The following is a 1033637-nucleotide window of genomic DNA, read 5'->3' as shown; positions in this document are numbered from 1 at the left end:
CACAGCATCATTTAGGCTGGAAAAGACCCTTAAGATCACCGAGTCCAACCGTCAACCTAACACTGCCAAGTCCACCGCTAACCCGTGTCCCTAAGCGCCACACCTACACGTCTTCTCGACACCTCCGGGGATGGCGACTCAACCGCTTCCCTGGGCAGCCCGTTCCAGTGCTTGACAAGCCTCGGCCCATCGATCCAGCCCGTCCAGATCCCTCTGGAGAGCCTTTCCAGCCTCCAACAGATCAACGCTCCCACCCGCCCCCTCCGAAGCTGCCCCACAGCCACTCGCGGTTTCCTACCCCACCACGGAAAGGCTCACGCTGACTCTGAAAGGCAGTTCCTTGCCACGGAAAAAGGCCGTTTCCGCCGCGACTCCCCAGCTTGCGGTCCCACCGCTAGAAAGTTCCGGGGGCGGCACATCGCCAAAGCGCTGAGGAGTCCTCAGGCCCTTGTTGGGCCACCTGAGACCTCAGGCCCTTGTTGGGCCACCTGCGACTTCGCGGCGCCGCCCTGAGGTGCCGTGCTGTGCCCCGGCCACCCACCGCCTCTGAGCGGATGGCACGTGCGAGCCCAGGCCAGGCTCCAAGGTCGCTCCCGTCCCCTGTGCCGGGGAGCCCGGCACCGGAGGCAGTACTTGCGACGCAGCCTTACCGGTGCGGCGCAGAGGGGAAGGATCGCCTTCCCCGACCTGCTGGCAGCGCTCCCCGTGCCGGGGGCAGGAGCGCAGAGTTCCCTCGGCCAGGGCTGGAGCCCTGCAGTCGCGCTGCCCCAACAGCACCTTTCGGCCAACAGCGTCCCCCTCGACGGCTGCCCCGGGGGACCCGGCATCGGACTCTGCCCTCGCCGCAGGAGCGGCCGCCCCGGTGACGCGGGTGCCGAGGGCTCGGGCCCCCGCCTCGGCACTTCGCAGCCACCCCTGCGAGGCGGTGGCCGCCTCAGAGCGGGCGGCAGGTGGCCGAGGGCGTCCCTGCCCGTAGTTGGGGCGCACGCAGGCCAGCGGTGCTGATGTCACAGTGGCCACTGTGACCCGCGGGGGCAAGCCCACAAGAAGGAACGCTGGGCACAGGCCGTCCGTCAGTGCGAGCCGGTGAGGTGAGGAGGGCAGGGGAGGGACGGGGCTTGTGCGGGGCTGCCGAGGGAGGAGGGGGGCCCCAGGCCTCGGGGCGCTGGGCCTGTGCCGCAAGCTCACCCGCCTCCGGCTTCTCCCTCAGAGTCGGCAGAGGAGCGTTTGGAGGAGACACCCGGCGCTGCTGGGACAGGGACTCTCCGAGCGCTCGCCGTTGACGTGCGCCATGTCCGCGAGGAAGCAGACGGCCCCCGACTCGATGGAGCAGGGTGAGAGCAAAGCAGCCCTCCCGCAGCGTAGCAGAGGGCTTGTCGGGGCGGTCAGCGTGGGGCCGAGAGCGGTGGCAGGGGGAGGCAGGAGCTCCCCGAGCACCCCGGGGCAGGGCCCCTCCTGTCCTCAGCCAGCGGGGCCCAGGCTGGGCGGTGGGCACCTGCTGGGACCCCCGTGCCTGCAATGCCCCCTTCCTCTCCCAGGCCTCCAGCCCTGCCCATCAGCCAGCTCGGCAGGGGCAGAGCAGGCCCTTGGGGGCAATCCCTCAGGGACGCTTCCCCCGGCCCCGCAGAGGTGCTCGTTCCCACCGGCGTTTGCTCTCTCCCCTCCAGCGTGCCTGCTGTGTCGCCGGGCAGAGGCTGACCCGGCTCTCTGCGGGGACAAACTGGAGAAGCGAGGGCTCTGTGCCCACGTCTTTTGCCTGGTGAGTTACGCCGGGGCTCCCTCCAGCTTGCTTTCCGACAGGCAGTCCCTGCCACGCTCTCCTCAGCAGCTCCTCTCTCTCCTCTACCGCAGCTTTTTGCCAACGAGCTTTTTCAGCGAGGGGACAGGGAAGCAGGACTCATGGGATTTCTCCCCGAGGATATTCGACGTACAATCGCGCGGCAGCGCAGAAGGTGAGCGCCTGACAAGACCGGGGAGATCTGTGCCGGGAGACGTTTGCGGGAGCCTAGCCCAGACCCGAGAAAGAAATCCCAGCCCTTCCAGCGGGCTCTGGGACAGGAGTCTCGCTCCCAGCAGCTCCGCAGAGGCTCCAGCACAGGAGCCTCGTCCGACAGGCGCATCTGCGGGGTGGGACCCAGCAGCGGCCACATCCTGCGCCCTGCCCGGAGGCGTGGGGCTGGCCGTGGCGGCCCTGAGGCTGCCGCTGATGGGGGCTGCTCTGCTCTTTCCAGCACTGCTTCGTCTGTGGCGAGAGCGGGGCCGCCATCTCCTGCTGGGAAATGGGCTGCGACCGCAGCTTCCATCTCCCCTGTGCCGTGGAGGGTGGATGCGTCACCCAGTTCGCTCTTCGGTACAGGTACCTCCTCTCCCCCTGCTGCCACCCGGGGAAGGAGCCAGCGCTTCTCCCCTCGCCCATCCCTTTCCTCTTGCCCCCAGGGCCTACTGCTGGCAGCACCGCCCAGAGCAGGCAGGGGAGGCGGCTCCGGAGGAGAACACCACCTGCCTCATCTGCCTGGACCTCGTGGAGGAGAGAAAGTCCTACGGCACCATGGTGTGCCCAGCGTGCAAACACGCCTGGTTCCACAGGGGCTGCATCCAGGTAGGAGCCGTTCCCTCGCCCCCGGGGCACGGCAGGCGCTCGGCAGCACCAGGGCCTCGCTCATGCTCCTTATGTTTCTCTCCTCCTGCAGGGACAGGCTCTGTGCGCCGGCATTTCTTGCTTCCAGTGCCCACTCTGTAGAGATAAGGAGCTCTTTCTCTCGGAAATGCTCACCATGGGCATCCGAATCCCCTTCGGTTGGTGTCCTTCGGGCCGGCTCCCAATACAGAGGCTGCAAGCGCTGTGCCGCGCCAGGGGCTCTGCCCCAGCAGTCCTTCCTGGCCCTCCGCTGTCCCGCGAGTCTGGGCTTCAGCTTCACGGAGGAGCTGGAAACAGGGCGGGGGGCGAGCAGGGACGCCCTGCATCTCCCTTATGCCGGGGCAGGGGCTCCTTCCTCCATTTTTCCTTCTCCATCAGACTGCCATCGTGGGAGAACAGCGTGCATACGCAGCACTAAGTGAGAGGCCACAGCCGCTGCGATGCCAGGGAGTGCCTTTGTCCAGAGGCAGGGAGCAGGCAGAGGAAGAGGGGTAAGTTGCCAAAGCTGCACCCCGGGGCTCTGTACGGGAACGCCGTCTCGCCAAGGGCTCGAAGCGCAAGCACTGAGACCGAGAGCTCGGCCGGACAATCCCGTGCTGCGGTCACTTTGTCCTCACACCGTGAACCCGTTTGCTTCCCCAGGCCCTGGCAACTGCTCCTGTGCTGCTCCTTCGCTGCCGAGGGCACCCACAGACGCTGCTTCCGACCTGAGGAGCAGCACGGCCAGCTGGGAGTGCGACGCGTGTGTGCTGGCCTGGGCACCGGTAAGAGGCAAAGCGCCCGGCTGCCCCTGGGCTGGGGCCAGGGGCCAGGCAAGGCCTGGCAGCGGGAGCCCAGGGTGGGCCTGGCAGAGCCTCTCTGCTCTAGGACGGCCGGGGGCACCGCTCTGGCCTATCCTGCCCCGGGCCTGGGGGCCGTGCCCTTGACCTTCCTGCTTCCCCTTACAGCCTCCAGTGCCAGCTCGGAGCTCGCCGGCCCCAGCGCTGCCGGCCAGGCAGGATCGGGCCTTCCCACGGCTCGCCGGCACCCGACACCAGCAGCCCCAGCACCGCCAGCCAGCTGCCAGCGGGGTCCTCCTGCGGCTCCCCAGCGCTGGAGACCACAGCCCCCCACTGGGAGCCAGGCGGAATTCGGGCCACCCACGGCTCCCTGGCACCGCAGACGCAGCCCCGGCAATGCAGCATCAGGGCCGTCCCAAGGCTCCCCAGTGCTTGAGGGCAGCAGCCGCTCCAGCCCCCCTGGGCCACCGCGTGCGAAACAGCTCCCGCTTCCAACGCCGGGCCCAACATCCCTACAGCCGGCCCGGAAGATGCCACGACAGGAGCCGTGCGCCAGCACCAAGTGCTGAGAGCAGCACCCCCAGCCAGGCGCGCTGGGGCCTTCCCACAGCTCCCCCACCCGAGACCAGCAGCCCCAGCACCGCCAGCCAGCTGCCAGTGGGGTCCTCCAGCGGCTCCCCACCAGACCAGCAGCCCCAGCACCGCCAGCCAGGCACATCGGGGTCCTCCTGCGGCTCCCCACCACTTCAGGGCAGCAGCTGCTCCAGCCCCCCTGGGCCCGTGCGGGTGCGAGACCGCTCCCGCTTCCAACGCCGGGCCCAACATCCCTACAGCCCGCCCGGAAGACGCCACGACAGGAGCCGTGCGCCAGCACCAAGTGCTGAGAGCAGCACCCCCAGCCAGGCGGCGCTGGGGCCGTCCCACAGCTCCCCGGCACCCGAGACCAGCAGCCCCAGCACCGCCAGCCAGGCAGCATCGGGGTCCTCCAGCGGCTCCCCAGCGCTCGAGAGCAGCAGAAGCTCCAGCCCCCCTGGGCCCGTGCGGGTGCGAGACCGCTCCCGCTTGCAACGCCGGGAGCAAAACCCCTACAACAGCCGGCCCGGACGCCGCCGCGGACCAGCCGTGCGCCATCCCCGAGCGCTGGTCCTGATCCCCCTCCACCCGTACAATAAAGTTGGCCGTTAATCTCTGCGCTGGGACATTCCACGCTCATTCGTCGGCTTCCTCCTCCTCCACCTCTCCCTTTCTTGGGGGGCAGCCTTAGGGGCTGGGCCCAGAGCGTTGTCTTCTCCCTGGCGGTTGGCAGCACCTTGCCCAGACCTCCCTCCTCGCGGGCTGGCCTTGGCCGGCTGCCCCGCGCCTTGGCCGTGGGCTTCGGGTCTCTGCCCCCGCCGCCGGGAGGGTGGCCCGGCACGGCCCACCGGCTCGCCCCCCAAAATCATGCGCCCCGGCCCCAGCGACTTTTGACACGCTTCAACTCTCTCTCCTTCTCGACAAGGCTATAACCCATTTCCCGCCCTCGTTGCCCAGGTGAGTGAGAATTGGGGCAAAGTGGCAAAGCTCCTTTTCTTGGAAAGTTGAGGTCGGTGTTGTGAGAGACTAAAAGAGTTAATGTCTCAAACATTGTGGTGGGGCAAGTTCTGCTTAAGACAAACCCTGCACAGCAAGGAACCAAGGTGAAAAGCCCATCAGCTCAGACATCAGCAACAGGAGGGGGAGGGCGTCCTGGAGGGTGCGCAGCTCCCTCTTCTGAGAAGCTCTTCTGATACAAAGATCAAACAATGGCCGTCTCTGCAGGGAAGGAGAAGTTACTCCACAAATGACCCCCAAGCCCAAAGGCTCACAGCCTGCTCATTAACCTGACGAGTTCGGGTGCCTGCCCAAAGGAGGGCAAGGATGAGAAAAGGACACAAACTGAAGCCCCGGGTGCGCAAGCCCACCGGGACTGGACCCCTCGGCTGACCGGACACCTCGGCTGACTGAACCAACGCTGGACGGACCCAGGACCGGGGAAATCTTTCTCTCTTCCTTTTCTCTCTCTGTCTTCTTCTCTCTTTCCTTTTCCTTTGCCACAATCCCTACACCTCATCCGTTTCAAGATAGCCTTTTTCTTGACTCCTAGCAAAAGCTCCCCGTCCAGCCAGGCCGGTCGTTTTCCTTCGCGGTTCGACTGGCGGCACATGGGAATGGCCTGGTCCCGAGCCGTTAAGATTTCCTTCTTAAAGAATGTCCATCCCTCCTGGACCCCTTTGCCCTTCAGGACCGTCTCCCAAGGGACTCTCTCAGCCAGTGTCCTGAAGAGGCCAAAGTTTGCCCTCCGGAAGTCCATAGTGGTGGTTTTGCTGACCACCTTCCTTGCCTCACCAAAACCTGAAAATTCTATCATTTCATGGTCGCTAAGCCCAAGACGGCCTCCGACCATCACACACCTCCCACCAGTCCTTCCTGGTGTCACAGGTGAACTAGTCAGAGAAGTCACCGTCGCCGTGGGCTTAACTCAGAGGGTTTTATTAACGATGAAGCCATGATCAAGTGGTAATCAATCGATGATCGAATGAAGATCACGTGGTCATCAAATGGCGATTAAGCGATAATTGAATGGTAATTAGAATCACAGCATCATTTAGGCTGGAAAAGACCCTTAAGATCACCGAGTCCAACCGTCAACCTAACACTGCCAAGTCCACCGCTAACCCGTGTCCCTAAGCGCCACACCTACACGTCTTCTCGACACCTCCGGGGATGGCGACTCAACCGCTTCCCTGGGCAGCCCGTTCCAGTGCTTGACAAGCCTCGGCCCATCGATCCAGCCCGTCCAGATCCCTCTGGAGAGCCTTTCCAGCCTCCAACAGATCAACGCTCCCACCCGCCCCCTCCGAAGCTGCCCCACAGCCACTCGCGGTTTCCTACCCCACCACGGAAAGGCTCACGCTGACTCTGAAAGGCAGTTCCTTGCCACGGAAAAAGGCCGTTTCTGCCGCGACTCCCCAGCTTGCGGTCCCACCGCTAGAAAGTTCCGGGGGCGGCACATCGCCAAAGCGCTGAGGAGTCCTCAGGCCCTTGTTGGGCCACCTGAGACCTCAGGCCCTTGTTGGGCCACCTGCGACTTCGCGGTGCCGCCCTGAGGTGCCGTGCTGTGCCCCGGCCACCCACCGCCTCTGAGCGGATGGCACGTGCGAGCCCAGGCCAGGCTCCAAGGTCGCTCCCGTCCCCTGTGCCGGGGAGCCCGGCACCGGAGGCAGTACTTGCGACGCAGCCTTACCGGTGCGGCGCAGAGGGGAAGGATCGCCTTCCCCGACCTGCTGGCAGCGCTCCCCGTGCCGGGGGCAGGAGCGCAGAGTTCCCCTCGGCCAGGGCTGGAGCCCTGGAGTCGCGCTGCCCCAACAGCACCTTTCGGCCAACAGCGTCCCCCTCGACGGCTGCCCCGGGGGACCCGGCATCGGACTCTGCCCTCGCCGCAGAGCGGCCGCCCCGGTGACGCGGTTGCCGAGGTGCTCGCCCCCCTCTCTCACTTCTCCAGCCACCCCTGCTAGGCTTTTCCGCCTCCTCTGCGTCTTCCTTTTCCTCGTCCCTGCCCTATTTTTTTGGGGCGCACGCAGCCCGCTTGTCCAGTCCATGGCCACCGTACCCCGCGGGGGCAAGCCCACAAGAAGGAACGCTGGGCACAGGCCGTCCGTCAGTGCGAGCCGGTGAGGTGAGGAGAGGGCAGGGGAGGGACGGGGCTTGTGCGGGGCTGCCGAGGGAGGAGGGGGGCCCCAGGCCTCGGGGCGCTGGGCCTGTGCCGCAAGCTCACCCGCCTCCGGCTTCTCCCTCAGAGTCGGCAGAGGAGCGTTTGGAGGAGACACCCGGCGCTGCTGGGACAGGGACTCTCCGAGCGCTCGCCGTTGACGTGCGCCATGTCCGCGAGGAAGCAGACGGCCCCCGACTCGATGGAGCAGGGTGAGAGCAAAGCAGCCCTCCCGCAGCGTAGCAGAGGGCTTGTCGGGGCGGTCAGCGTGGGGCCGAGAGCGGTGGCAGGGGGAGGCAGGAGCTCCCCGAGCACCCCGGGGCAGGGCCCCTCCTGTCCTCAGCCAGCGGGGCCCAGGCTGGGCGGTGGGCACCTGCTGGGACCCCCGTGCCTGCAATGCCCCCTTCCTCTCCCAGGCCTCCAGCCCTGCCCATCAGCCAGCTCGGCAGGGGCAGAGCAGGCCCTTGGGGGCAATCCCTCAGGGACGCTTCCCCCGGCCCCGCAGAGGTGCTCGTTCCCACCGGCGTTTGCTCTCTCCCCTCCAGCGTGCCTGCTGTGTCGCCGGGCAGAGGCTGACCCGGCTCTCTGCGGGGACAAACTGGAGAAGCGAGGGCTCTGTGCCCACGTCTTTTGCCTGGTGAGTTACGCCGGGGCTCCCTCCAGCTTGCTTTCCGACAGGCAGTCCCTGCCACGCTCTCCTCAGCAGCTCCTCCTCTCTCCTCTACCGCAGCTTTTTGCCAACGAGCTTTTTCAGCGAGGGGACAGGGAAGCAGGACTCATGGGATTTCTCCCCGAGGATATTCGACGTACAATCGCGCGGGCAGCGCAGAAGGTGAGCGCCTGACAAGACCGGGGAGATCTGTGCCGGGAGACGTTTGCGGGAGCCTAGCCCAGACCCGAGAAAGAAATCCCAGCCCTTCCAGCGGGCTCTGGGACAGGAGTCTCGCTCCCAGCAGCTCCGCAGAGGCTCCAGCACAGGAGCCTCGTCCGACAGGCGCATCTGCGGGGTGTGACCCAGCAGCGGCCACATCCTGCGCCCTGCCCGGAGGCGTGGGGCTGGCCGTGGCGGCCCTGAGGCTGCCGCTGATGGGGGCTGCTCTGCTCTTTCCAGCACTGCTTCGTCTGTGGCGAGAGCGGGGCCGCCATCTCCTGCTGGGAAATGGGCTGCGACCGCAGCTTCCATCTCCCCTGTGCCGTGGAGGGTGGATGCGTCACCCAGTTCGCTCTTCGGTACAGGTACCTCCTCTCCCCTCCTGGCTGCCACCCGGGGAAGGAGCCAGCGCTTCTCCCCTCGCCCATCCCTTTCCTCTTGCCCCCAGGGCCTACTGCTGGCAGCACCGCCCAGAGCAGGCAGGGGAGGCGGCTCCGGAGGAGAACACCACCTGCCTCATCTGCCTGGACCTCGTGGAGGAGAGAAAGTCCTACGGCACCATGGTGTGCCCAGCGTGCAAACACGCCTGGTTCCACAGGGGCTGCATCCAGGTAGGAGCCGTTCCCTCGCCCCCGGGGCACGGCAGGCGCTCGGCAGCACCAGGGCCTCGCTCATGCTCCTTATGTTTCTCCTCCTGCAGGGACAGGCTCTGTGCGCCGGCATTTCTTGCTTCCAGTGCCCACTCTGTAGAGATAAGGAGCTCTTTCTCTCGGAAATGCTCACCATGGGCATCCGAATCCCCTTCAGGTTGGTGTCCTTCGGGCCGGCTCCCAAGACAGGAGGCTGCAAGCGCTGTGCCGCGCCAGGGGCTGCCCCAGCAGTCCTTCCTGGCCCTCCGCTGTCCCGCGAGTCTGGGCTTCAGCTTCACGGAGGAGCTGGAAACAGGGCGGGGGGGGGCGAGCAGGGACGCCCTGCATCTCCCTTATGCCGGGGCAGCAGGGGCTCCTCCATTTTCCTTTCTCCATCAGACTGCCATCGTGGGAGAACAGGCGTGCATACGCAGCACTAAGTGAGAGGCACAGCCGCTGCGATGCCAGGGAGTGCCTTTGTCCAGGAGGCAGGGAGCAGGCAGAGGAAGAGGGGTAAGTTGCCAAAGCTGCACCCCGGGGCTCTGTACGGGAACGCCGTCTCGCCAAGGGCTCGAAGCGCAAGCACTGAGACCGAGAGCTCGGCCGGACAATCCCGTGCTGCGGTCACTTTGTCCTCACAGCCGTGAACCCGTTTGCTTCCCCAGGCCCTGGCAACTGCTCCTGTGCTGCTCCTGCGCTGCCGAGGGCACCCACAGACGCTGCTCCGACCTGAGGAGCAGCACGGCCAGCTGGGAGTGCGACGCGTGTGCTGGCCTGGGCACCGGTAAGAGGCAAAGCGCCCGGCTGCCCCTGGGCTGGGGCCAGGGGCCAGGCAAGGCCTGGCAGCGGGAGCCCAGGGTGGGCCTGGCAGAGCCTCTCTGCTCTAGGACGGCCGGGGGCACCGCTCTGGCCTATCCTGCCCCGGGCCTGGGGGCCGTGCCCTTGACCTTCCTGCTTCCCCTTACAGCCTCCAGTGCCAGCTCGGAGCTCGCCGGCCCCAGCGCTGCCGGCCAGGCAGGATCGGGGCCTTCCCACGGCTCGCCGGCACCCGACACCAGCAGCCCCAGCACCGCCAGCCAGCTGCCAGCGGGGTCCTCCTGCGGCTCCCCAGCGCTGGAGACCAGCAGCCCCAGCACTGGGAGCCAGGCGGAATTCGGGCCACCCCACGGCTCCCTGGCACCGCAGACCGGCAGCCCCGGCAATGCAGCATCAGGGCCGTCCCAAGGCTCCCCAGTGCTTGAGGGCAGCAGCCGCTCCAGCCCCCCTGGGCCCGACCGCGTGCGAAACAGCTCCCGCTTCCAACGCCGGGCCCAACATCCCTACAGCCGGCCCGGAAGATGCCACGACAGGAGCCGTGCGCCAGCACCAAGTGCTGAGAGCAGCACCCCCAGCCAGGCGGCGCTGGGGCCTTCCCACAGCTCCCCGGCACCCGAGACCAGCAGCCCCAGCACCGCCAGCCAGCTGCCAGTGGGGTCCTCCAGCGGCTCCCCACCGCCGGAGACCAGCAGCCCCAGCACCGCCAGCCAGGCAGCATCGGGGTCCTCCTGCGGCTCCCCACCACTTCAGGGCAGCAGCTGCTCCAGCCCCCCTGGGCCCGTGCGGGTGCGAGACCGCTCCCGCTTCCAACGCCGGGCCCAACATCCCTACAGCCCGCCCGGAAGACGCCACGACAGGAGCCGTGCGCCAGCACCAAGTGCTGAGAGCAGCACCCCCAGCCAGGCGGCGCTGGGGCCGTCCCACAGCTCCCCGGCACCCGAGACCAGCAGCCCCAGCACCGCCAGCCAGGCAGCATCGGGGTCCTCCAGCGGCTCCCCAGCGCTCGAGAGCAGCAGAAGCTCCAGCCCCCCTGGGCCCGTGCGGGTGCGAGACCGCTCCCGCTTGCAACGCCGGGAGCAAAACCCCTACAGCCGGCCCGGACGCCGCCGCGGGACCAGCCGTGCGCCATCCCCGAGCGCTGGTCCTGATCCCCCTCCACCCGTACAATAAAGTTGGCCGTTAATCTCTGCGCTGGGACATTCCACGCTCATTCGTCGGCTTCCTCCTCCTCCACCTCTCCCTTTCTTGGGGGGCAGCCTTAGGGGCTGGGCCCAGAGCGTTGTCTTCTCCCTGGCGGTTGGCAGCACCTTGCCCAGACCTCCCTCCTCGCGGGCTGGCCTTGGCCGGCTGCCCCGCGCCTTGGCCGTGGGCTTCGGGTCTCTGCCCCCGCCGCCGGGAGGGTGGCCCGGCACGGCCCACCGGCTCGCCCCCCAAAATCATGCGCCCCGGCCCCAGCGACTTTTGACACGCTTCAACTCTCTCTCCTTCTCGACAAGGCTATAACCCATTTCCCGCCCTCGTTGCCCAGGTGAGTGAGAATTGGGGCAAAGTGGCAAAGCTCCTTTTCTTGGAAAGTTGAGGTCGGTGTTGTGAGAGACTAAAAGAGTTAATGTCTCAAACATTGTGGTGGGGCAAGTTCTGCTTAAGACAAACCCTGCACAGCAAGGAACCAAGGTGAAAAGCCCATCAGCTCAGACATCAGCAACAGGAGGGGGAGGGCGTCCTGGAGGGTGCGCAGCTCCCTCTTCTGAGAAGCTCTTCTGATACAAAGATCAAACAATGGCCGTCTCTGCAGGGAAGGAGAAGTTACTCCACAAATGACCCCCAAGCCCAAAGGCTCACAGCCTGCTCATTAACCTGACGAGTTCGGGTGCCTGCCCAAAGGAGGGGCAAGGATGAGAAAAGGACACAAACTGAAGCCCCGGGTGCGCAAGCCCACCGGGACTGGACCCCTCGGCTGACCGGACACCTCGGCTGACTGAACCAACGCTGGACGGACCCAGGACCGGGGAAATCTTTCTCTCTTCCTTTTTCTCTCTCTGTCTTCTTCTCTCTTTCCTTTTCCTTTGCCACAATCCCTACACCTCATCCGTTTCAAGATAGCCTTTTTCTTGACTCCTAGCAAAAGCTCCCCGTCCAGCCAGGCCGGTCGTTTTCCTTCGCGGTTCGACTGGCGGCACATGGGAATGGCCTGGTCCCGAGCCGTTAAGATTTCCTTCTTAAAGAATGTCCATCCCTCCTGGACCCCTTTGCCCTTCAGGACCGTCTCCCAAGGGACTCTCTCAGCCAGTGTCCTGAAGAGGCCAAAGTTTGCCCTCCGGAAGTCCATAGTGGTGGTTTTGCTGACCACCTTCCTTGCCTCACCAAAACCTGAAAATTCTATCATTTCATGGTCGCTAAGCCCAAGACGGCCTCCGACCATCACACCTCCCACCAGTCCTTCCTGGTGTCACAGGTGAACTAGTCAGAGAAGTCACCGTCGCCGTGGGCTTAACTCAGAGGGTTTTATTAACGATGAAGCCATGATCAAGTGGTAATCAATCGATGATCGAATGAAGATCACGTGGTCATCAAATGGCGATTAAGCGATAACTGAATGGTAATTAGAATCACAGCATCATTTAGGCTGGAAAAGACCCTTAAGATCACCGAGTCCAACCGTCAACCTAACACTGCCAAGTCCACCGCTAACCCGTGTCCCTAAGCGCCACACCTACACGTCTTCTCGACACCTCCGGGGATGGCGACTCAACCGCTTCCCTGGGCAGCCCGTTCCAGTGCTTGACAAGCCTCGGCCCATCGATCCAGCCCGTCCAGATCCCTCTGGAGAGCCTTTTCCAGCCCTCCAACAGATCAACGCTCCCACCCGCCCCCTCCGAAGCTGCCCCACAGCCACTCGCGGTTTCCTACCCCACCACGGAAAGGCTCACGCTGACTCTGAAAGGCAGTTCCTTGCCACGGAAAAAAGGCCGTTTCCCGCCGCGACTCCCCAGCTTGCGGTCCCCACCCGCTAGAAAGTTCCGGGGGCGGCAACATCGCCAAAGCGCTGAGGAGTCCTCAGGCCCTTGTTGGGCCACCTGAGACCTCAGGCCCTTGTTGGGCACACCTGCGACTTCGCGGGTGCCGCCCTGAGGTGCCGTGCTGTGCCCCGGCCACCCACCGCCTCTGAGCGGATGGCACGTGCGAGCCAGGCCAGGCTCCAAGGTCGCTCCCGTCCCCTGTGCCGGGGAGCCCGCACCGGAGGCAGTACTTGCGACGCAGCCTTACCGTTGCGGCGGCAGAGGGGAAGGATCGCCTTCCCCGACCTGCTGGCAGCGCTCCCCCGTGCCGGGGGCAGGAGCGCAGAGTTCCCTCAGGCCAGGGCTGGAGCCCTGGAGTCCGCGCTGCCCCAACAGACCTTTCGGCCAAACAGCGTCCCCCTCGACGGCTTGCCCCGGGGGACCCGGCATCGGGACTCTGCCCTCGCCGCCAGGAGCGGCCGCCCCGGTGACGCGGTGCCGAGGGCTCGGGCCCCCGCCTCGGCACTTCGACGCAACCCCTGCGAGGCGGTGGCCGCCTCAGAGCGGGCGGCAGGTGGCAGAGGGCGTCCCTGCCCGTAGTTGGGGCGCACGCAGGCCGCGGTGCGTGAGTCACAGTGGCCACCGTGACCCGCGGGGGCAAGCCCACAAGAAGGAACGCTGGGCACAGGCCGTCCGTCAGTGCGAGCCGGTGAGGTGAGGAGAGGGCAGGGGAGGGACGGGGCTTGTGCGGGGCTGCCGAGGGAGGAGGGGGGCCCCAGGCCTCGGGGCGCTGGGCCTGTGCCGCAAGCTCACCCGCCTCCGGCTTCTCCCTCAGAGTCGGCAGAGGAGCGTTTGGAGGAGACACCCGGCGCTGCTGGGACAGGGACTCTCCGAGCGCTCGCCGTTGACGTGCGCCCTGTCCGCGAGGGAAGCAGACGGCCCCCCCGACTCGATGGAGCAGGGTGAGAGCAAAGCAGCCCTCCCGCAGCGTAGCAGAGGGCTTGTCGGGGCGGTCAGCGTGGGGCCGAGAGCGGTGGCAGGGGGAGGCAGGAGCTCCCGAGCACCCCCGGGGCAGGGCCCCTCCTGTCCTCAGCCAGCGGGGCCCAGGCTGGGCGGTGGGCACCTGCTGGGACCCCCGTGCCTTGCAATGCCCCCTTCCTCTCCCAGGCCTCCAGCCCTGCCCATCAGCCAGCTCGGCAGGGGCAGAGCAGGCCCTTGGGGGCAATCCCTCAGGGACGCTTCCCCCGGCCCCGCAGAGGTGCTCGTTCCCACCGGCGTTTGCTCCTCTCCCCCTCCAGCGTGCCTGCTGTGTCGCCGGGCAGAGGCTGACCCGGCTCTCTGCGGGGACAAACTGGAGAAGCGAGGGCTCTGTGCCCACGTCTTTTGCCTGGTGAGTTACGCCGGGGCTCCCTCCAGCTTGCTTTCCGACAGGCAGTCCCTGCCACGCTCTCCTCAGCAGCTCCTCCTCTCTCCTCTACCGCAGCTTTTTGCCAACGAGCTTTTTCAGCGAGGGGACAGGGAAGCAGGACTCATGGGATTTCTCCCCGAGGATATTCGACGTACAATCGCGCGGGCAGCGCAGAAGGTGAGCGCCTGACAAGACCGGGGAGATCTGTGCCGGGAGACGTTTGCGGGAGCCCTAGCCCAGACCCGAGAAAGAAATCCCAGCCCTTCCAGCGGGCTCTGGGACAGGAGTCTCGCTCCCAGCAGCTCCGCAGAGGCTCCAGCACAGGAGCCTCGTCCGACAGGCGCATCTGCGGGGTGTGACCCAGCAGCGGCCACATCCTGCGCCCTGCCCGGAGGCGTGGGGCTGGCCGTGGCGGCCCTGAGGCTGCCGCTGATGGGGGCTGCTCTGCTCTTTCCAGCACTGCTTCGTCTGTGGCGAGAGCGGGGCCGCCATCTCCTGCTGGGAAATGGGCTGCGACCGCAGCGTCCATCTCCCCTGTGTGCCGTGGAGGGTGGATGCGTCACCCAGTTCGCTCTTCGGTACAGGTACCATCCTCTCCCCTCCTGGCTGCCACCCGGGGAAGGAGCCAGCGCTTCTCCCCTCGCCCATCCCTTTCCTCTTGCCCCCAGGCCTACTGCTGGCAGCACCGCCCAGAGCAGGCAGGGGAGGCGGCTCCGGAGGAGAACACCACCTGCCTCATCTGCCTGACCTCGTGGAGGAGAGAAAGTCCTACGGCACCATGGTGTGCCCAGCGTGCAAACACGCCTGGTTCCACAGGGGGCTTGCATCCAGGTAGGAGCCGTTCCCTGCCCCGGGGCACGGCAGGGCTCGGCAGCACCCAGGGCCTCGCTCATGCTCCTTATGTTTCTCCTCCTGCAGGGACAGGCTCTGTGCGCCGGCATTTCTTGCTTTCCAGTGCCCACTCTGTAGAGATAAGGAGCTCTTTCTCTCGGAAATGCTCACCATGGGCATCCGAATCCCCTTCAGGTTGGTGTCCTTCGGGCCGGCTCCCAAGACAGGAGGCTGCAAGCGCTGTGCCGCGCCAGGGGCTGCCCCAGCAGTCCTTCCTGGCCCTCCGCTGTCCCGCGGGTCGGGGCTTCAGCTTCAGGGAGGAGCGGGAAACAGGGCAGGGGGGGGGGCGAGCAGGGACGCCCTGCATCTCCCTTATGCCGGGGCAGCAGGGGCTCCTCCATTTTCCTTTCTCCATCAGACTGCCATCGTGGGAGAACAGGCGTGCATACGCAGCACTAAGTGAGAGGCACAGCCGCTGCGATGCCAGGGAGTGCCTTTGTCCAGGAGGCAGGGAGCAGGCAGAGGAAGAGGGGTAAGTTGCCAAAGCTGCACCCCGGGGCTCTGTACTGGGAACGCCGTCTCGCCAAGGGCTCGAAGCGCAAGCACTGAGACCGAGAGCTCGGCCGGACAATCCCGTGCTGCGGTCACTTTGTCCTCACAGCCGTGAACCGTTTGCTTCCCAGGCCCTGGCAACTGCTCCTGTGCTGCTCCTGCGCTGCCGAGGGCACCCACAGACGCTGCTCCGACCTGAGGAGCAGCACGGCCAAGCTGGGAGTGCGACGCGTGTGCTGGCCTGGGCACCGGTAAGAGGCAAAGCGCCCGGCTGCCCCTGGCTGGGGCCAGGGGCCAGGCAAGGCCTGGCAGCGGGAGCCCAGGGTGGGCCTGGCAGAAGCCTCTCTGCTCTAGGACGGCTGGGGGCACCGCTCTGGCCTATCCTGCCCCGGGCCTGGGGGCCGTGCCCTTGACCTTCCTGCTTCCCCTTACAGCCTCCAGTGCCAGCTCGGAGCTCGCCGGCCCCAGCGCTGCCGGCCAGGCAGGATCGGGGCCTTCCCACGGCTCGCCGGCACCCGACACCAGCAGCCCCAGCACCGCCAGCCAGCTGCCAGCGGGGTCCTCCTGCGGCTCCCCAGCGCTGGAGACCAGCAGCCCCAGCACTGGGAGCCAGGCGGAATTCGGGCCACCCCACGGCTCCCTGGCACCGCAGACCGGCAGCCCCGGCAATGCAGCATCAGGGCCGTCCCAAGGCTCCCCAGTGCTTGAGGGCAGCAGCCGCTCCAGCCCCCCCTGGGCCCGACCGCGTGCGAAACAGCTCCCGCTTCCAACGCCGGGCCCAACATCCCTACAGCCGGCCCGGAAGATGCCACGACAGGAGCCGTGCGCCAGCACCAAGTGCTGAGAGCAGCACCCCCAGCCAGGCGGCGCTGGGGCCGTCCCACAGCTCCCCGGCACCCGAGACCAGCAGCCCCAGCACCGCCAGCCAGCTGCCAGTGGGGTCCTCCAGCGGCTCCCCACCGCCGGAGACCAGCAGCCCCAGCACCGCCAGCCAGCTGCCAGTGGGGTCCTCCAGCGGCTCCCCACCGCCGGAGACCAGCAGCCCCAGCACCGCCAGCCAGGCAGCATCGGGGTCCTCCTGCGGCTCCCCACCACTTCAGGGCAGCAGCTGCTCCAGCCCCCCTGGGCCCGTGCGGGTGCGAGACCGCTCCCGCTTCCAACGCCGGGCCCAACATCCCTACAGCCCGCCCGGAAGACGCCACGACAGGAGCCGTGCGCCAGCACCAAGTGCTGAGAGCAGCACCCCCAGCCAGGCGGCGCTGGGGCCGTCCCACAGCTCCCCGGCACCCGAGACCAGCAGCCCCAGCACCGCCAGCCAGGCAGCATCGGGGTCCTCCAGCGGCTCCCCAGCGCTCGAGAGCAGCAGAAGCTCCAGCCCCCCTGGGCCCGTGCGGGTGCGAGACTGCTCCCGCTTGCAACGCCGGGAGCAAAACCCCTACAGCCGGCCCGGACGCCGCCACGGGACCAGCCGTGCGCCATCCCCGAGCGCTGGTCCTGATCCCCCTCCACCCGTACAATAAAGTTGGCCGTTAATCTCTGCGCTGGGACATTCCACGCTCATTCGTCGGCTTCCTCCTCCTCCACCTCTCCCTTTCTTGGGGGGCAGCCTTAGGGGCTGGGCCCAGAGCGTTGTCTTCTCCCTGGCGGTTGGCAGCACCTTGCCCAGACCTCCCTCCTCGCGGGCTGGCCTTGGCCGGCTGCCCCGCGCCTTGGCCGTGGGCTTCGGGTCTCTGCCCCCGCCGCCGGGAGGGTGGCCCGGCACGGCCCACCGGCTCGCCCCCCCAAAATCATGCGCCCCGGCCCCAGCGACTTTTGACACGCTTCAACTCTCTCTCCTTCTCGACAAGGCTATAACCCATTTCCCGCCCTCGTTGCCCAGGTGAGTGAGAACTGGGGCAAAGCGGCAAAGCTCCTTTTCTTGGAAAGTTGAGGTCGGTGTCACGTCTGTCTTTGTGACATGAAGAATTCTGCAGCTTGTGTTTCTACCGTAGCCAAAGGCCATTCCCCGTTCCCCAGCTCCAGGTCCTGTTCTCCAACGTGATTGCTGCTGCACCAGCTGAAGGCTTCCTTCTTGCAGAACAAGCCAAGACATCCTTTTTAAGAGAGACTGCAAACACCTGGTCAGGAACGTACTCCTCAGAGTTGAGGAGAGCCAGAGCAGTACCTGTTACCGAGGGCTTGAGTCCCGTCATACGCCCTTTAGAGCAAAAAACCCACACGTGCTCTACGGCAAGGTAACAGGGGGCCTGGGAAATGTCAGTCATCCAGAAGGATCTCCCTCCCGTTGGAGACCAGCAAGTACCTTTCTAGTGCAGGAAGGAGAAGAGATTTGGTTGCAGAGTGACGGCTGCACAGCTCCGCGGAAGTTGGCACAGAGCTGGAAGGCTGAATCAAAGAATAACGGTGACCAAAGCGCAAAGAGAATCCCCTGGGCTGGCTGTACAGGTGTGAACAACCCTCTGCTCTTCAGGCAAACTACAGGTGGTCTTACGGTGTGTGCACTGAGCGCCTTCCTGACAGGCCTTGATGCAGCATGCGAGTTGATTCATTACAGCAGGGAGCAGCTGTCCTCTCTGAGGAAGGCAGGGGAACCTGGGAGACCCGATGGGCTTTCCTGCCAACAAAGAGGCAAGGAGGAAGGAAAGGAGGTACAGAGGGTCCACAGGAGAACTCGGTGGCAGCGCTTTGTCCTTCTGCTCTTGCCTGCTGTGACTGGGAAGACGCGAGGTCTAGACACGGCCGGAGCAGGCGGTGCTCTTCAGGGGGATCGCCACGTGAGCTCCGAGGCAGTCCCGAGCAACGGAGCTCAAAGGGAGCTGCCCCAAGAGCTGTGGTCGTGCACGGCCTCGCTCTGAACCGAGGTGCTTTTTCCCTGGCACCGCTCGCCTCTGTCGGCATCTAGCGAACGGAGCTCCGTAACGCCCTGGCGTCGGAAGGCCGAGCGAAATCTCAGAAAGCCTGCTGAGAAGGAAACCCTGAGCACCGGCCTTTGGCTCGGAAGGTGGCTGGTAGAAGATGGCTGAGGACACTCTAAAAGCAGCGGCTGAAGGAGGCAGCCTGGGAAGCGCCTAGTCCCTCTCAGCAGCGTCAGCCCGCTAGTATTGCAGAAGGGCTTCTGGGGGTTCCGGGTTTCTATCCTGGTCCCGGATTGCATTTTGGACCTGGGTTCTCCAGTCCCGGACTTGGCATTCCTTTTTGCCTGCTCTGGTGGGGCCTGAGACACCCTCTGGTTTTTGTCCTGGCAGGTTCGGTAGTGGACTCAGTGGTGCTTGGTGGGGAAATGTCCTGCTGCCTGGGCGCTCACCTGCCCAGGTGACTCCTCCTGCCTCTGGGTTGAAGCTCGTACTGCAGCACCGTTGCCAAAGACTCCCAGGGACTGATGAAACAGCTCCCTTGGCTGCCCTGTAGCTAGCCCAGGTACAGTAAGTTTCTGAGGGTAAATGGCCTCTGCTCTATACTTCCCTCGTGTTGCTTTTTTCTTCCTCCATGAAACATCCTCGTAGGCCTTCAAGAAAGCAGCTAGCAAGAGAAGGTTTCAGTCTTTCCTACCCTACCTACTCCTTCCTAGACTTTTGCCTAATCTTTCCCTCACAGAAGGATGGGAAGCTCAGGTGTGTTAGGAGATGACTGTGAGCACTGGTAGAGGTGAATGGTCAGCAGGGGGGAGGCTTGTGCAAGTCTCTTCCACTGAGAATCACTTGTTTATTTCAGGTAAACCAGCATTTCAATGGCAAGTCCAAGATTGGGGAAATACACCGTTGAGAGAAGAAAGCTGAATGTCTTGTCTTCAGAGGGACAAGTTAGAGGACAGAAGATCAAAATACAAATAGCCAAAGTGCTGAGTAGATGAAGAAGAAAAACTGTATTTTTTCTGGAGTTCTGTTCTTTTTGTTTTCTCCTCTATGCCTTCTGAAGTTTGTCTGAGTCATGTTTTCATTTTTTTTCCTGTCTTTAGAATGCATTGTGGAAGTCTGAAAACAGATATAAAAAAAATTATTTACTTACTTTAACATATTCTGTTGCAAACATGAAAAGGTAAGTTTATAGGTAACAGGCTTTGTCTTTGAAAGCCACGAGATCAGACTCCATTTTTAAATACCTTGGTGTGTCATGCTGCTTCGTGAGACCTTAAATTGAATGGGGTTTTGTGGCGCATGATCCTTTCTCTTTCTGATTTCTAGTTTTAATAAATGCCACATTTTGCAGTATACTGCCTTACTACTTCTGCACACTCTGATTTTCTCCTAAGAATTCCTGTAGCACTGATGTTCTAATGCACTGCTTTCCTGTGATCCAGAGCTTCACAACTCTTAACCGCTAGACACAGTGCATTGCAGAGAGATACACGAGACCTAATGACCTACTATTTACAGCAGTACAGAGTTTCAGTCGAGACTAATCTTTCCAGGCCACTTTGATGGGCGTTGAACTAGAAACAGGTACATCAAAGCCCCAGTAATTAGCAAAGGAATAAAAGTACTGGGCACCTGCTATCAGTGAGTTTGTACAGCTGCACGTTTCAGCCTGCATGGATTTTCATGTAGGGTAGCTGGAGGAGGTGAAGGAGCACTAAGCTGTTTACCACAAAAAGGAACATTTTTGTAGCAGTTTGCCAGGAGAGACTATATTACGCAGTAGCACATTAGTAGAAAATCCTCTTTCTAGTAAATGTGCACTTACACATGGATCAGCATTGATGCTTATACAAAATGGCTGATTTGTTTTGCTAACCATCAGTGCTCTCCTGGAATCTAATCACTCAGATTACTGAGGTCCTTGGAATATTTTAAGAATAAAGACTGCTGTATCAAATCTCTTTATTGAACTGATATGACTGGCCAAAGGAATACCTGACTGCCTTTTACAAGATTTTTACGTCTTTGCAAAATTATGACGGTGGCACGTTCTGACGTCTTAAAATTTAGTAGGTTTTTTTCATAATACTGTTTTGCCCGTCATATTTGAGGATGCTGCAAACAAGAAAGTTTAGTATCTTTGCTCAGTCTGCCCCTTCACCCCCTTTGCCTTTTGACATACCCTTTCTCCCCTTACAAGCCCACGGTTTCCCCCGCGGCGTTCCAAGTCAGACGTTGGGGCTATCACATCTAGCTGAGGTACCGAAAATACGAGAACGTTCCACTGGCAACACCAGGTCTGTCAGCGGCGGCGACACGCCGGCCGTGCCGGGCCGGGCCGTGCCAGACGAGGCTGGAAAGCCGGTCCCTCCGCCGGAGCTGTCACGGCTCTGCCTGAGGGTGGCACCCGCGCCACAGCCTCGGGGGGCCGCCGGCCGGAGCCCGCGGGCCGCTGCACGGTGCCGGGCAAGATGGCGCCCGGGAGAGGGGAAGGGAGCGCCGCCGCGGCGCTAGGCGCCGTGCCATTCGCTCTGTCGTTGGCGGGCGTTTTTCCTTCCCGGCGGGGCTGCCGCCGTCGATCTTTTCGCTTCTGCCGAGCTCGGCGTGGGCTTCTCCGAAGCAGGGAGTTCTCGTCCCCCGGCGGCTCTGCGGCAGGCATTTCGGGGTAGGCAGTTCTGCGGTGCTGCGGTCTGCTTACACCCTCGTGCAGGGGAAACAACGCGCCTGCCTTTCGGCAACCCGTGTAGTTAGCAGGCGGGCGTGCGCACAGGGTACTGGGGTAACTCGTTTAGATTGGCAGCGGTGGCTTTCTGAACCGGAGTTAGTAGGTATCAGCTGTCTGACCCTGAAGGCATCGGAGCCCGCCGTCCGCCCGCTCCCCTGACAGCCTGCGGTGCGTGCTTGGAGACCTTGCGCTGCACGGGGAGGGTGTGAGAGATGGTGGCAAAACGAGGAGGAAAAAGGAGAGACCAGTTGCTTCCAGAAGCAAAAACCAGCTCTCTGTGACGCAATAGCTGGCTGTTTTCTTCGCCTCCCGCACCTAATGCCGCTCTTCATGTGCGTGCTCTCTCCTTCTCTTCCCCAGGCAGCTTTATGCATGAAGCACCCTTGAAAAATGATTTGAGCGGCACAGCATTTTAGGAACAACTGTGGAAGCTGTTGCTGCAGGCAGGTGCTGGTTTAAATCAGCATTTCATTCCTCCAGGTATATTAACATGCATGTTGTATAATCCAAAAATAGCTTGTTCAGCTTGTGAGCGAGGACATTCTCCCTAAAGGTCCTAGGAGCCCGAGGCTACAGCTGCACTATGTTCAGAAGGCATATCACTAGTTAGCTTTAATCCCGCTGGACCGAGTACAACAGTACTCAAATAGTAACAGAGAGTTCAGCGTGGGCTAGCTAGCCTAACAAGTGTCCAGGCTTCCTAAGAGGCTTCTAAAACTTTAAGCAGTGAAAGCTGGCCCTAGCCTGGCCGCTACAGTCATTTTACTGCACCGTAGCATAGTAATATAACTTTTTGATGTGACTGATGAGTGAGAATACCATTCAAATCATTAGGACATAAATTCTCGAGGGCTCGGTCATGATACCGAGCTACTTAAATTTTTGGCTAGTCAGCACAGTACTGAATTAGTTACTGAATGAAACAGCATGTAGTTTTATTTCCTTAGAAGCAGAAAGGTAAAATGTATTAGCATAAGACCCCAGTGAAAACTTGTTTTTAGCCCGTGTTTGCTACTGACTAATGGCCTACTTGCTGTTGGTTAAGACAGAGCAGCTGTTATGTAGCTGTACCTTAATGGTGGTGATGTTGTCCTGTGTCCAAGCCCTAGGTATATACATTACCTTTGAAAAGACAAAAGTATTATTCAGCTGCTTCTGATGATGTTACTGTATTTAAAAGAACAGATGTTTGTCAGAAGAGATGGTAGTGAGCATGTGCATGTTGTTACCCTGTGTCCAATGCAAGATAACGTGGTAAATCTTAACCACAAAAGTGGCTTAAGGTAATTCATTTTACATTGCACCATCAGTTTCCAAGATTCAGCTGAGAAGTGGTAATTCTATATAACTTGCTAACTTGCTTTCACCCAAGGCAGGTGAAACACTTGAGCAGAGCAGTGCCTTAAAAAAAAAACAAACCACACACACGCTTCTTGTGACGGTGGTTAACAGTTTGCTCTCTGCAAAAACTGCCAGTGCCACAGATTGCACTAAAAAAGAAGACTGCAGTTGTCTTACAGGCATTACATTTTCATGTTTTACTTAAGATATTGCTGAGCGAAAATGAAGATTCATTCTTGTTTAATTTGCTTATGCATTAATATATTTAGATTTGATCCATTTGTCCTGGAGAATGGCAGTCTCAGATTCAGATGTAACACAGTCTGATACAAATTCCTAAAAATTACCGCCAGGAGACTGGGGCTTGATTTTACTAGCCATCAACTACTTTCTGAATGCAAATATGCCCCAAATCTCAGTGTAGGTAATTGCTATGTAGAAGGTCCTTGTTTTAAACATCTGATTGTGGAAATGGTATCCTCAGCTAGGCGATTACTATGGCAAGGTTAATATATTAAATCTGCATTTGCTCATTATATCCAGAAACTTTTGATGTGTTGGCTAATATGACCAACAGTATTGGGGGAGGGGGGGGGGTGTTTTGGTTTTTGTTTTGAGAAGTATGAAAGCATAAACTAACAACTCATATGGATGATAACCAGTAAGCATCTAACTGTAATTGTCAAACTAAGTACATTTGGTAGTGTGTTAGAAGTTTAGGGGAATTACGAAGCGAGAAAGAAGGGCAGCTGATCTGTGGCCCTGCGCGGCAGTTACACAAAGGGCAGGTATGGCCTAGGTCGGTTTTAAAATCTGCTTGCCAGCTAGAATTCAGGCAGAGAGATGAAGATCCGGTTCCCTTTTTTTTTATTTCATCCCCCCCCGACACTTTGCCTGTAGTAGCACCAAGGAACCAAACGGGCTCTGAGAGAACCGATGGTTTACAACTTCTCGGTGCCCCCCCACCCGCAAAAAAAAAAAAAAACAAAACCGACGTGCGACGGCGTGACCCGCTGGTTAGCGCTGGCGTTTGGCTTCCGCAATTCCCTTCCTCCTTGCCGGCCGGTTGTGCCGGTCCCTTCCTCCCCTTCCCCTCCGGGGAGCGGGGTCGAACCGCCGCGGGGCTGCGCCCGCTCCGCCGGCAGGTCGAGGGCAGCGCTACGCCGAGGTCGGGCAGGCCAGCACGACTTGCCGGTGGGTGCGTTGCGCCCCCGATCGATTTCCGAGCAAAGAAGCCGAAGGAGTAGTTTTTATTTGATTGTCATTTTTTCTGCCAGCCAACGATGCCTTCAAAGGAATCTCTGTTCTTTGGCATGGAAAGTTTTGTGACTTCCCAGCCATACTACGTGCCTTCTCCTCTTCCATATATTTGTGGTTTGCATTTTCTGTTAGCAGTTAGGATCCAGCGCATCTGGAGCGGCAGATAATAAACCTTTCATGCACAGCTTTCATCTCTGTAAAGGAATGAGTTGATGCTTTGAGAAGTTTCTCAATATTCGTCAGTATCTTTCCCATTAAAGTTTAATTTTCCCCATGTTTTTAGGAGCAGTATTTACAGTGTTTGAAACAGCTCTACTGGGAATTACAACTTTTTTCAACATCAGTTTTATTAGAATATGTGTGATTAGAGTATGTCTGCTTTTCAACTCAAGTCCTCATTTCAGATGCATGTATTTTGACGTACTTTGGTTTTGCAAAATGATACTCTAAGAAAACTTTGACACCACCCCGATCTTTATTTTTCTACCTCTAGAACATACTGTATTTAACTTTCAGAATATTGAAGACAGTGCAGTCTGACTTTTGTTCTCTATTTTCACTTTATGCCTTGCAATGTTAAATATAAGTGCCATATAGCTAACTGAATGATACAGCTGCTTTCCACAATGATGCCCTATAGTATTCATCTTCTATGGAAGATAATCTATTTCCTCATTTTATAAAACATCATGAAAATGAGAAGTCTTTAAAAGGAGAAAGTGGGGCCTGTTCCTTGTAAGTATTCTTGAGGAATATTGTCAGTTAAAAAAGCAAAGGCATTTTTTTGTGTCATTTTCCTTAAAGAGGGAAGAACAAAGATGTTACAGGCTTGAAAAGGTTCTTATGCCTTAAAAAAAGGGGGAATATGATGTTAAGACATGTGTGAATTGGTTGGTCTCCTTGTTAGAATATATGTCTAGAGCTTGGGTTTGATTAAATTTGGCTTTTTAACCCTGACAGTTATGCCATGTAGTTTAAAAAAAAAAAATCTAACAGTGTTTCTTATGCCTTATTTGTTTTAATTTCTGCTTATACATAAATTAAAATATTTTCCCCCTTAGAAGTACATTTTAGCTTCTTTGAGATGAAACTGGCATGTAAGATGCGGTAAGTAATTTGAATTAACTTAAAATCTGTGTATTTTCAAGGAGGATGTTATTGTGGGTTAGTAGGATACCGCTTTAAACCAAGGTACGTGATAGTTGATTAAGGCAGTTCAGAACACACTGAAGTAAGTCTTTCCTAAATTTAATGTTTAATTAGGTAGCCTATTTATTTTGTTTGCAGTTTGTACTAAGAAATTATAAACCAGTCTTTTCACAGTGTAAGCTTTAAGGAGTCACAGGCTAAAACAGGCTTTACATTAGAAAGCTCAAAATCGGCAATGAGGCAGAGACCTCAGCAAGCAGCTGAATCAAGATTGTTCTGCAAAAAGGAATTCTTATGAGGCTAAGAATTGTACTCACTGCCTAGACAGTATATAAAGGGGTGGACATACCTGTTGCTGAGACATACTCCTCTGGGTAAAAGTAGACAATAGGCCATAAATACTTTTTGGGAAGGAAGCAAGTTCCTGTTGAGTTAGAGATGACTTTCTTGTTTTTTAAAGGCAGTTGGGGATTAATTTTTATGTGTGAACTTAAGTTGGGCTCCCATTCCCTGGAGAAGATATCCGTTCCTACTTCCCCTCCACCCCTGTCGTGGTTTAACCCCAGCCAGCAGCTAAGCACCACGCAGCCGCTCAGTCACTTCCCCCCCACCCAGTGGGATGGGGGAGACACTCAGAAAAAAAAGGTGAAACTCGTGGGTTGAGATAAGAACAGTTTAATAAGACAGAAGGGAAGAAACTACTAATGGTAATAGTAACAATAATAAAATGACAATAATAATAAAAGGATTGGAATATACAAAACAAGTGATGCACAATGCAGTCGCTCACCTCTTGCCGACCGATGCCCAGTTAGTTCCCAAGCAGCAATCTCCACCCCCAGGCCAGCTCTCCCCAGTTTATATACTGGGCATGACGTCCCATGGTATGGAACACCCCTTTGGCCAGTTTGGGTCACTGCCCTGGCTGTGTCCCCTCCCAGGTTCTTGCACCCCTCCAGCCTTCTTGCTGGCTGGGCATGAGAAGCTGAAAAATCCTTGACTTGGTATAAACACTACTCAGCAACAACTGAAAACATCAGTGTGTTACCAACATTCTTCTCCTACTAAATCCCAAACACAGCACTATACCAGCTACTAGAAAGAAAATTAACTCTATCCCAGCTGAAAGCAGGACAACCCCCAACCACAGGGCTCTTAACCACAACTTAAATGAGAGGGGGTGACTGTACTGTTTAATTAAATGATAGTATTGACATGAAAGCAGTTGTGACTTCATTCATGGCAGTCCTTACAAGAGCAGCCACTGGGTGAAGATATTACAGCCCCTATTGCAAAGAAATCAAGGTAAAGTTACTTGTTCAAAAGAGTAGGAAAATAATTGTTCGTACACCTGTCAAAACCAATAACTTCTATATAAAATTCTCATAAAAAAAAAATCTGAAGAAATATTAATGTGTTTAAATGTAATATTAACAATGCCATCACCCGCAGCATTAAATTTTAGGCGGTGGACAAATTACTCTCTCTATTATTGTTGAAATAAGGTATCACCGGCCTCTGTTCTTCAGTTCCATGTTTATAACTGGATTCTGTCTTCAGAAGTGCCTGAATTTCTTAGGTCATAGGGGAGTTGCTGCAGTGGCCTGTCTGTGCAGCCATGGCCACCTGACTGCGCAGGGAAGCAGCTGAGGCATGTGCCAGCATTCCTTTCTCTGCCTGTCCTCTGGGTGCGGTAAGGAAGCAGAAGGGTTAGATGTAACTGCCTCACTGATTTGCTATTTGCGTATGTCACCACCTTCCCCCTTTTTTTTTTTTTTTTTTTTTTGCATTGGTGGAGTACAAACCATGCTTTATGTACAAACACAACTTCCAAGGAAATAAAATTCTGTTGAATATTTTGCATTAGGCAGAACTGCAGAATTCAGCTTACTGGTAACATGTTTGTACATGCAATTATTTATTTTATGGCTGTAACAGGTATGTTGCAAAACCCAGATGTGCATATCTTAGCGTTTCCATGTGTAACTGACTCTCGTGACCAAGGGCTCGTGACTTCTTAGCCAATTACTTTTTGTAATTGGAGAAGAATTTTCCCATTCACCACAAACAAATCAGGTTTTAGTGTTGGGAGATTTAAGTCCCACTTACTGCTGAAATTTGCATGCAAGGTCTTTCACATTAATGCTGTTTTTGAAGATGACACCTAAAGCTGTAACAATTGTACATACCACTGATGCACCTGAATTGATCAGACAACCTTATTAACTTATTCTTTTTAATTATACGTGGAGGATTTTCTCAGTAGTTTGGCCCGTTACTTGGGATCATTCACTTTAATATTACTTTTTTTATGATCAAAGTGTACTGCTGAATCCCATGGCCCGTGCAGGGCTTGCTCAAGCATATTAGTTCTCAGAACATTGTTGTTCGTTTTATTAAGTTTCTGGGTTTTGTTCCAAATTCAATATCGCTCTGTGTTATAATAGGAGCTGAAGAGGTAGTATGTTAGCATTTCCATTTCATATCTTAAGCAGCAGGTATTTTTGCATCACTTTTCCCTGGGCTAAGGCACACCCTTGATTTCCAATAAAAAGAGTTAATGCTGGGACAGGTGAGATTTTTAGACCCTCAGGTACAGTCTTGTCAGTGCTGATTTTAATACACAGGTCATACAAAAAGGGAAAACTGTTTTTTTAATTAAAAAAAAAAAACCCCAAACCTTTAAGGGTGTTTTTTAATTGTAAACCCATGGCTTGTTTTCTTTTAGGAGGGAGTTTAATTTACTTTCTGCTTTCAGCTTAGTACCTTTTGAAATTGCCTCACCTTGGTCCCTCTGCTTTCCTTCTTACAATGATCACGCAGTTTTAAAAGCTTTTTATCGGACAATACACCAGCAGGAATTTGAACCATGTTCTGTTGCTTTGGAAACGAGAACTACTATAACAGAAGTTTGCGTGGCTTCGCATGAACCATCTACAGGCTGAGGTTTTCTGCCCGTTTGCAGCTTAATTTCAGGGGAGTTGTACGTTCTCAGGCAAACTCATTACTTTTCCTCTTAGCCTGAGAGGGGACGGTCATTGGGAATTCTAATTCAGTGAAGCTTGCCATGCTGCTGTGGTAGTCTGTTGTAACAGGGAGCGGGGCTGGTGGTGTGTGGTAGGAGCAGGCAGAGTTTGTGTAGCAACAGCTCTCGCAGCCAATCCGCGGAGATGTTAGATACAGTGGAAGCATTTGTAGCACTTCCTCTGCTTTTATTTTTAATATGCTCTTTCCTCATCCCCCTCCTCCACTGCAGGCATTAAGGTGACGTCCTGAAGCTTTCGCTCCGGTTTGTGCAATAGAACTTGGTTAAACCAAGCATTTTTTGTTTAGTCGTTTAGTTGTGACCTATATCTGCCAGGAAAAGGCTCTGTATTTTGTTTTCCTCTGCCTTTCTGTAAACTATTCTGCAGTGCCAGCTGTACAGTGTAGCTAAGTAAAATGTCTGAATTTCTCTGTACAGAGTTTTAAAGAGGACTTAGGAGACCGTGAACAAATTTTATTAGCATTTACTGCAGTTTCTCAACATCCATTTTGATGCACAAGGCTACAGTAAAGGGAGTACTGGAAAGCTACTGCATACAGCACAGCGTAACTCATACCATATTGTGGACTGCTGAATCATAAGCGGTTAACGCTGGTATTACTGAGTTTCCTCTGCTGAGATGGAGGGGGTTGGACAGCTAATGCAGATGATGCTGGCAAGTAGCCTTGCACTGTAAGGAAAGGGGAGAGGTTAAGAATTAATGCAAGTTAGAAAAGCTGGTGCTGTGGAACTGAACTCTGGTCCCACCTTCCAGGTGTTTAAGACAGCTGGAGGCACTGAATAATAGAAATACGGAAGAAAGGGATCTCTGAATCTCCTGTCTACTACTTTGTGTTTTGGAACAGAGGAAAAGCAGTCTTTTACTTCAATTAAATTCTTATGTGCTAGGCAAATTGGTAATGGTTCACCCCTCCTTCCATCTCCAGCCCAATTATCAGATTGGTTTGACAGTGCGGTAGCAAGCAGTGTCTTTGCTTTGGTAACAAAGTCCAACCTACAATAACAGCAGTCGAGTTGCAGGGAAGATACACATGGTATCTCTTTAAAAGACAGGTTCTTAAACACAGAGGCCCTTTGTGCTGCTGAGTAACTTGACCTGCTGTTTCTGACAAGTTCCTGAATTTAGCTTTATGGTATTTCATACCCCGTAGTCTTGTTTGCATTTGTTTTTAAAATGCTGTCTTACCCAAAGACAAAAACCAGTACCCTGTCGCTCAGCTGTCAGGCTTGGAGGTAGTTGAGGTCACTGATCTGTGATCACACAACAGAACATGGTATGTTTGGAAATGAGCAGTCCCCTTTCCAAAGAATAAGCTCACTGAAAGATCATGTGTGGTGCCTCCAGCGCTTGTCTGAAGAAAGGTAGAGCCTTTACTTTCTGTTTGAATGCTCAGTATTACATCTGTCCATTGGTAACTCCTTTTTTTTGCTTAAGAATGTGGAATGTCATCAGTTAAGTTAGCCCTCTGCTCTTCTGATTTTGTAAAAACAAGCGTGCAAAAGTTCAACTTATGTTTCATTTTCATGAGTAGGATATTTGTGGGGTTTTTCACCTGAATGTCCATGCACGTTGCTTTTGTAAGGCTACAGTTTTATCTGTGGTGTGGCAGTTCTCATAAGGCAAGTTAGGAAATGGGCTATATGCTGAGCACTCAGGGAATGATGCTTGTAAAGAATGCTCTGCATTTTCCCCCTGTGGAAAGGCACAGTGTAGTCCATTTTAAAAGAAGTCATCAAGTAGGGAGGTGTAACCACATGTGATACGTGTATGCTGCGTAGGGTACAAGGCCACAGAACATGGCTAGAAAGGAAGCTGTTAGAGATGCAGGTGCTATAAACCAGTCAGCAGTCTATTAATTAAAAGTGACCTTGATATGAAATAGTTCCCACTTCTGGGTGCCACGTAATAACAACTGTACATAAGCGAGTTAGGCAAATTTGCTGTGGTACATTTTCAATAACATACAGTGAAACTAGCCTCTAAAACTAGCTTTTCAGCCTAGCATCAATACGGAATGCTGTAATATTTCACCAGCATTTAATTATAGATTTTCTTTTTGGTAGATGTAGTAGGTTCCTCGGTCTGCTCTTCTAACTGGTGTATATTTCATTGACTTCCACATGTATTACTGAGACATGTACACGATTGAAGATGAGACATTTTGCTTTTTAGGAAGTGCAGTTGGTAGCTGGATCTTCAGAAAAGATCATTGACCCATTAGTCATTCCTTCTATCTATTTGCTCTTGGAGAGATGAGAACTTCTGTCAAGAAACTCAGAACTTTAGTGTAATGGGGGGGAGAAATATGACATTGATTCTGTTGCTTTCATTATTGAAAGCAAATAACTGTTCTGCAAATCACCAAAACAAAATTCTGAAAAGGAACGCGTCGTTTTGTAGGTAAACCATAGTCCATGAGATGTGCGGAGTTAGTGCTCTCCCTGTCTAGTTTCTGCTTTCAACTCTTGTGAGGAGATACCAGACAACTCCACGGTGCCCCAGAGGGCAATGCTATAGAGTTTAGACCTGCTTGCTGTTTTGCCTATTCCTGTCCTTTGCTAATGATCTACCAAGCAAGTGGAGTAAGGCAGCTGAGGCCTAGACGGCCGCTGCAGAAGAAAGTAGCGCATGAACTGTGCTGATTCTTTCCAACAGAGAAGATCAGGAAGGTCAGGACATATTCCTTACATCCTGCTCTGGGCTGTCATATGAAGTCATTCTAGCCTGGTAACAACAGCGTCTCAGATGTGTTGGAAAACTGACATTGACGGAGGTAGTCTTACAGGCATCATGGGAATACAAATCGGTAATCCCTTAGTGGTCTAAGGCAATAGCGAAAGAGAGTGGAGACTGGTAAATTAAACCATTGTACAGCAGCTTTGATATAAGCTTTGGTAAATCAAGCTTTTAACCCATTTGTTCCTGTTAACCTCTTTCTTTCTCTTCCATACTTGATAGTTCAGCAGAATCTGTTTATTTTTTAATTCTTTAATTTCTGCCTCTAATCTGTATTTGAATCACTGTAATGAATTTTCACTGTTCAGTTGTTTACCTCAACTAAGGGATGTGAATTCTACTACTGCAGAGCCAGGATAAATTTTGACAAGCTGCAGCAATTGGGTAAGTGGAAGTTTGTTAGCCATCTAAAAATGTCTTGACTGTGTTTCAGTGTCAGCCTTAGATATGGTATGTGTTACTGCTGTATGCCATTTTGTTGTCAGGCAAAAATTAGGAGATCATATAACCTCACCTATCTTCTGTCAAAATTTTATGTCTTTGTATAGTTCTATAAGTGTGTCTTGTAGGAAGTTCGTTAAACCATATTTTAATTATGCTAATTAAGAATTATTTTGCCTTCCATGAAGATAACTTATCTTTCCCTTCAATACTGACAAACCTAAGCAGCAGGTAACTACTAATCAGACCTTAATGCAATGGGCTTGCAGACTTTTAAAGCTCAAATGAGATTTTCTGGCTTTTAGGTTTGGGTTGTTTGGGGATTTGGGTTTTTTTTTGAGGGGGGGTTGCAATTGAAAGATAGAGAATTTTAGTACGCTTACTTCAGCTGAAAGCTGGAGATTGCTCTGTAATCATGATTTCAAAACCTGGTTCTTTAGAGAGAATGCCACATCTTGAATCACCAATAACTTTTCTTATTCCAAATAAAATTAATTTTTCATTGTATTCAGTGACAAGACAGTTAATGTGGTCTAATAATATAAAGAATTTCCCTATACATCTTAACCCCCCCGCAAAACCAAACCCCCAAACCCTAAAAGGCCTAATTTTTATTTCTGAGTGTCCATCCATTGAGAACACTTACGCCCCACTGCAAAGTGCTGAACACTGAGTTCTTCAGCAAATCAGACCACATGTTCACATGCTTAGGTGTTCCGAAGTATATGCAAGTCTTTAAGCACTTGCTTTTGAGCACTTTAGCCTACCTGTTAAGAAAAGAAATAGAATATTGCTTAAAATAGTCTTTTCTTTATGATGCAAGCTCTGTGCATACACTTTCACATTTGTGGTTTCTGATTTCATGGTTGCAGAGATGGCTAACTAACAGTTAATCGGGTGTAGGGTGTCACTGCATTTTGCGTTCTTCTGGCAGCGCAGCTGAGACAGCTGCAGTGAAACAAATTCAGAATCAGGTTCTGTTCACCACTGAGCCCCTTCACGCTCACAATCACTAGCTTCTCAAAACATGTCAAAAGAGAGCTAAAGGAGTGCTGAGCTAATCAGTACCTAGCGGTAGCTAAAGATTTGGTTAATGAGCCTTTTTTTTTTTTTTACTATTCCAGAAACATAAGCAGACAAGACAAATGACTATACAGCTTTAGATGTTATCTGACTGTTAAAGCATTTTATTCAAGAAATAAAGTTATCTAGTTTAGGTAGCCATGTATCAGGAGCCAAATGATTCCTGTCCTTGGGTTTGTCACATAGAAGATTTTCTGTGTTTTATGTGGGGTTCCTCTTATGCTTGCTTGTGTGGGCTATTCCCTTGGTTCAGATGCCCACATACCGCACAGTACCTGACAACCTAATATAAGTTTCTGCAATCTTCTCCCTGCGGGATTCTCCCCTTGAAGGGATTTTTGCCACTCGTGATGCAGTACCTGTTTTACAGTGGTTTTCACAGATACGATCACTCATACTAGACATCCAGTATGCAAGATCTCATTTTAGTTCCCCTGCATGTAGTAGAGGGCTATTTATACTAGCTTGGTTTTGTATGTGACACTTAGAGTAATGGGATATAAAACATTACAGCCTTTGAAATTCCTTTTCTTAGGTTGACTCTCATCGGTGCCTTTAATACAAGTAACAAACTGCAGTCACGGTGGGGAGGAAGAGCATAGGTAGCAGAGAAGCCATTGATCTGAGTATCTTCCTCACAAGCTTCTCAGATGAAGTTATTTTCTCTATGAAATGCTAGTCAAAGATGTAGATGTGCAGACTTAGTGCTTTTCTAGCCCATCTTTAGAAAAAGCTTAAATTGGAAGAAAAAATAGCTACAGCCCTTCCAAGGAAGATCTTCTAAGCATAAGCGAAGCTGAATTTGACATGCTGTAGTTTCTTGAAGACAGCTGTGGGGTTTGATTTTTTGCTAGGTTAAAAGCATATGTTTTCTGTTTTAGATTCACATAGATTTTTATCTCCTAGATACCTTCTGCACACACTCCTCTCATCATGTGTATGATTTGTAATACTTACTTTGCATAAGCAAACTGACTGATAAATTATGATCCATTTCTGTCAATGCAGATAATTGTGGATGCTTGGATGCTGCCATATTCTACAGTTTAACTAGATTCTATGCATGATATGCGTTTTGTACTGTCTTTTGTACTGTCAAGAAGAGGAGGGATAGCAAAGCATAAGAAACAAGATGATGTGCAGTCACTGTTTTTAATTCTAAATGAACAAAAATTTGTGGGGTTGACTTGGCTATTAACATTGATTTTTTAGGTTTTTTTTTTGTTATCAGGTTACAGCTGTTGGAGGCAGTGGCAAAAATGTGTTGTCAAAAGGAATAGCCTCGTTTATCTTTGACAAAAGATAGTCCTGATACTGTGAAGGTAATGGTAGGTAGTGAAAACAGCTGAATTGTTAGGTTGCTCAACCTGTTGGTACCTACCAAATGTGTCAGTGTTTTACAAAAAAAAAAAAAAGCCCCTAGACAAAAGACTCCCTAGTTTCTGTAGGCTAACAAGTGTGTGTTTGTTTACATAACCTTATTTGAGCTCTGGGGGATAAAGTACTTTTTAAAAAAAAGTTTCTTCTATGTTGGAGTAGTGCTTTAAACTTAAATTTTAAGACAATAGTTTTTATATTGTAGAAGAAATGTAATAAAAATAACTTGTAATGAAACAATGTCTAAAGCTCCTAAATTAGTTAGAACTGTAATTTAGCAACAACAGCAACAAAACCTTATATATGATTATTTCCAACCTCCCAGACCACAGTCTGGAAAAGACGAACTGTATGACCCACTACGTACAGCACCAGCGGACAGCAGCTCACCTTCCTGACAGGGTGGCAGCCCCATTGCCACTTCTGTATTTGTGCTACTAGGCTGTCAGAAGGCGGGTGGGATTTTCTGTTTAAGTCCAGGCCCATATAGTAGGTAAAATGACTCATTCCTGAAAAGTCCAGTGTTGGTTTGGTAGGCTGTTTTAAAGGTCTACTTTATTTCTTGTTCTAGTAGATAATTAACTGAAACTGTTAACACAGTTTTTAAGGAGTTGGTTTCTTTATCCGATTCCTGAAATGATGATCACTGTATTTGCTCACGTCCTGCTAAACCTCTCAACTGTGGTGAATCTATTATAGGGACCTTTCAGGCATGCTGTTCTTGTTTGTAAACCTTTGTAACCTGGGAGAACAACTGAACTGCTGCTGTCAGGTAGCATTTTATGTATCTTGCAGTTGAATTGATGGATACTTTGGAAATTTTTTTATTTTAGATTTTGTAATTTTATTATTTTGGAGAATAATAACATTTTAATTTTATAGATACAAAAATAATTTTGTTGTGATAGAGTCACAATGCAAGACCTTTGTTCTTTGGTCTTGGGAGAGAAGCAAAGATAAAATGGCAAACTATACCATTTTTTAAAAAGTTTTCCTTTTTATTCTTGGAAAGCAATTTGACTTCTCCCCCCCATTTTCCTGCCCTTCATAAATAACCTTCCAACATATAATTAATAGTTACTGTCCCTCGTCATTTCAAAATCTCTCTGTATCTAACACAGGCATGAGTCTGGAATTCTTTTGTTCTGACCTAAGATAAAAGTCTTAGTGCATGACAGTGGGAAATAAATCAAACAGTTGTTAGAGGGCTATTTTTAGGTTCAATAACTGCACCAGGCACTGTTATTTTAAGCTTCTGATTTTTAACAAAACAACATTCAAGGGAAGAACTGTCAAATGTGGATGTTGGACACAAAGGTGTTTCAGGTGTGAGGGTGGTTAATGTCTGTCTCCTTTGAGCGCTTCAGCTGGTCATTCGAACGTGCTTTGTGTTTATTCAGAGTTAGTTGCCATTAGTGATTTTCTTCTCTTATTGAGGATTCAGGCATGGGAATGCCACTAATAAAGCAGTGCCTTTACCTAGCATGCCAGGTCTTGCAGTACTGCAGTTGTATTGGTCTCTGGCTTCTAGTGGCTGCAACCAGGGCAGATCAACACTGTAGCCTTGGCAGAGGAGTAATTTTTAAGGATGCAAATAAAAATGAGGCATCTATCTCCTGCAAGCCGTCAGTGGACTTTGGTGCTTAGCTGCCTTTCTTGGTTTCTCTTTCTTTTTCTTTCTTCTTCTTTTTTTTACTTGTTTCTAATCTCTGCTGTTAAGCAAAAAAAAACCAACACCAAAAACCTGTTTATATTAATAGCATTTCATATTGTTTAGGTCTAGAAAATAATTATTAGGATTATCTGATCCATCCTCTGTGATCTTAGGTCCCTGATTTCTAGCTTATTCTGCTGCTTTTTTTTTTTTAATTATCAGATCAGAAAGTGAAAATTTTCTTGCACAAGCAGAGAAGGCACCAGCCTTGGCCTCTGAAAAGATGGTGTGAAGCTTGCCATTTCATTCATTTATCACAGGTACTGTAACTATTTCATACCAGACCTCCCCTTGTTTAAGTTTGGTTTGATATGAGCTTATTATAAAGACAGGACCCTGATTCAATTTACTGATTGTCCTACCACCCTAGGTCGGGGTAACAAACTACTGATAATAGCCTCAGTGACTGACGACAAAACGAGCAAATACTGAAAATGAGCAGATATTTTTGTACGAGCAGGTTGTCGGCCTTCTTACTGAAGTAGCAATCTGAAAAAAGAAGGTTTATTCTAGCTGTTTGTTTCACAAATAAATGGACTAAATTTTGATCAGCTGAACCCAATGACTGCTGGCATTTAAGAGGCATTGACATTCAGAACTCATTGAAAATATTTAGAGAGGGTAATCCCTCCTACACCCGTAGATACAAATACTGTCATAGTACATTTCAGAGTCCAAGTTCTCTTCTGCAGTATGTGAAAGCTTTAAAGTGTCCTACAAAGCCTTCGGCTGAAATGTTCATTAGCCACTTATTCCAGATGGTTTCAAGGATTCTGTGGAATACCAGTTGTTCTAGAGCTGGCTCTCTGAACACAGCAAACAGCCATCATTCCCCTGAAATTGTATCTAAAGCCATATTTCAGATGGTAAAATACAGTACTTGTTGAAATGTTGACTTTTGTTCTGCTGATAAAAGGTAAGATACCCAAATTAAATATCTAACAGTTGCTAGTGATGTCTCGTTTCAGCTGAATTAGGTTATTGGGGAAATCTTCAGTCCTATCCTCTTCTGCACTGCACTTTCTTACTTGTTCTTCTACCTGCATATAAACAGTAGTAACGAACTAAGCTGAAGACTTGCCAATGCTAAAAGGAGTACGTGCTCCTTTCATGTTGCTTGTGCTAGGCCTAGTGCTCATCTGAGCACATGATCAGCAAGCCAGTCCCAATCTCCTCATCCAGCAGCAGATGTCTTTTTGGTTAATTCTTGTTCTGTGACAATTGATTTGGGTTGTGTTGTAGTCAGGTGCCACAGTCAACTCAAGAGATGGAGGAGGAGCGTGTGGCTGGGAGAGGGAGGGGATTAAGACAGAAGTGGGAGAGGAGAGAAAGAAGTTTGCCGTTTTAGCGCTTAACAGAAAGCTTCCAGATATTTGCAAGTGTTTCTTGCTTATATTTGTCGTACTATAAACCTGGAGTAGTATGTAAGTAGAAAGAGCTGTGCAAAATTATCAACGGTCCTCTTCCCTGCCTCCTGCCCTCCCTACCACTGTATGAGAGCAGATTTGCTTTGTGGTGTTCCCTGAAGGGCAGTAAGCTGACCCTGCATGCTTGTACTTACTCAGAAGCTGCACAGAGTGTTACTACCGAGAGAACTAGGGTTTTGACACAGAATGTCTTTAAAGACACATATCTGTGTACAGTGTGACTATGTTCTTCAGTGATATTCCAAGACTTTTCAATTCACTTTGTCACATCATCTTTGTGGTATGTCGTGTATTTTTCTTTCAAATATTTAGAAATCTACCTTAAGTCATTTGTATTAGGAAATTTACAGTTAAGAAACTGGTAGGTTAAGTGTTCCAAGGTGTGGTAGTGAGTTTGTTTTGATTACCTGCCTTCACCTAACTGTCCTAGCATGGATTCTGATCTTTGCAGTTTGCTTTGTTCTTGTCATTTATGTATCTTTGAATGTGCATTTTGGTAATACTTGGGTTGCCAGTAAGTTCTATGACATTGCAGTGTTTAAAAGTTAAATGTGTGTGTAAAATACTTTTTTTAACGGTGATTACTGAAGTATATGACAATAGAAGTTTGGTTTATATGTTAAGCTTGTAAGAGGAAACGCTTTTAGTTAACACATAGTTGGACAAAATAGAAACCAGCAAATTCTGTCCTTTAGCTGGAGAGAAAATGGCGAGAAACTACACACACGCGCACACATATGGAATTTAGGAACTACTCTGGTGTGCTAAATCAGTGTTCTTTATTCAGAAGAGTAACTTGGCTTACATAATTAGAAATTGATTGAAGTGCTGCATCTTGGAAACTTTACCTCTAATGTTACTAAATTCATGTTCTTGTTAGGAGAGAGTGTGGACTGGTTCACGATTCATATACAGTGAATTCACCACTGCCAGGGATATACGTGAGGCTGGAATTCTAGATTATGGAAGAATCCAGACAGTACACGTCCTGCGCGTTACAATCCATAGCAATGGGCCTAGCAGCCTCGCTGCGTTTGTGCTGGGTGGATTCCTCACTCCTGGCACGAGGAGCGCTGAGCAGCGCGCTGTGGGCACAGCCGGGTGGCTCCGTAAGGTCCACGTAAGGTCCACGTAAGGTCCACGTAAGGTCCACATCACGCACAGCACAACCAGCGCTGCCCTCAAGCTGCCTGCGCAAAGGCAGTTCGTTGCATCTGTAGTATGCTTCCAATTTTAAGCCGACAGCGAAGTAACACCTGAGTTGGCTTCTGCTGGGACCCCTCGGCTGTGTTACGCGGTGTTTGTGAGCACAGGTTAGCCACGGAAGCGATATTGCTGCGCGAGCTGCCTGTCTGCCGTCCTGCGTCCAAGCTGCCAAGGCGATCTCTCTGTGGCGTGGTTAACTCACAGCCTGGATTAGTTGTTGGTGAATAACCGTCATCTGGAATTTGAACCAGGTCTTGTAAATTATCTCGTTTATGTGGTGAAAGGGAAGGGGATCGCATGTCTTTGAACTGTATGGAGCGCATTCATTCCTGATGCATAATAATAAAAATGAACCTTGAAAAATGAGGCAGAATAGATGCTTGCAAACTTCATTGGTTTGGGGGGGCTTTTTTAGGCATTCATCATTACTTTTGCATTATTATTACTACTTTTAGTTAAAATTCAACGTTTTGTTTGAATGCAGAGGTATTTGAACAGCTTGGGTAGAATTCGCCTTCATTTCTTACCTGCAGAAATGGATAAATGTGTAGCCCCAAAATATCAACAGAAAAGCACAAAATCTAACACTTTAATCTACTATAGTTCTTTATTTCATTTATGGACTATCAGTTTTTTGAAACAGGCAGATTAATTACCTTTTGTAACAAGCTCAAATTAACATTTTATGCTTCTTTTTTAAATTAAATTAAACTTTATCCCTGAAAATTGGGATGATTGAGTCAGTGGTTGCTGCGGAAATTTTCATTTGATACATAAAGCTGTAATTGGATGTCTGTTTCCCCCTTGTAGCGTCTCCTAATCCTCTCACCCTTGGTAAGTGCTGCCTTTTGCAGCACTTACCATCCAGAAGGATGATGTGAGTGTCCTGTAACCTGCTTCAGGCAAAATGAGCTAGATAAGCTTAATAATTTAAATTGGTGATCTGAGCTAACTTGTCTGAATTTTTGCCTGAATGATAAGATAGTGCTTGCATGAAGTATTCTGCTGACTCTGTGGTGGAGGTGGTAGCACCCTGGCAGAGAGGCAGATGGCAAGCTCAGGTGGTTAATGTTGTCTTCTAGTTCAGCTTAACTTTGTGAAGATACACATCCACTTGCTTTAGTGTTTTTAGGACAAGGGCTGTTCTTACATCTCATTTTACAGAGATTTTATTACCAGGCTTTTATACCTAGCTAAAGCGTGTTTTATAGTAGTCTAACCCAGACTACATTCTTACCAATGTTTGTTTTAACCATAGATTAGCCTCTCTTCATTGGAGGTGAGGGGGTAGGACAGGACATATTTCAGGTTTTGTGAAGAACTGCACTTCTGGGAACATGTAGGTTTTCATTTTGACAATTGGGACAGTAGAAGGTACAATTCAGGAAGTTGATCTGTATCTGAATGTTTTATACTGACTTTAGCTCACCACAAATTGCTAGTTTCTTTCCTGGTCTTCATCAGATGAATGTTTTTTCTTTTTTCTTTTTTTTCCCTTTAAGGAAGGAGAACTGTACCTGAGTTGCAGTTTTCAGTTTGAGGTTTTACAGCACAATGGCAGATTCTTGCCTCTTCTGCCTCAGAAACGAATGAAGCAAATTCAGGTACTTACCTATTCACTGACTGCATGTCCAGTTCATATATTGGAAAGACACACAAGTTTCATAAAATAGAGATTATGTCTTTTTTAAAAAATCAGCTGATAAAATTAGAAAAACATACTAGTGTCTCCCCATCTCTAACGCCCTCAACCCTTCAAGTCTTAAATAAAAGCAGTGCACTTCAAAGTTAAATAAAAGTGGAGATTAAATCCATGTTGAGTTCAGAGTTTAATTAGGTGTATACCAGTCAGACCATCTCAGGAAGATGGATCAAGCTGGCAAAAAAGGCAGTAAGATGGCCAACTCTAAAGGTGGGCAGAGGAAAGCATAGCCTGTGGAATAAGGACAAGATGGTTTAGGGGGGAAAAAAAGTGCATCTTTTAATACAGCGTACAGGTATTTGCAAGAAGCCATCTACTTTAAAAGTTATAGCTGAGTTTGAGTTTTGTCATTCCTGCTGAAATGTGTTTGGAGGATTATGTGCTGATCTGGATGAAGGGGAGAGGTTCAAGAGGGTGTATGTTCTCAGAGAGAGGCCAAAGTTGGCTTGTAGCAGGGCGATAGGCCTGTTCTCTGCATTGTGTTTGAAAAAAAAAAAAAAATCAAACCCAACAGGCTTAAATCAAATATGCTGTATTCTAAACACATATATATGAGGAACTGGAAGAAGAACTGTGGTTGTAGAAGCTAACAGGTGTGAAAAAGAACTCTGCAAAGAAGTTCTTTTTGTGTCCTGAACACCAGGGATTAGATTAGGTTTGGGGGAAAGAAGTGTCTACACCTTGCTTTAGGAACCAAGCCTACATCTTTGTGGTGAAGACAGGACAAGGACATTCTGAACCACTTACTTTCACTGCAAGAGGAAGCTATCTGCTTGTAAGGAACCTGATCTTTATGGAAGGTTATCCTATCAAGATTTTCTCCTGCTTCATAATGGTTGAGATAAAAATTCAAAGCATTCCTTTTTGGTTGTGTGTATAATCTGCTGCATCAATACTTGGGGTGTAAGGTACGTTATTTATGTTGTGATGACTAATGTAAAATCCATGCCTAACCTACTGCAGAGTAGTTCTGATTGTACAATTCCAAATAAGCAGGAACGCCAAGTAATAGAATGCACTTCATTGCTGGACAATTAAACAGGAGTCTTGTATTAACTGGGATGTGTACTTCAGAAGGACCTTAGTATCACCTTTATCTTGTGAGGCTGTTCGGTTAATTGGCACAATTTTTTCTTAATTGCAGTCTTAACTGACACAGCTGGAAGCTTTTGCATTGAATAGAATTGATAATGTTGATAACGTCTAGAAAACCTAGAGCTAATCCATATTGAAATAATTTTACAGTCCCAGGGAATGAAAAGTCTAATTCTGTTTTGTAACATTAAATAATCCTGTTTATGTTCTTGAATAGTAATGTATGTCATGTAGCTTTGGAGGCTGGTAGTTATCAATTGTTATTACTTTTGAGTATTAAAATTGGAGCTCTAAGCCAGCACCTCATTAAAGTACTTCACCAGCTCTTCCAAAGCTGATGGCTTCCAACTGGAAACTTAAATAAGTCTGTGATAAGGGAGAGTCAATAAAGACATTATGAGCAGTGTGTACATGTGTCATAAGGTGTTTGTTTTAAAAGTACAGTAATCATAAGAACTGTCAAAATGCAATGGAGTTGTTAAACCCCTTGTTCTGCTTCGCCATAACAGCAATCTTTCTTGATATGAATATTTAGAATTATCAAATCCATGACATAACTGAATGACAGTTATTGACGAGGCATCCTGAGACACCCTGTGTAACTCAGGATGGAATTCAAACGAGCTACTAGTTGTCCACAAATTTTCGATTGTCATTCTATAAAAGCTAATTCTGTCTGTAGTTTGTATTTACCTGCTCACCTCTGTGTGTGTGTGTGTGTGTGTGTGTATATATAAATATACCTGTATTTACCTGTAGTAAAGTATTTAACTGCTGGCATATAATTCTGGCCTCGAAAGGCAAATTTTTCTGTCAATTACTAGGCATGAGCCAAACCAAACAAGGTTGTTGTGCACACATTGGAAAGTACGGAAACGGGTGACGTGGAGTTACTGAAGACGTTCATCTACATTGTTTATAATTGTTCAAAAAAAGGTGCAAGTCTGAAGCATGCGTTGAACCTAATGTATTACGTGGAGTGGGTGGTCTGGGGAGGAGTGCTGGGGATGATAAATGGTCTGTCAGCACAGAAGCTTGAAGAGTCAGTTAACTCTTCCTGGAAGTGTGCCATGTGGTCCGCTGTAGGGAGTCTGTCCTTTTGCAGAATGAAGTTCTTTTTCCTGCTGAGCGAAATCCATTTTTCTGTGGATCTCCTAAAAGTGGATTTGGCCAGACTTCATGAGACAAGGCTGACACAGACAGTGCTGCAGGCTCCTCTAAAGAGTGAGGTAAAGGAGTTACCTGTCTCTCCACTGGAATGGAAGCCATGAAGACAAGATACGTACGCTTATACCCAAGTACGTTTTTTGTCATTCCTAGTGTAAGTGCTGAATAATGCAGCAGGGCACTGAACTCTTTTTTTTTCCCTAAACCTTCAAAGACTTCAGTGGTACCATTCGGTCTAGTAAAGTTGTATTAAAGCTCCTTGTCATGTAGCTGCCCAAAGAGATACTGTTTTGTACTCACTGGTAATCTGATACCTTCTACCAGCTCTGAAAGATGGAAAAAAAGAATTGTGATATACTTTTGAAAATTATAAGGAACTACTTATACTGGGGGGAAAATAGATATCCGAGGAGCTTTGATATGCTTTTCTTTTAGAGAGCTCCAATATTTTCTGTGTGGGGTGGAGGTTATGGAGCTGTTTTTTTCCTAATGTTAACATATTAGGTTACAGGAATCTTTCCACTTAATTGAGCAAACACAGGAGAGTATTTATGTAGCTGAAGATCTGCAACTGCCAGTAGAATTAATTAGGAGAGGAATAATTAGGCAAATAGTAGCGTCCAAATGGTCCCGATAGAAAAACGTATTGCAATCCCAATAGAAATCTCATTAATGTTGTCATTGGTGATGAGCTGTACCTTTTGCAGTACCATAAAGGGAGGCAAATGTGGAAGGATCTCAGTGGGGTGTCAGCTTGGGTATGGAGCAGAAACAATATCAAGGTTTTAAGCTGTCTAGTCTCGTTATTGTCACTTAGCCATGGCTGCAGCTCCACTATCTGCTTAAAAGCCTTCCTTGATTGAATGAGCCACTTTATGGTGAAATAGGTACAAAAGAGAAAATTTCAGGTTAGTACTTGTTATGGAATTGTTGCTTCATGTATCAGAAACAGGTTGTCTCTCATGCTGAGCAGATAACTGAGTAAAAACTGAGACAAATTAAGCTTATTTCAAATACTTTTGCTCAAATTCGACAGCTTACTGGTTCAAAGAACGGAAAAGTTAATGAGCATATTATCTAGACTTCCCATTGGAATATTAGTCATACACTGGAATAAAAGAAAGGCTAATTAATGTGATGTCGTATTTATAGTGGCTGTTCTAGGAAGTAGTGTCTGTTTGGTTCCTGGTCTGTAGTAGCAAGGTCTGCCATGTGGTCAGTGAGGGTAAATATTGTAGCCATAATTCTCTGGGGGAAGCTGAGGGGGGTGCTGTAATAGAGAAATTGAATTTTCCCCATTTTCCCCTTGTTTTGTCATCTGATAATTTTTTTTAGCTGTGTTACAAATTACTGTATAGCATTTCTCTCTACAATACTGTACAATACAGAGTTCATTTTCCAAGCATTTTTTTCAGAGGTGCGTTGGAATAGTTTATATGACTAAAATTATTGTACTGTGAGAATATCTTTTATCAAAACCTATCAGTAAACCCAACTGCATTTCACAGATAGTCAGAGATTCCAGCTTGTGAAAGAGGTAAGCGTTACTTCCTCTGAAATAACCTCCTCCTTGCCTTCCATCTGAGGCTTGGAGAGGTTAAGGGAGCTGTTTAAGGGTCACAAATACCATCTGAAGCAATGCTAGTAATACAAATTGTCTCACACAACTCCAGTTTCTAACCAAATTGGAATAATGGCCTTCATTCCTCTACCAGTGAGCTACAGTGCTGTCCTGATTTGAACTATCAGGATTTTGTTTTGGTTTTTCATCAAAATGAGCTAACAACTGAGTAGTGCACGATGTAGTAAATTTGTTTTATTTTCAGTGCTGGGTAAATTAATCCACATCAAAATATTCTAGAGTGACAACTCTGGAAACCTTGTGCCTCTGTCATAGTGAAAGTTTACAATAACAGTTGTGTGCATTTTGTATTTAACTACTCCACTTCCCCTATTAGCTATAGTTGCTGATGTCTTTAACTTGGTTTCCTATTATGGTAGCAGCTGTGGATAAGTATCAGTTAAGCAGGCCTTTTATTTATGTGCTTTTTTTTTAAGTGTGACTATAAAATATTCACTAATTCTAGATTCCTGGGGCCATGTTCAGACAGATATCTCTCTTTCTCAGTGAAGAGAGACAGACATCCAAGTGAGATTTTTGTGGCTCTTACCATAGATAGTATGTATGAAAACAGGGTGCAGAGAAGAGATGGAAATAGTTGTCTTACTATGGGTCTTTGAACATGGTCTAGATGAGAGGCAATGCTCCGTACTTTACTATCCAGGCCAGAATATCTGAAGACATGGGATTCTGATTTCTTCTAATACACTGAATTTGATGCTGTTTATTAGCTAACCATTTGTAGTGTCCATGGCAAAATCTTTCTTTTGGCGCTTTCTAAACACAGCCCTTTTGTCCTCTTGCCCAGAATTTCTAGGAGGGCGTACAAAAGAGCTGTGCAATGAATGAGCCGCAAGACTGGTGTCTCTGAAAGGAGTTGGCTGCACTGTACATCCCAGAGCGGTCGTTTAACGCTTGCAACACGTGCGGCAGTTACATCCAATACGTCTGGGGAGCACTGGACACCTGCATTAGGGACACAGCAATGGTGACAGATGTGCAGCAACTCTGATGCATATAAAAAATACCAGTTGCTGTGCAGTTAAAGAAGGGTTGCTTCTCTCCGTGGTGTTCTTGAACAAAACATGTGAATGCGTTGTGCTGTGCAAGCATGACTAAGGCTAGTACTTTCAGAATTGACGAGATTTACTGGCATGAAAGATTTCTTCACAGCCAGCATATATTGAAGGTGGACTTTGCATCTCACTAGCACAGAAAGTGCAAGTGAGATAGAGCTGGACAGAGCTGTACTGCTGAACCCTTCAGGGCTACTGGAATCCTAGAAATCTGAGAAAAACACAAAATAAACCTTAAGCCCATCCAGAGAAGCGAACAGAAAACCTTTTTCTTTGTGTGCTTTTTTTCCTTGTCACCAGAAGGAAAACAATTCCTGAAGCATTCAAACATTCGCCCAACCTAAATTGTAATACTTTTTTTCTGGGGAATTTTTTTTCTGATATCCAGAAGTATTTTTTCAAAGTAGAATCCAGGCTAATGCAAGGACAGGAACCGTGGATTTTGAACAATGGGGAGATTGAAATAATCTAGGACGCAATGGGGGTCTGATTCAGAAATAAACAGGCAATAGAAAGCTAGTGCTGGAGAGCACTTCCCAATGCTTCAGGAAAGTTAAACAGCTGAGGTGAAGCATAGGTCTGAATAAGTATAACTCTTCTCTGTTGTGCCCCAGCTGATAAGCATCCTCCCTCTAGCCCTCCTGGGTCTGTGTCCTGCCTTGCTTTTTTCACCACTAAATCAGAGAAGAAAAATCAGGTCCAATTTGTTAAGCCATTTCTACTGTAAGCCTCTCATGCATTTGGCTATCATTTTCTCGTAAAATCACAGAAGAAAAAAAAAAGCAAAAGAAAAAAACAAAACAAAAACCTGAACCAACAACCCAGTGGAGAGGTTAATGGCTGAAAAAGCAAAAAGGGGAAAAGAAGTGAAGATGAGAAAGTGAAAAACATGCAGGTTACATCAGGAGGAGGCTGTGAAGGAAGGTGTTCAAAGGGCAACACTGGTCAGCAGTAGTAGGAGTGAGTTACAAAAACCCCCACCCTCCCAACCATTAACAAATCTAGTCATATTCATGTGAGGGCAGAGGCGGTGAGTCAGGAGGTTAACTGGTGTATATGACTTCGCTCTTCTTACATGTTGTATGTAAAACAGTGCACCTTGGCATGGTTCCCTCCTGTTAGGACTTTAATTCAAATGCAGCAGCGAGAGCAGCAGTTTCTAAACCCTGGTGCTGTTCTTCCCAGTTCCAAGGCGACTGAACTTCATCGGGCTCACGTCTCCAGTGGTTAAACGCTGAGGCCCTGCTTCTTGGGGAATTGTTGTACTGAAGGGACTCTTGGAAAAGTGTCATCTTTACGTATCTCACGAAACGAAAGCTTGGGAGCGTGGTTTTAGCAAGCTTAGGGCTGCTCTGCTGTACGCTGGCTCCCCCGTCCACATTTTACAGCCCAGACAATTCATTCACAATTTACACCAGTCAAATTAGTAATGAAAACCATAATGACTGAAAAATGTAACTCTGCCTGAGGTAGCTGGAGGACTGCTGGCTCACTGTGGCTCATTGTTTCCAGTCTGGACATAAAAAGAAAGGGGTCTGGCTGTGAAAGGAGAGGGGGTGCTGGGGGGCTGCTCGCAGGGGATCTCCAAGGCAGCCAGGCTGGGGAAGGAAGCTTACACTGTAGCTTCTATTAACTTCTAATTCAAAAGTCACTGAAAGCCAAACGTCCTCCTAGTTCTGATTAGAAGCTTGTTCCCCCCCCGCCATGGGAACTTAATTGTTTCTTGCTCGTGTTTAACTGACTGAAGTTGTACTTTAACAGAAGTTGAAGTACTGGTGATACTTCCCCCCCTCCCTTTTCCTTTTCCCCAGCAGTAAAGGCTTGAGGCTGTGGGTCAGCATCCTCTCTCAGGGGACAGAGTTGCAGCCCTCCTGGGGAAGCAAATAGCTCACCCTTTCTCCCCTCCACCTGCCTTAGCCATGCTGGGTCCTAGTAGCCTCCCTGCTGCCCCTGTTCTCTCATCTCAGTTTAGTGTCTCTTAAAACTCTTCAAAACAGGTTAGGAAACACCGGTCCAGTAAATAAAAAGCAGGTCACCTCTCAGAATCATGTGCAAATCCCATGCAAGCTGTTTTCTAAAATTAGAGGCTGTGTGAGTCTTTTATTTGCATTACAGAGGTGTTGTTGCCCTAAGTAAGAATCGATTCTAACCTGAAATTGAGTTATAATACATGCAGTCACCACTGTGACTAGGTAGGTATTTGCTCTGTGTGGCTGGTGTTTGCAGGTGAACAAAACCCGCACCTGGCAAATGTTGCCATCTGTGTCCTAAAACTTTACTTCTCTGCATTCAGCAATGGATATCATGCAGACCTAAAATTGGAGAAGTGCTTGTAACAGTTTTGTTCCACTCCCTCTTCTCCTTCCCCTTCCCAGATAAAGCAAACTGTTGTGCATTTAAGGTATATTTTGGAAAGCTTGTATCTTTAGCTTGTCTTGGGTTTGGCCACTTTATTTATGAAGGCAAAGCAGAGCAGTAGTTTAAAGATAAATAGGGTTAGAGATTAATTGTCTCTACTCCAAAAATTGATTTGCAGAGATCTCTGCTGTAATTCTAACTATTATTATTATGTACCAGATAGGCCATCACAAATGAATATGAATGCAAATTTGCTATTCTGACAGATTTTATTAGAAATTAAGAAACTGGTTTATGCAAGGATTTTGGTTTAAAGAAGTTTTTCAGAGGAGCATAGTGTTGGCTTAGCAGGTTTACTGAGCCACTGAAAGTAGTTAAATATAGATATCTCACTCTCCTTTCCTTTTCTGTTATACTACTTCACAATTAAGCTCTTTTGTCAGTTTTTATATTTCCTGAATATGGGAGCAAGGATATTATATAATGAAAAATATGTTGAAGTAGAAACTGAGGGGTTCGGAATGTAATGAAAGTATGGATTTATTTTTAAAAAGAGAAAAAAAAAAACAATTGGCAGAAGTTAGTTGTATATTCTTTGAAAAACTAGTACTCTGCACTCCTGTTTGTTTCCACAGCCTTCAAAAGCCAACAGGCTGTGATTGACAGACCCGATGTCACGGCAGACCAAGGCTGTGCAACGTCTCACCTAGTCAATCCGTGCTTCCTGATCCCCTTCAAAAACCCAGAGAATTTTGGAGGACTAAATGCAGAGGATGGAAAGCCGTAGGCGTACAGGGACAAACTCAGTCCTGACAAGTGTAGGCACAGCTCCTGCTGGCTTTGCTAGGAGCTGCGTTCAAGTCAAAGCTGAATTAGGTCCAAAGTGTTGGTGTAAGGCTGCGGTAGCACTAGTGTAGACCTGCCTTGCATGAGGTTAGGCTGCAAGTGCTAAAGCTTTGCTGTCCTAAATAACTGTGGGAATATGGGTAATAGTTAAGTGGCCTTAGAACAGCTCCATATTTTTGACAATTGTTAAATGTTTATCGTGCTTCCTGTATGAAATATCTGGTGTGCTAAATCCCGAAACAGTGGAACAACGAGGGGGCATAAATTTAAACGAGTTAAAAGAAAGTACTTTACACACAGACTCTATTCCTTGTCCCAGTAAGAGTGTGTAGGGGCAGATTGTATCAGTTGGTCTAATCAGGGATGAGACAAATTTGTGACGACAGATCCATAAACTAATGGGAACGGTGAGCACAACAATAGTAGATGTTGGGGGACTAAGAGGGGAACAAATAGCAGAAAGCAGGCAAAGGTGTGCTTTCCTCTGGAGGACAACTCCTATTGCTGCTCTTGGACATCAAATACTGAGCTGGATGGACCATTGGTCTCATGAATAATGTGTTCCTAGTGTTCTTAAACTTTGCTATCTTGTGATTTATTTTTTATAATTGAAAATGGCAAGTTCCTGTTACTGCTGAGGTCAGCAAGTTGATCATCCTATCCAAGCAATGTGAAAGTGAAGCAGTTTCTTGTTATGATGACCACCATCTCTTACAGTCCTGCTGAGACCAAGCTCTGGTGTGTAGAAACTGTAAGGAGAACAAAACAATGAAAGATGTGGAGGAAAGGGGAGAAACGGGGGATCTTTAGGAACAGAAGGGGAACGGGGGTAAAGGAGAAAGCTGGAGCAGGAGGATGCTAAAGCAAATGGACTAATATGAACACAAGGAATGAGTTCCAGAAAATCGAGCTACGAGGAATCCCTTCTGATCACTAGTGAGAAGGCTTGCTTCCACTGTTTAAGGCTGGGTTTGTATCCCCAAAATGCCACACGTTTAGAAGCCTGGCAGTTTTCCCTTGAAGGCTATAAACTCCTGAAGGGGCAGGGGGGGAGTTTCTCCTCCTAAGCATCCTCCTCAAATGAAACCCAAAATAATCAATGAATATAAAATCAGTACTAAAAGCAAATCTTACAATTTTGGGAGTGTCCAACTCAAGCTTGGGGTTTTGTTGGTTTTTTTTTTAAATAGAATTTTGTGTTGATATACTGGATACTAGCCTATAAAAGAATCAGCATACACACCGACACTTGCATTGTTTGACTGGAAAGGGTAGAGTAAATCTGTGGCCTTGCCTTTTCCTAGCCCTTTAGGAGCAACTTTCCTCATGAAAGTTTTAGCAAAGAAATAATCCGTGCATGCTTATTGCTTCTTTCAAGCTTGTATGCTTTTTAATGGCAATTAAACAGTACCTGTCTTAGATCCAAAGGCAAACCAGATTCTAATGTGCCTGACTCATTTTTCCTCTCTGAACAAAAAGGGGAAGCATCAAACCTATACGTGAGTCTGTCTGATGTTCTGGAAGGCTAATACCTTTACCACTGCACCTCTTATGTAGATATCCAATACTTTCCAATTTTTGCAGTAATTGGTTACAGGAGGGGAAAAAAATGCGTTCTCTTGTGCAGAGAGAATTTCTTGATGATCTGAAATGTGTAACAGGGCTTTTCTTATCTGTAAGACGGATTGAAGCAGGTCTTGAAACATGAGAAGATTTGCCTTTTCTTGTAACATGGGTTAGTTAAATAGGGATGCTGAAAAACTGAACTAAGGAGCAATCAGAATAAAAGGATGTCTTTTAATCCAGTAATTCCTTGGTATTTGTGAGACCTACTAAAATTTTTCTTGACTTGTGTGTGTGTGCACACATGTGCAGCTTCTCTGGTACTGAGTGCTGGTATAGATGGATCAGGACTAAACAACGATATACCAGGTAATAAACAGGTTAGCAGTTGCATAACTCACACTGATGCAACGTGTATATATATTATACTGAGAGGAAAGCGAGAAAGTTCCTACCTCTGAAACTTAGTAACTGGTAGCGGTCAATGTTGATGTCAATGGTTAAGAATAAACAGCCTGTTGGGATGTGTGCGTTTTGGGTCTTTTTCCCCTTTGGAAAACATTTGCGGGAGCAACATAAACTCAGGTAGGATCCCAAACTCAATGTTTATAATCACCACAGTGCTGTTTACAATCATCACAATAATCGTTGTCATGCTCTACGCAGTTGTATACATGATCAGATGGTAACATTTTCAGTTTAAATATTAAAGCTATTAAAATATGTTTTAATATTGGTCATAGATGCATACCACCCTACTTTTCTGAAGAGCGTGAATAAGCTAAATTCTTCCATAATCTATTTACAAAATAGCATGAATACTAACATTGTATTAACATACAGTTTTCAGTAAGGATAGCACCTTTTTGCGTGTGCTTGTAAAGCTTAACACTGGAAGTACTTTAATACAACCTACAGAATAATGACATTTGTTCAAGTGTTTTGAAATGTTATTATTTTTCTTTTCTTTTCTAGCTTTGTCTCTTAAGGATCATGTTGTTGCACGTGTCCTGTTATCTGTCCCTTATAATAATTTCTAGAGCCAAGAGGGATGTAGAGATCTCAAAGGTAGAACACACCAGTCATTTCTGTTCTGAAGAGGGGCAAAATACACAGACAGACTGATGCTGTATTAAAGCATGCAATATGAACTCAACCTGTGGATCAAAGAATCCACAAAAGAAAGCCCCAGATTTAGCTCTCAGTTAAAATTTCTCTTCTATGTCAGTTTTCAGACAGTCATCAGTAAGGGATGAACTCATGATGCAGAACTGTGATAAAAACGTTGAAAATAATTCAGTCGGCAACCAGGCATAAGCCTACTGGAAAACTGGCTTCAATAGTCTTGCTGTTTAAAATGATGAATTTTAGCTGGAACTATGATATGCACTGCATTTCTTCCAGAAGATGAGATTGTAGTGATATGACTGTAATACAATAGGAAAACATCACCGTCCCTCTTCCCCTCTCTCCCAGGCTTGTCAAATCATTATAAAACAGTTTTTTCTGTCTATACTGTATATTAATAAGGAGTACCAGAGAGTAGTTTTGATCTTATTTTTCTTTCTGCTTTTCTTCACATTTGGAAGCAAGTACTTTTTGTTTGTTTACAAATTGATGAATTTAGGTTTACATTGTTACATAAAAATTGGTAAATCTAACTTGACATCTACATTCAATTAACCACAAGAAGTTTTTCACCTGGCAAACTTTGCAAGATTTGAAATATTCCCTCCTTCCTGATACTGAAGCAAAATTTTCTCTGTGTAAAATTACATTCAGTTGCATTTTCTTTAGAGACATCTTGTTGGCAGCTGTTACAGTAAAAAGGGGAAACATTGAATTCATTGCAATTGATCTATGGTAAAATTAATTTACAAGCCAAATAACTTTTGGTTACAATGAGGTAATCTCAGTTATATAAGACAACCTTCTGGGTGCAAGTCATTTTCAAGGACAAGTCACCTGTAGTTTTACAAGACAAAATGCAAAGACTTACTTAAGTTTTTAGATAAGCAATTTTTAGACAGTATCAATGACTCATATAGACAAACTGATTAGAAGGTCTGCAAGAGGAGATGTAACCTTTGCAGTAATTTGCGGGTCACAGGGTTGATCAGTTTGAGAAACAGATGATTAGGCTAGAAGTCTTCGGTTCAGAAAAAAGACAACTTGGGATGTGACAGAGGTTGCAAAACCATTAGTGAGATTAGATAAAGACCAGCTGTTCAGCACCTCTTCTAATACAAGAACTTTGGAGACACCGCAGAAGCCTAACAGAATCAGGACATGTACTTGATTCAATACACGGCAGACTCGTGAAGCTTATTTCCAAAGGATATTAAAGGTCTACTTGTGTTGAGCAAGTGAAGTGGTGGTATATGGAATAGAAATATGCTGAGGACTGCTAAATGTAGGGAGCCACATCTGACTCGGAAGGTTCCCTGAGATGAAAATAGTCACAGTTTGGAATAGCATTTGGAGAAAGTGTTGTGTATTTGTAACTTGTGCCTTGCCCCTCCTCTTTCGTACAGTCTTATATGGCAATGTTGAAGACAGTATGCTAGTCCTGCTTTTGGTCTGATTTGATTGAACTGATCTCAATTTTTATGTCATGTCCTGATTTGGTAAATAAGAAAGGATGTGACCTTGAAGTAGATTTTGAATATGATTTTGTTGATCTTGCCATGCAGATAGACTGTTTGAACCGCAGTAAACACAGTAAGACTTAAAGTAGTTGTCACGTAGCTAGGTTGTAACCATCTTCTACCTACATCTAGGTTGTCTTCATGCTTCTACTGACAGATTCCACGATCAAGAATGTGGGCGCTGTGGATAGGCAGAGGATCGCTTCATTGTGCCTGACAGGTACACAGCAGAATCCTTCACTGATCTGGTAAAAGGACTTAAGTAATGGGCTTAAGTCACTTCTTTGTAGAAGTGGCCCTGCTCCATCCAAGTCTGTATTGAGAATCCTGTGGAAACAAATTGTATAAATGCAGGAGGCAAAGAATTTTCTCTCCACTGTCTCCCAAAATGGGAAGGGGGCATACTACTCTAGAAATGGCACAAGAGGTGTTCAGAAAGGGCATGGAAGCAGGTCTAGATTTGGAAGCAGCACAGCTTCGTCTGCATGGTTGCTGCTTGTTGGGCTAATTAGGGACAGGAAATGAATGACACACTTCATTTGTGGAGAGAAAAGGGGCTGAGCAAGATAATTAAGAAATGCTGGCCTGGGCAGGTCTCTGTGATAGTAAAAAAAGAGGAAAAACGCTACTTTGCCCTTAACTTGGCAGCAGATAGCACTGCTGCACTGACTTAGTTGTTACGGGTAGATGACTATTCATTTTTTTACCACTGACTTGACTCTTGCAAGATACCTTGAAATAGCAAAATTAGCATATTTCCATGATGTTTTGGGGCCTCCTACTCTTATTGAAGCAAAGATCATTGACTCAGTTTCCAGCTGGACTGGACTCTCAAGTGGAGTGCATAGGGATACTGGTAGGACAGTACTTCTGTAGTACTTTCCTGTTTGAAACTTCTTAACCTGACTGAAATGCTTGGGCATGCCAGGAGGAGGCTTTTTTTTTCTAGGCAGAAGTTGCTGGCTTATGTTTAAAAGAACTATTCTGGAGCTTGGAATTTTAATTATTTTGAATCAACTTTTGGTTAAATTGTTGCTATTAAATAAAGTATTCATCTTCTGGAAAAGACATTTAACTGGCTGAGCATAATCGTGCTAGACAGTGTATTTATTTCAGTTTAAATCTGTTGCTGCTAGGCTTTGGGCTTCTTTTCCTAAAGAAACACTAGGAGGAGGGGTACATAAATCAAAATTTTATTCTGAACTAATTGCCTTGTTCTGAATTGCATAAAACATTTGATCTTTTTCACTACAAAATTTCATGACAGAAGGATCAGTAATATTAAAGATAATATGAAGTGCAAAAGTATTTGTTGCACTTTAGATGGAAGCTTCTCTTTGCATGATGTTTTACTTTTCTTGTTTCACAGCTAAAACTAGCATGGTGTAGCTGGGTATGATGTAGCAGCAATATGGCCATAAGTGATGGTAAGCTGCACCCCAGTTTGACTGAAGAAATAGAGAATGAAAGTAGCTTCAATCCCACCATCTCAAATAAATGTTACTCATACCTGTTCTTTACTTTGAATTTCCACAGGCCTTTTCACTTCACCCAGCTCTGCTTCTCAGGATGGAAAGCCCGTATGCAGGCTTGGAAGGAACCGTCTGAATTAGGTGCAGTGCCTTGAAACCATAGGATCCTCTGTAGGAGAAACTGTCAAGGAGGATTCCCCAGGACTTGTACTTTGTATTTAATTCCCTGTAAGCCACAAAACTCTCCATTACCTTAAAACAATATATGACGGTTTGTACAAAAGAACTAAATTACCGAAGTCTGCAGTGTGTGACAGGAAGGGCACTGCCATGTCTCCACTTCCTTCAAGAGCCAGGAATGTGCTTGTGGTGCAATACATCATGATTTTTTTCACTAAAGAAGCACTACAGTTTACAGTTATTATTTCTAGGCCTACCCAGAATGTGAAGTAAGTGTAGTTCCCCAAATCCTCTTAGCATTTGTGTCTAGGTTCTGGACTTCTCTCCCTGTTTTTCTAAAAGTATATTTTCATGTCTTAAATCTGATGTTCTTAACTGAGTTGAGAACATTATTCAGTATAATCCTTTTGTTACGGTCTTTGAGGCACTAGGAAGATCTTCTGAAAGTGACTTTCTTTAGGGCTGGATGACTGGTGAGTCTAAGGTGTGATTTGCAGCTGGGATTCTTTTTTATTTTCCTTCTTGAGAATCTGCTTAGGCTTCTTATGCAAAAATTTTATATTTCACTTTTACTGTAGATATTGAGCCTGAGCAAGGAAAAATATTTTCAGAGGCTGTGTAGAAAGGTGGAATACAGTATAGTCATCTCGTGCACACTAACGTAACTAAATGCATGTGGAAAGTGATAGGTGAAGTACAAAGGGAAGGAGAAAGGAGCTGACTTGAAGGTAAAGATGGTCAGAATTGGTAAATCTGTCAAAGTAGCACTGTATAGGTAACCGTTTTGCTTGTAAATTAATGCTTTTCTAACTTATATTTATTTTGGTATGTGTGTGAAAACAACTCAAAGATCAGAAAGTCACAGAAGTAGCTCAATAAATGACGAAGATACTGTATCAGATATTGAAGGAAAATTGCCTCCTCTCCTTTTAAAATGTCACCTGTTGGATGATGTGAAAGTACTGCAGTCTTTACAAAACCGTATATGTGTTTTCAAGACAAGTTTGTGGGTGTTTTTTCTGCATGGTGAAAAAGGATCTCCTGATCCAGCAAAAATAAAATAGGCCGTCAGTTCTTGTCTTGAAAAGAATACAAGGGCTAAGAAAAATTAACCAGAGACATTTGAATGTCTTTGAAACATAAGACAGCAAAATGGTCACTCATATTACAGCAGATAGTTAATAAATTCCTTTTTATCACCCCATCTTTGAATTGAACATCCTCAGATCCATTACAAATGCATTGTTGGAAATGAGGGGCGACTGGGTGACAATTTTCTTCCAATCATGATTAATTTTTTCTAGTGAATGTGATTGAAAGCCTTCCATGTATTGTGCAGCATCACCTGTTCCTCAATAAAAAGTAGTGCTTCTGCCTTGCTGGAGATTTCAAACAATTATGCAGCCATACAAACTGCTTATCTACATGCTCAACAGAATGTGCTGAAATTTTAATAATGCATAATAAAAGGGAAATTATGCCTCCTCCATAACATTACCAAGCCCTTTTTCTCCAGGTAAGTTTACCAAATCCTAAGTCATCCTGTGCACAGACTGGCCATAAAAATAAATTACACAAGTTACAACAGAACCCCTTGTGTTGTGTCAGCGTAGCCTCTCTATAGCTTAGGCCTTAGTCTTTCCTCCCCTTTGCCTTGGACTTCCAAGTAGTTTGTACATATTTTATAAAAGACTTCCAACTATACTCCTAACAAAAAATCAGTGATTTAATGACTTGATATGTAAGGTTCTGTTAATAAAAATTGTTTAAGTTTGTAAAGCTCACCTGTATGAAAAGTGTGGCTCTAGAAGAAAAATCCTATTCTGGTGAAGCTATTTAAAAATGAAAATAAGGTGGAAATATTTCTAAAAATGTTGCTGTTTTTACAAGCATAATGTTTTATCATGTCCATACAACAGTTACGGTGTGACTCATAGCACAGGCATATGTTTCCTAACTGATAACACTTCTCATCTATCTCTCCTTCTACAAATGTTAGTGTTCAATGTGTCATCGTACTACCATCTGATAGATTACGATGACAATCAAACCAATTTATCAATTGCAAAATTTATCAAAGCAAAATGTAGGCTCTAAGGATTCAAAATATGAAATAGATTGGGTCCAAAGATATCCTTGATCAGCTTGAGAACTCTTCCTGTGGTTTTGTGATCTGCCTCACCACCTGTGTGTATGAATCAGATTTGAGACAGCGGCACAAGAAATACTTAGAAGCCGATGATGCACATATAAAACTTGCCATTGTCAAGTTGGAGAACATGAGCAAGTTTGTTGGCCAGTGGGTTGATCAGTGATCTTCTGAAGTAAGAGCTTTTTGTTTCTCTTCTCAGCTTTGATGTTGACTAACTTTGTTATGTTTTGAATTTCAGCTTTGTAAAGTGCTTTCACACTTAATAGTAAGGTGCTATTTGTGGTTGCATCCATTACGAGGCAGGTACTTTCCAAACACTTAAGAAATTCGTAATTCAAGTGATAAAGGAAGGAAAGAGAAAAAAATTTATGATTAAGCCAGATCTAAGTAATGGAAGGAAAACACCAAGAAAAGGTCTTTAAGAGAATTGGGGCTTGCTGATGAGACGAGGGTAGCTACGTAAGTGTGCAGTAAGAAAGTGAATATGAGGGCATGGAGATGAAGGGCAACACATGAGAGTTCCTCGCTGAAAGTGTTGGTATCAGCTTTGCTTGGTGCATGGACAAACACATCTACGTTTCGGCTCTGTACCGACTCAAAGGAGAAAGGGGGAATCCCATTTGTGTCATATTTCTTTCCCTCCTTCTTCCATGACTGATGAACAGACTCAAGTGGTGTCCGATGCTCCTGTCCAAGACAGGGCACTGCAGTCCAGATTGGTGGCCAGAGCTGCAAGAAGTCAATGGGGAAGGACACTCTGGGAGGAGGGGGAAGGCTCGGGGCCGTAACGTACATCTAGGGCTTCAAGGCGAACGGATCACTCATGGCAAATCACTCTGCCTAGAACTTGGGGCTCACTTTCCAAATGCAAGGTATCACTGTAATTCTGTCAGGCAGTATGTGACCTGTAATTATGTCCCTGTGCTCTTCTATTAATTTACACTCCTGCTTTGCTTTACTTGTGTTCAAGCAGATCCATATTATGATGCAAATTTACCAGCAGTACTACAGAGCGAAGGCCCAGTTCCAAGTAAGTGTTCATAAGTGAGTTTTTGTCATACCTGTTTGAATAGCAAGTCAGGGGAAAAAAAAAAGAAAATATGCATTCAAACCATTAATTTAACATGTTACTACAGATCTAGATTCATTCATAAAATACACGCTTGCTGAAAACCAAATCTTTGCAGTTTTTCTGGGTGCAAACTTAGGTTTCATTTACCTGTATGAGAGGTTTATCCCTGTACCTTTCTTCTAGAATGGCTTCCCACTGAGTGAAATTCCCGATATAGGCATGCTTCTAATACAAACCTGCTGCCGCCAGTAAGAGCTATGTTTTGCATCTAACAAATTGACGATACTGCCCAAAGTTTCCGTGTATAGACCATATGGCTATTTCCAAATAAAATAAACATGATGTTAGTCTTAATGTGTTCAGCAGCTTTGTTTCCTGGGAAAGGTGAAGAAAATGGTGTCTTTGGATATTGTATTTCATAGGATTGCAACTGAGCTACTAGAAATCTCAAATATTTTGCCTTAAAATATGGTTTCCTTTGTAAGGATAATGATTAACTCCTGTCTCTGTGTCTGTAATTGCAAGGGGCATTATCTGCAAATCAACCTCACACCTTACATTTATTCTTCTGACATATGAGTGCAGACGTACTCCGATTTCACAGGCGTGCACTAGAGGAGGGGCAGCAACTTTCCCAACTCTACAACCTTCCTACACCATGTCTTTACGGGGTGGAAAGCACAAGATGTGTGACAGTCCTCGGGAGCCACATTGAAAAACGATTCGAAGAGACGACTGTGCAGCTCCAGGGGTCCTATAGCTATGCTGTAATTGGGGTTCGGAGGGTAAGAAAGGCCGTAGGTGAGACCAGTGGCTCAGCCGGCCCTGCGTGCTGTCTCCAGCAGTGCTGGCAGGCACAGGCTGGGCTGTGTGGGGACAGCCAGCACCCCTGAGCACCCACTTCCACAGTCCCCTCTATATTGTTACTCCCCAGCACGGACTATTGGTGCTCTGTCTGCTTGTGGCCACGTCATCACTAATTTATCTAATCCTGTTTCAGACCAGTTGATACAATTTGCCCCTATCTTCTCCTGTGGCAACAAGTTCCAGGAACGCGTTACCTGTTGTGTAAAGTACTTTAACCGCATCAAGCCAATCATCTCCTGCTAAGCTTGAATTTATGCCTCCTAGTTCTACTCTTTAGGGATTTGGTGAGGTTTGTTTACCTTATCCGCTCCCTTCGTGGTAGGTGTAAAACAGAAAGCTTAAGCCCTATCATCTCCAGAGAGCTTGGTTCAGCTGGTAGGCATCTGCATTTTTCAGTGCGCAGAGGCCCTTTAAATCTCTTTCTAGACATTTCTCCCTCTCCTGTAGTTGGTAAAATAGGAATAAAACCCTGCTGTCATAAATATAAGGCAGCCATGAAAACGCTTCCATTACAGTAGGAAAACGGCACAGCGGTGCGCAATCAGCAGCTCATGCCCAAAGTGCCACTCGGCTCTGATTGCATTCCTTCGAAGGAGGGCAATGGTAAATAGCAGCAGAATCGATGCCTTCGTGTTTACCTTCACTGCTGTGCATGCACCCAGTGTCTCCCCTGCCCGGGGGGGCTGCAGGGAGCTGAGCCGTGCTGGTGGGGGGGGGGGGGGGGCAGACAGAGCTTTCCCACCACCCGGGCTCCTGGACCGCTTGGAGTTGTTTTCATGGTGCAGTTTCCCTCCTGCCTCCCCCCCCCCCCCCCCCGGAGCGTATAAAGGGCCATTTTCCCCCGCATTGGCTTTCCTCCTTGGCTGCCCTCCGCTTGCAGCCATCGTCAAACGACTTTTCCGTAGGAAACTAGAAACAGGGGCGAGAGCCAGGAACGCATGGAACTTTTCCGCGACGGTTTTGCACGTAAGAAGCTATCCCAGTCCTGTCTCTGCTCCCCCCCCCCCCCCCCCCCCAGTCACTCGCTGTCCCCTCCCTCCCAGTCTCACCAGCGCCCCCGGGGCGGGGGGAACACGGGACACAGCGGTTGCCCCGGCAGCCCCCCCCCCCCGCCGGCCCCTGCCCAACAAAGCGCGTTGCGTTCCGAGCTCGCCTTCAGAAAAGTTCGCTTTATTTCCAAGGGAGGTGTGGGGGGCTTCCCCCCGTTTACACACACACACACATTTATAAAATTAGCCAAGCCCCCCTGACAAAAACGCAAAGGGGTGGCTGAGAAATAAATAAACCTCTCCCACACCCCCCCGAGGCGGAAAGGCTTTGCGGCCAGCAGGCTTCTTCTCGGCCCCCCCCCCCCCAAAGCGGCCAGGGAAAGCCGGAGCAGCGCGTCCGTGCCAGCGCCCATCGGGGAGGAGGGGGGGGGTGCTCAGGCGATCCTGCTGCAGAACTCGTCGAAGTCCCTCTCCATGAAGAGCTCGCTCTCGATCACATCGTCCTCGGAGGGGAAGTACTGCTGGCTCTCCTCCTGCGGGGGCCCCGCGGCCGCATCGCCCCCGGCGCCGCGGGGGGCTGGCGGGGAGCGGGCGGCGGGTCCGGCTTCCCCGGCGCACTCCATCAGCGCCCCGCGGGCGTTCTCCAGCACCCCCAGGTAGGAGTCCATGTCCAGCGGGTCCATCTCGCAGTCCGACCCGCCGCTCTCGGTACCCACCGAGTCCGAGCGCAGGTGCATGAGCTGGTACTTCTCCCTCATCAGGAACTGGTTGGTGTTGCGGGGGGCCCGCATACCCGGCGCCCGCCGGCCCAGGACGTTGACGGGCCGCAGGGAGAGCAGCACCCGCGGCCGCGCCGGCCGGTGGCACCGGCGGAAAGCGCGGCAGCGCTGCTGCTGCTGCTGCTGGGAGTGCTGGTAATGGCTGTGCGTGCGGCTGCCCAGCAGCTTCCGCGACACGCCGGGGTGTCTCCCCCGCCGCCCGGGGGGCCAGCGCGACCGGCTGCCGCCCCGCCGGGGCTCGCCGCCCTTCAGCGGCGGCGGGAACGCGCCCCCCGGCACCCCTTCGCCGCGGGCGGGCTCCCAGCGGGGCCGCCGCGCTCCCCCGCCGCACGCCATCAGCTCGGCGCGTCGCAGCATCGCGGCCCCGGCGCTCTCACATGCTCCTCGCCGCCGGGACACCCCCGCCGAGCAAGTCCAGCGCCGCCGCCTCCCCCCGCTGCGCCTTCTCCCCCTCGTCCCCTGCGCCGAGCTGCCGGTTCCCAAAGAGCCCTGGCGGCGTCCCCGGGCGCCTCTACCTTTTCACGATCCGCTCTGTTTTTTTCTTGAGCGGAGCCCGTTTACAGCGCATAGCCTGGCTGAAGGGCTGCGGGCTGGGGGGCAGCTTGACCGGCTCCAAACCGCCGCCTCGGAGAGATGGTCTCGCCTGCTCCCCGGCCGGCCGCCTACCGGGCTGTCAGCGCTCCGCCAGAGGGACGGCAGCCCGGGGCGAGGCCCACGAGGCCGGGCGGGGAAGCGAGCGAGGGAAAGGCGCTGAGGCCGCAGGGACCGCACACCACCGGCACCGCCCGCCGCCCCGCGCCGACTGGCGGCGCGCACCCACACACCCCCTACTTATAGAGCCCGGCGCGGTCCAACTGCCGCCGCGCCGCGGGGGGGGGGCGGGGAGGACAGCCGCTCCCGAGAAAGCCTGTCCTCGCCAAACCTTCCCCTCCGTGACCGGCGAGCGCGGGCGCTCCGCGCCGGGACGAGCCCCGCCGGGCCGCGGGCTAGTGTCTCCCGGCTTAATCCCGGGATCTGTCCCCCCGTCCGGCGCGTTTTGGTTTGGCCCGACGCTGCGGGAGCGTTATTTTGTTCAGCCCCTATTCACGAACGCCGTTTGCGCCCGGTGCCCCGCGCAAGCGCGGCTGCCCCTCTCTCCGTTGCAGTGGCAGTACGTAAACTGCTTAAGGCGCCCGTGAGGCGCGGAGCGGCGCTGGAGTTGGGCGGGCGTAATGGCCGCGGGCAGCGCCGGTGCTCGGCGAGGGTGCCGGGGGGGGGAAAAGCAGCGCCCCGGGCCGTCGGCGCCGCTGGCAGCGGCCTGGGGCCCGTGACCAAGCGCTGGAAAGCCGCGGCGCTCCGTACCAGCGCCTGCTGTCCCCCTTCCCCCCTAACTCCCGACGGGGGCCGGCGGCCCCCCCGGGGGAAGGGCGATCTTCCCGCTCGTAGCCCACAAAATGGTGCCCGTGCCTGAGCGAGGGGTGACCGCGCCTTCCCCCCCCTCGACGCGCGGGGAGAGGAGGTTTCCCCGGCCGCGTCGGCGAGAACGGGCCCGGCGGGCCGCCTCACGCCTCGGGGGCGGGGAAGGCCACACGCTCCGGTGGGGTTTCTCTGCGGTCTGCCCCGCTCCGGGGGGGGGGGGGGGGGGGGCACCGCTTGACCGGCGGCCACAACCGGCACAACGCCAGCGGAGGGGCGGCCAGGCCCGCGGTGAGGCCTGGCCGAGGCCCAGGCACGGCCCGGGCCGGAGAGAGGAGCCGGGGCGTGAGGAGGTTTGAGCTGGCATTTAGCCGGAGGGGAGAAGGAGGGGAGTCTCCTCTTGAGGGTTTCTGGGGTTTTCTTTCTTCCCTTAACCTTTCCGGATGAATCGGTGCTTTTTAAATGGTGTTTTGTGAAAAATTAGAGCAGAGACGTTCATTCTGGTTCGGGGGCTGTCCCAGTTACTCGTGCTGGGCCTTGATCCCTCTGCTGCAGATTTCCCCTGGTTTTCAAATCCGTTTTGTTCTTTTTTGGCTACTGCACTACTAAATCTGGCAGTGACTTCCCTCTTCACCCCTTTTTCTGGTCATTTCGTTTATGAAAAACGAACTCAGTGTTGTGGCCCAAATGGTTTCAATTAAAGGCCGTCAATGTATAAGGACAGTAGACTTTAATGTAGATTACAGTTTATTATTACTTACTAGCGAAGGGCAAAGAAGTACAAAATATACAGGGGGGAACAAGGTGAAAATCTGGTTGTGTGGTAACTGCAGAGTCAACATTGTCAACAACAAATTCTCAACATTTGTCCGTATTTCATTGCTTAAGAGTACATATTTTTAAGCAGTGTGTTAAATTCCATTCAGAAATCACATGGTATCCCACTTTAAAGTGAACTGGCCTAATCACCTATATGTTTTACAAACTAAAGTCCAACATTGAAGGAGCTGGCACAAGTTATAGTTGTCTAAAAAAATGCAACCTCTGTAATCTGAAGGAATGTGAAAACACAGAGGCTGCAGTGCTTTCAGATTTGATAAAAGTGTATGTTTATAAAGAAAGAGCTCATGATGTGGTCTGAACCCGTTTGGGATCTTTTTCATGTAAGCTTACACTACGTGGGGGGAAAAAAGTTCAAACTAAATTAACAGAAGCCACTGTTAAATTAAATTCAAGGCTACCTGAAAGTAATACCCATCTGTCTGCATAGTGAAGAAAGCTTTGTGGGTATAGAAAATGTCCACAATCGTAAGATGAGTAAAATCTCTGAATTAGTTACTCTTTCCTGCGTTTTATTCCTCTCTTACCTACCTGTCTTCAATCACACTTACTAGATTTTCTTTTAAAAAACAGCAATGGAAACTCCAAAACATGACAAAATAAAATGCTCAGTTAAAATGCTGCATCAGGTGGTAGAATCCAAGTCCTCCTCCTTTCAGTTCCGAGTTATCACAGGCTTTGTCATAGCTTTTGGATGCATTAGAAAGCAATATGGGTGAAAGATTTCTGCCACTTCCAACTTCCCTCCTGGATACAGAACATCCCGGATCCACACAGGCAGGAATCTGCATCATGTTTATCCTGGAGACTCTCTTCTGGCAAGCACAGGCATCCAGTCTCTCCCTGTCCCGTTGGTCAGTCCTTCTTAGTCTGGCCTCAGTTCACATTTTCTGTGTTGTTTCTCTGAGTTGGACGCAGACTGAGTTCTCCTCTTAGCTATCCGAGAGTGACGTATGAAATTCTGTGTAGAGAATAGTCTTGTGCTGCTTTGTGCAGGTGAGAATTCCGTTTGATGTGACACACTTTGCATCTGGATGTGTCCCCATCCGCAGACTGAGACACTGCCCTGTACAGACCAGTGAGCTGATCTTGTATCTACTCCTGAAAATCAAAATCACAAGCTAGCTTGTGTTGATTACGTACCTTTCTATTAGTATACAAGTTTTAAAGAGTAATGGAAAATTGTTACATGGAGACAGCTGAGGCAGTTGAACTGGTCAGAGTGTTACTGATCTGAACTTCATCCCCCACAATCTGTTTTGGTTAAGGGTTCAGGTGTGCAGATGTGCAGCCCAGAAAAAGTGCCTGTCTCCCTTCATCACCTCCCTGGACTCTCTTACGTTTTTCACTGTCAAGAGCCTTTCCACAGCTGTTTTCAGTGCTTTCTATTGGTGGAAGGAAATGTTTTGTAATTTCACAGTGCTATGGTTGGCAGCCAGTAATAATACTTTTTCAAATTCCTGAGTTTCCTTTGACATATGGGGACCCATTTACAAGTTCATTTTTTTTCCTAGCTGGAGTGCAGCGGTGGAGGAGGGGACTTCTGTTGTATTTACAGCCTTAAGAATCGGTATCTCGACATATTTAAGAGTAATGGAGGTAAGGTCAAGCTTCCGAGATGTGTGTTTGGCGGAGTCTCTCGAGACGCGCTTGGTATCCAGGTATTTGAAGGAATCCCAGCAAAACTGCCTGGGGTTTCACTCTAAGCAGAGGCCTTGCGCCGGGGGCACGCTGCTGGAAGCCCCTCCTGAACTCCAAAGTTCAAGTTTATTTCACTTTTAGGATCTTGGAGGTTTTTCTTTTTTGCGTGGGTGAGGGGAAATCCTGCGGCCGAGGGAGAACGTTTTCACTTTCTGGGTCCCAAATCCAGAAATACCACAGCGGGTCATCGCCTGTGGGGCTCCAAACAGAGAGGTTCCTTCCCCTCAGCCGGCAGCCGCCTCACCCGACGGCCCTGCCCTCCCTCTGCGCAAACGCAGCGATGGCAGCCGCCGGACGTCCGAAAAAGCCATTTTCGTTTGTGAAAGAAACGTTTTGCTCCGAGAACCGGAGCAGTAGCGACCCTCCCCGCGTCCTCCCCGCCCCGCCGGGCGGGCAGCGGCCGCCGCCGCCTCAGGGCGGGGGAGCTCCTCCCCCTCCACCGCCCCTCCCGCGCGGAGGCCCCGCCCCCGCCCTGTCCTGCCCAATGAGCAGGCGCGGGGTGTGGAGGGCGGGAAGGGTTTCCCGGTCTGCCCCGCGCCGCCGTGACCTGGCGTTTCCAGGAGAGCGGCGTGCCCAATGGGAGGCCGCCTTATTGCACCCTGAGTGTGCCGCGCGCTGACTGGCCGCCGCCGCCGGGTGTGCCCGCCGGTGCTTCCTGTCATGCTTTCCCGGGCGCGGTTGCATCATTGCGGGACGGGCGGCGTTGAGGTGAGCGGCGGCGGCGGGACCCGGCCCGGCCCGGCCCAGCCCAGCCCTCGGGGCTGTTCTCCCGAGCCCCCCCCCGCCGGCCCAGGGGCAGTGCCAGCGAGGCGGGGGTCGCGCTCAGAGGCCTGAGGGAGGGCCGGCGCCGGGGCCCCGCGGCCGTTGCCGGGTTTTCGGGGACGCTTCGCGCGGGCGCCGGGGCCGGGCGGCGATTTTGTAGGGTGTCCCAGGAAACCGGCGGCTCGTCCCGGTGCCAGTGGCGGTGCCGCTGGCTGCCTGCCCCGCTCTCGCCCCGCGGCGGGTCGGCCGGCGCGGTTTGTGGCCCGGCTGGTGCCTCTCCGGTCACCGCCCGGAGCTCTGCGGCGCGTTAACGTCCGGCTCTGCGGGAGACCCGCCGGGCTGGCTGCTTCGCTGCTCCGTTTTGAGGTTATTGGCGCCTTCTCAGGCGTTGGGTCTAAGGTATTCCGTATCTACAACGTTATGTTTAAGATATTTTACTCTTGGGCTTCCCTGGGTGCTATACGCATTCTTTGCGTTTTCTGGAATTTAGTGACTTCTTAAAATAGGTACTTATGAAAGGCTAACCAGTCTTCTCGCAGAGTTCGATACCTATCAAGGCTTAATTTCACTAATTAGTTGAACGAAGAATCTAAGGTGCCTTGCAATGCGTAATATGTCTTAAGCATTCCACTTCAGCATCCTTTTAATAGAGGAGAAATTTTTGAGGAAGGCACGCTTTTGATTAGTGTAGCTGTGATGGTTTTGATATTTCTATGTTCAGCAAATGTTGGCTCCCTGCCGCGCCCCGGGAGCCTTCTGGAAACTGAAGAAAGCATATTTTTTCAGTTTGTTGGTGACGTGCTTAGGAAGTGACTGTCAGGTAATAGCAGATTTTAGTTGGCACGTAAAGCAGCGTCTGCTAATTCACCTGACAGTAGTTTCTGATTTTTTTGAAATACATAGTTCAAAGTTATTTCAAAATAACCTTTTTTTTTTTTTTTTTTTGGTACAATGACAAATTTTACGCTTATAATTAAGGTAGTGTGAAGACAACAGAAAAATTTGCTGAAGACATCATAAGATATAGGGTAACACTGAGTTCTTGTGTAGTATGAAATAAATTTGTGTCTAAACATAGTATTAATTTATCAGTCTGCTCACTGTTTTAGCGCTCTTTTTTTTAATTGGCTTTTCAGCACAAAAAGAGATACTCCTTGCTGGCGGACAGATGGGCTATAGTCCATTTTGGGTAGTGTTTCATCTTGAATGATATGTTGAGATGAACTAATTTTGATACACTTTCCCTAACCCTTCCTTAAGTATCAAGCTCAGCTTGAGTAGATTTCATTTACCTGTTTAGAAATTAGAAACTGTCACTTCCTAGTTTCCAAGTTTAGTTTTCTGATCTGCTTACTTTGGGGCATATTTTTCAGTAAGAAAAGTCAGTAACTCCTCAGTTTTGTGACCCATCAAATAGAACAGTGGAATAATCAGGCCATTATCAGTCTGCTGTGAATAAGGTGTAAATACAAATTTTCTATGCTAATACCACACCCAAAACTTTTGGGAAGAAAACCATGTTTTTAGTTCTTTCCTGAAGTAATTACACTTCCAAATTACAGTGTTAGGGAGACTGACCGTGAGGGTGGCAGCTTTATGTCCTTTTGGAGAAGAAAACTGATTGTTCAATTTTTAATTTTTTTTTCCCCTAAGTTTATTCTTGCATTTCCAACTATTTCGTGGTTTATATAAAGTGCTAGTTAGAGTAGGACGAGATTATTCAGTTTTAAATGAGGTTTTAAAGATAGGTGTGCATGGTTGGTTTGGTTTTTTTCTCACCCATTCTCAGGTCTTTGATTAGTGTTGCAGTTTTATTCCCTGTGTAAGGCATTAGCACAAGATTTTCAGAAGCAACGTTTGTTCTGTAGCTTAGTGTTCTGTTCCCATCCATCCTTCCTTTTATTTTAAACTTGGTTGTTTCCATCCGTTCTAGAAATGGATGTTTTTGATTATCAGATGAACAGTTTAGAATATTGTTAACCCAGAAATTGCCTTGCCTCAAAGCTCAGTACCTAAAAAGGCAGAAATGGGGAGCCTAGTTCTGTGTGTATGTAAAATAGCTCATTGTTTAACTTTGGGGAAGGCATCTGTAGATGGAGAAGGGAGGCTCCTCCTCATCTCTGGAGGGAAGTTTGTGCATAGGTCGGTCTCTGTATAGAATAGTTTGTGGGAAAAGGTGACTGGAACAAGGATAAGAGAGACTGATTATAAGCCCCTTGAAATTAGGAGAGTTTTTGTATACTTTTAGTTTGTGCTGGTTCTTTATCTTTATCTTTTCTTGGTTAACAAAATGAGTAATTGAAATCCACTTTCTTTTGATCATCTATCTGTATGTGATGTATGTTAAGTCCAATGAACTTCTAAAATATTGGTTCCTTTCATTTATAGTGGCATTTCTATTGAATTTTTGTTGAAAAATTAGGTACCGACTTTTAAAAAAAAAATCTTAATATTGAAAAAAGCACATTCTAACTTCCTTTTATGTTTTTAATGCTCATTTATTTTTTTTTCTTCTAGATAAGAAGCCCAGCATAAGTTTGAGACTGCTGTAGTACAATCTACAAACTTTGACACCTTTCCTATTGAATGTTATTATCTTTTAGAAAAAGTGAGTGTACTTAAAAAAAAAAAAAAGTTTTTCCCCAGTGGTGCATTGTCTTAAACTTTAACACTTTTTGTCAGCATAAAATGTATGGAGAAAAAAGAAAACAAAAATCCCTTCTGTTTACTAATCTGTATGTAAATTTGGAGCGTTGTCCAAAAGTGTTGTTTTGAGATGCATTTGTATAACAATTTCTGTAACATCATTTGTGTTGTTTTCACTCAGTCTGTGCTCAAAGTAATGAGTTGTCCTTGATTTTTTTCTGATTTAAAATACCTAGATTGCTTATAGTAATGAGCTTTTTTTGCTGTAGGTATATGGAATTATTCATATTTTTGTCTATAAACTGGTGATGCTTTTCCTGAACACAGAAGTCTTTGCTTTTTTGCTCAACTGAGGTTGAGCCATAGATAGATTTTAAATGTGGTTTGTCTTTTAAGTCAATCTGTTTAAAATTCTGTTTTGTAACTTGAAAAAACTGACCTGTAGTGACTGTTACATGTTAATTCTCATCAGTAATTTTTTTTCCTAATTCTGACATAATAAACTTCTCTTGTAATATTGATGAGAGTGTGTATGAATTTGTGCCCTGTGGTTACTGGACACTGGTTTGTGCATACAGTGCTTCAGTTGGTAGAAATGGGCCAAAAGTGATACTGTGATTTATGCATGGAGTCTGTGATATGTGAGCAGCTTCCATAGCCCGGTCACAGTTACAGACCAAACCTTGAACCTATATTTAATTTATTAGATTATAGGGACTTGACAGCTGGGCCAGTTGCCAAAACCTTTGTAGTTATGACTAAATTGAGAAGGCTGAGCTTAATCTAAGTAAAATGTGCAGATCCTTAGTCCTCAAGTCAACAGGCTTGTAGGAAATAAGCTTTAAGGCTGAATTCTTCTATCATCTCCATTGTCTCTGTGATCTTGGGGCTGTGATCAAATTACTGAGAAATGGCATGGCCTAATTAGTGCTTTGTTGAGTGCTTTGAGGTACGATGATGAAAACTCTTGTACAAGTTGTGTATACTGTAACTTACTGTGCGAAGTAAGACTGGTTATTACCTTTTTAAGAATATATCCAGGCCATGTCCACGTGTTCCTTGTCAGCTCATGATTTCCCCTCCAGCTGCTGTGTTGCCTGTGTACCATGTTGTGGGTTTCTCAATGAATTTCTTGTCTTATTTGATAATTTGGGTTTATTAGTGGGGAGAATGATTTGTCATTAATACAAAAAGTGTGAATGGTGGAATTTGTCAGTAGGTTTCATTTTGGGGCACATTTTTTCATATGGGTTCAAGCATTGAGCTAGCGATTTCTGTGGTGTTCTGGGTTTCATTTAAGTAACTATTTTGGAACTTCAGTGCTACCAAGCAGCATGTCAGCTGTAACTTGAAGTATTGTCTTCATGTGTTTGCATTGTTGCTGCTTATGGTTGCTATTTGACAAACCTGAGTGAATCAGAAGACTCAGTTCTTGTGCCATTGCTTGTAATTCCGTGATGCTAAGCAAAACTTAAGGCTATTGTAGTGTTCAGCTCATTCTGGTGTAAGTGCTAAGGAGCAGCAGCACTGAAGTTAGAGGTGGGAGAGCCTGTTTCTTCTCTGCATTCATCTATTGCAACCTTTGTAACCAGTTTTCTTCTGTTATGGACCTCCTGTCTTAAAAATCTTTATTCTGCAGAGCTTTTGCTTAGTGTGCTTGCTGTAGCATTTTCTAGAAATTTGATCCCTGTGATTCTTGTAGCAGGTCTGGAATACCAGGCAGCTCTGTTGGGTGTTTCTAATGATGTTGAGAATTCTCTTCCCTGGGTTGCCGGTACATAAGTTTGCTTGGAGCGATTTTCATTGACTTACCCAGAATTGAAGAATGGCTTTGGGCTCTTGTGGCCAAAACCCACCAAATAAAAAAAGACCTTCAGGAAATGGCCAGCAATAAGTAGTCCCTTGTGGCTTAGTTCTGACATACTTCTAAAACTGAAGAAGGAAAAAAAAAAAAAGGGACTAGAAAGAGACTAGTAGTTATGCCAGTACTCTGGAATTTAGAGGTTTTCAAGATTCACAGCTGAGGTCTTTGAGCTTTTTCCTTATCTGCTTGTTTGAATTCTTCCCACATGTTCATCTTTCATTGTAATGTGTTTCAACTATGCTATCTGAAGTCGAGCTGCTTTTAGGAGCATCTGAGAATGATGGCCTAGCTAGATGGAAAAATGCTGGTTTAAAACTTTAAATAGTAGGAGTAGATGTACAGTCAAGAGGAGTCTCTTCTTCACTAGTTTTAGTTCCTGCACTTCAAGTAAGTCTCACTAGTTCATAAACTGATGCTGAAAGGTCATTTTGAACTTGGAAACTTTTCCTAAAGAAACAAACCCAAACTTGTAACCAAAAAAATAATTTGCTGTTGGACTGTTTTCTATAGGAAACTAAAATGAAAGCATAATAAAAAAGAACCACCATAGCTGAATGAATGGGGAATCTTCTTCTTGTTACAAAACTTTGATTCTAGTCTGTCAAAATTGTTAGGGTTTTTTTAGAATATAGTGCTTGCTTTCATGTCTACACTGAATCAAGCTCTTTGAAAAACTGAGAGGTAGTTTGGTCATATGGATTTGTAAGACAATAAATTGTATTTGTGAAGTCATTTTTTTTCTCGCTTCTGTTCAATATGTGTTTTCTTTTCTCTGCTTGGTCATTGCTGGGAAAGAATGGTTCAACAAGTTCCAGAAAACATAACTTTTCCAAATGAGGAAGAGAAGATATTGCAGCTCTGGAAAAACCTTGATTGTTTCCGGGAATGCCTAAAGCAATCAAAGAATAGACCTAGGTAAGGATCTGCTAAAAGCTGTAGCAACTGTGTGTGACAGTGCAAGGTTGGCTTAGCTGTAATTACTTTTTTTTAACCTTGGTTCTGTTAACAACAGCTGCTCCCCTTGCAGATAGCAGTCTTGGCTAATGTTGCTGTCGTGTCAGTTACCGTTTATATTTCAATTTGTGAAGAATCAACAGTGTTCAAACAGTAGTAATAAACCTGTAATTTCCTGCTTGGTGGGTTTATAAAAGAAATCTGCAGGTAAGCAAGGACAACCCTTTCTTATGTCTGCCAGCTGTGGAGCAGCTTGCTGGTATTTTCACTAGTAATCTTGGTAGAACTGGCATTCAGTAGGAACTGAATGAGTTGAAATGTTCCAGTTGACAGTGGGACTAACATGATATCTGTGCTGACTGGTGATAGAAAAGGAAGAAATTGATGTTGTCCTAGTAAGACATAAGAAGCGTAAGTGTACAGGTATACTTATCCTGTTTGAAGATTTGATGCTCAGTTTTTGATTTAATTAAGAATATTGTCTTGTGTTGTAGGTTTAACTTCTATGATGGCCCTCCATTTGCTACTGGGCTTCCACACTATGGCCATATTCTTGCAGGAACTATTAAAGACATAGTAACCAGATTTGCTCATCAGAGTGGTTTTCATGTTGACAGAAGATTTGGCTGGGATTGCCATGGCTTACCTGTGGTACGTGTAATAAATCTGCCTACAGATACTTCTGTTGGTTCCTCTTTCCATGTTATTGCCTGCTTAGCAATCGCGTTTCTACTGCTTTTATGCCTGGATTTGTTGCTGAAAGAGAAATAGAGTTCTTTGTCCAGTGTGTTGCTCTGGCTTTTACATGTGTGGTGATTTCAGGTGCTTCCTACTGGTCACCTGCCCTTCTCCAGGCACTCTGTTCGTTACTAGAAAGATGTATTTATTTGGTATGTATCTCAGAAAATGTTTTTGTTTTTTCCTTTTTCTAAAGATTGTAAAGAAACAATCACACCAGGGTTATCCTTTGAAATATCTGCTTAGTTCAGGTGCAATACTCATGAAATGTCAAAAGGATAAAGGAGGCCCTTTAGCCTCATTAGAATGCATAGAACATAAATAAACTATCCAGAGAAATCCTAAAAGCTTTTGATGACAGCGTGGGTTTTTTGTCTGGTTGTTTTCAATGCTCTCAGGAATATGAGATTGACAAGACCTTAGGCATTAAAGGGCCAGAGGACGTGGCGAAGATGGGGATTGAAGAATACAACAACCAGTGCAGAGGAATTGTGATGAGATACTCGAAGGAATGGGAGGTAAGTAAAGACTCAGTATGTGTTCTGCTGTATGTTTCAAATTGTATGTGTAGAGAAGTTTTTCAGCTGGGATGAACTTCATCCTTCCATTTGACTACGTGCATAAATCTCCTGTCTTTAGCTACCGTGTTTCTCAGAGGTGATCCTGAAAGGGGAACAAAAAGAACACCATTGTGGCTCAGAACAGGGATACTGCTGTGATGTCAAGAGAAGGTTACTTTAAGGTAACCTGGAGCTCAAAGTGTCTAACTAGATATATTGAACAAATAATAGATACATTGAACATCTAATAGATATATTGAACAAGTTATCTCTTTCTTTGTGTCTTCTCTTGTATGGAAAAGTCAAAGTAAGATCTGACTTTGGTTTTCAAATGGAATCAATAAAGGAAATGCACATCAACTCCATGCTTTTTTGCTCCCTGCCCCCCCGCCCTTTTCAGTCTTTTCATTGCCAGAGTGTAGGACCATAGCTTGTATTTTTGGAACAGCAGGAGTTCCAGCATCTGATTTTGTGTCAGAATAGGTGTGGGTAAACCCTCAGTCTTCCAAGAGAATATTGGTCTAAACTTTGCATCCCGTAAATAAAGTGATAGAGAGAGCATTGGTCTGTGCAGACTCTTGAGGTTGGAGAGCTGTTCCAAGTAGATGGGTTAGGTGTTTTCTCAAGAGATGCACAGTTTTTCTTCTAGCTCTGAATAATATTCATCCTGTGCATAGCACCTGATGCTCCTTATTTTTGTCTTTAGCAGTGTGGCTGGAATAAAGTACATCTAGCCCATTATTTTATTTGGTGTCAGTCTGATATGTCTGTGAAGTGATGACTCTTTTCTGTGGCTTTCTGGAGCTAAGGAGTTGCCCAGGTGCTTTCCTAGTTGTGCCACTATATTACAGTGAGAGCATGCAATAGCAAGTGCCAAAGGAAGAATGGAAGAACAGCTCATATTTTTTCAGCTTTTGTGGCACAAAGCCTTCCTAGACCAAAGAGTTTTAAATTTTTTTCTCCCTAGTTTATAAACCCTAACGGATTTTTTCCCTCATGAATTTATCTAGCTACATTTTGAATCTAGATATACTGATGGCCTCTAAACAGTCTGTATCAAGGCATTCCTATATGCAGTCTGAAGAACCGTAGTTCTTCTATAATATGGTTTCCAGTAAATCTTGATCTTCACCATCATTTGTTTCTTTTTCTAGGCAGAATAGTCATAATTCTTTAGCTTTTCCTCATGCAGAAGCTGTTCTACCTCATCACAATCCTCTGTATGTTCTCTAGTCCTGCTATATTCCTTTTGATTGAAATAGCAATTTCTTATTTGAGTATCACTTGCCTCTTGCTCTTGGGAGTGCTTTGAAGTTATGGCCAGTATCTGAAGAAACTACAGCTGCCTTTGTTAGAATAGCTGTGGCCTAAATCTAAGCGAGTGGCTGGATGAAAAGCACAGAGTTTGTTTTTTCAAATACACAATCATTCATCAGTACTCTGAAATTTTGTATTTCAAAAACATCATCGATGATTCTTTGTTGCTTTTTAGAAATAAAAGTAAAAAGGTTTATTCTGGTTCATGTTTTGATTTCCATAGTTGTTCCTTTTAACTTGTTGCGTCTTCAGCAACTGGTATTTTTGCAGTGCCGATTAGTCCAAATACTTAGTCTCTTGGATGATAAATGGATTTTGTATTTTGTTTTGTGCGTAAACTTGTGCATGTACATGTGTGTATTTCCACACACAGACATATATTTTAGATTATTAAGAAAAACAATGAAATTTGTTTAAATATCTTGTTTGTGATTTGGCTGGTAATAAATTAAAATATTTTGGGATGGTGCTAGGAGAGGAATTCCAAACATTCCTATTGGAGATAGTGTTTATTTTCTGTCTGTAGTGGCTAGCAAATGTTTGAACCTTACGAAAAAATATAAAAGTTTCCTTGGATGTATAAGATCCTTCAGTGTTGAGACCAAACATAATACTCCAACTTCATGGATCCTTGTACTAATCAGTCCTAGGCTTTGGATCTTAATAGTGGAATGTCAGGGTGGCTTAAAGGTCAGAATCAAAACATATATTTCAGGAGCTCCAGTGTTATGTGAAAATATAGAGGTGAGAGAATTAATTTGCTTTGTTTTCACTTTACTAGTTTGATGTTCAGTATGGTCTGTGTCTAACAGTATCAGGACAGGTGTCTTGGGCTTGGTTATTTCCAGAGCTAGGGCTTCCGATAGCTGTGAAATTAGCAAGAGAGTACCACTTGTCCAAGTGAATCCCATAGCTAGCTTATTCCTCCTTAGTTTTCATATCCTGTGCCAATGGACGTGACCATAATCTGTCCTGAGACAGGGACTAACACCTGTCAGTCTTGTGGTCTTTGGCAGCCCTGTCATAGCTTTGGGAAGTCAAAGGTGGCAGTTGGCCTGAAATAGTTTTGATAACTTCTTGTGACATATCAATTTCTTTCAGCATTTCTTTGTCTTCGAATTACATCATGTTTTCATATAACTGAAAGCTGATAGACTATGTGTTCTGGATTTTGACTATCTCTGCAATGAGTAGTTTTAAAAATAGAAGCAAAAGACTGTAATCAAAAGCAATTTTCAGGCATTTGAACCTTGGCTGAACCTTGAATGATCCAGCACTTCTATTTGGTGAATGATCCAAGTGACCCACCATATCTGTTTAGTAGTGTTGAACACGTTTGCTTGTTGTGTGACCTTGGTTCTAAACAATTATGTTTATGATTTCATTTTTTGCCTATTTTTGCCTGTTTAAATACACTGTTTGGAACTCTTGTCAGGCGAAAATATTTCATAGATGTGTTTCATTGATATGGGACAAACACCACACTTAAAAATCAAGCTGTTTCACAGAATAAATACTGGAAATGTATCATGATCTTTAATGTTAAGACGCCTTTCAATCTGTGTGTTTCTTAACAGTTCAGTGTTACCAGATTAGGACGCTGGATTGATTTTGAAAATGACTATAAAACTCTTTATCCTGAGTTCATGGAGTCTGTGTGGTAAGTTAACTTATATACTTTGCATGTATGCTTTCTGAATTTGAAATGTTAAGAAGGCTTCAATTGTTGTAAACTTGTGTTGGTCCATATATCACTAGAATTGTTTTGAAACATGCCAAATTCAGATAAACAGCGGGCAAAGTAATTAAGGTGATGTGAAATCTCTTGATGTCGAAGTGAGGGAATTAATTGACCTACTTTTTTCTTCTTCAGGATAGTACGCTTTTCAAAATAAAATACAACAGTACTGCTTTTAGCGAGCCCTGAAATCTTACTGCTCCATGGCAACTTAAAAGCAATTCTGAAGATTTACTAGTATGTTCCTTGCTTGGTTTAGGAAATTGCATTATATCTCTACATTCTTGATGTTCTTCACACTGTCAGCTGCAAATGGGCAAACTAACCGAACTCAGTTTAGTTCTAAACCTCTTCTTCAAGCCTGAATTGAGAGGCTGGGAATCTGCTGCTATCTTTTTCTTGGCAGCATAGTTTGACAACTGTCTTGGACTCCTGGTGCAGAGCTAAGTAAAGTTTGGGTATTTTGGCAATGTATTCAGGGTGACTGTTGGAATTCCAAAAGACAAGATGACCTTATAGGTCAATCAAATTGACCTAACACAGTGAAGAAGTGGCAACATTGAGTCCTTCAGGTGATAGAATTACAAGGTGAATTGCAGGGAGAGGTTTAGCAGAGTATGTGCTGACAAAAAGCCATTGAAAAGCAAATGATATGCATACTAACATATTATTGATGTTCTTTAATATTAATTTTACTAGTAACCTTTAATTGTATAGTTAGTTACATATAGTTATGACAAAAGATTGACAGAATTTCTACATGTGTCTGAAGCTGTTTTATAGGGCTGAAGTGCCAGTGAGTTTTTGATGAGCATTGAAAAGATGGTGGGAAGGGAGCAGATGTTTAACTAACTTAGCTGAAGAAACCCTGCATGATAATAAAGCTAAGACTGACAAGAAACCTTCCTTTTATACATTATAAAAATACTTAGTGGCACCTTAAATTGTTTAACTAGCATCTTCCAAGGACCATTTAAAAAACAAACTTGACTTGAACTAGCTGCAGGGTCTCTCTCAACAGTCCAAGCCTTTTTTGGTGGGTTGTTTGTTGTTTTGGGGGGGGGGGGGTTGTCTCTTTTTGGTGGTGTTGGGTTTTTTTTGTTTGTTTGGTTTTGTGTTTTTTTCTGCCTTTGAAAGAAAATTTCTAGTCTTTCACCTGGTGTACAGAGGTTACTGTCTCTGATGCTTACTTTGGATACAGACTCTGAAATAGAAACTTGGGATCTGAAATCTTTGTGGTATGAGATTTCAGGAAGTATAAAGGCAGTCAACCCCTTAATTTTGTACTTTTTTGCTTCCTGGTGCTATCAACTTTCTGTGTAATCATGTAATGAAATACATTTTAAGAAGTCTGTTTTTAAAAACTGGGTTTTCTGAAGTCTTCTAAGTCTTGGAGGGGCATGTTGCAATGCCATTGCCAGCTTGCTCTCACAGTCGAACAGGAGGTGGAACCACCAGTGTTTGCATAGAGTGGATGGAGGAGGGGAATGGAAAAGGAATGCCTGTTTCAAGGCAAAGGGAGATAATTCTTAGAGAGCACTGTAACTGTAGTTACAGTAGTGCTTTTGACAGGATAATGTACAATTTTCTAAAAAAATCAGATGGTTACCTAGGCAATCATCAAACTGAAAATCTGTGTTACTGAAGTTATTTTATGTCCATTAGGAGTGTTTATTTGAACAGTAGATTCTAGGGTGGTTCTCTTCATATTGACTGGATTTTTTTTTTAATACGAGTTCCTCCTTAAATAAATAAAAAAAATAATTTAAAACTTTAGTGTCCAGCTAAGTACAAAAGAGAAACTGCAGATAAATTTCTGCATTGACTGTAACCTGGTGACAATATTGGCCTGTCCAGTGTTTTTATCTTTTTTTTTTTCTTGCCTGTGGGAGTAGAAAGCTGCTCTTAGGCCCAGAAAAAAACTTCGATAATAATAATGGTAGTGAGCATGGCAACCATGAATTTTGTTGTTAAAATACGGTAAGGACTTTGTCTCTAGTCTTCTAATCAGCTAAACCTGTCTGTTTAGGTGTGTTGTGTTGTGGTGTTTTTTTTTTTGTTTTTGTTTTTGGTTTTTTTTTTTATCTCTAGCTCTTACTAAGGCTTGCAGTTCTGGAGTGGTCTCAACTGGAATGTCTAGCTTTCTATGAAACACGATGTTTTCATCCATGATGTTTATGTTGAGTTCAGTGAGCTAATGTAATACTTGTGATAAATGTTGTTTCCAGTGGTGGCTGATTTTATCCAAATTATTTAGACTTGAAATAGTTTAGGACTCAGACACCAAATATATATTTTATTAATATCTTGTTTTGTAGAGATGCTGTAAAAGCTCAGGATGCTAGAGAGCTTTCTTTTTCGTATTTTGTAATGGGTTTGTTGGAAATGGCTGCTTTGTAAGCATTTTGGTGCTGTGCCATATGGTTGTCGATGGAGTAGAATGAATTTTCAGCTTGCTAAATTTTGACTTAAAACTTCATCCAATGATAAAATTGTGGCATTGTGGCAGAATTTTTCAGGGGAACATTGAATGTTGGTGCTGGTAAGAGGTGATACTGCAACAGTTTTTCAGGTCTGGAATAAGTTAAATAGAACTTCTAAGTTCTAATTCTGTAGAACTTGCATATCCATCTTGCAGCCAGCTTGAATCTCAATGAAAGCGTATCCTTCACCGAAAACAGTACAATGAGAATGATGTTCTTGAGCTGGTGTGGAACAAACACGCAATATATTCTTGCTTTTTCTTTTTTACAGCTCATGAGATGGATGCAGTGAAATTGAGAGCAGTTTGATGTGATCATAAACTTTTTACTGATTTACAGTTGGTCTGAAAGAAGTATATGAGCTTTGGAAAAAAAAACCCAACTAGTAAATTATTGTCTTCACTACTGGCCTATTACATAGTTCTCAGGCCAGCTGCGAGTTTGCACCTCAAGAACAGTTCTCGCTGGCCGCTGAGGAAAAAAAGCCTGTGAAGTGCTGAGGCATAGCTCTGCGGTCAGAGCTGTGGCATGCTGCTGGGTCTGATGACTGGGGATTTTCATTTCCTCCTTTGCGCAACGTTAGGGTTAGTTAAACAGACTTCCATCACCATCTAGTGGCTAAATCTAGCAATTGCAGTCTGAGCGTAATTCAATTTTCAAAACCGTTGAAAGCTTCGTGTATCTTTTGAAAGACTTGCTTGTATAGTGCGAAACCACAGCGTGCTTACGTAGTACTGGTAGCGGAAACACATCTTAGCTACTTCTGTACCCTAAGAAGATACTCTTGAGTCCTTTTGTGATAACACTAGTGAGGAGAGAAAGAAAAACATTCCTAGTTTTGGTAGCAAATTGGTACTTTGCATGTTTGAGATCATTGCTATATGCTGAAAACTGCTCTGTTTACTGTGGAAATGCAGTATGGAGCTCCCTTTGGTAATGGGGCTTTTTGTCCATTTCTGCCTTCCGTCTACCAGACCCATCTCAGTTGCTCCAGCTTCAGATTTCCTTTTAGGATTGTTATTGAGGGGGGATCTCTCTCTCCTTCCTTACCAGGTATGGCCTTGCAGCCCTGCCCTTTGATGTTCTGTAGAAGCATTAGGCTTGGGGTGCCATTGCACTACATCTATGCTGTAGCCGAAGAGGCTGTAGGTAGCTACTGGAACATTGGCCTTGAGTTGCCTGACTCCCTATATGTAGCTTTGCTTTCATTTTGGCATGATGTTTTTTTGTACTCTTTATTTTCAAGATGAACTCTGTCACCAAATGTCAGTGTACAGCTGCCTTAGCCCTTCTTAGTGAGAAGCTGAATGGGGACTCCCCATTGAAAGGAGGACTGGTTTGTTGTAAAGACCAAAGCAACTGGATTGTTATGTTATTTTTTTTCCTCTTCTGTGTAAGCAGTAGAAGTTGTTTTCTGACTTCATTTTTTTTTCCTGCATGTGGAGTTTATCGTTTATCCAGCATTAAACCAGAATGATTTCAGAACAACTGTTCCCTGGGTCCTAATAGGAATCACTACGCATTTTGTGTATTCCATGATTCTTTAATGATTTTCTAGAGAGGTACTGTTCATAAGAAATTTGTTTTGTCCATTTTTGTACTAGCTATCTGCATTTTTTCTAGTATTTTTATTTCTTTTGCGCATTTATTGTTCTATTCCCCTTGTTGTTCTCTTCTTACCAAGGACTGGAAAGTCCTTGTTACTTTATCTCCTTCCCTGTGTTTTGAAGGAGGAATATGCTTGGATGACCTTTGGGGTAAGTCTAGTATCAGTTTTAGATATTTGTATTTCTTGCTGTACAGGTATTTTGCACTTGTGGCTTGAGCCAGAATCATTTAACACACTGATCCAAAGATAACATCAGGAAATGCCCTCATTCTTGCTAGTTGAGCGCTTGGAGGGTAGACCTGGAGCAGAATGATCTCTATATGCTGGGATTTTAAAGCTTTCACTGGTAGTTGAGCATAAGACTTGACAACTTCTGTACTGATGATTCCTAGGCCCCAGAATAAATGTTTTTCCTTTCTTTAAGGTGTCTTTTAAACATGCTATTCTAAAGGCAGGCTGTCTGTGTTTGTTACTGGACTTAATGTTCCTCTTACGTTTATGCTTTTTTTTTTTTATTCATGTCCAGTGTTGAATACTTTTTTTCTAGTTTTTGTCCCCATGCATCTGTTTTTGATCGTTGCTTTCTTTTTGATTTCATTTTGTCTTTCAAGTGTTGCTCATGAGTCACGGGAGAACCTTTTCCTCAAATCCTTGCTGCTTATGGTGCTGTTTGGATGCAGTCTGCTTGCTGAACTGTGTAGGTGACAGGACTTTTCTTACATAGTGTGGTGTTTGTGTGTGGTTTTCTAGGTGGTGGGTTTTTTTGTTTGTTTGTTTGTTTTTTTAGTCTACAGAGGCTGGTAAATTGTCGTTTTATCTTGACATGAACCTATACTAGGGCATACAGCAATAATTTTGTTTATCTGTACTACCATGAATGTGTTGAAATCATACACTTCTAGATCCTGCAGTTGTAATATTTTGCCCAGCTTACTTTTAGCCTTTGTCAGTAACTGGGTTTACAATTCCTGTTTTTTTTTTTTCCTTTAAAAATAAAAAAAAAAGGGGGAAAAGCACTTTACATGAGCTGGAAAATAATTTCTCAGTATCAGTAATAAGTACTTTCATTTTTCTGGAAGGCTAGTTTTCAGACCTTTAGAAAAGCATTAGATACTGAGTTATTGTAAACAGAACCACCTGATCACTTGAAATCACTTGATACCCCAAAGAAATGGCACTAAGAACTTGAGAAGCTCTAAGGTCAAATTCTTTTCTTCAATATGAAGTGAATGTACGTGTTTGAAGAGGGCAACTTGATTTTGCATCTGCTAGAGGATACTGTGGGATATTGGATTTTGTGTGCGATGCCAAGGGTATTTTGAGTGTTGCATTGACTGATTCAGTATCTTTTGGAAGCAAAAACTCCCTTTGTCAGTGTGGTGTTTGCATGGTGTGTATGTGACTTGGATCAATGAATGTTGTAGCAAAGTTCTAATTTCTTGGAAGTTATGCCTATAAAAGTAACTCAGTCTTGGTTACTGACAGGGCTTGAACCAGTTGTATCATCCCTTCATGACACTTTAGGAACAACAAACGTGTGTTTTCAGTTTGTGTCGTGCTTTTTAGAAGTTAAAGCTACCTTGCATCTTTAGGGACAAGATTCTATGTTAAAAAGTAGCTGAAATATGCATCTTGAGTTCACATTTTCCCTAACCTCATTTTTCTTCAATAAAGGAGTATATAAGTGCTGCTGCCATAGCTGAGAGGATGCGACTAAGTTTATTTATATTTGAGGAGAAACATAGCAGAATTTAGGGTAACAGGGTTTAATTTCTAACTTCTGTGAATGAACTTTTTCTGATTATCAGTAGAAAGGAGCTCTGTGGTTTTGTTCGTGTATTTCTTTCAGAAAGTACTGCAGTTTCAATTTTGGCTGACAAACCCAGCGCCTCTTTCTTGCAAATTGTCAACATTGTGCAAACAAAAGAGTTAAAATACTGTTTGACATGTTATTGTCTAAAATATAATGTGTTGAATTTTTAAACAAAACATGATATCCTCCTCTAAGTGACACATACTGTTAGAGCTAGGTTCTTCTTTGGCAGTTGCTTTGTTTTAGGTGGGCAGTGCTGCTAGCAGGAGGCTCTTTGAGTCATCTCCTGTGCATTTCTGATGGTCACACAAGAACTGTTCTCAGAAGCTTTCTTGTTAAGGAAACCAATTAGGTGTTTTTCAGGATAACAGAACAGCCTTTTGTAGTGATAAGAGGGCTATTGCATCAAGCAGCAGTCTCGACTCAATCACAATTCTACTTATGTTGGAATGGTTGTCTGAGAGAAGTGGTTATGATAAACTACAAATGAGTGGTCGTTATGAACTGTTATGAGAGCTTTGAAGAATGATGTGGTTTGAAAGCCTGTCTTGTTCAGCAGTGAAACAGCACTTGGTTTGCAATAGGGTAGAATTACCACAAGAGGGAGATGCTGGCTTGGATTTTGAACTTGGCAGCTCCATCTAGTGTTCACCTTTCCTGAAGTTTACAGTTATATTTACAGCTGAATTAAATATTCAGTGTTTCTCTGAGTAGTTTTCTTCTATGCTGTTAGTAGGCAGTGTTCTTTAGAAAGTAGAGATGAAGTGGAGCTTTTTTCTATAGATATTTTAGTTAACTGTTTTTGAAAAGCAAGTAGAACACCTTCAGTATAAGTGCTGTCACTTGTCACAGTCTGCATTAATTATGCTCTGAGGTGGTAAGCATACATTTAAAATTTTTTTTTTAACTTGCACAAAAACTTCTGCAATTAGCCAGCTCAAATGTATATGCTGAAAGCTGATGAAGCTATGTTCACAAATCATTTTTATAAAATACTGATTTATATTTATATTTGTGCAAGTTTAAGTTGACACAGTCTCTGTTGTAAAACAGATGCACTCACTGCTATGTTTTGAATCTGGGTTAGGGGTCAGGCAGCCACAACTTGCCTGAATGTGGGTGACATTCATTACTTTTACTTTTGAGTTGTATGTGTAAGGTAAGGCACCTTTGGAGTGCATAGCTCTGAAAGACTTCTGGGTTTGGTTCCTCTGTGGCAGAACTTGATGCTGCTGGGGGTCTCTTAGCCTTTATCCATCTTGGAGTTCAGATTATTTAATTTTTCTCATGTTAATGACCACTCATAGGAAATTTTGGACTTGTGCTAGAGGCCCATGGATGAATCTGAGTGAACTGCATGTCTTCTCCATATGACAGTCTGTATTTTCTCCAACTGTCTAATCTGCAGGATAATAAGTATTCTGATTAAGATACTGTATGACTTTCATGACAAGCCAGTGCATATCTTTTGAAGTTCTTGTTTCAGGCTGCAGATAGAAATCAGTGTAGTAATCTAGTTGCGTTTTGTCTTGAAGGTTAGGATTTCAAACATAGAAGGCAAGACACTGGCTTAAATACAGGTCCAGATTCTCAAGCACAAAATGACAGCCTGCAGAAGAAAGTGCTGCTTGCCAGGATGGGGTTGGTTGCTTAGCAATGAGCTATTTATCTGGAAAGGGACCCAGAAAAGTGATCAGGATGGTTTGAAAGGTAGTTTGAGTAGAGGAGTTTTTAAAGTCAGCAGTGTTGAACAATTTTTATGTGGAATTTGAAATGACCAGACTCTGCAGAAACTCTGATTTTTCAGTTGAATTTGGCATGATTATTTAAGGCTTGCCCTCTCCTGCAGCAGCCAACCTGCAGACTATACCGCTAAGCGTGCAAGTCAGTGAGACCTGATAAGCTGATAAATGTTGATGATCCTTTAGCAAACCCTGCAGTTTTCAGATACAGAGAAACGAAGGCTTTTGTCCATCACATAGACACTTGATGAGTTGCTATGTGAAGTATATTTCTCTTCCAGCTTCCGTTCCTCTTGAGCTTTGACTCAGTTTGTCATATTGTAATATTATGTGCTGTCTTGATTATTTCAAGAAGATGTAAGAATCCAAATATGCTACAGGCTGTATTGAAGATTTTTTATAAGCAGAGTTAAAGCTTGATGTGAGACTGATCTTGGACAGGAGCTGAGTCCAGGGTGAGATGAGCTAATAAAAGAGAACATTAACGTAAATTGTGGGACCATAAAACTGAGTTCATTACTTTGCGTGGTTAGCTGTGCCCTCTTGTGGAAAATGCTCTTCAGATCGTCAGGATTTATTCAGGGTGGGTTGCAGGTATTTCTGACCTGTATCTGTCTTTCTTCTGTAGCACTGGTTGCTTAAGTAGGTGCTTAAGATCATGTGGTAAGTGAGCAGCCACGTCACTATACATCTTCTCTCTAAATTATGACTGACTCCAGCCTTGTTAATAGTTAAAATTTCAGGTGGTCTGTATTCAAGAAATTTGAGAGAGATTAAACAGCGGTATGGATTTGTTTCATTTAAATACTGTGTGCTGTGCAGTCAGTGCATGGAAAACCAAGCTGGTGGAATCGGCTAAAACTAAAAATCAGCCAGAAATACAGTTGCAATCAATTTATCACTTTTCTTTTGACTTGCAAATATTGTGTTTAGTTGATGATTGATTGTTTAAAAAAAAAGGTGTAATTCAGAACGGCACTCCAGCTAGAGCAGAACCCCATTTTGCAGTTGATTGACTAAATTTGAAATGTCAAGTGCTATTCCATATTCCTTGTTTACTTCCAGGTGGGTTTTCAAGCAGCTGTATGACAAAGGACTGGTGTATAGAGGTGTTAAGGTCATGCCTTTTTCAACTGCATGCAACACCCCACTGTCAAACTTTGAGTCCCACCAGAATTACAAGGTAAGTCAGTATATGTGTACATTATGTTGCAATCAGATTTCTCTATTGTCCTCAATTTGGATTTGGAAAGCTTTAGTATTTTTTGCTTGATGCTACATAAGCATATTATTACACTCCAAATTGATAGTAAAAATTTAGGTAAATGCGTTAATTTTTATTATCTTTTCCTGTATTTGTTTGGATCACTTGATCTTAGCCGCCTTCCCTCTTCTTAGTTACTGCTTACAGACACATAAAGTACATACTTTGTTTTAGTCTGGTAAATTACTTTCACCTTCTCTCTGGGGTCTCAAGATGAGTATTGCACTGTGTTGAGTTTTTGTGGTAAATACTTATCTAAGAGCTGCAACTGTCCCTGTCTGTGCAGATCTGAAAAGAGGAAGGTCCTTGGCAGAGTTGAAATCTTCTGTGAGGGGATTAATAAGAATTGTCGAAGACTGCATTTGGTTGTAGAGCAGTAGGATAATAGTTCTTCTAAGAATCATTAATTTAGATTGAGAAATTACAGGAGATGTTTTACCTAATATAATGCATGGTATACTATGTTTTATAAGATGTTCCTTTGAAAATGAATGATTAGATATAGTAGGTGCAGCTTCCCATTTGCAACAAACTCATGTTCACATATGTGAAGGCACAACTTGTGTCCCAGTTTTCCAAATTTCATGTTAGTTTGTGGACAGAGGTGTTGTATCCTTTCCAACCCCACCCAGGCTTCCATATTTTTATATCGTAAATCTTTCACTTACATTGTTACGGCAGAGAGCTGGCACAAATTGTACAGATGGTCTTTTTTACATTTTGCCTAAAAAAGGCCAATTTGCTGGCCAAAAATAGTGTTTTTAAAACAAATGTTTAAATATAGACTTGTAGTATAATGCAGTCCACAGATACTAGAGCTTTCAGTATTGTTGAGGGTTATTTAACCATACAGAAGAATAAAGGTTTTGTGACTTAAAGTGAGACCTGCAAAGTTATCTTGATGTTTGACTCTGTGACAACTGAAATAATTACTTTGCTTGTACTTATTAACTGACATTTCATATAGGCTCAGATTAATGAGCTTTCCTTAGAACAAAGACTATTCTGGTGGTTTTTTGTGTGTGTGCCCCTTTTCCATAGACCAAAGCTGTTTTCTCTTCTTGAGTCTTAGTGAAATATTTAGATGCTATTTCTTACTGTAGAACCAGTAGAGTGTGTCTGTAGGGTGTGCTGCTCTGCCACTTCATACAAAAATTATCTTTTTTGTCTGCTAGAGGTGGTATTTTGAAGACTGAAATGTTGAGGGTCCGTAAGCTGACATGATTTATTGTTGGCAAGACCAGTCATTTCTGGATGTAAGGCAGCTGTTATCTTTTTCACTGTGGAAAGCAGGCTTTGGCTTCTCTTTATTGATCCTGTGGGAATCAGGATACAAATCATGAGAAATAGGACATAAGAAGCATGTTCAGAAACTGAGTTAGATGTCTAATGTATACTTGAGTAAACTATGTCAACAGCTTGTGTTACATTTAACTGAAGAAGTGTTGTCTTCAGATGAAAGCAGGCATAATTTTGTGAACAGATAAAACATTACACAATGCCATTACTTGGCAGCCTGGATGTTATTTTTTTATGGCTTGCCAGTTGTTTTTATCTACTTGGTCAACTTTAGTGCTTCAGAAAATGAAGTGAATAGCCTACAGTGTTGTTTAACAATTGGTGGAGACAGAACTGTAGTGATAGCTCAATCTTTGCTTGGTATTGAGCGTGGTTCGAGAGTTATGTAATATTTATGTTTTACTGTTGACTGCACCAGATGTTCACAGAAAATTCCCTCTGGAGCAGCCCTTAGCTCATACATAAATAGCTGCCTGTCCCATGATGCCGTTAACTGTTCCATGATGCTGGACAGAAACCAGAGCGCCTTGCAGTAGTCATGATGAGGGGATAGAACTTATTCATGTGTTTAGGGTCTGTGTGCATAGCACCCATTTTTGTTTGGCATTTAAAATTAATAGTGATAATTTCACATTTGCAAGATGAGACTTGCTTTTTCGATCTGCTTTTTGTAATATGTGAAATGTGAAGTGACTGAATAGCATTGTACTTGTCTGAAAGAAAAACTTGTTTTCAGGGGATTCTTTTGACTCATTTGAAGGCAAAGTTTTATAGGGTAGCTGACAAAGGTCTCCTTTGCTGAGATCTTTTTACTCCTAAATATTGACATACTTCTATTTTTAAGTACCCCAAACTTTTTTTCCCCCTTGTTAACAACAGTTTCTTAATAAGAGATTTCATCTTCTTAAGTGATGGCTATTCTTCCTACTCCCTGACTCTAGAGGAAAAGGTGGGAAAAGGCTTTGTGTAGCAGTATCTGAGAAACTGCCGATTTTCTTGACAGTTGAGATTGATTATAAACTTTTAAAATGGGATTAAAAGAGGTACTTGAGGGAACTGGCACTCAGCTCTCTTTGGTGTTTTGGCAGCTAATTCCCTAAATCTCACCACTAATCTGAATTTTTAACCCTGTGGCCTTGTTGGACTGACAGTTTGCACTGGTGTAGTAGAGCAACATTGTGACTGGTGTTCTCTTCAAACTTTCTTATGCTACCACTTCCCCTTCTAACACTACAGAGATGAACTAGGCAAGTTGCAATATAGGTTTTGGTGGATGGCAGTAATAGTTACTACTTCTAAGATTTGTGTTTTCTCACTAATACATTCAGTAAACCTTTTTTCTCCCCCTCTCTTTTTCCCCCTTTGACTTTATCTTGTTTTTAAGGACGTTCAAGATCCTTCAGTGACTGTGAGCTTCCCACTGGATGAAGATGCAAGTGTTTCTCTTGTTGCTTGGACAACTACTCCTTGGACATTGCCTAGTAATTTGGCCCTTTGTGTTAATCCAGAGTTGCAATATGTAAAATTGAGAGGCAAGTGTTAATTGGAATTGACATATAATGAACACTTCTTTTTTCAGTGCCTGTGAATACGTACTTATATTTTGTATGATAGACTGTTTTATGCTACATTTATAGCACTTTGCTGGGTTGGATCAGTGTTATTTTGAAGGATGACATTTACTTCCTATGTGGCTGATGACTTCCGACTGCTGTGCTATTTTTATTTACATGCATTGTGAGGCCTGTTCCCTAAAAAATATTGATAGACGAAATAAAGAACAAGAGCAAATGTTTCATCTGTCTTCTTAAAGTCACGCTATATTTGAAAGACAGGGAAGTGTGACTGCGTGTCCCAGCTTTTTTGATTCCCTCCTCTTTTGGGGCTCAGACTCACGAATGAGTTACTGCTACATGACTGCTAAGTTGCAGTAACTGAACGTCTCTGTACTCTTAACCCATAGCAGATGCAAGGTGTCACATGCTAGTCTCAACCTGACTGAAGTGTGGTTTTTAGCACAAATGTAAGACAAGGTATGTACTGTGGTTTCCTATGTAAGAGTACATTTGACCAAGTGCTTTGGCTTGCTTACTCATGGACCAGTTGGCTGCGCCTGGCTAAACAAGTTGTGTGCTATAAGGTAATCTCTTTCATGAGAGCACCCAGCACTTCAGGAATTGTATGCAACAGACCATGTAGTGTGCTTAAATTAAACAATCTAGGCTGTTGCTTTTCTTGTTACTGGTTCAAGTAGTTTTCCAGGGTTTGCAGTTCTATTTTTTTCAGTTGGCAATGGAGTATGTTATGATGTGTCTTCCTTTTCACTTGAGCAAGGAATTTATTTTATCCTTGAAATGCAGTTGTCTTTATATCTTCATCTACAAAACCCTTTTTTAAAAAAATTTTAAATAAAATAGTAAGCAGGAATTTGGATGAAAGTACTTTTTGCATTGCTGTTTTCAGGTTCTCCCAAATTGCTTACCTTATCTGACTTATCAGTGTATGTTTAAACAAAGAAAAAAAGAGATAGTCAAGTTAATGGTGGCATTTAATATGGAGTAAAAATATGCCAAAGATATAATTTCCAGTTCCAACAACCACATGAATCTAATGTGTGCCTAAGGTGTTAAACATGAAAAGTTGCAGGGGCTTTTACAGCGAACTCCATGTGTTTGGGTTTTCTTTGTTTTAAGAGAGAACTAAGTATGTTTCAGTTTTCAAAGATTTTAACATAACTCTTTTTGAGATGACCAAATTTATTGAGTACTTTCAGAAATAACACCTACACCTGCCTGAGATGCTGAGTTATTGGGCTTGGATGTCTTTGGCCTACAGTCTATTGGTGCGATAGTGATGCTGACTAAGTTGGTAGGGTAGTAGTCTGAATAAAACTTGTAACTGAATTTAAGAGATGAAGGTTGTTTGGGGGGAGAAAATGGGTTTCCTTCATAATGTTTCACTTTGTATTTACTTACTTTAAAAAGAAATCCAAGCATAAAATTGATTGGAATAGTAAATCTCAGAAAGGCAGCAGTACTCAGCTGCAATCGTAACCCCTAATGTCAACTTAATAATATTGATTTTATGTAGTAATTGTCCATCTTCCAATTGTTTCCCTCTGTTTCATATACTGAAACTTTCAATTGCTTTTCTTTGCAACAATGATAATAGACAAGGTAGGGTATTTCTGCTGCTCGGGGGAAAAAAAAAAAAACAAAAACCCAAACCCAGACTGAAAATCAGTGGACTGGGTTTCGTGGTTTCTGTTTAAACTTAACTTTTGGAAAGTGTTCATTAAGTGGCTGTGTGGGGAAGAAGAACCATTAAGTGGCTAGTGGTTGATCAGCAGGATTATTCTGGGCAGTTTTATAGCTAATATGATACTATCTTGCATAAATTGAGAGGTTTCATGATGGTGCAAATAAGGGTATTAAATTGAGATTTATGTAACTTATTGTTTTATTTTTTATTCTAGATAATGCCACAGGAAAGATTTACATTTTGATGGAATCTAGGCTGATAGCACTGTACAAATCTGACAGTGAATATGAGATACTTGACAGGCAAGTACATAAATTATTACACACTTGTTAACTTCCAGTATTTTTATAGATCAGAAGTTAAATGTTTCAAGAAGTTGGATTTTGCAGTTACCTAAACATGGGTTTCCCTGCATGTGTGTGTATATCTTGCAAAAATCTATAAAAGAGATTGAAATTTACTAGAACAAATTGGTCTTGACGTGAAGTTACAAATAGAATAAAAGTTTCATTGGGTCATGGTATTGTGGTGGGGAAAGTTACTTAGTCCTTCCTTTTCCTGTGTGTTTTCTTAGAAAGACATTAATTTAAAAGTCTCAAAAAAACCCTGGAGATTGTCCAAATGCTGAACACATTCTAAACTTTATGTAACTATTTAAAGGGAAATGGGCAAAAGCAAAACCATTGTCTTTAGCAAGCAAATACTGCTTCCATAGGATGGTCTATGTAAGTTACGTAGTTAGTGGCAATTAATGCTTTCTGAAGACTGCTTATTCATCTTGGTTCTGTGGAAAAATACAAATTATTTAATAAATCAGACTGGATACGGGACATAGGTATTAAATTCTGTAGCTCTCTTAAGCAAAATATGTGGCTTGGCTTCTCTTAAATCTTTTATATAAAACATTAACCTGTTAAAGAGGTAAAATACAACAAATATTTATTTGCTTACTTTATTCAGTCTTGTGCAGTGGGTAAAAAAAGCAAACAAACCCTACACACAAACAAAAAAAACCCAGCAAAAACTCACACAATACAAAACCACAATAAAACAAAACAAAACAAAAAGACTAGAAATTTTTTTGAGAATAACAACCCTTCTTCACTGGCATCAGGTTTTTGTTTGTGGGGTTTTTTTTTTGTTGTGGTTTTTTTTTTTTTTTTTTTTTTTTTACCAAGCAGTTGAAAGCTTTACACATAAACATTTACAAAAAGGATACATCTTATTTCAGCTAAGCAGTTGCATGTAGTCATTGAATTAGGGGAATATAGAGCTGGAATGTTTGCTTAAGATGTTGTCTACCATGATGCCTCGTACTGTGACAACTGAGTAGTTCTTATTTTGTATTTGCATTGATTTCTGTCTGCCCCCCCCCCCCCAACTGAGTTCTCTTCGTCTATCATTTACTCTGTAGCAATTTAAGTCAGTACTCAATTTATAAAGATGATATTCAGTGGTCTACTCTTCAGGGTTGACAGAAGTTCTGATCTCCAGATTTTTTTCCTTCTTTCAGAGTCATCAGTAAAAACACTGAATAGTGTCAGCATTATGATAGTCTCTGCCAGGATACCACTGGAAATTTTCTTTCAGTCTAATACTGAATTAACAGTAACTTTTTTTTTCTCAAAGTGGTTGTGTGTCCATGTAAACATACAGTCACCCAGTTAAAATATTTGTGTGTGTCAGAATGGTATGTCAAAGTGTCAAAAGTCTTACTAACCTTAAGACTTAAATCTATCTGCTTGCTTGCTATCTAAGCTAGTTGGTCTGCCTAAAAAGAAGTAATTTGGCTTGGTGTGGCTTATTCTTGACAAATTCATATTGTATGTTTTTAGCACTTTGCTTTTTAAAAACTGTTCAATCACTTAAGTTGAATCAAGTTGTTATGCTAGTCTTGACTGGTTTTTAGGTCCATCAGTACTCCATTTCTCTCTTGAAGTGTAGGTACTGTGTTCCTTTCCAGTCTTTTGAAACCTCTTCAGTGTCTAAAAACTAAGCCTTCTACGAAAAGATCTCTATTTTCTTAAAAATTTCTGAATGCATTTCCTTTAGACTTTTAAAAAAAAAAAAAAAAGCAAGGTAGGTGTATTAAACTTATTATCTATTGTCTTTTGGTTCCAAATCCTTCTTTTAATGGAATACTACAAATTCTGTATCCAGGAATGCACTGAATGTTTCAGCCTTTTTTGGTGTGGTGTGTTGATCACAACTGTGAAGTACCTGTTCTTTAAGACAATCGTACACAGGTTTCAGTTGTCATTGCTTATGTCCCTGGCTAGTTGTATTTCTAATTTCCGCCCCCGATCTTTGATTTCCCCCCCCCCACCGCCCCATACCTTTGCATAAAGGTGCTAGCAATTTTTTTTCTCCTTGCAGAGCAGTGTATTTTTCTTCTTTCTGTATTAGTGCTACAGTTTTCTCAAGATGGGTTTTTTTTTTGGTCATGCTCCAATTTTCATGTTACGTAATAAATTAGTTCTCTCAAATGTGAGATGTGAGACAATGAAGAGGTAGCTGGTAGTTGAATGGATCTTTTAAAGATTTAGATCTATGTGTGTATAAGTTCATGGAAATGAACTTTCCCATTTCTACTCTTAACTTCTTTCTTTCTTCAGCTCACTTCTAAATTCTCAGGCAGTTAGGCCCTTGAGGGAGAAATTCATGACACTTGCTCTATACCAGGTGGCAGGCTGAGATCAAGGAATGATCTTACAGAAAATTTTCTGTATCTGAAGTCATCTGAACTTCCTGAGTAGTCTCAGCCTTCCCACCCTCCCTCAAACCTGACTTTTCTCTCCCTTTTCTTCCCAGATGCAGATGGTAGGTTTTTGTGTGAGAGCAAATGGGAATACTTGTTTCACTGATGAGATGGTTACCATCTTTATCGGAATACTTTCGGCTGCTTTGCACAAATGGATTGGTCTTGGTATATTACCCCACTTTTGGCCATTGAGTGGCTTGTTGTTTTATTCAGCAGTGGTAGATATGAAATGATTGATGAGCATTTTCCTTCCTTTGTGTTACATTTCAGTCTATTTGCATATTAAACACTTAATTTCTTTAAACTATTTTCCACTGTTGTCTCTAGATTCTAGAGAATCCAAAAAAGGATTTCTGATCTCTTGAGAGTGAAGGTTTACTACAGTGATTTTAAGTGAGTCTGTTATTACTATAACTTAGGTCACAAGAAGGCAGCACTGTATAAATTTTCAGCTTGAAGTTCAGGACTTTGATAAACAAAGTATTTCAGATTTCAAAAGAGAAAAATCAGGAATGTGATCCACAACCCTTGCCTTTCACTGACTTGCATTAAGTAAGAATTTAACTTTTTTTTTAAGGCTAGTTCTAGTGCTTCACATTCTGTGTCTGAGCATTCCCACATCTGTGTGGCTGAGCACTGGGATGTTTTTCTCTCATCTGATCCTGATTAAGCACCTCAAACATTCCTAAGGCTGTATGTAATATAAAATATATAAACTGTCCGTGAAGCTGTGGCTTAAAATAGAAATCTCCCCTTTTCCTAGTGGATATTATGTATGCTGAGCTGAGGAGTCATGCTCTTTAACTTAGCATTAAAAACTGCTTGAGTTCCTTTCTGTGCAATGAAACAGCTTTGAAGAGTTCCTCACTTTGAAGTAGTCAAGTGTTTTATGGTTTGACCATTGTTTTGGAAGATGTGGATCAAGGATAGTATAGACAAAGACCACAGCTGTGACACATTCAGAGAGCTATCCCATCTATTAGATGAAGTTGTGTTTTAACTAGACTTTTTCCTGAAATGGATGATTTAAGCACTTTCAGGAGAGTTCTGAGCAGTGAATCCCAACCCAATCACTGTCTTTTGTCAACTGTTGTCTGAAGAGAGCGAGATCTACAGGCTCTGTCTCGCATTTCTTGTCTGGCTCAGCTGGTTCCTCAGTCAGTCCTGTCTGGATCTTTCCCTGAGATACCCGTGGAGAGTTTGGATGCCTAGTTTTAGAATAAGGAATGAGCCATCCAAGCGTTAAGTCCTCCAATACCCTGTATCAAAATCTTCTGTGCATGTAACTTTTAGGTGTTTTGGATCAGTGCTTATTTAGTTCTGTTGAACATGCTGAGCTATAGGGCTATGTTGTTACGAATATTAAATTGAAATTGCATTTTATCCAGAAGCTCCTTGCCCAGCTTTACCAGACAGTGATTGTTATTAATGTTTAATTCCTACATTAATTTCCAATGATTGCTTGATTGAAAGACCATCAGGTACAAGTGTACCTGTTGACTGTAGCAGAGATGCATTAAGACATGTTACAGTTTTTGTCCAAGTCCAAATTGCCATAGAGTTGTAAAAATGAGAAGCAGGCTACTGAGGAAGTACTTTTTTCTTCACCTTATGAAGTCAAATTCTGTTAGAGATGGGGAAGAAGGAAATTGGAAAAAATAGCATTTCTACCAGCTGACTAAGCAATTTTCAAGTTGTTAATTTGTGTTCATGTAAATCCTTCTCCTCAGGTTTCCTGGCATTGCTCTTAAAGGCAAGAAATATAAACCACTCTTTGAATATTTTATCCAGGTAAGATGAACAAGTTTGGTGTTTGATACAGGATACAAAGACAAAAATAAAAACCATTCTCAGTATTCCTTGTTTATATTATAAAAATCTTGTGTTCTAGTAACAAACCCCAGGTTGTATTAAAGCAGTTCAAAATCCTAGTGAAAGGTTGAAAAACAGAAAGTTTACTTTTTTCTGTATTTTTTTCCCTTAAGTTTTAAATACACCCAGAGTAAGAATTCAGTGATAAATAGTAGTTCGATTTCAGATTGTGGAGAAACTTCCAATAAACATTAATAAATAGGCAGTATTCTCTCAACTTTTCATCTGGTGAGCTTCTGTTGCCTGCCTATTAAGTCCACAAATTTTGTATTCACAAGAGAATGACTTTGTGGATAACAGCTGCAGACATGTAGTGCTTTTCACTGAAGAGTTAAAAGCCTTTGATAAAATAACTACTGATATATCTGGTTTTTATGGATGTCCTTCTGTGCAGCATTTAAGCACTGCGTAAGTCTAGTGTAGTTAAGAGCATCACAGATGATAATAGAATATATAGCAATAAGAGAGGGGGTTACATTTTTTTTTCAAAAGAATTCTGATTAAAAAAGGATTAAATTTTTCAAAGAGTTTAAGTGGGTTACAGTACTGCTGGACAAGCAGCTGTTAACTCATATAAGGGATTTGGCCATTTGTGACTACCATCTGTTCTGAAGCATGTGCTGAAGTCAGCAAAGGTGAGAAAACCTCTGTAGGGAGCAGGACCTGTTATTTCTAGAGAAAGGTCAAACACCAAGCTGAATCTGAAAAATGGGACTGCAGGTGTAAAGGTTTGGAATGGATAAATTTTTTGAGTCCCTCTGTACTTTAAGGAGCAGATGGGCATCTGCTTTTTTTTTTTTTTTTTTTTGAATGGATGTCTTATCTCAAAATATCCCTCTTCAGAACAAGCCAAACCTAATACATTGTAACATATTTGGTTCAGCTGTGACTGCAGTGATTATTTTTTTTTAATACTTTTGTATTAAGGAATAGAAAATAGCTCTTTATTTTTCATTATCTACATACTGAACACACTGAAAATTGTCAGATCTTTTCTTGGCAATTTTTTCTTTTTTTTTTTACTTACTGCTTTCTCAGTCTCTGGCAGAAATAAAATATATGACTGTACAAGCAAACTTCTTTAAAATTAGAAGGCACAGTGGACACATAAAAATGCAAGGAGACTTCTGTATATAGAATCCCTGTAGCTTTCTTGTTTGTATCCTCACTTAGAGAAGTGTATTGTTTTGTAGTCTGTTAAGCACACAGCTGTGTGAAGATCTGTGGCTTGAAGAGTAATTGACTATGAGGCCTTCTGGAGAGGTCTTAGATTTAATCACATTTGACACTGTTTAAATGAAGTATACAGCCTGGGTGTCTTAGCTATGAGAAATGATTAAATAATGTTAGGAATGTCACATTTCACTGTGTCACTTATTTTTGATGCAGTTCTTTACTCTTGCAGGTGGCTAGTGGCTCTTCCATGTTCTTAAGAATTCTGCATTGCTATATATATATGTATACATATGTATTTTCTGTTACAGTGCAAAGATAAAGGTGCCTTTGCTGTGGTAGTAGACAGTTACGTGAAGGAGGAGGAAGGCACAGGTGTTGTACATCAGGCCCCCTATTTTGGTGCTGTGAGTATGAACCATGTATCTGTAATGTTAATTTTGTTCCAACACACATTGCTTGGCTTTCCAGCTACTGGGTGAATATGATATTAAACAGTGCTCCCATTTGCTACTTAAAAATGTACGAATGCAATGCTACATTGTATTCTAATGAGTTCGTGCACTCACTAGTGCTCTTTGTGTGCTAGACTGGAGATTTTAGGTGTCCCTTGATTTGATTATTGTTGTGGTATGTGAAGTGAACTCAGCACTGTATCTTCTGAGTGTCATTGATCTTAGCTTTTCTCAAAGTCTAAATTTACAGCTTTGAGAAGAAATGATCTGTTGCACTGATAGTCAAAACTGGCTTTGCTAAGTGGTAATTTTGGATGGTAACAGCAGTTCTGCTCAGCACAGTGCCCCTCTTCAGCGTTTCAATTTCATTACTCATTGGGCTTTTAGAGAATGAGAAAAATGCTTTGACTGCTTTTGTCTGAGACTTTATCCCTTGGTGTGAAAGGATTTTGTTGCACTCCATTCTTTTTTCTGTCTTTATTGTCCTTTCCCTCAGTCTATTCTTCTGAAGGTTAAGAGGGATAATTTTTCATGGATTTAATCATTTCAGTTTTTAGACGCATTAATTAAATGCACTAGTTTAGACTCATTGTCCTTTTTGTATAGTGTCCTGTCTTCAGCCATTATCCAAAGATGCCCTCAAAAAACTTGCAATAGAGCTGCCAATGCCTAGCAATTAGCAATCCCTGGACCACAAGCTCTATCATCATTTTCAGAAACTGTTGGCATTAGTAATAGGCCTCTTTGTATTCATGTGTCCCATCCTTTTCTGTATTTTTTTTTCTGCATTTTTCTGAAGGGTGCATCCATTGTGGTGGTGTTTCCCTCGTCAAGATGAACATTGACATGAAAAGTTGTCCTAGCTTAATGCAGCTGTGAATAAAGAAAATTAGACTGGGCTGTATGTTATTAGTTAATAAAGAAATTAATGGTGACTGGTAAAGGCGTCTTAAGGAGTCTAAAGCCTGTCACAGTACTTGCACCTCAGATACTCCCCTATAGCTAAATCTTGCAAGGACATGGCTCAGAGGTGAGGGAGCAGACTTGATTTTCATTGAGGAGCTTTTTCTGTAGGAGATGAAGTAAAGGAAGAGAATAGGCAGCTAATAGAGAAGGAGCTCTGGAAGAAACTTTCCCTTGGCTGCTCTATTGTTCTGTTGTGTATTTGCACAATACAGTTTAGTTGCTGGAAACAGCTTGTTAGAAAGCCTGACTGGCCAGTTAGAGCAAGGATTATCTGCCTTCTTTTATTTGATTTTGTTGTAAGCCCGCAGAGATTTGTATAAACACAGAAGAAAAAAAATCTTGTCTCTCTCTCCTGGAAAGTCAGCAATTATCTTTAAAACCATTATTTTTAAAAACATGAGAGTATCAGTTAAATGCATTGCAAAGCAAAAAATGCATAAAATGTTTGTGTGAGGAAGAAGTGTGCTAACATCACAAACAAAACTTTGCATTCGGTAACTAAGGAGCAGCTTGACTTTATAATGCGTCATGCATAGACCCGAGTCAACTGGCTGTGCTTCCTTTAGAAGGAAATTGCATAGCACGCTATGTTGCACTTAGTGCTGCTACCTTTTTCTTTTGGGATGCATGTTGTGCAGTTTTGATAGCCCACTGATTATTTTTGTTCAGAAAGGCTCACAAAGGGTTCTGGTTTAAGTTCAGGAATTTATCATTGTACAGTAGGCTCTGTATAGAATACTGAGTGTTACATGTGTTGGTGTGGCGGGTTGACCCTGGCTGGACACCAGGTGCCGCCCAAAGCTGTTCTATCACTCCCCCCCTCCTCAGCTGGACAGGGGAGAGAAAATATAGCAAAGGGCTTGTGGGTCGAGATAAGGACAGGAGAGATCACTCACCAATTACCATCATGGGCAAAACAGACTCAACTTGGGGAAAATTAACTCAATTTATTACCAATCAACCAGAGCAGCGTAATGAGAAATAAAACCAGATCTCAGAACACCTTCCTCCACCCCTCCCTTCTTCCCGGGTACAACTTCACTCCCAGATTCTCTACCTACCCCCCCAGCGGCGCAGAGGGATGGGGAATGGGGTTTATGGTCAGTTCATCACATGTTGTCTCTGCCGCTTCATCCTCCTCAGGGGCGGACTCCTCACACTCTTCCCCTGCTCCAGCGTGGGGTCCCTCACACGGGAGACAGTCCTCCACGAACTTCTCCAACGTGGGTCCTTCCCACGGGCTGCAGTTCTTCACGAACTTCTCCAGTGTGGGTCCCTTCCACAGCGTGCAGTCCTTTAGGCACAGACTGCTCCAGTGTGGGTCCCCTGTGGGGTCACAAGTCCTGCCAGAAAACCTGCTCCGTGGGCTCCTCTCTCCACAGATCCTCAGGTCCTGCCAGGAGCCTGCTCCAGCGTGGGGTTCCCACGGGGTCACAGCCTCCTTCGGGCATCCCCCTGCTCCGGCGTGGGGTCCTCCCCGGGCTGCAGGTGGAGATCTGCTCCACCGTGGACCTCCCTGGGCTGCAGGGGGACAGCCTGCCTCACCATGGTCTTCATCACCACGGGCTGCAGGGGAATCTCTGCTCCGGCGCCTGGAGCATCTCCTCCCCTCCTTCTGCACTGACCTGGGGCTCTGCAGGGTTGTTTCTCTTACATGTTCTCACTTCTCTCTCTAGCTGCAGTTTCTGTGTATCCCAGCAACTTTTTTTTCCTTCTTAAAAATGTTATCACAGCGGTGTTACCACTATCGCTGATGGGCTCGGTCTTGGCCAGCAGCGGGTCCGTCTTGGAGCCGGCTGGTATTGGCTCTGTTGGACACAGGGGAAGCTTGCAGCAGCTTCTCACAGAAGCCACCCCTGTAACTGCCCCCCTGCTATCAAAACCTTGCTGCACAAAGCCAGTACAGTTGGCATTAAATGTTTGCCTTTAGACAAGCTTAGATGAAAGGAGGGAGATAACTCATGATTGTAGGCGGGACTGTTTTCCTAATTAATTGCCTTCTCTGCAACTTCCTATACTGTTGTGTTGAAGGTGTATAGGAAAGGCGTAAGTGGAGCAGGAGGCAAGGGTCAGAGGAGAAGAAATAGAGCACAGTCCTTCACAGGAGGTGTTGTATCTTGTCTCTAACACTTCCCCTCAATATAAGTCCCTTTGATAAATAGGGTTAGAAAGTAAGGGGTTTTTTAATCCTACTTACTGTTACATATTCTGTATTGCTGATAGCTTAGAAATGTCTCCTTCTCCAACAAAATTTAAAGTAAAATTTCACCTTCATTTAGTTCTAGGATATGTAGTTTCATTGTCTTGTGTGATGCTTTTGCCAAATACAATCTGCCACACAATATCAGAGCACTCTATTTCAGTTCAAAAGACATCAAAATTAAAGCTCACAGAACAAGACGAACCTGTATTAAAAACTCTGTAAATGCATTGTACCTCCAGATTAACATGACACTAAAATTCAGCTGCTCAAGCATCTCATCATACATAGATGCATCTACAGTCAACTTAAAAAGCTTTAATAACATTTCAATTTGCCTACAAGCCCTATACTTCTAGTGCCTGCTCAGACTGAGTCACAGAAGTGTCACAGATAATTACTGTTACACTTTCTTTTCAGTAGATTGCAAAAGTATACTTGATTTTTGTTAAGAGGTGCTGAAGGTGAACCTTTTGACTTCATGTTTTTGTTGCTTTTGTTTATTAGTTGTTTTTTTTTTTAATTTCAGATAGAAAAGCTTTGAGTTCTGATCAATGAGCTGTTTAATAGCTTCTGCTTCATTCATTTTGTGTATTACAACTTTTATTTGTAATCTTTTGAGAGATTTAACTGTGGCAGGGGTACAAAAGTGAACACTATGACTTCTATCCTGGAAAGAATTGAAATTTGTCTTAGCTTTCCAGTGGAGCTTAGCATTTGTGGATTTCTGTATGTGGCCGAATATATTCTTGGATTGTGGTTACTGAAGCAAATCTTCATTAAATCAAATGGCAGGTCAGTCAGGAAAGCTTTTACATTCAAGTTTGAGTTCTTCAAAAGAAAGGAACTAACCGTAGAAAACCAAAATAGCAAAGCCCTTTATATATCATTGGCTGCATCAGCGATGCAAATCGAACTGAACCACCTCTTGACCTAGGTCCTGCGAAGTGGAAGGTTTGTTGTTATGTTTTAGCTAGGTTGTGAGCGTGCCAAGCTTTGTAGTCTTTGCTGGCTGCTTCTTCAAAGCCTTTTACAATTCACTGCCAAATCAGGGTTGACGTTAGTTATGTCATCTGGCCTACATTTCAAACACCGCAGTCTGCTTGCTATATCTTAGTAATAATAGCTGATGAAAGGTCAGCTGAGAATGGGCTTATCTCAATTAATCTATTGACTGAAGAAGCTGGTTGACCAAGAGGAGGTTGAATAATTGTGATGGCCGCCTGCAGCTGCTGGAGAGTGGAAAGAGACTATGGTCTGGAGTAAATGAGTGCTGTAGCTGAAGTGGTTTTTCGTTTGTACGTGTAATGCCTTGGTACATGAAGTAGCCAACTTCACTATTGCTATGGATTATTTTCATCATTGTAAAATATACCATCGATCAACAGGCAACATCTGCCAGATCTGGCTTGAGGGAGCTGGTAACTACAGGGACTAGGGGGTAGGCCTGGAGGTACAGGATGAGGACCACAAAGGATCTGGAAACCCTGCTCTGTCGCTCTACAAGTTGGCTCGCCTGTGTTGGTTATACCTAGGAAAGGAGAATTCAGCTAGCTGTGGAGCACTTGCTTATTTAACGTTTATTTATACGCTTGCTTCTGGTGTGGTCTCCTTGATCAAGGTGGACAAACTGCTGTAGAGTGCAACTCCTATGAAGTAGTTGCTGCATTTTACGAAAGGTAAATGAGCTCTAAGCATAGTGGAGGGTGACAGTTCAACGGCTGCCAGCTTTGGCAGGCAGGGTCATTGCAGGTTCTGTTTCACGCTACAGAAAACTTCAGTTTTTGTCCCTGAAGCCTGTGGTTTCCCCCATTTTGTCAGAGCAGCAATACAGAAACCTCTAAGTCTTAAAAAAGCAACCTGACTTGGTGCAGGCTTAGACAGGGCCTTTTTCTTTGAGGAAGAGGAAGCAATTCTGTGAATGTGCTGAGAGTGACTGATCTGCAGCTGTCCCCTTCTTCCTCTTCCCACCCCCAGTAGCCTTCAAGCAAGAAAGTGGGTAATCTGGAGTGATAATTGGTTAAGGTATGGATTTATTCCCCTAATAATTTTGTTTAAATCTTTCCTAAGATACCATTGTTGTTCAGTTATGTTCAGGAAAGCCTGAAGTGACCCTCTTTTTCTTAATTTTTTTTTTTTTTCTTTTCTTACTAGTACAGGAAATTAAAAATTTAAATGGAGGCTGGCCAGGCAAATAAACTGTGATGTTGTCCATGTGTGGTTCTTGGTCAGTTAGATTTGCCTACGGGCCAACAAAGATTGAGAAATACAGATTTAAAGGCTTTGGATCATTAAGACATTCAGAAAATGGGATTTCTTATGTGGAGTTCCAGAATTTGATTGATTAAAACAACCTCCCTTCTGAAAAATGCCATGCAGGCTTGTGTGCTAAACAGACACAAGTCTCTGGCGGGTACAAGAACATGGCACAGTGGTTGTCGGTTCCCTTGCCACGCAGTAATAGCCTGCAGGTGTTGACTACATGTATGTATGTGTGTATGCACACATATAAAATATGTGTGTGTATATATATGCACATATATCTATATGCACAGAAGCACATGCACATATCCTCTCTAGTAGCTGAGGGAAAACATATATTCTGAAGAAGTCATCATTTCTCTGATGAATAAAACTACAATGCTGTAAAATACATATTTTCTTATGCATATTTGGTATTAGTGAAGGCTGAGATTTTGCTATTCTTGTCTAGTCATCACATTTTCTATTTAATATTTAATTTCTTTTTCCGGGGATGGATATTTTAACCAGTATTTTGTTTTTCTATAACTTGACACGTGTCTCTCTTTGTAGGATGATTACAGAGTCTGCATGGATTTTAATATCATTCAGAAAGATTCTGTGCCCATTTGTCCCGTTGATGCATCAGGCTGCTTCACAGCAGAAGTGACTGACTTTGCTGGACAGTATGTGAAGGTTAGTGATCTTGGAGAAAGTAAGTTACTACTTTATTCAAGATAAACTTTATATATGATAGAAGTGTTCGTTTCTTTCCCTAAGTGGCTTTTTCTTCAATGTGTCTTTGGTATCTGGATAAATCAAAGTGTGTTTTAACATTTGCAACAATGTTGCAATTGTTTATAACAACATCTGAAGAATAAAGAATTTTGAAATGTAATACTGTATCTAGTACCAAAAGGGAAGAAGAGTATCCCCTGTTTGTATATACTGCAGAAAGAGTCTTACTTTTCCCTTGTTTCTTATGGAAATGTTACACATGCAGTTTCTAGGTGAGTGTGCAGAGGCCTCCCTTACCTCTGGACGACTTCTGAATTCACAGATATCATCAAGTTTATACCAGTCAGTGTAACACGACTTGTTAGAGGAGAGAAATCCAGTCGCTTTCCCCACTTGTGGGGCGTGTTGCAATGTGAATTTACTTGCCAATAGATGCAAGAGAATCCATGTAAAAGGAACCCACAGGAACTCCAGATTGCTACAGACACAAATCCATAGAAAGCAGTCCCTCTTTAATTCTATGTGCTAAGAAAACAAATTGTTTTTAGTCGGTTTCCTGCTGCTACAGTTTGATAGCAAAGCATGTTCCTGTAAGCGCCAGTTACTTGAAAAAGACTTAAACTTATATTGCATTTGAACTCAAACAGCTGTCATTGCTTCCTGCTATATATTAAGTCAAATAAGAGAACACTGGAGGCTACACGTTTAGCTTCTTGCTGGTAGGAATCTGAACTTAAAGCTCTTGGAAAATATTCTTATGATGCTGAATTATTATGCTTATGAATATTGCTGTATCATAAATCTTTGTATTTTTATTCCTTTCTTAATGTCATGTTGACACTTGATTGTTCAGTAGATTGTCTTTGATTATCAATATACAATTTTTACTTCCAGTTTAGAATGTAAATCCTGTTTAGTTAGTAAGGTATTACAAAAGATGCTTCAACTTCTGTAACTGTAGTCACATTAGAGGAATGTGTTGTAGTGAAGTCTAAGTATTAGGTAAGAAGCACTATGTGACTTCCTGCCACAAAATCAGGAGACTCAATAAAAGATTTGAGATATTAAATAATATGAGTTCTGGCTTGTATTAGGGCTGCAGAAAATCTGAATTTTGTACACAGTTGTGTGTGTGTGGAAACAGAGTTAAGGGCAAAAAAGGACTGATGCTGTATACCAGGATTTGTAGAGCAAGTAACTTTCCAAATGTAGTGATTTACAGTGCCTCTGCAGTAAACGCATAAATTGTATAGAAACTTTTTGGAATTTTTGTGTGTGTAAATGCTGGATTATTTGTAGGGATTTTCTTAATCTGGGTACTGGAGACAAATCCTGTAGTAGCTTATTGAAATAGTGAAATTTGTATTCCAAGGACAATTTTTTGTTCTGTCTTTTTAGGATGCAGATAAGAACATCATTAAAGTACTGAAAGAGAAAGGCAGACTGGTTCACAGCAGTAGTTTTAAGCACAGCTATCCTTTCTGCTGGAGGTAAGGAGAGAAGTGCACATGGCTTTAAGACTGAGGGTTATAACTGAGTAGTTCTTCAGGTTTGTCTCATTTTTCCCCTCCCTTGACCTACTTAATTTTTTTTTAAAAAAGACTAAAAGTAACAGGAATCAAGAATATTGAATTAGGAGAGCTCCAATTTTGGTTTAGTAATCAAGTAAATTAATTTTTTTTTGCCATAAATCTAATGAATTTAAGTGTAGTGCTGATTTTTTTTCTATTATGATTTTACAGGTGTGTTTTCGTAGTTTGAACTTCTCATTCTTCAGTGTTGCACATAGTACTGCTAATTACCCTTTGAAGATGGCTATAATAAGTCTTAAAAGCTTATTTTCTAAGCAGCTAAGTACTGAATGGTGGAAGAGGACACTTTTGTACCCTTTGAATTGTATCCAAATAAGTAGATCGCAGAATGTCTTCAAATGTTTGTGTTCAAACTTTCCATATTTCAGATAAAATGGCTATATTATAGCTGTTAACATAGTTAACTTCTTTTTAACCTTGTAAAATTACTTCTTTGGAGTCTGGTAGAGCCCAGTAGCTTATAATGTGGAAATGTCTGTATTGTTGATTAAAATCGAAGTTAGCATTTATCCACTGCAGTGGGTAGTAAGTGTAATACATAAATATGTTTTTCTGCTCAGTCATTCCTCAGTGGAGTTCACAAACAATGGTTATGTCTCTGATCAGAAATAGCAGTTGACATGTTTATAATGTCTGTGGGGACTTCTTAGAAATGTTTGGTTTTGTCAACTAGAAATTCAAGATTAGCTCTGGAATGTCACATAGGTGGTTCAGCACAGTGGCCTGTCACGAATCTTCCTTGTTAGACTGGGAATTCTGCAGAGGTTGAAGGAGGACTCCATGTGCAAGTCTCCATGGACCTTCAGTATAGTAAGCTAACATAAGCAGTTTTGGTTATGAGAAATACAGGCTAGACAAATTTAATCTAGAAGTGAAGCATGTTTTTATTTGTGTCCTGTCTGGTTTTAAACATATATGATTGCTATTGCAAAATTGAGAAAAACACTGAACAATGTCAAATTTAAAAAGAGAAACTTCAGTAAACTTTTAGTAGGAATATTGTATTAAATTGTTTTACTGCAAGTAAAGACACACTTCAAAAATACCTAATTTCATATCTGAAATGACTTGAACATTTTAAGTCAATCTGATGCATACAGCACCTGTGCTGAAATAACTGTGATAAAAGCTTTTCTCTCTGTCTAGCTTTAATGCTAGTAGATGAAGCGTTTTAGCAGTGTGCATTTATCTTTGATCTATAGCAAGAATAACCTTTACTTGCTCTTGAATAAAGTGATTGGTTTGTTTCTAACAGCTACCTAGAGGAGGAAGGGGAGTTACTCTGCAAGTGTTAATGTCCTTGATAATTTGGGACAGTTTTGGAAAAATGGCAGCCAAAAACCAAGCAATACTGCTGTTTTTCTTATGTAGCAATTCAAATGTACAGTCATGGCCTTCTGAGATGAACTAGTAATGTAGAAATGCTGATTCTGTAGAACATACTTAGTCCTGCCACTCTGTTGACATTTTTGTTGATTGATGATAAGTTGCAGGCAGCACCTAGCAGCAAATTATCTGGTGGGAAGAACAGAATAATGGATCCTACTTGAAAAGCTCATTTCACTGCCATCACAAATCAAACCATAATTAGAATATGCTAAAAGTAGAAGAGTAGTTCTTAACTTCAAACATAGTTGTAAGTTATTTTGATTAATGGACGAAAACTTTGAAATCAGTCTCTTCTACTTAATGTACTGTTGTTCATGGTTTTCCCTGAAACCAGGCAGTTGTTGAATCCTCAGTATGTTGAGATGTTTTCCCGCTTTTTACCTATCATCAAATTAGGGTCCTTCTCTACATTTTCTTGTTATTGTGATATGTAGTAATTTTCTGTCAACTAAACTTTAAAATCTGAGAGGAACAGTAACAACTTGGTAAGTACACAGCAGATAGTTTTCATTTCGAATTCCCCTTCATTGGAATTGCTGAAGATGGAGATCGTTGGTCTAAACTGCTTTATGTGCACATGAGATCTTGAGAGTCTATATGGTCTAGGTAGTAGTTTAACAACTGAAATAGCAAAGGTAACTAGTATGACAGCTGAAGTGTCCACCGCAGCTACTGCATGCCATTCTATTAGGAAGCAATATTGGGAAGCTCTATCATTGACAGATACAGATCTTTGTCTTTTTCAAGCCAGTGAAAGCAAAGCCAAGAAGCATCTTTCATAGCACGTGGTCAGTTATCTATCATTTGTTTTCTAAATTAAGAGAAAATGGAATGGGAATAAGATCACAATAACTTATTTTAAACAGCTGTGCAGTCCAAAACAGATATGAGAAAACTATTGGGAGTGTGTAGTGTCCACAGAGAATGATCTTGCTCTTTTCAAGTATAAAGATTGTGTTTCAGAGAATGCCAATTATTGTGGCACTGCTAGGGAACAGGCAATTTGCTCAGGTGCTTTGATTCCTCTGATGCAATTCTAAAGGATGTATTTATAAGGGGAACAAAACATCATTCAGTTAAGACAGAGAAATGTTTAGGCAGGAATTTTGCAAGCTTCAGTCTCTGATTTAAGGTCTGCCTGGGTGGTTTTTTCCCTTGTCTTCTGTTGATGGAAAACAACCCAGTAATGGGTATTTCTCATTTGATTCTACAGCAAAGAATTGAATCTGATTTCTTCAACCTTCTCACCACTCAGGAGGGGCAGAAATGTATAAGATGTCACTGGTTGGGCAGATTTTCAGTATATTGTTCTTTTTGTCTCCTGCTGAGGCACTGCTTGGCACTACAGCTAGAAGAAAGAAAATGGTCAGGGAAACTGTGCCATCTCCCCTTACTTACTACCTCAGTGTAGGTGGAAACAGTGCTCTGTGGGTGCTTTGGAATAGTTATCAAGTGTTATAAACTTACAGTGTTGGGTTGAAAGCCTGAGAAATGGTTAGGGCTTCATCTGCTTGTTTCTTTTTCATAGATACCTTCTGTCTGAAGCTACTTTTGCACTAAAGCTTGTCTTCAGTCAGCCCCACCTGTCAGCTGCTTACTCCTGATAGAGGTTGGGTACCAGTTTATTGTCCCAGCATTCTCTTTGCAATATGTTAAGACCATGTGAGAAACTGTTATTACCGGGTTTTATTCTTCTTGTTTCCAGTAACTCAGTATCTTGTATGCAATGGCAATTCATCGTTCTTCAGCACATGTGAAACAAGATGCTCAGTGAAACTTTTTTATGTGATCTTGCTGCTGTGTGAGGAGTTAACTGTTCCCTTTGTTTAGGTGTTAGGACTTAAATTTCAGAAGCAGAACATCCTAGCTTAGTATGTTTGCATTTAATAGATAGAAAACTACTACATTATTATTAATATTTTGAGCTCTTACCATTTCCTGTAAGGTTATAGATACTTTAACTCTTAAAAGATACAGATTGAAATGTATAGCTTATAGTTAAAAGGAAATATCTTTTGAAATACAGTATTAAGAGAAGCAATGAGTTTTTTATTATTGGGCTTTATGCAACGTGAGTGCAGTTTTTTTAAGGTTTGAGCAACCTTTGCTGTGTTTTTTGTTTGTTTTTTTTTTTTATTCTATTGGTTAGACAGGTGTACCTTTAGGAAGTGCTTCCACAGTAGCAATTTTAATTTACTTCATAATCTCCAATAGTTTGTGCACTTCAAATGAGTCCTTGCTATGGATATAAATAAAATGAATTAAACTTTTCAGATGGGTTGTTTACAGTAACAACTGCATGTAGGAGGTAACAGTAGTTTCTGAGGGTCTTTGCTTGCAAATTATTGTTGAGCAAGCGTATTTCCAAGTTCTGAGGCAAAGCAACTTAAACAAAAGGAATATTTTAAGAAACATTTTGTGGGGTGGATTGATACTAAGGGAGAATGAGCTTCTTGTCCCAGTGTTGTTGAAGCTGCTCTGTACCTGTAGACAGATTCCATCCCCTAGGGCTCAGTCTCCCTTTTAAAGTTGGAATAATAGGATGGATGTGAAGGATTAGAAATGTCTGAACTTTCCTATAATGACTTTTACACACTATTTCATCACTGGATCCTTTAGAAGGGTGTATGCTACATGAACAATCTATCAAGACCTTAAGCAGTATTATGGAACTGACAAATAAGAGATCAGGTTGAGTCACAATGCAGTCAGATGCTTGGAGGTACTAATATTACTAGGTAATTTAGGGAGTTTATCAGTCTGTACACTCTGCCCTATAGTGCTACCATTTCTAAGCAATCCCAAGTTCTGAAACTGCTCCCACCCCATATGGCTTTTGTTTCATTGAATGTTGAAGTAAGGAATATATTAAGAAGTCTTTATGACTTCTTACTTTTATATACTTACCTGGATCTCTTTCTTTCCTTCTTCTGGAATGGGACATTCTTATAGTTAACCCTGGGTACTATTACTTCATCTTTATGGTTTATTATTATTCTTTTAAATGCAAATAATAAAAACATAGCGTAATTTTTTCTAGTTTTTCAGGTTGATATACACATAAAAAAAGATACAGAATGAGCTCACATGGAAGACTTGAATATGACTCATTTTAATAGTTACTGAAGTTCATATTGTACTATGTAGGAACATAAATTCCAAATTCAAGTATCGTTTATATGTTCTCATGATTTCTCTTGCTATACAAACTCCTTAAATTGCTGGGTTTGAAGGCTTTCAAAAAAAATTTTTTTAGGATTTGACTTGAAAATAGTAGCTCACATAAGTGTAACAGTTTGTGTAATATAAAAAACAAAACAAACCCCAACCTTTGTAACTGTGATAATATTTCAGGAACAATGAATTCAATCTGTGGAAAGGGGACTGTCGTGTGCAAAAATACATTTTTAAAGAGTACTTTATAAATAATGTAGCACTGAAAATGTTTTTGTTTGTTTTGCTCCCTTCCCATCACCTTCCCTCTACAGGTCAGACACTCCGTTGATCTACAAAGCTGTGCCAAGCTGGTTTGTAAGAGTGGAGCACATGGTGGAGAAGCTACTGGAGAATAATGCACAATGCTACTGGTAATGTCTCCTACATTTTTTTTTTTTTTTTTCTTTGCCCAGGGTTGGGGGGGGGGGGGGGGGGCATGTGTGTGTGTGTATGCTGGAACTCCACAAAGCTCTATTTCACTGTTAGTATGCTCACTTAACTTCATGTTTTCATTCTGTCTTTCTGAGCCAATGTTACTGGAATGGGGCTAGTAACCAGTTTTAAGTAGTGTTTTATCCCAGGTTTCACAAATGTGCCTCAAACTGGTAGAGCAATGGGATAGTCTTCCTGGCATAAACAGATAAAACCTACTTAATTGCATATCAGCCTAGTGCTTGAACATGTTTGTGTACTATTCCTTTCTTGTGTTGAGAAGGCATTCTTTGCTTGTGTAAAATCCCAGAAATACATTTTTAGGGGGTGTAAGTAAGATTGAGTACATACTAATAATTTACAGTGAAAAACATTACTGGATCATTAAAAGTATTCTGAAATCGTGTTATACAATCTTAAGCAATTCAGCATGAGAGAAACCGCAAAGGAAAGTCAATCTGCGGAAGCATGGAAGTGCACAGTTAAGCCTCCCAAAAGGGTCCACTAGAGAGAAGAATTTAGGCAGCTAAACTATGGGTATATATTGTTCTAAATTAAACTAATTTTTAGATAAGGTTTTTTTTTTCCTTTTCATCTAGTTACTACAGATAAGGTTGATTACTTTGTCATAGGTTTATTTGAAGAAAAAAGCCAACACCCCCACCCTGACCCACCTTCCCCCCAAAACACCCACAAAACCCCCAGCCCAGCTGCCCAGCTTGTGTAATACTTGTAAGTAAACTCAGTTTCAGAGGTTGAAATAAAAATTCTCTACAAATGGCAAAAATTAAATCTTTAAATGTGTATAGGGAATGTGAAAAATATTTGTGTGAAATTTATGTAGAAAACAACAGATAAGTTTTAGATAATTTAAATGCACTATTAAATTAGCAGAAAGAGGTAACTGTTGGTGATGGTAGCCATTTTGAGAGTCAATTGTGGGTTTATGGTGTGTTAGTAACGAAAGGACCCTATCTTCTCCACCTCCATAACCTTTATTTTTGTTTCCTTTCCTCCCATAAAAAAACTTGTGACTGAGAAGTTGAGACCAGGTTGGGAAAATGTGGAGGTTACAGCCTCGTTCAGTTGTACTGTGTGCCGTTTCAGTTGTCATTCAGTCCTTCCGTACGAGGACTGTAGGAGAGTTGGGATTCTACCACTGTGCCTCTGCTCAGCAACTGAAATGATTTTAAAGAAGGTGACTCAGTTTTCAGTGAACAATTACAGCTTATGCTGTGTTTTTTCATGGACAGTAGTTAGCAATTAAATTCTCCATGAGCAGCTTTTGCATAACTGCTTACGTGGTACAAGCACTGTAAATATTGAAATATGTGGGAAAAGTTAGTGATCCATGATACAGACTGTCCAAAAATGCTGCAGCGTTGGCTTGCTAATCAGCACATGCCCAGTCTGGATATGTAAGAAGATTTTATAGATTAGTAAGTGTTGCTTTCTGTTTTCCATAACAGAACATACTGTGATCCTTCTTTTGGGGAAAATAAGCTGGAGAGGGGGTGAAAGTGTTTGTTCTTAGCTTTAATTAGCTTTCTCAAGATGCTTTTACTGTTTTGATGACTGACAGTAGACCTGCATACTTAATTTTCACACGAACGTAAGAAAAATGTAATGATCCTATTAAGGAAGTGTTTGAATGTTTGAGATAGTTTTGCTTTTCCAGAAGCAAAGCTTCAAGAAGAAACTAAGTGACCTCCACTCATCCAGGAGACATTAGTAAGAATGAATAAACAGTTTGAACCCTACCTCATCTACATATTTGTGTTTTAAGTGGTGCTTTTTCTAAGTGTTGAATAGTGGGGATACAAGTGGAACCAAATGTGAGAGCAAAGGTTGGGTGGAAAGACCAGGCGAATGTATGAATTGGCAATATTCAACATGCCTTGGTATTAAAGTAACCATTTGTCCTTTAGGTAATTCTTGAATCTCAGCAGAATTGCTCAGGATGTTTCTCAAAACAGTATGGTCTTAGAGATTTTAGGAATCTTTTTGTAGGGAATATGACTACAAGTAGAGATGTGTTATCACCAAATGATTAGTAAAATAATATTAATACATATTTCCAGTATGTGATTTCATAATTACTAGTTTGAATACTTCATGGCTTCTGTTACATAAAGATGGCTTTTAAAGTCTAGCTTTTTAAAAGAAAAAGGCATTGCTTTTAAGGTTTTCTTCCTATGTTCTCCACTGATGTCAGTTTTGTTTGGGGTGTAACTTCTTAAGCTGGCTTAGAGAATGCTAACCTTCTTCAGTATTCATTTATTTAAATTTTGGGAACTCCATCCTTCACAAAACCTACTTTTTTTGCTTTTGAAGAGACTTGGTCTCTGAAAGTGTCACAGGAATAATACCTAGCTTTTTAAAAATTTATTTTTGGACTCTCTGGGGCTTCAGCATGTCCTGAAAATGAGAAAATTTGGGATAAATGCTTTTCAGACTATATTAACCTTTGCAAAATGAGTTTGACTGCATTGCTTTTTTTATTCCTATAAATGACTGATAGGTATATTGTCCCTTAAGAATAGCTGCACTCTTTATAGATACCCTTTTTGATGAAATAGATTAAACATAGTTGGACAAACTTTGCAACCTGATTGCATTTCTAATTAGTTTTTTAATGAATTAGCCTACTGATAAAGCCATAGTTATTCAAAATTATTAAAGCCAGCAACTGTATCTTCATTTTTCAAAATGAACTTAACTATAGCTTTCAAGAATGATTACATGAGTAATGTCCAAGGATTTTTGTAAAATCAGAAACCAAAAAAAATGCTCTTCTTTCTCCCAGCCTTATTCTGATCAGAGTGGAAAGTAACTTGTGCTGGATGTTGCTGAAAATGACGAATTGGAACAGTATCCTTAAGAGGCTGTGTTTCAGTCTTTAATCCAAGATCCCTTACTGAATGTTAATGTACTCTACCACACTACTGGCAGAAGAGATTATTTAAAAAAAAAAAAAAAATTAAAAAAAAAAAGAGGGGGGGGGTTATCTTTTATTTTGTACTCAGACAACCTAATACTGTGGTACTTGAGATAAGAGGGGCAAATTCAGCTGTTGTACCATTCAGACCTTGGTTTCCTGTTATGTTGATGTGGGGAGTTAGATGCAGCACTGAAGCTGGGTCCCTGGTGTGAGTGGTCTGGATGTCAGTCTTAATTGTTGTAACTCTTGTCTTATAGAATGATTTGTTGAAAGAGCAATTCCTACATAACCACAGACAAGCAACTAAACCATGCCACCTTAGATTCCATTGTATAATATGGCACTAATTCCTATCATCACAGAGTTCAAAGTTGGTATAAATACTCCTTACAATAACTTATAAATTTGTAAAATTAGTGCAATTTATACTTATGTTTCTAAACTATTGTAGCTTACAGTTCTAGCCATGTATGTATTATTTTTATACTTGCAGGCTGATAGAAAAGGTTCTGTAGACCGTGTAGTTTGTATTTAAATACCAGCTTTGAACTCTTTATTTTTTTACTTTTATTTTTTAAAAACTTCCCTCGCTTAAAGTTCTCCTTCAGCAGCTCCTGAAAGATTTACCTCAAACTGTTGACAAGTTTCTAGTGTTAGAGACTATTGCACAGTTCTGACATTATTTACAGAAGATATACAGCACTTGGTATAGTGGAAAAATGAGCATCAGTGGAAGGAAAGCGGTGACGAAAGACAGTAAGGGACTTCAAAGAAGCCAAGTCTTTTGTTCTTGCATCTTCTTGGCATTGAAAAATGCAAGCATTGTAATAAAGAGCTTGATGTATAGGTCCATAGTTGAAGGTATCCTTTTTTTAACTCTCATCACTTAAACTGTTAGTTCTTACTTGAAAATACCACACAGAACACATCCAAGAGGCCTTTTTGCTAGAAGTGAATTTCCTGGTTTACAAGTGTGAATTTTGCACACATTTCCTGCTGTTCCTGTATGAGCACTCAGACCCAGTGTCTTCACATGCGTCAAACACGTTAATCTTTTGAGAAGCTTTTGATCTTGGTCTTTCTAATCTTCGACCAGCCGCCACCTTTGCTGAACAGCAAACTGTCTCCCACCTTTTGAAAGGTGTGATTTGTTCGCAGATGAAGCCTATCTTGGATTGTAAACCCTAAGGCTGCTAGGGTGTGCAGAAGATGGGCTGTAGAGCCCATCTGCAATGGACAGCTTAACGCTTGTTGTACTAAACTTGTCATTTTTGTGCAGATGAGAAATCCGAGTCTGTAGCAGGAGCAACAGAATTGTAAGTCGTAACAGAATTGTAGCATAATGGAGGAAAATCAGTTACTGAGTCCTTTGTTTTCCTCCTTTTACTTTTTTTTTTTAGAATGTCTCATAGGATATTTTCTTTCCTAGTTTGTTAGGATTAATAAATACATTTTATCTGAACAGTTTTAAATGCATCTTGTGTGTGTGTGGATTTCCACCCACCCCCACCTTTTTTTTTTTTTTCTTTACTATGACTATGCAATTGTAACTCTTCTTTTTGAATCATCGATCGCACTTTCCTTACCCGGGAAACGTGAATACAAATTAGGTCTTCTGTCTAGTAGCGATTGTGAAGTGTATAGCAACGGGCAGTCACTAGATGGCAACATTTCCCGAGGAAGAATTCGAACTAGTGTCATTGCCTACAGTAGGAGGTGAAAAAAAAAATTGCTGCAGGGTTAGCTTTGTGTTTGTCTAATTTAAAGCAGCGTAAGTCAGAAGATTTTATTACTGGCTCTTATCAGACATAGTTGAGGATTAGAAGTGAATTTTGAGGCTTGTTCCAGTTGATTTTGATGGCTTGTGTTCTGCTGTGTCCTAATTTTGCTGTTTCCTCTCAAAGCCTTTTGAGCAGAGATTGCCAGTTATGTCATGAATACAGCAGGTATCTTTTCAGTCCCAGTGAATGGTCATCAAAAGCTTGTTGTTTGGTTCAAGTAATACCTTACTAAATAAAGACTCCAAATGTCAGTTCACTAAGCAGTTATCGTACCATGTTCTTAGGCAGCTGGTAAATCTAGCTGCATGTGCAATATGTTGAATGCCTGCCACTGTTACTGGAATGCAGACATATTTATACATATAAATTGAAATGAATCCGAAGTGGTAATGCTGTATAAAAGTACTTTGTAACTATAAATGTTAGAATATTCTGAAGGAAACTATGCAGAAGGAAGAAAAGTGAAAGCTTCATTTCTCACTGGCTTCAGGACACAGGGATTTTTGCCATCATTGGTAAGACTAAGAATTTTAATAGCAATTAGCATAGTGTCTGGGTCATACAAATAAAATATATCAGGATTTTTTCAGTATGAGTGTAACAAAGAATTGGAGGTTACGGCTTCACTTAATCTTGACTTGTCAAGCAGCTGTGCACTGCTGACGGCAGGGTTATGATGCAGACTGCAGCAGCATTGCAGTCTCACGCTAAAGTGTTTGTTGCTATGGGAACCAGGATAAAAGAGTGAAGAAAAACATTGCTATATCAACATGATTGAAAGCACTATTCATTTAGCAAATGTAAGCTGCATATAAGCAGAAAATTCTCTTGCACTGGTGGAGGCAACCTGAACTTGTGTGGGGTACGTGGTTGTGCACCATTCTAATAAGGTTTCCTGAATTGAGGAGGAGAGAGTCTGCTGCAGTGGAAATTCTGCGTGCTTTGCAAACAGCTGACCTTTCCTCTCTCTTCCCCTTTTGTCCCTCCCGCCTTCCCTGATGTTTAATTAGGTCCATGATATAGATTGGCACTAATTAAAGTGTCAAAAGGGCATGAGTAGTTGCTTATTTTATCTCCTTGAATTAAAAACCATTAAAAATCAATTTGAGGGCATGTTGAAGGAGGTTGTTATTAGAGTAAATTAACATAATGGAATTTAAGACTTTGTCTTCTAAGGATTGGTTAATGTTTAAGAAGAAAAGCAAATTCTACACCTTAAACAAAAAAACCCAACTGTTATGCTATGAATTTAAATAAATCCCTACATATTTAGTTAAATTACATGGGATAACTACTTAATCAGCTTTGGTTTTGCTGTTATAACTCAGCTATCTTCTGGAAGAATGACTTCTTCCTTTCCAGGCAGATAAGTGATTCCTGCTTTCAGGTGTCACTTAAAAAGTTACCAGCTCGCTAAATGAAAGGATAGAACTGGGACTATCTTCTCAGAACCAAACATATCAGATGCTGTGTGCTAATCTAGTATTAGATTTCTCAATTCACACTATTTAAGCTACTGGTTTGTTTATCAACTTCATAGTCTAACTCTTATGGGACTGTTTTTCAAACAATTCATAAGCTAAATGCTTCCTTCAGTTAGTAATTATGAAGTAAATCTTACCCAATACATAAAGCCTCTGGTTTTTCAAAGAATGTAATGAATAAAATTAGCTGATGAGAAGAATGATGAAGAGTGAGAAAGGATTAGTATATCTTTATGTAATGTCTTAAACAGCTTTTAATGTTAAATTGATGATAAAACGTATGAGGCTTCTGCTGTGGCAGTTTTTGACAGCTGTTTATTTCAGCAGTGATGTTTGTGTTTACAGAAAAGAGGGACAGTACTGCTTTGAGACAGAATTCCTGTATCCTGTGACTAGGGCAAGGTGAGGCAACACACAGAGTCATGCAGAGCACATCTGAGCTTTGAAATGGAATAATAAGTTGAATTCAGTATTTGCAATTGTGTTATGATCACAAGAGAGATACTTCAAAATATATGTACAGAAAAGGAACAGATGTCTTAATCCTTTTAATAAGTTTCTTTCTGGATTATGTAATAACTTAATTTTTTTTTTTTCATCAGAAAGCAAATACACTGATTTTAATTGGTGCTGTTCCTTGGGTATTAATTAGTGCTGAGAAGTCACTAGCTCAGCAGATAACTTACTGTTACTGCGCCCATTCATGCTCTGTGATTGAAGATGGTCACTAATTTGCTATTTTCAAATCCATGCCCGCTTTGCCTGTGTGACTTGGATGCTGAGTGGTACATAGACTTTGAAGGCGAAGAAGACAGTTTCTGTTGTGATAAGCTAATAGATGTTGTTAAAGTACTGCATTTTGTTTTGTTCTTGATGGGGTTTTTTTGCTTCTCAAATGGAATTTTTATTTTAGATGCTAAGAAAATGAGTAGCTACTAAGAAAGGATGTGGGAGTTCACTGTGCACAGGACTTAGCAATGCATACATTTAGCAAAACCCCAAATCTGCATCAAAAAATAGGAATAAACAGTCAAAAATTGACATACAAATTTGGAGCGAATTAATAACTTTCATCATTTCTAACTTGTTATGATGGAGTTTTGATGTTGGGAGAATAAGATAGAAATTAGCATTCAAACAGGTTGAAACTGATGTACTTCCATTCAAAATCTTCCTAATTTATGATTTGACAAATCAATATTTATTCCTTTGTGTTGTGAAGTTCAGTTCCCTGAACTTTTCAACTGCTGAAATGTCTGCATCCTGAAGTTTATTTAGCACACTATCCTGGGTGCCAAGAAAGTAGAAATAGCTATTATCCCACACTATTCTACACACATGAATCAAGAGCTTCATAACCTGCTGAGACAGCAGTCTCCTTAACCTTGCTATATGTTTGAGAAAGAAGTATGATATCCTATCTGTGTCATTTTGCAGAGAAATTTGAAGGTCAAAACCAACACAAATTGTAGGCCAGTTGAGAAATAAAAAAACCTGTTCCTAACAGCCGAGTTTTAGGAGTAACAGCACAGTTTTAGGACCTGCAGCAGGATTGCATTAGGAGAGAAGTTGCTGCTTTGATTTCACTTGTAACCTTGTGGAACTATTTGATGCTGGAGCTTGACCTTTTCTGATCTGAATCCATTCAGTGCTATTAGCAGTGGGTTGCTCTAAATGGGCTGTAGCACTAGTCACCTTGCTTGTCACACCTAACTGCAAATTCAGTGGTCACCAGCATAAAACTGAAATTTGTGCTTTCAAGCTGAAGGGGCTTTGTGATAGAGACCTGATTAAACATGAAGAGCATGTGTGTTGGCATGTGGGAAAGGGCTTTTTTTCGTATATCTTTGTGTTGTAAAATAGGAATATTTATGTGGGTGGCCTTGCTTTTGTTTTTGTCTCTTTTATTCTTTTTAAAGCTTCTAAATATCCTTGCTGTGAGGACAGTTTTGATTCACAGAGGTCAGTGTTTGGCAAATTGTGCAGCCATTAACTTTCAGGGGACTGTCAGCTTTTGGGTTTAGGCAAGCAGTGTTTAACACAGCCCAAAATTTTCTGAAAGCTAAGGACCAGTGTCAATAGTGATTCATAGTTTTGTCACGGTCTTATCAAAGTCACAATTCTGTTTGCAATGTACTTGGGTATACAGATGGGAAAATTAACTGGGAATTATGAGGAAGACTGTGGGCTGATAGATTAAACACAGTATAGTGTAGTCTTAGGGTGAGGCCAAGTTTTTTCAGTTACTGCATGGGAGAAAAGGGAGCAGAATTCACCGGAGGGCAGCATTCCTCAGGCTGTCCTCACTCTCCTTAATTGCATAAACCAAACTATTTTTATGCAAATTTAAGAAATCATTGCTTTGTGTAGGTGGAAGAGTAAAAAATGCTTCCTTAACTAATAATATATACCTGGGGCAGGATGTTATCTTTATTGAAATTTAACCAGAGAAGTATACCAAGGAAGTATCTAAGAGAAGAGGATTAAAAAGAAATGGAAAAAAACCCTATAGAAACACTAACCTGGAGTTGGTGTAACATAATGATCAGGTGTTGGTAACAACGTTGTTGAGTATACTCTGTTCTGTCTTCCCAGCCTAGTGAAATATTTAAATAGAAGGTGCTTATAAGACACCTTTTTTTTTTCTTATGATACGTAGGTAAGTCAGAAGTGTCAGACTGAGATATCTGTAGCTAAATTAGTGAGACTAAATAAAAGAAACAGGCTCCAGCCTTGAACTGTGTGACTGGCAAGGCTGTTCTCTGCTGCAGATACCTCCTCTAGCTTGTTCCCAGTTGGAGGCTGTATCTGCTGTTTGGTGTCTGGGTAGCATTTATGGGCAGCATCTGTGTGGTGGTAAGAACCGATTGTTTTAAGTAACACTTTCTTTGAGTGATGGGCTCAAAATGTGTTTGAGATACAGGCTCTTTTTATTTTATTTGATGGCTGTGTCAGTGTTATTTCTGTATTGTACCTCTAAAGAGCCATAAATCATTGTTGCAGATGTGGTTCATAGTAGATGAAGTGGTTTGTGTTTTATGTTCCACTAAAAACTGACAGCAGGGTCAGACAATTTTACCGGAAGAGGTAAAGGATATGCTTTCGTAGTTCAGAGAGAGAGAGAGATCGCACCACATACATTTTTGTGGTTAATGTCCACGTTGGGGATAAAATTAATTTTTCATGCATGTTTTGAGGAGGCAGTCGAAACTCTTAGCATTTTAATGTCATTGGGGGATTGTTTCAGCCTCTAGCTATGTTAAATGGGACTAATAATTTCAGCTAATCAGTGTCTAACAACTTCTGAAAAATGGAAACTTGTTTAGGAGTGATGTAAAGAGAAGTTTTCCACATTAGTGGAATGTTAGGCAAATGCTAATGATCTTTGTACAGTTTCCACTTGTGTTTGGAGAGAGGGTCTCTTAAGGTCACCACAAAAAGTTAATAGTAATGAGTCCCACTCTAGAACAAATTGCAAAAGCCTGCATAAGGGATACAGAAGTCATGCGAAACGTTAGTCACTGAGTTTGTTTAAAGTATTTTTTTAATATTAAATTTTTGTTTAAGAAATGTTACAGAAGATAACTTTGCAGCTGAAAGTAAATCTGGAAATAACTAGTGAAGCTGTGAAACTTCGAGCTGTTATTTAGTGAGTCTTTTAATGGTAGTTTTTAGCCACCTGAGACATTGGCATCAAGAAGCCTTCAGATCTCCATGTGGTGTCATCATGGGTAAAACTTTTAAAAGACAGTAGCTTTCATTTTCATCAGTAGATTTTTGAGGGATGCTCACACTTACTTCATAAATCTCCCTCTGCAGGGCCAAGTCCTACCTTAGTCTGTCATGTGAATCGATTCCTTTAATTTTTGCTCTTAAGGATTCTTTTATCTTTGTTGCTCTTGGGGCTGATCTGTGATTAAAAATGGACCAAGAGCTTCAAAAAGAAAAGGTAGAAGAGACCATATGTCTTCTGTAGTTTGGCTGCTCCTCCTTTAGAAACTCTGGGTTTCTAAATCCAGCTCAAACTTTGGGAACGGCCCTTCTAGTTACACTGGAAAAACAAACCCAGAAAAACTTGCCGTGGTTTGCTCAATAAGTCAATTCTAGAGTAATTTGTATTATTGTTAGCTGTTCATTCACAGCTTCTGTGCATCTATGACACCGTCTTAAGGTTATTCTTCCTGTGAGTTTCATTTGAGGTTGGGCTTTTTTAATGCACATTTAGGCATAATGGGAGTCTACTGTTGACCTCAAAACCCATTGCTTTTCCTCACCTGCCATATAATCCTTGTATAAATAGTTAATTATTTTTTTATATCATAGGAGAAAACAATTGGTTCCTAATCAGCCATCAGGCCATTGAGCATATCCAGGAAACTTGCTAGGTATCAGATTCTGATGTTAGCCTTGCAGCTCTAAGACACTTTCATATGATGAAAATTTGTCTTTAACATCCCTCAGATCCCATTAGTGCTCAGAATGAGTTTTTAGCAAGCATTGATGTGGTTTCGTGTTTGGGGGTGTGTGTGTTTTGTTTTTTAATGGGAGAATTAAAAGTGGAGGTGATAAATAGTGTGAAAAGGCTTTTTCGTAGGAGGTATCAACCTCAGATTTCTTTATTCTGAAAGTCTAAAAGTAATGTGCAGATACCTGGATGCTCATGCATAATGCAAGGTGCCTTCTGATGCTATTACTGCAGGCTTTTGAAACTTTGTAATTTCATTCAGCACCCGAATCAGTAACTGGCATTTTTTTCTTTATGTAAAATAAAGCAGTAGTATTGTTATCCACCCTTAGCCATAATCCTACAGTGTTGGACTATCCTGAGGATTTTTGGCCATTGTTTCATCCTTAATGAATCTATTGTAAGTTGCACGTATTTTTACTGAGTTATTTTAGAGTAAAATAAACATAGTATTTTTCACTTCTGTAGCTTACCTGAAGATCAAAGAAAGGCAGAAGAAATGGTGTTATGTCTTTGGCAGCAAGTCTGTAGGCTTTGCAGTAGCCGGTGCTGAATGTGCTCCAATTCATGCAATATGCTGAAATCAACTTGTTTTGTGGATGAATTCAAATATAAGCGTTCTTACTAACTTTCCTGTAAGTGGAATGTAGTGATAAAAGAATGCTTTTTGTATTTTTGGAACAGGGTGCCAGATTTTGTGAGGGAGAAACGTTTTGGGAACTGGCTTAAAGATGCACGAGATTGGGCTATATCTAGAAACCGGTACTGGGGAACACCCATCCCTTTGTGGGTCAGTGACGATTTTGAAGAGGTGAGTAAGAAAACAAAAGTTTTCAGTTGACAGAAAAGCCTGTCTGTATATGTTGTTTGCTTATTTTGATAGACTGTTATATCTTTGGCTGCTGCAGTCTGAAGTTCTATTAATACGTCTTGACATTATATGTATATCTATAATAGGTTATAGATATATGCATATGTATGCATGCATTTGTGTGCCCATACATGCTTTCCTTGCTTTTGCTTGAAAACTGCAAGCAATTTTTCTTGTTTTTTATATTAGAATTAATCTTATCTTTCCTTGAAGAATTTGCAGTGATGGTAAATCTAATTGAAGTAGCAAATGGAGTGAGAAAATGGCAAGGAAGAGATTTTTTTACTCAGTCCTTTTTGTCTGCTTTTGAAATTCTGATGGTTGGTTACTTCAAGCCAAATGAATTGCTGAAGGTGTAAAAGCAAGCCCACCATAGTAGAACAGTGAAAATATATATTTGTAGTGCTACAAATGTGAATGTAACAGACTGTAAATATGTGAATCTAGTGGAATGATGAAAGTGTATAATAAGAATACTAGAAATGAGGTTTTTGAAGTTGCAAGGTACCCTGCAGTTGGTAGCATAAAGCTAACTGCACAAGTGAATACTTCACACAGTTTTGATGACTGCTGTTTTCTAAGTGTCAAACACCAAGTTTTAAAACTGTTTCTGAAGATAAAATTGGGGTTGTTTGGAGTTAGTTTTGGTTTGTTCTTTGTTTTTTTTTCCTGTGTGGGTTAGTTCCATTAGACTTGTATGATAAGTCTTCCTCATGCTGGAAATAGGAAATGGTAATCAATGGCAGGGTGTCCATGGAAGGTAAATGCTGATGGCAACACCCCAAGCCTTTATTTTTATCTCCCTTGATTTGAAAAAGTTTACTTTTCATTTTAGATGTGGAAGACCTCAACTAGGAGAAAACGTGTGCTAGAAAAGTATTTTATTGTCTTAAAATGCACTATTGCTTAGATGTGCACCATAAAGCATTTTTTATTTCCTCTTCATTGGAAATCTTGCTGATAGGCAGGGAGATATTGGGGGAGGGAGGGAGATACTCCTTGCAATTACGATTTAAGTATCTAAGAAAGCCTTGACATTTTAATTCTATGTATGCGATGAGCACGTTTGTAAATTACTGGCAAACCAACTGCTTCTGTCTCTCATAGAACAGTTAAAGTTTAGTTTAAAGACTGATAGTTTATACCTAAAAATTTTGAATGGATGTTAAAAATTAAGTCCCTTGTTTGGTATTTTAGATGGAGAAAAGGCTTTCAGTTTTGTGCTAAAGTATTTCAAGACTTCATTCTACAGCTGAAAAAGATTGTGTAAAGGTTACATTACTCCCACTCCTTGCCTCTAATAACATTTCATTTTCTGTTCAGTTTCCCCATGTCTGTATTCCTGGATGTACAGATTTTATTTTTTTTTTTAAGGTTTGATTTGTTTGTTTTTAATAACAATATGATGTCTAGCTTGGAAGATTGACCTTTCCTTTGAAATTAGCTGCAAATATTCCTCAGGGCTTGGTGTTCTGAATAATGATAGAAATACCAACAGATCTATTATTTTTATCAGTAGATGTTATACATTTCTGTTTACTCTAGAGCCTGAATGTCATGCTTCAATAGTTGAGTATGGCTTCTGGACCATGCTAAATTTCAGTTAGTTTTTTTTTTTTTTTAATATTCACTCTCTCTTTATGCACATGGGATATAGCTTGAAAATTAAATACCATTGGAACTGATGTGGAACTTAAGGCCCAAGTGACATCTGCTCTCATATAGAAATAATACTCAAAATTTCCTTCAGTTTTACTGCAGCCTAGTGCCATGTGAAATTGCAAAGCCTCCTCTTCATGTCTTGTTCTCAAAAGAACGCTTTGTCGCATGCAATTATGCTATGCATATTAAATCCTGGAGAAGTAATAACAGTTCCTTATTTAATACACAGTAAGGTGAATTAATTGGTATTAAAGTGAATTTTATTACAAATCAATATCTGGTTTCCCACAGTTTTATTTTAGCTTTTATTTTAGTTTTATTTTAGCATAATTATCAGGTAGAGACACATAATGGAAGTCAAATTTTGAAGCTTGTGTTTATTGCCATATTTTTGCAGACAGTTTATCATTTTAAGCTCTCAAATCTCAATGATTTCCTCAGTGGAAGAACACATCTCATTTGGATTAGATAATAACGTTTTTTAATAGAGCACCCAAGTTGATAAAGCAGACATAGGCTAATTTTACAGGACTTGCATACAGATTTATAGTAGTAAATATTCAGTGATGTTACAGAAATTCTCCGATTGTTTCATTGCTTGTCACTCACGTAAACTGTTAACCCTCTGCTTGTTTTGGTGCACTCGGTCTTGGATAACAGATTTGGAATAAGAGGACTCTGGCTGTGCTCTCCTGAAGGGTGAGGGCACTTCTCTAGGCCTGTGTCTGGTCTGCTTTAAGAATGCCACTTTTAGCTGGCCTTAGCAGTCATTTCTTTTACTAATTACTATTCAGAAGATGTTTTTTAAAGATCCCAGAATGTCGTGCTGATATATTGATACACTACATGGACTTCTTTCTTCCTGTGAACACTCCTTACTCTTTCGTTATAGATACTTAACAGAGCTGAAATGACAAACCAATATATGCAAACATTTTTATTTAATAGGGACTGCAGGACTATGTCACAGGAACATTGAGGTCCATGAATACTGCCGGACGGCTTTATTCTTCCTATTTACGTGGATAATCCCAGACATAATACTAATGTTCATTTTGTTAGAAGTATTTAACCTTGATCTATGATTTCACATTAGGTCTCAGTCATGCTGAAACAGGGTTGAACAGCCCCCAGTCCCAGCCTATTTATTTCAGTCTCTACTGTCTGCTACTAAATGTTGATATAGCTGGTTTTGTAGTTGATGTGGGTGAAAAAATAAAATGGAGGAGGAACAAGTGACTGGTAGAGAAAGGGGCCAGGCTACTAAAGTAGACACCGCTGTTGAAGAAATGTATCCAAAGCAATAGCTTTAATTTGAGAGCATACACCAGTTTGTTCCTTGCAGAAACGAGTGGGTGCAGCCTAATGAGGGATCAGATTTGATTAGCATCTACTTGCTGTATTGTTCTCTTGCCTTCAAGTATCTAATAAGCTACCCTTGGGACTGAGTAGCTCCATCCTTCTGACTTGGACAGAGGCAGTCTTATTCACTATGGTGATATCTGACATTCCTCTGCTGGTTGTTGGATTTTTCATGTGGACTTGGGGTTATTTCTTCTCGCTGCAGTGCTGCAGATGCATCCAGTACTTGGAATTTTACTTAAGTATTGAAATGCTTGGTTCAAAAAGCAACAACTAATGGGCAGCTTTTAACCCAGAGCATAGTGTGAAAGTGTGTTCAAATATTAAGGTTAGCGAAGATGAAGTAATCAGTGTATCCAAGGGTATTTTTTACCCATGCTGCTATTAAAACCTTTTCTTCTGCCAGCAGTGCTGAACGAAGCACCTGCTGCCTGCTCACTTGAGCTTGTACGATTGCATATGGGGCCACACGGTGAATGAAGAACAGATCTGGGTTAAAAATAGTTTGTTGATAAAGGCATTATTTTTAACTGGGATCAATCCCCCAGTGTGGTTTGCTATGTGAACTGCACGCTGTTGTACTTAACTATCACAGTCATTGTAATGCTTTACTTCCTATAGAAAAATAAGACAAATAGATAAGTAATGAAAAAATTACATTTCAAAAGTACTTTAACAATAAAAGATGGTGATTAGTAGTACAGATCAGCAGTTGAATAGGACTAGGAAAATCATGGCTTAAAAACCAAATCAGACTGCGTTTCTATCTTCTCTGTAATTCATGACAGTTTTTCAGAATTAGATACACCAAAACCTTTTTGTTAGTCACAATTTCTCTGTGTATGCATATGCATATATTTAAGACTAGCTATAGGAATTGAGCGGTACTCTGACTTTATTATATCCTAAGAGTAACTTAGAAAGTTATCTTATGTGAAAAATGTCTAGCCTACTTACAGCTTCTTTATGTTGGTACATTTAACTCCTTCCCTGTCAGATCTTGCAAAATGCAGTTTTTTCCATGGCAGTTCTAAATTGGACTGATAGCATGTGGGACTGGATCTCTAAAATCCAGACTTATACTGCAGCTCGTGGCTCCTGAATCCTCCCAGATGAGAGAGGGCCGTAGGGCTATGGGAGGGTTAAACTTGATTAAAATGTAAAGCAAAGAAAGCTTTGCTTTTCTCCTCTCCTACATACAGCTTTTCAGAATAATTTTTCATAAACATTTCATGATGTTGATGCAAGGCTGTTGCTGAAACTTTTTGCTTTTTTCTTAGCATGTGGATGCAATAAACCCAAGAAAAGTCTGTACCTTTCTTAACAACCTGCTGTTAGCTGTGACACCTTTTTTCACTTTAAATAAGATGCCATTAATATGAACAGTTTAGTGTACCTGGGATGGAACTCTTACACTCAATTATGAGCAATTTAGTTGCTTACCTTAGCTTCAGAAGAGGAACCTGGGATCTGAAACTCCTATCTGTGTGAAAGTCAGGATCATTGAATTTTCAGAGGTGATTGTGTTGTGGGTTGTTTGAAAAAAAACCCAAACAACAAAACCCCACCTTTTTTGATATCTGACAACATGCTTGGTCTTCAAAGTCTCCACTTATTCTGACGTGAATTGTATTAAATCAGGCCAGTGGTGTCTAACATAATTTGCTGCTTTGTTAGACTGAAGAAGGGAACCTTGTACAAAATTTTTGTTGGTTTTTCAGCTACTTTAGACGATACTGACTGACCTACAAATGTCCTGTCTAATGTTAAAAAAAATTGCTACTGTGTGCAAATAACTGACTAAATTTCTTGAGTGTCTCTTACAGGTAGTTTGTATTGGTTCAATGGCAGAATTGGAAGAACTGTCTGGAGTGAAAGTCACTGATCTCCATCGAGAAAGGTCAGTTACAGAGTCCGTTAACTAGTTATTAAAAATAGTTGAGCAGACATTAAAAATACTGGGCTTTGTTTTCCCAAACCTAGGGAAACAGATTTAGGGAATATAGAAAAGTAGTAAGAGGACTTGTGATTAACATGTGTAAATTTTCCTTTCTTCTGTCTTGGGTGCTGTTAATACAAATAAATCTCTAAAACAGCTTTAAGTGATAAAAATTGTCAAAGGAAGTGCTGGCCTTTTTTTAAGAATCATTAAAATTAAAACCAAAACTTCTGTCATAACTAATGCGCAAGCATAACGTTAACTTTTTGTGCAAATTCTTGTTGTTTAGAATTTGTCAATCTTTTTCTTTCCCATAGTATTGATCATCTAACTATCCCTTCACGTTGTGGCAAGGGCTTACTGCACCGGGTCCCTGAAGTTTTTGATTGCTGGTTTGAGAGCGGAAGCATGCCTTACGCACAAGTCCATTATCCATTTGAAAACAAAAAAGAACTTGAAGATGCTTTCCCTGCTGACTTCATTGCTGAAGGCATTGACCAAACCCGAGGATGGTAATTTTCTGCCACTTTATTATATGATATTACTGCCCTGCGTCTAACGCTATTATATCTGGATGATCCTTTAATGTTGTATAGATAAGCGTATGATATCTTTTTTTCAGTAAAATGCAAAGTATTCTAAAGCTTGGTGACAAAAATGTTGCAGAAAGACGACATGTTAGCAAGCAATCTTCCTGGCTCTTGTGGAAAACATCATTAGGTAATAGGGCAGATCTTTGGCCTGGTAAGGAAGAATCTCAGCAATTCAATCTCAGAATTCAGCAGCTGAATTATCATAGAACTTGAGTTCTCTACTAGAAAAAGAACAGCAATTGAGTCAGTTGAAATGGAAGTCAATTTTTTGAGGATTTCAAGCCAATGTATAAGCTAGTAATTTTTGCCCCCCTAGATTAAATTAGAATTTTGGGTTTATATGAGTGGGGAAAAAACAAATTAAGTCAAACCTTATATTGTTAAGATCTTATAGTTTACAAAAATTAAATTTTCTAACTGCAAACTTCATCTGCTTATTTGGTTCCTCTCTGGATAAATGCTTTTCAATCATTGATGAAAATTTTTCTCTAAGATTTTCTCTGGGTAATGTTCTCATACATACATGCATGCATACATACAGTTTTAATTTTGGCATTTTTAAGTGTTTATTCTATTTTTGAAGTTTGAGATTGGCTGTGAAAACTGACAGATTTTTAAGATTAATTTTTGTGTTTTCTAGATCAGTACATTTGACTGTGTACGAGTAGAACTCTTCCATCCAGTAACTTGAGTTATTAGAGTTAAATAAACTAAATTCCTCTGGAGCATAGTTGGCACCTCCCTTTGCCCACTCCTCTATTCCCCCAACGAAACAACCAACCAGCCCAAACAAAGCAGTAAGAGGTCAGCTTTTGCGTGTTTGTGAAGTTGAGATCAAGGTTTACACAGGCTCTCAAAACCAGGAGGCTTGAGCAAGGAAACATTTGAGGCATGATGCTAAATAAAAATAAGTTTCATGAATATAGCGAAAAGTGTCTTCACTTTGCAACCCCTTACTTGTGATGCAAAAAAATTATCTAGGTCCTCAAAACGGAAGTTATATTTGCAAGTTTGCCAGTTAGGGAGGGACCACTTAAGTCTCACTTAGTGTAACATGGACTCTTCATGGCATATGAAATAGTTTTCAGAATATACCTGCGCCTTACCTAGTTAGTGCTATGCATAATATTTGTAATGGGTCCTCAAAGCATAGGTCAGAATTAGGGCAACCTGATGAACTTGGTTAAAACTGACCTCTTTACATGTATAGTGATTTATTCCCCTCCCCCCCGCTGAAAGTAGTCTTTGTTTTGCCGTCTGTTTGTGTTGATCTTTAACTTGTGCTCTCCACAATTGTGTATTACAGCTTGTTAGTCATGGTGCTTTTCAGTGTTAGTATGCAGCTAAGTAGAGTAGCATGAAACCCAGCAGTAGAGGGGCATACTGATCTCATTTGCAGGTCACTATTTTGCTCTTGCTGCTCTTCAAGCAGGGTTGGATCCAGTATGTACAGTGAACCCTATGTTTCCTCATTTACTTTTTCTTTACTGTTGCATGTGGATACAGCACTGTTAATTTGACAAAAGCTAATTTAGGAAATATTAACTAAAAAATGGAATGTTATATACTATATTTAAATAATACCTGCTTCATCTTGAAGCAAGTGATACGTTTTGTTTATCTGGGGGAAAAACTGCTTACTCTGCCGCAGCTGTGCTTAGGGGACTGGGGGAGGCTAGTACTGTGTTAGAACAAAGAAGGAATGGAGAAAAATAGCTTGAAAAGTTGTAACACTAGTGATTCCATGTCTTAGTCTTTCTGCAACATTGTTCATTATGCTCACGAAAGGAGAATTAAAAACTTAGTTTTCCCTCTTTTTTTCTTTATTATTTCTTTCTATCTGAAAAAAATTGGAAAATTGTGCCTTTTTTTTTAAGAAAAGAGACAAATAAAAGAACACACGATAAAGACATATTAAATACATGCAAAAGGCATGGTCAGAAACTGATTTTCTCCCTGCTACATTTTATAAAGGTAAAAGGGCATTTATTGTAATTTAGATGCCAAAAAATGAAAACAAACTAAAAACATTGAACAACATGTAGTCATTCTTACACTGTGCAAGGGAGCTACTGAATTATAAAAGTTAAACAGAATTAAAAGTGGTTTTGGATTTTTATGTGGATACAAAATCTATTCCTGGTAGTTACAGTTCCCGTAAAAATGTAGGAGGAATGAATAATTTTAGGTTTCAGGGTTTAGCTATTTGAGATTGGGATGTCACAGTGGATTAGTATGTGTCACACACACTTACTGCAGTGTTTCTTTTAGTGCTATCCTTTGAAGCATGTGTGGGAGACATGACAGATGAAAAGATAAGTCTGATCTCATATGCATCCAGTGAAGCTCTCTAGTGGCATTAAAGAATGCATTTGTAATTTTTACACAAGTTGGCCTTTTTATAGTATGATATTAATCTAAACTTGAGTGCAGTGCAACATCCAGATCTGCTATCATGTTTCTGCTTTATAATGTTCTTTTCTTTTTTAAATAGTAAATGTAACCTCTGGATAAGCAGCTTCTTTCCCTTTCCTTAGTAGGCCGAACTGAATCATCTCACTAATTCAACTGAAGACTGGCTTTGGAAAAATAACAAGAGAAGTCCAAGCTGATGCTAATGCCAGCGGTGACTCTGTGGTTGTAGACATATACCCGCTGTGCTTCAGTCTGAGCCCACACACTTGCGTTGTGTACTGTAGGCAATGTGCAAATGGAGACTTTCACATTACAGTCTCGAGTAGATTGCTTTTTGTTTTTAACATCAGCATAAGAGTTACTGTAAGTCTTCGCCATACCCGAGTCAGTCTCATCTGTTTGTGGGTGGAATATCGAAACACTTGCCTCAATACATGATGCTTATACCTTTCCCATGGTGCTTATGCCTGTTAATGAGCTGGGGCTTTGATAACAGCTACTGTTCTGTGATTTGCAAAAGAGCACTTCTGTTTTGTGAAAGAAAAAAGGAATTAAGATGTGAGGTGGTAGGTTTTTTTGGTAAAAGGTAAAGCTATTTCAGGCTGTTCTTAAGAAGGGTTCTTATACTAAAACTGTTAGGCTTTTAGTTACCTTTCCCAAGTCTTGGAAAAAATGAGGATATTTTGAAAAGAAGACACATCTATCTTTCCACTAGTATGACAGCGCTATATCATGATAGGCCTAAGTGAACAACAAGCTGGTGACTGAGTTCTGAAGTGTTAAGAGCATAGTATGTGATTTTTATTTGAAGCATTCTGTATAGAGTGTTAAGATTCAGAATGGAGATAGGTCTTGTGTCAGGGTGAAGACTGCAGCTGACGTGAAGTGGGGACTGGTAGGTGGTGAAAGGCTCGGGGTGGAAATCTGGTGGATTCTGTTTGACTTAATAGAGAAGGGGAGAAAGTCAAGGGAGACAAGGGGAAAATTAATGTGACTAAGGTGATGAGCTAGGAGAGTGATCTTTTTCATGACTTTGTGTGGATATGAGAAAGAGCTGAATTATATTTGTTGAGGCTGGAAGGAAAAAATGTTACAATAGTTGGGTTGCAAGACTGGCAGTCCAGGCAGATTGGCAGGAAAGGCTCTATCTCTGATTGTATACAGGGAGATGCAAGAAGATTTATAGTCATGGTCAGAATGTGGTGGCCTACAGGGAATTCACAGCTGAAGGTTTTTGGCATGAACCACAGGGTTATGGATTTGCCCACAATTGTTCAAGAAGGGAGAAAACAGCTGAGGGAACGCTTTCTCCCTTTTAGGGGGAGTGGAAGAGGAGGGAAGAAGAGCAAAGAAGTGGACTTCTGTCTCTGTGGTGTTAGGGGTTTTTTTACTATTGTTTTGGCTGACAGCTATATATCTGCAAGGACATAACTAGAAGCAGACTTGAGATTTGGTGAATGGAAGATGAGGCAGCAGAGAAGTCGAAGTTGTCAAACAAATGTGTCTGTGGACAAGGTATTTCAAAAATAAGGTGCAGAGAGACACTCCTTTAAAATATTCAGAGTGAATGAGGTGAATTTTTTAAAAAGGATAATTTGAAAAAGAATGAGAAGAGTTGTCAGAATGGTGTATAAACCAGTGGATCACAGGATCTCAAAGACAGTCTTGTAACTGTCATCAACTAAGGTACCTCATTGCTGAGGCTCATCGGGTTTAACAATGCAAATAACTTAATTTGTGAAAAGGTCTTGGATGTATTTTTCCAGTGCCCATGGTCCATCTGTACAATTTTCCTAATACAAACAGTACTGAAATATCTTCTAGTTGGTTCTGCTTTGTTCTTTTTAATTGCAAATGCACCTGCTCTAATACGAGAATTTGCAACTAGTTTGCAGAAAGTGGTGGGAGTTTGTCAATGAGGTACCTTCATACGAAATACTAAAGAAGTAGTACTGCTGTGTTTGTATTGAACTGTCAGTGCTGTAGGCTTGAGGTGTCAATCATCTGAGTAAATGTTCAGATGTTTGTGTTTAGGGGTTTTCTTAAGAAGGTTAAAAACTAAGACGGGTATTTTGAGTGCATGTGTTTGTGTGCAGGTAGAGGAGTGTTGGTTAAAATTCATGAAACTACAATGCAATTTAATAAAGAGAATTTGTATCCTGTAGTGTGAATTGAGGTGATTTTGAGAGTTAAAAGCCTGTCTGAGAGATAAGCATCAGAGTTATCAGGTAAGCCACTTAATAAATGCGGTAATGCACCCAGCAACCTCTACAGAGCTTTGGACCCTCAAGCATCAGAATAATGCTTTCGCAATTACAGGCAGCTTTTTGATTAAAAACTACTTTGGAATATGCAGATGGACTTTTTTTTTTCCCCTACTAAAGTGTTTCTCCACTAAATCTTCATGCAATTGCATAGTTCTGAGGCATAACCTCCTGTGCCTTATTCTAAATCAATTAGCTTTTTAATAATCATCTGCTGTTTTAAGGTTGCTAAGCAATCGTCAGTGTGATACTAATTTTTAACCAGGAAAGCTGTGGCCCACCCTCCAGTTATTTTCTTAAAAGTGATTACCAGCAGTGCAGTTACAGAAGCTCATAGATATCTCCTTTGGTGAAGGTTCTGACTCCTGAGTATGAAATTATCACATTATCTTGCACTTCCACTTAATTTCTCAGATATAATCATATATCAACATATTGAACAATAGGTGCCTGTGCTTGCTCCAACACTGATTTCTTAAGTGTCCTAGATAGTTTATAGAGTTATTGTAAACACATCAAGTGTGTGTGTGGGGGGGAACCCTCTACTGCCCTTTGTTGTGGGGAATGCCTACATTCTCACATTTTCTAGTGATGGCTAATTGAACCAGTTAAGTTTATTTGATTGGAAGGAGGCCCTGCTCAGTTTTGCTAACTTGCTTTTGTGCTCCCAGCAGTAACGGTTCTGTTGTCTGCTAGGTCGAAGAATACGCACGTTGACATACGCACACGCACACCAAAAAAATGTGCCAGTCCTGTCTGCTGTGTTTGTTCCTGACTGATTCTGTGTTCAGAGGTTTACAGTGAGCAAATAGGGAGCTTGTTCAGGGACAGGGTTCTCTTTTCTGTATTGTAAAGAAGAAAATGCTACAATTTTCGTCTTCACAACTTTCCTAATGCTTACTATTACAATTTTTCAGCCTTCTTGGACTAGTAGATCACAGCTGAGCAAACAGCACAATACGCTACAAAGAGGAAAAAGGTCTGCTTACAATAAGCTCCTCTTCTGGGACTTTGCCACATAAACGTTCCACATACTTAAAATTTAACTTTGCTAGAGTAAAACACCATAATGAAAATTTTCTTTTGTAATGGAGGACATGCAGACTTTAGCTTGGCGTATTTAGAAAGTCATGTTTATGTTGTCTCTTGTTTCAGGTTCTACACTTTGCTGGTGCTGTCCACTGCTCTTTTTGGAAGGCCTCCTTTCAAGAATGTAATTGTGAATGGCCTCGTTCTTGCCAGGTTGGTATGTTAGTCAGTTCTCCCCTGAACAGATTTTTAGTCAAAGAATATTTCAGATAAGTCCCTGCAAATTGTAAATTAAATCTGAAATGGACTTTGGAGCCGTTAAGACTTGTCAGGGAGATATCGATGTTGCAGGAGGTAAGAGGCGCCTGAGAGTGTGAGGTTTATACATCCCAGCAATCTGTTGCACTAGATTCTTTCCAGCAGGATTAGTCCTTCCTAGAGAGAAAGAGAAAATGAGTAACAAGTCAGAATAGGAAAGAATAGAAAATAAATGATACTTGTTATGGAGAGTAAAAGGGATTATAAATGTAGCTCTAGATGTAATTTTAAATAAGTTAATTATATTTGTTTCCCTTTATTTTCTAATAAAGCTTTGCCAGTGGGCTGGATTCAAAACAAGTGCATCTCCCCTCAGCTTTAGTAGGAAAGACAGATTTCCTGCTTAGATTTGTAACTTGGGAGCCTCTTGGGTTGGGTTTTGGGTTTTGGTGGGTTTTGTTTGGTTGGTTGGTTTTTGGTTTTTTTGTTTAGTTGCTCTCATGGGTTCAACAGTCATACTGAAATGATGTGCTAATATATAATCATGTCTATGCTACTAAGAACATAACAGCACAGGAAAATTAAACTGAATTTGAAATGCCTTTTTTCTTTATCCATGTATTACAAGAATTTTGGGAATTTATGCTTACATTCTGATATTTTCTAGTGATGGCCAAAAAATGAGCAAAAGGAAGAAGAATTATCCTGATCCAATGAGTATTGTAAATAGTTATGGAGCTGATGCACTAAGGTAGGATTTCTTCAATTAATGTACAATCTGATATGTTAGCTTTCTGTTCATAGCAGACATATACCAGGAGGGCTGCTTACGGGTTTTTGACAATTAGCAGTAGGAAGAAAGTTAATTTTAGAAACTTCTAGACCGCTATGGCAGCCAAATAGCTGAAAGAGTGGATGACTCAAAAGAATTGGCAATAGTTACAGTGCCTGGCCTTTCTGTACCTTTGTCTTACCTCCCTCAAGGCTGGTACAACCAAAGCTGACATGCTGAATGCTTCCACTTGAACCAGCACTGTCTGCTCTTGCAGCTGATAGTCTGCGTTGACCCAGTGAAAATTTGAATAAAATCTTTGAGAGCCATACTATTAGTTTACTGTTAAATTGTTATTTTAGGGAAAGATTACTGTGTAATACACAGAAAATTTTGTTTGCTGCTTATACTCCACCTTTGCTAAAGAGAAAGCATAAGAATACAGTATGTACCTAATAGTAGTGAAACCAGAAAAGCAAAAGTGGAGCAGCCTAATGTGTATAGATAAATTGTCCTGGTCAGAGATTAAACACAGTTCAAGTGTTTCACTAAAATTATACTGATGTATAAACGTAATTATGCAGTTGCCTGGTACTTTGGCTAGATGCATTAACTACATGCATGAAGTGATACCTTGAGGTAAAGGTACAATAAAGACATTTTAATAACTGCGGGAGTACACTACTTACGCATTTCTCAAGAGCCCTGTAATTCTTGCTATATATAAGAAAACCTTAAACTATCACACACATTGAATTGTATGTTACAACTACACATGGTAATGATTGGGCTGAATGAAAGCTTAGTGTACTGTGGTTTTTTTGTTTATCTGAGAAAGACGGTTGTTGCTTGTTCTATATAATTTAAAAAAAAATAGATGTGAAGTTCCTTATTGTTTCAAGCTTTAGCATTTAAAAGACCTAGTAAATTATCTTCTCATATATGTTTACAATGGGCAGTTGGGTGGATTTCTTAAATTTAATCAAGATTGTTCTGTACAAATAATCAAGGTGTAATTAGCAGAATATCAGTGAATTGGTAGCTGGAACAATATAAGTGAAAAGGGTTGGAGTTACTCATATTGGAGATTTTTAAATTGCGGGTGATGTTGAAAAAAACCCCAAACATCTGCCTTCTTTATAAAACAAAGCAAAAAATCTAAACCACGAGAAGTTACATTTCAATTATTCAGCTTTTTTTTAATCTCTGAAAAGCTAATTCATTTTTCTGCCTGTGTACTCATTCTTTAATGTCACATTTATTTATACATACACCCACATAGAGAGTAAAAAGCATTGCAGACTAGGTTCGTTTATGGAAGGAGCTCTGCGATTCAGTTGTCTCTGCTTATTCACTGAAGCGCTTGATGTGTTCTGTTTATAGAAAAAGCTACAACTGAGTTTTTCTCCTTGGCACTGTTTCCCTGCAGAGTTACTTTAGCTTTTGCAGTATGTACATGTATATTTTTTTATTTTTTTAACTACACCTTTGAAGTATTCTCAGCAGTATCTTGATAAATAGATCAGTGAAAATATACATGTAAGTTGTTTAAATGAATATGGAATTGAATGGAAGGGGCAAACAGAAGAAATAACAGCACAGTAAACTTAACAATCCAACTTCAGACTTCCTGAAACTTGAATCCTGTGTGAAATCTGCAAGAATTGTCAAAAACATTTATATTTTAATATTCCTAAGACCTATGACTTGGGTTGGGGAGCTGTCAAAGTTGAAGTATGTCAGAAAGAGAATCTGCTGGTCATAGTATTTACAAGATGTTTGATTTCATGTATCCTGAGGTAAGTGTTGCTGTTAGAAGTGATGTGTTACATTCTCTTCTCAATTTGTTCTTAAAATGCAGAAGAAATAACATAATGCCACAGACTACTGTTTTAGAGAGATGAAAAGGAGGTTACTTTATTGTTTCTCATAGTGTTAGAAAACTTGATAATACTGTTTTGATTTGAGGAAGGTTTTATTTTCTGCCCAATGGGTAATATCACTAGGTGTAACTAAATTGATGGAACTATCCCTTTATCAGGTGCCTTATTTCTCTTTCCGTATGATAGATGCAAGATAGATTCCAATCTTTGCATTGGAATAATTTGGGAAATTACTATTCTTTTAACATTTACATATGGTAAGGCACTGTAGGGCTGCTATGTTAAAAAACAAAACAAAAAAATCCCAACCCCAGAACTGTAGCCTGAGAGCGCTACATTTGCTTCAATTTCTCATGCTAAGAGCTGTTTTAACAAGACTTCTTATGGATTCTGCAGCAAGTGCTGCTGAGGGGGGTGTGGAGGAGCAATTTAACGGATCCTTCATAGTTCTGATTAGCTTGCAGTGCTACCTCCTCAGGAGGAAAACAGTGGAGGCAATTTGAAGTGGTCATTATTCTAGGTAAGTCCGAAACTGGTGAGAGGTCTGGAGTATCCTGGTGTGCCCTAGGGCCAGACCAGCTCTCGTATTCAGAGCAAAGTTACGTTTGACTTCTGAAATAAATTACTGAGTAATAAGCACATAAATAATTGTGACAGAAGGTTTGGTTTAAATAAATACTTATAAATTCTAGTTTCATTTAAGGACTTACTAGTTCATTATAATGCTTAATTCTTCTGTACTTTTGTAAATTTATAATTTGAATTCAGATACCATGTTTAAAAATACTTTTTTTTTTTTCCTTCCCAATACAGTAGTGAAAATGCCCATTTCTGTGCTGCATTACTGTCTGTTTACTCTTGCAGCTCTATTTTTATGTATTCATCTTATGCAACAAGCCATCTCCTGAAGAATTTATGGGCTGGTATTCTTGAATGTGCTGTGTCAAACCCCATTAAGATTTTAAACCCTCCTAAAGGAAGTGCCTATAAAGATATATTAGTTTAGAATCATGACTTTAAAAGTTGATAAAATATGAGAAAATGAGTTGATAAATTCTGTTGAGAAATGCCACAATATTTAAAATAAATATTTGATTTGTTTTTCATGTTTGGAAAATTAAATTAAGTGTATCTAAATCAAGTTTGTATTCACTTTTTTTTTGATACCTGAGTAAGATCTGGTTTCTTTTTGAGTTAACTTGATAGATACCAGTTTGTCTCTGTAGACAGAGTATTTGTTTGGGGAAGAAGATGGGATAAAGTATAAAGATGATTTTTTGTGAACTTGCAGCCAGCAAGGAAGCTGGGGGACATGTCTTTCTGTCTGAAATGAGGAACCGTTAGCTTGAGAGAGACTGACCAGAGGAGGATCTCCCTAGACAGGGTGGATATTCACGTATAGATGAACCCTCTTGGCTGAGGTGGGCATGATTCTGTGAGGGGCTGCTTCTGATAGAAGTAGTCAGCGTCACCTGAATCCTCCCCTTTGCTCTTTCAGAGCTGTTTCTGGAGCTGAGGCACATTTGTATCGGTAGGAGGTACATAGGTACATCCTTTGTCCTGTTTTGGGGCTGTTTTTCTTGAAAATGTTAATTTCTGCTCTTTTACTTTGATTTGCCTGTTTTGCCTTGCTCTGTAGTCTTATGTTTGCAATGGGCCCAAAGGTTTTTATAATTGAGAAAATTAACTAGACTGAGTAGAAAGGTAATGTGTCATTGTTAAGGAATTCAAAATATTACCAAAACAATAGGTCCCATTCTGAAGATGAATACTAATTCCATGTATCCACTGCTTGTTTTATACTGTGATAGCATCTGAGCATGTGTAATCACTTCAGTTAACTATTAAAATTATTCTAGAGTAAAAAAAAAAATTGAATTCCAATTGCATATGCAGTATCATAAAAATAATCCTGTAGCACTAGGAAGTAAATTGTCATATGTTCAATATGTTACATGCTTACAATACTGTCTTCCTTAGAGTCCTTAGTGTGAAACGGCTCCCTTGGGTATCTTCTCTTGCTATGCAGCTCTCTAGGGTTTACTGTATGTTTAAGTGCATTTCTATCAGTGTATGCATTTTTAAGCTTTTAAGTATTGTGTTCTTATTTTGCAGGTTATACCTGATCAATTCTCCTGTGGTAAGAGCAGAAAACCTGAGATTTAAGGAGGAAGGAGTAAGGGATATACTGAAGGATGTCTTCCTGCCCTGGTACAATGCATATCGCTTTCTTGTTCAGAATGTTCAGATCCTGCAACATCAGGTACAGATCTCTCGAGTGTGGAAAAGCAAAGTGGAAGGGGCTTTGTGCTTTTTCCACTGTTAGAGTGAATTAGCATTGTAGAGAAATTTAGTTAGGAAGGGAGGTCTGGACCCTGGAGGTCATCTGATGCCTCCTTGTTCAAAGCAAGGCTGACTTCAAAGTTAGATCAGGTTGTATATACTTACTGTTAATTTCTGTGTTATTTGCTGTTTGTACCCTGTTTTATAAAGCTATAATCACCTGCCTCTTTCTCTTCTTGACCAAGCTTATTATTATATCGAAAGGAGGAGTGGAAGGTAGGGGACTGTCAAGACATAACAGCTATCATTTCTCAGGTTAGGGTGCTCTTGATTCCCTTTTATTTGAGATAAATGTGGTGCTATTGCATTCATACTCTTGAAATTAGAGAACAAGATAGGGACTTTGAGTTTGTGGGGTTAATACATACTAAGTGATTATCTGCTGCGAGTCACCTTGCTGGGAACACCAGTTAAAAGCCACGTACCATATGTGCTTGAGGGAATCAGTCTGAAATGTCCATACAAAGCCTTGTTGGTTTTCTAGTAATTGTCTTATCAGTGTTTGTGTAGTAGCTTCGAGGCAGTAGGTGTCACTAATACTGCCTTGAGTGCTGCTGCGGCTTTTTCTTTGCTGTTACCCTACGTCATGTAGTCAGGCATGGCTACATCGCAGGAAAGATGCCGTCGGAGGATGGCATCTGGACTGCAAATATCGCTGCACTGAGAACATTGCTTAATAGCATACAGATTTAACACAAATAGAACTGCAAATAAGTAATGAAGAGAAAGTTATTTTCAGTAGCAGCTGCTGTGACAATTTCTTGAGCTAACTCATTTACTGTAAGTTTAATTATGAATCTGCATAAAAATGTTTAACTTGGGAATACTCAATACTGAATACATTAGCCACAGCAAGAAAATTGCCTTCTGTAACATGAAAGTTAATTTTTTAAAAGTTAAATTTAGATACAACTTAGAAAGAAAATGAAGAAATGGAATGGAAAGAAAGGTAAACCATCATAAAAGCAATAATGCTTTAGACTTGTAGATTACATTTGAAGTTGACTAAAAAATGCTGGATAAGTGACATGAGTTTCTATACTTTCAGAATGAAAGCAAGATTAAAATTCCCTTCTTATAGTAATTTTTCATTTAAACTGAAGATTTTATGTGTATATTGTATAGTTTCTGTTGAAACCAATTTCAGTCTTTCAGCTGAGATTAATGATAGAAGGCTACCACTTGTTAGTGCAGACTTTTATGGGAGAGTGGGAACTAAGTGAAAAAGTTCAAACCTTGTACTACACATGGAATTACAGTAGCAGCCTAATCACTGTGGAGAGCTGCCATTTGAAGCAATAAAGGCAGCTGACTTCAATAAATAGTACAGTAAATAGCTGACTTAAATAAGTAGTTTTATCTTTTTAACAACCCCTTTTGGGAAGAAAGACTGGTAACTTCAGATCCTAATATTTAACAAATCTTTTTTTAGGATCCCTAGACACCATTCATCAGACAAACTTACGCATTGCCCCAAAAATATACCTCAATTTTTCCTGTTTGACCTTTGACTTATCTAAAGTGTGCTTTGCAGCTTTTTGCTGTGATCCCATTAAATCTTGCAAGATCAGCCGAATTGGGGATGGAAGACCCCAGTGGAAAATCCAGGTGCTTAGGCAGATAGTTTTGGTAATTCAGCAGATGTCATTTTTCTTTCTAAATAGATAGTGAAACCATTCCTATGCACCATATTAGGCAAAAGAATGTGCTATTGGAGGTGATAGTGCTTAAATTAGATTTCATGCACAGGCTTAAACAACTTTTTCATTGTATTCTGCCTCCTGCAAGAGAAAAACTATAATCCCAGTGTCCTGGATGAAGTCTAATAATAATTTTATGCTTACTGTAATTACCACAGTAACTGTAGTTGGTAAAATGATTGCTGACCTCACACTGGGACTGCTGCGCTTCTGCGTATGCAGATGCATTTCCTTCCTGAGTATCTTCTCCTTTATACTATGGAAGTGGATGCATAATTACGGGGTTGAATAATCCAAACAGATTTTTTTCATCTGGACTCTGAGGGAAGGGAAAGTCCAAAGACTCTTAAAACCAGATGTTAAATACTGTTTGTAAATCTGAAAAAAAAAATAAACAACGCCCCTGTTTTCAACCAGTTATAAGAACATTCACATGGTAAAGAGTCAGACTGTAGGCTCCGACAAGTGTGCTTATGTGGTGGGTTGACACCTGGCTGGATGCCAAGTGCCCCCCAAAGCTGCTCTATCACTCCCCTCCTCAGCTGGACAGGGGAGAGACATACAAGGAGAGGCTCGTGGGTTGAGATAAGGACAGGGGGAGATCACTTGCCAGTTACCATCATGGGCAAAACAGACTCAACTTGGGGAAAATTAATTTAATTTATTTCCAATCAAACCAGAGTAGGATAATGAGAAGTAAAAGCAAATCCTAAAACACCTTCCCCCCACCCCTCCCTCCTTCCCAGGCTCAACTCCACTCCCGGTTTTCTCTGCCTCCTCCCCACAGCGGCGCAGGGGGATGCAGGGGGATGGGGAATGGGGTTTACGGTCAGTTCATCACATGTTGTCTCTGCCGCTTCATCCTCCTCAGGGGAGGACTCCTCACACTCTTCCCTGCTCCAGCGTGGGGTCCCACCCACGGGAGACAGTCCTCCATGAACTTCTCCGATGTGGGTCCCTCCCACGGGCTGCAGTTCTTCACGAACTGCTCCAGTGTGGGTCCCTTCCACGGCGTGCAGTCCTTCAGGAGCACACTGCTCCAGCGTGGGTCCCCCACGGGGTCACAAGTCCTGCCAGAAAACCTGCTCCGTGGGCTCCTCTCTCCACAGATCCGCAGGTCCTGCCAGGAGCCTGCTCCAGCGTGGGGTTCCCACGGGGTCACAGCCTCCTTCGGGCATCCCCCTGCTCCGGTGTGGGGTCCTCCCCGGGCTGCAGGTGGAGATCTGCTCCCCCGTGGACCTCCATGGGCCGCAGGGGGACAGCCTGCCTCACCGTGGTCTTCATCACCACGGGCTGCAGGGGAATCTCTGCTCCGGCGCCTGGAGCATCTCCTCCTCCTTCTGCACTGACCTGGGGCTCTGCAGGGTTGTTTCTCTTACATGTTCTCACTTCTCTCTCTGGCTGCAGTTTCTGTGTGGCCCAGCAACTTTTTTTCCTTCTTAAATATGTTATCACAGAGGTACTACCACTATCACTGATCGGCTCGGTCTTGGCCAGCAGTGGGTCCATCTTGGAGCCGGCTGGCATTGGCTCTCTCGAACACAGGGGAAGCTTCCAGCAGCTTCTCACAGAAGCCACCCCTGTAGCCCCCGCCGCTACCAAAAAACCTTGCCACACAAACCCAATACAGCTTACTTGTGGTCTTGCTTGCAATGCTCTGCAGAATCAGCAAAGTGTTATGAAATGTCTCAGACGGGTGCAAACATCAGTATGCTGGAAGGCAGCAAAATCCACTATAGGCATGTTGGATGCCTAAAAATTCCACCTGTTTTTTCAGGTTGTTAGGTTCTTCTATGTTTTAATCTGTTGAAATTGTTACATGCTCTTAAAAAATAATTATATTGTTTATATACCCGTTCCCTGAATAGAATTCATCTTCATAGTACATTTCTTGTAAATGCTTCAGATCCTCCTAGGTGAAGGATTTATGTAAATTCAAGAGTCCTACCCTGTGTCTGGAAGCTTTGACTTAGACTGCAAACAGGGAAAGAATGACTGCATACCTTTGTGTGCTGTACTACTTTTTATCTGGTTTACCAGATCCAAATAACTGGCCTCCTTTGTAGTTGAAGGTGTGGTGAAATCAGCAGCAGTGGGAGTCAGGTTTTCCTTAGCTATTTCTCTTACATACTTGTTTGTGGAATTTAATGTTCTGTCTTAGGAAACCAGTGTAACACAGTGAAGGTGACAAAATGTTAGTGGCTGACAGGTGATTCGATATAGAGATTTGAATATATACTCTTATGACTTGAAAATGTGTTTTGTGTTTTTATGTTGATGATAGGATGAGGGAAGAGAATTCCTTTACAATGAGAACACAGTTAAGGAGAGCAATAACATCATGGATAAATGGATTCTTTCTTTCACCCAATCACTCATTCAGTTCTTCAAAGCTGAAATGGCAGGTATGCACATGTTTGGTTGGGTGTGTGTATGGGTGTTTAATTTTTGATTAGAGAACTAGCCATTTCATCCAGAGATTTCCAGATTCCACATGAGACTTACAGTTCAGATAAAAGGAAGGAAATCTTTAACCAGCTACCATAATACATGGAATGCTGCTTTCATGGGTGTTAATACAGATTTTGCTATGCTTGTTCAAGAGTTTTCAAAAAGTGATGAGGTTTTTTTTTGTCACGGCTAATCCTATGAGCTCAGTGGCGTAGCGTGTTGCTGTAACAACATCTGCAGTGCTTGGAGCAATTAATAATATTATAATAGTAACTGAAAGACAGCAGTGAAAAGGAAGCCAAATAGAATTTGGGGATGCTGTAAAAAAAGGATAAAATGGGCAGTGCTCAAGTCAGCTAAATAAAATAATTTTGAGACGTACATGAGCATGGGGAATAAATTTTCCCCTGCATAGTTCCATGGAGAGGGTTGCTTTGTAATCATATTGGGAGTGTGTGCAGCAGGATGGAATAGCATTAGGATATTGCATAGCTGTAAGAAGATACTCTCCTTGTTTTTCTTCCTACATGTTGTCTTTTTCATCATCCCATACCTCTCAATGCTCACACTATAGTAAGACAATATTAATCGCAAAGAGAAGGTGCTGCAAGAGCCCCCTGAAGTAACTGGTGCAATCCAGTAAGCTTACAAACTTACAGATAAAGTCACAATGGGATTTGGTGCCTTGAAGGGCACTAGAAACCTAGACATTGGAAAGAAGGTGGCTTTTGCTGTTGTAGTTCCTGTTTATGAATAAACTAACAACCTCTCCTATGTCCTCGGAAGAATTTTTAGAAGCTTTCCGCAGGTGTGCTTGAGCTAGGGGAAGGAAGGTATTAGTGGGATAATAGATAATGAGGAAACAGCCAAATGCCAGATATGAGTTTATGAGGACACAGGACAGTCCTCCTTTGCTTCAGTTATCTCTTGTATCTCAGTCTCCCTCTTAGACTGGCATGAAGTTCACTCTCACTAAGACCAGTAAGGTGAGTTTACCTTGCTACAGTAGATAAAGCAGGTCGTTTTGGTAATAACAAAATTCAGGTGAGGTCATCGAATAACATTTCATTAAAGGAAGAAAGAATCCTCAAACTACCAAAACCAAAAACATGATAAAAGATGGGTGTTGTTAATGAAAATGCGGCTTCTTCATAGGAGTTTTGTCCTTGAAATTTGATGGTGGTGTGTGAGTTTCACGTGTTGCCAAACAGAAATAGGCAGAGCCTATGCAAGTTTACACGCTGCATGTAAAAAGGAAAATACTTTGAGGGATAGTGGAAAATTCTTTTGTGAATGTGTACCTGGGATCTTGGATTAGTGCATGGTTTAAACAGAAATAGTATTTGTGGGAAGGTGAGTATGGGGGTAGAAACTTGAATTTGCTGCTCTGGATTTCTCAGAGGAAGATGAAGCTAATAAAAAGGCATGTGTCAGCTGACTTCTTTAAAAAGCAAGAAGATCCTTCCAAGCAGGAGAAGAAAATTCCTGTTGGAAAATGACAATGTAAACACTTTTAAGACTGTAGTGTTGGTATTAAATGCTATTGTCTTGTGTTAGATGAAGATAACATGGTGTGCTCGTCAAATGAGTGACACATCTCATTTGGAAGTGATTAATAAACATGATTTTTCAATTTATTTTTCTGCATAAACTCTGAATTCAGTCAGACATATTAATGAGATGCAGTAAATTTGTGTACTGTGACATGATAGTCTTGTGCTAATCTCTTAAACTAGTTTGGGATTTTTTTAAAAGATTTTCTACTTCATATGACTTGAAGTAGGAAAATTGTCAGGAAGAGGCAAGGGAAGATTATAATGGTGACTGATAACCTCAAATTCTAGGTAAAGGAGATAAATATACTACACAAGCTTCATTTTAGACCCCAAGATTTTGAAAATAATCATAACAATGAAAAAAATAATAAACAAATGCAGAAGCTGTTGTAGATGTGGCAAGATGTGAGCAAAAATAAAGGATTGTGTTTGCCAACTAATGCCATACAACTCTGTTACCTGCAAGATGTGTTTAAAAAAAAAAAAAAATAAAAAAAATTGTTGACTCTGCCATGTCTAAAGCATAGCTGAGGCAGTGGTGCTGATGTGATACTTGGGCACTATCTGTCCAAGAAACGGCACAGTCTGCACTGTGACGTGCTGTTCCTGCAGCTGTGTGTGACCCTGTGTAAGAACATACAGGCTTGAAACTCTAAATGGCAAGGAGACACCACTAACCAGAAAAATGTTGCAATTGAGTTTAGCTTCTTCCATTTAATCAAGTGTATTTTATAGCAGAGCTAAATTTTACACCGATTGCCTGCCTCTAGAAAAATGTTTCCATTAAGTAAAACTTATGTTAATTCTGCCCCAGTTTCTACTAGTAGCTTGAATAGCCAGCAGTATTTCAGCCTAAAGGGAGTCCCTGTCAGTTTAGTATTGACCTCACTTGACTAGACTGAGGGTGGGAAGGGGAACATACCTGTGCACACTCCAACTTTGGGATGCTTTAGGGAACCTAGGAAAACTTCAGAAAGGCATTAACAGCCCTCTGCTAATCCTGGCCTGGGGAGAGCTTTTGACTTCCTCGAACAGATGCGATTGGAGCAAAAGGAGACAACACGTATCAGAAAGCAGCATCGTTTCAATTATTCAAGGAAAATTGGCAATAGTTAAATGTGTTGAAACCATACACATGTCTGTTTGTAAGAGGGTTTTTGCTGTTGTGTGTTATCTCTGGTTTATTAGGTGCCCAAAACTGGAGCTGTAGACACAGTCTTCAGAAGTGCTGCAAGTTAGGTAGATGTGTGCAAATAACCTCTCCAGCAGCAGCTGGTACAGCTAACTTAGCTTCACTTTGATAATAACGCACTTATCCAAATGAATTATTAGCTACTGAATAGTAGTATAGTTTTGCCACTAAACCTCACCTTTTATGATGGAAACTTCTGGGGTTTGGACCCTTTGGTAAATAGGGCAAGTAGTAAGATATTGGGAAGATATTATGGAAAGTAATAGGGCAAACAATCCTTTGTGTGTAAGGGGGGGTTAGAATGCTGTATTTAAAAACAGTAAGCCTTATTACGCTTTTTTCTTACTTAAGTGCCCAATACAAGAAATTATTTTGCAAAACAACTTTTCTCCTGATGACTGAAATTGAAAGAAGAGTATGTGTGTCTCTGTGCACGTGTGTGGCCATGTATATGCATGCCTTTTTCTTGAGACATGAAAAAGTAAGATTTCATGATTCGGTTTATGAACTGGGATTACAGCATTGAAGGGAGAAATGCATGTTTCCAGGCTAACTTGAATCTCTTGTTAAAGATATACTAGGTGTGTTTTTTTAATTTGTTTTTAACCAGTCTCCTAACTAGATAGTGAATAGCTAGAAGAAAGCTGGGAATTTTTTAGGAATACAAATTCCCACAGAAATAATGTCTTCCCCATCATGGCATGAATCTTCTGAGCATTTGCTTTTTAGGTTTAAATACCAGTGTTCTGCCTTTAAAAACACTTCCGTTTTAGAAAATGTAATGAAAAGTGTGGTGGAGCTTTTAAACGAAAGATCTGTTTTATTAGATAGCTGCTTGATTAATGAAACTGATTCAGAATAGAGATCAAAAAGCTCTTTGCTTTTAGATAAGTTATATACAAGTTTTTCCTTAGAAAACTGAGTCCTATTTAAGGTCCATCCCCACGCCCCCAATTCTCTCGCGAACAACTGAAATTTGTTTTCCCAGTTGCATAGTGATGCTTGTGATGACCTTCTTTTTTCTGTTGGCAGTCCTCCATGCTTTTAAGTTACACAGAACTTGAAAATACAGCTATGTTTATCTTCTTACCTCGTCAGGCTTGCTGTTACTTTACATTCTTTTAGCCTTCTGTGGTACTTAGAAAAAAATAATAAAAAATTGCAATTAATTCAGGGAGAATTGATTGAAATAAGTGTCTCATTTTAAATCTGGCGAACAAAAAAGAAAATATGGGCCGTAATTAATAAAATTTTATTGTATGATTCTGCAGTAATTTCTGTTAAACTTCGAGTGACTTGGCTGTATTTACAGCATGTGCAAATCTAGGATTTGCCAAATCCTTTGCGATTAATAGTCTCTTATCCACTATCCTCTTTACGAGTCAGATAAAAGCATAAGGCTTCCATAATGCATGTTTGTGTAGGATTAGGGAAGCAATTTGGTGGTAGATGTGTTTGTCTTGAAGCATGAGAATTGATGACATGTGCAATTTCAAAATATGGTTTTAACATAATAGTATGTCTAGTCACCTTTTTGATCTTGCTAACACACGTGCTTCTGCTCCAGTTTTATGTTTAACACCAGAGCTACAAATGATAATGTATTTCTTTAAGCAAGGAGCTTGATGCAGAGGGTGAATGTTAACTACAGTAAACATTTTTCCTTCTAGCTTACAGGCTGTACACTGTAGTCCCTCGATTAGTGAAGTTTGTTGATATTCTGACCAACTGGTATGTTAGAATGAATCGCAGAAGACTAAAGGTAGGTATCTGCTTCTGCAATCTTGTACTGTAAACAAAATCCTAGTAGTCCATGTTAATTTAATGCATAGCAGCTTCATGGTGTTACACAAAATCTTTATGCTGCATTTTAAATTATATCACTTTGTACCTGATAGTGGGAATGAGAAGTTAACGTTTTTTTCCTCCTTTTTGCTTTATGAGGAAAAACAACCAAACAAAATGCCCAGTAATTCTGTTTCATTTGCTGGATGGGATTGAGCAAAATGAATACAGTTAGGAAAACCAGTTTATTGCATTAACATAGGAAATTTTCGAAGTTTATTGAAGTGCACTTACTGATCCTAGTATTGCAGTTGTTGGTTTTTTCTTGGTGATTTTTTCAAATAGGGTGAGAATGGAACTGAAGACTGCATTATGGCCTTGGAAACCTTGTTTAGTGTTTTGTTCTCCATGTGCAGACTTATGGTAAGGGAATTACAGCCCACTATAACTGTTTGACATTTTTAACATAGTTAATCTGAAAGCATGCATCTTTGTATCTCAGTTGACCGTAGAAACTAGGGATACACAGACTGAACACACGGGGAGAAGAAACATACTGCTACTGATTTGTGTAGCACAGTTCATTTTCCACTTCCCCCTTTAGTTGCTTATCTGCCCCATGGTACTATTAAGGTATCAAATACCACCTGTCTGATAAAGAGACATTATGATTTCTTATCTGATGCCTGAAAGTAACATGTAAATATCAGGAAGGGGGTGAATAAATAGTAGCAATTTAATAATTTAATTCAGTCTGCATTTTGAATAACATCCCAGTTCTGCATTGAAGACAATGTATAAGCATTGGTTTTGCTGAACTGTCCTTATGCAATTCATATGTATTACTGATTCATAATATACAAACAATAAAGAAAAGATGATGATTGAATGCAACATTACAGGCACCATATACTCCATTTATCACTGAGCTGATGTACCAGAATCTGAAGACACTTATTGATCCGGCCTCAGTTCAGGAAAAGAATACTGAAAGCATCCACTACCTCATGCTTCCCCAAGTGAGGTAAGAGACAGCTGTTATGTGGCAAAATGGGGTTTTGGTTTGGTTGGGTTTTGGTTGGTTGTTGTTGGTTTGGCTGGTTTTTTTTTCCTTTCACAGAACAGTGCTCCTTCACTTACTTGTGTTTTAAACTGTTTTGCATAACAAGAAAACAAGCTGCTTTAATAACGTGAATATTCCTTTGCCTCAGGGAGAATTTTAGTATGATAACTTATTCTTTTCTATAAGCAAAAAATGTTTAAGTTTTGATTAAGCTCTGATAAGGTTAGTCTCTTTGGTGTAGGAGAACATTTCACTAGCAGTATGCTTCACACCCCGCTCTCAATGTTAGCTGGGAATTTTCTTTTCCTTCCACATTTAGGCAGTAGACTTGTGCTAGGTTAAAGGATTGTAGATAGGAAGGAAAACAATTAGGGAGAATGCATGTTCCCAACTCATAATGTTTTTTTCTCATGGTCGGCAAGGAATATCCTTTTTACTCTTCAAAATGTGCACTGACTAGAAGCTATAATGCCTACCTATGAAGGGCCCAAAAGGATTATAAAACTTTCTTGTGGACCCTACATTTGCAAGAATGTGTGCATCCCCCCATCTCTAGGCCTTTCGTAGTGAATGCTGGTGCCAGACCCATGTGGTCTGAAATTATTGTTTTGTATGGATCACGTAAGGAGCCAGCAGAGGGAGTTCTTTTGGCTTCAGATCAAGAATTTAGACCATTGACGAGAGACTGCCACTTCCTTATAAGGGGGTACGTCGTATGAGAGAGAGTTTGCCAGACAGATAGTTTCTTTGGATGCTGATGGGTGAGGGTTTTTCTGTAAGTGCTAGTGTGTCTCAGAAAGGTTTGGGTCCATGATGGTTGGTTGTACTGGACATACACTCTGGGTTATCCATAATATCAAATCAACCGAGGTAGAACTTGACAACTGAAGTTGTTTTGTTTTGGGTTTTGTGTTGTTTGTGGGCTTTTTTGTTTGTTGTTTTTTTTGTTTGTTCCCCCCACCCCCCACCCCCAGCCCAGGGAGACACTAGTATTACAGTAGTCAGTTGCTCATTAGTGCCTTGGTGCTATGTTAGTGGATTAAGTATTAAGTTAGTACCTGCATTGCAGTCTGCTGTTAGTCACTGAATGTAAGAGAAGCAAACTTTCCTTTTGCATTGCAGCTCAATTTGAAAACCCTCAAGGACAAGGGAGCTTACCTTGATACTTTACGTGCCAGTTTAAAAATTTAAATCTTCTAGTAATGGTGTTTCTTTTATGAATACTATATCCTTTGAGGAAGGTGTGTGTTCTTTCTGATAGCTTTAATAGTGAGAGTTACTGCAACAAGGAGTTTGAGATTGACATAATGATGGTGCTGATTTTCTGTTCTCTGGGAAAGTGCTGTAAAGAATATGTAATCAAAGAATGCAAAACTCATCAGTGAGCTATCAGAAATGGTTCTGAGCTCCTGTAGAATGGAGTAATGGAAGGATAGTGAGCTATTTGCAGGAACTCAGTTCAGGCATGGACTTAGCATCAGCGTTTAATAGTGGCTTAGTCACTTTTTATTCCTGTTAGTGCTAACTGACTTGCTGCTGCATCATGCAAACATATATGATGTGTTTGAGTGGCTTGCTCGGCTTTCCTCTTTGTCTTGTACTTTGTTTGGATTTTTGTCTGCTACTAGTTTGTGTAATTTACTGGATCCCCTATGTATAAATTGTTCCCTTTGTCAGATAAAAAGACGTGTTTTCAGAACTAAATTATTGTTGAAGTTTTAGTTTTACCTTGAGTTGCTAAGCACAGCATTGCATTTTTCTTTGAATATTTTTCTGATGACTGCATAAGGACAATATTGTCAGTTAATAATAAGAGACATTTTTTTTTGATGCAGTTACAGAAAATACTACTTTAACAATATGATGGGTACGTACAGATAAAGCTAAGTGACTTGGCCGCTTTCACAGCTGAACTTGACTCAATACCTGCATTACAAGCCCCACTGAGGTGTTATTTGGTTGCTTAGTGTCTGAACAGATTGGTTGCATTAAAGTTTGTAGATGTGCATGCAGCCTATGAAGACTATTCTTATTTTGTGGCTCCACAATGTTGTTAAGTAATGGCAAGTAATATTGAAATACTGCCACATTATAATATGTGAACCTTTTGGGGAGAAAAATTTTCTATCTCACAATTTACGTGTTTCCAAGTTTTTGGAGGACCATCCTGGAGACTGGCTTTTGGAAGAACAAAAGCTTCAAGAAGGGTAGTAACATCTTAATCAAAGCCTTAGTGCAGAAGATGGGGATACTTCAGTTTTACATTTTTCTTTACCAGTTCTGTTTTTCTGGACAATCCTTATTGGATGCATGGTTTACACCCCAGTACTTTTGCCACTTACATTACAGCAGGCAACTTATTCACAACTGTCTTTTGGACCAGTACCTCTGCTCTTCATATGACACTTGGGCAGTTTTAAAGGAGCTGCTCAATTTATGCAGCTACTCAAGAAATCAAGAAAACCACATTTTCAGAACCGTTGGCTGCTAGTACATTTGCAACAATATGTGAAAGTCAGCTTGCTCAAAAAAAACCCCCAAACAACCCAACCCCCTCCCCAAAAAGGCCCCCCCCCCCCCCCCAACCCTGCCTTGCCTCAAAATGGAAGGGTGTTAAAATGATGAAGACAGGCAAAATGATGAAGCCAGGAAAGATGACAAGACTGTCTAAAACATCAAGCTAAAATATCTAGAATTCCTGGAAAAGATGATAAATTGAGATCCAGTGAGCTTGTTACATTATAGGCATTTCATTGTCATTTTAAGTATTCTGTTTGTAATATCTTTTTGCATCTTCTTATGATATTATTAATGTAAATCTTACTTTTTATTGAATATTAATCGAATAGGTAGTATGACTCAATCCATCATCTCCATCTTGTGAGAGGTGCTAACAAAAGATGATTTAAAAATAGCTCTGTTTTTTGTTTTCAGCAAGTTATTTCCTCATCATATTCTCCACAAAGAGAGAAAAAAAACCTCTTTGTTCATTTTTCCAATTGCCCCAAACAGGGCATAATTGGGTCTCTTGTAGGAAATTTCAGAGAAGGGGGTAAAATGTTTTCAATGTGCTCAGATACAGTGAAAATGAAGCAATGTAATGTTTCCTTTTTAATCTAGGGAGCATCTCATCGACAAAAAAATTGAAAGTGCCGTTTCTTGTTTGCAGTCTGTTATTGAGCTTGGACGAGTAATCAGAGACAGAAAAACCATTCCAGTAAAGGTTAGAACTCTATACATCTCTTATCAATACCTTGGGATGTGCAATAGCTTTGTAACTTTGGGATAAGCCTGGAGAAATTGAATAATGAGGTTTGGAATAGCAAAAGAGTTCAACAATAAAATACTTCAAATGATAAATAATAATTTCTGAAGTTCTTTATTTTCAGTTGGAAGGACAAAAGTTTCTGTTTTTTTTTTCTTCCTTCTCCCCAGTATCCTTTGAAAGAAGTAGTTGTTATCCATCAGGATCCAGAGGCTCTGGAAAACGTCAAATCTTTAGAGAAGTATGTACTTGAGGTAAGAACATCACGAACGTGATGCTTAACTGGATTGTGTATGTCAGTTACCTAAACAAACAAAACCCTAACCTTCCCTGTTGATGATATTAATAACTCACTAGGTAAAATTAATTTAAGAGAATTGCAATGAAAGGGGTTATCAATGGGTACTGTGTACAGAAATGAAGGTAAATAGGTGATGATCCTTAGTCAGTTGTAGTATTGAGAAATACTTAAATCACTCAAACTGACCACACAGGACTAAGAGGCTATTAGAAATGTTCTTTTTCTTGATCAGTGAAAGGAAAAAAACGTTTTCTGAATGAAAATAAAACAATAGTCAACTACACGTTGTCAAAGAGATGGATTGCAAAATTTGTGATCTCCTTCAGTTAAAGGGCATTAAAAACAGTTTGACAGTAAGTAGAAGTGTCGATGGAGAGAAGGAGTTCCATGTAAGGGAGAATAGGGGACCAGGCCAGATTTTTGCAAGACGTTGTTTAGGAAACAAAATGTCAAATAAATAAGATGTTAGTCTATACAATTTCTTACACTCATCTGCTCCTGTATGCCACTGCAGTACTCTTTTAATGTGTGTCCATTAGAGAAATGCAGCCTGCCCTACTTCTAAATCTTTGTTTGGATAAAAGCCCCATCATTCAAAAGAAAAGTAAGCCTTCTTCGTTTTTTGAGCTTAACTTTCTGAAATTTGCTGCACTTTCTGCTTTTAGTCAGTCATGTAAAAATCTATAGCATTTTAAGACGTGAAATGAAAAAGGAGTTTGTTAATAAATGAAGTTTATTTATATATATATTTATACTATAAATATATCTTTTAAACTTCAGTACTCCATTTCAGAAGTTGTAGTGCAGGCACAAAGCCTATTACTTTTCATTGCTTAAAAGACTGTAGAGTCCGCTTTTTTTAGTCTTTATGTTCAAGTAAATTTCATTACAAATAGACCATATGCATCTTCTTTCACATCTGTGATGTACAACTGAAATCAAACTGTAAGAGGCAATAGTGAGAAGGAAGAGTGTTTCAGCTACAGGGATGAATTTCGATGAGCCATGGTTTTTTTATTTAAAAGGAAAAGCTGGCGGGGGTGGGGGAAGGTACTATGCCAGTATGCTTTTGAACGTTTTTCTAGGTGTTGGGGCCTTCAAAACGTCTTGCAAACCAATGGTTCTTACTACTTAAACCTGCCATGATCATGCGTTTGGTATACAGGAGCTATGCTGTGCATAATTTCTCAGTGTTAGCAGCCTAGGGGCTTTATAATTGCCTAGGGGCTTTATAATTGCTTTGCTGAACAGGGAATTAGAGGTAATATCATCTCCATTGTAAGACTGGAGACCTTTCAGAACCACTCTGGAAGGCAACGAGAGAAGAAGGAAGACTGGTTAAGCAATGCTGTTCTTTCTGAGCAGTCTTAATTTCCTCTTGCTGCAGTTGTTTCTCCTTGGGATAGATGACTGCTTTTCACCCAGATGTTTCACTGTGTTCCTTGGGGAGATAAGCCAGACTTAATCTTTGTATGTGTTTTGGGGAGGAAAGAACTGCATTTCGAATAGTGGCTCTTTGCTAAGAAAGCAGAATTCTAAAGGAGCTGATTTGGTGTTGATGTTGGGCAGAATGCATGCATTAGACTTGAATATAAATTGGGGATTACTTCACGACAATAATTTCTGTGTATTAATCTGTCTGGATTTTCACTTGAATCCTTCCCTTATGCAATCTTGTTGTATTTGTGTGTAGCTCTTAATTCAACAAGGCAGAATACATGCCAGTTTTTCTCTCAGATGAGAACTGAACTTGCAAAACAAAAACACCTAGGTAGTTGTTCAGATGATCTTCCCCATTCACGACCACCTAATAAAAATGTTTCTGAGGAAGGGATACTAGCCTCAATGCAAGGTCCTTGTTAGAGAAGTTAAGTACAACGTAATACAAAAGATAACCGCCCCCCCCCACCCCCAAATATCAACTCCTTAACTGTTACAAGAGATTTCGTGTAGAAGTCTTAATACAGTTTCTGAATGCCTGTGAACTGCAAGCTTAGCCTTCTCATGTCTTGCCCTCTCAAATCTACTTGTTTGAAACAATCTCTGTTTAAATGAGCAGAAACTAGAAGGAAAAAAAAAATTTGAACAGCAATGTAGTTGTACATCTGAACAGTTTATGAAAGACTTCCTTCCCTTCCTTCCCCTGATAACTTCACATCTGGAAAGGTGAGCCATAGAGTGTACTTTTCATTATCCTCTGAAGTCTGCCCTCTTCCTGTATTTTAAGTGCCTGTAGCCTGTATACTAAAAAGAGATTACTGTTTTAACTTAATTCTTTGTCCTGTTTTACCTTCAGTGTACTTCTCAGCTACTGTCATATTAGTGTATGGATTCTAGGTGTCCAAGTAGAGTAATCAAGTGGGAAATGTAGGGATTCTCCACAGTTCAGAGTGGTTCCTTTCCTTCAGCTCCGTCCACAGCACTGAAGCTTTGAATCTGACACTGCAGAGGAACTTACTGTCTCATTTCTGTCTTCAGGAAATTCTTTCCTTGTATCACCTTAGGACCTCTATACTTCTTCAAGAGCTGATGTAATATAGGACTGGTGGGTTCAGCGATCTGTCTTTAGTTTGTGTGTCTGTTTAATGGTCTCTGGATTATTAAATAAAATTTATTTCTACTAATAATTGACCTTTGACCTTCCTATCATCTTTCATTTGTCACAATCTGTCACTTTTCAGATCATTTTATATACGTTCATGACAGTCAGTTCCAATGGCTGTACTAAGGCATGCTGGTAGTATGTGAAGCATAAGGTTATGATGCTTTCCATGTAATAGATTTTTTCTTTTTTTCTTCCGTAAGTGTTTGTAACATTTTGCATCGTCTAAAGTCAGTGAAACAGGTCTTCGAAGAGAAGTGAGGTGTAAGGTCTTTTTCTATTATAATAACCACTGGCAGTACAGTATCTAAGGATTTTTCCCCCTTGTCCAGAAATGGCATGGCCCTTGTCATGTGCCTCTCCTTGGTAGGTTAAGGATTCTTTCTTCCTTTCAATAAGGTCTCTTCAGAGGGTTCTGTAACAGAAGATCTAGTCACATGCTTCAAAATGTGTTGGAACTTTTTTAGTTCAAGTTGTCATTGTCAAGATCAGCTGCTTTGCCTTGACAAAGAGAACAAAAATCTGCATCTACCCAAGCAAGATCAACTCAACCTCGTTTGTCTTGGTGAGAGCAACCATGTTAGTCAAGGAATTCAAGAGATGACTGAAGCAGCTGTGTATTACTCCAGCAATACCGTCTTTCCCCAAGCCTAAACATACAACTAAGGAAGGCTGCTAAAAATTCTGCTGGGGGCAACTTAAGAGCACTGGCGAAGGCAGTCGTGGCTCAGTGTACAAGACTTCTAGAGCAGTGTTGTACGCTTCTTGCTTTTAGTTACTTGCTTTTAGTTTAGTTTTATGGGACCTAAATTCTTTAGAATTGTGCACTAAAGGAATTTTAATTAAAAAAATCATATTTCATTTGCAAGTGGGAACGTAAGGCTTTTCTGTCATGTTAACTTATTGATTATTTCTTAGACTTGGCAGTTACGATGCTTCACTTCAGAGTTGCTATTATTATTAATCATTTCAATACATGGATCTTTTCAATAGCAGAATTTTGTGAAATTTAGGTTAGTGTCTATCACGTTTGCTTGATCTGAAAACTGGATTTGTGGATTTTACATAATCCAATTTTAAGGGAGATGAGGTTTGCTTGCTCAAATTACTTCCAAAAAGATAGCCGACAAAATTTGCTGTCAACTTCTACAGCTAGTAAAAGGTAACAAAGGAACCTAACAATTTGATAAATTATTACATAATTGGATTGTACAAAAATATGTCTTTATGTTCATTTGCTACTGCAAACAAAGTTAAGGTATGTCTCATGGGTAGGTGAGTTGCAAGAAAGTCAAATACCTTTATGGAAGCACAAATACGAAATACTGTCTATTGTCCTATTTTTATTACGTATCTTAAAATTCAACAAGTTGATGCTGAAGCTTAGTATGTGTTTTATTGTATTGCATAGCAATCAATCTAGTTGTTTACTAGGATGGTTCAGAGCTAAAGAGGTCAATGAATATAGGCAGACTGGGTAGTATTACTTAGGCTGTATTTGCAGCTTTGTTCATCAACCTCCTACATATTCAGACCTTTAGAACCTTTAGTTATTGCCAGAAGTGTGTTTTTAGTAAATTTGCAGGTGCCAGAGGTAATCTGTAAGAAAAATTACACCGTTTAATTTCATGCTGTTGCTGACAAAAGAATTTGAAAAATACACTTGTCAATCCTTAGAAAACTTCATTCATTGCTTTTTCAGAAGTAGCTGTAGTCTTTGATCTGCAGCCTTACTCTCTCATCATCAGAACATAGCAAATCATTTAAACAAATGGATTTTAATATTGGAACTGTCCAGACTATAGAGTTGTCATGCAGAAATGGCCAAGCTCACAAAATGAAATAAATCCAGAAGGCTTTTAGCAACTGAACACAGTTGCATTTTATTCATTAGTATCTGAGGCCTTTTACAAGCCTAGTTCAGGACTTCTTTTCCTAACTGCTTCCAGGGAAAGGTTTTATCTGAGTAAATTTTACTCTATGCACAATCAGAATCTTGTTTGCATCTGACTTTTGTATACCCTTCAACCCCCACCCCTATGTATGGTTATGATAAAACAGAGAAAATTGACTTTTTCATCACATCCAAGGTCTACCAGTATTTCATAACGTTAATGGTGTTACAGTAATGTAGTAGACTGAGTCCGTTGTCCCGGTTTTGGCTGGGATACAGTTAATTTTCTTTCTAGTAGCTGGTATAGTGCCGTGTTTTGGGTTCAGTAGGAGAAGAATGTTGGTAACACACTGATGTTTTCAGTTGTTGCTGAGTAGTGTTTAGACTAAGTCAAGGATTTTTCAGCTTCTCATGCCCAGCCAGCAAGAAGGCTGTAGGGGTGCAAGAACCTGGGAGGGGACACAGCCAGGACAGCTGACCCAAACTGGCCAAAGGGGTGTTCCATACCATGGGACGTCATGCCCAGTATATAAACTGGGGAGAGCTGGCCTGGGGGTGGAGATTGCGGCTCGGGAGCTAACTGGGCATCGGTCAGCGAGTGGTGAGCGACTGCATTGTGCATCACTTGTTTTGTATATTCCAATTCTTTTTTAATTACTATTGTCATTTTATTATTGTTGTTATTATCATCATCGTTATTATTATTATTTTCTTCCTTTCTGTCCTATTAAACTGGTTTTGCCTCAACCCATGAGTTTTACTTTTTTTCCCCAATTCTCTCCCCCATCCCACTGAGGGGGGGAAGTGACTGAGCGGCTGCGTGGTGCTTAGTTGCTGGCTTGGGTTAAACCACGACATCCATGGATGGGCTGAATTAACTCATGCATGAACTGTGGTAGTTGTATGGTCCTTCAGTATTTTGTTTCTTACAGTATTACATAATCAATATTTGTTTTGTTTTTTAGGATGTTTGCTTAGAGAGCCTAGACCAGCTGAAGCACAGCACTGGCATTTCTCTTTCTCTGTTCTGAGAACTGGGTGTAGCTGGGCTGCTGGTTGATCTGATCATGGCTGGCACATGGCACCAACAAAAAGCCCTTGTACATAGGAATGCCTGAATCTACAGGTCTTCTAACTGGCAATGGGAAGGACTGGTTGCCTCAGTTTGTGTGTATGAGACTTGAAAGATGTGTTAAGGAGCTAATTTTGATTTATTGGGAAGATAAGAACTATTTTAAGTCAAAGCACTATATTGAGACAGATGTAAACAGACCTAAGATATGGGCTTACTTTTTTTTTGAAGAGTCAGTCTGTTTTTTTACTTGATAATGTATACAGAAGAACGTTTTCCTAATCTAATTAGCATAGAAAACTTGTCCTGATGGAGTTGGCTTGTATGCAATTTATCTAATCAGGCCTAAAGTCATCTTTCAGTTGGTGCTATTTTTTTGGTTATCTGTTTTTCCCCACGAAGTTGTCATTTACCACTTGTGGGCTCATTTCCAACAGCACCCCATTAAAGCTGAATTTCTGAAGTACATAATTTTCATTAGATTTCCTAAAAGATGTATTAAATAAAATTAGATTCAGTATTCTTGGCTCCTCATGTCAGTAGCACTTCCTAGGTAATTAAGCTGTAGCTCAGAGGTTGTATTTAAGCACTACTTCTCAGTCTAAATGTTTGGCTACTTGCTAGTCCTGTCATGCTGACGCTACCATTTACTTCTGCTTCCTAAATGACTTGGAGTAGCTTGCTTGCCAAATGCACTTGGTGATTCTGTATCATGTTGATGTGAACTCTAACAACCTTCTAGTGGAGATTTAAACACAAAATGCTTCAAGTATTGGGCAGCCTGACAGACAAAACCTGCTGAGTTATAGTGAAACGTGCTCCTGATATGTGCAGGTTTGTACCTGTAGTAGAGTTGCATGTCAGCAATTAAAACTTTCCAAGATCTGTCCCTGGTACGTTACACCAAGAATAGAGAGTGAGACTCTGAAACTGGGAATTTAGGTATCAGATCCTGCCTTGTGTGTGTTTCTTACTTGGCTTTACAAAGCAGGAAAAAAACAGGCTCTCTTGAAGACACAAAATAACACTGGGATACAGTGCTCTTATTTACAGGAGGTATACCAAGACATTATTTCTTGGTGTTATTAATAATGTGTGTAATGCATTTGTTCATTGGACAGAATTAAGTGTAGAGTGGAGAGGTTTGCTGTGTATTTTCAAATTTGGCATTGTATGATGGTCAGGGTGTGTAATAAGGTTTGTGGGTTTTTTTAATAGTGATTTTTAATGTCTTTATGTGATGAGGGAAATATTTGTACTTAAGAATGTAAGAAATTACTTAGTGGTTTAGACTCACGGCTCATCTTAGCACATCGTGCTTTCTCCTGCAATGGTAGAGTCCTTTTAGAGAAAGCACAAGCATCTGGCCACTTCTTGCAGTAGGCTGCTGTCGTGGTCACCATCTGCAGCTAGTGTATTAAAGATACTCAAGGGCACATGCCTGCCTGTTCCCTTTAACATCTTTTCACGTGCCTACTGTTATGAGCTTAATTCCTTTTGGAACTTGGTGGTACACTCCTGCTTACCTCCTCTTGTGGCATTAAGTTCCAAGTGTTAACTACTTGTATATCTCTTTTAAACCAATCTCCTACTATTTCCATTGCATGCTCCCTTACTTGAGGGGTGGTTTGGGTTTGGTGAATAACAGTTTTACATTCCTTACCCACCTTTTCCATCGTTTTTTAAACCTCAATCATATTCCCCTTCAGCTTTCTTCTTTCCAAAGAGTTCTAGCCTTGGTCTTACCTCATATGGTAGCAAAGATCTCTTCTTAATCAGTAGTTCTGTAAAACTTCCCACAGCACTACTATATTCCCCTTCAGATATGGGGACAAAAACTGCACGCATTACTTAGAAACTCGGGCGTGCCCACGTTTTATGTAGTGGCAAAATAACATCCTTGGTCTGGGGCCCCTCCTGAAGTTGATGCAAGTTTTATAAGCTTTTTTTTGTCTGCTCCAGCATGCTGATCTTGTGCTGCAGGGCATAGACGGAAGTTTTTGTGAGCAAGGTGGTTTTTTGAACAGTAAGGACCTAGAATAAACAGATAAGGAAAGAGACAAAATGAGGCAGTAGCATTTGTACAACCTAAAACATAAAATTGTCGGTTATAGTTTTCTGGCTAAATGCATACTGAAAGGACTATTTCAGCAAAATTGTTCTTCTTGATTTTTGCCAGGCCATTTTCTAATGCCATCGCACACAAAGGTAATACTTTTATCTCTTCAGGCAGCTGTTACGGTAAAATAAAAAAGGCTGTTGAATAGGGATCTGATTTGAGTTAAGAGCTGACTGGTGTCTATTAATAACACAGAAACGTCTACCTAAAGGCTGAAGTGGAGGATAGGATCTTCTGCTGAAGGGTAGTTTCAGTATTGGTTGGGTTTGTTTGCTCTTGCAGTATTGGCAAATGACTTAGTTCATAGTGACAGCCACATAAAAAATTTGCAGCTCGAGACTTACGACTTCCCTACTACTGTGGCCCTTGGTTTTGTACCCTTTCCACAGCTGTCAGAGATGGCTGTTCTTTATCTTCTTTTTTTTTTTTTCTCTTGGTGTATTTATATAGGAACTTAATGTACGTCAAGTGACACTATCTACTAATAAAGATAAATATGGAGTCCGGCTGAGAGCAGAACCGGATCACATGGTGCTCGGGAAGCGTTTGAAAGGTGCATTTAAGCTTGTCATGGCTGCAATCAAAGAGCTGAAAAGTGAGCAGCTGGAAGAATTCCAGGCGACAGGTATGTAGTGGTACAAACCACTAAACGATGGCAATGTTGACCAAAAAAAGATCCAAAATCCTTTGGCTCATCAGGAAAAAAATCAAGCAATTGCACTTGATTTGTGTGTATTAATTGAGCATTTGCAGGAACAGATGCAACAGTATCCTTCTGTGGGCTTAGGGAACTTAAGGCCTACTTCCCTGTTGTTATCCCTATTAAATTTTATGTTAATGAGAATAGGAGAAAAGTTGGTTTTGTTGTTTTGCTGACAGATTAGAAGTGGCTGTGTAGACTAATCTTACACTGTTCTCCTGTTTAATTGCTATGGTAAGGCCAAAATGAAGTAGAGACTAAGCTGTTCCATAAGACCGAATCAGATTTGAACGAGTATATGTGCAATAGTTTTTATTCTAAAAGCATTGCTTCAATTACAGATTTACAAGTGGGTGTGAATTTTCCAGCTATATCTGTTTAACTGCTGAAATGTGAATTTTGATTTAGTTGAATATACAGGTTATTTTTAAGTTTTATTCCATTTCATTCAAACAGTACACAAACAGTTGCAGAAGTGTCTGCATTTGAGTGAATTCTGCTGCTTGTAGAAGTGCTTGTGTGAAAAATCTGAATGTGGGATAGTTCAGTGTTTCTTACTAGTGCTTAACTACTGTTTAACTGTGTCACAAATATACTGCATTTCATCTATTTGCAGTCTGATACTTATTTAAAGCTGTTTTGGATTTAAAAGAATTTTTTTTTTTACTCTGATTGTAAGAGATGCTCTTCATCTGCCAATTCTGCAGGCACCATTGTTGTAGAAGGACATGAACTCCATGGGGAAGATCTTCGTCTCATGTACACCTTTGATCAGGTTGCGGGAGGATCTGCCCAGTTTGAGGCACATTCCGATGCTCAGGTACTTTGTTGGTTATTTCTTCTTTTTTTTGATTAAGGGAAGAGTTCCTCTAGAATTAATATGAAAATAGTGAGGTGAAAGCTGGGGTGGCTTTGTTTGTTCAGATAAGCTCCTGGAATTTGTTGAATTATCTTCTGAATTTTGGAGATACTAAAGTACTCTCTTCAACACGGTATTTTGTAAGTGAGGAGCTCTAAAAGTGTACCTGAGCTTCTGAGTGAGTTAATACTAGCTTGTTTCAAGTTTGTCACCTATTCAACTGTCTTCTGTGCATTACCTCAGGTTTTAGTTCTGCTAGATGTTACCCCAGACCAGTCCATGGTGGATGAAGGAGTTGCCCGGGAAGTAATTAATCGCATCCAGAAGCTTCGTAAAAAGGTTAGGAAACAATGGTTTGGAACAAGACATTTTAATTTACTTTTAAGCAATCTTTGGGCAATATGCAGCAGAAACTGACCTTTTTAATTAAACATGAAGCCCTGTATCATTTATTGCTCATATATAGCTTTCTGATTGGACATAAATGATTGCAAATCATTATTTTCATTTTGAATTCCCATGTTCCTAAGTAACTTGAGTTGAACAATGAGCTTGCTATACATCATCCATAGTGAATTAACTAATTTTTTTATTTTACTGAGGCCCTCTTGTTTTCTATCTTCAGCCACATAGCAGTGGTTCAGTCCCAGTTAAGCAGCTCTCAGGCCTGCCTGCCTCCTGCCAAGAATTACGTTCTGTTCCGTTCTGGTTCCGGTGTGTTACGTCAGCTGGGCTGGTGGGAGCCAAGACATCTGAGCCTAGGACTGCTAAAAGAAACAAACTCGTGTCTTAGCAAATTGCAGGAGGCATTTTGGGCACTGATTTGTGTACCTACATTAATGATTCCACTCTAAATTGTTCTCATCATACATACAAATGATGCTGTCTGACCTTGATGTTAAAGCACTTTGAACCAATGTAACTTCCTTCTCTCTACAATACTAATCCAGAAAGAGCTGCACTTGCTGTCTCCGTTTTGTGCCAAGGAAGCGTGGCCATTGTGGAGGTGATGACAAGTCTAAAAAGCCTTTCATCTGCAGAGGACATTAAGTAATATTGAACTTGGTACAAAGAATTCTAAAGGTTTCAGAACCCGCAAGTTTAAAAAAACCAGCACGCAAACCAAAACAATCCCCTGTCCCCTCACGCACAAACACATTGCAGACGTGGAACGTGTTGTTCCATGATATAGGTAGGGTTTTCCTACTTGACTAACTTGGTCACAATGTGCTGGAATTTGTGTCTTTTTCAGACTTATGCCTGAAGAAATCTTGCGAGAGCTCTAAATGATGTTTAGAGAAAATTTTCATGGGACGTGTTTTTGGGAAAAGATATCTGTACAGTTAAGACTGCATGAATCTTCAATATAAGACTGAAAAATGACAATTTTGTACCAAAATAGTTATGTGTATATATCTAATATATATTAAAACACCTATGTAGATTAATTTCTGTGTAAAATAAAACCAGAAAGGAATATAGCCATGAAAAGAAAACTCTCTCATAAGTTACTGGATGATTTAAATTTACTTTTGTAATGACATAAAGCCATAATTTATTCTCACTTAAATGAATATCAAAATACTTAATCTTGCCTAATAATTAACATGATGCTAATGTGCATTTATTCTGTCATTCTTTCATTCCCACTCCTGTTATAAAAGTGTACATGTAATAAAAATACAGATTCCGGATCCACAGTAACTATTACTGGCATTAGGGCAGTTCTTATTTTTCGCAGATTTTAGAAATAAAGTTTTCTTGGTGCTGCTGTTGTTTCCCTTGAAACCATTTTCTTACTGAAGCAGAATTTTGCTCTAATTCAACTTTAATAAGCCTACCATTCAAATTAATTGTTCTTTTCCTGAAGTGTATGTTAGTATGTGAGCTGTGACAGAACTAGCGTGAAAACTCAAAAGTCTGGTCACCACCTTCCAAAATAATACTAAAATGGCTTGGAGACTGTTGGATGTTAAGAAAATGTCACTGATTGAGCAACTGTTCAATAAAGAACCAAGGGCTTAATTTCAGGCTAACAGGATGTGTAACTGCTAGTGAAATTCTCGTGCATCAAGAAAAGCTTTTTAATAAATTTCGTAGGCTTTCAGCTCACTAAGGGGGTGAGCTGGTAAATGAATTTGGAAGTGAGACATTTTGAGTAAGGTACACTGTTTGGTCATTACCTTTTGAAGAAAAACTCACCATGTTTCAAGCCTCTTTCTTGCCCTTCTGACAAAAGAATTGTTTTATTCTAAATGTTTTGTGGAAACTTTTAACAAATGTCTGGTAAATATCTTTCTAAGATATTTTTTTCTTTAACTTAACAAATACTCTTCTTTTAGTTTGTATATGTGAAAGTCATTCTTGCTGTCACTAATAGTATATTTGGTGTATCCTACAGCGAAATCTGGTTCCTACAGATGAGATTACCGTTTACTACAGATCACATCCAGAAGGTGACTACCTGGATACTGTTATTAAGGAACATAAGGATTTCATTTTTGCAACTGTAAAGGCTGCCCTGAAGCCTTACCCGGTGCCTACCTCAAAAGAAGTTCTCATCCAGGAAACAACCCAGGTAAGAAGGAAAAAGCATTGGCTGCATAGTTCATTTTGTTATCTGCTTTTAACGGAACAAAGGGCTTCAATTACAGAAAAATTGTACGCCAATATTTATTTGTGGGATATAGTGGATATTGTTTCATATTTATAAATTTCCATATTAGTCTTTCTGGTTTAAAAAAGAAAATAGTTGGGTTCTGTATGTGTAGTATTTTTGAAAATGAAGCCGCTTGGGTACCAAAATAAATATCTTTAGTTGTTTGTGTAAGCTTAATACACACAGTTATTTGTACTTGGATTAGTGCATTGTTTAGACAGCAAAAATATTGTTGCTCTGATTTCTTTAAGTTAATAGGCTTTCATATTAGAACTGTTCTCCTTCGAGGCTAAATTTTGCCTTTTGGCTTAAGACCAACTTCAGTTATTAATGTTTAAGGACGCTTATTTTTTCTCCCCCGTGTTGCTAAAGTTCAGTCTTTTGTAACAACACAGTTTCGCAGATGGTTTATTCTTTCGGCTGCAGATTTGAACTATTTCCTTTGTTTTCTTTGATTGTTTCTTCTGACATGTTTTGAGAATATTTTTGCCATGGTTTTATTCAAACTTACTATATTCAAAAGGCATTCCTAGCAGCATTGTGGATGAAGTATTCTTCAATCTAAATGTCACACTAGACCAGAAAGACAAGAACTTAGGATATATCAAACTTAAATTTTGATTTACGGAATGGCTTGTGGGTCTGAGAATAGCAGAAAGGAAAGCGCATATTTTATCCATTGTAATAACAGTATGTGTAAAGGAAGTGTTTTATACTTAGTAATTACACTTCTAAAGTTGTACAGGTTTGAAACAAAGCTCTGTTTGGCCTTTTTCAAAACTATTAGTTTAATCTAGTGACAAACATAGGGAAAAACACTACATAAAAGTGGAAAATATTGTGGTTGAGAAATCGGTGAAAATATTTTGCTATTTCTTCTAAGTCCTTGTTTGATTGGGATGCTGCTGATGGACAGTTTGATGTTAAGTCAACATCAAATCTGAATTAGAATGTAAAAGCAGCTGGAAGAAAACATGTAGTGCTGGGAAACACTCGTCTGAACGCATGCCTCCGAAATTGCCTAGTACATGGGCTTTAATGTTGGTCACTGTGTCCTTCCATGAAAGCTTGCATGCCTGTGCAAGTATAGTCCGTCGTCCCGTCCCCCCGCTATTATTTTTCTGTTTTCTAAACCTTAATTTAGCAGATTCTAGTGAAGAAAAACATTGTGGAAAGATGAAAGATGAGTCTATTGGATTAGTTTTACATAATGCTGTCTACATAAAGATGAAATCTTGTCCTGACAGAAGGTGCTGGTTATTATGGATGTAATTGATAGCTGTTGTCTCAATGTCAGCAAAGACCAGACATGCGTTTGGTTTTGGAAATGATGAGCTAGTATGTAAACCAGAGACAGGAGGTTTGTGGATCAGGCTATGCATTTGCACAAATGTTACATATCAGACTGGGAAAACCTAAAAAATTTTAACTGGAATAACACTATACACAACAGACGGTTCTGCGTGACTATTGCAATTGATGACGAAGTTTATAGAAATGCAGTCATCTTGTAACAGTCATACAGCTGAGAGTGCCTACCTGTCAGCTTAAAATCTTGGGTGTGGAAGTTTTTTCAAACAAAACCGTTAGCAGGGAGTTATTGCAAGTTCTGTGTACTGAAGCTATATAGATTGTGTGGTAAATGGAGGTGAAGAAAAACTTTTTAAGTAAATGCAGAGTTGATTGTTATTATTTTACTTGAAGGAGCCTCAATCACTACAAAGTACCTCCCTATGGAGTCAATCTGTGGTCTTTGCCGCCTGGGTTGCCTTCTGCATATTTAGATGGTTACTGTGCTTACAGACTTGATGTGCCTCTGAATTGTTAGTCACATACTTAGACTTTGAAACAGGTTGCAGAGAGAAACAGATGACTGAGATTTTAGTACAACTGTAAAGTCTTCCTTGGAAGTCTCGCTTCCTGGGACTGCAGAGACGGATTGCTTAGGGCAGATGTTTGACTCTGTGTTCTGCTGCAACTAGCTTGTCACATTAAGAGCAGTGAATAAAAATACCTGAAATGAAAAAGCCCTTCTTCAGAAATCTTTTCAGCGTAGAAGTTTGGCCCTTTGCGGAGAGTGGAGGACAGCTGCAGCTGTGTGCAATGAATTTGTAGTTTGGTGCATCAGACATGGCTGTGGTTAGTAGTCTTTGTTGGTCATAACTGCATTGCATTTTGTACTAGCAGTGTCAGGCATAAAGACTATGAAGATGTGAATTCAGATTGAATTGTGCATCAACTGTCTTCTGTTGGTGGGGGCTGATAAGCAGCATTGACGTGGAAAATGCTTTAGTGACCATTACACACTTTCAGATGTAAAAGCAGATGCAAGTTAAAAGAACAAAGTGTGTAATTCCACACCTGAGTGTGTAAGTTGTCAACTGCGACAGGATCATTGCATCAAATTTCTGGAAGTTATTAAAAGGAGTAACGGAAGTCTGCGTGATGTTGGATATATGTGAAGACTGGGGCCAAAATGCAATGCAGTCTGTCTTTTCTACAAGTATTTTGATTATCTTTGGGATCATTATTTCTGTGAAATTATCCTGGACCAATTTTTGATACAAAGCCTTAACTATGAACTCCTCTCCCACAGACTTGCTCTGAGAGTCAACAAAAAAAATAAGCAGTTGCTCAGAAAATACTGGGATGGAAAAGCAGCTACTTGAAGAATGTATTTTTAATTGCTGGTAGAATGGATAAACACAAAATGAGATTAGCTGCTCCAGGTGTCTCTCCCTGCTTTGTAATAGGAGCTCAGTAAAGAGTGGCACTTCCAAGTTTGTCTGTTCACACTTTGGACTGTGACTCTTACCAAAGACTGTCTCTAAACGTACAAAAAAATTGGCTAAAATGGCCACATAGTCTCAGTTGTTCATATAAGTGATTTCTGGATGATGCTTGTTTAATCAAAAATTTTAATTAAGAGATCTTTTAAGGTGTGCTTCTCATGAAAATTGGTGTAGGTGCAGGAGTAATTCTAGCCTGTACTTAGCTCAGGAAAAGACCTGTGCTTAGAAAAACCTTAGTCTTAAAGCTGTGGTTTAAGGCCTCTACAAAATAAGTCTGTTTCTGTAGTATTGCTGCAGATTCTCAAGTCTCTTCATCCTGTGTCTCATCTGTGCATTAAGATACACGTTCCGTTTCTGGATGGAGTGTTTCAAGTTTTAATTGATTCACTAACAGGTAATGGGGTGATAGTCACAAAGGCTGACTTGATATCAAGGCAACTGCTACCCCTGGTTGTTCTCGGTAGCCGCTTGGAGACGGATGAAGGCTTCTCCAGACAGTGACTGAGAGCAGGGTCCTGCCTTCAGATACCCTGAATTACCTCTGGAAGAGTGTTCCTCTCAAGTATATTCACTTTCGGATTATATTTTGGGAGGCTGTCATCACTGCTTATCACTTGTGCAAATTAGGCTGTTTATTACACTCTGTTTTTCTTATGTGTTAAATACTGCTATATCTTTAACATATATTAAAGGCAAATTCATATTTGAAGCACTCTGAGGAAAGATGTCGCAAGAGTTGCTTTTTTAATTGTAAGTTATGTTTAAGATAAGACAAAATCTTAATGTTATTTATTGAAGGAAAATACTTTGTTGTGTTTCTTTAATAAAACCATATTCAAATAATCATCATAACCTTCTTTCTTCAGCTGAAGGGATCAGAGCTAGAAATTACACTCGTCCGAGGTGGTTTGTGTCAGTGCGTTGGTCCAGCCTGTGCCTATGTCAACCTCAAAGTTTGTGTTAATGGGACAGAGCAAGGTAGGAATGTACCGGGTTTGATTTGTCAGCGGTGGTGTTAAAAGATTGTTTGGAAAAGCGTGTGAGGAATGTTGGAGCCACAAATTTGTTGGAAAGATGGTGCGAACTCCCTGCCAATAGTAGCTTTAAATAATTCTTGAAAATAAGTTTATTAAGAGCAAAACCACATGTTGTCTGTGATGTCTTCTGATGTGGACCTGAAGTAAATACTCAGGGGTGCGTGTGAATTATTTATATTCTGCAGAAGGGTTTGCACGTGAACATCTATATGGAGGCATACGCACGCTATATTTGTGTGTGTACGTTCACCCATGCTCCAAGTGTGTACCTTGAGAGTTTTTAATTCTTGATGTAGTAAATCTGTACTGTACATGTACACCTACTGTACTGTACACCTATGTTGTAGTAAATCTGTACTGTACACCTACATTACACTACTGTAAATGTAGGTGATGCCTTTCTGTGGAGGAGATGCTCTTTTTGACAAACTTAGATATTAAGTATAGAGCTGAAAAGAATACTTAAAACCAGAGAATATAATGACTGTGTCTTGGATAATGAAAAGACGAGTGCAGTGATATTGTTAAAAGTATTACAAGGTTGAGTTATATATTAAAAGGAGAGAAAACCAAATGCACTCTCTGGAACTTTTTTTTCAACGCGTTTACAGTTTATGTGTCAAAGTAGGTGTGTGCCTTGTTTAACATGTTTACAAAGTTGCTTACTGAATAATAATGAATGTAACTATGTACGCTGGTGAACATCTCAAAGGGCACGCAGTCTGTCAGTTTTTAATCACTACAATACTGGATTATAATTCAGTGACATAAAAATTTGACTGCTTGGTTAATAAAAACAAATATAACTTCCATACTCTAAATCTGAAGTACATTTGAGTCCATTTCCCTGTTTTCTTTCTTCTTTCCCTTTCTTACTAAAAATTTCTAGAAGATGCAGTGTTCCCAGTTTTAAGTTAGCTTAGAAACTCACTGGAAGTAATTAGAAGACAACATTAGAAGATCATTGAAACTTGGATGTTGCTTCCAAACTACATTTTAATTTCTTAATTTCGGTTTTAGATGGTGTGTTGCTGCTGGAAAATCCGAAAGGAGATAATACCTTAAACTTCACTGGACTTGTAGATGCTGTGTCCTGCATTTTTGGTCTTAAAAATTCAAAACTGACAATTTTTAATGGCAAAACAGGTAAATGGAGTATGACAAGGAAAACTGAAACTCTTTCTAGCAGCAGCTAGGAGTTACTTACTGTATAATTATTAACTGTATAATTTTTCTATATATATACAAAATTGACAAGAAAATGCATAAGGAAATATTCTATTTTATAGTACTTAGGTTATGAGACTGTGTTTATAGTCATATCAAAATGTTTCCAAAAGCTGCTGCTAAATGATGCTCATCTCTTCTGTTATTTCCATTGCAGTTCTCATCAGGACAAAATCTGATTTATTTCAGAATGTGTTTCCATGGGGTCCAGGCTATGGTATATATTTGATGGCAAGCTGCCATCAGCTTCTGCATGCTTTTTTTCCCCTAATGCCTCAGTAGGCAGGGTGAGAACTTAAATGGAATGCAAACTGTTATTTGTAGAGGAAAAAAAATGTTGCTTTTTCACCCTAGAGAAACTTGAGAATCTCTGCATTTTTTTCTTTTTGGAAAAATCTATCGAGTATTTTTGCAGCTTGAACTTTGCCTCTGTTAAGGCATGAGAATGTAAAGTATCTTCTATAGATTATACAAAGACTTACAGGCTGTATCATAGTTTGGCTCATTACAAAGACAATATAGCTGAAACAGAAGAAAAATGTTATGAAAGATGTTGCGATTAGTGACTGTGAGACCGTACCAGCAAACTGGCATTCTCTCCCCTGAGATGAAGATGCTGTTTTATTATTACATTACGTATAATATTTTAATACATCAGAAAAAGTTACAACTTAAAAATCAGCACACTGAGAACAAGATTACACTAATAACCAAATGCTTTAGTGAAGAAATACAGAAAGTAGAGTACTTAACAGTGGCCATGCCGTGATACGACTTTAGAGATGTTTCAACAGTAATAGTAAACTCTTTGTGTGTTCTTGGTGTTATTTACAGGCACATCTTGAAGTTCAAAGTTTGTCTGTTTCCACACCATTCATATTAAGTCTAAAATGGGTGACAAAGTGTCATGGGGGGATTTAAAAATGAGAGGGGGGTTCGGATTGCTTAAAGAATCACCTCCAATTGTATTAGCAATAAGAAAATGATGTAATAGAAATTTGTATAAAAGTGCGACTTCACAGAATTCGATGGCAAGGTTCACTCTATTACTTAGTACACGGATGAAATGCACCCAGGAAAATTAAATCAGAATCAAACTAAACTTTTGTATATAGGGACTGAAAACGTAACAGGGTAAAAGGGAGTGTGGGAAAGGGTAAGGGAGACCCTCCTGTTGAGTCAGGAGGTTCAGAGAAGACCCCCTTGCTTTCTAAACTTCTTTCGGAGTCTAGGTGCAGCTGGATCGACTCCTAGTCCCAGACTTGGTCAATGGTTTATATCTAAAGGGGTTATGAGTATAATAGCAGCCTAAAATTCATTCACAGTTGAATAAAAAATCATGACAGTAATTTAAGTATAAATTTGAAAGTATTATATCTTATAATCTACTTGCTATAACTTACTTATGATACACTATTCAGGTTAGTACACATGCGTGCATAAAGATACTAAGAGAAATACATTTAAGAGATAGGAGAGAGAAAAAGAGGTGTATACCTGTTAGAAATACCCCTTGAGGTCAGTGAAAATATTCACGTTGAATGCTTCGGCATTTGTCTCCACGGGCGAAGGGTCGAGCCTCAAGGAGCGGAGAGACTCAGCGCAGGCCATGTCGGCTTTCGGCGACAAACCTCCAATTTTTGCAAATAGGAAAGTTTGCAAGCTCTGAGAGGCGTCCTGCTCGGAGGGAGATACTGGTCACAGCCCGTGGCGGTCCAGGAGAGCTCACAGGGCCTCCCTTAGCACCGCTGTTTGTAGGTTCGGGAGATGACTGACTTTTGTCATCAACGAATCGCTAGAATCCCAGCTGCGCTGGAAAATTCCGAGACTGTTTGAGAATAACTCAAAACACAGACACGGGATGCTCCAAGATTGTCAGGGGAGGACTGTAATGTCTCAAGGTTGTTATGAGAAAGAACTGGGTGCCAGTTGTTATGAGAACTGGCTATCTCTACTCCTGTCCCCCACCTTCACCGGGCAGCAGGAGTCCTTGAGAGCACAGCATATCTCCCTGTCTTAGTTAGCTGCGTAAGACTTACTGGCACAGTCAAGAGTCATTTAACTGCCTGACTCGTTACACTTATGCTCAGGCCTAGCGAGCCTTCCCAAGTTCGTAAATGAGCCTGGAGAGGGGGAAAGAAATGTACCACTACACAAAGAAATTATAAAATACTGCAAAAATGGTAATTGGACAGCTACAGAAACTTTTGCTAGTGTGTTTTGTAGAAATATTACTGAAGCAACATCTAAGGGGGAGATAGTTTAATTGGCTGTTGCGAAAGGCTGTTTTGGGGCGCCCGCAGGACTGCGAAGGATCACCGGTTTATGTCTACCTATGACATCAGTAGGGGAATAGTCTTACTTGTGTCTGTAATGTCACTGTTACCATCTCGGTCTTTAGTTTTCTTACTTGTCTTTTCCTGAAAGTATTTCTAGAAGAATGTTTTGGGGGTTTTCATATCTGATGTAATCCATTATGTCACTGTGGTGAAACCTCTTTCCAAGCTGTGTTCAGCTGAACTCAATAGTTCTATCATACAAGATGATTATTCTTTCCTTTCAGTTATAGGTGATTTATAGGAAATTTTGGATCTCTCAGTATCTTCCTCAAGTTTCAGTTATGTTTTAAAGGAGGAAATAGTTTTCCTTGAAATCCTTTTCCAAACAGTAGTGATATACTTTGTAGCAGTGAGGTATGTGCCTACAGAGGTGGGTATGTACTAGTACAGTTCATTACCATCACAGATATAAAGACATGACCCGCAAAAGGCCAGGAGGAGTTGGGAAACTCATCTCATTAAGATTATAAGCAGTCTGACTCCTTCTTTGGTTTGTTTTCTGCCACTAACAGGACAAAAGGATGCAGCATAAATCTATTAATGCTGAATTCCTAAAGGAAGAGGTAAAGAAAATCTAAACCTTGCCTCTTCCTCAAAGGTTCTTTTCTGCTGTAATAACAAAGACTTTATTTCTTTCCTTTCCATGTTGCTTTTGCTCTGTAGGTATCATTTTGGGCCTTCCCATCTTGGCGTGCTGATTTTAAACTTTCACTCTTTGTTAAGTGGTCTGGGCAGAGCAGGTTTTTTTCCTGCCCGCTTATTAACAACATGGAAATTCCCTTGGAAAGATTAGATTAACAAATGCACTTCTGTTACTGTTTGGCAGAGATCTCAAATAAGTATTGGTCAGCAGCAGATATGGCTCTCTGAGGAGTCGGGGTTGAAAGCATGTACAAAGAAAACAGCTCTTAAAGATGTTAGAGAATAGAACTGAAATTCTTGATGTTTGGTTTGGGTACAATTCCTTTGCTTTATCTGCCCAACCTTTGCATGGGTAATGTTAGGTGAGGCCGAATGGCGATTCCAGGGTTTCTTTAGGTAAGGGAAGGGATTGGTATCAGCCCCTCTGAGAGGAATTGCAAAGAAAGGTCGCGCACTCTGGACAAATTGTTGCTGAATTGTTCCCGTGGGTGTCAATAAAATTATGACCCAGTAAAACCATATTTCTGGCTCCTTATTTTCCTTCCTGTGGTTTATAGGGCTGTACCCTTTACTCGCAGTAATTTATTATCTTGCTTTCTAATTGTAATGAAGATGTACTTAGGGTTGCACAATGGCACAAAATCAGGCAGTACTTGTATTAAGGCAGGCTACAATATGTCATGTCCCTGTTTTTCAGTGCAACATTGAAATAATGGGATAAACATTTCCTCCCCAACGGTGTATCGAAGTATTTTGAGTAACTGCACAAACACTGAGCAAGGCTCTGGGATTTGTACTGACCTTCAGAAACTGAGAATAGAATTTGTCTCTTTTTACATTAAAAAAAACCAAATCATTTAAAGGAAAGAGGCTGGCCTCAAGTCAGATGGTAAAAACAGTTGTCTGTGAATTTTTTTGCTCTAGACTGCTGAAAAGCTGAAAACTTTCTGAATTTCTTACTAGGAATGTTTTCTGACTTGCACTCGGCTTTCATGGAAGCAGCCCATATTGAAAAAGACCTATTAAAAAAAAAATAAATTTGTTCATAGGAATAAATGAAGCTGTAAATCATGTAGGGATGTAGGGCTTAAAAAGTGGGGGGGTGGTAGCGGTGAGGCAAAAATCCTCCTACAAACTTCTTAGTCCATGTCTTATTTCATCTTTATGATTTTCAGACAGCTAATTTATTTTTTTAATTCTATTCGTAGCACTCTTTTCTGAACAAGAGTACAAAAAGATATTTTTTTTTTAATCTTTAATTTTTGAAAGGCCATGAGGCTGTAAGGCACCTTAGGAGAGCATTACCACTTCAATCTCAGCTGCAGGGAGAACTGACTTTAAAAGTGATTTTAATATTGATGAGCACTTGTAATATCTGCTTGTTTTCGAGTCTATTGTTATATATGAAAAAATGATCCACTTTTTCTTGCTCTTATTAGAGGGTTATATGAACTGACTCCATTGACAGCACTGTACATGAGCTCTTCCTTGTGAAAATGTCAGCGGTCCTGTAATGCAAAATGCTAGATTTGTTAAATACGCAAATCACCATTCCTGTAGCTCATGCTCTGTTGCCCTGCATAGATCTGCACAGATCCCAGCAACTGGGTAATGTCAAACTCGAAGTTACTTGAACCGTGTGTTTCTTGCTCTATAAAGCACCCTGCTCACTAGTGCTGTCTCCTACCCAGGAACTGGATGTAAATGGCAGGCAGTGCTGCTTTAAGGTTACGCGAGGAAAAACCTGCTGCTAGCTCCCTTTCCCTATGATGCAATCTTGTTAATTCCTCTCCACTTGTTAATTTAGTTATTTTCTTGCTTTCCTTGAAGTAAAACCAAACCAAAGACCCCTCTTGTGGTTGAGCATCATGTGCCTTGCACCTCAAACATACCAAAGAAGTGTTTGCGTAGGTAGCGGATGGCTGCCATCATCATAAAATCTTCATTCTTGATAACTGAATTTTATAAGCAGCAATGAAGTTTTGCCTTTTTCTTTAAAGATAGATACATAGATAGATAGCTAGAAATTTATTTCTTTTTTTTTTTTTTAAAGCACTTTAGAATCTTAGATGCACTCTGAGGTCTTCATCCTTCCTTAGGGCAGTCTCATAAGCCTTCCACAGTGCCTCGTGCTTTGATGTTCTGTGGCAGTTGGCAAAATTTTGAGACCTTCCAGTCTGTGATTACTTTTCACCTTTTGGAGGTTTGTTTTGGTTTTTTTTGGGGGGGGGGGGGGGGGGGGGGCGTTGGTGGTTTTTTTTTGTTTGTTAGTTGGTTTGGTTTGGAGGTTTTTTCATTTTTAAGTTGATGAACATCCCTGGAAAAAGGAGTGCCACTTCTGCTGCTTTTGAAATTCATTCAGATGAACTGATGGAAAATAAGCTTTATAAAGCTCAGGCTCCGTGACATGCGACTAGGGCTGATACGAAATGAAAACCTGTTGGAAAGAGATGACAGATGTGCCTGTTCCGTAGGCAACATACACTTCTTACAAGAAATTAAATGTCTTAATTCTTACTGGATTTGACCTTTGGAGTTCTTTTGTAGCTGCAAAAGCTTTGTAACAAAGTGATGTTATTTCTCTGTATCTTTAATGTCATGGCTATCAGCAGCTTTTTTTTTTAACCTCTGACAGACAGGCTCATGTAGGTAGTGCAGAATGCAGCCCTACGTATTTCATTTGTATTACAGAAACCTCATTAGCTTCTCATCTGAGTGCTTTCAGGGTGCTGATATTACTTCTGAACCCCTTTGAGACATGGGTCCTATTTTGGGTCTGATCGTCCACCATTTTCTCAATATGCATGGCTGGAGTCATCTGCTGAATCATCAGCTATTGTTGACATTAAACACAAATATTAATGCAGAGGGCATTATTCATGAGCTAACCAGCCACTGATTTTGCATTTATTGTCATCTGGAGTTGGATGAGGGAGATGTCCTGATGTTGCATACTGACACATATCCAGTGCCGTTTCAGCTAGGAAAGTCAGGGTATAGGCAAAGATCATAGGTCTTAATTTAATGAGATAGAAATGGTTGGCTTAAGTGAATAATTTCTTGCTTGTTTGAAGTTATTGAACTATTTTTATTGCATAAGTAATCATGTTGTATATTTATGTGCATAAGAAATGTTACATAGGAGCTAATTTCCACAGCAGATGAAGTATTCTGTGTTGTTAAGAAAACAAAATATTTCTGCACAAACTCCATGTTTCAAAATGGAGAAATGCTCTTTCTTGAGGAAGGATTGCAGAGAGGGAAACGCTTCCACAGTGGAATCAGTAGTTAGACTCATTGTCAGCTAAACGAGTGAGAACTGGACCTCAGCTTCTGTGTAATGGCCTGACTGGTCTCATTTTCTTTTTCAGAACTGATAAACAAAACTGACTTACTGAGTCTCAGTGGAAAGACTCTACATGTCACAACAGGGTCAGCACCTGCTCTGATCAACTCTCCTGATGCTCTGCTCTGCCAGTATATCAACTTGCAGTTAATGAATGCAAAACCACAAGGTATGTAGGATACTGATCTCTCCTCATTTACAGGCCAAGCTTTTTGAGATACAAGTTTTGGACACCGTTGCTTACTGATGAAGATAAATACGTATGTTTTCACTGGCAGATGGTGATTTTGTTTATTTTTTCCTAGTATTTGCTTTCTAATAAACACAATGTTTATATTTAGCTTTTCTCTCTTTTCATAAAAGAAAAAGAAGAGCCAGTTTGAGATAAGGGACAGCATTTAAATGGAGCCCTTCAGCATTGTTTTCCTATTTCTAACCATCAGCTCACCTGCACAGCTTATTTTAAAAGGCTGAGTCTAAAACTGACCAAAAAGGAAGAAGGGGCCAGCTCTTTACCAAGACATTGTAAACAGCCTGTGAAACATTTCTTAGAGCTATTTAGAAGCCACATGAATTGTATTATTAATCTGATCTGGAGTACAGATGTGTGTATGTAATTCTGTTTCACAGCTGCTAATCTTGTAATTTCTACTCTGAAACGTCACGTTGGAACAGCTATTAGTTGGAACAGTTATGTTACGTTGTTAGTAACTTGCTCTTAATCTCTGCCCTGGTATGAGTCCTTTCTGAACTGTCCATGTGGAATCTTATTGACACTACTGGGAACCTACTTGGACCAAAAATGTGTTTTTAACTGGGGATTTGATGAACAGAAGGTGCTTTGTGAGCTTCTGTAGTTCTTAGTGGTTTGTGTGTCCTGTTGAAATATTTCACGTTTCCCAGTCTCTAGGTTATCCTGCTGACCCATGTAAAGAATTCTGCAAAGTTTTCTTTTGTTTGTCAAGCTGTTAATAATCACTTATATTTCTGATTCTATAATTCATGAACTTATTTACTGAATATCTGTAAGTAGGTCAGTATTGGTAATTACTCAGCACTATGAAGAAATAGAGATGAAATGGAAGAAGAAATCCTAAATTTCAATTTACCAAGATAAATGAAATAATATCATTCCTCACCAATAGTGATTCAACTGTTTATCTTGTTCAGAATGTCAGAAAGGAACAGTGGGAACTCTTCTAATGGAAAACCCTGTTGGTCAGAATGGATTAACGTACCAAGGTCTTCTACATGAAACGGCAAAAGTTTTTGGGCTCAGAAGCCGGAGGCTAAAGTTGTTCCTGGATGAAGCGCAAACTCAGGGTAAGCACAAACTTTTGGTTTGCTTGTCCAAGGATACTTGGAAGTTTCTGTTGAGGAGCACCTAATGTGACCTGAGCTCTAGTTTAATTACTAAACACACACTATTTACACATTGTTTTCTAATTTTGCCCAGTAATTCAATATTTACTCAGTAAAATCCTTTAAGCACACATATACGTTTAGAAATTCAAAGCTCTAATGCATTCCTTTCATGAAATGGCCAAGACAAATTCTGTAAAAGTTTCTTCCTTTTGAATTAGAAAGGTCAGTCAGCAATGTAAATGGTAGTTACATATTGCTGTGACTAAGCAGAGTGAATCTCTTCCTTAGAAGTGAGTGAGTCTGAAGTGTGAGTATTTAAGAACCTGTTCAAATTGTTCCTGTAACATTCATATTGTTGCAGATATTATTTTTTTTTTCCTTCCTTCCTTTTGGAGAATGGGAGTGGGTGGAAAAGAGTATCGAATCTATTTTAGAGTTGTTTGAGTAGGTCAGACTTGGTAGGGTATGGCAGCTGCAATTCATTCAGAATACCTGGGAAGTAGGAAGCTTTATCACATAGTCACATATCTGAAATGTTAAAGAATCTTCCTAAACCACAGACAGATGGTGAGGCTTAGAAACAAAAATCTCTGATTCATGACAAAGATAAGACTAAAGACGTAGCCTCCTGTAGTGCTAAAAAGTCAGACCTGAGAAAGATTTGGGACTTCATTTGAGAGGAAGAATGGACTGGAAACTACATGGTAAAAAAACCAACAGGTATTTCTGTGTATTCAGGAAAATTCAGCTCTTCAAATGAAATGATACAAAGGACTCTCTCCCCAGTTTATCATAGTGACATGATTTACAAGCTCTTTGGAAGGGGTACATGATACTTTACCTTGACTTACCATATGTTAGGTTACCTGTCCAGAAGTTAGACATCTTGTTTAAACTAGTTATCTAATCCTAGGATGGGGTGAATTTCCTTAGGAGGTGCCTGTCAGCTGATGAGGGAAGGAAGAGTGTAGCTCTCTAGTGTAGCTGGCTAAAACTGGGGTCACTTAGCCGCCCCCCTGCGCTGAAGGGATTCAGGTAGGATAGATTAGAATCAGGGCAAGGAAGGTGTGGGGATTTTGTTGTGGATTTTTGGTTGTTTTTTTTATTTCATGTGACCTGAACTCTGTTCAAAAGTCATTTTTGTAAGTAAAATGGATCTCAAATGTTGATGAGACTTTCTAGTGATAGTTTGAGCTAATGCTAAAAATAATGTGCTGAATGGTGTTAACAAACAGAGAGAACCGGAGACTGTAGTGTTTAGAAACAGCACAAGGTGTAAGAACCAAGTATATCAGCCACACTTCATTTGCATAAACAAAAAATGTATTCATGTGCGAAACCTTGCTGACTAGGAATTTAGCCATTCTGGAGCAATTGATGTTATACATATTTCTTTTTTGGTTTCTATCATTCTTACAGGGCAAAAGGGGTTCACAGCAGCATATGGTTTAGTTAAGATACTAAAATAACTATTGTAGAAAACTTTTGAGCTTTGAAAGAGGGAAGTAGCTGACAAAACAGGAAAATATATAGCCTTTAAGTCTCAGTTTAAGTAAGGATTTTTATAATGCCTTTACCTATATGAAATCAGTTGAATTACTGTAACGTATTTGTGGTATGAATTCTCCAGAACTGTTTAAACTTCAAATTAAGTGTATAAAGTGACAAATCACAATGATGTGAAAGATAAGATTTGATAACTCTTCAAAGGTTAAAATAACTGATTTGGTCTTTCTTAGAGTCAGAATGTAGAGAACTTGGTCCTGGAGGCTTATTTGTGTAGCAAACACATGCTTATGCTGTATAGCTATGTGTCTGCTATCTCAGATTTAATTCTCACTATGCAGCTCTCTTTATAACATTTTTTTAATTGTACAAACACTTAAAAGGTTGTACTTTATCTTCAGATCTCTTTATGTGATAAATAAGTGCTGCATATAAAACAAATAGTTTGATGCCTGTGGAAAAATATTAGGTCAATTAATGTGTATTGTTGCAACTTTGTAATCCTCTATTCATCTTTTTATCTATAAATTTCAAGGTCCTACCTTCAAAACAAAAAAAGTTCAGTCTCTTCAGTAGCTTTTTCATAGTTTATTCTAAAAATAAAAAATTATTTGCTGTTAACCATTTGAACCATTTGATGAAAGTAACCCATGAATTGGAAGGTTGATGCCTGTTTTATAAAAAGAAAAAAAAATCACTTAGTGGGAAATGAGTTATCAGTTTTGCAAACATTGTTTTTATAAATGTTGTCAGGTACAGGCAGTCGGGCATCTGCTGTCTATTGCACAAAAGCTTGCCAACTTTTCATTAAAAAATGTGGTTTTCACCCCCCCTTTGTAGTACTGGAAAAACATTCTATAAATAGATGTCAAAGTGGTGAGCGTTGCTTATTCATGAGATTTAAACACGAGTTTCAGGTAGCCGATTCAAAGACACATTCGGGATGAAGGCAATACTTGTTAATGTGATAACTTCAAAGCCTTCCTTTGGAGGAACTGGCACAGAAAGGAGGATGTCCTTACATTTTGTTGATAAATCAAGTTTTCAATTTCTAAAAGTAATTATTGTGTTAAACACTGTTGAAAATAGTACCTTCGTGTAGTTCCTCATTTTTCAGGATTTAAAAAATAAATAATTTAAAAAAAGACTTTGAGACCAAGTTCGTAGTTTGTTTGGCTGCTTCTGCAGACCAAAATAACTTTTTTACATATTGATGTAACATTTTCATGGGGAGGGAAGGAAGGTTAATGAGGGAATAAAGCCCTAATTGCTGAATTGGATTATTCCTCCACACTTTTAGCTCTGTAGATGGGTATTCAGCTGCTTAAAGCAGAAGCACTACACTGGAAAAGAACTCCTTAAAAACAGTACCATCATGATCCATAAGGGCTTTTTAATTCTTTAATTAATAGATGGCTTTTAAACTTCAATGCAGACTATATCTGCTCAGTCTAAAAATGAAATATTTTTCAAAGAAAGATAGGGGCCTTAATGTTAGAAGGAGCATGCATACTGTTACATGGAAACAAAACTCCTTGCTGCCATTTCTAGAATCAGTTTTCACTTGGACATCATGTTACTGAAAACTAAGCGGCTTTTACATTATCTCCATGGATGCACTTCACAGACTTGCCTCCCCCCACCACACACACGCTGCCTTGGTCTCTCTCAGCTGGAGGTGAGCCCAAGTTAGAGCAGTGTGAATATCAGACGTCAGTTCTGTGATACACTGCAGTACACTACAAAATGGTTTCTACTGAAAAAAACACCCAGGCGTTCTAAATGTTATTAATCTGTCATTTGTGCTAACACTAGTGCCAAAATTTAAAATTATCTTTTATTTGCTTGGGTTGTGTATAGGGATTCTAGTGTGCAGAGTAAACACTGTAACCCCCAATATTCTTTTGCTTTGGTTTCGGTGGATGTATTTGTGGTTACCACTTTGAAGTTTCTTACCACTTTGAAGTTTCTTAGTAAAGAGACCTCTGGTATCTTTGTTATTCAGATTACTTTTGTTCCAAAGTTCTACCTCCCAGTATTCAAAACAATCTGCTCTGTTAATGGGGTAGTTTGCTACAGCTGACGGCTGCTGGGAAGCATTGAGCTAGGAAGCACGTAACTTCTTGGGAAAAATGCTCTGTAAAGTGGCAAGAATAGTGAAAGAGATTTCCAGTTCCTACCAACTTTGCAGCCACAAAGTACAATTATTCTGTGTTTGTGTTTCATAAATAATTATAAACCCTGAATCAGCCTGTTGGAAGTATGCTATATCCTTAGAAGACATTTCTGGGGAGACTTTATCCTATTACTGTTCCAAACAATGTGCGTATAGCTATGAAAAGACTTAAGGAATTGATCTGGTGTGGTATGAAATTCTTCATGCATACTTGACAAGATTGCAACATGAGTTTTTTCAGCAGATACTACTACAATCCTTGCTTTACATATAAAACTCAAGTTAATGTATGCATGTTCTTATTCTTGTACTCCTTCGCATGTACATTGTTTTATATTCTGTCAGAGATGGGATACTAGAGGAGATGGATCTCTGTATGGCCATTCTTACATAATGTTTATAAGGGATTCTGATTTTCAGTGCATTGTGGTGTATTGTTAATGTTAACTTCATATCATTGCGTTATGAAATAGTTTTCTGAACTAGAGATGATTCTGTGTGGATGTGAAGCTGGGAGCTGTGGGCTGACATAGGCTTTCAAAAAAATCTACTTTGTAGCCTAGAACAGTACCTTCAACTCTTGCAGTGGCAATCCTGACGAGTGGTGACCCTTCCTTTAATGCACCATGCTTTAACAGGAGGGAATTTTGAGCTGAGCAGTTTCTGTCCTAGTCCCATTTTTACTGAACCAGCAGAGCTGTCTGAATAAATGGAAAAAAAAAAAGTTCATAGTTTTACCTGTAAGCAAGAGCACTAACTGTGTTCTGTTTCTCTCTTGTTTTCTTGGTTCAGAGATCACAAAGGACATCTCCATGAAGAACTTGAACATGAAGACTCTGTATGTTTGTGTTATACCCACCACAGCTGAATGTTGAGAATTCCATTTTTATGAATAAAACCATGTAGACTTTTTTCCACAAAAAATGACGTCAAATTAAATTAGTATGCTTTTAGATTAACATCCAAGTTGTGTACGGTACTTTTAACATCTCAAATTGCACACAGGATGTTTTCTACCAGTGCATGTCTAATATGCTGCTCTTTGTTTTCGAATACAATGTATTTTCATTATGTTATCTTATGATACTGTAAAAGCTGTTCAGAAAAATTTCAGAACTCCTTAACCTTAGATATCTATGCAGTAATTTGCCTGAAAGAAATGGGACTAGTACCTCAGTGATGCTGTTCTCTGCCTGCCCTTTATGCAGAGGGCATCTTTGATTTTCTAAACCATGGGTTACCTACAAGGCTCTATGATATATATACCATGTTACAATAACTTTGAAACTTATTTAAGGATTACCTGGATTTGTTCATTCATACTAGCTGGATTTTCATGAAGTGTGTGGCTGTTGATTTAAAATACTCCCTAATTTCAACACTTGGAACAATAAATTTGCTTCATCTCCAAACTCTTGTTTCCCTGAGTTCAGAGTACTTTGCTTCCTTACATTTTCTAAAGAAGATAATGCTTAGCACACTGTATAGATCAGGAAAACCTACAGAAACTTAAAATCTGAAAACGTCCACACTGAATGCCAGTGACTGTTTGGATTGTGATACTGACAGGTTTTGGGGATTTTCTTTGGTTAGGGTTTTGGGGGAGGGTTGTTGGCTTTGATTTCAGATTTAAAAGCAGTTTTAGATTGAAATTAGTGTTGGGTTTTTAGTTTTCATAATAATCGATATAACTTGCCAAATGTTTTAATGGTAACTTTTGTGTCTGTAGGCAAGTGAAATAACAGGCAACCTTTTTTCAGTTTGAGGATGTTTTTTGACTAGTTATCTTAAACTAGAAACTTAAGCACACTTAAGTTTCACTGCATTTCAATAGTGTTGTTAATCAGTGTTGAAACTTGCTATTGTACAGTGTACTGAACTTCAGAAGGTATATGTGCATGCAGCTGCCTTCACTGCTGTGCCTTTATTATTATCTTCCTGAGAACAAGATTACATACACCGCGAACAGGAGTATTAACGGAGAGTAATATTTTGTAAGAATAACAAAGTCTTGCTTAGCATGTTTTTCCATTGCTCTGTTTTTCATCTTTACACTATGAATATAAACCAAAGCTTTTTTGTGATAACACCGTGTTAGTGGGAATAACTATAACTGTAACTGTGTTTCTGTGTAACTACTGTGCTCTAGTGGACCATACCAAAATTGTAAATACTTGTTTGAAGTAAATCAAGTCTCTGGCATTCAGCTTACATAAAATTATTTTTATCAGTATTAAAAATGTCAGTGTCTGAACCTACTGAAACACTGGCTTGTTCAGTTTAATGAATATTGGACATTACCCTCTACCATTCCCTGTAAGTCAGCTTGCTTATCTTTTTATTGACGTAGTGACATGGAAATCAAATTTGGGTTTTTTTTTTGTTGGTTTTTTTTTTGTCACATTAAAAATGTCCAGGTTATGTCTTCTGCAAAGGTAAGACTGCTATTCCTAAGCTGAATAACTTTGCTTTATTGTGGAGAATAAATGAAGATGGCAAATGATTGCAATCTAAACCTCATTCTTAATGAGACAATCTAAGGGGACAACATTACTTGCTTTTTTAAAGACTTACTTGGGATTTAGCATTTTGTGTATGTGTATTTTTTTTATTTCTAAGGATGTTGGCTGGCCAAGTTCTTCCATGTAAGGACTGGATTATATTATTTTTATATATATATTTTTATATATATATATATACACACACACAAACACACATGTTTTCCAGTGAATTAAAAGCTCAGCTAAGACTTATGAATTCACTCTGAGTTACAAACAGAAAAAGGTAATCTTCAACAGATTTTTTTTTTTCTTTCTCAAATATATTTATAGCTCCTTAATGTAAAAAATAATCTGCCCTTAAGAGAAGAAATACTTCTTGTGACCTTAGTCCAATAATCTCATACCTCACATGAGGTATAATTGAATTGGGTTTCCTGGATTTTCTTTAAGTAAATGACTGCTTTATACTGAGAATGAAAACTGGCCTTTCCCTTGACTTTATACATGAGCTTTCTCTGTGAAGATGTTCTGCAGAATAGCACTGCCTGTCACGCACTGTTAAAATAGATGCAGGCATGCTGATAAAACTTAGTCAGAGATAAAGGATTTAAATTACTCACAGGAAAGAGGTGAAGGAAAAATATTGCTAATAATTCTGTGTGTCCCTTAGTTCTTCAAGACCTATGCAAAGGCAATAGGCTTTAAGACAAAGTTAGCGAAGACAGTACTTTATTTTTGTAGACCTGAAATGAGTCTGGTTAGTTTGTGCATGAGGCTGCATGAAGGTTGCTGTATTAGCATAACTACCTATTACCTGCTTCTCAGAGAGTGTTTATGGAATAATAGAGTTTATACTGTACTCTGAAGAGCAACCTAAAAACCAAAGGGAGGCAAGCCATTATTTCAAGAAAAGGAGATGATGATAGACTACAAACTAGATGTGAAGCGCTTGTTTGTTTGTTTGTTTTTTAATCCTGTTTCACCACAACTTCATGTGCAAACAGGAGGCTGGAAGAATGCTTTCCTGTGGGTTTCTAGTCTTACCACAAAAAATGAGACTAAATATGGCCAAAAAGATAATGGAATGTTGAACTGCTTTTGCTGAGTCTCCACAGTGTAGGTACAGAGTGCACCTGTAATGTAACACTTGTATTCAGACACAGCCTTAATGGAGGGATGCTGCCTACCTGGCGCTTGATATTTGCATAGGTGTGGATGTCTCCTAGATTTGTCTCTAATGATAATTAGCTGCATTTCTTTCATTTGAGTAAAATACAGATATATATTCATATTGCTTGAGCTGGAAGTAAACGGTACCACGCTTGGAACAGCATGAGAAAGTACTTCCACTCGCTCTCAGTATGCGAACAGGGAATGCTGAAAGTCCCGTTCCGAGTGGCAGTGTAGCACAAAGGATTACCTTTCAAAGAAGGGAGTATGTTCAGCTAGTCCTAAATCTGTCTTTAGAGAAGTTGACCCAAGAAATCCTTCAGTAAGATCTGTTTTTCTTTTCCAAATGAGACTTGAGCTTAAAAATTAGAGGACGAGCTTTTCAAGTAGCTGTACTCTGTAGGGCATGCAGTGTAAACAATGGAGTTAAAGCTGTTTTCTCTTCATGTAGTTGATTGTGCTTTTCTTCTGAGGTACTGATTCTTCAAAGTGAAATGGGTGTTGTATGGGCACAAAGTTACACTACCTGTTTCTTTCCAGGGTTATGGACTTAATTTCCAGGGTCAGAAATTGTGTATGGTGCCCGTTGGTGCTTCCCTTGCTCTGCTTCACCTCGGTCTCCTTTCCTCACTGCACAGACTTTTAATTCTTCCTTTTTCCTTCTTCCTTTTCCTTTCTCTGTGGGTTTTTTGTTTTGTTTTGTTTTTGGTTGGTTGGTTCATTTGGGTTGGGGTTTTTTTACCTTGTTGCTTGTAGTTTCTCAGCTGTGGCTTTCTGTCCACATCCACATACTCCTCATGGGTTGTGATGACTGGAACAGAAATCAAAGTGTGCCCTTGCACTCTCCAGTCTGATCATATCACAAGGATGGAAATGCGCATAAATGCTATTTCTGTCTTTGGTAGGATCAGTAAAAGCTGGCAGAAGGGAAAATTCAATATGCTTAGAACAGGTAATGGAAGAATGAGACCAGAGTTATCAGAGGACGCTGCTGAAAATGCTGCTGGGTCAGTTAACTTTACATCAACGTTTTACATAAGGAGTATGTAATTAAAAAAATAAATTTGTTGCAGAATTATAGTTTAATTTTATTTTCAGCTGCCACTTTATTAGTTGGCTATGATCTCTTATCTCCAAAACATACTGACAGTGAATGTTAGGAACAAGTTGTGACCCATTTGGGTGAACTTGTGCTTTTTCTGCTTTCCTTCTCCACATCCATTTTTAGTGTTCTTGTTTCATTATTCTGGATAATATCTAATCATTGCTTGAGAGAATTTGTCTTATGGGATCTTCAAGTGGGGAATGTTTCCTACTAATTTTTTTATTGAGTTTTTTTAATGCACGTCTATAACCTCATCTAGGTTGGGGTAATAATAGTATCTTGGCTTGATGTGATACTCTTCAGGATTTATATACTTCAATTAGCTTCCCTCTTAAATAGCTTGTTACACAAATTAGGTCCCAGACCACTATTGCCTCTCTCTGCATAGAGAAAAACACTACCTAGGCACTCACAGAACTGTGTTCCACCATTTATTGTACTCTGTAGGAGTTCGTATCCTTGAATTCTGATGCAGTCTGCTGACCTTCTGCTGTTGCCTTTCACCTTGATAGCAGTACAGCACTCAAACTCATTGAAATGTGTGCAGCATCCAGTGATCTGCAAGAGCTGGACTCTGCTGAACCAGCTTTTTGCTGTTGGGGAGCTGTAGGCACTGGTACAAAATAGATCTGTTGTTAGAGCTGTATCCAGAAATCATGGTGCTGTGGCTTAAAAAAAGAAAAATGGAGACATCTCCCCCCCTCCCTGTCCTATTTCCCCTCCTTGTCTCAATCAACAGCCCCTTGAATCTATGGAGGCTGGTTTGGGCTCAAAGTGATTTGCTATCTGTCGCATTTCTACCAGAGAGGAATTCAGTAGCTGATCCGAATTGGCACCCTTGACAGCATATTTAGCAAAAGGGCCTGGCATTGACCAAGGCTGGTGACAGGATGACATCCTCGTCAGGATTAGCCAAGATACACCAGCAAAGCTGTGCGGACAGTACAGCAACTGGGCTGTTTGCTCCCTGTCAGTCCAGTTTCCATCTTTCCTCAGAATAAATCAATGTAATGGTGGATCAGGCTAGCTATATACCATAGGAATTGTATTTCCTTTTTCAGTTGAATGTACAACAGTCAAAAACTTGCATTTCTGTTTTGCTTTCATGCAGTAAAAAAGTAGTGACTGTTGGTATCCTTCTGCAAGTAACTTCCTTCCAGAGAGGTTTTAAGGAGAGAAAAATAAATCAGTTTCTTCTCATCCTGTTGTAAGTTGAATAGCAGTTGATCAGCTGTATGGCCCTCTTGCAACTCAGTCTCCATTTTTCTGTCAGCAAAGGTAGAGTCTAGGTATATTACTGGTTAAGCACAAAGCAATTACTCAGTATGTCAAGTCATTTTTTTCTCTTTATCTGATTTCTTCTGGGATAGACTCTTGACACTGATTAAACAGATTGAAAAAATAGTGTATGCAACTGCATAACAAAAGGTGAACTACAAAATAGTCTCAAATAGTTTCCTTTAACATTTTTCTTTCAAAGATGGAATGAAAGAGTGAGCAGCACAGTGTCATCCACGCACAGAAGCAGCTTTACAGTATGAACGCTACTTGCTGAGTTAATTTTACCCTTGCTGTGCTGTGAGTGGTGGTTAACTGGGGTTGGGGGGAGGCTGTGTCTTCAATTATCTAATATTTTCCCCAGTTAAAATGTTTATGTAACAAATATAATTATAGCTTTTATGTAATTGGGGGGGATCCTACTTCAGTATGTCTGGGTATCTCAATTAATTTCCAGTCATCTGTCTGTACAAAGTTCTAATTAGGGGTCACAAAGCTCCTCACAAGACTTCTAAAGTTCCTTGTAGATGAAATTAGAATAAAATTGCCCCTAAAGATATTTAAATTTTTTTAAGAGACTTTCTTGGGCCAGAGATAAGGGAGTTCTGTATACATTATCCTAATTTTGCAATTTGTTCCAGTTCTCTTTAGTGTTCAAAATAGTGCAGTTGAAATCTCCCAAATAAGCAAAATGCACCCTGGCACTTAATGTTTGCTGTATTTGATCAAGTATGACAGCTGGACAGCTGCACATAAGGTACTTCCATGGAATACCGTTTGTAGTATACCTGAAGGACAAATTTACTTTTCAAGTCAGCAATTTTGCAAAGGTGAAGACTATAAAAATTTAGAGATAGGGCATGTGTTCTGTGATTAATAGTGCTGGCAAACCCCAAAATCATGGAATCTTTGGGACTTAAGTTGCTGATGGATATCATAGGCCAGGCATTGCAAGAAGGAGGAGGGGAAGATAGAAGCAGCATGGCAAATTTAATTTAGGAGATCTTATACTGCAGATCTTACTTATGGACATTATATAATCTAAACAAGGATGAAGGATCCTGAATATTCCTGAAGATAAGTGAATGTTTGTAAGATGAAAAAGAAAAGTTACCTACTGGGTCAGCTGAACAAGCCAAAAAATAGGCTTATGCTCTTAGAAACCAAGAGCTTTCCAGTAGAGGGAGTTGCAATGGATTAGTAATTAAACAAGAACTAATAATTTCATACTCTTGCCAAACAACACAAATACCAAAAAAAGCAAGCACTGGGCTGTATAAACAAGTCTATTTGTAAGATGATGAAGTAATGTTTCCACTCAAGTACTGATAAGGCTCCTACTGCAGCACTGTGTCCAATTTCGGGAACCACGCTATGAGGAAGATGTTGACCATTTGGAGGGAAGCCAATGAAGAGAAGCAGGAATAAGATCTGGGAAACATGACCTGTGGGGAAAGACTGGAAGAACTGGCATGTTTAGTCTACAACAGAGAAGACTGAGGGTGAGATGTGATAAGTCTTCCAATAAATAAATAGTAATTGCAAAGAAAATAGTAATGAACTAGCTTTCAAGAGGCTTGCAGTTAAATTGGATTGAAATTTAGGCCACATATCAGGAAAAGCCACCTGATTATAAGAATAATCTGCCCCTAGAATGGGTGGCCTAGGAAGGTGACAGGATTTTCATCAAGGGTGGGTTTAAGAAGGTGTTATGACAGGGTCTCCAAGGAATAGCTTGGATACAGATTGCTCTTCCTGGAGCTGGGTGTAGGCTGGAAAACCTCTCAAAGCCTTTTGTGACCCACTTTTAAATTTATTTTCTCACCTAAGGAAAAGATGAGTTCTCAAAAATTTCTTGATAAATTTCAGCCTGTCATTTGCTAATCTATGAAAATTACTGTGGAAAGAAGAAAATAAACTGTTTATTAGTTCTAAGGTATGTTTTCTAGTCAGATGTCTATAATAATGTGTCCATCATTCTGATGTCTGAACACCTCAATGGCACCTTGAATGCTTTTACTGCACTCTATTTGATTTTATATTTAACTATATTCTAATGTCATCTGAAAGACACATGCCAGCACAAATGCTGCTTAGGTGGGTCAGACCTGCATTTGAATATACATAGTAGGTTATTCTGTATGTGGTTTATCAGCTATTGCATGTACAAGCCAGATGCACTAGCAGATTTTGCTGGCAGTATTCGGGTACCTTCAAGAATCTGTCATTCACCTGATGTTAAACAACTAGCATCTAACTCAAAAGATCAGCTCTGATGGAGGAATTACAGTGACTGTATTAAAGGCACAGAAAGGGGATTAAAAAAAACCAACACAGGTTATATTTATCTGTGTGTGTGATGGCTACTTGTCCCAAAGGGCAGTGGAGAGGACAAACTCAAACTGGAACATTTAGCTTATACCGCAGATAACTGGATGATACTATTAGTCTTGTGGACTTGGGAGGAGCTTACTCCTGATCTTAATTCTCCAAATGAATTAGCACAGAAAAGTGTCTTGAGTTCTTCTTTACCCCCTTTTTTTTTTTTAATGGTCTTTTTTTTTTTTTTTTTTATGTCTTTTTCAGCTGCTTTGCTCTTCTCTCAGTGGTGCAAACTTAGAGTTCAAAAGTAACAAAGCAGATTAACTGGTGAACAGCCACAGGAGTTTCTATTTTCCCCACCCTAAAATTAAATTAAGGAAAAATTGAGTATCTCTGAAGAAAAAAGTAAAAAAGCAGCCATGTAATGTCTCTTCCACAGTGATTATGTGAAGAGGTAATCACTGATGATGACATGTTATCAGAACATCTATATTTGTGATGTTTCAAGTGTATTGATGATCAACATCGCAGGATTAGTATTCTTTTCTAATCTATGTCCAGTGCTAGACTTTCTGCATTTTATAATACAGAGTTCTGAATCTCAGTTTTACAGAAGGCCTTCAATCTCTTCCACTCTGTAACTGAGTACAGCCACTGCCCCATGAACCTGTGCTTTCACTTTTATCGCTTCTGTACATTAGCCAAAAAACACTGGCTATTTCAGGCTATACATAATCCAAATAGATGTCTTCTTTCCCCTGAGGAAAATAGCAAAGAACCAGTAAGGTTCATCATTTAAAACATGGAAAAATCTACAAAAAAGTACTACAAATGTAGACTTAATGGTCTGTGTCCAAATGACATTTTTCTGATGGTATCATCAAATACAAAATGCAAACAAAAAAAAGCCTATCATGAAGAATGACAGCAATCTTATCAAAACTGAGTTTGACAAAATTGTCACATATTTAGCACTAAGGATCCCAAAGCATTGTTTCCCTTTTCCATATTTCTCTGTGATGGTACGTCGCACAGTGCAACACTGTTCTTTGACTGTGATCTTGTTTTGGCAACTGGCTGCCCAGTGGTTTTTCACTCCTGCCCTTCTAGTCTCTTATGTATGGACTCAAGGGATTATTGGACCCAAAGCTACGTTTCTTAAGCAGGATTTGTCTGTGCTGAACCTGAAAGGCACGAACATGGTGACTGCCACCAGGGGGTCCAGTCTTAACATCTTCCCCCCCCTCATCACTGACACACTTTGAATTTCTTAAGAATGGTAGTCATGTTACTTTGCTGTCTTCCAGAAAGGCATTTTGCAGCTGACAGTTCAATAATGTCTATTTATATTTTTAAACGTTAAGGGTCTCTTTGAAGACTTGGCTTTTGGTCTGTCCTGAGTTAATTCCTACTTTCAGATTTCTTCTGTGATGTACATGAGTTGCTAAATGAAACTGTGACTTTACTCGTTAATTACATCATGTATATATGACATGAACAGTGAAGTCACTGAGGGGAAAAAAAAAAACGAAACAAAACCACTATTTCTCTTAAGGCAAAGAAATATGCTGATTATTTTGTAGGTTTGCATTTTTAGAAGCTAATACATTAACTTGAAGCCTGTGAGTCTTGTCCTGCTTTCTACTTAGCTCAGTAGCAAAGTATCGGCTCTGTCTGCAATATTCCTCCCAAAGCTGCCATTCAGAGCGTGAATCCAAATTAATCTTTGTATATGATGTCAAAACAAAAATAGAGAAACTGACCCAGGAGTCACTAGCAGCACGTTAATTCTTAAATAGTTTCCATTATAATAGGAGGGGGGAAGAGAAAAGGAATGAAGTTGGAACAAAATGAAAGGTTTTCATGCAATTATATATAATGAAGAGAAAAAGAAGACAAGGGAACAGAAACACAGAGTATATGTAGTCTTTTTTGCAAGATTGTCTTCCTTAAGCAGATGGTTTTAAGGTGTTGAGTTGCAAGAGGCCAAAGTAATTTACATGGGGCAATAATATCAAACAGTTTTTATACACCTTTGTAATAATATGCCTAAAATATTTCCAGTTTAAAACTATTTTTTACATGGAATAAGAATCACTTTGAAAAAATATATCATTCCCTTCAAAACAGTTATTAAAATATTTTATAATTGTAGCTAGCAGTTTGTGTTACGGGTCTCAGCATTTTCCTGTATTACACTGGATATTATCAGTAGAATACAGTTACAGTAGAGCTTCTTTTTTGGGGGGTCATGGAGGTTGGTAATATGATAATCTTAATCTTATGGTCATCTTAACAAAAGAAAGCAAATTAATTCCATTTGGGGCTAGAAACAAAATGCAGGGCTGTAAGGTTAACAGAATTTTCTACCTGCTCACGTCTCTTATTACAATACTCCAGGACTGGTTCAGAAATTTTTCCAGCCTTGTTGAATATATCCCCTAACCTGGAAAGACTTTCTTAGAGCAGTACCTTATCTCTGTTCACATAAACATGTTAGTGTCACTTATGAAATGCACGTTTAGCACATATGTCAGCAATGAAAGGCTGTCTATGACACTGGTGGTTTCAGAAAGGAATTGCTCCCCAGTGCCAGAATTTAGAGTGCAATGAAATCACAGTGTGAAAATGGTGGTAGCAGTTAGTGTCAGTAATAGTTGTAGTAGTAATCTGAGCACAATTTTATTGCATTAAGTATAGTTGTTCTTATTTAATTTTGATTTCAGCATCATAAAACTTGCAACCAAGATTCAGACTTCCCCGCTGACCATTAAAGGTATGATCCGTAACGATGAAACTAGAGGGAGACTGAATGTAAGAGATCATTTCAAACTAGAACGCAACCATTTTCTGCTTCTAAAATAAAGATCCTAGCTCCCGTCTTTCAAAAATAAAGCTATACCAATGTTCTCTGAAGACCACCTTGTTTTAACAACCATTGCATTTAAGTCAAGGGATGTTACATAGAAGAGCTTCTTGCAGGATGCACTGTCTGAGCACTGGTGAGTGATCACAACACCTCAGTATCATGCTGAGGAAGACGAGGCAGTTTCTGAAGCAGACAAATCTTCATCTGTTAGTGGTTTTCCAAAGATTTAAAAGCGGCACTTTGGGTTTTTTTGAGCTTAGTAGAAAGCCCATGTACATCTGGCAGAACTGCTGTCTGCTTTCGGTAAGATGCTCCACTTAATCAGCAGACTGTTGAATTTTGCGTTAAATCCAGCTTTCAGATAGACTTAATGTCATGATTAAATGGCTAATACTAAAACCATAGAAAAGCTGCAATGTGTTATATTAATTCAGAGGTGGCAAAAATAGAGAACATGAAACAAAGGGATGTATTTGGGAGAATAAATTTTTATAGCTGTTGGTCAGACCTACATAACTTGACTAGGAGTTTGTACTTTGGAAATCAGGAGTTCCATAATAATGCAATATGGTGCAATAATGAGTACAAACAAAAAGGGTGTACAGGTGGAGATACAGATTTAATCAAGGAAAGTGAATATTTACACCAAAATAAAAATATTTTTGAGTTTAATTAGTGAAGCTCTTAGGGATTTAAGATCAATAGCAAGTTAGTAAGGATTTGAGATGAGATCTGTGGCTGTTGGTACGTGTGCACTTCTTCGAGTGTCATTTATGGTTTTCTGTTGGATAGTCTATTTTTCCTAATATAACAATGATATTAAAAATCACTTCCCACAGCTCATCTATATTTACAGTTTTGAGAAACAACAGTGTAATATCCTTTATCCTCCCATTCTTTGGATAAAGCTTGTTAGTGAAGAAAACCTAGACCTGTTATGCCTCTAACAGCTGAGGCTGAAACTTAGTTCAGGAGTTCTCAGCAGAGCAGAGTTGAATTAAAGAAGTAAGTTTTTATGTCCTGAGTACAATATATAAATTGCTGACCTTGAAACTTCTTAGAAATATCAAACTAAAGATGATTTTTTTCAATTCCTTAAACTATTGTCTCTATTTCACAAATGGATAAACAGAATCAACTCTTACCATTGTCGTCTTTGTAGGGATGGTGAATTGGTACAGTGTGGTACATAAGATCTTGAACTGCTATGTTCTCCGCTGCTACGCAAGAACAGGAAATAAAGCACAGAATAAAACATAATCTATTTTTGTGTTGCTTATGTATTGCTGGAAGTATGGGAATTTGTTCTACCCTTAGTATTTCTCTTCATTTTCATGTAATTTGCTTTCCCCTGTGGCTAATAAGAGGATCAAGGCCTAACATTAAAATGAGATGTAACAAATGGAAAAGCAAGAGTGAGCTGGAGGATGAAAGTGTCATCATGGGCTTATCTGGGGCTCTCAAGCTTGTATGCAAACCCTGAAACTGAAAGGGGTGGAAGGGCTGGGTTTTTCTTTCCCCTTCTTTACCTCTTTCTGTCTCCTCCCTCCCATTTGCTCAATGGTAAAATGCTGCAATGTTTCACAATCACTTTGACAAAAATTGCTACATGGAAACATTTGCGTAGTCTTTGTTCATTCCTATGCAAAACATGATTTATTGAAGGTTGTAGCTTGACGAGGTAGCATCTGAATATATGAGCACCACTTTTCCATAAGAAAGGAGGGTTTACTCGTCTTTACCCACTTAAAAGTTGAATCATTTCCTATAAATACACTGAACATAATGAGGATTTAGGCATGAAACAGTCTGTACTAGCATTTTAAGAACCAATTTTGTATTTTTTTTTTTGTACACTTGAAATACATGCCAGGCTAATCTTAGAATGCCTTTTAAAGCTTAGCAAGGTCAAATAAGTGCTTTGTGCAATCACACACGTAAGTTGTATTTAACTTTTCATTAACTTTTCAGTGTGCTAAAAAATATGCATAATTCATTTCCCTGCTGTTTTTATGTAACCATATGATAAATGAATAGGAGAGGGGGAAAAAAGATAAGATATTGGTGAAGCTTTGTCATGTATGCCTACCACTGAGAAACCACTACGACTGCCAACTCAAAGGGCGTGCCACTGTATAGCTTCATTTTTATTCATATCTCAGTAAGTTATATAATTAAAAGAATATTAAGCTGTACTAAGTATGTCTACTCGAACACCCCCTTATAATTGTAGAACTTTGCAATAATTACTGCTTTAGTATAGACTTTCTGATTAATATATGCCATCACAGTTCACTAAAAGTAAGAAATGTGTGTACATAGTCTGTGAGAAGTTTTAAGGAATGGACGAAGATTTGCTGATATCTTTTTCCTGTGCTATGAAAGACAGTTGCTTTTCCTTTATGGGTTTACTCTTGTATAATAAAACAATTTTTTTTTTTTTTTTTTTTTTCAAATATTGTATCTTCATACCTAGGTTTGCTCTCTTTGGTCTTACATAACTGAACATACACTTAAGACTGTCCTCTGTGCTTATATGCAGATTACAAGATGATCATAACATCTGGGCAGATACTACTTTGCACTGTATTCAGTGCCTCATCTAAACCTTTAACGTTTGCCTTAGTGCAGAAATTCCTGGATTTTCGTTACTGAAGCTCTCATAACGTTGAATCAAATGTGTATTTTCAATTTTGCCAACTGTTGTAGACTAAATGCAGAAACAGCTAATAATCATTTGTTTAACCAAGAAATAAACTAGAGACAGTAGAAAACTTAGAGGGAACAGTAATAACTTAATTTACAAGACCTAGCCCTGCCTGCCTCCTCCCACTGTTAACAGAACAGTCCATCTTTGGTACCTCCGTTCTGTGCAAATACCTTGTTCCTTTCTTCATCAGCAGAGAAAGTAAGGAAACAGTTTGGAGTAACCCGAGGTATTGGGGAGAAAGTCTTGATGGTCATCCCAACCTGTTTGTTCCTGAAGAAAACAAGTCATTGAATTGCAAACTGGAGCATTTCTGAAAGAGTCAGGGACTTTTTAGTCTTACTACTTTAGTCTTTAGACTTGCCAGTCATTCCAGAACTGTTTTAGCAAGCCATCATGGAAGGACTGGCAGACCATCACCCACAATCTTTTCCAATGTTATTCTAGCTTTTGTTTTCTAACATACCCCAGTTCATTCCTGCTGCCGAGGTCCATGCTTTCTAGGCATAATTAGGACAGCTAGCTGTGTGTAGTAACCTTTTTAGTTGCCATGCTCAGGAAATGTGGTACATTAGATTTTTTTCTTCTGCTATTCAGTCAGAAAATTGTTTATTTTGGTGAGATACATAAATTGTAATGTAATATATAAAAGTAATATTTGCCTCATTAGGTAGTGTTTGTAAATGAGGGTAGACTATGCATCAGCCCAGAAGCAATAGCAGACTAGTAGCAAAATAACATTTGCATAGGCATTGCAAAGAAACGTAAACCATGCAAATTCCATCTTAAGAGAATAATAATTCTCCCAATGACTTGTTTGTGTTAGGATACCACATACATATAAGAAAAAGTTTAAACCACCTCTAAGAGGTAATTAAATTTTAAAACTTCAGGGGGTGGGTGTCCGAGTGGGATGTTTTTGTGCAACATATCTGTATTCTGTGTTAAACGCTATCCCCAAAGTAGTTTTGATCCAATTATCACCAGAAAATGCTAGAGATAAGGTAGTATTTCCAGGATCAGTAAAACTGGAGGAACTCAGGTTGCTCCAGAAAAGCATTTTAAAATAAGATTCATCCCTATGTTGATCCATGATTAATTAAAAGTTGTGTAGAAAGTTAGATTGAGAGATACTGCGGTTTGGATGCTCTTTGTCAGTAAATTGTCATTGCTGATAAAGATCAGATTTAAAACTTTAAATGACAATTTTCATAGCGATAGGAATAAGAAAGAAGTTTCAACAAATCTGTTTGATGAGGATGGTGGAGGAGAGGCTAATTTCATTCATCTGTATGGGATATAGAGTAGTTGAGGCTGGAAGGCACTTCCAGCTTCCCTGCTCAAAGCATGTTCAACTACAGCAGGTTACCCAGGACTGTGTCCAGTTGGGTTTTGAGTGTCTCTGAGGATGGAGAGTCCACAACCTCTCTGGGCAATTTCTGTCACTGTTTGACCACTCTCACAGTAAAAAAAAAAGGTAGGGTTTTGGTTTGGGGTTTTTATTCCATTCAGATGGAATTTCCTGGGATTCAGTTTGTGCCCATTGCCTCTTGTCCTGTCACTGGGCACCACTGAGAAGACCCCGGCTCCATCGTCTGTATTCGCTGCCACTGGGAATTTAACCACATGAATAAAATCCCCCTGAGCCTTCTCTTTTCCAGGCTGAACAGTCCCAGCCCTCTCAGCATCTCCTCATATGACAGATGTTCCGGCCCCCTAAACCTCTCCCTGGCCCTTTACTGAACTCATTCCAGTAAGTCCATGCCTGGACTTAACAGTCCCTGTTCTGGGAGCCCACCAGCACTGGACCGTGCACTCTAGATGTGTCTCACCACTGGTGAGCGGGGGAGATGGACCACCCCCCTCGACCTGCTGGCAATGCTCTGCCTAATACAGCCCAGGAGGCTGTTTGTCTTTTTTGCCATTAATACAGAGCCTTTTTAGATTTTTTTTCCTCTCTTAACTGGGGCAATCAGTTGACACTATAAATTTATGCTGATGCAAATAAAATCAGAATTTATTGTCCAAGAAAAAAAACTACAAGTAATTTTAAACTGGGAGTAATTTTTTACCTAAAAGTTCCAGATCAATATAAATCAGTATGTTGCTGAAATGCTACAAGAAAACAAAAAGCTGAATGAAAAATAAGAAAAAAAGGCTTGTACTTTTTCCATCCATAATGTATTCCATGTCCACGTTTTTTCCTTCCTGCTTTTTACACTCATCACTAGAATACATGTCCAAGATCATTAGACAAATATATGGATTTAATTATAAAACAATGTAAGAGATTAATCCTATTGAAGAGCTTAATTTAGGTGCGTAGTCACCTTAAATTCCTCTCAAGATAATGGAAAGATGCAAATGGTGATACTGAAGAGGTCTTAGGAGACCTGGAATGCCATCTGGATGCAATTACTTCTCTTTTTGTTGTTTTATATATGTGTGTATACATCTATATGTATGTATGTGAGTACACACACACTGGAGTCTAAGAAGAATGCTCCAAACTTCAGCATTCTGGTTCAGTATATTGAATATAAGCCTGTGTAATCATGATGATATATTAAATGTACAGGTAAGAGCCTGGTAAGAACCCCCTCTTTTAAGAATTAAAGCCTGTAGGTGGGATCACACATGAATCTTAGGGCCATACATGCTAAGAATATCAACTGTCTCGCTGCTGCCATTTCCATATGCAGTTAACCACATAAACTACTGAGACAGCACATCGTATCAGGCATGCTGGTAATTGTGGGATTAATTTGCAAGTACTTTGCTTGGAGGTACCTGAGTCTATCCATGTCTGACAGGAATGCTTATGTTCATCTCACCTCAGAGCTCATTTGTAGTAATTGCTAAGAGATTCAAAGTGACTATTTATAGAGTGCATTGGAGAAATAAGTACTATATTCATTAGCAGAAGTTTTGGCCAGAAGCTGAAAAAGTGAAAAAGCAGACTTCAACGTTGATAAATTGCAGAGCGGTCTAACAGCATTGTTAACTTCCTTTTGCAGTGACAGGGGTCTCCTGAGTGGATCCAAGGGCTTCCTGATTGTTTTTCCTGGCATCTATGACTTAAAGCAATCACTTGCTTAAAATGCACATTGGCAGATTTACCTTGCCCTTGTGCTGTTTTTTATTAAGAGTTTAAGTATGAAAGGTAAGCGGGCTTCCCAACAAAATAGCATGAATGTAATTTACAACCTTCAATCCAAAGAAGATATTTTAAAATGTTGTTATTCTCAAAGCAAATGAATTATTCTTAGCCAAACAGCAGCAAACTAAATCTGGTATTTATAAGATGACCACTGGGACCATGTCTAGATTCTGTATGCCTTGCTAAATCGACTTTATTCACAACATGAATTTTGTGTTATTGATAAATATTTTCTTTTAGGAATTTCATGTAGTGTTTTTTCTAGCAATTTCTACTGAAACCATTGATGACAACTAGTATTTAAATCAATTATTCTGTTTCCCCTTGGGAAACTGCTGTAGAAAGCAAGGACTGACTTTTAAATTTATAGGAATGTCGAGAAAAGTTTGCCAATACTGAGCTTGTTTTCCAGTACTGACCTTTAGATGCTGCTTTGTTTTCACTGCTTTTTTGGATTTTACTCTTGCTTCTGAAATGACCCACATCCCATGTCCAAGGACTTAATTATCTTCCACATTTAAAATCTCTGTTACTAGCACTAAGGATGATGCAAACTGGTGCCTATTTCACTCTATCAGTATTTTTTCTCGGAAAACAAAGTCAGACAAGCAGTTGAAAAATGAGAAGAAAAGAACCATATTTGAGGAGATTATTTGTGATTATGAATGACTACTGTCCTCAAAATACAGCTAAAAGTTGTCTGTTTTTCTGAACTGTAAAATAACTGTGCTGTGATTTAACATTCAGTAGTTTACCGTCTTTTGTTCCTCACATCTACAGTGTTTTCAGGGTTTTCAATTCAGCACTGCATCCACTTGAGCATTTTCCTTTGTGTACTTTCCTGTGAATAAATAAATTCAACAAAATATGTAAGTGGTTCTTAAAGTGATGCCATTCTTACTAAAACTTTTAATTTTGCCAACTGAGTTCTCACAGTAATCTGTGGAATGGGTGTTATATAGGATTTTGGATTTTCTTTAAAGCAGACCTGCTGCATAATTTAAGAGGATTGTCTCAATGTGTTGCAAAAAGGTCTGAATATTGCAAAAAGCTCTTTCTCACAATTTACTCAATGCATATAAAGGAATTTTGTGACTGCTAATTAGTTCAGGGATAAAAAAAGTTATTCTGGCCCCACTTATATACATGTATTCAGTAGATTATGACAAAGCAAGTAAGATTATGCATCTGATAAGCTAACTTGTGGTCCTTTCAGAAAATGTACAATCATAATATTACGTTGGCTCCATTTGCCATATTCTTCTGATTCATTTCTGTTGTGGTGGGTTTTGTATCCTCGTTTTTGTAGGCTTCTTGTTGTTTGGTAGGTTTTTTGCTTGTTTTTTGAAATAAAGGTGTTATGGACACCTCCGTTGAAGTTCTAAATGATGCAGAAAATGGCTTTTTATGTTGTTTCTGACTAAGTGGTTTTGGGTGCAAGATCATCAACTTTATGCCAGGTTTAACAAATTACTTACAGTTTGAGAATTCTTTTTGCCAGGGAAGCACCAGATTTATTTTATACGGAAATCAATTAGTAACTTTTAGTAAATCTTATTTCTAGCCAGGGTCACTAGTGCCAACAGGGTCAGCATAAGAACTTTGTTCAGGCCCTGTGTCTGGCCTATACCATTGCTTCTAACATCAGATGGATGTTGAAGTCTGTCTACTTTTCGCACAGCTGAAGCTAGGCCCTATCAAGGTCATTTCACGTTAAGTGCAAATATAACGTGTGCTTTGCACTTGACTGTTTTTGCTTTGATACTGAATTAGAACTGTGAAATGATGGTTGCAGAATATCCCAATATATCTAATAATCCTCTGGTCAACTTTTTTTTTTTTTTTTAAAAAGAACAAAGCAGAGAGCAGATTTTTGTTATCTTCTCCTAGTCTTCTGTAGTGCATACGACGTTCAAACGTTAAATGCAAAAAGCACCTTCCTCGTGCTGACTGCTATAAAACTTCATGGCAATGTCACAGAATGTGTTACTGTCACAGCCTTTGTCTGTCATTACTTTTGCTTTTAAAAACAATAGAGATTTAGGACTGGTTGGCTTTTCACTGGGAGACTGTTATGTGAGGGTGTGAGATTACTGCAGGAGATCACACTGGCGATTCACAGGGATATGCTTTCTACTGTAATCAGATGCTGGACTTATGCCATAGTTTGGTGGCATATGATACCATGGGAGTTTTTTCTTAATAGCAACTAAGGCTAGGTCTGAACATTCTGGTAATTAAATGTCCAAATTCGTTATAAAAGAGTAGGACTTCATGGCTGTGAGTCAAATATGGGTACTCCAGATATCCTTCCTGGTCCTTATATTTCACAAAGCTCTGTACTGTTGTATAACAACTCTTCGTACAATGTTTCTGCCTGCTTCATAAAGAATGATGACAGGTTTTACAGTTGCACTTTGCTCTGTTAATCTACGTACTACTACATTTTTGGCAGATCCAGTATTCTTCACTTTCTTTTTTAGTGTTGCCATTTGGCACCAACAACACTTCAAAGGTAAACTCTGTAAGTGCATAAGGATTCCTTGGGATGGAAGAGGTTATGTATATATGATATGAAAACATTGTAGTTATATGCTTTAATACATACATCTTTTTTTAGAAGTTTCTTAAAGGATACTGAAATATGAACAGCTATTTCATTCTAACATAATACAGCCAAACTATAAGTTGTTGAACTGGCATCCATTATCACCTCCTTTTTGAAATTTCCTTGAAATTCCTCCTCCGTTTTGTTAGTGTGGAAATTAAGCTCTAGGTTGTGAAAATTACGTGAAGCTGAAACCTGAGAACAACTATCTGACAAGTATAATTCACTATTAGATTATTCAAACTTAAGGCAAGTATACTGCCAAAGTGTTTGGTGATTACATGATCTCTGCTCTTTCACATTCTTTTGACAAGTAGATTACCTGCACTATGCATATATTCCCCCATTAACCAGGAAAATGAGGAAGAATTTAAAGGAATATCTAAACCTCACCTTAGGTGAGAGAACGTGCAATGAGTTTAGGGAAAAACATAATGCAAATGGTCCTAATCTCCAAAACATATTGAGAAGTGTTAAAGTAGATTAATTGACGCTGTTACTGTTAATGTCACATTTTATCTTGTAGCATTATTAAAACCTGTACATAAAAGGTTGAGTTCCTGGAAATAATGTAGTAAAAGAAAGATCTCCAAAGGCAAAAAGAGATGCTGAGACCTCTGTCATATATGCCTTATAAAAATATGAGGCTAGCTTCTAAAGCTGACAGAAATTTAAGCAATTCTACATGACTGTTTGCATGGGAAAAGATTTTCATAGGCAGAAGATATTAAAATGAAGAAAGCTGCCCTGTCATTCATTGTTTATCACAATTGATGAATAGCCATGCACTTCTGCTATTTCACTGTGATTTAAAAAAATCAGTCATAGGGGCTAAATATCTTAAGATGGAGAGGAAGCAAGGACAGTAATAATTTGTTTGTACTGCTCTGGTGTTATCAGTCCCAGTTGCAGTAGCTGACCAGCTGTGGATGTTATGATGTGAGGAATCATATGCTTGGAACTGTCCTTCTGTGTAATATTTAAATCCTGAGCTCTGCTCTGTGATCTTCAGTGTTTAACAGGTGTGGTTGTGTGTGGAATTTAGTATTTTTGTGAAAACAGTCTGTAGGATGTAATGTTTTTATTCAGTGCAGAATTATCAGCCAAATGTATTTGCATGCAGCTAGTAAGAATGCACATCTAATGCTTTTCAAATGGTACTCCAATCATCTGCTTTAAATGATTAATAAGCACAAGCTGAAAATAGCACCACATTTACCTAATGTTTGCATGATTATTTTTGTAAACATTTCATTCGGGCTTTCTCTGCCGTCTTTCTAAGCATTGTCAAAACAGAAATGTTGCTATTCTTGATTAGTTTTTCTCAGTTTGTTTGATCTTCATCATGACCCAGAGAGACGTAGCAGGGGAAAGCACCAGAAATGTTGATTCTCAGTTGACAGTAAGCATGTGGTTTAAGATCAAATGAGAAAATGAATCTAGATATTTGCAGAATAGTTACAGGTTTCTAACTTTTTCCAGAGCTAGTAACTGAACTTGGTGAGAACTACAAGTCTGTATTTTGCTAACGAGCTTGTCTGGAAGCACTACAAAAATACGGTCACAGCCCCTCCTGGTTTCGAGTAAGTTAGAAATAGTTTTAAAAGATGTGGAGGGATTTTTACTTTTGTTATGTTGGCTGTCCTACTTTTTCGTTAAGTCCTTGCTGAGATAAGGTTAAGACTGGAATTTAAATGGTGTTAAGGAAGAAGCCAAGATAGTAATCAGAATAAAATTAACAGTGTATCATCTCTCAAACAAGAAGGGCTGGCCAGCGCTGCCCTTCACCAATAAAAAGTGGTGGAAGATTTCCAGTTTTCCAAGTAAAACGCTAGTGTTGTTCACTGTAGCACTCTACAGGTGTTGTGTGATGTGTACGAATCCTTTACACCAAACAAAAAACCATCCCATCTACCAAGTATTTTTTTCTGCTCTTCAAAATTCGCTCTATTTTAGTTCAGCTTTGGAGACATTCAGTAACTGGTTTTAACTGTCATGGTGAAAAGATTATATGGCACAGCAGAACTGCTATAAAATCTAATGTAAGCCCACGTATAAAACCAGGAAGACTTGGTTACCCAACATTAACTACTCCAGCAACGTTTCAAAGATGCCGTCCTCTTTTTGGCAATGTTGCAAGGAAAAGTAGTATCTTAAAAACTATGTTGTGGGGGGGGGGGGTTGGGGGGGGTGGTGTTGACTTAATTTTCTAATACTGGAGTGTTAGTTCCTCAGTCTATGTAATGTACATTATCTGTCCATCGTACTTCCTTCACGAAGTGAAAATATACATACATTTTTCCACAGGTCCTGTGTCCCAGGGCGGGACTCTCCATCTCTCAGAATCGGGGTCAGGCCTTCCCCTTGCGGTTTTTGGAGAATTCTGACTGAGAACTGTGAGTATTAAGGAAAAAAAAAAAAAAAAAAAAAAAAAAAAAAAGAAGAGGCGGCGGTGGTAAACCTTCGCTATTGACAGACGGCATTGAATCCCCTCTCGCTGAGGCGGGGTCAGAGCCGCCCTCACCTGCACGGCGTCTCCGCGCTGTTCCCGCCAGCGCCCCGACATCTTGCGAGCGCCAGAGGCAAATTTTAACGTCGTAACTCGAACAGAATCAAACCGGGGAGTGGGGGGGGGTCCCCACGCCGCCTCAGGACGCCCCTTCTCCGGCCCTCCAACCCCTGCCGCGGCCCGGCCCTCCTCCGCGGGGCCCTCGGCCCTGAGGGGTGCCCCGGGCGGGAAGCCGGTGCGGAGGGTCCGTCCCCCCCCCCCGCCCCGGCCTCCGCGCCGCTGCGCGCTCCCTGGAGCCCCGGCGGAGCTGGGCGCGGCGCCGGCCTCTCCCCGCTGAGGGGAGCCCCAGCCCTGCCGGGGGAGGCGAGGCGAGGCTCCGCTGGGGCCGGGACCTCGGGCGGGGAGGGGAGAGGCGCTGCCCGCCTTCACCCCCCCCCCCACAACCACCAGGGCTTCCCCGCTACGCCGCGGCCCCGCTAAGTCTGACGGAGCGCCGCCGCCGCCGCCCACCGCAGCGCAGCGGCCCGGCGCAGGAGGGAGGCGCCGTGCGCGGCCCGACTCCCCGGGCGCCGCCGCCGCTGAGGGGACAGCGGCCCGCCTCCGCGCTCCCGGCGGCTCGGCTCCGCTCCTCTCCTCTCGGCTCCGCACGCCGGCTCAGGTAGGAGCGGGAGCCCGGCGCGGCCCGGCTCCGCCGGCGCGGAGGGGGGAAGGAGCGGGGGGGGGGGTGCGTGGGGAGCGGCGACCCCCGGGGCTGCCCCGCGCTGAGGTGACCTTGAGGCGCGGGGGGCGGCAGGGGAGTGCCGCCCCTGGGGCGGCGGCGGGAGCCCGCCGGGGCCAAGCCCGCTCCGGAGGGGTGCCGGGGGCAGCGGGGATGCGGCCGAAGGATGTTTTCTGGGCGGTGGATGGAGACGGCTCCGCCGGAGAGGGCTCGCCCTGCGGGACGGGAGGGCTGCGGGGCAGCCGGTTGCGCTGCCGCGGGGGAAAACCGCCGCCCGGTCCGCGGCGGTTTCTTTAGTGACAGGAACAGGGGCGGGCGGAGGTGACCGCGCTCTCCCGTGCCCTGCTCGGGGAGCCCGAAGGCTGGGAGCTGGCTGGCGGCAGCGAAGCCCCGCGCTGGCCCGCCCGAGGCGCAGCGGGTCCCCGGGCGAGCGCCGCCGCGGCCGGCGGGAGCCTGAGCAACCCCGGGGACGGGCTCCGGGCGCCAAGTTTCAGAAGGGGACGCTCTTCTTAGAAATGTTTATTTGGGAGAGTTAGAAGGGGGTTTATGCCCCTCAGTCCTGCGCCCTCGGCCGGGTTGTGTGAGACGGTGAGCTGATGGAGGGAGAAGCCCCTCGGGAGCGCCGTCGCCGCCGTGGCCGCGGGCGGGGGAACTCGCCCAGCTCCTGCGCCTTCAACCGAGCTCTGGTACGGCGGGGCTGGGGCTTTTTTTTTTCTTTTTTTTTTCTTCTTCTTCTTCTTCTTTTTGTTTTTTTTTGGTTTTTTTTTTTTTTTACCCCCACCACTGGGGGATTTAAGTATCTTCTACAAGCTGTAGTTTTCAAAGCCTCTCAGTACTCCAGTGAAGTGCTAAGAGCACCTCAGAGCCCGAGAAAAACTGCGGCGGGAGATAACTTTCCCTAGGTCACCCAGTAAACCACCCGCCGACGTGCCCCTGGATGCCGGCTGAGGGGTCTGCTGGAGTCCTCGTCGCCGCCGCCTTTGCACGGATGTCGTCAAGATGTGCTTTCCTATCGTCACTGAACATAATGGATTCTTTTTCTAAAATTTTGACTTCGAGACTGTACTAGAAACGTGAAAGAAAGAACACTGTCTTCCGTTATGTATCTTTGAAAAGCCTGTTGTATTGTAGGTGGAGGAAACCTTTCTTACTTAATTAAACTGTCAAAAAGTTTACTTCTTTCTGTGTATCTCTTGCTGATCATTTTTGCTTGTATTTTTTTTGTTCTTATTGTTGTGCTGCTTTATCACATTGCACCAACACAACCTAGTCCTGTGCTAGTACTTTCTTTACTTTCTTTTTATTTAAAGTATACTTTGTAGTAAAGTGATATTTGAGAAGCATGGATTCCAAGATAAGGTCCTGGGAAGATAGGCAATCTGAAAGCAATGGTGTAGAGTAGGACTTCACTGCTGCTGAAATAAACTAAAATGTAAGTTTATAAACAGTGTGAAAGTTGACGCTGCTGTAACCCGACTCCCAAACAGTAAAAAGAAATCTTTTAAGGAATACTGATATATTGCTGGTAGGTACTGCAAGCCCTTAGTTACATAAGCGGTTCTTTGAAACTGAGTGGGACTGCATGCATATGGTCTTGTTTGCAAATAGCACTTCGTTTCTGCTCCTGTCCACTCACCTACACGTGACTAATTTTCACATGGTGACTCAAATAGAATTCAGCATTTTTATGACTTTTATGTGAAGAAGCAGTTGCTTGTCTGTGTCTGTGTATCTTGCTAATAAACTAGTTCAGTATTCTTTTTAATGACTTCATGATCTAATGTTGATCTCCATTTTCAAAGTGAGCATTGCTCTGAGTTCTTCCTAAAGCAAAAGAATATGTATTAAATGTTCAGTTTAGTGTCAATGTTAACATTTTCATTTTAACATTTAATGGAATGAATGCAGGGCATTATGTTAACCTTAATTTGTATTTGATATCATTACCAGTATTGTCCTTCGCTGACGTGCTATAAATCCAGGACCACAACCTCTTGATTATCTAGGCTATTGAATGTGATGCTAATCCAAATTTCTGGCACGTGTCTCTATCCAAATCATATCTTTTAACCATTCAATTGCCTATTTCCTGATTATGCTAAGTAAACTTCTACTTTTTTTAACGAGTTCCATGGGGAGATAATGGGTATACTTATATGGTTTCCTGTAATGCTGTCACTTCAATAGGATTAAATTTGGAGGAGTGCAAAGGGGAGAGCGAATGGACCATTATAATAGCCAGTGGATTTAGTTTGTTTTTCCTCAAATTGGCACTTGGTGTCATTTGAGATGTCTCAGGGTACCCCTCCTGGCCTTTCACACTGCTTCAGAGGGCTGTGAGTCTCCACTATGTCCCATGTCACGTATCAGACACAATAGGGCACCTCGGATAGCATTAGCTACCTCTTTGTAGATAGCTGAGTCAAACCTGGTGCATTTGTCTGGTTCCTTATCCTTTGTTAGCTAAGAATAAAGCGCTGCAGATCGCTTGCCACAGTAGCTTTAGTGATGTGACTAGAAAGTAGAACTAGTTGTCTGAATATACATATTCCTTCAGGTGTTAGTTTAGAGTTAATCTACATCAACAAAACCTGCATATTCTGGTTATTTGTCCAAAACTTGTAGTAGGCAGTTTAAAGTATAGCAAGTGAGGTAAAAAGAAAATTCTGATACTCAAAATACCCTAACATTTGCATTGTTACTTCAGAATAGGTGCAGGATGATGAATATGGCTGGGGAAAAATAATCTGTTTTGACCATGAGGAGAGAACAGAGTAATTATACAAGATTTAAGTGATTTACTGACAGTCTGATGGGAGATGATAGTGGAGGAGATAACTGGGAGCGGGATGAATGTTTACATTTAAACAACATTGTGTGGCTGCTGAAATCTTTTAAAATAAACATTTGAACAAAGTTCAAACTTCTGATGAAGCTTACCATTGGAATGCATGTGTCAGATGTACTTAAGAATTCTGTTTAAAAACAAAGCTTTACATGTAAAGTATACTGTGCAGTAAATGTTTGCAATTTGCAAAGTTCAAAGTAGAACTTAAGTTGTCCTTTGAAAGAAAAAGTATGTAAAAACTAAGTAAGTAAAGATGAGTATAAATGCAGACTATTTATGTTAAGAATAGAACTGGCAAATGCAGAAGGATAAAATATTTTTAATTATCTGAAAAGGAAAAAATCTAAAATCTTTAAGAAAGGAAAAGTGAGCGTGGACAAATAATATTTACATGTAATAGGATAATAGATGTAACAGTAATGCATATCATAGTGGCCGAGATACATGTTGGTCTCAGTATACTCATGCTACAAAATTACCAGTTAAATCAGAAAGGCTTTTTTTTTTTTGCCAAAGCCTAGTCTGAAAGAAGTTTCATCTTCCATAAATGGAGTTATTTAGTAGTGAAATATTTCAGACTTCCATTTTATAGGTGCGACCATCTCTTTCATTTATTTGATCTAATATAGCATATCCTAAGTGATGTGTTAACTGGCATTTTCCTGGGTGACCCCATACGCGTCAGCATTGGCTTGTATCTAAAGGTCATTATGTGAAAGGCCTTGTTTTCACGTATTCTGAACCTTACGTTCAGAATTCTTAAATATTTTGTAACATATAAATAAAATAGCTGGTGTGCTGCAGGGACTCCCTCCATACACTGGAATGTAAACCAAAAGGGCTTAAATGTTTCTTGGAGGCAGAAGTTGCTGCATATGTAACATGTACAATAGGAAGTGTATTTTGAAGGGTTCATTGCATACCTTTAAGTGTGTGGAAAAAGACATCATTTCTGAAGAGCCTGAGTTTCTTCAGTTTGAATGCTCAGGTCAATGACCTCATAGCCTCGATAGGAATTATCTTGTGGAAGCTTATTTAGCTGCTTTCAGCTGTTTCTCTCCTCTGATCTAAAGGCCTCACATTGCTGGCAGATTTTAGTCTTCCCATCACTCCTATTTCAAGGCCATACGTCCCAAGAACTGCTCAGCTTCCAGAAATTGCCACATTTGGAGTGCCAAATACTTGTGAAGGCAACATTGTGGTGCAATTTCTGAACATCTGTGAAAGAGCAGCAACGGTGATATTATGTACTAGGTAGTACAGTTGTCATATTACAAGAATCATTGTTGGCACAATGAATTTATTAATTGTGTAGTGGAACCCCTTTAAAAAGTAGTAGCACTGGGTTTTTCAGAACCAAAACTGCTTTCTTTCATTGGTGCTTCTTGTGAAGGAGGTACTTTGTCCTGCCTGCATGTAGCAGTCTGATTATGTATGCATTGTATGTATATGTGGAAACCATCACAAGGGTTTGCAAATTCATCAAGGAAGAATTGATTTTAATTGTTGAAGGGACAGGATTTGGAGCTGCAAGACTAAATCATGTTTCCCTCTCACACCTACCAAGCTTCACAGCCGTTTGACCTTGAATGTGCATTTCAAGTTTTGAAAAACTTTGTGCAGTATGAAGCCCAGAAGCTGTCTCTGTTCAGCATTTATATTTCTAAGATTAATAAGTCATTAATTCCATACTGTTTGGGGAATTATCTTTAGCCTAGTTTATTTATTAACATGCCTAAAATAACTTACATTGAACTTCATGAAAAGTACGTCTAATATAAAATCATCCAGCAGGGATGAAGATCGCTTAAAAATATTGCAGCAGCTCTTGTCCACTCCATATTACATGCATCTCTTTTTAAAATGCCTTAGGATTCAGCAGTTTTCTGATGAAGATCTTTTTCTTGGTGGTTAACAGTGAGGCTAACACCTAACGTATTCCTTTTGATATCTCATTATAAGCGGGAGATACTTTCCAAGCCTCTGGATAGCTTTACTGTGCAAAAGTCACAGTGTCACCTTGAATATATTTGGTGATCATATATATTCTATCCTGCTTATTGAATAGCGGTTCTTCATCAGTGGAAGTTATTCCCACTAATGGGAAATCTTCCATCATGGAAGGTGTGATTGCATTCAGCAGAACATACAAAATAGGCCCATTTATTAGACTATCTGGCATTTCAGTTTTTGTGATGCAAGTATTTTCTTGGTGTTTTAAACCTTTTTTGTAACATTGTTATTATTTAAACAGGCTAATAATGTTTAATAGGATTGAAATAATACGAATTTTTTTTCAGGGAATGTTAGCTGTAACCAAAACTGGAAACTCCCAATAGGTTGTTGGGTCCCTAGAAAGTATTCTAGCAGGTGTCTCGAAATGTTTTTAAGCAGCAGTATTAAATCAGGAGATTTTTGATAATCAAGAGCAGAAAAACATTCTTTGCTATCATCAGATTTCTTTGCAATTCTGTTGATAGCAATTGCTGAAGCTTAAGGTAAATTCAGTTTATTAAAAAAAAAATAAGATTTTGATTCTTTGTCACCTCAGGAGATTGATCTGTGCATTTCTAGGTGCTGGCCTACAATCACAGTAAAAGCAAAATTGTAGTTTTGAAAATAAACTTACATAAGAAAAACTAATTGGTGGCAATATTAGGTGCATATACAAATGCTTTGCTGCATTGAACTTTCAGTCTTAAGTTCAAGTGCAGTTTTAATGCATTGCTTCATTCTACAAAATCTACGTGTTCACCAGCATTTTTCTAATGTGTGAAGTATTTTACTAGCTTTAAATCAGTTTTTGTGGACTAAAAGTAGAAGACTGGCATAAGTTTTGGCCTATAAATAGTAGAAAGTAATTACACAAAGACAAAATGTCAAAACTTTATCTGGAAAAGATCTATTACATGTTATTGGGTTTTTCTTAATTACGGTAAGTACCAAGTGTCCAAAAGCCCTGACAAAAACTAGGCCCATTTTTGGTTAAACATGCAAATGACACAAGAATCGTTCTTGGAGAGGTAGAATGATTCTTCTTGAAAGGTTAAATACTCTGAAAAATTAATGTTATATACACTGTAGCCCTGCTGATTCTGTGTCAACTGCTAAAGAATTTGAGAGCAGTAGAAACAAGAAAATGCCATTATGGTCTGTGAGGGTTGGTGTTAATAGGTTTGTTTCCTCCAGAAGATACAGTATTATGTTGCTTTTTGTCTGACCCAACAGTGTTCCTGTCATTTTTTTTCTTGGCACTGCTAACATTTATTGCTCCCTAGCTAAATAAGATGACAAGACAGAGTTGCATTTACTGTGAATTTTCTTGTGATTTTTTTTTTTCCTTCCTTTTTTTGACTCAGGTTTTGCAAGTTTCTGGACAGCAGAGAAAAATGGAAAGGTTACTTTATGTGCAGCACTCCTGTTATACATCCTGGCAGGACGTATGCCTTTTTTAAAAATACCATTGTACTTTTTGTTACTTATAGTCTACAATGGCTTCCAGATCCCTTCCAGCAGAACTCAGCTTATCTCTATTTTGTATTTTTACTTGATTTCTAGATTTTCACTTGCTCTGCTTACAGTTTACTTTTCAACAAGTTCTTCAATATATCAAGTTTTATTTTGAATTTTGATCTTGTTGGCTTGTGGACTGAAAGTGATATGAACCCTACCTGCTTACTTCTCAAACATTTTTCTCTACTGAAATTGGTTAATGTATACAGTCAGCTGTGATGTATATTCTTGCAGTGTGCCACGTGAAATTGCATTCCATTGACAGCGAATTTTAGTAATCACTTTTAATTTGTGTGGCAGTTTGTTTTTTAAGAAACTGTGCACCCACTAAGCTGCAATTTCATATCAATCCCCTGCTAAGCTGTGATTTCATATCAGTCCTACTGTCCCATGAAAATATCATGTTGGACAGTTACTGAAAGCCTTACTGTAGCCAGTATAAATTCCCTATTACTGGGTTTTCCTTCTTTAGTAGGCCGGTTACCATATGAAAAAGGAAATCTCATTGGTTTGACGATTTGATTATTTTCAGGCACTTAATCTTGATGATTTAACCTGTTTCAGCATCTTCCTTGGTATAAAAGGGAAGTGGATTGGTTTGCAGTTTCTAGACTCTGACTTGCTTCTCCTTTTGAAGTTGCATACTATTTTTGCCTCTCCACAGTCCTTTGGGAACTTTACCCTTCCTTCGTGCATTATTGAATATAATAGCTAATGTTTGGGGATGGCTTTAGGTAATTCCTTAAGTACTCTGCAGTGAACTTCATCATTCTCTATCAAACTGAGTATGGGCTTCTTTTGATATTTTTTAGCCTATTCTTTTTTCTTCAGGCCTGTAGTCCTGTCTTCTTGGTAAAAATCACTTCAGAAATTTTTTTGCTTTTCATTATCCTTTTAGATGGAGACATTAAAAGAGTATGAAGAGGGTACTGAGTACTTCAGCTTTCTCTTAACCATATGTTATTTTCTGTCCTTTCCCATTAAATTCTAGAACCTCTGCTTATCTCTATCTCCCACTTTCTTCTGCTGTATTTGTAGATCGTTTTCCTATTGCCTTTTTATGTCCCTTATTAGTTGTTGATCCTTTTGTGTGTTGGCTCATCTGGATCATACCTGAGAGCCATTCTTTTCTACTTGTTCTTTGTTAAAAGCTCTTGTTTCACCTTTTGTACAATCTCTTCTGATAGTCAAAGCCTTTAAAGACTCTGGGTGTGACAGTAATAGTTTCTTACAATGCTTCCTACATTCCCTCTGCACTGAGATAATCTGTTGCACTATTTTATACAGGCTTTGTTGATAACTATCAGTTTTCCTGAACTCCTCGATCATCTCTTCAAGTGATGTTACAAACCATTTGGCTGAGTTTGCTGAAGTTGCTGCCCTGAATGCCACTTCTTTTTTTGTGCTGCTTTCACATCTTTCTTTCAATATGCTAGTGAATTCTCTTGACTTGTGATAATGCTTACTTGAAATGTATTGCTGCCCTTAAAATCTCAGCCAGTGCTTTCCTATTAAATCAGAATAAAACACAACTGCCGTGTTAGTAACCTCTTCCATGTTCATACCTTTATCTTGTTAGCACAGCTCCACCTTAATAATATACCATGTTTCCTCCTCAAGGGAGCAGCATGAAAAGATTAAAAAAATGCATGTATGTGATGGCTAGGGCATGGCATGGGGGAACTAAGACTCTGTGTGTTTTTACTTGCTTTGTTAGGGGACATTTTCTGCCTTCATGCAAGTTGCTTGCCTTTGCTGGGCTGTTGTTTCAGATTAATAATTAAACTGCTATGGTATGCACCTAACCTGCATGTTTCAAGGGTTAATTCATCACTACTTGTAAAGCTACTAAGAATTTTGGATAGAAAATGCTGTTGTAAGTGCAAAGCACTGTTTGTATCAGCAAGATATTTCTAAAGTTATTTGAAAAGAGTATTAAAGTCACTTGCTTAAAGAGAAGTGAAGTGTGGTAGGTTCTACATATACACAAACAACCAAGTCTCTTCTCTATGTGAAAACATCAGGTTTTTTGGTGTTCTTCTTGCAGGCACCATTCTGAGAACCAGTGCATTTCAAGTAGAAGAACCTGCCTAGAACAGAATACCCCTTCAGTTAAAATTTCATTCTGCGCTAGGGAGGGAATATCACATTTGTAAACTTGGCACTAAGTGTTGCGTTCTTGTCAAGAGACCACTTCCAAGTAACATTTATGGCCTGATTGTCAAATAAGTTATAGATAACGCAGTAGAAATATTTAATGTATTAAGGGCAGGATTTTTAAAAAGGCGAGGAATGGCAGCCAAATGGAATTTTAAGTCCTGTTGGCTTGTCAATGGGATTTGTGCATCTATAAGTTGGATGTTTTTGAAAATTGCACTCTAAATTGGTGACTAACAGAGATCTTCCCATCATAATGGCTTACCAGTTACAATTAATAATTCAACTGAAGATTATTGGAGTCTGATTCAGTACCTCCTGAAAATGATGAAAAGTTTCTCTCATTGATTTTAGTGGCTTTGGGTTACGTTGTTAGAGTGCTCTGATGAAATAATGTGCTTTTGAGGGATAATTTTCCCCCTTCCAATGCATCTAGGTAGCCACAGTTGAAAGTCATGAGTTACAGGAGAAATGGATGATGGATTCTTCTTTGATGCTGTTTATGTACAAGTATTTACAAGGATGTATAAGACCCCATTCCCCTGAGCGCAGGAAGAATCAGGCAAAGTGAGTTTCTCTTTGCCAGCTTTCCATAGCAAAAGCTCAGTGGTGGATTTCCTTGGAAGGGAAGTGGGAGGTGGGCTATGCAGTAGCTATTACTGCTGTGCAGCATGGGCTCTGCATCAAATGAAACAGCAGCAGTGCCCAGCCTTCCCTCCCAGCTTCCCTCCATCAGTGCACAGGGATGTCCGATGCCGCAGCCTTTGCTGTTACGCACCACTGAGGAGCTGGCTGTTTTCATCATTCCTTCTCTTTCTTTGTCTTTTACTGCCTGCCTCTCCTCTTTCATTTTAGCTCTCTCTTTCCATCCTCAAAAAATATCTAGATGAATCCTTTTCCCTTAAACCATTTGAATTCCTAAACAGTCTTATATTTGATATTGATTTGGATGGAAACATGCCTTTTACATCTGTTTGAACAGAGCGATGTCAATTAAACCTACCAGTTTTATCCAACCAGATTTTCAAGCATCCCAGAAGCACAGCACTGTCTTTGGATAATCTGTGTATAAATATAAAAAATAGAAGCCCCATGTATAAGTATGTGAGGGACATAAAATCTATAAAAGAACAGCAGTGCATCACTGGTATTGGTAATAAAACAGATACAATATTTAGAGATTTTTAGGGAGATGTGGAATTTTTGTTATCATATCAATATCTGTGAAAAGAGATTGGTTAATCGAAACAAAGATTTGTGAAAATATGTTTATTATCACTGAAAGATGAGCTGATAGGTCCAGATCCCTCTGCAATGGAGAGAGATATTTTTCTAAATGAAAATACAGAGGTACTGCTGTTGAACTGGGAGTCATTTGGAAGTATTTTTGTCTTCTCATGACACCATGCAGTCCTGTTAGCAGTCTGCCTCTCTGCAGCAGCAATGGGTGTACAGCACTGATGTCTTTTCAAGTTGAATAAAATTCTGCTTCAGATATGACCCTGCCTGAATTTCTTCATCTGTGGAACAGAGTATTGCATACTGAAGGACGCTTGCAGAAGTTGGAATGAACACTTAAGGGTGCATATGTTAGTGTTTAGTTCCTATGTGAATGCTTTTTTCAGTGCAGGGGGGGGAAAGGCTTTTTCAACCCATTATTATATATGACTTCTGGCTTCATAACTTTCCTATGATTCAGCCTAATTTTTTTTTTTTGCATATTTCTGTGTAAATATGGTGAAAGAAATATGAGATTGGAGGAGCTTATGATATCCATTCTGATTTTAAACCTATGACTTCTGGAAGAAAATTGTAGCCCTAAAAGCTTTGCTGTGTGAGGGGAAGGTATACAGAAGGAAAAGCCATAGGATGACTATAAGTGTTGAACAATAAAACCGGAACAAAAAGCTTTCTATAAATAGTAGCATGGTCCCAGTTCAGTGAAGTACTTAAGCATATGCCTAAATCCCTCCTTGTTCAACAAAGCACTTACATGTGCATTTGAATTCTGCTGAAATAAAGCATTAAACATCAGGCCTAAGTACTTTGTTGAATTAGGGGCTGTATCTACAGACAGACCTGGAGAGAGGGATAGTTTTCTTCACAGGAAAATGGTATGCTGTAAGCCTTTCTGGCATAATATTTTCAATAAAGTTTCTGACATTGTGCACTGACCAATTAACTTAGAGAACTATTGGACATTAAAGTATTAGAGAGTAATTGTGTTCTGATATTCCAAAAACTGTGTTCTTTTGGTGTTTGCAAATTGATCAGACTTAATGATAACTGCTGCCTTTGTAACAGTAGGACCTGCATTATCTACTAAAGTGAATTTCCAATTTCTCAGTAAAACTAATACAACGAGGATTTTCCTCATGACCTTAGTGAAGCAGTCTGTACTCAGGAATTCAAATCTGGGCTTCTCGATCCAGGTACCCCAGTTAGCACTCTGTCCAGTAGTTTTCAAATACATGTAAAGACCATTTTGGTTCTCAATTTTTGAGTTACCTACATAAGACCTCTTACAAAGGCTTATTTTCTCAGAAAATATTTAGAACTTGTTTTCTTAAAATGAAATCTAGTTAACCATTTCAATTTTTCAAAGCATTAGTCACTTTTGAAACTATTCTACAGGTATCCTATTTATTGACAGCTATTTTTAGTCATCTTGTCTCTGAAAAGGCTCCACATAATGTTACCAGTTGTTGTGACCACTGGCTGGATTGATCAGAAGGCGATACTTAAGTGTCTCTCGATCAGGCTAAAATAATGAAAATACAATGCATCCTGCTTTTTTATAACATGGACATATACAACTAACCAGACAGTTTTTTTCATTTGTAGGAGTGTGGAGGTTATAAAACTTACATTTCCATTGGGATGGAAACTTCAATGTGTCACTCCCTTGTCAGGGATTCTGAGGTACAGACTTGGCTTTTGAGAAACCTGCCCCAAGTTCCTGCTCTGATTGACAGCACAACTTTCACATCTCAGATCACTCAAAATTAATCAGACCCAGGATTCCCCAAATGCATTTCAGTATATTAGTTATGAGAGTCACCTTCACAGCTAGGATACTTTTTTTAATTTTTCTTTCCAATGGAAATCTGAGTGAAGTAGGTAGGTAAGTAGTGAGTAGTTGGACTTTTGATAAAGTGAAGTTTTGACCAAACAATGTTCTGATGTTTTAATGAAACAGAATTACCATTGTGATTTGGCGGACATATATATGTGGAAAGTGGATATATATGTGGCAAGTGAAAGACCACTTTCAAAAATAAGTCTTTGAAGTACTGGGACTCTTTAAAAAGAAGTCTGTACAGCCCAAGTCATACCTAGTGCTAATTGCCTATCAGTCACAGTGCTAGAACACACTGCCTTTCCTTTGTTTATTTCACTGTTTTTCTGTTGAGCAAATCTGTGTACCTATTTCGTGTGTGTGCATTATGTCCCTATCAGGAAAAGTACACTGTAAGAATGGTTAATTCAAGTGTTACACCTTTGAGCTGATTAAAGAAATTCTAATCTGGATCTTTACATAGGAAGTTATAAAGGAGTTTCATAATTTAAACCAGATCAAGTCTATAAAGTCATAATAAGCTCATGTAAATCTCCCCAGTGTAATAAAGTTGAAATATTTCAATTGTATAATTAAAAACACGCCTCTGTAAATATTTGAGTGAAAGTCCCTTGTTGCTTTACATTATATTTGATTAGAGCAGATATAGCTTTGAAGAAGTACCATTTTGATCTGATTCAAAGGCCAACTGTTACGAGTCATGGTTAATGTCATAATGTTCTCTTACTTCGTGTGCTGCATTTGGCACTTTAAGATATACAAAATGAGCTTTATCTTTTTGAACTTCATACTGTGTGGATGGCAGTTTCTGTAGCAAGGTTCAAAATATCTATTAGAACCAGGATCAAAATAGGAAAATCAGTCTATAGAATGACATAAAAATTCTGTTGAAATTAATGAAATTATACTATGTGATGTAATTAAGCAGGTTGGTAGATAAGAAACTAATGAGCTGGTCTTCGTCAAATATGCAGACTGAGTAACTTCCAATAGGATATTGCTGTGGAAATGACAGATTAAATTGGAAGTAAACTGATGAGGTGTTTGATGATCTAATGTTGAAATGTACAAGTAATGAAGCAAACCAATTTTGCAAAATATAAGTCTCAGTCAAGCTTCCTCTTCAAAACACTGAAAATAAGTTCAGTGTTTTGAATGAAATGTTCAAGAGCTGCTTTGTTAAGGTAGCGTGGCAAATAAATTCTTTAATTATTTAGTCCAGTGATGGTGCCAGAGGCATTTAAATCTTGCCTGCAGGAGAAGGAAAAATATTTTTTAAGCTATATATCAAGTACCACTACTAATTTTAATTACCAAAATGTTACAATTTTTGATTAAGAAAAAAAATCCAAGAAACTGAATCACATTCTATTCCTATTAGAAAAAAATAATTTTTTCTGAGAGAGGATTTTGGTATGCGTTAGACGATATTGTGAGTAAAGTTTAACAAAATGATAATGATTATTAAATATTTTTGTTAACTAAATAAAGGAAAATGTAGTGGGGAAACATGAACAGTCATTATTTCCTCTACAATCCCTTCTGCGCATTTCTCTGCAGAGAGCTTTCAACAGATTTTAACCTAAGCAGGGCTTCATCAGCTGGATACATTCTCCTCTCTCCCTTCCTCCACCTCCTTGGGAAATTGAAATCAAATTGCATTGTGCAGCAGATTAGTAGGGAGTTGAGTAATCAACTTGCAGAGGCAGTGATGACCTGGAAGCTTGGTTTTAAGTTCTCCCCGCCTCCAATCCAGTACTGTGGCTTTTTCCTAGATGCTTCCTTTCTGTTTGAGATAACTGACAAGTGAATATGGAAGCGTATGTAGAAGTGTATGCATAGGAATATGAGAGTAAGATTGATAAGGGAGGAAAAAATGTATCTGCCAACTCAGAGCAATTTATATTCTCATTTCAAATTCTTCCTGAAGGTGGAAGGCAGGTTTCCCTCAGCTACGTTCATGTATCAGCTACTGTGTGTCTACAACAGTCTCATGGGACTGATGGCATCTTTTCATATTCACTTTTCTCATTCTTACACAGCAGGATCGTAGAGGTTCAAAGGTATGGTAACAGTGGTCAAAATATCTTTGTTCTGAGAAATTCAGAATATTTTAAAGTTGTGGGGTTTTTTCCTCTTTTTTTTCAGTCTGTTATCCAAGATGCTTTTTAGCACCACGAGGGTTGGTAGGAATTGAAGTTCTTCGCAAATTAGTCCAGCTGTGGTAATCTTTGCTGTATTCATAGAAATAACAAAACATTATTTGTTGTTTATATGAATAGCTGTTTGAGATCATTATAAGGTAAAGGCTTATTTTTTAAATACAACATACATTAAAAATATACTTCAGAAGATACCTATTAATACACATAATATCTTAGCTTTCTGAAGGACAAATAACTTTTCACATATGTAGAACTAGGAATTACAAGGAACTTCTGTGAAGTGCTTCCTATCTATAAATATTTGTGAAACCCTGTCCAACTGTAAATAGTAAGGAAGGCTGCAGGCTGAAGATTTCATCTTAGAAGACACCAGTTTCATTGAGGATGGTGCTAGAACTCTGTAGCAAGTGGGGCACCAAAAGGGTATGCTTTTTACAGATGAGTACTTGGCTGTGATGATACAGACAGATTATTAAATCAATTAATTTAATCTTCTGTTTCTGGCACAAGTTTTTCTGTGCATCATCTCCATGATATTTGATCGTTTCCTTACAAGTTGTCGTTCCTGGAGTCAGATAATACTGCAAAATGAGCTTCTGTTTCATTTTTGGGTCTCCTTTTAAAAAAAGTAAAATCCTTCATAATTGTGTGGAAAAAAAAAAAAATACCCCAAATGTTACTTTAAAAAGAAACAAACCCTCAATTTTTCTTTTGCCTACTTCCTCATTTTTGGAAGGAGTAACCTGATTAGGATTTTTTCAGTTTCTTGATAATAATGTCTACAAGATAATTCTGGGGCTGCTTTGGAAGCCAGTTCTCTGCTAGAGTAGTCAGCATTAATACAGCTGCATGAAATTCCTAGTGAGTAATATTGCCCTTTTAATGTTCAATTGAGAGTGTAAAATAGCATTTAAACTCACTGGGGCAGGAAGTGCGTATAAAGTGAAGTATCCAGTTGCCAGCAAGTTTACAGACACAGAATCGTTTAATGAACTTGAGAAAAGTGGCTGAATATGAAGAAAGTACGTATTAAGTTTAAGCCTTGATATGCTCTGTGGTGCCATTTTACTAGAACAGATTACAGAAATCAAGTAGTAGTATTCAGCATTTTTCTGGTCTTTTGGTTGGGTTTTGGGGGGGTTTTGGGGGGGGGGTTTGGTTTGTTTGTTTTTTTTTTTTTTTTTGAAAGAGACCTTTCCTCTAGGAATTAAATCCACATTCTGTTAGATAAACTCAAACTTAATATCAAAACACCATGAATAAGGCATTCTTATCAGCTATGTTATACTGAATTCCAGTGCAGTTATGGTGAGTAGAAACTGGGGTTAGAATAAACCCTCCAAACAATAATTCTAATTGTAGACTTAAGAAGATTCACCTTTGCTGGTAGGCTAATTTTAAAAAATACTTGATGTACATGAAAGACTTTTTAAGGAACAGCAAGGTTATAAAATTAGCTAGTCCCAGATTAGGGTATTCTATAATCTATTCTCTGGGCAGTGAAGGGAATGCCGTCTGAACTAGTTATTTAGGACAATGTGGCTGACACTTGTGTAATGCTACAAATATGAGATGTATCTCTACAGACAGCAGAGTTCAGTGTATGGTATGTGTTTTCACTGTGAAAAGTTTCAGGTCTAATGACTGTGTGAAGTGGATGAAGGCATAGGAAATGAATTATATTCCCAAGGCTCTTTCAAAAGAGCATGCAGGGAAATCCTTGACAGATTATGAACTTGGATTCTCAAGTGCAAAAGAGTGTGTTTAGTGACTGCATTTCTCAGAATCCAGCTTTACTTCCCCTGTCTTGCAATATTGGAAACTGGAAGAAAATTAGCATTTAGAAAGTTAGGATTGAATAGACCACACGAGCTGACAGTATTGTTACCTAAGGCAACCGGGCCAGGGCAAGCAAAGGAAATGCCTTGACCAGGGGAAAGTTTGTGGTATGAGTGAAAAAGTTGGGTTTTTTAATCTCAACTTGGACAGAAGTTAGCCCAATTACTTCAAGTATTGGATAAAAAGAAAAATAAGGCCATGGGTGTTGAAAACTTCTGAAAATATTTGTATTGAATTGTTAATGTAAGTTCTGAGGAGAATAAGAGGAAGAGGCAGCTGATGAGGCAAAACCTTCACTGGCCATCATGCCTCAAACTCCACACACACCCCCCCAGAAGCAGAGGAGAGTGGTAGTGGTTTTTCTACAGGTTTTGTGTGTTGGTTTGTTCCGCTGTGGAACTCAAGGTGGGCATCTGCATAAGAGTCCTCTGTGGGGAAAATGGCAAACAGACCTGAAATCTGTGTATTGCACCCACTATCTTGTCTGCATGTCTAGACTTATTTCACGTATGGTTTTCCATTTCTGTAGTGTTCTGTAGACTGTAGGCAGAATGCAGATAAAGGCAAATTCATAACTGCATTTAAATCGAGTGGGCATGCTCACACTCGGAATGTTTCCTTACTGCTTATTGGCTTTTGCATTTCTGATAATTCAGTGGTTTATTTCAGTAGAAATGTTTTGCTAATCTGATAGTTTATGAACTTTCTCGCATAGCCATCAATGGACCATCAGAAGGTGAATATGCAGCATAAATTAAAAATCTACTGCCATGCTATTACATTAGAGTAATTAAAAGTAATATGAATAAATGTTATCTTCTACAGATAATTAGTGCATAAAATATACAATAGGCAAAATACTCACCTGAAAATAAGCACTGTTATCAAGGGCAGTAATACTGCTAAGCAGAGACATTAGTAGTGTGTGTCAAAACCACATTTTAATTTCAAATGTCCTTTAGGAAACATCAGTTTGTTATTCTTTTACCTTCCCTACTGATGATGTGACCTTTTGCAGTTCCTATATAGAAGCAGAAAATAAAACAGTTATTCAAGAATAGTAGGGTAGAAACACAGCAATTAAAGCTGAATATGTTTCTAAGCTATTGAATATAAAAACTAAAAATTGTCCATACATCTTCATTCTAATGGTAATCTAATCTCTAAGTCCATTCAGATGGACAGCCTGTTTCTCCTTCCTTAACAGCTCTTATAACAAATAAACAGTCCTTTCAATTTCTGCTTTTCAGTGTGCATTAAGTACCTTTAATTTTCAGTTAAATTCCTCTTTATTCAGCTGTTTTGAAAGATGAGCTATAAACATTTATAAAATGTAATTATAGAGACATTTCATTGCTGCATAAATAAATGCTTTTGAACATAGACACAAGAATTCTCCATGGAGTCACTTGGTTGTGCGTGTTAACTATAAAATGAATTTTCTGCTGAGTAAGTGTAACTGGCTCTGAAGTGCAACCAGTATAAACTTAGCATAGCTTTAGAGATTGTTACAAATCTGTGAATGACTTTTAGCAAAGATTGTAACCTTAGTTTTGTTTAGTACTGCTCTAGATACATTGTTAACCCCGTGTCTATGATTCAAAGTGTCATGGTAAAATTTAGAAATGTCAAGTTCTAAAATAAATGGTGTGAATGAGAAGAATAATTACTTGTATGAGCAGAGAAGATAAACCTTTATAAATGTATTCAAACAAGTCAAAAGCCTTATGAATTGCAGTTGCCAGGTCAGGGCTGTGCTTTTTGAAGAGTTACCATGTATTAATTACTACCATTTCATACATGAAAGATTTAGGAAAGCTTAAAACCTGATGCATTCTGTCTCTCTCTTAGCTGATTTTTCTGTACTGTTTGATCTGTTTTTCTGTGCTCTTTGATTTGGCAAAGATAAGTGTGTGTGCATACAAACACAACACCATTTAATTACAACTCAGAGTAAATGGTGAATGTGTGCATGTACATAAACACACACATGCTGTCCTCAGTATCATTTAATTACCACCCAGTGCAAACAATCTTTCTGTTTTCTGTATCCTGGGGCACAAAAGGAATGTTTTCTTCTTTCTGTTTGTTTTAGGGGCAGTAGACTAAGTATTTCTCTGAAAGATGTCATTTCATATCTGACTACTGAATAGAACACAGAAACAGTAGAAATTACTGTGAAAATTAGACATACATGACACTTTCTTGACATGTAAATGTTTTGTATTGTATGAGATTGGGTGTCTTTGCATCTTGCTAATATGCTTGACATTTACATATACAGCATGATAATTAAAAATTTGATCTGGCCTAGATGCTATAGAAATACAGTGCATATTTATTCTTTGTACATGGACACATACATTCATATATGTGTATGTAGATTTCTGTTTTTCTTATTTGTTTTGGCTTTTTGTATTTTACAAAGGTATTAACAGTAAGAATAAATATCATCTAGCTCTTATGAGTTGAAATTAGCAGAGTGCCTTGGCTGCATAAAATAATGTTTAAAGTTTTTGAAAACGTATTATTCCCTAATGGCTTTCTTTTGTTTTCGGTATGCTTATACTGACTGCCTTTAAGAATTAATATAAATTAAGATGGTATAAAGTGGTACAAAGACTGAATTTCACACTATTTCATAAAACAAGTTTATAGCAGGCCTGTTTCCCAATTCCTAAGGTGTTACTTTTATAAATGGTTTAAGTTATTTATCTCAATTAATACTTATCTTAAGCTTATTTGGACAATATATCTTTACAACTGGTTGTAGGAAATGAGGCTTGAATGTATTTGATAAAATATTCTATCAGAAAAGTTATAATTGACCTCAGAATTGAATATTTGTCTATCTTTGATATCATCTCCCCAGGAAGGAAAAAACCACAAGCTAACAGCTTACAAACAAGGCACCATTATTTTATTTGTATCTATCTGTTTATCAATTCACAATCAGGCTGCTGATTCAGCTTCAGCTGAATGTTGTTTGGACAATTCAAGTAGGTAAAGAGACTTTGGTCAGTTTACCAGTAAACAGATGTTTAAAGTTGAGAACTAAAAATAAGATTAGAAAGTGATCACTAATTGGCATCCTGTTGGTTTGCTCAGCAAGAGACTACTGAGACAGAAATAATATTTATGCAGTGCCTGGGTACCACTGTAATAAAAATGAATAATGACTGAGCTGCTTTCTCATCCTTGGAAGTGGTCCTTCCACTTCTGGATTGGAGGCATGTTTGTTTAACAACTGCCCTCTGGGGTATACCTCTTCTGTAAGTAAGTAATAGACTTCAAGCTGTATAACCTTTTATCCTTGCTAAAATATTAATTATTTTCAACATTCCAAACTATGCACAAAGGAATCAAAGTACAAATGCTAATTGTTGAGGAGGGGAGGAGACTGTAAGCGAAGACCTCAGAAGTCACTATACAAAGCAAACTTAATGCAATTTTGGTTATTTTTCTGTCTCTTTCTTAACTATTTCCTTGGCCCATGCTTTTCCTGTATGCCTAGGTAAGAGCTTAGAGGCAGTTTCCTGTTGATGGCATCAAAGACAGGGAATCAATTGCCCAGATTTTCCTAGAGGAAGCTGCGGAGTCTTACTCTTTGCCCTTTCAGTACTACCAGCATTTAGGAACAGCAGTACTTAAAAATGAAAGTCCTTTGCCTTATTTATCCCTGCTGAAGTTTTGTTTTCAGCTTGGAGAAGGTGAACACACCTGAGTCCTGAAAGATACCTCTTAGCCATGCCTGCCAGTGTAGGTACCAACTAATGGCGGTGTTACGTTAATCATATAAGCATCTATACTGTAAGAATCTTAACTGATGATTTTACCTGGCTATGAGGAGCACACTTGCATTCCACATTGGACTAAAATCATTGTGAATTATTGCTGAGGTAAAGTTGGTAAATTTTGTTTGCTTTCATATTCTCAGTGGCTGAACCAAATATTTTGCAAGAAACAAAACCAGAATTGAACTGAAGCAGCAATTACAGAATTGTTGGCAAAACAATCTATAAGGCTTTGCTTTTCAGCCTAAAATATTTGCTGGCTCAATTAAAACTAAATGTTTTCCAGATTTTCTTAAAATCAGGTGAATTCTGAAATGAAAAGGTAACGTTATAAAAGTATTTTAACATGAAACATTAAATTGTCCAGAAAGAAATCTTTCACTTTGATTTCAAAATGAGATGTTTTATATTCTGAAACTTCTGCTCTCACATTTTTCCCAGCTTAGCCTCTTGGTCAAATATAACTTCAAATAATAATTAGTTTTAGTTATGACCTCTTTCTCCTGCTCCTGCACTCCCCAGCTATCCCCAAGACACACTTAATTTTTCCTGCAGCTTGCTGGCTCTATTATTACTGATCCCATTGACTTCTGCAAAATGTTCCTCTGCTAACTGGATGTCTTTTGGAGGAATGACATGCTCTTTACTGAGGTTTTCATTTGACTGCAGTTTGACTGACTTCTTAAGAAAACGCAGTCCATTTACTTCAAAAATGACTGCATGATAAGTGATATGGACAACCCCTTCCGTAAGTACTGAAAGTAGAAAAATCTAAGATGTCTATATTTGTTTGTTCATATTCTAATTCTCAAAATGGATTAAAATCTAAACCATGTATTATTTTTAGGCTCATCAAGAAATGCACACATACATAATTCAGAATAGAGTAGAACCATGCTCTATGCCAGTGGCTTTCATCTAAAATAAATGCATCTATTTCTTCATCCAGGGCATTTCCCACCATCTGATTATTACAGTAGCTCTGTGTGCTATTATATGATGTGTGTAACAAAAGCAACATATATGCTTTTATCTGATAAGTACTCTAAAAGATTTTTTTGTTTGTTTTGCTATAGTTGTTAGAAATTCTGCCGTTGCAGACTTGGATTGAAATTGTTTAACTTTGGAAGAAATACTTAATGAAGAGTTGCTGAAATTAAATTTCAGGCAGGGAGATATCAGTGTAGAGGATGAGAAAAGGTGCAATATAAAGCTGTTAGTTATACCTCATGTACAGCATTGACTATGTTGCTCAGTGGCATTTCCTGTAATTTGCTCTGAAGACTTCTGTGTATCTGTTAATCATCATTCCTGGTTTTAAATACAAAGTCTCTCTGCTTTGATCTCCTAGCTCTCCCGCAGCCCTGCCTAATGTAGCTGTTAGGCAGGCTTTTCACAGGCCAAATATTATTTGTCAAAAAATCCAGAGAAAATGTCTGCCCACAAATTTCTTATTTGCATATTCATCTGGGCATATTCCTGGCTCAGACTTGGCTTTTCTTTCTTTTCCTTCCATTAAAATCTTCTGCTGAGCAATGAGCTCATCGCAGCACTTTTCCTCTCTCCATTTCTTCTGGAGAAGAATTGCCTGTGTAAATCACTGAAATGGCATCGCTGATTGCCACAGTCTTGTAATGTAGCTGAACTCTAGCAATGATTCATCTTTGGATCTGCTCAAGGTCTCCAAATATGAAAGCAAGGAGAAATAGTTTGAATTATACAGAGAAAGTTTTGCTGTGAGTTCTCAACACTACTTGACGGCCACTGACTAACTATTGTAGATGATCAATATTGTCTATCATGTTTTTTTTATCCAGCTATCCAATTAACTTTGTCTCCCAGTGATGCATGGGAAAAATAAGACCAGAGTTTTGCTGGTACATTCAGACCCCGCAGGTATGTTTTACCAATATCCAGAAGAAAAATGATTTTATTTTTTTTTTCCCAGATTTGAACTCTCACAAGAAGAACAGCAAGGGATGAATGACTTACCTAGAAAATCAAATTAGAATTTTCTCCAGTAAATGTTTCCCAAACACCTCTAAGCCTAACAGAGAGGAAGAATGAACACCATTTCTCTCCATCAGATAATCCACAAAATGTTATGGTAAAATGTCTGTATGATTACCTCTATGTTGGAAAGCAATAACAAACTAAGAGAATGGGGCAACAGCATTGCCACGAGGGCAGTGTAGCAAGAATTGTGTAATTTTCACAAACCTTATAGTGAAAACAGTAGCTGTCAGAAAAAGTTACTGACACAACTGTGTGGTGGGTAGTGTCTGTTCAAATGACAGTCGTCTTAGCTCTAGTAAATGCTTCTAGTTTTATACACTTCTAGATTTATAAGCATTTTAAATAACCCTCTAATGTGCCACATGTTTGGAAGTAAGTCATCTCCAAAACAGAACACCTACGAGACAGATTTAAAGACCTAAAATTCTCATAAGAGCTATAACCAACATCCTTTACTTATTCTCCAAAAGTTTTTAAAAAATGTAAATGTATTCCCCATATTCCTCTGCTTGCTAACTGAAAAGAATCCAAACTTCCACTGCCAATAAAGGAGGGGGGGGGAACTGGATCTGAGGCAAACAAAAATGTTTTGGTGAAATAGGATTAGTTCTTAAATCTCAAAAAAGCTTGTGGAGTCATGCAAAACAGAAAAGAGAGGTTTAGCCTGCATAGAAACAGAATCACATGAGTGCAATATCATTCAGACTTTCACTCATGTGACGTTTGGTTGTTGTTGGAGACAAATCTTTGAGAAAAGAAGTACAGTAGTTTTTATAGATAAGGAGCTCAGTTTCCTTAGCTTTTTGTGGTACATGAAATACAATTATTGCAAGGGGGATGAAGTGGGAATATGGCAAATACTCTTCTAATTTGGCTGCATGTGTGTGTTCTTTAAACAGTGAGTTGGTTTTTTTTATTTACGGTAATGTGTTTTGATTTGTGGGCTGTAACACCAGGTGCAGCATGTGTTGCTGCTAGAGTTTCACAAGTAGTTATAAGAGAATGACAAGACACGGGGAAAATTGTTAAGACCTGCCATAGTGAAGATGCAGTTAAAAAAGTCAGATCCTGGGGATAATGGCTAGAGAGAATGAGATTTGTTTGTTTGTATATAGGAACTGCACAGTCCCTTCCTTCATTTTCTTGCAGACCTCTTTGAATAATTGTGCACATCCACAGTGCGTGTTGAAGGTTAGAGTCTTCATGGCCATCAGCACCTGCAGAGTGCTTTGTGTTTATTATGGTCTGCACAAGAAGGCATGAAGGATATAGTATACTTCCTGGGGCTCAGTTCCTCTCAATTGCTTCGTTCTCTGAATGAGTGCTGTTTGCATTTGGACTGCAGGAATGTTTTGCGTTAGCAGGTTGCTTGTTAGTTTTCTTAGTGTTTTTAAAAACCTGGGCCTTGCCTGGAATAAAGTTCACTGCTTCAGTTCATTCAAAGGAGGCATAAAAAATTAACATTCTGTTTCCTGGGGTAATGCTGCATCTCCAGATTCCTCAACACAAGACAGAGATTGTCAGTTGTGTTGGAACTGGACTAGAAAATGCATTCAAAGTCTGAGGGAGTTCGAGTGGCAAATCCCCCACAAAAAGACTCCTTTAGAAAGAAAATTCTCCTGGTGCTGCCTACGCTGCCTCTTTGCTGAGGCTTGTGGCAGTTCTTGAAGGCACTGACATTATGTTACAGGGACAAAAATCAGATAAAATATGGGGTCAGTGTTACAGGTGTCACAACAAGCATTTCATTCCCTTAGCACTTCTTTGCGTTTGAACTTTTTCCAGCATAACCTGGCCATCTAGACTGCATGTGTAGGATTTGTGTGCTGTGACTCATTCACCTCTTCAGCACCATTCTGAAAAGATCCCTTTACATTAATTGATTGCAGTACTTGGAGATCTTTCAGATGTGGTAGTTCTAAGTATGTTCTGCAGTGCACACTCATCTCTTCTTCTGTCTCTTCTTTGGTCTCTTGTCTCTGTAATTTAGAGAGAGCTGAGATATGGCTGGTGTATTTTGCTCTTTTTATGATTCTAGGAGTGACTAAAGAGCATTCTGGTCAAAACATGTCTTGGATTGGGTTCATAAGACGCAGGAAAAATGTGGGACCTGGAAAAATGAAGTAAGGAGCATTTGAAACTCATTTTAAATTCCCACATCAGCATCACCATTGAGAAAAGGTTGTTTATAAGTTGCTGTGCGTGTTTTTTGTAATTAACATTTGGTTTCTTGGTATTAGTATATAGGAAAGCATCGTTTTTGGCAATGCTTCTTCAATCCAGGGAAAAAGTAAACCTCCCTAAATCACACTGTCCCATAAGCCAAATTATGTATTAACCCCGAGATGAAAAATGGTAATACTTACCAGCATCGAATGCTTCCTAGGTACTCTTCCATAAGAGTCTGTCATCCTTCTGGCAAGTGGGGAGGTGAGTCATAATGATTCTTTTCCTTTGCCTAATAGGTTGTACTTGGCTTTTCAGTCCACTTGCAATTTGACAAAAGTCCACATTACAAAACATACTCCCTGTGTACCTTCTCCTGCAACCAGATACAATTTTCACTTGCACTGCCAAGGATTCAACATGGATACTTTTTATCCACACTCATTAATGTGAAGGAAATAGTATTCTGATGGGAATGTGATTTATTTTTTTCCTAGTGCATTGTACTGTGTTCTCCTAAACTATGCAAAACTCCTACGCACAGCTTCTTGTAGTTTTCTAGTTATTCTTAATAATCTCTGTTGCCTTGCCTTTGTCTTTGATGCTAAGGTAACACCTGGCCCTTAGTGGATGGAACGTAATGTCTTCTGAAACATACTCTCAGCAGGTTTTCTACCAGAGGCAGTGAAAGTTAATGGTCTTCTCTTCTGAAACCCAAAGTAGCTTCTGGGTGATTTTGAATGCAGTCCAGGGAATGGACTTATCATTACCTGATAGCTTGTATTTCACTGATATAAATTTTGTCAAATCTACTTTTTAGGAGAGATATTTTTGTTTCTCTTTTTCAGTAGAAACAAAATCCAAATACAAAATAGATTGAATACAAAGTGGATTGAGGCAGTATGGTTGAAGAGGAAAAAAATGTTTCCTCTGGTTAATAATTCTTACAGAAAAGTAAGTCAGCTTAAAGGAAATCAGTGTTGCGTTGTTAAATGAATGTTTTATTTAAATGAAGTAATGCCACCAGCTATAAATCACTTGGTGACTCTGCCTTGAACATTTTTCTCTTTGGGTAGACATGACTGACTTCTGAAGGCAGGAAAGGTTTATTTGCATTGATCCCATAGTACTGACCTCAGGCTAAGTGCCATCAGCTTTGAGTTTAAAAACATTTATTTAGATGGATTTCACATGACTGATGTGAAACTTCTTTATACCTTACAAATATTGAAGCTTTTCCTACTCTTCCTAGAAAGAACAAATGGGACTGTAATCTTCTTTATAAGAGTGGCAGCCAGAAGTTCCAGTCAAAATGTCCTTTTTTTTTTTTTCTTCCTTTTTTTTTGTAGTGAAGAAATAGCCTCTTATTTCAAGCATGAGTTACCGAATCTTGCCAACTCTGGAGACCAGCTCTGTCTCAGACATCTTCCCTCCAACACAGCCTGTGGGGTGGTGTACAGGGCAGTGGTACCAGTATTTTCAGCTCCTCTTGGGCCATGCGCGTATGTTGAAGGAGAAGGCGCCCTAGGACACGTCTGTCCCTTTCCCTGGTCTTTTCCCTTCCCTCTCTGCCTCCCCTGCCTGCACCAGCAGCCGCAGGTGGATGCTGAACTTCACAGAGACACAGGTGGAGGTGTTTGGCTGTGCAACAGAGTTCAAGCCTGAACAGTCACTTCCTCACTGCTCTGGAGGGAGGGCATGAATCAAAATACATTTAATCTGGCTCTCAGATTGACAGCAGGACCATGCTGTGCACTCAACTGATGCTGTTATTTGAAAATGGAGAATGCTAAAAAAACCAAAAGGAACGGTAATTAAGACATTGTAAATTAACAGGTTTTCTACTCAGCAAATTAAAAATGAAGCATGGCGCGCAATATGAGCAGAGTGGAAGAAAGCTGCAGGCAGAGATGCAACAATGAAGTTGCATGTACATCTCTGAAATTGCTGCCATAGTGACCTGGAACAGGGGATGCTCTGTCGTACATCCTTTCAGAGAGGAAACAGGATATGGTTAGAGAGCAACAAACATTTTCAGCCCCACACAGATGTCAGCCAGGGCTCTGAGAGCCTGGAGGAGCCAGATGCTAAAGCAGAGAGTATCTGTACCTGTTGAAGATTTGCCTATAGTTCCCCAGAATAGTAGTTCTAGTCATTTTAGCCTAGTGAGGAGAAACTAACCTGGTGAGCTGTTGAGGCTTATCAGATGAATAATTGGTCAGAACACAGAAAAATAACTTTTTAAAAAACAGCACAAAAACATTGAGATAGCATTTGTCAGGACGTGTATTTAATGGCTAGAGCTCATTTCACTAATACAAGCTGTTGTTACTAGTTGTTTGTAGCTGGCTTCTGAGGCAAGGAAGTGTCATGAAAAATCAAAAGAGTCCAAAATGATTCAAATCAAAATGGTAAAAGAAGATTTTATTTCACTGAATGATCTAGACCAGGAAATGAGGCTTGTTGTTTTTTGCTCATTAGTGACTTAAATCAATAACAGCTGACTTGAATTGGGTCAGAATTTCACCCCACCCAGACTGCTTTTCCCTTTCCCATTTGTTCCCTTGTTTCTCCAGTTTCCAGTGGTTCGCAGCAAGTGCTGGCATTAAAAAGGTACTGACACCCAGCAAGGACATAACCCGATCTGTTGTAAACCCCGGTGTTGTGGCTGCAGGAGCCTGTGTGCTGAGCTTAGCAGAGTACCATTTCCCATGAAAAGAAACTAGAATTTGTAGGCAATAGTGGGCATTTTAAAAGAACTTGCAAAAGCCATTTGAATATTCTGATTCCAAGCTGTAAAGAGGATGAAGGAAGGATGTGCAGAAGGTGCCATCTTCTATTTCCCAAGGGAACGGGAATACCAACAGTGAGGCAGTAGGCTCAGTGGAAGTGTTACAAATCTTGAGACTTACCTTCTTTTGTTCTTGTTTTGGTCTAGTCTCTGCTGTTCATGTCTAGCTCTCCCCTCCTCTCTCTGCTTCCAGAATGTTTTATGGGACTTTCATTGTCTTTCTCTGGCAGTTTATGTTGTAATTTCAAACTGTTCACACAGTATATTCAATTTTTCCAGACAGTGGATTTCAGCTAAGGAGATTAGTTGCTCTTATAGAATGCTAGTGGACAACATTAATACTTGGGAATTATTGCGTAAAATAAGGTTTAGGGTCCTGGGGTCGAGGGTGGTAAGCTGTAAATTTTTTTTTTTTCTCAAGTGCTTAATTTTCTCTTTTGCCCCAGATTGATGATTTCAACTGATTTGAGGCAAAGGTATTTCTACTGGGCATACATAATGCAGAAGCTTCGGCTCGCTTTAAAAAAAAAAAAAAGAAGTAATTTTTTTTTATTTTGGGTGGTTATGGATTTCTCAAAAACCTTTAATCTAGGACCCTTGAAGGTATTCTCTGGCACTTTTATTTATGTAAAAATTATGATTTAAATGGATACTGTAGGTGACAGAAGTGACATGTTGTTATTTTACAGTGCCTTTCAGTGCATTGTTGTAAACCAGTTTAACCAAATATTTGCTTGAAAACTGTAAAAAACACATTATATTTTACTTTTGGTGTAAACAGGTATAATTTCATTCAAGTTAATAGCATGTCATTCATCCTAAAATTAGCCCACATTTCACAATGATAACTCAAAATTGCCTGTTGGTGTCATTTCTGGAAAGCAGGATTAATACTTCAGGACTCTTGCTCCTGCAGAAGCAAGAACATAGACAGAAATACAAATAAAAGCCTTTGTCTGCTCTCTCCTCCTTCCCCCTCCTCTTACATACTTTTTTTCCACTTATCTCACTGCAGCATGTAGGACATGGGATTTCAGCGTATGCTTGCACTGTGTGCAAGCTGCCTTACAGTCCTTTGAGAAAAGTTGATCTCACTGGGGGGGAATATTACTGTACTAGAAAAGGCTGGTTTTGAATTGCTTTTATACTGAAAAGTGATCTTAATGAATATATTATTTTAATGCCTCAGCTTACTGTGCAATACTCTTAAAAACTTTGTCAAAAGCACACTTAATTTTCTGACTGAACATCTGTGTGCTAGTTACAGCAGCCTTTTCTGGGACATACTGGTATTTCTAGCTGCAAAAGCTGATGGTTCTAGAATGTCTTAGCAAGTCTTGAAATCTATTTCATGGAACTGTGACTAGACACGTGCATGGGCAAAGCTTCCCTTTAGAGGGGTCACATCACCTCCTGCTTTTTTTTTGGCTGATTATATGCTTTAAATGAACTTTTCTATCCACGCTGGTGGACTTCAATGTGTGTGTGAAACCTGATAGTAATAGCTTTATGGTAACTGCAATGGCCGAAGGTTAAAGAAGCAAGATTTGTTGGGAGAGGGAATAAATTTTATCAAAGCAGTTGATATCACTGTAACTTGTAAATTTTAAAGTGTTGTGCGTGAGTGGGAAGGCAGAACTAAATAGAGCATACGGTTGGCCTTAAAAAAAAAAAAAAAAGGCAGAACGAAATTTAACTCTGAGAGGAGTGTAGTCTGTGAAACACTTCTTGCTTAGAATATTTTTTCGTATAGGAGTGGGATAGAGGAAGAAAGAAGATTCAAAACTCATTTGCGTAGCTTTGAAATCTCCTTCAGTACTTCTTGTTCTTTTTAACTTTTAGCTATAATCTATCTTTTTAAGTTTCTATTTTGGACAAAAAAATTCTAGTTATGTTGCGGTTCTGCTTGTCCTAGAATTCAAGACAAAAAAATTAGAAAGTGGCAGCTAAATGTTAAAGTGGCTGTTAAAAAGGATCAAAGTATCTTTTATATGAGCTTCCAGTCTTTTGCTACTAGACTTATACACATGACTAGTCAGATTTTTTGTTGACGTTTGTGAATTTTGCTGGCTAGTGATGAAGTACCAATTTTGCGGACTTAATATGTAATTAGAGACTTTTTTTCCCCGGTGTTCTTGCCAACATGGGAAATTCTAATGCTAATGCTGCTACGTATCAAGACACTGAATTTGCTAGTTTTTCAGTATATCTTTAGGGTGCTCATAGAAGGTACAGGGTGAGCAGGAGAGAGTGAACGAGTATGTTTATACATACACTAAGCACTTCCCAGGATATAAATGGTATTTAGCTCTTCCTGTGAATAGTTAATGTGCTATTATTGTTATATTTGCACACTAGTACTTTTGTCAACCATTGCTGCCTGTCTCTCGGTGGACATAAACCAAAATGTATCTGAAGAGCTAAAACATTGTCTTGACCTCTAACCCTTCAGCACCACTGATTGTTTATACAGTAACCAAACCAGCTGTAAATCGAGTTCATTGCCAATGTGGGATGTTGATTTCCATGCTGCTGTTAGTACAAAATACTCATTGGTGGTAGTTATGCCCAGAGAGTGAGATAACAGCAGAATAAGTTGATATTATGGCATATATCAAAGAAGTTTTTTATGCTCACATGCACAGAACTATGTCACCAAACTTGTTGATTGACACATACCCTGGACATTCATCTTCTAACTAGAGATGCTGTGTGTTCAGCTGTCACTCTTCCTCGTGTCTAGGGGTTGGCATTGTTGCTTGTAATGCTGCCGCTTGCTCTCTGGTGTGAGTACTGGGCTAACTCTGCTCTTTTGCTGTTAGCCTCTCCTGCCTGAGCTAGCACCCAAAAATATGTCGATGCATGTCTAGGCAGATGGAAGCTTATTCAGCTCGTGCTGAAGCAGGATGGAAAGCAGTGTGGCACCAAGAGTGAGATGAGATTATTAGATCTGTACTGAACTATGGAGCTGTGCAGGTTTAATTTATGTTGTAGCACAGGCAGTATAAACACTCATTCGATTATGAATTGTTATTTAGAGATGCTCAAAGTTGTTTGAAAAATTCCTTCTTTGCAGCAACAGCAAAAAAAAAAAACCCTAAGTGAGAGACTGGTGCCACCCAACCAAGTGCTTACATTGGCTCTGCCACTTAATAGCACCATGCTATCACACTCTTGACTATGTACGGTTGTTGAGTGTGTGCTTTTCATCCCTTTAACCTATGGATAGAAAATACGGGCTTCAGGTGCTTAACAGGTTTGTCCCTGCGCTTAGTAGCTAGATTTTCCTGAGTTGTTAAGCTCTTCTTTTCTTCAGCCAAGTATCCTCTTTTTATATATATGTATGTCTATGCGTGACTATATATATATGTATATATCTATATCTCACTCCCCCGTCTCCACTTAATGACATTTTTCTCAAGTGCATGCTATAGAAAGCCCTTAGGTTGTGATAGGGCACTCGTGAGGGGGGGCGAACACTTCCCTCATCCTTTGCCTTATCTTTAGTTCTGAATTATCTTCTATTGAAGACTGTATTCAAACTTCAAATATTGAGTTGACATCTAGTTAAGATAGAAAGAGTATGTTTTTTGAGCTATTATTGTTAAAAAGGGTTTTAAAGATCCAGGACAAAAGACTGGATGTTAAACCTCCCTCTCTGCAGAGAATTCATTCAGTAGCTGATAATGCGATCCGCTCAGGATAAATGAAGATAAGATGTCCAGGCTCTGTCAGCAGCCTCCGATACTGTTGACTGGGGAGGTTTTTTTTTTTTTTTTTTTTTTTTTTTAAATGCTGCCTGGGCTCGCAGCGCTTATCAGGTGCGGCTCCGCTCAGGTTTGCAGCAGAGGCAGCCTTACCGCTCACATCTGGGTGGCTGCGTTTGACTCGACAGCGTTCGATTTATTGAACGCGGACCAAACGCCCAGTGCTGTCGGTGCTGAAACGCGCTGGGTCTGGTGGAATCCGAGGGGGAAGGGGGGACCCGGGTGCGCTCAGCCCCAGCGGCTGGCCCGTTGGTTGCTGCTCGCGGTCAGACGGGAGAGCTCCAAATGGCGGCGGTCGGTCTCGGTGAGGGCATCTCCCCGTCGCCTCCCCTGGGCGCGCTAGGACCCCCACGCGGGTTCGCGGCCGGAGCCCTGACCCCCGCCCGAAGGCGGCGGGGCTGCTCCTCGTGGGTGCCGCGAGGCCGAGGCCGGGCACGACTCGCCTGCGGGATGCCGTCCGCCGCCTTTTCGGTGCCGCGCGGGCAGCGGGCCGGCCGGCCGCGGCGTCGCTACCGCAGCCCTCGCTGCTCCGGTAACGTTCGCGGGGCGCTCCCGGCGGGGGGGGGGCCGTCCGTGCGGGGGCGCCCGCCGGGGGCGGCGGCTGCCTCTCCCCGCCGCGGTCGCCTGGGGGCGCCTGAACGCCGTCGGCGGCGGCGGGGCAGGAGCGGCGGGCGGGCGGGGAGCGGAGGGGCAGCGCCCGCCGCCTCCGGCAGCCCGCCCTGGGCACCGCGGCGGGGCGGGCGCGTCTTCCCCCCCCGTCCCCGCGGTGTGGGGACATGGCAGAGCCACCGAAAGGATCAATAAACCCGCCAAGGCGGACCCGCGGCTTTAATGGCTTTAGTGTACGTACGTAGACGCGTAATATACAGGATGGGGGGTTTGGCCGCTGCAGCACGCCTGCGGGTGCTTTCGCGTACGACGGCTGCCCAGTGCTGAGTGTGACGGCTTTTGTTTAAGACCCTCTGCAGACCAGGGTGCCCTCCTCGACACCAGCGGAATCCTGAGCGAGGTGGCCGGGATGGGTTTGCTGCTGATCCAGCGGTGCTAGCACAGGTTCGGGTGGCTGGAGAAAGGAAAGCTTTCAAAGGAAGCAAGAATCGAAGTAGAAATTTCAAGGCCCCTCCTGCCCTGTTTATAAATCTCTTTGGCACCATCTTAATAGTGTTTTGTGTTGGTAATCTCCAAGTTCCCAGATACCCTGTTTTCACGGTGTGTAGTAAAGCACTTAGTGCTGAGCAAAGAGCTTATTCTTTTTTTAGAATGCAAAACCCAGAATGCTGTACCCATTTAAAAACAAAATTTGCACTGCTCCGTGTTGCCGTTTATTTAACACCCCATGGAAGGAAGAAACTTGACCTTTCTGATTGTTACGTGGTCTCCTTGAAGCGATTCAAGTAACTGAGTAAACACAAGGTTTCTTTTCTGTAATCTCTGTTTTCTAGCAGAAAACTGCAAGTGAAAGCAGCTGATTATATTAAATCCAATTACAACTTAATAGCTTTATGGAATCTTCTTTGCATTTCTTAAAATCTTACACATTCAGGACATGTACTGAGAGGAGATGATGGCAGTGTAACACCTGTACCCTTTGTGTTATTACTCCTGTCGTCAAACTTAAAGCCAGTATTTTAAACATATTTTTGTTTCTGCATGTTACTGATAAGAATACATCACTGTATTATTGATTCTTAACTAAAATCGGGGAAAAATAACCACAACTAATGTTTTAGTTTTTTAAATCTAAAATAACTATTATTCTTAAGAAGACTGTAGTGCTGAAACTAAACATCCTGCTGAGATGAAGTAGTGAAAGTTTCTTATGGGGAGGGAGATTAGAATATATTAACACTTAGCTTGGTCTGTTTCTGTAACCGCTGCTGCTGTACTGCCTAGAAACATCAGGCTCTCTGCTACACATAATTTTTGCCATCCACTGCTGGTGACCTGATTGTATATTGATGAGCATAAACATTTTTTTATAATCTAGGCATCTTCCTGTTATAGCCAGCATTGTAATTTCTGTAATGGGTTTACTCTGTGTAAACAAACAGGTGGGTGGCCAGAGAAAGGTGGAAATTTACAAAAAAAAAAAAAAAAATTTTTTTTTTTTAAAGTCGTAGACAGAGCTAAAGAAACAGCATTTAGCTTTTGGACAGATACTGCGGTCCAAAATTTGAAAAGTTCATCTGAGGTTTTTGTGAGCTCTGTTCAGAGCACTTTTTAGAGGAGGCTATTCAGAATCTCTCTGGCTCTGGGAAGCATCTAAAACTGGGCATCCAAAGCACACACACGTATCCTGGTGTGTTTCAGAATTAGAATATGACTGTTCTTTCCAGTTTAGCTGTGATACATCTGCTTGGCACACTTAAATTGCTCCCTCGCTCCCTCATTATGTGACAATAGTTTTGTTGATGTTTATATACATACGTTAATATTTTCCTCAATATTGTCAACCCCATATGCATATTGATGAAATGAAATTTCATACCATTTAGCATTTTTAATGTAGCATAAATATAGCTGTTTGTTTAAGTTTAGGCACGCTCTTCTTTCGCTTGCATCAGTACAGCTTCTGGTTTCACTGAAGGCTCTATCAGTAAAAATGAGATGGTAAGCTGCCCCCAAAAATGTGAGTTACATAACAGGTAGAAATCCTCTTTGGCTATAAAATATTTATTCAGTATTATGTAAGAGAATGGAAAAGCTTGGAGGTGGAGAAAGAAAAAGAAGAAAAAAAAATCTAATATAAGATTTGAGTGGGAAACTGAAGCAGATAAAATCTGAGAAAGTAAGTCTGGTGATGGTGGAAACAGTCTATTTAAGGTTTCCTTCATGACTTCATCATTAATTCCCAAAGTTTTCAGGCTGAGGAGAGAAAACAAGTGTACAGGTTCTGAGCTTTCCGATGCACGGCTCTCACATATTCTCAGACTTCAGGTACAGTAAGAAATGTCTTTTATTTCTACCATAAAGCTTTTGTCACATCATGTGAAGATCTAGTGACATTTTTTTCCAGGGAATCGTGACTGAAAGCTCCTTGCCCTCCGTGTCACCATCTACCTGCCTGGCCTTGAGACTGTCAGAGGCATGTAGTGATGTTTGAATACCTGAAGAAGAGTGCCTTCTCCCATGCCAATTAACACTTCCAAAAAAGCACGATGTGTGCTGTAAAGTAGGCACTTTTAATTTGGGGTTACAAAGTGAAAGTTTTTCAGCCTGTGACTGAAGTCACACTGCTGTCAGCTTTCTGTGACTGGGCCAAGGCTTTCCTGATGGATGTAATGTTTTCTGGATGTCTCAGAGGAGGAAGTAACTCTTAAGTTTGCTTTCTCTCAACATGGAAGACTTTGTACATAGGTCTCTCTCTCAGTGAATATATCTAATGTATCTAGGTTTCTCTGTGTTGTGTAAATAGGTGAAGAATATTGGCTTCAGTATTTGCAAAGCAGACGTTGCAAGTTTTGTGGGGTTTTTTTGTTGATGGTTTTGGTTTGTTTTTTTTTTAAATGAGAGATTCATGCTATTTTTCTCCAATTTTGAAGCTCTGATGGTTTTATGGACTCTTTAATTTAAATCTACAGCGTAGGGGGAGGAAAAGCCTGTAGTGGTTTTATTATTATTTTTCCTTAATAGTTGCATTCACTTCTGTGAGAATTACAGTGGAAAGCATGGGTAATATACGTACTACCTGTTAGCTTTGTAAGTGATTGCTCTCAAATATTTGGCCAGGAAGGTAGGGATGAACTCAACTGGATGGTATTCCTTTGTTTGAATTAATATATGAGCAAAGGATTCTCACCGGGGAAAAGCTATGATTCTCTTATCTTGCTGTCAAAGCACATGATGATGAAAATGAAATGAACTTGTTACAAGCGAAGTTTGGTGAGAACTCATCTGCGTGCAGAATAATTCCTGTAAGCGTGACATCTTCATTTAAAGATGTTTCTGACACGGCACAGAGAATTTGTCATGCAAATGAGATCCTCATTAGGAAGTAATATTTTTAGACTACTTTAAGCAAAAGGAAGCATGTTCTTCTAAAGCCTTTCTATACACATATAGAACAATTTTATAAAAAGGAAGATCAGGCTGGACATGGTTGTATTAATGCGAGACAAATGTTTTCCCAGATCACCTCATTAGGAAATCTAAATTTGGAGTTCCTACATGATCCACCTTTCAGAAAATGTTATTCTTTAAAGGCCTAGGTTTTAATGTCTAAAACTTAACCTACCTATGCAAGATAACAAGGGCCTGTTCCTTTGCTGCAGTGCACCACTGGATATCCTTCCTAATAATTTTGTCAAAGAAGAAATGTGGGTGTTTTACCTGCTTTTGAGTAGGGTGAAATACAGGAACTCAGTTACAGTATGACACTTATGTAGGTGGGACAACAGCAATATTTCTTGGAGGGAGAAGTGACAACACTGACACTGTGTAATATTTAAGCCTCTGGTCTTAAAAGCATGTGATGAAGTTATGCATCTGTGCAGCTGAAATGGGTATGTGTGTCTTGCTAGGTAAGACTGGGAATGTATGTTGCTGAAGAGGCCTGGGTGTCAAAAATGCCTGCTTCTGAGCAGTGGCGAATGAGGGCAGTTTTCCTCAGCGCTGATTTTGCAGTCTTGCAGTGCAATGTGACAGCTCTGTACAAGGCAACTCCAGCCTCCTACCCCTCTGCTGTATTCACATGGGAGGGTGTGGAGCTCCACACAGCCCAAACACCCTGTCTTGGTTCTCTGAAGAGGGGCTGTTGGGCTGGTGGGAATCTGCCACAGATTCTTAGCTGGGTTTATGCTTGCCTAAAAGGTTGGCTAGGTTGAAGGGGGCTTTGCATTCATCTTAATTGTTTCTGTTTGTCTTGTTTTGCAGGTACTTCTGTAGGTAATTTCTAGTCAATTCTGGAAGTTGAGGAAGTTTTCTATGTGTCAGCAGGAGAAGTTTTGACTTTGCTGATGACAGCAAATACACGCAGTCCCCTGTGGCATGAGAGGCAGAAGAGCAGGAGGTGTTAAGAGGTTGCTCAGTGAACTATCCTACTCTACTGCAAGAACTAGAGAAGTCCTTCGCTTTGTATACTGCTTGGGCAGTGCTAAGGACAGAAATGATCAAGGTAGATAGGAAAGGTGGTGACGGAAATTAGGAATTCAGGTCACTGGATAGTAGGAGTGACGAAGAGCGAATTGATTGGTACTCGCATTGCAACATTTGCTACTCTGCCTCCCTTGCCAATAAGACCAAATAGGTATTGTTGAGGAGAAGCAGTTTGTGTGAACTTCTAAAGCTGTGAAGAGGAGCAACTGATTAACATTAATGTTTAGGGTTGGTGTCAGTCTCCTGTGAAACCGATAGTTTCGGGAACTGAGATGATCTCCGGTATCTGTCAGCCTGCCTATTGAACCAACGAACTGTGTGAGCCCTTCTGCTCTGTGTGCTTAGAAAATGTATAGTTGATTAATGTGGATATTTCTCCTGAAGTGATCAGAACTTTTGTCACCTTAGGTGGGCTTAGGTTCTATTGTTCAGATACTCGCGGAGTTACCAGGAAGGCTTTTGAGGCAAAACTTGGAAAGTACTGTTCCTGGCCAGAATGCCAGGTGAACATGTATTGTACCAATTCCACTATTCATCCATAACCATGCTGAGATGCAGTAAATTTTTTTTCTTTTAATATAGATTCTGAAATTATTGAAGATTCACAAGTCCTTGGTTTTTATTGCAGTCATCTAAAAAAGCCAACTGTGAAACTTCTAGCTTAAATAATGTAATAGTTTCTTAATAAATCTATATTCAGTATTGTAAGGTTTTAGGTTTGCTATAATGTATATTAAAAAGATGAGGTTTGGTTTTGAGTGCGTGCTTTTACTAAGCAAAGCAATGCTTCTTACAGCTACTTAGATGGCAAGGAAACAAATGCAGTTACTGTTCAAGAGCGTGACATTTGCTTTGAAATATGCTGTGGAATCTGTGGTGCTTTTATAAATTGCACTCCTTCCATTCATCTCAGGAGGACTGCTAACGTTAAAGGCTGAATATTGCACTTTGGTGGACCTCTGCATGCAGGAAGAGAAACATCGAGTAGAATGGAGAATCTGGTGACCCAGAGAAACAGGCAATAGAAATGGGTGGAGAATGACATGAAATAGGCTTTGTGCTGTACGCAGAATAGTTTTCACCTGGTGTGTTTTTTGTTTTGTTCAGGGAAATGGAACTTACCTACATGCTTTAAGTAACCACATTTTTTCAAGGAAATACCAGATTCCATCATTAAATCCCTCCTTCAACTAAAAAAATACTCCAAACAAAACCCAACCAAATAAAACTAAAACAAAGCCAACCCTCCCCCAACCCCAAATACACCCCCCCACCCCCCAATAAAAAACCCAGTGCCACACCCCTGGATCTGGCTAACTCCAGACAAAGTGAAGTAATAGTGATTGTACTTGGCGGCAAATAGAAATTGAAATTTTGTCATCATGCTAACTCTTTTCCAGTGAAGGAAAATACTGGATAGCACTTCTTATAGGTCCAATTTATCATTGTTGAATTAAGTATACGTATAATGTATTTGAGAATCTACAGGTAAATACCATATACATGAACTGAGTAGCAATGTACATTCAGTCAAATGAAGGCATTAACACAAAGCTGTATTCCTGACGAAGGTAGGAAAATGGGAGGTGGGAACAGACATGGGATATAAAGGGTAGAGAGAAACCTTAGTAATGAAGGAAATAAGGAATGCAGGCAGGTATTTGTGTATGTCTATGAGAAAAAATACATCTCAGTGTGGTGCTATAAGACCATGTGCTACCTGAGTGCTGCTGTAGATTCTCATAATGGTTAATGAACGTATTTTACTAAAAAAGTTATTTCGCTGTGGCTAAGCTTGTGTCTTTGAGAATGTGATGGAAGAGATACAGAACAGTTGGGACCATTGGTGCTGCATTCCAGGCTACGTTCCAGCTGGCAGGCACCTGACACCAACATTTTACCTACCTGCAGTGTTGACAAAGATAATTGCAGTATTTCTGAAGAGAAAAAAACAGTCCTGTGGTAGTCAGCACAAAGGGGATTCCTTCCCGAGGCACCTCAGTGCCGGTGGGCACCTGTTCTGTGTGACAGGGAGCTTGTCTTGTATAGCTTGGTGCTGTCACCTAGGGTCTATTTAGTTCCTGCAGGGAGCAGCAAGAACGGAGTGGATTATTGAATATGCTGCAGAGAATATAACGATTCTGCTTTACAGAATTATATAGGTATCCTTATTCCTCTTGCTTGTGGTCTAGGACATGAGGACCTGCTAGAACATGTGCTGATGTTGCCACTGTTATTTTAAATTAATATCTTATGTTCAAGGCTGTGGTCACAGTCTGCCAGATTGTGCAAGGGTTAGCAGAAAGCTGCCTCCAGAAATGGTAAGTTTGTAGCTTGGATGCCTTGGAGAATATGCCACTATGTGGATTTACTGTTAAGATTCAGCTTCTGTGATTGATTTTCCTGAAAGGATAAAACCAAAAGCATACCTTTATCAAAGGAAAATTAAGAATGAAAATGATTCTTCAGTAAGGTGCTGTTTCTGTGAGGGTATTCAAATGTTCTGAGACATATATGACTCAAGTCTGGTAGTATTTCTGTGAAGATTGTCTGAAGTCACGAACTATGGCTGTCCGGATAGAAGTGTATTAATAACAAAGATCTTATCGTTCCAGTTATGATACCATAGGGGACCAAACTGCTTCACTTACACGAGTGTAGCAGCAGGGTGAATGACTGGGCATGGAAGAATACAAACTGATCTGAGACAGAATAATTTCTTCAAGGTCAATGACTGTCTTGAGGTTCAGGCTTAGTTCAACACTGCTTTGTTTGTGGTGATGTACTTTGTTGATGCAGTACTCAGAATAAACAGGTTTTTAAACTGTGAAGCAGAAGTGACAGAAGATGAATTTTGTTACGCAAGCACCTAACAGCAATAAGTACACAAGGCAGGCATCCTCTTGCCATCCTCTTGCCATCAGCATTTTTTTTAGGGATAAGAAGTGCTGCTGGATACAACCAATTCAATAGCATGTGCAGCAGACTTCTACATATAGGATATTTAATAAAAGGTTAGTGATTGCTTTTTATTAATCCATTTAGTAAGGTAATTTTATTGATTCCTCCCCCAATCTAATTATTCAAATAATATCTTAATCATGCCATAATTAACCATGATCACAAACTCTAGTCTGTAAACACTACAGATGCACGTACTCTTAGTAAACACTAAGTTACCACAAAAATTTGTCCTGGATACACTAGCATTTACAATTGCCTTTGTACTTGCTGCTTAATGAGTGGCAAAGTTTTGAACAAGGACACTCAGGTGTATTTGATGAGAATTTAAACTTTCCCATAGCTGTTTGTTCTTTGAATTCTGTTACCAAAACTAATCTGGGAAGCTGTATATTTTTATATATCAGGACAGATTTCCCATGACCCTGACTATAAATAAAACAAGATTATTATTTCTGCAGGCTGATTCTTTTAATACTCTGAGTAGTTTTCATGGATGCTTTCTTAAAATTAAAACAAACAAACAAAAAAGATTAATTCAGCCAGGTTTTTTTCTCTGTTTTCACCCATTCGTTGTCTTTCTGTTAAATAAATCTTAGACCTCCAACTGAGGTTGTGCTGACACAGCATAACATTTTGGTTTTGATTGTTTGCTCTTTGGAAAAATTGATGGTAAATAAGGGGAAGGTTAAGAACTTACAAAGTCATAAACGAAGATGTATGCAACTAATTTGCATTTTGCATTCAAAGTACAAGGTTGGATACATGCTATATGTAAGTTCTCAATTCCTATTTCTGAGAAAGAGGAAAAAGCTGAACTGTGGCCCATGTATTAATGGCTGGATGCTCTGCTAAGTTGGCCACAGTTAAATTTGGACAAGGTTAAATGCAGGTAAAATACAGTCTTGGGGAGATATGCTTTATATCATTTATCTTTGATGTATTTTCAGTGAAAACGTTAGATTCTTATTTCCAGCAGGATGCTGGAAAAAGAAAGAAGTTCCTGGACTTGCTCAGGAATGATTTGTATTTATGATCTGTTAGTCTGTAGATATAAACCTACAAGATAGACCTGTATGAGATGTCTCTGTCCCTGCAGGCCTTCGGGACAAGCAAAAAGATCTTGTGCTCTGAACGTACTGATTCCTTAACAGAAAAAGGTAACACAGTGTGATTAGAGATTGCGTAGACTCATAAGTAATACAAATTCTTTAAAGAAAAAGTAAAACCGGAGAATACTAACAGCAATATTATTTATGGATGCTGTGATCCCGTTGAGCAAAGGACTTGGCTGTATTTTTTTTCATCTTCAAAGGTAAATAAGGCAGCCAAGTGAGGGGATTTGATGACAATTTGCAAAATCTGGTGACCGTGCTTGAAAGCTTTGAGCTGAAGACATTAAAGGCAAAAGTTTTAGACCCTCTAAGTAAGATTCATTGTTATGGATCAAGATAGACAAGACCTGAAGCATGTTGGAAGAGAAAGTAAGTGGCATATGCATTTGGAAAAAGAGTTCCGAAACAGTACAGAATTATCTAAAGTAGTTTGAGAGTGGGGTTCATGCTGTCTAAACAGTTGTTATTTCTGTAAGCAAAGCAAAACATAGCTGTAACATGAGGTAAAGCCGAGACCTATGTGTTGGTGTGATTTGGGATGTGGGACTGGAAGAAATTACTTTTGCATGCAAGGCCAACCACTTTGGCTGCAGGTAACCGTATAACACTTTTCTGGCCATAGAAATGTTTACATAATGTCTGTTCCGTATCTTGTAGTGTACAAACATTTTTTGGCACCTGGTCTGAAACTTGAGATCTATAGCAGAAAACCAAACATCTATAGCTGCTGTGGTTCACTGGAAGAAAGGGGGAAGGACTGAAGGCTTTGTTCATGTCCTTGGTGCCTTCCAAGCTAGGATGTGTAATTACAATTCCAGTCCGTTAATGATGGAGATTATGCACGCTGCTATGGAATAGGGCAGATGAAATGACCACGTAGTCCTTGACCGTCTGCCCTGGTGTGACGGGTTGGCCCCAGCTAGGAGCAAAGCACTTGCATAGCTTCTCGCTCGGTCTTGCCCCACAGTGGGACGAGGCACAAAACGGGACAAACAGGAGTCAGAAATCTTGTGGATCAAAATAAAGACAGGGAGATCACTCATCAATTACTGTTGTGGGCAAAATGAACTGAACTCAGGGAATCTGTCTTAATTTTAAATGTTTGATTACTGATTGGGAAACACAGAAGACAAGCACTGAAACACTTAAAGAAAACCCCTTTCCTCCCCTTTGCCTGGCTCACCTTCACCACAGACGCCTCTCCCTTCCCGCGTTGTTGCTGCGGGTTACGCCTCCTCCCTTGGGCGAGGTGCGGGGTGGCACAAGGGGCTGGGGTCAGGGCGCGGCAGTTTCCTTCTCCGGCTCCTTGTCCCTCACTCGTCCGCTGCTCCTTCCTCCGTAACCATTTCCTCAGCTCCGGTGACCGTCCAGGCGTGTCACCAGCTCCTCCATGGCGGCGTCGTTCCTCTCGCTGGCATTTACCGCCTTTCAAGGGTGTTCTCCCAGGGGCGCCACGAGCTCCTCTGATTGGTTGAGGGGCACCACAGACTCCCCCTATTGGCTCAGCTTTGGCCGGGGGCGGGTCTGCTGTGGAACCTGCTGGAACCTGCTGTGACTGGCGCAGGGCAGCCCCAGCCCCCTCCCACAGAGGCCCCCTCGCAGTCCTCTTGCTACCAAAATGTGGGAGTTTACACCCAGTATACCTGGAAAAAGAAAACTTCCTGGCTGCAGGCTCGTTGCTGGGTTATCCCTGTGAGCAGGGCTGCTGAGCACGGATGACGTGCGAAGCCAGGGCACTCGCTTCTTGGGGCACTGCTAGGCTGTCCTTTGGCAAGTAAGCAAATGGCGTCTTGGATTGATTGCAGCTTCTGGTGATACCTTTTGTTCGGCACCAATGATATAATTCATTCGGTCTGAAGGCTAAGCGTATATTCTAGCAAGGTCAGTCAGTCATAGCTATGACTTGAGGAAGGCACCTTATTTGCGTTGTATTGCTCTGCTGGAGAAATTAATTTTGAAACTGCTGGCAGTTCCTGTTGCAAATACTTCTTTGCAGAGGTTGGGGTATGAAAGGAATAGAATTAATGTAACCAGGTCCTTGGTTCCTTCTTGGCAACATCTGCAACAAGATGCTGCAGGAGGATGAGGAAGCAAGTATATGGTTGGGATCTGCTTATTTACAGCAGTAAACCCTGGAGATGGGAAGCCAGCCAGCCTAGAGCAAACGAGAACAGTGCTGATGCTTGTTTAGCCTTTAGCAATTAACACAAGAACCAGGAAAGCAGCTTCCTTTCTCTCCTCCTTGCTATCATGTTGATGCCCAAGTAGCTGTGGAGGGGAAGAGCTAAAGGATTCCCTCCTCTCCTTCAGCTCCCTGCAGTGTGGCAAGTGGGATACAACCGGAGCAGCCAGAGCTGCTGTCTGTCTGTCTCTCTTGCAATGTGCTGAGGTGCCAGCAGGGCAAGGAGAGCTGCTGGAGACACTGTGGCTTACCTTAGCCTGTTCCTGGAGCTGCCAAAAGTACCACAAGTAGCTCTGAGGCAGGTGTTGCACAGCCTGTGGAACAATGTTCGCATTTCAAAATTTGGTAAGAAAAGTTTGGGTGTGAGAACCAGAAGTTTTCTATAGACCACAGTTTGGACATCCTCGTCATGCACTAATGAGCTCTTTGGGGGTTGTTACATTTGCTAGGAAAGCATTTTTCTTGTTGGTTTCCTAGTCTGTAATCTGCTTAGTTTGTGTTTGATTGCACTAATTGCATTCAACTTGCATAATGTGTCAGTCATTCTGTGGCAGGTGCATAGTCACTTAGATCTAGGAGGTAAGAACATGTGGGAAAGTGACACTCCTCTGTTTGGCTTTGCCATGTCTTTTTAGCTCTTCTTGTTAAAATTAGAGGGAGGAAATTATTTTGAAATGAGTTTCTCTTCATAGGTTTTGTGTTGCTAGGTCGTCGCCAGAAATATTTTCAACTCCACATTTGAAGGAATAATTGTAACTATTTGCTTTATTAAACTGATTTCTCCCAGTAATATTTCAAAGCCTTTATTTGCTACTTATTTAAGATACTATAAATATTCCTATGTTTTCCAGTTGCATTCTTGTGTTTGGACTTAAAGCTAGAACTGCTCTGCTAATGAAAACTGTGGGATAAATACCTCACTGTTTTGGACGCATTTGGTTATAAAGACCATGGCAGTTATACTTTATTTCCAGTGCCTTAATCCATAGAAAGTGCCGTTTCCTTTATGCCACTAAAATTCTGAGGCTTGGAGGGGAAGTCCAGTGTGAAGGGAGAGGTGTCAGTGGCACAAAGCCATTTTCTTCTCTTCTACTTTCCTGAGAACCTTGAAGCTCGTGTAGAAAGACCTTACCAGAGGGAAGGGATGTTCTTCATTGCCCCACAGATATTAAAAGAGATGGTTCTCCTCAGACCCAGTGGGTGTGTTAATGTGGTGAATCCAGCTTTGCACCTCTGCCTTGTATCGGAGATCTACCTACTGAGAACAGCAGATTCATTAGTGATGGCTGGTGGTGTTTTTGACACTGTGAATCCAAACACAATACTGCAGTAGGAATTGTAAGAGAGATTAAAGTTTTTCTCTTGTAAAAGAAAGTAAGGCCTATAAAAAGAGAAGCAGGGGGAAAAGAAAAGCAAACTTTGGAGTAGTCAGGGGATTTAAAACAGAGCAAAATGAAAAGTTTGATTTGTTACCTGGGAACAGAGACAGTATGATTACTCTATGTAGATAAAGCACAAAAGGAAAGAATTTGGAAAGTTCTATTTATTTACATTTCTATAGTTTGACTAGATATCTTACTCAAGTGGGTGCCAGAAGATTTTCTGTGTTTGAATGTAGATATTTGTATTTCAAGGTCAGAAAGTTTGAGGTGCTACAGCCTTATAGGTTCTAAAGAAAAATAACTTGCAGCAAAACTGTACATGACCTCAGATGTAAACACAAAATAAAATAATCCCCAGGATCATAGAATCATAGAATGGTTTGGGTTGAAAGGAACCTTCAAGATCATCTAATTCCAACCCCCTTGCATAGGCAGGGACACCTTCCACTAGGCCAGGCTGCTCAAAGCCCCATCCAACCTGGCCTTCAACACTTGCCGGGATTGGGCATCCACAGCCTCTCTGGGCAACCTGTTCCAGTGCCTCACCACCCTCACAGTGAAGAACTTCTTCCTTACAGCTAATCTAAATCCACTCTCTTTCAGTTTAAAGCCACTACCCTTTGTCCTATCACTACATGCCCTTGTAAAAAGTCCCTCTCCAGCTTTCCTGTAGGCCCCCTTTACATACTGGCAGGCTGCTATAAGGTCTCTCCTGAGCCTTCTCTTCTCCAGGCTGAACAACCCCAACTCCCTCAGCCTGTCTTCCTAGGAGAGGTGCTCCAACTGTCTGATCATCTTCATGGCCCTCCTCTGGGCTCACCCCAACAGGTCCATCTCATCCTTCTTATGTTGGGGGCCCCCAGAGCTGAATGCAGTACTCTGGGTGGGGTCTCACAAGAGCAGAGCAGAGGGGAGAATTGCCTCCCTCGACCTGCTGGTCATGCTTCTTTTGATGCAGTCCAGGGTATGGTTGGCTTTCTGGGCTGCAAGCACACATTGCTGGGTCATGTCAAGCTTCTTGTCAACCAGCACCCCCAAGTCCTTCCCCTCAGGGCTGCTCTTAATCCATTCTCCTCCCAGCCTGTACTTGTGCTTGGGATTGCCCTGACCAATGTGCAGGACCTTGCACTTGGCCTCATTGAACTTCACGAGGTTTGCACATGCCTACCTCTCAAGCCCGTCATCTGGATGGCATCCCTTCCCTCCAGCATGGCAGCCACACCACACAGCTTGGTGCCATTGGCAAACTTGCTGAGGTTGCACTCAATCCCACTGTCCGTGTTGCTGACAAAGAGGTTAAACAGTGCTGGTGCCAATACCGACCCCTGAGGAGCGCCACTCGTCACTGTTCTTCACTCGGACATTGAGCCATTGACCGCAACTCTTTGAGTGTGACCATCCAGCCAATTCCCTACCCAGCGAGTGCTCCATCTGTCAAATCCATGTATCTCCAATTTAGACACAAGGATGTCAGGTGGGACAGTGTCAAATGCTTTGCATAAGTCCAGGTAGATGATGTCAGTTGCTCTTCCCTTGTCCACCAACACTGTAACCCCATCGTAGAAGGCCACCAGGTTTGTTAGGCATTTGCCTAGATTTGCCTGTAGTGACGCCATGTTGGCTGTCACCAGTCACCTCCTTATTTTCCATGTGCTGTAGCATAGTTTCCAGGAGAATCTGCTCCATGATCTTGTTGGGCACAGCAGTGAGATTGACTGGCCTGTAGTTCCCTGGGTCTTCCTTTTTTCCCATTTTAAAAATGGGGGTTTTATGTTTCCCCTTTTCCAGTCAGTGAGAACTTCTCCGGACTGCCACGACTTCTCAGATATGATGGATAGTGGCTTAGCAACTTCATCCACCAGTTCACTTAGGACCTGCAGATGCAGGTCTAAATTAAGTCCATAGAATTAATGTAGAATGCATAAGATTTCCCAAGGAGTATTTTACTGTTTTGCTGAAATGATAGAGCATATTGTTTGTCTTTTAATTTTTAAGAGGATTTAGAGATTTATTTTTGTAACAATTATTCTGCTTTGTTATTCTAAGATTTTGTTGAGTTCCAGTTTTATGACTGTCAATATGTTTTTTAATTTGTTAAAGGGTCACAGGTACATGATGGACATCTCACTAGGTTTGTTTTTGATTCACCTGGTTATTTTAAAATAGTATTTTCTGTGATACTCATTTGCAACAAAGATAATAAGTAACTAGTTAATGGGAATAAAATGTTTTGTGTTTCAGTAATGTTACCTCTTTTCTATCATGTTGATGGCTTTGTTTTCTTCTTCTGTTCATTAAGTTAGCTTTTCTCCAAAAAAACCCAAAGTGTAATTATAAAACACATTTTTCTCATGAAAATACACAGCTTGTTAAATATTAGTATATAGGATCTTATGCAAACTCTGTAAGCAATGTTGTGTAGCACATTTTTTTTTCTTTTCCGAAGAGATTTTTCCATTAGTAAAAATTTGAAGTATTTTCTCACTTTATTTTTCTGCTTGCCATGTTCATTTTCATCTATTACAAATATGTTCATTTGGAAAAAATAGTAATTATTAAAACATTATAGCAGAAGCTGATTTTGGCAGTTAACTTGCTTTTTTTAGAGATCTGTTTTCTAATGTAGTTCGTTTTCCTTTGCCTTAGGCTAGAGAATTAATTTTGTCATGATGGGGTGAGGAGTCATTTGCTTAGGCTGTCGTTCTGTCGAAAGAGGTTATGAAGGAATGGAAGACAGTCAATTTAGAGCAAGAGGAAAATAAAAAATTGTGCTGTATCTCAGAGCTTCTTCCTTGTAAAGCTCTGTAATGTATGGTATCTATTACAGGGTATTAAAAACTGGGAGTTTGAGATGAGTCCCTGGCTTTAATGGAAGAACCACCATGCTTTGGTGAAGGGAGTGGAGGGACTCATGGTCTCTTGTCGTTATTCAATAAAGTTGACGCATGGCCACATGATCAGGGATAATAAAATGTCTTTCTCTGAAAGGCAGAGGTTTTTACAGGTAAAGTATGCAGTGACATGCGTGATGCTTTCTTCTTCATCTTATGTTTCTGTTCAAGTGCTTGTGTCTTAACATTGTGTTCTGCTTTGCACCATGAAGTCCTTTATTTCATTTTTAGTGCCGAGAGTGACTGATTAAAAAAAATTTCTTTCAATGAAGCCTGTCCTCATGGACAAATAGTACTTCTGATCTTCTGCAATAGGAACTAACACCAATACCCTGTGCATGCAATAGTACTTTTGCTACGTTATAGTAGACGTGATTTTTGGTTTTGTTGTTGTAAATCTGTATTTGTGACTTACAAAATCAGTTTGCAGTTCTTTTGTAATGCTCAGTTTTCATTGACGCTCTTGATTTTATCCACTATTTTCTGAATGAGCCTTTTTCCAAATAATTTCCTTATGCTTTTTTCTTCTTCCATTTAATCTCAGTGTTTAAAAATAGAGAATTTTCAGACATCATTAAAGCCTCTGTCTCCATGAAATTTTAACAGATGTGATACTTGAGAGTCTCTGTAGTGGGCAGTGATCATTTATCAGGCAATACTTTTTAAGACCTGCATTATTATTCAGTAATTAAAAATTCACAGGAGTGAAAAGATACCTTTGTAAATATTTTATTCTCTCTCTTGCTTTTTTTTTTTGGGGGGGGGGGAGTAGGGTGGGGGGTGGGGTGGGGTGGTGTTTGGTTTTTTTTTTTCCCCCCTACAAGAATTTTTAAGACAGTAATACCTTTTATGTAAGACTGCTAGCAACTATGGGATAGTTTTCTGTGGACAATACTTGTGGCAAGGTAGGCAGTTGGAGATGAGTATTTGAGGAAATGGCTTAGCATGCCATATTGTTTCACAGAGCACACATGGTCATTCTTTTGAGAATGAGGAAAGAAAGGAATACTTGTAGTAATGTGCATATTTTTCTCGTGGTATTTTGTTGAGATTCTGGGAAAGCTTTAGCATTGGGTGGAGTTAGGAACTGCTGGAAGAAAATGTATAACATTAACATAACATATAATTGATCAACATATTGCCAACTCTTTTTTGAGATGTAAATGGATGAAGTCCTGTGCATTGTTTGCCTAATTTCCACTTCTTAATTACTTTTATTTCTACCACAGAATATTGAATATTCCTGGGTTTTGGACATTTGAATAAAAATCTTCATCTTTTCCTTACGTTCCACTGCTAAGTTTTTCATATTTTGTGTGTATTATTAAAAAGCTATTTTAACATAGATTCTTTGGGGTATCTAAAGCTAGTGTATGTACTTTTGTGTTCAGTAAGTATTTAACCATAGTGTTGTCAATGGAAAGAAAATGCCAAAGTCAGCTGTGGTTTGAACACCTAGCATACCAAATCATAAGACAGTAAATTTCCAGCTGGTTTACACTTAGTGTGTTGTGTCACTGGAGAAGTTAGATCATCTTTCTTGTTTAGAGTTTTGCTAGTGCTAGCTTTTAGCATCATCATTGTGTTCCTTGTTCCTTCATTGATTCTGATAGTGGGTTAAGTCTGTTTAGGACAGTACGAAATTCTGAACTGAATTCTCCTCTACTTGTGCTTGTGAGATAAAAAAATTTTAAACAAGTATTATTTTTTAATATATATCACTGGGAAATACTACTAAATAAAAAACCTCTTAGCCATGCAACGGAATATAATACCATATGCAACTGAATGTAACACCATATGCAAATGTAAGACTTGCCCTATATGTATGTATCTATATTGAAATAAACTTGCTTTTAAATTGGCAGAGAACATCTATCTACAGAATTCCAAGTGATGTTTCCCCTTGCTTTGAAAAGATTATGTCAATTCTCTTGTTTCATCCATGAAAGTTGACTGTACCTTGATGACTAATTTCAGGGGAAGATTAAAGCTAGCTGGACCAAATATTGGGGGTCTGAAAAAAAGGTTTGTTTGGTTGTTTTTTTTCTCTTAGTTTGCGCTGTTTAATAAGCTTTTTCCTTCTGCTTACAGCCTTCTAGTTCAGTTTTGCCTTCTGCTGTTGTCTTTCTACTATTCAAGAGTCTTCAGATTTCTTCCCAGGTGATGATTTCTAAGTTACAGCTATGTTAGTTTTTGACTGACTCACAGTAATCACTCTTGTAGTACATAACTCTAAATTTTTTACTTTCTGACCTCATGTCTTAGATTTTGACAAAGTCGTCTGCTTTTACTATTTCATGTAGAAAAAAATTTTCTTCAAAATCTCCTGTAGAAAGCAACATGTGTATAGAAACTTCCTAAAAGTATACATGAAGTATAGCAAGTATGGCAAGACAATGACTTAAAAGCTTTCTTCATAAGGCTCATTTGTAAAAACACTGAGAATAGAAAAGACTTCTTATGAATGGAAAAGACTGAAGAGGAGTGGACGTTAATGTTATACCAATGGATACGCCATCTCATCCCTTCTGAAAATCTACTTATTCTTTTTATAAAGCATAGTATAGGTTAAAACATGAATGTGGGTGAATAATGCTCTATCAGATGTGAATAACAAATGGCATATTCAACAGTGTATTAGAGTCAGAAGTAGTAAGACAGGGCAGAGTTTATAGTAATGGAATTATATACAAAAATTCTAGTAAAATTTTAAGGATGATCTTCTAGGTTATTTCTCTCCTATTCCCCTAGAAAAAAATAATCTCTTGCAGCAGTGGAGCAGCATATGAAAGAATTGATTTGGTATCTTCTCAAAGAAGAGAACTTGTTGTATTGACAGTGTATATATTTAAGCTGAATGGTTTATTTAAGCCATTTTCTTCCTGGAAATGTCAAGTTTTAGTAGTAGTACATTTAAACTGAAACTTAAGGTAATTGTGCTATATGGATGCTTATTTCTCTGTTTCTAAATGTGCATGGATAGATACTTCAAGGAGACTTGGAGAAAGACATCTTTGAGTAATGCATGCTTTAGCTAGGACCCTGTGTTTTAGTGAATGTTGGGTTTCTAGTTATCTCTCTGGCCTGCGTGAACTGTGAAAATTGTAGATTAACCTGAGGAAAATTGTTACGTTAGGGATCCTGTTTTTATTTTGGAATGTAGCATTCTAGTTTGGAGAGCAGCTGTGAGAGAAGCACTGTAAATGACAGGTTAGTGAAACTTTGTCTTCCCTATGTTCCGCTTATGCTCTGGTTTCATTATTTCACCATATACTTAGTGGTTAAAGTGGCATGTACGTGTTAGCTGTCCATTTCTGAAAATGAATGTTAAAACAGTAAATGTTTTTTAAAATGTACTGGCTTTGTTTGGCTAAAGATTCCAGGTGGCAAGAGATTTTCTGAATCTCCTTCTTGATGTTCAAAGCAGCTTTACTTTTCCCCAGTGTTTGTTTTTCCCTTACAGTTTAGGTCTGTGGAGATTGGATCTTTGATACTGAATTTTCTCCTCAGATGGAATAGCAAGGCACTATTTCAAGGGTACTGAGGGGAATGTGTGATACTTATAGAGCTATTACTGAGTAAGGAGGAAAATTTATTTTAGAAAGCTGATGAGGCAAACTGGTAGAAGTTAAGTTAGCACACGCCATATAGAGAAGAGCTCATCAATTGAGAGAGAATAGCTGGTCAATCAAGAGAGAAAATTGAGAAAGTACCTTTAAAAAAATTAAGAAAATATATTTATTTGTTTAGATGTAATACCTGTGTTGTCAAATACTAAATGTTTTTTTCCAGGAGATCTTGCATCCTTGAGTAAACGAGTAGCAGAAGAATGCAAAATAAAATTGAAATGTTTATAATATTCTTGTGAATTTTGGCCTGGTATTTCTTTCCTTGTTAATCCCTGAAAGACTTCTAATAAAATAATTTAGTGGCACCAGTAGTGTATGGTTTTTAAATTGAGAGGATTCTTTTACTGCTTTTGTTGGATCTACCTCAGCCAGAACAGCTAATGCTAGCTGTTTTATGGGATTGTTCTTTGAAACTGTATATGCTGATAGTATAAATATTCAGGAGGCAATGTAATTTTATATATATAGGCAAAGTACTCGGATGTATGAACTTGAAGACTTTTTTTGAGTTGATTTCTTCTTGGTAAAATAATTCTGGTTACTGCTGTGGGATGTGGATATGCTCTATAGTAAGGACTTCCTATTAGACCTTTGCATTGGTGAATGTAGAAAGCACTGACAATGGATTTGTGTCTGTATGAAAGATGTACTGAATTGTCCTCATTGTGCTTCTGTTCCTCTGAACCTATTCATGTTTCAAATAATAAAAAAGGCATTGTGAGAGCCAAACACTTTCATGCCAACATAACAATATTTGAAGAAGATAATCAAAGCTGTTTGTTCTGCTTTACTGCTTTCACTTTGTCTGCAATTCAGGTCTTCATTATGAAGCAAGATGGTGTCTGAAACATTGTCTGCAATAGAGGTAAAAAAAAATATGCCAGAATAGATCTGGGACTAAAGCACCAACAGAATTGATTTTGACTAGCTGGAATATTCTTGGATGTGCAGTGTATTCTCTGTGTGTTCATGGACTGTTGCATGGCATTGCTAGTCTCCTACAGGCTGTGGCTGTCATCTTTAGAAAAGAAACATACTGAAACCTTGATGTGTGAATATGTCTTTGTATATATAAAAAAATATATATAAATTTTGTTTTACTTGGACTTACACTTCATAGAAAAACAGATTTTTCTTTCTTATTGTAGTACTTTCATGTAAAATAATGATACTTCTGCTTTGTCTGTAGACCCAGAATAGTTACTTAAACAGTACAATAATAATGATGGGGGAAACCTTCTGCAGAGCAGAACCAGAAAGATTGTTTATATGGCAAAAAGAGTAGAAGTGACAGTGAAGTATTAAGAGGCAGCCTTTGCTAACAATATAAATGTTTCTGGCATGTTCTTGGGGTTTGGGGTTTTTTTGTGGGTTTGGGTTTTTTGTTGTTGTTGGTTCTTCAGCCTTTTGTTTAGCCCTTAGAATAATGGGTCATATGATAATTAAATATATTAACAAAATATGACCAGAGCATTTGTATGAACAAGAAAGCAAATAAAGCATGCTTATAGGACACCCTTCTCTATTCTAATTTGAAATTTGTCTTTAATTCTGATGTGCTATGGAAAGATATATGTAGAGAGGTGGATTGTTTTGTTTTGGGGTCTTTTTGGCAGGCTTAAGATGCTAATTTTTCCATGAAATTTAATGCAGTATGAGAGCTTTCATAATAAGAAGTACTTGTAGCCACTGACACTTTGAATAAAATTGTATTGAAATTGTTTTGGCTTTTTACACTTGAGTTGAAAGAGGGCCTCTTGCTAGCTGTACATAAGTAGGGATTATTTTGTGGTGAGGAAAAAAAAAAATACAAACCAATAAAAAACCCCAGACCAAACAACCTAATACCCAACTGTAACCTGCCTTTGGAGCACATAGCTTTGCAATTCCTGAAGCTCTGTTTGGAAGGAATAATTATGATAATAATAGTATCAAATTACTGATTGATTTTTTTTTTTTAAGTCAACTGCTTAATTATTCTTGGAAATTAGAAATATTTTTTTTTAGTGCTGACTTTTTACGTGAGTGCCCTGCATGATTCAATGTGTTAACTATAGCCTGAAAAGCAGCTAAAGGCATGCTTAGCATTAGCTTGTCTCATATAATTAAATGCTTTGTTGGATTATAGCCAAACTGTTCACCATGGTGTAGAACTGACCTTTTGCATGGCACAAATATAGGAGTATTTTGTATATTTTTATGCTAACAGTCTTCTAATGCTCATGTCTTTTGGGGATTTTGTGGAAGATTATAGTACATCTCTGGAAAGCTAGACAAACAATTTATGATGTCTTAGTAAATGCCAGTTAATATTTGTGCTGTTAACACCTGTTACTTTCATTTTAATTTCTAATAGCCAACTGTCTTGGAAAGGAAAGGTATCAATAATTGTAGCTGAAATTTGGTTCTTAAATTTCACATTGGATGAGGTTGATGTTCACATGTAAATAAATGGCTAACGGCCATAAAATAGTCCGGCTTTATAGGCTAAGAGTATTGGACACTTACACAAGAAAAAAAACCTTAGTCTGTTGCAGGAACATTTTAAAACTTCTTATCATAATTACTTTGGTCCAAACTGTAATAGTGCTTTAGTGAAATAAAAGAGGAGACGAGGGATAAGGAGGGATTTCTTTATTTGCTGCAAATGCTCCCTAAAATAGTCAAAATTGTTGTAGTATCAAGGTGAGGCATTAGGCAGCGTAAAAGCATTGGAGATTCAAAGAGGGGTTTTGATGGTACTGGAGCATCTGCTGGACATTAATCAAAGGCCATATACAGTTATTCCCGAACGCAGTAACAAATTCTAATATAGTAGTTTCTTTTCAATATTTAACAATTAATTGTTTCAGATTTCACAAAACTAAATGGCAGTTTAAATATAATGTTTAAGGCATGCTACATAATGTCTATGGAAAAGCCTGAGCTGGCAGGTGAAAAAGGGAAAATAAATAAAAATTAAAGGGGGTGGTAATGATTTTGTTACTGTGAAAATGACTGTGCACTAATTTTCCTGAATTCAGCACTTAAGTTCTTTAAATACAGTATCAAATACTTCATTTTTTGTGTTTTCATTACAATCATAATGTATCAAAAAACTTTAGTTTGATGTAGAATTTTTACCTGGGGAGAGTTTCATATCAATTGTTTAGTGTCTTGAGAGAGTTTAGCTTTTTTATAGCATGTATATTAAAAACTTACTACAAAAAGCCAAAAGGGCATGCTGTGACGTGCCTGCAGCCCTCCACTTCTCCTGCTTGGGGGAGTGCTTGCCACAGCAACTGAACTCCAGCGGTTTTCGTGTCCTGTTGTGTTCTTGTTTTGTGTATGTGTGTGTGTATAGTTCCTGGGACATTATGATGAATATGGAGAAGTAGAATGGAGTCTAAAAACTGTAACTTGTAGTTAGTTGGCGTTTTAGTTCTTAGTGAATTCAGTAACTGGGATTTTAACACAGTTGTTTGAATGGAATATTTACTTAGTTTATTAGGAGATGAATGATTATTTGAATGACTTTATTTAGACTGCTTTCAGCTGGGAAGGTATAATGTTGCTCAATATGTAACTCGCAGTATATCCTTTTTTCAGATTTTAAGATTACAGTTAATACAGCTTCATTTTTATTCTGTGATCAGTATTTGATTAGTGTTCTTGAAATAACAGGTTTGCTAACAGGTAGATCAGTTGCAGTGATAGGCACTTGATAAGTCCTTTGGTTTTAGAGTGCAGATGTGTTGACCTTTGAGCCTTTTACAGTATGTAGCAGTGCAGATGCCTCGAGTGTTTAATTTGTATATGAGTCCAGCCAATTTTTTTAACCTTGACTCTGTGTGATATTGGAGCGCACTGCAGCTGTACCACGGCAGTTGTGTTGCAGGGGTGTAGATCATGCACTGAAGCCTGGATTGTGAGAGAACTATTTTTAGGAAAGGGAAGGAAGGACCAGAGATGTGAGATAAAACCATGTGTGTTTGTGTATCATGAGGATGAAGTGGGGAATAAAAATTGCATGCAATATTGCATACTGCTTGATTTAATCGTGCTGCAAACAGGAGGAACTATACGAGGATGGTTTGAAATTCCTTTCCAGAACTCATGCTTATTTGGGTCAGAAATAAATTTTCTCCCTAGCCCCAAATTAACCAATTTATTAGTGTCAAGATCTAGACTTAAAATTATATTTTACTTAGGATTTTTCCCCTATTCTAATTACTTCTAAAAAGAAAGAAAAAGTAGATGTAATTTGGAATTTAATTTGCTGAAACATTCACTGGAAGAACAGTAAGATTTGAACATGTAGTTATGATGTACTGCAAGAATAAATGTTAGACAAAACTTTGATTTTTAGCTGTGTGATGCTAAATTATTTATCCGCTACTGAAAGATATGAGAAACAATAGGTTTAATGAAATTATCAACTACATCTTAAGAAAATGAAGAAGTTTTCTCACATGCTTCTGAAATAAGGCTGAGAAACAAAATGTATAGTCCAAAAGTTTAGTATACAATAGGAGGTCAGAGAGGATAAGGTAAATTAAAAGGATTACTTTTGTATGTTTGGAATGAGCAATAATGTATTGCTGTTCACTTCTTTTCTGCTTGCTTTCTGTTTGTTTTCTTCCAGAATTTAACCTGTAATATGGATTAAAGAACACTCCCTCCCCCCATTATGTTTTCTTTCAAAATTTTTGTAGTTTCAGCCATTGCTGGTTCTCAAAATTGTGTAAACTGAGGACTTGACCTTTCCTAAGTAAACACTTGTTTACATCAGTTACATCATGTGTCTGTTTTCTTTTCCACATTAGTCTTTAACTCACCATGTTTCTGACAAACCAGTAGGACTAGATTTTTCTTAAGAGCTTTTTGTTGTGTGTGCTAATTCGAAATAATGAGTTTATCAACACCACATGATTGACAACGGTAATACAGATAATTTTTTGGTGATAGATGAAATGCTGTCACACTCTTGTCTTTCGCTGTACCCCCCCCCTTTTAAAGGAAAACTATGTGGTGATTTGGAAAAGAGATCAACACTGTTTAACTTCCTGTGAAAATCTAGGCTACTTGTATTGGTGTTTATTAAGCTAATTGCTACTCTGCTGGTTGGGTTCCAGGCCACTTGTATGGTGACTTTAATAAACTGAATTATGTCCTCCTCCAAGGAAGGAAGTCTCTAGTCTGCTAGAGAAACTGATTCCTTTCAAGGTGTTTTAATTTTTCTTAAAATGGTTTTGGGAAACCTGTGGGTTCCTGTGTGTTCTCAAAGGTTCTTAATTCACATGCTATTTTGAGCAATACCATGTGATTATTTTTTTTATACATTATTAGATAATACCTTCTTCTATCTTCTTCTCTTTCTGTCCCAGAATCAGAAGTGAAGTGTGAGTTTAGAGCATTTATAAATAGTCAGTGTTAGTTTGTTCCAGAAAATGTTATTAATTTCATGTGGAAACTATTTATTTGTAGAACTATTGAGAATTAGGTTTCTTAAATGACTACTCATAGAGGTGCTTGTATAGACTTTGGGGCTATAGAAGATGTGGAAAGGTTAGAGGTTTTTTTAATCACACTACTAGCTGTCTGCAGTAATGAATTAACTTACATCTACTGTACATTGAAAACGAGGTTTATGTTTCAAGAACTACTCAACTGTGGAGTAGATAATGAAGTGAGCAGTTGTAAAATAACTAACTACAAACCCCCCTTTCATTCTGATAAACCTGTAGTTCATGTGTTTTCAGGCCAATGATTATACACTTATTGTACACTATATAATATGTGAACAAAAAAAATGTCCTTGGTTTAAACACCTTCACTTGCCAGAAAGGAACAAGTAGTCCGTTTACTGCTTCTGGATGGATTCTGAGGTTTTGCTTATTGTAATAACAATAGGGGACCCTCCCCTCCCTGCCACCTTCATACTAGTTCATAAAAGAAAGAATATTATAATTGGCAACCTTACCAGCATTTCAAATACCTAGAGTTGAGTTAGTTTGAGCGGTAGGAGCTGATAAGCAGCTCTGGAGGTATGCCAGCAAAAGATCTTCCCCCCTCCCCTTCTCCCTTCTTTTTTTTTTTTTTCTCCTCCCCCTTCTGCTCCACAGTGCTATCTGTGCTAGATAAAGGCCTTCCCCCACAGATCAATTTTCTTCATCCCTGGAGAGAAGCAGCCAAATCCATTAATTATTCCCATTTCCTTTGCCAGGGAAGCAAGTGCAGTAGTCAGAAAAGCAATCTATTTTAAAATTTACTTTTAATAAATTCACCCATCATATTATTTTAAGAGGTTATTTACTTAACGTTCCATTTATTTCTGACTGACCTCTTAAATGTTAGCTTCTTTTAAAACATTCATCAAAATATACCTAGTGTTATTAAGTGGATTTCATTCTTTCCTTACCATGCACTTAGAACCGTTTTTGTGCTCATAGACCTGTGTTTGACATTACTGAACATTGGCATTAGTAGGTAAGTCTTTTTACAGGAAAGTCAGGCACTCTTTTTTTTTTTTTTTTTTTTTTTTTCCCTGAAACAGGAATTACTCATCAAGGTGAAGCATTACGTAGAGAGAAATGTGGTTGGTTGCTTTGTTTTAGTGTTTTAAATATGGCAAAAATAAAACTAAGACCCATTTTCTTTAAGGCTTTATAGACATCTTACAATATTTTCCTTAGAAAAACCTGTTCATTTACTACTACATTTTGGTATAGTCAGTTTTCCTGATGTGCCTTTGCACTTGGTGGTTGAAAATATAAAATGCACTACATTGTAACTTGCCATGGCTAAATGGCTGAAAGGTTCACCAGTGAAGCAAGGTTTATGTTTATTTCTGTCGAGAGGGGAAAAATGTGGCTAGAGTTGTTGTAATATGGTAATGTTGACCTTTTACTGACCGTTGTATCAAACTTCTTTTCATGATCAAAATCAAAGCAAGCTTTGCAGCAACAGAATCTGCTACTTATGCTGAGAACCTTTAGCCTGCTGCCAACACTGCAGTCTGGGTTGAGGAGGTTGCAGAGCTATGCAGTTTATATATCTATCCATCTATTTATAATGTATATTTATATACATGAGTGTCATTCTTTCAGTAGGAAAAAATAACTTTCTGATATAATTTTTTTCCTCTAACAGATATGTTTGACTTATTCTGTCCTAATTAAGCTTATCTTTTGGTGGACCATGTTAAGCCAAGATTGTGCTCTGAGACTTGACAGATGGCTGTGTGCAAAATGGCTGTATATTGTAATAAGAAAGTAGAGACAGAGGAATTAATCCCTTGTATTTCATTTTGGTTTACTTATTTAATTTAATAGTGCATTTAATATTTAGTTCTAAATAAGACTGAAACATAAAATCAGTTTGGGCAACAAAAATTGCCTAGTGAGATTCTCTGCTGCTTGTTAAATTTTAAGAGTTTGTCAGCTCATTCCCCTGAAACATAATGCATTTCGCCCCCTTCTACAAAAGATATTTTAGAGATCTCTGAGAGTAGCAGCTGGTCACCCTCCACAAAATACAGTGAAAGCTGAATGTTAAATCCAGAATGGCAGTATGGAGCGCCCAGAAACAAGGTTAGTGACTGGTAATAATGCTGCCACTTTCCATCTTATCTGTGAGGATGAGTGTTCTGACCCATCCCTAGAGCTTGGGACAAAGCTACCAAGAAGTTAGGGCTTGAGCAGAAGTAGATGTAGAACATTACCTTGGCTCTAGATGGTGTCCTGCAGCACTTTTGATTGACTTCTAATCATTGAGTTTTAGGGAGATGAAGGTGTTCCTAAAATACATGAGAAACTGGACTATGTCAACACTGGAACAGCTGCCAAGGTGTGGAAGTGTTTTTCTCCTAACTAGAGGTTGCATAGATTTTATAATTTGCATTAATTCTGCATCCTTCTTTTAGAAAGTTGCTGTTATATAGCAGTTTCCACGCTTTGCTGTGAAAACTACAGTCAGAAATTATTCAAGGCCATACTTATTCCTGTTGCAGAGAAAGCTCTACTGGAATTAAGATCTGTAACCTCACAATGTTCAAGTTTGCTGAGGTGTTATTATGTAGTATTATGGCTTCATACCATTCTGGTAAATTTTTGTGGAAGTAGATGCCAAGAGAGGCATCCATGTAATGTGTATGTTCTTTTTCTGATTCTTACTAAAGAGTGCTTTACAGTATCATATAGAGGTTATGTAGTCCAACTGAACTGAGCAGGAACTTGAACGTAGTGCTGTGTGGTATTCAGTGAGTATTTTCTGAAGGTTGACTACAACTAAAGATTGTTTTTCTTGCTACTGTCTTTCTTAAGGGAATATTTTGAACATGTTTCTGCTTCTTTTGTTTAAATGGATGGTACATACTGTACTGCCTTCTGTGTTCAGCAAAACAGGTGACAAGGAATGGCTCAGTTCATCCTGCCTACACAGCCACTCATTTTAATTAAAATTCAGCCGACACTCTCTGCTGTCTGTATGATTTGTATAAATGACTGACTTTAATTTGACCTCCTGGAGTGTGAAGGGATTTCAGACTTCAGTTAAATGTTGTAAGTTGCAGCCTTTCCTGGAGTGTATGGGGAGTGGGAACTGATGAACCATTTCTATTGGAGAAACACCTGTTTGAGCTCAAACATAGAGCTGGGTGTGACAGGTCTCAGCTTCTTCTCCGTTAAGTGTAAAATGAAAATAATGGTAGATTTATAATAGTTATAAGGAGCTTTCTGGCATGAAGACAGCCATTTATTATACCTATTATAATCATAAGCCTGAACTTTGATATAATTTTAGCTAAATAGTCTCCTACTTAGATCCTCTGGATGTGTTCTCTGGAGACTTGAAGCATGTAATTTCTTAACACTTTTTCAGCTACTGCTTCCAGTGTGCAGCCCTCACGAAGACGTTTTACTGACTGATCCCGTGTAGATTGTAGTGACCTTGGTGATAGGAGAAAAGGGCAGAAGTGCAATTCCAGCTCTGCAAAGGCCGAGGGAGGGACTTCAGTTTAACTGAGACATTGCAGAGACTGAGTGAGTGACAGGAGGGGAATGCCTTAAGCGATTGTCAAAGTTAGGATAAGTAGGATAACTTTGTTTATTAAGGACTTTACAGATGTAATTCAGTGAGCCAGGTCAGCTGAGCATTTTCAAGTGAAGGGGCAGAGGTCAGAAGGAGTTCTAGCTCCAGACTGTGAAGCCTATGACTTACAAATGACATGCTCGGGAAGACATGAAAGTGGAGAGAAGACTGTCGCTGATGGTTGTTGAAAGGAGAAGGACGCTAAGATAAAAACATTCCCTTCTGGTAAAATACTGAATAGCTCATAAAGCTCATAAAATGAGAGTTAAAGGATGCATCCCTATGCAAAAAGGCAGTGTCCCCTGTTTGTTAATGATTTCGTTTGCATGTTGAGACGGTCCTGCCTTTGTCAGAGGGAAGACTAAAATTACAAGCTGATTTCCATTTTAAAGGGAGAGATAGAGGGCATAGAAATGAAGTGAAACTCTTGGGAGCTTACTGAAGGCAAAGAATTGAAAAGTTGATTCCATAAAGTGTAAGAAGTTGTGACCTTAGTCACCTAGAAACCAACCTGGTAGAAAAATACCAAATCCGGAAGGAATTTTTTTACCAGAAGAGGTACTTTTAAAAAAACATAACAAATGCCCTTTGGTTTTTTACTAGCTATAAAAGGTGTAATTTTTAAAAAAAAAATTTACCTCTTTTTTTTGACTATATATTTCCTATCCAAGTTTGATGATGAGGGGAAAAAAGGGAGAAGTTTTCCAGGTGGCTGTCTTTAGAAATAAACAAGTAGACCTGACTGTCTCTAATCACAGAACAATAGGACCCATGGATTGCTGTCAACATGTAGCATGCATTATAATAAAGGTGAAAAGTACAGGAAAGAGGCATGTGCTGCAGTTCGATTACCTGTATAGAGTCAGCTTAGCAGAGTTAAATTCAGCAGTGAAACGTGCTGAAGTTTATCTAGGTGACGTTTTGAGAAATCTTTCTCGTACTGAAAGGAAACACATAAAATTGTTGGGTACCAATGTAAAGATGTGTGAATACCATAGAAACAAAGGAGTTCTAGGACACCACGTACATGTTTGGGCACTTCAATACTAAGAAAACCAATCTGTAGGAAAAGAACATAGGTCCAAATATGCCCAACTGTGTAATGTAACCATTCATAAATGCTTGATGTGGTCAGAGATGAAAGTCGGGTAGGCCTTGTTAAGATGACAGCAGTGAACCATAGACTAAATGGATGCAATGGCAGCTAAGAGAGAACACAGCATGTATGTTGCCTAAAGGAATGGTTATTTAGGCAGATGAGGTCTCCTAAATTAATTGGCAGATATATCCTTGAATTAGCTCTTTAAAATGAGAAAGATCGAAACGTACAAGATCTGAAAATTTTCTCCCCCCCCCCACCTTTTCTGGTACTTGCTTACAAGAAATTTGCTGTGAGACATGCTAAATCTGAGCCAATGCGAGAAAACGGATTATATAGGTAAAATGTGTGGTGCTAGAGAACAGAGAACTTCTGGGACTGCCTCAGCAAAATAATGAGCCGTGATTAGTGAAATTCATCAGATGACATCAGTCTTCTGCCACCTTTGAATTCTCTCTAACATTGTCAACAAATCCTGTAAACATATGTATGAGCATAAATTGTGAGAGTGACAAGGGTTTCCTTGAGATAGCTCTGTAACCTGTTGACCACAAGAAGTTAAGCTCACTGTGCTTGATCTGACTTCTAGTTCCTGATGGTCAGTGATGACATCGTATATCAGTTGCTTTGGAGAGAACTGCAGTTATGAAAGGAGGTTCCGGGTTTCTCAGTATGTGAAACAGTGGCTGCTTGTTATCATCAAGGAAACGGGAAAAGCTTTTGAGAGCAACTGGTTTAAACAGATTGCACTTGTTTGCCCATGTGTACTACTGCTATGTGCTGGAAAGAAGTTTAATTGTGTAGTAAACGCTGCTTTTCCAGTTAGATATGTTTGGTTTATACTTTTGTGTTCAAATAATTTACTTAAAGCTTATCAGACACTTAGAAAAACTGTTTGATAAATAGTTACTCTTACTGCTTTCTGGACTATACAGACAGGTATGGGAACATGTACCCCTGTTAAGCGTTAAATACAGCACCTGTGCCATCACTACTAATTTCTAAGTGGCCAAAAGACAGAGTATGTTGACAAACATGAAGTCACCTAAGGTTTTTAATTTGTTTAAATGTTACACAATGTTCTTACCTGACTTTCTATTAGACTGTGAATAACGATGAATTGAAAAGGAACCTGCGGCTGTTGTACAACAGTGCCTGTGGTACAGTTGGCAATATTTATTTTTAGTATTCACTGTGGTAGATTTACATGGAGACTATTTTGTTGAAATATTATAAGGAGGTATTTGGAATCTGAAAGCATTTTTTGAATATAGTTTGAGTCTTTAATTTCAAAGCAGTCAGAAATAGATGTAGCATATTTTTCTACATCCCTCTGATATTTATTCTTTGGTTTAATCAGGTAGAACTTTTCATATCCTAGGGATATCTAATGTGATGGATTGCTTTGTTTTGACTTTCTTAGCTGTAACTCCTCTCTGAGAGTGCTTCAGATTCAATGAGACGTAAATAATGTTTAGAACAGTATAGAGGAATGTCACTTTTGTGAACATTTTGTTTTTCCTCTGGGTTTGTCCTTTGCACCTGGAATCTGATTGACCACCTCCAGTCTGCAGAATTTGCCTTGTTGAGGGTTCTTCAGTTTATCTTCCTGGACTGCTTAAGACCTAATTGCATTAATAATTCTATATTAATTAAGAGTATCTAGAAGAAACAGCTGCAAAACACAGAGTCAGGTAAACTTATTTTCACCATTTTTTTTTTTTTTTAAGGATTGTAAAATAGTATTTTTTAAAATGATTTTTCTGTCTGTTTTTCTCCCACATTCTTACATAGCAAGAAATTTTAAAGACCTGGCAAATTTCCCCGATATTTTATTTAAAAATCAAGAAAAGAGGTTTAAATTCCTTTCTATAGAATGTTTAACTTCTGTGCTATAATTCAGATGGGTTTTCTTTGGATACGGAGAATGCTGAAACCTCCTATTCATCAATATGAAAGAAAGTTTTCCCCTTTTACAGATAAAAATGTATTTTGTGTACTGGCTTTACTTAGATATGAAGTGTCGATTGGAGGTTATAATTTGATGTATGTATCTATGATAGGCATTGAGATGCAGTGGTGATGAATGCTAAATAGTAAGCACACACATAGATGCTGATGTGAAGGGTTTCGACACTGTTCTGTTACATTTTCTTTCCATTGTTTTTTGAAATAATTTTTTTTCTGTAGAGCATCAGTGAAGGCTGACTTGCCATTACTGTGTATTAGTTGGAAAAAGTTAGGTGTTATTGGAATACTATGGGAAGTATTACCTGACATCTTGGATTTGACAGAATGAGCAATGACAGGGTTACAGATGTTGGTGGTGATTTTTCTTCTGTGAACAATACAGAATGATGCATCTGACTAGAGAGATGCTGACAAGCACATAATTTGTATATCTTTTTTTATATTTCCAGTTACACTGAAGAAAAAAAGTCTTTTCACCCGGAGTTAGCTGTGGGGATTAATTTGTTTGTGCTTAGTTCAGTAGTACTGAAAAACTCATCTTGTGTTGTGAAAGATTCCCACCATTTTAGTCCTCTAAATTGAGGTGGTGCTGAAAATAATACATATGGAATTCTTTTACTGCGGTTCATTAAAGTAACCTATTTTGGGAGGTTTTTCCCCTGGGTTTATGAAAAATCTTCTGTCATTTAACTAACTTCAATGCTTGGCACTGTATCTTGCTAAGATTTCTTTAGTACCGTCTTCTCTTTTTGTCCATTAACAAATTCTCTTAAAATGTGAGAAAAGTGCCTGTAACTTTCCTTATCCTTTCCAAATATATGTTCTAATACTTATAGCATTTGGGATTTTATAACTGAAGCTGAACCACTGGTGTCATCGTCAATGAATGTTACAGATGGTCTTACCCAAACAAACAAGAGATAATAGGAACTTTTGTGCTTTGAGATTCACTTGTTCAATATTTATTTTCAAGTAATGAATTCACGTAAAGTCACCATGTGCATCTTTGAGGAAGCAAATGCAAAATCCTTAATTTGGATAGGATTATCCAAAAACTGTCTACTGAAAAGATAACTAACTTGGAGGTTAATTACAATTATGACGCTCTTTTAAAAAATGAAATATATTTCAGCTGTCAAGCATTGTAATAAAACCATCACAGTAAGGATTATGGGTAACAGGTTCACTTAAATATGTGCTCTGTTGCTGTCTTGACCAGCTATAGTGATTTAATCTGTTGAGTTAAATCAGAAGCTGCCAGATGCAGTTACAGATTTACCAGCACTGGTGGAAAACTGGGTTAAAGTGCAATAATTTCTATAGGTTTGTCCAACAAGTTACATTTATGTGCATGATATCATGCCATGGGCCTATCTATACTTATAAACTTTTTTGTATATTTTTGTAAAGCATCAAGTTACCTGCAGATGCACAATAGAGGCATAGTTGCTATTAAGTTTAACAGACTGTGAGGGTTCCTACCCTCTCATGTATGGAGTGTCTATAAATTTATTTGTTTGTTTTACATGAGATTGTAAGCCTTTGTTATTTTAAGGCATCACTATCTCTGTCTACTCTGTTACACGCTTTGACAGTATTACTCTTCTCACTTTTATTCTAAGATCTTTTTCTTCCTGGACAAAGACTGTAGAGGCCAGCAAAAGATGCTCACCAGGAAGAAGCAGCTATAAGAATATTTTCATATGTGTGTTATTACTGCAGCTATTAAAAGTTTAATATCCAGAGCTAGCATAAAATTTAAGAAGTTATGATTAAATAAGCTACTATGCATTTTTTATCATCTCTTATTGCTTGGTATGGCTTCCACAAAGTTCATTCTGTATATTAACGCAGTCAGTCATTTGTATGACAAGTCTTATCAAAAAGCAGAAAGACTTGTCTAGATAGTCCTTTGACTCTCTTTTTGTTTTATAAAGCTGATAAATTATGCATTTAAAACTAGATTATTTTTGGAAGTTAGAACTTTGCTTGTCTTTCATATGTTTTAGGAAACCAGTGCTTGATCCCTAAACATTTTCCTACTTAAATTTCATAACAAGTTTTGTGTTTTTCTTTAACGTTACGTACTGATTTCCTAAGATGATTTAGACATTACTATAACTACTGTAGTTGATTAAGCTATTTGTCATCTCAAACTTACTTTTAAAAATACAGGGATTGTGTCTACCCTCCTGGATACCACAGCGCTTGAAAGAGATTGGTCCTTTTTGTGGTATGCACAAAGCATCACTCAGTCCTTCCCCAGTTGGAACCGATTTAGTTGTAGGCTTATCCCTTCACTGAGTCTAAACATTCTGGCTCCAAAACCTGAGTGAAGGAATGTGTTTGTATGCTTTTTTTCTTCTGGATGTAGAAAGGGGGGAAAACTTTCTTGTCTTTTCTTGATAACTGTCTTGTCAGATTCACCTTTCCCCTCTTGCTTTTACTGGAATCCATTTCCCTTCACCAGCTCAAGTCACATCTAGTGCATGCTGAGACATTCAGGTTGTGGTTTTTGATGAAAATTTTTGGAATTAGATGGTGTTTGAACTGAAATATTTCAGGGTGAAAGGCCAGCAATATTTTATCAGGAAAGTGATGAATGTAGAGGTTTTTTCCAGCCTTCTGACAAAGATTACAGATACAGGGTTTAAATTGTGACAACCTTTTTTTGCCTACATTAATTTTAATTGTACTTTTCCTTCCTTCATTATCAATGAAATTGAAGGGCTTTGCTGCATTTAGTTTAGATACTTATTTCTGTTTCACAGCTTGTAATTTCAAAGTGTCAAATATTTACTTCTGTCATGTTTGACTGTAGTGCCAGGCTTTGTGTGTAATTTGTATTTGTGTATAATTTACACCTGATTCTTTGATGCTGTCAGAATGTATGTAATCTGATCTGTTGCTTTCCCCTCACTCTTGCTTTACCCTTTAGACTGCAGATCATTTGCTGTCATTCACTTTGCTTCACTGGGATGTGAAGAAACGTGCGGAATTAATACTGAAGACTATGGGCTGTTTGTGCTCTATGTATGCAGTACCTTAAACAAGAAAATTGCAATGTAGCCTGAACTAGTCCAGTTCATGAGAAGAAAATGTTTACTTTGTAAGAAAAGAAGAATTTTTAGCTTTATAGTCATCAGGTTTTTAAGACTTTACCTGTTAACAATTGCCATTTTTTATCTCTGATTTTTGCAATGTTATAGTGAAGTGAGAGGTAGCCTGTGAAGCCAGTTTTCACCTTGCATTGACTACAGGAGTAAGTTTAAACATCTGAACTATTAATGCAACTTGGACTGCATAACTTGGTTTCTCCTAGACATCTGTCTGTATTTTTGGAGGCGGATTCGGGAAAGTTTCGAGTGCTTATATATGTCAAAATTAGGTTTTGAGCCTTCCATTTTTCTCCACCCTGTAGGTTCAAATCTCTCACTGACACTCAGCTTTCATTTACTTATTAAATGAGTAAAAGTGTAAATATTTGGATGCCTATCCTTGGGCATCAGATTGTGCAGGCACCAAAGGGGTGACCCATTTCTCTGAAGTTTTCTGCATCAGATTTGATCTGTTCATTTGGATATAATGGTGAGAATTGTAGCTTGCAATGACTGTGTATTCATAAGTATTTGAGCAATAATAAAATATAGCTGGAGGTTTTAAAGGAACTTATGACGAGTCCTAAAAAAACTTGATGATTCAGTATTCTGGTTTTCTTTGGAGACAGTTATATATCTGCAAGTTTCCTTTTGTTGTGAATTTTGAATGACTTCCAATCATCATCAGAAGTTTTATTAATGTTTTTTTGGGGGGTGGGGATGCCTTCTGTGCTTATTTCAATACAACTCCTCAATTTTGAAAGTGTTCTGAGTATGTTGGGATTATAATCAAGTTAATTTAAGCGTGCTAGAGTGTGTTTCCACATCCCGAGTCCACCTGACGTGGTTGTATGCGAACTGCTTATAGGGAACAGTCCAGGATCTCTCACTAGATCTCCACCCTCCTTGCTCCCCACCTCTCTCTTGTGTGTGACTTTTTTTTTTAATGTCCAGATTAGATTTGGTAACCATATAATTTATGGTTATGTATATGTATAAATATTTTCATGAATTAGGTACCAAGAACTCTTGATTTGCTCCATACCAGCTTCTTTACCAGTATGTGGCATTTTAAACTCCATATTCCAGAATATGAAGCTTAAGCAAACTGATTTTTCTCTGTAACAGACTCCTGCCAGGTGTTGGCTTAAAACCAGCTCCTGTATGCACCCAGAAGGAACCAGAAAAGGCATATCTTCCTAGAGATTTTTTCAGTAGCTGCCATGATGATATAGAACATGAATTAATCCACAGGTTTTTTAAAATACATATTCTAAAGAAATACTACATCTTTTTAAACCTTTTTACATCAGGAGGAATTTAGTTTAATTCTCATTATTTATATTATAAACTCATTATTGATAATAAATAACAACTTTCCTTCTCCATAGAAATCCAACTGCATAGACTGAAATGCTCTAACAGGTTCATAATGCTTTTGAGAAGAGATTTTCTTTTCTTACTAAACGCTGAATGATGCTTTGATTCCAAATTTGCAGTTGTCCTCTTCAAAAGTCTGAAGCTGGCCAACACTTTTTACTGTGCAAGGAATGCATTATTACTGCACAGAAGTTTGAATGCATTCCAGTAAATTCAACTTTTAAACAAAACACTAGCAAGGTATGATTTTTATTTATTTATTTTTAAATCGCACATTGTAAGAAGCTCTGCATTTGTGGTGATGTGTTATATTCACTGTATGTAAACTGAAAATAGTTAATGTGTAGCTGATTTTCATTCCTTATGAAAGAAACCAGCAAAAAATAGCTAGGTGGATATTCAAAACCTCTAAAGACAGTTAGGGTCCAAAACTTGACATAAATCATAAATACTATTTCTTTTAATACATTTTCAAAAATTGAGGGGACCCTGGTATTTTAACTGTCACACAGCATGAAAAATCCACTTACACACTGGAACTGTGTTCCAATCCTTTGGAACCAAATTAATGTCTAAGTAGAGATTGCTGTCTGAGATAGGTGGTGGTTTGTATGTAATTGCACCACAATTGATAGAAATGTTTGCCTTAAGATTAACTGGTAGTTTAAAAACAATGGTTTTAACTCTCTGTTTTTTTGTGAATACAGATGGAATTCCAGGTTCATTCATAGCAACAGTTATGCTGGTTGTGTTTATTCCTGAGAATGAGACTACAGTCTTTCTTACATTGGGGAGGATCTGAGAGAGTTAAGAACTCTATCGTAATTTAAAAATATTCCATAGTATGTAGTAAACGATTTGTAATGATGTACAAGTGATAGAGGGCTCTAGGCTGTAAATTCAGAAGTCAGATGCATGTGTGCAAAATGTGGGCAGGAAACAGATAGCTCTGATTTTTGTCTCTGATAAAAGATTGTTTGAAGTGCCAAACATTGCTTAAATAGCTATAGCTATATCCCATTGCTGGGAAAGTTTAGATGGTGTATCTATAGCATCTTGACAGATCCACTTATAGATGCTTTTATAAATTAATTAACTGTGTTGCAGTGGTGCTCTTTCCTGAAATTTCTGTCTATTGGGCAGTTTATCTGAGCAAAGAATAAGGTCTGTGGTGTTAAAAGGTCTGTAAATACCATCTGTGCTATTTTAAGTTTTGGGTTTTGTTTGGCTTTAATAGAGAATAGTGATATGAGCAGGTGAAGAGAGACTATGAATTGTTCTGACCCATCACTCTAAATAATTACCAACCTTCCTGAACTTTGACAGTACTAACTTTATTAATTCGAATACTTAGATCCTTGTATTTTCAGCTTGTATGTCAGGAAAAATCTCTGTTGCTGTTGGCCATTGATAGCTTGTGTTAATCATGAAATTTCTGTCTTGGTTTTATAAATTCAAGATACTTCTAGAAAAACCTAAGTAAATGTGTGTTTTTCACCTAGGTTGCTGGGGACCTTTTGCTGTAGAGCCTAATGGGGAATTACTGCAGGATAGTATCTTCAACAAAAGAAATTGTGTGTGTGTGTGTGCGCACGCTTGCCGAAAGAAGAAACTGAAATTTCATACAATCAATGTAATGTAAATAGCTGTAGACTTCTTAATGTTTGCCAAAAGGCAAAGCTAACATATTAGAGACACTTAACTGACAGTGTGTTGTTCTGAGTTAAATAGTGATTTGCTTCAAAATAAGGTTCAACAGTTTTGGTTCTCTACAAGCTGTTAATTGACTTCAGAAAACTTTTCTCCAGTTAAAATGGATGGAGATGGTAATTGGGACTTTTCTCCAAGACCACTGTCTGGTCAAACGAGAATGATTGCTATCTTTAGGCCTATAAAGAAGGAGGTGTCCCTTTCTCCTAGTGAGTGAGAGAAAAGAACAGATGATTTGGAGAAGGCTGTAGCATGTAATATCTTTTTTTTTTTTTTTTTCCTTAGCCTATCCGGAAGAGTTTATCTGTGATCAGATGCTTTATGTAATTTCAAAATAGTAGTGCATGCCTGAAGATGAGAACGTGCTAGAAAATATTTAGGTAATTTAGATGAATTCAGCTCAGGCTCAATGAAAATACTTTCTTTGCTATTTAAGGAATTCTTTGAAGTAATGTATGATTTACTGCCATTTGACATAGCAAATTTGTTAGAAGGAAAAATTCCCAGAGAATTGGATGATGTGTGTGGGTGGGAAGCAATATTGCTTTTCTTTGTAGGAGGGTAAAGAGTGCCTAACTGGATATTTGGAAAGATGTCAGAATGGATTTTTAAAAAATGAGCTTGACAGTACATAGAGGACAGATTTTGTTAAATAGTTGACAGGTTTTACTGAGAACCCACCTACTTTATGGCTTTGAAAGGCTAGCTGGAATACCAGAAGAGGGGAAACACGCAAATGTGGCTTCAGTAGGGTATTTGACATGGTCTAATATGACATTGTCATAAGAAAAATCTGATGTAGGTGAAATGACTGCAAAACAATTAAGCCTTTTCAGGGGAACAGCCAGTTTAGAAGACTCTTCAGAGTTATAATTTATTCACTATCTAATTGGAATGGATCACTCAAGAATATGTTCTGGGCCTGATTCTTCTGTGTATTTTTTTTATTAACAGGTTGATGTTAGAATAGAAAAACACATAAAACTTTTAGTGTTTCCAGGATAGATGGGGATGCAAGCATTTTGCAGGACAGTACCGCAATTACAATTGATGTTTACAAATAGGTGAAATTAATCAAAAACATTGAAGAACAAATCAAAAAGGGCAAGTATGCATTACTAATAAATATTAAAATCAAAAGTACAAACCTGAAATAAGAGATCATTTCATTAGTAGGCAGAGAGGGAATTAAGGTTAGGATAGGGTGTAGAATTATAGTGGACTACAAACATGAGAGCATGGTGTTCTATGAAGTTTTTAATCTGGGATGTTTGGAGTTGCCCTTTGTAATATGCACCAGCTCTGCGTTCACCCTCAGAGCTCATGAAGGCCCACTTAGCTAGCCTCTAATTTTTGGTACTGCCCTTTAAAAAAGTGGAAGGGAAAGCAAAGGACAAATTGTGGAGAGGACAGTGGATAAGGGAAGAATAAAATGTTTGTGGAAGGTGATCTGTGGGGGAAAAAAGCCCTGAAGGAATTGGAAGAGAAAACTATCAGCTGGCAACATGATTCTTTAAATACAATATTTCTGAAAAGAGGATGGTAATCAGTTTTTCTGTGTGATCCAAGAAGCATAGAACAAAAAGTCATCATCAGATAAGTTTGCGACAAAGATTTAAATGGGGTAGTGGTGGGGGGAGAGTTGAACTACACTTGAAGAGTTGAAGCACTGGAGTGGGCGGTCTGTGGAGGCTGTGTGAAGGATTGTAAATGGGACTGGAGGCACATCGTCAGGCACACTTTTTAGGTCTGCTATATTCTGCCCAAGCTGTGGGAAAGGACTCTGAAGTTCCTTCCAGCCTGTTGTCTTTTTCAGGTAAGCAAACCTCACTTCACACTTCCTGTGTGGCCCCTTTAGCTCACATGGTCTTAGTAGGGGGATTTAAGTGAAATGGAAGGTAATATTCCCTGATGAAGAGCATCCATCTGTTTCCCCTGTGTGAAAAGACTGGTCTCAACAAATATGGTCATCATGTTCCTTCTTGTAATGTCTTTGCATGGGCATAATAGGAAAATCTTAGGCATACTCTGAATTTTACCCATTGGTATCTAGAAAGTTCCTTGCAGCTTTGTGAAGTGCTATTGCATCCAATAATTACTTTCATTGTTTTATTTTCAAAACTCAAAATGAGCTAACATAATGAGACAGCATATGCACATGGAGTTTTTTTGAGTAAGTTCATAATGCTGAGTCTCTGCTGTTGTTGTCCCTTTGTTGTGTGCATTGAAAGGTCAGAAGATTGAGTGCTGATATAATCTTAGATTTAAATGGATTGTTTCCAGATATTAGAATGACCAAAGGTGGCTCTGCCACTTTCCTCAGATCTTCAGAGCTTGGGGTTTAAGCACTAAATAACACTCAGACCCCTTCTGTCATCTAAAAGCTTAACAACTTCACATAACTTTTAACCTATAAGCCTCAACTGCGTATTTTTGAAGTCTAATTGTTTGAAGCTGTCAAAAAATGAAGAATTTATGATATCTGTTGGAGGAAGTAGAAGAGTATAATTATGTACCACTTAGAATCAAGAAGCATTACACAGCATCAAAGCAAACTGCAATGCATTTTTGGTTATGAAAATTAGTCTAAGTAATAAAAAAGGTTATACTTTTTCAAAGAAAAGCAAGCTGTGGAATTATTTTTAATGTAAGCCTTTTAAAATGAGGTCCGTTAACAGCTTATAACAACTCCAAAATTTTTGTTGGACTCACCACATTTCCTCTGATGCTCTCCCTCACACAAACTAGCAAAGCAAGTTTTTTTTTCTGCTGCTTGTTTCAGAAAGCTGCACAGTTCTGCTTGTAATCTGAGCATTTTCTATTTAATATATTCAGGAATGTTTAATCTAAATAAATATGCCATTCTTTCCATTAGCCTATGCTCATGTATTTGTATGATCTGAGTTTAAGCAGCTGCTTAAATCACTGCTTGCTGCAATATACTAATAATGTCAAACAAAAATTGATTAGACAGCCTAACAACCCAAAGTAAACTATTTATTTCAAGTTACCCTTATGTTTACTATGTTCACATTTAAAATCTCTCACATGACTTTTACCTGGCCTTTTGCCTTTGCATGTTGTGCTTTAGGACAAAGTGAAAAATCTGTTTTCAGAGATCTTGTTAAATTAACCATAATTCTGCTTAGTCTAAAGCAAAGGAACTTATGAAGGAAAAATAGCAAAGGAAGAAAGAGGTAGCAAATGTGTCACCAATACTTTGAGTTATTCTTAAGGATTTTCGTTTGGAGTTGTTGACAAGAGCAATGATTGGTAAAATGTTAACAAATAGCAAATTCTTATTTTGTGCTCAGCAAATTGTATTAAAGACACATTTACAAATTTGAAGAAAATACAGTAACTCTTTGGAAATGTACCCTTAATGTTAACAGGATTGACAGGTATTTCGTCTGAGATTTATTATAATTCTATCAATATCTTTGCATTCCTCACAACTTCTAAGACATAGCAGCAATGTGAGAACAGCCTACTGGCCTTTTGCTTCTGATGCTTTTGTTATACCTGAAATAGTTCACAAAAGATTCTTATAACAAATCTTGGCAGACAATGATTTCTCAGGTTGTTTGCTTGACCTTAACCCATGAAGAAAATTCAAGAGTGAGAAGACAAATGCTTGAAACATGGAAGATTGAATTTCAGCTATATTTAAGTTTTTTAGATGATTCGATGCTAAGAGTTCAACCTACATAAATAAAATGTGCTACTTTTCCTTTTCAGTAATCAAAAATGTAAAAAAAAAAAAAAAAATTACATTTCTGTTTGTGGATTCCTCTTGTCCTTTGGAATTCTCTGAAGCAGCAATCCTGAAATACTTTATATTTATAGGTCTTTTTTTCTCTAATTGGAATTTCAGTGCTTTCCAAAGGAGGGAGCTAAGAGAGACCTTTGACATTTGTATAGGGTGGAAGGTAACAGTTTAAAAAAACCCCAATGAATGAAACAAAACCAACCAACCAAAAAACCAACACTGCCCCCCCCCCCCAAAAAAAAACCCCACAAACCCAACCAAAACCCCAAACCAACAAAACCAACCCAACCAAAACCCCAAACCAACAAAACCAACCCAACAAAAACCCCAAACCAAAGAAAGAAATCAGTGTTCTAGTTTTGCTCTGGACACAAATGGGAATTGCAGGCAGTCTCAGAGCTATTTTAAATGTATATAATGCCAACCTGTTTTGGATTCAGAACAGAAAAGAAACAGGCAAAGGCAGAAATTACTAACTCAGGAAGCAGAGTTGTAGAATGCAGCTGGGTGCTGTCTCCGTCTCTAGCCTCTCCTTTCTGGTAGACTTCTTCAGTGAGGCATATATTGCAGCTTCATGGGATTGTGCACTCAACAAAATACTATGAAGTGCTGTAAAATCATACGTACATCATTGCGTATTTTTAGTAGACTTTGTTTTGTATGTTTGGGTGCTTTTCTTCAGTCTTAGCAGTGGTAGCTTAAAATGTATTGCGAGTTCAAGGAATAAATACCTTCCATATATTTGATGTACATCACTCCTGTTAGGCAAAAGTATTTTCATGTGTCCATATAACTTTGGAGTCTGACAGAGTATATCTTCCTTAGTAATAATAAAGGTTGCATATGGGATCTTTCAGGCTATATTAGGTGTTGTGATACGTTCACCGTATAGGTTAACACCTGTTTCTGTTAGTGTCACATTCCTCCTAAAAAGATTGTCAGAAATAAATTGCCAAGAATCTTGAGGGAGGAGGGAAATAAAAAAAATTAATAAACAGTGCTAGGTCATGTATCTAGTAAGTGAATTTATAGCTGTTTTTAAGTTATTATCTATAATTATAATTTTATATAAATAAAAAAAAAGTGGTCTTTGTCATCTACATTCTTCTGAGGGAAGAAGGAAGCTTTTATAAGGTACTTTTGATACAAGTCAGACTTGGGCACTGTGTCTTTGCTTTACATAATCTTTCGTTCCTTTCTGTGAAAAAGATTAATATTCTGATGCTCAACTAAAGGGGGTTTGAATTTTATGGTTCCTTTGGTTTTCACCTCACTGGAATGTCACTTTAAGAATGGTAAAAATTATCTATTCTGTCAAAATCTTTCTCAAGTGTGTGTGGGTTGTATTTACTCCTGGTTAAAAATGTTACTATTTCTTAACTATAATATTAATTAGGAACAGTATGTATTGAAAAAAAATACATAGGGCTGGATGTCTATGGTCAGCATTATTCAACATTAATGTTCTGTAGTGTTCACTGTCCTGCAACATTTGCCATTTTAACTTGCCTAATTGGTCTACAAATCACATAATCTTAAAAACTCCCTGTTTCAATGAAAACAAATAGCAGAAACAGCTATTCTTGGTATTCCCCCTCAAAATTTTCTGATCTTTTTAGGAATAATGAAAAACTTTTGCTTTTCTCCCTAATAGTTATCTGAAAACAATTGCAGTTGTTATCTTAGTGCTGTATTGAGTTTTCTTTCATTCAGCAGAGGACTAGCTTACATGTGACTTCCCAGCTAGAATAGGAAGCTAAGAAAAGTTTTTTGGAAATGGTTTCATAAAATACACAGATGAATGGCTATTGGGGGTGGGGGCACCTTATATTTTGATTTATTTTTAAACTTGTCCTTTCTGAGAAGGTGCCAGTTTGTGTGCAAGAAATCTCTTTCCAAATTGGGAAAATGCAGAATATTTCCTTTGTTGTTAATTTCTGTTAGAAGGTTAAAGGAAGTCTGATTTGATTATTGAGGCTTTTGGTGCTAGGGAACTTTACAGTTGAGGAATGCCTTTGTGAACTTTTTCTTCAACAAGTGGGAGGCCATACCCAAATACAGTTCCCGTACTGAAAAGCCAATGATTTCTTCTTACTTGGACAGAAGAACACACTGTGTGCCAACATACCCAGTAGTCTTAGCCAGGGAGACTTTTGGATAGGCAATTCTGTCCAGTCTGGATATAGTTACTGGGAGGCGAATTTTCCAGTGAGAGAAAGATGCTGTCTTTTTTTAATGTGATGTTTCGTAAGTCTGTGGAGATGCAGGAGTGCAATGAAATGCTGAAGCTTTTACTTTCTTTTCTGAAGTTTTGGTTAGTGGTATATGTGTTTGTGAGTGCATGTGTATATATGGTCTAAACATTTTGTATGTGCACATGCACATGCACTTTTTTCTTTTACTTATAGTGAAATCTTTATGGCTGTTCTTAAACTCTCTTTATTTGGAGTGGCTCCTCTTTTCCACAGCACGATTCCTAAAATCACTTTTGCAAAGAAGCCAATATTGGCCTCAAAAAATTGCTCATACTTCCACTATTCAAGTGACTGAGACTAACAAATATTTTTTTGAACCAGAGACCAAAAAATGTTAAAATAAAGGTGGCTTCTTATCTGTGGATAAAATTTTACCTACAAATAAAATGAAGACTTGAAAGTAAATTTCCTAATAGGGCTATTCTAATTATTGGGGTTTTAGTGACTTTGCAATATATTTTTGTTATATTAAGTAAAAATTCATCTCAACTTTCAGGTTGTACACATTGTGTTTAAGAGAAAGTGTACCCCATGTTACATTCAAAATAAAGATTTTGCAGTTACCTGAATTTAAAAAAATAGCTTAGTCTGAAATATAGTTGATATTTCCTCAAGACTTACATAATTTTTTTTCATTGTTTCATTGTAATTTCCTACTTGGACATTTTTTGTTTTCCTTACTAGAACAGAAAAGACAAAAATCTAGTCATCTAATTTGTTGGATTATGGGTGTTTCTGTGAAAATGTTTTTTTCCTTTACAACTATGCTTTGACAAATCTGTTGGCTCACATCTAAAATTTTTAATTAGCATTACTGGTAGGAATGGGCCTGCTGATCACTTGCAGGTAACTAATGTGGGCTTGTGTCTCTTAGAGACAGTATTTGATTGTGGTGGTTTTCCATAAAGTGTACATTTTGAGAATAAGACTGAACACTGAACTCGCACAGTGTTCATTTAGAAGTTGGTGATAAGACATTGTTAATTTTCTTCTGTTTAAATTATTGTATGAGCAACAGATGAAGTAGAAAGCATGATTGTTGCTGCTGCATTATCTGTTTTCCCCACTCTCTTCTGGTATGTTTTGCATGTTAACACCGTTCCTCTTCTCAGTGCTTCAGGACTCAGTGTGGTTTGAACCAGGGTAGAGGGAGAGGTAATCATAGTCTGGCCCAACTAAAATAATTCTGTAACTCTACAGGGCATTTATATGAAGTAAGAAAAAACTGGTCTGACTGGAATTTTGAAGTACCCTATTCAGAAGTCATTACTGAAATATTTTCTCTTCTAGTGAATGTGTGAAAGAAAATGGGAGGGGGAAAGCATTTTTGGGGAGAGGGAAGGGTTTATGGATAAAATGTGAAATTGCATTGGCTTGCTTTGACAGGCTGAGAGATTGGGTCGAGTCTGGAAACTGGAATGTGCCCTTGTGCTTCTTTTTACTTTTTCTGGTCTCTAGACATTTTCCTGTGAGTTGAGGCAAAGGAAAAAAGAAAGCACACAGGTTGACCTAAAGGGATAGGCAAACATTTATGTTAACCTTGATATGACCAGCTATGATATGTAGTATTGTACCTATGTATGGGACATAGCAGAATTATTTTACTATTTGCGCTGAGTTTAAAACCGAAAGAAACACACTCTTCTAGCTTGGACGGTAGTAGGAAAGAAATTTCACATCTGCTGTATAGCATTAAATACTGTTCTTTGATATAGTACTAATAGTGATGTTTTTTTTTCTGAACATAGATTTACAGGTATAGCATAGAAGTATTGCATCATGAGGTGTTCTTTTCCTGTTTTAGCTGCTGCTCTGCAAGTAGGATGGGAAATGCTGAAGGACCTTCATTGCTGTATATGTTTTCATTGCTTACTACTTGCATGTTTTTATTCTCTTTAGAGCAGAAATATCTTCATTATAAGCAATGTTTTGAAGCACCAGTAAGGATTATGGTCTCATCTTCTCAAATGCTATTTTCATGCATGATGCCATTTAAGCATATTATGTTAAGTATTGCTTAAAATTATTCTTGATTAAATATACTTTCTATTCTGCATTTACTATAAAATTCCTCAAATCTAGCCAGCAGGACTTGACAATGTAAGGAAGAGTTCCTGCTACTTTTGATTTGTTGTCCGTCCCCCCCCCCCCCTTATTTTCTTGCAAAAACATGATTGCATAAAGATAATAAGGCTATTCATTCAGTGATGATGGTGGGAATATTAATCTGAAATGATTGCTTATGTTTTGAGTAATTCTTAAAGTCACTTTTGTTTTAAATTGATTTGTTACTCATCATTATGACTTTATTTTTTAGCCAAGTTCAACCCCCAGTGTCCATTGAAGAGGTTTTTTTTGGAGGAATTGTACTTAGTGCATTTAGTTCTGTCAGCATTTCCACTGGAGGGTAATGCTTGCTACGCTGACTTAGTGAGACAGTTGTAGCCATATTGAGAAACAGTAACTGAAGGGTTTCTAGAAGGTGAAACTTTTGCTTTATTTCATTAACACAGGGGATGTGTATATGAAATCACACATCGTTCAAAGAGGTAAGGATGTATAGAAGTCAAAGAGAGGAGGAATTAGTTTTCATTTTATTCTAGTAATAGCTAATGTTAATTAATGCAATTGGAATATTTTGCAGAGAGAATTCAAATTTCATATTTAAAAAAAGATGATTAACAACATCCTGGAAAAAAGAGTGTAGGGTGGAAAGGAGTAATTATGGAGAAAAGAACTTGGTGTCCTCGGAAGGAAGAAAATAAATATTAATAGTAAATTAGTAGTAAACTAATTATCTCTATTCTGTGATAGAATAGAGAACTTGTTATCCCAAATGAGAAGTAGAATTGCAGCAGAAATCATTCCCCACAGATAGGGTTTTTGTGTGTGTGCTTATGCTTTTTCTCAGCCATAGCTAAGATAACAGGCATATTTTCTCTGATAGTTACTGATTTTCAACATAGTGGGAAAGTTATGAGGAAGGGGGAGTGAGTAGAAAGTTTGCTTTCTTGTTTTTTGAGAATGTTGTTTCAAGACTTTCAATCACAAACAGATTCTTTCTCCATACGATACAACATTCCTCCGAAATTTTACAGAGAATATAGGTTAATTAGAGCAAGATAACTTAGTGAAGTGTGTGCCCTCAGGAAGAAGAGGGGAAGTGGTACTTGCATACGTTGTGAAAAACATATGCAACTAAATTTAGCTCATGCTAGCAGATTCTACTTATTTTGAAGATTGTTTGTGGGATACTTCCAACCTTGTATGAAAAAGGGCATGGGAAGATTTTTTTATTTCTATTTGGGCCCTCATATCTCCTTTCTCCTTTCTCCCTCCCCCAAGGAAAAAAGCCTCTGAACAGAAGACAAATTATTTCTCTGCCTACACTTGTATTTTAGTAGTCTGATTTTAGCACCATGTCGTCATGCTGCAAGATTAATTGGCACATGCTTGTTTTTGGTTTTAGCCTTCTCCAATTTTATACAGTAGCTAATGCTTCTCCCATAAATCTTAGATTTAACTGTGAAAGCTTAGCCTGTTATCCAAAACAATTTCTTTCCTGTTCTTTTGAAATGCAGCAACATTAGAAACTGCTGTTTATTGTCTGCAATATATATTTTGTGTATTTGATACTAATACTGCTGCATAAAAAAAAAAAAGGACTGGATGGCTTAATATTTATCTGCTAGCACTTTAGAGTCTTTCTTAACCCTTTTTAGTGGGTATGCTGAGCTGCAAGTGCTCTGATTGTAGTTCACAGAAACACAGTGTCAAATTGACCTCTTCAGCTATTATTTTCAGAAATAATTTCCGCCCCCCCCCATTACTGGGGAAGTTGAACACTAATGTAGGACGCATCGTAAACCTTGCTTTGATTTAGTTGGAAAAGTATTGATTGCTTTCCCTTTTGAGAAGAAAAACCCCACTGATATTATAATTACATGTCACATCTGTAGCTGAAAAGCAAAAATACTTGTACCCTAATGCTCTTCTAGATTTCAAAGTATATAATTTATTCTCATAAAAGATACTTTCTCTCCCTGCAGATTTTGCTGTGCATGTGCTGCCTTTCTATCTCGAGCTAAACAAATACTAGTTAGTTGAAATAGATTTTAAGGATTCTAATTGTTTATAATCTTCTTATGGAGTCAGTGACCATAATATATTCAAATTCAGGGATTGTACTTTGGATTTCCAAGCAGTAAAATAAGGTTGTTTACTCACTGTTTTGAAACTTTTCATGATACTCAGAGAATTACCTTTTAACACTGCACTTCATAAAGCTGTTGGTATTTCTTCCTTGACAGCATGTACCCTTAGGTGTTGAATGCAAAGATTTTTGGCACATAGATAGTAAAAGGATTTATAAAACACTTTTTTTAAGAAGGTCACTAATGAATGCTGAGTTGCCATTTTTAGAGGTGACTATCCCAGCTGCTTTTAAAGCTTGTCCTTTGTCTTTGGTGTACCTTATTTTACAACAGAACCACTGAAGGTTGAGTCAAGTTTGTTCAGAGCTGTATCCCCTGGAAACGTATTGGCAAGCATGATTCAGCGCTGCTTGTCTTAATCCTGTACATTCCTGACCATGGCAAGGCTACACATTCAGTAAGCTTTATTCCACGCTGTACTTTCAGCATTTAAAGTTTGTGAAGCCAAAGGCATTAAAAAGACAATATGAGAAATGAGCTTTTTTCTTTTTCTGTTTTGTAGATATAAACTTTAAAAGTCTCAAAAAGAGACTATTGCATAATATGAAACTATAGTTTCTGAAGTATATTAAGAATCAATCTGAAATGTGAAAAATATATGAAGTGACACAACTATTTTCAGCACCATTGGATTCTAGAAGTATTTGGGGCAGTTCATGCCAACAGCACACGTACATAAAATTGGTGTGCAGATAAGCTTGTTTTAACTTGTTCCAATGACTGCTTTATTTAGGCAAAGGACCTCTTTAAGATCAACCTTTCCTCGTCAGGGCAAGCTTCTAGGACAAATGAAAAAGCTTCCAAAATAATGGTAAGTTATTCAGTGGATCTGTAGAGATGAAGAGGACACGTACGTTTTAAAACCCATACAAAGAGTAATGGCTTCAGGCAGTCCTGCTGGTAGGAGGCACTCAAGTAATTATAATGACTGCTGTCAATGTAAAATGGGTAGAATATGTTTCATAAGGGTCTAATTATTGCTTTTAAAATGAGCAATGTGGTTGGACTCTGTCTTACTAGAAGACCTAGATTTCATTTAAGTTAGGCCTGTCTCACACGGGGACATGATTATGTCACCAGCTAAAACCTTGCTTTTTTCTTCAGGAAGGTGGACAATGTATTTCAGTAATTTAGATATAATTTCCTGCAGTAGAGCTCTGCAGAAAACTGAAACGAATTCCAACCCTTAGGGAATTCTCCAACACAGAGCTGGATGCTTTTGGGAGATACTTGAGTGTAAGTGAGTGTTATCACTTTGTTGTATTTTATGGTGCTTACACTAGTATTTATGATGGTACTACCATAATATTATGACATGTTGTCTTAATAGCTCTGAGAAGTAAGGGAATCGCTCCTGTCTACAAAGAGAAAATGAGTCATGCAATAACTTGAGAAATTGCTTGTGATCTATGGTAGATCTTGTGGAGCAGGATAGATAGTCATTACGTAGTGTCTGAGGGTTGTGGGCCAGGACTACCGCAGCACTGAGGATATATACAACAACATAAGCAACACTTTATATGACTATGAATGCAGCTGTCCTGTTTCTTATGTATCTTAACCCATAAGCTAGTTTTCTTTTCCATCAAATAAAAAATAATCAGTTTAAAATTCTGAGTTGGTGAAAGGAAATATCCTGAATAGTAGTCTTTTCCTGAGACAGAATCTGTGCTTTTACAATTGGGATGAAGTGAGCAGAGAAAGAATGTCTGTTCCTAACTCATCTAATAAGTTATTTAAGGTGGTTGGTTCTGCGTGGGGTTTTTTGTTGTTGGTTTGTGGGGTTTTTTTGTTTTTAAATTACCAAAGTTTTATTAAATGACTAAAGTAAAAATAGTTCTATTGTTACTCCTTTCATGGAAAAATATTCTAATTGTTTGAGTACCACCACCCTTCTTCATTTCTTCCTTATGGCAATACTGGGCACTGCTAGGCTTTGAGAAAGCAGGGCCAGGGAGGAAGAAAGCAGGGAGCCCAATTTTCTGGGGAATAAGCACTTACAATAGAATCTGTGTAAAAAGCCAGTTCATAACATTACTAAGTGTTCCCCCCTAGATCTTGCAGTCCGAAACGAAACCATCACATCTTCACTGTTTGCAGCTGTTGCTTGAATGCCAAAACATTCTCTAAAGGATGTTTTGTTGCAAGAAATACGGGTTTCTGCGCATGAACAATTGATTTCTCAGAGTTTCAGTAAGTATACGATTCCAAGAGAAATTTCCATTTTTATAACTGTTTTCCATGGTATTTCAGGCCACCTTAGTTTTGGAAGAAGGAAAAGTTGAGAGGTCTTTTAAGGATAGGAATCCCTTTGTTGCAAAATTGCTGTGATGGTGTATCAGGGAGGAGCTTCTGGTTTGTGAATAGAATCTAAAACAGGTTTTGCAGCAGGTTACTGAACTCCTTAGCACAATCCATTGACACTTACTATGGTCTTTAAGTCTTGGCCATTTCAAAAGAACTGCATTTCTATCAAAACGCACTTTGTTGTTTTAAGGGAGGAATCAAATACTATTTTCAGTATCCCTAGTCAGATTTGGAACCTAGAGGTTCTAGGCATTGCATTAATGCATTTCGGATTATTACTGTTAAATGTAAGTTTGTTCTCTATTGTTCCACCATCATAATTGTATGTAAATTAGAGGGAAATTAGGCTGAGTAACTGCAAATCTCTGTAAAATCCAGTTTTCTATATGGGAAGATTTTCCTGAAAGGAAGCATTACTAGAACTGTTAAATTAATGTAATACACTAACAAAGTACCTTATGGAATTTCAGGGATAGCATACATCAGTTTTCTTCTTTCTTAGCACAAATAACTGAATGCAATTATATTTCTGTTTTTTATTGTTGTCTTATTGGAATGTCAATATTATGTATAAGATGAAAGTATAGAGGCTAGTCTAACTCATGCTTTAATAAATTATATTTCCTTGAAGTGGGAGATCCATTTAATCTCTACAGATAGAGTAAGCATCTTTGTTTTTGAAATGCATTACAGTTTTGTGTATCAACATTAGCTTCCAGTTAAGGTTAGCAATTGCACTGATACTAGCTTCATGCTAGCCAGAATCAAGCCTAATCTTTCAAAATCCTTGTCACACCAAACTGTTATGTGTCACAATGGTTTGTATCCCACTTGACATTCCCTTGCTAATGGAAAAGCTGTTAGAAATTAAAGTAAATAGTTTGGGATAGGGTGGGTTATGTTTTTCTTCAAGTAATTATTCACTTTGTTTCCCTATGATCCTGGTTGGGTGATACATTAGAGGAGGCTGAGGAGGAGCAGTGAGAACACGTTTATTCTCTGTTTGGAAGTCATTCCATGAAGTGTGATTTATATAAAATGCACAATAAGGAAACACCCTGCTACCCTGATCTTAGAAAATAAACGGTCTTTGGAGAGTGAATCAGTAGCTGAGCTATTTCCATGGTTGCAAGTCTGTTAAGCGATTGGTCACCAGTGGCAGCTTGACAGCAATACCTGCATTGATTGCTCTTGCAAAAATGTTATCAATAATATTAATGAAGGTAATTATTTTGTTTCTGAAAGTACTTAATTACTTGCAGCAGCAAGGGATAATTATTGGAAGTAATTTCTTTGCAGTAACACTTTCTCCAGCAGGATCTGGGGTGGGGAAACCTGAGCTTCTAATTTTTGTTTTAGAAATAATGTATTTTGACATGGCTCTGTTCTGTGGGTGTTGTGCATCATCAAAGCAAGAGAATCAGTGCTTCTGTGCTGAGATGTCAGTAGGTCAGTGATAGTACATTTCTCTTAATCTTTCATCATGAGGTAGCTAAAAAAGAGAATCTGATGTTTTTATGACTCAGAATACTGAATAGTGTCACCTTGTCAAAAGCATTAACTTGCAATACTGTCAGTCCTTTTAAAAGTTTTTATGTATTAACATAACTTTTTCTGTTCCGGGCTCGAGCACCCATTAACTTGTTGTAGCTGTGAGGGTTCAGCATATCTGGCAGTTTCAGGTTGGATACAGAAAATGCACAGCACATGATCAGCAAGCATGGGTGAAAAATTTTCTTGGCTCTGGGTGATGTAAGAATTCTGCAATAGCTTCAGAGAAAGAATCCAGCTGGCCAGAATTGCGTAACAAATTCTTTCTTTTTATGGTTTTTAATTTGGTGGCAGGAACGGTGGAGACTTGTGACAAAACGATTTTTGGCTGAAAAATTTAAATTCATTGTAACCCAAAGTGTTTGTGTAAATGTATCCTTTTGAAATTCTAATGAAACAGACCATTGGAAACAGCTTGTTTCCTGCTAGCTCAGCTTTGGCTTGGCAGTTGTAGACAGAGCTTCTATGATGATTGCTGTGATCCACAGACCCAGGAGGCCTGTGGTCCTTCGTTTTCAGATTTTAGAACAGGGCCAGGGCTCCTTGTTTCACAATAGGACCTCACAAAGTCTGGGCTCTTGGCTTCTCTGGTTTTGCCCTGGCATGCTCAGTGCTTGCAGAAAGCCAGGTGTGTCCAGAAGCGCTGCAAACGACTGCTGACTCTTAGAAATCAAGCCTTGATTGTCCTATTTTTAATAAGTTATTTTGATTTCTTCTCCTGTGGGAAGTTTTACAGTATCTGTCTTCTGTTTTTCAGAATTTCTTGCTAAATAAAATTCTGTATTCCTAATTTTACAAATGCTGTCACAAATGAGGCAGGAAGCCCACAGGTGCTACACATCACTCTAGTTCTTGGAGCTGACTTAGCTGAGTTTTAAGTAGAGCAAAAAGTTGAAATAACATATTATTCACTCACATGCACGGATTTGTTTTGGGTGGAAGGATTGGTGGAGAAAGAGTAAGGCTACCTGAGCAGGCCACTCAGGTGAGTGACATGAAATGCACATGTGTTAAACAGGGCAGTGTCAGCAGGTGGGTGACGACTATGTTCTTGGCAGTCAATCACAATGACACTACCTTAATATTTGCAGATTGCACGACTTAAGTTTATCAAAGTAGCATTAATCCCAGTTATTCTAAATTAATTACTTTGCAAGTCATTTAACGTAATGAATAGGTTCTAAAGTCATAGTTTAGTATAATCTTATGGGCTAGAGTTATGTGACCAGCGAATGAGATTTTACCATATATAAATTTGGTTCAGAGAAAGGAAAACCATTAGTTTTTGTGAAAAGATACTCTTTTGACCTAGAGTGACAGGTTTCTGTAATTTTTTGTATGTATAAGCTGTCCAAACACTCACCTGCTTAGGACATCCAGCACCTTCTGCTATTTTAACTTTATTTTGCATCAGGCTCAATGTAGCAGAGTAAGCTTCGCTGCTCTGAATGTTTTATGTTGTCACTACAAAAGTCCCAGCTAGAAAGTGCTTATTTAATGGTTTTCATTTGGCCTATTTTAATAGAGGCAGACAAGGCTGAGAGTGACCTGCTTTGACTGAAGCAAGCAGCTGACAAAAATGATAGGTTTTATGAAAAGTTTTATGGTTATATAAACATTTTTAAGTTTCTAGATTTTCACTACTTTAGATATTAAGAGTTTTGGGGTTTTTTTTTAGCATGTGAAGTAATATTTTTACCTAGTGTGTAGCTTCATTTACATGAAAATATTGTATAGTCTTGTTTCATTCAGGTTTTTACACATGGAAACAGGCGTACAGGTGCACAAATGCAGAACAGCGCAGGAAGAAAATACATGCCTGACTGTAGAATTTGTAGAATTCAGGTAGTGAAACTTTATCTCAAGTGCAATTATTGTTGATTTGAGTAGAAACTTCAAAGCATCCCTAGATACGTAAAGAGAATTTAATAAAGGCTTTAATTGCTTTTTAAAATTATGTAGTGTTGTCAGTATGTTACTTTACTTCATTGTTACTTGTTCCAGAGGTTATAATTCTGTTTGTGACTGTGTTTTCTTTCAATGTTTTACTAGAATTTTTTTCTTTATTTTGGAAAATTAGAGTTTACCAGTTTCTCCAAAGTGATCATAGAAATGCTTGAATGTTAGACCTAGTTAAGCATTTTGAAAAAGAGCAAAGAGTCTGATGAAAGTAAAAACTAATGTGAGTGTCCTGAATGTACTTCACTGATGCTTAGTTTGGAAATACCTTTCCTGGTGAATGAGTCTTTTTGTTGCTTTTGTTTGGGTTGGGGGTTTTGTTGTTTAAAAGCCTTGCTGACTTCAGTTAAGTCAGTTTGAGAAGAGTTTTAAAAATTAATTGATCTATTTTGTAAAGAAAGGAATATGTTTTTTCTTTAAATGACTATGGATCTATTTTGTACATCTAGCAATTCCACATGAGTTTTCATTTCCACCTGTAAAACTGAAAGTGTTACACATCTGTACGACAGGTGTAACATAGAGGTTTTAACCCTGGAAAAAAAAATAGAATCTGAGATTAAAAATCCATGAAGAGCGGTCATAAAACAAGTAGTTTCTCTAGGAACTTTTGGTATATAGTCTCTCTTAGAACTGCTTTTATCTCTAGAGCATACAGTGTCTCTATACTTAGCAGGTAGGTCTGCAATTTCACAGATATGTGTAGCTTCCAAATGTTTTATAAGAAAAGCAATAATTATATAATAAGTGGAAACATTAAGGGCTTTTTCCACATCAGTGGAACAGTTATGCTTATTTAGAAAAATGGCTTTTTGTTGAGCTAGCTCTTTAGAGTTTAATAAGATTTCAAGGTATATCTGATCGCTAAAGTCAACCTCAACCCTTATGCCCTATTATTTTAAGTACAACTCAAGGAACCTTGAGATGAAGCAAAAGTCTTGAATGCTATTGGCTTTTTAAAAATAGTATAATAAAGCCTTCCCTTTTCTTTAGAACTGCTTAACTTTTCTGCTTTACTATTTGCATAGCATATTGACTTAAAATAACCCCAAAACCAACAAAGCAAACCCACTGCTTTTTATGGCAAAATAACCTTCAGCAGAAGTCCAAACAGGAATTTGTTATTATTGCTGAGGAGGGTGGGTGCAGCTCTGTTCTGAAGGAGGTTTCTGTCAGACCCTTAAGGATGAAAGCAAAAAAAATCAATTTTGTTTCCACAGTACTTTTGTACTGTCCTATACCACTTTTTCTGTGGCATTACTGAACATTTACAGCCATGGAATAGGAACAGACATCATAGTATTTCTGATATAGAAGCACAGAATCCTTTACCCTTTGACAGTTTCTGTGTCTAAAACACTGGGGATGTGTTTTTGTGGACACATGACATTTTTGTGTTTTCAGTCTCTGTATTTCTTTGCTTGTCAGTGGCTACAGACACTTCTTCATAACTCGGGCTTGAACTTCTTAACTCGGTCTGGTAATGTTTTAGATGTTTAATTTTTTGCAATAGTATTTATTACAAATACACACAGATTGCCAAAAGCATCAGAATCAGAAATTCTTTGAAGGATCTAGCAGTATTTTCCACTGTCATTTAATTGAAGGGGCGTACAGCCCTTGTAATTTTCTCCTTGTGAAGATGCCCCAGAAAAATACGTAATTTCCATTATGCAGGACCAAGGAATTTAAAATTGCACTGTAGATTTTTTTTTTAAAGGCAAAAATCTGTAGAGCTCACTACACAGATTGCACAGCTTGTTAATTATTGAAACCATTTATTTTTTTCTAAGTTAGTTTATTGAAAGGGGGTAACTTTTTCTTACTTACTGTCTTCCTCTGTTTTGCAGAAAGAAATCTGTTTCTATATATTAAAAGCTTAAAAAAAGATTATAGTGCTATTATACTGTTTGTGCAACAGACTATGGTTATATTTTACTTGGTGCTGGATTACCATGCAGTTATATTGCTACGATTACTGCACTCGGCCCGCTGTACTCGGCACTGGTGAGGCCGCACCTCGAGTCCTGTGTTCAGTTTTGGGCCCCTCACTACAGCAAAGACATGGAGTTGCTGGAGCGTGTCCAGAGAAGGGCAACCAAGTTGGTGAGGGGCCTGGAGCACAAGTCTTAGGAGGAGCGGCTGAGGGAGCTGGGGCTGTTTAGTCTGGAGAGAAGGAGGCTGAGGGGAGACCTTATCGCTCTCTACAACTACCTGAAGGGGGGTTGTAGTGAGGTGGGTGCTGGTCTCTTCTATCAAGTAACTTGTGATAGGACAAGAGGAAACGGCCTCAAGTTGCACCAGGGGAGGTTTAGACTGGGCATTAGGAAAAATTTCTTCACTGAGAGGGTTGCCAAAGCATTGGAACAGGCTGCCCAGGGAAGTGGTTGAATCACCATCTCTGAAGGTATTCAAAAGATGTGTAGTTGTGGTGCTTAGGGATACGGGTTAGCGGTGGACTTGGCAGTGTTAGGTTAACAGTTGGATTCAACGATCTTAAGGGTCTTTTCCAACCTAAACAATTCTATGATTCCGAGATTACCCTGGTTTTGTCTGATATTGCTTCCTTGTACGTATAAATGACACAAGCAAGTAAAGGAGAATTCAGTTATGCACAATGCTGAAGCTTTTACATGTTAATATTTTATATGGTTTGTAAGTAAAAGACCTTAATTTACATTTACTGCCTGTACAGTATAAGCTATATTAGGTATGTTGCTTTTTTGGGGGTGGGATCTTTTAAGTAAATTCGTCTTTCTATATAACAAGAATTCCTGGAATGTGAGGTCCTGTGCTTTGTCACAAAATTCCATAATTGTTTTTCTCCCTTTTCTATCCAATTTAGTATGGGGCAGGTTTCCATTAAAGAAGGCAGGTGTTCAGTTTGCATAGTCCACGTGACAGATATGTATTTTGTAATTTACTGCTGAAGTGTGAATTAGAACCAATCTGCAGGTTACTTTTCCCTGGGAACTGGGCTCAGACTGTTAAATTTGCATCATGTAATCTGTCAAATATCCTAGTGGGCAATCATATAATTTATTTAGCATGCATTTTAACTAGCTACCTAGATATGAAAAGCTTTATATGCCATCATCCTCTTGAGCCATGTGGCTCTTTTTGAAGGATTATCTTTAGTAAGCCTACCCAGATGAATTCTAGCCAGGTAAGTTGATATGTACTTCCCTTTTGGTGTCAGGTCAGTTCTATGCTAACAGCAAATGAAAGACTGATTTAAAAAAAAAAAATAACCGAGTTGTTATTTCAGCACTGCTAGAGGTTTGCTTGGCTTTCTGTGTGTTAGTGAAGTCAGCCTGTCTTCTCGCAGATAGGCATTAGAGCAGTTTTGGTTAGTGATGCCTCTGTGCTTTGGGGAGATACAGAAAATAGGTAATGGAAAAAGGTAAAAATAAAAATATTTTATTTTAGTGAGTCTGCACTACTACTATTAGAATAGAATGAAAGTAGTTTGAATGGAAATTGTTCCCTTACAAACTAGCTATCTGTCTCAGACTGGAATCTTACAGGAGGAAAGCCTAGCTGATCTGTAAGCAAATCTGAACCAAAGAGTGAAATCCACAAAAATGCTCTCCTCTGACAGTGTTTCTTCACTCCTGCTGTTATATCAATGCACTATTTCCTCAAAATACTTCAATTTTTATATAGCCTAGAACTAAGTTTAATATTTTCCCTCAAACAGTAGGGGTTAGTTGTTCTGTGCTAGTAATCCCCATAGCATTTCCATTTACTTTTCCTAGCAGTTGTGTAACATGGCAGCCAAGGTATCTTGTGACATTTATAATCAACAGGAATTCAGATATGCTTTAGGGCACTGAGTTTTCCCCCACCTCGAGTAAAGTGAGGTATTTTTTCTTCAGTACATTTTCCATGATTTTTGGAAGAGAAGAAACATCAGTGTTTCAGAAACAGCACTGTACTTGGTTTCTCAGTGGGAGGCACTGTTTGAAAAAAATGAAATAGGTTACAGCAATGACAGTTATCTTCTTATTCATGGATGAGAAGCCGTTCTTCCACTGATCACTCCTATCTATGTAGAAAATCATGTAAGGCCTTTGTAATGTTCAGCACAGCATATCTTCATCCAACAAGTGAGGTATTTTTTCCTGCTGTCAAATTATTTTGGCTTGAGCGTAGCTGATCAAACTTCACTGGGACTACAGCTGTGTGACAGTTGCTGTAGTTAGATGTATCTTGCTCACAGAAAGGAAGCTTCTGTAAAACTTGGAAAAGATTCTGGCAGTAATAGTACCATACAGTTCAGGAAGGATGGTGCTGGAGTAACAGAAAGGTAATTTTCAAAAATTTCATTTTGGCCTTTATCACCAGGAAGAGTGTGAAGGAAAAAAATTTCTTTCCACCCACCAAGTGTTGCATTATGTTAGCAAGGAGTTTGTCAGCACAGCAATAAAATATTCACGTAATCCTACTGGAACTATTGTTGTTGACATGTCAAGAAATACCAATAACATGACACTTGCCGCATAGCCTTATGAAGACATTACAGGATGGTAGTAATGAAGTCATCCAAAGGAGATGTTTCTGGTTTTTTTTCCCTGCATTTTTGTTTTAATTAACCTGTTCATTAAAGTTGGAGATAAATAATCGTAGTCATCCCATTGGTATTTTAAAAATAAACTTTTAAACTGGGGGGTTTTTTGGTGTTCCCATTATGATTTTTTATTGGCAGTATGGTGGATTATAGTATGAATTAATGTGTTCTAGAAGGCACAGTTTCTAATTAGAGTCACTAAAAGTTGTGGGGTTTTTTGTTTGTGGTTTTTTTTAAATTTGCTTTAGCTGATAGTAACTCTTTCAGGGCCATTAATGGGTTTAAGGCAAAAACCCAGATTATTTCCTCAACCATATATTTCATGAGATCAGTCATCATGTCTCTGTTCTCTCATCATAGATTTTGTTCTGCCCAGGTCTGGTTAAAGACTAGATAATACCAGTCATTGAATAATAAAGCTACTTCTACTGCCTTTAGCTAAATTCTCAACAGTATTGGTGTTTATGATTTGAATCTCCTATTTCTCCTCCTTTTGAGTGTGCAACTTCTCAATCCTTTCCTTTCCCCCTTCTGCCGCCCCCTTTCTTCTTTTCTCCTTTCTTCTTCTTAGTAGGATTTTGCCAGAGCGTTGTCAGAGCTCCAGAAGATTGAGCTTGCTGGGACTGAGGTTACAGGTCAAATGTATGAATCAGACACTTAAAAGCAGGCATGATATGCTCCAGGGTGATGCCTAGGCTATCCCAGGAAGGGGTGACAAGTCTGAGAGAGGTATTTTGCAAGTGGAAGATCATTAGTTGTTGTTCTCTAGCCATTGGACTGTTTTCTTGCTAGCTGTCGTCTACCCTGTAGTGCAGGTTTGTCTTTTTTTCTCACCAGGAACACCAGCGGGGATACGGTCTTATTTCAGGAAATTGTTTCAGACATCATTTCATCTAACCCCAACTTCCTCTCTGTGCCCCAAGATGGTGCTATGATGACTATTAACTGGAGGAAGGTGGAAAGGGGAAAAACTGTCCAGAACACACATCTTGCACAACTAGTGAGAAAAAGAATCTGATAGATGTGTTCTTAATTCCCAATGTTTCATATGCTTTATATTTGTTTCTTCCTTTGTATGCCTTTTAAAGAAGAAGAGAGCTAAGTTAGTGGTGGTTGCTAAAACTAGAGGAAAAACTAGCAGTAGCTTGATGAAAAACTCCCAAACCACAGTTAACTATTGATTATGACAGAAGCAGTTTAAGTGAAGATTTAATCTGTTGTTTGGAGTGAATACGTATTGTTGTCACCAACAAAGAACCCAAAAGAGTAAACAGCTAAAAAGAAGGAATGCAAACACTGAATATATTCCAATATTTTAAATCCACCTGTCTATAGCACAGCTATTCATGCAAGTATTGATCAATAATGTACAGATTTCAGCATGTTTTATCTCAGGTTTGATGCCAAACTAGCAAAGAACTATCTGGAAAAATGTTGTTCTTGCTCCTCTTCTCTTTTTTTCTCTTCTCACTTCATTGAAAATTTTGACCAAAATGAAGATGTTACTTACCCAACAGGCTGTACCTGCAGCATGTTGCTCTACAGCAACAACATGTCTCAGGTAGAAGGCTGGAAGCAGTTTTGGAAACAAATGACACTAATAACCTCCCCCCCCCCAAATTAATCCTACAGTGAAATAAACTAAACTTTGGTACTTCAACAATAATTCTAATGAAGTTAGAATTTTGGGTCATTTCCATAAGTTAAATATATTTAAAAGCATATATTTATTTAATTTGCATAATTAATACTTTTATGAAATTCTCCTTTTTTTGAGCTCAGGACTGTTGAATGTTAATGGAGTTGCATTTACAGTGTGCTAAGTGAGATTAGAACTGGGTCCTGCATGTTTGCTTTGGTATGTTGTGGAGCAAAATTCTCTAGCAAAAGTCTTTGACTTCCATGTGTGTTAGTGTTGCAACCTTGCAGTAGAAAAGCTCTTTTTGTATGCTAGCAAAAGGTTTATCTCTAGAGCTTGTACTTTTGGCATGTTTGTGAAGTCAGACAATAGGAGCTAGGCGCTACATATCACTAAGCATTCTGGAAGAAAGTTTAATTGATACTGTATTAAAATCTTAGCTGCTAAAACCCTTCAAGAAATGATGCTGGTCTAAAACATTTCCTGACTTATCTAAAGGCTTTGAGAAGTGCTTAAAGTTCCCTTGTCTATTGTAAGACCTAAGGTGGGAAACTGGCTGTTAGCTTTTCGTCATTGTATAGCATACTCCTAATGAGGCAGGGAACTGTTTTATATTTTTGTAAGATGATGTCTTGTGATTTAAAAAAAAAATATTTTTTTTTTAAATAGAAATATATTTTTTCTTCATTAGATGTCAAAAAGTGTCTCCCACCAAGGACATTTTTGGTATAATCTCTTAAGTAATTCATGTGTCCTTCTGCTAGTGCATTAAATAACACAGCCAACCAATTACAATGCCAGCAGAATTTTAAAATTATGTTAAACAGCTATCTTAGCATTAGACCAAAATGTTCACCCCTTTTTGCTCTGGAATATTTTATAAAATAAATAATAAACAATATAAGTACTAAATGTATGTCACTGGTGGGCAAAGCAGTAAGTTTTACTTTGCCTATAAAACATTGCTTCGTGATCTGCTAGTGTCCTTCAGTGATCTCTTTGGTAAAAAAGTTACTTAGTGAGACATGAAAGAGTGTAAAATGGATGAAACTAAAAGAAACAGTTATGCCTTCTATTTGTAAAATATAGGTACATTGGATATACCCTCCATCAGGTGGATGGCATGTAAACATCATTGCAACAGTTCTCTCCATTGCCTTTTTATTTATTAGCCTTGCTTCAATAAGAAGAATATAATTTATCTTCCAGAGTGGCACTATGCAAAGCTGTGGTGGCTATAATAGGAGGGCCCAAAGGCAATAATGATGCCTTGCTCCTTTTATATGGTAAATTAATCTCAGGAACATTCCCTCAGATGTGGGAGATTTTACAAATCCCTAGTAAAAAGAAGTACCTCCTAACAGGAAGGTCCTAAGATCTGAGAAGGAACTCCAGACACATGCTTGTGTGTTTTCTTGGTGGATCCTGTTTCTAGATGTATCCTGATTCATGCCAACAGGGAGTCTGTGTCCCTAAACCAGGACTGCCTGTTGCTCTGGGGGCCAGAGACCTATAAATGAAATAAGACATTGCTCAGGTTGTATGCTTAGCACAGGGGCTTTAGTTCCTTTTTGGATCCAGCCTCCAGCTCTTTCTTTCTACAGTTTTAGTGGCTTTCTCTTGGATGGATAAAGATGTTGAGGGTTAGAAGGAGAAGGGTTAACTTTCTGAGGAAGTATTACAGGCACATGCCCTAATTGTAGGTGCTATTATGAGAGTAAGGCTGAACTGTGATGAATTAGGTAATTCCCTCTCACACAAGAAGAGGAATGAATTCTTAATAGCTGAGAATTGGAAGGCAACCTTATTTAACAGGCAGAGGGAAAACGGTCTCCTGAGAAGGCCCTGTCATAGACCCCCCTGGCTTGTCAAACTGTGTTTTCTGGAGATGGGAAGCAGGTTTGAGTCTGATTAAGAAGCCTTTTACGAACTTAACCGTATCTGAGAAAGTGGAACCATGGCAGTTCATCTTACTTATGACTCTAGTTCTCTGACCTTTACTTACTTTTAAAGACAAATCATTATTGATCCATCAGAATGCTTCTTAGAAATTATTTTATGTGCTTCTAATAAGGAACTTCTCACAGGTAGATATTTTGCATTGATTTATAAACAGTTTTAGAGAACGTGAACCTGCACACATCTAACCTACTCAATTAGCAATGGAGAAGACTGAAGGTGTGCTTGCAGGTGCTGCAAGTAGGGAGAAATACTTACTGCTATGTTTCTCCTCAGGAAAGTGGTCTGCAAAGAAAAGTTACCACCTTTGTAAATGTTTTGATATATGTTAGTATTGGAACAGGCTATTGTCTTTGCCCTGGGAGGTAATACAGATGTGGTACAAAAGCTGAAGGGGGAAGGACAGAAAGAGCTTTTAAAAGCTGATTACGAGCCTTATTTTTGTATTATGGAGTGACAAGCAAGCCTTTTCTTTGTCATCATTTTTTAGGGAGAAATGAATCTAGGGAGAATGGCAAGTAAGGGTAAGAGTTGGGAAAAATCTTTTGCCTCTATGGGCTTTTGCAGTTCTCTTTTGCTTTACGGCACTCTGTCCTAGCCCTTCAAAAATTTGTGTTTATTTTTATCCCTATCTGGGACTCCCTATGCAAAGCTATGCAAAGTAAAGCTGGTGTCTTCTGCCTAATGGGGCCTTGCTCTTGTATTCCTTCTTTCGAAAACTCTATACGCTCTGTAGGAAATGCATCTTCTTTGTCTTGTGCATGGTTTGTACGTTTTTAGGTGCTGACACAGTATAATTAAAATTGAAGAAAGTAGGGAAGGCATTTAGAAACAGTAATTACTGGTATGTCAGTAACAAAATTAGTGGGAAGTGAGTATGAAAAGAGAAAATGTCCTTCTGTGAACAGCTTTAGTAGATCTGTCCCTGCCTATGGGCTTAAAATGTTATATTTGAGTTGCAGGACCACAGATGTACCTGTAGCTGCCACTAATGATAAAAATTCTTTTACTCTCAGTGAGGGAATTAGCTGTCCTTTCCTTTTGCATATTAAATACTTATTAATTAATTGATTACACATTGATGTGCTGGTGCTTATCGTACAAGTCCATAGTGTGGTGGTTGCATCGCAAGAGGCGCGGGCCATGAAAGCATCTGTGGAAGGTTTGCTTCTAGGCTACCAGAGAAATAGCCCTTTAGCTCTGGTGACTATCTATAAGCCTCACTTGCTTTTTAGTCTTAAGCCTGCAGGGCTGTTTGTTTGAACATTTTGGCAGAACTTGATTTTCCAGGATCAAAGAAATGTGAGCCAGAGTTTAGCTCTGCTCTAGATGCTGGTCCTGCAGGGTTGCAAAGGAAAACAAATAATACTCAGTTAGCTTTCAGGGTCTATAAACCTGTTTGTAGTAGACTAATTTCAAAACCAGTTTATAGTCAGGTAGTATAGGAGAAAAAGTGAAGGGAGGTGTGTTTTGGGGTATTTTTGTTGGTCTTTTTGTTTTGGTTTTGTGGTTTGTTTTGTTTGTTAATGGAAGATGTGTATTGTCTGCTTGGTTTTCTTTCTTATATTTTTTTTTTTTTTGTTTATATTGAGCTGGTTTGATCTCTGCCAAGTGTGTTAAGATAAGCATCTGAAGCTAGTTAGTGTGCTCAATAGTTTACCAAAGCTAGTGCATAATAAATACCTTGAAACAAGTATTTGCATTTAATAGAGATGAGTGTGAGTTGCAGAAGGATCTCATAATGCCAGCTGCATATGGAGCACATATTTTGGTTTGATCTAATGCAAAGACTAGAATCTGCTGTAAACTTTTTGGGTCCTGGTCCAGGCTTTGATGCCATTCTTCTAAGGTCAGGGTAATTTGCCTACTTTTTCCCTTGCCCCAGTCCTTGGCCCTGATCATTCAGTTCTTAATGGTATCCCTTTGGACAATCAAATCTTCATAACGTAAAAATTACTCTTCTGATTTCAAAAAAACTTTGAGACTACAGTCCTATCATTGAAGGTTGTTAGGAGCAGTCCCACACAAGTGCAGTTCAGACTTTTAAAGAGGTCTCACTCATTGAGTCATTCGCTGTGTCATGAAGACTTTACTTAAGATAGATACAGAATTGCTGCTTTATGAGCTCTCATCCCTGCCTGAGACTAGCTTCTTTTTTTCTATCATACCATAGAATAATGTAAGATTAATTTTGACCTACTGATTCAAATTTTGTCTTGCAGCTATTAACTTTCTTCCTTGTTATTTTACACATCTATTTATTTCTTAATAAGCTTTTGTCTAGGGATGTGCTTTTCATTTCAGTGTTTTGGTGTTTTTACTATTTTGAAGGCATGTAAATGTTGAAAATTGTTTCTTGTGACTATGGCAAACCTAAGTGGATAGTAGCAATGATCATATCCATAATCAGTGTTTTCTTTTCTGAGAAAAGTAATAAAAAATTGTTTTACTACTTTCACACTGAGCTTCTACCTCCGGTAGAAGGGATGATGATACTGGAGGCAGTCTGATGTGTGGGTTGTTTCTTTGATGCCAGTAGACTGGTGTGTTTTGAAGGAGCCCAGCTTTCCAACTAGCATTAGGGGCTAATGTTTAAATGTATGTTTAGGTTTGAAAAAGCTTTATAAAGACAGAAGATAAAATGTTCTACAAAAACTGTGTGCTTTGAGTTTTGAAGTCTACACAGGCCCTGGCTGCTACAAGTCTCACACTGCAGAGTGAGACAAAGGCGTGTATCTTGGGAGCAGCTCGCCAGATAGGTTAGCAGCACTCTGAAAAACAAGTGTCGCTATGTACAAATAAATTCCAATTCAAATTCTGAATGTGTGAAATTGATTTGAAGTGAACACTGAAAATGTTTCAAAACCTGAGAAATATCTGATTGGCGTAATAAAACCTTGGGAGCTGTAGTTCATCTTTCCTGTTTCTGCTGTTGGAACCTGAGTTGACATGAACTTTGTTTGCACTGAATGATCCAAAGGGAAATAACTGGGTTCTGACCCTGCAATGAGTTTTGCATGGGCTCATTACCATTTGGACAGGTGGGATATATTAGAGTTGCCATTTCTTGTTTCATTGTAGTAATAAATGGCAGCTTTTTTAATAGTTTATGTTCATGAAACACTATAATTTTTATTATGCTTCAGTGAGATTTGCAAGCTGCCATTGAAATGAACAAAACCACACAAATTATTGTAAAGCTGAAAGAAGATTTTAACAATATTCACTTTGGATTATATAAGGTAGTGTTCAATTTTGCTGTTTTCCTTTCAACTGTTCAGCTACTTTTCCCATAAGCTTCAACGGCTACTTTTTCTTCTTGGTGTGTGCAAACCACATAGGCTTTGCCTGTGTTTCTCTGTGTGTGAGGGCAGGGAGTACCTAAGCATTAGGGAAGTAATAAGGTGGTTTTGTTGGTTTTATTGCTGTTGCTTTGTTTTGCTTTTTTTAAAGGCTGGCTATCCAGTGATAAGTGTAAATGTTAGTATTCCATTAGGAATTCTACCCTCAGACATGGCTCTGAGATTTCCAGTGGTCTCTTCTTTCCTGAGCCTTCTCCTCCACTACCTAGTAAATTTCTCTTACTTGCATTTAGTGGCAAGATTGTAAATATGCTGATTATCTGGCAACTCCTGTTAATGGCAATGGGACCTGAAAATTTGATTGCTTCATTGTGGTGCTGGCTGAGCACTTCTGAGTATCTGGCTCACAGGGGTTGCAAGGCACCCAGGAGAACTTGCATCTGATCTGGACCTCCCCACTGGCACATCATCTCTTCTTTGTTCTGTGGTTTTGATTTAAACCTCTTTTCTGTGAAGTAAAGGTGTGGCAGGAACAATAACTTGAGTGAAACAATTCAGAAAGCTGAAGGGTATTGATCTGTGTCCTATAGAATAGTAAGTTACTGGCTTTGAGAACAGTTTGCTGCTCTGTGAATCACTTGCTCTGTCTTCACATACATTGTTAAAGTTTTGATGCCTTAACATGATAAATGCCGGTATTTCTGTTCGTTTCTTATCCCAAACCTATATGTCTAGGAAAGTCAGACTATTCATTTCTATACTCTCTGCTAGTGGAACAGTTCCTGTCATAAATTCCAGGTGTTGAGGAAAATGCTTCACACAGATGTGATGTACTGCTATTTGACTGAAAGACTTTCACATTCTGTTCACCTGTCATATCTCATATGTTAAGCTGGGGGTAGAAACCTGTTTTGTTTGGGTTTGCTATCTTATGTTTACATTGATGTAAAAATGCAACATATAGTAATGAAAGATAAAACGCACCTTCAGATACTACAGAAAAGCTCTCTGAGAAGGAAACCTTTATTATTAAATTGCACAAATTAGATACATGGAGCAGAATGGAGCAATTTTCATTACAAAAAAGGGAAGGAATCCTTTTTTTCACTTACAAGGGAAAATGTCTGTTTCATACAGAGTATTCCTTTGCAACAGGATCCTGATTATAGGATATTACAATAAAATATGTATTTTCCATTTGGCATTCATGGGTATGGGTCACTTTGAAAATCCCTGAAAGCTTTTTATTTTGTTAGTTTATGGGGAATAAAAGCAAGTAAATGAAAAGATGAAGACCAACGCTACTGTAAAGCTTGTTACTGAGTTGAGATGATCAGTCTGAGACAGTTGAAAATGGACTTAATTAAAAAAATAAAACAACCCCCTTCTCCCTTGCTTCTCCAAAAATTGGCCTTTTTGTGCTGACTGAAGTGGACAGCTGGAGTCTCAAGTAGTGAGAGTAGTAAGGGAGAGTAAAGAGTGTAATAAGAGAAAATGTCCAATATTTGGTTAAATATACAAGTACGTTAAATGGGAGTAGAGAAATTTTAAGTAAAATTAATGCATCCTTGCTTTGAAATGTGGAATATTTTGTTACATATGGCTCTGGTGGGAAATTTTGTATGCTCTCTTGCCCTGTGGAAATAAGACTCTTGAAAAAGTATGCCTTTTTATGTCAGAATACCTGGGTCCTTGTTAACCATTTGACTTCATAAACTCCTCTTGGAGATTTATCTCAATACGAAAGCCATCTGTCCTCAGTAGGAAACTAACCGAACTGTCTTAAATTAATGTTTTGAGTATGATGGTTGAATGGACCATGATTAGCTTGGTCCCCTATGGATGGAAAGTTTTATGGCTTTTTATATGCTGGAAATAAATCCAGCCTTTTTCATAAGTATATATTTAGTGTGGCACTGGTAGCACTATAAATGTATCAAATAGTAAATATAAGGTGCTATTCATAAGAGAAATATTCGGGGGACTGTATTTCTTTGAGTCTTTGGCACTTAACACAATATAGGGGGTACTGTTTGGAGGTAAGCTTTTACTGTTGAGAGATAATGTAATTATAAACGTCTGCTAAGATTGAAAATATTATAAATTTTGTTGCTTTTTGCTATGGCAATTTGTAGTTATGGCTTTCTTTTAAACAACTTGAGCAGTTTTTCGCTTTTCTGTTTTTGTTTGGGTTTTTTTGGTTTTGGTTTGGGTTTTTTTGTTGTTTTTTTAAAGTTATACCTCAAAACCAAACACAGTTAAGTCAAGCTGTTTAACTTATTCTTTCCTTTTTGTTTGAAAATGCTTTTTATTTTCTAAGGCAAGCTTTTGCCTAAGCCTAACTGTTGAAGTCAAAGTCTGTTCCATTCCTAAGAAGAGTGGACAGCAATGGGAGGGAAGTGGAAAAAATAGAAACCAGAACAGGCAAAAGCTTTTTCTGTGGTGCCTGCAGCTCAGCTGCTAAAGGGCAAAGCACATGGCACATGACCTAACTGCTGAGCCTTGATTTCTGCCCCCCCGACCCCCCTCTTTTGGCTGAGGACAAATCATGTTCTTGAATGTTGTCTTTGTCTGGCCAGTCTGTGCAAGCAAAATTCACCAGCAGCATGCTGCTCTTGGGCAGGTCTTATTCTGCGAAACTGGTCATAGCTAAGTGTCGTGAATAGAGATGTTTCCCAGTTACTAGACATAAATTATAATGGAGTTATAGAAAAGTAAGTGACTTTTGGTGGAAGTAAAGAAAGGCTTTGCATTGCTTTTCAGCTGTAGTTTTTAGTGGTGTTAGAGGTATTTGCTGCTTGAAAAAGCAGCTATTCAGGTTTCTCTCTCTCTCTCTTTTTTTTTTTTTGTAACCCTATTAGAAGCTGGAGAAATGGCTTTTGTGGTACTGTTGTAGATGTCTGAAGAGTCTTCTTCAGTTCAAGCAGTAAATAAAGCCAGATTGCAAAACAAAACATTGCTATGTTGCACATTGTATGTACTGGAAGTACCTGTGAGTAGAGATTTTTTCATGGCTCACTAAGTGAAGAAATGGTGACAGCAATAGGTAAAGGCTTTGAATTGTTATCTGGAGGGATCCATATCGGGAAACCTGGAATAATAATGATGCCAGTAGCTATAAGTAATAGGTAATACCTAGTAATACCAACATAAACAGTGTTTGTACGTGTTCTAGTCTGTTTTGTGCACAGCTATTGGTTACAGGGGTTTTTTTACTTGCTGAAAGCCCGATACGTTTCTACCTTTGCAAACAGTTACTGAAAAGTAGTGCTAGTGCTTTGCCAACTTTTATTTGTTGGCTCACTCTTCCTTGTTGAAAGGAAGGTAATCATGATTTATATTGCTTTCCAGCTTCATTAGTTTGGCATGTGGGTGCTCATTGTGTAAAGTTAAATATTTGGCATCAATTGGAATTTACATAATCTTGATGCATTTTCGTCATATAATCATCACTGATGTGGTAAGCATTTCTGAGCATTCTGTGCAAGACTTTGTAAGATTCTCATGCACTTGGCTTGGCCATATTGAAGCCACTGGGGATCTAGATGCTGATGATCTCCAATGAGGATCAAAAATCTCACAAAAATTTAATACATCACTTACAATTAATTACGTCACATCTCACACGATTTAATACATCTGCATTTGTTCTGTGAATGACACATTTTACAAAAGAGTTAATTAAGACCTCCAAAACACTTTAAGAATAGTATTTTTGCATGTATTTCCATTTAATACGTCTAATCTCTGGTACAACTGAAATCCTGTTACATTTCCTTTAGTTGATGGCTGTGCTTTTATTCCCTTGGATCCCCATTGCATTTTCTCTTGTCAAAAGGCACGCTTTATCAGAAAAGGAAGATAAATATAGTACAGTGTTATAACCTTTAAAACAGTCTTATTTTATGCCTGTATTTCCTCAAGTATTTGTTCACATGCTTAGAAATGATCTCGAATAATCAATTTATTCTAACTATGTACTCTAAACCAGTGTTGTTTCTCCTGTGCAGAAACACAGTCAGTAAAAACAAAAATGTCTAATCCATAATAAGGGATCTTTTTTTTAAACCTAGAAAATCTACAGAGGTTAGCAAAACCCCTCGTCACAGAAAATTTCGGCTGAAATGTATTCTAACAGTGGTGAAAATACTGGTGACTAATGGGTATCTTCAGGTAGGTAATTATCATGAAACTAAGCTAGCGTGATCATCCTTTATGCTACTACCCTAAGGAATAAACTTGATTTTGCCTCTGTTTGGCTGTCCTTTCGCAATATAGTAACTCCTATCAGGCTGCATTTTCTATTTGCACGTGCTCCTCGATCCTGCCCATAAAACTGGCTGCCGCTGAGGGGAAGCAGTACAGTTGGCCTAGTTTTGGCCTCTCAGAACATGTGGGGGACGCACCTCCTGAAACCAGGATGTGTTCTGAGGGCAGGGTAGACAGGAGATGGAACGGGAAACTTCATAAAAGGCACAGTAGCCTGCTCTGCTCCTGGATCCTATAGATAAGTGGGCTGGCAGCAACACCGTCGGTTGCAAAGTGCTTTCTGTGGCAGATGATGAGTCCCCAGAGGGAGATCCTGCCAGCGCCGTGTTGCTGTAGGAAGAGGTGCGACGTCACGTCGAGGCCTGGCCAGGAGAAGCCAGTTTATCAAGGCAGAATTTTTCTGGATCTGTGTGTGGGTGGCTTCCTGCTGGAGCCTGAAGAGCTGTCACCATTGCCTTTTTGTGACAATAGTGTGGGGGAAAGCTATGCAGGAGAAGTCTTGAAGAGCTGAGAAATGTTTTAAAATACTTACTACTTTTCCTTCATGCTTTGCTGAAAGACCAGTGTTTTGCCTTTAATAGAAGAGAGATTATAATCACTTGGTTTTTAAAAAGAGTATTCGGTGTTGTGCTCTAATGAATTCTTTTATGAAGAGCTTGCAGGGAATAGTCCTAGGCACATTAAAGTACTGGTAATGAAACAATATTCCTCCAGTGCAGGGAATAGTCCTAGGCACCTTAAAATACTGGTAGCAAAACAATATTCTTCCAAACAGCTCTTGTAAGCATTCTTTCAAAAGTCCAGCCACAGATGGTAAAAGGAATAGTTTAGGCATAGAGTTAACTGTCAATCACAAGAAAAATTTTCACTGGCATCTCATCGTTACCTTTTAATTGATAAAATGGCCTGTTGTCTGCTCTGTAATCAAAAGAATTCATCTTGAACCACTTCTATATGTGCCATGAAAATAATTTCTGTATTTTAGTTAATCAAAGAAAATTTAATTGATTGCTGCTTTTGAGTCATAGGCATTAATAAACAGGCAAAGCATAACACGTCTTGCATAAAAAGCCAACAGTTTAATTTACAGAGAAATCTGTGTCAGATGCTTCTTGCCATACGTAATGTGTTTAGTACAAGGACGTACAAAATTTTTGCAAATTGTTGTTACAGTCCCATCATTATTCATGGACTCTGAAACTACCTTGTTTATTATTGTGGCTGTAAAGAAACTATAGAAGTTGCAAGATCTGAGGAAGGATTCAGAAATATCTAATCTGCAAATTTTTGTATCTTTGTACAATAGCAGATACCACCTTATCAGGATTATAATCCTGTTCCTTGTAAGAATTGTTGCTTTAAATTAGACCAGAAATAATCAGAATAATTCTGCCTATTCTACTTTGGAACTTTATTAGGCAGTTTTCACTCTGCCTGCCCAAAATTTTTTGTTGGCGACATCAAGGCAGAAAAAAGAAAGGAAGGAAAGGAAAAAGAAAAGGAAAGACAATGACATATAAGCATTATACAAGACATGATTCATCAGGTTTATTTCCTTTTATCTGCACTGTTTTTCTGATCTGTATCAAGAATACTCTGGAACTCTTTCTTGAGAAATTGAGAAAACAACAAGACTAAACAACAAATGTTGAGGGAGGTGGTTAAATTCTAACAACTCCAGGAACTCTGATTGAGATTGTTGTTAAAGACAGTCAGTTACAGACAGCCTTTTTCAGGCTTTACCTGTAATATTTGTTTACTTTCCTGATAGTCTGCTTATAAGCAGATATATCTGCTTACAAACTGCATGCCAGACTTCTTGTTAATAATTGACTGAATGTGCTGCAGAAGCAATGCTTGTTCCCTTTGAAAAGGGGAAATTCTTTTTCCTCCTTGAACTAGAGGGGTAAAAATCAGGCAACACACAGTTGAAAGCTGTATTGGAGCTGCATTTGTGTATGACAGTTACTATACTTATAACATGGAATAGAACAGTAATACTCCTTTGGCCAGCAGAATACATTATCTACAGATCACTGTGATGAAATTGAGATATATCTGTGTGTTTCATTTCTCCATCCTTTCATTTCTGAAAGAGTTCTAATATATCAGCAATCTTTAATGTTCAGTGTTTCATGATGCCACCAGACAGCAATTTAGTTGGTGCAAATCCTCTGGTAGGCTATATTTCTTTTTACTTTTTTTTTTTTTTTTTTTAAACTTCTGTAAGAGTCGTGTGTGGTGTGGGACTACAGTGGCAAGATAGATACCTTGCAATAGTTCAAGTTGTAGCATGTGTAGTTAATTACAATTTGCAATGAATAATTATGTGTACGGTTACTATAGGTGATGGAAAAACCAGCTACAACAACTACGTTGAACTTAGTTTAAGAAAATGCTGGAAGGCATCTTTGCATAAATAATCTTGCTTGGAAATGTTGTCACCATACTTTTCTGGTGCTTTGGAAGACCTTAACAGAGAAAATAAATTAATTTGCAGGTAAAATTTTGTCAGAAAAGAAGAGTTCAACAGTTCTGTGAAAGGGAGGTGTAAATCCTTTCTCAAATCCAGAATGTTTGGATGCACCTTATGGATGCTCAGATTACTTTCTAGGAACTCTTTTAATCACTCCTTCAGTGATCCTAAACTTTTGGTCCAGGCATGCATCTTAATTTGATGAATTAACCTACTGTGAAAATCTCCCGTTACGTCTACAATGCAAGTGGGATGCTGAGGTAGCTGAGCTACCTCCAGAACCAGCAATAATACAGTTTTGTTACAGAGTATAAATTACTCTGAAACAGCACTATACAAGCATGTCTGTGCTTCTACTGGGACTCAAGCTCAGATCTCCCCATAGCGCTGCGCTGTGCCCAGCAGACTGGCACTTGCACCCTATCCCTCAATGTGTATGAATCAAATAAAAAGAAGGTGTGTTAAAGTGTTGTGTGAAATGGTGGGAGTGCTTCTAGTTTTCTAAATTCACAGTAAGATGCTTATGGTTAGGATCTGCCTGCCTGGCAAACTGCTGTAATTTCAGTGTTTTATAGCTCTTTCCTGTGAGAAGATCTTTAGCTAAGCTGCAGGTTATCCCTTGGCAAGCCTTGACTATGGATATGACCTTTATGCAGCAGGTTGCACACTCCACTAGCCAGCAAAACTGAATGAGAACACAATTATAGCCCTTTTTCTTTTGAGGGTTGACTTAAAGCGTATGCACAGTTTTCTCTAGTGGTTGAGAGAGATTCTCTCAAATGGAATGAAGTTATTTTCCCATGCACATCAGCTGAGAATCCTCCCAGTGATATTCAGGTAAAAAAGAAGCAGAAGGAAGCATAAAAAAGAAAATTCTTGTTATCCTTTAATATTTGAAAAAGTAGCAGTGGGATAAAAATTCACTAGCAGCATAACCCATCCTATGATGCAGTCAGAATCACAGATGTCCTTGCGAACATCTGATATAACAGCAAGCAGAGCAGTAGATTAAACCTATTTCCTTTGCATTACTAAAAAGGTTAACAGGCTTTCTAGACAGTTTGGTGGGTTTAATATTAAGGTTGATTCATCTTTCTTAAATGAAGGCTTGCAGTACTATGAGCTTTTGCGATACCTCCAAAATTAGCATTTAAGCATACACTGAACCACTGTGTTAAACTTACTGCAGTCCTTTATACTAAAAGCAGGTTGCAAAAATTAGTCCTTTCTGTATATGTGGAGCAGGCTGGCAGCATTCCTTTGTTGCAGAGTCATAAATGTATTTACAATAAATGCAGCTAGCTTAAATTCTAAATGCATATTTTTTTCCTTGGGAGGGGACAAGAGAGTGATGTATTGCTAAGCAAATCTTTGAAGCTCTTGAAGAAACGTGCTTTAATCAGCATCATTTGGGGAGGGTAGCTTCTTTCCCCCTTGTACGAATGAATTCTCTCTTAAATGTGGATTTTAATGAAAAACCTTGAAAAATGCCTTTGACTAGGTTATTATGAAAATACGTCATAATTCTCCCCCCCCTGCTTTGGTCAGTCATTTATATCCTGCACAGACTAGAATACCACTGTGGGGGGAGCACTTAAATAGGAAGAAGATATTTGTCATCTGTCATACTCTGAAATTAAACTTTTGATATTGGGTTATTGCCTTAGAAATAACTTCAAAAAAATTTACATGCAGAGAAAAGTACATGGTGGGGGAAGCTGTTGAACTAGTTATTACATAACTGTGTTAAATCCTCTGTCACTGAAGTCTTTAAAAATATTTCTTCATGAATAAATTAAAAACATACATCCATACAATAAAAATTTCATTGATTCCTTGACCACTTACATGGATTTTTTTTCTTTTAACACAATCACAGAGGGGATGCTGAGGTTCCCAGAGCTGCTGCAGAGATTTCTAATGAGAGACTGATACCCAGTTTTGTTAGATGCTTTGAAAATTCTTGTTGTACATTTACATATATTAATGAAATAGAAAGGAGAGAAAGGCGCCACGTCTAAGGAGAACTGTTTATTATACAGTTAGGGAAGTAAAGCTCAAAAGTACCAGGGGCAAGCTGTACAAAAAGGAAGTTGGGAGGAATATATACTATTTAATAATGGCTACAGCGGAAGGAGTATTTGGACTTTGGCACGATACTTCCGTTTTGTGGAAAGATGTTGAAAAATTATAAATGAGATGAAACGAAGGAGTGGCTTATCCCCAGGGCTGGGACAATAGAACCATTCCTGGCTGGTGAGTTTAAGACTACTGAGGGAGAATGATGGACTCCTCTTTCCCACAACCGGTTTTGTTTCAAAATGCTTGCTAAAAGAAAATATCTGTTTTGTGGCTGTGTTCATTAAACCTGTCATTTGTTGAGATAAGTGAGCAACTTGTATTTTTTTTTGCTAAATCAGGTTGCCTGCTTTGTGGTTTTGCTTATCCCCCACTGACAGCTTCTGCTGTCGTGCAGAAGGCTTGGAGGCATTGCTGTTACGTAACACAGTGCATAGCAAATGTATTTTCTTGTCCTCTGCGTGGATTTTTTTATTTTTTGTCTGCTGCAAGTACGTCTGTTTTATTTGTAGCCATTGTAGCCTATGGTCATATCATTTCTTCCCCCCAAATGTTTGCAGATTCTTTTTTTTTTTTTTTTTTTTTTTTTCTCCTTTTGGCTCATCGTCGATAGCAAGTTTGATTTGGCATAACGAGACATGTGGTGTGAATGCGTCCGTGCTGTCACAGCGTAAGGAGGCCTTGCAGCAGAGGTAGATGGCAGTAGCTAGCAACATGCGGCTCTTCCATCTGATTCCCTTTTTGCGTGCAGTTAGCCATGCGGGAGCTGGCTACTGTGCTGTTTGCTGGCTGAACGCCAGCTCGACACACGGGCAGCGCTGTAAGTAGCCAAGCAGCCTTACGTGCCGAAGAAATGTGTGATTTGTAGCTGGGAATGCCTGAAAAGCAGCGTTTTGTTAGTCCTCGGCTTGTGCTTTCAGAAATAAGAAAATATGGGGGTTTTTTTCCTAATAAAAAAAGCTATTTTACAAACACGAATTACATTTTTTGAGACTGTAGAAGAGGTGAATCTCATTCCTTTTTGAACTAGTTTTTATAGGGTGTTTATCATACAGCCTTAAACTGTCTAGAAATGTTACCGGGTCACTGAACAAATCTCTGAGAGAAAACAATCTAGTATCTATGTTGAATACAGCTGTAAAGCTCTATAATATCATATAGTTGCTATTATCCGTGGATTCTTCTAGCCCAGATAATCTTCTAGAATTAGAGCGACAAATTATTAAAGGAATTGGTAATAACTCCCATTTATGAAGTGCTGGTAAATACAAACAGTGAAAGTGTTTGCACGTAAGCTGGGTCATAGTTGTTTTATTTCCTTTGAAATCGTTCAAGTTCTGCTACAAATCCACACCCATTCGTTAGTAATAAAATGGAATATTTAGAAAATATGTATCATATGTCTGTGGTAAAGATGGTACTATGCCTTTTGAGCTACTAACTGTTCTTATAACCAAAACCATTTCAGAAGAACAAAAGTTCAACCTCTTGGCATATGAATAACGTTGAGGCAAATGAAGATTGGACATCACCTTGAGTCTTTTGAATACATGGCTTTGATTCCAGCACTTAAAATCTTGAATACCAGTTTTATTATTGTCGTGGTTTAACCCCAGCCAGCAGCTAAGCACCACACAGCCGCTCACTCACTCCCCCCCCACCCAGTGGGATGGGGGAGAAAATCGGGAAAAAGAAGCAAAACCCACGGGTTGAGATAAGAACAGTTTAATAGAACAGAAAAGAAGAAACGAATAATGATAATAATAACACTAATAAAATGACAACAGCAATAATGAAAGGATTGGAATGTACAAATGATGCGCAGTGCAATTGCTCACCACCCGCCGACCGGCACCCAGCTAGTCCCCCAGCGGCGATTCCCTGCCCCCCCTTCCCAGTTCCTATACTGGATGGGACGTCCCATGGTATGGAATACCCTGTTGGCCAGTTTGGGTCAGGTGCCCTGGCTGTGTCCTGTGCCAACTTCTTGTGCCCCTCCAGCTTTCTCGCTGGCTGGGCATGAGGAGCTGAAAAATCCTTGACATTAGTCTAAACACTACTAGCAGCAACTGAAAACATCGGTGTTATCAACATTCTTCTCATACTGAACTCAAAACATAGCACCCTACCAGCTACTAGGAAGACAGTTAACTCTATCCCAGCTGAAACTAGGACAATTATTTATTTTAAAACTGAATACTTCTGTGGTACAAAGAAGCATACCGCTTAAGACCCTTACAGGATTTTTTTTTTTTCCCCGTTTTAAATCTACAATAGATGGCCTTTGAATAAAATAGATAATACAGATTAATATCTTAAACCACTAACCATACCAAGTACAATATAGGTCAACAACTAAATGCACAACTGTACCTGATGAAACTTAAACATCAAATTCATCTGGATCCATTGTATTTCCCAGGTAAAGTTGTCCATTCATATTTATTGCCTTAAATTAACATATAGTCGTTGTATGAAATACTTGGTATATAAATATATTGTGGATTGAAGTCAGTATTTGTTTCTTAGGTGTTGAATGCCTTTTTTATTATCCTAACTCTGCATCTTTAAAATAAAGGCAAGGAAAAGAAATAAAGAAAAAAAGCCCAAAACCAAACCAAAACCACAACCCAACCCCAAGCCCTTTTTTCCCCTTTGCTCCACCAGAGTAACATTTCCATTGACAAAACATCCCCAGAGAAGTACTCAATATATCGTGAAGTCTCAACCAAGACTCTTTGGTGACACTGAGGCATAGTCGCTTCCAGAAGTGTTTTTGACATTGTACAGTAACACTTTTATATTCAGCTCTTCTGTCTTCTCATTCCTAACAGCTTAGGTCACTAATGAAATAAAGCATCTGTGAGGGCATCTGTGATCTCAGATCTTGAAGTAAAACAAATGGGATTATTTTAATTAAAGCATCTATAACTTTCATGACCAGGAAGAGAAGCAGCGTTGTCTGCTTGGTGCCTGCAACTCTTTTCCAGCTTCAAGAGCGACTCAAGGCACCTGGAATTTCACCTTCATTTTAATGTCAGTCATTTTGATAAAGGAAGCACCAGGTTTGCACATTTGAAAAGATATGACTGCTATGGGGCAATGTTCCCAGCTCACATTTCTAGCTAGGTCTTGTCTGAGAGACAGAAGAACCTCTCTAGAAGAACGCCCTTGACTCATATAATAGAACAAGGAAACCCGTCACTTGCTGCTTTTTCAGTTCGTCATTTGATGAGAGATGACAGTAGATGTACCACAGCCACTGAGAGGCTTTACTGCCTGTCTTTTTGACATATTGAGCTAACACATAGGCTGTCAGTTTTGTTTTGTAATGCTATAATTACTTATACTGATATCCTGGGGAATTATGAGAAGGATGAGATGCATTTCACATTGTAAGCTAAACTTGGAATAATACTACATTTATGGAAGGTGGAAGCAATTGAAGGTGCAGTGGAGGTCTCTAGCACTATTGCAGCGGGGTTGTGGTGGAAGACAAAGTGCCTCACAATAACCATTTAATAAAAAAATGAAGTAATTTCTGCTCTTTCCACGGGAATGTATTTTCCAAGTATCACTGTAGTTTGTCTTTCCCGTTGTCTTCCCTGACTTGCAAACATTGCGATTTCATTTCTTTACCAGCTTGAATTGCAGATGACCGGTTCATTATGGATTTTTTGCTAATGCTACAGCCCTTCTACTGTATATATTATATGCTAGAGTGTCCACTTTAGAAAAATGGCATGTTGCTTTACCTGGTCTAGAGTTGCATTCATGCATTGTTCAAACATTGGTAAACTTTGACCTGGGATGCAAGAGCCAAATGGAGTGGAGTTTTGAGGTCTCTTCCACTGCACAAGATGAAAACACTGGCCAGCAGGATGCCTTTCCTCCCAGAGGCAGTCCTAACAGAGCTGACTTTTATTTATCCCTCCTTCACCCAAAGCTGTGCCTTCTTTTATATTAACAAAAGCATTATGCTTGATTCAGAATCTACATCCATGATAACTTTAACATTCAATTTATTTTGTTTATCTTAAGAGATGTTACTGTATAGCAGCAGCATTCTAGGACATTTAGAGATAAAGTAGAAAGAAATTCAGTGATGCTGCAGTGAACATATCTGACTGGAATTTGTTGTAAATTGAAAAATACAAAGCCACTTCGATCTGTCTAAGCTACAGTATAAATTTTGGGTTTGTTCAGTATCATGCCAAATACCACTGTCATCTTTCTAATTTTGTTAAAGCTTCTGTCTTTACAAAGATCGTTCTCTATATTTATATACATATGTAATGATGGACAACATTTTTCTGCCTGATCTTCATGGATTTGTGCATCAAAATAAGAATCTCTCATTATATAGACTTTGCAAACTACATTTAAGCTATCTTTTGTGAACTATGTGTACATGCTTTGTCCATTGGCTGTAAAGGAGTAAATCAAATAAAGGAAATAATGGAAAATCTTAACTATCAGATGTCAAGGGTGCACATATTGAGTAGTGGAAAATACTGCAAATGGAAAAGCTCTTTTTGGGTGTTGGAATAATTGTATGTTGCTTGAAGCACACAACTAGAACAGTTTAAACAGTTATTAAAGAATGTTGCCAGATCTTATCACTGCAGTCACGCATATAGATCGGTGATCCTCGTGCAGCACTACAAAATGTGTGAATGAGGTACACTTGCTAAAAATAAACCTATTAAGTGCTATTCCTAAATTGCCATAGAATACTGGATAAATGATACAATTTTAGCACTGCAAAATCATCTCCAAGAATGTTAAAAAAATGTGTTTAACTGCAACATTACATGTGAGTTTAAGAGATGATAAAATAGTTGCAGGCCTTCTTTGTTTGCCTGAGCATTCATCAATGGTTAAAAAACAAAACCAACAAGACACAACCAAACAAAAAAAAACATATGAGCAGTATAGTAGGATGAAAATACTGCTTTGAGATGAGGTTAGGACTAGGTGTGGTACAGTGGATGAACAAGCATGCATAGCACATGTGCTGAGTCTTACAAGAAGGCACCATGCAATATTTTACAGGTTTCACTTGGCATCAGTGAGTCTGCAACCTATATATCTCTGCCTATCTACAACCAGTCTTTAATCATCCTCAGATTAGTTCATTGAACTTGGAGCCATTGTAGTTCTGCTCTTGCATCATTTGCAAGAAGTATTGATGCTTTCTGGTTGTGTGGAAACACCTGGTAGGGGTACAGTTCTTGGAGTAGGCTGGAGTAGATTGTAACTGCTATGATTTACATTGTAAAGCCACTTAAGCAGCCCAAAATATAGAGAGAAGTATTTGTGTGTTTTGGGTTTTTTTAAATAAAATATTAAAAAATTAGTTCTCAAGACATTTGGCAACAGATGAGCATCCCAGAGCTGATTGAATGAGGGACAAAAGAACCTTTTCTTTCCCTCCCCTCCCCTTTTAGAAGAATCCTTTAATACTTAATCAAATTTCTCTTGTGCCCTTGTTCCCCAAACAGAATCTATTTTCTTTCTCATAATAAACTGGTTTGTTGATGAAGAGTCTGCTGTTGCCACCTCTGTGACTCTTCCAAATTTTTAGGATATTGAATAAATGGGAACTCACATCAGTTTCTTTATAGTTCAATCTTCAGTTTGACTTGGGAAGATGAAACCTTTCCCTCATCAACAACAGTTTTAAAAATCAATAAACTACTTTTCTCTCTAGCAAATTTTTTGATTATCAATTTCTGTATGGTTATTCATATATTCAGCCAACTGTAACAAATGAATGATTGCAGGCATACTGAATTTCTGCTCCAGCAAGTGTTCAAACTATTTAGGGAAACAAATGAAGCACAAAGGTTTTTATTTAACAATAAATTTTGTGTGAATCTATTTTTTTTCATGAGTGACTGGCTTTCTCAGATCAAAGTCCTTTACAGGGAATTTTACAGCAACATACAGTACCTTTAACAACTGTAATTTTCTAAAACTCTGGGAATGCCAGGTGAAAGCATAAAGAAATATTGATCTGATGGAGCCTTAAGTAATCCCTGATCAAAGCAACAACGCACTTTAAAGCTAGCATTGATTACTCTGGGACTTACAGTTTTATAATCCTGGTCTATGGTTTTATCTTTCCCACTCTGAAAACGTTGAGTCTTTATACAGTCAGAGAAATAATATGGAGAACACTGATTAGATGTTTATTTGAATTTATCACCCTAGTATTTGAGCACTTTTATTATATCTTCTGAATTTATACTCAAAACCAGCCTCATGGAAGTAGTACTTTACTGATGAGGCAAATGGAGGCAGGAGGATTAATGACACACCTGTACTGTTAGGCAGAAAGACACTTTTTGCAACCTAAGCCTCAAATAGTGAGCATTGGGAACTGTGGCATAGACAAAACAGAGCTAAGTATTGCCATCACGATGACTCTACCTGTGCAGCTTTGAGTCCTGAGCTGGGAGTTCCCCTTCTTACTCATTTAATTTACTTTGCATCAGTATAATCTCTGCTGTTAAAGTTGTTTTGACTTGCTGTACTTTAAAGCTATTGCGTTCAGATATTTTCCCCTAATATGTCATCCTGTTTGCAGTTAGTTTGATTGTTGGAGTTACCTGCAAATTGCCTGGAATAGTATCTGATGCACAGGTTGCATTGCTAGTTTATGGAGAAGATGGACTGCTTTTGCTTAGGTCCAGTATTGTGCACGCAATTCACAATGATAGAGCTCTAGTTTTCAGCCATTTTCCTGTATTTCCATGATGGGAAATCTGCGGAATAAAAGTGGAAAATGGTGTTGGTAGCCTGGGTGGTGGAGCAAGGTGTTTGACTTGGAACTACTGCAAGTAATTCTGTTGGCACAGGATGAAAGAAAGATATCTTGATCACTTGTAGTAATTGGATCCCATGGCACTTCTGTCAAGTGGGTTAGCCTTTTTCTTGGCCAGATTTCAATTTCATTTATGATGTGTCACCTACCTAACTTAGCCTTGGCTCTGGAATAAGTTGTATCATCCTTTTAATTTCTGACCCGAACAGGTGTGCAGCGTTCACAGTGAAACTCATAGATTCAAAGAATTGCTTTTTGGCTGTTAATAGCATAACGTACATTCGGTTGGTGTGTCATATTATGTTCCAATAGTGCTTTGAAGAGTTGAAAGAGAAATTGATATGGAATGTATCTATTCTGAAACCCTTAGAAAGCTGTCATTGCTATGTAACTGTATAAATCTCACAGCTTAGTGCAACAATTATGTGACTAGTGGTAAGATGGTATGTTTAACAAGACTGTATGCTTATCAAGTTGTGTCTTGGCAAATACGATACACCATATTATGTCTCTGCTTACTTAAAATAATCTCCAGAAGGTTTTTAAATAGGTTCTTTGTTGAAAATTTAGTAATCCTCTAGTTAGATTTATGAACCAAAGAGATACCTAGATGTTTGTCTTGATGTAATTCTTGGAAGAGATGCTTGTTTTCATCTCCTCCAAAAGTAACTGAGTAAAACTTTCATATACCCTGATTCATGCTTATAATTATTTACTAGACCTTTTTCCCTTCAAAATATTTGATTCTAGGAAAAATTAAGGTTATCAGTTCTATTTAAGACTTACAGACCTCAGTGCTACTACAGAATAATTATAAATGGCAACAAGTGTGATAGCTTTTACATTTATTATTATTTTGATTTTTTTTTAAGTAGACGATTTTTAATGCTTCAGTTACATTGGAAGGTGTGTTAGGTATTTTTTGTAAAGACTCACTTTTAAGTTTGCAATTAGGGAGTAATACAGAAGAGATGAGGTTAATTTTATTAATTGTGCAGTAAAACCATTTGGAGCTAAATGAAACCAAATGCTTTTACATAGTTGGACTGCTTTTTGCTCTGATTTTACATTCATTATATCTAGTCACAATTTATATTCCCAAAGTTGAAACTATTTATTCTTTATTTTTATTAGGGCTTGCATGCTGTGGCACAAAGATTGCATCACGCTGTGTGCTATGTTCATGGTAAGCCCTATTTCATCTTGTTAAGTTATACACATTATCATTCTGGGGGATATTATGTTATTTTGTCAGTCTGTCGTTTGAATTGATCATAAACACACTGACATAACTTTAGTCTTTATCTTTTGTACTGAATTAGTGACAAATCTCCAGTTTTGTACAACTCCAGTGCAAAATTAGTTTTAAAAATCTGTGAAGAATCTGATAATGGCCTCAAAGTTTCAGTGGTTATGTTAGAAATTGTAGACAGTGCAGGACAGGGACATTTTTGTAGTTTAAGTAATGCAGTGGCATCCTAGTTCATGACTGGTCCCCAAATAACAAGAAGATGCAAACAGTAACACAAAAGGCCCAGCTTGGGGTCTAGTGAATCCCATTTTGTCCAGGCTCCATGTCTTCAGGCTCTTTATCTATGCTAAGTAATTCTCCATGGCTGCCAACTCTTTGGCACTTCTTAAAATAACTCAGTTAAAAATATTTCATAAACTCATTTTGTATAGGCAAAATAAGCCCCTGTGCTCCTCCAAAGCAGCACACATTTTTCTGTTCCCCTTCTCCTCCAAATATTAGCAAATTACCACTTTTATTATGGATATGACATGAAAATAAACCAGCTTTTGGAATTAAGCCTCAAATTTATCAAATGGTTTCCAACCATGTTCTGTTCTTTTTTGAGCTGTTAAGTAGAAAACACCTTCTGTATTTCTGGGTTTACTGATACATACTTTTAATTATTTTTCCTCTCGCTTTTTACTGGAGGTAGCTTGAATCCTCATATGGTTCCACCCCTCTTTTATTTTTTTTTATTGTTTTTTTTTTCTCCTACCTTGTAAGTTCTCCCTTACCTGCCAAAGGATGTCTGTGCTACTCATTGACCTCTGCCTCTGAGACCAGAAGTTAATAAACTGCTTTCCCTAGCTGATGGGATTAGAGATGTCAGAGGAGTGGCCAAGGCTTTAAGGGACACAGTCTTTTAATCTTCTTCCCTAGTTCACTTAAGTTCAGTCAGCCATTGAAAATCTGCCTTATTAAGCTGTCATGGTAATCAATAGACACGTTCAGTTAAGCTTCTTCTTAGTATTTCTGAGAGTCCAGTCACATTCATAAATGTACTGCTGCTTCCTGAATAAAAATGTTTAATCCTAGCATATTCAGCGGCTTCTTAATAAGCACACTTACCCATGGGAATAGTTTGGTTTGCAGGGTCTTAAACAGCCAACGGTAAAGGTTGATGTGCATCTTTGCAGATCGTGACCAAGGACAAGCCCTTGCTCAATTGCATATTACATTTAATTACTCATCACTCTGGACTAAGACTTAATGCAAGAACAAAAGCTTAACATCTGTCAGGTCTTTTAATGCCAGAGTGTCTATATTTCCAGTTTTTGTTTTGTTTTATACGCTTTTTCCTCATTCTAGCAACTTTTCCATGTAATGAATGAGTTTTTTCCATAGTCTCCTGTGCAACATAGTGATATTTGGAGCAGTTCTTCTATTTTGCTGGTGCTTGCTGGAGGTTTGGAAAGGCTGTGAGGATCTTAGCACTGACTCTGCCAATTTAATTAATCTGGAAGCCCCAGACAGTTAATGGCTCTATTAATAATTTCACTTTCTTATATTTTCAGTTTTAAAATATTGGACAAATATTTTGTGGTCTGAGGTATGATAAAAGTGTCTTTCATTTTAGAGTCCATCTAGTAGTAATGTACTGCAAGCTTTGTAGATGTTCTCTAAAGCAGGGGTTCGTAATTTTTTGTTACATAATTACTGCATAAGGCCCAGAGCTTGGCATTGCTTAGCAAAAATATATTTTACAACAAATACAAGAAACCATTATAATCTCAAGGGCTTCTAGTTAAATTTTACTAATGCAAATCATTTTTGAGTTAAGCAAGTCTGACAGTATTATTGTCAGTCTAATTTTTTTTTAACACATTTTATCAAGGCTAGCAGAAAACCCCAGATAAACTGAACTCTAACTTTTCTGATTTTGATGGAAAAATTTATTTTATGTTGTCCAATCTTTCTTTAATGGTTTTGAGAGGGAGAAAACGATGATTAAAACAGAGTATTGAAAATTCTGCACAGAAAATACTTTGTGAAAAGGACTTACAAGTCTAGTGTCAAAAAATCCGCATTGTCAGATAAAATTGTTCAGTGCTTCCTTTTGTTTCTAATTTATATTAATAAGAAAAAATTAGGATAAAATAGCAATCAGATCAATTAAAGCTATCAGCACAACTAGTTTTAAAAAAGAAAATCAGTTTACAGTTCATACTTTCAAAATTGCCACAGTGCAACTTTTATATTTGTACTATGTTTGCAAAGAATTTTGTCCTGTATGAAGAACTGGTTCAAATATAAACGGATTGCTTATCAGTTGTGAATCAAGGATGAGTCATACATCTAGACTTATAAATACACAGTTAATCTTTTATTATCTAAAATATGTCCACTATAGGTGATGCTGAACTTCTTTTTTTAATAGTTTTATCAGTTTATACGCTTCTAATGTGGTATAAAAATACTGCGCTTTCTCTGTAAAGTCCCCAGTTTATTTTCAGATCCCCATGGTACTCTAAATTGAACCTGGCATTATTATTCACCTTCTGATGTATGGCTTATCTGATTAATATGGTTTGGGGATTGCAATTACTTTGAATCATTTGTCATCTTTTGTCTGCTGTAATGTAATTTTTATTAGAATTCTCTTGAAGAATGCAGTCTATATTACTGAATAGAGTGGGAATGAAACATTGGAGAGTGCAGGTTCCTATATTTACTGAATATGACCCTTATTGTATGTCTGCCTTGTATCCCAGAAACGCTTCTTGTGGCAAGATGATATTTTTTAATTGACCTTTTAAAAATTGCTATGTAAAAATAAGAGTCGTATAGCTTCTGCAGAGATGGGGCTTTTGATTGCAGGTGCTCATAATTAGATTAATTTACAAAGTAGATCAAGCCAATGAAGGAGGCATGGCAAACTGACTGAGAGCTTATCAAATTAGCTAAGTAGAGCAATTAATCAGGCAGACCTTAACTGTTTGGTTTCTTTTTTAAATTATCATCTTGAACAGTGTGTGGTGTTTTTCAGCTTCCATTAAAGAAGGCATTTAATGCGAAGCTGCATTTGGTGAGACAGTTTCCTTGTTGTCTCCTTGTGACGTGTGTCTTGCAGAGTGTCAGCAATGGTAATGAGCAGTAGCACATTGTACTACTTTCAGAAATCCACTGACATCTCCAATGCACAGAGCAGTGTCCTGTAAATGAAAAAAAAAAAACCAACAACAAAACTGTATAGCATTGTCTTTGAAAATAGCTGGGATCTGCCCTAAATTTCTGTAGCCAGATAATGCAGTCCTGCCTAATGACATATTTGCTCACTTCTGTTAGCACCAGTGCAGTTACACCAGTAGTTCTAAATGGCATAAATTCTCATCAAAGATAGTACTATACACTCAGTAATATGTATAGTATTGGTATAAGCCAGAAAAAAAAGTAATTTTTGGTTTTCATTATTCAAAAGTTTTTCCACACTGAACTCTAACAATTGACTGATTTAACTCCCACATAATTTTTTAATTATTATTATGGACTGAGAATAGTATCTTTTCAGTGTACTATCCTCTCCAGTACAGATGTTGTACAGGGTGGACATGATATTTCATCTAAACAATAAGTTGTCAGTGAAAGTGTTCAATAGGCAGCTCTTCAGAAACTTCTGGTTGCAATGTGGTAACAATTAGCCATTCAGGTGTCCTTAAAATGATGCTTTTAACAAGTTCTTTTCATTTCTAAGTAAGTTCATTCAATTTTGGGAGTGTTACGCATATTGATACAAATTTCCTTCTTTCTTAATCCATTTGCAAATGATCTTGTATTTTTAGATGGGCTTTTTCTGCCTTTTGCTGCAGAAAAAAGGAAGGTTTCGTAAGATTGTACAAAGCATACTTCTTCCTTTTGTCATTTCACAATAAACCGCACTGGTAGTTGTCAGGTTTGGCCCTGACAAATTGGACCAAGGCCCTGTAACAGTGACATTGAATACAGAGAAGTCATCTCTCTCCAGACACAACCTTCACAGTTACCTTTTCCTTCTCTTCAAGAAGTCAAATAATCTCCTTTCCCACATTCACACTGAATCTTAAAGCATGTCAGAAAATGAGGAAGGATGGGAGTTAACACTTCTTACTCCAAAGCTGGGAAAAAGGATGACAGCCAAATTTGGCAATGCGTGTTTTCTACTTTCAAAATTTAAAGAAGTGCTATGATACATTGATCTTTAAAGTGAATTTCATTCTTCTTTTTCTACTATATAGCAGCTTTCTCCCCATGAGATAAAAGCTAATTACAAAGTTGGGGTTTTTTTAATATGAATCCCCTGCCCTTGTGTACTCACTCAGGTCCACTCCTTGAAGTACTCTAGTCTGCTTTGACTGCACCCTAGCACAATGCCAGAGGACTGTTAGTTGCACTAGGTAAAGTATTTTCTTGGCTGTTAATACCCAAAACACAGGGGTGAATAGGTTAATACAGAAGCACAGCTGACATTCAAATGTGAGAATTATGAATCCTTCCTTCAGCATCAGCACTGATGAGAATGAGACCTTCCTTAGGATACTTCTGAATACTAAACTGCCTCTTGTGTAGAGCTTAAATATAGATTTCATGTAAATTTTGAACTGATAATCATTCCTTGCGCCATCAGCTGAACTCTAATATTATAGTTAACTTGCACACTATGGGCCTTCCTTTAAAAAATACACAGTGAACACCCCGGAACATGAACCTGGGGCATTTATATTTGATAATTTTATCACAACTTAAAATAGTATCCTTCTCCCTGCTGTAAAACTGGTTTCTCCTCTTTATAAGTCCCCAGCCATTTTATTCTTAAATATCCAGAAATGAAAATCTTAACCAAGGTTATCAGCTTGGGTCAAGTTTTTGAAATCCCTCTTTAAAATTTGGAGTGATATTTTTGTGACATTAACACTGAGTACTTAAAAACCCAAAATGTCCTGTGTTTAAGAGTTCTTTTGAAAACTATAGAATCCTTGAACAGCTGAAGATAAAGAGGAGGTATTTACGTAATTATTTCAGGATTTTTGTAGATTGATCGTCATGTTTGCCTTCAGAAGATAAAGAATAGCTCTAAAAGATGATGCCTGAGACGTGTAAGCTGCATTTTCTTTTATATCTCTGGAAAGGTAGTCTCTCATTTATTTGATGAATTTCTGTCACTTGCCTTGATTTTCGAATCACTGAAAATAAGATACAACTTCAATTTCAACCGATATGGAAAACTGCTAAAATAAACCTGTAAATAGGAGTAATTAACACCACCACCCCCCCCAATGTTTCTTTTTTGTGCTTGTTTAAATACAGAATTCTTAGGTCTAAAAGCACTGTGAAAATATTTTAGACATGTATGTGCTTTCAGGCTGCTTGGATCTGATCAGTTATCCAAACGCTTCTTTTCCTTGGGAAGGCTGGAGGGCTGTACTAAACATGACCTAAATTACTTTGGTAGTAACATGAATCCTAGAACTTTTTCATGTTTTCATTTGGTCTCTCTGAACAAGTGTAAGATACCTGGATGTGACTGATAAATGAATCAGTACAGAGGAAGGAATGATGGATGACTTGTAAAGCTAAACATTGCCACTGAATAGCTTGTACCTGTACAAAACCCTGAAGTATAGATCTCGAGGAGGATATTTTGCTTTGTATAGGTTTGAATTAGTTGATTCTTTTACCACTCTGTCAAACATAAGCTGAATGTGTGTACTATATTTCACTGGTAAAATACGGTGTTTGTAGCAAAACGTGTATTTCTTGTGGTGTTGGTGTCAAGGTCTAAAACCACTGGCATGACATTATCTTAGTTCATAAACCGTAAGTATTACTGCTGAATAATTGGAAGTACTGGTTGCGGATTCACAGTCTTGGGGGTTTTCAGTTTATCGCACCGCTTTCTGAAAAATAAGTGGCATTTCTAAAGTATGATGATACAGCAGCTTCCACGTCTCTGTAAGTCTATACACACTGGGAATCCAGACAGCACAGTTGAAGTATGCGGTGAAAGATGTCACTGAAACTAAGATGTGAGAAATTAAGATGCAAGATCAAAAATATCTGTCTAATAATGTGTTCGTGATCATTTTACTACTGGTAATGTCAGTGTGTACTTAAAAGTAGTTCAAGGCAGTACCAAAACTCTGAGTTTTGCGGGACCAGGAGCAGATCAGAGTCAGAATTAGCTTCCAGCCAGCTTTTGGGAGGGGAGGTAAGAAGTGCCCTATGTTGGATGAAGCTGAGTTGTGTTGATGCGGGCTCAGCTGCACTGGCTGGTACAGCTTGCAGGTGGGAGCGTGGCTCTGTCAGCTCTTCTCTGTGTGAGTGCCTCAACTGTGACTTCTTCCCGCTTCTGTGCCTCCAGTGAAAATACCAATCTCATGCAGGTATCGTAGGCTGTCTCCTAGCTGTGAACTGACCTGTGTGCAGAAGACTTATTTGGAGAACAGGTACCGCTCTTCCACATGGTTAAGATTTCTCCAAGTCTTTCCCCATGGATGTCTACAGTAGCTCACTGACTGCTATTCCATAGGGCACTGTAGCTTTCTCTTTGATGCAGAATGAGCCTGGTCATGAATGTGAAACTACTTGCCTTCTAAATTTTTTTCCCAATGATGTAATAAAATGTTAAAAATATCACCTTGAAAAAAAGACTTGAGAGCCATAATGATCATATTTATGCCATTCTTTTCATTTCATTGACTCTCTGTCTATATTCCGCGGGTGGCAATGGTTTTCTACCATTATAAGTGGTAAAGCTGGAAAAGAGGTGATACATTAATGGCAGTCAGGAGTTATCCTTCTCAGTCTCATTTCTTACACGGCATGTACCATTATTTGCAATTTTGTTTAATACTTATAATATTAAGTTTGGGATAACTACTTATTATCCCGTGGTTGAGTATTCCTAAACTTGCTTTCACGATAGCTTATGTGTCACATAAAAGATGTATTTTGTCCAGGACCCTTAATCAAGGTCATTGTTATTCTTGGTTTAGTAGTTGGGGTTTTTTTCCTCCTCCATGATGTGTATTATTTTTCTTTGAGAACCTTTATGTCATGGATGAAAAGCTGTATTCAGTAAAAAGAAAGCAGAATAAAATACCTTTTTTAATGGTCTGAGGTTTATGGCATGAATACCTCTTCTTCTTCTTCTTTTTTTTTTTTTAAACTTACTGTTTTCTATCAAGTAAGAATATTTTTACATTTGCTTAAACACTGCATCAATATTTCCAGCAAAATACTTCTTTTCCTCAAATTTCCTTTTTAATAAAATACAGCCTCTTTGAACTCCACAGACCTCACCATCTGTTACTCAATTTTCACTCCATAAAATTTTGCTGACATCTGTTTAATCAAAAATATTTTTATAGTCATGGAGAAATTTAGTTCAAACTTGGTATTATACTGTTCCTATATGCCAAATAGAAAATAGGAAAATAATGAACAGGAACTTATGGGAGAGGAGAGGAAAACATTAAAATCAAGTCTGTTACCACTTAGGGCACTACTTGAATCTGGAAGCGCTAGTCCTGTCTTGCAGGCTGTGGAGCTCTATGTTTCCACAGCTTGCTGCTGTGCAGAGGCTTCCTGGGACAACTTTCCCCAACTTTGCCAGAGCTGGCTGTTCCCCCACGGCTGGAGTTCTGGAGCAGCTGCTAAGCTTGGGTTTGAAAAGCCAGAACCAACTTCATCAGTTTTTAAATCTTGTCTTCATTCGTTGCCCTGCTGTCGCCATCTTTGTACTTTCTTCCTTTATTCACTTTACCCGGGTGAGGTAACTCACCCCCGCAAGCTTATTTACGCTGTTGAAACTCTCCTCTCCAGCACAGTCAGGACACCTGTAAGACATTACTGAAATAATAAAGGTAGGGGAGATAGATGGGCTTATGTGATTCATCTCCCTTTGGTTTTCCCATGCCCTCTAGGGTGATACGCTCTCTGGTTTCATTGTTTTTCTGTCAAATGCACGTCATGTTGAAGTTTGTGGGTGCTATAATAGTCGCTATAATAGATGGAGTGATAATTATCAGTAAGACCTTATTTTTAGTCTGTTTTTTTAATAGGAAATGAGGCATATGCAATTTCTGTCTATCTGTCAATCTGTTTATTTGGTTATCTGTCAAGCTTGATTAGGAAATTTTCACCAGTATTGTGGTTTGACAGACCCTTCCCATCTCCCATATGGCATAAAAAATTTACATAATTTTTAAGCAACAATTTACAACATTTGATAACCAAATAACTATATTTTTTTTCATTGTGCCTCTTGGTTATCATAAACTTTTATCAGTTAAATTGGTCTGTGAAGGCATGATATTTTGTACCACATATTCTTGATTTTAGAGATGTATCAAAGTGTTGTGGCTTTTCTATTGTTTATTTTCTCTGTTGCTATTGGGGTTGGTGTATAGGCGAAATTTCTCTTCCAGAATGATTTAGCTGTTTACTGCAGATTTATATTGTTTTGCATGCAAACTGAATTGATATTTACAACTGAGTAATAAATTTAGAATATTGCTTTTTAATTCAATCTTCAGCAGAATATGCTGATTATCTTGAATTTAATGATGATGAGCAATGCTTTTTAAATTTTCATACAGATCCCATTATCTGCACATTTAGTATTTACGTATGTATTATTAAACTGAAATTGTTATATCATGCTTTAAAATAATATTTTGTTCCCTTTCCTGAAGAAGAAAGTCAAGCTTTTTTTTTTTTTTTTTTTAAATGATTGGGTAGACAAAATCAATTGAAATGAAACATGAGTATAATTTTGTAATGCTTAGAGCCCTTCCCTAGTTCTTCATCCTCAAAGACGCTATTTATCTACCTTTAAGTTTTCTTTATTCAGAGAGATTAACTAAGGTATGCTTGAAAGAAAAATATCTGGAAGCATTCTTTGGTTTGTTTAAAATATTTAGTTTATTTGGAAGGAATACTTTTCATCTGGTCTTTCAAAATCCTTGAAAGCAATGTAAAAGAAAAGCTGAAATGACTATGTTTATTTCTTTGGGGTTTTATAATGGTAGATTACAAGGGGGGAGTTTTGTTTTCTGGACGTGTTGCAGATTGTTTATGGTAATGATCATGCTGTATAAGTTTAAACTCAAATTATAACCAGAATAGTTTTGGCTAGATGTTGAAAACTGAATATGCTGTTTGTTTTGTGGCAGACAAAATGAGGTTGCCATCATATTTGTTTATAATGAGATCAGTAAACTAAAGAACAACAGCATGTCTTTTAGCATGAACAATGTGTACTGCTTCTTCAAAAAATATGAACTGAAAAAATTGCAATTGATTTCTTTTACTTGCATTGATGTGAAGGTTTGGTACAATTGAAAATGCTAACACTGCAGTGAAACAATGCTTTTTAACCTCTGTGTGTCAGAAGGAAAATCTGAGCATTATATCACCTGTCAGTCCCATCCAGGCAGGGCTATATGTCACAGAGAAAAATTCTTGTAATTTTTTCTTGCTTAACTCTATCTTTTGCTGACATTTAGAACAAAACAAATTAAACTGAAACATGACAGGAAAATCTACTGGGCATGAGGCATAAACTCAGTCTTCCATTTGCTGAAGAACCAAAAGAATAACATTTCACAATGTTTTACCCTTTTCCCAGCATAGGCAATAGGGAGGATCCTGAAACATTTCTCCAACGACAGCGTGGTTCAGTGCAGGAGTAAGTTTCCCAAGGTGTAGCTGATCACTGCTTGGCAGATTGCTGCTGCTGCCAGAATCCCAGAGGGAGAGCTAGGAGTGTGCTGCATTGCAGGTGGAGGTGCACTGATGAGGAATTCTGTTCTACTCCAATTCTGTTCTGTTCCAACTCCGATTTCACCTTAATTCTTCCCTTAATGTATTCTCCTCCAGTTCTTGTTCTACCCCAATTCTAGTTCTTGTTCTACCCTAATTCTAGTTCTTATTCTACCCTAATTCTAGTTCTTATTCTATTGTGTTTAGGATCACAAGAGATCTTGGAGATAGATGGCTAGTAACCTTACACCTGATGCAGTAGAAAATTGAATAAGAATCATAATGAAAAAGCAGCAGGTTTCTGTGGGGTTTTTTTGGTTGTAGGGTTTTTTTGTAGTTTTTTTTCTTTGTTTTTTTAGTTTGACAATAGAAGAAGCTGTCCTGTAGAAAGGCAGTCAAGTACTGCAGCAATCCATAGCTAGGAGAAGTCAAATAAGGACAATGAGCTCCTGTTAACTGTACCTTCTCTGTTTAGTGACATGCAGTGGAATGAGGAGTTTATTTAGTATTGTTCCATGTTGAAACTCTTAAAGACTGTTTTAGGACAAGGTTCCTGGTGTAGAGGATCTTTTGATGTGGCTTGAGATAGTAATTCATGGAACATTACCAACTCTTGCTGTAGGGATGAAACATTTCCAAAAATCAAGCCATTGCCAGCTGAAAAGAATAAGCAGATATGGACAAACCAGAATGATTCAATAATAAACACTTTGATTTATTTTAGAATAGTTTCAGGGAGATGGTAAACAAGCAGAAAGAACACCATAATCCAGTAATCTTGACTGTAAAAACTTTTAGTTTAGGAAGATAAAATCCTATTTCCTTAAGAATACAGGCCATCAGAATGAAAGGTTATGTTATATCATGAATTAAAACCTAATTAGAAATCAACTGGGGGGAACTAAATGGCCTATTATCAATGCTGCAAAAGTGCCTCTAAGATGCCCAGGGGATCAAGATTTCAATGATGCCTTGTTTGTGAATTGCTGAAGTTAAGAAAAAACTTTAAGTTTCATTGGGAGTATCTTCCTGGCACTACAGAATTTTCCTTGAAACAATACATTTTCAAGGTTTTAGTTTTCAGATATGCAAAACAGACACATTAATAATTGTTTTCCTAATTTAACTCATTATTCCTGCTTGTAATCTTGGCCAATTTTTAAATATCCCCTCTGCATTTTGTATTCATGTAACCCATTTGTTTATTAAAGTCTATTTTCCCCTACATTTTCTTAATTAACAGCCTGTTTTTAGACTTAGTGAGTTTTGGGTAAAACAACGTGTAATGGTCTGCTTCGCATGGTGATCCATTCAATGAAGGAATATATTCAGTGCCATACAGTGATGCAAAGAAGTAAATTGCTGTGAGAAAAGTAGTTTACTGTGTGCTACTGTATCACTACAGTATTTTTTTTTTATTATTATTACTTCTTTGCCATGGCATAAATTATCTCATTCTGGTCTTTGGTAGTAATTTGGTTTGAATTTCATTAGGTAGAGGTAAATGCTGTCTCACTGACAGATTCCACGTTGCTGAAATAGTGAAACTTTTGACTGCGTGCTGCACAGATCTTTCTTCCATACATCTATGCCCAAAGGCGGCCGTTTGTGGCCTTCTTCAGCAGGCTCTTTGAACTGGTTTCTTTGAAGAAACCAATGGTAATATGCCATCAAAATTGTTAACTAACAGAAATGTACTTTCTTCCCCCACCCAAAGTTTACAAAAAAAAAAGAGGCATCTCAGTTTCCACACTCCATGGCTTTGTCAAATCCTAGAAGTATCTTCAAATAGGAGAAGGAGCTGTGTGTATGGCTGTTTCCTGGTCTGTCTCCTGATTTCCAGATGGAGCTCCTTGATAGGAGCTTTCCAAAGTTTCCAAGCTTTTAGCCTGTAGCCGTATGTGACATTTTGTGCATTGGTTGTTTTTTAAGGCCATTTTTCTAATCAAACTCACTTTCACAGCCCAATTCTTTTTACTACAATTGTTTTCCTGATTTCCACCACTCCTCCAGGGCACTGCTATAGTCTCTCTTCGTAAGCAGGTGAGGGGGAAAAAAACCCAAACCCCACATTAAAACCGAAAGTAACCTCTTTACTCTTGTGACCACTCCTACACAGTTTAGCTGTGAACACTGGTGGTTGAGGGATTCACAGTTAAGTTTACACCCACCTGCAGTTGATGTTTCTGCATTGCGCTCCCCCCGCGCCGATTCTCTGTTTATTGTTAGACGTATGTGCTCAAGTGTTAGTGGGGTGAGCTACATAGGGTGGCTGAACCATATGTTAATGCAATCTCCTTGTGAAATAAATCAAGCATAACTCTCTCTTGTGATAGACTGTAACTTTTGAGTATTAAAGAATTTGGAGAATAAAATGTCTTATCTGCATGAAGAAAATGTCTTAGAAGTAGAATTTAGTAATGACTACTTTTCAGTTAGCAAATTTCACCTGAGAATGGCACACTGACTCTATATTGCATTTGCTTTGTTGGTCTGCTGGTATTTGAAGAACCACATGAGAAAGTAGGTAGTAAAAATGTGGAGAGAGGATAAGGAAGATAAATGAAGAGAAGAAATTAAGGAAATTACCTTTTTTGGCCTTATGTTGGTCTACTTATAAAATACAGATGTTTCCAGAGTGTTCTCCATTTTTTGTTTAGTTCTCCACTCCAACTTTGGCCACGTCTTTTTGTCAGATTTGACACAAATCAACGAATAGTTTTAAATGCAAAAATTATTTTCAGAGGAGTTAACTTTCATTGAAAAATATTTCCAATTTTTATGTTTCTTGGCTGATATTAAAACTTTGTTAAAATTGAAGTTTAAAATATATGCGAAAATATTAAGTGTCCTTTTTCTTTATAAAGTTAATAAAAGGTAAAATTAATGGAAGGTATTCACTTTACACTTAGGTTTGGAAGAGAATGGGAAGAGTTTTATTTTTTTCTATAAGTAGTAACTTCATGGGATTATAATGTCATATTTCTTGATAATACATAAGTGCTTTTACTCCTACATGTACCTTCACAAAATGTAAATTTAGTGAGTCACATTCAAAGTACAAAGGCACTGGGAGTTTGAAAGATTATTTTGCTTTATGCAGCAGAAACCATTATTTGGTATCAAGTCCCAAAACTTTTAAAACATCAAAGTTACAAAAGTATTGCAATAATTATAGTAAATACTGTGAATAAGCTACTCAGTTGCTATCTAAATTTAGTTTATGCAGAGAATTAATAGACACTTTTGTTTTACATTTGTAGAATAACTTTAATTAGAAGCAATTAAATAAAATTACATTACTCCAAAGTAAATTGCTGCTTTCCAAAATTTTTTTTAATCTACATATATTCCATTTGTATGTGAAAGCCTACTGTAATTAAAGTTTGACTTCTTTATATTCTATAGGAAGAGCTATAAATCAGTTCAAGGAACCCTTCCATGGAGATGGGTTTTACCAGACTGCAGATTTCTCAGACTTCTCTTACTTGCAGCATTTTTTCCCCAAAGCATTTGGTACTGCCACTGTTCAAGGCAGGATGCAGAACTAAATGGACCACTGCTTAAGCTCTGTTTCTAAATCTATAATAATGTGTATGCTGTTGGTATTGTCTTGATGTTTTATGTATCTAATATTTCAGTTCAAGGAAATATCTGGCCAGAAAATGCTCCTATAAATGTATGTACAGGAAAGGTTTCTGCTGAAATTTTTAAAGTATAGTTGTAACAGTGACTATGTTAATGTCCCACATTAAATTTCTTCCTTTTACACTAACATGACAGCACCATTGTTTTGGCATAAAATACTTGATGGAAAAGATGGTCTAAGGACAAAGTAGTCCTTCTAAAGCTTCTTTCTTTAAGTGCCTTATGACTTAGCCATAGATACTTCACAAAACCTCAGTATTTTGTTCTGGAACAACATCCATGCATATGAACAGTGAACATAAAATACAATGTGGGATACTTGGAATTCAGTTTTATGGTCTGAATGTTTTGAAAAAAATGAATTGGTTATCCAAAAGGCAGTGAATAGAAGGAGTTAGCTTTCTGCTGCCAGTAGTAATTATAGATAGAAAAGATCCTTGCCAGTCAAAAATGGAAGTAAGCTCGTCCAAGTGTATTGGCCACCACTCTTAGGAGTGTAAGAAAATGTTGTGTTTTGTCACTTCCATCTTGAATTGCATTTCCACCTCCCTGAATGGGGATTGACAAAGGAGCTTGTATATAACAGGCTTTGATATAAGCAACAGCATTTAATGGATGTTTCTGCTCTTTTTTTTTTTTTTTTTTAAGTATTTAAGTTATTTAAAGAGCAAGAATAGGTTTTCACATGAAGAAGTTTGGTTCTTCTAATGGAATTGTCACTGCTATCTCGTCTTCTCACTTCTTAGGCAACAGACAAAATCAAGTATATGTTCTTCTGAAAATACTCTATGCAGGTGCCTGCGTGTACCAGTAGTATTATTAAGGTCCAAGTGCTGGTGGCTCTAATATGGAAAATGCATATTGCAAGTGTAATTGCAAATATCATTAAACTGGCTATAAAATGATATTTTAAAAATAATGAGTATGATTTTCTTCTTTTTGTTTCATTTTTTCTTTTTTCTTTTCTTCTTTGTGATTCTTGAATATCCAAAGCCAAGAAAGAAAAGAAGAAAAAAAATTTGCAGCTTTTTTTATTCAGTAGAGTAAGGAACTTTTAATTTTCTTAAAATGAAGCTGAGAGTTTTTGTTTGTTCCCCTTTGCATTCTCACAGCAGGTTATTGTACCTTTGTCCTCTTGGATCCTATCCATATGATGTTTGTAAAATTAGGATCAGTAAATTCTCAACTGTCAAGTACTGTTTAGTTTATAACAGCTTTGAAAGTGTGGACCTGAGTCCACTTTATATTTAAGATAGGATAACCTGCTTCACCTAGAAGGAAAGTGTATATAATGATGGTAGATTAACGCATATCTGGGTCTTGACTCAAAGTTTTCTTGTCCTTGTATGCCTTCATGAATTTGCCTTAGCTACTTTATGCTGGATATAACACGTATATTTACACTCATCCCCACCTGCTTTGCAATGTAATTTACTATTAAGTACAAGATGACTTGAATTTAGAATATTTGAGTGGAAAAAAAATTGCATAAATGGTGCTTAGCAATGCTTTTACTAAATATTATGATTTCTGTGCCTCAAGTCTAATATGCTGATTTTGCATCTTTTATTAAATGCTGTGTGAGTTTTTGTGCTTTGACTAGACCATCACGAAAGTACAAATGCAAAATAGTGATGGAAGAAATGATGGTTTGGAATTAAATTTTTATTCACTGTACTTTATACTGTGTTACAGAATAGCTTTGATCATAAGAATATGTATCTGATAGAGCATGTAACATATGAACATAAATGTATAACATTCAGTGTAAGCACATTAGTCTAACAAGATATTGCTTAAGGTAAAACCTGCTCTCCATTTTAAATAAATCGTGACTACTTCTACTCAGGCTATCTAGACCCTGGAAATTATCTCCTTCATTTATGTGCTGCAACTGATCTAAAGGAATTTGGAATTGTGAAAGCTGCTGATGTCTTCTGGTATAATCATCATCTGGCTATAAATAAAGAAATTTACTGACTGGCTGAAAACGTGACATTTAATTAGTTAGTGTTATATTTAGGCTACGACAGGTTAAACAGCTATTGCATTATAGTTTGGTTTTGAAGTTGATAATTAAAATAAGTAAAATCTAGGTATGTTAGTTAGCCGTAAATCTATTAAAGTAACTTTAAGTCAGTGGACAGACATATATTGAAGTGCTATGAACAATGCAGATATTTATCCAAGGATGGCTAGGAATGGGCAAAAAATGGCTGTTTACATCATGTCCTAATTATCAACACTTTTTCCGTGACAAGCCATTACTCAAGAAGATACAAGCGTGGATGATATTGCTACAGAAATACCAGTGTGGAAGCTTGCTGTGATTTCTTTTTAGTATGTCATTGCCAGGTGAAATACTTATCCACCTTCCTGTCAGAAAAGCAAATTTCAAAGGCTAGGAAAAGCAGCCAAATCTGATGGATATTTTTATGGTTTGTACTATAATCTCCCTAACTGGACATAAAAGGTCAAGAATGGAAAGAGTGTTGTTACTATACTACAGTATTGATTATTCTCATTTATTTAAGAGAAAGAAAGTTGTTATGAATTTGTATCTGCCTCCTGCTCTGATGATGAAGGATCATTACATTAAAGATGAAAAAGCTTCTTAGAAGAACTATAAACATCGCTTCCTAATACCCTCTTTTACTCTATTTTTTTCACTCTTGGGAAGGGCTTGTGCCAAGCTGCATAAGAGAAAAGTAGTTCCATATATCTAACTTCTGTATAAAGTACATGAAAAGAAAATTTTATTACTGTGAATATAAATTGAAATGTCTTTCTAATGTGATTGTGGATGTCCTTTGTGTCATGTATTTCATGTACCTGAGTGCATTTTGATATTGTAGTGAAATTTACTATATTTCAGACTATTACAAAATTTAATGCTTATTTTAGTCACTTGACAGCAATATTTTTTCATCTACTAGTAGCTGAAAAGTCTATTGCACAGGATATTATTTATTTCCTTTTTTAAATTATTTTTCTGCTCTTTGTTAATAGAACATTTTCCATGGAAACTTAGACTTCCTTTCACATCTTCAAGGATTAGGACCAAAAAATACAATTCTAAATTGCTGACTGATTCTTCTTATTTTTATTCTTGTCAAATTAAATTTGTGTTATGTATGAAATATGAAGTAAAATTGAAAATTTCTAGATATGTTTTATTCCATATTACTTTCTGTTGCATTTGGTACATATTACATAATAGGAAATTAAGCAGACTTTCTGTGTTCACTTTCAAAGTGTAAAGATTAGCTGCTGAGAACATGATGGTTCAACATCTATGCAAATGAAAATTTCAGCAGCTTTTATGTACTGTAATTTAATGCCAACCTAATTACCTCTATTTTGATAACATTTAAAATAAGCACTGTAACATAGGGGATATTGGACTAGTTAATAAGAGTTGTTTTCCTTATTCAAATTTTCCTTTCATATTTTTTGATACAATTTTCTCAAGCTTTATGTGAAGTCATCTTATGTTGGTGTGTACTGTGCTGGTAACTCAGGTCAACTTTAACTTCCAACTCCCACCTTGAGTTCTTAATGGTATTTGGTTTTCATTTAATCATAAATGAAACAAAATCTGCATATCAAGCGTCCTTTTTGGATCAAATGAAAATACTTCAGGCTTTTCTCGTTTCTTGGTATGAAATAATTATGTAAACTTAATCATGTTGCTGCTAGAAGTTAATCATTGGTAGCTATCGCAGTACTGCAACCCAAACAGCTCAAAGTTATCATGAATTGAGGGCATTTTTGAAAGAGGAGAAATACGTACACATGACAATTCTTCTGTTTTAACAATTGAGCATGGAATACCTTCAGTTCTAGGACTTGTTTTTAATGGCCAACAATGAGCAAATCTACTTAAAAATTCCCTTTAAGTAAAAAGGGAAGTCATAAGTCTTTGCTGTGAAGTTGTTTAGCTTTTGTAGTGAAGGTCAGAAGTGTTTAGCCTTCCTCCCAACTGAACAGAGTGTAGAGTTTGACTGTGCTGTTACTGACACTTACCAGCCCCTGCCATCTTGCTGGACTGACCTGGGCACAGAAGGTTACAGAAACAGAGAGGTGAAACAGTTTTTGTGTTTGCAGAAGTTTCTCCTGATAATTCAGGTAAGGACTCCACCAGTTCTCCCCATTAATAATCTCTTTCGTAATCAGCTCATTGTGTGCCAAGTGAACTTGACTGTATTTGGAAACATTTGTGGGAAAACTCCAGCCACTCACAAAATCATTGTATTCAACTTGTGTGATAGTTGCAATTAGAAATCAGAGATTTTTGAAGGAATTGTAGGAAATCTGTGATGAGAGGACAGTCTTCACTTTGAGGAGTGCTCATTCTGAGTCTCATCTTTTATCATTTTGTTTAAGACCAGTCCAGAATTTTTTACTGTTTTCATCACTCTGCCACACGTAGCAGTTTCTGAATGATGATCCTCTGAACTAAAGGTTCCCTTAATCTTTTTCATAGTCAAGGTTACCCTTGGAAGTTCTCTTTGTATAACTTTCTTGTAGACTTCAGCCAGGAAATGAGCATTCAAGGAAAATTAATTTCAGAAGGATGGAGGACAAATCTCTAAATAACCACGTACTTTACACATCTAGGCATATATAGGGCTATTTAAAAAAAATTATGGATATTTAGAGATAAACTGGTTTATATTTTCTTTATGATGATACTGCAGATCAGTTCATAAGGACGGTACCAAATTTAACTCTCAACAAAATAGATGGTCACAAAACCACATTATAGACTAGTCTTTGCTTAATTTTATATCTGTAATTATTGGCAATTTAATCTGTTACACCGTTTGTAGATAAATGTATCTTCTTCATTTTTTCAGTCAGTGCTTGTCTCAGTTGATGGTCTAATGCAAATGGTGCTTGATGCCCATGTCAGAGGTCTCACTGTAGTGCAGTTTCTTTTATGTTCACATTACAGGGCAAAAAAGAAATCAAATATCCTCCTGTGATCACTTGACACTTCAGGAGGCAGCTCATCTTCTATTTTCCATATTTCATCCAGATCCATGTAGATTTCTCAAGTCTGTAGTGATTGAAGTTATCTTCCTGAAAGGAAGAAGCACTTAATTATTTGGCAATATTCTGACTTCTATAATATACAAACAATTATGGTGTACTTCTGGTTTTTGTTTTGTATAACTCTGGGTATATGTGAGTGTTGTATTTGTAGTCTATTTTTCTGTTGAGCACCTAGTATTTGTCCAGAAATAATATATAGAAACATTAATATTTTCATCAAACCTTTATCTTTGATTATTTCAGGTTTTTATATACACATGTGTGTATATATGTCCTGAGAATTCTTAGCCTAAAGAACTTGATTATCTTCACACTTCTGTTTAAGAATCAGTCTTTCAATTCTATGCTTACTCTGTGAAAGGCAAACCTCCTTAGAAATGTTCTCACCCTGATTCCCATGCTACCCACCCTGTTGATGATGACGACCTCTTTTCTTTTAGAGACAAGAGAAATGGAGGCTTTTTACTTGAAGCTATATGCATATTATTATTTTTAATCTCTGCATTTTCTCAGCTGGCACCTGAAATTTGAACTAAAGGGAAATAAATTATTCCATCCTGTTCCATCCCTTGCGATACAACTCCAATGTAATCTCTTTTGCACGAGTTAGAAGTGTGGATATCCCTAACGTTATCATCAGGTCTCAAGTATTATTAATGTTAGATTCTTGATGAAGAAGCAGAGTTTAATATTTATATTAAAAAATGCCTATGATATTTCTCTGTATTGCAATCTTTCCAGTCTGGTTGCAACTGGGAAGGTGATAACCACATGAAGAATCCAAGAATATGTATCTGTTAAGGCTAAGGACCACAAGGCATTTTTTTACTAAACAAACAAACAAAAGGTGAATTATTTCATTTGTAGATGCCACATATCTGCTATAGCATCAGTGGAACTGCTCAGTCTAGAGAATCTAAAAATCAGTATTGTGCAAATACCTTTACTTCTTCCCGAGGTGCTAATAGTTTGGGCAGGACTTGCAGTGTTAACCACTGTATGGACGTTAGCACTGAGGGAGCAAACCAGCCCATTCCTATTTACTTAATTTATTCAGTAAATCACTGACAGTAAAACCAAAGAATCACTCCCAAATTTCTTGGTTTCCATTTCAATCTGAATTTAAAGTTGGGTGTAGATAAAATGGTGTGAATGCTTTCAGTGTTTTAGTGACGGTATTTCCAAAATCTTTATACATTTATACATAACCACATAAAAAAAGGCCCACATGCATACACAAACACATGCAAATATAAATGTAGTGTGCTTTGGCATCTAGAAAATGACAACAAATGGTGCTAAAAAAAATTTTAGCATGTTGTCCTTTCTGGCACTAGGTAAACTTGTTGAATTTGTTCAGGTTTGGGTTTGTTTCTTTGTTTGTTCCCCCTCCACTTAATGCTTTTCAATAATAATGAAAAAATATACTTGATATTGCAAGTATCACAGTTTAAAGATGTTTAGTTCAACTTGGTTTGTTGGGGAGGGGCGGGGAGAGGTGGTGGTGTTGGTTTTTTATTGGTTTTAGTACCACTGCTGATAAATATTCTCATGTGCCAGTAGCACTCGAGGTTTGTTTTGTGGTAGAAAGAAAAAAAAAGTTACATGACTTAAGGCTAGTGATATTTTTACTGTATCATCACAACTTCAGGAAAACTATGGCTCTCAATGGCAAAATATAAACTGCTATCTGCATCAGAGAGCCTACTTTAGTATGCATCACAGGGCTACATTTGCTTTGCTGCTGCATAATTATATACTATTTTGCCATTGGTGCCTCTCTGAATTAGTGAAATCCTGACCACTTGGTGAAGAAACTAATCCAGATAGGAATTTAGGATTAAGGATTAGTCTAAATGTTTTGTGTCTTACAGAAGAAAAATATTTTTCAGTTTTTAGAGTACGAGGAAGCTTTTTGGATGATAGAACTCTTTATGTTAGACTTCTGAAGAACCTTATTTCTTACTACTACTTTTCTGTTAGAACTGTTAGGCAATTAGGAAAATGAGCAAGTAGAACCAAGTATAGCAGAAGAGCACAGGATAGGAGAGGCTGGTAGAGCTCAGCTCAGGCATTTAGAACATGGGCAGCACCAGGAAAAGTCTTTGATCCTTTGTCTTCAGCACTTCCCCCCCACTTTCTGAGGAGAAGGACAGTTGCTGATTCTTCTTTTTTTTTTTTTTTTAAAGAATCTCCTGCTGAGATTTTTTTTTTCCTCCCCTTGGTGCTAGGCATAAACTATCCTTCTTTCTATCTTCAGCTTCCCATCTGTTAGCAGAAAGTGATGAGTCTGAAAAAAACTGCTTTGAAAAGTAGGGTAGCTTCCCTCACGATGAGGTACTGTGAAGGCTTGACAAGTTCATTGTGACCATTTGCCTTCTTTGTCCTCATTGTTAATAATCAGAAAATGGCGTGTTTTTAACTTGTGCAAAATATTTTTCTAGCTAGAAAGAATAAATTATTTTAATTCCCTTTTCTGGGCTTACAATAAATTTAGTTTGTTGAGATTTCTGTTGCATATGCATGATTTCTTGCTGAGTTTCCAAAGAGAAAAGAATCTCATAAAGAGAAATGTTGAGAGGTGACTCATTCCCGAAACCTAGATTCCTTTCCCGACTTAGTCTGTGCTTATGAGTGGGGGTAGGAGAGGGGAAAATGCAAAGGGAGAAGATGAAATGATTGAGGAGGAGCTGCAAGGATTTGGCAGTTGTTACCCTCAGAAACAAATCAGATCAAATCTGTTGGTGTGTCTTTGCATTCATCCTCTCTTTCCCCACACTTCAATAATTCTTGAATCCTTGGGCCAGTTTTAGTCTATTTGGCAGGCAGGTAGAGACAGAAAGACATTGAGTTCCTGCCAGCAGTGAAAACAGATGACCGGGTTGAGGGAAAAAAAGCCCTAAGAAACAGGCTGATGATCCCTGTTGAATACCAAAAAGCTGCTTGGGAATAAGACCTTATGAAATGTCACTAATTTGTGAAGAAAGCTCCATTTTAATCTTGTGTATTATTAGACAGCAGAGAAGCAAGCAAGGCTTCATTAGCTCAGCTAGTCACAGAGGTTTTTTCTTGATTTCTTCTTGCTCTTAGTTGTAGAACCATTCTACCTTCATAATTTGTATTTTCTTAGGAATAGTTTCTTCTCAATTGCTTGTCATTACTGGCATTCTTCTCTGGCTGAACTATTACCTTATTTTTACTTAATTTATTTGAACTATTGTTGCTGTTGCAGTAGTATGGAGTACTTTGTATCCTAAGGAGCAAGAGCTGTGAAAGGTCTATAGCTTCCCTAACCATTATATGATAATCTTGACAATATTGGAAATCAGAATTGTACTTACTTTTGCACTGGAAATTTGGATCTTGTCTTGCAATCTCATATATCTTTTCTTATTCCAGATTTCCTGTTTTCTTGTACATGGTTTCTAGAGTACACACTGGCCTTTAATTGCAAAAGCCACAAATTTTGATTTCTTTAATAATCCTAGCATTACTTTTGTCTATCAGGGAGCAACATTTCCTACTTCCTGTAGTGTCCACTTAATGCTTTTCAATAATAATGAAAAAATGTGAAGCCTTGTTATTTTTCATTACTTTAAGACAGATATTTAATAATTCTCTTAACAAACCTGATTTGATTTCTTTGTGTAGTTAAAATTGTTTAACACCATTACATGGCTTAATGAAAAAAAGCTTAGGCTTTTATTTATGGATTAATTATTTTTTATTTACTTTAAGAAACAGAAAGCTATGTTTTTGTATTCATATTCCTGATACACTGGCAATAGCTTTGTATTGTCCATGGTTCAAATCATTCTTATATAGTTGGTGTGTGCTTTTCTTTGTCTTGGTTTACACCATTATTTTACTAGTGACAGAATGCTATTGCCTGCATTTCTCTTATATCCATTAAACAAACCCCCAATTTTCTACAGGTTGGTATCTTTTGACATCCCATACATTTTCCAAATTGCACGATGTAATGGATTTTGTAAGTTAGCTATTGTATTCAGATGTGTCATATGTCTATTGCTTGACAAGCTGATGTTTGTCTTTCATGTTGTTACGTCTTCACTTTCTTAAACTGTCCTGATACATTGTTTTCCCTATTCCAGTTTATTTTTTTTGTCATGGTGTTTCATTAAACACATAAAGGGTTGCCAAAAATATTTCTGAGTTTTTCTGTTCAGCCTTTTTAGTGAATATACTCCTTTTTAGAATCTGATCTTGCTTGAATTTTAATTCTATTTAGCAGTTCATTTATAACAACTGCTAAGGTATTGTGGTAATTTCAAAGAAGCTTTAGACAGTTTGTAAGTACCTCTCTTGATTAACTTCCATGTATGCTTAAGCATTTGTAAAATATATCAGGGTTTAGGGTTTTTGTGCAGTAGTGGAGACCCTGCAATGTGACAAGGAGAGTAATGTAGTTCAGCAGAGATGTTAAACCTCTTTGCTGATACCTGGTGGTTAGAATGAGAAATCCAGGAATTCTTTGAAATTGTAATCAGTGCTTATTTGGGCCTAGATACCTTCAGGTAGCCAGCAATTAGGTTCCTAAGTCCTACTGAAAGCCAGTGGTGTTTAAATTCCTAAGTGAAAAGGTGACTATGATTCACTTGACTGCATTTAAAAGTATGTCCTTAGCCTCTGATTCAATATCACCTCTACAGCAACCCTTTCCTTGTTATCTTTTTAGGTAATTTAAAACTCTGATGTACTTGGTCTTTCAGTTCTATGAACGTTGATACCACCATCAGTCTACTAACCAGAAGACCTTCTTAGCAGTACATCAGCCGTTTTGACAGGAGCTACTCAAGGCTTTACCCTTTCTTTAATGGATGTCCATGCCACTGTGTGTTTGGGTTACAGCAAGTAAGGTAAAAGGAGTGGGCCATTTCTGAGACCCCTGGCATCATTTAAATTCATGTCTTAAAATACAATCCCTGGGAAAATCATTGAGTCATGCTAAAATTGAATTGAGTACTCTGGAAATGCATACCTGTTTCTGATTGTCACCTAAGCCATGGGTTTCTTTGTAATTGCATATTGTTCGCACATTCCTTTCAGGTGATGACTCTATATACAAAACCTACTTTAGATCAATTCTGCACTTGTTTTACATTTTGTTACTTCGTGTTTTCTTTCTTATATTCAGCCCAGTGCAACAGACTACAAATTATTTGTTTTTAGCAGGCATCAGGACATAAGAAACAATCCAATTTCAAGTCTTTAAGATATATAGAATCATAGAATCGTTTAGGTTGGAAAAGACCTTCTAAGATCATCAAGTCCAACAGTCAAGTGTATTTTGATATACTGTTTAAAATAGTCCTCTTCTGAAAGTGATATATTCACCTAACATACAGGCTTAGGGTCATGTGAGGTTCTTATTGTCCTTTATTAGGTCTTTCATAATTCAGTTGCAACTTCATCACCAGTGTCCCAAAGCCAACTCACAGCAGCCCTGTGTTCCACTTACATAAATTTTATTTTTATATTTAATGAAACTAGACTTCCTGCCCAGAGATAAATCTTTGATGCACTCTGACCTGCCTGCATTTCTATTATCTGTGTCTGTATAATCATTGTCTAATAGTAGTAAATAAAAAAGAAAATCATTGTTGAGAATATCTGCTCAGTGAGCAGGGAAATCACTTTTGACAGCTAGAATATGCATTGAACCTTAAGGCAAACAAACAAAAAAAATTATGAATATATATAGAAGGGCTTTCCTTTCTTCCCAGTACTGTCAGGGAGGCTGATGGGGGAAAGTACAGATGAAGAATACAATTAGATGGCAAGACGCTTTATGTTGCCTAAAGCACACGTAAGATTTACTCATAAAAAAATAGGCAATTTAATTATGTTTATAGAAAGCCAGGCATGGGAGAGATAATTAATCCATACAGTGGCCAAAAGGAATTTCTATGAGTGGTAATTGTTTTCCTAAATGATCATAGGGAGCTACTATTTTATTTTGTAACTTTCTCTTACTTACAAGGTTCTGATTTAGGAGGCCTGCAGGCTAAAAATCCCATTTTCAGGGATTTTTTTTTCCCTTTGTTCCTTTCCTTTGTTCCTTTCCTTTTTCCTGCCCCCTTCTGCTTACCTAACTGCGGCTCCTGTCCTAGCCAGGTAGTCTGGCCAAAATAGCTCCTGCCATCTGGAACAGTCACTATGAACCTCTCGGTGACTTCCTCTCATTTGAAATGTCAGCTTGAATCTTTTCTCCTTTGCTTACTGCACCTTAATTTTCTTTTCATTTTGTTATTCATTATTCAACAAGGTGACTGTGGTGTTTGATTGTGCTGATGTACAGTGTGCATGAAAAATGCTATGCAGAAGAGAGCTCTATGTTCCTCCTCTGTCTTCCCCATTATCCTAATCCACATCAGGGTCTGGTTGCTACTGATATGTCGTCTCTCCTATGAGAATTATTTAGCATGATGTATTGCAATTATATTTAGATTCAGTGCGAGTGCAGAGCTGTCTAAATTTTCTTTTAAAAGATGGAAAGAAAATAAAATTTAGAGAAGTCATTATTTTTCAATTAAGATCAGTTTTTTCATATCATTCCCAACACATGTTTGCATTTTCAGATGTTTGATGAATTGCTGAATTTCCTGATAAGCAAACTAAATATTTCTTTTTTCCCATAAAGGTTATTACTGTCATTGTGCAGTTAGATGGGAATGTCAATTTTGTTCTGCTTTTAAATAAGCTACACTTGTATTTGTAGGGTTGTTTGAAATCATGCTCTAGGACGTTGATGATGAAAAATTAGGAGCATATTAAGAAATAATTCTTGTATTAAATTAGCTCAACAATGATTTTAAGACACTCTTCCGAATAGTAACATGAATGTTTTAAGATGTTACTCTAGTGAGTATTAGGGTTAGGACAGAAGCTGACTCATGGTTATATATGGTCAGAATTGACAATGCAAGGCTATTAGCAATGCATCTGGCTATGCAGAATACAAGCAGTGAAGTCTGTAAGCTTTTCCACACAGATCCGCCAACAAAACTTAGTCCTTGGTCGCTTGTGGACAGCAGTGACGTAGAGTACTGGAATGCTTAATTGCTTTAATTCACTGAAGAGCAAAGTGTTTTTACTAGACCTGTTTTCTTGAAGCATTTGTGTAATCTTTAAGTTAGAAATTAATAATACATAATATGTGCTTTAGAAATTCTAATTTTGTTGAAAACTGGGGAGGAGCATGTGATTGTCTAATCTTCCTTTTAGATATTTGTCCGATCTTTCTGAGTTACCTACACTTTGGTGGTGTTGATGCAATACATACAATGCCTTGAACTACAGGTATAGCTGTCTTATCATTTCCAAAGAAGGATTTTTAGAGTGTAATGCATATCTATCATTTACAAAGAGCTATTTCTATTGCTAGCTTCTGCTCTTACATGGAATCAATCTTTTCTGGGTCAGAACTCTGATACCAGTATGGAATTAGGGGCAATAAAAAATGATGGGGGGAGGTTGCTAGTGAACAGAAAATTTGTTTCCAGGGCTGCTTTTGGTGTTGAGATGTTCTTGCTCAGGAAGGGAGTTTCCCAGAGATGGCTTCATTTCAGTTTTGCCTGGTATCCAAATGCCTGCTTTGTGTCTGTGTGCCTTCACCAGAGAAGACTTTATTTGTGGCCTTCCTATATTTTCTTCCCAGGTATATATCTTTTCCAGGGAAATGTAGGTCTGACAACTCACAGTCAAAACTGACTCTGTAAAGAAATGGGGTTGCTTGAAGAATTAGGAGCGAGACCTTGAACTGATTTTGGAATTGCCTGCGAGAGACTTGGTATACACCTGCTGTGTCACAGCGATGTAAACCTTGAAGAAAGCAGGTAGTCACAGTTTGTACCATCTTGAGCCAGTGTATCATCTTCACCCTGTACTTCAGCTATACTGAAATGATAAACAAAGTAATCGCAGTGCCCAGAAAGCTGGCCGAGTAGCTGCAATTTCCCAGGAAGCTGGAAGTGAAAAGGGGAGGGGGAAATTGCAAACTGTTTGTGACTGGTGTCGCTGTAGCAAGTGGATGTTTCGTGTGCCAGCTGAAATAAACTTCATCTGATAGTTAGGTTTGGGTATCTTGCTGTCTACTCCCTGCAAATACAGATACTGGTGCGCACAGCGCTTGTCTGTGTCTTGTGTTAGGGAGCTGAGAAACCTCACATTGATGCTTTTACTGGCTTAGTGTGGGGGGCCAGTAGCTGGGTGGAGCTGGGTTGTGGGTTTCCAGGCTTTGTAAAGTGCTTGGCGACATCACAATCTTTCACACTATCGTTGCAAAAACAGTAAGGGCTGTGAGATATGCTTTGCCTAATTCTGCACTGAGTGGGTGCATTTGGGGTATCAGAGCTATGAGCCACAGTGGTCACCAAACAGAACTTTTTGTTTTATGGGCAGTGTTTGGATGTTTCTTTTTTTAATCTTTTCTTCCTGGAACAAGGTCAAGAGGGTTATTTTTTCATTTGCTGCAGTATTAGATTTCTTTGCCCCATTTACAGAAAACCCTTGAGGAGTTAAGCAGATAAGGAAATCCTTCAGGATATGGAAGCTGCTTTTTTAATTTTAGGTGCTAATTTTAAAGGAAGAGACATTTGGGCAAGTATTATTACTTGTATAGTGACTCTTTCCAGTACTAGAAATCTGGAACAGTCTTTGTGTTTCAGAGGCAAATAAAATTTGCCTTTTTTTCCTGTGAGCCAGGTTGAATTAATTGGAAAGAAATAAACCTGTTATTTCTGACTGATTCATTTTGGCTTAGGAAGGCTATTTTGAAGATTGATAATTCTGAGTGAGAAATAGGACGGCATTTTGCATGAAATATCTAAATTATTATTGGTGATTGCAATATCCAAGTCAAGGCGATGAACTTTGTGTAAGGCCATCATTTAGCAATCTGCAGCAGCTTACTGAGTAGTTTTAGTTTTATTGGTGTCTTTGGGTAGCAGTCTGAGGGAAAAAAAGATTGCAAAGTTGCCTCTTGCAGAGCAGATGGTAGTGGCTGTAAAGAAGCAGGAGACTAAGCAAGCTGTCTTGGTCAGAATGAACCTTTGCAGAGTACCTTTTAAAAAACTTATGTATCACATTTATTCACAGACTACTTCCTCTGTGGTGTCCAGAATGTGCCGCTTTAAATGTTCACGGTAACATAAAGTCTGTAGAAGGCACCGCAACTGTGATTACTCTATTGACTAACTTTGTGAGAATGAGTGAGTGGCTGACTTGGCTCTTTGGGAGCGTACTCCTCAGGGCTGCTGCAATGCTGTGAAAGTGCCATGGTTTTCCGGTGAAACAGTATCAAATGCTTCCTGCAATCCACAGAACAAATCAAGTCAAGGGGGACTCCCTCCTGCAAGTGTCCTTTTCAATTAACTTCACTGAAATTGGGGGAAGACTAGCAGTTTTGAACATGGTGCCTGTTCGTTCTTATACATATATATATATAGGGAGAGCATATCATCTTTCTTTGGCTGCTCTGGTGCTATCGGGGCGTAGATAAGAAGCAGAAACTGTTGCATTTGTTATTTTCAAATCAGAAAGCAAAGAGTGAACATTTAATGTTACAAATAAGTATGAATACTGAAAAGAATATTTTGGGGGTTTTCTTACTATTGTAGGACTGTGATTAGCAACACACCTTTACCTTGGAACACTGCGGTAGTGATGATGCTGCAGAAAAGTGCTGCCCCTCCCCAACATAGTGTTACATATTTTAATGGGTCGTGGTATTTTTTGAAATTATTATATATGTATAGCCTCAGACTAACTTGACCCATTTGTTTCCCAGTGTAACAAGCTGTTACATTAGTTTCAGATTTTTGCTTTTCACCTCTGAAAATAAGGAAAAATACTCTTGCAATCATATTTACCTGTGGTAGGAGACAGTGCTGAAAGTACTTGTCTTTCTTCTACCATGCAACACTTGCTGTGAGGGTTCATGCATCTGCTTTTCCTCCTCAAGTGTTTTCTCTCTCTCGCTTTTCTTTAAATATGCAGGATCCTTACTTGACAAAGAGTAGTGTCACTCTAACCTGAAGAGCGTAGGTGTGCCATTGTGCTTTCTCTGATTCCCAGCTGCAAGAACATACTTGAGCCATTGTCTTATTTTCCCACCTGCTCTTTCCTTGATTGCCATAAATTCCAGACTTACAATGGTACAAGGTAGGGTTAGCAACCCAGGGCAGGTCATTAAACAGCAGCATATGCATAGTTTCGATGTTTACCTGTCTATGCAAGGAAGTGCCTTTTAAGTCCTGTGGGCTTCTAAGATGTCTTCCCCCAAGTGACTACAGCTTTGAAGTGCCATACTCGGGGTAGCTGAGGATTCAGCAGTCATAAGCTGCTGCCACTCTCAGAGGCAACATATGCTGCCACTCTCAGAGGCAAGGTCTTGTATGGTATTCCTGATTTTGTTCCTCCATGGGAAGTAGCGCCCAGCTTTCACTAGATCAGGAGGTTAGAGACTTGTTACAGGCTTCTATTTGGCAATGAGAAGTGTGTTTTGATATCATTTCTCTCTCTATCTGTCCTTGGGGTGCAGTGCGTAATGTTAACCTCGCATAGTTTGGGTCATTTGTTTGTGTATGTATTTCCTATTAATGTTCTTGCACATAGAAACTCTGCAGTATTTATGGCATTATCACATATAGTTCCATCTCAGTCACACCAGCATGAAGGCTAATCCAGGTTCCAAAAGCAAGTAAATGCCAAGGAAAAAATTGCCATTTACAACAGAATTCTCTATTCAAAATGTTTATTTCATCCAAGCATGAAGTTAGATTAAAAATTGCTCACAAATACTGTTGCAGCTGGCTACTCAAGTAGTGCTTTGGTAATATTGACAGCAACATAGCTGATCAAACAATGCCTTTTGGACATGTGGATAGAGTCAATTTTCTTTCTAGTAGCTGGTATAGTGCTGTGTTTGGGATTTAGTAGGAGAAGAATGTTGGTAACACACTGATGTTTTCAGTTGTTGCTGAGTAGCGTTTAGACCAAGTCAAGGATTTTTCAGCTTCTCGTGCCCAGCCAGCGAGAAGGCTGGAGGGGTGCAAGAAGTTGGGAGGGGACACAGCCAGGACAGCTGACCCAAACTGGCCAAAGGGGTATTCCATACCATGTGATGTCATGCCCAGTATATAAACTGGAGGGAGTTGGCCTGGGGTGCGGATCGCTGCTCAGGAATTAACTGGGTATCGGTCAGCGAGTGGTGAGCAATTGCATTGTGCATCACTTGTTTTGTATATTCCAATTTTTAAATTATTATTATTGCCATTTTATTATTGTTAGTATTATTATTTTCTTCCTTTCTGTCCTATTAAACTGTTCTTATCTCAACCCATGAGTTTTTTTCCTGATTCTCTCCCCCATCCCATTGGGTGGGGGGGAAGTGAGCGAGTGGCTGCGTGGTGCTTAGCTGCTGGCTGGGGTTAAACCACGACAGGGGTGTAACTTATTTTACTGTCATAATGCAGATACTTCTGACAAGAAGGTACTGGCGAATAGCAATCCCACCCAGTGACCAATACTACTAAGTGATTAACAGGTTGTGCACCTGTAAACTGGTGAAGTTCTGATTCTCACCTCTAATAGCAGTTGGAATTTTTGGGGTGTGTGTTTTTGTTTATTTTTCTTTTTTTTAAATCCTGTGTTAAGTTTGTCATGCAAGTGCAGGTGGTTACATTTGTACATAACGGACTAGGAAAAAGGCCAAGGTACTCCCTTGTAAATGCATGTGATACATTAAGTGAAGGCCAACAAGTGACCCTTCTATTCAACACAGAAGATTTAGTAACCTTGTACAATGCAGCAAATTATGAATTTGTCTTATACATCTTTGTATGAGGTGGAGGCTGGATCCCAGTCTCCCTGCTCTTTCCTTGGGCTTTTGGCTTTGTTAGGAGCTCAGAAACAAGGCTTTGCTTTTTTTATCTTTACTTTTTTTTCCCTTAAATATATTAAGGGAGTTTTCCTCCAGGATTTTACCTCTGTTATTTCCATATATATTTGAATTTTGTTCCTTCCAGCTTAAATTTTTACAGTGCCTAAATCAAAATGGCCCCACTATAAACTTACAGTCAGTCTGGTAATATAACAACATAATAGTATTATATAAACATGTTTCTTGCAAGAAAATCCGTTTTGAGTGAAACTATATGCATATGTTAATGGGAAATACTTGCCACACTTCTGCTTTTCTGCCATTTTTTGTATTTGTATACTTATTAATAGCATCCTTCTGAAACCTCTCTGATGAGAGAATATACAGCAGATTTTTTTAATGCCATAACTGGAGTAAAATTTTAAATGTCTTGGATGTGATTCCAGAGCTGAGCAAGAGTGAAATAATATGTAGTCCCTGATTGAGTATATAGCTGTAATTACACTTAGGGACTTTGCTGATGTTATATAAACCACTAGAGCAAAACTCCATCAATAGATAAATTATCATTCTCTATTTCTATAAATCAATCCATAGGGACTCTTCCCTGTGGAGCTTCTTCTGAGGAACTTGATATATACCAATCTTTTTTTGAGTTCACATCTTGTTCATGGGAGAGGTTGCAATACTCATTTGGACTGCTTCCCACCTTTTTCCTACAGTAAAACAGTTGCATTAGAAGGGCAGTACTTTTGGGGGGGCTAAAATTGTGCATTCTGACAGGTTTGAAGTAATCTCCATGACCTTCCAGCATGACACTGCATTTTTTTTACCCTGTAAATCATCTCTCCGTAGCAGATCTGCTTGGTGACCAATGCTTGCCGGTGCTTGGTGTCTCACACTTCAATCTTCTCGGAAATTTAGTGTGGTTAATTGTTTAGGTGTCAGCATTGGCTGTCCACTTGATTTAAAAAATACTGCTTCACCATCAAGGGATTTCCATCCATTTAACAGGCAATGGTGATTGCTGTGTAAGGGTACACATATGAGTGTTTTCTGCTATGTGGTGTTGTGTCCTAAGGTTTTGCATGTGAAAATGTAAGGGATGTTGTCCCTGGTATGGTCAACTATCTACAGTCATCCCAAAACCTCGCTTCTGTATGGAAATTATTAGCTCAGAGATTATCCATTTGAGCAATAATGTTAGGATTGTTTTTCATCTGTGCATTGTGTCAGGGGTACCTGTGTGGAAATTCATCTGACACTTTAATGTCCAGTTATGCAGTCTTGAAAGGTCTTTTCACACTGCTTCATGGTTAGCCCTCATCATTTTAGCATGAATAACTTTGCATCTTGCTTTGGCTTTGCCATGTTGCTGCCCGCTCCCTTTTCTGGCTAATCTGCGAATACGCAGAGCCTCCAGGTCAGGGCACAGCTCCCTGAAGAGCTCTGCCGATGACCTGCTGTGGGTCGGAGAACTGAGCACTTACTCCTGCTCTGGTTCCCATCTTTTAACCAGATTTTTCCTAAAAGCAAAGGCCTTGTGTATTATCTTGTACTGGCTTAATTTTCATATAACTCTCTTCACGGAAGGTGTTTTCGAAAGCCTATGGATATCTATTGGATTTTAATACATCCAAATATATAGATCCAACTGATTTCCTCATGCACGTGCATGCAGCAGATTTGTGAAGTGTAACTTCCCTTTACAAAAAACCCAAAGACTGACTTTCCTCCTTAATAAAAGATGTTTATCTATGTGTTTATTTCTAGATTTAATAACTTCTTCTCATTTTCACGCTAAAGGTGTCAAGATTACTAGTCTGTATTACTCGGATATCCACTATAATCTTAAGAAAATGAAAATGAACCACACCACCACCACCCCCGCTCTGCTGCTCCAGTCTGTCTGCACTGGAAGAATCTTTCCTTTTGCCTATTAATTGGCAGTTGCTGCTTGTGTACAGCAGATTGTTTTAGACCAAGTTTGCTAGTTGCATGTTACACACAAATCTATTTTTATAAAATCATTACTGAAGCCCAACATGTGGCTGCAAGCTTTAAAATATCTTTAGTTTTGGTGGGTTTTAATCTTTTGGATTTTATGCTCTTGATACCTAACAGATTTCCACCCCACCCCCCCCCCCAATCTTCCTCCTCTATTTCTTTTTCATCCTGCTTTTACATGCAATACTCCTTTCTATTTTATTTTTTAACCAAGTTTCTGCCCAGATCGAGAGGTTTATATGTTCTTAACTGCCAGGTTTTATTGTAAAGGATTTTTAACAGCAAGGTCAGTCCATGGGAAGTTCTGTTATTTGTAATGAAGGATAGGTGGCACTCTTGTTATTTTTGTTTGGTTTCCTGAAATAAATCAGGTGTATGTACTCTCTCAGTAAGATTTCTTTTTATAGAGTAAGTGCTTTAGAGAGTGTTCTTGAACACTGAAGAGGATTTTAAGTTGTTTTTTTTTTTAATATGAACACATACTTAAATTGTCTGAGTCTGGGTCTGGTTCACAGTACTCTCTAGGAAGAGGAAATATGTTATTTTTATGAAGACCTCAAGAATAAGTGCTCAGCTATATGGCATTGGCTCATTTTACATATATAATTTTGGGGTTTATATATTTCTTACTATTTCATTAGGCAAAGAAGAAAGCCAACAAATCCTTTAATGTAATTTTAACTCCAGTTATTAATACCTTTATACTTAGTACTTTCTTGTTAGTTTTGTATTCAAAGTATAGATTTAGGTTGGCATGGTAATCATAGCACTGCTGAATGAAAGGAAATGGCATGTTAGCAAGTGCTAAACCGTCAACAGAGCCTTTATTTCTTAATCCGGGGTAGTAAATACTTGTTGCCCTAATTCTATAAATTGATTGCAGAATTGTATAGGGTTCTGTATAGGTTTTTGAGAGTTTTTAAAAATCCTGAAATACAGAAAAATCTATGCCGGTAGAGGCATGGCATGTTAGATGTTTTCTGTAACTTTAAAGGAAAACTCGTTTCAGCTCTACTGATTTTTTTTCCTTCTCTTACTCAGTGCACAGCTAGGACATGATTATGTGGAGGTATTTTAACCTTGATGCTTGATTACATCAAATGAAATAAATTTCCTTATTACTACTGGCTGACAGTTTCATACGGTTGAGGCAAAGTGATATGGTGACCTCAGTCCAATTTCTCTTGATCCATTTGTCAATCAATTGATTCTGTTATTGCTCTTCCCAGAAGAGTGCCCCATGGTTGCAAGGAAAGGGGGTAAGAAGAGTTGGAATGAGCAGAGATGAGAAAAGTTTCCATTCTGCCTCTGTCCAAGAGTATGAATCTCTTCCACACGAGTATCTAAATACCTCATTATTTTGTGACATATTCTTGCCATGTAAACCTCTCTGTGATGGGGTCATGGCTTGTCCAATGCTACAGACTCTTCAGGGAATTTCTCAGTTGAAACCTTCTAAGTAGAGCCTTTCCTAAGTACTGAATGTCCTGTAAGGCTACTTTTGTCATGCAGTTCAAATAAAAAATTAAATAGGTAATGTAGAAGGAAACGTGAATAATAAAGGAGAAGCTCATTATAGACAAAAAAATATATATTTGAGTGATTTTCATCAAACATCTAGTAATAGGTGTTACTACCTAATCATAGCATAATGTGCATTGTGGTTTTTTATATATTTCTTCAATGCTTTACTTTTAGTTAACCACAGTTTCAGACTATGCTTTGCTAGTATGGTATGAACTTAGTTGAAAGAAAATCCCTTCTTGAAAGACTTTCCAATCTAATTTAGATTTTAGATATCTTCACTTTAAAATATTTAGTTAGTATATATTCTCTGGGGAAAGAGTGCTTGATTTTAATTTTGATGGTGATTGAATTCTGGAATTAAAAATTGATTGAACAAGCTATTTTGTTTTAATGGGTGAAGAAACATTTTATAACTTGGCAGTTAATTTTACAGGTTATACTTTTGGTGCCTTTCCATGTAATACAGGCTCATGTATTACTCATCTCTCCCTTTTTCTCCTGCAAAGTGTTTGGGGTTTGGTTTTTATATATATATATATATATATATGTATATTTTGTTTGTTTGTTTCCAATACCCTGAAGTGTTTGAATTGAAGAGTCTTTAAAAATGTGTTTTGGGGCAGGAAGTTTTCTTGATGATTTGGATAATGTTCACCTTTACTTTCTAATGCCAAATCAGATTTCAAACTATTAGATGCCATTAAGGTAAAAAATTTTATGTGTTTTGTACAATACTACAAGTCCCAAATGGTGGTAGTTACTGAAGTTAACACTTTTTGCCCAACTGTGGGAGTACTAGCATGTTTGAGAGATTCCAATTTTGGTTCTTATTTATGCTTGACATTTAATGTGCTTGACATTCTGATTATTTTACACCTACCTAATTTCTTCTAGCTCAAGGGATAACGACAATATTTTAAACAGTTGTGAAGTGTAGCTGTATGTTATTAAGCAGGTGCCTTACTACAAATGGAAGGAAAAAGTCTCTAAACTATTTCTAGAATCATTGTTTTTGTGTTGCATATCTCAGGGTCAGCTAGAGCTGTTCATCAGCTTGTTAAGCTGTGCAACTTGGTTATCTGTTTCATTGCCAGGAAGATGAAGCCTTACTAATATTTTATGTGCTTTTATTTACCTATATATGTATCTCTGTGTATATAGATGTATATAAAATACATAATGCTGGACTGTGTGCTTACATTGTGTCTTTTGTGATCTAGAGGTGAGGTGTTATAGTGAGAGAATTCTGAGCAGTTACTGAGGGCTTACATTTTTCCTAAAGTTTGAATTAAAATGACACTGTAAAAGAACATATTCTATATAAAATTTAGTCCGTTAAACCGAGCTCATACGTCCATAGCACACATTTACTGCTGGTATGGTAGATCTTAGAAGCAGCTGTCCTGTGTCTTGCTTTATAGATAATTGGGGTATAACATGAAAAATTAAAATATATTGGAAAAAAATTACCTGATTGATTGTAAGTATACTTTGTTGAAAGTCTTTCCGGTCCCTTGGCAAAATAATTTTGTTAGCCACCTTTGTTTAGCTGTATTCCCATGTAAATATGTGGTTCCCTGCAGTCTTCCAAGCTTTTAGGCTCTTTCAAAAAGGGTAAAAAAGGTATCAGAGAAAGAGGAAGCAGAAGGAAAATGGTAGGAAGACCAAGGTGGTGGTCACAATTTCTGTTTGTTTCATCTACTAGAAATTTTGTGCTGCATTTAACTGTTGTAATTGTGTGTGAATTGACTACATGAAGAGTGATGAAGGAATGTTAAAATACTTTATTTCACAGACCCATGTGGTGACATTTTAAGTACTTACCCAAGTCCTCACAAAACAGTTGTCATGTCCCAGCAAGGGGTCCTTGAAACAGCACTGACTGAACGCGTTATAACAATGATTTTTTTTTTTTTTTCTAATATATATATTATCTATCTTTATTTTGCAATCTTGCCACCTGGTGGTATACTCTGGCAATAAAAGTTTGGTTAGAAACCTGTTCCAAGAGTCATATTTACTTTTGTAGGCAAGATCTTAAGAGCAGAATTTAAGACTGGATTATAAGTAGGTTCTTGGTTTTTAGTGTACAAGTTCAGCGTGTTATTCCTTTATTGTGTCAGTGTCCCATGTTAGGTGCAGTGTAAGGTTGTACGTGTCTTTGCATTAAATATATATGTTTTCCTCCCCTCTCCGATTTCTACAGACATGAGAGAAGAGAAAGTCTAGAAATATTGTGTGGTCCTGGAACACTGAGTAATGGCACATCAATCTTCAAAATAAATTTGAGATATAGTTTAAAAAGGAATGGTGTCCATGTCCTGAAATTCCCAGATAAAATTATGCAAACTGAATTTACCTAAATTATGGTAAGAACATTTAAGGGATGTTGATATCCATAAAACAAGTACTACAAATCCAAGCAATATGGAACTTAAATGTATTTGGATAGTTTAAATTTTCATTTGGGCATAAGGTGGAGACTGAATTCAATGACGTGCCAGACCTGGCATCTTTAAAATCCTAGTGGCCGGACCATCGGGGGAGCTCTCTCCTTTATGTTAATCGAAGATGAAGCAGATGTGGTCTTACTGGTGTCAGTGTGGGGAAACCCTCATTTATAATAAAAGATGTTTTCATATAGTGTTCAAAGGGCATTAAACAATCCTGTTTTTGCAAGCTGAATCCAAACCTGATTTACTGAGGGGTAGGATGAACTGATCATTAACTGGAACTTTTAAGTCAGAAGTGGATGTTTTCTCTACCAAGATCGCCTCCGGCTGTACCATATGCTGTTGTTTGACACAAGAGTAACTGAGTAAAATTCTGTGACTTAGGTCAAAAATGTCATCATACTGGAGCACAGTGGTTCCCTTTTAATATAAAAATGTAACATTTTATTTCTTTTTGTCTGTCTTTATGGTATAGTGTTGATGTGTTTGCACATGGAACACTTGCATCCAGCAGGACCTCTCTTGCTTACAAACTGCTGCCTGTTGTATCATTATGCCTTCTTGAGTATCTCTGACTTCTTTCATAATAGTCTCATTTATTCATGATGACATCATTATGTTGACCTTAAGACCTCTCAGTTATTCACTTGCAGGTTCTAATGTCACGCAAGGAAAACCAAGGGAATCTCTCTCCCCTCTGCCACCCTCCCTCTCTGTCTGTCTGTCTCTCTCACGCAGACACGCACAACCCCCCCACCAGCTGTACATTGCCCCCCCAGCTCTAGCAGCCTGCAGACAGCCTGTCATCCTCTGCAGTGGCTCTCCCGTACGATCCCATACAGCACAATCAAAACATTGTTCTGTGTTTTCTCTCCTCCTGCCCTCTCTGATAGGAGGCAGAGCAGCGGATACCAAAGCCAACACGATGAGCACTGTCCATTTTGTTTGCTGTCTGCCTTCTCGTTCTTATCCGTGTCTTGGCCTCAGCCTTCCCCTTCCCACTTTCAGCCCTTCGCCCTCCCCCTCCTGGTTAACATTCTGTATTTGTCCTGTTAGTACTGAATATTAATAATGTTGAGTAGCTGTTCTGGAGCAGCTTGAAGTGCTGAAGGTTTAGACTTACCTTCTTCAGGGTGCTAGCTATTTTTAAAGACGATGGGATTTGCAACCAGTTGAAAGTCTCCAAAGGACTGTGTGCATTAAAAATACCATTTATTTATATATATGAGAGGCCAGAGGGCTAAAGTGCTGATAAATGGACAAGCGCGAGAGATTGTTGAGACTGAGACTCATAATTCCGAGCTATTAATATAGATCTTTGGCCACAGAGTTAGAACTTTTAAATCACATTTTACTGCAAAATGCCTCTAACTGTTTATGACACTGGATGTTTGCTCTTGGATCTGTTTCTCCTGTGGGGTATCCTTTAGATCAATCCTTGTTTGTTCTATTAATTTGCTTAATTCTCTGGGGTTTGTCAAATCTAATTACCTCTTTTCTTTCTTCCAGTTTTGAAATCAAGATTGATTAACCAACACAAAAAGACCCAGCTGGTTATGTGACTTGGAACCCTGTTTATGAAGCACTCATTTGTTTTTACAAGACGACAGCACTGTATGTTGTTTTTTCTTTTTCTCCCCAAAAATAAAAATCAACTGTTGTAATTTAATAGAAATCCTAGAAAATATAAAATTCCTGAGGAATTCAACTCTTATTGATAAACAAGATCTTGATTTTTGGCTTAGTGACACCAGCCAAGGAAATAGAAGTGCTCTGTTCGCTTTAGCATACTACTAATCAGAGGTTTCTTCCACATAACAATGCTACTTGTGGTTTCACATCACTTAAGGAGAGCTTCCCTTAGTTTGAAAGATCAATCTACTTTCTCTTTACATTGTGTTGTATTAAGTGTGGGATTAGTGAGTGTGACAAATGTGTGTTTTAGACTGCATTGATAATGGATTATGTAAGGGCCAGTGCTGAAACCCAGGGCAGAGACTGTAAAGTAAAATGCAGGAGGAGATTGCAGTGCCACTTAATGATACCTATACAAACAGGTAGCTCTAGCAGAACTCTAGATTCTCTCCCACACCCCGGGACTGCAAGATTTTGGACTAAATAATGCTTCCTCTGTACTTGATTTAGACAGGATTTTTCCACAATTATACATTTTTTCTTTGTGAGATATACCCTCAATTTTAATTGCAAAATAAAATTGCACAGATAAAGTATCAGCCTTATAGTCTGTAACCCAAGTGTGGGAATGCATAAATGAAAGTTCCAACAGTAGCATTAAGTGGCTTAACTTTTTTTTTAATATCATACGCTATGTTGTATAAGCTAAAACCTAATAAAATTAAGGTATTAGAAACAGGTGAAGTGCTGATATGTACATCACCATGCTATATGTTGTATGAATCTTTTCCTTTTCCAGTTCTGTGAAAATGTTCTGCCTTAACAGTGATGAGACTTTTTCATTTCTGTAATTAGGTGGTGGGTTTTTTTCAATTGTTAAATATTGGAGGCAATAAATTTACATTATGTTCCACTTAGACTAGCAGGAATCCAAGCAACGCTATCAGGTACAGGGCAGCACCAGATTATTTCAAGCATTTCTTTAGTCATAACTGCACTAGAAGTCAGGCAGCTTGGATTGGCTGAACTTTGTAACCATGTTAAAATGAAGTTGCTCTACTTGCTCTGAATGTATGAAGATTCCGTTATTTTTTTAAGTGAAAGGAAAAAGCTGATATTTATTCTGGATTTTCTGTTGAAAAGTAAGTGGTTCTAGTGACTTGTAGGTGGTGATACAATAAATGTACAATCTGTATTTTCATATGTTACATCTCTTGTTACTGAAGGTTCATTAACCAAGAAGGCAAAATGAGGTATAATATTCAAACCGTTATAGAAAAAAGGGGAAATAGCACTCACTACCTACTAAATTAAGTGTTGGGCTTTCAAAGTAGTAGAACCAATAAAGAAAAATTAATAAGTATATACTCTTAAATAGAGTTTTGTACAGCGAAGTATAAGATTACTTTTGATTTTTATGATTACAAGAAGAAGTCTGAGCAAATTTGCTTTATGACAGCAATAAATATATTCCCAGTATGGTAATAAGATTTGTTAGCATGTTACTAGGAAAGAAAAAGGATCACACTTGCTCTTTTTTTAACAAGTAAACATAGGAAACAGAAACTTTTCAAGAGTACCCTATCATATTGGGTGTCTTTTTCTGTTCACTTCCTCTCCTATAACACGTGCAGAAGAAAGAAGACAAAACTTGATGTGAAAAACACAAAGAAATTAATAACTGCACAGATAAAACAGCTTTGCAAGTTTTCTATGAGTAATTAAGGAAGCTTTCCATAGCATATAGCTTTCAGTTCTGTATAGCTGCTGTGAAGAAGACTGTATGAACTTGTTTTAGATTATTCATTTGCTTTTATACTGTATGTTAAGAAGCTGAAAGTAACTGTTGTATTATGAAATTTATAAAAAGTATTATATTATACAAAATGGCACTTGCACAACTTTAATGTATTCAAAATATCATGTAATGTAATGTGGATAGAAATTATTCAAGGATTTGCTCTCTTTTGTCACTAATAATTTCCAGATGAATTTCCACTAGGGTGATAAGTGTGCCTATAGTTCTCACCTACATGTAAATGTTTGATAGGCTCTTTTAACTAAAACTAATCTAACTTATATTAAAATGTTCTACTTAGTGCCTATATTTTTTCAATATAGAGCAGAACGAAAACATGGCCATAATGACCATGTGGGCAACTGTAACATCAGGTTACTGCAGTGTGTTAAGCATTACTTCTTACTGACATCAGTTTTTGACTGCAGTAGTTTGGCACTGTTGCTTTAATGAAGGTTTTAATAGGTGCTATAAGCTGTGCAGACCAAATATTGCTCTTGTCTTTCAAAATACTAGAGATTCAAGCTTCATTTTTTTCAAAAACTCTTAAAACAAGTAGTCTATAATCTATTTGTCAGACATTGAAATGTCTGTAAGAGACTGAAAAGCTGACACTTACTAGAGAGGGAACTTTCTTAGTCATTCAGCTATTTAAAAAAAATTTAAAAAAGCCTCCCCAAGGTTTTTGTACTTCTTTTGCAAAGAAATATGAAGAGTTTTAAATACCATCATTTTCTCTATTTCTTAATATAATACACAATAATTTTAATTTCTGTTGTGGAAGGCAAGCTGCCAGGCACAATCACATAATTTAGTATGCTTGTAAAAATAAAAAAATGCAAAACCTCTAAACAAACCTTCCTAAGGAATGCTCTGCCTTTAGCCTCTCAAATACTGTTCTAGAAAGGTATAATGGACTGAGTCTAACTATAAGGTATATCTAACTATCCCTGGATTTCATTGTTGTTTAACTTGCCTTCGAACCAAAACTGAGATTGCATTTACATAAGATGTTGCTTGTTTCCACTGATGAACACAAGGCGTCTGTTCCGGTTAGGTCTTAACACAAGCTTTAGATAACTGTCGTGGTTTAACCCCAGCCTGCAACTAAGCACCACGCAGCCACTCACTCACTTTCGCTCCCCCATCCCACTGGGTGGGGGGATTGGGAAGAAAAAGTAAAACTTGTGGGTTGAGATAAGAACAGTTTAATAGGACAGAAAGGAAGAAAATAATAATTATTATAATAATAAAAATTGGAATATACAAAACAAGTGATGCACAATGCAATTGCTCACCATTCGCTGACCAATGCCCAGTTAATTCCCGAGCAGCAATCCGCACCCCCCAGGCCAACTCCCTCCTGTTTATATACTGGGCATGACATCACATGGTATGGAATACCCCGTTGGCCAGTTTGGGTCAGATGTCCTAGCTGTGTCCCCTCCCAACTTCTTGCACCCCTCCAGCCTTCTTGCTGTCTGGGCACGAGAAGCTGAAAAATCCTTGACTTGGTATAAACACTACTCAGCAACAACTGAAAACTTCAGTGTGTTACCAACATTCTTCTCCTACTAAATCCCAAACACAGCACTATACCAGCTACTAGAAAGAAAATTAACTCTATCCCAGCTGAAACCAGGTCAATACATTGAACAGGGGGTAACACTACTTTGACTGTGGGATTTTGTCTGGTGAGGCCAGGAGCACATAAGGATTATTTCTTCACAAAGGTAACTGCAACTATTGTCCTCTCATAAAGATATTCCCATATTAAATCCTTCAGAGTTTTGTTTTATCATTCTTGTGGTTTATCTAAGTTATTAAGGAAGATACTTTGGGCTGCTATATTATTTCTGTACTACTCACAAATTAAGTATCAGTTGTAACTGAGAATGAAGAAGCTGAAGAAATGGCTTCATCTTCAGCACCAGATGCAGCCACTGTCTTGCCTGTAAATGCAGGGCACTAGTGAAGCCACTGAAACTTCTGGCTTTTCAGATAGTTACGATGACCTTTGGCAAACTATGCTCTTGTAACTTCTTCCATCTACATTGGAGGAAAATAGCTGTAACAGCAAAGCATGGGATTACTAGTCTCACTTCATGACAACTCTCAGCACAGCTATGGTGCGCACTAATTATACATCAGCTCATCCCAAACGATTGCCTATATGTCAGCAAAATTTGGTTTATAGGTTTGATGTCAGAGACAGTCCCATCTATCTATTTCTGTGTTACTTTTCCTGGGTTTGTCCCCTATGTTTTGAAGGGGAAGAAGAGTAGGTTCCATTTTCTTTCACTTGTTAGATGTCAATATGTTATTCAGAAAAGTTGTGCAGAAGTAGAGTACGTCTGTATCTACAATTACCTGTACAGTAATCTTTTTTTGCACAACTAAATTAAAAATATAGGTATCTGTGAATATGTCTGAACTCTTTGAAAATCAAACTCCCTTTAATTAAATAATCTTTTTTACTATCTGATATTACTGACATTTTATAATCATACAATTGCTACTTAATTTCAATTTTATGTTATTTTAAGAGGTCAGTAATGGTAATATTACAACATAACTATATTCAGTGAGAGGGTAATGGTAGACAATAGCTAGCTCTTGCATAGGACTTCTCATCAGTAAACCTTGAAGTGCATTAGAAAAAGTATGCATTGTTATCTCTATTTGATAGGTGATGGAAACCATGGCCCTGAGAAGTTATCTAGCATGTCTGTGCAAACCTGTTTCCATGTATTCTGTTGACTAAACATCACAGTATAATGACTCTCCTGGGCAACATATTAAAATACAATATGGAAACAAATAAAGCCAAAAAAGTTTATGGTATTTTAATGGAAAAAAATTAAGGATTTTTTTTTTTAACAGAAAAAACTGAATGTATTCCTGCTGAATTCTGTGTGTTGTGTGTGCTGTCCAAGTCATTCATTAGATTCAAATGTATTTAACAGGAAGTTAATATATAAAGTCAGTTTATTTTTTTTTATTATTGACTGTTACCCTGTGGTTTAAATATTTCTCATCTGTCTTGGTGTGAACTAGCTGTTGAAAAATCACAAACCCCATCAGTTCAAGTAGCTGATTTTCCTTTCTATACAGTATGTATGCCATTTTTATCTTTTGATAAAGAGTACAGTGGGTGTTTGTGCTCCAGATGGTTTTAAGAAATGGAGTAAGGTTAGGAAGAGTGAATAATCAGGTGAGACTTCAGTAAATGCTCAAGTGACTGGAGAAAAGGGGACTAATTACTCAGTAGCTGTCATTACTGACTTTGAATATAAATGACAGCCTGGCCCTAATCTAATGATTTGACTTCTGTACGTCTGTGTGAGCTAGGCAGCATAGTTCCTGGCATGTCAGGGAAATTAAGTTTCCATGGAATTTTTTTATAGATTAGGACACAAATGAAAGATTTTAATTTTTTTTAAAATCATATTTTAATACTGTATTACTGATGTAATTATTTTTTTCTTCCTTATTACTTTTGTTATACCTTTCTGATTTAAAATTATTTTGGAAATGTTGAATATTATTAAAAAGGTAAAAACTGTATAGTAATAATTGATTTTTTTTAATATTTATTTTATAATTGTTTTGTAAATAATATATTTTAGTTTTACATGTTGGGGATAATTTTAATTTTGTCTTTCCTCTTTATATACTGGATTTGCTTCGCTATCACTAAAGTAGCTGCTTTGAGGTTTGGCATTTGACCAAAATTAAATGGTTAGTTGTATGTTCTGAGAGGCCTTTGTATAGTGCATTGCTCAGTAATGTCACTGAGAAAAAACATTTGTTCAGAAATTTGTTATTGGCTATCTCTATGGCATAACAGGAGCTTCTTACAGGTGCTGTTTAGCACATTTTCCTTCTCTGAGTAAAGATAACATGCTCCGGAGAGTAGCTGCAAATGACAAATTTCTGTTTGCTTTGAAACAATCCTTGATAATACCCAGAAATTGCTTGCAATCAATTAACAGATGCCCTCCATGAATGTGAAATTCATATCTGCTATTTGTTGCTTTAGGTTTTTTTCTTGGCAGGCTCTTTTATGGTACAGATTTTGTAGGTATGCTACTGGATTTTTACTGGCTTCTCTCTCTTCCTAGAGTTCTCAGAGCCCAGAGCCCAGATTAATGCTTTTCTGCTGGTTTCTCCTAATACAAAGCATACAAATGTGTATTTTCTTAATGTGACACCACAGAGTGCTGAGTACAATTCAAATGCTAATACGTAGAAACTAAATCTCACAAAGGAGATGTGTTAACATTTGTCTTTATTCACTGTATTTCAAAGGCTATGTGCCAAATCTTGCTTGACACTTATAGCATACTACATTATACAAATTTATCCCTTAAAGGGAAAGAGAAGCATTTCCTTTTTGCAAAGTTTAAGTCTTTTGATCCCGTGGAAAAGTGAAGGTTTCCTTTCATGACCCCACCTGAGCCTGCTTTGCTGATTCCTCCACTTTCTCCCCAATTCCTGTGTTAAATTTCCCCTTTTCATGGAGAAACTGTGAACTGAATATATCCAACAGAGCCTGGACTGGTTTTTTTTTCCCCAGCTGATTTTGTTTTATTGCTTTCCTGGGTGCTGGAAAATCTCCTCAGTTCCTTTGGTGCTCTTCTCCCCTCTTTTTCAATTTCCCCTGCAACTGTAGCTCCTTGCTGAGATCAGGCTTAGCTCTTTTTAGACAAAATACTAGTTCCCTTTTTTCCTTATTATTATGAGAATGTATATTTTGCTCGTGGACCTTGTTTAGCTGCTTTAAATTTTAAGTGTTTTGCCTGCTGTTACCCGTGGCTATTAGAGTTCGATTGACTTCACTGAATTGTGTACTCTTACATCAACAAAGTAGGTAAATTCTCTGTTTGCTTTCAGTTGATGATCCAATCATCTTCTATTGCAATCCTATCCATTTTTCCCCCGGAGAGTTCATCTAAGCCAGTAATATTAATGCCTTTCTTGAATGGGTATTTGGTACTTTCCAGCTTTTGCAGAGTTGTGTAATCTTCCTACATCTCTCCCCAAGCCGGAGAGTCTTTCAGAAAAGCAAATGAAACTGGAGAAGAGTTTGTGACTGATCCAAGATGAGACCTCTCTTGCTACTTTCCCCCAGTCATCTTGGCCACACTGTGCCTCGAGCTGGGCCCTGCCTTCAGGGTCCTCGCATCTTTGTTCCTTTCTTGTCTCTGTAGTATTCTGAGACACAGGTTTTGAATTTTTTGGATTCTCAATCATTGGCACTGTCTGTTTGGATGGACCGAGTGACTTATTCTTAGGGCTCGTTTCAGATTTCTCAGTAATCTCTCTCTGCAGATGTCGGTGCTTCAGCACTGAGTGAAGTGATGCTTTGTTTTTTATGTATGCAAGCAACACATGGTCTGCAGCCAGCTACTTAAACTCACAAAATATTTAAGAATGTGTTTAAATGCAAGGTCTTACAGAAAATGCAAATTTATTACTTACTACTTTTCATTTGATTCTCATGATAGATTTCTGGAGAGTGCTCTGAGGCTTTTTTTCTTTGGTGCTATCACTACTTTGCCTTCGTGCTTATGCTGATTTTCTTTCTTTGCCTGAGCCCCATAACACTTGTTATCAGTAGCTACAATTTCCTGCCACCTGTGGTGGAATATATTTCTTCATTATGAGCTTTTTGCTGCTTCCTCAAGTTTTGTTTTTGATTAGCTGCTATGGAATTTTTACTTATCATTTGCTTGTCCTGCAAAACTTAATCATCTGATAGATACAAAAATTGCTGCTTCTAGTTTATATTGGCCCAAATCACTTGGTGCCTCCTGGTACCAGTACTGAAGTGGTGCTAAATTTAGCACAAGGGAGTGTGGTGGAAGACTGGATTTTTTAGGGTTTGTTTTGTTTTGGGTTTGCGGTGATTTTTTTTTCCCCTTCCCTTCCCTGAAAGTGAAAGAGCACTGAAAATGCCAAGGGTCAGTTCAGAGTGACTTATTTGAATTGGGTTAGAATATAGAATAGATCACAAGTTTTTATTCTGAATCTGGTGAACATTTTCTTAATGTCATTTGCAGCAACTTTAAATCTCTATTTTAGAAGCTATTATATTTTTAAGGACCTCTTTAAAAATGAGAATGTAAGCAGAGGTTTACCGCTCCCTATTAAATCTTCATGGAAGTGATGTACTGTGAATCCTCCTGCTCAGATTAGAACAGAAGAGAACTATAAATTACACCAACTATTGCCTTTATAAATGCAAATATGTATCTTGCTGTTGTCCATTAAATGGACTTTTCCATACTCAATTTGAAAAAAACCCCAACTTTTAATCACAGGAACAGCTGTCCAACACCTCATCTGTAGTGGGTAGTTTCTTCTCTCCATCAACATCATCTGGAACAAGGATAAAAACCGTGGAAATGTTAGAGTCTGATAAAAAGAAGCATGCGTGTATATGAAAGCAAATGTAAATTGCACTGGATTTCCAGCATCAAAAAAGGGACTTGGCAACTGCAGATGTATAGCTTAAAAACTGTAGGAGGAAAGAGAAGAAATGGTTTTGTTTCTCTGTGCTGAATTCTGTTGGAGCAGCTGGTGTGAGCTATGTACCAGAGATGAAGTGGTATCGTAGGTAAAACTGCTGCTGTCTGGCACGCAGTAATTCATCTGATGTTTGCCAGTGAGGCTGCTGGAAAAAGGACTGCTGAGGAGTAATGCCTAATAAAAAAAAAGAGCAAAGAATAATTTTCTATATTCTTTATTGATACTTTTATCTTTACTCTTCCTAACCAAACCTAGCCCCTGGGATATAAATGACAATTTGAAGGGAGGTGCGTCCATATTAGTCTTTATAAACTGCTTGTATTAGGCAGCAGAAACCTATTTATGAAACAGTCCATGGCACTACTGGAAAAAGTTGTAAGGGTGACCTCGATGGGTCCTCCCTGCCCCCACTTCTCCCAGTTACTTTTGTTCTGAGATGCCGGCCCTACTCTCATGAGCTGGGGCTCATTTTCATTTTTTTGGTCGTTGGTTTGGGGTTTTTTTGGTGGTGTCCGCCCCCCCCCCCCCCCCCCCCCCGAGCTCACCACTGAGGAATTCTTCCTCTTTCCACCCTCCCACAGGTCCCCAGAGAAATGGCACACGGTCTTTCTGGAGTAGCATGATTCACCACTGTAAACGTCTCTGTCAGTCTTGCTTGAGAAACTTCACGGAAATGGAAATGAAATCTGTGCCCAATGGGCATAGACATAACTTACAACAACTAAACTCTTATTTTTCCTCCCTTTTCTTTCAAGAGTGCATGCGTTTCTACTTTCTCATTTATGGATGAGATGAAATGAAAATAAAGCATATACTTTGCAAGGTGGTGAGATTAAGGGTGGTGCTGAATCTTAGTTTTCTCATAAGCTTTTTTTTTTTTTCAAATCCCATGAAGTAGCTTTCCTGAAAATTAGGAAAGGCAAATGGTTATATATAGTTTCTGACAAGGGCTAGGAGCAGATCCTTTCTTTATGGAAAGAGTTTTAGCAAGAAGGTAACTTCTTGTTTCTGTAACCAGTTCATGAGAGAGTGAGTGAGTCCGAAGTCGCATCTGAACCAGAGTTTATAATGATCAGAAATGGATCATTTGTAGTCATCAGAGAACCACTGAATTTTGAAGAGAGATTTGATAGAGCTTGGTTGGTGGACTTTGCAGGTTAGTGGGATTGCCTTTTATGAAGAGATAAGACTAGCTCATGGTTGTTGAAAAATCTGGTAATCGGGCAGTCAAGGAGATCCCTGCAGAACAAAGGCATGTATAGCTCCAGATTAACAGCTCATGCAAGACTGTAACAGTCAGGGGTCCTTTGATGTGATTGTGAAAGAAAGAAAGGAAAATAAAAGAAGGAAAAAAATCCACCTGATGTAATCAAAGTAAAGAGCCAGCACAATTGTTTTAGCATTTTAGGACAGAATTAAAGGTTAGCAAATTGGCATTTGCAAAGGCTAAAATAGAGGAGATTGCGGTAGTTAAGACACAAGATTATTAAGGATCAGAGAATTTTCTATCTTGTCTTCATGGATTCTGAATTAATTTTGATACAATATGCACTGCTAAAAAGAAAAGAAAAAGAGAAGGGAGGAGAAAAGGACACCCTGCAAACCTGAAAAAATAATTTTATTGCAATCTGTATGTGAAAGAAAAATGGCAGAAACAGAAAATCCCCCCCCCCCAAATCATCATAAGGATTTTGAATATTAATGAACTTTAAAACACCGGGGTTTTTTTGCACATGCATGCATATAAATACACACGGGTGTTCGTGTGCCTGTTCACACATACACTATTACAGTTAATCGCCAGCTAAGGTATAGTAAGATTTAAAGCTTGGGAAAAGCTTCAGTTGTCTTCTATCTGGAGTCTCCTTTTAATCCTTTGATTTTGCTGTAGAAGTCTTGACCCTTGTGAACGTGTTTCATTTTTTTCATAAACTTTGTGTGTAACAAGGCTTTTGTTACTTCCGTAGTCAAATTTTAGTAAACCATAGATTATTTTCATACTATAAATTAAAAATGCGTAATTTAGATTTTTTTTCTTACCTTGCATTCCCACATTGCATTGTGCTTACAAAATGTTCTCTCTTATTGTAAGACATTCTCAAAGTTTTTGCAATGGTGGTTCATCCTTATCTGTTACAAGAATTTGGAAGCTGGTATGAATGATTCATTTTAAACAGCTATTTTGGTGGTGCACGCATCATCTTAGATACGACTTTACATAAAATGAATGGGGAAATGCTAGTTTATATACCTCCTCCACCTGCCTATTTAAATGAAAATCCATAAAACTTGAACAGGAGACTGTCATCTGGATTTATTTGGAAAGAACATACTTTAAAAATACAGTAGGAAAAAACAAGGAAGGAGCTCAGGAGTGGTGAATGGTGATCAGCTAACTGTGAAATGGAGGAAATTCTGTGGGCAGTATCAAAAGTCACCCTTGGCTTTAAGCCACAGATGTTTGCAGTGCCTGAAGATAAAATGATCCAAACCAGCTAAAATAAAATTAAAACTGCAGCAAGGCAAAAGATAAGATCTGCATATGTTCTCACACATTGAAGCAGAAGCAACTGCTCTCGAAAGTGGTTTGGGTTGTTGTTTGGTTTTTATTTTTGTTACTGGTTTGGAAGGATGAAGAAAGGGAGAGGACAGGTCTTTCATTAGTGTTCTTGGAGGAGGGCTGTATGGAGTGAGGTTTCTGGGAAAAAGATAATCAGAGAAGTTAACCTTCCAGTGAGAGAAGTTAGGCTTTTTATGAAATGTGATTTTTGAAAAAATGTAAATCTTTTGCATTGATTAACAGTGGTGTTATTTTTATTGCTGTGGGTACTGGCTTGAAGTTGCTGCTAGTCTGTTATGTGGTGTGTAAAATTCAACATTATGAGGAAGAGAAAATACTATGATAATAACATGACAGCTATTTTTAAAGTACAGACACAAAATCTTAAAACTACAATGCACTTTTCCTCATATATAATCAAAAAAAGTAGTATATTGAAAAAAGTTTACTACAGCTTTGAATGAACAGTGAATGAATTTAATGAAACTTCTGTTACACCGAATTTAGTTCCTCACTGATTACTGAGAAATAATTCAAATTTCTCAGTGCAGGAAGAAGTAATGTATAAAAATACAATTTTAATAATCAGTTTATCTTTTTCACTCAACTGTGAATAATATAGTTTTAAGGGTTTAGTTTAATCGCTCTACAGCCCTATTTTTCTTGTTTCTTTATAGGTGGCAGATATAACTCAATCCAGGCAAAAGTCCTGGTGAGGTAAATGAGATGGTACGCTTGCACAGTTTGACCAGTCAGTTATGAATATTCACTTTTTTTGTGAGCAGATGGTAGTTCCAAGTCTGTGCAGAAATATTGTCATAAGTATTTTCCTTTAGTACTTCTTATGTTCTGGTTCTTTTCACAGCTCTCCTTCCATTCGGGACATGTTTGTTGTAGGTAGTATGTGTCCTGACAAAATGCTTAAAGGTGAGCAAAGAGAAAGTGTGCTCAGAGAAAGGAATAACTTTGTCTTCTTCATACGAGGAAAATGACTGTGACACTTGGTGTGCTCCTGCTTTTTGAATGATGATATATACATGCAGCATAAGTGGATGAAAGAAAGTTTGGATTTAGAGAAAATAAGTTCCCATGTCTTTCCTGCACTTTTTCTTCTTACAATATTGGTATATTTGATTTCTTAGTTTAATGTACCACTTAAAAAAATGCCTGATCGATTATCTTAAAAAAATTAATTCCTCTGTTTACCAGTGGAGCAGTATGTAAAAGGAAACTACAAAGTCATCTTAACCCAATATGAAGTCATGTATCGTGACTTCTTATAGTGCAGGTAGAATTGGAGACGCTCTGATGAATGGTGAGAGAGAGTAGCCTGATTTGCAAAGGTTGGTCTTTCAGTCGGTCTTTAAAATTTAGAGTGGACAAGTATTCAGGTTTGCTGTATGGAAAGTAGGAACTGGTCTCCAGGAGGATCAATTTTGTCCTTATGCATTATAGCACAGCTGCAGTTTGTGGTTATCACCTGCAATAAAATGAGTTGCTCATATGTAAGTAATGTATTGCTGTAAGAGAGAGATTTTTCTTCTAATAATACTTTCACGAATTGAAGGAAATCTTACCAGTAAGTTTACAATGCCAGTCCCATGAAGTTCTAAGTCAATGTTGTAATTCACAGTATTTATAGAATTTCATTAAACACCACACCTGTTAATTCCCCATCAAACGGAGGATAGCTAACCAAAGCAACTTAGAATCATAGAATCATTTAGGTTGGAAAAGACCTTCAAGATCATTGAGTCCAACCATCAACCATGCCCACTAAACCATGTCCTGAAGTACCCTGTCCACTCGCTTTTTGAATACCTCCAGGGATGGTGACTCAACCGCTTCCCTGGGCAGCCCGTTCCAATGTTTGACAACCCTCTCAGTAAAGAAATGTTTCCTAATATCCAATCTAAACCTCCTCTGCCCCAACTTGAGGCCGTTTCCTCTCATCCTATCTCCAGCCACCTGACAGAAGAGGCCAGCACCCACAAACTTAATTTGAAGAAAAAGAACTCTGCCATGAGATCTCTATGATTCTTTCCATGTCTTAAGTATATTCACAGAGATTATTCTGCTATTTTTCTACCTCTAATTGTTTGTTAAATGAACTTATAAGGGTCTGTTGTAAATTAGACTGTAAATCATTTGGTGCAGGAGTTGTGTTGTGTAAATTTTGATAGATGAGACATTATTGACCACAATACCATTTGTAGATTTTGAGTAATTCTGCAATCCAGGATTTAATAGCTCTTTCTAATAGAGCTTTAAAATTTCATTTTTGTGTTTTTTATCTTTTTCTAAAGTAGTGCTTTAACTCTTATTCAGGAATAAAAGGAAATTATCCTGGAAGAAATTCTTAATGCTTTATGCGAACTCTCTTAACGGGGAGAACTCCTATTGCAGGATGACCTATGTCTTTACTGCAACTGATTTGAAAGAGCAAAAGGTCAAAAATCTCCTAATGTGTTTTTGACATCTGTGTGTCAGCACAGCGGATTTCAGAAGGGCTGTTGGGACTCTCTTGAAATTGCATTTCTCTTCTGATTTTAATTTTATACCTGGAAAGGATTAGGGGATATTCATTTCAGCTGATGGCTAAAGGGAAAAACAGAAAATATTTTTAGAATGGAACATGCATATCAGAAAAGATATGCGCTTAGAGGAATGTTATATGAGGAAGTGTTTATATAGTTTCATTATTTTATGTGAGTGATACAGAAAAAAATTTAGCAAATTTCTTTCTATCCACTATACTAAATTTCTGTGTTTTATTTGCTATTAGTTGGGTAGTGCAATATTATTCATGACCTTGTTCCCTACTGAAAAGATATCTTACATAGCAGAATATAATCTAAACAAAAATATAATCTCCTAGAAAGCAATATTTAGCTGTTGATTTATTTACTCATTCTGTTTTTCCATCACCTATTATTTTTCCAGAGCTGCTCTCTATCTCTGGTGTTGATAGTGACCTTGCAAGGTGATGGATTAATTTCGGTGTTTAGGAATTTGTACAGGCTGCTACTCAGTCTTGTATTTTACAATATCTGTATAAAATACATAGTATTCTTTAATTCAATTTAAAGCAGTTTAACTATGAACAACCCAAACTCAAATGCAGGAGAAGCTTTAAAAGCTCATCCATCTTTTTGCTGTTCTGTGCTTAGAGTGGCTCTTACGTTCCTCCTGTCATCAGAGAATACTTTGCCTCTAATCTTTTCAGTGGCAGGGCAAAGCAGAATTCACAGAAAGATTATGGTGCCTGGCTGCGAGATACACCCCAAATCTGTCAAAAATCTTAGTAGCCACAATGAGTGAGTCACAACACTAGACTACAATGTACAAATGTCAACTTCTTGCTTTAACCTGACAGGAGAACCTGCCCAGTCCAAAGACCCTCATGACAGGGCAGTGAAATTTGGCTCTGTGCAGGCACCTCTGTAACAGAGAGAGTCTGCTGCATAGAGTTAATTTAGCAGCTACTCTTAGAAAAGCAGCCACATCACCTCCAGTACTCCTGGCTTCTCCCAAAAATGTGTGTAATAGCTTAACTGCTTCTTAACTGTTTGGATTTTTAAACACCAGTGTGACATTTCTTTGGCTTTTGGGAAACTGTTTCGCTATCACTGATATTAGTGTAGCAATTTTAAAATAGGATTTAAAAAATAGGATTTAGGGAACCTTTTTAACAGTTTTGCAGCCCTGTTGAGAACTATTATAGATTTTGCAATTGACTTTTTTTTTTTTTTTTTTTTTACTGATCCAAGTGGTGCTTATAAATACATGGTATAAAAGGTGCTGAGAGGAACATATTAACGGCTGGGAGCACATAACTTCATTAACAGTTGAGACTAACCCAATATATTTTTTATTTGCTATTGTTGGAAAAATTAGTAAAAAGGTGTGACAGTTAATTAGAAAAAGAGGCTATAACTTCTGAGAGATATGGAAATTCACTTTTTGGCACCTGTGCAAACCATATAGTTTCCTGAGCAAAAGTGATTTATGTTTGATTTGCACAGCAAACATGCACTACATATAGATGTGCTCCACTGGGACATTACAACTGAGTTTAATAGCTTGAAATTGGAGAAACTCTGCGGTCAGTGAGGAATCATTATTGATGGAATAATTACTTTTTTGTGGAAGGTAATTATTTACCTTGAGCAATGTCATGTTTGTAAGGTCTGGTGGGGTTGACATGGGCTGCTGTTCCGTCACAGCTTCGGCTGATAAAAACCCCTGGATATTGGCCTTTCTGGTTTCAACTTCTCCTGCAGTCATGGTCCCAGTCCTGCCTTGCACTGGCTCTCGCACTCGCTCATCTTTGAGCTGATCTGAGTCCAACCTGGGCTGCAAGGAAGCCACAGCTCTAGGGTGGAAGAAGCCGATGAACCACATAAAGCTGATGCTAAGGTTGAAGGAGAAACACTTAGAGTAGTGGGAGTGCTTGAAGTTTCATTCCTCACTAGCTGCCTCTCTGAACTTTAAAAAACGGGATCAGTAGCTGATTTTGTTAAAAGAACCACTTATATAGTAGATGTGCCCCATTCTTTCCAGGGACAGCAAACATAGCATGTAATTTTAGCATGTGGTTTTAATACCCTATGAATGTTCTGTGGTTAATGCACTTTCAACTACATTTGCATGAAAAGGTGTGCTGGTTTTGACTGTCATAGAGGCGGGGAGTGAGCAAGTGGCAGTGTGGTACTCTGGTTGCTGGCTGGGGTTAAACCATGACAAAAGGAAAAGCTTCAGTTCTTCGTAATTCCCCTAACCTGTGGGGTTTTGTTTGTTTGTTTGTTTGTTTGTTTTAAGAGAAGTCATTATTGCAGAAAGCAAAATCAAAAGTTCTGTGTCTTTGTGATCTTAAATTTGCAAATCTGAGATTTGCATCAGTTAGCTTCCGTTCAAGATATTCTTATTTCCTGTAGCTGATTGGCTGTCAGCATGCTTTCAGTTGGGCAGTGGTAATGTCCTGTAGTTGAAATTAAGATCCATGAAGGAATATTTGTTGACAAAAGTAGAAAAAGAATCCCATTTCCTTCTCCCTGACAATCACTTCTTTCTTGCATTTAGTCCTGCAGTGAGCTGGCTACGGAAGGGAAAAAAGAGCAGAAGCTTTTTTTTTAAATGGAGCTTAGGGAAGACTGAAATAAATTTTCCATAGATAACTGCTTTCTGAAATGTCTCTTCCTGAGGTCAAAACAAGCTCCAGTGGTCACACATGGGCAGCAGGGGGAGCCTGCATCTGAGGAGGAGGATGTGGCACTGCTCTCTCTGGCAGTTGTTAGAACTGCTTGGGTGTGCTCCATTCTCTGGTACGTTTGCTGGCTAAAAGAGCTACTTAGCTTCAAAATTAAAATACTTGATGGTTTGCATTGTAAAACAGCATTGCAAGGAACCTGTAGAATCTGTATCCAAGCAGAAAAATTAAATGAAACAGATTGACACAGTTTCTCTGTCATGAGATTGTTCTTGGATAACGGAGCAGTGTGACTCTTACAAAGACATTAATGTGGATGATGAGGCTTATTTGTCACTTACGAATGAGGAATCTGAGTGTATAGAAACTTCACGAGCTTGAGCAAATATACAGCTCTACGTGCAATAGTTGTGCAGAGGTTAACTTTGTGATTCTTACCATGCCTCATCTAATATGATAATTACTTTTGGCACCTTTGTGTCTAGGCCTAATTCATCTTGCAAAGATAAGGTAATAATTTACCACTTAACCTCATTCTTCATGTGCCAAATAACACAATAGTGCAATAAAAACTTAGAGATGCAAGTTGGGAGTAAAGAATGGAGGCCAATATCTTGGGCAAAAGCAATATCTGAACAGTAAAATAGGAAGGATCAGAGGGAAATTCTGCCTCGAAACAAGTCGTGCTTTAGCAAAGAGTCTTGCATTAGTATTTTCACTTGGTTTTACTTGGAGATTTGCTGTGGTGAAACATGTACAATTCTCCAGCAAACATCTGTAGATTTCAAAAGAGGACATGGTTCAGGCGGTGTTGCTGTACCATTAGTGGCATTTTATGGTAGGCTGTACAAAGCTACATGTTCCTAGTTAATTTTTAGTTTTGTACTGTTGCTCAGGCACACTTTGTGCAAATATGCCTTGGTCCAGGCTAAAAAAAACCAAATCCAAAACCTGAGACAGTTTTTAGTGTATTGGAAATAGGAATGACACAAGTTAGTCCAAATAAAGAGGGGAATATTTAAGAATTCGCAAGGTGAAAGAGACTGTAATTGCTACTTGGCATCTGAAGAGCAGATCTAAAGTGTAGTCAATAGCTATAGCTGTGTTGATGCTTTCTCCAATAACTCGTATGTGTGTGAGTTATGTTTACAGTTCAATAATTGTTTATATGTAAATAAAGCTATTGCAGCTTTCTTTCCCTCTGTAAGGACAGTTTTAGCTTAATTATGTAGAAGAGAGACGTGTGGGGAGCAGGGGAATGTTCATCTTGTGATTAATTTTAAATTTGCTTCCTGTGTATTTGCTACTTGCCACACTTGAGGTTTTTTTCTTTCTGCACGGAAGAATGTGCGTTCTTCCTTTCTGTTTTTTTAATTTAATAGCTGACATTTTCAGTCTTTCTGGAGAATTGAAGAAAGGTGAACTGTACCTTCTCTTCTGGTCACCCAAGTGGGCTGATACACTACTGTCATTTCTCACTATGGATGTTTGAACAACTGTAGAATCAGTTTAGAGTTAATCATACTGTGGCTTTCTTATGGTGTGATAGAATAAAAATCATGAATTAGTCGCTTCAGTGGACCTCCGCTCCTCTTACAGCAAAGTTTCACTATACTGTAAATGCTTGGTATTATGTCAGTTCCCTAGAAGTAGTCATTATCACCTACACACTTGGTGTCAAGTGCTGCTTTCTAAAGAGATTAGTACCTTTTCCTCCTCCTCCTCCTCCTCCTCCCCCACACTTGCTCAGCTAAGTAGAAGAAAATCCAAATTACCAAATTACCAACCATACAGGATGGAAGACTGAAAATAATGCCCCTGATTTGGTTGCTGTTTCAAGGAGAGAAATGAGAGACAGGATTTTATTCCCCTTCACTAGCACTTTTATGCTGACCTAATTTCACCTGACGTCAGTAGGTTTAGCATGGTAGGTCAGAGCAGAACAGGGCCTTAAGTCTTTCAAACCCTCTCTGCACACTATGGAGTGGTTAATTAAGGAGACGGGCGTTGCAAGCTAGACACTGTGGAAGAAAACACAGGTATTTGCTTTCTCTGCAATAGGGAAGGGAAGCAAAACTGCAATCAAAGTAACAATAAAAGCAAATCCAAATCAAAGGGGATCTTGAACCAGAAAACAATTTTTTATTCTTCTTTCTTTGTTACTTCCATAATATAGCTATGCTTATGAGAAGATTTGGCTAATTGGACTCTTATCAGTTATATGCCAGTCACCTGGCAACAACTACTCATACCTCTTTTATAAGAGCATGAATTTGTTGTCTTACCAGGAAGGACTGACAAAAAAAAAAAAAAACCAGTGCAGAAATTAACTAGGAAAAAAAAAAAAAAGGAACAAAAATGCCATTTACTTTTTTCCACAGTTGATATCTCATTCACTTGGACACTACCTGTGCACCCAACAAAGAAACCCAGAACAAGAAAGAAGAGTGGTATCACAAAGGAAAAAGTTAATAAGAGCGTCCCAAGCAACACACACTTGTATCAGTAATGCCTGCTTTTGTAGAACAGAAAGAATAGCAGCATTCTTTGATTTAAATTCTGTTTACAAAGGTGAGAGAGAGACAGTAGAACAAGCTGTTAGGAAATAGGAAATGCTGCCACATTGGAAAGATGGGTGGGGGAGCAGTGTCTTCCCCATCTCTTAATTTTTTTTTTAATTTCCAGTCATGCTAGCAAAGCACTCGCTCTGGATGTTTCTGCTGAAATCTGCACTGAAACAATTCTAAAAGCTTTTAAATTTTGTTTTGCTTCCTGTTTAGCATTCCTTTGAAAAAAATGACTGAGATTAAAATTCCTTGCTTTTATGTTTTTCTGCCTTTAAGCAGACTTGTGCAGCCAGAAACGTAAGATTTTATGTTTTGATAGTATCTTAATAAGTAAAAGGCTATGTACCTTAGACTGCAAGATTTAAATTCTGTAGAGAAATACAATGACACCAGCAGTCTTGGCAATGGCGTTTCGGTGTCTTCTACGGAGTTTTCATTTCAGAATGTTTAATAGGTCTGTTCTGCTCATCTTTTCTGGAGGAGTTTTATGTTTTTGGAGCAGAGATTTCTAAGCTGTGGTACTAACGTCACTAGTGGTACACTTCAAAGTAGTGTGCAGAAATGGCAGCTCCCAATTCAGTCTGCACAAATTAAATGCCTTTATGCAGGCTGTTCCTCTGCTCAGTGGATTGGCCTGATTTGCTGCTGTTACATGGGAGCCGCTTTCTCTGCAACCTGATCACTGCGTTCCACGCTGTCATCCTGTGCAGGACCTTGTTGGTAAGAAGGCCAACAGTTGTTGGTCATGGGCAGCTCCTCCGTGCAGGCAAGCGAGCCCATGCAATAAGACAGTGGGTAGAGATGAGGGCATTGCACTGGGATTCGGGTTTTGCGGAGCAGGATTGGAAACGGTTCTGGTAGTGCAGCGAGTGAGGTCCTACTGCCAGTGTTTGTGCGTGAGTAAAGTAAGTTTGGAACTCCTTCCCTACAGAAAGCAGGGCTGTTAGTGTCACTGATGTTTTTCGTATTTAAATAGTGGGCATATAGATAAAACAAACTCTTCAGTTCAGTGCTTGTTATTAGGAGCTCATAGAAGACAGAAACAGAATTGTAAAAAGGTGTTTGTAGAAAAAAAGCCCCTAATACTGGAGGTTTTTTATGGTGTTCTGGAAGCACTGATCTTGAAGGTCTGTTCCACCCTAAATGATTCTACGATTCTATGTGTGGGGATCTGAGGAGATGCTCTAGGTGTTGCTCAATGCATACAGAAACTTTACATTCACTTAACACAAAAATTGTGTGTGTTCTGAAGAGTGTGGGGTTGGGTTTTTGTTTGGTTGGTTTTTTAAGAGACCCTAGTTGAAATCTAACTAAGCAGTTACAATTCAGTTTTATATCTGAAAAGATCTGGAAATGGAATTAAATTAATAGGGGTCATCTTGACACAAGGAGCCAAGAATATGGGATGTGGAAGGTAAGCAAGAAAAGTAGGAGTTGTTTCACGAGGTCGGACAGAAGAGCGAGGCTAGCTGGGGCTGGAGTTCCTTCAGACCTCAGTCGTGTATATACTTTCATGCTTGATAAGTCTATGTTCTGAAAATTGACCAGAATGTATGTAGGTTAAAAATGGGGATAAAGGCTCCTTGAACAGTTTTAATTTTTTTTCTCATCCATGAAAATAAGAGAAAGTGTTCGGTGTTTTTAAGAACTCACTGAAAAAAGTCTGTAGTCCTCCTCAGCTCTGTGTGGTTATGTTCAGTAAAGCATGGAAGATGAGTTTACACCTCTGAATTTTTGCTGCAATGCAACAGAGTGCAATAAAATTCCTCAGTGGTTTGGCTACTTAATATTTAATTTATATTTATGCAGTATGTTGTAACTGTCTACGAAAGACCTTCAATACTGAAAGATTATCTGAGTATTTAGCAGTCTTCCATTTGTCCTCACTGTACATTTGGAGATGATCTATCATGTATGTATATAGGAAATGGACACTGTGAAACTAAATCACTTGGTCAAGGGTACAGGGAGAATCTGTGATGGATGTTGAAATGAAATCTAGATCTTCTTTGCCCTGAGTTAATGCTGTTGCAGCATGGTCATCCTTCTATCTAGAAATCTCTTCTTTTGTCATAGGTTTGTTTATGGCTTAGGCTAAGTTTACTGCAGATACAAACTGTGATACCCAACTTGGGAAACTTTCACTGAAAAGCTATTAAATGTGCAGCCCCTCTCCCCCCACCCCAAACTATCAAGCAGTATGAACCCCTACTTCTTTAAGTGCTGTGAAGAATTGAGAGTTGTTATGCAAGTGTGAGTTCAGAGATCAAAATAGCCTCAACTAATGTTTTAGTTGGAATCAGAGGAAGCACTTTATTTGAGGTAGTATTTCGAAAAAGTATCTTGGAGGTAGTTTCAGTATGAGGAGTAGAACTGAGCTCAGAGTTGAAGGTGTTGTCCTGGCCATCGGCCTCGGTGGCAGGCAGTTGCTAATGAAGGCGCAAACAGAGTCATTGGACAGGTGAGGACATGCCGCCTGCATTGCTTTTGGGTAGAACTATCAAACCTAGTTTTAAGGATCTATCTGGCTTGAATACTGATAATATAATTGGGACAGCATGCAGTTCAGCACAAACTAATTGCTCCATTCTTCACTCAAGTATTTTTCAGGATGATATAACTGAACATAAGCTGTGCTAACTTTCATTCTTTTACAGCTAAATATACATCTCTGTAGTCTTGTTGAGCTTGAGCTGATTGTGTGGTGATGAGGAGAGGCAACATTTTATGTAAGGCATGTGTAGGAGATCTGAGAGAGATCTCCACAGGGATCATATTAGAGCTTATAAATGTGGAAACGGTTATTTACAGATGAAGTGCAGAGTGAGAGAGGAGGGGAGTAAAGGATCTGAATCTCACTGTTACGATATTCAGCACTTCTCTGGAGATAATATACTATTTGCTCAGTATAAACCGAAATTGATGCTTTATTTCATTAGGTGCCAAATTTATAAAAGATTGGCCATTGGTTTGAAAATCAAGACTTCTGACTACTCTCACTCATGATGCTTTATCTTCTTAACAACTTTAACATTAAAGTTGTCACTAAATCTTCATAGAACTGTATTACTTAAACTTGATGCTGGTTTTTGTATGTCCAGTGGCAAATTTTTTAGTTCCTCTTGCTGATGCTGAGTGGACAAGTACTGTGCAAGTCACCAGTTGTGTTTTAATATAATTACTTGGATTGGTTCTGTAAGGGACAGAAAAACTTAAGTGCAGGCCTCTCTTTCCTTGTACTAGTTACGCATTTCTTTCATTAAGATTGAAATCACTACCTTACTCTTCTCATGCTGATTCTGCAAACACACATAGCATATTTTACTGATGTAACTCCATTGCACTCACTTTCTCTATTCATATTGCCCAAATAAATCATGTGTTTAAGTTTTCTCATGAAACAGGAGAAAAGAAACCAGGTTTTCTTACAAATGAGGTAATTTTGCTCTTTACAGACTGTGATTTCAGGATGTCTGTCCTTCGTTTGTGGTGATTATTGTTTTTACCTTCAAGAAAACATAGGATCCAAAACTTGTATAAATTAAATATCCTGCTGTAGATTCTAACTTTATTGATGTTGTATCTCTGATTTGTATGATTCATGTTTTTTCACTAGATTCCTTAAATACCATATTGAAGGATTTCAGGTGGTTTCCAACACTGTCCTCCATAATCATGGTCATCCTTTTATGGCTCTTTTTCTGTAAGAGGTAGGTAGATACACAGCTTCAACTTGCAAACAGGCAGAGCAGAATCATCAGTACTTTCTGTGTAAACAGTAGAAAAAGGCAGTAACAGTTTTTGTGCCTTAGTATCTGGCTATTTGGAAATGAAAGATAAATTTTGATATTATTGATGGAATGGAGATGACTTCACAGTAGCACTGTGGGTTTGTATGTTTGGAGTGGGTTTTTTTGCCTTTTTTTTTTTTTTTTTAACACTGTAATTTATTTTAAACTGTTGGAATGTAGTGTTATAAAATTTGGAAAATTTCCTTATCCGCACAGTTTAAGTCTAGTCTCTAGTTCTATTACTCAGCTCTGTAACACTAACTAGAAATTATATTTGACAAAAGGATTCCACAAGTGTTAAACTTAAATGCAAGCAGGTACTCTTCCTTCCAATGCGTTGAGTTTCTTTCATCAGTTGGTTTACAAACACATCATTTCACACCCATTCAAATAATATACTGTAAAAGAAATTAACTTATTCTGATTCTTAATAATGTGATAGACTTAGTTTATTACTGTGTAATTATATTTAATTTATTTTTAGTTTAGACTGTGAGAAAGTAAATGTTGTAAAATGAAGTTCTGTTTTCAGAAGTGTCAGAATTTTTTTGTAATCTTGTAGGGAGGAAGAAGAGGCATCACAAAGACCCTTTCCCAACTGTTTTAGAGGGTAGACACAGGAACCAGTTCTTTTAAATTTCCTTAATAACAAATGATCACTCTTATATCTGTACATTTTCTCTGAAAACTATTCTGGATTACATGGAGTGTTTTGCTTTCTGCTAGCATCAGTGGCAAGACTTCAGATGACATTATTGAGAGTACAGCTACAAATCTGATGTGGGATGGGTGTTTCATCCTTTCGCATATGCACAGGACACTTATTTAGCTATAAAATGGTTTTTCTGACAACCAAGGGATACCATTGCCTCTTAGGACAAATTCCTTTGGCCAGGTACAGGATTCTGTACGTTTATTAGTTTAAATAATAGGTGGAACTCTGGTCTTGTACAGTATTGTGTAAAGTTGCTATGAATTTTTTTCCAGTTAAGCCTGTGAATGCACAGTCTGTTTTCTTCATAGCAAATTAAATTGCTTTTGGGAACTGAAGGTGTTGTTACTCGCTTTAGTGAGTACGCTGAATGGAAGACGGATCAGGTTGCTGGAGAGCGACCTCTTGGGCAGCTCTGAAACAATTTAGAGCTCTTGAAGGCAGGTTCAGTGGAGTCAGCTAAAACACGACAACCAAATACCTTAGCAAATGAATGCAAACACTTCAGGTGGCACCGTGGACTGCTGCCAGCATTGAGTAGATGAAGTGTCGTGTGTGATCATTAATTAAGGGGGACCCCAGGATTTTCATAAACCAGGAAAAATCAAAGGCTAACAGCTAGTGTAAAATGTGTCTTTGAGAAATCATTTCCTTTTTTTAAAGAATATTTCAGCTTAGCATTTAGGTGTTTCTTAAGAGAATTAATTATTTGAAAGTCAGTGTTAGTATATATCTCAGCGTTTTTGGGAAGCTTGTATTTGAGTCTTCTCTCCCCATTCACAGCAGTTGTATTTACAAAAATTCCATTATTTTAGAAGTAGAAAACATAGAATTCTGAATTATGTTTCATTATATATTTTATGATTTTATCTCTTACATATATTATGATCTTCTGTTGTTGTTCCTGAGTTAGAAATAATGAAATGGCAAGAGGAAAAAAAACCTCAGCGGGATTTAATTTTACAAATAATATGCTGAGGGTTCTCATCACTGCTTTATCTAAACATAATGCTGTAAGCATCTCTGTTGCTTGTGAATAAGATGATGTTTGGAAGCTACAGCAGCTCTCAGGAAACCTAATTTTCCTCTCCACAAATCAAAGTTAGGAGTATTAAATATAATTAATATGGGATATCTGTGTTTAACTGTTTTATGGTAGGTAAGCACAGAACATTTAGATGTCTTTAGTGAACTAAGTTGAGGACACAACGCAGGACTGCAAAATTTATTCTTGTCCTCAAGGTCAACTAACATCTTTGAAGACTGACATCAGTGTTCAAGAAATATATGTCTTAATCCTAACCTTGAATGTAATTGTGTAGTTTCACTGTATACAATTTTATATATATGAAAATATATTATTTACTTATTATCTTCTTTTCCTTGAGCTTTTGAAAATAACTCTATAAGCTGTATACTTTTAGAGACTGGAGTGTCTGACTTGGACAACAGAACAACGAGATGTATAACAAAGGTATGCAGTTTATCTTTGTAGGAAGATGTTGTGTAAAAAAAAAAAAAGACTATTTGTATATAGAAATTATTAAGGAATCCTTCCAAATATATGAATTTCTAAGAAGTAATGCTATTTCAAGTAGAATTTGAGTGGCAGCTGCTTATCTGATGGTGCTGGACTCTTTCAAAATTATTAAGCTGAAATGGCAGATAAATGCTTAATAGTCTTAAATTATCAGACCCTTAACAGCCCATGCATAAACCACCTTGTAACAGTTTAAAGAGGAGAGAGAAAAGAATGATGCTTTTCTGTCTTTGACTGGTTTACAAGTGCTTCAGATTTTTTTCCCCTCTAATTCCTCTTTTTGGAGTGATTGAAATAAACTTTGCCTATTACTATTAATTTACTTTTTAAAAAAAAAAAAAAAATTTGCCCATTCGTTATATGTTTATGGAGATTCGGATGTTAGCATCATCTTCACATATTCAGCAGGTAAGGGCATACGCCAGAGAACGAGTAGTATGGTAGTTTATGCCAGCCTCAGATAGGCAGAGGTGGTTGGGATTTTACCACTATGATCTGCAGTTCTATTACTGGACATTAAGCCATCCAACAGATTTATTTGGAGCAAAAACCATGCTAAGAGATCATGTCTATGAACCAGCCCTGGAAAAAGGTGATGGTGATGTTAGTTAGCCAGATGGACAAGTTCTAGATGAGGCCTTGAACTCTGGCCTCCCAAATTTGCCTGCTGGTCCTAGAACACTTTCTTGTGGTCTCTGTAGCCTTGTGAAGGGCAGTTTGCCTGTGTTTGTGATGTGAGCTTACAAGTGACCCACAGTGAAATATATCATTATAATTCTCCCCCACCCCCCGCAAAATAATGTGTCCTGTTCTTTGTGCTTAAAACTAGTTGTCACTTTCTTCCTCCATTGCAAACTTATTCCTAGTTTGTGAGCATTGTTAGGTCTTTTGAGTGAAGAGTGACAATTCTTCCTCTGAGAAAAGGTAGTTAAAAATCTAGTCAACAAATCATTCAAACTTCATAGCCTGTGCTCATTGGTAGGTTGATCCACCATGATTTACCATAAGTAATAAAAGTGCTTAGGGTTCTTTCTTAGTCTTTCAGTTCTTGTATTGCCTGGCTACTTTACAGCATCCTTGGGGGGCAGAGGAGATACTACCATGTGTTGTTTGCCCTTAAATCCTTTCTTGACCCATTTCTGACCAAACCCAAGGATAATTTTTTTTTTTAACTCTTTCTGATGGAATAGAACTTTCCTGTTAGTGAGGAATGTAGTTATTTGCAGCACGTGAATGTTTCGGGTGAAAGATTATTATAATAATGCATAGTTTGAAGGATTAGTTACCTTTGGGAAATACTAGAAAATATTTCCATTCACTTACATTGCTGGTTTGACAGACATTTAAATCCTCACTCAAGTCCCTATTCAGTTCTGCTTCCTGTTGCTACCTTGTCAATAACATCTTTCACAAAATGTTGAAGAAAACATTTATACAATGCAGTGTAGATATTTATCAGGTCAGCAAGATCAAAAAGCGATGTGTCTAGGGCTTGTTCATACATGCGTATATTCTGGTTAAATTAACGTGAGGATGTGTTTATTCTGGAATGTTCCATGTCTTTGAAAGTGAATTAAAGAAAAACAAGAAGAGGCACACACAAGAGTTGTGTTTGGATGTGGGGTTATTCTAGACTAGATATTGTGGGTTTTTCTTCTCCAATAACATTTTTGTTCACATGTAAAATTCTTCTGCACTAGACAGTCTCCTTTATTCTAGAATAACTTTTGTGTTTTGGCAAGCCCCTAAACTCAGTTGCTTAAAGTCCTGAAATTCTGGCAAAATTGTCACAATTATTTTTTCATAGTCTTTAATCTGGAATTAAGAAACAGCTAATGGATCTTCATGACATGGTTTAGTCCGGAAGCCAAGCCTGATGCCCAACTAATCTTCACTTGCAGTGTATTTTTATTTCATATACTGAGCACATTTTTTTACAATAAGATTTGGGTCTGATATTTAGTTTAATATTTAATAATGTGAAAAAATATTTTTGTATATATTAGATGTTATATTTGTAAGTAAATATTCATGATTACAGTATCTGTACTGATAATTCTTTAAGCTTTCATATTGTAAAGCGCAGAAAAGAAATCCCTCTGCTAAAGAATTTGAACATTTATTTCAAATCTACATATAATTGCGAATAGAAATTTTGAGTTCTCAGAGTAGTGTATTTATATATAAAAGCCACAAACAGCCGTCGAGATAATTTCAGATCAGGTTTGACTCTATAGTTTGAACTCCTGGAATGGCTTTTGTGAGAAGTATTCCCAGAAGTTCTAGTGGAACTGAAAGGACCGATCTGTTGAAGTTAACACCTTTTTGTTGTTGTTGTTGTTGTTTTGGCTGAAGTGCAGCCATTCTGTCAAATCCTGTCATGAAAGGGAAGGACAGGACCGGTATAAAACGTTTCGGAGCGTACCAACATGTTCCAGCCAATACCAGTGAAACCCTTCAAAGCGCCGGAGCCAGCCTGCGAGTTACCGCAGAAAGCGAGGGGGTGGCTGCCAGCCCCGGTCAGGGCTGCCCGTGCTGCTTGGGGAGCCCCGGTGATGTCAGCCGACCCAAACTGACCGCTTTTCCCAAGGTAGGAGGTTGTGGTACGGGGAAGGACATTGGAGGTTAATAGTGATTTATGTGACAGGCAGGCTCCAGTTTCTTCTTTCCACGCAGAGGAACATCAAGAGCTGCGTGTCTTTTGGCCGGGCGTTGCGGCCCTGCGGCAAGGAGAGACGGGTGGTGTTGGGGCATGGGGACAGTCGCCCGACGAGGCGAGCGGTGGCTGTGTGGTCCCCTGGGATGGGGCTCCCGGATGCCCTGGGGTCTGCCCAGGTGTGCACGTCACCGTGCAGGACGATTACTGCCACTCGCAGAACAGGTCGCAGATACCCGCGGCTTAACAAAGCTTAACAGGTCAGATTGCTTTGCCCAATAAGCTATACAGAGACTTTTATCTTATTATATTGGAAAAAAACCCTCGACACAACAGAAGTAATTCCCTCAAGGTGATTAATTTCTAGGAAATATGTATCCTAGTTGCATTATTTGCTGAGCTATCAAAAGTCCTTATTTAATAGTTTGTTAAAATTTTGTTATCCCTTTTAATTGTTGAGGGTGATTGAACCTTGTCCCACTGTTATTTCCCTTTATGTTAATCATTTTCTTTTACTAGAGTAATATACTAAATAATGCTGATACAGGCTTCAATTCTTAGCCGTTTGATATAGTCTTAAAAAAGACTACAATGGTAACTACTGTGTCAGTCTAATGAGATTTACAGTAAGGATATTGAGGTATGTATGAAAAATCCATATATTGAAGAACGAAAGCTTAAAGAATGTCTTAAAAGGAGGATGCATTTCCTTATTAATATTATTAACAGGCCATAGTTGTACTTTAATTCTCTGCTATTATTTATTACTTTCTAATCTGTCTGAAATATGACTGTAACAGTTGAGCAATTTAAATAGAATAATGCTGGATTTCTTTTTTCAGGTGCAATCCAAGGCCATAGCATGACCTAGCTATGTAAAGGTGGTACTTGAGATTCATATCCATATCATAGTCATATGCAGTTTCACAGTAAAGGATGCTCCTTCAAATGCATCCTGGCTTTGAATATACATTTCAAATTGAAGATAAGTGATTTCCTCTATGCAGCATTAGCCAGTAAGAAGGAAAAACAACCTCTGTAACACTGTGGCAGTATTTTGCATCAGTGATATCAGGAGAAGGTACCAAACTAAAATTCTTATTCTAAAATTCTCTGGTTTTTTCTGGGAGGATAGTTTTGGTGAGGTAGAGAGCTGGGTCCATGTAACCCATCTCTATATACAAAGTTTCAACCCTATTTCCAAACATCCCTGAAAGATTGTTTGAAATCTGTAGTCTGATGCAAACTAATGTGATCCTTTTTAATTGTAGAATCCTATAATTTGCATTTAAATGTCAGTAGCCTACCAGTGCCTCTAAGGGCCTATAATCTCCATTAGGACCAAAAAAGCAGGGATATGAGATGGAAGAGGAAGTCTAACAGTCCCTTCCAGAACACAGAGAAGGGAACTCCTATGGTGGAAAGCCACAAGTGACTTCTGACTCCCCTTACTAGTACTGATATATTCTGTTAAGTAAACAGATTAATGCTAGAAGACAAGTTGGCACAAGTCCTGTTTCAAAGACTGGCACATTTATGGGGTTTAAATGCGTACTAAATGAAAGAGTGATTCCTAAGCATATTGACTGTCTCATTCTTCAGTTCCTGAAAGTTGTGGCACCCTCAGAAGATTATTCTTTAAACCTCTTGTTAGGCCAGTTTATTGGTTAAGATTTGTTCTGAGTGTCAAAAAAATAATTTCTCTCATCTGTATGTGATATGGAAGATTCTGTCTTTAAACTTAAAAAGAAGGTGGAATGCTTGTATAATACTTTTTCATATTCTTAGGAACATCTTAGACTGTTGAATCATGAAGAAGCTGATTTCAGCTGTGGCTTTAGGTTTGGCTGTATCAGATGTTGCAGATGCTTACTCTGGCAAATACAGATCACTTTGGAGGAGACCGTGAAGATGCTTCTCTGTCATTGCTCTGGTTAGACAGTGGCAGTGAGGCAGGTTTACTTAAACTTTATTGGGAAGCTCAGGCTTATTAATGCTTCTTCCAGTCGGCTCTGCTTTTCTCAGGTTTTGTTCTTCTTGAAAGGGCCTAATGACCTGCTTGGGTGATCCTGAGAGTCTGGTTTTGTTTTCTGAACACTAATACTGTGGCAGGGAGGGGGACAGCAATGCCAGCCCAACCTTGTAGACATCTGCTCTTTTTGGGCATGGCTGTTAGGGAATGGAAGAAGAAAAATTATTGTATTCATCGATATCAGATGGTAGAGACTGAAGAATGGGAGGTAAGCGCAGTGTTGGCTGTCTGGCAGGTTTCCTTTCGGATACTGAGGAAGCAGGTGTTCTGATCTAGGAAGCGAGCTGATCAGGATTGTGATAATTTGTCAGTCAGAACAAGTAGTAATTTGTATGGTAAAATAAATGTGGTAGATATAATAGAACAGTTCAAGGCAACTATGAGCTTACGTGTTTTAAATGCATGCTTCTTCTCTCCTAACCTTCAGTACTTCACCAAGTAGACTCAGGTATGTCAAATACCCTTCCCTCAAAGGCAGGAAAGAGTTAACCAATCAAGCAACTTATAACCACTCTAATTTAAACCAGTGAATATACTTATTTTATAGTTAGGGAAATTGAAGCACAGTGGGATCAAGTGACCTACTAACATCTCATAGTCAAGAAACAGCAGGGCAAGTCCTTGAATTTGAGTGTTCTGAGGTCCCTCTCCTCTACTACTTTTATTAGGTCATGTTGCTTCCTAGGATAACAACATGTTTGCGCAGTTTGGAAATGCAAGCTGTTTCTTTGCAGAAATATTACAGCAGAATGTTACAAAACTGGAGAAACAGCAAGTCTGAAAACAGATTTAATTCTTGTTTTTAAAATGTAGCAAATGAGATTTAAAAATACGAAAGGCTGCCAGTCTGCTGTTCTAGTTTAACTATCTGGGTTGTGATTAGAAAAATATTAGAAATCTACTGCTGATTTCCAGTGCTATTCCTCTGATTGGACAGCCTCACTGAAAAGGAGGTCTTGGTCCCCAAGATCCTGAAAGAGGAATTAAAATTATGTTCCTGCGTTTCCTGTCATTAATTATCTTGTGAAGACCTTGAAATGTGCTTATGATGTCTATCACCAGCACACATGGAATTAAATTTTTCTCCGAAGAAATTAGGTAGACTCTTTCTTTTGCCTCTGAATATCTTCTGAATTGTCAGTTGAAGTTTTACCAGAGAAACAGTTTTTCAATTCATGTTTCAAGCTCAACAGCTAGTCTCATTCCTTTCACATCCCGTAAGCGTTGTTGTGTTTTTTAAACTTAGTTCCAAGAAGCATCTTTCTATTTTCCTTTCCATTTTTCTGCTCCTTTTCTGCTCCATTTCCATTCCTTGCCCCCAAGTTAAGGTGTTAAATTGTACTTCTGTCAGAGCTAAGTAATATGCCACTGGATGCTTTAATAGGCATGAAGATGCGCTGACAAATCTTCGTTTCAGGAGAGGCACTGTTCACACGTTACGTTGTTTTGCAATGCTTTGCTATTAAATTTTATGACGAAATATCTAGAAAAAGCACCAGCTAAGACTGTAGCCATTTTGAGTTGCACATGCTGAAAGCCAAATGAATTGGAAAATTTTACTTTTTTCACAGTTGTGTTTAAAAAAGTAAAAAAACCCCCTCCCTTAAACTCTGAGGTCAGAATATTACTGTTGGTACTGTTTACTAGATGGCCCACTTCTGGGGGTGGAATTGCTGCTTTTAGCTTTGGTTCTAAGATACCAGTGTATCTACCGGCTATGTGTAGTGGGTATTCCCTGCGTTAAGTGGTTTAGTGACTTTGAGGGTAGCGAGCACATCCTAAGCCCCGCAGCTGGAACCTCGTTCTTATTGCAGGAACCAGATGACTTCCTGGCATTGACTTGCAGCAGCACTTGTGTTTAGCAGTTGGAGAAAGGATTTGTAGCATTTCTGAAGAATTTGCACTTGGTAGCTTTAAGGAAGGACAAATATAATGTGACTCTTCATTCATAGCTTCTTGATTGAAAACCATGGCAAGCTCCAGCGGTGTGCATGGTGCCATGACATAGGAGTTCAATTCTTACTCCAGAAAGCCCATCTTCTGGGATTGAGCTCAGCACTAGTGGTTGGCCTCCTGTTGCCCACGTGGCAGCAGGATGACAGCATTGCGATGAAGGTAGCACCGACACTAGCAGTAAAATACACGCAGCACTGTGAACAGGCTCCAAACTGATGAGCCTAGCGAAAAGGTTAATAGCTTGTTCATCTTCTTTTGTGGTATGGTACTACAACAGCCCTACATTAAATGAGCACTGGGGATATTCATGTGAAAAGTTGTTCGGTTGGATTGGGTATATAAATATATGTTCAAACTAGGGGTTTTTTTTCTTTTGAACTTTTTTTTTTCATTATTTTCCTCCTCCTCTTAGTCCCTTGCCTATTCTGTTAATCTAAAATGAGAGTTAGAGTATTTCCTGATTAAGTATAATGTAGGCATTATGGGTCTCTACCTGAGCTGAAGTTTCTGTAGTACGACACACAATCTTTTGAGAACAGCAGTCCTCAAACTGGCAATAGCCAAACATATGGAACAAGTTTTCATACTGTGTTTAATTTCTTTAAACTATTCCTCTCTTCATCCAGAAAAGACAGTTTAAAGAAAATCTTCTTTAATGTATTTTGGTACTGTGTCAATCAACCTTTTGTTGCTTTTCAAATTATCTTTAAAATTTGTACCAGAAAAATGAATTTCAGTAGCCAAATAATTGCATAATATCTTAGCATCTTCCTGCTTTTCTGACAGAGCAGTAGAGGTCACCAACATTTATGGGTCTGGGACCTAAGCACAACACATCTTAAATATAACACTTTTTTGTTCTGTTACTGTTTCGTTCAATGCTTAGATTCAGTTTTGAGCCCGCACTCCATACTCCTTAAAGCTGCAGTTTGGACTAAAGACTTGCTAAGAAAACGAGGACATGTCTCTCTGCTTAATATAACACAAAGTCACTGCATAGAGTGTCCTGCCATGCATGCAATTGCCTGTAGCTTTCTAATGATAAAGACAGTTTCACATGAGAAAAATCTGCATTGATCCTAGTCCCGATTTCCATTTTACTTCATTAAAAAAAAAATTGATCAGCATAGATAAAACTCCTGATCAATGATCCTAGCCTTTTTTTTTTTTTTTTTTTTTTTTAAATAGCTTCCATTTTGGTGCAGTGCAGTACAGACTTTTGGTTTAACTGGCTGAATTGATATTCTGAGCAGCGAGTAAGGCAGGATGACAGAGCATCAGCACAGCTACTCCTATTAGTGCTCAGGGAGGTACGCTTACTTGCAATTGCCCACTGTCCAAGACAGAGTGAAGTCACGAACCACTGCTGTCCTAGGATACTACAGAAAAGATTCCAACTTTTATGTATGCTGTTTTATACATACTTCAAGAAAAACATGATATTTTTCTGTGTTTAGTCACTCTCGGGATTGAATGGTTTGAGGTACAGAATCGGAAGTTGCAGTTTGAACACGGTACATGTACTGATCGCAGTTCACCTTGGAAAAAATAAAGTATTACGCAGAAAATGTTATGCTTTTTAAAGGACCGATGTCTCCGTCTTATTTTTAGTACTTGGATTTTTTAAAAGAAATAACACAGAATAGATGGTAAGAAGCTCTAAGCAAAACGCACTGCTTCCTCTAAGTGTAAGGCTGTCGTTATCCTGAGGCAGAGTGCTTTATTTTATATGGTTCCAAAGAAAAGAAAAAGGGGCAGAAGGCTACACTGGCATGCATGTATGGTTTTACAGCGTACGCTAACGTGACCAGCTCAGATTAAAGAGGAGGCTATTTTGCGTGCTTCTCCTGGACGGGCTTTAGATTTTGGGAAGGCACGACAGAAACACAAACACAACAGAACCATCACGGCCCTGCAGTAATTGCGGGGTTTTTTTGATTTTCGTTATAATCAGCGCTGCTCTTACACAAACAGAAAGGGAGCGAGAGAGGGAAGCGAGCCGGAGCTCCGCAGAAGGGGGTCTGAAGCCAGCCGCGGGAGAGCCTTGCTTTGGCGTTTGCTGTCCAGCCTGCAATCAGCGGGCGCGGCCGGGGGACCCCGCCGCGGCAGCCCGGGCTGCAGGGGGGGTCTTGCTCCCCCCGGCCCCCCCCCCCCCCTTCGTGCTCCCCCCCGGCCCCCTGCCTTCTCAGATGACGGCGATGGGACTTGACAGTCCTCGTCCTTGAAGGTTTCTCCCGTTTCTGAGTAAGTGGCGTATTCCTGGTAGTTTGCCATCTTCCGTTTCTGTCGTTATCCCAAGGGAAGTATTAAAATCGCAAACAACAACACGGTGGTTCGGTCCATTTTTTTTTTTTTTTTTTTTCCTTTCGGAGGAACGTTTTCCCTCCGCAACGACGCCCGCCGTCGCCTTTCCCTCTTTAGCGATGCCACACGGCGGGCGGTAAAGGGCCTCTCGCCCTCCGCCAGCCAGATGCCGGGGCAGAGCCCCCGGCTGCCCCCCCCGGCCCCCCCCCGCCGCCGGCCGGGGTGGTACGCTCTGCAGAGGGGCTCCGCTCATGGAGCGCGGCTCAGCCAGCCCGCCCAGCTGCCGGCCGGGGATTACTGCGCTCCCTAATTGAAAGCGGTTCGGATTTGGGATGCTAGCGTAGCCAAGTAAGTAGCGACAGCCCCAGCGCGGGAATAAGCATAACGATAATAATAAAAAAAAAAAAAAAATAAAAAAAAAAAATCTTTCCCTTTTCCGCTCTGAGCTTGTTTATTGGGCGATTCGCTCCTCGCGAAGGCGCAAGCCGGGGGGGCCGGTGCGGAGACGGGCGCTGGGTGATGCCGGGGGTTCTGGTTCGTGCCCTGGGAAGCTCGGGAAAGGTAACGCTGCCGCTTCTGTAGCTTATTCTGTAAGGTCAACCAGCAACCGCATAGCTAAAAGGCACTCTCGCACCAGAAATCATTCACCGAGACTTTGTAGCTTGCAAATTCGGTGGGATCTGACTGCGTTTTAAACGTACGGGCTCGATTTTGATTAATTCTCTCATTTAGGGATGAGGAGAGCACGTGGATGAGATTTTGCTTTTATCATCGCCGATAAGTATCGGATGTGCCTTTTTTCTTTCAGAGGTGAAGTGCAGAAAAAACCCACTAAAATGTGAGCAGTACAGTTTGAGGTTTTTTTTTTTTCTAACTTGAACTAATGTCCTCTTATGATAGGAAAAGACATTTCTTGTTAGGAAAATATGTAATCCTCGACTGGGTTTATTTATAGAGCTGCTTACAGTTTTGCAGTGTGTATGTTTGAAAGTAAAGGGCACGCAGATTACAAAGCCCCAAAGGTTGCCTTTCCATTAAAATGGATGAGAAAATACTGTTAAAGAAACAGGGACTTTTATGTAATTTCTGGTAAGCGTGCATGAGGTTTCCTACGGTAAGGTGGGGAAAGGCTTTCTGTGGTGTATGGTATAATAACTAAAAATTCTGACAGATAGATTTTTTTAATTTTTTTTTTTTTTTTCCCTTTAAAAAAAGAAGAATCAGCTCCAAATCCCCGAATGCTGCATGGAAAAGCTTTTGGCTGTTCCTGAAACACACAACGCTTTAACAGAAACCATAAGATTACAGGAGTCATTTCCTATTATGTAAAGGGAGATTCTGTGCGTTTGATCCCTGCCTGCGGCGCTGGCAGCTCATCTGCCCAGTGGTCCCGGGCAGCAGACAGCTCTTCCCCAACCTCTGATTTACTGACTTTAACTTGTCCTACACAAGCTGGGGCAGTTGCTTGTGCACTGCACGTCGTTTCCGAGGACTAATGAGAGGATGGCTGTAGGCAGTCCTGGAGCACTTAAGCAGCCAGGAGCAGATGCTTAGCCCCGTACTTCCCCTACCTTCTGGAAGGTAAGTATTGAAGTTGCTCAAAGGGAATGTGCATTCTTTCATGGGAAAACTGTTCATTTTACCGTTCATATGCATCCGAAGAGCTACGTGCTTATAAGGACTTCTGGTCATTTGACCTCCTGAGTACATTCTGCTAGGGACTTTCTTAAAGGATTGCAGAGATATTACACAAGTTAGGATGCTTGAAAGAGAGCTGGCACGCTTAATATGGAAACATTGCGCTTTTGTTGCTGGGATTTGTGGTTAATATTAGATATATGCAGTATGAAATTGATAACGAGGGCTTTTTGTTAGTCTTTGCTTAGTAAAAGGAGATTACAGATCTACTTCGTAGTCCACGCTTTTTTTTGGTGTGTGTTGAGATGCATTCCTGATTAGCATTTAATTTGTGAGAGGTCATCCATATGCATGACTAGCTCTTGTACCTTGCTCTGAAATAACTGTTTGACTCAGGTATCCAGCAGGTCTTTGATCACATACAGCTTTTACTTTGTTTGTGTTCTTCTCATTTTAATCAAAATTGCTACCTGTGAAGAAGCATTTCATATTTTCCCTGTAGTGCTGGTAAAATGAGTGAGTTTGTGAATAAGGCAGTAAAATAAGGCTTGTAGATAAGTTGTGTATAGTAATGCAGCATGAATATTTTGTTCCTTTTTTTTTTTTTTTGTGTGTGCCCTCTTTTCATCCTTTTCGTATATCTTCATTTCTGTGGAGAATTGATTTTGGCCCACATCAGTGGTAAATACAGTTGCATTTTCACAAAAAAGGTCTGGTTTTTTTTCTTTTTTCCCTGTTGCAAATCAAAATTGAATGATATTTCTCATGCTTTTTGTGTATATAAAAAGGTTTCTTGCATGTATGTTGAAAGAGCTTGGAAGAGTTTCATGCTTCTCAGTAGGATTACAGGTTACAGAAGACATGGTAATGATGAGCTAGGTATCATACTGTTCTTTTAAGAGCGTCCATGAAGTGACTTTTGTGAGTGCTTTTTTCTTTTAAATTTCATATCATGCATCTAGGAAACAGTTTTGAAGGATTATTTTTTCCCCTTTCATCTTCCCCCAGCATTTAAAATATACAGCTTATCTTTTCCAGTACTGTTGAATTTGGGATGCAAACATTTTTTTAATCATACTAAAAAAAATAATATTCCTGTCTGAATACTGAAAATGTGAGCATACATTCTGCTAATATATAGGAATGTTACAAGTGTTTTCACTTTTTAAATTTTCATCCTGCAGTTCATATTGTCAAATGTCAGTCGTGTATGTAGTAATTCCTTGTTACATTTTGAAATAAATGTAGAAGTCGTGACCTTGTAACTATCTCTCACACTCACTGAAACCCCATTATACTGCAGTAGGGCTCCAGCAGCTGATAGTTCTGTAAATTGAACCCACCTCCTTTTAATAAATTAAATACTTTCACAGGTCAGACTTAAAAGAATGTTCTGAAGGGAAGAAAGCGGTTTATTTGATTCACCTGACGGTGGAACCTTATAGAGAATAAGCTTGCCTTTTGCCAGATTTTTCATTATGTTTTCAAGGAGAGACAAAGAAGGATATTACAGTTCACTGGAATTTAGCAAGTATTGCTATGCCTTTCTGGCTGACTAATTACGTTCAAATTATACACGATCTGATCAACTGAAAAAAAACGATTAAAATTACACATTTCTGAATAATACGTCAATTGAAAAAGGGGTTAGAAAAAGCTAAGGGCGATTATGATTAAATCATCTGCTCCTAGAGAGGTGGTTTTGTTTAGTTCATATATTAAAATGTGTTGCTAAAGCTTAAGACGGTCTCTCTCATGCTTTCATTAAGGTTCTTTTCTTGTTGAGCCAAGAAGGTAGCAATGAATCCACTCTGAATGGAGGCTCCCTGTCAGTATGGCTCAGTTGCAAATCGAGCAACAGAAATCTGTGTGACCGGGATAGGTTTGCTGCCTCTGCAGCACCTGCAGTCCAGGCGTTGTGCTTGCCATTAGGAAACCTCAGCTTGGATTCAACTTGCCAGGGCTTTATTAAGCACAGCAGGGATGCTCGACACTGTAAGACTGTATAGAATTTATCCTTGTATATCACCTATGCATACCTTGTGTTCAAAGATAATATATCCTTAGCGGAACGGTTGCATAATAGAACGTGTTTGGTACGCTAGATTTTTTTATATGCAAGTATATACAAATAAAGGATATCTAGGCTTACATAGCTTGTATAAATATATAGGCTTTAATTTCATACTTAAAGCAATGAAGATGATCAATAATGTTTTATTGTAATTTTTATTGTAAAGTTTGGTGCCCTTTTATACAAAGCATAAACATATGGTGCAATTTCAAGAGCTGTGGTTTTTTTGTTTGAAGTTTTACTGGTTTTACTCATGTCTAGGGGAAAATGCATGCTTTTAATGTTATTTTTCTTGATATATGAACTTGGTTTGTGTGTTAAAACGGGGGATTTGCAGTTGAAGAAAAAGAATCAATTTATCATAAAAGGGTTGGGAATGAAGCATATTTTAAAAAGCCCAATAATAGGAAAACAGTTTTAAGAGGCTGGCATCACTGTAAAATGCAGGACATGTTCCTTCATAACACTGCAGATCAGTGAATGATGAAGACTCAGAAGTGAGGTGGGATGCCTGCTTAAATATCAGACCTTGCGTAGTTCAGACACGGTAACCAAGTTACAAAATACTTCCCTTCTACCACATCGTATATGAACAAGTTCATCCTGCTGGCAAAGTGTTTTTCCTTGTTTTTAAAGTAGCCGTTGCACGCTTAGAGAGTATAAGGGTTGTGCACCAGGCTATCAGAGAAATCCTAGAAGCAGTTCATGTGAAAACCTAGAAGAGGACCGACAGTAATAATTGTGCTTTATTTGTAAGAGTTTGTGCATTTTTTTTACCTATTGTCTCCTTTCCACACATGGCGAAGGTGAAATGGGTGGAGAAGGTAGCTGATTTCAGAGTCACAGAATCACAGAGTAGTTGAGGTTGGGAGGCACCTCTGGACATCATCTAGTCCAAACCCTCCTGCCAAAAGTGAAGGCACCTATAGCAGGTTGCTCAGGGCTATGTCCAGTCAGGTTTTGAGGATTTCCAAGGATGGAGACTCCACAACATCTTGGGGTAACCTGTGCCAGCGTTTGACCACCCTTGCAGTTTTCTCATCTTGAAGCAGAATTTTCTATGTTTGTTTGCTCTTGTTGCCTTTTTGCCTTTCACTGGGCACCACTGAGAAGAGTCTGGCTCCATCTTCTTTACTCCCCCCCAGCAGGTATTTATACGCATTGATAAGGCCCCCCCTTAGCCTTCTCTTCTCCAGGCCAAACAGTCCCAATCTTCTCAACCTCCCACTTGCATGTCAGGTACTCCAGTCCTTTTATCATCTTTGCGTCCCTTCATTGGACTTGCTCCAGGAAGTCCCTGTCTCCCTTGTACTGGGAGCCCAGCACCGGCCACAGTACTCCAGATGTCTCACCAGTGCTGAGTGGAGGGGCAGGCTCACCTCCCTCGGCATGCTGGCAATCCTCGGTCTAATGCAGTCCACTTTGCCGCCTTTGCTGTAAGGGCACGTTGCTGGCTCACGGTCAACTTTGGGTCCACCAGGAACCTCAGGGCCTTTTCTGCAGAGCTGCTTTCCAGTCAGTTGGCCTCCAGCCTGTCCTGCCCTGGGTTATTCCTCCCCAGGGGCAGAAGTTTGCGCTTCCCTTTGCTGGACATCCTGAGGTTCCTGTTGGCCCATTGCTCCAGCCCACCGAGGTCCCTCTGAAAGGCAGCTCAACCATCTGGTGTCACCAACCCCACATCCGCATTTTGTATCATCTGTGCGCTTGCAGAGGGTGCGCTCCGTTGTATCATCCAGGTCATGAATAAAGATGCTTGGCTATTGCATTGCAAGAAGTCACTTGGAAGGAGAGGATGAGACCTAGAACTGCAGTTTCAAGATTCAGCCCAGAACTGAAGCACTGTGTTACTAAAGAATGCCAAAATGTGGTCAATATCCTGGTTAGGTTTACAATCAAGAGTGTGGAAGTTGCAATATTGAAGTAAAATACATTGCATCAGCATCCTAGATGCACTTGGGTATGTATATAAACTTTTTTGAGGACAAAAAAGGAAAATCAGTGATTTAGGTTTACTAAAAGCTTATTTTATATATTAAAGAATGAAGACTCACAGCTGATGAAGTAATTTCAATTGATAATTTCGTTCACTGCATTTCAATTAAAGTGAGTTAAAAATAAAACCGTATGAAATGAATTAAAAATAAAATGAGTTTTAGTCCCATATGATTCAAATCTTGCTGAAAAATCTATCACACAATATGAGGAAACAGGATAGGGAAGATGCTTATCTGTTAGATGTTGGGCAAAGAGATATTTCAGTACAGTCATCTCCTGCCCAGTTCACTGGCCTTCCTAGCTCCTGACCTCTGGAAATTAGTTAGGCATTTGAAGTAAATGACACTCCTCATATATGCACTTTATCTGAGAAGATTTTTACTTAGAAAAGAGCTGTCTTTCAGTATGATAATTTATCTTCCATGCTCTTACTTGAATTGTGCTCTGTAGGACAATTCAGTGCAAACTTTGTACCTCAGTTTAGGACGAGATGTAGCATTTTAATTGCCTTCAAGGATTGCTCCCTCTGTATATCCCAGCCACAGTCTGACAAGACAGTTCCCGCCTTGCTAGAGACAACAGTCAACTTACCACAATTTGAAAGCAGTGGTTAAACTGCCCATTGGGTTGGTTTAACAATTATTTTAGGTGAAAGCTAAGTCTCTCTGCATACTACCGTAGCACCATCACTTTACAGTAGAATGGGAATTTTATACTGGCCTTTAAACATAAGGTGAGATAGAGTCAGTCTTAAGCGTTCTTGGAAAAGCGAAAGTAGAAATACCTCAAACTTTTTCCATTAGCCAACAGGCTAATTGAAGCTGATCCAGCATATGAAGAACCACAAGCGTAGGCTCATGCTGACCGGGAGTAAGAGCTTGCTGTCAGGGTGAGCGTCCTCTCTCCAGGAGAGCTGAGTCAGGCAGCTGTCGCAGGTGAGGCAGGAAACGACAACCCCTACTGGGTTTGGATACCAGCGTTGATTCATTCACGATCCAGCAAGCTTAGAGCTTTTACCCTGCTTGATCTCACACACAGGCTGTCCTCGGCATCCCCTGGCACTTGTCTCCACGCATCCCAGAACTCCAGGATCTCCCCTGACTTCCAGAGTCTTTTGTCCAGTCTTTGTTCTTTTTTTGTCCCAGACGCCCTTCTTTTCTCTGAGACCACTTCTTTGGGGAACGCTTTTGTTCAGCCTCCTCTTCCTTCTGGAACTTGAGGGCCTCAGTTTTCCAAATCTCAATAGTCTCTGCGCAGAAGCACATGTGATTAGCCTCTTTGGTGGTGCTCTCTCATGTCTCTTCATTAATTGGATGTCCCACTGTTACTTAGTCCCAGTATTACCAAAATTTGCAACCAGTCCATTCAGGCTGCAGCCAGCAAGAAGCAGGCTTATGCATCAGAGTTGAACAGTTTTAGAGACATTTACACCCTCCCACTCATCCAGTTATCTGCTGCATTCTGCATTTAAGCCATTTTTCACCTACAGCTGTGGCACATTTCTCCACAAATAGAAACGGTGAGGGCTTCCGTTCCTGTTGCCTTGATTACCTCGGGCCATTGGCTTTCAAAAGCAGACATTGCCATCCACAGTCTTTGTTGCAGTGGGTTTCTGTGCGTTAGGGGATCTTGAGGAAAGAGTTACACTTTACGGAAGTATGGTGACTGTTTATTTTGGCTTGTGCAATATATATCGTTTGTCTTGCAGGATGGATGAATATATTGTAATGGCCGTGCTCAGCATCTAACTAACCTTGACACAAACACTGGTGCTGATGAAGCACAATAAAAATACGCTGCTACCGTTACGACTTGTCTTTCAGAATGGTACACTGTGTCACATAGGTAATTAGAAGAAAACAGTGTTCCCAGTAAACTGTTCCAGCCTCCTTGGGAAATGTGTGATCCCAAATGTCAGGAGGCAGCATTGATTTGTGTCCTTTGTAAGTCAGTTTAGGAAGAAAGTCTCATCCTGACCGAGGACAACTATGTAATTTTACACTGCATGCGTACTGCATTCCTTTCCTCTGCTTGAATTATAATGAAGATTTTGCATGTTGTTCTAAAAATGTATCAAATGATGTTTGATATTAAGGGACCAGTGAAATGCAATTGCAATGAAATAATGATTTTGTGTTGCTTTTCACAATGAAATGAGATTCTCATCCTCCCTCCCCCCAGCACTTAAAGGAATACCTATTTATGAATAGTTTAGTTAACCTGGGAAATTCGAAGAAGAATTGTGCGCAGCTTCTTAGGTGCAATGCAAATCATTGCACTACCCAAGGAGAGCATTTGCATTATGGTAGGACTAGTTGCCTCTGTAATGCTGTGGTGGTAAATTGTTACGCAGAGAACTGCAAGATAAAATGGTAGTGCTAAATCAGCACAACTACTGAATAAGATGGCTGAAAATAACATAAAAAGAAAGTATCGGAGCAGGAGGATTACAGAAGTAATGATATGCCTAATTTCCATGCAATATATCTCCCAGCTTTCCCTATAGGCTTGGGGGCAAACTCTTAGTTTTGCAGGTTATCATCTTCGGTTCGTACTAAATGTTTGGTGCCTCTCTCATGCCCATACTGCATTATTTTGCATTGGGCAGGACAGAGCTCCTTGTCACGGACGGGCAAGGCAGAGGGGGCTGCCTTATGTGTCCTCGATTGACCTGAGAGAACATGAAAGGACTGCCCTAATATTTCTATTGCAGCACCAAGAATTCCCCTTCAGGGCATAGGGGTTTTGAGCTGAGGTCTTATTACTAAGCATATGCGGGGAGCTTTTAGTCCTCAGGGCACTCAGTTTAAGTGTATGCGCCACTATTTGCAGAATCTTCTGTTCATTTGATTTTAAATCTTGTCTTGGTTCATCCAAAAGAGTACTGGGTATTTCTGTCTGTTCTGCGTAGTGCTTAAATATTAGAGATAGCTATAGAATGTGGAGGGGTGGAATTTATTTACATATTTGGGCTGAAATGGGAAGACAAAAGAGGGGAGTATATTTTTTCCAGGAATATGTGATATAACAATAGGTGACACGTAGATGGAGACCACTGGAGTCTGTCTCAAATGAAGTTCTTTCAATATGCAGGTGGGACCTGGCTCGTACCCAAGCTGGGGGGGAAGCTTGGGTGGGCCAGCTGCTGCCTGTGGCTGGTAACAGACTTGACCTTGGTGAAGGGACAGCGTGTTAACAAATTGTGCTCAGATTGTTAAAAAAGGTACTCTTTGCTGCGGAAATTGAATTGCTGCCTATTTCTTTGGTTAGCTTCTCAAGGATCTTAATATTTCATTTTAAGAAACTGTAGTTACTATGCCATTACCTACCTTGTTATGGATCCTGCCCCCCTGCCCACCTCAAGCAGTGTTTACCAAATCATAGAAAAAAGAACCAACAACCTGAGGAAGGGACATAAAAAATCTGCAATGCAGAAATAGGATTATATATTTATCTGACTTCTCATGTAGACAGTTGATTAATATAGTACCAACTACAAGGTTTATAGCTTGGTATATCATTAAGGTTCCGTGTAACTCTAATGTGAAAAGATAATAAATTAAGTGTCCTCTTCCCTGCCCTTGTCCTCCTTTTTGTAGTTTAGAAATACACTTAGAAGTTTTAATCTGAAAACATGGTTCTGATACCAGAACTGAGGATGGAAAGAAATGAAAGAGAAAATGGAAGACATCTGAAGTGTTTTTTCTTGAACCTTTTGAAGCACTAAAATTGAGTGCGTGAGGTCTTAACATACAAGTTTCATTTACATATATTCTTTTGGATTAAGAGGGTATCTTTAAAAATATTGCTAGGAAAGTATTTTGGGGGATTTTTTTTTTTTTTCTCACTTGTTAGAGAAAACTAGAATATAATTTCTTAATCAGGTCCAGTTTCCTTCTAAGGAAATCTTGTTCCCCTCCTTTATCTTATCTGGAGCAGATGAAAGCTGCAGACACAGGACACGTTATTTTTAAAGTTTTTATTATCAGTAAGGTAAGTAGCAGTACTTTTGGAGCTTTCATTGCCAAACCCAGAGAAGGATAATTGTAATATTTAAAATAAAACTGAATGAGAATGCTATGAAAGAACAAATGATAAAGTAACTAGAGATACGCATACATACTATTCCTTTAAAACAAGGCACTTCATATTGGGAGGCAGTACCGCCGATCTCACTGCTGAGATCCTCTTGCTTGTGATCAATGGGAATCAAAGAAGATTAGGGTCTATGATTCTGTATAAAGCCTCTGTGCTGGATTTATTACATGAATTTGAAATATAACGCCTAACCCTACTCTCTTTACGCAGAGGCATGACCCAGGGGTTGCGACACTGGTGTAAAAATTGAAGTAGTAGGCTCGGTCCTGAAACCGGTAGCACAGAAACTGGACTCTGCAAAAGATTTTCTGGTAACTAGGACCATTTTTATTTTGAAGCTTGCTTGAGAAGAGTTCTGGCCATTGCTGGATTAGGAAAAGGATAAGTCCTTCAACATAGAAAAGAAAATACATATGTGTGTGTGTGTGTGTATATATATACACACATATATATAAAAGCACCGCAAATTGAGAGCAGTTGCTATAAAATCCTTTTTGTTGTTTAGTTTACTGTGTAGTTTAATTCCATTCAAAGTTATTCTTTCAGTGGTTCACTTGAAAACAATAACAATTTTGTACTCCCTCCCACACACAAGATCCACTCCCTTCCTCAGTAATTCTTGTTTGACCTTACAACTAGTTCTCTAGAAACTTTCATAACAGCTGCCAGATATTTCTGTTTAGGAGTTAACCTCAGCAGTGCTAGGGACACATTACCATGTTGGTCTGCTTTTTGCACTTGTTCTGTAGTGAAGACAGAGCCTCAAAGCTTGAGGTCTTAGTTAATTCAACATTTTATATGGATTTGACTTCCTCTCCCGTGGCTCTGCCTTTTACAGCAGCCAAGTCCCACTGCAGTAATAAAGAGACAAATATGGGAACCCTTGTGATTGGTTGAGATAAAAATTTCTTGGGAGCTGTGGAATTCATTCCTGCAAAAGACTGGACAGACCATGGAATGAACCTCTTACTCCATTTAGTCACACAACACAAAACATCTATGGTGATGCCCATAAGGGCTTGATGAAACTGTTTTTAATTCAGTTTAGGAAGGAAGAGGGGGTGTATCCTACTCTTTGTTCACCCCACAGATTTAAAAAAACCCAATAGAAGTCTAGAAGTAGGGACTCTCCCCCAAACCTATTACTATATGACTGAAGGATTGTTCAGCTTCCATGGGAAAGGCAGAAGGTGTGATATTCTGTGCTTGCCCATGAGAAATAGTCTCATAAGGAAAAAATATGTAGACCAATGACAGTGGTTTGGAGGTTTTTTGAGCCTCTTAGAGGATGGAAAAATTCTTGATGTAATTAAGATATTTCTCAGGGTCTCTGTTACTGGTAGCAAATTTTTCTGTCTGTCTTGCTGCAGACTGAAGTCTTGACCCTAGAAAGCCTCACAGATGTTTATGATAAGGGTTTATGACTGCAGCTATACGAGGCTGTGATGCTGGCATTGGAAGAAGGCTTTTATGGCACAGCTTTCTGCTACTAGTGTACAGGCATGACAGTAGTCATGAGGATCTTACCCAAGGAGTACAGTAAATACATAAGCAACTAGTGACAGGGAAATAAACCAACGAAAAGTCTTGTATGTCTGATTTTAGAATCTGTTACATGCATTCTCACAATGTGTACAGAGTAGTACAGCTGCTATCAATCTGTCCTTCATATATCCATACAATCTGCATGTCCCAAAAGCCTTCAGCAATGACTTGCCTCCCTAGAGCCTCATCATCAAAGCCCAGCAAGGTTGATTTTAGCTCTTCATCTCTCTTAAATATATACCCATAGGAGAAATGTAATTTGCTGTGTGTCTTTGCAAGACTTTTTGAGATGAGTTATCGAGAATTGAGGTCATGCCAGTTCAGCCTGGCAGCTGAGTCCCTCTGCTTGGTTTTCTCCATAACCAATGTCTCCCTAGAAATCTTTGACTCAGATTTCTCGCTTGACTGTGTCGCGCAGTCTTTCCCCTTTTTTCAGACCGATGGTTGTATCGGCTGTTGTTGCTTGTTGATCTTCTTCAGCATCATCTGCTTTCATTAGCATTTTTCAACAAAGGAATGAATCAGAATAAATCACAACTAATAGAAATATAGGAACAGATTATCATTTTGCAAAGCCGAACTCTCTCAAAGGAGATTAGAGATTTAAATTGAACAAATACAACTTCATAAATAAACTAAATTAAACATCATATAATTTTACTTTTGAAGCCAAGTAATTTTAATCCATGCTCAGCTTCTCAATATAAATATTTCCCAACTCAGTCTTATTCTTTGAAGCATTCTTATTCATATTTAAAAACCAAAAATGTGCCAAATTGAACCACAGTAGTGTATGCTGAATAAATGTAAAAGCTTGGGTATATTACATAATAATCTGGGAGCTGGCAAGAGGAAACGATTGCTTTTGTGAGTGTCCAAGTAGTAGTGTAAAAATGTTTTTCAGAACCTAATATTTCTCTCTAAAGCTATCTGACTGATGGCATGCCTGAAAAATCCTTTTCATAAATCACTTATGTATAGTTCAAAAGGAAGCAATAGATGATTAGAAATCTATATATTTCCCCAGGGAAGATTCATGCAGAAACTCTGGTGGTGCAAGTATTACACAGATGGTCTGCATTTTGAACAAATTCTTGTTCATAGATGGAAGAAATGTTTCTACTGCATAACTAATTCTTAGAATTGGAAGCATTTAACACCCCAAATATGTTACCTTGTGATTGGAAATGCACTTTAACAATCATCTTATTAGACAAGAAAGAACCTTTTTAAAAAATATGTGGTAATAAGGTTCAAGAATATCTTGTTAAATGTTTCAAATAGTGTTCACAAAGCTGAAATACAATTTTAGCCCACCCTATGTTCAGTCTAAAACGCATGATCAAAAGCCATTCTCCAGTAATAGACTTAAATGCAGTTCTTTCTTCCATGTTCATTAAATTGTTATGTACAGGTTGCAGAACTGACCTGTCCAATGACTTCAGTGGCTGAAAGTAGTTGACAGTGGTTTTCAAAAATTCTTAATTTCCAAGTAAATCGGATTTAAGATTACCAAGAACTTTTTCTTTGTCTAATATCTTGAAGATCAAACAAAACAAGGGTAGTGAAACAAATTTCTGCAGGTTTTTTCTGGTTTTAGTAGTAACCCATTTATTTATGTTGTAACAGAGCAATTCCTTTCCAACTGTAGAAAAAAATCTTATACGTAAGATTTCTTTTCGTATTAAAGCCACTAATATTGATAGTTTCAGTAAAATCATCTTTTTATTACCACCCTTAGATTTTTGTGGTAATAGCTGAATATAACTTTTCCCAGTATTTGAATTGAGGACTCGCTGTGTGTAGTAACAATAGAGTAGGGCTTGCTAATTCTCTTCAGTGATTCAGAAGCATCATAGGTTAATGAGTATTGTGGGAAAAACGCACAGTTAAGAAATGCTTGATGCACCCTGACGTTTTTAGTTTGGCTAATGAAGATAGCTTTGTTCTGACTGTTGAGGACTAAACTCTGCAGCAGCCGTGATGGCAGAGACCCCCTGTTAGACGTGCAGCCATCAGAGTTCGAGGACTTTTTTGCTGTATATTTAAACTGCTGTGCCAAATGATGTGAGCAAGAGCACCACAAGGACGCTCTGACTCATGCAGGCTGTGTCTACAGTGAAGGTCTTGCTGGCAATAAAGCTGTTCGCAATCTGTTTTTCAGAAGTACTGCTGAAGGGAGGTGCGGGCCCCAGTAGGAGAAGAGGTGCCATAGGCAGGCCAGGGCTAGCGGTCATCTTGAAAGTCCAGCGGTACAGAATGTGAGACCTTGAGTTACCGAATTTCTTCTTCAACTGAAATGCAGAGCAGCCACCAACAGCAAGTGGAAATGAAGGCTGGTTTTGTTTGTTTGGTCTTCCTTCACAAACAGGAGTTCTGGACAGGTCTTCTGGCTAGGAATTTTATCACATGGCAACCAAAAAATATGATCCTGTCAGTTTCTAAATGCATACAGTTTCATCTGAAATCAAAGACAATTGCTAGTTCTCAAATTAAATGTGCAGCCAGGATATTTATTTGTTTGGTATAAAGTAGGATTTGTGATGACGGTGTGAACGTTGCCGCATTAGTACTTCTCTACATTTTCAGGGTGTCCATAAGTATGTTTGCAGTGATGATGAGACAATAGGAGGGATAATTTCATTAGTAGAATGCAGCAAGAGAGTAATTCAAGAACTAGATGAAGACATTTTACAAGTGAAATTTTAGAACTATCACTAATGCACGAGTACTTGTCCCTAAATGCTACATTGTTGACAGGTGTATGCTCTTTAGGGTGGGAACGATGGGAGAGGTCAGGTACAATCACATATATTTAAAAAACATTAAATGAAAATTATTAGTGTTGTCTGCAAATAGTAGTTACTAGATTTTGACAATTCTTGCAAAGCCTGATGCAAAAAATTTGGCATAATAGCTTTGGTATTTTTTGGTAGTACATCTGCCTGCAGAGAAAGAAACATAAAAGCATAATTTAATGCAATTTTTCAAAACAATATATTGACTCTTCTCCTGTGGATTGTAACAGTTCTCTTGCCACTGAACTCCTGGATGCTTTCCCATCTTTATGAATATACATGTTATTTGGGACATGATTAGATTCTATCCTTCATCCCAACTATCTGTTAATTGCAACAACTGATTTTTACGTATTCAGATCTTCTAAGCATATTGCTTACAATTTTAAGAGACTGATAACAAAATCTCCTATTTTTAATACATAAAATACAACCTGACCTTTAGTGGTTTAGCCACCATTACACATAACCAGTATATTAATCTCTTAAAAACTGATACTTCTCAAATAGCATGGGTTTTTGATAGTTTGGTAAGGATTTGATATTTGAATAATCAAGGCATGGAGAGCATATGACTGCCTAGCATTCAGGCTAAAATCTTATTTCATCTAAAACATTAAATATTCTCTTACGCACAAGATACTAAAATTTTTATTAAAATCTGTATGCATGAATCATTCACAGTAACACAAGGTAATGTATTTGGTTGCAACTCAAACAAAATAACCTCATTCCAGCAAATGTTTCTAATCAAGGGCCAGTAGTCTGGTATGATGCTGCAGAAGCGTTTGCTACTGTTGTGCAAAGAATATTTTTAACTGTGTGTTGTCAGGAGTTAGTGAGGTTACTGTAGTAAATCTAACAAAACAGAGCTTGACAAGCGCAGCAGTTCACGCTGTATACCATTCTCTGTAAAGGAACTGGCAAGCATGGTGTTAAGTGAGATTGCCTGGTGCCCTTTACTGGGATGCATTAGAAACAGCAGAACTGAATTTTAGGATTAATGTCAGATATTGGTTGTGCTGGTAGAAATGCCTGTAACTTCTGATGTTATGACTAAGAATTGTCATCAGTAGATTTCTCTAGAGAGAAATATTTAATAGCAGTCCTCAAGGGGCTGTGTAATTTGCCCTGCTTGCTGTCTAGGGAAAATGTTTCCAAAGCTGTATAAAAGTGGAAGTCCTAAATATAAGCTGAGTCAGTGTGTTTTTCTTAAAAGATCCCATTAACCTTGTGTCCTCCCCAAAACATCCTCTGGTTCTGAGATACATTATATTAGATTTTGAAAAGTAATATATGCTACATATGGGTAGATATCGTTGACATCAGTTGGCAGTATCCTGCATAGTAATTAGGACCATGACCAGTAAAATACTCAGAGGTTAAGGAAAAAAAAGGTACCTGAATTAATTAGAATTGTTTATTTTTATATGATTTTTTTATTAGGTCTATTTAAAGCATTCCAGCCTTTTTTTTTCCTGTATATACAACTCTGTTATATACTAACTGTTTGTTATGGGATGTTTTTTCAATCACATCTCTTTTACAGAGTTTTAACCTAAATTATTAATTTCTAGTGGAGCTACACTCAATGAGGCAGCCCACATATATATGCATCACATGCATAATGGCTAAAATAGCCAAAATAATTTTGAGTGAAAAATTTGCAGGTTGTCCATAAAAAAATCTATATTGAAGAAACTGGATGAAGAGAGGGAGAAATAACTCGGTCTGTATTTTAGGCATATCTCTAGACTAAAGAGAAATAACTTTTTTGGTTGACACAGCTCTATTTCACTTTACTCTGTTGTAATGTCTTTCTCAGTTAATAGATGGAATAGACTTTTGTTGCAGAATTCTCATAATAATTATTTTATTAAAGTCTGTAAAATGACTGGTTTTTGAATGAGTGGTGCTTGCATATTTGAATATTGTTACAAACCCCACTATGCTGTTTTTGAGAAGCATAATTTCAGTGTGTGACACATGCAGTCTATATAGCAAATAAATATTGCCTGTAAATACATATCAAGAAATATGAAAAGGCAGGCTCATATGGGGCCAAGAACACAGCAAAGACCATGGAGTACAGGATGTGAAGACAGGATAAAACAGAGAACCACCAGACTTCAGAGTATTAAGAGAGGGAACAGCAGGTGAAGCAATTGCTACCTGTTGAAATAAATAGAGCTTACATCTTGAGAGGCATTTGGAATTATTAGAAGTTTTTGTTTTATTGTACACTTGGTTTCAGGTACTGAAGGACTCCTTAGTCTCCCTTTTCCTTTTAAAGCAGTTGTTTGAAACTTTTTTGTAAAATAGAACTGTGATAGATAATTTAGACGTGTGCTTATAGGTATGGCTTCTTTGCATCTGAAGATGTTCCAAAGCCCTACATACCATTTGAAATCAATCCAAGCCTTTTCTGTATCTGCTCTTGGCTTTTTCCTTTTTCTGGATATTTTGAGATATGGAGAATTTTCCTAGTAAATAGAAAAATTTCTAGTTATTTTTAAAACATACATAAGTTGGCTATCAGATACCGCTTTTACAGTTATTACTTTTTAATAATATTTTCTGGAGAAAACAGTGTAACTACCACAGGCATTTCTGCAATGGAAGAAAAACTGTGGAAAGCTAAACAAGCAAATTGTAATGGACTATTAGTCAGATCATTCTCCAGATGGGACATTTGATTTCATGCAAATTCAGGACTGTAGTCTATATAAAGTATGTGGTTATAGTACATCTATTGTGTTGTTCATTTTTTAAATGTGCAAACAACATTAATATAATCTAAAAGCTTTATGTGGTTTTTTTAATACTTTGAAATGGCGTTACTTTTCTTCCTTCTTTTCATTTGAATGTTTAGCAGTGATGCCTGTCTGGATAGGTATATGCTTTCAGAAGACCATTCTCATTTGTCTTTATCACTTGGTCCATGAAACAGAGAAGCAATTTGCAATTTATGATTATCTCTTTTGGTCCCTCTTGGTTTCATGCTAAGAATATAGTCTATTAGAGAGGTAACAGATGAATCTTTTTTCTTTTCTGTGACCTTAAATTTATTTATGTTCTGTGGAAAAACCCTGGACTGCTTCAGTTAAATCAGACAAATCTTATAATGAGTTCAAGCGATGTAGTAATACATATTCTTCCAATGTTGCATTTAATCTCATGGGGTTTTTTTGAGGGGGGGGGGGGATGTTTGTTTTCTTTTTTTTTTTTTTTAAATTCTCTCTCCTTCTTATGTTTGTGAAGATTTAACTAGAAATTGAATTTAAAAATATGGAATAATTGTCAGAATTGAAGTCAAAGGTACTTGTTTTGTATGGCCAGTAGATGACAGAGGAAAGGGAAAACCTAGAGTATGTGTTGGAGACATAATTGGGTATTCTAGAAAGCTAATTTTTTAAAAATTTTTTTTTAGAAGTACGTATTTATGTAAGCAGGCTACTTTTGAAAATGACCTGAAGAAGCATGTACAAATACAGACTATAGCTTATGACAGTTTGAGCACAAGGCAGCGGATCATTTATAAGTTAACATCAAATTTGGTAATACCTTATGTATCTTGGTATGTGTTGCTGAAGCCACACTTCCTCTTTTTTGGAAGGTCACAGAATCATGATTCCTCTTTGACTTTAATCATTCCAGTATAATAGGTTTTGACTCAGCTGTCGGACATGATGAGGATTAAAGCTTAGTATTTGAAAATAAACATCTTGGGCCAGCTAACCTTAAAACTGTTGAGCTCTCTGTCTGCCAGGAGATGTGCTGTTCTAAACCCTGCCAGACCATGGGTGAGTACGCTGGGTTAGACCCTGCGAAAGACACGCTAGATTTCATCAACAACTTTACGGGCATTTTTTTCTCTCTTGAACACTCAGTTTTGCACTCTTAACATTCCCAGAACATTTTTTGTCTCTGTGTGTGTACACACCGTGTGTATATATATATTTACATATATGTATAAAAGTTGTTGGTTTTTTTTTTTCCTGAAGGAATATTTACTGAATTACCTGACCAGTTTTGTATTGTGAATGGTTTAGTGGAAGTTAAACATTAACTAGATAAAACATAATGAATTATTAAGTAAAAACTTTGTTAGCGACAATGGCAAAGTGGTATAAGTCTATCAGGTCCCATTGTTGTGCCCTTTTTTTTAGGAGAAAGGAGTGAAGTTATAAACAGCAGCATTTCTCCTATACTGGCTTCAGTGCTGTCATCTGAACATATTTTAAGGACTATGAAGGAGTCATGTGTTGTGTTCTAAATCTGCAGTTGTTCTTAAATGTATATTTGTATGCAAGTCTGTATTTTTGCTGGAGTGTTTTTCAAGGTAGCCATGGAACTACTCTGTCTGCAAAGGTTGAGGGGTTTTTTTTTTCATGCAAACCTTTTGACAGGTTTTCTAGTGAAGAACATATGCATGAAAATATAACAGTAAATAGTCATGCAGTTTTTTGTAGCAGTTTAAAAGACTGAAAAAAATGGCTTTGAGAGAAGAGATTCATTTTCTTAAGGGTACTTTAAAAGGTATTGGCAGTTTCTTCTCTCATTTCAGTCTTTGTCCTCCTGTTCTGACAGCTGCTGCTCAGCATTTTTCTTCTTCTGCTTAGTCTTGATAAGCAGTGGTGTTTTGTTTTGTTTTTGTTTTTGTTTTATTCCTGTTGGGCTTGAGCTGTAAACAGTTGGTACTTAAGAATATCATTAAGGCTGGTGGGGGAAGAAGCAGGTAATGCAGTGTATTTTGTTGGAGCTCTGATCTTATTGTAGATTTTTCACAAGACTCATGTCAGCTATATCCTCAGTGAAGGGGTAAAAGGCTAATTAGGCAAATACATCATTCAGTAGGGGTGGGTAAACCTGTCTGGAAAATTTAAACAAGATAACAAAGAGTGCTCCAAACTGAAGTTAAGCCAAACTCTTCTACATTGAAACCAAATCTAAAGGAGCTGTTCTGCTTACATTAACTTTCTGAAGCTCCATCCAGATTATACCTTTTGATAATCATATTGTCATCTTTCAACTCATGTGGGAAGCAGTAACAACATTTTAATAGTAGTTCTATTTCTTTTGTGTCTTTTATCTGTGGTTTATTCCCAGTGTGTTAGGTGGTAGCTGACATGACAGAACTGTTGCTTCATATAAAAATGTGGCTAAACAAATTGTTTTATAAGCAAAGCAATTTCTGAAATCAGGCTACGTACAAATCTTCTGCTGTGTCCCTAAGTTCTTATTCCACGATGTCCCCATTCCATTGCAGATGACGTTGTGTGCTTCCCCTGTACTCTTTTGCGTTTGATCTCTGTCTCTAAGCCACCCTCGTGATCCCCATATCTCACTGTGGTACGTGCCCAACTTCCTTCCCCTTCTCCTCTCCCTGTGCAAGACCAGACCACCACCTTTCCCTTCTCACCCCTCTTGGCTGCTGACAGGATCAATGGTTACCTCTGCTATTGAAGATGTGTAAGTACTGACCGTGTGGTAAGCTAAGAACTGCTAAGTTACAACTTTTCCATCAGTACCTGTGCTGATGAGGTTTCTTCCTTCCCATCAGACCCAGAGGGATATTCAAATATTCAGGAAAGTTGTAGGACCTAAGTACTTGTGAATTATCTCTCCTCCATCAAACTGGTTGTAACGGGCAAGTGAATCAAAAGTTTGTCAGGGGAGATGGGGATAAGCAGCATTCTGAAAGCCTCATTTCCTGGGGAGAGCACGCTAAACTTCAAGGAAAAGTATTTTGATAAAATTATGGAGAAGGAAACTGGTTTTGTGAGCATAACCTCTAATTTTTCCAGTGTATTAATAATAAAAACTGCAAGAAAACCAAGCATCTTCTACAATAAAATGTCAGGACTGTATTTCAGAAGATCTACTTGTATTAATACAAACATTCGATACTTTATTGTAGTGTGTTAAATACAGACATGTGTAATGCTTTCAGGTACATATTCATACCGTGTATGTTATAATTCACCTGTTAAAAATGGGAAATATCCCAAAGTACGGTAGTTACACTAAGCCAAAAATAATTTAATTGCACAGTTACTTCTGTTGTTATAGTATCAGTGAATAAAGTAATTATTTATGAAACATTTTTGCAGCAGATGACCAAAATGTTTTATTGCTCAATACCATTCATTGGATTAGGAAAATGGATTACAACTGTGAGTAATGAGTTCTTAAAGCCCCCAAATGATGTGATTTCTGTAAATGTCTGCTTGATGTCATTAACCTTAAGCATTCTGAGAAATAACTGACTCTGCAAGATTTGCCTTTACCTAATATTTTGTACTGAATTTACTCTGTGTGTTTATTAATATACATGTGAGATCTAACTGGAAGTCGCTTAAATGAATATGCTTGGTTTCGAAAAAGATGTAGGAACTAAAGAATTTCTATACTTGAGCAGATTACAAATCTGCTTAGACCTGTGTTTACACGGTCCTATTCATCAAGTGAAGAGTGATCTTGTAAAATAATAGCATGAGAAATGAAAAGATTGTATGTTTGAATGAGAGCATTACTTAATATAATCCTTATCTTATGTTTTCTTGCCAACACCACCACTTTTTAAGATTTTTGCCTGTAGTGATCTCTTACTCAGTGGAAGTTTAGCTCTGAAATCAGGGTGCAGCTGCCGTTATGAAGCCTTTGAATTAAGTCTCAGTGCCAGTCACTGGAGTGCTGTATTCTTTTCCAATGAACCTGTGGAGACTTCACGGCAGAACTAGTCCAGGAAAATTTACTTATTTCAATTTTATTTGTCTAAAATAGCAAATATGCCAGCAATAAACTATGAGTGAGATGTAGCACTGCCCCCACCTCCCCCGCCCTAGAACGTTGGAAACTTTTTTCTCAGATCTGAAGTGATAAATTATAACTTCAGTATTGGTCCAACTGGAAAACCAATCGTGTAGGTGTAAGGTCTCTGGCTGGGTGTCTGTTTTAAGGCACATGGTGAAAAATATGGGAAAGCAAAGCCTGAAGTATGGGGTTGGTAATTAAGTTTGTTAACAATGACAGTTCTGGGAAATTGTTTTAGGGGGTAAATGATCTGCAGTACCATCAAGCAGGGTATATAATTATAACTCTCTTACACATCTTTCTAGTTTGGTGTATCTTCCCTTCAGAATGCTTTTGCTGAATAGATGAACAACATTGCACTGAAAATAAGCCTTCAGGGGCTGGCTTGTAACTGTGTGTTGGCTTCAGCGGGCTAACTCACAAAACTGGTGCTGGGAAAGCTTGCTATGTGTATCCTGCTTTTAGACCAGCCTGCTACCGCTGTGTTGATTTGTTGGTGGTTTTGGTTCCAGTGTCTCACAGAGTAAGGTCAGACATGGGCAGCTTGGCTTGGAATGAAGACTCGTATTTTCTGTGTGCTTAATATCTCCCTTGACTCTGTAAATGGAAGGCTGCAACTTTAACTGCCAGAGAGCAGAAAAAGGAAATCTCAGTGTGCTAGCATCTTCCTTTTCTCTGAAACCCACTGTCTGTATCAACTACATTACACCCACAGATACAACAATTATGTAGAAGAAATAAACAGTATGAATGACAATGTGAGGAAGACAAAATCCTGTGTCATCTAGGCTACTGCAGCGTTTTCAGAAAATTTCTTCTGGACTTCTGTGAAGCAGGTCATCAGGTAATTCAAAGCAAAAATGGGGATTTGACAGCAACGTAAGAGGTGCAGATGATGGACAGGCTTCCCCCTCCCGCAGACATATGGAGTAAAGGGGTTGCTGTTGAGATGAGTGCTGCAGAGACAGAAGCCTCCTGTCTACCTTGTTGTCTCATCCCTTCGTTCCTGCCACTTACAGCAGCTGTGTGGCAGCCATCAAAATTATTATACTTTTGCTTCAGGGCCTACCAAACGTTTCTCTTGAGAGTCCTTGTTCTAAGGAAAAAACCCATCCCCATTTGCAGATTTCTATTTCTGACTCCTGAAGTTTGCTTTTGGCCTAGATTAATTTCTAGTCTTTGTTGTCCTACTAGTCAGATATTCTTCTTTGTACAGCTGAATGGGAAAGAACGGGAAGGAGTCTTTAAGTAACTTCCTGGATTTGCATGAGAAACCTAAATGAAGGGAAATATGCTCTTTCTGATGTTTTATGCAACAGCTGTACTAAAATCAGCATAGGGTGAGAAATGGATGTCCTACTTCTGGTTATCGATGTCCTCAGTAATGTTGTTCTATTTGTGCCCTTCTTTCATGGTTCCATTTTGCGGTGTGTGTTTGAAAGGTTTCAACTCCTGACAAGACAATGTATTATTTTCTTCCAAATTTCAGCCTCGATTACCTGGTGGTAATGGAATTAATAACAACAGAGTTCTACAATTTTTTAGGATCTTTTGTCTGATGATTTATTACACAGACTGAAAATATACAGTGAACTTCATGCAGATTTTATGTAAAGAAAGGGACTGAACTGAACAGATAAGATTTTATTGGGATGTCGTCAGACTGGGTTTAAATTCTGTACTTTTCTGATTGACAAATAGAAGTCAATGTAGCAGGAAGAAAGATAGTGAAGAGAAGTAAGATGGCGACCTGTCTTCTCAGGAAAAGCTATTGAATTGCTGCGGTTTACGGTACAATATTTTTAAAGTATTCAGAAATAGAACTGTTTGCCAGATCAGTATGATTGATTTGGAATTACTGACCTTTCCCTCATAAAGACTATCTGTTGTCTTTGCAAGCTTATTGGTGGAATATTTTTGCAAAGACTGGCATAATTTATGAGGGTTTATAGAGGTTTCGGTCTTTAGAACTTTTTTTCTCCTGAGTGATTTCTGTTCTCTTCTTAAATGGTTTCTAAAGATACCTCAAGTGAGGGATTCCTGACAACTAGCAGCTAGTATAACTTTTTACTGTGGTTACTTTTGTGCACCTATGGATGTATAATGACACATTTGAGTAGGTGGTTTAACACTTGTAGTTCGTTTCTTTTGGGTTCTAAATGTAATAGTCTTGTTTTAGCCATGACTTCATACTTTGATTTTTCCAAAATTAGTTTATAATTTTGTTTGTTTGTTTGGCTTTTTTGGTTTTTGAGCAGTATGAAAATCTCATCACAGAGTTCATGTAGGAGATAGAATCATAGAATGCTTTGGGTTGGAAGGGACCTTTAAAGATCATCTAGTCCAACCCCCCAGCCATGGGCAGGGACACCTTTCAGTAGATCATGTTGCTCAAAGCCCCATCCAACCTGACTTTGAACACTTCCAGTGATGGGGCATCCACAGCTTCTCTGCGCAACTTGTTCTAGTGTCTCACCATCCTCGCCGTAAAAAATTTCTTCCTTATGTCCAGTCTAAACCTACCATCTTTCAATTTAAAACCACTGCCCCTTGTCTTCTCACTACAGGCCTTGGTAAAAAAATCCATCTCCATCTTTCTTATAAGAACCCTTTATATATTGAAAGACCACAATAAAGTCTTCCTGGAGCCAGAGTGTGCTACTTATTTGAAGTGCAGAAGCATTATTCACAGGAAAAAAAAACCAAACCACTTTTAATTTAAAAAGTGGATACAGTCTACATTACAGTGCAGGGGAGTGCAGGCATTGTGATGGTTTTTCATAATGTACCGATCAGTATGTCCCATAGAGACACTGTAAATTACCAAAATATCGTGTGAAAGAGAAGTGTATTAATCTATTTGATTATTCTTTCAGTAAATCTACCTCTTTGAATACTGGTCGCAATTCCTTGAAGTTATAGTGTCTATGGTTACGATTTCCTTGGAACAATAAACAACGGTGACTGAATGGCTTTTCCAGCCAGAAACAAGATATATTATTGTGCATTCGTTTTCTTATTAGTAAGGCTGTTTCAAAGAAAGATCGAAACTCAATACTTACGTTAAAGTTGCAAAAATAGAAATAAAAGGTATGTTTTATGTTTCTTCCTATAAGAACTATGCTCTCAATGGCAAACACATGAAATATGTCCCCCCTACATATAGGAGTTGAAGTATCAGTTTCTTAACTAAAATATAAATGAAGCTCAAATGGGATGTGGGTTGTGAATTGTAGAAGACCAGTTTTAGGTTTGTGTTCACTCAGGCATGGTAAGTCTTGCTGTTCCAGCCTTATTACATAAAGAATGTCTAAGCTGTTGTGGAAGCTTAGTACAATCTAAACTGGATGAACAGGATGTAGTAAACAGATTACAGCGATGTTTATTGGTAATTCGTTCTGATGTGGGGTGTAAAGGAACCATTAAGTGGTGTATAAATAGGGTAAAATGAATAGGTGCTGTGCAGGGTTGAACAGTTTTCAAGTTAACTGAGCAATAACTCCAGAGATTTCTCTAAGGAGAAAAAAAAAAAGAGTCAGCTTTGCTTAAGTAAGATTGAGATAAATATGCTTTCAGTTTGGAAGGTATGTTTTCAGCAGGAAGGATTAAGTGGACTTGGCAGTTCCTTTGAGCTTGACACTGATATTGTAATGAGCTTTAAATAGTTGATTCCCAACACCTCCTGCTCCCTTTGCCCATGAGGTCAGCCCCAGGGTCAAACTGAATACCAGGAGGCTGGCTTCTCAGACCCTGAGGGACATGTCCCCAGGTAACACTCAGTCTTGAAAATCTGTCAGTTCATCATGACTCACTTGAAGTGCTACTAGCTGAAGAGAAAGCACAGATTACACCATTACCATCTGTTAGAAGCCTCCTGCTCCCTCCTGGCTGAGGCTTTGGTGTGTGAAGATGTGGATCAGGTTAGCAGGAAAGATGACATAGCAGAAGAGGATGGTGAGAAGATCTGCTTCTGCTTGGTGTGAAAAGCAGGTGACCAGACCACACAGTCCTTGTGCCATTTCAGTGACCTCCCATTTCATCACTTTTCTGTAACAGTATTATTTCTTAACAGCAAGTGCAACTTTCTCCTTACATATTTGCACCGTTTCTTTCCAGGGCACCCAAAATAATTTTAATTTCTGTGGTAAGAGTGTGGTGGGTTGCATTCTTTTTGTTTAGGAAAAGCCAACTGACCGCTTGAAGAATATAGAAGCAGAACTGGACTGGTACCTACAATATTTGAAAATAGATCAAAAAAAATCATCACGCTTGTCATACTTCAAGGACGTACAAGACATTGACACGTCTGCAGTGAGATCATTGTGTCTGACATGTTTGCAGATTTTTGTCAAGAAGGTGGGCAGAATCAACCAGAAAAGAGAAATACAATGAAAATATTTAAAACCAAATAAAGTAAATGCAAAATCATTCAAGTTAATGTAGAGAACAAACCTAAATGAAAATAGCTATTCTCAAAAAACTTTGAGCTAAGCACGAACCAGGCATTTTTATTTTGAAACAAATTCAAATCATTGCTATTATTTAGGAATAGTAATTCTGGAATAGTAAATTGAGATCATCTCCAGTGTGGTGAGAAGAGGTAGCTCTGAAGGCCTGTACTCGCAAGTTAAGGACCAGCAGTAACAGGTAGATATAACGTATGGGGAAGTGCAAGAGTACTACAAGGAAATACCACTTCCTGGGATGTCTATTTGTCAAATAAATAATTGTGACCTTATTTCTCATCAGTTGTCAGGGAATAGATTGGTTTTGAAGTCTGAATTAATATGTTATTTCTAATAGCTAAGTGACCGTATGGTTAGAATGCTGTAACCCATTCATGATACAGATGAGAGATGGGATCATAAAGTCCATAGGAACATTTTTACTACTGTAAGCAGCTTTGGGGTAGCTGGCTTTCAAAATTTCAACATTTTAAATGGGCCACTAGTAATACTTCTGCAACTATTTCATTGTTTAAGGAGAATCTTGTTCCAGGTCTGCAAAAAACCCCAAACAAGCAAACCTCCGTTCCCCTCAATATGGGAATCAAAGTGATCTGGAATACTGAATCTACTCCTTTATCCCAAGAGGACAACTTTCCTGGTTGACTGAGGCATTGGAGGGTTTGCACCACTTCTGTGACTGATTAGAACTAGAAATAGAAAAATTTCAAGCTTTGTGTCAATCATCTGTTTTGCAGCAATTTCATCCATACGTAGCGGCATCCGTTATTTTGTAGTTTTGCTTACATTGAGCCCTGCAGCATTTAACGAGCCGTGCTTGCCAGAGCACTCTGCCCCTGCAAGCGCCGAAGCACGTGCAGCTGCGCACTCTGCCTCTCCTTCTGCTCCAGGAGGTGTGAAGCCAAGTGCCCCGGGGGAGGCAGGGGGAACACCTCGGAACTGTCGTTCCCGTCTGGCGGGATGTTCTACCATCATTTCCTGCGCGTAAGAAGAGGAGCCTGCCCTCCTCTGCTTGCTTTCCGTCTTCTGTTGTGAGCAGGTCGGGGTGGGCTCAGAAGGGGCTCTGAAGTTACGGTGGAACATCCTGAGTTTTACTGTAATTTTGAACTTCTAATATTTGCTGAGACCAGTATAAAAGAAGTCAGTTTTAAAACTGGAACAAAGGCACTTTAAGTCAGTCTCTTTGGCACAACTCTCTGCAGGCTGTTCTTGCCAACGATTCCAGAGAGCATCTTTGCTGTTTTTAAATTTACAATAGAAACAATTTGTCAAGTTCAAGATTTTATGTAATTTACACAGAGGAGAATGTAGTTTATAAGGCTGACTGTAAAAGCAGTGTTCCTTACAGTTCCTAATACAGTATAATGAAAAATAACAAATGGTAGTAAATAGTTATTTGAAACCTACAACCAAAATTTCTGTGCTTCGTGTGTGTATGACAGAAGAGGTAGAAATGGTGTGACTTTGATATTTAATCTTTGGTTTTGATAGTTTGTCACACTAATTTTTCTTCAAGGATTACTTTTATTTTCCCGAAAAACACAGGTATGATATAACATGATACCCAAAGAGCACCCAATGTTTTTTTTCAGCGAGAACTTCCAGATGGTCAAAACCATGATTTTTTCATACCAAGGTGGGAAATGACAGTTTCACCTTTGCTGTCTATTTTCTTCCTGGTAGTATAGAATAAGAAGGGCTAAAGATGACTAAATTTGGGGTCTGTTTTTTAAACAGTGTAGGCACAAGTTCAGTGTTGGAAAAAAAATCCGCTGTTAAATTGGCATTTTTCAGTGATGAGTGATCTAGTTGGAGTTCTGCATTTCAGTTTTAACATCTACGCTTATTGTGTTGAGTATGTTCTGAGTTTGCTGAGGGTGCAACAGAGAACAGTTTTGTTTTGTTTTTCTTCTAAATTGCAGGCAATTTAGAAGTTAAATTACTGGACCAGAGCCTAAGTAAGAAATTCTGAATCCTGTGACAAGAACCAAAAGTTTGTCCCATGACCAATGTAACTACTTTTCAAGTCCTGTGTTAGGATTTTTTTTTGTGTGTGTTGTTTTAATAGAGATTATTTTTACCCAAACCCAATAGTTTGCAAAATAACAGGTGTTTTTGTCATGGAGTAAAAATAGCAGATTTTTTCCAGCACATTTTTAATCTTTTTTTCTCTGTACTAAAATGTTCTTTCAATGAAGAAAAATCCACCTCATTGCATCTTAGAATTGTGAGGAGGGTTCCTTCAGGCCATTTGAAGAGAATTTATGTCAGTTTGCCTCTGTGGAAGTGATACAGGCCTGTATGAATTGTCTTGAACTTCTTCTCATGTTGAGCTTGCAATTCAAAGATGGGAATATCTTTAGACATAGATTTTCCTGTTCAACACTGTGTTTTCTTATTTTTGTCCTTATTGTGCACAAGATTAAATATAAAAAACATTAATACAGTTCACTGATGTTTGCAAAAGCTTTCCTTATCGGTCACACATAATTCATAGTTAAATTTAAAGATATTTACAAATATTTTATACTTAAGTGTTCTTAATGGTAAAGCTTCTACTTTTCAGTATTACTTTCCATTTTACATGTTATAAGCTAAAAGTATCACCTGAATTTTGTGATGTCTTAAGCTGTTCTACCAGTCATTTTCACAAATGAACAAAAATAGAAAATGCTGTAAAAAAAGTGAAGTGAATTTTTGAGAATTGCTAGCTTGTACTTTTGTAATGTTTGTAAGTATTAAAATTTTTTTCTTTCTACTGGAGACAGATTTTTTTGAGATTTTAAAAATTAATTTAAAATAACATTGGTCAGCATTTTCTTTTCTATTTCTAAGTTTTACTAGATGCTCATGCAACTAGTACAAATATGGATTAAATTTAGTCGGGGGGAATAAATAGGAGCAAAATAAACTATATTATTATTATTAACATACTGAATTTTTAGTCATTAATATGGAATGGTTGGATTCATGTTAATCTCAAATGTCAGCAAGAAATGATTATCTTGAGCATTTCTGAATTCCACCTGGTGAAGTGAAAATTAACTCAGTTGTTCAGAGTGCACTTACCGAAACCTTACTACCCACACTGTTTGTTCTGAAACTCAAACTGAGTAGCAATCACTAGCAGAAGAGGTTGGTGGGTTTTTTACAGATGCACAACGGTTTCTTATCTTCATACATGCACATTTTCCTAGAGTCAGTCTGAAATTGAAGAATGACTTTTCTTTGTACTGTTTCATACTTAGAAGAGGTAATGTTTTAATTCCATGTTAAGTATATATAGCTTAGGTTCTTCTGGACCAATAATATTCAAATTTTCAGGCTGCTGAGTGGCTTCCACCTTCCACTGAAGCAAATGATTTGATGTAATGTAAGATGCTGGTGAGGAATGAAGAATAAATCTCTCCTTCTACTAATTTGCATTAATGTGTCACTGGGGCAGAATATTTTCCCCTGACCCATTATATATTTCTTAGGTCACTTCTTGTAAACAAGAAATGGTTTGAAAAGTGGCTCTGGAGAAAGCATTCTGGGATTTTGGCATTAGTGGCATAGTGCTACCGTGATAAAGTAGTGCTTTATGAAACATTCATAAAATTATGAAGTAATGCTTATATCGGTATATACTTTTTTAACCTGAGAGATTTTGTCATTTGGATAAGGGCAAATAATTTTTTTTTTAAATTATTTTTTTTATTTTCCTGCTTCATCTTCTGAAAAATCTTTGGGTATGTGTGTGTTTTAGGAGTCTGAAAGGAGAGTTCTGAAGGTTACGTTTAGCTCCAGAAAATGCTTTGCACTGATGGTGGTTATGCAAGCTCTTCTAGCTGCTCTTACCCTTCCAGGATGGCTTCTGCATGAATTCAGATAACCAGTTTGTGAAAATGGTGTAGTTGTGATCTATCTGGCCCTTGGTGCTCTGAGAAAAAAAGAGAAAAATTTCTGTTTTGATGACTTCCATTTAATGATTTCAGTGATGTGCCTGAATTTCAAGGAAATACAATAATTTATTAAACAGCAATCACTCGGAATCTGTAAAATATAAAGGACCATAGTAGCGACACTATGAGCCTTGTTTATATCTGATCTGGCAACTAAAGTACAAAATGTCCCAGTACTTCCATGCAAAGACTGGCGAGAGCTTAAACAGTGTGTTTGAAGAAGCAGTTGCACTGCACTTGCTAAAGGGTAAGCAGTCATTAGGCTGCCTGATCAATTAAATATAAATATTTTAAATAGATCAGTTGCACCGCTCGAATAACTGCAAAACATACTTCTCTGGACATCACGTATGTTGAGATGTGTAATTACCAGTACTATAACCAGTTGTAAATTCTCTTTTGCTAAATGATTTATTTAAAAGTTTGGCTTAGTTTTTTATTCTGTGTGGGTTTTGTTTTTTTTTTTTCCTCTCATTAAAAAGGTCAGGATTTCTTTCTTATAATGCAACTGGCACTTCATACCAAAACCAAAGCAGATGTCAAAAAATGCAGACTGACTTTTCTGGGTTCGTTTAGCTGAACAGACTACATAATTGTTGAGTGAGTAGCTACTGTTTAAGTTTCTTAGGAGATATTTGTTTGCAAGTTAGCATTACAGGGCTTATCAGCTTTGGAAGCTGCATGTCTTCTACGGCTGCTAAAAGCTGTGAGAGGAATCTGAAAGCTTTCAACAGCTTACACTGCTCCAGCTATTCTTGTAAATCCAGGCTGGATGAGCTGTGCATTACACGTGGGTCTTCTGACTTCTCGGGTGCTAGCACAGGAGAATTTCTATCAGGTGTCTTACATATCTTTGATTTTTACGTGTTCAACCCAGATGAGCCCTGCTTGTGTTTGGCTTATGAAAATAGAGTCTTACTTTGAATTTTCTAGTATATGAGTATTTTATGTATATATGTACATGTGGCGCTGATTCTGTAGTTGGGATCGGAGTATAACAGTTTTAAAATGTAAATTACGGGAACTTCCTACTTAACTCCTTCTAGAGAAGGTTTGTTATCTGGGATTAGTAGTCCTTAAATGAGAAGAGGATATTTTTAAAGCTGTGTTTGTGTTTTGGTCAAATATTTGGGACAGTCTTATTATAGTTTGTATATTTTCTTCGTCATAATTATGGAAAAAAACATGGTGGGGGATGAATTCAGACTGTGAGAACAGTCTGAGCACAAAAGTACACAAATGCAGTATTGGTTTAGCAGATCTAACATAGCATGTAATTAAATGATAATTTTACTGAGGTTGAAAGGGGTTTTGCAACTTAGGCGTCCACTGTTCTACCTCTTTAAAAAGCAGATGAATTACTTAAAAAGACTGTGTGGCCCTTCTACTTTTCAAGGCTCTGTAAAACATTTTTTTCAGAAAACATTTACTTTTGAAACTTTCTTCTCAGGCAGAAAATCTGTTCTTATATTACGGAAAGGTTTGCCATGACAGATGCATTTGGATGAATTCAGACTAGTAAAGTTACTTGAGAAAATGTTTGATTTGATACTAACCAAACTGCATTATGGACATTGGACAATCTTACAGATAAAAGAAATGGGTGTAGATTATAGAGACTATGAAATAGATTCAGTTTGTTCCCATTTTATTCCTTTGTATTATTCTGCCTTGAAAATTGCTAACAGCAAGTGATTAATAAAATATAACGAAGATATCATTAGGTCAAATTTTGGGGCCTGCCCCTTAATGGGTTCAAACTGATACATTGCTAGAAACTGTTTTGTCTTGCTTATGCACCTAAGTTTATGACAAAAAAAAATTTCTCCCCAAGCCGTATTCTCACGTAACATCTATTGGTTCAGTTCCTAATCATCACAGGGAGCAGGGGAGAATACTGCTACCTGCCCTTCTGCATGTTTTCAAACTACTGCAAAGAAGTTGCTGTTGCCGCAGGTGTGGCCGTTCAGTGAATACCTCCTCATACCACTGACTTTGGGGGCATCGTCCGTGATGCGAAATATATTCAACCTGCATAAAGATGTAGGGTTTTTAACATTTGTGTTTGTACGTTAATTTGTGTTATAGTGACAGTCAACACTGTATTATAGGTTTTTGCAACTGTCTTTAAAGTCCGGAGACACAGTGGCTGTCTTGCACTTACCAGTTACCTTTGGGGCAGTAAGTTGACACCTTCATAAAATATTACTGCTCAGTTGCTATCTATACATCTAAAAAATGTGCTGCAGTGGTACGTCTTAAGTACTGCTGCAATAGCACAAAAAATCTGTGGAGTTGAGTTTGTTTTTACCTTTCTGTAGATGAGGTCAAATTTCCTTTACATGTGCAGGTTCTGTAGCACATTGTTTCGGGGAGATGTCTAGATGTCTGTGAAATACTGAGGTACAACAGACACTCGTTTATTAGATGCAGAGCTAGGAGGTGATTTTTCATAAGGTCACTAGCTTCTGTGGTGCCTACCTAGTAGCTTTTTTCATAATTCATAGTTCTTGCACCCTTTTCAACTCTGCTTGCAGAGAATTGGTGTAAGCAAAATTATTCAGAAGATGAGAAATGGAAGATCTGATATAAAGGTCACCTCTGAAGCTGTAAAGCATACAATCGTATTGATTTTATCAAACCCACTTTTTTATTTCAGGCTGTTGGTAGAGAGTTTTTGTTTAAAAATCCTGGTTTCTTTTAAATGTTCTTTTAAATGAGCTGTTTTGTTCTTAAATTTGAAACCACATAGCTAAATTTGTGGAAATACCGGTAAAGGTGGCCTCCATTTTCTATTACCCTTTGCCAAATTCATTGCTTCCTAGTTTTGTGATTCATTTAGTTCTTACTTCTCCCACGTATTTTTTTGAATGAGACTGTACATTTTAAAATGTTGCTGAAAATGGCCTTCTGATTTCCTATAAAGAAAAACCAAATTCAAAAGTTGAAAGTATTTTATGGCTTGAGAAACTAGTGGTGTTTGTGCCCTTCCCCCAAGCAACAGGACCCCCCCCGCTGGCCTTCCATCATCTCCATTCTTCTTTATTCGTTCCTTGAAATTATACTCTCTCCTTTAACCTTGTATATATGCCTTGATACAATGATCTGTCATATTGTATAGACTTACTGTATCTTATCTTATGTAGACCTCTTAAAATAATCCGGTGCTATTGTTACAGATTTCCTACAAACTACTTGGACAAGAAACAATATTCTATCTGTTACAAAAGTTATCTAGGCCAGTAACTTAAATTTATGTACAGGAAAATGTATATATATCTGGCTAACAAAGATGATTTTTATAATCTAATGTGAAGATAACATTCAGTTACTCTAAGCTTCATGCAAATTTTAGAGCAGTGGCAAAAGTGACTTTCCTAAAGTAATACCTTGGAATGGTCTTGAATGTCCAGTTCCTACCCTGTGAGCGAAACTTCTGTCATTTTGTTTCTATAATTTTTAAGCACCCACCGGTGTAGATTTTTGGCTTTTTGAGTTGATCACAGTAGTAATAAATAAATAAATACTTCCCACCCCAATTGACATTTTTTTCTCTATCAGTGTAGATAAAACAATTTCAGAGTTATTCAGGATGGAAAGTATCGTTAAGGTAAGGTAAATAAGTTACTTTAACTCTTAAATTTAGACTCCTCTGCTCAGGTTCAGAATGGCTACTAGTGAACACTTCTGTTCTTGAAAATGGGGATTACATGAAAAACTATTTATTTGTATAAACGTTATAGTGCCAACAGTGTTTGCTTTGAAGTGACAGTTACCTTTTGCCAGTGTGGGAGCAACTACTGATACGCTCTTCCCCCCGCTAACTCCAACGACTCATTGTTCAGATGTATGGACACAGTTGCATTTTTGGCTGACTGTGCTTAGTGCACTATGTACTTTTGCAGGTCACAGTGCCATTTGGGCTTTGAATAATTGTGTAATGTATTTATTGGTTACTTTTTGTCTGCTCTAAATAGGCTCCATAGTATGCTGTACAATATGTGCAAATCCTTGATAAATCAAAGAGTTACTTTTCAGCAAAACCAGTTAGAAATGAACTATAAGTTTTGCTGCGTGGAGTGAGCGGAGCTTCTTATGGATGCATGGAAATGCGTTGCTGAGCAAACGGCTTTAATTAACAGAATATGCTGTAATTTTAGAAATTGGGTTGGAGTGTAAGTAGCTATGAGACAGAATTGTAAGTATATTTCAGGATACACCTGTATTTTTAATGCTTGGTCACGTCAATGTAGAATACTTGCAGGACACCAGTAAAAAAATGTGCTTAATGTGTATTTTAATTTTGCCATTTAAAAGGCAGACTTGCTATAACATTCTGGACTTGTAAGAATATGAAACCCAGCAATTTATTACAGTTTCAGTGCTTTCTTGCTCAAGTTCTTGTTTGGACATGAAATATGAATAAAAGTCCATGATTTTTAAATAGGTACTTAGGCTGAGTCCTAACAAATAGATATTTAACTTATTTATCACTTTGAGTTAAGAAATGAGTCATCTTACTAACAGCAATTTCTTCTCAATACTTAAGAAAAATATTTTATGGATGTTGCACATACTGCTTTCTTTTTAAGATATAATTTGTTTTATTTTGGATCATTTGCATGCCTCGAATGTACATTTATAACAGGTTGTATAGTGCCATATTTTGTTTCTGTAATATTTTCAAGTGTTTGAATTACCTAGATTTTAACAATTTATTTTAGTAGTTGGGTGAAGCTATCTCTAGCGTTTTTTTTGGAGTCTCTTTTTACACTCATAAACCCAAGAATCTGGGACTGTTTGTTCTTCACCTCAGCTGTCTGTTATGGAGGGTCTGTCCATGTGAAATACTACTTTAAATTCTGATTGGTCAAGAACCCATTAACTCATAGAATTTGATCTGCTAAGGTAAAATTCCAACAATCCTAATTTTTAAATACAACAGTATAATTCTTCTAGACTGTATCATGAATATTTATTAGGCCTATAGGAGAAAATGTTATGTTTTACAGATACAAAGATCTGTAATGGAAAGGAATCAGCAGTTAGTTTCATCACCTTTTCATAGTGTGACAGTGATAAACATAATTAGCACCATTAAAATATAGTAACTTTTACTGAGATAATTGGAGGATCTAGTTGACGGTATAGAATGTTTATCTATGAGAAATTAACAGGGTTTGAAAGCTTAGTCTTTAATGTTAAAACAGTATGATGTGATTGTTCTGTAGAACTGAACCTCTTCTGGGCGCATGCAGATGCACTAGTCAATTTGTTGTTCAGGTGCATTCTAACGTGAGGAGAAACAAGGAGTAAATGATGGATGTTTAGAACAGACATATAACCAATATGAACTTTCTGTGTGTGCGTATAAATATCCATCTATATATTGTCTCTCCCATAAAAAATATTGTGGGTGGTTTGGTTTTTGTTTTTTTTTTTAATGTGGATTACTACTACTTGGCTCACTTATTTTTGTGTGGATGTCTTTTAAAATTGAAGCTATTAAGAACTTTCCCTTTTCTCCTTTCCTTTATTTCCTCCAAGCTTTAAGTTGAGAATAATAGTTCAATATATTTGTATTCATCATGGAAAAAACCTGTTACAGTTCCATTTAGTCAGGTTTGACCAAAATAGAGAGCTAGGCTTACACATGGTGTCGAAACATCTGAAGAGAATCTGAGAAATAGGAACAATGACTTAGTTGCCTCCCCTCTTTCGTAATGTTTTAGTGGTTGAGGGATTCAGAGTGAGGGAGGCTGGGATTTGGTTTCATCTTCTGCTTGATCACGTTTAATCCACTACCTCTTATTTCCTAGAATATTTCCATAACAGGTAACTCGTGTGGTGTTCTGGGTTGGGTGTGAAGACTTTCTTTGCTACTAGTCTTCCATTTCATATAAAATACTTAAATAAATAAGTGCAAATTGGCAGCAGTGGTTGGAACTCTAATAGCTTCCTGCCTTTTCAGTAGCATTTCCTAATAGTGGTTTTTGAAAGTCATTATTTCTGGTTTAAGTGCTTCTAACTTCAGTGGATCTTGTTTTGCTTAATTTTGCACATGCTTATGTTTGTTTTGTGAGTAAAGAGCTGCCTTCTCCCTGGCTCAATAGCCTGAGGTGTGCACAAAGCCCAGGCTTTATTTTCTTGAGTAGGCATGGTGCGTTAAAAAATTAGGAACACAGGAACTGACAGGGCAAATGAATCCCGCGGTCCCCTTTCTTTGTTGTCTTCTACTGAAAACTAGTGAATTCCGCAAGAGACAGTTTAAATTATCTGGAATGGACAACTGTAGAAACGTAATTCTATTTTTCAAGATTTGTTAATCAAAAAAAGCAACTACCTACTCCTGTTCCCTCCTCCGTGTTTTGTGTTGCCCTGCGCTGTGTATTTTGCTTTCAGGAGTGCGGTGCTTCTCTTGCCTTTCTTCCCCAAGACGGTGTGCAGTCGGCTGGGAAGGGGGAGAGGGAGAGAGAAGGGAGGAGAGAGAGAAATCTATAGGGGGTGGAGAGAAAGTGCTCCCCTTAAAGAAAGGTGTGTCCTTCCTAACACATGTTCAGACCACTCTGGAGTTAGTCTTAGGTAAGTACATCGTAGTACGGTCATTTGTGCCTTCTTGCTGTCATGGGGAGCTGTGTCTCACTTGCATAATTTATCTCTTGGTTCAGTAATACAATCCCAGTGGCTGGAGAATTTCAGGTACGGGAGACTAATGCTTTTAATGGTAACTTTCTTGCTATGCTTTGCTATCCGTCAGGATGATTTTATGCTGTCGAAACAATATTTTGTGTTCTGAGGGAGGGTGCACAAGCGGTGTGTATAACAAGTAGCAACTTGAGTTACTTTTAAGTCATAAGGTGGATATGTGGGCTTGTAAGAGAGAGAATGTCCATTATTAGTTTGCACAGCCAGAAGGCAAATGATGATAATTGCTTTGAAAACATCCCCTACGTTTTAATTTTAGAAAGTATGATCATAGAAATGATTCATTATAATAGAACCATGTATGTAGAAGAAAAACTAAACTATTACTATTTTTGCAGGATTTATTACCTAGTGATGATGTTGTACCTGAAATGTTAATCAGCTGCTTATATTCTCATTAACAGTTGTCACACAGTGTACTTTTTAGCTCATTACAAATGCAATGTTTTGGGACGAATTTAATAGATAACAGTAAATGTTCAATATTACAAGAAAATATTTGGAAAGAAAAAAAGCAGCTTACTAATGAACTTTATATAAAAACGCTTGTACTTTGCATAGATTTCTATATTGAAAATTTACATCCTTTCTATTTAAACATAATCTTTTACAAATGCATGCAGGACCAGATTTTGCCTCGTCAGAATTTCACATGCACTGTTGTTTCATTCTTTTCTTACTTTCAGACCCATATAATAGCTGTGAATTTTATTTGTCTTTAACTGGAGCTTAGACACCAATAAGCACAATATTCAAATATTTGTTTTGGAGGTTACAATATTTGTTTCTGAACAAACTAAACCTGTTAAATGAGTAAAATTAGACTCACTGTTTTAGTAGAACATGGAATGCATCACTATTCCTGCTCTTTATTGGAAGCAGGAGTAGAGGAAAACAGATTACAGAATTATTTTTGATAAAATATAGCAACATTTTGCAAGTTGTCATGTTTTATGTAGTCAAATTTTGCTTATCCTTGAATTTTGAATAGATTCACAGTGCAGTTGTAGCTGAAATCCAAATGGTACTGAATGTCTGGATAGGGTGATATATTTGGATTTGCAAATACTTATATGAAATTTATAACTTCTCTGAAAGGAATTAGCTGAAAAGGGATTCTAAAAGAGACTTTTTTTTTTTTTTTTTTTAAGGATTCAAGTTGCATCTGAAATATTGGCAGACAATCTGCCATTCATCAATTTAGCTAGAAATGTATCTAAGAGCAAAGCTTTTTTTCATCCCCTCCGAGAGAGACAATCCATACTTTAAAAAATGTTCATATGTGGGCAAGTCTGTAAAACTGAATTCTGCCTGTAAATACCCAAAGTTGGTAAAGCATGGTTATGTAACTAGCATTGCATAATAATGCATTTAATGATATTCTAATAGGAGTTTACTTTTATCACTGTTTCTTTAGGAGAAAAGGTTGCAGAGATGTGACTAATTACCCTCCTTCTTTAAGGTTATCAGATGTCCTAATTTCAAGGAGTGTCCTTGCTAACAGGGACAACCCTGGAATCTTGGAGGCTTTATTGAAAATGGGGCAATGTTCTAATTTCAGAAAAATCCCATGTCAGCCAGATACCTGAGCAACTCCAGAGCCTCACGGAGACTCTGAGGGCACCGCATCTGTCTGGGGTAGTACCAGTACTTGTCTCTCATCTTACGAGAAAAAGATGTGAAATACAGGGCTGCTACAGCACCCGGCTGTCCCATTTCTGGGGACAAGCACTAGTACAGATAGAAAAATCTTCCTAGTCTTAGAAGTAAAGGAAAGAAATTGTGTTTTCTCTTTAGAAGTGTGTTCAGTTTTTCCTTTCTGTAACTTCCCTGTAGCTACAAAGCTGATAACTAGTCATGAGAATGGGTCAGCCAAATTGGGTTCATTGTCCCTTGCCATTTGAATGGAAAGACCAGGCAGCAGATGATGGAGCATTGGAAGGAATTTCCACAGAGGTTGAAGCTAAATTTAAAGGAGGAGCAGCTCCCTGCACTCTCTGTTCTCAGGCAGCTGTCAAAAGAAAAAAGTGGGTTTAAGGAGCATTCAGATTTGTTTGACTACTTTGTTATCTCTGTACTCAAACTCAGACTATTTCATATGTATTTTAAAATAGGGAAGTCCTGGGATTCTATAAGAGGTTACCCAAGTACAACATAGAGAAATCTGTGCCTTCTGGAGGAAAGATTGAAACCTGAATTTACTCTGTATTTTAAATATGTGCTAAGACATCTCTGATTGCATATATATCCAAAGGTTTCTTCTATGGAAGAGATCACTGTGATACCTCAGTTCTGCCCATCTAGAATAGGTATGCATGTAAGGCCCTTATTGGATTTCACTGAAGTTTCCTATACCTGAGAAAATACTGTGTAATTATATATTTTGTTTTAATAAAAGCTTTCTAGTTTTCCTAGCACAGAGACCTTAATAAATTTGAGGACTTAAACAGGAAGCTGTTAAAATGTTAAACTCCTTCACTCTCCTCAAAATTTTGGGGAGTGATTGCTCCCCAGTCTTTATGGCATCTAGTAGGACTTTCGCATATTGGGTTCTATAGTTGCCTAGGTAGGCAACTCTCTTGTAAATGTAAATGGCTTAGTAGGGTATTTAAATACACAGTCCTCGCATTCGGCCCTGTAATCTAATGTGTAAACTAAATAGGAAACTGCATGCATTTTTCATGTATGGTGGTGTGTCAGGGCACACGGGAAAACTTTCCTTTGTTGGGTTTGGGGTTTTAAAATGTATCATCACAAACGCATACATGCTGTTTGTCTTCCCATTAGAGTGGCAACTGTTTTTTAAAAGAAACAATTATAGGTACTGTAGCTTTATTTTGTAACAGTATAAATACTTGGTGTCCATTTAGCAATACCTGAATGAGTTTAAAAGAATGTAGTTTTTTACTTACAACAGCTGACTCTTACCTGGGTAAGTGACAGTTCTAGTATTTCATTACTTCCCCTTCTGTCATTTTGCAGTATAAAATTTCATGCATCTGCCAGCTCAGTTTCGTTTCTTTGTTGGAAAGATTTCGTTTACTCCCACTTCTTGTAATTAGAATAATGATGCAAAATTTTCTCAAGGTTAAGAAAACTGCTAGAGCCACAAAATGGAACATGAGCAAGCTGTAATTGCCTAGTTTCTTAAGTGAAGGTATGAAACTCCCAAAGAATTATGATAGCCTTTTGTGGGGAAGGTATACTGTTAGTATCAAGGGAAATGTCAGTTCTTAACAGTTGCTGCTAATTAAGGGCCGAGGCTTCCGCTGAGGTGAAGGAATGATTTTGCTTAAGTGTTGGAGCCCATGTGCACCAGTAAAAGCATCAGTGGAACAATTTGTAAGCTATTTAATGTTGTAAAAATCAACTGAAAAGAGTGTTTGCATTTTTCTTTATTAATTAAATAGGGAACATTTCAATGATAATGCATCATGTGGATCAAGTCCTACAGTTCTCATTGCTGCTAATGGGATTTGTAAGTGTTGCAAAATCCATATGCATCATAACAGAAAATTTGTTTCAGAGTGCCTTAGAAAGCTGTTTAGTCATTATTTCTGAAACTTTGGGTGACTTTAAGTTGCCCAAATCCAAACTTAATTGGATTTGCCTTTAAAAGACTACTGCTCTGAACTCCACTGCCCAATCATTTCATCTGAATATACATAGATATTTGGTTAGCAGGTTGTAAATTTTAAAATGCTGTAAGTGTTCCTGAATCACCATATAGTCAGACAGCTGCATTCTCGGTAACAAATGCCTTTTTCATTTTTGCTGGTTCTGTCTAGGTGAGCTGTAAATGATGTTCACATTTGGACAAGACAGCCAAACTACTCTGTGCCTGGCAAGTTTTGGCAATATATAGGTATCCGAGAAGCAGAAGTGAGGATGCTTGTTTGTAACATGAGAAGGCATGGGAAAGCCATGCTACAAAGCTGTATCGATAGATTTTCTTTCATCTGAATTCCACGGTGAAGGCCTGTATCAATACTAGTCTTTCCCTATCTTCTCTGTTGGGTCACAGTTATTGGGAAAAGGTTTAAGAGCTTCTGCTCTCTTCAGACACTTCATGACTCCTTCGTTCTCCAGTTTTTCTGCTTGTCTGTGTTCCTTGACACACGGTATGACAGCAGTGCCTCCACTGGTGCCACTGACAGTCCCCGTCTTCCCTTTTCCACAAACGACATCTCCAAGGGTTCTACAGAGTTGCATCACTCCTGCTGAGTATGAGATAATGCTGTAAGACATTTAACAGCTAAATTAACATCCTTTTCTGTGCTAAGAGATGCTACCACTTATTATCTGTGCTGCTGACTGCCTCCGTGTTGCTTTTTCTAGATGTGTGCTGATTTTATTTTGGTTAAACATCAGAGAGACTGACTTCATGCACAAGTTCTCTCTTTCTTAACATTGTGGCTCCACTGAAGTACTAATTGATTTGGTCCTTTGTTTGTCCACCACTTTACATGATTCCTACCTACCTCTTAGTGCATATTCAGACCTTTCCCCAGCAGTGCCCCTCTGGATAAATTTCAGTTTTTGGAAAGTTAGTTGAGTTAATAATCTCTGAATGCTGCTCTGATATGCTTTTGTTTGTCTGTATATGCCTTTACCAAAGCCTCATTTTTCAAATTTTATTTATGAAACAAAGGTATAGATGATTAAAACTAATGATCTGATAGTGTCTTACTTTGACCCTAAATGTTCATGTTCAGTTTTGGGTATTGCATTCTCTCATATACTGTAAAACCTCCAATATAGCAGAAATCAATATACCTCTGAATATTTTTGGGATTTATACAACCTGCTAAAGCTAGTAAACAGTTGGGGTTTTTTCTGACAATCAAATTTAATTATTTTTAGCAAGGCTGGCTTGATAGCATTGGGAATGAAGATTTGTAAATGTCTCAAACTCCTTCACCGATGGGAGTTACGTCCCTCAATTCCAATATTTTGTGGACTGAAGGAAAACAGTTTTTAAAACAATCTCTCCTTATGTGGCTAATCCTGTATGTAGGAAACATAGTTAATCTTTATTTGCAACATTTGACCTTGAGGTTCAAATATGTCTCTGAAAATCCACTCTGGGTTTAGTTTTTTGATCAAATGGATGTGCTTCATTACATTTAAAATGGTGGTTCCCCCCCCCCAGTGCCAATTGTGAAAATTTATCCTTGATTCTGAAAATGAAGTTCTATTCCCAATGACTTTGACAAATTATATCCAAACTCTTCACTTAGTCTCAGTGGTATTGTATAAATGATGGCATTGTATAAGCAATGAAAGCGATTTGGTATGGCAGGTAGAACTTAAATGCTATGTCTATGATGCTTGAGCCAAAATCTGGTCACTAAAACTTTTTAATAACTGTCAACTCCACTCTTTTTAACTTCCTCCCTCTGCTTAAAACTTGTGAAATTGCATCTGGAGTGTTGTGACCGGTCTCAGTCTCCCCAGTACAGGGCAGACGCTGACAACTGGGGGAAGTCCAGTGAAGGGCCACCAAGGTAGGGAGCACGTGGCATACCAGGAGAGGCTGAGCGAGCTGGGGTGGTTCAGTCTGGAGAAGAGGTGGCTTAGGTGGATTTAGTTTTATTGCTTTCTTCAGTTAGCCAGTGGAGGGTTATAAAAGAAGGCAGAGTCAGACTCATCTCTGAGGTACACAGCAAAAGGATATGAGGTAATACATGTAAGTTGCAGTACGGGAATTTCTGGTTAAATATAAAGAACTTTCTCACTAGGAGGATGTTCCAACATGGGAACAGTGGCACAGACAGGGGTGGGAATCTCCATCCTTGGGGATATTCAGAGCTCGGCTGGCCACGACCCTGAGCAGGCTGTTCCACATTTGAAGTTGGCAGTGAGTTGGACTAGGTGACCTTCAAAGATCCTTTCCAACCTAAATTATCCTATGGTTTTGTTAAGAAGGTAAAAAAGAGAGAGATACATTTGATTTGAAGTTAATTTTCAAAGTAGAAATGCATGGAAGTCTGAGCCTGCGTTTTCGTGAGTCACGTACAACTCTTAGTCTGATGGGACCTCTATACGTGTTGTGGTGTGGAGCCAATGGGTCCTCTGGCAGTCTTGGAACACTGATTTGAAATGGCAGTTCGTGCTGAACAGTTATTATGGGAGGTTATGCTTTCAGTGTGGCTGACTTGCCATCCTTTTTGATGTTTTTATATTTTTACATGACAGATTTGTGATTCTCTGTTGTTCTCTCTAATTGATTCCAAGTGGAATTCATACAGGTAAGAGCGGAAGTTGCAGAAACAGGAGAGGAGGAGTGAAAGCGGCACAATCTTGTCCTGTGTAGGGAATGCAAAAAACACTACAGGTGTAGTGCCCAAGTTCTTCCGTTTTAGAAATTATTATGGAGTTTCTTGCAACAGTGGTAAGTGACCTGCCCCAAATTTCTAGATTAGTTTTCCATTTACTGTGTGAAACTATATAAAATTTAGGGTAATAAAGAAAAAATATTGACTTAATCTTGACTGCTTGAGTCAGTGTACTTCTTGCTATGCAAGAAGTTTGACACTTGTTTCTGCAGTGTTATTACAGAGCTTCTTAATTAATGTTTCTGTTGTTAAAGCACCCTTCCTGGAAGTGTCACCTTCCTTTAGGTGAATTATGCTGCAGTGGGATTAATGAGGGATGCACCGTAAAATAGTAAACAATACATGTGATAATCATCTTGATAACGGCCTATATCTGAGGGGGAACTGTGGAAAAAGAAGAAAATGAGCTATGATAAAACTTATACTCAATTAACATGAAGGTTAAATGCAGGTTAAATTCTAAAATGCAGGGTGGGCTGATTAAGGTTACAGGGATAAAAACTAGTAGGTAACTGCTACTCCCTCCCTTGTTAAAAGGAAAATTGCTAGGGGAAGTCTCACTATAATTCTGTGGCCTTACAGATGCCTCGGTTCATCCTTCAAAGGCCTTAGTGGCTAGGATTGACAGGCAGAGCAGAGGTAGAGATTAGCCAGCCTAGGTCGGAGTGGGATCAGAGTGCAGGTCGGTTCTGAAGCCAGAGATCTGGCAGTCAAGAGACTTCTGTCCTAGTCTCAGGGTGTGGGGGGAAAAAAAGGGGGGGGGGGGGGATTAAAATAAATCATTGTTTACAGAGGCAGCTTGCTGGCAGAGTGAGATACACCTTCAGACAGGAGCTTTCCAAGACTTTTAGCATATAATTGTTAAAGGGGAATTTTAGCTGGATAAAGCCTGAAATATTTGAACTGCACTAACAGCAGATGCTCACTTATCCTCCTGTTAAGTATCTGTGAAGTGCTATGTTGGGGTTACTCTTTCTCTGACAAGATTTTTTTTAAACGAGTCTTTCAGTAGAACTCCTTTCACTACCATTGTAGTGTTTGCAAATGTACCTTACGTAATGGTCCTTCCTTCTGTGAAAGTTGAAAAGCCTAAAATACTGCTGTTCCTGCTAGATAAGTAATTTGATTTTGAAATTTTGACCCTTATTTGAAGAGTTTTTGTAGCATTCCTTTTCAATATTTTATTCTGATAGTGGATTTGCAGGTACCTAAGTTGGACTATAGTTCTTATTCCCAATGCATAAACTAAGACGTTACAGAACACTTGCTTACAAATAGAAATTTTCTTGATGTAAAGCTGCTGGTTAATGCACTGCTAAACACATGACCTCATGTCTAAAAGTGTCTTGGAATGTTAAGTCTGGGAGAGAATTTTAAACAATTAGAGTCAATTCCCTGTAAGAAGGAGGCATAGCTCTCAGGCCATAATCCAAAATGGAAATCTATGTAATTTAAATAAGAACCTGGGGATAAGACACAGAAGGTTGTGAACATCAGTAATGCTGAGTGAATTATTTAGGATGGCATGGGAAATAAAAAGATTATAGAGGTAAGAAGCAGAACTAGAGTCTGAAATGTGTCTATATCAGCAAGTCATTTGATGCATTAGGAGCAGATCAATAGCTTGAAGCAATCAGCGTTGAGGCCCCTGTATCTATGCAGGTTTTATGTTGAACTAGATTTAGTCTGAGCCTTTGGACTGGAAGTGCTCACTACATGTGACTGAAAGCTTTCCAAAGACCTGGGATTGTTTCAGATCTCTATGTGCTGAATGCTTTTGGTGTGAACCTGCACTGGGGCTTCCGCTTTGTTTCCTCCAAAAGAAATTTAGTTCATGAGCACCAAAGCTGTTCTGCAAACTGAACTAACACACTATAAAAAGGGATGGTTGTAGGAGTTGCTTCAAGACTGCAGCGTTGCTCAAAACCAAAATGGGAATGTAGGGCATAGCAATGTCATCTGGCTGTGGAGCCTGTTGTAAAAATATATCATCTTATCCTCTGATGAGGAAGCAGAGGTCCTTCTCTCTGAAAGTAGAATTTATCAAAATGAACTCTATTGGCTTAAATCCATTTTCTTTGAAGTTGATGGTAAAGCTTCAACTGATGTAAATGGGAGTAGAATTAGGCCAACACTGATCACTTAAGGGAAATCAAAATCTAGGCTAGAGAAAAGGCAAAGATCAACTCTGCACAGATACAGAAATAGTTTCTGTGTGTTATTCCACTGGTGACTCCTGTGTGCTTTAGTATGAGTTGGAGGGCTCATTTCTAGGGCAAATGTCACTTAAATCATTGTACCAAGTTTTAACGCCAAGCTAGTGGTTATCAGCTGGTAAGATGCAGCTGTCGCGCAGTTCTAGCTGCAGCACAGCATTTCTGCCTATGGACATTTGCTTTCAGACATTGTTAGACCTGTGAAACACTGCATGTAATGGTATGGTATACTTTGATAAGCCCTTTTCCACCACTGAATCTTTACTCTTTGTGTTACTATTCTGCAGACTTTCTTGACAATTTGTGAGTGAGGACAAGTGATTCAAAATGAAATTCTTTCAGATTTGTAGTGCTGAGATACTAAATGGCTTAAGTGAAAATGGACTGAAAGACTTTGGAAAATGGATACACCGGGAACATTACTCTACTTTTTACTGTGCCATCTGTGATAACGATGTTCAAATCTCTACAGGAGGATGCCACCTGTAATCTGCATAGCTTTTTTTTTTTTTTTTTTTTTTCCTGTACTGTGAATAGCGATGCTAGTACAAAGAAATCCGTGTTTTGGTAGTCAGTCCTATGGTGCTGCAGACTTTAACTCCTTTTCACTCACTGATTTGTTCCTTATTTCCTTTTCATAGCAGAGAGGCATGTATCACTGGAGTAAAAGAAAATAGGCTATTTAAGAGGTTTTCTGTATCTGCGTGCTGGGATTTCATTCTGGTGCATGAAATGTCTTATGCAATAGAAATTTAGCTCTGGTTATAATGTGACTCTGGCAAAAAAATCTGTCAAAAGAAATGACAAATGCACCAGAGTTTCTTACGCAATTAAAATGGCAACTTATCTTTGCGTGATTCATGTTTCTTCCTTTCAAACTGGTGAGCTATTCTGAAAAGGAAAATCTCGCATCTTTTGGTCCCCTGGCTTCTGTGCATCTCTGATTCGGGTGCATCTTTACACTGATAGAACCCTGGGGATGTTTTAATCATAAGAGAATAAGCACTTTGCAATTCCAGCATGACTTCCTGTCTACTCTGAACTGCATCCTCAATTATATTAATCTGACTGTTGCCTATTTAGGCATCGTACTACGTCTTGAATGACAGTGGGGTAAACAGATTCAGAAAATAAGCTGTCGTTCCTGTGTGCTTGCAAGTGGCAGATCAGGTCAACCAGAGAAACAGATAAACAGGAGCATACACACAGATTTTCTTGTGTCATTGCGTTTTGACTGTGATGTAAATGAAGAGCGTGAGTACACAGAGTGCTACAAGAATGTTTTTCAGTCTGTTAAAATGAGGTGTACGCGCTTTTGACAGTCGCAGGAAGGCACTGGGGAAATGCAGCTTTAGAAAAATGGTTAAATAAGTTTAGATGATAGATGTACATTTTTACTATCTGTATAATTTCTTGAAGGTCACTTGAGTTGCTGTTACAGAAATGGAAATGGGTCTGTTCTAGTCATTGTATTTCCACAGGTGCAGACTCCCAAGTGCTAAAAATAATTTTTGCCAGTGGGAATGTAGGTATTTTTTAAAATGGTTATGCTAGAACTTGGTAAGTTTTGTTCCTGCAAGAAGTTACAAAAAGCAAGATAAACATCAGGTTATTAAGGAACACATCTGAGGAAATATTTTCTGTTCATTTTCAAAGGCGGCAAAACAATAGACACACGAACATATGTGAATAACGCTGTGTTTATTTAAAATGCTCACCTATAAAACCTTTGCACTGATTTACATAGAGAGCACCAGGTTTAAATAGGCTGTAGCAAGAGGTGGTATCTTGTTAATCCACAGCCTGGCTGAGTTGCTTACTGAAATCAGGAGCTGACTAGATATGCATTTTGTGATAGCATGTGGGTTAGGTGCGTGCAAATCAGAGACGTGGGTTATGTTTTGATTAGTTTTGCTTAATTTTCTGAGATAAGCTTACATTTTTATTTTTAGGGGTTGTATTCAAACATGCAAAGATTGTTGTTGTTGAATTGACAATTTCCTTTCATTATTCTGGAGACTGTGGCAGGGACTATTATCCCTGCAAGATTTCTGATTTAAAAAACAGATTCAGAGATTGCTTAAAATTATTAGAAGCATAGTGATTTTAAGTCTCTGATGTGTGAATTATTTCAGATGGGTCCACAAAACATAACTAAGAAAAACAAATCTGTTGTCAGGAGGTGTGAATTTGCTTCTCTTGGAAATATATAGGAGTCGATTAGTATGAAAACCTTGGAAACAACTGGATTACATTTTTTGTTTACTTGCAGATTTCAGGTATTAAGTCAATGCAGAGGGTTGGAGTCACCCAGTGCTCTACGATTAATCATGGAAATCCCAGTGTTTAAGACTTAATTGTGTTAAATTGGCACACCTTGTACACAACATATTACAGATGATTAATAATATTACTGATTTTAGCTATGTTTAGACATGTTCAACACTAACATGGATCTTGCAGAACCTGTGATGAAATATGGGTAGTTCCTTGTTACCACTTCTACCTGTAGAGGGAGAGATTTAATTTTATTGGTTCACTTGTAGATGTATCCACATCTATAATGATGTAATACATTTCTTTTAGAATCCTTTACTTGTCAAATATTTGTGGACTTGGTGTCAGATTAAGTGACATGGCTTTCTAGTAAGTCTGTGATGATCATTCATGATGGGTGAATTTAAAAATTTAGTTGTGACATGGAGAATTCAGAGACTTACCAAAACCATTTTGGTTTAGAAGTGGAAATCAAAATACTGTAGTAACTGACTGATTTTTCTGTAGCAGCATTTATGCCTGAAAGAATTAAGAGCCCAACAAATCAATAAAGCAATGTACTCTGGTACTAGATGTAGCTTAAAAAATGGGAGTAATCAATCTATCTTGGCATTTGGGGGGGTATTTCTTCCCAATGTCTCAAGATACTTCTTTCAAAAATTCCCTTCAGGCATTTATTGATACTCTGATAGGAAATGAACACAAGACTTGATTCAATTTTCAAATAATCACTTTATAGTCAAAAGCCAGAACATTCTGTGTTGGATCACTTTTTGAGAGGTATAATCAACAGAGTACCATTTTTTTTTTCAGAAACGTTATTTAGATAAGAAAGGTGAAGAAAAAATATGCTAAAAATATGCTAAATTTCCTAAGATCTCAGTATCTCTGGAGTAGTTCTACTTACAAGAACAGTTGTTGGTTTTACTCTTTTAATTTTTCAGATCTGCTTGGAATCTGAAGTTAAAGGTGTCATTTCTGGTGAATGCATAATTAACAGCACTTCAACTAATTTAAAGAGAATGTTTCAATCTAAAATTGTTAATGGTGCATGTTGTCTGAGTTATTTTGGTGGAAGTCATTACACACCTACACACAAACACACACACACCCCCCACCTCCAAACCCAATTTTGGTCTCTTGAAAAGTAGTTATGAAGTTTGCTAAAGTTTTTAGAATTTGGAGTGTTTCACAAAGCGTTAGTGCCTGTAGTATTCTGACGTGGAAAAATCAGTGGGAACATAGGAAGTTTGGGTTCAGTCCCCTATTCATTTTATTTAATTTGAGAATTGAGCAGAAGTCTCTCAGCTGTCTAGAGAATATTCTAATTAGTAGTCTATAAAATTATTTTCACACTTTCTTTTGCGGGACTATTAATTATATGGTGGTTTTCATTTTTGTCCTACAAAGTAGAACAGTTTCAACTTGAGAGACTGAAATCATAGCATTACAGTCTGCATGATCAGGTGTAGACCTCAGCTGGCAGATAAAAGTGCGGTTTGATATTTTCACCTCACTGCTGGCCACTTATTAGCATTGCTGGCAGAAAGGAGCAGCAGGTAGTGTGGAAAGCCCCCCTTTGGTAGCATCATAGATTTATGCTAAGCTAAAATTGCTGGGTAATTGCAGATAAATGGTGCAGTTTGGTAAAACTAAGATGCTTATCTGACAACTAGGTAATATTGAAAAAGGCAGTGCTCTATGGAGCTGTGGGAAGAGGCTTTCGCTGCTCCATCTGTGCTGTGCTGCCACTTTTATGACCGTGCTCTATGGATATATGGGAAATTAAACTAACAAAAAAGAATAGAAAAAAAGTAGTTTTGCTACTTTGCCTCCCCAGATAGAGTCATCGTTTATCTTGGAGAACATATACAGGATCAACAGATTATATATTTCAGTTTAATAACAGTGTAGTTATCCAGTACTCAGTATAGCTTTACAATTGAAAAATGTACATAAAGAAATGCAAACTGACCTAATGCCAACACCATACAAAAGTGACAAATTAATTACCAAATTTTTTACACCAAATGTGTGTAAAGAAAAAAACAAACAAAAATGAAAAGAAAATTCCAGGTCTTAATATCTTAATACAACATCCAAAAATTTGGCATCTTTTATGTAGTTTGTGAATAAATGGTGGTCATATTCTAAAATGGAAGATTTCACTGAGAATGCTCGCTGTCAGCCTCTTACGAAAATACCTTTTCAACTCAATTGTCTCTGCTTATCCCCATCACCGTGGTTAAGAGATGAGGAGGGAGTTGTTCCCAAAACAGACGAGTAATTTGCTGGAAATAGATTTTAGATCAACACATTTGATTACAAGGAGAAATCAAGCTGAGCTAGTGCACTTTGTGCAACACAGGTCTATGTTCTCTGCAAGAGACACGGTTAAAATCAGCAAACAATCATGCTCTGTAGCAGCTGAGACATCCAGATGGTCTCAGTTTATCCCTCATTAAAACACATTTCAGCGTTCCAATCTTTAGATAAAGATAGGCTTGAATAGCTGTGGCAAGGCCCATATCCTAAAAGAAAGGTCACAAGCATTTAGACAGTTACAGAAAATGCATCTCAAAGCAAGCCGGTGCCTTGCTTTTATACCAGTTTGCATAGCAGAACTAGGCAGCTTGCAAACTGGGAAGCTAGGCAGGTCAGAGACACGTGGAAAAGCCCAAGCGCACGTCCCTCCAGCACTGGTTGCGTACGCTAGTCTCTTGCCTGTCTTGCATTGGTGTAAGCGGACGTTGAACTGAAGTTACTGACTTGCTGCTTTTCTGCAGGTATTAGGGCTCTCCGATTTCAATGATAGCCTAAGACTTGATATTACTGATTTAATTTCTTGCAAGTAAAAGCAGCACTGCAAGACGATGAGAAAAGTGAGTGCTGCAGCACGTGTACTTTGTATTAATGGTATCCGTACTAGACCCAAGAGTGTGCTTGTGAACGATTTTGTCTGTCCCTTCTCCTTCTGCCATTACTTGAAGGAGGCAGCAGAAGAAAAGCAGCTGGAACCATCTGATTTACGTGTCAGATGGCCACAAAGTGCCATGATACTCATCTCTAACTTTCCATCTTCCCTCATTTGCTGGGGAGTTAATGAGGACCCCAGTTGTGCTGAAATTTGAGTATCTGCTGAAGGGCTTTGCTGGATAGGAGTCTATGTATCCCGCAGCTAATTATGTCATTAATTAATCTATTACCTATTGATGACTGGCAAGAGAGTTGCTGAGAATGATTCAGAACCTACATGGAAATTCTTAAAGTATTTATTTCCTGTATGTTGATTACTCCTTATTACTGCTCTGTAGCTATGATAAATCCCTGTATAGAGTTATAGTTAGGGTATTCTTAGAGAAAATTCCTATTTCTTACTTGTTCTCTTGATTTTTTTTTTTTTTTTCATATTTGCAGATAGCTAATGTAGTTTAAGAAATGTGGAGTGGGAAGATTAATCTCTCTTCCCCCTTGCAGCTCCTAAAGAAAGTTACAGCTTTATAGTTTTGAAGGAGAACATTTTATTTTTAAGTTGCTATTAATAGAACAGAAAATTAAAAGCTCATCATGGTTAGGATGAGATCCCGATTGAACTTGACAAGGAAGAAGATATTTAATAAAAGTACCAGGCGTGATGATGGCTTTAAAATAAATCTGTGTGTTAATAGCTAAATTATGAGGCGATAATCTGATGGGCTATTTAAAAACGTGTTTGTAGGAGAATTTTTAGGATGACCCCATAGATGATGTATGGTTGTTAGTATGTCCTGTCCCACTGCTTATCTTTTGGGGCTAATTGTATGATTTTAAGGTTGGGCAGTAACATTCTACATAGCTGTGATCACTTTTTATCCATCAATTGATGTCTGCTGCTGTTTTATCAGCTTATTTTTCTGAGCCACCAGCTAGGATAATGTGCTTGAGGGAAAATTATACCCTACATCAGTGGTTTTGTTACAGCATGTTGTACATTATTGGTAATTTGAATGCACCCAGATAAAAATAGAAAGGTTAAGTAGTTTTCCAAATGTTGCTGCTGTGAAGCAGAAAAAGAGTAGTGTCTGTACCATACACATTTTTGAGGGAAGAGTGATTTTTTTTTTTTTCTATTTCAAAACCACTTGCTCAAATTAATGCTTTCCTTAAAGCTGAAAGTAAAGAACAGTTTGCTTTTGCAGTTTCTCTCCCCAAACTCTTTTTATTCTTTCTGATTAATTTTTAGGATTAATGACCCTGGTATGTGTCAGCTTTTGTATACATACGCATGTCCAGAAAGTGCCTTCCCATGGGACAGGTGTTGTGGTTTTTTTGCCAATTAGAAGGAGTTGCAATCAAGTGGTGATGATTTCCCTCTGCAACCAGCTCCTCAGTCTGTCAACTCTAATGCAGTGCGTTTAGTTGGCTCCTTCCTTTTTCTTCCAGTGGTGTGATATGTTTCTGATCTTTCTCGGATGTTTTCAGTAGAAAGGAGCAATGCCATTTTTGTGGCTGAGATGTTTATACACTGTGTGTCTATGATTTCTGTAAAACTGTAGTTTGTAATTTCTTTTCCAAAATAACTTCTTGATTGTCTGCATGGGAGAATAATCGGTGCAGGGAGCGTCTAGCAAAAATTTGGTATTTTGATGGAGTTGACTGATATACTTTTAATCCTTTGTGAATGCCCTATTTAAAATCACTGCAGAACATCAGTGTATGTCTTTCAGCTAATGCCCACTGAGATTTAAAACCTCCTTTTTGGCTGCTCTCTTTCTTAAGAGTGACCTTGGCTGACAGTTTCTATTGTACAACTGAGTCCTGCGGGGATTTTTTTTTTTTTCTCTCTCATCCTTTCACATGGATTTATGTGGTGCTGACTTATCTCTCCAGTAGCTCTGCTTCTATTTCATTGCGGTTAAGAGGTTTGTAGTTATAAATCACTGTGGAGAACATATGTTTATTTTGATTTTCTTATAGATTAAAAATTTCATGATAGATGTTAGTTTCTATCTTATATGAATGCTTTCCTTTCTTCTCCCCTGATTAAAGAGAAGAATAATCACATGTTGGTTTTGTGGCAGGTGATAGAAATAAGCCAGCTAACAACCTGCCCTGAAAGCCAGGAGAGATGGAGGGGCTCTTGGCCTTGCTTTGAGGTGGGGGTGGGTTAGATGACTGTTTGCTCTCTTCCAGCTTTGTTGTCTGTACTCTTGAAAACCTGGAAGGACACTCCAGCCAAATTATAGTTTCAATTGCAAGATATTGTTCTAACTTTATATTACCTGCAAAATCTGTGCATGCTTATGGCTGAGGATGTTTGCGTTTGAAGCTGGAATTCAAAGCTGTCAAGGTTTGGATCTATGTTTAGTAGCAAAGAGAAGTAATTTCAGCTTTTTAAAGTGAAATTTTGTAAAGCTGGGCATTTTGGTGTGACTATAAAAAATATTTATGTGGATTTTTTTAACACAATACAAATATGTTTTTGAAGAAAGGTGGCTTTTGTCTTCTACCATATAACTTGATTTCCATATGATGTAGGAAAGCTAAAGGATTATTTTTCTTAACTCTGGTGCTTGCGTAATGATGTGCTGAGAGTTCAGTGGCATAAAGGAGATTTAAACAGATGAGAAGTTTCATAGGAACTTAATTCTAATATGTGTACTTTAATGTCATTCCCCCCCTTTCAAATTAAAAAACTCGTAGCTTCATTTTTCAGTAATTTATAACCTCTTAAAGTTTGATTTTAAATTAGTTATACTTTCACATGCTGCTTTAGAATTCTGAGGCATATGTGAGTATGTTTAGGCATGCTATGCAATGTACAGGCATGCAGCAGGATAGGCTTTTTTTTTTTATACATTTAGTTAACTGATCTCAAGAGGTAGGTAAGGCAGTTATATGATTTGACATAATTCCTCATGAAATTTAGAGGTACGAACAAAACAGAAGAAGAATGCAATAGTATTGTCAGCAGTGTAATAGGAATTGTCTTGTATTTTCTTAGCAATACTGTAAAAAAATAGAGAGGAACTGTATATCTGCGGGAAATGATCAGGTAAGTCAAAGAGAGGTGAAAAACTCTCATTAGAAATCAAGAGGGTAAAGAACAGGCCATGTCCAGTGTGGAACAGTCATCTTCTCCTTTGGAGAGGAGCACTGCTTCAGTTTGGGGTACTTGACTCCTGGAAGTTGAATGGCGATGGAACGGCATGCCAACCGGGCATCTGATGTAAGGGAGACAGTACAGAGATTGGCCCAGGTATGTAGGGAAGGTGTAGAGTGAGAAATACAGGATACTGCTATTTGCAAGTGTGTGTGAGGAGCAGACACAAAGAAAGCATGGATTGTTTCCTTGTAGGTGACTGATGTAACTCGATAGGAAGCAGGATGAATTTAAGAACTATCTGAGTTTAAGAGAAAGCTGTTACAAGTTGTGCAGTTTTTGCAGATCTGTATTGTACTGATGGGTAGCAGTGGTGTCATGTTTGAGTGATGTATAGTTGGAGTAGACCACTTGGTCTGTCTGCGACTGGCACCTCCTGGATTTATGTGTCCTGTTCAATGAGATGTGTTGTCTAAGAATAGCTATTTGCTTAAAAATCCTGCCTAACAAAATTAAAATATTCAGGACGGCTAATATCCTTGTACTGTGCTTAACCATTTTGTGTTCTATCCAGGCAAAGTGGAACTGGTCTCTTGCCTTGAAATACGCAGGCAACAACAACAACAAAATCTGTCTTTGGTCCTTATAGCACCAAACGCAGCTGTTAGTTATAATTTGGTCTCTTTGCTCTCATTTTAGAGAACTGCATCCCATCTCAAGAGCAAAATAGCCTGATCTTATGTAAAAATTATCTTTTGGCTTTTTTTTTTTTTTTTAAGAAAAAGACACAGAAGTTCTTTTTACTGTTAACAAAACCAAAAAATACCTTTGTTCAGAAAAATAGATTATAGCCTGCAGTTTTCTTTTACAGCCATTATGGGAATAGTGCATATGAAAAATGTGTGTGTTCCAATTCCACTTGTATATATTTCTATTTACTCATTAAATAACAATATAGTGTATTTTTAACAACCAGATGATTTTCTTTCGTATTTTGTGTTCTTCCTGTTTCATTATTCTGCTTATAGTTCTTTTGCGTGGAAGCTGGATTTTCTGAATCTCATTAACAACCAATGGTGCTGCACTAAAAGCTTCAGTATTAGTTTCATGGCTTTATATCTTTACTTAATAGTATAATAAGATGCTTCTAATCGTGAAACCAAGGTGGCAGAAGATAGGACTGCAAATGCAGACTGCATTGTAAGTTTGTTTGGGGTGGTTTTTTTGTTTGTTTTTTCTTCTCCCCCCCCCCCCCCTTTTTTTTTTTTCTTTCCCTGGGCCAGCTGCTTCTTGTGGAGATCTGTATCATGCTCCAGCATTTCATCTGCTGAACAGTCATATGCCAACTGCTGACTGACATTAACGATGTCTGACTTCAGCTGCCACTGTGTTTTGTTCTCTGCACTGGCTGGCCCCACTGCTAGCAAAGGATTTTTTTTTCTTGAGTAACCCCTGAAACATGTAAGAAGGGAGTACCTCCCCCTGCAAACATGGATTTCTCTGCTATCGGTTTTGAAGCCACTCTTAGGTAAAAGACATTATTGTATGTATAAGGCTGAAATAGAGCATTTTTGGCTCAAGAGAGCAATCTGATTCCATTTTGGTATGGCCATGCTGTGGCTCTCCTGTCTTTTGGCTAAAGGTCTGTTAATATGCTCTGATTTTCTTCACTTTGAGTGACATGGCCAACAGTAGTCAACTAATCCTTTTCACTGCTAATGTTTGGTTGATTTGTATGATAGATGCTGATAGAAGAACAGAGAAAACAGCATAGCAAGTCCAGATTTTTTTTGGTTTTTCTTTTCCCTGAATGGTTTCCCTTGGGTTGTTATGTAGAATTTTGAACTTCTTTCTTAGCGATGTGAGTGTCAACGCTGATCATACTATAGTCATTTGGAATTAGATGTTAAAACAGGAAAGGTCTTTTCTATGAAAAATGTTTCGATTTAATCTTGTCTGTAAATTGTATGTGTTGCAAAGTATTTCCAGTCGGTTCTAGAAGAAACTGTGATACTTCCTAAGTAATCAACCATACCAGGAATATTGCTATTTAAACAGGTGTTTTTAGTAAAATAGTCAGCCACTGGGACTTCCACACCCTGGATGTAATTTCTATCTTCTTTTCTTTTTAAGAAGCACTAACTTTTTACCAGGTACAAAACCCATTGACCTGTATAGCATGTTTGCTGACATAGGTTCAATTTTTATTCTGGTTTCATCATTGCAATTTGAGCTGATGTAAAGAAATGCCAGTTGACCAAGCAAGATTTGGTTTGGGCCCTTTAACCTCCAGAGTTCAGAACACAACAAAATGTATTTTGCTGCAGCTGACCAGTTACGGATTTCCTCAGTTTTTATTCTCTCTGTTATCCTATAGATCCATACTTATGAAAAACATGATACCTGTCAACTTTTTAGTAAAATTAATCCATCAAAATTATATTTCACATTAATGAGTGCTCTTCCATTGTGCTTCCTTGGAAGTATAGATGTGGTCTTCTTGCTTCCATCTAAAGCAGGAAAAGGCCTCTATTTATCTCCAGCTTATTTAAAAAATAATAAAATTCTGGCCTCCTTTAAGTTTTTGAGACTACTGTTACGACAAAATTCTAACTGGTACTAGAAATATTTCTGCTACCATTTAAGAGCTCTCAAAACAATTAGTGGGTTGATGCAGCCCCCAAGGTAGGTGTCGGGAAGGCAGACGTGCATTGGCAGAGGAACAACACAATGCACTTTCAGAGTTTGGTTTTCCAAAATTTACAGGCTAGAGAAGCATTGTGGGTAAAAATTGTAGCTTATTGATTAAAAGGCTGATAGATGGTTCAGACATATATAAGATTTGCTTCATTACTTTCAATTTTTAAGATAAAAAGTTTCTGTAAAGCATTGTTCAAAAATCTGAGAAAGGAAGGTAAAATGAGGTTAAGATATACGTGTACTTATCAGGAGAAATGGTGGTTTCTACCATAGTATTAAAACTCAGTTCATCTTAAGGTGCGAAGATTAGATAGAGAGGCCAGTTAATATTTCTATAATAAAACAATTAGTAATAGACTAAAAAAAAAAAAAAAATTAGGAACCAAATTCAGTGTTCCTTCTGAACCAAGACTGAATAAGAGTCGAAAAATTTTTGGTGTTGTGGGGTAGAGTAGGACTGCCAGCTATATTTAATCAATCTCTATCAAGCTGAAGATCCTATTTGTTGTAAGGAGCTAGATAGCCTATTTCTTTTAAGATGTTCTGGAGAATTTGCTGATTAAAATGAGATATAATCAGATACCAGGCACATAGACTGTAAAAGCACAGACTTCTCAAAATTCCTTGAAATCGCATGCTTCAAGCTGATATCTTCTCGATGGTTAAGGTCACGTGGTAATTAAAATTCTAGATTTAATAAATCTGGTGATATGTAAAATGCATGAACAAAGGACAAATGTGGAACACCCCATCTTTTTATTGTTTAAGTTTCAATAATTTGCTTTTAATGAAGCAAAGTAAAGAAAATATCTGAATTGGAGTCTGGTGAGTTTGGGCAGTTTTTTGTATAGGCTTTTTTGTCCTTGTCCCCTGGGTCAATACTCTAATGGCCTATAGCATTACATAATTTTTTTGCTGCTAAAAAAAAAGGCAAGTACTTCAGCCCAGTTGAAGAAATTTTGAAAAATTTGTCCTGGAGATGATGTTGATGAGCTTGTACCTGATCAGTAGGTCTCTCTACTACATCATTGGATAATGCATCTTTTGTGTTTTCTGCTAAAGAAAGGCTGGTTTTTTTTCCCCTCTCTCTCCCACCTCCCCCCAAGCTCTGTAACTGATGCAATAATCATCATCATAAACTGATGCTGAATCCTGGGTCTCTGCTGGGATATGTTCCTTAGCTGATCAGCTATTACTTTGAGAGCATTTAACTTAGATTTTTTGTTCACATCTACTTTATTTAATGATATTTGAATATCTGTAGCCTGAATACCCTTAGCTTTCTTCCAGCTGTGTTTTCAATCAAATTGATAACATAGTTTGGAAGTTGGCCTTCCTTGGAATAACTGTGCTGTGTTAGTCTCTGTATAAAATCAATGCAGCTGTACATGAAAACATGAATTTTCTAAAGGTTATATAGGTGTAGAATGGGTCTTTGTTTAGTGCCAGAAGTACAACCCTGAAGAGTAGGAATATGTGTTGTGTAGGAAGGTAATGAATAAAAGAAATCTATTAACTGCTTTGCAAAGTGGAATTAGAGTCTTGGGAGAATAAATAGCTAATGAAAAATAACCTTTCATTTTATCACTGAAAGCAAACCAAAACAAATTTCATGTTAGTACTAGCAAGAAATGAGAGCGGGTTCTTAAAACTTGTGGCTAGGGCAGACTTTACTAGAAAAATCTCTCTGCGTAGGAGATGACTTTTGAGTAAGCATCTCTAATTCCGTGCAGGGCTCTGTACCAGTTGGAGCACGTACTGCTGGTTAGCCCTCTGGTCACACACAGCAGGGCCTGCAGTCAGCACGCGTTAATGGTGTTGCGTAGCAAAGCCAGGAATATTTCATAACTCAGACAAGTGCTCAGCGATGAGCAATAATAAACATGATTTGGTTTCCTATTGCAGGCTGTCTACTAACAGCATTCATAAAGAGTGAAATTCTGGCGTCAGAGGAGGCAGGATTTCATCTGCAGGACCCGATCCAATCCCCTAGAAGTCACTGATACAGTCATTTCATTGACTTTAATGGGACTGAATTGATTCCTTTAATAGTATTTTTGTTCCTGTCAGTAGTTCATTTGGCTTTGCTGTAACCATTTACATGAGTAATGGTGGAAAACAGACTTTGTATCAAATTGTAGACTGAATAACTGTACGCTGTAACAGGGCACTGGAGGTAGTTTTATTTCTCAATTGTTATTTTAAGTTTCCCTCAGTATACTGGTACAGCATGGAAAAAAATTTTCAGCGAATTTGTGAAAGAGTTTGATTCTGTTTGGTAGAAGTCCTAAGTAAATAAGCTCATTGTATAACTGAAATTAATGATATCTTGTGCCCCTTTAATACAAATTTATGTTGTGGTAGTGCCTTTTTTGCCTTCAACTAATCAACAGTATCTTACAGGAGGCATGGAATCATTTTTATTTATCCTAGCTGATAACAAAACTGGTCCAAGAAGTCCAAGCTGACTGGAGGCGTGGATTCATACTGAAAGGACTGAAACAATTGTTACTTCAGGGATTGTAATAGCTAGTTGCCTTTGATATTTTTATTTATTTATTTATTTATTTTTACCAAAAAAATCCCTTTTTCATTTTGTAATATTTTTAAAATAATACCTTTATTGTCTTTATGTCATCATATTATCAGGGGGAATATATTTCTGTCTAAGAACAACTGAATAAAGCATCATAGAAGAAATTCTAATTTTTTGTAAATGGAGTGTACAAATGTATCATTCGTGTGTGCTCATCATGAATTATGTACGAGTTAACGTAATGCAACTTGAATTTCATTAAGAAATGTAGTGATGAAGTCAGGAATATTTTCAGACAACACTTAGCTACAAAGTTCAGTTTCTCTTTCTTTATCTACTCTCAGCTTCCTGGTATTAAACAAAAATTTCACACTTGTGAAGGTGACAACCTGCTTATATTCAAATGGTGTTTTTCCTTTGTTCCTTCTGTATCTTGTGCATTCTTGATAATTAAACTTCAAAGTCAGTATTTGTTTTAAGAGAGTGTGAGTTTGAGCATCTTTGGGTGCATTTGATTAGCTTCGTTGGCTGCTTGGATAGACAATGCATTTCTCATTCTGGTCCGTGAAGATTATATTCGCAAATGGCTGGACATTTTGTCTTTGACATGAAAAGAATAAGAAATTGTAAAAGGCAGTACAGCTGGGGCACACTTGATTTATTTTGCATATCTGGAGACGTCTACAGAGCAGGTTATGGTTTTCCTTCTCAACTGGTTTCACCTTGCAAAGGTCTGCCATGAGTTTTTCATCCTCTGCAATATGTTGTCAACCTGTTCCTACCCACATGTCACATCAGACTTTGAGGAACTGTAGTCTCAAAAAACCACTGTTGGATGATTTTGCTCAGACTCAAGGGAGAAGTCCCTTAAATCTGCTTCCAATCCTGTTTTATCAAGGAATGGTATCTCCAATGCAATGAATACAGATAAATCTGATTAAATACATACTACTCACTAAAATGTGACACTTCCAGCACTTTTCCCCCCCTTATTTTGGGGGTTCTCTATAGGTCCCAAGGGACCAGCTAGCATTATATCTACAGCCAAATAATAATCAAAGTGGGGCAGTAATGCTACATATAGAAGGGTGAGAAGTGCTAATTCCCTTAGTTTAATTCCAGGGGAACCAGATCTGTATGCCTTCTTCCCAGTTGCATGATGAGTGGATAGTACTTGGGTTTGCTGATCTCTCTGCCCTGGCTGTGCCTCTGCCAACCCGCTAAGAAGTGATTACCTTTTCATCCTTCCTCCTGTAATGTAAGCAATTCCTTCATCATCAGATTTTGAGGTCAGAGTTAGCATAATCTTAGATAACAGTTTAGAGAGTCAGATTATTAATATATCCTGATTTTTTGGAGTCGTCATGAATCCGTTATTTGTCCAGACCTTTAATGACTGTGAAATGTAAGTCTTGTGATTCTGATCTGATGAAATCTGGTTTGTTACCTTGCTACTAACTTTTCTGCCAACAGAATTCCAAATGAAATCAGATGTCAGAATACGTGGTGATGATATCTACTTAGAAATCATTCTAACACACTGTGAAAATATTTACAAGCTTCCAAGATGAGACTTTTCCTGATTAGGGAAATCAAAGAATAGTTTTCCCAGCAGGTTTGCTGTTAGCTCATCCAAATTTCTTCTGTTTTAATTGGCATGCATTTCCTTTAAGCAGCTAGAAGATGAAAAATATTTGACTTGGGCTCTACAGGAATGGAAGCCTGTTCCCCAAGACACAGCCGCTCTGGGGAGAAGGGGGGGGGGGACACCGACAAATAGTTTGAGTTTGTAGTACTTTTGTACAACAAAAATCCATGACATCTTTGACAAACAAAATCCCAGACCAAGGTGAAGACTTATATTCTGACTTTTTAATGAGAAAAATAAGGATACTATTTTACTCAGGTTTTCTAGTGTGTGCAGTCTTTTGCCACCTGAAGTGAATCTAGGTGGGCTGCTATTTTGTCTTTTTGTCCACAACATAGTGTTGTTTTCAAACTGCACTTTAAGAAATTTTTTTTACCCAAATTTCTGATTTCTAAAGCTGGTTTCAGAAGTATTAAGAATAAATAAAAGGAAATAACCTTTATTAAAAGCTACTGCTGTTGTCTGGAGGAACAACGTAATACTGTGTGTGAACTTAGTTTTTCAGTTAGTGGAGTTTTTTATTTCTCTTTTGTTGAACATGTCTACGGAGGACTGGTTTCCCTATAAATTGTCATAGGGAATGGTGAGACCGATATGCATAATGGAGGAGGAAATGATCGTGTGCTAGAATGATGTCAAAAGCTGTGCTCTCAGGATTTGGGGATGGTGGCTCTTTGTGGCCTGGGAGGCATTTGGTTATAAATTAAAACCATTGAAGCACACCGTAGCTGATGGTCTTCAGATTGAAAGAGATTGATCAGACCTTGGGTTAAAGAGGTTGAAAAATTTTGGCCTGGAGGCCCTGAGGGGACTCAGGGCTCCTCTGAGAAGAAAGGGAGAAGTCCTTGAGCTCCCTGGCTATTTCCCACCCCCAGTGCAATGCACCTTCTACTGCTGAAACTTGTGGTTTACTCAGTCTTGTTCCCTTTGACTGCTGGAAATGTTATTCCCCAGGTAGCTTAGACCATAGCAGTGGGATTCAAATGTCATGGGATATCTTTTGTGAACTAGTTGTGCAGACTTGCCCTACAACCAGTGGAAGCAGGCACCCTGAGCATGAAATTCAGTTCACCTAATTTAGATATGCATATTAGAAAAAGTCTCAGTTTAGAAGTGCCTGTTTCTCTTCAGAGAGTGTCTGGATCTGCAGCTCCTGTGAGGCAAAAGAACAGCTGTATGGTAGATCAAGGTAGATCTGAACTGGATCGATGAGGGTTTTTCAGTGATATTGTTCCTGAATAATGTCACTCCTTCATTTTGACAATGTACAGGTATCACCTGCTTTTTTTTAAAATCAGGATCCCTTGGTAGTTCACCTATACTATATCCACATCTTGAAAATACCAATGTTTTGAGTGTGTTTTGTAAAATAATCCTCCCTCTCAAAAAACAGGAGACAACTCCCCCTTACCCAAACCTAGTGCAATGCTTGGATTTCTTGTAGAGGAGACTTTAAATTTCCAGTAATTTGATCTATTTTGGAGATGCAAAGCTTGTAGCCCCACTGATGAGGGAATATTGCCGTATGCCAGTCTCAAGTTTTCTATTTCTCAGCTTTTGTTAAAGGAATATTAACTGCTCAGGAAGGGTGAGATGGTCGTGTGTCAGTCATGCTAACCTGGTATGCACCCTGGCAAGGTTCCTGGACTTTTCATAAAAGAGATTCAAGGATCGAATGAAGCCTGCATATCTTGTTCCGTGGGATTAGAGAGATGCATTATCGGTGAATAATGTTAGTCATGCTTTGTGCTTTCTATTTTTTACCATCTGCCTTTCAAAAACGTGAGATGGTGTTTCCCTGGTGTCATAACATTAGGTGAATCATGAAAAGCACAAACTCTGAGTGATTTGTTTTTAAAGCACTGAAGGAAGTGTAAACTTCATATTTGTTGTTTATTGATTAATATTTAATTGGAAGTGAAATTAAAAATTAAGCAGGTAAATGACTCAAACATGCTAAAAAGCAACAACACTGTCCTGCTGTGGCTGACAAATGACAATAAATTTCTAAGAATAGAAGCAAATATATTAATGTGTAGTGATGGCACAGTGAGTCAAGAGATGCTTTGAGAGTGGTGGACACATCCCACAGAAAAATCATGTAGAAAACATCTTTGACACTGAGTTTAGTACACTTTGCTTCACTAATGAAATCGGTAGATGGTTCTCCTCAGAAAATACTAGTAATTGTCTTTGCACTGTGGTGTTATGGAACAGTTTAAGAACAATTTTATTTTATTAGAGGAATGTTTAAAAAGCTCACAGGACCAGAAAAGCCCTGTAAATTCTGTGTTAGATGAATGGCATATTTTTTTTGTTGGTTTTTGTTTTGGATATCATGGTTGTTTTAAACAGCGTTCAGGATCTTGAAGTGTACTTATCTTAGGAATAGATTATTTTTTGCCCACTGGAAGTAAATAGCAGTCTGTTATTTTAGCTATTCATTATTATTATTGATGCCTCATTTTTTCACAACATTTTTCTGGGTATTCTTTTTTCATGATCAAATCTGAGTTTGCTTTTTGATGTGACTGTCAGCAGCAACTTACCATAGATGAAACCAGGAAGAGTCTGAAATGCTGATTTTAGGAAAGGAGGGGCATATAATCAGTGGAGGCTGTGGTGATTCAGTGCCTCTTGGGATGAAGTCTGTTTTACTGGACATCTGTGACATTTCTATCCTGCATTTTTTTCAAAATAATGCTACAGGCTGATGTTATTTCTCTTCAGAATACTAATCCATCCTGTTTAAAAACAGATAAAGCAGTGGTGAGTAAGGTCTTTTCTGCATGCTATACATAGGGAATTATCTAGAAATGAACTGATACTGTGAACACTGTCCAGCATGCAAGCATGGAAGGTTGAGTGTTGTTGACAGAGCAGAATATCTCCTCCTTGGCTATTGCTTGGCAAATAAAGGCCCTTTTTAATTACTACTTCCAGTTTCTCTTTATTGCTCACTGTAAGCAGCATTTTTGTGCTGAAATTCTGCTCTTCTCATGAGCTTGAAAAGCAATATGTGAATATGTGAAACCAAGGTTGGGAGAAGTTCTTAGCGCTAGAATATATGTCAATAAATAGGATGGGTAGAAGAAGCACGTAGCAGTTGGCTGCTATTTTAATTGCATTCTGTAATATTGTAGTGAAACTTTGGTACTTCCTTCCCCCCCCCTTCCACAGAAATAGAAGGAATGTTGACTTTTTTATCTGTAAATGAGAGGGCTGGTAGAGGTTCAGTTTGTCTAATTGATCAAGGTATATTAGACAGCTCCAAAGCAGGTAATGTCACTGTGGGCAGAGGAATGAATGCACACAGCGGGCCTGATCTTTCCTGCATGCAGACCAATAGCAATGCTGTATAGATCAGTGGAAATACCAAGCCTACATGTTATGTCAACTATATGTGGGTGGGAGATTGTTGCACAAATATAAAATTGGGACTTAAAGAAGATCCCAAAGTGTTTCAAGTCCTTTATGTGTGGACTCGTTTCCACTGTGTATGACTGTACGTAGAAAGTTCAGAATATGCACTTTGACTATGGCAGGTTTGTCAGTCATTACGCTGATGGTGTGCTCTTTTAAAGATCTTTTTTATTAAGAGAAAACTATTCTGAGACCTATAGATTAGATAGTGTGCTCGCACTAACCCGCTTGAGGCCAAAAAGAAACCTTTAATCTCTGTTAAAACTCTCTGTGCCAAATATAATTGCTGGTTTCAGCAGTATTTAAACCAACTTCATTAGAATATGGGAAGGGGAAACAGGTTTTAAAGGCTGGTTTTAGCAAGTAATCAACTGTCTCCCAGATGGTCCAAATGTGACTTGTTCAACACTGCACATGGGGAGGGGGGGAGATAAAAAAAAAAAAAAAAAAAAAGAAAAAAGCCAACCCCACCCTGCTCGCATCTGTACTTGTGTGTGTCTGCGTGTGTTGGCTCCGTGCTCGCACGTTCGTAGCTGTCAAGGCGAAGCTGTGGGTGAGGGGGCTCGCAGGCAGCGCTGCAGGAAAGCAACCCAACAGCTGCCTTGTATGAGACGTAGCTCTGGCTGTTCAAACCAAGACACTGAAGCGTTTTCTCTCTTTTCTGGGGTATGCTTCCTTCCACAGAAGGCAGGGCTGCAAGATGTAGTGTATTTAAATGTATTCTGAATTTGTAATGGTGGCTCTAGTTTTTCCACCAGTTTTACTGTCCTTGCATTGAAAAACAGTTTTGCTTTAACCCATTGTGAAAACTAGTAGCGTTTAACTAATTTTTGTTACCTTGTAGCCTTTATGAGAGAGTCTTTGTTCTTGTCAGATGAAAGATTGATGTGGCTGTATGAACCAGAGCATATACTGGAGGTGCATCTAGCATGCTGGACTAATCGCTTACTTATTAATATTCATGAGCCATCTCATTTAGCAGGTGCTCTTGGGACTTGATTAAAGTAAGCAACACTGCTGTTGGTGCTTTAGCTGTAGAGAGCTTTATCTAAGACAGAGCTAGTGTTATCCTTGTTGTCGATGCTAGCTCTGACTACCTGCAGTGTTTTACAGGACACCTCTACAGTTTTTCCGCCTAGCTTGTCATTTAAATGAAAAGTCAAACTGCAATGATAGAATAAATTTGAAATCACCTTTGTAAAGCGTTATTGCTCACTCTTGTAATGAGTCCTTTCTGTTCATTCCCAAAGGTCCAGAGGAAGAAATGACCATGTAGATTCTACAGCTTGGGTGCAGCATAATGGGAAATGGTGAATGGAGCACAGCTGGTCTGCAGCCTTGAAAGCAGCCGTCCTGCGGACCACTAGTCAGTCAGGGACACCTTGCACGCCAGAGGCATCCTCCACATCGCTCACCAGACACACACTGGATTCTTTTTAATTTCTTAGATTGGAATTCAAGATTCCTTTCCTGCAATTTTTAAACAGTTTTAAGATTGTATCAACTATAACGAGTGGAGCAATATAATCAGCAACAATGGGTGACATGACAAATAGCGATTTTTATTCCAAGAACCAAAGAAATGAGGCCAACCATGCAGGAGAGTTTGGGTGCACACTGCAAGAACTGCGCTCCCTCATGGAACTTCGAGGAACAGAAGCAGTAGTAAAAATTAAAGAGACATATGGGGAAACAGAGGGGCTCTGCAGACATCTGAAGACATCACCAACAGAAGGTAAGCATATTTCACTTCAGTTCAATCAGGGGACTTTGCATGAGTGCTCTCCAGGTAGTGAAAGAAAGAGGTTTTGTTTCAAACCTGAACACAATTCTCATGGCGCTGCCATTATTCCCAACAATAATAAAACAAAAGAGGAGTCTTCAGAGAAAGAAGATAAAACCAGTCTAGCTATAGCTGAAGCTAGCATGAGAATAAAAGAAGTGCTGTTTATTCAAACAACTAAATGCATTAATTCTTCCTTAAAAGGCAGACAAAAAAAATCAGCACCTGTATTATGGCATTATAAAGAGGCTTTAACATATATATTGGGGCAAAGAAGGTGCAGACTAATTACTTCAGAAGAATTTCTAGGTGTTTGAACAGCTTGAGAACATGAAACAACCTTTTGAGATACACATTATGTTACTTTGTAGATCAATATGTAATATATACATATTTTGTGGTTACTAATCTTGACTTACTGTATTACCATACATAGCTTTGCTTAAGTTATTAATATATGACTGTATCAATTTTTTTATTAGTTGGATTTCTTTTGTATGTATAATTAAACTCCTTACTTTCCTATGTTTAATAATATGCATCATCACTTTTCAGTATCTGTTCTTCTAAGTGTTTTTGGAGTTCTCTACCTGATCATCAGACAGTAGTCTGGTTTTCAACACTCATCCCAAATATCTCCCCATAGAATGTTGACAATAGTGGGATGTTTCCCTCTCCTCATGCAATTTTCCTTTTCACCAATTCTTTCTCTTTTAGCGCAAGTAAAAATTCTCTTTAATTCTAAGAATTCTATTTTCATCACCATATTTTCATCTCCAAGGAATATTAACACTTTTGGAAATTATAAAGTCTTTGAGTCTATAGTTCTTATCTTGTCTTGTAAAGCAGCCAAGATGTTCATTTTAAGTTATTTTCTTTTTCAAGAAGATAGAAGTCTTGGCTTTATTCCATCGTCTCCTTTTTTAAATTAATCATTTAGTTACCTCCTCTGTTTAAATGCTTGAAAGTCTTGAATTATTGGTGTAATCATAAACGTGTCAATTGTAGCATCACATAGTGTGACATTATAAGTTACACTAGTTGAAGAGTCCCAAAGGAGCAGCTATCAATGCCTAGTCTTCAAGTAAATTCTTCATGGTTCTACACTTGATCATATACAGCCTTAGTATTGTTTAAGCATTATAAACTATAGAACTGTGAACGGTACCTTTTCAGCAAAGGATTATTAAGCTAATTCTGTATTAAAATGAGCAGCCAACTCCGACAGTGCTTCAGCATTCATGTGCACTCTTGTATTCTAGAGTAACTAGTGGCAAATGGAACATTTTATAACAGATCTGTCCTATTTTCTAGTCTTGCCCAAAGATCTGATCCTTCAGGACCTCTTTTCCTACCTGGAGATTGCTCCCAGTAGGAGCGCTGAGGTAGGAAAATGAGACCCTGCCACTCGTGTGGGGTTTCCAGATGTCTGTCAGTCTTTCAGAGAGTGGCCTAATAGCTGGTGCACATGAGAGAATCAACTCTGCAGAGAATATGCAGCGATTCTGACAGATCCCTGACACATCTGGGGAATTCCAGACAGAAGTGCAGGATCTTTATATTTACATGACAGAATAAACACTGATTTATAAAAATCCCACTAGGGATTCAGTGGTTTATAGACTGTCAAAGCTGAAGTCTCAGTCTGTGTGAGCCACGATCACTTCAGTGACTTCAGTAAAGTTTTGCCAACTCGTTCTAGCAGTTACCTGGTCAATGTGAACTTCAAAGGAAATGTTAATTGCATTATCTGTTCAATTTGTGACATCAGGGAAACTTAATTCCTCATATCGGAACAGAGTGTATGGATCCAACTAGCGTGGCATGCTGACTCCAGCAGTAATCTATATCTGATACTTCAGATAAGGTAACTTTCCTCTAAGCCTTACGTGCACTTCATCACTTGTGCATTAGGGAAAAACATTTCCAGCTTCAAATGGCAATCAGCATAGCCTTGGAATCACGAAGACTCTGCTGGGTTTTAATTTTAAATTAGATCACATAATAGGTATTCCCAGTCACACTAAGTTTTCATCTTATTTTTAATTGTTTTACTTGGAAAAATCCTTTTAGGATGGAATCTCTCTGAAATATGTCAAACTCAGAAATTTTCATTTGAGAGAAAGTATCTGTAAGAATTCAATAGAAAAACTTTAAAGGCATATCTCAGATATAAGCATATGTTTAGATACAAGCCCCTAGCCATTACTTTTCTTGTATCCAAGCAGAGAGAAGAAACTTAAAATACAGTGAAGAGAATATTCTTGAAGATATGACTATTCTTAGAGGAATGAAACATCATAGTTTCTTATATGGAAATGGAATTTTAACATCAAGTAGACAAGATTTACGAATAAATTATTGACATACATAGTGGAGGCTCCCATAGAGTTTTATCTTTTGGTATTTGCAGCAAACTGTGGATTCCCCATGAAATATCTTTATAAAATCCCATAATTTGCCACCATGCCTGAAAAGCACTTTTCCCACCAGCATCTTTTTTGGTGAAGCACAGTTAACTGAACCCCCACTATTTTTTGTAGTTTGGAGTGCTGCACATTTTACACTATTTTATGAGGAATAACAGAATAAGCATTACCGCAGGGCACTACATCTTTCAATAAACCAAATAAACTCTTGCAGAGCAAGAGTCCTGGGTGAATATGAATGAAACAGCAAAAAGGACTTGACTGTAGAATTTGGTTCCTCCTAGGCTTGTAGCTCTTTCAGAACTTGTTTTCAGGAAGTCTCTCATTTTGTGGGGTATGGCTTAAGTAGTTACTGGAACAGAGATAACAAATGTATCCTGGAAACAGGCATGTTATAATTTGGTAAAATGTGGTGTAACCTGAATTTACTGTCTTCCTCAGTATTTAGAAAATAAGAAGTAGCAGTTAGCTTAGAGTTTACTCAGCAATTCATTTCCCATGTTAATATTTGATGTACCACCTATGGACTGGTAGAATCAATCACTTTTAGTATAAGTGCCTTTTTGAAGCTCTGTTTTAAAGGCCTTGAAATTCTCAAGGTAAGATGCTTCATGCATAACTCAAATGTTATTTATGCTGTTGTGAAGATACACTTACTATTGCTTTCTGAACTCATGTATTAATTCAGTGTGGAGCTTTAAAAGTCTGCTGAATGTTGAGTAGAATACTATTTGCATGCTGAATGAATTCATGATATTATTATGGATTACAAGGCTTCAGTCTCTTCTTTAAATTTTCTTTGATTGCTTTTCTAGCTATAGATGCAGTGTGGATCCCAGCTCTCAGTTATGCCTAAGGGATTTCCTGCATTAAAGTGATTATATTATAATGAAAAGCTACCATTTAAGCGTTCATAAAAAGAACCTCCCCAAAATCTATGGAAATACTTTATATGAAAAAATACAAATAAGTGTCTCCTTGAATTTTCTTTAAAAATATTTTTATTCAGATTAGTTTCACTTTCATTATTCTAGTAATACGGAAAATAAGCAGGATCTAGCTTGCTGTCATTTTGCAAAACAACACTGAATCCCCCATTGGGCAGAGCTGTGATGACAGTTGTATAATTTTCCATGCAATCCGAGTCTCTGAGGCCCACTCGAGCATTAGTGATACCTTATGAAGGACAGCTGGTAAAATGTGATGAGTTAGTTGGATGAATACCAAATGAGATTGGAATCCACTCTTTCCAGTGCTTAACTGTATTTTACCCATAATTTTATGTAGTATGCACCGATTTACAGTAAGTTTTTCATCTGCATTCCCTTCGTATTACAAAAACATTTATTCCTTGTAAGAATATGTTAGTGAATTAACTTCCATGATTTCTTGCTTAAAATACTTGGATGCAGTCATTTCCAGTGTGCCTGAAAAGTGAAGCTGTGTATAGTGATGCTTCTTTCATTTTTATATAAAGAAAAAAACTTGTCCCACGGTGATGTCTGTGTGATCAGGCCTGAAGCAGCAGCTCCAAAAGATGTTACACGTTGGTGATAACGTTACAGCACTATAGGAGAAGTTTTTTCTGTTGGTGTTTAGTGGATACCCAATAGGCTAGATTTCTAGAAACGGTCTGGTGGAGTGTGGGAACATTTCAGATGTGTTATTATTATGTTAGCCGGTGGAACCTACTTTTAATATGAAAAATGCAAGGTTTGGGGTTTTTTTAGCTGTAGCTCTCTTAGGATACTGTAAAAAGGCTTCATGGCAAGGGAAAGTATCAATTAGCAGTTAAATGATAATCTTTCTAGTGTAGAACTTGACTTTTTAATCATCATAACTGCCCTTAGTTAGGTTAGATACAAGATATGAGTGACTCTCTCTTTTCAAATGCAAGTTTGTTATATGGGAGATATGGACTAAGTATCAATTAAGCCAACTGTGTAGGTGTATTTATTTTTCATTATTCCAATCTAAAAAGCCGTTACAATTTTAACTGCGAGGTAAAAGACGAAGAAATACTGAATACAACAAAATTAACCAGTTGCTTTTAGTACTCACTAGTTTCGGTTCCTCAAGCTTGCTTCTATAAAAATACACCTTTAATAAATTACTATTCTGTTTTGAAGCTAATCTTGCTAGTACGTACTGAATTTCAGTTAGGTGCACCACTGTGTTGTTATACGTTAACTTAGCTACAGATATGTAAAGAATTTAGAAACAAATTGAGAAAGGAATGAAAGATGATTGATTGAGACAAATCTAAGTTTAAAATAGAAATATAAAATAATGGGTTGCCAGAGATTGAAATCTATAAAACCACACTGTCAAAAATAGATTATGAAAGTAAGGAAATTGGTAATAGCATCATTTTAGCTGTTGTTAAAAGAATACACTTAATCATGCATAAACCATCAAATACTATGTGTAAGTTCAAGATTTTCTTAACTTATTTTAAATTCAAGGTTAGGATGAATACTATTCTACTCATGAAATGATTTTTGTACAAGCTATGCTGCCAGCTCTCCTAAAGTAGATTTTTAAGAATTTGGTCGTGAGGCTCAGCTGAAGTACTTTGGAAATCTTCAAAGCAGCATCCTAAAAGCACTGTAAGAGAAGACCCGCTCATCCTCTCTCCAGAGCGCTATGCCGTCTAATTCCTCGTCCTTATTTATGGTGTCGAAACATGACTTGTAGCTCAGGTCAATTTGCCAACACACCCAGGCCAGAAGCCAAACTCCAAGCACACATCTAGTCCTTATTTGTACATGTTCTCTCCACATGGAAGGATTGGTTTAAACAATGAAAACAGCCTTCCCCATGAAAAAAGCCTTCAGTATTGGCACGGCGAAGGCCTCTAAGGGATGCATTTTGCAACGCTTCTTTCCTACCTTGCATGGGAAAAAACCCACTAACAAACTTTAAACTCCTATTTCACCTAGTTATTCATGCAGCGTGAAGCATGGTTGAACTGGTAAGAACTTGTGATAACTTGACATATTTCTGTAGTCACTTCAATAAACACTTGCTGGCCCGTTCAGGTGCCCACAACCCCCCCGAATGCCCCTGGCCGCTCCCCGGCAAGCTGTGCTTACCAAAGTTACTGGCTGTTTCAGTCAGAGGCTGCTTAGCTAGGAAGGCAGGCGGGTTCTGACCCTACTTCGTTTTGAAGTTACTGTGGCAGTTGCTGAACCCCTGACAGGTACGACGGATGGATTTGTACCGCCTTTACCTTTGGGGCCATGCCCGGGAGAGCCAGAAGGGTGTCTGCCCCCCCGGGACGGGTGGGAGGCAGGGAAGGGACGCGCAGTGTGTGTGCGTGGGGGCCTCCCCTGCGGCACCTTCCCTGCCTGCACCCGGGGGCTCCTCTGGCTCCTGCTCGCTCGCTGCGGAGAAAAGCAAAGCGCTGAAGCGATTATTATTTATCTGGCTCTTTGCTGCTCCGTTCTGTGGGGAAACGCTGAGTCTGACCCAAGTTTGCATTAAACACCATTGTCATAGTAGGTCTTTCAAGATTGCGAACAGATGGAAAAAATCTAGGCAAGACGGTTGTGCGTTAATAACTCATGTGAGGCAAGGAGATTTGCTTTGGCATACAGTACTGTCTCAAAGTCCTATATAACATGCCTGTTAAAGCTGTAATACTTGGCGTTAGCGCAGTTGACGTTGGCTCTTACATTTCAGTTTTTCGCCGGGTGTATCAGCACAGTGCCATGCAGATGTACTGGTCTAGGGATTTCTGCACCGCACTCCCGGGACCCGTGCAAACTCAGGGTTTGGATGAAACCGTTCTGTACATTTGACATTCCTGCTGTATGCAGTATGTTATATATCCATAAAATAGTATCTACACGTTTAATGATTTGAGAGTAGTGCATGGATCTTTCTTGGCAACTGCAGTTATTTTCCTTATCTAATATTTCCATTGTTTGTGTAATGGAACAGCAAACATTCTCCCAAAGGTTACCCAAACATAAGCATCTCAAATGAATGGCTTAGATTTTTCTAGGTGATAAGTACAATTTCATCGCTCATTTTGTTTCTGGGTTTTGGCACATCGTGCTACTTGCTGATTTACTTTGGCTTTGTTCATTTACTTGTAGAAAGCTAGAGAAATATTGCATGATGCATTTTCCCCATGAAGCTTTTAAAATAAACATAAGCTAGATCACCTGTTCCTTTGAGAATCCTAAATGGTTTGCAAAAAGCTTCTCTATGTGTAACTGGCATTGCTTTCTTCCTTTGCTAACCTTACTTTAAAGCAAGTGAAATGTCTTCTGCCTGTTGTATTAGGTAGCATCAGAGATTTTCTGAAGCCAGTGCTGATTTATTTATGTGATTACCCAGGAGGTCATCTTCCTTTCAGTGATGATCTTACTTCAGCAGGTGCAACACTTTTAGAAAGGAGGCTATTTTCATGCAAACCGAATACCCCTTCCCTTTAAGACTGTACATTAAATACATGCAGGCAATATTACTGACTACAAACATACATTCTGCTGTTGCACCTCAGATTTAGATGAACACAATAATAAATGGGTGTGAGACTTTGCACCTGTTCTGCACAGGTCTGATGTTTGTTCATTGTAATTAGCTCAATTACAACTACAATGTGTTCTAAGTCAAAAGAAAGTCTGGCCCAGCAACTTTAAGTAATTCTTTCCCTCTTTGTAAAGAGGTTATCATAGGTTAACATTTGCCATAATGTATTGTGCCACAGATTTCTCCTTGATCTAAATACAATGATGCAATACAGTATGTCATTCCCTTTTTGCAAAATAATAAGTGATGGAAAGTGTTGCCAATATATGGTGCAGTTGATAAATGTGTAATCCCATTCGTAGAAATAGTGGTTTGAGTTTGTTGGCATAACCAGCTCGTTTATTGTGTGAAAAAAAGATGAGGCCAGATCTTTAACATAATAGCAACAGTGTACGTAACGATGGGGGAAGTAATTTTTACATTTCATAAACTCTGGCAGTTACGTCAGTTGTCGAAATCGCAAAGTAGGATTACGTTAGTGGTGCTCCCTCAGCAAAAGGCAATTAGTCCTTTGCTTGGAGGATCAAAAAGGTATTCTCTTGTGTGCGCTTTCATGCACGTGTATCAAAGTGGTGGCTTCTGTGCTGGGAAAGGAAAAGCAGTAATGGGAAAGAAAGAGCGGAAGGGAGGAGAGAAGCGTGGAGCTGCTGCTGAGCTATGCTGCAGCCTTGCCTTTACAAAGCATGCCTATTTTCTGCGAAGCCTATGTAAGACTAACAGTACTGCAGAGAAAAAAAAAAATCGTGTAATGATTACCTCGCTTCTATTGTATTGCAGGGTTAGAAATCCATAAATGTATATAGTGTGTCAGCCTTGAGTGAGAGCTGATTTATCTTAATTTTGTTCTTGCTTTGAGAAAGCTGCAGGAAGAAAGCAAGGTCCATTATACCAAATGAATAATCCAATCGATGTAGCCAGTTTGCCCTTGATGAAATTAAGCTTTGTCTTTGCAGTATATCAGAGAGAGTGAAAGGGGTTTCTGCCTTATTTTGTCAGTGTCCTGTGAAAGCAAACCATTGACATGCAGTGGTTTTATCCTTTTGTGATTGGCCCCGCTAGAGGGAACATAAGAGCACAGCTCTTAATCGATTGTCTCAGCTGATGCTTACAGGGGTGCAAAAAGTACTCCCTTTACAATGCCACCTTAAAATTTAAAGATAAACCAATTACCTGCATCTGTATTAGGCATTCCCAAACTTTTTGCCAAGTGTCGCTGCTAGCAGCGATGCTGCTTCCAGCTGAGCCATGGCAATTGGAAAACTTTGCTACTAAAGTCTTTGCAAGGATCATCTGTGGATTGGACAGATGATGACAATGCTGTTCCTCACAATAATTGAAATTTTGAAATGTTTTTTTATTCAGCATTGCATTTATATTTTTTCACGAAAGAGGATTATGTTATGTTTTGAAAGAGTAAAAGGTTTTTGGATAAAATGGGGCAGTGGCTTTCAATATGCAAGTCTAAGTTTAGTAGTCTTGCAAGTGCAATTAGCATGACTGAATGATTGGCCATTTTTCTTTTGGTGATAACTAATATGAACAGGCTTGGGATAAGCACAGTGTCAGATGCAGTAATGATTTCCGGCCTCCTGTCCTCTTTTGCAGTTGCTACTTACCCTTCAAATCTAGACTGATCAAATTTACTCTTTCCGTCTGTTTTCCAAGTCAAATATTGATGATGTTTGACATGCCTGTTGTTTATAAAGGTGAGGTTAGCAGAAAATAAAGCCAAAGATGTATTTTTGGCAGTCAACTCAATGTGCTTCCAAGACAAACATAACTGCATTTCCTCAATACTGATTTCCTTTAATGCGATGCATTCGTAGTTTCTGACTTGCCTTCTAAGTATCTCTAGAAATTATTTCTACCCTATCTCCAGTAATTTTTTCCCACATCTATCTAGGTGTTCTAGAAAATATGCTTGCAGTTGCACATCCCAAAAGGCGTAAGGACAAAGGCGGCTTCCCCACACATCTTGAAAAAATGATGATCGCTTCTGACATAAAGAACCTATTTTCACTGATAATAGGTGACATAGTCTGGCATAGCTTGCTGCATGGTATAGTAACTTTCTTTCGAACTCTTAAAGTAAAAAAATTCCTTTCTGAATGCTCATTAGGAATCTCATTCCTTGTCCTTGCCTCGGAGCTGGTAAAACAATGGATTTTAATGTCCTGTCCTTATTGCCAGTCCAGAACTTGGCAATGCAACCACAGATTATATTAAATGCAGAGTATTTCTGTTGTATAATAGCTGGGTGTATGTAGCTGCTATTTCTGTAACAATAGCATTTATTAGCCCTTGTTTCCTCTTTGCTTTCAAATGAAATTCTTTAGGGACTGCAGATACTCTTTTCCTGTGTGGATTGTGAGCTGAGTCAGTTCTGTTAAAAGACTTGAAAACCTGAGCTTGCACGGGCTGTGCTACTCCTTTGATTATTCCTTTTGCATTTTGTGTCAATCTCTCCTCCCCACCACTTCCCCACCACTTCTCCTCCTTCCCACTTCCTTCCAGACAGAGGAACCGTCTTTTTCAGTATGAGGGCAGTTTAGGTATAGTCCTCTAAGTTACAAAAAGCCTGAAAAAATAAGTAGTAGGAAGGAAAATCGACCAAATTTATAGAGTAGTTCAAAAGCTGTCATGATTCTTTTTTCTGATCAGCATTGGAGATGAGGGAAAATAGGGAATAGCCCACTTCTTTACAGGTGTGCTTGAAAAGAAGAGCTTGCCCTTGAAGTAGTTACAAAAGAATGAGAGGAGAATTTTCTTAATGCATTCAATAAGTATCCTATTAACTGCAGCAGAATTTCACGTTGACTTCGTAAATGAGGGCACAGCGCCGCAGATGCTATAGGCTGAGTACTATTTGTTGAGGATCATGTCAGCATTAATGCAGGAAGACAAATACATCATAATGCTCTAAAATTACAGTACAACTATTAAGTTATAATCTTAGCACTTAGCATAAGCATTATTCTAGGCACCGCAGTTAATTCTTTGCTTAAACAATCCAACAAATCTACTTGTACTTTCTTCACAATTTTTCTAGCAGTTTCAAGTCATTACCTTAGTTTGGAAGTTTGAGTGGCAAATTGGAGCACCATGAGTTTCCTTGTGCTTGCCTCACTTCAGCTGTGGGTTGGCCCCCACCCATTCCCTGGCACAGGGTCTGAATTTTAAAGGAATGATGATTGCTTTCTGAGCCACTGGTTGGTTTGTTTTGTTTGTTTGTTTTGTTTGTTTGTGTTTGGGTTGTTTTTTTTAATTACACGCTGAAGTGTTTTTGCATTCATTAAAAAAAAAACCTGAAGTAGTAGAGAATTGTTGCATTACCTCATCGTTCTACTTTGCCAGTGGGGTCATGACTGTTGCATGGTTTTGCGTGGATAGCAGAGGTCATCCAGCTTGACATTTGTAGTCTTGTGGTACGGCAGCCAAAATATATGCCTTTTCTTGAACTGTAGTCTCGCAGTTGACTTTTAGCCCATGGAAAACTTGGAGTACATAAAGATGACTGTCTTAGTGAAAATCACTTCTGTTAGTGAGTGATAATTGATTAAAAGGGTAAAACAACAGTGAAGAGGCTGGCCAAATCAGAACCTATCACTATGCAAATTGTCTAGTTTTTGCTTAAAGAAAAAAACCTCAAAAAACTTTAAAAGCACCCCTGTTTCCTACAAAAGTATAGTGTAAATTTGTAAAACTATTCAAGCATTAAGGTGTGCCTACCTGCTGACTTTGTACACATCTCATGTGATGACGGTGAGGTCCTTGGGCCTTGGGCTTTTCCTTTGTTCTATTGTTTTCTCAAGTCAGTGAGTTTGTGCAGTTGCGTTCAGCAGGTGCAAGGGCAGTCTGACAGAGCTGGCCCCGGCTCTTGGTTCATTAATGTACATCGAGTAGATGTGAAACAAACTGCAGAACAGGGTGCTTAGTTAAGCGTTCAGAACAATTGCTTTCAGGCTTAAGAAATAATATGCTGAAGGAAACCATGAAAGTAAATTATTGGTGATTACCAGTATTATGCGCGCATCAAACAGGAGCAATACGGTGCTACGTGAGGCTGTTAGGCGAGTGCTGTAGCTGCCCCTAGGAAGTTAAATTTGCTTATTTCTGGTGCTGGCCTTGTCCGTCACTGATACTTCAAAGCTATAGGTGCTGAAGGACTCTACAAATAAAGTTTAAAAATTTACAACATAGCTAAGGAAAAAGGCATAAATGTCATTGGTTTTGTTCCCAAGGAAGTCTCTGTGATTGTATTACCCCTTCTGCTACTTTGCCTGCTTATAAACATGAAAGCTAATCTGCTCCAACCCACAAAGTAAAAACCATAACCTGAAACTACAGAAGTGAACTGTCATCCAAACCTGTCACGCACACTGGATCGTAAGATGGATATGAATAGTATGTTGTATTACCAGAGAAATGAAAACAGTTTTAGCTGAGTAAATGTATTGGCTCCGCAAAGATCAGCTCTGTTTTCTTCAATGAGTTGCTCGTGATAGTTTGTTTTTGTTTAATGCTATAGCGTAGCTGAAGTAATTTGCTTAAATATGAAATATCAGATGGCAGAAGTCATTAAGCTCAAATTGTCTTATTGGCTGTTTTAAAGTGACCTCTTAGAGGACAAAGAATACACCCAGTTCATTAACGTGCATGTGCACGACTGCTCCAAAATACTGTATAAAAGCTGAGAATAAGCCTGTATTAATGTTTGTGTTGAATGTTAAATAAATGTCTTGGAACAAACAGAGATTTTTTGCCTTCAGCCCTGAAAAGTGTGCATGGTAAAAGATCTGGAGAGTTTGAAATGATCTAAAAATAACTTATAAAAATAACTGTTTCAGCATTACCAACATACAAAGACTTTTAAGGTGAAATCAGTGTTGGTTTTTTGGTTTTTTTTCCCCCAAACCTAGATGTTATTTTTAATTCCTGATGTTAATCCTGTTTAACAGGGATATCAGTGTGGCATGTTTTGCCATGAGATGCTGGCAGTGCTTTCTGCTGCCCCACTTTTCCAAAGGTATTGATGCTGACATTAACATCGCTGCAGCAACAGCTTAAAATTATAGAGAAAAATATATTGGTTCTTGCTATGCAGCGGCAATCAATACCATTTCCTGGAGGTAAAAATCTTTGCGCCTCTCCTGTTCTGCTCTTCTGTCCTATAAATCTTCCCGTGCTCAGCAGCTGCTACAAGGGACACCTCACCTTGCTCTGTGGACGCGAAACGTCCCTGCAGGGACGATGCCAGCCGTGCTCTTACAAGTCACTTCCAGCCACTGTTTACTGTGCGAGGGTGACTGCTGGCATCCCTCCCTGGAGAATCAACCCAGCGCTTTTGCAAGCTTGTCATTTTTTTCTATCTAGTCGTGTTCATGTAGTGACAGCAAACTGAATTTTAAATGAGGTATTTAAAATTAATGCCCTGAATCTGGGACCCAGTTTGGAATCCCCTAGAATTCTTGTTCAATTGGGTCACTATTTCGTCACAATTTAGTGAGACCTTCCTCCTCTCTTGCTTTTATTTTGAGCTGTTTAACTTGCATCGTTGCTTAAAAGTCCTGAATTTTATTTGGCAGACTTCTTCAGTCTTCCTAGGTGTCTTAAAAGACTCAGGTGCATGAGGTTGCCATGATATCTTTAAGAAGAAATTTTTGCCAGCTTCTTTTGAATTTGGGAGGCGGATGGAGGGGAATAGACTTAAGCCTGTTTTTATTTTGAAACATTTTGAAAAAGTTCATTCTATTGTTAAAAATTGATAGCATGTCTTATCTGCCTTGGACTACCCATGAAAGTTTTGGTAGCCTTGTTGGATTAGCAAGTGACTGGTGGTGGCTGACTAGAATAAAATTATGCTTCTTGCTGATGTTGCAATGTGAGCAAAATCCCTAGCATATGTGTAGTTATACAGGCAAAGTGACCATTGACTGGTACATCCTGTCTGCTGGGGGAACAGGTTTAAGCTCCATTTGCTGAAGTTGCTGTGTCTCATATCAGAAAAATCCCTCTCCAAAAGGAGGATTCCCAATGTGGCAGTATAACATTATTTAATTCATTAGTTAGGGTTTTTTTCCCCCATTTGTTAGGTATATATTTTAAAATTATCTCACTGCTTTTACCATAGTAGAAATCAGATAAAAAAAAAAAAAATCTCCAAAATTAATTCTTGTATGTACACGAGCTTTCGGAAAAGTTACTTTGTTTTACTCCAGAAGGAGGGTCGGATCTTCGTGAGAAGGAACCTGCAAGCCTTCTGGGGACAGAAGAGGGCATGGAGAGCAGAGGCTGAGGAAGCCGGTCACAGAGCCTCGCTTCTGAGCTCTCAACTGTTAGGAGAATGCAATGCCTGTTAGGAGAGATGGGTCTTCAGTGTAACGTACCTGCCATGAGAAAACAGCATTCTAGCAGATTATAAGTAGCAAACATAATAGATTTGCTTATATATATGTAATCTCTAGAAGGTATTTATTCGTATTACAAATGATCCATGTTTTCTTGTGTTATTGAATAATTGCATATGTTGGTGTGAGTGGTCAATGATGATAGAAATGTTGCCCTGATAAATTTAAGCAATTTAGTTATCCAAACATGATTGTTTCAAGATGAAGCAAAACATTAAACTTCATGTACAAAAACTAAAACTGATTGGAAATGGATTTTCTGAAATCACCCCCAATGTCTTCAAGCTTGCAGGCAAAGTAGTATATCCATTCATTTGCTACATGAAAGTAGCAGCATTTATTCTGGGAAATCTCTAGTGAGATATGGAGAACAGGAAGGAGCTATAAACCATTTCTGCATTCTTTAATATGTAAGACTTTTATGGCTGTGCAAATATATGGCCTGCTATGAATATCTGTATTTTCCATATTTAAAATTCGGTATACTGTTCCTACTTGAGGACTTTTCCATATTTGAATTTATACTTATAGACAATCTGAAACAATTAACACCAAAGTTGTTTTCTGCATGTTTTCATACCAAACCATTCTGTGTTCAAATCTCTTCGCTTTCTTCCATTGTCCTTTGACTAGATCAGTTTTTTCCTGATCCATATTTCCTTTATTGCTCATTTGCTTTTTGCTCTGTATCTAGTATTTTTTTTTTCTTTTTCCATTCTACTGCTTCCTGGAGGTCTTTCTCAAAGATCTCTACTTTTGAATTGGTTGTGAAATAATCCCTGTGGCCTCAGGCAGTTCCTCTTTTATTAACAGAGATACCTCTTTAAGCCAAAGTCTGTTGAGAAGACTGTGTACTTTCTGGTATTGATCAGGTCACGTGTTGGGCATTTGTCCTATTTGAACTTGGGCCTCTTGGCAGAACTGTGTCTTGTCTGCTTGGTCCTATTTGTCCTCTTTGAACTTGGGCCTTTTGACAGAACTGTATCTTCTTTATCTGCTTAGGTTGCTCTACAGAATGGTGGTGATCAATTTAATATTGCTTGTACAACTGGTTGATTATGACTGCATTGAGTTTTAAATCTTGGCAGCAGATTTAATGTTGACTGTTAGAGGCCAATACTTCAGCGTGACTCTGAATAAGTACACTTGAGATATTAAATACAGTTGATGCAACTGAGCTAGGTTTATCAAATGAGTGACTAGATTGTCTTCTGTAAATGTATGCACAAGTTTCCAGTTGAAACTATTTTAAGACCAGCATTTATCTTCGAACTTGGCTTGTGGCTTTTAAAAAAAACAAACCTAAATTATACAGTGATTTTCATACCATTTAATATTATATCAGTTTTTATTTCTCAATCTTTGAAAAAACAAAGTTGTTCTTTGCTGGAAAGGCTTTCAAGAAAAATATTTTTGCAAAAAATGAATTCTGAAAACTTCTGCCACTTCTCACTGTGTAACATAATTCAATGTAAAACTTACCGGCTGAAGTTCAGTATTTTAAATGATGGGAAGGATTGGCTACTTGTGTTCACATTTTCAGACATACAATTTTCAGAATTGTTTTTTTGTTAAGTTCTGTCTCCTGACTTAACCCTTATTTTATTCAAGTCAGTGATGAAATTTCTACTTTCTCCTTAAGCAAGGTAATTTAAAATTTGATTTTGGGGCATATCACAAGAAATTTAAATACTTTCTTCTAGCAAAGATATTAATTTAACATTTAGTGTTTATGATAAAGTCTTTTTAGCTGATAAAGTTTGTTAAAATGAATGGATTTTGGTGCTGTGACTCCTTAATCTACTCTAAGAATCTAGATACTCTAAGAAATCAATATGTAATTAGTAAAAAAAAAATCAGTTGTGAAAAGACTTTAATATCATGGTTGGTTTTGATAGGAAAAGGTTGAAGGTGATAAGGTAGAATGATATGAGCAGATACTCTTCTACTTAAAATATCTTTGTTTAAAGTCAACTGTTTCCTACTTAAGGCTTCATTATACTTATTGAAAAGTGCTCAAGATAATTTTGGCTTTGAGCACTAGGAGGAACTCTGGAATAGCAATTTATAGAACCTTCATTAATAGTATTGAGTTCTATGTGTAAAGCAAAGTAAGCCAGATAGCGTTTCTACTAGTCAACAGAGACATACTCATAGGAGTTCTTTACAAATCAAAGTTTATAGTGAGAACTTTGTTTCTGCCTGAACATCAATGCTCTTACTTTCCCATTCAGTGTCCAACATCATAAAAGACTAATTGTATGTAACCCTCAAAAACTTATAAACATAAAATGAAAGGAAAAAATAATAGCTTTAAAATAGCCAAATGTGTTTAAAAATACCACAGTCTGTAGTACATTGGAAGTGTTATAAAGATTGGGAAACCAGAGAAGAGTGTTAGGAAGTGAAAGTACAGTAGCACCCTCTGGTATGTTGGTTATCTAAGGATTCAAACACATTTTGGTTCAGTATGAACTGCACGAGCATTTATAGCATGTGTTGGCAAGAGTAGAGACTAGATAATAGTCTAGCAAAGTGTTAGGCTCAGTACAAAGTAACCTCGCTGAAAAGCCAAACACTGGTTTATTCAGTAGTCCAACAACTCATTAAAGGGAGTTGGCAAGCAAAGCTAATTAATAAGCACGTCCATGTCTTTTCAGAGGTGAGCACCTGACATTCTATTTAATATTGAGTCAGTATGTGTAAGCAAGGTGAGCTGGCAGGCAAAATTAATTAATACATTCATTCAGTTTATCAAAGGCTACAGTCGTCTTGTATAGCTCATGCTGAATTAGGAGATATTTAACAGGAAATGGAATGGCAACTTTTACACTGCACCAGTTTTTTTTCTCTTTGACTGTTATTTTACAGTGGGTAAAAGCAGCCCAGTTCATGCAAAAGTTGTCCACTATTAGCATGATCTTCTCTGCAGTAGGTGTAATTAATGTAAGAAAAATTGTTCGGGTTTTGTGGGGGTTTTTTTGTTGTTTTTTTGGCTTAACTCTTAGGGCAATATTGCATTCCCAGATACAGTCTATTAAGCATATGGAGCTAACTGTGGGTTTGTAACTACCATCAACATTATGATAGCAGGGTCCTTAGTAGTCTGTAGACTTCCTGGAACAAAACATGAACCAGTAATAAATGTTCTTCTTAATAGGCAATAGTATTGCCCAATATTTATTCAGATTCACTCTTTTGTACGACAGGGCTAGGTCCAAGGTTCCAGGTGGCTCACTAGGGAGGAGACGGAGAGTTTGCTTTTCCAAAAGGGATTATCTGTCAAATAAGAGGATGAAATAGGCCTAGACCTTTACGTACAGCTGTGTTTATCACCAGAAGATGTGATATTGCTTTAAGTTATGTAGAGTTCGTTCACTTGGATCTACTATTCAGCTGGGAACCTGTTGCAATTTACTGCTTGAGTCTGCTGTTCATACTCATCCTTCTGGGCAGGGTACTCAGAGTTTCACTCTAATCCTTTTGGGAGGAGGGAAAATATAGAAGTTTCAGTCTACAGAAACACTCAACAATTTGACCTTTCATTAAACCTGAATCAGCAACTGATAAATGCCACCTTGACATCACCTGAAGAGCTGACAACTTTATTTCAGTTATTCTAATAAAAGAATCCTAAATGACCAAGTTGCCAAAATAAAGCACTGAGAGTGCTAGGCTAGCAGACTTAGAGGAAAATTTTTAGCTATGGGTTAATTGTATCAAAAAGTCTGTCTTGACAAGGGTGAAATGGATCTTCCTCAGTGCCACATCAACTTAGTTTTGTGTGCTCTACACAGTGCAATTTAATATGGTATCAACCATCCTTGAAAATTGTGTCTTGCTTGCAGTTTGACTTCTGACGTCCCAGGATAAATATGTATTTTTTTTCTTCAATTCTGGTGTGTATGTTTAGAGGCCCATGTTTAGATTGAGTGAAAATTTAATCTTTCACTCAGAATATCTTCTATAAACACTGATAATTCTAGTAATTTTGTGTATATCATGTTGTTATAGCATCTGGCTCTGAAAAGTAACATTTTAAAGTGAGTATGACCACAGTTACTCCTCTCTTTCCCTCCATCTTTTGGCAAAAAACCCCAGACTCTTCATAGGCAGCAATAATACTCTTGGAAAATAAACTTATTGAAATGCTTAAGAATCTTAGGAGGTTCTGGGAACCAAAATTGAAAAAAAATTTTATTAAAGCATATGTTAAAAAAAAAGGGGGGGGGGGGTGGTGTAACCAATAGAAAGCAGACGATGTTACCATTTCTAACTAACTAAAAAGCTGGAAGTTATTTTATGTCAAAGCTTGCACAAGGAGGAGGAAGACAGAACCCATGAAGGAAAGACTGGATTCCCAAACTATTTTCTTCAACACAAAACATGAACCACAGCTCTTCTAAAGGACATGGGATATTTAGAAGACTGTTGTTAACAAAAGTAACCACATTTGGGGAACGCCGTGTTTGATGGAATTGTCTACAAAAATATAGGTATGCAAAGAAAGACAGGGGTGGATTTAATTTGAAATCTTACCATGTTCAGTGCTAGTAATGGATTTGGTTTTGAACACTGCAGCGATACGTCTGCCTAAATGGAGACAGCTACGTGCATTTCAAATAGTGGAAATATTGGCCTGATTTTATAAGGTAGCACTTGCTCCTAATTTAAGTACTTGTTCTTCATAAGCTTGAGCTTCTTTACACAGAAAGCAAAATATTTTACTGTGGCTGCTGTATTTTTTTACTCTGATACAACACAGGTTTCTTGAACAAGGTTCTGAATGAGCTTTTCCCTCATGGAAATATTGGTGATGTTCCTGCAATTCAAAAAAGGCTGAAGAGAATTAGAACAAGTGTTGGAGATTTTATAACAGACAACAAAACAAAACTTGCAACAGCTGTAGAATGTGAGAGAGTTAAACTAACATCTGGAAACCTCCTAGCAAGAACTGTGAGATGACTTGTGGGCAAAGATGATATTCGGTTAACTGTGAAGTGTTTGGACAAAAAAGGGGAGCTATGGTGAATTGAGTTAGTGAAGTTATCACCACTCTTAACAGCCAAGCCTTAGAAGAGAAGACTAAAATGAAACGGGCAGCGTGCATTGGAGCATAATACAGACATCCCTGATCTAGCTCTGAGTGTGCTGCGAGTATGTGTTAGAACCAGAGGTGATTCTGGTTCAGGTCATAAAAAATTGTAGTGCTGTGCTATGGCTGAGTGAACAGACCCTTGCCTCTTGCATGGTATACACCAGCGAACGAGAAAAGCCCTCTTGGGCGGCAGGTCGGAGACTAGTGTGAGGGTTATGGTTTATGCAGTATACCAGCAAGGCAAGGAGTAGGTGTCTGAGAGCACGTCACCCTTGGTCTGTCTGTTGCACTAGCATATCTATTTCATACATTACCATGTAAGAGCAGTGGGTGACATTTGCATAGTGATGTGAAATATGACTTGTTTCAAATAGAAATAATCCAGTGTTTAATCTGTAATTTTTCCACTGCTGTAGGATCTGGGTCTTTAATATATGTAAACCAGCAACAGCCACTAGATCAAAACATTGATTTCCATGGTAACAAAGAGTTCCGAATGTGACTCAGATCACATCTGAGTGGGCATTCAAACTTTTGAACCGTGGTTTTCCATATCTGAATTTCACAGCTCTGGCTAGTGTAGAGCATAATGGCATTAATTCTGAAATACAATGTTTTGAGAAAGATCAAGTAAAGGTAGTGTTTGAATACTTGATGAATGGGAGCTGTCCTGCATTACTGAATGACTTAATGATGGCTGTCTGAGACTGCTTTATTTCCATGTGCACTTTTATCGACCTGTAAAATGGAAGTTAGACTCATCTGCAAAATCCATAGCAGTCCACATGCAAGTAATCTGCTTTGAATTTCAGAGCAACATGTGTCTTTGAAATAATCCGAGTTCTCAAGCTGGTATGAATACAAGTTGGGGTAGCCTGTGGCCTAGCTGGGTAGGAGCAAACATAGATCTAGGTATGGATATTTCTTCTTGTCATAGACAGAAAAGGGGACTGTCTGCCACTTAGAGATCACATTTTCATCGCATGGGATCAATACAGGTAGGGCAGTTACATTGCTAAGATCTGCAAAAATCCACTTCAAGCACAGGCCTTCGGAAATACTTTTTTAAAGTCACACCAGCTGTCTCGTACTAGTCTAATGCATTGTATCTGAAAAGATTTCAAAGGAAAAATGATCAAATTATATATCTGCATGACCGTATGGCATTGGTTTCCAAGATGTTGTCATTTTTACTTTGTGGTTTTGTAGGGAATAAGAAAAGTGCTGGAAAACTTTAAAGTTTCCAGCTTTCATAGATATTAATTGTTACAATGGACAAACTCAGCAATGTGGTGATTAGGAGTTACTCTCCAGAGACTTTCCTGGAAGAAGAATCTTATATTTTGACTATTTTGTTCAGACCATATTGGAAATGATGTTTTTCATCTGTTGTTTTGAAACTAAAAGCATTTTTACTTCTTTATTCCAAGTAACTGATTAGTTGCTGTGCATTCTAAATTATGGATTTACGAAGGGAACTCTGCTGAGTTTCAGAAACTGTGTATTTAAATGTACTGCTTTTCTAGCTATCAGCTGCCTCTGGGCAAAATTGCACATGTGTGGTGCCCTTCACTTCTGTGCATTGTCTTGCATGTATGAAGACGGTGGGAAGTCGTTGTGGTTTTCACTGTACATGTTCAGTCAGATGAAATTCTGAATGGTGAATTATAGATAAGTGCATCTGAGAGGGCCGAGGTGACTGTTCCCAGAATTTTGTGATGAAAAAGATGCCTGAAGAAAATTGTGCCTTTAATAATTTAGAAGTCAGGGTTTGGCATGAGGTGTCCTTGACATGCATACCATCAATGTTATTGCTTTATGTCAGAGTATGTCTATGACAATTTCAACTTGAATACACTTGAGGAAGCTGCAGTACTCTTCTGGAAGAACACAAAAATTGGTTTTGTGTAGTCTTTTCAGAATATCCACCTATTGCAGCTTATTGCTTCTTGAAACTGGAGAGAGATTATATACGGTGTGTGATACAACAGGGATTGCTCTTGAATCAGGTATTTCAGTGTTGAACAGTAAAATATTTTTAGTGCCACTCAAGATTGCCCATAGCTATTTTGTTTGAGCTATTAAAATATCTATGTTGCTATTTTGTTAGTCACATAGTGCCTAGTTATATTTCTCTAATAATATTTGATTTGGGGAGATCAGCATTTGAAGTAATTTATACACAAATGTATATATTGTGTTCATGGCTTAAACTGAGATGTTGGGTTGTATTGAAGGGACAGTAGAATCATAGAATCATAGAATCATTTAGGTTGGAAAAGACCTTCAAGATCATCGAGTCCAACCATCAACCATGCCCACTAAACCATGTCCTCAAGTACCCTGTCCACTCGCTTTTTGAGTATCTCCAGGGATGGTGACTCAACCACTTCCCTGGGCAGCCTATTCCACTGTCTGACAACCCTCTCAGTAAAGAAATGTTTCCTAATTTCTAACCTAAATCTCCCTTGCCGCAACTTGAGGCCATTTCCTCTCGTCCTATCTCCAGCCACCTGACAGAAGAGACCAGCACCCACCTCACTACAACCCCCTTCCAGGTAGTTGTAGAGAGTAGAAATGTCATGTTTTCCATTAAACTAATAAAGCCATTTATCTGTTAAGTATATGAAACATAGATGTTGCTTTCTTTCACACAAACATTTAAGTTGTTAAGTAATAAGAGAAGAATCATAAGTTTACATTTTACTACAAAACATGGAGGTATTTTTAAGAAACCCTCTTAGCAGTATTGGAAATGAGTAGGGAATATAACCCTTGTGTATTATTATTATAAGCCATGGTACCTGCAGGAAAGGTGCAATCTTTTACATCCCATATTCAGTGTCATCATAGTTACCAGCAACTTAACACAGGTTATTACTGCCAGAATCAAACGAAAGTACTGTTCCTGTTCTTGCCATAGATTTTGCTCCAGAAGTATTAATTCTGCACACGTGTAGAACATAATTCTGATGAATCCTGTAATGATATTCTGCTTTGCTTTGTGGTACATTCCCCAAATCCTAGTTATTTATAGGTAAGAGGCAAAGCAATATGCCCACGATGTGGTACAAAGGTGAATATGGTTAAAGATTCTAGTGCACTACATGGATGCTTGTGTTTTCTATGCTTCATAATAAAAAAGATTATTTCTTTAATTCATTTCCAAGAGCAGCTTACACTTCCAGTATTATTCCAGTAAAAAAGCCCTCTACCCTTAGCTTCAAATTGTGTGCAAAATTCCTGATGAAAGCTTTTTATGTGGAAAAACAATTGATCTTTGTGTATTAGAATTCTTATTACGTTTGATGATAACAATGTTCTCTTTATTAATTTCCTTGTTGTACCTTTTGATTTATAGCCCTCCATAAATTCTCATTTTAAAGTAACCTATGACCTGCCTCTGATGTGGTACTTTAAATGTTCCATTGCTGATGCTAAAATGTGGGCTAAAATAATAGAAAATTTCAGCTGTAATCCTGAATCATAGGAAACAGAAATTTTGAGAGATCAGTACTGAATGTGCAGCACAACATTTACTGAGGGGATTCTTTTTGCAGGATTTTAATATTCTAGGACAGTATAATTTTTGTTTCAGCACTTTTGTTCAAGTGTTTGCATTGAAGGACAGTCTTCAGAACAAGAAGTGAGAGTTTAAGGCCAAGATCCATACAGTTTAGATTCTGCTTTTCATAGTGTAGGGTATTTAGGGCAGTATGAGGCATTTGCACTTAATCTAGCACAAGACCTATGACTCCGTCGCAGTCTACAAAACTCCTCAAAGAAGCAGAAGTACTTGGACAGTTAACCTTTGAGTCTATTGCCATGCCATGCTGCTATAAATACCTGAACTAGTTAAAGAAAGGCGGCTCAGGTGTACTGCGCTGGAGCACTCCTGTCACTGCAGTAAATATTGATGCACTCTAAAGCATTTGACAAGTGGAAGAAAGGCACTAACCGAGTATCTTCATGAAGGAAGCAGGAAATTATCTGTTGCTGCTATTGTCTTCATCCAAAATAGCTTTTTATTGATGCTTAAATGTATCAGAAGAGTTTAGTTTGGGCTCCTAAATGAACAAAACAAATGCAGAGTCCCAAAAAGGAAACAGAAGTCTAGGTGAGCATAGAAAATTCCTGCCCAAGACTCTGAAAACAGCTGTGGGGAGAGGCTCTTGCACAGGTTGAGGAAGAGGGCTGAGCATCTAATGGGGAAGCACTCCATCATAGTGCTGGTTCATGGATGCTTGAGAAAGGAACAATGGGGTAGAGTCGGGCCTCTGTTGCTTAGGGGTATTAAACGTTGCAAAATGGGGAAGGAGGTATTTTTTTTCTTACAAAGTTCTCTTAATTGCTCCACAGGAAAGAACAGCTATCTCCGAAGCTGGCCAGTAGTTTAAAACTTGGCTGCTTCAGCTGACTGTTCACAGCATTTAAGGCATTTTCTGCAATAGCTACAGGGGAATAGAAGAGAACAATTTTATTTCACTGTGCCTAAACCTTAGCAACAGAGGAGGAAAAATTAGAGATTGCTTAAAGCGGAGACTGAGATTCTTATAAATCTAATAAAGGGTGGGAGTGTGTGTGTGATGTTTATATTTCTTTCCTTTTAGCAACAGCTGTTATTGTATGGTAACACTATGGTACTCTGTAAATACTGTGTCAATACATTTGATTCAACATATGCAAAGCTCTTCTGGACATTTCTGCATATGGCTTTGCTAAACAGAATTCCTCAACTCCTCCCTCTCCCTCCTCTCTGCGCTCCGTTAGGATTTTTGGGGCAGAGTACACAATCTATTTTGCAGGTCTTTTGTGCCACCGTTTAGCTCCGCAGAGGCAACATCCCAAACATTGATACAGTTGTAATTAGAATACCCCAACACCATATATAGTGAGTAGACTTACAAAAGCCCAGATAGTGAGAAATAAGATCCGACCTGCAAAATTAAAACTGTTGGCTGCATCACTTGTCCTGAGTGCATTTTACCTTTCCCCTAAAGTAACTAACCAACTACCTAGAGAAGCAAGCTGAATGTCATCTTGACTATTTACCAATTTTCTTCTAACCTGGAATAAGAGGACAACAAGGGAAAAACCTGTGCCTCAGGACAAAACTTGCCTGTTGTCATGAGTTAACAGTTAACTGGTGAAAGAACATTGGAATACGTAGAAATCATGCTATATTTAGAATTTATTCTGTGCAGTGGCAAGGTCAAAGCCTCGTTCCCTGTTGTGGATGCAGAATGCAGAAGTACCAGGGTGTTCTACAATAGGTCACAGCTGAACGTATTCAGGAGGCTTGATAGCACGGTTCCCCTATTGCCAGGTAAGGAAGATAGGCCTTGTAAATTGAGCTGGTTTTCTGAATGGGAAAGAGATGCTGTGTGTAGAAGTTAGTAGTTATTTCCAAGGTCTCTAGGGAAAACATTTGCATAGTTATTCTAACAGAGGCTTCACAGATCCTGCTTTAAACCCCCCCCCCCCCCCAAAAAACCCAACCCCAAAACAACCCAACCCAACCATGAAAACCAAAACCAAAAAGGTGCTGCTCATGAACAGTTTAAGAAGGATGCTTGTGCCTGGAAATGGGGCTGATCACAGGCATGTTTTGCTCCTATTTCTAACTCTTCATGGTGCATGTGAATTTTACCTTAGAATTTGATTATTCCAGAGCATGAAGCAAGGCAGTGTGTTAGGGGATTATCAAAATAACTGGCAACTGTTGAAAAAACTTTGAAGTTTTTAAGTGTGTATATCTATTATGGATAGACTTTTCTGAAAAATAGTGCAGCATATCATGTATCATATGGAAATTGCTCTTAAGAGTATGGGTTGTTGCCTACAACTTTGTTTCAAGCATGGTGCTTTTATTCTGCTTTTCAGAATAGCAGCTTCACAATTTGAAGTGCAATTAAAAATTCATAGTAGAGTGAAATGTGTTCAGTCAAATTTGCATTTGGACATTCTTTAGCATTTATCTTATTTATGTTAATGAATAATCAATGTGAAACAGAATGCTCTTACTCTTAACTGATTCAAAATCTTCTGTCATGGAATAAAATGCTGATCGTCTACACCACAGAGCAGTTATGGGGCAGGTTTTATGGTATAACCTATAGGTATTTGAAAGGATTGCTGTGCAAGTAAGCTTTATGAAACCTTTTCATAGTTACAAAGATTTTTATGGAACTTCTATGCATTTCATAGTGATAAAAAGAAGTGTATAACCCTTCTACCCCATCTTTTGACACTTTGCTGTATTTCTTTAACATTTGTATCCTAATGTATACTGCAACATACTTCTTGATTCACTTGTTCATTTGGCAATCTCAAATGAAGCCGAAGGCTTTTGGAATTAAATTTATCTTAATATCATTCTTAAGAGTTAAAATGTTAAAATTTAAGTAGTGAATAAATGAATTTCTTAGATAAAATTCCATCTTCATAACAGGTTGATGAACACAGACATAACACTATGAGCTAGGAACTCTTGTTGACACAGTATTTCCTAAAATGTAATGCTGCTAATATGAATATTCTTATATTTATCAGAACTAATATTTGTGCATTTGTGAGAAATAACTTGCTAGCTGGTTAGATGAGAGAACTATTAAGGCAACAAGTTAAAAAAAGGAAACAACCTACTTACTAGGTATCATCCCAACAGTTGCTTTAATAACATAATGCTTTTAAAAGTTGTCAGGAGCCATGCCAGTCCTGGGGAATGGCACTGTTTTGCCAAAACCAAGAACCTCAAAGTGAAAAGACAGATCCGTTTTCCCAAGACTGGTCTTTTAATGGGAGGAATGAAAAGTCAGCTGCTGCAGGCAGAGACAGACTGAGAATGTCTTTTCCAGGGACCCACACACATAGATATTGTTAGGATATTGAAAAGCGTCTGATTATATAATCATCAAGTTTAATGACAAAGAATTTTTGCATAATTCTTAGTAATCTTTGACTTCTGATTTGGTAAAATAAACTAAAGTTTTTGCAACAGTGTTGAGTCAGTAGCCCAAGTACCTGTGTAGTTTTGAAAATATCAATATTGTCTGATAGTTATTTGTAACGCTGAATTTATAAAATTGGGTTTCATCTCATGTTGCCCTAACAGGATAAGCTTTATGTTGAACATCTTTTCTTCTGAGATTTCATAAGTTTTATACTCTGAAGGTTATGCAGTTACTGGTGGAAGTGAATTAAAAAATTCCTTTATGAGCAGTTCACTTATAGATAAAACATAGTCAGAGAGCACAGTTCTGGCATGTAGATTAGTAAAAGGCAGAAAAAGACACTTTTTTATTTTTGGTGAGGACTTGTTGCAGAGTAACAGTTACTATAAGTATGTGGTAGGAAAAGCAAAATTTCATTTAAATTGTTTTACTTGATAGTATAATGGACTCATGCTCTTACAGATTACTGCTCATGAATCTCTTTGAACAGCAAAGCATATAAATACAATTGACTGTTCTTCAGCACAATTTACATTTACAGCTTTAGATCACAGGGTTGGATAGATAGAAATGTCTCCATTGTAGGGGGGAGCTGGTAGAGCTCTAAGTATTGCCCCAAGGGTCTGGGGGGTTCTGGTGTGTCCTTCACCTCACCGCACCCATTTCAGTGTTTGCTTCTTGCTCCAAGGCTCTGGGGTCAGTTCACATACTAACAAGTATCTTTATGCCGAAGGTGGCATGGCATTCACAGTACAGAACCATGAAATTTTTTCAAAATGATGAGGTGGTTATTACGAATGTTTCTTGGGTCTCTAAAATTGTATTGGGCACAACACAACGCTCTGCAGTGTCTTGGAGGTTTAGCATGTGCAAGATCACAGCCTGTATGCGGTTTGCATTAGGCATGCCATGTGAGACCTTCAGAAATTTTTTGAGCGTTTTCTTACTTTAAAGTACGTACACTAAGTATGCTTAAATCTCAGCATATGCTCAAACAGTTTAATTTGGAATTGGATTATCCATATATAGAGCTAAACTGGGTGTTAAGTAAAAAGAAAGCTGCGTGTTAACTGGCTCTGTTCTGGAAAAGAATTAATTAGAGCCTGAGAAATGTTTCATCTGTTGTTGTTTTGTTAAAGCCTTGCATGCTCTGCAATACCAGCAGGGACACAAAATCAAGACTCTATTCATCCTCTTTTGTTACATGGTGATGTTGCTTAGTGTACAGGGAATTTTGCTATTATGCTGCGACTACAACAGATGAAGAATCCAAAGCTCTCCTGTCAAGCTGTTTGAAGTGTATATACCTTTAAAGCTAGGAATGGGAGTATTTAAGAAAAAAAAAAAATCTGCATTTATTGTTTGAGATCTGAAACAATGAAAATGAGGCTGTATATGCAAATTTTTAAAAGTTGGTGGAAGGGATTCAGAATTTTGTGAGGTCCCAGTAATCTTTTGTCACCATTCTGTTTTAGGTATCATCCATTAGGATTATTCTCCTTGCATCTTCTACAAAGTTATGCACAAAATATGATGTCCCAAAACATCATTAAGAAAAATAAAATTTTTAATAATTTAGTAAATAGCTTATTCTTTGGTAATATGCAATTTGTCAGAAATTTGATGATGCATTGAAAGTTACTGATTTAATTTTGTCAGCTTGACTTAATTTTCTGTTCTATATTTGCAATTGGTGTTAAAGGTTACACCTTAGAAGACACTCTGGATTCCTGAAATCACATTAGTGATGAGTTATTTAATCAACAGCACTATTTAAAGGTATTTGAAAATAATGTTGTGCCACTACAGCTGTGAGAGAGTTGGTATGAGGCGTTAAAGACACCATGCAATAGAATAAGTTTAAGTCTAAAAAGGGCAGTGGGATGCTAAAAATGTAGGATGATGGAAATCAAAGAAAGTCACTAGGTGGTTGCTGCCTTTTCTTGAGGCAGCTACATCTACTAATGCTCTTAATTGTGGCTGTATAAAATACTGTGTCTGTGCCACAGGCCTTCTGATCTCCATACTCAGACTTCTCCAGCCAGCCAGGTTCTACATACGTAGTGAGCTGCTGCTTTGCTTACTGCTGGGCACGTGCACTTGTTCTGTACTTTCACAATTTTAGACCTACCCAGGAAGAAATGTACTGTTGAAAGATTCTTCCTAAAAACCAGATATGACTATGAAGAACCTTCAGCGTGTTCTTGGGTGGTTTTTTTATCTGCTCTTTTGAGCATATGAAAGTTTTTGCACTGTGCAAATCGCCCTGACTGTTGTATGCACAGAAACGGAGGCCATCCTAGTCAGCAAAAGAAAAATTGAGAAGTTTCTTGCTGGTAGCTCAGTTCTCAATTATCCTTCCTTGTAGGCTACACCCATATGAGAATAGAAACTTTATTTTTGACTAGCACCATTTTGTGCATGTAGAACAGAGGAATAGAAGGAAATTCTGATAAAGTTTATAAAGCTGCCTGGCCAATTGATACTCACTGAGAGGTGGTTGTGAAGAACCCTTAATGGCTTCTTTGCAAGGTTAAGTAAAGAAACAGCCTTCTAATCCACGTTCTTAGAGGTACATTCACAACTTTCAGAAGCAATCAAAACCCTGGCCTAGACGCTTTAAAGATCATTTGATAACTTATTATGGATTCCACTTCCATGTGGTGCTTCATATATTTGTTGTTTGTCTGTCTCATGACCTTATTTGTGGGATAAAGGTGGCAGTGAACATGGAAATTATCGTAAATACTGTGTATATTTGAATGGGAAGAGCAAATGAATGGCACTAGATAGCAATGTTTATTGTGTCAAGTCTTTGGGATGTCATTTATATGTAACTACTTCTAATTAGTGCCATTCAAACCAACTAAAATGACTCCAAAGCAGATGCCAGTTGTTGCAAGGGATGTGCCTGGATACTTGTCATTTTGTACAGTCAACTGGCACTTAGAGCACTGACAACACTTTAATATTAGAGATGGAGGAAAGGTTTCAGTACTGCTGCTCACAGTAATTTTTAATAGGGAACATTTCTCTTAATAAACTGTAATTAGGAAACTGCTGCTTCTCAGATGAGAGTTACCATTCCCTTGGGTCTTGGTTACTCCTGATGAATAGTAATGGCTTACAGTTCCTCCTTCCATGTCCCCTCTAGAAAATGGGCACCATGCTTCATCCTCATTGTGAGCAGTGTTAGAGAGTGAGATAACATCAGATATCGGTCTAAGAAGGAAGGACTCTCATACTTGAAATTTGGGGATTTGCTTTTTCTTTGAGAATACATGCTGAAAAGTGACATAAATTAACAACTACCTCAGCCTAAATTCTGGTGATATCCAAGTCAAACAGAATCATTCAGCAATAATTTTTCTTTTGATTTGAATGCAATTTATAAACAAAATCAAAGAGCAATATAGCTTTATGTAAATTGACATCCAAATAGCAAGGCTTCACTTTGTAATGATACTCCCCCCACCCTTTAAAATTGCCTTTTATTTAATTAAGACTCTCCAGGAGGCTGACACTTTTCTATAGCTGAAACAGCAGCTGTACCGCAGTGATGAACCTCAGAAAAATCTAAACATCTCTGTGACTGCTGCGAATCTTGGCAGAACAGTAGAAAATATCTTCTTGGTATTGCTAAGAAAACAGCCTTCTAGCTTTTATAGCAATTTTCTCAGTGATCACCATAATACTCTGCAGTAGGGGTTTTGATTTTAAAACTAGTAATTTTGGATGTTTCCCTAATGTAATTTAACTTTCTCTTTTTCACAGAGGTATTTAAAGCCACATTCGGGCTACATTTGCCAAGATAGTGACAAGAATAAGTCTAAATAAGATTTAAACTTTATGTACGTGCTGCTGTTAAGCAGACACTAGCTAGTATGGGGACAGACTAGGTGTAGATGCCAGGCTGTGGTCTCAAAGGCCAATGGGATTAACCTCCCTGCCTCATCTCTCCTTTCTCTTGCTTATTACGTAGGTTGCAATGATGGCAATTGCCATGTATCCTGATGTCCCAGAGTCAGGCTGATTTCTGATTAATTTTTCTGTGCTGCTGCCTTCTTATACTCACATTGAAGGAAGGACTCTTGAAAAACAAGTTGACGTGCTAGCATTAATAGCACTGAGAAGTACAGATTTATTAAGAATGACTTCCATAAGAAGAAGGGGTGGAGAAACTGAGATATTAACACTTCAGAAAACGTTTGAGTCTAATATGAGGCCTTTGCTTTGTGTCAAGGGAGTTTCCTTGGTTTCAAGAAGCTATGCCGGTTCTCACAAATTCTGTTTCTGAATAGTTGCACCCTGATTCAAAGCCTGTTTCAGTTTGCCTTCAGGCGCTTTTCTAGTCTCTCTTGGCCATGCTGAAAATAGATCTCTGTTTAAGATGCTTACGTGAATCAGAGGTTGGTGGAAAGTAGAAGGCAATAAATTAAAAAAGGACAAAGTCTTACCTTTAGTACGCAGTGTTGAGTAGTTATGTGACATATTCCTGAATTCTAGACACATGGCTTAGGAAAGCTCAAAAAAAAGATTCAGTGGCAAAGTGGTCTTGAAGAGAGGTTAACGCTAATGAGCACCAAGTCTACCATTACAGAGTTCCCCACGATACCGAAAATGCTGTCCTGACGTGCATAATAGGAGTGCTGTCCTATTAGCACAGTGAGGGATTCTGTGGTTACTTCAGGTGAACGTTTAAAGCTGAAGGAGTTTGGAGACATTGTCTCCTGAACTGGTGGGACCTTTAATGCTCACATAAAGACACTTAGCTTTGTGCTAGTTTGGGTTCTTAGTATGTCTGTTTCTTAATAAATGGTAGCAAATACTGCTTTGAGTTCTGTTCCCCCATACAAAATAACTTAAAAATTAACATATGCACCACTGTGCATAACACAGTTATTATAGAATTTGGTTGAATAATTATTTTTTAAATAGGAAAAATTGTGGAATCCATGCAGTAGATGAAATCTTCTCTGAGGTGCTCTTTCAAAAATAACTCTCTTGGGTTAAATGTAGACAAAGAAGATGTTTTGTGGTAGTTGTGTTAGATTTAGACATGAGGATTGTGTCTCCTGCTCGTACATGGACTTTGAACACCATAAGGAAGCTTCAGGTAGCTTCAGGAATAAGTTATTTATGTAGCTTAGCAGTACTCCTTGCATCCTCTATGCTGAAGTCAGTCCTCACTTCGAAGGGGTCACATGTAACAATCCAACTATTAGGTGGTAAACAAAAAATTCTGTGCATTTTTAAGCATGTGAGTAGTCATTTATAAAACTAGAGTGCAATATGATTTTCCCAAGAGGCAATAAATCCTCACACTTCAGATGATAGACCTATTTCTACTTAATGAGGAAAAATTCACTCCTAGCTTAACTCCACTGAAGTTAATTTCTCTGACAATAAATTTGGCCCAATATGTCAATACAAACTTAACTCACTTGTGTTCATAGAGATTAACTGAACAGCATCTTATGTATGCCCAGAATAATTAGTTTACTGTCTCTTGAGGTTTATTTAATTAATTTAGAATGTTTTCCATTTAGAAGATACTTACTGCAGAAACAGGTCTGGTGCAGATAAGAGAAACTATAACTACTCCTGCAGTCTTGTGATTGACTTGTTGGAAAGAAAGTACTTGGAGCAGGGCAAGTCATGTCATTTTGTTAAACCTGCACTCTCTGAGCCTTTTTTATAGAATTCCAGCAACCTGGAATGGTTTGGTGCCTTAAAATAATAATTCAAATACATATTTTTTACATTTTAATAGTACTGTGCTTCCTCTGATCAGCTAAGAACCATTGCAATACTTTTTGAAATTTGTTACAGCTTCAGAGAAGATAACTTATTTATAGCAAAGTCTTTCAGATCTGCAGTCAGATGCTGAATTTTTAAAGGGAGGGTATGTGTCAGAAGCTAAATAATTAAGATCCATGCCTTCTCAGCATTTTATTTCCAATATTAAATATTACATAAGAGATTTTTTCCCCGTGGAAATCAAGCCTTTAAAGTGGTGCAGACTCGGCCAGAAAATCACTGTATTGTACAGTTAAATTGATACATCTTGAGTCCTACAAATAATTCAAAAAAGTTCTTAAAATATTTCAGCATTCTACGTACTGGTTCAAATTGTCCCTGTTTAGAAATGTTGTGACGATATGTTGTGATTTTGACGTAAACTCGCCCTTTCTGAACCCCCGAACAGTGATCGTTCTAGAGCTCCAGGTCAATTTTAAGCAAACTTTCGTGTTTGGACTAACCCAGGGAGAGCCCAGGCTGGGGCTTGCCATAGTTAGCTCACAGAAAACCTGGGGAACATGGATCTATGCACTGCCAACATGAGGAAACACATAACTTGCCAGATGAAATGCAGCCATTAAATTCCTTCTGTTGTAAGCCACTGTCCTCCACTGGAAGGAATTAAAACTGCACAAATTCTTCTCAAGACCTATGCTGCAAACAACTGTGAGTCCTTTGCTTGGAGAGCTTGCGGGCAGAGCAGTGTTCTCTATCCTTACATCTAGCATAAATTTCTTAATGTGGTCATCATGTTTAAAAACCGCCTGAAGCTTTGAATACTTACAAGTAGTTTCCTCAAATTTTGCTGGAATTTAGATGCATTAAACCTGTATGCCATGGTACCTCAGGAAACAGCTGTGCCACAGTTGTTGCCTTTAGCAAAACCTGTACAATTAAAGGAACCAGCACAAATTTCCACACAGCTCAGGTTCCAGTCCTGTCTTTGTTTACCAGCTCTGCAGCCCGGGTGTAATGGTATACGACAGCAGAGGCATCACAAGCTTATGAATATACTGGAAGCGAACACTGCCGTTATCTTCTGTCTCCCATCATCAGAACTGCAGAGTTTGTTACCTGCTTGCCACTTTCTCTTCAGTAAAAGGCTTGGTAATCTCTGGTTTCCGTAAGAAATCATGAGATAAGTCTTGGGTAGGTTGGTGTAGAGGCTGGAGCTGGTAACGTTCTCCTCTGACAGTGACTGCTTTAACTGCCCTAGGCTGTGAATAGTCTCAGGCTGCTATCTCAGTAGGGTGGAAAACCAAGGCATCAGATTCAGCTGATGAGTTACTTGCACTTAAAATTGTCCCTGTCCTTTTGCATCTTTCCAAAGGGATGTGGGGGTGTTTGAATGGAGTTGGTGTCCGGCTCCGAGCTAGAGCCACCTTCCTGCCTCCACCTCCCAGCTCAGGCCGTGGTTCTTCCCCCTTAGGCAGGTATTAAACTCCCCGGTGGTTCTCTTAGACTTCCACACGTTTTGCCATTCTTCACATTTCCTATCGGCGAGACCTCTAACCTGGAAATTCAGTACCACATTCAGTATGTAAGTAGTTATTTTAAGTTGAGCAAATGCTGACCTGTCAGTGCCATATATGATATACGTATTCCTGATGGTTTGGGGTTTTCTCCCCAATTTATGTTTGTAGGAATATGAATGGATGTGTGGAGAAAGATCACATTCACGTCATTTGAAAACTTCTTTCTGGAACTGGGAGAGTTTTGGTTTTGAAAGCTGCATATATGTGCATATGTATGCACCGTGTGATTATATGCCAGGATTTCCTTCACATGGCAGTTTCGAGAGCAACAAAGTGTTGTTGACAAGCTATTTCTCATTATTTGGGAGTTATTTATCACTATTATAACCAATGCGGATGAAATGATTGGTTGACAAGTGTATCAAGATTGATGCCGAGCAAATCCCAGAGAGCTTACTGCAATTATCTAGAGTATGGGCACACTGTTGTTATTGACTCTGGCCGATCCTACGCTATCGCAGCCTTTTTAAACTGTCCATCATTTCCTTCTCTTGGGGATCAACTATATATCCAGAGGAGCTGCCTGGTGTATGAGACAGATCTCTGTAGTAGGAGGAATCTGTTTTTCACTGAGTTTTCAGCACACTTAGGATTATGAAACATCAAAGGAACTTGCAGGAACCAAGACAGTATTTTAAGAACAGCCTCTGCCTGTTCTGCAGAGGCTGGAGCAGCTTTGGAGAGTATTTCTGTCACTCCGGGAAGCAGGTGTATTTGGATGGTGTAACTTACCTGCTTGCATATTCAAGGATCGTTTTCCACCCTTCCGTCAGCTGTTTGGGGTTGCACGAAGGGGATGAATGTACAGGAATATCCTTAATAACGATAAAAGCCTTTAAAGCGCAAGTACTGCAGGGTGCTCTGGAAACGAGGAGACATTAGACACCTCAGGGGACGCTAGTTCAACACCAGCTCCCGCAGGGCCCCCGCGTTATTGTCGCTGCCCTCCTGGCTGCTCCCCTCGCCGGAAAGCTGATCAGCACAGAGAGCACGAGCCAGCCCACGTGCGGCCCTGCAGAGCAGCAAACGTGCCTCTAACCTGCAACAGATCCCTCGTTGGCTCTACAAGGGTTTCGCTCCGATTTGTCGGGTGCCGCACAAACATAGCCGTGCGGCAGACCTGCCTCTGCCTGAACGTAACTCCCCCTTCACCTGCGGGTCCCCGGCACCCGCAGAGCACTTTCTGTCTTTGCATCTGCTGAACACTGCTACCTCTTCACACCCATTTCCTCCGTGATCATACTGTTCGTCCTTAGGTTTGTAAATCAGGGTCTATAAGTGAGTTTCTTATGTCTTGTGTTTGTAATGGAAATGTTGAACTCAAATTGGATGATAAAACACCATTTATAAATAACACCTGTACGGGGACTTATGAAGTCAAGCCTGTTATAGGGTATTTCTGTTCCCTATAAATAATGGTTTTTATGTCTTCATTTCTATTTCCTTTATTTTTCCTTGTGGCCTTCACCACACCTATCTGCTCCAAGGAAACCAACTGATTATATGCAGGAATATTTGATCTTTGCTGTTTTGCTACATCTTGTATTTCTAGGAGATTTTGTGGCAGTAACACCTGGTGTAACATATTCCTAGAAATTTGACCCCCAGTTTCAAGACTTCTCTGAGGTTTATCAGTGTTTGGGTGCTGCAGAATTTGGCCTTTCTTCCTTCAAGGTTTGATACCCACAGTTAGTGCTGTGAAGCCAAATAAAAGCCAATATTAATCTGAGTTTTGACAAAAATATTCCAAATCCTTTCCATTGACTGGAATGGTAAATGAGTCAAGGAGAAGTATTAGGTGGTTCTCATTGTCATTTTCAGTTTGTTGTGCACTGAAGGCAACTTGTTCACTGATTTAATTGAAAGGAGTAGGATGAGTTGGGTCAGAATTGTTTTATCTACTCAAAGATTGCAGTGGTTTTGTGTTGGTTGTCCGTATGCTAGAGAGTTACAGCTGCAGAACTCTGCATCCTCATTTTTAGGATCTACAAGATTTACTGTTACGTTCAGCTTGTAAAATCTTAGGAAATGAGATTTTTTTTCCTGAGCCTACAACTTTTAAAACCCTGTGCGAGAGAAGTCGCAACATCTTACAAAAATCTTCCCAAACATTGGGACCAAAACTGAATGGTAAGAAATACTCGAAGTGAACTTTACTCTACAAATCTTTAAAGTTAAAAGTGTTTCTTAGGGTTTTTGCTATAAACCATTTGCTTAATTTAATTTTTGAGCCAATTTTTGTAAGCAGCACAATTAGACAGAATAGATGGATTATTTCCTTTTTGCCTTGCATATATATATATATATTTATATGAAACTGTGTAATTACCTTTATTGAAAAAGGAAATATTGTTCATGCTTTAGAAATTAGCTTAGTCATGCAGGACAGTTTGGTAACTTGTAAGTGCATCTTGTGTTTTCCAAAGTTGCCTTTATTGGGATCTATAAGGGTATAATTGAAACAGCATTGAAAAATCCTTGAGGCATTGTACCTCAAGGCTGGTCTGTTGCTCTATGATTTGTTCCTACTGCTTGCGATACCTGGACTCTCAAAATAATTGTAATTGTGTAGATGATTTAACGTATTCATTTTCGTAAGAACTCAGAATCTGATCTATCAGCAGTTTGTGCTATTTTTTAACTATTTTTCATGATGGTTTGGATATGTATGGAGTCCACAAAGGCTCATAGGACTTCGCTGCATGGTTTGACATCTACAGGAAGCCTTTGGATGAGATGACCTGGGCTGAGGTGCTTGGTTGGTTTGTACTCAGCTCAGCCCTTCTTTTATGTCAAACAGATGTCCAAAGACTTAACAGGCGGCGCGAACTGGGGGCAACACTTCTCCTGTGCTACCATCATTGAGGTATCTATGGTCCATTCTTAGGTCCATGTGCACTCTGGAGGGAGAGCAAGGAGACAGTGTGTCTTGGCATAAGCTGTAGTTTTGGCAAAATTTGCATTCAAACTCCTCTGAAAGGTTATCTGGGAGGAGAGACACTACAGGCCAGATCATACTTGAAGTTTTAGTTCAACTGATTTGCTTAAAATTAAGCATAAAAAAGTCAGCATATAATAGTTAACTGCAAGGGAAGATAAATATCACAAGACATGCAACATTTGAAAATATCTAAGGGGGAAAGAAAAGAAAAGAACAATTGGGGAACACATTAATAAGAGGAGCCTGTTTGCTTTCTTATGGTTTAGATCAGACTGTGAGTTTTTTGTGTGAAAGTATTTAATTAAATCATCCCTGTGGTATCTTCTGGCTTTTTTTTATATCTCAAACTGCCAAGAATGCCTGGGATTCATACGTTTTGTTAGTTTGCTGATAATAATAAAAATTTGGAAGGCCAGGTCACTTGTAGCATTTAAAGAAAAAGAAATACTGCAACTTGCTTTTGAAACAGTTTGCTTCCTGGCTTGCAGGTTTTTATCTGTTGCGTAAGCGAGTGCGAGCTGTGAGCAAGAGCAATCAATCTGCTAAACAGCAGAATCATTAGAAACCTGTATTAGAACTGAAATAAGAATTACCCTGAGATATAAATTAATGCAAAGCCCCTACCGCATTTAAAATACTTCCACAATTACTTAAATCCCTGCCTATATGTATGTTACTTTGTCAGCTTCAGATCCAAAAGTCAGTGGTTATTTGTTTTCTGACAGTCTTTAAAGATAATGCTTTTGTACTTATCATTCCTAGAGGTCTCAAATTTTTTCCAGATCAGAAGATTTATGGCATGAAGAGGTCCAAAATAAAAGACCTTTAATGTGATCTTTCAACTGCATGTAATTTTAGAAATAACTGGAAGGTAGATTACATTTAATTTTCTGAAAGTTTCAAAAGCAGTTATATCCCTTCTATCCAACAAACCCTCAAAAAAAGAAGTGCCAAACTGAATCCAACATGTCCATGAAAATAATATCTTTACTCATCCTTAATTTTGTGTTGCATGTTAGAAATGAGAGCTTTAAAAATCATGCTGACATGTCCTTCTCATACTTGTCCATTAATTCTAAATAAACTCCATTAGATTTCTGCATTAAATCAGTTTGCTGACAATGAGCCATAGCAGCTGTGTGCTTGGAAAAAAATTGTTTCTACCAGCATAAGCCATATAGGGCAGTTCCATTCTCGGGAGATGTTTTTCCACCAGTCTGTTCCTTTATTTTAAAGATATCATATCTTTTTGTGCAAGTATAATTTCACAAAGGAAAAAAAAAAGTTAAATGCATTTAGACAGGTTTTACCATATACACACGCACAACTTTTGAGCCTAAACCAGAGCTCCGTATCTCAGCTTTGTGTTTCATGTTTCTAGTCAGTGTTCACATTTATAGTTTGCACCTTCCCTTGCATCATCACTGTGGTATCCCTGACATGTTTTCTACATTTGTGTATATTCTTTCTGTCTCTGTATACATAAGGGGATAATTATGCGAAAGATATATGTGAGTTAAGCAAGAATAAACACCTTTGATCTATGTTATGGCATTTATTGTACAAACATTATGTAATCCACATAGATTAGTTTCTTCTTTTTTTTTACAGAAATAAAACTTCCTGAGATTTGTGAAAATCCAAACATTTGAAATATATAGGCATGTAAGGGTCGAGAAGTATTCTGCTGCTAATAGCTTGAGCATTATGTTATGCAAACGTTAGAACTGTAAAAGCAAAAAGTGTGTGGCTGCATTTGCTGTGAGGATAAACAGAACGTTTTGAGCATCACTGGGTTTCGTACAGACCATTAACATGTACACCTGTGGTTGCCACTGTAGTGCTACAAATTAATACTTTTAATTTCAGTAATTTTCTTAGCACTGATACTATGTGAGATAAGTGCTTGTAAACATACACTGAAGACTTTTATGTTGATGCTCTAAGTATTGTTTAGCAGTTTAGATGCTTTAAGCCACGACTATTGCCACCCTCTCTAGTTCCCAGCTATTTGTTGCCACTGGTTTTCAGTGTCAGCACAGCTGTCTGTGTAACTGTGCTAGGAAATAGAGCTGGAAAAATGCCTGGCTGGCTCAGGAGCCGACCTCAGTGTGGGCAGGGGAAAAGAGGTGTTTTGCACTTGGCTTTTGTACCACTATTGCATGTGAATTTCAGGGAAAATTAAGGCACTCAGGTATTCATAATGACTTGTATATAGCATGGGATATGGCAAATTGAGATGTGAATTGCTTTATTTTTCAGTATGTTTGTATTTTGCTGGTCTTCAATCATAATTCAAATCCCCACCGTGCCAGATAGGGGACTAATGTCTAATCATAATTTGTAAACACTGAGCGGACAGAGGAAAGGGAGAGAGTATAAGGAGCTTAGATGATATCACACAGATCACAGATTATTAACATTTATTGGGAAACAAACAGCCTAATGACTGTGCATGGTTTTCAGGTAAATAAATATGTTCCAGAAAGCATCCTGTGTTATCAGTTCTGGAATGACAGCTTTCAGACATCTTGCTTAATCTGTCTGAAGGCAAATTCCAGACAGAATTTTGCTATTGAAACAGATCCTCATGGTCTACTCTAGCACAAGAACGCTTGGTCCTCTATTTTATACCACTAGCAAAATTATACCCCAAAGTTTCCAGAACTACAGTACAGTATTAAAGGAGTTTCTTTCTGAAGAACAAATAGCCAGTCAGTTACACAGCAGTGATGTGGTATGTGAAGAGCAAAGTAGCCTGCAAACAGCTTAATTACCTGCCTGTTTGCAATTTTTTATTTTCTCCTAATACTCATATAATTCAAATACTTCCTGCTGTGCACTTTTCCCCCTTTAAGTGGTTGCTTGTGAGGCAAAAGCTTGGCTGTACTATTTTTTTCCTACACATAAATGAAATTGTGAATTGAGAAAGTGCTTTTGAAGCCAGGAAAATGGAATTGCAGATACCACTTTTCTTTGTTTTTAAACAGCAAGAACACTGATCTGATTGCTTGGTGTTCCTTCCTCGTGCCCCAGGAATCTCCCTGTCGTCCCTCTCACACGGAGACATCCCTCCATGATTAACTCTCTGTCACTCAGCTCAGTTTTCTGACAGCAAAATGAGTGCTGTAGTGGAGTGAGTCATGGCTGCAGAAAGCCATTTCAAGGACAAGCCAAGGGTGTTGAAGGCAGCAGCTTGATAAAGCCAGGATTCAGGACCAGTTCAACTGTTTTCAGCCTCAAGGAATCTGACTTTAAGAAGCAGAGGCCTCGACAGTGACGCTACTCTCTTAAAATCAACAAAAGCAGAATCTATAGATGCAGTTTCCTATTGAAATTGTGTATTTCGGTGCTATGATGTTGCACAAAGCTGCATTACATAAAGCACAGCAGATGCAGTCTGGATTCAGGGACAGGGGGAAAGCATGTAACAAGAACAAACGTGGAGTGCCATAGCAGAGGAAAACATCTTAAAGATATATTATAAGGAAAAAGAATTTCCAAGTGGGGAGCTGACGTGGAGCCTTAATAACTGCCTCAGCCTGGCATTGCCTTTTTTTTTAACGTTTAAGAAGACTTTAAGTAAGATTTACGACTTGGCGATTGCACCTGGTTTCTGTGACGTATTGGCCCTAGCGGGTGCAGAGTGCTGCCCCGTCGGGGAGGAAGGGTGTCCCTGCCCGCCGTGCGCGGGGACGGGGACGGGGGCACCTCAGCGGCAGGAGTCAGCCCTGGGCAGCATGCTTCGACTCTGAACCGTCTGCTCAGCCCTGCGGCAAAACCGCCGCTTACCTCAGAAGCGGGATCAAGCTCTAAATTAAGTGTTTCTAAAGTAAAGTAGTCCTGGAGAAATCTGCGTCTTCGCTGCAGTTGGAAATATGTGATGACAGCATGTATCCAGCTCAGTTTCTTTGATGGTTAACCACTAAGCCGGGACACCACAGGTGCCGGCACTGGTTACCTGCCTGCGCAGGCATGTACAGAATATACAGCTGTTGCTGAAGGCCGAGGTCCTGTGGCTTTACCGTCATTTGTTACAGGATTCGGGTTAGAAGAGTTTGGTGCTGTTGATGTGAGCTATGTCTATGGTGCCTAATGCTGCGACTAGGCAGAGCAAAGTCCTTTCTAGTGAGGGAACTAGTGAGTCTAACAATGGATACGCTTCTAAGGCATCATTTTTTTGAGAAAGTTGGTCTGTGTTGGTTCTGGTTAGATGTCAATTGTATTAGTTGCTGTATTTGGTTAGTAATAGAACATTGTTATTAAACAATTTTGTATTCATAAGAGAAAAGCATATTAGGTGGACCGGATTGAGGATTTTGCATCAGTTAATGATATCACCTGTCTTCAACCATTGGCAGAGGAAACATCTCACATTTTACAGATCTAGTGTTTTGATATGGGTGAGCACGAAAGGATGCGTAAGCTCTGTGAAGCATTCTTATGCGTATGTCTTCATCGGTGGAGATGACGGTCTTTGTGTGTATCATCCTGACTGCATGTAAACAAGAGTGCAGTAGATACTTATCTATAGATGAAGAGCTGGTGTTTTTATAGCATTAGAACTATAACAAATGAACAAACTGGATGAATTAAAGGTCACTTTCAAGATCCAGAACCTTTCATCTCGAGTCACAGTGATCAAATTCAGCATGACTCAGGATTATCGTTTCATGGCAAATCAGTCCAGTCCAGAAGTGGGGGGAAAGGTGAGGGGATCAAACATAATTGTTACCCTTGTTGAATGAATTGCTCAGATATCAAGATCTGAATGAAATTGTAATACCTTCTCACTTTTACCAGACAGGTCTAATAGGTCAGAGTTTGGTAGGTCAGTGTAAAAGGAGCTTGAATTACCCATCCTGGGCTGTATCAGTCCTCTGAGGGTTGGCAGGCAGTGAACTTCATATGCACTAAGCTTAATTGCAAATAAAGGCTGTGACACAAACAAAGCTCAGGAATTTAAAAGATTAATGCTGTTAGAGTCTTTTTATGTTCTGCAAGCCTGTTTCCATAATAACAGGAATTGTTCATTTTTCCAGTAAGTTCTAAAATCTTGAGGGCACATAAATGGCAAGTGGTACTGGTACTTGGTATTAATAGTGTCATGTAATTCCTTTTGAAGTTTTTTGTTGGCTGCTCTTTTTCATAATCATTAAACAAATAGAGTGGGTTTTTTAAGATTTTCAAAGTCTTGCAACATGAGCAATATTTTGTTTTCTTAAAAAAAAAGGGTTTTTCTTTAATGTCATTCATAAGCCTGCAAAGTACGTAGTGTTCTATGGCCATCTTTGATGACATTAATTCTGTCAGTACATGGATATTGCTACATGCTGATCTCCCAAAGTGTTGCTTACTTTGTGTGCAAGCTTCTCTCTTAAAAAAAGCAAGCAAGCAAGCAACCAACCAACCCACCCCCCATCAAACAGGTGTGTATTGTTAAATAACAGTTGTGACCTCAGAGGATAGACAATTTCCCTAAAGTGAATAAGAAGTTTAAAGGAGAGAGGGAGAACTATGCTGAGCAGTAGAAACTCGGAGAGAAGAAGGAAGAGCTATCTGATATTTATCAGTGGTATTGGTTTCTTTGGGATAAAATGAAGGGGAAAAATAAGGAATGAGGAAAAGGATGCAGAGGGAAGAGGGAGGATCAATTAAGATGATCTTCAGGAAGAGCAGTAGACATAGGAGGCACAGAGGGAGACAGGAAAAATTATAAATAAGTTTAACAGAAGGCACAGCAGAATTAGGGCAACACACACACACAGACACACAAACAAAGTCTGCCTTTTAGCATCCTGAATATTTCAGCATGACCACTCAGTTCATCTCTGCTTATCATTTACATAACCTATAAAAAACAGATGCATACCCAAGATGTCTGCCTGAAAGGAATAACTTCATCCTTAGCCCCGTTATTTCAAGCTGTTTGCTCTTCCTATATTAATCAAAATTATTTCATAATACAATAGTATGTTATCAGTGCTATTTAAACTGATAACATTCTCTAAATATTGCTAAAGCGTAGATTGAAAGTGCATCTGATTTTCTTGTCTTTGTCTCGTGTTTAGTGTTAATGTGTGTCATGCTTAAGGGATGTATTAATGAACCTTTTTTTTATCCTGCAATGACAATCCTCTAGGCCCAGTCTCTTCATTAATGAATAATGATGGAACAGAGTAGGCAGTTTGGTCATTTTATCCTTTAAGTGCGATGAACAGTCTTGAAGAGAATGCTGCATTGCAGCTGTAAGCAAAATGGTTGTACAGATGACAAAATACTTTTGAATCATAGTCTGCATTTCTGGATCACTCTGGGTTTTAGGAAGATTGCCAGTTTCCGAAAACATTTTTTCTTAGGAAAAGAATCTTTTTTTGCTATTTAAGAAAGACTTATTTCAATGCCTTCTATGCTACAAACTTGGAAACCTGAGCTTCAATGAAAATATAAAGTCGCTTACCATGCTGTGTTCAACAGCCATTGAAAGTGACTTGGGAAGACTTCTGTTTCATAATATTTGTATAGCAGTTGGCTAGCAGTAATTTGCATAAGATCTTGGACACTGACCTTACTATGAATTTGGACTGATTTTCCCCAAAACATTCTGTGTGAGGCAGGAACTATACAAGAAAAATAAGCTGACCAGTTAAGGAATTATGCAAAGAAAAACCTACTCTCCTACCAAAAGAGAAGCATATGAAAATCAAAATAAGATTTCCAATTAAAGTTACTAATGGGACAAACCTCTAGGTTAAGTCAGGTAAATGTTTTAAACACTCCTTTTCTTGGGGTGAGCATAACTGGGATAACTTCATTTTTCCATCTCTTTCAGTGTAAAGAATGTAATTAAGTCCCTAAGTAGTGGTTATCTAAATCTATGCCTCTGTGTTACATGATAAAAGTCTTTGAGCGCCTAGAATTCTGCTCTGTTTTCGTATAGTGAGAACATTGGGTTTAGTTGCTTTTCTTTAATCTTTTTGCTTCTTTTCTGCTTCTTGGTCTTTTTGTTCCTCTTTACTTGCAAGAATTTGTTTCTAATTTGACAAAGTAAATTACTGTGTTCTCTTGTCGCATGATGTGTGGCTTCAACTCCAAACACCCGTATTGCCATAGCTGTGGGATGAGGAGGTACGTATCTAGCAGCAGCTTTGAGAAGCTGAGGTGAAAGTGGTCTAAATCAAACCAGTCTAAGGGATTTACCTATTCTCAGCCTGTGGATTTATTCTGGAACGTCTATTCCTGATTAACCATTATGGATTAACTCTTTGTATGGATGTTCTTATTTTGGATTAAGAGTGCCTTTTCCCAGTTAAGCTGGATTAAGGAAAGCAATGAATTAATCGGCTGGAAGTAAAATGAAATGGCTAGCACAATATAAACATAGGTAACTGCTGTGCAAGGAAAATGGTTAAAGCCATAAATTGATTAAATTACTTCCAATTTGAGATCTTATTTCAAATAAAAACTTCAGCTTCCACATGTATAATGAAGGTTAATTAATAACTGAAGGGGTTATTTTGGGGGCATTAAGAAAATGTGATTTTTGTTTACTCACTGAAGCTGCCCAAAGATAGTTGTTAATATGAATTTGGTGCTTCTATTATGATACAATATAACATTTTGATTTCTGCTAATGTCTAACACAAATTCATAACTATTTGTAAGGTGAGCAGACTTCTGCCAGAGCTTTGATGCAGAACTGCCTTATTACATTCTCTTGAATGTGCACTTGCCAAAAGACACACAAAGTTTTCAACTTCTCAAACCACAGAAGACAAAATTTAAAAGGTGGAAGAAGTCATTCTTAACATAAAGAACACATAGATACCAAATAAGTGAAGAGGTATGAATGCAAATCCTTTCCCACTTTTGTCACCTTGAATAGAGGTCCTTTATAGCTGAGTAATTTTCAATGGCTTTTTGGATTGCTGGAACTCCATCTTTTGTATCCCCCAAATATTTCCTGCTTTTGTCATCAGTGAGAACTGGGTTTTGGACCTGAAGTCTTCTCCTTTCAGGAGTCTCCCAGGGTGTGCTCTTCCTTCATGCTTGCTGTTTCTGTCTCATGTTTGCCTCTGCTACCTGGCATTCCCACAGGTTTGAGCTGGCCGAGATCAGTAGCTCTAGTTATTTGGATGCCCCTACCCGACTGAAAGGGTTTCCACATCACCCCAGTAATAAAATGCAAGGTGAGATGCAGGTCAGAGTCTGTTTTCTACAGAATATACAATGGAAGTTATGTATTCAATAAAGAGTGAAAAACAAGCTAGTGAGATACACTATTCATTTGTGGAGAAAACTTACAAGCAAACCTTGATTAAGTCTTACATGTTCTAGAATATTTCTATTAAGATTTTTTGAAGGATTTTTGAAGTGGGACCAGTTTGGTGTGCCTAAAAATATAGTGTCCTTGACTGCTTCTGACATACTCTTACTACAGCTGGGGGCTAGGAACACCTTCCCTGAGGTACTTACTTTATAATTTGATTTAGTATTTGATTTGCACTGGAAAAGAATCTGGAGAACTTCAGTAGTGATTATTGCATTCAGATTAAGTTAGTTATGTTGAGGGCTAATCAAGGTGATTGACAATATATGCTTCATATAAGAGAGAATCTATTCTTTTGGGCTTTTTAGTGTGCTAAATTAGGAGGTGACTGGGGGTGTTGTGTTTCTAATGGAGTTGTGCTGCATGTGGGTTTAAGAATAAAATAATGCTGTATCCCACAGTGCATCTTGGGATTGCTTTGGTCACAGTTTATATTTTCTAATCATTCAAAAATAAAACAGGAGTCAAGAAAATGTTGTCACTTTTCACAGTATTAAAAAAGGCATCTCTTGGTATTATCCTATTTTTATTATCCTTACATAAGGCTGAGAACTCTTTGGAGGAATAACTTTACATCTGTTCCAATAGTGCCATCATCCCAACTAAAACACTGCCTCTGATGGCGAGTCCCCTGCTCTGCTCTGCTGCTCTTTTACACCAGCTTTTGTGGGCTGAATTAACTAATTACCAGAAGACTGGAAAGTCTCGAGACTTTCTTTGCCATCTTTTCTCCACTTATCTAGAAAATGGGGCAATAGGGAGCTTGACTTGCTAAATTATCAGTGCCTGGTGACTCTAAACTTTGACTGTGTATCTGTGTTCAGTTATGAGATATTCACTGTAATAGTATTCATGCTGGCACTTTTGGATGAAATTTTACAGCTTCTTTCACTTTTTTTGTTCCTCCAAGTTTGTGTGGCACTTAAGTCTACAGGAAAGGCAGCTGATGATCTAAAGGATGGGTCCCACTCCTTTATGGAGAGGATGGAACAAATGGGTGATGATGAGTGCAACAGTGTTATGCAGGTAACAGGGAACAGAACACTGTGTGTGCTATGTTAGAGGTTTCAAATTATTTTAATGCTCCTGAGCAGTGGGATGTAATCCATTGGATGCTCAAAAAGCATCTTATTATCTTACTGTCTCCTCACAGGCTGAGCTTTGTGGTTTTGAGTGACGACATTGTCACTTGCAGAAGTGATTGTGGCATTTAATGTTGCTTGCAGATGGCATAATGATCATAGCACTTTGTTTTCTTCAGTGTTCTCACTTTTTTTTAGATACCTTGAATATTCTCCTGAATACACAGCAGCACAAGATACACTATTGCAAATGCTCTGCCTCTTGCAAAGGCAGAGCTCCAAGTGAGTACTGTTGCTGTGCAGCTGACAAGCTGACATTACTCATAGGAAAAGCAGATGACACTGACAAAGATAGCAATGAAATTAAGAAAAGTTGCCAAGTAGCAGCACTTGGAGGTAACACCTCAGAAAAATGCAGTTCATTGCTATCTGGTTTATTTGTTGTTTTTTCTTAAGTGAGGGTGGGAAAGAATCATACTATGGAAGCAGACTCGGCAAAGTGGGTTTTGGTATTTTGACTCCCTTATAGACATCATAAAAACGTGTCTCTTTCTTCCGAACATAAAATTTCTTCTTCTGTTATTTATTTTAATGTAAAAGATTAAAACAGCTATATGAGGAATTAGCTACCTTAACCTACAAATTCCTGGCCTCGTCTAGAAAAAAACCTCTTTTCCATGCTGTTGTTATGAGAGCATATGTTGTTATGCTATGTTACTTTTTACATTTCCCATAGGCTTCATCAAATAAATATGAGCTATAGACCCTTGGAACTGCTTATACTAAAGAAACTATGGTGATTGCAGTGACAAATAATAATAGTAAAGATCCTTCATATAAAAAGAGAGATGCATGGGACTTTCAGGGTACTGCAGAAAAGCCTCATGCTGTACTGACTTAGAAGTCTGTCTAATGCATCTTCAGCTGCATAACGTCTTCCTTTCTCAGGCCATGCTTTCCTGGTTGCGCACCTTTTATTCTTTGGGCATTTTCTTTCTCAGATTACTAGGACTGTCATCCTGAGTGGACAAGCTCTACGGAACTGAACAGAAAATCATGAGGAGTCTTTAGGGAGTCCAGGCCACATCTGTCTGAAAGTACATTATAGTGTAGAGAAGCCAGCTGAGGGTCTCCTTAATATATATTCAGCTGTATTGAATTTCAGTCAGATGGCCTCGGTTTCTGGGACATTTCATTGACACTTATGTCCTTTGAACATAACGTTTGACTTGCAAAACTTCAAGTGATGTGAAGTTGTCCTGCGATAAGAAATGGGAAAAGTTGAAGTTGAAGGCTTTTTATCGCCCATGAGCAGTAGAGTCTAGCAGCCGTTTTTGTAATTGTGGATTGCTTTGTTGCGGTGCGAGTCAACAGCGGGAGGCCCCCGGCTCAGCGTCACCGGTCAGCCTCACAGTAAGCATAGGCCTGTGCACAGGCGGACACGTGGCTCCATCCTTTCTTTCCCTCTCCTCCGCAGGAGGGGATCGCATGCATAGACCATGTTATTCCCTGCTCTACCACTTGCCCGCGGCTCACTCTGGTCCTGCTGGTGGACGGGTGGTGGTTACCTGTTTGGCTGCACTTACTCCAGGGCTTAGAGGAGCTCCTGCACACACACAGCTCCCAGCCGGTAGATGCTTTCACGCGGGCACTTACTTGAGCCATATGAAGAGAGACTCCCCGTGGACCGTGACTGATGGTCGTGTTTCCGCTGGGGGACTCACATTTCCCCAGGCTGTGCTGTATCCACACAGACAGGCAGAAGCTGCCTCTGTAGCAACCAGAGTGGTTTGCTTGTCAGCAGCGCTACTCAAACTGTGGTTTGGGAACAGAGAGTCACGGGTTGATTTCAGGGTCTTTTTTTCCCTCCCCATCCCCCGTGGTTGCCGTTAGCAATACATATGAAGTGGTGAATTTTTTTGTAGGGTCCAGTGAAGGTGATGGTAAGTGGTTATGGAGGTGTATTAATTAAGGAAGGTTTTCCACTTTGACTTTATTATGTACTCATTTATTCCTTGTTCTTTTTCTTGGCAAAGACCTTGGATCTCCTCCATTAAACTTAGATGGTTGCTCTTCTCTGCTCTGTTACACGATTCATATGTTAGTGCTTTTTAAGCCCGATCCTACAGAAGAGAAGCAAGTCTGTCTTAAGCTGTAGTCAGGGATGCTTGATTTGGCTTAAATATTAAGAGCAAGAAAAAGCTTTCACATTATCTGGAACAATCATATTATTACTTAGCATTGTAACAGCATGTTTTTGATACTGTTTCCCTCATTCTCTCTGTCAGCTTCATTGAAATGATCCAATCTTATACATCTATGTTTCAATTGGGAATCGGAGCTTTGTGGGTAATCCATAAGCCTGTGCGAACGGTATTTGTACAGTCTACTCTAAACCATAATGTTACCTTCTGTGGGAGTGAAATCCTAGCTTTGTTTAAAAAACCAAAAAAAACCAACAGAAGAAACTGTCTTGAGGCTTTGACTACCTGGAAAGGGGGGATGGGGGAAAAGAAACCATTACATTCCCCCGTTCCCTCTCTGTCTCTTCCAAAATAGCCCCAATACCAGTAAACTGCTGAGGATACGTGATGCTGAACAAACCTGAAGTTCCCAGCACCTGTGGCGTATCCCACTGGCTTGGGGTTGGTTGGCTTAGCAGCAGTAAAGACCTTCCATAACTTTTAGGTTAACTGTCTCTTAGTGCTAGGTGAAGATCTGCACTCTTACTGCACTGTTCTTTATAGATAATGTAACAAGGAATTTTTAGTGACTTCTTTATTATCTGGTTGGTAATGGGTGGGAGCTGGATGGTGGATATACATACTAGATTGTTAGTATTTATTAGTATTGCTGCCCTAAATCTGTAATGACTTTATTGTACTTGACACTACATCGAGATAGAACAAAAGAAAAACATCTCCAGGAGCCTGTGGTACACAAGATGAGACATATGTAAATGGTGTAACAATTATTGAGTGGAGTAAGAGCTGAAGAAATCATTTCTGGTGGGGTGATTATCTTCCCTCTCAACAGCTGTACGCCCACTGACAGCAGTACATTTGTAAAAAAGAAATCCTAATTCCTCTTTCTTCATACTGGACCCGCAGCTCTTGTTGAATGCTTTGTTATCAGCCTTTGCAGAAAGCTTTTTGTTGTCTGTTTGGGCAAGAAAAATATTAGTCATCTGTTATGATGCATATCTTGCCTTTAATATTTGATGTCTCGTCTCTTGCCTTGATATTGGCTCATGGTTACGCACTGCACATAAGTCCAGTCATTAGATTATTAAGAAATTGTAGCATGTCTTTTAGATGAGTGGCTTTTTTTTGGACTACGTTACAGTCGCTATCGGGAACCATTTCTGATTCTGCTGTTATTAGTCATCTTATGTAAATTATTTGTTCCTGGTTAATAGCTTCTTTTCAGAGCAATTTTACTTTAAAAAGAAATTAGAAGAAAGAAGAAATAAAACCAAAATGGCTAGATGGGGAAATGAATGAAACATGTCATGGAGCACCGAGTGCTTTTGGCAGTGATAAATCCTGCGTGGTATCTTTCAGCTGAGTGTAAATCAGGAATCCCAGGAGATGTGAATTTACTCCCCTGAACTGCCACCAAACTGTCTGGGGCAAGAACTTCAGCCTTTCGCTGCCTCATAAAATTGAGATAAAGTTGCTGATGCATTTCTATAGCTAGAAAGAGATTGAGAGATAGAAACTCATTGTAGAAATGCAAGTCGTTATGTATCTGTTCCTAACATTTACATTAGATGCATCAGTCTGTAAGAATGAACGTTAAGCTCTTCAGTTACTTTGTTTTTTAAAAAAGCCATGGATTTGGAGATGTATTTATGTACTTTGTATGACTTAAGAGTGATTGTTCGGTTTGCAACTTTTTGTTTGCAACAGGGGAGGTTTGTATGATGGTTTTTGTAGTTAGCTTGCTGCTTTCCAGAGGCTGAAGGGTGGTCCCTGTACTGCGGGGTGGCAGAACTCAAGAGGGCAGGACAGGGTGACTTGGCCAGTTGTTGCTGTTAGATGTGAAGAGGGAGGATGATTAATGAGGAAATGGAGGGGGAATTAATTCTTTTCCTGGTTCTGCCCTTTCTGTGCCCCTCTTTTCTGTGTGTTGGGTATTTGGATCTAGCTGTAAAGTGTTTGACTCAAGAAGGTTCTAAATCCTGTCAGGGTCTGTGGGCAGAACTGCCAAATGGACTCATAGAAATAGTAGCACCAGCAGCGTAAAGCTTACAGGACACGTGCTAGATGATTTGTAATTCCAAAGGCTTTGAATTTTTGGACAAGTTTCTTAAAATTTATGTAAACAAATGTAAGCAAGTGATATTACTGAAAACAGGTAATGAGATTCATTACACTTTACAGACAGCTTTGTTGTTCCGAGATTAGAAAGAAATTATTATCCGTTGAGGTTCATTCACTAGTGAAATTCAAATTCAGCTTGCTGAAACTAGTAAATGCTCTCATTAAATAGTCTCCCACTGAAGAACTGCATTCTCTCAGCTGATTTTGTTTAATATGACCTAAACAGAATTTCAATGTACTGCATCCAAAATTTTTTCAAGCAACACGATAAAACTGGGAGATCACAGAGGCATCCATTCTAGGTGTGAATATTTTCGCTTTGTGTTTCACACCTCTGGTGTATGTTTTAGTTTGAAAAAAAATCATCTTGTGTCAGTAAAACAGGTAGTTTAATGCAACGTATATTTTTGTGGCATACCTAGTACTAAAGCAGGTGTTTGTTTTACTTACATACCCTTTAAACAAGTGTCATGAAGACTTCATGGCCTAATGAAGACTGATGTTGGATTACACATAGTGTGCTTGATGACATCATTATATATAAGGGACAAAATAGACCTTCCTTAGCATTTGATCAAAACCATAACAGTAAACACAGTTTACTGTGCATGTCTCCTTGCCTTCCCCAATTTCTTAGGTAGGCAGTTTCCTAAAGCAGATCTTGGAAACTAAATCTGTCAGTTACTAGCCATTCATTTGAATTGAAAATTTGACTTTTTCAGCTCTTTCAGTCACTAGATAGATACTACTTCTTAGATCAAAGTGGAAGAAGTGGAAGAAAAAAAGGCCTTCTGTCACTCTAGCTTTTTTCAAGAGAGAAGAGCAGAATAGTGCACAGAAATGTGCTTCCAAAGCCAGAGTGCACAATCCCGCTAAACATTGAATGAGGTTGTGTGTTTGAATTTTCTATGTTACAACAGCAGTAACTGGGCTAATATTTCTAATTCACATTATGAAGTTCTGAGAACCTACGCAAGAGCTGTAGAACGTGGTGCGCCTGGGCAAGTTATACAAAAGCGTTCTGTAGCAGTAGTAATGGCAGGCATTGTTTCATAGTTAAATGTGAAATAAATGGAATTGGTGAAACAAGGCAAAGAAAATGAAATAATTGTTGCGGTGAGACTTTGTGGTGTTTTACTTTTTAGTTTCTTTGAAGACCTAGGTAATGTGGTGCTAGGAATGCTTATCATTTGAGAAGAGAGATTGAGACTAGAGTGACGGGAGCTCATGAGCTAAAATATAGGTCTGTGTTCTTGTAGGAAGAATTCATGCATGTTGTATCTAATCGTCATTAAGAGTTCACTAACCAAAATAGTTGCTTTACCTCTATGTGTTAATTTCAATAGCAGTTCAGTATCATTGTGAAGCCTTTACTTCCCTTGCTGAACAATTTTTTTGCATTTGAAGTTACACATGCTGTGATTTTTAAATTACATTGTTTACAGTTTTTGCTATTTGAAATTTTTATCTACTTTTCTGGATGTGTCAGAAAATGTACAGAAGGAAGTTAGTAAGTAATGAATGGTTTATTTGCACAATCAGTGCAAATGTAAATTCTCCATTCTTCATCTCATAATTTAAGCAGATGTGAAACATTCTCTTAAAAGTTTTATGGGTTTTTTTAATTGTTGCTTTAGTAGTGATGTGCTTTTGCTATTTTCGCAGCATCAAAATCATTCTCTGTTTGTCATGCTCCATTTGGTTGCAGTGGAGATGACTGTCAGAGAAATACAAGTTTCCAGGAAGCACTAATTGAAATGATGTTTTTATATTCAGCATGCAGTAACTGACAGATGTAGATAAGGAACAGAGAAAATTCATTAAGTGGCATTTCTCCAGTTTTTTAATCTTTTTTCCCCTCCAGAAAAGCAACAATGCTGGATGAAATCAGAAATGCATTTAATGTACTGCACAGTATTGTAGAACATTTTTTCTATGCAATCACTTTCATTCTCCCACAGATTTCAAACAAATTTTGGGCAAACTTTTTGGAAACTGAAACCTTATGAAATTAGTCAAGCATGAGTAATTAATTTTTGCAAAATTTCCTAATGCTGTGTGTACTATTTGTATATAAATTTAACCCAAATCTGCATAATCATTCTAAAATACTTGGGTCAAGAAAAGAAGTATTGCACAGCTTTGACATAGAAAAGCACTTTAAAAAGGTAAAATATTCATACTTGCGTGGACAAAGGAACATAAAACCAGCCAGTCTGTGGCTTATTGTCACACAGAATATAAGACAGACGGCTGCTTCTTTTGCCAGTAACATATGAAGTCTGACGTCATATTGAACTGGTATTTCCATTAATTTTTTTTTGTCTCCACTTGTTCTTTTTCACTTCCTTAGTTGTTTCATATCTTCATATAGAAATGATATTTCAAATTACTTTCATTTGCAATGCTCTTTCATTATTGTCACAGGACACAATACTTAAGGGAGAAGCGAGAAATAAAAAAAGATATTCAGGAACAGTAATTAAGTCAGTATGTGTAATACGAAAAAAACCCTAGCAGCAGGAAAGCCGTCTCCTGGTTAAAAGTACTGGTGAGGACAGATGTCCACTTCCAGATCTTGCTGTGCTAATTGACATTTTTACCATCTGTACTGCCTGTCAGCGCACACTAGCTGGGAAGCAGCATCCCGCAGATCTGCCAGTGCGACAGAAAGTGTGCGTGACCTCTAATCCTCTTCAAGCGACTAAGTTAGGCTTGCTCAAAACACCTTTAGGACTATTTAATGTTTCTGAATAAAGCAGATTATTTGAAAAAGATAAGAAGTACCCTCCTCATACCTTCTGCTGGCAATAGTATGGAGAATTTATGGAAGCTTTTGCAAAATAAACATCTTACATTGCCTCAGATTCTCAATCACATGTCCCTTAGCTGTATCTCTTTGTACAACTTTGGCTTCTCTATGTATTTTATTGTCCTTTTCTGACCTTATCTCTACAGTAATGCTTATTACTGTTATGATGTGATTTCATCAATTGGTCTGTAGAATTCTTCATTCTCTCCTTTCCTTTCTCTCTCTCTCTCTCTCAATATAGGAGTTTGTTAGTTTCTGGCATTCAGTGGGAGGAAAAAACCCTAAAGTTTTGCTGAATGGGTTTTTCTGAGTGATGGCCAGATTTCAGGAAAAGGGAAACCTTTTGGTTTGAATTGAACATTGAATTTCGTTTTCCAGTATTTCTAAATGATTTATAAGAAAATAAATTTCATGTTTAAAGAGGAATATGCTCTTTTTTTTAGGTGAGACTGACTTGGTGAGTAATTTCACCAAGACATAGACTTATAGAAAAGAGTAAAATCACACACATGATTTACCCTTGTCAATTTATGGGTCTTAAGGAAGATAATATTTATTATGAAAAATTAAAGAGTACAGTTAAATAAAATTTATGTCTAAATTCCAATGTAGGTTACTTAGACTATAGTCTTGGAGATAATGGTAACCATAGATACTTTAAGCTCAGTCTAGTCCTCAACCTTATGGTGTCTAAATTTCTATGGTGTCTATATTTCTGTGGTGTCTAAATGAACAATTTTTGTCTTGGAGAAAAAGCAGCTCTCTGAGTCCCAATTTCTCTCTTTTGCTTTGGGGGTTTCTCAGTATGTATGTGTATTTATATGTGCGTTATGATCAGTAACATAGGACAGGATATGTATACTTTTTATGGCCTCCTGACAGTAAAGTATATAGCATAATTTCAAAGTTGTGAAGTCGTCTTGTCTAGGTAAATATAATTAGGATTGTTGAAAAATACTGCAGCTATTTCCTGTACTATTTCAGCCATCCCTTTCATGCTGTTGAGTATCCAGTCATCTATCTACATGCTGGAGCTGGCCCACTACTGTGCACATACGTTCTGTATTGGAAAAATGGCATTTTTCAGACATGTCTTCCTTCCACTTTCCAACGTGCTTTTGAGTTTTTTCTGTTTCAGAGTTTTGTATTGCTGCTTGCAGGTGTATTAAATGAACATTTCTATCCCAAATCCCTTCTACTATCAATGCTGTCCACGTACTTTCCCCTTTATGTATGAAGTCACCGCTATATTTGCGGTAGGTTGTGTTTTGGTGGCCTAGTGCAAATTGTGCATGCCGTTTTTAGTGAAAATTCTTCCTTGTACTGAAGGGCTTTGCAGCCCTCTGAAAGCTAATCAAACTGCGTGCGTTTGACCTCTGCTAAAGGTGTGTCCCGACGCCAGATCCCATCGGTGTTGGGTGACTCCCCTGAGCTCTCGCGTGTGTTGTCCTAACTTCTGTGGTCTGCATTGGCTCGCAAAAGGGCAACTCTCCAAATGGCTCATAGCCCGCAATTCCGATTTCATAGGGGAAAGTGTTTACCCTACGTTGGAAGCTGAGTGGGAGCTCATGGAGGAGCAGAGAGGTTTGACACGTTATTGTTTGAATCACGGAGAATAACGTAGACACGCTTTGTGATAGCTGGAACCTGTCTGTTACAGTGTCGCTAAGCACTAGGTACTGAAAATTAAATTAAGTGAGGTAATAACTACAGCATGCCTTTATCTGGGAGAGAAGGATAGTATTTCTTAGAAGCTGAAGGTGAAATGAAAATTTGATGAGCTAACCAAGAGCCAGAAGCTACACAACAGCTGTAATTATATACCTTAAGTGAAAGGTGAGTCGACATCTTTGCCTGTACTGTGGCAAGATTGATATGTTCAGAGCAGCAGCGCTTTCGTCTTGAGGAAATTACGCTTGGGCCTGGTGCTTTCATCCAAGAGGGGACTTACTGGCACATGCTGCTGGGAACAGTTGTACCACTCCTGAATGAACGAGGCGTAAAGCTGAGTACCGTTAGCGCATTAGGATCCCGATTTGTTTTGCTTGACATCTTGAAGGTGCTATTAATAGGGCTTTCCATTCCTGAAGTACCCCATAGGTGTTGATATGCTTTGGGGGGAGGCGAGGACCTACCCTAAAGTGCGTGAGGAGAGGAATCCTTGCAGCGTGGGATTAATCGTTTCCTCTTGCTCGCTTGCAGGCGCCTTTGTATTCCTCCGAGGTCAACTCTCAATTTAAGTATCTTCATTGTGTCATGTTAGGGTGAATAAGTGTGAATAACTTTACATTGCTGATCGCATTCAAAACCTACAGTTTTGTAAATGTTCCAACTGATATCGAATATTATTTGGCAGACATAAGTAACCACTTATTGCAGTTCTTTATGCTGCTGAGAGCAGTACATGGGCACAGTTATTCTACCTGAACTCTTGCAAGTCCCCCCCCGCCCTTTTTGTTTTCCTGAAAAGGCACTAGACATGCATACTTTAAGATAAGTAAAAAACAGGGAAAAAAGCACAGAAGCGGATTGTTCAACACAACCAACATATTCTTACACTGTATCCTTAAATTTAAATGGTCTTAAGTTGAAGTATCGTGCAAAATACATGCATTTTTGTATCGATTTAAGGAAGTATATAATTTCCTTTTTACTTTCTTTGTATTTATAACCTGTCACTTTGGCTGTCTTTTTTCACTTAACAAAAATTTCATGCAGTTCATTCCAGCGATTGTGTGACAGTACGTATGCAGCAAGAGAGGTTGCTCTGAAGTAGAACAAGACATGCTTTATTGATTTATACTTTGAGGTCATCGACCTGAGGTCAGAACAAAGATCTGTATGCTGCTCCTATGATGTTGCCAAAGCTGCCAACAGCTATTCCAACTTAATTCCAAATATAATTTAGGTGTGCTTTATGATCTATTTTCAGAAGTCATTGCTTGTATGTATGTATGTATGTATATACATAGGTCTTATTAAAGTAAACCTACTAATTCAAAGACTTTTTCATGATTAAAACTGGCAGGAATTGGTACTAAATTGAGTCCATAACCATTCTGTTCAGCATGTAAGGACAAATCATCTTGAAAAAGCAAAATTTAAGTGGAATATCTGCCTATTTGTTAATATGCCATAGGTGGTACAGCTTGTAGTTGCTCTTGGAGAAATATTCTATAGGAATGCAGATATAAGTGGGCATTTTCTATTTTACTGCAATTTTAATTTATTTTATTTTATTTTATTTACAGGATTAGCTGGCACTGCTGCAGACCTAGAAAAAAGAAAGCTTATTTTTGGAAAAAATTTTATACCTCCAAAGAAGCCAAAAACATTCTTACAGCTAGTCTGGGAAGCATTGCAGGATGTGACTCTTATAATCTTGGAAATTGCAGCCATCATATCTTTGGGGCTTTCGTTTTATCAGCCACCTGGAGAAGGGAATGAAGGTAAAAGCTTTTATAGAAGTCATTCATATAAGTTTAAGTAAAACCGGTCCTATATCTCAAATCAATTCCAGCCCCACCCTCCAGAAGGTCACTAACAGGAAATTTCCATGTGGGTTGTTCCTATTACCATTACATCTGGTACTGACACTTTTTGTATGCTTGACATTTCGTTATGCAAATAGCTGAACCTTGTGACATGTGCTAAATGAGTTAAAGAAAAATCATAATATTCTTCTAAAACTGGAGTATTTTTGTTTCTGTTTTCACCTTTGAGCTTGTGTTAGGTGTTTGTTTACCACATAGATGGTTGTTTACCGCATTATAGAGGAGAAATATGTAATTGCTTATATAACAGATATATCCTATCTACATGAACATGGACAAGTCTTCAGCTAGTTTATGTCAACTGAAGACTTGAACTTCGTGAAATTCACTCATTTCAGTATTTTTAGTGATGCAGCTAAGGCTGGTGTGCCTGGCTGAAAAGGGAGTATTAGAGGCTAAGTCATGTTACTTATAAACTATATACTGCAGAATCCTTCTGTGATAGCTGTAGAAAGTTTTAACAGCCTGCCTGCCCCCCCCCCCCCCTTCCCCCCCTTTGGAAAGCACTCTTGAATTCACATGCTGAAAATATTCATTCCTCTACATAAATGCAAGATTTCCATTTCTGGCAACTGATCCAGATTTATTTTTTTTTTTCCCTTGCTCTCTCATAGGCTTATAAAGCTGGATAAAACATGCTGTGTGAAATGACGTGAATAGCTTGGCAAATGTATGAAGAATGTCTTCCTCTAAATATAGCCTTGCAATGCTTTTTACATTCGCTTCAGTTTCCTTTGGCTACTTTCCTTGACGACCCTTCCTTCTTCCTTTTCCATTCACAAGCAGAATAAGCACGTAGCTATGCATAGCTCTTGTGTCATATTTATGATTCTTTAATCCTTTATATATAATCAGGATCTTGTGTTGATTTCTCACTGAATTTTGAATATGTGACTTGATTCAGCAGGTGTCTGATTTAGGCATGAAAAGATAAAGGAGTAATTTGGTTTTTTAACTGAAGAAAACATTATTTATTGTTATTACCTCATATAACTGGACATAGTAGAATACCTTGGGGACATTGTAAACCATGAATGATGCTTTACAAAATTAGAATTTAGTTCTGCAAACTTTTTTCTTAGGCATAAATGTGCAGACTACTCTCTTATTTTTTAATTTATTTGGTGGGAAAGGAATTTTGAAAATAGGATTGTTACAGCTTTTAGGAAGAGGGGAGATGTGTCATCAGGCAATTTAAAAAAAATTTTTTTTAAAAAAAATTCTTATTATTTTGGTACTGCATTTAAAATGGTTTTTTTTCCCATGGGAAGGTATGACACATCTGACATTCTGAGATAGTCTGAAAAGCTCAGCAGCACAGCCTGGGAAAAAGTGTTTGTATTTTCCCACAGCACAGTATTTTATTCAATGGTCACTGTTTTCCCTATGTTTTTAGAATTGTTTTCCTGGAAGGTTTTGCCATGTTTTACAGAGGGAGAATAAATCAAGTTAGTGAATATCTTTTAGTCCAACTTTTTGAACACATTGTAAAGGTCTTCTACATTTTTTTGAAATGTTTCTTTGAGCCATTGTATAAATGTGGGAGATTCTCTTTCGTTTTAAAATTCGTATATTATAAACTGCTGCCAAGAATACCCATAGTTTATTGGTAGATGTCCTTTTTAAAGAGTCCTGAACATGAAAAACCGACGTATTGAGCTTGATTTTGCCATTGGTGAAGTAGGCTGTAGTCATACTTGAAATTGATTGATGGTTTTGCATAAACTTTCATAACCAATTATAATATAAAACTATATGTAGACTAATGTCGAGTAAAATTCAAGTGAACTTTTTATGAAGAAACAAAATATGCTGTTTTGCCTAAATTTACCAATTTATTGAACAATTTAAACTCTTTCTTCAGTTGAACATGAACCTGGATTCAGACCAAACGTGGGCCTATCTGAGGAGAGTGTAGTTCTTTGAAAGGGCAGCAACTCGCATGCTGTCTTGTGAAATGTCTGCTTTCCTGTCTAAATCTCATATTCATTACACATTGCTTTAGATTGGTGCATCTGTGCATTGCTGTTGTAACAGAGAATATGGAAAAAAATATCATATAATATGTAATGTCCTCGCAGCAGTCTGCATTATGTCTGACCTCATTTTCTTGAGGCGAGAGGGTAACATTGCCTATGGGGTGTAATAGGGAATCCCTACCCAGTGGCTGGGATAAGTGGCAAATTTGCCTTTGGGAAGCGTGAAAACTGGTATTTTCCTTTTCCCAGAATGAAAATTATTCATTGAAATGTACATTTATTTGCAAGTTCTATGTTTTTTCTTGAAAAGAATGTATTTTCTTCTGAAAACACAGCCCAGTGTTAGGAAGCGGAGCTGGCATTTCTTGCTAACTGTCTACTCTTGAACTTGCCCAACTCCTCCGCGGCCTACTTTAAAAGTTTCTCAGACAGTTTCTGGATGAACTTAGTAGGTGTACTGCGCAGCCCCCTGGGTGATGCCCTCGTGGGGAGCTGGTGAGCGGCAGTGCCAGCCCCTGGCGCTCAGATCTCCCCCAGGTCTCCTCATGGAAGCGGCGTGGAGGGGCTGCGGTGCCCGCTCACAGCCGCTGAGGCTTGGTCTGTGGGCTGGCTAGCTAACGGTCAGCTTCGCTGGAAAGAATTTCTCTTCCTAGATGATGCATTCTTAACTTTTTTTTTCTTTTTTTTTATTTCTGTCCCTAAAAGTTGTTAGTATTTGATTTTGCTGGTTGATGACAATGTGAAATATAAAGCTTATGACAGTCAGGTTTGTCTACAGCTCAACAAAAAGTCTCCTTTGTGTAACAGGACACTACTTTTTGCTGCGTGGTTGGTTTATAGTATGTGACAGCCTCCTCTTTTGAGTTCTAATTTTTTTCTTCTGTTTTTCAAAATGAAATGCATTTTCTTTTTGAAAATGAGTCAACAAGACTGTTCTCCTTCCCACACTGGTTTGCCTGATCATCACTGCTAATTATCTGAACTCATCAACTTACTATCATCCACACGGACTTTCAGAGTCTAAAAATAATTGTAAACATAAATTCAATACTATTGCAATGTAAAAGACTTAAAGAAAAAAAAAAAGAGAAAAGGCAAAACCTTTATGAGCAGGCAGGTGTGAGACACTGTTGGTAAGTGGGATGGCAAGGGGAGATGATAAAGAACAGCCCATTTCCACGCAGGTCCATGGCGTATGTAGCGAACTGTATTTTTCTTATCACAGCAAAGCTTGTACTGTGAATTGGCCTCACGTTGCACAGATTTGTGCTGATTCTTTGGTCATGGCTAAAAGTGCCTGTGATCATCTTATGCTTTTTCGATGTCTTTGAGATCTGTGACAAGGACAGGATGGCGAACAGAGCATGAGCCTTTCTGTTGGAGACAGAACTATGTGAAAGTGGATATTTCCACAGAAGTGATTTTGTCAATGGCAGAAGCATTAGCATTAGCCAAATGCTTTTTTTCCCCCTTTGCTCAGAAAGACCTTGGTCTGTCTTCAGGAGCAACTTGAATGAGAAGTCTGGCCAGGGAGTTGTAGCTGAAGCCATAAAAGATGATATGTCTTGGGAAATATCACAGAAGGGTTTGGACAGGCTGGAGTCTACAATGAGAGCTGGATATCTGTTATTTTCTATTATTGTCAAATACACAAAGAGACCTGAATAAGAGATGGCAGTGGTGTAGTGCAAGTTCATTAGCAGCTACGAAGGGGGTGGAAGAGCATCTGAAAAAGCCAGTGGAAAGCAAGGCTGTGATTTGATTTAGCCTCTTCAGTTTTTATTGGGAGTGGAGCCTTGTGGCTATTACCCAGTCGTAAGGAGTGCTTGTGCTGTGCTGACTCATATCGCACAGTAAACCCAGACATCCAGGCTCCCTGGTGATGCCTCTTCCCTGAGCCACGTACCTTGCAGCGATGGGGAGGGAGTGTAAGAGCGGAGGGAAGAATTGAATTTCGCGCTGGACATTTTGATATTCAGCATTTTTTTGAAAACAGTAACTTTACATGAAAGCTCAAATAAGAAAGGAATAATGCAAGTATAATTTTACAGAATGTTTAAAACTGGCCAATTGTTTTCTTTCAACATTTTTGATTGACACAATACTGTCTTGCAATATTTCATTTGCTTATTACTTGGGACTAACTTGAAAAGTTGTGACCATCTAAAAGTGACAGCCTTTCTTTGTAGGAATAAGGGATAATAACATGAAAATAAGAGACTTCAAGACACAGTGTCAGTAAAACACCACCTTGCATATTTTTTTAATCGCGTGTACGTATACACTGCCTTTATATCTAACATATTTATATCTGCCTTTCACATATCCTAAACTTTTATCTACCAATGACCTTATTAATTAATATAATAAGTTGAACTCATCTTTATTTTTTTAGAGTTGATATAACTCTTTCTTTTTGGACACTTGAAATCTACTATAATTTTTGACGGTGTGACAGAGTTAGCATTTAACTGTTTTCTGCAGTTTAAGTGCAAAATATTTTCCTCCTGAGACTTTTGAAGGAAGAATGCATGATAAAATCCACACATCTAAAAAATACTAGAGTGCATGAATTGGCTCAGGAACCTTGCCTAAGGGTATAGCCTAATGTATGTATGTTAGTGCATCTTGCTGTGTAGGCAGTTACAAGCTCAAAAGTTCATTTTCTGTGTGTGTTTCTAGATTGGCTAGTATTTCCCATTTTAAGCTATGAATGTTGATACATACATTGCCAAATTTAAGTCCTTTGACTGTAGCATAATTGCATTTCCAAACATCTGTAATGCAGTGTCATGGTTTATCTTGAGAAAAGTAAGTAGATTATTGTCTACCGAGGTGCATTTGGTTTACGCTACTGGAAGCAGTTGGTATTTCTGCGGTTTTGAAGTATCAGTAGTGACATTTCTCAACCAATCTGAACTGGAAGAAGTAGTAACCTATTGTTGACAGGATATGAAATTTTTGTTCTACTACAATTCTTCATTTAAGATATGGGTGAATCTTGGAAAACATGATTTCATTTTCTGCTGCAGTCACAAAATCTAGTCTACAGGAATTACTAGATAATAGCATACTTTTCTTTTATTGCTCCTCCAGAAGCCACTTCAGTTTCTGGTTTTTCATATTTCTTAGCAAGAGTGGAAGTTTCAAGAATTTTGTTCTCAAAAGCTATGCTAGAGTTGTTTTTATGATCTGCTTTGCATTCCCTTTCACCATCTGACAGGCCATTAGGAGCAATTGAGAACTTCTGCATAAATTATTGTCAGCCCTGTGGCAATTACTGCTCTCATTACTGATCCACACAGAATCATTTTTCCACTCTTTCAGAAAAGAGCAAAACTGCTGCTGCATTTTAGCAAATGTATTTTGAGAGAAAATTCCCGGTGCAGATGTAGTCTTTACTACAGGGGTGATCACATAAGGGTGTGACTTAGGCAAGTTAAAAATACCTTGTTTCTCAGAACAAAATCCTTCTGTGTCCTGGGTTAATAGATTACAGGATCTGTTCCCTGAGCAAACAGAATAGTGAGCCTGTGATATGTAAAGAGGATTTAATGAATTTATGGGATCCTGGCTTCATTTTTTTTTGTTACGTAGATTAGAGTTAGTCCAGGGCTAAATGTGAAATATTTATCTTTGTCTATCTCTGTATGGTGAAATCATTTTTGTATGCAGTTTGTAAAGAAATCTCAAGTGTCCTGTTTTTAAAGACAGTATATGAATAGAAAGAGCTGCTTCATGAGATCAAGTACCTGGACTGTGGTCTCAAACCATTACACATTGCTTGAGGAAATGAAACATCCTTTGGGAAAGAGAGCTTAGACTCAGTCAGAAACCCACCAAGGGAGTGAGAAATGGCAGTGCTTCTCTCAGTCGCTCCCAGATCTCTGTCTTGTTTTGGCTGTAGATCTGCAGGAATCCCCCACCTGGCTTGGTTTGGACTTTTTTTTTTTTTTTTTTTTTTTGACTCTTTCTCCTTAGATCTCTGCTGAAACAGTCAGTTCTTCTTGCAGGAATGACTTAATTGCAATTCTTCTGTCCCTTTCTGAAGCCATCTTCATACAGTCTGCCCTGCAGTTCAGAGCAAATCAGCAGCATTGCCCAGGTTGGGTGCATCCCCCATCTATACCCTTGTTGAACTGGTTAAAAATTTTCAGAGTCTTCTGCTGACACCTTCACTAGCAATTTCTGAGCCTTCTTGAATCTTCTCCCTTGTTACTCTTCAGGCCTTATATCACATGTGGTTCTTACTACCCAGTTGCAAAAACCACTAATGTCAACACCTGACAATCATTTACTGTTTACATGAATGTAACAAACCTTTTTACTTTTCTTCCTCGAATTCTATTTCCTTATGTGGATTACAAAGGGGGAAAAAAGTAGCCTGAGGTAACAGGTTTTAACATCCCAGAGTTCAATGTGAAGCTGCAGGCATGATGTCTGTTTTCAAGTGTACAGTTCTTTGCAGCTTTGGCGGGGTTGGAAAGGAAAAGTCTTCTTGGTTGAAGTAGCTTCTGTTAAAATTCCCAAGGCAAAACTCTAGATTGAAGACAAAGTGAAATAATTGATTACATTGCTTAATACTGCTCAGCGGAGGTTTGGCTGGGTTAGCCTTCCCCTTACTCATGCAACAAGTTAATGAACAGGAAAAAATACAGAAACAGGGCACGGTCCCCTGAAATTTGGTCTTCCCAAGCCACTTGCATTACGCTGTTGGTGGTGTTAATGTGCTGCTGCTGCTGCTCGGGGCTGTGGCTGGGGTGCCTGCTGACCTCTCATGACTTAGTTTCCTTACAAAAGACTGTATTTCCTGGGGTTCACCACTCGGTTGTTTCCTTATCATTCCTATGATGTGCCACATTGCTTGGTCAACGGGGACTTAAGTTGGAGATTTAAATCAGGAAGGGTATCCGTATAGTTGGAGAGAAGATACAGCTGATCCACAGCTCCCATGAGGATGGATGCTTATCTTGTTTCTGTGCTAAGCCTCCCTGTTGAGGTAGTACTCACTTGTACTCATGGTACAACTGTTCTGTGCATAACTAGCAAATCTTATGCTCCTTGTATGTGAATCTGAACAAATACATGTGTACGGATTGAATGGACAGCAGGTCACAGTCAGACGTGGAAATGCAAATGCCAACATGCTCATCAATGCTGGATTCACCAGATAGCTGTAAAAGTCTTCACTGCAGAAGCAAAGGCCCATGTGATGTTTAGATAAAAAAACTCCATAAAAATCAGTCTGAGGGGAAAAAAACCCACCCCAGACAAATAACTTAGCCCCCGCCTTGTCCAGATCTATTGCTTGGGATCTGAAATGCTGTGCTGTTCTCATCTTCTCTCAGGTTACTGCCTATGAAGATATGGCTCAAAATATGTCTCCTGACATTTCATCACATTGAGCAAGTCTGTAGCGATAGGTCACAGTGGGAAAGATTTGACCAGCCATTAGTGCAGGTATCTGTGGAAGGAAGTGAAAAAAAGTAAATATTTCATCCACACATATAAAGAATATAAATAAAGATTATATTAAAAAGGAGATATATATATATATATAAAAGAATATAAAGCAGCTGGCAACAAACTTCTCTTTCTTAGTTAGGAGTGAAAGTGCTGAATTTAATACTAGCTAGCATGAATTTCTGTCCAGTTTGTAGTCTGTACTGGTGTACATTTTTTAAAAAAAAGTTTTTCTGTTGATTTCGGTCAGTCCAATCCTCCTCCTTGCAAGCTCCCTACCCCTGATGCAAGTTCTGCTGGAGCAAAACAGCTGCAATGGGCTGTCTGCTGGGTTTCAGCTAGAGTCAAGTACAATGTCATGTTATAAAGATACGTTGTCTGTCCCAATTCCCCAGCACTTATTACAAGTATTATGGAACCTCTTGGATTAAAAAAAATCTTGTAATAACATGTAATTAAGACATTGCTCCTTCAAAACATTTCCAAATTTTGTTATTATGGGCAGTATCGTCTTGTGGTTCCAGTTCTCAGCTTTCCTTAGATCAGTTTGTGGTTTCATTGCTTCTCACATGACATCTAAGCTACTAAAGGGAATTTTACCCTAATAGCATACAGCAGACATTCAAGCATTCCCCTGCATCCAGGGGAAAATAAGAAATACCACCTTTCTAATATAGCTCTAAGGTCATGTTAACAATTTTGTTAATTGTTTGGTATTTGCATGTACAAACAGCTCAAGTTTTTCATCCAGCTTTTAACCTTTTCCATAAATTGGTTTTGGTTTTTTTTCTATCTTACCCAAGGGTAATTCCTACCCCCCATTGCCTATATTTGCAAATCAGCCAAAATCATATACCAGTTTATTATTATCTTCAGATTCATGTGCAGGGTTTTTCTTCTGCTTTTGTACGCATTTCTCTGCATATAGAGAAATTTTCCCTCCATTGGAGGATGCAACTAGAAATCTCAGCCTGCCGTGCTGAATCAGCAGATCCCAGTCACCATCACAGTCTAGCAAGATGCATGTTAAGGGACAATGGAGAGGGGGAAAAAAACCCCAACCAAACAAAACCGCAAACCAGCCTTGGCACCATCACAAGAAATAATGGCTCACAGCTGTATTGCCTTGTGGACAACTCTTAGAGGTTAATTTCTTCTATTTATTGGTATGCAAGAGACATATGTTTCCTTTCTGTTGGGCAGGAAAGCAGTGCATCACTTTCCAACTTCCCCAGGAGGACGAATGCTGGGGCTTACAGGGAGAGCTGGGCAGTCTCTCTAATTTAGGCAAGGTGGGACAGGAAGGAAAAAGACCCTTTCTGCGTGACATGCATGACAGGACAGCTTGACCTTAGATTTGATAAAAGTCTTCTCTTTTTCCCAGTTTTCAATCTATGATTTTCTTCCCTTCTGTTTTTTTACCAATAGCCGTGACGCAACTACATTAATTTTAGTATTTTCAGGTAGCTGATGTTTGGAGTCTCTCACTCCTTCAGTATCCAATTCTTAACAATTTTCTCCCCACTCTCACAGAAATGTTTTTCTTTACTGGAGTTATTGCCCAGATCATAAACTTCTTATATTCTCTTTCCAAGAAGTGTAATGTCTTAGTAGATTGATCTGTTTTTCTCTAGGGATTCTAGAAATCTTACATTTTTCTGATGAAATCAGCTTATTCTTAAATTGTATAAACATACAAAATGCCTGCTGGGGAAACCTTGAAATAGATTCTTGTGTACGCAAACACATATTGGCGCAGGAGAAACACACAGGTGTCATTTGGGCAGGAAGCAAACATTGGATATCAAATGAATAGCAGGATTAGCTCTGCAGGAGAGTTGCCATCTCATCTGGTGTTGGAAATGGTGCTCGGTATTATTAAATTCTGTGGTAGAGTACAATCAGTTCCTGCCAAATGTAAACATATTGTTTTTATTGTTTTTATCTTTATTAATATTGATCATTTGTGTTGCCTAAACACTAGAAATGAGCGCTAGAAAATCTATGCGTGGCTCAAGATTTCATGTAAACAAGAAATACTCGTGTGCCCTCTTTGCTTAAATGACCCTGGGGATAAGCAGTTGTTTTGAAAAAGTTAAATAAAGTAAAAGCACTAATTATTGAGGAACTTTAACCAAATTTAATTAAACTCAATTAAAAGTAACCTCAGATAAATAACCACATGAAAATCTTGAGCCATCCTCTGAGGAATTCAGTTCATTTACTTCCTCGTGAGATGCAATGAGTGTAATTGAATACAAACTAAATATTTTAATGCAGCATTTATTAATTTTTACCTCGTTTTTACCCATACAGTCCACATCTAGGATTTCATTGTACATTTTCCTTAGCATTTTAATTCAGTAGGGCTACTTATATGGTTAATGAAGCACAGTAATTTTTTAAGTCCTTTGCCAGACTTTTACATACTGAGAGCCTTGCAGGGCCAATTCAAGATCCTCGGACACAAAGATTTCCACAGGAAAGTGTTGCATATGTCTCCCTGTCTCTAAAAATCTGCCTCCCTGGGTTTCATTAATATGCACTTAATATATTTGATTAATGAGTGAAAGAATCAGAAATGTCAGAAATGAGTCTGCTGAACAAAGTTAATTCTCTATTCTTTGTGGCAGTTTTAGATCTTAAGCTTTTTTTAAAAAGCATTTTACATGTGATAACATAGATTGCATTAAAAATACATACATGGAGGCAGCTTAAAAATCTAGTTTGTAAGGCCAACTTCAATGTTATTTTACAAACCTCCTAAAATCATAGCAGTACATAGCAATAAACAACTGTAAGTCTTTTGCCAGCCCTCCCAGTCATGAAGCCAACATTAAGATGAAAAACTGATTCCACAACCTATGTGTGTGCACTTTATATTTTAAAAATGTCATCAAGTAATATTTTTGGTACATTGAAAATCCATTAGCTCTTTAAGTCCTTTCCATAATGCAAAATGTATTGTAGAAAATGTGAAGCCTTTTTAAAATAAAATGAGTTAAATTTCATTCATTTTAGTACTTTGCAGTGATTTGAATCTTAACTTCCACCCTGCTTTGTGAACTATGTCAGTGAAAAAACAAACCAACCCAGCATCCCTGAACAATTGCTTAAAATATTTTCAGAATTTTGTGCAGATGCTGAAAACAAGAATAATTAGCAAACGTCTTCAAATCGCTTGTATATCTCAAAAGGTCAAGGGAACAGCTGAACTGTCTTGTAATCCTCACTGTCAGTGTCAACTAATCACTCGTTGGCACGGCAGGGCAGTCTAGCTGCCGTTTCCGAGTTCTTGATCTGTACTATTTGCAGGCTGTAAGCACTGGTTTTAATTCTGCAGGGCTGTCAACCATTTGTCTAGTAAAACACAACCTTATACCAAACCAGGTACTTCTTCAGAGGGTTTTAGATCAAACTTAATTTCATTTTAGCCCTTAATTAGAACAGATTTGGAATTCCCCTCCACCGCCATTTGTATCAGGGTGCTTTCAAATGACTTTGTTTTGACTATAAAAGCCTAAAGTGTGTATATTATTCTGTAAGTCTACATAGAGCGTGTTACATAACGTTCTTCAGGCACTGAGGAATACTAAATCAATGGAAAAACAGGTCGTATATAAGAGGCTATAAGGGCCATGCAGCCTTAAAAGCTGATATGTCCTAATAGGAATCCTTTATCGTCTTTGCTGCTGAACAAATGACACTGATCCAGCTGTCACGTCGCTAGAGGTTTTTATTGTGCTGTCCAAGGAGGAAAATTTGCAAGAGAAGCTGAGACAATAGAAGTGCAGCTATTAGAAAAATAGCATTTTTATATAAAATAGATTAATCTCCAAGTATGGATTAATTTCAGAGTTATCAAAACACAACTTTTGAGGAGTGTTGTTGCACGCACTCAAGTACTTTTATCGTTCTTCATAAAAATTAAGCCATTAGATTCCCAAAGGATTTTTTTAAACCAGTCTAAACCGTCTGTCAGTACAAGGGATGAAGCAGTTGGCATCCTGGAAGATAGGAGAAAAAAATAGGAGAAACGGAAGCGTTTGCCCTGTTAAAACCAGCTTGTTCTGCCAGAACCCCACCATTTAACCTCCTTCCTCCCAAAACTAGGATGAGGTGAAGCAGCATATGGCTTCTAGTGATATTAGCCCAATCTGTTTTGTTAAATAAATTCAGTTGCTTAAGAAAGTATTTGACTTTTGAATTCCTGCCCTAAATCGTGCTTCAACGCAAGGTCTAAGTATCCAGGAGCAGAGAAGAGAACAGGTTGGAGTGTCCAGCTATTGACACGTGTGTCCAAACTGTCATGCATGCAAATTATCATGCTGTCTCCCAATGCTTGTATCAGGCTCTTTTCATGAGGAGAAAATTGTGCACGGGTGAGTTGTCATTACCTGGGTATGCTATTTAATTTCAGAAACATTTTTGCTTTTATGTTGTTTTCAAGATTTAAAAGATGGGACAAATTTAGGTTTAGGGCTTTAATACTAGATGAATCGGTGAGACTCCTGGGTGGTATGGGGTCACGGAGAGCATGATGCAAGGATGGTTTGGTGGCTTGTTTATAGAGCCAGATGGAGCCTGGCTGTCGGCGTTCAGCTGTAGCCGACAAACACGTCAGGACATGAAGCGAACCCGCAGAGCCTCTCTGGGGTTTTGTAGCCCGTGCTCAAGATGGACCCTACTGAGGAGAATGCAAAAGCTCAGAGAGTGCCACAGCAGCCTTCTTCGCGGCCTCTCTGCAGGATCGTGCCGGGAGAGAATAAACCTGGCTGCGCTGGCATATTTCTGCAGCTTCAAGCTGGCTGGTTCTGTGGATGCGGGGAGATTACATCATTTTGGCTGGCTCTGTGGGCTCGTACAGAGGAGCTGCGCAGCCTGCGCCCGGGGACCGCTGGGGAGCTGGGGCAGGGGGTCGTCCGAGCATCGTCCCCTACGCCCAGCGAGAGTCGGGAGGACTGTGACCGCAACGGAGGGAACAAGCCTCGCTGGCCGTGTTTGCATCCTACGCGGAGCAGCACAGTTGTGTTGGCTTTAAGCCCCCCAGCACTCCGTGTATCAGGAGCGCAGGGCTGAGACAAGTGCTGGGTATATAAATCCGAGAGCACTCCAGTCTCTGTTCCTCCCTGGCCTGGTTAATCCACAGCCTGGCAACAGCATCCAAAGGCAAACAAGAAGGCAGGATATGCGAAAACCTACTCGAGGGGACCTTGGAGGTCATTTAGTGTGTCCCCATACTCAAAAGCACTATCAACAACACTTAAGCCATTCTTGACAGAAAGCTATCATACTTATTTTTTAAAAGGTTCCAGTGATGGCGGTTCTGTGTCTTTCCTAGATAATTTGTCTCAGTGTCCGTGCAGTGAGACGGTTATTCCTGGTGTATAACCTAAATGTCTCAAGAATTTAAACGCATCACCGCCTTGTTATATTTTTACATGGATGTGAAGACCAATTTGTCATACTATATTTCCAGCCATATTTCGTCTGCTTGAAGACAACTTGATTATAAAGACCAATGTATAGCTATTTATAGAAACTTTCCCAGCTTTTTCAGTAGGAATTTGAAATTTGAACAACATGTCAATAATACAGAGGAATACAAGCATTGCATTGAATTTGACAAAGGGATCCAAAATATTATCTTAAAATCATTTACCTGGTGTTTAAAAAAAAAAGAAAATTCCTGCAAACCAACAAAACCCCCAAAGCTCTGAAAACATCTTTATTGTCAAAAGTTAACATTAATAGCTTATAAAATAAACCAATGTGAAATATAGGAATATTGAGTGTTTTCTTATTCAATTGTGAATTAAAAAAATCAGTTCTAATTTAGCAGCTTTAAAATCTCAAATAGTTTTAAAATTTGCAAAATCTGTTTATTATGTGACATTTATTAATTGAAAATATTTTTGGACCAGGTTATAGGATTGGTTTACAGTTTCAAAGGAGGGTGCTGCTTGCCACCTAGTCTGCATGAGTTCAAACAAACTATGTGAAAACCCAAAGTCTGCATGTGCTTATGGTTCATGTCTGTTGGTGGGTTTGAATTAGAATGTAAAATTATTATCTGCGAAAAATGTTTAAGCACAGATGACTGAAACAAAACAGGTATACCTTTTTGAACACAAAAACTGTGATGACAAGGCAGATATATTGCTGCCTTTTTTTTTTTTTTTTTTTTTTTTTGAGAAACCTGTAACAATAAAACAGGACTTTGAGACAAAATATCTAAAACTCAGCATGAAGTATGTGCACACATATGTGTAATCAAGTATTGAATTGGGACCTGGGGAAATTGGGACCTATCAGAAAAGTCACAATTTAAGCAACTGATTCCAATTTATTTCTGTTACTGCATAAGGAGTTCTGCCTTTTCTCTGCAGGATATGCTGCTCATCTTGTTTCAGTTAAGTGTGCATAAACTTTAAGAATCTTAAAAACTAGATGAGTTGAAACCAAAATTAATATGCAGAATATATGGCATGTGTGTTCCAAATGGAGGTTACCCTAATTACACGCAGCTTTAGCTTGCTTTGGGTGTATCGACATTAACATTTTAGTTTGGATCCAGAGTATACTTCAGAAATTACATCTCCTGTTTGTCCCCAGTTAATATGCTTTGCTTCACGTTGCAGGGTGCTTTTGGGGAGTGCACAAACTGGATGTGCATTCAGATGGGATTTCAACCCATCCTTTGGGATGAAACTAAACTGAAAAATACGGTTCAGAAATGTGTTTCCTTAGCACATAAATTTGCACTGTAAAACTACTTTTATAGGGCCACATTATTTGCTAGCGTTGATAGAAATTTTTAATGCCTTCTGGTGCAAGACATTATGATATAATGTTTAATCTTTTACTGACATGATTTTTCACCTCTTAAAGCTTTATAGCACAAAGTAATGAAGATGAGAAATGTAATGAAAGTCATAAACACTGCAGTTTATGAGCTGGTTTTGTGGCTGAGGTCTATAAATCTTTCATATCTTTTTCAACCTGATTTTCTTGTTCTCATGAATATGACAGGTGAGTGAGGGAGTAACAGCGTCAAAAGAGGCTGAGGTGTTTCAAGAACTGGCTCTAGAGCACATCGCCATAGCCTAAGCTCAAAAGAGCATTGGTTTAATTTTCTGGTTTTGCAGTTTCCTAGCTGTGACAGGTTGCTTAAGCTACTCAGTTGCAAATTTTCTTAATCAGTGGCTTTCAAGCTGTGGTCTGTGGACCTCTGAGAATCCATGAATTACTTTGAAGGGGCCTATTAAAATCAGTAACCTATTCTTCGTAACCTCTCTCTGCAGGGCTTGTAGATTGGAAGAAGTTGACAATTACTCTTTAAATGGTCTAGATGTGTGAAATGTATCAGTTGGCAATCATAACTTCATCCTGTGCTCGGGTTTGATTTTTTACAAGCTCCGTTGAAATGTCTGTCAAGATTTCCAGACAAATCCAACTTTTTTTCAATATTGTCTTGCAAATTTTTGGTAGCATTTCTGTTAAATACGGTCTTTCTTTAAAATCATCTTGGTTGGAACATCTTGTTTTAAAGCACAAAAAAAAAAGAAAAAGAATAAAGGGAATATTTTTGGAAACAAGTACATTTTGTTTATATTAGAACACAGTCAAAGAGCGATGGAACAGTACAAGCACCCATTACTCGGGCGGATGTCACCCTAAAAACCTTCTTCAATGATTTGCTCTTCTGATCATTCTTCTTCAGACAGAAAGAGAATTGGCTTTGTTTGTAAGGATTTAGTAGATGAAGCATAAGTAAGAAAGACAGCTCTCAATCTGATTACGTATTTGTGAAATATTTGTTGCTCTGTGTTAATGTTAAATGTTTTTCTTAGATCTATTTAAAGTCAGGTGGCTTGGTGATAGTCAGTTTGCTGTTAAGCATTTATTTATTTTCATGGGCTTCTGTGTTTCCTGGTGCTTTCAGTGATCTGCATTGGGAGTGGTAGCTGAGGAAGGGTTCAAATCTTCCTCTCCATCCACCTGTATTTAGGAAGTGCTGGAAATCATCAGGGATTGCTATGGGAGAAATGGGAACATTCTTCCTGGTTTTAGAAACTCACTTAATTAACTGCAGCTTTAGCTTTCCGATGTTTTTCTACTGAGTGCCTGGATAGATGGAGCTCCAAATATACCATATTTTCTTGAGATGGTACTTTTTTTTTTCTTCAGCCCCGTGTTCAGGAGCTAAATGGGCCATTTGTGTTTAATAAGGCTCTTCCAAGACAACTATACCCCAGTAGCTGCAGTGTTCCCTATGCAGGGTTTTTAAATAGCAAGGCTAGGATTTTAAATCAAACTTAATTAAACTTATCCAAGTGAATAAATGTCAACATACGGACAGCCACTTCACTGCTAATATCAAGCTAACAGAAATTCTAATTTCTTCCTATCAGTTTTATTCATAATATTTTGTTTACATTGGCACAATAGCCTATTCCAAGTACGGTCTTACAATACATGATCATGAAAAAAGGCATTCCTTTCCCTCCTTATTTTACTCTGAATCAGCCAGTGCCATTTATATTAGTGTTCCAGTTAAGTGATTCAAAACTCATGCAGTTCTCTGGGATCATAGTCTCCTACATTGTTAATTCAATTTAGTACATATATCTTTCAAACTGAGTTTCTGTTTTACATTCAGTTTTGTCATAGTTCTGGCATTTAAATAATGTCATCCAAAGGAAATCCCCTATTTGTGCTATGTGTTCTTCACTGCTGTAAATTGGTTTGCACTGTTGTTGATGCAGTCAACATCTGCATCTTAAACGTTTTTCTGATACAGTCAAATTAGTTGAGTTATCCTTAGAAACCCTAACTGGAGGTATTGAGGCTGGCCACTAAACAATATTTCACAGCAAAGTATTGATACATATTTCTATTCTGCATTGGAACTGAACCAAGGTCTTTCAGCTTTTTTCCGTGAAAAACCCTGGGAAAAGAGCCTAAACTGAATGACTGAGCAAGAGTGTTTACGGTTAAGGCCATATACACTTGGTCTGCATTCTTGGAACAGTGACTTAAATTTGGAGAATTTTGTAACTCCATTTTTATACGTCCCGGATGAATAGAAAGAAGCCTTCAACCGTAACCAGAAATGTCATTGTGGACATTGATATTTGCACTGAAATGAAAAATTACATCAGAAACAATTGGTTTTGACAAATGTAAGTATTTTTTGTATTTGATTGAGATTTTCTCAATATCTCTATAGAAACAGTTAAATAATAATAAGCAGCTTATATTTCTTTATGGAATATTTATGGGTTACGCTAACAGATACACAAGCTGTTTCTAGTCTGTATCTTTACTAGAGAAGGTCATTGTTAGATTATTCAGCACAGCCTTCCTGATGTAGACAAAGGTCTTGCTCTATGGAATATGTTACCCTGTATTGGGAGACTTAGTTTTTGACTGACAGTCTTTACTTCTCTCAATTAACCTGAAATAATTAATTATTTACAGAAGGTAAGAGAAGGCTGATTATTTCATTTCATTAGTTTGTCTTTTTTGAAAAAGTTTTTACTATCATCTCATACATTTAGTAATGCCTGTGAAGCTGTTTATGATTGTTTATTATTATGGGGTAAGTATTTTCGATGATGTGTGAAAACACTTGTTTTGTGTATTCTTACTGGGTTGCACAGCAAACGTATTTACTTAAAAGATAACTAAGTGAACATAATTGCTCTTTTGTAAGTGTTTTGATGAAAATATATTGCATTGATTGTTTTATAATATGCTACCCTGGTTTTTACCATATGCTAAAATGCTTACAAATGGCCTACTTCTAGATTATACAAGGTTGCATTAAAATTTTGTTTAGTAGATATTGTCTTTCCTGAAGCTTCCCTATTACAAACTTCTTGATTCTTAACTTCCTACTTTTCTGGCTGGGTATGCAGTCTGTCTATCTGTCTTTCTGACTCTCTCTCTTACTCCTATTTCCTTTGAACCCATCACTTTTTGAATGAGATAGAACAAGTGAGGTTCTGCTCACACAACAGTGGTTTGGGTTTTTTGTGTCAATCGATATTTTTATTGCAATGTGGAAATCTGGAAATACAGATCTGGAAATACCATACATGTGGTGTCTCTGTAAGAAGCAACAAGAAAGAAAATGTAGGTTTATACACAGATTCTCAGAGTCAGCAAGGAAAGCCTGATATAGGTATCACTCTCTGCCCAAGAACAGATAATTCCAAAGGAAGTATGGAAATGATACTATGTGCATCATGGACTCAGAAAAAAGCAGATGTATCACTTCTAAAATACAGTTGGAATGAAGTGGAACATCAGGTTTTGGGAGCCAAGCATTTGTCCAAAGAATGGTTTCACTCTGGTTTTGCTCAGCTGTACCAAAACTATCAGTTCTATACTGTTCACCAGCACAAAATGTGCTTAGGGACCAAATTCATTGCTGGGTGTCAGTGATATAGATGAATGGCATAAGTTTAAGCCTTGAGCTGGCTTCAGTAACAACACATTAAGAACTTGTAAAGTGCAAAATGTGCACATTGTGTCATATGGGACCTGCAAATTAAATAATTGTTTCATAATGTAAAGTGACTTACATCTGGTTTCTACAAATCTGTGTTGGACTGCAAAAAATTAAGTCCCATAGATACCTTCCCTTCATTAGAGATGTGTAGATCATCGACAAAACTGGGTTGTTTTTAGATATTGCTCATTAGATAGATTCTCAGATTGCCAAGCATGACTTAACTCTCAACTGGGGACATGAGGTAATGAGATTTAGAACTTTGGGATGAAATATAAAAACTTCTCACATATTTTCCAGGAAGAGATTCTCCAGAAGTATTAATTCTGTAAGTAAAACTCAGCTAGGACATGACCTTGCAAGCACTGTTGAGTAACTGCACTTAAACTCTCATGAATAAACACAGAGAACAACTCTCAAGGTCTGGTTCTTACATTTGAAAACTGTGTTTTACCTTTGGAATATGTGGCTGTATTTACCAGACATTTTTAGCTCTGAGCAATATACAGTAAAACTATAGCAATCGGATGTCAAGGTTTTCCCTTGCAATCCCTAAGAACAGGACTTGTCATTAAAGTTCCCATATTGGCCTTTCTCTACTTTGTCTATGGCAACAAAAGGAAACAAAACTGAATACGAACATTGTAGAAGTAGTTGTATGGTCCTGTCCCCTTCCGTAGCCTTCGGTGGAGTTAGGACCCCAGCCTTTTGACTGATCTTTACAAAATGCGTTTCCTTGGAGGTGCCAGTCAGAAGAATCTTGCTCAACATGCTGCATCTCTTGAAGTTGAGTGAGTATTTTAATTAACATTGCTCACAAATATTTGTGATCAGACTGAGGAATGTGTGAATATATATGCTTCCAGGGCTTACAGATTTGTTTCCTTGCATGAATATGTCAAAAATGTGTAAATATTTAATATTGAACTCTAAAGTTGACAGTTATATAACTAACCTGCAGGGACAGTATCTTTTTTTTTTTTCTTCTTCCCTCCCCGCCTCCCTGCCGGAGTCCTTATATAACTCACTGATGTATCACAAAACAAGGAATTCTCATACTGTTTTCAAATAAGTATCCCAAAATCACTTTTAGTGACTATACAAGCACCCTAAACCTGAAATATGTGTAGAATAAATACCTCATGCTAGTAAATCCCTTCTGCGTGGCTGGTCACAGAAAAGAATGTGTTTCTGGAGCACCCAGTCTGACTTACTACAAGTAACTAGAAAATGTTTTTCACAGTTGAATAAGTCCTTGGAGAGTATGCGAGAAAGACAGAAAGCTTGATTTTTGAAGTTCTGGTAATTTCTGCACCTCTGCTGTTAGCTATGGCTCTGCGGTGACACTTTGAGCTTTGCCGGGCTGTGGGCTCACTGCCTTGTGCTGTGCCCTTCCTGAAGTCATTCGACATCTGATGATGGATCATCACACAGAGGATTTGGGGAAGGAATATTGGTACTTCAGTAACTGGGAGTCGCTCTTTGGACTAATTTTGTATCAAATGGTATGCTGCAACATGGAATTTGTAAAAATAAATATTATGGTATCTGTTACAGTGTAAAAAGTCTTGTTAAGGAGGGGAGTTTATGATATTTATTGCATATTTTTTTGTTATTGTTCCTTTTCCTACCCAACTGAATAAGTTTGATAAAATAAGTAACATCACTTATGGTGTTAGTAACAAGAGCCTAGCTCTACTAATGAAAAAGCTGTAACTTAGAGCTGCTCAATTTGCTTTAATAACATCAGTGCTGGAGTTGCAGCTTAGGAAAAATGTCTTTACAGAAAGTAATTAAATAAAAAGTTTTTATCATGGGAACTGTTGTCTTTCTGATGACAAAACCAGTTTGACTGACTAAAAAAATTACCTCTGGGGGCGTTAGGAGATTTTCCTGGGGAATTTAAATGCCACAAGGTATTCTCAGCTTAAAAATAGAAATGTGTAGGTTGAAATGAGCAGCTGAGAGGTATGTGCTGTAGGTTGGGACTTAGGAATACAGATGTTCACAGATTTTTAAAAATATCCTTTTTCTGATTTAAAAATTACCATGCTGCAGCTTAAGACTGTATGGTTTGTAATTATTATCGTTATTCTATTCAAAGTGACTTTAAGAATCTCCTCATAACTATTGGAAATCTTAAACAGATATTCTTTTTAGCTGCACAGTGCTCGTATGCTTCTTTCTGTATTTGCCCAGATTTGGTTGATATTATGAGAAATGCACATTGAAATGGTGTTCCTGACCTTAAAAGCTTTCCAGTTTCGAACAGGACATGAGCCTGGTGATCTGTCAGATGATGCTGTCTGGCTATTTGCAGCCTTTTCCTTTTTTTTTTTTCCTTTCCCCCTTTCTGGCTTTTACCAAATTGAGATGATTAATAACATCAACCAAATTATTCTCTCCTGCCAGTTACAGTGAAGTTTCTTGCTTACTGTCTTTCCGAAATGCTTTAACCTGCTCCTGTATATCTTCCTCTCCTTTCTCACCTTCCCCTTTTGGCACGAGTGTATTGAAGTCTTTTCTATCATACAGTTCCCTTCCCTTTTAATATCCTAGGCCTTGCTTTCTTATATTTTCTTTCTAAAACCCTAGATAGAATTAAAATACTGCTAATGCAGAGTAGGCTTCTCAGGCTTATTTTGAAATTACTGGCAATTAAGTGCGTGCTTCAAAGGGTCCAGCACAGGCTGAGTGCCTGGGTATTTGCTCAGCTTTGCAGGTTCTTGGGCAGGTTTTGTTGCCCACAGCTCTTGCTCCCAGGTTGCTCGCAATCTCTGATGAGACAGAAACCCAGGTTGCTGCGACTTCAGATGGACTGACTACGTGTGTTGGTTTGAATTACTTTCCCATTCTCTTTTTTCCTGAATCCTCTTTACCTTTGGGTTCTATCTTCCCTTCATCTCCCTTCAACAGAAAACTTTGTCGACAGTCTTTGCTGACCTATTTCTGGTCAGATTTCAAGCCTTTAAAATTCTGTTCTCTTTCCACAAGTTTTTGGTAATGTACTTTTGAGATATTTTATGGAGGACACAATCATATTAGTCCCCTTTTGTATTTCTCAATGTTCTTTGAGGCTGCACTGTCAACGTCCTCCCACGCCTCTGTGGGGGGTTCGGCTCACCTGTAAGTCCCTGCACACTCCTTTGGAATAAGCTAATCCATTTTATAACTTCATCTGCTTTTTCTATGCCAAAGGAGTTACAGCCCTTTACATTCTTGACTTGCATTCAAATCTTTATAATCTCAGTTTCAAACTGAGTATGCATTTTCTGTCTCATGAGGATGAGACTTTGGGGAATGACATACACATGGCATATGTTCATAGTATATGGTAGAAAATAACTTCATATTGAAAACTTGTTTACTTTTTTAAAATTGAATTTTCTGACAGATAGGACCTATGTTAAATATAATTTTAAATAAGTACTTCACAATTCACTGTCTTGGAATAAAACCTTACCACAAATCACATATGGATATTAAAAATTCTTTTGTGATGCTTTCAGTCTATGCCTTTCAGTAAAATCTCAGGCATATTTTTTGGTAACATTGAGAGCAAAGTACTATCTTGTGAAAGCATAGCAGCAATCTTGGACGTTAACTCGATCTTTTAAAGCTTATATGAGCATTCTTAATAAACATTAGATGCTTTAAACTATATTTTGCTGCTTAGGCATGTTATTATTACATCATTTGTGTGTCTTATTTATATTCCTTATTTTCCCCTTATCTGTAAGGTCAATACTGTGTCACTCTGTGTACTACAATAAGGACAACAGATAGTATTAAATGTATTGTTAAGAAGTATGAGATTTTTTTCTCCAATGAATATATACAGTTTCTTCCGGTAAATTAACATAAGGATTTCTAGAATTTCTAGAAAATCCTGTGTGATATAAAGGCAGAAGAAAAAGAAAAAAAAATTGTTTTTCCTCAAGTATATAAGAAAGAATTCTATAAACTTATACCAATGGAGATGCAAGTTTCCTTTTTTTTTTTTTTTTTTTCCCCTGTTAAAAGTAACTACTTCCAAAATAGTTTTGAAGCAAGAACACAACATAGTTCAAGAAAATGTCTCCTGACAGATAGGTCATGTCTTGAAGGGCAGGTTGCATTTTTAAATCCTGCTTCTCTGTAAACCTCTGTTTAAACAAAAAAATCTATTCTGAAATCTTACTGTTGTAAGACCCAGATAGTTATGTACTCCCTCAAAGTTGCCAGAGTTTATTCCTATAATGAGAATGATGTGCACATTTTGCATTAATTTATCTAGCACTTTTATCCTATTTCATTTCTGTGGAACTGTAAAAAGCAAAGACAAAATTCTGGGAAATTCTGATGATCAGCTTGGTTAATCATTTAAAGAGCCTGGGTTTAGTTATATTAGGCTAGATCCACAGAGAGTGCAATTTCATTTCTGAAGTGTTGTTATAAGTATCTACCTGCAGATCTTAGATATTCAAAAGACTTGCTCAGCTGCTGCTTGAACTTGGAGATATCTAGTCCTTTATGTTCAAACTCCTTACATAGCAGAAATTCTACTTCCTCCTAACCTGAAACATACTGATAATGAAGCACTGTTTTTTTCTGATAGCTTAGGACCACCATTCATCTGACATGTGGGATTAAATGAGGGAATCAGCTAGAGGAGACAGGAACACACGTGTTCATGGTGCTTAGGAGAGGACATGGCTGGCCCGCCTGCAGGCTGGGGATCCGCAGGGCAGGAAGATTCCCATTTGTGTAGTATCAACCTTTTTGTGGTCTTTAAGATTGTGGTCCTGAGTTCTGATCCTTTGAGAGAGAGGGGGAAAAAAAAAAAAAAAAAAAAAGAATTTGTGCCACCCATATCCTAGTTGACTATTTTAGTTTTGAATCATGTTGAATAGAAACAGTGGGAGCTGTCTGCTTCATGCCACCTGTCCACCTCTCTGGGTAGATTTACCTCTTAGTCTGTCAGATAACCTGGACCAATGGATTACCGTAAGAAGCAACACTTGTAGTTTTACAAAAGCCAGATTGAATCTTGACTAATAAGGATTCTAAAATCCATAAAGCAACTCATCATTTCTTCCATCCATCTAAAAGACTAACTTCTGGTTTTCACCATGTCTATCAATTAATTTCTCTACTCCTGGCTGTCACCCCAAGAATTCCTTCCTCCCCTCCAAATACCTTTCCTCCATCTGAATTTAGCATTGTCTGATTGAGTGAACAGAAAATAAAGTAAAAGTATTTGAACTTTTGTTGTTGCCATTGGGTTATGGCAGGATTTTAAAAGTTAAAATCACAAATTGTTATTCAGTGCGGAAGCTTGTCAAATTTAGGGACACTTTGCAAGAGCTTGATCTAAGTTCAGTCTGTTTTCTCCAGATTTTCTTTCACTCTTACAAACATTTTTTTCAGCTGTAAAATGAAGAGTGAATTATGTTCTTTGCTTGTGCATAATCTATGAGACAGGTAAACACAATTCCTTTCATCTTAATGATAACATCTTGTATTATTTACATGCTATGTTAGATTATTTTTTCTGGTTATATGAACATACTAGGAATGTTATTGTTTATATTAACATGGAAATCAGTTCTGAGAACATATACACACAAAATTAATTTCATTACTCAAGTTAATGAATATTTTTATTTTTTAACCTGTTTTTCTGAGTGAAGGGGTTTGTTTTTTTCCTGAAAGGACACAGAAATGTTACTCTCCAAGCCATTCAAGGTACAGTGTGTTAGCACCGAGTTCAAGTGCACCGACTAGCTGTTGTTTTGTTTCTCCGACACATCTCTGAGGCAGTGACGAGGCCTATTGGTTCTTTGGAATAATAGCAATGGCTTTCTTAAAACTGGTAGCTTTCTGCTGTAGAGAAGAGGATATTCTACTCATCTAATATTACCATAAAGTTTACACATGTCCAGAGCCATAATGGGATCCCTATAGTGGAGGACAAAGCACAGCTTGTGTCCTTCAAATGGGTGATTTTTTTGGGGTATACTGATACAGCTCAAACTAAAAACTTGTATTTAAGTATTACATAATGTTAATTCTTGATTTTGTAGAAAATATCATGATGTAAATTATCAGCAATCCATATGCAGAAATCAAAGATTTTCAGTGAAAGCATAAGAAGGCATGCTACAGAATAAAGTAAATAAATATCACCCTAGTGGAAATGCCTAAAACCACCGAAGAGCTGAGCTGCCCTCCTCTATGGGTCAATCTGCATGTTACTGTTGTCAGTTAACCTGGACGAAGGCATCACCGTAGGAAACACCACCTGTCTGTACTTTTGTATGAGCTTGGCTAAATTTCAACCATCTAAAAAGGAAATAAAATCAGTCTTTGACTGTGGCTAGGCCAGACCGTGTTTCTTTTGTGAGAAGTCGGAGAGGAGGTAGGCTGTTAAAAAGAATAGGATATTCATGATACTTAATTCTAAATCATATCTAATGAAAAATGAATAGTGAATTTTTGTTTTATATTTGCCAAAACAGAATTACTTGTACTAGGAAACCACTTAATACAAACAAAGCAAAAGTGAATCTACTAATTTGGAAAAGTAATCTCAAATCTAACATAGACCAATTAAGACAATTAAGGTTAAACAGAGCAAAGTTCATTAGTCCTTCCCCAAAGTAATGTTCTGCTGAAGGAAGAAACTGAAGATGTGGTTTGTAAGTTGCATTTGCGACTGGTTTTAAGTAGCTTAAGGTACTGAATTTACAAAAGGTTACTTAATTTCTTTCTTGGTTTCTTTAGCAAGGTTCTTGTACTGCAGGTGAAGGTTCACACAGACCATCAGTCTAAGGGCATCCCTGCTAGGAAAGCCCCTTCTCTGGGGAGTGTGCTTTGCCTTCCAATTAGGTTGAATCTAAATTTAAACTACAGAGAACATTGGTAAAAACTCTGTTTATTTTAATTTTCTTCTGTTCACTTAGTGGACGTTCAGTCTCATCTTCCTTCCTTTGACTTTTGGTGATTTTGTTATTGTTCATATACAAGAGTAATTACTCAGCTGGTTAATGAATTTTGATGCTTGTGTTACAGGGAAATCTTTGTAACTTAAAAATAGAAATCAAATTGCTTGTTAATTCCCTCTAGTGACAGGTGACAAATATACCAAAATTAAACTTTAGTCATAGATGGAAGCAAGACACTTGCTAAATTGCTAAACTCCCTGGTACCTGGGTGAGATGGAAAAGTGATGTCAAATGCCTACCTAGTTCTATTCTTCATGAAAAATTAAAAGATTTCTTTTCTCCCTCCCCTCAGTCACTCGGGAGAGGAGGCTCTGTTGTTCAGAGTGAGTTCTTTTTTTTTTTCTCTCCTGTCAGTTGGGATATCTCTGAATTGTGTGATTCTAGTATGTGTACTTTGCTGTCCACTATTATAAACTATCTTTTTTTAGGCCTTATTTCATCACAAAGGAGAGCTATATTAGTTTTATTTTGTGAATACTAGCTGGGAAATCTATTTAAATTTTAATTGCATATTACTTTGAAATAAATAATTAGCAGATGTGTATAAAGCAATTCAGAATTAATACATAGAATGTATTTTTTTAATACTGTTTTACTTGTGACAAAAATAATATAGTTCTATAAGCATGCCACTACATTACTCTGTAAGGAAGAATGATGAATTAATATTAGGCTATTATTTTTACTCAGAGTTCCCTAATACATTTCATTATCACATCTAAATACTAATATACTTAGTTCATCTCAGTATTTTTTATAAGCAAGTGTTGCTTATAATTGCATTTGGTTGAGAATATTTAGAAATTGTATTGTAAACTATTTCTTAAATCTGTTTTAATTTAATTGGTTCTCTTCAATTTTAATTTAATGCCACTGCTTTGCATTGATTGATGTTACTCATTGTTTTAGTCCTTCTTGTTACTTTTAGTAAGTCCTTATTTCTGGAAATGCTTGATGACTCAGGTGAAGCTATCAACCCGTCTCTTAGATAACAGAATTAGTGCTGCCTTTTTCTGTTTATTTAGTTTGGGTTTACCAAGGATAGCTTGTTCAGTTGAAAAATTAAAAGATCTACAAGTTGTATTGATTTGTTTTCTTTCTCTTTTCCTCAGACATCTTTATTTCTACTTTTTCTCTATTCTGCCATGTTTCGTTTAGCAGACAGTACTTCAAAAAGCAGCTATATTCCTTAACCTTGTTGTCATTTCACAGCAAGTTTTTCTTCTTGTGATAAACATGATAAACCTGATCTTCACTCGGCTGAATGATTCTTACATTGTCTTTGCAGGATGCGGTACTGCAACAGGAGGAGCTGAAGATGAAGGTGAGGCTGAAGCTGGCTGGATTGAAGGTGCTGCCATCCTACTCTCTGTTATCTGTGTTGTACTTGTCACTGCCTTCAATGACTGGAGCAAGGAGAAGCAGTTCCGTGGGCTTCAAAGCCGTATTGAGCAGGAACAGAAATTTACTGTTGTCCGAGGTGGACAGGTTATCCAAATCCCAGTGGCAGAGATAGTAGTTGGTGATATTGCACAGGTGAAGTATGGTAAGTTCTGTCAACTATATGTCTACTTTTCTGAGCTTTATTTGTTCTCCTTTTCTTTTCTAGGAGAGTAGACTCACTTCACTGGAAGTGATCTAAAAGAGAATTATGTGATGTCATTATTGTCCATGGTAAGGTAACAATTTGGCTGTTAGAGCAAAAGGAGAACTTAAAGATACTTGCTATAAAATTGCACTAGGTAATTAATTTTATTTTTGTAATCTTCACTTCCTTTCACTGACAAGGACAAGAACTGTTCATACAAAGGTAATTCTCTTTCATGGAGGATCACACTATTTGGAATTTTTGGTTTCTGTCCAGTTAGGAATAAGAGGAAGTATTTTTAAATGCTCTGTGAAAGGGAATTGTGCCTGTGTGCTGACCTGACTTGGTAGGCTGCTCCAGAGCTATGGATCCTGTAAGTCCCCCCAGATCGGATGCTTCTAGTAGGTGGTTGCCTTATAACTATATGCCATAAGGAAAGCCCTATGCTCCAGTGAATGGGAGGACTTTTGCAGGAACTCTATGTACTCTGTGTTTGACCAAGCTGGCAAATTCCAGCAAAATGCCTGTTCTATCAAGCATCAAGTTTCTCCTGGACTTAGCTAAGGGCTTCCTGAGAGGGGAAGGGGAAAGGGCAGCTTGAGTGTTTATTAGCCACTGTAAATTCCTATGAAGTCTGATAGAGAAACGTTCATGTCATGTTAGGAAGGGTACTCCCCCTGCCAAATCTGAGTGATTATGATGTTCATCATGTGTTAAATGTGATGCATTCTGGTTCTGGGATAGCATTAGGCAAAAAAATATTTGCAATACAAAGGCCCTTCCTTATAGGTTTGCAATAATATGGCTAATATGGACAGATATGGTAGTAGTTCTTTCACTTTTGCTTTCATTTCAATTGTTGTTAATTGTGATTTTGTAATAAAAATCAGTACGTAATTATAAAAACAATCTTACTAAACCGCTGTGGTTTTCCATTACCATGTTCTTGCTGAAAGGTGATCTTCTACCTGCCGATGGGATATTTATTCAAGGAAATGATCTTAAAATTGATGAAAGCTCTTTAACTGGAGAGTCAGACCAAGTCCGCAAATCTGTTGACAAAGACCCAATGCTACTGTCAGGTAAATGTGCCTGAATTCTTGCTGAGTTATCTTTTATGCACTGCTTTGTTCATGTTTTGTTTTGTTTTCTTTTTCCACACCATCAGGTTTTGGTAACCTAGATACAACTGATCATTTGAACACAGACACTGGCCTTGTCTATTTGTCATTCAAAGGACGTGCTATTGTTTTTTGACTGAAAGCAATTGTTTCTGATCGTTATACTTATTTTTTAAAGTGAGAAAGTAATGAAACATTTTCAGAGGAAAAGGAAAGTATCACTTAGGGAAATAACAACTGTTTCAATTCATTGTATGCTAGTTTTAATTTAACCATTAAATTCAAAGCCTTTTAAAGTCTCTTTAAACACTTTCTTTGTGTTTCTGTGTGTATACTAGATACAATAGAAAAAGAAACAATGTGCTTAGAAGGAAATGGATATACTAAAATATTGTGGGCTTGACTTCTGTGGTAAATTCAAGTTATATTTAATATTTATATTTTATAATATAACTCCATACAGTAAATCAGTTAAATAGAATATGATTTTTAAAATTCTAATTAAGATAGTTTCTAAATAGGTTGGTTGTCAATAGATTCCAGCTGGGACGTGATCACAAAATAACAGCCTGCTGATCTCATAATCATCATCAATGTGTTATAACCTGAAACAGTCATTTTCAAATACGTTTGAACTTTTTATTCGTGGAAAGGATTCTCTTTGCTGTCTGGTTGTACAGTCAGCCAAGAGTCATCCCAAATAGAATACTCATGTTGCAATGCAGCAGGTAAGTACGCCTTCCTGCAGAAATCCTGCCCCCATCCTGCCTCACTGAGCTGGTGTTTCCCAAGCAACAACTGTTGGGAGATGCTTTGGCTCAGAAGAGACAAGTAGCAACAAGTAAGGATGTGAAATTTTTTGATGAATTAACAGTGCAAATCCTTTCCAAACTTAAAATCAGATAATTAGTTCACTGATTATGAGATTATGAATGTTTATTATGTAAATTATGGAATTGCGGTCTGGTAAAAACCCATCAGATTTCAGTCAAAAGGTGGCTACATTAACTTAAGATGAAGAAATTGCTAATGTTATTTGTGGACTTGCCATTGCCACGGACTATATGTTACAAAAGACCATGTTAATTAATTTTAAATTTAGCAAGTTTCTAGCATCTTTCCACCGGAAACTGTATTGAAAATGATTTTTGTCAAAAATCATGACACACAAAATTCCTGTCGCTTCTGAGAATAAAACAGCAAAACAAATGTCTTTTTCTTTTTTAGGAAAAAATTTCCTTTTGTTTCTTTAAAAATATGCTGGGTTTTATTTGTTAAATGTTTTGCTGCAGTGTCTCTGCCAAATGTATACCTTTTGTTGTTCATGTTGTAAACCCCCAAGTTTTTCCAAGTTATGAATGTCTGAAAAATGTGTTCGTGCAAGTTCATTACAGACTAATAAATATTAGTGGAGTAGCTGCAAACTCTGAAGGCTGCATTTGTGCAGAGAAAATACAATGAAGAGCTCAGCATTTGCAGGCAGCTCACATATAGAAATGCTGAATAGTGGGGACACTTCTGAATTCTTGGTGTCCCTCTGACTCCTTGATGTACCATAATTTAAGGAACTGTTCTGACTTTCATGAGTGATGTATGAAACTAATGACTGTTACTTTTGCTAGATTTACAATAATATGATTTATCCTAGTAGTGCAGATATTTAGGCTTAACTTGATTGTAGTTTAAGAATTCTCTTGGAGATGCTTTCCAGTGTGTAAACAGGGAGGCCTGCAGTGATATTTTGAGGAAGGGTAGCTCACTGTTGCTATTCATAACAAAATTTTTAATCCAGTGTTGTCCTTGAAATATTTGTCCTTTTGGTTTTTTTCCATTTCTTTTTTCTTAGCTGATAGTTGTACTGTTTTGTAAATATAACTTCATAACTAGCATAAAATTTTCATTTTAAAGAGATAGTTTTGATAATATTTTCTTATAGAAACTTCTATCATGAAATATCATAGACTTCTATCAACTAAAATATCCTGTTGTTGAATTCTAGAGGTTTTCTGATTATGAAGTTTCCATTGACTTGTGTGCTCTTTACATATTCCTAAATTGAATTAGAACTTTTTGAACACCCATAGATTTCAGTGGTGGCTGTGAAAAAACATGAAAGTATTGCCCTGAAGGGCATGGTGGGAAGAGAAAGGGAAAACAATCAAGTTAGTTTCGCTTTCCCAAACCTCAAATTTCATTGCTATAAGGAGACAAATTTGTCTTTACGGTTTTATTGCAGAGTTATATAAAGTTTATACTCTTTATTTTTTTCTATTACTATGTAATCTCTATTATGATTACAAAGAAGTTGAAGAATTAATGTGATATTTTAACAAGCACTATATACACCTTTGTTCCATACTTACAAATTTTTACTCATGCTGTGTTAGAAAATCGCTGAACTCTATTTGCTCAGGAGCAGAGTTGATGATCTGAGATTCTATCATGCAAAAAACTACCTTCTTCCATACATACAGTGCAAGGTTTAGTCCTAATGGTGCGGGAGCTGATGTGCCCACTGGAAATTGTTAGTAGTCCAAACCCCGAAAGCTTGGAAACCACCATGTCTTTCAGGGTGGATTTGACCTGGTTTAAAAACTGAGTTCCTGTTGCATTTTAGCCTAGACCTACATTTTTATAAAACTTGTTTAAAGAAAAAAAAAAACAACCCAACAAACCAACCCCCTGCAAAAACATCAAACAGACATTAAATTTTCCTCTTATCTTTGCACCTGAAGACATCAGTAAGTTATCTCCAGGTAGACTTTTGGAATTTAGACAAATACAGTCAGGATGTTGCTTGCCACTGTTCTCCCTTAAGCATCTGTTGGAAATGAAAACAGTTTGGGTTTGACAGAGGAATAACTGAAAAAAGGTAACATTTGAATTGCAGCTACGGTTTGTTTTGTGAGTCTAAATTTGGTGAAAGATAAACACCCTGAATCGGGAGGTATTATTTTCACCATTGGCACCTGAAACAACATTTTTAATATTCAATCAGTTTCAATGACATAATTAAACTAAATGAGTTTCTGTGCTTAATGTCCTGTTTAATCATCCAGATAGTCATTTACTGTACTTGAGAAGCAATTCTAAGGGTACAAGTGCTGACTAAACCAGATGGTTCATTTCCATCTGTATATAGCACATTTGGTACCACCTAGGAAGGCAGACGTGGAAATACAGACTCTGATATACCTGAAACCAAAAGAAGGAGCTTCTCTTCTATAGTTCCACTGTACTTCTGTCTAAAACATTTTCCTTCTTTTAGTTCTTTAACAGAGGTTTGCATGCATGATGTAGCATAAGCCATTGCATCAAAAGTCATCAGCTTAAATGAGACTGTGGTGATGTTAAATTTCTTTGCGATGCGCATGTGCACGTATCAACCAACAGATGAAGACAGCTTGGATAACCAAACTGACTGCTACTCAACTGTCTTCCTTGAACCTGACGTGCCCTTGAAGTCTTGTGTAGTTCAAAGTTCGCAGAAATCCATGATTCCTACATACAGAAGTTTTGAATATGAGTCTGGCCTCAGTATTGCACACAGTGAAGTATTTTGGGGTAGCACGTATTATAATAGTTAACATTGTAAAAAATACCTTATGAGGCTTCCTGTTTAAAACTTTTTTCCCAGGTATTTAGATTAATTTGATGAAGGTATGAAAGAGTTACATAGAGGAGCTCACCTAGTGTAGTTCTCACTGAACTGAGACTCACAGAACATTACTTTATCCTAACCTAACTTTTACAAATGCATATTTCTATCAATGCACAACAAGGATTTGAAACAAAGTAAACAGAGCTTATTCAAGAACAAATAAACAAAAGAAATCTCTTGGTCATGGTGCTTTGTTAGGTTTTGGAAATAAAAAGGAAGCCCGATTAAGGAATCGGGTCAGTTACTGCCTGGAGAAAAATAGTTCTGATTCCGTCTTAATTCCCTGCCAGAAAATATTCTAAGCTAGGCTTTTAGCACTGCAGAAATTTTCAAAACCAAGCAGCTGACTTCAAAAGTTCCAAATTATTTGGATATGTTGAAATTACTTAAATTACTTGTAAATTAGTTTTTTCTGGAAAACTCTTTTTTTTTTCTCCCCCCTGCCCCATACAGGATATTCTGATGGTTGGTTCACTTTATTATTAACTTCAGTTACCTCTTAATAATTGCAGTGACTGAAACAGCTGTTTAGAGATGCTGATAGAGAATTTTTGTTTGCTGAAAGCAGCAAAACAGTATAAACCCCCCAAACTGGCATGCTCTGGTTTTCTTTTCTTGTTTTTCAGCCCTATTTCCAATCTATTTCACCAGTACTCTTAATAGATTTGGGAGTTTCTGAGCAGTCTCATGTTTAGTTGCATTTTTGTCTGAAAAGTATGTGCTGTAATAGGTTCCTTATCTGTCTAATCTGTTCATCTCTTTTCTTACTAAACTCGACTTCTTCCTTTTCTATCTTGGAATATTCACCATTTATCAACTTCAAATTAAATACTCAGCATGTGAAAAAATGTGTTTTACTAATACTGAAAAATTACTCTTGAGAGGGAAAGTAGTCAGCAGAACTGTTCAACATGAAGTTGAAATACATACTTAGTGTACAGATAAGTGAAAAACATGCATTCGTTCCAGAATTTCATTTATATAACAATAGTTGATTGAAGTCATAGCGCCCATTTCTTTATTCAAGCTAATGTAATTATAATACCATTTAAATGGTGAAATTGTCAGAGTTAGGTGGAAGGAGGTTCATCTCTTTGGTTTAGCTTAGATGCTGAAGAATTTTTCCAATATTACTAGTGGAACATAATCTGATGATAAATTAGTACCTGCTCTAAAAACATGCTTTTGTATGCACCTTAACAGTTTTGAGTTACATTTTACAAGACTAATGTTAAGAAAAAGCTCAGAAAGGTGTTTCAAGTTAAGACATTTTTGCCCCTTCCAGGTGTGGAGAGGTAAGCTTAAAATCCTTCAAAACAAAACATAGGAATACTAAAAGCAAGTTCTTAATTAAAATATATTTTAAATGGTGTTACATCTTAAAGGAGGTTCCTCTAAATATCTGAGTTAAGTTTCAGACATTTTCTGTTTTGTCTGAACCAGTACAACCAAGCGTATTTTATTTGTAAAGGTCTTTTCTGTTCCTTTAGCCTTGAATGTAACTTGATTTTTGTTGTTTGGGTAGCAGTCCTAATTTTTTATGTTTGTGACATTTTTCTCTATCATATGAAAGCAAGCAAATGACTTTTTAAGGAATCAAATTTTATCTCAGAATGCCATAGGAACAGTTCTCAATGTACTGAGAAAGTCTGATGCCTTTTTTTTTTTTTTAAATACATCTGACCATTAGTGCATTTTTGTTTCTATTTGGCTTATTTCTGCTGAAATTTTCTTAGTGTTCTGATGAGATATTTATGCTCTGAAATTAGGTTTAGTGTTGACAGATGTTCTCTCTGTTCTGTGTTTCTGTTTTCCTTTTAAGAACATGAGAAATTTTGGTTATTTCGAGAAAGATCTTTTGATTATAAATAGATAGTTGCATTGCTTAGTATGTTCTAGGACAGCAACTGGGTGAGCAGTAATAAGAAAATGGGATTTTTTTTTTTAAATGTGTTGCAAGGGTGTGTGTGTATATATATATATAAAATATTGATCTGTTTAAGGACACAAGTCCATATATCTTTCCTGTTTTCAGCTTTTGAGATAACTCAATGAAATGAATATATGTAGATGAGGATGAACCCAATAAATGTTTTTTAACAAGGGAGGGAGAAAGAATCTTTCCATGACCATCCAGGTTTAGTAGATCTGAATGCCCAGTAAGATTCTCCGTGGTAAATTAATTATATTCCCCATTTGCTCAATGCAACAGGCTCACAATTCAGTTGGTTAAAAGCCATTTTGCTGGAGTTTGCAGAAAGCTTTTTTGAAGATTTCTTTTCTTTTTTACTATGGCTTTAGGTGTGCCCTGCTGTGGTACATTTCAGAACTACAGGCATCAGTGAATGACTTCACTTTAGTTTTAAAATATTGAGTGGTAGTTAATGATGGTAAATGTTGGGTGGTAGTTCATGATGGTAGTGGGTAAGTGATAGGGGCAAGACAGTTGAGAATAAGCATACGAGCATTTTTACCTCATTAGCTGCAGAATTGTTTAGGACAAGTCAGTTAATGACTCTACCTAATTCATGCTATTACAGAATGAATGAAACCATGATGTTGTCTTAAATAAGGTATATGGAGAACATTACATTTATGGAAAACTTAATAATTGTAAAGCAGTACAATGTAAATTTTGAAGTTAGGTGAGGATCTGAGGAACCATAGATTAACACCCAACAACGAATAGTAGTTTGTCACAAATACTGCAGTGACAAGGCAAAGAGTAAAGTGAGTATTATAAGCAGTATAATTTTTATTACCACAATGGTCAAACTGTTTAGTTGATTCTTTAGTTGACTCTTAAAGCAACAAATAGCTTCAGAAGAAGTGTAAAAATTCTTTCCCTCTCCATGCCTCCCCCGCTCCCACAAAGGAAAATGTGATTACTGGACTATGTTCTGATTCCATCTGGACTCATTCTTCTGATGTCCCACAGCTGCAAGTCTGGAATAATACAGGTCTTAAAATATAGTTTATTTAAAACTATAGCACCTAGGATTAAAAACAGTTGTTAAATAATAGAATACTTTCTGAGCAGGTTCTAGTTAACCATGTGCCCATCCATAGGTCACCTGGAGGTATAAATCCGTGTTTGACTTTTTTGTATACAATGATTTTTTTCTTAAGGCTAACAGTTTGTGTGTTACAGTCTGTTTTCATAGTTTCCAAGCTAATTGCTTCTTCAAATACAGGAAAGAGTATTTAAAAAACCCCAAAGCCAAGTAAATTTTCAATCACAGCTTGCTCTGTCAACTCTGTGTTAAGAAATGATTGCTTTTCCTCTGTGTTCTCACAGTGACTTACACTTAATGGGCATAACATAATTTTCTACTACTGAAGGATAAATTATAAAGTCTATTTCAATGAAAAGCTTTATCTATCAGTAGTTTCTGGTCATTATGTATTTGTTTTAGATCTGTTTCATAGGAGCACATAGGATCTGCTATATATCTTTTAAATTTCACTACCTACTGAAGACATCTCTCTTCAAACACTTTAAATATTATTTCGTAATGAACTTTTTAGGTTAAGACTTTGTCACCATATGAAATGACAAATTAGTCATTTGATGCCACCCTTGGCATATTTGTTCCTATGTTTCAATAAGCTTCAATAAGGGTTTTTTTAATAAGCTTTTAGTAGCTGGCCTTATATACATGTCATAACAATAGGTTGTTCTTCAACTTCAAACTTTTTTTTAGAAATAGCCAGCGTGTAAATACATAGACTGATCTTTTGCAAATCCTCTCTCATAAAATTTTCCCCAAATGTAAATCAGAATACTTTTGATCATTTCTAGGAAATTCTACTTGTTTATGTTTCCACAACTCATAGAAAAAGATTTCTAAGAGGCTGTGATCTTTGATGCACCTGACATTTGGTTCAATATAGGAATAAGAGCTGTAAATAAACAATTTCTATAGAATAAAGCACAAAATATTTCTCAAAAGGAATTTACTCAATATAATGATAAAATTACCTCGATAAGCAAATGATCCTTCTCAGTCAAACTTAATGTACATTTTGATTTGTTTTAGAGTAATAGAAATCTCTCATACTGAATTTGTTTTCAAGTGTACGCCAGATTCTTCTTGCTATTTGGGAACCTCCTGATTTAATTAAACATCTCCTTGAAGATTTTTCTCTGTATTGATTTTTCAAGTTTGAAGTTGTGAAATTGTCTTAAAAAAATACTTTTTTTTCTATGCCTGTAAATCAACCATCACTGAGGTAGATGAGAGAAATTGCACACATATTTTCACTTTGTTTATGTAATAGTATTCCATGTACAGTCAGTGTCATCTTGACTAGAGTCACAGAGGAATGTTTGCAGAACTCTGAAAAAATTTTTTCAAAGTTACAATAATTAACTGTGTGAAGCTATCTTCCAAGACAATGTAAACTTGGTTAGTGACAACATTTCTTTTAAAAAGGGAATCTGGTGTGTGCAGTTAATGGGTGTGCAGCCTAAGATTTGCAGTTAAGCATCCATTCTTGGTTGAGAATAATATAAAACAATAGGGATTATTTTTTGTATGTAATTATATTGGCCTCAATATAGATTTTTAAAGTGTAACAGATCTCTCTTAGTGCTACAGTAGAAGTCTTGCATCAAATATTTAATGGTTGTTCTTTTTATTTTTTTAGCTATATGTAACTTATATTGCATATTTTCAGGTACTCACGTCATGGAAGGCTCTGGACGGATGCTTGTAACTGCTGTGGGTGTGAATTCTCAGACAGGCATCATCTTTACTCTGCTAGGTGCTGGAGGAGAAGAAGAAGAAAAGAAAGATAAGAAAGGTAAATTTCACAACACATAAGGATGCTCCGAAGAAAGCTCTTGGGCTTTGTGTAGCCAGAGCGCTCCTCCATTCTTGACAAATAAATATGATTTTAAAAACTTCCTTTTTTTGTATACATTTTTATCATTACATGTCACACAGAAAAACAGCAAAAGCTGTTAACCAATAAATACATTGGATAACAAGATGTTTTTCCAGTGTGAAACTGCAGGCTCTCAGTACATAATTAAATGCAAGGGAATACATGGGCATACTCCCATCTTTACATAAATCCATACTCACCTAAAATTCGCTAAGGTTTTGCTCTTGTGCATTTACCTCTATATAATATTTTTTTTTCAGAAAACAACAACTTGGCCATGGAAATAGCGTTTTTCTTTGAGCTTCAAAAATAAAACAAAGATAAGATGCAGCTTTTTGCTAGCCTAGTTGTTAAATGTCAGTGACTGGCTTTAGAGGCATTTTAATTTCTTAAGGTGTGAAGGTCAAACTAAGAATAGTAAAAGACAAGAAAGTAACAGTAAATGTTAGCAGAGAGTTTAATTTTGATGTCCTGTATCAGTTAATGAAATCAAGAAGTCTCTTTAGATTTTTCGCCTTATTATACTGTGACGTCATAAGCAATTGCTAACTTATGGGTTGCACACTAAGCAGAAACATGATTTAATGTGTGTCCTTTCCAGTTTTTGTTCATACAGTCTTGTAAATTGTTCAAGTCTACTTTCAGAATTTTGTTCCAAGTTTGTTCTAAGAATATTTATCTTTTAGACATAATTAAGAGCCAATTAATGCAGGGGTTTTAGATATTTCCACTCTTTTTAGTGGTTTTTACTGTTAATAAAAAAGAGTAGCATAGCTTTGCTGACCATTTTACTTAGTATCTGTCAGGCAGTGTGATTCCACCTTTTTTTCATTTCCATCCTTTTAATTTGAAGCTGCAGATAGGAAGGCTAAATTCAAATGGTTTTCATGACCTACAATTTCCATTTCTGAACATGTTCAACAAGTGGTTGCGCTTGACTCCGTGTTTCTCTGAGGAAATCCCTTTTTACTTGATGAAAGACTTTATGAAATGTTTACCATTTCAGTTCTACACAGAAATGCACAATACCTGCTAGGCATGGTAAGTTCTAGGAACATTAAAAGGAGAAAGACCAAAACTTCCCAAAGTAAAACTCTTCGTGTCAGACAAGTTTTGAACAACACCTTGCTATCATTAAGAGAAAGACTCCTGGAAACAGACTTTTCAAGATCTGGCAGCATCTGTTTTGGCAGTGTCTAAGGGTATCGTGGGTGAGAAAGAGCAACTTCAGGACCTGTTTGCAAGTGAGAGCTGTCTGCCCTGAGGTCCTTTGTGTAACTGGGGTGGCCTTCTCTGTGTGTTATCTCGCTCAGGACACTGGTGATTCTCTCACGTTTCAACATGCATAGCCTTGAAAGACCAGGAAAGAGAAAGCACAGATGGCAGAGTAATGCACTGCACTGTGGTCGTAACTTACTACCCAGAGACAGAGGTTCTTACAGAAGCGTGTAAGAACTTCTTGTGCAGACACTGAATCTGAGTATAGCTACAATACCACGAAAATTCCTTGAAATTTTCTAATGTCGCTAGCAGCTTTCTGCTAGTGCAGTGGAGTGCCTCACAGAGCTAGTAGCAAACTGAGGCCCAATCTCAAATACTGTACTCTTGTATATAAACCTGCAATTCTCTGAAATCCTGCCAGTCATAAATGTTTGTTTCAGTCTTATGTGGGTGTGTGCTTTTATCGTTCATTAACATTTTGTAAAAATCATCATACAGGTGTGAAACAGGAGGATGGACATCAGCTTCCAGGTAGAGTAAGAATTGTACCACATCAAATGAAAGGATGAGGCTTTTAGCCAGCAAGCTTTGGTGCAAATCAGGGTTGAACTAATGATTAAAATAATTGTCTTTGAATCAGTCCAGTTAAAGTAAAGAATTATTTCAAATCAGCGGGATTGTTTGTGGCAAACATTTAAGTGTGCACGCATTGTTGGTGTTGCAAATCTTAATGTTACGCTTGAATAATCAGTTATTCTCCAGAAGTAAATTACAGTATATTAAATGTTGGAATGCATGATTTGCTGTTAGCAGTTCATGCTGTGCTGGTTAGTATGAATATCCAAATGGAATAAAAAATAAGCATGAGTAACTAAAACAGTTTAAGTTATTACCATCACAGTAATCAAATTTGCAATTGAAATTTTCATGAATGTAGTTACACAGGGTGTGTTTTTAAATCCTGTATGCTGTTTATTTTCTTCTCCCAATTTACCATTTGTAAATAAAACAAGATCATTTTTCTTGAATAACAAACCAGTACAGTGTGAAACAGTCACTACGGGTCAAGTACTGAAGAAGTTCAAGAGCCTCAATCAGGATTCATTATAGGACTTATGTGTTCTATTCTGAACAATTAACCAACAGAAACAAAACAAAACTTATTTTATCTATTATTTCTAGAGACTAATTTTCTGAGCTCCAGTATAAAAAACCATAATAAAATAATAAAACCTTCTTCGAGTTTTTCGCCTTCCTATTAGGAAAGATTTTGTGACCAATTTATCTAATATGCCAATAATTGCTGAAAACAGAGAGGATTTTCTTTTCTGATACTTTTTTTCATTTCACCACAAAACAGGAAATTACATAATGTCTATTATTTGGATTTGAAATAACTCATTATTCTCCTCAAGACTATATTTGCCATTTCCACATACAATATTGAAAAGTCTAATGTTTCCACTCAGATCAATGTGCATATTAACTAGGTTATGGCAGGACGTAGATGAAGCCCATGTTAGGCTGGGATGTATCAGCAATAATACGTCATAATATGCAACATTACATAAAATACAAAATATGTAATGTTGTCTATGCTATGTAGTATGCTGCATGTTTTAAAACTACCCATGCATTTTGTATATTCATTAACTCAAGGGAAATATTTCAACCATTTTAATATTTGCATAACATTATGTTAAAGGTAAAAAAAGAAAGAAAAAAGGACCAAAGCAATGTACATAGTACTGTGTGCAGTCAGTTCTCACCAACTGTTAACTTTGTTAAATGTCTTTCGTATTTATTTTATTCTTCTTATTATTCTTATTATTATTCCATGTATGAGTTTTTGCCTTACTTTGCAACACCTTTGTAATGACATTTTGCTTTGGAAAGTTATGTAAATTAATTTTAAACAGATTGATTTTGGAGAAAACAATGCCATAGTATTCCATAAATGTTTTTTTGTTTTGTCATGTTCATATTGTTATTATTATTATTTATTGTTTTTTTATCCATTATTGCTCAGTAGATTCTTCCCATCCCTCCTCCCACCCTCCTTCAGCTACAGATGGTGCAACAGGTGCAAATGCCACTGATAATGCAAATGCCAGCTTAGTCAATGGTACGTCAAGAACACGTAGCTTGTTTTATTTGATAGATTTCTCTCCTGACTATATAAGATTCCCTTTACCTTTTATGAACTGCACAGATGTTGTATGTGCATGTGATTACCCCCTGAGAGATCCTACTCCATAAACTCTGTAGTAGCTTATAAGAGATGCCACAAAGATGCTGTGACTTATTTAATTTATTCACACAGAATTTATTCACACAGAATGGGAGAGGAAGAAGTAGGAATTATGAGGTATTTGCCATTAATTAAAACTGCAATTCAAAGGAACCATTAAGTAAGGCTAGTTTCAAAACTTCTGAGTTGCCTTTACATGAAGTTTTGCTGTAAAGCTGTTTCCATATTTGTCAGCATAGACCTGAAGGACAGCACTATGATAAATGGATTACATCCTCTTTTCTTCTGATGTGGCACTCTCATAAGTATTCATGTAGTCTTCATGTAGTTCTGAGAAATAGTGCTGGGATCAGGAATCTGGCTGAATTTCAACTAACGGTGCTTTAGGAATAACTTTTGCTGCTTTGAGCATCTTTTTTGGAAGAGACTGAACTGAAAAGTTATGTCTGTGGGTATTTGTGTATGCCCTTAGATAGTGATCATCTAGTGAGCCTACCTGTATTTACTAAAAATAATAATAATAAAAAAAATAAAAATTACTGTAGTCAATTTTGACTGTCTCTTAGTACAGATTCTTGACCCCACTTCTTAGCATGCAGATATTTCAGTATCTCTTCTAACAGTCTAATTCCAGTATTAAATGGAATGGGTCAATATTAGTCTAGGCATCAGCTGTATTTTTCTGGTAATCAGATACGTTAGTCTTTATTTGCATAGAAACCTTTCCCTCTTGTACAGCACCAGTAATACTGACAAAAGTAATTCTACTTTTCATTGTGTTAGTGATAGAAATTTTTTTCCATGCAGTTCAGTAGTTGTTGCATTATGCATGTGAGACTAAAGTTTAAACAAGTACTAAGACTTACTAGTGTAATATCTTATTTAAAACAATGACATAGGAAATCTTTAAGCCTATTTTTAAATAATTTTATTATAATTTAAAAGAAATGTATAACCAGATTTAAAACTTTACTCCTGCATATTCTAAGTTTGCCGGAAAACTACGATTTACAATCCCTACATCTCACTGCATGACAGGAACTTGTACCATCCTGGTTCCAACGCCCCAATTTCAGATTCCTTAGAGACCAAGAACCAGGAAATTAATGATGAATATTTCATTCCCCATTCTTTATGCTCTATAATTCTACTCTGTTGTGTGTAAAACAAACATACACATACAACAAAGTCTTACCAGATACCCTCCTTCAATCCCACTGGAGACTGCAGTATTACATTTATGCTCAGTCCTGCAAGTTACTGAGTACTAAGTTGAGCATCTGCTTAAATGCTTTGCTGGATGAGAACCACTGCTCAGCAAGATGCAGAAAGGAGTCCTAAGTTGTTCTAACCCGGTCTCTCTGTTAGCAAGTCTTAGTTGCCTGGTAAATATCTGTTGTGTTTGGTCTTAATGCCTGAACTTAATATGGAAATTAAGTTCCAGGGGATACTAAATCAGTGTCTTACGTAACTACGTGATTTTCCATCATCTTCTCTCCCATCATAAACAATAGTTACTGCCCCTGTTTATCTTGGAGTTGAGAGATACATACTCAATTCTTTTCAGTGCACAAAGCATAGAAGTCAATTTTTTGTGCAGCTGAGTGTGTTTTTGCTTTTAACCCTTCTGAGGTGAGGCGGTTGAATTAATTCTGCAGATCTCTGATCAACATGAAGAGGAGATACTTTCCACAATTCAACTTACCTGACATTGTGTTCAGAGGGGAACTGAGACTTGGCAAGTAGAGTTAGAACTGAGTGCTTTGAAATTGTCTGGGAAATTGCCAAAGTTTGGTTTCTGTTTATACTATACATTTTTCTAGTTAGCAGTGACAATGAGTTAGAGAATACTTAAAATGTAGAAATTTTTTTGAGGGCAGAAAGGAAGGCAAAAAATAAGTTCTAAAGCAAGGAGACCAAGTTCATGTAGATACTTTTTTGATCCAGATGGAATGAACTTTTTCAATAATGTCTGAGAAGTCTCCCTGAGATGTGTCTGAAAACAACTTTTTTTACCTAAAGTCTAATACCTCTGTGTAGACAATACCTTCAAATAAGAAAAAAAATTATATACTTGAGTAAGTACTTAGCTCAGGAAATGCTATTTCTTGTTACGTGAAAATCAACACATTACCATTTCAAATAAAATATTGTTATTGTCTTAGTTGTCAATATATAGTTGACACAAAAGAAGTATTTTGTTTTCAGTCAGTGAGCTTACAGTGATAAATTCATACAGGTTTGTGATACAGCCTGTTTGTTATCTGCTGTTTCGAAGGAACTGTTGTAAATTCTTTGGGGTTCTAGTAGTTAGGATTAAAATATATAATTGTTTGATGGTCTCTTTGTTAAAACCATGGACAAGATGTTCAGTTTTTAAAAGGTTACATGTTAAGGTTATAAGCAGATGGGAAAATTTTACAGAAAGGTAGTAATTCTTGAAAAATTGTCTAATTTTAAAGTATGGTATTTAGAAAGGGTAAATTTTTAAAAGAAAATATGGGAAGCAGCAATCATTGTTTACAGCTTGTTTACAGCTTGTTTACCCCAAATTTGATTTCTTTAGAGAAAGGAGTGCTTATCATTGTCCAGTAAAGCACTACCCGATTCCTAAATCAGGATTTCCATGTTGGGTTGTTGGGGTTGTTTTGGCATTTGGTATTCAGAGAATTTGTTACTTAAAATTATATTCTGATATAGCAATACCGTACCAGACTCAGAGAAATGTCTGAGCTGAAATACTTCACATTTAATGTTCTGTCAGTTCTGGCGTATGTACACTACTGTTCAATTCCTGCAAAGCAATTTGCAGTTTTAATATATTTTCGAGTATTTTCTGAATTGTAAATGAAGTTATTTAGAAGGTGCATAGAAGAATTATCTAAAACTTCCTATTTGATACAGTGGAATCAGATTTATTCTTTTGCAACTAATCTGTGTTTTACTAATGCATTGGCTCTGACATCACACTGCATGAAAGAATTTCTAATGATTCACTTCAGATATGTTTGACGTCACTTTTCTCCCTATATATAGATTTGCAACGTGCGTCTGTTCTAACTAGCTGCACGATATAACTGACTTGGCATGAAGAGGGCTATAACTCAGTTCTATTGCAAGATAAGACATTTTGGAAAACCACTAGGGTATTTTAAATTTTTTGCTCCATCACGGCACATGAGAACATGACTCGATTAGCTTCTTTGGTTGCTTCCAAGCAGTTGCTCCAATGTACAAATAATCTCTAATGCCAGTGACAGGTCTTTGTTATTCTGTCTCATTGACTCTTCATAAAGGGCTGGGGGAGGTAAAGGGAGTCTTTTCTTGCAAAGTTTATTTGGAGAAGTAACTGTCTTTTGGAGTAAGAACTTGGGCAGTAATGGTGCCATGGGTACATTCCAAAAGGCAGAAATTTTAGTAAGGCAAAGGCAAAATGCAAAACATTTTATATTCAATTTCAAAACCTTCACAGCAACTGCAGAATACAAGTCATATTAGGAGGCTCTATAGTCTTTTCTAAACCTTCAGGTTTTTCATCCTTGCTTAGAAAAGTGATAAAAATAAACTCAGATGAATTCCTCCAGATTTCAGGGCCCAAACACTGTCCCTTTTCCTTACTTATTTCCAAAAAGAGAAGAAGAAAAGATTTGCAAAATTTATGTAAAAATATATTATATTTTTAAAGAATTATATAAAAATATTATCAAAATAGCAATAGATACTCATCCTTTTAATGTTTCTAAACAATGCATGAAGGTCAGATAGATGGGAGAGTATTGCTGGTCCTAGCACTAACTGAAAGGAGAAAGGATCTCTCAGCAGTAGTGATTCTATCTTAATTTCTTTCTTAATTTCTTTCTTTGTTTATGATTTGTAGCCAAGTGCAGGCTTAAAATTATTTGGAACAGGAGGAAATAAATCCTTTATAGTATTCTCTTCTTTATCATAATTACCTAAATTACCTATTCTTTGTTATTCTATCTAAATATTTGCAATATAACTAGCTATAACGACTCCCCCACCATCCCCCAATAACCTAAATGCAGTAGCTGATGAGGTTAAGAATATATTTCTAAATACGTGTGTTTACATTGTTGCTAACAATTGTCCATTTTGTGTACTGGTATTTTTAGGTAGTCAGGGTAGATGAATTGTTAGTGTAATTCATTACAACAATTATGATACCCCAATTAAATAGCAAATATATATCATAAAGTTAAAAACTTAGATTTATATAGAAAAACCAGTGTATTTTGTGTTTGCCAGGGTTTGGGTTTGTGGTTGTTTGGTTTTTTTTTAAGTTGAAGAATCTTCAATTATACTGGTTTAAGTTTTTGAATTGTATTCTGAAAAAGGAACTATAGAGCAGGACATAGAGCAGACCGTCTGCTCTAAATTAATGTTTTCCAGTGCTTAAGGAAGACTTTATCTTCTAGCCAGAAATCAGAATCTCTAGAGATGGTTTATGTCTTCCACTAGCTTTATTAAAAACCATTCTAAGAAAAAAAGCCATTAGGCAGATATCAAGTTCAACTATGTACAGTATGCAAATCTTTTTTAAGGAAATTTCCCAATGAAAATTAACTTGGTTTTGTTCAGGTTCATAGATTCGTGTCTCATGGCAAAATGTAAGTCTTTGGAAGATAGATAGTGCCTTTTAAAAAGTCATATTATAGCCAAGGTGGGAATGGAGTTAGGAATATAGACAAGCAGTCGATGCTAAATGGCTTACTTCAGCATACTGTCGTAATCCGAGTACTGAGATAATTGTGTGTAGCGATACATCCTTTCCTTTACTGTAATTCTGTGCTTTTGAATTTCTCAGTGCCTGTAGCCTGTTAGTATGGGGTGAAATGTTATGGTGAGAGATTTATGACTGATTTGGCCATTTTTGCTCTTTTTGAGAGGGAAGGTTTTAGTGATCTCCCAATTACTGAAAACACAAACATGCAAGAAATGCATCTTAGCCTTTCAATTTTGCTACTATTTATTCACAGCATAGAGTGAAAAAATTAATACATACATTGAAGCATAATTTCTTCTGCTTTATTGTGCATGTCAGTACCAGCTGTATTGCAGGAAGCCGAAAGCAAGACTTAACTGCTGTCATATTTGTTTTATAAACTCTGATGATACATTTCTTATTAGAATGTGTCAAAAATCCGGTAAAGGTGTGTTACCTATTAATTTTCCTTAACATTATTTTTTTATTGTGCATTATACATAACTACAAAAAGAGAATGTCATCCATCTAATGTAATATCTATAAAACTCAAATAGTCTCTTCCGTAAGATAAATTCATATATCACTGTGAGAGTTTCATAAGGGATCCCATCAAGAAATTTTGAATACAATTTGAAATTGTTTAGTGGTTATTCTGAATACCAAAGTTTTGTTTGCTCTAATTTGTATTTTGCCATTTTTATTTCACACACACTTTCAAACGATGTATTTTCAATTAAAAAAAAAAAACCAAATAAGGACTTTGATATGGCAAGACTATATGTAGCTAAAATATTAAATTGGAAATTACAGATGCACTTGGCAAATCTTTCTTTGGGATAAGTTTGAATATAGGATGGTCACCTGGCACTTGTATTTACAGGAGTAACTTGCTAAATAATACAACCAAGTGAGGAAGATGTCATTTTAAATCATATCTGATTTACATTTTTATTTATTTATATTTATTAACACTATTATTTCTATTTTGTCTTAATTTACTAAAAATAATGAATTTAATTCTGGAATACATTAAAAAAGTCCTACTCTGTACTGGTGTGTGCCAAAATTATACCTGTGGATTTTTAAAGTCACAGCTCTCTGAAATTTCAGTTCAGGAATATTATTCAAATTCTACTCTCCACTGGATTCTTTTTATTAGTTTCACCCTCTTAATTTATGCAATTTGCTCAAAAATATGTGCTGATATTTAGTATTTTATGTGTTACAACATTGAACTTGACTGCAGTTCCTTGAGTATGTCCAGCTAAGTTGTCCATGCTTCTAAGTAAACATATAGTAACAATGGCTACTGATCATAAATAATTATTTGTAACATGCTCATTACTTTCATCTGCCCTTTTTATTTAAATTCCCATTTTCATGTTCTGTCTTGGGTGAAGATTGTTTACTGTCTGTTGTCTGTTGAAATTTTTCATCATATAGGCAAAATGCAGGATGGGAATATGGAGAACAGCCAGAACAAAGGTAATCTTCTTTCATATTAAGGAGGTTGTGGATTTTATTTTTAACATGTAGTTAAATTCTTTTAAAAAATAAAATTAAAATTTGTGATTTGTGCCTGTGTGTGAAAATGGCCCTATTGTTCAAACAGAATGTTAAAAAACCCCAAACAGCCAAACCCAGCAAAAAAACCTACCAAAGAGATTGTAACTTTACAGAATTTTGATATATCAGATATTCTTCAGGACAGGAGAAGATTGGTATTTCTAATAAGCCATTTATAGATGATACTTTCATGTCACAAAGCTTATTTGAATTCATTTTTCTTGTGCAAGTTATGTATGCTGTGTATTGTTAGTGAATTTCCAACCCTATTTTTGATATGTCTTGTCATCTTTGGTGTTTAATGGCATTGTAAGGACATGTTTTCTTTTGCAGGGAGAAGGTAAAGCAATAACAAAAGGAAACTTTAAAGCCAAGAGGTTATTTAGCAATGTAAAAGTGTATTATAAGGATAAACGACAGGAAGAGTAAGAATCTTAGGAGTTTCTTATTTAATGTACAATCTTAGGAAGAAATTGAAATAATTGTTCTGCTTTCTCTGAAGCAAAAGTCATGGTTCCCTTTTTATTACATGAGACACAGCTATCTTGATTTCTTTAGGTTATGCCAAATAAGTAAATTAAACTATAACTTTCTCTTCTCAGATAATACTAAAGATTGCAAGGGTAATGGATCAGAAACTGAGTAGATAAACTTAGTGGTTAATGGTACAAAACTATTAAATAAAACGATATTAAATGAATAAGTTTTAAGGTTAGATAGGTGAATTAGATTTCCAGGTCAAATAAGCATGGTTTTGTACAATCTTTTCATGAATGTCAAAGCAAAGCTGTTTCATCTCATTCTATTTAATTTACTTATGTCTGTGTGCAATACAAAACAGACACATACACATATATAAACTGGAATGTCATTGCTTTTAAAAGACACGTCTTTCTCTTTGATACTAAAATAAAGTGTCCTTATATTAGCAGTAGCATTCTTTCAAGAAAGATGGTTTAGCCTTTAAATTATGTGTGCTTTTGACGGGAGAATGATAGTATCACCATCGGACCTGATGGTTAAGTTACTTGAACACTGAAATGCTAAGGAAACTTTTAAAGTCTGGTATTATCTAGAATAGTGGTTTGCAAAGTGTGGTCCACTGGTCACTGAGGCGCCCATGCAGTCAAGAGAAGTGGCGCATGGATCATCTGTGGAACCACATTACCTTTAACATGTTTTCATTAAAAATATGATTATAAGGGTGCGTTGTAATCTGAGACATACCAAAATTTAGAGAAATACAGACTGTCTATTTGCCGAAGCATTTGGGAACTGCTATTCTAGGAAGTCCTACAGTACTGAGGTACTGTTACTTGCCAAGTAATTTGCAAGACATTAAGTGATATATATGTGTATAACACAGAATGTCATTGGTGGTTTAAAAATAAATAAATAAATAAGTAAAAATCAATGTTTTTTGCGGTACTTGAATGGCACAGTACATACCCCCATATGGATGGAGTGCACATGGGTATGCTTGTTCACTTGTGCCCCTGCAGAACCCCACTGGGTCTCATAGGGGTGTCTGTCTGCCATGGAAGTGTAATTCTGCACAGTTACAATTATCTGTGTTGCAATCAGCCCCTGCAATGGGAGTTGCTGATTGAATTCAGTAAGTATCAACACTAAGGTAAAAAGAGTGAAGAACCCTTTTGGAGTAACAGTTTTGTTCTGCATTATTAGCCAAGCAGCAGGATGGGGCTGCTGCCATGGAGATGCAGCCGCTGAAGAGTGCAGAAGGGGGAGAGGGAGATGACAAAGACAAGAAGAAATCCAACATGCACAAGAAAGAAAAATCTGTTCTTCAGGGAAAGCTGACCAAGCTGGCAGTCCAGATAGGCAAAGCAGGTATGACTGGGGAACTGACCGCATAGCAGTGTGTTACACTAGCCACAAACGGTTTTAAAGCAAGTTATTCCTAAAAGGTATAGGCCTTTTGTACTGCAATATTTAGAAATAGGTCATCATAGTACTGTTCTAAGGATAGTATGTGGTATTGTATGTCTTTTATTCTTCTAAAACTTACCTTTGACTGTCAAGTAACTGGAAGCTTTGGGCAACTTGGATTGTAATGAGTATTTGAATCGAAATGTAGCTTTTCTCATAGTCAATATTCCCAAGTGCAGTAATTACATATTTCATTTCCTCTCCCCTTAGAACTTCTGAGTACACAATTTCAGAACCTCTAATATAATCTCAAAATATCACTCACACACTATTTCCCTCTTATGGATTCTGAAATCATTCTGTTCTCTCTTAATATCTGTGTTCCTGCCTTCTACCCAAATATGACACATCTGTTGACTCTTGTTTCCAGTACCATCTGGTCCCTACTGTTATAAGTAGCACTTCTCCAACATGTAGGTAGAAAGCGAAAATCTTTCATAATGACATAATGTTCATGGTATTAAAGAAACCTTGATCTCTATCCAGACCTTGGCTGAGGCCCTGCAACAGACTTCTTATTTTGCCTCGGTTCAATCTCCTTTATCCTTCTTTACCAGTTTGATTTTTTTTCTCCTGCTATTCCTTCTCATTCCTTTTTAAGTTCATTACACTTAGTTGATCACATAACCCCATGATGCCACTTCTATCTCTTTGCCTGAACAGTGCATGACTTGGAATCTATGGTTATCATGTCTTTAATATCCAATTTCATGCTTTGCCCAGTTTCATATTCCTCAAGCTTCTCTGCTTTGTTGCTAGTTGTACAACAATACGCATTGATATAAAAACACTTCATTTCTCATCATCATTAATTTCTTAGATTAAGTACCTTTCTACATTGCCTTCTGATTATTACTCTCTTTGGTATTTCGGCAGGCATGTGAATATCACTTTTAAAGTAATTGTATAGGGATTTCTAACCATAATGTGGCAAGTAATATGAATTAAATTAATTAATCATTGCCTCATTGGGTTTTTCTTTGTCATTGGGCAATCTATGGGGACGTCTTGCATTGTCATGAGTATTTGCCTGTACAATATTTTAATGGATTTTCCTTTATCCTCTGGCATTTAGCAATCTCCCCGACTCATCTGTTTCCTGTCAACCTTAGCATCCTTCAGCTTACCAATTTTTTTTTTTTTAACTTCGGTCAAGACATGAAATTCACAGCATTCTCCTTCTACTGTATGATCTCGTTAGAGAGAAATTAATTTATTCTGAAATGCAGGCTTAACTGCTTCATAGAGACCTGCCAAAAAGCAGTAATCATAGCAAGGCAAAATAGATGTTCTGATGGAGTTTTTATTTGTATACTCAAATCCAGGAACAAAATTGTGGAGGAGGAGTGCTATCTTAGCAACGTCTGTGTCATTGGGAGAACATATTAAGTCCCCGGGACCTTTTGTGAATTCTGTGAAGTATTTATTAATGTCTCTTTTGCTGTACTGTCAGTGTTGTACCTCTTTTGAGCCTTTTCTCATAAAAATATGTACTGTTTGCATATGTCCTTTTGAAAAGGGAAACCCTGGAAACACTAGTATTTATCACATTTTCAAGAAAAACAGTAAAAAAACTGTTCTGTGGACAATTCTGCAGTATTGCCTCATTGCATGCAGCCACACACATCAGCAGGGCTTTTCTAAAGCAACATAAACTACAGGAGATTCCTTTTCTCAAGCCTCTTAAGATAAGCTTATTTAAAAGAAAAGATGAGTGTTTGAATATGGATAGACTAGTAATTTGTAAAAGGTGGAGGTCAAAAGGACAGATAAATGTTGTACCAGGCAAAGTAACGTACTAAATTGAAAAAAACTTAGCTTAAGCAATAGCAGAACTCCTGTTGAACTAGATTGACTAAGAAGTTTTAAAAGCAGCAGTAAGATGGTGCTTAAAAATTAATGCAGTATGATTCAGCTGTTCTGTAGAATTCAGTGTTTCCTTATTCACTGGAATGTATGGCTGTTGTATTATTGTAAAGTTTTTTCTACATTGTAAAATTTATCATTATCATCATTATTGGTACTGGTGAAAGATGTCATGTAGAATAAGAAAATAATTTCATATGAAATTCAAATGTAGATTTCTAATTGCACATGTTTTTAATTGTGTTTTGTTTTATAGTAATTGATTATTTCTATTTTCAGGTTTGGTGATGTCTGCCATCACTGTAATAATTTTGGTACTCTATTTTGCCATTGACACATTTGTGGTCAACAAGAAGCAGTGGTTGCCTGAGTGCACTCCTGTCTATGTTCAGTATTTTGTTAAATTCTTCATTATTGGTGTTACTGTACTTGTTGTTGCTGTTCCTGAGGGACTTCCACTTGCTGTCACTATTTCTCTGGCCTATTCTGTAAAGGTAAGAAACATTAAAAATAATTATGGGAGAAAAACGCTGTTCAGTTGAGTTTACTAGTGGGTTAGTCTTCAGGTTTTATCAGGATGAAAATTGGCCTGTAAATTAATGTGCTCAAAATATTAATGAGTGTGAAATTTCTTTAAAGTGAAACTTTGCTTTATATTGAGAGTTTTTCTGACAAAAATGCAAATACATATGTATTCTAATACATATCTTTAAAACTATGCAGTGCAAGAATATCAAACAGTGGAAATACCTGCTTAGTTTGCAAGGTTACCAGGAATTTATTGAGCAGAATTTACTATGAGAACAGTCCAGTCTTTTGATACAGAATAACCTTGTCTTCAAATTTTCTTGTGGAATAGTACAAAGTTTTGTCAAGGATTTGAAGTCTTCAGGAACACTTTTCAAAGAAATTAGAGTTTCACTGGAGCTTTCATGTACTTTTCTTAAATGCAGTTGCAGTTCTTTGTAGCCAATGTAAATGATTCTGTTAGGAAATTAAAGAGGATTAAAATCCTGGACTTGTGGATTACTCCATTATCTATCTAGGAGTTATCTCAGATTGTTTCAGCAATTTAGTCAGATGGGCCTTATTTAAACATTCTGAGAATCTTAGATGAAGATTTTGTAAAGTTTATTTCCATTTAGTATGTAAACAATTTAACATATGAACATTAAGAAGCAACAGCTGGATTTGTATGTAGACAAACATCACTATTATTAGGAAAAAAGAGCACATCTCAAGCATGGGATTTTGCTAATAAAGACTTTAGCTGCTTTTTAAATATTTTCATGTTCTTATGTCCTTCATCTAACACATGCAGCATGTACATGTGTATCTATATTTGCAGTATCAAACTGCAATACAGCTTTGTGTACAATTGGTGATATTGTGCCCTATGAATATAAGATATTATCTGACAATAAGGGTCAGGTGACTGGGCACAGCATTTTTTTAATATTGAAAACACAGAAGGAAGGATAACATGTATTTCCAGGATGACTGTGCATATTGTGAAAAATATGCACTGTGTAGTGGAGTAGTCTATAATGGTGGTTTTTTGTGGGTGTGGGTTGCTTGTTTTTGTTTGGTGGAGGGGTTTTTTTTGTTTGTTAGTTTCTTTCTTTCCCCAAATGTATAGTCCCTCTGTGTGCTGCAAGATAACATCCTGGCATTGGAAATAGTATTTTAAAAAAAGTCCAATATTTGCTATAATGATACTGTTTTAAAAATCCTGTTATCTTCAGTTTGTTTAGCTAATCTTTGCTGTTCTAGCTATTCCTTAAAATGTATATATTCTGCAAAAAATGATGGAACTATGTCCGTTTATCAAAGGTGAAATTATTTCAGGGATAGTTACTGCTCGGTTGTCTGTAACTGGGGCTTGGGTTATTGGCCCCAGTCAAACTTCTAGTTTACTAAGCATTACGTTCTCATGAACAAGACCAAATAAATGCTTTTTTGCTTTTTATAACTGATGTTAAAAATCTGTCAAAGCAAACCTTGAAGGTTTTTTATTTTGCCTTTTCTCAGAAAATGATGAAGGATAACAATCTGGTCCGCCACTTAGATGCTTGTGAAACTATGGGTAATGCTACAGCCATCTGCTCCGACAAAACAGGGACGCTAACTACCAACCGGATGACGGTTGTCCAAGCCTACGTTGGTGATGTCCACTACAAAGAGGTCCCTGACCCAGATTCTGTACCCGCCAAAACCCTTGATTTGCTGGTTAATGCAATTGCTATCAACAGTGCTTATACTACAAAAATTCTGGTAAGGAGGCCTTTTCTGTCGATAAAATGAAACATAGCAGAAGAGTTGTAATTTTTTTAAGCAATGTTAATTCCTTATCATCCTGTTGTTGATTATGAAGCATTAAATTCTGTTGAGGTCCTCAAAATGTGAACAGGTGCTGTAAAAACCATATATTTTATGTTTTTCTTTTAAGGGTAGGGATGTACTTATAAGTACAAGACCATTCTACGTTTAAAAAACTCTTGCTGTTATTTTGGGATGGCCCAGTTTTGGTGCAGGTAAATTTGCTAACACAACTAGTTTTCACGGAGACTTCATAGTGTAAAATTATTTTTGCGTGTGTAAGAACTTTCGATTTATTCTCAAATAGGACAAATTGGATTGGTTAAATCAGTGAGCTTAATGATCTTGATTCATTCTGGTTTCAAGTGAATTACAACCAGAAGTATTTTTTTGAGTCTGTAAAGGAGGGCAAAATGGAAATATCCTGTTTGCTTGTGGCATTAGATTCTTCTGTACAGAGCTAATTAAGAGGCTGAAAACTTTTGCAATTCCAATAGATTTGTTCTTTGAAAGGTCAAGCTTAATCTTAATATTGCAGAACAAATACATTCTTTTTAGTTTCCAAATTTATGTATTGTCCTTTTTAGAGCTCTGTGCTGAGCTGTATAATATAGTCTTGCATGCATTTCACGTTTGTTTTAAAAGTAGTCTTTTAAAATACAATCACAGAAAACAATTGGTGAAATACTACTGAGTGCTGGAGTATATATTTCCTTTAATTCTTGCTACGTAAATATCTGGATATTAGTAACAATCAGCACTTGGAAGAAGAATGTTTAGAGAAATCTGATGCAGATATGCGAAGTGTGTTTGTAGCAAAGGCGGTTTTGAAATTAATTTTCCCGAGGCTTGTTTAGCCAGAGTTAGTGTCTGAAGTCGAGCCACAGCTTAGGCATGTTTCAGACAGTCATCTGTGCTGCGATGCACTCCCTCTTCTGTGCTCACTGAAAGCCTGCTGGAAAGGGAAATGTGGGAAGAACCAGCCCTGAGGCAGCTTGAGCCGCTTCCTACGTCAAGAGCGGACAGGGAATCCTACAAACTCTCGATCAGCTCAGAAAGGTGCTGTTAGTTGCCACCTGCCAGCTGAAATCAGCCAGCAATGTGAGTGCCCCGCTTCTGTTGCACTGTAGAGACAAATAGCTCTAGTCAACTGAGGTTGGAGCTAGCCCTTTGGACTTTGAATTGAGATGCTCTGGAAAAGCAGAACTCACTCAGCTGTGCACCAATTTCAGCTGTGAGCATCCAACTAGTGGCAGCAGTTCCCAACCGGATCCTGGATCTTATCCTATCCTTTTCCTATGGTCTGTCCAGGTCGAAATCAATCAGGTTAGCTGAAACGAAAGATGGACCTTCCATTCTCAGGTGGTTCGGTGTAAATGCTGTGTGATAGCTCAGTGTGGATATTTTCTGGTGGTGGCTTTTTTGAATCTAATTTGCATATTTGTAAATTAGCAAGAATATTTTACTATTGCTGGGTAAATCACGCTTTCACAAATCAGTATAACATTTGATTGTTGGGGAGAGGAACATGCATCTTAGTTATTTTAATATTGTTACAGCCTAAGGAAGGTTAGTTACTTCCTTCTGTAGAAAGAGAAATAGACTCAAACTCACCCTCAACACGCAGGCTGGGATTAAGACAAGGTAATAGAGAAAAATTGGGACCAAGGATGATAGGTAGCTATATAAATTTGTGTTTGTATAACTGCTACCGTGGTAATGCTAGTCACCAGCATCAGTCATATGGAGTTTGACTTTGGGAGGGCTTTGGGAGAATGTTACCAATGTTGGCAGAATTTTCCTCATTCCTGAAACAAGGCAGAGGGCAGGCAGGTTGGGTGGTAGTTAAGTCAGGTGTGACTGGCAGAGCAAAACTCAATGTCAGCCGTGCTTCATTTGTTTTATATTTTGCTGTTCATTTTGAATGCCCGAGATCAAACACAGTAACAAAGTGTTTCTGTTCCACACCAGCTTGCCCTCTCTGAATCTCAGAATAGATTTAGGTTTCTGGGTAAGGCATGGGAAGGCATCAGACTTTCTGGAGCGATGCATCTGTAACATTAAGTTTAATGTTCTGTCTTTCTCTTGTGGTAATAGTTTCATTTGACTGAAAAAATTCTGGTCAATAGTAGATCTAAAGTTTCACTTTGGTCTCAATATATATTTGAATTTGTTTTTTTTTTTTTTTTTTTGTTAATCTGGCTTGAGTCCATCGCTGCTTCTTGAAATTAGTTATGTGTGCCTATTAAAAAGAGTCAATACTTCACCACTGCAGTTCTTTTTTAGCTTTGCACAGAGACTGATTCTCTGTAAAATTGATAAATGGGTGAAATCCTCTGGAAATCACCCTTGTGCTGGATGCGTATCAGATAACTACTTGAACTTATCTGTGTAAAATTAATGGTGTTTCTATTATAAATTTATCATAAGATCAAGCCTTGTGGTATGGACCCCATGAGAATTACAACTCCAATATCAGAGGAGTTCATTTTATTCATTGTTTATAACAAGCTTAAGCTAAAGTTTAAGATACAAGGTATTGTTCCATAGCCCTCATTCATTTTAAATCATAAATAAATACAGTAAAAAATACGTAAGGGAGTTGTTTCCAGGATGAAGTATGCAGAATTATTTTTCTAGCTCCTAATACTGAATGCATACTTGTGCACTCAGAGCATATTTAATCAAATTGTGAATATCAGCTCAAACCCAAAGGGCTTATAAGTTTTATGTCACTAAGATTGAATTTTACATACTCTATTTTTAGTTATCTAGTTATGCGTATGCTGTAAATTGCGCTTTGTATGAACTTCTGTTCAGAGTAATCACATATGGGACCATAAAATTAGTCAAGATGCTCTGCTGAATGAGAAATATTCCCTTTTGCATTGTCTTTTGATTAAGGGGCAATTGAACCATTGATAAAAAAATAAAAAGAAAATAATACCACTGCTTGGGATAAAAGATTTGAATTTCCCTGAGAAATTAAACACAAATTATTCCAACTGAACAATAGCATCATTAAATATAGTTCTTTTTAATGCTTTCCAAGGATTAAGTAACTGGGTGAGCTGATTTTGTGTTCCATTAGCTTCAGAGTAACTTTAATGCTGCTTTTATGCCGTTTATGTGAAGCCGTTCTCCAGAAAAGCTTTGTTTTCCAGTATTCATGTTTTGGATAGCTTTCCCACATGGAAATAAAAATGAGAGTTCATACATTTTTGCATGTGAGCTGTGATGAGGATTATAAGGCATCTCTTACTCTGAAAACAAAATTTGCATTTTGGGAATACTTTCATTGCACTTGGAGCAGAAGTACATTGATCTTGAATATCATGGAGCAATAGTGAAATAGAGACTCCAAATACCAAAACTAGTGATTTGAACTCTTCTGTTGAGCTCTTGCTTGCATAAATTCAGTTTTAATTGGAAAAGTATTTGTTCTTCTAATTTCCTGAAAAATGTCGGAGGGCATAGATGACATGCTTGCTGGATGGGTATAATGTGTTCCTGTTAAGAAGAGATCACAATTAGTATTTGAGTGATTTTCAGCACCAGTGGAAAAGACCCAGCTGAACCCGTTATTGTTAGGATCTAACACAGGCACTTCATTTGGTACTTGATAGGTGCCTAGGGAGCAAAAAAGCTACTTATGTCTGTCTTAGGTGAGTATCTGGATCTGCATCAGGAGGACTGTTTTCAGTTCTGATGATCTGGAGTATCATTTACTGCATTTGCATAGTATGTGGCACAATGTAGCGGCATCCTTTAACCAAGGATCTCGAAGGAAAAAAGGCAGAGATGTCACAGAAAAGTGCAAAACATTCACTCCCTTCCACAGCTTCTGCCAACTTAGGAAATGAAGTAAACGTATGTTAGTCTGTATGTTAGTAAATGATAGTCAAGTAATGAATGTGACCTTGTAAAACTTTTGGAACAAAAAGGCTTCTATTGGATAAAACCAAAAGGGGGCAAATGAAGGAAAAAAAAAAAAAAAAGAAAAAAGAAAAAAGAATGTAGACAAGTTTATTGCAGCCAGAATAGAGAAATCAATGTTTCCTGTTTATCATATGGCAGAAGAACACCTGCATATGACACTATAACATCTGTCTAAGGAAACAGTGAAGTTACCAAGGTTGCTGCCAGCACCCAAATTCCAACCACATTCCTACCACAGCCGTAGATGAGGGTCTTCACTATACGCTCCGACAGACCTCTCCTCACAAGGGACAGCTTTGCGGGCCCCAAATAACCCCAGCAGGGAGGAACAGGAATTCCCCACAATCTTCCCTGAGAGGAGTTTTTTCTGGGGGAGAGCGATGGTTACCCTCCGTGGGAGAAACGATGCTGAGGACACAGGCTGGCTGCGGGGGAGCGTGGCGGCACGTAGCAGTAGGATGGAGCCGCAACATGGGCACAGCCATTACAATTTACTAGGAGAGAAAGGAAGGTGTTAATTCACCTTCTTGCTTTGTGTAATTACTTTTTCCTGAATATATAATAAATGACCTTATTAAAATAAGTGGAACAAAATTTCTAACTTCTTTATACTGAAAGCAATTTGAGAGATTTTGGGACAGAATTTTATTGTTAAGAATAAATAGCTCTTTTTACTGACTGTCTGATGTGGAATACTGGAATGAATGCCCTTCATACTTTCTTGGAGAAAAGGGGTGGAGGGAGGCTGGCAGAGCAGGTAAGTAACCCATACTATATGAAAACCGTAAGAAGAAATTACACTCTACAGAAGTGAAATGGTAAAAGTAATGGAAAATAAGATTTTAGCACAACAGTTGCTTCACAGGAGTAGATGAAAATCTACTGTGGATATTGAGAACATGGATGTAGTAGCCAGGTGAAGGGTTCTTTTTATTTGTGAAGAATTTATTTGCATCCAAAAGAAGTACCGCTATCTGGGTTGTCGGGAGACATAATGTTCCTGTCAGAAATGGTCTTTAAAAAGGTATGCAAAGTACAAAATACACTTCTCTCTTGCAGATTTTTATTTTTAAAAGTCAAATTTAAAGACTGGATTTCATTTATCAAATGCTTGAATTAATCTTGTCTATTTTTTATTTTTTTTAATTGAATGAAAAAATTTTCTCAAGAATAATATATGTATGCACACACATATTATTTAGCCAACAGAAATTTACTGTGACTTCCTTTTACCTTTAATAATTTCATCACTTTCAATATAGTAAGGCCTTCTTGAAAACAACTTTAAAATTGTTTTGGGGAGCATGGACATTTTGAATTTTCCTACTGAATTGTTTAGAAACTTGAGAAGTAGTAGGTTGGTTTATGGATTTTTCCATACATTTTACCACATTAATGTATAAAGTTATCAGTGATGGAAAAGAGGATTCAAATGTCATACCTTTTTAACAGTAGTTGCTTGCAGCTCTCTAATTCTTGTCTGACAGAGCATAGACCTTTTCTTTTATTTGTCTATATACATATGTTTATGTCTCTGTGTATTTATATGAAGTCCTGTTTTCAAAAAGGAATGGAAGAACGAGCCCCTAACTGTTTAGGAAAATTATTTATTTCGTTTTTACACAAAGCTTAAAACCCAATAGATCAGGTTATGCCATACCTATCAACAGAAGATCATCAGAATTTATATTTCCTGAGGCAACAGCAAAAGAGCCTGTACTTTATGGTAGCTGTCTGCCAAGGGCAGTCATGCTAAATGAAACTGCAATTGGATGTCACTAGAATTCTCTCCTTTATTCAAAGGAGAACCGTGAGAAAATAGCTTTATCCTCCAAACTACATTTTAGTTATTTTGGTATTTGAAATTGGAAAGATATTTTTACTCTCAGATGTGGTTTTCTTGAAACCTATTCTCAAGCTCTTTGTTTCTTGTGTTAAAATACAGATAAAATTACCATTTGTTTTTACTGTACATGAAGGTTCAGGTCACCTCTTATTATACCCAGATAAGTTCACCCATTGCTGCTAATAATGTTCTAAGTTGAAATAGATACTTTAAAAAAACCCAAGAAACCCCAACAAAAACACATACACAAAAAACGGGGACAGAAATGGGGACAGAAGTGGTAAAAAAAATTAAGGATAGATTGAAGAAACCTTTCGTTTATGATAACATTAAATGACAAGCCAAGTAAATGGCCTGGCCTAAATTCTGTTTTATTCCTTCTGTAGTTCCCTACCATTAACATTAAGCTGCAAATATAACTGGCAGCTCCAGTTGTTGACTTGAAGTCTGTGAAAAAGATCAGTCATTTATCAGACAGACAGTCAAGTTGTCAGTCAGGGTTGACCTGCCTATAAGCAAGCAGGTCAGCTTTGGGGAAGAAGAGACAGTGGAAGGAGGAATGAGAACTCCAGAAAACAGAGTGTCGGAATGAGGGCACATTGAGGGGGAAAAAGGTAAAACTGGAATGTAAGGAGGAAAGACGATTATAACTTGGCAGCAGCAGAGTTTGCACATATTCTTCACAATGTGCTCCCCTTTACGCCTGTGCGGCTTTCCCTGTTTTACTGCACCACGTTTTCTCCACATGGAGTTGCAAGCTTTGTCCACGGGGAGGTTTGCGCTAGTACTTTTGGCACAGAAGGGGTTGAGTGAATTGTGGTGACAATCTGAGCAGAGACCATCCTTCGTAATGTTTTTTTTTACCTCTACTTTCCTTCCTCAGGCAATGCTCAGAAATAAATTCTACCTTTAGCTAATGTGTCAAAATTTCAGTAATTTGTGTTTTAAGGTTGAGAAGGATGGGGAGGAGGAGGAGTAGTGCTGTTTGACAGCCATTATATGTAAGGATGGATCTGTGGAAGGTTTTTATCCTTACATAACAATATTGGAAATCCATAAACAGTGAGAAGCATATCTGGGATGAATTTTTGCAACTTAGCCCATGTAATGACACTGGACTGGCTTGTGGTCGGTGTCATCTGGCTTTGGACGAGGGAGGCAAGAGGAAGGAGCAACAGGCTTGAATCATCTTTCTGCACTGTCACTGTGGAATGCATGTGGAGGGCAAACCCCTCTACTTCTAGTGTACTTAAAGCCACCCAGAAAATGTCACAGAAAAATGTACCGAGAGGAGAATCCTCAGCTGACAGATTGATGAACTGGTGTAGGAATTCAAACGTACTAATTTTTTTCACTGTCTGAAAAAGAACAAGTGCATTTGTATGAACTCATGAAGCTCTGGTCCAGGTTTTCCAGTTTGCGTTTTGCAATCTTAGGGGTACAGTAAGTTACTAAATATACAATACAAGGAGAAACACAGAGGAAAATCTGCTTTGTAGAAAGTCAATGCTTGATTTTCAAGGTGGAATCTTCCAACTCAGTAGGGTTGGATTTAGGTCAGTAAGGCTGTCTTGTGTGAGTCAAGTAACTTGAGTACTGTAAGTCTTCTGTTGGCTGCTTTCAGCACATTGGTTTGGTAACGGAAATTTGTGAAAATTGTATATGCTCTTGTATTTGAAGTGCTCAGGTGATGGTAATAAAATGTGGTCTGAAGCATTTCTGAATCTCCAGGTAAATGGTGCATTTGAGCCATTTAAAATTAAAAAAATATTTGTTTTGATGGAAATTGGATTGAACTGATTCCTAAAAATCTGTATATTTTGTAAGAGTTTTTACTTCATAGGCAAAATTATTACCATTAAAGGTAAATTTGTATCTTTATATCATTTTTCATATTTTGTTCCCAGTGTTACACAACTGTATAATGTAGGTATACATTATAGATGGGGCCAGACAATGCAGGCCAAAGTATCTTACTATATATAAGCAAGACAACAATCATCACAAAAAAAATCCCCAACAATATTTTCTTTAAAACTTTCTCATGAAATCCTTGGTAAGCATTTTCTCCAAATAAGCTAGGCATGAAAAAAACAACCTATAGTGTGCATATTATTTACTGTGTAAATAATAATTATTAGAGATAATAGATCACGTAGTTAATTGTCTCTGCTTCTAGGAATGGTAATTAGCAGAGAGTAATGATCTTCACAGATCACTTGCCATTGAAGTTTTATATAATCAGAGGTACAAATATAGCTTTTCTCACTAAATTAGCTACTGAGTTAATAATCGAAATAACTGTGTTTAGAAAAGACTACTTCAACGTGTAAAGCATTGGACACGTCATCCCAGTCATGCGCTTTCTGCTGTTGGGGTCCAGGGCCTTTGTCTTACTAGCAAAAAGCTTTTTTTTTAATAAAGTCTCCTTTTTTCAGCATTGTAAGTGAGGAGTAGAATGGAATCAGCTGCCCAGAAAGCTTCTCAGCAGTTGGCTGTGGGATGGATTTACCTAAGCGAAGAGGGATTAGGGAGCAGAGATCAGAGCAGGGCTGTCCTGTAAATCTGCTATTGACATTGTTAAACTCTCTGGAAGGTTGCGTGTTTTCATTAGTGACCAGGTTGTCAGAGGCAAGGCAGGTTCCCCCACAATATGGCAGAAATATCACAGCAGAGAAGGTGAGATAAATGTGCTCAGAGCGAGCTAGTACTTTCACTGAAGTTCTCATTATACAATAAACTGTAATTGTAAATGAACTTGGCAACAGGAGGACTGTAGCTCCTGACAACTCTTTTCCTTAGTTCCTAGTCTCCTGTCAAAGAAAGGGGTGGCCGTCCTGTCTCGGCAACAAATGAATGTAGGAAGAGAAGATGGATAAATAAAATAATCCTGCACTGTAGAATGTAGCATGACAAATTATTGCCATGCTAGCTAAGAGTTTATGATCGAGTTAAATTGTATTTCTTTATTTTCTTTCTTCATGTGACAGAAGACAAGGCAATAAAAACCTCCTTCATACTGGCCTTCTTTGCCTTCACAGTTTGGTAACTGCAGATTCCATTTATTCCTGTTGGAATAAAAAATCACTGCAAGATTATAAACAGGACTGACAGTCACTTGGAAGCTTTTTGATACTATAATATAATTTACCACATTAGCTTTTTTTTTTCCCACTTGCGTGTATGAAGATGAGTAAATTAGATTTTTAACTTGCTATGATGCAACAAATGTTTTTCCTATTACCTTGCATAGCATTTTCTTTTATGTTACTTATCTTACTTTCGTGCTTTTATTTTCCACTCATCTTGCACTGGCATAAGATGATTCACTTGTAGGGATAACTGCCAGCTGTTTCCAGATACACTTGTTGATGAATGCAGGCTTTAAAAGTCAGCATTTCCTGCAAGGTATTCCAAAGTGTTTTCATCTAGATATATTAATGTTGCTTATTGTTGTCTAATCATTTTTAGGAGCAATTTTTTTAAAAATAAAATATGTTGGCACAATGAATGTTTTTAATATGTATTTATTTTCGTGCATGTGATACCGTACTGTTACCACACTTTGAAGCTGATTGATATGCTGGTTAGAATTTAGTGTTAACACTTTGTAGGGGATAATATTAGGGAGCATGTTTTCCTGATGGGAGCTTTTGTTTTTACATGAGTGGGTGTAAACCATTTACTTCGGGCACATCTGTTTTAATGTAGGTTTTCTTTGTGTTCTCTATCATCAGGAACAGGAGGATAATAATTTCAAATGCGATAATTTAATACCAATTTTATAGAAAATGATAGTGGTTTTTATAATCAAACAAAGATACACAGGCTTATTAGAAAAAAATGCAGTGGGTGAATCACCTCATAATGAAATATGACATTAATTTTCTTTCAGATATATGTTACATAAATATATAATATATATTATATATTATATAGTTTTTAGTAAGTTTTCTTTTTACTCTCAGAACTCCAATGTGGTTTATTCCTCTGGGGAAAAAAAACCCAAAACCAACAACCCAAAAAACCCTCAACTGGTACAATGCCTGAAATATAACAGATCAGCAATAAAGTATATGACAGAAAACATCCTGCCGATTTCAGAACAATAAATGCACAGGACTTACTTTACAGACTTGAAAAAGACTTTAAATTGACTTGGCATTACTATTCTTTGTGAATGAAATTGCACTTAATAAGATTTATTATATTTCTGTTAATGTAAGCAAAATATTATTTTTTTTCTTTTTTAGCTGAGTCACAGATAGTCCTAGAAAGTTGGTATTAAATATACAGTAAGCAAAAACCTGTGCTTCGAATTCTAGTTCCTGCTTTCTTCTGCAGGTAGCCCCCACTACTAATTTTTCTTTCAAGCCTCCAGTTTTCTCTTCTTACATGTGAAGCTCTTGGCTCCTCTGGATTCCAGTCAATCATATTACTGTGTTATTTACAAGTGAGTCTGGAAGGTGTCCAAAAATGATGGCCTTTCTGCTTTTAGAGATGGTGCCAGATAAGACAGAAAAATCTCTAGAATGGATGGGGTTCTGAAGAGCTGTAACCACAGGTCCTGAGCAGACTGCAAGGGGCACTGACTTCTCAAAGGCATATGACTTTGATGGGTCTGATTTCTCAGGGGCATATGACTTTGATGGACAGAAGGCATCTGTTAGACAAAATCCTTTTCCCAGCCGGAGTCTAGCAGAGGAAACGGAAAGTTTTCAAAGGAAAGGTTACTAGAGTATTTGAACGTAGTCAAAACTATACCGTTCCTTAGCATCACTGAAGAAATGACAGACCTGTTTTGGCAGACACCTTGCATGGAAAAATTAAGCTTCTAGAGGGAAGTTTTAAAAATTTAGACCAACTTTAATAAGTACTACTACAAACATGTCTCACACATGCAAGTGCAAACACACAGAGCAAAGAATCTGGCTGGCTACTGACAGGTCCTTAAGGAGAAACCGGGACATCTCATGCATCTGAAATTATTAATGAGTGTTGGGCAGTAGATGTAGCTCATTGTGCATAGCACTGAATGAAAGTATTGAGCATGTTAAAAAGTTCCACTGAGTATTTCTTATGCTATTGTTATTTTTCTGTGGTTTCTACTTATTCAAGTGAGCAGAGAATTACGTTACCTTACACTTCCCTTCACCCCAAAGAAGGGTTGACAGGGCTCAATGCTGGTTTGCTAGGGGCTATAGGTTTGGAAAAGATGAGACAAGTTTTTCTGGGAGAATTTTCCTATAAAGGACAGGATGTTCAACTTCTCCATCGTTCCTGTCCTGTTTCCTTCTGAATGAATAATCAGATAAAAATTGGCTGCAGTCTCACAGTCTGCTATTCTGCCCAGCAAAGGCATCGTTCTTAGCATCCTGACAAGGAGAGGGACTGGCCAGAGGACTGAATTTATAATGCATCCAAACATTACCCCACCAATCATGCAAAAAAATTCCTCTGAGAAAATATTAGATAAGCATTGCTGCAGCATATTATATACACTTGAGCTCATGCATTTGCCTCCCAAAAAACCAACCCCTAACTAACCAAAACCAATTTAAAAATAATTTCAGCTGATAAGAGCTATATAGATTTAGAGAGGAGTACATTTTATATGGTAAGTGAAATAGCTGCTGTTAGTGTTTTTAGACTAATTCAGAAAAGGATGCCTGAAGAACCATTTTCCTTACTCTGGAAATGAGTATTATTAACAGAGAAGATCTATTATTATTATTATGGGCTATAATCAGTAGCTTAAGTCAACTGAAAGAACTTCCTTTTACGTTTCATGTGGCTAGATTTGCTTTGCACTTGCTAAATTTAGCTCCTTAAACTGTACGAATTGTTTGTAATTGTGCTGCAACCAGAAAGGCAGTGACTATTAAGACAGATTTTTGCTTTGGTTTGGTCTTTCTAGAAATTTAGTTTTCCTATCTGGGATATATTTAGTAGAAAAACAGAAAATCCAAAGTATTGGTAAGTTTTGTGCAAATGAGACTGTATACACAGATCAGCTACCCGTAAATACTATTTCTTTTGTTGAAATTCAGGCTTTTGATATGCATATGAAAAGGGCATGCATTTTCTGTTATTTAATGTGTTGATTTCATTCTTGCACAATATGAACATTATCACAGTATATATTTTTCAGATAGTGGCACTGGGGTTTTTTTTGGTGGGGTTTTCTGTGTTGTGTGGTATTTTATTTTCCAATTCGTCAGCCTAAAAAGATTATTTAATGTCTACAGTGCACTACAAGCTTTCTAGCTCTGCTTACTAAAAAGCATAGAGAAGGTAATGCAAATTAAAATGAGAGTTGGTATATTTAGATAACATGGAATAGATGGTGTGCGTTTCACAACTTTGTGGCTGAAATTCATGTACAGTGGCCAGTAGAAAGCATGCATGAAATGCACTTCAGACTACTAGTGGAGGTGTGTGGTGGGTTGACCCTGGCTGGACACCAGATGCCCCCCAAAGCCGTTCTATCACTCCCCCCCTCCTCAGCTGGACAGGGGAAAGAAAATATAACAAAGTGCTTGTGGGTCAAGATAAGGACAGGAGAGATCACTCACCAATTACCATCATGGGCAAAACAGACTCAGCTTGGGGAAAATTAACTCAATTTATTACCAATCAACCAGAGCGGGGTAATGAGAAATAAAACCAGATCTCAGAACACCTTCCTCCACCCCTCCCTTCTTCCCGGGTACAACTTCACTCCCAGATTCTCTACCTACCCCCCCAGCGGCGCAGAGGGATGGGGAATGGGGTTTATGGTCAGTTCATCACACGTTGTCTGTGCTGTTCCTTCCTCCTCAGGGGCAGGACTCCTCACACTCTTCCCTGCTCCAGCGTGGGGTCCCTCCCATGGGAGACAGTTCTCCATGAACTTCTCCAACGTGGGTCCCTCCCACGGGCTGCAGTTCTTCACGAACTGCTCCAGCGTGGGTCCCTTCCACTGCGTGCAGTCCTTCAGGAGCACACTGCTCCGGCGTGGGTCCCCCACGGGGTCACAAGTCCTGCCAGAAAACCTGCTCTAGCATGGGGTCTTCTCTCCACGGGGCCACAGGTCCTGCGAGGAGCCTCCTCCAGCGTGGGTTTCCCACGGGGTCACAGCCTCCTTCGGGCATCCCCCTGCTCCGGCGTGGGGTCCTCCCTGGGCTGCAGGTGGAGATCTGCTCCACCGTGGACCTCCCTGGGCCGTAGGGGGACAGCCTGCCTCACCATGGTCTTCATCACCACGGGCTGCAGGGGAATCTCTGCTCCGGCGCCTGGAGCATCTCCTCCCCTCCTTCTGCACTGACCTGGGGCTCTGCAGGGTTGTTTCTCTTACATGTTCTCACTCCTCTTTCCAGCTGTACTTTCTGTGTGTCCCAGCAACTTTTTTCGCTTCTTAAAAATGTTATCACAGCGGCATTACCACTATCACTGATGGGCTCGGCCTTGGCCAGCAGTGGGTCCATCTTGGAGCCGGCTGGCATTGGTTCTGTTGGACACAGGGGAAGCTTCCAGCAGCTTCTCACAGAAGCCACCCCTGTAGCCCCCCCCCGCTACCAAAACCTTGCCACACAAACCCAATACAAGGTGTTTTTAAAAAATGTAATTCATTTTGATTAAGAGAGTTAACTAGTTAATTAAAAGTGAGGAAGATCATGTAACTGCAATTTTGATGATGGCATGTTCAGAAACAGTGAATAAGGTTTTCATAGGCAGCCTTGGTGAGAGAAACTCTTGAGATGTTAGGGAGAAAACTGTTGATAGATTACTAAAGCATGTATCTGAGTGCCTCAAAGGACATTTTTCAATTGTACAGTTGCTAGTTAAATCATTGCTATAACTAAAGAAAATGTATCTCTATTTCCTCAAAACTGAAAGATGAAAGATGAGGTTTCAGCCCCCAAACAGATGCATTGATGCTTTTAATGCTGGCAAAAACCCACATAAATCCCTGGAAATACACTTTTTAAACTGCAGATGTTGCCTTGAAACTGTATTTTCACTACCTGATCGGCTCAACATTATGGTTTGTTTCCTGTCTCTGTTTTCTCTGTCTGCAACACTCATGAAGCCAGTCTAATATCAGCATGCAGTAAAGCCTCAGTTTAATAGAACTAAAACAAGGTAGCAGATGTTTGGGTTGTCATTATGGAGGTACCAATTACAATTCTGCAATTAAGTGCAATTTCTCTTTTGCACTTAAAGAAGAATGTTCAGCTCGTTTGTTGTTCATGAAAATATAGCAAACATTTGCCAAATAGGTGGATCAAATGATCATAAATTTATAAAATTTATTAATCTGTACTTAATCAATTTTGTTTAGAAATGGCACATCTGTCACTGGTCTGTGTTCTAACGATATAGGTAATAGGGGAGAAACATGCTCTTGCTTCTTTCTTCATAGCTAGCTTGAACTGAAACCTTGTACTTAGACTATATTTAAAGTAAATTGGTTGTTAATTAAAGTTAGTTAATAACAATTGCTGTGTCTAATTATCTTGATTATATAGGTTACTTGTCAACAGATCTTGTCGCACTTAAACAAAGCTGGAATGGCACTAGTATAAATCTAACTGCCAGTTCCCTGTGAATGTGACTGTATAAAAGGACAAGAGTGGCGATTTTTAGTGTCCAAAATGGAAATGGAATACATAATTTTCAAAATGTGAGATCCAGATTGTCATTAAATGACGTGTTTTAAGGGAACATATGAGTGGTTTTGATCAGTAACAATAGGAAAGTCCCTACATACAGATGAATAACATCTTATAGTATAATAAATATACCAAGACTCTTCTGGGGAAAATGTGGAGAAAAATCTGTGTCTGTAAAATTCACTTTACATCATCTGGAAACACTAAGGCTTGGAGTATCCTAATCATAACAATGATTAATCAATAGTGTCATAACAAGGCAGAGTTCATTCTTTGTGCAGTGATGTGGTGTATTAATGTACCTCTGTTTAAATTCAGTCGTGAATTGTTGTCATTTGGAATTGAGAGATTTTTAAAAACTATTTTTATTTTTTAAATTAAAAGACATCCAACCTTCTATTTTAATTATTTTGATCTTGAAGTGTAGACTATTTATTACAAAAGGAAAAAGTTCAAGTTAGAGAACCAAAAATGGTTTAGGAGAAGGAAAGGAGTAACTCATGTGGCACATCTTTTGATTACAGAGTTGCTAATGAACGGTAATGTATAAATACAACATACATGTCAGTGTTTGGTTCCTTAGAATAAGTATTCAGTTACATGTGAAGGACTTTATGAAAACTCATTATTAATTTTAAAAAGTTATAATTTAACATTTTCATAATTTGAAATCAGAAATCCTTGCTCTGGGCCCAATTAAATTAATTACATAGATAAATGTAGTTAAATTTAGCTTTGTAAACTACCTCAAATATTGCTTCTACTATAGCTATCCCACTTTTTCTCTGGTTGTGAAGCTGAAGGAAATAGCAATTTTTGTTCTAATTATTTCTAAGAAGTTCTTTGTATCTAGGAGTAATATTCTCATGCGAATAGTGCAAATTGCTCATGTGTCAACATTTTGCATGTCTGAAAATTTATGCACAGACAATATAAATGTTTTTTCTGTATTTTTAACTTGCATCCTCTGTTCTTGAGAGTGAATTGAAAAACTGATGAAGTATGGACTAGAAAAGTGGACGGGGAGGTAGGCTGAAACCTGGCAGAACTGCTGGTCCAGGGGGTTGTGATAAAAATGTCCAGCTGGAAGCTGATCACTAATGGCGTATCCCAGTGATCAATAAGGGGGGCCAATACTGTTTCACGTCATTAATGATCTGGATGATGGGCCTGAGTGCCCGACATGCAAGTTGGAGGTTGCAAAAATGGGGGCTGTTCAGCCTGGAGAAGAGAAGGCTTAGGGGAACGTTATCAATGTGTATAAATACCTGATGGGAAGGAGTAAAGAAGATGGAGCCAGACTCTTCTCAGTGGTGCCCAGTGAAAGGCAAAAAGGAAACGAGAGCAAATTGAAACACAGGAAATCCCAGTTAAACATAAACCATGTTTTACTATGAGGGTGGTCAAACATTGGCACAGGTTGCCTAGAGAGGTTGTGGAGTCTTTTTCCTTGGAGGTACGCACAACCCAACCGGGGACAGCCCTGAGCGACCTGCTCTGGTTGAACCTGCTTCAGCAGGGGCACTGGCCTTAGAGGGTCTCCCAAGAGAGGGAGGCTGGTGCCTGCCAGCCTCAACTACTCTAATTCTGTGAAAAACGTCTACAGGATTGACATATCCATCTTCACTGAGAAGAAATGATTTTCAAGTTTGCGGAAGTATTTTTTTTGCCTTATCCTTTTTTTATTCAAATGAATCAAAGGTGAATTTGTCCTACAAACTAGAAGGGTAATTTAATTATTTGCTATCAAAATTAAGGGCAAAGTATTACCTCTCTGAATGTAAAAATAGGTAACAGTCAATGAGAGAGGGAACAGAGACTGTCACACCAGCCTTTCGGTCTGTTCTTCATGCATGATTTCGTTCTTTCATAATCACTCTTGGGGGAATTTATGGATAGCATCATTTTTTCCTTGTTACTGCTATGTGAGCTGAAACAAGCATGAGTCCATATTCACTGAGCCACATCACTGCTGCTCTCTTAACTTTGCCACGTTGATAGGAAATGTCACACTGATACATTACATAATTACAACTGGCCCCTTTTTATATGATTATTGCCTTGCTATTATTTGAGGCAACAAGAGATGTTGAAATACACTGTTTTTATATAATGTTATATCTGACTAAACTTGCATCCATCTCAAGCGCTAGCAATGAGAATTACATGGTACCACAGCATTGCATTAATTAAATAGATTGTCACATCATTTTCAGGCCTGTCTTCAGATAATAGAAAAAAAAATTAAATAATTATCCTCCTAAAAATTAAATAATGATCCTGCATCAGAGCTAATCTGATGCAGGAAGCCTGAATTTGAATATCCTCCAACTGCTGTGGTAGATCTAATTGCGCCAGTTATGTACCTACATAATTCCATTGTTCTGGCTACTGTGCAAATATATTGTTTCTTACACCCGATACAGTAATGAGTCAAAAAATCCTGTTACCAGTTTCCCGGGAAGTTTGAGCAGATCTGATAGTTAAATGGTTGTTAAATAACAAGGTAGGGCCCTGTGCTGGGGAGCAGTGCCAAATGACAGTGCTGTCACTTGTCTGAAGAACCTGCTTCGTGCAGCACATGTCTGATCAGTGACAGAGAAGTCGTTTAAACTGCTTTATTGCTACTCGTTTCTTGCGGAGACAGCGTAACTGAGCTCAGCAGGATGTCCTGGTCAATCTCTAACCATGAGACATATGAAGGTTATCTTACGGCTTTAACAATTTGAACTGCCAGTGAGTTGGGGTCCTGACTTAGGCTTGACATGCAATATAAATGTACTTTGAGACTACAATTTTCCTATAGCATAGAGGTCTAAATGATGTGAGACTGCTGCCTGCATTCAACATGTAGTAATTAAGGGGCTGTGCAGTAGCTGGGTCGGTGAGAAGGCAGCCTCACTAGTCAGTAGTATCAAGTAACAACTTACAAATGTATAACTTTACTATTAAAAAATGTGTTTGTTTACATTTCTTATTTTAGTCTTCAGATTTTAAATCTCTTGTGAGCGCTGAAATACGTTTCAAGTGCTTTCATTTTAGGTTGTCTAGATCTGGAATGCTTATCAGGCTGGCTAACAAATCAGTGCCTGTCAGTCAGGATTTCAAATAAATTGCCTTGATTTTGATAGGCTTTTGATGGTGGCTGCTGGCGCCTAGAGTAAATAGTGAGAACTTGAGGTGACTTATTTAGTGCACATTTTCCCAAGAAATGGAGCTGCTGTGGATATTAGGGGTTTGTGGATAATGGGAAGCAAAAGGAATTAGCTGTTGTATCCCCTTTTCCAGTCTTTTCAGAATAGAAATATGGGACACATCAATACAGGGCAGCACTGGTGAAATTTCAGATATTTATTTATTTATGTGATCCATTTATTATTTCCCCCTCTACATTCTCCTTTGTTTTAGTCCTGTTTTATGCTAGGGAATACTGATGATGTGCTTGATTACCAATACACATCTGTGTAAACCCATTTTTTTCTCTTATTCCTGTTCCTCCCACTGATTTTGAATTCAAACACTCCATGTCTTCCGGTCTGTGATAGAGATGTGTGTGTCTAAAACACATAGGGGTGCTTCAAGAAAAAGGGAGAGACTTGGTAATAAAGAGGGAATTTACTAAAAACAATTTCCCTTCTCCCATCACCTTCTGTTTGACTCTTCCTATCTGATTCTTTTTCCTCCAAAACATGCTGTTGATAATCCCCGGGCCCAAAATATATGCCATCATTAGAGGTGAATGACTTCTTTTTTCCCACAGGTCTGCTCTCTGTCAGAAACTCTTCACAGTCAATTTTCTTGTTTAAGCCTATAACTTTTTTTATTTTAGATTAGCTGTATTAGCATGACTCAAAACATATTAAACGCCACCCTACAATGTATTTCTGGCTTCTGTGCAGCACTGTGTAACACCATTATGTACCGTGTGAAACACAAATCCTATTATATTTAGAAAATAATAAATATTCTAAAATATTTAGAAAATTCTGCACAGAGCACGTGCAGAATCTATTAAAAGGTTCCCAAACATTTTTTGTTGTCTGGTTTAGAGCCAAATTCCAAATGTGCGTAACATAGGGCTTTGAAATGATGAATGTGTAATCATTGAACACAAAAAAATGATGCATTATGATGCAAACTGATCAAAGTCAGGAATTTAGAAGCTCACCATCCTTAAGGGATGTGGACTATAGTTCTTTGGAACTGAAATGATTTGCTTGAGCTTGAAATAAAGTGAAGGAAGAGATCTGTATCAGTTTAGTGTATGAAAATTTTCAATCCTCTGAAAGTAAAAGGGAGATAAATTTTACTTTCTGATGAACAGGCATGATATAAGTGAATGGGAACACCTATGTTAGTCCACTCAGCTGTGTACATAAGAATAAAAAAAACCCAAATCAAAACCTTTAACTTTTAAATGTTGGGCTTTAAATCCAGTGAGTGAGATCAGAACGGTCTGTGAGGTTAACGCAGTCTGTTTCTTCTGATGCCAAAATGATTATGCAACCAGCTCCAAGTTGTTAACTGTTCTTTTTCAATCCCTTATGCTGACCCCAATTCAAACTGACTTTTGACTTTAATTTAACTGAATTTCAACAGCATTGTACCTTGCAGTGATGATTCTGAGTTGTAAAACAGCATGTATATTATTCTGTGCTCTGTATAAAACAGAGGCAACTTATTAATCATTAACATGAAAAAACTACTTAAAATTCCGAACAGTCTGAGGACAAATTGTGATCTTCCTCATCAGTCAAGTCAATAATATTATTCTAGATGTGTCCTCAAGGGTAGCAAATATCAGAATCTGCACAAGATATAAAGACTAATTTTTATTCCTAAATAAAGACCTTCTGAAAGTAAATTCATAACATTTTAACAGTATAGAGCTGATGCCAGGTATTTGTAGTGAAATTTATCTTTAGGATGCTTTTTTGTTTTTCTTTGCTTTAATCTACAAAAAGATTTTTCAAGAATTCTAATAAAATGTTTGGAGTTTGGTTAATTAGTATTATCCTAGTCATGTGTGTAATTAATATGCCAGTTGTGGTCTGCCTGGCAAGCCAGCAGTATGCTTTGCACTGACACAGTGTTGAAAGTATAATGTGGGCAGAAGTTCAATAAAACCAAAGGAAAGTTCCACAGTACTGTTTGGGAAAAGTCAGACAGGATTATTAAGTAAGCTTCCTAAACAATAAGTGAAAGTTTAAAAAAAAATTTCTGTAAGAGAATCTTAGCATATCAAACCCAGCTTGTTTCCAGACAAGCTTTAACAAAGTTTCTGTTGCATCCTTATGCAGGGTTGTGTGTTCCTATGTAGTTACGCAGAGGTGATACAGCTAGAAAACAATAAATACTCTTAGAACAAATAGTAAAGCACAGAAGAGAAGATAAAACAAATTCATTTCTGTTGTTTGGCATCCAGAATCCAGATTATAAGTGGGGTGAAGGATCTGTGGAAATGGTCATACTATGAAAGACAGAAAAAACAGTGCTGCTGTTGAACTTCTGTAGTTAACAGGATCCCAGAGAAATCATAAATGAAAACTAGGACAGCTGATGTCTAGTATTACTGCTTTCTTCTTGTCAACACATCTTTTGAAACTGTTTCCCATTTTGTAATTGAAAACTTTATTTAGTCAAGCAAAGTTTTAGATTCTTAATCCTTGGCTAGAAAGAACTGACGCCTTTCATTTTTAAGTTTTTCGCTAAGATAAACAGTAATTTCTAAATCTGTCTTTGTTTAGCTTGAAGTCAGTTGAATAAACCTGTAACTACAAAAAGCTGACACATATGATTATAAATTTAGGGTGTTTTAATCTTGGTTTAGATGTCTTCCATTAAACCATTGATTCAAATTATGTAACGAGGGAATATCTCTGAATTCCATAGTACTCTAGTTTTTTAGTACTTCTCCTTTTTACAGTATTAGGAATTAAAAAAAAAAGTATATCACATGGTTTGGACAGCATTCATCCTTCTTGGTTATTTTAATTTTTACATATAAAATGCTTAAATCTACAGAGAAAATTCCTGCACATACTGGTCCATTTTCTCTTTTTTGAGTAAATAAAGTATAGAGTGGAAATTTTTTGCAATTTAATTTTAAAAATGTATTTTCCTCTGTTTGCCTATTGTGAATGGAGTTGAAACGGAACATTTGATATGGATATAATATTCTAGCAAAGTTCATTTTTTATCTTAATAAAATTTGTGTGTTTACAATCATCATTATTCTAAAGGAGTAGTCCAATGGGTAGAACACAGGAGAATAACATAAAACAAATGAAGGCTTCAGGTAATATATGAAATCCTAACATTTTAATTTGGAAAGACTACTTGGATCTTCTTGCCAGGTCCTCTCTTTTCACATCAAAAGGGGCAATGAGAAGAATGAAGTTTAGTAAGTGTTATGGTAAAAATGGAAGCATTATAATTTCCTAATCTAATTTTAAAAGTTGAAGCACATCTTTAAGTTATACCCACAGTTTTATATTTCTTCCTTCTTAACCTGTCTTATTAGTCAATTCTTTTCCAGTGAAATAATTCTGAAAATTCCTTTTGTAATCCAAATTCAGTATTAGGTCAATACTAGCTTTTGGGGTGGTATTTTTAAGCCTTAATAATACAGCTGTACTTTGACCTAGAAACCTATTCTGATTTGATAGTTGTAACAACTATTTTTTTAACATCTGTCTGCAGTTTGGTTTACATGCAAGTATTTACTTACAATTCAAATATTATTATTACATAAATAATACAAAGACTTGGACATTTGAAAACATTTTACCAGGATCAGTGGAAGTTGTTATTGGAGGAAGATATTGGATCAGTCTCTTCCTAGTAGAAGATTGTATAGTATGTAGCTGTCTCCTGACTAGCAAAAGGTCTTTCACTGAGCTCTTGAGAAACAGTGCATTCAAAAACACTGAGTTCCTATTTGCAAATCACAGTTCAAAGGCTTTCTCTCATATGTTGTCAAAGAGTTTTCATTCTCCGAGGAGTCAATGAAGTTGTTCCTAGTTAATTATTCAAAAGTAACCCCTTTGGGCTGTCCTTTTAATTGTTTTCCAGGTGCCATAAACTGCAGATTTCAGCAAGAAATAAATATAGATACAGCACAGTAGGAAGTTTTATAAGCCAGCAGCTTCTGCAAAGGATTGTCAAGAACAATCTGCAAGGAGACTGGTTTTGGCATATAGATTTTGAGCTGAAACAGTACAGGAAAGGAAGTGCTACTTGCCAGCTCTCACCACCATATGCTTTATTATAATGTAATGTACAAAGAATATGGAGATAGCAGCTGCTCTAGAGGGAGGTGGCCACTTGTTAGATTTTGAAACCTTTCTGAAATGTCTGTTCATTTTCTTTTCACTGGTATTTTTTCCCCTTGCTTACGTATTTGCATTCAAAAGATGTTCACTAAAAGAAATCTATTTTTAGACCACAGTAAGAAGAGGAGAGTGTGATCTACTTTTTGTTGAAATAAAAACAATTTTAGAAGGACTCTAATGTTTAGTTTTATATATTGTGAACTGAGGGCAGATTTTTATTTTCTCAATATCCATTCACATCACAGTGTGATGAAATCATGTATAAATTAACTATTGTCTGGGATTGTATGTCTTTGATGGAAGGAAATTTATGTCTTTCTCATTGGTTTCCAGTGTGTGTTTGCTAATGGCTTGATCACATTCACATTTAAGTCAATGTCAAGATTCGCTGACTTCAGTGGCAGAGAGAAACAAAGCATAAGTGAGGATTTAGGTCTAAAATGGAAAGAGTTTGCTATGATATGCACAGACAAATCAGTCTTTCCTAGCATCACCACCCAGGCAGTGAAGTTGATTACTCTGTTGCTTTGAGAAACCTGAAGTTCTTAGCATGTTTCAGGAACTGTGTGCCTGCAATGTCATGAAAATGAACCTTATTTATTTAAAAACCCCTGTATTTTAAAGGGTATTTTTTGACTCCTAACTTATGATTTTCACATCCACTGAATGTAACAATCCTTTCAGATACACATAAGTACAAGTACTTGGGTTTTAAATTAGGGATTCTGAAGTGAATTTGAGAATCCAGAAGGAAGTTACATCACAGTATGATGGGATTACAGCAGGGCAAGTTGTTATAGCATACAATAAAATTAATATAGCATGTTAGCATTTTTGCTGAGTGTCAGTGTTTTACATTGACCTTAGAGTAGTGTTAAAATGTCATAGCAACACAAATGTGACCCATATAACTCGGTAAAAATGATGGTTCATATAGAAGAAAGGTGTTACAATTCTTTTTGGAAGGATAAATCTCTTTGAGACAGAGATTTTTAGATTATTATGTATTGCTCACCATAGAAGCATCTCTCTGAAAAAGAAATTACATTAATCTATCTGTCACCAGGTATATATTTTCCTGGTGATAGAAAGATGATTCTTATGGAAAAATCCATGTTTGTTTGCTTACTTCAGTTCTAGACCAGTCTATTATTATCTATCTGACCTTCATTTTTTAAACCAGCTGCAATTTTGGTGGTTATCTGGAATACTTACTTATTTACTAATGTTTACTTAAAGGTCCCCTTTTCCCTTTTTGTGGCCGTACTTGTTGCAAGAATTCAAATCTAAGTAGGATTACTGATTTGCAACTTTAATCATTCCCTACATTACTTCTCATCCCACTGAGGGGCAATGTAGGGGATTCCATCTACTCAGGAATCCCACTTCCAAAGTAGACTGGATTTTAAAGTCTATAGTGAAATTAAACATGGATTCTGAACATAGTCCTGCAGTCCTAATTCTGCAAAATGTCAGGCAAAAGTTTAAGTCACATTGAAAATGATGACTTACAGTCTTGTCTTGAGTCAAATCAAAATCTGTTTTCAATGCAAATTAAAGTTGTGAAAGGAATTCTTTCTGTTCCCATAAGTATATTTCAGCCCTAGCTTAAGCAACACTTTTCTAATTCTATTTAGTACAAGAAAATTTAAGTTATCAACAGTCTGTAGTTCACACATTGGTCACTTGAAGTCAGTCTGGAGTCTTGACAACACAGGAACTTTTTGCTTGGGGTGTATTACACCTCCAGGAAAGTTTGTAAATGAAATGTATGTTTGTTCATATTTTGAATGGGAAGGTAAAGCCTTCCTTGGCGCTAGAAGGACTGAGAATTGTCAGGAGTTGCAAAATGTTTAGCCTACTCCATTTTTTCTAACATATAAAGCATTTATTGTCTGAAGCAGCAGACTAAAGTATGGTAATTCTAGAAACAGGTACTTTTAGATGTAGAACTATTATTATTTTATAGATTGTTGGAAATACCATTTTCACTGAGATTTGCTGTTATGATTAGATGCAGATTTATTTTCACTTAAAAAATGCCTGGTAGAAAAAAAAGGACAGATCTTTCTTTAAGTCACCATTATAACCATGCAAGTCTGCAAAACAATATAATTCTAAGCAAGTGAGAAAAGGAAATGTTCTGTTTGTGACAAATTGGAATTATTTTTGAGCCTAAAGAAAGTTACTTCATTTTTAATGATGTATTGCCTAACCATCACAAGCTATTCAACTGCCAATGGCTAATTTAAAAAAGAAATGCAAGAGTCCAAATGTAGATATTTGTCTAGAGAAATTTTCCTCATTGTGAGAATTGCTGCTTCAAGTCTGTTAAAGCCCTATGGATTTTTTGCTAGCTTTTAAAAATCAGAAGACATATGATTGCACAGTTAGAGTTTCAGATCTTAAACTGTATGCTGGTATTAATTGTTCAGAAGGCATTGTGTACTGCTTATCATTAAAGAAATTAATATCTAATTTTTTTTTCCTACTCAGCCACCAGAAAAAGAGGGTGGCCTGCCTCGCCAGGTAGGCAATAAGACGGAGTGTGGCCTCTTGGGATTTGTCCTGGATTTGAAGCAGGATTATGAGCCTGTTCGGAACCTCATTCCCGAGGAGAAACTCTATAAAGTTTACACGTTCAACTCTGTCAGAAAGTCAATGAGTACTGTCATTAAAATGCCAGATGGTAGTTTCCGAATGTACAGCAAAGGAGCTTCTGAAATTGTTCTGAAGAAGTAAGTTCAATGGATTAGTTGCTGTGTTTTTCCAAAATGCAAAACATTCTGACACTAATAAGACGTACGTGGGAATTTTGGTGTTTGGAATTTGCTACTTATAGTAGAAATACTTAGTATACAGTAGACACACTTTAGTAGTATAAGCTGTTATTGTTCTTTTCTAATTTTTTTTTTAAGTGCTCACTCTTGCAAAACTCTTTGGCTTATTTTTCTTATCACTACCTAGCCAAAGAATTGCGTCTGCATTTGGTAGTTTACGAATGGATTCTTTACATTCAACCCATTTGGAAAATAAGGATTTTTCAATTACATTGTAAGTTGTCAGCTCATTAACTACATGAGTACTGAGGAAATAATGGAGGAAGGGCTCTTGGTGTCTCTGTAATAAGTTACAAACAAATTCTCTGATATTTCAGTAGTAAATCTTCTTGTTTAATCTAGAAATTTACAGTAGAAATTTAAAATGTGCCATCAAAAAAGCAAAGTGTTGAATGAAATGAGCTGATACAGGGAAATACTTTTCAGCAGTCATGCAAATGCACAATCAGATCTTTTTTTTTCTTTTTCATTTTCTTAAATAAAAAAGGTGTTCCAGGATCCTTAATGCAGCTGGTGAACCTCGTATCTTCAGACCACGTGACCGAGACGAAATGGTGAAGAAAGTAATTGAACCTATGGCCTGTGATGGACTGAGAACTATCTGTGTTGCTTTCCGAGACTTTAACAGCAGCCCAGAGCCTGACTGGGACAATGAAAATGACATATTATCTGACCTGACTTGCATTTGTGTTGTTGGCATTGAAGACCCAGTAAGGCCAGAGGTATATCAAATTCTTACGTTATAAGGCATTTCTCAGAGAACTGAACATAAATTGAACTACTGATTTCTTGCAGTTTTTATCTTTTTTTCTCTTAATTAGCTCTGTCAAAGAAAATGGACGTGAGCTTTAGAAATAGACTTTACTTGATAAAAAGTCAAATAATTAACTTGATAAAGATCAACTATTAATCAACCGATATTTAAATAAAGCAAAATAGGGCTTTTTGAACTACAGAATTGAGATGACTTAACCTTCTCTCAAGGAGTAGTATACAGGAGGACTGATCAGCAGTTTTATTATGCTTGCAGATATTAAAGAATTTTTCTTTAGGTAATATGGTGATATGCAACTCTGAAAGTAGGTAAAAGACGTGCAGTGATTGTAATTGCCATGATTATAACTGCAATGTGCTCACTTTCCACAGAAATTGCATACAGTCTTGGAGTTTCGTGTTTTACTGTAACAGTTGCCACTTTACTAATTGTCTTAAGATTGTAACTGGTGGCTACTCGGGAAAACTGTTTTTAACCTTGTATTTGGACAAGGAAAACTTTGCTATGGAAAGACTGCAGATTTCATGGATACTATATGTAAATGGCTTGTAAAAATATGACTAAAATTTCAACTCAACTAAACTGAGAAAATCAGTACTGGGTTCGCCCACTGGAAGCAGGTGCCTGCTACTACACCTGTAAATTGTATTACTACAGTAATACAAAGGGTGGATTAAGAGGCAGAAACTTTGTTTCTGACCTATGTATATGGTGCTCGATAATTAATCTTGGCAGTGGAGAATTAATTCCATTTTACAGTTTAGAAACAGTGACAGAAGGCAAGTCCCAAAGTTGGAAGTGCTGAGCATAAAATGCAGGCATTTTGGATACCTTTGGTGCTTTTCTTGCTGACTCAGCCTTGAGTGCGTGGCCGTGGCTGCTGGGTAGGCACAGCTGCAGCCGCGTGGTGCGATGTGAGAGCACCTGCCCCAGCACCTCCTGCCAATGGGGGGAGCGATTCGTGCTCTCCTGTTTTGCTCCAAGAAATGCCCTCTTTGATTCTGCTGTTATTTCAGTAGATGATTAATGGCTGTGGTTTGCTTTGGATTAAGGTCATTGAAAGATATCTCCAATTCCTCTTATACAAAAAGAGTGGGTTCTGATGGTGCAAAAAGTAGTTTGGTACCAATCTTTTTCTTTTTTAGTCTTTGGTCTTATTTTGCATTCTCACTGGGTCTTTTGTTTAATCATGTCTAAATACTTGTATTTGATCCACTGAGAACTGGTGGCAATGCTAGACAGGTTAGGAAATTATTTTTTTTACTAAAACATCAAAAGTATAAATAAATCTGATTTATTTCCCCAAGTCCTTTATAAAGTAGGCTTTTACATACTTCTGACTTCTGTAACTTTGGAAACTAGCATGATATAATTACAACTACAGGTGCAAACTGCATAACTATGCTTTGTGTGACAATGGACTTTCTTGGGGTTTTTTTCAGTATCAAGAAGGTTATAATATAAAGTAAATCTTGCTTAAATGAAAACTGTATGATAAACTCCTTATCTCCACAATCATTAGATAAACAGCATTCACTTTATCTGTCATCGGATGGTCTCTTGCTAATCCATCTGTCCCTGCACCTGACATTGCAAGTCTTTAAAAATATTTCAAAACATTCTTAAAATGTTCTGTCTGCAGTGATCCCTTAATGCTCTAGCTCACATATATATAAACTCAGAAAGTTTTTAACTGGCAGTGACTACTGGAACTGTGAATCAGTCCTCTTTCCCTCCAGAATTGATTCATGATCCATGTTGTTAGAAGATAGCTTTAAGTCAGGTTATGTGTGGTATGACACACTGAGGCGATAGGTAGCAGTGGGATTTGCAGTTATTATTGAAAACAGCTGCAAACTATCCTTTCATGTGATTATTGTGGGCGTGTTTTATAAGAAAACTGCTCCCATCTCATAGGGAATAATTTCTTAGGAGCTTGAGGTAAAAATGAATAGTGTTGCTAAAAGTAAAGAGGTCAAGTCTGACTTCTATGTAAAGGATCAAAGATGATGAAGGCAGGAAAACATTTTATTTCTAGATAATTATTTGAATAATGAATTTCTTGTGGTTTAACACCAGAATATGCAGTAACACTTCTTACTTCATTGCAAGACACACAATAAAATGTCTATCATTTCAGAATTTTACCAAATGTTGGACAAATCTCCAGTTCTCTTTGGGACTTTGGTTTTGGTTTTTTTTTTTTTTTTTCCCCTCCTTGTCCCTTTTGGCTGTTTTAGAGTGGTAATAACATCGTGAGAACATTTAAAACAATGTTTAAATTATTACTACTCCACACATTGGTAAAAAGCAGTAGCAGTGCCTTAGGGGAAAAAAAAAAAAAAAAAAAAAAAGAGAGAGAACCAAAAAACCCCAAGCCAGAAGAAAAACATAAATTTCAGAAAAACTGTCTAGGTATGAAATATCTGACTTAGTTGGAATATCGTAATATACATATGTTACAATGGTGAAATCACCATGGTAGATGCAAATAGTAAGATGTTGAGCTGTTATAAGGGACCTTACTATTTTGCCAGAATTAAGCCCACTTATTATATAGAGTCACCACTGGAGTTTATGAATTTTCAAAGTGCTTTCTGTAGGGAAGAAAGAGCATAAAAAAATTAGAAATCTTGCTACAACTGCTGTTTCATTAATATTCTCAGTATTCATGGATATCAGAATTTATTCTGACAGAAATGATGGAGTAGGTCATTCCCATGAAACAATCCAATGTCACCATCCTGGCAGCCCTTAGTTTCCCTTAAATTACATTCCCATTTTTCCTGGGGAAGGTTCAGTTTTTCCTTTCCCCTAAGATAATTGTTCGAGTTAACACATGCAAAATGGTAGCCTCCTTGTTTCCACAGAGCTCCTGTGGCACAGTGCTCATATGCATCCTTGGAGTGTTTAAGTAAGTGAACACCTGCAGTGTCAGTGGTGTCACGCTAGCATGGTTTCAGAAATTAGAGTGCTGCATCTTTTCTGATGGTATTGCTGGGGGCTTTCTTGCACTTGCATTTCCTTCTGTACGTTAAAAGAAGCTATTTGGATGAATTATTCAACAATGATATCCAGCAACTGACCAGCTTTATCTGGAGCGTAACCACTGGACACCCATGACTTTTGCGTAATTCCTAGGCTAATTCTGACACCAGCTTAGTCATTATCAGTGGCTGTTTTTATCAAGTACTGAACTACCTGCTTGATATTTATCTTCTGTGTGTGTGTGTGGTTTTTTTTCTTTGATAAATAAACAGGAAGAGAACAAATAGAATGATGTGTTGTTCCTATAGAGATTTCTCTGTCGATTCTGACAGTCTTTCTGGGTTGATTTTAATGAGTCTGTACTGGCTTATACTGATTTGCCGTGTACGCCTACAATCTGTTATATCTGGGAGATGAAGATAAATCACTTCCAAATGTCACCTATTTATTTGTCACCTGATTCTGATAGATATTCCTGCATTGGATAATTTATGCATGCAGTAGAAGGTTTTCTCTGCAGAGAGAAAATAAACCAGAAAATTATAAAATATGTACTTAAGCTCTGCAAAACTGATGGAAAATATCTGCTTCCACTGCCCACTCAGTCTGCCAACACTCTTTTTTCCTTACAGCAATAAAAAAATATGAACAATATTTTAACTGTAATTACTGTACACAGTATTAAATCAGATACCACCCACCAGCTGTCCAAAAAATGAGAGAAGAGGAAAATAGAATTATTTCTCTAGTTATATGTGAGTTTGAGATGTATTTGAAACTAGGTTGTCCTCCCATGACCTTATTTAATAGGACTGGCACTTTATGTGAATAGACCATTTTTTCTGTTTGCGCTGTAATTTATATTTCTCCTTCATGGTTCATACACTGTGCTGGTTTTACAGATAGTCACCTAAATCTTTCATATCCTATGCATGAGGGTCACCACAGTTAAAGTGGATACTAAGGGCATTCCAAATTGGCAAATGGGACATAGTCAGGATTATTAATGTGGAAACTGGGTAAATCAGGAGTCATTTGCTTAAGTAATAGATTTAATCTGATTGTATGTCCCCCGTAGAAGTCTATTTCATAACGTTAAAAGGCTTCAGGTCCAAATAATGTTTCCAGGATACAACTTCTGGGAAGAATATTCTCAGTTAGTAGAGATGAGGAAATGGGAAGATAAACCTCTGTCCCTTAATTTTTCTCTTGGTTCTGTAATCTGCATTGGCAGAGAGTCATTCTGCAAACAGCACATTCAGTAGATGGAGTCTGAGGGTGGAGTGATTTTCTTCGTAGTCATGGGAGAAGTACTAGTGTGATCCTCAATTAGGTGTTAGTTTAGTGTGGCATTTTGGAAAATAGAAGCTTCACGACTGCCTTTAACAAAGATGCAGAAACACGGTGTGAAATTATATTCACTGATTAGAATAATCATTATCTACAATATGGTTTAAGGGTGTATAATTTCAGCCTGATGTGCAGTCCAAGATGTATAGCCTTTCTGGCCCCATGAAATCATTAGAATCCCAGCATTTGCCACACTGGATCAGAGCAGTGGTTGTCCTGTAAAAGGCAATGTCCTGCCCTCAGCAGTGTCACATACTTGTGGCTGTAGAGGAAATTAAAATATCTAGAAACGCACAAAATAGTGTAATGTTGTAGATGGTGGCTGCTTTTCTTAATACTTTTGGTACTAATGGATGAGATTAATCCGCTCTAATTGGCATTGAGTTCTACAATACACTTATATCTATGATAGAGGTTATGATCAGCAAGCTGCACTGAACTGGCAGTAGAATATAGAGAGGCCTTGCTATTGTAGCCAGAAATACCCATTTTGCTACCCTTTCTTAAATAGTTGTTTGGTTTGGTTTGGTTTTTTTTAATTTTTTTTTTTTAGAATTATTTGAAAATTAAAATTCTTTTCATATCATATCCTTTACTTGCTAGTTTCTGTAGGAAATCAACAGCTCTATATACATGATTGCTGACATAATTCATCACAGTCAGGCAATCCTGTTACTTTACATAAGTATGTCATCTGAAGAAGCTCAGCTGATAATGTAGCAGCAATTGGCAGTCAGTGGTCAAGTATATGTATTTGGGGAATTTATTCAGATATGGTTTATGTATGCATTACATAGATTGAGAGTGTTTGGTAACATTGCAGAGCAAGCATCCAGGGACAGGTCTTTGGAGCTATTTTAACTTGTGAGGTAACCTTCAAATTGCCTGGAGGTTTACTTAGGATCGCTGCCTAATATTCAGATGCTTATCTAAGCCATGCTCATCTTCTGGGAATCTTTTTCCTCTCAGACTGTCAGTTGTCTACTTAAAGTACCTCTCTGCTGCCCCCCACATAAGAACCAGTGCAATCTATAATTGCTTTATATCTGTTCTTTGCTGTCTTCTGCAGTAAGGCAGTTCAGTTTCTTGTAGCTCTGTGACGGGTTTCTGTCTTCATGAGGAATCCTGCAATGCCCTTAGTCTCTTCTAGGTAAAAATGAAATTTAGAGAAGTGGTGGTGTGCTGAAGGTACCTATCTAGGCAGTTCTTGAAGTGTTAAACTCACTTCTTATTCTTCCATGTCAAATAATAGTGTTATTTTTTTCATGAAGAAATAATACTTTCATAATAATGCAAAAGTGTGATGAGACTGCATTCATCGGTTAGAGTAATATTCATTAATAAATTATCATTGATTATGATATAGTTTAAGGGAATAGAAATTTTTCCCCATCTGAAATTGAGAAATAGATATGTAGCCTTTCTATAGGCACTGACTTCATATACCCAAGTAGCTGTATTAAAAGAGCTTTATTTAATTAGTAGGAATCAGTTTCCTACCACTTGCACATTTTAATTAAAAAGTCTTTTTTTTTTTTTTTTCCTAAATAAGCTGTATATGATGCCAAGTCAGTATATAACCTCTATGTTAATCTCATGGACCCTGTTACACACTGAATTCTCTCTCAGTGGTATGTATACTGTGCAGCAGGAAAAGTTAGTCTCATGCAAAAAGGAGCATAACTAAAATCATACTTCATTTTTACAGTTTTGAAATATGTGAATTATTAATGACATTTTAAACTCATATGTTTAGGAATTCCACCTGTTGATACGCGTGAATTAGTGTTACAGTGCTAAATTACAGTAACTTTTTAGATAATCTTATTGAAAGAACAGTTTGGATCAGAAGTTAAATAATTTTCTGTGCAAAATACATGTATTCTTAGTTTATATTTACATGTACATTGAGTATGTTAGGTTCAGCATGCTGTACCTTAATGCTAAAAGTCAAAAAAGGTGCAGAGCACTCCTTTTTATTATAAAGTCAGGGGAAGCTTTAGGCAACTGATCTAAAAAATGGTTTGTGTGCTTCTCGATACAAGATTTGTCTTGCCTGTGGTCTAACCTCAATTCCATAATAGCCAGGTAGCTATAATATGCCATAACCTGTATGATTTCTCTTTTTGCTTCATGAATTTCTTAGCCTCAAAATATTCTGACTGTAAACACCTGACTTACATTTTATCTCTTATCTAGGAATTTTTTTCCTGTTATATTGCTTTTGTAGGTCCCAGAAGCCATAAGAAAGTGCCAGCGAGCTGGAATTACAGTCCGCATGGTCACTGGAGACAACATCAACACAGCACGTGCCATTGCCATAAAATGTGGAATCATTCATCCAGGAGAAGACTTTCTTTGCCTTGAAGGGAAAGAGTTTAACAGAAGGATCCGAAATGAGAAGGGAGAGGTAATTCATATACTAAATCCATACATATTATGAATATGTTATTAAAAAATAGCGATAACACTGAAATGTTGTTTCTCCTGCACTGATGGTACCTCATATCAGTAAAGACTACTTGGAGATATTGCTACTTCTTTTTACTGCTAGCCTTTTACAATGCAAAATACCAGTGAAAGTGCAGTCTATAGATGATGCAGAGCCACTATCAGTTTAGTGCTAGCCTAATTCAGTAGTTTTTAGAACCATGATACTAGTCTACAGGAAATCAAAACCAAGCACATTAAAAGCAGGTTTGTTAGCAAAGAGGAGAAGGAACACAATAGCAGTTTGCAGGTCTGTCTCATAAAAATGCAATCTGTACTGAGAACCAGCTCCTCTCATTATTTTATACCACTTTATCTAATGTACTGCTATATCCACTCACTCTAATGATTTGCATAACTTAATCTATTCTTCAGAAGATTTTTAACTCCTCATAAAAGGTGGAACTAACACACAGGCTATTGAAGTCAGCTTTAAAAAAGTAAACTCTATGCTGTGTCTTTGAGTCCATCATTAATGAATGGACACAGTCGTTTACTCCTTGCTTTGATTGATGGAACCCTGGGAAGGTTAGTACATGCAACGGATTTGTCCTTGTTCCTATTGGTATGCAGAGAAAATTCTGCCATTATTGGTGCCAAAACGAAGAACTTGGATTCAAATGTACAATAGAACAACACACTTTTACTTGTAAATGTTTGATCAGCTTTAAGAAACTCCACTATCCTATATCTAGAGTCATGATTCTGAGTGGAATTATCCATAAAGATGATAAGAAAGCCTGATTAGATACTGTGGCAAAATTTACCTACATTAGCCAACAGCTGAGCTTTGGTAGTAGAAAACTGCCTTTTTTGACCTTGCCTTCATTTGCAGCATTGATGGCTGTTGCAATTTTTCTGTGCTTTTGGAGAAAAGTTGCAGATCTGAGTAGTGAAGTGAATCATCTGACACAGGGTTGCAAATATATTTTGCATTTTGCTAATCACAGATTAACAGCTTTACTGTTTTGGGTTTTTTTGTGTTCTGCCCGGCCCCCAGATTGAGCAAGAGCGGATTGACAAAATCTGGCCAAAGCTTCGAGTGCTTGCTCGCTCATCTCCCACGGACAAACACACTTTGGTAAAAGGTGCGTGCAGACTACCTTCACACGCGTGTGTTATTAATGTCAAAAGTTATTCAATTATGTTCGGCACATTGTCTGTGTTGTAAAAATTTTACTGTTACAAATATACGAGTTGTTATCTTGCACATCAATACATAATGCAAGGAAGTTTTCTCAGTAACCCAGTCTCTTGTGTTTGCATTTTACCTGAGCCTTCAAATGGAAAATAATAGGAAACTGGTTGGCAGGAGTAACAGAAATACCAATAAGATGTCTGGCAAGTAGATGTAGGCAACGTCATATTTGCCTTGTGACTTTTCATTGGACTAGAATGAGGCTCTAGCTGGGAAGGGAAAATGCGTGTTTGCTGGTCAGAAAGAAAATATTGTTGAGAAATAGGTTGTTCTTCATATAAACAAGAGGGGGCGTACATTTTTTAGTCTTTACCTATACCTTTTTTATGAAGAAAACAAGAACAAGTTCACTTAGAGTAAATCAAGTCACTCAAGTGCATCTGTTCTCCCACAATTATTTTTAAAGAGTATTCCAAGATAAACTTTGCATGTTGCAATAGCAGTTATTGGAGATCATGTAACTAGGAGCTGCCGTCTGTAGCATTATATGAATGGAGATGTATTTTAAGCCATTCTGTTTTCCTATAGGCTCACTAATTGTATGATTTGCATTGGCTTCCTTTAGATTTCTGGCTGTATTTTTAGAGTCTGTTTTTGTCCTATAAAAACCTCACCATACAAATTATATTCTCTTACCGTACTGTCTGCAGATGGAATGCTCTATAGCAGAGGGATTTGTTTGCAGTTTTCTTTATAAAGCTTTTTTCATATCTGTAACTCACAGTTCCTGATGACCTGAAATCTTGTTCTGTTGACTTTGAAGCTCACACTTAAAAGACAGCTGATGAAATCAGAAGATTTCTGATCAGGAGTAGCATCATTTCTGGCCATGATAAGATGGGGGGCCGGCGCAAGCAGAAGCCCCACTGGCAGATGGCTGTGTTTGCTGGCTTCCTGATGAAGAAAGAACTGGATTATTTTGCTAAGGCCCTAGAAAGTCCAGAGAGACTCTTAGCAATTCTTGGAGGAGCTAAAGTTCAGGATACGATCCAGATGATCAGTTACATGTTTTCAGCTGGTTGAGTACTTAAATAATAATTCACATTTAGGTAGGAAATCCTTTTGGAATGGCAAGGTTTTATTCATATGACTCCATACACGACTGATTACAAAAGCTTTTAAGCGGTATGTACTTTTTTGAAATGCCTAAATGACTTTAGAGCAAAAGTTCCGTTGTGAATTTGAAGATTGGATCAGTTGGGTCCTTTGGGATTAGGACCAGTGTATGTGAAAAGCTCTGGAAGCATGGATCATTCAGGAGAACTAAGATACCTTGTAAGCTCTGGCACAGTGCATGAGATGGGGCAGCTGGAGACATAGTGCTGCTACTCACCCTCTCCAGTCATTGTTTAGACCAGTGGTATCCGAAGTGGGGTGCACACGTGTTAGGGACAATCCACTGGGATGCAGGAAGAAAATATTTTTTACCATTATTTAATAGGAGACTATTTAAAAAACACTGTTTATTTCATCTCCATCTCATCCTTTTCTAATGTATGTTTTATAATGCACATAATATAGTAGTACATATGTATAATTTATAAATAATATACATAGTGTGTGTGTGTGCTCAAAAAGATTTTACTGATAGGTGTTCATGATTGAAAAGGTTTGGAGACCGCTGGTTTGCACAATATAATTATTAGCTCCATAGGTCAGTAGTAAAACAGCACAAAGTTACCTGAAGTCTCCTCACTTCCCTAGTGTATATAAAATACTGTCTTATAGCTCTTAGAGGACATGACTTGTACAGCCTAATAGTTTATTTGTTTCAGAAACACACAACAATTTGTGTTTCATTAAGTGGATTAAATAAGTCCCTTGGGAGTACTCATTTGAATCATTCAGGATTTTCCCTTAAGAGAAAAATGAAACCTTTGCCAGACAAAATGAAATCAATACAGAGCTGAAAAAAAATAAGCAGCAAATTAGTGATGTTTTATAGTATATGCACTTCGACAATACGAAAGATATTTACTGCTTCTGAATGCCTTATGCAACTAATACAATTAATGTTTTAAAGATGTCACAAGGTCAAATGATAGAGCAATTAAGTATCTAACGAGGTTCAAGAGCAAGTCTGTGGAAAATCATGATGGAATTTTTTGGTTGGTAATACTCAAAGGGCCATTAAAAGTTACAAGAAACTATTTAAATGTTCACTAGTTTTGGGCCTCTTGTTAAAATGTTATGTTTTTCTCAGACACTTGAGGGATCAAGAGGATTTTCTCTTCTTTGATGTATTCTATCTGCTCTAGGGTAAAAACACACATCACAAAATAAACTTTTTTTATATTTAATTTTTAATGACATACAGCTGCTGGAGGGAATATTTTTTCTCCTTAACAGAGCACAATCCCACCCAGCAAAAGGATCATTTTTATTTTGCATTTTTGTTTTTACTACTGCTAAGGGACTAGAGAAAGGCATAGTTCAGCATTTCAGGCTGGGCAGATAGTTTCTCTCAAATTTTTATGGCTTTGAAGTAGAGGTAGATTGAAAAAAAGATGTCAAAATGGTTTATCATCACAAACTGTTTCAGTGAAACAAAAATGTTAGATATGTCCATCCAACTGAAATACAATTTCTTATGGATTTTATGACATCCATTGGTATAATTTCATATTTTTTACCTTAGTTCAAAATACAAGTAAAAATGCATATCATTTATACTGATGTGTCCTTATAATACTATTGCTGAAATACTTCAATATTGTCATATTGTTTTTTAAAATACTACAGGAAGCAACTGTTTAGTACTGATGGGAAATATCTTCTTATTAGAAGGTACAGAGAAGATCAAATAAATATTCGGTTTACCAGTTAAAGAAGCTGTGCTTTCCAATATGTTTAAATTAGGCTGGAATTATTTTTCTGTGATATTAAAAACAACTATTCTATTCACATGTAAGGCTGATTTATTAACAAGCAGAAAGGGAACTTTAAAGAAGAAAATATTTTTAGTAATTGCCCTTAATTACTAAAATATTTCAAATATTATTGCATGGGACAGTATTAATGTGGACATGCCGTGAGACTAGGTAGAATAATACAAATATAGAAAACTATTCATTGAAATTCTGATAATATTTATTTTTATTCAAATTCATATGAAGAAATATTCAGAAAGTTGACCTGTTCCACAATGTAAAAAGTCAGCTTTAACCAACCCTTCCCTGAAGCCAAGAACATAAAAATAGTTTAAAGGAAGCAGGAGGTATACTGCATTTGAATCTAGAGTTTTGGATTCTGTAAATACCATTTAGGTCTCTGCAGCCTGTGTTCAGTGTAACTTTGTGAGAGGCACTGGTGCCTTCAAGGTTCCCCTTCAGTGTTTCAGTCTTATAATGTAAAGCACACTGGTGGTGCACCCTTAGTACAGAAATCCGTGCGTTTTAGCCATGTTCTTTTCTGCCATTCTAATATCATGAACTTTGTGGAGCACTATTCACTTAACAATTACCAATGCTGTCTCTAATGTTATATATAACACTTTTACATTAACCTTTAAAGCTCTATTCCTGCATGTACTCAAGCATGTAACTGAAGTGAATTTAAATTTTCTCTTTCAGACAGACTTTCTAAATTCTTGTTAAATTAACAGGGAGCTTCAAAAAGTTTGGAAGTATTAAAAACTAATCTGAACAGAACATGCCTATGAAAATATATTACTGCATCTGTCTATGTTTAGCTTGTTAAAGAAATATAAATATGTGTAAGCATATGGGATGATCAGCTTTACTGCATCGGTAACACCTGAATTTGTGTGCATCTTTGAAATGCTCTACTGTAGCTAAGTTTTCCCTGTCTGCCTATTTTGAGTTAATCAGTTGAGACAGAAAGAAATATCTAAACCAGGAATGTTTTTCACCCAGAACCAAGGGTTTCTTACTGATGTGACTCTAAGGGTGATAATGCAACTAAGAATTGTTTAAATGAAGCGGCATTTGTTCTGCAATAAAGGGAGAACCTGAGGCTATACTTGATGTTTTTGATCTGAGCCATGGGTACAGATAGCTCCTTGTAAAAGAAATGGAAGACACATTGTTGGTTAATATTCCTTATATTATTATCCTGAGTGGATTTGATTTAATGCTTCCTTAATATTAGATGGGAGGAAGGCGGGAGATACAAGGTGTATTTCACTTTCAGCTGTGTATGCAGTGCTGGTACCTTTTATAGCAAGCTTGTGCATATAGTGCCCCTCTTGATAGCTATACAGAGTTTTTTTAAATGTGATCTTTTCCCTCATCAGAAACAAGCTGCTTGCTCAGAAAAACTTACACCTTATGCAAGCTACACGACTCCTCCCCAAATTCTTGCAGCATCAGCAGAATCTGTGTGGGGGACACATTGTAATGTTATCTCTAGGTGTATTCCTGTGTCTGTTGAATAAAATTCTTTTTGACAGAGGAAGGTCATGGCCAAACAGCTTAAGATGAAGGAGCAGACCAATGAAACAGCTAAGGCTGTTTCGGGAGGAAGCTTTGCTGAGTTTTAGGAATTTTTAAATTTTTAAGTTTTTATTAAAATGCTGTATGTAAGCACTCAACTGGAGTAAAGCAGTTTATTTTGAAGAAATTTCCTGGCTGTTAGGCATGACTAATTAATACTGAAGCTTTGTTTTAGCTGTTTTGAATGAGTGGAAAGGCCAGTAAATGTTAAAGAAATGGGCATTCTCTTAATTGGCAGTCTGTCAGGTCATGCCTTTATTTACATTTTTCACTGATCACCGAAGCAGTTGTTCTCCACAGCTCAAGACTTCAGAGGGGGAACCCTTTCTAAGCATCCCTTTTCTGTTTGGTGCCCTTACACTGTAAAATCTATACAGATGTATTACTCAATACTGAAGAAAATTCTCGAGGTGAAACCTTACCACAACTATTAACAGAAAAAGAAAGAAAAAAAAAAAGTAAAAGTAAATGTGGTTAGGAAGGAAGAAAGTGCTGCAAAGAAGAAAATTCAGAAACGTGAGGAATGGGGGAGGAGGAACAGATTAAAAAGAGCATGCAGAAGTCAGGGAGCATAAGTATAGCTATGATAAATCCTCTGAATCCCAAATAATCGCTGCTGCTCCATTTTAGAAATTTGTCTGACGTACTAATGAAAGTTCTGCAAAGATCTTCTCTCTTCCTATGAATAGCACTGAAGTCCATCCACATACTGTTGTGCTGTGCATTGATGTATTTCTGATGACACTAGCAGTGGTCACTGCGATGAAGGTGTGTGGCTGAGATGCTGGTGGTAACCAAGACCATTTTATCTCTATTTTTCCGTGACTGCTGATTCTGTGCTCTAGAGGGTGTTGGGCTTATCCCAGCTGCATAGTTTGCTTTTAGGGATAAAAATGACTACTAAACCTTCCAAATAACTACTAAACCTTGTAAATTACTTAGCTGCATCCAGCAATTGGCTGATGCAGGGCAGTTGGTAGTATAGTCATTGACATTAGAGCACTATTTATACCTATTAGGAGGTCACTTGTTAGAGCCTCTTCAACTTGATTTGGGTTGTGCTCCCATTTGGAACCCACTTGTGATAGGATGCTACCTACCTGGTTGGAGCAGTTAATATCATGATGTGTCAAAGATTTTAATGACTTTTTTCAGAAGCTTAAACTATTAATTTAACATCAAAGGTTGTGATAATGAGGGAAGACCAAGATAAATGCTTTTAACAGTAATGGCAGCTGATGGTCCTGTTTATTTAGTAACACCAAAGGCAAATCACCCCAACAAATTGAAAACTCTAATTATAAGATCTTATCAGAATAATGTGCCATTTATCTGAGTTCATACTGCCAACGGAAAGTGAATAGGTTTTTTTCTGATTTTCATAAGACTGAAAAATACAGGACGCTAACTGCATCCATACTGCATTGCAATCTTCTGCGTGCCTGATAAGCCTGAACCTTGCCAAGAGGCAGCTATTGCTCAGTAATCGGCAATTTCCTATTTCTGGTTAGTTATCTGATATGTGAGTTATTTTTTTCCAGAGTAGAATGAAAGCTTTTCACACTGGGTAGGTTTTGATAATTGTTTTTAGAGGTTATGATTTTGTGCAAAATGTGTTAGCGAAAGGAATTTTGTCATTTTTTCCCACTAAGTCATTAATATGGAGAGGTGTTCTTGTATCGTACACCACAATCCTGTATTCTGGACTCATATTCAAATGGACTCTGACATGGAAATGAAAACATGAGTGGTGAATGATCCCCATCCTATTAAAAACCAGGGCAGCTTCTGTAACCTCAGAAAAATTCTTGGTTCTTTTCCTTACTTTCCCCATCTGCATAAGTGGAAAATACTTCCCTGCAGGCTAGTTGTGTGAAACTTGATTCACCAAGTGAAAAGTCCTTTCTTTTCTCAAAAGATCTCAAAATGAAAGTAGAAATTATTTTATTATGTCTATTTATTAAAATGTTTGGCTCCAGAATTTAAAGAATTATTTTATATCTTCTCAATGATTGTTTGGCAGAACTGAACATGTCTGTTAAAATGCTAATTTGGCTCCAGCTAAATATAATTCATCAATGGCATTTGTTATCTTTAGGTTAAACTGATTGCCAGAAGGCATAGCAGTAAAGCAGATATTACAGTTCAGTCCCAGTTTAGGACAGCTTTAAGCATGAACTTAAGTCTTCAGCAAATCCTTTCCATTGATGTTTAATCAGAGAGCTGGGCTGAAATGGGTTTACTGTGACACATAATTTTAAATAGTAGAAATCTTCCAAAAGAACATAATGAGCTGATCTCATTCCCTTTGAAGTCTATGCAAGTTTTGTTGATGTTTTGATGATGCAGGGTCAGAACTTTTGATGTAAATTCTAGTAGTGATGCCTAGTAGTGTATATTAGTGATGACACTGCTTTCATCATTATTTTCCTTAAAAATCACCTCTATTAATCTCTGTAAGACTTGTGTGGTATTATGTAGTCTACATTACACAGACCCTGCTATTTTTCAGAGGGAAGTTTTATCTTGCTAATTATTTTATATATATGTATGTATACACACACATATACATTTTTTGCAGGTATTATTGACAGCACACAGGTGGAACAGAGGCAGGTTGTAGCTGTGACTGGTGATGGAACCAATGATGGACCAGCACTTAAAAAAGCTGATGTTGGCTTTGCAATGGTATAATCTTGAGCATATTTATTGATGTTTGTGTCATTATAAATTTGCTGTAAGAGGTTTTTCATTCATTAAATGTTGAGAAAATTGCTTAGTTATTACTTCTCAGTGAAGCAATATATTGGAGGGTATGAGTTATGTTGTTTTAGAATGCTTTAATTTACTATGTTAGCTTCACTGGTATTGCTAGCTTTGATACTTCTTCAATATTTTGTATAAGGTAATTATTGGCTATGTGCAGAATCTGGTGCCAATACAGAAAAATGAACTCTGTGTTCTTCACAACAGCAGAGTACTATTTTGCTTTGGTAAAATCCATCACTAATTGTAAAGATGTCTTCCCAACCTACTCTGACTCTGAAGACATTAACATACTAGACTATATATTAAGATATGTAATACCAATTTTTGTTAGCAATTCTGTTCATGTTTATTAATAAAATGTCATCAATGATAGAAATAACTCAGATCAGTAGTCATTAAGCTGTTAATTTAAAACACTCAAAACTATCATCACATGAATGCCACTGCTCTCTATCAATTCCCTTTTCTGCACCCTTATTCACTTTCAAAAATAGGCCACATTAGATAACTTCCTAGAAAATATAAAATGCAGAATATACTCAGCAGCCACTGTTACTATGTGCTGGGAAGTCTCTGTATAACTGTGGACTTTGAATGAGTATGAAGATTTGTATTCTAACTGTCACTGTACTTTCTAGTAGGTAATTTTATTCACAATTAATTTTTCCAGGGTATTGCTGGAACAGATGTTGCGAAGGAAGCCTCGGATATCATCCTAACAGATGACAATTTCAGTAGCATTGTGAAGGCTGTAATGTGGGGACGTAATGTCTATGATAGTATCTCCAAGTTCCTGCAGTTCCAGCTCACTGTTAACATTGTGGCTGTGATTGTGGCTTTCACTGGTGCATGTATTACCCAGGTAAGGTTAACTTCAGGCGTTGCTTAAAGTGTGGGGCCAAATCCTATCAAGCTACCTTTTCTTTCAAGTAATGGTGGCTTACATTTGATTCTTGCTTTGTACAACAGAAAGTATGCTTTCTGAAATTCTTCCGAGCATTAAGAGTGCATTTAGGATCAAGCTGCTAAACGTTAAATAGCTGTTGACATAAGGAAGTGTATTAATCCATCTTCTCCTGAAAGTAAATTGCTTTTAGGAGCTGCTAATTTTTGTGCTGCCTCTATGCAGCTCCCTGGTTTTGATTACATATTATTGTCATGACTGAGCCTGTGATGGTAGGACAGAAAACGTCAGGGTTTGGGAGAAGGAAGAGGTTATGTGACTTTGCTTTTTCCTCTCAGAATATTTCCCTATTAAATATGTGTTTCTTGATGGATTATGGAACGGTATTATTATTTTCAAGAGAGCAGTACTGGCACACAGAAGTAATCCCAGCAGGGGAGCTTTTTGACTGATAAAATTATTTTGTTGCTTTCAGGCAATTCCTTTTAATTTCAGATGCAAATGACAAACCAATTAAATGACACATACAGTTGGACTTCGATCTCTTTTTCTCCCTCTACATTAATCCCTCACTGCAATCCTGGTGTACATGCAACATGTCTAGGTCTTTCACAAAAATCATGTGTGAAAACAAACCACATTTTTTCCCTTCAAATTACTACTTTTTGATTAATAAAATTAAGTAGTCTTTTCCCTAGAAAGAAAACAGGATGTATTTAGCACAGTATGAGGTTTTTGTCCTGCATTGGAAAATAGCAAAACATGCAGTTTTTAGAGTTGTAGCCCTCTAAAATAATGTATATTTCCGATGCTGCAGACAGGTGCTGTTACAAAATGCCTCCTTTGATTGAGACACACTGTGGGAAAGCTGATGCTTCCCTGTCTTGTGCATCATTCGGGTGCACATACCTGTTTCAGCAGGTAAATTTCACCTCATGCACACCTGAGCAAAACAATGAATAAGTCATTAGCTCTGCTCCAGGGTAAACTTACATTGTAATCATGGAATTGATACTTGAAAGCAGAAACCCAGGTACCTTTACAAAACCATGAGGTCAAACTTCTAAGCCTTGACTGACATTTAGAGGCCTTTTTTTGTGCTGCATATGAGGAGTCTGCAAGCTCCCAGCTTCTGCCAGCACCATGCAACCGCTGGGTAGATACAACTGTCATCATTTAGCTCCTCTGAGCTAAGCAAGCAATAGGCTAGTGCTACGGCTGGGATTCTCAGAGAAAGCAGAAATGGCTGGTTTTGAAGCAAGTGGAAGTGATCTTAACAAATGAAATAACAATTTTATTCTGTGCAAAGGAGACACTGAAACCTCAATTCACTTGTTTTCCGAGAAGTAAAAATTGCAAGCTGCTAAGTGCTAGATCCCTACCCTACTGCCCCCAGGTCTTGATGATGCCTTGTTGTCATGACTGAGCCTGTGCTATGGGACAAAATTACTGATATTGAGGCAGAAGTTGGATAACTTTTCCTTTTTCCTTGGGAATTATTTTCAAGCATAGTGAGAAAATGTTTAGCTGTAAAGTGATTGTTGCTGGTAACAGAAGGTGTATGAATAAGGACTAAAAGTCTAGAAGGTTGGTCCACCTGGATTTTTATCAGTGGTAAAAAACCAGACAGAAAAAAGTGCTAACAGCAATGTGGTAAGAATACCGTAACTGGAACTGAGCAGGTGCTTCCTTTTAAGACCCTGTTTTATAAACATTCAATCACTGCCTACTTAAGGTGATTTTTTTTTTGTTAGTGTCCAGCATTTTTTCAATTGCATTGTGAAAGCATCAGAAATATATTCTATTTGTTAACTAAGGAATTTCTGTTATTCTTGAAGAGGTTAAACATTACTGAATCAGTGTAAAGACTATTTTAAATCAAGTCTAAGTGCATGTGTAGTGTGTAATCAGTGCAAGCATATTCCCCTTTCTAATTCCGGAGCTTTCTTCATCCTTTGAATCATTCCATTGGCTTCTAGAAGGATTTGGATCAGGCCCAATGCATTTATATTGCCCCAGTGGTCTGTAAGGCCATCACTGAGCCTGACAAGTCTATTGTCCCCGTTTACAGATTTTAATGTACACTTCCTAGAATTCCTGTATTTCTGTCCAAATATATTCTTATGCAATTCCTTAATTTGGCAGTAAAAATGCAAATCCAAAGGAGATGTCTGAAAGGAGCTAAAATTGAAATTGTAGCAAAAAGGCAGCAGTTATTTCCATTCTAGTTCTGTTTACACTCAACAGCCTGACTGCTGATGATAATCTCAAGTAGCTCTCAGTTCTGTCTCATTCAAGAAGGATCTTGCCTTACGAATGAATGTTATTATAGAATCATAAAATCATAGAATCATTTAGGTTGGAAAAGACCTTCAAGATCATCAAGTCCAACCGTCAACCATGCCCACTAAACCATGTCCTGAAGTGCCTTGTCTACGCGCTTTTTGAATACCTCCAGAGATGGTGACTCAACCGCTTCCCTGGGCAGCCTGTTCCAATGTCTGACAACTCTCTCAGTAAAGAAATGTTTCCTAATATCTAACCTAAATCTCCCTTGCCGCAACTTGAGGCCATTTCCTCTCGTCCTATCTCCAGCCACCTGACAGAAGAGACCAGCACCCACCTCACCACAACCTCCTTTCAGGTAATTGTAGAGAGCGATAAGGTCTCCCCTCAGCCTCCTTTTCTCCAGGCTGAACAGCCCCAGCTCCCTCAGCCGCTCCCCCTAAGACTTGTGCTCCAGGCCCCTCACCAACTTGGTTGCCCTTCTCTGGACACGCTCCAGCAACTCCATGTCTTTCCCGTAGTGAGGGGCCCAAAACTGAACACGGGACTCGAGGTGCGGCCTCACCAGTGCTGAGTACAGGGGAACAATCACCTCCCTGCTCCTGCTGGCCACACTATTTCTGACACAGGCCAGGATGCCGTTGGCCTTCTTGGCCACCTGGGCACACTGCTGGCTCATATTCAGCCGGCTGTCAGCCAACACCCCCAGGTCTTTTTCTGCCGGGCAGCTTTCCAGCCGCTCTTCCCCAAGCCTGTAGCGCTGCGTGTGGTTGTTGTGACCCAAGTGCAGGACCCGGCACTTCGTCTTGTTGAACTTCATACAATTGTCCTCAGCCCATCGATCCAGCCTGTCCAGATCCCTCTGTAGAGCCTTCCTACCCTCCAGCAGATCAACATTCCCGCCCAACTTGGTGTCATCTGCAAACTTGCTGAGGGTGCACTCGATCCCCTCATCTAGATCATTGATAAAGGTATTAAACAGAACTGGCCCCAAAACTGAGCCCTGGGGAACACCACTTGTGACCCGCTGCCAACTGGATTTCACCCCAGTTGTCTCTCTGGGCTCGTCTGTCCAGCCAGCTTTTCACCCAGAGAAGAGTGCACTTGTCCAAGCCACGAGACGCCAGCTTCTCAAGGAGTATGCCATGAGAGACAGTGTCAAAGGCCTTGCTGAAGTCAAGGTAGATAACATCCACAGCCTTCCCCTCATCCACTAGGCAGGTCACCTGGTCATAGAAGGAGATCAGGTTGGTCAACCAGGACCTGCCTTTCGTAAACCCATGCTGACTGGGCCTGATCCCCTGCTTGTCCTGCACATGCCATGTGAGCGCACTCAAGACGAACTGTTCCATAATCTTCCCTGGTACCGAGGTCAGGCTGACAGGCCCGTAGTTCCCCGGATCCTCCCTCCGACCCTTCTTGTAAATGGGAGTCACATTGGCAAGCCTCGAGCCCTCTGGGACCTCCCCTGTTGACCAGGATTGCTGATAAATGATGGAGAGTGGCTTGGCAAGGACCTCTGCCAGTTCCCTCAGTACTCTCGGATGAATCCTGTCAGGTTCCATAGATTTGTGAGTGACCAGACAGCGTATTAGGTCACTAACTATTTCCTCCTGGATTAAGGGGGGTATATTCTGCTCTTTGTCCTTGCCTTCCAGCTCAGGGGGTGGAGTACCCTGAGGATTACTGGTCTCTCTATTAAAGACTGAGGCAAAGAAGGCATTAAGTACCTCAGCCTTTTCCTCATCTTTGGTGGCAATGTTCCCTTCTGTATCCATTAAAGAATAGATATTCTCCTTGGTTCTCTTTTTATTGTTAACATGTTTGTAAAAACGTTTTTTGTTGTCTCTTACGACAGTGGCCAGATTGAGTTCTAGCTGAGCTTTTGCCTTTCTAATTTCCTCTCTGCATGACCTAACAAGATCCGTGTATTCCTCCTGAGTTGTCTGCCCTTTCTTCCAGAGATGATAAACTCTCCTTTTTTTTCTTGACTCCTAGCAAAAGCTCCCCTTTCAGCCAGGCTGGTCGTTTTCCTCGGCGGTTCGACTGGCGGCACATGGGAATAGCCTGGTCCTGAGCCATTAAGATTTCCTTCTTAAAGAATGTCCATCCCTCCTGGACCCCTTTGCCCTTCAGGACCGTCTCCCATTATGTTAGGCTTTGAGTTAAAGACTCTAGCCAGTGAAAGGGCATTATGTTTGTTTGGCTCATAAACTTTACTAAAAATTACACCTGAGAACATAGTGTACTCTCTGTTTGCTGTGAAAATAGCTCTATGAAAATAGCACAAAATGCATGAATATACCAAAAAAATCTTGCATACAACAAGCTAGGTGCACACACATAGATCTAAGTCTGCAAAACTGTACACAGGTCTTAAATCACTATTTGACTGAGACATTTAAGTTCTTAACAGACAAATGAAGCTAAAATCTATAGTTTCCAAAAGGTAACACAGCTTTCTGTGACCTTCAAAATGAATACAAAGAAGGTCCACATTGGACTGAATTTTACTTTGCTTTTAGGTAGTCAGTTTGGCTTTCTTTGACACACAGAATATAATTTTAGTCCACAATTAATAATCAGGTTAATGAATATTACACAGGCTATCTTTCTGGTGATATTTCATCAAATCTAGAATGAGAAAAATTCTGTGTAGGTAGTAACATTTCTTCCATGCTTCTTAATGTCGCGTCTCAAAAAAACTGTTCTGCAATTTAGAACCAGCATACTGGGATACTTTGAGTATGACACTTCTTTTATACTTACCTACTCTTTTTGGTGTTTCTACTGTTTGTGCTTAAAGGAAGTACAAAGATAATAAAAACTTTGTTTTGACTAATTTTTTTTAACACTTGGCTTGTGCTTTGCAACTAAATAGACTTAATTTTATTCAGTCTTGATCCTGCAGTTGCATCGGTGTATGTGTAAATATGTGTATGTGGTTGTATCACTGCAGGACTCCAAGTGAAACCATAGCAACTTTATATTAATGAAAGGGTCCAACTGTGTGAGTACTATTATGAGTGAAACTAGACCTCCAAGGAGCACCCAGAGAATGCATTGCCAAGTAGGAGCTGATTTGTTTGCTCCAGAGCACCTTAGGAGTGCCATGGAGAGATGCTTAAGAAAAGTATTAGGTAGAACTTGTGACCATTAGTGGTCATTTTAAGAATCTGCTGCTTTTTTTCTCAAATACATAAATAAAATCAATGTCCTTGCCAAGTCCACTTCAGGGAACTACTGTTTAGCTCAATTCTGTTAATTTTAAGCAAATATTATTTTATTATTTGTCTACCTAATGCCTGCTTCAGCAAGATGCTGCTGTTAGGATATCTACCATATCAACTATTTCTATTTTGTCCTGGTTTGCTGTTTCAATAGATGTTCAACTACACGTACAAAGTGTATGTGACCCTACATGCTACTCCAGTGTTAGATCAGGATTATAAAGAGTAGCAGTGGGCTATTAAAGAAGTTATTATGCAGACTAAACGGGACCAATGCAAATGGTCATTTGCTATTCTCTGTCATGGGTCCCAGCACTAAGTCATGTTAAGGTGACAGAAATCATATTCTAAGCAGTATAAGAATTACAGAGACAGTGTCACCTGTTGGCAAGCTTAGTGCAGCTGCTGCCAAACCTAAGCTGCCCCTCACAGGGATCCAACTTACAGTGGGCCCTGTTTCAGTTTACAGCAGCTCAATGTATAAGCCAAGAGTTCTGATTTCAACTAATAATGAACTTTTGTGTTGTGAGTCTGCAGTTACGTAAAGCACTCTGAGATCTAGGTGATACAAGAACATGAAGCTTAAAGAAGTCTCTGATTAAAAGCTGAATCAGGATCACTCAATCTGTGGTTGCATAGGTGCTCTTAATTTTGTCTTCAGTGTGTACATGACACCTACCAATGAGTTCACAACTATTATTTCTGCTAGTCCCATGTCAGTGCAGTTTGTGTGGCACAATGCAGCTGAGCTGTGTTAATTCATCTTATCTTTCAATTAATCTAATTCATCTGCCTCTTGCTTCTTTCTCTCTGTGTTGCCCAATGCATACTTTTAAAATGATTAGGGTGTGGTTATCTCAACCAGTTTGTGTATAATTGTCCTTACTGTTCAGCAACCATTACCTCAGGTTAAACCAATAATTTCTTTTTCTGGTGGATTTGTGAGATATAAACACTAATATTCTGACTTCGTTCTCTGAATAACATTTTTGCAGAGCCCTTGATTGACTCAATGAGGGTTCTTCTTTGGAAGAACTGCCTACAAGTATTGTGAATTTTGTACTTCAAATGACTCATTGCTCCACATCGCTAGGTATCATACAGAGTTCTATACGTGCCTTACAAAGTCAGAAGGTTCATCCTGTTTCCTGTCGCCAACATATACACAGTACACAGAAAATATCAGGTCATTATGTTTGGAGCTGTTAAAAATAATCTGGGTATGTACAAAATAAAGATTTTAAATTGCAGTTCACTCAAATAGAAAGTTTTTTTACTGGAACTATAAAGAAGGCAGGTTTATCTCTGTGCCAAATTTTGTCTGTGTCTCCAATTGTTGAGGCAATGTAACTGTTCAAAAAGGTTGCATTTAAAGAAAGAGAAGAACAAAGACTGTGTTTTAACATTTTACATTCAAATTATTATTCTTGTACTTTGAGAAAGACTTAATGTTTTAGCAGACATTAGGAACTGAAAACAGTGACTCTATAGGACATTATGTTTGGAAAATTAAATGTTCATTAAAAAGCACTGTAGCAATGAACTACTCTATGAATCACTTATTGTTTTTACAGATCTTGTTCAAAAAATGAGGATGATCTATACTTACATGTATAAGTCAGTAATTTACATGGTTATAATGTTTTACTGCAGAACTGTATTTGGCAAATCCTAAAATAATAGCATTGGCAAATTTGAAAAAGCTATAATATAAAATCAAAGTGTGTGCTGTTTAGCTTTGTTCTGGGAAGGCTTAGAGGCATGGAAGTAGAACTGAGGATGCCACTTCCATACAACTAGTGGACAGTGTGATCTACCAGCAGAAGCGAGGGCTGATATTTTTTTGCATTGATGTATATAAAGTTGACCTACCAGAAGTGCTTATTTTTATGAATCCATGCATGTGTTCTGTGACAAGTGGGAGTAAAGAGGTAAGGGTGAAAATACCTTTTTATTCCCATACAGCTTGTCATCTAAATCAAAAGTAACAAGCTCTAAAATTTGTGAGGCTCTGCATGTCACAAAAGATTTGTAGTTTATTTCCAGCCTTTGGCGATTTGTACTTTTAAGTGTTTCCAAGATGAAGTGTAACATCACTTGATTTAAGGGACATTTTCCTTTTACCTCTAGGCCAATGCTAACCTATTCCAAGGTCAAGTGGAAAGGAATTTGACAAATAAGTGGTGATTTTGGGTGGTTTGCAGTTTGAACAGCTCTCATCCCCAAAGTTTTCGGGAACTGAATTAAGAATTATTAGCTGGTCAGTTAGTGGTTAAAATGCACTGAAAAGAACATTGAATTTGCATTCCACTTGCATAAGTGACTAAAATCTGTAATAGAAGACTAAGCTCCTTAGCTGATAGGTATTTTCCTCAGTTTCCACCAACTAATCAGAAATCAGATAGAGTTGCAGTGGAAATTTCATTCCATTGCCTGCCCAGACTAATGTGTATTTAATGTTTTGGCTTCAGCTTAGAATGAGCTTTCACACTTGACTGAACAGTGTAGCACTGCCAATAATAGATAATTATTAGGGGCACCATAGCCACCCAAGGTGATTGGCAGTGTGAAATGGTGAGAACATGTTGTTGCCAAAACTGATGACTGCCAATTACAGTTGTGTGATTTAGAGACTGAAATAATCTGACTTTTTGTTGTGCTAGGAATATGTCAGGCTCTGAATATTTGACTCTATTAAGTGTAACAGACAAATTCAGTTTTATTGACATAGAAGCACACGAAGTGGAAATTCAGCTATTGTAACATCTCAAAGCAGAGCATGTTTCTCAGGAAAACTTATTAACTAGAGAGGTAAAAATATGACAAGGAGAATTCTTCAGTAGAAAACATGTTTTCCTTTTTCTCTATATACTGTGTCCAACTCTAGGGTCTCTGAGCCCTAGTGACAAACTGCTTTTAGTGCAAATACTCTCCTTGTTTGACCATTAGTATTAATAAAAATAACTGAGGTCTCAATTTGGAACGAAGTTTGTCCTGATTGCTTTTAGTTTTTTAGCCACCTCTCAAAACAAAGACATTTCCTGTTTCTGCAGCTGCATATCAAATGAATGAGCTGAGCTCTCCAGATAAGCCCCGTTAATGCAACCCGTAACCAAGAGGTCAAGAATCTATTAATGCTAATCTTCCTCGCTTCCCTGGTATAGCCAACCTGTAAGACTTAGAAACAGTAGGTTGCTTTTCTCCATCCCTTTGAATAAGCCAAAAATGACTATTCTTTTGTAAATAAAATGTATCAAAATTTGTGTAAATGTAGGAGTGTTAAAAATACGTTTTCAGGAGGAAATATTTTATCTCAAGGGAGGGTTGGAATATAAACCAGATCCACAAGAGATCAAATCACTTGCCCCTGTTCTCCATATGTCCTTGGGATACTGCATGGATATTGGCCCTCATTATTTGATAATATTTCATTAAAAATGAACATTTAACCCTTTGAAGAAAAGGGCAGAGTTCATAAGGTGTTTTTATTTGCTTTGATTTGGCTTGTATGCTGTTCCATAAATTTCTTTGCTTCACTGCTGCAGCACTGTGGCAATGTAATGCTTAAAAACAGAGCTCTGATCTTCCAACTTTCACACTGTAGATTAACTCCCCTCCATTATAAAATTTGTCATACTGATACCTTATTACCTTATTACTTTTGAGATATTTTCCCAATAAAAATGTCTGTTTGAAACGGGAAGCAGACCTTACTAACGCTGTCCTTTTTGTATTCAGTCTAAAGGTATAGGAGATTGTTAGATAAAAAAAAAGAACGTACTTCATTTTTCCTGATATGGCTGCTTGAAGCAATTGCATCCATCTATCATTACAGCTGCCCCAATGAATTACAACTCAAAACTTTATGACAGTCACCTAGAGTTCTCCTGGGATCTGTGTTAGTTTGCTTTATTTTTTTACTTTCGGTTGGTTGGTTGTTTTGTTGGGTTTTTGGCGTTTGTTTTTTTTTTTTTTATTTTAAACTTGGTCTAAAGTCCTCTGTAATATGACCATAGACTCTTTCTTGAATTAAGTGAGGAAAGAGCTCCTTCTAGCGGTGGGCGATCTGCTTCAGCAAATAAATACTCATCCTGACAAGTAGTAATGTTGTGGGTTTGGTTTTTTTTTTTTTTTTTCTTCCCAGTTCCATAGTTTTAAATATGCTATCCTGTTACCCAGTAAAATAATAAAGATTTTCTCACTTTTGCACATTTGATATAGTTTAATGAGTTTCAGAATATTTTTTAAATTCAAGTATCAGGCATTTTTTTCATCACTATTGTTTTTAAAAGGTCTTATTTAAGTAAGATGTTTTAAAATGTCTCAGTAATTGTTTCACAAATTTTTAATAGTATCAAGCTGTTTCTGAAAGAAAAGATAAGTAGGTTATAGTAAAAGGAAGCATTACTTTTTAAATTGTTTCAGTATAATTTATCTTCCAGAAAAGAAACTCCCTCTTGTATTGTCTAGTTACCTAAATTCAGCTGAAAATTTACGCACGATGCATGAAGTAATAGAGGGTATTGTAAAATGTATTATAAAGTGATAATGTTATGCTTTTTGAGAATTGTGTGATTGTAAATATTCCTGATTTAAATGACCGGAGAGAAATAATTTATCTTTGCTCAGATCACTGTGCTTCCTGTGATTCTGGTCTTGCATAAGAAATATAAGAAAGGTCACAGTAGGTCAGACCAAAGGTCCATGTATTTCACTATCCTGTCTTCAGCACTACTTGCAGTCACACAGGAAGAAACGAAGTCATAGTAAATGACAACAATTATTTTTCTAGGAAATATGTAACTTTCTGGTTTGTCTCCACAGGACTCTCCTCTAAAAGCTGTACAGATGTTGTGGGTCAATCTAATTATGGACACCTTTGCCTCACTTGCTTTGGCCACCGAACCTCCAACAGAGGCTCTATTGCTAAGAAAGCCATATGGCAGGAACAAACCTCTTATATCCCGTACCATGATGAAGAACATTCTGGGCCACGCTGTTTATCAGCTTACTCTCATATTTACACTTCTTTTTGTCGGTAAGAAAGTTTGTTAGGCTTGTTGCTTAGTTTAGAAGCAACTAGGTCTTGTAGCCTGACATGTCAAAATGCTTTAAATGTAGCCACTTAATGCACATATATTAAGTCTGTCACAGTTAAACAGCTAGCAGGTCCGAGCTGTTTAAATGGGATCAGAAACAGTAGGGGAAACAGAACAGATGCAATAGAGGGATTTAGTCACCTTTCACATGTTGTTTACGTTGGGAAGGGCCACAGTGAGCTTTTTTGCCTTCTAACAAAATGTGGGTTTCGGCTTTGGCAAAAGTTTATGTTAAAACATAGCATAGAAGGTTACATTTTAATCGGAGTATCTAGCCTGCTTCTTCTATACTGAAATTTCATTTTGAGACTTGTCTTTAGTAGTCACGTAACAATGAATTTAAAAAGACACAACAAAAATCAAGATCCGTTTTACCAATATCTGGAGAAGCTCTAACTGGGAGCAAAATGTTTGTCATAGTCAAGAAATAATGCTGATCTTAAGTAGTATAGATAAGCAAATATTAAGTGATACAAATAACACTCCGTTTTGACATTTAATATCTAGAATGGATATTAAAAGGGGAAAAATCCAATTTATTAGATTACTGGACTCTTCTTCAGGCCTTGCTAGCAATGGATGCTTTTTATAGGTTGTATTTTGGAGAGGGGAGGGAAGGAGGAGGAATGTTTCTTGCTGCAGGGAGTAGTAGGGGCTAATAATAGATTCTGTTGCTCCACAATAATAAGTGAACTTGCTCAAAGGAATTTTATTGATTGGGTATTGTGTTCTTGTCACTATGTCATCATTGTTAAATTACATGTGTTGTCTTTCAGATTTTTTTCTTTATATACAGACTTCCATATAAGCTGTAAATGTAAATTTATGCTTCTTAGGAATTTTTTGAGCTCCATTGTGAGTCTTGCTCCACCTTACCAACAACTGGCTTATTTTATTAACAAACAATTGCTTATTTGAAATGCACAAAGGACGTGATGGTCTGTTTACAGTGGAGCTATTTAAACCAAAATAATTGCCACGTTTTGAAGAGAGATGGTCTGTAATATTGTTAGGCTTGCAGTGTATTTTAAGAATGTCTAGTGAGTCTAAGGGAATGGTAATTTCAGATTCTTTGAAACGGGTGTAGAAGGACTTGGTAATTCATGTGATATGAGTCTTGGAACGAGAACTTCTGTGAACTTTATGGGGAGTTTTAATGGCTTTTTGATGAGTTCTATGGTTTAAAATACTTTATACTGAGCCCAAATGAAAAGAAAACCAGGCTTTTTCAACCTATTCTAATTACTTCTGTGTGTCTCTAGAGAACCCATGCATACTTGGAAGGACGCAGCCCAACCAATTTTCTGATAAGCCTAGGAGATACGGTCTTTTCCTTTTTAAGCTCCACGAGGCTCAGCTTTGCAGTGAGATGATGTTCTAAACTCAGTCTTTCGATACATTCCAAATGATTGAGAATTATTTATATTTTGATCAACTAATACTTCATTTTTTTGTAGTAGGTTTCTGTAGAGACTAGTACATCAAGTTCTTCTATTTTTTCTATGATGTGGCAATAAATACATTGTGTTTGAACATACAGTAATGCCTTTGACACATCAGGCACATCAGAAATCACCATCTAGTTCTGTCAAACTATAGTATAAAAAAAAAAATCTTAATCTCAGCAATTAGGCATAATAGACACTAAAGTTGATGTGCTATAATGCCTTTTGGAAGATGTTTGGAAATAAAAACTAGGTATTGGTTTAACCACTGCCATTCCACAATAGTGGCATGTTCTGGTTTGCCAATTAAGTGATGCGATGCAATAATAGAGACTTAAGAAGAGGTACTCTCACTGAGGAAAGTATTATTCATATATTTGTGTTTGTGAGTGTATGAATGAAAGCAAATTGATGTAATGTGTGTATATAGATATGTGTGTGTGCGTGTATCTATAAAAGAAAAAATGACGGTATCTGTTTGCTTTCATTAAATTTTCCTTTATTGTTTACTTATAGTAAGGGGAATGTTTTCCAATACTTATCTCTTTGGAGATGTATAATCTTTTAAAAAATCTCTGCTTTCTCACAGTCAAAGTTTTGTGGCCTCATATTGTGTTACTGATATATTTGTGATATCATAATCTACTTTCTGTCAAAAAACTATAAGCCAAATTCTTTCTTTGGACACATGCTCATTATAACCAGTGACTTGAACATGAACTGCTCAAATATCCCAAGGCAAAAAAAGCGCTCACTGTTAACTTAGCTGACGGAATTAACGACCTCAGGAGAAAACCTGAGGAAACCTTTCTTCTTCTTTCTTCAGAATTTCTGAATATAATGCTAGTGGGATAGCAGAAAAATGTTCAAGTTTTAATTTGCTTTTATTAACAAAACACTGGTTATGAAAATGAGTAGTATTGTGATAATCCTTTAGTCTTATTTCATTCATTATTTACGCTTTCATGTGAATGCCCCATCCTTACTTTTAAGACAATGCCTCTTTCAGTAACTGTATGTTATCTGTAAACTTTGCGTATAAGAAAATGGATGAAAAATCGGACATGAGCTGGCAGCCTATGCACTTGCAGCCCAGAAAGCCAATCGTATCCTGGGCTGCATAAAAAGAATTGTGGCCAGCAGGTTGAGGGAGGTGATTCTCCCCCTCTACTCCACTCTTGTGACACTGGAGTACCGCATCCAGTTCTGGTGTCCCCAGTACAAGACAGACATGGACCTGTTAGAGCAGGTCCAGAGGAAAAGCCACAAAACTGATCAGAGAGCTCGAACAGCTCTCCTGTGAGGAAAGGCTGAGACAGTTGGGGTTGTTCAGCCTGGGAAGAGAAGCCTCTGGAGAGGCCTTATTGCAGCCTTTCAATGTATAAAAAGGGCTTATAAGAGAGACAGGGAGAGACTTTTTACCAAGGCCTGTAGTGACAGGACAAAGGGCAACAGTTTTAGACTGAAAGAGGCTAGGTTTGGCCATAAGAAAGACATTTTTTTACAATGAGAGTGGTGAGACACAGAAACAGGTTGCCCAAAGAAACTGGGGATGCTCCATCACTGGAAGTGTTCAAGGTCAGGTTAGATGGGACTTTGGGCAACATGGTCTACTGAAAGATGTCCTTGGCTGTGGCAGGGGGATTGGACTAGACGATCTTTAAAGGTCCCTTCCAACCCAAACCATTCTATGATTCTATCAGAAAAGAGGTTCCTTAGGTGCAGGTATCTTTTCAAAACTTAGTTCATTTTTACAGTTACTCATTATGGGTTGTATCTTGCTTTTTTTATTGGTCAGATTTGGAAGCGATAGTAAAATTATCAAAATAAAGAGCAATGCCTGATGGTGTGCTCTCAAAGAAAACTAGCAGAATGATCAAACCCAAATCTATTTAAAACCAGGAAAGTCTGTGTTCTTTATAATGAATATCCTTGAATGCTTGTCAAGAGTTATGCCATACTGGATTAGCAAATTGGTAAAAACTGCTGAAGAGTAGTTGCTTCTAATTATTGTAGAAAATTGCAAACATACTGTCAATGGTCTCAAGTGCTCGATACGTCAGAAAGAATTGACTTAGAATAATTACCACTTGGTTAGAGAAAAAGTACTACTGAAAACTATTTGTGTAGGTATACTAAGTTATTAGATAAAAGTCATCATTTGAGAAGCTTCTTGCTCAGGAAGTTTAGATGTCTTTTGCTCACTGGTGTTATAAATTCTGCCTGTATTACAGTAAGTGCAGAAAGAAAGCTCGTAAAACTGAGCACAGGAGGCAACTAGCTAAAGCAAACAATGGAAATGTAAAATTAAGTTTGATTAATTTATTCTAGTGGAAACCTTTATTTTTTTTCTTATACCCAGGTGAGAAAATGTTTAAGATTGACAGTGGGAGGAATGCACCACTTCACTCTCCTCCTTCAGAGCATTACACCATTATCTTCAACACCTTTGTCATGATGCAGCTTTTCAATGAAATCAACGCACGGAAAATCCATGGTGAAAGAAATGTCTTTGATGGCATCTTCAGAAATCCTATTTTTTGCACTATTGTACTGGGTACATTTGCTATTCAGGTAATGATTTGGGCAAGAATTAGTAACTATTCATCAGAAATGTACCTTAAGTTTTTTTCTGTGTGTGTGTGTTTGGGTTTTTTTTAATCTAAATGTTGTAGGAAGGACACTTAATAGTAAACTACCTGGTTTCACATATTTTCTCAATCAATACAATTGTCAGTAATGGAAAATGTTATGTAGCCATACTAATACAGCATAAATTTTGATTATTATAACTAGGTTAAATCTTAAATTATTCTGAAGATGTACAATCATAACTGCCATCATGATTTGTTGATATTGTAACTGATTCTTTTAGAAGAAATTATTAAATAGTATACCAAACAATAGCAACAAAGCATTTTACATTAATTTACTACTCCATGAATAGACAAATTAGCCTTCAAATAGCTAACGCTCCTCTGTTCTTCTGAGGTTAAATGCCACTGCCAAATGCTACTTGATGTTCTTGGTAATACTACTTCTTGGTAGTAATTCTTCATGTCCACCTCATTTGTGAGTTTGCTGTCCCAGTCATATGTGAACATAGTTACAGAATTACACACTTTTCCCAAACAGTTGTAGTTTTTCTGCTGTATGAACTCTAATTCCTTCTTCTGCTCCTGTATGCATCCATTTGCTGGCATCTATCCTGTACTTGATACCGCTTGACATTACCTTTTTGAAGTCTACTGCAGCCCTCACAATTGCTTAGAGTTGAGCTATTTCTATCTTGACATTATTGCTCAATTCTGGAATGGCATCCTGGAAGCTATCAGTATTGGGACCTTTCTCATGGAAAGAGTAAGGAGGAGGATAGATCTATCTGAATCTGGGCTATAGTGGTTTGAAACAGGAAAGGGGAAACACTCAAACTGAGTATGGGAGAAAGGGCACCAGTGATTGGTAGTAGAACTTGATAGTGATGGTCTTTTAAAAGCTAGTTCAAAACCATGGGTTTGCTACCATGAACTATAATGCCTTTAGGAGAGGCATGACAAATTTACAATCATCTCTAATTTTTTTTTATTAATCATGGATAGTGTTTGAGGATGTTTTCTTAGTTCTAGGCATTACTGTACTCAGTTGTCTGGCTGAAGGAAAAATGTCATCTAGCTGCTAGCCACATTTCTGAATCAGCTGCTGATTTTACTCCCTCTTCCCTGCTTTCCTAGTAGCTGAAATACTTAAGTGCACAGTTCAAACCACTAGGTTTTCACTCTGACAGTAAATCAAAAAGGACATTGTAGCATAAGAGTACTTAGGCTGTGACTCTAACTTGCTTTTAAGTCTCTTTTTAAAATCAGATATTTTTTCTTGGGGCAACAGAAGGTTAATCTTTCTATTAATTTCCCACTTCGTTTATTACATTGTGGAAATACAGCTTTGCATAATGTTGCTTGCTGAAGCAATGTCAGAAAAGTAGTTATTATTTTGGCTGTGTGTTTTAATAGCTGGATGTGTGAGCCAAGCATTTCATGCTAAAGAGATTGTCTCCAGGAGCTTGGATTATGTAGATGGATAATGGGAGATTACAGAAGTGGTTTTATTTCATATTTAAAGGTTTCTTAGTTCCATATGTATCTACTACACTTTCTGTGAAGTACAGACTAATTGGCTTTGATATTTCATCTTTGAGTGCAATAGTTCCATTAACTGTTAGTTAGTTTAGTTTAGTCCTCCTCCTAAACCCCTCCAAAAAGAAAAAAAGCCAGCAGCAGTGGCCAAATTTTCCAAGTGAAAAATATGGAGACTATTAGAATGCATCCTCAGTAAGGATCAGAAAGTGTTTATGTGAGAGCTACAACAGCTTGCGAAATAAAAGAGTAGTTACCGCTGCTGCCCTCAGACAAGCAATGGCTTTTTAAAATTTTTTTTAATTCCTTTCTCTGCTTTCAGAATAAATAAATAATTTTCACTGTGAAGGAAGAGGGACTAAAATATGCCATACCTACTATAAAGTATTTAGAAATTTCTCAATATGGAGTTGTAATTTCTTTCTTAGAATTTTAGCATCATATTCACAATTTTTGGTTTGTCTCCTCCTTTTTCCTTACTCTCTCCAATCATTTTCCCGCTTCCTATCCACTGCCTTCCATTCTCTGTCCCCTTCCTTATTTCTGTGTATATGGACTTCACATGGAATGAGTTTGTGTTCATAGTTTGTGTTTATTCACTCACACAAGAAAGCAACCACTTTATGTATTAGTGTTATTTTGTGTCTTAGACTGGACAAATTACTTTGAATTTCCGGTTTGCAGCCTTTGACAGTTTAAATCTCTGGCTTGTGCTTTCAGGTTCCTGGTTTTGCAGCAGCACTACTGTAAAATAGCAATAATAACTGATTTTCAGTTAGCAAAACCTTCCCAGTCTAACCAGGCTTTGAAACTTGTTGAGATTCAGTGTGTGTTGGTTATCCTGCTGCAAGGTGTGTGGTTTTCCCACCCTCTTTCTCCAACAGGACTAGATTTTGGTATACTATCAGTCTATCCATGATAACACGTCTATAAGTGTACAATAAATGTTAATTAGAGGGAAAAAATCTCTCATGCAATGGACATTCCAAAATAAACTATGTCAGAGTCAACATATCCCCAGCTGAGAATATTCAGAAGCTGGGAGAACACACAGGGACAGTCCTGTTTTCTTTCTTCCTGGGCATTCATATATGATGACTGTTGTTAGCTATGAGGCTAAGGAAGCCTTAGTCTGAACTGGTATGGCTTTTTCTGATCTTTAATTCAGTGTGCATAAATTTGTGTGGTTTGATTTTTTTAGTGACTGGGATTCTGCAGCTTTTGCTGGATGGGTTCCAAAAATGTCCTTCTGGTAACTTGATTTAGTGCCACCTAAGAGTGTCAAATGACATATTTGGAATATAAGATAGTATTTTGATTTTAGGTACTCTTTAGATTCAGTCCACTAAACAATAGATTGATAATAATATGTTTGACTATTCTACTGGTAAAATATGTTGGAATCAAACCAGCAGAGCTGTAATATGTAGAAAGACAAAGTAAAATCTCAATTGAAACATGACTGAAAGTTGCTGGGTTTTTTTTGCTGGCATTCGGGGTTTTTGGGGGTGGAGTGTTTTGTTTTGTTTTTTCCCCAGAAAATATTTACCCCCTTTCTTCTCTGCTTTTCTTTGTAGATAGTAATTGTCCAGTTTGGAGGAAAACCATTTAGCTGTTCTCCCCTGCAGCTTGACCAGTGGATGTGGTGTGTATTTATTGGATTAGGAGAACTTGTATGGGGTCAGGTAAGCATTCAGGAATATGCAGATTTCTTTCTTTTGTTTTTATAAACCAATCAAAGATCTGATATTGTTCCTAATCCTACTGCATTGTTGTTTCTTTGATCTCTCACAATGTTGTATTTAGCACACACTGAAATACAGAGTGCTCTCTAAGTACTTCAAGAATAGATATAGTAGTAAGGATAATTTAGCCCACTGTTCCTTTTGATTTTTGTTAATTTTCATATCTTTTCTTTTCCTAAGCAGGGTGTGCTATCACCAAGGTCGTCTTCAGTTAGGCTTTTTCATGAAAGACGTTTGATTCATAACCTAGCCCTCTAGTCACAAAAGAAGTATAGTAAGGGCAAATGCACTGTAACCTTTCAAGCAATAGAGTACCCAAAGTATCCTGTCTATTTTCAGCCATGGCAAATTTTTGAAAGTGAAAAGAAGTTCCAGTTCTATGTCAACCCACTCATTCCCTTGCTGAAACTGCCATTCTGTCAATCCATAGTAGCCTTGTTACTGCCATAGGACTAAGTGCATTTAATATACACCAGCAGTGATCCTCCATCCACCTAATTCTGTGTGCAAAGGATGGAAGAGGGAATGAAAGAAAAAGGATTTTTTTCCTATAATAGTTGCAGAAAAGTGCAGTTTAATTCGTATGTAATTTTAAAATTCTGCTACAACCTGTGTCATCGTTAGCTAATATAAAATTATATATAGATGTAAAAACAAGTGTCAATGAGATAAGTAAGTTATGTGATTATCTGTCTGGAAATAATAATACAGATACAATCAGTATTGTTAAAATACTACAATATTCTTTTATGTACAAACATATTGCAAATATTATTTTTTTACATTTTTAATGCATTATTAATGTATTTAAGTTGATGCCACCTGACACAGTAAAAAAAATATGTGAAAAATATGAAGTTACATTTTGCCTCTCAGATGTAGAGATACATATAGATCAACTAGTTTGCCACTTTGAAGAAATAGGCAAGAAATTGCCAACTGCAATTGAATACTGGAATGGTTCTGAAGGAATTGTAATGAATAGATGCTAGCTTTCAAAACTGATTATTTGTTCTTTAATGGAAAAAAATAACTTTTTGGACAGTGGGGCCTCAGATTTTTTTGAAGAAATAAGCTCAGAGTCATGACAGCTTTTAATGCATATGTTGCTGAAGACCACCACTATTAGATTGTTCCACTGTAATTATTACCTGAGGATGGGATTTGATTTATGACCTTGCAGGAGGAAGACCTAGAATCAGTTTGGTAATTCTTGGAAAGAAAAGATTTGTTTTCAACTGTTTGGAAAATACCAACTTTGAGAGGGGAGAAGGAAAGCAAAGAAAGGGAGAAAAATCCTAGCTGTTTTATTAGATCATTCAGCTGTGAAGACTTTCCCACAGCCTTTGATCAGTGTGCTACTTGGCTTCTACATTTTGTTGTGTGTGGTTATTACATATCCATTGAAAACTAAGAATAATACCAGCATCTCTTTTCTATTTGAAGATGGACATAGTTGCCCAAGCCTTATGCGAGAGCCTAGCCATTAGATTAAAACTGGTATTGGAATACCTCAACAATTTCATCACTGAAGAGACTACAATTTTACATAAAGGAAATGGGGGGGGGGGGAATCTTTCTTTTGTGGCCAGTATTTAGTGACCAAAAAGAAAAACACAAGCTAAAAAACTGCATTATTTACATGATTTACAGGCTCTGGCAAGTCCTCTCTTCATGGAGCTCTACAGTAAGAGAGACTTCATTTCCTTTAGAAGAGGTTCTTCTCTTCCTTCTCAGCCTTTTCTCTCTTGCTATGACTAATTCTAGTTCAGCACAAAACAAATTTGTTATCCCTTTGTTTTATCAGTCTCCTGAACCTGCTGTTCTTGTGAACCACTAAAACCAATCAAGATTTCCAAGTTTGGATGTTAAAGTTGGCACTTTCAGAAGTGATTTAAGGTGTAATTTCTAGGAAGCCAATCTGAGATGCTTTGAGGGGCAGTTTTCTGAAAGGTGGCCCTCATCACTTCTGAAAACCAAGTCTTTCTAAAATATTTCATGTTACATTCCCAGAATTATTGATCACTTTTTAAAACTGTGATAATTTTCCTGGGAATAATATTTAGTTCCTTAATCTACATCCAGTCTATTGAGTCTGCTGTTACCTGAGCTGGGCAGGTATCTGCAGAGATGGAAGACAAATGAACAAACAAAAAAACATGTAAGACCCTAAGAAAAGAGCTAGAGCAGAATCTATCAGCCTGGCTGAGAGAGGTCATGAACGAGAGGTTATGTTCTATCGCACAGAATCAGTACCAAATACAGTTGTTTCTATGTGTACTGTCTTGCAAGTACTTCATCACCATCAGTTTCATCAGATACCAAAAAGTCTCAAGTAGCTTCTTTTGGTAAAGTGTTGGCATTATAGTGTTTTGAAAGCTGGGAAGCTGAAGGAATTTCAGTAAGTATTTAAATGACTAGCACTTACCTTTTCTTTTTCTATCCTGTTCTGTCTTTGCTTGTGTCACACTATTTCATTAATTTTCCAAGTTTACATCTTGTTTTTCAAAACCCAAAATGCATTTTAAAGAGGTTTGGTAGTAGTGTACAAACTGGGTTTATTTTGACGTTTCTTTATCTGTCTTTAAAAATAATATAAGTGGAGCTGTGGATCATGAAGTTCAAGGAGACCCTCAGCAAACTCAACAGTTTATTTTCATTCTGAAAATATTTGGTGCCTTTTCATGTGTCTTCACTATATTAATTCCAGTTTTCCAAAACTGTAAGATACATCCTCACCAACCTTCCTGCAACTGTCCAATTCTATCTCCATCTTTCACACATTTGGGCTTCAGAGATGTGATTGCTCACTGCTGAAACAAAGACAAACAAAAAAGAAAATTGCAGCATTTTTTTGCTAAATGGGTCTAATAGTTAACTTTGCAGGAGGTTTTTTTTTTTAAGCATTCAATATGTTCCAGGTAATCCTGTTTAAATAGCCATCTGCTCATATTTCAAGCTGACAAAAGAAATCAGAACAAAGAGAAAATGACTGCCCAAGAGGGTAACACTGAAATTTATTTAAAACAATTGTGTTATAACATTGTCTAACTATAGTATTTGTGAATTTTTTAAGATTATTAGCCATGTCCTGTATTAATTACTTCCGAGGACCACTCTGGTGGACAAACAGAATAAGAAGAGGGGCCGAGTTAATCAGAGTTTATTACTAATAAGAACACAGAGTAAGAGATAACCCTATAAGAAGTCCAACAGTGAGACAGTCAAAACCACACCTTTCAGAGACCTCATTTTTGATAAATGCTGAGAAAAGCATTTCACCTTGCTGAAACAAAGGGAATCTGAATACGTGAACCAATGTAGTGTGAGAAGATTTATAAGCATGAGGTGCAACTAATTTTAGCTAACATTAACATACATTAGATTATTATCAGTCGTTAGCAATATCCAAACTAATTGCAGAAATATCAGTCTTGATAAGTTTTCTTTAAATAATTACAATTGAATACTTACATCAACTTTTATTTTTTTGAGAAAGGATAACATTTTTCCCAGCCTTAAACTTGCTCCATAGCTGTGTTTTGCTAATGTGGTTTAATGATTCAAGTAATGCTAATTGTTTACACAGTAAACTAAGTATTTTTGGACTAAAATGGAGTTGTATAAGTGTAAAGTACTATTATGAATATGCTTATCTTAGCTTTCCTGAAAGATTATACTTCTCATGAAAATATCAGCGTTCTTTTGTAATAAGCAGATTATTATACTACTGTTATTGAATGAGGCTTATGTTTTCAGTACTTTTTTATAATTTTAGGTCATTGCAACCATCCCAACAAGTAGGCTAAAGTTTTTAAAGGAGGCAGGGAGGCTCACTGAGAAGGAGGAGGTCCCTGAAGAAGAACTCAATGAAGACGTTGAAGAAATTGATCATGCAGAGAGAGAACTTCGACGTGGACAAATTCTCTGGTTCAGAGGGCTCAACAGAATCCAAACCCAGGTATGCTAAAAGTAAATGCCCACATAGTCTAGAAAAAAAATGCTTCATCTTTGATCAAGGCAAGATAATGTTATAAGGAAAGCTACAGAGTGTTTGTGCATGTGAACGAAGGTACTTGTTAATTGCTTTACTGTTTTCAAAGGAGGAACACATGAAAAAGTAAAATAGGTGAATTGAACAAAGGTGTGTTTGTACAACAGAAGAGATAAAATGAAAAGGTTATAAAATTATAATATGCAAAAATAGGAATACTTTTTTTAAGAACTGTGAATGGACATTCTATTTCAGTGATGACAGCTCATAAAATAGTGCTGCTTAGAAAATGCTACTGTGCCAATGGCTAGCAAAATGTTATGAAGGCTTTCTAAAGCATACTGTTTTATTTTGTCAAAAATACATTGTTGCTGCCACTTCTGCAATAACAGAATAATTTAAATTGTTGAGTCTAAAGTGAAAAGTACCATTTGATTACAAAAAAAAAAAAATCTTTTCTGTTCTGGCACTACCATATATGTATTATGTTTAAAAGGAATTTATTTTCTTTCCTATTAGGTGATGAAAAATGTGGTTCTGGATTTATTTTTAGTAGTAAGGGCCTAAGCATCCATTAAATATTGAAATGTATGTATTGGCTAGTATGGATGCTTTCTTAGACATATCTATCTTTTTATTTAAAAAAAACCCAACTTTTGCTAAATACAAAAATCCATGGCATTTTTTAATGTACTAATTATTTGCACTGCATCATGGTGCTAATATAGTACAGATTAGGATATCTAGTAAAATTTGTCCTGTAGTGCTAAAAAAATTATTTGAACTATTTCGCCTTTTTCATTGCAGTGAAGTAGCATGTTTTATAGCACTCTAGTGCTCTCTACTTGATCTTTCTAAGATCAACTGTTTGTGCCAGCTTGCAGAAGAGAGCAGCTCTGAAAGAGATATGTACTCGCCATATCAGATGTGAATGTTTTACATGATGCTTACAAGAAAAAGAGGTGAATAATTAAGAAAAATATTTTCTTCTTTAAAGAATCTTTTAAAATACATTTTTATCTCTGAAGATTTTGATTTTTGTCTTTAAGATAAACAGTACTTTCTCCTTTTCCCATCTACAAATTGACACATTTTTTTCCTGGAGAAAGAGAGGCAGCCATGCATTTTAGAAAAAAATAAGGGAATGCAGTTAACTGGAACTAGGACAGTTAGGTCTCTTTAGTGCATCTGCAGAGCAAAAAATAAAGAGAGTGGAAACTGCCATGAGAGAGATTAAGGGTTTGGGTAAATTCCCAAGGTTCTCTGGTAAGTAATTAAATACGGATCTTCAGCTTTGAGGTTGTGTGTCTTGACTCTATTGAGTCAGGAGCACTCATCATTAGAGAAAATTCAAATTGTCACAATAAAAAGGTGACAAACAGGTGCCCAGGTAATGGTGATCTTTATGAAAAGATGACCTCTAAATGTGCATTCTTTTCTTCCTGATGGCTATAGGAGGAGTGTTGTCTGTTGGCATTTCTGTCAGGATGTCTTTCTGGTTGTGGTGAGTGCAAACAGCTACAAGCACAAAAAAGCAAATTACATCCTTTCAGTTCTTTTTCTAGTCTGAGAGGTAGCTTTTAGTTCTTTGTCCACTTAATTCACAGATAAATTATTATTCTTTTATACTATTTAAAACAAAATGAACTTTAATTATGTTTCTTTGCTAACATCCATCTTCTTAGTTTCCTTTCTGCTCTTAGTTGTAGAAATATCTTCAGTAGGATGTATTGTTTCTCTCCTGCCAAGAGGCCTCTGTGATTGTTTTTCTCATTTTATTTATTCAGTGACTTTGATTTTTACATCCATTTCACATCTGTGGAATGATAATGAAAAAAGGAAATGGGCCAACAGATTCAAAAAAGTTCCAACGTGTCCACTGGAGAGTGATGAACTTATATGCAGGTCAAATTAGATCCATTGCTGGATGGACCTTGAGTTGAGCACATTTGGATGCTCTGTGTGTTATGGCCCATCCAAATGAATTCATACACTTGTACTACATTTCTCAGGAAGCCAGCTAAAGAAGAGTTGATGGAAGAAGATGAGGATGTCTGTAGCATCCTTGGGGAGCTGGAGGATTTGCAAGAATCCTCTGATGTCTAATGCACTTCTGGAGATGCGGAAGAAGAAGGTAGAGCATCCCCTCACTTTATATATATAAGAGGATGACAGTAAGATTAGGAATAAACTCTAGACTCTCTCACGACTAGATTGATCATTCAAATCCTAACAAGACCAGTTTGCACCAACATGCGCTTGTGCTGTCTACTAGATTATCTTTCTTTTTGCTTATTTTCTATTCAGTCATTATTGGACGGATAGCCACAGCACTCAACAAAAGCCGTCACTCCTAAAACAGTTATAAAGAATCTATGATAGTTGGTTTTTTTTCAGATAACTGACAGATTTCCTTTGTAATGCTCCAGTAAAAACTCATCCAAACTGACAAAAACTTTGCAGTACTAAAGACATTTTTTTCTTTCTCATGCCCTCTCAAAACAGAGGGTTCAAACCTAGACACCAGCGAAAGGATTGCCATTGTTGATTCTTCATACTGAAATGTCAGGCATATTTCTATGAAGACATGCATGAATTTACTTTAAAGAAAGGTGTATGAAAAACGCACATAACTAAGTTGAAGAGACTGGCTATCTATTTCTGATTTTTTTTTTTTTTTTTTTGTCTGCTTCTGTTCATTTAGATATTTTGTTGTCTTATAAATATACTATAGGGCTTCTCTGGATGGATGGATGTTCTCCTCCTCTGAATGGAAGTGTTTCCTTACTGGATAGCAGTCTCAGATCACTGACATATGAAGTTTCACAAATGGCTCATTCTAGTTATGCAAGTTTCAGAAAGATATAAAAGTGGTCTCAAATTGCATAAAAGACAGGACTTTTCAACCTCTGCTGGTTTTCAGCAACTTTTTCCAAGTCTTTATTGCAGTTCTCACAAATTCTTCGTTCTGAAGGAAGAGACAAGACTGATCATACCATCTTGGCAGATCTAATAGCCTTTGGAAAGTTCAGCAAGTTCACCTTCAGGCAAAACTGTGTAATCTGAGTAACAACCAAAAATCATTGCATCATTTTAAATTGTATACTGAAAAGTTTCTCTAGTTACCTCGCCTTTGAGTATGGAAAAATTGTGAAGTGTGGAGATTTGAAAATTTTTCAAGCTACATGTCAGATTTTTACAACACTGGGCCTGATTCTTTCCTCCTCTGCTTCATTCTTGCTGTAATTCACTTTGCTTTATCTGCTTAAGGTGGGAAATAACTGTCTAGAAATGTTTTGAGAATAAAAGCAAAAACTGAAAAATATACAGGTGCCATGTTAACTGCTAGTGAAAAAAGATTATTACTCTTTAGATACTAAAAAAATACATAGAGGTGCTGTACTGCATTTTCTTTCCATTCCTTTCTGCATTAAAACTTTTCTCTTGAACCAATGCAAATCCTATAGCAATGAAAGTCACTCCTGGCAAGTGGTTTTGAACTTACATAAAAAGCTAGCACCTCATTTTATGGCTTTCCATATAGCTTTTAATAAAGAAAACATTGCAGTAGCTCAGTGTAAGTGGAATGGAAACTTTTATTTCATGCAGATTTTTTTTTTTTTTTCTTTTTTTCTAAATAATATCCTGGTTGGAGATTAGGTGAATGAGACCTGGGTCCTGTTAACATTAATGACAACAGAAATGCTTGCTGAAAACCTGTTCTGTGTTAAACGTCAGAAGAATGTTTGTTCTGCCAGGACTATTCTGCTAGTATAAGATCGTTTTGTTTGTTGGGGTTTTTTTGTTTGTTTTTTTTTTTTTAAACTGCTAATCACATATTTTTATTAGCTGTGTGTACATCAAAAATATGGATCTTCTAGAGTATAGAACATACAGAAAAATGAGAGCGAGGTGAAAAATTCCAACCTTACAAATAAGCTTCAAATGTAGGACAGTATTTTTTTTCTCTACCTGAAGGCCTATAATTAAAACTTGATTGCATCCTATATTTTGTTGGAAATTTTTCTAACTTTTCATGATGTATGACTTACCATTTACTTTCTCCTTTTTAGCAACTTGAATTGTTCTAAATAAATGCATTCTTTTGTAATTAAAAAAATAGGTCTTAATTTAAAATACATTATTTATTTCTATGAGCTCTTTCTTCTTTGTTGTTTTCTGGTTTTGGAAGATAAACTTTTGGGCCAAGTTCTTCTCTTCTTTCTTGGCTTCAGACAGAGCACAGCCCTGTATGTTCAGCTTTTAAGATTCTGACGGTTGTCATCCGCCGCCTATGAATTAAATCCATGAAGATCTGTAGTTACTTTCTTCAGGAGAACGAGTGAATTACACACCTGTAATTCTTGTTCTCTGGAGAAACTACTAAATACAGATCTTCCCCTATCTTTTCACTCTTCTGCTAAGGTCTTTCCTTTCAGTTTATTAGGAAGACATTTGCACATCTAGAAATGCCCTTTGGCTTAGGATTTATCATCTGTGTCTTCCACAGTGATACGCACTTCATGCTCTCAGTAAGAGTCTTTAAAATCTTTTTTGAATGGTCTCTTTTGAAGAGTGCTCTGTCACCTGTGTTCAGGTGATCATGAAAACCCAAGATCTGTATTTAATTCTACTTTTGTACAGTGAACATTTCAGGTGAGTATATAATATGCCTTCATATATAACCAATGGTTTGAGCCATATGTTTTTTTCTAGATGCCAATGTGAACCTTAGCTAACGATTCACTTGTACCCCTATTCCATTTGCTAACTCACCTCATACTGCATTTTTTTACTGTGATATTTGTATTGGACTTGTAATTCAAAATAAGTCTGCTGCAGAGAACACTGAGAGCAAAGCTGTGAAATGTTGTGATGACTGCTAAATACTGTACGTCTATTAGTGTGCACATTCAAATGGGTGGTGTAAACAGGACTCTCAAATAGTGGGTCAGTGAACAAATCAGCTGTTTCGTGTTTGTATAGTAAAAGTTCAGTGTGACAATTTTACAGCAGTAACCTTTGCTCCCTTTTACAGCTGGCTGTGATATGATTATTCCCATAAAAACATGCAGGAAAGTAAACAATGATGTCCAAAGTTAAGATTATGGGAGGGGATACAGCCATACTGTTAAAGATGAAGCCATATAGAATTTGTTTATTCCTAAGACTGATCACAGCAGAAAATGTTAGCCAATTTATTACAGTGCTTTCAACTTGGAAAATTCAGGAGGGCTTGCACCAAGATTTGTGCTGTTTTAATTGATAAATATACCACTTTACCTTCTCCTAGCTACTTTCTAGGCTGTGTATCTTCAGAAATCTGGGTTGCAAGATACAGATCTGGTAACAGTGGGTTACTTCAAATAAGTAGTTGGTTGAATTCTTCTAATTGATACTACTACTGCTGCTTTGTCATATTGTGGTTGTACTAACATAACAAAGAGGACATATTGGTGTGTAGGGATTTGTAGAATATATTTACTCCTTGATATTATCTACTGCCAATCCCTGGCTTTACATTTGTACACAGAGCCTGCTTTTTATTGGGTTATACTGGTGACAGGGAATGTCTTGAAATACTCAGCTCTTTTTTTAACTCATCTTCTGCGGTGATGAATAAAGTGCTTGGGAAGGTATGCAGGATGGATATATCAGTGTGTACCATAGACATATGAAAATAACAAGTAGAAAATTTTAATGTTATTGCTGCAATAGTCAATCCAGTTCCACATAATTTTCTGTGTGATTTTAAGTGCTCTGTATGAAGATAAAATATTAATCTTTTAAAATCTGTAGTTATGAAAGACCAATATTAATTCATTATGTTTAATTTATACAAACTTTATAGAAACAGTCAGATAAAATATTGGAACACTTTCTATTTTATCAAGCTAGTATAGTGACAACCCTGTTTTTGTAGACAAAATGGAGTCGTATTTTCAATATTGTAAAGGGTTTTTTGGTTTGCTTAGGTGTCGTCCCTGTCATCCCTCCTCCCTTCCTTCCCCCCAAATTCCAATTAAGTGACTGAATTTTCTTTCCTTTGGAAGAACACCCAGAGAGCAATTAAAAAGTAATTTTATTCTCAGTAGGAAAAAAGTGGAGATTAGTTATATCAAGTATTCCAGTTTTATTTACTTTATTTATGTATAAATAAAATAGTTTAAATTTTAAAGATTGTTATTTCAAATCTTCTAGTTGTTTAAACTGATGCAGCTCCACTGCCTCCTATGGAGCTGTTTCATTTTATCCAGGCAGAAAATTTGGATCATTTGATGTCTAAAAACATTAAAAGGAACACTTAAAAGTATTTCTTTCAATTGAAGTAAAACTGTGTACACGGTTGATTTATTGTTTTTCATTATTATTCCTGTCAGTTATGCAACTGTATCCATACTTTAAGCAACTTGTCTCATTCTTTCCTCCATTACAGATCGAAGTAGTCAATACTTTCAAGAGTGGCACTTCCTTTCAGGGGGCTCTAAGGAGACAGTCCTCCGTCACAAGCCAGACCCAGGATGTAACCAATATTTCTAGCCCTAGTCACGTATCGTTATCCAATGCTCTTTCCTCTCCTACCAGCACATCTGCTGCTGCGGCTGGGCGTGAGTGTGTATTCTTAATGCATCAGACCTACAGAGATGCCAACTTACGTAGCAGTCATTTCAGACTAAGCTACTTTGCCCTTTCCCATTTTGTCCTGTTATTAGTTTACACATACCCCGAAACACATAACATGATTACTTTGTGTACAGTAGATACTCTCCATGATTCATTGCAAGTTTTGTTAACTTACTGTTAGGACACGAATTTCTAGTAATTTTTTTATCCACTGTATGGAGATTCTGATTTTATTTGGGGCTTCTGTGTCATGTTTTCTCAATCTTATTGGATATATTTTCTACTGCTTATAAAATAAGCACTTTAAGCAATTCTACAAATATCTTATATGAAGCAATACAGCTTGTCAGAAAAAGGGTCATTCCATCTGGAAGACTGTGTCTAAAATAGGTTGCTCATGTCCAAGAAAGATGTGCTCTAATTAGCACAGGTACAGGAAGGAACAAGGAAATAGAGAATCTAGTTTATGATGCAAGGCTAAGGGATTAAGGTTTACATGAATGGTGAAAGAATAGATTTGTTATCTCTAAATTCACTGGGAGGTAAGCTTTAAGGAAGGAGGGAGCTAGACAAGTTAGAGGACAGTGTTGAAACAACAAAATAAATGTGGTAACAGATTTCTTTGTTAGAAGAAGCAGGTTTCTAAACACTGAAATCCTGACACAGCTTTCTTGTAGATGCAAACAAGCATCCAGTGAAGACGTAGTGAAGTGAATAAAAACTTTGAAGTGGATAATAAGAAAGGGCTTCTTCACTAACAGTAAAATTCCAGTTGCTCAGGAAGACTTTTACAGGTCTAACTTTGTTTTTATATTTTTATTTTTATTTATTCAGGACTGTAAGTAGCTATTTTGTTTTACAGCATAGCCAGCATTAAAAGTATATTTAAATTTATAGAACTCGGTTCACAAGCTTGTCACTTACTTTACAAAATAATGCAGTATATTCCTTATGCAAGTTTTAGTGAAAAGTTGGCCAAACAGACAAGAAGCCAGTCTTGTCTGTCTAGCCAACGGAGAGAGGGAAGGCAAACAGAGACAAGGCAGGCAAGAGAAGGAAATAAGATTCCAGAACTCCTGCAGAAAAAAGAATCTTGACCTTTCCATTCAGTTTGAGTGCAACCCCCCTCAGTATTTGACCATCAAGCATTTAGACATGCATTAGAAGTTTTGTTGGAATTAAAAAGCAAAGGAGAAACTTTGCTTTAGCTAGGAACCCAAAGAGCCATTAAGGTTCCAACTTTGGCAGTTGCTCCTTGGAGAAAATTTGTATCTTTTCCTGTCTTTTCTTGGGAAGTTTGGCCTGGTAACTTCTACTCCAACAGCACCAACCATTTCAGGGCAGAAGCACGATCAAGAGAAGCAAAGTCACTGAGCTACAGGCCACTGCTCTGCCACAGGCACTGTACCCTGCTTCTGAGAACTCAGAGCCAAAGTTCCCTCATTTCCACACTGAGCAAGGCACAAAACACCACACACAAACCAGCCTTTAATCCAGGGAACGATTTTCCATAATAGCATTTCTACATTTGAGCAGAAAATAGAGCAACTCATTCTGCTGTGGTAAATGTTTCAATAACATCCTGTAGCTAGCAGTCTGAAAGGGTAGATCCAATAAAATCAAAACAGTCAATTTATCTTCCCTATCTTCTCCATTGCAGCAAAGCAACTAAGAATTGAACAGTCTTGCATCTTGACAAAGGCCTTACTAGGTTATGGGCCGAAGTTAATTAATAGAAGAAAGCATCATCTGCTACAGTCTTTGATGTCTATTTCTATTTGGAAAAATAAAACAGGTCTACAGAGCTCATCAGTTATAGCTACATTTACTCAGTAAAATAAAAAATATATGATTGATTTGTTAAGCTACGCAGAGATAGGTATCTCCATTGCAGAGGACAGTTAGAGATTGGGCCTTTTGAAGTGGTTATTCTGGGCTGTTAGTATTTTATGACTGCAATATAATGTCTGTTGAGTATCAAACTAGTGTGTCCTTCAAATTATAACCCTTAGAGAAAGTTTTGATTTATTAATACAACGACACAAACCTAATGAATGCCAGTGAAAAAGCAAAGAAAAAACATTTGGTTTTTATTTTTAAATTGGGTATTGGTTGTTCATCTTCCAGAGCCAGGGAAACCTTTCCTAATCCAAATTCCTTAGAAATTAGGTATGTTTTAGTGAATTGGGATTTTCTGAGAAAATTTCAGTTGCAAAATGCACACCTAGGTCTACTTTTGAGCTCCTTGCTTAAAATGTATATGGTGGGACAGGACTGACTTCTTTTTTCCTAGCTCCCAGAATGAATTAAAACATAAATCACTATCTTCTTCGTATGGGGTGGAAGGGAATAATGGGATAATTGTACCTCTGATTTTGAAGCCTTTCTCTCTCTTCAGGAATCCTTAAAATATTGCATATGTAGATATATTATGGGGAGTATCAAGGGAAAACCTTAAGGGTATAGCAAAGACAAAAGGGTCTAATACTTGAAAAGGCCCAATATGAGACACTGTCAGGCAGGTTTATTTTCAGAGAAATGGTGCTCAACATGTTGCAACAATCAGGATATTTCAGGTGTATTTTGGGTGCCCAAAATGCAGAGGTTCTGATATCAATACTTAATGAAAAATACAAGAATCACATGATGCTCTTGATCAATAAGAACATGTAAGTAATTTAACAGAGTATTTATGCAGTTCTTTACTAATTGTATAGCTTTTTAATACATAGTTCATTGTTACACCTCACCAATCTGTGAGATTTATTCTGCAGATTTGTAATAACATTTTGGAATTTTTAAAAAGTGGGGTTTTGTTCTAGTATTTTGGGGCAGATTAATGTTTGATTCAAAGGTTAGTGAATGCTTAAAAAGAAATCTGCCTGCCAAATGCAGCCACATCTGCAGTAGTTTGTGAAACAGATTAGCAAGTTATTACTTGAAATTTTCAGCTATTCATAAATACAGCACATTCAAATCTTTCACAGGATTGTGGAATACCTCAATTAAAAGCAATTTATACAAAGGAGTATTTGCTACAGTACTAAAGTTTTCCTAGTTATACTGATACTTTTTAGCTGTCATGGTGTTTTTGCCAGTAACAAATAACAAATTTCTGGATGTCAGCATTAATTGGTAACAATGAGGTCCATATTTTGAGTCTCTTATCTTTTGAAAAATGTTGCAGCTTTAAATAAACATAGTGAAAATTTCTGCAAATTGAAACCTGTCATTTTATATACTCTGATAAAAGTAGAAAAATCTATTTAAATGCAACCTAAATATGAACATGTATTTAATATGCACACGTTTAAGCTACAGCAAATGAAAACATGGGAAAAATAAGGCTCTGTATGCAGTACGGTCTTGGCCAAGTTCTCAGGTTTTGTCATGTCGTGCATGGACACACATATGCACACACAATCTTCTATCATTGGAAAGCTGTTACACTACAGGGTTAAAAGTGGTTTTAGATACCGGGCTATCCCATACCAGCTTTGGTGGATATATATTTAAATGCATTTGTTTCTACGTTTTATTTTGGGAAAACAAAATAAGATCCAGTGGGGCAATGGAGCATCTTTTTTACTTTTGAAGCTCAGAATTAGTAACACAAAATGTTAGCTTATGCTTAAAATTAAGTATATGCTTAAAGCCTTTGCTACTACATTGCTTAATTGCATAGAGGATGAGTAGATCTAACTGTACACAAAGTAAACAAGTTATTCTTTATCCTAATCTGTTTATATCTGGTTCTCAGATGTTGTTTATATTATCAGTAGGTAATGCCTTCAAAAGAACATGATTTCAATTTTCCAAGACACACATTTAATATTCCTTTGTACTTGCTCTTCCTCCTTCCTCTCATTCTCATATATAGTTAATACTATTCCTAAGTGGAAGCAGCCAGAAACTGTAGGTCCCTTACAAAACCCCCTCCTTTCTTTCATAAAAGGTTATAATTTAAAATATCGTTAGGTGTAGGAAACACTGGGGTAACAACAAACAAACAAAACCAAACCCCACCAGAAGGCAACTTTGTAGATCATGAATCTGCTGTAGTTTCTGTATTTGCAAGTTCCTTTTTCTTTGTTCTGTTGAGGTCTGTCATTTTTGTCTGAGATTTTTAGAAATGAATATTTTCTGGAATCACTTAGAACTTTTTGTTGTATTAACTCTAGCAACAGTGGCCTCAAACAAGCCACTTGTAAGGATGACACAGGAAAAAATATACAGTGGTGAATCCAAATTTTATAGCAGCCAATTAAAATCTTACCAAACAATGACAGAATATTCTCGGAAGTATTTGTCTAACATACAGATCTCTGAAGGTTTTTGTTTGGGTTCTTTTTTTGTTTGTTTGGTTGGTTGGTTGTTTTTTAAAAAGTGTTTTCAAGCAAAAGAAGAGCATAGCACCCTTAAGGCTGTATTTTTGTTCTGGTTCACTTTTTGGACGGGGCTACAATCTTCAAAAGTGGGGCTAATTTACATGGAAATACAACTTTTTTCATTCTCCCTTTAATTAAAAATTAGTTGAAATTTATCAGACTTGCCAAGAAACTGTCATTTATAGGTAGAAGCTTTACACATGTAACATTTGCCTTGGGGTGGCACAAGGGCATAAACATCTGCAAATCGTGTCAAAATAACATAAGGCATTCAGCAAGTTTAATTCTAGTGCATATTACAGTCCATTTACTAATAGGTAATTTTAAAGAGAGAGCTTAATTTGGGTATTTGTAATGTTGTGTATGAAAATCAGATTCTTTTGTATCAAGAAAAATTATTTACTGTTATAGCAGCTTTTGCTTTTCCATATTTCTTATATACTTAGTTTCCTATAAATGTAATCATCATTCAGCTGGACACACTTTAAAACTAAAACTTAAGATTAAATCTTAAGTTTGGATCAAATTTTCTCATGAAGAAAAATGGGAACAAATTTCTTAAGGAAAAAAGATATAAAAATCTTCTATTTTAATAAATGTTAAGGCAAAGATTACTGCCCAATGTTGATCTATGTTCAGATCACAGACCAAGTCAAGTGGGCATACCATCCTTAGTGAAAATGTCGGTTGCTTTCTGTGGCAGCATGGTATATAACTATCACATGAGGAAATGGAATGAGCAAAACTTAAAGTCCACATCCATTTAAAATTATGTTTATGAAAGTTGCACCATTTGGGAACATCATTAAACTAGAGACAGAGATACCATATGCAAGCTTAGAAGTTCCCACTGGTTATAACCAAGATATCACAATCCTGCTGGGATATGCAAGATCAAAATCAACTTCTATATCTTCCCTGTAGGGAAACTAACTAGGTATATAGTCTAAATATAAAACCAAGTCCTCAACTGGAGATATGGCATGGCAAGAAGGTTTAGACTCCTAATGCAGAAATATGCTCTTTCAAACGGTTGTATAATATATTTAAACTTTGCCAAATCTGATACAAAAATGTCAGACTCCATAATTTTGCAACAATCCTATAAAGAAGGAGATATGCTATGGAAAGTGGAAGCCCTACATATGGTTCTGATCTCATACTCTAAAATTCAGTGGAATAATAGCCATGCGAACCTTTTATGAAATGAGAATCAGGCCTAAGGATTTCATGGAACATGTAGGTATTCTATTTTCCTCTTGCTGCGTGTGGTTTGACTTCTTCAGCAGCACTTACTGGATTTACTGCATATTTATGTAGAAAGAGAGTAGCACAGATAATGTTATGCATCTGTTTCACTCATTAAAGCAGAAATCTAGAAATTATAGTTTTTCTAAAATTTATTGGTTTTTTTCATTTTATCTTTGAATTTGCCCAACTCCTGCATCATACAATCCAGAACATACCAGCCGCAGTATTTACAGGTGACTCCAATACATGCAATATCTTTTCCTGTGGATACCCAATCTGATTTTACTCACCTAAAACTGGGAGGATTCAAAAATAAACAAACCCAAATATACTGAAGATATGCCTTCTATTTCAAAGCTTTACATATACAATAGTACTTGACCCAACTCATTTACCTTTGTATAGCTATAGTCTTGATATAGAATAGTATCAGTTACACGTAAGAGTTGGCATCTCTTTGCAAAATTGACCTCTTGTTTACAATTTTATACTAATCACCTTACTGATCTTTCAGTATTGAATTTATTTGCTTTTGCAGTGCCCTACTCTCTACTGTCTGAATATTAAATGTGTTTGTTTTCCCAGAGGGCTAGAGAACATTGGACAAAAGGGTTCAGCAGGAGAGAGTGAAATAAAAAGAGGTTGTGAGTCTTTAACCTTGAGCCTGAAATGAATGTGAACCAAACTCAAGATACTTGGCTTATATGAAGCCAGGTAAACATTCGAGTATAAGCCCACACACTACCAACCATAATACATCTCTTGATGCTTAACAGGCCTTGTGTATTTTGCCTAGATTGTTTTACTTAGGAGTGAGATTCTGAACTTCATCTTTTTCTTCTGATGGGAAAAATTTGTAGTATCTAAAATTCTATTTCTTTTATTTTTCTTGCCTTATGCAGTATAATAAACCTAACTTCAAGGTGGGATGAAACTGAAGAGTTTTTTCTATTACAGCTACAGAGAAGAAAGAAGTGGAAACTTATAGCAATGTCAAAAATGTCCTGAAGTGTTGTCCCCACAGTCTTTTGTTAAAAGCAGTTCATTTTTTTCTGTTGTCTCCATTACTGTGAGAAAAGGGAGCTGTATCAAACTGTTTGTCTTCCCTTGGCATTGTCAGTGTCATAAAGAAGTATCATTACATGAACTTTACATAGTTCATAATAAAGCAACACTTTCTAGGTTCTATCCATCATGGGTATGTCCCTGCTTTTACATGCTGTACAACCATAACAACATTATATGAAGTTCATCTGCTTTATTTTATCTTCAAAAAAGTAATGTGGGCTTTGTTTCAGCAGAGCCCCTAAATATTTTTACACCAGATATTACTTCAAATCTTGAACTTAAGCATGTATTAAAAGAATTTGTTGCTGTTGGGCCATGTAACTCTGAGTAAATAGTATTTTTTCAGTTCTTAGCTTAAATATGGTAGTATTATTATATAGAAATTAAAACGCCACCTTTGTAGCCAACAAACCCTCTACCCTTGTTTCCACCAACATAACGAAAGAAGCAAGTTTTGTTCCTGTCAGCAATAATTTGATACATTGGGGGATAGACTATGAGCAAGATTTTGAATTGTAATGCAGAAATTCTGTCACTGAATGAGGTGTGACACTAAAAAAAAAAAAAAAGTTTTCTTCTAGATGCCAAGCTAAATATGTAAAATTTAAAGTTGGGGAGGGAGTCTCTCCTTAAGTGAAAAATTAATGTAAAACATATCTACATCTCTGAAACTGTAGAGAAATTTTAAGAAGATATTTTTCTACAGCTACTTAGCAAAGAAAACTTATTAGAAATCTAACTTTATCTATTCTCAGCTTTAGGGATTTGCCCAAGTTTGGCCCTTAAATTACCATTGAAGTCAGAAGATTAACTACTTTAGGTATCGGCAGATCCAAACTAGTTCTAAGCTAATAGTTCCAGTAAAAATCACTATGAACGAGTAGAAGCTATTCTAGTAACATCTAAATGTTCCTGCAAGACTTGAACAGTCCATGCCAAAACTTTGCCACAGATCTTCGCACAAAGTGATATAACTGCTGGCTGATTGTAAATTCTGCAATTATATCTTCAGATTGTTGTGTAAACACATTTAAGCAAAAGATGTTAGTGTAGTGTTTTCTTACAATGGATCATTAGTTCAAGCAGTCACTGCAGAGTACCAAATTCAGGTCATGGCAGGCAGGTTTTTCGTAACTGGCTTTCAAATACAACCTAAATCTATATCTTTCCCTCAGCTGTGTAAGATGTTAGTCTGCTAGCTAGACTAAAAGCTTGGTATTAAATGCAAATTAGATGCCAAATTTTGGTATTAAATACAATATAGATGCTTTCCCTAGTACGGAAATTGGAGTCTCATAAATTGAAGTCGGTTCCTCCCTTGCTAACCCATAGAGGCTTAAACACAGTTTGTGCAACTTGAAGAGAAGCTTTATTTTCGTTGGATTCTGCTGGATCTGTTCAAGCATAATAGCAAATTGCAAACCTTTTTATTTAATTAAAAATTTACTTTATTAAAAAGAATCCAGCTGGCAAATAGAACCTAAATCTATGCAATAAGTGGCTGCATTCAGGAAAATGAAATTCTTTTGTTTATTGATAAGATATACCGAACAGCTGCAACTGAATGAGATGACTGTTATTTTTATTTAGATAGCAGAAATAATAGGTAGCTTTGCAGAAAATGTCACCATATCAGCCCATACTATAAAGTAAGCATGTTACAAAAAGTTTCCTGATTTAAAATAGGACAATATAGTAACATGTTTTTAAGATTGCCTTGACAAAACATACGATTTTTTTCATTGTTTAGACTGAATACTTTGCACTTTACAATACAAGACAGAAAGGCATAGTTAATGAGGGAATTAGTGTGTCACCTCTTCTCCATGAGTTCTAATCCTATCTTAAGTAATGCGAATGAATCTCTTATCCCGATCTGTTACTATACAGAACCATCACATAGCACAGCACAACTCAAAGAGATTCAGCTTTCCTAAAACCCTGGTTTATAATTCCAGGTGCTCTGTCAAAGAGGTGTTAGGTACACTATATGATTTTAGCATGTAAAATTTATTCTTATCTTCCTCTTGCCTTGCACCTCTGCCAACCTCCTAAAATCTTCTAGTATCCCAAGATCTGGACAAGCTGTTCTGTACCACTCCAATCCTCTATTTTGAGCATAAGCAGTCACATGAACTACTTTTTGTACTGTGCCCTGCTGTTACCAAATGTATGTATAAGAGAAGGGAGAGTATTTGGACTGACCAAAGGCCATGTATCTGAAGATGGCGTGACTTAACTTCTGCTATTAGGATTTTTGAAAGATGATGAATATCCAAATTTAGAGAACATAAACAAGAACAAAGGTCAAAGAGATCAAAATACAAGTCAGCCTCTTTCTCGAATGTGCTGAAATTCTGTACAACTTGGACAACTCCAACCACAGGATCAGCTAGATCCCATAGCTGTAACACTGTGACCCCATGCCATTACTAAAATTCAGTTTGCCACTTGAAAGAGGAATTAGAGCTTTACAAATTAGCGGTATATTAGGCCAACCAATAATGTGCAGCCTATTTACATGTAAAAAGATACACATGCCAACCACCAAACCATTTCAAATGTGTGTGAAGAAGCTTTCACAATGCCTGCTTGCACCTTTTCTGCCTCTGCCTGTGTTTTGGTCTCCTCTCTAAGAAATGCTAAAAATTCGCTCATGGACTACATGGAAGTAGAAGGATAGAACTCATACTTAGTCATAAAACATTTGCCAACAGATCACATTTTGCCATTCTGTTTTTTCCTCTCTGCCCCCCTACCCCCTTCCAAAAAGTTATGTTTTTTTCAGCAGTAAACCAGCACAAACCTTCACTTCTTTTCAGAACTGGTAGGTCCCTGGGACATAGACAGCATCCCTCCCTTTGCCCACCCACAGAGGACTTAGTGTCCCCACTCTGCTATGCTCCTCATTCTGTTCCTCTCATTTCCTATTGGGAAAGCAATTTGCACTGTCCCTGACAGTCTGATGGGCTAAGTCTTGTAGTTTATTTTCACCTGTGTTCTTATTGTCAGGTGGTTAATGGCATTAGATTGACCCTGGCATAAGTCAGCTGACCTAGTTTAAAGACTGCATATATGGCATAAATTGTGTCGCTTTCAGCATTTAACTTTACAGTTTTACAACTGAGACACAGAAAATGAAAAAGCTTGCTGTTTAACAATGTAATTCAATTCAACCCAACAATCAATACATTATTTTATTACATGTTTTATATATATTAAAAAGTTAAATGGCTAGAACAGTGGGTCTATACTCGAGTGTTTACCTCACATATGCATGAAGGAAAAATAAAAGTTGGTTCAACAATACTATGTTCACATTATCCAGGCTTCCAAGTGTAGTTGTTGTGTGCAAGTTATCTCTGTTCATGTGGTAACTGTGAATTTTTATTTTTTTTTCCCCTGTGGTAGCATGATTATGCTTAGTACTTTGTCTGCTTGGCTTTTTGTGCTCTTGGCTGCATTCATTTAGATTTTGCTTTAAAACATTGATATTACTTATAGTTTTTACACTTGGCTCCTGTGTGTGTCTCATATGTACCCATCCAACCGTGTCTGTGTTTTGTGCTTTTCTGTTTGTGAAGTGTGATGTGTTATGTGTAATGGTTTTTTAACAATACAAAAGAGACTTTTTTAATTAAAAAAGCCTTCCTACTTACTCACTGCAAAACTATCAACATGCATGGTTTTACATTTGCATTACAATTAACATGGCTTGTCTTTTACTAGGGATGTACCACACGAGTGGACGTTCGCTTTCTTTAACCAGTACTTCCCATCAGTTCTTTGATGGCTTTAAACTTGATTTATTTTAATATTGCAGTTGATACAGATATTCAAAATGCACATAACTGAGCCACTCGTTTATGCATATAACATCCAGAGACTATGGACTTCAGCTGCCTGCACTGCCCTAACCATATGCTACATTTTTCACAAAGTATTCTCTAACACCGTGTTGCCTTTTGAAGGTGCTACCTCTGACACTTCTTTCCTTTTCTCCCCCCAGATCCGCGTCGTGAAGGCATTCCGTAGCTCTCTCTATGAAGGTTTAGAAAAACCAGAATCTAGAACCTCTATTCACAACTTTATGACTCATCCTGAATTTAGGATAGAAGATTCCCAGCCCCACATCCCACTCATTGATGACACAGACCTAGAAGAAGACCCTGCTCTCAAGAAAAACTCGAGTCCACCGTCTTCGCTGAACAAGAACAACAGTGCTATCGACAGTGGAATAAATCTTACAACTGATACAAGTAAATCAGCTACCTCTTCTAGTCCAGGAAGCCCAATACATAGCCTGGAGACATCACTTTAGCTGAAAAGGTCACTGCAAAAAAAGTTAAAATAAAATAAAATAAAAAAACCCACAGCAACCGAAATATATAAATATATATATTAAAAACATTGCTGGCTGAAAAGCTGTTTGAACTCTTATTCACTCTGAGACAAGTGAATGAATTGTTGATCACAATGGTTTTGGGGAAAGAATGAATGGCTGATTTACATACCCCCCCTTGTTCCCTTTCAGAAAAACAACAAAAAAAATCCTCCTGCATGAATGTACTGTACACTTCTGGCCCTTCTTTCTCTCTTTTTGTTTCTTTTTATTTCCTTTTTTTTTTTTTCCTCCTTAAGCAGGAACTGCAGAGGACTTCTTTCTGAGGCTATTTATCCAATTCACTGGTCTGTGAGTTTTTTGAAATGCTTGTGTGGCATGGACTCAATTGTATAGATTAATTTAAATAACTTTTTTGAAGTTGCGAAGCTTAACTTGCACAGTAGATTTGCACCAGTTGGACAGAGGAACTTAAACATTTATGACACTATATATAGAGATATATACATATAAGTATATACATAATTAATTATATATATGTATATATCTATCTATATATATATAGTTATATATATATAAAGTTTCTTTGTTGGCATGTTGCCTTGTTTCTGCTCAAATTGCTCTGACTATTTTAACTTATTTATGTCCTAAAAAAGAATGTAATTTGTTTACAAACCTGTAGATAATATCCTTAACTATTTGTAGGGTTAAGAAAGCACTTCCTGCCGAAGTAGTATAAAAATGGCTCAGCTCAGCTCAGCTCATTGAAAACGTCTGTAATACTGCACCCTGGATATTTTATTACAACCGTGTTCTGATTTCTGCCTGATTTTTTTTTTTTTTTTTTTGTTAAATAATGTAGATACTGCTAGTAAATAACAAAAGAAGCCAAAATATAACACATTGGATGTAGCATTGTGATCCTATATACAGGGAGGTAAACCAGGCTTCCTTTGTTGCAAATAAAAATCAAAATGATCAGGTTCTCTCTTTTTTTGTTCTCCCTCTGATAATCTGCTTGAATTTGTTTTGGTGCAACATACAATAATGGAGGCTATTTCAGTCTTTAAACATATGGCAATGGCTTCCAAAAATATTTTTAAAGAGATACTGTATGAAACTGAGTTGAGTTATAAATATAATTTAAAATAAGTTATATTTGGTTTGTCTATATGGAGATAAAACTAATGTTAAAATATTGTGATATATTGTGTTAATCCTTTTCAGTTAGTAATTTAAGCATTTATTTCCTTATTACTTGCAAAGTACGGGCTGTTGGCATTTTGGATTAAAATCACTGTAGGTTGTTGCTTTGATTTTTTTTAAAAGAAAAATATAGTTTCTGCACTATTAGGTCTGAATGAAACTTTATTAATTGTATATTGAAATGTGCTTTGTGTGATTTTTTGGTTTGTTTTTTTTTTTTTTTAACCAAGCTTGTCTTCCTGTAGTCATAAGGTATACTGTAACACAGTAATACGTTATTTTACCTAGAGCTTTCTACAAAGAAAGCTATTCTGAAAACCTGCAGTATGGAAGGTGAAAAATATTTTTCAAGATGGTAACAGCCCTGATAACTTAAAATTTATGAGCTTATATAATTGCTATGTCAACCACTTGAATGCTAAGCACTTTGTGGATCACAGATTTTTCATAAATAATTTTTGTATTTAATATAAAGTTTGCTTGGAGACTTTTCAGCATATGATCTTTTCCATAATTGTACAGTGCAAAAGACATTTTGAATTACACAATTGATTATGCCAGATGTGTTGAAAAACACTCTCAAACTAGCTTGATAAATTGATCTGTTAGGGTATTACTGGTTGTCTTAAAGTTGGCTCATAAAGTGGTGCATCTCTGCAGTCACAAGAACTAAACCAAGCCAGAACTCTCCAAAACAAGATTAGACTCATGGCCAAACTGCAGACTGAACTGACTAAAATGTTTTCAGGGTGCATCAAGACTATTCAGCCAGGTAAAGCTCTAATCAGCTTGAATTGCCAGCTTCCGGACTTTTGTGTAGAAGCTTGAATGTTTTTGGCTCAAACTCTTAGTTTGCTATCTGATCCAAACTTTTCACTGAACAACAGAACAGGTCTTTGAAGGCATATACAACTCTCTTTTCAACAGATAGTGTGACCCATTTCTTAACAGTAAAAAGCTAGCATGAAAACATAATTATTTTAGCTAAGTCCTAGCAACGAAGTGATTGAAACTCAGTCAGGATTGTTCTTCGCTTTGTAAATACGGTGATCAACCTTTGTATAACATGTATTGGGTTTCTATGGCCTATTTGGGATATCATATTCAGAAGAAAAAAAAGTGTTATCTATTTACAGGGAAGCCTCTAGCTTTGGACTTGAACATCTACAGAAGCTGTTAATACTGGAACAATTTATTTTCAGCATCTTAACACTGACTGTTTGCCTTTTTATTTTCAAACACTCTTCATATTTTTTCTTGGTTTCATTTTTTTAAAATTTTCCTGTAGGAGTACCCCTCCCTAAGGTACCATTTGCAGACTTGAAAACTGTTAAGAAAATGAACACTGCATTCTGTGTGTATATAGTAAAACATATATAAACTGAGATGCATAGAAAACTTGGGCTTTTGTGAGCAGAGACTGTGCTTTATGTATATGATAAATGATAGACTTTTTTTTTTTTAAAGCAGAATAGCTATGACCTTTCAACTACAAGTCGTGCATCACAATTCCTTTCTTTTATTGCTTGACCTCTCTGTGATGGGAACAATGGATCAAAACCCAAAATGATCAGTTTGTTAAAATTCCCTGCAATATATAAATGCTCGCTCTCTACGTACTGTACTTAGCAGCATGAGATTTGTGGACAACAATACAGTGGTACATTGGCAATCCATCCCACTAGGGGTTATTAATATATGTTCATTCATCTGTTTTTATGAATTTTTTTATCTAGACAATAATTGTAAATAAAGAACTTACTCTGTCTGTTCATTTAATACTATGCAAAAGGTTATGCTTTCTATTGTTATTCTTATTCCTACAGTGTGATGCTGGAATGTTTGTGGTTTCAAAAAAAAAAAAAAAAAAAGACAAAAGTAAGTAAAATATGTGATGTAAATTATTTTATAGTTTGAAACAAAATGATAAAGTTTTACTCTTGCTGCTTTCTGTCTAATAGATCTCTCTTGGCAGGAGCACAAGTGGAAAATTTAAAGAAATAAATTCACAAAGCAGCATGAACAATAATGGTCTGAACGTAACAGCTTTCTTTATTTTCACCTGAAGTCATTAGATCTAGCTTTGGATTCCCACTGGGATATTTAATGTAAAGGTGTATGTAAATCTTCTGGATTGGCAGTAAGAAGCCTGCTTATACCAGTTAGTGGTTACACTTTCATTACACCCAGGTGACGAGTCAGCTCAGAGTGCTTTTAATTCGTGTCTGACTATGGGTCAGTGTAATGCCTAAAAAAATGACTCGGTCCATGCTGTGGTGGTGCACGGTGGTGGGAATGGCTGATGTGAATGCTGCAGTGAAGTCGGCTGAAATTATTAAGTACAGTATAAGTAAAATGGATGAAGCCCCTGTGAGTTTAATCTTGGTCCTAAGACCAACAGACATCGTAGTCTGTTTTCCTATGACTTTGGCCCATATGACATATCCCTCCATTTATATATATTTTTTTAATTTCTTTACCCCTCTGTCACGATCAGAAAAATTATCTTTGAAACTTTCTAGAGCTGGGGAGTTCAGTCCAGAACTCGTGTCCTGCCACTTAAGACCTTAAAAACTGTGCATATGAAATGCCAGGGAAAAATGAGGGAATTCTCATTCTGGTGCTCAGACCCTCAGCCCAGAAGCTCCTTTTCTTTTCAGCTTAGACTAATGCAGTTGTGCCATAAACTGCAATACAGCCTGTGATCATACAGTATTATTGCGCTAGCAACAGCAAGGTTTAGAAGTTAGCCAAACAGACATACTGGGTTGTACTTCTCACACAAGGTGTGAGGTGAGCAACTGTCATATAATCTCATTTTTAAAGGTAAAATGCTTCAAACTACAGATTTTCCTGTCTTCTCACCTAGATTTCAAGCTTTTACCCACAAATTCTCTGTGACAAGAAATATTTGATAGCAGCCAAAACTACAATGAAATAGTACTATACTGGGAGAAAAGTTACCAATAAATATATTCAACATAGTAAATTCAACAAAAACCCTACAGAAAGCAGTTGTTAGCGGATTTCTTGGATTAATTGAGCTTTACAACTACTTTGGAATTAAACTGCTTTCTGCTTTGATTTTGTGAGCTCAGTCTAGGTAACAATCTGAAAATATTTTTCTTTTAATTCTCTGTCACTCATTTACCTCCTTCCTACACACATAACTTTATTTACAGCCTTAGTCCAAGTGCTTCTGGCAGGACTCTTCATCTCTGCAAAAAAGTATGCATGTGTTGAGGTGTTAGTAAGAAAGAGAACTGGGCTTGTTCAGTGCATTTTAAGCACTGTGTATATGTTAAAATTTGTCAGCTTCAGTGACCTATTTTATGAGTTGCACCTTTCAAGGGCGTTTGTGAAATACTTCCTTAGCACTGCATGGATGTCAGTTGTACCTGTAAATTTAGAAGAATAACAGGGATGAAGTTCCCTGCTACACTAACTTCCTATTCTTTGCATCAAATTGAAGATTCAGAAAGGCATATAGTATTTGAAGTTATTAGTCCATCACAGCAAACTAAGACTGATATCCTGATTCAAAATAAGAATGCCAGGCTTTATTCTTGCTATTCTTCTTTTATCCATACTAAATATACTGCTGAGAAGACAACGGAGGGTAGTCATGCATGCCTAGATAGAAAAATCAAATGCTGATCACGTATGCTGATGTTGCACTAAATGCCACTGTATGTATTTGTCATGAGATGCTGTACTGATACAGAATGGGGGAAATGGTTCATAAATAGCAGATGAAGGAGAGGAAAAAAGAGAAGAGCAGGGAGAAAGAGGAAGAAAATGCAGGTGCATATATAGTTCACTTATACTGAAATGAAATAAAATCCTAATTGCTTATTATTGGCTTGATCTAGGCATTGAGTTCTAATACAAGAGGTACTCAAATACTATTCTCTGTCTACCAGCCTTTTCCAACTAAAGTCCAAATTCATGAATAAGCTGAGGTTTCCAAAGTGAGGTCAAGACCTCTTAGCTGGAAAACACTGATTTACAAAACTCTTGCTCAGGTGTTACCCCAAACCTGACATCTGTCTGACCAGAAGGTTGACCAGAAGTAGATGATCTCCAGCATCCCCTTCCAACTTAATTTTTTCTATTCTATGATATGAAAATAAATGACACGATTTGTGGTATTGGTTTACTTCAGTGTACTAGTGAACTACTCACACAGGCTGTGAGAGGACCAGGGTTCGACACTTCAAACTTCCTGTTGGTATTACAGTATTATTATAGTTGCTTTTGAAGACCCACCAAAAGGTAAGTAATAGGCAGTTCCTACTGATGTTTGTATTCCTGCAGCAGTGTGAGACATTGTCATAATAAAACATAATAAAAAGTACGTGATAAAATTTGTTCATGGACCAGATCAGGACTAGGGTCCACATATAAATTGCCCTGGATTATAAACTACAAATTGATATTTCTAATTTTATCAGTACATGCTCAGTTTTGTTCACCAACACGTTGATATAAGAGGTACTGAATAAGACAGAGAAGTGTCTGATTTTGAATTTCTTTTTACAAACAGGTATTAACGGGCATGATCTAACTTGGTGGAAACTGAAGAGAAGTTACTAAATAACTTATTAAATAAGGCAGACTGTTGAAAAATATAAATCAAAGGAAATATTTACAACAAAGTTTTCTCCCACATGTTCAAATAAACTTTGATTATCTGTGTATCTGGGAGACCATGTTTGCCTGGTACCAAATGAAGTGTTAAACTCCAAGTAAGGGAATGTACTTCACTTTTTGTCTGTGATGAATTTGTTAACTTTCCAAGCAAATTATAAAGCACTTCCCTCTACCCCTTGTGTGTGTGCATTTCAGAATCATTAGGAGTTGAGCTGGTATAAGCAGTGTTGGTGCATAGCCAATGAAATGACTTCAGTTTTTACAAGATAGTCTACGATTATGAAAATCAGAAAAACAAGTTATCTAGCTTTCTTGAAAAAACATTGTAGAACATTTATGTCATCTGTTTAAGATGACCCTATATGTATTTGTAAAGCCTCCTAGTGCTTTCGTCAGCAGGTTATTTCAAATTATTTCAGATTCAAGTTTTGTGAGAGACATTTTAAACGATTTTCTAAAAAGATTAAAGAAAATAAGATCAACATTATTAGATGACAAATCACATGAATAAGTTACCAATACTTTCTCATCAAAGCATGTCAACTAGGAAAGCTTTCTTATGCTTACTTTGCATATATATATATAAAACTAATTATAATTGTTAATTTGACCCATGTTTGGAATTCTTTTATAAAAGACAAAGATTACAGGAGTTATAGAACATGGCTACCTGTCATTGTGTACATAAATAGTGTTTTACATTTGGGAATTAACTGAATCAAATAGAATGCTTTCTGTTACAAATGAACATGCCAAATGCATAACACTATTATGTAGCTACCTGTGATAAACTTGCTATTCCACTAAAAGGCATCGTACACTCTCTTATGTGCCAGTACTAGTGTTTATGTAGTTACATGGTCTCAAACAGACTGCTTATCTACTTGTTTTTTATTGTTGCTGGATAATTTCAGTTGCTTTCTAGCCAGTTCCATGACTCATCTCACCATATGATTTGGTGGGGGCTAGTGCTGGAGCAGAGAAGCAGCAGCAACAACTGATCAGAGAATCAAGCCACAATTATTTCAGATTAAAATACTGTTCTACCAAGCCTACAACAAAGGGAATTGAACAGATGCCTCTAGAACTCCCCATCCCCCAAAGACAGAGCATTCAGTGCTTTTGACTGTCTGTCTGTCTTACAGCTAAGGTACCAAGCCTGTCATAGAGAATTACGGTTTCAGAAGCAAAAATGCAGAGTCACTAGCATCTGCTCAGTGGCTGCTGCAGAGCAAGATGATTTTCTACCAGACAGAAGCTTGCATCTGAAAAAATACCATCACGCTTCACATTAGCTGACATTCTTGCTGGAAGTACAAGCAAGGCTGCGGAGACTGACCTCTTTACAGAGCTGTAGGATGTACAACAGTGGCCGTATCCAGGGAAGCCATTTCTGATTACATATGTACCTTTTTGCTGGAGTTTAATCTACCATCAAGAATTTAAATCACTTCTAGTTGGTTTTATTATCCTATTTTCTTCACTCATGAGGGATTTGGTTATTTTCAGTATTTTTCTATTACATTTTTTTGTGCTATCACCTGTAAGCTTGAGTTGATAAAAAATTGTCTTAGTGATATATGCCTTTTTACCTATTTCCTTGTATTAATGTCAATAGCCTCCTATATTCCATGACTCCTGGATATAAATTGTATTTTCACTGTATGAGAAAATATAGAGGAAAACCACACTGGTTGAGTATACTGTAGGAATGATTGAATTGCCTTTCTTTTCATTTTCATGTTTAAGGATAGAAGCACTACCTAATAATGACAAAGCATTTTGTCTCCTCAGTGTTCCTGCGCATCTGATGCTGCCAGTACATTTTGTTCTTGAAAATTTCCAGGCTGATCTATGATATGCCACTGGCAGAGCATCCTTATGCTAATAGTGAGCAGAGTGGAAATCTGCCATCCCTCCAAACACCAGACACTAAAAGTACTAGCTGATACAACTCTTATACAACTTTGAATTACATCACATCAGAGGAATACTTTGCTGCCTAATTGTAGTCAATAAAATGTTTGCTTAAGATTTACATTCTTTATCAATGGAGAACCCCTGCAGTCTTGCCATACTTAAGTGTTGATTTGTATTCTTGAATCTTGAAATGGGATGAAACTGTAGTTACAATTTGAGATTCGTTTGTTCAGTAGTTCACATAATGCACGGGCTACATTGTACAAATCATGTCTTTATAAAAAAATTCAAAAGAAACTTTCTCCAGGTTCCCCAGCAATCTGAGATTTGGTAAGGCAATTTGGTGGGGAACTCAGACAGGTAGTTAAGCCTCATACTGAATGATCTCTCCTTATAAATTAGTTCCACAAAAACATCATTCAAAAAATGTTATCAAAGTAGAAAAAAATTGAACCTGGTTTTAGAAAATAGCAACTAATCATCGAATTACCCTGGGCTCAGAAAACACCTACTTTTGATGTTAAGACTTTGCAGGCATTATCACAAAGGAGAGGAGAAGAAATCCTACTTTTACCATGGTAGCAGCTTTAAAAAATACTGTGTTTGTTCCTGAGGCTGCAACTAAATGGTGTCAGAATGGCAGAAGAGCCAGTATAGCTCTCTCCATTTGTTCTCATTGCTACAGCCCGGTGAAAAGAAACTTTGAAAATGTTACGAGGAAGACTTTAAGAAAATTTCTATTAAGATAATTTCAGTAAATAGTTACAAAATTCCTAAAATAATATGCAAGTTTGCTTATAAAAAAAAATCTCTGTCCTTTATTTGAAAATTAATTTTCTTTAAAAGATAGGTCTCCTTCCCTTTTTTATTTCTGAGAAGTCTTTTTTAATAACATCTTCATAGAGCTTATAATTTCAAAGACTACTTGCAAGCAGTCATACTAAACTAAGAATGAAACTACTGCACTTGTCCTTTAAGCTTTCAAAATTGAAAAGCAAATTTTTCCGCTGGTTTAAACAACAGTGTCCTCAAAATGTCCTGTGTTATTTCAAAGCCACTAAAGCTCAAACACTAATTAAGATAATCTCAACACAGAAAAAAGGTTCTTTTTTTTAAAAGAAGAATATAGCTAACACCTATTAGAAACTTTTTCAAGACTTAAGTGCCTGAAGCTCAATTACAGGCTAAGCCAAAAGGTACAAGTGTTTGAAATCTTGTAATGAGAGGGACTGTTGGCATTTGCAAACCAACAAAAACAATAGGTGCAAAAAGGAAATCTTTGGAAGTCCTATTCTGCAGAAGTACTGGGTATCCAGAAAGTGTAATTTTGTTAACAACAGTCGTATGTATCTATCAATTATTAAAATCAAACCACTGAGCTATATTATTTCTACTACTAACTATCATAGATTTATCTAATTTGCAGATATAATGAGCATGAACACCACCAAAAATTGAAGGGCAGCTTGAATAGATGTAGTAGTTACAGGTGTGTGAGCTACTTGAGATGAAGCATTGATGTAATAGCAAAGCAGCACATTAACAGAGGAGAATACTTCATGGGGGAAGCAGGGGAGAAAAAATTTCTGCTGTGTGATGGTGTTATGGGACAATATGCAGCTTGAACAGCTCTGCACTGGTTTGCTAACAAGGTAAAGTTAACGAGTTGAGAACGTGGTAAAGGAGAGTGTACACTATTTTATTTATTGGAAAGGCTCAGTGGAGTAATTCACTTCTGTTCAAATATTATGTCCTTCAAGATTATTTTGACCCGTAGTGTGTTACTAAGCAAGTTTAGAAGAGATTAATGTAGTGTTCCTGGTGAAGTTAGTAAGTGTTGTCTGTTGCATCAATAGACAGCCCCCTGCCCGCCTCCCCCCCTGCTTTGGTTTATAGCCTATCATGTTCTTGCTCTTTTTGTTTGTCTCTTATTTTGCTGCTTGTCATTAGAGACTTTCAGAAACTTCCTCATAAGATTTGGGCTTTTAGGGGTCAGAATAGTGCAGCAAGGCTCCTCTGAGGAAATAATGTTTTTATTCTCTCATCCCAAAATCATGATTACCTTTGATGGCAATGAGAGGCATTTACAACCTTAGTCTGGATCCACAAAAATTATTTCACTTCGTTGGAATATGATTTCATTTGTTGTGATTGCTTCTCACTTCTTTTCTAATCTGTTATGTTTTGAAATCACACTTGGAGCCCTGTAATTGAAGTAATTTCTATAAATAATGAAAAATTACAGTGTTCCATGTTTTAATACATTATTCTCTACCTTTCAATATCTCACAGTTACTATTACTCTTCATTTCACATTTCAGCTAATAGACCACAGATATCTTTTACTTATTTCGGTAGCCATCTCTTCTCTGCTGTGAGTTCACGCAAGCATAAGCTTTCTCATTAGTACTATCAGTGGCTATCGGTGCTTTTTGTAGGTTGCTTGATAGACAGAAGGCTAATTAAGGGTGCAGGAGAACTATGGACTTGTACTTTGAGATGTTTGCTGCTTAGGATACCTTTACTGATGTGGAAGCACAGAGTATCTCAGTGTGAGAAGCCACGTTCTGTGATTAAAAACAATCCTTGATTATAAGTGAGACATAAATGAATGTTGTGATGTATTGCTTTCTAAATAGGAAGGCAGAATTAAGATAGGAATTACCTACACTGAAAATCAATCAGATTTTAAAGATCCTTCTGATACATCTTAAAATTCATTGAAAAACTAAACTCCATCAGACTCTCTTACTGCTTGTTCTTGTGCTTAATCTTAATCTGCCTATCTCAGTAAATGATAATGCAAGCAGTAGTGTGTTTAGTATTGACGTTAAGTATTTTGAAATCTGTATTGTTTTAGCCTTAAGGGAGATTTTTTCTTTTCCTGAACCTCCTCTTACATAATGGATCTCCATTTCCCTTTGCAGTGATTATTTTTAATTTAGATCTATCAAGTCATATTGTATTTCTTGGAGTAACTTCTGTGTTAGGTTTTTTTAAGCTATTCTTCAGATTATAATACTGAAATTAAGAAAGCATGCAACTGACTTTTTCTTGTGGCATTGAAGGCTGAGGTAACACTGCAGCAATGCAGTGAATTGTTGCCACAAGATTAATATGTTTTGGTTTCAGACATAGGGAAATGCCAGGAACAGGTTTTTGCATAAAAAATAGCTAATTTCCAGTCAGAGTACACAGATGTGCTTTTTGATATGGAAAGCTGAAAAAATGAATAGCAGTGTTACATTTCCAAAAACTATGGTAATGTGTTCTTGTCCCTACAATCACTGACAAACCCTCAGAGGTTTGTGATTGAAAAAACTGGTACGGTACATGTACCATGTCACACAAAGGCTTGTAAACCTGTCAGATTTGTACAATATCCATTAACCTTCATAACACATCTATACAGGGAAACAGTTGCCACAGAAGGATGACAAAAGGGACACTGGACAGAATATAAATTAGACCAGGATCTTTTAGAAACTTCACTCAAGATTTGGATTGCATTAGTTTCTAATGTTATATAGAAAGGCTGTGCTTTGTATTTGAGAGTCACAGGTGAAAAGCATTATGCTACATTGGAAGAACAATGGCTGAATGATGTAATTTTAACAATCATAAACTGCTTTTGTTTTAAGTATTGTACAGTATAACACAGCCCGAATGCTCCAGGATCTAGGGACTATGGTAATGCATGTGATAATAATTGTAATGATTACCCATACTCAGTTTTCATGATGCAGATGCAATCCTCTGATCTGGCACCAATGGGGGTAGAGGGCGTTCTCCACGATGTTAATGGTCCATGCTATAAGAAATACTCTCTTTCAAATTGAGTTGAAAATACAGCTGATACAACCCAGATTTGAAGAACGTGTTATGAATAACACTAGATGGCAAGAGTGTATAATCAGTAGGATGCAAATTCTCCACAGGTCCTACAGCCCACATTGCACAACACTACTGTATAGTGTCACCAAAGTGCAAATATTTCTGTGTATTCCTCTGCAGGTTTAATGAATACCCTACGCATAACAGTTGCTTCCACCACATCGACACTTTTGTATGAAGAATGACTAACTTACAAATTATCTAACCTTTACCTTCAAAATGAATTTTTATTTCTATAGAATAGAAATTGTGTTCATTCACCTATACCGGATTCCCTCAGCGTAGATTAAAATACAGCTATAAAAGGCACACAACATAAGAACTGAATCTCATTAACATCATTTTGTGCAGTCCACCACTACGAAAACAGCGAATTATCACTTGAAGCAGTCTCTCTTCAAGCTTCAGTAATTCCCAGAAAACTGCTGAGCTTTGAAGCACTCCGTTATATGTTAAGTTATTCTGATCAAAAGGAAGAACTGTGTCTAAGAATTGCTTTTGCTTTCTGATAAATTTTTCTTTTTTCATTTTCCCTGTTTTTTTGTTGTTGTTTTGGGTATTTTTTTTTTTTTTTAAATTGCTCTGGGTGGTATTTTGGTTTTGGCAGCTGGATTATCAAAATAAACCAACCAAAAAATAAATCATTAGATTGTGCACCTGTTCAGGAGTTTTGTGGGGTTCGTTGGTTTGTATAAAAAAAACCAAACAAACAAACAAAACATGCTCAATAGCAATATAGACGGTGATACAAATTTTTTTTTTTTTTTTTTCTTTTCAGGGATTCTTCTTTTCCATTTGGCTTAAATGTGGCTGCAGAAAAGGTTGATAATAGTCTAATGACTAAGTAGTATATTTTTAAATCTTTAGGAATAGTACTTAAAACTTTTCTACACAAAAATTAATTAAATCATCCATCTTGAGGATAACAAAGATGAACAAACAAACAAGTTCATCAAACCATTCTTATTTTTACATTGAGTTGAAAGACTAGTCTTTTTCATACCCAGCAATTCCTGTATGTGAGTCACAATCTTTTGGAGGAGCACTTGATCTGCTGGGAGCATAGATAAGCATAATGCACATCACAAACACTACTCCAGAGGAGTGAATTCTGTTACTCCCCCAGTGAATCCGTAGGATTAATGACAGAACATTCTGAGGCATGACAAGGAAAATGGACTAAGAAGTTTGGGAAGCTGCAAGTTGTTGAGGCAAAGGATCTTTGTCAAGGTGGAGAATTCTTTATTGGCTTGCAGAGTGTACAGGACTTGAGATTGTAAATTGGGTTCCTATAGCCAGAACTTTGTGCCCCAGGTAAAAGAATGCAATGTTTCCACATATTATATAAATGTAGCTACAAGCTTAGAGTAGGAGCTCTTCTGATCCCCTTCAAAGTAGGGGAATAGCATACCCTCCAGCAGTTCTAAATTAATTTCTCATCATTAAAACAGACCAGCTCTCTTCTGGTCATCTTTTCATTGTATTTTCTTATCATGTTTTTAAATGCAGACCTTCAAATCTACCCATTAGTTATGCAGATCGTCAAAGCTTCATTTGACAGCCACACTTCTGATTTCACACCTTTAAAAAAGCAATCAATCAGGTCACTCTGTGGAATAGTTTGCTGAAACCATTGTGACAAGAAAACAGAGGGACAATACAGCTTCCTTCTAGTGGAAAACTCAATAGGATACTTATTTGTCTCATTAGCGATATAGTCCATGGGAAAAATTAGGATAATGAATTGTTAGGCTTCTAGCATACAGCGTAAAGTTGAAGCTCTCAAAAAGCAGTGGAACATGCAACCAGAAAAGGGCCTGAATTAGCCATATTTATTTCTAGGACTTGAAATGTCACTGAGAAGCCTACCACCATTGTAGGTGGTGAGTACATGGATTGGCTATTGATGGTTGAGATGAAAACTTCAAGGAGAGGTTCTCAGACAGATAATAATAAGGACTTGAAAGTCAAATTGACAACTAATAAATTTACTTGGCCTGTGACTTACAAATCATGATCAGCAGAGAGCTTCAAGGTCAATAATGTTCCAAGAGTTTGTCAAAATCCTGTCAGAACTTGAATCTGTCCTTAGAATAGCAAAAATGTCTGTTTGTGGGGAAGACAGAAACTGAACACTATATGCTCTGTAAAGTACATTTCCTTGACCACAGAAATGGATTAAATGATAATTCTAGCTGGATGACTGAGTAGTAAACAGGATCACCTAAATTTCTAGAACAATAATGGGGAACATAATGGAGTGCTACTACTGAAGGTAACTGGACAGAAAGCAACCTTCCTATTGTAAGATAGCACTTGGCTGTTCTTTTATTGTCTTAGTGAAAGCCCATCCACCAGAGATTTAGGAGGCTAAGCTTTAGGGGATAAACTTGGGAGGTCTCCCTTTCCTTATGTCTTGGATCAATGAAATACATAGAAAAGTTTTGGCCCAGCTAAGAAAATATGAGACCAGACCTACTTCAAAAAAGGTAGGCATTGCTTCTACCTGTCCCCCTCCCCCAGCTCCCATTAGAAATAGCTAGGTCATCTTAGATGTGATTGTAATATGATGATGACTTACAACTTCTTTTAAGATCTGATTTTTGGGGGTCAGTGTTAAAATTCAAGTGAGAGTTACAGACAACCAAAATAGTCAGGTTGGTTCTTACTATGTAACTATGTAATAAATGCAAGGGAAGGTGTCTAGCAAACTAACTGTAGAAATTCCCTTTGGATAAACAAATTGTTCGGAAAGGAACTGCTCTGCCATAAAAATGTTATCTAGGGATAGAAATTCTAGTAGCAGCAGTGATAGCTAAGGAAGTGACTGAAATCTGGTTTGAGAGTCAACATCTCAGGTGATCTTTAACCAGCAAAATTTTCGTGGCTCTGAAGGAGGCATAGACTTATGGCTGCTGAGTCTCTCTGTCAAGCTGAAAATAATGAGACAGGGAATCATGGTCACAAACTGCATCAGTGGATGTGGTAAATGTTGAGATACAAAAAAGCTACGAAGGGACAACAAGGAAGGTCCATTCCCAGAAGAATTATTAGATTTGTTCCTGCTGTGGGTTTAAATATGGGACAAGTACAGCAGCTGAGGATACCATCTGGTTTAGGACAGGCTCTGAATCCAAAACAGACTTAACGTTAGTTCTAAGGGAAACACTACAGTGAATTGGCAGAGGGCTGGGCAAGCCTTTGGAGGAATTGCATCAAAGAAGTATAAACACTATTAAAATTGCCTCACTCACAGTTTAAGTAAAGAGAAAGGGGGTGGGAAGGAAGAGCAGGATCTAATTATGTAGAGATGATACAAAGCTGCTTGAACTAATTATGAAAGTCCTTACTCATTGCTGCAATAGGTGATACCTAGACATTGTACCAGGCTCAAACTGTTTTCTACCCTAAATTTTAAAAGTGGATACCTGAAAATGGAGTTGCATCTGAAGGTCAAAAGAGAGTTGCTTTCATGGCAAGACAAGGCCTGAAGGCAATTTAAAGTGATAGTTATCTGTCAGGTTGCAACACTCACTTGGAGGGTGCTGCACAGTATGTCACACTCAGACTGTTTCTCCCAGATGATAAGCTGGTGCATGTTGAAAAGCTTTAAATTGGAACTGATATATTTAGAGTATTAAAAGCTTGTGGCTGCCACTCTGCATTCAGTGTTGATTCATATAAAGGGAGTTTTCCTTGGACATGGAATAAGTTCACAAGCTGATGACTTCGAATTGTTAAGGGGTAGAACTGGTGAAGATTTGTTAAAATCTGTGAAATTATGTGCTACATTTCATTCAAGATATACAAGCTGAAACAGGAAATTTGACAAGTATCCATGCAAAGACAGTGGTCTGGTATTATTTGCAGAATTAGATTGTGAATGTACATATCCATGTGAATAGATGGGATAGAAGTACTCATTCCAAGTGGCAGTGGGGAGGGCAGGGACAAAGAAAACAAAATGAACTTCAAGCTAACAGGAAAGAGATCAAGATGTTGGACTAGGAATATTGCCTGCTGTTTGTTTCCTAATAGCCTTAGGAAAAAACAGTTGATGACAGATAGAGGACAGTATCAAAGAAATTCTATAAATGTTTTTTCTCTTTTAGAAAGAGACCAGAGTTAGACCACAGGCTAACTCTTCTATCACTTTTAAGGCAGAGTATGTATACTTTCAGTGTGATCTTGTCTTTCATTGTTGCATAAATTTATGTCAAGTGATTCTCTGTGAAGGTTACAGTTAAGAACAAGTTCAGATGTGCTCACCGCTTCATATGACATATTCATAAAACCTGATACACTCTACCCTTGCCTGTTTAGCATTAGAATTAAGAGGTTAGATCAGTTTCATTCGGACTTATTCCAAGAGGTAACTTGCAATTGATATTTTAGTGCTCAGATTAGCCACATAGTGTCACCCTAGACCATCAAAAAGTCTAATAAAAGGCATTCTGCCTAATCACTAGCTTTGAGAAGTTGTACTGGAAATAGTCTGGAGAAGTGTTACTACTTCTAAATAAATTAACAAGTTTCTCAGAGGAATTTTATTCATCCCGTATGACACATCTGTAGCCAGAATCTAGCCATCTTCAGGTGTTCCTGAAATTTTGGACAAGAGCCATCTGCAATGCTTTGTGCTAGTTATCATCAGTAAGGTGCATTTTGGTAGATCCTTTCTGCTTGAGATCTTGGCCTCTATACTTATTTAAAGAGAAAGTCCTAACTCTAATGTTTTGGATTTCTAGTGACTACATGTCAAAAACGTATTTGTCAAAATCTTTGAAATATAATTTAGATTCTGAAGGCATACATATGTTTCAGAAAAAGCATAAGTACATAGGTTTATTTTGCTAAGTTAGTCCAGTGATGCTTCGAAAGAGGTCCCAAAACAGAACCTCATATTTGACTTCCTTATCCGTGGTTTCTGATAGCATTTGGAATAGAAATTGATTTACATACCTCGGCTTACATTTGCCCCATATGGCTTCCACTTCAAATGAAGTTTGTAATGTCTAGATTTAGACCTATATAATACAGAAGTCTTGAAAGAGCAATCATTTTTAAAATATAATTTTTTAAAAAACATAAAGCAAAGCTACAAAGCATGTTTGAGATCATAGAATGGTTTGGGTTGGAAGGGACCTTAAAGATCATCTAGTTCCAACCCCCAAGAAAACATCTAAATCCAAATACACCAGAAAAGCTTCCTCCGAAACTATGGTGGCATTAAAATCCAGCTGCACACAGAGGTTATGGTCATCTGGATATAGGAGTGAATTGAGATTCAAAGCCTATCCTCGCTCTTCACAGCCAATTAATTATTAAAAATATTAACAAGGGATACTACTTATAAAAAAGTAATAGAAACTCATAGTTAAGGTAACTGGTACATAATAGATAACACCTAAGGTGCGCTTGATAGCAATAGCTGATAACAACAAACAATTAATCACCAGGTATATTTAAGATGGTGTTTTTGACCACGTTTCATTTGTGACCTGTTGCATCTGCTAAATTAATGAGAAGATTAAAACTATCACCATCGTCTGGGAGGGAGACAGGAGCAAACTTCAATGCTTAAGGACTCCAGCCAACCACAGTAAAAGACCCAGAATGTTGTTAGTAATGGGGGAATTCTAGAACTGAGATTTATCTGGATCCTGTTTCCCCACTATGTATGATCACACAGGCCAATGTATTTCAAGTCTAATATAGTGGTTGTACTGGTTAACAGAAGCTCCAATTGGTAACTTCTTCCAGAGTGACATGAATATCCTGAAGAACAATTCTTGATATTAAACTCTTGGTATTTTGCACTGCAGGGCCCCATTCAAAGCTATTACTTGCTACCAGTGAAGTGGTACTCGCTACACAAAGTGAAGTGACAATTTAGAACTGAATAATATTTATAAAAAGAGTTCACTAAGCTTCAGCTTATGTTTTGGACAAGTTCTATCTTTCAATAAATAGTGCTTAATTAAAATAAATTAGTTAAGATTAAATCTGACTCAGGAGTTCCAAACTATGGGTAATGAGGGATGTATGTGCAACTTGCTTTCTCGAAGTATTTCCTAGTAGTCTTAAAAATTCTGGATTTTGCTAAATGTTCCTTAATTATTGGCTATATGTTCAAGGAAATAAAACAGTGAAATTGGCTCAACCAATCTGGGTGAAGTTAGAGAGAGCTCTGTTAACCTGTTTATTCATTTTTACAAATGTTAGTTACAAATGATGCCATGGAGATATGAAGTCACCTTTATCTTGATACTGTGGGCTGCTTTCCCTTTGAAAAAGATTGATAGTGTTGATAGCTAGAATTTAAATAGAACTTTTTTTCCTCCTTTCAGCAATAAAACTACTGTCTTCATTAATAAATAATCATGTTACCATGTTTACACTACCAGTTCTGTTATAATTGCTCCTAACAAAGTGCAAGAGATGAGAAAGCCAAGAGGCAGCAAAATAGTCAGCTACAGGGCTGCTGAACTGTGCTCCAAATGAAATGATAATTTTTAGCAAATCCCAGAGGTTCTGAAATTAATTGATCAAAAGCCTGCTGCAAAATTCAGATTTACTTTGTGCTATATCTTCTTCCCTGGGGACTAGCCTGTGGAAGCAGATGAAAGAGGAACGTAAGGATTTTTGTAGGCTGGGTTTTTTTTTCTTATTTATTTGTTTGTTTTGTTTAGTGGGTTTGGGATTTTTGTTTTGGCTTGGTTTCTTGAGGTACTGGATTTTTTGTTCCCTCAGATGGGATATTTTTGGTGAAAGAAAGTCGTGTGTATATTGAGTTTGCAAGGACAAAGGCAAAAGACCAGTGAATGACCTTTAGCTGCACTACTGATGCATACACCACAAGATATTCCTGAATTCTGTTGACATGGAATTCAACTCTGAAAAACATACTTGGAAAACTAGAAAAGCTGCAAATGACCGTGAAAAGCTTCTTCCTCTACTTGCTGTCAATCCCACCAGCTTCTTGTTGCCTACTTGTTATCTCTGAAGTGCCTGCTCCATTTCCATTCTCCACTCCTGTCTGAGCAGCCTCCCTTTTCACCGTGGCTCACACCAGAACCCACAGCTCCTCCTTGCCTCCATTCCTCTCTATTCAGCTCCTGGGTGCTCCCTGAACTTCACACCAGACCCATTTTTTCAGGGACTGGGCTGGGCTGCTGTTGAAAATGACTCTTTTAAAAGTCCTTTGGTAAGTCCTAACCACACTGAGATTGCTAGGAACAGTGTGTGCAAAGTCTGAAAAGCAGGCTGAGAGAGGTGCAGGGATCTCTGCAGGGACTGGCTTTTTCCCAGAAATTGTGTCCTCACTGCTTTTGCCTCCTGACTGCAGAACCTTCCTTCATGGTATATCCTTACATTCTTCCAAACTATTGATTATAAATAAATAAAAAATTTGCAGTTACACAAGACTGAAATCATTATGGATTGGCCAGTCTCTGAAAGTTAATGGCCTACATAGAGCTATTGAGTTCACCTAAAAGACTAATTAATACTCAGAAAATGTGAAGCATGGAGGGAAACTGGAGAGCATATATTTCTAATACTTAGAGCCACGCATGTCCTGAAGACCATTCAGCAGCTCAGAAATCCCCCACAAGATTAAGATTTAAGATGTCACTAGAAGGATGTGCAAGGAATTAATATAGTTCGTTACCAGAATTTGAGTTTCAAATAACATGAGATCAGTATCTTGCATAAATCAGACCTATAGTCACAGTATTTTGTAAGAGTGCTACTGTTTACAAAGAAAGATTTCAGGATGTGCTTTGGTTAAATAAATGAAATAGCCTGTCACTCTAAGATTTGTCAATTTTTTTTGACAAATTTAATTATATACAATAAATGTCTATTTATTTTTATTTTCTCATATTTCTGTCTCCAAACAAGAAGCATGGAGGTTGTTAGCTGTCGTACTGACTCCCTCATTATCTGCTGGCCTTTCCTAAATTGCTGGAATGCTGAGCCTACTGTCTTCAGATTGATTTGGTTTGGATCTTTTGCAGCCTGTCCAGAGAAGCAGACTGAGCAGCCCTGATCTGTAATTAATACACACACCAAGAAGGGTCATTTAGTGAAAACGAATAAGAAAACCTCACTTTTGGGAGAAAATTCTGAAAAAAGGAGGAATCTCAAAATTACTTTCCCTAAATAGCTGGAACTGCTAAAATGAAATCTTTTTGTATGAACAGTAAAATATTATCCTCCTCCTCTCTTTATTTACTTTTATTTAGGAAATGAAGCCTCTTTCTAAGAAGTCTTAGAACAACAATTGTAAATGATGGAAGGAAAACCTGAAAATTATCTACTATGATTAACACATACCTTAAAAGAACATATACAGACATAAGAAAACAGAATAGCTACAATATAAAGAATAAGATACTCTGTATTTCTTTCAGTATTTAATGAAAACAAGGCAATCTGAACATTTCTATTCTTATCTAGAATACCATACAGCAGGACTAGTGCTTACAGGGAGCTAAGCAGTTCCTGTCTTGCAGTATATTTGGTTTGAGTGGGATTGGGAAGTAATCAAAGCCCCCACTTCACTCTTTCCTGGGTCTTTCTGGTAATTCATCACCAATTCTAGGGATCCTCATCACAGACAATGCACAAGAGGAAATTAAGCAGAAAATCTGGAATATTTGGGGTTTGGCTTATTCAGCTTTTTTGAAAGGTACAAGCAGAACAGAAAATATGTTAAAAAAAAGTTTGTAATGTTTCCAAAGAGGAAAATGATGTAAGAACTACCAAAGATAAGTGATGATTCTTAATTCTTTTTTAAATAGATTTATTTATGTTTAAGAAAAAAGCATTAAACACATATACACACAAAAATGGATTAGCAGCTTTCTAGCAAGATCAATGTCCAAAAGTTGTAGACTTTTACAGGGAAGATTGCTTTGGAGCACGGTTTTCCTGCCAGTTTGTCCATGCTCTCTCTATGTTTTAAAATCGATCCAGGTTCAGTATAGTTTTCAAAATTGTGTAGTCTAGAGATCTAGGCCCCATTCAAGATAACACTTAACAGGATAATCTTTTTGACAGAGGGTTTTTGCAAAACTAAAATGAGAATAATTTGCTGTTGCTGATATCGTAAACCTGGAGTAATTCTATTGTCTTCCAAAAAGGAGCTATTCGGCATTTAATAAAACCGATCAGAGCTCCTAAGTGCAGATACTATGTTTTAGAAAGTTTATTCTTGCAGCAGTTCTTTGCTTGTTGCTTAATAAGGTTCATCTTTAATTACAGATAATCAGGATAGTGTTTTGTTCTTGTTGAGTTTAAGTACAGTTAGTTGGATATCAGAAGGAAGTTCAGTCTTTATCGTGTTACATCCATGCCCAAGATTTTCTAAAGAAAATAAAATAGTTTTTAAATATTACACTGTACACAGACATATAAAGCAATGTTTAAATTTTCCCACAAAATCAATTCTGAGCAGAAACACTTTATTCTAAAAACCCCAAGGTTTTGTGTGGAGTTATCAGCCTGCAAGTATCTATTTTTGAGTTTGTAAGGAGAAGAAAAGCTGTAAAAGACTTTCAAACTTTGAAGAGTTTTCTGATTTCCATGCCACTGCATAAAACCATTTTCCTCTTTCAATTAAATTTAAAAATGTTTAATATATATCTATGTAATTAGCAATGTTGATCTCTTTTTATTCTATTTTAAATTACAAGAAATAGGAAAGAGTTCATAGTAAAAGCCCATCAATCCTACCCTTTCTAATGGATTAACCAATGAAGAGAGCATGCAGCCCAACACAAAGGGGTAGAATCTGGCCTTGGGTTTGGTCTTAAAATGTCCTTAATTCCTGGAAAAACAACAGAAATTCCACCTGCTTATTTTATTTCTATTATGTAGTGTGACGAAACAGTCTGTTGACAGTTTCACCTGGAAAAATTACTGCTAAGTTTGGGGTTTTTTCCCTTCATGTGAAGTTTTTCAAGAATTTTGCCTCTAAATTGCGTTTTGGGGTGTCTACTACTAAGGCTCATTCTCACTTTCAACCTCCAGTAAAACCAGATGAACAAGGCTAGACTAATATTTTTGTCTGTAAACATTCACAGAGATATTCTCATTTTGTGTGTGCTTCTCTGCTTATGAACAGAACATAATAAAGCAAGGCTTTATCTGGAAAAGACTTTATAATCTTCATCACACAGGCTTTAAAATAGACAATGAACTTGTTGAGGGATTCTTTTCTCAAAGTAGAATGATATTTATCTAGATGGCCTACTTGGATCCTGATTCAAGCAAACATCTTTACTCAGAATGACAAATGAAGTGTGTGTTTAAAGTAAATTACATGCTTAAGTCCTGTGACTTATATGTCCCTTCCTAAAGCACAGACATAATTCTCTTCTCTCCTGACTGCTAGTTAATAGGGGCCAGTTAATATCAACTACAAGATCAGCTTTCAAATTGGAGATAAGCCAGGAAGCATTTGCAGTCAAATGTGATATACAATAACAATGCCACTTATAAAAATGGAAATACACTCTAAGGCTTGACAGATATTAACTTGTTTAATAGTCTCTTGTGCACATATTCATCTTCCTTAGAGTAATCAAAAAAAAAAAAAAAGAAAGACTGTAAGGCTAAAGGCTACAAGTATTGAAAAATACAAACTAAATATGCTTACAAGCTATGCAATGTCTTGCTTGATTTTTAACATGCCAGAAGAAATTATGTTACTTTTCATTAAGTGTGAAAACATAACCAGCTTAGCCTATTAAAATCCCTGCTGCAATAAAAGACATTACCATTACCAGGAAGGTCAAAAGGAAAGGGGGAAAAGAAAAGTAAATTCAAAGTCAGTAAAAAACCCTTCTGATGAAACTAGGGAAAAACACATCTCCTGGGAATCTAAACAGGTATTATTTGGTATAGATGTTAAGCACAGAGCAAAACCATCTTCAGGTAGATATGGTACTACCTTTGTAGCAGTAAATGCATGTCATCAGCCTGGTTCATCAGTTCAAATCAGTTCTTGTCAGTATGTCGAAATGGGTTATTAGAAATGTACTAGTCATGGTAATTTTATGCTTGTGAGACTCCTTTAGGAGACATTCCTGATTTTACAGCTAAAATAGAAGTGAGTCTTCTTTATACTACATTACATACAAAGGCCTAACCCACCTTTTCACTATGGTCACCTCCCGTATCCTGTCCAAGTATTGTAGAGTTTGGCAAAACCCAGATGGCTTCAATGAAGCTCAAGCTGAGCAGAAATGAAATGGCTGGATTTTATCTGTCCCTTCACATGGAGATGCTAGACTGTTTTTGCAAGTGAGGTGATTGCCCAGTTTACTGTTCATTCAGTTGCCAGTTTGAGATGAGTCAAAGACAAGCAGATTTCCAATCTGTACCAATAATTTATTTCTGCATTTAATTCTGAGTGCTAGCTATCCAATCAGATGTGGCTGTCTGCTCACTCATTAACACTTCTCTTATGGCTGAATTAGGAAAAATATAGTACACTTTTCCTTCAGGGTTAATCTTACAGAGCAGTCAAGGCTACATCTAGATCCAAATATGCTAGTTTAACTCCATTTCTCTCATAAGTTATGGTAGCTATTACACCTAATAGTGGTACTTGCTGACCACATCTCCCGGTAACATCAACGTACTGCTTCCTATCTTTAGTGCTCTGGCCAGATTTTCTGTCAGATGATGCTGACTGTCAAGAGTATCTTTACCTCCAGGGCCATACAAACAGCTGTCAGAACCACAGGCTATACTTGCTGAACAAAAACTTTGTTCAGGCAGAAACTTCTTTAAGCCAAAACAGTTACATTGAGAAAGAAGGTATGGCAAAAGGTGTCCTAGTTTCTGTGTACCTCTGCACAGAAAAATTCCTGGTTGTTTGGTTACTTTCTACTTTTGTCTTTGTGCTTTGGTGATCTCCTGAATATTTGTTTCCAGGGTGTAAACACATCCTCTGTTAAAAAGAATAAGTGCCTGGATATCAGAGCCCTCCTACAAATGCTCCTAACAGTATAAATTATCTATATTTGTTTCTCTTCAGATTTATAGACTTATTAAGGTTTATTTGCACTTTCTATTTATTTCTGTTTCAGTGGATTTATTCACATTAATTACAATTTAATTTGATACTCTGTGGAGAATTTAATAATGTAATTTATTGTACTAGTGATGCTCACACAAAGAAAAAAGCAAGTGTGCTGGAAACAAATTTATGAAAAACCACAGTCTATAGCTTAGGATAACTCAATAGGCAACTTACCCGACTTAATTACTGCAGCTCTACAATCATATTCAAACAAGTTTCAAAATTATAAAAGCTGCCCTTTGAGTTACACTCCAGTCCTGAACACTTTACAACTGCTTAGTTAGTGGTTAGCTTACTAGCAAATGGGGAAGGGTACCCCCAAAATTGGGTATCCTTCAAGAATACCTTTATCGTTGTACTGAAATGTTTTCTGTAGGTACTGTAAATCTGTAAATCCTTTCTTCTTTATTGTAGCAATCCATACAAACTGATAGATAAAAACACCATTTCCTTCAAGTGTGCCATCCTTTCCATCAAGTTTGTTCCCATCTTTTCAACATTACCACACTGCTACCATAGGTGCAATATGTAGGTAATCTAGATATGTTTGCTGGAAACAGCTGCTGATGAAAGCAGAATAATTTGAATAGTCACTCTGATTTTTTTACAATGATATATCAGTCATAATGCAAATTATCCTTTCAAAGAATGCAAAGAATCAAAGTAAAAGCACCATCTAGGGACAGCATGTATAACTTTTTTGTTCCCTTGTAAACTGGGGCAATTCCATCCCAAATATGATTAAATTTATTTTACTGTGCTATATATTTATTGTAGTTAATTTCAGCACAGATTTATAATCCCTTCTACTCATCATATGTTAAGAATTATATATTCGTAAATATAAAGCAATGCCAATCAAGTGCACCAAATTATTTCAGATTTATGTCTTAAAAAAATTCTCTGAGGACAAAAAAAATCCTTCAGTTCATGATAGGAGACTATGTGCTCAGCATCATAGTTGTTTCCTTAGAAACAAGGAATCACATGGTGCACAGCGCTAGTGGAGCATGCTCAATGCATACATAAATCAGGCTAATTTTTCTTCTTTTGTTCTGAAATCTACCCCAGATTTCCTGCTGTCAACTGCAGCACTGAGAGCTGCTTAATTTGCCTCATATGTAAAAGCATGGTACAGGTGATTGGCAGTGTTGTGTACCGCTAGTGCTAAAATCTTGATTAACATGGAACAAAACAACATGCACTTTTTCCTGTGGGAAAGTTCAGCCTCCCTGCATGTAGACTTTCAAAAGAAATCTCAGCAAAATTAATTTCAACCAGTTGTTAGAAGGGAAAAATTAGCCAAATGACAGATCACAGCAGCAAGCTATTATCTGTCAAAACAGATAAACTAGAATTTTTCTCCATCATTTCAATTCTGTTTATGAGCTGTTTCTTTTTGCTTGTTTATAGCCTCGGTATTCTGACAGTACTTTAATTGAAAGAAGAAGAAACCTCAACCATTAGATGAGGAAAAATTCACAAAATAAACTACTTGGTCTTTGCAGGATTTTTTTAGTATTTTTTAGAAAGGAAATCACTGCTTTGGGGATGGGAAAAGAATCTGATGTCTGTACTGCAGCTCTGTTGGTTGGCATTTGTACCTAACAGTGTGCCTTGAATACATGATGAGCCATTCACAGACTCCCACAGGCTGATGGAGTTTAAAACTGAATTTATTCAAGTCCATACCCAATCTGATTTCCCTAAAGAATAAGACCTCTGTTGGAGCTCACTTGAATCACACTTGTTTTTCATTACTAAACTGAGGTAGATGTCTCTGACAGTCCTTTAGAAATAATCAAAATTGGGACCCTATATATATAAAAATGTTTTTTATATATATACACACACACACACAGTTTTATACACACACACATATATATTTTTAAAAAAACCCATAGGATTGAGGTTAAAATTCTTTTGTCCCTGGTTCATGATGACTGGTCGTGCTGCTGGACTAGTCTTTCATAACTCTTAACATTGCCATACCGTATGCTTGGATCATAATAAGGAAACTAAGCAGGAACTCTTGAAAAGGTTTTGTTTTACTTGAAAAATAATTATCCCTTTTCTTGAACTTTTTGTTGTTTAGCTCTTCCTTAGAGCTTAAAAGTATATGGTGTCCAACTGCATGCAAAATGCATAGATTTATAGATAAACTAGATGTCAGAAGTAAAGTAATCGGGGAAAACTCTTTGTGCCTTTCTTCCTATCCCCAGTAACCTAACCACGAGGGCTTTCATATTCAAAGGCTATTGAACGTGCTGAGAAAGAGAAAAACTGGAAAGTTTAGTATTGCATAATTACCACAAAGGAGGGAGTTACAAGAAGGTTACAAGGCTCAGTGTAGTGACAATTCATCAGATGTCTATGTCCTTGCTTCACGGGGGTCCCCATTTTGTAGTACAAGCTACAGCCATTGCTATTCTTTACAGCACAGTAAGTTTATAGTGTAAACTGGGGAGCACCATGGACTGCTAACAGAAGTAGCATTTCCTTTTTTTGTCTGACATTGTATTCCCAACTTCACAAGCCATATTGCTCCAACAATAGGACAACCAACAGTAGAACAACCAGGCAATCAGGCCCAGTCAGCATGGGTTTATGAAAGGCAGGTCCTGCTTGACTAATCTGATCTCCTTCTATGACAAGGTGACCCGCTCAGTGGATGAGGGAAAGGCTGTGGCTGTTGTCTACCTCGACTTTAGTAAAGCCTTTGACACCATTTCCCATAGTATTCTCCTGGAGAAAGTGGCTGCTCATGGCTTGGATGGGTGTACTCTTCGCTGAGTAAGAAGGTGGATGACCAGGCCCAAATAGTTGTGGTGAATGGAGGCAAAGCCAGTTGGCGGCCTGTCACAAGTGGTGCTCTCCAGGGCACCATATTGGGGTCAGTTCTGTTTAATATCTTTATCAATGATCCAGATGAGGGGATTGAGTGCACCCTCAGTAAGTCTGCAGACGATACCAATTTGGGCAGGAGTGTTGGTCTGCTTGAGGGTAGAAAGGCTCCACAGAGGGATCTCTGGACTGACGGGCTGAGGCCAATTGTATGAGGTTCAACAAGGCTCAGTGCCAGGTCCTGCACTTGGGTCACAACAACCCCATGCAGCGCTACAGGCTTGGGGAAGAGTGGCTGGAACGCTGCCTGATAGAAAAGGACCTTGGGGTGTTGGCTGACAGCTGGCTGCATATGAGCCAGCAGTGTGCCCAGGTGGCCAAGAAGGCCAACGGCATCCTGGCCTGTATCAGAAATAGTGTGGCCAGCAGGAGCAGGGACGTGATTGTTCCCCTGTACACTCCCCATGCACTAGTGAGGCTGCACCTTGAGTCCTGTGTTCAGTTTTGGGCCCCTCACTACAAGACAGACATTGAGGTGCTGGAGCATGTCCAGAGAAGGGCAACCAAGTTGGTGAGGGGCCTGGAGAACAAGTTCTATGAGGAGCAGCTGAGGGAACAGGGGTTGTTTAGTCTGGAGAAAAGGAGGCTCGGGGGGAGACCTTATCGCTCTCTACAACTACCTGAAAGGAGGTTGTGGTGAGGTGGGTACGGGTCTCTTCTGTCAAGTAACTAGTGTTAGGACAAGAGGAAATGGCCTCAAGTTGCACCAGGGGAGGTTTAGAAAAAATTTCTTCACCTAAAAGGTTGTTAAGCATTGGAACAAGCTGTCCAAGGAAGTGGTTGAGTCGCCATCCCTGGAGGTATTTAAAAGATGTGTAGATGTGGAGCTTAGTGACATGGTTTAGTGGTGGACTTGGCAGCTGGACTTCATGATCTTAAAGGTCTTTTCTAACCTAAATAATTCTATGATTCTGTAACAATCTTGCTCATTGCTGTGCCAAGAAGACATCAAAATGAAATGAATGGAAGAAACTTGTTTTAGATCTGGCACACCTACCAACCCACACAAAGTTCATCACAAATGTTGTCTTTTACTATAACCTGTAGTTCTTTCTATTCTATAAGCAGACATGACACATATTGAATAGAAGAAGCTGTGTCTCAATAAGCTATGTCTCAACCAAAATAAATGCTGCCATTTTTTGATTGAAAGTACAGGATACTAAAGACAGCTGCTATACTGCATAGCCTGGCAACAACTAAATGCATACTAGAAAGGTCAAGAACCATTATAACTCTTTGCATATCCTATACTGACCAGCATAACCGAAAACATGGCCAAAAATATCTCAAAAGTAAAAATGGAGCTAGAAGAAGCATTTTGAGGGGAATGGTAAAGTTTGTAAGAAAAAAAATACTTATTCTAATACTCTTTCCAGACTTAAATTTCCTAATTTTACCTTAAAAAGGAGGTTGCACTCCCTCCACCACAAAAAAAAGAAAGAAAAAAAACAAGAAAAAGAAAATAGTATCCTAGACACAATGAGCGAGAGAGGAATAAGTATATTCATTGCAAATGTGGATACTGACATTCCACCACAGCCTCCTGTTACAGGTTCTGTAATTCATACCTTTTCTGGTTATGAAACAGGCTGTGGATGTTGAGAGGAGAAACCTCTGAAATTCTTTCTGCTGGAGTGGTCTCACATTGTGTAAAATATTTAAGACTGTCTTGGCCACAAGCAAATGCAGAAGGCCCTTCCAGCCTTTCTGGTAGGACTTTCAGCTGGGAGATGAAATCTGCCTGTTTTCTGGCCCCAAACGCAGTGTATGTTTGTTTGTACAAAGTACAGTAATGTTAATGAATGATTTCTAGCATCTTTTTTTTTTCTCCCTAGCCTTTCAGAATGCACTTTAGCCTGCAGATTAGGGTGTATGTACATGTAATATGTAAATATAATTCCTCTCGGGTAGAGAGATTTGCAACTATCCTTGGCAAATTCTATAAACACTGTGAAGGGAGACCACAATTCCCTTAACTTCCATATTTCCCATTCTTACAAAATATTTTATTGACATGCACTATGTAGGGTCAAAACCAGTTATTTTTAATTTTTTTCTTTTACCAATGAGGAGCTAATGTTTTTTATTTGGTTTGTTTTCTGTCTGTTCATTTCCATAAGTAAAAAAAAAAATAAAATAAAAAAAATTACTGCTCTAGTTATACAATCCCATAACTTTAAATAGAAATTGCAATTGCTTTCAAAAGATTTCCACCCATGGTGGCTTGAGACACTTCCCTACCATATTTATGGATTTGCTGCATGCAATTTGCAACGGCCTTATTCTGTGAATTTATGCAGTGGTCCTATAAAACTGATTGTCCAAAGGGCACAACTGAATGGGTATATAGCCCCGTATCAATTAATCAAAAAGAAAAGTGACAGTCTTACTGTTGCTCCAAGTTTCTCAAACTCGCGTAGCTCCATTGCTATACTCAAGGGTCGCAAAATACATAAGGACTGATAACAACAATGTTAATAATGAAGTAACAATTTGTGATGCTAACAGCTCAGCTCTAAATATGAAGCCATTTGTGTGTCTGCTAAGCTCAAAAGGCAAGTCTGCTTTTGCAGCTGATTTTCAGTTTCATTTCTTATCTAGCTTTAATGATTTGCTCTGTAGATAATTACATTGTTCTGTTCTATCTGTACTGACACCCGTAATTTTACAAAACTATATTCAATTTAAACTTGTCATCAGCAACGAAAACTTAAATTACACATATTGGAGGGTTGTGATCTACAATACATCAAAATGAAAGCAAAGGAAAATTAAACAGATTGTCTAAAATAAACAACACAACTGTTTGGTTAATGGAACGGTCATAGCCTTCTGTCAATGAGTTTTATTGTAATCTGCAGTTAATTTAAGTCTTGCCTCAGTTTAAGATAATTTATTCAATTGAAGAATCAAACGTTTTCAGCTTTCAAATAATAGCTTAGTTTTTTGGGCTTTTTTAATCAAGCAGTCAAGAAGAATATTCATCTGCTAAAGCTAAGTGACATTTTTTTTACTTGGTCTTACCTGAAGTACTTAGTTTTGCACCAAATAACAATGGAATTAGTACCTGCATTAATATAACATATTTTAAAATAAAGTATGTTTTGTGCAAGTCGATTTCCATTTTTGCAACAGATGTTTTTCTTTTGTTAAGTTGCTCCAACCTACTGATGCTATGAAGACAACCTTTCTATATTTCTGATGTGGTTTTCTAGCTTGGACAGTATCTTTAAAACAAAGCAGGCAGTAATTGTTGCTCATGAAGTTTTTAGGGGGTTTCGGAGTTGAGGGTTTGCTAGCATATCTTCTTGAGGAAGTTATCCATATATCAGAGCACAATACATATCTAAGCTTTACTGCCTTTTCAAAGTTAATGAGAGCACTAATTTTCCTTGCAAATCATCTTGAAATACAGTGAGAAAAAGCATTCTGTAAAGGCAACCTAGTGGTATGACTAAATGGCGGCAAATAGGACTGCTTTTCCTTGGCTATAGGCTTTACTGTACTCAGTTTTGCCAGTGCCAGCCACATCTGCCACTGGTTAGTACTGGACTGTAGTCAACATTACCTAAGTCTAAATAACTTTCCAGGATTAGAACTTATCTCAGGTTCAGTCTCACTATTGTAGGAACAATTCTGGCAAACATCTAGGATGTTTTTTTCTGTTATTTATTACTGACAAACCACTAAAACCCAAAAAGGGTAGGAATCATAAATAGTTTACACGTGGCTTGACTAATTTCATGAAGTATGGACATGATTCAAAAATTTCTAAATTTGAATGATTCAGAAAGGAGTTTTATGGGGGAGCAGGAGCATTTCTGTCAGTGGCAAATATCAAGCCTTTCTAGTCAAGAGAGTGAAAAACCAGACACAAGACACAGAATTGATGTCACTGTGATCAAACTTGTGGCTGGCAAATATATAGAGATATATCCCCCAAATATTTGTATTATTCAGCTAAAAACTTAATGTGCAGAAGGAGATAGTACACATTTCTTTCATGACAAAATTGTTTTTTCTGGAAGTATTAATTATGCCCAAACAAAAACCACAGGTTCTTTTATGGTGTAGTAAATGTGGGAACCCTCTCTTTAACACCTCTGCTTCTCCACTCCATAGAAAACAGATTGGACAATCGCTTTTTCAATTATTGTGCTGCTTGTTCACCTCTAAATCCTGCAAAGCACCACTGCAAGAAATGTAGGGATCAAACTTATGATCACCTCCAGAAATGGTACAGATCTGCTTCTTCCATCTACCTCAGTTTATGAATATATTCTCTGCTCCACTTGAGCTATACATCTTTTGATCATCTTCTCTTCAAACTTATGCTTCTATATGTCTTACAAAAAATTCCTGATGAATGGGAAAGTATTTCTATATTTTACTGAATTATTATTTTACTTTCTGTTCAGACTAAAGGTAAGAATTTGGGATCAGGACTAGTGAAAAATAGTCTTGACAGGTCAGGTCATCAAAAACTCTGAAAAAAATGGAAGGACATTTGTGTATGTGTTTGGAAAAATATTATCCCCCCACAAAACATGTTTTTTAATATTTTTAAAAGTTATCTCCCATCTACTTCACATAGAGACATAATCTTTCCCTCTTCCTTCATATTTGTAGGATGGTCAGTCTTCCTCTGCATTCAGAAATATTATACTGGAACCTACTACTGCATAAAAAACTGTATTAATGAAAAACTAAATTTGGGGTTGCAAAAAATCACACTCAAATAAAGGAGAAACTTGCCAGTGACTTATCACCCAGTCTGAGACAGATTCATGAAGTTCTACCTCTCTTACACTTGCATGTTTTAACTAGAATAGAATTTTTTTTTTTTCCTAGAGCTGGTCTATAACTCAACTGTCAGTTATTCGCTTTGATGCAGTAAATACCAGGGAAAAATATATAGCTGTGCTACCCACTTAGGTTGTCAGAATAGATTATCATACTCTGGCCAAAAAATCTATTCTTTTAACATTTCACAATGTAAATACAGCATTCAAATAACAAACCTGGGGGAGGAATGTTTTCATTCTTGGAAAACTTCCAGATATATATTTGGAAAGAATTATAATTTTGTCTTGGTGCACGCCTGGGCTTGCTCCTAATATGATTGACTGAGGTACCGTGCAGATGGTGAAGGCTACAGTCATTCATCAGGGTAATGTATTTTGTTACCATGACCTTATTGTGCTCCAAGTTAACATGCAGTTACATTTTTAATTATTATAAAATTATTTGTAAATCTGAGTTTTATTACTGGCACCCTACAAATCAATAACAATTGCATTTCTAGTGGTATTCTCATCACTAGTTACTGTTCTTATTCCAATACAAATTGAAATAATTAAGATTCAAGCACATGACATAAATTGTCACTGGCATTTGGCAGGTTTGTGCTACTAAGCAGGTGCTGCTGCATAATCAACAACTCTCTGAAAAGCCAGCCTCTGGTAACCCTGTTTTTACTACCACAGTACACCAGTGGAAGCTGCTGCCTTAGTTATACCTGTCAGGTATTAAACATTTTTAAAATGAATGCTCATTTATGAACATAAGAGTACATTTTATCAGATTATCCCATCATAAAGCGCAAGTGTGAACTATGTTCTTATATTCCTTAATTTAAAAAATTATTTTAACAGAATGGGAACTCTGAAGACAATCCCAAACAGAACAACCACTACTGCCACCACTATTTATCTTGCAACATTTCTGATAGTGCTATTCCCCCATTTATTGACACATACAACTAATACAGGCAGTTTCAGAGCAGATGTCTCTAAAGACTGAATAATATTAATAATTTGCTTTGCTTTGCTTGAATTAGTGTCCAGTTCAGGGGAATTAGAGACTGAGTAACGACATAGCTGGAATTTAGGGATTGCAAGTGCAAAAACCCCGAGCACAACTCTCAACTCTGGGTAGACTTCATCTGGCAGCTCTCAAAATTTTTACTGAATGTCACTAGGGATGCCGTAATCAACCTGTTCTGATACAACACTGTTTCTGTTCTTATTATTACCTTTTCTTCCACCTGCTTCTCTTTCAGCTGAATGCTGTGTAGAGTAAGTGCACACTGGAGCAGGAAAACTCAGCCTCCTTGATATTACCATAACTGCAAACTCTCAGTGTCTGAGTTTCACAGTCGAGGTACTTCTCACCTCATCTCTGCTTCTGCTATAATTATTATTTATTACTTTTTCATACATGTGGGATTAAGTAATGACAAAATACAAAATTTCAGCTGCAGGGTCTCCTCTATGGCTCTAAATACTGAAGCAAAAAAGTAAAATCACAATAATCCTGAGAGTTCTCAAAGTGAATTGCAGCCCTTTATGCATGATGTACTTTCAATTTTGATTTGGCAGGCTACCTGCCTTCTGGGTGGTCTTAACATCTCCAAGTCCTCTGGAAACTGAATGGACTTTTTTTCCCAAAGCAACTGGCCATATCCTCTTTTTTTGAAGTTATTATTCAGCTACTTAGTTCTTTCAGTTTCACTCAGAAACTCTATTCTAGACACTTTTGGTGGTTCTTAATTCAGATAGGTGGAAAGTTTCTAGTAACACTGCATTACAAAAAATCTTCTTCAAATACATAGGGAAGGAACAAGTTAAATATGTTGTTAAAGGAAGAAGGATGTTTTTAACAGTCTCTGGAATGAGCTCAACGTGAATTTCAATTCTTACACACTCTGCCTCTTAACTGTACCTCTGAAAAATTTATTTTATATTTTGCTTGTGTAGTTCCATCTCTTAAACAAGAGAGATGTTAAGGTATTAATCTTTTTATTCTGGTGCTCTTGTATGCTTGCAGTGAGATAAGAAACAACACATAAACATGATATTTTAGCAAGGAGTACTTTAGCATGGAAACATGCCCTGTGATGAATCTCACAGGGGAATTCCAGAGAGTGATGAGGAGCACAGGGGAACCAAGTTTTGGCAGGTGTTGGCAGTTACAAGCATACCAACAAAATGGTTGAACAGAGTTCTCAATGTGCAGATTTAATTTTTCTTCAAAGTGGACAGAATATGCAATACAGATAGAGCAGCAAGTGAAGTGATAGCTTGAATGCATTTGCATACTACAGTCCTCCTGTTTTAGATAAAAAAGTAGAGAAAACTCCTATTTGGCCATACAAGAAAAAAAAACCCAAAAGTTTTGGTCCCTTAAGAAGAAACCCCTGAAAACACTTCAGTGTTACAGTCCGTTTTCAGTCCTTCTTTGTAAAGTTCTAATGCCAGCTTCTAAATAGGGTGAAAATGAAACTAATTCCTGCTGGAAACACGAAACACTGTGAGGCCAGATTAATATTATTTTTTTCCCTGTTTCTAAAGATATTACATGTTTAGTAGCTTAGCTGTGTTCTGAGGAATGGGAAAGTATCATCTTAGTAGGAATACCATAGCTGACTCTTTCAGAGAATTTATATGAGATATTTTTTAAAATTATGATATAAATTCTAAAATCACAGCAAGCGTTCCCCCTTTTCACTGTGACTCTAGACTGTGTCAGCACATTACCAGATCTCTAGAAAATGTTTTATTAGCATCTCTTAAAAAATTTCTGCCAATAGTCACTGAAACCTTCAACAATATTACAAAACCAATTCCTTTGCATCATATTCTGATTACAGCAGAAATGCACTTGATAGTGTACAGTGGTGGTATCACTGCACCATATTTTTAAGTGGTTTAATGCATAGTTTCTGCACACACTGTTTTCTGGCTACAAAAGTATCCACTACTCAGAGAAACCCAGGTATTACTTTGTTATCCTTAAATGTGAACCACCAGAATTTCAACAACCTGAAAACTCCTATGACTTTCTTGTGGGAGTATGCACTCATATTAACATGTCAAAGCTTTCTCATGAGGCTGTACTTAAAATTCTTAGACTATTGTTTGCAAGTTAAGTGAGTCTTAATATCTGCATTGCACACCATTTTTAGGTAACAGAAAGTAATGAACTTCTAACAAACTATTTAGTTGTAAATTACTTTCATTCTTGATTTTCTGTTAAACCTAAATCTGTATTAAGACAATGGTTAAACATGGAAATCAAGAATACCAGAGCAAATAATCAGTGGGAATGATTATACCTCTGAATATACATATTCAGCCTGACTGTAATCTACGTCACTTATGGTTCAATACATTCACTAATAACACTGCTTGGAGAAGATTTATAGTGTGATTAAAAACTGGAGAAGTTTCAACAGAAAAAATCCAGGTTTTCAAGTGGTGTTTCCTAGTAGGTTTATCATTTGCTCATTTATACTGAAACCCACTATCTGTCTGCAAACCGCTAGATGCTCCCAAATCTTATTTCACATTTGTATACAGAACAACACAGCTATGTTGGATTTCACTGTAATGATATTGTATCATAACACTGTAGCACTAGGAGTTCAATTCTGGAGAATAGGTTCATGCTATAAATGCATTTTTTTCCCCAAGACATGCCTGATTTTGAAATTATTTCTACCAAACACAAATTATTACTAAAAGTCTATCTATGGCCATGCCTACTATATTTTCAGGTTTTCTCTTTTCCCCAGGAGAGGACCCACATGTTTAGATAAGGCTAAATTAATTCAAGTTCATTTGCTATCTTTCAACCTTTTTGACTGAACAAGAGAGACACCAGTCCTTTGGATCTTGTGATTCTAAGACAGAAATAAATACTCTGAAGAAGAACCACTCCAGTTACCTAACAAATAATTTGAAATTCATAGAGGCTTAATCAAGTACTAGGATGACTTGAATTATTAATATTACAAAAAAATAAAAAAGATGTCTGGCATATCAAAAGTCTACTTGCCCTGTAAAGAATATGTATTCTATTTAATGCCTTCTAAAATGCATACTAAATGAAATGAGGATCACTACAGAAAAAATTAAACAAAGTATTTCAGGAACCAGCATCTTTCACAGATTACTATATATATATAACCTCTTTAAGAAAAAGGCACTTCATAGATTTTAGAGTAGAAAGTTTAATTAAATTTTGCTTTATACATAATGGTTTCTAAATAACCTTAATATTTTTCCTAAGACTGTTGAGTTCCTGAGGTACAGTGTATTATTTGTTAAATATCTTGAGCTTTTATTTTAACTTTTTTTTTTAAATAAAGATGCATGCATTAACCACAAGTTCAAGGAGACTAAAGAATACAGTAATTTCAGTAATTCTGGAAAGCTTTTGCTAGTTCTGAAATACAAGTTTAGATGGTGGCAGAATTTGAATATCTGATTCAGTTCTGATGAAAATGCCATTCATCTGGGAGTGTGTAAACCCATATAGATTTGATTTATTTTAACCTCTGTTATCTGCAATTCTACATTGTTAAAATAGGGTCATGTCCACAACATCCGCTATACTGAAATTGTACTGTCAGCCAAGTTTTAGTCCCAGTATTTCACTACCATTTGGATGATCAAGGCTGTAGTATCCCTAGCTCCCAGGTATGTTTATTATTCTTCAGAATTCATGCTTACTTCTAAGATAATATGAATTTAATAGTATTGAATGACCCAGAGCTCTTCAGTTTAAGTGCTCAAGTATGCCTTAACTGCCCTAACCAGTCTCCCCAGAGGCTTCTGTTCACAGCCCCTGCCCACGGGCCCAGGAGCTCCATTTAAGCTCAGGCCTGGCTCTTGGGTCTCACCCTGAGCTATGCTGTAGGAGTGTTTGTCTCCAGCTCGGTTGTGCCTAGCCATAGATGCTGCAGATCTAAACCCTGACCTGCAGACTGACTTCTCAGCTTGACCTCGGACCTGCCTAATTCACTATGGATGTACCTGGTAATTATTGCTTATGTACAACCCTGCTTACCACCATTAGATCTGATTCTGACCCTGACTTGGGAACTTGTGTTCCTGGCCTGACCCTGAACAGACATCATCACCGTGGACTTGTCTGAAGATCTGGGCTTCTGGCTGACCCTGACTACCATCTTATGGTCTGTCTGCTTGCCTTACTTGGGTACTGTGGGACAGGGCCCTGGCTGGTGAGGCTTTTTCCATGTGGGACATATTTTTGCTTCCCATCCCTTAGGAAGTAACCCTTGTAGTGCCCTGACACTGGTTTTCTGGAATTATTATAAAATGACCTACCTATTAGACCACAGTACTTCTTAATTCATACAACCTACTTTCCTTTGTAAATCTTGAGCTTAGTAGTATTATAGCCTCTGCATTTTTAATTCAGCAGGTACTGCAGAAAGACAACAGTATTACCTTTTTTTTTTTTTTTTTTAACACAGATTTACATTTCCTGATTTGGCATGTTTGTAATTATCCAAATGTGTTTCCATTCCAATTTGCTGTTTGCTGTCTTTATGCAGCTGCATTTGGATTCTTACTAATCTGCCATCTCAGATTGTGAATAGCCCGGTTCCATTTATGCAGGCAATGTTTATGCTTGCTTTTTTTTTATTTTAAAAAAAATTAAAATAACCAAACCTGCAAGCTTATTCTCTCAACTTACATAAGGGTAAACAGAAGAGGAAGAAAAATACATGGCTGAAAAAGAGTCAAAGAGCTAAATAAGAAAATAGTTACATCAGGGAAGGCTCCTGGTATACATCTTTCTTCTGTGAACTATAGTGTGTTGACTCAGCTGGAGAAAGGAAATAGTCAAGTCAGAACAGTATAATAATCTCGAATTCCTTCTGTAAGTAAGGAATTCCTATTCTTTCATCTGTGATTCATGTAGCATCAGAAGGGGTGCAGAACAAATTCTTACTGGCATCAGACATCAGAATGGAAGAGTCATGGGAATTGGTTATGAAACTGGCAGTATTCTTCTTCCTTTAAAGTTTTTAAAGTTATCCCTAGCTATTCAGGAAAAGTAAAATCTGACAATTTTTGACAACATGAAGAAACAGAGGTGCATTTTATTATATAGCATCTGCAGTGTAGACAGCTGGCATGCATTTATCTCTCTTTAATCATGCACTGAGGCCAGCAATTTCTCCCATCTGTGACTTAACAGCAAGGAGCTGTTCCTGCTACATTTTCATGAAAAATACTGACTTGCTGAAGTTTAACACTACTCTGTCTTCTGTTTCCTCTAGCTGACCATTAACATCTTTGGAGTAAATATTATATAGTCATCTCTTTGGACCTAAACACAGAAAATGCCCAAGCTGTCTTCTGTTCCAGAAGATGTCCCACATACATAGTAAAGGCAAGGGCTATGCTTCAGGCATTATTCAGGGTAAAAAGGAAAGAAAAAAGGGCTGTTAATGCAGATGTACTTGCTAGTCTACAAAGCATGATTGCATGCAAATTTTGTAGGGGCCAGATGGTGGTAGATCACTATACAGAGTACATATAGCTTCATTCTTTGCATTAACCTGAGCAGTAACTGCATGCCTCAGTGGAATAGGGAGTCCTAACAATGACATGTTTTAATAATTCTAATAGCTTTCTATGAGTACTTGCTCTACCTCAGAGTTAATACATAGTAGTGACAATTACAGAGAGCTTTCTGTTGCAATGGATTTGAATAAGTAAAAAGAAATAATCAGGAATTTTACTACACTAAAGATGCAGAAAAATATTCAAGCATTGATTTCTTGTCAGAGTTTGAATCAAGATGATGTATATTTTAGTGAAGGAAAAGCATCTAGATCTTCAGCATTATTTTTCGTCTTGAATTTTTGCTGCCAAAGCTATAAATAGAGAAAAGCTCAGTAGAACTAAAATGATGTAAAATGAGAATTAAACAGCACTGTCAAAAAGTAAGTCTTCCACTCAAGCTTTAGATTCTACTTGGTTTCAGGGACTCAGCTTTGTTCAGCTGGGAGCTCAGTGTTTTATGGAAGACCTAGAACACCGAAGCTCCCCATCCAAACACGTATAGAAAAATAAAAATATCAAGAGACTTATAAATAATGATCAAATTTTCTGAAAACAGCAAGAGAAACTTACCATACAGTTTGGCATATCTTAAACTTGATTCACTAGGGCAATGCTTTAAAATCCCTTATGCCTGTAAAATTGGGGTTCTATTAATACTTTGCATTTCTTTGTCTCAAAGAGACGAACCACGAAATTTTGGCAGTTGTTGAAACTGGATGCTTAACTCAAAAGGTTAGAGATTTTTAATCCTTTTGTTTTATTTCTAGTGCAGCTAATTTGCCTTTTTGCAAGTATCCTAGCAACCATTTCCCCCCCGCCTCCTTCCTCCAGTACCATAAAGGTTAGGTAAGGATTCTAGAGAGATTGGCCTAAAATATAAAACAAACTGACAGAAGAACATTTCTTAAAGGCAGAACTTGCTTTAATAATACACTGACAACTCCAACACATTTTAAGGGAGGGGGACAAGAAGCAGAGAAACAATCCTGAAATAACTTTTAACAGTTTGTAATGCTATGAAATATTAGACTGAATAAGGGCTTAAGCTTCACAAAGTGTTACCTCAGAACTAGGAAACATTCCCTACAAAGACTCAGGGATAAGTTCTTTAATATAGTATTTGGTAAGATTAAAACTTGAAGGAAAAAAATAAGTTGAAACGTATGCAAAACCAGAATTTGTTCTGCTGTAGCAAAATATTTGCAGCCAAAATGGGGTACTATCAAAGTCCTCGTTGCTTTTGCAGTTCTGATAAGATTTATATCAATAACGTAACATTTAGATGACAATAACAAAATCCATTTCCTTGTCAAGCCTTACTTCTGTTGGTGTAGGCACCAGGAGCTGTCAGACTAAGTTAGACTTCACTAGTGTTAACTGCAGTCTGAAGTAAAATGTACCGGATGTACTCAAGTTACCTATTTCAACTAAATGCTTGCTTCTGACCTGCTAGAAGGCTCTAATACAAATAGCATTTCCTAACTAGGAGGTTATATTTAGCCTTTTATGAAATTTTTACTACTTAAGTCAAAATCTGGTAGGTCTTGTGTATGTCCACATGGGATTAAGGCTGAATAGCCTAGCACAACTGCTGGAAGCTGTGTAATCATGTTAGTTATACAATCATCTGGGCTTTTGCTTTGGGTTTTTTTGTGTTGGTTTTTTTGGAGGGGGGAGGGGTAGGGGTGTTGTTTGTTTGTTTGTTTGTTTTTTTAATTTGGAGATCTTGCTGAGCTACAAGACATGTACTCAACATGGCTGCATGTCCAAGATCAGCTTTTGCAAGTATTTATGGGTTTTGTTTGTTTGTTTTAAAAATCTTTTAATCTTATATTCTAAGCCTCATTTTATTCCTATATCTCCATATGTAAATAGCTACTTCAAAGTAATTACAAGGATGGTAATTTTCCAACTACAGCAGGGATGGAATTAAAATTCAGCATTTTTTTTAACTTTTAAACTTTTTTTTATATCAACATAAAATTACATTATTTCATAGTTAATATACTTATTTTAAAAGGCTTTAATTTAAAATGTGAACATTTCTGTATGTTTTCACAGTTTGCATGCACAACATAAAGCCTGTACAACCCTCAAGTCTTTAAAGTTACTCATAGTAAAAGCATTTATTGATCAGTTCTTTACAGAAAACTTATGTGCTCTCAAACATAGGTTCTACCTCATCAGGCTAACTCTGATCAATTAATTGGACTACACTGAATCTTTTTTGGGGGAAAAAACCCTGTCAATTATGGAAATTAGCCACCAGAGGGAGCCTGCATTGCTGGTCTGGTACAGAAGTGTTCCTCTTGGCACCAAAAAAAAAAAAAAAAAAAAAAAAAATATTACTTGCTTTGCTATCAGACAGACTGATTTCTGTTAAATATGCTTTCCATGCTAACTGTACAGCTATGCTACAAACTGAAAACCTCAGCAGCGGCCGAATTTTTTTTTGTTTGTAAAAAGTTCAATAGCTATTCCTTTTCTATTCCTAATTTAGACTTTTACCTTTCTTGGCTGGTAAACCAAATAGCAGCATCAGGAATCAGCTATAGTCCACTGTTCCTCCACAGATCACCAGTCCTCCACCCTGTGCAGTAAGCCCAATGCTTCCCGTATGCACTGGACTTGCTGCTTGTCTGCAACAGGGCTGCTCACACCCTGTTCCCTAACCAACAGCTCAGAAGCGACATGGAAAACCAGTTGGGAACAAGTACTACTGCCAGAAAGGATTTGGGAAACGTTCTCCCCCTCACATGCTTTTTTGAGACATCATTTACATAAAGGGAAAGAGTGCACTGCAGGAATGCCTTGATATGGCCAGAGCACAGGCTATACAGGTTATACATAATGAAGATTCTAGCAAAAGAAGTTGCGTTCAGAAGCCTTTTTAAAGGGCATGTTTCACCCACAATCCACTGTTTGTCTATCATACAGCAAGCTTGCTCGAAACTGCTGTGCTGCAAACTTGTTAAAATCCCAAGAATATAGAAGAAAACCTCAACTATTAAAGACTACCAGAGTTTGTACATCAAGGCTTCAGAAGAATTGAAACCAAAACCACAAAACATTCATCTTCTTTACCCCCATTCCTTAGGTTAATTGGTGTAATTGCAATCAAAGTCCTGATAATGGAGCACCAGAGGAAACCATTGAATGGGAGCACACGGCCAACTGCTTATTATCCTTAGTGCACAACACATGTCCCTAAAAGCCAAAGCAATGAGAAGATAAAAACCGAAGTTGCTGCCTGCTGTTCCTCCTTTCCCAGCCTCAGACCACTACAGCAAGAAGACTCTACCCAGCCATGCCTGGGAGGGGAGTGCGTTTGCAGAAAGCCAGCCACCAAAAAACAAGGACTGAAGGAGCCAACAGAAAGTTTTACCACGAAGATGTACTTGTAACTGCGTATCAGGCACAAGGAAATGTTCTGCTTCCTAAGCCTACTGTCAGGAAATTACCTCTGGATTTGGCACTGGGGAAACTTGGCAGCCGGGAAGTGACAGGAGGGGTCTTCCCTCACGTACCCGGAGACCTGAGGTGAGTGTTTTCCCCGGTACACTTTCAGTATAACCCGATTTTTCCCCTCTGTTATTTTACACGACACGTACCCGAACCATGTTTTCCTGAGAATTGGTGCTCTCTCCCGCGTCTTTCCCAGCAGCACCGCGTACAGCCCTCGTCGTCCGGCCGAGGCAGCTCCCTGTGGCGTCTCCCGCCCTCCCGGAGGCGCCGGGCCCCTCGCCACCGCGGGCCGGGGCAGGACCTCACCTCTGACACCTCGGAGCGGAGCACATGTGAGCGCTGTTGATTCTGCGGGTACTTCATTGCAGCTGAGCCAGGGGGTTTACGGCGGCCACCGTGGTGAGCTCTCCTTGTGGTAGGACTGAGGGGGTATTTCACCTCAGAGTAGTTCACCTGAGGGCTGCCGCGGGGAAAGGGCCTGCTAGTGCATGAGGGAAAATGGTGAGAGCAAGACTTCCAAAACCGCTCAGTTTTACATTTGGCAAGCAGCCCCTCAGGCAAGTTTATCTTGACCAGCAAATATAACTTTTAAGAGTTGTGTAAGCAAGCTTCTTCCCTCATTCAGCTGAAAATAAGACAAGCGAATGCCTCGTGTGTTTGGATTCAGTACGCATTCTTCTGTGAGTGTATATGCTTGTCTCCCGTTAGCAGTATAGTTTTGATTGCACTGGTGAGGTTGTATCGGTAGAACTGTGCTAAGAGATGAGTCAAATTAGGTCGACTTGGTCAAATGAGGAGGACTGGATCCCATGGTGGTTACTTTGGGAATTTAAATTGATATTCTGTGTGCAGCTTTGCCAAATAAAGGGAAGAATGGGTGATACTTAATTACCAGTACTTACTGCTACACAAAAGCTTTTGCCTGTGTTTTCTTCTCTATGAAACATCCTCAACTTTTGATTACAGTTATTATGCAATTCATCAAAACCAAACAAAGATCCTAGTCTGACTAGATAAACAATGGGTCATCACTCTCAAGCACTGAAACTGGAAATGTTGAATCTCCTAGGCTGATACCCTGCTGCAAATATCAAACAAAGGATGGAGGGGCAATTCTGGGCATTTTATTCTGCTGAAGTTCAGGTAAAATCAGCCTTTTCTAGGAAGACCCACTGAGGTTTTGCTGTGTGTATAAGTGAGGCTAATAAATCCTTCTGTTTTTATAGTAGTTTTAAAAAATACTTGAACTCCTTGCTAAATTCAGTGCACGGTTTTCTCAGCATGGTCACTGGAATTTTGCTGCTGCCATAAATGATAGCGAGGACTGCCAAGGACTGCCTATCTTTTTGTAAGAGAGAGAGATCTTTTGTTCTTCATAACATTTTTAGAATTTGAGATACTGATCAGTGAATAATGCACAGTACCTCTGATAAGTGGTTTGGCCTTAATTTCTGAGGTATAAAATAGGAGATGATCCTGTCCAGTAAGGCTGCATAATAAATAGGTCATTGATTGAGATCTAAACATCACAGACATTTAACAGAAGCCATTGGTATTTGGAAGTGTAGTGGTATGATTGTTCATTTTAAGTTTTTTTAACACACTGGCAACTGTGCTGTGTGTGAGCAGCTGACCTAGAGCCAGAGGTGAGCAGAGGAATTATTTGTGTCAGCACACAAAGTGAACTACCCTAATTTGGAGGGCAGTCAGAAAATTGTTTTTGCTGATCTTTGCTCATCTTGTCTGTTATTCTTTGGTATGCTGTGTGAATGGGGTAACACTGTGCTTATCTGTAGGTTGGCTTCAATAAATGGGTCTGCAATTTACATTCCTAGTTTTACTACCTCATTAACTCTTTACTTATTCTGCTTTGCTTCCAACACTGCAAATATATCATCTCTTTCAAGGGGGCTCCAATGCTAAAATCAGGGGAACAGAGGGCCACCATGCAGTCCAATAATCCTCATAATCTCTGATCTTGCAGTCTGGAGACAAGCTCCTTTGTAGTCCTCCAGCTAACTGGCTGGCTGTGCTTGTGTGATGGTAACACAGAGGTAGTGCTTTTCCCTGTATATGGTTTGTTTCCTTTTACTCTGCTTTCTTTCGGGAGCACACAGTGACTTCCAGAATGAATTCCTTTAAAGTTTCGGTTTCTACCTGCATATCCTAAGAGCAGTCTGCAGTAAGCAAACAGCATACTACACATAGTTGCAATGAAAGAAGAGCAGTGACTTGGCAACTGCTGTTGACAGGCATTGTGATCTTGGTAGTTTTTCAGCCTGGTTTCCAAAGGAGAGAGGGTGGGTACCATCATGTTAGATACAAGTCTGCCTGTCAATCATTTTCTCAATAGTTTTAAACCAATTTACTAAATTTAAACAAATTTAACTTTGAGGTAACAAGCTAAAATAGTATGCTTTTGTAAATTTCTTGAGAACAAATGGAAAAGCAAAGTCTAGAATGTAATACACAGAGCCACACACTTTGTGTGTATGTGTGTGTGTGTAAGTGGCTCAAAGACAGGTGTGAGTCACTGAGGTGAGGGGATGGGAAATCCTGGCTGCTTGTATCAAAACAACAAACCTGCTAATTTATAAGCTGTAGACATTAATTACACTTAAAACGGTCTCAATCAGAGACAGAAATTAATAGGTTCCATTAATTAGTCATATGCTATAAACTAGCAGCAAAGAAATGGAAAGACGACATTTGGAAAGGCTTGTATAACCTGGACAAAGACATGACAAAAAGTGAAATTAGAACACTGAGGATATTTGTATCACTGGCAGACAGCAGGAGAAAGTGATAATGGTGATAACAGTGGTCAGATCAACCTAAGAAAATCCAGTCTGTATATGTTAAATCAGAAATGCTGAAATATTAGTGTAGCAACGGCAGGAGCTGAGGAACTAAATTAGGGACTAGAAACACTAATGCAGGATTTGAGTGTGGATTTTATGAGGAAGCAGAAGCATGGTTTGGGGTAGACATACTGTGATCTGAAGGTTCTGCTTTGGTCAGGAATGATATAGATATTGTTTCACATTAAAGAAGTAAAGTAATAGGACATAAAAATATGAACATGAGGTGGGAGGGGAAGACTGAAGAGAATAAAGGGAGGTTCTTAAGTATGACCCAGTATTAAGTCTGCAGAGTTTTGCCTTACTAATGCACTGCATTAAAGATATTGCCACTGTTGCGCAAACTCATAAGAGCATCAAAGATAACATGTTTGTTTTGCAGTCTCTGTTTTCCATAAGCACAATTTTATTGGTTTTGCATTCTGTAGTTCTTTTACATTGGGTTCTGGTAGGAGCTGTTTGGTTATTCTGACTGGGAATGATTGCTGGCTACCTTTTCTACAGTTGCTTTCCATGTATTCTTCAAAAAAACATTAGCACATATTTTTTTCCAAGTCATACGAACATTTCCTGTCTTTTGGAGTTATTGAAAATCTGCATTAAAAGTTTGGCTTTTGTTAGTTTTTTTAAGATTCCTGGGTTAAGTTTACTGGACATGCTGACTTTAAAATTCTTGATCTAGCAACTGTGATAGCATCCTGAGTTTCAGTTGTTAGAGAATGTATTTCTCTGTGTGTATGTGTGTGGTTTTTCCCAACGGCAGCTTTTTTCACAACTTAGATTCCAGAAATGCAGTGAAATGCACTTAATTCCTATCATTGCTCACATTTTTCTAATTAGCTTTTCATTCTGTGCTGGTTTGATTCCATTTACTTCACTTATGCAATTGGCTGTTTAAAAGAATCATGTAGATAGTGTTTGAAATTTTTATCTCTTTGTCAAATCATACCAAGTCCTAGTCATTTGTATTCTCTGATAATATTACTTCTTTTTCTGAGATCAGCTCCTCTTTATCAGTCCATAATCACACTAACACTGTGATATATTGACATATTGTTATATTTATCAGCACGATTTAGCTTCAACCTGTGTCAGAGTTGATACTTTTGGAGTTGGAAAATCTCTATTGTACTGTTCATAAATAGAAAAGACACTGGATTTTCAGTACTCGTTGACTGAACAATTCAGCGTGTATTGTCCAAACTGAAGTTCCCTATGATAACAAAACTTTAATTCTTACTCATTGTGAGTATGTGGCCAAAAAGTTTTAGTGCGGTTTTGTGGAGTGGAGGAGACAGTAGGAGACACTCCCATAGAATCATACAATGGTTTGGGTTGGAAGGGACCTTAAAGATCCTCTAGTTCCAACCTCCCTGCCATGAGCAGGGACACCTTCCACTAGACCAGGTTGCTCAAAGTCCCATCCAACCTGACCTTGAATGCTTCCAGGGATGGGGCAACCTGTTCCAGTGCCTCACCACCCTCACAGTAAAGAACTTCTTCCATCTTGTGCTTCATTCACTAGAACATTGATACTGAAAGATACTTTAATTTCAAGGCTTGAAAACAAGAATTATTGGCTTTGATCTGGAATGGCACTGTCCCTCTACTTCTATCCTAATCCTTCTTACAGGGTTATAGCAATTAATATAACATTTGTTGTGAATCATTTCTCCGTATATTCGCCCTAACAGTTATACCAGGATTATTTTCAGAAATAAGCAATTCCAGAGCATCTTAACTAAGACTGCTAGTATTGTGGGTAAAACCAACAGTTGAACAATTTCTCTTCACATTCATTAGTATTATTATTGTTAAATAACGATATTTTATACTGAGACTTATGTTTCTTATTTTCATCTTGCAACAAATGATATAACATTAATGTTGGTTTCCAGTTTGCTGTTCGAAGACAGTTGCACTGGATGCATGTTCATATAGCCTCATCTTCCACCTTCTAGGTCAGGCTGAACTCCTGCTAGAAGAGTGAGATGATTTCTCTCCAAAAACAACTATGTACCTTATAGCTAGGGTGCTGGGGCTGTGAAGGAAACCCTTTCAGCCTGGGAAGTTCTAACAGAAGAGAAAGGGTTTGCTCATAACAGGACTGAGATCCAAAGCAAAAATCTCGGGCGTGAGGGAAGAAGGTAACTTTCCAAAAGTCCCAGAGGAAAATTATGGGTGTATTTACATTAGCAAGTCAGTGTGTTGGAGGGGTTTTTGAGGTGCAAATATTTAGCCTGAGGCTATAAATGATATCTTGGTGGTAGCACACAAATGTGTTACTGTTCCACTTGAAGCAGTTCTACTCCTTGTGGAACCAAGATTGAAATTGCAGCATTTTGAGTGCCTGTCTTGTAATGTGAATGCAAGGTCCTCCAGTAGTTACAGTTAATTTTCTTTTAATTTAATGCCTTTTCAATGGTGCTAGCTGCCTATCCTCTAGATGATTGCTTCTCTTCTTGCTAAGAGGACAAACTGTGTTTAAGCTTCTGTTCCTGTAATAAGCCACATAAAGCTTCTCTGCTTTTATCCCAGTGATCTAGCTACTAGTAGCATATTCTCATTCCACCTTTCTTGGTAAGAAATACAGGAATAAATACAAAGAAAGCCATTTCAACATTTTCTTTTCTCCAGTATGTTCTCTGGCTGCCAGAAGTAAATTTATAGTTTGCTCTATCACCCTCCTGCTCAGTTTCAGTGCTGATATGCACCGTCACTAGTGGATCCCTGCCCATAGGCTTCAGAAATGCATGCAATCTGAGTGTGACATATCGTCTTGGCTCTGGGAATGCAGAACAGACTTTTCTGATGACATGTTCGGCTTCTAAAAATAACTACACATCAGGTAGCTAGTATTTTTTTTTCCCCCAAGAGTGAACTCTAAAACGTAGTAACATGATGTAATGGCTCCCTATAATGCTACTCCATTTCCTCATTTTAGATAAAGGATGTTGGGAAGAAAAATTTATAAAGATTAATATAGTTCTAACTTCTCGACTAAGAATAACTTTAACTTCAGACCATTTCCTTCAACGTAATTAACTTTGTAACAGGTGTTTAGGAAGTCTGTGGCTCAATTTTTCATTAAATGAGTGAAGTAATATAGATTACTTCCTGTATCTCATCTCTATAAAACAAACTGTTGACCAGTCTGGGAACAAAAGTCTAGAAGTTATGAAAAATGCTGATAAGCTTTATTTTGGAGCATAGAATGGATGACTGTAATTGTGCCTAATCATTCCTTTTTTTGTTTGTTTGTTCCAGACAATGTTTTTGGATATGTATATTAACTGTGATAATACAAGTTTCCACATACACATTGTCTAATTATGGAGAAGTAGCAAGGCTTAATGCTGCTTTTAAAACACTGGGATTGAATATTTCTGTAGTCTGGTCATGGATACCAAGGCTAAGCAATAATTCCATTGTCTTACTGAATGTACTCTCTCACGAACTTCTGTCTTTTCCTGTCTTGGTGATTCCTGATTTAGCTAAGATTCTTTTTTGGGTTTTTTTTTCTTTTTTTTTTTTTTTTTTTAAAGGCTGTGACTGTCTTCCACATTCAAAGGTCAGATTATTCCACAAAGAATATTGCAAGATGTTTCGTTTGTGCTAGATATGTGTATTTTCCCCATAAGGCTACCAGGTGTCTTTATTTCCATCATGGGGGTAGCTTCTTTTATTAGTTGTGAATCTTCTCCTGTCCATGCATATACTTAAAATAAATTGTTTTTCAAATGACTGCATATTGCTTTGCCTTTCCTGAGAAGATTTCTATGAAATGTAGCATTTCTTTTCCTGGTCTACATTTAAACTCAGCCTTGCTTTCTAGTTCCACAATGCTCTTTACCCCTTGGTTTTACTTCTGGGGAATCTCTGTGTGGTTTGGGCTACTGGTGGTCAGAATCAAAGTTATGACTGAACCGTGTTGAAATATGCATACGTCTATATAGTAGCAGGTCTACTTTTCCAATATGTATGTGGAAGAATATTGGAAAATAAATATTAACATTTATATGTCTGCAAAAGTTAGTCTGTATACCTACTTTTACCATAGATTAGTCCCCGCAAGCAAATTCTGCTCTTCCTTGGGCACAAGGAGAACTCTCCATGAAAAGGACTTACAAAATAATTAAGCAAAATTCTGCTAGTGAAATTTGCAAAACATTACATATAAATAAATTCTTGGTCGGTGTAAGTCTGGATATTACTCAGGAGATGGTGCATTCTTTTCTCAGTTCAGTGTACAAAATAAGCCTGCACCACCCAATTTGAAGACTTTGTAATGTTATCATAACAGTGGACACTTAAAAGGAGCACCAGCACTTTCAAAAAAACCAACACAGACAGAGAAGAGGCTCTTTTTAGTCAGGAAGATAATTTTTTTTTTTTAAGAGGCACTTAAAATATGGAACAAGCAAGCTGCTCACTCAAGCCCAGGTTGAGGTCAGGGTTATTTGGGATTCACAGCAGAAGCTGCAGGTGAAATCATAATGTGCTGAATATTTTAGAGCAACATATATGTGTTCAAAAGAGACAATATGAAATGAGTCTGCCAGTTCCCTCCATTGTGTAAATATTTAACCAGGCTTTGGTTTATAATACCTTCTGATCCGCCTCTGTATTTTTGTGGTGGCTATTCTTTCTTAGTTCAGTTTACTGCATCTCCACCCACAGATTTTCTGATGTTACTACAATGGAGTATCATGGATTTCCAAAGTAATCAATGGTAGTCTGATTTCCCTTGTTTAAACTTAGCAGTACCACCAGATTCAGTGGACATACTATTTGACTGAAGGTGAACATGATCTCATATACCTTCTCCTTTCTCCCCAAAATGTTTATCTGTGATAGGGTATTGTTCTTACCAAGTTATACGTTCCTGACTTGCTCTGATCATTGTCTAAATAATGTTTTAAAAAACTCTGAATAGGTCACTCTGTCTTCTAATGACCTACTACTTATTGCAGCCACTATTTATTGGCTGCAAGGAAAATTATAACTTGCAAAGAACATTATGATGCTGGTTATAACATTTTTCTTTGTTGCCAGCAACAGAGTTTAGAAATATTTCTATAATGATGTGAAATTACAGATGAATTATTAAAAATCTCTCCTGCATCTTAACAGATGTATCGCAGACCTAGTCTGTATTCTATTATAAGACAGCCAAGGGTCACTATCTTTTATGAAGGTATACAAGCTTTCATCCATGCTATACAACTCAACTAGCTTAACATACCTCAGCTAAATTTTTCTAAGCAGTTTGTTTTGATATAACTGCTCTACCAGGTAGATGGAAAATCTGTGTCCTAGTAGCCACAATACCTAGTGAATCCTCACTGAACAATTGTTACATTCAATCATGTTTAGCAAAGCAAAAAAAAAAAAAAAAAAAAGGCAAATTCTATTTATTCTTTAAGCATACTTTATCCACATATTGTTCTGTTTTCAGCTTTTTTTACATATATAAACATATGTTACATATATATTAAAAAAAATCTGGGTGTATTCTTAAGGACTGCTGTGTATCTCAAGTTACTGTGCTGTGTAAAAATAAGTTTCAGTAACTCGGAAGACTATTACCAAAATAAGTAAACAAATCAAAACAGAACTCAGCGTAATCACAAATAATCTTAACAGTGATGTAAGTACATAAATGTAGCCATGGAATGAAATTACAAATAGATCAAATGTTTTGGTGGGGTTTTTTTGGTGGGTTTTTTTTTTTTTTTGGTACAAAAATAGTCCCTTATTGTCCTATGGAGAATTGAGCTTGATACAGTTTGGGCCAGGGAATAATTACTTGTAAACCTCATCAAGCTACTCAAATATACAATAGGCTGAGAGTATCACAGCAAATATGTAGATTTAGAAAGAAAATATCTGTAGAGTTCTGCTCAGCATTAGCAGGATTAGCATTGTACGTGTTCCAGAAGGTTACAGGAAACAAAATTCTTTCCTCCTTCATATTTTGGCAGGAAGAAGCTAACAGTTTCTGAAGCATCAGACTAAATGACTAGGTCATATACTAATTTTCAACAGTTATGTTTTCTTTAATTGATAGTTACTGTTGGTCTTTGCTGTATATGCAAACCCACTACGGCAAGAGCAGGAATGTCCCTTTTCAAGGTGCATTTCAGAACTCCTTATGAGTCTCCAAAAGCACTGGCTATTTACACAGTCTGTTGTGTGTAGGTGTTCCTGAGGTTTCTGTGAGTGTTACTTTGTTTTCATCAGGCCTTCGCACAGAATGTCTAGCTGTTGATCATCTTGGAGGCAATTCCTGTTGATTTGTAGAATAGGACACGAGAATTCCACAAGGATTCCACCTGCCAGTTGACATCCTTGTTCTGCTGCAGACTCTTTATAACACTGGTCTCACTGGTTTGTTTAGTCCTTTAGAAAACCCTTCTGGCATTAACGTCTCATGCTTATAGACTGAACTTTTCCCTGTCTGTGCCATAGATCCTGACAGTATGATTGCTCCACTTCATAATGATTTTAGCCAGCTTTTCATTCCTAGCATTTATTCTTACATGTCTTTTAGTCTATGCTGTTTTCTTGCCTATAGCCCGTCCACTTTTTGCCATTTTGCTTCCCATGTGTCTGCTTCATAGTATGTTGGGTAACCTGTCTGTCAGAAAGAGGTTAGAAAGATTGATGTGGGGGTTCACAAAAGTAGCAATAAAAGTAGTCACTTGACTTAGCCAGTATTAGAAGAGTTAACATATTTCTTGTGTAACAATTTTGAACTTTCTTTGTTTGCCATACCAAATGAAAATAAGATGCTTCAACTGAAAGCGAAACAGGGAAAATTAGTAGAGTATAAATCTCCAGCCTTCCATCAGAAGATATTTATGAACTTTTTTTTTCCCTTGCTTTTGCCTTTCCAGTTTCCTCCCCCATTCTACTGGGAGAGGAGTGAGCAAGTTACTGGGTGGGGGCTTTCCTGCCAGCTGGGCAGGATTTGAATCTGCAAGCTATTAACCTAGGAGGACTGCTTTGATTACCTGTTCTGACCACTTTTCTTGTAATGAAACCTATAGCACCAGGGATGCCACCAAGAATGCAACTTTGACAGTGCTGCCAAATCACTGTGTATTCTTCTTTTCAAGATAGTTTAAAATCATTTTTTGCATTTTTATATACACAGCCTGGGAGTAGAGTTAGGATCTCTCTAACTTTTTCTTACACACAGGCATGTTCTCTCCCTGTTATTGTATTGGTATTGTAACTGTTACCCAACAGTTGATGTTAACATTCTGCAGAACTCCCCTTGCATTGGAGATGAAAGCACTTTAGGAGATTACAGCTTTATCCAGATGACCTCTTCTCAAAGTTGTTTTGCAATGTGAAGTCCAGATCTGAATTCCTAACTTCCGGTCTGAGTTTAGCTCTGTATAATTGCATTTGAAATCAATAATAATACAGATTAAAAAAAAAAAAAAGTTTCTCTTTTTCTCAATAGTATTTGCACAACACAAACTTGCCATAGGTAGATCAAAGACTTTAGGCTACAGTAGTCTGAAAAGTCAGTGTGTATTACAACTTTAATATTTGTATGCAAACTAACTTTAACTCAAGGATCCCTTTGTCATTTGAACTGACACATATTCAAAAATTTGATTTGTTTTTGGTTATGCGAGCAGAAGTTATTTTGAAGTCTTTCTGGTGTTGTGTAAATGTTTAATCATTCACATCTGGTACAGGATGAAGCAAATAATCACTTTGTCAACTTGAAATGAGAATAGAATGGCACAGTTTTGCTACCAGTAAAAACTCATTTTCTGTTTGTTTTAGCACGGTGATTCCAGAGGCTACATAGGAATAATTGTTTGTGGGCATTCAGAATAGGTCACGTCTGCAGGTAATCATCATATAACAAGAGACTTTTGTTTTTTCAGTTGTTAATAGATGTTGTCATTTAGATTTCTTAAATGTTTGAAGATAGGCTTGTGTTCTAGCTGGAGGCCTGAGGCTGCAGTTAGTGGTATCTTGGGGAACAATGATAGTGAATATGCAAAGGAAATATGGGATTTATACAGAACGAGGCCACAGAGTAATTTGCTTTCTGGAGTACTTGACAGATTCGTGATGGTCTTCATGAAAAGCCTATGGAAAGTAATTCAAGAAAGCAGTCGGGGTGAAAGTAATTTCTTATACCTTTTCTTCTTCATATATCAGTCATATCAGTTGGCTCTGAAAATGTGTTGAAGTATGTTGTTATGAACATAAAGCACCAGGAAGTCTGACATTATTGCATTCTAGTTAATGGAATCCATGGATATGCAGTTGCTCAGTTTAGACTGTTACCAAGACTAACAGCAGCAACAAAATGTGCAGTATTGGAGCACAAGCAGAATTAGTATTGTTTCCCAGTAACTTTGTTACTTGTAAAAGCGATAAACATAGAAGCAACTTGTCAGCTTGGGAATTCAGCAGGAGGTGGGGATATTTGGGCAAAAGGACTGTCTGTACCGTAACTCGGCAGACAAAGTGTATTTCCGTAGCAGTGTACCTACCAGAAAAGTGTTTGAGAATGTTAATGACTTTTAGTTGGTTTCATTGCATGCAATGTACTTTCTGGTCAGTGTGCAAGAGGAAGCTGGTTTCTACTTTTACATGCATTTCTGTTTATAAACGGATGTAGCGGCATCCTAGGTGGTCCAGTGTTGTGTTTGGTTTGCATTGATACTTTTATCTTCCTAGGAAGTAGAAAAGGTCAAACAGTTAATGAACTTATTTTAAGGAATATCAAGTCCTGTTCCAGCCAGATATTCAGCTCTGACAACATTGGGTTGCTGAGCCAAGGGCCCATTTTGTTGTCATACACCTCCTGCTGAGAAACCCATTTTCTAGATAATAGAGTGACCACTCAAGTGTAGAAGGGGGATGGAGGAAGGCTACTGTTTAGAAAGGTCTATCGCTGGAGTGGTGTTAAATAGCATGTAGCAAGTAGCTTCTGCTACATTACCGGCATTCCGTGATATCTGTTAGTATCGCAGTAAGCAGTTTTCAAGGAAACAGGAGTGATATGAACTGTTTTTACAGCCGTTAACTTTAACTAACTGCTGCAAACTACACACTTAAAAACAAGTGTACCTTTCCATTCTGTCAACTCATGACGATTTGACAAGAGGAGGCTTTTCTTAAAAATAAATAACGTAACAAAGATTTAGCTATAAATTGTAGATCTCAACCCTTTGAGAGAACAGTCATAGAATAAATTTTCTAAGCTGTTTCTAGAGTCAGGGGGAGATTTAACCAGACTCTTCAAAAAAAAGTAACGGGGAAGTAATGTTGAGGCACTTCAGGTTCACCCAGGTAAAGAACACTTGTGGGTGGGAAGTTCTCTCTCCTGAGCATCCTTTCTACTACCTCTTTCACTAATCTACTTACTGTTGCACACTGTTTGTCCTTGATGAAGTAAGAATTCTGTTTCGACATTTGTTTTCTATCTAGGTGAGATTTTAAAATTAGTTTAATTTTGATATCTGATAGTATCCAAACACTGATGTGACAAGTCAGCTTCAGCCACTGAGATGTGCCTGGTTTTGACACAGAATTTACTGTCTGCACAGATTCCCTTGGAAGTTTTATTAGATCACAGCACATCTGGTCAGAGTTCATAGCTGGTAATGAAAATAGGCAAGTTTGACTTGGTTTCTTTTTTAACTGCCAAGATTTTGTTCAGTTCTGTGACTCAATCCTTACAGCAATTAGGCACAATGCTCCCAAACTAACAACATAAATAAACATAGCAAAATTTTGTTGATGAGAAATGGACTTCCTATTTATAGCATGTTTACATTCTTTAGAAAGCACCTGTAGAAATAGTGTGGAATAGTGTAGAAAATTGTAGAAATACTCCATATAAAAGTAGTTACATATTACATTTAAAGTGGTGCAAATACACAGCCTGATCTAGAATATGTTGTAGTAAGTCAATCAATACTAATAAAAAAAGACAGTGTAAATGGGAGGCCCATTTTAAGCCATGAACTACAGGATTAATCATGTCTAGATGTAGACTTTGTATACTAACATCCTTTCCCATGCCCACAAAGTGTAGAGTTTTTTTTGTTTGTTTGTTTTTTTTTTGCATTTGTGAATATATTTTGAGCTAATCTCTAGTGAAGGAACTAAGTGCAATATTTAAAAAGAAGCTTTCATTTAATTTCTCCAGGATTTGGCTTTGGCCTGTTTGCAGTAGGAACTTGATTATCCATCTGACAGAGAAATATTGCTCTTCTAATGAAAAGTACAAGGTTTTGAGAAGATTTCAGATATTTCCTAATCTTAATAGTCTAAGATATGCAAACCACTTAACAGGAAAGATATTGCCTTCATGCCAATATGAAAAGTAATATACAAAGTAACAGGTTTTTGTCCTTGATCTTGAAGTTAACTTGAACAATTAACTTCATTAATATAAGTATAATGTTAGAGCTAAAACTGCAGAAAAAAATTAAGGATTACATTTAGAAGTAAAATTATTTTAATGTTAAATAATACATTAAATAATATTAAATATGTCAAAAAAATAAATAAAAATAGTGGTGTAAGATAATGTTAAATAATACAGACATAATTATGGCCCAGAGACATATTTAAATCAATTCATAGAAAAGATGTATCTGATCACATTCAGGTAATTATGCCTTGCAAATAAATATTAAAAATTGTTCTCTGAGAGGCATTATCAAGCATAAACTGAAGTGAAGCTAAAATGCCGACAGAGCAATCCAGCCTGAGAAAGTTGACCTAGTGATCGTTACTTACCATGGCTGCTGATTATGGTAGCAGTTTATATGACCATGCCTGTTCAAAAAAAAAAAAAAAAAAAAAAACACCCCTCAAACCCGAAACCCAAACCCAAACAAACCAAAAAACCCAACCCAACACATTTACCTATTAGTATTATACTATGTCACATTATGCTCTGTCAGCCACTTTTAAAATAATATTTTTATCTGCTGATTTAGTCTGATCACACACTAATACATTTTCTGTGAAATTCATCAATAATTTTTATAATTTGGGAAAATTAGTCTGGCTGTGTTTTTTGAAGCTGGAGTGAATGAATGCCCTCTGCACTGTCTATCATATTTAGGTTGATAGCTGACTGGCTGAATCATTAGGCCAACACATGAGCGGTGGGTTTGTGTACTCATACTGTTACCTCTTGAAAGGACCTGGGTTTTTTCCAGAGGTGGTTATATGCAACTTGGGAAATTTAGTCTTTTAAAGCTTCTGAAGATCTAAATGTCCTGATACTTTAGGAAATCTTTGACTTTGATTAAAATGAGCTTTAAAAATATTAATATATCTGTGAATAATTTCATAATATTCAAACTATTTTGTTCAAGACAACAAACTGAAAAATCTTAGAAGATATTATTTAAAAAACCCCAAAACCCAGAGAAAAATGACTAAAATATTCAAAGTGGAAGAAAGATGGGCCTCAATTTGTCATGTGAGATTTAGTTGTGCAAGTTTTTTTGATGTATTGTTGTAGAAAATCTTGGCAAACATATTGCTTGACTTCTTATGTCAATAGGGACTGCAGTACACTATAGTTTGGGGATTATTTTTAAATGGCCGTTATGTCCTACTATTGCTATTTAGTTTTCAGTGTTGTATTTAGAATGGGATGGAGTTTGCAGGCGCTAGTTTTTCCATATGTTAGAGATGCATTAATGAGAAAGGAAAGACTATTATTGTTATTGTAAGGGAATTTTATCAGGAGCTGCTTTTAAACCCACGCCACCCTCAGCCCCCCCAGTCCTTAAATAAAACAATGAGCATTATATTCTCCCTCTACTACAATTGCATGGAAGTCCTTTCCATCTGAGTAAGGCTCTGCTATATAGGGTTTGAAAGGGTGGATATGATAGAGTGAGGAACAACTGATGAGCAATCATTTGGGAAAAGGCATTTTAAGAATATCTTGGAGACTGAAAATGTAAGAGGAGGATGTGAAGAAACTAAATGTAAGCAGAATACACTATAATGCGACCCTTTTTTTGGATTTAATACAAACATAGATGTAAGATGTACCTAATTCTAAAAGATCTAAATTAGAACTTGGAACACAGGAGGTTTTAATACCTTTTATTCTTTGCAAAATTTGAGAATGGAGATTTTAGTGCTGTTGCTATTAATTATTTTAATTCCTTCATAGTTGTAAAAGCAGAGTGAGAAATAACTTTCAGTCAAGAATTAGAATACGAAAAAGTTTGTATAGTGGAAATTAGTAGATTTGGATAGATTTTCAGATATTTCAGCCTACCTGACAAGAGCTGGTAATAACATTTATGTTAGAATAATGTCTTGTAAAACAGTAGTTCCCATTAAGAGTAAACTATCTATGGAAAAATAATATGAACCACAGAACTTAAGAGTGTGTTAAGTGTATTGCATTTAGCTACTACCATTTCTTCAAATAAGTTTTCTTGAATGACTAGTTGTGTGTTAATGTGAAACTGTAATTTATATCTGCTTCAGTTAGAAATAGAGTGGTAAATTTTGAAGGTGGTAAAAGGAGTTTCTGAAAGCTTCTGCTCTGCCATTATACCGATTAGGTGCCATTCACTATGGTATTTTGACCTTTAACATCAGATTTTAAATGCAGCTCAGGAACTTTCTTTGGCCTCTTCATTTTAATGCAACCCAAACGCTTCCTGAGCAAGCCATTAGGCAGCAGCCAAATTTTGTTTTAATCAAATGGACTCATAGATGGGTTGTTTTCTGTTTCTGGCCCGGATTCTGATTTGCAGACATAAAAGGGGACTTAGAACTTCAAGATGTTGTTAGCAAAGTAGCACTGAAACAAATAATTCAAGAAATCATGTAGAGCCCTGTGTTTAAAAAATTATGTGTACATGAGACTATACAGTATGAACACTCTCACGTAGCAATCAACACAAAATTAAATTGATGTCTTGCTGGAGGATATCACTCCACTTCCACTGGTTAATATGCTGTGACACAATCATAGTCCTGCAATAAAGGTCAGTGCAAAAAACCCAGTGTGCTTTTCAGTATATATAAAGTTTGATATACTCTGATTTGTGTTACAGTTCACAAAATTCATATTTAATAGGTGCAGTCTGTGTTGCAGATTTATTGGCCGTAGAGCAAATGAACATACATTATTATTACTTTGAGCTTAATATGCAAACAGGACAGTAGAAAGCAGCTGCTTTGGAAACTCTATCTCTGCCTGTATAAAAACATGTATCGCAGTTAGAAGTTTTCTCTTTATTGTAAGTGGGTGGAACCATTACTCTGTGTCTCAAAGGGTTGACTAGCTCAGCTGTAGAAGAGGGACACTATGCTCTGTTCCTTGTTCAAGGCTCTTGTTAAACCTAGTACTGAACTGGTAAACTCTTAATAAGCTTAAATAGACTTAAAATAGAAATAAACTTACAATTGAAAATCCATTTGGCACAAGAATCTGAAATGTAATACTTTCGTATCATTGTTAACAAGGACCTGAAATTAGTTACATTAATAGCTAACTGCTCTAAACCCTTACTGCTTGTCTTAGAAACAAACCTCAGAAGAAACCCTTTCCTGATTTAAAACCTTTCTTTCTGTTATGCATGTATAATATATCTTTCTATTATGAATGTAATGTGAGTAAAGAATTGAGGAAACTCTCACACTTTCTGGAAAGGTAAATGCACTTATAGATACAGAGCCATGAGATATAGAGCCGTATCTCCTTAGCCTCAGCTACTTTAATCATCCCAACATTCAATGTTTCAGATGCACAAAACCCTTTCAAACTGCAAGCAGCTGATCAACTGCCTTATTCTGGCCCTCTTCAGCAGAAGAGAAAAGACCACCTTGGAAATCTAGCTCCTGAAATCTTTATCTTTAGGCCCCAAATCTGCAAAGTATCTATTAAGAAATTAATTTCAGGCAATAGATGTTGAATGTGCTGAAAGGTTTGCAAATGACACACTGGTTGAAAATTTCATAGTATTTACCTGCAGCATATTCTGTAGCCAGCAAAAAGTTGAAAGGTTGTGTTTATGGATACCTCTGCAGATCAAATTATTTTCCTCCTTACTATGCGATTTTCTACTGTTAAATTATATTTAATCTCAGTAACAGGTGGAGAAGCTGAGTGCAAAACACAGAATGATACTCTCAAAAATTGTACACTTGTGAATACCAGGGCTAATGAAGACCTGTTATCTGTGAATATGTCACTCTCATTCATGTTCTTACACTTTAGGATATATTAGTCTATTTGCCTTGACTCCATCAGCAAAGACTTCCTTTTTCAGTGGGACAAGTAGAGAATGTGGCATCTAGTAAGGAGGCCTTAAGCTGCTGGTGACAGTTTTATTAGTATTCTTCCTGTTTTACTTAACACTTCTAGTCATCAGGAAATTATGACTAGAACAATATTCAGAAAAAGTTAAACTTTTAAAAAATTGGTTTTTAAATTGATAGCTAGCATTCCTTAGCATAAGGAACTTTTCCTACAGAAGAAGAAAAATCGTTTTTTATTCTTACAGATATTGGAACAAATTAATTCAGGGCATAGTTTTACTGAAACTAATAGAATTACATTATAGTCCAGGACGAATTGCAAACTAGCAAGACAGTTCTTTCTGTGTCAGGTGAAATTCCAAACTTTTAACCTTTTATATATTAAGTATTTAAAAGGTCCACTCATTCCCTGACTTTCTGATTCTCAAAGATTTCCTGGATTTAATAAACCAGAATAATACTTTATTTCATTCTAACATTCACATTGCTCCTTCACTCCAGAAATCAATGATCCATTATTCTCCATTTCAACAACACAAAACATTTCCTGCAATGATCTGTTCAACATAGTTTTGAGCGTGTTCATCACAGTATCACCTACTAGACAATGTCATGCTAACAACTATTTCTCAAAAGATATTGAGTAAAGCATGCATATATCTTCAGTGAGGATTCAACCCCTTTTGTTAAATCGGGATTATATTTGTAGCTCGGGCACTCGCTAGTAATGATATGTACTGTCATGCTTTCAGTGTGTAAGAACTGCCATGGAAGATAATGAATAAAGGTCCATTTGGCTCCGTATTTTCAGTGACAATCAATTTAGAGAAGGAGTTTAAGAAATAGGATACTACTTTGAGTATTACATTCACCAGACATTGTGCCTAAACTAAAGCATAATGGTGGGAGCACAGAATACCAACTGATTATTTCCTTCCAATGAGCAGTTCTACTACCACCTTTCTTATTACAAACTGCAAAGAGAAATGGGCCAAACTTCTCATTCTTCATCCTGTTCTGAAGCCAGAAGAACTACATGCTTCAGAGTATGAAAAGTCTCCTCTCTGCATGATATGTTTTCTATAACTTGTTCTATAAACACTAGGATGTTGAGGAAGTCAAACATAACCTGTTGGCAGAAGTTAGGAATAAAATGACCTTCTACAAAATTTCTTCTTCTCTCATGCAATTGGTTTTCTATGGATTATGCTCGGTGTTTCTGGTAGTATGATTCTACCCAGTGCCAGACGTTTGGAAAAGAATTTGAGATGTGTATTTTAAGCTTCCCTTTTCACTGCAGTCAAACACTATAGGATCAGTTTCAGCTTTCCTGTAGGTAGGCTAGGAATAGAGGATGAGATGGCGTAGGAATTATTAGAAATATTCTGAATCATCTAAATAATACTCTTCACACCTCTGCTTTAAGCATCATGTTAAAATAACACTCTCATGACTATCTTAAAAGTTCCAGGAAAGCTTTTTCCCACTCATGAAGATCTGCCCATTTTGTCTTCTGTGCCTGAATCATAACATCCAAATAGATGCCATCCATTTCTGAGAGTGCAGCAGCAATTCGTACGTCTTCTCTTGCCCTCTCACCATACCTATTATCAGGCTTCTGAAATCTGTGCCGGTAAGAACCCACTGTTCTTCATTCCTCTAGACACAGAGCTTTGCATGTGTAAATGTGTGATCTATGTCTTTTTGCTGTAAGACTCTTCTGTCATTGATTTGCTTTGCTCACTTTTAACAAGTCATTGGGGAAAATAATTGTCCAGCAGATATAAAATTATGTATAATCTGGTATTCTTGTATCCTCTCCATTTGCCTTTCCAGTGGATAAGTCAATATTAACAGCTACTCCCTCTTTTAGCTGTGAAAGAAAAGTTCATGCACCAGGACTGGCACATAGCTGTACTTTTTATTAAGTGGATATCATAAAATTTGAGAGTATTCTATATTTTGTCTCTTAAAACACTGAGATGTAGTTATTGCTGGGCATAGTGGGGCGCAGTTTTACAATACTGTTTTTTTCTGGTCTACCAGCTAAGTTCCAATCACAGAATATAAATCTACAGGTGTTGGCTTGATGTTAATTAACAGCTGATTTTTCACAGCTCTAAAGAAAGTATTTTGGTAAGAGGAGTTTCTTCAGTACTCAAGTACTGCAACATCTTTTTTAAAAAAAACCCAAAACTTAACAGAAGGAATATATTTCTGATTAAAAATACAATGACAAAAAGCAAAGCAGTAAAAAAATCTTTAGGTACCTTTCAACAGTGCACAGAAATGCAACTTGGCTGAAACATCTGCAGTATCACATCATCTACTCTGCAGGAATCTTGTTGAAGGCAATTAATTGTTAATTAGCAATGTGCCAGCAGACAGCTCAAGAAAGGATTGTTTGCTGAGTTAGTCCAAGTTGTTATATGTAATTTATGTGATAGAGCAGTTGCAGTAGCATAGTGTCTGTATGAATATACTAGGTCTGCTTTAGAGAACTTAACACCTGCTACTTTCTCTAAAACTCTAGACGTTCCAGTGCTTAAATGCTTACAGTGCTAAAATGTAAACAAATACTGAGTATGATAGGGTGTGTTTGATAAGAGCTGATCAATTTTTTTCAGGCAAATATTTTGTTTTACTAAAGTGCAGCTTCAGCCAAAAATAATTCAATAAAGGAAACTTTCTGAAAATGAGACCTCTTTTTTTGATTTTTGAAGCAATATATTGATGTTGCACTCCATTTTCAAAGATATAAAATACCAAAAATAAAACACGTGATTAAGTTGAACAGAATTTTTGGGGTAACTTGTCATATGTATTTCTTATTATTTTGTATCATGGAGAAAAGTAAATCATCTTCCTTATGGGTTGACCTGTCTTTTGGAACTTTTCTCCTATTCCAGATCTGAAACTCAACCAAATCACTGCCTCATTCACATCTTATGACTGCATTTCTCATGGTAACTTGCAGTTGTTCATTCTGATGTATTTTAAAACTACATTTGGCAGACTGTGCGCAGTGTTGCTGCCACCCTTCACTCAACATGAGTATTGCATAGGTTACCATGTTTTTGAGGGACAATTGGACGCTGCACTGTATGTTCAAGATTAAACACTGGTCTCTGGCTTCTGGGTAGGCATTGGTTTAACCCCAGTAGGCAGCTAAGCACGACACAGCTGCTCACTTTCTCCCCCAGGGAGATGGGTTAGAGAATCGGAAGGGTAATAGCGAGAAAAACTCATGGGTTGAGATAAAGAGAGTTTAATAGGTAAAGCAAAGCTGCATATGCAAGCAAAGCAAAATAAGGAGTTCATTCACTATTTACCATCAGTAGGTAAATGTTTAGCCATTTCCAGGAAAGCAGGGCTTCATCGTGCATGACTGTTACTTAGGAAGAAAAATGCCCTAACTCAAATCGTTGTCCTCCCTTTCTCCCTCTTTCCGCCAGCTTTTATTGCTGAGCATGATATCATATGGTCTGGAACATCCCTTTGGTCAGTGGGGGTCGGCTGTCCCAGCTGCGTCCGCTCCTAACTCCCTGTGCCCCCTCAGCCTACTCGCTGGCACAGCAACGTGAGAAATAAAAAAGACCTTGATGCTGTGTAAGCACTGTTCAGTATAGCTAAAATATCAGTGTGTTGTCAACACTGTTTTGGCCACAAATCCAAAACATAACTCCATACCAGCTACTATGAAGAAAATGAACTCTATCATCTCAGCCAAAACCAGTACTGTAGGGAACTTATATAGATGAACATACTAAACTGTTGAATCAGAACAGGAGAAATTCATTTTTGTCAAGAAATATTTCTGTTCCTTGTCATGTACATTTAAAAAAATATATATGAAGGGATATAATTGCAAGATATTTACATTTCCATGTTTATTTACTTTAACTATTGATGATTAGCTTCATTTATAAGCTGGAAAATGTTTTTTGAATTACTGTTCTATAGACTCAAATCTAAAGCCTTAAAGCCAAGTTAAGTTGTGTGAAATTCATGGATTAACACAAAGCCTGACTCGATGGGCTGTTTGTGCAAAAGAATTGCAATGAGACCACTACCTAGGGGTTTGGGGAGATGCTTCTTCTTATCAGGTTCCCTCTTTCCCACCTGAGGTGTAGAGTTCAAAGAATTTAACTTTGTTAATCTTAACAGTCTTCCCACATTAACCTGGAGTGTACAGTGCACAAAGCAGCTCCTTATCCTACTTTCTTCTACAGCAAGAAATAATATCTGGGGTAAGATAAAGGACATCAGATGCCTGCGGAGAGCATCTATAATCTGAATTAAATTCTGCCTTTATTTTCTTATTCACTGAGTACCTTTTAATAATACAAATTCTGAAATTTTAATGTAGTTGAAAATATGTCCAGAGGTTCTGAGCACCAATGTTCCTCAGAGTTCAGTCCTTTTCCAGGTTGTAACACCTCTCAGTAAGTATGAGTTTGGCATACTAACAATATGCATAGCTGCATGAAGACTGCAAGTTCAGTTTCTGATCTGGAAGAATGATTGACTAGTAACTGCTAGTAGTAAAGGCAGTTGCAGTGTTATGTATCTAATTCTTTGGAGGTCTCTATTTGGTGTTTCTTTTATTTGGTCTCACTTGTAAGTCACATTAAAACATCATTCCATAGGTATCTTCTCTTTTAGTGCTCTCACTTATACGGATAGGTATTTTCCTCTGTTCACAAAAAAATAGTGGATTTTACTCTTTATTTCTGTATTGTTGGACACCTTTGGCTGCATACAATTGCTACACTACTGGAGGGTGGTTATTTTCTGTCAATATGTAGAAATATACCTCATGTCTTATTCAGAAGTATGGTGCCTTAAGATTTACAGTCAGAGGCATGAGGATGTTTTTTTCATAAAAATAACTTCTTGCTTATTTGTTTTCTTGCTGCTCTAAGTGCTAGCAAAAGTAAAAATGTGCTTTTGTTAGCTAAGTTAGCAGATAAGACTTTGACACAACATGGAAAGGGTCTCTCTTCAATTTGGATGGATGACTGCTAACTCTTGAAAGTTGTGTATAAGCCTCACTGTTGGTTCCCTCGAAGTGCTGTCTGTCTGTAAAACTCATGTTTAGAAAGCTCAAGATACTATTAGCCAGCCACATTAGCAGAGAGGTGTCTCCATAAAACACAGTGGGAATGGTGCTTACTTGTGTGTGGCACCATGAGGAATCCGTGATGTGTACCACCTTTTTCATGAGCCATTGGATCACCTTTCTCATTTATTAAAATACAGGCAGTCACGGAATAGCTGTCAGAAAAGCCTGGCTGACAAAAGGCACTGAGGAACCTTGTAGGGGAACGGAAGTTAACCCTTTCACAGCAAGATGCCTTAGAGGTGATCCAAAGATGAAGACATGTTAGCACAAGTCTAGCAGAAAACCCATATCGTGGAATATATCATCCACTCCTGTTTAGGAGATAAGATGGTCTGGAAGATAAAATGTGTGTAACAGAAAGAAAATATGGATCTCAGACTGACAGCAAGGGACAAGAGAAGGCCTCCAAAGGGCAATATCATTAGATGAAAAAGTGGTTTTCACAGCTCTCTTGAACTCTAGATTAGGCATCTCAACCTTTGTGATGCATGGGCAATAAATTTGAGATCTACACTGATAGCTGTTAAGCCTTTCTAAATAGAAGCCCAACAACCAGTTGTTGCTTAAAGTTATCTGCAACAAATAAATCTTTTTTTCCCATTGTAGAAAACTGATTAGGCACAAATCAGACAGCCTATGCTTTTTGACTTAAGTCCAGTCTGTAATAGCATAGCTAAAGGGTGTCTTACTTGTTCACAAATGGCTTCGTGATCTTAGGCTTTTGATCCAAAATATTGTGTCAGATCACTATCACTAATGAAATTCTTATTGGATTTCTTCACTTTTGTGTAGCTATTTACCCATGAAGAGTCTAACTTTGTGAAATCTTTACATAAGGTTTGTGCAGATTTTGCTTATATGAAATCTAAACTAAAGCTTTTAAATCTGGAGAGGATTATTGTTCCCTCCTCCCTTCAATTATATTGACACAGGGCTCTATATTGTTGAAACAACACAGAAATCAACAGTTACAGTGGTTTAATAAGGAGAAGAAATGGAGCCAAGCCTTTTAATTTCTAAAGCTGTGTAACATGACTTTTGCTTACATTAAACACTTGCATGAACGTTGCATTGATCTCTCTATTAGGACATTAATTCTAATGAGAATTCTCTTTTGGAAAGTTATTTATTGCTTTTTGTTTGTTTGTTTTATTCAGGAAAAATGCAAAAATCTAGAGGCACATATGTGGGACAAAATATTACACAGTGTAGCAGAGAGTTCACTTTTGTCCAACAGTAGTACCACAGAAAATCAGGCATCCTACTGGGGATCCAAAGTGCAGGATAAGTAAAGCATCCTGATTTCCAAGAAAAGTTATACATCCAAAGCATAAGAAGCAAAATATGCAACTGTATCACGCAGTTTTCTTTCTGAGCCTTCTGAATTGTGTAGGGGTTGGGCATTAAGGAGAAAAAAAGCAAGAGAGTTAATCTTCCGCATGTGTTGGTACATCTTAACAACTCTGTGTATTTCTGTCTTGAAAGTATGGACCAGGTAGAAGTTCCAGAACAAATAAATGGAAAAATAGGCTGAATATGAGTTCTGGCAGTAAGCAAAGAAGCTTAGGTACAGTGCGTATTCCTTGGTGCATCTGGGCCATTTATTTCAGCATCCTGGCAGAATCCCATGGGGATACGGCTTTTTCTTAGAAGTTTTTTTTCTCAAGTTACTTTATATATCAATTCCACATCTTTATTAATTTTAGTTTATAAATCTAAATAAATGTAGTCTTAGAACATTTAGTACTTCATGGCACCTTTCTTTGGCTAGCAGAAACATCTGGTTTCCACTCCCACCCATGTCTACTTTCTATGCAGAATTTTAATGGTTGCCTTGGGAGTGTGGAGATAAACCTGAATAAGGCAGAACTTGAATTGCTTCTTTAGGTCACATCATTTTAATGTGGGACTTGAGAGGAATGGCCAGGAAAGTTATTTCTGGTAAGTGCGTTGGAGGCAACAATTCTAAATGCTTCTGCAGAACTGATGCCACATTATCAGGAATGGAATAGACAATGCAGAAGAAATCTCCTTGGACATAACTAGATTACTTGATGTGTTGTGCTGCTAGCCCTTCTACAGAATATGTACTAATGTTTTGGTTAATTAACTAATGTTTTAGTAGTAGATATTGGTTTTACTAGTAACAGCCTTCTGATATTGGTAACTATCAGTCTCTTGTCTTACAGTACAGCCATGTTGCAAGATTTGCTCTCATCCCAGTCACCGAGTTGAACTCTGCATGTCACGTGCAGATCTCCCAACAGACTGACAGAAGCAGGCATGAATTCATGATGAGGAGCATGAGAGACACTGGGTTAGTGCATGAATTGAGATATAGTCTGTAATCCAGAGAATTTTTCATTGCAATAGAGGAGGCTCCACCAGATTAAAAAAACAGGGTTATCAACCTGTTTTAAAAATTGGGACGTTATCTGTTGCAAACACTGTGCTGCATTTCAGTAAAGTATTCAGAAAGACTTGCAGCTAGCAATTACTTCCATAAACCCTTCAATTGGTAGGAGACTGAATGGAAATCAGTGCAAGAACACAGTAGTGGATAAAATACTTGTCACCAGGAGTTAATCATTTCAAATACTGAACAAATCAGCAGTGATTAAACACCTTTTGCATCTGCTAGTCATCCTATAGACTGTTCTTTGGAGCAGACCCCTTCAATTTGGTATCATTAGTCTATTTGAAGAAGACTGATCTCTCCCATGTATTGAATTATCAGTCAGATGTTTACTGTCCCTTAGCTTCCCTCCATTTTTAGAATTACTCTCAGGAATGAAATGAGAATTCAGTTTCAGCTTTGATGTTCAAGTGTATCCTGTTGAGCCTGCTCAGCCTGGCTGGAATACAGAAAAACAATGCCTGTTTTGATCCCTACTGAAAACGAGATGTAGAAGGGGGAAAAAAAATAAAACAACAAAACCCCCTCAAAGTTGAGTTTGGTTTGTACAAAGCCAGGTTGGGAAAAATGGATCTATTCCATCCTTAGTTAATGAATACCAGCTGCATTAAAACCAAAACAAACCACAGAAAGACCACCCAAAACCAAACCCAGCTCTGGTAATGATATCTGTGGAGGATGTCTGTGTGAAGGAACTTTAAAAAAAAAAAAAAAAAAAAAAAAAAATCAGAATTCTGCAGTTTTATCATGGTTTTACTACAGGCAGTTTTTCATTTCACAGTATAGGTTTGACTAGTGCTATATATGTTGGTATCAATAAGAAAAGGGCCTCATGCTGCACCTGTTAGGTGCAAATGTTTATATGATATATAGTTGACAGAGAATGTGGGGTGAGGCCCCAACACCCACTGTTGTGGCATGCATAATTTAAAAGCAGAATTCTAAGAACTTTAACTGCAGTAGGAACTTCAACATGTAAACACACTGAGGCTACATGTGTAAGCAGGGTATGATCAGGCTCTAGCTTCCAAAGTCAGCTAAAGTTAATATAAAATCTATCCATGGGCATCTTTCCATTGTCTTCAGTAAGCACTGGCTAACAGTTTTCCTGGCAGTGTGAAAAGTCCATGGAGCTGGAGGGCAAGAGGGAGAGAATTCACATGGAAGAGTATGCTGTCTCACAGCATCCTCCAGCACGCTGAAATGTAACCCTGGCTTTAAGAGACGGCGTTCCAAAGTGCATCTCCTGTAGTTGCAGAGCAAAATGTTGGTGATTGTAGCTGCAACTGAGAGTTTGGATCCGAGGGAATATTTGAAGCTAAAACTTGAGTGGGGCCCTGCCATTTGCCAAGGAGAAGCTGCAGAGGTAAATAATGGAAGAGGGATTTAGTTTGGGTTGAGCCGACATGGGGTGGGAATAACTGACCTACCAAAAAAAGAGGGTGGGGGGCGCATGAAATGGAAAAAAGTTCTCTATTTGAAATACCTCATTCAACCTGAAACAAGAGTTTGTATTATTTTTTCCCATTCTTGCTTCTATTTTACACTTATTTAGCTTGAATTTTAAGCAAAACCCCGGTTAGAAAAGCCCATGTGGGCCGTTTCTGCATTTTCCCAGTGTAACTCGAAAGCGCCCACATTGTTTCCACACTTTTCAAATGTTCCCCCCACATTTTTTTTTTTTAAATCCTTTTTTATCTTCCCCCCCCCCCCCCCCCCCCCCCCCCCAGCTGAAGTTAATGTCTGCCGTTTTCGGCTCGGCCTTTTTTTTTTTTTTTTTTTTTTTTTTTTTTTTTTTTTAAACTTGCCAGGCCTGAACTTGAACGAAAGCCCCCAACAAGCCAAGCCGCGGGGGGAGCCGGCGGCCAGGGCGGCGGCGGCGGGGCCGGGCTCCGGCCGCCGCGGCGGCGGGTACTGCAGCAAGGCGGCCGGGCGGCAGGTGCGCAGCGAGCCGCCGCCGGCACCGCGGGCCCTCGGCGAGCCGCATGCAGGTCGCCTTCCCCCTCGCCGCGGAGGGACGAGGGGCTGCACGGAGCAGGGCTGGGGACCGCCCGGTGCTCGGCCCTGCTGGCTTTGCGCCGGGCGGGGGAGCGAGGGGCTGGGGATGCTCGGGTGGTGATGCTGTGTGGAGGAGGAGGAGGAGGAGGAGGAGGGGGGAGCTGGCGGGACAGCCTGAGGTGGGCGGAGGGGGGAGGCGGGTGTTATACCATCGCGCCGGGGAAGGCTGAGCATTTGCAAATTCCGGCTCCAGAGCGCGGGGAGCATCCTATCCCCGCCGGCCGGCCGGGCAGCAGCCGCGGAACAGGACGAGGCTTTCCGGCTCCTCGTTATCCTAACGCCGGCCGCGTTATCCCCGCCTCGCCCCGGCCGCCTCTGCCGCCGGGCGCCGGCGGCTGCCCTGCCCCGTGTCTCCCGTGCAACAGAGCGAAGAGCGGCAGCCCGCCGAGCTCCGCTCGGAGCCGAGCGCTCAGCTAGAGACCCCGTCCCTCTCCCAGCCGCGCAGGCACAGGCAGAGCCCTGGGTGAGTAGTCTGGGGGCTCCCTTACTCCTCCAGGCAGGCCAGAACCGTTCAGGCCCCCTTCTCCACAGCCCTTTCTTTTTCTGTTCTCGATATTGCGTGCCTGGAAGGTGCAGGAGATCTCTGTCCTCTGGTAGGTTAGTCAAGCTGGGATCCTTGCTTGGGGAGGGATTTTTGAAAAGCTTCGCTACCTGTGCCTTAAATCAACGTTGTACTACTAAGTTGTCTGTCTCAACTTGGAAATCTCCTTCTCTTGTACATAAGCTTCTCTTCCCCCCCCCCCCCCTTCCCCTTTTTCCTTTTTTCCAACTTTTCCAGTCTTACAGAGTTGCCTCCTTCACTTTCATTTGCAAATTTATGTAGGTAATAAGAAGCCAATGATATGCTAAGGGAATTCTTTAGTCGGTGAAGGTTATTACTTAAAACATCCGTATGTTCTTTCTTTGTTCTCCCGTAGGCTGAACAGTCATGACAGCTGAAAAGACTATTCCTATAATTAATGGCAAGCCAGAAGATGCTTTGGACCCAGAAGCCTCAAGTACCAACCTCGTCCACAGCAATGATAAGAAAGTTCATGAAAGAGGTCACTGGAACAATAAGGTTGAATTTGTGCTCTCTGTGGCAGGGGAGATTATTGGGTTGGGAAATGTATGGAGATTCCCATATCTTTGCTACAAGAATGGAGGAGGTAAGATGGCATCATATGTTGATTTACAGCTCGCCACAAACATGTGGGAAATAAACAGTTAAGAATGCTTTACAGTATTTCTTGCACTAGTAAGAGAGGGGTATTCAGGGTTTCAGTGCATGTGCAGATAGGGAAGTATGAAGCATCTGACAACTAAGAAAAAATCGCTGTATTTCTCTTTCCTTCTACTCCCCAAATATTGCATGGCTTACTTTCACAAGTTTCTTTTGTATCAGTAAATTGACATATCTTTTTCTGTAAGATTTTTAATGCAGAAGAAGCTAGTATTCTGTTATAGTAGTACACTGTGTGTTTTCTTCTGTGCGTGAATACAGACCCAAGCATACTTAAATAAGTTCATCTGATGATAAAAGAATGTAGCAGTTTATTTTTCACAACAGTATACTTTGGAGAGGATGAATGTTGTTTTTGATAATGCTACAAAGATTACTTTTTTTTTCTTGTGTCATATGAAAATTTCTTTAACTCAACTGTATTTTTTTTCCCTCATTACTTCCCAAATCACTACAGTAGGGTAGCGGAAGGTATAAAAGTATCCTGTTACTCAAAGGAGAGAGCAAACCCTATAAAATTTAGAATAAGAATGTTATTTGAGAGAGAAAAGAACAGACTTAACTTCTACAAAAGTATAACATGTGGCATGTATTGGTTATAGTTAAGTATAAACTATGTAAGATGTGTGACAGTTAAGAATAAGCACGTCATCTGTGACTTGCAAAGCAATGAGGAAAGAAAAGTAAATTAAAAGTTTAGTTTAGAATTCTGTGGAGTGGATTCAACATTCTTCCCACTTAAGGCCTGAATCAGTTATTGTGGTCACATAGGCTGGGAGAAAAATAATATGTTCAGTGGCTGATATGCAAAGATCTGTTCTTTAATGGGTTTGCTAACAATGATGTGCTAAATTTCTTTCCCTTGTCCCTCCAAAACTAGGCACAGTTGTCTGAACTCAGGGATGATTTTGGCCCATTTTGTCTGCTGTTTCTATAAGACTAGTACTGCTGTGGAATCTGTGTTCATAGTTTGCAGCTCCTTTCTTTATATACCTGTACTTCAGCAAAACTAAGATAACAAGAATTGACCTGTCTTCAGAACAGTGTTACCAACTACTGCTATTAGTACAGAAATATTAATATGCTGGATATGATATGCAGAACAGTTTCTTGTTGATTGTCAAAGTTTTCCCAGCAAAATTTTGGCAAAGGAAAAGATAGAAATATTTTTTCAGTATATAATGAAGACTTCCTTGTTCATACAGTAACATTTATATGCCCATTTGTATGTATATGCTAGCTTGTCAAAATGTGATGGTATCATTTTTAAGGCTATAACATTGGGTAGAAAAACTTCTACTCATGTTTTTGCGTGACGTGGTGAAAAAGTAATTAGTTATATATCATACTTAATGACCACCCTATTCCTTAAGAATAGAATTAATGTGTGTGGTTTAATTGGTCGTGTCCCAGCACCATGGGAAATTTGCCATTGACTTCAATTTTATTCAATGAGGACTTGGTCTATGACCTGTGGTTTTGTAACTCTCTGGAATGCCCTGCTGGAATTAGACCAGAGTTGGACTTGTTTGGTGCATCAGATGTAAATACTGAAAACTACTTAGTGTGTGGTAAGTGAAGACAATGGTAAGATGTATAAGTTAGTTATGAAATAACTTGCTAGATACAGAATAAATCTAGAAGCAGTAGTATGGAACTTCTGAGGTCTGACCTCTCTCTGGTATTTACTCCAAGTTATAACAGGTAGTGTACACATAAGCTTCTATAATTTAATTTGTTCTCATGGATATTTAGTGGAGTTTTTAGGAAAATTAATTTCTTTGCATGTTTAGAATTAGATATTTCTTGGAATGTGCTCTGTTTGCAAGCTGGGAAACCTGATGTCCTCAAATTTTCATGATGTATACCTGCTGTAGAACAGTGTTGGAAAAATAGAGTCAAAGCTAATGCTTTCAATTTCAACAAGTTGCCATGTTAAACTTGCTATGATTGTGCATATGAGTGGGCCAAGCCAGACTTGATACTGGCCAGCAGTTTGCCTGGCCTATAAGGATTTTTTTCAAACCATTTGCACAGTAAATCATACAGAGAAACCATGTTGTAGATGCAAGGTTTCCATTCTTTGTGAAATCCATGTGTATTGCTTGAGATGCAGCTGAGATTCAACTATAGGCAAATTGCCTGGTTGAAGGAAGAGACTACTCAGGAAGAAATCTCTCTTGATATGCTGGGTCTGAAGAAAGAAACTGCAAGTCAAAGCAGGTGTATTTAGTTGTCTCAACTTTCTAATCAAGGCTACTAAAGCATAACAGTTGTTGCAGGTTGTGGGTGTGTTGTGGTATTTGGTTATTGGTGTGTTTTGTTTTGTTTTTAAGATGAAGAATGGGATACCCTATTTGCCTTGTAGTTGTAGATATCTTCCTGAGGTATATTCAGAAACATTTTATTCATAGTTAATATTCTGACAGAGATTTAGTATTAGAGAGGTAGCTATTAAGGTGCTGTTCATTAATGATCAAATAGATCTTCAGGACTCCCACTGAAGAAAGGAAATGCTGCTATTGCTAGTGCTCTAAAGAACTGATCTATGTATGCAATGATGGACAGCACTGTAAAACACATCTTCTTAGGAAAAACTGCATCCACCAAGACTTTTGTGTGTTCAGCGTATCCTGTGTTGATTTGAAATGGAATAAATGGTGGGATGCTTACATCATTTAATGGGAGCTTTAAATGAAGCTGATTAGTATTGTGGGATTATTTGTTTGGGAGCAAGCAGGTTGAGGCCTGGATACAACACATTATGTATGTTGTACTAACCTTTATTTTCATAACTTAATTAGTTAATGCTTTGTAATTTTCCTACAACTTCAGATAAATTATTCTATGCAGTGTTTTGCTGCGCTAGTCTGCCTGGTTAAACCAGTAAAACTTTCTTGATCTAAGTAAAAATGGCAAAATCAGTTATTTTATGCTTTCTTCTCGGTATTTATTTCCTTCTTTCCTTGTTTCAGTCTAAATCAATATAGTGCCTTGCTTTCCTTCCACCTCATCAGAAAGTCTGAGTACTGAGGGAATGAGGAAAACAATTCTTTATGCCTTATATGTTAACGGTTTCTCTACGTAGTCAAAAGGCTGTATTTTATTCATTATTTAGGTTCAGTTCTAAATGGAATACCTAAAATCTACATTATTAGCAAATGACATTATGCCTAACATATGTATCTTCTCCCATTTCTTTGCTTCAGCATACTTTACAGCCATGTTCTTTAGGTGCCATACCTAATAACACAATCATTAAATAATACAATACTTCTGCTATGTGTTAATTAGTAAGAGAAGATATTTTTTTTGTTGTGGTATACAATGCTTCAGCATTGAATTGTATTATTCATTACCTATGCTAGAATTTACTGTCAGCATCTAACAAAAATGTTGATGCTTTGTTATTTTCCTACAACTTTACGTTGATATTTCTAGCTGAAAAGGCGAAGCCCTGCTTTCCTGTTTTTGTAAGTAGTTCTAAAGTCTATTTCATCATTCTCTTTTCATGGTCCTTATCATTAGGCTTACCCAAATAACATACAAAGGACTTCTTAGATTTAATTTCCATAAGACTTCTTCATCCCTGCTTTCCTGAGAAAAGCGAGGAAGAGAAGGTAGTGTAGACTGACTTGGTGATGATCAGAGCAGAACTGTGTGGTTGAGCAAGACTGTGGTCTTTTTTGTGTTTGAGACACATGAGCAGAATTTAGTCTATACTGAGGAACTTTGGTCTTGTCTTTGCCACGAGCTAAAAATGGCTTACAAGTTAACTTTTGATATTTGGGGCCAGGAGTAAATACTTCCTGCACTATCAGCAGGATGCCTGAGAGGTGGCTAATAGGTGATCCTTCCTTTATTAAGAAAATTAATTTCTCACTCTGCTGTCAAGGAACTGTATTCATTATAACCAATATCCCTTCAATGTTTGCTTGTAGGTGCTTTCCTCATCCCATATGTGGTTTTTTTTATTTGCTGTGGAATACCAGTATTTTTCTTGGAGACGGCCTTGGGACAGTTTACTAGTGAAGGAGGCATTACATGCTGGAGGAAAGTTTGCCCTCTATTTGAAGGTAACAAACAGTTCTGTGTTCTGCTGCAAAAGAATGCATTAAATTTGAAGTAAAATAAAATAAATTGTATCAAAATGGAAGTTAAGATATACTTAAAGTAGTAAACATTTGTTTATAATTACCTGAAAAGTAAAAGTTTTCTATTGTGTCTCACTGTTTTTCTCTAGGCATTGGATATGCTACCCAAGTTATAGAGGCACATCTAAATGTATATTACATCATCATTTTAGCATGGGCTATCTTCTATTTGTTTAACTGCTTTACTACAGAGCTTCCTTGGGCTACCTGTGGGCATGAATGGAATACAGGTATGACCTCAGTAGAGATTATTGCTATACAAATACTTCCAAGTAATTGATTAATATATTAAAATGTCAGGAACAAACTATTCCGGTAGAAAAGTCTGTGGAAATGGGCCAATCACATCAGACTACAGCATGATAAAGGAATCCTGGAATGAAGACTTATTCATACCTTCTTGGTTTAGGTCATTGTATAAGCATTTGTAGCTGCAGAATATAATGTCAGATAGCAGAAGACGACTTTGGATTTTGTTAATTCTGTAAGATATTCTGGCTAAATCCCAAGACTCTCATTTGCAATCATACCTATTCTCCCTGAACACAGTAAGTGAATTCTTCGGAAGAGCTGATGACCTGATGACAGGCTACAATCATGCCCTTTCACTCTAATGAAATCAGGAGAAGTTTAAATAGAGAGGAAAATACTAAATGTGGAACTTTGGATTTGCTCTTTTTAATGCCAGAAGTTGAGGGATAATGTTCATCAAGCTACTTCTGAAAATGTAGTCACATATATAATCCTTACTGCATGCAAAGTAGCCTCTTACATGAAAGATCAGGTGTGTATTCGTAAGGGTTTTCAGTATAGGGCGGGCTCTGCATCTGTCCTCTCTGATATTTTTAGCTCTAATGCTCTACTTACTGCATTTGAAGATCACGAACATCTATGGGAATACATACCAATGCCCTTATTTCCATGTTCCTGAAGTTTTTGCATTTATTGCTTATATTACTGTCCGATTTCAAATCATGTACCAATCGTACTGTCTTTCATGGTTTTTAGTAAGTTGGTCATTATTGTGCTCTTTGAGCACACCTAAAGCTATTTGAAATCTTGCAGTTTAGGTTATGGTAGGTAACTAATCTTGGGCCCAATAGATGTGGAAGGCTTCAGTATCAATTTTGGCAACCCTGCAAAGGAGCTTAGCCAATGTTGATCGCTGTTCAAATACTAAGTGTCAACTCAACAATGCTGAGCTGCTTTGATCTCCTTTCTCTGTATTAGAGATAATAATAATAAGCCAGAGTAACTCTTCACTTGCCATATTAAGGCAAGGTGGAAACTTGTTGCTGGCAGCATTTCATAAGCCAATTGTTACCATTGGCCATTGAATTAGCGGTTGGAGTAGGAGTATGTTGTAATTCCCAATCAATTGCCTCGGTTTTTCAAAGCATTTTTCTTCTGCCTCAGATGTTTTATTGGTCTTTGCCATTGCAACTGTGCCTTTGGAAAGTGTTACAGGAGAGTGTATCATACTGCATGGATATTTTTCTGGGATAGGCCTGTGATCTGGTGGTCAAAATAGTGTTGCAGAAGTAGCAGCTGTGGCATTTTAGTGTACCTAGAAATCATTTAATGACATTGAGAAAATGTATTATAGAATGGTGGCTTTACAGGATGCATAAACTAGAAAATGCACAAGAGGAAATGTACTTACATGTCAATATAGCAAACTCTTTTTTGTTCCTTTATAGAAAACTGTGTGGAATTTCAAAAACTTAATATGAGTAACTGCAGTCAAGTCTCTTTACAAAATGCCACTTCTCCGGTGATGGAATTCTGGGAGTAAGTGCACATAAACTTTATGTTTGATCACACTATTCATTATCTTCCTATATTTTGATCATTTACACCTGATTTAGATACCTTGTAACCCTATAGCACTTAGTGATATGGTGATGTGAGTTCAGCTGGGAATTTTCTCATACAGGCAAAGAGTCAGGATGAGAGATTTAACTCTTTTTTTAGAGGATGCAAGGAAAGGAATTCCATATCCTGAAAGTACATAGAACAAAGTGTGCCACTTGCTTGGGAGCTTGGCTCCTGCTTCTGGAGGAAAGAGCCTCAAACCCATACTAATGAGGAGGCAGAGGTTGAAAGAAAGAGGATTATTTTAAATATTTTGGGTGTTTTTTTTTCCAGGATGTTTCCTCTCTTAAGAGTTTGAGAGTTGCATCTTCATCCCTGTTTGAGCTAACTAATACTTTGGCTTCTGTATCTCATTATTTTTTAAAGGACTATATAAGTGTTGGTTATTCAGTTATTACAATGGGAAAGTTTAACTCTTTTGTGTCTCCTTGATTCTGGTTTCTAGTTAGAGTAATAGAAGAGAATTATATCTCTACAATTTATGGCCCACTTTTGTGATGACACATATTTTTTCTTAATATAAATATTTAATTAGTGCATGTGTAGTCACATATTTGTTCCTTGCAGGGCGTAGTGTGTGTTAAGACAGTCATAGAAATGGAATGTTACTTTTAATATTAAGTCGTCTCACAATTCAAAATGTGTTACAAAATTTTGGGTTACTAAAATTTCTTGAGGGCCCATTCTAATCTCATTAATTTTACTGTTAAAATAGAGCCTTATTCTGAGGCTGTATGTTCAGAGCTCTGTTTCATGTTCAGGACAGCAATAGCTACACTTTGAAAGGACCATGAATTAAGACTATCCTTGAAGGGACAACTCTACATTGACATAATTTTCTTGAATGTTAGCACATGCTACTGTCTTCGCCTCTGAACCCCTTCGTCTTGCTACGTCAGTTACTTTAGCCTTCATGGGTGGTAGTTGTTGCTTCATTAAATAATACTGTTTTATTTAAAAATTAAAAACCCCAGAACCAAGTTAAATCTGAATAAGGCATGAAAATGCATACACTCTCTGATTAAAATTGTCATTTTATTTTCTGTTAAAATTTTCAATAACCTGAACACCTAACATGTTAAATCAAAATATACCTACTCTACCCACTTCCCAGCTAATGTTTCAGAATAAACAAGTTTCTTAGGTGGCGTCTCCTATTGCTATGACTTAATAATTTTAACAAAAATACCTTACGGTTCTTTGCGATAACTAGGACTTAGATTTCATGTGGTTAGAGTCAATGAACAAAGTATTTTCTCCAGTACTAACCTTATTTACCCACTGTATTTATTTGCTTATTCAGCAATATTAAAAACTCAGCAACAGTTATCCAGAGAAGTAGGCAACATTTAGTTGAATTATACAGAAGGCACAGACTAAGTTTTATATCCTCATGTTTCTAGGGTTTTGTTGTGGTGGGTTTTTTTTTTGTTGTTGTTTTGTTTTGTTTTGTTTTGTTTTTTTTTAATTAGTGCTCATCTTTGGATTACCTAAATTCCCATGTCAGTTTTATTTTGATGCACATACAGATACATTTTAAGCATGTCCCCTTCCCAGAATTCTCTAAAAATGAAGCTAAACAAGATTCTATAGTTAAACTTGAATTCAAGTTACAGTGGGTTTTAAATTGTTCAAATTTTGGACATATTTGCCAACCTGATTTTGGCTGAGTTAGGAATGAGTTATGAAACTAGAAGGGATAATCAGATTTAGCCTTTTTTCTAAATTGTTTTACAGTCTTGTGTATACAAAGTTGAAAATACATACTCCAAAACACTCTAAAATCACAAAAAACAAAAGAGAAGGTAAACAAAATAATTTGTTATTTATTTGAAACTTCTTTCTTTGTTGTGTTGTGATCAAACTTTTTGTAATACTAACAGTTTACTGGCCAAAATAGCCAAAGATATTAAACTCACCTACTTTCTCTGTCCAAGCAAAACTGAAGTTGCATGGTTTTTCACCCCTGGAAAATGAATGTACTTTCTTCCTGCTGAGGAAGGTATTTGCCTTGTTAAAATTTAAGCGAGTATGACGTTGCATGGCCTCAAAAGTTAACGTAGACATGACAGACTAGTTTAGAAGTGGAAGAATGAGCTTTATTAAATATCAGGACTGATTTTGCATTAAAATAAATATCGGGAATGAACAGAAGTTTATAATTAAGTTATATGTCTTAAATATATCAGGCATAAATGCACAGTAGAGGTCTTTGTGTATAGATGTGCAGTGCAGATCACAGAGTAGTTAATACGAAGTAAATATATTACTAGACTAGTTAATTTGTCCAGCAAGTCATCTTATAGTCTGTAGATAAGTGTTACTAGAAATGTTATTTCACTCAGCCAGAAGTCTTGTTCCCATGATGTTGCTTTACTCCTTTACAAATTCTGGTGTCAGGAACCTTAAATTTATTGAAAGACTCTTTTTGAAACAAATAGTAAAAGGAAAGTTGATGGGGTAGACTGCACAGAACAGATGCTCATTGCTATTTTCAGAACTCATGTGGACAGTGTGTGAGAATCTTCATTGCTGCAATAACCAATCACAGGACTGAATTAATTTGCATAACGACCAGGTTCCTTACAATTAATTAAGTTGATGCCTGTGAAGGGAAGGGGGAGGCTCTAGGTTTCTTCTGAACAACCACAGCATTCAAAACCTTTATACTTTGCTCTCTGCAATGTCAAGTCTGCAACTGAAATTCCTCTAAGTCATGGCCACATAAAGCCAATTTATTGTGTAAAGGGTCAGCTGGGGAAAAAAAGTTTGGGTTTTGTGGGTTTTGGGGTTTTGGTTTTTTTGTTTGTTTGGTTTGGGTTGTTTGGGGTTTTTTTTTGTCTGTTACCATCTACTCTTGAGAATTTGTGAATTAGTGTGGCAATTACTGTGAATAGTGATCCTATTTGCTTACTGTATGTGATCTTATTTACATGTAGGACTGAATACTGGGTTTGTAAACTGTCAGGTTGATGTTACATCTTTCCTTTGATAATCATATCACATTACCACATTCTAGATTATTCACAGTATCTTCAGATTTTTTTAATTAAAAGAAACCAACAACAAAACAACAGAAAAAAAGCTTGGGGAAGAGTCAGTATTTACATAAATGCGTGTTATAGCAGTGCTATATGTTTCTTTCAAGCCCAGTGCTCTCAGTCTAAGAGTTAATAATGCTGAGGGATATACAGGTTGCTATGTATCACACAGCAGACTAGACTGGCATTATGTAAATGCCAGCAGAGGTTAGTAGCAGGGGCACAAGTTGGATTTGGTTTTGTGTGTGAGTGCGTGCACGTAAATGAATACACCAGGCCCAAAAGGATGTCTTTACTTCTGGCTTTGAAAAGGAGTGTTTCTCTTTTTTTCCTCTTTTCCTTTTTTTTTTTCCTCTTTTCCTTTTTTTTTTCCTCTTTTCCTTTTTTTTTTTCCTCTTTCCTTTTTTTTCCTCTTTTCCTTTTTTTTTCCTCTTTTCCTTTTTTTTTTCCTCTTTTCCTTTTTTTTTTCCTCTTTCCTTTTTTTTTTCTCTTTTCCTTTTTTTTTTCCTCTTTCTTTTTTTCTCTTTTCCGTTTTTTTCCTTTTCCTTTTTTTTTCTCTTTTCCTTTTTTTTTTCTCTTTTCCTTTTTTTTTCTCTTTTCCTTTTTTTTTTCTCTTTTCCTTTTTTTTTTCCTCTTTTCCTTTTTTTTTTTTTCCTCTTTTCCTCCCCCATTTAACCAGTACTACCAGGTCTCTTCCATCATCTAGGCTAGAAGGCTCAGCCCTTATTTATTTGTAACTGGAAGCAAATCCAAATCTTCAGTTGGTTTGAGGATTGCAAATAAAGACTTCAGCCTCTCTGCAGAAATATTTCTAGCTTTTACTGCTTCTGTGGCCTTGGCTACTGCTAAAGATATTGCTGAAGTCAAACAGCAACTCACCCAACTGCAGTGATGACTGAGAGGATACTTTGCAGTACTATGAAGCTTTCCTGCCATGTAGACTAGTAGTTACCCTTCCTCAGGTCTGTATAGAGGATACTGTTTCCTTGCTACCCTAGCCGGTATAGACTCATTTCCTCTGATAATTCAACATTCTCTATCAGATTTGATGGCCCTGTCACACAGAGGGTGAAGGCCTGTTTATTGTCTTGGATAAATTGTTCCTTTGTTTAAAAAAAACAAAAAACAAAAAAAACAAACAAAAAAAAACAAACCAGCAGCAAAGACTTTAGAGATAAGTAGTGCAGTAGGTTCTAGATGCTGTTTTCTTTTTGGTACACTCAGAAGAATATCATTGTACATGCAAGGACCTCAAAACTTAAAATTTTTTTCTGAGCCAGTAATTGATGACTACTTATCTGTAGTGAAAATGGTCTGATCCTTCTGGAGGAGCAGTAGGCAAAGTCTGGGAGTTTAGACCCTCTTTACTTGTTTTCCTGCTTAGAAATATCTATCCATGTTAATGTTTTAAGACTTCATTTGAGTTACCTTCTAAGGTAAGCACCCGAATCAATCAAAATTCACTCTTTATTCTTCAAACTCCCTGATGCTTTTTTCCAAAGAAGGACAGGCAAGAGTCTGAAACTTCACTTTTCATTTCATACTCATGCCCAGCATTCAGAGACTGTCCAGTTAACTACCGTTTATGGTGTTTCTCTCATTCTAATTGTATGGCTTGATTAGGGGTTTTCTAAGAAAAAATAATAATCATAATTTCAAGGTACGGCACATGGAATTTTTAGTGTCCAAACTTTAAACAGTTAATAGTGATAGTTGCAGTAATAATAGGGATGTTGATAACTTCAGGAATGTTGAAGCAGTCCCATGAAATAGTTGTAGCCATGGATGAGGCTATACTTACAGCCTTGGAAACAGAATAGAGAGGAGAAGATGCTCTGCTCCATTGTTCTGTGTGGGAGAGGAAATTGTCTGGCAGGTATAGGGGACAGCAACCATGTCTGTGTGCTCTTTTGGCTGCTACTCCAGTCTGTCACCATGGTCAGGAATCTGAGGTTTCTAGTGCCTGGGAAGGGAGCTGGACAGACAGAGGACCCATGGTTTTGTGGTTGATTCCACCTCAATAGTTTTTATTGGCTGTATAACAACTTAGACCTCTGTTAAAGAAGGTCTAGTTGTTGGGCTGTCATTCTCTGGAGGGGGTGATACATCCTTAGCATTTCCAAGTAAAGCCTAGTGAGAAAAAACATTTTTTTGTCTAGGGAAAAGAAAAGGGGCTATTCTCAGCAAAAAGGAAAAGGAGCAAACCCTTTCCTTGCAAAGTCAAAAAGAGTTTTTCCTGTTTCATTCAGGCTGCAAATGACTGCAGGAGTCACATTGTGGTTAATCCCCACTACCGTATGAAAAGTCATTAGCACGTTGAGCCTGATCCTGCAGTGCTCTGTACCCAGAGACCTTCAGCACCTCTCAGAACTAGGTCCTTTGTGCATGTCTTGTAGAATGTTGAGTTGTGCCAGACTTGCTCATTTCTGTTCAGTTCATAAGAGGCTGTGTGAAAACTGCTTTTTGTTTGGAGTCACGTGAACTCTTCATCTGGTTTTGCCTCACAACCACTGACTTTGCCTGGTTTCAGCTGAAAGAAGTAAATGGGATATGTGTCAAAATTCTAAGCCAGTTTCTTAATATTGAGGGATAAATGTTACCCTAAACCAGCAGATGAACTTCCATGTTTTTTGATTTTTATCTTGAATATTGTACATAACATTTTTACTGTGGAGAAAAAATGACCATAAAAGTTGCAAAGTCAAGTATTTGGATATTGAGAAATACTGGAAGTAAGGCTGTGCAATTTTAAGTTCACATCTTTTATGAATATGATCAACTTTAGTTGAAGAACTGCCTAATATTTTTTCAATAGATCTGCTTTGTTCTTGCTAGAGGATCGATAGGGAGCAAACTCTGTGCAGGTATTCAATATTTTGTTGTTCTTTTTGTTAATTTTCTTGTCTTATAGTCTCATTATTATTATTATTAGGTTCCTGCTCTGCTGACAAAGTTATTAATTTAATCAAGGCTTCCTTCGGTGTTTATGGTGTCACTGGCTTTGCAATTATAGTTTGCTTGATTATTTACACATTCATTTATCCTCACAAAATCTCAATAAGGCCACATTATTCCCATTTTACAGAAGGGGATCTGAGCTACAGAGAGAGTGAAAGTGCTAAGTATGAGAGGCCCAAGACATTTTTTCATGCTATTTAGCATTAGGGTTGCACAAATTTTATTTCAATTAGAGAACAAGAAAATGTACACAAGCCAGCTTTGTCCAAAAATAAAGAGTAAAAAAAGTTACTTAATTGAAGACATGGTAACATTTGTTTGAAACAAGTAATTGCTATTTCATTCCAAACAAAATGTTTTATTTTGTGCATTTGCATGAAAATTTAAGGGAATTAGTTTAAAAAAGAAAAAAAAGCAGTAACTTTGTTGTCTTTGCTCTAATGACTTGGTATTTAGAAGGCTCTGTTCCTTGTATTTTGCTTGCAAGAAATGGAATACATATGTTTCACTTTCTTGAATGTGTTCTGTATGGGGTGGGAATTTCACTGTCTTCTCTTGAACTTGCTCTACTTTGTATAAAAGTTAAATAATCATGGAGTATAAACTGGGATGCTAACATCTTGCTTCTCAGGTGGTTGCTTTGGCCAGAAGTTTACAGGATCATTCTCTTACTGTCTCACTAGTTATTTAGGGGATTTAGATTGAAGGGGATACTTGAGGACAAGAAGGATTGAGGGAGACTATTCTGATACTTTATAGGTTAATAGTTAGACCAACCAGTTCCAGTCTTTATGCCAATAAATATTTAATTGTTTATACACTGTACTAACTATGTATAAGGAGAGAGTGAAAGCTTTTTCTGAATCCACCTACTGCAGAATAGCAGAAAGCTTGATAGCTAGAGGGTTCTCTTGGTAGAAAACTTTATAGGCTTTAGGTTAGAGGAGAGCTATGAATATGGGTTTCCAGCATGATGGGTGAGCTTTCTGATTGTTCATTCCCTTATCTAGCCTCTTCCCTCTGTGTATGCAAATCTGCTCTTCATTCCCCATGTTTCTAATCTTTAGTTCTGAACAGTTTGAAAGGTCTATTCAGAGGGAATCTAAATGTTAGCGTGCTTCTGGGACACTGATGAGCTATCTCAGTTCTTATCTTAATTCCTCAGTTGATTTCTTACTCCCTGGTCCATGCTAGTGCCTCCCTGGCATCCCCACCACAGCTATCTAGTTTAGTATCCTTCCCTAGGATTACATCCAATCCTGGCATTCACACATATGCCTCCCACTGCTGTCTCTTCTTTGTATTGTAATTCATCCTAGTCTCTTTTCTTGGGCAGTTCAAATTGTCCTCTGTCTTGTCTCTAAATCAAGTATATTACTGCTTCCCACCTCCAGCCACATAGTCCCAGTCATTTTATCCAGCCAGTTGCCCACTCCCTGAACTTGCATCTAGTCTCAGGATGGTTATTCACTGGTCTCCAGTCTCAACTCCCTAAACATTTTTCATCTGCTCCCTAAATTCATTGGCCAGCTAATCATAGACTGCTCTTTCTTCTGCTCATTGCTTCTCTTCCTCTCCCCATGCCTATCTGCTAGTGTGAGAAAGACTGGCCGCCTTCTCCAGTCAGCCTCAGTCCAACTTATCTTCAAGTCTGCCCCTAACTACTAGTCCTCCAGGTTGTTTTTTTTTATTCCTGATGTTCTGCAAATTGTGCAAGGTTAGTAACTATGCAGCATTAGAGCATTTTGATGGAGGAACCTAGGAAGATTTTACCTGTATCCAGATGATTTCTGTTGGCAACATGTGCTTTTCTCTCTTTTTCTTCAATAATAAGGCTGTCGGGTTATTGCAATAAATATTTTTTCCTATGCCTGTGTTTTGGATGCAGCCAAAAATTGCCATTAATGTTTTTGAAGCTAATTATCGTAAGAACCTTTGTTTAAACAGTAGGAGTCTGAATAAATATACTTGTATCTGAAAACAGGATTTTATAATGGGAAGTTCTAAATAATAAAAATTTGGTGTTAGGAGATGCACTGTTATGTTTTGGAAATGTAAATTTAAAATGTAACTAACTCCTCTCCAGTAGCTGTAGGCACTTAAGGTAATAATAAACATTTCTTTGATTGTGAAGGTACCATGAACAAATTTTGTCTTTTTCCTAGTTCCTTAGAATGATACCATTATTTCAGATATAGTTCATAAAACATTTATTTCCACTATCTACTACTTAGAATGTCTTTTGGGAATTTGTAGCATTCAGTTAGTTCCTATGATAAAATATGGGAAAGTTCTGGCCTGCAGTGTTGGCAAAAATAGAAATTACATTTTTGTAGCAAAGGTCATACATGAGCTATTTAAAATATTCCGTAATTACACAATTGTAAAAGTTCTAGCAATAATATTATTACCTACTAATAGTTGGAAAACATGCACAGGGAGCTGAGCAACATGCTTAAAAAACTGTGACCTTTAGAAGCTGCTGGGTCACATACCCGGTTTTGCTGAAGGAATGCTAAATTATTTTTTTTAAATAATCGGTAACAATAAGGACATTTTCATTATTGTTGTTAATGCAGCAGTGTGTGTTTAAAGACATGTATATCTTCTATACATGCGCTTTCTGATATTGTAGGGAAAGAAATATCTGAGAGAAGCACAGTTTGCTTGCAGGGAAATAAAAAAAAAAAAAAAGTGAAAGGTCTAAAATAGCAAAACCTTAGTTGTGCCATGACAAGCTTGACCAAATCAGTCAATTGCAGAACTTGCCAAAATAACCAGGCATGTTTCTTCTGGCTTTGCTAGGGTTTTAATTGGTTTCTCATAGATTTTTTTTGTTACTTGTATAAGAGAAGACTTCTTCTGAAAGACCTCCTTTCAGTTATGTCTGGTTTTGTGCAAATACAAAAGTGAGCTCACCCCCTTCTTTAATAGTTATTATGTATAGCCTCCTACACTTGTACCTAAGCAAACTTAAATCTTCTAGAAAACTAAAAGCAAGACACAGTTGGTAGCAATTGCTGCCTGAAACTAATTAGTCCACTTCAGTAGCTCCCCTAAAGAAGAGAGGGATCTTGCACAGGACAAGCTGGAAAGTTACATTCATGTTTTACAAGATTACCCACCCCAGTAAGTATTTTCTCTACCAGTTTATCATGGGAATTGGGTTTGCAAGACTAGATGTGCAAACAAATAGCATGTAACTCTTCCAAGACATATTTTTCAATACCTCTGGAATTCTGTAGATATGCATGCGGCTTTTGTCATTTTCAGCTGTCCAAGAATGTGCCCATTAGATTTGCTTACTGTCTTGAAACTGAGAATCTTAAGGACCTTGGTGCAAGGGATTTTTAGAGATGCCCAAGTAGTTCTGAAATCCATGTTAAACAGCAGTCATGTTCACCTACTTTTTGGCTATCTCAGCATGGGTACTGCACAAAGCAAATAGTTCTGTGCAATTAAGAAAGTCTGTATCTATTTTTCGCTCTTGAAAAAGTATCACCACAAGAAAAAAAAATTAGACACTTCTTAAGAGTATTTCACAAGTATGGCTTTGTAGATTCAGGCCATTAACAGAAAGGGTGGTTGCTTGGGTTTTTTTAGTCAAAATAAATGTTCAAAGGAGAGATGCTCTTGCTGTGAAAAAAAAATACAGTGAACACAGACGAGGGAGGGGGGGAAAAGCAAACCTTTTTTGGTAATTTTTTTTTCACTGTTTTCCACTATATTCTTATATGGTGGCAGGGAAATTGATTTGCAGTGTCAGGAGGACTTCCTGAGGAAGACTCATTAAATATTGCTATGGAATTCCTATAAAGGTTACAGAACATCAATCAGTGCAGGCCTTGAAACAATGATGTAGGCATAGTTGTCCTCTGTGGAATGGAAAATGACTGATATCTTCCCCAAGTCCCTTCAACAGCTATTTTTTAATTATTTCGACTCTGCTGACTATTGGTTTTAGTTTACAAGTAAAAAATTGAGCCAGTAGAATTTATCTGAATTTATTTAATTACAAATAATACTGTAAGTTGCAAGTGCTACAGGAAAGTGATATTTTATGAAGACCCAGTAGCTGTAAATGTGGATGAAGGACTTGGGACCTCCAAAAATAGCTCCTGTACATTAGCAGTTTTCTTTTTTCTCTTTTGACCTATCAGCTAGTCTTTACTGCCTTGTGCCCCTGCTCCTTTGCAGTTTCACTTCATAGATTTTTTTTGTAACCAGGGTTTAGTACAAGGCCAGTGAGTATGAAAACTATGTTGACAGAGGTTTTGGGGGTTTTTCTTTGCCAGCCAGGTAATGGTTTTATATTGGCCTGTCCTGTGTGGAAGACATAAAAGCTTACCATCACTGATTTGTTACATTACTGTGTAGGCAAGAGCTCACTAGCAAGGACTATTTTACAAAATCACGCAACAGTTCTCAATTTTCTGTGGTCTGTAGTTCTCATTCTATGAACGTTTAATTAAGAGTGAACAACCAAGTACAAGTCTAGAGACTGTCTAAAAGGCTCAACACAAATTTTGAGAGCTATCAGGTTGACTTACATTTCTTCTAGGTGCTTTCAGTTCACAGCTGCTACTGTGTGCTGAACTAATTTATGTCACTCAGAAGGTGAATAAAGAGGAGTTTTTTGTCACTGCATGACTTCTCCAGAGCGGAGTAGGGGGAAAACTGCAAAAATTCTGAAGGAGTCATTGGATGTATTGAGAGAGTACCAAGAAAACTCTCAGACTTGGTTAAGAAGTTGCCACATGATTCAGTGAAAGAGGCTGAAGGAAAATAGGTCAGGAATGGCTAGAGGAGAAGTGGGGTATTCTGTGTTTATCCATCACTGTCTGTCTCTCACTGTAGATACACACAAAGACACACATATACATAATAAAAATGAAAACAAGCAATATATGTATATACACAGTAGCTGCTAAGTAGCGTCACGTTACATTCAGGTAACTTAAGTACTGACTTTAATAAGGTGGGGTTTGACACAACATGTACATGTCATTATTTTCAAGCAGTACTAGAAATTTTAGAGAAGAGTCTGCTGAGGAGAGTTTAATCTTACCTTTCAATTTGGTAAGAAGTGTAAAAACGGATGATGAATGGACCCTATCAGGACTTTAAGAAGAAAGAACTAGGCTGAACAGCAGCAAATGTGGCTCAATAAAGAATAATTCATTCTGATATGTGTAGGTCACAGAAAATATGCTGTAAGAGGTAAATATTTTAGAGCTGTCCATAATGCTGTAGCGGAGGGATTCTCGCTAATGTGACCACTGGGAATTGTCTCTCTGCTGCTTTAAAAAAAAAAAGCCAAGTATGGAATTAAGTGGATTTCCAGAAGAGAATTCTTAGTTTGAGAGAATTTTATTACAGATTCTTTAATCTGTAATCTGTAGATTATCTTCTAAAAGATGAAATACATCTTTCTATCATTGAGCACTGATGGTTGGAGACTACAAGTGGGTATCCAGCAACATCTGGCAAGGATTATTTGTAGCACTTTTAGAAACCTGTGGATATATTGTATCTCACATTTTAGACATTACATGAAACCTTAGAAAGAGAGGTTTGTACTGTACACAGATCTTGTATCCTTTGTCAGTTCTGGATGCATAACTTTCAGAAAAGTGAAAGTGTCAGCTCATGTTGACTTCCAGTGAGAGTTCTGCACCCACACTCTCTCTGTTCATTTCAAAGAACATATACTTTTAGTGACTAAATATGCTACAAATTCACTGGAAGATTACCTTTGTTCAACTTTATAGCTGTATCCATGTTTATTCTGGAGGTGTTTCAGCGATTGCCATACTGCTGCACTGGAAGACACCTGACACCACCAGTCCATTTTTAGTTTCCTAAATGTTAGAATTTAGACAGGAAAAAAGATAGTCTGAAAATAATCTTTTCTTTTTGAGGCATTCTCTTCCTTGAAGACATATGCTTACTATATGACATTAACATTATCAATATGTCATTCTTTCCCATGTCGTCATCATGTAACCAGAGCCCTTCAGGTTAGCAAGCCAAAGAGGGGTTCATGCACTAGCCAGTCATGCAGTTCATCTTCTGAATGCTTGTCTCCTTCACTCCTACTAAGGTTTGAGATTGTCTGGTGTGGAATCAAGTAAGACCAGAACCAATTTAATATGCAACCTGAGTTTCATGTGTTGCTAAATTTTGACGTTCATTTAGGTAATGCAGTGTGTATTACATGTAGTATAGGAGTACTATGTAGTATATATTATACTCTGGGGCTTACAATTATAAGGGTTATCTCTGTTAAAATGTATGATCCCTTCCTGTAAAAGGGAGAGGTCTCCCATACATTTTTGTCAAAATCCTGCATCAGGTAGGTTCTCTTCTAACAAGAATTTTTCTTCATTCTGTTGATTATTGCTCATTCAGTGAAGCTCAGAAAGTCCCCTTTACTTTATTTGGCAGCTACTTTTTAATATAGAGTCCTGTAAAGTATAGAACAGGATGTTTGATATTTTAAAACTGAAAAACATTTCACAGCTTTGATATCGCTAGTACCTACGACAATATTGTACCATTCTGTACGTTTTCTTGTGTCAAGAGATAACGAACCATGCCAGACAAGAGAAACCTTGGAAAACAGTATGAATAATAAATACAGTAATAAATTGACTAGGGAAATAAAAAGAAGGCTCTCTTTATGTTCATTTTATTGAAAGATAATTTCTCTTTTTACCTTCTCCTATATATAATACATATATATGTTAAAAAGTCCTGAGATGTTTACAAAGTAAACTGTTAGGCTTTTGGTTTCATAGAGCTTTATATCAGTTAGCATTCAGCATAGATTTTGTAAGTTTATCATATGAGTACCATTATCATTGAGTATGTATGTAAGGCAGTGGAGAATACTACCTCACATCTTTAGCATCTTGTATACTCTGTTTAACACTGGGGTTTTTTTACTTTCTGTGAGAGCAAACCACTCTGTATTCAAAGAAAGGTGGTAAGCATGTAATTTTGGTGAACTCACATTCTCTTAGCCGTTATTCCTCACTTTGAGAGTTTTAGTGTGTCTAGTCAGTAAACTGGACACTACTGACTCAAGCAATAGAGCCTTCTCTGAAATATCACTGCTTGTATGTTTATGTATTATTGTTAAAATAAGCATTATTTCAAAAGTTTTTGTTCCTCCTAAGCTGTTATTTTTCCACCTTTGAGTTATGCAGTCCGGATGCATGATCAGCCTCTCTTTCAAATTAGACAACGCAGATTAGACAGCCACAGGGAAATGTTGCAACTCCCTGAAAGATAATTCAGTACAGGAAAGCTTCTGTGCTGTTCAGCAGAGCTTAGTGTTTTAATAGAATGAAAGGAGCAATTTCACTACCTGAGAGATCCTTTAAAGCTGCTTGCAATCATAAGTGTTGAGGAAGCACTGACTTGAGCGAGAACTTACAGCACTGCTGCCTAGGAAGGGTGCAGGGTCAAGTGAGCCTCAGCATTCAACTTTTAAGATTCTCTATCAGATAGTGGGAAAGCTGCAGTGATTCCGACAAGAGAGAACAAATGCTGCTGGTGGTGCAACAACTCAAAATAGCTGTTTCCAAGCCATTCCTATAGCTGTATGGTTGGCCATACTCTCATTAATAAATAATGTACACAAATACAGTAGATAAGCAGCTGCCTCTGATCTCTGTGACAAAAGAATGTCACTTTTTACTTTTTTATGTGTCCCTGGCAAACATCTCAGCATTCCAGTGTGTCTGGAAGTACTGCAGTCATCATGGTCATACAAATGAGACTGATTTTATGACTGCTAACTAGTGGAGTAAGCATCTAACAGTGCAACAATCCACAGTATGGTTGTCTTCATGCAGATGTTTACCAGAACCTTGGATGCTGGTAGCTCTCTGGTCTAGCAGTTCAAGCATCTGCAGAGGATTCTGGTACATGGAATGTGAATCTCACCATTTTCAGAATTCAGTTAATATCTGCTCGAGTTTCCGCATGTCAGAAACTGTATGCTTGCACACGATACTTGAATACATTTGGGTATGAAATACTCAAACCAATAAGTTTTCATAAAAATTAAAGAATATTAACTGCATAAAGTGCAATGAGAGGAAGAAAGATGAGAGTTTAGAAAACATGTCTTTGGATAGAAACTTAAACTCACTTTAACACAGGAATTGAGGATGTCTGAAAGATACTGATAATTTTCTACTAAACTGAGGGGAAATCTGTGCAGCACTGGCTCTCAAATTTGTTATGCTTTTTGTACAAGGAGCTTGGTAACAAGGTTCAAAAGGTAAATATGGACTGGGTCTGAAAAATCTGCAGGGATGAAAGGAGCATACCAAAACACATAATAAGAAAGACCACTGTACAGTAGCACTACTGCTGCTTAGTGGTTTCATTTTGTTTTCCTTTCATCCCCCCCAGAATGCTCTGAGGACAGAGTCTGGCCCAGAGTAAAAAGGAGCATTGCCACCTATGTTCCTGGCTGAACAGATACAGATGGAGAAGTGACCTCAAGAGGCTGCCTCCTCTGTTTGGGTGGTTTTTGTTGTTGGTTTTTGTTTCGTTTTTTTTAAAGAAAAATGTCTTGGAAACTGCTCCAAATCAGAGAGGGAACATGAAGGGACCTTCCTCAAATAGATTGAATCTGTTCTTCAGCTTTCCAAATCACAAAATAATGCAGTAAGTACCCCCATACATTCCTTTCAACAATGTGTTGGCAGCAGTTAATCCTCTTTCTATTCAAGAGCCTGGTACAGCTCCGCACATTGGAACACTTCATTAAAGACACTCTTTCCCAGGAAAATGCAGTGTTCTCCCAGCCAATAGTGTAGTGTTGTAGACTTTCAAAATGCTAGTTTTCAAATTTGGATGGAAAAGGTTACCTTCCATACTTTCCAGCTATCAGTAGTCAGGAGTAGCAGTTATCTCCTACTATGCCCCTCCACAGTAATTCCAACAATGGAGGGGCCCTTCTTCCTGTCTGATGTACTGAACTGCTGAATTGAAAGGTGTTTTAGTACATTCTCAAACAAATTAAAAACATTTTCAGTAAGCATATAATACTTTTTGAAATAATTTCCTCATGGGATTTTATCTTTCTAAATTTTGGTAGGGCATATATGTGCAATGATGTTAATTGAAAGAACAGAGGTAACTATTAGCAACAGTATGTTCCTGGAATGTAGGTACCAGAAGGTCATTGTATGCTGTCTAGTTTCTTGCTAAGTATATTATTTTATGTGTACTTAAAGTATGCTGAAATTTTTCCATGGCTCTGTTATCTATTCCCAACTGTGTCCATGTTTATTTGTTTTTATCCACACTTATATTTTGATTCAAGTTAAACTGTAAGCTTAAAATAGGCTTACAATATTTGGTAGTGTAAGCTGTAACCAGAATAAATCTACACTATAGTAATAATGTCATGATTTTGTTCAGTCTAGTTGTGACCCCTGTGACCAAACATCAGCATTTCTGACAGCTGACAGCTAACATAAAGCATGCCACCCTTCAAATATATGTCCTATTATTTCACTTAAATTTATCTTCTATTCATGAGATTCTTGTATACTTTTATAACTTTTCTTCTGTGTTATGTATAGGAAAAAAAGTAAAAATCTTCGATAACATTTAGTCAAGCTATATATGTGTGACTAGAGGTAGTGAAACCTTTGAACGTAGTGTGTCTTTGGCTGTGAGACATTACAAATCCACTCTGGTTTAAATTCAATTTTCTAGTTACAAGCAAAATATCCTGTGTAGAATTAATAGTTTGCTACTACTGAATGAAAAACCTTACTCTGGTTTGAGTTAACCTTTGCATTCCAAATTAACACTGATACCAATGGAGCTTATTTCTTTCAATATTCTGTTCAAGGTGCTCAAATGCCACTAGTCCCCCTGGCTTCTTTCCCAGGTGATTGGTCAGTTCAAGAAACTGAACCACTGCGTATTTTTAAACAACAAAACAAAAAACCCCAAACCACCACCACCAACAAAAACCCAAACTCAATACCTACAACAAATCTTTTCAAACTCTCATCAATTTCTATTTTCAATGAGATCCAAAAAACAGTTAATGATTTGTATCTTCAGGTCTCTCTGCAAGACAAATCTTTTTTACAGCAAAGTTTCACATAGTCTTAAGTTGTTGGCAGCAAACTCAGCATGCTCAAAGTTACTCTGCTTAAAATGGCTTGTACTAACCAGGGATCTTACATTCTGTAGTAATTCAAATGGGTACTTACAGCTACCTCCAGTTTGTTGTACTGGAAGCTGCAGAGGTCCTCTAGGTTCTTGGGCTTTTTTCTATCAGGATTGTGGTTGACCTTTTTTTATTTCTTTAAATGTATGATGATTTATGGAAACTTTAATTTATTAAGAAAACATTAGATAACCTTTCTGAACCCAATATCTTTTCCCCTAAATGCCCTGCAAGGTAGATAAGTTTGCAACATTTTTTTGAAAATATATTCAGGCCTTAGGCTAGTGGCAGTAGTGAATTCTAGTGATAAAGTTTCAAGACATTCCAATGAAATGTCTGTTAAGATATTTTTCCTCATTTAATTTTGGGGGATTTTATTTAAAGATCCTTAGCTTTAATAAGTCTTGATATACATAAGGAAAAAGGTTGTTTGTTTGTTTGTTTTTTCCACACAAGTATGAACCAAACCAGCTGAACTATAGAACTCACTATAGAACTTCTTTTTCAAATGCTTGTTATTTCAAAACGGAGAGTATTGCTTTCAATGGTGATTTTCCTGATCTTGTTCTTTCTTTATCTTTCCCTGCATTATGAGGTGAGGAGAACAAGGTAGTGTAGGGGAATTGCAGTGGTAAGAGAAGAAGAGGAAGACATAGTGAAAGGTACATTATCTCTTTTTTCATTGTCTGTGCAATTTATGCAAGGCCATGGCAGCTTTTAGATAGAAGCTGAACTGCTGAGGAGCAAGAAGCTGTGATCAACTCTGTCATCTTCTGACCCCTGAATACATCAATGGATGCAGGGGAGAATCATGTATTTTTAAAATGCTCCCCCTTTTTATTTTAAATTGAATGATAAAAGATGAGGGTGTCTACAGTCAGACTGAATTGAGGCTTTGTGAGAAGAATTTCATGTTCTGAATGCCACCTCCTTTCAAAATCAGCATCTGCTGCTGCTGCTTCAGATGGTTTGAGCAAGAGAGCTAAGGCCCTGGCGTTAGGGAGTGCGGCGTTGTGCCTGCTGAGGAAATCACTGTGAGCCTCTGAGCAAGACTTTCTCTTCCTTGCATCTATTCTTTGCATACCTTGTATGTTATAGTTTAATTATATGTTCTGGCCTTGTTGCTGCCTACTTTCTAAGGGAAACACTAAACCTTTGTTCTGCTTCAATAAAGAAAATACAAAACAGTTTACAGCACTTCAGTATATAGGAGCCATTGGTACAGTATATTTAAATACTCATTATGGTGCTAACAGTTCAAGTTGACTGGCATCGTGTCTTTTTTAAATGGAAGCAGCAGGGATAATTGTGTCAAGGCCATTAATTTGCCGTTTACTTTCTATGACACTCTTTACAAAAGAATCAGGCCAAGATTTTTTGGATGGGTAAGGTAGGTGTCTCTGCTACTTGAGACTTGTCACAGAGCGTTCAGAAAAGACTGAGCATTGACTTTCTGCAGACAGCTTCCAGAAACTGCTTGCTTTTAAAAATCCTCATCTCAAATCTTCAGAGAATTGTGTTCTTATGACAAAGTTGTCTTTTGGTGTGTGAAACATTCTAACTGTGAGAGAGAGAAAGAGTAACAACGTTTATTTATTAAGAAGTTGTTACGTGGTTGGGAAGAACAGCATAGTAATTCAGGTGACTGCCTGCTGAAATGGATTACTTTGACAGCTGGACGTGGATTATGGTGTGAGTCCAAAGTAATTCTGGAAGCTCTGTCTGAGCCCTGAGTATGCCAATGTATCAGTCATAGACTTCCATCATACTCACTATTTTGCAATGCAGTGGCAGCACTGTGGAATTATTATTGAAGGCTCTCCGTGTCTTTTTCCCACAGCATGCAGTTCTGCAACCACACTACGAGACAGCTGAATAAAGATTGATATCTCAGCTGACACATTTATGGGTCTGGAAGTTGAGGAGTGATTGTAACCCTATGCATAACTGTTGGCAGGAAATTAGTACTGAGAGGTACCATGAGACTGGGCACGTGGCATTCACGGGAAGTAGTGACTGGTGTGATGCAGTTCATCATCCACATAGATCCGCACAAATCTTCAAGTGAGAAAGTTGCCACCCTCTCTTAAATAAATTTACCAATCCTCCAGGAGCCACTCCTGTTGCTGGGGGTTTGTCCTGCAGCAGGTTTTGTCATGAAGTTCATACCTACGTGATACGACAGTCTGGTGCAGAGGTTCCAGGCTGCCTGAACTGGCTAGCTCATGTACCACAGCAGCACGGCTATGTCCGTGGTATATGTGTTACAGGCAAGTAACTACCTGTAATACTTAGCCCAGGTAGAGTGCTGTGTTAGCATGGCTGTATGGCATCCGGTAGCTGAATAAGCTTACAGATTTCTCCATAGCATTGATTTGCGTTACTGCAGCCATCTTACATGTGTTCACGCCTCCCTATCTTGGAAAAGAAATGCTGCTTATGTTTAGGTGCATATGTACATAAATATCACCTAAATAGCCAGAAAAAAAAATTGGTTTGACTGAAACATAAGGGAATTTGCTCATTATTTTTTCAGTAAAAATAAAGCTAAATGAAAAAAGTTTCCATTTCACAATTATTGTGGCCCAAACAAACATTTTGTTTTGTGGTTTTGTTTTTTTTTTATTGTATGTTCTCTTGGTTTAGGGTTTTTTTTGCATCTTAAAAAAAATACTATTAATTTTAAAATGTAGTATGCCACAACTAAAATTTAGAACCTTTCTAAGCAAACAACAATTAAAATTCTTCAGGCTGCCCCTGCTTATGAGTTTTTCTCATTTAATCTGATTGTGAAGTTCAAACTGAACTCAGACCAATCTCTTTCCAACCTGCATCTTTATATCAGTATACTATATACTTCTCAAAAATAATGATAAAAAAAATCAATTGCAGCTGTAAACTGGAAATTATAGGTAATGTACACTTACATGTCATTGCAGAAAGGTTGGATATGTATAGACTCACAACAAAACTATGTGATTTCCATATTGCTGATATATACTGTGTAGATGTGCTGACCATATATTATGCTGTGTGCCAACAGGTTGATAACATGCTGCTTTCTTTTCTTTTTGGGTTGCAAAAGGTCAAAGTTGTTTACTCTACAACAATGTTTTCTTGATATTACCAAGCTGCATTTGTCAAAGCTGTTCCTCCTCAATCCTGGCAGAGCAGAAATGTTACTGGTGGGTTAAGATCGTTGGTCTGGTAGGCTCTGCACGGAAACACTGGTGCCCAAATGAGGACCATTAAGACATTTATTGGCTAGTTCTTTTCCATGACAATAATTCATAGTTTGAGGCTATTTAGTCCATTTATAAAATGTTTTTGGTTAAAAAGAAACCTTTTAGTACCTGCAATCAAAATAGGTCACTTTGCAAATACCTGTTCTTTGCTTTGTCATCAGGTTTCTGTGGTGGGCTATCCACTCTTAACATACCTTTCAACATGGTTATCCATAGCTGTTATGGATAGCCATATCCATAGTTGTCAGTACACACTCATTGGCCTTTTATTGCCTAGACCCTGTTTAATCACATTATACCACTTTTTGTCTTGGTTCTCTTGCAAGTAACACGCTAATATTCAAGGTGAGCTAAGAATTCAAGGATTTCTTTTGCTTTTTGAATGAGAATTTGTAGAGAGGGTGAATGTCATCCTGTCAAATTCCACATGATATCACCTGTCGTATTGCTTAGAAGAACTGGTATTGTAAGTATCTATTTAATCAGCCTTTCTTGTATAATTATGGCTCAGTGACGTTATTTTCTATTCTAGACTGTAGATATAAAATATGTGCTTCCTCTTCCTGATTAAAATATATCCTTCATTAAAAGCTACCTCTCTTCATTTTTGAACATGTTTTGATGACAGTTCTTTAGGTTCTTTGCAGGTCTTAGCTAGCTGAGGGTGTTCTATGCTAGATCACTTCTCTCCCTAACTAGACGATGGCAGCAGCTTTGCAGAATAAAGCTGGTTACTGGATGAGGAGGAAATTTGGATGAGGTGGCAGTAATTTTACATTTAAGCACATAACACTTTCTATTGCAAAAATTTTGTGTAATCTCCCTCCCCCCCTCTTTTTTTTTTTTTTTTTTTAAGTGGAAAGATATTCTACCTGTATATTCATTGGAAAATAGGACGACAAACATCAGGCTTCAGGTTTGGTTTTGTTTTGTTTTTTTTCTTTAACCTGTTAAATCTTGTCCTGCCTTAGCTAAGCAGTAAACTTCTAGCGCATACATTGTAAATGGCTGCACCCCAGGGCTGCAGCAGGAACACCAACTGCAGCTCTTGAAATGTGTGAAAGACTGAATAGGTTCTGCAACATGGCCATCTGAATGACTTGGTGATAGATCTTTTCGTTTTTCTACCCTATCACCAGCTGTTGACTGTCTCCGTCTTCCTACTCCATCATTAGAGGCAGGTGAAGGAACTTCCCTTCATCCTCAACCTACTGCTGATGAAAGCAGAGAGAACCAGATCAGATTCCTCCCCAGGTAGCCCCAACATTTAGTTATTTTAGGCATGGCCTTGAATTACGTGATCGTACTTTATACTCTCTGAATTGATTGCCTCAGCCGATGACTGAGTCAAATGCAAAAGGAAGAATTATTTCATATGGGTAATTGCAGGTTGGACTTTTTTAACTTAATACTCCTCTTAACCTAAATATATTTTATTGTAATTAATTACATTATCTGTATAAATATATGCACATTAATTATACATATAATACAGTGTTTGTTATTATAGGGTTTTAACTGTTTCAGAGTACATGTGAAATTGAGTTCATTTGTTTTCATTCACAATGTCTCTGGGTGGGAGGGTAGTGTAAGTCTAGGGTCTCTGAGGCTGTATAGATAATGTAATAACAGATTTCAGAGAAAACTTTGCTTGGGATAGTTTATGTAAGGTTGAATGTTCTAAACTTTTATGTGAATGTGTATAAGTGTGCATACAGGTGTGCAAATATATTTATGGAAACACACATGGAATGAGCTGTGACCAGTCCCTATAGAGATTTGATTAAGCCAATAAAAGGCATGAATACCTGAAATGAATTATTCTGTGTATATAATTAGTAAATGACCAATTGCTTGCTTTAAGTTGTTTAAAAATTATAAGGTGTTTCCAAAACTCTGAATGTATGGAATTTAAATCCATATCAACTTCTGACCTCACGTACCAGTTAAGTCATACTTTTATTGTTCTGGAAAATTGAGATTCCTGAAAAAAAGTCTTCTAATTATCTATAGGGCTTCTTTCAGGCTTAATAGCAATTAAAAAATCTGAAGAGAATTCATGAAATCTTTGAGAACTATAGGAATAAATTTTTGCTCTTGCTTTTAACCTCTTCATCCATACAACCAGGAGTACCCATGTTTTATTTACGGGCTGGTAAATAATTCACATTTTGTTTAATCTGAGTGTTTATTTAAAGTAAAAATAAAAGGGCATAAAAGGACAGTGTATCTCCCAGACAAGACCATCATTCTTATATTAAAAAAATTGTTCTCGTGAATAAAATGCTAGCCGAGATTTCTGGAAACTAGCATTGAAGCATGGTTCTACAGGTTTCCTGTGTGAATACTAGCAATTCACTTGATTTTTCTGTTCCCAAATTCTTTGGGGGAAAAAAAACCAAAACAAAACAAAACAAAAAAACCCCCACCAACCACAAAAACTAAACCTCCAAACTCTTCACTCTATCTTGTTTACTAAGTTCGTAAATACTTCGGGCTTGGACTGTGAGCTGTGAGGGATGTTCCTAAAATAGATGAGGACTTCCGTTTTTAGAACTGAGTCTTAGTATTTCAAATACACTATTTTCAAATAGTAAATGCAATACATATTTTTGCTGACCACTTTTCACAAAAAAAGTTTTTGTTTTTGTTTTTTTTTTTTTTAAAATATTAACATTTTAATGTTAACATTTCCCAAATAAAATGCATCTGGAGAATGTCATGATGTTTGACAGTTTTGAAAATGAATGTTTTAAAATTATAGTTTCAATTACAAAAGGAAATTTATGAAAATAAATGTTGCAGGGTAAAAATAGAGGTTAGAATTTTTTTTCCTAAAAAAAACAGTAAATTTTTTTAATCTACAAAAAATCTTAAAAAATTGTTATTGTGTTTTATTTGGGCTTATATATGTCAGTTATTAATTTTTTAAAAGATGTGGGTTTTTTTCTTTGACTTTTATTTTATACAAAAGCTATTTTTAAATCTCTTCTATTTTGTCACTGACCTGGAAAAATTAAATATTTGTTTATTTTTAACCAGATGTAAAATCCACTGAGAATATTCTATTTTTTTTCTTCTGTCTCTTCTATCTTAGCATTGTGCATTTTCAATACTCAGTAACTAGGAGTCTCCTTGGTTGAAGTTGATTTGGTTTTAGCCATGTTTTATATGTAATGCTATTTTGCTTTATTATTATTATTAACTTTTTTTTTTTTTCCCTTGGAAGACGAAGGGTGCTAGCTATATCTGATGGAATTGAACATATTGGGAATCTTCGCTGGGAACTTGCAATGTGCCTCCTTGCTGCTTGGACTATCTGCTATTTTTGCATTTGGAAAGGAACAAAGTCTACTGGAAAGGTAGGGTTAAAATTCTGTGTATCATCTGTATTATGACTCTCTTGTGCTCCAAACCTGTGTTGTCATTTATATTTATTTGAATCAGAATGGTAGAATTTCACATGCATCTTGCATTGCTATAAGTAACTATACTTGGGGCTATATAAATTGTAATACTAGGTAATTAAGAATCAGTCATACTTTGCACTGTTTTGTTCCTCTTGGTTTTCATGATTTGCTTTTTCCCTAATTCTGTTAGATGAGGCTGTTTGGTTTTGTTTTGTTTTGGTTAATTCAGCAGACTACATTACTGGCCAGTTCTTGAACCCTGAAATAAATACTGGGTTGTGTTGATTTCTGTGCATGAGGTATCCAAAAGTTGAATTTTGTTCCAAACTGATAGAAGTTGAAACTCTCAGTGACAGAAGTAAATTACACACATAAGCAGAGAGAATTTAGAAGTATAAGCAACCTACAACAAATGCAAATGCAAGCAAAAGCAAATGGAACACCAAAAGCAGAAATAATGAAAAAAAACTTCAGAGATAAAGATGGACATATTAGGGGAAAAAAGAGAAATATCTAGTACTCTTGTAACTTTTTGAGGGAATGCCGTTCCATACTGGACACCCAAAAGAGAGAGACTACTTCACAGCCTAAGTGACTCATGGGATGATGGAGAGGTTGCCCCTGGAGTAGTAGCAGGTGTAGTTCAGAGTAGAATATATGATTAATCTACTAAACAGAGAGAGGAAAAGAGCCATAGTTCGGGGGGGGGGGGGGGGGGGGGGGGGTATGTGTCTGAAAAAAGCACTGCTTTCTCATGTTGGAACCAAAGAATACAAGGAAAAAAATTGGATTGAAACATTTTATGCAGTTAATTTTCAATTGTTTATTACTTAGCTTGGAAGTGTGGTTGGATTTTTTTGTTTGTTTCTGGTTTAGTAGCCTATGTTTATAAATGAAATGTTGAGTGGTTTGGTTTTGGGGGTTTTGTTTTGGTTTGGTCTTTTGGGGTTTTTGGGGGTTTTGTTTTTGGTTTTTTGGTGTTTTTTTTTTAAATTAGAAAATGTCAGAGTGAAATTTTTCAGCTTTCTCAACCACACACATCCTTCTTCCTATCAAAATTTTGGCTGAAACTATTTGTTGAATTCTGTCTGTATTTGCCAACTGTGTCAGTCAATCTGGTACTGCATTTTTCATCTAAGTATTTGGACGCACAGATTTATGCAGCCCTACTTTTATCAAGTCACTGCAGGAAAAATGCTGAGAAAGACTGTCTAGGGATATATATAAGCATGAATAGTTTAGAGGAAAGAGGGGGGAAAAAAAACTGAAGAGAAAAATATAGAGAAGCAAAGGTGATATAAGAGAATGACAAGATAGATGTCCATATGTCTTTGAAGCATGCACTCCAGGGAGGTACAAAAGTGGTTTAGAGTTGTCTGAGGAGCTACAGCTGGCAGTGAAGAAATGAAACTGAGCAAAACTAATTTTTTTTTCCATCAGAAAGAACGTCTGAAGATGGAGATCTATTCTACCATAGCATAATCTGACCCAAGGGTGGAGAAAAAAGCATGTACTGTGAATGCACATGCGTGCATGCGTGCAAGGTTGTGCAGAACTGCACTGTACTTAAGAAAAATAGCATTGGAGAAATCATTTGCTGATAGGGAGAGGCTCTAGTGATTTTGGAAAGGATATATTTTACACCTCTGCATTTCTGTGGTTTACATTCAGATTTTTATTGTTATTCTTATACATATCATACGAGATTCCTTCAGCTTATACCATTTCCTCAGAAATAGATCTTGCATTTTGGAAGTAATTAAAGTGAAACTGACCTGTTCGACTTTTTTTTTTTTTTTTTTTCTTTTCCTTGATAGCTTAGCTAAAACCTCAGATTACTGGTAGGTGGAATAAATTTTATTTGATTTTATTTCAGTGTCATTTGGATAACCACCTTTCTGATGAGGTTAGGTGAAACAGCCTGAGAAAGAGACATGTCTTGCCCACTTGAAATGGGAAAATAAGCTTTTCAACTAAGCAGAAATAACTATCAGTCATGCAACAGAAGTGCAAACAAAATGGAATTAATACCCAGTATTCAGCTTTTATAGGTCTCAAGCTTAAAAAAATTAGATCAAGGTCCTGTAAGAAGTAAACTCATCATATATTTACACTATTTAGATCAGTTTACCACAAGCAGCAGTTCTGTTTCCAAAATCATGAGGAAGCAGACCGGTAGATTCCTGTGTTCTTTAGGAATTCCTGTGGTATTCAGCAGTCTGCCTATGCATAGGATCCATTGCTTCTCAAGAAACATTCAGTAAGGTTCTTTCATAGCCAATATTGATAATTTCTTTTTCCAGTTGTGTTCCTGTAGTTAGTAAGGGAAGCTTTCTACTAGATGGATGTGTGACATTGCAATTGTTTTCCAGTGATGTGTTTTTTGTTTTTTTCTCCCCTGGACATAAGTTCACTTTTTAGATGTATTTAACAATTTTAATATTCTTATACTTGCCACTTATTACAGCCAAAGTCACTGGAAATCTGTGCCATCTCACTGCCTTCCCAGACCAGCTAAACCAAGACATAGCAGTCAAATGTTGTGGATGCTACAAAGGAATGAAATGCTCTGAAATATAGATGACAGAGCAGTCTTCTGGGCTGCAGTTTCAATTTCTGATGTATTGGCATTTCGAAAGTTCATATTTAAGCTCATCCAATTATAGTCCTTCACACTAGATTGAATTATATGCTCATTTCCAGGAAACATTTAAAATTGACTTCTAGCTTTTTATCATAAAATTAAAAGTGGTTTTAGGCTGGCCTGTTCAATTTGGTAAATACTTTAACTGGATTGAGTAATTTCAATGAAATAACACATTTATTCAAAGCACAAAACTTCTTAAAGTTTCATCACCTTTGGAAACATTTTCAAAGGAAGGTGTCCATAGGACAGAGTAGTTAGAAAGAGGACAAGGAAAACAGAAAGAGACAAAATGGAGAAGGGGAGAGAGAGACTTAGCATCTTTATACAGCTGTGCTCTGTAAAATATTCAAGAGGTTGGTTTACTCTTTTCCTCTTTTTACTCTGCATCCTAAGGCATAGTGAAAAAAAATCCAAGCCTTAAAAGCTGTCATAAAATAAACCCATCATTCTCCAACTAGCACTACTACAGAACTCATCTACTCAGATTATGAATATTTAATATTTTAAGATATTAAATATATTAAATCTAACATAAAGTTTAACTCCAAATGAAGTGCTTGTGACACTGTTAACGAGATGTTTCAAACTTTTCCATTACTGTTCTTGAAAGTCATGACTTTCTCACAAAACTTGTTAGTTTGCACTTCCAACAGATGTGTAATATCAAAATAATTTCAGGTGGTTCTGGCAGCTTTCAGCAGAGACATATTTGTGTCTTTTGTGAGGTTCTTTCCATTAATTATTCAATCTTACATCTGAAGTTATTTGCATGCTAGCTTTCACATTTAAAATGTTGCATATATACTAAATGCCGGGTCTTTGAATGAGAAACTCAAAATCCAAATGAGAAAAATATAACAATGTGATGTTATCATGATGATTTGTGTATACTGCAACTTGCTGAGCTTGATAATACATGATATCCATCTTATACAGAAGTATTTTCAGTAGCCAGCATCAAATGCTTCCAAAGGTAAGGTAAGAACTATGTAGAAGGCTGAAGAAAGTTAATTTTCTAAACATTTAAAGTATCATTCTAGACTCTGATCATTAGGGCTTGGTTTAGTATCTTATTTTTCCAAGGTATTTTTGATGGCTAATTATGACAATTCTGGGTATTTCTATAATGTATATACCTACATAGTTGCTAAGTCTTGCTAATTTTTGATCTTCATATAACTTTCATGAAATCTTCAGGTACCAAGGAACCAGTTCTTTTTCGGATCTTGACTATCTATTTATTAATTCAACTAAATGTCCTTGTGCTTTAAACTTTGAGAAAGGGGGACCAGAAGTTCCTAATCTATTTTTCCTAAATTGCTTGCTGAAGGAAGTAATCCTAATATATATATTTTTTTTTTTTTTTAATGAGAGTATATGAGTTTTTTCAGATAGTGATCACTCCTCTGAGCTCATAGTGACTCCTCACTTGTAGCAACTTCTGCACAATTCCTTTTGAAGTCAGGAGGCTGGTAGACTTATAGAGTTATATACAGGCATTATGGTAGTCTCTGTCTTACTCATCAGTCCATTCCTTTACTGTTCAAGCATCTTGCTTACTTTTTAAATGCATCAATACAGCCCTGTCTGGTGGTGATACTGTTAGTTTGGAACCCTGTCAGGTACGTGGATTTATAGAACCACAAAATTGTACAGGTTGGAAGGGATCTTGGGAAGTCTTTTGTCCAGCCTCTTGGTCAAAAAAGGATCAACACTGAACTCGGAATGATTTTCTTAGTGCTTTGACTGGCTGCATCTTAAAAACCTTCAAGGACAGAGATTTCACATGTCTTGGGGCAACCTATTCCAATGCTTAATTGTCCTCATGATATGAGACATTTTTTAAATACTTTTTTCCTACGTGTAGGTTCATTTTAGTATTTAATTTTGTTACTGAATTACACATTTTTTTGCTTAGCTTGTTATATTTCTGTCATCCACTCCTGATTAAAACACATTTTTGTATCATCTGTGTTACTACGTAGCATGGGTTTGAGTGCCTGCAATTATTTATGCACGCAAAATGACTTGAAAATACTTCTGTATTAATAAGCTAAGTTAATAGCTGGATGGTTTTTTTTCTGGAGTCTTTCTTTCCTAGTCAGCATCACTGGCCTGTTCATGAATGGGAGTGGCAGCTAATCAGCATACAGTATGTCATGCAACCATGGGACAACTGACCAAACTTGCTCATGTCTTTATAATACCATTGCATGATGTGCTGCTTCTGTTCTCTGTGCTGTATAAAAAAGCACTACTTCTGCCCGCTCTGTAGATGAGGAAGGGTTGAATCAAAAGTGTTTAAAAGCAACCTACAGTCTTGCTATCATTTTTCAAGTATGGATATTAGAACATTTTACCACACCCCCAGCTTTGCATTTTTAATTGTGGTATCTTATGTTTGAAAGCTAGCCACAAAGAGAAAAGTAAAACTCCTTGTAAAAGGGAAACTAATAGAATAATGACTAATAGATTTGGATCCAAAGGCTGGTTTAGGCAGTGAGTATTTGATGTGTAATAAATGCCATAAACTGCCCTAGTCTTATTGGAAAGAGTTGGACATAGCTATTATGGATAAACATTGCCAAAAAGACAGCTTCCATCTTACAGAACATTCGTAACATATAATATTGCCATATGAATTTGCACCCCAAATAATTTTCTTTGCTTTGCTACGTATTCTATGGCAATAGAATACATTATTAAATATTAAATATTAAATATTAAATTATTAAATAATGATTTGGTTACAAAAAGCACACAAGAGAAAAAGCTTATGTTCCTTACAAAATAATAAACTGCATTCAGATTTACAGTGCGTTCCAATTTGTTCTCCGAAACCTTTCCATAAAGAAATTTGTGTAACACCGATAAGTGTAATTATTTCTGATATAATTTTTCTGGGTAACACTAATTTGAAAAAAATCTGGCTAGCTGGAGGGAAATTGCTTTTGGTCTGGGAAACATTTAGTAAACAAACAAAAAAATTAATGTCTGTTGTAAAACTGTAGGTCAGGCTTTGTCATTATATGACTTGGCACAAAGTCAGCATTTTCTGATATGAAGTATTAAAAGAATATTGTTGTGTGCCTTCAAGATTTTCTGTTATTTGGTATTAGAATATCACACTGCTTGTATGACCAGTAAGACCAAGACTCATATATCTTTTGGGTCTTTTTGAATGAGTTCTCATTAGTATCATAAAGACTATACTTCTATTCTTTTGCCAGAGCCAAACCCAAATAAATCTTCCACGCTGTTTTGTACTTCTTCGTTAGCTCCTGGCCAATATGTGATGAGAAATCCTTTTCACATTGTTTCAGGTTCATCTGGAAGAGGGCTCGTAAAAGTCCGTTCTTCACATTTGTCTGGAACTAGTTTCTGTATGATAGAGATAGGCTTCAGTAATCACTAGATATTATTCTGTCTGATTCTGACTTCTGAATCTTTTGATCCTTTCCTACTCTTCGTGTTGAGTTCCCTGAAGTTCTACATCATACCTCATCTTAGAGTGTGTTAAGTTTATGCTGTGTCTCCACTTGATATACTTTAAAACTACAACAAAAGGAGACGCTAATAAAATAGAGGGTGATGCTGAAAGGTAAGGTCAGGAGCGTTGTCCTGACTTGACACAAGAACATGCAGAAAGCATCAACTCCTTCACTGGTATCAAGTGTCTACAAAACGATCTAGAGGAGTAGACCCAGAGCTAAGAGGCTGTCCCCCCTGTAAAAAGCTGTGGATGTTGCTCTAAAACAAATTTGCTTGGTTTTTCAGATTATAATCAACTTTGAAAACGTCTTGCACACTGTCTCATCAAGCTTTGACTTGAAAACATGCTAGAAGACATTAATATGATTCTGTTTATCACTTGCTGCTTCTTTTCACCTTGTAGGTACTCTCTTAACCATAGCACAGAAAGCATTGCTGAAAGGTATTGCTGTGCTCACGTCTGTTTAAGTGCTACATAAGAAAAAGCACTGATACAGCTACTCCCTCTACATAAACATGAGTTGTCTAAGATGCTTGATTAAATAGTCCTGCAAGTCAAAAGCTAAAATAATAGATTAATGATTACACAGTATCTCCTCGTGAAACATTTATGACTTTTCTCCTAATTTATCATTGGATAGCTTCATATTATCCATTGCATCTCAAAAAATACTGTTCGGTTAAGAAAATAATTTGCAGTTCATCATCATAAACTATTAGAAATGACCTTGCAAGCTTGCTTGGTGATGTAGTTATTGTATATAAGTGTAAAAGTATGAGGCACTTGATTTTTTTTTTTTAATTTTTTTTTTTACTTGTCACTTTCATTATTCATTGCAGTATTTCACTTGACATATGATGACATCACTGGAAAAGTTATAAACACCTTAGCAAAGCAGAGAACTTTCTTTTCTTAAAGGAGAAGCAGTACTGTTTTACCTACCACAAGTAAGCAGGATATTGGGTTGAATATGTGTAGGTGATGGCATAATTTGTTATTTTATGATTATGCTATTGAATTTTTTCTATGTATGTGCATAGTGTGTTAACCTGTAATGTTCTCCATAGCTCTTTTCTGCTTAATGGTTCTGATGGGAGCCTGTCTCATTCTAAATGTTATGTTTGACAAACTTGGTTAGATTCCATACGGACTCTCAGATTTTTCCTGGTTTGAGTGTTTTATTTAAGCTTTACATGTAGAATTTAGAGAAGAGTCTTGTAAAGGATGCTAAGTGTATTTTATAGCTGTGATCAATATGAGGGTCTTGAGCTGGACTTCGTGAAATTCGTTTTGTAACTGCATGGCTGTTGTCCTTCCCAATGCTGCACTGTTCCTTATTTCTTAATAAGTTCCACTGATCAGTTTGATTTGCTAAGCTGAACGCAGTGAAGGGCCATTTAAGTGTAAATTGTCAAGAGATTTTATGGAAGTCTATATTAATTCTATGTGCTAAAAGACCAGAGAGAAGAGAAAACAGTAAGGTACAGCCTGTTTGACTGGGGCATCTTGACATAGACCTATTAACAATAACAGAAAAATGGCTTGGTAAGTAGTTTTGACATTATAGTTATTCTATGAACGTGATGGGCAGGAAACAATCAGTGAAAACTGTAAGACCGTTCATAATGAATAAATAAGATGGCCAATGAAATGTACTAAAATATATTTAATTAGCATCTGCATTTTAGCAAGGTTTAACTAAAGGTGTAGAGCCCTGTTTTTTTCACTCTATAGTATTTCTGAAGACTTTCTGTCCCAGGTTGCATTTCTGATAGGCCTGAGTAGTTAAATACAGAATAGACATCTGAGCTGTTAAGAGTTTATTCCAACAAATCAAACTCCTCGCTATGCATTACTAGAAAAAAAATAAGGCTGCAACTGTACTTAACTATTATTACATTTTATTTTTCATTTCTCTCTTGAAGGAAACCCCAGAATTTGTGTGAACAGTTTAAAACGCAATATGTAAGCTCTCAGGCTCTGGCTGGCTGAGTGTAGTGTCATCTCTCGCTATTGAACACTACACATTCCCCCCTTACCTCTCTTTTAATAGTCATGCTCCCTCCTTCACCTGCATTTGCAGTGCTGGGTGCTGATTTATGGATGTTTTACTGTTCACCCCCCAGAGAACTTCATTATCCAGGCTAGAGACAATAGAGTGCACACTAACAGTAAATTATCTTTCACGGTTTCTTTTTTCACCCCCAGCTCGTATTTCCTTATATTTTGTGAATGATTTATACAGTTCTCAGATAGTTGAGATGTTTTCAATTTTATGTAGCAGCTACTCAGAACTTCAAGATTTGAAGGCTTTTCCCCTTCATTCCAAGCCTTAGATTTTGCAAATCATCTCCCAAGGCCATCACTGTTAGAATGTATCCCTATGGCAAAAGAATGACTCCATAGACCTTCCCACCGCAGGAAAGGCAGGGAGGGCCAGCAGCTTCTGTGCCAGCCTGCATACACCTGCTTAAGGTGGCCTGTTTGTATGCAGACTTCTTTTCTTATGCTAGATAGGGCCATGGGTTGATTTTCTTTCTCTGTCCTCAGACAGCCTCTGCTTGGACCTTCTGTAGCAAACATGCTTCCCTTTCGTTGTGCACGTGTATAAAACATAGTTTATCACCCTGGAGTGTTAGGTTTTTCAGCTTGCATGCAGGTCTGTTCTGGTTCTGGGGTAAACTGCAGCGTGCATTGTTTTAATCTAGCTTTAGTGTCTTTGAAATAGATTATCACACTATTGGCAGACCTGAATAGTGCTTATATTTCTGGCTGTGGATAATTCTGTATTAATTGAGAGAGGACCCAATTTTACATTTCTTTCATAGCAGCGCATCTCTGTAGATGTCAGAGTGCCTTCTAATTTACAATTGTGCAAAAAGGACTGTCATGTGGACCTAAACCAAGGAAAATAATTGAAAAGATTGATTATATGGATCTGGTTGAAAATATGAGCAGAAAGATAAGTCAGTGTTTCAAGACGAATGCATGAAACAGGTGGAAAAACTGCTAGGATTAGGATGTTTCTTTTCCTTGAGCTGATTACCAGCAAGACACTGCAAGGTATCTGGCACGCTCAAAGACCCCAAATTCAGAGATGGACTTATCATACCTTTTACCCATCATTTTCTCTGCCCTCCCATCAGGAGTTAAGCCTTGCTTGCCAGCAGTTAAGACTCAGTCACTAGTCCCAAAGAAAATTTATTTCTCAATAGCAGACCATATAAAGGCCTTAATGGATTCAATGAGGCAGAAAGAAAGAGTAAAAGGACAGAAGAAAAAAAAATAAGAGAAAGATGTGTGGAAGAGAAAAAAAAGAAAAAGAACTGGGGCCCATTGTAGAAGCCCAGGAAAAGGAACTAGGCAGCAATGATTGTATCTCCTGAAGTGTCTTTTGTTTTAGCCTAAAGTAATAGCAAAGAATAGCCCTTCATGGCGAGGCTTTAACACTCTGTCCAAGACTGATCTCTGTATTCAAAGGGAGAAAGTAGAACATTCATGAGATGCATGCAGAGTTCCTGCTCTCCGCCTCCTCTGTGTGAGGTTTTAAAACAGCTACTGCGATATTTTTTTTCACTCTCCTGTGCACTGAGCATTTAAGGACACCTCAGATTTGTTAAAAAAGGAGATTTTTTTGCCTCTCTCAGTGATTTTCCCAAACTTCTGTGTGATAGCTGGGGAAAGTATCAAATAGTAAACTTAAAACAGAATCGTATCTTCATGATTTCATTCCTTCCCACCTACTCCTTAACACCAGAGATCTACTTTTATATGAATACTTACTTAGACTGGATCGAAGCCCTGGTCCACAGCCCAAGCAAGTCAAAAGTGTGTTTCAGTGCACTGAAGGACAGCTCAGGGCACATGCAGATGTGACAGGTTTTGGGCAGAGAAATCACCTGATTTGTCAACGTAGTGTAAGAAAAGGGGAGGGGGAGGGCAGAGGGTGGAAGGCCAGCTGTGATATTTGCAGCAGTAATGCAGTGAAATTTGCTGAAAAATTAAAGGTGAAGCCAAAAGGCACAGATTAACATTGAGGCATCTCTATAGGAGAAATATGTTGATTGGCTAAAAGTAATACATACAGGTTTATTTTTTCCAGTAAGGTTACCAGACACTTTTAGCCCATTATCGAAAATAAATACACTGACCCAATAAAACAAGACTTTAGAAATGCAATAGTTTCAGTCATTTGTTCCTACACGACCTCTTCAGATTTCATTTCTCCTTTCACAGAACCTGCACTTCCTTACCAATTGTCTTATCTGCCCGCCCCCCTCCCCGCCAAAAATCAGTGAACAATGCCATACAGAAGCACATCAAAAAGGAGCCAGAATATAAGTTGTTTTGTTTACTGTGATTGTTGTTGATGCACATGTGTCAGGGCTAAAATGTTATTTCTTCAGGTCCGTGACACACTGCTTATATCTGTGATTTATAACTGTTGAGGTTTAGGAAGCTATGTTTTACAAAACTTTTGTGTGGTTTCCCATGTCCTAGTCTCTTTGTATGTGTACAGAAATCACTATAGATGTTGCTTTTGCTGAATCTTAGTTTATGTATTTGGAATATTACTTGCACCTTTTCTTCAGCAAGACCATACAAGGTATCTCCTTGGTCCCTCAACTCGAATACAGAAACATGAGAGCTGGTATCCATTTATAGCACTGACTCTCTTAGTGATGCTTCAATTTCGTACTTCTCCAGCTGAAGTAGAATAGATATAATCCCCTATTCTCACACAGGTAGTTCTCAGATAGTGCTAATCTTATATAGCTTCAAGATTGGCTCATTCTTTGCAATTTACAAAGCAGTTTATAGGTATCCATTCCTGTGGCACTGTATGCAAAGGTTAGTATTTTATCAAGTTCCTGCCAGTGGGAAGGCAGTCTCTTTAGTTTCTGCAGTCAGTATAGGCCAGATTTTTGGCTTTATCTACAATGCAAAGATGTCTTTGTAGTAGAAGTTTTGTTTACAAGGCTGTTCTTGTGAGATTTACAAACTTTAATTCTGTATACCACCCTGGTGTCAACTAACATGGACTGAATCCAAACTCAGTCTTAAGAATGGGAAAGCTTAATGAAATAAATTGCTACATGAGCAACAAAGGCAGCTTCAGTCAGCTGCTGGTGCTATGTTGGTAACTAAAACACATCCCCAAGTGAGTTGGCTGCCACGCACCTGCTATTCACTTCTGCTGCTGGGCAATTGAAAAATTTGTGTGATTAAAAAAGAAAAGAAAAAACCTCAAAATATCCTGTATAAGCTTGATTGTGTCATATGTAGAAAGCATAAGGCACTGCTATAATGACACAAAGAATTAACTGTAATAAAAACTTCTTTGAGTTATTTCCTGTGGGTATAAAATCTGTTCACTGCCATCTGAGATAACTAACCGTAGTTCAGGTCAGTAAGCATTTTTGTGGTTTAGTTTCTATGTCACTTGTTCCTTGAGTGCCTTACTGAGGTTAGAATCTCAGTGTACCAAGTCTTAGATGAACACAGTGAGATGCTTCCATTCCCCAAAGAGCTTGCCTTTACATCCGCATAACAGACAGCCAGAGATCTCTGTTGAACTGAAGGGATGAAGGGAGAGCAGAGAGATCAAAGCATTTGCCTAAGATAGAAAAATAAATCTGTGGCAGTAACATAATCTTAAGTCACACTGTCTTCCAGCTCAATGTCTTTATTGTGTGATTCCTCTCATCTTTCCAATGCATCGTGTCTCCTCTTAGACTGAAACTCAGCTCAAAACCACAATTAAATTGCAGCACACTGTCAGATCAGTGTCCTACAAGTCAGTCTTGAGGTGATTTAGGGGCTAGATGTAGAGGAGACTGTTTAGTAGGGAAGTTATAGTGCAATAAGCCTTTAAATAAAATAACAATGTGACTAACTGCATTATAATAGATGTAGTAGCCATAGGGAATGGAAATGTGGAGAATTAGGGTCTGGATGATAAGGATACTTGTTAGTTTAGGTGGTAAGGCTATTTATTATATTTCTGTTTAATAATTATTATACTTAATACACAAGTAGTATTGCAAATGCTTTATGGTGAATACATCTCTCAGCTGTCACCATGGTGATAAGGGCCTATATTCCTCAGTGGATGATAGAAATTTGTCTATCATCCTGTGGGTAGACAAACACACACCTTTTTCAATAATAAACAGTAAGCTCTTTATTATCCTATAAACGTCCTGAACCTCCCAATAGAATCAGAACAGGTTTGGTTGGAAGTGACCTTTAAAGGTCATCTGGTCCAATACACAAGACAGTTCCATGATTACAAAAATTATCAAAAGAAAGAAGAGGTATGAGTGTGCTATAGGGATGTCTTTTTTGCCTGTTTGTTTACAAATCATTTTTTTCCCAGCATTTAACACACAAGATTAAATAATGCTGTGGTACTCTCAGAAAGCTGTGCAGAATTGACTGATAAATCATTTAGAGATGGTGACTAACATACCTGCTTGAGTGGCTGCAAGACTGATAGACTACATAATCAAAAAGAGGCTCACATGTAAGTAGTTTTGGTGCAAAGTTCTAGGGAAATTCCTAATTCCTATAGTATTGATCTTTCATGGTTTTAATATTTGCTATTATTTAAATTTTTTAATGTAGTCATGCATTTATTTGATGACTTTTCATATGCTGGCTACAGTACCTGATTCTCTTCTTACCTCCTTCCCAGTCAAAGCCTTTGTGCAGATAGTATACACTGATTGCTATATTGATCTTTGCTGACTGGCACCTTTTACCTTTTGTGGCTACCTGAAGAAGGAGTTCTAGCTAGGAAATCTCACCTACTAATCATTTTGGTAGACAGCATTGTATCCACTTTCCAGACTGCATACAGTCGCCTTTTTTTTCCTTAGTGGTGGTGTTCGTTTGGGAGTGGGACATGTGTGGTGGTTTTTTTGTTTGTTTGAGGTTTATTTAAAGGCAAGTGAGAAAAATCAAGCAGGGCAAGCAAGCAATCTAAGCTGGAGATGATAAGGAATGTTCTGGTAAAGCTCTATTTCACTGGAAAATGTTGATTCATTGAAACTAGTCATTCTTCAGAGCAGCTAGTGATTACATGAGGCCAACACTCATCTGGAAAACCCAGTTTCATGTTCTCCAGCAAGCACTCAGAGGTCAAACAAACCTTTACTGTCCTCTGGATCAGAGGAATGAGTTGGCCAAAAATGCTGATTGCATTCCAGTGCAGATTTGCAATTTTTGTGTGACAAGAAAATCATTTCCTGTCCCTTGCATCTTTATCTGCTTTACAGGTTAAACTTTTTTAGTGTATGTCAGAACCTAATGACTGGTGCCTTCAGTGAGAGCTGGAAGGCATGTCTAGAGTAGCTAAGAAATCAAATTCATTTAGTGCCTTATCAATCCCCCATTTCTGCCTGTGTAAACTCAGTAACAAAACTGGAAATTCAGGTACTAGTATGGGATAATTCTGATCCACTGTAAATTATTTTCATAGAAATGGGATTGTCCTATATCAGGAACAGTCATCCCATATTAAATGTTTTCCAAGCAAAATGCAGGTTTCTGTTCATATCTGTAACTAATATTGGTATCTGGCTTGTTGGGTATAAAGGCAAACTAGATGGCATTCAGAAGTCTGAAAATCCTGGAAGGTTCTGAAAAGGAACAGCTTTGATTTGTAAAAGCTTGAACTTTTTAAAGACCTTTTCAAAATAAAAAAAAAAAAAACATGCTCAGTTGATTAATTAGTCCTAATTTATATTTAAAATTCTTCCTGATTGATTTTTAAAGTTGACTTTTACTTGATTAAATAGCAGTCTTTGATTTTGAGATATTTGTGGCTCTGCAAATTCCCTACTTGATGGGAGCTCTACATAAACACTTTTGCTTGCAGTAATGAGCTTAGCCAAGATGCTGAAGTTTGCTTCCTCCCTACCAGTCCTCCTCTCCCTGCCCACAACCACAGAGCAGGTCTTCCTCTTTGTGCACTTGAATGTTAACCAAAACTATAAATTAACATTATTCTCTAGATAGCCATAGTTATACCATTATTTCATTTGCCATTCTAGTTCAAGGCTGGCCCATTTATGGTAGAGATAAAATAATGAATTTAAATGAATAGCCTCTTCAGGGTAAAAAAAACACAAAACAAAGCAAGCCCCCCTAAACAAAACAAAACCCCACTACACCCTATAGGTACTAGTGACAATATACCCTGATTTTTATCATCTGATTGCTTCTTTTGTGTTTACATTGGTAGAGCTGTATCTGCTTGCCAAATTGTAGTACTCATTTTGCTAAAGGTTTTCTGCAGCTTTCTGCTTTTGGAAATTACACTACAGACCTCCCCTTGTTTCACAGAATTATTTTGGGCATGCTGTTTTTACAACTGTTGGAATTTTTGCATTGGCAGTGTATTAACAATGTATTAACAACGTGACAAGCACACTTTCTAACAAATGGATAGCACACACTTAGGCATGTTAGTGTTTAGAATTGTTGCATCCTTTACTTTTTTTATCAACGTAACTCCTCTGAGGATGCTCAGGCAGTTGGTAAGTATAGGATGAATATTGAGTTTGGACAATATAATTTTGGAGACCGAAGAACAGCAACACTGGGAGGATGCAAGTCATCACACTGAGTTCCTGAGATTTCTCTGAGTTGTATTTACTATAGGTATTTATCTAGGAAGTAAGTCTTCCTGCTCTCCTCCTTTGGCACTTAATGACAGTAAAATATGCAGTAGCATTGATGAAACAACATGACTAACAGTCTCACAGTTTCTTAGTTCAGTCTGTGTCCCTGTTCAGGCCAGCAAGGTTAGCATTGTGTGGATTCACTAGTGAATCTTTTTGTACACTTCAGAGCAGGGTCTCCAAAACCTACTATAGACTTATGCATTAATTTGTAGACTGTGTAAACTTAGGGTAACCGTACAAATAGTTTCCCATGAGCCTTAATCTAGATAAAGTAAGTCTCTTCTCTTGACCTGAATCAAACTTCACTATGAATTTGACCAAGGCCTATTCAGACTGGAATGGATTCTTGAAATATGTGGAACTGTGATTTAAAGACATTCTTTCAGGATGCAGCCCATCTATTATGATCAGTCCCACTTTTTTAGAAGCTGTTGGCATGTTCTTTGTAACTGATTAGGTCATTATTAAGCTGTGCATGCATATGGTCAGTTCAAGAAAGAATCTGGTTATCTGCTTTTACCATTATTTAGTGCTTAAATGCAGGCATTTACATAACTGATTTAAATAATGTAATAAAATTAACTGCTTCTACGTGTTATATAGGCACTTTTGTGTGTTCCAGTCCCCATGATTGGGCTTAACTATTATGTCTGCACAGAGGGGAAATTCTGTTCCAAAAAGCACTAATTAGTCTGTGTTTTCCGGTTCTATGGATGGGGCAGTCTCTGCAGAATCACTGAAACTCCCTTCTACTCACATAGCAAGGTTTATTTCTGAAGGAAATGTAGGGAGTTTTGCACCCTCTCATTGTGTTCAAACACCGAGTTGAGAAGTAGGGATAACCAAGGAACTGAGGTGTTGCTGTGGGTGCGGTGTGAAGTGCACCAGTTCTGCAGTGTAGATATAGCTATGCTCCAAGATATTTGTCTTGAAATCTCTCAGGCCATATTTATGACCATTTCTCCTTAGTTTCTCTTGGTAGTCTAACAAATTAATCTTTTGGGGCAGCAGTATCTGTTAAATTAGGGAATTTTTACCCAAATACACAGAAATCTAGCTTTGTATTTGATCTAGGCAGTGTATTTTTTTGATTAAATATGAGGCCTGTAGACCCCATCAAAATAACCAACAAGCTTGAAGAGCAATATTAGAAGAAATAAGACAGATCTTGATTTCAATGGTCCTGGGCAATCTGGAGACAAAACCAGCTGTGGTAATTAGCTGGGAAATTATTTCAAGTAACACATATTTAGAAAACTTGATCCTGTTTAAGGAATATTTATGGGGAGAAATAGCTCATCATGTAAGTGATTTGTTCACTCACTTCAGCCGGTAATGTGAGCTGCTGCAGTGCATTAATATTGTCTGTCTTTGGTACTTTTTCATTGCTTTCCAATTTTAGCTGTATTCCTGGATTGGCCTGGTAGAGGTTATTAGAGCACTAGGGTCCTCAGCACTGAGTCAAAACTTCCACCATATTTTTCCTCCCCTCCTTTTGGAACTTTTGTCTACAGGTAGGCAGTCTTCTGAACACAGATTATGTTGTTGAAATGGAATTTGGGAAGTGCTGAAAAGTTCATAAAGTCATACCCAATGTAAAGAACAATTCTTGCTGAAAAAAAATAGGAAAAGGCGACATTTTTCATCCATTTTTAAATATTGAAATGAAGCTTATAAATAATGACTTTGGCTTGTTAAAGCATTTTTCAGTCAAGAGACATCTCCCTCCACGCATTCACTAAAAAAGAATGCCAAAACAAAATGGAATAGAATGTAATTTTTTTGTATTGACTCAAGATGAATTTTGGAGTTGAGCTTTCATTTCATTGTAAAGGAAACTGTTTCACCTTGACTCAGACTTTTATTTACTTATTGCCTTTATCACCACGTGGATAAAAATAAGGAATTGCACAGCTCTGCTAGATAGAGATTTTTCTCTGTCCCAGCCAATGACCTCAGTGTGATGTGGTATTAGTGTGTTTATTCCTTTCTGCTGTTATTGTGTGATGTAGGATCTTGTTTCCTGTGACCACTGTGCATTTAACAAGGTTCTTGCATATCTTCATTAGATGTCCTCTTCTGGCCCCTATTTTCTAGCTCATCTTGCATTCCCGTGAATTTTTCCTCTTAGATACTTACTTCTCAACTCTCAAATATCTTTAAATTTTCTTACCTGTTGGTTTTTGAACTTTCTGCTCCAAGTGAAACTGTCTGCACTCACATATGAATCATTAGTAGCTTAGAAGAATTTCTGCAGTGTGTAAGCAATCTGGTTAGGGATGATTCACAAGATTATTCTGGAGCAAATTTCCCTCTGTGGATAAACAACACAAACAGAAGATGATGCTGAATAAATCTATAAAACACAGAGAGAAAATAGAAAAATCAGCCATTTTGCTGATTCTATCCCAGCCCCCCCCCCCCCCCCCCCCCCCCCCAATCTTACATCATACAAATCCACTTATCTGGTATTCTGTTGGGTTTTTGGTTCAGTTTCTTTTTCTGCATGTGAAATTTCAGTTTCAAAAAGTAAGTAGATCTAGACACCCTCCCCCCCTTTTGACATACTTTTTAAAAACTTGTGAATCAGCTGTCATTCCTTTATACCATTTTATACCATTTTTCTTGTAAATGCAATTAATGCTGAAAATCTCTCTTCAGTTGTCATTTGTATGTCCGTAGTTGCTATAGTGTCACATCAGCAAAAGACTCTTTTTCAAGCAATGTTATATGGAAAATTTCACAGTATGCTATGGTGGTTGAAAAAATCCTTTATGGTGTTATTATCTGCTGTTAACATCTAGTAAGTTAGAATTTGGTTGAAACTGGAAAAATATTAGTGGAGCCAAGATGTGTGGGTTAACTGTGGCATGTAGAACTCTTTCTAAAATTTTGAAGGAAATCATGCCCAAATTGGTAATACCTGAGTGTGTCTACAGACACCAGAGCAGCCAGACAGTGGTAAGATAATTATATTTCTATAGTTGTACTAATATGCCCTTCTGCATCAACATTGTAAAGCAGGATAAAAATTACTCTTTACCCTGTCACATCACTCAGGTAGTGAAATTTTGGTTCCCAAGCTGTTTCTTCACACAGGAGTGTACTGGAGCTTGGGCATAATTTTCTTTTTTTGTCCTGTGTAGACAAACCTCGTATGTCACCGAGATCTGAAGATTGCTCAGCAGTCTCCTCTTAAAAAAGGAAGTTGGTGGTGTCGATCTAGTTCTCTGTGGTTACGCTGTCAACTAAATAAATAGGCTAAATGATTAGCCGATATACTGAAAACACTGAATGAAAGATAAAGATGAGCAGGGAATGGCGTCAGGTCTTATTTTCCATATAACTCTTCTAATACTGAGTTTGGGCAAATTGCTGACAATTCTTGCATTGACTCTACTTGTGTTCATAGCCTAATAGAGCAATAGAGGACTTTAGGGGAAGGGGATTAGCAAGCCAGTAATTTTCTGAAGCATCAAGTGAAATTTTAAACACTTTTATTCCATTTATAAAATGCAGTTGGTTCATTATAGTGCAAACAAGCTCAAGCATCGCAGCTTGCAGGAAAGAATTCCCTCAACTTCCTAGCCTCAGAAAGTTATATTTTGTCCACTGAATTCTGGTTCAGTTATGTTCACAGCAAGAGTCAAGCAAAGGATTAAAGTTCACTACTTCATGACTCACCCTGCTAAGAAGCTGCTGTGAGGTAGTGTGTGAACATCAGGCTGGTGTGTTCTGTAGTAGCTGTAGCCAGAGCAATCAGTTTTTAGGCTTTTACATTTCTGTGGGGGTGTGGCTCAATTCATTGCATGCAGGGCTTCTTCCTTATTCTCAACAGATTTATAATGTATTTCTTCTAGATTTTCTCTCAAGCCAAGTCACCTCCACTTGAACCTTTGCAGCATGATCTGGCCAGAATGTTCAGAAAAGCACCTTTTCGTTTAGGACAAGATGTTCAACAGTCCCAGTAGCCAAATTTGAACCCATGCGCCATATTTGCACTTTAAAGATACTTAGGTATGAAAAGATGCAAACTGGCAGCTAGTTCAGTTCTCAAGATCTTTATGGTGCCTTACTCATGAAATCATTGCGTAGATACCTAGATATCTTTGTAACTAACCTTGAGTGATACAGACATCTAAGTCTCTTATGGTTTTGGTATTTAAAGTTCCAGTACTTGGTACTTAACTTACTTCCAATACTTTGGTATTTAAAGCTCATGGCAGTCAATGAAATATCTATTCTCAGGATCTCTGGTCCTAATGCACTTTCAGTTAAGCACCTAAGTATGCTTAAGAGCTGTTAGATGTCCCAGTAGGTGCCTTTCCACATACTTGTATGTCTAAATATCTTTGTAAATTTGTCTTTCAATTATATTGTAATAGGAGAACTTGGTGCAAAAACTAGCATGCCAGAAATTTTTATTTTGTTTCCAACTGCTTAAACACTGGCACTGCTCTGACAAGGGTTTAAAAAAAGCATTTTCAGCATTGGAATGCAAATTAACATACCAAGCAATTAAAGTCAATTAAAACAGGATGCAGTGTAATTAGAAACAGTTGTATTCACATTTATATTCAGAGAGGTTTGATGTGTTGAAAGAAAAGAAAACAATTCAGGAAACTTTTAATGCCTACAGATGTGATGATGATACTAATAATGGCATTTGATTTCTAAAATGCCCTATCCTCCCTCACCTCATGAGCTCTTGAGAAGCGTGATAAAACGCGCAACTAATGCACTGGATGCAATGGAATTAAGTGGCTCAACATGCTGTGAGACTCGAACACCACCTACAAGTGGTGGCCTTCTCTCCCCTTTCTGAACACAATACACATTACCTGTTGCAGCACAAGAGAAGCTTGCAGTTTTAGCAGCCTCATTTGGCTGTTTGAGCGCTAACACCAATAAATTGTCAACAGTGTCAATGGGCTCAGGAAGGGTATATCTTTCCCACACATGGTTCCTGGGTATCTCTTTCATTGTTGTTCTGGATATCTGCATTAGTATTTCTTGCCAGAAATATTGAGCCAATTGCGCTCTATTTATATCCTCTTTCTGCATGGTAACCAGAAAGGAAGGAGAGTCCTCATTCCTCTAAAGCTGAGGCACAACTATCCTCATGATAAAAAAAATATGCTAGAGGTTGTGGTTCTAGTACCTCTAATACTGTTAATAGGTGTGGATGGGCTGTGGAAGGCATTTGGAAAAGCAAACAGAAAACTGTGAAGTATAACTCTACAAGCCTGGATGGCTGCTGCAGGATTACAGACTACTGTACAAGAGTACCTTTACCCGACCTGTCTTGGCATAGAGATTAGTGGTTGCAGCTCTTCCTTGATGGAGCTGAGTGAGGAAATACACCCAAAGGAACCTGGGAACAAATCTGCCCCTACAAAATTGCGATCTGTTTACTGATGTAAAATGTTTCAAGGCAGTGGCAGGGTGCGCAAGGTAACAGGCTGCAAACCAGTACGGTTAATAAAGCATGATGCAATGAAATGTTATTCTTTAATGTTATAACAGGTATTCGGGTGCAACACCTTCCATGTCACCGAATGCATGTGTCTGCAGACTATCCTCTATTAAAAGCAACTACTGATTTAAAAGAAGTAGAGAAAAATAGCTGGCAAAGAATTAAATACAGAAACATGAAAACCAGTTGCTGCCTACTCCATCTTTTCCACCCAGTATGACTCAGAGCAGGACCATGTCCATTCTGTGTGTTTCATTTTTACTTCTCATTAACTGACGATCCATTTTTATTTGAAACTTAAATGTGGAGAGCAGTCTCTTTGAGACGAGATTTATTTGAACTCAGCCAGTCATATCAGTTTGCATTTCAACTAATAGTCAGTTATAATAAACGTAAGGACTGGGATAAAGTTTTCCATTTTGCATTTTATTGACATATGAATTCATCATTTCCAGCTTCTGAGACTTATAGAAACATAATGGTTGTCTCAATTTCCTGGGAAAAGCATGGTTTGTATTTGCAAAAGGGATAAGACACCTGAAAGATATATTGATGCTTACCTCCTGTTAAGGTGAGTGAGAGTGAAGTGTCTAAATATGTCTTGGGCAGCTGGATGTGTTTGGAGATCTGCAATGTGATTTTGAGCTCCTGATTTCTGAGTGTACCAGCTGAGGCACACATCAGATGATTACATTTTTAGGGTTAAATACTCATTACGGTCTGAAAATCAAATTTCAGTACATTAGTCATGAAAATGTGTTTGAGAATCCTTTCATGGGTGCATTATCTGATGTACCTCTTTCTTTTACGTAGGCATAAGACAGATAATGAACTTTGAAATTTAAAATGCATATTTTTGAGGGCTATACAGGTTGTATTTTTTGCCAAATGATTTTCCCCATTCTTGCAGCTTGTTAAGTAATTTTGACTTGTGCAAGGCAGATGAATAAGAGTATCATCTCATATTACGATATTTTATACCTACTCTGCATAGGCAGATATATGTGTGTGTGTATATATACATACATACATAGCTATAGAGAATTATGGAGAGTTAAGTTATGTTATTATTTAAAGGAAATATTTATAGTGACATGGAATTTATCATTTAATCCATCTCCAAGTATGAGCAGCTATATATTGCTGTCAGGTTTGTGATTGTAAAATGGGATCAATTCTGCTCAATTTTTCCTTTAGAAAACATGACTTCTTGCAGGTTTCCAGAACAGCTGAACTGCTCCTCATGCTGAGAGCAAACTGATTTCTGAAAAAAAATGAGGCCGTATATTGTGAAAGCAGAAATTGCTGGGCTTGAGCACTTCAGAAATTTTGCCTGAAGGTTCTTTGCATGATAAGGGTACTATAGCAAATTGCAAGGAGATATATATAGCATTTAACCTTTTGGCTTGATGAAATGTTTATTCCTCAAACACAGACATGCAGGGAAAGCAGTCTTATGAGACGACAGGTAAGTAATTACTAGGTGACTGAGAATTCATGGTATATGTTGTTATATAATACATATAATATAATGCAATTAATTACTTGCTATTATGAGTCAATTTCCCTGTATCTGTGTTTGCAATAGTATGTGGTACAGTGTACAAGTACACTATAGTATAGTGTCTGGTCACCAGTCACAAAGAGAGAGTAAATAATCTACTTACAGAGAGCTTTCCAATCTCTCCACAAAAAAAGTGTTGACCTTTCCTACAAGACGTAAATAGTTTAGAAGAGAATATGGTTGGAGGACAAAATTCACCTGCACAGACAAAGGCATCAAAAGCTCTTTTCCTCCAGAAAAGGTTTTGGTTTTATATCTAATTGCAAAATGGATGTGAAAATGAGGTGTTTTTGTTGCAGTTGGAAGAAAATATTTTTCTAATGTTTGCCTCTTCTTGCTAGGTTGTATACGTAACAGCCACATTCCCCTATATCATGTTGATGATTCTTCTGATTCGTGGAGTAACGTTACCAGGTGCTTCCGAGGGGATAAAATTCTACTTGTACCCTGACCTTTCTCGACTGTCTGACCCACAGGTAGGATCATGGTCCACATATTTATTTTCCTCTGTGACTGGGAAAAAATGTAAGGGTTTCTTGATTTTAAAGTTTGAGTATAGGTGATTGCTGGATAGTTGTTCATTGTTAGAGATTTTGAATTGTGGATAAGGGTGTTAAAGCCATCAATGCTTACATGTGTTGGAATAGATTATTCTTTTAGTAGAAAAGTACCTTGGTTGATAAATCAGAATTTTCAGAAATGCTGAGTTGCAGTTGTTGCTTCTGCCACAGAGGGGCAAGAGCATTGCCATTGATTCAATGGGAACAAATTTAACTGAGACTTATCCATTTTACAGTTCTCTGCTCATTCTAAATCTCAGTCAAGATTAGTAGAGAAATTAATCATTCTGACAATTGTTGTCTTTGAAGCAGAAATCTCTATATGCAGTCAAGGAGGAATGAAGCACTCAAACTAGGAACTCTGTCTTTTTTGTTGTTTCCAGAGTAGAGTTGAACATGGAAATACTGGATTAAGTTGATTTTTTTTTTTTCAGTGACAGATGACTACAATAAAACAGTTATTATATATCATTTGTCTGATATCGAGGAGGGAAGATGACACAAGCTTTACAAAACCTGACAGGTTGCAGACAGCATTTTACTTATCTGGTTTGGCAATGTAAAAGGCATTATACGGTGTTACTCCTAGGGCTATTACAACATTAAATGGATCCTGAGATGGAGATAGAAAGGAAGTTTGGGGATATTTGTCAAAATTAATTTTTTTTAATCTGCTTACTGAAAATGTGTCAGCATAACTTTTTTTTAACCTCTGCTTGTGGAAAATGTGTATTTTGTTGCAAAAGACAATAGAGGGAACCCTTCAGGTTATTTCCTTGAAGTGTCTGAAATGAATGCTCATATAAAGTTAACTTTTAAACAAGTAATATTTCTACATAAAAAACAAGCTAGAAGAAAAAGATTAATTTAAAATATTGAAAATTTTAGGTGAAAACTTAATCATGTTGCCAGTTTTGGACTCGACAATGTTTCCATTGTTCTATGTCGGCATAGATGGGAAGTGAAAGAAGAGTTGTGGAAGTGGTGTTAGAATGTCAGTGATGTGCTATGGATTTCCCACGGCTAGCTTGCTTACAGGTAGCCTCCTCAGTTCACCTGAGAAATTAGCACAGTAACGGAGAAAAACAACAGGGTTCTCTGACACGCTCCGAGTTATTTGTTTGCAACATATAATAGACTGTAGTAAATACAGCAAGCCAGTCCAATTTCAAGTAAACCCCATGCGTCTTAACTCATTTTAGCAGAGACAAGAAATTTGACTGTCATATGCTTATCTGAGAACAGGGATGGCACTGGTTTATTTTGTCCAGTTTTAACGAGTGCTTCACCCCGCTGTATGGTTCTGAAAACTGAAGTTTACCCGCTGCCTTAACAAAAAGTGTTCACTGCATACTCTTTTCTTGTACTACACCATGATGACTCCTCCACCTGCAAAGTTTATCGATCTAGTGTGAATAGGAGGCAGTCCTGCTGCTTAAATGTTGATTCTTTCACTTGTCCAGCGGTGTGTGAGAGGACCGTTAACAGGATTTTGCCCTGTGTGTGGATTTTTCACAAGCCACTGACACCCTTGCTTCTGTTTGTCCTTGAGGGAGGGCATGCAAGCTTAAGCAACATGATTGTCAGGCTACAAGGGGGTTTTATATGCCTATTTACTATACTGGTTCCATTTGTAAAGAAATACATTGTTGCCATGACAATTTCCAAAGCACGTAGTATTAGTCTAAGCAGTCTGTGAAGTACAAAGCACTTAAGACACGTGTGCATGTATCTGTTTGTCCCACACATACAGCTCAGCTGATACTAGAATCTCTTTTGGGAAGGCTTGATGGATTGCTTAAACAAGCCAACTTCCTTCTCCGTTTCAAGGAGACTTTAACTGACACATTGCTGTATTTCAGCCTTAGTATTTTAAGCACCTTTTTGTAGGAAAGAAGCTGAAGTAGAATGGACCATAATAGAGAGTGTGAACACTAATACAGGTAATTTAATGGTAGTATGCATGATGAAATGGTTTTAGAGTATTATTTTTGTGTTGAAAAAATGCTATTTCATTGAAATAGAAGTATTTTGTTGAGACTAATCAAATCAATTTTTGAAGAAAGATTTCTGAGTCTATGGGCAGGATCTGTGGTCAATTTTCAAGAAATAAAGGAAGTTTAGCTTCTCAGTCTTCAAAATAGAATTTGGCACAACTCATTTTATTAAAAAAAAGTAAAGTGGAGTTAGTTCAGCTTTATTACAATTTTTAATTGGTAAAAAGATAGATATATAGAGATTTTCCATTTTATGAAAATGTAGAACTTAATAATGTTCAAACCCATGAATTTTTTGCATCAAACCCTTCCCCCCCCCCCCCCCCCCCCCCATTCCATAAGCCTCTTCTCAATTTGTTCTAGAGATTTTTGCTAAGAAGCAAGTATAGGACAAGTGAAGTAACCTTGATATTTGTGCTTCCAGTTTTCAACTTTACTTTTGTTTATTTGGATTTACTCTGCAATATCAAAGCATAATGCGTGTGTACTAGCAGAAGTTGTTTTCTTCTTTAGTTGGAGGTCTGTTTAAACAATGTTCCAGAGAGACTACTGTGTCTGTATTAGGATAGCGGTATTTGAACCACAGTGCCAACTATGTTTACTGTGGATTAAATAAATTAAGTTTCTCTTCAAGGCTCACTTTAGTTTGAAGTTCTCAAATCTTTTGTCTTTGTGTAATTTGCATTCCATGGTTCATTATAGCTTTCTAAGCAGCTATTCATCTGTCTTTTCAGTTCCTCTTAGAGAACACAGCACTTGAAAGCTATTTCATTTTTATATTCTATCTTTTCAGCAGACTGAATCCTCTTGGTCTGAAAATGCCATCTTTTGTCCTGTGTATCTGTAGAGCTCATACTGATCGGTTTTCATTATACTAGTGGAATACTATATTTAACCTTCAGAAATGCTTTGTTTCATCAACAGTAAGGTCTCTATAGACTTCATGCTCAAATTGACTTGAAATATGTTCCTCTACCTCAATCTGGAAGATACAGGTGCTGTTTATAGCTTAAGTATGGGGTCTTTCCTGAGTTATAACACACACAAAAGAAGTATTTTACAAAGTTAATAGGATTGTTATGGTTTTTTGTGTGCAAGTCTGACTCAGAATATGGTTCTTTGTCTCTCGACAGATTTAAGTCACTTAATATGTAATTGTGTGTGCTATGTACTCACTGCTCCTTTTTGGGGAAAACATTTGGTTCTTCATAATGGGATTTTCCAAACAGTTGTGCATGGAAGAGGTTAAATCAGTTTGGGACCAGCAGATGTACCAGTTTGATGGATCAAGGAGTAATAGTATGGTCAATAATGTGGAAAACACACACATGTAAATTTAAACCCTGCTGTAGCAGTGGATTCTTAAAATGAGGATTCTTAAAAATAAAGCAGCCTTGTTTATTGTGTGCTTGTATGCTAATAACTGGCTGTTACTGTTTTTTTAATTACAAAAAAAATTGTTTTAATGAAGATATTCATTATAGCATCTGTAGGGGTGAACATGTCAACATAGTCAGAATTGCACTCTCCTCCGAACAGTTGGTGCTTACCAAAATCTTGAACAAATTTAATTTGGGTTTTGTGACTGAATTGTACATGAGAATACTTTTCTGTGTGGAAATAATACAGGTTGAACTTTCTCTCTGATATACTTTCATGTGAATATTAAGCACAGTAAATGAATGACAGGGCAATTTACATATAAGGTACAGGAAAATCTGAGCCATCATAGTTATGATTGATTTTAAATTTGTCTGATCTTTTATTTGCAGTGGGAAAGTGTTAAAATTGCAATAAAACTTCTGATGGCAGAAACATTTCTACAACTCACCTTTAGTAGCTCAGCTATGAGAGTTCGGCTATTAGGTAAACATGACTCTGTAGAGCTTCCAGGTGTTTTCTATGGGTCCTCTTGCAATGGGTACTTCACCCAATTTGAAAATGGCTTCCAGAAGTTTTCCCAAAAATTTCCCTGGCACTGAAATTTGGTTGGCTGGCTTGTAGCTCACTGGATCTTCCTTCTTGCCCTTCTTGATTATAAGTACCAAAACATGAATGCACAGCAACGAGCATTAATTTAACCTGCAAAAACCCTTACCCTAGGTAAGTCTTATAGTACAAAGATGACTTTTTTCCTTACATTGCCCTGTCTCAAAAATTTCTTTCTTCCTGCATTTTCCTGTGTGACACTTAGGCTAAATTTTCATGTTCTGTGTGTTTATAGAGAAAAAGAACTTTTTAATACATCTGATATCTGTTTTAGGGAAAACACTTTTTGTGGTAGAAAATCATTTAGAATAAATGAACGTTCAATTTTATATTTTTTTTTGCCTGAAAATTGTAGTTTTCATTGCATACTCCTTAATTTTCAGGTTAGCATGAGTTTATTTTGCTAGTTATTCACTCATCCTTTAACATCATCTTAGTATGTTTGAGCATATGCATAAAATTATACTTTTAAAAAAGATGGTACTCACCAAAGCTGTAAGCAATTGCTATCCAATTAGGCTAATTATAATATGCATATGTGTGAGACATTTGGGAATACTGTATAGGTGTAGAGATAATATTTTCTTAAATCCTGTTCTGAAAATCCAAACTGGAAAAGTATGTGAGAATTTACCTTCCCTTAACTCTCTATTTCCAATGTTTAATAACGCAGAGTTGTTTTAGCAATGAGAACTGAAGCAGTAATGCCACTGTGATTCTGTACAAAGAACTCTTTTCTTAGCAGTAGAAGAAATAACCCAGATTGATTCAATTTTAGTACATGCAGCCTGGAAGCAAGCAACTATCACAATTGTATCGCCACCTTGAGGCCAAATGAAACCTATGTTTTCAACCGGTGGAGAAAATAAAAATTCTCTCCTGGCTTTGAAAGTGTAGGAAACTGTTGCAGTTAAACAGAATTGTTAGGGCTCTGTTTTCTTTCAAAAAAAAAAAAATGTAGAAGAAATTGTGATTTCATTTTTGGGAGGTTTCATGCTCAGAAAATCAAGAGAACTGTACGGATTCCTGAGTAGTGGATTTTAGACCTGTATTGTATCTATCTAAGCATACTGATCCTTAAAATTGGAAGCTAGGAATTTTCATATGTTGGCAATGAAATGATATCTAATTGCTGGAGAATTTTTTGATGCTTTTATTTGTTTAGAATGTGATGAGTGATAATCTCACAGTCTAATGAGAAACTTACTTCATAGGGTGCATTCAGTCCTGGATGGTAATTTTTAAGCATAGTTCTTGGAGAAAGGGTTCAGAGGCAGGTCACATGTCCTAAATCTTCCCAGACTTTTAATACCACTAAATCTTGTAATACCTTCAGCAATTTACTGCATTTTTGATTGTTATAAGCATGCAGCCATTAAAAAAACAAAAAACAAAAAAACACAATTAACTGGGAAAAAATAGTAGTGATAAGAGGAGGAAGATATCCAGTTCCCATCACACTCATGCAGTTCTGTTAACAGCTGTGGAATTTACTCTTCTTTTTCGGACCAATTTCTTCCCATTCTCTTTATTGTTTGCTTCATCAGGTATTCACTTTCTGAACCAGGCAGTTGTGATGCACATGCACGTGAGTTGCAGTAAATTTTAAAAAGGGTGAAAGTGAAATGCCAGAAATTCATACAAGAGCCATAGGTATAAAAATCCTTAGCTGTCTTTACTATCTGTATAACTACAACTCCCACTTTACGCATGTATCTTTAAAAAACAGTCTGTTCATTTGATATAGAAACTAAATTTCAAACCATTCTTTCTATGAAAGGAGAAAAATATTGCTGCTGATTGTGAGGGTCTCATGTTGCTGTTAAGTAGTAATCCCCTACCCAAACTTTTAAAATTTAAACTTGCAAAAGAATTAATTCTTCTCAAAGTCTGCTGTTCGCACCATCATTACAAATTACTGAGATTTTAAATTGTAAGCTAAGTACAGGATACAGACTGGTACGGTGTTTAGAAACATTTTGCCCTACAATGTAGTTTATAATCTCCACAATGAGGAAGTATTTCATTTTAGTATGTACTATAGGTTTTGCATTACAAATTGCTTATGTGGTTTTAAAGAATAGGAAGACCAAATTGCTGTAATGCAGTGTTCTTGCTGAACGGGCAGAGGTGTTCAACAAAGCCATAAATCACTCCTGGGATGGATACTATTCCCGCTTTCCCCAAAGAAAGACTGAAGACAAGCTTGGGAGCACATTTCATTTCCCCTGCTCAAAGGAACATACATACTGCTCTCTCGCAGTGAATCTGTACTACAGTGATTGGCACATACATTTCAAAAGGCATGGGCTGAAGACATTCAGGGTCTTCTCCTGTCTCTGCAATGCATGGAACAGCTTAGCATTTGTTCACCACACAAGTCATTACATTGTGCAAAGATTTTAGGTGTATTTAAATATGCTGTGGGAAAGACACAATCTAAATTGAATGTATCATTGCTAAACTGTTGGTATATGTGAGTGAATGTGACATACCTTTTTACGCCTCAACATACAACTCTGTTTTTTTTTTCAACAGCATAATAATGTGACTATTAATTTTTACGTAGCAGATGTGGTTTCGGAAGTCCAGTTATTGCTTTGGAGAGTTATTTCAAGCCCTGAACAAATAGTTTGCCACCTCCTTCCCATGGTTTTCCCTTGTGTTTCTTGCTATTGCTACACAAGCAACAGCAAGCTGAGAAGGCAACATCAGGTTTTGGCAGTTAGGAGAGACTTGCTGAAAGAATGGGGTCATTTTGTAATTTCCCTGGGGCTTCTAGGGCACATGAAATCTCTTCCAGCTATCCCTGCAACCCCTAGCAACCTTGGCAATGGAGAAACATCACCTGAGTTTCAGGGAAGCTCTAACTGCACTTTAATATTAGACTTTATGGCTAGTGCGATATGCCACTGGAGGGAGACAGGATCCACACATTAGCTCTGTGTATTGGCATAACAGGGAGAGATTTTTCACTGTTTACAATGATGGCACCTGAAAAGAAGTACTAGATAAACTTGAAGAGCCATTTTGTGCGTAAATTAATTAACGTTCTCAGGAACATTTAGGGAATTGCGAATAGTATCAATGACTCCAGCCTGTCAGCTGCTCTAGAAGTCAAGTCTCCTAGCAAGAGAAAAGCTGTTGTTAAAAATTCATTTGTTTCAGATTAAATTAAAAATTGGTACAAAAAATACTAAGTGATATATGGATATTAATGAGTGAATAATAACAAGGGACCTTGTGCTGCACAGTGAGGAGAGTCGGTAAGTGAGGCAAATAAATATTCTATACTATTTCTGGGACAGTCACAAGAGGTGTAGGATGCCATATAAATAGAGGCACTGGAAATGTATAGTTATTTTACGAATTGCTAACAGAATTCTTGTTAATGTTGTTATTCCGGAGGAATGAGAGAAAAAAAGAAAAAGAGAAATTACTACACTAGTGGAATGATATGCAGCTTGCAGAAAAACTGTTATTTACTGTTTAAAAAATTGAGTGCCCCTAAAGATTATTCTTTGAAGACCTGTACAGAAAAATTGCTTTCTAATACCCCAGACATTTCTGAGACTCTTTTTATTTCCAACCTAGAACTGGAAAAACAGTTGAATTCTCAAAACGATCCAACAAAAAGAAGGCTGGGCAAATATCTGCAGAAGTAGCAATGGCTCAAATGTATTGTGTACACCCCACAAACTACCATTGGAGAGATGCCGTGCTGTAGGCGTTGACTGTCAGCCTGGCAAGGTCTCTACCTAAGGGTTTTACAGTAAAAGGAGTTGGGTTCACACATTTTTTCCTCAGAAGTAGCCTAGAGGAGATTGGTACTGAAGTTCTCCCCTGAAGGTGGTCTCTGAACTAATAGAAATACCGAATGAGAAGGAGGCAGAAAGGAACAGAAAAGGTGCCTTCCTCCAGGGTGGTATGAGAAAGTTGGGGACTGCATTGAGCTGTGGGCTATGTAGGCATCTTACAACTACATGTGCCTTACTGCTGCTCTGCCCTCTTCCTACCATGCTTTTTGTATCTGCTAGCACATAGTTTATATGACACTTGTGCATATGTATGTGATTTATTTGGAAGGCCAGTGTGGAAAAGGGAGAAAAAAGTGATAGAAAGCAAGGAGAGGGAAGCTGGGAGGAGAAGGTGGGAGGTGACTGATGACAGTTGCTGGCACACCGCCCTAATGTATGTGGGAAAACAAGCTGCCTCTCCCGTCGTGAACTGTCACCAGCTGCTAGGCAGCTCACAGCGAGGATCCAGATCCAGGAGAGCAAACTGGAAATGAGATGTGTGCATTGGCAGCTATGACTTTCTTATGCTCTCTACTCTGAACATCTATGCTACGTTGTTGACTATTCCTACCTTACAGATAAAGTATCTGCACTGTATTAGTATAGTTTTTGTTTAGACCATTGAAGCTGGATTGATTGTTGACTATTTTACGTAGCATTGCATAGTTGTTTCTTCCTTATGCTTTATAAAATGTTTCTATGCGTGCACACATATATACACACTAACGTTATATCATCAAAATTGTCCATGAAGATAAATGACAGGATGGGAAAGTCAACATGTTTTCTTAACTTCACATTCTGCTGTGATGCATTACGTGACTTGTGAATACATTTCATATTCTTTCCTCTGAAATAGGAGTCTTTTAAGAAATAAATTTATTCCTGTGTTAATGTTAAATTCCAGAAAATTTTGTAATACAGGAATTCCTGCAAAGGTCCTTCCTTAACTATGTTCACAGTCTTAGATTTCCATATGCTAACATATTTTCCTATATGGATGTTTATAGACAGCTACTTCAAACACTGAGGCTCAAATAAACTGAGCATTCTGTGACCTTTTGCATCAGAATCCTGGCCACAAGAATATCTTTTTATGCCATCAGAGAACAGAGGCAATAACATGTGTTTTGTCACACCAGTGCCAACCAAATGCTACTACTTCAATTTAGGACTGTAAATAAGGGTAAGGAATGAAAGCATCTGACTGTCACAAAGAGAGAGGCAATAAAATCCATTGAGTAAATTTGTTACAAACTTGGCAGGAAATCATCAGATGTTGATGCAGTTTGGGATATGGGTTCACCGATCTTTCATTCATTTGTTTATTGTCAACCCATGTGAACTTTTCAGAGAACATTTGAATCAAGAAAGTGCAGCTGAATTTGTAAAGAATGGGAGGCAGAATCTGGTTCCTGGTGATTTTGCATGTAAGTTCTGTGTTCACATATTGACATTTTAGCAAAACAAACACAATACATTTCACAAAGACCAAAGCTTTAACAAGGGTTTTTATTTTAAAGAGGTGGTTTCCTTTTTTTATTTTTACTATTACATTTGGAATCAAAATCTTGTTTAGGAATTAAAAGTCAAATGCTGCATTTAAAAATAGAGAAATAACATTTGACTTCTCAAAATAACCTTTCAGGTTTTGACCAATGCTTTTACTGTTTGACACAAATTTACAAATAATGTAAATTAAACTGAATCTTCATTCCTCTGCAAAATTAAACATTTGATCAATGCCAATACTTTCAGTAGCCCCCTTAGTGTCAAAAGTGCAGGTCCTGAATACAATTCCTAAATGGCACCTTTTTTATTCTAGTGCCTTTTTTTTATCTTGAACTTGGTTTTACTTTGTTTCTGCCAACTCTGTGGCATAAATGAAAGGTTTTTCATTGCCCAGCTCTCTTTAGAAAGGACTAGGCTCACAGCAGAATTTTAGTGAACGTTGAGTGGCTTGTTTACTAAAATTTGCCAGTTGGGTATACAGTTCCTGTCACTCTAAAAACAACTCATGCTTTTAAAATACTCTAAATCCCTCTGTGTAAAATAATAAAACAACATGGTGACTTTGAGGGATGTTCACAAAAAAGTATAGTGAGAGCTGGTACTTTCCCAGCCTGGAGGTCTAAATGAACTTGTTTACCCATCCATGAAGGTGAGCAGAACATAGGTGGAAAACGATTGCAGCAGTTAAAGCACTGAAAAAAGTATAGTCGGGGCAATAGCCTTCAGTGAGTTACTATCTTATGGAGGAAGGCAGAAAATGTGGCACATGATTAGGGATTACAAACTAAAATGATCTGTTCTGTATCTTGATCTTCACAACAAAGTAAATAAGGTGGCCCAGAGTCATCATATTTAACATTACATATATAACTGGCATGTGTAAGCAAGATTCTGACATCAGTGGAGAGGGAAAGGGCTCTTGGAAGTTTAGTTCGGTCACCCACCATTTGCAGCAGTCTTAGAAATTCCTTTTTGCACTAATTCTGTAGAGCGCTTGGAATGACCACAGTCTTACAGCCAGAGCAGAGACAGGTACCTCAGCTTGTGCGAATGAGGCAGAGGCTAAATAACGCAGGGGCTAATTTACTCTCCTGGATATGTTGAGACTGACCAGGCAATGATTTTCAGTACTGGTATATCACTGATAGCTGCGGGTTTGTATTTATATAACTCCATTTACCTGCAGCTTTTTAAGTAGTTTAGGTCACAAAATAGTAGTAAGTATAGTCAACGAATAAGTCAGTTGTTAAAGAACCCCGTCTGTCAAACACAACTCCAAATAGTAAAATATTAATATTGTGCTCTCTTTAGGTCCAAGAGAGGTGGTTTGTTGTTTTGGGTTTTTTTATACACTGGCTTAAATTTTTACTTTAGCTGTGTAGTCATACAGGTGCAAGTAGAAGTAAGAACTGGGTGCGTATTACCAAAATATAGAGTTGAAGAATGCAAGACTAAATGAGTCGGCAGCAAGTGGGAAAGGGGAAGAAATAAAAAAACCATGGTCCCTTTTTGTCTTCTTTACCTCCAATCTACAGTACTCAGTACAATAGGATGGATCAGACAGAAGCAAATCATCCTGCGCGTCGAGGGGGAACATGCAAGAAGTGATTCTGAGGGACAGACACAGCATCAAAGATGCTTGTGGGTTGGAATGACTTATACATCACTCCATGCTCCTGGCTGGGTATGGGGAAAAATACCTACCAGCACATCAGCTTTTTGAACATTTCAGATAAGCATTTAAAATAAGCCTAGGATATCAGCAGTACAATGTGTTTTTCCCAAATTAACTTCTCCAGGCCAAACCCATCACAGGGAAGAGATGGCAAGCTTATGCCTGAAGGTCTAAAACAAATTTGCTTTATTACTTTGCCTTTCTCCATTCCACCCTTGCATTTATTTATGAAAATTATCTAGGGAACTCGTTCTGATTTTTATATCTGTTGAGCCCCTTACAGGGCTGGATGTTGTTAGCAGCTCCTCACCTAGTGTTGTGACCTTCTTTAAACTGTCAGGTGGAGTCTCAGTGACTTGTAACTGAGAACAACCAGAAAACCCAAAATGCCTCTCAAAAAAAGTTAAAATCTTAAGATCTGGGATCGATTGGATAAGTTGTTGCTCTAAGCTTGCTAGAGGAACCGCACAGATTCTTGGCACATAACCCTGGGTAGGTGCCAGGTTCTTGGTCTTGTTCTAAGAAAATCCCAGCTACCATTCACCAGTAGTTAACTCTGAGACACGTAGTCAGATAGTACGTACTAAGTTATCATCTTTGCATCAGTGCAATGGTGCCCTGTCAGTTGCAGAGCTGTGGCCATGCTCATTCCCAGAATCAGATTTGTCCAAATTCAGAGAACAAGTCAGTGGCTCGTCTACCTACCCTTATGTACCAGACCAAATTCCTTCCTGGGAGTCTTGGTTGCACACCCTTGATAGCAGTGCTTGCTGTTTATTGCAGATGCTACAAGCTTCCCACCTCTAGTGGTCTGTTACATTTAGACTTGTAGGCTTCTGACTTGCACGCAAGTTAAGAGTATGGGGAGAGATGAATTTAAAGCTTTAAGTTAGTTATTCTATGATTCTATAAAACGTCTAAGTTAATGACTATCACTTGCTCAGTATTTAATCATTGATGAAATTCAAGGAGGAAGACACTACAGACAAAGAAGTAGAGTTTTTGTTTGTGACTATGGAATCTTTGAGACTGCCGTGAATAAATATATATGGTTTTGTGGCATACATTCACTGAGGAGGTAACTGTAATGCTCAATATTCTGAAACAAGTTACTACTGGGCAGTGCTGCCACTGAATTGGTATTCTGAAGGTGAGGTAACCTTAATGGTTTCTTACTTTTGCTTCTTAGAATTGCTGTTCTGTTTTGACTGAGAAAAGTAAGTAATATGGAGCCTTTTGTTTTAACTCATTTGGGTTTGCTCTACAGAGTGGGGGTGTATCCATTCAGCCTTAATTGTTGCTTAAAGACTTTTATTGGGTTTTCATTTCTATGTGCTTCCTTGGGCTCTCAGGTAGACAGTTCTGTGTACCCTTGACTCATTCTTGTTACTTGTCTCCTACATTCAAACAACTGAAAAAAAAAAAAAATTTGTTTGTAGTTTGAACATGATTATACAAAATGGCAGAAGTAGGACACCAAACACCAAAGCTGTACCAAAGACAAGGGCCAAGATGCTCTGGTCCTGAGAGCTTCTCAGAGAACTCCTGGGGCAGAGCGATACAGTTTAAAGCCTGTTGGTTACCCGTGACCCACAGCCAGAAGGTACGTGGCAGGGGTAAGGGAGGTGGTGGGACTCCCAGGCTTCCTGTGCGGACTATGGAAAGAGAAAGCCACCTTTGGAGAGCATTTCCTTTGCATTGTACTCAAGTCATTTGAACGTGTAATGTTATATAACATTTTCACACAGTTTAACTAACTAGAATAAAATTGGAATTTATCGGTTTGGTAAATGTTTGCAGTAGTCTTTTCCTGAGCATCTGGTTTTGGCAGTATTTAAGAGAGGACAGTGGGCTACCTTTGCACTGATTGAATGTAGCCATACTTTTGTTATTTTGTTATGTATTTATATCCAAATATGTAACCGTTGTACATAAGTAGCTAAAGTGATTTAAATCCTTTCCATTCTATTGTCTTAAGTCATATTAAACAGAAAATGACAGTTCTCGAATGAAAAGAGGATTTAAGATGTTTTAGGAAAGTGGTTAATGCTCTAGATTAATTATATGGCTTTTCTTAGTTTTCTGGGGCAATTTTTGCTGAGTTAGGATGGGATTATCCACATCCGTAGCTTTGTTGAAGGCCGAGTGACTAAAATGTGATTAAATTATAATAAAATTATATACTTGCTTGTCTGTCACTTTGGATTGCTGACCTATATTGTCAGTACCAATATTTGAAGGAGTATGTTACACAAGATTTCAGTTCTTTATGTTTTGCGATTACTATTTTAAAAAGATAATTAACTTCTAATTGTGTCTTTATTATTTATTCTGCTTAAGCATTCAGGTTTTATTATGCTTGTGAAGGGCAATATTGACATTATTATGTGGGCAGCGTGAAATCAATGCTGTCTTCAATTAAACATTTATTTGTGTAACAGAATGATAGGTAATAAGTTGTCACTTGGCACCTTTAGTTGGTTTATTAAATACTGGTTTTAGTTAAGGGATTTTCTAGACACATTCCTGTTAAATTTTAAAAACATTTTTCACTTTTCCTTTTGGCCTTTAGGCAATAAATATTTTTTGAAATAAATAAACTACAGTAGACATACTGAGTGGATATTAGCTGGAAGCTGGACCACAGTTTTGGTAGTATTGTAGACAATTAAGTAGTTAGAGTAGCTTTTCAGAGAACTGTATTGTACATGTGATGCTCCTCAGAAGACAGATCTGCTCATTAAATAGCAATGGTAGCTCTATAGGGCAGTATATAGCCAACAGTCACTCCTGGGATTTTTGTGAAAAAGCAAAAAAAAAAAAAAAAAAAAAAAACACAAAAAAAAAAAAAAAAAACCAACCAAAAAAAACCCCCAACTTTTACACACTGTCAGACCTGAAGCTGGAGCACAGCCTTCCTGGTTCTGCAGCCAAGGCACCATTCCCTGTTTGTGTGGCAGTCAGCCAGTAACTCAGGAGGTCCTACTGGAACCCAGCCTTGGATTTGGCAAAAGTCTATAAAAATGGAGATGTAGTGGGCTTAGAAAAATATAAAAGAATGTGCTATTTCACACAATGAATAACTAAATGGTGGAACTCACTGCTAGAGGATGTGGGAGGCTGAAAGTATAAATTCATTCAATTAATTACAGATAGGTCAATTGTGAACTGTTAAACACAAGAGTCCACATATAACCTGTGGTTCCAGCTGGAGAATTTCTGTCCAGTTTCTACTGGCAGGTTCTCTGTCCTGGGGTGTCTTCCCTGCAGGTGCAGCCTCCTGTGTCCCTACTATATAAAAAGATAAAGTATATGCCAGCTAGTCAGTACATGTTTATTTGAATAGAAAGTAACACATTAGTGGCTGACTGCTACAGATTCATAATTTAACTGATATCTTTAATCCTTCGATAGCAATTATTCATCATTTTCATTATCCTATGCAGGGGTTGGTGGGGGAATTTGTACCAGAAGTTGTATAGGCATGGAAACATAATAGTCCTTATTTGGGTACTGGCATTATCAGGTGAGAGATTAAGAGAATTATAGAAATGAATGTGAGAAAACAACTAGATAATGTTAGTTAGTGGAATGGACAGTCAACATAATAATTTATTCTGCAGAACAGGGAGCATTAAATCAAGCATCAAAGAATATGTTATTTGTTTGAAAGTATATAAGATGATGCTTTACATAAAAACTTACCTAGAATGAAGATCACGTAGCCCAGTATGCTGTCTCCAGCAGTGGACCTAAGAGGATTCCTAGGGGAATATATGATATTTGTCCCTTGAACTCTTTGGACAGCCAAGTGTTTTCAGTTCAGGTGATTTCCTCAGGCCTGTGTGGCTTTTTATGTTCAGAAACCCTCAATGGATTTCCCTTCCATGTAGTTTTCTGATCTCCCCTAAAGCCCGTGAAGGCTTTTAGTATCCCCAGCATCTCTTGGCAACAAGTTCCACAGGTCTGCTAATTGTACCAGGAAGAGCTACCTCCTTTCATTCCTTTTGAACTGGATTCCTAGAAACTTCATGTGATGATTCAAAAATTCTTGCACTGGAAGTAACAATGAACAAAGTATCCCTACTTGTTTCTTTTCTTCTCATTCATGGCTTGTTAAATTGCTCTGACATCCCACCTCAGTTGAAGAAGTCCTAACCCAGTCAATGTGTTCTCATACAGAATCACAGAATAGCTGAGGCTGGCAGGCACCTTTGGAGATCTTCCAGTCCAACCACCCTTCCCAAGCAGGTTCAACTGGAACAGGTTGTTCAGGATCATAGAATCATAGAATTATTTAGGTTGGAAAAGACCTTTAAGATTGAGTCCAACCTTAACCTAACACTGCCAAGTCCACCAAAGACCATGTCCAGTTGGGTTCTGAGTATCTGCAAGGGTGGTGACTCCACAAGCTCTCTGTGGCAACCTGTTCCAGTGTTTGACCACTCTCACAATAAAAGTTTAAATGGAATTTCCTGTGTTTCCGTTTGTGCCCATTGCCTCTTGTATTTCCATCAGGCACCACTGAGAAGACACTGGTTCCTTCTTCTTTACTCCCTCCTATCTGGTACTTATACACATTGTTAAAATCCCCCAAGCCTTCTCTAGCCTGACAGTCCCAGCTCTCTCAACCTCTCCTCGCATGTTAGATGGAATAGTCCCTTAATCACATTTGTAGTCCTTCACTGGACTTACTCCAGTAAGTCTATGTCTCTCATGAACTGGGACCCCACCACTGAACACAGCAATCTAGACATGTCTCAACAGTGCTTGGCAAAGAAAACGGATCACCCACCTCCCTTACTGTGCTGGTAACGCTCTTCCTTATGCTTAGCCCAGGACACTGTTGGTCGTCTTTGCCCCAAGGGCACACTGTTGACTCACGACCGTGTCCCCTAGGGCCTTCCAGAAGGTGGTCCCCTAGCCTGTATGGATGCATGGGGTTGTTCATACCACAAAATACAAAGCTATTTTTGGTTATGTGTTTCATCTTTTTCTCAGCCCTTTCAAATTCTATTGTAACTGTTTTATGTGAGGAGACCGTAGTGAGAACTGCATAGAGTATTCAAGATGTGGACAAATGGTGGATTTAGTCAGTGGTATAATGCTGTTCTCTTCCTTAGTATTCCTTGTATTTATTCCTTAATAATGCCTACCACTTAATTTGCTTTCTTGAACACTGCTGAGCACTGCTGGAACTAACATAACTACAAGATAATGCTTCCAAATTAAAAATATCAGCTAAGAGCCCATTATTTCATAGGTCAAATCAGAGTTGCTTTTTCTTGTATATATTACTTTAAATGTAATTGAATTTTATCTGCCATTTTTTTTTAATTTTATTTTCCAGTCATGCCAGCTCTTAAGATCCATGATCACAATTAGCTGTCATTCTTGCTAGTCTGGGTAACTTAATGTCACTTCTTTTTTAACTATCATCTTTACTAGTCTGACTACCTTTGTGTCACTCCTTTTTTTCTCAGTGACTGGTGAAGAAACTGGACAGCAGAGGCACAGGTCATTGTAGTATTCCATTGGTAGCCTCCCTCCACTGTAAAAATTATTCCTTTACCCTTATCTGGTATTTCCTATCTTCTCATTAGTTACTTTTCCAGCAACGACTTACTTTCTTAAACCACAGATTCTTCGTTTCCTGAAGAGCTTTTGATGACAGATTTTTCCAAAATGCTTTTGAAAAACAAAATAGGCTTACATCACCTTCAACCACATGGTTGCTGACCACGTCCAAAAAATTTGGGAGCAATAATCTCTCCTGATTGGTTTTTATCTTTTCTGTAGTTTCTAAGCTTTACCAGTAGTTTATGTCATGTTTCCAGTGCCAAGTATAGAAGGAACAGAAGGAGCAGAGGGAACAGGCTCTGGAAATAAAGAGAGATTAATTCTGCACCAGTAATGCAATAGAAACTTGATTGGTTTCTTAATTTTTGAAAGGCAGCTTCCAGTGGCACAATTCCAGCAGCTGGGCCAGGATCCAACGTTGAGGTGCCCACCCGTGGCACTATGCCAGTGTAGTTGAGAAGGCGAAATATATTCTTCACCTCTGGGCAAGTCAACACTGCAGACTTCTGCTTAATTTGCCTTTGGGCTTTTCTGCTTTTGGCAGTGGCTGGAGAAAGGCAATGCTGTGGGTTAGGAAGCTAAGCTGTTATGACTGCTACTCTCTGCTTTCCACAAAGATTTGATAGAGACAGATCGTTTTCTTACAATCACCTGCTGACTGCAGTCACTGAAAAAAGAGGTTGTAGGAGTAGAAACTACAGCCATAAAAAAGATTACTGAGACTCAATGCCATCTTCCCCAAAACAGTTGGAGGAAGGCAGTAACGTAATCTGATCTAATCTGAGAAAGCATGAATCGAATGTTTAGTGCATTGATGGCCCCAAGCAGCCTTTAATGCTGGTGCTGCTACTGCAGCAAATACAAGAACAAATAAACAAGAAAAAAATATGTAAAAATGAAAAGCACATTTTAAGAGAGCTGTTTCCACTCTGTCTGCTCTATCCCTGTATTGACAGTGCCTATCAATCTCTGCAAACCCCACTCTAAGGAAGAAAGAGGAGTTGTTAGATGTCATTGCAGAATGCAACCTGGGAAAAAAATTATAGCATTGGTACATAGAGCCAAATCACTTTCATACATCCCTTGACACAAACTCTCCAGTCAAAGACAGTTCTTTTTATCAGGAGTTAATGAGATCTTTGTGTGCACAAGCAAAGACAGAATTAAGACCTTGGGTATGCGTTACATACTAAGTCTCGATCTCTCAGATCTGTGAATCAAGAGTGTCTTCAGACTGACTTGACCAGATAGTGCAGTGACCTAAACAGGGAACTTCTCTGTCTTTGCAACAGTGTATACAAGGGTAGAATCTCTGTATGTGCTTATTTTACCATATTTACTACAATTGTCTAATACCTCAATGCCACCGTTAGGGTTCCTTCTGCAAGATATTTGGAGGCAGGAAAATCTTTTGTGTCATGAATGGGATTTCTGAAGTGAGCAAAGATATAATGAACATAGATAAGCTTTTGTGAGATAAACTTTTATTTACTGCTTAGAAAATTTGAATATGTTCCTGAGGGGTACTTTTTATTTAGATGAGAATTTATATCATAAATTTGATTATTCCAACCCAGCTCAATTTTAAAGTCTTTATAATGTAAGGGATGTGGTTTCTTTTTTTAGTTGTTATTATTTTACTCTGCATATGGCGTCCTCAAGCCCATAATTTGCCAAATGCTACATTAGAGTAGTGGAATATATATTAACTCTTCAAATATTTCAAACTTTATCTTGATAAATATTTCTGCAAGCAAAAAAAGCCAACAAGCAAGTCTTTTAGTTGCATATATTGTTTTCACAAATTCTAATTCTATAAAAACTAGCAAGGCAAAATCTTGGCCCCTGGAAATCAATGGGAAAATTTCAGCTAAATTTTGTGCCCCAACATTGCAGAAGCTTTACTTGTTTAAAATGAACTGTAAAATTTTAAAGCATTCAATAGTAAGGTAGCACATTCTTTTTCTTCTGTTTTGAGTTTGCTTTCCTTTTTCTTTTTTTATCACTGTATAGTGCTAAATGTAAGTTTTCCTTAAACAGAGAAATTTTCACATTGGGAAGTAGACATTAAAAGATGTTAGAGGTGAAATACCCAACTTGAGTAGAACCTTCAGGGCTCGAAGAGGTCTGGGATCTTCAGCTCCCACAGGTCCCACTGAAAATCACCGGGCTCATGCCATTTGATATTAGGTACCCTACTGAAGAACCTTAATGTAGTGCTTTTAATGGCCCATAGAAGCAACAGAGAGAAAATAGGCTCCTCCAGAGGGTAATTTATCCCCTAATGATTGAGTAACTTTTGAGGAGAGGCCAGTCTCTCTCCTTCGGCTACAGGAGAACTCAGGAGAGTACCTTCTTAATTTAAGCACCCTCATTAGACTCTAACCTAGATGGCAGACAGACTTTGACATCCTAGCTATATTATAATCACTAGTTGGAAGGAGCAGGACCCTTGACTGACACAAGAATCCTGAAAAAACTTCCAATATAGTGATAGCTTTCCTGGGAAAATGGTGCTTTTGATGTGATGCTGCCTTTGATGGTGCAAACGGTTTGTTCTACAGGCAAAAGTTCTGTTTTCCTAACATAAACTGAATCTACTCTGGGAGTATCTTTCTGGCATCATATTAGGCACAGATTCACTGAGCAGGGAAAGGGACTCTACGGCAGCTTTTTACCTGCTCTTGGTAGCAGCGTTTCATTTTTGTTCCAATTCAGGTATGCCTGCACAACTTCTCCTTCCACAGCACAGCTGGATTCAGCCCTGTAGTATAGCATCCTCCTTGCACAGACGGAATAGTTGTAGCCTGCATATGGCCATAGTGGTTTTTAAATTTTACTTGTTTGTGAGGCTGCTTAACAAACTAGTACAGACTTGACTATTATGCAGCCATATTGCATGACCTTGCTGTGGAACTGCCTAGTGTATAAACACTGAAAATGGAACAGATCACAAGTATGCTACTGCTATGTTCTCAGTACCATGATAGTTCCACTTCTGCCTAGATGAAAAATAGTGTTATTTGAAAATAATCTTTCAGGTGTGATTTTACAGTCTGTCTGTCTTTGAGTTGCAGCTTTACACAAACCAAAAGGCTTTTTGTTGGTTAGCATAGTATTCAAAGATGAGGAAATACTTCTTTCAAGAAATCTAGCCTCTATTTTAAGAGTGGTTTATATGTAGTTCAATATGATTATGTCAGTTATTTTTAGTAATATTTAGTATGTGTTCTAGTTATTACCTGATATGAATAATACATGGCACTAAGTTACTTCATTGATACATCTGAAACCTTTGGATCAGCATTCTACAGCAATAGCTGTTTAAATAATATCACATATACAATACACAACATTTTACTTCTCAGTCAAACTTTGCTTCAGTCAGGGTTTATATACCATTTTAGCATTCATCATTGGGTATTTGGACAGTGTCTAAATTGCAGAAATGAATGGAAATCCTCTTGTGGAGAACTTAGTTTAGTATGAGGTTTAGGCTGTTTTCAATAATAGAAAGAATTTAAGATCAAATAATTCTCATGCTTCTATAACTAATTTCTGCTGTTTCAAATGCTGTTCGTTTTAGATACTTTGTTAAAAGTGCAGTTACTAAGGTAAGTATTCTTAAGAAGATTGCTTAAAAAGAACTCTTGAGAATTATTATTTTTAAAGAAGTTAGACTGAATAACATTTAACCTAATGTTATATAATCTAAGTATAGTTTCTTCTTAATTTCTGAATGAAGTGAATTCTTTGAATAATGATCCATGACCAAAACATTTACCCTTTTTAAAAGTATTTGTAATCAGGGCTGAATACTGTGGTTAATATCTCCAGTCTTCCCCAGGCTTCAAGGATGCTGAATAAGAATCTTAAGAAAGTAACAGGAGTAAACAAAAAGCTATCAGAGAAAAGGATTTGTTTTGTCACTGTGATATTGCAGTCAAGCAGCTCTGTAATAGCAATTAGGCATCTTGAAATTATCAACTTGCTGAGAGAATATGAAACCCTACTACATTTGCTAAAACTCCTGTGTCACCCTGCCCCTGAAAACCTAAAAAACAAATCAACCCCAGAGCCCTACATTCTGGCAAATGTTATGCAAATGGAATATTTGAAGAAAAAAGACCTTAAAAACATCTCGGTTTGGATTCAGAATACTCCAGAAATTTGTCAGGATGACCTCTCTCAACAATCCCTCAATTCAATTGTGTGTAAGTATTTTGAAACTCCTCTGACTGTCCATAGTCATTATAGTGTATGTGGGAGCAGCCAAATATCTCCTTCTGAGAGCATTTGGCGATAGCGTCTTAGTCAGCAAAGAGGAACACTAATCAACACCCTCATTTTAGAAATTAGTTAACTGCACTTCCTGCATTTATTTAAAAAAAATTGAGCATCTTTATTTATCATTTATAGGAAATGACATTAAGCATGCTTCAATCCCCAAACATGCCGCCCTAAAAGGCCTGGTAAAGTCTGGTGTCTCTAGGACACTGAAAATATACTCTCTGTGGAAAAAAGAAAGGCAGGTAATGGCTTTTTTTGGTGCTTTTTTCATATCATGCACAGAATGAAAAAAAATTAACTTCCTTTATTTGCAAGTGCCTGAAGCTTTGTATAGGGCAAGTGTATGAGAAGGCAAAACTTTTGATGCTTTTAAGGCATGCTACAAGAGAGCTCTACAGCACAACTGGAACATGTGGATGCTCTAGCAGTCAGTGACTTTACCCTTCCAGAATGCTGGACAAATTTCAGTAACCAAGAACTGTCAATACAAGCAGGCTTCATCACAGAGGAATGATGCAGACCATCCTGCTGATCTGAACTCTATGTGCATTTGGTATGCAGTTACAAGAAATAAGTTGGTGAAAAAACAGGTGCCTCTCCCAAGAGGTATTGGGATTTAATTGTATTTTTGCCTCTTATCAATACCTTTTTAAAAAGGTTTCCAGCTTGTCAGATTCCCAAATTTAAGTAATAGAAGACAATTTTCATTTCTTATTGCTCTGACACAAAAGAACTTTTCCAGCTACTCAGTGACTTTTTTTTTCCCCAGAAATTGTGTTCATCATAGGGACATAAATGTTTTTATACAAGTAATATCTCTTGAATATTCTGTATATCTTATATTGTCAGCGATCTCCTTACTTTCTGTTCCAGAACTAACGTCATGGAAAACTGGTATGTATTTCAAGGGAAAATTCTATATTATAAGATAACTCTCTCCTTACGTGTATTCTGGGCAACTGTTGTAACTATTGGCTGTAAAGGAAAACATGCAAGTTTTATCATAAAGATAATTTAGAGAAATTCTTGGACTCATAACTACCATTGTAGATGGGATTTTTCCTTTGGGCAAAGTTGGAATGTTAGTATTGATTTTCAGATAAAGATAGGCCTGGCCAAATATTTGTTCTTTTGTTAGATTTTTTTTTTTTTCTTCCCAAATATGGGAAAAGTCCTATGAAAATTATTCCTGGGATTTTGTATATTTGCACAGAAGAAATCAAACAAGGCTTAAGGTAGGTTGGTGCTATTTAACAAAGAACATCAGATAGCTATCTATTATTTCTTTCACATCTTTATATTTCTTGGATGGTCAGGACAAGATAACTAATAGCCATTGAAATATTGGTTGGAGAGAGCAGCTCCAAAGGGTTATGTCTTAATAATGCTATTTTACACACCTCTAATTGCTCTTTGCAATGTAACTTTGTGACAGACTAAATCTCTGAACATGGTAACCTGAAAGGGTGCTTTCATGGCCATAATAGCTTCCTTTTACATCACTTTCAGGAAAAACTGCCCTTAGGCATTGCTGTTTCTGAGTCAAGTTGGGGATGTAAACACACTGGGACAACCCAGTAGTAGTGGCCCAGGCATTCTTCCGAGCCTCCAGGTCTCCAGGGTGTCATTGTGGTGACAATGCCATGCAGAAACAACAGGCTTTCAGGTCTACCACTGTGGAAAACTGAAGTCACCTGAGTATTCAATGTCCTGGAATTCAGAGCCCTCTTGAGGTCTGAGATGCCAATTAGAAATGGAGATAATATAGAGGTTAGAAATGGAAGTAGACAAACAAACATTAAATGTAATTAAATGTTAAATGTATTGCTCAGCATTAAATGTATCTGAGCCTTGTACCTTTCAGAGTGTGGGTGAAGTAGGAGGCAGAGATTGCTCCTTTCATAAATCAGTTCACTGTACTGCAATTTAGTGAAATAACAGATTTACAGCTGGGAGTTGTTACCTTCTATTGTTTCTGTATTGATGTTAAATTTGGAAGCAAAGTTGTGTAGATGTGTGGGGCACACAGGGTGTACAGCTAGCTGTCCTCAGCCATTAGCCAAGTTAAGGAGACAATTGGTAAGAAACTAGTAAAATACTGGTGCAAAATGCAATATGTTTAGCACCTTAGTTCTTGCCAGGTTGGGATTTCTATTAACTGGGGTGCTAGTTTGTGTATTTGAATCCTGCTGTCAGAATATGCTGGCTGGGAAGTGAATCCAAAGCCTCTGGTCTCTTTCCTATCTCCTGTTGTACCATGCTGAGTGAGGTGACTTTGAGGATGTCAACTGACAAGTCCATAATCAAAGTGAATTGTAGGCTCAGAAGACTGAAATCAGAGTCTGGAAATCAAAGACACTTTTTAAAAACCCACTGCCCTTCCCAAAAACATGCACCCATACCTGCTATCTGAAATGAGCATTCAAGCCCCTAGTTATCTCAGCTAGTGCTCTGCAGAGAAGGGGGATTTTTGGATAATGTTTATTTCTTTTTTTATGAACATACTCCCTAACCTATATGAGTGCACTCGTGGCTATACAAACAGGGAAGTACAACAGTACTTTGTGGTTGCTAGTTTTGGAATCATGCCAAGGCAATCAAGATATCTCCTAAGTTTTGGGTTAAGGAGTTCAGAAAAGTAAACCAGTCTCATAACAAACATTATTTCAGTCATGAAAAGCAGTCAGAGTAAGTGAAAGAATTCTTCCTCTAAGTCTCAGAAGGAACCTCAGTATGCTTTGCTCCAGCACCTGACTTTCAACATTGGCTGGCAACACAGAAACATACTACTAGTGTGGCTCCTGTATTGAGGAAAGTCCTGTTCCATTTTAACAGGGTGGTACTTGGCTAACAATTATGCCTCGGAAAATTAGCATTTAAATATGTGTAAAGTAATCTGAGCTATAGTGTTGGTCTCCAAAGGCAGCAATGAATAAACAAAACTTCAAGTATTTAGGTCCTTCTCCCCCTCAGCTCACCATTCTCATAATGAATATACTGTTATTCATCCCGTCTGTAAGTAACATTAGCAGAAGGTAGGAGAGAGACTGCCTAGCAACCCACAGAAATCCCAAAGAGAGGTGGAAAGGAAGTGATTTTCATGTAATTATTCACTTCTACAAAAGCTGTTGTCAGGTAGACACTAGAAACATAGCTGTTTTATTATTCGCCTAACCTACTTTTAATCTTTTGAGAATCACTACCATTAAAGAGAGGGGAAAAAAGAGCTTAATTCAGCCATTTTCTGCCTGGCCGTTTAAGTTGTGTTTTCCTGCTCTAATGAAGGCTCTGCTTTCAGAAGCTGTGTTGTTTAAAAACCCCTGGGTAGTAAACTTCAGAAACAAACTAAGTCCTGTATCCAAAACTCAACATTTTTTTTGCTCCTTCTCCACAATACACAGTTCATATTTTGTTTTGGTTTAGTTTCCCAGTTAATGACATTTCCCGTTGAGTTGAGAGAGTAACAAGATAATTTTTTTTTCTTTTTTTTTTTTTCCCAAGAAGGCATCTGGGGACAGGGGGCAGGGGCTAAAGAGTTTATTTACTTTAGGTAACAAAGTTGGTGGCAGCGTGCTTGGATCCAGCAGGTTTTTTTACTTTACTTTTCTGAACTCGGGGACCCCAGCTTTGCCCTCAGCCGTGATTCCTTGGGAGTTGACTGAGGCCGCGTGGAGATGACTGAGGGATATTTTAGTACTATTCTTGCCATCTGGATAAGCCTAGAGGAGTTGTGCTTCACTTGTAAAACATCATGCTAAACTCTATTTTACATCGATGGCTGTCTGAACAAACAGTTGCCATTTTCAAGTAGCCTGAGGACAGGCACATTTTCAGTGAATAGTCTGATTTATATCCTTATTTTTCTGCATCATACTTCTAGCATAGGTTCAATAAATGTAGATTGGATAACTTTAGACATTGAAAGTTTTCTTTTAAAAGAGTGTATTTAATGGAATATATCAAAAGTATGTTGAACTACTATTGAAAGTATATTTGTTGAGGCAGCGCCTTTCAGAATGATTTATCGTGAAGGTCGTCATGTAAGTTCTCAGAAGCTTTAACCTGTGTCTTTAGTTAAAGTTATATTCTACTGAGAAAAGTTACTTTAAAATTGCATTGTAACAGTCTGTTTTGCTCACTGGTTGTTCCAAGATTTCAGTTGCAAGCGGGAGTCTTTATTTTCCTTGTCAGCAAAAAGTTTTTCATTGTGACCCCTGGGATTAATTAGTTTAATTTTGTGAAATATTTTTTTTGTCTGATTTTGAAATAAATGTGTCTTTTAATTAACTGTTGAAAAGATTTGTAGATTATTTTTTAAAACCAAACATATACCAAGATCAGAAAATCAGTCTTTTTTGCTATTTTATAGTCAAACGTGAAAATTTATGCAGTTATAGTAACTGTGTTGATTATGTGGGAAAATTTAAATAATAAAGTTTATCCTTCCCCGTTTGATTTTGTCTGCAGGATTCATAGGAATAAGATACATTACCAGTGTACTGCTAGTCAGGAAAAGAGCAGAATACATGCAAGGAATGGATTGATTCACTTTGAATGTCTCCATCTTCTGAGTGTTGGAGAATAGAAGAGTACTTTGAACTATGTATTTTGCGCAGTTGCATAGCAAAGCATTCAGCCGATTTTTGTGTTAGCTGCTACTGAAGAAAAAAATGCAGTTGTTTATGAGAGTGACCAGTGAATAAATGAAAACTAGTCAATTTTCTTTCATGCCTTTGAACAGAGATTTCGGTTGATGGCAGTGAATTATCCAGAGTATAACCTCTTGCACTTTTTGCAATGGGATCTATAACCACTGTGCTTTCCTGCTTAGTGTGGCCTCCGGGGCAGATGTAAGTTCTTCAGCCTCTTCTCCATTCATTTGGCAAAGCATTCTGCATTAATATCCAAAATTAATCTCTGTCTTTTCTCGGGGAGTGTCATCTGAATGTATAACATTCTTCATCTTGGCTAGCATATGAGGAACATAGGAAGTGTCAAAAAAAAAAAAAAAAAAAGCCACACATATACCTGTTGCTTTCCTTCCAGTGTATATATATTCAGCCTTAATGCAGCAGTCTACTTCTCATCCTGGTGTGCTCTCCTACTATTGTCAACTATGCTGCACCATGACAAACACAATAGTTTGTGATGCAGTTGAATGTTCTTCATAATGAGAAAGCTGCAAAAAAATTACTTTAATTGGAATAAGATCAGAGGTAAAATGCTCAGTCCTCCACTGCTAAGTATTTTATCATTTTTCTTAGAAGACACATTCATATATACATAAAAATGTAACTTGTAGCAGAGGAACATAATAAACAGCAATTTAAGAAATGTTCTTCTGGGAATGATTATTATAGTTGCACATTACCCTATGCTGTGTTGGCACACTTCAATTAGTAAAATAATTCTTACTTTCCTAGTGACTTCAGAAGTTCATCTTAGTGATAATGTTGTCATTTACTTAGGAGGCATGGGTTCTAAGACTGGAAAAAATAATCTTGTAAAGAAAGCTCACTGCCTTCAGGCTATGTGGTACTTTCCTGTCGCAGTAGAGAGTATGTGCTCTCTATGTTCTTAATATCAAAAGATTATTTTGAGTAGCAGAATCCAGTAGCCCTGGAGACCTTCTGTTTGCTACACCAGAACAGTTATGGTCAGGAGCCTCTGCATGTGCAGGATTTGTGCATTAGCAAGTATGTCTGCAGGAAAAACATACTGTTATGTATGAACGTAGTTTGTTTAGTTTAACATAGCTGAGTTATTCGTGTTTGCTTCATACGTACAATCACAGCTATCTATTGGTGTCAACGTAAAATGAAGGCTTACAAATCACAAGAGGAAAGAAAGGTTCCAGCCTGACCTTGAAAAAAGGTCAGAATATCTCAGTAGCATCTGTCCATCCATCTGATTGTCCTCTGAATTGTATGTGTAGGCTCACAGCACAAGCACCTGCTCTTTTTCTGTGGGGTTACAGCAGAAGGGTCAGCTTGGGTTTCAATTTCAGTTCCTATTCAGTCAAATATGTTAGCTAGTAACTGAAGGCAGTCAGACAAACTGACAGAAAAGAAGGACCCAGACTATCTGAGATGAAAGGACAGGGTGAAATAGGGACTTTGGGTTTTTCCCAAAGTCAGTAGAAACTGCATTTTTTTTCATTGTATTTTGCTCAGCATATATTTTGGGTTTTTCTACAGTTTTATGTCAGAAATTATTAGACCTATTCTGACCTGTTGTAGCAGTGCTTGGAGATGTAGTTGGCATCACCAAAGGCAGCAGTCCCTTAAACACTCTTATCTAATTCAGGTGGCAGGAGAAGAGGAACGAAGCCTGTATTAGGGCCATAGCTGGCAGATCCTTTTGAGATGGTTTGATTCCCTGAAAGTTTCTATTAGTACTCATAATTAAACATGTTGATTCCCTCATGTCTGACATGGATAGTCTTTAAGTGCAGGTGCTACTTCAAGATTAAGACCTAACATTTTTATAGTTTCTTACAGTCCTGTCATGTCTAAACCTGTATGATAATGACAGAATGTACAGTACTTTTTCCCCAAACGCGAAGCTAAGATCTTTATCCTGGCTACCCTGTATGATTTCCATAACTGGTTTTCAGTCTTTGCTGTCCATCGCCTCTTCTTTTTTCTACACTGTGTATGGATTTTGGTTTTATTTTTTTCTGATCTTTGTTTAGTCCTCTATTTGTGGCCTCCTCCATTCATTGAATTTGGCTACCTTTTACAGTGTGTGAAATATCCAGATAGTTTAACTGGCTCCCAGGTGGCTTGGATGTAAATCACGCTTTGTGACCATAGATTCACAAAGCACGTGCTTTAGAAGCCAGCTTGAAAATGCTAAACCTTGCGGTCTAGTACAGGAAGAGATGTTCCATAACTGACATGAATTTTTGACATTTTCAGCACATTCCCCACATATTGTGAGAGACACTGGCACATGAATGTTAATGTCATGATGTGTAGGACTTAAACTCTAGTAATGTTCCTATTTAAATCTATTTGACAACAGGTTGTTTTATTCAGGCATTCTTACTGTTATAAAAATCTGCAACTATTTTATGCCTTTACCTTGAAAATTAATTCATTATATCCTGATAGCAAAGGCTTTATTTTTAAAATTCTGATTTGAAACCAAAGGCAAACTGCTTTTTAAAATGCAAACACTGCTGAGATTCATCAAAAAGTAATGAATAATTTAAATTAAAAGAAAACTCTGAAGTGCTTGCTCATTCTCTGATAACAAAGCGTGAAATAAATGACTATCAACATTTGGAACATCACGTTTTAAAGAGTGAGCGCAGCATTTAACCAGCCTATGAGATCTCCCATATTCTCAGAGTGCTTCATTATGGAATTGTCATTAACCACTCCATAGTTAAGGATGCTTTGAGCTTTGCAGCTGAAGTGGGTGTTCAATCTCACTGTTAAGAATGAAAAAAAAAAAGTGCGTATTTATGAAACTACACCACTGGGATGCATATTTCAGCCAGTACTCAGACACCAATGTGAAATTAATTCCATTGATTTTGATAGAAATACTCAGGGAAGCGTGTGGGTACAAATATTGGCATCCCCTACATGTTTATCGTTCCTAACAGATCTGTTAACTGTAGAGTACAGGAAAGGTAATGGAAAGACAGGTAAACTATATATACTTTTTGTTTAATGGAACAATCCTCATAGTGCTTCACTGTTGTTCTAGTTATGTATGGAGAAACACAGATGTTGCAGTACTTTTAGATCAGCCATTACATTGAAAAGACTCTAAATTGTCACCTGAACCAAAGCATCACAATGATTTGGTACCATTAAGAAATCTGTGAAATATAATTTAGAAGACTGCAAAAAGAGAAAGGGTGACACGTGTGTTTCTTTACATGCACAAATCTCTGAAACTGTAATACACAGGCACCTAAAGCCTACGTGTAAGTCCAGACCAGTATCAAGAACCCACAGCTACTGCCTCAACATCCTCATTGATTCTGTGAGTTCAGAGAGCAGTACCATTGGGAGGAAATCATGACATCTCTCCTGCGACAGGTCAGATACAGCTCTTAGGTCAGAGCCAGTTGTAATGACAGTGACAATACTGTTTTCCTGTTTGATATAAAGCCGTGAGCCTTACTCTATAGCAGCTTTATTCATTCCTGCAACTTTTCTTGGTGTGTAATTAGGCATAAACTTTATCGTCTAGATACTGCCTTTAGAGCTGTTCTGGGTTTTTTTGGTGTAAATTCCATTGTATCTTTGAGGCCCACATATGGTCTTTCCTACTTAATGCCACAGTGACAATAGCACTAGTGTTACACAGTGGTTATTCTCATCTGTTGACTTAAAATAGCGAAAAAAAATCACCTTCCAATCACAGTAGATCTGTGAATCAACAGCTAGAAGGCTGCTGTTACTGTTTGTAGGGTGCTTGTGAGGTTGTACAGGTACACACATAACTGAGCATAGAGACAGACATTTGAACAAGGAGTAAGTATAGGAAGTGGTTGAGGTGGTTTAGTGCTGCACTGGGCCGTTTCTAAAAAATCGTATCCTGTTTTGTTTGCTTTTCCCATTTTTACCATTATTTGAGAAACTGACTGAAAAATTAAACCATAAACTGGTGTTTATCCCAAGAGCTTGTCTACCCAGCCCACAGACTTGATCCTCCCAGGCAGAGGCAATGCAGGCTGACCAGGTCCTGTCTTCTCCCAGGGCCCAGGCACTGAGGTGTGAGATACCTGGCTGTGGATTTAAACATATAACCTGCCACGAACGTAATTTCTGAGTATCATATTTTTAACACACACACACACTTCTGCTCAAAATGTCCTCAATGTGCACTTTAGGCATCTTGAATTTTTCCTATAGACTAATATGCAGAGACATGTACAACGAGATGGAATAGTGAAATTTCATTAATAGCTTCCTAGCTGGGGTGTAAAATGAAGCTTTTCAGATGACAACATAATATATTTTTTTAAAACTACATATCTTTTAGGAGGATCAGACTGAAAATTACTTAATTTTCCCATGTTCCCCAGACATGAAACAATTTTACACCTTTTGAGTTACATTCTGCTGTTTGTCATGACTCTAAAAGCTTGTGCAAGTGCCAGATAAAGTCAATTTATCCTGGGACATGCTTCCTGCAGTCACAGGAGGATTCCATAATAGCTGCACAGTAGTGTATAGAAAATAAATACAGAGAGTATGGAAAGTAAAGAGAAAGTATAAAGTTAGAGAAAAACCTGGAATCTAATGATAGCCCTTCAGGTGAGCAATGTTCATTTTTATTCCATGCATTATGGAAATAACATCAACACGTAACAGGTTTTCCCCAGGGTCTCTGCTTTATTCAAGTACAGCATCAGCTAAGCTCATTTCAGGACAGTTATGCAATATTTTGTTTTATACTTTTCACTTATTGCTTGGCCCTGTAAATATACTGCATATTGTTCAGACCTTGATCATCACAAAAAATGGCTCAGCCTTTCAAAGTGACTTATTTCTGCACTGTCCATGGGCTTCATAAACCTGTTATTTTGTTTTCAGTGTATGGCATGACCCCATCTTACTGATGTAGAGAGATATATATACTGAGACTAAAATGAGAGGCTATCAGTCTTCTGGGGATTTTCAATTTGAAGTTGGTAGACCTGGCTTTTTATACTGTGGGGTTTTGTTTGGTTTTTTTCAATTGTTCCAGACATGGCTTTCATTCACCTTAGTTGCCACAGTGACTGCTCAGTAATTTTGTACTTCGCTTCGGATATCCATTAAATGAGGATTACATAGTTAATGAACATTTGAGAAAGGGTTGGTTTAAGTGATTTATCGACACAACGTCACATAGAAACTTTATAGCAGAGACGTTGAAAGAATCTAATTTTCCAGAGCAGTATTCTGTTGTCTTCGCTAGAGCACATCCCTCTTCTTCCTTCTTTATCCTTCTTCATTCATTACATGTGCTACAATCATGGCAACAAAAGAGGCAAGGGATCCTCCGGACAACAGGATCCTCTGTTTGACTAGCTTGATTCATCTGCCTGGGCAGAAAGTCGTGTAAATGAAGACTGTGTCCTAGACCTACACACAGGAAGGCCAAATTAAGTTTACCCAGGCAGAATTAATATCTGGGTATTGCCAGCTTTTGAGAGCTGGACTTTGCAAAACAGTGCTTTCCATTTTTAGTAGAAGATGTTCTTGGTTATCCTGTTTTGTGGAATTATGTTTGTACCAACAAGTTATCAGCAGGACACAGCTGAGACCACTGCTTGTGAGCTAACGGTGTGAATCAGGAAAGCTGTAAAATGAAGTGTGGGAAAGCCTCAAAATGGGGACCAGGGCACAGACAGCTCTCTGTTCCCCTTCCCACTCAGAAAATGGGAAGTGGAGAGAGACTCACAATCTCTCACTGTCATGCCTCATTTCTACTTGGAGAAAGCAGGCAGTGCCATAGAGTTGAGGCTTGTTTACTTTGCCTTCTCCCTTTGGGAACAGAGCTTCGTCGCACAGGCTCATCGAACAGCCCCTTCTTCCTAGCTAGCAAGCATTATTTCCGTACAGCAGTCGGAGCAATAGCTGTGCTGCGGTATTCTGAGCTGGCATTCACATTTTTCTTGTTTGCACATACTGTCGCTAACGTAGCGCTGGACCTAGCTTGTCTAGAAAATGGCTGTAACGGGTGCAAAAATGTAAGCACGGTAGATATAAAGGATAGTAGGTATAAAGGTTCTGTCCTTTGGCATTTGGATTTTTTAAATATTAGGGTATAATAAACAAAGGGTTTGTGCTTTAATTTTGATCTTGTTTTGGCATGGAAACATTTTAATTATGATATGAAAAAAGTAAGAAGAAACACTTAGATCCATCTTTTAAAGTAGAAGCTAATAAAAGACTATAAAACATTTTCAATCCCAAAATTTATGAATACATACTACTGAATTGACTTAATTATCACTAACCAAAGGATTTTCAAGGTACAAAGTTTATAAAGCATGAACAGGATGTTCTCTGGTACAGGTCCTTTCCTCCGGAATCTACTCATGTCAGAAACCTATCAAGCCCTGTCTCATTTCAGAAAAAAATGTAGTCCTTTTGTCCCGGTCTTTCACCAGCTGCTGGCTCCAGAACCCTTGGTTTGCAGCTTATTGGCAGTGTTTTCTTTGTCTCTGTCCTTCAGAATTTCATTGTTCTGCAGAATTGTTCTACATTCATTCCATGTACTTGGAAAATGTTACAAATTCTAATCTAAGCCAGACGTTGCAAATTCAGCCCTCTCAGAAATAATTTATAATGCTTTTGTTGCTGTAAGCCACATGGATGACACCTGGATTTGTGAGGGGTATCTACAAGAGCCCATCTGTACCCACTAGAAGTTTTAATGAGAACAACTTCCCATGAGGTACAGTTTATGAATGACTAAGACTGGGTGTGACTTAGACTAATAAACAATTTGTGTACCTCAACAAATTCTCCAACCACAAATGAGTACTGCAGTCTGATGGTAAATGTCAGATGGTCACTAGCTGTTGGGACAAGAATATGAAGAACTGAGCTGTAATATCAACCGCATGGCTTTAAAATGTTGACATGTCTAGGCTTGTGACAAAAATACAACAGAGTTAGTCCATCTCTTGTGTTTTTCCAGCTATCAAGAATCTATCTGTGGTTTCTAAATTAATTTCCCTATTTGCCACTTCCTTGATGAGTTGTAGATGGTTTTGCCATTTCAGAAACCTGAAACTAAAATATTAATAGTCATCACAAATTTAACGTCACTGGTTCTCTGAGTGTACAACCCAAAAGAAGCTACACTGATTCTATTATTCCATTCAGTAAATAAAATTACTTCCTCCTTTCTGTTTAAACATTAGCCATAAGTTCTGATGGAATTTCTAGATTGATGTCATATAGTGCAACAAAACCAAAGGGCTCTTCAATCTGATTCAACTTTTATAGAACATGTGAACATTTGCTTACAGAACATGTTTGTCATAAAGTATTTGCCACTTATTATGTTGAAGCACTGCCAGATGCCATGGGCTTTACAGGAGACTTGTTTTCTTTGAAGGAAATAATATCACTTATGGCCAGAATTTTATCTGTTTTTCTAACTATGTACACAGGACCTCCAGAGGGATGTGCTCTCTGCTCCTCTTCTCAAGCAGCTCTGGGGTTTCTCACTTTGGAGTACAGTTCTTCTTTGCCCCCGTTTCCACTAGGACTTGCTGTCCAAGGAATAATCAGACTTCTGCAGAGCTGGCGTATGCCAACAGGAAAGGCTATTGCTCACCTAAGTGCTATGCAATGCACTGCAACAATACGTGGTGCAAACACTGAAATGGAAAGAAGCAGCAGATTCCACATGTGCTGATCCAGTTTCTTAGCTTTTATTTATGCTCAAGAAGACCGTGCATTTTCAGTTGACCTATGCTCCTTACAGCTTTTTGGGAGCTTCTGATCTTGTTAAAGAGCTTGTCTGTCAAAAGGCTTTCTCTGTGAAGTCTTTTCCTTACCAAGTGGTGAAACTTTGAGATGTAACCACCTGTATCTTATTCAGGATGACAGCAATGAAACCATTTAAGCTACTGATGCAAATCAAATGTGATCTTAATGTTATTCGTAAACAGAAACCCTCACAACAACTCCAGAGACTAAGGTCTTACTTGATCACATGTAAAACAAATCCACTCCCTTTATTTATGAGTAGTTGATTATTACTATTATTAGTCATGAAATCACTACCTGCATTACCTCTTTCCTGTCTCAAACTTAGAGTAGCTAATGGCTACACAGTTATTGCCTCCGGTTATCAGTCAGGGTTTTGTTACTTCTCTGAAAAGCTCTGAAAAGAGCACTTTGGTTGCTCTGCTTTAAAAAACCAAAACTTACAGAGCTCATTTATCCCAGGAAACTAGGAGTCAGAATTTATTGGATTGGAAATGACAGTGCAGCTGTGTAGACGTGGGTTCTTCACATCGCTCTCATGGCAAAATCAGGAGTTAAGAGTCTATTCACCTCCAATAATAACACACCCAGACTCTAGTAGAATGAAATGAACTGTTTTGTTGGAGTATCTTTGAAGTCAAAAAAATTGCATGTTATGGTAATGTTCTGAGAGTACTGTGAGGAGAATAATCTTACTGTGTCAACTCATGCTTCCTTTTTTTTCTTTTCTCTGATTTAGACTTTAGTATTTCCAACACTTTAGGATATAAATGTTACCATAATGATATTATAAAGCTACTTACTTGCTAAGCTCTACAGAACTTTTATTTGTTAATGGTACAGTGACCAGAAAAACCATGTCCTGGTGCCTAATTGGGGCCATTACATATTGCTAAAAAAACTCCCTTCCCTTGATAAGTTGTCTCTTCTCTTTCCTCAGCTTGATTTGTATATTATCTATTAATGGCATATTTTGGCTTTAGAGTATTTTTTCACACTAAATTTTTAAATTTGCATAAATAATTATCAAGTGAGAATGAGATAAATTAAGATGATTCTATTTAGGTTGCAATTACTAGCATCTTATAGTGTTAATAAAACCATTAAAGAATTTATATTTGCTGAGGTTCTTCTCCAGAAATTCTGTTTCTCTTTCTACTTAGATTAGGTTGAACCTGTAAAGACCAGCTGAGTTACTCCTTGTAACTGGGAAGGAGAGGGGAAATTACCACTGGGAAGGAGAGGGGAATTTAACTCACAGCATATTTTTTTGAAGGTTGTGACTTATAAAAGGTTTGCCAGACACTATTACCCTGTACAGTTGCCTCTGCAAATTTGCAGTCAATATATGCATAAAGGTGATTTCTTCTTGACCTTTTTTAACCACTCAGGTTTTTTTGTCTTCAGGTGTGGGTGGACGCTGGTACACAGATATTTTTCTCTTACGCGATCTGCTTGGGGTGCTTGACAGCCCTGGGAAGTTACAACAACTATAATAATAACTGCTACAGGTAATATCTTCCACACTTTATTTTTATATTTATTTTCAGTGATGGAAGTGCCCGCATACTTAGCTTTACTCAGAAGTCTTTCCCTTTTCCTTTAGCTACTTACATGAGTAATCATAAGCACATGCACATGTTTTTATGGGACAGAGATCTGTAATGTTTTTTTATAATCGTTTCAGAGCAACTCTTTTCCAAATTTGGTGTTTTCATCCCTTTTGATCATATCTGACCCTTGCACAGCCACAAGCCCCTCAGTACACACATGCATACAAATTGCACGTATAACATACTGAATTTCATACATGTATAATTGCATGTGTGTGCAATATTTGATTGTATGATGTGTATCTGCTTTAAAAAAAAAAATCCTACAAAAACAGTTATTAAAAGTTGCCTGCGTTTGGTCTATGCTCTGAATGTCACTTTTTCCCATAGTTTACTGGCTCCTAGCTAAAGCACAGTAGAAATGGATAGCATTACATTGTTTATCTTTATAGAAATCGGTAAGGAAATTGCTAATGGCTTCAGTAAGTTTTAATCTTTCTTGAATCAATATCAAAAGGATATGACATGCAAAATCCTCATTCCATTTTACTGGCGTGGGCAGGAATACGAGCACTACTTTTTTTTCTTCTGGCATCAGTAGTTATTGAATCAGTTTTGCTACAATTCAACAGCCTTTAACATGAGACAGTAAATGACGGTTTGATTGTACTGACTCCACGATGATCTCCAGACAGAGAATGAAAATTTCATTTTTTCTATAAAGGAAATAATGCAGTCCCAAAACAAAAGAATCCCAAACACACCAGCCCCAAAACCCCCAAAGTGTAAGTATTTAAATTCTAAATTACACTTTTACTTGGAGAGTTCAGGAGACAGTTTTAGAAAACTGCCACCGTCTTTCAATGTCTTAGCAACAATTTTCTCTTCTGTCAGAGAAACACCAAACAGTAGGACCCTCCAGACAGAGAGGGAATTGGGATACTGGAAACCACAGGGACACGAATGTACCCACCAGCTGAATGTCTGCAAAGCTATCCAGCAGCAGTTTAGGGTACTTTGCTATCTAAAAGTGCAAAGTAACTCAGCAGCAACAGAAGTTACTTTTTGCTTGGCTATGACAGCCAAAATTCCAAATGTTTTGTGTATAAAGTAGTGTAAATCCCCTACTAACTTCAGTGCTGACTGACATTATTTTCAGAATAATGACAAAGATGCCCCAACAGAGGGTAATGAATGCCCTTACAGAACAGTGGGTAACGAAAGTTTTCCCCAATTAGCCTAAGTGATGCTTTAACAAAGGTGCTACATCTTTTCTCTCTTATTTAATTTTATTTTTATTTCTTTCCAGTTGCATCCTATCTAGAAACTATTCTGTTACTTCCTCAAGGACTGCAGTAATCTTTTTACTATGGTTTTGTAACTCATTACAAAAAGCAGGAGGTTTGATATGTCATCAGAGAGCTTATGTAATTTTCCTTCTTCTCCTCTGACCCTAGCAGCATAGCTTGTAAAAAACATCAGGAGCTCCCTTTTAAAGCTCCTGAGCAAGATTCTGCAACAGAATGCTTTTTACTGAACCCAAGCTTCACAATTCCTCTAACAAAATGTTTTCGCATATTTCCTGAATAGGACAGATTTTATTGTGTCCCAAAGTACGATTCTTAAGAAATCTGAGGAAACGAGTAGGACAGAAGTTAACTCCAGAAGGCAGCTGAGTTAAACAGGGTTGCTAACAGAGCAAGACATACAAAGCAGCTATGCAGTGGAAAGCAGAATTAAATTTGTATTCTAACTAGCACTTAAAAAAATTAAAATCAAGCCATGGATTTGCCTCTCACAATACCCGCAGTGTACTGTCTGATTGTAACATCTACTTCCACCCTTTTTGCACTCTGTTTTGCTAATTTTTTTTTTTTTTTTCCTAAGGGAGAGTTGCGGTGGAAAATAAGGACATGAGGTATTTTAGTGGGAAATGGGAAAACCTAAACTGCACATGGGTTTTTCTTATTAGCAACCTGATCTAATTCATGAACATTGTAAATGAACTGGAAGCAAGTCACTTCACATCTTTGAATAGGAAAGGGATTTTTATTGTCCTTACTTATCTTTCATTGTAATAAATTAATATACATCCTCCCTGGATTTACAACAGTTTATGTCAAAAGTGACTCTTATGAAAAGATGAAAGTAATGGCAGCACCATCAGCAGGCAGTGTTTTCACCATATAAATAAAAGAAAGGTGTACTGATGTTTCCTCTAATTTTTAGCAAGCTATGAATTCCTAATACATTCAGACCTTTTAAGGGATGAATTAACTTCAGACAACCTCAGCAGACAGGAGAGGAAAACATTCTTTTTCCTGCTTCGTGCGCTCTGTCTTGGCAGGACCGATCCAGCTCCCTGCTGGGCTCTGTGCATTTCCCCACCAGGGGAAACGCCATTCGGCGTCACAGCACCAAGCCTTTGTACTGGAGGCTGCACCTCAGCAGGACCATTTTTATGTATGACCCCCGTGTACAAACCAGGCGTAGGCTGCCATGTTGCCATGGTGGTGCAGAAGATAAATGAATGATTTCACACACTGTCAACAAATGGACAAACCTTTTAAGAAATGAAGATGTGTCCTTTATCAAGCTTGTAGTCTAAGAGGAAAAGAGGAATGGGAATGGGTCTTGAGGGGATCCGTAAAGGCAAGGAAGTAACCGGAGGGATGCAAAAGGCTCTGTGGACTCTGCACTCTAATCAGAGAAGCTCCTTGAGGAAGGCAGAATGAATTTTCAGCAGTATCCTGCCTGTCAGGCAGGGAGAGGATAAGGGATGCATATCTTGAATTATTCAGGTGATTGGCAAGACATTAATTTGGAAGATTGTGAAGTTTTCATAAAAATTTGAAGTTTTCCTTTCATTTGAAATCAGTTTAGCTCTGATGCTTTCCTACCAAGGATGCTTATAAAAAATTGATGGAAAATTAGATAAACTTCATGTTCTCCTTCCAATGGTTCTTGGACATTTGTGTTTTAAAATTCATTGGTTTCACAATCAACGGATCCAGATCCCCCTCTCAATTTTCCTTCCTGTACCATAAAAAAGAGACTGAACTACAAGTTACACACTTCTATCTAAGGGAAAAAAAAAACAGGAGGAGTTGAGGGGTTAGTAGAATTCCTGCAAAAAAAGAAGGATGGAAATTAAAATCAGAGGTTATATTTTTATTAGGACAGGAAACACTGCTAGGTCCCCAGAGAATTGCGTGTTCAGTCTGTAACTGTCTAACTGGGGAAGAAAATGAAGGAGCTGTGGCTGTGTTATGTGAAGAGAATAGGTACCTCACTAACTGGAGATTATGAAAATCCCCTTAGGTTCACTTTTTCCCATTTCCTTGGAGAAATGCATACCTACCCTGTATTTATTTTGTACCATGGCACTGTGGTTTGCAAGTCTTCCCTGTGAGTGGAGAAATGGCCGTGCTCCTCTTGTTCTCTCAAAGATGATCTAGTCATATAGGATGGTCCAGCTTAAACCACTTGGGCCGTGCCCTAGAACCTTCCTGCAAGAGGAAGCAGCAGAAACTGCCAGGGGCTCTGAAGGTGCACAGGGAGCAATGTGTCTCCACCTCAAGCCTTTTTCTCATGGTTAGGAACAAACAGCTCTCAAATGTCCTGTGCCACACCGTTCACTGGAAAAAAATCTTGTTTGGACTGCATTTGAAGCCTGTGAATTATCTATAATAAATCTTATCTGCAGAAAACAGGCTGTTCCAAATGGAGGCATCATATGACTGGTGAGCAGTCAGATCCATCCCACTGAAGTACTGTCTCTTTTTTCCCCCCAAAGGATTAAAAAATACATCTTTCTGACATCTCTTATCGACAGGGTTTCATCACACTTAGTTTTAATTTCTCAGCATTGAACTCACCAGTTTCTTAGGTGAGATAGGCTGGGGTGAGAATCTCTCCAGAGCTACTTCAGTGCTGAAATACAGAGAGAAGAATGGTTAGGAAGATGATCTTTTTCTTTGATTTATTTCTCTGCAAAGCACAAAGAACTCCATGTTCCTGGTTGCTTTCTTTTAGATTGCTATTTTGCTTTAAAACATCCAAAGTGTATAACTAGCCTGGCTGTGCATAACTACGGGAAGCAATTTCATATGAAAATCAAATATATAACAGGTCAGAATTCTCACCATTTTCAGAATTTTCAGAAAGTATTTTAAAGGACCTATTTACCCCTGCTAGTGAACAAACAGCATTAGAGAGTTCATGCATGAATGAAATATGAACATCACTGGACTTCTCCATGTCTGAGTCTTGATCTACAAATGGGAGTATTCATTTTTTTTTCATTTCTAAACAAATGTTGGCAATTTATAGATGGTATGCCATATAGAAATTTTTTACTATGAAATTATTATGAGAACATAAAAACATTCTCAAAATAATGGTTAAAATTAACTGTAGATAAGGTGACGAGAGAGAGGCAAAGCCTCCCATGGCCCAATGGCCATAGTTCAGCTGATCCCTCACTTTGCAGTATTGAAACGTATGCCTGCTTCCTGCCATTTACAACGTATGTGCCTGATGCTAAGGTGAGCCAAAGTCAGTAACAGGAAGAGCTGTGAACAGACGTGGGATGCAGTGCAGGGCTCATTAGTGAAGGAATAAGATGCTGGAACTGGTCACCTCACTTTCAACTTAATAAATTGATGAGATAAAGCTAACAGGATAAAAATACCAAATGAAACAAGCAACAGGACAGAGAGGTTGCCAAAGAAGTTTTGCTGGAATATATGCCAGGACTTCAAAAATATGAATTGTCCCTGATTCTCGAAAAGTCACTACAAGTCTGTGACAAAGATGGGAATCATTATTGAAGATGTGGATTCAGAACCTGTTAGGTTTTACAGGGTCATTTCTTCTCATAGATAGCTTGCACAAAAATTTGCTTCAGAATGGTAGCAGGATGGGAATAAACCAGACTAAGGTATAGGCTTGACAGAGCTACAGGCTTGCCTTGTCTTTCAGTGTTTTAGAATCCTAATTTACTTTCAGGCATCTAGGTTAGATTATTACTTTCTCAAGTACACAGCTGTCTCTCATAGCAAACAGTCTTAAAAGACTGACTGTCATGATAAATCATTCCTACCTCATCATCTGTCAAGCCTGAAGTGCTGTCTGAAAGCAGGATGAACAATAATATTTCACCGAGCTCTGGGGAAAGATCGCACCTTTCTGCAAGAGTATTTTCCCTTTTTTTAAAGTGATTTACTATAGTGACATTTCCAATCTGGGAAATAAAAGATTTCTTCACCTTGGCCTTGTAATTGTCTGTTTGTAGGATACAGCAATCTGAGAGATCAGTGTCCCTGCACTGTCTTTGTGTACTTGTTAGGTGCTTTTTTAGACATATACACGCTTCTTACATTATGTATGGTGCTTTCCAATACCACAGCTTCTTAAAAAAAGTTTATAAACCAAACTGGAGTTGTATTTTGTATGGATATATATTGCCAATATACTGTAACTGGAACAGAATTAGCTAAGATCTGACCATAGGATTTTTTCCAGGAAACAAATTACTACCATTATAGTTTATAAATTAGTTCATATCCTCTGGAATACATTATTACAACTACTGTAGAAAAACTGTTCTTAACACCATTCTTACAGTATTTTTACATGTTTTTTAAAGATTCTATTGAAAAACAGTGAGTAGCAACAGGTTTGCAATTCAACCAGTTAAAACACAAGCAACTGTATTATGATGGTATCTTCCTGCAAACGCTTATGCCTGACTGATTTCTCTTGGGCATAATATCAGTTGGGAGCTTACTCTTAATGAGCAATTTAACGTCCATTCCTGCAGCTTGGGGTTCTCTTAGTCCTATGGCTCAGTATATGAAAGAAACCCAGGCTTTGGAGATCAACTGCAGTGTTTTTTATTTATATTTTCAGAGACTGCATCATGCTCTGCTGCTTGAACAGTGGCACAAGCTTTGTTGCTGGTTTTGCTATCTTTTCAGTTCTTGGATTTATGGCTTATGAACAAGGCGTGCCCATTGCAGAAGTTGCAGAATCAGGTAAGTTCCAAAAGCAGTTTTCTGAGTTAACAAAAGATGCCCAGAGGTTGCTGTCAGTATACTTAGTCTGTGCCATGTCTTATGGATAAGTTGACTGTTTTGCAGATAGTTTTACAAAATTCCTCTTAAAAACCTGTTACCTGACTCATTAGTATAACTCCTAGAAGAAGGGTTCTTAACTATTTTTATAGTCATACATTTAAGTGTGAAAAATATTGTTGTTACTGTGCACAGCACCAAATTCATAAAGTCAAGGTACTATTGTAACACAAACTTACTCCAGCTGAGTATCCAGAAGATTGTTTATCAGAGATATATTGCTCAGGTATGTCCCTTGAGTGTTATATCCTCATGAAAGGAGCATTCAGTTTTCTTTAAATGAGACAGACCGAAATCCACACAAACATTTGTTCCTTCTGAAAAAAGAAAAAAGGGAAAAAGAAAAAATTATACAGCTATTAAAGTAATGAGAAATCAGCTGTTTAGGAGAAATCTTTGGAAGTCCTTTGAAGTCTTGCTTAATGTATACTATCCAAATACAGATTTTTAACAGTCAGAAGGATAATGCCATCAGTAAGTTTTTCTCCCAGGGACATACACTGAGACACTCTGGTTCATTAAGTATAAAAGTTCTTGTTTTGAGTCCAGAAAGGCACAAAGGCCCATCTCTATGAGAAATTAACCATCTAACGTTCATTACCATCACTTGGAGTTAGGCATCCAATGAAAGTTAATTGCTCTTTAACGCCTTTGTGGATGTAACATCTTTAAGCATCACTTAAAACTCAATAGAACAAAAAGAACAGGAGCGCTGCCCAGAAACAAAAGCAGTATAATACTGAACTGTTGAGAAGGAGAAATGACTCTCAAGAAGTTAGTCAAGGTTAGCAGGAAAACTGCAAAGCAAGTAAAGCTTCACTGATACTGTCATAGAAAATATTTCTCTTTTCCTAAAGCCCCCAAGACAACTGGCTTATACTATTACAGAAACTATATAGAAAAAGGTTGAAAAAGACTACAGCAACTCTGGAAACTATAGAAGCTTGTAAATACTGCATCAAATGAAACAGCAGTAGTGTGGTGACAGGTCTTCACCAAAGTTATTGCAGCAGGAGCACAGAGGTACTCCTTTATCAGCCTTGTGATACTGCCTTTGTATCCCTACTTTAAAAGCTGGCTAACTTCAATAAAAGTTATTATAGCATGAGAGCTTGCAGCAGCTGAAAAATGGGCACAGGTGAATAAGAACAGGAAAATATGAGCTAGGTGAGATGGTATTTTAGCAGATCTGAGAAGTTACCAATGCTGTTGTAAAAATGTTCTATTTTAAAGATTTCTGTAGCTATGCAGCCAGTCAACTAATGTTATGTACCAGCAGCAGCACTCAAAAATGCATAGCAGGTTTTGAACAAACCAGTAGACATTTGGTTTGCACCATGTATGGTTTCCAAGATGCAGCTCTTGCCATTGACTGCATTCTTGCACAATATGTCAGATACAGTGCTGCCTTAGGAAAAGAAAAAAGACTCCAGAATATGTTAATAAGTTATATAACATTCACAGGACCACATGCTATTATTTATTCAGGTATGTGAGTCTTGCTGTACATCCACACAAAGAAGGAGAATGTAAAGTACAGTAATGTCTTAACAGAAGTCTTGAGCTTCAAACATTTGGACAAGATGCAGGCAGAGTTGATGTGCCAAGCAAGTCTTCATTATTGATTAGTCTCATCACCAAATATTTAGACTATTAGAGATGTAGAGTTTGTCAAGGTTTTCAATCTTGTATTTAGCTCCTCCTATCTGCCATAAAAGAAAAATCAAGTTGTGGTGGGTTGACCCTCACCAGCAGCTGAGCATCCACACTGCTGTTCACTCACTCGCCCACCCCAGTGGGATGAGGAAGGGAACAGGAAGAGAAAAAGTGAGAAAAATGGTTGGTCCAGATGAAGACAGTTTAATAAGTGATGCTGTGCAAGCACTGTTCAGCAGTAGCCACGATGCTGGTGTTAGAAATGCTGTTCTATCCACAAGTCCAAAACCCAGCACCGTACAGGCTGTTACAAAGAAAGTTAACTCCACCTCAGCCAGACCCAGTACACAAGTATAAACTATTTCTTTTCTTTTCTTCCTTTTCAGGACCAGGACTTGCATTCATTGCTTACCCTAAAGCTGTTACCATGATGCCTCTTTCTCCTCTGTGGGCAACTCTGTTCTTCATGATGCTCATATTCCTTGGATTAGATAGTCAGGTATGAAACAAACACTATTTAAATATTTTTTCAGATTCCCTAGCATGTGTATATCAGCATCCTTGATGTAAATAGAATCTAACCTGATGAAAGAACGAACCCTAACTTAATTCCTTGCTTAAAACCATTAATTCAAGTTCCTTATTTTAAATCTTATTTATGTGATGCTGGAGATTCCTTTATGATTTACTGTGAACACTGATCCAGCCTGACTACAGCTTTCACTATTAACATGGAAATCAGTTTGAACTTAAATACGGGTGATTAAAATTCACAGTTCAGTAAAATACCAGTGTGACTTCTTTTCCCATTTTTAAAGCATTTTGCAATGAATTTTGAAACCAAATATCAGATAGTGATAATGTAAGTTCCTGTGGCGTATTTATACTTTAAGATACCATAGTAAGAAATGTGTAGTCATATTCTGCAGCAAAGTGACAGCATAGAAGTTGTCCTTCCTATGTGACCATTAAAATTATGAAAGCTGCTTGATGAAAAATGTAAAGTATCTGGCATTATTAGCATGCAGCTCAGCTCTTGGCATGATTTGATTTGGAAAGTTTATGATTTTATACTGTAGAATAAAGCTTTTCAGTGCTTACTTTGCATGACATTTCCAATCACTAAGCTTAACATTTCAGTAACTGCTCTTTTTCCTGATCTAAAGATTTTTTTTTTAAGTCTTTCTAAAATGACCAATTCCTGAACTCTACTCTTGACTGTTCCAGTGAAGCAGGCTTTATATGGTCTACTGTTGGGCATTAATTTTGGTGCCTATTTTAGAAACCTTGCTCCAGAGCCCTGAGTCAGAAGCTCGGGCCTCTTCTTTCTGCTGATTTTTAAAGTCAGTAAGAATGTTCCTTCCCTCCTTCATTAGATGTACTTAGCTTGGGCACTTAATAGCTTTGTGGAACTTCTCTCTTCTGTAAAATGGAGAGAACTTTTCCCAGAAACCTGCAGTTCATTTAGCAGTGCTTGAAGGTGCATAGCACTGCAGTCCTATAAACGGTTTGTACATTATTTAAGTCCCATTCAAGCCACACTTGAAAGATTTCATTTTTAAGTAATCTATCTGCTACAGGGCAAATGCATTCTGAGATAATATTAGTGGATTCAACTATTTGAATTTGGTGGTGGACTGGAAATCCATAGCTTTGGACTTCCTAATTCTGAAATGATGTTCCTCTCAGTTTGAGCTTCTGCTTATACAGAGTGTCTTCAGGGATCATTTGGTCCCTATGATGAGAACATAGAAGGATATTTGAAGCATTTGGTAGCAAATACAAATTCCAACAGCAAATGAGACACATATTTCATTTGTACTTTCCTATCATTTGTTCTAGTTTGTGTGTGTTGAGAGCCTTGTGACAGCTGTTGTAGATATGTACCCAAAGATTTTCCGAAGGGGCTACAGAAGAGAACTGTTGATTCTTGGCCTTTCCATTGTGTCATACTTCATTGGCCTAGTAATGTTAACTGAGGTAAGATGTGCTTTGTTGTACTACTGCAGAAAAAGGGAAATGGGTTTCTTTTTATAATCATAACAGATAAAATGCAAGAACATTTGCCGTAGACAAATTTCACTGTCAGGAATATGACTACAAATACTTGAGACACTCTTCTCAACTACTGTGTAACATTTCAAATGTGAAATGTATCCTCAGTTTCTCAGTGGAGCTTAGGAAATATCTTAATCAAAGTTATGTAGTCAAGGAAATTCCATCTGCTTTGCACCAGCCAACCAGATATACTGATCATGGTTTCTGCTTACTTATTCTGGGCAGATCAGTCTGAAACAACTACATTTTGGATGAATAGATCAATAAAGAAGATGAATTAAAGTGAAAATAGAAAACTAAAATGTCTTTGATTAAAAAAAAGAAAAAGAAAAAAATTTTTTCAAACAAACCAGGGTGTTTGCTTTGGGATGTTATAAGCCAAAAATTCTGAGGGTGTCAGTCCATCCCATCAGTTTATGATACAACTTGTCTGGCACTACTGTGTTTGGCACCCAGGTTGGGGAGGGACTCTTGGATCCTTTGGTACTTGGCAGGAGTTTAGTGCTTGCTTTACAGAATGAGTTGCATCTTCCTCTCCTTCTCTTTACCCTCTCAAGACAGGAAGAAGAGGGGCAGAATCCACACCCTCCTCTGCCCATGTTCTTCTGCTTGCTGGGCCATTAGAGCCTCCCTGTACTAGGCAGTGAGGCAAAGAAAAAAGTTTCATGTCTGAGGAGCTGTAGAACTAAATGTCTGAGGAATGTTTGTCCGAGGAAGCCTGGCTGTATTAACGGTGAAGGGCCACGCCGTGTCTCTGTTGTGCAGCAATCTCAGGCAGGGTTTCCCAGTGAAGCAGCCTCCCACAGCTTCATGAACTCATCTGGGGTCACTTACATTCCCTCTACAGAGATCCACAGTCCTTAGACTATGTGCTTTTCAAATTGCTTTGTTACTGAAAATGAGCAAAATCACTCAAAAAAGGTGGTAGGCAATTGTAAGCATGTTAGTTTGTTGTCCCCAGTATGCAAGTTTTTACAATAAATAGAATAAATCAACTAATCAGAATATATTAGCTTTAGATACACTTTCAAGGAAAGAGTAACTAAAGATGGGGAGGAAAGTGCAGACTAGGACAGAATGAAACTTTTATTACTTTTTTTAGTGACAGTTTGTGCCAGACTAATCAGATACCTCTCTCTGATAAGAGATATGATACTCTGTATTAAGTAAATGCAGTTGAGCAGAAGTTTTATACACTTTAGTGAAGGAACTGAAAATTCACCACAAGAAAAAATATTAATTTTATTCAAAAGAAAAGGACTGGTACAAGAAACTGCACAAAGGGGAGATGGTGACTGTTGGTGTTAAAAGAGACAGTGGCTGAAATGACATTCTTAGCAAAGTTACACAGACAGAGCTTGGTAGCAATTTCACCTAGTATCTGTAGTTGACTTGCTATGGAAACGAGTCACATATAGTGATTGGCTACATCTGACTAGCTCTCTGGCAATGTATTTCTTCCTTCATTTTAAACTTTTAACCTACTGGCAGATTTCAGTCAATTTAGCAGAAGTTTCAAAGATAAATCCTCTTTCATGAAAGTTCAATGTTCATGAAAGTTGGCAGCCAGATAGAGAAGTCCTACAAGTGTCCTTATTGTTCAAAAGAACAAAGCATGAGTTCAGTCTTTATTAAAAAACAAAGAATTCACAAAAAAGCTGTAGCCTAATGAGTGCATGAACGATAAGGGCTCACAGTCATCTCTAAGATTTAAGTCCAAATCAGGCTTCATTAACTCTGACGGTCCTGGGTCACAGAGGAAGGCATAATGATAGGGAAGGACTGGATGTCTGGAGTATTAAAGATTGGGTAGACTATAGCAGCACAAGGTGTAAAGTCATCCATATAGTAGTAAACATTTCTACTGGGCACCCTACTCCAGGGTGTATAAGCTGGCCATGAATAATTAGGCTGAAAATTAAGAGATTTCTATGCATCAGAACAGTGAGGTTCTAGGATTTTGTCCAAGAACAATAGTTCTGGCTTTAAACTGGACTTCAGATTGTCCATTAGTTTATGAAAGGTACTATGTGACACAGCTCCCTGTGAGAACAGAGGAATTGACACTGGTTGATTAAGAATTCCTTCCAGGGGTGTGTCCCTACAACTTGAGCATTGGAGCAGAGCAACCTTATAGGGACCAATTTGCCTGTAATCATTCTTACCCTCAGTAAGATAAATTGTCTTTGCTATGTCAAATGGGGAAATTTTGGAGTATTTCCTTCCACAGTGCAAGTGCTAAGCAGAGCACTGAGAGATACATTATCGAGATGTACAGGCTAAAAGAAATATAAGCATGAAGAGTGAAGAGGAAGCAAATTCTCCAAAATGACAGGAATATTCTTGCAGGAGTTTTGTGGAATAGTTTCCCTTACATTGTATTGTCTTAGTTGGTTTCCAATTTGCTCAGATATTTGCTGAGCCTGACTGTGAGCTCTTTGCAGTAAGATGTTCAATTGTGAGATTTTGGGAAGCAGTCAGCTGGCAGAGCTGACTAAAACAGTGTAGCTAATAATCAAAAAAGTATCTGCATTAGGAGAAAAAAAAACTTCATTTAACTATAAACATTTTACTTCAACATTTGCATTCTTGTCTGGGGGCGCTGATATTCTACAGTGCTTTTACTATAACTTTTTGCTGAACAGAAACCTTAAAGGACAGAGAAACACTTTTTTCTCTGTATTGCTAGAGAGACGTAAGTTATTACTGAGAGGTGTGACTTATTTACATCATCAGCTAGGCAGTCTAAGTAGCTGTAATCCAATGCAGAAATGACGCACTGGTGGAGAACACTCCATTCCATGGTACTTCAGTAAGGCATCAAAGCATTATGCAGGAGTGAGACTTCCAATGGTAAATATATATCCCAATTCTGTCCTTATCCTCTCTTGCATTTCTAAATACACATTCCTGGATTTTATTCAGGCTTTGGATTATTCATAAAAGATATTCTACCTTATAGAAAAACTTTCTTATTCAGATATATGGTCATTTCCTAACTGTACAGTGCTAGTTTTGCCAAATGCCTGCTTGGACATCAATGCAGTTTTATATACAATAACTTTAGAACATTCTTATGTTCTGTAAGATTTAGACAAGATTTCAAGTTTACAGAGTCCATCTTAACTTACCTTCAGCCAGTTAATGAAGAGAAAAAAAGGGGAAAATCCTAGGTATTGTTTTTGATTTAGTTTTCTTTATGTTTTTAGGGTTCTCTTCCATTTGCAGAAAATTGTCAGAGATGTAATGGATCATATGTACTACCCAAATAGCATTACATTTCAACTGAAGAGATGCTCTCAAGCCCCTATTTCCTTCACATAGCTTTCTGCAAAGAGGGAAGTCTTAGGATTCCTTTCTATTGAAATGATCTTTTGTGAATCTCCTCGTTATTATTTCAATATTGAACGCATATGTGAGAAAAGATAAAGTATCTCGTACAGAAAGTGCTGTAATATCATTCATATAATTTTAATAGTTGGATTATCCATAATGTTATTTATTGGACTTCATAGGTTTTCTTCTCATCTTGCCTCAAGGCAAAGGCTCTAGAAAGCCAGCCAGTTCGCTGAACAGTTCTGACTATTACAAGCAAGAGAAAAAATACAGGAAAAGAAGAAAAGAATTATGTCTATGACAGATGTGACAATTTATGTAGTTGAGTCATAGTCAACCAGTAAGTGAGGATGTCTTAAGCACATTTACCTTTTTCATACTGCTTGGCACTGTGGCACCACTGAATGTATGAAATTACAGACTGTTGATAGTATAGTGGACGTTGTACATGGATGCCATGCTAACATCGGACAGTGCTTGGTTTTGGTTGCTCTCCTTTCTGGATGTGCAGAGGCTGCTATTTTAAAGCCCTCTGGAGAACATTTTTTAACTTGATGGGAAAACTTTTTTAAAAAGCTTGCTTTGAGTCCGGGTGATTCTTCTTTCTTTTTTTTTTTTTTTTTTTTTTTTGGTCAAATAATAATGACTTGTTTCAGTATTGTGGCTTAAAGGCTGTGAGCTACATTCAAACTTTATAGGTCAGTTTAGTCATTTTACAGTCCCTATACCATTGGAGAGTGATTCTAGTAGCTACAGATTTTGCCTTCTTTCCCCACATTTTAACTAATTATTTTACATATTAATAACACAGACACAAAACAAGACCCTGCATCTTCATGTGCAGTGATCTGGAGATCAAAAGCACCTGTAGGTGTCTACAGCTTGATGTGATAACAAATGAAGTTGAAAAAAAGTATGGAGGTGGGAGAGGATTCTGGAAACAAGTCAAATGTAGTTCTCTCCACTCTAGGGTTTACTACCTTAAAGCAAATGCACAGTATTCAACTGGCATAGGGAATAACCTTAAGTGCTGTGGAAGAAAAAAATCTTTCACAATACGAAATCACTGAGAAATGAATATTCTTTGTTCAAGAAGGAACCAACTTTAGTAGGAAGATTGCCAGGGAACCAACAGATTGACTGTGTAATTAAAGCCATATTTGCTATGAAATATTCCTACTGGTGCCAACACAATATTTTTTTTCCTTTTGCTGTTTTTGTCTTTCAGGGTGGGATGTATGTCTTTCAGTTATTTGACTCTTATGCAGCTAGTGGCATGTGCCTTCTTTTTGTTGCCATATTTGAATGTGTCTGCATAGGCTGGGTTTACGGTGAGTTGCTGAAAATTGCTGTGGTTTTCAGTTTTTATGAAAGTTTTATATTTGCATAAAAGCAATGTGAAAGCCTTGTACCCTTATGGAGTGGGGCCCTCCACATTCCCATGCCCTACCAAAAGTCAGGAATGCCTTATTTTTCCACTCTAAATTACAAAGATAGTAGATTATTTCCCCCCCCCCCCCCTTTGGTTCGTGTCAGGACTGACCTCCACCTTCCTTCACCAAGGAAGTCCTTAGCTGACTTAGAAAGTGGGGGTGGCAATAAGTCTTTCTTCTTTCACAAAGTGTCTGTGCAGGGCCTGTTCCCTTCCACTTCTGACACTGACAGATAAATCCAGGGAAGTTTGAGTTCATGCCTCATTAACACAGAAGGGACATAGTAGTGTCCCTAGCTCTGCTGTTTCTGTCTGTCAGCAAAGTCAAGAGAAAACCACCACAGTGTCGGGTATGTTCATGGTTACATCCTCGAGCATTTTTTGGACACAAAGGACTGACAATTTTGCTTTGTAAAACAACATATGAACTTCAGATCACACATGTCCCCAGCTATGTAAGCACTCACACACGAACTTGTAGCATATATATACTCTTTAACTGGATTTTCTCAGACTGTTACTGACCAGAAGCCATTTCTGTTTGACAGCTTGCCCACTCCTACGCTCTGTTCATATCGGTCAGATAGAGATGTAGGCAGCAATCTCTGCACAAGTACGGAGCAGATGACAGAGATGTATGTGTCAGGGAAAGAGGTAGCAGCTTCAGTCTTTGCAGCTCTGTCAGAACCCATGTTTTTCTCTTTACTGTTTTAAATACTGACTTATGCAACCTCTTCCATGTACATTCTACATCTGCTTTTCATTTGTTTTTTTTGGGGGCAGGCAGCAATCGCTTTTATGATAACATTGAAGATATGATCGGGTACAAGCCACTGTCATTGATTAAATGGTGCTGGATGGTCTTAACTCCAGGTATTTGCGCAGTAAGTACACATGGCCAAATAACTTGTTTTAGACATAAAGAGGGTATTCTGTGCATATTTTTAGAATTTTGCTGCTGCTAATAATTCACAGTTGAGAAAACCACGTATTGATTTGTAGCACATGTTTTAATTAAAAAACACTCTGTAGGATCTGTAAAAACTGTTAAATATTCTGTAAATTGTGAGAAATCTTAGTATATACAATAATAGGAAAAAAATAAACTCAGGTTCCTAAACAAGCATTTGCCAACACAACGGAGGCTGTTTTTTACTGCATGGCTAGTGTACCTTGTGTCTACCCAGCATAACTCAAGCTCCTCCAGACTTGTGCTGGTTTCCTTGCTGCTCCAGCCTCCTATTTCCTTTCCTCTCTTTGGGTGAATAGACATTTTTCAAAGACGACAGGACGTTTTCTCCTCTAGCAAAAGTAGTTGAAGAGGCCAAAAGCACACCTCATATGCATGAAGAAGGGAAAGGAATTTGCCTTACCCGAAGCTAGCAGTACTGGTGCCAACTCTGGCAATCTGCTGTGGCTATGTAACAGGGACAAAATTACAAAAGGAGCATAACCAGATTGCCCATAAATTTGATCCACAAGTGCTTGAGGATTAGATACTAAAACCTTCCAGTTGTCCAATATGTAAATGATAGCAACTGCAAAACCACAGATGCTGGGGCACCTAGAGATCCAGGTTCCTTTGAGCTCTGCCAGTTCATTTGCAAACTTGGGAAAATTTCTGACTCATTTTCACCAACTCTGAGATGAAGTTAATATCACTTGCTCTTGTAAACTCTTTTCACCACTTTGGAGAAAAGTACATAGTAACTTTTCTATATTTCATAAATTTAAATGGTCCAAACTGCTTGATTAGACACCTGTTGAATTTAGACAGATATATTTGAGCTTTTGTGAGGATGAAAGAGTTGGCCTGCAGAACTGCAGATACAGACAGTGGATTAAGGCAACTTTGAAAATTTTGGCTTTCCTTTTTCATCATGACAGGTTGGAGAGAACACAGCTTGCGTTACTTAATCACAGCTCGTTCACGGTAGCAAACCTTAATCTTTCCTGCCCAGGTACTGTTTGCCATCAAAGTGCAGGTTTTATTGTCATTGAGAGGTAAATAGGATTTAAACTTGAAAGGTTGTTCATTTCTGTGGAAGCGACTGAGACACGTTATTTAAGCTCTACATAAAAGAAGATATTGCTGGGTGGTTTTTTTTTCTCTCTGACTGAAAAGCTTACCTCTACTTTCCATCTTTAGGGAGACTGGCCTTGCCTAAACAGTCAGTCATTTTCCTGTTACATAGGCAGTGTTTTTTCAAATACCACTAATATGTTCCTCTGCTTATTTCAGGGAATCTTCATCTTTTTCCTGGTGAAGTACAAGCCTTTGAAATACAACAATGTATATATATACCCTGACTGGGGCTATGGCATAGGGTGGATGATGGCGCTCTCTTCCATGATCTGTATCCCTTTGTGGATCTGCATTAAGCTGTGGAAGACAGAAGGCACTTTCATAGAGGTAAAATATATTTTTAGATTAATGATACTGAAAAAAGAAGTGGGAAGGGAGTGTGAATCCTCACCTGCATGAGACTAAGCACAGTTTAATCAAAAAAGCAATGCCACGTACCTGTTCCAGTGGCAGCTTGGGGTAGCCCTCTCAGTCACTGGTGGAAACAGGGATCTGAATTTTCTGTTTTCTTCTGAATTTTTTTTTTTTTTTTTTTTTTTTGCCTTCACTGACTTCAACCTGTGGTAAAGTAACCAATACTATAGCTTTAAGGTGCTCTGTTCCTGCTCAATTTGTAGCTTAAAATGTCTGTAACATCAGCTAAATCCCTCAAGAAGGTTTGTAATAGCCATTCATTCAGGTCAGCTGCCTTCTTTCCATGGTTTTGGTAACTAATCTTTGTGCTGCCAGGATTTTCCTCCAGGAGCTGGGTAGCAAACACTCACTTATGTCTTCAGGACAGTTTTCCTGATTGCAGTTCTCTGAGTAAGAAATACAGGCAAAAATAAATATTCGGTGCAATTTACTAACATTTGGTATCAGGTAAAGATTATTAAATATATGACCTTTTCTCCAAAGAAAGACAATGAAGATGGCTATAATGGAAGAAACAGAAATATAAATCTTATTCAGCTGTTTGGGATTTCTCATATTGCAGAAAAGCCTAGTTCTGTCATCTGGAGTTCCTTAGATACTAGTCAGTAAAAGTAGGTATCCCAGAATTGCCTCCTTCTATCTCAATACATACATGGAAGGGACTTTATTCAGTCGCTTTCATGCTTTCTCAGTCTTTCTGATATTCTCTAGGATAATGCCAATGTGAAGAACAAGACAGTAGGAATTTCTGTGCCTAGGGTGCCTGGGGCTCATTAACTTATCTAGCACTTTTGAAAGATCTGTCTCACAGTGTATACCCACACTTCCAAGATTATCCTCCACTCAGAGCCAAAGGGTATGACATCTGAATATATCTGAGCATATCTCAGCATAATAGGTACTGCTTTCTTGAATGGAGAAGGTAATATGCAATTGTGCTGGCTGATGGCAGTCCATATTGAAATGACTCCATTACACTGATTAAATACAGCCTGGAGACTACCTAGGAAATCTTTACTGTGGGTATATAAACAAAAAATGAATTGTCCATAATATAGTTTTCCTAGGATGTCAAAAAGGGAAGTTTTGCACAAACCTTAACATTAAATATTTCCTTAATGCATCAACCTTACCCTGTCTCTACAAGTAAATAGACTTTGTTTACAGTCTGAAGCACTGCAGACAGGTCATTATCTTTTCCATACATGAATGACAAGAGGGTTTTTTCAATTACAGTCAGGAGCTTCTCAGGAAGCCAAATTCCTGCAACTTGTCTGCTCTCCCAGCTGTAAGCAGCAATGTTGCTACTGATGTTTTTGCTAGAAAAGAGAAAGTTCTCAGATGAAAACGCATATTTTTCTTTTGCTTTTTATGGTAGCTTAATACACTTTGGCAGTCTCTTGTTTATTTATTTTTTTCAGTGTATAGTACCACAAGAAAGAAAATGTACCCATATAACAGACCTTACGCAGAGCATTGTGCTGAGTTTCTTCATGGAGGGAGATGTTACTCTAAATCAGCATGAAAATACACTTTGACTTTGTCTTCGCCTTCACTTTCTATGATTTGTAAAGAATTATGCAGCATGCAGTTTTATGGATTTACCTATAACAGGGAAATGAGAAGCAGACATGCAAGAGAAAAGGGTTTTATTGTCAATCTGTTTAAGAAACGTGTGCTTGTGACCAAGAAAAAGATAATGATTTCCATTCTCTCGGATTTTCTAGAAATTCAGGAAGTTGATTACACCTAGCTCAGATCTGAAAATGAGAGGGAAACTTGGAGGAGGAGCCTACATTGCAGCAATAAATGACTGCGATGCTAAACTGAAAGGAGATGGCACCATTTCAACCATTACAGAAAAGGAGACACATTTCTGAAAGAACTATCTTTTTTGGTTTATTTTTTTTGTATAAATAAATAAATAAATAAATTCACTTAATTATAGAGGCTGGCTTGTTTTGCACAAAATTTTATTAACCAGTTAATTTTAAAGTGAAAATTGTATACTTGTTTAAAAGTGATTTTTTTTAAATTACTATATAAGTAATGATTATGTAAAAGAAAAAGAAATAGTATTATATGGTATGTTAGTGATGACTTCCTGTAATTTGGTGATTTCAGTAAATGTTTTTTTAGAAGTTAGAGGGACCTGTATAATGTGCTGTAAAACTTTTCTACTTTGATTTCTGGCAGGTGTAATGTTGTATAGCTATATGCATTCTAATGTGTAAGCATTTCAGACCATTTCAGCTTTTAATGTATGTATATAAAGGGGACCAGAATGTCCTTGTGTTTATATTGGAAGAAATCGCGAGGGGATGGGGGGATGACTTGTAACGGCTGTTGCATGTTACTGTCTAAACGTGGGCTGTATCCAAAGTCCACTGAAATCAGAGGGAGCCTTCCCGGCCGAGGCCAGTGGCTTTTGCACCAGGCTGTGTGCGGTTCAGCCTTTCCCTAGGCTAGGGCAGCTGCGAGGCTGAGTTTTGCACGTAACAAAGCTCTTCTTTCCGGGTGAGTTTTGTGAAGCCGACAGAAGCACCACCTCACCAGCTCTTACCGCCTTCCCTCCACCCTCCATTTGCCTCAACAGGTCGAAAAATGTGGTGGAATGGGCCCACTTCTGAGTCACTGTTTTTCTGGAGTTTGGATGGAGAATATTTCTTAAGAGCTATGAATTTTGCTGCTCTTGTAAGTTAATGGTCTCTGAGATGATGTGTACTGCTTCAGGAGACCTCTAAAACTTTTTCATTTTCTTCAGTGTCTGGGTGGCCAGCACTTCATTTTGGCTGACACTTCCCATCCCCTGAAGTGAAATGTGTTTGTCTATGCTTGTAGAACAGGAGATGAAGGTGACTTTATATATGTGGAGATGTTCTGAGGAAAAAAAAGAGCAGGTTTAGAGCTCTGCATACCTTGGCCTCTCTGTCTGTCTCTGTCTGTTTGCCATTCTGTCTGTACAGCTACTCATTCCCCTCAAAAGAAATCAAGGATGCTGTAATGACAATGTGTAGCACTATATAGCTTTTCTCATCTTCAGGGTACTTCCTAGATACTCTCAGATTAGGCATTGATTCTTCCACCCTGAATGGTATCAAGGCCTGCACTGAAGTCAGAACAGGAGCTTATTTGGTGGAAGGCTAGAGTAATTGGTCCTTAATCTCTACAAGAGTTCCAGAGGTAATTTATATGCGGTGCAGATGAAGGAATTAAGACAGGCATGTTGTGACTTCTCCGTTTCGCAAAGGGAGTAGTATTGGGTTTGTGATATCGGGCCTTTTTAGTCTATCAATTGTATGAACTGACTCCCTCTGATTTAAAACAGATTTTGTCTGTGAATCCAACTGATGGATGGTTGTTACCATGAGGTATGCAAATGGTAGTCCAGGTATCAAAATCTCTAGACTATCTCTTGGGTTGTTTTGGTTTTTTTGTTGTTTTTTTTTTCCCTGCCAATATTCCAAATGCTATTATTTATTCTGGACAACTTTTTTTTTTTTTTTTTTTCTTTTCCTGTTTTTTTATTTAATGGTTCTATGAGAAACCTGTGGAGGAATACTGTACTACACTGCACAATAGTTGATGAGGAGAGACAAGCAATAACCTAAGACAGCTCAGAATAAATGTCATAAAATCTGCTCTCTTCTCTGCAATTCAAAATCACCAAAGCTCAGATACCAGCATCTGGATTTATTTAAAAACAGCAGTGGCTGCTCGCCTTCTACAGAGGAAAACATTTCACTAGAAGTTACTAAGTATATCTTAATATTACATAGAACTGTACATGTAGTCAGCATTTCTTTGAGATTTTACAGTTACCTTTTTAAAAAGCATTTTCATAGAATCACTTTGTCTCAAGTCACATGATTAAACCTAATAGACCTATTTAATTTTACTTATTTATATTTCTTGTGTGGTAAGGTGGAAGTCTAAGAGGGAACTTCTCTACCACAATGCTACTTCAAATATTTTGAGTCCTGCTTGCCTTTGCATGTCTCCATCGTTAGGTGCTTAGGAAAGGACATTTTGAAGGAGCCTGCCTTTACAAAGGTACAGAACCATCATGTTGTGACTGTCTTGTGAATGCTGGCCTCCCTCACAGGGAGGCTTCAGCTTGCCATCCAGAACTGGAGGTTACCAAAGAAAATCACAGTCCCATTGCAAAATGATACTTCTGGAAGAGGAATGCTCCCAGGAGTGAAACCACAGATTGAGTTATATACAACAAAGCAACTGAAAGCTACATATTGACATTGAAAAAATGCCCACTCCAAAACCTAGAAATTAAAATTTTTGGAAGTCCTAATGAGTCATAAATATTTTTAATCTAGTGTCCCTTTCTGGTCTTTCTCTCCACTCACCAGAGTTGCAGGACTAAGGCCCCAAAGCCACATACGGGCCTTGGGATGGATTATGTTCCCTCCCAGAGTAAATGTCAACACATTTTCTTATCAGTGAAGGATGTGCAAATGTAGATGCACTGTTAGGTTACACTTGGCCTTGATTTCAGTGAAGTTATCTTCAGCAATCAAGACTCCTCGTGAATGTTTACAGTAAAGTGTGCCAAGAGGTGGAACCCACACCACTCAACTGGCCACCCATTAGGCACAAAATAAAAATCCCAGACAAGTCAGGGTTGTCCTTCAAATCATAACACACACTGCTGTAGCAGAAAAACTTGGCTTGTGCATTTTAGCTTGTCAATGTACTTTGAACTGTTGTACTCATCCAAATATCTCCACAGGAACTATGTACTTTGTATGGAACTTGCTTCCTATTCTGCTGCTATGAACCATTTCACCTGTAGCTTTATACACATACATATGGTTTGGCATGGTCTAAAGTATTATACAGTATAACTAATGTGCTGTGCTTGTAAATGTGTGCATTTAATATCTGACTTGTTTAACACTTTACTGATTTTTAAAAAAATCTTTTTTCTTTTGTGGGGAGGGATGTGGTAGGGTAAATTTCCTAATAGTATTTGTGTTTTGTTTGGGGCTTTTTTGAAACAATATGAAGGGGAAAATGCAAAAAACAACTATATCATGATGATTTTTTTTATGCAGTAGAAACAATATTGCCCTTTTCTGAAATATCTGCAGTATTATTAAAAATAATACAATAAAAATGAACAACCACTAAGGTTTATGTTACATTTTGCACAAAGAAAGATTGCTTGGTTTTGAAGGGCACAAGATTTCGTCTACTTACTTGTTTTCAAAAATTAAAGGAAATGGGCAAAACCCATTCTGTGTATTTTAGTTTATATCAATGTATTTTATATGACCCTCACCTAGCAAATTAAATAATCACCACTACCCTGTTAGGGCAGAGATATGCCCCTTGATTTTAAATGGGGAGCTTAGAAACAAGAGAAGATTTAACAACTTGTTTGAGCTCATCCAGTAAATCTGCGGCTGAAACAAATGGAAGTTTCCTGATCTCACAACTTAATGTCAGTGTTATTTAATATAAATCCATGTTGCTCATGGAAAAGTGCAGACCTGCTGCCACTTTCCTCCCATCCCTCCCCACTTCTGGCTGTGTTTTGTTGTGGCCTGCTTTGTGTCGCTGGCAGTGTTAGGAGAGCCCTGCAGAGAGCCACCTCGGGAACCGGGCTGGCTGAAACTTCACCCAACAAAAGCCTATGGTCAGTTCTCAGTAACTCCAGCTTATTGCCTGGCCGTACAAATGCTAGTGCTGAAGGGAGACACCACAGGAAGGCGAACTACATCCTCCAGCTGCTATATACACTACGCTGAATTAAAATAACCTTCTAACCATGGCCTCGTCACAGGCCAATGCTCTGTCCCTTTGACTATCTTTTGTACTATGATTTTATGCTTGTATACTCTTCTATACACCCAGAGTACTGCATTCAGCTCTGGGGCCCTCAACTTAAGAAGGACATGGACCTGTTGGAGTGAGTCCAGAGGAGGGCCACAAAGCTGATCAGAGGGTTGGAGCACCTCTCCTATGAAGACAGGCTGAGAGAGTTGGGGTTGTTCACCCTGGAGAAGAGAAGGCTCCAGGGAGACCTTATAGCAGCCTGCCAGTATGTAAAGGGGGCCTACAGGAAAGCTGGAGAGGGACTTTTTACAAGGGCATGTAGTGATAGGACAAGGGGTAATGGCTTTAAACTGAAAGAGGGTAGATTTAGATTAGCTGTAAGGAAGAAGTTCTTCACTGTGAGGGCACTGGAGCAGGTTGCCCAGAGAGGCTGTGGATGCCCCATCCCTGGCAGTGTTCAAGGCCAGGTTGGATGGGGCTTTGAGCAACCTGGTCTAGTGGAAGGTGTCTCTGCCCATGGCAGGGGGGCTGGAACTAGATGATCTTTAAGGTCCCTTCCAACCCAAACCATTCTATGGTTCTATGATTCTTTCTTATGTCAGTGGCCCATATACAGGGAAAAATGCTTGCCTTAGTACATGACACACGGATGAAAAATTCTGATATTCTACCCTGAGGCACCCTATTATATAGTAGCCTGCCACAGAGGAAATGAAGCTCTTTTCTTAAAGGCTGTTTTTCATCTTGATTAATGAAGCATGGCTATAATAAGGAAAATGTGCTCTGGATTTTGACAAAGCCTTTCAATTCCTCTCTGACCATAGCAAGTACTCTACCCAGCAGCAAAGATACCGCAGGAGGGACGTGCACCCTTTTCCCAGGGTTGATGTCCTTGCACCTGCAGCAGCAGCCCATGGCAGACCTAGGATCCAGCTGGGCAGCATTACAAGGTTCTTGGCCCCATCTTGCAACTAAATATTGAGTAAATCTGAACATATCAGGAAATCTGGCCTCAGATGTTGATGACTCCCCATTCAGAGGAATACCTGAACTCGGTCATCCACAGTACAGCAGCAAGCCTAGTGAAGACTAAAACCACCAATTTCTGACTAGATCAAAAATGCCCTAGTGGATTATATACTTGCACATTTGGCTGGGAGAAAATGTGAAAAATCACACAGACAGACATAGAAAGGAGAAAACTGGCTGGGATTCTCTTAAAAAAGGTTTGCAGAAATATGAAAGGCTTGAGAAGGCGTAATACACAACTGCTCAGACTCCCCAGATCTTTATGAGCACTAAGGGCTGAGTGCTAACGGTACAAGACAGTTTCCAGCTCTTCTTTCTAAAGCTACTCTTAAAATATAAACTATTCATTACAAAGTAATACAGCAAAAGGGACCAAGATTTGGTTGCTGATTTGAAGTGAGAATTTGAGGGAAGAGTTGCACTCCCCTTTTCTTACATACTTTAATTTTTAAAAGTTCAGCTCCTTCATCTTTTTTAACCTTTGCTCTCTGAGAGCTGCAACCAACCTCAGCCATGACCGGGACTCCCTCAAGTCATCCTGAATTCCAGTCACACCCACCTCTTTGTTGGCTGGCTGTGCTCACATTGATTGCAGAAGGCTCTTCTTGGGCTGTCAAGCTAATTTTCTGCATTTCTGCCGCCTCAGTTGCCTTGGTCATCACCTGTGCTTGTCCATCCTGCAAACAGAATAGCCTTGAGCTATATTGCTGGTACTGACAACTCAGAAGCACAAGTATCACACATTGTCATAAGTGGAAGGAACAAGAATCTTTGCTTGTTCCAAGAAATGTCTTACCAGCAATTGTTCCTAGTGCTATTATAACACATGCTAGAAGCCTCAGCCAGGCCCCTGTTTCACACAAGATGTTACTGTCAGCTGATGAAGAGGGTCCTTCTACGTCATGATTAGGTCCATGGCTTTTAAGATGAGAGCCCTTGCTACTGTGGTATTCCAGTTAAACAAAAAGAGAAGCATAAAGATAGCCAAGAGTTCCTTGCTATAAATAGTTAGTGACAAAATATCGGGGTATGCTTTCTATTTCTATCAGTTTGCTGTTAATATAGTCCGTCAGCCAACTCTACTATCCATTCCCGGCACTTACTACAGCACTAGATAAGAGGCACAGCAGCTTTTCCTAAATATTATTGTAAAACATCTTACCAGAAACACTGAGAGCTCTGGCTCACCCCTTTTTATTTAAATGAAAACACCCACTTATTTATCATACGATACACAGATGAATAATTCCTCTCCTCTTCCCAAAGGGCTAAAAACTGTCTGCAGTTAAGGCATGCCATGCTCAAAAGAGCAAACTACAGCTATTCAGGCAGACACCTCCAGGGCCAATTCTAAGTTTGGTTGCAGCCAGTGACACGGAATTTAGCTGTGCTCTGATCAGCACTGCTGTCAGGAAGCCCTGGCAACCACCTGCACAAGTGAGAGGTAGAACGGATCAAGATGTTGGATTATGGTTGGACTCGATGATCTTAAAGATCTTTTCCAACCTAAACGATTCTATGGTAACACAAAGCATGTTAAAGGAACACAGTTGAGAAATTGTACAACTTGTGCCTTCACAAGCCTTACGCATATGGAAAAGGTATTATGTGGTTTATTCATATGTGACATGTCAGGGTTGTTTTTGTGTTTACATCCTTCCATCTGTAAATCAGCACAACTGGGCTTGTCAGCAGGAGCAAGCTTAGCTCCTTGAGTAGTGGATCAGAAGCTGCTGCAGAGCACCACCTTGCTTCAAGCTCTGTTTAAGTAGGCATGCCAAAACACTGCGGTTCTTTCTAATCAAGCCCTACTCTTAGCTTGCTCCCAAATTAATTTGGAAGAACAAATGTATAAACTTCAACAGAAACATGCCCAGAAATTATTTTAGGCTTTATCAGGTTGCTTGGTTTTGTTTGGTTTGGTTTTTTTTCTTTTCCAGTGAAATTAGTTTTGTTATCTGTGTTGAGACGCAGGCAAAAATTACAAGCCAAATAATGCAGTACCAGGTCAGTAAGCAGAAATCAAGAGAAAAATAGGCTATTAAGACAAGCACAGGACAGCTAATCTCTTCGTGTTGTCTGCAGGGATGAAAGCATGATGTATCACAAGTGACATTTAAATCGGCTTTTAAATTTTACCGCTTATTCTTGAATATTATTTCCAGAAAACCAGCCCAGGTTACGTTTAAAAGTCTCTGCTTTTTTGCCAAGCTTTTGCCTCAGACTTCACAGAAAACTCATTGGGTTCTTGGGGCACAGACTACTTCTTCTCAAGCTCTAGAGCCTACTGCTTCTGTAGGTACCACTTTTCTCCTGCCCCTTCTATACATCTCTGCTTCCTCTTCAACAAAATTCAGAATACAGTCCCTGCTTCTGCAGTAGAAGGAAGAGGAAGTGGTGGTGTTGGAGGCTATTAGCTGATTGGATTAATTAAAAGTAATTGACAGCACATGGTGACCATGACTGGGAAAAGAAAGGAAAGGAAAGTGATATAAGAGAAGGTAGGGAGAAGCTATTTTTGGGAAGAAGTACTCAGGAAGTATTATTGGAGTGCTGCTGTGGATGGCTGTTGGAGCTGATATCCTGAGTGTAGTGACTGTGGTCTTGTCTACCATCTTCAAGCACACAACAGGTAGGGATTATGAAGTGTGGGGTGGATGACAGAGTTTTGTCTCAACTAGTTTTCTAGCATTGTAATTTCTGGAATTAGTCTGTAGTTTTTTCATGTATTTCTGGATTGCATGGGAGGCCTTTGTGTGCCACGATCTGAATTGGCAAAATTATCGCAGGTTTTGGACTAACAGAATGGGCACGTTGTTCCTCAATTATTCTCACCCTTGCCAAAGTCAACCTCCACAAGCTCCTGTATTATCTATCCCACCCATGCACAGTTTAAATTGTAAGCCTGCTCCCTATATTTCAGTGCTGTTGCTAGTTAAAAATTCCTAATTATTTAGATCGTGCAAGTAAGATGGTTTAAAATTCTTTGGAGTTAAAGGATTTTTCATCAAATGTTCTCAAAACCTTGTATGTTCTTGTTGGGAACAGTAACACCTAGTCTGGTGTAGTCCTATTGTACATCGCTAGCCTGTATAGGCTTAGATTTCCTTTGAGCTGGTATATCAAGGTAGGGTAAATACAAGCTTTTATCTATTCAGCTGAAGGAGCTTGCCTGTATTTTTGTACAGTTTTGGAGCTTTGTATGAAAATATCAAATGCTATAATAGACAGTTCTGTATTGGAAACTGTATTGTTAGTTCTGTGTTGGGAAATAATACACAGGTAGGATGGAGTGAAGATACAGCATTGAGGGCAGTAAATTTGGTACTGCGTCTCTGGATTGGTTACTAAATAAAAGCTACTGTGGTAAATTCATGAACTAATAGAACTGTCAGAGGTATACTTGAACTCAGCGAAGCTACAGCTCTTTGCACACTGGAATGCTGCTTTCTTGCAGCAGTTACCATTCTTCATTTACATGCAATTAGCTGAAACAGAGAGACTATTTTTTTCCTATTAAGATGAAAATAATGAATGAGATCTCTGACTTAAAAATTGGATTTCTCCCAGCTGAAACTTCCATTTCAGAACTGAAATTGGAGAAAATGGCTTATGCTGTTTGCAGTGTCTCCACTGCGTTAAGCAGTGATGTAGTGGAGTTCCCTGGGAAAGGTTTCCTTTCTTGGTGGGGGTGGACAGTTGAGGTATGGGATAACAGCAGCCTCCTTGGCTGTTAGGTGCTTCAAAAAGATACCTTTTAGCAGCATTTCTGTGGCGCAGTGGGGACACCTTTTGGTTAGAGTCAGTCTAAACCTGATGAACCTATGGGTTTATATATAAAAACCATCTGCATACCCACTGTTCGCAGCAGGCAAGTAGAGGTCAATTCTATGATCAGCTTTTCCTAGTTCTTTACAAGTACTTGGCATGCACTGTTTCAGGTATTTAGATTTGCAAGTCCCTTCTGTGGTTGCACCTTTTTTTTGATGCAGTTCTAAGTCTTTTCATCAAAAGACTTGGGGTTTCTGTATCATTAGATGGCAGCACATGCCAACATAAAATCAGTTTGTCGCCATAGCTCAGCAACCAAACCCGGGGACATGGAGTAGAGAGGTTTCTTTAGACACTGTCATGAGAATAATGCATTTATAGTCTTTACAGAGAAGCTATAAGATAATTTCTTTTTTATTAAATAGCCCCAAAGGTTCATGCTGAAACTGCCATTGTGGTATTAGAGTTGTCAGTGAGACTGCAATGGCATAGATGTTTAAAATAATGGGGAATAATGTGTGGTATAAAGAAAAATGATGACCCACAACATACCCTGTGGAAAAGAGAAGGTAGATGTGGACAGTAATATTTTTTCCTCAGTGATTGAGAGGCATTACTACCATATCCAAATCATTATCTTAAACAGTTGTTGCAGTGTTCTCAAGAAAAAAAGTCTTTCATCCCATTTTCTTTGGAGCAGAATCAAATTGTAATTTCTATGTGAAATAAAGAAGACAAAGAAAATAAGGGTGTCATACTTCGGATTGAACAGAAAAATATCAAGCAAGGAATCAACTTACCAGAAAATAGGCAGTGAAAGGCAGTGATGTGGCTTTTTGAAAACGTAAGAGGAAATATTACCAATGTGATCACTCGCAAGTGTTTATGCTCGTATCTGTTTGAGAGATGGTCTAGATCATAACACAACTAACCCTCATCTGAGTTTTGATGAGTAATTCTCATAATTAACTTTATCTTCTCAAGGCCACAATAAGGAGGTATTTGTAAATATTTGTGGTATGACACACATTGCACTAAGCTGTGGAAGTAGGCTCCACAGTTACACTGTGAGAGCGATAAGCTATTCAGTACTTCCTTATTGCCCTTCACTGAAGGTCTCTTTTCAAAGAATGCTACCAGAGATCGCTAGCTTGTATGTCTGTACATACCGAAAATGCAAGTGTCAGCTGGAAAGGTTAACCACCATTGGCTGCTGCAGAGATGTTTTATTTCCACTTCGCCAAAACCTCTGCTGTCAAATAGTCAAAAACACTATGTGTAGAGACAACATAATTATTTGTAGGCCTCAAAAATTCTCATACTTCTACTGAAAATAAAATAGATGGAATTAATTGCATCCTACATGTATGTAGTTTTACCCCAAAGCAATTTCTGAGTTCAGGATTGCATGTATCCATACACGGATGTTGATATCTACAGCAGGTCACTTACATTGCAGGACCATGGCTTTTTTTGTTAGTAGCTGAAAAAAAGTGAATTTTAGGCTGTATCAACCAAGGTGGAAGGGAAATTAATCTGGATTTTCTTCAAGTTGTTATATTCCTAAATGTAATAAACTAAGAGTTGCTTCAGACCTTTGGGAAGACTTGTAGAAAACTCTTACAGATCAATGGATCTGAGATGAACCATGTTTCATTTAAAAACAAAACAAAACCAACAACATCATAAAAAAATCCCCCACAAAAAAAAACCCAACTGAAATGGCCAGTTCACCCAGTAAAACCAGTTTCATTCCAAGGTCATTCTTTCACATAAATTACATGTATGGATCTGTTGCTCAGGTCTAGTTACTTGAACCTTGAAAGTAAAATTCACATTTGACTTTTTTTAGTCCTCACATTATTCTTGCTCTGTCTGAATCCTGTCAAATATTTCTGAAGAACATCTCGGAACATACAGTCTACACAGCTAAAACGTCCCCCTGTCAGCCAATCCTCAACCATGACTACAGTTCCTAGAAGCTTCCTTGAGTGTCTGGGAATCAGAGAATTGATAGTTGAGGCAAACCTCCGACCTCCTATTAAATTAGAAGAAGGTATAATTAGTACCTGTAGACACAGTTTTGTATACAGATATAAGGTGATATGTACTTGATAAGCAGCAGGCAAAGGCAAATGGGAACAAGGTGCATGTATGCCTTTAATTGTGTGTGCATGCATACAAAGCAAAGCCTTCAGTATCTCTACGTATTCTTTGTGAACAGACGTGAAAAGTAGCTATCTGAAAGGAAAAAAGCCACCTAAGATTGGGCAGGACACTGCTAAAAAAAGTCAAGCAAGGAACAATTCACATGGAGGCTTCAACCGAGAGACCATAAAAGTTAGCAGGAGGTTTCTTATTAAAGCAGCTGTGCAACTGGACCTTTGGTGGTCTGTCGAGGTCCTTCAGATCTAAATTATCAGAGTTCTTTGAAACAGCTGATTAAAAACCGAGCTTGGACCCTTGGGGTTTGCCCTAGGGTTTCTGTGATTCTTCAAAGTAGCTGCATTGTTGAGTTTCTGTCAATATCAGTTAAAACTGTTCTGCTTTCTCAATTCCCCATCTCCCCCTTTCCCCAAACCTTGTTAATGCTTCCAAGTTTAATCTTGGACTGGAGCCCTGAGCATCTTCAAATAATCTGAATTGTTTTGTCACCTCTGACTAGGATTTTTCTTTTTCAGACATAAATAAATATGTATTCCTTACAAATTTCACATGAAAAGGTAATTACAGTGAAGTTCTGAATAAAGAGCCTGATTTGCAATCATAAGGAGGCCTTCCTTCCATTACTGCTAATAAACAACTGTAAAAGATGGTGACTATTTGAAGCTCCAAATTTACCCTGCCTTTCTCCTGACAAGCTTGCACATCAATTCTGACATGCAGACTGACAGCTTCATGGCATTTTTGAATGTTCCAACTGCACTACGTATGTGGTACTATTTATTTTAGTACCCCCATTCCCACAGCAGCCACTGACTCACAAGAAAAAGCTAAGAGCAATATTTGGCATTTGTTTCCTGTGCAGTACAATTTGCCTGGTTCGTTAACCTTCTTTATGTAGATGTAAATTCTGAGTCTGACATGGCTATTTTTAGGGTGTGTGTCAAAACTAGACTTGTCTGTCTGAGCAACATTTGCTTCTGAAAGCGTTTAAAATTGCTTCAGCAATTTTGTCTTTTAAAGCAAATTTTGTATTGTATGTTAAGCTACGTTTATGTTGTATGTTCGAATCTCTAGCACCATTAAACTTGCAGGAGACAAAGGACAGTGTGTAAAGCACCAGTGACGTTATCCTCTACCTGTTTTAGCAGAAATAGTTTCTTTCTGCTTACACAGCACAGCATTACTGCAGATTGATGGAGGCTGAACATAAATTCTGCTGTCACTTGTAAATGGACTGGATTGGTTGTATCCATGCAAGCATACATAAAGAAGGGGAGAGGCTTATGTTCATGTAATCATATGAGAAAAGGCTCTAATATGTCTATACTTTTGTGTATGTAATGCGAAATACAGTAAGAACTAAATTGAGTCTCCATTTCTGCTACAGATTCCTTGTGTGATGCTGGTATACACAGTAGTAGTACTTTACCTAGGATATACCAAGACCTCTTTTAATTCATATAAAAAGATTTTTTTAGGCCTGCATGCTGAAGGCATGATGTAGCTTATGAATGTGCTGAAAGCTGGGGTGTTTTCTACTAAGTTAGTGGTAGCATAGGGATCTGCCCATTAGCATTCTAGCACAAAAGCTTGTCTTGCATTGGATTTATGATTTTTTGGTAAGAATGAAGATATTGGTCTACACATAGAGTCTGTTTGCAACTGATCTCATGATCACGTGTGTAATGTTAGATGTCAAATGTTATGAATAAAATGTATGTCAAGAAGAATGAGATGTGAACAGGTCAGGAATAGCAAATTAACTGAGCAGCTATCAGCAACAAGCTTATTCATTGAAACCAATTAGCTTGGTAGCATGTTAATTAGCATATTTTTTTGTCTTTTAAAACACTCTTTCCAGTTCTTCTCCTCTGTTAGCTGTGTTTACCAGGAGAAAAGAAACCCTGCAATCTAGGACTTAACTTCTGTGAAACTGTCAGCCCTGAGACATTACTCTTTGCTGGGTGAAAAACTGGCTGGGTGGCCAGGCCCGAAGAGCTGTGGTGAATGGAGGTAAAGCCAGTCGGAGGCCAGTCACAAGTGGTGTTCTCAGGGCTCCATATTGGGGCCAGTTCTGGTTAATATCTTTATCTATGATCCAGACAAGGGGATCGAGTGCAGCCTCAGTAAGTCTGCAGATGACACCAAGTTGGGAGGCAGGGTCGATCTGCTGGAGGGTAGGAAGGCTCTACAGAAGGATCTGGACAGGCTGGATCGATGGGCTGAGGACAATTGTATGAGGTTCAACAAGGCCAAGTGCTGGGTCCTGCACTTGGGTCACAACAACCACACGCAGCGCTACAGGCTTGGGGAAGAGCGGCTGGAAAGCTGCCCGGCAGAGAAAGACCTGGGGGTGCTGGTTGACAGCCGGCTGAATATGAGCCAGCAGTGTGCCCAGGTGGCCAAGAAGGCCAACGGCATCCTGGCCTGTATCAGAAATAGTGTGGCCAGCAGGAGCAGGGAAGTGATTGTTCCCCTGTACTTGGCACTGGTGAGGCCGCACCTCGAGTCCTGTGTTCAGTTTTGGGCCCCTCACTACAAGAAAGACATGGAGGTGCTGGAGCGTGTCCAGAGAAGGGCAACCAAGTTGGTGAGGGACCTGGAGCACAAGTCTTAGGAGGAGCGGCTGAGGGAGCTGGGGCTGTTTAGCCTGGAGAAAAGGAGGCTGAGGGGAGACCTTATCGCTCTCTACAAGTACCTGAAAGGAGGTTGTAGTGAGGTGGGTACGGGTCTCTTCTCCCAAGTAACAAGTGATAGGACGGGAGGAAGTGGCCTCAAGTTGCACCAGGGGAGGTTTAGATTGGGTATTAGGAAAAATTTCTTCACCGAAGGGTTGTCAAGTGTTGGAACAGGCTGCCCAGGGAAGTGGTTGAGTTGTCATCCCTGGAGGTATTGAAAAGACATGTAGATGTGGTACTTAGGGCCATGGTTTAGTGGTGGACTTGGCAGTGTTAGGTTAACGGTTGGACTTCGTTATCTGAAAGATCTTTTCCAACCTAAACGATTCTATGACAGTTCTATTAGCCCCCAATACCTTTTCTACAGTCTTCCTCCCATTGTGCCAAGAACAGTGTGGGGAAGGAGGGAGGAAGAGAGAGAAATACATTGTCCTGTTTTGCTGTGACTTTTCAGGCTTTTGTCTTGCCAGTTGTTCCGATACAAACTCTGTCTCTCTACTCCAGTGGCTGCTTTCTTGGAAAAGTCGATGCTCAAAACATGCAACTTTCCTCCTGCCTGATGTACACTTGTTTGGCCTAGGGCTTGCCTCATGCACACTTTTCCTCTCCTCCCCACAAAAGAAATTGCATTAAGAATTAGATCCTAAGTGACCTCACTCTCAGTAGCACCATACAGTTCAGCAGATGTATCAGTCCTCTGCTATGGTAGACTGAGTTTCCAGCTGCTGCCAAGGTGCAATTGGATTTGTTTCATCTCATTTTCTATCATGACCTTAAAACTGGCTCCTTGCTCAAAGTATAGGACTCACTTTGGTTTCTTTAGCTGCCTGGCAAAAATGTTTTCAGAGCATTTGGAGACCAAGGTAGGAGGAAAATGTCCTTCATAAGCCTAGGATGGATGTAGTTTCCTCTGTGATTTAATACCTTCTCAATGGGAGAAGTTAGTTACAAATATCAGAAAAGTTGGCAATACATGAAATATGAACATGGGATCACCTCTGCCAGTCTTGCATACAGAGCCAGATACTCCCTTCCTGTCCTTTTTATGTTCTGCTTTGGACCATCAGTTTACACTGAGTGTCTGGACTCAGACGGAAGTATATTTTCCATATCAATGCAAAATTTGTTTCAAATAAAAAAATGTTTGCTGGACAGAGCATGGTTCTGCCATCCTGCTGTACAGAAGGATGTTTAAACTATGATCTAACATTGAAATTGGTTGAGAGACTGGGTATGTCTGTTCATATATGCTAAATAAAACAATGAATAAATCTTAAACATAAGCATGCAGAAGTAGGCAGTAGTACAGTCTATAATTCTTATTGGAATGGAAAAAAGTGTCCAAGCTGATCCAATGCGTTCTTTCTGGCATGTGACTTCTACCTCAAATTTCATATTTTTAGTGTGCTCTGTGTGGAGAAGGGCAAAGATGCCTTTGAACTGGTTTTGTGTCTCCCTGTTGGTTTTTTGACCAGTAAAGAACTAATTTAGGTGGGCTTTCTCTAGTGCTCAAAATATGGTCGCTGCCTTCCACTGATAAATATTAGGTTGGCCTGCAGTCACCAGAATTTTTTCCTGTGACATTGAACCCTCCTTCAAGTCCACCCCCTGACTTGCCCTCTTTGGTTCCTTTTTGCAAGACTTGGGGAAAAGATGTGTACAGGGATCTATTTTTGAGGTTCTAATGTCTTTTATGTCAGAACAGCTGGATTAAAAAAGCTGTGCCATAAGAGATAATGTTTTCTCAGGTTTTAATTCTGCAATTGCCAGCAGAGTACCTAGTTATTTCATGAATGCATACATTTAGGAATTTTGTGAGATGACTGTCTTAAAGTGGTCTTTGAAACCAGCAACCTGGGATTTTCAGAAGTGGGTACCTGATCCATGCTCTTCAGAAGTTTCAGGCATCCACAAGTTCTATAACAAAGTGGAGTGTTTTGCTTTTCTCAACACTAGCAGGTCATTTATATAGATATGTTAAAAATCAATTTACATATCCTACTTCAGGCAACCCAGTCTGCAGACTTCAGCTGATGCATTTCCTTCTAATGTCTCAGTTACTTTCATGATCATGAAAGGAAATATTTTTAAAGCTGGTAGTACACAAATAGAGATTTATCTGCTATATGCTGCCACAAACAAGAAAACTTTGTATGCCACTGGATGTCACTCTAACAAAGCTCAAAGTACTTTGGCAGTACAAATCTTTACACTTGCATTATAAAACAGTGTACAGCCTGTTAAACTCTGGATTCCTCACCAAAAGGAGGGCAAAATAATATAGAGGTTGCCATATTAGCTGTCCCATGAAGAAGCCATTGACATCTCAAATGTTACATCAGGCAAAAGATAACTAGGTTTGGGTTTTTTTTTTTTTTCTCCAGTAAACCATTAGAGATGACAAATCAACATTGAATCTATCATCTTGAATTTTTCAGAATTTCTTTTCTAGAACCTTACTTTGTTACATAGGTTGTTTTGGGCTTAGAAGCAAGGCAAATGTCTACTCTATTTTTCTGTCCCATGCCTGTACATGTTTGAGAATTTCAGCAAAAAGCATGGAAGATGAGTGTTCAAGTCTAGTTAAGTCAATAGAATATAACCCTCTCCTCAACTTTACATTTCAACGAGTGACAAGAAGTTGTAGGTCAGTAATCTGCCAAAGGATAATTTAGCTTGGGGACCAAGAATACTGCCATTATGAGCTTTGTATATAAAATGGTGCAGTAGAGAAAGGACTCATCTGAGGACAGAACAATAAGTAATGGGGTTAAGTTGCTGCATGGAGAACTTGAGTCACAAGTCAGCAAAAGCTATAATTTGAGGGTGGGTGCTCTTCATAGAGACAGATAAGCATCCCCTCCAGATGCTAGGGAGGGTAGAGAAGCACTAAAGTATACCAGTAGAGAATCTCCATTGCTGAAAGACTGTAAGAATAACTTAGATAGTAGGTCTTTAAATTATCCAGGTACAGCTGATCCTTCCTTGAACACATTTGTGATGATTCTACCACCCATTACATTCTGGCTAACCTGTGTAAAATGCTGACCATGCTCACTTTCACACAGATTGGACCAGTTCTCTCTACCTCTTTCACCTTAGCAGGGGCAAAGTACCTATCTTCCACCATCCTTCTACTCTTGGTAGGAAAGAGTCCTGAAATGTTTTCACAGAGGCTGCAGCCATTGCTTAAAATTTAGACTTACTAATTTCTCCTAAAATATATCTAATACTGAATACAGATAGCTAGAAAATCCAGCAAGTGCTACTAAAACAGGTACTTGCTGTAGCAAGCCAGATAATTTTCACATGTTGTACAATAGAACAAAAAGTCAGGGCACTGTACAAAACTTTAATTACACAATTAGTTGACCGAGTCATATAACTTTTTCTCCTTTAACTTGAGACCTACTATAGATGGTTTTGGCATGTAGCAAACTGTTCCTGGTATAGCTTTATCTGGGTTGTTGTTCCTCATGAATTTTGATACCATAGAAATCTTGGAGGGACCATCCTAGAAATTGTAGTTTGGGGCTCTTTTTGAAGAGATGATACAAAATGAGGTCATGGTGAGATTTGCATTAGTGATGTAAGCTAGCTTCACATATACTGCCAAAGTGCAATGGGACAATTCTTTTTTTTGTCATTAATGACATGCAGTTGACCTAGTGGCTACAGCTGAAAAGCTCTGAATACCATTACCCAGCTCATCTCTGTGAAATCAATGAATGTTTCACTGATGATACATAAATAGCTCAACCCTTTTAATAAGTGTCAGGAAGGGGCCTTCATTTTCCCCATGTGCCTCTTTATTTTTCTGCCCATTTGAATGAATGATAGAGTCCTCAGACATTTCCAGGTTTCCAAAACCTCATTAATACAAAATGCAAGACACAGACCTCTCTCCTCAGGCAAAACCCCCAACTAGTATCTCTCCCCGTTGTGTGGATGATGGCTGCCATCAAAGATGGGACTTGCATGCTATTCTGAAAATATTCCCACTGAGATATATTTCTCATTACTAAGATTCTCTCAGCTCATGGCCATGAGATGCCCCTTAAAGAAGCTATCTGGATTGATGTGGTAGCCTCTACAAAAACACCATTTACACCATTTAGGAGGAGTGGATATGTTAGGCTCTGTTTCAACTTTAGGCTTGTGAGTGAATGGGATAAGAAAGGAATGCTGAGAACAGAGCAAGATCTACATGTCGCAGCCTTGTGAATCAGAGCAGAAATGTGCCTTGTGACTTACATGGTATCACCTTCTGCCCCAGGTGGGGAGAGATCCAACTATTTAACCTGGAAAGAATGAAAGGCTGCTGGCAAACTCCGTTGAAAGGAGTCAAATATGAGTGATGTTTTTTTCAGAGTTCTATTCTCTTCCAAACACTTAACTGCTGGGTAGTTGGGGGTAGTGGTGGTGGTAAATACAAGTTCTTGTGAGGCAATAGTGATACAGTGCATGGTTTTTTTGCAGTGGATCCTTGATCATCTCAAAACCACAGAGGTGTCCTCTTTTATTCACTAAATAATGTTGGCCTTATTTAGTCATAAATGTATTAATACCTTGCCTCACTTTGGCAACTTCCTCCCTAGGGCATTAAAACAGTTCTATCTTTCTTTTACTGCACCTCACCATAGTTTGATTAAAACAGTAATAAAAATAAAATAAAAATTAATTTGTAGCAGGTAGTTGTCGATTTCAAGCTATTTTGGTGGCTTTCCTGATTAGAAGCTTGATTATATTGGCTGATTGTTGGTGCATTTAACTGCAAGTTTTAAAAATCACAGCTGGCCCAAACTAATGGTCATGAATGTCATGACCAAGTTACCTGCCTGAAGCAGTAATGAAAGTCCTTACCAGCAGCCCTTTTAGGGCATCAACTGCTTGCATTATTATGTCACTCTTGACATGCAAAATTTTAAAGGGTATGGGTTGTTCGTTGTGGGACATAGCGCTGGTTGAAGTCTTAATGATGCAAGAGACACGAGCGAGACTGCTTGTCTGAAGTTTGGTCTCCTCAGGTCTAGTCTATGCATGTCGCACAATCTGCTCCATCCATTAGGTTGGAAAATTGCTCCATCTCTAGTGTAAATACAAACCTTGGTTCTACAGAACAGAAAAGCAGGTCTATGCTAATGTCCACTCTGACTTGTTCTTAAAACAGTATTCACTAGTTTACAAGTTGTGGTTTGTTTGTTTTTGTGACTTCTCCAGCTCACATTCACGCCAGAAGGCCTTAAAGGACTTTATGCAACTGAGTGGGGATTGTCATTGATCTTATCTCAAGGGAGGTAGCTCAGTTGTGAGTTCTGGGGTGTGTATTGTACTAGCCAAGAGTTTTATCTAGCTTCTTGTATCAGCTTGGTAATGATATCAGAGCCTTGGACCTGTGCAAGTAGCTTAAAGCCACCTCAGCTCCATCTAAACAGGTTTCTAGTATATATAAACATCCCCTGAGCTGGGATTACAAACAAGGCCAGGAAGGAACCAAGGTTCCTACCAAGATGAGGTTACGTTCCGCTTTAAGTGATGGATTTGCTCACTCTCTTAGCAATACCTGTCCCCATGCATACACATATTTTCATTCATCTGGATATGAGAGTTATGAATCTCCTAAAAAGAAATTTGTGGGGTGAGTAGTCTAGAAAGGCTTTCCATGAAAAGATTCTGGTGACTTCATGAAAATCTGCTTAAGAGATTTCATTAAAATCTTTCTGCTTAATCTAGCAGAGTTCTTAAAGCAAAATGGTGAGATAGTGCTTCTGGGCTAAGTTTAATTTTGTATCTGCAGTGGACTGTGAAATGCTTGCAAGTTAGAGCTCTCCTGAATACAGGTGAAGCTACAGACTCTGCCCTCAGCCCGACGTAGTTAAAAGGTTACACATTTCTTGTGCAAATTTAAGCTTATGCTCATGTGGAATGAGGTTATTATGATTATTAAATTTGCATTGTAATGTCAGAAGTCCAGTCAGATCCACAGACCAAGAGCCTATTGTGCACAATGAATCATAAGATCATAGAATGGTTTGGGTTGGAAAGGACCTTTAAAGGTCATCTAATTCCAACCCCCCTGCAATCAGCAGGGACCTTTTCAACTAGATCAGGTTGCTCAAAGCCCCATCCAACCTGACCTTGAATGTTTTCAGGGATGGGGCATCTACCACCTCTCTGGGCAACCTGTTCCAGTGTTTCACCACCCTCATCATAAAAAAATTTCTTCCTTATATCTAGTCTGAATCTACCCTCCTTTAGTTTAAAACCATTACCCCTTGTCCTATCAGAACAGGCCCTACTAAAAAGTCTGTTCCCATCTTTCTTATAAGCTCCCTATAAGTATTGAAAGGCCCCAATAACATCTTCCTGGAGACTTCTGTTCTCCAGGCTAAACAACCCCAAGTTTCACAGCCTTTCCTCATAGGAGAGGTGTCCCAGCCCCCTGATCATTTTTGTGGCCCTGCTCTGGACCCGCTCCAACAGGTCCTTGTCTTTCCTGTGCTGAGGACCCCAGAGCTGGATGCAGTACACCAGGTGGGGGTTTGCCAGAGCAGAGGGGCAGGATACAGTTAGCTTTCTGGGCTGTGAGCACACATTGCTGGGTCATGTCCAGCTTTTCATCCACCAGTACCCCCATGTCCTTCTCAGCAGGGCTACTCTCAATCTCTTCATCTCCCAATCTGTATTGACACTGGGGGTTGCCCTCGCCCAGGTGCAGGACCTTGTACTCATGAACCTCATAAGGTTCACATAGGCCTACTTCTTGAGCTTGTCCAGGTCCCTCTGAATGTCATCCTGTCCCTCAGTTGTGTCAACCACACCACTTGGCTTGATGTTATCTGCAAACTTGCTGAGGGTGCACTTGATCCAACTGTCTATGTCATTGACGAAGATATTAAACAGCACTGGTCCCAATACAGATCCCTGAGGGACACGACTTGTTGCTAATCTCCATCTGGACATGGAGCCATTGACCACTACCCTCTGGATGTGACCAACCAGCCAATTACTTATCCCCTGAATAGTCCATCCATCAGATCCATCTCCCTCCAATTTAGAGAGAAGGATGTTGTGGAGGACCATGTCAAAGGCCTTACAGAAGTCCAGATAGATGACATCCATAGCCCTTCCCTTATCCACTGATGTAGTCACTTCATCCTAGAAGGCCACTAGGTTGGTCAGGCAAGACTTGCCCTTGGTGAAGCCATGCTGGCTGTCTCGAATCACCTCCCTGTCCTCCATGTGCCTTAACAAAGCTTCTAGGAGGATCTGTTCCGTGATCTTCCCAGGCACAGAGGTGAAGCTGACAGGTTGGTAGTTCCACAATGCTATACAAACAGAACAAAACTTTTCCGTGAAGAGCTAGGTTTGCAAATGGCTGGTAGACTTTCACTGCTTGGACCAGTGCTGTAGAAAAGGTTGGGGGACTGAGCTGCACTTTCTGTAGTTCATAAGGAGATTTTTATATGTGTGTGTATATATATACACACACACACACGTGTATATATATATATACACACAAACACACAGACATCCATATATACATACACACACATCCATATATATGTATGGATACATATGTATAGGTATGTGTGAGTGTGCATATAAACAGATAGGCCATGTGTGTATGCATATGTGCTGGGTGGAAATGTAGTACTTTCCTATCCATACTTGTTTTTTTCTTTAATGGTGCCAGTACTGAAGCATCTCCTACTCTTGTTTGTTTTCTCACTTTTATTTTTCTTTAAAAAAAAAAAAAAAAAAAAGCTTAATGCTTGCTGCTTCAGGGTCTGATACTGATGATTCCCATTTGGGTGAGATCTGCTCTATATCCAGAGTGACTTCTGAGTGCACGCTGGAGTATCCCAGGGTCAGTGAGCCCAGAAGTCATGAGCACTTTAAGAGCTCACTGGAGCTTTTCTGAGTTGGTTCAGATCTGACATAAGACAGCCCTGCTGTGTTTAGCTATCCCATTTCCAGTTAAAAGCAGAAAATGATAGGCATTAGGAATTGAAATATCCTATTTTTATATCCTTGTACACCCATGGAAAAATACACTGTCCTTTAAAAATCTTTCTGAATATCAGTAGAAGCCTAAACACAGGTGGAAGGTTTTGGCTGGAACACAGCACAGTAAATGTGAGGTTATGCAGCCTGAAGTCTACACTGAAAACCATGCGAGTCTAGGCCTTGAATGCCTGAAACCAGTTCAGAGAGCAAGCATTTAGCCTGACTTTTTTTTTTCTACAAGTTTCTAGTTATTTTGGGGTTTAGATAAAGATTTCATGCAGCTCTTATCAGTGAGAGGCTGGCAATCATAGATAGCACACTGTGCTCTTCAAGAGCACAAATATTGGTTTTTCGTAAAACATTTTGTATTGCTTGTATTGTATTGTAACACTTCAAATTAGAGCTGCTTCTCTTGATATAAGGAAACAGATTGTAGCCACCTTTCCTCCTTTTCTAAAACTTCTTCAGTGAAAACCTACAAAAGAAACTTGTTTGCACATTGTGGTAAAATTTAGATACTTAGTTTACTTCTGCTTGCTGTCTGAAGCCCATATCAAGCTATAAATTTAAACTTTATTGCTGAAGGCAATAGTTTCTTTAGGCTATTCACACTGCTTGAGAAACAAGCTTTTAAGCTCATGTTGACCTGTTTAGATGTCTTCATGTCTTAGCACACTAAACTGTTGAAAATGAAGTGATACAACAAGATGCTTAGCCAGTCTCCTTTGTAAGAGGAAATGCGAGATGCAAATTTTGCTTGGGTAGAAAGATATTCAATCAATGAAAGCTCATTTGTCTAACAACCCCAAGTAATTTTGTTTTTCACGTGGTCTGAGCCAGCATATTGACCACAGTGCCATCAGTTCTCTAACATCTCCTCATTCATGTTGGTGCTTAAGTTACAGTTGTTTGCAGAAACCTTGGGGGTGTCAACCTGTGATAGTGTCAGTACTGCTTTGTTGTGCAAGCAGTTCCGTGCAGTTTTCACTGGTAATACTTGATGGGTTTCTTCCCTTCTTATAGTAAATCTTCCAGTAGCTTCCCATAAAAAGACAGCTGCAATCATCATGTGGCCTCTGCCTACCACAAACCAGATATTTCATACAATGATTGCTGCATTAAGTCTAATAACTTGTAATGCATGCTGTAGGAAGATGGTGAGGCTGATTTAAAGGCCCCAGTGATAGTGTGTGTATTACTTCCTTTGCTAAGCTATTCTAACAGTTGATTACTGTAAAAATCTTAGAGTGTAAAGTAATATGGTTGTGGCTACATCTCACAATCTAATTATAGGAAGGAGCATTTATAGCTCTTCAAAGTCCCTCTCAAGTAAGATTTCTTTGCTGTTCAAAGTATTGATTTTTTTTTTCTTTTTAAATCATTGAGATTTTAAATTGCAATTGACTTCAGATTAAATGACCTGCTTTGTAGCAGGCCTTACATAAAACTAACACTGATCACTTTCCACCAACAAATACTCTAATTTCGTCAATACATCCCAGCTCTGTTACAGGAGCCATTCTGCATGTATAAATGCTGCCACTGCAGTATTCAGGCTACCTACCAATATGCCAAATGTGTGTCAGCATGGAGAAGAGAAGCAAAAATCCTAATTTAATACTTGAAAAGAAGCCAATAATTTAATTGCTACAGAAACCATAATTACAAATCATTAACTGTTAATAATGTGTTTAGAAGACTCAAAGCATTACTGATGGTGAACTATCATCCACCCGATTAATTTGCATGCTAGACAAGCTGTAAGGACTTATGCAAGAAGATTCAAGGTGACAGTGGAAAAACTAAGAAAATAATTTTCTAATCCTGCATTTCCTTTCATTTTACCACAGTTGTTAACACTAGCTTTTTAGTTGGAAAGATTCCTTTTCCAAAATTCAAGTGATTCAATTCTGAAGACTGAAGTAACAAAGCAAGCCTTCATTAAAGAATATTTGCAACCTCTTTATTAATACTTGTGCTTCTTTCTGCACAGCGCATAGTTTTACTGATGCATCTCCACTGCAACCAATAGGTTAAATATTGAGCTACCACAACAGGAACAACTACCTGTATCATAGAAGCATTTAGGAGTTTGTGTTGGACCTTCTATGAATTTTTAGCAACATAAAGTTATTTTAGTAAACCATGTTCCCTTAACTGCAGAAGTCTTTGCTGGAGAGAGCTGAAAGGAGATGTAATCATTATCCTGAATATAGAGCTAGATAACTGAGCCTAGACTGCAAACTTAGAACATAAAAGCACCTCACCGCGATGGGGTAGATGAATTTCTATACCTAAACTTAGTATAGACAACAGACACCTCTTCTTCCCTCACACTAAACACAAAGAGTACAAATTTCAAATTCACACATAAAAGTAGGATTGCAAATATACTGTTCTGTCGGTGATTGGAAGTACTCTAAACATCTGGGCCTGGTCTGTTTGGAGGAAATACAGCCTAGGACTATACTTCTCAGTTGCAGCTGGGAAACAGTTGAAGGCAGGTATAAATACCAGACACAGTGACCATGAATGCTGGAAAAACGATGGGAGGTGTGTAGCAGCAGTCTTCAGGTGCCAGTGGCAAATATGGTCACCTACACACATTACTTAAACAGGAAATAAATTTGCATTCTTACTCATTTCAAGCTAAAAGACCAGTAGATTTAGTAGCCTACCTGTCTAACTTAAGTTTTAGTCAGAATAGCTTCATAACAATAAAGTCAGAAGAATAACAAAACCATGCAAGACACTGGGGTTGGCTGCATGTTTCTCCACTTCTCTTTACAAGATGATAATCCATGTAGTAATTGTTTCTTCTGTGTAACTGGCTGCTCTCCTGATTTAATGCACTGTTGCAATGCCCTGTTATCTCAAGGCTGTACATACATATTTTCAAAGTAGACTTGTCTGCTTGTATTAGCTTTCCATAGAATTAAGGTATGTTGCTAAATGTATTGTTAATATTCATGAAATAGTTGAGCAGATGCTTTGGGTTTTTTCCTACTCCTTACTGTCACTGCTTATTTCATGTACTTTTTTTCTTCCACAGAAAGCGAACATAAATATCCTTCTATCCAAGTAGATGATGATATAGGGGGAAGAAGAGATTGAGTATTTAAACCTGGCTGTCCTACTTGGAAAAGAAAGGTTGTGAATTGTCCTGCCTATCAAGTCAACAAAATGTCTCAATGTGCCAAACTGTTAGTCACATAGGAAGCAACTGCTGGTATGAGGAATCACAGAACTCCCAGGAAATGTGTTGCTTATTGATGACAAAGCCATTTGTTTAAAAAAAGGTTGTTACTTTAAAAAGCTTAATCTGGTAACATGTTCAACAGGTTTAAACCTCTCCTCTCTGTGTATAAGCATTCTGCTTATGTGAATCTTAGGAAAGCTTCAAAAATGCCAAGCAAAATAAACATATTTTGCTTTTGTGACAACAACTGTCATGAAAAATAGACTAAAAGAAAGTATAATACAAAAGTTATAGCTTATATGATGATCAGAAAAGTCCACCTGAATGACTTAATATCTACAGTGCCTCTTCCCACGAAGAAAACACATCAAAATTGCACAAAGCAAAGTAAATATGGCATGCCCTTTTTGGAAGAGAACCAAACCAGTTAAAGTCATGATTTTGTTGGTAGGATCTTCAACTGAAACTCTAAATCATTGCTAGAAATAAGGAGTTGAGGACTGAGAAAGATGCAATTCAAAATATGTAAGACTAAGGATGAAGGAAACTAGCAACAAAGCACCAAAAGTAAATATAGAAATTAACACAAGATCATAACAACCTGTTGTATCTGGAAAGAATGATGCAGAGTGAGCCAATCCTTAAATTAAATCCATCAGTATCTAACATGGAGATCCTACATAATGTGTGTGTATGAATAACATGAGGCTTTTGAGACTATTGGCAGTTTCTCGGAATAAAAACCTCATGCGGACGTGTGGTCTGTCCAAACTGTAGAAGCAAGCAGGCCTACTGTTGACCAAGGGATGAATTCACTTGTACATATATGTTTTACCCAAGCTGTGTCTCTGACCTGGAAACAGCTTTTGACTGATCAGTTGTTGCATTAAGTATCCAGCGGCTGTGGAGAAAATTATATACTGAACATTCCCTAGCTGTAGTTTAGAGAAGTGTTGAAGCAAAGTTTTATTTCAGGAAATGTATAATCTTCTTACATTAGCCTTCTGCCTTTGTGGAAAGGATTACTTGCACAGAGTAGCTGGGTCTGTGACATGTTTGCAAGAAAAGAGTGGCAAGGGTGGTGTATGCTCCCAAATTGCCTCCCCAGTTGCTAAGTAACAGATGTTCAGCTCTCAAGTGACTGGGAGCAGCTTGATCGTCTGGCTGAAGGAAACTGCTGACTTCTGTACAGCGTCCTTGGACAGCCTTTCTAGAGGGTGTAATAGCGAGGAAAGCCAAAACCTATTGCTCTGAAAATAAGATGTTTTATATATACATCAATATAATGTGTTTTGAGTGTGGTGTTTAAGATACAATGCATTGCTTAGTTTCAACCTGAACAACCATCCCAGTAAAACATGGTGTTTTCTTGCGTGGGAGGGAAGCACTTCTTCTGCAGGGGAGGCTGGTGGTTGTGCACTATGTTCTCTGTAGACAAGTCTTAGATGCCGGGCAGAGCTGGCAGCGCTACCTCTATGAAGGCTGGGAATGTGACCCTTTGCTTGCTAGCACTTTGGCTTTTGAACTCTGGCTCTGAGTCGTGCAAAGTGTGAGAGTTCTTACTCGCTATATTGATGGGTAGTTAAGCTGTTCAAATTTATTCAGAAAAATTTGTATTGGGCCATAATTAAACAATGGTCACTTCTTCAGAACCCTCCTATGATGAGTAAATCTAGAAATTGCATTCTTTGGATGTCATTGATGCTTGATGCTCTTGATCAGCTTAGATTAACTATAATTTGTAACATCTTTGGCCATATGAAAAAAAAATGCCCATATTTCTCTTACCATCATCCATAGCGTATGATAGTATGGCATCTTCCTGTATCAGTGCGATTCAGCTGGTATCTCTCCATCTTTGTAGGACACCTCTGTAATTGCTAGTCTTATCAAGTATCCACTGAAGGCCGCAAGTATTGTTCACTGACTTTAGTGGGCACCAGGTCAGCTCTTCCTGAGGGTCCCCATTTACAAAATGTAACGACAGTCTGTGGGTTTTAGCAGAAAACTTTCCAACTGACAAAATTTCTTGGGTTTGTGGTATATAAATGCAAAACTGTAACTTTAGAAGCTATTCCAGTGGGTAGCCACCTTACCAAAAACCAATATAATTTAGATCCCAGGTAGAACAGCAGCTCACTACCCAAGGTGATAAAAGGTTCTACTGTTGCACTGACTTTGCAGCAAAAGAGAATTAAAGACTATGGGGGGGAGTTAAAAGGAGTGAGATTCATCTAATACTTTTGTCTCAGATTGAAATCTCATCCCACAACACCACTCAGATGATTGAATCAGACACAGCTGAAAAAAGAGGAATGTGAGGAACTTTAACTCTGTGCTGGGTAAAAAGAAACTCTAAGAGGTTTTCAAAGATGTGCTATGAGTCCATCCCTAAGTGTATGTACACCAAATCATGAGCCACTGAGAACTCTAGAAGAAAAAACGAACTGAGCTCTGCAGACCTGTTGTCCTATTGCAAGTACCATGAAAACAAATATTCAGTATAAATACCATGTACACAGAACAGTACACACACTTTTTGCGGTGCAGAGTCAGCTATTTATTCCAGTTCAGTGAAACACTTCAGCCAGCATCTCATCAGGTTTGATGTGTGTATGTGAGATAAAGGGCTTTGTGCTAGACTAGAAGAAAAGCTAACATATATACTACTGTAGTAAATTGATCCACATTTAGAAATGAATATGTGGTAGACTAAGATGCTATGGATGTATACTTCTTGCCTCGCCTGTAAATCACACTGGTGAATGCGCTTTGATTCTCAAGGCCTAATGTAAAGTACATTGAAACCAGCGAGAGAAGCATTTTCTTTGGGCTGTAGTCATGCAAGTATACAATTGAACTGCTCCAAAGACAACATGCTGTTAGCTACCTGAGATTGAAGAGATGGAAAAATATACTTTTTAAATTAATCCATAAGAGAGCATTGTGAAGGATGGACATAACTAACTTGAGCAAGATGATTGCTCTGTTTCCACATTCCGGAAGAAACATAGAGCATTCCTTAATGCATGACCTGAACATGAAAACAATTTCTAATAAAGCTGTCATTCATTCTGGCTTGCATTAGTTACAAAGGATATATATTTACCTATGACAAGAGGGATGCTCCCCATTGTTATCCCCTTGCCCTTCAAAAACCAGTACTGACTGGTGTTTAGTTGCATCTTTTGTTTAATGGCTAAGCAGGAGTAGCTGTCCCTATAGTGCTATTCAAAACCCTGATATGCCCATTCAGACATTAGGCATGGAAGTATACACAACCTGTAAGCTATAATTTGATGCATCTTTTGCTCCAAGGATGCTGTAGTCTATTCTCTAGCATACAATTGCCTTTTCTCTAGACATCTACTGAGAAATTGCTTCCAGATCTTGGGTATGAAAAGGAAAGGAAAGGAATCCAACCACACTGAACAAACAAGTCTTTTGTGAGAACACTAGTGAATAAATTATTTAATAGTAACAAAAAGCTCTGATCTAACATGCACGTTGTGCAAGATGAAACATTTTGTGGCCATTTTTGTGTTGGGAAAATAAGGACCAACATTATTTCACAGTATCTCCAGCTGAGCAAAACACTTGAGTATGTTCTTAATTTTAAGCACATGAATTGATCCATAGCCCTTCAATTACTGTTCTTTATTATTATGTAAAATCTTGAGCTTCTTTCTCAGAGCTTTCACTTCTTATTTCTTCTAATCAGGCAAAACTCTCAATAATTCTGTAACACACTTGAGGCGTTATGCAAGCTATTTATAGATGCTTTCAACAGAAATAACTTGGACAAATCTATCGTGCAGAGACTTCCAAGCAGTAGCAGCAGGGTGCAAATTTCCCTATGCATCTTTTCAGTGAATCGGCACTAGAAACTGGAGGGGCAAGTCAGGCAACTTAAAACCTCTTAAGTATCTTGTGTGCAGCTGACAGTAGTGTGCTGATGAATACAAGTCAGGTTGGCTGGTCTCTGCCTGAATTGCAAATTGTATTGCAAAATACAGCCTGGTTTGGAATGAAAAGAGAAGGTTCACCCACATATAATATCTTCAGAAGATGATGGATGTATTTAGCTAGAACAACCTACTATAAAAATAGACTTCTAGTTCTTTTATTTTGGCACAGAAACAATGAGATGTAGGAAGAGGAGAAAGAGCTTCACAGACTCTGCATCAACTGCTCCCAGCTGAGCCCAGAGGCAAGCCTGCAAAGTTGTATCCTCCCAAGTTCTCCAGCCAGGAGTTTATCTAAAAATGTTTGAGAACTTATTTATCTTCATCTTAGGTTCCTAAGGAAATGCATCTTACATGGTTTTGACACTCATTTTCTCATCATGCCCTCAGTACTTCGTACTCAGTAAAGTTCAAGCAGATATGATAGAGGAACAAAGGGCTTAAGACATTAGATTCCTATAAGGTTCCTGAAAATAAGTAGCCAAGGAGAGAACAGCCAACCTATTAAAGATGCTATATTTATAGAATTTAATCTATTTTCTCACAGAGTGAAAAGCTACAGCGTCATGTTTTGACATAAGGAAACCAACATGGAAGAAAGGTATTAACTCTTGAATCCTTTTGTGGCACCAAAGAAGCCAACCCTGAAACAAACTCTTTGGAAATCACATCTCTAGAATTGCTATCATCTTTGCAATAGATCCTTTGATGTTAATTTACCACTAGTTTCAATCCACACAACAGTATTAGTACAAGAATGGGGATATCTCTTCCACTGAATAACCTTTCCTTCTTATTCTTTAAATAAATCACTTTGGGGGAGCGGGGGCGGGGGGAGCTTCCTAACATGTCCAGTTCTAATACACAAGGGGTACATAAAAATGTGGACTGGGCAACAAATGGTCTAGTTTGGTTGAAATTATTTTACACTTTTTCAAATTCCTTTTCATTAATGCAATCATATCTAGAAATGAAATGTGACTGTGGTTTTGCATTTTCAAGCATTTTGGTTTTTCCCTAGCAGGCTCCTTGGGTAGTAGCCAACTGAGGCTTTAGTTTGGTTGCTAGATTTATAGTCTGAGTCAGTGTGAACTGCATGCTCAGAGCAAATTTAGACAACCAAGTCAGTCAAAGTTCACACATGAAGTTATAAAAGGTGAAGAATGTCTAAAGTTGATAAAGCACAGTTCAAATTTGAATTAAAACCCATTTGAATATTAGAGTTCCTTTCATACTCCTCTGTCATAACTAACGGAAGGTGATGGTACACTTCTCTTCCACTGTTTGTAATGCTGGTGCTTGTTCATCTGATTGCAAAAACTAGTAATGTTTTAGAAAAAGATGGAAAGACAGAAAATGTTTGCAAGACATATAAAAAACAATGTTCTTGTTAGGCTGATTTCACTAAAAAATAAAGAGGCAGAGAAGGATCTAGGTTGCTAACTTCAAAGCAAAACTTGAGCTCCTCGATAGTAAAGGGAACTCTGGAGCCTGGCTCTTTGTTCAGCTGCCTCACTCCAAAGACTACCGTTTATGATATTACCTTCTGCACAGATGGTGATCCAAAATGTGTTGAAAATTTCTGATGTCATTCAGCTACTGGTTGTGCATTCAAACCAGCTGTCTGCATCACTGTAGGGTTGTCCATACTGGAGCAGAACAGTAATTTATCTAATTTAGTATCTCTCTGCTTGGGGCAAAGCAAAGTATTGGAAATTCCACAATAGACACCTACTGATGAGGATAGTAGAAAGCATTAATTATGAAATGAAAAGGATAATAACTAATTTTCTCTCATCATTAGCCTTTGCTTGTATGAATTGGGAATAATTACAAAAAAGGGTGGGAACAAGAACATAGATGAGCTATGTATTGACACTGAGAGTTCAGTGTGACTACAGCTTCTGCACTATAAACGAGCTAACTAGTCATTGCCTGTACCTACAACTTTACCACTAGAAAAGGATCCCAAAAGAAATATTTCCTTCTACTCTTCCATCCTTATATATGACCAGATTAGCAGTCTGAGCTGAGCTTCAAGAATAAAGGCAAGCCCTGGTCCCTAGAACTGATCGTCAGTATTATGTACTTGGTAGTTTCCTCCTGGAATTCCACCTGCTACGAACTCAGTGCTGCTATTCAAAAGGAGACCTAGGCACAGACCATAGGAGTGTTCTTTCCAGAAAATACTCCAGTAGTCTGGACACAGTCCATACCCTGCTTGGAGTGCTTCATCCCAAACAATCTGACATCCAAAATTCTTTAGGCCACGTGGCACCCATGTCACACAGTACGCCCACCGTGCTGGTCTGTCAAACAGCATTTCTCCAGGCAGCAGCACTGTAGTCACCATTATTTCAGTCCCTGTGAACTGAAAAGGAAAATAAAAAAATGACTAAGCCATTTTAGTTACTTTGCTGAGATGCATTCCAAGAGAATGTGGCCTGAGTAAGCGTCAGAAGGATGTTACTGTTTTCTCAAGAAAGAATGAAATGTGAACTACCATTCACATAGCTGTACAACAAGTGAACAGGAGTGATGGGCCTAGGGCCAGGATCATCTGCTGTCTGATCCAAGGATCTATGTAGTGGAGTTCTAGTAGTCATGCATCTAAAGATCATCATAATGTGTTGGGGTAGATGCAGGCACAATCTTAGGATACTTAGCGAAGTCTATCATATCACTATAACATCAGGATTACCACAGCAGGTAGGATCACGTCTTTTCTGTCTGATATGTAAACAAGGTCGATGTGTCCTGTTTGTGCCAGATTTCCGCCTAAATGCGGTGCACGTGCCCATGTTCTTGCTCTGCTGGACTTGTGTATGTACGACTTGGTGGTGTGTATGTCCTAAGTCCAGCACATTGCATCTGTTACTCCATCCGTGAGAGACTTGTTGGGCTCACTGCTTGTGTGTTGCACACTTGATTTGCACGTATGCAGTGGCTATCTGTTAAAGGACTTGGGCAGCCTGCTCACAGGATCTGCACTGATGACACTTCAAAGGAAAGAAAAGAATAGTTGTTAAGGGAGAGAGCACCAGGTGCTTTTAAATCTAATCCAGTACCTAGAAAATCCACAACTGTGTGTTTACTTTGTGCAGAAGTAGACACTCTGTGAACAAAAGCGGGGAGTTGGTCTTGTTTGTGTTTGGAAGTAGAGGGCTGACATGTGAGGAGTCCAAACTGCCACTTTTCACCCAGGTCCTGCTCTGGCAAACTTGGTTTCTCTATTAGTTTCACTTTAGTTTCTCACTTCCATGAGCAATGCACTAAATTGGAAATCCTAGTTTAAAAAAAGAAGGCATCTGAAATCAGGCCACTTAACTAGCAAACACTTGGTCCCATTGCAAGTCTGAGTTTTGCGCTGCAGTGCATTCCTTCAGACCTGAGTTTGCATTCTGTGCCTCCGGGGCAGTGGAGACTGAGCATTAGTTGTAGCATACTCTGACCTGACAACAGCTGACCCTGCAGTGATGTTCACAAGCTCCTGCTAACCATGAGCAGAAAGTGACAGTGACAGGCTGTGGCACTGATCCTGCAGCCCTCATTGCTTCACTAGGAAGGCAGAGTCAGTCCCTGTGTTTTGCATTACTATGCATCTCGAAAGCATTAAAGACCTGATGGAATCTCAAAGCAGCTTTTCTCTCTCATCTCCATGGGCAGACTCTCTCTTCTGTGTGCTCTCTACAAATTATGTGCATTTAAATATGAAATGTACTCCGTGCATTAAAAGAAAATTCTTTAAAAACTATGAAACAATTCATATATGCATGCATGTGTAGAAGTACATACGCATGCCCAATCACATGCATACACTAAGAGCTCATTTCACTTTCCAAATAATTTTTTAAACACAAAATCAAGCATATATTTTAGTCTCCACTGTAATTATAATCAACATCTTCTTCTAGGAAGATAAAAAGAGAAAAGTGGGAATCAGGAAAAGGGAAATGTTACAAGCCTTTTCATTAGGGTTTTATGTATTTAAAGAATTTACATTTTTAACCAGTGGCAAATTTATTTCATACTACATAAGCTCTGAGGATCCTTTGGGATAAACAGCATGAAAGCTGTCATTTTAGAACAACCATCTATTTTCTGTTTATTGAAAGTTTGCGCTTTTTTGCCACGGTGTTTTGCGTGTGGCTGGAAATATTTGTTCAAAATGGTAATTGTCAAACAGCTTGTTCTGTTTGGAATTGATTTGTTAAAGAGAGCTGCTTCTGTTATGAAAATAGAGGGAACAGTGCCAGTTGATTTCTTTAGGCTGCAGGTTGCAACCTGGGAGACTGCGTGCCTTCTCTGAAGCTAGGTGTAAGGTTCCGTAGCAGTGTGCCTACCAGCCACGTGCAAAGGCAGAAAGGAAAACCTACCACGCTTTTGAGAATTTGAGGAGAGGGAGCCTGAAACCTGTGTGTGGAGAGCTGGGGAGATCACATCTTCAGTGTCTGTAATTCAGGTTTAAGGTCATGGATGGCCAGTCATTTTCCATGGGAACTAATTGATTCCCACGTGGAATTGTGGATGGCCTCATTCCACTTCCCATTAAACGATACTTACATCAGTGCTACTGTAAAGCCAATATGGACTGGATCTTTGGGGCTTTTTGGTTTGTAATACTCTTCAAATTATACAACCTGACATCAGCTTGTAGAGGGGCATGTTGGCAATTTTCTATCCCTAGCCTTAGTCTTGGGTCAGGACCACTGCAGCCACCCAGGAACTGCATTTGACAGGGTAGCACAAAGTAATGCAAACTGAACTTTTACCTTTGGCCCACTGTGCTGAAGCTCTAGCAAGAGTTATTTTATCATTGTGACTCTTCTTAGTTACTATGCCTAGCTCTCAGGCCCTGTCTGTGCATGTATTTAAGTACCTGCTGTCAGTTACAGGGGCTTAAATTTCCTACATGATGAGAGAGATGCGCATCAGTGGATTCTAACCTTCTGAAAAAAAGGAGCCTCCTGACTTCTGAAATGAGACTGCCTCTTATGTGAACAGTCACTAGAAGATGCAGAAGTATGGATGTCCTAAAACTTTGCTCAAGCACAAATTAAGACACAGTGCTAGGATCTACTTCACATCTTGCTTGTTATTTGCAGATCTGTAACTTATCTGTCTCTGAGTCTCATTGATTCTTATTGTGTTGGCCATAGGAGATGAGAGCCCCAGGATTTTTGTCCATGTTTTGCATTTTAATATTAATAGCAGAAAAATATTTATTGTCTCAACAACTATGACTTTTCAGTCCATCAAAACCAAAGAGGAATAAAGTCCCCTGCTTAATTCAGTGATGGCTTTTCAATAGGGTATTAGTATCTTTGAGATGGCACTGCGTTAGGGCTGGGACAGGATGGAACATGAATTGGCCACTTCTTAGCACAAGAATAATATTCTTCTTTCTTAAAGATGCAAATTATTTCTGTCCTTGCCTTCAGTCTAGAATTAAGGTAAATCCATTTGTATGTCAATATGCAACTCCTGGGCCTTACACTCATTGTAAAACTGTTGTTACTGTGGAGCAATATTGATAAAAAACATTATCACTGAATTTAGGTGTCCTTGGAGCAATCCCCTTAACCTCAAATGCTTACTAATGTATAGTTCTTCCTCCTCCAAATAAGTGTATTGTTTGCTATCCAATTAGTTCAACTTCTTGTTTGTTCAATTTTGGATACTGTGAGTTGTCATAATTCTTTCTTCAATAGTTTTCTGTTTAACCAGTAAAAGTAGAACACAACTATTATACGTAGTGGCTGTTGATAGAGACTTTCCAAGAGTCACCAGCAGAGATTGCATGTAATTGTTCTTGTTCTGTGAACTCAGAAGTCACACCCAGCAATAATTCCATTGCAAATAGTGACTTTTGTGTAGATTTAAGAAGATCATTAAGGTTTCCAGATGCTGTTTGTTTGAAACCTGTGGTTCTTTTGATGAGCCCATTGCTATCTGTTGCTCCCAAATGCCCTAAGAGAGCTGACAAAATAGTTAGATGTTTTGGAAAGCAGTGACTTTCACACCAGTAAAAGCATTAATTAAATTCTCAGGTATGAAAACAGGGTTAATAGTGTCTTTCATTATTACAGAGCATCCTTGGGAGCCAAAATATCAATGCAAAAATCAGTAGCAGGATGATCCCAGCAGGCTTAGTGCTGTTGCTAGGCAACCCTTCACATTAGCTTTAAGGCACTTGTACTGTGATATGATTGGGATAGAAATCAGAGTTGCTGGTTTCTTTAGAAAAAATAATAATGAACACGTTTGTTGGTGTTTTGTGGGAGAGGGGTAAGGAGACTGATCTAATATGTACTGCAGCTGAATACAAGGCTTGAAAAGTAACATAACTATCTCTCTGTTCAGATGGCATTATTTTACAGAAGAGTTGGTGTGTAGTCCTTGACATGTCCTCATCTGAATAGTATTGAAAACAAGACCACTTCGCTGCTTTCAAAAATAAAATTTTCAAAAGTTATTTCCATGGAGGAAAATTTTTAGTCACTATGCTCTTCTTACCAACAGACTGATGTACAAATAGAAATTGTAGATGCTGTATACTTGTAGCTAGATATGTTCTTCATGGAGAAGATTATTCCAAACAGTCATTGCTAGGTGACAGCAAAACTGTGATTTAGCTCTGGACTGTAGCAACTTGTACTAGTCTCATGAAGTGTATACTGTAGGCAATGTAACGACTGCAACCTACCTTCCACTTACATAAGAGTAACATGCTGCTCTCAGCATTTAATTGAATTATGGAAGGGTGAAGTTGAAGCTACATTAATTAACAGCCCTTTTCCTTCATCTTTTTAATATCTCATATTTTCTTTTGTCACACCTCATTTATGGCATACTTTTAACTGAGTTTTAGAGCTGGGGTTGTATTTTATTGCAACTGTTAATCCCATAAAAATGTCATCCTCAGCTAGTTAGAAAAGCTCTATGAACTGTTGTCTTGGAACAGTAATAAAATAGGTTTCCTGCTGCAATATATAGAAAAGATTCTATGTCAGCCTTTGGGTACCAATGATGAAATCTTGGATCCATGGACAAGCTAGAAGATTCGAGTCACAGGTGACAAGTGACAGCACATGTGAATACTTAAGATATTCTCCTCTTCATCCTTTTAACCCCAAGTCTTTAATTTCAACACTGTTTGCTACATAGGCTTTTATTGGAAAACATGAAGGGTTTTGCAAATGAGATTGAAAAATCATTGCTTCAATGAATAGGCCTAAGCTACTTGTGCACTCTCTTCCTCTGCAGACACAGTATGTTCCACATTGGCTTCTTCTGTTGCTGGAACAATGAACATTTTGTTCCCTACCTGGTGATTCATGAATCAAAAATGATCACAGGAAGCAGTTATAATATCAGATGTTTCCTCTCAAATGAAACAGGATAATACAGGTCACTGACCTAAGAAACAACTTGGAAGCTATTTCTGACTTAATTTTTTACTTTTTAAGGAAAGCATGATCAAAGGAGCATCTATTTTTCTTTTTGCATTATGGATGGTGTTGTGGAATTAGGGCTGGTGAGTCTTTGGAATTGCTTTGCCAAGAAGCTGTGACATGGGTTTGTAGCCAGCTTGCTCCTAGGGGTCTTTAATGAGATTGCCACCATGCTATTTGCTGCAATGATCTTTACATGTGAACAGAGGATTGCTCCTAACTGAAGCAAATCTGTCTGTTGAATACTGGAGATCTTTTGCTGTAGTGAACTTTCCGTTACTAGAAACATGTTAAAATTGAAGGTCTAGGTTTGTTACGAAAGCCTGCAGTCATTCCATCACCTGTAACCTTAAGAAAGTCTTCATTGCATTTCCTTTAAAAAAGGAATAAATAAGAATCCTTCCAAGGGCCATAAAATTGTGGATCAAACCATAGAAACCCAGGAGTGTCGGACTGCTAATGGAGCAGATCTAGCTCTTTGTCCATGTCATGGACCTGATTGCTCTTACACAGCTAAACTTCTGTGATTTCTGCTCTTGCTTTGTCACCTATAAAGAAAGAATCTATTTGTCAGTGCATTACTGTTAGCTGATTTATGCGGCTCTTCCCAACACAGCACATTTCAAAATAGAGCATAGCTGTAAAGCTTCATAAGGACAGCCATGAAATATTTCTTTACAAGATAGGAACATTGTTAGGTAGCAAGATTTAATGTTCATTTCCTGGCCTTCATCACTCTTCTTCCTGGCTTTAACTGCACCAGATAAAATCCCCTAGTAGCACACAGAGGCTCAGCTATGCCCTTGGCATTCCCCGTACATGGCTCTGCTACTAACAGGGGAGTGACACTGCTTTTGACAGCTTTGCCCTGTAGGGTTTTTTTCTGTGGACTATATTTGTACACTGTAGACTGTAAGCCATGAGAAGTATTTGCAACATGAAATTCTCCTTGAATTTCTCATGTAACAGAAAAATTAGCAAAAGTCTCAGTTCAGTAATTTGAAATAAGTATCTAGTACCCCACACCATGCTTTAATAAGAGTCAAGCAGGCAGACACTCAAACAACAAACTGTCTGGCTCAGGCATGCATGCTGCATTGTACTTTGTATTTTTATACACAGCACAGCATAGTATCCTATCATGAGAGATGAGTGGTGTTGGCTCAAGCAATCCTGTAGGCCAGTGTGATGTACTGCAAAATGCCATGGCAAATGCTAGTGACACTCTTGTCAAAGAAAGAGGTTCGGTGACACTATGTTTTTCAAATGGGACACTATACTCTGGATATCAGATTTTGAATGAGGTGGGATATGGGGGGGTCTGTGTGTGAAATGAAAACAAAGACTCCCAAGTATCCTCACATAACTGAAGGTATCAGTATAGAAGAAACCTTAAGTAAAACACAACAGGGCTATACTAAAAACCTTGCTAGATTTTCATATGAGTAAACATGTTGGTCAGAGTAACGTGTAGCTTTTAAGTTGGAAGTAGCTCTTTGAGCATCCCTGCTGATTGAAAAGGATGTGACCAGGAATAGGCGTGCACTTACGTATTGCCATCATTAAGATAACATGAGATAGCTGGAGCTGCCAAAATCCACACTGCTGGGCTGCCCAGAGACCTTCTTCCATTTCTTCAGCATAGCCAAGTACAGTATAATGGCATATGCAGAGATGTAATCTCCTCTCCAGGTTTTATGAAGACTGGTTATGAAAAGATTTTGATGTGGCAATCACATGGCCAGGAACTGAACTCATATGAGCCATGCAGCTACAACACATAATTTTAATTTTTTCCTGGTGCTTGAAACTACTCTGGAGCAGCAGCAGGATAAATGATATTGTCTCTCACTGATTGATTTCAGTCAAGGTTTTATCGTGATATGAACAGAGTAAAAATTGAATAAATAGAATTTGTCTTAATGTATGACTAGGGGCAGATGAGTTTAATGGGATCGAATTTGTTCTTAAGCTACCTTCATACACCATGTGGACAATTTTCTTTTCTCACACCTACATAGTATTTCCGATTTGTTCCTACCAAATTGTGAAATCTCTTTGTTCTGCACCTTTACCCATGCCCTATGCCAAAGTGCAGGCAGAATCTACTGTATACTTTCATTTAGACTATAGAACTGCAGAGTAGAGCTCCTTTCTCTTCTCTGTAAGCAGCTGAGCCAGTACTTCCTGTCCTCCAAAAGAAGCCGTACACACCAGTGTGCCTTATCACTTCAGAGTTTCCCACACAGAAATAATAAAGCTTAGGTGAAAATACAAAGGTGGTAGGCACATGCATGGGAAATGGGTGTACAATGATTTGCCAGGCACGCAGAGCACTTTTCCAAAAGACTCCTAGCAATGGGGTTGCTTCTGGAAGTAGGGTGAACAGTCCAAGCTAGAGAGAATAAACTGAGGAATTAGAGTGACAAAAGTAGTAAGAAGAAAGGAATATATTAAAGGAAAACCTGATTTGTTAAAAATTGGATTGAAGATTCAATCTTATCCTTTTATCTATACAATATTTGCAATGTATGGAGTTTACCAGGCCAGAGCTTGAAGTCCGGTCCCTAACTTTTCTCCAGCAAACTGAGACAGGGCCAGACTTCTGCATTAATTACTAAGCATAATATATGCAGCACCTAGCAAAAGAGAACTCCATCCACTTATCAGGTAGTAACAGAAAATGTTCCTGTATCTCCAAGTATTTCCCTCAGATATTAAAAAGAAAAATAAATCCATGAATAATAAAGCCTTTCCCTGCTTTGCTTGTTACTGTCCAGAGGAAGCTTAGATCAGTTCTGCTCTGTCCTGTTTTATTCTCTGAAGTGCAAAAAAGTGGTAACATTGCCATCAACATTCACCAGCCTCTATGCTTAGCTGACCAGCGATTAAAAGAAGATCAAGCCGAGCTTCTTCACACTGCAACAAAATCCATTGCATTAGCATTCAGACTGCAAAATTTAAGAGAAAAGGTTAATATGAAACTCACAGCTGAGATAGCAAAGAATATTAGAGGTGACATGCTGGCCATGAGCTCTGCTTTGGGCTCTGGGGGAAAAAAAATAGAACAAGGTTAGTTCTAACCTTGAAATTAACCTTTTTCTATTTTTTTCTTCAGCCGGAAGAAGACCTACAGGCCAAGATGTCACCTCCAATTCTTTGTGTGTATTTCAAACATATACTTTGACCCCATTTTTATGGTTTAGTCTTTGGAGTTATCCAATACAAAGTGGCTGCTGTGCTGATTAGTCTGTTTTACTGGGACTAGAGGAAAGATTAAATATTATTTGTGGGCTGTTTTAGAATTCTTGCTTTGTCTCAGCTGAACCTAATTCAGTTGTCTAGTATTCACCACGCTGTTTTTTCCTGTGGCCCTACTATTTTTTTGTTTCCTGGCTATTTGTTCCTTGTCATTTGCAGTAATCTGATTTCATTTGTTCAGCTCTTGGCATAGTATCCTAATATAGTCAGCTGCTGCAAGGAACATGTGGAATTTCTGCAATCTGACTAAATATCAATAGACTATTGAACTTTTATATTATGCATACTTGTAATCAAGTCAACTGCTTGAGAATTTGCACATCTATGCATTTAGATGTGGAAAAAATAGTCTGTGTTCATGTAATTAAAGTCTATATCATAATACTTATGCACAAAAGGGCCAAATTAAGGTTTTGCAGGCAAGTTTAATTCCAGCACTTCCTCTTTGTTTAGTACTTGACTTTGCAACCTGAAAGCAATTTCTAATGTCATTTTTTTTTTATTCATAATATCCACAGAGAATTGAGATGCAGAATTGTCTGTGATCACAGTTCTTAGCTGGTGAGGTATTACTCATTAATAAGGCACACAGCTATTAAAGGTGGAGTAAGGGAGGGGAAGAAAAAGCTACTGAGCTTTCTCAGCATGAGCTTTGTATCAGGATAGGAACTGTGAGAAGGCAACATCAGGGGCCTGAGGGAGAGGAGGAGGTAGCACTAGGAAGCATAAAGAGTCTAGGGTTAGAGCAAAGTGGGGAATGAAGAAGCATAAGTCTGGATAGAGAGACAGGTAAGGAGAAACAGTAGATAGTATCAGTGAGGTCAGCCTCCCCCCCGCCCCCAAGTTACCTAGGTTAGTCATCTTCTGCTTCAAGCTCTGATATTGCTCTGCTGTGTTACCTTCCATTCTTGCTCTTCATCTGATTTTAATTGTGAGCCACTGAGGACAAGGACTGTTTCATACTGTGCGTTTGGTGCCTTGGAACCCCAATACAAAATCATGTCTATTAAACTGAGATGCAGCAACATTGTATATGCAAGACAGAAAAAGAAACGCAGGTTGAGACAGGTATGACCGAGTTGTGGAACCTGCTGGAAATAATGAAATGGGTCTATTCCCAAATAATACAGTCAGAGGCACAACATGAAGTTTTGAGACCAGGAGGTTTTTTGTGATATTGGAAAGCTGCAGGCTAGTTTCAAATTGTAGAATTTCATCAGCTTGGTATCAATTAGATGCTAAGACAGGAATTAAACTGTTGGATAGAAATTAAATTGACTCCTTTGAGTTGAAATTGAATGACTGGAGTGAAAGGAAGTGGCTGGAGAAAACATAAGCAATGTGGAAGACAAGATCAATATTAATCAAAGAAAAGATGATGTCTATGTCAAAAACTAACTTGGTCGACATGGGGTCAGAGGGGCTGAAAGCAGATCAAAGAGACGCTTTGATGAGAAAGTGTTAGCCACTATTGGAATACGAATGATCAGAATAGTAGCTGAAGAAGGACAATTGTGCTGGAATTGGGCCATTTCAACAAGAAATTTAAAGTTTTAGAAATTATAAGAGAAATAATAAAAGAAAAGATAAATTCTAGAAGGGACTTGACTTCTGGATGTATATCATTTGTTGCTAATACTGGTCTGGGAGATACTTGAGCAATTTTTCACCAACAGGTTTATGGTGTTTGCTGAATGCTTCTGCATCAGGTGCTTACAACAGCAAAAGGCAAGTCATGAGTTGTTTGTATTCTTATCACTCTCCTTCTGGGGATGGAAGATCAGACAAAGAGCACTTGTTGACTGAAACACAGAGACGAGAGCTCTGTTTTCCCCTCTGATTGCTCTTGGATGTGAAGCAGCAGCTTGTGATGTTGGTAGTTTACAGCATTTCATGACATGCTGTGGCAGTTTTCTGGGGTTTTTTTGTTTGACTGGATGGGTGTCTTTGGTATGCAATTCATCTGGAATGACCGCAGTGTGGTGGCATGCCCCACATCAAAAATTTCCTATTTTGCATACTTCTTATTTTAAATTAACCATGGAATAAGTAACTGTTAAATCAATGACATCTCTAACTATCTGCTACCTTCTCTTATATCCTGTTGTCTTTCTGCATGGATGCAATGGTCCATTTTTCCAGTATGTCATCTGAGGTACCTGAACATGTGTCACAAGTCTCTAGCCTAGAGAATAAAATTCCTAAGCTTCTCCTGTTATTCTTGTCCCCAATCACACTTGTTAACTTAGTAGTCAGTCTACTAAATTTCACCAAAAGAGGTGATTTTTTTTTCATTTTTGCCTGTCTCTTCACATATTCATGCCACATCTGAGTTCTCTACCTTCTTACGTAAATAACAGCCAATTCTTTCTTTCCAAGTGCTCAGAAAATTGTCCAGTGTTATAGCCTTATGCCTCCCCAATTGCTATAACCTCCTCCTACTTCATTAATAAACCTCTGTCAATGTATGGAAAAGGAGAAGACAGGAGAGTTTTAAAAGTGTGTCCAGTAAAAATACAATCCACAATGACTGCCCAAACCACAATGCCATCTTTATTTATGCTCACCCACAGAATCTTTGTTCTCATATTCTTTTTTTACTTCAGTCAAAATTTCCATCCAGGCCTAGATCTCTTGCCCATCAAAATGGAAAAGAAGTGATTAAATAAATGGCTTTGTGCTACTTCTACACTCCTGCTTCATGGCTGCTTGTGGTCTTGTGTAGCTTGTGGCAGGAAAGAGATGCAATGTAGTTCATATTGTGACAACCACAGCCATGACCAGCCATTGTGGTGACCAAGAAATGTGAAATCATACCAAAGCCCTGGTCCTACTACTAGTAAGGAAGAGTCCAGGTGAAAGATGAGAGGCACAGAATTGGGTATACTGTTTTGTCTCCACCTACAGGAACTTACAGTCCAGGGAAGTTTTCTTGCCAAAGGCCAGATGTGCATTGCTGACTTTTTAATATCATCAGTAGAAAACATGCCTTTGCCACCAAGAATTAAGAGTCTTGATACTCTAGATGGCTTAGCTTCTCACTGGGTCTCACTTCCCACTGAAATAACTCATTGTTCTCTCTATTCCAGCACAGACACTAACCTCACCAAACCAGGCATCTCCTTTCCTTTTTGTCTCAAATACTGGGAGTGGGAAGAAGAAATGAATGGAGAAGTGGGTTCAGGCATGCAGATTTGGTGGAGAGTATGGGGCATAAGAAGGACAAGGCAAGAAGGAAACAAATGCTACACAGTAATGGATGAGCTACTGACATATACAGCCTTGTGCCTCACAGATTGTGTATTCCTTCTTGCCATGCACCTCCTGTTTCCTTCATGAAGACCCAAGTGAAGAGGCATCACCTAATAAATACGGACAATACCCAAACTTCTAGCTGGGCAAAATATGCGGGGAACCGATACATCACCAGCCTGTGGTACTGCAGCTCCACAGGCACTTGACAGGTTTGGGGTTTTTTTTGGTGGGGGTTAAAAGCCAGGGTAATTTATCAGAAATAAATCCTTCTTACCAGCTACAGGATCATTTCACTTGATTAGCATTAGCATCTGTTAGTGGTTATTTGCATCGTTTGTTCTACCGTTTCCTGCCTTTCAGTGTGATAGCCTCTATTTAAAATACTTGAATCTAGGAAGGTGTGATCAGCTTCTCTCTAGTATCTGACACACTCTCTTCCCTTATTTCATGCTCTAGTTTGTTTTCTAATTCGGTTCTGCCATGAGGAGCCACTTCCTCCTTGTGATAGAGAAGCTGTAATGATAATTGTCTTTTGCAAAGCAATTCAAGGTAACTAATCAGAATAATGATAGCAGCTGCTGCAACTTCTAATGAAGTTAGAAACTGTCAACCTCACAGTAATCATTGTCTTAACAAAATTCAGTTCGATAAATTATGATAATCAGTGCACAATGGGCCCTACCTTCTTTGCCATTTTAAGGGAGATACATAGGAGTTCACTCATTTGCTGGTTGTCATATCAAAGGGCTTACATTTAATATTTGCAGAATTGCACCTTCTGTATGAAGCCTTTGCACTAAAATACCATCCTTAAAGCAGTGGACCGTGTGCTCTGCCAAATGTACTGTGCTAGATAGTTTCAGCAGCCCTCACCCTCAGAGGCTCACAGAAAAGCATGCAATACTTTCAGCCTAATTACTTCAAACACCATGAGGACCAAACTCATTTAGGGCACATATGAAAAGCCAACAAAGGATCCATGTCTTAACTGGAATAACGGGTAGGTAAGGTAGGAATGGAAACAGGCAAACTGAAAAACACCCCCAAATTTGGAAACTGTTATGTCTTTGCATTCTGGCTTTAAAAGTGGAATAATGTTGATTGATAGTATCACCAAGGAGAAGTTCCTCAAACTTGTTAAGAGTCCTATTTTGCACTTAGATCTTGGACCTTGTGTTAACTTTGTTATACTTGAAGAGCTGTCCCCATGTGTTACCAACCAGCTTTCCTGTACCTCATGAAAGCCACGCAGCATTTGAAATGTGACCTACTTGCAGTTCAGAAATGTGAATGGTGATTTCTCCCAAACACTGGAGCAGGTTAAGGGACCACAGCAAGAATCCCAAACACTGCAGTCCCAAAATACAATAGTTCACCAGCAAAACTGCACTGAAAGATTTCCCATGATCAGCAGACCTGCAGAACCACTGCTCTTGTGGGTGGCATTTCATTCTTCTTGTAGTACTACTTTTTCTGCTCTTTGTTGTATGGGGCTTGTTTCCATGCATGTCAGGAACATGGAAATTCTGTATCTTCTCTTTGTGTGCATCGCAAGATGTCTCTAATCTACAGCCCAGATTGCCATGATAAATGCTTCATCCCTGGGTTATGCATTGGGCACTGCCCTTCTGAACGATACAGATAGGATGCTCTTCTAAACGCACACAAATAGAGACATTTGCCTGCTTATTGGAGGCTCAAGTGAGTATTTCTTCTGCATTGCCTTGTGATGATGAATTTTCTTTGAAATCCTAAATGAAGCTGTTTGCAGTGTAAATAATCTGTCCTTAGCTGGAGGTACATACAAAAATGCTTTGAGGAAGTTCCTACTGCTTTTGCAGTATCATGCTGAGAATATTTTGTGCTGTTCCCAGCAGATCTTACTATTATTTCTGTAAATATTTGCTCTAAGGAACAGCAAACAAAATTTTGGAAGACTGTAAAAGCATTATTCAAAATCACGGTTAATATTCAAGGAATGTCCTCTTGAGTCACTATCTACTCTCCCCCTGGCTTCTTTTTTTCTTTCTGGCAAAATTATGTGTGAATCTGAATTCAGTTTCTGTATCAAAAAATATAACAGGTGTACAAATGCCCATACAAGCATATCTCTATTATTTGTATGGCAGCTATATCTAAGGGCTAAATGCTCTGTTAGCTGTCATACATGAACAGAAGAAAGTACTTTTCCCTGAGAATGTACAATATAATGATTAAAGATAATATAATGATTCGACAGTAATCAAGAGACAAAGTGGTCTCCATTTTCAAGCTGAAGCATGAGAAGTAGCTTCCACATGGTTACACCAGTAATCTGGCTGGCCCATGAGCCAGAATTCAGTCTTCAGTTAAGTCCTCTAATGGTCATATGTGTTTGTGTCAGGAGACTCCTTTCTGTAGCAGACACATTGTGGAAGTGAAAAGAGTAATCTAATGCATTCTATTCAGCCACTCAGTAACATATTGTGTAAGAGATCACAATAATCTATACACTTATAAAAGGTTCTTTGATTTATATTTAAATTAATTTTTTTTAAGTACCACAAATAGACTTATAAGCATGAAACTCTTTTCAAAATGAAAATACATTCAATAATTGCTATTCCATAATTTAATTAAATTTAGACATAGGGGAAAAAAAAAGATCATCTCAGATGGGGTGATCCAGCCAAAGAGCATCAGTATTTGAATTTCAAAATCCTGAACTAGCCACTCCCCAACATGCACGACTCAGAAATTAGATTCTAATAATTTTAAAAATACTATTTGACTTGGGGGTGCAACTTTTAAATATCATGCTTTCAAACTTTTTAAATTGCAATTATCATGGTTAGAAATTCATTTAAAGTCTTTAATGAAAGCTGCGACTCCCATGTAATCACTTAGCTCCAGTAGATGGGCTTTAAGAATTATACTGTAAATGCAAAACTCATGATATGCCATGAAGCCTGGTAAGGCTTGGGAATTAATCAAAGAGATCACTGATAAACTGATTGCTCTTGCTTAATGTTATCATTGTTTAGGTCTTTGCTGGGAAAATCTCACGCCAATGGGAGGGCAGAAGAAACTTCATTGTTATCTGAGGACTATTCCTGCTTACATGAAAGCTAATGCAATGGTCTGCCTCCTACTTTCTCTTTAAAACAGGTTGAGCTCCATCTAAGCTCTCTGAAATATTTCCTTTTCTGAGGTGTCTCTCCTAATTCCTTCTGTCCATTCTGCTACTACTTCCATCTAGGCAGTTGTGAAGTCCTGTTGGGGAATAGTGAGGAAAAGGATTTGGTAGCCTAAATGGACCTTTTTACCACTAACATCTGAGATTCTTACTTTGTCGTCTTCTCTCTCCAATTCTTATAGCAGCTCCCTAATTACAGCACTGCTGTTAGGATGAAGGGTTTTTTTAAGTATTCTGACATCTTCCCAAGTCTGGTGAATAGACTTAATAATTAGACAATGGGATTTTTCTATTCCTGCCCACCCGCACCCCATTCACTGGCTGTTGCTTGTGATTCTATTATTATCTGGCATATTCCAACAATGTTCTTCTTTTCAAAGGATTTTGAAGAGTGCAGCAAAATATCAGAGAAATAATTCAAATGTGTGAGTTAAAGTCAGAAAGAAAGGACAATGGACCTTATGTTCATTTCACCACATAAACAATCCCAAAGTGCTTTTTGTCTTAACATGCCATTCTCTAGTAACATAATAATCTTAGATGCCCATATTCAGAGCTGGAATGAAGTCTCTTTGTTGTTATTCCTACACAGAGATTAAATTGGAATAATTTCTGTGGATAAATAAGTACTGTGTTAGTGATTTCAATTTTTTTTTAAATATATGCTGTGTGGATTCCACTGATTTGACTTCTCATCTGCTTACAATGCTTATCTGAGTATCTTCTAACTCAGAATCACAGTCTAAGTTTTCCAGACTAGTAAAAAGAACATACTGCATGTGCTCATAAATATTAAACATCAATATCTGTGATGTGCATTTTATTTGAGAAGGTAATAGTTTGTAAGACCTTCCAAAATATCATGGAGGAAATCAAGCACGTAAACTCTATTTCTCAATGTTATTTCAGTTGTTTAAAAGTTGTTTTACTTTGTAAGATAGTTTATGCAGTGAAGCAGAGAGACAGAAGCATATGGGTCTACACATTGCTCTTGTCCTCAACAGTGCCACCTTGTCGTCATCTATGTCATCTCTGGATGCGCTGAATCAATACAGGGAAGTTGCACTCTCAGTCACATGTCAAGCTTGTAATTCCTCCATACATCAGGGTAGGAGGGAAATCAAGTAAATGTCAAAAGTAGTATTATTTCTTGTTTCAAGTGCTGTTCTAGCTAAAAATATCATGCAATATAACTTGCAAATAGGAAAAAAAAAATCAACCTATAGTGCATAAAACACAATTGCATCCTCTTTCCCTTCATTGTACAGACAGTCTAAGCTGGCTAAAATATTAAGTGCAAGGAAGAGAGTAAAGGTTTCCTGAGTCCAGGTTTATTCTTATTTCAAGCTACGCAAGTCTGCTCTAATTCCACAGACACAAGACTATTTTTTTAGGATGGAGATTACAGGAAAGGTCAGAGGTCAAAAGAAAAATTTACTTTCCTCCAAAACAAAAATCTGACTCATATAGGTGTCTTTTTTGTATAATTTTCAGCAAGCTGACTAGAAAGTAAGAATTATATTATGGGGGCGGGGGAAATCCAAATATGCAAAAATTTCTTTATATTCCAGGTACAGATGAGAGACTATTTTGAACTAAAATGAAAGAGACCATCCCCCACAACAAAAGGGCTGCTAAGTTGTGCAATTAATTTCTGACAACAGTTTCTAGAGCCTAGGTTGTCTCTGACTCCAGTCTATCCAGAGGACAGAGAATCATGTTTTGTTTTTTTCAGTTTTGTTTATATGCATATGTGCTTCTCCTTTGAGTCTAAAAGGAGGAGGACTTTTCCCCATCCTGACAAAACTTTGTGTCTGAAAGAGTTCTCGGAACATGTGACCAGTTACTGGATATGAGTAAACTAATACAATTGCCGCTCTCATCGTTTTTACATAGAGCTTTCAGAAGTTGAACAATTCCTTGAGTTTGAATTGTTCTACTCTAGGTATCATTAAAAGAGGTTCTTCTTTGACAGGGCAAATACCAGCAGATACCAAACGAGGTCAGTTCCCTTTGTTTATATCAGTAACCTAAAATGGGACATACCACTATAAGGAATTATTGATCAGTAGCAATGAAGGCACTGGTTAAACTCTCATTGAATTCACTGGTGTGAGATTTTTAGAAAAGCTGAGAGAAGAATGGCACAGAGAAAATTCTTTATTCAATTTTTGTAGCTCACTTGATCATCCCCAGATGTATATTCAATGTACTAATTAATCATCATTCCAAAAGCTTTTTAACCATGGCAAATGAAGAATATCACTTTGTATTCTAAATGGGATACATCATCCCCCAGAAGATGGGCAGAATTCACAGAATTGATTGTAGGGTGTTTAGGAGTTAATATACAGCAGTTTTAAATGTATGTTCTGTTAAATTATGCTCAAAACAGCCTGTGTGGGGGGAAAAAATATGTAGGCCCTTTCCTAGCCTGGAGATTAATTGTCTACATGATGTTAGTAAGACTAGGTACAGTACCACTGGCAATTCAACATCTAAAGCTGACATTAATGGATTTGCAAGGAGCTGTGGGTACACTCAGGCTTATTAAAAAGGGAATGTATTTCAGTATTTTGGAGTGGAGGAGCTATACAGAGCAGTATGGAGCAGATAGTTGGTAACTGAAAGAAAAATAGTTCTTCATTTATTTCCCTGAATCCAAGATAAGCACCAGAAGTAAAATCACCAAGTACCTCTTAAAATGGTTTTGTTTATTTTTCCAAGACTATAATTTCCTGAAACATTAATATAAGTTCTTTTATATATATACATATATGTAGAAACTGAGCCTATGTTCTGGAAGGAGAAAATAGGACAACTTTTCTGGACCCAGAGGCATTTTGCAGGCAAATTTTCTGTTAATAGTCAGAAAGGGTACGGACACTGGGCTTCACAGTGTCATATTCAGATCCAGCATTACCTATTTTACATTCCTTTCTTTGCTGCTTTTCATATGTCATCTTCTGAAGATAATTTAGCATTTTCTTGCTTATTATCATGATAGTGAGCAGTGTATCCTAATTTTGCAGAGACTTTAAGGGGTTGTAGGTCTTCAGTGGCTCTCTAGGGTAGTCCCTTAAAATGCCATTTCTCGTGATTGTCCTGTGACCCATACTCTTTCAGGGCTTTATACTTTGTAACTTCAGCTTAAGCTGCAGCACAAGAGTGGATCCTTTTCTCTTTGATCTCTTTGTTGAGGGTTATGTACATCTTACCCCTTCTTTTCAGAGAACTCAGCAAAACTTGCTTTGTATTCTTCTCTTTCATGCTTTGCCTTCTTAATTAAAACCTTTTACAAAGCCATTCTCTTTTTATACTTGTTTAATTCTGAAACAACCGTATCAAAAGAAATTACTAATGCACTTGGATTTGTATCTAATAATGAAATTAAAACCTTTCTGCTGTGGTGGCCTTCAGGTCTCTAATTTTCAGTTTTATTAGGAGAAGAGCTAAGCTACACATATGAGGTATTGTTTCTCCTTAGATAACAACCCAGCATGACTGCAAATGAAACTAAACTCAGCGGAGTTTTTCTGTAAAATGTCTCAATCTTACATTCTAAAAATAACCATAGGAAACTACTAAGCTATCATCTTTGGCCACCTTTATGGACTGTCTCTTTAACGCTTTAGACTTGAGAAAGTCAAAGGTTTTCCTAAGCATTATCCAGCTAGTGCAGATAACCTGTTTGCAGTTTTTCAAGGTTTTAAAGTGGAAAAAGTGCATGTATCCTGTCCTTCCCCTGCCCTCCCTTGAGTATATATACATCCACAAAATGTACGCTCTCCACTATAATGGCAATACTGCAAGGGAATAAAAATACAGTCTCGGGGGTTTGGACTGTTTGCTCAGGTTATGCCTCCAAAGTGATTTCTGTATTACATTCTTCTTATTTTTCTTTTTTTTTTTCCTCCATCAACTAGATTGGTCTGAACCAGGATTCATTCTTCAACAAACAGCAATATGATTATAAGGAAAACAAACCCAAAACCTCAGAGCTCTCACTTTCTCACCAATGTTTCAATAATCCTTATATAGTTACAGTTATACAGGACCTACATGTGAGAAATAAATTGCTGGAGCAGTAGAATGAAGTCATTTATGTAAACACACTGGTAGATGCTTTGTAAGTAACGTGCTTTTTTTATCTTAGCACACTTAGGCATGGACAAATGAGAAAGGTGTTCCTCAGTTCAAACAAACTTCTCATCTAGTATTTGTTTAAATTTTGTGCCTTTTGTAGAGATATTTTTTAGTCGTAGTGTATGATTTGAGTTGCCAGTCTTCATTCTTTAAATTACCTACCAGTTTACTGTGAAATGTGATACCAAAACATCTTGAATAGGTTTTGGATTAGACAAATATCTGCAGTGCTTTGTTTATTATGGAATACTACCACATGCAATACCATGTGCTGTACCCTTGCTTTGATGCTACGCTGCTGTAAATCCAAGGTACTCTTCCAAAGTGAATGAAAAAAGCATTAGACTTATACTGCCATCATGAGATCAGAGGCTTGCCCAGTTGAACCATTTTAAAGAGATGATTTTATAAAGGAAAAGCTAGACAAAACTTGGAAGTGTGGTCTTAAGAGATACACAGAGCAAAGTCCTTCAGTCAAGTCTGGCATGCATTTGATGAGCATCAAAATGCCCCCCTGGTTCATTCCAGCAGTAGCTTTTTGTTGCCCACACTTACCTAGTCTTCAAATCCCTTGACAATCAATTTGGTATAGTTCTAACTGCATGTGATCTGGCGATAGGTGAAGCTACTCTTCTGGAATTTGGTCCCAAAATGTATTTTGTCTTTGATACTAGGTCAAAAAAGATGGTATTACTGCATGAGCATCTTGGCTGGTTCAAATTCTTAAGAGCTCTCCTAAGCTTGGAGTCTGTCTTTCCAAACAGCAGGGTTAGTTTTCTTCTGCCAGATAGCGGATTTAGCATGTGTTTTGCCTAATGACAGTCTACTGTAGATAACGGAGCAGAATCTTCTGAGTTTCACTAGTTCTGAAATACATAAGGTTCAGCACAGAGGGAGCTTTCTTTTGGCTATCACTATGCTTCAGCAATTATCCTTCCCGAATGTTTTTTTTTCTGCCTTTGGTTCATCTACCTGCACTGCTGTACAGTTTGGTGCTTTGAGGGAAAGGTTTGCTCACAAGTGTAATCATCATGTTTTTCATTCCAATAACTGCTTGAACTATTCTGCATTGTGTCTTTACTTTGCGGCTCTCACCATAAAAAAAATAAAAATAAAAAATCAACACATGTTCCTTTGGCTCACAGCTCCAAATAAATAGTTTTTGCTGTACGAATTATTTATACATTGCCACAAGCTATGAAGATTGACTTCTCATCTCAGCTGCTTCAGCAGTAACTTCCACAAATAAGGATGGCTTTGTCACTATATAGGATGGAAGAGACTTATTTCATATTCACATAACCTTATTCATATTATTAATAAGTAACTCCACGGTATAGGGTTAACAGATGGCCTGCCAAAAATTTTATAGGCTGATATGGCCCTTGACAAAAAATAATTTAAAAAAAAAAAGCTCTTTGCTCCCATATAATTTAGAGATGAAATGCATGTCTCTCTTCTTTTCAAGACACAACATTTACAGGGTGAAAAGCAGGATTCAGAATTATTTGACTAAATTAATAGAAAGTGTACTGAGAAAAAAATACTAATATTGGATATACTTGCAATCTAATTTTAAAGCAATAAGGTTTTATCTCTGTAAGCTTTCTGATAACCTAGACCTAGAACAATGTATATGAAGTCTTTTTCCACTTATATTTAAATGAATGCAAAAGGAAAACTCTAGCTTATCAACTGAAAAAATTTCCAATTTCATTTTGCTTTTAAGGCCCTTGTGTAATTTTTTTTTCTAAAAGTACAATTACCATATGACTGAGGCCTGCTGAGAATAAAAACGTTTGCTTTTGTATTAATTTTCAATGTCCTGTTTGTGCTGAGATTTTAAACAAGACAAAAAAGGAAAAGAAATGCCACTGGATATCTCACAGAATGAACAAGATGCATAACTGGATGTGACACTGTTAAATGACTTCATGGTGTTTTGTGAGGAAAGTATTCAGATATGCTGAGGTCAGAGAGGAAATATATTCCCGTTCTCTCACATCATGTACATATGGATTTCACCTCAGACATCTTGCTGTATATTGCACACTGGCATACGCTTATCTGGCATGGCTTTGAGTAATTACACAGTGGCCCACGTCCAGGAAATTACCTGTCTGCGGTGGGACTCATTCCCTCTCAAGTTCCCTCAGGTACTAGAGCAAGAGTTGAGACAGCAGTCCCTCGTGGACGGTGTCAGGAGGCTGTGCACATTTCTTCTCAGCAATCATCTGGTCCAAATATTACATTGACTTTATTTCACAACCTAAACATTCAGATTCACTCCCATCTAAACAAACATGGTGTAAGTTTATATGTTCTGATTGCATGGAGTTATTTGATTATGTTTGAATAAGAATCCCTTGCTATAAATCTCAGTTCCAAGTTCCAGCTGTTTGCTGCTGAAGTTCTGTCTAAAATATCAGTGTACAAGCCCCTGTATTTTAGAGAAGGCAACCAGCATTGTTACCTTTCGTATCTTTTGCTTAGAGCATCTAAAGTTTGTCCTTTGTACAAGTTAACTCAATGTAACAGACACCAAAAAGCCTTTGTAGTAACACCAAACCAACCAAAGGGGTGATAGAGAAATACGAATATCTGTGTTCAGTTTAGCACCAAACCACCTTCACACAGGACCAGGGAAAAGATCATTGACTTGGTCTGAAATTCAAGCTCAAAATATTGAGTGTAAAAAGGCAGTGGACTCCGATTTTATTCACAGAAAGTGTTACTCTAGCTTAAATTGACATGTTCAGCACAAAGATTTGATTTGTATATTGAATTTGCGCTTTCTATTTGCCAAACACCAATGTGGAAAATTAATGATGAGGAAAATTGTCTATCACCCTTTCCCATTAGCAGCCACTACCATGTTTCAGGACATCTTTGGAGAGACTGTTTGTTTGCAACTTGTGTATCAGCCTACTGTAATAACCCAACACCAGCTGTATGTACCTTATTGGGCCTGTTTCTTTTGTGCTATGCTTTTTGCAGGCACTGGCACTGGTACAAGTCCAGATCAAGACGATAATGTGATGCCAGCATTCAGAGACAAATAGCTACAGAAAATGCCAAGAAATAGAAAATAAAGTCATTTAGTCCCCAGTTCTCACAACCATGCAGAGCTTGCAGAGGCAGCTATATAAAACCTCAGTGAGAGAACATGAAGCTGTTTGCTGGTGGTGATTGTGGTGGTTTTTACTTCACAGCAGCCACAGATAAGGAAAATCAACCTAGTTGCTTAATGTTGCTCAGTGTACCTACTCCTGTATTTGAGCTCCACAGTGACTACATAAGGCTAGGACCTTCTGTGGACGCTCTCATTTGGATGTAAAAGTAGCCTGAATTTGCTTTAATTCATTTTAGGCATGAGTACAATCTAGTTTAAATCCATACCTTCTGTATGAACGTTCTATGCAGAGCAGGTTTCAGCCGTCTTTTGGAGCTAGGAAGAACATTTCATTGCCTATCTGGCCTTCCTTCCTGTCAATTCTTGCAAATATATCTGCACCTTACTGTGTCTCTATAGTGACTCCCAAGATTAAATGAAGAGAATTAGAGAATTACACAGCTAGCAGTAAATTGAGAAAGATACAAATACCTTTAAGTACAGAAATGATCCACCAAGACCAAGTTAAGAATCTGGCTCAAAGTTCAACAAGACTTGACTAGGAAAATGTCATTTTTGATACTTTCGAAGTGATTCCATGGATGTGAAAGCTTTGAAAATTGCTTTCTGTGGGAGCATATCGGACAATAAAGTGGATATAAGTAAGAGAGAAGTTGAGCTTGAGGGAGATCTGACCACTACACTTGGTTCTGGTCCATTAATTTCTGAAAAATAATTAGAAGTGTGCTTCAATTTTTTTTTTCTTTTTCCTGAAGTCAGTTTGCCTCAGAGTCAGGCTATGATCCATTGGGCTAACCATTAACTACCTCTGTGTTCCTAATAGTTTGTCCTGGCAGAATACATTCATTCAGCTGTCTGAAGCAGTGCCCATGTCCAGCTTCAGGAAAACAAATCTGTTCTCATTATTTCCAAACTAATAGACGAAACTGATACTCCTAATCTAGATGACTGGTTGCCCCCTTACCTGGTGTGATAGTTTTCTCCTTCCTCCGACTGTGGCATTTGATTATTGTGTATGTGTGATGACAACCTTACTGCTACCCTCTACTTTGCAAATTGCTTTAATGTAATTGGCAGAGGTAGGTGGGAAAAGACAGGAGGAGTGGACTGAGTGCTGATTACAAACTTGTACAAGCTCTGGCATTGAATATACTTAGGAACACAAAGCAGGTAGAAGAACAAGCCTTCCCTGAACTACCTAGAGCAGAGCTTGACAACACAGACGTATTTAAATGGCCTTTGAGGCAGATGCGAACATTCTCTGATGTAATTGGGATCTGAGTTGCTGCTGTTAGCATGGCATGGATCCAAACTCATTAGACTTGCCAAGCATTGGGCTTCTTATTAGCTCCAGCCCTGTACTGTGTTAATGCAATTACACAACTTTTAGATTCAAGCTGCTTATGTCCTGTGGCTCTGTGTGCAGGAACAGCACGTTTGGACTCTCTCCTCTCACCAGGCGGTGTAGGTGCACCAGCAGAAGAGTTTCTGACTAGGTCAGGAGAAGCAGTTTGGGAGAGCAGAGCTCTGACTTGGGCAGTCTCATGTAGAATCACTGCATGTTCTGGAGGCCTCAGCAACTGCTGGGCATATTTCAGCACCAAAGACCATGGTGGGACACAAAACTCGTTTATTTGTTTACTGTTGCAAATGAACGTGCCAACCTCATTTAGATCTGCTCCTCGCCTTGATCTTGATTTTTTTTTTTCCCCAACTATTTGCCCTTGACCGTGTTTATGGCAAGTTATGGATATTTTGTTTTAACTGTGAATTTAAACATATTATACAGCCATTAAAATTCAGTTTTGTCTTCAACACTAGGAAAGTATTAAATTAAATTGTCCTCATCCTTGATGGAGTTTAATTTTTTTTACTCTATCAGTGTTTCTCAGACAAGCCAAGTGTCACATTGAAGCATGATTTACATATTCATGAAATGATTTGTATTCAGAAGCATTGTTTAATGTTTTCTGGACAGTTTTTCATACTAATAAGTGTTTAACTCAGGAGACTATGCAGGTAACCTGAAAAATGAAAGCCTACCATAATTTTTGCAAAATACTACTTGTAAGTCCTAAATAAATAAATAAATAAATGAGCTCTGAATTATTGCATTTCTCTGTTTTATCCAACAAGTTACTTGCACAGCAATGAAATATACTTTTTACAAGAAAATATTTAGGAATGTCCTTATTTCTGAGAAGCACATTTCTTTTCCTCTGCTTCTTGACTGCAGATCAAATAGATATTGGACAGTTATTTTCAAGTAATAGCAGGGTTCAGTTTTAAGTTTGATTTATACTAGTATTTCTTATGCATTGAAAATGTGCAGTTGTGCTCCTCTAGCTAAATTAAATTTTGATTTTCAATTTATATATTTGTTAATAAGTATGTTTGATGGTAGCAAATATACTCTCTCTCTTTTTTTTTGTAGTAAATAGATTCTCTCTCATTTTTGTGTGTTAGATACTGAGTGGAGTGCTTAACTGGTAATGCAAGAGCCTGAAGTCCTAGCTCTCCTCCATGGAGGCTGTGTGAATTTTAAAGAACTAATGGATGCTACTAGGTATTATCCTGGTAACTGCCCAGTGAAGCCTGGTGTCTGCATCCTCCAGAGCACCAGTGGATTTGCTGGGAATGTAACTAAGGCAGTGCTGCCAGAGCTGCCTGCAGGGCCTGTACTCTTACACCTGTTAACTTCCCAGTGTGCAACTGTGTCTCAGTCAAGACCCACAGCCTCAACTCTGAAAACGAATGAGTAGTTCTCTTGTGTCTAGTCTGTCCAGCCTTACTCTGAGCCACACTCTTACACAACAATAGGTCCATGAGCAGCAGAAGAAAGTTGTTACATGGACTCTCTAAGGTTTTCTACTACATAGTTATAAAACTATGCAATAGCGTGGACACAACCGTGCAAAACTGCCTGTATTATGTGGACGTAATATGATAACGAGCCCATGAGGAACTGGTGCTTTGTGAAGGATGTTCTCTCTACTCTTTCATTCCCTCTTTGCCAACACATGTTAAAGGCCCGTCCTTGCCCAAGATTCTCTGGGTGGAGCAGTGCCAGATGGACAAGGTATGCCACAGCATCTGCATGCAGGTGGGTGCTGCCTGGGATGGCCAGGCAGCAAGGACTGGGTCAAGGAAGCTCAGCAAAGCACAGTAATGTGCATGCTGGTCCCATGCAGATGCCAGCACAGACCAGCTTGTCACTTTACCACGACAGGCACTTCTGACTTTGGGCTGTGACATCAAGAAGTCTTAGGGAAATGAGAGCAAGAGGAATAGCACTGCAAAGCATCTTGACTGTGAAGACAATGTGCTGCAGTAGAGGAAAAACCCTGGGCTGTTCCTTGTACCCTAAGAAATTTTCTGAGCACAATCCATTTTAAAGAGAAAACAAAAAAAAAAAGTCATTTAAAACCTATAAATTAACAATCTTTTCTGTGACCCTGTTGTTGCACGCCAGTCAAAGACCGGGGTGAGGTTTTACTCCTATTCTCGGGAACAGAATTAAGACTCAAAACAGAGTCAAGTGCCAACTAACTTTATTTGCCCGACAACAGGTTCACAAACACAAGGGAAAGAGAGAGAAAGAAATAAAGAAAAGAAAGAGTTAGTTGCAATAGCTACCACCACGGATCTGTGGCGTTCCGACAGTCCGATTCGTCTTCAAGTCCGGTGGGAGAACATTCCGTCTGATGTCGGTCGTTTCTGCTCTTTTACTGGGTTGCCTTGTTGTATATTCATTCTTCTTCTAAGAATCTTCCTAAGAAGACGGAAACCTCTGGTCTTGTGGTCTTGACTGTTGCTCTGTTGCTATGGCAGTAGTGTCAGTTGGTGGTTTAATGTTCCAGCAATGTTGAGACAAACAACTGACAGTCTCTTACACCTGTCTAAAGACATCCCCACTACGCACTATTCTGGTTTATGGTTGGATCCTTTGACAAGAACTCTACTCTTTCAGGAGATTTATCTTGTGGAATCAGGGTTGCTGTGAAATTTTATGGCTGACTATATCTACAATTTGCACAATGATGTGTTTGAAGAGCCATTTTAGAAACAGAATGAACACTTCCTAGTACTGAAGTTGAGAAAGAGGTCTATGTGGATGCTTGGGAGAAAACAGCTTATTCCCAAACTGATTCCACTGACTGGTAGAGAGCATGAGAGTTGTTTTCTCTGTTTGATGGAGCATGAGTCTTGCTTACTTGGTTGTGACTAGTGACTAATTCCTACTATGGCTAATGGTCAAGTATAAAAGCAGCCATTACAGAAAAGCTAAAGCACCCCTGTTGTTCATTGTTGTTCACTACAGAGGCAATTCCTGAGGTTCCCAGACTCAAGCTTTTTCTTACAAGGCTTGTAGGGAAATTCCTTGTTTAAGGAATTATCTCACACTGGAGAAGAGTTCATGGAAGTGTCATTAGTAAAATATATTCAGCTTAAATAGATAGAATAGCTTTACAGACTGCATGGTGTTGCCGAGTAACTGTCAGAAGCCTGGAAAGTGGCAAATGGGACAAAAAAGCGAGAGCCCTGCTCAGAGAATCCAAAGAACCATTTCCAACGATACATAACCCTGCAGTGGTATTTGCTGCTGTGGGAGGCTGAGCAAGTTGGGCAGAACTCCTTATGGATCCACAAAGGGACTAGCCAAATTCATAGAGAAAAGTTGCTGACCATTGAACAGACTGGGTTCATACAACCTTCAGTTCAAGATAGACCAAACTGATTTTAGGTATCTGTCTTAAATATCCACTGGATTAGAGGGATCTTTGGTCTGACTCTGGGTAGCAAAGCACTTAAAGATATTTAGGGTGTGTATTGGTGTGTATATGTATATAGGTCTGCCACAGGTTGCTGTTCATACAGTGAAGGGATAGTCAGGACAAGGGGTCTCTTGATATATTCAAAAGGTCAGACTGGGCACTGTACAGATTTTGCCAAAATCACACAAATTTATGTATGCATACATATGATTAAATTCAGCTACCTTCAGCAGCAATGATTCAATTTGCATTTGCAATTATATTGATTCTGCATGTAAATGAGATACCTGGTTTGCACATACACTCATAGACCTATCTTTTTCCTTGTGATTGACAGAAAGTGTGGGCCTCCTTTCAGAAGCAGGTTAGCATTAGAGGAGGAAAATGCCAAAAGTAAAACCTCTTAAAAGCCTTTTATTTGGTTGCCTTCCAAGCTAGAACAGCTGCAGAGGGTGATTAGCTTCATGTGGAGTCAGTTGCATTTTTATCCAGCTTTATTCTGTGTTTGTTTTCTCTTTCAGACATTTGTCCTTGCTAAGACTACAGCTGTGTGTGCCCCGTGTGGACCCACCACTACAGACATTCTCCCTGGAGAGAAAGGAGTCAGCCACCCAGGAAGGGTAACCTCTCTGGCCTTCCATGCCTCATGGCGCCCATCACCTTCTCCACCATGAGGTCACTGAGCTTTGCTCCACAGAAAGCACAATTGAACACTGACATCTCCACGTCGCTCTCTTCAGGTGAGACCTCTCTGGAAATCTATTTGGTGGCCCATGGAAATAGATGGCAAGGCAAGCACTGTGTCTCTTGGGGTAGGAGGGAGGAACACTGTGGCACTTGTGACCTCACTGCAGTCAAAGGATTCGACAGTACAGATGTCATTAAGGCCAGACCCTGAGCTGCATCCTAGCTAGTTGTACCACATGACAAAAGGCAATGCTATCACCTTGAAGAAGAGGTTAGAGCAGTTCCCTTTTTATTACAAGTACTGCCTCATTTTCTAGCGTGGGTTTCTTACTCCACATCCATTCATTTCTTCAGGCCAATATCCTTTTCTATAGTTCTTGCGGAACTATGATGTTTTATGGTTACAGTCATAATCTCCCTTAAAAAAAGCTTAAAAAAGCTCCAGGGGACTGTATGGGACTGGACACCCAAAGACCTGGTCTGGTTCTGGGCTCGGAAGAGCACTTAACTCGTTAACGGCTTTCTACCTCTGAAAAGGAAACAAAACACAGATCCTTGCCCAGGCTGTTTTGAGAACTTTGGAAGCTATGAGAATATCGGTGCTACACTGTCAGACTGAAGCAGATAAAGCAGCACTGGTCCCAGGGTGCCTTTATGTCCCCATCACCAAAGTCCCCCGTATGTGCCTAAAGGCTCTCGAAGATAAAACTATGTCCTGCTTTTTGCACCCCGTCACTATTCCCTGTTGCAACTTCCACTATGACTGAGTAGGGATATGGAAGTGGTAGGTGAACTGTGTCAAAATGACTGTGTATATGCACAGTTACCCAATTTGCTCAGGGATTGATGGAGCTTGCAAAGCTTGATGTCCAAACAGTACAGCAGTTGTACAGAAGCAAGCTTGTCAATCAAGTCCTGTATTTTTTTACAAGGTAACTCTCTGACTCTTTCAGATTGCTGTGCTTTTCAGTTCATTCTGCATTAAATGAAGTGACAGGCTGCTGCTTTAAAAAGTGGTATAATATTCTAATTTATTCTCCTACCCCAGTCCGTCTTTCATAGCCACATCATGACTTTGTTCACCCCATCCTTTTTCTTTGTGACTATGAAATCCTGTCACTGCGGAACAGAGAGAGGACCCTAGTCTCCACAGCAAGCATATATTTGAAAACATGGCTATTTAATGACATCTTCATCACTGAACAAAAATTTTTATTTCAACTTTTGGGTTGGTTCAGAGAGCTCCACATTTTTACAGTTCTTCTGTCAACTGAACTCCTCAGCACAACCCCGGCTGCACTTATACTTACATTCACCCACTACTCTATTAACATCTCATTAAACTGCACCCCAACAGTGGCTTTCTTCTTACTGCTGTAAGGACAAACGTTTGGAGAATAGTAACTTATATTTACATAACTCCGCTCATACAGACATCTTAGATAAGAACTGTTCAGAACAAACAGTAACATCTACCCAATCCAGCTGAGGTGGCAGGAGAAAATTAGGTGGGCAGGATTAAAGACACAGGAATGGTCAGAGACTGACTCAGAGCCTGACGCTAACAATTACCCTACTGGAAAAAAATGTCACTATAAGGTTTCAAAGGGCATCTTGCTACACCTAAAATAACTCCTTTCCTTCCACATTTCAACTTCACTTGTCCTTACTTATTGATCTAAAAAATATTTACTGGATTTCTTAAATGCCCTAATGTTTCAGACAATTAATAAACAGCAAATGTTTGTCCTGGCACTGCCAACTTCTCCCATCCTTCCATGGCTGCCATGCACACATATCTGGGGCAAAGGGTCACGTCCTGCAAGACTGTCCTACTAGGTCAGACTGTGGAACCCGTTCAAGGAGACTGGTGCTCTTTGGCTGATTATAAGCCAATGGTTACACAGAAATTAAATTCCCTGTAAATTTTTTTTTTTTTCTTCACTTTCCTATTCCTAAGTCACTGACTGCCTATTAGACATTATGGTTTGAAAGACATGCATGGTGTGAAGGCCTCATCAGGTGATCCTCAGAACACTAAATTAATCTACAAACAGGAAGATTTCTGTAGAAATCAACCCCTAGGAAGCATTTCCTTTGTTAACTCCTATGTATAGGGCCACTACTTCTACTGTAAAAGTTAACAGGATTTACATTCAAAGCTTTCCCTTCTACTGCCTGCCTTCTAAGCTGTTCTGGCTTTGCTTCCAGCTCTCTCCATCTTGCATCTGTAATGCCTAAGCTTTACTAATTCTTTCCTCCGTTATTTTGGCCTTCCCTGCAGCACTCTCATCTGCATGGGACTCAAGCTGCCTCAAAGCCTCAGGAATCATAAAGAGCAGGCAATCCCTTAAAAGAGCATGCTTTACTAAGGAGCCAATTTCATTGCTAGCAGACATGATTGAGAGGTTGCCTTCCTCACTTGTTACCCCTGAAATCACCACAAACAAATGTGATCAAAAAGCCAAAATAACAGGAAAAAAAGGAAGAACCAAAATACTTTGACTATAACTGTCCGTGGTCAGGGTCAAGGCATGTGGGATTACTGTGATACAGTGCCTCCAGAAGAAAAGATTTTCTACCACGGAGGGTGGGTCAATATTTGTTTTCTTCTTCAGCTTGACATTTTCTAATACTGATTGAGTCTTTGTCACTTGCTCCTTTTCCTCAGTCACTTCTAACTCCTGAAAGTCTAGAGAAGGAAAAAAGCTACAAAAATGGGATTTCCCATTCCATCTCACATGACTTTCAAATGCTTCAACTTTGATTCTTGCAGTAACAATAGTTTATAATTATGGAGTTATTTCAGCCAAATAACATTAGTGTGCATTAAATCCTCCAATCTCTTATAGCCCCTTAGGGGATGCCACAGACAATGTGTTTCACGGATGGGTAAACTGAAGCTGTGGAGAAGGCAGGCAAGCTGTACAGTTGAGATTATAATGCCAGTATCTTAGGTTCCTGCTCCTTTTTGGCACTTTAATTCCTTTTCAGAGCATGAAGTAGATGATTGAGGGAAAAAGCCTTGCCTTTCACACTTTTAGAGGTAGTTTGTATTTGTAATACTAAAGACCACAAACAACAGGGCAATGCAGGGCAAAATGCAGTGAGAAGCAAAGGCACAGGACATTGACTTAAAAGACTTCCTCAGCACCAGAAAGCAGAAGAGTATTTCCCTGCTGTTTCATTTTGACTTGATTTGACAACCTCGTTTTATCTTAACGTCACAGGAAATCACAGTCCAATTTTTCTATGGCATAGTGTTAAAGAGCCCTATATATGTTTTGCATGTTTTGCTTCAGAATAGAACAGAGTTAACATTTATAGGCTTTGCCTAGCAGGGGCTGCCTAGAGCACCAGAACTGCCTGTGAAGTCCCCTCCCAATTAAAACAAAAATGGATAGGTTTTACTATTCCTGTGTTCTTTTGCCTTTTCGCTTGACTGAGCATTACTGGATGCTGTCTCTCTGTCAGTCACATTTCATCTTATCCTTTTGCCTTTAGCCCTTTTGGTCTAGAATTGATTTTCTCACCACTTTAAGCGGAAACTGAGAGATCTGTATATTGGCGCATTTCTTAGAGCTTTATGCAGTAGTGGCAGTGGGCTGCATCCTACATGCAGCTGCTGAATATCTTTATTCCCCTCTTGAAGGCAACGGAAGTTACAGACACTCAATAATTTTAGTGGATATTCAGAATTTTGCATAATCAAATCCATTTTTTATGCTCCTAGCAAATGTTTCCATGAATGTGTACGCGTATGTATGTATAAATACATATAAATGTGTGCAGGCATGTGTGCATCTGCATGTATATACACACATGTTTTCCGACTGGAAAATTTTCCTTTATAAATAAGTTTGTCTCTCAGCCGTGGGAAAAATATTAAAAGCTCTCAGTCCTTTAAACAAAACTTAACAAAACCGCATTCCAATCATATTCTGTCAGTTTATTTTCTAAATAACTAAAATAACCTCTGATTTAATTTGTGATGTGAATAGAATAACTAATTTCTACACCATCCTTCATGTGAGTAGCTCAAAGCCCCTGTATTGCAGTTGTTAGTTTGCTCAGGTAAGCTGTGCCTTAGACAAGGGACACTTCGCATACTTCACTTCCTGCTGAAGTCCATTCCCTTCTCTAAGGCAACCAGGGATTACAGTGGTGTTATGGCTTCCCTTTGGTATGTTAAAGAAGCTGTGGGATTTTAGGTGGTTTCAACACCGTGAAAGGAAGTAGAAGACAGAGACTAAAGGGCAGAAATGGACTAACATCCCTCCTTGGATTGCATTAAATAGCCCAGGACACTACATCCTTACAGTTAGAGTGGGGTTGCATCCACGCCTACATGTAGATATAGGGATTTATTCACATAGCATCCTTTAAAGAAGTGGGTCCAAGATAGAGTGAGGATTTGGGGTTTATGTCCACTTCAAAACTATGGTGACTTATTCAAATATTTTAAGTGAAGAAAAAGGGAAAGCAGTTTTTTCTCTGTTTGAATGCTTACATTCTCACACCAGTATGTATAGGTCATATTAGTGCAGAGTACCATATATGCTCAGAGACAGGCAGCAACTCGGGGTAACACAGAGAGCCTCACTTGCACATGTGTTTCAGTAGGGCATTCCAAGGGAATAGCCTCTATGCAGAAAGTGCCCTTGGGATGATGTCCTGAGGTTTTGGCTTAGTAAATAAAGAGAAAAGATAGAAAAACAAGCAAGGAACATATCTTCCCATCATTACATGGCATGAACTGGTGTGTCAAACACAAGTAATACTGAGAAAATAAAAGGCAAGAAGATTCTTTCTTTTTCTCCCATAATTTACAGTGATTTTTGCACTAACTGACATACAGTGTATCAAAGAAGAGTGGTGGTTGTGCCTTGAGCTTTCAAGATCTGTCTCATCATTGCTGTCAGAAGCAGTAATAGCCCATTCCGGCTCACCGCTAATTTAGACCTTCTAGCTACAGCAATAGAGGCAGAAAGAACAGCTCCCGGCTAGACCCATGTGTGTATATATGAAACAGCATCTGGGCATGTGTGTAAAACACAGATCGTGTGTGTGTATGAACATAAGTGCATATATGGCTTTAAAAATTCCACATTTTGTGGAACTTGCAGATACAAGGAACAGAGCAGGCAGAAATATTTGCTGGTATGGTGTGAAAAGAACAGTGCAGGTATCTCTCAGAAGCCGCTTCCATTGCTTGAAAGGGTGTGTGATTGCTCTCCAGCAAGAAATGTTTGCTGTATTTGGTAGCTGATTTATCTGTCCTACTGTTTGACAGCACTCACCCAAGTTGGAATACTTCCCCATACATTTGTCGTAGATTCATCATTTTGACATGCAATAGCATCCTTTGAGTGGTATGTGGAGTCTTCTTTCGAGAATGAGTGAAGATTTCTGTGGGCAGCTGGAGAGTCTGTGGGGGAGGATCATTTTTGTTTATTGACTTCTCAGTGTGCTGAGGCTTAGCAATGCCAAAGGAAAAATATTACCAACTGTAGGGAAGGTTTGTTGAACAAAATGTATAATCTCCCTCAACTTCATGTCCCTTTCTTCAGTTCTGCCTGTAACTGTCTTCAATTATTTTGTTTATAGTTAATGCCACAGGGGGTTGGGCCTTACATTGCTACTACTGTGTAAACTTGATCACTCTAATGACATCTTGATGCTGTACATTAAGTTCAAGCATCTCTTTGGATAGTAGAGCAGAGCAAACTGTCCTTTCCCAGTTAAGATGAGTAGCAATAGGGTTTTTCTAGAATCAAATAAGTTCACTGCAGTGAGTATTATCTCATAATCATCATTTTTAGTTACAATTACTCCGCTCGCAGAAATCTTAAACAAATGATCTGAGGATAGGAGGGAAATATTTGAGAATAAAATCTCTGATAAACAACAATAAAATTTAAAGATTGCAGTTGAGGGTTTATATGCTTCTAGTAAGTGTTTCTGTGTGTTAATCTCATTCAAAATGAATTTTCTGAAGAAAACTGTAACATTGATACATATATTTGCCCTTTCACTACAAACATGTACTTTCTACTCTAATGGCTTATTGTTTGGCTGGACAACATGAAATGCCTAGGTAGATCATCATTAGTCCTGAAGAATTTTTAAAACATTCTTCCCCACTTGTTACTATGTAAGGTTAAAGTCAGAATGAGTTTTGATTTCTGAGGGATGGTATTGTCTTACACAGTGTAAATATTTTTAAATATTTATTAAATAGATTTGTAAATATTGTAATAGACCAGGAGCTTTTGTTCTATAGCACATTTAAGAAAACTAAAATTTCTCATATCTTAGCACCACAGAAAAATCTCCAGAGTTTAGGTGCAGCATGTCTTGCAGTTGCTTATGACCATGGAGCCATGGCTTTTTCCATTTCAGGAAAGAACTGCTGTAAGACAAATGCTCCCTTACCTTTTTTTTTTATTTTATATTTTTTCACCTGAAAATTCGTCTCATGCAATTGATGCAACTTCACTTTTTAGCAGCAAAAGATTTATCTCTTTTGGTACTGGTCTAACTATTGCTTCAGCAGCCCATACTGTTCTCTACCATCAGCACAGCTTGACTTGGCACCAATTGTGCTATTAGGTCAAATCACAATTGACCTCTTTCATTTACTGAAAGAAACTCATTAATAAATTCTCCCAGCCAGACTGAGTAAGATATGTCTCAATTTTACAATACAAATGTTTCTACACCAGATAGTCATGAGGCTTTCTTTGCAAGGAATAAATGGTCTTTTTCAGGGCAAGTTTTCATTGGACCTATTTTAGACATGAATCAGCGCGACACGAATTGGCTACTAGACTCTATTAGACTACTTAGACTAGCTTTCCCCTGACTACAAAGGGATCATGGGTGATTCTTCATATGGAGATTCCTCCATTTAGTCATATCAATGCCCTCATTTGTCTCAGAAGTAGAATCTTGCATTCTCTTTGCTCCATATATGAATGAGAAATGCCTTTGGTCTGGATGAAATAAAAACTGAGCTTCCATGACAGATACACTGTTTCTCCTAGGGTTAGTTGTTTCATATGTGGTTCTTATGACTCCCAGATGGTATGAAACTAACAAAAATACAAAAAACCCAGAAAAACCACTAAAGCACAATTGAGTCACAGAGGCATAAGAGTAATAACCTAACACCTTTAGTATTTTTATTGACAATACCTGCCTATGCAATTGCCATGGCTGCTACCAGTTACTGTACAGCCTACTCTCACAGAACATAGGTCACTTAATCCAAAATCCTGCCCTCTGCAACTCTGAATTTCATGGGTTTCTTCAGAGTCTGAATTTGTTCATGAGAACCTTTTGTGGAAGAGGAGAAAATTGTACTCAAAAATAGGAACCATAAGAATGATTGTTTCATGCCATGAGAAACAGCCTTGCCCCAGGCAGCATCCATTCTATTATCTCTGACCCCATACAAAGTTCAGCATATATTACAGTATCTCTAAAACTTAAAATACTTCAGACTCACTAGCAGTTCAGTTAAAGTTCATATTGTGGCAACTTGAACAATATACTATAAAATAAAAAGTAGCTCCCTTCCTTTCACAGTTTACAGTTCTTAAGGGACATTAAGATTTAAGCACCAGTTTCAGACACAAATTTTTAAAATATCCTTCCTCTTTTGCTGATTCTCTGATGGAACTTTCATTAGAACTGTTTCCTGTATCCTCCCCTATCTCCCACAGAAAATACCATGTTTCACTGCCTATCCCTAAGTAATTGTCAAGCCAGAAAATACAATGTTTCCAAATTAGAAAGGTGGGGTTTTTTAGAACTTTATTGCACTTTAATGTAAAATAACATTTAAATTTTCATCTGACTTAAGTAATAATTTACTGCACTTTTTTCCTAAGCCATGCAGAGAAAGAAGAGAGACAATATTCCCTATGCCAAGACATTTAATGGCCCTGTCCGGCTTCACCCGGAGCCTCCACCACATCCTCTGCCCACGGGCCCAGAAGCCCCATGACGTGGCATTTAGGGACATGGTTTAGTGGTGGACTTGGCAGTGTTACATTAATGGTTGGATTTGATGACCTTAAGGGTCTTTTCCAACCTAAATGATTCTATGATTCTATTTAAGCTCATCTTAGGCATAGGAGCTGTAGCTTGTAGGAGTATGAATTCCCAGCTCAGTCACAGCCTTGCCTATGCCAGCCAACGGACCTGCTGATCTTTACATGTTAAGCTCACTTCCTAGCTTGATCTCAGACCTGTCTCATCACCATGAACTTACTTGATTATCTGGTTTCTTGGCTGACTGGCTGCCATCCTCAAGTCTGCCCTGCTTGTCTAGCTCGGGTACTGTGGGGCTGGGCCCTAGCTGGTGAGGCCCCTGCCCTTGACTGCGTTACCCCTGTGGGCTCCCAGCTCTTTGGGAGCTGCCAGACCTTGCTGTGCACTGATGGTCTGAATGTTGAGTGTTGTCTCTCTGTAACAACACAAAGAGACAGATAAGAGCTATACAGAAAACCTTCTAGTAGAAGCTTTACTAAGACAAACAAAAAAATCTTTTGGGTAAAACTATGTGAAGGCTAGGTAGTTTCAGCTTAATGTATATGTCATTGGAAGCAACATGAATAAACTGCTATTTTTCAGTTCTATCTCTTAGAGATATTGATGTGTTCCACAACAGGATAAGCTAGAAACTCCAGCAACTATTCTGAAAAATATTGCCACTGCAATTACCTCTGGTGTGTCCAGGCCAGCTCAAGACCACTGAGAAGAAGCCTCTGGTGACCATGGTCTGTGTGCCTTTGCTGTAGGCCAGATCTAAACAGGGAACCTCAGTATTTGAATTGGTTTGATCACATTTAAACATATGGGCTTACTGAAAGAAAAGGTTTCTCTTAGTGATAATGAAGAGTGTGGTGGATGTATTCACCTGCCTGCAGTTAGAGCTTACTGTTCCTCTGTGTTTGAGCGTGAGATCCCTGTGCGTGAAGGAAGGCTGCAGCTCTGCTCGAGGAGAGGCAGCTCTCTAGCCTTTCTGCAGCGCAGGGATGTGCAGGATGTTTGCTGATGTCCTTGATATCTCAAAAACATTCTAGTTTAAGTCTATGGAGTGCATGTATGCTGACTGGCACAGCCTCAGTTCATTTTGTTGTCTGGAAGATCATCATCGGTTACTGACAGGTAGAAAGAAGTGGGAAGGATGAAGTTCAGTTTCAGTTGGAAGTCTACTACTGACTCCTCAGATTCCTCTGTTCAGCTTGAAAACTTCTCACATTTTTCAGCTTAGTGCAAATTTAATAGACTTTTCAAAAAGTTTAACCCCCTATGATGGTTTTTTACCTTCCCTCCCTTTAATGTACAAGACATATTAACCTTTGTGGGATTTCTGTATTGTGCCATACCTGACAGTTTTCCAGTATCCTATTTCTCAGAATATATTAAAAAAGGAGAACAAAACCAGATCTATTTGAAGTATTTCAGGGTGGGGGTTGGTTGGTTTGTTTGTTTGTTTCTACTGGGAAAAGAAATTATACAAGAGAAAGAGATGGAGTTAATAAAGGAGAGAGAGGCAGGGGAAATAAAGGAAAAGAGACACCTGAAAGAGTACTATACTGAATTTGAAACTGTGCTGCTAAGCCTTGCAAAGCAATTTCAGAAGTTTTCTACAAGGAAAGCTAGTTTGATGAGCAAGAATTATTTTGTTGTGTTTGATAAACATGAGCTGGTGAGTATCAGTAATTCACATGTATCTACCTATTTGTGGGATACAGTTTAAAGCCACAATGACACACAGTGTAGACAGCACTCCAGATCCTGTACTGGGAGCAGGCAGCCTTCCAATGCAAACAAGGAGCTTTAAGTAGTGGTGATTAATTCATCAACCCAACAAACTGGAAAGCTGGATCTCACTGAATGGCTCGTTAACCTAAACCATATTAAGCTGCTAACACTAGTTAAAGTCACATATAATAGTGACTGACACTAAAGGGAACACCAACTGTCACATTCATCCCTTATTCACTCCTTAAATACTTGTGCCTGAACAATCTGATGAAGCATGGAGGGGTACATAGGCTAGCTTGGAGAGGCCCCCTCAGGAATGCGTAGAAACTGAAGTTCAGGCTTTCATCTCTGCAAAGCAGACTAACATCAGATATGCTATGAATAGTGGTATCAGATGCACATACAATTCCTAGGAGATCATAAAAACCCCACATGCCAATCAAGCATGTCTCTACCTCTGATACACAACTGTGTCTGAATTAGGGCTTGAATTAGAAACCTGCAAGACTTACGGCATTTCTGTGCTTTCTTTAACTGTGGCCAGAACAGCTAGGAAGAGCTGTTTAGCTGCATTAAATAGTTATTATTCCAGTTGCCATCCATAGCTGTGTTCTAGCAGATATAAGCCATTGCTCGGGGCAGAATGCCGGTTCTTCTGCAATTATTTCTTTACCATTCCTGTTTGCAGCTGAGTTGATACAAGAGTTGACAAGTGGTATATACTTTTGGTACATAATTGAACTGAAATGTAGTTCAAAATAAATTCTTCTAGCACACTGCTTGGAACAGCTTCTAGAGTTGTTTTGTGTAGTAGACTTTCCATAGACCTGACTGTTTGGGACAATGAATTTTCTTTATTTAAACCAAGAATCCTGTACCTTTTTCTTATGTCCCTTTGGTTAAACATTGCTTCTGTGTCATGAGGGAAGTTTAAAACCATTCTATTTGCCCCTTTTTGCTTTTGTTTTACTTGAGCATTTTTATGTTTTTTTATTCCTACTGGGAAAACCTAATTACCAATACTATTTCTTTCTTCAACTGTACTGGTTCACTGTGTGCAGAATTAGACATGAAAGTCCCATTAATGCTAGTGGAAAATGTACACCTTTGTGTCCTTTCCCATCAAGCTGCAATTTGTTCTGTCCTTTTGAGTCTTCCTGTTCATAAACTCTTGGTTTTACTATTTAGCATTCCAAAAGCCAGTTACATGAAGCTTAGTAGCTTACTTGCCATAGTGAAATTGAACTTGCAACTACATATGCTTGTAGTTAGCTGAACTGCAGGCTTGCACACAGAATTCTGCTATCTTCTTTTGACATAACATGCTGCTTACATTAGGAAAATCCCTGCTGTTATACCACCAGTCATTCTTTCTAATACTGCATATTGCCCCCCTGCCTTTTTTTATCTCCTACTCTTTCTTCTGAATAAAGCAATGTTTGCCCACCAGCAGACTTCATTTAAATGGGTAGGGTATCAGGTTTGTTCACATTTTCAGCTGCCATTTAAAATAAATACAAACAGTTAAGTTATTACGTGACTGTAAATGATTGCAATGAGTTCTGCACCGTGTTCTGGTTATCAGGACTTTTGCTCATTGCCTTTTAATTGAGTGCAGCAGTCTCTCCACAGCTAGGCTCTTTGGATAACCACTTGTGAGCAGTATTTGCCTAAATCCAACTCCATTTCTCTAATATAGCAGCCAGTGTTTGAAGTGGCTTGATGATACCCTTCTATTTTACAGATCAGGCACTGATCTAGCACCTGCTGACTTAAACCAACTGTGCGGTTTTCTTTTCTTGCCAGCAACTTCAAGGCAGTATAAAATTCCAGTAATATGATTCTCAAGATAAATCTGTGGAGGTTCTCAGTGTTGTTCAATAGCTAGAATTCTTTGGCCTTTGAGCAAGTGAAGGTGGACAAAGGAGCTCTCTGTACATTATGACTCATTTTGGGGGTTGTGGGGAAAGAAATTACAGGTTCACTTTGGTTAATGGCTGATAAAATATGAACTTCTCTTTATTGGTCATCAAAATACATTGAGCAAGACTAAAAGGCAAATGGATAAACAAAACCAACATCTGTATCTAATTACTTTATGAAAACAAGAGGAGTTAACAAAACAAAAAGCAAACTGCACAGGAACAGCAGATCTGTTGGCAGGATGATGCTTTTCTGTCCCTGTTTGCCCTGCAAAGAGTCGGTTTCCTGGCAATTTAAGTCACTGTGGGATTGATACTGCTTGTCAACAGTGAATGGAAAATGCAAACATCACTTGCAGTCAAACTGTATTTTTGTTTGTTTGTATGGGCGACTTACTGCAGTTTCCATGTAACAATGTCTCCTTCATCATGAAGGATTTAAGGGTATTTTGGGCAGGTTTTTCTACAGCAGTGCTTTGTTCTCTGCTAACTCCAGATGTGTCTCTGTAAACTTTGTATGCAATGTGGAGAAGGAAAGTGTGTGATTCGGAGGAATTCATTTTTCCCTCTTAATTCCCATCTGTTGTGTTTCTTTCAGTACAGAGGATAATGCAAGATGCTATTCTGCATCACAGTACTCCCACATTCTAAACGTATTCCCTGGGGAATGCAATTTACCAATAATATTCTATGCAAGCACACTCTGAGGGGTCAACATGACACCCCTGGTAAGATAACCTGAGGCCGTAACTGTATGATGGTTGGAATACAAGCTGCAAATCACCTGTACCTTGTAGCAAGGTATGTTCAGGTTTAAGGAGAAGGGCAGATGATCACTGTGCAAGGATTTGGGAAGGAAATGTCATCAAGCAATATTCACAGGCAAAATACAAAGTAAAAAAAAAAAAAAGACTACTGAGCACTGCTGATGGCAGATGCTGGTTGAGCAGGATGCAAATTGCAATCAACCCCTTACAAAAATAACTGGAACAGACTTTGTCTTCTATTTGGAGAATTATCTTTTTGCATTTGCTGCTATCTTCCCCCCCCTCCCCGCCTCAGCTCCTTCCTAGGATTTTATTTATTTATTTATTTATTTATTTATTTATTTTCTTATCAGTACTTCAGGATGGTCAATGCTTTCACAGGTCAATCAATAGGCAGATATAGGCAAAAATCCTCTATAAATTTCTGAGAAGTGCGAGCACTATAGAGTGAAAGAACCAAAGCCACTTTCTTTCAACACCAAATACCACTGACCCAATAAATAAGTTTAGAAGCACTGAACAAGAGTCAACAAATACTCAACAGGAGGACAAGAAAAGTGTAATGCTTCCAAAAGAAAGGGCAGAATTTGAAGCTAACGTCTCATTGCTTTAATTTTTTTTAAAAAAAAAGGAATTCTTGACTTTAGATGTTTTTAACTCATGTTTTTATACATAGAAAAGAGATGTCTGCAGCTTGCTGACTGGCTAATTGCAGCTTGTTTCTTTCTCCCAAAGTATTAATTCAGAGGATTAACAAGCTAGTTAGACTTGTGGTTTCAACTATTTAAAAGATAATGATCTAGTGCTAAAGCATCCTCCAAAGTCACATTGCCAGTAAGCCTTCTACAGGCCACAGGTTGGAGTTTATTTGCAGGGAAATCGCAACTATTTTAGGACCCTATTAACAAGAATGCAAACAGGGTCTTTCAGCCACAACCCTGGGCAGAATACATCAGGTCTTAGCCAGCTGCCAATCAAGTAGCATCATTTAATTTGTAATCATGAACATTCTAGACAAGGAAGAGAACTTTACAGACTAAAGTACAAAGTAAGTCTGGGATGGTGTCATGTGGCAGTTGAGAAAGGGGCCAAGTTCAGGTCAGCACTCGAGATAGCTCCTAGCAGAACAGTGGAGGGAATTCAATCACTGAGCCGCCCACTGAACTAGCTGTTACAGATCTAGCTTTTAGGCAGATGGTGTTGTCTGGAATAGATATACTTGCCTCTGCCTGAGTTCCTCATCATCCCTAGGAGCAGTTCTGCTCTAGCTGTGACCTTACCACATCTGGCAGAGTACAAGAACTATTGAGAGGCAAGATGTTTTAAATGGATGATCTGCTTGTTAGTGTTTTGTTCATTCTAAAGTTACTTGTAAATTTTGCATAAAATTTGGCAGGTAGATTATTTTTTCTTCCACAGGTTAGAGGAATTGAATTCTGGCAAATTCGTAGTGATTGATTTTGACCTTTCCTTTTCAAAAGGTTTCAATTAGAAGCTTTAGTTAGATTTGCAAAGGGTGCTTAAAAAGCAAACAAAATGACCTGCCGAGATCTAAATAAAAAATAGTTTGACCCAAAACAGACTTCCTTTGCTGAGTAGTGCAGGTATGTGGCTCAGAAATTATTTGCAGACTCTGTAAGCAGATAAAACCTCTTCACACTCATAATGCTTTATATAGCACCTGCTTTATACAGCACCTGCTTTATACAGCACCTTTAAATAGTACCATTTTGGAAGACACTAAATCCTTTTTACTAAAAGCATTGGTGATGTAAATGAATAGCAACCGATAGCAAAGTATGCTGAGTGAAAGCAACTGTCTAGCAGGGGGGGAGAGGGAGAGAACAAAGCAAAGGGAAACTGAAAATCAAATTCCCTCCCCAACTCCTGTCACACTGTGTCTTCCTGCCAGCTCCTGAACTCTCCTTACTACTATAAACTGCACTTTTTTTGTATTGCATTTCTTCCTTCTCTCTTGTATTACATTGCTTTAGATGGTGATTCCTTATTGAGTAGCTGGTTTTGTAAGTATCCATGACGTTAAGAGCACAGATTGCATTTGCTTTAAATAGGAACCACGTGTCCCTAAACTTCTTGGGCTTTCTAGGAAAACTTCCTACAATATAACTTCTAAACTGGCACAAAAACGTAAGAGTTTTGTATTAATCTCCTAATGAAATGTGCAGCTAGCTTGGAACTTGAACATGACAGCTGGTTATGAATGTACTACAAGTAATGACAGGTTTATATTTATATAAAGCTTTCTATCTGATCTTAGTGTCTTAGTGTCTGCAGTATCTCGATCCTCAGTATATTTGAGAAGTAGCTATGTATGGATTACCTTCATGTTTGTCGTGGGTTAACCCCAGCCAAACTAGCAAAAAGCTAAGTGACTTGACTAGCAATTTGTGACAACTGGAAATAGGATAAGGGACTTGGAAGATTAAATCCTGGAAACTTTATTTATGTGAGTAACTCTAACTGGTCTGGATCCTAATTTCATGCCTTACTGCCTTAATCACAAAATGAGCCTTTCTCTGGGCCACAAAGCAGCTCCAGAGAGAAAAGAGAAACATAAAGCCTATCTCACAAAAGTCTTAACTTGCATACTGACAGCCCTCCAAGGGAGTGAGCTTTTAGCCTTACTTTCCTAAGCAGCCATTTTGGGACCATAGCTGGTATTCACTCAGACAGCTACTTCAGTCTTCTAGTAGGGAATGTTTTATCTTTCGGTTGTTGGGTTTGCTGTGATTGCACAGTTTGTTTTCAAATGAAGTTCACAACGTGGAATTAAAATACAGTGTGTTCAGAATGTAGGACAGAATGGTAATTTAAAGGCGAGAAAAGGTCTGGAAAGCCTGTAAGGGATATCAGAGAGGAGAAGTGGTTTCCATGGCAACAAATCCACCAAAATCTTTGCATTCATATTGATTCTAGTGATGGATGAGCCAATTTGGGGGCAGGGAAGAAAAAAGGATAAAAAATATTTAACCCTGATGAAGAATGCATTTTGCTTGGGAAAAAAAAAATTACAGAAGTCTTTCTTCCTGAAGTCCTTAACTCAGATCCCAGCTACAAGAGACTTAATGCAAAGCATGGCTAGCCTGGCTTGTTTCCCTGTAGTCTGGTTCAGTTTGTAAGGTGTTTTATTAATAGTGCCCCCCAGGTGAGCTAGGCAGGGGAGAACAATACTGCACAAAAAGGGACTGAAACTGCCTGAATAAAATTATAGGGGATGAAGGGGATACGTCTGCTCTGACAGAACTCAACGCTGCGTGGCTCCTCTGAGCAGCGAGTACTGGTGCAGGGAAGGAGCAGGGCAGGAATGAGCTGTCTGTGCTGCAGTGGAGCAGCCTTAGGACAGCTCTCTGCTGTGCTATCTTGTTCATAGAAGACTTTCTTCCTTTTTCATCTGTGTCGTAGCTGGTTTTGCAGCTCACGCCAGGCAGTGAGTGACACACTTCCCCCTATGCCAATGTGAGCATTTATGTGACTCTTGTGGTGCTCTATGAGACGGGTAGTCAGAAGTGCTTTAGGAGCACAGACTCAGCTGCTTTAACAGCTTTTTCCATTCTTGAGCCATGATGTCATTGGAAATTAGCCACTTGTAGACTATTACATATTTCAGTGCTTTTTAAAATCTTCACTGCACATGCTTTTTAAAAAGTGTGCTGCTGTAGGTCTTAGTTGTGTATATGAGGAGAATGAAACAAAGGAAAATGGACCAACAGGTCTCAAGCCTTCGGTAAGAAACTTATCAAGGGACAGAAAAAGTATTTTGTGCTGTATGATTTCATGTGGATACCATATGTGCTTCAGATAACACGTGTTTCTTGCAGTCCCTGACACAAAGCAACGTGAGTTTAATTGACCTGCATAACTATACTTATGCTGTAAATCTATAAACAACTTCAAAAAGAATCCTTTAATTATGATCATTTACTCTTCAACATTTTACATTCTGTACATGCCTTGAACACTACTGCTGTTTTAAAGAAATGGCCACATTCCTTTTTTAATGTATCAAATGCTGTTGCAACAGGACTGAAACCTTCTTGCAGTCAGTGGAGCTTTAGGGAAGACTGCCTGGCTTATCATTTCCACCCCATGTAGAAAAGGCAGGAAAAGGTTTATTCTGCTGTAGTACTGAAAGCAAAAGCAGGAAAGCAGAAAATAGTGCTACTATTGCTCAAGGCATCCAGCAAAAGCCCAGTGCAGATCATGGAGCAGTTCGTTGCTGAGATCTCTGACATCTTCTAAGAGCAACATTTTCCAGAAATCAATGCCTGGGTTCTGATCTTATTCTGCACACTAACATCCACTTCTAATAATTGCCCTGTAACAAGGTGATATATATACAGATTAAGGGAATTATTCTGTGTCAGCAAGAAAAGGCAAAGGTATAAACAGAAATGCAGATGCACAAAGCTACTACTCAGTGAAGCATGGGGCTGCAAGGAAGCAGGCTTTCTGGAGAGATTTTAGGGTTTAAAACACTCACCAGATTTCTCAAGGGTGAGAGTAAGGGAGAGACATAAAAGCTTCCGCCAAGAAGCGATTTGCTGAAGACTGGATTACCAGGAGCTGAGCAGCTAGCAGTTGTAAGGACAGTGGTGAGGCTTTGTTTTCAGAGACGTGGGGTCTGAAAGATCTGGTGAGTCAGGCCCATTTTGCTTGCAAGGTGGTTAATTCATAGATCCTACTGCCTTGAGTTTTTTAATTTCCAGGCTTAATTCATTTCAGTCCTTAAACAGATAGTGAGCTGAGACACTGATATGGCTTATTTTAAAGTTATTGCTTCTAGATGTTGTTAAAAAAGAAATATGGGGACATGAAAGGTCTTTAATGTAGCATTTGTCATTTTTGTCACCATAACATATGTTGCCATGTTTGTTATCAAGACTGAAACTGTAGAAAGAACCACTTCAGTCCAATAATCACTGTGGAACGGCCTGTGGAATTACCTGGTGGGATTGCCCTGAGCTCTTTTCTAGCAGCAGCACAAATGTACCAACAATACATCATATGAGACTGCTTCCTCATGCAATGTTCTGGCTCACTCAAACTCAGGCTAGATTAATCTTGGTTGGCATCTAATGGAAACATGAGGGACACTGTTAGCAAGCAGCTCTTCAAGTTCTTACACTCTTGTCTCATTGTTCAAGGTCTACTTAGGTTTTGTGGCTTAATCTAATTCTCACCATATGCACATCTCTAGCTCAAGCTAAGAAGTGACTTAAAGATGAAGTTAGTTTGCCCATGGAAGTCATGATGAAACTCATGCTATTAACATAGCCAACGACAACTAACAAGAAGGGTGACAATGATGGTGAAAAATATGGCTTGGCTTCCATGCAAGAACAAGTCATAGATTAGGACTTGGAAAGTCTTGGAAAAAGGACAAAAGAGAAGTATGATATATCAAAAAAATCACAGATAGTGTGGAGATTAACTGTGACAACAAATAAGCATTCCCATAATGCAAGCAAGAGGCAACCAAGGAAAATAGCAGAAAGGAGATTTAAAAGCTACCAGAAAGAATACCTTTTTGTTACAGTCCACAATTAGACTTTGAAATGCCTTGCTAGTGCAAGTTCAAAAAAATATAGATAGCTTTAAAAACAGGAGGACACCTACTTCCTTCTCTGTTCCTAGAGAGTAATTAGAGCTGGGGTAGGAAAGCAAGGCCTGAAGTGACCATGTCTCACAGGAAGCACTACTTCCTTTGGCTTGCTGGGCAACTCTTGCCTCTAGGTTAGGTAGTAGCATCTTGGTCCTATTAAGCTAACTGCCAAACCTGTCCTGTTCCCTTTGTCCTCCACCCCCTTTCAGACACAGCTGTTTAGGGGTAGAAAAAGCACTGTACCCTGTTGAGACTCAATGGATGGAAACATTACTATTCTGTGAAAGTGTTAACTTTCCGTTTTCATTTTCATACTTTGGAGGTCACATTGGCTTGCAGTCTTACCACGTACACAGCAAATGAAGCTTCAGTTGCATCTATAAAGAAACCAACCATCAAGTCTCTGATTTTAAATTCATATAAGTTTTATTCCTATGGTGGACTTGGATAAATTTGCGATTTAAAGAAAAATATGTCTTATTTAACTTTTAGGTCCTTCTGAAATCAATTGAAAGACCTGAACATAGCATTACATAAATAGCTAGCATTACATCTACTGTTCATAGTACAGCAACAGTTAATCAACATTATTTGGAGTTAAGCACAGAATATGTTTTAAGTAGCTGTTTGCAATATTCTTCCTGTCTTCCCGCAATATTCTTCCAAATCTCTAGACAGTCTCTGTGGATTAACTAACAGAGTTTTGCATCATCTCCTGTTATAATAATGGAAAGGAAACAAAGCAGATAGATGAGGGGACTTGCTGAATACCCAAGTGACAGGTCAATGTCAGTGCCCTGTTTGCACCCTTTGGTTCATTTTTAGGAGGAAAAGTCTTCCCCTCTGAACAGGGAGAGTGAGCTAGACAAGCAATTCAGGTCCTAGGTACAAGGGAAGAATTCAGTGCCTGGACATCCAGTGCCTAAGTAAAGTTGTGAATAGGCTTTTTACTGTCTCTCTGCATATGGAGATGTTCACCTTTAAGTAACAATTTCTCAGAAAGTTTCTGATTAAACCAAGCGGAGACCTCATCCACTGTAACTTGACACACTTTCCTTGAAGTCAGTAGATTTAACTAGGGGAGAGTCTAAATCACAGTAGTTAGCACTGCTTTGATATTCACAAATTATGCTCTTGAAATGGATATAAAAATCACAGTTATCCCTCATGAGAATAAACAAGGGCTCTCAAAACTCAGCAGGCATTATGCAGTGTGTTAGAGTGGTTTCAAGCACACTGTTGAACCTAGCAATGAACTGACTCTGAGTCATTCTTCATAGGAGCTCTAGAAAAAAATTACAGCAGAGGTTTGTCCCAGAGATAACTGTAGCAGGCTGTTTAGCAGGTTGTTTTGCACCAGCATAGTAACTTGATACTGTTAGGGGAGCTGACTCTAGAAAGTGATTGTTGTATTAATTCCCACTTACAAGAATTAATACTTTGTCGCACGCCTTACATCTTAAAGCACTCCTGGAAACTGAAGAATCCTCTAACTTCCCTGTGAGGCAGGTGAACAAATAGTAAATCTCCATTTCACAGCTCTGAAAATTGGGTCACAACCATACTGACTGGTTTATCGAAGCCTCTCAGTTTACTAATGGCAGAACCTCTGCAGAACTGAGAGCGGTTACTGACCACTCATCCCACATGCAACACATGGCCATGATTCCTCACACTGTAGGAACCATACTCCTCACTTGTTTGGGCTCCATAGCGGAAATGAGTCTTCCATTAGCACCCAAACATGCCTTCTCTGCTATCACAATTTTATTTATTCTTTATGAAAACATTCTTCTGCAGCCAGAAAGACTATATTCTATTCATTTATTTAACTACAAATGAGACATATTATAGGAAGCCTAAAGATAAGACTTTGCCTTAATAGTCAATGTGGGAAAGATTTGGCCGTAGGGAATTCTCTGTCCTCATAAAGACAATACAGCTGCGTCCTTCACCAGCTGCTGTGTGGGAAACAGCATCTGGGGGAGAGGACCTGGGGGCGGGGGGGGGGAGGCAAAATAAGAAAAAATATAAACAGAATAATTTGAGACAGCCTTAAACTAGTGAAAAACAGACATCAGAATCAGAAGCTGGAAGTCTGATACCCTTCACTAGTCCTGGAATTAAGCAAGGGATGCGGGTAAACTGTTGTCTCTTTTTAGGGACAATCATGTATGAGACAGGATATCTGGTCTCAGGCTCTCAGATGTGTGCTCTTATCTTTCCTTGGCAAATCACTGACTGCAGTGAAAATATTCTCATCGATAACTGTTGCAGTCACACAGACCTTCAAAAATTTCCAAGTATGATGAAAACATGTATGCAAAATACCTAAATGAAGGTACAGCTATGTCAAAAACTTGCCATTAAGAGTATCATTTTTATATCTCTATATATAATGCTGACTGATCATGTGATACTAATGGTAAAACCTTAGATATTAAGCCAATTACTAAATTAGATTTCAAAAGCTAAAAGAATTGACCCTGAAGAACTTTGTGGGTTTATAATTTAATGTAGATACAATGTTCCTAACAGACATGTTTGAGCTGATATTTAATAATTTTTACTTTTCTGTACAAAATATGACAATATAAAAAGCAACCCCTTGGACACTATGCAAATATCTCCCACAGTAAATCTGAAACGTAAACACAATGCCAAGTCCAACCTAACTAAAACAAATCAGGTATTAAAACACTTTTTTAAGCTAAGTGCTACTCGATTTTGGAGTTTTGCTAGTGGATAATGCTAAATGGATTTTAGTCCAATATGCTTACTGTTTGTTATTTCAATATAGAAACATCTGGCTAAGCTGGGCATCAGTAAGATGTAGTCTGTGCATGTGAGTGTCCCTGCCGCATGTGTGCATGTTAAATCCAGTGTATTGGGATTTTTTTCCAAATAGTCCTGATGCCAGCATATAGCTTAGGGAATGCTACCGGTGTTATGCAAAAAATTGGAGTAAGAAGTCTGAACATACTGCATTACCAAAAGGAAAGTAATGCACATAAAAAACATAATTTTGATATATAAAACAGTATTTAAAAGTTTGAAATCTACAGAAACAAAACCCTGGATATTAGTAGTGATAATAAGAGGTTGTCAGATGATAATACCTAGAATCACTGTATTTATAAATACTTTGCATTTCCTTTAAAAAGTGGGACTTTTTTTTTTTTTCATGTTACCATTGGTATATTCCAGAATCACTCAGTTGACGTGTTGACTATTTATTTATGATTTCCATGAAGCCATTTGGAGTAAAGTGCATATGTCAATATACATGTTGATTGGATTAGCATAGAGGATAATGGATTTATGAGAAAAGTAACCAGGATTTATGTTATTTTGAAGTGTATCTAAATCACTTACAGTAAAGGAAAAGGGAATAGTAAGTCATGAAATTTCAGGGAGCATTGAAATCGGAATATGATAACAATATCAGGGCTGATAGCTTTCAGCAAACGGCTGTTAAGCAGTGTGCTTTGCAGATTTCTGCAATAATAATGTCTAAAACCCCCAAGCAATGAGCACCCTGTGAGGGTATGTAATTGCTACCTTCTGTGGTCCCTGAGGTTTTGATATCAGTTGAGCAGTCATGTGTGTGCCTCAGCCTATTGCCAGGGACTCAAAATTACATTACAGACTCAGAAATGTGCAGCACTTTGAGTAAATCCACACCCAAACCCCGGAAGACTATTTGAGTGTAAAGGCATTCCAGATGGGAATTTAAATGCTAAATTTCATGTCATATTATTTAGCAGGTTAGTTTATCCCTCATTTGTTTACCATCTGTCATTATTTCAGAAAAAAATGCTTGTAACTCATCAGCCTACAAAACCAGAAAAGATTGCTACCTCAAACCAAAGATGATTGCTCTAAGATGCAATTTCAGAATAATTACAAATTATAATGACATGATCGTGGAAAATTTTGCTTTGCACTTGTTGGTTTTAGTTAGTAAAGTTAGAACCACTACTCCAGCCTTGATCTTCTTGTTTTGTTAGGGGTTTTTTGTTTGTTTCTGCACACACAACTGATTAGATGTGAGAGTGGGTACATCTGTCTGGCAAATCTGTACATCTGAACAGATCATAACCAACAGGCACAAAAATGGACCAAGACTACAATATACTCACTCCATTGGCAAAGAGTGTTTTCAACTGCATTTATGGTTTGATTTCTGTCACTACCAATTTGGGAATGAAATTCTCTACATAAAACTTTAGCATATTTGAAAAAAAGGGCAGCTATTTATCTGCCAAAGAATAATGAACTGCTCTTTGCTCACCTGAATTTCATTAAGGAGGGAAAATATGGTGACTTTTCCAAATAGAAAAAGAATGGCAAAAGCCCAAGAACCCATATAAAAGAAATGCAATGAAACATGATAGTGTTTCTATTTATAGGAATTCCTCTACTAACAAAAACGAAATATGGTAAACCTCAAAAGTTATTACCTATTTTGTAAATTTAGTTAAATAAAATAAGCATTCTTTTACTTTCCCTGTTTTCCTATGGAATAGGCATGGAAGAACACAGTTTCTTAGACACTGAGGTCAGTATGTCTTTTTACATCTTTTGTTCCACCAATCAAATGTGAGAATCCTGCTGCATTGAATTATGTTCTTGTCATTGTTCAAAAAATTCTATTAAATTTATAGGACCAGGGGGATTATTATGATAATCTCATATGCAATTTTAGATTTCATGAGCTGATTCTTAATATTTCCAGGTCTGCTAGACTAAAAAAAATTTCTTCTTAAATAAGCCATGGTCAAACTGCCAGCATCACTGTTGTAGTCACATGGTAACACTTGTGCCTCCTGACACAACACATGAAAATGTTTTGGCGTATTTTTTGGTTTTTTACAGTTGCTTGTGCCTGTTCACAGTGAGTAAATATCAGTACCAGGAGTAATATTTGATAGCAGTAGAGGAGAGGATGAATTTACCATAAAACAAAGCTGCCTCTAGAAAGCTATGAGAGATTTTGGAAGTACATGTGCTTTAGTAAAGCCTTTGATACTATTTCCCACAGCATTCTCCTGAAGAAACCGGCTGCTTGTGGCTTGGATGGGTGTACTCTTTGCTGGGTAAAAAACTGGCTGGGTGGCCAGGCCCGAAGAGCTGTGGTGAATGGAGGTAAAGCCAGTCGGAGGCCGGTCACAAGTGGTGTTCCCCAGTGCACCATATTGGGGCCAGTTCTGTTTAATATCTTTATCAATGATCTGGACAAGGGGATCGAGTGCACCCTCAGTAAGTCTGCAGATGACACCAAGTTGGGAGGCAGGGTCGATCTGCTGGAGGGTAGGAAGGCTCTACAGAAGGATCTGGACAGGCTGGATCGATGGGCTGAGGACAATTGTATGAGGTTCAACAAGGCCAAGTGCCGGGTCCTGCACTTGGGTCACAACAACCACACGCAGCGCTACAGGCTTGGGGAAGAGTGGCTGGAAAGCTGCCCGGCAGAAGAAGACCTGGGGGTGCTGGCTGACAGCTGGCTGAATATGAGCCAGCAGTGTGCCCAGGTGGCCAAGAAGGCCAACGGCATCCTGGCCTGTATCAGAAATAGTGTGGCCAGCAGGAGCAGGGAGGTGATTGTTCCCCTGTACTTGGCACTGGTGAGGCTGCACCTCAAGTCCTGTGTTCAGTTTTGGGCCCCTCACTACAAGAAAGACATTGAGGTGCTGGAGCATGTTCAGAGAAGGGCAACGAAGCTGGTGAAGAGTCTAGAGCACAAGTCCTGTGAGGAGCGGCTGAGGGAACTGGGGTTGTTTAGTCTGGAGAAAAGGAGGCTGAGGGGAGACCTTATCGCTCTCTACAACTACCTGAAGGGGGGTTGTAGTGAGGTGGGTGCTGGTCTCTTCTGTCAGGTGGCTGGAGATAGGACGAGAGGAAATGGCCTCAAGTTGCACCAGGAGAGGTTTAGATTGGGTACTAGGAAAAATTTCTTCACCGAAGGGTTGTCAAGCATTGGAACAGGCTGCCCAGAAAAGTGGTTGAGTCACCATCCCTGGAGGTATTGAAAAGACATGTAGATGTGGTGCTTAGGGCCATGGTTTAGTGGTGGACTTGGCAGTGTTAGGTTTACAGTTGGACTCGATGATCTTAAGGGTCTTTTCCAACCTAAATTATTCTATGATTCTAATTGGGAGAACATACTGCAAGTGGCAAAAAAACAAACTCAGAACTATTCAAAAAATGCAGCTGTAGGGCAAAAAAGCAGCAGAAAAAGAAACAGTGAGATTTCATTAGTTGTATTTGTGGGAGAACATATGTAGTTTATCTTTTGAAGAGATCTGTATCTTTAGTACTACTAGCTGGATATGAGAGCTACATGCTGAGTGCATTACTTTGAGGTATATTTGATCTTAGCTCTCATCTGTCCTAGCTTACTCTGGCTGACTCTGTCTCCAGTTCCAATCTGGGAGAATTATATTGTCTAACCTCTGTATTTCTGACCTGTATTTAGAATAGATGTAATTTACCTTGGGTTGTAAAGCATTTGTGTATTCACCAGTCCCACAAAGCTCCTGCTGTTAAAATTGAGGGAAGTCAAAATGCTGGATTTATTATTAAAATCTGACTCTAACACTTTCTGCAAGGGATGAAGATGTCATGCATCAGTCTATGCCGGTGTCAAGGGTACAGAGACATATCGCTTCCAGAGGAATTAATGGGTAGGACTAATTCAGCCTCTTCATACTAATGGCCAAATCCTCTGTATCACACTGTTTCAGGGAGGGGAGAACATAACCCCAAGAATCAGAATTTCACACCTTCTCATTTAACAGAACTGCTTTACTCACTTTCCTCTTCTTTGAATCATCTATTTTGACTCTGTGAGGGTTCAAAAGGAAATGAAGGAAGACTTCAGTTTCATGCATGAAAAGCAGTCTTCCTGGACCTTTGGATCTCAGATCCACAGATATGCATGGGGCTGCATGTTAGAGCAGAGCACAAGTATGCCCAGGGGATCTGGCCTTCCTGCGTAAGGAACTCTCTGGTGTGTGCACACAGTAATCCCTGCACTGTACCCATATCGCAGCAGCCACTGGCTGTTGTCACTTCCCTCACAGTTTGGCAGCCAGCACAGGTTAATGTAGAGCTGACACTGTATAGAATATGCTACATAGCAGGGCCTTATGCCTGGTGACAGACAGACAGTTCCTTCTCCTGCCTTCCCAGCTGTGCCCGGAACACAGCTTCTCCCCATGAAGATGCTTAAACTTCTACAAGTCCAACTCCTCCTCAGCAAATTTCTTTCCAGGATCCTGGTCTTTAGGTTTGCAATGACTTAATTAGTTTAGCCTGTGCGAATTCATAGGTTTCTGACTCCCTAAGCCTAATTTTTGTGGTACTTAAAAACCCTAAGACATAGATTTAAAAATCCTAAGACATAGATCTAAAATGAAGAGGTTATTTCAAAACAGTAGGTAAAAATTCTTCGCATTTTATATTATTTAAAAATAATAAAAAACATAACAAGAAAAGGTTGATATAACATTTGCTGGGGAACTCATGTAAGGATATGCTGATTCTGCTATTTCTATCAAAGCAGAACTCAAATGTGACCCAATGTCCCTGGGAAAGGAGAAATGTGCCGTACAGATCCTGGCTGTAAGGATGAGAATCTGAACAAGAACGAAGAGACAGGGACTCTGCTGTAGACTTTGCCATGTCTTTTTAATTCCTCAGTTTCCCAATCTGTACAACACAGGGTTACAAAATTTAGCTGGATCAAGCCTACAGAATGGGATGCGGCTGTACCAACACAGGCAAAATAGAAATCTCTTCCTTGGAGTTTTCATCTATCTAGTCATATACATTGCAGTAATTTCTAAATTAAGTTCTTGAAAAGACAAAAACTAGTTGATAACAGTAAGGCATTGTCTATCCATTATGCAAATGGAAAAATAAATGAAAGGACCGGAGGACTGGGTAGAACATAAAGAGATTGTGGTTTCACGAGACTAAGCTATTGCACAGAGGGATGCACACAGGGTGTTGTATTATTGTGCAAATAAAAAGGCAAAGAGGGGGGTCTAAGTTGTAATGGAAACAGTGTTTCATGGCCAAGGACTGCTGTGACTCCAGATGTCAGTAGTTTGTTAAACATAATACAAAACAACATAAAATGTAAAAAATGCAACTGGAACAAAAGGTTAGGCTGTCTCTCTCCATGCCTCAGTGAAAAGAATGAAAAGAAAAACAAAGTCACTTGGCAGTTGGGGTTTCTCAAATCTTGCCGGCACTCTGCGATCTCCTCCATTGCCAAAGCAGTTGTATCACTGCACAAGCAGCACCCTACCATTAAGCAAATAGGGTCTTTCTCATCCCACCATGACACAAACAGTCCCCTACCATGGCAAAAGCATCCTTTCATTACCATGCAGCAGCTCGCTGTTTCAAACACAGCATCCCTCTACTGCATTACAACTCCATTACACAACGACATGTCAGCAAACTCTTTCATTAAGTGGAAAGTTTAAGAAAGCATTACTGAACTAAACAAACAGGCCTGCTAGGTGTTCTTTTTTTTAAAGCTTCTCCAACTATCTTTCATCTTCATACTTCCCGTCAAAGGGTCAGACTGACTTTGTATAACAGCACTGATAGGGGAACAACATTATGGATGAACTTGGGTCACTATGTTCAAAGGTCTTACCTTTGAAGAAGGAAGGTCTTACCTTTGGAGAAAACAGACTGCATGGCCTAACTGTCCGCTTTGCTTTTCCTAGCACTCATCTGGGGCCACTCTGATCGCCCTGTGTAAGAACATTCCTTCCAGGAGAATGAGGGTCATCCCATTTCCATGCTGTTGGACTCGGCTCTTTTAACAGAGCTAATTGTCGACCTAGTTTCCAGTAAAGATACATCAAAGACTGTCTTAGAGATTCTCCCACTAAGAAATCAGGTAATGAGGTGAAAGGAGCAGGACTTAGATTCTCTGCTCTGAAGGATGAGACTTTAAAACTTCAGCTATATTTCTAAGTAGAACAAAATCCTCAAATTCTGAAAATCATACTCTGAATTTAGCTTTTTAAAAATGCCTATTCTCTTCTAATTCAACTAAAAAATAGTAAAAATTCAAAGCAGCAAGTCATTGCAAGCTCTGAAATAAAAATCTAGGCAAGCTTTGGAGGAAACGGCAATAAATTTTATTATACCAGCTGCTATTATTGGTAAACAAGTCAGGTTTTGGGGCATGCAGCTCCTGCTTCAGGTCTGAAACAGAAGGAGTCTTTGACTCCTTTCCAGATGTATCATCTGGTCTAATAAAAGATATTAAGTCTCCCAGCATGCCTTGCCTTATTCATATGTTTAGGCCTCTTCTGCTACAATAAATAGTAATAATAGGATATTTCTGTAAGAAAATGACATTTCAACAGTGTTAGTACTTCTTTCATCAAAATATCATTCAAGAAAAGTGGGCTGGTTTTGTCAAAGTATCTTTTTCAGCAGGCACAGACTTTCATATTCTATGTAACAATTCAATTTAGCAAAAATTATCAGTGTTCCAAAATAATACATAAACATTGGTAAAATGTGATGATAGCTTTCATTTGGGAAAAGCTTAAACATGCTGGAAAGGGATCAGAAAGAAGAATAAAAACAGATACAGCAGAGGCACTGCATAGAGCCTAAGATCCTATGGCAGTCACAGCTACAGGACATGGCTGAGACAAATAGTATTATATGAGTCAACTGGCAATTTTTAATTTGTCAACAATGGAACCACCTATAGCTGAATTAAGAGAGTCACATATCTTTGAGCACAATCGAGTCACCAGCTGTGATCAGAGAATGATTGTGCTGCAGTATATCACACGGAGATCTTTTCAGTTTTCCTTAGAAGTATCCTGAATGAGTGACTGGGTACTTCTAGCACAGGGCTATTTTACTGGGATATGTTGCTACATACTACGTGCAAATAGACATTGGCTTTCCTCACCTGTCCTTTGCCTGCTCCTAAAGGTGAAGGGCATCCTTTTTGGACAGTTCTTCTAGTATTTAAGATTTTATGACTAAGTGTTAAAAAAACCCAAATACATAGGGCACTTCCCAGTTTCTGTTGGGGCCCTCTATAATTTAAAAAGGCCTACATTCATTTTTCCTGGGCTTCTAGATAGACACAGCAGGGGTCTCTGTTAAGATTTGTTTGTTCTTCCTAACTTTGTTTTTTGCTCCTGCACTAGCAGCAGTCACCTCTCATACCCAGACATCAAACCCTTCCACACTGCTGCTCTCCACCCTAGCCAGAGACAAGCCTTTTTGGTGAAGTTGAGTCTCCTACATGAAACGTTGCAGGACTGTATCAAAGCTAACTATTCTGTTAAATTTTAATACTGCCTATAACCAAATTCCAAGGAGCTGCTGTACTTAATCATCCTGGTAGCTAGAGCCTGTTGTGAGAGGCAGACCTTCCCAGAAGTAGCAGAAGAGACTCCCAGCTAAGAGTAGATACCTGTTGCACAGAATAAATCATCATATCCCTTCCTATATTATCTTCTTCTCTCCAAGCCAGCTGGTCTGGATGAGCAGGGAGAGCTATAATCCAACTGCCTCTTGCTATTATCCCACTCAACTCTCCATAATAACACGAGGTGGAAGGAGAGCCAGAGCCAGGACATTACTTACCCAAACAGACAGCCAGAGATTGTGTGGAAATATTAAATGCAAAACAGCCTTGACAGCTGAAAGAAGGGATCTCACAGCCAAGCCTATACTCTCCCTGAAGTTTTTGGTCATAAGTTTTGGTCTATTTCCCTCTATGGACCCTCAGTTAGGATGTCTTAGACATTCCAAAGAAGTCATCAGAGACAAAATCAACCGATCAGTAACTCTAGTTCAGTCACCTCCTCCTGTTCATTCCATACAGCATCAAATAATTCTATTAACCTTATGTAGGCAGCAAGTTATTATCGGTGAATGCTCACAGTCTAAGGAAATTGCAAGATAATCAGTTTTTTCCATATAAAAATATGAGTGTATATTTTCCTAAAGAACCACAGGACAATACTGACAACAAGAGGCGAGATTTGGAAAAGAAAATGAGCTCTGAAGAGGGTTATTGGTTCTGTTGAAAAAGCATTACTGATCTACTAATAGCAGAGTTTTCTCTGATACAAAGGCCAGCAGAAAATTAAGACTAGATATTGTTCACCTGATAGTAGATACTAAAACCATGTCTATGTCCCAAAATATTCCATAGTAAAACAGTATCTTCTACGAGTATGTTTGGCTGCTTTGATGTTGGAAAATTGGGGGGGCAGGAGGGGAGAAATCTTGTCTATCTGATTAAAGAAAATGCTGTTATTTATGTTAGAAGGACACAAACTCAGAACCAACCTTTCTGTGGGAAAATTAGTTCCATCTCTAAGTGAAATTCTGCCAAATTTCTGCATCCATTTCCACTGGCAGAGGACCTTGGTTCTCCTTTCGTCGACTGTAACCTATCATATGAAGTGATTCACAAGGAAAACATTAAAGTAGCTTTTTCTTCTCTCTCTGGCAAACATCCATCACCCTGTGTCTGATATGCTGTGAGGAACTCCACCTGCTTTTCCTTTCAGAGTGCAAAGCTTAAATTGTTTTAGCTCCCAAATTTGTTCTTGATTGTTTCAGTTGCCAGTGAGCTTGGAGATGGGTTTACCACTGAAGTTTTCATAGTGACTTTGTATTAGCTATCTGTTTAATGGTACCATGGGGTTTCTGTTTAATGTTTAACCATAGGATGTCTAATAGGATTTCTAATATCCCATTCCCTAGAGCTTAGAACTGCATTTCCATTCCTAGTAATGTATAGAAAACCAGTCCTCTTACTGTAAGTCCTATATTAAAGTGCTCCGGACAGTACCTAGAGTGAAAGGTACCCTTTCGTCAGTAATAACCTTGAAAGAAATTATTCACTAAACTTTTCTTTATTTTAAAATCAAAAACAATGGCGATGCAGGTGGGATTTTTACTAGTTCTGTATTATACTACCTGCTGTTACTCATTTTGTACCTTACAGCTTGGCCTAAGCCCTGTATAGATTCACACTCAGTACCCTCAATACCCATGATGAGCCTTGACACCTCACTGGTGTGTACAAAATCCACATTCTGCTTGCATGGATCTCTTGAGACTGGAGAGAAACAAAGTCATTTAGACTGACAGCTCGATAACAGTGTGCTTAGGGAATGTGTCCTTTTGAAAGAAAAATATTCCCAAACTTGCCTTGCTTGAAATAAAGCATAGATATTCTCTTTTTTCAAAGGGATTCAGCCCACATTATTGAGGAACAGCTTACTATTTAGATTTAAAGTGGGATTTTGTAATGGATTTGAAATGACAGACTGACTATTAGACACTTGATTGTGTGTTCAAAGAGAAGGGTGAAACACTGCTAACTTTCTTATCTGTGTGATCTACTCTAGTGAAAACTTCCAAGAGAGAAAGCTACATAATCTGTTTTAAATAATTCCATTAATTTGAATAGTAGATGGCTATCTGGCCTTCTAAGATAGCTTTGAAAAATTCCAATTTTGATTTCAGCATTTAGAATTTATTTTAGTGGAAAATTATTTCATGTATCTCACCAAACCTAAATCAGAATGTCTTCACCACTTCTGCAAGATGCCCTTAGAAACTGTATTTCTCTAGCCTGTTTGTGTTATCTAATTGCATTGCTCTACATTTTCCCAGGAGAGACTAACTAGGGAATCATCTCTCCAGTGAAGCCATGCAATGCTGAAGCATCTGAACAAGAAGCATCATTTCCAATACTCAGTGTAATCAGAAGGATACCATCCTCCTGAATAGGTAAGCATCTGCATGCTCTTGGGCACTTCTTTGCTTCAGGAATATTGTCAAAGTGCCATGGTCAGGAGAGCTTCCATGCCAAGACATCTTTACAAATGCAATATACAATGTACCACAAATACCAACATGACCTTTACATTATTAAAACATCTTCAGCTGTAAAGCTTATGATTGCTATTGTCTTAAATGATAGTTCCTGTCAGGACTGTATAATTGTTCTTTATTATTATGTCTTGTGATTTTGCTTCTCCTCCTCCACGTATTTTCTTACTACAGTAATGCTAAGTATTTTAATGTTCCTGTGCTTTTGCTTACAGCCCTCAGATAAGCATTTCTTACTTGTTTTTTACTGGTACTGTTCTTGCAGTCTGCTGTTCCAGCCATTTATTTTGTTTAAAACATTTCTTACCTGCCAGCTTATTTGTATCATGCCTCCAAGTGCCAAGACACCTGGAAAGGAATTCACAAACTTCCAACAACCAGTAAAAACACTATCAACCTTGACAATGTTTTTTTAAGACTACCACCTTCTCACATTTGTTTTTCCCTCACACATGCATGTATAAGTGCATCTGTGTGTGTAGCTGCTGAGGTCAGAGAAGGGGAAATAGAAATTTTTTAACAACTAAATATCTCCAGTTGAAAATTCCTTAACTAAAGACAGCCAATCTATATGATGGCAAAATAAAGGAAGACAAAGCAGTGTATCAACATTGCAGCTGCACTGCTTAGTGGTAATGGAAGCAGCAGGACAATGTGAATTCACCAACTGACTTAGCGGGGACTGCCATTCCTTATCACAGACAGAGGTCTCGGATGGACCCAGCCTCAGGACAGTTTTCTCTAGGGAGGGGCATTCAGCAGCCTTAGCGAAAAGCGGGTCATTTCTTTCACCAAATAGTTTCTTTAATGAAACTTAGGGTTTCAGTCCTTAATCTGGGGTGAACTCAGGATATTTTCTACAAAAAAAACTATATATGAAAATAAATGAAAATAGTACTTTGATTTTCCTATCATGAATCCTATTTGACACTTGAAATAGTCTAGTACACAAGAAAAAGCCTAAACAATGAGCAGAAATATTGACTGCCTCCCAGTAACTGCTGATATTTGCAAAGGTTTCCAGGGCACCTATGTCTCTCACCTTCCTCACCTTCAGGTCCAGAGCTCACAGTTAGTAATGTTAAAAACACTAACAATTGAAGAGCTCCCTCACTGACACCTCTTACAAATGAGATGATGACTTGCTACTACATCTGTTTAAGAAACTGCCATCACCTATGTCTTGACAGGCATTTTCTACAGAATAATGCTGGCAGGTAGGAAAGTGTGCCCTTCTGTACAAAAGCTGGTATGTTATCTTAAATGACATCTTAGTAAGTCTAAGCCCAGAAGTAAAATTAAGACAGCTGCTAGCTACAGTTCATAAAAGTGGCAAACCCACCTCAGGACTGTGAATCGTGTCTCTGTGCAGAACATGCATTCCCAACAGGGCAGGAATACTATAGCCACTAATGCACTCTGAATGGTATTCTTTGTCTAATGCTGCCACCTCTGAAGTCAATGAACACTAAAGTCTTATGAACACTAAAACGGAAATTTAGTTAGTACTTGTGCTCTGTGAAAAATCCTTGTCCAAAGCATAAAGGAGAAGTACAGTACTTCTTTAGTCTTCTTCTGATCCTACTTCCTACCAAAAGTAAAGTTAGGTTCCCAGGTTAGCCTCAGGAAAAGGGAAGGCTGGTTCATTTATTTGATTTTAGAGGAGGGTGAATATTAGTTGTCATTATTATGTTATGGGACTAAACTTCTTGACAGCTGGCATTAGACATCATCCATCAGAAACACACTGAACAGTCTTTTTAGAAAGTGGTAATAAACTCCTGCGGACAATAACCAAGAGGAGCAGGTGCTTAACATTATTTAATCTTATCAGAGAGCACATGCATTTGCCAAGTCTTACTTTTATTACTGAGGAAGATGGAAACAAGCAGGAGAATGGAGGAAAGTCAATAGAAATTAAGATAACATCAAAACAAGATTTAAAAAGATCCAAAATTATTCTGAACTCCAACTTCTGAACTGGATAGCAGAAGCTAGACACATTACATGTAATATAATTTATGTTCACTTTGAATCTGTTCTGTGCTGCCACATGAAGCAAGAAGGCATTAGCAGGAACAGCTGTGCTGCCTTCATTCCCTTCACTCATCCTTCCACGGAAATAATTGCCGTTACAAGATCTTTTGGAGTTACAAGTTTGGGTTTACGAGACTTTCGTGTATTCCTGCTCACAGGTAAGGGTACAATTACAGTATAAGACATACCATGTTTATATATCTGAGGGATAGGATCAATCCCAAACTATTTGACTTTCAAAACCAGAATCACATTGTTCGTTTTTATCTTAGTTATCAGACTTCAAACAAACCAATCTCATGAGAATTTTATGCCATTCCATCAAAACTTGAAAAGAGTTTGGAATCTCAAACATATTTTATGTTCAAGTTATGTGTTCTTTTTCTTTACATGAATAGCTAATTAATGTTATCAGCCTAGGTTTCAATTTATCTCTTACCTACAGGACATTTATTTCAAATCTTCTTATCAGAGCAAACCAGAAAAGATCTTTACATTGGCAATCTCTTCAGTATGGTGAAAACACTTCTATTTTCCTACTATAAATAACTTTCAATAAGTTGCACTCTGACTTCTTCAAACAATTCCTAATAACTACCTCGAGTCTGAACTTTTGAAAGTCATCAAACAAATGTCCTTCTTTAAGAAAGACATGAATGGATACCCTACAGCCATGTGTCACACAGACTGCAAGCCTTTTTTGCTCTTCTAAAACAACATAGGAAATCTTTCAAAAGAACATCGTAATTTTGGGCGCTCAACTTGAGAGACTAAATAGGGTTTCAGAGCACTGCTGCTCAGCATTTCCTAGAAAGCAATCCTTTTTGTTGAGGATAGACACTTGAAATCACAAATCTCTTTTAACAATACTAGCTTGTTTTATATCTCACTAATAAACCCAATTTGTATTACAGCTAGTGTCCCAGTGATGCTTCTCTGGCAAGAATTAGAAATGCCCATTACTGTGTGAAATTGGTTAGTGGTTTATAAAGAGGAGTAAGTATAGAGTTTTAAGGTGAAATTACATTACGTGCAATGTAACCAAGTGGCCAAGCTGCCAAGCAAGATTGAGCCATCCCAGTGTCCTCCATGCCACAGGGACTTCTGCAGGATCTGCAGCAGGGCTGCTAGCTGATCTGGCTGTTGGAGAAGTCAGCTAACAAGGTATTAACTAGATAGCCTGAAACCCAGCCAGAGTCATGTGGCAGTGGATAGCTGAGACTGCTGGATAGCAATGCCACTCCTCACCTGTGACAACCTCCTGGATTCTCCTTCCTTATGACTCTTAAGATATCTGGTATGTAACCTCTGGCTGCTGTCCATGTAAAGACTGTGCTGGATAGCTCACAGGACCAGGAAAGCTGGCCAGCCTGCAGTGTTGTAATTAATAAATAATTAGGCATTTTCCTTGGTATTGTAGGAACATAGTTTGGGGATTATCAAATGAATGTAAGAGTGTTAATAACAGCAGAGGAGAATGTCAACCAGCACTGCCTCAGTAAAAAAGCACACCACAACTGACAGTACTAGCTGACATGCGTGTGAAGAGAGAAAGATTAAATGGGTCTGGGAAGAGCTGGCTCCTCTTACGTCATTTATGGTGTTAGTCATGATTCAATGTTTTAACCTATTCTAACTATTTTCATGGCTTGTTTATTCCTTAACATAATTGGTTTCCCCATGCATTCAAGTGCTGTGATACCTGCATGAAATCTGTAGTATTAGTAGCACAGTGTTTGAACTCTCTAACACAGGTGTCTTGGCTATGTGGGTGAGGCTGATGTAGTTGCACTATGGGCGCATAATGCAGGACAGAAGACATACTCAAAATGCTTATGGATGACTACTTCAATAAGGTACGGTTTACACTTTACTTCTTTCCAGAATCCTACTGGATTAAAAGGATGCTGCTGAGTGGCACTAACTGCCCTGGCAAGGACAAGAAAACTAAAGACTTGGTACACCTGCCTCCATGAAGGAGGGATCAAGAGAAGCCACTGTTTGGTTGTGAGGGACCAGGTTAGAGGCCTTTCTCCAGATCATGAGACTACACGTCTCATGCAGTCTCCCTAGGCAGTCTGCAGAAGAAACACAAAGACTGATGAGTGCTAAAGAGATACTTTCACTCACTGAAGGAACGGCAAGAGGAAACACATTAAGCTGTACTGCATCATTTTCCTCAGAGACTGGCAAAGCCTACCAAGTTCAGCAATGAGCAGTGTACCAAAACAAACTGACAAATACTGGAGCCCCCTGGGTCTGTTTGTCGGTTCCACTCAAACAAGCTGCCTTGGCTGGTATTTGAGAACTCTCCCTTTTTGAATGAGATTTCTGAGTTATTGGAGAAAGTTGATAGAGTTCCCTTCACTCTGAGCTCCTCACACATCTAGAGGGTATGCAGTGATCCATGTGGGCATAGTCTGTTTCCTAGCGCTGGCTATGTGTGTCAGAATTGCACTGCACTGTTGCTACGTGCCCATGCAAAACAACTGATTTCCAGAAGCATTGGACAGAGTTACTGTGCATGTGTAAGCCAGCTGCATAGCTGTCAGACAGACAGACAGTCCATGTTCCACAAAGTCTGCACAGGCGCAGACCCACACATTTTTGTCTGCAAATTTCATTCAAAAGTACTCTTGCCCTAGAGTAAGATACTGGTGCCACTTTGGAAGAATTACTCACACATCTGTACTAGACACTTGCTTCCTTTTTTATACCACTAGCTCGTTCTTGAGTTAGGATGACAAAGTGGCAGCGGGAAGAGAGATTTCCTTTTCCAAATTGCTGCTGCTGCTTTTCCAGCCACTGCTACAGGACTGGAGAGTGTGGTGACCGGGTAATTATAGGGTAAGGATTGAAGAGACTTTTAAAAATTGATTTTCTTAGCACACAGAGAAAAACAGTGCTGGCTTCCAACGTGCTTTTAACATTAACTCTTACTGGGATATGTGTGCACTATGGTGTTTGTTTTGTTTGGGGTTTTTTCAACATATGAAATTCTTTATTAATAACTTTATATAGATGTTAATAAACCAGCAAAATGTGAGGCACTGTGCTAATAGGACCATACAATCACCATCAGTAGAACCCAAGTCAAAACAGGAATACATAATACCTGCTTATTCTCCCAGTGAAAATCAATTCCCTTGTAGGTGCTTAATTGCTTTTCCCCTTTCCCTCCTGTTCCGCCAGCTAAAATTGATTTTAGAACTGCTTTTGCAAGGGCTCTCCCATTTATCAGGCACACATGACCAATTGAAAAGAACATCAGTAGAACAGTCAGTCTGTTCATAATATGTTTTGTTGGTGGGCTACAAATATCACATTTGGGGTTAGAGTTAGGTCCCAAAATAAACTGAAACTGAAAATTCATTATGGAGGACTTCAATGTCTTTGCAAGGATACAGCTTTGAAAACTTCAGAAGAGGACAAAAAGTACTTTAGCACATTTTTGCAAAATGATAGTGTCTCACCCTCTCCCCAGGAAATTAATCAGAGTGTAATCAAAATACATTTCCAGCTGCTGAAGTTCACTTCCTCCCTTGTAGATTTTTCTCACATAAATCGAACCTCAAATTCAAAGTCATGTTAACTGGACAGCTGTTCTCGTAAGCTCATGAAGTGGCAGAATCTGCACTTACCTCTATTGTGCTTTCTGTAGTCCTGCTTGATGGGACTTCCTTATACAGAGATCACACATATGTGAGAGAAAAAAACCCCACAACCCCCCTGTAGCTAATATTTACTACAAGTCAAGCAGAAACTTCGTAAGTGACAGTGGAATACATACAGTCCTCACTTATTCAGAATTATGACTTTTCCTGGGGTATTCCCACCCTGCAAACTGGGATCAATGGAGCTTACCAATCTAAAGTGAGAAAATTCATGACTCAAGATAAAGACAGTTTCATAGGTAAAGCAACAGTTGGGCGCACAATCAAAATAAGGAAGTCATTCACTATATGCTATTGGTAGGCAGATGTTTAGCCACTTCCAGGAAAGCAGGGCTTCATCATGCATAACAGTTACTTGGGAAGACAAATGCCATAACCCCAAATGTCTTCCACCCCTCTTCCTCCTTTCCTCCAGCTTTTATTCCTGAGCATGATGTCATATGGTATGGAATATCCCTTTGGTCAGTTGGGGTCGGCTGTCCAAGCTGTGTCCCCTCCCAACTTCTTCTGCACCCTCAGCCTACTCACTAGCAAGGTAAGAAACAGGAGGTGTGAGAAAAAGAAAAGGCCTTGATGCTGTGTAAGTGCTGTTCAGCAATAACTAAAACACCCCTATGTTATCAAAACTGTTTTGGTCTCAAATCCAAAAAACAGCACCATACCAGGTACCATGAAGAAAATTAACTCTATCTCAGCCAAAACCAGTACAGTAAGAAATGAAGAACAATTACAGCTGCAAGGAGAACACAGGGCAGGCAGAATGTAATTACCCAGGCTGGAATATGGCCAGAACACCACAGCTTAAAGTTCTTGCTCTTATGAAAGGAACAACAAAAAATACTTGCACCACAGCAGCCAGGCTCTCTGGTTTTGCTTTATCTGAACTACAGCCCCTCCCATGGCACTGTTTCTAGCACTGTAGTAGCCACAGGCTGGTATTGCTCCTAGTGAACTGGTCCTCATTGCCTTTTGATGCTTATTGCCTTAGGTATGAAGACTGAGGAAAGAGCCAAATTGATTCAGAGACAAAAACAAAACCATATAGGTAATTTAAAGGGACACACTGTCAAACTGCAAAGCACAGTACCATTGAAACAGGTGGCTGCTGAGAATCAGGATTCTTCAGGTGACTTTAAAAGTTATTTGAACATCCTACTGGAAGAAAAAGCACACTAGAGTAATAAAAAGAAGCATCAAAATATTGAAAATACTGCACTATTGAGCTAGAATTAATTTGTCTAACTATACTGAACAGGCATTACAAACACACCACTGAATATAGTGACAGTGCCAGAAGAAAGTGCAAAATGCTGGTAGGCTCCTAAAATGGCACTAAGTCCATTAAATGGCTCTGCATATTAAAACCACAGTTAAGATTTTAATATTTGTAATTTTTTAACTGATGTTAATGCCTGACACATGGATGAGGGTATCCTAACTCCAGAAATAGTATACCCAATTACCAGAAGAAGATGGCAGAACTTCCACTGTGGAAGATTTTGTCCTGATAATTCAAATTTAAAGCCTGAATTAAATCACTGACAGTTTTTAATCTCTTTCAAAAGATATATTTGTATGTTTGTTTTTTAACTGTGAATATTTTTATCATTCATATGAATGTCTAGTATTGCTTTGAATGTTACTCAGTTCTTCACCTCAACAAATTCACACAGCACAGCATATGTGTTCTCTGGTGAAAAAAAGATGGCCCTTTCACAGATTTGAGGACTTCCTTTCCAAAGTTCTGTTTAAAACCTTCTGATAGGAGTGATTATGTTAAGTTGGTAGCTTGTTAGAAGACAAGTGGGGGATGACATTACCTTGAAGCAGTCTTTCTTTCTAGAGAAAGATCGAAGTTTTGTTTTGCTGAATAACACAGAACTCAACAGAGACTCCATTTCTTGTTCTGCTTTCAGCTATCTTGCACTTTATAGAATGTCTCCTCTGAGCTGGTAACAGAAATGTTCCTTCTTGCTTCTCTTATTCACACAGCTCCATCAAATAGTGCCATAGTCCCTTGAATTTAGTTCCTAGAAAATCCCCTTGGCTCAGAAAATCAGGACCTATGCATAGATATGTACTCAGGGATACTCCCCTTCTTTCAGCAAACTAGCTTGAAACAGAAACTCTTATATTTACCCTCAAACATTATAAGCTTTTGCATCACCTGCCTTACTGTATGTTAAAAAAAAAAAAAAAAAAAAGATGATGCATTGAGAGAACAACTTGATTTCTTTTCTGTAGTGATGTCTAACTTCTTGAGGTGTGAAATCTGGAGGCAGATTTGTCAGGTAATAGTCATGCATTGGACAAATACTACCTTCATCTTCAGGGTACACTATAAACTGAGGGCTTGGATATATAGAAGTGTTACAAGAATGAGAAGAGGTTTACTTTCCTCTCATAGGGAAGAATCCTTCCTCTCAGAGGAAAGTATAATGTTGCTACTTGCCCCCTTTACACCTATTTAAGAGCGTGTGAAGGATGGATCTTGTGTTTATACAGTCATCCTTCCAGGGTTTAATTCTCCGCTTTATGAGCAAGAAACCAAACCTCATTCACACTAAGCAATATACATATACAAAGCCTAAGATTCTGCTAAGCAAGTCATACTGCCTCAATGCAGCAAGATACCCACTGCACAAACAGGAGAAACACGCTGATGAAGTTCAATTAAGTGGTATAAAAGAACTCACTCAACTGACTTAGTGCATTTCTAAGCACATTTCCCACAGGCAAGATCCAGTAAGCCCCAAAGAGTGCAATGATCAATGAATTGAGTACAAAGTCCTTTGGATTTCTCAAGTTCTCAAAATCTGAAACAATTCTGAAAGATTTTTTGAAAAAGAGAAAAAATATTATTTGCTATAGACTAGAATGGTATGCACAAGCCCAGTTCCTGGTACAAGTGCTCTGCAATCAGAAAACTATGTATTTCAAGCAATGTGTTTTGTGTGCCTCTACAGAGAAGAATGGTATATGGTCTCACTAATTCCTTTGTGCTACTCACTGATAACTTCAGAAGCCGTTTAAAGTTGAAAAAACCCTATAAGGAACTTCTTTCTTCTTTGCATGACATACAGGAGTGAGTTCACCCTGTGCTCCGTCCATACAGTCTGTGAACTAGCTTCTCTCTTCAGGATTTGTGTTGTTGCAGGCAGCACAGTGGTACTGGGGCCATGTGAAAATATTGCCATATAACAAGGCTACGTGAGATAATGTTTTTCTGTGTGAGAAGATGTCTTCCTAGACAGCAAGGTGCTGCTCTTTCCAGAAAAGCACCCAACACACTGTTCTGGTAGGAAGAAAAAAAACATGGCTAGTCCCAGCTTAATTTGACATGGTTTGCAGTATGAAAATAATGTTCATTGCATTTTAAATATAATCTCTTTAGCTAGCATCAGTAAACTGTAAAGACCAGTCTTAATGCTAGAATCCCTGATGGTTTGAAGCACAGTGTGTTGAAGAAGGAAATTTTGAAAACTTTTTTGGATAACAGGAAATGTTGGCACTGCCACCACCTTCACAGCTATTGTCCCTGATGAAACTGGCTTTTGCTACTTCCTCAGCCATACAACGCCCCTCTATAGTCTCTTTTCTCCTTCAGTTGAATGCTGTGATGAGAGGCTCAAATCTTTTGTCCCTGCTATACTTAGTATCTGTCCTTGTACGCAATAGTTTTCTTTCCCTTCCAGATGTTATCAAAGTCCAATAACTGCTCTTGAGAGCCAAGACAGATGTAAGCTATTTTTTAAAACACAATTCAAGCCAACTTTCTTTCTTTGAGATGTAAAAATATAACGAAACATTATGAATGCCTTTTAATGCTATAGAAATGCAAAAATAAGTGCTATAATAATCATTAGATTATTTATCATCATCTGTCAAGGCCAAACCCTAGCTCTAATAGCAATCACCATGGCTAGGCTCCAATGCAATTATTATCAGGGACCTGCTCCAAAGACCATTGTCAAAGTCAATGAGAAACTTTTTCCCGCTGAGTTCAGGCTACTTTGGATCAGGCTCCAAACTGCCTAAGCCTGCAGAAGCTGCCTTCGGTCGTCCCAAAGCCAACACCCACAACACAGAGGTTGCTGTTGGTGGAGATACTTCAAGACAGCAATTTCCACAGCACTGCCTGGGCAAATTTGGCCAGCCAACTTTAAAAAATAGCTAAGTACTCTCCTTTGTTACCTCTGGTTGCTGTATCCCTTACTGTCACCTTAACAGTTGAGGTGATGCTGATCAGTCTCAGTATTGTCGTTTGTGCTTGAGGATCCTTCAAACAGACAGTGACTATTAATTGCCCCAGCAGGTCAGAAATGCATTGCAGCTTTGACAGCAACTTACGAAAAAATGGCAGCAAGACCTTTTATATTCCCAGCTTCTCTACTTCATGCTTCAGTAAGATAAGGCATAAGGAGCACAAGTCAAATTGTAACAGCTAAAAACTTCCAAATCAAAACCAAGTTTGCCAAAGCAATATAAAGTTTTCATTGCTGTTTGACTCTGTGAAAAGGGAGATATGGGTAGCCTTAGTAGTGACACACATTCCTGCCGGTTTTAATCAACAGATAATTAATAGCAAATTATAATCATAATAGCATATTTCATCCCAAAGGCTCCACAAGCTCTTGCTAAAAAGTTGGCCAAATGCTGTACTTAATTATACTCATGCAATCGAGTTCAAATGAGGGTGGATGTCCTTTAACCTCTGCAATGCAGCCACTTCCAAGAAGGAACATAGCACCTGGCCATCAGAACACACTGCTCCGTGCAATGAGAAAGGGCAAGAAGCAAAGACTCTCTGAAAAAGTCAACTGAAACACTGGGGAATACTTAGCAGTTATTACTCAGATAGGAACTGGGTGAGGGAAATTGAGTTAGTCTTATGTTAGCTAGTACAGAGAGAACGCTATGGGATCTTGCATCAAAAATGCTAGCCAGAACCTTAAGATTCAGCTGATCCATTTCCAACACTCCATAGAAGCACCCTTCTGCTCACTAAGTAATGTCACACTGTGCAGCACTTGTGTGATTACATTTCTTATCCAAGTCCTGGCTAGCCATAACCTTGCTAAGCTTTTGAGATCTGACGACTTAAAACCAAAAGGGTAATGACCACAAGCCTCAACAATTTAGCAAATTATTGGCAACAAAGGCTACTGCAGGATATGGTGCTTGAATACGGTACATCACTCGGTGCACGATCTTTATTTGCTGAGAGTTAGTTCCTATCTGATATCTAACTATCAAAAGCTGCAATATCAAAAAAAAAAAAAAATTAAAGACCCCCACCCCCCCCAAAACAACCAACACTGACCATGGGGATGTATTTTCCTTTTGGCAAAAAAACCAGCAGTATAAATGCTACCTTTTGGAAAGATTACACTCTAGAATTGTTTAAGCAGTTGACAAATAGAATGATCAGAGCAACAGTCTGTTTATCGTGTCATCTAGAATAGCATTAAAATTACAGCACTGTAGCTTGTAAGGTTTAGCAGTATTAAAAGTGGTGCAAATACAGTGACAGCAATAGTTCTTAAACCTGCCAAAACAAGTACTGAGTTGTTCTGTACTTATCAGTGCAACTGCCTTCTTCCTTCAGGCCTGCAGAGAACAGCTTCCAGTTTACGCTCGTTTTCAGTTTCCTCAACTGAACTAGCATGTTTAGGGCTTCAGCCCTCAAACCCCTAATATCACCTTTCTTAGATTGCTAAAACAGTGCCTCAGTAACATTTGTTGCCAAATGCACACTGTTAGACTCTCCAGATTAGCCAGGTTATGCTAAATTCCTGGAAGTGACAGTTTCCCGCTGGCAAGCTTGTCCCACATGTAAATCTTGGGTCTCTTCTCAGAACTGACTAGAGAGTGGGACTCTCCAGACTTACGCCCTTCTTTCTCCCAGAGATGCCTACATTAGCACATGCAGCCAAGCCCATGCTCACCCAATATGTCCTTCAGGGGAGTCAGCACAGAGTCACACCCCTAGGGAGACAGGTCTGTGCATCCAGGAACCATACATTCAACAGATTCCCCTAGATATGTGCTTCTGACTCATCAACTTGCCAACACAGCAGGCGAAGCCTAGCACATTTATAAATAATCTGGGGGAAACTCGGGGGAAACCATAGTTTTCCTCCCTCACAGGAGCTTCTTTAAACAGGAGCTTCCTTTCCTTAGATGTTTGTAAGGAATTCTGCAGCATATAACAGCATTAAAAATCAGATACTCACTAAGTTCAATAGACAGAGAGAGATCTTTATGTGTAGGTACCAAGAGCAGTACAAGTGTCAAGAGCACCACAAGCTTGTGCAACCTGTGCTGAAATCCATGCTGTATTCTCATGGCTTTGAGTTTAAAGTTAGCTTGGACACATCTGCATGCCTTGTAAGTCAGTATAACTGCAGCCCCCCAAATCTCTGAGTTGTGATGGAACAGTAGCAGATCTTTTTCAAGTCAATGAACTGTAGCATGACATCCAATTTTAAGTAGAACTTTCCACTGGACCCTGTCACAGCTCTCCTAGCAGCTAAAGCTTAAATAGTTAGAGATTATGGCACTGCCTCCAAAACAAATCACAGACTTTTCCTTTCAAGGGATGCAGTCAGGAAAAAGCTGTAGGTAGGAAGGCTGGGGAAGGCAGGAACGCAGGAAGTATGGGTTAGCATTTTGGCTCTGTGATACTACAGCACCAATTTCCAAGCATATTGGATCAGCAGGGTAATTTTAACTTTCCAAATCTCTCATGGACCATAATCAGATCAAACTGAATTGAGGTGAATTTGAAATCTACTGTCTTAATACAGGTGCACTGCTGAAATGTAGATCACACGCAGTGGCCAGCAGCTCATGAGCAACAATTTGGGAACCACTGTGTTAGGGCTTGCTCTGCACACTGTTGGCTATTAACGGAAATTGCCACAGAATTTATTCTCTTAATGTCGAGTTACTCTGCAAAATTGGAGCTTTCCAGTAGAAAGAAACACATCTCGGCTAAAGCACCTCATTCAAAAACGTGAGGAGAAGTGGTACAAAATCTTCTACCTGCAGCTGCAGATGGCTAGTTTATGTAGCTACTTTTCAGATGGTGATTTTGACCTTACCAACGCAAATTGTCATGGAGGCAAAAGACAGCCAACCCCACTGCCTTGTAACCAGTGCAGAGGAAACCTAGACAGTCACACGGCCACAACATGGCAGGTCACCCACAGATGTCTTACCAGACAATGCTAATGGAGTGGGGAGGGCTGTAGCCTCTTCTGTACTCATGTCACATCCATGCCCAGAGAAAGGTAGCTCTCCTCTTTAAGATCCAGCCTCAAGCAAACTGAATAGTCAGTACTCCTCTGGGAACAGGTCTCAATAACTGAATACATCATATATTTTTAAAAAGCCAAGTCAATCAGAACCAATACTTAGCCTAAGCACAAGGACAATGGGACTATGATGAAGACAAGGGCTAATCAAGTGCTAATCAGTAGCAAAATCTATAACCCTGAGCAGTAGTTTTTCATTGACACTGTATAAATTAGCTAGAATATCATTAGCTATTACCTTTTCAAACCACATGGGCAAAGAAAATTCCTGATTATTAGGGTGGATTACAGGACAATCCAATTATTATTCTCAGCATAAATACTCCTTGTAATTAATGGGCAACAGTGTTAAACTCTGCTAGCATATTTTCCACATTAAAAGTCATAAGCAAGTCATTGAAGATTTTGAGCAATCTGGCAAACACTGCACAATAAACTGGGTTTCAAAATGGTAATTAGCCAATTCTATGAGATGTATCCTCTCTATCTGCAAGTCCTAGTAATAAACATCAGTGTTTATATTTCTATTGCTGTATGATTATCATGTGTTAAACGTTAGCTCACACATCATCCTTAAATTCACATAAAGCAATGTAGACATTAAGAAGACAGACAAAAATTTGGGATGGGTTCATAATTCACCGACAAGGTAAATGATAATCAAAAATCCCCTCCAGACCTGCTTGGGAGGAAGAGGGGAACAAGTCTTCCTGACTTGACAAGTGTATGACAGTGCAATGTACACTGCTGGTTTTGTTACCAATTTTGTGTATCATAAGACAACAGACGCTAGCAGACATTGTGAATGTTACTTCATCTTCTACACAACAGACGCTGTGCTTTAATGCAGTGAAATATATAGAAAAGACACAGGGCTGACTCTTCAACTATGCCGATGGCTACTTTAATCCTGCTGCAAAAGAAACCAGCTTACCTTGAAAACCTCTCTAGAAGGTGTTCTTTTAGTTCAGTCCTCTGGCCAGTTGTCACTGCCATCCACTCATTTCAGAGAGTCACCTGGGAAGTCAAAGGAGCCAATGTTTTCTTCTTCTAGCTGTTAACGTTCATTGGATGTCTGGGATGCGCCTGTCCTTGGTGGAACACTGTGGGACACGGGAGAGCATCTGCTCAGCGATCCCTGGACAAGGCAGTGCTGCTCCAAGGTGCCACCGCTGTGGTGGGCTCACCCCACTCTTGGCCCTGCTGGGGAGCGTGCCCTCAGAGAGAGACGGCCAGGGGTTTCTGACTGGAAATCTCACACCGAGAAAACCTCCAACTGAAAAGGATCCCAGGAAAGGGGCAATTCTGACCAATTCTTTCCCTACACTTAGGCATTTTTGAGGCAGTTTGGAAACATGTCTACATTTCAGCACTTTGAAAACGCAGTTCTAAGCTTTCGTGTTTGAAATACCTCTCCACTTGGAAACACACACCACTCAAACCCGGTCAGAAAAACTGCTAGTTTTTCTAGCAGCTCCCCAGACTTGCCGTTCTTAACTTCTTTGTTCAACTTTTGTTAACTCAGGCCGAGGGGAAACCCGCAATCGCCAAACTGCTCAGGGGGAACCGATCTCCGGCACGGGTCTGCCTGACAGGGTTGTGCAGCCTGCCCGGAGACGGACGAGGGGGGAACGAGCGCGTTGGTGAGAGGCGTCGCCTCCACGCAGAGCGATGGGATCTCAGCCTGCGGCCGGGCGGAGGCGGGTCAGGCCTGAGAGGAGAGCCGCGGGGACCGAGGGCCGGGGCCGGGGCCGGGGCCGGGGCCGGGGCCGGCCGCCGCCGCCCGTGGGCCCGACCGCCGGTCCCTCTCCTCAGGGGCGGGCTGGGGGCGGGGCGGGGCGGCGCGCGGCCGGCCCCGCTGCTGCGCGGCCGCTGCTGCGTGGGGAGGGCGCGGCGGAGCGGCGGGCGCCGAGCTTTAAATGAACATTACTATCGCTCGGGGAGGGCAGCGCCGGTGGCTCGGGCCGATTGGCAGCGGCAACTCTTCTTCTTCCTCCTCCTCCTCCGCCGCGGCGGCAGGTAGGTGTCCGCGTTTGAACGCAAACTTCAGTCCTTCCCCGTGCTCGGTTCGCGGCCGCCGCGGCACCCTGAGGTGAGGCGAGGCGAGGCGAGGCGAGGCGGGCGGCGCTCTCCCGCCCCGCGGGGCGACACGGCGGTGCCCCGCGCCCTTGGGCGGGCTGCTGCCGGCCGGGCGGGACGCGGTCGCGGGGGGACGCGACCGCCCTCGGGGGAAGGAGGCTGAGGCGGCGCCGGCCGCGTCTCCTGGGAGGGCGGCGGAGCCCCGCGGGGAGAGGGGGAGAGGGCCCCGCGGAGGGGCTGGGGGCGGCCGCGGGAGCCGCTGAGGTAAATCGCCGGCGGGAGCCGCTGAGGTAAATCGCCCGGGAAACGGCCGCCGGCGGTCGCCTGTTGCCGTCGCGCCGGTGGCGGCTCCGGGTGCCGAGGAGGGCGGCGGTGACACTTGGTTTCTTTCAAACGCACGGGCAGTCGCTGCCGAGAGCCGTTCAGCCTTCGTCCGCCCGTGCGTGCGTTTGTAAAGGCACGGCTGTCGCTGGAAACGAAGAAGGGAGAGCGGAGGTCTGCGTGACCTGCTGGGCATTCCTCGGCTCTCCGGGGGAGCGCCGAGCTCTCGGTTCAATGGAAATCTTAAACAGCCTCATCCTAATAAAAGTTATTTCCAGAAGGTGGAGTGTTTTATTTTCTTTCGTTTAATATTCAATGCGTTCCAATGCTCTGTTAGTCTGCAGCAGAGCCTGGATTTGAAAACGTGAAGTGTCAGCCTAGTGCTCTGTTTCTAGCTTGTTGGTAATGGATTTAAAGATTTAGTTATAATTTCAGTTCCTGTATTACCTTTGGCCATTTGCTTTAGAACTCGTTTAAACTGTATTTACAACAGACATGAGTGAACTTTAAAGAAAATCAGGTCAGGCATAGATTCCGGGCATCAAACCCTTTTCAGGTCCCAGAAATAGCCACAGAAGTAGCGCGACCAATTCTTTTTTCATGCACAAAGCTTTTTATTTTTTATCTTTGTTGGAATTTCTGGCAGACACTGGAGCTCATCAACTAGATATTTTCAGCTTAGTTTATCGAAATAAACATGCTTTCTAAGCTTGCGTTCTTATGCAATTATATTGGTCTCCCTTCACTATGAGAGGTTTGCGTTTCTGATAGAGATAGTAGTTCTTAAAATAATAAAGTCTGTTTTGCACAAGCTTTTTTCTTCTTGCATTTTTAGGGTTTAGATCTATGAGAAGGTAAAAAGGAAGATGCCTGTGAGGGAACGTGCATATGAGCTGTTATGGGGTAAAAAAATGTACTTGGATATTAATAAAAAAGGTTCAGAGAGAATGTTTTATTTCTAATATTCTGTACTCGAAACAATGGGGATCTTAAGTTATTGTATGTCTTATAAAGTCTTGAAACAAGAATTGACAAATATTTATCTTGCAGTAAATGGGTCAGATGATAACATCTTCCAGTGGATCTCTTACTTCTGTATTGGACAGCTTTGGTTGCTAAGTAGCTGTGAATTTCTAATCCCAAAGTAAATGATGTCATAATGACATCATCATGTCCTTTCACTTGATTGATTCTCATAAGAGAACAGTAATGAGATTTGATATACATGTCCCATCTCTTTAATATTCTTCCTCTGCTTCAGGGGATTTCCTGACCTGCCTGGCAAATTCCAGTGAATCACACTGAGCTCTAGTAAAAAGACGTTCCTTTTGGAGATGAGGTGGAACATTAAAGGGACAGTGGCTGATCCTTGTTACTTCAAAATCTGAGGAACTTGGCAGCTTATGTTTTAAGTGTGGAGACCTAGATATGAAGGGCAGTGATTTAAAACTTGGAGTTAATAAATTCGTGTGCAGGTGCAAAAGTGACTTGAATTTCAGACACTCAACTTGAGCAGTTCAAATGGACTTTAGTTGGGGATCAAGTCACTTAATGTGTGTGAATCTAAATACTTCAGGTGGGGCAGGGGAAACAGAGAAAACATAAGCTGGTATCTTCCTTCAGTTGCCAAAATAAATTTCAGTCCTAATGGTAAATGGATGAAATTGGTCAGAAATTGACATGTTAATACTGTGTTAAGAACTGACAGCTCAATATTATTTTTTCTTTTAACTAGGTAGCATAATTTAACCATTGATAAGTTTGAAGCATTTTAATATCAGCACTGGCACTGTAGGGGACTCCTTGTAAGAGAGTTCTAAATCTTTAGAGTTTGTAGAATGTGTAAGAAATCACTCGTTTTTTGTTTCTTCTGAGGATAAAGGTACAAATGATGTCGTTTGGTGATGATCAGGATGGACTGCTAGTTTTTACAGTTTATTTTTATCATGTGTGTGTTCATATGAGCATGGGTCTGCATAAATTTTAGGCAGTTGTTTTCATGATAAATAGTAGTTTGGGGATCATGAATTTCTTCATACCCAATGAGTCCGAAATATTCTAGACAGGGCTGTGTGCATTTTCTGTGCGTAAATCTTACTATTTCATGTGCTTGTGGAAAATGGAGAAATGAAGCAATTATCATGTCCGCTTTATTGAACATGTAGTTTCGTTTGGTAAAGTTAAAAGCTGAGTCTGTCTCATAACATTCAGAGGCTGCATACACCAATCTCGCTTGATTCATGAATGTCGTGGGTTGCTAAAACGCATTTCAAAAGTAAACAATGATTTGTTAGCATGAACGAGTTGGTGGTTAATGTATTTACTGAAGATACTGACTGCTGATGTGATGCTTCTATTATTGCTAAAGTACTGCAGCATTGATGGCACTATTAAGTATAACAGAGTAGTAATTGAACATGAGGACTGGGAACAAGTAGGAAGGTGGTGGGGGAAGATGTTTTTGACTGTATCTTTGAGTCTATTCACCATGTAAGTGCAATTGAAGCTACAGATGCAAAAAGGAAATTTCTAAATAATCTGTAAGAATTCTTCACTCATCATCCTATATGCAGTGACAAATTTCCACAAGCTTTAAATGCTTTCTGGGATGACTCAACTACGAACAAGTGATTTGGAAAAAAAATATTATCTCTGAAGAGAATCCTTGGTGACAATTTCTTTTCAAGTTATCTTAGGATTTTCTACTTACCATGATTTCTTCTAACTCGTGCTTGCCTTGAATGTTGGAAACAAAAAATGAATTTGGACTTGGGGATATATCTGTGCCTTTCAACTGCATGTTAGATGGTCATCTGTGACATTTGCATGGTTGTGCTTTTAGTATGGTGACACATTTGGTTACATAAAATGCAGAAAGCAGTGCACCTCAAAGCCTTTCTGAATGCTCGTAATGGAAGGTTGATGCTGCAGTCCTGACCTCTTTGAACAGGCGATGACAGCGCAGACGTGGCCAAATAGAGAAAGACAGTGAACACTTTCACAGTCATGACAGATCTCACTTAAAAGACAAGGTCAGTTGTTGCAGTGGCTCAGTAAAACAACGGACAAGGCAACGAAGTCTTTTGTTGTACGAATAGCAATAAGAAATGCAATCTTTAGAATTTTGCCATCTACCGCAAGACTAAGCTGCTTTCAGATCATGGGTGAATTATCTGGTTTCTGGCTTTAAAAACCCACAACTGATGTGCTTCAGAACTTCTAGCGACTGAGATATTTTGTTCCCTGCTTCCAGAAGCATGTCTTTTGACTGTCAGTGTGAGGATAGCCAGCGTTTCAGCCCCAACTTCTGCTTTTGTCTTAAGCTCTGTGTGAGAATAGAATGAAATACCAAGTGGATTATTGGATTTACTTTTTTTTTTTTTACGTAGATTTTCAAGGGGAAAATATTATCTATAAAATCTGAGACTTTCTCAGGCCACTTGTGTGAGCCTTTTATAAGGGCAACACCAGCGGTTGGATATTTGAAATGTGTTTTGTTCAGTCAGATTGGAAAGTAACCTGATAAGTAAATTCATCTACACCTGGATCTTCTTTACTGATGAAAAAAAAATCTGCCAGCTGCATAAAGAGTGCTGTTTACAGAATGCAGACAGGATTTGGTCCCTCATATACTAGGAAGTAAAATACTTAAAAAATATATTTTTGTATATATACTCTACCCTCCTTTCTGTTACGAAGGAATTTGAAGAAGGAAAGTCACACAGTGTAACACGAACAACAAATCCTTACTCTCCAAGAAACCCTTTGGGTTTTTTTTATTTTTGCACAAATGTATTTTGCAATAATTTTAATTGTTCAAGATCTGGCCAACATGCAAGCTTGTGAACACAGAAGATGCTGACCACGTCCACAACAGAGCTGATGTAATCTGCAAACCAAGGACAAAATGCTGCTCTCGGTTGCACTAGTGTAGCTGGAACAACATTAGCTTGAGAGGTCATGCTTTGGCTTTTCCCCAAGGAAACATACCCAAACCATTTACATTAACATTCTGATATTTCCACATTGCTACACTGATCAGGCTTAAATGTGCAGAAAAATGCCACTCTTAACAATAATTCTGCTTTGTATTGTGTTAATGACAGCTCTGTTCCAAAAGAACCCTGTGGGTTACAGGGAGACCACAAGGTATAACAGGTACAAGTCCTTTGACTTCAGCTGTAACTGATGCAGTGCTTTCAGTAATCACTCTGGTGTCTCAGAAGTCCTGTGTTTGTCTTACTCTGTAGAATTCTGATGTGCCACTGTTGTCTGTTTGGAAAAAAAAAAAAAAAAAGCAAAAACAAAATCAAAAAAACCCTAAACAACACCCAAAAACCCCTAAAAGAAATAAAATAAAATCCAGATTTGGGCCTTGCACACTGGTAGCTAACATTATCTATTAGATATGAAAAGGCTTTCTATTTAAGACTTAAATTAAGCATATTTAGGTATCAATTGTTCCAAAATCACTTTTCCACTCAAAATTATTTCTGAAAGAATTCATTATCTAAAAATAGAAGTTATTTAAGAATAACTGAGTGATTTGTTAAGCTGGAAATTTTTTATTTTATTCCAGTTTTGACCTTTATATTTTAAAAGATGTGATATGTTGTTAGCAAACTTAATGCTGATTTTAGTCTGTAGCGCTGTCTTAGAATAATCTTGGTGCGAATTGAATCTTTTCTGTGTAAAATAACGATTGTTTTAATGTTTAATCAGAATGATGTTATCATGAAAAGCATGCAGTGAAAAATCAGTACTTCTGATACCAATTGTATTCATATGCTTATCAAGCAATGCCTACACTGTTGAGGTTCGTTCTGTAACTTTACCAAATTGTATAACAAGACCAAAATCTAGGCCAGAAGAAAGGAAGAAGTCATGTCAGAGGTGAATAAATACATCACAAAATTTTCTTTTGAAAAAATATATGCTTTCAGTTACTTATTAATGTATTCCTTTCAATACAAATTAAAAATTCGTAAGTAAATTGTCTCAGTCTGATCTTGAATTGTGCTTGTGCAAGAAATTCTAGTTTGGGTTTTTTTTTTTTTTCCTCCCTCTGAAGTAAAATGGGTAGAACTAAGCTCAAGATGCAAACTGTTTTCCCAGAGAAGTTTGCTCAGGTTTTCATCACTTCTGAGTAGTGGGTGTTGGAGGGGCGGGGGAGATCTTGTGCACTTTGTGCAATCACCTTTCTTCTGAAATGTGACTTACCCTTGAAGGTAAAGGGCACATATCACCAACTCTTCACCAGTCTGAACCCTAGAATTAGTTAATTTGGGGGTTCTGCAATACAGCTCAGGGGAATCGGTTTGCTTATTGGTAGTTTTTTGTTTGGATTTTTTCCTGGCTGAATGTAGTGGAGATGCAGTCTGACAACTGATACAGTGCTCAAAATATTTTTCTCTATCAAGGTGATATTGCTGTTTAACATATCTCTTAATTTCAGGCTATGACAACTGTTTTCCTGCTGCATGACTGTTTTCTCAGTGAAGCTGAGATGAAATGAGGCAGCTGTTTTAAAAACAAGTATCACAGGAATAAAACATGGCCTCCTGTTGTGGATACAACAAGGAGGGCACTGTTTAGTATTCTTCGCTTCCTCAATTGTTTTTAAAGGCTAATGAAAGCCTAAGGAGACACTCAGACAGTCATACTAGCACAAATCCCTATTATTGCTCTGATGATGAGCCTTGATGCTGGAAATTTTGCATGCTGCATCTTTGTTGACTTCTGTAAATGCTACAAATAGCAGGAAGGGATAGATAAAATGACACAGATGCTTTAATTATGATTTGATTACAGAGCAACCAGAGGAGTCTATTCTGAGGAATATGCAATTAGAGAAAATTCTGAGGACTATCTAACCTTCCGAAATTAAAATTAACTGGGATTATTTGAGCAGGGTTTTAACATTTCTGAAAGAATATCATTCCTCAAGGATCTTGCTGCTCTTGTGTAACAGATCCTCTCTAGCTTAGCAGATGGGTTTCAGGGTAACACAATGTCATCTTCTTCAGCTGCGTCTACTGGTTTGCTTCACCCAGCCGTCCCATCTTAGTATCGCTTGCGGGTCATGTACAGGAGGGCAATGCAGAACCTGTATTTGAAGTGGAAGTAAGCAGCCATCCCTGGGTTGAAGCACAAAAAAAGGAAGAGCAGTTTAAGCATTCCTGGATCATCTCTCCATATCTTATCTGTGAAAACAGAGGTTTTTCAATCTCATGAGCAAGAAAATTAGAGTTGTGCAAACTTGTTATGCAGGTTCCAAAGGGAAGGCGTAGATGGAAAATTCCATGCCTTTTTCCTCTTGCAAACTATTTAATAGCAGAAAGCTATATGGTTAAATATGTTAAGCTTCTTTGTGGGCTTACTTGAATTTAATTCCATTGATTTCACTAGCTGTCAAACATGAGCAGAATTCAGTATCTGTCCCAGAGTTGAAGAGCAACATGCTTTCAGCCTCAAATGTAAAGACACTTAAACCTTACGGAAGTTACATTCTCAAATAGTAATCATGCTTTCTTCACTTTCCTGAAATGAGTTCACCTATTTAGACAGGCAGCATCAGCTTGGAGACTGATATCAGGCACAGAGTTGATAAAACAATGAGTTGCACCTGTTAGATGCACGAACAGCGAGGTGAGGGCACAAGCAGGTCAGGAGGCTTTCAGGTTGCAAACAGCACCATGTACACGTAATGGTGACAGTAGCTGTGAACAATGGTTTATTTGCTTTTCCTCAATGCTTAGCATGTCATTTATCAGCAGTGGAAGTTTATATCTTATTTTCTGTAGAACCTAATATTTAAATATTTATCACTAATGCTTGAAAATCATTCTTCAAGTGTAATGTCAGTTACTGTCCCTGAACTACCTCTGCCCAGCCTGAAAGAACAGGACCTGACAGCAGTCCTCCTGGGCTCCAGTTTGGGACGCAGCGTTTGCTTTGGAGCTGGAGCATGGCAGCAGCGGAAGGGAGAAGGACTCCTACTTCAGTGAGCTTCATGAGACCTGCTATTCCAGCTGTTCATAGAGGCCATGTGAAACTGGGCTTTGTTGATCTTGATGCCTGGATGCTCTGTGGGTGGATAGGGCGTTGTGAGAGTGGCACCAGCTGGTTTTGTTCACCTCCCTGACGGGTCTGTTCTGAAGACTGACCTTGCTTTTGACCTTGCTTACCTTGAATAGCAACGGATACACCTGACCTGACAGTGAATGAATGTGGCCAGCATAGCTGAGGGTAGACAGTGTTCAAGACACTTAAAGAATTACTGTTCTTTCTGAACAGGTACTGAGCAAAATTAAGCTTAAGTATAGCTAAAGATCCACTGGATTCAGCAGCCTGTCAGTCTCTGTTGGCAATTGTAAGGGCATTTTCTAGTGTAGTGCCTTCTTTATTTATTTTAACATCTTTTTAAGAGCCTTCAAACCCTCCAACTTCAAAGCATTTCTGTTCCTACTGACCCATGTGTATTTCACAGGGATAAAACCTCTAGCTAGCAACTTGGGGATGATTTGTCAAGGGTCGCTTTAATAAATTAGGTTATTTATTTTCTGCCTGAAATTCCCTGGTTGGTGACTAAGAGAAACTTTGTATTAAGCTGTGCAAAGCATAATGAGGTTGCTGTAATGCTTTGATGTGGAAATGCTTAAATGCTAAAAAAAAAAAAGTGGTGTTATTGATAGAGAAAGCTTACTTAAAGTGTTTAGGGACAATTTATATAAACCAAATATAGATTATACTATAAAGATTATACATTTTGATAATAGACCTTTAAAACTTTAATATTGGACATCATAAAAAGGTCAAAATCAAATTATTTTCTTGAACTGCTCTGCAGATAGTTACAAACTCAGTCCTTTTAAAAATAAAGATATATTTGATATCAATGATAGAGAAACTAATATTGCAATAGATGTACAGTAAGATTTTTTTGTTTCTTCATACCTGTTACAAAGCCATTCTTCATCAACAAAATTATTGAGCTGACTGTTAATTTTTCTGGAATTACAAGGCTATAGCAAATTTGAACTATGTTCGTCTCAATTAAGATGGTTATATAAGAGTTGCTTCCCTTTAGCTGATCGAATTGTATTCCCCATGCCACTTCTTGCTTTCCATGTTGCTTCTAGATTAGCAAAACAGAGTTTGCTGTATTTTCTTCTTTTCTTCTTGTATCTATTCTTGAGGCTTATTAGCACAAAGTAGCTCTGAGCCATGGCTTGGACACCAGAGATTCTGAAAGCCTCAAATAGCCGTAATAATGGAGTTGGATGAAGGATGCTGGTTGCCATGGGAACAGTGCATGTGCCACACAAGATAATGTAACTGCTGTAGTGCAGAGATCTGTGCTGCATATTGATTGCAAGATTTCTTGAATTTCTTATAAATTTTGTGCTTTGTGCTAGTGAGAGCAAGTGAGAGAAGCTTGTCAGCTGGACTAAACCCAGAGAGATCTTCCTAATTTGAAAAAAGTTGACTTTTGCAAGTGAGGGGAGAAGAAGGGGTCAGAACTACTTGAGAGTATTGTTAGGTTCACGGCCTTTCCTTCTTGAGCTGACAGTGTCCTAACAGTTGTGTTAAATCGGAGTTAATGAAGTATTGGAACTGAGGCACTATGGGTGAGTGCCCCGAGTTAAAAGTGACAATAGAAGGCCTTAGGAAACTGAACTTTTACCTATATAATGTTTCATACGGTGGCTTGTCACCTGGACACTTGCACACTATCACAGTTCCCCAGTGTACCTTTTCATTGCTGCTGGTGGTGTGCCACTGAAAAGTTCATTTTTGTTCCAGCTTGTCGAGGACAAATCTAATTAGTGGCATAGCTGTGTAAAATACTGTGATTAAGAAAGATCACACTCATTGACAGCCAAGAGGATGAGTGCAATATTGGTCATTTCACCAAGCTGGCAGAAGGTAAAACATGCAGGTTTTAATTTGGAGGAATTCTGTGTGAACAGGACCGCACTTCATTCTGGTTTTTTTCTGAGGTTGGGCTTCTTTTTTCTTCAGATGTATGAAAATCACACCTTTTGGAGTGGCAACATCTACCGGGATAGCATAGTATTAGTGGGCTGCTAGAGTTGTCTGCAATCTTGCATAGAGATGAATGAAGCAGGACTGGTTTTGCTATAATTCTGCAGCCTAAGTCTTCTGGGTCCTGGAATAACAACATAGAAACTCCAGTTATTGTCCAAATAGCCCAGATCCTCACTGGCATAATCCAGCAAAGGTCTGTCAGTGGTCTACCTGGTGAAGCACTGCTTCACCAAAGGTAAGCCCTGGCATGTGATCTCAACAGGGGCTCATACTCTGCTTCAGGATCTTGCTTCCTTGACTCAGTTGAGATTTCTAGGCCATGTTTGTTCCTCAGTGAAAGGCAGCTGGGTCCACTATTGCTCAGAATGATTGTGCAGATGAGATAATGCAAATTAAAACTCTCTTTCTAATGGTACCCCCCTGGGAGGGGTGATGCCAGAAACTCTTGCTTGCCTTCAGCAGGATTGCTGGCAATTAGCCACTTGTCGTCTCTCTAAAGGTAAAAGTTGCAACTTCCCCGGTTCTAATGTTACTGAATCAAACCTGCTACTCCCCTCCTCCCAAGTTAACGTGTGGGGATACATACCCTTTAAACTTTTTCTTAGATCTGCTTTCCCAAATTTTTCACCATGAGGAGTTTGTCTCAGGACGCAAATTTCTGGCAACTATTAAAAAAAAACCCCAACAACAAAAAAAGTGCTGTTGACACCTGAGACTTATGGGAAGGTCTCTGGTTTTTTGTTTTTATCTCTTTTTTTTTTTAATCCCTGGAAAACCTCCTGTTAGAAAAGATCCTGTGTAATTATTGATTTTACAAGGTTTTTGGAGATGATGTATATTGTTTCGTACCTACCTCATGCTGTTTGAATCTCTGGGTGTTGTCTGAATCTACCTTAAAAGTATCAGAACTTTAGGAACTGTGAGTTAGTGAGGTTTTCTGTGTCTGCTCTAATAAGATACTTATCTTGAGGAAGAGATGGGTAACTTAAAATATATCTGAGGTATTACTTGTCAGAAATGTGTCTGAGAGGATGTATTTAGAAAAGCTAGGCTATTGTGCCCTCTGGGCATTATTTGCAGGGTTGTTCATCAGTATGGGTCATCTCAAATGTGGTGCTAAGATATCCATTCAGTTTGTTCTTGACTGCTGTTTCTGTTTTTTCTTGACTACTGTTCCTGGTTTTAGATCCTACCACCACATCCCAGCAGACTACCTAGTTTTATTGCCAATTCAAAAAAACGGGTTGTACAGGATCAGCTTCTCTGGAGTTCTTCTGGGGTTTTTTTGTACAGCCAAGACAAACTGAGATATCATCAAAGATGCCCATTTATAACCAAGATGCCTGCTTTGTAATGTATAGACAGTTAAATTTTAGACCACTTAAACATAGTAAGGGACTAGTGGCGCTGCACTCTGGTATGTTTAATTAAAGCCATCAGTTTGTAATTTCTTTTGTAAACCTTTAACGTTTTCTGGGATTATGTAATAATTTGTGGGTGAACTCCTTAGTCTTTTTTTGAAACTATATGTTGAATTTAGTAAGTGAATTAGTGCACTTGGACATTAGATGTTGCTGTACATATTAGTAAGCCTTCCCCACCTGAGTGAAACCTGACTTGTGGTGTCAGTCACCCACCAGTTTGGCTAAGCCCTTCCTGCTGCACCTAGTTTGAGTAGTGCTTCTTGTCCCCTGCGGTCACTTTGTGTGCGGCTGTTATGTGAATGAAGACTGGGACCTTCTGCCAGGTGTTCAGGGATTAGCCGGTTAGGTTTGCATATGTGTGTGTATGTATACATATAAATACACACACATCACACTGTGTGTTCGTGTGTATATATATGTGTGCATATACTCTGTAGTTCTTATATTTTCCTACTGTCAGTTATGCTCCTGCTGTCATTTGACAATGTTTAAGATGATTGCTTGGATTAGAGAGTGCTTCTCAGTTAGGATAAATGTGAACAGACTCTAACCGATTGTCAGGTGTAACTTGTTTTGGCCTATGCTGTGCACCCAGCTGGAAATGGCTTGTCACCATAACAAGGTGGTAATATGGTTCTGAATGAACATGTAGCAGTGGCACAGTTACTGATTGTTACTTCTTTGTCCTTGGACTATCTGGTACTGTCCTGGTACTGTCACGATTTTAAAGAAATACTCAGCTTTTAAGTATGGGCATATTTAGGAATATCTATAAATACATACAGCAGCCTGGCTCAAAGTGCCCATGAAGAACGCCAGTGAATATGCTTCCTCTTTGTGGTGGTTTATGGTGTTGATGTTTATTGCATTGCCTCCAGGAATTTTCAATCTCAAAATGGTGCTTAATTTGATAAAGGCAGGGACTGATTTTATAGTACAGTATCTTTTCAACTTACATTTTTTCTGAACGAAGTAGAGTTTGAGGGGCCAGATAACAAACACACATGAAAGACAGGGAATCTGCTGCTGTCATTCTGTGGAAAACCATCTAGGTTACCAATGTATCAACTTTCATGTTATCCCTTAGGTGACTTTTCTCGGTTGAACTCCACTGAAACTGAAAGCTGCTGCTGACTGCTAAGGTCTTGTGTAGCATCTAGTGCACAACATTCTGTAATTCTGCCTTGTTTACTGTACCAAAGCTGCAGGAATTGAGTGATTATAAAGTAACGATTAACACCCTGTAGCTGAATAGATTTTGGGAGCGTAAGTCTGATAAGAAATGCAGCTGCCACCCTCTCCCCTATCCTGCCAAAAACCCTAAAACCCACAAAAACTCTGGCATGTAAGATGGTTGCTGGATTAAATACAATAATGTTTCAATAATCAGCATGTGTATTTGAGAAGGGAATGAGGAGTTCTGAAGAAAACAGCAGGAAAGTGAGCCAAATGCTTACCTTGGAAAGGTCAGTGACTTCAATGGCTCAACAGTAATTTTTACTCGTTGTGAATCTGGCCCTGGCATCTAGGTTCAGTAAGGAGTAGAGGAAGGGCTTTGTACATTTTTTTTTAATACAAGCAAATAGAGACTGTTTATGGTTTATCATTCAGAACTCCCTTCTCAAGTGCTCATAGCAGCCTTTAAGCAAAAGCAGCAATACCTGACAGTGCATAGATACATGTGGTAGAATTTAATCTTCATGGCTGGCTGAAAAAGGAGATTGATGGTTCTGCTTCACAGTGACACTCGGAGGACTGTAAGGAAGATTGTTTTCCCACATTTGCATTCAGCTACTCCAAGTATATCAATTTCCACTGAGCACGAGGATGATTTTGATTTTACACAACAAGAGTTTCCAAGGAGGTGCTAGATTTACAGAAGCGGTTGCCAAGGGTCTCCAAGGGACTTGACAGATTTACAGACTGATGACATACTACTAGTGTAGTCTCAGTGGAAATTGGGTTTGATATAAATAATAAAGAATGGGAGGTGCTGAAGGACAATGTTCAAAAGCAATTTAGAGAGGCCGTGGAACATTTTGATTTGTCTCAGTCTAATTCCTCCCACAAAGGGGAGTTGAACTGTGACTGGTGGAATTTATTTATTTTCACTTTATACTTTTTAATATTGAAAATTGACCTTCAGCATTATATTCCACTTCTGTCTGTCTTTATGCAGATTACATAAAAATAAATGGGTAGTTTATGAAGGTAAAATATTCAGGGTGGGGAAGGTTTAAATGAAAATTATCAAAGAATGTTTTTTATTTTAAAAGACTATGTATATCTTAGCCAAAGCAGTTTAGTAATGGATAAGTATGGGCTTGGGAGATGCTTAGATGGACCTTTGAAAACCTTCACAAATTTCCTAGGTTTTTGGGGTTTTTTTAAGTCTATTTTAAAACCCCCACACACTTATTTGCTGATCATGTCTATACTAACATTGACAGTATTAGAAAGGTGACCCTGTTTAGTTTGTTCTTTTGTTCTTTACATAAGAACTTGCTGCCTTGTCTTCTGAGCAACACAAAAGCTATTTTATTTCTGAGGAACAAATGCTTTCTGAGTGAATCCTGTAAGATGTTGGTTTTCTTTCATGAGGTCGCTATATTTTCCTTTTGCCAGTATTTTTGAAATTGTAGAAAATTGCAACAGAATTGCACTGCAAGGGCAGAGCTGCTTACGTTGTGATTTGCTTCAAGAGGTTAAAGAAAAGAGTTGCTGAGAGGTGCCTAAGATATGGTGGCTAAATATGTGAATGTCCATGTACCTGCTAGTTAGAAGCCATGTGTATTGTGGCTACAGATGAATTCTTTTCATTTATAGATGTACTGATGTTAGAGGTGAGATGGAGGTGCAGGGGAATAATCTTCCTTCTTTAAAGGTTATATAGGTGTTGTCTTGAAATGCATTGTATTCGGGCTTCCTCAAAAGCTATTGCAAAAGCTTATTTTTTTGCCAGAACATATTGTGGGTTTTAATCACGTTCATGTATTTACAGTCAAGATTAGCTGCTTCCTTGCTCCATGCAGACAATCTAAAAATCACACTGGTAATGGGTAACACTGATAAACATATAGTAAACCAAACAAAAAAAAATGTGCAGATTTATGGGCTGTTTTCTTCCTAGAGGGAGACAGAGGTGTGCAGCTTGAGGACAGCTAAGCTGTTAGCAAATGCACTCCTATTGTTGAAGCACAGAATGAGGGAAAACAGCTGTAATTGCACAAAGATATATCAGTTGTACTTCCCTTGTGGATAGAAAGACATATAAATAATTAACACTACAAAGGAATGGCCACAATGAAAAGAGTCTAGCATTATCCTCTGGTGTCCTCTTTGTAAAGCAGATGAAAACTATCAAGACCCAACTCCCTGCCTGCCTTGCTGCACATAGGAGACTTTTGGCAACAGTAGCAGAAGCAGTGCTGAGATGATTGCTACTTGGTGCTGCAAGAGTGGCTGCTCCGGCTCGGACCTTTTTGGGATTAAAGAATGGCCAAGCAACATAACTGTGGACATTTTTTGTCCTTCATGCACCATTTTATTCCACTTGGTCTGCTGGTTTTTGGCTGGATGGTAACAAGCAGGTCTGCTCTAAGTAATCCGGCTTTCCCCAGCAGGTGTGGGATTTGGCACTGGGCTCCTTGAAGACGTTAGGTCTGAGAGAAGAGCTTGTAGCTGAAGAGCTTTGAATAGCAGCAGGTAACAGCCTCAAATTGCAGTACCTCAGACTTGTCACACTTTCTTGCTTCTGAATTAGGAGCAAAATTAGTAAGCAAGCAAAAAATTCTGAGGAATGCTGTAGCCATTTAAAAAAAAGCAAACAACAGAACCCCTAAGAATTGTTGTTTAAGAACAAACATTGGGTCAGAATGAAGAACACAAGTGATTGTTACACTTAGGCTCACACACATGCCAGATGCTATCTTGTGTCTGAAAGCAAAAAGTATGGCTGTCTCCAGATAGTTTTATTCATCAACTCTGTATTCATGTACTTCAGCAGAGAATGGCTGGTGTAAAAAGATTTACATGGGTACCATACATTCTGCTATACTTATATTATCAATGATTATGCTGAGATAGGCTTACAACGGGTTTCACATAGAAACTATCTGTAGATTCACTGCATTCACTTGTCTGTTCTACTGGGCTGGGCTAGTTAAGGTCACACTGCTTTGTTTTTTGTTTGTTTTTTTTTTTTAAGGCATTTGCTGTGTTTGTGTGTGAAGTAATTGTGTAGTTGTCTATCTTCTGTCACTGATTGTAAACAAGATTTATTCTGTGGTCCTAGCTAGGAATGTTAGCTGTACAGCAGTATTTCTCCATTATGTTCCTACCTTCAAGATGGAGGATTTACGCACAGCTGCTAGAAATGAGTCTTGCTTTTCCAGCAGGAAGCTCTTGTAGTGGAGATCAGGGAGCTGGAAGAGAGGTTGGAAGTTTAAATGAGAAAGCCCAGGGATCTTTGCAGAAAGCCATAGCTCCACTGACCTTGATACGCTTACAGTAGTTCACAATGCAGTTCTGTGTATTTAGACATGGTTATGGGGAGCATAAAATGTTGACTGGATGACAGCTGGGCTGCTGTGACATTTTGCAGGGGAGAGTCCTTATTTTCACCAGGAAAGCTGAATTGGTTATTGTTCTGTCTGCAGGATGGGTATCATCACAAATGACTGCTGCTTCCGTTTATTTTTTTTATAGGATTAATTGAGTCCCACCTACTTAATGTCACTGTTGCTTCCACAAAATATTTCCACTTCTAGAACAGCAAACTAAAATAATCTCCATTCAATTTAAAACAAGGCTCTATATTTCATTTGAATAATGATGACAGCTTCCTTAAAATCAGAGGTCAAATTCCATCACTGGTTGGATGTGCAGAGGAATCTGAAATGCATAATATACCGTTGAATGAGTTGTGTTTGAGGATGTCTAAACTGTCTTGCAAATAAATGTCTCCAACATAATAATTTATTTCTAGGGATCTTTATTTAGCAGGAGCATGAGTTATCTCTGCCATGTAGCAGACAAGATTCACAGTTTTCATGAAAGATCTACTACTACAGGAATAAAGACTTCCTTTGTTTACGGGGGGAGAAGCACCCTTGAGGCTGTTGTTTATAGCTGCTGACATGTGATAGAACACAAACATGCCTTTGCTGGTGGAATCTCAGATTGGCATCTTTACAGGGAGGGGGAATCTTCAAGGGTAGCTTAAAGCTGACACTTTGTCATCTTGCAGTGATAAGCCCTCGAAAGAGCTGTATGCACTGGAGTATGTTATGCATAATAAAAATTGAATACTGGAAGAGTTAGAAATGGTAGTTTGTATTCGGTACCTGAATTATGCAAGGTATGATGTGCTGTCTTGTGTGGAACGTTCTCATTTAATGGGAATTTCTTTGCTAATAAAAGGCTTCAAGATTTGGTCCAATGGATCTTAAAAATGGTAGTGCTATTTGTGGATATGATTGGCAGATGTAATCCCTTTCCTGCTCTCATCTACATCTTTCCTTTCCTAATCTTTGCCAGCCATTAGACCAAAACATAATTAAATCTAGTATTTCAGAATGAAAGTAGACATTAATCATTCAGGGTGCTTTTTTCTTTTTCTTTTTCTTAGAAGTTTAAGAAGGATAGACACCTTAATCCCACTGAAGTGCACACATAGGTATTTTTGGCTCCTTTGAAAAATTCAGCCACATTATTTAATATAATCCAGTGGTGATCTTTTATCAACACTCTCTTAATGACATATAAATCTTTGACATTCCCATTGCAAATATTGTAAATTAATTGGAAACATCATATATTGTTTAAAAAATAATGCTACCATAGTTGTTTTTTCTTATGTATTAGTTGTAAGAAATAGGCAAGTTTTGCTCTTTTCTCTCTTTTTAATTTTGACACTTAATACCCACAAATGCTTCCATAGTGTAAGAGAAACCAACTTCCCTCAGTTTCCCCTTATCTTTCATTGAGGTAAGTGATGACTTGCTGATAGTCATTGCACAAGCTTTCTTTTTCTGGACAAACCCCAAAAAACAGAACAGACTATAAAAATGTACAAAGTAGCATTGGCCCTTCTCAAGTGTTACAAGCAAGTGAAAATTTTGCTGCCTTAAACAATGTACCAGGCTTGCCTTGAATGTAGTTATCCTGTAAGGTTATTATGAGAGTTTGATACACGTGCTGCTGTGTCCCTTTAAACAGCTAGCCATTGGTCATATGCTTTGAAGATAGGAATGATGGAAGTCTAAAACTGGTGATATCTTAATGTAGCTTATCTTCTACTGGTTGGAGGTACTTCAGTGAGCATTTACGCAAATCGGAAACAATATATGGAGTTTATTTGGCCTATTATTAAAAAAAAGGGCAGAGGAATTTATTCTGCCTTCCTTGTTGGAAAGCTTTATCCACAGCAGCTGTCTTAGTATAAACAATTAAGCAAGAGAAGCTGCAGTCCAGGGGCCTGACACTTCCTTCTTCTCCCAGGCTCTCCAAGTGGTGTGCCACCGTTAGAGGTGTGGCAGGCATCATGAAAACTCATGGTACACAATCATAGAAAATTTAGATTGGGAAGAAACTCTGGAGGTCATCAGGTCCATGCATGTGCACTGTGTGAGCTGATTTTGTATTTGTCTACCTTTGAATGGCTTATAGAAAAATTTTAACAAATCAAGAAACTATATGCATGTCACTCAGGTTGCTCACTTTCTCTGCCTCTTCCAAGTTGATCATTGAAAGCAAATTTTTGTAGCTATAAGGAGATGAATATTTCTTTCCTTACTGCTATAACTGCATACCATGGTGTGCTGTTTGTTTGTTTAGGCTTGTTAAAATTTGCTCCATTTAGCCAAATGCCCTTTTCCTTCAAAGCAGCACGAGCTCCCAGTGGAAGCTGAGGATATTCACCGCTTAACAGAACCAAGCCTTCCGTTTGCACAATCCCTGCAGTCTGGCAATATATTTGGAGTAAGTCCATTATGACTGCTTTGGGTTGGCTAGACCTAAATCAGAGGAGAGAACACTTCACACTATGCTATGCAGATAAAAAGCTAGTATTTGTCTGTGAAGAAATCTGGCTTGTTTTGCCACTTGTTATTTTATTACATTCAAAGGGGTATACATTTAACTTCTGTGCATTATTCTTTAGCAGTCCCCATTTCCTAGTTAATAACTGGAAGATACAGCTTCAGAGGAGCCAGGATATATTGTTCATATTCAGTATTGTGCAATACAGAAAGATTTCTTTTCTTGTGGAAAGAAGATGCAAAGAATTGCTTATTGTCTAATAGACAGAAACAGATTTTTTGCCTTTTTTTTTTTCTTTAGGAAAGTGAATGCATTTTAGAAAGGAGGTGATTAGTAAATAATAAAGAAAGGTGTAGGAATATGAATCATAGCTTTATTATTTCAATCCAGTTTTATGGTATTGGGTTCTGGGAAAAATAGAAGAACTTACTGTGTGTGTATGTTGGTATGAACAGGTGCAGCAATTGCTTTTGAAATGAGTCCAAGCAAGTAACATTAAGTCCTCATTTTACACCTCACCAAATGCTGTGCAAAGAGCAGAACTTCCCAGCAGCATAAGCAGATATAATTCCATTGATAGCTTTGGCGCTGAGCCTATTCACTTAAATCAGTGAAGTAGTATCTGCTCATGCCTCAGTAAACAAAACCTATTATATTATATAGGTCAGTATTTGTTTTGGGACAGTTCTCAGTCTTTTGAATGCTTTCCCTTCCAAGGTTAACTCTGTATTCCCAGCAAGAGCTTGTATTTCTTCAGCCTCCCGTTCCTGAGGCTGGAAGAATTGTGGGACCAATATTGTCTTCCTTCAGCTGAGACTTTTGAGACCTGTATAATGGGAACAGGATTTTACTTCCAAACTTTTGGAGTTTCAGTCAAGTTCTTGGTGTGAGGAGGAGGGCTCACAAGATGGATAGATGAATGCACTTGCAGGAGTGAAGCCTGAGGGACAGTTCTAGCTCCTTTAGAAATACCGTGACTCTGTAGGACCACAGTGTTCCCAGCTTGAAATCCAGAAACAAAGTGGATAGGGAACTTCCTAAAGCCAAATGCTACTATGGTGAAATGTGGACAGCTTTGCTTCTGTCTTAGTAGATGAATGAGAGTCACTGGAATATTGTCGGTGTAGTTACCTTTAATTAGTAATTTAAAAAACCATCAATACTGAGGTCTACAAACTCATTGCTTGTGGGGTAGAGTGGTGGTTTGGTCACAAAGTTCTAACAGCCTCTTGTGAATGAAGAGCTGCCTTGGAATTCTTTTGGCAGGTAAGGAGGTGTTCTGCCTGCTGTCTACTTCTTCCTGTCCTTCTCCTGCCATCCAGGTACCAGGGACAGTGGAGGGAGTGGAAGAGATTTTTCTGCTGTATTCCTGATTCCTGTAGCTATTACCTAGGAGCTCTGCAATGAGGGATGTGTTGCTGGTCAGTGGTCTTGCATTAGGCTCAGCCTTTTGTTCAGAAATGTTGGTATGGAATATTATCCTTGTTTTGTTTTCTTTTAAAATTCATTGAAGTAAGATCATCTTTTGAATATTTGTTAGTTTTCCTAGTCACAGAAACCAGAGAAGTTAAGTGCTTACTAGGTTTTTCTCACTCAGTTACTGTGAAGCCTTGAACCAGCCATTAAGATCTCTGCTTTTTTTTTTTTTTTTTTTTTTTTTTTTTTTTTAATTGAAGCATTTGTAGTGAGGCAAAAAAAGGATGTTTAGCCCTCCCCAATAAATGGAGCCATCTCCTCCCTTGCAGGTCTCTGTTGGAACCATGCCTCTTTGCTTTCATGAACACTTTCCTCCTCATATAGCCACAGCATAGATAGAAATTTGAGAGAAGCAGCAGAGCTATGTTTGGCTTGCTCATGAACAACAGAAGGTTTAAGCAATTTGTATGCAGACCCAAGTAAAACAAATACAGAACAGCCCTCAGCTAATATTATTTTCAGCTATACCACACAAGTAATATAGCTGTGAAGAGAAAAACTGAGGGAGGGTAAAGGACTGTACTTGCCTTTTTTTCAATGGGGTCTCACTCAAGTACACACCTTTTTCATTGCAGTGGTCTGACAGCTAATAATAAAGAGGAAGTAAGACTGAGGGACATTGTGACATCTCTAAATCTATCTTAGGAGACACATAGTAGAGATGACCATCCAGCCCACATCTCCTGACGTTCAGTCTTACTGGCCAGAGCTACTTTGCCTCGTATATGGCCCTGATTCAGCTGTGTTAAACTTTTTGGGTGTTACCTTCGTTTCAAGCATGTGCTTAAATCTCACTAGCTTAAAGCAAATCTCATCCATTTTAGTAAAAAAAATAAAAAATAAAAAATGTAGAACTAGATTTAATGAGGGAAAATATGTAATTTTAGCAAATATTGATTTAAGTTATGAAAAAATACTGTATTTTGTCTGTGCCATCACTGCTGTATGTATTTAATAAAAAGAAAAGTAATGCTCAATGCTCTGGTACAGAAAGTTGTGTTCTCTTAGAGCTTGAGAAGGCAGCAGTTATTTGCTTCACATTTGGAAGGTGACATTCCAGCTAGATGGCCTAGAAAATTGTTTTCAAAAAGTAAGAAAAATTAGTTCAGGAGGGCTATTGAACATCCAGCACTCTCCTTTGCAACAAATTGCTGAGTACCTGGCAATACATGACACTATGACAAGTGTTCAGCCTGGGGGGTGGTGACCAGTGATGAGCTATTCAGAACAACTCTTCCCTTTCAGATCTCAGGTGAGCTTGCAGAGCTGCCACTACAAAATTCACATATTTGGGGCTTTTTTGGAAATTGATAAACTGAGCAAGGATGTTCCATTGGCATAAAATAAACATGCTATCTCATAATACTGCTGTCTTTGTTTTTCTGTTTTTAAAGAAGTGCTTTTCATAGCATGTTGTAATCATTTCCAAATTGTTTGAAGTTAATGGACCCTGAGACATAATCCAAGGATAGAAAGATGTTTATGTCATTTGGGGAGCTTTTTGTAGCAGTTTTCATGTGTGTCAGTTCCTTTTTTTTTCTTTTCCTAAAGGAAGCTGGTTTTGTAATTGGCTTTTGCAAATCAATTTTTTTGTTTTACTTTTGCTCTTAAATATGACAATGTGTCTTATAAAAACAGTGCAAAGGGAAATGATGCCAAGTTCATTATTCCAAAACGCATAGGGCTTTTGCTTCCCTTTAGATTTGTTTGTCAGAAGCTAGTATTTGGTACTATTACCCATATGGCTGTGGGACTTCCTTTTCAGCTAAGGGTTGGAAACTTTTAAATGGCGGGGGTAACTAAACACTACCAAGTTGCTACTGTAGGCTGAGGGAAATGAGCTTTAATGTGCCATTGGTGTTCTCTCTGGGTTTCTGACCAGCATTTCAAAGAGAAAGTGTCCTCAAGAGATTTAGTCCTGTGATTTCTACTGAGTCCAGCTATTGTTGTGATGGGATTCTGGGAGCTGAAAAAGAGCATAAAAATACCTGTAGAGCAGATACATGAGAAATAAGGCTTATAATTATGTTGCTCATTATTAAGTTTGTTCTTTAACAGCTTCCTGGAACATGGGATATGCTACCAGCCACATCTGGGGTAGAATTCGTCAGCTGCTTGTTAGAAAATAAGAACTACAGATACACAGAATGCAATTACCAAAGCTGAAATTTTGCCAAGACTCTGGATTTACTTTTCAAAAAATGCCAAGGCATTTTTCACGGTCACGTATTATGACGCTTACCTTTTGGATGGGACGCAACGATAGGCTTTTTGTGAAGAATATGGTTGCAGAAATAATTTGCCTAGCATATAAACAGCATCTGCATGTGGTAGTATTCCTCAAGAGAAGAGAGAGAGACAGTTGAGCTGCCAAGCAGTACAGATAAATTGTATCTGAAACGAAAAAGTATTGGTTACAGGAGGATATAGGTAATTGGTACCGTATGTTGTTCCAAGCTTCTTTCTTCAACTGAGCAGTCATGTATTACAGTGCAAATAACTGAAACTGCTTCAGACTGAAACTGCTTCAGACTCATCTGTAAAGTATTTTGCATGCTCAGTGATAGCCTTGAGTTCTTTGGGACTGGGAAGGCCTTCATCCAAAAAATCTTGATTGTTCACTTTCTCAGAACCAGTGGCATTAACTAAGCTAGAGAAATGATAGACAAACTCCACTCGTGAGGCTGTTGAGCATCATGAAGCAAGCAATACTTTGAATGTTGATATCAAATACCTATATAATATTTAGTAGGTGGTAACTGTAAGGGAAGATCGTGATGGAAAAAGGAGTTTCCTTCAGTTCTACAGGAATGTATGCTACTCCATGTTTTCTGTGAAGAAAAGGGTGTGAAATGGGATAAAAGGCAGAAATTGAGGAATGCTTGAAGGAGCACAGGAGTGTGTGTAGTGCATAAGGGATGGACTGTTAAGCTATGCTGCAAAGAACAGATCTTTTCCAGAAAGTTTAGTCAAGAATAAAGTGCTTTTTACCAGTAGGTAGAGAATGCTCAAATATGGATGAGTATTCAGATTTTTATCTGTAAATTTGACCTCTGGCTTTCTGAAGGCCAATGGAAAAGGATTTTGCAAACCCCAGAAGGCACATCAGTAGTGAACAGTATCCAAATGACATTTCAAATACTAAGTACAGTTACTCACCCTTCTCTGATATCCCATCTGTCATTGTTCTGTCTGTCTAGGTAATTTACTGGAGTCTTGTCATAAGACAGTGTATTTATCCTCATCACAGACTTATTTCACTTATCTAAGATTTCCAATTTGGATGAGTGAAGGAATACTGCTGCAGCGTAATTCTCCACTGTTTAAGACGTAAGCTTCCAAAATCTATGTGCTCCTCCTGGAGCAGTTAGGGTAGTATCCGGACCTCACTTATAAATCAGTTCTTGACCCTGTGCCTTATCATTAAAAGCCAAAAATCATCTGTCTTCAGGATTTGAAAACTGATAGTCTGTGCTATAGTAGAAGGTCCATCTTGCTAATTCTGGCACCTGTATACCTCTAATCTTGTCAAAATACTTGTTAAAATTCTTTGATGGTCCATTGCACGTGAACTTCTAAATTACTTTTGTTCCCTATCCATAATTCTTTGTTGTTGTTTTCTCATCACTGCTTCTTGTAAATTTTCCCACTTGGCATGGCATCTTAAAATCAGCATGTTCTCAGGCTTGACAAGGGGCTGACATGATCCTTCCAGCCTGCGGACAGCACAACCTGTGTGTGAGCTGTCTGGTGATAAGTAGTTGTTTCTGTTCCGTTACCTACTACCACACTCAGACACACCTCCTCTTTGTCTGGAGATCTTCCCAAATCTAGCAAGAAACAGGGACAAGCTAGCACCTTTTGAACAGAACCAATAAGTGAATAAGTATATGCAGGCACTGGAAATTCAGAAACTAAGGGATTTCCTACACCAGAACCACCAGCTCTTACTTACTGTAGCATATCGTCATTTCTGGCTGCTGCCGTGGTTGTCCTATCCAAACATGGAGAGGATGTCTGTATGGATATATACTCTGCCTCTTAGTATTGCTCTTGGCTCTTGCTCGCTTTTTTTCCATCACTTCAGGATTCCCAACAAGCAAGGGGGGTGAAGAATTGCAATCCCAGCTGTCCCAAGGAGGAGTTAATCTTCTCCTACTGTGATGTGTTTCAGAAGTACGAAGTGGAAGAAGGGAAGAATAGGAGCTGAGCTGAGTTTCAGAAATGCTTGTTCTTTAGAATTTTATCAACGATGTAGCGTTTTTCTGTTGTGGTCGTTTGTTGGGGGGGGGGGGGGTTGCCCCCTTTTCCTCCCCCGGTACTGCAGGCTGTTGGAACATGACTGCCTGTGGGAGTCTTTTGATACTTGGTTCCTGCTTTATATTGTTACAATTACTATGATTTCTACTGGGGTCTGCAATGTCTCAGATAGGTCAAGCATGTGAATGGAAACTTTGTCTAGGAGCATTCAAAGTGTGTCTGGCAATAGCTTTTCCATCATAAATAATGAACATTTGCGATGATAAAGTTTGAAGAAAGTGGGTGGTGGGGTTTGGATTGGGGGTGGAGAGGGGTGTGTGTGTTTGTTTTTTCCTTTGCTGCTTCTTCAGAGAACTGCGCTCCCTAGATGAAGATATAACGGCTGTATGAATTGCTATTTAATCAGGGATGCTAATTAAGTCTTAGCCCTTTAATGCTTTCATGGGAGAGCTGTATATGATTTGCAGTGGCTGGAATTGCAATTGCAGCCAATTAAGCTGCTCTTTGCTTGGCAGGACCTGAAAGTGTAGCTTTATGGGGGATATTCGGGACTTGGAGAGATCCTGCCACCTTCAACATTTTCCTTGGTCTGAAGATTGTTGTTGTTGTTTTTAAAAGGAAATAATCTAGAGCAGTGAGGCAGCTAAGAAATACATTCATTTCAGATTTTAAGTAGCCGGTTTTGTGTGTATAATTACAGCAGTACATCCACTTTTATGACACAGTTTAATTTTTAACAATTATTTGTTGTTTAAGTATAAAGCCAATTCTTAACAGAAATCTTACTCAGCTTTTCAGCATTGTTTGTTTAATTTTATAAAGCAATTGAGAAACTAAGTTTCCTAGCTGTGGCTATCTGCTATCTTATCAGATGTCAACAAACGGTTCCTATTTATGGGTCTTGCAACAATTTTCATCAAGTGGGTCAGACTTAATACAGTGGATGGTCTTAAATGAGAAATTTTGCAATGACTGGCCTAAAGAGCTGTAAGATCTGTGAGCTAAAGTGGGAGAAAATGTGTGGAATATGTCAGGCTTATGTAGTACAGACAAAACTGAACCAGGAATTAAATACTGCAACAGATAGCATGCAGGTCTGCTTAGTGATTAAGAGTAGGCTGGGATTTTTAGGTTTTTGGTTTTTTAATGCCCCAAACATTATATCTTGGTAGTTGATATCAGTGATACTTTGTAGTAGTCACCATAATCTTTGGTCCTCTAGGAGTTGGTTCAGTAATCACGTCATAGCCTTGCATCCAATAATATGTCATTTCTACATGGCATAAGGGGCAGAAGGGAGAAGAAAAATATTCTTCATATATTTTTTTTTTTTAATCTGAATACTGCTTGGAAAGGCAGACTTCTCTTAGGAAAAAAGAAATTCAGAGAAATTTCAGATACTTGAGGCAGGAGAAAGAGAGCACAAGATGGACTTAAGAGGTTTTGGATAAAAAGCATGGTATGTAATCATAGCCTATAAGACTAGAGGAGTTTTTTAGTTTGCTTTCAGCAGAGTCAACTCTTTCCTTCCCACTTTCTCCCTCGCTACAGTGACAGTCACTTCTCAGTAGTGCAGGAGCTAGTCAAAATGGAAATGTGAAAGTGATGAAATAAACAGATAGTTGGAAAGTCTGTGAACGGGCATAATAATGTCATAAGGAACAATGTCAGATCTCACTGAGCAAAGGTCAAATGGTTGGTCTTTACTACTCCATGAACACGGGTTGGGAAGCTTACTTTTCCTTTGACTCAGTCTATTAATATAGTGCTCTGTATTGTTTTTCAGCTGTGTACCACTCAATAGGGCCACTAAAGTATGCTAAACTGTGGCACTGTGATGATAAACTGACAAATATTAATTGAGGGCAACAGAAGCCACATACTGCAGTGATGCAAATAGTGTTGAAATTACCAGTGCCAAGATAGTCAAGCAAATAAACCTAACTCAGCAAATTAGCTTGGGTACTAGAAATGCTACAGTGGGTAAGTTGATGAGCTTATTCAACTGGGCTGCATGCAGTAGCTGAGCTAGCTTTTTCAGAGCCATTTTAACTGTCTTGGTGCTGGACTGCATTGTTTAGTGTAGATGAACACTTTCTGTAGCTTGTGCTTATTTGTTATGTGATACATGGAATCTTTACCACTAGCACTCTGAATTTTCCTTGTCTGTGCTTAACCACAGTGAAGTAGTCTGAAGTGGTACCATCCTGACTTCAGTCTACTCTGACCTACTTTCAATTAGCTACATTAAATAAATGTTAGAAAAGCAGAAATGATGATGATTGTAACAACTGATAATAAATGGAGGCTCTTTCTGCTTTGCACTTGAAATATGCTCTGGAGGATTAGCTGACTTTGTCCTTCAGGATTCTTTGAGGCTTATTCTGTGCAAAGCGTTTACTACATACTGGTTTGAGTTTTGGCTTACTACTATCCTGCCCCTCTTGCAGTCAAACTCCACAGGTGAAGAGGGAAGTTATTTGTAGCAGAGATAGTCAGACTTCAGATGATAAAAGCTCCCCAAGAATCTGGGTACCTAATTACTACTAAAGTGCTCATTCAAATACATGGGAATTGGTAAGACAAATCTTTTGGATACTGCAAATTACACTCTGATTTTGAGAGAGAGGGAAAGGACAGGTGTTATATAAGCTATTCTTTTTAAGTTCATAGTCAACAAAGTTCACGACCTTTGAAAACCCGAATGTTATCTGTCACAGGCTGCCGTACTGAGCTCTGTATGGGAAAAGATTGCACTTTGAAATGTTTACAGCCATTCAGCCAACTGATCCTCTAGTTCCAGAAAACATGCATTTTGAATGATGTGGAAATCTTTGCGCTATAAAGCGAGATGTGGTTTTTATGAAGAGGACTAGGTTCCAATTCCAGGTTAACCAGTTCCTGTTAGATGGTTGTGGCCATTTCATCTTTCTGAGACTCTGTTTATATTTGCTGTAAAATAGACAAGTGATCCTATATTGATTTTTAACATTTAAAGGCTGTTACATGTAACATTCTGACAGCAAGGAATTATTGCTGGTGGGAGAACTCATAGGCATTGTGCAAGATCAATATTTCCCTAATTTGTTCCAGTGTGAAAATACATGTTTTTCTAAGATCCATTCCACATGTTTGCCTAGAAATCTGCTCCTGCCTTGAAGGGTTGTCTGGGCAGTATTAAGATACTAATTGAAGTAGAATGTATCTATCCTGAGGAGCCACTGCGGTAGGATTAAGTGAAATCTTTGAAGGGAAAAGCGTGGAGTAGAACATGTACTGTGGTGTGGCAGGAGACGAATAGATGCTAATCCAGCCTAAATAACATTGGGAGACTGGAAGCCTGCTGATGAATAACATTCCTTATCTATTATCCATAAGCAGCTGAGAATACAGATTTTCTTGATTGGCAAGAAAATATGACTGTCCCAATTTTCAGGCTGTTTTCTCAAATAAATTAAGAGAGAGTATTATTGCATCTGTGATTGCCTGAGGACACTTTTCTCAGATCACCACTTGAGAAATTCTGGCACAATAATCTAATTTGGACACACTGAAGATAGGGGTCATTTTCTAATACTTGAATGCCAGAAATGTGCTCTGTAGTGTATCTATGCACTGCTTTTTTCCAGTGAAGATACTCTCTGCCAGCTCAGAGCAGAGCTTAGTGACAGGCATATTTTACAGGTTGTTAAGCTTAGGATTTCCAGATGTGCTTAAGGATCACAGCTGAAACTGAATTCTTGCTGATTTTGGAGGGTTATTGGTTTAAATATAAATTATAGATCTGACCCAAAGCAATGTTAAAACACAGAATTGAATACTACAGAACTGTTGCTGTTGGGTCACATTGGGGTTTTTTGTTTGTTTATTTCCCTTACAAACACATGTCTCATCCCCATAAGTGCTTTTATCTGTGCTGGAATTCAGGGGGCTTGAGTAATGTTAAAGAGAAATACTAAGAAATGTGGTTTCTTGGGTGAATCTGAAGCAGGCTCCACTGATTGAGAAGTAGATGGCTTATTATTCCTCCTGTTCTAAGGGGCTTGAGTGATTGCTGCCTTAAACCAAAAGTTAGGCTCTAGCTGGAGTTGTTGGAGCAGTCCAGCTGGGGGGGGGGGAGGTTTGAGCTGTGTTTTTATTACTGTTAATTCCATTAATAATAGAGCTGTTGTCCAGGAAGAGACTAAATTCTTGAATTGGAAATACGCACAGGCTTTAAGTGCTTCAGTTGAAAGGTGCTTTTATTTACTCTGAGAATGTATTCATCAACATAGCTTGTGTTTCAGATGTCGTTTTTATACATGCTTACAGTCATTAGTTTGCAAATGATGATTGAATTAGCAAATTAGATTCCTTCACCCTTGGCAAGTACCACAAACCTTGCAATTGGAAGGCTGTAAAAGGCTGAGGGGGAGAAAAAGCAGTTTCCAAAAAGGGGAAAAAACATACCAAATTATTTGCTGCAGGCAAATAAGGTTTTGTCTGATATAATTAAATAGATATAACTGGCGGGGGGGGGGGGGGGGGGGCGTTGACAGTCAAATGGGATTAAAGTGGTATCAGTATGAATGTTCAAATCCCCAAGTGTGGATCTGGAAAAATGTTTTCTTACGTGCTGTTGTTCAGGTCAGGCAGATGGAAATAAAGCTGTCAATCTTGCAGATTGGTGCAGGCTTATCCATTTTGAGAACAAGGTAAGCCATATGTGCACTCTTACCTGATATGAAAACACATTTTTCCTTTTTAAACTTCTTCTGATGAACTGTGTACCTTTAGAAAAGGGCAAGCTTAACCTTATCTTCTTCAGGGAAAAATCAGCAAAATCATATCTCCCATGTATAATATTTTTGCTCAGGTGGCTTACTATTCAAACAAATGGCAGGGGGGAAGATAACCCTCTCCTTTGCCTCCTCGAGAAAGGTGTTCGCCTTCTAAGACTTCAGCTTGGACTTTATACCGAAAAATATGCCCCTTGAGATCAAGGAAAATAGTGTCTTGTGACTGATACTAAATAATTAAATTCTGCCTTTGAATGAACAGCTGTCCTCTTAGAACATAAATGGTCGGTGGGTTGAAGCTGAAGATTTAACACTTTTTGACAAGGCCTGACATAGTACTAACAAGGTTTCTCAAGCACCTCCACTGTCTCTCAAAACAGCCTATTTGCCTGGCCCTTGTGAACAAGAAACCTGGCACTTAAAATATGCCATCTGGGTAAGTTATCTGGGACTTGCAGGTTTCCTACTTCTCTTGCTTGTTGGTCTGGACTCCTGTTCAGCTTAATTATGCCAGTTAAGTACTGGGCCAGTGTGGCATCGGTGTCACTGTCGGAGGTCTTCTAGAACTGGCAAGCACTAGTTCTAGGGCATAGACTTTGAGGGGAAAATTGCCCCAGATATTGACTGTAGTTTTCAGGTTGCAGCATTAGTCTTTGGTTCCAAATTATCTTGTGTTCTCCTTGATGAGTTGGTGTTCACCAGGTGGTGTCATGTCTTTCTGTTTGATAAAAGTAGCAGGCTTTGATTCATGACAGAAACCAACATTTGGTGTTATCTGGCTTCATGACCTTATCAGTTGGCTTTCGGTTATGAGTAATGTCAGTGTTGGTACGTGGATATCTTCTGGTGAGTTTATGGTAAATAAATAACCCCACCCCCAAATCAATTCGTTCATGAGATAGAAAACTCTTAGCCTATGTTTATACTGCAGTAAGTGGGTATTTTGTCTTATATTTAAAATGAATGACTTTGTGTGAGAGCTAGCCATTCTTAATGGTCCCAGACAAGAGGAGTTATTAGTGGGTATACAGGGTATGCCCAAGGAGATTGTTCAATCTGTTTATTTTGACCAAAGCAGCAAAGCTTTGAAGCTTCTTAGTAGCTAGAAAGCTAGAGATAGGTAAAACCAAAATTGTAGCGATTGGTTTACAATGCACGTCCTCCATACTGGAAACCTTTGTACTACGTTTCAATGTATTCAAAATAATCTTATACTAAAACCTGTTCAGAATCATCACTGTAGCCAGAAGGTAAAAAACACTCAGGTACACTATTAGCCTTATAAATAAAATGCCATGCCACACAGATACGACTGTCCTAGACCAAGGGATCCCTCGAGCAAGGGATCCCAAATTCTCTCACCCCAGGGCCTGCAGCTGATGTGCCAGCAAGATGCACCAGAAATGTATGTGAGTAGGGGCTGCACCCAGAGCCTCAGGTTTGGTACCTTGTCAAGTCCAAATATGAGCCCCATTGTCATGTGTAGAAGACTTGCTACTATGAGCGTATGGAGAATATAAGAGAAGATTTGCATCTCTTAAAGGTTATTTGGTTACAGAAAGTTGAGTCTGAGATGCTGCTGAACTGTTGTTAAGGGAACTAGGGCTTAGATACGTAGCTACAAAATGCATTTGTGTTTTGTTCAGAGTGATGCCAACGTTTTAGAGCAGAATCTGACCCCACTGCTTGTCCTGAGACAGGCTTTCAATGTAGGCTTAAAATTATCTGGGACAGGAGTGAAACCTTGCCCTGTTGGTATTGTAATGCAATTGAGCCATCAGTTAAAACCAACAATGACTGGTTTTCATGTATTGGCCACTTGCAAAATTCTCAAATTTATCTTGAGCTTTTTTTTTTCTTTTTCTTTTTTTTAAGTAAGTGAAATGAAAGCAAATTGTTCCATTTATCTCCTACCTTCAGAGTGAGTTTCCTGATTGTTTGTCCTTATCACTTCAAGCCAGAAAGTTTTATAGATTTGCTAAGCACCTCGATATTGCAGCTTCAAATTCATGATTTGGCAGGAGAGGTGAATTTCTTGTTTCCATTTAAACTGCTTTTAGTTCAGAATGAAATCCCATTTAAACTTAAAGGTTTGGATTGAAGTTTGAAGATCAAAGAAAATAGGACAGAAAGAAAACGTGGCTTTAGCTTGGAGCTGTATCTGAAAAGGGTAACCTCAGGTTCAGCGCTTTTCTTTCTCTCTCTTTTGCACCCCACTCCAAAAGGATATGTTTCTTCTAGCTTCTCCTGCAAGAGTCTTAACTGCATTAACGTGTGCATGTGCCTGCAGTCTTTTTTTGTTTGGTTTGGTTTGCAGTATAGGATAACTGCATGTAAGAATCACAAATGTAAAGTCTTTTCTTATTGAGAAAATATGGCTATTTAAAATAAGCCATGATCTAAAATGTAGAGGCAGCACCAGAATTAGAATCGTTTGGAATTAGCAGTGTTGGCAGCTGCTATTGTCAGTCAATAGGCGTGTAAACTAGGAAACAGAGCATCTGCCATAGCTGCTCCTCTCCACCAGGCTTGGGGAAGTTCAGGCCTGTGTTATATATGGCTGCTAAAATTGGATGAGGGTTTTTGTGGGAGTTGGGGGGATGTGGGAGGGAAATGAATTGCATTAAAGCGACACAAATTGAAGGAAGCTTGACTCGCATGAAGATGGCATACCCAGCCTCTAAAAATTTGGACCATTAGCTCTCTGTTTGTCAAAATGTATTTCTAGCCCTAAATCTGATGCATGGAGCTTTGTGGATCCTGTCTGTTGGGTTGGTCTCTAAGCTTTAGACAACATCCCACTCTGGATGTCATCCAAAGCGACTTGCCCAGTCACACAGAGAAAATCTGATCTCAGATATGCCAAGATGTCATCCTGTGAAGAGTAACTTGGCCATGGCACTTTTAGGCAGTGTTTTCAGATTTACGACAAACCCAAATATCCCCAAATTTAGAAGCTGGAGGTGGCAGGAGGAGTACATTAGATGAAGGGAAATACCCAGCTCAAAAATGATGTATTTTTGTTGCCCAAACTCTGTTGTTTTTATTAAACCACAGCTTTTGAAACTGTGTGGCTAAGTTTTCTTCATCATCATTTTACATGAATTGTTTTCCTAGTCCGTTTGGCTTCATAAGGAAGCAAGAAATTGAAACGTGTATTTTTTTAAGGCTAAAACAGTGTTTACAACTCTTTATATATAAAGTTTTATTTCTGTCTCCCCTCCCTCCTCCCCCCCCCCCCCCCCCCCCACCCCAGTCGTGAAGATGTGCCTTCAACCATTAAAAGTTAACAACAGCCTTTTCAGATTAGATATCCATTTTAAGACAGTGTCTGGTCTAAATTTGGCCTGATTGGGTACTGGGAATTGCATGGGAAATTATAGTTTGAGGAACACTATGCATTTAGTGAAATTCTGGGTGTTTGGATCAGATTCTGTCAATTTTGGCTTTGAAAAGCTTGGTCAGGGCATACAGCTTGCCTTTGCTGTAGCTCCCCCCTTCAACAGTGGGCTTCTTGTAGCAGTGCAACATTGTGAGTGTCGATGCAAAACAGGAGTTGTTCACAGGTTGGTGATCAATAGTCAGTGCCTACATTAAATACGGGAAACTTCAGACTGGAATGATGCTATTTCAGATGTATTCTGACATGTGGAGCACCATGTTTCTAACTATTCTTGCCCAGAACAATAACAACAACAACAAAAAGTTTACACAGTGACAGATGGGAGATGCTTACAGACCTCAAACAAACCAAAATCCTGGGAGACTTGCTCAGCACGTACAGAAGGAAGACAGAGTGTTTTAGATCATGTTTTCACATCATGTTTTCACCAAAGGAAATATGTAGGTCTTCAGGGACATAGCAGCTCCCAATGAATTAGACAGTGTGCCAGTTTTCATCGGCTTCTAACAACGTTAGTAACCCCAGTGTGATTGCTGCCCCAGGACTGGCTATGGCAGGTTTGGCCTGAGCTAAGGGGCACTGGCCTGGTGGACCAGTTTCATACAGTTAGTTCTGCCTTCCTGTGTCCACCAGCCTGTGCAAACTGCAGATCCCTGGCCGTCTTTAAAGGAGCAGTTCGAGCAGCTCTCTAGTCTCACTATGAGGGGTGCTGCCATGCTCCAGTCCAACTCGCACAGTGACACCCTTCCAGCAACACTGCAGGGGACCACCTCCTCCATCTCTTTTCCCTAGAGGAAGGCTACCTGCCAGCAAATGTGGCTATAGCATATCAGGGTATTCTCTTCTTTGGGAAGAGAAGTAACATGCAACTTGCCAGACTGGTAAAAATTAAATAACAAACACTACCTCCAGTTACTTACACTGAGATTTTTTTTTTTTATTGCGTAGAGGCAGACTGTCATCTTTGCTGAAGCCTTTATGTGCCTCTATTTGCCTTCACAAGGCAAACAGTCTTTCATACCTAATCGTTTGTATGTGCTGGAAATAAAAAGAGGCTATTAGAGAAGTGTAGCAATATTATTATTGAAGGTTAGGAGATTGTCCTGGCACTCAAAGAAACTCTGTTCTAAATTCTGCACCAGCCTACTGCTTGGGCAAATTACTTTGCATTTTTGTTGTACTTGCTGCTCCCTTTTTCTGTCCTGGCTTCCTGCATTGGTGTGTCTCCAAGGTCTCGTCTTTGTGCAACTCTCTGAGCCAGCAGAACCTCAATGCCTTTAAGGCAGGAAGTCAGAACTGCCCAACTCCTGCCTGCAGCAGCTCAGTGGAAGTGCTCTGGCCAAGGCAGAAATTGTTGGGGCAACTGTATCACAAATATCAAATAAGAGTGCAAAACAGGGGCCAGTGGGGGAAAAGTAGATGGGCAAGCTGTTTACCACCCTCATCTCCTCCCAGGCAAAGGGGAGAAGGGTGGATGGGAGAAAGGGGTATGTAAGGGAAGCAAATAATGGGATTGGCAGTACCTGTAAGTCAAAACCGTGTTTCTGCAGTTCAGAGCAGGACAGTAAATCCACTGCTCCACTAAACTTTTATTTGACTTGCTTCTGTGGCCAAGAGGGACCTGGTATGTTGGGTTATTTCCTGGGTGTCAGCAAGGGGATACTGGAACCTGTATTAGCATCAACCAGGATGGTCACCGTCACCAGTCCTGACCTTTTTTGAACCTCTCCATGTTCCCTAGCAGTTGCATTTTCTACACTGGAAACCAGTGCTGTCTCTGAGGGAAGGCCTTTGGGTTTGTACAACACAGATGCTTTTGAATACCCATTAGGGCTAAAGAATGATACCCAACTAATATGAAGAACAATGGGCAAAACCATTTTTATACAGCAGTAACTTAGATTATCACCTTGCTCTATAAAACTTCAGATGAATGGGAGTACAACCCATAGACAAGAGTCCAAATAAGTATGGGAATGCTGTCCTTAGCCAGACAGCTTCTGTAGAGCAAGTCTTATTGAATATCTAACTGTGATGAAGCTAGAAGTGAATGTATGGTTGCAGTAGATGGTAATTATTATATTTTGTTGCAGTAGTCAGTCTAGAAGCTAATAATAGAAATTGTGACAAAGACTTTATTGCAGCGAAATACAACAATGGAAACAAAAAGGAAAACACCATTCAATAAGGTTAGAATCACCGAAGTGTCTAAGCAGGCAGGTACACCACACTGTAAGAGCCATTTGGTTCTGTTGTAAATTGCTAGAAATCTATTCAAAGTTTGGCCCAGAAGCAGAATTTTTCTGATGCATAAATATAGAGTAGTAAGGGCAGACTGTGCTGTGAGCTGAGCAATAATATACTCAAATAACGTATAACTACCCACAGTCTTGTTTAAATTACCGGGATTAATGGGGAAGTAATGTTAGTCAGTCTAAAAGCCTTGTAAGAGACTGATTATCAGTTACTCAGTTTTGATATAATTCCATGATGAGTGGAAAATGCTTCTCTCTCCTTGCATCTCTCTCCATGATCAATTGTCTATTTTAAATAAAAATGATACAGGGTCCAGATGGGAAAATCATTACAGGCTTATAAGAAAATATTGCAATTTTTGAAGCAGCCTTCAAGCAGACTCCCAAGATTGTCAAGATAATTTTGCACTTGTGGTGCAAGTGAGTTTTGCTGTATCTTTACTCTGATGTTAACAAGAAGAACGAGATTCATTGGCTTTCAAAAATAACCTTGCTACAGGCTATATGGCCAGCAGTTTTCATGATTTTGCACCTTGTGTTTCTTGTTTGTTTCTCTTTTTTGCATTTTATTGTGGATTTTTCTGGATAATTACAGAATCCCTTATAATTGCAAAGGTATACCTTTGCTGGTAAGTTCTTTAAAAAGAAGTATGAAACATTTTTGTGGATGGTTAAGTGATAAATATTTATTTAAGGATCTGACCATAATATGTCCTGATAGCTATACTGTATAAGAGACAAGCTCTTTCTGCAGGTTAGACCTTCATATCTTTTACATCAAGAGTGCATTTCACACCAGGAGACCTCTGTGCACTACAGAAGATGAACTTAAGTCTCATTAATGAACTGAAGCTGGGCTTAGGGAGTAAATGCTTGTGGTTTGGGCACAAAATTACACAGGTATCTCAGCAGGGATCTCTGTGTGCCACAGAAACGTGAGCAGTTCTGGTGATGTTGTTTGGCTTTTGTTTTTCATCTTTGTTTCTGAAGTGCTGAATTATTCTTGTATGTGAAGATTGGAAAACTGGAAAGTTGCTTTTTTTCCTTCTTGGTGGTGGTATGACTGACTTCAAGCCATAGTTATACATGCCATCCTTATTGCTGCTTTAGATTTTTGTGACAACTTGTGCATCTCATGAGAGACAGATAAGTGCAATAGAAATGCTAGCACACTTTAAGGAGAGACAAGACAGAATGTTTTTAGGAAACTATTTTATTTCTTTCCATCACATACAGGCTCTACTGGGTAGCTAGAGAGAAAATTTGTTCCTTTACGGGTAGCTAGAACTGGGAGCAAGCAGGTAAGTTTTCATGTCGTGGCTTAGAGCCTGAAGGACTAGGTGTCAGCGTGTTTCTTCAGTATGGGCGAAATCTAACTGTAAATGTTTACAAATGAGCAAAGGAATGAAGCTCCTACCACTTCCATCCCATTTCTCCTTCCCCCCAAACTGATGCCTTCCAGGCATGTGTTCTAGTCTGAGGTGTGAGAGAGAGATATTTTAGTGGTGCTCAAGGTATTGTAAACCTACAGTTTGCATCTGTTGTGCCATCTGACCTCTTCAAGGAAGCAAGGCGTACGCAATCATTTGACAGCCTGTTGCCTGCTGCTTTGCCCCCAATAACTTCTGAACCTGTTGATCAGGGTCAGCCATATTTCACAGAGAAGAACCTAACATCTTAAAGACACCAGAGAAGTCATGTAAGAGCATGTCACTATGCATGTCCCAGCATCACAAAAAATTCAGCAAATACCAATCATGTTGGATCCCACCGCAAGATGCAAACTTGACCAATCTTTACCTGCTTAAAAGCATTCAAAACTACTTTCTTTAGATGTATTCCTTTAGATACCTTCTTACTGATTAGATCAAAGCCATGTTTTTGGCCAGCCCTGCCTCTTGTTATGGGAATGACTATACTTGTCACATCAAATAAGTGATGTGACAATATTTATTTTTTGTTTTGTTACTGTATTTAAAAAACCTCCAGTCTGAGCAGCACTTTGGGGTAACTTTTCTACACGGAGGTGACTGTGGGGGTGGAGGAGGAATGTTGGTGTACAGGATATGTTTGTGTGCCTCTGAAATACACCATAAGTACATCTTCCTGAAGTTTGTTTCACAATTCTTTATTCAACCAAGTATTCATACTTTTTTTTCCCCAACCAAAACAGAGTACTGTTCATAAAATAAGATCTTTGTAGTGCAGCATGTAGGTTTTAAACGCATCTGTTATGCTTTTATATACCTTCTAAAGATTTTCCAGCATGTAGCTCACCTTCTCTCAGCTGACAGTGATACATCAATTTACAGCACCTGCAGATGCGGCAGCTTTTGTGGATTACCATTTCATATTTAAGCATGCATAGCTTTCCAAAATGTCAGCAAAGTAAATGTATGGTGTATAAATAGTTAAGAAGAAAGAGTGGAGAGATGCATAGACTGTCTATGTACGGCTCACACAACCAGATGTTCAGAGGATGTGTAATTTAGATTTCCTTCTACAAGTGCTGCTGTTGTCAATAGTGAAAGAAATGTAGCTGGCTGTACAAATTTAATCAGACAGATGCTTAGATCTGTGGCACTCTTACTCCTGTATATCTGATTTATTTATTTATTAAGCAGAGGGAAGATCATGTTAAACTGGAAATGTAGACTTGTATAGGGAAAAAGGAAGCTTTTAACTTGAAAATAACAAGCTGCTACGGACAAGCAACGAATTTCATTTAGATACTACATACGCTCTGTGGTCTGGGCCAACTTCAGAAGTACTAAGATCCAGCTAAGGTCCTTCATTTGTTGCTATATTATCTTGGGAACACCCAATGTGCTTCACTGACTAAACATGGGAATTTGGCTGTAATCATGTGATGTTTTATTAGGCAGTAAAAATATTAAGAGCCACTACTTGTTTTATGCAAGCTAAACACAAGAAAGCCATTACAGAAAGGTTCATGCCATTAAATTCACCTAAAATCTAACTATTTTTCAGATAAGGCCCTGTTGCTACCAAGCTTTTCCACAGATAGGCATTTGCACAAAACCTAAGCCCTTTGTAATTCCTTTAGGTAAAATCAAAGTGAAAATACGGACAGTGGTATTTAGAATTTGCACGTTTTCATGGTGAAAATAAAATTGCCTGTAGTTCATTTTCTGCAATAGTTATGCTTTTCCTGCCCACATATGTCTTGCATCTGATAGTTCTTGCTGCAGTTATTATTTTATATAGCAAAAGATCAAGTCAGCTTTAGTTTCCATTTGCTCAGCGTGGTTTGCCAGAGCTCTATGGAGCACTCAGCTGGGGAATCAAATGCTGGTGCAGATGCAACTGGCATCACTGATTTGGTCACAGTGACGCTAGATTCCACATATCCATCTTAAGAAATTAAATAGGTGGACAAGCACTATGAAACACTTCTAAAAATTGTGATGGCTTTTCATGGACAGCAGAAACTACAAGGAGGTTCAGAAAAGGTGAACCAAAAGAAAAAAGAACGTCTGTTTTGTCTCTTTGTGGGTTGGGTTTTTTGGTTGTCTTTCTGTGTGTCGTCGTCCCCCCTCCCCTTAAATTATCTGTTTCAATATGCAATTTAGCAATTGTACATGAAGGAAAATTCTCCTCTCATTAAGAAACCAAAGGTGGCATGGTGGCTGGTCAGGCCAGTGAGCATTGCACAAAGTATTGAATCAAAATGAACGCTTTGTGGAAGTCCACATAACTGAGCCAGATTTTTCACGAGAGATCTGAAATACCAGTAGGAAAAGTTAGTAGTGACATTCTTTGATGCATATGGGTTTCTGCTATATATATGTGGTAGAACAGCATATGTGATATCACCTGGTGTGCCCTATGTATGTGCACAGTATTTTGCTTACTACTTCCAAACAGTATCCCTCCTATAAAGGAATTAATAAAACAAAGCTCTCCTTGTGGACATCTCAGAATGGAAGTCCAATGAGCTCAGCAGTCCTCTTTTTACACTTTCTACGTTTCAATCCCATTTCATACGCTCCAGGACACTGCTGACTTGGGATATATATTTTGCTGTGAAACTTAGCATATGCATGGTGTTCTCTTGACTTGATTGTCCAATACAAATAGAATCGTTAGTGCAAATAACCCATGGCCACAGTGGGCTCAACTGGAGTCCCACTCAGATTAGAGCAGTAATACCTTCAAAATCTTATGAAGCCAATGTGACATTTTATATAACAGCATTTCTTCAGCATTTCTTGAATGGAGCTGCCATAGTCTTGCCTTGTGTGGAGCCCTCGGAGCTGCTGCACTCTGGGGAGGGAGGAACACAATGGATTGGAAGGAGGGAGTAATGAACTTTGAACATAACAGAGGTTCATCATTTAAAGAAACTGGGGTTTCCTGCTGACTGTGTGTGCTTCTGAACTGTTGTTTATTGCCTTTTGATATCACTTGTGAAAGATGATAGTAATATTGCTGTTCACTTTCATTTTATGCAGCCAGTTCTAAACTCTTCAAATCCACTTTCACGCAGACCAGGAGAGAGAAAAATGCTTTTATTAACTAAGTGGCACTCTCTTTGTTCCAGTTTCCCTGGTTGTGCTTATTACCTTGGCTGCTATGTGTGCTTGGCTCTCTCAAGTCATTCTTCTCTAATGTGCTGGTGATGCAGGACAACCAGATGGTATCCAAAACCTGTTTTAGAGGGCTTTCTCCTCTTGGCTGAGCAACCCTAGTAACTGAAGTCAAGGAAGCTCTATTGTGCACTGAAGAATGTGGTGGGAAGCTGCTGTGCCCTTCCCAGCACACTCAGTGTTGGCATGAAGGAACAGGAGGAGCAAAGACAGACTTATTTAAAAGATCTCTCCATCTTCTTCCCACAGAGCGTAACATTGCATAGCCAGTGTCGTACCTGCTCTGCTGGCTGACAACTACAATTTGTATTTCATTTTGCCCAAGCCAACCCACAGAGCTTACATAAGTGTATTTCTGTCCTATTCCATGTCAGACCAATTTTAAATTTAAATCCCAGTGCTGTGGGATATTGCCTTATCAGATTAGAGAGCATGTACCAAATATCTTTACTGCTGTATCGCCAGTTCTTCTAGATTGTGGTATGTAAGTCATAGTTTTTTAAGTACTACTGCGTATGAAGAGTGTGGATTGGAGGTTAGAGGCTACTTCTATTGCTGTAACTTATTATTTCTTAGGCGTGGGGAAAATTATTTTTCATAGCAGGGAAAAAACCCTACTTTTAAGCCTATGGAATGAAAGCATTTTTTCATTGTCTGTCCAATGCTGATTTGCTGTATTGCCATATATGCACAAATGTCCATGCGCTGACACCACTGCCAGTAAAATCTCCAGCATGCTCTCCAAATGGAATAATGGCATCAGCAGTGGTAGGGCAGGACAGATGCAAATTGGTCAGTCCCCACTTCCATCCTCCCAGAACGAGCCTCTGCTGAGTCTTTGGGCTTGCCACTGCCTAAGGTTGCTGAATACTTTTAGTGCATGCAACAGGGCATTCACCAAAGGTTGTGCTGTATGATAAAGTTAAGCACATCTCCACGTGTGATTGTTTGAACTACTGCTTTCAATCTCTTTTTAATATTAAAAGAACCAGGCTGCCTGCCAAACCCCATCACCCTCGACATAGATATGTGCACTTGCTGTGCTGTCTTGTGAAGTTTCAGCCTTACACTCAGCATTACAGTAGTATTCAAACAGGTCTGGGCACCTTCCTCCAGGAGGACTCAAAAAATCCCTGGTTCTTTGCTTTATTCATTAAGATTTTCTTACTAACTCTCTGGTTTGTCTTTGTCATGGACTCTTACACTGGGCTAAATTATTCACATTATTCGACAGAGGCTTTAATGTGTACCCAAAAGTCTCCAGAGTCTGACAGGGCTGGAAGAGCCAGGACGGGGTCTATGCCTAGCACTCACCTGCAGAGCCTGTTTGTAGGTATGAGGGGGTGAACCCACACTCCTGTTGACTTGGTGGTTCAGTTCTGACATTCAGCACAGATCCTCTCCTGGAGTGCCAGCTCTGAGGATGAGTTTCTCCCTCATTATGAGCCAAACAATAGATATACATACATCTCTCTCTCTCTGTAGTGTTGGTTTATTGGGGTTTTTTTAATGTTGTTTTGGGTTTCTTTTTCCACCCATCCTCAACACACTCAGCATCTTCCAGTACTTGGAAGCTCCTGCTGATGATAAAGCACAGGCCAAATGTAAATTCCAATAACAACAACAAAATCTAATCTAGTACAGGACCTATTTGTACAAGTACTAGAACACCCTGATGCCCCTTAACTTCGTACAGCCTGAACTTCGTACAGCCTGTTGGCTAAGAAACACTTTCAGTTCTGCATCTTCATCAGTAGGTGGTGCTGGCAAACTGCACATTTGTTAGTGCACTCTTGGAGCTGTCTGGACCATCGACTTACAAACTTGTAGGCGAGGACGTCAAAGTTTCAACGTGATCTCAATCCAGCCTCAGAACAGGAGCCCCATTTTGCCGACATGGTGATCTGTTATTTTCTCGTGCATAAGGAAATGCATTACTTGAACTGCTCAAACTTCTGACCACAGCCAGAAATGATGTGTATTGGTACACAAAAGTGGACAGGCTTGCGTTGAAATATGGAAAATTAAGTGCACAGTTTTATGAAGGGGAGATATCTGTACACAGAAGGACTTGTGAGGAGGTGAAAGTACCTAGATGGAGTTTCCCTCTTTGAGTCCCATCTTGAAGTGGAACAGAGAGGAAGGTTACAAGCATGATCCTTGTTTCTCTCCTCCCCCCAGCACACCTACAGCTGATTCTTCTTCAGCTTCCAATTGAAAAGGTTTTGGTTTTTTTTAATTGTTGGATGTTGCCTTATAATAAGCATTATAATCATGTAGTGATCTGAAATGAGGAGTGGAAGAAAGCACTGTTTATAACAGTGTTTATGTGGGGTTTTATGTTTCTTTTAACGTAACTTACAATTACAAGTGAATGGCTAATAATCTCAATGTTCCTTTACACACATCTATAAATAAAATTACTGTTGATCTATGCGTGACCTCATGGCGAATGTTGCCAACGTTGCCATAAGGTGTAGCTTCGTACTGGTAAGTGTTTCATTTGTTGTAATGTCTGGTTTGAGGACTGGTGACTTGCATATGGTAAAAGAAGTTATTAAGAGGAACTAGACAATAAATCGATCATGAATGGGCATACAGTAGACACTCCATAGACACTAGCTCATTGTGTTTTTTCCAAGTGAAGTGGAGCTGTGGAAGTTTGCAGGCATCACACGCACTTCAGAGTTGACTGAAATATCCCAGGTCTTTTTTCATAATGCGTATTTGCTTCCTTGATTTTTCCTTTCATTATTTAGACTTTGAAAATTTATATAGTACCAGTAATGGATTTTGAAAAGGTACAAGAATGCAACCCCTAGTAGGAAGCAGAAACTGAGGAGTCATTATTACAGCCCGTTGTCTTACAGTGCTTGTAACTTAAGCTTAGTGAAACATTTGTCTTATATTAACAGCTAATTATAACCATGTGTAAAACTGAACATCACTACCCAGGATTAAGTCCTGTTGCTCAATCTGGTTTATTGTTTAATTCCTCTGGGAGTATTTTAGAGAAAGGTGTTTTAGATAAGTGCACGCTGTTCGTAACTCTTTAAATTCACTATTAAAGGTGGCAAGTGCTGTTTCTTGATAGCCACAACGTCTTGTACATAAAGGTACTTGAGAATGGTGGGAATTCCTTTTACTTTTTAAAATGCAGAATGATTAAATGGAATAGTTTCATTGCCCAAGTTCTGGGCTGTTCTATATATTATTTACTGGGCTGTGAAATAAAAACCTCATTACTGATCCATCTTTAGTGTGTGTATATATATATATATAAATGTGGGCTGTGCGCTATGTAAAATACAGTGCTGCATTTTGGAATTATTTTGTTTCAGTAGACTCGTAAGAGACCAGGGCGGGGGGGGGGGGGGGGGGGGGGGGGGGGGGGGGGGGGGGGGGGGGGGGGGGGGGGGGGGGGGGGGGGGGGGGGTGGGTGGGGGGGGGGGGGGGGATGAGGGGGGGGGGGATGAGTAACTGTGGCTTGAAGATTGTTTTGGGGGACTACGTTAGTTCTGACCTGCTTCCCACTGAGTCAATAAAAAGGGCAGAGCCAAGCTCTTCGATGAGACACCCACGTTGCAAAGCTCTGTCGGCCGCAAGGTCTCCGGTCACCGTAAATTTGTAAGTTGCCTAAAGTACTGCCAAAGCAAATCTGAATTGTGCGATCTTGTGTTTCACAGCTCGATCCAGCAGCTGGTAAAGGACTGCGGACTAGCTCACGAACCACCCCGGCATTTTGGGGGCTGTTGAGTATTTCCCGCCGAAGCCGTAACTCCCCGGTTGGGTAACCGCGAGCCGCAAAGCTGCTGTCCACGTGGACTGGTGCTGAAATCTCTCGTCCGGCTGCTGCCAGAGCCTCTTCAGGCAAACCCAGAGACATGGCAACAAACGGAACAAAAGTGGCAGATGGACAGATCTCCACGGAAGTTGATGCTTCAATCACCAATGACAAGCCTAAAACCTTGGTAGTAAAAGTGCAGAAGAAGAAGACGGATCTTCCGGACCGAGATACTTGGAAAGGAAAATTTGACTTTCTTATGTCCTGTGTAGGTTACGCCATTGGCTTAGGGAACGTGTGGCGATTTCCATACCTTTGTGGCAAGAATGGTGGAGGTAAGTTTCCTGTTTCATTCTTACAACCTCTGATATATTTGTATATTAGAACTCACCATAAAAATTATCTGTAAAACAGAACTTGGTTTTAACAGCTTTTTCATCTGTAGAGGTGTTTTTTTGTTTGGGTTGGGGTTTGGGGTTTTGGTTGTTGGTTTTTTTTTGCTTTACGCTTGTCCAGGAGGGTTGGAGTGGTTTTGGAGTGTGGTGCTCTGCTTTGAGGTCTGCTCTGGAGTGTATTCTAACTTCTAGTTGGCAGGTGCTCTTAAAAGACCATAAGGCCTCAGAGCAGAACTAAAGCACATTGCCCTCCAACCCTTCAGAGCCCTCTCTTTTGGTTTGAGTGTTTGAGAAGATTGCATACGGCTTGTAATACTGACTCTGAGCTTACCATAAAAGGCTAACTTCAGCTGGAAAGCAGCCAGTTCTGGTTAAAGCCTTTATGCTATCTGCATACTCCTGTGATAGACAAAGACAACAAAATACACATTGTTTTGGATTTTAGCTTTTTACTTAAACAGAAAATATTTAAATGATAATGAGATACATTTTTCCCCTTATTTTCACCTCTTGAGATACTGGTTCAGAAGTGTACATGTGCTTTCCACTAACTTTTTTGAAAGTTACACTTAAGAGGAAAAAAATGTGGGTTTCTTTTCCTATATAATAGGGATGGCAACAGTGGAAACTCAGTAGTGTTTTTCCCCACTGTAACAGACTTTTTCGTATTTCTTTTTAGGTGCATTCCTGATTCCCTATTTCCTTACTTTAATTTTTGCTGGAGTGCCCCTCTTTCTTTTGGAGTGTTCCCTTGGTCAGTATACATCTATAGGAGGCCTTGGAGTGTGGAAGCTTGCTCCAATGTTCAAAGGTACAGTATGAATTTGGATTACTTTCCATTTGTTTCCAAGTTGCACAAAGTGACAGAGCAAGAATGTTTCTTTATGCATTCATATTTTTACTTAAACCATAATTTTCTACAGAAAACCCTAGCTTTCGGAGGTGTAAACAACAATTTTGAAACACACTAGGATATTATTCATTCCCCATTAAAAACAGCAGAAGTTAGGCATTAGACTCTCAACAAGCTTATTTTTGAACTTCAAAAACTTTGATTTTTTTTGTTTGTTTTGTTTTGTTAGGAACATATAAAGACTTGTTCAAAATAGCATTTTAAATCTAGCAATATTTGTCTGAGTGGGTAGGGAACTTTGTTCACAGCAATTTGGTAAACATTGGTTTCTAGTCAGAGTCACAGAGGTTTGTATCTCCTGTTGGTCTTTATTGAAATTCAATGGCCAAACACTTCAAAGAAGGCAATTTCATTCTGAATTGCTTAAGACAAGCCCACTCCACACTTGGATATTTAGCTGGTTTGAGGTTTCTCGTTGCTAGAACCTCAAGGTTTTACTCGAGATTCTGCACAGACCCACAAACCTCACAAACTGTGCTTTTCACCCTCTAGTCCTAAATCCTTTGATACTTTAAGAGCTCTTGAGCCGATTCTTGGGCCAGAAGAAGAACAAGTTACACATCGAGTTATAAATTACTTCACACAGTAGGACTGACAGCATAGGGTGTGCTAAAAGTTTGTTTGGAGTGGATTTTGTTCTAGGAAATTTTGTACTGGGAAAACCCAGAGAGAAGAAAATGTTTCTCACAGATAAGTATTTTAACTTTGCTGGTGTTACAGATGTTGGTAGGGGGCACAATGCAAAGTATAGATCCTGCTTTGTGTTAGACTGATTATTTTGAGCACTTGCTCCTGTTTAGTGTCATGTGGCAACTGTCACAAGCCTGAATATTTTAAAATACCCCTGAAGTCTCCATGTGGAGTAGAGGACAAGGGATTCTCATTGTGGAACCCTTGACATTTCTTTAGTCTGAGATGACATAATAGCATTATACTAAGCATCAAACACTTAGATCAGTGTACTAAATGGATAGCTGGTATTATAACTCATACTCAATTTGTGTGCATCTGCCAGAAGTTTCTGTGGGACTGCTGTTTCAGATAATGAGCTGATTTAGCCCTTTTCCCTAGAAGTAAAAAATGCCTGTAAAATCTCAGCAGCAGCAGATGTGACTGCTTGCTGCAACACACAGAGAACTGGACACTATGATTAAATGTATAGATGACTGAACTATCACTCAAATTGGTGACCATTTTATAATGGTACTTCTAAAATATTAACTTGGTTTCTACAAAATGCAGTAAATGCTATCATCTGCCTCATATGTCGTATTTGTCCTTCTGAACTGCAGTTCTTCAACTGACACTTGTACAAACATTACTAGAAGTCACCTTCTTTTGTTTCTTTTTGTTTTTCTTTACAGGTGTGGGACTAGCTGCTGCTGTCCTTTCCTTTTGGCTAAATATTTACTACATTGTGATTATTTCGTGGGCCATATACTACCTGTATAATTCCTTTACCACTGTAAGTGAGGGAGGGGAGGGGCAGGGAAAGCATTGTTTGTTGAATGTAAAGCAAAGTGATATATAGGTACCTGATTAATCTATCTCACTGTAAAGGTGTGAGGTTAACACAAAATGCAAACAAATCAGTAGGATAAGCCATTTCTTACTAAAGGAAAACTATATTGTAAAAATCCCTCCATTGTAATTTTTTTTTTCTTCTTCACAGGAAATGTAGAATGGAAAACTGTGAGGAAAATATTCTGTTCCAAGAATGCTAGTGGAGAAACATAAGGATAGGTTATTTTGGAGCCACAAGCTTCTTTTTTACCAATTTGTTTAAATTTCCTCATCTTAATCTTCAGAGACACAGCTCTTTCATCTGTACCCTTTTAGTTTCACTTATTATCTGTCTCTGCCCTTTAATCACAGACATGCCTGCTTGTTTCTCTGCTTACCTGCCAGGCAGCTGCAAGTCATGCTTGGGCTTCGGACTCCTTGTCCTGACAATGCTAACACTAGTACTAGTACCCATTTGCCTTTGAGCCTACAGGCCAGTCATTCCCCTGAGAAAAATTTTAGTGTATAAATGATTTTTTTTTTTTCCTTCAATAGCAGCCACACAAATGTTAGTTCTTTGGGAAATAGTATCATTGCAATGTGGTTTAATGATGGAAGGGTTTATTAAAGAAAGTCCCATGGAATGGAAGTTCTGTGATTTGATTAGCTCTGAACTTCCATTCGTTGTTGGGTTTTTTTCACTTTGTTTTCTTTCCTTTTAACTTTATTTTTAGCTGCCTTTTTTTTCCCCTCAAGGATGATTCATCAGCTGAGTAGGTCTTGTCTGATTTGTGGGTTTTGGCCATCTGAGGAAGCATTCTTACATAAGTCTCAATAATTAATGCATTCAATTGTTGTCTATTCTACAGATTTTTTTCATGCTTGCTTGTTCTCTTTAAAGAATTTTCCCTTGACCAAATTTGCATTAATTACTTTCTGGGAGTGACAAGATCATTAGATCATTTCTTTTTTTATTATCATCAGATTTGTTATTGTTGTAAAAGGTCAGTCATAGTCTGGAAGTGATGCACTGGCCCGTATTAAATGAATACTGACTTCTAATTCCCTTGAAGCCTCTTACCCTTGTATTTAAAACATGCAATACCCTGATACAACACTTTCTGTGAGAGGAGTTTCCAAGGCTGGCCATCAGAAGAGTATCTAAGTTGTATCTAAATGAGATTCATTCTAATGGACATCATGTGGAAACAGGTTCTGCTTCTCAGAACTTCTGAAAGATAACTTAATGTAATGGACACATGTAGAAAATGCATGTAGAAAATAGAAAGTTTACATTTTTCTAATTGTCCCTTGACCTGAGGGGAAAATGGAAATCATTGATCAATAACCATCACACCTTTACTACCTGTAGTGCAACAAGAGGTAACAGGACCTCCAGGAGGTCCTTTCTGCTGCCCTTGTTTCTTGTAGCACACTCAATAGACTCTCACGTGCTGAGAGGCACATCAGATTCCAAGGCATTTGGGCTGATATATTAAAGAAAGGAAGAAATATTTTTACATCCGTTTCACACAACTGATATGAAGTTAAATAACTTACGTGGCAGACATGCACCCCAGGGAGATCAGTGTGCTGCAGAACTCGAAGGGTGTGAGTTCTCCACTCAACTGTCATTTCTAGTAAAGAGAGAGATAGCTGAGGTAATGCTTACTCAAAAAGTGTTTCACTGTTTAGGTTTTTCTCTCTCTCTTTCTTAAATAGACTCTTCCTTGGAAACACTGTGAGAACCCATGGAACACTGACCGCTGCTTCTCCAATTATACCTTAGCAAACACCACTAACATGACAAGTGCCGTCGTCGAATTCTGGGAGTAAGCTGATAATTTTTCTCTATATCATTCCTGTGTAGATGCAGGGATCAGCTTGTTAACATTCATATACTATCTTCTGAATTAGTTGTCAAATACACATTCTGTTGGCTTATTCTAGACGCAACATGCACCAAATGACTGATGGATTGGAAAAACCAGGGCAAATCCGATGGCCACTAGCAATTACTCTAGCAATTGCCTGGATTCTGGTGTATTTTTGTATCTGGAAGGGGGTAGGCTGGACTGGAAAGGTAAGATTAAAAAGTACTGTAAATCCCTTTCAATTAAAAATGCCTGTTTTACTCAAATATTCTGAAAATTCTTGAGGTAAGAGACGCTGGGGACATTTTTGCTGGAATAGCTCTGTGAAGTATTTAATTTCTACCTTTCTTGAATTGATATAGCACCATGTTTTTGAAAGAGCTGGCTCCTCTGTAGCTAGGTCTGACCACAGTCTTAGATGGTATGTTCACTTACAGACTTCTTGGCTTTGCCAGGTATAAAATTGCCTTAAAAAATATGTCTGCTTGTTCCTGGGATGAATATTCTAGCTAGTTTGGATAGCAATAGAGTGGGGATGAAGTGTTTTGGCTTCAGTGAGAAGCATGCGTTTATTGCACAACTCTTGCTGGACTTAGATACGTAAGTAAGTGTTGAAGCTGTATTGCATAAAGATCTACTCCCTCCTTTCCTTACACTGAATGAGAGCCGTAGGTGGTTCTTGCCACAGGCATGCTTGCATGCTGTACTTCTTGGAGTCTGGCTGGTTTCTGAGTGCAAAACAGAATTTACTAATGAAATAGACAAAATCATATTATTGACAGATCTTTCTCCAGGAATTAAAGGGCAACAGCATCTGACATTGGCATATGCCTTTCCCTCTCCCAAAATGTCAGGAAGAAATCTTAGGGAAATGAAAAGCTGCAGCCATGAGGCTCAGTGGCAACAGAAGGCTTGGGTTACAAGACCTCAGGTCTGGTATAGAGGACTAGGATTTTTTCACACTGAAAGAATGAATTGTTAACTTTTGGCAAGCTGGTTGTAACTGATGCACTTAAAGCTGCATGTTGAACACAGCCTAGTTGAGCTGAGACCATTTTATTTCTCCTGTCTGCAAAGAAGGTGGCAAAAAGAGGGCTGACACTGTTTCTTTGGAGTCTGACTTCATAGTATCTTTTTTATAGGGCTTTTGAAAAGGCAAGGGAGTAGGACCCTGTATATCATAATAGATGAGGAGAGCATGTGAAAAATACAAGAGCAGCTGTCTGAGAGGTGGAAAAATAAACAGATGTTGTTCTACAAGCAGGGTACTGGTGACATGAACCTTTTGCTTTTGGGAGCTCCCCTTGTTGAATACAAAAAAAGAAAAGCATGAGCCCCCTCATGCAAAAATATCCTAGTCCACTATATTGCACCTTCAGGAAAATCGGCAACATCCACCTGCCTTGTAGACGTGGTGTTTAGGGAACTCTGCAGTAGGCACTCCCCTTTCCACACCAAGGTTTTCCATTGGTAAATGCTTCAATTTTAAGAGTCAGCCTCGGTTGCTGCTACAGTCTTTTTAGGGAGCAAATATTTTCTGAAGTGTAACAAGCACAGATCATTCTTCCTTCCACACTTACAATGTCTTGTTTCTTCACATCAGGTGGTATATTTCTCTGCTACTTATCCCTATGTTATGCTGCTTATCTTGTTCTTCCGTGGTGTAACACTGCCTGGAGCAAAGGAAGGCATTTTATTCTATATAACTCCCAACTTCAGTAAGCTTTCAGACTCTGAGGTAAATATTCAATCCTTGTAAACAAAAGTTTCACTACTAACTGTTCACCTTTCAGACATATGACCTGCTCCTCAAGTGCAGAAACAGATTTTTAAAAAAATTATTTCCTGCAATCAGGTTTGGCTGGATGCTGCCACACAGATTTTCTTCTCCTATGGTTTGGGTCTTGGTTCACTGATTGCCCTTGGAAGTTACAACCCTTTCCACAATAATGTTTACAGGTAAGCAGATGACTGCATATATTACAATGGCACTTTCCTGTCTTGGCTGGAGCTGGATTCTGTCTTTCTGTGTCTCCGATCTGAATATTAAATGTTATATCTAACTTGGAATGAGATGTACAACTGTATTTACACTAATGGGAAAGACAGTATGACTTGTCCAGCATGAAATGGAACCCAAACTGTGAAATCCTAAATCATGAAATCTTTTCACAGGAAAAAAGGGTAATATACTGATGAACAGTAGCATTGCTTTACCCACTGCTTAAAGCACCTTACCTTTATTTCAGGGACTCCATCATAGTGTGCTGCATAAACTCATGCACAAGCATGTTTGCTGGCTTTGTCATCTTCTCCATTGTTGGATTCATGGCTAATGTCACAAAGAGGCCTATTGCAGATGTCGCAGCGTCAGGTATCCAATATATTTTTCTCTAAGTTGTTCAGTGGCATCAGTTATTTTTTGTTTGTACGTTGTATCCAACTGCTTCATGTAATTGTTCAAAATCCCTCCCTCAAAACATTCCTCAGCTCCCTGTCATTTCAGTCGCCCTTACTGATTGCAAAGGGTGAGCATTGTTTCAAACCTCTCAAGGCAGCACCAGCAAAATAATTTCATGTCGAGCAGACTGTCCGCCTGCCTGCCTAGTGCTCTCAAACCTTTGGTGTGGAGAGTGGTCAGCCAGAGACTCATCGCGGGCTGACGCAATGAATACTAATGAATGCTACTTACAGGGAAGGCATTTACAAGAGGTGGCAGCACAGTTTGCCGCTTCAGTGCTTAGCTGTGACATCAGATCATGAGCCTTTTGCTACTGAAATTCTTAAAATCAAACTGAAAGGAGGAATGATGGTCATGTTTTTGGAGCCAATATTCTCAAATTCAGTTAGGTTTTTAAATTCCTTTTACTGTTTCTTGAGGTTAAGCCCTTTGAGGCAGGTCCATTTCTCACCTCTTCAGACCTACAGCTATCAGGCAATTTTATGGGGCCCTGTATTATGAAAGTCATTTTACTTAGGGCAGTAAGATGTCCATGGAAGAATTCTGCTATTCTTTGCAGTTCCTTGTCTTTCTTCCAGATGAAAAAGCTTAAAGTAGCAGAGCAGATGGTTGCCCTAACCCAGCTGGTGTACCAGATACTCATTTAGCAGTTCTGGCCACAGGGAGGGATCTGATAACTGAAAGCTTGGTTGGAAGTCACTGGTGGACAAAATATGTCTTACTATACTAGTAAACATATCCCATTGATGAAATATTTCCTTAGTTAGAAAAGGGGAGAATTTACACCCTAAAAATAATCTTCAATAAACTACACATACAAAGAAATTAGGAAAAGAATTATGATGGCATACATTGTTGTCAAAAAATGCTCTAGAAAGTCAGTGGTGTGTGAAATAAACTTCTTGGATTTATGTATTTGATATAGATATAACTATATAAAGACTACACCTGCAAACAGAACAATATTTTTATATCATGTTAAGCTCCTAAATACATTTTAAGGTACCTAAGATAATAGACTTCTGAAAGATGCACATGGCTTCCTGCAGCCACTAATTGCATAGGATACTTGAAAATTTGACCTTTTAATTAAGGCTTCTATTTCTCCTAGCAAGCTCAGAAACTGATGCTTTATTTTAGCACCATGAGACATGTTGGTTTACGATCTTTTCTACAGCTTTGTAAAACAATATTATTAAAAGCTGTAGCTGCATTTTGGTGGAATGTTTAACAGTAAAATTAAGAACATATTTATCTTAAGTTTATTTTGCTTTTACTACTGCCATTTGGAAGGCATTCCAATCATATCTGATATTGCTAGCAATCAGGTGTCTAATGCCAATCCTTGCCTCACTGGTTTGAAAGCTATGTATGTCCAATCAATTGTCACAGACAGACTTACTTTTAATGAAAACCAAAAACTCAGATATCCCCGCTTAGGTGAGGCACACTAATTTTATTTCTGTGATTTTTTAGTTTGCTACAGGTTTCCCTCTTAACCTGGCATCAGCTGGCTTCCAGCTATGCTATGACAACAAAAAGAGCTCCTTCTTTTTTAATAAGAATTTATATTCTCCTTCCAACACTATGCCCCCCATCAGCAGTTAGTAGGAACACAGATGAAAAGGTTTGCCTCTTCACAACTACATAGTTTATTAAAATGTGTATTTTAAGATAATTAATGGAATGGAATAACAAGTGGGAATACTATAAATGTTGGGGTCTTCTCCATTTCTGAGCTGTCTTTGTTTCTCTTCTGAACTACCTGGTGCAAAGCAGAAGATTACAGCTATCAGTAACTACTTGAGAGGGAGAGAAAGCTGGTCAGTACCTGAAGATGTAATCCTAGCCAAGGATAACATTTCCTGTCTTTGCTGTACAACGGTGTCTAGTATTTTGCTTGGTTGGTTGCTTGGTTTGGGGGGTTGGGGTTGTGGGTTTTCTCGTTTTGGTTGGTTCACTTTAAAAGCAAGGTACGTGCACTGACTTCTTGGTCAGTGAACACTGATTAAGCTGAAATCCCTGGTCAGATGCTGCATCCATGGCTGAGTCATTCAAATAAACCTAAAACCCATGCATCAACAGGAGCAAATAATCACAACACCCAATCAATCACAATGACATTTTCTCTCCTGTTTCTCCTACCAGGCCCTGGACTGGCATTTCTAGCTTATCCAGAAGCAGTGACACAGTTACCAATTTCTCCTTTGTGGGCAATACTGTTCTTCTCCATGTTGCTTATGCTTGGAATTGACAGTCAGGTAAACTGGTATAAAAATTAATAACAAAGACAAATTTTCTGCAACTGTACAGCACAAGGTTGGCCTCTCTCTGTGCATTCTGCACTGCCAGCTGTTAGTGGTGCAGAATGGTTTCTGGAATAATCAGTTATATAATAGGAGGTACTAAGGAGAGGAAAGACTGAATGGTTCAAGGAGCCTGGGATAGTAAAAAACTGATACTAAGAGACATTCACTTTTTCATGAACTGTTGGAAGCATATACAAAATGTGCAGAAAACTTATTCTGCAGACAAAAGGAACTATCTTTGAAATCTTAACCGTTCAATCACAATATTAAAAATAGCTTTGCAATGTTCAGCTATGTAGGAGACACTGGGATATGCTTTACAAGATTTAGATGCCACAAATATTTCTGAAAGGCAACTTCAGAGCTTACCACATGGAGCAAAAAAGATGCAGCACACGTTTCATTTTAAGCATAAGAATGTCAGGATGAAATTCAGGAGGACGTTACTGAGGACATTCTGCATCTTAGTGTGTTCTGAAATCACTTCCCAATGGTAAGGATCAAGACTTTATTGGTTCAGGCCTTAGCTAAGAGTTATAGATGGTATCTGACAACTGGAAACGAATGGGAAGGCACAACCTAGAGGTTTTGCAAATCCAAATAAGGTATTCTCCAGAGTTGCTGTCTAGATTAAATAGTTAAATAATGAAATAATTAAGTCATGCAATCATTAAAAACAGTTTATCGCAAAATGAACATAAAAGCACACAGAACAAAAAAAAAGCACTTTACATGCTAGAAAGGACTATGTCCAACAAAAGCATTCATTAATCAGTAATAATTTTAATACAGATAGCAAGTATATTGTAAGCACTAAAGAAAGCACCTTGTGTTATTTTGCAAAGCATACTTCGAGGACTTTGTCAGGGTAGTCCATTCTGCCTGCTGAAATGTTTGGTCATCTGTATGTGACCAGTCACAGGCAGATGTGTTAATCTACTTGCAATCAGTTGCAGCTGTCAAACCAGCACCCTACAGTTATTAACACAGTCTTCATAGCACGTTAAGGAATATAAGAATTACTAGCTTAGTACTGTACTAGTCTTTCAGTAGAGAAAATCCATCATTTTCTATAAATCCAAGTTGACTTCAGCCTGTGAACCAAAATACAAGAAGACCGAGAGGGCATTTTATCCTGCAACATGAAGGGAAGCTGAAATTTTGTTTTCTATTTCTTCATTTTTCAATAAGCTTCAGGCTTGACATTAAAACCTGTTGCTCAATCTGGGGGGAAACTACTGTGAAATTAATTGGGTCCAAAATATTCTTGAAAGAACTTGTCTCTAGGCAACTAATAGCTGAGGAAGGTAGTCTAATATTATTAAAAAGAATATGTAGCTACAGATTGTCATGCTTTCTTCATTTTCTGTCTCAGTGAAACATTTCATATGCTATAACTTACAGGAACTGTAACTATTGGTTAAATTCTGGTTGCACTGCTGGAAATTAATAAAACTTCACATACGTTCTGTTTTTCATTATTTCAGCCATCACAATGATAACATTTATTTTTAATATGTACATACAGAAAAAATCTGAAGTATGGCCATGCTTTCCATTTGGAGGACCACACCCTCAGAAAAAATCTTTTCTGGGGATACAAAAAGTATTTGAATTATTACATATGAGAATCAATCTCCTGTCTTTAACCTTCACCCTGAAGCACTAACCTGATTAGACTTTTTGTTTCTATTGGTTTTCATGTATGTGAGTAAATCACAGAAAGAAATGTAATTTTTAGAAGGATCTAGGGGTCAAAGTCATCAACTGTAGGTGTATCGTTTTCTATCACAAGAACAAGCACTTTATGTTCATGAAGAACATGCTGTAGTTCATAGTTTGGAATTTTGAGTGTTTTTCTAGCTGGAAATCTTTTTGCACAGATCTTTTTAGACAGAAACAAGGATATTCAGGAGCACTGCTTCCACTGAAGTCAAGTGAATTTTCACTTATCATTTAATAGATGCAGCCTTAGGCCAGTGATGAGTACTGTTGAAAACTCCTCCCCTAAATGTAGTCCTGCTGTTGTAGTGCATTGCATTCTATTTTATTTCTGACTTTACTTGCAGTTTTGCACTGTGGAAGGATTCATAACAGCTTTGGTGGATGAATTTCCGAAGTTACTGCGCAATCGAAGAGAAATCTTCATTGCTGTTGTATGCATTGTTTCCTATCTGATAGGGCTGTCCAATATTACTCAGGTATGTTCTGTAGAAGAATGTGATCCTATGTCTGGCATACAGCATTCATTTTATTTCTCTCTTCCCCCACTCCAACCAGGAATCATTGCAAACCATTGAAGTGGCAGGGATCTATCATCGGCATTATCTAAAGACTTCAGGCAGCAGACATTAACTTATAAGTGTAAAATGCCTGTAGTCTGTGGATGCAGTTTGTCCTACTTCCTGGTTCAGGTGACAAGAAAATACACATCTCTACGGTCTATCTTACAGTCCAAGAAGTGGTAGCTAGGGATGTTCTCCGTTGCTTCCTGTGATCTACTAGATTGCAAACTATTTGAGGGAAATGATTGAATTATTGAACAAAAAGGAGTAAAGTGAAATTAAACCAGTTAATTGAATTCTGGCAGTAATCTAATTTTCGTCAGTATTGACCTCAAGCATTATCAGATTTTAACCTGTTAACTTTAATTAATTTATATTAATGTGTCCCTGACCTATTCACCACTCTTTAGTTTGTAGCTTGCCTTTTAATCTATCTTGAAATTGGAGTCCTTACTATTTATTTTAACACTTCCTTCTCATATGTTTTAGGGTGGAATCTATGTGTTTAAGCTTTTTGACTACTACTCTGCCAGTGGAATGAGTCTCTTGTTCCTTGTATTCTTTGAGTGCATCTCAATATCCTGGTGCTACGGTAAACAATATGTTTTTATTTTTTTTGTAAGTTTTGCATATCATAAGGATACTTCATTTACCGATTTGTTCTTTTGTGCATGCACGTGCTGAGGGTGGAACTGAAATTAGCCTTGTTTTATATGCATATAATTCCACTGAGGACTCAAAGGTGGCTTATGGAAGGTACTTCTGCCTCTTTAAAACACCCTGTGTATAAACCTGGAAGTCATTAGATGCTAAGTGTTTCAGGAATACTAAATAGGTGACATGTCCCTCTTTTTTCCTGTCCCCCTTCCTTGGAAAGCCTGGATCTTCAGAGGCATTAGGTACTGCTGTTCTCAACAGAATGACTTCGGTCTTTTGGACTTTGTAATGTTTCGTTTCCAGGAATGACTCTGTCACTCTAGGATCTTGCAGTGAGAGCCAGGCTCCTTGGTCAGTTGTATCTTGCATAATTGCCCTAAAATATCCACAAGTCTGGACTGGCAAGCTCTGGGTATAAAGATTAATGAATATGTATCATATTCTTGCCAGAGTATTTGTGCATTTGACCTTAGTCCTGTGTTAGCTAGTCCAAGGAGCTACTCCCATGAGTACTAAGGCACTTCAGCTTATATTACAAAACTGATTCAGAGCTAGATAACTGAAGTCTTTCTGCTGTCTTTTAATGGGCTTAAGAGGATGGAACAGCATTTTTATAGGGGAGAGATACTGCATATGAATCCAGCAAATGTGAATGGAAAAATATACCAGCTAAATAATGAAGAAATCAAAGTTACAAATAGTATGATAGACATAGCTTTTAGAAGGTGATGGAGTGCTGGTAGGTAACAGCAGCAACAGAATTGCTACTCTTTGATTTCATATGCAGTTCTGCATGTATTTGGTGTGCATATATCCACAGAGACTGAAGCTGGTTAACACTAGGATGGGTTGGGGGGGGGGGGGGGGTAATTTAATTTGTAAAATATAATTCTAAATCTCTCATTCTAATAAGACTAGAGTTGAAATTAACCAAGGGCATTTGTTGCATTTGACCTTCAGATGTAGACTTCCTCAGCCTTTGCATGGGAATAAGTTTGCTGGTCGCTAATTAATTAATTATCATGTGGAAGAATGAGAACAAATGATTCTTGGTGCTTCTAAGTTTGCACATTTCTTTCCCATTCAGATAGGTGAAAAGTTATGTTGGGGTCTGTATAGAGCTTCCAAATATACCTCATCATTTATGACAGTGTCTCTCAAAATGACTGAGCTTTCAATTGACTCAATTATCTGATAAGTTTCTATACTGTTTCTTATTTCTGTATTTAGGTGTGAATAGATTTTATGACAACATCCAAGAGATGGTGGGATACAGACCCTGCATCTGGTGGAAACTCTGCTGGTCATTTTTCACTCCTATCATTGTGGCAGTAAGGAACAAACTTTTATCATATGATTCAAAGGATGTAAATGAGGTGGCCTGTGTACTACAGTGTTGTCATTTCCACCCCCACAGGTTCATATTAACTCTGACCTCATTCCTTTTTTAAGGAGTTGAGCAATTCCACTGAAGGCAATAAGCAAAAACCAGTGTCATTAGAGGAAGCCTGTGCCCTAAGAAAAGAAGCCTTGTGCAATATCAAGATTTGTATTAGTCCTCTGGAAATGGTAACTAGTCAAGAGTTTGATTGGCAGAAATAGAAAACTAAGAAACAAATTTTGACCATTTCTTGTATGCTTAGGTAAAATGTAGCAATCTCTCTAAAGTCTAAATTTTCCATATACACAAAAATGCCCACATTTACTAAACTGAATTCCTTCACAGGCACTATTCTGGTAACAGACTAGGATTATAAACTGATGTTCTCTCATGGGATTCTGTGGCATATATTACTCAGTTTATACTACATTGCTACCGTTTTTTCTGGCAAACCTTGCAAGGATTTTGTGCACTGGAAACCATAGTACAGTCTTTCCCTGATTCTAAACTTTATCCAGTTAAGCCCATACAGTACATTTTGAAATAATAGGCAATGTAAATTTACTACACATGATGTAGTCAACCCAGATGCAATACAAAAAACTGTAATTGAGTACACATTATTACACATGACACAATACTTCTCACTCACTGATATTTCTCTGATATTCCCATATAGGTAGCCATAGAAAAGCAAACAAAGAGCACTGAAGAGAGGAACAGTAATGTGTTTATATTGAGCGTTCCTTGATTCATCCCTACCCAGATGAAGGTGGCTTTCATTTTTCCAAAAACAAGTGTTCAGGAAAGCATAAAAAATGCATTTTGTTTATTTTAGTGGTGTAGTAGGAAGATGACCAACGTTGTATGTAAAAGTTACCAGATTTCTCCTGTCTTATAAAGTCTTCAACAGAATTTGTTGTCCAGTGCAAATTCAGAGGTGGTGGTGATGTGCTAATAAAATCTGCCTCTCTGTATTCTCCTCTCTGGGAATATGTTCTGCACAAGGCCTGAACCTGGGATCAAAATGAGCTTCCTTCTTTGCTGGTTCAGTTTAGCAGGTTTCCCTGATCCAGGCTGTTTTAGACACTTGCAACAGGCCAGGATAGGAGTCTTCCTCGGGAACTTAAAGGAAAAAATACCATGTTTGCAGGTGATCTGTTTGAAAACTACACAAAAGCAACCCACAAGTGCTGCTGATCAATGGTACAGTATACATGTGTATGCAGGTATTATTCCCCAGGACTCCCATCTTTCCCAATAGCCCCCTTCCCTCTGATTTCGTGCAGGTTATCTGAGGATTCTACTAGTACCAGTGGATTCCCCGTACCAGCATACCTGGATAACCTGAGATGCAGGTTATGTATGTGAAAATAGAGTGTTAACTTGAAACATTAAGATGAATTTTGGTAAGAAGCTTTTTGGGAAGCTATCTCCTCATCTCTCATTACTGAAAAATTCAAAGTGATTTTTGAATTTCCTAGGATAACATCTGTTATACAGACAAATCTGTAGCCACTTACTGAAACGCAGGTTCCATTCTGACTGCTCTCATTTTCCATTACGAGTTTCTTCAGAGGATCTGAACAAATTCAAAGCCTCTGGGCCAAGCGCTCTTAGGTGGTGATATTAGAGAGGTCCGTGCAGAGCCAGGCTTTAAAGAACATTTCTTATTCAGAGCCTCTAGGAATCTGTTGCTGAGCAGTACAGTAGAGTTCTACTGATGCTATTATTCCAATAAGAAAGTTAGTGGAAACAATCAAACAACTTCACAATTTCAGAATTACAGTTCCCTTATTTACACATTCCCACACTAGAGATCAGTCAGTGCAGTGGGCTGACATTTGCCTGTTTTCTGCAACCTCCACCTGGAAGACTGACCTGCAGGCCCCATCTACAAGCCAGTGCCCGGCAGCCATCACCAGGGACCAAAGGAACCCTTTTCTCCTTGCCTGGATGTAAAGGCAGGCTTGAGGTCTAAGTCAATCCAGAAAAACTCTTGAACACTGAACACTCTGGAAATCTCATCCAAATCTTCTTTTCCGCTGTATTTTGCAGGGAGTATTTATCTTCAGTGCTGTCCAAATGACTCCGCTCACAATGGGAAGTTATGTTTTCCCAAAATGGGGCCAAGGGGTTGGCTGGTTCATGGCTTTGTCTTCTATGGTGCTGATACCAGGCTATATGGCATACATGTTTCTAACCCTGAAAGGCTCCTTAAAACAGGTAAGTCTCTCTTTTTCCTGACTGCATGATTGCATCTTCTGAGACCTGTGCACACTGATGAAAGACTGCTGGGCAGTTATTTTCTACTCTATATTTCCTGTGGCCTCACTTGCTTAGCCCTGTTATTTTGCATAGAGCTGAAAAAGCATAAAAACAAGTACCAAACAGACAAAAGACAAGACAGTATCTTTACCATCTGTTGTTGAACATAATTCACCGCATTAAATGTGGTCCTTATCTCTGGGCTTTGACAGTTGCAGACACTCTGCATCCCAGCTCCTTACACCTAGAAAACAAAGTAGCAGTTTACAAAATATGTAAATTTGTCTTTATTATTAATGCAGAACATACTATCACGTATCAAGGCAGATGATGCTCTAAGGAATTGGAATCAAACTCTTAGGACTAAACCCACATAACTATTTGTTTCCATGAGTCTGCTCACAGTGACCCTATTTAGCATCTCCCTGCAATGGGATCAAATATTTGAGTTCCTATTCTGCATTACACCTGTTCTAAGTTACCACAGCTGCCTTGTTCTGCTGCAGCTGAGAGAAAGTACACGGAAAATCTTGGGAACATATTCTATGATTATGCTGCACTTCCCTTTAGTTTTTATTTAAGGGATTTCTGTGAAGAGTTACTTCAAAAAGAATATTAGAGGCCTTTTTCTCATTGCACTGTGTGCTTAGCCTCTCCCTGATTCCTTATTCCATTTGTTAAAAGGAGATGACACTTCCCATGTGAGAGAGGTGGTGTCAGTACACTGTTTAATAATCGCGTACAATTGCCATACTTCTTTTTTTTTAATCTGTGTGCATCCTCAGTTTTCCCTCTCCAGCCAATAATCTCATTCTGTGCATAACGGACACTTCTTCAGCACAAGTATTGAAACACGCATCTCTGTCCTCTATGATTGTGGGAACCAAAGATTGTCATAATGAATTTGTCAGAATTTCTGGAATATTCTAAAATCAGCTGACAGAGCCATCTTTGCAAAGGGACAGATGATCTTAAGCAGAATTGATGAGTAATGCCTCATGAATTGCCCGGATCTTGATCCAAATATTTGTCTTCAGCAAATTTTAAAAGACTCAGTGATGCTTCAAAGAAGTCTACAGAAAAATTTCTGTTTGTTTGTGGGTTGGTTTTTTTTCCCCCCCCTGCTTGTTCTTAGCTCCTACATTTTGAATATCTTTTCCCCGGTCTTATGGAAACATTTACATGCAAATGGAGAATTGTTGCTCTAAAATATAGCTGGTTCTTGGGCAGAGCTGTATAAGATCACAGTAGAAGTTCCCCATCTCAGTCTGGCTGTGGATTAAGGTCTCATTTTTGAAAGCATTGACAAAAATGATCATTAGATACTAGGAGGAGCCTACACCACTCACAGGCTTTGACAATCAAAACTGGGCTCTCTTTCTCAATACGAACGGGAGCTAGGCAGATAAGCTTCATCAAAGGAGAGAACACAAAAGGACTAGGAAAGACAGAATAGAAATAAAACTATCTTAAATACAAGTCTACTTTACGTGTTGGATCCACAGAGGCAGTAACTCCCAGAAGCTGCAGCCAATACTCTCCAGTCCCTTCTGCTCCCTGGGGAGGTCACCATCACGTCTGAGATCCAGCTTGGAGTCCTGGCCGCCCACTGCAAACTTGCAGCCTCTGTGCCGGACCTGTGGGCTTGCAGCAGCGGCCCTCCTCACCTGCCCCGTGCTTCAGTCCCTCCTCCTTTCTTTTCCCTAGGCATGCTCAGTTGTTAATGCCTGGTGGCATCTACCATTTTGCATGTGGTCTTTCAACTCCTACTGTTGTGTTCATAACGCAGCTAAAACTGTGTTTAGTGTATGTGACTTACTGCCTTTTTGGTCCCTTGGGAGCAGACAGAATTTTTTTATTTTAGCTCTAATGCCTAGACAGAAGTGTTTAGCATTGCCTTTAAAGAAAAAAAAAAAAGTAACCTTAAAAACAGGTTTTTGACTGCCTCACATTTATTGTTGTTCTTTAAACAGCGCATCCAGGTAATGATTCAGCCAAGTGAAGACATCACTCATCCTGAAAACGGGCCAGATCAGGCCCAACAGAGCAACTCTGCAAACAAAGAAGCCTACATCTAAACTTCTGTATTGTAAAAGTACCAATACTACTCCAGAAAAACAAAAAAAATGGTTGAATATGACCACAAATTTACGTCTGAGAATATAATTACCTACCTCTAGTGGCAAAAAAAAAAAAAAAAAAAAAAAGAAAAAAAGAAAAAAGGTCATCTCCACTATAAGGGAATCGCCATGGGTATGACCTAACCATTGCGCGAGCTCAGATCTTGACAGTGTTTTGTGTTCTCTGGCAATCCACAGACTGTTAATGTTTTTATCCTTTCACAATAATAGTTGCATATCTTGGAATTTGTAAATTGATGTGCCAAGACCTTTTTAATCTACCTTTTAGCACGACTATTTGAAGTTTTGTGCTGCTGATTTTTAGTAGTTTATCAATATTTCTTACCGCTGAATCCCAAGACTGTTATTTCTGACTTTGCAGGAGTAAAATTAAGTTTGGAATTGTTTTGTACAAAAGAATGAAGTATTTTGTAAACAAGTGATTACCAGTGAAAAAGCCTGCCCTTAAAACTCATTCCAGTCCAGGCCATTTGAGGGGGAAGAGACTTCCTTCAATTAACAGTAGACACAGCCTTTATAAACATTCCTAGTGCAAATGAAGTTATATGGCTATTTGTGGCAATACAGCATAGAATGGCTGTAAATGCTACATGTACTTAGTTAGCCTTTCAGGATAACTTTCAAACAAGATCGTAAATTTCTTTAAAAATACATATACTATTTCTTATGAAAAGAACGTATCTTTGTGAATCAATATGACATGAATCGCAGACGTTAGAGGCAAAAATATGACTTCTAACTTTTTTAGCAAAATGAGAAGTAATATCCAAGAGCTATTAAAGATTCCCAGGAGTAAAAGAAATACAAAGTATTTGCAATTCAAGCTCAGAGTACTTAAGCTTTTATTATGCTGTTATTATTCTACTACTATTGCATTGCCACCAAAATAGAAACCAAAACAATGGCTTAAAGATTGAAGCTTATCCTTGTAGTTCTAATTTAGGGTTTAATTTACAACTGTTCTTTTTAATCTGTTAAAGGACTTTAACAGTTTCTACTAAGCAAATTACAAAATATGGATCATTAGCACTTTGAAGCAGTTTTATTTTTATTTACATATTATCTGTGGTGATGAAGGCATGAGGGAAAGCTATTTCAATAAGATAAGAATCTCCACTCTGGGCTCAGTCTGCATTTGCCACATAGCTAGAAAGCCCATTCAGCTCATGGAAGTTTTTCCCGGTGTGGAAAACGCAGTGGTTAGCCCTGTATGCTATTTCTCGTTTGGCAGCTATATGACAGACACAAAGGATTATGGAAAATGCAGTAGTTGATGTTTGATTGTAAATGACTGTGACAGAACTGTGCAATGAAACATGCTTTTCAGCAAATTTTTGTGCAACGTACAATGTTAGATAGCACAATTTATGTAGAACTACTACGTGAAAAACATGTTAACTGTGAATGTTGGGTTTTTCGTTGTTTTTGTCTGAAGGTGACAAACATGTTCTTGCAATAAGGTATTATTCTCAGAATGTCAAGCACATTATTGTAGAAATAATATATATATATAATACACATGTATTTCAAACTACATCATAAAATCTCAGAGTATGTTTGGTAGATTCTAAACTGTTTCATACATAGATCAATTGTAAAATATTATGAGATCTAAGCTACATCCTAAACAGCTATAGCTGAAATGCAAAAGTCCTGTAAGTCTTTGGGATTTAGAGGAAACCTGTACATCCTACACAAACATTATACATGATACATACACATTATAACTGTGAATTTCATTAGACTAAGGATAAAAATTCCAACTTTCTCTTTATTGTTTAATGTAATCAAGTCCCATGTTGTTCTAAGAAAAATGCAGTATTTAATGTTTGATTGTAAACAATTATGACAGATGTTTGACAGACCTGCTCTTTAGCAAAAAGCTGTACAAACGTATCATATAGCACAAAATAGTGTTGTAGAACTACTGTGTGTAAACTGTGAATAGCTGTATCTTTTTTGTAGTACTTGCCCTGAAAAAAAGATTATTGTATGATCATATATGCTTTTTGCAATAAGGAAATATCTGAACACCAAGCAAATCTATCTCTATATAAAAATATATATGTAATATATACATATTCAAAAATATATACAGAGCCTGTTTAAAAGAGTACAGTATTATTTAGTAAATTGCAACCTGTTCTATGGACCAAATGTAAAATATTTATAAATTAAGATGCATTTTAAATGTCTATAAATGGTGTCATAATTAAAGCACGATTGTTATGTAAGTTTCCAAGAGTTTAGAGGAAAAAGAATAAAGGTTATATTATACATTAAATTCGGAATTTTGCAGTCTTTCATTGGACTTATTGTTATTCTATGTGAAGCAAGTTCTGAATGTTTCATATATTTTTATATATATATATATATATAAATGTCCTTTAAATAGCAAAATGCTGTATCACAGTTGTGATGTGTATAATTAATCCATACTGCTGTTTCTATAATTTAGTTAGTATGTGCATACATTATACACAAAGCTTAAAAGGTAACTACCTGGCATCCTGCTGCTTTAATACTCCTGCAGGAAGATGGCAGACCAGGACCTCTGAGCAGCCCTGGGAAAAAGCCTGGATTTTAACGTAAACATTCCTCAGGTACATCTCTGCTGATACTTTGGGGTCTGAACTGCAGCACCTGAAGTCATTGATTTCTAAGCCATTACTGAGGAGCATACCATCCCGGGCTGAAGCCAATGGGGCTGGTGAAAGAGTGGCCTTGTACTAAGTGGACAGATAATACATTCCTACAACAAAATCCTTGTTTTCTGTATCAGCTGCCATTAAAGCGTGAGAAGATATCAAGCAAGTTGCACAGCAGTCTGCCTTACATCTGCATCTATGCACTACTGCTGAGGAGGTGAATGCTCCTATACTCTGAATTTAATTATCTAACTATAAAATTGGAGCAGGACATCATGCTGGGAAAGAGTCTAAGCAATTTAGAGAACATGATTAGAATTGAAAATGCTCCTTATAGAAGCGTCTAAAATCATAGACTTCAAATTCAAAATGCTGACCTTAGAAAGGAGCACTCAAATGTACGAGTACAAGGCGAGGGCAGATCCTTCGGCTTTTAAAAAAGGCTGGGGAGGAACGGCAGGAGCGTGTAGGGAAGATCACAGATTGTTCTGGAAATGGGGCAAGGAGCAACTTCGATGCTTTTGAAATACAGAGGAGACTAAAAACCATCTTTAATGTTTAGTTCATGGGCATTATGTATTGTATTCATGGCCTGCTGCTTTCACAATACATTGTAAGAAAAGGATGAGAGTTGCATCTGAGAGAAGCGGACACGTTGTTTAGTGCTGGGTGGCTGGCCAGACAGCCGTGCAAGGGGCAAAGGAAGGCTGAGGAAAAGGAACCTAGTTGAAGGATATTGCGTTAGTGCTGTGATATTTCCATGTTCTCCTGGAGGAATTTTCTCTTGCCGTGCTGTAAAAATCCCGACAGCAATTCAACAAGAAAAATGCAAATAAGGTCACTTCTTCCCTACAGGACTTCAGGATGCCCCGAGAGAAATCCATGTCCTTGCTCGTCAGGAGTATTAGTGCAGCTACATGTGCTGTTATTCTAAAATAACACTATGTTGCTTTTGGGTTTTTTTGTTTGTTTTAAGCCTGATTATTTCTGTTTTGTTCTGCTCAGGCCACAATAGCATTGCAATTAACTATTAAAATTACTCAACTCCCGCTGTTGGCTGGTTCTCGGGGGGCTGGGTTATAACCCAAAGGCATGGCTATGCGTTCAGGTGCAGCTGATCTCCGGCTCACCTGAGCCTGTAAGCAAGCACAGGGTGGTACCTCCTGCCTGCCAACACCCCCTCCCAGTCATAACCGCATTTGGCAGCTGCCGTTGAACCCGGCTGGGAGCAGCAAAAATGGGTTGCACTAAAACACACAGACATTCACGTCTTGGTCCCTTCCACTTCAGGACAGATTCCCAATGAAGAGGAGTCTGAAATCCGTTGTGCAGCAACCTACAAACACACTCAGACAGGCACAATGAGGAAAGCAACACCACAAAAGCCTTATTTCCCAGGAATCTGAACTGATCAACTCAGAGTTAAGTGTGAGCTGCGGCAGCTGCCAACCAGCTGTAGCTGCTGCTCTTACCTTGGTGTTTGTGAGTCCGCCAAACTACCACAAATTAACCAGTTTCACTGCTCACTCATCAGAGCAAGAAAGAAGGCACCAGGTTTTCTATTCTAAATGTTCTTTTTACTTCCCCCACCCAGCCCGCCTCTTCTTTCCCAGCTTCTCACACTGCTCAGGATCATATATTGAAAGAAGACCAACAACAACCACAAAAATACACCCCACCCCAAAAACCCAAACCAAAAAAAAAAAAAAAAAAAAAATCCCCTACATGCTATATATATAAAAACACAACCAGTTATTCCTCGTGTCTAGAGCTGGCCCTGAAGGTACAGTGGTACCTTCTGGTCATTGCCTGTACCTTCACTACGTCTTCCTACCCCCTCCTGGTAGCCACAGTGACTGTGGAGCAGCAGTGACGGGGCAGGTGTAATTCCCATCTCCTCCAGGCAGACTAAGCAGTCCTTCAGCACATGCATGCATAGAAAGTGATGACAAGGAAGAACAACAGCAGTCACAATTACCTTCAAGACAAGTGGCACTGACTGAATAGAAAGATGTTTAAAATAAAATGGAAAAGAATGAGGTGGGAGGGAGGGGTTCACTCACATACAATTTTTCCTGTTGTTTTTTTTTTTTTTTTTTTTTCCCCATGTCTAAATCTGGCTTACTTCCTCTCTTCTTCCTATGAAGTAAAAAAAAAAAAAAAAAAAAAAAAAAAAAAATTTAAAAAAGGCTCAGAGCACAAAGGGGAATTAAACGGGGTAAAGTGAAACATAATCTTAGTCCCCCTACAGAGCTTAGTCTTCTTATGAAGCTGATGTAAGTATTGCCACTTCTCATTCGGCCTCTACAAGTTGAGGCCAGTCAACAATTCTGCCACTCTTTCCTGCTGACAATTTCTGGACAATGAGCAATTTTCTCTATTCTCGCAGAAATGCAGTTAATTTTTAGGGCTACAGAGCTGTATTGTTGCATTTTGTTCTAGTCTTCTGACCAAACACATAAGAAGTCATTAGCTCAAGCAGCCCCGCAGCTCAAGAGCTCGCTGTCCCAGTGTCCTTCAGCAGGTTGGTTACAGCGGAGGGAACCAATAAACCCCCAGTTGCCAAGCCCTGGGCACGTGAATGGACACGGCTGCGCGCGCACGCTTTACTCATGCATGCATTCAAGACTTGCCCCCTATTTCGAAATTTATGAATTGGTGAGGGAGAACTTACTTACACTATTTTTGCAACTTAACATGTGATTGTTTTTTTCCCCCCTGCTTTGTAAATGGTCTCACACTAAAATCAGTGGCAAATTTTCATTTATTATTTTTGAATATCAAACAGGCTGAAGTAATCCTGTGAGTTATTTATGAGTCATAAGTACATGATGGTGCTAAATGTGTCCAACATTGCCTAAGAGAAGGACAGGATGGATCAGGCATTGTCACAAGGATAAAAACTAATGCGTTTTGCCAGCAATGGTGCTTTAATCATATTGGAATAGCTGCCTTACATGTCTTTGGATACAAGTAGCTGAGAGGTGTTTGTTTATAAACATTTTAAAGCAACGTTGGGTAGAAAATAGGCAAAATGTACATGTTAACTCTGCATCTGGAGTCTCCGCAACACTTTACCAAACTGGATATCCACTTAGTGCTGGAAGGGGAATAAAACTGAATGGAACAAGTCACTGCTTTATTACATTATATCGATGCAATTTCTGCTCTTTATAATTGCTCTAAAGCAACCTGGGAACATCTAAACAAGTTTAACATAAAAGAGCCTAAAAGGCTAGTTTTAGTCTACAAAAAGGTTTTCAAGACATGACTGGCACTATCATTTACTGGCAATGCCATATGCAAACATACAGCTGCTTTTACATCCCAGTCCTCCCCGCAGCTGAATAGCTGTCCCCACACGCACTCAATTAAAATTAACTACAGCCAATACAGTCAGGACTTGGATCCCCTGCTCAGCTGCCTGGTCTGGCACCGCGGCAGGAGCAGTAACACCAGTTAAAAGCAGGAGCTTTTCACCAGCCAGCTCTGCCCAAAGAGCAACCCCCTCAGAGCAGCACACGGGGTGTTCGGCAGCAGTGCCTGGTTGTGCCTGAGGTTCTGGTGTTGCCAGTGCCGATTCCTGAAAAACAGCTGCAATTCCTGCTGCCAGGCCATTAGCTCTGGGCCGTGTCCCGCCGGTCTCCTCCGGAGTGCCACAAGCAAAATTTCTGTTGCAACACACTCAACTTGTGAAGCAGGAAGCCACTAAATATTACCTGGTGTATAGAAAGCTATTTGGTATTGTAGGAATGGAAACAGCTCCCCTGGAATGACTGAGGAAATTTTTGATGAAGATCGTCTATGAGTAAAACAATAAATCTCTCTGAATATAAGCCAGGGCGTCAGGTTGTGTTAGGGAATTATTTCTAGGTCATTTCAGTTCACTGCACTGCACTGCAAATATTTCACTGAATGAATGACCAAAATAATTAATCAAAACACTGGAAAGAAACACCAACTCACACTGTAGGCAACTAACTTTGCCCTAAAAGTGACAGAGCTCAGCAGTTTTTAACCTGCGCTTTACCAGCTGTCATACAGCAGCAACACATGACCTTTACTGCCGATCTTTCCACAGACTCATTCTTGGTCTCGGGGGGATAAGGGTGACCTTTCCCAGCCTGCTTGCTCCTGCTGTTAGCAAGCTGTATCGTGACAGAACTTGCCTATCAGGATCTGCTTCAAAATTACAAAATTTGACTCGGATTTTGGTTTAAAACCACTCTACCTCAATCCTCCCACATATTTAGAGTAAATGAATCCCTCCTGCTATTCCGCTTGCCACTGAAGACACTGAGCTTCCAGCAACTGTCCCCAGTGATTGATCAGGTCCAATGTCCCATCTGAATAAGAAAGTGCAAGCTGGGAACAAGCCAGGGAAGAAAGATGTGTTCTTGCACAGCTGAATCTTCACCGTTACAGCTCACTTGTGGGTGAGGTCTGCAAGGGGATCACTGAAGATGTCAGTACGCACATAGAGATAGCTGAATGTGTGCTCACCAGGGAATTACTCTATCAATCATCTATGTTGAATTGTTTCACTTCCATTATTAACTTACAGAATAACTGCCCGACGTATGGCTTTAGCAGCAAATATTATACTGCACAATGGGCACACTAAGGTAAGAAAGATCGCCAGTAATTAAGACATGCCAACGACACGCACTGGATTTTATTTCTTCCAGTGTCTCAAGTCAGCCAAGCCCATGCTTGCCAGGTGGCTCTCAGGACAGCACAAACTCAGCAGCTTCTGCAGCAAATGTAAATACACTGACAGACCAAAACCAACCTGAAACACATTGATACTCTTCTCTAATAGTCCACAGTGTTAACTTGATGCTTTATCTGATCAAATCGGCTCTTTTCAGCCCTGTACAATTTGTTATTACAAGAATGATGTATTAGAAAAGGTAGTTCAAGGTTTCCAACTCTGATCAAATAAATGAATGAGTCAACGAGGTACCAGTAGCCTCAAGCACTAAGCAAAATGCCAGCAAATGGTCCTAAAATGAGAAAATTAAGGGAGTAAGGTCTCAATCAGCTAACAAATGAATTAACAAAGGGTTATTACAAATCTGCAGTATCTATTAATCTACTATACTAGCCTTTTTTTTCTTCTTTTTTTGGACCAGTCAAGGTAAAGCAAAGGAAACAAGAGTGCACCGGGACAGGGATTTTGGCCCTAAAGCACTATTTTATGGGACTGCTGGTTGGGGTTTTGAGGAGAAAAAAGACATAGATTAGAAAGTCTGCAGTTAAATAATAAAATGCAAGCTTATAAGCAAATGGTATAATAAAACAAGTCTAGAGAACATTAAGGTACCAATCTACTGGCTTTTGCTGTTGGAGAATGGTAATTGTACTCAGTTCCATCATTCAAAGTTATTCAGCTGTCAGCATGAAATATTGTGTTTGTGTTGCTTTTAAGCTTCTCACTTTCACAAAAAGCTTCCACAAATATGCTCAGAAAAGTTTTTTTCTTAGTTCTTTTCATACTATGTATTACTTAACATTCAATATTTTATATGTTATGTTTTCGGCTCATCCTCTTCCTTTGTAAGTCACAGGCTTCTCCAGGGGTTTCTGGCATGCTTATTTTACATTTCCACATTCTGCTTTGACTTTCTTTATCTTATGAAACTAAATTCTCCAAGATTATGAAACTAGGACTAGTAGATGGGGGTTATTTTTATTTACTGCTGCCTTTTCAGGAAACATTTAATTTTAAATTTTCTGAGATAAATGATTGCTATAGAAATAGCTTCGTTAGCAGCCTCCATTAACATAAAAATGCAAATCAAAAGAATGCTATGACACCATCACACCGCTGTCAAAATGTTATCCCTTTGAAAAGACCCTCTTTGCACCGAGAGTACACATTCATGTGGCCTGCCCCATCCGGCTTTTTACTGATTCTTTTTTAGCACGGTTGCTAGCATAATTTCTGTAAGAGCCACTTTTTCTTTTACAACCCTGCGTGCTGCCACACGCAGATTTCCTCTGGTGAGGCGGACTCAGAAATAAACAAAGCTGGCTCTTGTGCTGTTGCCGCCGGAGGCATTGCAGACGGGGTGCCGGGGTGCTCCCAGCTGCAAGGAGCGCTCCTCGGGCACATGTGCCGGCAGCGAGCGGCTCCGAGGCCGTGGCGTCAGCACAGGGAGTCTGGAGGAGGAGGGAGCGGACCGCAGCCCACGGTACATTAACCAGGAAAGTTTGGAAATGTAAAACTCAATGGGCTGTCAGAACAATGTTCCTCCAATGCTCTGCACAGACCAGCATTTTGTCAGTGTAAGTACAAACGCCAAAACTGGCTAAGTCTTCAAACAAGCCGTGTACACTTTTTTAGTGACGGATGTAAGGAAGGGGAGACAAAAGAGGAGGAAAATTCATTTTCCTTAAAATCACTAATAAATACATATGCTGGAAAGCTGGGTGGCCTGCAGCCTGTAGCTCATATCTGAGGGCCAGCTTGTCTTCTCAGTGAAGTGAGATTAACAGTCGCAGCTCAGATCTAGCGGACAGTGTCCGCCATTGAAACTGACCTCGTTCGGACCTTTTTGGCAGATGCTGCCCTCATGGGCCCTGGCAACATTCTCATGAATTTTAAAGGGAAAAAACCCGTAACTTGTGGGATTGTGTTAGAGCTCAATTAGTCATACGTATTTTAACTTTGCAACCATTTCTTGTTGCTAAGGCAGTTGTCTATATCTGCTCAATGCAGCTTATGATTATTTCTCACTGTTACCAGAACAGCCCCGAGGGTCTCAGCTAGGCCAAAATCTCATTATTTTGAACACTGCACAAACACACAGCCAAGAGCAGTACTTTTTGTATTACCTTAGCTTTCAAGATAGGGCAAAATGTTCATTCACCAATCTTTTTTTATCTATTTGTTGCTGCTATGAATAGCAAATCCAAGTCAAAGTACAGCAGTGACCAGTGGATTCCCATGGCAGTGTGACATCCCTGTCTGCAGGAGAAGAGGTTAAGGTGACAGTTTAATTGCACGAGCCTATGCTGCAAGTTGCTCCTTACAAGTTTCCAGTAATTCCTCACATGCCTCTATGAGGTGTGTTAACCCACAGCACCTCAAACCAGGCTCAGTGCTGGAAGACCCCGCCGTTGCATTGGTGTAACTCCGTGGACCTGGCCCAAAGCTATAATGCAAACCAGATGAGAATCCGCCTCTCCGTCTACAGGTCTTTCACAGCGCCGTGGAGAATTCAGCGATCTGCTCCTAACAGCCAAGACGACCACCTCTGACTGGGTGAAGCTGCCCTCTTCCAGCTTGACATTGTGCTGGTGGACTGCCCAAGCAGTTTGTTAATAAATCTGATGGGAACTTTTTAAGGCATCCTGTCTCATTTTGATTAAGGCATGTAAGGGAGCACTCAGACAAGCAGCTCAGCTGGCAAATAAGAGGGACCGAAAAGCTCCAATTGTGCGACACGCAGCTGCAGACAAGATCCTGGGGAGTAACTCTTCCCCCAGCTCAGTTATTTGATGAATGCTCGTCTGTCTGCAAACTCAGATGCTGACTTGGTTTCCATTTCAGGCCCATCAGACAGCGCAGTCAGTTACTGAGCGTGAGGGATGCACCACCTCCCCCAAGAAAACTCATGGGTTCAAAACAACCCCTCACTTGAAATAAACATTCAGTCTAGGCCAGTAATTAAACCCACTATCCACTGTCACCTACTTCTTTAGCTTTGACTCCAGGACACTGTTCCCCTAACTGCAGACATGGCAAGGAAAGCAGAGGTGGGAATCAACCCACCGACTACCCCTCCTGGAAGGCTGCATCCTAATGGAAAAGGAAAAGAATATCCTTAACATGGGAGGTGCTCAGCACCTATTAAAAATGGGCCCCACCAGGCCCAGCTTCCGGTTCTCTTTTTCACAGGAATCTTCCCCGTAACTTTGAATCTTGCAATTCACAGACAAGAAATCATCTTCGCACATGCACCCCCAATAAATCTTGTAAAATGCATAGGATTTATGCCAACCGCATGTGGTAAATACCCAATATTACTGCACACCTCCCACATCCAAGGTAACGTGTCCTTTCCGGGGACGTCTCTGAAGTACACCTGTAATGACTCAACTTGAATTAGCTCCTTTTTCCTTCCTATGATCATTCTGAAAGGAGCATCCATTTTTTCTGCAAAAGCAGCTATTTACCCACTAAGGCTGCCTAGTAGACTCAAAAAGCTACCAACACTTCCCCCTAAATTCAGCAATTAATAGCGACTCTACAGCCTGATTATTTTGCACACAACATGCAAAAAAAAAAAAAAATTGCTTTAGAAACTGCACTAGGAATTCTGCTAAAGGAATGTGTGATGCCCATTTACAAGAAGGGTCGGAGGGAGGATCCGGGGAGCTACAGGCCTGTCAGCCTGACCTCGGTACCGGGGAAGATTATGGAACAGTTCATCTTGAGTGCGCTCACATGGCATGTGCAGGACAAGCAGGGGATCGCGTCCAGTCAGCATGGGTTTATGAAAGGCAGGTCCTGGTTGACCAACCTGATCTCCTTCTATGACCAGGTGACCTGCCTAGTGGATGAGGGGAAGGCTGTGGATGTTATCTACCTGGACTTCAGCAAGGCCTTTGACACTGTCTCTCATGGCATACTCCTTGAGAAGCTGGCGTCTCGTGGCTTGGACAAGTGCACTCTTCTCTGGGTGAAAAGCTGGCTGGGTGGACGAGCCCAGAGGGTTGTGGTGAATGGGGTGAAATCCGGTTGGTGACGGGTCACAAGTGGTGTTCCCCAGGGCTCGGTGCTGGGCCCTGTTCTGTTTAATATCTTTATCAATGATTTGGATGAGGGGATTGAGTGCACCCTCAGCAAGTTTGCAAATGACACCAAGCTGGGAGGCAGGGTCGATCTGCTGGAGGGTAGGGAGGCTCTACAGAGCGATCTGGACAGGCTGGATCGATGGGCTGAGGACAATTGTATGAGGTTCAACAAGGCCAAGTGCTGGGTCCTGCACTTGGGTCACAACAACCACACGCAGCGCTACAGGCTTGGGGAAGAGTGGCTGGAAAGCTGCCCGGCAGAAAAAGACCTGGGGATGTTGGCTGACAGCTGGCTGAATATGAGCCAGCAGTGTGCCCAGGTGGCCAAGAAGGCCAACGGCATCCTGGCCTGTGTCAGAAATAGTGTGGCCAGCAGGAGCAGGGAGGTGATTGTTCCCCTGTACTCGGCACTGGTGAGGCCGCACCTCGAGTCCTGTGTTCAGTTTTGGGCCCCTCACTACAGCAAAGACATGGAGGTGCTGGAGCGTGTCCAGAGAAGGGCAACGAAGCTGGTGAAGAGTCTAGAGCACAAGTCCTGTGAGGAGCGGCTGAGGGAACTGGGGTTGTTTAGTCTGGAGAAAAGGAGGCTGAGGGGAGACCTTATTGCTCTCTACAACTACCTGGAAGGGGGTTGTAGTGAGGTGGGTGCTGGTCTCTTCTGTCAGGTGGCTGGAGATAGGACGAGAGGAAATGGCCTCAAGTTGCAGCAAGGGAGATTTAGGTTAGATATTAGGAAACATTTCTTTACTGAGAGAGTTGTCAGACATTGGAACAGGCTGCCCAGGGAAGCGGTTGAGTCACCATCCCTGGAGGTATTCAAAAAGCCTGTAGACAAGGCACTCCAGAACGTGGTTTAGTGGGCATGGATGATGGTTGGACTTGATGATCTTGACGGTCTTTTGCAACCTAAATGATTCTATGATTCTATGAAATAGCAGGTATAGCATGTCTGTTTGAATAATATTAGTCTCCTCCAGCAAAGATGATTTATAAGTCATCTTATTGATTAGGTAACAGCTAAAATACTTCTCTCAACACAAAAGCCTAGTGCAATCCCTCTATCCATTTCATCTCTGAAAAATACAACATGAAGAGGTTTGGTAGCACCCAAAAATGTCCTGATTTTTAAGACAGGTAATGCTTTGTTTATGGGGAAGCTGAAAAACAGAAGCAAAGAAAGAATCCATACCAGAAATTGTCAACAAACCTATGATAAATAAATTAGGAGCATGCTGTTCTCCTACTGAACAAGCAACTAAAACTCACTAAATATTAACACATGCTAAAACCATTACTATGACTTTTAGCATGTTGTACGCTGTCTCCCATCTACCACATGCCAGCTATACCCGATTAGGCTGTGATTTTAACATCTTAAATTTACTTTGCTGCTGAACATTAAGCACGATTGCCTTGGGACACAAGACAGATTATGTTCAAAGAAACATTATGTAGGCATTAAAAAAGTTAACAGGCTAAAGAAAGCCTTTCTAGAGTTGAAAGACATCAAGTTGGGCTCCTTTTTTAGAGTTCAAGATTATTTGGTTTTGGAGCAGAATTCTGCTTAATAGTAAGAGTACGTTAGACATAATTTATTCAGATAACATTTGGTATTTTTCAGAAGCAAAGTTGCTGTGAAGTATTTTCCTATGTAAAAATGTAAGGAAAATAAGAAATTCAGCCTGGACATTCTGTATCCACTGCGACAGCAGCTGGAAGCCCCAGTCATTAACCAGCACATTGCTGGGCTATGCTCTGGAGAATCCTGAGGCAACCAGGCAGTTTAAACTGTTTCTGTCCGTAGCCAAGAGGCTGATGAGACAACCACCTACTGATTTACACTGAAACCAGCATAACTGCAATTTAGAAGGCACGTGAGGACTTTTTTCTTGTGAGAATCTCATGGCAGTAAGTTGCCCGGTTGCTTCCCAGCAGACACCCTGGCACTGCTGATTTGCAATGCGCAGCATGGGAACTGAAGTGGATGTAGCCACAAGTAATGCCACCGTGCACAAGCAGTTGCCCAGTTGATATGGTTCTGTTTCAAGACAAAGCTGCTTCAGGGCCGTGAGACAGCCCAGAACCAAACGGCATAAAGTGAAAGCTCAGCTCTGTCAAGTCCAGTAAATGCATGTCTACGTAATACCAGAGGTGTTTTCCCTTTAATGCACTGGCACTGGAGGGAGATGTCCATAAGCAAACAGTACATCGTTTTGCACTAGCTGGGTCTTCCCTGGAGAGTTGCTCTTCATTTCCGTAGCACAATATGCAGTTTGGGAATTAGATCTGTAATCTAATAATCTGTGTAATGTAATAATCTGTCAGTGCCAGATTTGCCGTTATACTTTTTTTTAACCTTTTTTTTTTTTTTTAAGAAGTGCTTGGCCATGCTTTTAATCAACAAGTGTGGCAAACAAAATTCAGCTGGTATAAACTTCCATATCAAGCTAACGGTAACACCACATGAAACATGGGACTTTAGATTTGTATTAGCTAAGACACATATGTACAAGAAATTCTTAAAAGAATAGGCAGTGAAGAAAGGCAGACATCAAATAATATATCTCCAAACATCAGTTATACTTCCTAACATTTGTGAACCTCTAGAGAGGTACAAGATTCAAATGTAAGATGCCTACATGAAGAGAAAATGGCTCAAATCAGAGAGGTTATTAAACCACAATAAAATACATATTTTTCATTTTGCTGGCTGAGGCTTCCACTTCTGTCTCTTACCATCGCTACCTCAATATCTCTCTGTATCACCACAACTGGTCATAACTGGATGAACAATTTCAAAAGGACACAGAACCCCTGCAAACACTGAAGCAAAGTACTCAACAGCTTTTAAAAAGAACATGGGACTGATAAAAGGACATAATTTTTAAACAGCAGGTACCTATAGATAAAGTTTGGACCAGATATGGAAGAGAGATTTTTATGGAAATGCTCTCTCTGCAGTTCAGAACCTGAAAAGGTTAAAAATTGTAAGGTAAAGCTTTCTTATTTATCTGCAACTCAGAGGCACCAAGCTTGCTTCTGCTAAGTAATTTGGTCCTGAAAACAGTAAAGCTGGAAAACACAAAACTTCTCACACGGACTAATTTACCCTGCCAAATAGTAGCTCTGATATTTCTGATGTGCAGAACTATCAACTCTTGCAGGACGTTAACAGCATCTTAAAAGTTAAAGAAAGAAGAAACTGTATTAAAAGCCCAGTCACCCTTTCCGGAAAAAAGTGTATGCAATGTTAACATAATGGTTTTCATTTAGAGCTAAAAATAATTAAGCTAAACTTTGAACACTTGTTTCCTTCATATCTTCCTTTTTGTGTCAGTGTCTTCAGTAAGTGCTTACAAGCAAAACAGGGTGGAATGGGTTTGGAGGTCATGGATAAGAAACTCAGCTATCAAACATCACAAGGAGATAAATTTATTCTGGTGGACACATTCTCTAGCATGGTGTCATTAGCAGTTGGGAGTTGTCAGCAATAGCTGTAGATCAACTGTGGTGATTTTTAACCTGTAGGCACCTACTGACTTAGGATAATGTAATGAGCTCATCAGTCTTTAAGAGTAATATGCATTTACTACTTGTGTAGCTAATGATACAGACTTACAGCACATGTTCCTATTTCCTAAGGACTAATGTTCATCTGAAGAACTGAACACACCAAGGACTTTCTCTGGACTTTAAAGTATGTGGCCTTTCATCTACGGTGCAAGAGGATTCAAAAAAATAACTCTTTTTTTTGTATTGTGAGCCATACTTATCTCTTAGTTCTAAAATCTAGTGTCACTAAAACGGATAACAATTTCATGACCAAGATCAACTTCCAAATAAACACTGGCACTACTTCCTCACTATACTGAACTGAATAGCAGCGTTTAACTATACTGCTACTTCACATGCCTTGAAAATCTTACAATGCCAATACTGACAAAGTAATTGCATGCATTTCTAGCGCTTGCACCAAATGTTGTGGTCCATCTTCTTTGACTTCTTTTTTTTGCCTGCATGCCAGAGGTCTGGCAAGGAAGCTGAAAAATCCCATTCACTTATTCTATTAATGAGTGGCCATAAGAGTTGTCAATAGCCTTCATGTGCCACAGAAGGATGCAAAGCAGCAATGCCAAAGACACAGGGAGAAGCGCTGCTGCATTTATGTGATGAGGTTCTCAACACCTTTCCTACTATGGGTGCAAGAATTTTGGTCTGGCCTTTGAAAAGAGAACAAAGAAGTGATCTGTTTTCCTTCCCCAAGGCTGAGTACATCCCCTAGGCAGCTTGATGTAAATTGTAATTATTCAAGAGCTAAGAATGGCAGCATTTATGATTAAAAATGAAAGCCAGTTTGATACAGAAGAATGGGCATTAGATCATTTTCTACTTCTTAGTAATTATTACATCATGAATGAGTGATTTTATTTTTAGAGAAGTCAAAACTACAAAGATTTTCTTATGCAAATATTCCCTCTCTAACACTTTAATTAATTAGAATGAAAATATTGTGAATACATTACTGCAGATGACATAATTTTTTTTAAGATTTATTCATGGTTAAAACCCCATATTTTCTTTTCTCTTGATGAACCAGAGTATAACATGCTCTTGATCCACATGAACTCATTGCAAAGTTAAAAATTACTTCAGGTACAAGGGAATCCTCCGATTGCTGAACACACTAGCTGGAAATGGCCTGTGACAAAGCTTTGCTATCCATTTTCCTTCTTTGGGAGGTGGGGGGGGGGGGGGGGGGGGGGGAGAAAAGATTGTGCTCTGAGGTGTCTGCAGGTGCTAATGTTAAGCCACTTTTCCTTCAGTAAAATCAAATTGTAAGAGCCTTTTTTATTTTTTGAGAATTTGCTGTGCTTTGCAATGATCTCTGCCACGCACAGTATGAACCACTCAGACATCAGATCTAATGATGGGTGGTTTTATTCACAGCTTTTAAAAAAAATTAAGACCCATCATCACCAAAACACTGTCTGTTCTTGTCACAACCTCCATGGCTGTAATGGGCACAGCCGTTCCCTGTCAGGTGAGCACAGACACAACCGCTGGGGCCAGCAGCCCAGAAGAGCCTCCCTCCATGCCCATCTCCGAGGACGGGACAGAGTGTAGTCTTCCAAAGCTCCAGTCATGAGCTCTGCCAAAGTGCTCGGGTCTTCTGCGTCAGCCAGCTTCAGTCAGTGGCGTTTGGAGAGTGCCGAGTACACATGTAGTAAGCTTGACAATGCTAATTGTGAGAGGGGTTTTTATGACTATTAGCCTGTGAATGCGTGTTGGGGACAAAAGAAATGGTCCGGTAGTCTTTAAATGTGATGGAGCTATGGGATTTTCCTCGCCACTTAGGAATAAGGAGCATTATGATATTGCTAATTAAAAAGTGTATTCAAGCACTATCCAATAGAGTACAGTGTCCCTCTGGGGATACAAAATATCTTACTGGTGTTCAAAGAGAAGAGGCTAAAGGAAAAATGCAGTTACAGAGTGGAGAGAAAGAGGCAGGGCTTAGTTTAGAAGTTTCTGGCAACTTTTCTCTTGACAAAGCTGAAACCTGAAAACTTTCACCTGTGCCAAACAGAGCTTCTGAGGATAGAGCACGGAGCAGCCATTCAAATGGGTCTTCAACCAAAAATTACCCCATTCAGGGTAAGAGTTTTTTCTCTACTGAATGCAAAAAATCCATTGTGTGGGCAGGTGATGACAGTTAAATACAAACACAGGGGAGCATCATCTCTTAAAAAGCCACTTGAAAAACAAGCAAGCAATGGAGTAGGAGGAAAATCTGTTGAAGGATTCTCCTGTATAGCAATAACACTGAGGAAATGTTACTCATTCATATAAACAATCTTGTACCTAGAGACCATATGCAAGCAATACTGTGTTATGGGTTTCCTTAGGTTGAATTGTGTCTAATTAAAGAACATTGCTCTTAATTTTTTTCCTTGATCCATCTTTCCTCTAATTTTTGAAAGAAACAGGTTTGCTTCCTTTTGGTCTCAGTTCACACCAAAAGTAGGGTTGACTGACTGCCTCCTTGAAGTCCCTCCCTCCTCTGGGCATATGTCAGGATAGTGCTTGCTCAAATATAGAGGCAGTAGCCAAGAGTTTGCTTGAGGTCCCTGAGCCATTTCCTTGTTGGAGTCAACACGTGCATGTTCCAATTTTGGTCATTAGTAGTGAGACCACACACGTGATAGCATTCAGCCTGGTGGCAGAGCTCTGACTGAATTGAGTCCTAAAAGGGCACTGCTGGCAAAGACTCATTTGGTCAAGAATCTTTTGCTATTTGAAAAAATGGAACACAGTGCTGCAAGGTACCGCTCTGTACTGCCTGTCGTCTCGGGGCAAGGGAGTGCAGCTTTTTTATAGGCCTTGACTAAGAGGTTTCTAATGATTCCAAGTTGGGCATCTTTAGGAGTTAGGAATTTCTTGTTAGAAAAACTATACTGTTTGGTGCATCTTGTTCAAGTGTGAGCAACCCTAAAACATATGTACAAACGCAATGTGCATATGACAAATATGAGGAATGCGTGCATGAAAACGGCATATGTACAAAAAGCCTCTTCTAGACCTGATTTGAAAGGAACTTGTGAAAATGCACTGGCAGTTTTGCCCATGTAAATTGTGGTCATCTTCACCAGCAGGAAGAGGGCTTAGGAACTGTTTTTTTGGGTAGTTAGCTGTGCTTGTAAGAGGCCATAAGTTTTATACAGTGTATGCAAGACCTAAGAGCTGCAGTCTGGCAGGGCTGCTCTCTCTGAACTTCTCTGGACCTGCCTGCAGCTTTGTTTTATTTGGTTTAGCTGTGACAGCAATTTCTCTAAATGACCAGTTATCCATGGATAATCTGCTTTACTTTTGTTATCTTTGTATTCTATAACCATAGTTTTATAGACACTGCAGTAACAAGCAGAAATTATATGTAAAATGGGATTTTAAATGACTGTAACACAATGGTGTACTGTAGAGAAATATAGGCCTGGTACAAGAGCAGAGGCCTTGAGAACTGGAGACATAGAACGAGGCCTGCAGGAATAGAGACATGGGATGGTAAGATTTGGGGCAGAAGAGGCCCCCAAAGCTATAAACAACTCATCAATGGTGAGTTAAAGAAATACAGACTTAGAGACGGACAAAACTGATTTTAAGGGAAACAGAGAACAAAGAAATACTATTTAAAATATGAGAAAGGCACCATATATAGTAAATTCAGATGTAACATGGAGCTGCAGATCAGTGAAGAAAGAAAACAGAAATGTAAAAGCATGTAAGCAAATACATAAAAAATGACCACAAATGAATCCTAGAGTGAAAAAGAAATCAAGTTCAACTCCATCTAGACTACTAATGAACCTTGAATTAGATCATTAAGATTTCAATTATACTAATAGAACATTCTTGGCTTTATATTCAAGGTACATGTCCTATTTGCCAGTGCAACAGTTCCACCACTTCCCTCTCTCCACTGCAGAATTGCAAACCAAGGCATTGACTTCCCTGAGGATCACGTTATGCTTTGTGACTCCCTTCTCAGTTCACACTAAAGCATCTTCACTACAACCTGTCACCGCCTGAAGGACACGGATGAAAAATTCCTCTCCTCAAACTGCAGTGAGCAGATAAAAAGATATTCCCTTCCATGCTCATCCTTCCTAATGAAAAATGAAGGGTGCCTGGATTTGATTATTTCAAAATGTATTACAGGTCCCAATAGGATTAAAGTTCAGACTGAATTTTTGGGGTTGAGGGGTAGGAATTTAAGGAAAGTATAGATCTTTTCACATCACAGTCCTCTCCAGATGCTAAGCAAATCCATTTCCCACAAAGTATGTTAAACTAGCCCCTGCAACATCATAATTTACTTCATTAATGTGTCTTAGATCTTGTTTTGCCTACCAATCAAGCTAATAACCATGTCATATGAGCTTTGCAGCTGGGACAAATTTGAGGTCTTGGGAACCAGCTGAAGTTGAAAATCAAACACGACAAAAGGTTCCTTAGAGTATATGCCTCCATCAGTTTAAAAAAAGTTCAAAGGGTGAAGAATTTCCATTTCCTTAGAATTTCTCCCAGCCTGATACAGATGGTTACTATATGCAGTTTCATTCATCCCATGCTGTTGAGGGGAACAGAGAATTGTGCTTTGACCATCAGATATTTTCTGGAATCCCAGTCAGCCATGTAATAGTTCCCCCTAGTCCTTTCTGCCTTGGATCAAAGACAAGAGGTAGGAGTTAAGCTACCTGCTGAGTAAGGTATTATAATTGGTTCCAGCAGTACATCTGGACTTCATAATTTGAGAGATAGGAAGGTATTTTCCACAATAACATTTTGCTGCAATCTTTCTCAGATACACAAGATGAAAGTCATAATCCATTTAGAGAGCAGAGTGGGAGTCCTGTTGTAGACAACACTAAGCATTTTTTTCTATGCATCTATTTAACAGTATTCTTGTAGTAGCAACTGATTCACATAAACCAATGAAATTGCTTTACCAATTTCTACAACAGAAGCTTGCCCAGTGTTCAAACAAGATGCTGTAGTAGCTCTAATACATCAATGAGCAGCCACTCATTGATTATCTTGGCTCTATCTTCCTCTCTGTCAAAAGCTGTCACATCTTTTTCATCTAAATTAGGTAGTCTTTTTTCCTCATGCAGCTGCAGTTATTCAGATAGATAACAGTGCTTTGCTGTGTTGCATTGCATTTCATATTTATAAAGCTGAGCAATGTGCAATACAAATATGAAACGAAAACAATCTTCTGAGAAAGGTCAAAATTACTGAGGTGCTTAAGGATCAACTTAAATCTAGATATATAAGCAAGGTTTCTATCTATATGAATGGGTGTTTTGTATGAGTTTGTGAGAGCAAATATGAAATGAGGCCATCACTGAAGCTATGCAGTGGCAATTAATTTTGCTTACATAAATATTTTCTTTACTGCTTCTTTAAGGTACCTCCCCCTTCTCATTAAAGCATGGTCACAAGGACTTGAGATCTCACTTATCTTCAGAAATTCTTTTTGCTTCTCTTCAGAGATTTTTACTTGCTGCGCTTGACACTGAGAAAGTAGAAACAACCACTTAGCATTATGTTTTATGCTGAATCCATAAAACTCCATTAATTTCACTCCATCTGAAATAAAACTCAGGTTTGAAATTAACATTCATATACAGGAAAGCATAGATTACTCTGAAAAGTTCATGAACCTTATTAAAATCTGAAAATTTTAAACTCCTAACAGAACACGAAACAAGCAAATCTAACTGGGAAGTCTAACACTTCCCTGGTTCACTCATGCTATTTCACATAGCATGTAGTAATTTTTTCTGTAAAATACTCAGCTTACAGTGACCTGATGCAAGGGTACCTAAAGGAAGCCACTGCAGCTACGTGACTCTTCAGACATTGTCCAAATTCCACTAATATTTTTATACTTGTTAACATTCATTTATTTCAACAATATTTCCCTGTTTTTGAAAACTTCAACTCAATACTTTCGGAACATCAGACTAAGATCACAATAATTACCCATTGTGTTATCCTATACAGAAATTCTTGCAGTGCACCAATACAGGACGAAAGTGAATGGACACATAATTCAGAGTACAGAAGACTCATCTTCTTTCCAAGATCCACTGTGGATAGTGGCACAACACTGCATACTCGGCAATCTATCATAGCATCACAGAAAATATTAGGCTGGACAGGACCTCTAAAGGACAGTTTGTCCAACCTTCTCAAGGCAGGCCTGACTGCAAAGTTAGATCGTTGCCTGAGGTCTTAGCCAGTTTTCAAAATCTCCAAGAATGGAGATGTCACAACACTGGATGACCAGCTCCAGTGTTACCCTCTCATTGTGAAGACTGATGGGTTCTCAAGCGTGTACCAGGACAGGTTTTACCTTACATTTCACAATTTATTTAAAGCTTTCAGACTTTGGGCGGGTGTTCTTAATTACACAGTCCTCACCAAAGCTATTCTGGAGCAAATGGGCAGGTCTAGCTACTCAGCTACACAGACTGAGGGACTATCCTACCAGAATACGGTCCATTTATATGATACATTTAAAACCATTTTTCCCCATTACAAAGCACATAACCATTGCAGTCAGTGGAAACTAGACTGTAGAATGAATTTCATAGAAAATAACCTTACAAAGCATCATGTGGCACCCACAGCTCAGGTCCCAGGGCCTCAGTTTGAAAGGAACCTCGTCTTCCTCACCCCAGTGCATGGGCTTCTGCTTCAGCTGCAGATCTTACACCAAACACACTGAACTGTCTGTGCCTGCATCACATCATTGCTCTGCACGTGAGCAGCACGTCCAAGCAGTATGCAGTAAAGATGACTTTAAATCATATGTGCCCTGAGCTTCTCTGTAAATATGCACACTGTGGCCTCAGAATCCCTTCTTTTTGCAATAGGCCTGGAATTACACCAATTAAACAGACTGTGTTTGCTTATGCAGGGCAGCAAAAGTGCATGTTGTAAAAAAGCTTGTTTTCCGTTCAGTTTGCTGCTCTTGCCAATGCTGCAAAACTGAGACACAAGAACTCCTTCTCACTGTCATTTACTGTCTTGCTCATGAAGAGGTAACTCGACACGGTTCATCACAAATTAAGGTTTTCACATTATCAGAATTCATCTGGATGTTGAAAGGAAAGTAATTTGGTTATTCAGTAGAGGCTCAGCAGAACTGATACCATGGAGTCAAGCATTAATAAGCACAACTTTCATCTAAACTAAAATGAAATTTCCTACAAATTTCCTAGAAAGCTTAAGGACAAGAAGGATACTGCCCATATAACTGATCTTTAAGGAATGATAAATTCCACCTGATCACAGACCACAGGCAGCCTTCATGTGGAATTTATAAAATCCACTGACTTACAGCTTATGTTCATGCCTTTGATTTTAAACTAAATTATTCTATTTTTCCTGACAACCCTTTTGTTTTAGGTAGAAAACTTAATATGACAACGTGACATGTATTTAAATAAATGACAGATTTAATTAATCCAAGATTGGTTTATGAACAGAGCAGATCACACTTTTTAGCTCTCATTATTTGATCAGTCAACTTAATCTCAAATAATAACACTGGCAGCTTCTCCCTGCATCTCTTTTCGTCTTTTTTTTATTTTTAATCACAAGCCTTTTGTGTTTTACACCCTCTTCCGCTAAGTAAATCATAAATACATTGGAGAGTAATTTCAAATCCTTCTTTACCGATCTTTTCTCTCACTGTTCCCATTTTGCCACTGATTTCCTCTTTCCTCTCTAAAAAAACCTCAACAAAATCCAAAACCCAGCAACAGAAATTTTTGTTATCACAAAAGACTTTCAGAAAGTCTTTCAGAGCAAAATACAGTAAGTGTTCTTCACCTTACAAGCCTTCTGGCATGGAACTGACATCGTACGTACATGGGGTTCTTTGCTGAGACTAGCCTCCAAGCAATTCAACAACATTGCCAGCAAGGCTTAAGGACACACCAAGGTCAAAAGAAAGGAAAAAAAAAAACCCAAACAAAATAGTACCAGTGAGGCGCTCTCTGTTAAAAGATTTAACTGTAGACAAACAATTCGAAAACCTGGACAAAAATAAAATATATCTGGATATTATCAGATGCAGCATGCCCTCTGAGAAAAATTTTTGGTGCTTAATTATTTAAAATGAAAAACGCAGTTTAGATAAAGCAGAGCATGACATCACTCATCTAAATCTTTTAATAACATCAGCTTCAACTTTAAACAAACAATCTTTTTAAACAGAAGATACTGGGGATTAAGCTGATATACAGAAATTATTTCTGAAAATGCACTGATTGAATTTAAATATAAACTGTTTATATGTAAATATGGAAAAAATATCTTAACAACAAACATTTGCAACATTAGACACTAACAAAATTTGATATCATGTCACAGCTTTTAGATAGCCCAGAGTTAATGACTTTGTGCCCTTACACATGTGCTGCTTTGTGATCTTATGTTGAGATAACAGGATTTAAAAAAAAAAAAAAAATCTCACACATGACAAAGCAAAATACTCAGGTAAAGCTCTCTAGAAATGATAGCCAGGTACAGATAGCCTTTCTTCCACTCAGTAGTTAAACTCCTTACAGCTTTTCAAAGCTCTAACATTGCCTCAGCTCAGAGCTCCAAGGCAGACAATGAATCAAATGTGCAAATCAAATGGCTGGTAATCATGTGTCCTTTTCCGCCTCTTGCACCTCTGCCATTCCTCACGTACAAACATACAAATGCAGTATTCTCCTTTTAAGTCCTTAAATTATACAAAAATGCCAGTAAAGAACTAAATACCATTGTCTTTGTATTTTCCCTGTAGCAATTCCCAAATCAAATGGTTCCCATCAGTGAGAATTTCCTGGTGCCAACTGGGTTTCAAAAATCAGTCTGTAGGAAAAAACTGCGAGAGAGAGAAAGGGAGGGAAAAATGGCTTGGTATTGACATCTGCCTGGCATGCTGCTCTGGTACTCTGCCACAGCTCTCCCAGAAAAGGAAGTCTTAAAAGTGGAAAGAGTTTCTTTTATCCCACCATTTTCCTGTCCAGTCTTCCAGCACCAAGCAGTGGTAGGGCTGCCTCAATAAAGTCTAGATTTAGCATTTAGCACAACATCATCCTAATCTTCCTTTCCCTGTAGTTGTTAGACATTTACAATGTTGAAATTCCACTCCCATCCCTCCCCCAAAAAAGTGCAATGCAAGCAACTCCAGCAGCTGTCTTCTCAGGGCATGGAGCTTTGTACAAAATTATATTCTTTGACATATTTTCGTGTGGATTTTGCTTCATTTGGGGGTCATCCACACAAACATAGGCACTAGCCTCTCTGTTTAGAAGCCCTTCTAAGCTTCTCACAAAAGCTAGCACAGAGCTTTCCTCACATGAAGACGACTTTAAAATAACACGCAAGCCCATCTTCATAATTGCAGGACTATTCCTTTAAAATAAATAAACAGAATTCAGTATTTCTGCATAGCAATGGACACTGCTTCACTACACCTAATGTCATACAGCAGTACAAACACTTCATACACATAGATTGCCATCAATGTTCATTAGCTCATCTCCACTCAGCTGCTGCTATGCTGCTACACTAGTGAGTAACACTTCCTGAGAGCGAAAGAGAATTGGAAACTCACTGGCTTCTGCAGTCGCTCCGGAATTGTAGGTTCTGGCCATTTCCATATGAGTCAGCAACCAAAGACACTGAGTACACTACATGTTTTAACGATGCAGGGTGAAAGGTTTTCTCAACTCTTCCTGAATAGCAGAGTCCATTTAATCATGGTCATTGGCAGCCATGCAATAAACATAATGAATATATGGTTTAGAAGGAACTGTAGGAATATCTACTGGGTATTTAAAACACCAAAAGTCACAACATTCCCCCAGTGGCCAATAACGAAGGTAAGGTTTCCACGTGCCCTTTGCAGAGCTGCCAGCAGAAGGTTCTTTGGCTCAGATCACCAGACTTATGTAGGTGCCCAATCTCTACTGGAATCAAGGAGAATTAGAAATCTACCTATTTTTGTGGATCTAAACCTTAGGAATCCAGTGGGAGAAAAACTCATCTGGCTGCTTACTTGGCAGTGATCCCTGTATAAAATACCTGACACTGGCAAGTTACAACTTTGCTCTGTATTTGATATAATGTTTTGGTGTCAGTTCATTTCAGATTTGATTTACAAAGCCACCATGAGAATCTGCTTTAGGACCCATCCCCTCCCCAATTCCCACCTGAACAGTGGAATTCAGCAAGGACTTTGGGGAGCCAAGGCTAGAACGCCTCAGCTCAGGAGCATGCAACCCTGACATCTCATATTGCTCAAACTTGTTACATTTTCCAGACTCACTAGAAAAAGACAAGAATTTATTCTGACGTTTTCTAGCAGGCAAGAAAGTAATGGGGCTAATGCCATGGGCTGGTTAAGTATTTTGATCTCAGCATTAGGTCATTTTGCTTTACGTCCACTATATGCACAGCCAGAGCTAATTGTTAATCTGCTCAGTGCTCTATCACAAGCTCTGCCAGCACTAGGTGTTTTGCATACAAATACTATTTGCAGCCTCTTCTTCCATCTCCCATTTCTGTGTATTGAGGTAGAGGACCGGTATTTCAGCATATGCAGTTTAAAATGGACATGAATTTCAAGCTGCGCTGTACGGGCTGTGCTTCATGGACTGCACTGCCCACATAGCCCATTGATAAGAATCCATTTTACAGCTATTTATTCCAAGTTTTTCATACAGTCAGTGGCATTCTGTGAAAACAGAGGCCAACTTAAGTCCAGTGTTTCTGCTTGCACGTGTAGGAAAAGGTTGTAAGTAGGTGGAATTTGTTGCTTCAAGTTCGTTTTGGATCATCTCAAATGTGATTCTACAGTTAGTTACCTGATGATAAAAAGCCTGCAACAGATACCTTCCCTGGCTTTTCTCCTAAAATTTGTAAGGGGTGAGCCAAATTTTTTCCTCTGCCCAGAGAATCTGATAGAGTGACACACCATTCTTCTTCTTGGTTCCTAACACAAAACAGAATAGACCGATGAAGATAATTTCATGAAAGCCAGATCCTGAGACCAGACTCTTCATATGGCACTTTGTTAACAAGCTCTCTCTCCTCTAATATCTGCAGCCATTAAAAGGACTTGTTCCAAAGTACATCATCCCACTTTTCGATGGGAGGGATCTCCTTCCCTCATTACCCCAATTTATTCCAGACTTGCAGAGTTCAGCCCAAGCCCTTTTGCATTCCAGGAACCAAAATTTCCTCCAGTGCATTTATGCATTTTATTCATTCTGGGGATCCTAGATTTTTATGATTCCCAGATGACCAAAGTCCTTTACCAAAATAATACATCAGCTGGGTACATCCCGCTCGGTGAGAAAGGCAGAGAAGGCACTTGTTTGGGGAAAGAAATGCAGGGGAAAAGAGCCTCAGCAAAAGATTTCCTGTCTCATTTCTAAAATGAGCAACTGAAATAAGGGCCATATATATTCATGCTCCCTCCTCTTCCCCTGCTGTTATTTCTCTGCACAGGTTGTTCACCTCCAGTTGCTAAGCAACATTCTTGTCTCACATGCTCTACATCCCAGTGCACAGGGAAAAAAAAGAGAAAAAAAAAAAAGATCCTGCAGGGGCAAAATTATGCTGACAAGTAAGGAGCATAAACTTTTTCCTCTCCTCCCTCCCTTTTCTCCCATGCTCAATGTCTTTCACACTACATTAAATCTCATCTCACCGTTCTCCACTAAAGCAAGCAGCGCAGTCCTTGGTTAACCGGAGCATACTCCCAGGTTGACTATTAAAAAAAAGCAGAAGAAAGGAGATCAGTTCATGAACCATATTCTTTTCTGCTGAAAAGTATTGAGATTTCCTCTGAACAAATAGCAAAACTCCCAAAGGACTGATGCTGTTACAAATGTTTAAATCCTGCACATGCCACAGTAATCTAGGACAGGTTATAGACACAGAACATTATGTATTCTGCAGCAATGTAAAATCCATTTTCTTTACTTTTCTTATTATCAAAGGCTTTAAAATTTGACCATAAAGCATAACTCCTCCAGGCTGCAATTTATTTCTAATGCAAGGTCTCAGTGCTGCCTGAACTCTTTTTTTCTCTTGTTATCCACCCACACAGACTATGAACACTTTAAAGAAATAATACAAATAAAATTCACTTAAGCTATTCAGCAAATTTGAAGTTAACATTTTTATATGCTACACTATTCCTATGGAATCCAATTACTTGAGAGGAATCTCACAGGACTACATTTTGAAAAAAACCATAAGTTTACAACCTTATATGTAGACATATTTTTGCTTAGAGCAAAAACCATACCTCTAGTAGATCAACTGCAATGTTCTGCTCACCTTTATCCACACCGATTCCCACCATTTTTGGTCTACAGCTTACTCTCGACCCTCAACATTTCCTGTGAACCACCATAGTGTCAAGCTTTCATTAAACATACCATAAAATGCAATATAGTACTGTAGTTTAGTTCATACCTTAGTTTACAGTACTGATCCATTCAGCAGAAGACTTTTCCTTGCCTCACAGAGCAACAGTGGTAAACTGATCTCAGTTTGGAAATAGATTGGGACATGGGTCTGGTTCTGAGCCTCAGTTTACCATCAGTAAAATAGATGAGTCCTCTGCTTCCCCACTTAATCTATTTAAACATACAGTGTTCAGCACGGAGGATGACTTTTACTACTACAACAGCCACATTTCCGACAGATAACATGTATCTGCCATCCGAACTATCTATAATACAGAGTCAAACTTGGTGACAGGTTTCTGTCAAATCAAAAACAAGATTCAAAAGACCCAAACATTTCATTTCAGAATGAAACCAACTAAGCATACTTCTGAAGCAAAGCATCAAAGACAAGTTTATCTAATTCAAACTGTAATTTTCTAATTAAACTAAAAGATTTTCAAATCTTCTGAAAATTCAAGGCCGAGGCATTCACGGTTGAGTGAAACATTTTGTTTGGCTCTAAATTACTTTCTGAAGAAAGAGTAGAAGAGGGTACAGCACAGCAATGGCAGTGGATATACCAATACCCCAGTGGTTTCACAATCCGGGTGTGTGTGATACTACAATGATTAGACACAATGACTAATGCGGAATTGAAAACAAAAGACACGTCCCACAATCTGAGCCCTTCCCTATGGCCTAGCATGACCACGGTACACTTTCTATCACCCTTGTCTCCTCCTACAACCAGTTGTAAGATCTCTTCATTCCTGAAGTAAGGAAAGACCCTCAAAAAATTATGAAAGGATAGGATGTCTCTCCAGTGGTCATCAGTACATACCTTCTCCTCTACAAAATGCAAAAAGTCAGCAGGGACCTGTGAGTCCCTGCATCTGAGTAGGGATCCTACAGCCCATGTGGGTTGAAGATGTCAGGAGTTCACCTCTCCCAACTTCACTTTGCCTCATAGAGTCTTCTTCAGACCAAAGTTTCTCAAAAACAAGCCCCAAGTCCAGGTACCTAATCCTACTCTGTGCATGCACTATCTTCCATACAAATCTTTAATAGATTTAGAGTTCACAAAACCTTTAGCTATCACTGTGCTCCAAGAGACTTCAGTCAGTCTATTCATAATCATTCTTCTGTGACAAGACAGGTTGATATCTTGCAACATGGTGGCATCATCACATCAAAACAGAGTAAATATAACCTTGTATTGGTTCACAGTATTTAAAAAAAAATAAATCTAAGTAACAGGAAATAATGTTGTGCAGAAAATGCACAACTGTGAATCATAGCAGACACTTGATTTTCTGTGTAACATGAACAATGGGGAAAAGAGAAACAGAAACAGAAAAAGATTTAGGGTGTTTTGCCCACAGTCATAAAAGTAATATAATTTGCTTTCAGTTCTAGATAGTGGTCTCAGCCTGCAGGCCTCGAGAAACATTTAGCTACATAGTAGGCATTGTTCTTCAATACAACACTATTCTGTTTCACCTGCTCATTCAGTGAGAGAGTAACATAAATCTCACCTAAGAGGGCAGAAATAGGCATTCAGTTCTGACGGTCTAGTGGTTAAAATTGATATTTGCAGGAAAGATCTATTTTTCGCAGCCAGTCTTTCAAAATAGGAGTGCAATTCATTGCGCACTCTTGTTAGAATGCTCTTTAAACGCATCAAAAGAGCTCACTGGAGAAACAAGACCTTTAGAACTAATTTAAGGTGATTAGATGATTAGTGGGTTTAGGTTGAGAGAACTATGAAATACAAAAACCAGATTTTGAGGGGGTGAAAGTATATCTTAAAACTATCACCCATATGAGCATACCAAAAAATGAAAATCTTTCCGAATTACTCTATAAATTCTTCGAGAGACCTGTTCCTCGCACAGACCTCTCACTAGCAATGAAACAACACTTAGAAGGCAAAACAACTGCTCACTGCTGAATTCCTTAGGTAAAGCCACTCCTACAGCATCTGACCTCTGCAAGACTTTTCTATAAGGGTACATTTCATTTCTGTAAGAACCATATCAGAAATCAATTGTGCAAAAGGAGACAAGCAGGTCTGCTGACATCATCCACATCACAAGACAGTCATTTTTCCTACCAAAGAAGTCAAGCCAGAAGGTGTCTTCTATCTTGTATTCCATACCAAAAAACGTTGAAGGAAGGCACCTTTACTTACATATGAAATTGCCTTCTCTCTACTTAATTCTATGGCACAGTTCATTTTAACCACATCTTGCTTAGCAAAGCATCTATGGTGTTCAAAATCTGCAATATTTGATTGAAGCCAAGAGTCCTTGTACCCAACAATCAATAGCTGTTGTGTACAAGCCAGTAAGCCAGAAAGAAACAGAAGAAAACTAGTACCACCCAAGTCTTCCAAACCCCACGCCTGCATTTTCCCTTCTGTAAAGAGCAGCAGAGAACACAGCAGAAAGTCTTCAGGGGTGCAGCAGGAAACCCCTGAATGCAGGGGTGGGAGGAGATGGGCTTGCAGCAGCAGCAACTGACCCTCTCATTAGCAAGCGTTTCTGTTCCTACAGCACTTGCAGGCAGTACCGGAAGACTGGAGACAAGAGCGGAAAAGGTATCTTAAAAAAAAAAAAAAAAATGTTTTCTTAGCAGGGAAAAAAAGCAGCAGCAGGTCAAACAGTACTGTGCAGTACACTCAGATTTGGGGGCTGCATAATGCTATAACTATGCTATTTGGATGGCAACCTCCCAGCCCACTGAAACAAATTCTGCTTCCAAAACCAAACTCCTTTCAGTCATCTGATATGCCAAACACCATGTCTATGAAACAGCATGTCTCTGAAGACCATATGTAATATGCAGAGTCAGGCAATGCTCATTACTTAAGTACATTGGGGGTTAAGACCAGAATTGTCGGGACCTGCAAGTTTAAGCCCTTAATGAGCTAAGACAATTATTACACTCAGACAATTTTAGTGCAGCTTTAGTAGGGATATATTTGTATTCTCTTCATACCACTGAGAAACCAGAGGCTAACTCTCTCTAAATATATCTCTATAACCTTATTTACGTCACGTAATCAAGAAAATCATGTATGAGTCTCTGCGTTCCGTATTCCCATCCAATTATTCTATTGACTTGAACAAACCATGTGGACATTATATTTAGGGAGGGTTCTCCTCAGGTTCCTTCAAGCCTTTTATCTTTGTCTTATTCTGTTATACTGTGGTATCCATTAATGGATTTACTGCATTACACAGGGACAGAGAGTGAGTGAGAGAGACTCTGTGTGTGTGTATAAAAAAAGACATATATTGTCTCCTAAGGACTGTCAAGCAATGAATGTAGACAAGGAAAAATCTCACAAGAAATGTTGCTAACAGATGAATGCCCAGATATAACAGGTAAGGTGAAAACACTCTAAAAATAATTAAGGCTTGGAAGGCTGGCCAAGAAAATGAGCCGCCAAAATACTCACTGGCCTTTGATATACTGGCCTGTGGTTTTTAAGACTCTCTTTTAGCTCTCACCTTCTTACCTGCCCTGTACTCACATTCCAGTGTAAGGAAAACAAAAAAAGGATGGGAGGCTTCTAAGCAGCTTTTCAGCACGTGCATGTCTCCCTTGGCCTACAACCAGGCAGTACTGATTGAAGCACAAAGACAAGAAGAAAAACCCTTGGGAAAAAATCTGCTAACGATCAACGCAAGCTCCAACCATTAATATGTATTCCTCTCAAGACAGCATTTCAAATTGTCCCAGTGAGAGATGTCACAGCCCAGTCAAGGCTGGGCAATGGTAGTGTAGTATCTAATGGGCACGGGTTGCCCTTTCGTTCACTGATGACATTTTATTTAATACCAGCTATTAATACATGATGGCATTCTCTATCAAGGGTGTCATAAAAAGGTCAGATTCCATTACTGCAACCTGTATATATGAGGACAGGCTCAACCCTTAAGCAATGCTAATATCCTACTGCTTCCAGCCAGCTCACTCCAAGTACAGCTTCGTTCTGCCAAGTACTGCATACAGGCGGATTGATGTACCCAACCTCACAGGTCTGAAATCAACAGCAAGATGGAGGCATCAGGAGCACCCAGCCACCAGGCGTCAGTCACAGATGAGATTATACTGACAGCATTTCCTTCTTTCTTTAATCACTTTTTTCTGTAAATAAACATTTGCAACTACAGTACATCTTGTATTTCCAGAGTAGGTCCAGATGATCTGTGTATCAAGGTCAGGCAAACTGTTCCTTAGGACTGCTAGTTATAATAGTCTCTTCATATGTAAAGTATTGTTGAATGGCTCCTGATTTTGTTTGTTATATTGATCTGAAAATTGTTTAGATGACTAATTCCCAGCCTAAAGTTTGTGTACTCTGTGGTTTTCTCATCTCCTCGTTTATATGAGTTGTTCAGCTTGCCATTTAAAATTCCACTGGATTAGTCTTGTTCTCTTGGTGGCATGCTGCCTTACAAAGAGCAACTTGAAATACTCAAAAATGGTTGAAAATAGTAGTTTTTTAGGAGTATTATTCATACTAAGTTTAACAAAACATTATCGATCATAAGTACCAAGTACGTCTTAATATGCAAATCAGAGAACTGTAGAACAGAAATTCAACTCAACCCTTTCATGCACGTAAATATCCACCAAGTTTTTTATTTTTAATGAAATTATTTCATTTGTCAATAAATATCATGAATACCTCTTTTGACACTTCCCATGTTCTTCTGTGAACTCCACAGTAGTTTTTTCTCAGCACAACCCCATACATTGATTAACTAATTTCAGTTTCTCGTGTTGATTCTCGCTCATGAGGTCCCGCTGAGAAAAGACAATTTTGTACGTACAATGGATTAAATAATAAAGCCAGGAAGTTGTGGGGTTTTTTAATATTTAGAGAGAAACTGGAAAACCAAGAGCTCGCTAAAGTAAAATAAAGCACTCAAAACTTGATATGCACTAATTTGCAATTTACTTTATACCTTTTTGTTGGTAAATATATCGGTACTGCAGGGCTCCTGCCACTCATCATAATTTATGGCAAAGTTCTTCAGTTAGCACAGCTAGCCATATCTATTCTGAAAGGCATTACTACAAAGCTTCCTACCCACTTTAACCCAGCCTTCAGGGTAGGCATCCAAAAATGGCACATAGGAAGCAGCAGTGAGTATAACTGTGGGAACTTTCCCCCTTCAGAGGCAGTAATGAATTGGGGTAGGCTCGCACCATCTCCGACATTGCAGTGCAAAAACCAGGATCCAGACACCACTGTTCCCACTGTGCTTGCGAGCGACACCCAGGAATATCATCCTCTCCATCCTGCATGAGAAAAAAGGCAGTCCTCACTCGGCCCTGCCTGAAGCAGCTTCATTTTTATCACTGCTGAACCCCTTGCAGAAATAGTTGAGGACCAATACCTTTTAGGAAACTAAACCAAACAAGCATTAAGCATACTAATTACTTAGAAAGATTGGCTAACAAGACTGTTCCATACATTGTCAAGTTCATCAAGTAGCTAACGTATTTAGAGTTGAAAAAGCAACCCACTATAAAGGATTTTTTCATCTGACACGGCGGCACTGTGGAACTGAAGCAGTGTGCTGAGGCTAGGCATTCTCCAGGAAACTAAAATTCATAGGCAGAAATTTTTTTTTTGTCTAACTATGCCCTGGTTTGAACCCTTCAAGACAGCAAGAGAAGGGCTCTGCAGTTCCACACCCGCTCAACTAGACATAAAGGAAGTGGCATCTGCCACTTCGAAGGGAGACGCTGGGAGAAGGGCTGGGAATTCAGCAAACAGCAAGGAGCAGAATGGCAGCTTCAGGAAAGGGAGACTTGACAGCACTTCTTCTGACCTGTTTGTTCTGCCCTCCTCTGTCAGTGACACTTATCCAGGCACTGAAAGGGAAAAAACCACAAGCAAACAAACTGCCTATTCTACTCTAAAAAGACATTACATTGCTAAGACGGCAGCTGCACCAACAGGTGGAAATGAGCTCTATTTGCTACATTAAAGCTCTAATTTAATTTGGCAGAAAATCACTTGCAAATCAAGCAAATGTGACACAAGCATTTTCCCTTGTGTTTGGCCACATCCAGAAACTACAGCCACAGCTGTTTTGTTTGCCATATACTACTCTAATGCAGTATCAGTGAAAAATAAAACACATCTTCCGTTGCTACACTAGCTTCCCCTTAAGACTTATTTGAATTTTTCTTCCTTTCAGGCTCAATCTTCCCTGGTAATAACGATAATCCTGATCGGCATCTTCACTATAAAATCTGAAATTGCTGCATGATCTTCCTGTACAACACAAACTTTATGTTCTTTACAATCTCAACTATTTCACTTTAAGCAGTGCTTATCTGCAAAGACTTGAATTTGCATGACCCATGAGTATAGTACATTGTGAAAGGCTGCCACTACCACTGTCCTCAGCTCATGTTTAAGAAATTATTTTTGAAGTGAGGGCTCACATAGGATTCTTGCAGCTTCTCAGGTTTCAGCAAAATCTTTGACACTGGACGAAGTCTGACGCTGATATGTATACATGACATTCAAACTGACTGATGTCCCCAAAATGACATGCCAGATGCAAGCTGTAGTGAGACGATTTTCAAAGCTAGGACAGATTTACTCATACGTATTGATTTTATATGTATTTATATTTAAAATAAATGTATTTTAAATATCAACCCTCATCTGGATTCTTCTTGTTTGTGTGTTACCTTGTCTTTGAACTCTCTTCTGTACACTGCTCTTGCTTAGCTCAGTGCTGGCAGTTGACCTTTTATTGCAATGAGAAACAAGGCCTTGGGCAAGGGAAGTACAAAATAAATGGGCCAAAGTAAAATCTAATGGATTGCTTGAGTTATAACATCAAACTGCTAATGCAAACGTTATTCCTCATAAATCACTTTACTTCCTTAAACTTCCTCCGTGTAAAAGTAGCCTTTACGTGTCATAGCATTATATTCACTGACAATTTACACATTCTAAAATACAACTCCAGCCTGACTCTTCTAAGGGGTGGTTTAATTCTTCCAGAGACACTGTGAAAGTGTTACATTCTTTTCTTAAAATAGATGCTACGTCCCCTTTCCATGACCCTAGAAAAATAACCTAGAGCTACATGTCACTGATGTGCGTGCATGAGGCTGAGCTACGAAGCAGCCACTTCAAAGTGGGTACTGTTGAATGCTGCTAACTGGGCAGTTTCTCTCTCAAAAAAGATCAAATAATTTTACCAGTGGATTTGTTTCTGGACCAGTGAATAAAAGCCATCCTGGTCATAAATTTCTATCAATGTTACCTCCCAGGAATTACAGAAGTATTGTGCCAGACAGCATTGATTAGGTGGTTTAGGCATTACTTCATTCTTTTGAGATGTCATTTCACAAAGCTAATGGGACAGGTCCAATCTGGCAGGAGTGCACGTAGAGAAGACTGCATGACAGTACCCAAATAGGACATCTGATTCTTTCATACGCTGATCCTAACACTATGGGGAGCAGGGGCAAGTCCTGCTGATGCGCGTTATATCGGCCAACTCATTCTCCACTTGAGCAAGTGCACAAGCATGTGCTGAACGAAGCAGTAACACAGTCTTCACTAATTATGCAGAAGCAATAAGTTAGGCACTATCTTTTATACTTTGCTAAATTGTGGGAAGGGAGGGCAAGAAGTATGTCACTGTTATGCAGAGCGTACTAAGTAATTCCCTGCAGGCAATTCAGCAAACTTTAAGAAGGTTGCAAGGGGAGCATCCTCCAGGTCAGGTCCCGAAAGAGCGATTTTAATGATGCTAAAATAAGAGCATTAAAGGAGTTCTATGAACAGGAATCTCCATAAAGTTTAGTTCTCCAGAGGACTCTGCTCAATTCCCTTTGCAGGATTTAACAGAAATGAATTCTGAGTCTCCTTACAGGATCACAACAGCTCCCTTTGTAGCCAGCTGAATTTCTCAGCCGGGAACCCTGAAGTTCAAGAAGCAGCTCCATAAGCTGCAAGACTGGATCTTCTTGATCTCAAGAGAGACACTTTAATAATTACATCCATTCCATGTGCGTAAAAGAATTTAATCATTAGGCTCCTGTCTACATGTGAAACACCAGTTTTCCTCTGTCACACGGACTTTTGCTCTCACAGGCCAGACTCTTGTTCTGAACAACTGTGGTTGATTTGTCTTGCTCCCATGCCATAAAAATGTTTGGGAGCTGGTGTAAGCAGCTCGTAATAGGGTTTTTCCTGGCAGCATGACTATGGGAAAACAGGCACTATCCCTGCAGGGCCATTGGAGTTAGTCGCAATTTGCACAGAGTGCCAACCCACCACACGGCCATTGCTCTCTCATCCGTCTGGAGGGGCCATTTCAGCCATCACGAGGTGACATCAATTTCTGCGCTGGAGTAATACCAGCTTTCTAACAGTTCTGGGCCTTATTATACAACAGGCTTTTACAGCCTGATAGCCAGATAATCATCATTTACACTCAGGAGCAGTGGAATGGTTTATGAACTGTGGAAGGGAATTGCAGCATAATTGTTCTTCCTCTAAATTTACTCTGAACAATGAAGACACTAATGGTCTCATTAACCTAATCTTTCCTTAATGCCTATATTATGTTTTTGGCAGACCATGCTTACTTTACTTACTCAGTTGACCCCTCTTTCTATCACACACAGACAGCTTCTTGCTTGCCACCATGTTACCAGCTCTTGGTGTGAATACTGAGAAGAGAGGAAGGGAAACCACTGTTGAACCACAGGGAAAGGAAGTTCTAATTAAGTGGTTGAAAAACCTAGTAAATTGGAGAGTCAGAATAAGACAAAAATTGGACTCAGTTTTTTCTGGGTTACTAGTCAAACAAAGTTCCCTAATTCTATTTTAATTAGTGTGTCTCTCTCTCCCTCTCTACATACAGAGAGGCATATGCATAAAACTAAGGTATGCTCACAGGTAGGCATAGATTAGAATATTTGTTCCAAAGTTTTAAGGGATTGAACTGACACAGCAAAGAAGCAAAAAAACCAGAAAGTGGCCTGGAAATCAGTTTTGAGAAATAACTAGCTGGCTGCTCACTTACAGGTACAGATCAATCAAGTATGAAATAACTCATTTACAGAAACTTCGAATTATTAGCTGATGTCAGAGTTGGTTGGTTGGGTAAAAAACTGTAAAAAACGCAAACTCATTTTCAGAAGATGCACGGTCAGTAAGTTTTCTTTGATGCTGGAAAACCAAAGTGCAAAGCTCACCAGTAGTTAAATAAATAATGATTTGGCTTGTTTTATACACAGCAACTACTCAAAATCAGACTGATAACATGCAAACTCCTTCTGTATAAAGCCCATAATGCTGATATAATAAAGTTATTTAATCCATGATGATTTAAGGATTTAAGGAAAGCAAGGATTTTAGGGAGAGGTACTATATATACTTTTTTTGTTTGTTTTTAGCAATAGAGTTGGGATAAAGAAAAATGTTCATTTTGTACATCTAAAGCCTTCTTTAAGACTGGAATAAAGAAGTCATCTTCAAAGTTAAATGCAAATTGAGTATGCTTGCTGAACCTTGTAACAGCCAAAACAATTAATTCTCTTCTTATAAAACAAACCCCTTATTTTCCCACTAAAAAGAAGAAGGTAAGGCAGATGTGATGCAGCTACTAAATGAGGGTTGTTGTTATTCATTGGTCTCTGCTAGTTCTTCAAACAAAAGATAATCAATTTTCCCAGGAACCACTAAAGAAAGTTTTTCCTCTACCATGTTTATAAAGCCAGGGGAAAAAAGAAAAAAAAAATAAAAATCAATCTTACTTCTGTTAATTCTGTCAGGATTACTGCAGGAAGCCTAAAGGGCTGAAGCGTTCTGCAACATGTCACTCTTTCTGCTGTTCAGTCCTAGGCATGCTGTAGGAGTTCAATGAGGTTTTCGTCTCTTAGTGCTATTTAATGCATAGATTCTTTCAATCAACTACTTTTACATGCTCTTCCAACTTCCACATCATTCTAAACATGTCTCAGACTATTTCTCTTTCTTTTCTGGATAGCTTTGGACTCTTGACAAGTCCTGGCATATATAATAAACTTATTTCCTGTAATATTGGAAATTTTCCTGAAGCAATTACTTCCAAAGCCATTCAGATGTCTGCCTGTATCTTTGGTGAATTCTTAGCTTATTAAGGTAGAAATATATGTAAGCTGCTGTCAGGGAACAGTGAAGTTGAGCCTGCCCTTAAACTGCAGATTTTCAATGACCAGAATCTATTTACCTTTTGAATTGTTTTGCCAATTGCCTACATTACTTCTAAGTTTGTGCTTCTGCCAAGCAGAACTCTGTTAATTGATTGTCCTCCTGTGTTGTTCTACCATGAAAAGTACTGCTACTGTTGAGGCTTTAGAGCTCTGCATAGTTTCTTTTTTTCCCCACAAGTGATTATAATTATCATTTTTCAAGTGCTAAATAATATTACTGCTCACTGTATGTTGTTTAAGGGGTGACACTAAGAGCTACGTTGTCCTAAAAATCTGTGTCCTAGCAATCCTCAGCTGAATCATGCAAAGTATGGACTGGATATACCTACACTTTTCCTCATATGAAGTCAACGTCAATGCCAAAACAAGCGACATGAGAGAACGCATCTGGTGTTTCATGCCAATGTCTATGCTAACATAAATACGGGCTGAATATGTGCTTTAACTGTGAAAGCTGTCCCTTAATATATGACCCTGATGAAAACCAATTTTGTTGTCATTCCCTAACTTATCAAAATATCCCAGAACTAATGGCAGCAGATATTGTCAAAACTTCTTATGTCTACAAAGTTAATAAGAAGACTCCTTTTGCCATTCTCGTGGTTTAATCCCAGCCGGTAACTAAGCACCACACAGCTGCTCACTCACTTCCCCCCACAGCGGGAATGGGGGAGAGAATTGGAAGGGTAAAAGTGAGAAAACTCATGGCTTGAGATAAGAACACCTTAATAAATGAAATATAATTATAATTATAATAATAATAATAAAGGAAAATAACAAAGAGAGAGAAATAAAACCCAAGCAAGACGAGTGATGCAAATGAAAACAATTGCTCACCATGAACCAACTGATGCCCAGCCAGTCCCCAAGCAGCCCCACCACCACCACCACCACCACCTTACCCCTAGTTTTATTGCTGAGCCTGACACCATATGGTCTGGAATACCCCTTTGGTCAGTTGGGGTCAGCTCTCCTGGCTGTATCTCCTCCCAACTTTTTGCGCACCCCCCGCCTACTCGCTGGTGGGGTGGGGTGAGAAGCAGAAAAGGCCTTGACTCTGTGCAAGCACTGCTCAGCAGTAACTAAAATGTCCCTGTATTATCAACACTGTTTCCAGCACAAACCCAGAACATAGCCCTATACCCGCTACTATGAAGAAAATTAACTCTATCCCACCCAAAACCAGCACAGCCATTCAAAAAGGTTTTCATTATGCTTCTCAAAGGCAAAAAAAAATGCTCAACAAACATTCTGGAGTGAACCCCAGCCTGTTTTGTTCCCTTAGCTTCACCCGACTGACTCTTTTCTTACCCGCCCTTCCCCTGCTCCCCCAAGCAAAGGCTTCCACATCACCTGCTACCAGCTACCGTATTTTGCCATTTTTCATGGCACACAAAATTCCTTTTTTTGACAACTGAAAATGACAAGAGACCAGAAAATATCATCTAGCCATAATTACCCAATTAAACACAAAAGCAATAGATTTCTTATATTACTTTCAGTCACCCAAAGAATTAAAAGGTACTTAATGATTTCTGAGACTAAATGATTGCCATACAGTGATTACTTTACAGCAAATACCTCTCTGCATCAAATTCCCCCTCCCCAAACCACATTAATTTATCATTTGTCTTCACCTGGAAACATATCACCTTGCCTTTTTATATGGACACTTATTCCAGAGGTAGGCTTGCTTATAATCCATTTTATAGATGCTGTTTCCAAAGTAACATAAACTTAATTCAGGAATAGCCTTTTAATTGCAGATAACAAACAAACAAACAAACAAACAAACAGCTTTCCCTCCAGAGATTATGCAGGTGTTTGGTCATCATCATCTCTGACCAACAAAGTCCTGAAAAAAGACTAAGAAAGTAGGTGAGACATATGATTTCTTGATTAAGGTATGAAACCAGAGTTCAGGAAATCTTGCATCTATTCTTACTCCTGCCATAGACCTCCTCCTATAGTATCTACAGCTAATAGCTCTCTCTGCTCCATAAAATTCTACATACTCATGTCTCTACACACAGTTATCCCAGTTACAACAGCAAAGGTACACCTATATATACCTATAGCAATGACAAATCCAATCTACTTTTACTATAAAACAAAAGCATAGTATAATTTATGTAAAAAACAGCCATTATTGGAACATTTCAATAAAACCAAAACCAAACTAGAAGACACTGCAAGAGAAGAATTAATTTGACAACTATGCAAAGGGTAAAACACATTCAATTTCAAATGGGCAAAATACTCTGGGCAAGTTTGACTATTATTTCTAATTATACACTCCTAATATTTGCTGGATTTGTAATTGCATTACAACCTACCCAACAATCATCTCAGGTAGTTTCCAGTAACTACCTAGAAGGAGGATGTTTTAAGTGAAAAACTGAAAGTGCTTGTAAATTGAAGTGGTCTATGGGAGCTTGTGATATACATCCTTACCTTTCCTTTTATCTTTTCTAAGGTAAGAGAAGCAAGAGTGCTCCTTTTCCTCCTCTAGTTTTCTTTGCCCTCTGATTTTTGCATTATGTCTAGATTACATTAAATTTTATTATTTTTCAATTTCCTATATATCATGATGACTCTTAATTACATTTCTGCTGTGCTAGAGTAAATCTCTTCATCTTCAAAAGGTTCTAAAGGAGACAATCCCAGGAAATTCTGCCAAGCAGATTCCATGATTAAAAGCACAATATGTAGACAAACCCTTCAGGTTATTGCACCCCAAGGAAACCTCAGGAATGCTCCCCTACTAAGACACAAGAATCAGTTTGAGGACCAGTATCACCAAGCACCAGGTCTTGAGGTAAATCTACTCTGTTAGACTTTAACCAGAACGTTTCAAAGAGTAACAGAAGAGAGATTGATGACTGACAACATTGTAGAATTACATTTACATCTGTTCTTCTCCCAGAAACCTATGTGCACATGTTACAATGGTTTTCAGATCTCCAGTAAGATGATCTTCAAATGTTTTGCTTTTCAATTTCAGGCTTCGAGAACTATTGGGTTCCTTGAATTTTTCTTTTCTCTGGTCCTCATTTCCACTGAAGTTTGCATGTTCAGCTCTCCAGCATGTGAAGAAAAGAACTTCTTTTTCTTCGCTGTTTCACCTCTTTCTTGGAAGATGGGGGAGAAAAAGAAAACTTAGATTTTATTAAATCTCTGAAAATTGGCTTTTCCTTTTAGCCCCTTTACTGCCTTTTCTGTCAAGAAAAACAGCTAAGTATGTCTTTCAGGACAAGGGCTGTGAAAAACTGTTCAGTTAACAGCATGGGGTTAGTCTGTTCCTCATCTAGGATTTCTGTAAATCATGCTTGAGCTCTGGGATTATCTCATTTTCTCTGGTCACCTCCTTTTAGTCCTGTATTATTTTCAAATTCTGGTTAGAGAACATTTCCTGTAGCCCGGCCTCAGTCTCTCGTCCAGTGAGATGTAGACTTTTTTCTTCTTCGTTGTTCCACCTTGACTTTGCTCCCTTCATGGCAGCCCTTTAAGACATATGTAGCTTTTAAGATTTATTGAATTGAAGCCTGTAGGTCTGTTCTCAGCATCCTAAGTCAGCTCTTTTTTCTGCTTTGGAGGCAGACTGAACTTTATGGCCTTCATTTTCAAAAAGCCTCCAAGGTCCTAATTAGGCATACAATGTAAGCAGCCAGAATTTCAAAAACGCCATGCACACCTGAGTCCTGAGGTTCTGAAAATCTACCCATCAGCCTCACACTAGCAGCTACCAAGTCCTTAGGGCTTTTTTTTTTTTTAATCTAGTCCTTATTTTAGTAGCAAAATACAATACCATCGGACAACAGATCTACTATGACTTTTCAGGTATTTGTGCAAATGCACGCCTTAACTTTATGAAATCTAGGTACAGTTTTATACTGCCTACATCCTCTTTTATATCATTAGCTTCAAAGACTGAACTTAACACTGTCTGCTGAAGCAACAGAATTAGAGCTGTGTGCAGTAATCACTCCTGGGATAACATGAATGTATGCTTGTCAGCAGACAAAGTATGGAGGCATTTGGAGAGAGAGATCAATAATTAGACTTTAAATAAGAATGCAGAATATGTGAAAAGAGGAAGACATCTGCTTGAAGCAAAGATGGAACATAATAACGAGAAATTTTCTATAAGAGAGGGATAATCAGAAGGCTAAAAAAGAGGATTATATTGCCCCACTAGATGTTAACATCACCTCAGAAGAATCCACTGTAACTTAAGAACCAAATACTGTATTCTAGCTGACTGATAAATCCTGGTTTGCTTTGATAAGGAAGACTGCAGCATCTGTTTCTTGAAAAAAAATGCTAAATTAATAAAGTTACCAAAAGCGATGGTAATATTTTTCACTAGCTAAATGAGCTATGGAGTGACGCAGTAGTACTGATTCGGTGCCCACTTTTGAGTAACAGAGAAAGAAACCACGCTGAGTGTACTAGTACTGCACATAAATGCATACTGTTTCGCTCCAAATGGGAACAAAAATCAAATTCACATCTAAAAGGAAGGTTTGTTGTGCACTAGATTGCTACCAAAAATGCATGCAGAGTGCTCCCTTGCAAAATAAGAAGGTTCACCTACCTTAGTAGTGAACCGTCTACTGCATGGCAGGTCTACAGTGTAAGAAAAAATCCAAACCAGTAGTATTTCCAGATGGATAGTTCTCACAAACAACTGCATTTTGCAGTATTTATACATGAAAAGATCAACTGCTATTGCTCCTGTGGGGTGTAACAAGAGGAGGCTCAAGGCTTGAATGGCTTAGCTGAAGAAGCTAGATGAGATTTGGTTAGTGACGGCTTCATGCTGATCCTGAGGTATTGTGGAGACATAACAAAAAGCCTGACTGACATCTGATAACGCTGATGCATCTTGTCGCAGTACACCCCTACAGAGCTAATAGTACGCTATTTCTTTATTAGATTGGATATCTGTGGAGAAGAAATTGTTGCCTGTCATGTTTATCAGCGACAGACAACCACCACTGTATGTGCTTGAAATTAACATATCAGTGCAGGGCAGATTAATTAGTAATTTTGGCCTTCAACTAGGAAAGGGAGGTTGACCTCACTGGAGCCAGTTAGAATTTGCTGTTCTGCAGAAAAGTTAACATTATATGACCCTGATCAGGGAGACCTCGGACACTATGGAAAGCAGATCTCCAACACGCTCCTGGACTTGCCATTGTTAATTCAAAACCAAAAAAAAATCAGGAAAACTGTATTCTGTTTATCGGTCTCCCACCTACACAGGTTATACTAATCCATTTCCACTTTGTGTTCCCTGTCTATCAAACAAGAATAATTCCTACCCGCTGGTGAATAGTAAAGTTTAATTAATATTTATAAACTACTGCCTAATATTCATGCAGAATTAAACAGAGAAAGAGCTAATATTGAAGAGAACATACAATTCAAAACAAAGCTGAATGTAAAATATAGGGCATATAGACATGAATCTCATTTTCTGCTTATGTATGGTAGAATTTAAAGTACATTTTTAGCCTGCCCTTTGTGTAAAGGAGGACAAATACCATGCAGCTTTAAATAAATACAAGTTTTTAAAACAGGTATCTATGAGACCAGCTGGCATATTATCCAAGGGAGAATACAATGGCCCTCTCTATTCCTTCGTATCACTTTATTTCTCCATCTTCTGTTTCCATACCACTTTATTTTCTGTTTATTTTTCCCATGGTCTGTATTGGTATATCTGCTTGACCAGCTCAGAAAGCTCTGCTGAAGTCCACCACGTTCCACAGGGCTGGGCGAAATGGGTTCAACTATTTCTAGTGACCTCATGTGGGAAACATGCACAATGACTAACCAGCGTTCCCAGGTTTTGAACATGAACATGACAGTATAGATACAAAATACAAAATCAAAGGAACTAAATGTGGGATGTAAGTTGCTAACTGTTGCTTAGCAACACTACACTGATGTCACACAAATCATGACCTTAGCATCAGAGTCAACACCATTCACACAGATATCTGCAAACAGATCATCTGATATGGCAGAAAACAAAACAAAAAAAAAAAAAAAAAAAGAAACATAACCATTTTATGCCGGCTTGAACATCCACTGCAGATGCTCTAATGCCACTTACGGGCAAAGAGCACATTTGCCTCCTGATAAGCTCTAAGAATGCATATGGTAATTAAAGGAATAATCTCCTTAAATTAATAAATTCTGACCTCGAAGAAAGAAACAGCGGCTGGAGTGAAATAATTAGGCCGTGGCTCAATCAGATTTGCATGGCAGATACTGGAATTCTAATGAGAAGGAAAGTTGGACAAGGTAGACAATAAGCTGTTTACTTCCTTATGTATCAAGCCTACTTTTTTCTATTTCTCCTGCAACATTTGTTTCTCATATTCTATAATTTTACCCTTTAATTATATTTATTAACATATTAAGTTAGAGTGCAAACATTTTTTTCTTTTCTTTCAAGAAAAGTCATAGCCTGTTTCCTACATTAAATAGCAATACTTAAAAACCTTTGAGATATAAAATCCAAACTAAATTTCTTAGTAAGACAAAAAAAGCTTAAATATTTCATTTCATATATTCTACAGACATATATATGTTCTAATTTAAAAAAAAAAAAACATTAAATCACATTAAATTTTTTTTTTCACTTTAACTGAAAAGAACTTATTTCATTCAAAGCCAGCTTCTTATTTGGTGTGAAAAAGAAAACAGAAGGCCAAGTTTAATCCTTTACTGCAGACCTTTGAGCATGGAGAACACTTGATAAAGTTGTAAAAAAATTTTGCTCAAGGGACCCACCCAACAAGTGTTCTTGTCATTAGGCTAAAGCAATTCCAGGCTGCTGCTGAATAGACCTTAACACAACAAGCTATGGAAGATTCATGAATATAAAATGCTCTCCAGATCTGGGTTTTCTAAATCAAAACCCTAACTTTTTCCTCCATATCCTTCAGAGGTATAAGAAAAACTGAAAATCTGTCCTCTTCCCACCAACCTGCTCCCACTCATAATAAAATTAAAAAAAAAAAAAAAAAAAAAAAAGAAAGTTCCTGGTTTCCTGAACACTAAAATACTAAGCCAAAGCCATTGGCACAATCCTAAGCTTCAGTCTAGCCATCTGCAGTCAAAAACTTACAGCAAAAAAAAAATGGTCTTCCACCCTTCATTTTACAAGTCCTAATGCTTATACAGATTTTAGCATACCGGACTGCAGAGTTTATACATGGAACCTAAAGGATCCCTTCTGGTCTTGGAATTTTTCCTAGTTTTCCAGCCTATGTAGAATCCAACAATAAAGTCATCTGATCAATGCTTCCTTAAATATTTATTTCCCGAACTTTAACACTGACCCAATACAAGTCTTCCATTACGCATACTTAAGCTACGCAAAAGCAGTAAAGTAAGAATCTGTCTCCTGTCAAGCACATGGCAGAAGTCAACAATTAAGTTGCCATAATTTGTAAAAAGGAAAAATTGGAGCAGCTGCTCCCTAGCTGGAACACAGGCTTCAGCAGGTATTAATGACAAAATGGCAATTTTTGAGTAGTGGTAGCCTGAGTCTGCCAAATTGCAAAGGCTAGCCTTAGGATGGCAGCTTAGGAAAAAGGAGCTATCTGTGACAGTCTTGCAACAGGAAAAATATTATAAACCTGATGGCTATTTCTAGTAGAATAATTATTTGAGTATAATGGTTTTATGGGATTTTCATGGAGCCTACTGCCAAAAAGACACATTAAGGTTTGCCAGTATATCCTCAAAATATCACAGGCCACTATGTTACATCAAGATAACTCACATTAAATGCCATAACTGTGGTTAGATCAAAGTATGTTAGTCCTCAAGAAAATCAGTGCTTACGTGCCACAGTAGAGTGACAGAGACCAAAAGTCCACCAGTGCCCAAGGCCCTGCAATGGTGGTCTCAGAGGCAAATCACACCCTGTAATGTAGAGGAAGCCCATTCCTAAGTGTCCACTAAACTGATCTGAGAAGAAAAAACAAATAAATAAATGAATAAAAACCTTTTTCTCTGTCCTCCAATCCAGAGGTTATTAGTGATCTGAGGGTATGATGCAAGGTCCTCCAGCCAGATATGCAGAGAGAGGATCCATACCAATGTCTCACCCATTCCTTTTCTTCCTCTGCACATGAAACAAGAGCAAAACTTCATCCATTTCTCCAGGGTACACCTTCTCAAGATAAACTGGGGAAACATTAATTTCTTGAATCCTAAAGGCTAACCATCTAAAGTCCTGATGCACAAAAAGTGATGATACGCACTGGTTTACTGCAAGTGCCATGAGCATGCTGAAAGCAATGTGCTTAATTTGTAACAAAACATTTTGTAGAAGTTGAGTCCCTACAGAATAAGACAACAAATAATAAGAAAAATAAAAATATAAAATCAGAGAATAATGGAATCATGAACAACAAACATAAGACATGGAAAAAAAAGCCAAACCCAAAACAAACCAAAGAAAACCTCTTGATGAACAGGACAATTATTACAGCCCATTTGGTGTTCATACATATATAGAAGAACTTAATAATGAATCTTAAATTTTTAGTTGAAAACTATTTCACATTGGCTTGAATAAAAACAAGTTCCGTGCACTGGTTCACCATCAACAGGAAACACCATTCACAGCAGCCTGCCCCCTGAAGGAACCCAAAGGTCTCTACAACAGAAGACTTGCTTGTTTTCTCTTTCACAGTGTGCTATTTCACTTTTAAATTACGTTTAGTAGATCAAAGTCACTCTCTGGAACTGTCACTCACAACCATTTTTAGAAGATTATACTGCATGAAATAAGAAACACAGAACATGAGAAAAACAAACCTAGTCATTCTGAATTTATTCACAGTAAGCTGCAATGAACGCACGCTTTGATTTGCAATAGCATATCCACCCAAGACTGAAGAATCCCATAGGCCTGTTACCCTTCAGAAGAGCCAAGCAAGGACTATCAGAAAGTCCACTACTTTAGCTTGGTACTGTTCAAAAAGTCAATAAAAGCCACTATTGTGTTCCAAGGAGAATCTGAGAAAATTGGGAGCTGCTAACAAGAATAGTTTTGGTCTCTGCACTCAGACTGGCCTTGTTTCTAGTCTTTAGTGGTTCCTCTGATGGTTGTGCTGATTTGAACACAAGTCCTCTATGACCAGGGTTCTTACTACCTGTGGGCATAGAGGCATTAAGATATCTTTGGGAGGAATTAGGATGTTAATGCAAATTCCAGTCCAGTTCATTCCATTTAAAGGCTACTTCTTGCATCTTTTGGCTTCTGAAAAAAATACTGCATTATCGCTGTGTTTCCTGTCAGATGTGACTGAATGTCATTCTTGAATGATGTAATCTGACTACAATGCGTTAGCTTAATTTGCAAAAGTGAAACCTCAAGTTTCTTGTGCCATTTTAAGTCATCATGATAATATATGAGCATCTTCAGCAATTTGACTAACTGCTGTCACAGAAGTACATTTAGTATGAAAAGTGCCGTGCAAACAGAAGACACGTAATTATCATAATATGTCTCTTAATTTGTACGTTTCACTTTAACCTGTTGTTAAAGTCACTGTTGAACAATTTATTCTGAAGCTTTTAGAAAAAAATATTGATCTAATACAGGGGGCTGCCCACCAAAAATCTGAATCATGTTTTCAAAGAAAAAAGCCCACAACAGGCAATTAGACTGCACATAGCCTATTCACATAGGAAAAAAAGAGCATTGCCAATACCAACAGTTCTACAGCGGCTAAAACAGTATCTAGTGGTTTTCAGAAGGTTTAGGATTCTGAAGTCAGGACTCTAATAAAAAGAAACCTAACTTGAAACAAGGTTTAGCTTCAGGCCAGTGATGTGGAGCGAGCTTGAAAATTTAATCCAAGGGTATCTTGATGGCTTAAACACAGGATGGCTTAAACACAGGAATAAGTAAAACAATATTATAATTTGAATAAGAATCTCGGGGATGATTCTCAAGTCACGTTATTAACACTTGGAGTTGGAAACTGTTAAGCTATTTTTTATATACTATTCATACGAATATAAAGATTTATATATCACTGCTCTCTTGCTCAAAACATTACAGAAAGGAAAGCTGAATGTGCCCTGAAAAGCACCTTTCAAAAACCTAATACTTTTATGATTAACTGCTGTACTTTCAGACAATTAGATCACACTAACAGTTCTGGCTCTTCATAAATCTCAGGAAAATGAAGTCTGCTGACAGCATAATTCTTGGGCCTGGCTTCCTACTGATCACATCTCCTTTCTGACTCCACTGCCTATTTAAGCTGTCTGCTTAATTGCTGATTTACTGCTCTTTACTCTGTAGCTCTGTCATATTAATTCGTCTCTGTTACCTTCTATGTCACCGTGTGCTTACTGTTATGGAGACCTGATCTTACTACTGAAGGTCTGGCATACCTTCTTGTAACTTCATGAGTTCTCTGATGCTCTGATTGCTTTTCCTTCCCTACCTTTCCCTGTTCATTACATCTTCTTGCAGCCTTAGATTCTGCAGGTAGTCAAAGCAGCCTTACCGCTTTTACTATGACATCACTGGAAGGTTTTTTGCTTTCACAAGTATCCATTGCACAATGAAACAGGTAGAAGCCAGTATCAGTGAGGAATTTATCCAGAAGTACTGTTGACATTCCACCCACTGCTGCTGCAAGACTGAAAATATGGCCAGCCTCTTGCCTTGCCAGTCAACTTCTAAATAACTTAAGAACAAACTCTGGAGGATTGTACAGTCTCTGATCAAATTTAAACTAGATTGCTGTGATAAATACTGGAGGCAGTGATGGGACTTTAAATCATCAAACCATCAAAGCAATCTAAAAATAACCAACTGCAGCTTGCAGCCACTTGATTTCAATTTATAGTTTAAATAATTGAGGGTTCCAATTATTTCCAGGTTGCATGTTTGATTTCCTGCTTTTTACACTATTGTAGCTCTTGGGACATTTTATACCAGAAGAAAGGACAAGTAAAAGGAGTGCTTCAGATGTTTAAAACTACAAAAGTCACGGCTTGTTCTGCTGTAGCAGTCAGAGATTTTGGGAAAGGGAGCAGGCAAGAGGGATCCTTACATTCTCTGCTAGCTGCCCTTTTTTAATACATTAGTGCAATGGCTCAACTTTGCAGTGGGAAGTGCTGGCCTTTGAAAACATGACATTACGGATTTTTGAATTCTGCTTAAACAGCTCTAGCAGTTTAAAGGGAAGATAAGCAGTGGTCAAAATGCTTGCCTATAACTTAGAGCGCATGGGCTGCTGTCCCATACAGCTCTTCTGAGCCCTAAGACACATCTACATTAACAAGCCACAGAAGCAACTGGGTTAGTAATGAATAATGCATAAGCACGCACATGAATAATATTATCAGTTCATAGCTTATGTCGCTAGTACACTAAACCACCATCAACTAATCCTGCTGAGAAAAAAAATCTTACCTCATATACAGAAGTTCCACAATTTGTAAATCAGTTTGTCCACTACTTGCTTTTTAAGAACGAACAAAAATCTTACAACAGCCTCCTTCTGCAGGTCCAGCAAGGTGCTCTTTCATTTTCCCCAGAACTACAGTGTTTGTTATAAGAAAGGAGATGCCATACAGACTTCACAGAATGCCTGCAAAGAATTTGGATGCAACAGATGGAACGTGATGCATTCCAAAGGCTTTGCATGTTTTATATTGCAAATAATGCATCCTATAGGTACTGCTTTTTATTCTTTTTAGCAACGGGGTCTGGTTTCCTGCATCACTTTGCTGATTCCTGACAGTGATGTTTTCCGTGCTAGCATGTCTCTCGTCTGTCATAATCAGAGAGTAGAACTTGCACATCTCAGTTGCCTGCCCTTGAACAGGAATGGCAGCCACAGCCTCATCAGGAATTCAGCTGAAGAAATGAACATCTTTCTTATCAGTACTCCTGACAGCTACTGATAAGCTGTCTTGTTCCCCTTGTTGTCTACAGCACAACCCTTAATTTTGGGTTATTTTTTCCCGTACTATCAAGTACAAACGAGAACTTATTTCTGAGCTTTCAGTTGTGCCTTTTGGCATCATGCTGGCACACTTGCATTTGGTCTCTCCAAATATTAGGTGAGTACAATAGAAATTAGAGTTGAAACTTCCTTGCAGCTGGCTTCTCATGCCAATATTTAGATCATCAGGAACCTCTTTCTGTCCTATTCAGGAATCACAAGGCAATTAAAAACTGCCTTAACTGGCAACAAAGGAATTAAATACAGTGGAATACATAGGTTGGAGAAAAATCACTGAGATGGACTCTCTTCCACGGAGGAAACCAGTTCAAGAACACAGCACTATTTCATATGGTTCATATGGAGAGGTGCCAGTTGACTGGAAGTTGGGAAATGTTGTCCCAGTTTTCAAGAGGGGTAAGAAGTAAGACCCTGGTAATTACAGGCCTGTCAGTTTCACTTCAGTGCCTGGTAAAATTATGGGGAAGGTTATTGAAAAACATTTGAGAGACAACACAGTCATCGGTCATAGCCAGCACAGGTTCATGAGGGGAAAGTCCTGCTTAACCAACTTAATTTCCTTTTATGACAATGCCACCCATCTAGTTGACCAAGGGAAGCCAGTAGATGGGGGTTTTTTTTATTTTACCAAAGATTTTGACACTGTCTCTCACAGTATCCTTCTCGACAAAATGTCCAGCATACATCTAGAAAAGTTGACAATATGTTGAGTGAGCAATTGGCTGGCAGGTCAGGCTCAAAGGGTTATAGTAAATAAGGTTACATCAGGCTAGCAGCCAGTACCCAGTGGGGTTCCCTAGGGCTCCATTTTAGGGCCAGTACTCTTTAATGTTTTTATAAACAATCTGGATGCAGGAATCAAATGTACATTAAGTAAGTTTGCCAATGATACTAAAACAGGAGGAGCTGTGCACTCCCTCAAGGGTAGAGAGGCCTTACAGAGAGATCTGGATAGACTAGAGACTAGTTGGGCAATCACCAACCGTATGAAATTTAACAAGAGCAAGTGCTGGATTCTCCGCCTGGGATGGGGTAATCCTGGTTATACATGCAAACTGGGGGACAAGAGGCTGGAAAGTGGTCCCACCGAAAGAGATCTGTCAGGGTTTTGGTTGATGGCAAGTTGAATATGAGTCAACAGTGTGTCCTGGGGTGCATAAAGCACAGCATAGCTAGCTGGTCGAGGGAGTTGATTGTCCCACTTTACACTGCACTGGTGTGACCCCACCTCAAGTACTGTGCGCAGTTTTGGGCACCTCAAAGGAGGACATCCAACTATTAGAGTGTGTCCAGAGGAGGGTCACCAAGATGGTGAAAAGCCTCAAGTGCAAGACTTCTGAGGAGCGGGTGAGGTCACAGTTTGTTCAGCTTGGAGAAGAGAAGGCTGAGGGGTGACCTCATTGCAGTATACACTTTCCTCAAGGGGGGCATTGGAGGAGGAGGTGCTGACATCTCTCTGGTGACCAGTGGTAGGACACAAGGGAATGGAATGAAGCTGCATCAGGGGAATTTCAGATAGACATTAGGAAAAGGTTCTTCACTGAGAGCATGGTTGGTCACTAGAACAGGGTCCCCAGAGAAGCGATCGCAGCACTGAGCCTGTCAGACTTGTCTGGACAACACTCTTAGTCATATGGTTTAGCTTTAGGCAGTCTTGCGAGGAGCAAGGAGTTGGACTTGATGATCCTTATGGGTTCCTTCCAACTTGAGTTATTCTATGATTCATTCCATGCAAAAAGGTAAACACTTGGGTAGATTGCAGTTAACTGTGATTCTGCTGTGCGCAGCATTATGAATGCACCTACCCAGGAAGTTCTCAGATTTGAGCTTTGCCACAATGGCTAAACAGACCGCTTTTGTTGATGGTTGTCAAGCAGAGACCCCAGTTTTATTTCCAGTATTTTCTGAATTCGCCATTTAAGACAGACTATCCTATTTAATGCTTCTTGGTGGGATATGGAGCCTTCCTGTCACCCTAGGATTTTCACACTCACAAAGAAAGGGCAAGTGGCTGATGAGGTTACCTAGAATCTTAACAGCTTTGGACTGATCATTCTTGTGCTGGTGACTCTCCTTCTCACTCCTGCACATTTTCAAAGTAGCTAGATTGAGACAGCCACTTGCTCATTCTATATTCAGCGAAGAAGATGATTTAAGTCCCAGCTAAAATGCCACAACCCTTTTCTACAGACCTTTAAGTCAACCCTTTAGTATAGATGCTTTTCCACACTTCAGCAATTCTGCAACAACTTCTACCTCTTCCACTTAAGGCAGTACCAAAGCCATCAATTCTCTATTTTTTCTGAAATACAGTGTCATGGTTTAACCCCAGCCAGCAGCTAAGCACCACGCAGCCACTCACTCGCTCCCCCCACACCCAGTGGGATGGGGGAGAAAATCGGGAAGAAGAAGCAATCCCGCAGGTTGAGATAAGAACGGTTTAATAGAACAGAAAAGAAGAAACTAATAATGATAATGATGACACTAATAAAATGACAACAGCAATAATGAAAGGATTGGAATGTACAAATGATGCGCAGTGCAATTGCTCACCACCCACCGACGGGCACCCCGCCAGTCCCCGAGCCGCGATTCCCCCCCCCCACTCCCCAGTTCCTATACTAGATGGGACGTCCCATGGTATGGAGTACCCCGTTGGCCAGTTTGGGTCAGGTCTCCTGGCTATGTCCTGTGCCAACTTCTTGTGCCCCTCCAGCTTTCTCGCTGGCTGGGCATGAGAAGCTGAAAAAATCCTTGACATAAGTCTAAACACTACTAGCAACAACTGAAAACATCAGTGTGTTATCAACATTCTTCACGTACTGAACTCAAAACATAGCACCGTACCAGCTACTAGGAAGACAGTTAACTCTATCCCAGCTGAAACCAGAACATACAGCATAGCATATCTGTTGCAACATTCAAGTAAAAATATTTCCCTACAGTGGTATACCCATTATTGTCCTGTACCTTCCCAATTTATTATCATCATTTCACCAACTCTGCTCTTCCCTTTGCATGCATAACTCATACTAATGTAGTATGTCACATTGCACAGCCATGGTTTTGTATGCTTAGTATCTGCACAAATAAGAAATGTACCAAAAAGGCACCGAATCAGGACACAGCTGAAGGGCCAACATAGATGTGTTTCAATTCTACCATTCTGTCAGGGATCGAAGGAACATCAAGGAGACGGCTCACATTAAGAGCAATGGACAAGCCATTTTCTAGCAGCTCCTTAAGCCATTCATCATTGGGCTGTTGTGTTATAACTAAACCAAAACTGATCCTACCAAGATTTCGAGCCCTCTGAATTATTATAATCTCTAACCTGTGCAAATTACACATAGGATAGCAAGTGTTGGGCCTGAGATTTTTCTTTTTTGAAGGTGAGGGTGAATGAACACAAGCCCAGAGCATATTTGTAATAGGAGACCTCTAAGTACAGGCAAATGTGACTTTGCCTTCAGCTGTACCTGCCTTTATGTATTCTAAAAATACCTTGATTTGATGAGTCATTCCCAAAAGCTTTGCCCTAAGGAAAAACAGTCTTCCAAGAACTCTGAATTCTGACATGAACTCCTAGAAATTACATCTTCAGGAACTCTCCTTCTGGGAGTACTGGTGAGGGGATGACATTTGCATTAGCTCTGGCCCATAAGCAGTAGCAAGACAGGAATAGTGAGGAATGTATTTCTTTCTCTAGACTAGCAAGCACATTGCTCCAGCAAGCAAAAAGGCTGAAATATTTGTCATTTTCTTCTTGGTTTTCTCCCTCACTCCTCCTTTTAGTCTCTAAAAATTCAAGTCATCATTTGTGCAATGCTTACATCTATGTAAACATCTTTGCTAATTACTTCAGTTATTAGTGTCTAAACAGAGCCCATTAGCTCTACAAAGGATAGCAGCCTGTCAGTGCTGTGTCAGACACTGAGATAATGCACTTCAGGAGAGTCTGATTAACAAAGAAGATATACTTGAGACCGGTAAATCACAGATGGGTTGTTTAGCTTATTGCCTCATTCAAGATACCACAAGACATTCAAACAATTAGAATATATGACATAGATGTGCTGAATGATGTCTACTTTTGCAGTGTCTGACAATTATAATAGTCCACCAAAGAATGCAACAGTGATTTCTGTGGGCCTAGTACAGAGTCTGCTGGAACAGATTCACTTCAGAATTAAATGTTCACTGCCCAGATGGATTGAAACAGTTATGTGTTGTCCAAAGGAAATTTTAGACTCTGCAAGTATAAAACATATAAAATGAACATATACAGTATGGCAACATTCTTCCAAGCAACTGAAGCATGGATCTCCATCAGAAAAAAAAGAAAGAAGCAAGCAAAAAATATATTATCCAGATGAAGGTTTAATATAGTATGCAAGAATGAGAATGCTGTCTTTATTCATAACTATTAATCTGAGATGAAAATGAAGAAAAATGTATCTGAAGGACCAAATTAGTTGCAAGACTAATCATTCCTGAAAGTCTTTTTCCTGGTCATTTTCTGGGTCGTATTTCCCCTTCCTCTACAGCACCTCTTCACAAAAGCACCAATTTTTTTGAGAGGATATGAGATTTTAAAAAGCTATATTTGACTTACAGAAGATCAAAAGTAGTTATATATCCTTGAAAGTGTGACACTCATTTGGATACAGAGGGTTTGGTTCCAGGTCTACTTTCACAACAGCAGCATAAGTGCCCTCTGATAAAAAACAGTCTCTATCTCAACCCTGAGGGGCTCAAGTGCTTACCTGGAAAAAGGCCAAGTAGTGACTTTTTGCCTGCCTTTGTGAAAAAGATTGTGGTTTCAACCCATTTAAAAATGGGCCCTGTTAAAAACAGTCTCCAGAAACAGTATGTACAGTTGTTCCCAGTGGAAAGCTAAACAGATATGTGCCAGAGGAAATTACTCTATGGGGGGAACCATTTCCCGTTCAAGGAGGTCACCCTGACAGATAAGGACTCAGCCATACTGGCAGAGCTGCTTAATACCATTTGTGCATTTATTTGCAATGAGTGATGTAACCCACTGTGGTGCAGTTAAAGAGAAATAATTGAGCTGGAAAAATACTACACTTTAAAAAAACCAGTTTTTATGGATGGAAGCTGTGCAATAATTTACCATCAAGTCTTCACAAATGAAAAGAGCAAAGTGAAAACCACAAAAAAGTTCCCCCAGTACTTTCTTCAGTACAAATAATAGGGTGTTGATTTTCAAAGGTGTTTGGCTGTTCTTTTGGTTTTGAGGGAGGAGTCACCCTAGCAAAGGCAGTGAAAGAAAGTGTAGGTGCATTGAGGAAGCTGCTCAAGCCCAGATGCTGCTGCTGTCACTTATTATGAGGCATTTTGGATCTGCGGCTGGAAGCAGTGGTGAATGAGAATGAAGGCAGTGATGGTGGAGACTGGAGAGAAGGTCAGAGCAGGGACTCCAAGACAGAACTGCATCTTGGGCACCAAAACAAATTGGTAAGACACTGTTGGGTACCAAGCACTTTAGGAATCTTTGCCCCTTCAGCAGGGTGTCCAAACGCGTGCTGAGGCCTCTGGAAAATAAGGTCTTTTTTAACCTGGGGTCCAACTTCCATGGAGCAGGGACTTCTTGTTCTGCTGTTGTACACCAGCTGGCAGCTACTCCAGAGCAAATATAAAATATCCATGAATTTCAGGTACTACTGACAAATCAGTCTCCAAATACTTATACGCTGTCCTACAGGGACTTGGAACACACTTCAAAATTATTATTGGACTAACATTCACCCTTTTGCCTGTTTTTACATTTGCATGCCCCAGTTTTATTTGCATCAGTAGTCCCCAAAGGATCACACTGTACACAGTGAATACACCTAGAGGAACCATATTTTTCTGGAAGCAAGCTAGGCAGACATCATCCAAAAAGGTAATGTTTCATAATTATTATTTAATTGCTACTTTCAATTCTAGTCCCCTCCAGACTGTAAAAGCAATGCTTATCCAACCAGGCAGCAGGCAACTTCTCTACCCAATTACTGTTCACCAATAGACTTGATTATCAAGTAGAGATCATCAGATGCTCTTTGTGAAGCATTCATCCCCATAGAAAAAAAGCAAGCCCATCACAGCTGAAACAGAGGCAAAATTCAATCAAGTTATTTGCTGCTGATGGGTTCTACAATAATCTGGTCAAATCCAGTACCGACCTTTGCCTTTGAAGTAAGGACTCCAGTAACACTTAATGACAGATTCATGAAGTCAAGTGCAAGGAAGAGGAAAATGAAATGCCAATACCTTCCCCCCACACCCCTGCAAAGGCACCTTCCAACACCAAGATGATCAAAATCAAATCCCTAATGAAGCCACAGTCTGCCAAAAGAGTATCCTAGCCCCAAGGCTCTCTGTGATTAACAGTTATGTAGTTTATACAAAGTGGAATAGCATTAACAAGAGAGAATAGTCTGTCAGCTGAGACACTTCCTTGGAAGGTTAAGAGACACTAGTTGACATGCCCTCAGACAGAAGTAGGAGCTCAATCCTGGTTTCCCAGATTATGGAAAAAAATGAACAAAAAATAATTTAAATTTAATAATTTAAAAATAATTTAAAATTAAAAATAAGGGGAAAAAATTAGAGATGGAGAACTACTACTCAGTTTTGTAAATGATACTGAAATCTACCTTGTTCATTTCCTTTCTTTGCTCCTCCTCAGACTTAAATGGAAATGTTCATTTCAGTATTTCCTTTTTTGGGGGCTTAATTTCCCCCCTCCCAATATTTTCAATTCAGCCCCAAACTGAAGAAAAAAAAATAATTAACAGTTATTCACACACCATGCTTATAGCTGAAGGCCAGCACTGCTGCTGAGTTGGAACTGCACTCAGCCCAGAGGATTTAACACCAAAGCATTCCTGGATGACACATTAACTCATAAAAGCCTTAATTTTAAAGGCAGGAATTGCCTCATAGGGATGGAATATACCAACAGTAGGTCTCCATTCCTTTGGCTTTTAGAAATCTATATAAATCGTGAACAGATCAAAGGTGCATTA

At 38.6% G+C, this 1033637-nt stretch overlaps 7 protein-coding genes, 1 long non-coding RNA gene and 1 other non-coding gene across 43 annotated transcripts; all 9 read left to right on the top strand.

Annotated features, from left to right (window-relative positions):
- Positions 1-886: 886 nt before the first annotated feature.
- On the top strand, positions 887-4602 carry LOC115333413 (serine/arginine repetitive matrix protein 1-like). Its single transcript, XM_029996321.1, is given in 10 exon segments — positions 887-1086; positions 1211-1334; positions 1668-1759; positions 1852-1933; positions 1936-1952; positions 2232-2356; positions 2437-2599; positions 2691-2796; positions 3281-3402; positions 3586-4602. Coding segments are annotated over 9 exon segments (1767 nt in total). The 5' UTR covers positions 887-1086; positions 1211-1291.
- Positions 4603-7070: 2468 nt separating this feature from the next.
- On the top strand, positions 7071-10630 carry LOC115333412 (serine/arginine repetitive matrix protein 1-like). The gene is given in 11 exon segments (XM_041118850.1): positions 7071-7106; positions 7233-7356; positions 7690-7781; positions 7875-7976; positions 8256-8380; positions 8464-8652; positions 8654-8701; positions 8703-8822; positions 9044-9157; positions 9310-9428; positions 9612-10630. Coding segments are annotated over 10 exon segments (1971 nt in total). The 5' UTR covers positions 7071-7106; positions 7233-7313.
- A 2776-nt stretch (positions 10631-13406) lies between these two features.
- LOC121232488 (G2/M phase-specific E3 ubiquitin-protein ligase-like) lies at positions 13407-16770 on the top strand. Its single transcript, XM_041118849.1, is given in 13 exon segments — positions 13407-13421; positions 13758-13849; positions 13943-14044; positions 14325-14402; positions 14405-14453; positions 14537-14614; positions 14617-14698; positions 14792-14893; positions 15117-15230; positions 15382-15463; positions 15465-15501; positions 15685-15934; positions 16044-16770. Coding segments are annotated over 13 exon segments (1803 nt in total). The 5' UTR covers positions 13407-13411.
- Positions 16771-63739: 46969 nt separating this feature from the next.
- Positions 63740-177341, top strand: IARS1 (isoleucyl-tRNA synthetase 1). Of its 7 annotated transcripts, none has more exons than XM_029996145.2 (35): positions 63740-63842; positions 66414-66504; positions 69202-69321; positions 69855-70011; positions 70497-70616; positions 73553-73635; positions 82426-82543; positions 85308-85455; positions 87399-87486; positions 91676-91736; positions 93302-93397; positions 99426-99548; positions 100989-101080; positions 106060-106158; positions 117575-117701; positions 122612-122685; positions 123042-123236; positions 129152-129238; positions 129951-130034; positions 134054-134201; positions 138266-138386; positions 142851-142942; positions 143311-143388; positions 143868-143989; positions 147149-147251; positions 147464-147547; positions 155732-155906; positions 156689-156801; positions 157084-157179; positions 159242-159418; positions 163158-163269; positions 164349-164474; positions 170908-171051; positions 172053-172205; positions 176722-177341. In XM_029996145.2, the coding sequence occupies exons 3-35, from the start codon at positions 69203-69205 to the stop codon at positions 176802-176804; spliced, it is 3798 nt and encodes a 1265-aa protein (XP_029852005.1). In that variant the 5' UTR covers positions 63740-63842; positions 66414-66504; position 69202; the 3' UTR covers positions 176805-177341. The 7 variants fall into 7 exon arrangements, with proteins under 7 accessions (XP_029852005.1, XP_029852004.1, XP_029852008.1 ...); XM_029996144.2 differs by having other exon boundaries at positions 66414-66508; XM_041118867.1 differs by lacking the exon at positions 63740-63842 and adding an exon at positions 64868-64924 and having other exon boundaries at positions 66414-66508.
- LOC115333453 lies at positions 67085-67219 on the top strand. The gene has a single exon (XR_003920802.1). It is a non-coding gene; the product is annotated as a small nucleolar RNA SNORA84 (small nucleolar RNA).
- A 21378-nt stretch (positions 177342-198719) lies between the features above and the next one.
- Positions 198720-640075, top strand: ATP2B2 (ATPase plasma membrane Ca2+ transporting 2). Of its 25 annotated transcripts, none has more exons than XM_029996177.1 (25): positions 383440-383535; positions 383913-384278; positions 447247-447731; positions 503286-503483; positions 529824-530081; positions 531080-531205; positions 539586-539711; positions 541515-541547; positions 543046-543141; positions 549437-549478; positions 551246-551410; positions 553655-553869; positions 555407-555649; positions 579964-580205; positions 580795-581029; positions 587651-587830; positions 588911-588998; positions 596144-596250; positions 597002-597193; positions 607576-607789; positions 611658-611869; positions 615006-615113; positions 618952-619134; positions 625604-625690; positions 636508-640075. In XM_029996177.1, exons 3-25 carry the CDS (start codon positions 447533-447535, stop codon positions 636817-636819), a joined length of 3861 nt encoding a protein of 1286 aa, XP_029852037.1. In that variant the 5' UTR covers positions 383440-383535; positions 383913-384278; positions 447247-447532; the 3' UTR covers positions 636820-640075. The 25 variants fall into 25 exon arrangements, 24 of the variants coding, with proteins under 24 accessions (XP_029852013.1, XP_029852014.1, XP_029852012.1 ...); XR_003920764.2 differs by lacking the exon at positions 383440-383535 and adding an exon at positions 632016-632144 and having other exon boundaries at positions 383870-384278; positions 625604-625775; positions 636508-636606; XM_029996170.2 differs by lacking the exon at positions 383440-383535 and adding an exon at positions 632016-632071 and having other exon boundaries at positions 383871-384278; positions 625604-625775; positions 636508-636669.
- A 64886-nt stretch (positions 640076-704961) lies between these two features.
- SLC6A11 (solute carrier family 6 member 11) lies at positions 704962-814889 on the top strand. Of its 4 annotated transcripts, none has more exons than XM_029996100.2 (15): positions 704962-705002; positions 706039-706269; positions 710285-710419; positions 710587-710727; positions 712198-712288; positions 735056-735188; positions 757448-757582; positions 792372-792475; positions 798431-798555; positions 800697-800809; positions 802153-802290; positions 806933-807035; positions 807920-808020; positions 809379-809549; positions 811364-814889. In XM_029996100.2, the coding sequence occupies exons 2-15, from the start codon at positions 706050-706052 to the stop codon at positions 811514-811516; spliced, it is 1863 nt and encodes a 620-aa protein (XP_029851960.1). In that variant the 5' UTR covers positions 704962-705002; positions 706039-706049; the 3' UTR covers positions 811517-814889. The 4 variants fall into 4 exon arrangements, with proteins under 4 accessions (XP_029851960.1, XP_029851959.1, XP_029851961.1 ...); XM_029996099.2 differs by having other exon boundaries at positions 704966-705054; XM_029996098.1 differs by lacking the exon at positions 704962-705002 and adding an exon at positions 705277-705584.
- A 75406-nt stretch (positions 814890-890295) lies between these two features.
- LOC115333323 lies at positions 890296-905315 on the top strand. Of its 2 annotated transcripts, none has more exons than XR_003920761.1 (3): positions 890296-890368; positions 900925-901041; positions 905065-905315. It is a non-coding gene; the product is annotated as an uncharacterized LOC115333323 (long non-coding RNA). The 2 variants fall into 2 exon arrangements; XR_003920762.1 differs by having other exon boundaries at positions 890300-890368; positions 900928-901041.
- A 10713-nt stretch (positions 905316-916028) lies between these two features.
- Positions 916029-979126, top strand: SLC6A1 (solute carrier family 6 member 1). Its single transcript, XM_029996102.1, has 15 exons — positions 916029-916192; positions 958558-958990; positions 959730-959861; positions 961328-961428; positions 963189-963298; positions 963417-963549; positions 964944-965078; positions 965196-965299; positions 965590-965714; positions 967950-968062; positions 970180-970311; positions 970885-970987; positions 972283-972383; positions 974492-974659; positions 976675-979126. The coding sequence occupies exons 2-15, from the start codon at positions 958756-958758 to the stop codon at positions 976777-976779; spliced, it is 1797 nt and encodes a 598-aa protein (XP_029851962.1). The 5' UTR covers positions 916029-916192; positions 958558-958755; the 3' UTR covers positions 976780-979126.
- Positions 979127-1033637: the final 54511 nt, after the last annotated feature.

Source organism: Aquila chrysaetos, chromosome 20 (assembly GCF_900496995.4).
Source record: "Aquila chrysaetos chrysaetos chromosome 20, bAquChr1.4, whole genome shotgun sequence".
NCBI classification, from domain to species: domain Eukaryota; kingdom Metazoa; phylum Chordata; class Aves; order Accipitriformes; family Accipitridae; genus Aquila; species Aquila chrysaetos.
The sequence above is the reverse complement of the archived record's forward strand: the minus strand, read 5'-3'. Positions and strand labels throughout refer to the sequence as shown.

What these genes read in the sequence shown, in the direction of transcription:
- IARS1 (XM_029996144.2), top strand. Translation starts at nt 66,483, where the DNA reads ATGTTATTATCTTTTAGAAAAAGTGA. An exon ending in GAGTTCATGGAGTCTGTGTG is followed by an intron (nt 73,636 to 82,425) that starts GTAAGTTAACTT and finishes GTTTACTTCCAG; the next exon opens with GTGGGTTTTCAAGCAGCTGT. An exon ending in TCAGTGACGATTTTGAAGAG is followed by an intron (nt 117,702 to 122,611) that starts GTGAGTAAGAAA and finishes TGTCTCTTACAG; the next exon opens with GTAGTTTGTATTGGTTCAAT.
- ATP2B2 (XM_029996177.1), top strand. Translation starts at nt 447,533, where the DNA reads ATGGGTGACATGACAAATAGCGATTTTTATTCCAAGAACCAAAGAAAT. An exon ending in GGATGGACATCAGCTTCCAG is followed by an intron (nt 541,548 to 543,045) that starts GTAGAGTAAGAA and finishes ATTATTGCTCAG; the next exon opens with TAGATTCTTCCCATCCCTCC. An exon ending in CAAACACACTTTGGTAAAAG is followed by an intron (nt 588,999 to 596,143) that starts GTGCGTGCAGAC and finishes CATTTTTTGCAG; the next exon opens with GTATTATTGACAGCACACAG.
- SLC6A11 (XM_029996100.2), top strand. Translation starts at nt 706,050, where the DNA reads ATGACAGCTGAAAAGACTATTCCTATAATTAATGGCAAGCCAGAAGAT. An exon ending in GAACAAAGTCTACTGGAAAG is followed by an intron (nt 735,189 to 757,447) that starts GTAGGGTTAAAA and finishes TCTTCTTGCTAG; the next exon opens with GTTGTATACGTAACAGCCAC. An exon ending in TCCTTGGATTAGATAGTCAG is followed by an intron (nt 800,810 to 802,152) that starts GTATGAAACAAA and finishes CATTTGTTCTAG; the next exon opens with TTTGTGTGTGTTGAGAGCCT.
- SLC6A1 (XM_029996102.1), top strand. Translation starts at nt 958,756, where the DNA reads ATGGCAACAAACGGAACAAAAGTGGCAGATGGACAGATCTCCACGGAA. An exon ending in TTGTGGCAAGAATGGTGGAG is followed by an intron (nt 958,991 to 959,729) that starts GTAAGTTTCCTG and finishes ATTTCTTTTTAG; the next exon opens with GTGCATTCCTGATTCCCTAT. An exon ending in TGCAGATGTCGCAGCGTCAG is followed by an intron (nt 965,715 to 967,949) that starts GTATCCAATATA and finishes TTCTCCTACCAG; the next exon opens with GCCCTGGACTGGCATTTCTA.